The sequence below is a fragment of the Phyllostomus hastatus genome, unplaced genomic scaffold, assembly GCF_019186645.2.
Source record: "Phyllostomus hastatus isolate PE091 unplaced genomic scaffold, TTU_PhHast_1.1 phas_contig_40, whole genome shotgun sequence".
NCBI classification, from domain to species: Eukaryota; Metazoa; Chordata; class Mammalia; order Chiroptera; family Phyllostomidae; genus Phyllostomus; species Phyllostomus hastatus.
This window is the reverse complement of record NW_025333872.1, coordinates 25,232,137-26,385,569: the sequence shown is the minus strand read 5'-3', so window position 1 is coordinate 26,385,569 and position 1,153,433 is coordinate 25,232,137. Positions and strand designations below refer to the sequence as shown.

The 1,153,433-nt window shown below is 35.6% G+C and overlaps 1 protein-coding gene, 1 non-coding gene and 1 pseudogene across 3 annotated transcripts; all 3 read right to left on the bottom strand.

Annotated features, from left to right (window-relative positions):
• Positions 1–195,279: 195,279 nt before the first annotated feature.
• ADGRB3 (adhesion G protein-coupled receptor B3) lies at positions 195,280–914,494 on the bottom strand. 2 transcript variants are annotated; one of them, XM_045843906.1, is made up of 31 exons: positions 913,984–914,494; positions 910,541–911,312; positions 644,616–644,726; positions 638,773–638,934; positions 632,784–632,948; positions 620,837–621,001; positions 620,246–620,410; positions 602,233–602,334; positions 601,756–601,862; positions 580,529–580,723; positions 559,723–559,791; positions 555,460–555,568; positions 530,018–530,167; positions 528,761–528,836; positions 515,482–515,584; positions 496,806–496,849; positions 354,776–354,902; positions 353,075–353,178; positions 348,931–349,033; positions 256,686–256,836; positions 254,005–254,074; positions 251,193–251,259; positions 248,660–248,745; positions 243,047–243,145; positions 242,534–242,705; positions 230,920–231,015; positions 228,733–228,772; positions 222,714–223,357; positions 212,767–212,802; positions 202,455–202,559; positions 195,280–196,825 (listed from the first exon to the last, which is right to left on the bottom strand). In XM_045843906.1, exons 2-31 carry the CDS (start codon positions 911,295–911,297, stop codon positions 196,637–196,639), a joined length of 4,569 nt encoding a protein of 1,522 aa, XP_045699862.1. In that variant the 5' UTR covers positions 911,298–911,312; positions 913,984–914,494; the 3' UTR covers positions 195,280–196,636. The 2 variants fall into 2 exon arrangements, with proteins under 2 accessions (XP_045699862.1, XP_045699863.1); XM_045843907.1 differs by lacking the exon at positions 243,047–243,145.
• LOC123822275 lies at positions 298,640–298,742 on the bottom strand. The gene has a single exon (XR_006786250.1). It is a non-coding gene; the product is annotated as a U6 spliceosomal RNA (small nuclear RNA).
• A 123,191-nt stretch (positions 914,495–1,037,685) lies between the features above and the next one.
• On the bottom strand, positions 1,037,686–1,037,863 carry LOC123822341 (annotated as a pseudogene).
• Between the last annotated feature and the right edge of the window lie 115,570 nt (positions 1,037,864–1,153,433).

Sequence of the window (1,153,433 nt, the reverse complement as noted above, 5' to 3'; positions counted from 1 at the left end):
GCACTGTTTGTTTATTTGCTTATTTGTTTCATTTTGTGTGATTCTAACTGACCCCTGGCACTGGACCAAATATCCCTACCTTCTTTGTTGGAAAAAATACAGATACCATTTAAATCCCATTTATTGGGCATTTTGTTTGGACTGTGAGTTCTAGTCCTAGCATTATGGGTTGATTTGTGTCCTTCAAAAATTCATGTAAAAGCTCTAATCTTCATTACCTCATAATGTAACCTTATTTTGAATAGGGTGATTGGAGATATAATTAATTAAAATAAGATAATATTGGAATAGGGTGGACCCTCCTAGTCCATTTTTACTTTCCCTTATAAAAAGGGAAAATTTAGAGATAAATACACACACAGTGAGAGAGGCATGTGGAAATGAAAGCAGAGATTAGGCTGATGTAGCAGAGGTCAAGGAATCCTGAATATTGTAAGAAAACCACCAAAACCTAGGGGAGAGGCCTGGAACAGATCCTTTCCTCACCATTCTTAGAGGAATCAACCCTGCCAATTCCTTGAGCTTGGACTTCTAGCCTCCAGAACTGTGAAACCATAAACTTCCATTGTGTAAGCCACCTAGTTTGTGGTACTTTGTTATTGCAGCCATAGCAAGCTAACACGCCAGGTGGGATGGAAACCATACCCAATGGGACCTCGTTGTAGCTGAAAAGTGGCAGGGGCAACCTGTCCCACATGCTTGTGCAATATTGTAATTTTGACCTTGGGGCAAAATTTTTCTGACACTCTCAAGGGGTTCTATAATCTGGTATCACCTTTGCACCTTCTTCAGATCAAGTCTGCCTATACAATCGTATGTTCACCAGATACCCTGAGGGTCCACATGAAGGGACATCAAGTGACAGACCTAGGATAAGCATATGACTCATTGATGTGAGATGGGCTAATACCTGAGAAACATTTTATGGCTGGTCATAAAAAATGTTAAATAAGACCACAGAATATATACTCAAAGAATTACCATAGTCTCATGAATAAGCAAGGTAGTAAGTTTTCTGATGTTAAAATCAACTCACTGGTCCTTTACATCATTATACAAATTTAGAACAGGAAAAAATTCATGACTAAGCTTTTACTAATTATAATAGCTTCTTGTATCAAAAGCCAAAAATTGTGAAGTATATTTAATAACACTTGTCTGTCAAATAGAACATGAATTTAGTAATAAAATGTTTTTCTCATCTATGTATTTAGCATTCTTAAAGAGTTAATAACAGAGAAACAAAGGAAAAATTTAAGATTTGGGAAACATGGGTTCCACATCTAATTTCTTGACTTTATGCAGGATTTTGAGCCACTGATGTAACCCTCCTCTTCCTGGCTCTTCACTTGTAAATGGGAGTGGATGAGCTGCCATTATATACTTCCCTAGGATATTATGATATAATAGCTATGGAAGTTCTTTAAGTTCTTTGAAAAATATGTTCACTATATATTTTCCCAAGGAAATATGAAAGCTATTTCTGTATACGTGTGTGTGAAAATTCATCTGTCTTTGTGGTTTCTAAGTCAGCAGCTTATTGGAATCATTTTCTATCACAATTCGGTTGAAGAGAAAAGAAAGTGAGCAGGGCATGGGGGGTAGAGATGCTGGAAAGAGCAATGGGCCAGGCCTTTGTCAAAGCACCAAGACTGGAAGGAAAACAGGGAGGGTGCAATATGACTATTATTAGGTTCTATATTTAGTACTAATTTTGACACTGTCAATGCCATATAACATTCTGCAAAAATGCTAAGGTTGGAGTGACTTTATGCATGTATGTATGTTAATTTATGTGTATACATATGATATATATACATATAAATATGTACTATATATTCTTTGAAGCTTTATAGAATGAGTCCATATATAACAAGTACTTTATCTAAAGACTGAAACAATATGGGAAGGACATACATAAGGAGGTCCAGTTTTGAAAGATTTATCTAGCAATATTTAGTCTTATATTAATTAAGTTGTATTCATAGATTCAGAGCTTTAAGAAACCCTGAAAATACAAGGTCATGATGAGAAAGTCAAGTAGGGCAACTGAGGCAGATTGATCTAAAAAAAGCTCATTGTAAAATCTTATCCATTCTTGAAGGCCTAGTTAATTTTTCTGCATAGTGTTTCTGACCTCCCATCTCCCACTTCCCGTTTCTAATGCTCCCTGCACAGAATTCATTTATTGCACTCCAATAAAGTTATCTATGGTATTAGCTCAGAAACTGCTTTCTCCCTTCCTCACACAAATCATTTTGGTGCAGTGGCTACAGCAGTGTGTGAGACACTGGCAGGGACTGGACCTTTGTCTCTCATCTCCACGCAGAATGTCTGGAGCTTAGAGGCAGTTGATGAACATGTCTGAGTCCATTGACTTGTGCCTGTCTTCAGATCAAGTTCTACCTTCCACCTCTAGTCACTCATTGTGATTTATTTCCCCTCTGACTTCCTATTTTTAGGAGTTAGACTATTATCAAGATCCTTAGCATAAGGCCTGGCAGAGACAGTGTCAATAACTATACACTGAATTAGTGAATGCACTTCTATACAATCTGCTGTATACAACAGATTGCTAGACACTGCTCCTAGTGTCTAGGAGCTCAGGCTCTGCTGTCAGATTTGTATTTAAACTATACTTTGGCCACATATTAGCTTTGTGATTGCAGGCAAATCTCTCAATCTCTGTAAGCATTACCTATAATATGGAGGTAACACTATTCACCTTCTAGGGTTAGTTGAAAACAAAAATGAGATAATTTTTCTGATATATAATTATCCTTATGATTTTTGTATTCGTGTTTGTATCTTTAGAATCTAGACCAATGGACCTTAATTTGGCTGTGGGTAACTTAGTGTTGGATAAATGACAGGATCAATGGCAGGTCACTGGAATTTTTTAAAAGAGTTTTTTTAAAGGGCAGCTTCAGGTTCACAGAAAAATCTTTTAAAGAGCAGTTTCAGGTTTGGCAAATTGAATGGTAGGCATAGAGTTTTCCAGTATGCTCGAAGCTCCCAAATGCATGGCCTCCCCCATTATCAACATCCTCATCAGAGCAGTACAGTGTTACAACTGATGAACCTACATGCCATATCATATGATGGGTCACTGGAATTTTATAATGTCCTTTTCTACCTATTCATACTTCTCCTGCTGTACCTGTCTTAGGCTTAAAAACTTGTCAGTATTTTCCCAAATCTCTTGTGAATAATGTCCAAGAAATCTAAACAAAGCCTTGTAACAAGAATCATAGACTATTTCTTGTGAATCATACATCACTCTAGTTACTATAAGTAGGAAGGCTTAGGTGGGCTGGAAAAATCAACCACTGAAAGGGCTGATTAAAGAGACTGTAGGCTGAAATTTCTAGAAATACCTTCAGAAACATACCACAGAACTGGCCTAGAAAGGCAGCTGCTGCTACCGCTCTGTTAAAGTGCTGCCATTGCTGCTGATGTAGAACCAGAGAGCAGCTGCTGGGACTGCTCCCAAACCATGCTGCTTCTGGTTCCGCCCTACCCAGCAAAACAGTCCTCTTCCACCACCTCGTTTAATTACTTTCTAAAACTAAGCCTCATGCAAGTGTGCTGATTGCAGAATTTGTCCCATGCTTGCATTTTTTTGCAGTAAATTTAGGTCTTTGGATTCCATATTGGGAAGGAATGACTGGAAGAAGACTTGAAGTGTTCATAGAGCTGAAAGAAAGCCAGTATGCTGGAGTAAAGGGAGTGAGGGAGTGAAGCAACCATGAGTGTAGAAGAATTGGTTTGTGTGCCAGGAATTTTGCTAATCTACTTAAAACACATTAGGATGAATATTCAATCTTCCAAAGAACAGTCCTGGGAGGAAGGAAAGGAAGGAAAGGAAGGAAGGAAGGGGAAGAGGGAGGAAAGAAGGAAGCAGGAAGAGAGAAGGAGAAGAGCAATGGAGGGAGGGAGGGACTCTACTGGAAGGGGATTTGGAAACTGCTTACTGGAACATCAGGTAGCTCTCCTGATTTTCATTTGAGTTTCAATTGCTTATTCCTCAGATATTCCATAAAGACAGGGGAAATGGAGTGTTTGATTTTACATAAAAGTATAGGTGGGGATTGGAAAAGAGTCTGCCATGCAGAGAGGACATTTTTGGACTCAAATCCTAGAGAAAACATGTTTGGATCTACTGATTTATTCAAAGAAGGGGAAGGGTCACATGAATTTTTTATCAGAGGTGTCAACAGATGCTCATTGCCACCAATTCAACGCCAACAGGAACCCCCAATTTGGAGTGCAATGAAGCAGGGAACTTTATTCAGTGCAAAACTCAATTTTGATACAACATAACTGTGAAAAAAGTACGGCTGTGGAACAGCTCTGAGATCAGGCTCCTTTCCATATAGACAGCTCTGCTCTGCTTCTCTGTGCTCACCTGCTTTGCACTGCACCTGTCTGCTCCTGCTTGCAAGCCTCTACTTTGACAGGACTCGTCAGTGTTTCAGCTCAGCCAGGGAGACAGTCTTCAGTCTTCAATGGAAAGTGAAAGCACACTGCTGAGCTGCAGGGAGCTGGCTTACACCTACAGAAGTTCCCTCCCCTAGTCTCTGATTTGTCTGTCCTCCTAGGCTTGAGGACTCCAAATCCTGGCAGTTTAATTGGTCCAAAGGTACTCTCGTGATTAGTCGGAATATAGCCTCTCTGATTGGCCAGAACTGCACAGCTCTGATTGGATGATAAGGGCTGGCTCCAATGGCAGAAACGCAGTGCATGCAGGTTGGTCAGTATAGAGATGGGCAGTTCAGTGCAGGCATGGATGGTTCAGCATAGAGGCAGGCAGTTCAACACTGGCTTCTCACTCAAGGAAGTGCAGTTTGCATGAGAGGCCCCTGTGCAGAGATGGCTGCTAGGCTCTGCTTTTTAAAACTTGAGCCCATTTAGCTACCAGGAACCCTTCTTAGTAGGTGTTTTATTTCCCCTCAAGATTCACGGAGGTGTTTCTTGTCAGGATGTGAGTTCCTGAAATAGGGTGAACATTTTATGTCCCTTCTCTAGGCCAGGTCACTCGCACTGCTAGTTACCAGTAAGACAATGGGCTACCTGCCTAAGATCCACATCTGTCTGACTTGCAATAAAAACATCTGTGAACTTCTTTCACTGGGGGAAAAGAGCATCCATCAGCAGTCTGTGAAATTGCTTTTTTAAAAATCAGATACAGGATTTGCTTTTCTGGCCAACTCAGTGGTCCCCAGAATTTACTGAGTTCTTAAAAATGGTATCTTCTAATAGTTTTATTTTATTACAATATTGAAAGTGGCTTATGAACTTCTCAAATGTGAAATTTTAGCATTTTTATATAATTACAAAAAATATATACATGTATGAAAGTCAGAAAATATATGAAAGAGCTGAGAAGACAACAAAATGCAGGCGTAGTAGTCTGCATTTCTGGTTATATGTATTAATAACATAATATATATTTAAATGTATATAAAATATATTGGATTTTTCTAAGCATTCATATTTATTGTCTCCTTTAATTCCCATGGCACCTCAATAAGTTAAATACAATTATTCTTTCCATTTCACAGATGAGGAAAATGAGGCTTAGAGAGATTAAATGACCAAATTTATACAGAAAGTTGTGTATGGGACTGAATTTGAACCAGGTAGTGTGATTTGCTATTTTGTTCTTTTATCTCTGCAATGTGTGTGTGTGCATGTGCTTATGTATGAAGACATTTAGGGTCATATTCTGTATACTCCACGGAAACCTGTTTTTTAAATCAATTAGTTGTAAATATTTCCTGACAAGTATTTTTCTATAACATAATTTTCAGGTATGACATAGTTATTTATTGTAAAGCATAATTTGTTTATTTCAAACCATGCAGATAGACATTAAAGAAATTCTTTGATCAATATCAATATTCATGAGCATAGTGGTTTCTACAGAATATGTTTCTAGAAGGGAATTGTTTGGTCAAATGATATGCATATTTTTAAAGGCTTTTTATATATACCGAACACGGTGTTCTACAGAATTTTTGCAACTTTTTTCTGAACCAGAGGTCTGTGAATTATGGTCCATGGGTCAGATCTGGCCCACTGGCTGTATTTACGAATGAAGTTTTATTGCAACATATTCAGGTCCATTTGTTTATGGTTGCCTTTTTGCTACCACAGCAGAGTTGAACAGTTGTGACAGAGACCATATAACCCACAAAGCTGGAAATATTTACTGTCTAGCCTTTTACAGAAGAGATTTACAGTCCCCACTCTAAATAGTAGATGATAAAAGTACAAGTTTCCCTGCATTCCTGCTGGTCTTAGATATAAACAGAAAGATAGATAGGTGTATACATATTGATAATCATAAATTTTGTAGGCTAAATTAGTATTTCAATATAGAAAAGAAAATGCCTTAGGTTTACTGGCCATTTGCCTATCTTCTTTTATATCCATTATTGCCTTTCTACTATTACACCCTATTTAATTATTTGCCATTTTGTTGTTTGAGCTCTTCATAAAGTAAAGATATATATAATAAAAATATTATATATATCTATATATATCTTTAATTTTTTTTCCTGAAAGGTATATATATACACTTTTGAGTCATCTGTTTCTTATTTATTGACTCTTGATATTTAAAATGTTTAATTACTTTGCAGTGAAAGCTACCAATATTTTCATTTAAGTTTTCTTTTTTCAATGAAGTTCTACTTAGGGACCCCTGTTTTTCTTTGTGTTTTGTGCATATTCAAATGTGTTTTCCACTTGACTCTTTTATAGTTTGCTTATTTATTTTTTATCCATTGCTTTCATTTCTTTAATTTGTCTGAACTCTATTTTGAATGAGGCTACAAAGTGAGGAACTAGTTTAAACTATCTAGATGGTTAGCCACTTATTCTAGCATTATTTATAGGACAGTCTTCTTATGCTACTGATTCAGAATTTCAGTGTTATCATATACTAAATTCTGATTTACATTAATGTCTACTTCTGGCTTGTATGATAGTTCACTCATTCTGTCTGTTTTCATTCATCCACTAAATTTGGACTCAGTTTTAACTGATAAAAAAATTTCTTCATTGCTTTTATATAATTCTTGACTCTTCAATTATATTTATTGTTTTAGCTGAATGAACTTTAGAATCACTTTTGGAGTTTTTAAAAAATCCATCAGGATTTAAGTTGAGATTCATTAGAACAATGCATTAATTTGAGAACAAATGAATATTTACTGTATTGTCTTTCCATTTACTCAGGTTCTTTTTATGTTTCTGAGAAATATTTCGTAGTTTAAACAATATAGATCCTGCATACATTTTCAAATATTTATTTCTATATATACTAAATTTTCTTGTTTTAATAAACTTTCATCCATTACATTTCTTAATGGATATTTTTTGGTATTTAAATAGCTGTTATTTTTCTAACAGGTCACATTGGTGTATTTTCTTACTACTTTAAAGTTATCCCTCAGTTGACTCATTTGGGTTTTCTAGGTGATAATGTTTCAAATTATTATACTTCTGACTTATTGGTTTAATTGTGTCAGGTGGACATTTCAGATAGTGTCAGGCAATGGCAGCAGCTCTATGTGTCTTATCTGTGCCTTGTTCCTCACTTTAGAGTAATTCTGCACAGACTGACAGCTGTTAGAGGGAGGGGTTTGGGTGGCTGAGTGAAAAAAAAAAACCTGAAGGGATTAAGCAAAAAACTCATAGACACAAACAACTGTATGGGGCTAACCAGAGGGAAGGGTGTGTGTGAGAAGGTAGAAGAGGGTAAAGGCTGGGGCTGGGGAGGGGTGATGGAAGGAGACTTGACTTGGGGTGATGAACACACAATACAATATACAGGTGATGTGTTATAGAACTGTACACTTGAAACTTATATAATTTTATTAACCAGTGTCACCCCAATAAATTCAAAGAAAATTTTAAAAATTATAAAAAATAAAGTAATTCTGAAAGTATTTCTCAGTTATATATGAGGTTGTTCTCCAAGTTAAAGTATGTTTTGTGCATTGTGTTAAGGAAGTATGCTGCTATTCCTATTTAATTAGGGATTTGTTTGCTTAGAAATCAGGAGTATCTGTTAAAAATTAGCAAATGACTTTAGACATCTGCCAATCCAGGTTTTTAGTTTAAACTTTCCTTTTGGACATATTTACTGGGCATACATTAATAAGTCCCTAATGTTAAATCATCTTTGCTTTCATGATATAAGTTTTACTTGCTGTGGAATGTCATTCTTTTAATATAGTGCTGAATTTGACTTAATAGCATTTTATTCATTATTTTTACAATTATCTTATGGTGATAATGGATTGTGGTTTTATTTTTATTTTTTTTAATCTTATTGTTTATCTTATCTAATCTTATTTATCTTTTATCTTTTAATCTTACTGTTATTAAGTTTCTACTAGTTTGATAAAATAAGCTCAGATTACAGCATGAATTTTGTTGTTGTGGCAAGAACATTTAACATAACAGTAGATCTACCCTCTTGAATTTTAAGTTTATAATACAGTATTGTTAGCTATAGGTGTGATGTTGTATAGCAGATCTCTAAAACTTAATCATTCAGCTTAACTGAAACATTATATTCATTGAACAGCAACCCTTATTTTTCTTTACCCCCAGCACCTGTCACCTCCTATTCTAGGACTTTGGCTATTTTAGATACCTCACATAAGTGGAATCAGATACTATTTGTCTTTCTGTGGCTGGCTCATTTCATTTAGCATAATGCCAAGATCTATCCATCTTGTCCCATTGGGCAAGATTTCCTTTTTTTTAAAGACTAAATAATATTCCATTATATGTTTATATGTTTTCTTCATCCATTCATCCATCAATGGAAATTTAGGTTGTTTCTATGTCTTGGCTACTGTGAATAATGCTGCAATAAATATGGAAGTTCAAATATCTCTTTGAGGTCCCAATTTTAATTCTTTTGGACGAATATCCAGAAGAAGGAGTGCTGGATCATATGGTAGTTCTATTTTTAATTTTTTGTGGGACCTCCACACTGTTTTTCATATTGACTCTACTGTTTTACATTTCCACCAACAGTGTACAACAGTTATGTACATCCTCCCCAACACTTAACTTTAAGAAGAAATAGATATACTAACAGGTATGATTTGATATCTCACTGTGGTTTGATTTGCATTTACCTGATGATTAGTGAAGTTGTCTACTTTTATGCCTTCTTTGGAGAAAGTGTTATTTAAGGCTTTTCCTTCTGGAATAGTTAATTTAACAGTTAGTTAGTAGCATGATAGTGACCTTGAAGTTTAGCAAAAATTACTAATAAATTCCATGCATCTAATGATTTTCATGATTGCCAGTAATACTTATAAATTGTCTCCTTCTGGTTAGTGATTTTTTTTTCCATTTTTAAAAATGTTTTGAATAAGCCCTGGCTGGCATAGCTCAGTGGATTGAGCGTGGGCTGCAAACCAAAGCATCACAGGTTCAATTCCCAGTCAAGGCACACGCCTGGGTTGCAGGCCAGGTCCCCAGTGGGGGTCACATGAGAGGCAACCACACATTGATGTTTTTTTCTCTCTCTTTCTCCCTTCCCCTCTCTAAAAATAAATAAATAAAATCTTTTTAAAAAGTTTTGGATAAATTTTAAAAGTATATCAAACCAGAATGTGATGAACTTCCTGGATGCATGGCTTGAAGAAGGGAAGACTTGTATGCACATAAACTTTTTCTTAATTTTTTTGTTTTCAAAAACATCTTTCTGCTCTCAGAGTTCCTGGAATCTGCCAATTCAGATACCCTCTGCTTTACTCTCTGCAGAAATAAACCCCTGGTCTTTTGCTGGATAGGAAAGAAGGAATTTGTGGGCTCCAACTGGAGAAGTAAACTGTGGGTTTGCTTCTTAGGTAGTCTTTTATATCAATTTTTTTTTTTTTAGAATTCTCTTCAGCAGTAGCTGGTGCTGCCAATGACTGGGCCTTTTAGGGGATTCAGTAGAATAAGCTAGCTGGCTCTTTGGATCTGTTAAGTTAATTACTATGAATCCATCTAATTCCTTGTTTCCCAAGTTCTGGTACTTCTGCTGATCTCTTTGTCCTTGTAGATTTTCTTCAATCCTTTGTATTTCTTTGGTGTCAGTTTTTATTTCTCCTTTTTCATTTCTGGTTTTATTTATTTGGGTCCTTTTTCTTTTTTTCTTGATGGGTTTGGATAATGGTTTGTCAATCTTATTTATGTTTTCAAAGAATAAGCTCTTGGAGTCATTGAATATACATACATATATATATATATATATATGTATGGGGACTCTATTTCATTTATTTCTGCTCTGATCTTTATTATTTCCTTCCTTCTACTTTGGGCTTTATTTGTTCTTTTCTGAGTTCCTTTTAGTTTGAAGTCAGATTTTTTATTTGAGGTTTTTTGCTTTAAAAAAAGATTTTATTTATTCACTTTTAGAGAGAAGGGAAGAGAAGGAGAGAGGGAGAGAAATATCAATGTGTGATTGCCTGTCACACATCCCATGCTGGGGACCTGGTCCACAACCCAGGCATGTGCTCTGACTGGAAATGGAATTGGTGACCCTTTGGTTCCCAGCCCATGCTCAGTCTGCTGAGCCACACCAGCCAGGGCTTATTTGAGGTTTTTTCTTGTTTTTTTTTGTTTTGTTTTGTTTTTTGAGATAGGTCTGTAATGCTATGAATTTCCCTCTTAGGATTGTTTTCTGAGTGTCCCACAGATTGTGGATTGTTGTGTCCTCATTTTCATTTGTTTCAAGGTATCTTTTGATTTCTTCCTTGATCTCATTGTTGACCCATTCGTTGTTTAATAACATGTTATTTAACTTCCATATCTTTGTGTGTTTTTCAGTGTTCTTCTTGTGATTGATTTCTAGTTTCATAGCACTGTGGTCAGAGAAGATGCTTGATATAATTTCAATCTTCTTAAATTTGTTGAGACTTGTTTTGTGTGTTAGCACGTGGTCTATCCTAGAAAATGTTCCATGTGCTCTTGAAAAGTGTGTATATTCAGCTGCTGTTGGGTGAAATGCTCTGATATAGCAATTAAATCCATTTGATCTAGTATGTTGTTCAATATAATCTAGTATGTATGTCTCCTTGTTGATTTTCTGTCTGGAAGATCTATCATTGAAGACAATGGGGTATTAAAATCCTGACTATGACTGTATTTCTGTTGATCGCTCTCCTTATGTGCATAGACATTTGCTTTACAATTTAGGTGCTCCTGTGTTGGGTGTGTAAATGTTTACTAGGGTTATACCCTCTAGTTGGACTGTTCTCTTTAATGTTACGTAGTGTACTTCTTTGTCTCTTACTATAGCCTTCGTTTTAAACTTTATTTTGTCAGATATAAGTACTGCTACCCCACCTTTTTTTTCATATCCATTTTCATGAAATATTTTTTCCATCCCTTTACTTCTGTCATGTGTATCATTCACTCTGAAATTGGACTCTTGTAGGCAGCATATATGTGGATCTTTTTTTCTTATCCATTCAGCTGCCCTATGTCTTTTGGTTGGAACATTTAGCCATTTACATTTAAGGTGATTATTGATAGATACATATGTAGTGCCATTTTAATGTTAGACTGTTTTCCCTCTGTTTTTTTTTTTTCCTTTCTCTTCTTCTTAAGGCAAGCCTTTTAACATTTGTTGCAATACTGGTTTGGCGTTAAAAAGCTCTGTTAGCTTTTTCATGCCTGGGAAGCTCCTTATTTCTTTTTGAATTTTAAATGATAGCCTTGCTGGGTAAAGTAGCCTTTGTTATAGATCTTTGCTTTTATATCACCTTGAATATTTCACACTACTCCCTTCTGGCCTGTAATCTTTCTGTTGATTAATCAGATAACAGTCTAATTAGTGCTGTCTTGTAGGTAACTACCTGTTTTTCTATTGCAGCTTTTAAGAGTCTCTCCTTGTCTTTAAGCCTTGTCATTTTAATTATGATGTGTCTCTGTGTAGATTTCCTTGGCCCCTATTCATTTGGGACTTTCTGAGTTTCCTAGACTTGTGTGTGTTTTTCCTTCACCATTTTAGGGAAGTTTTCATCATTATTTATTCAAATAGGCTCTCAATCCCTTGCTCATTCTCTTCTCATTCCAGTATTCCCACAATGCAGATATTGTTCTACTTCATGTTATCCAAAATGTCCCTTAAGGTCTCCCCATTTTTATAAATTCTTTTTTCTTTTTGCTGCTCTGCCCAGGTGGTTTTTTTCTACCTTGTCTTCCACAACACTGATTTGATCCTCTGCTTCATCTAACCTAGTGTTTATTCCTTCCAGTCTATTATTTATTTCAGATATTGTGTTCTTTATCTCTGGTCCTTTTTATGGTTTCTATGTCTTTTTCATGCTTTTGAGTATCCTTATAATTATTACTCTAAACTCTCTATCTGATAAATTTCTTGTCTCTATTTCATCTAGTTCTTCTTCTGGAGAATATTCTTGTTCTTTCATTTGAGGTCTGTTTCTTTGTTTTCCCATTTTGGCTGCTTCTTCATATTTTCTGCCTTAGTCATTCAACTAATCACTGTTGACCTGATCAGCTGTTAAACAAATCAAGCTGTAATCAGAATCCTGGTTTAAGTTCCACAGTGTGGGGAAGAGTAATTCCTGCAACTGGGGCTATTGCATCCCCTCAGGCTGATGCCACTTGGAGAGGAGTGCTCTGCCTGAGAAAAATGCTGCTGCAGTATGAGGACTGACTCATCACAGGGAACCTGGTGGCTGTTCCTTCAGTTCTATCCCTAGAGCCACCAACCTCAGAGTCTCCTCAAGAGTCTCCAGTCCACTCTCTTCTCCCTCTGTCCAAGCCCAGTGTAAGTGGCTGCAAATGAAATTTTCTGTGTTGGCCCTTTAAGAGGCTCTCTGAATCTCTAGCAGGCTCTTCCTGGCAGACAGAAACCCTGCTGCTTTCCACAGCTGGATGTTTTCTGGGTTCTTTTCTAGCTCTGGTGCTGGGGGAACCTAGCTTGGGGTTTAGACACCACACTTCTCAGGAGGAACCCCATCCTGCTGAAATATCCCTCTGACACTTCAGCTGCTACCTGTGAGAGCCCAACCAGCCCTCCTGTGTCTCCACACTTTGTCCTAGTCACATTTTGGTGAAGTGGTTTCTTCTGTATGTCCATGGTTATAAGGCTTCTCTCCAGCTAGTGTGTCTTTGTGGACTTCCACTGTTTAAAAGTCATGTCTAGTTAGATTTTGAGAGGCAATGAAGCTACCCACATTATTTACTTTCCTATTTTTGGTTGTCTACTTTATTTCAACTTTAATATTAAGAAATTTTAATTCAATGGGATGTTTCAAGAACATTAACTCTAGATTTATCAATTGTTAACATTTTTACCATGTTTGCTTTATCTCTCTATGTATCTGTTGCATGGTATTATTTTCTCATGATCAATTAAAGAGTAAATTGAAGATGCCATGGTCCTTTACTCTTAAAAATTTCAGTATCTATTTACTAAAACAAGACATTCTCTACCATATATAATATAATTATAATACTCAGGACATTTGGCATTGTTACAATATTGATAGGATGTTATCTAAAAGTCTGGATGCAAACTTTGTCAGTGGTTCCAGCAGTGTCCCTTATAGCAACCCAGGTTCTTATTACATTATATGTAGTTGTCATGTTGCTTTAATTTTCTTTAATGTGAAATAGTTACTTTTATCTGGAAAGCTTCCTGACTGATTCCTCATGAATAATTCAGGTGAGCATTTCTGTGAAGAATGCTACACAAGAGATGCTGTGTCCTCTTACTCATCACATCTAGCATTGTATGCTGTCAATTTTTCCCATTATTGATGATGTTAAATTTGACCACTGCTGTAGACTGAGCTGCGTTCCTTCCAAATTTATATGTTGAAGTCTCAGCACCCAATGTGACTATATTTGAAGATGGGGACTTTAAGGAAGTAATTAAGGATAAACAAAGTCAGAAGAGTGGGGCCCTGATTCTACAGGACTGATGTTCTTAGAAGAAGAAGAAGAAGAAGAGATACCCGGAGTGTGTGTGTATAGAGGGAAGGCCACGTAAACACACGACAAGTAAGTCATGGTCTGCAAGCCAAGGAGAGAAACTGCACTAGAAATCAGCCCTGCTGGGTCTTTGATCTTTGACTCCTAGCCTCTAGAACTGTGAGAAAATAAATTTCTACTGTTTAAGACACTGGGTCCATGATATTATGTTATAGCAGCCCTAGAAATTTAATAAAATCAACTAGTTAAGGTACTGTCTGCAAGAGATTTAGGAAATCAAGGAAAGTTTATTCCCCTTTGTAATCAACAAGTAACATTTGAGGAGATAATTTGAGATTGTGTAAATGACTTATTACTCAACAAACTTTCTCTAAATAACATTAACATTCATTGGTGATTTTCAATTGAAACAATTATTGATATGGTGGTTGCAAGTGATGATTTTATAACTCTATCATTCCTTCTACCTTTGACCCAGGGGATGGGCATCTGTGCCCATCCTGCAGCTATGGGAGGCACAGAAAAAAAAAAGAATCAGAAGTAACATTTAGAAGAAATTTGCATTTATTTGCCTTTTTTAATTTTTTTTTAAGGAAAACAGTGTTTCTATGTCTTGTGCTGTCTTTGTGATCCCTAAGTCTGATATATTTTGTAGTTTGTAACATACTGTCCCATCAGCCTTCACTGTGGTGTTGAGGTTTATGGAGCTGGGGCTGGGGTGAAGTGAGAGGGAAGTCTCATCCTCATCACCCATTCCATTTAGGAATCCAGCACCTTGCTGATCCTCCTGTATGCTATTATTAGGTTTACAAGAACCCGATTGCCACCTGTGAATGCCAAATAAGCTTCCACACTATGTTTCACATTTTCTCTGCAGAGATAGCACACCCAGGAAACAACCAGCTTTAAATTTGCAATCTTATATTGACCTTATTATCTATTTATTCAGTATAGTATTCTGTATATTTATTTTAATTCAATTCATAATACTTTTTACTTCCATTATTCTTTTGGATAATCAATTGTCTTAGATCTAGCCTGTGTTAGCACCTTCAGGCTCACTCCTTACTTTCTGGCACACAAGGTGTTTATTCTTGCTTTGTACCTGATATTTCTTACTTCACATCTTGAACTAGTTATTTCTCCAAGAACTTATATTCCTCTTAATGGGTACTGAATATGCACATTGCTACTTAGGTTTCATTGTTTCTATGCCCATTCAGGAGACAGTGCCAGGAAATATGTACATGTGTATATATATGTGTGTGTGTGTGTGTGTATAATGTATATTCTTTAAAAATAATGACTTTATACCAATACCACAAATTCCAACATGGTACCATATTTTTTTCATCATTTCAATTTGTATTTTTGTATTTTTTTTATTGCTGTATTTGTCAATAAAAAAATCAGGTGAAGTTCAGCTGAGATCAGAGAGGTAGAAGAAATAGTTGGAGTTTTGAGGAAAAAGAAATGTGAAATGTAATTGGAGAATGAAGGTGTAAGTTGTTTACAGGAATATAACAGGATTGTGAAGCATGCCTGAGGGCTCACTTAAGGTTTGGAGGAATATATATAAAGTGGACCTAGTCTGCATGTATGTGTGCTTTGTAAGCCAAGGTCTAGTCTCAGAACAACCCTGGAGAAAAGAGAGAATTGAACTTACTCAAATCTGAATTTAGTCTACATGTATAAATGGAGAGGTGAGTCAAGGGAGTTGAGAGTGAATGCAAGAGAGGGGTTTATATGATCATATAGAATCTAAGCCACGTAAGTGGAGCAGGTGAGTAGGGAGATTGACAGTGAAAAGTGTTAAGGTAAGATGGATTGGACAGTGTAAGAAGATCAAAGGAAGTTGGCTGGGAAGATTAATGGTGGTAATGAGAGAAGTAGGTCCTTGAGGACAGTAGGAACTACTGCTGATGTTGTCAATGTTAAAGTTTGGCTATGGGAGTACATGGCTGTGTGGAGGAGAAAAGGTAAAGACATTGAAAGTCCAGGGTGTGGAGTGGACCATCTACATGGATGCCAAAATAAGAAAGAATCACGATAGGAGCAGGGAAGAAGGAAGTCACCAAGTACTAACGACTAGAGGGGGGTTGACTAGAAAGAAGACAGGGAATTTGTCCAAAGGTGTCAACAAGGAACAAGGACACCTACCCCACCTCCAGATCCTGAAGTATGCACAGCAGTGAAGAAAGAAGGTTGTGGGTATAGTTCCCAGGGTAGCATCAGACTTCAGTTTCAGCAAAAAGTGAAGCAAATGCTCAGTTATGAGTTTGAGGATTATAATTCATTTATGAGTTATCAGTATTTTGCTGATAATAAGCTGCAAGTTGCAGAAGTCTCAGTGGAACAACTTAGAATTCTGGGAGGAATAGAATAACATTAGGGGTCTACAGAGCTGTGTATGGTGATTGCAGGTGATGAAAGTTAACCTGGAATGCTTAGACTGAGGATGAAAACAGGGATGTAAAGCATGGGAGTAGTTCCAGTGTTTTTGGAGGGGGGGAGCAGGGAACTAAACAAAGCTTACCTTTGCATTGCAGGTCTTTAAACTTATAAAATCATGCATTTACCTTGCTGGGCATAAAAAGAGATAGTGATAAATACAGGTGAACATTTAATGATGAAACCGAATTTTGACAACATTGGGAAAATATTGACATTACATGTTTTTGGACAAAAGTCATATAAGTATATAAAAATCTTATAAACTTTTGAACATTGAGCATTAAGTCAGTACAATAGAAGTCATTTGAAATTGTCATTTCAAAATGGATATTCCCTAACATAAAACAGAAACCTTTATTATGATCTATTAATTGTTCTTTTAAAATGCTATTGAATTATTTTATTCAAAATAATTTAATAAAGTAAAATGGAAGAACTAATATTTAGTGAAATCAGATTATGCTGATAAACTGAAAGAATAATAGAGAAAACAATCAAATCTGGAAACAATAGGTTTAACATTTTATTTATGGATTTAGAGAAGAATCATTCCCCTAGGGCTTTGCCCGCCGGGAGCTGCCCTGCTCCAGGCAGCCAGAACGGAGGGGGAGAGCAGCCTCTTGGTGACCCAGGGGATGGACATCTGTGCCCATCCTGCAGCTGTGGGAGGCACAGAAAAAAAAAAGAATCAGAAGTAACATTTAGAAGAAATTTGCATTTATTTGCCTTTTTTATTTTTCTTTTTTTTTTTTTAGGAAAACAGTGTTTCTATGTCTTGTGCTGTCTTTGTGATCCCTAAGTCTGATATATTTTGCAGTTTGTAACATACTGTCCCATCAGCCTTCACTGTGGTGGTGAGGTTTATGGAGCTGGGGCTGGGGTGAAGTGAGAGGGAAGTCTCATCCTCATCACCCATTCCATTTAGGAATCCAGCGCCTTGCTGATCCTCCTGTATGCTATTATTAGGTTTACAAGAACCCGATTGCCACCTGTGAATGCCAAATAAGCTTCCACACTGTTTCACGTTTTCTCTGCAGAGACAGCACACCCAGGAAACAACCAGCTTAGATACATGCAAATCACACCCCTAAACTGCTGAGAAATTCTTTAGCTCTAATTTAGTAACTGTCCAAATGAGCTAGCTATATTCACTCTCCCTGACTGACATGTAAGAGGAGTTCAAGAAGTCACTTATTTTTCATTCCATTGTTACAAATGTGACTAAAAATAGTAATGAAATGCAGGGTTTTTGCTCCCAAGTGGAAAAAAAAGTCTTAGTGAGCAACACCTGCCACACAGAGCATGGTCATTAGCGTGGAGATCCCAGCTGGCCTCTCCGAGACTACTGAGGGCACCAAGACTGCCAGATTGGGTTAGATTATCCTCTGAGCAGGAAAGCTAGCAAGGAAAGGCTTTCCTTTAACTAAGAGGACTCACCAGCCAACATGTGTGTACTGGATAGTTTCAATAGGCCAGGCCACTCCTCTGCACAATTTTAATTCAGTTACAGCCTCCAAGATATTTCTTCTGGCATTGACATTTCCTGGGAGTAATTTGAGAGTGGAGGCATAATCAAGGAAATGAAAAATTTCTATTTCGCTACTAACTTTAGAACTGTAGAGGGGATAGATGCCAAGGCTGAAACCTCGCAGGAAGGCTGAGTGTTCCAGAAGTGAGGCAGTTGCCACTTGATGAGAACAAGAGAGAAAGACTGAGGAAAATGTCACCTAGCCACAGATGTCACAGAACTGATGCGAGGGCTAGGTTCGTCATGGGTCTCAACACATTACTTCAAAGTTGAGTTTAGATTTATTTCTTGGAATGCAATGTGGTCAGAATTTAGTCCAGGGTTTAGGTGTATGTGTATGGAAGCAGCTAGATCTTCTAAGATTACTCATTTTCACTTTATGACTTAGCATTTTGACAGCTCACATCAGACAACCAGACTTCAGCCGAAGTAATGGTGAGGGAAGAGCGTTTGTGAAATGATGCTGAAAAGGACCAGAGGAAAGTGAGTGTTGTCTCTGGAATAAATGAGGATTTTTCAGAACAGTTATGTTGAACTCAAGCTGCTGGCTTACATGTAAAACAGCATTGAAACATTGTCCGTTCCTTCCCTCCCTCCCTTCTTTCCTTCCTTCCTTCCATCTTTTCTTCAGCTCCCTCATCAGGAAAGCCGTGATCTGTGCTGTTGCAGGGGTAGGTGATTCTGTGTGTGGGTTGATCTCTGGTGTAGCATTAAATCAGGGTCATACCGGCTTCATTTTGTAATAAAGGATGAGTGTACATGCTTCTTTTCCCATTCTTTCTATCTGGTCTCCTTCCAAATATGGGATAGTCTTCTATTTTCTTTACTTTTCACCTACTTCCACACGCTTATTCACTTTACTTAACAAGAACTACACTGTTGTCTAAATCAGTCTCTCTAAAGGAGTGTTTTTTAAACTATAGGGCCTGACCTATTAGTGGGTCTTGAAGTCAATTTTGTGGGTTGCATTTAGAAATAAAGTAGAATATATGATATTAGAATTCATTGCACATAGGAAGAGTCTTGTTTCAATGGAATTGGTTTGATTATATATGTCGGGGTGTACTAGCATACTGTATAAAACAGGTTCCTTAATGTGGGGCATAGATGAGAAAGATTGAAAAACACTGCTGAGGGATGATGTGGATTCACTGCTGGCTTCTGTGGGAATCTTCATGGGTAGGGGTCATTGTGTCCTGTATACATACTGTCTGGACGAGCTGAGGAGGTGTCCTGGACAGATTTTTTTCTTCTGCTCCCTGGTCCTCTTGGGATTGCATTAGTTTTCCAAGCCTTGTTCTTTAGACAATTTTATAAGCTCCCACTATCCTTCCAGTAAATTATTTTGCTGCTTAAGTGAACCATAGTTGAGATGTCGTGGCTTGCAAAGGTCTCTGAATTATGTTGTAATGTGGGAGAGTTAAATATTAATCTACCTGATACTGGTGCTACAAGATTGCTGAATCGGGGAAGGCCTGTCGTAACTGGTGTCACGAATCCGGAATGCATGTGGTTTATTCCCTTCCTTTTTCTCTCCCCCAGGAAGTACAAAGAAAGCCAAGTTGAGCTCACTAATTAGGGTCAAGCAGAACCTCCAATAAAGTGATAGTTTGGTGATTGGTAATGTCATTTAGAATCTTAATGAAATTTAATATATCACATCACTCTTAATTAATGTTCACAGAGAGCCTACTGTTATACTTGGCAGTTAGAGTTGGAAAGGACTGTAAAGGGTAAAATTACCAGAACAAAGAGTTTCAAATATGACAATGTGTCTCTGCGTTAATATTTCAACCAATATATTTAATATTTATAAGGTTTAAGATCTAGCAGAGTCCTAGGCTAGCACTATTTTATATATGTATATTCCTTTATTTGTTTATAATGATACAATTGTGATCTAATCTAAATATTTATCAATAGGAAATTTTAATAATCTATTGGATATTTATACAATTGACTATTATGCAATAAAATAAAATGTTCCTTAGGTACTGACATAAAATGTGTGCTGAAAAAAGTTAAGTGGAAAAAGCAAGGTACAAAATGATGCATATAGTAAGCCCCATTTGGTTAAAAAAGAGAGAATATTACATATTTATCTCCTTGGGCATAGAACCATAGTTTCCATAGCACTCTTATGGAAAGAACCATAAACAACTGATACCTTTGGCAATGGAACCTGGGGTACAGGGGAAGCTATTTTTCCTCTAACTATTGAGACATTCTGAATTTTGCATATAAAAAATTAGTAAATTTAAAATTAAAAACACCTTTTTACATGCTGATCTTTAACTCTGGCTATCTGGATTAATATCTCCTTTTGGTTGTTTTATCCAGTGGTGAAAATTATAGATCACTGAAACTCCTCATTTGAGATAATGTGGAATTAAGGTGAGTCCTGATGAATCCTGAAATACTTTGGACCCTCTGGCTTGTGACTTTTCGGCATGAAATTGGGTTCTTGTTACTTGGACAGAGTGTGCCTTGGCATATTGTGAGTGAGCAAAAACGTCTGTTTTATTATTTTGCATGGAGTATGACCACTTGTGCTTTTACAAATGGCAGGTATTTCAAATATAACACCAGTTGTGCACAAGTGAAACATCCCCAGTGATGAGGTCTCAAGTGCTGTCATAACTTCTTGATGCTTTGGAAATTGACCGTTTGGTGACGGTCCACAATACTATTTGGTAAGATTAAACCCTGGTAGTGTCTTCTTATCAAGGCAGTGATATGTGTATATATAAGGAACAAAATTTTTATTTTATAGTTAGAGAGCAGATGAAAATTTCTGATGCAATGTGCTGAATTTTTTAAAAGACACTGTAAACCTGTAGGCAAAAAACCCCACAATTTTACCATAATCATTTAAAGAACCCAAGAGAAAAGAAAATTAGATAACTTCCAATAGGCTTTGTGTCTGTGCATTAGTTTAATATTAAAAGACCTATGCTTCCCATCATTTCTATTTTTCCATTTTCTTTGAATTTTTTAAGTACTCAGAATAAAATAAATTCAACGTGGCTATTTCTCTCTGAGCTCTTACTTAGATGATATTAGTATATTTGATCTATAAAAATGTATAGTGTTATATTCATAGAACATAGTACATAGTACATCAAGAACTTGAGCTGACATTCTTGAAATGTATTGGCTAAGTTGCATTAACAATATCCTGTATTCTGCAGTTTTGTTAGTAGAGACATAGTTATCAGACAAAAATAATTTTATTTTTTATGTTTATTGATTTTTATTTTTAATATATTTTATTGATTATGCTATTACAGTTATCTCATGTGTTTCTCCCCTTTATTCCCCTCTGCCCTCTACCCACACTCCCACCAGCATTCCCCCTCCTTAGTTCATGTCCATGGGTCATACATGTAAGTTCTTTGGCTTCTCCATTTCCCATACTATTCTTAACCTCTCCCTGTCTATTTTGTACCTACTGTTTATGCTTTTCATTCCCTGTACCTTTTCTCCCATTCTTCCCTCTCCTACTCTTTGCTGATTATACTCCATGTGATTTCCATTTCTGTGATTCTGTTCCTGTTCTAGTTCTTTGCTTAGGTTGTTTTGTATTTTTTCTTTTTAAGGTTCAGTTGCTGATAGTTATTCATTGTCATTTTACTGTTCATATGTTTGATTATCTTCTTTTTCTTAGATAAGTCCCTTTAACATTTCATATAATGAGGGCTTGGTGATAATGAACTCCTTTAACTTAACCTTATTTGGGAAGCACTTTATCTGCCTTTCCATTCTAAATGAAATGAAAAAGCTTTGCTGGATAGAGTAAGTTTTGATGTAGGTCCTTGCCTTTCATGGCTTGGAATACTTGCCAGCCCCTTCTTGCCTGCAAGGTTTCTTTTGAGAAATCAGCTGATAGTCTTATGGGAACTCCTCTGTAGGTAACTGTCTCCTTTCCTCTTGTTGCTTTTAAGTTTCCTTATCTTTAATTTTGGATAATGTAATTATGATGTGCCTTGGATCCAACTTCTTTGGGACTCTCTGAGCTTCCTGCACTTCCTGGAAGTCTATTTCTTTTGCCAGATTGGGGAGTTCTCCTCCATTATTTTTTCAAATAAGTTTTCAATTTCTTGCTCTTCCTCTTCTCCTTCTGCCAGCCCTATGATTTGGATATTGTCACATTTAAAGTTGTCCTGGAGGTTTCTAAGCCTTTTCTCATTTTTTTTTTTTTTAGTTCTTGTTTCTTCTTTCTGTTCTGGTTGAGTGTTTATTTTCTTCCTTCTTCTTCAAATCATTGATTTGAGTCCCAGTTTTCTTCCCATCACTATTGGTTCCCTGTACATTTTTCTTTATTTCACTTTTTATAGCCTTCACTTTTTCCTCTATTTTGTGACTACACTCAACCATTTCTGTGAGCATTGTGATTACCAGTGTCTTGAACTCTGCATCTGGTAGGTTGACTATCTCTTCATCACTCAGTTCTATTTTTTGAGCTTTGATCTGTTGTTTCATTTGGGCCATTTTTTTTTTTGTCTTGGCACAGCTGTTACATAGTAAGGGGTGGGGCCTTAGGTATCCACCAGGATGGGGAAACCCACATAGCTTTATTGTGGCACTGTATGTGGGGGAGGGATCAGAGAGGGAATAATGCAGCTTGTTCAGCTCTCAGCTGGCTTTCAGTCACTTCCCCTACTTCCCACAAGCAAATTGGGCCCTTATGGTGCTGATTCCCAGGTGGGTGGGTGTGTGTACATTCTACGACCCTGAGGGTCTCTCCCGCAAACTATCCAGTGAAGGTGGGAGTTTCTCCTGCCACTGCAACCCCCACAGGTTTTTACTGTCAGAGGTTTTGGGGCTTTATTTCCCCACGCTAGAATCCTGGATTGTGCAGCCTGTCTCACTCCCCAGTTGTTCTTCCCGGTTACCTGCACACAAATGTGGGACTGCCTGGTCCTCCAGCTGCCTGCTTACTGCTCATCCTCTCCACCCAGGCTGCCCATCTCCACTCCTCCTCCTACCGGTATGTATAAATGTTTCTTCTATAACTCCTTGGTTGTCCAACTTCCATATAGTTCAATTTCCTAGCAGTTTTGGTTATTTTTTGTTTTTAAATTTGTTGTTGTCTTTCTTTTGGTTGTGTGAGGAGGCAAAGTATATCTACCTATGCCTCCATCTTGGCCAGAAGTTGAATAAATTTAAACTTTCAGGTTCAACTACGTACTTAATTCATTGTATCTATATTAAAAAGTGTCACATTTTCCGCTGATACAACTTGCATGCCATCTGTTTGGTGAGGGGATAGTTGAAGTCATGCTAGTTGGCAGTGATAGTTATTGTTGAAGCTGAAATTTGGCATTTAATATCCTCCCACTCTCTATTCCTAGTATGTATACATTCATCCATTATAATAGATATACCTGAGCGCTAGTGGATAAGGTTAAACTGGTCAACCATCCACAGTGAGTCCCTCTCCCTTTTCTTCTCTCTCCCCCTCCTCCTTCCCCTCTCTCTCCCTCACTTTGGAGTGAGGTTCCAGAAGAAAGCAATAGACAGCATAAAGCAGTGGTATTAGGAATGACAAGAATTCCAGGCTGAAGGAAACTATTGATTCTAGAGAAAATAAGAGAGAAAGGAAAAGAGAAGTCATTTGTAGATTAACATGTCTTAATACTAAAATAGATCTTGGATTTGGCAAGAGTTTGTAAAAGTTTCAGAGATAACCTCTGCTACCAAAGTTGACATTATCTTTCCTTGTCTAGCAGTTGGCCAACATTAGCAATATCAGCAATTTGGGCCAGAAATTTGGCAAGAAAGTTGATTTAACTCATAACATAGATATGAAGTTTTAAACAGAAACACCCTTAGGCTTTATCTGGTTATAAAATTATTTTAAATAATGCAAACAAATGAAAAATTTAAATTGGATATTGTGAATGTTATTAAAATTTCAATTTCTTTTTAATAATAATACATGCCTAGTGATGCTTTTGCTGTTTCCAAGTTCTTTTTTTTTTTAGTTTTTTATCATTGTTGTTCAGTTACAGTTGCCCGCCCTACTCCCACAGTCAACACCCAACCCATTGTCTGTGCCCATGAGTCCTCTATTCATGTTCATTGATGTGCCCCTTCCCCTTCTTTCCCCCATTATCACCTTCCCCCTTTATTTCTGTAAAACTTAGTTCTTCCTATCAGTAGCAAGTTTCTTGTAAACCCTCTGGTTACTGTCAGTTTGTTCTTTATCTCAATGTCCCTGGCTATATTTTGCTTGCTTATTTGTCTTGATTAGTTTCCACATAATAGGTGAGATCATATGGTATTTGCTTTGCACCTCCTGGTTTATTTCACTTGCTATAATGCTCTCTAGTTCCATTCATGTTGTCGTGAAGGGTAGACTTACTTCCTTCCTTCCTTCCTTCCTTCCTTCCTTCCTTCCTTCCTTCCTTCCTTCCTTCCTTCCTTCCTTCCTTCCCTCCTTCCCTCCCTTCCCTTCCCTTCTCTTCCCTTCCCTTCCCTTCCCTTCCCTTCCCTTCCCTTCCCTTCCTTTCCTCCCTTTCCTCCCTTTCTCTTTATCTCTCTCTCTCTCTCTCTTTCTTTCTTTCTTTCTTTCTTTCTTTCTTTCTTTCTTTCTTTCTTTCTTTCTTTCTTTCTTTCTTCTTTCTTTCTTCTTTCTTCTTTTTCTGTATAGTATTGTTACTTGGTCTCTGGCTTCCTGAAAAACTGTCCTATATAAGGCAGAGCATTATTTAAGTAGGAATATACTTAGTCTTTTCCCACTGAGATACCTATTAATACATTTTTATTTATATTTCCAAAACATAAACTCTCACTTGTATTATCTCATTAGAAAGAGTAGTAAGGATATGTCCTTGAATTGATTGGGTATAATGATCTTAATTTGAGACTAGACTTAGAGAAACAATGCACCAATTCATCCGTTACATGCATGAAACAATGTTTTCCTCAGTTTCACTAGTGATAGTGACACACTCTTACTTCTATGTTGCATATCTATACAGAGAAACATGTCAATATCTACAGAGTGGGAACTTGAGATTAGAAGCATGGGCTTTGGAATAAATTAAGTTTTTAGTTCAGATATCCACTCACTAGTTTCATTGGCTACATAAGCTTGATCAAACTATTTCATCTCTGAGTGTCAGTTCTCACCTGTAGTTGGAACAAATCATTATATCTACATGAAAGATAGAATTAAATAGGTTACAAATGATTTGCATTTTTCTTCTTTGGTCAACTAATTTACTTTGTTTTTTTCCTAACATCTTAATGTTTTACTTACTGACTTATAATATGTTTTGAATGTAATGCTAATACCTCATTATTTGATTTGTTATGAAAAATTATTTGAATTATTATTTGAATAATTATTGAATTATTTCCAATTCATAGTCTTTCATTTTGTTTCTATTTTTAATGTGCAGATTTAGAAGTTTGATGTTGGCAAAATCACCTCATTCTTCACAATTATTTCCTTCATTGTACTTTATGTTAAGAAAGTTCTCCTTTATCTAGACAGCAGTTCTCACAGATACACATATTTCTTGATTTTAGGCTTCAGTTTTACATTTATTTCTTCAATTAATTTGCAATATATTTAGCATATAATGCCAAATGACATAATAAGTGAATATTCTTCCAAATAATTAGTCAACTTATTCAGCAGCATTAATTGAATAATCTTCCCACTTTTTCATATTTTAAAAAATAATATATTAAGTTCTTGTTTTGCTAGGATTGACTTCTAAACTAACTTTTCCTGTTATACTGGTCTCTGTTAATTCTGTCAGTTCTTCACTGTTTCAATTTTTCTGTGTTTATAGCAGACATTACCGTCTGGCAGGGCCACTCCTCCTTCATTAACTATTATTGAAGATCAGAATTTGGGAGGTTTTTCCTCCTGTTTTGCTAGATGTGGTTCAGAATTTGTATGACATTTTGAATAATTATTTTCTTTTATGTTTTTCAAAAATGGTAGGTACATGTATATTGCAAAAAGACAAACAATAAAATGGGAAGTAAATATGCGTCCCAAATCCCACCCCCTGGTTTTCTTATCCAGAAGCAAATTACCTCAAGGTTCAAAACACTGGTTCTGGAGACTGGCTTCGAATCGCAGCTTGCAATTGCTAGCTCTGTGACCTTAGGAAGATTACTTAATCTCTCTGTGCCTCAGTTTCCTCATCTGAAAAATGGGGGTAATAATTGTATGTAAACATGTAAAATTGTTTTGATGATTAAGTAATATAAGTAAACCATTTAGAACAATGCTACATTCATTATAAGTGCTCTGTAAAACTTAGTTCTTGCTGTCAGTAGCAAGTTTCTTGTAAACCCTGCTAGAGATAGTCTATGCAGATAAAAGCACAAACTTGTTTGCTTCACACAAACAAATAGAAGCAAAATGTGTAAATTCTTCTGCATCTCTTTTTCTTAAAAAATATCATGGAGATCATGTTATATCAGTATATTTATGTATCTTTACCTTCTATTTTTAATTTTTTCATTATATATTATTTTATAGATATATTATTAATTTAAATAATTTACTGCTAATAAATAGTTTCTAGTCTTTTGCTACTACAAACAATGTTGCAATGAATTATTTTAATCTTTATGTATAGATTCAGGTATATTTGTTGATCAATTTCTAGAGGTGAAATTGTTGGACCAAGGCACATGTTCATATTAAAGAGTAATAAATCTTTTTTACTTGACCTTCCTAGATAGTGTATTGACTTGTACAGCCATCAGTGATGTGGGATGGATACTGTGTCAACACACTATTAACACAAAAGATTATCATGCTTGGTCTTTGCTAGTTGAGAGGTGAAAAATGGTTTTTCATAGTTTTAATTTGCATTTGTATAACTATGATTAAGGTTAATTTATTTTCAAGTGTCTTAAAAATTATATTTTTATTTGAACAGTCAATGAATGTATTTTGTTCATTGTGTATTGAAGTTTTGGTGTTTTTATACAGCTCTGTAGTAGCTTTTGGGATATTAAGACTATATGGTCTTTTATATATGTGTGGCAATTATATTTTTCCCATCTGTGTATTTGTCTCAAATAGTTCATTAATTTTTTATGATATAGAAGTCTAAAGTTGCTACGTGGACAAGTTTATCAATATGCAACTTCTGGGTTTTGTTGCTGGCTTCCAACTTCTCTTTTGAATTGTGAGTTTGGTAGTAGGTCACATCTGTTCTCTGGATCTTCTCTGTGCTATTCAGAAATGAGCTGAAGAGAATCGGGGGTTAGGAAGATGTTCGAATGCCGATGGCGATTGACCCTATTTAATAGATTTTGAGGCATGCCACCAGAAGATCAAAGTAATGGAGTCAGAGGAAAGAAATCGTACCTGCATCTTGGAAATAAAGTGATTGTCCTCCTGTCTAGAGGAGGGCTACTTGGGGGCACTGTGCAAGCCATAGGCCATGAGATTCAATATCTCACTTTGTCCTTCCTGGTGAGTTCTTTTGTTCGGGCAAAATAAAGTGAGATTTTGGATTCAAGAATAGGTGCATTTTTTAAGGCCTTTGACACCTATTCATTTACTATCATCCATAATTTGTAGAAATTGATCCCAACAGTGGATGAGGGTCCCCTTTCCCACAGCCCTTGTGAAAATTTTAAAATCTCTTCCAGTTCATAGGTGAAATACATAATTCTATTTATGGCATAATTTGTATTTATTTGGTTGCTAGAGAGGTTAACATATTTTTGTTGTATTTATTTTTTTAGCAAATGATTATGTACTTAAATCTTTTTTATTTTATGAGTATTTGATTATTATTGATTTATAGTATTCATTATATAATAAGGTTATCAATCCTTTGTCATCTAGCATACTAAATATTCAATAATTCCAAAGTTGTCCTGGATTTTGTTAATATATATGTATATAACATACTTAATTTCATGTATCATTTTACCATTGTGCTTTTTACATATAAATGCCTATATAAGTATAAATACTGCTCTAAATGTACAAGTTCGTATTATTTCCTTTTAGATTTTAGATAACAGTGTATGTCAAAATGACATTAATTTGCTGTGGCGTGTTATCCTGAAATTTGTTTGGAAAAATTAGTATCAATATAGTCTCTTTGTTAAAAGTTTTATGTAAGTTTTACAAATTCTATCCTTTTAAACTTGTATTGTGGGTCAAGGCCATTTTTGCCTCTGTAGTGTTGCTTCAGATGCTTCCTTTTATTAAGAACTTGATTGAACAAGACTGTCATATTTTGAAGTATGCTTCTTTAGTTTCCTTTGTAGATGAAACCTCTGCTGCCTTGTGCTCAATTACTTCAATTTACACAGGATTTTGAAAGTGGAAGATGCTCTGAAAGGAATTCTTTAAGTCAGTGAGGATGTGCGGTGCCCTTTGAAAACAAATCATCATGTTGGAAATCCTGTCACTCAATTGTTTATCTATTTCATAAAATATGCTTTACTGATCAATTTCCAGTAATTTTCCTGTGTCCTTTTTGATATTTGCCTCAAGGTTCCAAGGGTCAGTTTGTCAAATGTAACAACGAGCACGATCACTGCTAATACCCAGTGTGTGTCACCACCTACAGTGCCAGGCAGTGTTCCAGGTGTGTTCAGTATGGTGGCCTTTTGTTCTCACAAAAAACTCTGTAAAGTAAATTATATTATTACCCCCATTGTGTAAATTAGGGAATTCAGGCACAGAGAGGGTACCCAAAGGGAATCAAAAACAATTGTGTTTTTATGTAAAACCTCCAGGCTTGTTAATGCTGGCAGCTAACTCAAATGCATTTTAAATATTGTGTGAGTCAACAAAATGCAGGCCAGAGACCCAACAGCTGCACTGTGGCCCTCGGCTACGCGGCTGTGACTCCAGACTTAGAGGATTCCTTGTTGATTTACATCTTGCAGGTTCTCCTGGCTTTGCTCACACTGCTACCTTTTCTGGATCGTTCCATGGACCATTTATCATACTCTGATATCTACATTTATTAAGTTGGACTGGTTCAGTTATTTCTTCTCACATTTCTGCAAGTAATTTAAAAAATAAATAGCACCTCAAAGAGTAAGGGGAGGGTGGAGAAGTGCTGTGAGCCATTGAAGTACACTGGAATAGAAAAACTTTTGAAGGTGGGTTCAGGAAAATGAAAATAGTTTTTAGATGAATCAGGCAATCCTACAGAAACCTGTCCCTTGCTTCTTAAACTCTTTAGAGGTTCTATGAACCTACATACTGTAGTGCTCTGTCTCATTAATGAAGTGCACCATGTCTGTTGGAGAGTTATATTATCTCTCATCTCCACCCTCCTGTTCTGTCCAAATCTCCTTTTAGAGTTTGAAAATTCCTCATTTGAAATTCCTTCACCACACTCTTTTTTGAGTGACATTGGTCACATCTGTGCTCTTTCCTTTTTTCCTTTTTTTTTTTTTTTTTTTGCATATATGTACTGCTCTCAGTGCCAGTCTCCACATTTCAGCTGTAATTTAATTGGGATATTTCATTTGAATCTTTAAGCACATCAGTTTTACACCGTCTTGCTCACAACATCCCACAAGGAAATCAGCTCCATCAGTTCTCTCCTCTCTGAGTTGACATGGTTGAAATACTGCACAGGCAAGGGATGCTTTTATTCTAGAAATAGAGAGAAACTTCCTGAACCGAAGGGCTGGCGTGTGACCTGCAAAACCAAAAATGAGACTGACTAAACTGGGACACGTCTGCCTCTTCCTGTTACACTAAAATAGAAGGCATTCAGCTGACTCCACTCCTACTCTGGTGTCTGAGCACTCCTGTGATAAGGGCTCTGTAATGACAGGGGGCAAAATCTAAACAATCACCAGGGTTTTTAAAAATTTACTTATGGAATTTCTTTGAAGATATAACTGATGCTGCATTACAATTTTCTAAAAGAGAATATGATTGAAAATTTATTCTGTTTGTAGTTAAAAAACTTTTTACCCTCAATTTTTGTAAGATATTTTTTGAATCATGTATAATGCTAAGCAACCAGACAGGTAATTAAAAATACATTTTCTATATTTTTCTAAACTATACATTTATATTTGTCTAATACTTCAAAACAGACTTTTAAGGCCAAAGGAAAACAGTTGGGGGTGAAGTAGAAAGGAGGACGTTGAAGCCTCCTTAACTGCTGCCATCTACAAGACTGTACAAGCAGCCAGATGATGGCTCGCCCCTGAGTGAAGTATGATTTTTACATTTTAAATAGCAGAAAAAATAAAAACAGAGTATTTTGTGATATGTAAAAATTATATAAAATTTAAAGTACAGTATCCATAGTTTTATTGGAAGTATGTGTAGTCTATGGCTGTTTTCATGTTACAATGGCTGAGTTCAATAGTTGCAAAAGTTATCATATGGCTAAATATATAATATTTACCATCTGGCCCTTTACGAAAATTAGCTGTGGGCCTCTAAATTGAAGTAATAGTTTTTTACTATAATATTTTATTCTGAAATAAAAAAATCAATGTATTTTTTTGATTACCAACTTACTCTTCCAGTTCACCTAAAATTTCTTCTTCTAAATCGTTAATCTACATATATTTGCTCTACAAAAAACGTTTTTCAGTCTTGTCTTAACTTTATTGAGTTAGACCTTTATCCCTATTTCTGTCTGTATTTCTGCAGAAAAAAATCTTGAAGCTGCACCCAGACTTTGGCAAAGTGTAAACTGAGACTGGTTTTAGGAAGCACTCCCCAGCAGGTCTCAATACTCTCTCCTACTGAGCCTCACCATCACCTGCCAGAAGCTTCCTGAATTGCCAGCTTGCTGCCTAACAATAATGAGCAGCATTTCCAGTGTGCACAGTGTAAATTCCATACTCCTTATATTAGCCTATAGTGCTTCTCACAATCTTGCCCCAACCTGCCTCACCTCCTAATACGTTTAGGTACCCTTCCACAACTAACCTCTTATTCTTCCTTAATATGCCCTGCCTGATCTCCATTATTTGCCTTCCCTGGACCTCTCTGCTCACCATTGTGATCTGTTTTTTTTTAATTTAAATTTATTGGGGTGATATTGGTTAATAGGATCATATAAGTTTCAAGTATCTATGATACTTGATCTGTATATTGCAATGTGTGCCCACCATCCAAAGTCAAACCATCTTCTGTGACCATATCTCTGGCCTCATTTACCCCCCATTACCCCCCCAGGTCCTTCCCTCTGGTAACCAACATACTGTTGTCTATGAATGACATCTGTTTTTTAATCTACTCAGTATTTGAGGTGACATCGCTCTGTGGTCCAGATCATATATGAATTTGATTCACTTAATTTCAATGATATGAAAATTTCATGTCTTCAAGATCAGAAACTGGTCAAGAGTTTTAATCTCCACTTATTACTCATTAAATAACTGCTCAAATCATAGTTAGATATCCTCACCCCAGTTCTTGGTCTTCTGTCTAGAGCTATAAAAATGAACAATCCTTGCCCTGGCTGTTGTGGCTCAGTGGATTGAGGACCAGCCTGCAAACCAAAGCGTCGCTGGTTTGATTACCAGTCAGGGCACATGCCTGGGTTGCCGGCCAGGTCCCCAGTAGGGGGGTGCATGAGAGGCAACCACATATTGATGTTTCTCTCCCTCCTCTTCCCTTCCTCTCCGTCTAAAAATAAATAAAAATCTTTTTAAAAAAATGAACAATCCCAGATCTCAGTCTGGTTGAGCTTGTGTCTGGGTCATGGAATACTGTGTATATTGAGAATCAGAGAATTACAGGCTCTTGACTCCAGCAACTGGAGATGATGTCCTGATTTTCTCATTTCAGGGGCTAAAAGGGCTGATCCTATTAATTCCTATCAGGAGGCATTATTTTAAGTGAATCCTTAAACTAATAAGAGGGAGATTAGCCAACAAGGGCCTGGAAAATGAAACTTTAGGCAAGAAAATTTAGTTGTATTAGTGTTCCTTACTTAGTATAAGCATGCAAATATCTCACAGAAAAAAAAATGGGTGTAGTAGTAGTTGGCATGCCCTGTTTTAAAATAACGGCCATATATTTACTAACATTATTTATTATAATAAAAATAAAAGAATTATATAACAGGGTGGTTGGGATTTTCTTTAAAATTTTGCATAGCAATATGGCAAATTCTACTCAAATTTTACGTTCAGTTTTTATTATGCTCCCTAACTCCGCCAGGCAGAATTAGTTACTTATCTTTTATGCTCCATAAAATTATTTATAATAGTATATTGTATTATAATTTATATTTCTGTCTCTTCAAAAGAACTATGAGCTTCCAAAAGAATTTGTGTTATATTTCTTCAAATAAAAGGACCCCATAAAAATGTTAATAATGATTAACTTTATATAGTGAGATTATTTGTGATCTTTTAAAAGAAATTTTTTGTTTCTGTTTATTTAAATTTTCTAATCTTTCTAACATTGTGTCACTTTTCAGCAAGTATGTATTTTGGGCAGTTATTGTTCTAAGGATTAGGTAATATGTAGGGAACAAAATAGAGCAAAATTCCTGTTTCCATGGAGCTTACATTCTTGTGGGAGGAGACATGCTGAAAATGTAAAGTATAAAAAGAAGAGAAGGAAAAAACAATAAGAGGAATAGGAAAATGAGGAGGAGGAAGAGAGAAAGAGGAAGAAAAAGTCAGAACAGTAATAATAAACAGTGATCAATAATGGTTGAAGTTCATTTGGAGGTAAAAGCAAGATAAAGGATGAAAAATCTTATTAAATAGGGAAGACTATATGGAAGATGTAAGCATAGTTGTGTGCCAGGGGTTCCATAAACATCCTTTCTAGCAGTGAAAATTTCTTTTCAGAAAAAAGTACAATGGAAACCTCACATACAAGATGTGTGAAGCCTGTCTGCTCTTGTGGATGGTGGTGATGGGCAGGGGTGAGACGGGGCCCTAGCCTCTCAGTCTCCTCCTCACAACTCCACTAACTGCATTTGCCCCTACAGAAACCTCAAGAAGACTATTTTTTTATATTTACCAGAGATGGTAATAGAATATATATATATACCCCCATATATTTGTATGTATGGTATGAAAGAGGGGATATTAATGGATCGAATTCTTGATCGAGGTAGGTTAGGATATTTAGAATACAACTTTGACAAGGAGGCAGAACCTAGTTCTTTGGCAGGAAGAAATAAATGTGACCAAGTGGTAAGTTTGCAGAAATGTTAGGATGATGGCAATGGTGGACGGGGGTCATTTTAGCCCTATTCCCCAACCTCCAGAATTATCATGAAAACCACCACCACCATCATCATCATCATCATCATCATCATCATCATCATCATCATCATCTTTAAGATGAGGAATTGCCTTTTATTAATATTATGTAAAATGAGAATAAATTATGTTTAGAAACTTTTATGTTTATTGGTCCAGCACAATGTGATATAATAAAACTAATGTGCTTGCTTGCAGATGCAGTTTCAAGATTTGGTCCTTACTCTTGAAACTAAGTCTCTTTCAGCCCCTTCTGCTTAGTAGTCAAAAGAGGTGGGAAAAGAGAAGTCACATTGGATGGCTTCCTTTTTCTCAAGGGATTGAATATTGGCTCACAGGTTAAGATTTTTTGGCAAAAGCTATCTGGAGTAGCAATGAAAGGTATCACATAAATAAAATGTATTTGAATAATGTGGCTCATAAGTATTCTTCACTCTGTCATGTGCAGCTACTTTTTAAACTCATTTTCTTCCTTCTCAATAGTAGTAAGTAATCATCTTTGCTACTCCCTTATAAATTTACTCATTTAATCTCAAAATTATAATTTAACCTTAATCTTGAGCTATTGCTATTATTATTGTTTGTGGTATTTTCATTTGTACACATGACTATTAACTTACAACAGCAGCAAAAGTATACAGGATGGAACCATTTGGATAAACACCAGAATTTTGATGAAGGAAAATTTCAAATATAGGTTGGAGATTATTGGGTTTCTTTAATACACTGAGAAGTCAAGAGTTGAATGTGACAAAGTATTTAATGTTCTAGATAGGCTATTGCTGTTTACATTGATTCTGTACTGGGATCAGGATGATAAAATATTTATTACTTGTCCATCCAAGGAAGATAATTGTTAAATCTAATGATTGCTCTAGGGAAAGATAGCATGACAATTCTTAGGTGAAATTAATGCTCCTCCTTCAATGCAGGTCTGGGACTAGAAATTTAGTAGTTGTGACAGCTTGTTTGCTGGAGAATGTTGCTCATTAGCCCTCAAGCCAGAAAGTCATTGAAAGGACCAGATAAGAATGGAGTTCTGTGTTTTCATTTAGAGAGAGAATTTAACTGCTTCTGTTTGGGGAAAGGACAATGTGATTTTGTCAACCCTAAAAATATAATAAAGAAGTAGTTAAGCCTAAAATAAGAGAAAAATTAAATATAACAGTGAGGTTCATTTATATAAATTTCCCTCATATAAAGGGTTAGACACCAGCCTTTCCCATCTCATGGTTATTGCCATCCTCATTCCTGGTGAGGCAGGCATCCTCTGTGGCCCAGAGAGCAGGAATCCCTCATGGAAATGCTTACCTTTAGAACTGCCTTTCCCAGGAAACTTCTAGACCTACTCCACTTCCTCCCTTATCAAGATCATCAGATTTTCTCTCATCATGATGTCATTCTGAGTGTCATGGGCTGAATTGTGTCTGCCCTCCCCAAATTCATATGTTGAAATCCTAACCCCCAGTACCTCAGAATGTGACCTTACCTAGAAAAAAGGATCCTTGCAGATAGGGAAGTTAAAGTAAGATCACTAGGGCAGGCCTTAATCCATTATGACCATGTCCTTGTAAATAGGGGAAATTTGGACACAGAGATAAAGACATAAAGAATACAATGTGAAGATGAAGAAACAGATTGAGTGATGCAAGTCTAAGAAAAAAAAAAAAAGCCAAGAAAGTGCCAGCAAACCACCAGAGACTGGGAAAGAAGCATAGAGCAGAGTCTCCTTCATGGCCCTCAGAAGGAACTAACCCTGCTGACACCCTGATCTTAGCCTTCTAACTTCCAGAACTGTGAGATAATACTTTTTGTTGTTTAAGCCACACCGTTTGTGGTATTTGTTATAGCAGCCCTAGCCAACTAATACACTAAGGAAATAAATTCTGAAAAATAATGTGAACATGTAACAAAGACATTACTCACTACTATCCCAGATCTTTCATAGTACTTGACAACTGGAGACATCATATATACATGAAGGTGGGGGTTAGAGGGGGAATAGAAAATAGAAAGTATGGTTGAAAGTCTGTAAGAGCAATTTCATTCCCCCAGGTCACCGCTATCACCTCACACAGGTATGCAGTATCCCAGCTAAAAATAGAAGACTTAGGGTCCAAGCACTTGACCCACAGAAGGTCTGGATTGGAGGACAGAGAGTACAGCTGACAACAGGGATGAGGCATTATACTGAAAATTTGAAGAATAAGTAAAAGTATATGTACTGAATAGACAACTCGATTTCCACCAAAATTCTTTCCTTCCTCAGCTCCCAGGCATTTGGTATACATCTCCTTTCAGACAAGAGACTGTAGAGTTCTCTTTGGAATCTGTTCATCCCAAGAGAAGACACCTACAGTTTCTTATGCTTTTTGTACAGTTACAATTTTTAGACCCAATGAAATGGCTAAGTTCCTAACATTATAGTAAAGTTCTTAAATAATTTTAAGGAACTCCAAGTAGCTCTTTAGGACTCACTCCTTCAGTTAGTGGGAAATAAAGGATCATCAGACATTTGAGAAAAACAAAATCAGAAAAACAGAACTTGTAAAACAAACTCCAGAGATAATACAGAGACAGGCGGATACAAATTCTACACTATCCAGAGAAGATCTTAGAAAATGTTGCTTTTGTTAGAAAGAACTTTCAGAAATTTAAAACATGGTAGCAAAAATAAAACAAAATTCATAGAGAACATTGAAGACATTTTTCAAAAAGTAGGAACAAATAAGATGGAAAACAGAAGAGAACATATTTGTTTTAAGTCAGAGGATGAATCCAGGATGTCTATACTTGACAGATAGGGGGTCCAGACAGGGAAATCAAGGAAAATGAAAAAGAGGAGACCAACAAAGACTACTTGCAAGTTTTCCAGATCTAAGGTATAGCTTTCTGATTGAAGGGTCCACCTAATCCACAGTCAAACTGTCAGTCAAATATGCGAACAGAACAATGATCTGTTTATACATTCAGGGTCTCAAAAAGTTATCTTCTATATATTTTCTTAGGGAGTTTCTGGAGGAAGCATTCAACCAAAACATGAGTGTAAGCAATACAAGAGAAAGACTAGGGATCCAGAGGACAGAGAATCCTAACAAAGGAAATGGCCAAAGGGAATTCCAATCAGGAAGGTGAAGGGAAATGCCAAGTCTGCAACTGGATAGCAGGGCTGTGCAGTCTAGAGCTGAGTAGGGTAAGGGGCTACCTGAGGGAAGTCTCTTAGAAGACCAGAATGAACTGGTAAAATATCTGATGTGTTTGTGCTGAGATGAATCTGAGAGTTTGTTAGAAGATTTAAAAAGAAGTAAATTAGTGATGACACACAGAAAACTAAGCAAGCAAACACTGAAATCAAATATAAACTCTAGGAAAAAGTAAATGAAAAGTAAATGTTATAAAATAAAGGAAATATAATCAAGTACACCATTGTGGGTCAGTTATAAATATGTATATATAATCATAACTTTATTAAAATGCACAATTGATTTAATAAAAATTATGATATAACTACATTGTGAGACTGGGTTAAGGAAAATGTTGAATGTGTGGTCATACAAGAGATTTAAAAAATGTAGGGTGCCAATTGATAATATCTAAAAAATATATTATTTTATACTAATAAGCCTGCTATTTAGAGATGGATAGGCAAAACTAGTGTAAAGTGGTAATATAGTTTAAAATGATTATCTTTTGGAAGTGGAAATAATTGGTGAAAAGGGACAGGGCAGGGCATTGTTTGTTTGTTTTAATTCTCAGCTGAGAATATGTTTAATTCTCAGTTGAGAAACTCCATACTGTTTTTTATAACATCTCTACTAATTTACATTCCCACCAACAGTGCACAAGGTTCCCTTTTCTCTACATCATCGCCAATACTTGTGTATGTATGTATGTATGTATGTATGTATGAATGAATTATAATAGCTGTCATTTGGGTAGGTTAACTATCTGGCAGTCTAGCTGATAATTAGTCAAGCATTATCTTTCCAATTGCAATTTTTGAAATTGTTTATAAAAAAAGAAATATGTTTTTATTTGTGCAAAAAGAAACGTGAAATAAGTTAGCAAAAGCTGAGGCTCTCTCTAAGCCATTGACCTATGACTGCATTTAAAACATAGCTTAATTCAGACAATTGTTGGCATTATTTTTAGAAACAAAATCATATGTCTAAAAATTTGTATATAGTCAAAACTGATTTTTCTTTTTAAAAATTAGACATATGTCTCACATAATTTATATAACTATATATTTTTAAACATTTTCCTTCTCAGTCATCCTGCCATTCCTTCCCTTCTTTCATTACTAGAAATTTTAAGCAAACTGGAGATAATCTTTTTCTTGCTTTGTAGTTTTTTCCTCCCTCTCCTCTTTCTTCAGAATGAGCACCTTGATTCTGAGAGATGGTGAGGTTGTGTGGAAGGGGTTTTTGGATTGTTACAATGTTTATACCACAGATCAGTTTCCTAAATGAACTTTTCTGGCTAAAATCAAGCAGAAATAATACTTAAAGGAGCATTAAAGTAGAAGACATTTTGTGATTCCTGGGCCCACCATGTTAATAAAAAAAAAACTTTTTTTTAATTGGAAAGGTCTCAGAAATCAGCTATAACAGAAATTTTCAAATGGAAAAACTGAAGATCAGCAAAATTGAAAAAAGATAAATGTGATTATTTTACCCATTCTGATTATAATTGTAAAATATCTGCCATAAATAGGGTGAAATTTTTGGTAACTTGCATAATTATACGTGTTTACTGCTGACAGTGTCTTTATTTAGATTTTATGAGCTCTTTATAATTCTTAATGACTTTTCCTGAAAGAACATTTTCTTTGTGAATGAGTTTATCAATTCACAAGCATAACATTTTTGCAAAGAGTGCTATTTATTATAACAAAATCTCCTTCTTGTGATAGGTAAAGGTCAAGTGTAGGGACTTTCTATGGCTGTTATAGATATTATTTTGAGTGTGCCATTACAGGGAAAGATAAAGTTCAGACTGGAACTGAGCCATCACACACTTTATGCAGAAGGGAAATGTCAGAACCAGACAGGAGAGTGGAATTATATCCATGTTGTAAGGGTGACCCTATCACTCTTGAATGGTACTACAAATTGATCATGAGGACACCTCTATGTCTAATTAATGCCAATTCCTCAGCATACAATATTTGTGACATATTTAATTTATGGAGTTCTCCATCTTTAACTTTCCCTGGGTTTAAATTTAGTGATGGTTGCTCCTACCTTCTCACTCTCAGGATGTAGTATTGTGTCTGACTTGACCTTCAGAATTATGGAGGAGAGAAGAATGAGAAAAAATGTGCTTTTTTCAAAACAACCTGTAATCATAGAAAAGGTACTTCTTCATCTCCTCAATTTTACATATAGCTCTCTCTTTACATCATACAGATTTCTAATAATGAACATTGTGTCCTAAAATAATCAGTATTCCATCTACTGTTAAAATACAAAGTTGTTATTATTAAGGAAAAAGTTCCCCAGAATCACTGCAAGTAGAGTCAAAGAATCCTAATTCTTCAGAGACCCAAACAGGTTGGAAAATTTTCTCTGATAGCAAAGCAACCTGAGAAAGATAACCATGTGGCCTATTATGAACCTCTCTGAGGAGAGAGTGATTGTATAAATTTCTGCAGAAGCCTCTTTTTAAATGTCATAATGTCTATGAACAGAGCTTCATGATCTCTGGTGTAAATATTTTTTCAAACACAGTTTAGACCCATTGCCTACCCTATAAAGCCCTCCCAGCAAAAGCTGGACCCTTTAAAGTAGCTGTCATCCCATTGCCTTCATTTCTGCAGGTTAAATGACCCACATGATTTATCTGTTCTTAACAGGCTTCATTGTCATGCAACCCATAATTTTGCCCTGACTTTTTCAAATTCTCCAGATTTCTCTTAAATTATGGAGACCAGCAGTAAGCCTGTACAAGCACAGGGGAATTGTTGCCTGTTCTCATCCGGACAACTCCTCTCAGGATGAGTTTTTAAAGAACCTGGTGTTTACTTATAATAAACTCATGGTCTTTTATTCATTTCCACTTTTGAAAAATGTCATCCTGACGTCTAGCCAGTGATTTCCACAGCTCAGGTAGTGCTTAGTTTAGAACTCAAAAGATTGGGGGTACATGGTGAAGTCCTCCTTTTATTCTGGCCTCGCATTAATGATATTTTGTACCCCCCATTGGGGAACTGTCAAATTTCTTTATTCTATTTTGGTGATGATAGCCTTGTTAAGAACATAAAATGTTTAAATATTTCAGGAATGGGAAAGCTATTTGTCAGCCAACTTGACATTACTATGTAAAGAGACCTTCTCAATTTACACCAGTGAGTCAGTGGTTACATTTCAGAAAAATTGGTAATCTGAAACTCCAATCAAACTTCATATATTTATCTATAACTTGTACATTAGCACATTTATGATAATGCATATGTGTACTTATTGTGTATTCTCTGTGTTCTGGGCAGTGTGTAGAAGGAGAGCACAGCTCTGATCTCCACTACTTTGCAACATTGCCACGTATCACAAGTAGAATATGTGTCTGTATAAATGTGGTCACATGTATTAAAATTTATAAATACTATAATTTTGTTTTTCTGTGTTGGAAATTAGTTTTGTCTTACTTTTCTTATTAAGTAAACCTAGGCAGACAGATCATTGTCAGACATGTGAATCTAAATATGAGACATACCATTCCTTTCCAGACTCATGCTTTTTCAGAAATGAGCTGGAATTTAAGAAAGATTTTTAATGAAGGAGAAATGATGATTTAACAGATGGCAGATGGAAGCTTGTTCTAGGTGTTTGAAATAGCACAAACTGTCCCATAAAGCATCTATAGAAGGAGAGAGACAGAAGGGGAAATGGGTGGTATTTCTTGATTAGTGTGTTGGTTGCAGGTGGGGAGAATGATGGAGGTGATAAATGTAGGAGGGCTGGGGAGAGAGGTGGACACCCAGACTTCTTGGCAAGGCAGGATGGAGCACCACTGAAAACCTTTGCAAAGGAAGCTAATTTTGCACAGCAAAGAAAGAAGAGCTAGCTATTTGTTAAGTGAGAAAAGACAGAATACAGATAGTAAAGAGAGGATTTAGCATACGGTGAACATTCAGCCTAATTAGAAAGCATTCCAGCAACCCTCTGTAACTTTGTATTGTTAATTTCCCACACCTAAGGGTAGGCCTCTGAACTAAGTAATGAGAAGTTTAGCTGAAGATCTCTTCTTTTTTTTAGAGCCTTCAAAAATTTTATTGTTTGTTATTAGAGTTGTCTTAATTTTTTCCCTGTTGCCCCCACCAACCCTACCGCTCATTCCCATAATCAAAGCCCACATCTGTTGTCCAGGTCCATGGGTCATGCATATATATACTTTGACTATTCCGTTTACCTTCTTTCAACAAGATCCCACCTCCCCGTCCCCTCTTCCAGCTGTCAGTCTGCTCCATGTCTCTATTCTTCCGATTCTAGTTTGTTTTGTTCATCAGATTCCACTTATAGGTGAGATCATATGGTATTTGTCTTTAATTGACTAACTTATTTCACTTAGCATAATAGACCCCAGTTCCATCCACACTGTCACAAAAGGTAAGAATTCCTTTTTTACTGCTGTATAGAATTCCATTGTGTAAATGTACCATATCTCTTTTATCCACTCACCCACTGATGGGCACTTAGACTATTTCTAGGTGTTGGCTATAGTAAATAGCACTGCTCTGAAGATAGGGGTGCATATATTCTTTTGAATTGGTGTTTTGGGATTCTTAGTATATATTTCTAAAAGTGAAATCACTGGGTCATAAAGCAGTTCCATTTTTAATTTTTTAAGGAAATTGTATACTATTCTCCAGAGCAGTTGCACCAGTCTGCATTCCCACCAACAATGCACTAGGATTCTGTTTTCTCCACATCCTTGTCAGCACTCGTTGTTTGTTGATTTATCAATGATAGCAGGTGTGAGGTGACAGCTTATTGTAGTTTTAAATTGCATCTCCCTGATGGCTGCTGATGTTGAGCAATTTTTTGTATGTCTATGGGCCATCTGTATGTCCTCCTTGGAAAAGGGTCTATTCAGGTCTTTTGCTAATTTTTTTAAATTGGATTATTTGTCTTTCTGATGTTGAGTCATGTAAGTTCTTACATATTTTGGAGATTAAACACTTCTCCAATAAATCATTAGCAAATATGTTTTATCATACAGTGGATTCCCTATTCATTTTGATGATGGTTTATTTACCTGTACAGAGGCTTTTAAATTTGATACGGACCCTTTTGTTTGTTTTTTCCTTTGTTTCCCTTGCTCTAAGAGATGTATTGGCAAAAATATTGCTATGCAAGATACCTGAAATTTTACTGCCTATGTTTTCCTCTAGGATTTTTATGGTATCACAACTTAGATTTAAGTCTTTTATTCATTGTGAGTTTATTCTGGTGTATGGTGTAAGTTGGTGGTCTAGTTTCTTTTCTTTCCAAGTACTAGGCCAGATCTCCCAATACCATTTATTGAAGAGACTGTCTTTACTCCATTGTATGCTCTTGCCTCCTTTGTCAAATATTAATTGACCATAAAAGTATGGGTTTATCTCTGGGCTCTCTATTCTGTTCCATTGATCTATGTGCCTGTTCTTATGTCAGTACAAGATGGTTTTGGTTACAGTGGGCTTGTAGTATAGTTTGACATCAGGTAATATGATCCTTTTAACTTTGTTCTTCTTTCTCAAGATTGCTGAGACTATTCGAAGTCTTTTTTGGCTCCATATAAATTTTTGAGATATTTTTTCTTGATCTGTGAAATATGCCATTGGTATTTTCATAAAAAATTATGTTGAATCTATGGATTTCTTTGTATATTATGGACATTTTAATGATATTCTTTCAACCCATGAGCATGGTATGTGCTTCCATTTATTTGTATCTTCCTCAGTTTCTTTCTTCAGTGTCCTATAGTTATCCAAACACAGGTCTTTTTACCTTCATGGTTAAATTCATTCCTAGGTACCTCATTTTTTTGTTATAATAGGAAACAGGGTTGTTTTCTTAGTTTCTCTTTGTGATCATTTATTTTTGATGTATAAAAATGCCATCAATTTCTGGGTATTGATTTTGTATTCTGCTAATTTTTCTCATTCATTTATTAGGTCTTGTAGTTTTTTCATGGAGCCTATAGGGTTTTCTGGGTACAATATCATGTAATCTGTGAATACTGATAGGTTTACTTCCTCTTTTCCAATTTGGATGACTTTTATTTATTTGTGTCTGATCGCTGTGGCTAGGACTTCCAGTACTGTGTTGAATAAGAGTCTTGAAAGTGGACATCTGTGTCTTGTTTCTGTTCTTAAAGAAACACTTTTAGTGTTTTCCCATTGAGTATGATGTTGGCTCTAGGTTTTTTGTATGTGGCCTTTATTTTGTTGAGGTATGATCCATATATTTATACTCTGCTGAGAATTTTTGACATAAATGGGTGCTGGATTTTGTCAAATGATTTTTTTGCATCTATTGATTTTTATCATGTGATTTTTATCTTTTCTTTATGTGATGTATTACATTTAGTGATTTGCAAATATTGTACCAACCTTGCATCCCTGGGATGAATCCCACTTGATCATGGTGTATGATCTTTTTAATGTATGGCTGGTTCTGGTTTGCTAATGTTTTCTTAAGGATTTTAGCATTTATATTCATCAGGTATATTGGCCTACAGTTCTATTTTTTTGTTGTGTCTTTACCTGGTTTTGAAATTAGGATACTATTGGCCTCATAAAAAGAGCTTGGAGGTCTTCCCTCTTCTTGAATTTTTTGGAATTGTATAAGAAGGATTGGTGTTAGTTCTTTCTTGAATGATTGGTAAAATTCATTAGTGAAGAAATGTGTTCCAGGATTTTTGTTTGCTGGAAGTTTTTTGATTGCTGCTTCAATTATTCAGTGTTATCCATCCATTCAGGTTCTGCTTCTTCCTGATTCAATTTTGGCAGTGTATATTTCTAGAAATTTACCCATCTTGCCCAGATTGTACAATTACTTGGCCTATGGTTGTTCATAGTATTTTCTTACCATCCTTTGTATATCTGTGGTATCCATTGTTACTTATCCTCTTTTATTTCTGTTATTACTAATTTAGGTCCTCTCTTTTTTTCTTGATGAATGTGGCTCAAGGTTCATCAGTTTTGTTATTCTTCTCAAAAATCAGTTCCTGGATTCATTGATCTTTTGAATTGTATTTTTTTTTTTTTAGTCTCTATGTTATTTATTTCTGTTGTGATCTTGATTATTTCCTTCCTTCTACTTACTCAGGGCTTTTTGTTGTTGTTATATTTCTAGTTCTTTTAAGTGTAGGATTAGATTATTTATTTGAGGTTTTTCTGTCTTCTTGAGGTCAGCCTGGAATGCTATGAACTTCCCCCTAAGGACTGTTTTTGCTGTATCCCATAGGTTATTGGTTGTTGTGTGTTCATTTTAATTTGTTTCTATGTACTTTTTGATTTCTTCCTTGATCCCAGTGATAACCTATTCATTATTTAATAACATGCTATTTAGCCTAGGGAGGCTGTAGCCTGTATTTGAATAAATTTGAGGGTTTTTTTTTATTGAGGATGATTTCTAGCTTCATGCCTTTGTGATCTGAGAAAATGCTTAATACAATTTCAATTTTCTTGAATTTGTTGAGACTTATCATATGTCCTACCATGTGGATTATCTTTAAGAAGATCCATGTGCACTTGAGAAGAATTTTGCTATTTTGGATTGAAATGTTTTATAAATATCAATTAAATCCATTCAAGCTAGTGTATCATTTAGTCTCACTGTTTCCTTGTTGATTTTTTTTTTTTGTCTGGAAGACCTATCCTTTGATGAGAGTAGGTTGTTAAAATCCCCTACAATGACTATATTGCTGTTGACTCTTCCTTAAAGTCCTCCAAGGTTTTATTTATATACTTAGGTGCTCCTATATTGGCTGCATATATGTTTACAAGGGTTATATACTCTGGTTGGTTTGATCACTTTAGTATGTGTAGTGACTTTCTTTGTCTCTTTTAATGGCCTTTGTTTTGAAATCTATTCTATCAGAAATAGGCATTGCTACCTCAGCTTTGTTTTTTTTCATTTAGTCTCTACGTGTATGGAATATTTTTTCCACTCCTTCATTTTCAGCCTGTGTAAGTCTTTTGATCTGAGGTGGGTCTCTTCTACAGACATACATATGGGTCATGATCTTTTATCCATTGTGCTACCCTGTCTTTTGATTGGAGCATTTAATCCATTCACATTTAAGGTTGATAGGTACTTATTCATTGCCATTAATTCCCTTATACCTATGTTCCTTTTCCTCACTATTGTTCTTAAAAGGACTTAAAGAAGTTCTTTTAACATCTCTTGCAATGATGGTTTGGTGTTAATGAACTGCTTAGCATTTTTTTTTTTTGAGAGGGGGGTGGTCTGGGAAGCTCCTTATTTCACCTTCAATTTTAAATGATAACCAACATTGCTGGATAGAGTAAGTAGTCTTGGTTGCAGATCTCTTCTTTTCATTATTTTGAGTAATTCATGTAAGTCCCTTTTGACCTTCAGGTTTCTGTTGAAGGCTTCTGTTCTGTTTCTGTTGAAAATCAGCTGACAGTCTTATTAAAAAGGAAAAAAAAATCATTAGCCCTGGCTGGCATAGCTCAGTGGATTGAACGCGGGCTGCGAACCAAAGTGTTGCAGGTTCGATTCCCAGTCAGGGCACATGCCTGGGTTGCAGGCCACAGCCCCCAGCAACCGCACATTGATGCTTCTCTCTCTCTCTCTCTCCCCGTCTCCCTTCCCTATCTAAAAAATAATAATAATAAATTTTAAAAAATCAAAGAAAAAATAAAAAGACTATAACAAAATAAAAATAATGAAAATAATGTAAAAGAATGAAGTGGAAATTGTCTCAGCCAAATTTAGTGCTTGCCCATTGGGTTCTCCTTTTGGATAAGGCTCTGCTGTTGTCTGAAACTGGTGTAAGCCAACAGCACAATGTCTAGCCCTCAGCAGCCTGTTTGAAGATACAGGCAATCCACAATTTGGCTATCTCTTCCAGGTGTGGCTGCAACCAGGATGGGTGTGTGCACTGCAAGGCACAGGACCCAGGGTTGGGTCATCAAACAAGTGAAGGCACCATAGGATTTGCCTCTACCTGCCTTTGCCTAATAGTCTGCTGTCAATCTTAGTCTAGCCACTGACCTGTTTCTGAGAGTACTTCTGGTGGAATTGGGAGGATGGGATCCCTGGATCTTATGGTGGGAAGTGCCGTTAAACCTTCAGGAAAAATGGTGGATGTGTTCACTCATCCCCTCACCACTTATCTGAGTCTGTCCCAGATTATTTCCCTGAGCTCAGCAGGGTGGAGCCCCTAAGTGGAAAGCAATAGGGCAACTAGAGCCCAGAGTTTAGGTCTGCCAGAAACCAGGAGGGTGTTTCCACAGCTCTTTTATGAGAGGAGGACACATGTCTGGTTCTCAGGAAGGTGTATGGAATGGATGCACCATAAAGCCAGTCTGACAACCCCTGCATTTGCCTGTCTCCTCAGTAGGGGTTAAGGTGTAGGATGAAGAAAAGTAAGGGGAAAAAAAGAAAAGAAAAAAGGATCCAGGGTGGGGTGAGCAGGATTCCAGAAAGTGGGGTGGTGGTTTCCTAAAGGGTAGATAATTGGTTTTTCCCCTGGGAGGGGCTTACTCTCCTCAAGAAAAATGGCTGTGGCTGTAAGGAGGTATGTCCCTGCACTGGGATCCTAGGAACCATTCTCCTATATCTCTCTCCAAGGCTCCTGCCCCAGATTTTCCACAGGTGACTCTAATCCACATCCCCCTTCCTTCACTCAAACCCAAGGTGAGTGGCTATGAATGAGAGATCTGTTCTTTGGCCCCTTAGGAGGAAAAAAATAGTGATTTTGTCTCCAATAGGTCCTGTCTCTCTCTGGCAGACAAAAACCTTGCACTTTTCACAGCCGCATGCTATGTGGGTGGCTGAGCCTGCCACTGGTGCTCTGTGCTTGGAATCCCAGTTCAGGGTCCAGGCTTCACTCCTTTCAGGGGGAAACTCCCATAGTCCCACAGTGGACAGTAACCTCAGCCCACTGCCTGTGGGAACAGAGCCATCCACTTCAGGTCCCTACCCTTCGTACTGGTCTCGAGGTGGTTTCTGTCCATCCTTGGTTAAGAATATTCTCTTTCTTTGGTTGCTTATTTAAGGTGTCTGTTCCCGTCTTTATTTTTGTATTCAGTTTGGTTCTGGGAGGTGATGAGAGATAGATCCTCCTACTCCACTGCTGTCTTGCAAACCCTCTCTCTACTTTTCAAAAACACATCCATGAGCTTTATAACACATGTATGATGCAACTACATGGTATTGTATTTACAATGGTGAACAAGATAGTGATGGTCTCAGTCCTGTGGAGCTTATAGTTTGAGGAGGAATACCAAAAAAAAATGTGAGCAAACAAGTGAATATCTTATAAATTGTACTAGATGCTATGAGGAGGAAATTGCAATGTACAGTGAGAGAGAGTCCTGGGAAATGCAAGGGGAGAACACTGCTTTAGATAACATCATGTTAATAGAAGTTTTCCTGAACGGGTGATATTTGAGATTATACATGAAATCAGAGGGGTTGATACTCAGGGGAAAGAACATTTCACACAGAAGGAGCAGCATTTCTGATGATCTTAAGGCAAGAAAGAGCTTAATGTGTTTGAGAAGTTAAAGAAGGCCAGTGTGGCTGAAAAACAAGTTACAAGAAAAAGAACAGTGGGAAATGAGACTGGGCCTAATCACACAGTTTTGTAGGCCATATTAAATTATTTTATTTTATTCTTTGTAAAATGGGAAGTCATTGAGGGTTTTTAACAGAGTGTGGCAAGGCCAGATTTACATTTTTATAAGATTGTTTTTTGGCTATTTTGTTGAAAATGTATGGAGCCAGACAGGTAGAATTATAATTAGACATAGTAATTTAGGCAAGAGGTGATGTTAAGTTCAATTATAGCAGTGGCATTTGAGACAAAGAGAAGTGAATGAAATCTAGATATTTTTGTAGTTGAGTTGACAGGAGTTGGCGGTAGATCAGATATCAGTGATGAGAAAAAGGAGGAGGAATCTAAAGCAATCTTTAGGTTCGAGTGGCTGGGTGAATGATGACATACCATCCATGGGATGTGAAAGACACACAGCGATACTGTTGGGAGATTGATAATTAGAGATACCCTTTTATATTTTATTTATTTTTTTCAATTAAAGTTGACATATGGTATTATATTAATTGTAGGTGCACAGCATAATAATTAGACATTTCTATAACTTACAAAGTGATGAGCCCACTAATGCTAGTGCCCCTTTGACACCATACATAGTTATAATATTATTGACTATATTCCCTATGCTTTACTATCTATCCCTATGACTATTTTGTACTGTTATATATACATAAACACACACATATATATGCAATATATGTATGTGTATATATACATATGAAATTTGAGGTACCTATAAGACATGCAACTAGAAATTTCAAATAGCTGCTTAATGTGTGAGTCTGAAGTTCAGAGATGTCTGGATTAGATATACATTTAGAAGTTATTGACATATTCAGAATATATGAAATATTTATATGGACATACATAATATAGTGTGCCCATATTCTGTGGATGTAAAAAATTCAGGATACGAATGCAAATATATTTTACCATAAAGTTAAATTTGTCATCTTTGACATCTCAGGTCATATAAACTTCAGATTTTACTCTAGAATGGGCTTTACTACCTAGCTCCTTTTCACTTAGAATTTTGTATAAATTTCAGGATATACTTGAAGGCAGTTAGCTTGATGGGTTTTGAAGATTATATTCTGCCAGACAGAAGGTGAGAGAATCCACTTAGGATCTCCAGTGGGAAACTTTGGCCCTCACCAGTTGTGTGTGGGCTGCCGTGCTTCTGTGATTGGGCCCCACAGATGTGTTCTTTTGCTCTCTCACAGATGGTGGAGGACATCTGTAGTAAGTCACCAGTTAGGGTCACAGTACTGCTTTCCTTACTTTGGGCTATAATAATCATCACAATGAGCATTTTTTAGTAATATTTTATATCTTCAAATTGTTTTTAAACCACTAATCAATTATTCCTAAGTACACACTTGTGTAAAAGGAAATTATTTATGGATGTAAGAATGGAAGAGCAGGTAAAGAGATAACACTATGACAGCTGTTGTTTATTCAAACGATCACTGAAACTGTTTGCTAGGGACATTTATTAACTGGTGAGTATACTGCATTGCTTTTTAAAAACCAGAGTGACAAATAATGAGTTGATGGTCACAGGAAAGTTTAACTTCAGTTATGCTAAAGACTGAGCAGCTGAATCCTGGATTAGCAGAACAACAGTCTGCATAACTATATAAATATATAGCTATATATAGCCATATATGTACATAATCCTTTTATATATAAAGTCACATATATAGCTTTATAAATAATAGATATAAAGCCTTATAACTTTATATTATGTTTATAACTACATATAACTTCATATATATAATTTTATATGTAAAACTAAAGGTTTGCCTCTATCAGACTTGGAATGTCAATCGTGTTACATAAAATATTTTGAAATTTTTTTTATCATTTCAATCAGAATAAAGTTAATATAATTTAATAGTTTCTAGATGATTTAGGTTCATCATTTAAACATTCACTATTGTATTGCACTGCAATAATGTGAGGCCCACCTCCCAGAAGCGATGGAGAGTTTGTCTTCTGGTGTCTCTATAACAGGGCCACGAACAGCTGTACTCTTGCCTTTATCTGCTCTCAATACTTCTTGCCCCCTGTTCCTGCCTATAACTCTCACTAACTTCTCTTTCCTTTACTTATTTCCATATGTGTCATCAGACTAAGCAATACCTGAGGAACTTTATTGGGTAAAATCCACAACTTTTAAGAACATGTAAATATGTTTGGCTGCTTTTTGATTTACTTGGGTTTTATTAAGCTCCTTAGCTCCATTTAGATAAGCGAGTTATAATCAGAGTAAAATAATCATATTACTCACTTTTCACCTTCAAAATGATTCTATATTATTATACATAGATTCTCATTTGGACTCTCCTCATGGTACCACAACCCCAAGGTGAAATACTAATTTAAAAAATGTCTGGAAAGAGTGAATTCCTTAAAGTAATTGACATAGCTAATTAAAAAAAATTGCCATATGGGTTAATTCCAGCAATAAAAATTTAATAGTTTTTAAAAAATTATCTAGCTCTCACCACATTGACAGATTAAAGGTAGAAGCATATGATCATGTTACTGGCTGCAGATAAGTATTTCTAAATTTCAATACATGTCTATGATTAAAGTTCTCAGAAAACTAGGAATAAGGAACAACTTTCTAAATATTATAAAGGCTATCTACCCAAAACCTACAGCAAGTATCATACTTAATGGTTAAATATTGAATGCTTCTCCTGACATTGGAAACAAGACAAAGATGTCCACTCTTATCACTTCTATTTAACGTTTGTGTTAGGAGTCAGTCAATAAAGAAAAAAGAAAAAAGGTATAATAATTAGAAAAGGGAGAAGAAAAGACTGTTATTATTTGTAGTGACATGATTACATTAATAGAAAATCTAAAAACAAACAAACCTACAAACCACATTAGAAATAATAAAATTAGTGAGGTTGCTGGATAAAAGGTCAATATACAAAAACAATTATATTTCTGTTTACAAGAAGCAAACAACTAGCCCTGGCCAGGTAACTCAGTTGGTTAGAATGTCATCCTGGTACACCAAGAGTGTGGGTTCAATCCTAGGTCAGGGAACATACAACAATCAACAAGTGAATTCATAAATGAGAACAACAGATTGATGTTTCTCTCTGTATGTCTCTCTGTCTCTCTCTCTTGCTCCCCTAATCTCTCTCTCTAAAATCAATATGAAAGTAAAATTAAAAAGAAACATACATCAAAATCAATATCACTTACAATAGTGCTAGAAATTATACAGATAAAAACAGATCTATTATAAGTGTGCCAAACACTATAGAATATTTCTGAGAAGGCCAGTTAAATGGATTGATTTACCATGTTCATGGATTGGAAAAGTTAATATTAGTAAATGTCAGTTCTTCATAAGTTGATCTGTATATCCAATTTAATCACAATCATATCCTAATGAGCTTTTTGGTAAAAACTGAAAAGGATTCTAAAACTTAGGTGGAAATTCAAAAGACCTGGAATAGGAAAGCCAATCTTTCCAAGGAACAAAAGTGGAAAACATACTAATATATTTTTCCCAAAGAAACAATACTGAAAAAATACTAATACTAACATATTATTTATCTATATCAAGGTAATTAACTTAAGGTAACTAACTAGAAATCTGGACATAGGTAACTACGATGTCAAGACTTACAGTAGTTACCTTTCAGGGATACTGACTCATAGGGGCCACAAAGATGTGGGAAATGGTATGGTTTGTCTCTGAGCAACACAGGTTTGAATGTTGGTTAACTTATATGTAATTTTTTTTCAATAAATACATTGAGTGCTAGAAATGTATTTTCTCTTTTTTATGATTTTCTTAACATTTTCTCTTCTCTAGCTTTATTGTAAGAATATGGTATACAGTACATATAGTATACAAAATACATGTTAATCAACTGTTCATATTATCAGCAAGGTTTCTAGTCAACAGTAAGCTATTAGTTAACTTTGTGGGGAGTCAAAGTTGTATGTGTAGTTTTGACTGCATGGTGGTAAGTGTCCCTAACCATCACTTTGTTCAAGGGCCAACTGTATATTTTAATTTGTGTGATAGATACACACACACACACACACACACACACACACACATATACATGCAAAAATTAATCAAGTTAAACACAACATTTCTGTATTTTAATGTTTATAAATTATATCTTAATTTAAAGGTAGAATCAAATTGGTCATTGGGAAGCCATAATCTGGCTTTTTTATGGATCTGGCCATAATCCCCTTTTGTGTGAAAGAGGAGCTCACAGACAAAATTATAAAGCACACAACAAAAATGCATCACCAGAAGATGAAGAATTTGCTCCCAAAGAACAGGAAATAATAGAGCAATATGAAAACAATGTTAAAATAACTATGTTTATAATCAAAAGGATAAATCAAAGATTTAGCAAAGAGATAAAGGAATAGAATACATAAAATAATGATAAAATATTATATGTATGTATGTTTCTATCTATCTATCTATCTATCTTCCTTGTTCCCTCCCTCCCTTCTTTAATGTCTGTTGAAGTCTAAAATCTGTGCTTTGTTTTTTTTATCCCACTAAACTGCCTCTATAAACCATTAAACTGATTAAAGAAACTATTTCAAATCCCATTTTGTTATTGAAGTATTCAGAGTCAGATTAGTGAAAGACAGAATTAATAAATATAGATTAGAATGCTGAGTATTATTAAGTCAAAAAGTATGTTTACTTTATATTCATTTTTGAAATTATTTACTTATAGTATAATATAATATCATCATAAAATCAAAAGAAACTATAAAGTGCAAATATTTGTGCACACATTACATATAAAGGTATCTTGGTATTGCTCATGATGCAAACTAATGAACATAAACTTAAATATTTTAAAATAAAAATACTTGAATCTGAAAATCATAAAATTAACTTCTTAAATTATAATCATTTGGTGCAGGTTTACAATTGCAAATTGATTTTATAATTGTGTCGGTTTAACATAAATCTTAATCTTTTTCCAGAAAAATAATAATATAATAATATGGACAAAAACTATAAACATGGTCAGTACAGTATTTTCCCACTTCTGATACCTGTACTCCAAAATACTTCATCTATTTTGGTGTTCTAATGCAGTATGTGTAACCTGAGCTGTACAAAAAATAAAAAATAAAAAGGCTGTAGAGTTAGCACCTTTTAGTTGTTCGGAAGGAACAAAAATAAAAATGTTTACAAGATTCCAAGAGTTTACTGCTTTTATACCAGTATGCTGGGTGCTGGATTCTGGGCCACAACAGTCCAGTTAAAGTAGCTATAAAAATGAGTCAAGATGCAAATATTGGCCTTATACCCAGAAGATAAATCACTTAAAAAGCTCAGCAGCATAATCTCTGACAACTCAAAGAACTTGTCAGGATGGATTTCTGTCTTATGGCACAGGCAAACCATAAATTCAGACTAGAGACTATATTTTACCTCTTTGTTTTGGAAATTGTTACTGAGGGAGATTTATGAAGAATATTTAAGCTAGATGAATTTTTTATATTAGTGACACATTTTATGATATGAAAATATGGAGTATGGTTTAGTTGCTTTATTTTGCGTCCTGAAGATTGTTGTGTTGGGTAAAGCTACTCTCAGATCCAGAAGAATATAGTTAATCTGATAAGAGCTGACATCTGTGCCCTGGTGTTTCTTCCTTGACACTTTGCCTGTGATTTGTGTTCACTACTCAGCCAGGCCGACCGCGGTGCATCACAGCAGGGACAGCACGACTCAGCCCAGGAGACTCAGCAGGCAAAAGGCGTCTAAACTGGATGTATTCCTGAGGAATTTTATTCCTAAATTTGGCAAAATCAGTTCCAGTATTAAGCAAACGCTTCTTGAATTAATAGTTGACATTGTTCTATCTGGCTATCTCATAGTAAAAAAGAGAAAATTCATTTTAATTTTTACACATTTTGGGAGGATAATCAAGGTTGAATAACTTCTAGAGGCCTAGTTGCATCTATAGGGCAGAAAAGAGCATTTATTTTGGAGCTGAGACTTGGTTTTCAGACCAAGAGAGTGATACCCAATTAGGAACTTCTACTATCTTCACTGCCCATATTATTCAATTACCCTTGAAAACACACTGCTTTGTAATAATATCAACAACAATAGCTATTATTTGCTGAGTATTGGAAAACTTTGCCTTAAGCTATTGATGAAATGAAGTTAATCAATGTGGACTTGTTTCAGTTGCAGTTGTTTTTTTCTTTTGTTTTTTTTTTTGCATTTATTTGTAAAGTATATTCCATTTTTTGTTCTGAATTTATATAAAATCATGTCTTTAAAAATGTATAGTAGTTGTGCTACATTAATGCACTTTAATTTACATAAATTTGGTCCTTTATGCCCCAGTGCAGGCCAGGGCAGGGTTGTTATGTTTGAAATTGCTGTCACATTGTTACTTTTGTAATCCTGGGTCCATCACTTTATCTCCCTGAGCCTCAATTTCTTTATTTACAGAATGATGATGATAATTGTGCCTACCATGTTGGGTGGTTGTGACACATTTGGTAAACGCATGACAAGGAATAATACACAGCAATAAGCAGCTGTTAAAATTCTTCTTTTTAAAAGTTTAGCAAGGTTTTATTTTTACAAAGTTTCCAAAGGTCAGGGACTGTATTTATAGAGAAATATCATAGATAAATTCCTAATACTGCACAATGTGCCCGGAGGCTTATGATAAATGCTGTTTGGTTGCATGATTATGAATGATCAGGTGAGAAAGACTCAGAATTTAAGAACTTTCTGGTGCTACAGATAAATGAGTCAGTAGAATATAAAGTGCTAATAAATTCAAAGATTCCATGGCATAATTTAGTAGCCTCTCAATGATCTGCTAACTGCTTTGGTAATGGTGCTGTCTTGCCTTAACCAAATTTACTGCTGACAATAAGTGGGAAATTAAACTCCTGTGATTATCAACATCCTATTGCTTAGTATCAAAAGGACACTTCTGTGTTTGGTCATAGTGTGTTTCTCATAATAGATGTGACAGGCAGGAACTGCCACTTTTAGGGGGACAACACAGAGACCCTCTATTGATTATGGAATATGTCAGTGCCATTCACAGATAATTTTATTCCTTTTTTTGCAAAATAAGCCATATATATATGTATATATATATTATATATGTATATATGCCATGTATATATTAAATGTGCATATATATTATGCATATATTATATATGTACATATTATGTATAGACACAAACACATACACATACATACACAATTTTGCCCTTCTCAAATAACAAAAGACCCAAGCCATTGGGATGGTGTGGAAGGGAATGTCCTGATAATACACACCTTGCCTCAGAGATATTGAGAGTTTGGCTCCAGGTTATGGCAATAAAGCAACTATCACAATAAAGTGAATTACACACATTTTTTGTTTTCTAGTATATATAAAAGTTATGTTTACACTATACTATAGTCTATTAAGTGCAAAATAGCATTATGTCTCAAATATGTCCATATATTAAAAAATACCTTATTGCTAAAATTGCTATCTATCATCTGAGTCCTCAGTGAGTCACACTCTTTTGCTGGTGGAAGGTCTTGCCCTCATGTCGATGGCTGCTGACTGATCAGGGTGGTGGCTGCTGAAGGCTGGTGTGGCTGTGGCAACTTAAAATAAGATGACAGTGAAGTTTACTCCAGCAGTTGACTCTTCTTCCACAAATAATATCTCTGTTGCATGTGATGCTGTTTGATAGCATTTCAGTCACAGTAAATTTCTTTCAAAACTGGAGTCAACCCTCTCAAACCCTGCTGCTGCTTTGTCAACTAAGTTTATGTAATATTATAAATTATGTGCTCTCATTTCAACAACCTTCGCAGCATCTTCACCAGGAATAGATTCCATCTCAAGAAACCACTGTCTTTGCTCATTTATAAGAAGCAACTCCTCATCCATTCAAGTTTTATCATGAGAGTGCAGCAATTCAGTCACATCTTCAGGCTCCACTTTGAATTCCAGTTCTCTTGCTGTTCCCACCACATCTGCATTTACATCCTCCACTGAAGTCTCAAACCCCTCAGAGTCATCCGTGAGGGTTGGAGTCAATTTTTCTAAACTCCTAAGAGTGTTGATATTTTGACCTCTTCCCATGAATCACAAATGTTATTAATGGCATCTAGAATGATGAATCCTTTCCAGGTTTTCCACTTATTTTGCCAAGATCCATCAGAGGAATCACTATCTAGGGCAGCTATAGCCTTATGGAATGTATTTCTTCAATGATTAGACTTGAAATTAGAAAGTGCTCCTTGATGTATGGGCTGCAGAGTAGATGTTGTGTTAGCAGGCCAGAACACATCAATCTCACTCTACATCTCCATCAGTGCTCTTGGATGGCCAGGGGCATTGTCAATGGGCAGTAATATTTCAAAAGGAATCTTTTTTTTTTTTCTGACCAGTAGCTCTCAATGGTGGCCTTAAAATATTCAGTAAACCATGTTATAAACAAGTGTGCTGTCATCCAGGCACCCAGGCTTTGTTGTTCCCTTTATAGAGCACAGTTTGAGTAGATTTAGCATCAGGCCATGGGATTTTCAGAATGGAAATGAGCACTGGCTTCTACTCAGAGTCACCAGCTGTATTAGCCTTTACCAAGAGTCTAACAAGAGTCAGACTGTCTTCTGAAGCTTGAAGCCAAACATTGACTTCTCTTTAGCTATGAAAGTCATAAATGACATGTTCTTCCATCTATACTGAAAATCTGTGGGGTAGCCACCTTCATTAGTTGCCTTAGCTAGATCTAGATGACTTGCTGCAGCTTCTACATGAGCACTTGCTGCTTCACTTCACACTTGAATGTTATAGAAATGGCTTCTCTCCTAAACCTCATGAACCAACCTCTGCTAGCTTTGAATGTTTTCTCTGCAGCTTCTTCACCTTTCTCAGCCTTCATAGAAATGGAGAGAATTAGGGCCTTGGGCTGGATTAGGCTTGGTTTACCGCAGCGATTTTCGACTTTTTTCATCTCCTGGCACACATAAACTAATTACCAAGATTCTGTGGCACACCGAAAAATATGGTTTTTGCCAGTCTGACACATAAGAAAAGATAGGTATAATTTTGTTTTTTAAAAAGATTTTATTTAGCCCTGGCTGGTGTGGCTCTGTGGATTGAGCACCAGCCTGTGAACCAAAGGGTCACTGGTTTGATTCCCAGTCAGGGCACATGCCTGGGTTGCAGGTTAGGTCCCCAGTAGGGGGCACTCAAGAGGCAACCACACATTGATGTTTCTCTCCTTGTCTTTCTTCTTCCTCTCCCCCCGTCTAAAAATAAACAAAATCTTTAAAAATATATATTTTACTTATTTTTAGAGGGAAGGTAGGGAGAAACAGGGGGAGATAAACATCAATGTGTGCTAGCCTCTCGCATGTCCCCTACTTGGGGATATGGCCTGCAACCCAGGCATGTGCCCTGAATGGTAATTGAACAGTAACCCTTTGGTTCACAAACTGGCACTCAATCCACTGAGCCATACCAGCCAGGGCAAAAAATAGGTATAATTTGGATTGATTTACAAGAAATAAAATAGCAATTACCTACCATTTTTGCTCCAAAGTGACTTTAAAATAATGAGATGCCTGTACTTGCATATAAGGATTTGTGGATTTCTGGTACCAAGATTTAACCACCCAGACACAACCTTATTATGTGACCAGTAAGATGCAACTCTATTATATGATCTATATGTTTAGGATCAGGACATGGAACTCATACTGGATGGGTATTGTTGCATTGACTGTTGCCATTTTTTTATTTGACAGTCTCAGTGAAAAGAGGTCAGTGGCCCTGACTCATCAAATATGGCATGTTTTCAAATTTCTTGTGACACACCACTTGAAAATCACTGGTAAGAGAATGTTGTGGATATTGTGGCTGGTTTGATCATCTATCCAGACCACTGAAACTTTCTTCAAATCAACAATAAGGCTGTTTTGCTTTTTTATCACTCATGTGTTCCCTGAAGTAGCACTTTTAATTTCCTTCAACAGCTTGAACAACTTGGGTAGCCGTAAGAGGCCTTGCTTTCTGCCTCTCTCAGCTTTTGACTGGCCTTCCCCACTAAGTTTAATCATTACTGGCTTTTGACTTAGAATGAGAGACCTGCAGCTCTACCTTTCACTTGATAACATAAGAAGCCATTGTAGGGTTAACAATTGTCCTAATTTCAACTTCTGGTCAAGATGGAGGCATGGGTAAACACGGCTCACCTCCTCACACAATCACAGCAAAAACTACAACTAAACTACAAAACAACTGTCACCCAGAATTCTCAGAAAACTGAGCTGTATGGAAGTCGAACAACCAAGGAATTAGTCACATCATTTCAGACAGGTAGGAGGTGTAAAGACATAGAGATGCAGAATGGGTGGTCCCACAACTATGTGTGGTATATAAAAATTGGGGGTATATCTCAGGAGTGAGGGCTTCCAGCACTACACCAGACCCTCCAGCCCAGGGTTCCAGTGTCAGAAAGGTAAATCTCCACAACTTCTGGCTGTTAAAACCAGTGGGGTCCAGGGTGGGGGAAAAAACTGCAGGATTATCAGGTGTCTTCTCTTAAAGGGTTTGCCATGGACTTAAGACTTACACAGACTCACTCCCTCTGGGCTCCAGCACCAGGGCAGCAGTTTGAAGGGTACCAGTGACATATAGGGAGAAACTGAAGTGTCTAGCATCAGGGTGAGTGCTGTAAGACAGCTCCCTCCCAGACAAAACTCTAGAGTCCAGGCAGTGGTCATTGTCCCTTTTCTGAACCCTCCCCTGCACAGAGCCACAGAGCAGTGACACCAATCAGAGATTCCATTAACCTGGTTCACACAGGTTTCCCCACACTGGCCATTACCTAAGGTTCCACCACATCCAACTTACCAGTGCACTTTTCTACAATAGGCCATGCTACTAAGATAGGGAGTCATAGCAGCTCTACTTAATACATAGAAACAAACACAGGAAGTCTGCCAAAATGAGGAGACAAAGAAATATGGCCCAAATAAAAGAACAGACTAAAACTCCAGAAAAAACTAAACACAATGGAGATAAGCAATCTATCAGATGCAGAGTTCAAAACATTGGTTATTAGGATGCTCAAGGAACTCACTGGGTACTTCAACAGCGTAAAAAAGACACAGGCAGAAATAACGTTTACACTAAGTGAAATAAAGAAAAAATTCTAGTGAATCAATAGTGGAGTGGATGAAACCAAGAAACCAATGATTTAGAACACAAGGAAAAAGATTCAGTCAGAACAGCAAGAAGGAAAAAGGAATAAAAAAAAATGAGGACAGCATAAGGAGTCTCTGGGACAACTTCAAATGTGCCAACATTTGAATCATAGGTGTGTCAGAAGAAGCAAAAGAGCAAGAAATTAAAAATTTATCTGAAAACATAATGAAAAAAAAAACCCTCCCTAATGTGGTGAAGGAAATAGGCATGCGAGTCCAGGAAGAACAGAGAGTTCAAACAAGATGGACACAAAGAGGACAACACCATGACACATGATGATTAAAATGCAAAAGGTTAAAGACAGAATCTTAAAAGCAGCAAGAGAAAAGCAGATGGTTACCTACAAAGGAATTTCCATAAGACTGTCAGCTGATTTCTCAAAAGTAACTTTGCAGACAAGAAGGGAGAGGCAAGAAGTATTCAAAGTGATGGATGAAAAGCAAGGACCTACACTCTAGGCTAGTCTATCCAGGAAAATATCATTTAGACCTGGCTGGCATAGCTCAGTGGATTGAGCGTGGGCTGCGAACCAAAGTGTCCCAGGTTCGATTCCCAGCCAGGGTACATGCCTGGGTTGCAGGCCATGACCCCCAGCAACCACACATTGATGTTTCTCTCTCTATCTCTATCTCCCTCCCTTCCCTCTAAAAATAAATAAATAAAATCTTAAAAATTTTAAAAAAAAAAAAGAAAATATCATTTAGAATTGAAGGGCGATAAAGTGCTTCCCATACAAGGTAAAGCTAAAGGAGTTCATCATCACCAAGCCACTATTAAATGAAATGTTAAAGGGATTTATTTAAGAAAAGGAAGGAGATCAAAACTATGAACTTTAAAATGGCAATACATTCACAATTATCAACCACTGAATCTAACAACAAACAACTAGAATAGGAACAGAATCATAGATCTGGAGATCATATAGAGGGTTATCAGTTGGAGAGGGGGAAGAGGAGATTGGAAGAAAAGGTGCAAGAGTTAAGAAGTACAAGTTGGTTGGTACAAAATAAACAAGGGGATCCTAACAGTGGTGTCCAAACTGTGGCCCATGGGCTACATGTGGCCCAGAATGGCTATAAATGCAGCCCGATGCAAAATCATAAATTTACTTAAAACCTTTTTTTTTTTTTGCTCGTCAGTTTTCATTAGTGTTTGTGTATTTAATGTGTGGATCAAGACAGCTCTTCTTCTTCCAGTGTGGCCCAGATACGCCAAAAGGTTGGACACTCCTGGCAGGAAATGGAGTAGTCAAAGAACTGAACATGCATGACCCATGGACTATGGGTGGGGATGAACTATGCATGAACTGTGGGTGGGGACTGCCAAAGGAAATGGGGGTTACTAGATGGAGTGAGGCAGAAAGGGAAAAACTGGGACAACTATAATAGCTAATCAATAAAATATATTTAAAAAAACCAATTTCAATATTGTTATGTTTCGGGCAATAGGGAGGCCTGAGGAGAGACATGAGGAATCATCGACTAGGCAGTGGAGCAGTCAGAACACACACATGTATCAATTAACTTCGTCACAGCATGTGGGTGCATTTCATGGCACCCTAAAACAATTCCATCAAAGATCATCAATCACACAGATCACTATAACAAATATAATGGTAGTAAAAAAACCCGTGAAATGTTGTAAGAATTAACTAACATATGATGGACACAAAGTAAGCAAATCCTGTTACTCTGCTAGGCTTACTTGACACAGGGATGCCACAAACCTTCAGTTTGCTGAAAACAAAACCAAAAAATGCACAGCATTTGTGAAGCACAATAATATGAAGCACAATCAAACAAAGTGTTATTCATCTTTAGCTCAGAAAAGATAGAATACCTTTGTGCTTTAGTTGAGCATTTCCTCATTGTTCTCTTTAGAGTAAACACTGCAGTTCTGTTTAAACTCACACTTCTTTTTGGATTTTTTGACCACCCTGTTTACTCAGAAGTGCTAGTCGAACAGTTAGCTAATCTGTAGTTTACATAAAAGTTCTTGTATTTTCTTATGACGTCTTTAGTTATATAACTAGATAAGATCAAATAAATTCTTTAGTTTTAAGGTTTTCTGTTATTCTGTGTGCTCTAACTTTTCTAAAACCATGTGCCTGAAATAAAGTTTACATTTTAACTTCAAAATGAATTTAGAATCACTTTGTTTTAATAATTTTATTATGTACCCTTAAAATTATTATGAAGAATGATTTATCATTGTATGAAAACATATATACAGGGGTGGGCCAAAGTAGGCTTACAGTTGTGAGTGACATTCTGAGTTAAACCTATTGTAATAATCATAACCTGTATGTCTTCTTCCATAAAAACATCTATAAACCTACTTTGGCCTTCTGCTATATATATATATATATATGTATATATATATATATATATATATATATGTCTATATTTAATTACATGATTTATATAAATATCTTTTAAAATTTCTATGCATTAAAATATTAATACTCATATTTTTATAGCAAATCCATATGAAAAGCAAGAAATTTATTAAATGTCAAATATTATATAGAAATATTAACCACATAGAGCAGGAGAACAGATAGCTCTAATTTATGTGAGGTACAAATTACACATTTTGGAGATTCTAGCCCTCTCTAGCCCTGTTTTGGTCACGGAGAAACAGAAGAACCAGACTCCAATGGCCAATATTTAGTCTCCTCTCCAGATTAACTTTAACTCTTGGGAATCCCGGAAAGAGATAAGGAAGAGTAAATGGCACTTCCGGATTTATAGTCCTTCATATTTTTCTTTCTCTAATCCATTTTTCTTTGATTTTATTTTTAGAAAGTGGTATGGGGTATATTTGTAACTTTGTATTGCTGATAGTTGAGTCTGTTGCTGAGCGTTCTCTTTTCCTCTTAAGGCCTTCAGAATAACCTTTGATTTCTGTGATTCTAAACGTTTTATCTACATTTGTTTTCCTCCATTCTGTTTTTCTCATATAGGTTCTCTTTTTGTTGTTCTGCCACCATCATACTTTCAAGAAAACTTTTAAGAGCTCTTTTATTATGATAAGTGTAGCAGAGCCTACTAATCACCTACTCAAATGCCATTCTTTACAACTTCCTTATAAGAAAATTTGGAATTACTCCAAGCAGCCATTTCATCTAGGTAAAGTCTCCAAATCCCAGCAGTTACATAGTGGTAGCAATGAGATATTGTTGGGTAGGGCTTCCAGGAAGGCTACTCAAAAGCTCTCACTTGGTAGGAGTTGTGCCCTTTGCCTCTCCTCTTTCATCCTTCTTCTTGCTGGGAATGCAGACAGAATGGCCTGGAAGGTGACTCTAAGGAAGGCAGCCATGTTCCTCTGGTGGAGCAGAAAGGTATGAGGAGCCTCGGTCACTGGTAACTTGGGAGCTGTCATTCCAGTTCCAGACTCCTTTTCTCTACACCTCTGTTGAGTCATAGGGCATGTATTTTGATTTTCTATTGTATGAAGCTGAATCAACCCTGCAGACACACATATACAGCATTATTTCTGGCTGCATATATTGAAAATTCAAATACATTTTATATGTGATAAATAATTATAGTAAATAAGATATATATACACACATATATGTGTATATGTGTGGGTATATTGGGTTGGCCAAAATGTCTCTACTTTTTTTTCTGTAAAATAAAAGACACATTTTTATTAATTTGCACCAATAACTTATTGATTTGGATATTTTGAGTATGTCAGCTGTCTCCCATGTGGTATAATGTTGATTGTTCTCAATTAATGTCTTGATGTGATCACTATAACTTCAACTGGTCTACCTGACTGTGGAGCATCGTACAGTAAGAAATCTGTAGCACAAAATTTTGTAAACCACTTTTGACACATTTGGTCATTCATAACACTTTCTCCATATCCTGCACAAAAGTTTTTACATGTTTCAGTTGTGTTTTTACCTTTCTTGAAAAAATAAAGCATAATATGCTAAAAATGCTTATTTTCTTCTGTCTTCAACATTAAAATAGCTGCACAAAAATTTACCAATTTTGATAAGATTTTTTAAATGCATCCTGATATGACAGCTGTCACAATGCAATCCAACAAAATTGTTTTGAATGAAGTAAAAGACAACTAAGCAGTATTAAAGCTATCTCATGGGAAAAAAACAAAATTTTTGGCCAACTCAATACATGTGTGTATATATATGTTCACTGTACAAAGTTTAAAAAATATGAAAGAGTATGAAAAATTAAATATAATCAATCACTCATAACTCTTAAGACAAAATTACCTTGAGACATACATTGTTAAAAATGTATTTCCTTCAATTCTTACTGGTTGTGAATAGTTTTTCCAAATTAATATAATCTTTTATATTTTTATATCCTGCCTCTTTTCCCCACATATAATTATATCATGAATATTTCATCATATCATTAAATATTCTTCCAGAATCTAATTTTTTTTTAAAGATTTTATTTATTTATTTTTAGAGAGGGAAGTGAGGGAGAAAGAGAGAGAGAGAGAAACATCAATGTGCAGTTGCTGGGGGCCGTGGTCTGCAACCCAGGCATGTGCCCTGACTGGGAATCGAACCTGCGATGCTTTGGTTTGCAGCCCACGCTCAATCCACCGAGCTATACCAGCCAGGCAGAATCTAATCTTAATAATCACACAGTTGTCTATCTTTTGATCCACTGTCACTGATTTACCTAATTCCCAATTGTTAGATATTTAAATTGTCTCCAACTTTTCCCTAGATTAATTCTATATCAATTTTCCTATACATCTATTACTATTTCTTTAGAATAAATTTAATGGAAATGACCTGGTTAATCATAGTTTAAAATAGCACAAACATTTCTGAAGTTCTTGATGACTTTTGTCAAATGGTCTTCAAAAGGACATTCTTGCAATAACTAAATAGTTTGCCACATAAAGACATTGTGTAACTTGGTTGATAAAAAGTGATTTCTCTTTTTTAAAAAGAATGTTTATTTGATTAATAACAAAACCAAACCTTTTAAACACATTTACAGCAAATCATCACTTTTTTCTTATCAGTGTATAAAATTACTTTGCATATTAAAATATTGACATTTTAGTTTGAATTTACATTGTATTGCCTGGCATGATGCTGACACCTATTAAGTGCTTGACCAATGTTTCTTGGTTGTTGGCATTTCTCTTTTAATATTTAGTCACAGAAATGTAGGAAATGGATACCTTTTGGTTTGTGGTAGAAAACCAAGAAGAAAGAGAGTGTTCTGTTTTGGTTATGTTGTTCTGGGGTTTAGGTAGGATGTCTAGCTGGAGCTGCCTACTTACTACAGCAGTCTACAGAAAGGGATGTGGGCACTCAGGTATGAAGACAATATTAGTACTTCTAATTGTATTGATTTTTAATTATTAAAAAATGAATTAAGCTTTACAAAGTGCCCCCCATGGATGGGCACTGGCTGCCATATGTATTTTGTACCAGGATGTTTTATGTACAGTGATTTTTCCTATACGAAGAGCTTATTTCTGCACCCAGAATGGGCTGAGAGTGGCGCCCTCTTGTGTCTAATTGGGGTCCTACCAGATGGTAACATTGGGTGAAAAGATTTACAAAATTAATTACTGAGTTTTAAGTAAATGTACTTCAGGAAATAGGAAAGAGACTTATAATGTCAATATAAAGATTATAGTTTAAAATAATAGTAATCATATAAGCACAAGAAAGTGTTCAAGCTGACACTTCTCCCAGCAGAGGCTCTCTGTCAGCCACATTCCCTGGTTAAAAACAATGATCATCTATCTGCTCAGCTCTGAGAGGGTCCAACAAACACATTCAAAATTACCACATGTAAGGTTTGTATTAACAGAAAGTGATAAAATTCTGCCTTTTGTACTATAGAAAAATACAGGGGTTGAATAAGTAGGTTTATAGTTGCGAGTACATAAAACACAGTTTATTCTTGTATTATTATTTACTTATTTATTATTGTATTTTTTGTATTATTGGTCTTATTATTTTATTAGTTATTATTTTTTATCCTTGCTTATGATTTATCTTTTAGGTAATGATGGCTGGTAATTTAACCTATTTTTGCCCACCCCATATATTGAAAATGCACATTTGGAAGTGTTTTCATAATTTTAGCAATATGTGTACTATTGATCAATAGTCATATTTATACACACACACACATACCACACACACACACATTTAGGAAACATACAAACAATTTTCTAAGCTGTTTCAAAATCTTTTATGTTTAATTGACTATTTGAACCTATTTGTTAAAAATATGAACAAATAACATCATTTAGTATTTTCAGGGATGGTTGACTGAAATCAGGGAAAATGGATATTTATTAGTTGAATATTTGTTTTTGATGACTGCCAAATGAAAGATGCCTCACATGGGTATCCAAATCAACCGAACTTAGAAATTGACCTTGAATGTAATTAATGTATAACAAAATATTAAACCAAGACCTTCAAGAGTACAGTAGAAAAATTCAATCACATAGCACTCGATATGTTTGGGCAATGTGGATAAATAAAACTTGGTACTGAAAATATTATAGTGAAAATATTATTTAATCTCATTTTAAAATTCTATATTTGGAGAAGTGTTATAATGTGCAATATGTTAATATGTTAGTATAAAATTAGAAAACATAAATATACATATACTGGTGCTGCATGATCAAAAATTTTGCACTAATAGGGGAATGTGATAGTAACAGCTTGGAGACTGCTGATTGAGTGGAACGTCGGAAATTAGACTGAGGGATTCCCTTTTGAAGATATCTGGGCAGTTAAAATCATCTGGCAATTGCATTCTAAATGAGAAAAGGAGAAGTCAGAGAGCTCTGTCTCATGACCATTTAAAATTGAATTATTGATAGAAAACAATGGGAAACATCATCCCAAGAAGCTACACTAGAAACTGGGGTGAAAATGCAAAGAGCACCTTGCTTAACAATCCCCAGTTTCTCTCTTGTTTCCACCATTTCCTTGTTGTGTAATTTGGGTAACTCATTTCTCAGAAACTTAGGCTCCATATACATAACCTGTAAATGATACCTAATACTTAGAACTGCTCCAAGCATTTCTGAGATAATGTTTGTGGAATACTTAGCCTCCTGCCTGGCACATAGTAGGTGCTCAACGAATGAGAGTTTTTCTTAAGATAGTCTTCACAAGTGTGTTTTCAGTAGCTCCTTTACTCTATGAGATGTCACTGAGAAAAAATACCCTTGCAATTATCAGATAAAGCTGAATTTAATTTGTTCTCATGACCACAATACTGTGAGCTGGTATTTACCCCAATTTTGCAGTTTTGGGTGGATGGATATATTTTTACTTGGTGGATAGGGTTTAAAAATTTTATATTACTTGTGGTAGGCTCCAAAAGCATTGATGTTTAATTTTATCTCTGATCACTGTCTACTTTGCATCTTCAATCTTTTTGTTACACATCACATCTCTTTGATTTCCCCCTTTTCTGTTTATTAAATCCTATTACTTTGTAAAATATCCCTATGCACTTTTATCTTGCCCTCCTGTCTCTCTACTCATCCCCATTGTGCTCAAGATTCTACTTTTAGACCATCTGTGCTTTAGACAGAACACTGCTGCCCAACGGTGCTGCCTCCCTACCAGGACATCTTGAAAAACATCTTTTGTAGCCTTTCCAGTTTATCTGCAGGTGCTGAGAAGTTTATATTTTATTAGCCCCAAGAGTCCAAATGCTATTCAGAAAACCCAGCCTTCAACCAAGCTTTGTGCTTAATTGTTGCTGTCAGTCACCTGTGCCCACCTTGGGCTTTTTCAAGTGTAAACCTAAGAGTCTGGATGAAGACAGGCAAGAGAATGGGGGCAAGAATAATGCCAGGCTATCTGAGTCTTCATTTAGAGATCCCTGGATGTCTCCTTCCCACTCAGATCTTTCCCGTCTCCAGAAGTGTCCCTGTGACTCTCACAGACTCCTGTGGTTCTCATCTGTGCCTCCCTCCCAGGAAGTGCTAGAGGTGTGCCTGATGGACAGCCCTCAGGCCTCATGACAGAGGTGGGAGGGAGGGAGGGAGGAACTGTTTGCAGCAGCAGGTCTCCTACCTTTTGTTACTATTGTTGTTGTGATCACTGTTGTGAAGCTATGGCTGACATATAACATTGTATAAGTTTAAGGTGTGCAGTGTGTTGATTTCATACACTTATACATTGCAATATGATTGCCATGGTAGCCTTAGCTAAAATCTCCATCATGTCCCATAATTATCTTTTTTTATGTGTGTAATGAGGACATTTAACATCTAGTTTCTTAGCACCCTTTAAATATAAAATTCAATATTGTTAGCTATAATCACAATATTGTGCATTGGATTTCCAGAACTTACTCGTCTGCTAACTGCAAGTTGGTGCCCTTTGACCAGCCCCAATTCCCCCACGCCAGCCTCAATAGCCACTGCTCTATTCTCTTTCTACAAATACTGTGCGTTATCACCTATATGTGGAAACAAAAAAGCAACCCTCTTTATGATGGAAGAAGATTTTTTAATTCTTTAAAAAAACTTTTTTTTAAGTGGGCTGACCACTGTTTATTTATTTGTCAGTAAACTACCAGTATTACATATTTTATTTCTATCTCCTAAGGCCAAGATCTTAGTGCAAGCTCTGCAGGGCAGACTCACGGGAAAATGAGCGATGCCCACATTGTGATCCCCCAAGTCAGTGATTCCTAAACCTGTTGCATAGTAGGATCACTGGGGAAAGTTTTGTTTTGTTTTCTTTTTAATTATATGCTCTGGAGCATAAACTTAAGTTCCCCAAACTTACTGAAGTGACCTTTCACCCCTGACTGACAATCAGTGTTTCTGAACTGTGTCCAAGAACCGTATTTTCCCCTCCTTCAGAGGAAGGCCTGTGCTGCTTTTCTCCTTGATTTCTCTCCACAGCCTCCTCTCTGGAGCTTTTCTGTATCTGGGCTCCAAACAAACCTCTCCTCCTTCACTACTCACAATCACACCAGGTAGGATGAAAAAATGAAAGTTCTGGAATAATTGTGAAGACAAATACAAATTAAGAGGCCTAATTCTCTCTGTAAAAAATAAGGGAACAGACTTTCCCTTCTTTTCCTTACAGCATTTACTTTAGAAAACTTGTAAGTTCTTTCTTTCATCTTTAAGATTTTATAAATCTTTTTGAAAGCTAGACAGGCCTTTTGTGAGCTTTATGGCCTAGGAATGTGGCCAGGGAGCTGTTCTTTTGAAATGTAAGTATCCAGGGGGATAGCACCCCTAGGTCCCAGTGTTTGTGGGAGGGTTGAGCCCGATGTTGGTGGGCACTTGCTCTAAGTTGCCAAACTGCCTCCTGTCACAGAGAGGAGTTTGTTTTTCCTTTTGATAAATGGTGCTGTCAAGTCCTCTTACCTGAGGACTGGTTATTGTTCATCTTGAAAACATATATGGAATAGGTTGTATTCGTTCGACTATATAAAAGGGTGGGATTTCTTTCTATCTTTGTAATCTTGTAGTGGACTGCCTGTGATGCCTATCCCATTCTGGTTCAATGCTTATTCAATAATAAAAGTGTTTCCTTTCTCCACTACCTTTGTGGAGAGGATTTTTGGGTTGGGAGATTTTGTTGTTAGTTATATTTCCCCATCATAAAGAATGAAGAGTGAAGAGTGTTTGCAGTGAATAAGATGAATTTAACTGCTTGGAGAAGATCCTGAAGAAAACAGGGAGGAGACTTGTGGGGGGTTGGGGGACAGGGGTGCTGTAATAACATATCTAGGAGTAAATAGGGCAGAAATGTGGAGGTCACCTAAGAACTCTTGTGTCGCAGTAAAAGGCAGTGCCTTTTGCTCCCAGTGTGCAGAGCTGCCTGGGGGTTGGGGGTTAAAGAAAGGAGCGTGCAGGCTGCAGCCTTTCTAAGGGCAGGCAGAGCTGGGCTGAGGCAGGAAGCCAGGTGAAGGAGCCACATTTCCTCCTCAAACCAGGGCCGGTGGAAATGATGCAGAGAATCAAAAGTTAAGGACATATTCTCTTTGGGAAAAAGAAAATTTCTGATAAGAACTTCAAAAAAGTAACAACTGAAAGAGAAATCAAGGAGACTGAATTAAATGTTCAGTAAAACTGGGAGAATAAGCCTATGGGGATATGGACAGCAATAATTTAGCTAAAACAAACAGAAAACTTCAAAGCCAGTCTGTTCCCGAGCCATGTGACTGCTTCCTTAACTCACTCCCCTCTGCAGATCAGCAACTATCTGCCTCCCCAGGGGAAGTTGGCCACAGAACACCTCATATGCTAAGTGCAAAGAATTGGGAGCAAGCGACCTTCCTGTACTCCAAGAGTCAGTGCTCATACAGCTCTCACTCTGTTATCTCTTCAGCGGCTCCTGACACTTATCCGTAGGCTGGCTGTTGGCTGACACTGCAATTGATTGTTTATAAGAATGTTCCAAGGGCTCTGCTGTGAGGTAATGTGAATAGACAGACTACATATCTGTTTAAGAAATGCAGGCTGGGTTTGAGTAAGTGGCTCTTACATCTTATAAATAAATAAGATTAGTCTATATTCTATAGTTCCCCAGGGAGCAAATGCCTGGATGTTAGTTCAAGGAACTTTTGAGCTCTGACACTTGAGTCCTTGACAAGACAGTGGACTTCTGTTTGCTTCGTGAACTGGGACAAATACAAAGAGTATCTGAATGGCTTTTGGTTCTTTAGTTTAAATATATCTAATGTCTTATCATTTACATAGAAGGTCTAGCTATGTAGTTTCCAGGGCCTCAAAACATCTCATCAATAATAGAGAACTTGAATGTAGAATTGGGGCCACTTACTTTGCTGAGAGCATGACACATCTGTCCAGTGTATTAGACATGGTGGTGATGTGTGCTGTCTCATGATGGCTTTACGGGGCAGCACATGACCCTTTGCCTAAGTGTCTGTCATATTCAGTTTCAACTGACCTATCATGGAACAGATCTTCTGGCTGGTTCACACATTATATTCAGCATTGGCAGATATTCTGAGTATAAAGAATGAGAACCTGTGAGCTCATGAATAAGTATGCTCACTTTAGCCCAAATTTACTCAAATAAGTTTACCAATTACTTTGTGGTAACCTTTAATGTGGCAACTCTGGAAATAAAGATAAAACAAAAGAAATGATCCTAGTCCTTACTTTTTAAATTTAATCTTTATTATATTTTTTCCATTACTATTTAGTTCCTTTATACCTCTTCCCCACAGCAATCACCACACTGTTGTCCATGTCCATGAGTCCTTTTTCCTTTTCACTCAATCCCTCCACCTCTAACCTCCCCATCCACAGCTGTCATCTGCTCTCCATCTCTGAGTCTCTATATTGCTCATCAGTTCAGTTTGTTCATTAGGTTACACATATGAGTAAATCATATGGTTTTTGTCTTTCTCTGAGTGGCTTATATTGCTCAGCATAATGTTCTCTGGGTCCATCCATATTGTCACAAAGGGTAAAATTTTCTTGTTTTTTTTTTGGTGGGTTTTTTTTTTTTTTTACAATTTTTACCCTGAGTAGCATTCTACTGTATAAATGTCCCATAGTTGTTTTATCTACTCATCTGCTGATGGACACTTGGGCTGCCTCCATATCTTTGTGGCTGTAAATAATGCTGCACAAAAGAAAGTCTATATTCTCACTGAGCATAAAGGACCATCACACATGACTCAGAGAATATAATAAAGTATGCAATCTCAGTAGTCCAAATATATTGCACTCAATTATTAATTGGGAAAAGAGAATAAAAATGCTTGAGGATGTAGATAGGACTTCAACTGCTTTGAGTAATTTGGAAATTGTGTTCAAGTGGAGTCCAGCCTGAGCCAGCGGGATGAGCAAAAGAACAGAGGTGAGTGAATAAGCATAGCCAATTCACCAAGTAATAAAGCTGTTGGCTTGTCTGCAAGGGGAATTTGCTACTGGCAAGTGTATTACTTATGATGAATTACATATGCCAGAAAAATCCTAATTCATGGAGGATCTTTTAAAACATAAAACTGTGTTTCTCACTCATGTGAAAACCCAGAAGTATGTGGTCTGCAGAAGGGAGCAACACTTTGATGTCAAGAACCAGGACCTCTTCATCATGTTGCTCTGTCATATGTTAACCCCAAGTCCCAGATCACCTCAATGTGCATGCTGGGTTTTGCAGTTCTTCTGGCATCACTGTAACTAGAAGTAAGGAGAAAAGGGGAGAGAAAGACATGCTTCCTTCCTTTAAAGATACTTCCATCTTTGACGGGCATTTCTTGAAAACTGTATACAAAAGTCCACTGGATTTTTAGGAAATCCATTGGCCCCATCAAGATTCAAGGGAAGCTGAGAAGTGTAGTCTTCATTTCAGGCTGTTATGTGCTTATTTAAAAAAAATAGATGTTTTATTACTGTAAAAGGTATTAGTGCCACAGAAAAGTGATGAGGAATGAGGTACTTTGAGTGAGTCTAGATCACAGCTCTGAGAACTTTTCCTGAAGGACCAGATAGTAAATATGTTAGGCTTTGTGAGCCATACAGCCTCTGATGTAAGCACTTACTCTGCCATAGACAGCAGAGCAAACGCAGCCACAGGCAATAAGTAAGCAAATGATCATGAATATGCTCCAATAGAACTGAATTTACAAGCAGGTAGGGAATGAAATTGGTTATGGACTATAGTTTTCTGACCCCGGTTTTAGATTATAAACTCGACTTGATCACTAACAGTCTGTGAAAGTTTTGTGCAAAGGACAGTGTGAAGAGGGAGCAGGCACGGTTCAAGGTCGGCTGAGCTGTGAATTGGGAGGTCTGGGGTGTGCTCTAGGCCGTCACAGATTAGATCTGCAAATTTGAGAGTCATTTTGCCTCATGGAGTAGCAGCTTCCTCATTTTGCTAATGAGGGGATTAAACAGAAGCTCTCTAAATTTGCTTTCAGTTCTAAAAGACTGCAGTGATACCGGGATTAAAGATGCATAATTGGAAAATTGTTGCAGGGATCCTGTTGTGAAACGATGAAACTAGGGCAGTAGCAGGACAAATGGAAAGAAAATTTCAGACATTTTAAAAGAAAAATAAACAGAAAATAAATTGTGATTAATTAGATAACAAGTTAAGGAAAGTCACAAAATGCCTGCCAGGCTTCCACCTGGGTCCGGGGGTGGGGGGGTGGGGGGGTGGGAGGGGGACGGGACTGAGAGAATGTTGGTCACATATCAAAGACAGGACATGGAGGGAGATTCCATCTCCAGTGAAATCCAGAAATGCCAGGAAGAATGCTGCTCCTTGAAGCCACATTTTTCCTTCATTGTCAGGGATAAGCACTTTGTTTTTCTTTTCTTCTTCTTTATTTTTTTTTGTGAAGGGCCAAATAGCAAATATGCACCATCCAGTCTCTGTCACAACACTCAGTTCGGCCACTGTAGCCTGACATCATAAACACTGTGCAAACAAGTGGGCAGGGCTGTGTTCCAATAAAACTTTATTTATGGACACTGAAGTTTAAACTTTATGTAATATTCATGTGTCACAAACTAATCTCCTTCTTTTGCTTTTTTTAGCCACTAAAACATTTAAAAACTATGTTTAGCTTACAGTCAGTCTGAAAACATGATGGTCCAAATTTTGTCCCATGGGCCAGTGCCTGCTCCTGTTCATGTACAAGCAATTCTCAGCAGTAAGAGTTCTGACCTCTCATTGGCTTTCTCACTCTGGGGGTCTGGAGAGAGGAACTGGCTCCTATAGCTCTAGCCCTTCTGTTCTTTTGGCTGTTAGGAACTAGGAACATGCTCCATTCTGCTCCTCTAGAGAGATGCTCTGTCAATTTATTCTGTAATTCCACACATATTAAAAAGAATTTCTCTGATCCAACAGAGGGTACATCTATTGAATTCTTTGAATTCTGAGATTCAGTATTGAGAAATTCACCTGTTCACAAATATAAACTACTTCCTCCAATCCAGATTTATCTGAGCGGCATTTGGACCTGTAATATATTTATCTTACTAGGTTCAGAATTAGAACAGTAAGAGGAGAACTATTTATCAGGTTACCTCAAAGATCTTGGAAATTGGTATCTGTTGCCAGAGACCAACAAATCATTTTTTTAGACATGGTCACCGACATTAGTGATGGGAAGAGTGCCTAAAACATTACTTAGTGGGTAAATGAATGATGTGTAAATATTGGGTGGGCCAAAAACTTCATTTGGATTTTTTTTTTCCATTTTTTCCATATGATGGCTCTAGTAGTGCTTAGTTCTTTTTAACTTCATTTGAAACCATTTTGTTACATTGTATTGAGACAGCTGTCATATCAGTGTGCATTTAAAAAACTTATCAAAATTGGTGAATTTTTATGTAGCCATTTTAATATTGAAGATTGAAGAAAATAAGTGACATTTTGGCATTTTATGCTTTATTATTTCAAGAAAGGTTAAAATGCAACTGAAATGTAAAACAGATTTGTGCAGTGTATGTGATTGAATGTGTCAAAAGTGGTTTGAGATGTTTCGTGGTAGAGATTTCTTGCTGGACATTGCTCCACATCAGGTAGATGAGTTGAAGTTGATAGTGATCAAATTGAGACATAAATAGAGAACAATCAATGTTACTCCATGTGGCAGATAGTGGGCATACTCAAAATATCCAAATCAATGAAGTTATTGCTGAAAATTAAAAAAATGTCTTTTATTTTCAAAAAAACCCCAGACTTTTGTGGTTAACGCAATGCTAAAGCACGGAAGGGCAAACTGGGTAATAGGGGTTCTGGGTGGAGATGGGGAGACAGGTTAGTTGACTACCAAGGTGGGGGTTGCACTCCAGCAGTTGTGGAACTGCCAGTCAGCTGATACATGCAGCTGTCAATGGCTTCTACTAAAACTATCAGAATTAATAAGAAAGACTGAGACAAGTAAGAGGTTAAACCATTCATCTCTTCCTATTACCTAAATATTGAATACTTTAGAGATATAAACATAAGTAATATATGTTTTTAACTTTTGAGGAGCTGTTTGAGAAAAATCAGTCAATTTCCTTTTAATAAAAAGTATGTCCCAGAAGCAGAGAGAGACAATGAGAGAGACAGAGAAGCCATTAAAAACAGATTTATTTGGATTTCTAATGAGTGATATAAATACAACATGTAAATTGTTGCATTTATTGGAACTCTCATCCAGATTTAAAAGAAATACTAAAGGATTTCACATTTTAGCTTTGTAAGCAACCTGGCCTCTCCTTTCCAATTACTCCTTTAAGGTTTCCCTTCTCTTCTAGACAAGTTGGTCTAGGGAAGTCACTATCTCACCACGTGGCACCTGTGCATAGTATTTGCCTTTCTCCATACATCATACATGCTTGTCCAAATGCATCCTTAACACGCAGACCAAGTTACACCTTCTTTAAGATGTCTTCTCTGATACCAGCTCTCCTTCATTTTCCCCTTTCTCTGGACTCTCACAGAATGAATAATCTCTCCCCTTTGTTCTGCAAGATAGATGCTGTTAACACTAAAGACCTGCTCCCACTGGGCATACACAGATGTTGACAGAACTACAGGGAATTATTTTCTAATTCTGCAAACTCATTTTGTTCCATAATAGTACTTATCAAAGTCATTTATATGTATTGAGTATAAATGACACACTAGTAACAGTTACTCCTTGAGCAGTAATTAAGACAAATTGTGGGTTTCATTTTTTAGGGTTTTAGTGTAACTGTATCCTTTTTTCCCCTCTATTTAAGATAAACTAACTGAATACAAGTAGAAGTTAGGCTTGGCATTTCATTTATCTATTGCTAAAAGCAAACCAGCCAAATTTAGAGGCTTAAAGCAACAATATTAATTTTGCTCTCAAACCTGCAATGTGGGCATGGCTTGGTGGAATGGGTCCACTCAGTGTCAGAAGTGGTGGTTCACTAGTGGGACACTAGAGGGTCTGCTTCCAGACGGCTGACTCACACGGCTGGCAAACTAGTGCTGGCTGCTGTCTGGAATCTCAGCCAGAGGTGGGAGATGGAGGCCTCAGTTCCTTTCCATGGCTGCTTGGGCTTTCTCATAGATGATAGTTTCTAAGAGCAAACATCCCAAGAAAACAAGGCAAAAGCATGTGGCTTTTTAGGACCTTGCCTTACACGTCACATGATGCCAATCTTCCCTGTTGTATTTGTTTAGGCGGTCCTCAAAGCCTACTCTGGTTCAAGGAGAAGGAACATAAATGCTACCTTTTGGTAGAGTGTGGCAAGGTTCTAGCAGAGGATATGGGATAGGAGGTGTGGTGGGCATCCATCTTTGGATGCCTGTGATGCAGTCTGCCACAACAGATTTTACTTTGAATGAAACTAACCACTGATGGCAATACATTAGTATTTTAACCACACTTTTGTAGAGGACCTGCTGATATATAATTGTGTTCCAGAATTAATTTTAAATTGGTCTGAGGTAAGTTTTTCACTGTTTTGTGCAGGCATGCTTTATATCCCAAACTATATTCAGGAGGAAGGATCATGTCTTAAAGTTTTTAACTACTCACAATGCTTGGCAGAATGTTGGACACATAGGAGGCTCAGGAAATACTCACTGAGCAGAGAAAGGTTTGCACCATAAATTCTGTCATAATAAGGAAATGAGATGGGTGTTTTAAGCAAAACCTGAATTAAAGATTCAATTGAGTATTGTCAGTAATATTTGAAGGTTCACACTTTTTCCAAGGTGAAGGCACTTGCTGATAACTGCTGAATTTTAAAATTCTCATTAGAGGTTGCTTCTTGGACTCTAGCCAATGACTGAAAATGTCTGAGGTTTGGGGGCTGGGGGCTGGACAGCAGCACAAGAAGGAAGAAGTTAACTGAAAATCAGTCATAACTTTGCCTGTGGCCTGACCCAGATGCACCACCATTGGCCATCCAAGTCATACATATACATGTGTGTGTATGTATATCTATTTGTACATAGAAAGATAAGTAGATAAATGGATAGACAGATGGACAGAAAGGTAGATAGATGTAGATAAGTAGATGGATTGATCATGAATCTGGCCCCTTCTCTGCACTTACACTTCTGTCCTCCTGAACCTCCATCCTCTCTCACCAGGGTACAGTATTCTCTGTCTTACTGTTTTCTCTGTTTCCACTCTTACACTCTTACTATGAGTTTACACCATAGCAACAAGCATGGTCTTTTAGAAATGTAAATCAAAATTCTGATTCCTAATGCATAATGGATGAACATTGAAAACATTATGCTAAGCGAAAGAAGCAGGGACCCAAAAGACACATCATATAATCCCTGGCCACTCACTGCCTGGCCACTTACCACCCCTCTACTTTTGCTCAGTGGGCCTCTGGCCAACAATGCCTCATGTTGTTCTTTGAATAGGTTCACAGTGTTCCTCAGGGCTACTTCCCCTGCTATGCCCTCATCTAGAATACTTCCCCAATCCCCAGAATCTTCTATCACTCCTTATTTCCTTCACATCCCTGCTCAGATATTATCTTCACTGAGAGACCTTTCTTCCTTGCTTTACTTCTGATAGATACTTAACACTCCCCCACAACTTTACAGCTGTCCATCCCTCTGCCCAGCTTTATCTTTCTTCCGAAAAAATAGCCACTAACTGATATCATATTATCACTGCTTTTTGTTTATTGTCTGTTCATTAGAGTTCAAACTCTCTGGATGAGGGGCCTTGTGTGTCTTGCTGCCTGCTGTATCCCCAGTACCCAGAACACTGTTGAAATGGATGAATAAATAAAATTTAAATGTACCCCTATAATTTAAAAATTACTACAACACATGTCCTCAAAATAATCCAAGAATATATCCAAAAACAATCCTGGTGGATTGTCAGATATACATACCTTAAATCGAATCAAATATTTAATATCTATTATATTCGAATATATGGTTATAATTATTAACCTTTACTGTATATTTACAATGTTCTAGGAACTGAGGTAAGAGCTTTATATGTATAATCTTATTCACTTAAATGTATAATTTACATAAAATATTTTCACTTTATAAGTGAGAAAATTGAGATTTAAAGCAATGACTTGCCCAGTGTTACTCAGGTAGTGGTGCTGCTCTAAACCCAAATTGCTTCCCATTACACTGATCACAAAACAGGTGCTGAAAATCAGGGATTCTCAAAGGTAACTTGAATCAGAATCACTTGGGAAGGTTAAAAATAATCTTCACATAAGTGTTAGATTAATAGTTTGAATTAATAACTAAAGAATCCTCTGACCCCATTTTTTCTTACGTTTTTACCTATTGAATAACCTTTGCATTAGGTGAGGGCCCATAGGTTCCACAGCAAAGAAGCCATTTAAAGCCCTCAACAGATTCTTTTAATTCAAAACTGAACAATAATCAGAAAAACAAACCCTTATAATGTGCTTTTGATTTCCAAAGCCAAGCCACACCAACCCTAAGTCCTTAATGGCAATGTTAGGATCAATATTTGTTGAAAGGAAAATTATTAAATTTGACTATAAGCAATCATTCAGGGAGCAATAAGACAAGGAGCTTGTTTCCTACCTGGAGAAGAGGTGGAAGTCCTCCAGCACTGGCTGCAAAGAAAATCTGGCCCACATACTCTCTCACTTCATGTCCATCATGGGTTTATCTCTTATACTCAAACTGTAAAGTGTTTCAGAATTGGGGAAAGTATTGGGTTGGCCAAAATGTCCATATGTTTTTTTCCATAAAATGAAAGACACATTTTTCATTTTCACCAATAACTTCATCGATTTGGATATTTTGAGTGTGTTTACTATGTTCCATGTGGTATAATGTTGACTGTTTCTATTGATGTCTTGATTCGATCACTATCAACTTTAACTGGTCTACTCAACCTTAGAGCAATGTAAAGCAAGAAATCTCCACCATGAAACTGCACAAACCACTTTTGACACATTCAATCAGTCAGCCACAAGCTGTGAATTGCTGATAGCTCTGAACAGGTTGCTCAGGGCCAGTCACAAGCAGCGTCTGACATAGGACTGCACCAGAGTCTTTGCAGATCTACTTAATACACAGAAACAAACACCAAGAGGCAAACAAAATGGAAAGACAAAGAAACAGGTTCCAAATGAAAGAACAAGAGAATTCTTTAGAAGGTCTAATTGAAATGGAGGCAAGCAGTTTATCAGATGAAGAGTTTAGAGTAATGATAACAAAGATGCTCAACAGCATAAAAAAAGAGAAAACCATAAAAAAGGACCAGTAAGAAATAAAGAATCCCTTATCTGAAATAAATACTACACTGGAAGGAATAAACAGTAGGTTAGATAAAGCAGAGGAATGAATTAGCAATTTTAAAGAAAAGGTAGAAAAAACACCTAAGCAGAGCAGCAAAAAGAAAAAAAGAATTTAAGAAAATGAGAAGAGTTTAAGAAATTTGGGGGACAACATGAAGAGTAACAACACCTGCAATGTGGAAATAGCTTAAGGAAAAGAGAGTGAACAGGGATTGAGAACATTTTGGAAAAAATAATGGCCCAGAGCTTCTCTAAACTGGTGAAGAAAAAAGATACACAAGTCTGGGAAACTGAGAGGGTCCCAGACAAGATGAGCCCAAAGAGGCCTACACCAAGAAACAACATAATTAAAATGGAAAAGCTTAAAAACAAGGAGAGAATCTTAAAAGCTATAAAAAAAAAGGCAATTAGTTATCTACAATGGAACTGCCATTAGATTGTCATGTGATTTCTCAACAGAAATATTTCAGGCTAGAACAGATTGGCATGAAAAATTCAAGGTGATAAAAAACAAGGGCCTAGACTTCCTGTCAAGACAAAGGTGTAGGTAGACACACTTTGTCTCCTCACACAACCACTAGAAGAATCACAACTAACCTCAAAACAAAAAACAGCCAGATCTTCCAGAGAATTGAACTGTATGGCAGTCTGACAACCAAGGATTTAAAGAGGCCATATTCATCCAGATGGGTAAGAGGGTTGGAGCCTGGGAGGCGGGGTAGAGAGGACATAGTATGGTGTGGAGAGGCCATGGTGGCAGTGGAATGAACAGTCCCATATTCACGTGTGGTGGATAAAAGTTGGGAGGGATACCTTGGGAGTGAGTCACCCCAGCTCCAGTCCAGAACTCACAGCCCAGGGTTCCAGCACTGGGAAGAGAAAGCCTCATAACTTCTGGCTGTATAAACCAGTGGGGGTTGGGGTAGCAGAAGAAACTTCCAGTTATTCAGGAGAGTCCATTCAAAGGGCCCACATGGACCTAGAACATATGAAAACCCACATACTCTGGGAATCACCACCAGGGCAACAGCTAGAAGGGTGCCAGTTGCATATGGGAAGTGGGAAGTGAATGGAAATTGTGCAAGTGCAGGACAAGCCTCCAGAAGCCAGGCAGCAGTATTGTCCCTTCTCTGATCCCTCCCCACCACACAGTGCCACAAAGTGGTGAAGCAGGTTGCCCCACCCTGGCAAATACTTAAGTCTCTGCCCCATACACCTTAATGGTGTGCTAAGATAGGGAGTCAAAGTAGCTCTATCTAATACACAGAAACAAATACAAGGAGGTTGCCAAATAGAGAATACAAAGAAATATGGTTCAAATGAAAGAACAGAACAAAACCCCAGAAAAAGAACTAAATAAATGGAGATAGCCAACCTATCAGATGCAGAGTTCAAAACACTGGTGATTAGGATGCTCAGAGACCTGACTGAGTATGGCAAAACATAAGGGAAGAAATGAAGGCTACACTAAGTAATGAAAGAAAAACCCACAGGGAACCTACAATGATGGGAAGGAAGATGGGATCCAAATCAACAATTTGGAAGATAAGGAAGAAATAAACACTCAACCTGAACAGAATGAAGAAGCAAGAATTCAAAAACAATGAGGAGAGTATAAGAAGACTCTGGAACATCTCTAAAAGGGCCAACATCTGAATTATAGGGATGCCAGAAGGAGAAGAGGAAGAGAAGGAAACCAAAAATTTTTGAAAAAATATTGAAAGAAAACTTCCCTAATTTGGTGAAAGAAATAGACATATAAGTCCAGTACATACAGAGGGTATGAAAAAAGTTGGACCCAAAGAGGACCACACCAAGACACATCATAATTAAAATGCCAAATGTTAAAGAGAGAATCTTAACAGCAGCAGGGAAAAAGCAGAGAATTATTTTGAAAGGTGTTCCCATAAGACTGTTAGCTGATTTCTTAAAAGAAACTGTGCAGACAAGAAGGGACTGGCAAAAAATATTGAAAGTGATGAAACCAAGGATCTACAACCAAGATTAGTCTGTCGAGCAAAGCAATCATTTAGAATCACCAGGTAGATAAAGGGCTTTCCAGACAACATAAAACTAAAGGATATCATCATCACCAAGCCATTATCACATGAAACATTAAAGGGACCTATTTAAGAAAAAGATCAAAACTATGAACATTAAAATAACAACAAATGCACAACTATCAACAACTGATTCTAAAAAACAAAAACAAATTAAGCAAACAACTAGAACAGGAACAGAATCATAGGTATGGAGATCATTTGGAGCATTATCAGTGGGGGGCAGGGAAGGGGAGAATGGGGGCAAAGGTACAGGGATTAAGAAGCATAAATGTAGGTACAAAATAGATAGGGGGATGTTAAGAATAGTATAGGAAATGGAGAAGCCAAAGAACTTCTATACATGACCTATGGACATGAACCAAGGGGTAGGGATACCTAAAGAGGGGGGTATGGGGTGGAGGGAGGCAAAGAAGGAAAAATTGTGATGACTGTAATAGCATAATTAATAAAGTATACTAAAAAAAAGCAAGGACCTACAACCAAGGCTACTTTACCCAGCAAGTCTATTATTTAAAATTGAAGGAAAAAAAGAGTTTTCTAGATAAGAAATAGTTAAAGGTGTTTGTAAACACCAAAGCAGTACTGCAACAAATATTAAAGGGATTGCTTTGAGAAGAAGAAAAAACAGAGGAAAACAGTTAAAAAAAATAAATGGCAACAAATACACATCTATCAATAATCACTTTAAATGTAAATGACTTATATGCTCCAATCAAAAGAGAAAATGGATAAAAAAGGATATATATATATATATATGTGTGTGTGTGTGTGTGTGTGTGTGTATATATATATATATATATATATATATATATATATATATAAGTGTGTGTGTGTGTATTCCCTGTCTCCAAGAGATCCAACTCAGAAAAAAAGGTACACACAGACTAAAAGTAAAGGGATGGAAAAAGATAGTTCATGCAAATGGAAAGGAAAACAAAAAGCTGGGGTAGCAAGATTTAAATCAGACAAAATAGAGTTTAAAACCAAGGCTGTAGTAAGAGACAAAGAAGAAAACTACATAATGATAAAGGAAACAATTCAACAAGAGGATATAACCCTAGTAAATATTTATACACCCAACATAGGAGTGCCTAAATATGTGAAGCAAATCTTCATGGACATAAAGGGAGAGAGAGACAGAAATACAGTCATAGTCAGGGATTTCAATACACCATTAACTTCAGTGATTAGATCTCCAGACAGAAAAGCAACAAAAAGACAATGACCTTAAACAACACACTGGATCAAATGGATTTAATTAATATCTACAAAGTATTTCACCCCAATGCAATAGAATATACATTTTTTTTCAAGTGAACATGGAATGTTTTATAGGACAGATCACATGTTAGCATACAAAACAAGTCTCAATAAATTTAAGAAGATTAAAATCATATCAAACATCTTCTCAGACCAAAATGCTATGAAAGTAGAAATCAAGCCCTGGCTGGTGTAGCTCAGTGGATTGAGTGCAGGCTGCGAACCAAAGTGTCGCAGGTTCAATTCCCAGTCAGGGTACATGCCTGGGTTGCAGACCATGACCCCCAGCAACCGCACATTGATGTTTCTCTCTCTCTCTCTCTTTCTCCCTCCCTTCCCTCTCTAAAAAGTAAATAAATAAATAAAAATCTTAAAAAAAATACTTAACCTTAAAAAAAAAAGAAAGTTGAAATCAAATGCAAGCAGAAAACTGAAAAATACAAAAAAGCATGGAGGCTAAATAGCATTAAACAATGGATGGGTCAACAATGAGATCAAGGAAGAAATCAAAGGATAACTTGAAACAAATTAAAATGACAACACACCAACCCCCAACCTTTCGGACATTGGGAAAACAACCATAACAGGGAAGTTCATAGCATCAAACCTATATCAAGAAACAAGAAAAAGTTCAAATAAACAATCTAACTTTGCACTTAAAGGAACTTGAATGAAAAGCAACAGCCAACAAAGCCCAAAATGAGTAGAAGGAAGGAAATGATAAAGATCAGAGCAGAAATAAATGAAATAGAGTCTAAAAATATGATACAAAAGATGAATGAATCCAAGAATAGTTGCTTTGAAAAGATAAACAAGATTGACAAACCTTAAACCTGACTCATCAAGAAAAAAAAGAGAGGGCCAGAAGAAATAAAATTGGAAATTAAAGAGGAGAAATAACAACAGACACCACAGAAATACAACTATGTGTCAAAAAAAAAATTGGACAACCTGGACAAAATGTATAAATTTCTAGAAACATACAACTTTCCAAAACTAAATCAGGAAGAATCAGAAAACCCAGATAGAAAGATTACACTTAGTGAAATTGAAGCAATTATTAAAAAACTCTCAAGAATCAAAGCCTTTGACCAGATGGCTTCATGGGTGAATTTTACCAAACATTCAAAGAAGAATTCACACCTCTCCTTTTCAAACTATTCCAAAAAATTTAAGAGGGGAAACAACTCCTGAGCTCATTTTATTAGGCCAGCATTGTCCTAATTCCAAAACCAGATAAAGACATTACAAAAAAAGAAAATTGAAAAAGTGTAGAAACTGGAACATCGGAGGAAGATGGTGGCCTTACTGTAGGCAGCGTTTCTCTCGGCTTCTGTGAAGAGGGGGAAAACTCGCGGATCGGTGGAGAGGCAGAGCAAGTGGGCTGGGTTGCCGAACCACTTTTGAAAGCAGGACATCAGAAATTATTGCACTCACTGGAAAACCAGACGGTAAGAAGACGGATACAGGACAAAAGGGGCCCAAGAAACAGCGCGGGGTCTGGGGTGTGCAGACCCCAGGCCCGCCCAGTGCTCCGGGCTCTGCCCCAGGGATCCCGGGAGAGGGAAGTTGCTGCTCCCTCCCTCCCCCGAATACAGGGGTGAGCAACTCCAGGGGAGAACGGGTTGCTAGAAGGAACAGATTGGCCAGTTGGTCTGAGAAAAAATCGCCCAGGGAATATGAAATCCCACCCAGAGGCCGAGAAGTGAGAGCCTCTAGCCAACAGGACAAGGGGCATCTCTAGCCCGGTGGAAATGCAGAACAGTAGAGAGCACAAGCTGGCCGCTCTCGGCTCGCGCCCTGTAGGGAGGCAGGAATCGCGTGCTGCGATCCCAGAATCTCTCGCTGTGATCCCAGGAGGGACGAGGGGCTGGGTGGGTTCCTTCAGTGGTGGCTCAGAGATTTCCAGCTAGCCCGACCGGGAGAGCCGGGAAAGGAGCCAACATTCCGTCGGAGAGCTGTTCCACGGGGAACACGGAGCTGGAAATGGCTGGGCTCCCGCACCTTCATTGGGAAGACACTCTCTCGCACCAGTGTGTCTTGGAGCGCCCCGGGTACCTGACAGACTTGCTGAGTTCTGGTTGTGAGAGAGAGAAGCATTTCAAAGGCCCCTCAGCCAGCTGAAGCCAGCAAGATCAGAAAAACTGGTTTGGCCAGTTAGAAACCAACAAGAGGTTTTTTGTTTGTTTGTTGTTTGTTTGTTTGTTTGTTTGTTTGGTTTTGTTTGGTTTTTATTGGTTTCTCTGGCTGTTGTTGGTTGACTGATTTTATCTTGTGTTTTATGTGACTTTTTTTTCAATTCTCATTATTTTTATCTCGCAATCCCTTATGTTTCTCTTCCATTCAACCTAATATTATTATTTCCACTCCAAATTTAGCTCTCCTGCACCACATCTTCTGCTTTTCTTTCCTTCTGTTTTAATCTTGCAAGTTACTGTAAATTTGTATTATCTTTTTCTCACTTTTATGACATTTTTTATTTTAATAATATTTTGGTACTCTTCTTCTTTCTGTATAATCTTCTTTGCTTGGCTGGTTATACTGTCATTTGATAGGTTCCCCCTGGTATCTCAGTCACAAGGTGTTGATAAGTTACTATCCTTCATCTGCGTTCCATTAATACACTTCTCAAGGTTCTATACTCTTTATTCTTGTTATCTAGACCTCATCGATTCTGCCACAAGACTGTCACTTTACTATTACTGCTAGTAAGACCTAGTCTATACAATTGTAAATGCTTCTCAATACCCCCTACCTGATCTCAGCCCACTTTGCAATTTTCTGAACTATACTATTGTGGGGGGTTGTCTCTATTCTTTTACTCACTACTCCTATATACTAATCTTTAGTCCAACCCTACCTTAGAAGCTGACCTCCCACAGCCTCACAGCTTTCTAGATCCAACTAACAATCCTCTCGTCCCCAATAAGAGTCTTACCTTCTTTCCATCCTTTCTAAAATGTGGATAGTGGGGTGGAGGATCACGGCTACACTATAAGGAGCCAAAGGATAACCCATCTCTTCTCTACTGGCTGCTAAAGTAAATATCATAGTATACTATCTTGCTGTTTTAAACCATTTTGCCTTACTCCTCCAACTGATCCCAAAAAAGAGTAGGGGGAAGCTGTGACCACCAGGATACACGAAGGAGATTGCACCACTGAAACACACAAAAATTCTACCACAGAAGTTCACACCATAAATACAGGGAACCAGAACAGTTCAAATTAACGAACAAGAAGAACAAAGAAGAAACCCACAAACAATGAGAAAACAAAGAAACAACTCCCAACTGAAGGGAAACGAGGAAGCCTCAGGAAAAATGCTAAATGAAATAGAGGCAACCCAACTATCAGATAGTGAGTTCAAAACAATGATTACCAGGAAGTTCAATGAACTCACAATGAGCTTTCAGAAATTAGAGGGAAACTACATCAATCTCACTGCAAACTATATAAACATGAAAAAGGAAATAGAAACTCTCAACAAAGGTCAAGAGGAAATGAAGAATACAATTTCTGAACTGAAGAACACAGTAGAAGGAATGAAAAGCAGGATCGATGAAGCAGAAGATCGGATTAGCGAGCTGGAGGACAAAGTAGAAAACAGCATCCGGAAAGAGCAAGAAAAGGAAAAGAGGCTCAGAAAGAATGAGGAGGGATTAAGAGAAATGCAAGACAATATGAAACGTAATAATATCCGTATAATAGGGATACCAGAAGGTGAAGAAGAAGAGCAAGGGATCGAAAACCTGGTTGAACAAGTAATGAAGGAGAACTTCCCTAATTTGACGAGAGAAAAAGTCACACAAATCCAGGAAACACAGAGAGTCCCAATCAAGAGGAACCCAAAGAGACCCACCCCCAAGGCACATCATAATTAAAATGACAAAATTTCAAGACAAAGAGAGAATCTTAAAGGCAGCAAGGGAGAAGAAGGAAATAACATACAAGGGAGCCCCAATAAGGCTAACAGCTGACTTCTCAATGGAAACACTTCAAGCCAGAAGAGAATGGCAAGAAATACTTCAGGTAATGAGAACCAGAGGTCTGCAACCAAGGCTACTATATCCAGCAAGGCTCTCGATCAAGATTGAAGGCCAAATAAGAAGCTTCCCAGACAAAAGAAGTCTAAAAGAATACACCTCGACCAAACCAGCTCTGCAAGAGATTCTAAAAGGACTGCTTTAAGGAGGAGAGAAGAAAGAGAGAGAGAGAGAGAGAGAGAGAGAGAGAGAGAGAGAGAGAGAGAGAGAGAGAGGGAACACATGTACATAAAAGACAATGAATAAGTACCTATCAATAATAACCTTAAACGTAAATGGATTAAATGCTCCAATCAAAAGACATAGAATAGCTGATTGGATAAGAAAAAAATGACCCACATATCTGCTGTCTACAAGAGACCCACCTCAGGATAAAAAGACCTACACAGGCTGAAAGTGAAGGGCTGGAAACAAATCTTCCAAGCAAATGGTCAGGAAAAAAAAAGCTGGGGTAGCAATACTCATATCAGACAAAATAGACTTCCAAAAAAGGTCCATAAAGAGAGACCCAGAAGGTCACTTCATAATACTCAAGGGAAGAATCCATCAAGAAGACATAAATATTGTAAATATATATGCACCCAACATAGGAGCACCCAAATACATAAAGAAAATATTAGAGGACTTCAAGAAAGATATGGACAGCAACACAATTATAGTGGGAGATTTTAACACCCCACTATCAAAAATGGATAGATCTTCTAAACAAAATATCAACAAAGATATTGTGACATTGAACAATACCCTTGATGAAATGGGCTTTACTGATATATACCGAGCCCTCCATCCAAAAGAAGCTAAATATACATTCTTTTCAAATGTGCATGGAACATTCTCAAAGATAGACCACATGATAGGACACAAAACAAGCCTCAAGAATTTCAAGAAAATTGAAATCATACCAAGCATTTTCTCAGACCACAAGGGACTGAAGCTAGAAACCAACCCCGAAGGAAAAAAAACCAAAAACACTCAAAATCATGGAGATTAAATAGCATGCTATTAAACAATGAATGGGTCAAGAATGATATTAGGGAAGAAATCAAAAGGTTTCTGGAAACAAATGAAAACGAACTCACTACAACCCAAAACTTATGGGACACAGCCAAGGCAGTCCTGAGAGGGAAGTCCATAGTGATACAGGCCCACCTAAAAAGGTTAGAAACTTTCCAAACAAACAACCTAACCCTACGTCTACAAGAACTCGAGGAACAACAACAAAGACAGCCCAGAGCAAGCAGAAGGAAGGAAATAACCAAGATCAGAGCAGAATTAAATGATATAGAGACTAAAAGCACAATTCTAAGGATCAATGAATCCAAGAGCTGGTTCTTTGAAAAGATAAACAAAATAGACAAGCCTTTAAGCAGACTCGTCAAGAAAAAAAGAGAGAAGACCCAAATAAACACAATCAGAAATGAAAGAGGAGAGATTACAACAGATACCACAGAAATACAAAGGATTGTAAGAAATTACTACGAAGAACTGTATGCCAAAAAATTTGAAAACCTAGATGAAATGGACAACTTTCTAGAAAAATATAATCTTCCAAAACTCAATGAAAAAAGAAGCAGAAAGTCTGAACAGACCAATAACAACAAAAGAAATTGAAGCAGTAATCAAAAAACTCCCAACACACAAAAGCCCTGGGGACCAGATGGTTTCACAGGAGAATTCTACAAAGCATTTAAGGAAGAGCTAACCCCTATCCTTCACAGACTATTCCAAAAAATCCAAAAAGATGGGAATCTCCCAAACTCTTTTTATGAGGCCAACATCATCCTAATTCCAAAACCAAATAAAGACACAACAAAGAAAGAAAACTTCAGGCCAATATCACTGATGAACATTGACGCTAAAATCCTCAACAAAATACTGGCAAACCGCATCCAACAATACATTAAAAAGATTATACACCATGACCAAGTGGGATTCATTCCAGGGATGCAAGGATGGTTCAATATTCGCAAGTCAGTAAATGTAATACATCACATAAACAAAAGCAAAGACAAAAAACCACATGATCATATCAATTGATGCAGAAAAAGCATTTGATAAGGTACAGCACCCATTCATGATAAAAACACTCGGCAAAGTGGGAATAAAGGGAGCATTCCTCAACATAATAAAGGCCATATATGAGATACCTTCAGCCAACATCATTCTCAATGGGCAAAAATTAAAACCTTTTCCATTAAGATCAGGAACAAGACAAGGCTGTCCACTTTCACCACCTCTATTCAATATAGTACTGGAAGTTTTAGCCACAGCAATCAGACAAGAAAAAAGAAATAAAAAGGCATCCAAATCGGAAAGGAGGAAACAAAACTATCACTGTTTGCAGACGACATGATAGTATACATAGAAAATCCTATTGACTCTACCAAAAAATTGCTTGACCTAATAAATGAATTTGGCAAAACAGCGGGATACAAAGTCAATATCCAGAAATCAAAGGCATTTCTGTACACCAACAATGAAACAGCAGAAGCAGAGATCAAGAAAAAAATCCCATTTGAAATAGCAAAAAGAAAAAATAAAATATCTAGGAATAAACCTAACCAAAGAGGTAAAAGACCTGTATTCAGAAAACTACACAACACTGAAGAAAGAAATCAAGGAAGACACAAACAAATGGAAACATATACCGTGTTCATGGATTGGAAGAATTAATATCATCAAAATGTCCATACTACCCAAAGCAATTTACACATTCAATGCAATTCCTATTAAAGTACCAATGGCATATTTCACAGACATAGAACAAACACTTAAAAAATTTATATGGAATTATAAACGACCCCGAATAGCTGCTGCAATATTGAGAAAGAAGAGTAAAGTAGGAGGGATCACAATACCCGACACTAAACTATATTACAAGGCTACTGTAATCAAAACAGCCTGGTACTGGCATAAAAACAGGCACATAGACCAATGGAACAGAACAGAGAGCCCAGAAATAAGCCCAAGTCTCTATGGTCAATTAATATTTGACAAAGGAGGCAGCAACATAAAATGGAATAAAAATAGCCTCTTCAACAAATGGTGTTGGGAGAACTGGACAGCCACGTGCAAAAAAAATGAAACTTTGAGCACCAACTTACACCATATACAAAAAATAAATTCAAGGTGGATAAAAAGACTTAAATATAAAACATGACACCATTAAAGTCCTAGAGGAGAACATAGGTAGGAAAATCTCAGATATTTCACGAAGAGACTTTTTTAATGACGTATCCCCTAGAGCAAGGGACATAAAGGAAAGAATAAACAAATGGGACCTCATCAAAATTAAAAGCTTCTGCACAGCTAAAGAAAACAGTATGAAAATTAAAAGAGAACCAATTGTATGGGAAAACATATTTGCCAATGACACCTCAGACAAGGGTCTAATCTCCAAAATATATAGAGAACTTACACGACTGTACTCTAAGAAGACAAGGAATCCAATTAAAAAGTGGGCAAAGGACTTGAACAGACACTTCTCCAAGGAGGACATACAGAGGATCCAAAGACACATGAAACGATGTTCAATATCGCTAGCTATCAGAGAGATGCAAATTAAAACCACAATGAGATACCACTTCACACCAGACAGAATGGCCATCATAAACAAAGCAACAAACAACAAGTGTTGGAGAGGTTGTGGAGAAAAGGGGGACCCTAGTGCACTGTTGGTGGGACTGCAGACTGGTACAACCACTATGGAAAGCAATATGGAACTTCCTCAGAAAAACTAAAAATGGATCTGCCTTTTGACCCTGCAATTCCACTGCTGGGGCTCTATCCTAAGAATACTAAAACACCAATTCAAAAGAACCTATGCATCCCAATGTTCACAGCAGCACAATTTACAATAGCTAGATGCTGGAAGCAACCAAGATGCCCATCAGTAAATGAATGGATCCAAAAACTATGGTACATTTACACGATGGAATTCTATGCAGCAGAAAGAAAGAAGGAGCTCCTACCCTTTGCAACAGCGTGGATGGAGCTGGAAAACATTATGCTAAGCGAAACAAGCCAGGCAGTGAAAGACAAATACCATATGATCTCACCTTTAACAGGAACCTAAATAACAAAACAAAGAAACAAGCAAAATGTAACCAAAGACACTGAAATAGAGGACAGGCTGATGGTGACCGGAGGGGAGAGAAGAGGGAATTTAAGGGGGACAGTGGGAAGGGTTCACAGGAACAAACTTAAAGGACACATGGTCATAGACTAAGGGGAGGGTGGTAATGGGAGGGAAGTGGGGAGGGTGGGAGGGGGAACTGGATTGGGAGTAAAAAGGAGAAAACTGTATATGAACAATGATTAATAAAAAAAAGAAAGAAAATTGTTAGAAAAATATCACTGACAAAGATGCTAAAATCCTCAACAAAATATTAACAAACTGAATACAACAATACATCAAAACAATCACACAATATGATCAAGTGGGACTTATTCCAGGGATGCTTGGTTGGTACAATATTCACAAATCAATAAATGTGATACACCACATCAGTGAAGGATAAAAACCACAGGATCATATCAATAGATGCAGAAAAAAGCATTTGATAAAATTCACACCCATTTATGATAAAAAAAGAAAAACTCAGCAAAGTGGGAATGGAGGGAACATACCTAAACATAATAAGGCCATTTATGACAAACATGCTGCCGGCATCACACTCAGTAAGCAAAAACTACAAGTGTTCCCCTTAAGATCTGGAACAAGGCAAGGATGTCCGCTTTCACCTCTCATATTCAACATAGTACTGAAAGTCCTAGCCATAGCAATCGGACAAGAAGAAGAAATAAAAGACATCCAAATTGGAAAGGAAGAAGTAAAACTGTCATTATTTTCAGGTGACCTGATACTGTACATAGAGGATCCCAAAGATTCCACTAAGAAATTAATAGAACAGATAAATTAATTCAGAAAAGTAGCAGCATGCAAAGTAATATCCAGAAATCAGCTGCATTTCATATGCTATTAACAAACTAACTGAAATGGAAACAGAGAAAACAATCCCCTTCACAATTGCTACAAAAATAATAAAATGCCTAGAAATAAACCTAACCAAGAATGTAACAGACCTATACTTGGAACACTATAAGACACTGAAGAAAGAAATTGAAGGAGATACAAATAAGTGGAAGCACATATCATGTTCATGGATAGGAAGAATTAAAATCATCAAAATGTCCATTCTACCCAAAGCAATCTATAGATTCAACACAATTCCTATCAAGATACCAATGATGTATGAAAAATCTCTTAGAAGATTCTTTCTTGTTTTTTTGGCTTTCTCACTTTGATGAAGCAAGCTACCATGTAGAAGAGGTTCATGTATCAAGAAACCAAGAGTAGCCTCTGGACAACAGCCAACAAGGAATTAACACCTGCCATGAACCACAGAATTGAGTTTGGAAATAGGTTCTTCCCCAGGTGGGCACCGAGGTGGCTGGGGCTTGGTGTCACCTTGATTACAGCCTGTGAGAGACCCTGATTCAGGGCACATAGCCAAAGTCCCTACATAAATTGTGTGATAATAAATTTTGTTGTTTTAAGGCACTTAATTTTGGGGCAATTACACAGAAATAGATAACTAATACACTATGATAAGAAAAGAAAATCTTTTCAAACATTTATATATTTTTGTATTTATTTTTTTATTGTATCTTTTCCATTATCATGTATACCCCTTATACCTGTCTCCCCACTGCAGTCACCACACTGTGGTCCATGTCCATAAGTCCTTTTTCTTTTATGCTGGATCCCTCCACCCCCTAGTCTCCCTGCCCAGAGCTATCAGCCTGCTCTCTATCTGAGTCTGCCTCTATTTTCCTTGTTAGTACAGTTTATTAGATTCCACATATGTGTGAATCTTAATCCTAATATGTACAAGAAATTGAGTTGCAATTCTGCTTTGGAGAATATAGTAACCACCCCGGATCAGGTGATCTCTAAGCAACTAGATACTTACTTTCCTTTGCATGACCTGCATTTCTTTCTTGAAAAGTGTTCATCAATGAAAAACTGGTATTGCATTAAAAAGAGAAAATAAAGGGTTTATAGGAACAAGTATAAAGGACACATGGACAAAAACAAGGGGGGGTGGAAATGGGAGGGAGGTGGGGAGGACTGGGTGGTGGGCTGGGATGGGAGTAAAAGGCAGAAAACTGTACTTGAATGACAATTAAAACTTTTTAAAAAGAGAAAACATAGTGAGTTTAAAAGTATTGTTTTCCAGTATAAATTATTTCAAACTTTATACACTGAGCCCCATGCTCAGGGTTTGTCATGTGCCAAATTTTAGTAAATGTTCCCGGTAGCATTTTCTTTTTGCTATGCACTGAACAATTTAAATTAATGTTGAATCTCAATGATAGTTCTGCCTGTAAGTCTGTATTACAAAAAAATACCAGTTGAATAGAAAGCAATAAATGCAACAAGAATACATAGTTTTGGACCTAGGTCATTTGAGCTAGAAATTTATCTTGTGGGTACCTGTGCATATGTATGAGTGTAGAGTCCCCATTGCAACAAAAATCTGTATTTTGCAAAGTTACATTTTAACTATTTGTAGAAAACTTTCTGCCAATCTGATATTGGAGAAAAGGCAATAAAATGAATTCCCTCATCTCATTAATGCATTGTAGTCTGGTAATATTAAAATTATGATGATCTAAAATGCCAGTTACTCAGTATTTCTCACATATATTTGTTCTTGCAAATGAAATTTGGGTTTGCCAATTAGCTTTTACTTAGCTGCCTTTGTTGTGATGAAAGATAGCTTCAAATGTGATAAGCTGCACATGAATTGAAAATCCCTGAAACAGTAAGAATAAATTAGTTTTCTACAAACAGTAGGTAGTAGCTTGCAGTGGTCTTTGCCTCATATGGATTTTTAATAAATATGGGCCTTTCATGGTTGGAAACATTCATCCTGAGCTATTTGTACCAGATTCATATTGTTTAACAGTCTTACTCTATGAAACTAGATGTTTCCTGGGAGATAACTGTTATGAGTGAGTTATTAAGATAACCTCACAGGAAAAATAAAAAAGAGTGATGGCTCTCAATGATGACACTTTGTTTAATGGGGCAATATTTTTCCTTACAGAACCTATTGCTTTCTGGCTAAGGGTAATGAGTGAGCACGGGCCATTCTGTAACCAGACATCAGTTATTTTCAGGGTGTAGAAGGTAGGAAATAGCCCCCCAACATCAAATGTAACTGATAGTGAGAATAAAGTTGCTGCATTGAAATGGCTTACTATTTTTTGTTTGTTTGTTAGTTTTCACAGAACCAATATGCACAGCAAAATATAAATCAATGCAAAGGCTGGGCTGAGTTTCCAGAATTTGGTACAAAAATATATATATGAAGAGGATTAATTTGCCATTGTATTACATATGATTAAGTAGGCTTTTTCTTTCAGCTCTCACAAGAAACATTAATATTCATCTTTCGAGTAATATAATATATTGGGTTCATTAATAACTGCTCATCTGGGGAAATTGGGAGAATATGGAAGTGCACAAATATGAAAACAAAAATGACCCATACTCTCAGGGCTCAGTGGGAAAATAGTGAGTACCATGTTATTTTCTGGTATAAATCTGTGTGTCATATATGTGTGTGTCCAGCTGTGCCACTTCCTGTCTAATCTTAGGCAAATTAGAGAATTTCTCTGTGCTGGAGCATCTCCTCTGTAAAATGATAATATAATATTTTCATAGGATCATTGTGAACATCAAATACATTTTTACACATATGTGCTTGGCACAAGACAAGCAAATGCTATGTTATTCTTATATATTTATATATAGGTTGATTCAAACTGGGATGATAGTATTCATATAACTTTTAAAACTTTGGCAATATCTTAGGGAAATTTGTTCTAGTTTTTGAGGTTGTCTTTTATGATATGGTTTTAAATGACTACATAGTAGTTGTCAAAATATATTTAACACATTTCTTCTTACTAAATGTGTTATTTTTGTCACTATAAATAATGCCACAGTCAACCTCCTTTATCTCCATCTTTACTATGTCTGACTCTTAAAAATAAAGACATAGAGGGTAAATTCTTGAATCAAATGGCATTTACATTTTTAAAGACTGTATAAATATTGCTTACCAACTTATACCTCTCATGGGAAATCTGGAGAGTTCATTTTCCCTGAACCTAAATAATATTTTTTAAAATTGTCTTTCCCTCCTCATTCCTTAAAAAAAAAAACAAAGGTCAAAACCCAAACCAAAGACATCTAACAAATTTGTGTGTATAAAACCAATATTTTATTTTCATTTTTTATTACTAATAAAGCTGATTTTTAAAATGTATTTATTGATCATTTCTATTTTTTTTCTGATGGTCATTATTAATTTAGGCTTTAGATATAAATTTAGGGAGACCCATAACTAAGAACAGTAGTAGGAAGTATTCTCCTTTATACTTTGATTAAAGAGATATAGTCAATGCCATAGCTACTCTATTAAAACACAGGTAAATTAAGTTTTGAGACTTCTCAGCTTAACTGAAAACTGACAGGGATGATTAAATCAGATGATGTCTGAACTGATCTGGCTTAAAAAACAAAATGTAAGTGAGGTTTTACTTGACTTACTTCCACATGGGCATTCTCGATGCTGCTGAACTTCATTTCTGGAGGGAACATTTTATTAGAGAAGATGCTAAAAGTAAATATTTCTTTAATAGTCAGTGAATTCCATTCTGGTGGTTAAATACCTTGGTATTTAAGATTGTTCTACTAGTCATGTAAAATATAAAATAAATGTTACAGATTATGTAATTAACTACATGGAAAACCCAAGAGAATCTACAAACTATTGAAACTGAAAAATGAGATCAACAGTTTGCTGAATAAAAAAATCATTACACATAAGCCAGCCAGAGAAAGACAAATACCATATGATTTCACTCATATGTGGAATCTAATGAACAAGATGAACTAACAAGCAAAACAGAGACAGACTCATAGACAGAGAGCAGGCCGAGAGCTCCCAGGGAGGGGTGTTGGCAGGTGGACAGACTGAGCAAAAAAGAAAAAAAAGAGAAAGAACTCTTGGACATGGACAACAGTTTGGTGATTGTGAGGGGGAGGTAGTAGGTGGAGGGGGAGGTAGTAGGTGGAGGTGGAAGAGGGTATAGGGTGATAAATGGTGATGGAAAAAAATTAAGTGTAAAAAACAAACAAAAACTCATCACCAAAATCAATAGCATTTCTATATACCATCAAAACCAATTAGAATATGTAATTTTAAAAGTTTAATATAGCAAAAAGTATATATTGTACAACAGTATATACTTTAAAAAGTATATATGTTTAAAAATATAAATTAAAGCACACTAAAATTTTCAAAAGTTTCTTTGAGCATACAGTGATTTGAATGGAGCAGCACCACACAGTAAATGGCTAGGACCACTCCACGGACAGGAGCTAAGGGAGAGATTTTTATAGAGGAAGGCAAGGAAGCAAAGCAAGGGACTGATTTGATTGGCTGTAGCTTAAGCAATTGATTTATTCAGAAAAGGCTACTTGGATGTTGTGATTAGTTGTTCTTATTCTACACTTTCTTGTATTCAAGTGTATTGCCTCTGGTGTAAGTTCTGGTTGCTTAAGAAAGTTGCCAAGGTAATAGAGCCACCTCAGTCTAATGGCCTTCCTGTTCAATTACTTTAACAGTCTCCAGGGATAAATATAATAAAAGTTATTCAAGTCAATTTTAGAGAAATTCTTAAACCTTAAGCTAAGGTAAATAGAGAGAAATAGGTTGTATGGAAAGACTTGATTTGTAACTATTTCTATTTTGCCAAAATTGATTAGTAAATTTAATACTCTTCTGATAAATTCCAGAGGTACATTTGTTATAACTAGCTATGATTATTCTTAATTTGAATGGAAGACTGAAGGGCAAAAATGGCTAAGACAATTTTTTGTGCGTGTGCCTGTCCTAACCTTCCCTCCTATGGCACACTGCAGGGGCTCATGCCCGTCACAAATCTATGCCAGTGTTTAATGATGATGATGATAATCATCATTGTGAGACTCTCATCAGCACTGGGTGGCCTAGGACACCACCGAACACCCAGGTCCACTGGCAGAATTTTAATTTCTGGTTGGGGAATCTATCAAGGTCTTCTTTCTGATCAATTTTAGAAATGTTGCAAGTCTGTTCGTAAAAGTTATACATCCTCCACTTGGGATAAAAACATGTTAGGTGGTTTGACCCTCGACATACTTACTCATTTTCATTCATTTGATCCATTCCAACAGAACTATGTTAACCTCACTTATTACAATACACTTCTCTTTCTCTTGTTGTTTTGCTAAAATCTTTTGCTTACTACATTTGATAGTTTTATATTCATCATAGAAAGTACAAACCTGTCATATATCCATTGCTGTTTTTTCTTTTATTGAAATAAATGAGTGCTGTTTATCACATTGACCTTGGGTTTCACCTTGTCCTTGATTTAAGGCTCCCATTCCTGCTCTCTTTTTGTGTGGATTAATCTACTAAATCTTTGCCCATAGCCTATTTTTTTAGATTGATTGTGCACAGTAATGCAATATTTAGATTTTATTTTTAACCCAATATAAGAATCTGTGACTCAAAGTGAGCTTATCCTAATCATTGTAATAACGTGACTTAGATGATTAGTTTTTTATAGCTTATTTTTACTGTATTTTTCCATTTCTATGCATCCTCCTATATTCTCTTCTACCTCTACCCATCTCCTTTCCCCCAAAAATCACCACACTGTTGTCCATATCCATGAGCTCTTTCTTTTTTGCTCTATCCTTCCATTACCACAAGCCCATCCTCAGTCCACTAGAGCTGTCATCCAGCTCTCCATCTATGCGTCTGTCTCTATATTGCTTATTAGTTCAGTTTGTTCATTAGATTCCATATATGAGTGAAATTTTATCTTTCTCTGACTGGCTTATGTGTAATAATTTTTGTATTCAGCAAACTGTTCATGTCTAAGTTTTACTTCTACTATTTTGATTTATGTTTTTTAATACAGCCTTTTATATTGACTACAGTTATTATTATTTTCTATCCTCAGTGAGGACATGTGCTCATTGCCTTCTAGAGAGAGAGGGAAAGAGAGAGAGAGAAAGATAGAAACATCAGTATGAGAGAGAAACATCAAACATTGATTGGTTGACTCCCACACACACCCCAACTGGAGATGGAACCTGCAACCTAGATATGTGCCCTGATAGGAGGTCGAAACTGCAACATTTTGGTGCATGGGATAATGCTCCAACCAACTGAGTCATGTCAGCCAGGGCAACTAGAGTTATTTTCGAAAATTTGTATCCCCTCCATTCCCTCCCTTTTGGCCACAGGCAGCTGTTGTCTATATCTGTTGGTCTGTTTCGGTTTTGTTTTGTTTATTCATTTTGTTTTATTTTGTTTTTCAGATTCCACATGTAAGTGAGATCATATGGTATTTATCTTTCTCTGTATGGCTTACTTCACTTATCATAATACCTTCTAGGTCCATTCATGTTGTTGCTAATGGCAAGATTTCATTCTTTTTTATGATTAAGTAATATTTCATTTTGTGTGTGAGTGTGTGTATATATATCACATAATTTTTATCCATCCATCTATTGATAGATATCTAGATTTCTTACATATTTTGGCTATTACTAGTAATGCTGCAGTGAACATAGGGGTGCATATATTTTTTCAAGTTAGTTTTTTTAGAATTGCAGGGTCATGTGGCAGCTCTATTTTTAATTTTTTGAGAAATCTCCATACTCTTTTTCACAGTGACTTCACTAATTTCCATTCCTATCAACAATGTAGGAGGAGTCCTTTTTCTCTACATTCTCATCAGAACTTATTTGTTGATTTACTGATGACAGCCATTCTGACAGGTGTGAGGTGATATCTCATTGTGGTTTTAATTTGCATTTCTCTGATTATTATTGATGTTGAGCATCTTTTAATACATCTATTGGTCATCTGTATGTCCTTTTTGGGAAATGTTTATTCAGGTCCTCTGTAGCTTTTTTAATTGAATTTTTGTTTTCTTGGTGTTTCTGTATGTCCTTTTTGGGAAATGTTTATTTAGGTCCTCTGTAGCTTTTTTAATTGAATTTTTGTTTTCTTGGTGTTAAGTTGTGTGAGTTTTTTATATACTTTGGATATTAAACCCTTATCTGATATATCATTCACTGAGGATTATCTTCTCCCATTCAGTAGATTGTCTTTACATTTTGTTGGTGGTTTCCTTTGCTGTTCAAAAATGTTTCAGTATGGTGTAGTTCCATCTGTTTATTTTTTTTCTTTTGTTTTTCTTGCTCAAGGAGATATATCCAAAAAGGTATTGTTAACAGTGATGTCAAAGAGTTTACCACCTATGTTTTCTTTTAGGTGTTTTATAGTTTCAGATCTAATGTTTAAGTCTTTAACCCATTTTGAGTTTATTTTTATATGTGGTTTAGGAAACTAGTCCATTTTCATTTTGTTTTGTATATATATGGTCAGTTTTCCCATCACCACTTACTGAAGAGATTGTCTTGACCCCAATATGTCTCCCCAATTTTGATCCCAATTGCCTCCTTTGTTGTAGATTAATTGACCATATAAACTAGGATGTATTTCTGGCCTCTCTGTTCTATTCCACTGATCTATATGTTTATGTTAAGGCCAGTATTGTACTGTTTTGATTATTTTTGTTTTGTAGTATAGTTTGGTATCGAGAGTAATACTTCCCACTTTGTTCTTACTCAACACTTTTTGACTCTTTGGTGTGCTTTTTCATTCCATATAAATTTTAGGATTTTTCCTTCTAATTCTGAGAAGAATAACATCGGTATTTTAGCAAGGATTGCATGAATCTATATTACCTTAGGTCATAAGGACATTTTAAAATATTAATACCTTCAATCCATGAGCAAGGTATAGATATCTATTTACTTGTATCTTGTTCACTTCCTTTTTTCAATGTCTTATAGTTTTCAGCACATGCATTTTTGAATTCTTTGGTTAAATTTATTCCTAGGTATTTTTTGCTTTGGGATGCAGTTGTAAATGGTATTATTTTCTAAATTTCCCCTTCTAATTGTTCATTATTGGTGTATAGACACACAACAGATTTCTGAATATTGATTCTGTACCTTGCAACTTTTCTGAAGTCACTTATTAGTTCCAGCCAAGGCAATTTTAAAGGAAAAGAAGGAAGAGAAGATGAAAAATGTTTATTTATTCTACTAGATTTCAAATTTATACAACTATCCTAATTAAAGCAATGGATATTGTTACTGGGCTAGATATAGGCAAAATTGAATAGAATAAAACATCTAGGAATAGGCCCATGTTTATAATATCTTGTTAAAGGATGAAGATAAGTTACAGATTTAGAGAAGATATTTTTAAAACAGAGACCTGACAAAGTATCCTAAACACATAAAGAACATGTTACCACACCCCCTGAAAGAAGCACATATGTATATCATCTATCTATTTATTTTCTGCCACCTACCTATGAATCAAGGAAGAAAGCTGAATGGCCAATAAGCATATGAAAATATGTTCAACCTCACTCATTATTACCAGTCAGGATCTACTCAAGAGACATTAATCACACTAATAATTTGCATAGGGAGTATTTAATACATAGAATTAACTAGTAAAAAGTAGCTGAGTATTTAGAGAAGCTAAAAAGGACTCTAAGGGAATAGAAGTGATCAATGTACTGAACAATAAAGGACTTGAGAATTTAGAATACTCTTGTCTACCCTTTCTCCTAAAGCTTGTAATGGGAAGAAACCTGCTAGAAGTCATAGGCTGGAACTGATCCATAGGAGCAGACAGCCAGGTGGCTGAGAAGCTTGCCAGAGGGCATGGGTATGCTAGAGATGGATCATGCAGGCAACTGAGAAGAGTCCATGCTCTTAGGCATGTTGCATATCAATTTGTTGGTTGCTGTGTGGGCAACAAAAATATACTGGATTAAGGAAGGGATGCTCTAATCTCTGGCTATGGCACTGCACTCCCTCCTGTGGCCTCTGCTGACAGAGCCTAACACAAAAGGACAAATGTTTATAGGACATGATTCTAGGGCCACAGGGCAGGACAGAAGGGGTGGATTTGGACCTGAGAATCAGTAAATTGATAACTGACACACTGATAATCAGGAAAATGCTTATGAAATAATAAGGGGATGCCACTGACAAAACTTAAACAAATGTGAAAAATACAAATATCGTCAAAGGGAAATGAGAGTAATCACACATTGCTGGTGGGAATGTAATTAACAAAGCTATTCTGAATAAAAATTTGGCAATTTTAAGCAAAGCTGAGGATGTGTGTACCTTATAGTCCACAGTGCTACTTCTCAGCACACACATCAGAGGATGTCTCACGCATGTGTACTAGGAGATGTGGGTGGTGATATCTATTTCAAATATTTTTAATGAGCACAATTGTACACAACCTAAATGTCTTTCAGTAAGGGTATTATACAACAAATTGTGGCATTTTCTAGTGGTATTTCAACTGTGCAGCAGTTTAACAGGATAAATTATATTTATAGATGTCAACTTCAACAATTTTCAAAAACAATGTTGAGTGATGAAAGGATAGTTGCAGAAGGTCTCTTTAATATGACACCATTTATATAAATTTAAGGAACACACAAAATAATACTCAAATCAGGGATTAGTAAATTTTCTGTAAGGGACCAAACAGTAAATATTTTAGGCTTTGAAGTCCACAGTCTCAATCACATGTATTCTTGTTTTCAACCCTTTAAAAATATAAAAACTGCTCTAGCTCATGGAGCATACAGAACAGACCATGGCATATTAGGCACACAGGCTATAGTTTGCTGATTTCCACTCTATATTATTTATGAAAACATATGTCTGTGAAAACATGGATGGGAAGGCTATACATCAACTTCAAAATGGTGGCTACTCCCAGAAGGAAGCAATACAATCCAGTTGGAAGATTATGACAGAGTATTTTCTGGCTTTGGAAAGAGTACATATATGTTTCACTTACCATCTTCTGTATTTTTGTATATTTAATATATTTCATAATTAAATAGAATTACTTCAAAAAGTATAATAAAAGCATGGACATATAATTTAGATTAGATTAGTAAATTATATCATCTAGTTGGAATAGGTGACAATTGCTTTTCTGTTAATTTTTATATTAGTCAGATAAATACCTATGAGGTCTGTCCAGAAAATTGCAGCCATCATTAGTATAATGAGAATGGTTTGCATGACATTGATATAAACTGGCAGCCAAGGAGAGTGGACTGGAAGGCATATATGTGAACAATGATGACTTCACTGTACTAGTCAGAGGGGGTGGGAGATGCTGTTGAGTGAGCATGTGTAGTGTGTGGCTGTCACATTCAAAATGCCTGAGCAAGTAGAACAATGAATCTGTGTTCAATTTTGCAGTAAGCTTGAACGTTCCTCCATGGAAACTATTCAGATGATTCAGAAGGCAGCAGCTATGGGCAACTGGTGACTGGCAACTTCATCATAACACCACACCCACTGATGTTTTACATCTTGTGCAGAGTTTTGGGGTGAAACCTCAATTCAGCCAGGTGACTCAACACCCCCTATAGTGTGTCCTGTGACTTCTGGCTTTTCCCAGAACTAAAATCACCTTTGAAAGGGAAGAGATTTCAGACAGTTGGTGAGATTCAGGAAAATGTGACAGGACAGCCGATGGCAATGTGAAGAACTGTGAGGTCTAAAGGTACCTACTCTGAAAAAGACTGAGGCATCATTGACCTATGTACAAAGTTTCTCATATCTTCTTCAGTAAATGTTTCTATTTTTCATACTACATGGCTTGATACCTGAAAGATCTCATATATTTAAAATTAAAGCTGTTATGTCTTATTAAAATATTAGTTTATGGTTGCTTTCCATACTGTTTATGAAGATATAAGGAAAAAAACAAGAAAACAAAACATGAAGTTGCTAAGAGTGAGGTCTAGAGATAAAATTTTTTTGAGGCAGATATTGTCTTTCTGATGAAAAAAAAAGATGAGGAAGTCATATTATTAGAGAACCCAGCCTTCTAAAATGATTTAAAATTTGAGGCATTAGCAGCATAAACAAGGCCCATAATACATATTGGGGGATAAGAAATTTGTTCCTATTCTTAAATTCTTATCAGAAGTGGTAATATTTGAGTTACAGAGTAAAAATCATGACAGATTTCATTTAACAGTGGTCGCTGTCTGCATTTAGAAATACCTTGGGTTGCAGTTGTTGCTGTTATTGGTTTGGTAAAGATAAAACTAAGGTCACAGAGAGCAGTGCTTTACAAACATGCCAAGGAGATAGATAGTCACAGCCCCTTTTCAAATGGCTGGAATTCTTAGGTTTCTGTTTTATCTTTGTAGAAGGTCACAGGGCATCCTTTGCTTATGTGCAATATAATGAGTTTAACATTAAAAATGAGTAGTCTTCTTTTCATTTTAACTTACCTAACATTTTATTGCAATACCTGCCAGTGAAGTCATTTTAACGTAATGTAAAAAATATGACCAAACAAAAATAAAGATCATTATATAAAAGCTAGCACACATTCAAACAGGTCAAACCTCTCTCAAAACATTAATTAAAATTTGCAGCTCTCCAGAGAAGTAAATAAACACTGTTTCCTGTGGAGAGGTGTTCTTGACCAGAGGATTGTGTGGGTGTAAACTTTAGCTCAAAGTGAATGGTGAGTCATTACCTAGGATGTGCAGAAAACTCAAGATTCCCCTTACTATTTCCTTAAAAAGGCTATGGCAGAACTAAGTCTCTAAGTGCTAATTAAGAAAGCAGACCAATAAACATCAAGTAAACAAAAAACAAAGAAACAAAAAACAAAAACAAAAAGACAAATGAAATCTAGAACTATGACATTAATGTAGGAATAAAGGTCTTTTAGTTACTCATAAATTATTCATCTAGTTTAACCATCATTGTTCTATATAACTATTGATTTCTGACTATAGTTTAATGATGACTATTGCTAAGTATTTCATAGACATTCTCAGTTTATGTCATCACATGATGCATAGAAAACATCTTTAGCTTAGGGACAGAAACTGACTCTAGAAACATGGAGTCCCGTTCGGATGATGAAACCAATGTATAAATGAATCATGTATAAGTGAATCACTCATTAAAAGAATGTGTGTGTTCTTTTAATGAACACACACACAATGAAAAGGTTATGTATATAATAATGTGAAAACCATTCCTAATAAGGAAGTTTAACAGTTTACATAAACACTTGAAAGATATGATCTTCTGGGACATTTAAAAATCCAGGTCATTATATTTTAGGGTGAAAAGGAATATTTTATTTCAGTTTCTGTGATACATGGTCAATAATCACTCCACATTATTACTATGGAGCCATATATGTAATACTGTAAATATGTTGCAAACTTCTAGAGTTGGCACTATAGGACAAGATAAATATTAACAATATGTTTCTTGTTGGCAATAGATTTCACAAGTCTCTGATAAATGGCGATCACCTATTATAGTTCATGTACCAGATGAGTTGATTATTCATATATTAAATATTGTATTAATAGATTTTGTTAGAGGCTTTATTCAGGATATTTCTTAAAAAGGTGTTACTATATTTCCAACCAATTTAGAATCTATCTGTGAAACCCAAAGAGTAAGCTCAAGAAAAGCATTCATGTTAGAGCACAATTTAACAAATTCCCTTATATAATTAATTTCATGGAATATTGCTAGGCTGGCATATTTCCTCTTCAAGTATTTCCTCTTGGGAATATTGAAATCAGGATAGCTACACTTAATGTATGGTTATAATAAGTGTAATTAAGATAAAACAACATTAAGTCAATGGTTTGACATGAAGTTGGCAATACCTCCTCTATGCTGGAAAAGTTATAATCTCATGAGTGTCTGTCTGTCAGCTGCTTAAGAAAAGCTGAATGTGGGGAGTTTTCTTTCTAAGCTTCCTTGAGGAAGGTGTGCTTTTCTTCAATTCAGGTAGTCTTCCTGTTTATTCAAGGCAATTACTTCTAAACCTCTTGTGACCAGTAAAGTCCCATAAGTTACCATGTCAACCTCACACCTACATTGCTTATCTAAAATCTAGGCTCTTAGAACAATAAACAGTTCACAATTTTGCCACAGGATGGGGAACTTTGCACTTTTGGTCTGAAATCCCCATTATTATCTTTTTTTTTCTTTAGAATATCTCACATTCTAAAACTTTAGTTACTGGCAGAATGTGTTATTCAATGATGAAAGGGTGCATTTCTTTCTAACCAAACATGAGCCATCTCTCCCTAACACACTTCCCATAGTGTTGTTGACAAATTAGTCTTTATGATTGCTATCCATTCAAGCACATTTTGCTAAGTTTGAATTGCTAAGAGGCCTTCAGATATACAGATCCATCACCTGGATATGGAATTGAAGTGAGAGGTAATAATCTACCCCAATATTTTACTAATTTACTGATCAGTGGAACACATGACCCTGTTCAGACTATAGTCTATGGATGTTTGGCACAAATAGAACCTAGAATCTAGATTTGTAAAATCACATGAAATCAATTAAGTCCAGACCTATTCTCTTTGCAGGAATGTCCTCTATGAGATCCCTCATAGATGAATCTTGCATTAGTCAGCCTTTGAAGTAACATATAATCCCAAAACATATATGTCACATTTATTTAATATTGGTGGTTATGGTTATGTTGCATATGTCTTCTCATTCTATGACAAAGGCTAGAAAAGTAGCCCAAATATAGGACATGCTGGCTTTGTGGTGAAGTGTGCATCTTTTTAAAGCTTTCCCACTAAGATCAGGAACAAGACAAGGATGTACACTTTCACCACTTCTATTCAACATAGTATTGGAAGTCCTAGCCACAGCAGCCAGAGAAGAAAAAGAAATAAAAATCAACCAAATTGGAAAGGGTAAAGTAAAATTGTCACTGTTTGCAGATGATATGATTATATACCCAGAAAACCCTACTGACTCCAGCAAAATCTACTCAACCTAACAAGTGAATTTGGCAAAACAGCAGGGTTCAAAGTCAATATTCAGATATCAAAGGCATTTAAATATACCAGCAATGAAATATCAGAATCAGAAATCAGGAAAAAAAATCCCATTTGCTATAGCAACAAGGAAAATAAAATACCTAGGAATAAACCTTACCAGGGAGGTAAAAGGCCTGTACTCAGAAAACTACACAACACTGAAGAAAGAAATTAAAGACACAAATAAATGGAAGCATATAATGTGTTCATGGATTGGAAGAATTAACATCATTAAAATTTCCATATTACCCAAAGCAATTTATAGATTCAATGCAATCCCTATTAAAATACCAATGACATATTTCACAGACATAGAACAAACATTTCAAAAATTTATTTGGAATCATAAATGAGCCTGAATAGCCTCAGCAATTTTGAGAAAGAAGAACAAAGTAGGAGGGATCACAATACCTGATATCAAACTGTATTACAAGGCCACTGGAATCAAAACAGCTTGCCACTGGCATAAGAACAGATACATAGATCAAATAGAACAGAATAGAGAGCCCAGAAATAAACCCAAGTTTCTATGGTCAATTAATATTTGACAAAGAGAGCAGAAGCATAAAATGGAGTAAAAATAGCCTCTTCAGCACATGGTGTTAGGAGATCTGGACAGCTACATGCAAAAAAAAAAAATTGACCAGCAACTTACACCATACAAAAAATAAACTCAAGATGGATAAAAGACTTAAATATAAGTTGTGACACCCTAAAAATCCTAGAGGAGAACATAAGCAGGAAAATCTCAGATATTCCATGCAGCAATATTTTCACTGATATGTTCCCTAGAGCAAGGGACATAAAGGAAAGAATAAGCAAATGGAGTCTCATCAAAATAAAAAGCTTCTGCATGGCTAAGAAAAACAGCAGTAAAATAAAAAGGGAACCAACTGTATGCAAATGGTACCTCAGACAAGGGTTTGATCTCCAAAATATATAAAGAATTCACATGACTCCACTCCAGTAAGACAAACAACCCAATTAAAAAATGGGCAAAGGACATGAACAGACACTGCTCCAAGGAGAACAAACAGAGGGCTCAGAGACATATGAAAAAATGGTCAGCATCACTAGCCATCAGAGAAATGCAAATTAAAACTACAATGACATACCACTTTACACCAGTCAGAATGGCCATGATAAGTCAACAAACAACAAGTGTGGGAGAGGTTGTGGAGAAAAGGGAACCCTAGTGCACTGTTGGTGGGAATGCAGACTGGTGCAGCCACTGTGGAAAACAGTATGGAATTTCCTCAAAAAACTAAAAATGGAACTGCCTTTTACCCTGGCAATTCCACTGTTGGGATTATACCCTAAGAATCCTGAAACATCAATTCAAAAGAACCTATGCACCCCAATGTTCATAGCAGCACAATTTATAATAGCCAAGAGCTGGAAGCAACCTAGGTGCTCACCAGTAATGAGTGGATCAAAAAACTGTGATATACTTACACAATGGAATACTATGCAGCAAAAAGAAAGAAGGAGCTCCTACCCTTTGCAAAAGCATGCATGGAACTGGAGAACATTATGATGAGTGAAATAAGCCAGACAGTGAAAGACAAATACCATATGATCTCACATCTAAGTGGAACCTAATCAACAAAACAAACAAGCAAGCAAAATATAACCAGAGACATAGAAATAAAGAACAAACTAACAGTAACCAGAGGAGAGGGATGAGAGGGATAATGGGGAAAATAGAGGAATGGCCATCAAGGAACATGCATAAAGGACACATGGACAAAGTCAAAGGGGGTAGGTTCAAGGGTAGGAGGTGGGGATTGGTGAGGCATGGGGATACATGGGGGAGAAGGGAGTCAACTGTACTTGAACAACAATAAAAAATAAATAAAAATTAAAATTTGAGTACTTTATGCTATAAAGTAAGTATCCCACCCAGTTTCAATTTATCTGCTGATATATTTAAACAAGCATGCATTTGGGGCCTAAAGCTTAATATAATTCTAGGGATTTTTTTAAATGAAGTGTTCTTTTACTTTATTTTATTGGATTCTTTCTAAGAAAAAGAAAGCAAAAATACTTTAGTTTTCAAATTTCACAAAATTTTTCCAAAGACTTTGATAGTGATGTTCAGCATCATTAGTTTCATAGTAATTCTGCAGCTGAATTTGGGATATGATACATGAAAAAGTGAGGAGTTGAAGGGTCACACAGGGTAGTCCAATACACTTATAAAGAAAGGTAGCTCTAGAATGATATATTACAGGAAGAAGAAAAATAATGTGGATAGATAGCATTGAAAGAAAGTTAACCATAAGCTAAAATCAGGAACCTTAGTGAAATGAGCTGTTAAAGCAGGATTAACGCAGTGTGCTTCTTGTATTTCCAGATTCTGAGTAAAAGTCATAAACTAAACAGAGACATTAGAAAATTAAGTATGTAGGTGCTGGTTAAAGAAACCAATAAGAATATATGTGTATGTGTGTATATGTATATAAACAATTATATATATGTATATATATACCCTCCTCTCTTCTATTCATTTAGATTTCTGTTACTGGGGTCAACAAATCTCCTGTTAAACATGTATAAACTATACTTTATGCAATGCAATTCATCCTTGTCAAAAGTTCATCATTCTAATGCCACAAATTCTTATAAAATATACATTCTGTTTTTAATTCATTACAATTATTACTTTTACCATATCAATCAGGGCTCTTCAGAGAAACAGAATCAAATATATATACATGGAGATAGACCGAGAGAGAGAGAGAACAGGAGAGGAGAGATTTGCTCAGGGGAGATTAATTTTGTTTTATTAAGCCCTTCAGCTGATTGAATCAGGTCCACCCACATTATGAAGAGCAATATGCTCTACTTGAAGTTTACCTACCAGTTTAAATGCTAATCTTATCTAAAAAACACCCTTACAGAAATATTCAGGATAATATTTGACCAAATATCTGGGCACTGTAGCCCAGCCAAGTTAACACATAAAATTAACCATCATACTTACTCTCACGATCATCAACGGAAAGACTTGAAAAATCTGATTTGTGCCCCTAACTGCCATCTGGTCTTCAAGACTTTGAAGTCTGGAGAACTGTGGTTCACATTCCAAGAATGGCCATTTCACTCATTATGGGAATGAATCAAGCTGTTGACAAGACTCATGAAACCCACATCTTGAACTCTTTCTACTGATTCACATAGAAGATAAAATTTTATTATCTGAAGGAACTAAGAATTCTTTGATGATATATAAATATGAAAAGAAATGAGGCTGATGAGTCAAGGTCTGGGCCTTGTGAGTTTTGTCCATCTCTCTGGGAAAGTTTATCATTCTCATAATAGGGGGAAGAGGGATATAGGAGAACTTTTCTGGGAGCTCAGACCATCATATATACAAAACGATGTAAATACTGGGAACAGTTGGAGAACTGAGACTACTGTGGTATAATAAATAATCCTTCATGGATATTGGTTTGAGAGATTGAGGCATCGGCATGGGAAAGTTGATAAAGATAGGTGGGAAGGCCTACAAGGGTAAACTTCAAAAGAACACTTGCAAAATCTAAAAGGTAAAAGTTTCTGTAATACACAGACAGGTTAAGATCACAACTTGTTTGTTATACTACACAGTGGGTAGGAAAAAAACCCAACAGGAAATATTTGCTAATGTTTCATTCTCCTCCCTGAATTTTTGGGGACCCCCCTGAGGAGCCTGATTTATTTTTTTAAAAATTTGTGTGTATCCTCCAGTAAGGTTTGCATAATGTCTAAATACTTAGACCCTTATTATGAGTTTTCACACACCTTTCTTTTAATAGGCTTTATATTTTAGAATAGTCAAGATACTGGCCCATAGCCATTTGAGGTAAAAAGGAATTATTTGCTTCCCTCAAGATAATGCTTCTAATGGTACCCCTCATAATTATCCCTCAGTTGAGAGTTTATTAACTCATAATTTAGCTCTCCATCTCAGGAGTGGTAATGAGAATCTCCAACTAGTGCCTGGGTGTTTCATTTAAATATTTCATCCTTTCTTGGCTGGTGTGGCTCTATTTGTTGCTTGCAGGTTCGGTCACTGGTCCAGGTGTGAACTGGAGGCGACCAATCGATGTTTCTCTCTCTCCCTCCCTCTCTCTGCAAAAGCAATGAAAAAGTGTCCTCAGGTGAGGATAAAGAAAAAAATACTTTTTAGAACATATGTATTTTTAGAAAAAGTAAATTTTAGAACATGTGTATTTACCTTCCACAGGCCAAATTTCATACTTGTTTTTTAACTTGTGATTATTTTCTTCTGAATCACATTAGTTTTACTCTCTAATTTCTTACACTGCCTCTGTTTACCTCCACTCTTTCAGAATAATTTTCTTCCTTCGTTTCCTTCTCTCAATGAGTGGGACCTCTTGTTTTTGTGATGCATGTGATAATTGACAATATGATTATTATTACTAATTACTGTGTTGGATTATAGTAATATTGGTTGTACATATTTGTACATACCACTTACAAATATGTTTGCTCTGTGGCAGGCACTGTTGAAGCACTTAAGAAGTGTCATCTCAATTCAAGACCTACATCAACCCTGAGGAGGAAATATTATCTCTATTGACTGATGAGGCAGCCAAAGCAAAGAGAGGCTGTGTAAAAATTAGTGATTTTAACAACATTAAAGGACACAAAACACAAGAGCAAAATCTTTGTGTGCACTGCTTTCTATGCTGGCCAGACAGTGTCATCTGGAATCCTCATTTGTAATATCTTATTTTTAAGGTGATCACACAGTACATGTCACAAGAGGAACATTCCTTTCTTTAGCTGATGTGCACCTGCTTCAGGGGCTGTCCATATTGCTCTGTAAAGAGACTTCTGGTCATTGCTCTGGCACAGATTTCAGACTTGTATAGTGACTGTCTTTTTATAAAAATGAATTCTGTATCAAATAGATCTCTGTGTAAAATCCCAAAATCACTTTCTTTCTATTGTAGGCAACAATCTACATTCAAACAGAAGTTTCAGAATGTTCACATTGCATTAGAAGAGGTAGAAAATATAACTGGATTTGAATGCTTGCATAGTACTGTACTCTTTGTCACTGCATGGTTTAATCTCTAAAGCTGCCTGCCATGAAGGGCCAGTTGGCCCTTGTTCTATAGCTGTGTGCAGGCTGTTGAGCTCGGCTGACTCAGCCTCTACTTGGCTTTATCACTATCTATGAAACTCAGGTAGATTACTGAACATCTCTAAGTCTCAGGTTCTTCCTCTGTCAAGTGGGGATCATGACTGAATCTACCTCATGAAATTATTGTGTAGGTTAAATGAAATATGCAAGCATTCAGTGGCCCATTGGAAGTGCTCAATATGTATTAGAACCTAGGCCTGGCTAGCATAGCTCAGTGGATTGAGCACGGGCTGCAAACCAGGCGTTGCAGGTTCAATTCCCAGTAAGGGCACATGCCTAAGTTGCCGGCCATGGCCCCCAGCAACTGCACATTGATGTTTCTCTCTCTCTCTCTCTTTCTCTCTCCCTTCCCTCTCTAAAAATAAATAAATAAAATTAAAAATATATGTATTAGAACCTATCATCATCATTAATAATAATAAATATATTCCTATACTCCTTTATGTAAGGCATAGTAGTTAAGAGCATGGGCTCCAAATCTAGGTCCACATTTGCTAACTGTGCTACCCTTCGCTAATGGCCTGGCTCTTAGCTTGCTCCTCTGTTTAATGGAGATCATAGCATACATACTTTATAAAAGTAGAAAATGATTTGAATTAGATGATATACATAAAGCACTCTCTTAAAAAACTGAGTAACTATTGCTATTATAATATTGTTATTGTTATTGTTATCATGAAGCTTTTCTTTCTGAATCTACCTATTGGTGATGGTTTTCTCTTGTAAATGCATAGAGTATAACATTTACTTTAGCAAATAGCACATGCTGAGTTGCATGATTTATCTTGTTACAGAAGTGTCCTTCACCCCATCTAGGTTGAAAGTCCCTGTGCAAAAAGGTTGATATTAACACTCTCATTATGTAAACTGCCCTATAGATATCTCCACTTAACATATATTTGCATTTGATTGACCTCAGGGTGCATATAATCTATGAATGCTCAGGGAGATCCACAGGTTATGTTGAGAGAGTAGTAAAATCATTCACTCATTTAACACACATATTGAGAACCCATGATGTGCCCGGCCCTGTTTTAGGCTCTGGTGCTATCACTGCAAATAAAAAGATTCCATTTCAAAGATGGAGATTTTGTATACTTCACTTTCTGGCAATTTGGGATAAGAATATGATGGTGAAACATGAAAGTGGAAAGTGAAAAGATGTGGCAGGAAAATTTTTGGTGTCAAGATGATGAAATAATCATATGGGAGGTTGGGCCACTGATTATTACAGGGAGGCTGCAGTTCTGCCCTGGCCCTGCCTGTCTCCTTTGTCCATCACTCATGCCTATGGTACTTCTTGAACTTCTCACTGTGACTCAGATGTTTGCTTAAATCATTTCTCTCCTTTAATATTTGTCGGGTATTTTCATGTGGCAGAGAGAAACAGTTTATCAGTTCTTAAGACTGATAGTTACTGATCAGAGGTCATCTATATAAAAAAGGGGAGTCTAAGATAATCAAAAACACTGCATATGTTGTTTTCATTTATATAATAACCATCTGAATAGCTTAGGAAGATTAATCTGTGCTTTAAGTGCCAAATAAAGTACATAGTACCACATGTAGATCGTTTATATTCTCTTAGTGTTGTTTTGTAGGGAATAGGGGTGGAGAGGATAGATTACAAGGTAATGGTACCTTCATCTGAAAGCAGTTAAGTAACCTTCTTGTGAGTCAGGGATTACAGAAGGCTTTTCCTCTTGTCACAGTTAGAAATCCAAAATCAGCGAAAAATCTTCATGGAGATGCTCTATTTTGGAGCAAGACTTTTTGACAAACATGTCCAAAACAATGATTCTATCTCCCTCTGATTTTATCATAGTGTTCCCCTCATCTAGCAGCATCTGTGTCTCAAATTACTTTTCACTCATTTCTTTCTAATCTGGTGCACTGGGATATGATGTTCAAAGATCCATTTAATACTCGCTGGGAAGGTTAATAGTGCTGAATGACATCCCTGTTGGTGTCTCTGAGGTGTTTAATGGCAGAAATAAGAGTACTGGATCAGCTGCTTTTCCAAAGTATAGTCTAGTCAGCTCCCATACTTCCTTCTGACCCATTACAAAATGGATGAATCTTAAAAAGGCATCTCTTTCTTTTCTAACCCATCTATACTCCTTTTGAACCTGAATAATATCCCTAAAAGGAAAAAAAATCCAATATGTTTTTTAGGTGCAACTTTCTTGCCTCAGTTTAAACCCTCCTAATTGAATATGTTGGCATTACCAAACATATAACATATCTTTGTAAAGCTGAAACTCTGCCTGTCTATAATCTTGAATTGTTCCATTGAACTCACAGAAATCCTACAGTGGGTTATCAAGCCAAGAAGCTTAATTAAACAAGAAAAGTAAGATAAAAGGGCAGTGAGTGACTGTATATTAAACATTTACTACAGCCAAGTCTAGCTCATGGCCAGTCATTAGATATTTTCAGCATGGCCAAGTCTATCAGCTCATTGAAAGTCTTATAAATAAAATTATGGAATAAATGTAGGAGTTTGGGATTGGAGTAGGAGAAGGTGGGTGCAATCTTGGGAAGTCTTGAAATTCTATAGTTGACTTTGAGGAGTCACAGCTGGAGATGTACCATTAGGTCCTTCAAACCAAGTTGGTTCTCAAATTAAAATTTTGAAGGATTAAATTACTTAGTGAAATAATTTATTTGGGGCCCTAGCTGGCTGAATTGGCTGATAACAAAAATATTTCTCTGATAACTGATTTTTTGCAGTTTGATTCACAACTAATATTTGTACATTTTTATGTTATTTTAGGGCAATTGTTTAGAATGTACATATTTTTTAAAATACTAGCCCACCTAAGTTTTGAAGACAAAAATTTAAATGGACTTCTAGTTATCAAAAAAGGCCTCTGCCTGAACTTTGGACTTGGCTGCTTCCACAGCCTAGGGCAAACAGAGAACCCCAGAGCCCTGCAGGTGACAGTTTAAAAGCCACTGGGATTTAAATTTCTAATAGTCTACATGGACTGTGGCTAAGAGGGCAGGCTCTAAAGACAGATGAATTTAGGTTCATATCATAGTCTTGGGATTTATTGGTCATGTAAACCTGGGAAAGTCATTCAACTTTCTGTGCTTCATTTTACTTAGTTCTAAAATGAGAATAATATTATCAATGTCAAAAGTTGAAAGGATTAAATGAGATGTTTTACAGGTTCTTAATCTTTTTGGTGTCATGAAGTCCTTTCATGCAATTGACTATAACATCTTTCAATTCATAAAAAAATACATAGAATTATAGAAAATAATTTTGAAATACAGATATCAAAATATTAAAGATCATGCCACATAGTAATATACATGGTTCTTTACACATTAAATAAGGTCTGATGGGAGAGTCAAATAACTTATAATTTCAATGTAATGATCAGCATAAATGAGTATTTTAAGATATCTGAATGATGAAAATATTAGTGATGTCTACTGAAAGATGCTACATTTCCATCAGAAAAAAAGTGTTAAATTTCAGTTAAAGTTTAGTGAAAATAAAGATATATTTTTCCCCACTAAAATTATGGGTCTCTGAATTTTACTAAGCTCTGAGTTAAGAACCCCTGTATTTGAGTGTTTATCATAGTACCTTATAGATTAGGAGTTTAACCTTATAGATTAGATATAGATTAGGAATTTGTCGCTATAATCATCATCACTTGTCATAGTTTCAGAAAATACAAATATATATTTGGGATTATCAAGTGAGCAGTAATGTTTTAAGGTTTGTAGGATATACTAAAAATAGTTAAGAAGGCAAATATTCATTAACAATGTGGAATTGATTATGACAGTATTGATTTTTAATTAAAATTCTATACAAGGATATTTTCTTAAAACCAAAATATAAGAACTTAGAAATATCAACAATTAGATGACCTGCTATTTCTAAAGTTTTTAAATTTATGTCTCCTTGATGATTGGCATAACTAGCCATCAGAGAGATGCAAATGAAAACCACAATGACATACCACTTCACACCAATCAGATGGCCATGATAAACAAATTAACAAACAATAAGTGTTGAACAGGTTGTAGAGAAAAGGGAACCTAGTGCACTGATGGTGGGAGTGCAGACTGGTGCAGCCACTGTGGAAAACAGTATGGAATTTCCTCAGAAAACTAAAAATGGATTTGCCTTTTGACCTAGCAACTCCACTGCTGGGATTATACCCTAAGAATCCTGAAACATCAATTCAAAAGAACCTATGCACCCCAATGTTCATAGCAGCACAATTTACAATAGCCAAATGCTGGAAGCAACCTATGTTCCCACCACTAAATGAATGGATCAAAAAACTACGGTACATTTACACAATGGAATACTATGCAGCAAAAAGAAAGAAGGTGCTCCTACCCTTTGCAACAGCATGAATGAAATTGGAGAATATTATGCTAAATGAAATAAGTTAGGTGGTGATAGACAAATACCATATGATCTCACATCTAAGTGGAACCTAATCAACAAAACAAATAAGCAAGCAAAATATAACCAGAGATGTGGAAATAAAGAACAAACTGACAGTAACCAGAGGGGAGGGAGGAGGGTGGTAATGGGTGAAAGAAGGAAAAGGGTCATCAAAGAACATGTGTAAAGGACCCACGGCCAAAGACAAAGAGGGGCAGGATTGAGGGTGGGGCAGGGGAAAGTGGTGGCAGGAAAATGGAGACAACTGTACATGAACAACAATAAATAAAATAAAATAATAAATAATAAATGTATATCTTGACAAGTTTTTTCTTTTCAATTGTAATTCTAGTATGTTGCTCTTCTCATCTCACCACTCATCTCCATATTTTGTCACATGAATTCATAAATGCTTTGGCTTTAAAGACCATTGAAATTTAGATAAATCTCTTCAGAAGCCTCTGCAAGAGAGAGTGATGGGAGAATTTTCTTACCAGTCTCTAAATATCCAGTACAAAATATCTCTGAACATTTTTCATAACCTTCTTACCCTCAAAGACCTATTTATGGGCACTGCTTCCAACAGGGAGTCCTCTCTTCCTCTAGTTCACATATTATAACTATATAGTTTAATAAACTTGTATAAACTGAATTTACCAGCTCCTAGATTAAGAAACAGAATAGTACCCTAAAGTCCACTCATGTTGTCCTTCAATACTATCTGCCACCAACAAGGTTGATATTACCTGACTTTTAACAGCTTAGATTAATTTGGCCTGTTTTGTGATTTTAGAAGCACATGGTATTCTTTGAATTTGTCTTAATTCAATCAACATAATGTTTATGAAGTATATCTATAATAATTCATATAGTTGAAGGTATTAGCTGCTGAATAACCTCCTATTTTATGAACATACCACAGTTTATCCATTTTTCTTTATGGCATTTGGATATTTTCCAGTTTGGGCTATTGAGAATAGTGCTGCAAAGAACATTACAGTTCTGGGTCTCACATGTGAATGATTTGTTTGGCATTTAGCTATGAGTAGAATTGTTGGGTCTGATTATTGGATCTGATTAACATACAGAATAGAATTATCAAACCGGACTCCATGAATCACACAGCAAACTTTATCCCTTAGCAAACTTTACTAAATAATTTCAATTTGAAGGGAACTGAAAATTTTGGAAAGAGCAGAGAGAGGTTTAGGGCACCAAGGGTGGTTTCCCAGATTCTGTCTTTCCTTGTCCAGCATGTCATGATCTCCCGGAATAATAGATGAGATCTCAATGTTACATTTGCAGGGTCACATCACACAGCAGAAACATTTAAATTGTGAAGTCAAAGAGCTGTGTAGCTCAGATAAACTTCTCCAGAGGGTCATTTCTCACATATCCTGGGTTTTGTTTTTCTACAGGAAATCCTTAGCCAGAATATCCTGCCAAGAGGCATTTCAGATTTAAGGTCACTTCTTCCTCACAAATATCATTAGCCTATTTAGCTGGATGTCCAGGTTTGAAGGAGATCAGACTAGATGACCCCAGCAGCCTTTTTCCTAGAGCCACCCCTTGGTAAGGGCAGTGTTTTAACTCCTTCCTCTAATAGACCACTGTGTTAAAGTTTGCCAAGGAGTTTTACAAACTGCTTGTACTAATTTTCTCTGCCAACAGTAGCATATGAGCATTTGGATTGCTCTACATCCTTACCAGCATTTACTTTTTATTATTATTTAGTTGTTTATTTTCCTTTTTACATTGTGGTAGGTATATAGTGAAATCTCTGCAATTGTACTTGCATTTCTGTGATGACTGATGAAGTTGAACATCTTTTCCTATCTTTCTTGGTTTTTTGATATCCTCTTTTTAAAATATTTATTTAGAAACTTTTGCCCATTTTCCACTAGGTTCATGTACCCCTTTCCTATTGATCCATAGGAAATTTGCTATATATTCAGAATATATTTTTAAAAAGGATGTATGTATTATGAATATCATTTTCAACTGCATTCGCTGCCTTTATACTAATATTAGTATTTTTGATGGTCAAAAATTCTTAATTTTATTATCTAGTTCTCTGTATCTTTTAAAAATGTAAAGCTATGGGACTTCCAGTCAAGATGGTGGCATAAGTAAACATGGCTTGCCTCCTCATACAACCAAAACAAAAATTATAAATAAACTGTAGAACAGCCATCACTCAGAACTGTCAGAAATCATCTTGAATGGAAGTCATACAGTTATAAAATTAAAGAAACCACATCCATGAAGACTGGTAGAAGGGATGGATAATCGGAAAGGGCTGGTCCCACATCTACATGTGGTGGATAAAAAATTGGGAGGGATATGTTGGGAGCAAGGAAGCCCAGCCCCACACCAGGACCCCAGTCTAGGGGTCCAGTGCCAGGAAGATAAGTCCCCACAACTTCTGGCTACAAAACCCAGCAGGGATTGAATAGGTGGAAGGAACTTCTGGAGTCCCAAGCAGTTCCCATTTGAGGGAAGAACCCACACATGGACTTACACATATTCACTTCCTCTGAGCTCCAGCACTGGGGTAACAGCTTGAAAGGCACCAGTGGCATGCAGGAAGGAACCAGAGTGTTTGGCATCAAGGCGGTAGTTGGGGGACAGCTTTCACCCAGACAAGTAGGTGGGCAGAAGCCATTGTCCCTTTTCTGAGCTCTCTCCCCACAGAGCCACAGAGCTCACAGGTGAGTGCCATGTATGAGACTCCATCAACCTGGCTAATACTGTTTGCCCCACCCTGGAGATCCCCTGAGACTGTGTTCCACTGAACTTACAGGCCCACCCAAGCTGTTAAACATGACTTTTTCCATATGTATGGCTGGTTTTGGCTCATGTTTCATAACATTCTAAATCCTATCAAATGAGCAACAGCCAGCCTCAGTGAGCCCTCACTCCTATACCTCTTGCTAAGGGGCCCCAGGCCTGGCATTAGCAGCAGCCAGCCTAGATTCACAGCTTGACTTCACCTGGGAATCTTAAGCCCATTCCAAGTAGCAGCCATCTCAAACTGTGTTATGGCTCATGCAAGGTTGCCCTAGGCAGAGTACAGAAGATGGCTGACCTTGGCTGCACCACCTGGAAAACTCCAGAGCCTACACATGCATCAGACAGCTACAGACCATGTCAGAGCACTGCCACCCTGCCCCTGCATAGCTGATCTTGCATGGGGGTTGGAAGTTTGTGGTTGGGGGTCATAGCCAGTCCTTGCAGCTGACTTGCCTGGGTAAATCCCTCCCAGTTTTTGATCTGCAAACAGCAACCAAGTCTCAACTATAAGAGGAGGTCATACTCAGCCCAAACAAAGGGCGCACCTCCAGTACCCAGCTTGGGTGACAAGGGAGGCTGTGCCACTGGACACTACAGGACACTGATATTAAGCCACACTGCTAAGACAGGGAGTAGCTGAAGCACTTAAACACATGACCCATGGACATGAACAATGGGGTGGGGATTGCCTGGCAGATTGGGGAGTGCTGGATGGAAAGGGGGCAAAGAGGGAAAAATTGGGGACAACCATAATGGCATAATCAATAAAATATAATTTAAAAATGCAAAGCTACCTACTACTAATGACCTTGCATATTTCTCCAACCATTAGTCCTAATTAGGGAATGAAAGACCCAATGGAGACTGAGTGAAGATGGTGCCTTAGAAAGGCAGGAAGAGGCAGACTTATGGCTAAGATGGAGGCATAGGTAGATATGCTTCACTTCCTCACACAACCAAAAGGATAACAACCAACTTAAAAACAAGCAACAACTACCAGAAAATCACACTGTATGGAAGTCTGACAATGAAGGAGTTAAAGAAGAAACATTCATCCAGACTGGTAGGAGGGGTGGAGATGGGAAGCTGGGGCAGCAAAGACACACAACGAGTTAGTGGCCAGAGAACCTGGATGGGTGAGGCAGTGGCTGGTGGACCAGGCAGTCCCACATTTGTGTGCAGATAAGCCAGGAGGAACAACTGGAGAGCAAGACAGACCATGCAACCCAAGGTTCCAGTGTGGGGAAATAAAGCCTTGAAACCTATGCCTGTAAAAACCTGTGGATGTTGCAGCGACAGGAGAAACTCCCAGTATCACAGGAGCATCTGTTGGAGGGGCACACCCCCCCAGGAACTGGCACACGAAAGGGCACAATCTACTTGTGGGAAGCAAGGGAAGTGACTGAAACTGGGGCAAGAGTTGAGCAAGCAGCATTGTGCTCTGACCCCTCCCCCAAAGACAGCTAATGCAGCAAAGAGGGTTGCCCTGCCCTGGTGAATACCTAAGACTCGGCCCTTTACAATGTAACAGGTGTGCCAAGAGGAAGAAATATGACCCAAGTAAAAGAACAAATTAAAACTCCAGAAAAAGAACAAAGCAACAAAGAGATAGCCAACCTATCAGATGCAGAGTTCAAAACACTGGTAATCAGGATGCTCACAGAAATGACTGAGTATGGTCACACAAAAAAAGGAAGAAATGGAGGTTATACAAAGTGAAATAAAGACAAATATACAGGGAACTGACAGTGATGGGAAGGAAACCGGGACTCAAACCAACAATTTGGAACAGAAAGAAGAAATAAACATCCAACTGGAACAGAATGAAGAAACAAGAATTCAAAAAAATGAGGAGAAGCTGAGGAACCTCTGGGACAACTTTAAATGTTTCAACATCTGAATCATAGGGGTGTCAGAAAGAGAAGAGGAAGAGCAAGAAACTGAAAACTTATTTTAAAAAATAATGAAGGAGAACTTCCCCAATCTGGCAAAGGAAATAGACTTCCAGGAAGTACAGGAAGCTCAGAGAGTCCCAAAGAAGTTGGACTCAAGGAAGCACACACCAAGGCACATCGTAATTACATTACCCAAGATTAAAGATAAGGAGGGAATCTTAAAAGCAGCAAGAGAAAAGGATACAGTTACCTACAAAGGAGTTACCATCAGACTATCAGCTGATTTCTCAAAAGAAACCTTGCAAGCAATAAGGGGCTGGAATGAAGTATTTGAAGTCATGAAAGGCAAGGATCTGCATCCAAGATTATTACTCTATCCAGCAAAACTATCATTTAGAATGGAACGGCAGATAGAGTGGTTCCCAGATAAGGTCAAGTTAAAGGAGTTCATCAACACCAAGCCCTTATTATATAAAATGTTAAAGGGACTTATCTAAGAAAAAGAAGATCAAAAACTATGAACAGTAAAATTATAACAAACTCACTACTGTCAACAACTGAACCTAAAAAACAAAAACAAAAACTAAGCAAAGAACTAGAACAGGAACAGAATCACAGAAATGGAGATTACATGGATGGTTATCAGTGGGGAGGGGAAGGGGGAGAATGAGAGAAAAAGGTACAGGGAGTAAGAAGCATAAATGGTAGGTACACAATAGACATAGAGAGGTTAAGAATAGTATAGGAAACAGAGAAGCCAAATAACTTTTATGTACAACCCATGAACATGAACTAATGGGGTGGATTCTGGATGGATGGATGGGGGTGCAAAGCAGAGTGGGATAAACAGGAGAAAAAAATGGGACAATTGTAATCGCATAACCAGTAAAATATGCTTAAAAAAGGAAAAACACACAAATAAATAAATAAATAAATAAATAAATAAATAAATAAATAAATAATGTTGTAGTTGTTATTTAAACAAAAGAAAATAAAAAAGGAGGAAGAGAACTGTTGGTTTTAATTCTACTTTGTCCACTTCACACAACCACAGAATTCATGCTGTAACATCTTATGCTGGCCCTGTTGACTTTTGGCTGTTTTTGCATTAGAAGGCCTGAGAGCTTTTAGTTTCTTATGGCTCAGCAATATGTATTTGCTACTTTTGGCACCAAAAATGTTGCCTAGCCCCTGCTTCCATATCAGACATGTGGAAAGTGTGTGTGTGTGTGTGTTCTGCACCCAACGCTATAAGCAAACACATTCTGTACCTGCCTCTATTCCCTAGATATGAAGGATTTTCAAAAGTCTTCAGAGGAAAATGGACTTTATCACCAAGCTCTTTCTTTAGCCCCTTCTTAATGATTCACTTGTTTGAGTAGGACAATTTTGAGAAGTTCGTCTATAGTTTCCTAAATCTGAATAGGTAACTGTGCACTTGGCATTGTCAGGTTTTTAGATTTTAGCCATTTTAACAGGCATGTAGCCACATATCATTGTTTTCACTTGCGTTTATCTAATAACACGAGATGCTGAGCATAGTTTCATATGCTTATTTGTCATCTGTATATCTTCTTTGGGAAGTATCCAAATCTTTGCCCATTTTCTGATTGAGTTGTCTGTATTCTTATGGTTGAGTTTTAGGAGCTGGGGCTAGGGCTGGATGATTGCTGTTTTCCCAAGTAGTCTAAAGATCTTATAAATTATTTTCCCCTGGATGGTACCACTTTGCTATGAAGAAAACTCGGGACATATTTCAAGATGTTGACTGTTCTCTTTCCACTGCCAGAAACATGAAGGGATTTTCCTTGGATGGTCACTGTGAGAACTTGGTGGGGCTCTGGCAAGTAAAACAAATGAAAATGTGTGGCCCTGAGCCCTCAGGTGTTCCTCCTCTCAAATTAGTGCACAGTCAGCCTCCAGCAATTCATCAAAATTACCATTTACGTTTCTACCAGTTCCTGGCTCCAGCAGCTTGTGCTCCAAGTAAACTGATCTCATCTATGATTCTCCGAATTCACCTTCCCGTTCTAGATCGGGGGGGGGGGTGGTATTTTGCCCATGATCTCAATTCTCTAACAAGTCTGAGAAAAGTCATTGTTTTCAGTTTGTTCAGCGTTTTTCTTGTTGTAAGGACCAGAGTGACTACTAAGCTCTTCACATTTCTGAGTTAGAACTGGAAGTTGAATCTCTTTTTCATAAATAAAAAATATACAAAACTTTGTATTTTCTTCAACATTATGACAAATATAAAATTTTCAGTTTCTTGGTCTAGATGATTTTAAAATAAATGAAACTGAAATGCTTAGAATTAAAGCCGTCAACTCTTAGATATCCAAAGGCTCGATTTACTTACAGATGGTCCGCAGCTACGCCTGCTCACATTTCCTCCTAAGTCTCTGGTCTGGAGCAATGATCTTACTCCGATAACTTCCTGAAGTGATTGGGAGTGAGGAAATACACAGAAAGAAAAAAAAACTTAAGACCTTTTTTTCTCTGCTAGAAGCATAAGGGTAAGAAATGAGGAACAAGGTTGAGGCTAATAGATAAAAAGAAGTGTTGGGATCACAGAAATGAATTATATTCCATCCCAGGCCTCCATTATTATCTCTAATTGAATAGGCTACACAGCAGATAGGAGGGGAAAGAGTGGTGGATGTTACTAAAGGAAAGACCTTGCAAAGTATGAGATTCATTCTCTTCATCTCATGAAAATGTTCTGCTTCATTCACAATGGCTAGCAATTTTCAAAGCTTTTGTCATATTCATCATCAGAGAAGGCTTATCTTATTCACGACTTTGACAGTCTTCTAAAGACCCACTTCTGTGGTGATTTGCTTCCTCTGAAGAAGGGTTTGTACATTAGCATATGGGAAGTTGTCTGTGAGCTCCTATGAGTTATATTACAAGATTTCTTTCCTGCAAATTTCCAGGTGATATCCCTGGAGCGTTCTTACTGAAAAATCATAGAACATGCTAATTTGGAAGGCAAATAAAATGTTTTACAAACATTAATGCTTAATTGGCAAAGTATATCCCGGTGACTTATACTGACAAGAAAGTTATCATTCAGAACATTTTTTTAAAAGAACTCTGTATGTTAGTTAGCTATTGCTGCTTTTAAAAGCATCCCAATATTTAATGGCTTAAAGGCACATTGATCTTTTCTTATCTTGTGTGGTTTTGTAGGTCCAGGGTCTAGGAAGGACTCAACCAGGCATTTCCATCCTGGGGTTTCTTAGGCAGTTGCAGGCATCTTAAAGCATGCCTGGGACTAGGAGATCTGCCACATGGTGGCTCACTCAGGCAACAGGCAATTTGATGCTGGCTATTGGTCATGGAGAACTCAGCTCCTTCCACCTAGGTCTCCCCAATAGGTAGCTTTAGTGTCCTCATGGCCTAGTGACTAGCTTCCCTCAGAGTAAGTAAATCATCAATGCAAATGCCCAATGTGGAAACTAGTTTTCTACAAGCGAGCCTTGAAATTCAGAGTCACTCCCACTACTTTCTATTGGTCAACACCAGGGTGAGTCAGCATTGGAGGGCACAGAGCAAGGGTATAAATGGCAGGAGGCATGGCTCATTTAGAATATCATGGAGGCTGGCTGCTGCTCTAATGTACGTTTCTTATTCTTAGAGGTATGTAATAATTTATATCATTTTTGAAGTTTATTTCTTTAAATTACTTCCCTCCTGCGATATTTCCTTAGAAGTAAACCCATCCCTATTATTCACTGTTTTTACGCTTCTAAAATTTTCATTTTTATATAGGTGCAATAGCCCCATGGGTTAAATTATATTATTGTTTTTCTTCTTCAATATTATTTTTAAAAATGTCAGTGAAAAATACTTCTCCGTACTAGCAGTATAAAAAGTTAGGTAGAGCCATCTACTTAAATCCAGTTCTGTTTGGTAAGAAAACAATCTATGTGTATTTCCCCAGAGGTATTCTATGTGCAATAAGTTTCAAGGTCAAAAGGTTTTTGCCCTCATGTAGCATATAATTCATTGTGAGAGACAGACTGTAATCAAACAGTACCACAAAAAACCACAAAACTAGATACAGTCATGATATTCTGGGTTTCACAAAGTTAAACATGATTTGCTTTGTTTTCTTGCTGTATTCTTTCACAGCATGAGTCTTTAATAAGCTGCATTCATTACAGATTTCTAAGAAGGGATATAATACACAGCATTTCCCATGTTATTTAATCATGGAACACTTTGCCCTTAGGACATATTGCATGGGTGTTTCACAAAATATATTTTAGAGTGTGCTGCGTGTCTAATTTCAACCACATGTTCTCTGTTTAGAGTTGAGTATTACCAGCAGTGTTAAGGTTTGAACCCTTCTCAGTGTCTTGCATGCTTTCCCACAATTCATTTCACCTGGCTATAGCCAGCATGTTCTTTTAAAAAGCAAAGCTCACCCAGCTGCATACAATCTTTAAATGATCTTCCAGTTTTTCTTAGCATAAAGACCAATTTCCTTAATCAGACCTTGCATGGTCTGACATTTCCCTGTGTGCTCCCCTTGCTCCCTCTCTGCACTTCACCACCCTGACCTTGTATGCCACAGGCACACCTCAGAGGTGCTATTGCAGTTTGTTGCAGACCACTGGAATAGAGCCAGTTACAATCTCACTGGTGGAGGGTCTTGCTTTAATTTGTAGAAAGAGCAACAGGTGTGACATGCAATAAAGCAAAGCACAATAAAATGAGGTCTTCCACCCACAGGGATTTTTCATTTGCTCTGTCCTCCACCTAGAACCTTCTCACCTTCCCTCTCTGTCTGATTAATTCCAACTGATCCTTCAGACCAAGCTCAAGTGTTAGCTGAAATTTCCCTCACTCTTATAAGCATGTTTGAGTCTTTGAAATACTTACAACATTTACAGTTTTGTGTGTTTTGTGTTATAGTTTGATTACAGCCTGTCTCTCACAATAAATTATATGCTACACGAGGACAAAAACTTTTTGACCACTATTTTAGATGTTCTATAAATACTTTTTAAGTAAATAAATTACTAAATGCTTTTGGGAATTCCCCTTTCCTTTTCATCACTTCACCATGCTGGTTCAGGAAAGTTCATAGACCACCGGTTTCTGACTCTAGGTTATAACACATGCAAATAAGATGTCTGTGTTCCTTACTTTTGTACCCAGGCCACTCCTAGACCTGGAATTAACTGGAATTTCCCGTTCAAATTTCTTTTAACTGAATTAGCAATTGGAGGTGCTGTTAAAAATAGCCTCTTAGTTATGAACTCCTGAACAACTGATTAATTTCATGTTAACTTACAGAGACCTAAGTCACATTTCTGTGACTTAGAGCCCTTCTTCAAGATCTACACCTTTCATACCCTTCCAGGGCAGAAACATGTCCAGTAACTGAAATCACTACCCCAGCAGGGTTGATCTCTGTCCCCTAGTGCTATACTGCAAATTAACACTAACACATTATAGTTCAGTTCTATGATTTATATATGCATACCTTTTAACAAAATACTCTTCTCATTTAATAAGTGCACAATAAATATTTGTTAAGTGCTTTCCTTAACAAATAGTGGCAGTTCTTGTCACCAGATGAAAAGGTAGAGAAAGCTCCTTGGAGCATTTACTTGTTAGACTGCAGTCAGTCTTGAAATGGAGAATTTATTGTTTTTATCTGGTGCTCCTTAATGAAGCTAGCAAAACAGTTTTCACTTTCGCAAATATCAACATCAGTATGTACTCATTAAATTAACTATGCTTAGGAAGCTATATAAAATAAAGTAGCAAAAGGAGCTGAAGTCCTATTCCATGTAAAGCAATAAAGACATTACTTATATTATTTTTGCCAGTCCCAGGAAAAAAGACATTTAAAATAGATTTGAGGTCGAGTATTGTGAATGATAATGGTCTGGAATATGTAGGAAATATTAGATCACAAACCTATGTCCAAGGACAGGGCTACAAAAATCCTGGAAATCATGCAGGAGTAAACGTTTCTGAGCATGTGGCCCATTTGCCAGTGGCTGAGTGGTGTCTGAGCCGAGGGGCATGGTGGGGCGGGGGGCGTACAGCAACAGTGGCAGGAATGCTGAGTCAGTTCTCTGGGGTTATTGTTGGATCCGAGAATTATTGGCCTATAAAACTTATGAGAAAATAACAAATGTAAGTTGCCCATTTTCATTTAATATGTTTTTCCTATACTTTATTTAGAACAGTCACAGTCTTAATTAGAGCAAAATCAAAATAGTTTTATGAGTAGAAATACTAAGTTCTTGGAATTTATCTCTGGCTGTGCAGGTGGCCTTCAGTCAGTCATTGTGAATCTCTTCGTTTAACACCTGGAAGTAAGCACATAGAAAAATTTCACCAGAGAAAGTTCTTAAAATTCTGTGAGGTTTAAATTTTATGTATCACTTCTATAAATGGTGAGAGTGAGACAGTATCTATATTTGTAAAGGACCTATTAAGTCTAGCATTCTGCTTATATAGTTCACATAGATATATCTGTAATACAATTCAAATTATCATGTATATTAATGTTATTGTTTTTGATATGGGTGCTATTTTATTGACATTTGTACCCAAAAGCAGCATTGCCGCAGAGTAAATTATGATATTTCCACTACCTTTATCCCCACTGGCAGTATGTTTGAGAGAAACAAGGCCCATGTGCTGGAGCAGAACAAACTGGGAGAGCGTCTCAGGAGAGAAAATTGGCAATCACATCCCGCAGGTCCTTGTAAGTAATTTTAGTCTTTGGTTTTATTTTGAGTGAGATTAGAAGCCACAGGAAGATATTGAACAGAGAGGCATTATCCAATTTACACTTTTTTTAAAGATTGCTTTTGCTAATATGTTGAAAAGACATGTTGAAGTTGTAATGTGGCAAGGGTGGAAACTGGAAGACCAGTTAGGAATAATCACAGTAATCCCTGAAGGAGGGATGGTGGGTGCAGTGGGGTGTTAGCAATAGACATGGTGGGTATGGTCAGGCCCTGGATGTGTTTTGAAGGCAATGCCAAGAGATTTCCTGGATTCTCTCATCCCAGATGACGGATGAGTCTTCCCCTGCAAAAGCAGACTTGTCAAGTGTATCAAGGAAGAGGAATGCTCACCCATGTTGCAAATGGCCCAGCGGCCAAGGAGGATAGGAATTGAAAAATTATCATTGGTAATGTTATAGGTGACCCAGATGAGAGCAGTTTTGGTGAAGTTTGGCATAAAAGACCCTTTGGCAAGTGTTTAAGAGAGAATGAAAACAGGGCAATTTAAGATAGTGTTGACCATACTTTCAAGGGATTTTGCTCTAGGAAAGCAAAGTAATGCTACTTGGCAGTAGGTAAAGGGAAGATTTTTTTCTTTTTTAGTATGGGAGAAATAACTGCATTTATGCTAATAAACTAGCAGAGAAATTGTTGTGATGTAGAAGAAATAGCAGAGAATTGCTAGACCAATGTGCTTGAATAAGAAAGAAAAAAAGGAATCCAGTGTTCATGGGAATGACCTGGTTTTAGATGAATGCAGGGACAGTTCATCTCTAGTAGCAGGCAATAAGGTTGAATATGTAGGTATAGATGCTGGTAGGGATCTAAGAGTTCTCTTCTAATTCTGTCAATTTTATCAGTGAACTAGGACTCAACAACTGAAGGTGAGTTGGGGATCATTATTGGATCGGTTAATGAGTGGTCTGGCCGGTGGTGGGGGCATGGCTCTCAGATTAGGCTGAATCAGGTCTCTAGCTAATGCCTGGGCATGTCTGGAGACTAGGGGGAGGTAAGTAGAGAAAACTCAGTCTCAATTTTGCAAGGAGGATATTTGTAAGAACTAGGCAGGATATCAGGGCCCCCATCAAAAACAAAAACAAAACTGGGGCTTAGGGTAGATACCGATTGCAGCAGTGGGTGCACTAAAGAAAGAGGGGGGACTCAGCGTCCTGTGTGAAATGGAAAGAACCTGTTTCAGGGACAACTAAACCCAGCAGAAACACTAGCTTCCTTCTGACATCTAGTACTCTGCTCAGGTGCTGGGAGGCTGGACCAACATGTGAAAGTCCTTTGATGCCTGGAGCTTGATATTGTTGCATAAACAGAAAACTGCAGAATTCAGCTTGTTTTTAGTCTGCCTGTATAGTGCCAAATGGTGGAATCCTATCAATTATGTTAATGTTTTGTCCACACAAAACATGTAAATTTAAGCAAATAGCTGAACATTGGGCTTGTTCCAACATGGTTCTGACATCTTAAAATAAGACAGTAATTTCTAAGTGAAGCATAGGAAAATGTTGTGATAATGTGTTCCTTTTAAACAATTCAAACATTTGTATACTCTGTAACATGTTATTCTGTGAGGGATGTACTATTATATTAGCTGAGAAAGCTGTGTGATAGAGAAGCAAAGTGTCCAAGATCCTGAAGTGGTGAGTACCGACTTAGAATTTGATTATTCTACTTTGGATTCAGTGAACACTCACTAAGTTTCTGTGCACCAGATACCCTCAAGAAAATCATCTCAAGAAAACTTCCATCACCAAAACAACTATTTTTGTTTTATGATAAATAATGTGAAATAATGTTCACACTTTTTATTCATAAATATACTCCTATCACTTTCACTATAAGTGATTTCAACTTAAATTTGCGAATATTTTCACAAGGAGGAGTCATAACTACTTTTCTTGCAGGATTCTAAACCCATATTTCAATCTTTTTGTTTCAAATATTATCTTCTGAGACTTTTATAGAATGAGTATTTTTAATTTGTCATTAGAAAAGTGTTAGTGTTATTGGTAGTAAGGCAGTTAATGCCAGTGAATTCAGGCCCGGTCATTTCTCCAATGAATACTCTGTTTTTTTGTGACATCAGACTAGTGTGTATCACAAAAGAGTAAGAGGCGGTGAGAAAACTGTTGAATTTTTACACCTGCATTCATCTTGTAGGCAGGTGTTTATAGCAACTATAAATGAGTGGTTGGATAATATGATGCATTTTGTCACGACTATGCCAGAGTGAGTACTCAGAAGCAAGAAAGAGATCTGTGCTTAAAGAAGTCTGTCAATAAGTTGACAGAATTGATCTCCATAAAGAGCTAATGGGCTTGACTGTTTTAAGTGCTTGCATGGGAGAGCATTATGAAGACAAAACGCCTAACAATGCCAGCGGCAGTACAGGATAAAGCTTCAATTATTTACTGTACTACTATTTTAAGATCAATATTCCTTTAATTTATACAGTTTGGACCAAGATAGGACTCTACCATCTGGGGAAGGCTGTTTTTCAAGAGTGTGTATGACTATTTGAAAATTCCATCATGATATGTGAAACTTGGCATGGGTAATAATAAAACATGCACAACAAGAAATTGGTACACATGTTATGTTCTGAGTGTATTGATCACATTCTCTGAATTTCCTTTGACTAACCTTTTTGCTTTTATGAAACCTAAATGGCTTCTTCACAGAGCAGTGCAAGTGCCAGTGGACATAGTCACTTTAATAATGAGCTGACACGTTAGAGAAAAATCCCAAAGGAATTTCAGAAACCCATATTTAAAAGCAGATTTTCAGTTCAAAAATCTAAAACCAAAATTGAGTTGTCACTCAGTTCCATTGCTTGTTTTAAGAAAAATCAGATACTTTTTCTGGGGCTGCCCTACTTCATTCGTTTTTTAAATGAATAATACTTCCATATTTTCAGAATCAAAATAATATAAAAAGGCACACACTGAGAAGTTTTGCTCCTACCTCTCTTCCACTCCCAAAAAGGGTTAGTTTTGAAGAAATCTTTTTTTTAATTGATAATATTTGTTGAGCACCTCTAAGCTATTTGGGAGTGTAGCCTTCCTTCTCAAAGGGGATCCATTCCAAGTGAAGGTGAGCTGTGTCACTGAATAACTGGTACATACTATGCAGCCAAAAACTATAGAATACATCAGTGTTTCTCTTCCCCACTTTTGTCTCTATATAAACACATGGGCATACCATTTCCAAAAGTGGAGCAGTCCATCTCACTATGAATTTGTAAATCCAACAAAATTGCCTTATGTATGAAATGATTTAACAGTTCAAAGAAAGGCACATCAGACAAAATGACTCCTGTTCAACTGACTTCTTCAAGTAAAATGGTGAGGTTTAAAAATATGTCTACTTAACAAGATTCAAGATAATATTGCATTTACATAAACAGAAGAATTTTAAACTAGACATGCTTTATTTCAGGTAGCTCAGGATGACTGAATTTGAAAAAACAATCTAGTCATTGAGCAGTAAATTAGCAGAACACTAGATCAGTGAATTAGAAGAACAGCTCAAGAAATTATCAGACCACAGAGGAAGAAAAAGTAATAGGGTATAAATGACATGACAGATAGATCTAGGCATAATAGAAATACATTAGAATGCTTCCTAAATGTTCACGAGTGTAATAGCCACATGGACACATTTAAAACATTGTGTTTGGTGTGCCCTCCACAGCGATGCTGGATCCATATGCTGGGGATTGGATTTAGGTTTATCTATGTTTATAAATAAGAACATGAAGTGATTTTAATGGTATGGAGACTTTGGGAAACACTACCACAAATGAAGGAGAACATCCCCCCAAAACTATTAAGCCAAAAGAAAACTCATATATGTATGTGTGTGTGTATGTGTGTGTGTGTGTATATGTATACACACATATGCATGTATATATACATATGTATACATACACATATATACACGTATATATCTAAGATTTTTAAAAAGATTGGTTCTTCATAATAAGGGGTTCAGAACATATCAAGCAAAATAAATGAAAAGAGACATATTCTATTAAATTCACTATCAAAACTAGAGGGAGAAGTCCTTCAAGAATCCAGTCAGAAAAATTTACAGACAAAAAGAAAACCAGTTCCCATAGTTCCCTTCTACAAAAATAAATACTAGATGATGAGGAAAAAATGTCAACAGACTTATGGCAGAGAAAATTTTATTTCCTAAAATGCCATTGTTTATTGCAAGAACAAGAAAGACATTTACAGACAAGAGCTCAAAAAGTATTTTATCTTCCTACCTCTCCTGAAATGATCACATAAAAATGAATGCTAATTAAAAATTAGAAAAGTGGGAAATATAGCTTAATATTGTTGTTATAATTTAAATTAAAAATATAATTAATTAGAAGTATTCAAAAAGAAATAATAATGGTAATCTGGATTTTTTAAAGACTATTTCAAGAAAAACTTGGAGATAGGAAGAAGTAAAAGTACACTAATCTTTTCAGTTTACATGTAGATATCAATAAACATAGTTCATTTTTTCCCTTGATAGAGATATACATGATAAAATATAATTAAAATGGAAAGATGAGCACCACTTAGCTGAGTACATGGCACCTGCAGTGAAGACTACATCTCCCATGCTTCCTTGCAAGTAGGTGTGGCCATTTTGTTAGATATGAGGGAAAGATATCCCAGAAAAGAGAAACACAAGGGGGAGCCCCAAAATCTTTGTACAAACTCTTCTCAAATTCTTGGCTGACTCCAGAACTGCAAAAGTATGGAACAAACCTCCAAGTTACCCACAGAAAAAAACAGCAGCGAGAACACACACACAAAAAATACACAAGTTGCACTGACATTTCAGCAGGTACCTTGATGCCAGGCAGATAAACTTGGGAATCTAATTCCCACAAATTTAATGGTATTTAGAAAACATCTTGAACTTTCTATGGAACCCAGAGGGCCATAGCTTAGCAAAAACCATGTCTTGGGATTAAGGGCACAACTGAAATGGGTCTGCTTTAACAGGCCTGAAAGCACTCCTCCACACTGTCGAGACCATTTTTCCTTAGTTCAATTGTTGGCTAGAACAACACTCAATACTCTTCAGAGGAAGAAACAGTTTTATTTTAAGGGCAAATAGATGAACAAGATAGAACAACTCAAAAACAAACCTAAATAAACATATTTTATTAGATAATACAACAAGTCCTGAAATAACATTATTTCATTCAATACTGTTTCATTATAACATTAATGAGAAAAAACAAGAAATTGATTGCAGCTAGGCCACTGTATGGAGTTTGCATATTCTCCCCGTGTCTGCATGGGTCTCCTCCAGGACTCTGGTTTTCCCACACATCCCAAGATATGCATCGAGGTGAATTGGCTGGGTGTCTAAATTGCCCAGTCTGCATGAGTGTGGGTTTGTCCTTCCATATCAGAATCTTCTGTCCAGAGTTGGGTTTAGCCTAGTGCCCTGAGCTGCCAGGATGGGGTCTGGCCACCTGAGATCATGAACTTGGAAGTGGGTTGCAAAATAATTTTACTTGTGTTTATTAATCTTTTTAAAATGTATATATAGCTCCCATTTATTTACATATTTACTATTAGAAGTGTTTTGAGTCTTGATATAAATGTTTGGTGATAATTTTGCAACCAGAAATATGCTTTAGGAACTTAATTCTTGTTTATATCAATTAGCCTCTAGTAAAACTGGTTTTGTTCTACCTTGCTTTGTTTAAAGTCACAGTTTCCAAGAACCTATCTGTGATGTTGAGGACTTACTGTACTAGTTCAGTCTCATTTAACTGGAAATTAAAAAAAAAAGGACCCTCAAGAAAACAGAAACTTAAAAGCTCTGCAATATATTATCTACAATGTTTAGTATACAATAAAGTAATTCTAGACATAAGGAGAAACAAACAACATAATTCATATTCAAGAGAAAAATATGGTTAATAGAAACAGAACAATAGATCACCCAGGCAAAATTAGCAGACAAGGACATTAAAATAGCTATGATTAATATGCTAATGAATCTACACAAAAATGATGGAAGTAGTGAGAAGAAATTAGAAAACTTTAGGAGAGATATGGAAAGTCTAAAAAGAAGCAAATGGAAATCCTAGAACTAAAAAAATATATCTAAAATAAAAAGTTAATAGTATGATATTAATAGGTAGTAATATTTAAATGAAAAGATGTAATTTTATGTAAAAACAAAATATTATACAATATTAAAGTAAAACTACATAAATTTACATAAATATGTAGGTAGTTTTATTACCTTGAGGTGGAGAAGGCCATTCTTAACATGGCACCAGATGTGCAAACTATTTTTTAAAAAGAGTGAAAGATTTTGTGAAATAAATATAATTTTATTACAGAATTAATAATCCCCCAAATTAAAATAAAGCAGGAAAAGCACTTGTAGTATATAGATGTTACCGTTTTTAATATAAAGATATCAGTTAATAAAAAAGTCAAACTTCTGCCCTGGTCAGGTGGCTCAGTTGGTTGAAGTGCCATTCCATACACTGAAAGGCTGTGGGTTCAATCCCTGGTTGGAAGGAATGTGGGAGGCAACTGATTGAAGTTTCTTTCTCTCTTGCTCACTTTCCCCTCTTCTACACTCTATAAAATCAATAAACATATTTTTGAGTGAAGATTTTAAAAAATCAAAGTTGTGATAGCATAATGGGCAACAGGAAATGTGGAAAGTGTTCAGTCTCAGCAGCAGTGAGGGAATACAATTGAAAACAAAGGAACTGCCAGTATTTCCTATTTGATTAACAAGTTTACAAAGTTCACAAAATAGGTCAACAGGAAAGCAGGGGAACTGAATATATGGTGCGATTGGAATGCAAGATAATATACAATGTTTCTAGAAGGCATTTTATAAACCTGTATATGAAAACCATTAAAATGGCATTCTCTTTGACTTAACATTTTAATTCTAGAAATTTATCCACAAGAAACAAACATCTGAAGATAGATATCCAATGACAATACATGTGTATATTTACAATACAAAATGAAGGAAATAGTTTCAACACCTAAAATAAAGTTTGGTTGCCAAACTGTTCTTCACTTATACCCATTAACTCATTAACAATTATAATGTAGATATGTTTCTTGCAATAATATCTGTAATATGTTGTGAAGAGTATGTTTCAAAACAAAATGCATAATTAACTCTACTTTTGTTAAAACTTAGCATTGCACACATCCACATGTGTCTTTGTACAGAAGTAAATCTTACAGAACATGCATCAGAACAGTAAATACAGTTATCCACAGGCAGTAGAATTACAAGTGAATTACAAGAATTACAAGTGATATTTTTTTCTCATTTATCTGGGTTTCCTAATTAAGTAGTGCAAGTTTAAGACAATTTCTGTAGACTTTTTATTCTCTTCCTGTGTTCTGTCTCCATTCCCTGTAGTGAGCTTGTTGAATAAATCATCTTTAGAAAAATAAAGGGTTACTTCTATGTAATGATTAGCACTAGAGTTAAGCTACACTTTGGATTAAATAGGTTGTGTGGACTGGCATGTCCAACACATAGAAAGCTGATAGTGGAGCAAAAGTATTTGGGGTTCTAAATAACATTCTTTGGAATAAAAGGTATTACATGATAGGAACTTCTTGTTCTGTTCTAGTCACTCTGTCCCTTTGGCAATCAGTTGCTCTTTGGGGGCCATTATGAGTCTCTGAATAAACAAAAGACAATCTGTGTTCATACTTTGAGTGGCAAGTTTAATTGAGACAATCTGCGAATTTGAGAAAAAGATTCCATTAACTCCCACTGAGCTCTTTCTTCCCCACAAGTCAACTAAAGTTCTTCCAGTCTTTCCACAGCCGTGGTGAGGTTCAAACCAGTGTACACAGAGCTTTCTTGGCACAATTCTGCACTAGCAGCCAATGGAGTTCAGTTGATTGTAAGCCCTCGAGAGCTCCTTTTAGAATTGCATCTTTGGTTTCCAGGGTGATGTAGACATCTGCACTCATGTGAGAACAATGCACAACTTTGTTACCAGAAGTGTAAGCTACTTGAGTTCTGTACAGGAAGGAAGATGATCAGAACCTGCACAGCATTTAGATTAAGCTTTTGCGGGGAGGGGGGATGGGTAATTAAACTGGGAATGTATTACACTGAAATATTAAAATCGAATGTCCATAGAGACAGTGTAATTGAAGCCGAAGAAATGAGTAAACCTCTTTTTTCACTCCCCAGTTTGGAAATAAACCTCTAGTGGAAAAACATAGAGGTTTTATTTTAGCTATTTGTTTAAAATAAATTTTTAAAATTGTTATTGCAAGTAGTCCTTGCTTTGCACAGTAGATGGCTGTGCAAGCTGAAGCCATGCACAGTGACCATAATAATAATGGTAAGTGTAAGATTGTTTTGCAGCCATTAGAAATTGCTGTCAAACACTGAAAACTCGCTCACTTTTGGTTTTAAGTATATTGGGAAATGTTTTTAAATATTATGCTAATATTTATTTTATATGCTGATATTTAAATATTAGAAACATAAATAATTGAACAAGTGTTTCAGCTATTTGTAAAAAAATGTTTAAGGGTAGTTTGAGCAGTGATTGCCTCACTGGGGTCATATAACTTATGATGAGAAGTGAGCATCTTTCCAAGACTTGGCCAATTGTTACTCCTGTGTTATATCTGTTTCCCTTTCAATGTTGTGAAATATCTCCAAGTATTTCCTTAGGAAGAAGTTTTTCCCAGCATCGCTATCTCTGGGACATTGTCAATCACATCCTTACAACTGCTTTCTTCATATATCTCCGTTACATCGCCTTCACTGTGTTTTCTGGCTATATATCCAGAGCTTCCCTAATGGTGGCAGTGTCAATATTCCCACAGTCAGCCATGACTCCATTTGGATTCCAAACAACATCTATCCCAGGGTTATCACTTTTGGCCTTTTCTTTGGGTTTCTTTACTTTTATCTCTGTTGGCCAATTTCCTATTCAATGATTGATTTTTCTAATAAGCCACATGGATTTAAAACTGAGTGACAAGTTTGCAGCATAAGTACATGCTTTCCTACATGTGAACTGAATGGAGACATGCAGTGACCAATCACTGATGGACTTTCAAAGAAGTGATATGATTAGTCACTAATCATGAAACAAATTTATTTACCTGGTGATATGTGGACCTCATTGCTAGCTGCAAGTTTGTACTTTATGCAATTATTCACAGTGATTATGACAGGGTAACTAAAATTTGAACTGCATTGTTGGGGGCTTGCTATTATTTAACCAAACTGTGCTAACAAGAAGTTTTGCAAATTGAAAATGGTTGGTACTGGATGAGAATTAGTCCTCAACACTTAGGTGAAAGGAAACAGAGTTCTGTGGGAGAAAGCACACAACTGCTTCTGAGCTTCTGGTTGCATTACTCATCTGTTTCACTTATTGCTGTGGATGGAACAAATCATTTTGATGGCAGCCCAGTCTAAGGCTCCATTGTAATAACAGCTGACATGGTTCAAACTGACACTCAGATTGAACAAACCTATTGGCAGATTTGTAGGGATAGGTAAGAGTTATTTTTCTCTGGATAATGAGAGGGAAATAAGGAAAGTTAGAAAAATGGTGGAATATTTCTGAACATTATAAGAAAAGTAGAGATACTCTGATTTCAACAAGAAGTTTTCCATAGAGACCTCTTATTATTTGAGTAAGCTAATTATATTAAAATTTTCTTCCACAGCTTATTTTTCCTTTGTGGCACAGTAAATTTTTTATCAGGATTAATACATGCAAAAATAGAATATATTTTTTAAAAATTAAATGGGTAAGATAACGTCTAAATGTCCAAAGTAAAATTTGAAAGACGTTTCTAATAAATAAGGCTGATAATGTAATGAACATGATTTCGTAAAAGAATGTGGGCTGTGCTCATTAAACCAATTAACAAAACACTAAAAATTATTTTAGAGTATGAAAGAATTTGTCAAAATAGCATTTAGGTAAATAACAAGAAAGCTTGAGAATGTTAAAATATAGTCAAAAGAGCAGATCCATGTTTTAACACATTGTACAAGTCAATTTTGGAAATTAAAAAAGGCAAGAATTTCCTGTAGCATAAAATTGCTATTTACAGCTTTATAAAAGATAGGTAAAATATGAACTTCATATTAAGAGAAATTATTATAGAAAAATTGGTATGTATAGGAGCAATAAGTAAAGTGATTATGAGAACAGGTAAGAATAAATTTGATTTCATTTTCAGGTTTTATTGTTTCCCAATGGTGTTACATTAGTAAATAGACAGAATGTGGCTCTGCCTCTGAGGTTTGCTAGAATAATTGATAGAGTATCTTGTGAATTGGATTAATTTCCCACACTGGGGTTAGCAGGCTTGAAGGAGAGCAGTTGGGAATATTGCAATCTGTCTGACAAAGTAAACCCTGATGATAAATGTGAGTAGGTCCAGTTGGAGGTGGGAAGGAACTGGTGGGTGCCTCAGCAATCACTGTTAGATATGATCATAATTAGCATTTTTATTAGGGAATCTGAATAAGGGGTAAACATCAAGTTAATGAAATGGCTGAAAAATAAAGTAGGAACCTTAGTTGATAGCAGTGGGGAATGTAATAAAATATAGGTAGGTATAAACTGAAGAACTGGAGTGAGGAAAAGGAAAGAAAAAAAACACAAAATAGAAATCTGGTTCAGTAAAATGATGAATCATTTCCACAAGGATTTTAATCTGTAGCTTAATTATAAAGTGCTCTGGAATTGTATAATAATGACTGAAGGTGCCTGCACAGACAATAAACTTGGGCATTACAAGTTGTGATCAGGGTTTTGTCATCCTCAATAAATTATTTTGCCTGCCTATACCCATATCTCATCTGTAGCAAGAATATGCTGGAATGAAATGCCTGGATTGGAGCCTCTGTAGCCAGAATATTTTACATAATGTCACATACATACAAATGGGCTTTGACAACAAAGCCCATAAATCTTTCCATCGGTGGTGAAGTAATGTTGGACTCCCATTTTCTAATCACAGTTGTAGAACTTAACCGTAGATTCATCCAGAGTGCAAATGGGGAGTATGATGTCACAAGTACTCTCTCAGATTATACCCTGAAAATGTTTTCTTCATTAGGAGGGAGCGTGCTGCATAGCTAAAACAGGAGAATTCTCAGGGAATAGTTCTTCTTTCCTTCCTCCTTTTTGTCTGGTTTGTCTATTTTTTCTCATATACTTGGGTTATCCAAACAACGCATAGGATGTTGGCCATTTTTAATTCCCAAGCCCCCTTTTGCATTAAATTGTTTAAGTTTTTGATTAAGGGAGAACCCTACAGCAAAAAATGAATTTCAGTGCCTATTTCAAGACCACAAGGATCTACCTTTCAATAAGTGGGGTTTCCTAGGTTTTGGGTGGCCAAGGAAGAACCAGATGGGTATTCAATACCTAATACAAAATCCAATTATTTCTCTAGAATTTAATATTTATGCAATTGCTCCCATGTTCATTTGGAAAATTGAGTGGATGAATAACTTTTCTAATTGAGCTGCAAAGTGACTATAGCCAATGAAAACCAAATTGGAACCTGCAAACTCACTTGAGAAGGCTTCCCTAGGTTACTGCCCCCTAAGGAAAAAAGAACAACTTTATTAGCAAACTGAATAGAAATTAAAAGTGTATATTTTTCCAGTCTTTATGGGGAAATAATCAAATTTTCTTTTCTTCTTACCTTTTTATTTTTAAGTCAATCAAACATGAGGTTATAAGAGCAATTATGTCTACTTCACCCTAAGAAACAAGGTATTCAAATCCACTCAAATCTATTCTGCTCTAATGTAAAACTTGTTCTATTTTTTACCTCAGAATGTAAGTCCGCTCAGCAACCTGACAAATTCTTTTATTGTCTCATTATTCCCTCTCAACAAAGGGTACCTTCTTTTTTCTTGAATAAAACAGCATTTTGAGTGAAAGGGTTTGAAAAATAAACCTCTAACTCTCTAAAATCTTTCTTCATACCATTCCTGGAATTAAAAAACAAAAATGGTAGCAAGTAAGTAAAACCAAGCAAAATCCCAAAGTAACCAATCAAAACAGTCAGTACCACCACCAGCAAAAACAATTAACAACACATCAAAAATTTTTTAAACTAAGGGTACCTTCAAATGAAGACAAAAATTTAATACAAACCACAAAAACAAAACTAAAATCCTATATCACATCTTTATAGTGGTAGTTAAGCAATATAGATATTATATGTGGAAACAGAATATCTCATTTATTTCTTATGGCTTAATAATAATAAAGGGTTAGTATTATTGTTCCTACTTTGCCCACAAGGAAAGGGAGGCACAAAGAAGTTCAGAGGCACTCAGCTTGAGAAGAAGGTTTTGAACCCAGACTCATTCGGTAGCACCCTACTCAGCAGGTTCCTTTTATCTCCCCTTTATTTTGGTGACTCTGTGCTCGAGAACTTAAACATATCTCAGCCATTTTTTTTTTATCTGAGTCACAGGAGGACTCTTTACTGCTGAGTGAAAGTAAAGAGTTCATTCTGTTCTCAACTTTCCAGTTGCAATTTAGTCTCCTATAGCACTAGATGAGTATTTGTATTGTGTTGTCGAGGCTCTGCAGAGCAGGCAGATGAATAGGGATGTACTTTGGGGCACGTTTATATTAAATTATAATGGATAGAAATGTGTCACGCATTCTTTCTGATGGAGGAAAGAAGCTGATTGTGGAGCTTGTCCACATCTGCAAAATCTCTTTTGCCTGGTAAAGTAACAGAATCGTGGTTAGGATACCCCATCGTGTAAGCAGTTCCACCCATTCTTAAGGGGAGGCGTTTGTACAGCATGTGTACACCAACAAGCAGGAATCTTGAGGGCCATCTTAGAATTCTATCACAGAGCAGGAGAAGCTCCTGTGAAATTTTTGTTGCATCACGTATAATAGAGGAAAAGCTAAAACCCTGATTGTTCAACCACACCAAAAACCTGGGATCCTAAAGAAGAGCTATGGTTAAGAAATCCTCTCACTCTTTTATATTCTGTGAAACAGCTTATTGTAAAGAACTGTCCTTTCCTATATGGCTTAGATAAGACTCAGGGACACCTCCCTAGCTTACTCCAAGTTCCCACTGCTGCCTCATAAACGGTTAGATAAACTGGTTTGTCCCCATTAATCAATTGGAACAAAATGTTCATTAATACTACTTGATCTAACTTCAATTAGGCTTCTCTCCTTCCGCAAAACCACTGAACTTGCAGAAGACACCGGCTCCTTCACAGGCCCTCCTGAGAACAGGCTGGCTGCGGAATAAAATGTTCTCGGATCTGCTGTCCTATCACTGTCACTTCCACTTCTTCTTCACCTGTACCCTACTTCCCTACGTCGGGCTCTCCCTAGCCTTGTTTACTTGTCCTGTAAAAGAAAACCCCTTTCTGTCTTACATTGCGAGGCTTGCAGATATTACAGTTAGAGCATCCTCCCGATTGCAATAATCCTTTCAAACAAAGTCTCTGCTTTCCTAAGTCCTATTTTTTTATATGTCTGTGCCTTTCAAGGCAATATTCTATTCAACTAATGTAAGTAATTTTTTAAACCATTGCTCCGAAAGCAGGACAATTATTTCTACATCTTGGGCCGCTGTGCACGGAGACAATGGCCCAGGTGAGTCATGCAGAAATCTCCACACAGCCATAGTTCCTTTCCTTGAAACAGTTAATTAAAATTACCTCTCTCAGACCCCCATGAATTTAATCTGGTTAGCTTAAATTAACACTGAACTAAAAGTAAGAAAGAGTTTTAGGAAAGAAAAATATAAGGAAAGGTCACAATAGTCTTAAATTTATAAGACTGGCAAAGATATTGACAGTGTGGCAAAACTATTTTTGTTTAGAGGATAAGTCAAGATAAGAGAGATCTTAATCCTTTGATTTGGCTGTGCCCTGGGATTCATCTGAAATAAAGCCAACTCACCAAATCTGTGGTCTTCAGATGAGGTCTTACAGACTTTAGGAAAAGTTTGTCATACTACATTTTCATTTGAGACTTCAAGCTTTCTGATGAGGACAATTCGAAATTATAACTGATTTTTAACACTTCATAAACCAAACACTTCATCTTAGTAATTGGTCATCATTACTTTATTTAATGGTCAACTCTGCTGTGATACACAAATAGAAAATACCACACTAAAATTATAAGAGGACTTATTTGTTCTTTGATGTTAGGTAGGTTCCATTTTTTAAAACATAAATTAATAAAACTCTTTGGATTATTGAAAAAATTAGATCCTTATTTACCTATCAAAGTCTAAATATTTTGTTTGAATTTTCAAAGCTCCATTTCTACCCAGGAGAGTCTGCTTACCAGATTTAGAGATTTAAAAAGCAAAACAGGAATCAGCTTAGAATTTATGGTTGAGCAAGTTTTTAAATCTCTACCGGGCTGAATTCTCAGTAATAAACTAGGTTTTTATATTTGAATAATGTCAATTACTATACAACATCTATATTCTGGTTTAGAGGTGGAAAAATAAACCAATCAGCTAATGTATGTGTGATTTAAGACCTAGTGTATATCTCTAGCCTCTAGCAAAGCAGAAAACTTGCCTAATTTAATGTCTCCTATTTCAGATTAGCATAAGCATAATGGTATTTGATAAAGGATATAGGAAGTCTAACTTAATGTGAATTAAATATATCCATGTCAAGTCATGTTATTATAATCTTCATATATTTCTTCTTTCCCACCTCAGAGTTCATGTTTGAGGACACTGTGCAATACTTAATCATATAAACTCATATGATGGATTTAATATAAGATTATTTGGAATTTGGGTTCTTATATATTTGAACATTTCTTCAATTTTATGAATCTCATTAAATCTGTAAAACAAGATTATAATCTTATAGATTAAAATATGGAAATGGCAGCATAGGAATTTTGGCACAAAGGGGCAAAAAAGGAATAGCAGATTTGTGCCTGAAATGTAATGCCTCAGGTATAGTTTCAGAAGAGACAGTACAAGGAATCAACCTTGTCTAAACATTTAAAATATTAGAATGTCAACATTATCTTTTCATTTTAAACCTATGGCTAAATTACTGTCATCCAGCACTGTATCATGATAATGTCTACAATGTAGACATGCTGACATAGTTTTAGGACTGTATAAATGCAGCTACTCCTTAGCTGTCAAGGAGTTGAAATTACATTCGACCCTTTAAAGGCAACCTCAAGGCTGCTGTGGACCTTGGTGAAAATGACACTCCTGCCTCCATCATCATTTCTTGGAGTTTGCCACCAGTTCATATGGCCTGATTGATCTTAGCTGGACTCTCAGTGCATTCAGTGACCCCTTCTTCACATTTGATCACTGGACACATAGAGCTTGGTATCATGGTCTTTTATCCAAAAATCCGTACAGCTAAACTTTGCTTCATTACAAGCTGATCTGACTATCACAGCCAGCCCATGTCATTCTTCTGTTGGACATAAATCATCTCAGACGAAGAATATCAACATCAGACAAAGTCACTCTGAAACCACGATAAGTGGTTTTAAAGTAGGGACAAAAACAAGGTCACTGTGCAACCTACAAAATACCAAACACCCTCTTGTCTCAACTAATTACTTCTTTTCCAACTACAGCCTTATTCTCACTGTAGTCTGCTGTCCATATAGAGAAGGTTTACTGAGATATCAAATCATAGGGGTGTGTGTGTGAATGACCTGGATCTAGTCAGAATAACCCATTTCCTTGACAATGATGTCATGTTTCCTTTCCATGTAGAGATAACTTCTTGGTAGTGAGAAAGAAGAATGAAGCCAATAAGCAGAAAATCAGAGTTAGAAATGCAGTCAGCATCCTGAGTCTCAAGTATTCCTGAGGCCTCACATATCTCTAATCCTGCCAGAGTTCGGCTGTTTCTGATGTTCCTTAGATTCTAAAAATTCAGTAGTTTATCTTATTTTCTTTGCTCCAACTAGGTTTTTGTTACATGGAAACTAAATGTTCCAAACTGAAATACTTGGCATTCTTCTGCTGGTCTCCATTCCAGTCTTTTGAGGCCAGATGACTAAAAAGAAATAAACTATATTTCTATTTGGAGAATTGTAGAGGAAGGATGCAGTGAAAAGGCAGACCCTGATGACCTTGACCATGATCTGGAGTTTTGGTTAATACCATTGTTATGTGTATGTAAGACCTATACTAGATCTTTTTGTAATCCTCCAGATATTTTTTTAAGTCAGGAAAGGTATTCTGAATGAAAGAACACCTTCCTTTTGCTGAGAAGCACCACCCTTAGAGGAACTGCATGGGATGAACACAGAAACTGAATGGGATATAGACTTCTAAGAAGGAAGAGAAGGCACCCACAGCTAGCTAAATACACTTTGATCCAATTTGAATTTCCTTTTTTTAAGAAACATATTTACATTTGGTATTTATAGCTTTGCTATTTGAAGAGATTAGAAAAGCCTGTGAGTCTTAGTAAATAAAAGTAAATGAACATCACTAATATATTTTATTTGGTTACCAGATTTCTGCCCTATATGGAAAAATATTTTTGGCATTGGTTTGAGCAAGTGATTAAAGGCAAGAAGAAAGACAATCCATGATCTTCATATTTAGTTCTAGTTAACTTTCTGTGATGAAAAAAATTATGTTATTGCAGTGAATTAGCTATTTGGAAATCTCATGGTTTCTAGACAAAGACCTACCAGAGAGACAGGGGGAAGAAAACAGGATCAAAAGAAAGAATGCTTGATTTTTGAAGTTAAAATGGCAACATGGTCAATTGGTTGTTACAATAAAAGAGTAAGAACCATTGAAAAGAAATGCAGTTTCCTTTGATGGTGTATTCACATATAACATTGTCCCCTGAAGAGGTACGAAGGACAGTATTGACTTCTTGAGTTTTTATTTAAGAAATATTTATTGAGCACCTTCCCTAGGCATGGCTATTCTAGGTAGTAGAGATGCAGTACTAAAGAAAACAGAGTCTCTGCCCTCAAGGAGCTTGCATTCTCTAGAGAACAAAAATATATTGAATGTCCAAGATATGGCTGGTCTTCATGCCTGCAAATGGTGCATATGAACATGACCATCATTTCTGTATGTGCACAAGAAAGTTGAATTGCCCACATGGAAATGCAAAATCAGGCTTTACTCTGCAATTGTACAGTGAAAGAAAGATCTTTAGGGTATGCTTTTACACCTGAATACCTGTTTTGTGGATGTATTGAGGCCTAGTCATAGAAGCTATGGGCAATAGCCTCCTTTCTTCTACTTGTAAAGGAACTGTATAATTTATGTTCCAGCTAGGAAACTTTAAAAAGTAGAAGAAGGTACTAGTAATGATTATGCCAGTAAGGACAACAAGCATAAAACCAGCCTGACTACCATACCATTCTCCCCCAGATGTCTTATCTCATTCAAACCACTTCTGGTAGGAGCCATTCTTCTGGGTTGGTGTGAGTCTTTAAACAGCCATCCTGTGCTACCTTGCAAGATCCTGAGCTTCAGAAAGAGTTAGTAGACCATGGGGATGGAAAGGAGTCTCCAAATTTAACTTTACCAGTTTGCAGAGCTAGACAAAACTGTCAGCAGGGAGTCCTTGCTATTTTGACAGCTTTGTCCCCGGTTCCACAAGGAAGAAAATATTCCGGAAAAAAAAAAACAACCCACCCCAAAACAGTCTGTCTTGCTCTATCAGTTCCAAAGAAGGCTAAAGAACTCATTTAAGTTGTTGGTTCTTGGGACCTGTAAATTAAAAGTGAATTGTGTATAGCACCTCTGCTGGGTAATTGAACACATGGCAAAATTTGCTAGGCTGCCACTCCAAAGATAATGACTTATAAAGGCCTTTCAATTTCTAATCTTTTTGAGGTAATATGTAATGCTTCATAAAAGTGGTGCTGTTTATTAGCCCAGTAATACAACATGTAACCATTTTGCCTGATAATTGGTACAATAGGTTAATGGTTTTTGATGTATTATTATTATTTATCATTATTTAATCTTGATTGACTTCATTAGTGTTGCTGCCAAGAAGACACATTCTGTGTACTTAAGAAACACCTGTTATGTGATTTAAAACTCACATATGTGGAAATTTTAAGGCAGGGACAGGGTGGGAAAGATTTAGGGAGAAGCTTCCTTATCTGGGGTAATAACCATTCAGTAATTACCAGTTTTATTTCATTTGATGAATTAAGCCACATTTCCTTTTGACCTCACTTGCTCAGGCCTCTTTCTGACCATTTTACCCCAAGAAGTCTATGCTCCTTCCCCCTAGTCTTTGGACAATTCCTAAAATGGCCTCAAACACCATATCTGTTTTGTTCTCTGTTGAAGTCCCAGTACCTGTACAGCTGATGACACAGTGGTTATCTGTTGAATAAAACAATACAATTTTTAGTAATTTGTGTGGATTGACAAAGTGCAGGATATAACAACACTGAAACACTTTGCCACTGAACCTGCAACATTGAAATGAGTTGCCAAAATATGATCTATACTCTTGGCAATTATTTTCCCATGTTGTTTTCCTAGAGCATATATAATTTCAGTTAGCATATTCTTCTATACCTTAGAGATTAAGCCAATGTCTCTGTGATTTAATTGAGGTTATATCTAGCAAACATTTCTAAAACAGAAACCCAAATTTATTGTTTTAGTTTGTCTATTAAATTGAAGGACTTTCTTTCACAATCCTCTATTAAAATTCAAATAAACTCAATATTCAACAGTCCCCATGGCTAAGATCAGTTCTCAAGGGAGCTGAGAATAGAGCTGCAAGGCCAGCACCTGCACTGTTCGCCTCCAGGCTGCCCTGCGGTGGCCCACAGTAGTGCTTTCACGTAGGCTCCAACACACTTGAAAAGCCGCAGCTTTCTAGAAAAAGACTCTACATTAATCAATATATAACATGTTCAAGATTATAGAATTTGCAAAGTGGTAACCATAGGTGTTATTTTTCCTCTAATGAATTCACAGCTGTTTTGGGGGATGATAGTGATGGATCAAGGGGAGGGAAGGATTTAGCTCTTATTGCAAATTAAGATAATCATCATTGGGTTTTAGGAAAATTATAGGTGACAGTATCAGTGCTACACTGACATTTCATGTGATTAACTTTTCTTGATATTTAAGTTACTTGGAAACTTTATTTCCGTAGTTAAGACGAAGTTTTGATAGACGGGGTAAAGACTTGTTTTTGTCTTTGAAAAGTGTGTTTTCTCCGTGGGCACTTATTTTCCTCATGGCGACACTGATCATTTGGAGACAGTTGGGAGCACTCCAGCTGTGTTTTCAGTTATGGAGAACAGAAGGTTGCGCCTGTGGACATCAGAGTTCCCATCTCCCTGTGGAAGCACAGTCAGTAATTTACTATATATTTCAATTGCCTTACTTAATCTGAAAAGTGCTGCTGGGGTGTGAGATTCTTCTCCAGCTGAGGCGAATGCTCTGCAAAGCCAAACTGTCTTAAATATATGCTGTTGATTCAATGGAAGTATTAAAATGAAAATGAAATGTTCAGTTGATAGGTTGCAAAGGTGTTGAAAAGCTTCAAGTAGCTGATGGTTCATAAAGAGATTAGAAAAATTTTGATGACTTGCAAAATGCACCAAGGGTAAGGAAATACCCAAATTAAAATTATGAGTCATCTTTTCTACAGAAGTTAATTTAGCTAATTAACATTATGAAATCTTGGGCTTATTATAGATTGACTGGATGATGTAAGAGTATTGTCATCAATACTGCTGCCACCATTGCCATTTAGATGTTCTTCTATTCAACTTGTATTCAATGCACCACATTCCAGGAACCCACATGTTCCTCCTTCATCCAAGTGTGGTGGATCCAAAATGTGTTACTGGACTAAGAAGCAAAGAATGTCAACTCTGAGTTCATTGCCTTCTGAGGACAAATTTCTTATCCCCTCTGAAAGAAAAATAGGCTTATATTTGACAAGTGTGGTGCTGTTATGGACAAGTCATCAAATGTGATAAATTATATTTCAGATCTGATTATTAATATAAGATGGAAGATAAAAGGGAAAACAATAATGTAAAATGTAAAATAAAACACTTGTTATGAATCCCCCTTAACATAAAATCTGACTATTCTCCTGACTCTAATATAAAGATTTTAGCTTTTATTTTACTTTTGAAATGTATGTGTGCCTCCCTACTCTTCAATCTGTCTTCTTCTATATATGTAACCATAGCATGGAGAAGGAGAATGACAAATATATGCAGAGGCGAAACCCACCCAATTTGATATTCTAAAATATAGATCTATAAAAAATCCCAATAATATACAGGAGAAAGGAATCTGGTTCTAGCACAAACACAAAGTACAACAACAATAACAACAAACATGGCCTTCTGCAACTTATTCCTTCTGTGCTTGCTTAAAATATATAATAAATATATAGTTTTATAGTGGCATAGCAAAAGTTCAGAAATAAATGGGTGAACTGAATGGGAGAGATTTTATTTCTACCTATCTCTTTTTCCATGTAATGAACATCATTAGGGTTGAATTTGTTTATTTTTTATTGCCAGAACTTAACAAAATGTTTGGCATGTAAATAGTAAGTACTCAAAAATGTCTGAATGAATGAATGTATGAAAAGATGAGAACTAGTGTATGAAAAGATGAGAACTAGTAAGTGACTGAGAGTAGGGGAAGTGTAGATGACAGGCAAAGGGATCAGTAAGTTTGCACCCTTTTACTAACATACCTTCTCAATGGAGTTGCTGTAAACAAGAAGGTTTTGGTTTTGCTGCTATTTCTCCCCCTATTTATCTCATAGCAAAATGAAGCACATTTGCTTGACTCTTATTTTTGCCAATTGTCTGCTGCCTAGAGGTTTTGACTCCTGTTCCAAAAAAAAAAAGCATGTTCCCCTGTGTTTTGTTTTTCCCCAGGAGGACTGTTCTTCCTGTACTTCATCACAATTACCTTGACCCTGATCTGAATCTAGTAGGTTCTCAAGTTGATGACTCAGGAGATATCATGAATATATATAATTACTGAACCAATCCAGTTTCACTCAAGCATTCTTAGTGATCCATCTCCAGCTAAAGTCCTCTTACTTTTTTTTCCTATATACTTTGTACTGTTATATTACCAGAGGGTCACATTTTTGGTTTTTCTTTTCATTGGAGAACTTTATGGATGAGAGCATCACCTTGAACCCTCTCAGCATCAATTTCTCTAATGATAGCCATGACATTTATTTTAATGACTTTTTGTTCACATTTTATGCTTTTCTTTTTCCAATATTTTTATTGTGGATACTTGGCACACAGCAAACTGCATATATTTAAAGTGTACAATTGGTTAAGTTTTGATATGTACTCAACAGGTGAGACCATCACCATAATGAGAGAATTAACATATCTGTCACCCCCAAATTGTTGTTGGATTTCTAGGCCCATTATCTTCAGGGTCCTAGACCATTTCTGAAAAAAGTGAGGTGGAAGAATGGACTTATTTTTTTTTAATTTTTAGTTATTTTCTTTGTCTCATTTCCATTTCTAGGGTGTTGTACCTCATAAAAGTAATTTTATTTTTACAGTTTAAGTCAATTTTATTACTTTTCCCTACACTGCTGAGGATTGCTTTTGTTTCTTCCTATGGCAAGACCAGCTAGTTGTATACCAATATACATGCCTTCACTTTTCCTTACCTTGAGTTTTAGCTGGACAGTCAAATGTCCTGTCAATTAACAACCACATTTCCCAGTTTCCCTTGCAGTAAGATGTGATCAGATTCTGTCCAATTCTGATAAAAGCAGAAGTAATGAGTGCAACCTCCCTGCTGTTCTCTTGAAGGAAAGTAATCTATACACACTTTCGTTAGCCTTCTGACTGGCTAGAATGCATCTTACACTATGAGATAAAAAGTTAAAGGTAGTAATACAAAAAAAAAAGCAGAAACAAATACAAAAAACAACAAACCATAAAACAGAAAGAACTGTATCTGCTTTGGGCTTTTACACCAAACTGGTATATGGGAGAAAAATAACTTTCTATCTTTGTTAAGATACATTACTTGTGGTTTTGGGGTTGTTATATCAAGAGCTATATTCTAATTAGTACACTAATAGTTCATAAATGCAGAAACCTTGGACACAGTGGATAAGTGAACGAAACTATGCTTTGAGCCATCTTGTCACAATAACTATTTCTTCTAAAATGAACTCAAAGATAAAGAGTGGACTATTTAAAATCATTTTGAAAAAATGTCATAGAATCTCAGACTTTGTTTAGGAAAATGTTTTAACAGAATTGGCAACTTAAAATATTTACATAGCTGCTGCTTTTCAAACTTAAATGTAGTTCCAGAAAAGTCTGTTCTCAAGAATTGTCATCTGTACTACTACTTGACTAGATATACTAGCCTCATTTATTTTATCCAGAACATTGATATTCTTATTTTCCCAGGCCATTGCTGATTTACCTTCATTAGAAGTAGCAATTAGAAACTTCTAGAATGACGAGATTTGATTTGATATCATCAAGTAAATAGCCCTGGCATGATGCTTTGTCAGTGCTCTGCCAGGAAGGACTGAATGTTAAATATGTCATCATTTTATACATTTTTATATGCAGAAAGCCTAATTTTATATTCTCTCAGTGCTATAGATATACTGATTTTCCTTGTTACCCAAACACCCCTCAACATTTAGAATTCCTTTATTATAATTGTAGATGTTATGTAATGAAGGTAGTTATAAAAGGCCATAACATAACAGACACTTACTGCTGCCGAATTGAAATATCAGGCTCAGCAGATGAACAGGTTGCTTAGCAACTGATACTGCAAGCTCCAGCAACTGCTCATGCCCACTGAGAGTGACAAGGGAGCCATCACAGGCTGCCTGTACCTTTCTATTTAGCAGTCTGAAAGTGAGACCAAAGCCCCCGGCATGAGGGGTTGATTAAATATTAACATTTAAAGAGTATCTATGTATATTTATATATATATAAAACTATATGTATAATATAGTTAGAAACTTTTCTTAGAGAAATTCCTAAACTTTAGGGAGGATGAAAGGGAGAAGGAGAAAGAGGGGAAGAGAAAGTCTGTGCATGCTCACAGAATGGGGAAGTAGCAAAATGAGGATCTGAAAAACAAAGAGAAAAAATGGACCTACTGTGGGTTTGGCTTTCCATTTTGTATTGAAGTGCAGTTGATTTGGGCTGAGAAGCATGACTACTACATGCATGACCAGGCATGTCCCAAAAAGTTTATCTTAGATTATAAAAACCATGAAATGACTTTCTAAGCAGGTGGAGCCGCACATTTCGGCATGCTGTTCTACATGCAGTCCTACTTAGCATGTGTTGTGCTTGAGTTGTCTATCAGTTCTCGCTAGCGGTCTGATGTAGCAGTGCCATTTCATCCTCTGGGCACGAGATTTTATTCTTTGTTACTGTCCAAATAACTCTTATGAAGTGTTCCTTTTCTACACTGCTTAACAGGCACCAATTTATTTTCTGGAGTTGGTTAAATATGTAAACATGAAGCACCATTCAAAATGTATCTCTTTAAAATAAATTCAGGGTCCTATAGTGCCTGGCAATACTTTTTGTGAAATGTTCAAGCAGGGGATTGTTTTAGGGAGAAAGAAAGAATCCATTGTTAAGATCCCTCCTATTTTGAAGGAAAATCATTAATTATAAACTCTGTCCCATATTAAATAAATTTACATTTTACTATAAATCTCATCTAGAAATTAATACTTTTATTTTCATGAATATAAAGCACGTGGCCCAGCTAGTAAAAATAGATTAACCTCTGACCTAGCAATACCACTAGTAGGAATTTATCTTAGAATAGGCTCCTGATATATGGATATATATATAAGTTCAAGAACTTTCAATACAATATTGATTATAAGAGCAAACGCTCATAACTTAAATGTCATTAATAGGGTACTAGTGATGTAAATTGTTGTATAACATAAAATGGAAGTCTAGGGACCATTATAAATAAGGATATGAATGTATTTTTTACAGGAAATATATCTAAGACATATCGCTAAGTATACAAATTTGAAGAAGATAATAAAAAGAAAAATCCAAAATACATATTTACATGTAGACACAAGCTTTTACAGCAGTTACTTTTGGAGAAAATGTTTAGAGTACACTGGGAGATAAGGTAGGGAGGGGCATTTTGGTGTTCACCATAAACTCTTTTTGCTTTAAAAAATCACAAACATGTATTCTTTTATGATAAAATTTGAAAACACATTGCTTATTACCAATACTATGAAATGCATTATTTCATGTCTACTTTGTGCAGACATTTGCACATTGAAAAAAATTTTGTATCATTTTAGCACAGCATCTTTAGAATCATCTGTCTTCAATAATCCTTTTAGGGAAAAGATTATAGATGGTGTTCCTAGGTCTTCCTTGGGTCTTATGTGTGTTTCTAGGGTCTTAAGTAAATTAACACATGAACTTTCTGAATTATAGGCAATTATCTTCTGAAAAGTATTTAGAAGAGTCAGGGGATTAGGAAGCAAATGTAATACTGATCTCTTTCTTCAGAGCCTCAAAGCCAGTAATATAATTATCTTCTATTAAGTCTATTTCATTCTCCAGTAAAATAATGAATCAAATATTAATCAAGTGGAACTGTAGGCCTTGTACCATTTCTTATGAGAAATTATTTATGCAAGAGTTTATAAAATAAATATTCTATTTGTGGGAAAATATGCATCTGCCTTGGATAATGTCTTCCATCTGACCACTCCCCTGGAAACAGAGCTTACATGTTTATTAGAGGAAAGTGGTGACTGATTTAGTTGCAGGGAAGTTGACAGTTTAAAAAAAAAATGGAATGGCTTTACGATAGGCACCTAACCCTGGCCTGAAATGAGATTGTTCGGATACAATCAGTTTGGGTTTTTAATTACACAAAAAAGGTCTGGCTTCTGGCTACCAAGTTTTCTGAAAGGAAGGTTAAAATACAGAGGCCCCTAAGTAAATATAGTAGAAAGTATGTGGAAGGGCTGAAGCAGAAACATGTGTTACTTAAGAGCTTGCAGGTGAACAATACTGGACAAGCATATTACCTTTGAGAAATGGATTCAATTCTGTCTTCTGGTTTCCTACTCAAGTGATCTGTTTTGTTTGCCTCAGCCACCTTAGATTTAATATTCCCAGATAGACTCACCTTGAGGCAAACCCTTTGGCCACATTGCCTACACCAAGTAACACTGGATGTCTCGAGCCAGGCCGCCTATGGAGCACAGAGCTGAATTCAGATGAATCATTCCTCATCTTGGGCCCGTCCTTTTCTCTTTCCTCATCATGTAGCTGAGCAGGGTAGCTCATCTTAGTAACATCAGGAGACGGAAAAAGATAAAATGTATGTATGTGGTTTGATTCCTTTCTGTGCCTACTATTAAGTTGAATTTTAAAAGAGTAGTGATCTAAGGCTCTTTGGCCTAGATTTGACTAAATCATGGAGTTTGGTTTCTGTCTCCTCTGTTCTCAGCTCTCACTTTACTGTTCTCCAAAATGCAGATTTTGAAGTCAAACAGATTTGGGCCAAAACCTTGACCTGTGACTGACTGACTGGCTAGCCTTTGAGTTTCCTCAATTTCTACATCATTAGTTTAGGGATACTATTCACATCATTGCTGGGAGGACTTGGGAATTAAGTAATCCTGGTGATGTGTCACAGAATAGTAATTGGTAGACATTAGACAATTATATTTTATCCTCCTTCCTTGAGAAAAATAATTATTTTTTTCAAAAGAAGAAATGCAAGCTAAGCAAAGGTACTTTGTATTATCTTGACTCTTTTTGAAATATTGGTGCTGGTCATTTCACACTGTTTCTCATTGGCTCCCATGACCAGTTCCCTGAATAGCCAGGGTTAGCTCCTATTTCTGTGAATGTCTTGCCTTTTTCTCCAGGTCAGGCAAGCCTCCTCACTGCCACTCCTCTGAGCATGTGCCACCTCTTATCTGCTCCTCTGCTTTTGTCTGTATTGTTTTCCTTACTAGACTGACCATCTTTTTTATCAACCTGTTCAATTTACTCACTTTCCAAAGGTCCAGATCAGGTTCCACCTCTTCCATGAAGACTTTTTTGATGACTATAGCTGACTTCAAAGTCTCTATTTCTTATACTTCTGTAGCAGAAAAGATCAGGGCTGAACTTTGCCCCTCACTCAGGTTCTTTGCCATAGAACTGCTAGAGTTTGTTGGGCACAGCCTCCTCACTTCAGCCACACAGAAGCCACTATGCCCAGAAACCACCAGGCTCCTGTCCTATAATTCCATCCCTTTGTCCCTTTTATCTAGTCTGTCTGAAAAACTGTCAAGATTTCCATGACAACTTCTCTGTGAATGCTTTTTTCACTCTCCCCGATTTAGTGTTTCTCCTGTGTTTTCACTGTCCCGTGACACTTTGTTCATATCTCTGCTTATGGCACTTGTCTCATTATAACATGACATTTTATCTGACTATGCACCTGTCTCCTAGACTGTAATGTAAGCTCTTTGTGGACAAGGGCTCTGTCTCATTCTTTTTATCCCTGGGGCTTGGAACTCAGAATGTATTTTATAAGAGTGGAGCTAACAGTTTGTCAGGATTCTCTAATTGTGTTGTGTACTCAGCTCATCTCCCTGAAAGATCCGTAAGTCCTAGACTTTCATAGCCACTGTAGCACTGTACCACATAGTGGGTGTTCAATAAACACTTGTTGGTGTGCTGTCAACTACTGCCATCTATGCTGGGTGTGCATGGAAGGTAACCAGTGATTACTTTTTAGTCTCCATTCAAGGCGCATAGGACAGAAGAGTCCAGAGGGGACTTTCCATCTTTGATCACACTATCCCTTGTGCCTTGGCTCATAGGAATTAGCAGCATTGAGGGTCCTGGCTTTTTTAGTTTCTCTGCAATCACATTTTCACTTTAACTTATTGATGTAAAGAAAGCAAGCCCTGGCCTGTGGTTCCATATACTTTACTTAACAAGTAGATACAATAGTATACTTGAATATAAAAGAGTAGAGGATACTTAGAAATGATAAACTATTTACCATGTCTTTTTTAAGGATTACACATAATGAATGATTTTATGAAAGTAGTCAAAGTTATTGTCTAATTGAAAATCTATGAGAGAGAATAAAGCAGTCCTAACACCTGTTACTGGTTTCAGGAATAGCATTAGGTACTTTTTAGATAGGATAGGGGCTTACCTTGTAAACAAACACACTTCTTTCCAGTGCCCAGATTGACCTGTGTAAAATCACCATGTCATTCAACATGAAATGAATGAGTGGATAATGTAGTTTAAATGTTTCAATGCAGTCTTGCTACTGGGACCTATCCTAAAGTGGATTTTCTTGAGCATAAAAGGCTTATATTAAACCAAGTGTCATTGGAGACTGCTTGCTCCAAAGCTATCAGCACTTCTGACTACCAGTGGCCATGACCCTCCTTTTAGACATGCTTTACTGTACTAACTGATTTTTATCCTCCACACAGGTCTAGAAATTTTGCTTATAAACATGAAATGATAGCCTATGTTGGTTATTATTGGTGTGTAACAAACAAACAAGTCCAAACTTAGTGATTTGAAATAACTATCATTTACTATGGCCAGAGATTCTGTGACTCAGGGATTTGACAGGGCACAGCAAGGGGTGGCAGATCTCTGCTCCACGATGCCTGGAACCTCAGCTGGGAGGACTCAAAGGTGGTGGGGATGACTAGATGACCAAGCCCTGACTTAACTGGGGTTCCTTCACTCACATGTCTCAGTGGGTGACTCAAAGACCAAAAGTGGCAATCAGTGTGCCGATAACATGGCATCTCCACGTGGCTTGGCTTCTTCTCCACATGGTAGCTTCAGGGTGGTCCAAGTCATGTAGTGGCTCAGGGCTCTAAGCATAAGCATTCTGGCAAACAAGAGAAGCTTACATTACCTTTAAGGATCCTGCCTCAGATATCACACAGGGTGGTCTCCATTGACACTATTGACAGTGTATTGAAGCAGACGTGAGCCTGCACTGAGTTCAGGGGTAGGAACTTTACCTCTCTATCAGAGGAGTATCAGAGGATTATGAGACTTTGTTTTAAAATCACATTCTCATTTACAGAAACACATCAATAGGTCATGTTGACCATGGAAAGCCTCTGAACATAAAGAAATACCATTCATAGCCAGACTACTGAAGACACCATAATTGAGCATCTGCTCTTTGCCCCCTCTTGTATATAGACCTACCATGTATAATTTCTACTAAACTTCAGTATTTTATTTTTCAATTACAGTTTACATTCAATATTAATTTATATAGTTTCAGGTATACAGCACAATGACTAGATAACCCATACACTTTACAAAGTGATTCCCCCAATATTTCAAGTACCCACTGGCACCGTATGTATTAACTATAGTATTTTCAAATTAGACTCAGAAAAACAAAGCTTGAGAAGGTAGAGAAGATTGGAATGGAAGGGCCATTTAGTTTAACCTTCAACCTAATGCAGAACCCTGTTGTACACTATACAGACTGTGATCAACTAGATTCCCCTTGAATACTTCCACCATGGAAACTTACTCATTTGTGAGAAGAAGAATTCTATTTGTTCACAACTCAAACACTTCAATAGTTTTTCATTATATTGAGTCAAAATACTTGTTTCTTTTCATCTTTGGTCCTAATTGTGCCCATTATAGCAATATAGAATCAATATAATACCCTCCTACATGATTTTTTTTGAAATCTAATTTATTTCTTGTAAATTTTCTCTAGGCTAACCATCTTCTGAGCTTCGAAGTTTCCATCAAAAATCTGAATTTCAGGACCCTTATGTTCCTAACTGCCTTCCTCTGAGTACTCCCTGGTTTGTCCCTGTTCTTTTAAAAATTTAGTTCCCAAACTAAATTTGACATTACAGTTCAGTTGTCTAGTGAACAGTCAACTACAACTGAAAATTAACTCCTTTGATCTACACAATATATTTCTATTAATACAATGTAATAGTTCATTTGCTATTTATTTTTTCTGATTTTATTCAAAAAAATGTATTCGGTCATATCCTACAATTGGCTTAGCATTATTCATGCTAAACAGCCTTGCCTAATGATTGACTATGAAGTCTCGAAGTCAGATGGTTTGCTTTCAAATCTTGGTTTCATCATTTCCATGTATATAATCTTAGACTAAACACTCTTGCCTCAGTTTCCTCATCTGTATAATGAGGATAAGTATATTATTTCTGTGAGCATTTAAAAATGACACTGCATATAAACATTTAGCATCATACTTGGAACAAAACTATGGGAAGTAAATATTATCTACTTTATTCAACTAAATTTAATTTGCACAAATTGCTGTTAGATTAGCCTACTTATTCCCACAAAACCAGAGATTTTACAGTGTTCTGAACATGAAGTGCACTCCTTCAAATTATCCATATGTATTCCATTGTGTTAGCTTAGAATTTGAACCTACTGATACATATTTTATTCTTATTATATGCTTTACAATCTTAGGCATTTTCCCTGTTTTGTGTCATCTGTTGAGATGTTTGGTGTGCCTTCTGTCTTCCTCAAATCTACTGATGAAATATTGAATATGTTGAAACAGCAGCCACAGAAATAAGCTCCTGGAAGTCCTTTTTCTTCTCCTTTCCTCCCTCCCCAACACTACTCCTCATCCTCTGAGTGATACTTCTGGAATGTTTTGTCCAGCCACCAATAACCTCACCAAATGGCCTGCCTTAGGCCTGAATTAATTCTTCCTGAATTAATTTTAACTGAATACCCTGACCCCCACCCCCAAACACTTCTGGTACATTGCAGTCAATCAAAAAAACCCAGGCCAACAGTGTGATCAAATTGGTATCAAAACGCAAAGGAGACAACTATTAATTTGGTATTCAGAAATCATAGGTGGTGATATTTGAGCTGGGCCTGAGATTTGGTAGTATTATTAATAATGCTGATGGTGTTTATAAAGGCAATAATTATACAGTGATTCCAGAACAGAGGGAAAGCCTTGTGCTTCACTTCTGAGGAGGTAAATATAGCCAAACAGCCTTTGGTAATCAGTGTGTGTGTGTGTGTGTGTGATTTTCTCTGTGAAAGGGGGTGGAAGAAAGAGAAGGAGGATGTGAAAGAGAGGTTGGGAGATAAGGGTGGTAGAGTAGAACTCAATTCTTAAGCAGTTTGAAAAGCTTTGTTACAGAGCTGGCCTTTGTCCAGTATGCAGAAAGGAATCATAAAAAGGTTTTCTAAAGTATGGACATAGGATAGATTTTTGTTTTAGAAAGGTAACTGCAGACAAGAATGGATAGGGGATTGAACTAGGACTGTGGCAGAAGGGAGATACCATAGTGGATTTGACTGATACAAGAGAATTTTGAAGGTGGTAACAACAGGACTTGGGGGCTGATGGGAATGATGAGGGGATAGTGGGCAGAGAGGAATGCTGGCTTACTTTGAGGCATCCAGCTTAATGAGACTGGGTGGATGAAGATGAAGATATCACTGAGTAAAGTAGAGAATGGTGCAGGGAAAGACAAAATCTTCCACCCTGTTTCCTTGTGAGTTTGTGACAGCAAAGTATAGTGGACAGATAGAAAAACAGTCAGGAGTTCTGAATGGGAAAGGAGTACCCTATTATTGGATCTCAACATTACTGGCATGGAACTGAATGAGCCTTATGAAGGCAGCATTCTGTAACCTGTACTGTTTACCTGGCTCACTCATTCTTGGCAGCAGGATCTTAACTGTAGTTATCAGGACAGGTCTACCTTATCCAGATGTCTTCACCTATAAAAATACCTACTGTTGGTCTTTCTTCGAGATTTTGAGAAGATAATTGAAGAATAAGCTGAAAATAACAGTCAACAGTAGGAAATTAGCACTAAATACAGTTAAGTTCAACCCAATCACAAGAAATCTTTAAATGATAAACAGTGGCATTTAGCCACATCCAAGTTTATATCTTATTCATTATGAAACTGGTGAAAATCTCCAGTCAGATGCAGTGAATGTAATTATTTATTTTCCTCTTGGTCATCTCAGTCCTACTTTGTAGTCCGTGTTGTTTTTGTTCAATAGCAGAAAGTGCTGCTCATAAATTTGTTTTTAATTGCTCAAATTTCAGTTTTAGAACACAGCCATTATTATGGTGTTCCTGGGTGCTTTATTTTATGCTTTATACTAAGTATATGCTTTCAGCTATTACTTAATCCTGGAATTCCTTCTTTTCCCATATGCCTGGTCTGCTCCCCCACCTCCAACTTGACCATTTTCTCTTTCTTTTGCCCTTGGGTGCTGCTCTGTATTGTTTCAGAGGGGAGGAAGAAAGAAGAACTGAGCAGTATTGGGTAGAGTATGAATAAAGTATTTTCTTTCTATTTCATTTTTATTTTTTACAGGCAGGTTAACTTTTCATTTGTGTCCAAATTGGAAATGGTTATCCCCACTAGCCTGATATTCACACACTGTAAAGCTTCCTGCATAATTGTTTGAAAATATTTTCTACTTCTGGGATGTCATGGTCTTGTTGGCTCTCCTTGGGGTGTAGTAGTTAAAGCCATGAATGTACATGAGATAGCCTTGTGTGGAGAATGTAGAGCCAGCCAAGAGAGACTTCATAGAATCCTGGTAAATGACAAACATAAGGAAGAGAAGCACTGGCAGGTGAGAGTAAGAAGGAATATACAACATTCTATTCTGGTATTGGAGATAGGCAACTCTACTGCCCCTTTTTTCCTAAGATGCTCATAAACCATTCATTTAACACTGTATTCTAGAATGCTGCTGGAGATGAATGTTAAAGTCATTTGGAATTCCTGGGACATTTGCCCATCTGAGCCCTGGCACATCTCCTAGGCTCTGTTATCCCTCAGTGAATACTGAAAAGCTCTGAGTTCACTGCTGCAGGTTCTTCAGCATTGTCTATGCACAAGTCATCTGTTCCCTGAGGCTTGTGTCCACTTAAAGGGCTGGATGCTGTCACCAACTTCTTGCCTCACCTCCTCTGAAATTTAAATTCTGAATATTCTTATTTATCTTAGAAGCTATCTCAACTCCATGCTTTGAAACAGGAAATGTTAGGGAGAAATGAGTTCTACCACCTTATGGAAAACAAAAAAGGCCAGGCAACAGAAAAGTTATTTGATCTATCTATATAAAATTTAACACTTCCAAGTTTATTAATTTTACAGAGAATGGAGTTCTTTGAATCTTAGTTTACTTTCTATTCTTTTAGGACATTATTCTGTTAAACAACAGATTTCTCTTACCCCTCCTCACTCTTAAAATCTCACCTGGATTTTACCTCTGCCAAAATTCCTCCTCTGGTCACAACCTTAAGCTGTTTAGGATTAGGTCCAAATGCATTCAGTAGGAGCCCATCAAAACGATGAATGCTTCAGCCATCTGGACATTTATATTTCTCACAAATGAGAGAGATCCAGTGGCAGGCAAGGACTTTTATAATGACTCAAGAGTTTTCAGGGACCCAGGGACCTTCTCTCTCATTTGACATTAGTGATTAATGTCTGGTTTCATAGCCATGGTGGCTGCTTCAGTGACAACCTTAACATTTGCATTAGAGCCAGTAGAAAGGAGCAAAGCTGGGCAAAGTTTCCCTTTAAGGAGGCTTTGTAGAAGTTCCCATGCAATGCTGCAGTTCTAATCACATCACGTGTATTTATTTATTCATGTATTTCATGTATGATTGATTGATTTTAAACAGCCTTGTTCTCTTAGAGTGTAATTTCTTTTTACAGTCTTATATATCTTTCCATACAATGCCTAGCTTCATAATTACTTCTTAGCTCATCACACACAGAATGTTTTCAGACACACCAGTCTCACTTTTCTCAGCACAGTTCATCAGTCTTTCATAGGCATCAGGGACATTGGAGACTGGTGAGAGACCACTTGATCTTTATACTAAGTTATACATAGTTTGCTGTCGCTGAGAGGTAAGGAATTCCTGTTTGGATTTGGTAAACACTGGAGAACAAGTTATTTAAAAAGAGTAATTTTTAAATCTCACTCATAGGTTCTATTGTATCTCTCATAAACTCTAGACCATTCATTCCTACATGAAAAATGATTCTGGGTGTTCTTTCACCTTTTTGAATAATATTGCTGTACACTACTGCCTGACATACTACTGTTTTCTCCTTCTTTGTTGCTTTTTGTCTCTCACACTATTAGAGCTCTCCTTCCTCTACCTCCTCTGCATCATGTTAGAGTAAAAGTTCCTAGGTCCTCCTGTTTCTTTACTCCACTTTTAGGAGATGGCACCTTTTCTATAGGTTCAGTGGCCATCCATAGACAGATTGTTCACATGTGTATTTCTCCTGTGCAAGTCTCTGCTCTAAGCTGTACACTGAGCATTCATCTCCCTACCTGACATCTTCTGTTGAGAGTCCCAAAGCCATGTCCAATTTAATAACCAAAAATTAAATGCATGCTCTTCAGTTCCTCATTTTTCTCTCCTCAAGACCTTCTTCAGGGGTCTACTCAATGATTGACACCACCATCCATCCAGTTGCAGAATCTAGATATCAGCTAGCTGTTTTTGACACCTCCCTTTTTTCCCTCCTTGCACTCAGCCCATTCTGTTTTCTTTTTATTTTACCACATAAATAACACTTATTTAGTCACTTCTCTCCATCTTTTCAGTCACCATCTAATTTCAGGTGACCATCACCTTTCACCTAGTCTGCCACATACTAATCTGTCTTTTCCCACTTATCTCCTCCCAGCCCATTCTATACATTATGTCCAGAGTAATGTTTTCTTTTTTTTACTCAGCCACCATATGTCTTTTTACTGGAACACTTAATCCAGTTACATGTAAAGCAGTAATTCATAAGTATGTACTTATTGCCTTTTTCTTAATTATCTTTAGGTTGTTTTTACAGTTGTACTCTGTTCCTTTCTTCTCTTGATCTCTCCCCTTGTGGTTTGCTGTTTTTCTTTAGTGTTTTGTTTAGGTTCCTTTCTCACTGTTCTTATACACCTTTTGTTGGTGTATATCTTTTGTAGGTTTTATGTACACATGAGATTTGTGTATATAATTCTTTATCTAGAGCAGCCTTTTTTTAGATGACAGACATTTAAGTTTGAATATATTTTATAAGAACTACATTTTTACTTCCCCTTCATGCTTTATGGTATTGATGTCATACTTTAGAATTTTGTGTTGTATATCTCTTAACTACTCATTCTAGTTTGAGTTGAAGTTTGATACCTTTTTTTTAACCTTTGTAGTAGCTTTTAAATATCAGATTGCTGTATTTGTTGAGTATTTGGCTTTGCCTGTTAGGTTTTTTTTACTCCTGTCTTTCCATTTCTGGTTGTGACCTTTCCTTTTCTGCTTAAAGAAGACCCTTCAATATTTATTATAAAGCTGGCTTAATGGCGATGAAGTCCTTTAGTTTTTGCTTGTTTGGGAAACTTTTCATCTCTCCTTCACTTTTTTTTTAAATATTTATTTACTTTTAGAGAGAGGGAAGGAAAGGAAAAGGAAAGGGAGAGAAACATCAGTGCACGGTTGGCTCTTGTACACCCCCTACTGGGGCCCAACTTGGCTCGAAACTCGGGCATGTGCCCTGACTGAGAATTGAACCAGTGACCCTTTGGTCTTCCTTTACTTCTGAATGATAAACCTTGCTGGGTAAATTATTCTAGACTGTAGGTTACTTTCTCTAAGTACTTTAAAGATGTCCTGAAACTCCCTTCCAGGTTTTAAAGTTGCTTCTGAGAAATTACTTGGTAGCTCTATTGGCTTTTTTATTTGTATGTAACTTATTTTTTGTTTGCTTCCTTCAAGATCCTCTCTTTCACTTTTGCACTACAGGATGTGGCAAAAGTAGGTTTACAGTTGTTCATATGGAAAGTATATAATAATTAATAAATAATACAAGAATAAACTCTGTATTTCACATATTCACAATTGTAAACCTCCTTTTGCCCACCCTATATGTCTTGATATGGGCCTCTTTGGGTTCATCTTGTTGGAATGCTCTGTGTTTCCTGGACCTGAATGTTCGTTTCCTTTCCCTGATTAGAAATGTTTTCAGCCATTATTTCTTTAAATAGAGTTTCTGATCCTTTCTCTCCTTCTTCTGGAATCCCTATAATACAAATGATTGGGTACTTGATGCTATCTGAGAGTTCCCTTGAACCATCCTCATTATTTTTTTAATTCCTTTTTTTCCTGTTCTGATTAGTTGATTTCCACTAGCTTATCTCTAGGTTGTTGGTCCGTTCTTCTGTATTGGCTAATCTACTGTTGATTTCCTTCTAATGTGTTTTTCTTTTGTTACTGTATTCTGCAGGTCTGCATGATTCTCTTATTTTCTAACTCTTTTTCGAAGTTTTCTTAAGTTCCTTTATTCCTCTCAAGTTTGGAATCCTTATAACCACTTATTTGAATTCTTTATCAGGGAAATTATCTCTGTTTTTTCTGGTGTTTTTATCTGGGGATTTTTCTTGTTCCTCCATTTGAGAGACATTCTTCTGTCTTTTCATTTTGTTTGACTCTCTCTGTTTGTTTATGTGAATTAGACAAACTAGTCTTAGAAAAGTGGCCTGATGTGGAAGTGAGTTCTGTGTGTTGACTGTGTGTACTAGGTAGTTTGGGCAGGTAGAAGTCAAGTGGGTGCCTAAGGCATCTGGGGTACTGGACCACCCAGCCTGAGTGGCTCCAGGTAGAGAGATGAAGTGCAAGTGGTAATGCTCTGTTGGTCCTGCCTACTCCCTTTGTCCAGAGCTGAGATAGGCTCAGGTGATGTGATATGTCAGGGAACCCACTGCAGAGACTTTGCAGGCAGTCCAGGCACCTCAGTGGAGCCCTGTGTACCCTCTGGTAGGGGAGGGAATAGAAATCGTGGTGCCCACCTCTGACCCTGAAGAATTCCCTCAGGTCCCGGAGAGTTTCCCCATGGCTGCAGTCTTCTCTGTACAGTCACTCTTATTGGTTGTACAGAAAGTGGTCCCACGTGGAGCTGCCCTCACTGCTGCTCTGAGTGCCAGGTTGTTGGGAAGTGGTGGAACAGAGCATGTGCTCAAGGGACCTGCCTGCCAGGAATAGCCACTCTCTGCCAGGAGGAGGGTGGCTATGACAATTTGTTCTTCTGGCTTGCTCACTTGGCTCAAAGTCACAGCTCCAAGCAAGGTACAATGTAGCTGTGAAGGCCCTCGCAGGTAGGCCAAAGTGCAATAGAGCCCCGGAGGCCCATCAAAGTGGCTCAGGGGAGTGTAACAGTGGCTATCATAGGGTCCTCACCCTGGAGCATCCCCACAGCTCCCAGAGGGTTCCCTTCCTCCCCAGCCTTTTCTGTTCAGTCTCTCTCTCCTTTGTTGTCAGAAGCTGTTCACTCAGCACTCAGTTTCTTTGCAGGAGCAATTGTTATCTACACACTTGTGTATTTGAGTTTTCTCACAGCAGGGCTCAGGTTTAGTGTCCTCCTTGGTCGCTGCCATCTTGGACCTCCCAGAGTAATGTTTTCCAAAGGCAGATCAGAACACCCCACAGGGCTGTTTAAAAATATTTAAAAGCTTCCCCACTTTCTCTTGGGAAAGAAAGTTCTGTAACATTACCTCCAAGGCACCATTTGGTTTAGCCATTGCTAAGGCTCAAATGCATCCCAAATTTTCATGTACTTTTTAGCACAGGCCCCCTTTGGACACTGCATGGTCCATCTTTTCCTCTCACCACATGGCTTTGCATGTGCTGATCTTCCTACCCTCTATTTTCACCCACATAACATGTAACACCTCTTCATCATCAGATTGCTGCTCAGTCATCACTATTTACAACCAGGTGAAATTCTCTGTCATGGCACTGTGTGCTAACACTTCTCTTCATAACATTTATTTTAGGAATTCCTGACTAACAGCCATTTCCACCACAATACAACAAGCTGGTTTAGGACCATATTTCTTTTCACCGTTGAGTCCCCAGCTGTCAGAATGGTTCCTGGCACACAGGAAACATTCAAAATAACTATTTGTGGATTGAATGGATGGCTCTAATAAGTCCTCTAGGAGTGCTGTTCTTTTTTGAATGGCATGCATGAGATGAAAGCAAATCTCCTAAACCTGATGAAGTGCCACTGATAGTGTGCAGGGTCTGTGTGTGTACCTGTGAACAAAACCACCTGTGCTGTGCTTTCTCCTTGTCCACAGGCAGTTGATGCTGATTGTAATTCAAATTATGAAGTGTTTTGGGCTCTTTTTGTATCCTTTTACTGTCTACTCTCGAACTCCTTCCCTTCTTTTACAATAGGAGAACATCTGCCACCAGATATGTATACTTATTTTCATCATGAGTCTCCACCTTCTGTGCCATTTTTTCCTTTAGGCATTGATCCTTTACCTTCTCACCTTCGAGTCTTCTCATTTTTAGTGTCTGTCTTCTATTAAAATAGGTATAGGTCTAAGAGTGGTCATTGCACATTTCCTTGCCCTCTATTTTCTAATCTTACTTCTTGAAAGGAATTGGGATCTTGCTGGTCTAGAGCTGCTGGAAACACATCCTCAAGGCCTGTGGAGGGTGAATGGACTGGTCCTGTTTTCACTGACTTTCCCTTGGATGCAGCACAGCAGAGCTCTTGAGAATGGTTTGTGCAGGATTTTGTTCTACACAAGAACACTTGGACAGGTAGGTGGGAGGTAACTGAAATCTAGTATGTGACCTGCTTGCCAAGCCATATGCCCTACGTTGGAGTGTGTCCACCCAGGGAAGGGTTGTCCTTTTCTAATTGGTACAAAGTCACCAAAGAGACAGAAGTACTACCGCAGACTTGTCATTCTCCCATGGGGCTTCCAATCAGGCTTCCTGGCTTCATGCCTTCTCACCCAGCTTTATCTTCTCTGCCTTTCTCCAATTCCTCTTGATTCTTCCCCTCAGCTCCTGTTCTATCCTTCTTTCTCTCATAACTCAAATCCATATTTTATATTTCTACTAATTCTGACATGTTATTATGTATTTCTTTCCATAAATTTGCCTTTAATTTTTTAAAGTTATACATACAGAAGTTGAAAAGTCAAGTGGTTCTACAGGGCTGCTTATGAAAAATAGCAGACCCTTATTTGTTACACTTCCCCATTTTCTGCTCCCCATGCAAACCTATATGCAACACATATGTATTGAGTATCTTCTTTGTGCCACACATGGCTCTAGGTGCTTGGGATACATTAGTGCATGAAATAGACATAAATTCCTGCTCATGTAGAACTTCTATTAGAGTAGGTAGGCACAGACAAAAAATATATATATAATGAACAAAGTAAATTATGTAGTGTATGTGACTGTGGTAGGAGCTGTAGTTGAAAAACAAGTCAGGAGGAGGGCATTCCTGAGCATGAGGAGGTGCAGATAAAATTCTAAGACAAGCTTCATTGACAAAGACCTGAGGGAGTGAGTTCAGCTGTGCAGATATTTGGGCAAAGTGTGGTCCAGGCAGACTAGACAGCCCAGAATAAAGAAGCAGGCAGCAATGCCTGGTGTGTATACAAGGCAACCTTGGAAGCCAGTGTGACCAGAAGAGAGTCAGAAAAAGGTAGAGAAAGGGATGAGAACAGATCACTAAGGAAGGAGTAAATAAATCATGGAGAGCTTGCAAACAAGGACAACTTGTAACTTGTAGTTTCTTTTGTTATTTAGCATATATTGTAAAATAATATTGTAAACTTTAATTTTTAGGTTTAGGTGATTATTTCCTTGCTTCCCATTTTAGATGACAAAGTTTATTTAACTTTTTCACTTACCCATGCCCACCATCAACATACATTTCACCCCCTACCCTTTTCCTAATCAGCTATATTACAATTTTATTTAGATCCATATCAGTGAGTCCATTATTATAACCATGCAAATGCTATTCAAAGATGAATTGCATAGTGTACTTTCTCTTTATCACTTGATTTTTATGGAGGTTTTGATACCCCAGTGGTACTCGATGTTTGGTGCCTAGACTCTGGGGGTCCTCAAGATCCCTCAGGGGGTCTACTAAGTCAAAATTGAGGTGAGCTTTACACATTAAAACCAACAGTGCCAAAACTTCTGGTGATTTTTCAGTGTAAATAAAAGCAGCGGTACCAAATTTTACTAAAAGTCATGGTGTTGTTCCTTACTGCACGGCATTCTTAGTAGAAAAACACAACAAAAACAAAACAAAACACAGCACAAGACCAGTTTTATGTAAAAATGGCATTAATGAATCAGTAAAAATTGCAAATGGTATTAAATCTCAACATGTCCTTATAGTATCATATATGATGAAATAAGAAGTACACATATATGGTACTATAAGGACATATTGAGATTTAATACAACTTGCAAAGTACTTCTGCCTACTGAAGTATTGTGCTTGTCTCTAGAAAATCCACTTTGCAATTGAGTTTCAAACTGAAGGAGTGACTTGTTTGGTGGAGCAACATCTTTACTTGGAAGAACACAGTACAAATGAGCACTCTCCTTGAGTATCTGGTAGATATTTTCTTGAAACTGAAAAAAAGTGATCCTGCCACTTCAAGAAAACCAACTGACAGTATTTGTTGTCAGTGATAAAATAAGAGTTTTCAAATTTTTAAAAACTGGAGTCTGCCCCCAGGAGCTTTATAGCATACCAACACTTAAAGACCTTTTTGCTGAGATTGGTGGTATATAAATGAATGTGGTTATTTACAATTTTACAAATAAAATGTAACATTTGGAAGATTGCAGAACTCAACCAATATTTTTCAAATGATCAGTGTATGATATTACAAAATTGTGCAGTGTACAAGGCCCATTAAAGTAGAAGATAGACCAGTGGATTTTAATGTAAGAGGATATGAAACATTTATTGATACAGTTTCAGATTTGACATTGCAACTAACTTTTAAGATACTCTTAATGCCTGAGTTATAGTATAATATTAAAAATAAAAAAAATATAGAGTTATCTAAAAAGATTATTAAAAGTCTCCTCCTTTTTCCAATCACATCTGTATGGAAGATGATTTTCTTCATATATTTCAACCAAGACAGTGTATCACATAATACTGAATGCAGAAGCAGATAGGAGAATCCAGCCATCTTCTAGTCAGCCAGGTAATCGAGATCTGCAAAAAAGGTAAATCAATGCTATTTTTCTCACTAAATTTTATTCAGTTTGGAAAATGGATTATTTGTTCCAAAATTTGATATTTAACAGATTACGGGTTTATTATTGCTATTTTAAAAGAATATTTAAAAGCAATGCTTTACATTTCTAATACGTTTCAAATATTTTAATAAAGAAAAATTGGGGGCAGTAATCAGTAATTTTTAAGATTGTATAGAGGTTTTGAACACAAGAAAAATTTGGGAACCACTGTTGTGCAGGACACCTAGGGTGTCCCCTCTTCACTGCCTCCAGCACTCTCCCTCCACACCCTGAAAACTCTGTAATGTGTCAGCTCTCTTCTGATGGTGCACAAAGGAAGGTGTACTTTAAGGTCCTTTAGGCATAAGAGGAACTTTTTGATTATTAAAAGAATCTGAAAATGGTTTGTGTATTGGGCAGACTAATGACACAAGTCCACATTCCCCTTGGCAACCATAGGTCCAGGTCTTCTATGGCCTCATATAAATCAAATACAGGTGTTTGTTAGCTCTACAGCTAAAGCAAGACAGGAATTTGAACCAATTTTCCAGAAACTTTTCACTTTTAATTATCCTCTGTTTTCTTAAATATCTTCTTTTTTTCCTGAAATACTTGATAATTCAGTATAAGTAATATTCCATCATGTGAAAATTTGTGTGTACACACACACACACACACACACATAACTTTTATCTGATCATCTGTTGATGGACACTTAGGTTGCTTCCATATCTTGGCTACTATAAATAATGCTACAATGATTATATGAATGCATATATCTCTTCAAATTAATGTTTTGGATTTCCTTGGGTAAATATCTAGAGGTGGGGTTGCTGGGTCACATGGTAGGTTTCTTTTAATTTTTAAAGGAACCTCCATACTCTTTAAAAAATTTTTTTTAAATTTTAATTGTTCAAGGATAGTTTTCTGCTTTTTACTCCCATTCCAGCCCACCCACCAGCCCTCACCACCTCCCTCCCTTTTCCACCCTGCCCTTGTTTTTGTCCATATGTCCTTTATATTTGTTCCCGTAAATCTTTCCCCTTTTCCTCTGAAATTTCCTCCCCTCTACCCTCTGGTCACTGTCAGCCTGTTCTCTATTTCAGTGTCTTGGTTATATTTTGCTTCTTTCTTGTTTTGTTGTTTAGGTTCCTGTTAAAGGTGAGATCATATGGTATTTGTCTTTCACTGCCTGGTTTATTTCGCTTAGCATAGTGCTTTCCAGTTCCATCCATGCTGTTGCAAAGGGTAGGAGCTCCTTTCTTTCTGCTGCATAGAATTCCATTGTGTGAATGTGCCATAGTTTTTTGATCCATTCATTTACTGATGGGCACCTAGGTTGCTTCCAACACTTGGCTATTGTAAATTGTGCTGCTATGAACATTGGGGTGCATAGGTTCTTTTGAATTGGTATTTCAGGATTCTTAGGATTAATCCCAGCAGTGGAAATACTGGGTCAAAAGGCAGGTCCATTCTTAGTTTTCTGAGGAAGTTCCATACTGTTTTCCATAGTGATTGCACCAGTCTGCAATCCCACCAACAGTACACTAGGGTTCCCTTTTCTCCACAACCTCTCCCACACTTGTTGTTTTTTGCTTTGTTTATGATGGCCATTCTGACTGGTGTGAAGTGGTATCTCATTGTGGTTTTAATTTGCATCTCTCTGATAGCTAGTGAAACTGAGCATCTTTTCATGTGTCTCTGGATCCTCTGTATGTCTTCCTTGGAGAAGTGTCTGTTCAAGTCCTTTGCTCATTTTTTAATTGGGTTGCTTGTCTTCTTAGAGTAGAGTCATGTGAGTTCTTTATATATTTTGGAGATTCAGCCCTTGTCTGAGGTATCATTGGCAAATATGTTTTCCCATATGGTTGGTTCTCTTTTTATTTTAATACTGTTTTCTTTAGCTGTGCAGAGGCTTTTTATTTTGATGAGATCCCATTTGTTTATTCTTTCCTTTATGTGCCTTGCTCTAAGGGACATAACAGTGAAAATGTTGCTGAGTGAAATATCTGAGATTTTCCTGCCTATGATATTCTCTAGGACTTTAATGGTGTCACAGCTTGTATTTAAATCTTTTATCCACCTTGAATTTATTTTTGTGTATGGCATAAGTTGGTGCTCGAGTTTCATTTTCTTGCACATAGCTGTCCAGTTCTCCCAACACCATTTGTTGAAGAGGCTATTTTTACTCCGTTTTATGTTGCTGCCCCCTTTGTCAAATATTAATTGAGTATAGAGACTTGGGTTTATTTCTGGGCTCTCTGTTCTGAGGAACTTCCATACTCTTTTCCATGGCTGCTGCAAAAATTTTCAATCCACCAACATTGCCAATGGTTCCCTTTTCTCTACATCCTCATTTTCCACATCCTTGTTGTTTGTTGGTTTGTTGATGATAGCCATTCTCACTATCAGGTGTGAGGTGATATCTCAATGTGGTTTTGATTTGTATTTATCTGTTGATTAAAGAAATTGAGCATTTTTTGATATGTGTGTTGCCATCTGTATATCTGCTTTGGGGAAGTGTCTATTCAGGTCCTCTGTGTATATTTAAATCTAATTGTTTCTTTTGGTGTTAAGTTGTATGAAATCTTTATATATTTTGGATATTAGCCCCATATTAGATGTTTCATTGGCCAATATCTTCTTCCACTTGCTGGGTTGACTTTTCATTTTGTTGATGGTTTGCTTTGATGTGCAAATACTTTTTAGTTTGATATAGTCTCATTTGTTATTTTTGTTTGTTTCCCTTACTAGAGGAGGCATACAAAAAAATATTAGTAGGAACAGTGTCAAAGATTTTACTGGCTATACTTTTGTTCTAGGTGTTTTATGGTTTCAGGTCTTATATTTAAGTCTTTAATAAATTTTGAATTTATTTTTGTATGTGGTGTAAGAAGGAAGTCTGGTTTTTTGCATGTATTTATCCAATTTTCCCATCCCCATTTATTGAATACACTGTCTTTACCCCATTGTATATTTCATATAGGCATGGGTTTATTTCTGGGCTATTTTCTATTGATCTATGTGTCTATTTTTATGCCAGTACCATGCTGTTTTGACTACTAGAGCCTTATACTATAACTTCATGTCAGGTAGTGTGATACCTCCAATTTTGTTCTTAAGATTGATTTGGCAATTTAGGGTCTCTTGTGATCCTGGGTAAATTTTATAGTTATTTATTGTAGTTCTGTGAAAAATGCCATTAGTATTTTGATAGGGAATCTATAGCTTGCTTTGGATAGTATGGACATTTTAGTTATGAGCACTATATATGCTTCTAAATATGCTTCTATTTATTTGTGACTTCTTCAGTTTCTTTTGTCAATGTCTTATAATTTTCTGAGTATAGTCTTTTACCTCCTTGGTTATTCTTAGTATTTTATTTTATTTATTTTTTGATGCAATTATAAATGGGATTGTTTCCTTAATTTCTCTTTCTGATTGTTTTGGTGTATAAAAATGCATTCAATTTCTGGATATTAATTTTGTATCTTGCTACTTTACTGAATTCATTTGTCAGTTTTAATAGTTTGTGGTGGAATGTTTAAAGTTATCTCTCTGTATATAGTATCATGTTATGTGCAAGTAAGGACAGTTTTACTTCCTTTTCTTTGGATACCTATTATTTCTATTTTTTATTTTATTGCTCTGTCTAGAAATTCCAATATGATGTTGAATAAAAGTAGTAAAAGTGGACATCCTTGTCTTGTTCTTGTTCTTAAAGAAAATACTTTTAGCTTTTCAACATTGAGTGTGATGTCAGCTGTGGGTTGCCATATATGGCCTTTATTATTTGAGGTATGTTCCCTCTACTCCCACTTTAGTGAGTGTTTTTATTATAAATGGATACAAGATTTTGTCAAATGCTTTTTCTGTATCTACAGATGTGCTCATGTGATTTTTATCCTTTGTTTATGTGATATATCATGTAATTGATTTGTGGGTATTGAACCAACTTTGCTTCCCTGGAATAAATCCCACTTGGGCATGGTGTATGATCTTTTTAATGTATTGCTGAATTCAGTTCGCTAATATTTTGCTGAGAATTATTGCATCTATTTTCATCAAGGATATTTACATATACTTTTTCCCCCTAATGTTATCTGATTTTGAAATCAGAGTAATGTTGGCCTCATAAAATGAGCTTGGGAGCCATTTCTTCTCTTGAATTTTTAAAAATATTTTGAGGCAGGCAGGTATTAATTCTTCTTCTAATGTTTGGTAAAACTCACCTGTGAAGCCATCCCATCCAGGATGTTTGTTTTTTGGGAGTTTTTCATTTACTGATTCAATTTCTTTAGTAGTAATTGGCCTGTTCAGATCAGATTTTGTTTCTTTTTCATTCAGTCTTGGAAGATTTGTGTTCTAGAAACTTATCCATTTCTTCCCAGATTGTTCAATTTGTTGGTATATGATCGTATGCAGTATTTTTTATAATGCTTTGTATTTCAGTGGTGTCAGTTGTCACTTGAGTTCTGATTTTATTTACTTAAGTCCTCTCTTTTTTTCTTTCTGAGTCTTGTTAAATGTTTATCAATTTGTTTAACTTTTCAAAGAACCTGCTGCTAGTTTTGTTGATCTTTCCTATTGCTTTTCTAGACTGTCTTTTTTATCTTGCTCTGGTCTTAATAATTTCATTTCTTCTGCTCACTTTGGGGTTTGTTTGTTCTTCCTTTTCTAGTTCCTCTAGGTGAAAGAACAGATTTTAGATATGAGATTATTCTTATTTTTTGAGATAGGCCTGTATTGCCGTGAGTTTTCCTCTTAGAACTGCTTTGGTTATGTCCCATATATATTGCATCATTGTGTTTACATTTTTATTTGTCTGAAGACATCTTTTTTTATAAAGTATATTTTATTGATTTTGCTATTACAGTTATCCCATTATTTTCTCCCCTCTATTCCCCTCTTACCTGCACCCTCTCTCACCAGCATCCCCTTGCCCCCTTAGTTCATGTCCATGAGTTGTACATATAAGGTCTTTAGCTTCTCTATTTTCTACATTATTCTTAACTTCCCTCTGTCTATTATGTACCTACCATTTATGCTTCTTATTCCCTGTACCCTTCCCCCATTATCCACCCTCAATTGTGATCTCTATTTCTGTGATTCTGTTCCTGTTGTAGTTGTTTGCTTAGTTTGTATTTGTTTTTAGGTTCAGTTGTTAATAATTGTGAGTTTGTTGTCATTTTATTTTTCATAGTTTTGATCTTCTTTTTCTTAGATCAGTCCTGTTAACATTTCATATACTAAGTACTTGGTGATGATGAACTACTTTAACTTGACCTTATCTGGGAAACACATTATCTGCCCTTCCATTCTAAATGATAGCTTTGCTGGATAAAGTAAGCTTGAATGCAGGTCCTTGCTTTCATGATTTGGACTACTTCTTTCCAGCCACTTCTTGCCTGCAAGATTTTTTTTTTTGAGAAATTAGTGATATTTTTATGGGAACTCCTTTGTAGGTAACTGTCTCCTTTTCTCTTGCTGCTTTTAAGGTTCTGTCCTTATCTTTAATCTTGGCTAATATAATTATGATGTGCCTTGGTGTGTTCCTCCTTGGGCCCAACTTCTTTGGGACTCTTTGAGCTTCCTGGACTTCCTGGAAGTCTATTTCCTTTGCCAGATTGGGGAAGTTCTCCTTCACTATTTGTTCAAATAAGTTTTCAACTTATTCCTCTTCTCCTTCTGGCAGTCCTATGATTTGGATGTTGGAATCTTTAAAGTTGTCCCAGAGGTTCCTCAACCTCTCCTTAATTTTTTTGAATTCTTGTTTCTTCATTCTGTTCCAGTTGGATGTTTATTTCTTCCTTTTGTTCCACATTGTTGATTTGAGTCCCAGTTTCCTTCCCATCACTGTTGGTTCCCTGTATATTTTTCTTTACTTCACTTTGTATAGACTTCATTTTTCCTTTTTTTTTTTTTTTTGCAACCATACTCAATCATTTCTGTGGACATCCTAATTACCTGTGTTTTGAACTCTGAATCTGATAGCCTTTGTTTTAAAGTATATTTTGTCTGATATAAGTATTGCTACCCCAGCTTTTATTTTATTCCCACTTACATGAAATATCTTCTTCATGTAAGTAAAGTGATGGGATATGTTCCATCACTTTACTTTCAGTCTCTGTGTCTTTGGATCTGAAATGGTTGTCTTGTACACAGAATATGTATACATCTTGTTTTCATTTCCATTCAGCTATCCTATGTCTTTGGATTGGCACATTCAATCCATTTACATTTAATTATTGATAGGTATGTAGTTATTGTCATTTTATTATTCATATTTTTATTGTTCTCCTCCTCCTCCTCCTTCTAGAAGTCCCTTTAATGTTTATTTTAATACCAGTTTGGTGCAGATGAACTCCATTAGTTTTCTCTCACTTAGAAAGCTTTATTCTATCCTTTGATTCTTAAAGAGTAATCTTGGTTGTAAGATCTTGCTTTTCATGCCTTTGAATATTTTGTGCCTGTCCCTTCTGCCCTGCAAAGTTTATGTTGAGGAACCAGCTGATAGTGTTATGGGAACTGATAGTTTTATGGGAGTTCTCTTGCTACTTTTAAGATTCTGTCTTGGTTTTTAACCTTTGGCATTTTAATTTTGATATTTCTGCATTTGAGTTTCTTTGCATTCATCATGTTTGGGATCCTCTGCTCTTCCTGGACATGTATGTCTATTTCCTTCCCCAGGTTAGGGACGTTTTCAGGAATTACTTCTTTAAGTAGATTTTTCACTTTTTTGTCATCTCTGTTCTTCAGGTATCCCTATGATGTCAATGTTGTTATGTTTCATGTTGTCTGAGAGGTCCCTTAAACTATCCTCACTTTTTTAATGCTGTTCTCATTGGGTGTTTTCTGCTACCTGTCTCCCAAATCACTGATTCAATTTCTACTTTATCTAAACTGCTGTTGGTTACATCTAATGTAGTTTTTATTTCTAACTGGTGTCTTTTTATTTTTCTTTCTTTTTGTGTAAGTTCTCACTTAATTCATCTATTCTTCCTCTGAGTTCACTGAGAATTCTATAACCTGTGTTTTGAGATCTGTATTTAGTAGAACACTTGCCTCCATTTTGCTTGGTGGTTTTTCTGGGGTTTTGAGACATGTTCTTTAATTTGAGACATGGTCTTGTCTCCTCATTTTGTCTCACTTCCTGTATTTGTTTCCACATACTAGGTAGATAGGCCATCTTTTAGTTTCAGCAGAGTGGCTTAATGTAGTAGGTGTCCCGTGGGTCCCAGGGGTGCAGTCTCCCTGGTCACCTCTGCTGGATGCTCCCGGGGTTTCCTTTATGTGATTTGTGTGTGCTCTTCTTAATTCCTGATGGCACATAAATGGGTGGAATTTACCCATAGGCTGACTGGCCTTAGGACTCGCCAAGACTACAGGGAATAAGCTGTTGTGCAGGTGCTCACTCCATGGGGTTGGATTCACTGTAGTGGGGCTTTGCTACCTGCTGAGTCTACACTGTGGGTATGTTATTTGTGGAGGTAATGGGTGGTACACAGTTGTGTTCTGAAGCCAGCCACTGAGTGTGTTGGTTCTAGGGCTTCTTGTGTGGGGCTCTGGTGTAGGATAAGATCAGCTTATGCCTGTGCCTGGTCTGTGTTCACATAGTAAGAGCTGTAAAGTGATCTGCAGTGGGTAGCTGCCTTTGCTGGTTGGCTTAGAGGTACCTGGGAGAATCTGTGCTATGAACCAAGGGCAGCCACCACTAGTGCTAGGTTTGGTGCCATTTAGCAAGGGATACAGGGCATGCCAAGGCCAGCTTCTGGTTGTTTGGGGTTTGTGAACCTTTGAGAAATTGTAGAAAATTCCACAGTGAGTGTTGAGGTTGACCATTAGTGTGTAACATATGCTGAAAGAGGTTTAGAATGGTGTGTGAGTTGAGTTTGTCAATGTAAAAAACATGCAATAATGCAGAGAATTTTTATAAGAGTTTATTGGAGCTAAGCTAATGACATGCTGTGGAACAAGATCTGAAATGCTCCAGAGAATAAAAATTTTTCAACTTCTTTTATGCATTTGAAATTAATGAGGAAATGTAAGGAAGATAATGTGAGGGTAGAAGAAAGCACAGTAGGGATATAACAAGATTTTGTGCTCTTTTAAGGGTGGTTATGGCTTAAGGGTGTGCTAACCTATATGTACAGAAAAGTGGAACATATTTACTTAAGGCAAAGATAAATCTTTTTCTAAAAAGTTATGTACCTGAGGTATGACAGCTCACCATGACCTGCCCAGTTAGGAATTTATGATCAGATCGCTCTGTATGGTTACTTTCAGAGAACTCCTTTTTTCCTCCACAGTTCCCCCTTCTAGTCATAGATCAGTCTGAAGGATGCATTGATGATCAACCTTTTGGTCAGATAGTGTGGTCTAATGGCACCAAGAAGGCTTATTCCTAGTAAGTCTCAGAATCAACCTTGTCTTTTTGACCAGTGTGGATGGAGCAATACTGTAACCATGAGATATGAGTGAAGGCAAAATCTTCCCAAAACAGAAGGACAGGTAAATGAAAGACAATCAAGTGTGATGGCCTTCATTGTGAGAAAACACTGAATCATTTCTGTCTTGAGACTTATCATGATCCAAGTTTTGCCTTCTATTTCATTTTTCTATATATGTATCTAGTATAAAATTTATATAAACCATGAAAATAGTATTAACAGTTATGTTATACATGTTCAGTAATCATAAACAGTTGGACTATATAGAAAAACCCAAAGAATAACTATCATTATGTCTAATATAATTAGCAGACAGGTAAAGACAAAATGGATTCTGAATTCAGTATCAATCTATAGGTTTGTAGGCCTTAGCAATATCTTGGGGTAGCTCTCTACCTCTGATTTCAACAGCTTCTCATCCTAGAGGAGTTTTTGATGTCCACAGGTGGGGTAGATATCAATTCTGTTAGGTGTCTGATAAAGCCCCTTCCAATTAGGTTGGAGAGTGTCTTTTATTTTATGTCTTTTTAAATAAACCAAATCTCCAGGTGGCAGTACAATGATCTATAAAATCTTTGTCTTCTTGTGGCTGGCTGTGGGGAAAAAAAACAGTTACCAATTGATCATTTTGTTGAAGTGATTCTATCAAACATTGGCAGTAATGTAAGATGTCTTCTTTCTATAATGTCAGCTCATAAATTCCTTCATCTAAGCCCAGATTAAATGTACTGTGATACATGAGGGAATGCGAAAACTGAAAAGAAATGGGAAACCAGGGAACAGGAAGAACCAAGTGGCTTTCCTGGGTTTTCCATAGCCCACACTATTTGTTTAATTTACAGCCACTGTTTACCCATACAATTTACCCTAGAAATTTTCATCACTTATTTTATGATGCTTTCCATGTAATTTCAAATCTTTTGAGGAGTTCCAGAAGCCCTTCTGAAACACATCAAAGTAATTCCTATATAGATTGATGTTGTAACCCTAAAAATCTCAATGTGTAATGAAAAAAAATCAATTAGCATTATTCAGCTTGGACATTTTATAACCTCTAGGGCCCTGGCTGATGTGGCTCAGGTGATTGGGTGTTGGCCTGCAAACTGAAAGGTCACTGGTTCAATTCCCTGTCAGTGCACATGCCTGGATTGTAGGCTCTGTGCTCTGCCCCCATTGGGGTACTTGCAAAAGGCATGTTTCTCTCTCACATAGATGTTTCTCTTCTTCTCTCTCTCCCTCCTCCCCTTCTCTCTAAAATAAAATAAAACTTTTTTTTTAACGTGTAACCTCTAGAAATACTTTTTGTAGACATAAAGGTCAATTGTTAAGATGGACTTATTTTTATAAAACCTGAGTAAAATAAAGATGTCTGTTTTACTTACACCAAAACCTTAAGCTAGATTTTACTTGCTAAGTATTATTCTCAGATCACATGAACTTGAAAAGCATTTGAGTTAGTTTCTATATTTCTAAGAAATTTAGAATACCTAATCCTTATAAGCACTTGCCTTTAAATTAATTTTAATGGTATCATTCAGAGGTAGAAAATTACCTCACATTTACACCATACATATATAGACATACATGGACACAAGCAGAGGACAATTGGATCTAAATTTTGTTTGGAAGCATTTTATAATTTATGTCTGTCTTGACAAATCACATCCTAAATGACCTTTCCCCCTTTTATCCTTAAAAATAAGGATAGCTATTTTTAATACTTCAAAGAACTGGGTTGACACCTAAATGACATCATAGCTTGATCTATCTGTTTAAACACTTTCCCTTTCTTTTTTTTGTAAAACCCTTTTATATAGGCTCATTTTTAAGTTCTGAGACAGTCTCCAATAATTTTGTTTCCATTCATTCTGCCCAATATTATAGCCAGCTTTTTAAAAATATATTTTATTGATTATGCTATTACAGCTGTCCCATTTTCCCCCTTCACTTCCCTCCACCCTGTACACCCTTTCCCACCCACTTCCCCCCCCTTTTAGTTCATGTCCATGTGTCATACTTATAAGTTCTTTAGCTTCTACATTTCTCATACTATTCTTACCCTCCCCCCTGTCTATTTTCTACCTACAATCTATGCTACCTATTCTCTGTACCTTTTCCTCGTCTCTCCTCCTCCCACTCCCCTGTTGATAACCCTCCATGTGATCTCCATTTCTGTGGTTCTGTTCCTGTTCTAGTTGTTTGCTTAGTTTCTTTTGGTTTTGCTTTAGATGTAGTTGTTAATAATTGTCAGTTTGCTGTTCTTTTGCTATACATGTTTTTTTAAATCTTCTTTTCTTAGATAAGTCCCTTTAACATTTCATAAAATAAGGACTTGGTGATGATGAACTCCTTTAACTTGACCTTATCTGAGAAGCACTTTATCTGCCCTTCCATTCTAAATGAAAGCTTTGCTGGATAGAGTAATCTGGGATATAGGTCCTTGTCTTTCATGACTTGGAATACTTTCTAGCCCCTTCTTGCCTGTAAGGTCTCTTTTGAGAAATCAGCTGACAGTCTGATGGGAACTCCTTTGTAGGTTACTGACCCCTTTTCTCTTACTGCTTCTAGGATTCTCTCTTTCATTTTTACCTTGGCTAATGTAATTATGATGTGCCTTGGTGTGTTTCTTCTTGGGTACAACTTCTTTGGGACTCTCTGAGCTTCCTGGACTTCCTGGAAGTCTATTTCCTTTGCCTGATTGGGGAAGTTCTCCTTTATTATTTGTTCAAATACATTTTCAATCTGTTGCTCTACCTCTTCCCCTTCTGGTACCCCTATAATTGAGATGTTGGAACCTTTAAAGATGTCCTGGAGGTTCCTAAGCTTCTCCTCATTTTTTTTGAATTCTTATTTCTCCATTCTTTCCTGTTTGGTTGTTTCTTTCTTCCTTCTGGTCCACTCTATTGTTTTGAGTCCTAGTTTCCTTCTCATCACTATTGGTTCCCTGTGTATTTTCCTTCATTTCTTTTATGGTAACCTGCATTTGTTCATCTAATTTGCGACCAAAATCAACCAATTCTGTGAGCTTCCTGATCACCAGTGTTTTGAACCATGCGTCTGATAGGTTAGCTATTTCTTGGTCACTCAAAAGGATGAGTACTGGGACACTGATTTGTTCTTCTGTTTGAGCCATCTCTCTCTCTTTTTTTTTTTTTTTGGTCTGGTTGCTCCTGTTATGGTGAGGGGCAGAGCCTTAGATGTTCACCAGGGCTGGGCACCCCAGTTGCTAGACTGTGACCTTGTATGTGAGGGCAGGGTCCAGAGGGAACAATGGCAGTAGCTTCATTCCCTGTGGGACCTCAGTCCCTTCCCTGGGATCCTGGGTTGTGTGCACTGCCCTGCTCCACAATTGCCACCTCACTGGGTCTGCCAGCTTCTGCTTGCATAGTCAGGGTCCACCTGCTGCGATCTTGCGCGCCCCAGATGCCTTACACGCTCCCAGTTGCCTTATGCACCCAATTCTCCCTGTTCTCCACACCGTGACCCAGGCCCAGCTGCTCGTCTCTGCCCCTCCTACCGGTCTGGATGAACGGGTCTATTTCAACTTCTTGGCTGTCTGACTTCCATTCAGATAAATTTTCTGTCAGTTCTGGGTGTTATTCTGCCTCTAAATTGTTGTTCTGATCTTGGTTGTGCATGGAGGTACGGTGTGTCCACCTATGTCTCCATCTTGGCTGGAAGTAAAATTCCTATAGCCAGCTTTTTAAAATTGTGCATATAAAATTTAATTTAGGAACATCAAAGAATCCTCATCTTGGCCATCTCAGTTATAAATGGGAGGTGGACTGTGGTGGGCCTCGTTGGCCTGGGAGGCACAAATTTCCATGTTAATTTTGAGATGTATAAAGTCTGAACGAAATCCATCTGTTCACATCTCTAGATGTCACAAAAGGAGAATAGCCTCTTTCTCCAGGGACTCAGGGTCAAATTCTTCCCTGTTGCTATATACCCTAAAAAGGTACTCTTTAGGCACCGTGGACTGGTTCCCCATCTATGGAGAGACAGATATGTGGCAAGCTGAGAGTTAGAAGTCTCCCTGTAAGTACCTGGGCTGTTTTGGGCCATTCTGAATAGAGTGGGTGCTGTGTTAATCTGTCCTTGAGGCTCTCATGGAAGTTAGTGAAGAAGAGATGGTTAGCAAAGATTCAGTCATGTCAAGATTATTTTCCTCTTGGAAGTTTCCTTTAAAGTCATTATTTTCCCATTTGGTCCAGTATTTGGTTTATTTGGTGTTAAATATATTCTGGAAAAATATGTAGGCATTACTGGTTTCAAGAAAGTCTTATCCTATCAGGTGAATCAGGACAGATTTGATTGGTAAAAATATGTTGCCCCATAACATTTCCTAGTTGGGAGGAAACAGGTTCTGATTTAAAAACAGGCATTGAATATTTATTTCAACCATTTGTATAGAAGCTTACTCTGAGGGTGGGTGACAGGTGCCAGAGAAAAAGGGAGAAATTGGGTGAATAAAGTGAAGGGATTGAGAAGTACAAATTGAAAGTCATAAAAGGGATATTCAACTTTTTTGTAAATTTAGCCAAATCTGTAAAAAAAATTGCCTTAATTTGGGGAAAGTCTGACATTGAAAAGGGAACCTGGACCCAAATAATGCCCTTGGGTCCAGCAACCTCACAGAGAAGGGCTGAGATGGTTCCTGGAAGGATGGCTGGCAGGAACAGGAATGGCTGGCTGGGAGAAACTCAATACCCAATGGAGTGGTGGGGACAGACAGGGAGAGAGGTCCAAGAGGAGGAATATGGAGAGGAATGGAGGGGGCATTAAAGAGTTAGGCAAAGGGGTGGAGAAGCAGCTTGAGTTTAAAGTGCCACTTTTTTCCCCTGCATTGAGAGGCACACCCAATTGTTCCCAGAATTTAGCAGCTCCCAGGTCTTCAGGAGGAGAATTTAGAGTGTTTTATAGACTTGGAGAGGGGGTGAAATTTTCTCCCTCTTTGTACCCTGGTTTTTACTTAATGTGGGCACAGTGGAGCCAGACCTAATTCCAGAAGGGATTTGAATGCAGGACTTGAGTTAGGCAGCTAAGGAACAGAGTCACCCCTGCTGGGTGATACTGATTAAAAAGCATGGCCTTAAGGGATTGGAGAGCCACTCAGCTAATAACAAATACAGCAATTATTCTATAGCAGGATAGACAAGGGGTAACGGTAGGGTAGAGATGTAAATAGAATAGTCAGAGAAAAGAAGAAAAAAAATCTTATGAGGCAAATTTGAATGTAAAGGCATAGTTAGGAGAAAGAGGCCTGGAATCCCCACTGAAGGTGAAAATCTTGTCTCCTCAAGAACTAAACTAAAGTAGAGGATCAGGACTGTGACAAAAAAAAAAAAAGAAAGAAAGAAAAAAAAAAACCCTGGGACAGTAAAGATCAAGTTGGAGGATAGTATTATAGTTAAGAGACCCATCATTGGCTGGACTTCCTGGTGACCGACTTTGTACAGAGGCCAGGCTGAGTTACAATACAAAATCAAGCACTTGGGCTTGAGGTCAGTAAGTCCCAGAACCTTCAAGTTCTTTGGGTGAAACTGATTATTGCCCATGGTGAGAACTATGAAAATGGGCAGGATATGTCAAGGATGAGAACAAATTGGCAGAGCGGGGGGGGGGGGCAGTTTAAGGAGGGTGTCCCCACTTCAAATGATGTAGAGATCTGCTGCAAAAGTTGAATGTCCTCGAACCTGAGAACAGGTTGAACACAAATCTTTGTGGTTGTCCCAGAGCCCTGAGAGCAGATAGAACTTGGCAGGGAGATGGTCGGGGGTGTCCCTCAGGGCCAACCCCCTGGGGAAGTGATAGACCCAGTACCGGGGTTTAAGACAACAAAATGGGGTGGGGGGTGCGGCTAAGCTATCACTTTTGACAAAACAATTGTTTTCATACTGGGATCCAGGGAGACTTACCTATTGCTGGCCATGGCCATGTAGGGGATGAGGAAGAGGCTGTCTAGAGAGACAGAAAAGGATTAGAGTCTTCTCTCTGAACCTCACAGAGGACAGGGTTAGGGAGTAAGCCTGGGTGGAACTTCTGCTGCCCACTGCTCTCCTAGCCGCAAGTCTCGGGAGGCAGAAAAGAGGGAGAAATAGAGAACGTCCCCGTACGGGCCACCACAATGTTAGGGTGGTCAGTGATGTGAGCTGTGAAAGAATTCACAAAGAGAAGAAAAGTGCAGAGAGTAAAGTTTGTATTCACTCTCCAAAAGGAGAGGGACATGGTGTGGAGAGATAATTAGCATTGAGGTGTGGGTGCTTTGAGCTTTTATTGGATTATAGTTGGATTAAAAAGGATGAAGGGGTTGGTGCTGTGTGAGGCCCCTGGGCTGTTGTGGGTGTTGTGATACAAAGCCCTGGCTTTGTCCTTTCAATGGGGACCCAGTGGAGCACAGTGGGTCCTTGCTTGTACGCCCCACTGGGTCTGCAGGGTGGTCCTGTGAGTGCTTCTCCAGAGTTTTAACAACCATGCTAAGTGAATGTTGATGTAAGAAATATCCAACTCTGTAGAAAAATTTTATAGGAAATTATTTGATCCAAACTGATTGTATCTGCCAGGAAACAAGATTGCAAATGCTTCAGAGAGTGACAGTTTTGCAGCTTCTTTTATGCATTTGAAATGAAGGAGGGAAAATAAGGAAGCTTATCTGGAGGTGCGAGAAAGCACAGTGTGAATTGGATTATAGAATGGTTAACCAGATTATATATTCTCTTGAGGGTGGTTACAGTTTATTTCAAAGGTGCATTAACCTAAATGCACAGAAGCAATGGACAGGGATTGCTTAAGGCAGATAAGCCTTTTACTAAAAGGTTGTGTACATCTGGGGTTTGACTCACCACTGTGATCTACCCAGTTAGGAATTAATGATCAGATTGCCTTGTGAGGTTACTTTCCATAGAACCACCATTTTTTTTTTCCACAGTTGACATGGGTTCTCAGGGAATCGCCTGGGTGAAGGAAGTGCTGTTAGCCAGGTTAATGGAGACTCTGATTTGGTGCCTGCTGGCTGAGGAGAGGAGGGCTTACCCAAGTTGCCTGACAACACTTTTGCTTTGGAGAGAGCTGCCCCTCCAGCCCTCATGAAGCCAGTTACATCCCTGGTGCTTTTTGAGTTGCTATCTCTTCACTGGAGCTTAGGGAAAGTGTATGTGAGTGAGTCTGTGTTTGGCCCATTTAAGAAGACACCTGGGTCTACAGTAGCCCTTTGTCTCACCTGGATGGAATCCCCACTGATTCACAGCTAGGTATTCTGGGGACTTCTCTCCCAGGCACTGGCAGTCTGGGCTGGGGTCCCAGTGTGGACCCCTTGCTCTTTAGGTAAGTCCTCCACAGCCCAGCTGGACTTCCCAATTCTTAACTATCACCCATAGGTGTGGAACCAGCCTGTTTCAGATCTGTGTCTGTCTTAACTGTCTTGATGTATCTTCTTTATATCCTTAGTTATAGGAGTTCTGTTCAGCCAGTCTTCAGGTGGTCCTCAAGGGTTGTTCTATAATTTAGTTGTAATTTTGATGTGGTTGTAGAATGAGGCGAGCACAGTGTATACCTACTCCACCATCTTGACTCAGAAATCTCCCACTGGAGGATGATTTTAGAGATGCCCAGCAGCCTACCTCCTGCATTCCCTCTGAGTGGCCTGATTATTGTAATTAGCCTTTCATCTGTTCACATAAGTGAGTCATTTCTTCACTCAACACAAATAGATTTAGGATCTCCTTGCCTATAGAACAATATTCAAATTTCTCATTTAAACACCCAGATTTCTCCACAATTGTAATCTTATTCTTTGTTTTCCTTTCTTAATGTCCTTTATCTATGTTAATAATTTAAATAACTTAAATACTAGGCTTCTATGTAAACTTAAAACATAATTTAGGGTAAAAAAACTCTATTACTTGAAAGTCTTTTGAAATATTCTAGAAAGGTCTAAGTTGCAGAGAAAGTTTTTTTTACATGAGAGAAATATTGAAGCTATTTCAATAATTTACATTATGTGGTGAGATGATATTTTTAAAGGTCATCACTAGTTTTCACTGTGGGAAAGTAAGTAACTAAAGGGAATCACTGTAATTAGTTTAACAGTTCAAGGTACAGTAAGCCTACCTTATTTTCAGTAAGCCTACAAATAAAAATAAAAATTGGCAATTTTCAAATAAACAAAAATTGGCAGATTTTTCAAATGAAAATTGGCAAATTTCTCTTTTTGTACAATGCTCTTTTTCTAAGGAATAAGAGACCTTTGTGTTTCTTATAGAAATAGTGGCTCAAACTCCAAGGTCAACAAAACAGGGATGATTGCTGCATAGTTTGCAAATATTATATTGTGTGTGTGGGACCAGGGCTTCATCACTGCACTGGATAAGCTCTTCTAGAATGTTCCTAAACTTGGTATGGAAGACCAGGTGAGTGTCAGGAGAGGTTTGAAGATGGCTGCCATGACCCTGCTGAGATCTGCAGAGGAGCAGAAAGTCAGATTCAGCCGGGCACCACTCATCAGGAGCTGACTTCAGGTGTAAAAAAATTACCCAACTGCATATGTATTACTTAAATTGGAAAATTGATTTGAGAAACCAGATTCTGCTTGGAATCAAAGGGAGGAAAGCATTTTCTAGGTAAGGCAGAGTAAACAAATAACAACACCTCACAAGGGTTTGTGCCCCCTGTTACCAACCAATATTAGCAATAGTGTCTTTCTTTCACTTGAAATTTTTCACATTGACATCCCAAAGTACCCTTTAGTTTTACTGATAACATCAGAAAATGAGTCTGCTAGCTGATAATCTGCATTTTAATGAGCTAGTTCTTCATTGCTTTTGTTATGCTAGTCAGAAAAGAAAAAGATTTCTTTATTTTCAGAAAAAGAAGTGAATCAGTACTGCTAGTGGGTATTTATACTAGGCCAGGTCAATATTATTGTGTATTTCAAAATCCACTTACTCTCCCTGGAGAAAGCATTTTCATATGATCTCACCTGCCAGATCATATTACCAGAACAGCAATGGGGACCATAGGCCATTTCCTGTAATGTGATGGTATGCGATGATGCTCATGAAGTGCTAACTTTCATTCAATAGACTTTGGAAGCATCATGGTTTCACTTTCATTAAAAACAAAAATTTACTGTTAGAAAAAAAAATACTTGGAATTCTCAAAGGCCTTGTGAAATAGTAGAGATATACACCATGAACTTCTTCCCCCAGGACAGAAGTTGGAACATTTTTATATCACTTACAAACCATGGGCTGGTAATGAGATGGCATTTCATGAAGATTTATGTTACAGAAACTTCTGCCACACAATAAATAATTCCAGGGCCTCTTAATTGACACACATTTTCCCAATGTGATCAGTATATACTTTCCTAATATGACTAATAAATTTTCTGGATCAAAGTTCTTCATTGGAATCATGGACTCTTTAAGTTAGAGTAGACCTCAAGGCATCATCAAATTCAACATACTCTTCTTTAGGTAATAGTTACTTTTCATCCTACTTTGCCCTCCCACTTACTATGCAACTAGAAAGGAATTATTTCCATGAACAAATGTCCTCTTCTATTTTCCATATTTTTATTCTCCTCTGCCACATGTTTTCTTATCCAATGGATTGTTTTCATCTTTGCATAGATATTAACAGTTGTTCCTTTGGGCCAGTGGAAATAGAGTGGTTTTTTAATCATTAAATTTTGGGGGCTAATGTTGTTAACATTGGTTAATACCATATAAATTTCAGGTGTACAACTTTACAACACAACATCTGTATCCTCAATTGTGTGCTCACCACCCAAAACGTGTCTCCTTTCATCACCAGTATTTGACCTTCTTTACCCTCTTCATCTTCCCCGCATTCCCCTTTCCCTTTGGTCAGTACCGTCCTGTTGTCTGTGTCTATGAGTTTGTTTGTTTGTTAATTTGTTCCTTGTCATTTTATGTCCCATGTATAGATGAAGTCATATAGTTCTTATCATTTTCCATCTGACTTATTTCACTTAATCTACTACTCTCAAGATTCATTCATGTTGCTTCAAATGGCAATATTTCATCCTTTTAATGGCTGAGTAATATTCTGTTGTATATATGTACCGTATATCCAATCACCCTTCTAATAACACATTGTTTCCTTGTTTTGGCTACTGTAAATAATGCTATAATGAGAATTGGCATACATATGTCTTTTTGAATAAGTGTTTGTTCTTTTGGTCATAATCAGTAAATAGTTGAGGCTGAATGAACCCCTGAAGGTAAAGTCTTATTCTTAATCTTGATGAGTACTTTAAAATATAAAATATACAAAATATAAAAATTGACTTCATTAGATTAAAAACAGCATTAGTTTCTCTAGTTAATCACAGTGTTTCTATGGTACCATAAATAAGTTTCCCCAGTGATTTTATATCATTTACTAGAGAACCAATTTTTCTGAGACACATCTCATCTGCATCTCCATTATCTGTCTACCTTTCTTCTATTTCAATGTCTGCCATGTCTTGCCATTCACTATACTTACAATGTTTCCTGGACTTCCCTATGCACAGTGTTTTTACCAAAGACTGGATGCTTTGTAATCCCCATGAGCCATACATGTTTTTGGTTAGCAAGGAAGCAAAATTTGTTTGTTTGTTTTTTGTCTCCAAATTGGCTTTCTACATATGCCTTTTATATTTACCTCAACTTAGTTGTCAGTATTCACTCTCAGACTCTCCCTGTCTTCCTCTCTCTCGCCGCTCTTTTTTCTCTTTCCTCCTTCTCATCCCCCAGCCCTTAAAAATTATGATCGTGTTCTTAATCCATATGTTGCTGAAAAACACTGATGACCATTCAGGATAGCAAATTGATATATATTCTCTAATTTATATTTTTGAGATCTTCTTTTCCATTTGCCTTTCTATAAAATTCTAAAAAGTAGAAAAACTTATATGCAGAAATTTGAAATTCCTGGACTTATATACATATACTGGAAACTTAGGTAAAGTGACCATTATTTCTGCATCTGTGGCTAGAAGCAAGAAATAGAAAGGTTTGCTCAACCTTCTTACTTTCAACATAGCAAGTATTTCTGGGGCAGCCCTTGCTTGACCAGAGAGTATAGGAACAAACACAGTTTTGCAGGAATATGATTTACAAGTAGGAAGATACCTGTGAATGCCTACTAGCTTTTCTGGATGCATCAAGGAAGCAAGATGATTTCTTTTAATGATAAAAATTTTTAGAGATTTTTCTCTTTGAGTGTCAAATGATGAATTCTGAAAAAGAAAATCTAGCATGCTAGAACTATAATATTGGAAGTTAATTATACTAATTAAAATAGGGTCAGGAAGGTCTCTGCACAGCTGCGGTGAAGTGAAGCATTTGAAATTGTGGACAAGGGCTAGCATTCTGCTCTATAAACACATGGTTGCCATAATGTCGATGTCAACAGAAAGATGTGCAACCTCAGCTCTGAGATGTTCCAGAAAACATGTCGGGTAAACACTTGGGCAGAGGGTCTCTGCTGGGGTTCCTCAGATATCTGTGTGCAATGTGGTTGTTAACAATTTCTTGGCTACTCCCCAATAATATTTATAGAATTAACTTTTTAAAATATGTACAAAACAATCTCAAGGCTATGATGCTCTTTTGTTATCTTCCTGAAAATGATAAAAAATAAAAGACTACAACCCCACTTACAATTCAAGTCTTTTTAAGAGTCTAATACATATTTTTTTTTTTATCAAATCAATGATCTGCTGCTCAAAGAAACTGTGCTGGTGACGAATCCCTGGTCTGGGTACAGGAGGCCACAGATTGTATTCTATGAAGTGTCCTCTAACTCACTGCCAAACTTGCAGGGATACAGTTATTTTGGCTACTTCTGTGCTTTTGTGCTGTGAGAGAAAAGCACTTGGCCTACACAAGAATGGTCCTACATCCCATGTACAGTTCCAACTAAGCCAGCAGCCCTCATACGGCTTCATGTGCATCCTCATGTTTCCTCAGATGTAGCCTAGTAAACGACCTTCACATACAAACAAGGACAACACATACTGGTAATGCTGGAAGACCATGATTGGAGAACTTCACTTCAAAGCATGATGTGTGGCATTGCTTTATATTCACACCTCTTCATGAAAAAAATTACGTGTCTAGTCTGAAATTGTGCAGATGAAGTGCTTTATCCAAAATCTCCTATGGAACGGGCCATTTGACTTGGCTTACCTATCTGTGTTGGGTCTAGGGAACTCTGGAAGTGAGAAAGCTGGCTATACTCCAAGATCCTATAATAAGAGTAAGGAAGAGTCCTCAGCTCAGTTGTCTCATGGTGGAAGCTATTTGCTCAGTGTGATCTGTGGAGACACCCCTCCTTTCAGGAAAGTGTGGCAGCTGAATCTGTCTACTGAGGTGATGAGATGGCTGGATTCTGAGGGGGGGTGGGAAGGTCATGAATTGGCTCCATTGTTTATTCTGCCCTTCAGATCCTTGGCTCATTGGGAAGGTTGGGTAGCAAGAGAAGGGCCTGCCAGTTGTGTTCATTGCTTTCTTTCACTCTGCTCCCATGAAAGGGAAGATCAGCATGTAGCAGCCACATGAACCTCTGAGCCAACCCTATCCCTTACCTCCTCATGATCCGACATGAAAATCACTGGGCATGTACTTCACAGTTTTTATTAAAGGCATTAGATGGTTAGAGTTTCTACAGACATATGTCTAAGGCCATTACATTCAGTTTGGTTACCAACTCAAATGACAACTATGTGTTCAAATGTGTATGAGATATAAAACTTTATTTGCAAATACGCCTGACAAATCTGATACAATTATTATTAATCCTGTCATACTAATGCTGAAGAAATTTACTGGCATAAATTTTTTTAAGAACAATGTGATACTCCTCCCAAAATTAGAACTATTACTTGTCTAGACATTTTGTCCAAAGTGCATGGCAGTTTGCTACATGAAAAAAAATCCCAAGTCTGGTCTTCTTGGGCCAATATTTGACTGAATGCTAGTGAGTTCTGGACACACACCTAATCCTCTTTGATTGTTGTTGTGTTCTTTCTCATTTGATGGGAATTATGTGAGAAAAAATAGTAAGACTACCTCATGATTCCTGGGCTAATGATATTTATTCATAATTTGTGCCTTAATTTTACCTTGAGGATCAAAGTTTGTGGTAATAATCCCTCCAAGGGTCAAGAATTCACAATGGGCACACCAAGCTATGTCCTAGCTCCTTTTAACACTGAGTTGGCACCACTTGCTAATGAATTGGGTATGTTTTCCTATCTCCTCCCCAACTTACAGCACAGAAAGACATAAGCAGTTTCCCCTAGCACCTTCCCCATAACATGACTTTATAATCATAAAATAATATGGCCATGAGAAAGATCTCATCCCTTGATGTGACCATTGTCTGCAAGCATGACTTTAAATGCATAATTTTAGGGCCCTAAATACAATTTTTAGCAAATATGTAATTGACTAAAACTAATTTGTCACCTTGACTCATGTTTTGCAGCCAGTTTATCTTAGAAGGTTCACTGGAACATTAAACAACTTGAAAGTTATATGTTCTGTAAATACTGAATTTGAAAAGTATAATGAAAGCAATGTGATTTAGTAACCTGATGATAATATTCTCTAAGAAAAAGGTATAATTTTGATGTTCAATGGTGTAGAATGTTGGGATTACAGTATCTCGCATGCTCCTGTGTTGAACCAAATCCAAATTTGTGTTCTGAAGTTCTTGGCGGATCTTCTCAGTACTCTTCTACAGGAGGTTTGTGGTCTTCTGGATACCATGTTTCTCTGCCTGACTGCAGATCTGCCCTTAGGTCATCCAAAATAATTGCCAGGGAGTTTAATCTTGAACTTTTTTCTGCCTCCAAACTACTCATTTTTCAGCAGAATAATTGGGAACTTAGACTCTGAGATAAAACTGTGAAGTTGAATCCTGGCTCTCCCATTTTCTGCCTTGTGTGATATCAAAATTATGGATTTCAGTTTATTTGTAAAGTGAAAATAGTAACAGAACTTGCCTTATAGGTTTATTTTAAAGTTTGAATGAATATTTATACATAAAGTTTCATAACCACTCAGAAATATCCTAAAATTATTACCCAAACATCTGTTTTGGAAAATCATATTCATGGGTGATTTCTTGAAGTAGAATGGATGTTCTTTTATTCTTGTATTCAGCCAAATCATGGAAAAGCTTTTTACTTGTCACATAGTGTTTTGACTCTGTGAAAACCTGTTTTTGGTGATTGTACTTGGGTGTCAAGTATCTATGTGTTTTACTCAGTATTCTACAAATAAACAGAACCAATAGGGTGTGTGCATGCGTGTGTGTGTGTGTATATAGTCTGTCCAAAAGAAGTCCAGCCATTGTTAATATAACAACAACAGTTTGTGTGACATTGATGTAACCTGGCAGCCAAGGAGCGTGGACTGGAATGTGCATGAATGAACAATGATGACTTCACTGCACTAGTTAATGGGGGCTATAGATGCTGTTGAATAGGCATATGTACTGTGTGGATGCTGCATTCAAAACAACTGAGGGACTAGAGCAATAAATCTGTATTAGATTTTATATAAAGCTTGAACGTTCCTCTGTGGAAACTATTTGTATGATTTGGAAGGCCACAGCTATGGGCAGCTGCTGATTGGCAGCTTCATCACAACAATGTACCTGCTCATGCATCATGTCTCATGCAGTTTTTGTGAAACATCAAATTATCCAGGTGACTCAGCCCCCTTACAGCCCAGAATTGGTGCCCTGTGACTTTTGACTTTTCCCAAAACTAAAATCACCTTTGAAAGGGAAGAGATTTCAGACTGTCGATGAGATTCAGGAAAATTTGACAGGGCAGCTGGTGGCAATTGGAAGTGTGTGAGGTCCCAAGGTGCCTACTTTAATGGGGACTGAGGTATCATTGTCCTATGTACAAAGTTTCTTGTATCTTGTAGGTTCTTCAATAAATGCTTCTATTTTTCCACATTGTATGGTTGGATACTTTCTGGACAGATCTCGTATGTTAGTAACTTTTCCAATTGTTCTCCTAGTCAAATCTTTTTTCTTTTTTACATAAATCCATCAGGTTATTGTCATCCTGTTTGTTGGTCTGTGTGTCTGCAGAGATCTTAGGTTCCTTGAAAATTAGGACCATGTTTTGTTTAGTGTTAAATCACCATCTCCTAATAGTATTTTGACTGCAACTAAATATTGTCCTAAATATTTGTTGAATATATTAATGTATACATTTTTACAAACCACTTCAAGTTCACTTCAAAATAATGTACAACCTAGTTACTACATAAAATTGTCTTCTAGTCTATTCCTAGAATACTTTGAATTTTAGAAATGCAACTCTAGATTGAGAGAAAAAGAGATACTAGATAATACTAGGCATTCATCTGAAAAGTTGACACAAACTCCAAGCTAATTAAATAAAAGAATAGGAATTGAAAGCTTCAATTCTAACCTCTGCAACTCTTCTTTATTTTGTTGAATATTGGTTATTTTGAAAAGTGAGTTTAGTGATTTTGGTGAGAAGGAAGGTATACTCAGTCACACCTCAAGAGGCTTTTAGGCTTTTTACAGAGGTGGTTGCTACCCAAAGTAGCATTTTCACAACTGTTTGACTTCATGCTAGATGTTTCTGGTTGGGTATTTTGAGGTGACTGTACGACTGTCCTCTGGTAGATTAAGCTCATGGATGAGACTTAGCAAGTTAGCTGGTTTTTAGATGTCAGTCTATTTGTTTACTTGTGACCCAGAGTGCCTTAGTATTCCCCTCAGCTTAACCAGATTTTAAACAGGCTGCTTCTGGACTCCAGCCCCCCCTGACTTCTCTTTTCTTAGAGCATTTACTTTAGAAAACTTTTAATTGTAAAATTTTAAATTTGCCTACATGATATATAAACCCTTGCAAAAGCTTCTTGCCAGTTTTGCACCTTTCTCAAGAATGTGAGCCATGTTCTTGAAATGTAGTTATCATCAAGTTAGTGTATCTATCTCCCAGTTTCTGGGGAAGTGGAGGAGCTGAGCTTGAGCAGGCATCTTGCTCCCCGTGTAAATCAACCTCCTGTCATAAAGATATGAGGAAGTTTACATTTCTTTGGGAGAAGGTCAGATAACAAACACAGACAGCTTACAACCTTGCAAAAATCCCAGCTCTTAAAAATGTTCCAGCCATTTGAATTCAGACTGAGTCTGGGGGTGCTGCCCTATTGCAGTCCCTTGAGTAAAGTCTTCCTTGCCTGTGTAATTTTTCCCAGTGTAATCGTTGCTTTGACATCCGGGTGCCAGGTCTGTGGACACTGATTAGTATTAATGATGGTTTAAGCACTGATTTACAAGTCAAAGTTCAATTTTTTTTTTAAATTTTATTTTAATCATTGTTCAAGTACAGTTTTCTCCCTTTTACTCCCAATCCAGCCCACCCTCCCAACCCTCCCCACTTTCCTCCCATTACCACCCTCCCCCTAGTTTTTGTCCATGTGTCTCTTAAATTTGTTCCCGTAAACCCTTCCCATTGTCCCCTGAAATTCCCTCTTCTTTCCCCTGTGGTCACTGTCAGCCTGTCCTCTATTTCAGTGTCTTTGGTTATATTTTGCTTCTTTCTTTGTTTTGTTGTTTAGGTTCCTGTTAAAGGTGAGATCATATGATATTTGTCTTTCATTGCCTGGCTGTTTCACTTAGCATAATGCTTTCCAGTTCCATCCATGCTGTTGCAAAGGGTAGGAGCTCCTTCTTTCTTTTTGCTGCATAGAATTCCATTGTGTAAATGTACCACAGTTTTTGGATCCATTCATTTACTGATGGGCCTCTAGGTTGCTTCCAGCACCTAGCTATTGTAAATTGTGCTGCTATGAACATTGGGATGCACAGGTTCTTTTGGATTGGTGTTTTAGTATTAGGATAGAGTCCCAGCAGTGGAATTGAAAGTTCCATTTTTTATATCTCAGAAAGCTACGTGTTTCTGAACCAGCATCTCAGTCCCAACAAGGTGTATGCCATCAAGGTGCAGGCAGGTGTCCGAACTAAGAGATGATTGGTAAGCTTAGAATTAAAGAAAATCAGATGTTCTCATCTAGCTTGTAATATTTGCCACTTTCATTTTAGAATTATTTTTTCTTAAAGAGCCATGGCTATGGTCTAATACGAGAACTTCTTTCTCTTAATTACTGCTAGCTGAACACTGACAATTCTTAAAAATTCTTCTCATTCCAAAGGACTTAGTTTCTTTCTCTGTGACAGACAGTGTTGAGTTCTAACTGAGTTCTATGCCCTTGGAAAATAGCAGTGATCAAGAATTCCCTTCCCTCTTTTGTGTTCCAGGGTATGACTTCTTACAGAGAATCTGCCTCCCAATATTACTTAGATAAGACTCTCAAATGAACCTCTTATTTGCCTGTGATAAAGTCAGAGACAGGCTGTCCAAGATGCCTAGTCTTTGTCTCAGAAATTACTTTCAGAACTCTTTGTCCCATTGACTAATCTGAACAAAATACTTTCTAACTTAACTAAACTGTAGTTAGTCATCTTGCCCCCACCCCCAAACCAGGCCCCTGAACTTTGGCCCAGTCTTGAGTTTAAACTTTTGAGCAATTAACCAAACACTGAAACATGGAACGACCTCCCCTATACCATCTCTCCAAGAATTGGCTGACCACAAATAAAAACATTTCCTGTTCAACTACTGATTACACTATCTGCTTACCCCACTTTCCCACATCCAGTCTTTCTAGTTTTATTGACTCTTCCCTCTAAAAGAAAATCCCTTTCTCTTTGATGTCTGGAATGATTATAAACCTTTCAGTTGAAGTGTTATTTGTATTTAAAAAAATTCCTCTGCCCCTATTGCAATAGTCTTTTCAAATAAAATCTATCCTTATCTAAATCTGAATGTTTGTTGATACCTGAAAATGGTTGCCACTTTCACTAGTTGCCAAAATTTCTTCTATCTCTACAGCCTGTGGTTCTCAATTCTTAAATCCCCTTTCTGCTGTGCTCCCTCAGTTATAAATTTAAGTACAGAAGCATCTCAGGGGCTAGATGATTTTGCATCATGGAAAATTTTGTGTAGATCAACATGCTAGACACATTTAATTCACATTCTTTGATGAAGTACTACATATTTGTAGAATTTAATTGATTTTGACAGATAACTCTGGAAAACTAAAACTAAAAGTTTTTATAGGAAACTGAGAATGATTCAAAATTTACAAATTAAATTTCCTGAAGCAGCAACTTCAAAAGTTTATTGACTGCAACATTCTTCAAAAATTGTGGCTGTCGATTTTTATAGATTTTCTGAAGCCAATCTGAAGTTCAGGTTTGCTTCTATTTTGTATCCTATTGCATATGTGCAGGTAATCCCAAAATTAATGAAATGGCAACTACATATTAAGAGGATTTGGAAAGTTAAATAGGTGCAAATAGAAGCGCACAATGGATTATAGAACCAAATTTATTTAAGATCATCTGTTATTTTGGAAGGCAGCTATACTCACCATTATGCTACCAATGTTGTACTCACCTGTTATTTTGGATCAACCATACTTTTCTGCTACTACCAGCTCCTGGCCTTACCACCCCCATGACAGCTGATGCATGTTTTCCGTTTTAAGCTTCCACTACTTTCCTGAAAAACAGTTCCATGAAACTTGTTGTTCGGGGACTTAATTACCTAGAAGGAACAGGTAAAAATACTATTGTATTGTGGCAATGGCCCAGAGTAGAAGTCAGAAGTCCTGGGCACTAATATTGTGTCTGTCATTTATTTATGGTGATCATAGGTAGGTCATTTAACCTCTTCTGAGCCCTCATATCTTTTTATAGTGATTTCTTTTTTATCTATCTGTCTGTCTGTCTGTCTTGTCTGTCTATCTATCCTTCTATCTATCCATCCATCTATTCAAATTCTTACCCTGTTCCCCTTTGGCAACCATTAGCTTGTTCCCTATACTTATGAATCTATTGTTTTATTTATGGGTTTGATTTGGTTTTAAATTCTACATATACATGAAATCATATGGTATTTGTGTTTCTCTGTTTAACTTATTTCACTTAGCATGGTACCCTCTAGGTCCACCCAAGTTGTTAGAAGTATGCTGAATGTTCCATTGTGTATATATGTCACATCTTCTTTATCTATACCTCTGTTGATGGCCATATAGATTGCTATTACTAGTAATGCAGCAGTGAACATTGGAGTGCATATATCTTTGCTAGTGTTTTTGTTTTCTTTGAATAAATACCCAGAAGTGGAATTACTGGATTATATGGCAGCTCTATTTTTAATTTATTGAAGAATCCCCATACTGTTTGTCATAGTAGCTGCACAAGGGTTCCCTTTTCTCCACATCCTTATCAGCACTTGTCATTTGTTGATTTATTGATGATAGTCATTCCAAGAGGTGTTTTACTGTGGTTTTGATTTGCATTTATCTGATAATTAGTAATGTTGAGCATCTTTGCATATGTCTATTGGCCATCTGTATGTGAAGCCTCCATTTCTTTAGGGTAATTCTTGCTTTATGTGGACAAAAGGCAATAAAGGGTAATATGAGTTTATTAATATTTAAATATTATTATTCCCTTCACATATGTATTTTATATTTTTAATAAATTGTGAGCTACTTAAATTTAGAGGTCCTGTAGTTCCCTAACATATGAATAAACACATAATAGTTGTTCAATAAGCACTTTTTTAAATGTGTGACTCGATATGAATGTATGACTGTATGTAATACTACAAAATTCCACAAATAATTCAATAAACATTTATTGTGTGAACATTATTGTGCTAGGTCCCTTAAGAGATACAAAAATGGATCAGACATGAATCCTGCCTTCCAGGCACTTACAGTCCACCAGAGGATAATCAGAAATGTGTATAAATAACAAGATAAAATACTTTAAAAGTCCTAAGAGAGGTACAGAGCAGTGTCATAAGATTTCACAACAGAAATTACTTCTAGCTTGGAAAATCATATAAAACTTCATGAACATGAAATAATAAGGTGTACCTTAAAGCATAAGTAAAATTTGGATGTGGAGGAAGGGGAAGAATGTCTGGTTCAAGGGCACAAAGGTCCTGTGTGAGGGTTCAACAGGAGCTCAGCGTTGGTCAAGTATGTGTGTAAGTGCAGTGGAAACTTGAAGAATGAACTAGAAGAGAGCTCCCTTAAAATTGCAATTGTTAGTACTTAATGTCCTGCAATTTTTTCTTATAGAATAACAAACAAAAAGTACCATGACAACTTGTAATCCTTCTTAGAGTAACCAAAAAATTCACCCTAACATTTTTAAGTAAGCAATTTCTGGTTAGCTTCCATATATTAATCTACTATTAAGTTCCTAGAACTGGAGAAAAACAGAAGTAAAAAAATGTAGGTAATGTAGGTAAATGTAGGTAATTTATGTTGGTAAATATTACAGTTTTATAAGAAATATTAGTCTAATATATTGGATTTGTGTTTTAAACATAGCTTTTATGTTTTCAAGCATATGCTTGTAAGTAGGTATTTTCATGAAGATTTTACAATTTGGAATGGGAACTTCATACATGGTTTTCATTCACTCTACAGGTTACTGAGATGGAGCTGAGCATTATGAATCTATATATGTATAGTATGTATGTATGTAGACACATACATATATTTGTATGTATTTATCCATAGATATAAACCTACAGATAGATGATATAGATGGTTAGATATAGAGAAAAAGAGAATATATTAAATATTATTCTATTCCTATCAGTAGGAAGTATCTTGTAAATTTAATAGGCATTTAATATTATAGTTACATTATAATTAGCATGAAGTTTATTTTATTGAAAAATCGGTCCTTATGGTATACTCTTTTTTGCATAATGTCATTTTGATATTTAAAATCTGATTAAAAATATACTTTTAACATCTTTACATTGAGAACATTATCTGACAGGAGTTCAGCCTGAGCTGGACGGTTTTTAAGGCTCTAGCTTAGCGGCGCACTTGAGTGTTGAAGCACCTTTGTCTCTGGCCTCGAGGCCTGCAGGGTGGGGTCCCCAAGGTCCTGGATGGCAGGAGCAGCTTACTTGAGTTTCTGACAAACCACGGAAAACAATGCATCTTAGGTTTAACAACAAATGAATCTATTAGATTGGCCAAAAAATCCATATTTTTTTTCCATAAAATAAAACACATTTTTCATGTTTGCCATTAACTTTATTGATTTGGATATTTTGAGTATGTCAGCTGTATCCCACAATAGTGGCTTCTAGTGGGTAGAGGCCAGGGTGCTGCTAAACATCTTCCAAAGTGTAAGACAGCCCCACATCAAAGAATTAGTTGGCCAAAATGTCAATAGTACCATGAAACTTTGCAAACCACTTTTGACATGTTCAGTCAGCCACAGCACCTTTTCCATACACTGCACAAATCTTTTTCTGCATTTCAGTTGTGTTTTTTACTTTTCTTGAAATAATAAAGCATAAAATGCCAAAAATGTGGGTTTTCTATCTTCAGTATTAAAATAGCTGAACAAAAATTCACCAATTTTGATGTTTTTTTAAAATGCACTCTGATATGACAGCTGTCACAATATAATCTAACAAAATTGTTTCGAATGAAGCTAAAGACAACTAAGTGCTACCAGAGTCATTGTATGGAAAAAAACTAAACGAACTTTTTGGCCATCACCTCTCCACTCCCTTCTCTTACACTAAAAAGCACAAGCGAATCATCCATTCCTTGAAAAAAATGAGATTGTTGAAATCCTTCCATGGTGTTTCCAACTTAATGCAGCTCTGAGGGAGCTGGCCATATCACCCATGTGGCTCTGACACTATGGAGGACAGTGGGGATTGTTTTGCAGTCAGCTCACCTCAGACTTCCCACTTCCCAAACCAGACACAAATCATCTAGTACTGAATACATGCACGCACTTTCCTTCTGCTTGAGAAGATACAGATTTCTTAAAGCCCTGAATATGTTCATTTTTTTGTATGCTATGAAAAACTGTAGTACAAGTAGTTTCTTTTGTGAAACATGCAGAGAACTTCATTACTTATGATAAACATTTTCCCTGTATTATTTTTTTGTATGGTAACTTACTCTTTTCTACTAGTTGTCTTTTTGCCACAAGATAGAAAAAAAAAAAACATCTGAGTATGATGGCAGCAGGTCTCTGACAAACCTCGTTTACATGGCACATTTTTCCAAAGGGTGTTTGCGTAGAAAATACAGCAGCACTAAACAAACCTACTATTACATTTGAGAAATCATTAGCCTCAAAGGAGTAATAATGGCACGCTATTAAAATTGTGAATACATTTTCAGTATCTGTATTCAAAAAAAGTTTATAAATATGTAAATTTTCATTCAACAAATCTAAAATAAAATGCACTAAAAAACTGATATGTAGACAAAAGTTTATTTACACCATACAACATTTTAAATATTTTATACACAGCTGCAGCAGAGAAAGCTACTCAGAGCTTTCTAGAGAAAACTGCAATAATAAAGATGTGAAATATATTATTCATATAAAAGTGAGATTATTACTTTATTGCATTTAAAGCAATGAAGAATGTAGCTCAACAAACATTCATTTAATGACAAAAACTTTGCTTTTATATTATAAAGTAAAAAGTGTAGTAATGGCCAAACAGACTGTTATAAACTTTAAAAACTGCATAAATATATACATTGTGCTTCATGGTGAAGTTTTTTGAAAACTAAACCATATGAAGCGGTTACAACATGAATCGTTGCTTGAGGTTTATCTATAAAGATTACCTTACAAATCCATTCCACGGGTACTTACAACACAGGATGGTCAGAGCTGTACACCTGGTCCTCTCTCCACTAGCTTGACTAGGGGGAAGTTACCATACGCAAAAAACACTGACATTTGGCACATGAAGGTCCTGACATAGGATAGTCACCCTGTCCAGGTAGAAATGTCAGCCTTCCCAAGTCTTAAGTGTCAGTGCAACAAATTTTGTCTCCATCTCAGTCCATTTAGATTTTGTTAAACTTCTGTTTGAAAGTCACCCTCTTGCACATCCAGAGGCAAATTCAGACACTTCTCCCACTCTGCTGGCCTCAGTTCCAAAGCATCCTTTGCCTCTGTATCTAAGACATTGATTGTGGTGTAATGTTGGTATTCACTGGGGTTTTTGAAAGTGTCCCATGGGTTCTTGTTTGGTGCTGGATTTTCCTGTTGAGAAGAGAGAAGAGAGTCATTTACTTGATGACTAGGACTGCTGCTTATTGAAGTTTTCAGGAAGAGAGAGTGTTTGTAATCTTAATCCAGTTTATGTGATAGAGATGATTTAAAATTGTGGCCAGCTGCAGGAAATGGTTTTGATTTCAGTTTTCTTTCATTGAACACACTGATGAACACCTCCTCGAAGTTATCCTAACATTCTCCAGCAATCAAAGGAAGTGAATAACATTATGGGAGGCAAAGTAGACCCTGTTTTGTTCTGGGCATCTCACAGAACATCAGGATGGCTGTACGTGCAGGTAGGAAGTAGCACCAAATTACCGCTAAGATTACATGTAGCAAATTTTAAGCATTCTCCAGAATCTCTGGGGGGATAAACACAATTTGAGGATATGTAACAGGGCCTATTATGTAACAATGAAAGCAGTTGTCCAAACTGGCCTTTTTTCATACTGATTTTGATCACTGTCTTTGCTTAGTTTTTCTTTAAGAAATTATTCTTTTTAGAATATTAAAATGATGCTATGTTCTGTATAATTTATTTTTTCCTGCTGTGCATTCCCCATAATTTGTATATATTTGGGTGGTACATTAACTTCATAAAAATTAGCCTTCCCTTCAAAGAGCACAGCTTTTTAGAAATGATATCCAGCAATATAAGGCTTTAAAAAAACTGTCTACTAGCTGCCCTTCCTTCTTATATTTCATAGTATATACTCTCTTGTCACCTTAGATCTGCATAATTATGACTGCACCCAAACCTCCCATGTTGTAGGTTATAGGTGCTCAGTAAATATATGAGTGGACATCATTTGAAGTTTCTGTAACCAATATTTTGCTAAGATTTTGTGGCAAACTTGCTTTATTTTAAGTAAGTATTGTTTAAAGATTTCTGTACAATGAAGGAATTTGAATGGAATAGACAAAGCTGAGTAACTTCAAAGAATAAGCAGGCAATCATGAGTGAAAGCTCCTTAGAAAAAATTAAACTAAAACCACTACAGTTGCTGAATGTGTTCTTTATTCCCTCCCTACCCCAAATTTTGGCCTTTAACTAATTATAATCAATTATCAGGGGGGACATAAAGCAAGTACTTGATTATTATCTGCATTCCACTCAGTATATTAAAAATCATTCTGAAGTATAGATAAGGAAAGAGAAAACCTGTAGAAATACTCATAATTAGAGAATTATCGAAAGACCTCAATATAGATGTTTCAGCACTTATTAGCCTCAATCATGACAACATATAAGAAAAAATAGCTAAAGATTAATAAAAAAGTTCACCTGTAGGATATGTGCAGGGGATTGATTAATTCTGATGTAGTATAATATCCTCAAGTCTCATGCACTGTAATCTTGCAACTGACCCCTTATTTCTCCCTCCTTTCTTTCCTCTCTCCTTCCTTGCCTCCCTTCAACCAGTATTTATCAGCTGCTCTGTGCTGGGCATCATATTAGGCCTTAGGGAGAATAAGGTGATAATCCAAACTCAGAAAAGCAGCACAGTCCTCTAGGGAGCGTAAGATTCAAAGCCTGATACATGCAGGTCCAGATTCCAGTTGCTCCACTTTGTATGTATGTGACTTGAGCAATTTACTCAGTTTCTCTGACCATCAATGGTCATATTTGTAAAACAGAGATAAATAAGCTTTGTATTGTGGGCCAAATGAATTGGCAGATCATTACTTTCTTGGTGGGGTTGCAAAAAGAAAAAGTGGAGCTACCTAGCATAACACCTGCTATTTAGTAAATGCTCACAATATAGTAACCATACTTATTATGAAGGTGTTTATAGTTAAATGGAGGTATAAAAATACAGGTAGCTTTATATATATGATCAAGGAGGGTGGAGAGGTGGCTTCTTTTTGTGGAAAGCACATAAACCTTGCTGATAAGAGTGACAATAGGGCTGGCTTAGAATGACAGGCTTAGTCAAGAAGACATGTGGAGTTGGAGGTTGGATGGCTGAACAGTCATACATGCTAAGAAGTAAAAATCCACAGAGAATGGAGATGGGACAACTCTGAGAAAAATGACCAATTTATTTTGGTTGCAGTACAAAAGAATAGCAGGAAAAACAAAACAAAAAAAACAAAAATAGGCAGAAGGTGAATGAGGGTCTTTATATGCCAGGCTAGTACATTTGGAATTTATTTTGTAGTTTGGGGGTACTACAGTGACCTGAATCCTCAATCAGCAATTGAAACATTCACTGGTATGAAATCAAGCCACAGAATGAATTTATCCATCTTAGTAGGGCTGTGTCTAAAGCCTCCTAAGAATCCTTAGTTTGACAGAAAGTTTAGTCCTAAAAGGATTCCTGATGTGTAAAGTGTTAGTTCACTTGCTTTGAAAATAGGGGTTTCATTATGTTTGGAACAGGTATGATTTTCCTTTTATATTCTGAAGATCAAGCACCATAGGAACATGAACTAAAGTGGCCAATTTTAAACTTTGTCAGAATGTCTAGATTCAAATTTCAAAGAGTATCACTGCCTGTGCATGACTGATTGAATTTCTGGGAGGTTCTATTAGTGGGTAATAAATTAAGGTTGGCTTTCATGTTCATCTCCTCTGGTATCCCATGGCTCTCCCAGCTGAACTGAGGTTCTCACCATTGTTCACAAATGTGTGGACACCCTTTAGGTGAGAAGTCCCAAGCCGCTTTAGTGCTGAAGAGCTATAGCTCCAGCCATCAGAATGGCACAGGATCTGCAGGGATTGAGGGGGCCGGTAGTCAGGGAATGCTGCTCACAAGTTACCGATCTTCCTGTGTGGTTGCATGTGACAGCAGTGAAGCCTACAGACTCTCGTGTGGAAAGCTGTAACATTTTCAGTAGTTTAAGCGAATGAATGATAAACTGTGGAACAGCACAAAGAGATCATTGAATTTGACATTGAGAGCTATAGGGGCCAGGAAAGGTTTCAAGGGAGGCCTGAATCTTAGAAGATTCAGTCAGAGTTAGTATAACTTCCTGAATTCATGCAGCTATATTTTGTTTACTTATTTTTGAGCTCAAGTACAGAAGAGAGAAGATGAGAGTCAAATTGAAACATGTGTGAAAAAGGCCTGTTCAATTATAAACTCAATATAAGCCAACATGCATGAAACCTCCGAAAATGCTACTTTTTGGAAATAGAATGTTAGCTGAACATGAGAATTCAGAGCCACCCAAAACACAGCAGAGCTGTCCGAGTGTTTCCCGTAGCTCGCAGGTCCAGGGGCAGGCTAGCTATCACTTGTGAACAAGCCCCTCCCTCCCTCCATCCTTTACTGTTTTCCTTCTTCCCTCCCTCTTTTTTCTTTCTTTCTGCCAACCTACCAATCTTGGGGACAAAGTGAAAAAGGATAGCATTTATTCCATATTCTAAAAGCAAAAATTGGGAGAAGCTTCTTGAGAAAAAGAGATCTTGATGGAGAATAGTTTGTGAGACACATTCAAAGTAAAGAGTTCTTTTAACAATACCTTTTCCTTGCAGTGTGATTTAAATTTTGCCCTGCCTGGAAGCAGGGAAATGGACTAAATGCTCTTTTGGTTTACCTTTGATTCCCCAAATTCTACATAATTACCATCATTTGCAGTGCTAGGCAGGTGTTGTGAACTACTTGCCAAAAAAGAAGAGGGGGCAGGTGGGAAACTTGATCAAGATTTTTGTTTTGAAAATGTCTTTCTCTCTACCCAATTATCCACTTTTTCATTAGCAATGTGCTACTCCAAATTATGACTGAATTAATGATAATGGACTCACATGTTCATTATTAATCAAAACTGAATAAGAAACTTTTTACTGTTCTCAGAAATTTAGGACCATAGTCAAGTAGCAACAACAACTCTACCCTTCCTACTCCTACCTCCTAAATGATAAATACGCACAAATCTTTTCTAGAAAAGACATTTTGCTACAGAAATGTGGGATAATTAGTAGACTATTTTGGTTGTCAAGAAGCTGAGATACAGATATTTGTGCCATTAATGATTTAATAGCCCGACCATCGAATAAGGGGGAAATTACAACCTTATTATAGCAGCCAGCTCTATCTGTTGAATGACTCTTTCAAGATTTGTAAATATAACCTTCTCCTTTTATTTTAAACAAATACAGTTTCTTCAGTTTATTTCAATGTTAGCTTTCAATATTCCATAATGAGTAGCTAATGTGTTTGGGTCTAATCTCAATGATGCAATTTTTATTTGGCTGCTAACTAAAAATTGACAGCTTAATATCTGGAGATGGGAAAGAACCATTCACTACATTTAAGTGTCTTCTATATGCCTAGCATTGTGTTGGTGACTACATATAGTGCATGATTCCTGCTGTAAGGAGGAAAAGATACAAACTATTTACAAACTATTTACAGACCAATTAAGAGTCAAAGTGTATTTCTTATAACTGTCATTTAACAAGCACAGATTCAACTATCATAGATGTATAATAAATCAAGAGCAGCCCTTTACTGATAACCATGACCACCTGGCATGTGCTAGTACTGAGAGGAACATAAGGAAAACATAAAGACACACAAATTCTTGGCCTTGATAAACTAATGTTATTGACTGGGAAGCTAGGACTAAGACTCATTCATAACACACATATACCAGAGTCACTAGAGTTAGAAGGTGATCAAACACCATGTACCTTTGAGAGAGAGGGGTAGATAGATGGATAGATAGGTCTCAGAGGGATAGGAGGAGGAGGAGGAGCATGCAAGGAATGCAGAGACTCAGAAGAAAGCACCTCATTTGGAATGAAGAGTAGTGTCAGGTGGCAGTCCTGCTGTTTCTCTTACTGCTGAGTCTCAGCTTCTTACCCTCTCAAGTGCCCTACCTGCTTTGGAAAGTGCTGTGAGGCACGAAGGAAGTATATATTAATTACTGTTTCCTATGCTCAATTTAGAAGAAAATTGAACTTTAGAAACTTGAGCTGGGTAACTGGCTCAAGATCAGATAGTTCTTGGTTGAGCTTCCTACTACTATACTGCTTTCCAGCCTCCTGGTCCAGCGCCTTCACAAATAATTATGCAGCCTTCTCTGGAGCTCTGACTGTGGCATGCACATAGTAACTGTAAAATAGCAGTTTATTGGATGAAGTCAGATGCTAGGATTGTATAGTGTGAATGAATAAGAAAAGAATGGCCACATCAACAATCAAGGGCCTCAGTGTTGATGTGTCTCCCAAATCTGGAGATAAAAACTACCACTCTGGTTTCAGGTAACAACTCATTTGAGTTGTACATATAATATTGACATTTTACAACCTTAAAATGCCAGGTCTTCAAGGAAAATGGAAAAACTTTTTTATTTGGGTATTTGAATGAATTTTTAACTCTGACAAAAAAGTCAGGTGAAGCCAACACATTTTTGATATGTAACTATTTTCAATTAAAGCTTATAAATGAGAACATTTGAAATAGGAATAAAAATGCTTAAAGATTCTGTCATTTGTAATTTGCCTCTGTGCACATTCCAAAGTACATTTTGGGGGGGGTGGGTATTTCTTTTCTGCACATTCCACTCTTGTTCCCAAGACAATTAGGAGCTTCCGGAGGGCAGGTATAATAGCTAACATGACTTGTTATTAGTGTAGCGTCAGGCACTGATGAAGCAGAGTACTCACCATACTGCTTGTATTTGGTATATCCCGAAATCTATCCAAAGTTTGAAATTTCTGATTTAGTTCCTGAAACAGTTCCATATGCCTCTTCCTTGTATGCATGACCTTCTGCAAAAGAGAATAGGATGACTCTCATTTCTAATTTGATTCATGCATTAAAAAAGAAATGTAATATATTTGCCTTACTAATAAGGGAAATTAAGTTTGGCAGGAACAAGGAGGTCCTAAAAGGTGCCACAAATGCAAATGAGTTGCACCAAATCCTTGTCTTATAGTCAGCACTTCTTGAACATGAAGAATTGGCTTTTACTTCCACTTACAAGATTACCAAAAAATAGTTTTCTCTTTTGGGTACATTAACAATATAGCAGTTATTGCTGTGTAAGATTTTCATCACTTAGAGTTAAAACTGTTTTACAAAAATTGTTACAATAAAAAAATGCTTACAAATTTGGACTTGTAAAGCATCTGCATCTCTCAATGTTTGCCATGGGAAATATTATTTTTTATGTTTTATTTCTGTAAACACTTAAACCCTAACTGACTGTATTAAAGGGGGAAAAGACTCCCAGGTCCTGCCATTTAACGCTGACTCAAAGCACTGAAGTGTCTGAAATACAGATACGATCTAAAATCATATACTTTCCAAGTGAATACTGATTGAGCTTCGCAGAAAGAAAATCTGACCCATAGATTTCATTTATTTGTTCATGAAATGGTACAGAATCTTAACAGTTAGGATTCAGAGCATAAACTGTGTAGTCAATGAATCCCTAAAATCACAGACACAAATATATTATTACTTCCCATCTCTGGTTACAGTCTTTTTTCCCAACTTCATCGTACGTCAACAAAGAGTCATAAATAAAAATGGCCTTGTGGTAAGTAACATGGGCTGAATCTTTTTCTATTACAGAGCATTTAAAAGAAGAGTAAGATAATAAATTCCTTATATTTACAAGTGCTAGTTTAAAGGAAGAAATACCTTCCTCAATTTTGACTTTTACAAAAGTCAAAACAATATTTCAGTGATTCTCCAAGATTGTCTTCATGTTTGCATATGATTTTATAGTATTTTTAAGCATGTGCTTTATAACTTACCATTTCCTCAGGTGGATTGCATAGATATGTTATATTCATACCTATAGTATAATTTGAACATTTGGTATGTTTTAATTTTTTTACCAAATATTTTTAAAAGGAAGAATTTGTTTTGAAAAGGAACTATATCTTTGGGGGAAGATCGATATTGCCCAATTTTCTTCTAAAAACACACTTGTGGAGAACATTTTCTCTCTTTCAGAAAAAAATACAAAAGAGAAATGCAAATTGAATCTTCAACACATTTTTGAAAGCCTTATTCTCTTTTATGTCAACTTTAATTTTCTATACTTAAAGGACCCGTGTTTAGACAATACTTTGCCTACCTAATTTCTTCTCTTTTCATTAGCCTACTTTTATTTGAGACAATTCTGCCACTTTAGGTGTTGCTACAACCAAATTATTTTCATCTCTGCTCCTCTTAGCTTTAGGAACTGGCTGTTGCCGAATCAGGTGGTTGAGGATGAGAGCATGGCAACATTTCTTATGATGGGGACATGAGACATAGCAAGCAATTACAGAGTGATTAACTTCCCATCAGTTTTGGGGAGAGTACAGGAAACAGATTTGCAGGGTTTACAGGGAAACACCAGGCAAACATAATTTGACTAATGATGGCTGATAGAGATTTATGATGGAGAGGATTTGCTTAAGCAACTCAGTGGAGGGATTTTGAGGACCAGGTAACTGGCAAACACTGCAGTACATTCTCTCCTTGGGGAAGCAGATACTCACTCCCATTCATTATCAGGTCCTAGGATGCTGATTAAAATATGGATTTGTGGGCAAGAAATACTGTTTTTTTTTTTAAAGAAATCCTAATAATCAGGATATTGAAGACTGGCTCTACTTTACAAATAATATTTTTCACATTAATGAATCTTACTATGTAGTTATTTTCTGCTATGGTGCTGTAAGAGTGACGCCACACTACTGACACTTCTCTAAAAGTGTCTCATTCCATCAGCTGATATACCACATGCTGTGCTAGAAGCTGGCATAACAAGGGTGTGCAAAATCTGGCAGAGTTCCTGCCCTCTTATAGCTTGAGGTATAATGGGGGACATTGGCATTAATTACATAATAACTCCAATACATACTAAATTACAACTGTGATAAGGAAAATAAATGGTGGTGTTATGAGAGTAAGTGATACGGGAATTTTTGGGGAGAAATCCAACTGAGGCAGGTTCGTACATTTTAATGTATTCATTTTTAAGTTGAAAATTCTGAAATCAGCTCTCCCTGCATCTGTCTGATCTCTATTTTCTAAAAATTCATAGAATTTCTGGTACATTTTTTATCTTATGTCTGAATTGTCTTCTAAGAAGGAATTGTCCTCCTAAGAAGGAATACATTGTCCTCTAAGATAGTTGATATTATTGCCACAGCTCCCTTGTGCTCCGGTGGGCCTGTGGGGATTTCTATTTGTTCAGTCTCCTTTTATCTTTCCTTTCATGAGAGGATCCGACTTTGCTTGGGGAGCTATAACTTCCCATGCCGTTGAAGATGTGGATCAAGACCTCTACCATCCCCTGGTCAAGAAGTGATTTATTTTCCATATCTTTCCAACAAAGTTCTTTTTTTGTTAGTCAAAGACACTCTCTGTATCTTGCAACTAAATATCTCCATTGGATACATCATGTTCAATGAATCAAAGTCTCAAATGTACCTTATAGAAATGAGGGTACATTAACTGACAGGAGTTTTTATAATCATACTCTGATTGAATGGGCAGCACCTGATTCTAAACTGAGTAGATCTTAAGAAGTTGGATTGCTAGGACATACTCAAAATGTATGTGGTAGACACCAATGTTATATAACCAAAAAGCAATTTTGCATTGTTGTACATGAGTTCATGAAAGCTACTCTGAATAATAAAGCTCAAGGACCCTGAAATTAATATGGACACAAAAAATATGGATGCTGAAATCTGGGGCCTTTCCTACATAAAAAACATTAATTGTTAATGTAGCTTCATGCCAGACAATCATTTTAATTTGAAATTCCCACTTTTGTACAGCCAGAAATCACCATAGCGATGATGGTCTGGTGGCTCTGACAGAAGGACCACAGCTCATGCATCTGTCCTGGGCTCCATTTGATTCTCCCAATGTGATTCTTTCCTGTTACATACTGAAGTGCATAGTTTAGTTTTTTGTCTTTGGCCTTTTTAAGTGGGGAAGGTTCCAATGACACAAAAGCCAGCAGTTGTTGGGAACTGCCCTGACTGGTATCAGAAGCTGAAACCCCCGCCTAGGCTAAGGCTAAGGGAACGCCCTTGGAACCGTAAGCCAGCAAGGAGACAAAAGCTTATCTCCCTGGCAGGAATGCTGCGTCTGCTGCTTTATTCATAACTGAACCCCCAAAAGCTTGGTCAGTTAGCCAAAGACGGGTAAGATTCCCCATGGGGGGAACGACCTAAGACAGGCACAATCACTTGGGGAGGCCCCCCAAAAGAAGGACTTGGGGGGCTGCAGCAAAAAGGGGTGATGGACCCTCGCTCCTCAGCTTTGACATAGCCTGAGATTTCATCGTCTGGGAGAAAAATCTCCTTATCTCTAGGTTGCCTTGGTTCCCTTGCTCCACCTAAGGCTGAAACAATGACAGGGTGGTGCAGCTCTGTGCTGAAAAAGGCGGATTCCCCGGGTGATCAGGTCTAAGAAAGAATATGTAAATTACTGTGAAACCTTCTTTGTTTAGAATGCTCTAGGTTGAATGAGAAGGGTCTTAGGAGGAAGTTAGTTTGTTCCTCAAAGTCTTACAGCTCTTTGACCCCAACTCAAAATAGACTGGCAGAGTTCCTTGTTTTCTGTGGTTCCTTACTTCCCCCTAATGAGTACTGTACTTTACCTGAATTATTATGCAAAACGAGCCCAAGAAAAGCAGGTATGGACGGTAAATCAGCGCGCTCCCCACTAGGGAGGGTGGCCATTTTGTCCCTACTTCTCCACAGAAACTAGTTTGTCTCTGTGCATGTTTTTTCTTGCGTGTTTATAGTCGAGCCATCCTCAGCGTTCCATGGTCACTGCTGGCCGGGGACCCACGCATCAAGCAGTGTAGCGGATACTGGAGTGTTTCTAACCTAGCAAACTTGGAGGGTAAAAACTTAGTGGTGGTTTTAGTTTTCATAAGTAATAAGGGTTTCCTTTTATTTAGTTACTTCTCTGAATTATGATTTATTTGGAGCCCTTGTACATTTGATGGTCTTAACCCCCTAGTCAGAAGTTTTCATTCTCATAAATCTTACTGGTCCATTTTAATGGCTATTTTGGGGTTTTAACTGACGTTAGGGTTTCTCTCTTTACCTTTTTCTTTCTTCTGTGACTCAAACATCCTGTGTGCCAAAGAAATTAACTTCTGTGAAAAACTAAATTTAGAACTCAGTTTTCTAAAACTTTGTAATGATAAAATTGTAACTCATATGGATTTTCTATTTAAATAAATATATTCTAATTGGCGGTATGTAAAAAATTCAGGTTCCTTTAGTTATAATGTCTGTCAAATATTATAGGCATCTTTTGTAATAAAGATAAAGGCTTGGCCATAGTCCCACTCAAATTATCACTCAACATTTTTTGAGGCAGTATGTGAATCTACATCTAAACTGTATAAAAATATTGTATCATAAATAGCTTATTTTTATATCTTTGTAACTCAAGGGAGGCAGTCTTTGCAGCCTCTTAATTATTGATATTAGAAAAAATAATTAGAAAGCACTCTCATGGAATTTCAGTTATCGAAGAAAGATTAGCGTGTAAAAACCTGTATATCTCGAGCACCTACTATATCCCTGGCACTCTCATAGATTAAATACTTGAGACGTGTCAAATCTAACAGCTCTAGGTCTGAACAAATTTGGATTTAGATCTCATTCCATCACTTTTAAGTTGTGTGGTCTGAGGCACAAAATTCAGCCATCCTTTAGCCCTAGTCTCAGTACTGCGAATAACCTTGCAAGGCTGTTTTGAAGATTTAAAAGGGGATATAAACCACTTATCAGTGGAGCACACAGATAAGAGCCACTTAAGAAATGGTAGCCATTATCTTCCTTAATCCTCACAATGACCCTAGGAGGTAGCAGTCATCCTCTCATCCATTTTACTGATTAGGAGACCCGAGTTCAAGAGGCTCAGTAAAGTGCCCAAGCTCACACAGGTGGTGAGAGAGCCGAATTCATCCTGAATCCAGCCAGTTCTCTTTGCGTGCTGCTATCTTAGATATACCCCATAGATTCAGGGAGCACCCTCCTTTGGACTATTCAAGTTTGTCATTATGCCCATTCAGATGGAAATGGAGATGCATCAATCTAGGGTGAATTAGGTGCCTTTGGTAGTCAGCTCATAAACTCTGTGGATACTGATCACTTTGTAGCTCTCCCACAGGGCTGCTTTTATCTTTTGAAAGGCTGGTCTCCCTGTTTTTTCTCTGAATACCTCCTGGGCAGTGACTTTGTATCCCTGATATCCAGCACAGTGTTTGGCATTCAGCAGGTGATGGATAGATGTGTAAGGAATAAAGCAAAAGGATGAGATGGCATAGGCATAGAGACTCAGGAAGATGCCTATAACACAGAAGGCCTTCCCTCCTATTAAAAATGTATTCCCACTGGAAGGAAGGCTTATTGCATTGGCTTCAGGCATGAATCCTGCCTTCTCCCCCTCTCTGATCCTATGGTGCTCCCTTATTTTCTATACCAGTGGTTCATAAAGGGCCTGTAGGTAGGTTTGATACAAATGGCTTAGAGCAGGGGTGTCCAATCTTTCGTTGTCTCTGAGCCACACATTAAACACACTGCAGCACGTTATCACAAAATATCTCACTGTTTTAAGTAAATTTACAATTCTGGGTTGGGCCACATTCATAGCCATCCTGGGCCACATGTGAGCACAGGTTGGACACCCCTGGTTTAAAGGTTCTCTCCTCTAAATTCAAAATGTGAATCACAGAGTTGGGATTTCTTTAAATCTGAATTATAGGTAAGATAGGCATTACTATATATGTGGACTTTCAGCAAACTGTTAGAAAAAGCTGGAGAATCTCCTGACTATAAACTTTAGACTATGTGGCCTGGAAATCGTGTGCTGACAGCAATTAGAAAACCACTTTGCCTGAATTCCAGCCTTAGGATATTGCCACTGCCTGTATTTACTATGCTAAACTTATGGTTATTTTAACCCTTTACTGCTTTGCATATAAGGCTTCCATCCGGAGTGGGCTGTTGAATACCAATCTAAAATGAATGTCAAAACCCATGTTAAAGAAGCAACACACATTGCAGAAATTTAGCTTGATTTTTAAAGCTGTGTGTGGGAACAGAATGTTTTGTGTATCTTTCCTTGGCCAGAGTCCCAATATATCCATAAGACATAACCTGTGGCCACTTGAACTCCCTGACATTCATTATAGTATCATTTGTTTCAAAAAACTGAATAAAATATATATATATATAAATATATATATATACACACACACATATATATATATATATGTCACTGTCACTCAGTAATACACTTATCTTCAAGTAATTTTGCAGCAGTTTAAATTTAGTAATTTAGAAGAGACAAGTGTAGTGTAGGATTGCATTGCTCAAACTTTTCCTCCTGGAACAGCTGATTGCCTAAGAGCTTACTGCTGGGGATGGAAGACAGAGTCAGAAGGGTCCTATTATGAACAAGATGTTTCCTACAGATCATATGCTTTATATTTAGAAAATAATATAAATTTCATTTTCTATGTCTGTGATTTTCAACCACAAGACTTTTTAAAACATGCAATATCTGACCTTTTCCCTTTATATTGTCAAATAAAAAATGACAGCCAACACAATAGCCATCCGACAATAGTGTGAATGAAGCAAAATTATACCAATTAAAACAATTTTTTTGTCAGGTTGTCAAAAATGTATATTTTTTGTTTTGCTGCAGAATTTTATTGGTGTATGTGTGCCATGAAATAAAAAAGATTGAAAAATCACTGTTTTGTATCATAGTTTAGCTTTGTCCTCAACCTCGACAGAAAATTTAAATTACTTGCCTAATATTTCTGCTTTAACAGTGTTAGGCATCTTAATCCCTAACATATTAAAATGCAACTCATTCTCACGAGGTGTTTACTTAATTTCCCTGGATCTATTCCCAGGCTCAGACCTGCAAAGTTATCTGCTCCTCTGCCTTTTCACACTGTATTCAGGAAAGGACCAAACTCCACAGACCTTGACTCTGCCATGTCCCTTCATCCCCTTGCTACGCTACCAGTGCTAGGAAGTGGGCCTTTGTTACTTCTTCCCTGGACTAGTCACTTTCTAATTTGTATTTCACCTTTCACATCTATCCTATGCCAACCTCGCCTTCCTATCACTGCCATATTGATATTTCTAAAGCCCAGATCATACCAAGTCATTCCTCACTGAAAAACTAAAGTAACCAAACAAAACAAAATACAACAGAGAAGCCCTAGCAGCTTTTAGTAACAGGTTCAGTAACATTTCCTCCCTTGGGGTCTAAGCTCTTTACGATATGGCCTTCTCTTTCTGTTCTTTCCACGTACAGATTCAATGTCGTTTCTGTGAAGTTTGCTGCTGCTTTCTTGAACATGTCATCACACCTCAGCCAACCTCCATGCCTTTTTCTCCTCCTGGAATTTCTAACCGCCCATCACCAACTTGAGTATATATGATGTGCATAACTTTGAAATCTAATGGGGCTGTCTTTGAGATGTTACCTCCATAGCTGTCAGTCCATATAATGGTCTTTGCCTCAGCTTAGATACAGTGTTGGACAACTTTCTATTTAAGTAAACTGAATTTTAAAATTTTAATTTTTTTATCATTCATTCAACAACAAAAAATACTGAATGTTTATTATATACCTAATCTCTCCTTGGAACTGGGAATACAAACCCAACAAGAGGTTTGGACATAGGACTATTACTGAAGTATTTTCTGCATGCTTTCCAGGAAGCAGGTTCAGTGTTCCACCGTTTTATAACTAGTCACCACTTTGCTCTGTTTATTCCTGGAATGCAGTGTCATCTTAGAGACAGCCACCTGAAAGGGCCGTTTCTCAGGGACAGTGCTCACTAGCCACAGAGTTGTAGTGATATCTGAGTTGTATTATCCTGTGTAGACTCTTGGGACTGTGTGAAGCCTGAAGGGAAATGCTTTCAGGAGTCTGAGGCAGTTGTCTGTCAGTGGCAAAATGCCTGAAGTGCCATTGAGTGGTAAAGCTTGTGGGGTGGGGGTGGGAAGCTATCAGGAAGCTCCACAAAAACAAATTTGATTCATGTTGCTTGAATGAAAAGGGGAAGAGGATAACTTGGAGTTTTCCTCAGGGACCACCCACAAAGTTCAAATAGACTGTATTAAAATTCATCAGCATTTAATTTTTTTCTGATTACCACTTATGAAATATCCACCACAGAACTATAGTTGCACATTGACTAAGAAATAGTACTAGTAGTTTTTTTAAAAAGCAATCATCCAAGATTATTTTCCTCCAAAATTTTGATGTCTATTGCAATTATGCAGTAACTATAGCAATTAAAGAACTTCAAAAAAAGAAAAAACCCCAAGGTTGTTAATGTTGCACCATTCCCCCATTATCAATATTTTTTAAAAATACTGTGGTTATATGTTAGAATACCTAGCACAGAAAGAAGTATCTATCAGCTTAAAGATTCTGCTACCAGTTGCCATAGAGAATATACAAAAAGAAAAGTTTTTGTAATGATCCAAATGACACAGTATGATTAGATTTCTTTTCAGTACTTGAGATTATGTAATTTTGGCAGGTTATGCTGAGGCTTAATTGTTGATCTAGGTTTTTACTGTATTTTGTCACTGATGCTTAGTGGGTTAGTTCCCACCTTCTTGCCTTTGTGCTAACCTAACAAGTTACTGCTTTCAGGCCCAATACACACAATGCTCCTCTATTTTTGGCTACCTGAAAAATAGAAAAAAAAATAGCCCCCCAAAATATCTCTCTCTAAAAGCACCAAAGAACCTACAAATGAAGATTGCTGAATATATTCTCTGAATTTATAGCTTTGATCTTTTTGTCCTAAAATCTTAGGACATAAAACAATGTTTATCCCATGCCAGGTCACTACAGTTAAGCTGCATCAGTACTAGCTGCCACATAATAATGGAAGCCAGATTCTTTAGTATTACTCTGTATCCTGTACAAATACTACTGAAATATTACTGAAAAAGACCTATTTTTTATTTGAAGTCTATTCAGGGTAAAACCAGACCTTGTTCACCATTGCAGTAAATAAAAACAATTAACTCACTATTTATACCTGATGTACGTTACCGAGCAACAACATTCATCTGCATAAATGAAATGATTAAATCATGAGTTCCCATGCTCTAGGAGGCTTCTGTGATTTCGGGAATATCAGCTAAGAGCATTAAGTTTTATGTAAGCATCACAACGCACAAATATGCTGGAGAAATTTATAATGTATTATATCCAATTATGTCAGTAGGCTATGAATCATATCCAATTATCAAGATGCATAACTGCATTTTATGTGACGCCCAAACATCATTAATTTTGTGCTTGGCATAAGCTGCTCAAATGATATAATTTCAGTAATTTCTAGCATCGATGTTACAGCATCAACATAAATTCAATGTAAACTGGAAAATGAACATCTTCATCTTGTTTATATCTGTGAAAGAGCATTTACTAAACACAGGAGCGCAATGAACCCAACACTTGCTATTGGAAAAAATAATTTGGAATGTACCATGGAGAACCTAAATAACAGAAATCAGACACAAGGCAAGTATGTCCCAGAGAAAGCCTAGTCAACCAGTCAGAGCCTTCTTACAGGCTCTCTTCAGGTGGTCGCTGAAGTAAAACAATTATAACTGTTTTAAGTATGAGAAATCAAGAAACCAACATTCCCACTTCTCAACAAATTGAATTGACCAAGTTCAATATTACCATAAGTGGCCCGCTTATCTTAGCATTCATAAAATGGATTCCTTACTTATCTCAGTTTAGCGTATATTTAAAATACTTACAACTTTAAATATTTTTCTACAACTACTTACACAGTATAGATCTTAATTTAAAATGTTTAATTCTAATTTAATTAAAAAGAATCTCTACATAGTTGCACAGAGTAATGTGTTGAGGTAATTATATATCAATTTTGAATTGAAGTAATTAAAATCATTAAAAAAAATCTTAGAAACTTACCTCAAAGTCAAGGTCTGAATATCGTGATTTTCTTCTCTGTGGGATGTTTTATTTTAAAAAAGAAAACCAATAAAGTTGTGTTTAGTTACTGAAATAAAATGAAAATCATTATTTTTAATAAAATAGTCCTTTTTTTCTAGTATTGCCTTCACGTAAGAATGTGAATTTTTTATTTTAAGCTATTCTATCCACATTATATAAAATATAACATACCATGTATAATATTAAATATTTAAAAATTCTTATCTTGATCTCTAATTTTTCAATAAGGAAAAGTTGTACTTAAATTCATACAAAAAATTCAATATTGAAGGAGACTTTAGGTCTATCTAGTACAGCAGAACTACTGTAGAGACACAGCAGTTTAAAAGGTGTGCAGAAAAAATCATCCAGCCATCTCAAGACCTTGCACCAACCCACTTATATTGTACGGCAGTCTTCATTTCTACCAAGTTGTACGTAGTCCTCTAAGTCCCAAAGTTTTATATGTCTCACAAATTTCTTGGTTTTTGATACTCTGCCAAGGGAGGAAAGTCCTTCAAATTGCTAGTCCTTACTTAGGATGTCAAGTGTTTATCCTAAGTTAGTAAATCAAACAAAAAAAAAGTCTACAGCCCAGGAAAATGTTGATATAAATACCTCACAGAACTACTCTATGGCTCCTGCCCTTTTAAACAGTTCCTATAGTATAGATAAATATGCATTAATTAGGCAGCAGTCCTGATAAAATCAGTAAACATAATTAAAGTGAAATTAACATTATTATATTAGCATAGAGTATGTATTGTTAGCATCTGCTCCAAGAAGTCACTGGATTCTTAGAGTGATTAGGTAGAGAACTGATGGGTGGTAAATGGAGGAAGGGTCCTCCAAATTTTTACAGCAAGTTTCCAATATGGTGTTTTTTTGTTGTTTGTTTGTTCTGGTGGCAGAAAGGTCTTTATTCTGTGGAGTGAATGGGGATGAAACAGGAAAATTCAATAAATAATCAAAACAAGTAATATTCAGGCAGTAGTAAAAAAATATTTAAGCTTTCAGGCAAGCTGTGTTTTTTTCCACTCCTGATATCTACAATCTTAAGTGACTACACAAGGAATCTTCAGTGACTAAACAAGGAATCATATCCAAGATATGTGGGTGACTCTTGTAACTGTTTAACATTCGCAGAGACCGAAAGGCACTTGTGTAGTTTATTTAAAAATCTGTCTAAACACTGATGCTATTGTTAAAATGATCACTGTTGAACCTCCCTATGTAACCAACTCCCCAAAGCTTGTTTCAGTAGACAAAAGGCAAGATACGAAAAGAATAATTTGATTTTGGTAGAGCTGGATTGAAAATCTAGTCTTCACCTGTCACCGAGGAGAGTTTTGAGGAGAGACTGCTTTATTAAATGGTAACTCAGCACGTTGATCTCACTTTGTTCCTTATTTCCAGCATTGCCCCAGCCTAGCCCTGGTGACATCCCAGAAGGATCCAAGTGAGTGGGCAGGCATTTAACCCAGACCTCCTTTGCTATCTCCTTGCCACTGTAGTTATCTAACTGCTTTGTATAAAATCAGTCTCGGATGTACTGCATCATGCTTTGCTGCACTATACTAAACTAAATGTCAGTGTTTCCATTCTGCTCTTGGACGCTTTGCCTTCTTGGCACTGTGATTCAGCAGAGCATTTTTTTGTAAGTATACATTAAGAAAAATTCTTTCCTAATACAGCAAATCCATGCAGGGAAACACTTAGTTTTACGCAATTATTATAGAACATTAGTCATGAGTTTTTGTGTTCCATTTGAAAATTAAACAGTGAAATCTCATGAAAAAGATTCAGGTACCTAGAGAGTAAGAGGCCATTCAGCTGCTTGCATTGATGAATTCTCTGTTGCCCTGTTCATTTCTGAATGCAAAGCTGTGTTGCCTAAGAACTGGAAATACTGATGTATTCATGTTGCTAAAGACTCCATATCTTAGGAGCAAGAACAAAAGATAGGAACCTAGAAGAAGACTAGAGATTCTGCATCTTAGAGCAGATGTCACCCATGCTGATATGAAATATGGAAAAGAAAATGGATGTACTTGTACAAATAGATTTCTCTGTCTTCCATTTAAATTTATTCAAATTAAATTCTAACATAAAGGTATGTAGCAGAACTGGTAGCCTCGAAGGATTAGACTAAGAAATGAACAAATAAAGCAAACAGATTTCAATAAAATGAGCCTAAAGATGGGAAATAAAGCAGTGAAGACTTAAAAATTAGAGAGTAAGAAAAAATGTGGCAAATTATCAGAGTTCAACAGAGGTAAACATTTGTGTAATATTCACATCCCCACAATATTGACTGAGTATTCTGACATTTTATAGCTTTAAAATGCTTTCACACATGAACATGCTAACTGCCCTGTGATATGGCTGAGAAAGTATTATTATCCCCATATTATGAATGGGAAAAACTGAGGACTAGAGAAGTTGAAATGACTTGTCCACTTCACCCTGATAGCAAATGAGTTGGGAATCATGCTTAGGTCTTCTCATTCCAAACCCTGAATTTTCTTCACTCTCGCTAACATTTGTAGCAAAGATGCCTGTGATATTCTGCTGACTGTTACTATAACTCATTAAGAATAACATTAGTGACCTAGTCAATCCAAGACTGACAGCAGTAGACATAGATGCTCTCTAAGCCTAAAGCAAGGTAATCAGATTTATACTTGTCAATTATATTTTAACGGAGAAAAAATCAAAATATGATACCTATTTAACAAATACTCATAATTTGTGTTGCATAAAATAACTTAAAAACCATTCTAATACAGGATAGTTTATGAGCAGTGATACTATAAAAAAGATTACCTGACTTCTCCACCTTCTATTGTAAAATATAGTTTACCTTAGAGCTGTCTGGCACTGAAAAATTGGTGGTGTGATGCAAGATCTGGAATATTAAGTTCTGTTCAGTTTCAGTCTGTTTTCACCCTTGGAATACATGCAATATGTGGAAAAGTCTCTCGAAGCACTGAAGTTTGTAGAAACCACGACTAACTCTCAGTATTCAAATGCCCTTCTGAGCTCTCTCCAATGTTATTGTAAGGATGACAGTGGCTTGAAATAATGCTTATAAGTTTAAAATGTGAGAACAAACTAAGAAACGTGATCAAGTCATCATAGTTTTTCTGCTAAGTTGATAATTGAAGAAATGTTTAAAATAAACCAGGGTCATGTTGAAATATTTCATGAAGATATAAATCTGTCTGTATATCCCCAATTTACCAAATAACTTTTACAAATAATCTTTTTGTCAAAAGTAGGTAATAAAAATTACTTTAGTTCCTTTATGATGTTTCCTTTTCCTAATTTTCCACCTAGAACCCACCCCAACTTGTATTCTCTCAACATTCTATTATGATTCTTGTCAGTATCTCTGTTGAACTCCAGCTGGTCCATTTCCAAGGTCAGTTCTCTGTCCATCATACTGGAATCTCAGAAGTTTTTGAAAGTTAATTACTTCCTCATCAAAATACTCATCTGTCAGGGTTTCTCCTCCCCCTCCCTTATATGCTGTGGCTCCCTCTGGTCTCCTTTGTTAGCTCTTTCTCATCTCTCTGCCTTCTAATTGTTGAGCTCCCAAGTTCTCTTTTTTCCTCGTATTCTTTCCCGGATACTATAATTCATCCCATGGTTTTAGATAGCATCCTTTCAGTTTCAAACACCGCCTTTCTTCCTGCTCTCCCATTGCTGAAAAAGTTGGATATCTAATTGGTCAAATTAGAAATTGAGGACTCACACTTTTATTCCTTCATGTCCCTCACCCTGCATATCAAATCCATCAGCAAGTGCTGTGTGTTCTACCTCCAAAATACATCTTGATCTACCTACTCTCCATCTCCACTTGCATCTCTATATAGTCAAAGGCATTCTTATCTCTTGTATGGATTACTTCAGTAGCCTCCTAACTCTTCCAGCTTTCTGTTCCAGCTCCATCCACAGGATCCTAATCTTTTTTTTTTTTCAATCCATCCGAGGGATTGATGGATGGAGAAATGATGAAGACAATGTCTTCCTTAACAGTTCTTATTTGCTTTCATTATTTTAGAAGGCCCTGTATAATCTTCTTTTTTTTCCTATTCCAACTTCACTTTAAATTGCTCACCCCCTGCTACACAGGTCTTCTAATCCTGAGAATATTTTACATTCTTTCCCGCCTCAGTGGGAAACTGCACTTGCATTTGATTTTGTCCAAAACATCCCCTCACCCTTGACACTTTAGAGGACTCCCAGACCACTTAGCTAAAGAAGTCTCTCCTTCACATTTCACAATTTCTCAGAATAGTATACTGTTTTAGATTATTCATTCATTACAGGTTAATTGTCTATCTCTTCCCTAAGGTCTGTTCACCACAGGGGCAGGGTCACCATCTGTTCTGACCACTTTTATATCCTCAGCGTTTAGTAGAGGGCCTGGCACAACAGCAGAGATGCACAAAATTATCGGTGAGTGCTTGAAGGAGTTGCACTGCAGCCTGTGAACAAATCCAAAAGAATGCAACTTGTTTGTTGTGGGTTATTTCTTTTCCTCAGAAATATTCTGGGAGAATTTGGAGAAGCAGGTAGATGACACAAAACCATTATGAAAGGACTGATTGACAGCCAAGAGAATCAAGACAATTTATAGGAAAACAGGCTTATTACTAATTGAAGAGAAAAATTCCTTAGGATGACTGAAGAGCAAAAAAATACACAATGGTATGAAGCTACTCCTAGGAATATTTACTGAGTGTATGCATAGAGGCATTGCTCCATATCTAAGTCTCGTAATGAACACTTTCTCAAAGGAGACACTTCACTATTTGTGTCACTGAGAATCAAGCTGAACAGGACACTAGAAGATTCACAGTGAGGAATACATTCCACTGATTAATAAGTGGCAATGTGACTGCCATCCAAAGTTTCTACTACAAAGTGAGCAATGACTCATGCAAGGAGAAAGCTTTGATACCAAATCCATTCAAAATATCTGTGCAAATAAAACCAGAGAATAATTAATTTTGAAAAAATGACTTTTACTTAAGCTACTTTTGTTTGTGTGCCTACACAAAAGACACAATTCTCTAATCCAGGAATAAAACCAAAACACTAAAGAAGGCCAAGCCTTCCTTTATAAGCAAATATAAGCTATATAAGCAAAAAAAAATTTAAAAGATAAAAAGGTCCTTCTGCACAATGGTCAGTTTCAATGGTTTCTGTTACTAACAGTCTCCCTCTTCTCAAGCGAGGCCATAATATTTTGTCTAATATCCTGAGTATCGATTTAGAATAGCATCCAACCCTCTTCACAGACATTCAAGACATAATGGTAACAAAATAATAACACAATCTTCCATCTGAAGCACTGCTTACAATTTTCAAAGGGTTTTCACATACATTATCTAATTTGATCCTTACAATAGTCATAAGGGAGGCATCTGCAATGTGACATTATAGCTAAAACGTTTTACCTCTAAAAACCATTATGCTGAGAGCCCTATAATTCATGGCCAGAGGAAAACTGGGGTATAAAAATTTAGCTTAGAAGGGTGGCCCTTTCCACCTACTTAAACTGAGAGATCATCTGAGCATGTTTTCAGATATATAGCTAAGTTTATACCTAAATGGACAAAACTGGAGCTTTATTTCTGATAAAATAATTTTGTAATCTACCTAACTATAATTAGTTATTAAGGGTTCCTTTATTAATGATAAAGCTTAAGGTGCTCTGACTGGTGTGGCTTATTTGGTTGGGAGTCCTCCTGCAAAGCAAAAGGTCGAGGGTTCATCTCCAGTCACGGCATGCTCGAGAGGCAACCAATCAATGTTTCTCACCTTCCCTTTCTCCCTCCCATGCCCTCTCTCTAAGATTAAAAAGTAAATTAAGGCAAGATTTGTCAAAAGAATAGCAGAAGCCACTTAATGTGTTTACATTTAAGCAAATGTTTCCATAAGAACTCAAGTGATAAAGGAGTGAGAAGCCATATAAGGGACTATAAGGTAACCTAGAGATTAGCAAGAGAAGAAGCCACTGTTTGTCCCTGTCCCCTACCACCCAGGCTGGACAAAGGAAGATGGCATAGTGACCCAAGCCCAGGGACTGAGGCACCTGGTAGAAGCTGGAAGCACTCCGGAACTGCAGCTACAGAGACACAGGGTGCTTGGCAAAAGCAGAAAAAGAGAAAGAGTGGGGAGAAATGTCCTGGGATTCTCTTTTCCCCAGCCTCCAATCTCTGCAGTCTCCTATTGGTGGTCTTCTGACCAGCCAGAAGCCAAAGGCACAGGAGAAAGGGGTGAAGAATAGAGTGTGTGCCAGACAGGCTCAGGATATGCATACAAATTGGAAAGACATTTGAGTGAGGAAATGTTTACTCTCTAGATCTAACAGCTACAAGTTGTGGAATCCCAGCGTTCCAATGATTCAAAACAAATACCTGTCTTTTTACAATGATATACCTAAAATTTTTCAAAAAGCAAATAAATAGAACCACAATGCAAGATTTAAACTATATTCCATAGTCGTTAGTGGCTTGAGAATGTTGATACCTCTTTTTCTCCCACTTGCTCCATAGCAACCAGTGTTTTTTTACTTTTTATCCATACCATGCACAAACACATTTTGCTAATTAATTGAAGGTGAATGACCTAAGTGTTGCCGATAATTTCATTTTTCTTAAACTTAAGCAATTAGAACCATTGTGAGAAATTCTATCGTAGTAATATTTTGATTATTCCATAATTGTATAAACTAAATCTAAAATTTTCAGAATTGCTTAATAAGTCCATTCTGGGAATAGATACAGTTTGGAAGATGGAGGATAACACATAGTAAGAAAGAAAAAAACAAGGTAATATTATGCAGGGAGAAAATCTCTTTCATGCCAAGAAACTTGAGGTGTGTATTAAATTTTCTGCACACAGTAATTGGGGGTTAGCTGAACAAACTCCCCTGGAGGTTGGAACCTTTTCTTCTGGCGCTGCTTTCAGGGTTGGGGAGCCTCCCTCTTTCTCTGCTGCCTCCTGCTTATTTGAACAAATACTTCCACCCACTCACCCACTCTTTGGCTTTCTTTTTTCTCCCTCAACTCTTGTTTTCTTCTCCTCTTTTCCTCACAAATACTGCATTCTGTGCTACAGTTGGTAGCTTTTCCCACTGCTTGCTTTCTTTCTCCCACCACTTCCCAACTTGGCAATTTGTGAACACCCACTCCTCTGGAGGAACTGTCCTGAATTAACAAGATCATCTTTTTATTGTATTCTTGAAAAGGTCCTAGCACCTGTCTATCCTCCACTGCCCCAGCTTCCCAGGCTGGCCATCCCTGTGGCTGTAGTCACAAATTGTTCAATGGCTCAGGCCTCATGTCATCTACCTATTTATCCACTTTTATCTTCACATTGTCTTCTAAGGTGCAAGTCACCTCCTAGCCACTGTTAATCCCCACTCTCCGTGCAGATATTCCAGTCATCTTTCTGCTTTTTTCTACTGTCAGAACATCATCTTCCCTGCTGGCTGGTTCTGCAGATATGGTCTAGCCGAGTTGACACCTATTGACAATGCATCTCCCTGCTCCTTGAGAAAGTCATACCACTGACTTTACTGTCATGGGTCACAGCCCCACCTCCAAAATCTGCTGGTTATGTACCCCTATACTTCTCAGAGTATATTTAGCCACTCTAAGAGCAAGTATCTATGAAGGGTTAAAATGAACTTTAAAGTGACTCTCATGACAATAAACAGACAAATTTTTGTCTCTGTGGACAGCATAAAATTGATCAGGACAGAAAGATTCTACTCCCAGATTTGCTATGTGCTTGCTCTGTAACCTTGAACAAATGACTTTAAGGATTATAACATCTTATCCATTGCACAAAAGTGTTGTAAAGATTAATTCATGTTTTTAAGGTGATTTGAGGCTCTGCTAATGAAAGTTGCTATATAAATGCTAAGTTTTATTATTCATTCTCACATCTATATATTCTCTTTCAGCTAGCTGTCTCCTGAAATGGTCACCACAAGCAATTATTAACTATTAAACTAACTATTGAGCTCTTTTGAAGAATGTAAATGAGGAACTGAGTTTCCATTCTGAATTCTGCATGTTTTTTCTAAGATACAAGCCTTGCGATCTCTAAGCCATTTAAATGCAGATCTTTTGGCTGAATCACAGCTACATATTATGCTTATACTTAATAATAAGGATATAGAGATTTGGAAAAATTACCAACCGAACAAACAGTACTTGGATATACAGTCTATTGTTCAAGCACACACAACCTGTACAATATCAAACCCAGGAAGATTTTTAGGCTTTTAGATATATTTTTATATCAAGAAAAACATTTAATGTAATTCCATTTTAACCTCCTTAGCACATCTAAAAAGCCGTTCTATACAGAAGACTCCATATGGCCATGATTTTTCCAGTAGTGAGTCTGAATTATGATTATTTATGATGTTATGTTATTACATACATATTCAGTGAAAACCTTTTTAAAAACTTGTGATTTTTGTATAAACATTATGTAGTTTATGCTTATGTAGTCATTGTTAGAGTAGACCTTCTAGGCTCTGTGATATGCAAGTCAGAAACAGAGAAACAGTAGCTATTCTGCTAATTCAAATGATCGCATGCCTTTGCTTGAGGGTGCTCCAGCCAGCCGCTCTGGAGTGAACTTGGCCTCACTGCCCCTGTGCCTCTGGTTATGAAGGAAAATTCTCAGAAATCCTATTTCATTTAAGACTGATGTAGAGTTTAGGAATTTATTTTAAATCCCATCTACATTCTTGTCTAGAATTTCCTTGATTCAGTGTGAAAAAACTGCAGAGTAACACCACTCACCGAGTTACTCTAGCCTTTCAGGATTTCTCTTTGTTTCAACCTAGTATAAGACGTGACTTTGTGAGGGAAGGAAGAGACAACTGCCCCTTGGCACTTTGGAACATCAGAACATAGGATTATCTGCATTCATCTGGTAGAAAGAGTAGGTAACTAATTATAGTGTCTTTCTCTAAAAAGTGTCTTATGAAATAATCTTATACTAAAACAATTGGTACTACATATAAAAGAATGCATGTATTGCATTGTATACTGAACACAGGCAAATATATCTGCAGGGATTTTACAGCATAATTCAAGGTAAAGGTTATAGAAGTCACATATAAAACAGTAAAAGGATGTATGTCAAAAGAAAAGGCATTATATTCCTTAGATCTTACTTGATTGTAATAATACGATATAAATAATTTGGATAGCTATTGACTATTCTCTACTTACTTTATGGGTGGAAAAGAAACTGAGAGTAGTTTGCTTTTTTACAAAAGCCATGTAGTTGGACCTCAGACACCTGACTCCTAGCCTGTTTAATTTATATGCCCCCTGACCAAAAATTTTAGTGATCATCATTCTGCAAGAGCCAAGAGCAAAACATTTACTCTGAAAGATACTGATCTAACATAATAATAGTTTATAATCAGTGTAATGGTAGACCTTATAGTCACATTCCAATTTTGTCATTTTTAACAGCTGCCCTCGCATGGAAAATCTAGATCTTAGTTAAGTTTGTAGTCTAGAAACTTCTTTAACCACCAAAAGACCTTTAGTGCCTGACAAATGTCAGGTGGATCTTCTGGGGGTTTTTTCTTTGTAAGTGCTCTACTTGGTTTATGAAGAATTATGACTTCTAAGGTATCTTTTTAAATATAGAGTGCTCCTTTTTAAAAGCATGATCTTGAGAAAGATGAGTCCAATACACTACTGGAAAAAACACACATCCAGAATGATCTAATCCCAACCAAAAATTCTTATTGACACATAACTATAAAAGCTAATGTGACTCTTCTCCCTCAGCTCAGTACCACATGAATCAATCTCTCTCCTTCTCTCTATATATACTTCAAATGTCAAGAAAAAGTTTATTTGACTGCTTACCTCTAAAGAACTCATTGATATGGTCGATCCAGTTTCACTTCTTGATAGTCCTGCATTATCATCCAACTCAGTGGCCATGAAATTCTTCACAGCTGTGCGGGGCTCAAAGGGTAGATTCTGCATATGTTCCTGGGGTGCGAGATGTTGATCTAAGTTCATATTGAACTGGTCCATAACAGGGGGATTCATGTTGAATTCAGGATTCACTTTGTAGTGCAATAGCCTTTCATGTGGCAGTGTTTCCATGCCAATATTCATTTTGCTTTCTTCTTTCAACGATGGCTGGGTATTTACAGAACTTCTGGGCATCACAATATAGTCACTTTCCATCATTCTTTCCTGAGGATGGACTATGTCCATATCAGCTCCTCTCAAATTATCATCTGTACATAAGTACACCGTTCTCCGCAATTCACTGTTCTCTTTTTTTAAACATTGATTGCCCAGTTCATTCATACTCATGGGCATATGCAGACCCGTGGGTTGCTGGATAATGACTTTAGAAATGACATTTCCAGGCAGTGTTGAATAGCTTAGCTCTTCAGGGTTTGTTCCCTTTTCTTCTTCATCATCATTTAAAGAAATCCTGGAGAGTGTCCCTGTTATCGTTGCTGCTCGGCAAGGACCAATATCCTTATGAAGAACTGTGGATTCAAATATGGAAGTTCAAACCAGAGGGTTAATGAGTGTTTACTTTTCATTATTGTATTCTGTTTTTTTTCTACTAAATAATTTCCGTAATAAAATAAGTTGCTACTTTAAAATTACATATCTACTGTTTGTACATGGGCCAGATTACTCAATCACCCTTTATTGATTCTGATAGACTCTCATAGATCTCAAGAAGCCCACAGCTAAAACATATATGAAAGTTGATTAATGGACTTTCAAAAAACTCAGTTCCCTATCTTAAACAACTCTGCGTAACTTTTCAGGGGAAAGGCAGATTACTGGAGAAGTTTCCTCCATCATTCTGCTACATAGGATTTTATAATATCACGGATATATTGGGCTGGCCAAAAAGTCTGTATGATTTTTCCATAAAATAAAAGATATTTTTATTTTCACCAATAACTTTATTGACTTGGATATTTGGAGTAAATTGGCAATCTCTCCCACAAGGTCTTTTTTAAAATATTTTTTTTATTTATTTTTTAGAGAGGGAAGGGAGGGAGAAAGAGAGAGAAACATCAATGTGAGGTTGCTGGGGGTCATGGCCTGCAACCCAGGCATGTGCCCTGACTGGGAATCGAACCTGCGACACTTTGGTGCGCAGCCTGCGCTCAATCCACTGAGCTATGCCAGCCAGGGCTTAATGTCTTGATTTGATCGCTGTCAACTTCAACTGGTCTATCTGACCGTGGAGCGTTGTTCAGAGAGAAATCTGCAGCAGGAAACTTCATAAACCACTTTTGACAAATTCAATCAATCACAGCACCTTCTCCATACAATGCACAAATCTTTTTTCCCTTCTACATTTCAGTTGTGTTAAACTTTCTTGAAGTAATAAAGCATAATATGCTGAAAATATGCATTTTCTTCCACCTTCAATATTAAAATGGCTACACAAAAATTCACCAATTTTGATAAGTAATTTTTAAATGCATGTTGATATGACAGCTGTCACAATACAGTGTAACAAAAGTGTTTTGAATGAAGTTAAAGACAACTAAGCACTAATAGAGCCATCATATGGAAAAACACAAATGAACTTTTTGGCCAAACCAGTATTTCACATGAATTTTACTTTTTTGTAAAGGCTTTTCTCCTAAGTATTCTACAAGTTGTAATCATTAAAATACCTCTTTAAAGAGGTAATCAATAAGAATTCACTACTGCATTAGAAGTCCCTCCAAAAATTATGCATGTTGAAAATTAATGAGCAGTTTTATCTATGAAGTCCATATGGTCAAGGTAGATGCAGAGTTCAAAAGTATTTATCATCTTCAGTTCCATGTAGGAAAAGGAATTTTTTTACAAGATAAATCCATATGCTAGAATGCCCTTGAGGGAATACTAAAATTGCCAAATGAGTTTAAGCACACAAACACACACACACAAAACCTGTCTGAGCTTCTGAAAACTCCATTTTAAACCTGAAAAATGACTGAGAAAAAAATGAAAAATGCATTCATTACTTATAGTAAGAGAGGGAACAAAATGAATACATAAAGCATAACAAAAAAACTCAATGAAAGAGTTCAGAATTCTTTATTAAAATATTTTTGTGTTTTTTGCCTCTATAAAAAGAAAGCCATAGACCTGACCCGTGTGGCTGAGTGGATTGGGCATCATACTGCAAACCCAAAGGTCACCAGTTCAATTCCTGGACAGGGCACACGCCTGGGTTGCAGACCAGGTCCCCATTTGAGGGTGCATGAGAGGCAGCTGATGGATGTATCTCTTGCACATTGATGTTTCTCTCCCTTTATTACTACCTTCCTTTCTGTCTCTCTAAAAATAAATAAATGCAATCTTTAAAGAAAGCCATATTTCATGCAAAACAGAGGCAGAACGATTCAAAGCATGCTTAGTTGTGAGCAACTCTCAGTTTTGAGGTATAAAAAAATGAAATTCTGAAGAAATACTCTCAGTAATTTTGGTATTGAAAGCACAGAGAGCAGCATTGTGTGCAAGCTGGCTCAACATGTGCACCTAATGCTGATCTACAAAGCACAGCAGCTGCCATTGAAGGTTCTATTAGGCATAGATAACAGTAAACTATTTGGTTTATTGTCTCCACTTGAGAAGTTTCAGATATATTAAATTTTATCCATTATTATCCAGTTATCAAATAGCATAATTACTGTGCATTAAAGCAGGGGTTAGAAAATGGACTACAAATGTGTTTCCCTATTACAAAAAAGACAAGCCTTCAAAATTATTTCAAAACATGCATCATTCATGTAGTATCTTTTATCTTTAAAGATACTGTAATTCTTGTGATAGGTCTCTTTAGACCCCCGAATCATGCTACATGTATGTGTTTTTTATTAGTCCACAATTTTGTTGTGACTTTTATACTAGAATAATTTAAGAGAGGTATTTCTAAATCTCTTAAAATATTAGATTGGTAACAAACTGTGGTTGGCAAGAACAATTTACATGAAAATATTAAAGAGCAAAGTATGTTAAAATAATACATTTAATATTTTAAATAAAGTACTTTTAAAAATCTCCATATTCATGGAAGAATACTTTTAATCCTTAACTGTATATAAATATTAATCCAAAATTTAAAGGCTAGTTATAACAACTTATCATATTGTATGAAGAACATATAATTTTATACCTTTATGAATATATTATAAACTATAAAAGAAATCTTAGTACTGAATATTGATTCATAATATGGATTTGTACAGGATTCATTTAGTTTTGTATAAGTGTTATAAGATTTATAGTTATAATCAGCACATTTTGATCAAATGACATAGCTATCTTTATTGAAAATTTGAGTATCTTAAATATTTGGGGAAAGATAATTCTTCTCATAAAATAGTGTCAACTCAATATGGAATAATGTCAGCCTCTTAGACTTGCTGAAAATGGATAAACAAAATGTGAATATACAACATAAAAAATCCACACCACCTACAAACAGAAATTTGAAGTGATAGGACTTTTGAGGGAAGTTATTCAAACTGTAGAAGGCAAAATGCAAACAAAACAAAAAACACACCTGAATAACTTACACAACCAGATATATACTTCACTTTTGGGAAAGTGAATTTCAACAAAACTTCGAGAAAAATTATTGAGTCCATGAATTGAGATTTATATTTGAATGTACCTCAATATGGACAGAAATCTCTTGGAAAACTTAGAGGCAAGTTCCTGATGAGCTCAGATAAAATGGGCACAGACAGAAAATGAAAACACTCAAAACAATCTTTTCTAATAACATAATGGTACTGGTCTGTATTAAGAATACTAAATCTCAGAATGCAGTGAATTCTGGAAAAAATAGGTAAATTAACACATAATTATAAAAATGAATACTTAAAACAAGATCACAGCTTGGATTGGGACGGGTTAATACAGTGGTTTTCCAGTGTTAGAATGCAACCGAATTATCTGGCTGGCAGGTAAAAATACTGATCACCAGCCCCACAGTAGGTCTCGGTAGAGCTGGAAAGTTTCCATTTCTAACAAGTTCCCAGGTAATGCTAACTCTGCTGATCTGGGGACCACACTTGGACAACCACTGGTTTAATATCAATAGCTGGTAAAAGAAAACAAAACTGCTCCCATTATGCTTCTTTATCACGGAGAACTGTAAAGAATGCACCCGAAAGATTAAGAAGAAAACTAAGTTGAAGGCTGGCCAGGAATTAAATAAATTCAGGCTTCCAGGCCCACACAAATCACACACCATCCTAGAGCACAGATGTGAAACCTGAGGCCATGGCTAGTGATCTTTGAGAATTATGGAAAGTGGGTGAAGCAAAGGAAAATATTTGATCAATTTTTCAAAAAGGGAAATGTAAACTTGAGAAACCAAACACTTTTAGCAATATTTTGTTAAATATTAAACAGGACAGGGTATTAAAACTCAAATAATGAGTTATTCTACTGCTCTGCTATGATGATACTCTACATGGAGTATTTTGATTGAATTCAGGAATGAGACTGTGAGATTATTCTCTCATATTCTTGTGATTATGACAACTCTGTGATGTCAGACTCTGAATAGATGTTTAAAGGTTATGAGTTGAATTTGAAAACTACACTCAGAGGGAGTCTGAATGTGGTAGGTGGGGGGTGCCTTACAGAGCAGGGTTCGGAACTCATTCTCATCCCATTTACTTCTTTTATTGAGAGTTTAGGTGAAGCTTTAGAAGGTATTCTAATTCAAACTTTCAATGGCCAATTTCAAATTAATAGAATGCTACTCTGAAACTGGTAAGAAATAGCAAATAGAGATAAGTGCGAAGTACAGACTTTTCTTCCAGGAGGAAAAAAACAAAACAAGAAATTAAATAGCAACAAAATGAACACAGCCTTTATATAACCTTAGACTTGGAAAGCCCTGACTGCTATTACAAAAAGTTTTAGAGATTTTTAGATGACAACTAGTTGACATTAGTATAGTATCAGCTGCTATGTAATCAGATGCAAATGTAGATAGCATAGTATCAGAGCCAACTGTGATAAGTGCTGGATACATATGTATACTTTGGTCACCATGCCTGCCTGGGAAAGTGCTATGAGCATGCATGAGGAAACATGGTTTGTTTAGACTTGAGAAGAAAGACTTAGATTAGGCAAAATGACATTTGCTCTCAAATATTGGGATGTTTTGATAGAGTAGCTATCCACTCTTGTTCTAGAAGGCAACAGTAAAACCAATGAATAAAAAGTAAAATAAGGCATATTTTTGTCCCGAAATAAAGGAGCATTTGAACAACAGGAATCATCCACAAAATGAAATGTAGTTTCCTTTAAAACTCTTGAGTCATCTATTCTTGGTGAGATCTTAGCCCCAGGCAGGAGGACAACCATCAGGGACAATGTCAATGGGACACTAGTACTACAAGGCAGGGTGTGCCACTGCTTTCTTCTTGTTTCCTCTAAAAGTAGAACAGCAGCAGCTATGGAACACATATACACAGTGTTATTTCATCCTTACAAGAACAACCCAATTTCCAGAGACCATGAAACTGAGGGTTCAGAGGTCCTAGACGGATGGGCATTAGACACCTGATGATCAGTAAATGGTGGAATGGGGAGGCTTATGTTTTCAAGTCAATGCTTTCCTGCTGTCACGGTGCTCCCAACAAACCCTTCTTAGTTTCTCATTCCTCACTTTCTCTGTCATTCCCTCCCCACTCCCATTCTGCTGTGACAGTACAGTATTTTTATTTGAAAGATTTTATTTATGAATAGAACCCTGAGTATTCTATTCACCACATAAATATGTGATGTGCAAACCATAGCATTTTCTTTAAAATCAAAATCCATGAAAAATGATTTAATATCTCTAATGATTACAGTTTCAAAATTCAAATATTCTTACCTGACCGACAAGCAATGTCTACATCCTTTTCAAAGTCTGTCTGTAACAAATAATAAGGTACAGAATCATCATTCAATACAGACATCAAGTAACTCTTACTAACCAGATTATCTGAAGCTTACAGATATCTGACCAGGTATTACCAGGTTATTGCTTTGTACAAAGAAATTTTCTTAAGGAATAATCCAATTGTCTTCAAGAGTATTTCTTAGAGACCAAATGTTGAATAAAATCAATGGGAACATGACACGCAATTTTGATAAGGCAATACAATACCCATTGTCATCTTCAAGGCCAGAATTTTAAGGAATTCCTTAAACCATAGCGAAAAAACTAAAATGGGCACTATTACGAATATACTTCAATAATGTCTTTGTTATTTGTATTTTTAAAGCATTCACTTTGCATATATTATTTATATGTAGTGTAATGCATGCAATGTAGTGTCTTATAATACAGCTCTGCCAAACCCTTAAACAGTCAAACCAGACTTTTCTAATGACTCATTTTCACTTAAATGTGACAAAAGGCTTTCAGGCTTAGGAATTAAAATTGAAGATGAAGCAATACTAATCTGGCCTAGAAGCAGCTTGAGTTTAGTTCCAGCCTCATGTTTTCCTCAAACTTCTATTTTAAACAAATCAGTTTATTTTTATAATGGTAAAATTAAATTAGACCAATATTTTAAATTCAAGAAATTAGTATTTGTCTTGTTTTTAATATGGAATTAATTATTCCTTCTGAAGTATTACTTAAATGTTACTAGCATATCATTTGGACTATTTTTATGTTGTCTAATCAAAAAAGCATTAATAAATCAAATGCAAGAACTATATGATTTCATTAATACATGGTATACAAAACAAAAAGCAACAAACTCATAAGACAGCATTCTGGTGGTTACCAGAAGGCAAGAGGGAGTGAGGATAGGACAAGAGAGTAAAGGGGGACAAGTATATGGTGATGGAAGATTAGACTTTGAGTGGTAAACACACAATGAAATATATATTATACAGTTGCACACCTAAAACTTACTTAATGTTATTAACCAATGTTACCCCCAATACATTTAATTTAAAAATATACAGGCCCCAGCAGCAGTTATGCCACTGAATGTGGTTGGCAGGGTACATGAATTTCTCGCATCAGATGGACAGCAATTTGAACATTTCACCTAAAATGTCACGTGGTGTGCTTGAGTGTGATGTTGTTATGTTACAGAATTACATGCTTATAATTTAGTAATAAAAGATTTTTATGTAATAAAACAGGGGCATTATTTGTGCCGGACCCTGTCAGGGGTATACAACCTGTGGCCCACGGGCCACATGCAGCTCAGGATGGTTTTGAATATGGCCCAACACAAAATTGTAAATTTAATTAAAACATAAGATTTTTTTTGAATTATGTGTCATAGTATATTTAATGTGTAGCCCAAGACAACTATTCTTCCAGTGTGGCCCAGAGACACCAAAAGGTTGAACACCCTTGTCTATATATTATAAAAATCCCTCTTGGTTTTAATGACACAGTTTAAAAATTATTTCTAAAATATACCAATGTAGTTATGCCTAAAGTACCCCTTAATCTCAACAATAGTCAGAGCTTATGTACAGTAACTGACTTTTACTGGAAGTGTGGCTACCCTTTTTAGTTTGGCACAGTTCTCATGGGAGGCTGCACATTGGAACCACCAATTCCTGGGTCCCAAACCAGAGATTCTGATCTCATTAGTCTGGAGAGTGGATTTTAATGTGCAACCAAGGCTGAGAACCACTGCTTTAAGACTAGAAGTACAGGTCCATAGTTCTCATCTGTAAACAAACAAGATTCTATAGACAGATTGTTATCCCTAACTTCATGCAAGGATGAAAATACTCTTTGGTGTAGCACAGAAGCCCGACACTTAATACGCCATGGGGCCAGTAACAGATCGTAGACTCCTAAGCAATCCAGGCAGAATAGTTGTCTGGCATCAGAGTTCTAAGTCTATTAATGAACTAAAGCCTAAGTCACTCAAAATGGGACATTGACACTACTTTGCATAAGCATGTTGTTGGTGGGGGAAAATGGAGACAACTGTATTTGAACAGCAATAAAATAAAGCCATTTATCATATCAAAAAATATTTATTTTTTTTGAGAAATCATAACTCAATCAACAATTGGAGGGAAAATAAAAACTTACCATGATTTGAGCATGCCCGTTAGGAAAAGAACTTGAAGAATCAGCATTGATTGGATCCTGACAGTTTCTCAGTCGGCATCTAAATGCATCTTGAACCTGTGAAAAAAAAAAAAGACAAATGTTAATTTCCTTCTCTCTTAGGAATGATTAGATAATGTCTACTGAGAAAGCAGTTATCACTGTTTTTATATAATCTGATACCCATTTTGTTTATTACCTAATGCAACTACTGGTGTACCTAGACTTTGCTCTGTGCCAAGGAAATTTATCACTTGTCACAATCTATAGAGGGAAGTGTTGGGAACTCCTCAGCTATCAAAATGGCTATGTCTGGCTCAACACTAATAAATCTTACCAGAAGGCAGATTTATTTCCACTGTTACAAACAATATGTGTCTTTCCAGGGGGATTTACTATTTGGTATGGACTGATCTTTATAACATCTCTACACATTGTGAAAAATGAGATTACTCAGTGATCTTACAACTGAAATAGATTTGGGAATTTTCCTTTTATGTCTACTGTAAGGGATCCTACTGGTGAGACTACTTCTTGTCTCCCTTTAGGTGCTACATGTCCTGACCTTAAAACACAGTAAAACAAAACGAGAACAAAATGGTTTTGTTTCTGATTGATTGCCTTAGGGGAGGGGATAAAAAGTCTCTTGGAAAAGCCAAACTTCCATAATATCCATTCACAATTGGATTCTGAGTAAAGAACAAACATATCACAAGGAAATTCGAAGAACATTATACCTTTTATTAAACAAGTGAATATACATAAATAGATGAATAACAAACACAGGATCCATAGTTATTCTGATCACATGATGCCTCCGCATCAGCGTGTCCTTTCCACTTTCTGTGGCTCATTAGGCTCCTAACAAGCTGTTGACAAACATCCTTACAAGCTTCTTATCTCAGCCAATGGCAAAGTCATTTTACTCATATTTTGTTTTCCTGACTCCACAATATTGACATTCTTCTTCTAGTTTATTATAATCTGTTTTACTGGGTTAAACGATGCATGGATGCAGTGGCATTTTGCCTGTTTTGCTGAAGCACCATTGGAGAGACTGCCAAGGTAAAACACAATGATGTTTACTTTAAAAAGCACTGATATAAAATATCCTAGCACTGTTTTGTTGTGAGATGTACATAGCGTATATGTTAGACAGAAAAAATCGGAGCCTCGCCCACACCAGCGTGGCTCAGTTGCATGGGCAGCATCCCACAAAACGAAAGATCGCTGGTTCCATTCTTGGCCAGGGCACATGCCTGGGTTTTGGGTTTGATCCCTGGTCAGGATGTGTATGAGGGGCAGCTGATCGATGTTTCTTTCTCTCTTTCTCCCTCCCTTCCCCTTTTTCTAAAAATAAATAAATAAAACCTTAAAAGAAACAGCATAGCCTATTAAGTTGTTTTCAGCTCCTCTCTCCCCTACCATAAGTCATTAGCAGTCTTGTTCCCAAATTGCAAGATGTGAAAAGTGACATGGCTAAATAGTTCAGTCAGGAGACTTTTGTCCACTTGCATTTCTCTACCTCACGTTCTTGTCCTGGTGATGAGGTCACAATAGAAGTAAACTAAGGGAGCTGTCTGACCTCTTTCCCATTCTTTGATTCTAATGTTTCTAAATCTGGGATTTCCTGGGGAAAAAAAGAATGAGGAGTTGCCTGATATGTAATATAGTAATAATAAAAAATTGATAATTAGCACTGTTTGCTATGCAGGAATTTGCACTGGGGAAACCACTCAGAAAGCATATATTTTTAGGAAAAAAACTCCTAAGAACCAATGTCAATAGAGAGGTACCTGCTAATTTTTTTCTTTGTGCCCTGAGATAATGTTAAAGCAAATTTATAAAGGGAGACAAATATGTTAGAAAATGTTGTCTTCTGAGAACTGTCACATAAAGACTGTTTTCTATTTCTGAATACTAGCATATATAAAATATAAAGGTGGCACTTGGTAATACCAAACATTAATTTAACTGGTGCTCACTAACCACTCTATTTTCAGACCTTCAGAGTGTAGCTGTCAAGGATAGTTTTGTCTCACAATAAAATATGCAAAAGCAACTTCTGTACGCTTCTTTTAAAAACCAACTATCTGATAGCTTGAAGGAAATACAAAAAACCCTATTTTTTTATATTACACATACATACAAATCAGTGTCTTAAACTACATACAAATCAGTGTCTTAAACTACCAAACTCCCAAATATGACAATGGACTAAGGGCATTTCTATACTGCAGAATGATGTCAACTTCATAAGTCAGTCTATGCTATTTAGAAGAAATATAAAGCAGAAAAGCATAAAAATCCTCTAGTAAATTCAAGGTCATTTTAATGGTAATGTAAATACCATAATTTAAGTGTTAGAAGTCTCTAATTCAGAAAAATTTGTGGGAGAAATTCCACTTATTCCAAATGCTGTTTTAAAAAATCTTAAAAATGTGTATATGCAATCTAGGTAGATTAACCTTAAATATTTGTCCAACACTATCAGAGAAGAATAATTAGATTAGATTTCACACTGCTGTTTCCTTATCCCAGAAAAAGGTGCTTCAGGCAAGACAGCACCAGGAAAGTGCATCTGTAGCTATTTAGAAACATTTTGAATTTCAGGGGAAAAGGGTGAAGGGATTGCAGGAACAAGTATAAAGACACATGGACAATAACAAGGTGGGGTGGAAGCAGGAGGGAGGTGGGGAGGGCTCGGCAGGGATGGGGGAAAAAGCAGAAAACTGTACTTGAACAACAATTTTTTTAAAAGCCAAAAAGAAAACACATTTTGATAATTGACTTTTGTATCAGGCAAATAGAGAGAGACATCTTTGGTCAATCAATGTGAATGGTACTAATGGAGAACAACTGAAAAAACTTTAAAAGTCTGTAAGAACTTTAATCCCAGGCAACAAGAAAATGCAGAAAACAAACACGTAAAGTCAGAGTGTAGATCTGGCTGTATCACCCTGAAATTAAAATCTGTGCCAAGGGTCATATTTATAATGCTGGACAATAACAGTCTTGGTGTCTTTCTTGCTTTGTGATTAAAATTAAAGAAAAATAATCATTAGAATAGTCAGATATTTATTATTTAAGCTCTTTAGGTTAATGATTTATGAATAATAAATCCTTTATTTCAGGTAACAATTTAAAATTTATTTTTAGATATTAAGTTCATTGTAACATTGCAATCACAGTGTTTTCAAAATTTATGTTAGAATAGTAAATGCAATTTTTAAATGGACCTGTCTTGAATCATTAAATATGTAACATAGATTATGGCACAATTAAAATCTAGACTGCAAAATTTCCTGTCTTTATAAAACTCTGCCATAAGTCTTTCACCCTGATTTATACCCAGACAGAGGATTAAAAAGTATGGGGGTAGGGGTGGGGAGTAGTAAAGAATATGTAAATAGCCTTGAAATGTTTAGGGAACTTCAAGGAACTCTAATGTAAAGTTGTGAAATGAAAAACAGAACGGCCAGAAACATCCTCAAAAATAAGGTGAGGTGGAAAGAATAAGCTGTCAAGGTTGTTTTCTGAAAGTATCTTACCAGAGCACCACTAAAGTTTCCCTGACTACTTCCTGCTAGGTGCTGGTCTAAAAATTCCAGAAAAAGCTATAAAACCTTTTATAATAGATGGATTCCTGGATGAGACATGAGTGCAAAGAGGTTTGCTAGGATGTGTCTTGCTCCTGTCTCTCTCCCACAGGGAGAGCTGTTTGGTTCAGCTCTGCAGCAGCTGCCTGAGGACTTCTCGGTTGGTCCTCGCTCTGAAGGCAGCTTGGCAGAGTGTGACTGAAAGCCTGTGCCAGCTTTGGAGATTGCTGGGGAAGAGCATGGGGTGCTGTTTGGCAGCCTTGCCATTGAGAGAATCATCTCAGGAAAGAGCTGCACTGTTTGAAAGGCTCTGTATTTAGCACCTAGTAGCTCAGACCTCAAATCTTCACCTTTTAAGAAGACAGTTTTACCTCCAGTTATTCTAGGATCACTTAAACACTAACCACCCCTCCCCTCCCCCACCGCAAAAAAAAGAGGAAGTTACATTCTTGAAAGAATTTGAGATTGTTATTGTTACTGGAGAAGTAAAGGGAGTTTCTTATTTATATGTTGTGTATTTTTTTTCATGACTCTAATGTCAACTATTGTTTCTGGATTCATATTTGAACAAATGCCTTGGTTCTTTCTAATCACATTAAATTTCATATAGAACATTCCAGATAACATTCCCAGATAACATTTCGCATACATGATCTGAAAGATGTAAAAGTATTTCTGTAGCACACAATCATTAAGTGAACAAGTAAGATTGTTCTCAATTTTATGTGTATTTTGCCAAGTGACATAAGCAACACAAATGACTTCACATTATTAAAATATTGCCTGACTTCTCTGATAAGGAAATAAACAGAAATGGTTCGCCATTTGCTATAGATTGAAGAAAAAATATGGACTTCTGTCCCGAATTTCAGTCCTAATGACTTTCTATTGGAACCCTCCAACACCTAAAGGATCTTCCACTCAGTCTAAAAATTGTTTTTTCCTTTTTGCATCAGTTTTGGGGGGCAGATGCCATTCCCAGATAACATTTCGCATACATGATGTGAAAGATGTAACAGCATTTCTGTAGCACACAAGTGAGAAAAAAAGGGAAGTTACCCGCCAACCACTACCACCCATGCCTTCACAGAAAATATTTCATGGTAGCCTCATGCCATTCACTTTGAGGCAAAAAATAAAAATTCATGACCTCTTATTTCTTAGATTTACCTTTTAAAATGGAGGGTTTTTTTTTTTAGCAGATCAAGCATTTAGAATTTTAAACATTAAAATATTTATTTTTAAAGAGAGAGGGAAAGGGAGGGAATGAAATTATCAGTGAGAACGAGAAACATTGATAGGTTGTCTTGTATGTTGGGAACAAGGAAATTAAGAACTAAATTTTAACCTTAATAGACAAGAACCACATTGTAGCTGAAAAGAAATGATAAAAGAGACAGAGTACAGTTAAAACAAACATCCTGTGTCTGGCAGACGCTCTCCCCTGGGTAGGCTAGATAAGCAGTGCTTTGTAGTTTTTAATGAGAAAATAGGAACCTAGCTAGCTAGAGCCAGGAGATTACTAGGTTAATGAACAAACATCCTGCCTTTCCGCCTTATGCAAGAATGCTTGGTTTGAAATTCCCGCGCGCGGTCTTTGTAAACGAATTACTAACTGCCAAATCTGCTTCTGTATAATGCTTGCTTGCCCGCCCATATATAAGAACGTAGTTGTAAGCGCTCGGCGCGGCTCTCGTTTGCAGATCCTTGTGGGCACTGTGTCACTGGACACTCCGAGAGTTCGCCCCTGCGCAGGTTAAACTTGGGCAATAAAGTAACATCTTTGATACCCTGAAAGTCTCCGATATTTGTTCTCGAGTTTGCTGGATGCTACATTGTACACGCCCTGACCCCCGGGATGAGTCTGCAACCTAGGCGTGTGCCCTGCTCAGGAATCAAACCTGAGACCTTGCACTCTGTGGGATGACACCCAACCAACCAAGTCACATCAGTCAGGGCTCTTAAATTTATTTTAGACCTTTGTTTAAGACATATTCAACTCCTGCCACTAGTTTAACCAAGTTGCAAAGCAGAACTTAGGGTTCTGAAAGGAAAGTGAAGTGGGATGGCAAGGGGCTCGGAATTCTGGGTGATAGCAAGCTACGGTTGGACACTACCTGGCAGACATGCCAGAGTTTGCCAGCCTCTGCCATGAACTCTGTGTCTCAGTTTGTTCACAGGGCCATTGTATTCATCTGATTATATGATCTTGTTAAGCTCCTAAACCTCTGAATGAATTCAGAGAACCACACGTGCAGGTTAAGACAGATGCAAATGTTTATGATAGAATTGCCATGATGCTCAAGTCAGGAAAACCTAATGTGGAAAAAGAGGAAGGATTTATATTCCCCTGCGTAAGAAATGGGATGGCTTTGGGCCAAAGGAGTTTGGTGACTTTTGGAAAAGTACACAGGATTATGAACTTATCCACCTTGCTTGTGTCATGTCTGTGTCCTATGTAAAGGTGCCTGTTCTAGTAAAGGCCAGCTTTATAGTGGTAAATTTAGCCATTCTCCCATTTCCAGATACACATCCTAATGTATTCAAAACAAAACAGAACAAAACAAAATCTGTAAAACCTTTTAAATCTTTACAGCCATATTTCTTTTTGACCCTTCAGTTCAGCCTGAAAAAGATAAAGCTCTTAGCAATCCACTCCATTCTCCTTTAAAGCCTTGTTCATACACAACTTTCTTCTGAGCAAGCTAAAAACATTAGGATGAGTACCATAACCCTCCCACCTTGAGCCACTCACTCTTTATAATCTATTGAACTTCCTTCATGACAGCACTCACAGTGGCCTCTCACCATGGCAACTAAATATCCAAACAAGAAAGCTTTAAAACATTGCTTAATCAATACTCAAATGTCATCAGTATTGTCTTTCTCTTGATGCTGCAGTTATAGCCATTAAAAATCACTCTATGTCCAGAATTATATCACCTGCTTTATGCCTTCAGGTGCCCCAGGTGGCCCCAGAGAAAAATGAAGTTTCTATGATTCACCATAAACTCCATTCTGTGGAATACACGTGCCCAGTAACCACTCTTCATCTGCCTCTACTTGAAACTTCCACTTCCCAATTCTCCACAGCATCATGCCCCTCCTTTCCAGGACCTATTTATTACATGTGTGAAGTCTGTCACCTACTCCCTCATCTTCAATGACCAAGTGAAAGTCCTGCCCACTCCTTATTAAGGGATAAAACCTTTCACTGTAACTAGCCCTACCTATGCAAATAGTTAAGCTCCGACTTTCATGCAATTCTCCTTCTGCACTGTATCATTTGCAATATGACCTCTTTTTAAATTGCTTTCTAGTTATTTCACCAGTATTGTCTTCATTAACTTTTTAAAAAATGTTTTACTTGTGAAGAATATTGAGTTTAGATAAGATAGTTAAGGAGGCTTGTCTGTTTTATAATTCACTGACATGTGTTTGTAAATTATTTAATTTATCTATACTCTTTATAGAAATGAAAACCAAATGGGAAATTGGCAAAAAATAAAAATAAAAGTAAATGGTACAGGCAAGTGGGAGAAAGAAAGAAAAATCTGCTCATGTTTATTTTAAGTGTTTTGCTACAAAATAGCTTTATGGGTTTGGATGAAGATCTGGGACTGCATCTTGTGCAGCCTGGACCTCCTGCCAGTGCTGGGGAAGGAGATGAGAGGGGCTGGCCCTGCCACCGATTGTACACAACAGCCACAGGGTCCTCAAAGGGGGATACAACAAAATTACCCATTTCAGCATTTTCCTTTTTCCCCTCCATGTAGTGAAAGGGGTTATTGTAGTTTATTTTGGTCACAATCGTGTTATTTCCCCCCTCTGACATCAAATTGTAAGACTGTCTTAAAGCCAGGCACAGCCAGAGACGGGAGAGATGAGAAGAATGTGCAGGCAACAAGAAAGTGGTTTCCTAGCAACAGAAACTAGTTCAAAGATTTCTTAACTCCCTTGTAGTTTGAATTTCCATAGCAATGTGGAGAACAGTAAATAGTAAATGTCCTCGTGTGCTTAATGCAAATGAACTCTAATCAGGAAGTGACTGGTCAATGAAGGAAAGCATCTATATGCTACTCGATTCATTCTTACCAGGTATTTCACATACTAGACTGAGATCGAGGATTTACTACTAAAAGTGATGTGTTGTGATAAATCAGTCTAATTTTTAAAAAAAATTCTTATTGCCTCTTTTGTTTTCTCTTTTGTCAGAGGCATCTACCAAAGTAATTTAAAAGAGAAAGGTGCTCCAGAAGAAGAAACCATATTTTCAAATATACAAATTTTTATGAAATTTAATTATTAAGATGTCAGCTCTAGAGGTCACAATAAATTGTTAAGCAAATAATAAACTTGTTTTTTTTTTAAAGTGGACTGTAATGGAGTTCACAGTACCAGAGTGATTTCTCCCTTCCTTCCTGACTTGAAATAATTTTGGTTATAAAATTGAACCACTAAAAGCAAAGGCACTATCAAATAAATTAAGCCCCAAACATATGACATTTAAAATGGCACAGTTAGAGTATTTAATTTCTTCTGTCCTTCTTAAACAGCAAGGCTACGTTCCTTCCCTGTGCATATCCACCTCTTTCACAGGAAGATCACAAAAGCAAATATGGGTAAAGCCATTTGAACTCACCTTGGAACAATCATTAAAGACTAAAAACAACCAAATATGTTAGTGTGTATCAAAAATAAATACCGTATCTTGCCATGTGTAATGTGCACCCACGTTTTTGGGCATGTTATACATGGGATTATTAAACCCATTATCATACCCATAACATGTAATCATTATACCATGTATAACATGCATCTTTATTTTTCCCTCAAAAATTTGGGCAAAAAAGTGCTCATTACATGTGGCAAAATACAGCAGATCTTTGGCTGTGTGGCTCAGTTGGTTGGAGAAGTGCCCCATTCACCAAAAGATTGCAGGTTTGATTTCCACTCAGGGCACGTATCAAGATTGTGGGTTCCATCTACTTGGGGCTCTAAGTGGGGGAAATCAATTGCTGTTTTTCTTTCTCTCTCAAATCAATAAATATATATCCTTGGGTGAGGATTTTTTAAAAAGTTAAAAAATACACAGAAATGTGTATATCTCTTATCCAGTCTCTAAATTTAAAATGATATTTCTTATATACTTTTAAGGAAAAAATCCATATAAATTTTCTTGAATTATTGTGAAGAAAATATTTTAAAGTGAAATAAGCAGTGAAGATAATACTGTATCCTTACTGCTTAGTAAGGGGCTTCTATAGCTATCAAGTACATTAATAGATGGGAGTCATTAGCCAACATTTTACAGGTAGCTACTTAGTTACTTTGCTCTGGTGTACTTTTGTGGAATGTTCTATTCATAGGAGACACCAAGGACATGGGAAAATGCTTCTGTTCTCCTGGGTTGTGGTAAGTGTTAGGGAAGTGTAATCACAAGTAATTTGAGGTAGACCCATTGCTAGTGTCAGGCAATGTACATTTACAAGTTCAAAAAGATTTCTGTGAACCCAAAGAGGCCTCCTTATGATAAGGTCCTTGGAATTTACAATTCTAAAGAAGACTCATTTGGTTTTTAAGTAATAATTTCCTCTGAGGAAATGTGACAGAGACTTGCCTTATAATTCAAATCTCTGTGTACTTATGTCTAAGGTTCAATGGGAGAATATTGGATATTTAGTTTTTTATTTCAGTGTTGGAATGAAAGTGAGTTATGACACTACTACTAATTTATAAGCTATAGAATTATTCAATTTGAACTAATCATTGCAAATGCAACAATAACAGGGCCAATAACCATAATTTTACTTCCCAATAATACAGAAAACATATTTACAGACACCTATTTTAGCAGAAGCATTTATCATATGACTTAATTTAATTATCCTTAAATCATGTTTTCACAGTTATCAGTCCAATTAGCAAGTATAAAAATAGTTTTGATAGAAATAAATATTTGTGAATATTTTTCTTCATGTAAGCAGCAAAAATTTGATAATAAGCCATCAAAATGTCACTTTTTAAACCTGAATGTTTTGATCATAGTCTAATGCTATCTTGAAAGCTATTTCTTGTTTTTTTTAATCCTCTCCTGAGAATATAGTGGGGGAGAGAGAGAGAGATAAATGTGAGGGAAACGATAATCTGTTGCCTCCTGCACTCATCCCTACTGGGAATTGAACCCACAACCTTTTGGTGTTCAGGATGATGCTCTACCAGCTCAGCCACCTAGCCAGGTGAAAGCTCATTTCTGAAGAAAAACTGAGACTTGCTGAGACTTACTTAGAGATGGGACACTTTTCTCCTCTTTAACACCTAAAGTACTAATATCTTTGGAAAACTGCATGTAGATATATCATGTATCTTGCTTAAAACCCACACCATTCATCCTTAAGTTGTCAAAAGTGCATATCATGTGTATACTCAGAACAGTTTTGTTAAACATATTAGAGATAATATGAATACAAAAGACCCATATAAAAGTTATAGTTGGAGAACATACAGCCTAAATTATTTGATTTCCTCTTAAATTTTATTTAACATTGGTCTATAAAGAATTTGATGCTTGGGCCTTGGCCGGCGTGGTTCAGTGTATTGATTGAGTTCTGGCCTGCAAACTGAAAAGTCTCTGTTTCAGTTCCTGGTCAGGACACATGCCCGGGCTGCGGGCTGGGTCACTGGTTGGCAGGGCATGTGAGAGGCAGCTGATAGCTACTTTTCTCTCTCCCTTCCCCTGTCTCTAAAAATAAATAAATAAGTAAAAATCTTTTAAAAAAGAATTTGATACTTGGAAGATTTTTAATGCTGGTAGAAATTTGTGATAAGGAAAAAGCCAAGCTTGGCAAGTGTGAATTAGAACAAATTTTTAAAATGATGAGATAACCTCTTTTTGCAATGTGAAGTCATTATCTTTTTGTTTTCATTATTTTTCAGCATATAATGTTCTTAGAATACACATATGGGTTTACTGCTGCCATCTGTATCATACTAAAGTAGCCCAGAAATATTGTCTTCCCCATCTGGTAAATGAGGTGAAAAAACAAACAAACAAAAAAAACCCTTTGGTTACCTTCACACATCACTGCAAAACCATGTACAATTATTAGCATGGCACTGTGTCATTGTGTGTTTTGGTTACCACCATCCCCACAGTAAATGCTAAAGTGACTCATAAGCCTTGTAAATATTGTGTCAGTGCCTGCAAGCACTCTGAATAATTTTTGCACTGATTGGAAAATAATACTTGATCTGTCAATAAGTCAAGGCTGAAATCAATCGCTGTTCTGGATGGTTTTGGTGCAAGTTAGTGTCTCAGCTTTGAAGGATCACCTCTTTCCCTCACTGCTGACAATAACTTCAGTTATGTTCTGGAGAAATGCTGTCATTATAGCTTACAATTCTTCCCTATCATGCTCTACTGTGCACTTTTCTTGTATTTTCTGAGCATAAATATCCACATCCAAATCATCTTTACAGTAACCTGATCCTCAACTTAGTATAGAGACCAAAGAACTGTTTATTAGTCTTCAACATTTCCATCTCAATATAAATTAGTTAAGTATGTGGGACTGGGGATATGCTGTGTACAGATGCACAAGTTAGGGAATGGGTTTAAGAAATATTACACTATGTTTATGAACTGTACCTTTTATAAATATGGCACCTTACCCTCTTATCCACCAGTTTTTCTAACAGACTTATCTATACATGTGACTCCATCACAGTTTCCCTTGCTCCTATTCTCCCTGGTTCTTGGCACTTCTGACTGGGTTTTCCCTTGTGCAGTCCAACATGTTTTAATTCATCACTCCCATAGTCCAAGGAGCCCTCTTGAACTTTGCCTTAGAACTTCATTTTAGCTTTTGACTCCCAAATGATTGTCTTTAGAGAAGACTAGCTTTAATCTGAAGATCATGATACTAAAAGATATTTGTTAACAAGGAGATACTCTACTAGGCGTCATTTGTCTCTCTCACAAGAATTATATTGTTTACCTCTCTCCGAAGAATGCAGTGGACCATGACTATCACAAAGCCTTGCAATGAATCAAACACAGCGAAAAGTATTTGAAACAGTATGGAGCGTTTGTCCGTCATGGCCAGTACCGCAGACATCCACGTCAGAGCCAGAAGGGGCAGAACCACACAGGAGCTCCAAAGGGACGCCCTGTTAAGAGACAGAGAGAGTGACATTAAAAAGCTGTGTATCACTCTCCAGGCAGTATCACTCTCCAGGCAGTAGCCAAACCCCCCTTCAACAAAGCATTCTTTTATGTGGCACCAAGATCATTAACTTGGAAACCACAAAACAGATAAACATTTGATAGTCTTAGTCTTATTTATTTTTATAGACAATCCCATAATAGTTACAAAGGCAGTTGTCAATTACAAATATTTAAGTATTCTCTTAACTCTAATATTAGCAAACACGATTTTTTCCATCATAGCATTTTCTCACATGCACTGTAAAAGATTTGTAACAAGAAGATGTAAATGATTGGGACTAACATGGCGTTACTGGCGGTGGTGGCTGACAAAGCTGTTGTTGAAACTACTCCACACTTGGCACATTTGAGCGTCAAACCGCTATGAGGCTCACTCATCTGACTGCAAACAAACAGAACACCCACAAAAAGAACAAAAAATTGAATTGTCACCAAAAAAAGTTGCTGCTGCAAGTTAGCTTTTAAAATACGATTTCATGCAGAAAAGTATATAAAAAATGAATGTTCTAGGCCGTTTTAAAGATACATTTCCACTACACATTATTTTTGTAACATTTACCTTTTAATAATTTGGACCTTTGTTGCATGCGAAGCACATTTCCGTCATTTATACCATAAATGGCCCTTGTGTCTGCAGACCAAAGTTGCCAATACACTGAGTTAAACATAAGCATGTGTTTGTGTAGACATACAGTGAAAACCCTTTATTCAGACCCCTGGTGAACAAGTAAGGACTCCCAGCTTCAGAGATTTTCATTGTCATTTGCAAAAGGCATGTAATACCAATTAAAACCTTTTGAAATGTAGATATGTATCTCAGAAGTACAATATAGAAAGATACCTATTTTAGGTCTTTAGCCATTTGTAAAAGGTATAGCCTTTGTCTCAAAATACTTATATTTTGAAATTTCTTATAGCATCCATGTACTGTCTGTATTTTAGGATGATCTGAATATAGGGATTGATGAAATTTGATGAAATATTAGTTGATAATAAAACGAGTGATAACTTTCTGCCCTAATAACACACATTTAACATAATCTTTTAGTTTAAAACATTAAATAAGTTTAAAATATTTTCTCTGAATATTTGTCACAGGCACCATCTAATAGCATTTATATAATCTCTTCTAGTCTAGAGAATTTTGCAGGAAAATTTGTATTCAAATAATTCAAGTTCTATCTACTATATTATAGAAAGCAAAGTAATACCATATAGAAAAACTTCATTTGCTTTAGAAAAGAGTTTTTGAAAAAGTACTGTTTTATTAGAACACAATCCTTTCAGGGAAAAACAAGAAGAAATTGTTGGAATTAAAAGTCAAAACACCTTGAAATAATGTCCTGTGGTGTACTTCTCTCATCCATTGCCATGCGGTGTTTACATCTAAAATATGTTTGCCCGGTGGGTTTTTTGATTAATACTACTATAGTGGAGTTACATTATCATGCGTGTAATAAAAGTGGCAGAATCATAAGAGGCTCATAATTCAGAATCTCTGGTACCTTTTAAAGAAGTACGCACTTTTGTGAATAGTGCTTGGGTGGGATGATACACCTGAAAACTATTAAGTTAAGTAGATTAATATGTAGACACCACGAGGAAAATCAAAGCTTTTAGAGTTAGATGTGGGGATGGGGAATATAATATTAAATCATTCCCTTTACTAGTTCAACCCAGGACATATGCACTAGCTGCATCTGTCTGATATTTTCAAAATAACCGTTAACCAATATACTTTCCACTGTGGTTCATGAATGCCTCAGTGGGCTGCCAATGTGTTTGAAATTACTCCCAAATGAGTATGTGGACCAGCAATCTCCACAGTAGCTGAATGTCATATATACATACCCAAGTCCAAAGACTCTAATTTAGTGGGACACAGGTATCAGTGTTTTTTAAAATTCCAAAGATTATTCTGAGAACAAACAGGAATGCACATCTCTGCCCTAACTATTCATTTGAGGGTCTTCAACCTTGTTACATTCCACTAGATTAATATTAAAATGCATGCCTTAGTCATTTATTGTTTCCTTTATCACAGAAAATAGGCTACTTGGTGTTTGTGCTTCAAATAAGAATGTGGTTTTCTCAATGTGAAGGACACCATGCCTCTAGGCTCTAAAATAAGATTGAAAAGCTAAAGATTACTAAAAATAATTTTGGTTCCTAATATAAGTATTTTAGTCCTGAAAAAAGTAATTTGAATAAATATGGGCTTTTCTAAAAACATATCTTAAGACAGTATTTAAAATGCTCATTTCTTGTTGTTTGGATTTATTTGACACTGGCTAAAAGGCCTACACATGCTTCCTTAGTCAGAGCTGCTGAAAACTGTGCCTGACAGTCCTGGTTGGCCACCCTTGGAACTCTGTCATCAGCAGTGAATAGAGCAGAGGACAGATTTCCCAGAGAGAGATCGAGGATTTTTCCCTACTTTTCATGGCCACTGTGGATATTAATGTATTATGTAGAATGCATAGTCTAGATGCTACATTGAGTTGCTGCAATGGAAAATAAACTCTTGTTTCTTTGTTATAAGGGAAATTATATTTATAAAACAAAAAGTGCTAATACTTAAAAGAAAAATAAGTTCAGATGTAACCAGTACCCACTTGGTCACCAGAGTCTATACATGGGTCATTTCACTACTCTGTCCAGGTTGTTCTGGTCAGTCCTAGTGTGTGTAAGGTGGGGAGGGTCTTCAAGTCTACAAGTTCTAGTTCCCTCCCCAATTTCCTTTTTCTTCTCCTTAGGAAAAAAAAGTTTTTTTGTTTTATTGGTTTACTGATACTATAAAAATTGTCTGGAAAGAAAATATGCCACCTTCCTTTGCAAAAATTTCATGAGATTTGTACAAGGTCCTGGTATAGTAGTCCCCTTAGTTTCAGGTAGATCAGGTAAAGCAGTTTAAAATACATAGTAGATAGAAAGTCCCACTGCAGCAAAAGAGAGAAAATGAAATATTCTGTCTGAGGGTTCTAAAAAGACACATGCCATTTTATCTTGTTTTCATTCTTTCCAATTATCATTTCATAATAAGGCAATATGTTGATATTATAATAAATTAGAAAATATATTATTTTCTAATATATTTTATATATTAGAAAATTTTAATTTAGTTTGGGAATTAAAAAACTTGTCAAGCTATTATATTATTTATCAAATAGTCATCACTTACCATATTTTCAGACTATAAGACATACAACCCCCTCCAAATTTGGGAAGAATGATGGTTGTTAATGCTGCTGTTGAGTTCTGTTTCTATTTACATTGGTGAAATATTATGTTATACATGTTATTAAATATTTTACCACATTTTTTGCCTCAAAATATTTTTCCTATTTTCCTCCTCTAAAATCTAGGTGTGTCTTAAGGTCTGAAAAAGATGGTATTTGTTTTAAATGTTTACTGAACATAAACTATATTTTTTGCAGTTTCTAATAATTGGTCATAAAAAGAAGAAAGGGGACAAAGAAACAAAAAAATGGGAAGAGGAATGTCTTGGTACTTTGATTCCTAATATTTCAAAAGAAATGCTTGATATGTATGTACATTCAAACCACCTGCAATGGTCAATATTTATAAGTAGGAAGATCACTTGTTACGTTAATCAGTTAGCTTAGCTTCCTGCTTAATGTTTCTTTAGTTAGGTCTGATTTTTAAGACTTCTTCACTGAAGTCTTTATTACTGCCCTCAGTGCTTTCTTTGTAAAGTAAAATTAGCTTCAAATACTCCCATCTTCTAAAAGGCTTCTTTCAATCACACTTTGGAATAGAGAGCAGGCTTCAATCTACACATACTTAAGCTAAAACAGCATTTTATATTATAGATAATTTTTATCCTAGAATCATTAATTTGTTAATAGTTAGACAGTAATCCGTATTGTGCCTTTAATGCCCTTTCTATTTCTTTATCAGTGGTCTTTGCACCAGAAAAACACTGCTTGATTTAGTTTGATCAGGGAAGCAGATGTAACTTCTTATCATATTTTTAGAAATAGAGGTTTTAAAATTAATATGTACATTGAAATAGCTAATTTATAATTTCATAAAGTGACAGTATTATTATTTCTTTCTCCTAAGCCCATGTCACCTCTTACAAAGAGCTATGTGAATCAAACTGGATATTACATATAAAATAACTAAATGAGAAAAATACTGACCGCAAATTTAAATAATGTACCCTTAGCATTATACTCATTCTGATTATCTCATCTCTTTTTCTGACCTCAGTGTTATGAATAGTGGAATCACAGAAGTGTGATTAATAGAAGTCAGGGTCCTTTAAAAATAACCCATGCAGCTTGGCTTAATCATTTGACTCAGCACAGCAACAGCCACCATTTGTTAAGAGAAAGTTCACTATTTGCTAGATACTCTAAGGAATGCGTTACATACATTATAGTTCATGTGCTCTATTTTGAGGGAAGAGTCATCATCCTCATTTTACAAGTGAGAAGACTTAGCTGCAGAAAGAGTAAGTTACCTGCCTAAATTCCTACACACACACTGCTAGAAAACTGCAGAGCTGGATATTGAGCATAGCTTTTTTTTTATCTTCAAAGCTTTATCCTAACCACTAACTTCACTGTGCCCCAATTAGAAAAATATATATGCAAGTTTATACCTATAGTGGCAGAACTGAGTTTCCATACCCAGTACTCAGTATGACTGATTTAGTCTTACATCATTGATCTAGACAGAAATAACTAAAGCATTTGCTCCAATTCCAACCATATGTGGCAGACTAACAAGAGTGATAATGTGAAAGCTTTAAGTTCAATGGTATAGAAATCTCGGTGTCTGTACAGGTTCAACTCTTTGTCTATTTAAAGATGCTATGGAGACTCATCTGAAGTGAAAAAAGATTCTCTAAAAGGAAAGTGATTCTCCACTCAGAAAGGAACTTCCAATGATGTTTCCATTACACCAACTGCAGTTCTGATGTTTGATGTGAATGGTGTCAAATTTTTATAGTGAAAACTATTAAACCTATTCCTTTACTATGGGGAAAAAAAAATACCTGAACTATCTTATCACTACATAGATTGTAAAAACACAAAGTACCTAAAATTCTCACCAGTTGGTTACCAATACTATAACTTTTAAATAATACCATGAACGATTTAAGAAATTAGTACAACTGTAGGGTAGGTTTTGAATGAAGGTATAGTTAAAGAAAAAACTACAAGTTTTATAAAGCATTCATATTTCATTCAAGCTTCTAAAAATTTTTATGATGAAATACTTTTAAAAAGCTGCTATCAATCTGTTTATAAAATGTCATTAGATATGGTGATACTATAACAACAGTAAAATGCTTTTCTAAATTTTATAAATGGGTAAAATGTGCAAGTAAAAATTATAAATAACATTTTGTAGGAAGTTATAGTGAAAAAAAGTCACACAGAATGAGAATATATAAGAAGTGTTTCATACATGATTATTTCAAGAATTTTTCTGATATATTCAAGTAATCAAAGAAAATGCAGTATTTTCTCCCTACTGAGGTTTGCTTGTCCCATTTCAGTTGTGCCTCATACTGGCCTTATGTTCCATATACCTTCTGTCCTCTGGGACCCAAACTAGTGGGGTTTGAAAACCCTCACCAAAGACAAGTATTTTAAGTCTAGGTTTCACATTTAATCTTCTTACCTTACAAACAGGCTATATACACAAAACCAGATTTTCTTAATGGTCTGTTTAATTTTTAGAATTTGGCTACATGACTTGCGAACAGTACATTGGAAACTTGAATGGCAGACTCGGCCAGACACACTGGTTCATCAATAACAAAATTCAAGGCACAGTCAAATGCAGTCAATGATGATCTGAAATTGCAGCATGGGATTCACTTGTAAAGAACCTTCAAAGTCCACCAATTGCAGCTTACCCGGCTCTGTGTTTGAGCTTTTTATCTAGGATCCCATCTCTGGAAACAAGTTTATTAAATACCAAAATGCCAATCACCATGTTGACCTGTCAAACAGAAACAAAGGTTGACCTTTCAATGATATTGAAGGGAATCAGTCTCTGTTCCTCCTGAAAACCCTCTTCATTTATTTACAACCACCATAGAATTAAAGACTCACAATAGTAGTGACAGGAAGCACTTCTCAACTATTTATAAGTGCATAAAGGAATATGGAACAATTTAACAGCGGTGTGTTACTTTAAAGTTTTAAAGTTCATTAAGTACATTTGATTTCCATGTTTCGCAGTTAACACTGAGAAAATTAATGTTCAATTGCCTAACTTTCAAATGGTGCCATATTATGCCAATCTGACATTCTGAGTCACCCTTGAATAAAGTCAATCGGCTAAATGAGTTTTACCCTATGTCTGAGAGTCAAAAGATTTTGAGTCTCCGCAGTGTGAGGCTGGAGTGAGTCCTGGCTGTCAGAGGTGCTCAAGATTTGTCCTTGCCCCAGCAGGGAGAACAGAATGCCTAGTTTCCTCCTGCTGTGTGGCTCTTGCTGCTGTGGGGTGGGAACATTTTGATGCACCATGTTTTTCTAGACAAAGGGGAAAGCCTATTCAACTCACCACAAACCTTTAAAAGAGGGACACTAACACCACTTCTTACAATGTGCTCTATTGAACACTGCTTAGCATTTTCTAAGACCCTTATTCTCACTTAAAAGGATTTAAATAAAGGTAAAATGAAAATCTCACATATTTTTTTTCCTCAAGCAAAATTGTAAAAAGCTGCAGAGGTAACTGTGGTCTATTTGTAGCAGCTCATTATGATGAGTGCCCACAGTTCTCTAACCTACTCATACTTCCTGATAAAGGAATCCAGTCCGTTATTGAAACCCAGATAATCAACGAAAATATTTCTTCTTTTTTGCTTTCTGCCCCTTACCCTCCATAATCAACAGAATCTTGGTGCTCTCCCAATGCTAATTAGTGAAGGCTACACTGAAACTAGATTTTCACAGGCAGAATAACTAGTTAAGGAAATAAACAAAAATCCCACTTCTCTCAATACACTTTGACCAGATGAAACATAAAGTTGAAATCTGTTTAATTACTGGTATAAGGAAGATCCAAGGCACCTGTTAGGTAGGGGCCCAATGTCACTCTTAATAGCTTCCTGACAAGATACCATTTAAACAAGAGACTGATCTTCATTCATACTTGTCATTATTTGAACTAAGAGAAAAAGTGTATTTCATGATTCTATTAATCTACAATTTAATCATAAGGAGATTCATCACTCCAAAAACCATACTTTGCTCTTTCAATAATACATATACTCTTTGTTTCTTCATTTTAGGGTTGTATGTGTATTAACCTAGTAATTTAGCCTAGGAAATAACTCAATTGATTAAATAAAAATTCAATGCAACCAAAGTGTATCTAGTAGTTTGTTTTCCTGTACCCTTCTTTAACATTCATGCCTCAGTTTGATTTCTCTGGTGAAACTTTAATAGTTTTTGATCTTTGTTATTGTTATAGTTTAGAGGACAGCAAACTTTAAAGGAAGAAAAATTCACATCGAGTTACTGAGAAAGGTGTTGCTAGCTCCCAATTTATTGAATGAGTTGTTCAAGAAACTTTCCAGTTAGAAATCTAACTGCATAGCGATATGGATCTTTTGTATTTCATTCAAACCATTTCTTTACTCCCTTACATTTTCCAAAGATTTATTGGACAAGAAAAAAATTGTGATCAATAAATTCAGAGAAAAAAAGGCAAATTCGTAGGAAATTTTCATGTTCCTATAATTAAGCACGCATAGGAATTATTTTATGATTCCAGAAAGAAACAGTTAATCCTTATGCACAACATATGGCAGACATTCTCAACTGGGTGTGATATTTTTACACCCAGGGAACACTGGGAAATGTCTGGAGACATTTCTAATTTTTACAACTGGAATCTAGTAGGTAGAGGCCAGAGATGTTGCTGAACAACCTAAAATACACTGTACAGCCGCCCGCCCGCGCCCCCCCCCCAGCCCCCCAACAAAGAAATGGCAGGCCCAAAGTATCTGCAGAACTGAGGCTGGGAACTTTGATATAGGGATATACATTTCCTCATTGATACTTGGTAGCAACAGCATTTATTAAGATTAAGAGATCTTATTACCTATGTAGCTCATACAGAATAGTGTAAAGGTGACATGATCATAGATGATGACATTCTATAAAAGAATTTCTTAAAACTTCACCAATGTGAAATTACTGTAAGAGAAATCCCACTCTCACATTTAATTTTCGTCAGTCTTCAACCTAAGAATATTTTAGAGTAATAAAGGACTGAATGGCAGTTGATATTCAAAATTAAGTAATAATTCATAGAACTTTAACATTTCAACAAATACAAAACTGTTACTCTAATTGAAACAAAGTGGTCTTTTCTTTGCTAAGAAAACAAACTAAGTTGATTTCAAAGCAAACAACATTTTTTTCAACGTTTACCAGAACAACAGCGGCAGCAGGTCCAACAAAAGCGTAGAGTAATCCTCCTTCAAGAGAGAGCCAGCAGCTGAAAGTGAAATCAGATAAAAACTAACAAAAATTAGCTATGTGTTAAACCACAAAAGTGGGTTACAAAGAACTTGAGTCATGCACTTAGCCTTAAGAGTTTTGGCACATTTCAAAGCTTTGTAATATAAAAAAAAATGTATAGAAGATGTGGAGGAAGCTAAAATTAGAGTTCATGAGAGAGAAATACTATAATGAGAATACCTTGCACGAAAAAGGAACCTTTTATTATACAGCCTTTCAGGTAGTTAAAACATTTTAGATAAATTACTTTTGCAATAAGATTTTTATATTGACTTTCAGTACAAAGGTGACTGTTAAGTTTTACAAATGCTGCTTGTATCCATTATAGAATTTTTCAAATATACTTTTAAGCAAGAACAGTGTGTTTTTAGAGTGTTAGACATGCCATTTACTTAGTCTTCCTTGAGGTCATTGAGATACTGGGAGAAATTATTTAAAAGACATCATTGCAGCAAATAGATAATTTAGTTTGCATGCTTTGTTTCTTCTAGCTTTACTTTTCCTCCATACCACTAAGAAAATTCACTAAAGATAGGCTTTTGATTACTAAAGTAACCACGAGAGGCAGGTTTGCATTGATAGGGACATGGCAACCCATTTATGTAAAAACATTCATTCTCTGGCAGCACAGGGGCAGGGAGAGGCATGAGGCTCTTTATGCGAGGCTTTGCATGGTGGTTCATCTGCACAAGCAGAGTCCAGGAGGTTGAATGAGGGACTATGAGGGACCAATTTACCACTGCTGATGCAAAGTGTCATGCCCACTGTCTCACTCACCAATTTGACCCTTTTCAATATTAATCCACAGAATCGGCATGCTGCTTTCAAAGTTAACAATCAACAATTCTTGTTCTGTAACTATGTTAACAATTCTTGCTCTATATCTGCTCTAACAATAAACTTCTATGTTGGTTGTGGTGGTGGTTACATGACTTCAGCATCTGTTAAAACTCTGAATTCTAAGCCTAATAGGATAAATATTATTCTATGTAAATTATACCTTAATTAAGCACTTTTAATATGGGAATTTTATACACACACACACACACCCCTGTATCAATTTTTCATAATACAAATGTGTGTCTATATGAGTATCCAAAGTCTTCATTTAAGTTACTGCTCTTTGCCATACAACAGACAGATAAAATTCTACTTTCCCACTTTGGGGTTGACAACTTACTATTAACTTTTTAAATTAAATGCCTGCAGAAAAAACTCTTGTTCTGATAGAACACTTTAGTTTGCTCTCTCTGAGATTGCCACTAAATTTCTATTATTTTTTTGTGTGTGATTAATCTTCAAACTAATAACACTACTTGTACTGTATTTGGTTAATCAAATACTCCCTTAAAGCTGGAATCATATCACCTGTATTCTTAATTCTTTCCCTACCCCCAATATGGTGCCTTTCCAGTACTAGATTCACACCACAGCAGTCATACTATTGTCAAAGGGAAATAGTACTGTAGTGAGCCCTGTTCAACCTACACTATTAAGGAGGGTTTTTTGTTTTGTTTTATTTTTGATATTACAGATTACATTAAAAAGAAAGTGCCCTGATAACACAAAGTTCTTCAGTTCTTTGGAAGTTTCTTTTGGATGAAGAGTTGACGTGATGTCTCTTGTAGCATTCAACTTGGATGAACCCACTAGAGGGCCTAATAAGCTGCGATTTTCTCCACCTAAAGACAGCTAAGCAGAATGCTTCACTTTAAATCTTATTTTTCTGGAGATGATTATGTTAAGTAAAATAAGCCAGTGATAGACAAATACCCTATGATCTCACTTATATGTGGAATATAATGAACAAAATGAACTGACACACGGAACAGACTGACAGTTGTCGGTGATGGGTTGGGGTGCTGGATGAAAGAAGGTGAAGGGATTGGCCAAAGAACGTATATGCATAACCATAGACAGAGACAACAGTGTGGTGATGGCCAGAGGGAAGGGGGGCAGGGGATGGCAAGGGGGGCAAAGAGGGGGAAATGGGGACATCTGTAATAGCATCAACAATAAAAATAAATAACTTTATTCTTCTAATAAGATGTACATTTCTTCCCGTTTCTCAACTGCTTCAACTTGAGGAAAACAGTTGAAGTAAAAATATGCAGGAGCATTATTTTTTTTCATTTAAAATACTAAAATATAAACAATAAATTCTCACAGAATTTATCTGTATTATAGCTATGATTAGGATGGGCTGGTAGAATACCCATTTTTCTCCTAATTTCTTTCATAGCCCAGGCAATTCATAATCTGCAATCTATTCATTGCCCTGTTCTATGAGTTTCAATATGTATTACCCTAATGTAGCAACAATAATTGAACTGACATGAGAAAACTTGGTTGATACCAACATGTATTATCTTCAATAAAATTAAAAGCTCAGATCAAGAGCATTCTAAAAGGTAAACATATCAAGATTTACTTAGTTCTAAAAAAATGTGTTTTGAGATTGAATGTGTTAAGTACATATTGAAATATTTTAAAAATCGTATATACTTGTGTCATGAAGAAACTGGAAATGGAAATAAGGATTCCAAACAGTGTTGCAGCATTTATTTCCTACCTTTGTGCATTTAAACTACCTTACATCGTTCCTCACTACTGCTATTCCTACCATTGCTAATGACTCAATGACAAAATGCAAGCCATCAGCAGTGCCAGCCAAGACTAATGAAGTGACTATAAGATGATTTATCACTGTGGATGGACTTACTAGTGATCCGTGCCATATCCTTTTGTCCTGGTGAAGCCTACTGATGTGGCCACTACTAACGCCGGTAAACCTGTAAGAAACACATTGTCACACTTTACACTCCACTATAACCACTCTGCATACTGGCTCAGAAAAAGGTTGGATAAACTCAAAATGCTTAAATTAGAGGAATACCTTGCATGAATCACTTCATAAAGTATCTTTCCATTACAAAATTTCTTTCAAGTATAAAAATACGAGAGCGACAGCTGGGTTTTTAACTCAGTGCACTTCTCTGATGTTGCTAGGTTACCACTACATTTGACATGGTTTTAAAGAAAACTAATAACAGAGATTTAGTCTATCTTTTAAATTATTTTTTCCCTCAGGGTTTACACTGTTATAAAGAAAATTTATAGTTATAAAATCAGAAAGACAAAAAAATTGATGTCCTGGTGTGGTAGAATATCACAGAAATGGAACATTCAGTTGGCCAAATTTTGATTCACATCACTTAATTCCTTATGATTTACTTATAACAAGGTAAGATAATAATAATAATATAGATAATAATAATAGGAATGTAAGAACAGGGTTAAGAGAATGAATTAATTTCTGTGCTTCCTGATTACTCTTCTTTAATAATTCTGAATGAAGATCAGAAAATATGTGGCAATTTCTGTTCATGGACCTCTAGATAGGTTTCACTCCATGCATTGCTCAGTCCCTTCTGGAATTCACTTGCCTGCATCCCTGCACCAATTCTAACTTAACATCTTTTAGTTTATGTTTATATGAATCACACCTTACTCAAGCTTACTGGAACCTCCCTGTGTTTCAGTGATAAGAGCTCAGTCTAATTTATGTTGTTTAAATTCTTTTTTAAAGTTTTGGCCATACCTTCTTTTCCTAAAGACTATGTTTGCTTTTTTCAATTGTAAAATCCATCATGTGATCACCTTCTTGCATCCTCTCCACCAACTCTCTTTGTCCTTATCATTTTCCCTCTGCCCTGCCATCCTCTTCTGTGAGTCGTTTCAAGTGACATCATATTCATTCATGAGGTTTAATGACAAGAACTACGAACAGCACCTCAGTGGAATACACCATATTTTTTAACAAATACTGGTCTCTTTCTCTCTTTATATATATATACACACATAATTAAATCGTCATATATTATATCATGTATCCTTAATTATGTATAATTATATATAATATGTCATATAATCTCTCCTCTTTCTTCTCCTTTCCATTCTTCTCCTCCTCTTCCTCTTCCTTCATGTCATAAGTTGACTTTGATTGACTAGAACAAGTTCATTAGAAAAAAATTCTCTCCTGGGTCATAGCTGAAGAATTAATAATCTTCATTCTATACAATTTAAATTTTAAATTCTTTTTCTAAATTTACTACATTGCACTTTGCCATAATAAAACTCATATGCCACCATTCTGCCCACTCACAGACTTCCTGATAGTCTAGTTTCATCAGTGTAGCATTTTTGCTCCCTAGAGTCCTTTAATATTATCTGTAAACTTGGAGACTAGCTGTAAACTCTCCTCAAGATCTTCAGTAATGGCATTAAATAAGGCCATTGCCAATCCTAAACACTGCCACTCTGTATACTTCAAGGAGAGTCTTCTTTACCTGCAACCTATATGTCTTAGGTCTATGATACTAACTGATGAAAGAAATTCAATACCAATCCAAGTTTGGAAGGTCTTTGACATGAAATCCAGACAAAAAATTTTATGAAAGTGTAAGTAATATACATTCTCAAATTTCTTAACAGCTTTCTTGTTTATTTACTAGGGCAAAGAGCCCCTGTATGTGAGAGACCCTTGCTGAAACCTGATGGATAATCTTTAACTGTTCTTTATCCTACTTTTCCAGCATGAATTATTCTAGTATTGTAATACATCTACTTATTTGAAAATTTTCAGGCTCTCTCAAGTATCCCATACTCCACTCTTCTGGTACATTGGGCATTTGTTGTATATCTGGTCCAAAATTCCCCAGTATTTTTAGTGCAAGTCTTGAAACTCAAAGGCAAACATGTCAAAATCCTGTGTTTTTTGTAAAACTAGTTTCCTAAATTAAACTAATTAATTCTAATTAAACATTAGACTTTCAAGATGTCCATGCCTTTCATATGAATCCGTAAGGCAATTTAAGAAAACAATTTCCAAATAAAGATAGGCAAAGCATTAAGTGATTCTCAGTGTGTCAACAATTCTGTTTTTCCTTTGAGGATCCAACTGACTATCCATGAGGTTTGATTCAATCTGAGTGGCTTTTCCCTGTAACATGAATAGCTAGCTTTATAGTCTTTAATTGTTTTGAGTGCTTTTAGGCATTCTGTAAAATTTTCTTGTGGGAGGTACATGACAAGTGTACATGATTTTGAGCCCTGAACATTTTAAAAGACTTTGTATTTTCAGAACATATTAGCATAGAATAGTTTGATTTTCTGCCTGTAGATATCTCAGGTCTTATCTTATACCACTTGCTATTGATTGTTAACTGGAGACCTATGAGGGCATTCAATATTTACTTTTTTAAAGTTCCAAATGCCTATTTCCACTTCCACACTCAAACACAAATTAAAGTAGCCTTAGGATAGTTCCACTCTACTGCTTCATTATATAAGTATTCAAAGTCACCCAAACCAGAGCACAAAAGGGTATATTAACATGCTTACCCCATCCAAGGCACAAAAAGCGTTTCCTTATAAGCCGTGTCCTGATCTTTCCAGTCACAGCCATATATGACTGCCATGCCTCAGTCAACACCCAACAGAATGAAGCCAAGAAGAAAAAGTGCAAAAATGCAGTGGTGGTTGTACAGATGCTCTGTGGAAACAAAAAAGACTCACACTGATCATGGGGTGGGGGGATCATGTCCGTCAGAGAACTGTTCATCTTCAATGCATTGCTTTTTATTTCAAATGTCTACCTCCCTTCTGTGACAGAGTAATTATTTACAGAAATTAGAAACCTGGTAGTCTTTGTACAATATCTGTGATAAAAAAGTCTTAATTCCATTCATGTGTTCATTTTTTTATGAGAAGCCTAAATGGAAATTTAAACTCAAGGGAAATTAAAATTACCACTTTACTTGAATGTTTTCTTGACATATAATTATGGCAATGGTCTTTTCTTTGGTTTAATTTAAGTTACAGACATCTTGCATAATTCTTTTGGCTACATTCTTTATTCTTCCGTTATAACCAATCATTCTTTGTTGTTTTATCTGTATCAATGTTAAGATAACATACCAACAGGCTTTAAGAAGGAAAAATTACTTTGCTTTTATACAAGTGTGATATTCAAGATATGAGAACAAAGCATAAAATGGTTTGGCTAATAGCCTAGCACAAAAATAACATGATTTTTAGAACATTTAATACATTACTCTATGTTATTACATTACAATGTGTGTCCTAATCAAATCATTTTGAAAAGCTAATTGAGTTACTGGCAGTACACAGCCATGATTTCATAGATAATGTCTTTTAAAAAATTTAGGCCCAAATTATTCTTATTATTTGTTTATTCTGGTGAAATTCACCAGATGTTTATTTAGTTCCTCAGTTCTTTTAATCCTATAAAAAGAAATTTACCATGTTTATCTCACCAGATTGTTTTAACGATGAAGAATAATGTATAGAAGCTGAGTAGCACTGTGCTAGGTATTTGGCAAGTGCTCAAATGATTATAAATATAATTATCATCCTTTTAAATGGTACTAACAAAGGTGTTACCATTTTTCCAGCATGCGATTTCTTATTTCATGTAGTACTTAAATCTACTTAGTACTTAAGTTTATTCTGACAAAGATGAGAATTTTCAGTACGATAGCCATGGATTTCTAGCAGCATCTTCCTCACACCTTTACTCTTGTTTCAGGAATAATGTTTTAAATAGTAGCTTTAACCAACTAAGATTCCTGTTGTACAGGAATATAGAGACTTTTCCCCCCAAATTAAGACTTCAATAGCTTCAAGCTGACTACTTTGCTCATTCCTCATCTGCAGTCCCAGATCCCAATTTGAATTTCAAAGAACACTGCCATTCAATATCTGAAGGCTGGTTACAGTTTAACTCACGGGCCATTTTCTTCTGTCAATTTATCTCAACTGTGTAAACTAGCAAAGGTATTCCTTCTCTATTTTTAAGCTATCAATATAGGGCTACACAAAACAGTATAAAAATGTTGAAATGTTTAATGCTAAGTACTGGATACACTGAAATTTTAACAAAATGCTCAGAGTCTCAATACAAAGACTTTAATTTGCTCTCTATATATTATGTTTGGTAGTTTGGGACATCCTGATACTCGTTTTAATTCGAATACAGATTGAAATACATGTAATTGTGGGCTGCTGACTTTTATTTTAATAATTAATGTCTCCCTGGACAACAGGGCCACAGGATGTGTGAGAAAATGTATAGTAACTGGATGAGAAAGACCCATTTCTGTAGGCAATAGCATTTTACTGTAGTCGGGTAAATGCTCACATACATACGTCTTCACAGTGCTCCAAGTACGGAGATGGAGGCAGGCCGTCTCAACCTAAGGCATGTATGTCTGTGGACTCAAAGGGTCTAAAACCACAAAACTCACCTTACATGAAGAGTGTAGCAAAATCTAGGATCCTGAGAAAGAAAGTTATATTTTGCTTCATCCTCATGTGAAGAACCAGTGTAAAATCAGATACTTGACATAAAGAAATGAGCACTGATTTGTCTACTTAGATGTCTCATTTGCCAAGCTATCTTTTTAAAATACAACTTTCATTAAGTAGCAATTTTCAAATAAACTCTGCCATTTTATACATTTGACACACCAGTTTCCACAAGGGTAGCCGTTCCAATGTGTGGGGCTCAGTGTTCTCTGATCTCTTCTCCCACAACAGCAGTGCACAAAGACCAGTCCTTTGGATCCCTCAATATTGGGAATTTTCCCACTTACAAATCTCAAACTCTGATTCTCCTTTTCCATAACAGGTTTTGTATGTTGTCACCCATCTAATTCTTGTTACCCCTGGCCCTACTGTCATCACCTCCAGTCTTAACAGCTGCTTCCTGGCCTCGGTGTGCCTGCCCTTGACTCCCACCCCAGCCAGGTCTTCACAGCTCTCCAAACCACACAGGAGACTCACGAGAACCTCAGGTTCACCAGCCCATTCTTTTGCTCCAGCTGCCTTGCCAAATCCCCATCTGGTCCTGTGCTGATGAGTGTGGTTAACAAGTATCCCAAAACTTGAAAAGGTATTTAAATTGGAGAACTGAGCACTGTTAACACCTATTAGCCTTACTCCAAATCCTGAGACAATAGAAGAGATTTCATGAAATAACTGGAAAGAAAAGAAGTATAAACTGCAGTAGAATATACACTGTGAGAAATGCCTGAAAAATAGATACCAGATGAATTCTGAAGGATACCACAACTCAAAGCCAGATAATTTGGGAGCACAGATTAAGATATGGAAAGGAGGAGATTTAAGGTACATGTGTGACACAGAAGTTCTCACACTGGTTTAAAAGTACTTCCAAAAAGACAAAATAGTGACAATTAGTGGGGGGCAGGGGGAGGAATGGCAGCATTTAAAGAAGTATTATGGGAAATTTTCTTAGAACTTTATCCTATAGCCAAGAGGATCTTTAAATTAAAGATGCAACACACACATATATGAAAACCTCCTATAGATATATTATAATAAAATTTGTGAGCATCAAGAATAAAGGGAAAATCTTAAAAGCTGTCCGTGTCAAAAGAAAGATTACTTATAAAGAAATAAGACAGACTCCATGTGAGCAACCCAGCATACAAAACAGAATAGTATCTTCAACATTCTAAGGGGAAAATAACTTTGAAGATAGAATTCTACACCCAGCGAACTATTATTCAAGTGAGAGGCTGAAATAAAAACATTTTTTAAAATGGAAAGAAACTTTGAAGTTTATAATCTTAAGATTCTGTCTGAAAGAACTGTTAGGTAGTATAAACCAATAGTAATAAGAAGTCTGGGAGGAGGGAATGAGCTAGAAGAAGTCAAAGTAGTAGTAATGGGTAGCAAAAAAATTAAGTTCAGATAAACATTTATTTTAAATATATGTAAATATACATATTTATATTTTAAAAATATAACCACTTGGACATAAATACCAAGATAATTTTAATGAGGTTTAAATTTTGAAAGAGATTAAAGTTACAAAGGAGCAGAGGAAAATAAAAGAATGCTGAGTCTCTTTCCCCCACCCCTCAGGAATTTTAGAGAAACTGATCAACTCTAGATGTTAGGGAGAAAAGAAATGTTTGAGCATTTATATTAACAATGTTAAAGTAACCACAGAAGGTAGAAACAAATAATGCATTTGTAAAATAGTAGAGGAAGTATAAAACTCAGGAAAACTATCAGTCTAGTTAAAGGTGGGCAAAGGGACAGCAAGCTAGTAACTATAGAAAGAATGAACAGAACAGCAAGTAATTCCAAACATAACAGAAATCACAGTAAATGAGAATGTTTTAAATTCACTAGTTAACAGTTAAGAACTTTTATATTGAATGTAAAAAAATCAAAATCAAGTACTATGTTTATAAGAGATATACCTCAAACCCAATGACATGGAAGAATCAGAATAAAAAGATAAAAAAAAGAAATTAAGGAAATGGTAATATGTAAAAATCAAATATCATGATGCTAATATTGAAAAAACATTAAAAGAGACAAAGGACTTTTCCTACTGTTAAAAGGAGCAGGTGATAGAGAAGCTTCCAAAGTAACACATCTCCATGAAACTAATAACAATTTTTCAAAGCATATAAAACAGCAATTGAGGAAACTACAAGGATAAATTGTCAAACTAAGTTTAGAATAAAAGACAACGTATAGCTCTCAGCAAGCACAGAAACAGTGGAAAATAATATTAAATATAATCAAAAGTGATTAATCTTTCTTTGAAATATACATAAAATGTCATGTACAGTTCTTTAAAATACAAATGGAATATTTACAGAAGTTAACTAGTCTAGGACAGAAAGTAAAATAAAATGAATTCATGAAAGTACAATATATAGGATGTTTTCATAAACTACAATGTAATGAAATTAGAAATCAAAATTAAAATTCTATACCCTTTGGGGGGAAAACTTTTAAATAATCAATGAAGATAAATTAAAATTTAAATTATAAATGATTAAGAGCTGAAAAACAAGGGACTACACGTATCAAAACTTATAGAAATTTTTTTTAAGGTACTCAGGTTAGTTACAGTTTTATGTTAAAAATAATAGCAAATGATAATAATTTAAAGAAATCAGGAGAAAAAATTTAATAATAAATGTCAAAGCAGAAATGAACAAAATGGAAATTTAACAAACACTAAATTTTATCTATAAAGCCCAGCCTAATTTAGAATGTAGAATTCCAGTCAAGATGAAGGCATAGGTGAACACATTTTGCTTCCTCATGCAAGCACAGGAAGAATTACAACTAGATCTCAAAACAAATAACACCCAGATCCATCAGAAAATTGAGCTATATGAATGTCTGACCCCAAGGATTTAATGAAGCCACATCCATCCAGATGGGTAGGAGGGGCAGAGATGTGGAGACAAGAGGAGCGGCACATAGACCAGTGAGGTATGCAGATGTGGTGTGGCATGGAGAGGTGGCAGTGGTGGGATGAATGGTGGGATGAACATCCCCACCTTCACCTGTGGTGGATAAAAATTGGGAGAGATACCTTGGGAGAGCGACCCCAGCTCCAAGCCAGACCACACAGTCCAGGGTTCCACAGCCAGGAAGATAAATTCCCATAAGCTCTGGCTATAAAAACCAGTAGGGGCTGGGGTGGTGGAAGAAACTTCTGGATTTTCAGGAGACTCTGCATAAAGGGCCCGCTTGGATTTTAAGTGTACACAGACCCTCCCGCTGTGGGATTCAGCACCAGGGTAATAGCTGGAAGGGCACCCAGTTGCATACAAGGAGTAAGTGCAGTGACTAGAAACAGGGCGAGTGCTGGGCAAGCCTCCAGAAAAAAGGCAGCAGCATTGTCCCCTCTCTGAGCCCTCCCCTCCACATAGAACCACAAAGTGGTGTAGTAGATTGCACCATCCTGGCAATTACTCAAGGCTCTACCACCACAGGTATGTTCTCTACAACAGGCCATGCTACTAAGACAGAGAGTCAAAGCAGCTGTACCTAATATACAGAAACAAACACAGGGAGGCTGCCAAATCAAGGAGACAAAGAAATATGGCCCAGATGAAAGAACAGAACAAAATCCCGGAAAAAGAGTTAAACAAAATGGAGATAACCAGCCTATCAGATACAGAGTTCAAAACACTGGTGACCAGGATACTCAAAGAACTCATTGAGTATAAACAACAAAAAAAAGACCCAGAAAAAAATGAGGGTTACATTAAGTGAAAAAAAGAAAAATCTATAGAGAACCAACAGTGGGAGTCAGGATTTAAATCAACAATTTGGGACATAAGATAAGGATTTGACCAAAACAGAAAGAAGAAAAAAGAATTAAAAAAAAATAGGGATAGTATAAGGAGACTCTGGGACATTACCAAACATGCCAACATCTGAATCATAGGGGTGCCAGAGGAGAAGAGGAAGAGCAAGAAATTGAAAACATTTTTTGAAAAAATAATGAAAGAGAATTTCCCTAATTTGGCAAAGGAATTAGTAATGCAAGTCTGGGAAGCACAGAGAATCCCCAACAAGTTGGACCCAAAGAGGACCACACCAAGACACATCATAATTAAAATGCCCAAAGTTAAAGATAAAGAGAGAATCTTAAAAGCAGCAAGAGGAAAGCAGAGAGTTACCTAAAAAAGAGTGCCCATAAAGGTGGGGGACAAGACAAAATAAATAACATTAGGAATAAAAGAAGTTTATAAAGCCAGCATAAAAGAATAACAGGTCTACACATACATAAAAATTGAAAACCTATGTAAAATGACATTCTAGAAAAGTATAAATAATCAAAACTGGCCCAATAGATTAAAAAATTGATCTTACATTATTTGAAAGTTACCCCCTGGCTGGTGTGGATCAGTGGATTGAGTGCCAGACTGTGAACCAAAGAGTTGCTGGTTCGATTCCCAGTCAGGGAACATGCTTGGGTTGAGGGCCAGGTCCCTAGTAGGGCACACTTGAGAGGCAACCACACATTAATGTTTCTCTCCTTTTTTTCCCTCCCTTCCCCTCTCTGAAAATAAAATCTTTATATTGAAAATTAATTAAAAAATCCTTCAATATGATAAAAATTTCAGAAAAAATGACAAGCAAACTCAAACAAACTTAAAGAATGTATAATTCCTATTTTATAAACTTTTTCTAGGCCACAGGAAAAGATTAGAAGTATCTGACTCTTTATCAAATAAGTGTGTCCAGTGATGCAGGATGATTTAACATTAAAAATGACTTCCATATTATTTATTATATTAACAGATTGAAGAAATCATGTGATCACATAAACATGAAAACATTTGATAAAACTTAAAATCCAGTTATCACTTTTACAAGTATTCATTGCAAATCATGAATAGAGGACAACACTTTTATGCAAAAGTCTTCATTGCATTTCATGAATAGAGAACACTTCACTTAATAAAGCTTATCTCTTCAAAATCCATGATAAAATCATATCTAATAGTGAAATATTCAAAGTATCCCATCAATCATGAATTAGGGAAGTATGTCCATCATTACTTCTACTATTCCAAATTGTATAAGAGATCCTCATCAAACAATACAAGAAAAGGAAAAGAGATAATACTGTCATCATTTAGTATATCTATATTAGAAAAACCAAGAGGATCAATTTTTAAACTATTAGAAATAACCACAAGAATCAACAAAGTGGCTGGATATAAGATTGACTTACAAAATTATGGTCCCTGTAAATATATTAATATACAAAGGTAATTTTTCTGTATGCCAAAATATCTAATGGAAAATGTGACACAACATTTCTAGTTAATTGTAACAGACTTCTCTCTATTCTCCACCCCAAACTATGTTAAAATGACCAAGTTACTCTGCCACAAGAAGGTGAGAATGGGCAGTGGACAACAGTGAACTCGAAAGTGTTGACAAATTCAGATGTTGAAGGAAAAGGGTCTAACTAATTTATAGTGTCAGAAAAAATATAGCTTAAAAGCTGATAGGGTATGGGAGGCAATGATGAAAATGCTGATTGTATTAGACTCATTACTTTGCAGACCTCTGAAGATTTTAACACTTGGAAAGAGAAGGAGCCAGAAGGAGAAGGAGTACATGGATTTACATGGGACTGGCAAAAAAAAAACCAAACAAACCCCAAAACAAACAAAGAAACCCCCCCAACCCGGTTGTTTGAATAATCTCTATATGTAATAGTTGAAACTGTATTTTTTCCTTAACTCAGTGTGGCCTTGCATGTAACAGGGAGTTGTAATCTGGATAATTGAACAGCTTGGGTTCTAAACTCAAGCACCAGTCTCATTAGTGAGCTGATGTTCAAGTGTATGTATTAAACCACAGGGCCCTGTCCTCACTTCTACTCCCAGAATATCAGCAGATCAAAGATTAAAATTCTTCCCTAATTTGGGTGGGGTGTGTAGGGGGGGGGAATCTTCCTACTCTGGCTAATCCTTGATTAACATACTGCCAAATCTACCCTTTCAGTAAATCCATCTACCCATGTAGAGCTTCAAGTCACTTTTCAGGGCTTTGTTTTTATATAGGAATACACAGCAAAGGATAATCAGTTGAAAAAAATCTTTGGACATGCAAAAAGGAAGTCAACAAAGAAAAAGAAAATGTGCAGAGAGACAATAGAGGTAACAAAAGAAAAGACCAATGGGGGGAGGAGTGGGGAGAAAATGCAAACTGTAATTGAACAACAACAAAGTAATTTTAAAAAGAAAAGACTACGTTCCATAGAAACCAAGAAAAAAAAATTGCTCCTATAAAACCAAATTGGTAGGAAAAGATGAAGGGAAAAGTCCTATTAATGATAACAACAAAAACTATAAAACACTTTTAATGCATTTAACAAAAATGTGCAAGAGCTTTATGTAGAAAATTATAACTTTTAATTGAAGGATGAAAAATGAGCTATGACTAAGTGGAAAATACATTCTGTACATAAATTGGGAGATTTGATGTTTATGTTATATAAATATCAATCTTCCCCAAACTGATAAATACATTCAATACGACTCCCATCAAATCTTAATCAATGTTTTACTCTTAGTTTGATGAGACAATTCTAAGTTATAGAGAAAGCTAAATATAAAGATTAGTCCAGAAAGTCAAAAAAGAAAGATTTTTCCTAATAATATAAAACAATAATATATGGTCATATGATCATCATCCCTGGTTTGCATATGACGGTTTGAAGATATTAAGTAACCTGGCCAACACTCATGGTTAATGAGTGAGAAGCAGGGGTTAAACCACTGTCCCTGATCCCAGAGCTTGTGCACTTTTTAAACTACCTTACACTGCCTTTTTCACAGTATTATTTTGCTCATATATAGCATAAAACTTATAGTGTTTTTTACCCTTTTCAAGCCCCAGCTTTCTACTTTGCTTTCTTACATCAGGTGACCTTAACTTCTACATTATTGCTGAGATACACACCATACATATTATTAATATCTTCATATCTTCTGTGGCCCTTCATATTTCCTGGTCCTCCTTTCCAAAGCAGGCCTTTGCCCTCCTTGGAGATGGTGCAATAGAGGTAAGAGGCAGGTCCCTGGAGTCACACTGTGAATTCACACAGTAAGTGACTGCTTCATATACTGGTTGTTACTTAAAATCTCTGTGCCTCTCTTTCTTCATTGTAAAAATGAGGATAATAATATCGGGTTGGCCAAAAAGTTCATTTAGTTTTTTCTATACAATGGCTCTAGTAGTGCTCAATTGTCTTTAACTTCATGTGAAATAATTTTGTTAAATTGTATTGTGACAGCTTTCATAGCATGCATTTAAGAAAATCAAAATTGGTGAATTTTTGTGCATATTGAAGATGGAAGAAAATGTAGAACATTTTCAACATGTTATGTTTTATTCAAGAAAGGTAAACATGCAACTGATATGCAAAAAAAAAAGATTTGGGCAGTGTATGGAGAAGGTGCTATGACTGATCAAACGTGTCAAAAGTGGTTTGTGAAGTTTCTTGGTATTACTGACATTTTGGCCAAATCTTTGCTGTGGGGCTGTCTTCTGCATTGGAAAATGTTTAGTGGTCTCTACCCACTAGAAGCCAGTAAGGGGAGACAGCCGACATACCCAAAATATCCAAATCAATAAAGTTATTGGTGAGAATGAAAAATGTGTCTTTTATTTTAGGGAAAAAAACTAAAGGAACTTTTTAGCCAACCCAATAATATCTACCTCACAGGGTTGTAGTAAAGATTGAATGGCATGATACACGTAAAGTACTTGATGCATAGTGATGATTCTTGATCCCATATTTAGACAACTCTGTACTCTCCTTGTTTAGTTAGTGTCTATATTCTTACATACATAATCTCTTAGCCTGCAAATCTGTTGAAATCTCTATCTTCAATCAACCAACCAATGCATCTTCTTCATATTGGTTTATTCTCACTGGTTCTCAATAGATGGTTCTCTTTCCAATTGTGGTCAAATTTCTTGAAGGGTTCAGCTATACACATCAACTCCTTTAATACCTGATCACATATTTTCTCTTTGTAATCTAGCATCTCCTCTGAATTGTCCTTCCTCAGGATTTACCCATGACTTCCGAATTTCCAAAGCTAATTAATATTTTTTAGTTTGCTATAAAAGCTTTGGAACTCAACATTCTCACAAATTATGAGATTTTTTTACTGTATGTTCTTTAAAGTCTTTCTTAGCTCTAAAATTATACTATAAAATGTTACCTAATTAAAGATGTAATCAGGCTGTTCACTTCTTGAATTAATTTTAGCAATTTATGTTTTCTCAGGAAATTATCCATTTTATTTATATTTTCCAAATTATACAATTGTATGTAATAATCTCATGGGTTTTAAGAAATTAGTTTTTTTGTATTTCTAAGGATGCTTATCTATGTTTCCTACTATTAGATTTATCAGAAATATCTGTTTTTGTAACTTATTTCAAATGTTAATGATATCTTAATTCCAACTTGAAAAATATTATTTCTTAAAGTATGAAATATAATTACTTACTCTTTTCATTTGGCCAATTTCCAAGAATTCTAAGACTAAAATACTATGGTTACCTTATTCCCAATATTCAAATAAATCTGAGAAATTATGTTAGCATTTAAAAATAAACAATCTTAGATACCTATTTTATAGATATTTTGAAAAGCAAATGAGAAAATGCTTTTGATGAGAGACAGATATTACAAAAATTCTCTATGGAATACATAATGCAGAGAAGCTTGCTTTTGCTAGAAATATGATAACCAGAATATTGAGATAAAATACATTAGCAGAGTATTTTGAAACTCTCTAACAGTATCAATATCTGTGTGCTTTAACTGCAGTATAATGGAAAAATCAGAATTATTTGCAATTCTTGAAACATTTCAATAATTTTTGACAAACTGAATAATTCCTCTCCATATGAAGCAATTCTTATTTGAACTATTTAGATAATTTTCTCCATTCAAACTCTGATTTGTCTATAATAAATGAATTAGAAATATATATATATATATATATATCTTGCTATTCACATGGAATAAGACATGTATAACACACATATAATTCTGAGATTAACTTGTAACTGCTTACATACGAATGATACTCTGGGAAGAAATTCTGGTTCATCACTGTAGTTATTTCAGAGATGGTCTTTAGAAGCTACACTATAACTGTCTATTTCTGTTATTCAGAAAACACTAGTTCTTACAGACTAAGTCAAGTTGTGGTGAGAGTGAAATAAGATAATGGATAGAAAGGGCTTTGCACACAGGTAGTACATAGCCACAAATGATAGGTACTTAAAAATGACAGCTGTTGAAAACAGAAGACTAATTATAAGCTTAAATGAACATATGAATTGAATTTTATGTGGTAAAGCAAACATATTGAAGACATGAGTGCATTTTAAAAGATGATGAGAAAACTAACTTATCAAGCACCTACTGTGCCTTAAACATCAGATTTGCAGCAATGCTGAAAGGTCAGTACTTTGAAAATAAAGCTCAGAGGGGTTGAGTAACATGTGTGAAGTTACACAGGTGGCAAATGAAGCTTGGGTTCTTTCAACTAGGGTATGCTGTCTTATGCTATGAGATATCTTGATTTTGCCAATATTAATGGTTATATGGTTAACTACATACATCCTTTAAACCACCTCAAATACTTTTTGAAACAAAATAATGTGTAGCTAATAAACAGATATTATGATAAACAAAAATGATATTAATGATGAATCCTTGTTATCTAAATCATCACCAACGATAACAAAAACAGTAACATTTAAAAGTAGAGTTTTGTTATATAGACTCCACATGTGCAAATGTACTTTGAGGTTATCAGGATACAGCACTTCAATCCAAATGGAAGAACTCAATAAAGCTAGAGGACATTGTGACCATAAGTTTTACCATTTCATAAGATTAAATGAAATGTTTTATGATATTAATGATTCAGTCAGAAGCTTCTTGTTAATGTCACTTTATTCAAACTGCCTTAGTCCACAGCTGCTGTGAAGTGCTACATAGACAGCTATGTCATTTGCAGACAACCGACAAATGTCTCTCATAGACCCCAATATTTAACCTGTGCATTTCCCTCCCCTGTATGTATTAGAAAATATCAATGGGAGATATATAATGGGCTTTAGTTGTTTCTTAAAATCTCTTGGTTTACTATTAAATGGAAGTTGCAATACTTGCTTTAAATCTATGGCACAAAGCTATGATAAAAAACATGCTCCACTTTTAAAAACAATTTAACATTATTTTCCACATAATCAAAATCTGACACAAAAGTGACCCTTATAAATAAAAGAAATTGCTAATATACAACCATTTATAATACAAAATAGTTAATGATCAATACAAGCAGTTTGTAAATATATGAGTACCTCAGAAAATATTACTCTTATTATATTTTTATTTCATATTAAGATAAAGTGGCACTATTGAAAACTGCTAGAAAGATGTCAATAGAGATAAAAATCTATTTTACAGATGTCAAAAATATGTCTTGCAGAAAATATGTTCATAATTTGAAAATCTTGGAAAGTTTGTCACGGATAACAGGAAAATCTGATTCTTTGAAATGTGTCCTTTGGGGACCCAAACATTTGTATACCATGCATAGCAGATGCTTCATTCTATACTGCTAATTGCAGGCATGGGAAATAACAACTTTATTCAAAATGAAATATACTTAAAGTCATTTGCTAAATAAGGCCTAGAGTTCAATTAAAGCTTTACTAATAATTTAAAGACTTCAAAATGTGTTACAAGCTCTAAGACACCTCTATAAATTGATTCACAGCGTGTTCTATATCTGCAGTGAGAATCATGTGTCAGTGGGTTTATATACCCTGGTGTAAGCAAGAAACATAAAGGGTCACTCAAAAACAGGGATAATAGTAACATACCTAAAGCTGCCTTCAACTTTAACAAGCAGAGCAAACAAAACTCTCTCAACTTGTTGCTGGAATGTCTAGGCTTTGAAAATATTTCTTTGATGATTTAGAAGGCAGAGGAAGATAATGCTTTTCTATCAGGAAGACATTTATTTATTTTGTTTTTCAAATTTAATCAACAGTCTACTTGATGTCACAAGACTTCCAATGTGGAATGAAAGTAATTGTGGATTCAGAGGTGGCAAAGTATGGAAATGGTCGTGGGTGTTGTTAGAGGTGGGCTAATGTTTCTAAACCTGGGCTGCACAGTGGTGTCACCTGGGGAGCTCTGAAAACACCAGCCTGTTGGTGTTACCCCTAAGATTCTGATGCAGTTGGCTGAGGGTGCAGCCTGAGTATTAGAATTCTAAGGCTCCTCAGGTGATTCTAAGGTGCAACCATCACAATCAGCAACTTAGTCAGTCATGGGCTGACTCTTGGCAACTGAAGCTACCAACTGTCTGACCTTACACAAATTATTCAGCTCCTCACAGCCTACTCTTTCATCTGTCAGATGAGAGTGAACATTTTCTACATAGTCACCTTAAAATTACATGGAATAAATGTAAAGTGCTTAAGCTCTTGGTGGGTTCTAAAAAGGATTAGTAATAATGAATATTTAAGCAAATTCTCAACCTATTCTAGTAACATCTCGATTTAGCCAGTTCTTAAGTTCTATAAAGTGTAACAAAAATGGAAGTCTCTGCTATACATTCATATTTTAATTTAGGACTGATCATCAGAACTGATATACATCTTTAGAAAACCTGCTATGAAAACAGAATTGCATAGTTAACGATGAAAGCTGTAAAAAAAAAGAAAAGAAAAAGGCAAAAAGAGTAATCTTGTCTCTGTTGGCATGCAGGAGGAAGGCAGATTCTCATCTGATTGGGTCCTCTGGACTTTTCCAGAAACCAGAGGGAAAGTGCCTGCCATTGAACAACTACCACAGAGGAATTGTGCTGAACGTCATCACTGGGCCAGCTATGAATTCTGGCCATAATGATTTGTGGAGATCTCAGAGAGCTTCTACTCCAAAGTACCAATTTTAACCTGAGATAGGTTAGTCCCATTTGTGCCTACCTTTGAACCCCTATCTGCTTATATCTGAGCCATCTAAACCCAGATACTTCAAGCCCAGCATGTCCGAAAATGAATTCTGTTCACTTCCCCTCAAGTTAGTTCCTCCGTGTGTGAAAGAACTCTATCATTCTCAACCAAGAACCTGGTGTCATCCTTGTTATCTTCCCACATACAGTCAATCACCAATTTTTGTTTGATTATATTTCATAATAGTATATCTGCTGACTTCTCTATTTGCATGACCCCAGATGGAGCCATCACCCCTCTCTCCTGAACTAGCAGGAGAGAGTGACATTTCTGTGGCGACACCACCATTGTGTTGGCTCTATTTCCCCTGGCCAAGAATGAAGTTGCGACTCAAGTACATGTGAGTTGTAGTTAGCAACACTTCTATAATTATTAGAAGGCAAAATGGGTATGAGATTTATTTTTATAATGAGTGGTTCTAAAGTATGTTTAAATGTTAAGTAAAGAATGAAATAGACATTGTGAATCAAGTGTGAGAGAACAAATTCCATCAACTTCTAGAGAAGTATGATAGAAATGAAATCTAAAGCACATTAGAAGTACTGGCTTTGAAAAAGAAGAGAATCCTCTCTTGATTTAAAACTTACAGAAGGAAGAAAAATTGGGTGTAAATGTATAAAGTTAGCGTACTTTATGGTGGGAAGTTAAGATATTGATAATTCTGTCTGTGACAGTTACCACATTCTTTGGGAGTAGGAGTTGAGTCCATTGCTAAAGACAAAGATGTCAGAGGGATATCAGAGGTACGAGTATACCCAAACAGAATGGGAATTCTCTTCATCGAGAACTGGAAAGCCAGACAACATTAAATGCAAGGGCACACTGAAGCCTCTGTTGAGCTGTGTGATCTTGCACTTATGAGCACATTACCACTGGAAAACCAAAGACCCACTGACTAGACCCCCATCCAACTCTAAAACCATGGGTTCCAGTGCCCTGAAAGAGAAGAAAACTATTGGCTTTTCTCCTTTCCTCATTGGGGTTTTCTCTGGGGTCCTTTTTAAATGATTCTCCTGTTTCATGTTCTTTAACCTTTGGCTTCTCATGACACACTGCTTACTACTGTGCACCATAAAACCAGCTTTGTGAAAACAACTCAAACTGTTGCCCAGAACAAATTAAGATTTCAGTCCATGGGTTAGGAAATAATGAAATCACATTGTGGAAAGTTGCTTATTCTAAAACAAGATTGAAGATGTCTCAAACTGCTTTGTATCTTTCAATAAACAATTATCTTTGAAAGTGCAGAAACCTACCAAGCTAGTGGAACAGACAACTATGGTCAGAGTACATATTCAGTCCCCCACCAAAAAAATATGTAGCAAAATAAACTATTTCTAGTACCACTACTATTCTAAGTAATGACTATAAATACATTTTTTGGGAGACATTTATCTATTAGAAAAGAAGAGCTCAGCCCAGACAAATCCTAGGTGGTCTTTTTTCTTTACCATGTCTCAACAGGTTTTGCCATTGATGATTTCAAGGACAAATTTTTATTGAGCATCCAGTGTATACAGAGAATCCTACATTAGGTAAATTAAATACATTTTAAATGAGAGCTAAAGACATAAAAATTATGTAAGTATAAAAACACATGGCAAGAAATTATGACATATGCATATGTTTATAATGCATATGCATATGTTTAGAATGCATTACTGGAATGAGTAAGGTCAAAAGGACAATTCAAATTCTGAATTTACATTTTTTCTTTTGTATAAAAAAGTTAGACTCTTCAAATTACTTAATTTATCAGTAGAAAATATAGTTAGATTTATTAGTATAAGTCACTTTAAAATTGGAACCTAAATGGACTAGCAAAAAGTTGATTGAAAAGAGGAGGAAGTGCGGTTGATCCTTGGGCAATGGGCTTGGGGCACTGACCTCCCTGCCACGCCCTCACCTCATGCAGTTGAAAATCCGCATATAACTTTTGACTCCCCCCAGACTTGATTACTAATAGTGTACTGATAAATTAAGCAGTCAATAACAAATTTATGTATATGTATTATATATTATATTAATAAAGCTAGAGAAAAGAAAATGTTAACAAAATAATAAGAAAGAAAATACATTTACAATAAATAAATCTGAAAAATAACTGACTATACATGGACCTGTGCACTTCAAACCTGTGTTGTTCAAGGGTCAACTATAGAATATTATTTTACTTTATTTTTAGATCTTAAAAAAATAGCAGTAAATAACTTAAGAACCTCTAACTTTGTCTAGAAATGGTGACAGCTGAATCACAATGTTTCTGGTTTGAGGCAAAACTTTATTATTAATCTCCTTTGGTTTCAATATGATATGTCATGCTTTCTACCATTTCCTCTTATCAGACTTAACATTTTTTATTTAAAAACAAAACAGCAAAACTTGTCAACAGGAAAAGCAAAGCAAAATTCTAAATACCATTAAGTAAAAAATAGATCTTACAAATATTTTAAGTATAGTCTTTCATTCTTATATCATGGCTCTAAATTATACAGTTTAAAGTAATGTGGCTGAGCTGAGAAACTCCCTCCATTTTTAACCTCAAGCATAACAGTAGTGGAGAGAGAGAAAGAGAAATCAGGGTCAGAGACTGAGAGGGAGAGGGTGAAAAGGGGTGGAGTAGGAGTTGAAATGTGTTCCCAGTCTTCTCTAGAGAGCTATAATTTCATTCTTTTTTTTTTTAAGAGGGTGAAAAGTGTTCCTCTCAACCCACTTCCAACCTTGCCTGCTTCTATTCTTCTCCATACATTTTTGCCTTCTGAGGAGAGGCGTGGCAGTAGTCAAAGTTAGTATTGGAACAAGAAAGAGAATCCAATTACATTCAGCAACCTGTCCTCCTACTTTGACTGAGAAGTCTTTATGCCAGAATTCCACAAGGGATGAGCGCCGCTGTGGAATCGATCTGATTCTGAACCTGGTACTATAAGAATCATTGAGTCATTTCAAATCAAGCTTATGTACATAATATGTATCTTTTCTGAGTATCTACTTATTTATCCCATTCAATTCCATATGAGTGTGTCAAGTATATATTTCTAAAAGAAATGGAATTATGATTCATAATCTTTTCTCAGTGCATGTAATACTCCCTTGTAGTAAATGAAACACTTTGAGAGGAATATACATTCTTTCAGGTTTCTAGGATGCCATCTAAATGCATGACTTTAGCAAATAATGAGTGCATCTCCAAATAATACAACACTTATTTTTCATTGCATGAATTCAAAATGACTTTCTCTTGTATTATCACATTATATGATCGAAAATCTTACTTGTACATTTATTTTATAAATTATAGCTTCTAAGGGTCAAGAATTTGTTTTTCTTTTTTATTTCCAGTGAAATACCTGCACATAGTTTTTATCCAGGAAATAATTGTTCTTTGAAAAAAAGTAAATTAGCTCTATTACCAGTAATTTCAAAGAAGATTTTGGTCAGATCACACATTCTATTGCTCCCTGGAGGTTAAATGCTAGGAGTTCCCCCTCATTGCTACTGTGTAGATGATTTGCTTCTCCCAACACATGTTTACTCCTTGCCCTCATAACAGGATTCCTATCCTTGCTTTTAAGGTCACATGATTCGATTCTTGTCAATGAACTACAAGAAAGAATAGTATGGGAAACTTTGGGAAGTATTCTTTTCTCTCCCTTTTTCTCCTTATTGTCAGTTGAAATGTTTCCATGATGGCTGGAACTAGAGTAACCATATTGGACACTGAGGTGAAAATTGCAAGTTTAGCATCTCAGAAAACATTTTGTTAGAAGGAAAAAGGTGCATTATGAGCATGGGGCTGTCTACATTTACATAAGAATAAAATAAAATGTTATCTTTTTCATATCACTGTTGTTTGGGGTTTTCCTATAACTTAGAGCCAAAGTTAAGACTAAGTGTTACATTTGATAATATGTACAAAACAGACTTCAATTATCATGCTCTTAATTGATAAACCATTAAATTAAAATTGATAAAATACTGTGTGTGAGTAAATGCAATCTATGAACAAGAATAAATTGTACTAATTTTCCAAGTTCTGAAATCAATCCAAATATTTACACTTCATTTAATAGTTTCTGAACCATACTTTCCTCAATTCCACTAAATCCACTTTCACTTAATAATAAATGATATTTGTCTAAAGTGTGGTAGGTTTTACATAATACTTTAATGCCACTATCTCATTTGATCATTATGCTCAATGGAAAAGATAGGTGTAATTACTGTAATTTTCATTTTATGGATGAATAAAACATGCCCAGTGGAACTGAGTGACTTTACCAAAGTCACACAGGAGAGGCAGAGCAAGATACCAAAGTCATGCCCTTTAATTGATTCCAGGTGTCATTTGCTTTCCTTTACACCAAATGGTCTTAGTGGACCTTTTTGAATTGAAATGACCTATATCATCTAAAATTATTACACTTTAGCAGATCCTAGACATCTAAACTTCTTGCTAAAAATTTTTTTCTCTGCCTTTCCACACATTTCTGTCCTGATTCCTGTGCTTCATATTGTCCTAATGTGATACTGCCATAAGAATTTATACGAGTTTTAAGTTTAATTCATAGCTTAGATTGAACCACCAGACCACTTACTGGAGATTGGGAGATTTGTGGCAAAGAAAGAGTAACATTTGTGCCATATACTCTGCCTGGCTTCCTTGTTCTTCCCCTGGACACCCATTTGGCCTGGGCTATTATAATGAATAAGAACAAGTATGTGTGTGATACCTCTGGTATCTTTACTACAAGATCTTGGACTCAGAACTTGGGAGAGCTTATGGAGAAAAAACATCTTACCCTTTGCTATAGCATAAAAGTATATGAATACAAAGAGGAGTCATTTGAGAGGAATATGGGGAGATGAGTAATTCAAGGCAGACCTAGGCCAAGTAGAGAACTTTCAAATGTGCTGGAGAAAAAGGAGCAGAGCAATATAGGGTATGCAGTTATATTATAACCCCCATTTGACTTTTATCTCAAATAGGATGTTGTAGAAACTCAAGATGTACCAGTATTCAAAGTATTCAAAATCCAGAAATTATGATCCTTTACTTTCTTTTAATTAAATTTATTTTTAGCATGGACTACTCAAGCATGAAACATTTTTTTAGATTTGTTATAAAGGTAGCACTTGGCACAAATGTGATTCTGAAATCCATAAGTTTAACTATACTACATTTTATATCAGTTGCAATATAATTAGTTCTTTAATATTATAACTTTATAGAAGACAAAATTAAGACAGATTTTTAGGATGAAATACAAGTCAATGAAAAGACATGATTACTGAGAATGCATTATAGCTGTACTTAATATTGAAGTTTGAAATTAAGAGTATGAAGATAATTGGTAAATAAAGAAAGTTGGTGGTGGTTAGATAGAGTTATTTTTACAAATATAACTACTACAATGTCTTGAGAAACAAACAGAGAGGAGAAGGAGTGGGTAGCAGGCATGTAAGCCATGAATATCAGTGCACTGGGATAGGGGCTATGGTAACAAGGTATATGATGTTAGGGTGAATAGAGATGAGTATGTTAGAACACTCTGGCAGATCTTGCTTGATCTCCAAAGTCTTTTTTCACAGCTTGTTTAATTGTCTGTTTATACCACCCCATTCCTACACCGCCACATACACATTAAGCTGAAAGTAACAAAGAGGGAGCTTTGATTTGCTATTATTTTGTTGCTGTTCATCATCATAACACCAGAATTGAGCACTGATCCTCACCCTTGTTAAGAAGTAAAAACACTCCCATTGCTGAATGAGTGAGTAAATGAGAAAGTGAATTGTTGGGTGAATGAGCACTTTCTGTCTTTGCATTGCTATATTTATAGTGATGTGACTGGCTTATCTCCCCCTTAATGTAAGCTTCCTGAGGAAGTTCTATTTCCAGTTCATTTTTCTATATACTACTGTGCCTAGCACAGGTTCTCAACTTAATGAATCCATGAATATGATGTTCTTATTTTTCCCATGAATAAGAGGCAACCTGTTGCTCTATATATGATAGAGACTGAAGACTTTGGATAACAGCAAACAAAAAATGTAAGTGGTCTTGCTTTAAAAAAGAAATTATGGCCCTGGCTGACATGGCTCAGTGGTTTGAGCACTGGCCTGCAAAACAAAGTGTTGCCGGTTCAATTCCCAATCCAGGCACATACCTGGGTTGCAGGCCAGGTCCCCAGTAGTGGGTGCGTGAGAGACAACTGCATATTGATGTTTCTCTCCCTCCCTTCCCCTCTCTAAAAATAAATAAATATTTTTTTAAAAAAGAGAGTGTGTGTTCAATGGCAATGCATGAAAACATTATTGGGCTTATGTAGATAATGTTATGATGGTGCTGTATAATTCATTGATGTACCCTAAATTTCTATGGTATAAAAGAAAATTCACAGTAATATTTTAATCCCCATCCTAACACTAAGGTATATTTAGAATCAATAGTGACACACTATTTGAGGACTTGAAGTATAAGTGAAAGGTCTGTGGTCAAGAAAGCAGCAGGTGCTGACTATTTACATAAGCCTGAGACAAGTGGCCTATTCCACTGGAGTTCTACCTGACTTCTGCTGCCATTGACCTCCTCGGATGAAGAAGGATTTCATTTCAGAATGGAGACTTTCAGAATCTGACCATGGCTGTAGGTCTGGTCCTTATGTGAGCTAGTTGTTTTTGCTTTGTCTTCCCTCACTTTACAAATTTTGACATACTAATCTGAATTGGATCTGAGCAACTGTGAAGGAACTTATGCACTGAAAGGGTTAAGATGAACCTCCATAAATGTGCCACTTTGGCGGTGGGAACTATTTTGAGTTGAAAGCAATGAAGACCCAGAAGAGTACAGAAAAAGTTTTATCACTCCCTTAACTACCAAAAAGAATTTAGATAGAGAACCCAGAAAGAAAGCTCTTTACCAGAGATAACTTTTTATCTGAATGACCTATCTGTATGGCAGGGCAAACATCTAATTACAAGACATCTGCTCTCACCATCCCGTGAATTACCCTCCTCCTCTAGGCAGCCCCAGGCCCCTCCTACCATCCTTTGCTCAACTCAGGAGAGCATATCAGTCTGTATGTCTGACTTGCCCTTGGGTCTCATATGCTGCAGAGCCTGAATATGTACATAATTAAATTTGTTTTTCTCCTGTTAATCTGTTTTATATTAATTTGATTATTAGACCAAAGAACCTAGAATGTTCTAAGTAAAATTCTTCCTCCCCTACAGTTTAGAATGGTATTAACTTAATCTTAGTTCTAGGAAAAGGATAAAATGAGTCAGAAGCATTTCCTTCATAAAAGAGCAGCAACTTAATGTAAATAAAAGATGATCTCACAGTTCTAACCAAGAAGTAACTCCTGTTCTGTTAATCAGCAATCTCCATTAACCAGAAAAGTAAATTTTATGAAAATAATAATCATGGTAGTGATGGTTTTTTTGTACTGTCACAATTTGAACATCTTGTAATTAATAATTTATCACAACTAAGGATTGAATGATGTTTCTTTGACTTAGGATCAAGTATATTTAGGATAAATATAATGAAAAAAACTGTATTTTCAATGAGCATTAAAATTCCTAATTTATTTTCACTTTGTCTTGAGTGGCTGCCATGTGCCAGGTTCTGTGCTAAGTGTTTTAGCCGAATTATTTCTAGACTTTATAATAGTCTTTTCAGGATGTATTGTTGTTTGTTGTTATTATTGTTGTTATTATTACCACACACAAATAAGGAAAGCGAGCTGCAGACAGATTAAGCAATATGGTCAAGGTTTCATAAAATGTAATGAGCCGTGCTGGGGTTCAACTCCTGACTCACACTACCCCTCAGCTCATGTACTTACATGGTTCTATACTTTCTCTTAAATATTTGAGAATTATAGACTCATGCATGGCCCATAACAGATCTGGAGACCAGAACATGCCAGAATTTTAAATTTGTGAACCGTTTTAGAAAATAAACTAAAAATTGATATGCCCTCCATCATGAAAATATGGATATACATAATTGCTCTTACTCTGGAGATAGATAAACTGAGAAAAAATAAGGAAATACTGTCTCTGAAGACATCAGAGGTCAAAGTGTGAGTCAAGAATAAATTTCATTACAATCTCTATTTAATTAACTGCTAAATTCAGTATAGCATAAATAAAACAGTAGAAGAAACAATTGGACATATAGCCTTGATTTACAAAGACTGACAAAATATATCCATCAAAAAAAGCAAAATGATAACTTTAACTCAAGTTTAATGTAGCTCAGATGCCAAAGCAATATACCTAATTAAAACATAAAGAAGATAGAACTTTGCAGTGTCTAGGATATCTAGTTTCATTTTGTTTTATAAAGATCCAGTAGCTCCATTTTTACAATACTCCCACTGCTAGTAGGAAAAGTGTCTAAGAAACATATCTAGGAGTGAAGAGGACATTTTAACTTTTTTTTTAAATATAAGTTTTGGAATCCTAAAATCAGGGCTTGATCTTACAGAATATGTTTAGGTCAAGCAGATGTTATATTTTTCTTTTGATTTAGAGTTTGGAGAAAATAAATAGGGTTTTCCATGATGATATAATTATTCACACCATATAATTTTTGAGGAGTACTACAACGTCAATAACCTAAGGAATAGAAAGTTAAGTTTGCTTTGCTATTCAGTTATAAACCAAGCGTAGTAAAAAAATAATGCAATTTGAAAATAAAAAATAATTGTATAACCTCTTTTTCATTAAACTTATGGTTTGTTTAAAATTTTCACTTAGAATAATATTGTTGAAAGAAAAAAAACAAAGGTCAAAAGTAGATAAAAGTCTAAGGTGAGCCCATAATAGGGTTAGAGTCATGTGAGCAATTACTGAGTAGAGAAAGCATTCCAAGGTCAAGGAAAGTATTTGTCAGAGAAGAATCATAATTCATAGGAGATTATTACTATGATAGTTATGGGGTCCTAGTTTATGACTAAACCAAACCCCAAACTCTTTTAAAATATAAGCTACTTTTCCCAGGCCTTCCATTAAATGAAGGGTCCTATTACCAAACCAAAGTAGGGGCTCAGCTGTTTACCATCACCAATAGGTAAATTCTAGAAGCAGAGGCTGGTGAGGCAGAAAAGAGGTCTTAGTCAAATGCTGCATGATCTGGGAAAACAGTGGTCTTGTATCAAAGCCCATCCCCTCTAAGAAACCTGGAGGAAGGCCCAGCTGTCCTCAGCCAGGCGAAAACCAAAAACAGTGTCTTGAGTTCCTTCTCTCATTTAGGGTACATCCTTTGGGAACTGCAAGTGGCTGTTGAGTGGCCCTCCAACCCACAGGCTTGCTCCCAGCCACTGTCTGGCTTCAGGGTCCCTCCTGGATCCTTTATGTGGGGCTGGCAATGTGGTTTCCAAAGCCACAAGGTCCCATGCATGCACCAGCCAGTACATTTGCCAGGCGGGTTCAAGTGCATCCCTTCCTTCCCTTGCTGCCATTTGACCTCCATGGCATACCTGCTTGCCTTCTTCTGGTTCCACCCCCAATCAGGTACTGGAAGGGGGTAGAAGGGCTCCCCCCCCCATCCAATTATCTTGCTAATTTTGCAATACTTCCACCTGTTACCATTTTGCCAGGGAGTGGGGGAGGGAGCATTTGCAAGAGAGCTTGGTTACTGGGACACTGTGGCCCTGCCCATGCTGTGGATGGTTTGCTTCCAGGGTTGGGGGAGGTGGCCCTTCACCTGCTCCCAGCAGTCTGGCCAGGCTAAGGATATCAGTCCTTTTGAGGTGGGTCAGTTTTATGTGAAATATGAAAAATACTGTCTATTGTTGTGCAGGAGAGAAAAGTGATAATGAGCAAAAAAAAAAAAAAAAAAAACCCAGAAAAGCTGAATAAAGACCAAAACTTGGTAAGAAAGAAAAATGTTGAATGTGAAGAACTGCAAGGCATAGCAAGTAAGAAGGGTGATCCAGAAGGCCTTATCATTCCCAGCTTGACTAAGCTTCAAACTTCTTCCTGACTGTAGGACTCACCCCCTTTTCTTACAGCTTTTGCTTTAGAAAACTTGGGAATTGTACTGCTCATATTTTGTCCCTTTAAGATGTAAATCTTCAACAATCCGGAAATTTGGCCTGGGTAACCATCCCTTTGAAAGGAAATCAACAAGATAGTGCCCCTGTCTCCCAATCTCTGCAGTAGGATAAGAACCTAATTTGGAGAAGCACCAATTAGCAAACTTGGATGGCCTGAGCACATTGACCTTGACCCTATCATATTCCAGTACTTTTCCATTAACTGATCCTGGTGTTTAATAATCCTCCCACTTTTTGTTTCAGCATAGTTAAGTTTGTGGAGGATGAAGAAATTTTCTTTACCCTCTACATTCTTTTGGCTGGTCTAAAAAATCAGATAGGCATGAGACAAATTAGCAAGAGAAATACATATATATATATATATGTATGAGTTACAGAACAAGGCCAAGGCGGTGGGGGTGGTGGTGGTGTACGATATACTATTACCAAAAGGACCTCCCACTATGTTTGCTTGTCCACCACCAGAGGACAGATTTATGAAATAGAAAGGAAATGTTTATTTAAAGCTATACAGACTTAAAGTAGTGATCTAATGTCTTCATTAAAATATTAAAGTCCTTTAGAATACCCACAGATACACACAGTCCTTCCTTCTCCCTCTGCCTTAATCTGGGGTACCTTATCTCAGGAAAAGAAGCAGAAGTCTGTGATTCAGGCTCCCAGAACCATCAGCTGTGTCACCAGCCAGGATCTCCAGCTAATCCAAAACCACGTGGCATCTTCTCTTGGCCCACCAGCAAGAGTCCTTTCACCTCTTTTCTTCCAGGCAAAATCTCTCCTGCTTCCTAAGCCACATTGCAAAGGGAGCACCCCAAAGCTGCATGGTCCCCACTCTAGCAAAACCACATGGTTCTCTCTCACCAAAGCTGTGGGGGTTGCCACTCTTGCCAAAGCCGCATGATTTTCTCATCCCATGGCTGCCGAGTCTGGGTTTAAATCCCCATGCCAATCTTCCTCTGTACCCCCATTTCCAGCTCCTCCTATAATCAGTTACACCTGCCAGCATTCCTGTATTATTCCAGGTTTACTGGGCTGCCATCGTGAGGGCAGGTGTGGCCCCATGTCATGGAGCCAATCTTCTCCAAGCTCTCACACAGGTGCTGTAACTGGGGGGAGCTGCCCTCCCAGTTCCATCTTGGGTGGAAGATGTTACTTCCATCCCCCTGGCTCAAGGCATGGTCACAGCTATTTAACATATCTATGCAACCAGTTAAAGGTTATAGATATGTTAAATGACGAGCCAGAGGTTAGCTGCAAAGCTGTTGCTGTACAAAACAGCTCTGCATGTTCCTACTCCATGTGTCCCTTCCCCCAACTCCCACCTGTCGGGGGGGAGGGGGGAGGACATCCTATATATCTTTATAATATTTTCTGCACACCTTGAGTTCTGGACCCCATTCCAAATCCCTATTTGGAGCCCCTCTCTGAGTGGCACCCTGTTACACAATCTCCTCTACCTACTGCAATTGTCTCCTACCTCTGTTGTAATAAAACTCTTCCTTGTCATTTTTTAAATATTTTATTTATTTATTTTTAGGAAGAGGGGAAGGGAGGGAGAAAGATCAATCAATGTGTGGTTGCCTCTCGCACACCCCCTACCTGGGGGGCTTGGCCCGCAACCCAAGTATGTGCCCTGACTGGGAATCAAACCGGTGACCCTTTGGTTCACAGGCCTGTGTTCAATCCACTGAGCCACACCAGCCAGGGCTCATTGCCATTTTTAACAACTGTCCAGTGTAATAAAGAGTAAAGTACTTAATACACATGTGACTGCCACAATAACTCCTAAATGGTGTGAGCACAGAGAAATTCCAAGAGGCTAAGTAACAAAAGTAAACAAGCTTAGTGAGGAATATGGATCTAACCATGAGCGCTCTCCCTCTCCCTCTCCCCTCTGTAATGCCAAGTTCTTTCTATTTTTTTTTTATGTAAGGGAAAAAACTAAAGGCAGAAATGATACAGGTAAAAAAAGTAACTTGACACAAATGTATTTTGAATGTATTTTCCTTATTAAAGCTGTGCATATCATGGACAAAATTAAAATTTCCATTTTGAGTACAAAAAAGTACCATTTTAGTGATCATCTGCTTGGCTACTTCTCCCCTTTTAAGGTGTTCCCAATTACCAACTGAAGTCTTTTCTGAGTTCATCTTGTATGTTTATAAACCATTGTGAATGAAAAAGAGGCCACATACTAAACCTGACAAGCTCAGAAGAGACCTGCATGGTGGGCCTTACAAACTCAGAGATTGTAAGTAACCCTATGGGATGGTCTAAACATAAAAATTCCTAATTAAAAGGGTGGTCATGATTGGCTAGTCACGTCCTAGGCTTGTAGCTTCCTTGATAAAGGTCAATCTTTCCCTTAAGTGAGCCTGTCTACTATCTTTTTGCATCTAAGATAACATACATTTGAAAGGTCAGAGGAATCCAACCCCCTCCACCAGAGCACAACGGCTAGTACCAGAGCATGAGACCACGAAACCTTTCGTTGTCATCTTATTGCCTGCATACACTATCTCTGTGTGCTGTAAATGTTAACTGTTATACCCACTAATGTAAAAGCAGTATGTGACTCTCCATTTCACTTTTTATCTAATCCCAGAGATTTCCCTGCTTTCCTTTCTATGGCACCCTTAATATACTACTAGCGGAATTTGCATAACCCTCCCTACATCACCTCTTTTGATTCTAATGCATAAAATAAGCTGCAAAACTGCCATTCTGCAGAGCATTTTCTCAATCCATTGAGATTTTGCTTCCTGGAAATTTTTGTCAGTTTGACTCAAACTCATACAAATTCTCTACAGGTTTGGATGTTTCTTGTGTTGACATCACCTTTTGGAGATGTTTTGTTCTTCTCTCAGTTAAGGCCTCTGAAAACCAACATTTGAGAGAAGCTCAGAGCTGTCCCCTTTGCCTTCTTCATATCTTAATGATAGGAAACAAGAATACCTTAGGTGGCTTAACCTAAAAAGCATGTTTTCTTGAGGTGGAAGTTTCCTTGAGCTTTTCTAAGTGGCCTATATTACATAATTAATGGAAAGCAGGAAGTAATTTGCCGGTGGAATTTCCTTAGTATTTGGTGGGGGGGGGGGTATATATGTTGGTTCTTTTACCTTCACACAACAAACAACTCCCACTGGAAACAATCATGACCTCTGCTGTCACCACCACAGCAAAACTCAGGGCAACAGGGGTTGCTGAGCAGGCTCTTGCAGTTTCCACTGTGGATGCCCTTGTGCATCAATTAGGCTGGGTTTAAGCCCTAAGTCAAAGTCTGAGAAAGGTGGGTGAGAGGGATCAAAGTTTTGCCACCCTAAAGCTGTCCTTTGGGATATTGATTTTTAAGCTATATAAAAAACAAAAAACTCAGAAATAACCTTTGACTCTCCCACTTTCCTGCCTAAGAAATCCAGATGGAAAACCCTGCTTCAGGAAGGAGACTTTATGATAATCACCTCAGCCTTAGACAGCACGACCCCAAGCAGAAGCCTGTGGACTACCTTCCCCCACCCAACAATGTTGTGGTGCATTGTTTTCTGTGTTGTCTGACAAAAATTTACTTGCCACATGTGTTCTGCTCTTCCTCAATTACCTGTAAATCACCCATTTTCACTCTTAAAATCTAAGACTTCATTCTGTCCTTTTCTCCTTTGTCCAAAATGTCATTTATACCCAATTTTGCCTCACAGTCTTTGGGAATTTTTATGCTGATGTGAATTCCCTGTGTGCATATATTAAAATTTTATTTTTCTTTCATTAATCTGTCTGTTAATTTGATTAGCCCAGCTGGAAGAATGTAGAAGGTGGGAAGAAAAGTATTATTTTTTTTAGCTCCTACATGGGAGTTGGGTCAAATGCTGCTTTAATGTTTCAAGACTAAAATACAAGCCTATGACAAAACCAAACTCCGGTTTTACCCTGTTAACATACATTTGATATCCTCAGAACATCTTTTTAAAAGGCAGTAGCAAATTTTCACACCAAAGAACAATGCCTCTACATGGATCAGTTGTAATCCTCGCATGGAGCCTAATGAGCCATGACATCCTTTGAAGGTGATGACAAGTTCAGAGACTGGGTTCAGACTTCTCTACTAAGGGCTCCACAAAGCATGATGTCTTGGTCTCTAGCTCCCTCACAGAAGTGGTATAAGAATAATATAACACAATTCAATTTTGAGATGAAAGCTTGGTAAGTAAGGAGAATTATTTTTATTACCAAGACAGTGGCCATCTGTTTCTGAAGAACTCGAAGGAGAACATGACTATTTGCTTTATGTGGAGTAATTTTCAGATAATACATTTTCATTGCCTCCTGTCCTGGAACATTACTTGAGCTGACAGATACTGTGTGTTGGGGGAGGTCATCAAGAAGATGAGACGGCTGGCTGAACTATGAGCTGGGCTAGGCCATTGGAGGCTCCCCAGCCCCTCCCCTTGGGATGTGTGTTCCGCTGGTCTTCCCTGTTTCCAGAAGCCTACCAAAGGGTACAGGCTTGTGGTGTTGAGACCATTTGGACAGTACATGTAACTGAACCCTGTTAAAGTCTCTGTATAAACTTTTAAGATTCTGGCAGGCAGGTGAGGAAAACTACTCATGTTATAACTACCCCCAAACAAGCCTAGTAAGTTCCCTTGCTTATTAAACCTGGCACCTAACAACCTGGAGTGGTCTGCCTTTTTCTCCCTGCTCTCCTCAGGAGTATGGGGGTTGGTTTCAGATTACACCTGGAAGCTCCTGAGGAGGTTGGGAACCAACATTGTCTCGTAATTCTCTGACATGTGTATGGCTCTAATTATTTCTAAGGAAGACATCAATTCATATTAATGCTTGAAAAACACTGCCATGTCCCAAAGTGTGCATTTGGGAAATGGGAGAACTAGGATAAGCAAGCAAAGATAAAACAAGTGAGTAAGTAATGATGAGATTGGAAACACTGCTGAATCTCTTGTCTGTAAACTTGTTATTATAGGAAATAACCATCCATACTGGTTATTTGCCATGATTAACATTGAGGCACAATTCTGTTGATTATACTTATTACAGCTATTAATAGTAATAATATTACCTCACATTGGACATGCATCAGCTTAGTTAATATGGATATTATGACAAAAGATCTCATGTTTGGTGGGAGTCACCAACAAAGCACAATTTCTTGTTTGGCTTAAATGTCAACAGAAGCAATGAGGGTAACACAACTACTCAGACTAGCTGGAAGACATTATAAACCTGTCAACACAGGCAAAAGTGATGCCAGTAGTCCATTAAGTAGGAAATATATTCTCAGACTTCCCCCCAGATACCAACAAGACTTCCTGATTCATAACATAGTCTAGTCTGGTCCCCACAGGTGAATGAGGGGGCTGTGCCAACATTTGGAATGAAACTAACTGGAGACAATGGATATAAACAATTAACACTTTATGGCGTTGTGATTCTATAGTTTGCAGGTTATTGACTTCTTTGATTCCATTAAGAATGGTCTAGTGACTATCAAAAGTAAAGGTAGAATGAGACACATCTTGGGTAGTCAGGAACAGTGTTAGAGGGAACTGTGTCCCTTGTCCTGGTGTTTGCATGAGGGAGCACCCTCTCCTACCACAGTGACACCTGCAGCCACACCTCACTTTCTCCTCTCTTTATTGGGTGGATTTCATGTGCTAAATATTATTTTCCCCGGGTAGTACAACCTTTTTCTCAGCCTATGAAGCAGCCCTCCCATCCTCTCTCCTCAATAATCTAGATTGCTTGGCTCTCTGGTCCAAAGCCTCAGGTTCTCCACCTGCCCCTCCTCCTTTGTCTGTTCAGTGAGGAGGTAGTGGGGGAAGCAGGATGCCCATTTAACTAAAAATGAAGGGCATGGTCCTCAATCCAGCTCTACCAGCCACAGTCCTGACCTATGGTTTAATCTGCTGCTCAGTGAAGAGGCAGTATGATGACTACCTCACATTCTGATGAAAATACTGGAAAAGACTGCAACTATTGATGAAATGAAGGCCTGTTGTTTTGCTTCTGTTGTTGCTTTGTTATTTATAGACTGGATCTTGATTTCAAAGATCCTTGCATCTCCTGAGATGGATAATTGAAAACTGGCTGCAATTTTTAGTAACATCAGGCAGCAAAATTGATTACTTTCCTTTTCCCTCTATTGCCGAGTCCTGGCAGTATTTGCTGGGGTCAAGCAGAGCAGGCTTGCTGAGGTGGGAGAGAGGTTTAAGCAAAGGCACAGAAGCAGGAGGGAGGGAACATCACCAAACAGATCCTTAATTTTTCTCAGTACTTATGTTTTCAGTGATGAATTAGAAAGGTGATATAAAATATGAGTTTCAGCACCCAACTCAGGATTTTTTAAAAACAAAAATATCTTGTTAGTAAAAAGAAATAAAGATCAGAAGTCAGATGTGTGTCAAATTCTTATGCCTTCCAGGAACACACACACACACACACACACACACACACACACCCCTAACCTAGGAACTGAATCATTATATAACCCAGGCAGTTATCAAGAGACCAAATGTGAAAATCTCCAGCCCCACTGCACGGGTTTCATCTTCATTATGTAAGTACCATATGTGTAAGTCTTATTTTAAGATCTAGCAGTGCACTGGCCTAGTAGAATGACACGTGAAAAAGATCCAGTGTGGGAAGTGTTGGAGAGGCTGCAGCGAGCCCGAAGGCTGCCGCCTGCCATCAAAGACGCTATATTAGGCAAGAGACAGCATTTAGTTGAATCACTATCACTTCCCTACTCCTCTGCCTGGCATGTTGAAATATTCCACTTCTATTTTTCTCCTTCTGTCCTATTTACCTTGTAACTCCACATGCAAATTTAGGTACAGCTAAATATACAGTGCCTTTTGAAATATGACTTATGGAATGTGAATGTGTTAGGAAGAGACTTAGATTGTCAGAAAATCTTTTATATCGCTGAATCTATGTTCACAATGGGGCCTTTCTCTTTAGTTCAGATGAATGCACAGAACGACCAACTGTGCACAGACAACGTCACTGCAATCTACTGCTTTTTAAAAAAGATTTTAAATGAGCTATATCAATCAGAGTGCTGTCAGAAAAACAAAAACCTTTCCAGGTGTTGCAAGCAGAGAAAATGTAACACAGAGAACTGGTTAAACAGGGAAGAGCTGAGGAGACAGACAGGGGACAGCAATGTAACCCAGAGATTAGCAACAGTAAGAAGGTGACGCCACCACCATCCTTGGGGAATCAATCGGTAGTGCCCTTAGATTGGGACAAAATGGAAACCCTGCTCTGGACTCTCCACTTCAGAGGGTTCCACGGTGTTCCTCCCAGCTATGTTCTTCCCAGCTGGGATAAATTTTCCTTCCAGAGAGAAGAAACCTTTGAGTCAGGAGGACATACATACCCAAACCTCATGCTCCAGGTATACAGATCCTTGTCTTCCTCTACGTATTTGGATAAAGCCTGTCTCCAGGGTCTGAACAGGTCTTTTTCCTGGGTCTGTCCAACTTGGACAGCACAGACCCCTAGAGCCAAGAGGGCCAAGAAGAAGCCAGTATTTGCAAGAGGGAGGTTGGTGGTAATGGTGGGTAGTGCTTTGGCATGGTCTCGAGTGGCTGAGTGCACTCCAAGCTACTTATAGTCTGCAAAAGAGCAGGAGAGGGAGCAAACAGGGGTAGTCTGCAAGCTTGTGGCCTGAGAGTCTGAGAGTTCTAAATCGGAACATAGCTTTCCAGCTGCAGGTTGCTTTGAGGAATTTAAAGAGTCAGCGCATCTCAGTTAGGGCGTTAGGGGACCTATGGCAGAGAATTCTTGTCTTGGACTGGCTGAAGTAAGGGGAAATGTTTTGGTATCACTTTCATAGGGTTCTCACAGTTCCTTACAGTGGGGAAGAGGAAGGACTGATTAATAAATGAGTAGCAAGCCTTGGGTGTGTGAAATAACAGCACCCACCCTAATAAGTAAGAGAAAGAAGGTATTTACCCTGTGGATTCCCAAGAGAATTTTCTTTTCTTTTTTTAATGTCATTATGAATGTGTATTTTTCAAAATAGAAATATGGAAAATATTTTAACAATGTATATTTAATTTATAACTATTAAATATTGGACATAGATTTGTGGGACTCCTTTTGTACCCTCACCCTGAGTCCTATAATGTTGGGACAGGCTGACCAAAGCCCAGCTGCCACAGCCATCCAGTGGGGGCTAGATCCATGATGGGGATGGCTGGGTGGGAAACAGGACAGTACAACAGGCCCAACATCACAGAGGTGGCTCAGCCACTGTAAGCAGAGAAATAGCCTGACTTCCTATCACCTCCTCTCTCCATTCCTCCCCATGGCCTCCCACTGGTGGAAGCCGGATGACAGTGGAGCCTGACACACAAGAGTTCCTTAGGATCTAAAGCAGAGCAGCAAAGGGGCTGGGAGTAGAGGTGAGAGCAGCAGACAAAGGAAGTCACAAAAACTAAATAAACAAATGTAGACTAATTGGTCTGGTTCAGAAACTCTCTGAGAGCAACCAATACGTATTATGCCATTTTCTGTCTTATTTATCAAATTTTTTCTAAATAAGGACAATTGGGGTCATATGGGGGACAATTTGCAATACCTTACTTAATAATATTATTAAATACCTCTTAATAATAATTATTCATTCCACCATCTCTAGAAAATACTTGCCATGAAGTTAGGGGCTGTTGTAGGCTTACCTTGTTGAAGACCACAATCTATACAAAGTTGAGCAGCTTCTATAAACTGGACCTCCAGTTAACTAATACAGAAATTATTATGAATAGCTCCATTCTGAACATTAAAAATAACTGCAGTTACTTAATGCTAATGGTATTAAGGAAGTTAGCATAGTAATAATTAAGAAAAATTTAAATAAGCAGCATTACTTAACTATGATTTTCTATGTCTGACTTGTAGTTCTGCTGCTTATGAATGGTCATTGTGTATCTTTCAGTGAAATATGAAAGCTCCTTTAGCTGCAGTTTTCTTCTCTTTCAAAAAGGAATCATGCCAACCTATGTAGTTACAAGTTATGTCATGTACATAACTACTCCAGCCTGTCATCCAGCAGGTGTCCCAGCCATGCCCGACAATAGCTGTGATGGTAATAACCACAGTGATAATAAGGGGGCTTAGCTGAAGGAGGACACATGCTCACAGGGCTGAAATAGCCCTTATTCCTATTTTCCAGAAGAGTAAATGAAGACATTCTCACAAAATGTAATGCAAGAAACATGAAGAAGAGGATGACAAAGCTTCCTTTAGAAACTTATTTCTAGTGTTGAATATTTTCTTCTTTGTTACTGATCTTAATGTTTGTGCCACATGCTTTTTCTGTCTATACAATCAGATATAACAAAAAGTGGAAGCTGAATATAAATGTATCAGGTGTCATTCTGGTAAAGATAATAAACTTTGGCTTATAATTATAAGGGAAAAATATTAGATGTTTAGAAAACTTATTCTGAGTAAAACTCACCCTCATTATGTGCTTGTTTTATATATTTTCATGTTAAACTATAATGCATCTTTAAAAATTATTATTATATTATTTCCTTAAGTACTTTCATAAGATTTTGACTAAGACACTGTTATGTATATGGTAGATTCATATGGATAGAAAATTCATTAACTAGGGTTTCTTTAGGCATTTACCATGACATTTATCTACAATTTGTTTGGAGAAAAAAAACTCTGCTTTTCTTATAGCATTTAATGCCTGTCAGAGAATAAAACAGAATATCATACATTTTGGACTTAAGGAGGTTTTGTCATGTATTGACAAATATAATTAAAGACTCAGAATCTGACTCAGGTTGAGAAGCAGTTACCCTTCATTATAGCAGCACACGATCTTAAACTGAAACCACAGTGACCTGTGTTTGGGGGCATTATTTATGCATTTCTCTCTTCCCTCTCTCCTCCTCGCCCATCTCAGGCCCTCAAGGGTTAATGTTTTGACAATTCCAGGATCAGCCCTTGTTACTAATTATTTTGGAACTGTGCTGCAGCAGCTTCTGCTCTGAGAGATTGCTGCTTTCCTGTTGCTGTCACTCCCTTCTGTAATTAACCTTGCTATTCTTAGCTACAAAGCACACATCTTATGCCAGGCTTCTTCAGGATTCTATTTATTATTTCAATGGCCAGCTACTGTCTGAGTTTCTCCTGGGAAAGGGTCTGTAATCACTCAGTTATATTAATGATGAGGATGACTCAATTCTTTCCCACCACTCCCCTTTCATTCTGATAAAATTCAGTGCAATTAATCCTCTGAGTTTAGCAATTGGAACTGAAATACTTTCCTGCAGGCTAGACTCACCACTGCTTTGGTCCTGGGGCTCATGCGCCTCAGTAACTGGTGAAAATTAAAGCATGTACTAAGAAACTCCAGCGTTTCGGTGAAGGGTTAACAGGCTTCTTTCCTCACAACTTACAGGCTGTGTGCACCCCCAAGAAGACGAGGTGATTCTCAAATAGTTGTGCTGCACAGAATCGCACATCACCCCAGCGGCCAAAAGAGTGACACACCGGCAAATGACATGCGGCAGGATGCGGTGCCGTTAGTCAGTGAAGCAGACCTGAAAGCCAGAGATGCTGCTCTCCGGGCTCAGGCGGGTTAGGCCCCTGTTTGTAGTTGAGGTGAAACTGCATGGCCAAGGTCGTTTACCGGGACAGACGAAATGCCCTGGGTCTGGTCTGTCCTCTCCGTGCGCGCCTAGCTAACGCTCTCTTTGGTGCCAAGGCTGAGCAAGTGCCCATGAAGCACAACACAGAGTCGGGGCCTATAAATGAGTGAGCTGGAAGGAAAGAGATGTGTGTACAAAGAAAAGTCTGGACCTAGATCCTGAAATAAAATCCATTCTAATTCTGAAGGGGAAAGGCAGTGAAAAAGGCTTCTTCTTCTTCTTCTTTTTTTTTTTTTTTGGTCAGGGTTTTATTAAAGTGCTAAAATGAGATTTTGGTTGTTTTGACAAGCCAGGCCTTTGCTGAAGTCCCCATCTTTTCCAGAGTGGAAGTCATGTTAGGGCCTCTGGCATGTGGAGGTATTTATATATTTAGATGGCTTTCTCAGAGGTGTGAAGTATGAGGCAGCTCAAGGCTCTAACACTCCAAAATCATCTCTTTATTCCTTGCTGTGCTGCCCACACCTCCCTTGCTAATTGTTTAAAATCCACCCCATTAGTGCTACTCTCTCAGGTAGAAAACTGAACTCTTTCTTAGGCGGTCAAGTCTTAAATGTCTTTGTGTCATTTGGTGAGCCTTGAGACTTTCCCTCCTTCCCAATTATTTTAATATTTCATTCACTAATTTTTTTCTTTTTGTTTAGAGATTTTTCTGTTTTGGGGAGGGCCGGAGGAGGGGCAATGGAAACAGACCACAGAGGGAACACATGCAGATGGAGACACACCCCTCTGGATGGGGGCGGAGGGGGGGGGGCCCGCATGCAAATGAACCCTGAGAAAGAAGAAGGAAGCACCCAGGGGGGCTGGGTTCCTGTGAGTGGGACTTGGCTCTGCTCCTACCACATCCACCTTGACATATAAAGAAAACTAACTTGATAAAATTTTTTCCTCTCATTTCATGTATAGATGTGCCATTAGAAACAGAGTTTGTGCAGCAGACCTGAAGGTAAGGTCTTTAATTAAAAATAAACAAACAACTCTACTGGGAAAGCTAAAACCAAGCACTTGTCTAAAAATACACCCCCTGTTTAAGCTAATGACTCCCTTGGGGAGACATAGTTGCAAGAATTGCCTTTCAACTGTTGAACCTTAAACCAATCTATCAAAATGTAACAATGTAAAAAGATCTGAATGAAATTTCGTTTCAGTTGATAGAGAATGGTAAGCAATGAACATTAAGGGAAAAAAGACTGTTTCAACTGCAATGTAAAAGTACTGTCAGAAACCAAGTTTTATTACCACCTCAAGTTTCAGCCACCTAAATAATAGAACACACTGAGAATTCAAATCTTCACCTTTTTAAAAGACAGATTTCTTAAAGTTCCTATATACAAAGGGAGACCCTAAAAAACCCCAACAGAATTATTGTCTGGAGGGCCGGTTCTTGTGTAGTACAGGCTTCCCCCACTAGGTGAGTGTTCTAGGATCCCAACTATATCAGTGTACTACCTGGCCTTGTGAGAGGCTGTGTTTGGCTTCAGTGAATTTCTTTTGAAGACTCTTTACAGCATGTTTGCCCTTTTCATGATGAGTGATTTACAGACACCCCTGTCAAAGCTGGACTGAGTGTTCAGCAGTTTTTGACCAAAAATGGCATGACCCCCATGCCCCACCCTCCCTATTCACATGATCTCACTCCTAGTGACTTTTTTGTTTGTTTGTTTTCCTGGATAAAAAGTCCTCAAAGGGATATGTTTTGCCAATGTGGAAGAGGTAAAACAAACAAAAAAAATGGAAGAAGCACTAAAAGGCATCCCAATTGATGAGTTCAAAAACTGTTTTGAGCCGTGGAAAGAAGTCTCAATAGGTATATTGCATCAAATGGAGAGTACTTGTAAGGTGACTTAAGTTTAAACATGTAAGAATAAATACACAATTTTTTTATAAATAAATTCCATTTTGGGGAGGTCCTCCTTATATTTTAAAGTTACCTTCCCTGAACAATAGAAAACAAGGATTACTGCACTGAAACTCCTGAAGGTGACATATATTAACTGGAATTTCTCAGTTATAGAAAAAAATCAAATAGAAATTCAGGCCTTCATAAAATCACTTTCATCTACAAACTAATTTGGCTTTTTAGAGGAGAAACCAAGGCAAGTGAAAGAGATGTGTATAGTGAAAAGAGTATGGGGTTTGAAGTTGAAGGCAGCTGGGTTTAACTCCTGACTCTATCCTATATTATCTCTGTGACCTTAACCTTCATGAGCCTCAGTCTCCTCAGGGGTGAAAAAATGGGGATGATTATGCTGTCACTGGCTTGTGCAAAGTTTCAATAATCAACATTCTGAAGGTACCAGGCAAGCATACCTGTTTTGAAGGTATACTTGCTAAATGATAGGCTGCTTTTCTTTCCTTACTGCAATAGTTTTTCCATGAGAAATGGTGTGATGTGACTTATTTCATTTTTTAAACGGAATTGCACATGTTAAAGGTTTTCCCATTATTTCCTCTATCCAGAAGAAACCTTAATTTACTTGGGAATGGAAGGGGTTTTGCCATCCCTTCTCACTTGACAGTAATTCTCTCCTCTGCAGGTGAGTGCTATAAAACAGGCATAGAGCACCCAAAGGAGGTGAAAATCAAGCAGCACAACCCGAAGGGAAGAGGTAAAGCATGCACATGTGCACCATAGTGCACACAGGCACACACACACTCGAAAAATGACAGCCTTTGCCCTATTGTCATTTTCCCTTCAGAGCACCTTCTATTATGAACAAAACATATGATGTGAGTATAGGCTATCTAGAACTTCAAACTTCGAAATGACTTTTCATATGAAATGGTTGAATAGACTCTACAAAACTTTGTGTATTATAGGGGCTTGATAAAGATGAGGTTAAAGGAAGCCAGCAGTGTGTTAGTCACACTGACCATTTCCTCAGGGAGGATAACTTGATTGGTCATTGACATACTACATACTTGGTAGCATAGATATCATGTAGCGATTTAATTCCCCAAAACAAATGTGAAGATTTTACAAGACTTTTATTCTACCTTTTTTTTCAAGAGTTACAATAGGCTACTCCCAAACTAAGAGTTAGATGGTTTCCATGGCAGATTTATACTTCAGGCTTTTAAAACACAGTATTTATGCAAGTTTCTAGTTTTGAGAAGACTCCAACACAGTTTCTCCCTGGTCTAATATTTGTGATGGCAACAGCTGCATCTCTATTTGGATCCAGAGGTGTTTTTGGCAGCTCTTCCCCTGAATCTGCGGAAGGGCTGCTCATTCTAGCCTCACCTGACAGTCTGGTCTCCCTGCACCTGGGATGCCTGGCACACACAGCCTTTAGCAGTACAACCATTAAAAATGGACAGGTCAATAGCTTGCAACTTGGGGCTCCCATGATGCTGTCAGGAAGGAGCACTAGAAAGTAGGAAGCAAGAGGCTCCACAATTAACGGGGAGAAAGTTGGATGGATAAATAGAAGAGGATTAAAAACAAAGCAAAGAATTAAGAGAAGGGAAGAGAGGGGACCATTAGATCATGGAGAGAGAGATTCCGTAACTGTTAAAGAGAGAGGGGCAAACACAAGGTTTAGGAATAAAGCCTAGATTTCTAAAAGGTGTCTAGAATGAGAAAAGAAAAAAGAAAACATTAAGAATGAAAACTGTCAAGAAAAGTTGGCCAATACCAGCCTTTCCCCAGGCAAATCATTTATTATCTATCTATCCTTGATTTTTTCTGCAGCTCGTTTTGTGGAAGCAGGCATGGAACAAGCATGGGCCAAGGGAACAGAGAGGCTCAAGTTTCAGCAGTGAGAAAGCACGGTTGAACAGAAGCCATATAAGGAAGCAGAGGCATGATTCCTTTGCCTCTTTTAGTCATCAAGCATTTAATTAGTGTAAAGCTCTCATTTTACCTAATCTGGGGAGACCTATGGTGGTGGTAAAACCAGGCTACCTGGAGGTGATAAGTAAGAAAAAAGGCCAGGCTCCATACACTCCAGACTCAATAGAAGGTCAGTGTGGGGGAGATCTGAGCAAAGGCTGGGTAAGGGTAGGCTGTGGAAAGATGATGCAGAATCTCAAAGTACAGGCAGACTTTGAAGATGTCTCAGGTTGGGTTCCACACCACTGTAATAAATGGAGTACTGCAATAAAGCAAGTCATGATGTTTTTGATGGTGGAGGGTCTTGCCTTAGATTTATAAAAAACACGTCTGTGAAGTGCAATAAAGGGAAGTGCAATAAAACAGGGTGTGCCTGCACAGACAGAGGCTTGGACGTGCTGCTGTCACACTGAAAGAACTATGTTAAGAGGATTTGGATGTGAATGGGATGGAGGATGGTTTAGAAGTAGAGGCCACTGTGAAGATGGTGCAGAAAGGCAGGCTTGTGGAGATGGAGATCAAGGGGACCAGGCTACAGATAAACTGATCAGGAGGAGGCTCACAGGCTAGTTTATGTTCCCTTCCCTAACCACACCATGTGTAGGAGCCAAGTCATTTCTGCTTCTTTTGGTAGAATTTCTCTTTAGACTTCTTTATACTGGGAGCTAGTGCCAATAACTTTCTTAGTCCCTGTGGATTATTTAAACATTTATGTCTCTTGGGCAAACAAACCCAAAGTAAGAACCCATAAATACTAAAGCTTTCTTTGAGCATCTTCTTACTTCCCAAATGTATTATCTCTCTGTGTGTTTTACTGTCAACTTGAATAATTTTTTCATTTTTAATGAATAACTGTTTTTTTTTCTTTGTAATACCTTACAAATTTCATTTGTTAAATGTAACTTTTATTTTCTTACAGTTCTCGATCTTCCCTGCTGGTTTTCTGCACCATAAAGCCATTATAACGATCTCCCCCACCCCATGTTTTTAATGAATAAGGTTAAATTGGAGCACACCAGAAATCTGTTACATACCAGTGACTGGATTAGTCAACTGCCAGGTTAAGTCAACTGCAATGTTTGTATAAATCTAAATAAACTTATTTTTGAGAGCAAGATACACAATGTCAAGAGAAAGTCCTGCTTCAATTTGCATTTCTATTCCTTTTAGAAAGATTTAGAGAATGGGCCCTATATTGAAAAGCAATAACCAGGCTCCTTGCCCAATTTTATGTGCTGCCTCTTGGGCCTTTGTTGAGTACCTGGCCAGGCATACAAGCTGTGCCAGTGTGCAGCCCTCTCAAGGTGCCAGTGTGGGGATCACAATGCTGGTTGTCAAGCAGACTAAGTCGGCTGAGATAATTCTATTCTCTGACCTCTACCAAGAATACAAGAGAGATCGATTATTTTCATTTCCTTATAGAGTCCAGAGGAAAGCTGGACTACGAATGTAGTGAAAAAATGTGATGAGTATGTGCAAAGTATATGCATATAGGCAGCTTGCCAGAGAGAACAGATGAAGGTTGGGTAGGAGGATTGGGGGGCAACAAAGAAAATCTCAGAATTCTGCTTCAGGCCAGCACTACCAGGTAAGATGAATGGTGATAGATATTGGGTGGTCTACTCTGCCTTTGACAAGCCTCCAGATATAAACCTTAAGAACAATGGGGATTGGGGCTTCTTCATCACCATATATAACAGTAGCAAAAATAATTTTCAGTAGAAGAAAGAGTCACAGTTCCAGAGCCCATTTTGTAGAATTAGCCAGCAGCCCATGAGTCACCATTTTTATTTTATTTTATTTTATTTTTCTTTTCAGGGAAGGGCTAACTGACTACAGTAAGTATCTCATGCAGCTGCATTTTAATGAGGGAATACGTGCAAGGCTCAGTGTTTTAGCTGACACCACCCCACCTGAACATGATTAGTTGATCCAATAATGTCACAGGTCAAAATGTGAATGCCTTACTCACTTTGCTGAGATATCATTAGAATATCTGCATATCTCTTTGATTGTGAATCAGGTGAAGAGGAGTGCACTGTGGCTTACTGGAAAGAATGTTCATGGGCCCAAAGTAAATTTACTCTTTATAATTTCTAATAGCTACTAGCTATTGGCTTTTTATCATATGCCAACTCATGTATTAAACTCTCTTCACAAAGGTATGAAGAGGTCAGGTAACTTGCTTAAGTTCACACAGCCACAATTTGAATATAGGTTCTACAGCAGGAAACCAAAACAGTCCAACTTCTCTGGGTGGTTTTCCCTAGTGGGATGAAGAAGCTCAGCCTTCCAATTGACCCTAAATGGGAGGAACTCTCCAAAAACCATGGCAACTGTTACCCAATAAGCTGAGTGGCAGGGTGCTCTCTCTTCAATCCCTGAGAAAAAGGGTGAAGCATGAAATTGTCTGCAGGCCCCCGGGGTCGGCTGCTGTTTGGCGTATCATTGGTATATCAGTTTTACTTGATTTCATTACAGTCTAATCTCTTGCTCAAAGCATTTTCTAATTGTGCCACTACCTTGTTACAAAACAAAAGCAAAAGCAAATATTTTTTAATAAATCTCCTAGTCCCCCTGGCAGTTTCTAAGAGAATAGTTTCCATTATATTCCCAGGCTCATCTCTCTTTATTCCACCTTCGATATCCTGAGTTGGGGCAGCCACCAGACTGCCAATTACTGCCCGGGGAATTGCTCTATGCCTGCTTTGATTGCTCTCCTTTACATGTTTTCCTCCTTGCTAATCTATCCCTGTATTCTATGCATCCTGTCTTTGCTTGCTCAAACACCCTGGATCTGCATTTACCTCCTTCTCTGCACTTTCATAGAATTTAACCAGAACCTCATAGCTTTTGTCTATCTTATAATGCTTTGAATGGTAAGATCACTTTGCTTCTATATTTTAACCTACTTAAAGGCAAGAATTATGCTCTGCTCATTGTTATCTCTGCTCCATAGAAGCTAACCTAGTGGTTGAAAAATATAATAATTTTACTTACTAAACTCTCCTTACCCTATGGAGTAGATTTAGTTCTTTGCAACTAAGATAATGGTCACTTTCAACCTCAATGACCCCATTAATTCTTTTTATGTATTTTCCGACCCATACTTGATGAGAAAAAAAAATCAACTCTTTAATGTAACTGACTTAAGCTGTTTTTAAAATTGAGATGAAAAAAATCAAATTCTGAAGAATCATATTTACATGAAGTGATTGGAAGTGCATTTCAATTCACTCTTTACAAAGTAATTCAGACTCTTCACTGCCTTCATTAATTTCTTTAAAATTTAGTTTTGTGAATGTGTGGCTATGTATTGATTGAGGCATTTTTTTATTGGTCTGTATTTTGCGCAGGGGCCATGCTAATCTTCTCTGTATCGCTCCAATTTTAATATGTGTGCTACCGAAGCGAGCACTGTATTTTGTTGCCTATTATCCTTTTAGTCTCACAAAGCTGGTCTCATCATTTGGTTCTGGGAATAAATATCAAGCATTGGGTGGGTATCAAGTGGCCACATAAGCCACTTTTTAAATCAGATGCAACCCCCATCCTTATATTCATGATCTACATAGAGCCTTTTCTCTTGAGAAAACTCGGTGGGAGACAGAAGCCAGACCCCTTGGAAAGCAGGGACAGAATGGATTTCCAACCTAAGCTCTACTCCGTAGTGAGGCCTTTTGGTGGGAGCACAACCATAAACTGCATTTTTTTCTTTGTGAGACTTGGACACTAGTTAGTGACTAGGAGAGTTTCCCATTACTGACACACTGCTCTTTACCCTTCCCATGAACACATCTGAAACAGATGCCAAGAAATTCTTAAGGAAGCCAACCTAGCCTGGTCTCCAGGGAATTTACTTTCCTTCTCCAAGGATATGATATGCCATGCTCAATTTAATAAACTCCATTCTTTGAAATAGCTGTCCATTATGCAGTTTCCATTGGTACCCAACACAGAGGAGGGCTTTTGTATCTGCCTAAAAGAATGGATTCTCCCAAAATGAGTGCTTCTCAACGATCTCACTTATTTAACTCTTCCTGGTCCTTGCAGGATGGGTTGCAAACTTCTCCAGAAAGTTCTGAGGTTTTGTTTTGGAGAGCTTCTTGCACAGTGAGGTCTGAGCTGCAGTAGGCCAGGGGGATGAAAGCACTCTCCAGGGGCTCAGACCCTCCCGCCCACTGGAGCCAGGCCACTAGGGTTTACAAAGAGAGTCCCCACTGCTCTATGTCAGGTGCAGCTCTTCTCTTCTAGGTTTCCACAAGCAGCAAAACACTACACTGACAAATTGTGTAAAGTTCTTATACCACCAGAGGTGTCCTTCCTCTAGTTTCCACAACTACTGAACGTTTTCTGGAATGTGCATACAAGTGCTAGTGTTCCATGAACCAGCACTTGGGTGTGAGAGCTCAAAGTTCCTAATAAACAAATGCAAGAGCCTGGGAGTATATTCTGAGGGACCCACCATGTGGGCAAGGCAGGGTGTTTCTCCTTCCATTTCAGACCACCCGTGACCAGCAGAAAAGCAACCACATAGAACACCTGAGTTGGAAAACACACTGCCGTGGAAATGCATGCTCTAAATCACCGAAGTTTCTTGGTCTGCGTCTTAATTAAATGCTGCAAGGTTGACTGAATTGCTCAGTTCTCCAGCTAGCACTGTCCTTTTGACTACACCTTCATACTAATTAATAGGCCTGCTGCTGTATTTCAGGAGGGGATTCTGAAAGTCTGGTTACTAGGGCATTTCAGTTTGATGGAAAGGAGATCCCACTGAGCTGCTATTTCCTGTTACAGAGAACTTGATTTCTTTCTCTTCTGCCCCCTATTATGTTTCTTATACATTCCTTTATTTCTTTCTTACCAGTGTCTCTCTTTCTCTCTCTCTTTCTGTGTGTGTGTGTGTGTGTGTGTGTGTGTGTGTGTGTGTGTGTGTATAGTTGGAGAAACATACAATTTTCATTCTGCTATTAGGAGCCAATGGATAGCTTTGTCTTTGAGAACTAGGTTAGATACCCATATTATGTGCCATTCATTCTGCTGGGTTCTTGGAATTAGATTGATTAAAACCTGTTCTCTACCACCAAGCAAGTAAATCAAACCCTTTGTTGGCACTTATTGTGAGCCAGGCATTCTTCCAAGTGTTTTCCACACATTAACTCATTTAGTCGTCATAACATTAATATGAGGTAAATGTTATTTTGCTCATTACATAGATAAGGTAACTGGGACACAGAGAGGTTAAGACACTTGCCTGGGGTCACGTAACTATGAAGTGATGGAGCTGGGATTCAAAACCAGGCATCTGATGTCAGGGGCCTTGATTTTAACCACCTTACAATACAGCTTTTCAGGAAGACACAGACCAGAGACAAATACATATACAGCAGTGACACTGGTTCCACAATACAGATGGGGTGACCCACGGGAGACAGGTCTATTCTAACTGTGAGATCAAGGAAAGTTTTATATTTGTGAGCCACAAATGTGAACTGCTTCGTGACTTTGTCCTTTGAGATCCAGAGGCAATCTGCCTTTAGCCTTCTGTGATAATAAAGAATATTTGTGTACATCTGAATAAAGAGCAAAATTGAAAATCAGATACATACATTTATAAATATTTTATTTATTTATTTATTTCTACAGAGAGAGGAAGAAAGGGAGAGAAACATCAGTGTACAAGAGATAGATGATCAGTTGCCTCTTGTATACCCCAAACTGGGGACCTGGCCTGCAACCCAGGCATGTGCCCTGACTGGGAATCAAACCAGCAACCTTTCCGTTCACAGGTTGGTGCTCAGTCCACCGAGCTACACCACCCAGGACAGGCACATATATTTTTAAAAGTTGCACTGACCTGCCCTTCCTCTCTTCTCTGGCTGTCAGCTTTCCTCCCAGGAATTAGTCTCATCTCTCCATGGGGAGCCTGGCCAGGAACCAAGGAGCACAACTGTGGGAAGCAGATGACTACAGCAGATTAAAGCAGGAGGCTTTTCTCTAATGTATTTCTTCCTCCTTAGAGGTTTTGTTGAAGAGACAAGATACAAAGAGGGAGTATTGGCTGCCTAGTGTGAAAAGATGAAATGCAAAGGTAGTTTCCATTTAATTCAGCTGAACAGGTTCTTCCCATCCTCTTGTTGGCTCCCTCATTAATTTCTAGGGGAAGGAGAACTTAGCATCTCTCCTTAAAAGGGCTGGATTCTATAGACATCATGATTTTATGATTAGACCCAAAGAGATTAACTGGATGGTTAAGCCAGCAGGTATTAACCTTGAAACTGGTAATGTCAGCATAAAACATGTTTCTAAAAAATTGCAAAATTACCCCTTCTGAGGGGTATAAAATATGTATAACTAATATCTGATAAATCAGAATCAGCTAGAGTAAATTTTTAAATGTGGGTAAGAAAGCATTATTTAAGAAACAGCCAGATAAGCACATATATTTTTAAGTGGTATGTGAGGTATTGAGGAAAAAAGGAAAGGAAGTGAGAAGTGAGTTCTTGGAATAGATTTCTTATTACAAGGATGTGGAGAACAGAACATTGCTTTCATTTTCTTTTCCAAGATTCCATGGAGTTCCTTATTTCTGGATCATATCTAAATGTGACATTCATGATAGTTTAAATATCATAAGCACTTCTCTCTATGCCAGGGACTTCTAAGTGTTTTATGTATCTTTTTTATTTTATATCTTTAGTCTTCAAATAACCCTTGAAGACAGACAGTGTTATCACTCACATTTTACAGAAGAGATTGAAGCCAAATCAGGTGCAACAGAAAATCAAAGGCACAGGAGACTGAACCTGGAGTCCACACTCTTCACCAGGACACTGACTTGGTTCTTAGAGCAGACAGTGAATAAATGTTTACTAATTTCTTAGTAGACCTGGTTGTCATGTCTTAAGTCCAAAAATATTATAGGTGCAGGAGAGTTAATATAGAATTTTCAAATTTATGCTTATGATTTGCTATCAATGTTGTTCACCAAAAAACAGATCGGGCAAGGTGAACACAGAAGTACAAGGTATCATAAACAATGAGCAGAAAGCAATTTAGGAGATAACAGAAGAGTTCTAATTCATCAATTGTTATACCAAATTAATTCATTTCTCGTATGCTCCTGCTGTGAGGCATAAGTGATATACTAATTTCACTAAATTAAAACCTATGGAGATTAACCTTTTTAATGCTTGGATGAAATGAGAAAAAAGTTATAATAAACTGTTTCTTGTTTTCTTATAAAAGTAACTGATTATAATGTCTGAATACTTTTATTATATATAGAAATAGTTTAAAAGATTTTTCCAGGATGCCCCATGGTATAGAAAATGCTAAAGAATGGTAATTTTTTTTCACTGTGTCTCTATGTACACTGACATTGGAACTCTATGCAAGTGGTAATGAATCTAAAAGCCATATTCTTTGAAAAACCATCTTATTTTCCCTCAAAAACCTGTTTATAGAGCATTATTTTTTTAAAAGACACTTTGTGAGCAAAGGAGTATGCTAGCATAAAGCAGCATGAAAGTCTCCAAGGATGTAACATTGTCTTTGGTATATGATGCAATAATGGGACAACAATAACAGTCATAGAAAACATCCATCAAGTTCTTAACATGCGCTAGATACTATTCTAAGCACTGTGTTGGTATTATCTCATGTAATACTTATGACAACAGTATGAGTTGGTGCTATTATTGCCTCCACTTGACAGATTCTGAAACGAAAGCAAATGTGACTAAATAACCTTCCTAAGCAAGTGGTCCAGCCAGGGAGCCATACTCCTGGCTTGGGCTCTTAACTGCCATTTCTTCTGTTTCCTAGCGACAGCAATGAGGGTGGTAATAATTGGGGAGTGAGAGAAGAACCAGCTTCACAGAAATCATTAGTAGCAAATCACAAGTCTAAAATATAGCTAATGATGGAGCCTGAAAGCTGCCACTGTGGCAGTTTATGAGGTGACAGCTGCAAAACCCTTTGAAATCCTTTGGAAATGCTTACTCCACAAGTCCACAGCTTCTCCTTGAGTTGTGCCAGCTCCATGGCTACTTGACATGGTCTGGTGCCCTGTGTTCACCAGTGTATCAAACATGTGTGTGCCGAATGCATGTGAAAGGAAGCATAACAGGCTCCTCTGCCCATGCAAGGAGTGGTGGTGACTGGTGTAGGGTAGTGCTGCAAAGTCCATTCTTGGATAAGTGCATGAAATGGGGATTTAAGGCTACAGTAATACATTTGTGTTTATAAAGCGTTCTATAAATAAGTAGGCTCCATAAAGCCAGAAGGTCCTTTGGCTGACAAGATACGAGGGGAAAAGCAGTGAGGCAAGCCAAATCAAACCGTCTGTATCTCATCAGTTTATCCTTCTGAGAAAAGCCCCTAGGTCCTCCACTAGTGGCTGATAAAAAGAAAAGCCCTCTCCTGGGCCCCAGAAGCAGAAGGGTTAAAAGTGGAAGCCCTTCACATAATACTATAAGTTTATTAAAACAATTTTTGACAGGCATTTATTTGAGCTTCTTTCTCTTACAAGGACTTTTTCCTCCCCACCTGCCCTGGGGTGTTGTTTAGTTTACATTGACTCAGATTTGAAAGGACTTAGGCTTGAGATATTGCTTTATTCCAAACTCCTGGAATGTCCCCTGACCACAACCTGAATTTATAAACTGCTTATCTTAACTTTTTCTCCTCCATTTGGCCTTTTGTTCATATCTAGATATATATATAGTCATTTGTGAATGTAATTTTCCTCTTCCTAACAGTGTCTACTTCCTCTTCCTAAGCATAAACAAAGATACTTCACAGAAATAGGGTAAATACGAGATGCTGTAGAAATCCAGGGGAATCTCCCTTGTAATTCATCATTCTGTTTTTACAGTCCCATCCATATATATACATATTCTTTTTTACCTTATGGGAAAACCCAGTGCTTATGCCAAATTTGAATGAAGTGAAAGTATTATTATTTTATTCCATTTAACAACATGCAGAGAGCCACAATTAATACTTCATTACCATGGGTGATGCTGCAATTAAAATGAAAGGAAAAATGGCCAGGACTTACTTGGATTTGGTGAAATGACCCCAAGAGAAACCTTATAGTATATATGTTTGAATATGATGGTTTTCTTATTTTTAATGGATTTTCCTTTCCTCCAGAAAGTACTAGCCCTTAAAACTCAGGAGAAATCAACCATTAACCTCAAAATACTCAGAGATCACTATAAATATTTTCCTATAATTACATGCACTGAGAAATATTACACTTGGCCCCGGGTGTTATCTGACAAATAGCTATCATTTTTATTTTACAGGTGTTCTTTAACCAAAATGTACTGAAAACTTATGTAGGAATGGGTCATCTCATTTATTTTATAGGCAATTTTTTCTGAATATATTTCACAGTGGTATCTGGATCATACATAATATAATCTCAGTTATAGTCCTTCTTCCCTTACTAAAAAAGAAAGTGAAGTTAAAAAGGATGCCTTACATAGACACTAGAGCTGAGATTTCTAAGCCAAGTAAAAATTATAACTACTAATATATTTCTTCCTCCTTATCTCCCTCCCTTATATTTTTTAAACATGCGAATCTTAGACTTGTGAGCTTTTTTCCCCAAAGAATTTCAGTTGAAGATGGAAGAGGAAACTATAAAGTAATAACAGCCCAAAGTGTGAGACTTTGAGATTTTGCACAAGAAATTCAATCTGTTCAATTTAGCGGCTGTCTGTGAGATTCTGGAAAGAGGCAACATTAGTCAGGTCCCCGTGCTCCAGCGTCCCTGGCCTACATTGCAGAACTGGGAGGCACACGAGAAGCATAGGCTGTTCACTCTCAGTAAATCCCTGAAATCCCAGAGTGTTTGCTTTAAATATTCTCCCTCTATCTTCCCTGATAAGAAAAACAATGTCCTCCACACCAATGAGGACTGGATAATAGTTTATAATAGAGCCCACTAAATGAAGAATGCTAAATGGAATGAGATGAGATGGGGCAACATAAGCAATCCATTGGTACATTTCTAAGACTTGATTTCATTCCTTGAGCAAGAGTCTCGTTGTTTTATTGCTGCTCTGCTCACACCCTCCTCCTTCAATAAGAAGCAGATGCAAAGAGAGGATGTAAGAAGGACTTTTAAGTACCTTTCTGTTGCCTGACTGACTTCTTTCAGAGTGCAGCTTCATCTGTCCAACTGGACTTAGCTTTTTGCTTTGTCTAGAATAAAAAAAAAAAGAAATGCAACCACCCCGTGAATGACAGCCCCTATCTCCGCACACGTCTCTCCTGCACCACTGCACGCTGCTTCTGTAATGAACTCTCAAGGTCTTTGCTTTTTGGCATGAACACTGCAAGTCAGGTAAAAAATGTTTAGCTATTTGTGACCTGGGGATTGAAAGGTAAAACTCACAAAATTGGTTTGGCTTTGAACCCAAAGAGATTTCCCAGAGGTGACAGGTTTGTGTACCAGCATAGCCAACATTGATTTTTGCTTTTTCCTTCTCAGATATTTTAAAGTGCAGCTTGCAACAATGAATACTTTGATGTGTGGGTAATCTTTTCATCTCCTTGACCTTGTTTTGCTCAAAGTGCCCATTTTGGTTCCTGTTAGGTTTAAAAAGAGAAGTGTTGACTTGGGATGTCTCTATTCACATTTTTTGCACCCCACCCTCCTGAAGACATCCTCCACCCCTGCCCGTACCAGTTCCCTTGCACACAGAGCCATCCCTCCTATGTTTTAGGTGGCTGGTGACTAATGAGAATTCACTCCCAGCGTCACACTTTTTTCCAGTCATAGTCCATACACAGATAAGATTCACAGACCACAGACCCTTCTCCTCCACCAGCAGCAGCAGCAGAAGCATACTGCATCTGAATTGCTGTGAACCTTCCTCCATTACTCAGGTTGCCTTGTTTTTCCTCAGCGTTAAGGACTTTATAAAGTCACCTGAAGAAACTTGAAAGCTGCCACATTATTTTTAAGTGTTTAGGTAGTAAACTTTACCAAGGGAAACCTACAAAGAAAATGACCAAAACCAAGGGAAGAAAGTGCTTTTAATTCTTACCGTTCCTAATCCTAGTTCACAGCTTGATTCTACCTTCTACTCACCAGCCCTAACTGCTGACAAGTTTTCGAGTTTTTGAGTGCTACAAACAGGCACCACAAAGATATTTCCAGGTTTATAATACAATCCACTTGGAACCAAATTTTACATTTTTCCATATTGTATGCATTTGTTTTCCCCCCTGCTATACGTAGTCAATGAAATTGCTATTCTAAGTGGCCTCTTTTTCTTTTCCAGGGGAGAACAGAATATACATACATTTGCATATGCAAACATAGATTTCCATTAGCAAACCCCACTGGACCTAACACTCATGGAAGTAGGTTTTTATGGAAAATAAATATTTTTAAAATGTAATAAAGCAAATAGGAATATAAAATACAAGACAAAACAGACTCATGGAATAACTCAAAAATTATTTATTGTGCTCTCGGATCATGCCAGATTTGGGGGAACGGGTGAGAGTGCTGATCTGCTGCAGAATCTGACCCTCTTCTCCCCGAAATCATCAGTGTCTTTCTGGATGCAATCTCCTACCTGTCCTAACAGGTTTCTACTTTGTTCCCCCACTTCCAGTCTACTTATTCTAATCTGTCACATGCACTGTAGCCAACTTTTGTTTTTCTAGAATATAATTTCCTTCAACATCTTTCCCAATCAATTTGAAGTTCATCTCAATTGACTTCCAGCTTCCTTCCTTCCTTTCAATATATTCTGTGTTAAAGTAATACTGCAGTGCTAGTTATTGTCTACCCTGTTCTCTCTCTCTTGTTGAGCAAATTCCTATTCATACATCAACTTCTCTTCCAATTCCATGTCCTCTGTGGAGCTTTCTCTAACTTCTTCACGTTCTCATTTTTGCTGTGCAGAATTATTTCCTGTCTTTTCTCATAAGATAGACTATAACTGCACTGTGTCCCAATTGTCTGCTGACCTGTCTGTTCTACAGGGCAGGGCCTGGAGACATAATCCATTTATCTCACCACCCCTAGTCCCTGAAAGAAGGGAGAACTACAACAATAAACTTCAGGACACACTCCAAATTCAGCTGGGAATTTCTACAACTATTCACTGATTTTGGAGCGAGAGAGAGAAGGCAGGGGAGAGAGGGAGGGAGAGAGGGTGAGATAGATATTGAGATTGAGATTGTTGTTCCTTATTTATGCATTTATTTGTTACTTGTGTGTTTGTTGACTAGAAATCAGAAACACAACTTTGGCACATCAGGACAACACTCTGACCACCTAGGCTACCCAGCCAGGGCCCTACAACTCTTTGACCAAGTTCTCCTATACCTGTCCATTGGCCAGGATTTGCGTATGTATGTGTGTGCACATGTGAGTGTGTACATCTTTGCTTTTTGTTTTATTATTTTCTTTTCTCAATAATATCTATTCTTAATTTGTTCCAATCTGTATGTGTGTGAGTGAGCTACTTTTTACCTTTCAGATAAGTAGAGATGCGTGGTATATGCAACAATAAAAAATGGTACCTTGTGCACTGCAGTTTTGCTAATAAGCAAAGAAAGATTTAGATTTTCTTAATATGCTATACTTACTAAGTCAGGAATGAACTCATATCTAAGAAAGTGAAAAAGTGAAAACCAGGGCTGAAATAAGAAGTCTTCCTGATTAATCTGAAATCTTAATGACAATACTTCATCCTGTTACTGAAAGGATGTGTGTTTATGTCTGTGACTTTGCATGAGCTTTCAAGGGCAAGTGACATGGAGAGCAAGGGCGCTGGCCAGGAAGGAGGGGGGAGGAGGGACAGAGCGTGGGGGAGACAATGCTTACATTTTGACTTGAAACAAATAATATGTTTTACATGATGTTTTAGCTGTAAATAGGAAACTAAATTCCAGAAAAATGCTACATAATAATCAAAGGAAATTTGATGTTTTCTTATTGATTTGCCCATTACCCAAAATATTATTGGTAAACAAAAATAATCTAGATGAACATATTTTTTAAATTTTAATTTTATATTTTAGACCTCAAGTTTACAATATTGGTTTAATTTTAATCTCTGATATATGAAACAGTCTCATCACTGATCTGTGCATCTCATTTACCAGTCACTGATCTATTCATTCACTGATGTATTAATAATGTGACGTGCACCCTCGACCCACCACCCACCACCAAAGACAGAACCTTGAAAACACTTTATATACAGCCATCTGGTCCTCTGCCAACCATCCCCCTCGACTCCCTTACCCTGTGATAGCCACCATCCTAAACACCACGATAACTATGATTCTGTTTTCCTGATTAGTCAGTTTTATTTCATATTTACATGTTTTCACAGTTGAGAATGCTCTTCTAGTTTTTACTAGAATACTACAGGGGAGTTCTACTGAAGACACAATTTGTAGCTTCCCTGATTTAATGCAAATTAGGCACATCTTCATGATAACTGATCTCATCAAGGAGAATATTGTCAACTGATCTAAAACCAGTGAAGAAAATGTTGACCAGTTCACTGGTTTGCCTGAAAAATGCTTACTGTATGTAAATTTTTCCACTTTAAAATATTAGTTGCATGCACTATAAAAACAGAATAAAAACAAAAATAAAAATATTTAGAAAATCAACTTAAATTTATACACTTTGCTGACTTAAACTGTTTCAAATGAACCTGGGGAAAGTGTCATTCTTAACCCAACAGTGGGACAGTGAGTAGAATTTGAGTCCATGTTGGTTTCTTTCCATGAGGTTTGCAATGTAATTAGGGCTTATGGTTCCAATTGTTACTAAACTTTAATTGACTTAATGACTTCAACTACTGGATGTGGGGTTTTTCTGAGTCTGTCAGTGCTTTGTTTCCTTCCCAGGGAAATGCATGTAATCAGTTCTGTTTCTCTTAAAAGAATAATTTGATTACACTTAAAGATTCTTTCAAAACTGTATGAAGCCTTATTTACTTTTCTCAATATTAAAATCTTACAGACTGGTCCATCTTATTGTTAAAAATATTTATGATTTTATTTTAATCATGCCATATGCCTACTTGTGAAACCAAGCTTCCCAAAGTTCACAGGAAAGACACTGGTCAAGTGAGAACTGGTGTTTACAAAGAGCAGAGGAGGTTTCCTAATCCCCAGGCTGATCTCTGGCAGCCTTTCTTCTGGTTGCCCTGTTACCAATACCAGGCTCGTTTACAATTAATTCGTAACTAATGAATGTGCTTGACATTTTGTACCAAAAGCTGTGATCGTGGAAAGCCTGGTGATCTAAAATCCATCTTTGACAAGAATTCACTGCTGGGAGTCTGATATTAAAATGTCAGCCCTGGTGGAGGAACCCATCACACACTCCCAAAACTGCTGTACCCATGCATGCAGCTCCAATGAACCAAGGCACAGAGGTGAGACACACTGTACTTTATACCTCTGTGTCACAGAAAACTGTCCATTAATTAATAAAATTTTCTCAGATCCTTAATTTTACAGTCTTTACTAGTGTGTTAATACTACACATGTTTTTCCCCCCTCATAGTTGGCGAAAGGAGGATTCTGCAGGATAGTAAAATATAATAGAACTCCTACAACACTTCATTTATTTTTAAATTCCAAAAAGAAGTTATTATACAGGTAATTCTATTTAATAAACCTAAAGAACTCAGAGTATGCTATACTAACTAAAGGAAACATGTAATACAAATTTTCCTTCTTGGACCATTTCTTTGTCCTTACCTATGAAATCATATGACACTACAGGATTATTATTTCTGTGGTTACACCAGTCATGATATTCCTGGATTTGGTTTGAAATGCAAATGATATAGTGCTAGTATTACCTCTTTTAGAACTACGAAGGCTAATATTAACTAAAGAAATACAAAAGTTACTTGATAGATAACATTTATGCAATTCAAATTCTGATTAAGGAGAACTACTTAAAATATAACTGCTTGTGAATGCAAATTTGTAAGTATAAACTACTTGGTCAAAATGTACATGTTGGCATAGTTCAAATTACAGGAGAATTACTTTGATATGAATTTTTTTACATTTAAAATATTTTCAAAGGCCTATATTTTAAATATTTTTTTCTTCTTCAAATGAATTCACAAGGAATACCTATTCTCAAAGAACAGTTATTAATACCTCATTTTCTTTCTACTCTAATAAATACCTGTGTATTTGGTTATAGCTAAGAAATAGTTTCTCAAATAGACAAATCTAGCCCTGGTTGTTGTGGCTCAGTGGTTGAGTACTGGCCTGTGAGTCACTGATTCGATTCCCAGTCTAGGGTACATGCCTGGGTTGTGGGCTGGGTCCCTAGTTGTGGGCCTATGAGAGGCAACCACACATTGATGTTTTCCTCCCTCTCTTTCTCCCTCCCTTCCCGTCTTTACAAAATAAATAGATAAAGTCTTTTAAAAAATAGACAAATCTAAGTTTAATGCTTGGTTCTACCTTGAAATAGCATGTGAACTTGGGCAAGATAAGTTACATTTGTAGTTTTCAGCCACCTCATTTCTAAAGTGGTGAAAATAAAAACATTTTATGGATTTTCTGAGGGGTAAATGTTAGGAATTATATAAAATGTTTAGGATAATGTGTTGCAGAAAGGAAATGCTCAATAAATAATGGCCATATAACAATATTTATGATAAAGATAAGTAGGAGTAGCAGGAGTATTAAATAAATGTTACATGTGAACATCTGAACCAGAAAGAACCTTCTTTATTACCTGTTCATCTCATATTAGAGAGGAAAACTTCAGGCCCAGACAGAGTTTCAGTGATGCCCCATCTTTCTGCCCTTTAAATCTTTGCAAAGTGCTCTGTTAACTGGCATGCTCTAGTCCTGCCATTCTCTTTTCAAAGTGGGTAACAGGAAAAGTAATGCTCAAGTTAAGGTGAAAAGAGGCTCATCTGTAATGAACAGAGAGAAATCATGCATATCAGAAGAGCAAAGTTAAATCACTGTATTGATTGCTTAAAAATCAATACGAACTTTCTATCTAACAAACCACTTTCAAGCTGAGAACAAGGGGACTTAAAGCCTGAGGAGTAAAGGGCGTGGGCCCCCAGGACATGCCAATACTTGTGTGTGGACACTCACATTGCCCTGGAAGGATGAAAGCCAATCAGCCCTCTGGCTGCCTTGAAATGTTACTGGGGGTCATCCTGTCAAAACAGTGATTGCTTAGAGAGAAGTCTAATAGGAAAAGCAATAAATCCAACTGGCTAGAATGTCATAATTGTTTAGTGTAATACTTCAGGCCTGACATTGACTTCCTACGTATCCAAAAAGAAATAAGCTCTTTGAAAATACTCAGTTCAATAATAAGGGTCAAGAAAATAAGATATGGTCATTCTTGCCTTTCAAATAATTCCATTATAAACTTGGATTTTAAGGTTATAATGACACATTATAAAAACTTATAAAAATTGTAATTGCCCATTATAAAAAATACTGGAAAAATTATCTGACAAATCTCCATATTTACATATCTAAATATTACAATACTATTCAAATCCCTATTGCCTGATTGTTACTCTTCATAATATTTGTAAAGTTGGAAAAAATAATACAAATATGCATAACTCCGAAAAACATTCTAAATGCTTTCTAAGGTCAGTTAAAAAAATCTTCAAATCTTCATATTTTACAAATTGTGATAAAATATTTTTGGGTTGAGTATGACTTCTGATTATACTCAGAAAAAGACACATTCTGCTGCATTGAGTATTTTACTATAAACCAGAAACATACATCTACAGTAAATGAGAATTTATTGATTGCTCAACATCATATAAAAGTAACATCATGGACCTCCAGTCAAGATGGTGGAGTAGGGAGTGCCTTGACTCACCTGTTCTAACACCAAAACTAGAAATACAGTTGATCCTTGAACAACAGAGGGGCTATAGGCATGGACTACCCCACACTGTCAAAAACCTGCATATAACTAAGTCAGCATTTCACATATGCAGATTCCCAACTGCCAGTTGACCCTTGAACAACTCAGGTTGGAAATGTGTGAGTCACCTGAAAATAAACTGGGTATAAGTGGACCTATGGAGATCTAAACTATTGTTGAAGGGTCAACAGTACACTTAGAGCAATTATCTCTGTAAACAACCTGAGGACTAGGGAACAAATTCTCTGCAACTGAGGATATAAAGAAAAGCCAAACTGAGACAGGAGGGGCAGAGACATAGCCTTGTCAGGCCCCACAGTTTGGTCTCAAAGGCAAGAGGAATTTTACAGCAGCAGATCCTCTCTGATGAATGAATCATCCTGGAACCACATCAGACTTCCCAGTCCAGGGGTCTAGTACCAGCACCAGGAAAAAGCGCCAATACAACATCTAGTTTTGAGGACCAGTGATGCCTATACCCAGGGGAGCTGGGGTCTGTGGGAAACTGTACTCTTAAGAGAACCCACACACAAACTCACACACTCTTAGTGTAGATGTATGAGTTTGAAAAGCATTGGGTCATATGCAAAGCAGATATATTAACTGATTTTGGAGTATGTATCAGAGGTACAGAGATCTGGCAGAGATTTCTCTGGGGATGGAAGGACTGGCAGACATCATTTTCTTTTGGTTTGGTTTGATTTGTTCTTTTTCCACTTAGCTGGCATCATACTAGCAGGTGCCAGTTCCTCTGAGGACTCATACAACTCAACCTGCATATCCTGGTCAGCATACATGAGAGCCTCCCAAAGAGAATGAACTACCCCCAGCACCCAGCTCATGGCCTGAGAGCTGCATGAAAGCAATGTGCCACCCCTGAGGACACAGCAGGAGGCCATGAGTGGCCATAGGCCTCTCCAAAGTGACTCCCCACTCCAGGGATATGAGCCCCCACATGCCAGCATGCCCAAAACAATAGAGACTGGCCACAGAGCCACTCACACCAGAAGCCTGAACTACACACCAGCATGCCCACACCAGCTACCATGATGGGCCTTGCTGTCAGCCAGGCTGATGGCCACTGCATCCCATCAGCATGCCCACAGAAGTTGTGCCTGGGCCTCACACACAGCCATGTCAGGATGTCAGGTGCAAGACTTGCACTTCAGTGTACCAGCAGCATTAGCAGCCAGGCCTCCCAGATAGCCAGCACAGAGAGAAGCCCAGAAGAAATATATAGTGCTTTCAGAATGTGTTCATTCTTAAGCAACCATCAACTTAAACAGTGTTATATACATGGGCTGTTATATATAAATCTCATGTTAACCACATGAACTACAAAAGCAAGACCCATAAATATGAGGCCTACAAGAGAAACTTCGGACCTGAAGATGATAAAGAGCTCAATCCATTAATAGTATTTAATACTTGTAAACATCCATATACCCAATATAGGACCACCTAAACATATAAAGCAAACATTAACTGACATAAAGGGAGATATTGATAGTAACACAATAATAGTGTGAGAGACTTTAAAACCCAGTTGCATCAATGAATAGATCATCCAGACAAACAAAAAAGAAAAGATTAACCTTAAAAGACAAATTAAAGTAGATGAAAAAATATATATTCCATCCAAGAAACAGCATAAGACATAATTTTTTCAAGTGTACATGGAATATTCTCCAGAATAGATCACATGTTAGGCCACAAAACAAGTCTCAACAAATTTAAGAAGATTGAAATCATATTGAGCATCTTTTCAACCACAATGATATGAAACTAAAAATCAAGTACAAGAAGAAAACTAGAAAAAACACAAACATGTGAAGTCTGAACAACTTGCTGCTAAATAATCAATGAGTCAATGAAAAATTCTAACACGAAATAAAAAATACCTTCAGACAAATAAAAATGAAAACATAACATCCTAAAATCTGTGGGACATGGCAAAAGCAGTCCTAAGAGGGAAGCATATAGTGATATAGGTCTACCTCAAGAAATGAACAAATGAAAACCTCAAATAAGGACTCTAATTCTTTATTTAAAGGACCTATAAATAGAACAAACAAGGCCCAAAGTGAGTAGAAGAAAGGAAATAAGATCAGAATATAAATAAATGAAATAGAGACTAAAACACAATAGAAAAAATTAAAATGAAACTAAAAGCTGGTTCTTTAAAATATAGACAAAATTGATACACCTTTAGTAGGACTCATTAAGAAAAAAAGAGAGGGCCCAAATAAAATCAGAAATGAGAGAGAAGTTAAAACTGACATCCAGAAATACAAAGGACCATAAAAGAACACTGTGAACAATTATATGCCAACAAATCGAGCAATCTAGAAGAAATGAATGATCTAGAAATATACAATTTTCCAAGACTGAATCAAGAGGAAACAGAAAATATGAGCAGACTGATTACCAGTAACAAAATTGAATCATTAATTAAAAAAAATAAAACTTTCAACAAAGTCTAGACCAGATAGATTCACAGGCTAATTCTACTAAACAACTGAAGAACACCTATCCTCCTCAAATTATTCCAAAATGTGAAGAGGAAGCAACACCTTTGAATTAGTCTTTGAGGTCAGCATTGTCCTGATATTAAAAGTAGATACAGATACTACAAAAAGAAAGTACAGGTCAATATCTCTGATGAATATATGACTAGATGCAAAAATTCTCAACAAAAATATAATAAAACAAAATTCAACAATATATTAAAAGGATCATGACCAAATATTTGCCAGAAGTGAGGGTGATGGTGGGGGGGGGGGTATTGGGAGACTGGGTGAAAAAGGTGAAGGGATTGAGAAGTACATGTTGAAGTTACAAATTAGTCATGGGGATATAGAGTACAGCCAATAATCAAAATAACTATGTATGGTGACAGGTACAAGGAATATCAGGGGGAAACACTTTGTAAATATATGATTGTCTAACACTATGCTGTATACCTGTAACTAACACAAAATAATATTGAATGTAAACTGAGTTTTTGAAAAACAAAAGAATACAGGATTGAACATCACAATCAAGGGAGGGTTATTATAGGGATGCAAAGATCATTTACTATACACAAATCAATCAACAAGACATACCACATCAACACAAAGGATAAAAATCATATGGCTGTCTTAATAGGTACAAATAAGCTTTTGATAAAATTTAACATCTTTTACGGTAAAAACTCTCAATGCAGTGGTTATAGAGGGAACATACCTCAACACAATAAAGACCATACATGACCAACCCACAGCTGACCACTTGACAGTTTTTCTGCTAAGATCAGGAACAAGGCAAGTATGCCCACTCATGTGAGTTTTATTCAACTTAGTACTAGCAGTCCTAGGCAGGCAATGAAACAAGAAAAAGAAACAAAAGGGAAGGAAAAAAGAAAGGAAGGACGGAGGGAGGAAAGGAAGGAAGGAAGAAAGGGAACATTATCTTTTTGTAGATGATATACTATATGTACAAAATACTAAAGATTCCATCAAAACAGTTAGAATAAGCAAATTTACTAAAGTTGCAGGATATGAAATCAAAATACAAAAATCAGTTGCTTCTTATACTAACAACACACTATCAGAAGTTGGTCTGAAGGCTGTGGGTTATTGTTAAGTTGACTAACACACTATCAGAAAGAGAAATTAAGAAGACAATCCATGTACAATTGCATCAAAATGAATAAAATACCTAGGAATAAATGTAACCAAGGAGATGAAATACCTCTACATTGAAAACTACCAGAGATTAATATAAACTTTTAAAAATAGTAAACATAGACAGATAGCTATGTTTTTAGATTTTAAGAATTAATGTTGTTAAAATGTTCATACTACCTGAGGCAATCTTCAGATTGATGTGATTTGTATCAAAATTACAATGGTATTTTTCACTGAAATGGAACTCTAAATCCTAAAATTTGTATGGAACCACAAAAGACCTCAAATATCCAAAGCACTCTTGAAAAACAAAGTTGGAGTTATTATGCAAACTATACTATAAAGCTAGGGTAATCAAAACAGTATAGTACTGGAACAAAACAGAAGCATAGATTAATGGAACAGAATAGAGAGTCCAGAAATAAACCCGTGCTTATGTGGTCAATGAATATACAACAAAGGAGGCCAAAATATACAATGGGGAAAAGATGGTCTCTTTATAAATGATACTGGGAAAACTGAACAGATATATGAGAAAAAAAATGAAACTGAACCATTTTCTTACACTATATGCAAACAAAGAAAAACAAAACAAAGTACCCTCAAAATGGTTTAAGACTTACATGTAAGACCTAAAACCATTAAAATCCTAGAAGAAAGCATAGGCAGTAAACTTTTAGATTCGGCTAAGAAATTTTATTTTTAAATTTCCATAGGGAAAGACAACAAAAGCAAAAACAAACCAATGAGTTTACATTAAAAACTGCAAAGCCTTTGCACTGTGAAGAAAATAATTACCAAAACATTTTAAACACCCCACTGAATGGGAGAAGATATTCACAAATGATGTATCTGTAAGAGGTTAATATACAAAATTTATTTAAAAACTCATATGATTCAACATAAAAAAATCTGATTAAAAGATGAGCAGAGGATCTAAGTAGACATTTTTCCAAAGAAGACATACAACTGGACAACAGACACACAAAAAGATGTTCAATATCACGACTTATTAGGGAAATGCAAATTAAAAGCACAGTGAGGTACCATTTCACATCTGTCAGATTGGCTATTATCAAAAACAAGTGTTGGTGATGATATGGAGAAAAGAGAACCCTCTTGCACTGTTGGTGGAAATGCAGACTGGTACAGCCACTATGGAAAAAAGCTAAAACTAGAAGTACCATATGCCCCAGTAATTCGGAGTATCTATCCAAAGAAATCAAAATCGATACTTCAAAAAGATATATGCACCCCTATGTTCATTGCAGCATTATTCACAATAGCCAAGTTATGGAAACAACCTAGGTGTCCACCAATAGATGTATGGATAAAAACTATGCGATGTGTGTGGGAGTGTGTGTCTATATAAAATGGAATATTACTCAGTCATAAAAAGAATGAAATCTTGTCCCTTGTGATAACATGGATGAATCCAGAGGGCATTATGCTAAGTAAGTGAAATAAATCAGAAAGACAAAGACAAATACCAAATGATTTCACTTCCTGTGAAATCTAAAAAAGAAAATGAACAAGCAAAACAAAAATAGACTCATAGATAGATACAGTGAACAAATTGATGGTTGTCATAGAGGAGGGCCTGGGGGTTAGGTGCAGAATGTGAATGGGAATAAGAGGCATAAACTTCTATTTTTAAAATAAGTTACTGGGATGTAATGTATAGCATAGGGAATATAGTATTGGAATTAACTTTGTATAATGACAGATGATTCTTAGATGTATTGTGGTGATCACTTTATAAGATATACAAATGTTAAGTAACTATGTTGGACTCCTAAGACTCACATAAAATTATATGTCAACTATTCTTTAATAAAAAGAGAATAACATTATTGTCCTCCTGCCATGATTTTCAGAACTACACTAATGGCAACACCACCTATGGGTCTGCCCAGCAGCCAGACGGTAAACATCAGATGTTCACGGCAGGAAGACATGAGTCCCAAACCTGGCTAAAAATTGCTTAATTTAAATCTCATGGAAAATTTAATGAAACTAAAATCAATGTTTGATTGTTTTCCCTAACATTTATTTTACTATAGCAATATTTTTCAGCCTCAAGTGGCTTCTACAGCAATATATATGTGTGTGTATAAATCTACATACACACATATAAATGTTGCTTTTAAAAATAGTTCAATAGGTAAAGATTATTGGTACATTACTAAAAGGCAACACTGGAACTGGTGAGCAGATGAATGCCCTGAGAAGCACAAATGACATTTATGTTCTATCTGTCATGATAAATCTTTTGTAGACCGAGATGAGCCTTTTGTGCCAAGATCTCTAGAGAAAGAAAATAATATGTGTTGGGCCTCAAGGGGAAATTCTCTTTCTATATATAACTAATTGCTTCTGGAGACATTGGGCCATTTTCCCCACTGTTGTAAAGTGCACATAAACGCTCCAAAACTAAAATAGGCACCCTTGAATTAAAAAGCAAACAAACATACAAACACATTCAGACTCAGTTTTTTACTCATTACTGTCAAGAAACAATTAACACCCTACACAGTTCTTTGATAATACATACACAAATATCTAATTATTATTTTTAACTATTCAGTAAATATTTCATGTTAGTAGCTCTGAACCCTATTTTCCTGTTTTTTGACATTATCAAGCAGAAAAATAAAAAAATAAAATGTACTGACATGAAAGCACTGCCCTTTCAGAAACAATGCAACACAGTAAAAAAAATCTATGAACACTTCTTTATCTTAATATATTTTTTGAAAGTATTCAAATCATGTGAGGTATTTCTGTGATTTTCTTCAGTTATTAAGCATGTAAATAATGGGCCATGAAATGAAGTAGAGATGGAAGTGAACAAACTATGTTTGCCTTGAAGGAGTCATTCATCTCTGGTGGACAGGCAGGTGATTTTCAAAAGGGAGGGCGAATCGTTTACCTCAGTCCAGCATGGATTGGGATTAAGCTCATTGAAAATGTGCTTTGGGATACATGGGGAGACAGCATTCAAGGAAAACACAATGAAATAAAGTAACCAGGAGCAATCTTAGCAATCTTTATTTTTAAAAGTAACCAGTAACATCAGGTTTTTTAGGCATTCAAGTAGAGAGATTGTATTTTGAATTTTTTTATAAACTGGTCCCAAATTATTAATTTTTAGAACATGTAATCTGTCTAAATTCATCTAAATCAGATTAAATTTAGAGGTGGTCTTAAGTTAAATTTTTTTTTTAATTTGCTATTGCTTTTTTTTTTAAGATTTTATTTATTTATTTTTAGAGAGGGAAGGGAGGGAGCGGGAGAGAGAGAGAGAGAGAGAGAGAGAGAGAGAGAGAGAGAGAGAGAGACATCAATGTGCGGTTGCTGGGGGTTCTGGCCTGCAACCCAGGAATCTACCCTGGCTGGGAATTGAACCTGGGACACTTTGGTTCCCAGCCCGAGCTCAATCCACTGAGCTATGCCAGCCAGGGCTAAATTTTAATCCGATTTACAGATTTGCTTTTTATGAAAAAATATATAACACTAGGGCAGTTTTTCCTTTTGGGGAATGGGGGCTAACTACAGGGTCCAGGAAGTTGTTGTAATGTAACAGGGTGCAGCCAAGGGGCGGGGGCAAATAGGGATTTGGAATGGGGTCCAGAACTCAAGGTGTGCAGGAAATATTAGAAAGATATATAGGATGTCCTCCCCCTTCCCCCCACAGGTGTGAGTTGGGGGAAGGGACACATGGAGCAGGAACATGCAGAGCTATTTTGTACAGCAACAGCTTTGCAGCTAACCTCTGGCTCGTCATTTAACATATCTATAACCTTCAACTGGTTGCGTAGATATGTTAAATAGCTGTGGCCATGCTCTGAGCCAGGGGGATGGAAATGACTTCTACCCAAGATGGAACTAGGGGGCAGCTCCCTCTGGTTATAGCACCTGTGTGAGAGCTTGGAGAAGATTGGCTCCATGACATGGGGCCACACCTGCCCACACTTACGATGGCAGCCCAGTAAACCTGGAATAATACAGGAATGCTGGTAGGTGTAACTGATTGTAGGAGGAGTTGGAAATGGGGGTGCTGAGGAAGACTGGTGTGGGGATTTAAACCCAGACTTGCCAGCCATGTGGGTGGAGAACCACAAGGCTCTGGCAGAGTGGGGACCCCCACAGCTTTGGTGAGAGTGAGGACCATGTGGCTTCAGGATGTTCCCTTTTGCCACATGGTTTAGGGAGCAGGAGAGACTTTGCCTGGAAGAAAAGGGGTAAAAGAACTCTTGCTGGTGGGCCATGAGGAGGTGCCACATGGCTTTGGATTAGCTGGAGATCCTAGCGGCAACACAGCTGATGGTGCTGGGAGCCTAAATCACAGACTTCTGCTTCTATTCCTTAGATACAGTACCCCAGATTAGGGCAGAGGGAGAAAGAAGGTCTGTATGCATCTATGAGTGTCCTAAAGGACTTTAATATTTTAATGAAAACATTAAGTCACTACTCTAAGTCTGTATAGCTTTAAATAAATATTTCTTTTCCTTTTCACAAATTTCTGGCATTGAGAGACATCTTTCCTCTGGTGGCGGGCATAGTGAACCTAGTGAGGGGTCCTTTTGGTAATAGTATATTGTACACCCTCCTTGGCCCTGTTCTGTAACAGTAAGAATCAAATCTGACAGAAATTTCAGTCATGCTAATAAAGAGTTTTACTGTGGAAGTGGGTGAGTGATGGGTGGTACTGTGTAAACAGATTTACATTTTCCTCTGTAGATAACTGACTATGCCACCTGTGCAGATCACCCTGGTCACCTTAGATGGTGTATTATAAACTATGTGACTCAATCCTGCTGCACATCAGTGTCATTTGTGACACTTTCTTGCAACTAGCTCCCTGAACTCAACCCTCAGAGGTTTTAATTCAGTCAATTTCACGGTTAAGTCCCAGGACCTCCCAGCTTTAAAAAGCATTCTGGGTGATTCTGATGAGCTGGAGTTGAGAACCAGGGTTGCAACCAGAGAGTGCAACCAGGGTTGAGAACTGCAGTATAAGGGGATGTTCCAGTTTATTTGTTCTTGCTACAAGGCTATTATGTGGACTTCAGTAAAAGAGAGAAGAGGAGGGAGAGAGGGAAGGAGTGGGGAGGAAGATGTGGGACAGAGAGAAAGAGAGAAAACAAACTAATTTTAGTTTGGATAGTGATCTTACTGAGAAAAACCAGTGGAACCATGTTTCTTGAATAGCAATTCACTTTTCAGTAATTTAATGCATCAATAACATACAAAAAAATAAACAAGACCCTGAGAATACTGTAGAACAGCTGTTTTAGAAATAAGTAGGTGTTTTCTTGGCAATATGTAAAGATATTTACTTTTAACATTGAAAAGAACCCTCCTTACAATTCATTGCTGTATTTTTGTACTTTAAGATAGCTTGATGAGTGTGTGTAGCGAGTTCAGATGAGGCATTAATAGGCACATTTGTGAGGAGACCTGGAACAGGAATGCAATCGAGTGAGAGTTCAAGCAGGGTTAGGAGAAAGTATGTGCAGTGCTTAAGTGCTTCGTAGTAAAGTACTCAAGTTACTGCACAAGTCCAGAAGAACAGGGAGAGGAGGAAGACTTGCTTCTGTACGGAGAAAGATGGTCTTAGAACAAAAGGAACAGAAAATAAAAAAAGATGAAAGATACAGTTTGGAAGATACAGTAATAAAATCAGAAGAGGGTTGAGAAAGAACAGACTTTTAAAACTGACAGTTCAACTTAAGACTAATCACACTGGGAGCTTTTAGCACATGAAAGCAAAGCCCTGCTGAGCTTGAAATAGCTACAGTGGTTTCTAGGTATACCACCTCCTTAGTCAATGGCTCACAGATACCCTACTTGTATTTAACTTTTGTATTTCAAGTAAAATAAATTTCCCTAGAGAGATTCCTCCTTGCTTTGTAAATTGGTTTTTGCAAGACATTTTAATTGGATATAGTTTTTGTATAGTGTTTGATTTGGAGAAAGAAAGAAAAAAAAAAGGAAAAGCAGTACATAAAGATAGCAACCATTTTGACTCTGGAGTTAAACTGCCTGCCACAAAAGATAAGGGTATATATGGAGTGGAAGGAATATTTTATTAACCCAGAAAATATCTAAATGAGGTCCACCTCATTAGATTTGATTCTGTCAAGGAATTGAAGAACAGTGAGTTTTTGGTCTGGTTCTGAAGCTAATTATTTGCTCTGATCAACTATCTATATCTCAATTTCTAATTTGTAAAGTAAGGAGTTTAAATGAAGTTAATCGTTTAAGACATTATATGAATTCCCACAAGACATCACATTTATCACTTTAATCTGCCTGAAATTTCACTTCTCCATGAAACCTCTCCAAATTAATTTTAAAAAAGAGACATTGACCTGTTCATATTTTAAGATAGATTTTGAAATTCAAGGACTGCAGTTTTTGAGTTTGACTTTGACCTCTAAACATGAAGTTAACATAAACAACACTTACACATGGGGCAACCATGATACCTGTCTCTGCTATATTGTTGTGGCTTCCAGAGGGCGGTGCCCAACACTGTGCTGCTAGGAAGCATCAACACTACTCAGGAGAAACAGTGACTGCATTCATGAGTCATCTGACTTCCTTGTGTCAAAATGCAAAAGTTATTCAGCCCTGGCTGGTGTGGCTCAATGGATTGAGTGCTGGCCTGTGAACCAAAGGGTCATGGGTTCAATTCCCAGTTGGGGCACATGCCTGAGTTGCAGGCCAGTTTCCCAGTAGGGAATGTGCAACCAACCACTCATTGAGGTTTCTCTCCTTCTCTTTCTCTCTCCCTTCCCTTTTCTAAAAAATAAATACAATTTTTAAAAAAATGCAAAAGTCATTTAGATGCTGCTATGCAAAAATCTCCCCTTTCACTATCATGATATTTGGAAGAAAATCTTGAATTTTTTCTGAAGCATAACCAATAATATATCTTAACTATATAGCACATGAATGAGAATGATGATTTGTATCACTTGTGGTTATCAACACAAGTATAACAACATTCACTGATGTCAGTGATGGTTTAGCACATAACCATCTGGTTATGGTTCTGCAGGCTTTAGTATATAAAGACAAAGTTACTTCATTCCCTTGCCTTACAGACACGAACTGAGGAAAGTCACAGCAAAGTGATGTCTATAGCTTCCTTTAATATCTTTTGAAAGCTATTTTTTATTAAAGATAAATGATACCTACAATTAATCTTATCTTTCACCTTTATTTTTCAATAAATAGATTCATAATACTTTCTGAAACCTTTATAGTCAACCAAATTTGTAATGGCTCCCTTTTGGGGAAATCTGACACCTCTATTTAGAAAATGCTATGTGTAAAGTTTCAGATTGACTATTATATTTAAAACTTAATTGTTGGAATTTTCATATGAGATGGATGAGAAAAATTGAGGAATTGACAATAAATGAAAGAATTTTTGAACTTCAAAAGCAATTGAAGTGAACATATCATGCTCATTGTCCTGAGAAAACCATGTGTGTAGATAAAGCATTGATGTTAATAGGACCAAGGGAACAAGGATGGAAAAAAAACAAACACACCAAGAAAAAAAACCTCCTCATAAGTACTTGTCTTTCATATGCTTTCAGGTCTGTTTATCTTTTCTCCTGGAAAACTTTCCATTTCTAAGATGTCAAGACTTATGTCTAGAGAAAAAATGAAATAAAGTGAAGAGTCAAGAAGAAGGAGTCAAATAAAATTGTCCTTGTTTCTTTAAGGAGGATTTCTGTGAGCCACGGTGACACTCTAAGTACTGTTTTCTATAGCCTAAACCAGAATTTGATTTAAAGAAAAGGTTGGCTACTTTTGATCCTTTGTGGCCTATCCCATTACTCATTTTCCCTAAAACAGTTACTTTTCACCCTGTGTATTTATAGAAGACACAGATGCATTAAAGGCAAGACATGCTAACACTAATTATAAATGCTTATAATTAGTTAATAAAATATGGTATAATTTGACTGAATTTGTTTCATAAAACATTCTATAATACTATATTCTAGGATTAACAAATAATACAAATGTTTATATGAAATTTTTAACTATAGGTTCTTCTAATTCTGGTCATATGTTCATATTTGAAATATACAATAGAATTTTCCTTTACTCAAAAGTATAGAAATGCTTTGGCCTTCACTGGTATTTTCAGTTTGGTTGATTGAAATAAATACTAAACAACCTACACCAAGGATTCATCATGAATTACCAAATATTATATATTATTGTACATAATGGCTTAGAAGATGTTTTTATCTCATGAAACATGGATTCACATATATGCATTTTTTTAATATTTAGGGCTTTCTCATTTTATGTGGCACTTGAATAAAAGTGTAAAAAGGGCTCTTGAATAAAGGGCTCTTAAATGATTTTACTGAGGCTTTACAATTTTCTACTAGATGAAATATACATAGAAATCAGCCTATTTATATAATAATTCCTATTACATTCAACAACCACTAAATTTATATTTTGGCTTCAAATCTACTTTCAGATCTCTATGACTGATAGTTCTTCATTCTAGAAGAACTTGGATTGCAAAGGATTATCTCAAAGAAGTCTTTTTCACTCTGCTCATAAAACCTACAAATCTAAGGCAAACTGAACTTATGGCATTTCTGGGATTATTTTTCAGTTCTAACAGCTCGAGAGCTTTTTCTTACAAAACATGCATTTCCCTGTAGGGTTTTGAAAAGTTTCCCAGCAACACTCATTAAGAAAGGCCAAAGCTATAGATTAGCCTTGCTGCTACTGTTTTTCCTTGTAAAGTATTTTTTCAGTGACAATTTTCTATTCAGTGGTGTAAATGCATATAATTATTTGAATACAAAAGCCTGTTGTAAGAGAATATGAAGATGATAGCAAAAATACCACACAACAAATGAACTGCTATGACTTTAGACACAATTTTGTTCTTCATTGTATTTGTTCATAATTAGCATTAGGCAGGGTTTTTGTGTAAAAGACTGAGGGCATATTTGGTACATTTGCAGGGAGATAATGTTCCTATATACAGTTTAGATTGCTTCAGAGGTATAATAAATAGTTCACATTTTTGGTATACTATATATCATCACCAAATTCTTGGGGAAAAATATAATAGCAACTCTTAGTATCTACCTTTTAATACCAGGGCATAGAGAAATTAGAATAAATAAGTGAAACAGATGTTGGTATACAGTCGAGTTTATGGATATCACAACAAAAATACTGAGAAAGAACAGAACATTGTTTTTTCCCCTTAGGTAAGAATCCTAGACTCTTAGAGCTATAAAGAAATTAAAGATGGTTTCCATGTAACCTCTCCAATCCGAGTTCAACTCTGCTCCCCTTACTCTGCTTTTGACAACTCACCTCCATCAAACATATACACATATATTTTCATTTTGGTGTTCAGGAAATGGCTATTGAGACATGATAGAAGACTAGCTTCAGATCATCTGATTGGTGACAGGGTTAGGATTTGAGACAAAGGCCCTTTTTACTATGATGAGTTGACTCTGAAATATGAAATGAAGGAAGTCTCAATACAAAGGCAAAATAATATTTATTCCTGCTCCCATTGAGGAAGGCCATTCTTCTCCCTTTGCACTCCTCATTGAAAAGTAAATATATTTGTAGCATAGGCCCTATTACTTAGGTGTATCTGAATTATTGACTTCTGGGAGGTAGGACACTAAAGCCTGGTAAGACGTATGGAAGTACATAAAAACAGACATGAAATATCTTCCTAGAAGCTGTACTCATCCTTCTGGTTTACTCTGCATTTAAAGGACAGGACACATAAAAAATGTTTATGTTTGACTTTCAATGTGTCCCTTCCTCCCACTCTCTCTACCACAACAAGATAGAGAATTACAAAAACAAAAGGTCTATAACAGAGCACAAACTACACACACACAAATGTACACACACACATGATGGTGTATATTTAACAAAAAGACTTTATACAAGGCAACCCTACTGAAGAGATGGTTCTTGGTCTTGTGCATTTGAGTTAAACACCAATTTGAAAAAAATATATGCATCTGTATGTTCATTGCAGCATTATTTATAATAGCCAAGATCTGGAAGCAGCCCAAGTGTCTATCAGTAGATGAGTGGATAAAACAACTATGGGATAATTGGACAGTGGAATTCTACTGGACCATAAAAGGGAAGAAAAATTTTCCCTTTGTGACAGCATGGATGGACCTGGTGAGCATTATGCTAAGTGAAATAAACCAGTTGGAGAAAGACAAGTACCAAATGATTTCACTCATATGTGGAATCTAGTGAAGTAACAGGTAAAATAGAGACAGACTCATAGATAGAGAGCAGGCTGACAGTCTTGGGAGGGGATGCTGGGCAGAGGATGGAAAAGTAAAGATAGAGAAAAAAGAAAAAAGAGAAAGAACAGTGTAGTGACTGCATGGGGGAGCAGGTGGATGGAGGTGGAAGAGGGCACGGGGGGATAAATGGTGATGGGGAAAAATAATTAATTTTGAGATAAACAAAATTATTTTTAAACTTCTAGTTAAAAATTTTTTTGGTTCCTAATGGTAATTCTTAGTCAGGAAAATATAGCCTGTTATAACCTGAAAAGCAAAACCTACCAAGCTGAAAGGGTTTCATTATTTATTTTTAATCTCTGATATTTTCAATGTCTTCTTAATATTGATCCCATTAGTATTATGTGTATATATGACACTTTATGGAATATATCCTGTAATATTATTACATATAAAGAATGGGGGAAAAACAAACATTTCTTTTTTTTTATTTTATTTTAATCATTGTTCAAGTACAGTTTTCTCCCATTTACTCCCATTCCAGCCCACCCACCCAACCCTCCCTACTTCCCTCCCATTACCCCCCACCCCTAGTTTTTGTCCATGTGTCCTTTAAATTTGTTCCTGGAAACCCTACCCATTCCCCCCTGAAATTCCCTCTTCTCTCCCCTCTGGTCACTGTCAGTCTGTCCCCTATTTCAGTGCTTTGGTTATATTTTGCTTGTTTCTAGAAAAACAAACATTTCTTATTTAAGCTTTTCAAGGTTAAAACAAACCACAAGTGTTGAACACAGGTGCAGGAGAAAACACTAAAAAAATGTAGTGGGAGGGCTGACAAATTGGTTGCAACAAGGTTAGTCATAGAAGACTTATAAGACATTTAATAAGGTATTTACTACTTAAAATTGTTCCCTGTGTAGGCTCACCTTTTGTTGGATCTCAAGTGTTTAGAGCTGAGAATGTGCATTAATTTACACTGTACTGACTCATTTTCTTATTAAACAAATTTGAAGTGATATGGGATTTTTGGTTCTGCCAATTCCTTTCTTTTAATATCTTGTACTTCTCTCCAGAAGGGTCAAAGAGTTTAATATTAATCTTCAGAGCATTTCTGTGGTATATGCTTACCCTTATTTGACACGCAGTAAAGCTGAGGTAAGTAGATTACATGGAACAGACCAACAGAGAAGTACTGACAGGCAACTTCAATCTTCAGTTTCTTACCCGTCTTTCCATCTGCTATTGCAAGCTCAAATATCAGGGTTCGGAGCAAGGATACCTACCTGAGTCACCTGCAGACCATTTTCAATCTATTTATAAAATTTCCAAGGGCATCAGAGTTGGAGAAGGTGTGGGGAAGGTGGGCTGAAAACTCTCCACATGGTTCTAAATGCCCTGTTTGCATCACCCTAGCTGAGAACACCTCTTGTCTTAGTATAGTTTCCCAATATATGCACTTTGACTCTTAAAATGTATTTTCCTTGATACGTCATTCTCTCTTAAATGTTTTTCCCATTTTAACTATTTAGTAATTCTTACTTTGGAGTCCTGTAATAAACATTATTTAGTCTCTAGAACGTGGTTGTGAGATCTAGCCTTTTTGACACATAAAAGTAATTTATTTCCTTCATGCCTCTGTAGTTTCATTTTGGTGAGTGCATTAAATTTATCTAATATTTTCATACTCAGCACAACTCCCAACTGTTCCTCACTTCTATATGCATGTGGATTCGGCATGCAGACATTACTTATGTTGACAAGTTATGCCTTTTACCACTATTCTTTGAAAAGAACAGCGATATTATACATTATTTTCTTTTCAATTCAAAAAGAAAAAAAAAGAATCATGGCAGGGTGAGATTTTTAAAAAAATAAAAATCAGCTCCTCTTCATCAACATTATTTTTAACTCTGAAACTTGCTTGTTTTCCTCTAATCCCCAAGAACTCCTTTATGATCTTAGAATTCTCCCTACCAGCAGAAATATTTGTCTTTTAAAAAACCCTTCTCCGTGAATACAATCACTTTCCTGAAAATGAAGCTTAAGCATTTTTTTTATTGCTAGCTGCAGAGATTTCATTCAAATTCCCATCTTTTTCAACAAATGGGCTCTGGAAGCTCTTAACAACAATCCTCTTCATAGCTGGACATGAGACTGGGGAGGCTGCATAAGTACACTGCAGCTAGCTCCACTATAGGACAACAACCAAATCTCCACAAATAGATAGGACTGCCAAGAAGCATTAAGAATGCTGTGATGCGCTCGCTACATGACACCCTGAAGAATCTAGTCTTCCCTTGATATGTATAGCTAGGCTCTATTATAACCAAAAGAAACTACAAGTGGGTAGGTATCGAGGGCAGAATGTACCCGGCAAATGCACCTCCCTCGTGAAATTCATGCTATCTCCCTTTGAGACGATAATGCTGGCCAGTCAACTAAATCTTGGACATCATCAGCCGACAAAATGGAAAATAATTAACTTTTCACCATCTGTGTAATACATTTTTGCCATTTTGTAAAATTGAGTTTATCACTACTTGCTAATAGTGGAAATAGGTAAACAGTATTTTGTTTACTTCAGATGGCATTTCTTTTTTATACACAACCAATAGCTAATGAAGCCAGATGACAGGGCAGCAGAATGCGGGCTTTCCAGGGAATTATGTGGATATAGGATGTAATACATATTTTGGGGGGCAAGTGAGGCCTTATAGAATAAGGAAAAAAAAAAAACACAACAGGTAAATCATGGAAATAATTACAAGGTTTCTAGCTTCAGGATTTACTGATTAAAGAAAATGTATAAAAGGTAAAAGTATAAAAAGTAAAAGTGAAAAAGATAATATAGAAATAGTTATGCCATATACCCATGTTTCCATCTTACTGAGATAGCTCCATAGGGAAAAGTAGAAAGGCTATCTAATAATAAAACACAATTTATACATAGCAGGATCCTCTCTAATATTTGAAAAAAAGGAACACTCATGCTATTACTTTATTAGTAAAACAGACTAGACTCAATAATAATACATGGGTAAATATATTATATTAGCTTCCGAATAAAAACATTCATTATGTTTTTATTAATAGGCAAAAAAGCAACTTTTTCCAGATAGTTGGATGCTGAGCAATTCAAAGAATTGCCCATACTTAAAAAAAATGAAAACCTAGTTAGTGAAATTTAAAACGTAAATGCTTTCTAGTTAGAATATTTACTAATGGGTTTTTCATAAAGTAAGTTGGACATAAAGTCAGAAGTACCTTTGCTTGGCATAATTCTGTTCTTTGTGCTCTTCGCCCCCCACCCCGCCCCCAATCCGAGAACACTTTGCTCCCAGGGAAGAAGTGTGTCACAAGCTTCTGACTTCTTGGCTTCCAGCAGAGCTGCCCACTTTCTAACTTTCTGCAAAACTTTTTTTGTATCTAGTCATAAAGGATATACAGAGGCATGCCTCTGTGCCTAAAGAGAAAGTGGTCCGAGAAGTTTAGATCTTAGACACACTTTTGCTCTCACTGGTAATTGACAACTCAAGAAATTTAAAGAAAATAAATTCAGTCTTGGATTGCATATGTTTTGATGAAAATATATATCATTTAAGAAGGACAATGCTTTCCTTTTTTACAGAAAACATATTTAGGACATAATAATCAAGTAGAAAGTCCAAAAAGAGTGAAGGACTGAAGGACAAGAGCAAGGAAAAAACTGCTTGGAGCATTTTCCCTGGAGTGGGAAAAAGACCCCCCATGGACTGCTAATTCTCTGCAACTATGTCTGCAGTTTACACATGAGCATGATGTCACAACCCAAAGGAACACTGCAATTGATATGATCCCTCTCTCTCAGTATCCTTATTCAATTGATCACAAAACCTTTATGATTCTCTTTCATGAAGCCAATCTATACACACTGCCACTAACTTCATATTAACAGCTATTGAAAATGAGTATCAGTTCTTTCCTAAATTAACCTGAACACAGCTAACATATGATGACAGAAATAAGAATAATAGTTGCCAAGAGGGATGGGGCTTGGTAGTGTTCCATATCTTGATTATGGTGTTGGTTACATAGATATATGTTGGTCAAAACTCAGCACATTACTCACTGTGCATATCACTGCATGTAAATTTTACCTGAATCAAAATTTATTGTGTGCCTGACACTGAACTAGGTGTAATATTCCTTGATCCTCATAACACCCCCTCCCCACTGTTAGATTAGAAAACAGCAGTGGAGGGCTAGACACTTCCTGCATTCATTTAAAAATATTTAATCAGCACCTGCTAGTATGCATCAGGCACTGTGCTGGGCACAGGGTATACAGCATAAATCAAGCAGATAATTACCATTCCCTCCTGACTTTAAATAAATATAAGATGGCCCCTATGTTCATTGCAGCATTATTTACAATAGCTGGGACACGGATACAGCCTAGGTATCCACTGGTGGATGAATGGATCAAGAAGATGTGGCACCTACACGCTATGGAATATTACTTAGCCATAAAAAAGAATGAAGTCTTACCATCTGTGACAACATAGTTGGACCTAGAGAGTATTATGCTAAGTGAAATAAGTCAGAGAAAGGCAAATATTGTATGATTTCACTTACATGTAGAAATCTAAACAAAATAAACAAAACAGAAACAACTCATAGATACAGAAAACAAACTGATAGTTGCCAAATGGAGGGGGATTAGGAAGACAGGTGAGAAAAGAGAAGGGGTTAGGAAGTACAAACTGGCAGTTATAAAATAGTAATGGGGATGTAAACTTCAGCATAGGAAATATAGTAAAACATACTGTAATAACTATGCATGGTGTCAGATGGATGCTAGACTTATTAGGGCAATCACTTGGTAAGTTACTAAATGTTTAATCACTATGTTGTACACCTAAAACTAATGTAATATTGTTTGTCAGTTGTAATTGAGAAGTAAAAACATTATTTAGAAATGATCACAAATTAAGGTATGGTTATAAAGTAAAAAAATAGATTCCTTGAGAAAGAGTAATGAGAAAACTGTTACAGTGTTTTGGTCCTGGCAGTTTGAGGTTTTGGGGAAGTCGTCTCTGAGAAGACTGCATCTATGCTGCAGGACAAGTCTAAGCTAACAAGGCTCTCCCAAGGATGGAAGAATAGTTGTGCAGAGAGAGAAATACAACAAAAAGTCCCGGGGCAGGGGACAGAGCTGCATGCCCGGCCAAGCATATCATCAATGAGACACTTTTTTAAGTGCCTTGTTTATCACTGCACAAGGGCAACAGGCACAAACAAGGCATCTGGTCACCTGGCTGATGGCTTACTGGCGAATCCTGCAGCCAGCATGACAGGGATATGGTAATGGAAAAATAGTGACTATGCGGTGGTTAGGTGGGAGAAGTAGAGATCAGGTCATGCCGGATCCTGTGGGCCACGCTATGGGGTTTGGATACCATCCCAGGTATAAGAGAAGCTTCCCTTACTCTAACTGAAGGGTTTTAAACAGACAAGTGGCAAGATCTGATTTATAATTTACATAGGTCACTAGGCTGGTTTGTGGAGAATGGTTACATAAACTTGACAAATGGCACATGGCCAGGAAATAGTAAAGCTTAAAAACCCTCCATTTAGAATAAGTGAAGCTTTCATCACTCCTGGAATGATAGGTCACCTTACAGTGGGTCCTCCACCCCAGTCAAGTTTTCAGCCCACCTCTTACCTGGTTGGATGGCAGCCTCCTGAGAGACTCTGGGCCAGAAGTAAGCCGCTGACTCACTCCCCAATTCATGACTCACAGAAACTGGGAGGTTTGCAAATATTTATTTTTTTAAGCCATGAAGTTTAAGGTAATTTGTTATGCATATTACCATTTTCATTTTTATAAAGGGTATTCTTCCTTAGGTATACATTCACTTTGCAACTTTATTTTGGAAGTTGTAGAAAATATGTAACAAATATTTCTAAATAGAGAAATTAGATGCTTGTATTTCTTACTAAAAAGAAACAAAAAATAGGTATCTATATGAAAAAGAAAACCAGAAACAGAACAAATTTATATTTTGTAAAAGCAATATGTGTCATTTTTATTCACTAGGAAAAATCACTTTAAAATACAAATAAAACTTAATTAACAATAAGAATGCAAAACAGAGATAAGATTCATTCAAAATTCTTTGTCAAAATTCTATATGTGCATATACTGGTTTATCATCTATCAAAATCATATCCCTAGAGATATATAAGCTCTGTGTGTATTGTAGTTTAACACAGACCATATATACAGGCCTTTATTATAAATATTAATGAATTAAATTTTATAAATTAAAAAATTATCATTATAGTTCTACTGTTAAAGTTAATGATTTCTCTTTTCACTACAAATGAAACCTAAATTTTTGATTCAGTACACTAGCAGCCTAGGATGACTGCAAATATTTAATTTCCTCACTCTGCATTTCATACATCTTACATTTATAGGTAAGGCATAGACTCAACTTGATCATAGGCCTACTTCTTTCTTTAAGGCTTAAGATTTAAAATGAACTGAGTAGCATCACAAAAGACATGAAAAACAGAGTTTAATTTTCTAACACATTTGTTTCTTCTGATAACAGGTATCAATGTTTTAGTTCTGTGCATTGGTTCTCAGGTTTGCTACAACAATGCATATGATCTAATACACATAACAATATTCCAGCTTTTGAGATAGAGAGAGTCATAGGCTTGGGGGTTTAATGAAAGGACTCTATGGATGAATTTAGTGGGGAATTAGCTGGAATCTGTCATCTCTTCTTTTTAAGTCAGATGTGAATTTTCTGCCCAAGACCTTCAGGCAAGGCTACACGGACTTTCCCTAATAGGGCTTTACCATTTATTGCTGTACTTTAAGACATTTTTTTTCTACAAAGACGGCTAGCTTTGTTATACCTTCCAAGGGGCATCTGCTGGCTGGTTTTTAGCTTCTTCTATTCATAAAATGTCCTGCTTAGTTGAGGGTAATTTGATTCATGTTTTAATTTTTTATATACTGGTAACAATAGTCACCACCTGTGAAGAAATTCTGTGTTTAGTTCTTGCTCCAAAGAAGGAGCAAGAACTTTCAAACGTGCTTTCATTCCTTTTTATCTCTGCAGAAGCCTTTCACACACTGTCAAGGGATCCCTGTTTTGGTTCTGCAGGCTATACAGACTAAATCTTGGGTGGACACTTCAGAAATGAAGGTCATTTCTGCATAAGCAAACCATCCCGAAAGATGGCCTCACCTTACACTGTAGTCCTTTTATTTGCATGCACACCAGATGTTTCTGGAAAACGCAAGATTGCCCAGGGTTGGCAAGCAATGACCTTACGTGAAATTTGACTACATTCATTTTTTATGTCTATGGCTGCTTTGGAGCTACAAAATCAGTTAAGTAGTTATGACAAATTAAATAGACCACAAAGCCTAAAATATTTACTATATATCCCTTTACTCCCAAAGGCTGTCAACCCTTGAACTACATTCTGAAGTATTCATAGAAGGAGTTCTCTCCTACACACTCCACCACATTCAATCTCATACTAAGACCAATTCTGCCTTGATCAAATGATCTTTAGTAGTAACCTAAGTTCTACTTTCTTTATCCCATGTTCACTCCCAGAGAGAGAGAATCTCAAAGTGTGTAAAATGGGACATTAAAAACTATTATAATCTTACTCAGAGACCTTTCATTTTTGTGACAATATCTGTGATTTAAAATAATTCACCACATTCATGTGGTGTTTATTTTGCACATTAGTACTTTAAAATGTATTTAGAATTCTCATGGACATTATCAGCTATTATTGTACAACATGGTCACCTTGTTGACATTAGCTAAACTTCTGACAAGTTCATATTATGTATTGAGAAGAGAAAAAGTGAAAAAATCATACATAGGGATAAATTTTTAATTTCTCTACTGGTTTGATTCCAGGGAAGAAAAACATTAATCTTCAAGTGTTTTCCTCATCTCCTGTATGAAAATATCATAAAATAACAACATATTTGTATAATAGTTGTAAAGCCCCCAAAATAAGAGAAAAAAACAGCGCTGAAGAATCAAAGTACAGTGGGCAAAGTTGATCAGTAAATGAATAGTTGTAGAAGAATGTGATTGATCCTGATAACAGAAGTATATACCATGTGCTATGGAAGCATAAAAGAGTGTTGAAGAACATCACTAAAATGATTTGCATAATCCAGCTCCCCAAAAGTAGTAGCAGTTTATCAGGCAAAGTAAAAACAAGTACAAAGGCACAGAGGCAAGGTTGGATCTGGTGCACATGGGTTACCCTGGGAAGCACAGGGCCAGGGCCTCCATCAGGGAGCAGAAATGGGAGGCCAGAAGTCCTGCTAGAGCCTTTCTCAGCCTGGAGAGAGAGGGGTGTTTTTATAATTCATCTACACAGGACTACCCTTTTAATTTCTCACAAAGTCAATTTACATACTAGAGACAGCCTGAATGAATGTGGGTGATGGCCAGAAATTAAGTTAATCTTATGAGACCTGTAAACTCTGTAGAGCTGGAAACAGAAAGTGTTATAATCAGGTATTTGCTTTTTCTTAAATTTAAGATCCTTGGCACAATAATCTGAAGGATGGGCTAACACATAGGCAAAATGAGCAGAAAAAAATTGAAAGGATGTTATAGTAGTCCAACTGAGAAAGCATGAAGCCCAGGTCTAAGGTGGGTGGGCGTGGAGACTAGGAATTGTCCAAATCAACAAGTCCCTTTACATTGCCTAGAGGACACTTTTGTATAACTTCCTGAGGATAAATAAACAGAAGGGAACCAAAATAGGCCTGACACTTTCCAAACAACTATGGCATACAAGCCTGAGACATGTTCCACTTCTCCACTGAAGGAGTGCTCACTCTGAGAGTTTTGCCCAGCCTTGGAGTTTGGCTAAGGACACATACTTGATGTTCATATTGGCTTCCTTGTCCCCCAAGGTGATTTGTCTCCTGATATCTCAGCCATCTTAGTAATTCCTTGTTGTCAAATAATTCTACTTTCATTATCTTGGCTTGTTTCAAACCCATCCTTAATATTGATCTTTTGACCTATTTTGAAGTTGACTTTGATAATATGACCCTTGGCTCCTATAATGCAAAAGTGTGGAAATGTATGATCAGGGGACGTGAGGTTAGAGTAGGCCAGAAGTCTCTCCAAGCCCACCATCTCTCAGGTTGTGAGCCCCATTACAACAGGATGAAATAACCCTTCATTATAGGGAGCTAGGGTAAATCACAAAACTGACAAACTATTCTGTTCCTTGCTTTAATGAAGGTTCAGAAACCCAGAAGAACCCTGGCAGAATTAGTAAGATACCTCAAAATGGACTCAATGAGTCATACATAAGCTTATTACATTCAAATCCTTTTATAAACATCATTGCAAGTCGATAAATTAGATTTTAATAAACCTAAATAGGAGGCTTTGGCTTCAGCTATTAGGATCATACACACATCTGAGATATAATAAACATGCATTTGGGACATTATTAGCAGGAAATGACTTCTATGAGAGAAATAAAGAGTAAGCACATTTTTTGAAGGTTATGAACATTATTTTACATGACTTATCAAGTGAAAAGATTCACATTTGTTAGGTTTCAAAATCTCTTCAACTAAAACCCAGGAACAAGATCACCTCTAAAGCATGCCATTACTCACTCATAGTTTAAACCAGGGCCCAGAAAAACTTTCTTTGTCACCGTATTGGCTTAGATTCTGTCAGAGTGGGGGACTCCAATCCTTATAAAACTAACTATAGCTGTTCGCTCCACAGTATAAGTCCTAACAATACATCTAAATAAATGCACTTATTCATTCAATAAATATTTATTATATACTCACTGTACTCAGATTGTATGTTGGCAATAAATTTAAGAATGAATGTAATCTAGCCCTGCCCTAGAAATGTATATTCTGTTTGGAAACAGGTAACATAATACAAGATTGTGAGTATGCACTGGGAATCATGGATCCCCAGAGCTGATGTGCCTATAAGGGGAGGGCTTCTAAAAGTGGAGGAAAAGACTGAGCAGAGTGTCAGAGAGTGAACACAAGTGAGATGAAAGAATTTGCAAAATCAAGTAGGGTGAAGGAGAGGAGCAGTGCTCCCAGCTGAAGAGTATCGAGAAACAAGAAGCCATTGGATGATTTTGATGAACTATAAGCAGTCTGGTGTTGATAGCATGATAAACAAAAATTAGTAAAATAGAACAAGAGTGGAGAGGTCAGCACAAGTCATGTTCAAGGCTTCTCAAATTTTATAAGCTATAGAACTCTTTCTCCATAACATTTATTCTTGAGCCCTAGTATATTAGTGCAAACAAATCAGTGAATAGAAAGTTTGATAGATAAAGAAAACATTTTTTAGTCCTTGTGTCTGAGACCATTTGAAAATCACTTATATAGGAAGTGAGACAATACATGTTCACAGGAAATATTCAGAGTAATGAAAGCTAAAAACATGCTGCCTAGCTTGTTCCACCCAGCAAGGCTCTCAATTAAAATTGAAGGTCAAATAAAGACCTTCCCAGACAAAGTAAAGTTAAAGGAGTTCACTACCACCAAACCAGCATTGCAAGAAATGTTAAAGGACTTTCTGTAAGACATAGAAGAAGACATAGAGAGAAAATCATAGGTACAATATAAAAAATGGCAATAAATAAGCACCTACCTATAATAGCAATTAAATGTAAGTGGATTAAATGCTCCAATCAAAAGACATAGTGTAGCCAAATGGATAAAAAAGCACAACTCATATTTATGCTGTTTACAAGAGACCCACCTCAGAGCAAAAGATTTCCACAGGCTGAGAGTAAAGGGATGGAGGAAAATATTCCACATGAATGGAGGCAAAGTAAAGTCAGGTATAGTAATACAGATATCTGACAAAATAGACTTCAAAATGAAGGCCATAAAGAAAGATAAAGATGATCATTATATAATTTTAAAGGGATAGATCCAACAAGAGGACATAACACATGTAAATATATATGTACCCAATACAGGAACACTTAAATACATAAAAATATCTTGATGGACTTTAAGGAAGATATCAACAACAACAGTGTCATAAATAGGGGATTTTAATACTGCAGTGTCAACAAAGGGCAGACATTTTCAGATAACAAATCAACAGGGATATAGTGGCATTAAATGACATACTAGATCAAATAGATTTTTACAAAACAGTTCACCTCAAAGAAGAAGTATATATATTCTTTTCAAATGCACATGGATCATTCTCAAAGACCACATATTAGACCATAAAACAAGCCTTGACAAATTCAAGAAAGTTGAAATCTTATCAAGCATTTTCTAGGATCACAATGGCATTAAATGAGAAATCAACCTCAAAACACAAAAGACTCAAAAACATTCAAATACCTGTATACTAAATAGCATGTTACTAAATAACAAATGGGCAACAAATGAGATCAAAGAGAAGATCAAAAAGTTCCTGGAAACAAATAAAAATGATCACAGAACAATGCAAAATGTATGGGACCCAGCAAAAGCAGTTCTGAGAAGGAAGTTCATAGCACTACAGGCCTACCTGAAGAAACAAGAAAAACCTCAAGTAAACAATCTAACATTATACCTAAAATAAATGGAAAAACAACAATAAACACAGTGCAAAGCAAGTAGAAGGATGGAAAAAATCAAGACCAGAGTGGAAATCTATGACATACAGCACAAGTGGCAAACACAAGGCCCAAGGGCCAAATCTGGTCCTCTACCTTGTTGTATCTGGCCTGGCACCTTGTTTCTACCCCGGGGCAGTGCTTAGCTCTTGCGTAACTGTTAAGGAGTAGTTACATTTCTACAGTCCTAAAATTACATTTGGCCCATTAAAGGCAACCATGAGGCTGATGTGGGCCCAGTGAAAATCAGTTTGACACCCCTGACATAGAGACTATAAAAGCAATTCAGAAGATGAAACCAGGAACTTGTTCTCTGAAAAGATAAACAAGACTGATGAATCTTTAACCAGACTCATCAAAAATAGGAGGGGGAGAACCCAAATAAATAAAGCCAGAAATGAAAGAGGCAAAGTAACAACTGATATTGCAGAAATACAAGGTATTGTAAGAAATTACTAAGAATAACTATATGCGAAAAAATTGGTCAACCTGGGAAAAATGGATAAATTTCTAGAAACATGCAATTTCGCAAAACTGAAACAGGAATTAGCAGAAAGCCTGAACAGACTGATAACAATAAATGAAATCGAAGCAGTAATAAAAAATCTCCTGGCACACAAAAGCCCTGGACCAGATATCCTCAGAGGAGAATTTTACCAATCATTCAAAGAACTATCACTGATTCTTCTGAAACTATTCCAAAAAGTTCAAGAGGAGGGAAGATTTCCAAACTCCTTCTAGTATTATCTTAGGCCAGTATTATCTTAGTTCCAAAACCAGGTAAATATACAACAAAGAAGAAAATTATAGGCCAACATCTCTGATGAACATAGATGCTAAAATCCTCAATAAAACATTAGCAAAATGGATCCAGCAACACATCAAAAAGATCATACACAGTAATCAAGAGGTATTTATCCACAGATGGGAGGCTGGTATAATATTCACAAATTAATAAATGTGATTCATTACATAAACAAAATGAAAGACAAAAATCACATGAGCATATCAATAGATGCAGAAAAAGCATTCAATAAAATTCAGCTCTCATTTATGGTAAAAATGCTTACCAGAGTAGGTATAGAGGAATCATACCTCAACATAATAAAGGCCACATAGGAAAAACCTATAGCTAACATCATTCTCAAAGCACAAAAACTAAAAGTGTCCCCCTTAAGATCATGCAAAAGACAGGGATGTTTGCTTTCACTACTGGTATTCAACATAATTCTAGAAGTCCTAGACATAGCAACCAGACAACAAGAAGAAACAAAAATGCATCTAAATTGGAAAGGAGGAAGTAAAGCTAATATTATTCACAGATGACATGATATTATACATGGAAAACACCAAAGGTTCCACCAAAAACTACTAGACCTAATAAATGAATTTGGCAAAGCAGCAGGATACAAAATTAATACCTGGAAATCAATGGCATTTTTATACACTAAAAATGAGCCATCAGAGAATCTAAGGAAAAAAATTCAATTTACTATTGGAACAATAAGAACAAGGTACCTAGGAATAAATTTAATGTGTACTTGAAAAACTACAGTCTACTGAAGAAAGAAATTGAGGAAGATACAAATAAGTGGAAGCATATATCATGTTCATGGATTGAGAGAATTAACATTATTAAAATGGCAATTCTACCCAAAGCAATCTGTATATTCAATGCCATTCCTATTAAAATACCAATGGCATACTTCCCAGAACTAGAACAAATAATAAAAAATTTATGTGGAACCAAAAAAGACCCCAAATAGCCTCAGTAATCTTGCAAAAGAAGAACAAAGCTGCAGGTATCACAACTTCTAATATCAAACTACATTTTAAAGTCCTACTGTAATAAAAACAGCCTGGTACAGGCATAAGAACAAACATAAATCAATGGAACAGGACAGAAAGCCCAGGAATAAACCCATGCCTGTATAAGCAACTGGTATTTGACAAAGGTAGCAAGAACATACAATGGAACAAAGTCAGTCTCTTCCATAAATGGTGTTGGGAAAACTGGACTGGTACATGCCAAAAAAGAAACTAGACCATCAACTTACACTGTACACAAAAATAAACTGAAAATGGGTAAAATACTTAAAAGTAAGTCACAAATCCGTAAAAGTCCTAGAAGAAAATATAGGTAGTAATATCTCAGATATTCAACATATAAATATTTTTGCCCATATATCCTCTAGAGCAGGAGTGTTAAACTCATTTTTCACCAGGGGCCACATAAACCTTGTGGTTGCCTTCAAAAGACCGAACATAATTTTAGGACTGTATAAATGTAACTAGTCCTTAACTAGGGGCAAGGAGTTTGGTGCTGCCCCTGGGTAGAAACAAGGCACCAGGCTGGGTTCAGCCCTCAGGCCTTGTGTTTGCCACCTGTGCCCTAGAACAAGGGAGACAAGGAGAAAAATAAACAAATGGAGCTATATCAACTTAAAAAGCTTCTGTACAGCTAAAGAAACCATCAGCAAGACAAATAGGGAATACACTTTATGGGAGAATCTTTTTACCAATGAAACATCTGACAAGGGGTTAATCTACAAAATATACAAATAACTAATAGAAGTCAACGCCAGGAAGACAAACAACCCAATTACAAAATAGGCAAGAAACCTGAATAGACAGTTAACCAAATAGGATACATAGAGGGCCTGTAGATATATGAGAAAGTGCTCAACATCACTAATCATCAGATAAATGCAAATTAAAACCTCAATAAGCTATTACCTTATTTCTGTCAAAATGGCTACCGTCAATAAATCAACGAACAAATGTTAGTTGGCAAGGATGTGGAGAAAAGGGAACCCTAATGCACTGTTGGTGTGAATGCAGTCTAGTATAGCCACTGTGGAAAATAATATGGAGCATATTAATATATTAATTAATTAAATTACATTAAATGTAATTTGTAAATGTAAATGCAAATTAATTAATTGTAATGTAATTAATTACATTAACTAATGTTGATTAATTAAATTAATTAATCTTTAGTTAATTAAAAATGGAACTCTCTTCTGATGCAGTGATTCCACATCTGGGAATATACCCCAAGGATCCTGCAACTTCAATACAAAAAATTGTATGTGCACCCCTATGTTTACAGAAGCACTATTTATAATAGCCAAGATTTGGAAACAGCCTGAGTGCCCATCAGTAGATGAGTGGATAAAAAGCTGTGGTGCATTTACATAATAGAATACTATGCAGCACTAAAAAAGAAGAAATTCTTACAATAGGAATGAATCACCTGGAGAAAATTATGCTAAGTGAATTAAGCCAATCAGTGAAAGAAAAATGCCACATGACCTTACTTATATATGGAATCTAATGAACACAATAAAGTAACAAACAAAATAGTAACAAAAGCTTAGATACATTAAACGTACTGGCAGCTGCCAGGAAGGAGATGAGAATGGGGGAACATGATGAAAGATGGTGAAGGGATTAACCAAAGGACATTTATGTCCAACCCATGGACATAGATAACAATATGGAAACTAGCTTGGATAGGGAAGAGGGTAGGGCTGAGAGAAGGTGGAGAAAGGGAGAAAAAGTGGGAACTGTAACAGCATAAATAGTAAAAAAAATACATGTTTGTGCATGGAAGTGGAGTGGTCTAATTTGAATTTTAGCTCCATTACTTGGACTACAAGGTAGAGTGGATTTAAGGATATTGGCAGTGGTATATTAGTGAAGATGATTATTAGTACCCAATAGAAGCCAGAAGCTGAATTTGAGAAATATGTGAGGGTACTGCTGGCACAAGTAGATTATTAATTAGATATACTACATGAGAGAGAAGGAGAAGTCAAGGATTACTGTCAGAGTTCTAGCTTCTGTAACTGGGTTAGTGACTATGGAGAATACATTCAATTTATACAGAATATAGTGGAGTGTGGGGCAGGGTCATGAATGGTGAATTTAGTGATAAGCAAAAAATTGGACACAAAGAAATCTAAAGTTCAGAAGTATAGAATCAGATGTACATGTGGTGGTCATTGTTACCATCACCATAATCACAGCTACTATTTAAGGAGCACTTACCAAGTGCTTCATATGTACTAGCTCATGTAACCTTGACAACAACACTGTAAGGAAGATACTAAGGAGACGCTAAGGTCTAGAGAGGCTGAGTAACATGCTCAAGATCATACAACTAGTAAGCATAAGGTAGATGTAGGATGCTTAGGTCTGTTTGGCCTAGAGTGCCTGCTCTTAACCATCACCACCTGAGAGATATTCAATACGTCTCCAGGCAAGCATGAAAATCACTGAATTCTAAGAGGAGAGGCAGACTGTGTTATTGGGTTTCATGAGACACAGTATGGAGAGCTGAAAACACATACTCAATATTCCTTCTCAGAACTTCAACATATATGCATTCAGAGGCCAGGGATGTAAGTAATGTGTGAAAAATCTGGGTCTCTAGCAAAAGAAAGTGATAGGAAAAATAGGTGAATTACAGAGTGTTTCACCCAATTTAAGGTATTTAAAATCAAGATTTTATTTTAAAAAAAACACACTTCAGACAACACAAAAACATTTTTCCATTACAATGACCACAGCCAGCCTTCTAGTTTGGCCCATCATTACTAATTATCTCTACACAAACTAAATAACACAAAACATAGCACTTTAGAAAGGGTAAATGAGTATAAGATTAAGTAAGAAAACTGTAGAGTATGTGACTTTTAAAAAGTGCTCCAACAGAGAATTTATTTTTTCCAATACTGAAAAATATATCCCATTATGTAATCCAATACATACACAAAGGACCATGAGATAAATTCCTCCTAAATAGTGCTAAGAAAATATTTGCCTGTCCAAAACAATGTGAAAATCTTCCCTCGATCTGTCAATGAGGACTTTGCTAGGTCTCTTGGCAATAAAGTTAGTGTCTATCTTTTCATCTCATATTTGAATATTATTTTTCAAAATGTTTAACATTTTTAGGCTGTTTGAATGTATTTTATAATACTTGGATATTTTCATTATGATACTATATATGTGCCAGTTAGTTTAACCTTTAATTCTAGCTGTCCAGGAATGCACAGAACAGGATGGTCAGTGGGCATTATATTTGAAAGAGCCATACTCCATTGGTGGCAACTGCAAGTCTTTTTGATCTAGGTAAATGTATTCACAATCAACACTGTACTCAGCAACAAAATGTGAAAGGTGATGACCTAGTGCCTGACTATATTAATGGGCTCCCTTTGGTAAAAATAAAGGCATTGAAGCAATATAAATTAATATAGTTAAACACTTCTTAGTCCTGAATGAACTGTGTGAAGATTCCATTGAGACCTAGATCCTGTACTTCTCAGAGATGGGCCCACAGCTTTGTTGGACTAGGAGGATTAGGACTGACCCGTGATGATGAAGGGCACAGAATTCTGCCTCTAGAGTACTGCTATGTCCACCTCAAGTGAGTGTTGCATATAAGTGGTCAAAGTACCTAAAATAAGAAAGATCTAAGATTTCATTATGTTCATAGAACAAGTTTGCTCCTGATTTGCTACTAAGTATTTATCCAATAAACATCTGACTGTGGGATACAATCTCTACTTAACTTGTTTTCATTATAACCTGGTAGTGACTGTCTACTGTTTCTGAACAAAAGTTGTTGGGTGGCCACTATTATCTAACACCCCAAAGCCAACAACAACAACAACAATAAAACCCAAAAGTGTCATCAAATTTGGCTTCTATAAGTTAAAAAGAATGCTATGAAATGTTTAATATAATAAATCATCTCAAAACATTTTAGCAGAAGCAAGCATATATTTTTGTGATTAAGAAAACTATTCTCTGAATATATCTGTTTCCAAAATAATCTTTGCTTTCCGTAAAACGTACTATCAGGCTCAGTGAAAAATATTCATGCCTTACTTCCAGCCAAGATGGAGGTGTAGATAGACACATTGTGCCTCCTCACACAACCAAAAGAAGGACAACAATTTAAAAACAAAAACAACCAGAACTGACAGAAAATTGAACTGTATGTTAGTCTGACAACCAAGGAGTTAAAGAAGACACATTCATCCAGACCAGTAGGAGGGATGGAGTCAGGTGGCTGGGTGGAGAGGACTCGCAGGAAGGCAGTAGCTGGTGGACCCAGGGAGGCAGCGGACTATGGAGGGACACAGTGTGCAAGGTGGCTGGCAGGCTGGGCAGTCCCACATTCACACACAGATAAACCAGGTGAAACTGGGGAGAGGGACAGACTGCTCAACTTAGGGTCCCACCTCGTGGAAATAAAGCCTCAACCCACTTATTGAAAACACCTGTGGGGGTTGAGGTGCTGGGAGAAACTCCCAGCCTCACAGGAGAGTTCACTGGAGAGACCCACAGGGTCCTACAATGTACACAAGCCCATCCACCCAGAAATCAGCACCAGAAGGGCCCAATTTGCTTGTGGGAAGCTGGGGAGTGATTGAAACCCAGCAGAGACCAGAGCAAGTGCCATTGTTCCTTCTCAGACCCCTCCCCCACATACAGTGTCACAACCCAGCAACTGGGTTGCTCCACCCTGGTAAATACCTAAGGCATCACCCCTCACTATGTAACAGGCATGTCAAGACCAAAAAAAAAAAAATGGCCCAAATGAAAGAACAGACCAAAGCTCCAGAAAAAATACAACTAAGCGATGAAGAGGTGGCTAACCTATCAGATACACAATTTGAAACACTGGTAACCAGGATGCTCACAGAATTGGCTGAATTTGGTTGCAAATTAGATGAAAAAATGAAGGCTATGATAAATGAAATAAAGGAAAGTGTACAGGGAACCAATAGTGATGGGAAGGAAACTGGGATGCAAATCAACAGTGTGGACCCGAAGGAAGAAAGAAACATCCAATCAGTAAAGAATGAAGAAACAAGAATTCAAAAAAAGTGAGGAGAGGCTTAAGAACCTCCAGGACACACTTAAACATTCCAACATCTGAATTATAGGGGTACCAGAAGAAGAGGAAGAGTGACAAGTGGAAAAGTTATTTGAACAAATAATAAAGGAGAACTTCCCCAATCTGACAAAGGAAAGAGACTCTCGGGTAGTCCAGGAAGCTCAGAGAGTCCCAAAGAAGTTGGATTCAAGGAGGAACACACCAAGGCACATCATAACTATATTATCCAAGATTAAAATTAAGGAGAGAATCCTAGAATCAGCAAGAGAAAAGGAGGCAGTTACATGCAAAGGAGTTCCCATCAGACTGTCAACTGATTTCTCAAAAGAGACCTTACAGGCAAAAAGAGGCTGGAAAGAAGTATTCCAAGTCATGAAAGGCAAGGACCTACATTCAAGATTGCTCTATCCAGCAAAGCTTTCATTTAGAATGGAAGGGCAGACAAAGTGCTTCTCAGATAAGATCAAGTTAAAGGAGTTCATCATCACCAAGCCCTTATTATAGGAAATGTTAAATGGACTTATTTAAGAAAAAGAAGATAAAAAACATGTACAGCAATGACAGCAAAAAAAAAAACCTAGTAAAATGACATCAAATTCACAATTAGTAACAACCACACCTAAAACAAAAGCAAAAACAAACTAAGCAAACAACTAGAACAGGAACAGAACCACAGAAATGGAGATCACATGGAGGGTTATCAACAAGGGAGGGAGAGAGAGGGGCAAAAAGTAGAGAGAATAGGTAGCATAGATGGTAGATAGAAAATAGACAGGGGGAGGGTAAGAATAGTATGGGAAATGTAGAAGCCAAAGAACTTATATGTATGACACATGGACATGAACTAAAGGGGGGGAATGTGGGTGGGAGGGGGTGTGCAGGGTGGAGGGGAGTAAAGGGGGAAATGGGACAACTGTAATAGTATAATCAATAAAATATATTTTAAAAAAGACTAAAAAATTTCATACCTTAAGGTATAATGGAAACTTCAAAAATAAACAATATTTGAGTGGTACATGAATATCCTGGTCAAAATTATAAATGCATAAAGATCAAGGGGCAATGATATTTTATGAGAAAGCTTAAAATACAATGAAGTGAGTTATAATTAAAATTTTCACTGCATATTAAATATATGCAACTGCATTTCATTCTTTATTATGCTGCCAAGAATTGAATCTATAGCTTTTGAATACATCATATTTTAAACAATGGATTATTTCAGCTTCTATCTCAACTCAAAAGAAAGCAGAAATACTCTGTAGTGAGATAATCAAGTCAATTATATTTCAACAAGCAATTCAGAGAAAGATCCCAGTATGACACTTCAAAACTATTCTGAACATCAGTATCAAATGCCAGTTTTCACACAAACTAGCCATGACAACTCCCAGAGACCGCACCAAATAATGTGTTCATCAAAGCTCTCTCAGTTGTTTCTATTTTTCCAAGTGGGGAATACTAAAGCATCAATCAAAACTTACTAGAAAAGTCAAATATAGGAATCTGATCAATTACAAACTGCCCACAGCAACAACAGGGTCCTATATAAACCTAGATAAAATACTGTAACCACCAATCAATAGTTTACATTTTAAAAACACTTTCCTACAGTTTATCCAGAGAAATGTGGATGACACATTTTGAAATTTTCCTCTTCTATTTTTTTGCTGAGAAATAATCATTAATCCCAGATACAGGAAAGCAGGTATAGCTTTTCACACACTACTATTTCACACATATTTAAAATGTAACAGGGTCAACTTAATTCCATCCAGCACATATTTCACAGTAAACTATATGATCATTCCCTTTGGAAACTTGATTTTTTTTTAGAATACTAAGAACAAAACCCCAGTGTTTTACACCTTTCCCTCCTAATCACTCTATAGTGAATTGTCTGAGGCTTGCAAGATCATCTATGTAGAGCCTGTAAAGCAACATTAACATAGCATAAGAGAAAACCAATAATTTCTTATTTTGTTCATCCCACTACTACCTACCACCCACTCCTTCCCACAAGCATCAGTAACTGCGTCAGTAGAAATTAGTGTAGTCTATCTGGAACAGAACCACTATGATCCCCAAACCAGGTGGAATCTATTATACAATCGATTGCCTGGGGAGAACCCAAACACCATCAAAATTTTTGTTTTTGTTTTTTGCTTTATACTCAGAAATGAAAAATAAAACTATATTTGTCTTATCTTGCCTTTTGTTCCTAATATTTACAGAATTTTCATATAAAACAGAGGCATTGGAAATCTGGGAAAGCCAAAACTGGCAAGAAGAATGTAATTTCTTGAGATTATTTACTTTCAGAATATTAGTAGCACTTAGACCTACACAATATGATATTCACTGAGCAAATGACATGGACCTAGCCTCAACTGAGATGTATTGTAAGTATAAATTACATCCAGATTCTTAAGACTTAATAAAACTATCATAAAATATTGTATTAACATTTAAACATAGTAATTATGTGTTAAAGGGTCATCTTTTGGATATATTAAGTTAAATATAACATACAGTCAGTCTTCATTTATCATCAATTGGTCCTACCACTGAGTAAAACAACATATAAGGAAACCAATTTTACCACAGGATAATTGATATAAATGAATTAAATTTCTATAGCAGGGATGTCAAACTCATTTTCACCAGGGGCCACATCAGCCTCGCAGTTGCCTTTTAAAGGGCCAAAATAATTTTAGGACTGTATAAATATAACTACTCCTTAACTGTTAAGGAGTTGAAATTACATTCAGCCCTTTGAAGGGAACTGCGAGGATGATGTGGCCCCTGGTGAAAATGACTTTGACACCCCGGTCCTATAGCATCTCATCAATGTTAATATAGTAATGACATCAAACAGACCAACATTACTTGAGGACCTGCTGTATTATTAAAATTAACTTCACTGTTTTTATTTTGTTAATGTGGCTACTAAGATATTATGATTATATATGTGGCTTGCATTTGTGGCTTATATTCTATTTCCATTGAACAAAGATTCAGACCATAAACACTGTAATATGTAGCAAACCTTGTGAAAAATTCTATTTTACCACTTGTTTCAGAACTTCTAAAAACTCTGCCATAGAGCATGACATAGTTTTAAAAGCATATTTCCTGCTCAAGATCATATTGTAATGAGGGGCATAACTCAAGAGTGGATAGTAAACAATTATAAGGAGAGGAGACTTTGGTGGAGAAAACTTTAACTATACATGTGCTACAAGTATCTACTATAACATAGAAACCTAATGGAAAGCACATTTTTTTTGACAGCTTATGAAGGAAGAGTTCAATTATTGGCTTTACTATTTGAAAATAAAAAATTTTTTTTGAGAAAAACACAGGCCCGAGTTGATCGACATGTTATTAAAGCAGTGTTTACCAGAATTCCTTTGAGGTAGGGATAAGTTAATTTAAGACTGCTATTATGGGGTTCTTGGAATGAATTTCAGAGTAGTTTATAAAGAGAGCTGACAGTCACTTCTGGAACAAACACAGTCATTCAACTCAAGTCAATCCTTATAAACAGGACCTATACTTTCAGATTCTGCTAAAAGTGACTATGCATTTCAAGAATTGCAATGCTAATTAAGTATCAAAATAAGTTAAGTAAAACTTTATGAAAGGCAAAAACCTAAAGTTGCTTTCACCTGATACTGTCTTTGATTATTGCCTATAGACAATTTTTAGGTAGATTTTCCAGATCTATATTATACTTGTAAATAATTTAGAGTTGACTTTAGGAATCAGTATGTGAATAAACTAGACCAAAACACAGGCAACCCTATTATGATTAGGGTAATGAATCAAAATTTGTGCTTTTGATGTTCTAAGGCTTTGAACTAATAGAGATTTGATATAATGTTTAACAAACACATATTTTACTACTTTAAACAGCTTCTCAGTCCCCAGGAAATTAAGCTGAGGGAATGTATATCTGGTCTAGAATAGGCAATACTTTTATTTAGAAATAAGATAATTAAAAAAAAATTATCAGATGGTTTTTATCTATAATAAATGTTTAGATTATCAATAACCAACTTTCTTTCAAACCAGAAACACACATAGAGAATCAGAATGACTACCAGTCATACCTTATTATGAGTCTGAGTCTGTCCAACCAGTATGAGGATGTTGGATGAGATGATAGACAGGCAGAAGTTAATTAGAATTATGGACCTCTCAGAGCGTATGTACCTGGCCAGAGAGAAAGAGAGTACCCAACTTTAAAATTCAACAGAAAGATAAAGAATCCTATATCATGCAAATTGGTGGAATTCATCCAGAAAAAGAAAAACTAAAATACAGACTTTATAAGAGAAAAAAAGATTTAAAAAGTTTTTTTTTAATGAAGGTTATTCTTTGAGACCCAACTTTATACTGGCATGGCTTGATCTAGGGTCCTTTAAAACTATTTTTTAAGATATCAGTGTGAATATGACTTTTCTGATAGGGTATAAGTTACACAATTGTTATCAGCATATTTTTTTACTAGAAATTAAAATTTCTTGCAAGTATATTAATTAGCATAATTACCTTTATGTATATATGTATATAATTTGTTAAGTATTACCATATAAATCAACCAATAGAAACTCTAAGGAGCAAACAGAAAGGAAGATTCTAAAGTCTCCCTTGTTTACTGGAATATCCATTACTCTCATGAAACAGTGAACACTTCATCCACCATTTCATCCCCTCAAGTATTTTTATGTAGTCAGGCTGCTACTCCTTACATTTTATTTTTCCTAAGTAACTTGTTCCAAACATAGAGAAAAAACCCAGAAGTTTAATCTCTAAAAACTAATCAAATCTAGAAATAATAACTCATCATTAGGCTTGAAAATTACATGGCATCTGCCATATTTTACCCTTATGAAGAAGTGCTGTAGACAGTCTGTTATATAATTTGTAAGTGAATCAAGATAGTAAGCCATGGAGAAAACTGCTTAGAATCAAATGTTCTACCAGCTGTTTACCCTGAATGGGTAACAGCTATTTTGCTTTACTGTACCCAGTAGTAAATCGCTCAGTGACAGTAACAAAAAGACACACTTGTACTTGCTATGTGTTTGAAACTGTTCAGTTTGTATTAGAACATGAAATCACTTTTCACAGCAGGTGTGGGCTTTCCTTTGCAGTGTTCCATGGGGGTGCCAGAGATATGGAGGCACTCTTTGGAAGATTAAATCTCTCTCTCTGTCTCTGAGGAATATTTAGGCAGAAGCCTCACATTCCATCACACAATTCAGAAGAGAAATAAAAAATTTTTCAGGAATAATAAAATAAAAAATCGTACTTAAAAATTTTCCTCTTTTCGCAAAACAAACCCAAATAGGGTTAACCTAGGTTGCTTTTGTAATTGCCTCAAGAGTTACTTAACCTTGTCCCTACCATTATCAGTATCTAAAAATATAATAAGCCACATACTGGGATACTGAAAACATCATCAGTTTTGAGGTTTTTTTTTTTTTTTTGTGGCAGATGTAACATAAAAAGTTTAAGGGCTAAGGGCTGTACAAAATTGACCCTTTATATGATGTTAATGGCTTCCATGACAGAAGAAGCACAGAGATGACATTATTAAAAAGGTTTCAGTGATATCATTTGCCCTGAAAATAGGAAAATCGAGGTAATAAAAGACTGAGACTGACACCCTGAAGTGTCTTTAGATGTTTCCATTTTCAGTAATACTGAGTCACATTATTGCCTTAAAAATAGTGGTAAAATGTCTCAACTTTCAACACTTTTTAATATACATGTCTGATTATTCTAAACAACATTTGTGAATGCATAATTTCAATACATGGGTTGAAAGGACATGTTCAGTTGCTCTTTGATGTAAGAACTCTACAGAACATATTTATATGTGGAAAGACTGTAGTTTAGTGTATTAACTATTTTATGGACATTTCTAATGAACTACATGGGAAACCAAAACATTTCAAAGTATTATATATATATATATATATAATTCTGATGTCCACACATTTTATACATCCTTACAAAATAAAAAATTAAACTTTTTTAATTAGAAAAAAAAGAAACAGGATCCTAATATGAGTATTACCATATAATGTTACAATGCAAATTTAGTGTTTATAAAGTGCACTGAATTTGTTATGCTACAAGATTCACATAATCTCCGAGTCTTAAAACTTCTATCAAACTATTCACATTAGTTCAGTTCTTCTAATTATGGATAATGAGTTGATGGTCACTAAATGCTAGGAATGCAAATTTATGTTGTTTCTAGGCCCTTTCTTCCATACTTCTCAGTTTCATGTCATTTTGATAGATCCTTTCAGATGTCTTTGGTGACTCTTAGGTAACTATTGGAATAGGTGATTTTCCTGGATTTTCTGAACTAAAGAAAACTTTGTTATGAACTAATCAATCCAGTATTTCTTTGAAAAATTTTATGTATCATTTGTATCAGCAGTGTTTGTGCTAGTTTCAGCTATATGTGTCGAGGGTGAAGAGAAGGTGGAATTGGTGCCTGAACTCTAAGTGCTAAGAAGTAGAAACTTAATTCTAAATACTTCAGTGAGTAAAAATTATGATACCATTGTAATTACCTAGTATCCTGACTCTTAAACACTGCCTGATTTATCTTGAAGTGCCATTGAGACAACTGTGGGGGAGAAGAAGTTGTCTTCTTCTCAGCCTTTGTCTAACTTGCTCTTTTATTAGCAGAACAATGCCTAGTTGACTGAGCCCTGAACCCTGGATTCTGTTGTGTACAATGGCATACCTAGACCAAGTATCTCCTTCATTTAATGGGATTGGCAATGTCTTACCAGAGTGTCACTATTTTACTATCAGATAACTCCTTTGCAGGAAGACAGAACCTCTGTTATATGTATCTGTGCCAGTGGACCAAGAATATGTCCATATTTTTTGTACAAATAATGAAAATTTTAATATCTTTGACAATTTAATATCCTGAACAATTAATTTTTGTCCACAAAAAAGTAAAACACATAATGGAGAACAATGATTTTTTTTTTTAGAAAATGATGTTAAATAGCACTGGCTGGTGTGGCTCAGTGGATTGAGTGCCAGCCGGTGAACCAAGGGGTCGCTGGATCAGTTCCCAGTCAGGACACATGCCTGGGTTGCAGGCCAGGTTCCCAGCAGGGGGTGCTCAAGAGGCAACCACCCACTTATGTTTTTCTTTCTCCCTCCCTTTTCCTCTCTCTAAAAATAAATAAATAAAACTAAAAAAATGATGTTTAATGAAATGACCTTTCCTTATTAAATTATAATTACTTTTTCAATTAAATTTTATTTTATCTTAAGTAAAAGGTAAGTGAAACCCTAGACTGGCTACTTTTTCAATTTTAATATTGTAATTTTTCAGGAAATAATAAAGAATTATCTATTTATTAATATAGTAACTGTTTTTAGAACATTTTAAAATAATCAAAATGGGTATAAAATGCTTAACATTTAAAAATCCATTAGAAGTTTGAAAATTTGGTTATGTACTAGTTATGTACTAGTTTATTATATGAGTGGACATAACAAACTTCACAGATCTGATTTTAATAGAAAAACAATTCTTCAAGAAGTACTAAATTTTCATATCAAGCAGATGCAATTTTAAATAATGTACACATTGTTTAAATCACTTGACCTTGTTTATGTATTTTTCTGACTTCCTTTAATCCATTTGTGAAAATCTGACTTATCAAAAAAAAATTCAACCAAAGGCTTTTTCAGAGCATTGAGGTATTATGTTAGTGCATTAATATTATAGATTTTACCTATTGTCTGGGACATACTGAAAGCATGCATTTAACACTTAAGAACTTGGAGACCATATTTCTATAGCAGAAAATTTAATTTGGCTATATCACTTAAACTCTCAAGATTAATAGCAATTTGGGTAAATATTATAGAAATCACACATAGACTTTACTAGGGGAGTAAGAATACCATGCTTGGGGGTTAAGCAACTTGTTGAGAGCTACCATCATTTGAATTGGGAAGAAAAGTATGTGTGTGTTTTGTTTATGCTCTCATCTTAGGTAAATACAAACAAGAAAACTGGGTAAGCATTTATTATTATTATTGGGCCCATTTATTATAGCTTAATGACAGCAATTTCAACTCTGTACTAAAAATACTTTTCCAGTGAATTAAGAAAAGGAAACATAATAATGGTTATCATATTTCCTAATTTAACTCTAAAACCAGAGCATTGCATTTTAAACGTATGAAGTGATTACGTACCTCCATAATGCTGCATAGACAACTGCTAGGGTGATCAAGGCCAAACAAGAAAGGCCACTGCCTACTATTAGGGTAACTGAAGGTGTACCAGAGGACTCCATGACCTGCAAGTTAAACAACAACAAAAAAAGAATTTTCAAATAAATTAAAATAAGTTCTAAACTCAGCAAAACTATCCTAACACTCAAAAATAGCCAAGATAGTTGTTATAGTTACCAGATAATTACCCAGTAATCACTCTGTTCACATTTTCTCAATCTCTAAAATGACTATTTCTAGCTCTGCCCTCCCAACTGTGAAGTAATAAAGGCCTTAGAGTTTAAAATGCTTGATAATGACTTATTATCCACTTTTGGCTTTCTGAAGTAAAAAAAAAATCTAAACTACACATGGTTAACATTCCCATGTTAAATTTTTCCAGCTAAAATTTGAATCATCATTCACTTTTCTTCAACTAACTACAGTGCAGTTGTTTCACAATATGTTTTTTGGTACAAATTAATTTGATCCTCCCATTTACAACTCATTATGGGACCTGAATCTGGCACTCAAATATTGAAAATTTTTCAAACTTTCTGACTTTTGACAACTTCATTCTAAGTCCAGTATTCTCTCACTTAATTTCACTTGCTTGGTCTCTAAGGATACAGAAGAAAATACAATTTAAATGCAAGATCTTAGAATGTATTCAGTGAGTTTTTTCTATGAACAAAATATGTAGAGATAATTTTCACAATGTCAGTATCAGTCCTTAAATACATGACCTTGAAAAATAAGCCTTATATCCTTTAAAATATATATCAAGATTATAAGTAGTCACTATATGAGAGATTTCTTCCATAGACACTAGCATGATACTAACTAATGAAATCTGTTGTTTTTCATATTTTCAATATTGGAAGTTTGAAGAAATGCACTTTAAGATCAAAAGTGTTCCAAACCTTAGACATGCACATTAAATTATATTAAGTTTTTTTTTTTTTGGTCATTGAAATAAGTAAGAAGAGTGATGCATATTTAGGTCAAATTTAAACAGAATGTCACAGAAATCTTAATAATGAGTTTTCAGTATTTCAGCTTTTGAAATAATTTTCAAAATACATTTGATGAGGATATTATTTTCCTTTTAGACAGTTTATACAACTGCCTATTTCAGAAAGTTGTTTTGTAAACCTATATACTTTTAAGGAATGATTTTACAGTTTTTGACAGCCCATGCTTTCAGGAAAACTTCATTTGATTATTTAAAAATAAATATCCAAGGACACCCCCAGAAAACCTGTACTGAAAATATTCAATGCAGATATGCAATGTGTTTGGCTGTAGTGTCTGGGGTCTTCATTCTACTATCAACAATATCCTCGAAAATTCCCCAGAACAGCTTTCCAGTTCTAAAATAAAGGTTAAGTTGACAATTATTTTTATTTGAAAGTTTGCAACATATTAGCAATATGATTGAAGTACATCCTCAAAAGTATACTGCAGAAATTTCAAGTTAGAAGATAAAAAATTGAGTAGAATTTAGTTATAGCACACAAACTATAATTCATTCCACCAAGCTACTGTAGCTAAGGAGGAGAACCCAATTTTGCCACCCTGCAACATTTTCCATTTCCCCATTAAAATGCAGTTCCCTGGAGAAACACTTGCCACAATGTCCCTGCCTTTGCATTAAAGCCGTGTTTTCCCTTTGTTACTTACTATTTCTCTAGGTTGCTGAGCCAAAATGGCGAAGGTAGAGAGACGATCACATAAGCATTTCGTATGGGATGCATCGGTAAGCACAGTTTTACATCCCTGGGTGGACCACGTTCCCAAAGACTCGTTCCTGCAAAGGTGGGGTGGGGGGGGGGGAGATCGGGATAAATACGCCTGACGACCAAATCCGTAAAGAAGAAAATGCAGTTTAATTAAGAGAATTGTCTACTGTAATTCTCGTACAGGAAAAAAAAATCTACTTGTTGTTGAACAGGACGTAATTTAGATGCATCTCCAGTAATGCAAGGCGAGAGTGTTTGGAAAAAGCAAGCAGGCAGCGGTGCGGCGTGCGTGCAGAGAGCTGTCCAGCGCCGGGGGTGCTGAAACCGGGACTAGCTCTGTCCAGCCCTCTGCGAGGAACAGCAGCGGCGGCAGCGGCAGCGGCAGCAGCACGAGGAGCCGCCAGAGCATTGGCAGCCGCTTCCTATGCTCATCGGATCATTTCAAACACTCAGAGTGTAAAGAGGCTTTTTACTCTGATTCCCGTCCCGTATTTTTGGATCATGAATGCTTGCTTTTGAAACGCGGATTTCTCTGAAAATCCTGCCTAAAAAGGTTACATAGGTTGAGTTGGGTGATAGGATCTTCTTAGCTACTGGTTAGGGATTTTTCCTTCCTTTAGAATTAGCTGCTGTGAAAAATTCACCCTGGAAACGGGAAACAGCAGCAGCAGCATCAGCTGGTTCCAATTCTCATTGCCTATGCCTGGTATCCAGGGGCGGGGTGGGTTTCAGACATAAGCTTTACACTCTACACTCTGCTCAGCCCAAAGTGCCTCTGAAGCCTTTGACATTTCTTCCCCTGTCCCACCTCTTTGCCCTGGAGAGTAAAGCATTAAGCTAACTCCAAATCAGCTTGAACATTAAGAGGAATAAGTGGCCCCTCTTCCACCCCTAAGTGCAGTAGGAAGGTGGAAAGAGGGCCTGTTTCAATTTTCCCTTTGGTGTAGCCATTCAAAATTCTAAAGCATATGGTTTGTTTCCCTCCCCAGCAGAACAATAAAAATGGTATCAACCTACACCTCCTTGGTAGCGAGGAAGGATGGGGGAGAACCCATCCACCCAAGCTAAACTACTCTACAGGAAGAGGCAGAAAAAAAAGTTATCAGTGTAACCAATCAACTTTATTACCATTACACATGCTATATATTTGTCTGACTGCATTAAATGTCACCTCCCCTCCCCCAGGCATGGAAACTTTCCAAGTAGCAAACCTATGTATGTGTGCATTTAAATTTCAAATCAAGTTACTATTTGTGTTAAAACTACTCTAAAACTCAGAGAGGATAAAACATGGCTTAATGTTAATTTTGATATGATACTTCTGATTTCACCTACTTCATCTCTGAATGCCTAAAGCTATTGGGTTAAATATGCACACAGTCAATGAAAGAGGCTTCTCTGTGACAGTGGGACTTCCAAGTTGAGCTACAGAACATAACTCACATAATCTCTTTTTGGTATCTAGAAGCAATGTCTTTTTAATATTCATAATTTAAGGTATTAATATTCATGGCTCCAAATACTCTTTACAACCTCTTTTAAGATGAAATATACTGTATTTGGGCAGAGTTACATAACAATTATACCTGAGTTTACCCAAATACTTCTAAGTATCAGCCAACCCAATTTTTGGTAAGTCTCTTTTCTTTCTCATGATGTCATGCAACTATGCCAACTTTTAAAAAAAAATCAGTTAGACCTTCACAAATGCAACAGTATTTAATTCCAATTCTACCTAAATCTACAACTTCAATTTATTTCATTAGCTATCTGTCTCTTATCTTCTTGTGACAAACACTTAAGGTCAAATGAAAAACATTTATCTTAACTAATTAGAATTTAAAGAAAAAAGATTCATTTAAGAGAAACTGACATATTTTAAAATATAATCATCTACATTATTAATCCTGGATGACAGCTTTACTGTAATGCAGTATATATGCTTTCAGGATGGAGTCCAGTATTTATACTTTCACATTATGTGGCTATGCCCAACAAAGCAATTTGAAGTCTTAAAAAGGAAAAAAAAATTCACTGTAAATAAGACCTCTATTAAGACAAAGTTATAAATTTATATCCAGGTAATGAAACTTTGTTTACTCAAGAAAATGTTAGCATTCCTAAACTTTGTCAGATATAAAGTCTATGTTCAATGTATCCCTAGACTCTTAAGATCATGTAAATTTTATATGCCATCTTTTAAAAAGTAGGTCAATTTAGTTTACTTTGTACAATTATTGATTTGCTGACCGGGACCAGCCCCAGGCAAAGTTGGGAAGTGATGCTGGTCTCCACGCTTTAATCTTTCACTCCCTGCAGCATGAAATGCATCTAATGCCCCATACCCTTTTCATGTATACCTTCTTGAGGCTACATGACTTCTGTCCTTACCTTTCTTTGGAATTATTAGCCCTATGTTGACTTTATCTGAATACACTAATGAATAAAAATATCAAGCTGTGCTCAGTCATTCATGTGCTTATACCAAGAAATAAAGCACAAAGCAATGCATCAGATAAATGCATCCAATAAGAGAACACCAGAATTTGGAGATGAAAAGGAAAAAAGATCTTAAATGGTGAGGGGTAACAACTAATTTCTACTCAACTCCCAAGAGTTGAGTAAAAAGAAGTGTGATGTCATTCTGATGCTAAATTTAATATTGTTTCATAAAACCTCTTGATATCTTAAAACCATATAAAACTCTTATAAAGTAGTTTTTAAGTCACTAGCATGCATGCCACTATTTTTGTAAAACCTATAGCACATGTTACCTGCATTTTCAAATATTTCATAGTTTATTTCTACTACATAAAATTTTTTCAAAGCATGGTACATGTGTTTGATTGATTTCAGGAGACCTTGTAAAGCAAACTGATATGTTGTAGAGGTAATGTGAAGCAAAACAGCCTCCCTAGTCTGCACACAAGTGTGGACTAGTCCCGCAGTCGGGTTATTCTTCCATGTCTCAGTTTTGCATACTGTGATTAATGGTGAATCTGTACATTATTCTTAGCTATTGAGTTTAGGTTGTTATCAATAGAGCAAAAATACAATAAAATATGTATGAATATTAAAGATAAAAATAACAGACAGGCAATGTCAAACAGACACAGAATGACACAGACATAAAAATTACGTTGAAAATCACATGAGGTATTTCTTTCTCATAGTGTCTTTTTTGGTCATTAAAATTTTTTTCAAATAGTTTTCAAAAATAACTAGGCCTGAGGAAATTTCATACAACCAGCACATTCTGTGTTGGTTACACCTACATTCACCCATGTTAGCTGTCATCTTACCTCTTCTCCTTCTGCCTATTATTAGACTGGCTAAAAGAAGAAAAGAGTCTGCCTGTCCCAAGGATTCAAAAGTACATACTCACAAGCACAGAATCATATAAAAATATAAAACAAAAATCCATTATTTCTCAGCTTAATATTTGAGTCCATTCCCCAATTTCCTAAGAATCTACACAGTTTCTTTATGGACCTGAGTACATTGTTTTGTTCTTGATTTTATGGGAACTTTAAATAATACAGCATGTTGCTATATTCTCCAGTATTTAAGCTTAAAGAAAAAATTATCTGTTAACCCCAATGAAAAGTTGTTTAGTGCCCTGGCTGGTGTAGTTCATTGAATTGAGTGCCAGCCTGTGAACCAAGGGGTCGCTGGTTTGACTCCTGGTCAGGGCATGTGTCTGGGTTGTGGGCCAGGTCCCTGGTGGAGGTGGAGCATGAGAGGCAACCACACATTGATTGTTTCTCTCCCTTTCTTTCTCCCTCTCTTCCCCTCTCTCTAAAAATAAATAAATAAAATCTTAAAAAAAGAAAAGTTGTTTAGTAAATAACAGCAAAAACTTATTCTGACACATTTCAAGTGTTTTAAAAAATCCAACTTATCTTTTGAAATACCAGTACTAGATATTCCACTCAAATAAGTCTTTTATAAAACTGTCTATTCTGCTTCATAATAAATCAATGTGTAGAGTATTTATTATGAATAAGTTATACACTTTAGGAGGTTTATTATCTCTTAGGATATTAATGATCCATTTATTCAAAATCAAAATAGCTACAATAGCAATTTAAGAAATGTTACACACAATTTCTTAGTACACTATCCTTACAGTGTGTGCATACTGAAAGTAATTATTTCCCAATCATAGCAGTGTTAATTAGGTAAACCAATGCTATTTCTAATGCACATACATGGCTCTGGCTTCAAATTATTCTCAAAATATAGAACACTTTGGAGCTTAGATATTATCAATTTTGAGTAGAAACAGTCTTTGAGGGCAATTTCAAATACTAAAAGGACACTGCAAATACTGCAAACACTTCTATCTAGCAACTGCTACTATGTGAAAGCACAGTGAATTATAAAATTAGAAAGTTTTGCTAGAATTGACCTTAGTGATCATCTAGCCCATTGGTTTTCAACACTTGCTGTACATGAAAGTTACCTGGAGACCTTTAAAAATTAAACTCTGGGTGGGGGCTGGGCAGTATTACTTTTCTAATGCTCCCCAGATGATTCTAGTGTGCAGCCAGGGTTGAGAACCACTGATCTATCCTAACCACTTAGTTTTATAGATGAGGAAGGCGAAGTGCCATAAATTTAGAAAACTTGATTTAAGTCACAGAGTGAAAGGCAAAGCTGGGCTTCTTGTTTCCAAATTGCAGATTTTTTAAGGCTAAATTTTAACCTGTTTTAAAACAGATTGCAATGAATACGTCCTATGAAGTTATAAGAAGATCATATCTGAATGTCATGTCTATTTACACTGAAAAAGTTGTGGCACTAGAGTCATAGTTTTAACAAAGTATGACAACTATAGATAAAGTTAGCTAAAGAGATAGCCAGACTCCAGGTTTATATTCTATTTTTTTAAAGTGATAAATCCCACAATATTAAAAGAAACATTGATTTTTATACCAACTTTTCATGACATAAAGTATCTTCCACCTCTTAGATCATTTACTGCTGGAGGTGATACAAAGGCTTAAATTTCAAATTATGAAAACAAGAAAACAGGTAAAATTTAAAGTTCTTTTTTCTGCTAAAAATGATATCCTCTATATTTTGATTCAATGGATGATTGTGATTCAGTTATTTTTATACCAATTATCATAATGTCTATTTAGTATTGTATACTAGTTTATACATGTATATATACATACAGTTATATACACAGGGTGGTAAAAAGTAGGTTTACAGTTGTTTGTATAAAAATACAAGTTAATAAATAAATAATAATGTAAGAATAAACTGTTTTGTGTACTCACAACTGTAAAGCTACTTTTGCCAAGTCCTGTGTATAACTATAAAACAGTGACACCAACATAAAGCATATAAACTTCATTCATTGGGATGAAATTTAGAAACAGGTCCTTTGCCACCATCAGGAAGAACTTTCATTTCTCACTGTGCTGGGCCTGGAACTAAGTGTGGCCCCTTCATACTATAATACCAGATTGCTAATTTGTTACTTAGAAATGAAATAGATTCAGGAATACTCTACACCTAGATCTTCCCCAAACTTCTATGTGCCTAAATCTCATTCAATACTAGAATATTAGTCAATAAGTTCACCTCATTTTCTTCATTTTTATAAAGTTCACACTCTCTAAGCTGCACTAGAATATTAGTGCTTTTGAGAACAGTATCTATCCTGTTTGACTTTGAATCTCTGATATACTGCTTTTGACTAAGTAGGAATTTAATAATAAGTGCTTGTTCCATTAATTTAATAATTATTTACATTTCAAGGGATACTTTTAATACTACTGGATCCAGATTGTCTCAGCCCTATTTCATTTTCTATCCTTGAGCATTTAACAGAAATACCGTCTGAAGAATATCAGTAGATCTTAATAGACTTATCTACTTGTTTTGATCTTCAAAAATCATTGGATAATGAACTCCAAAAAGGCTCAGCATCCAGAAACTAGGCCTGAGTTTTCACTAACCAGTCAGTAATTATTTAGTGAGTGCTTTTTAAATGCCAATGTAGAAGACATACATGAAAATAAAATTAACATAGTTTCCTTCTTAGAGAAGCTTCTGGTTGAGAAAACTTTATGTGATCCAAAAATATTTTCTAACTTATTAGTTCTAAAAGTTATTCTAAAAAATGCTATTAGTTTTACCCTCTTTAAAAATACTTTATTTATTTATTGTTAGAGAGAGGGGAAAGGAGGGAGAGAGGGAGAGAAACATCAATGTGTGGTTGCCTCTTGCACACCCCCTACTGAGCACCTGGCTCACAACCCAGGTATGTGCCCTGACTGGGAATTGAACCGGTGACCCTTTGGTTCACAGGCCAGCACTCAATCCACTGAGCCACACCAGCCAGGGCAGTTCTACCTTTATATTCCAAGCCACCATCATCTCTCATTTGGATAAATCCCATCACTGGGTTCCTTGTTTCCATTCTTGCCACCTTACCCTAAAGTTCAGTTTTAACACAGCAGCCAGAGATATCCTGTGACACATATGTCAAACCATGTCACTCTGATCAAAACTCTACCAATGGTTCTTCCAACCTTAGAGTAAAAGTCCTTATAACAGCAAATAAGGACCTATGTAACTTGGCCTGTCATTGCCTCTCTACCTTTAACTCTTACTACACTTTGTCTACCATTTTCAACCATACTGAGCTTCTTGTTTTCTCATCTTGGCATTTTGTGCTGGAAATTCCCTTGGCCCAGAATGCACTGCTCCAAGCTATTAACATGGAGTACATCCTCACATCATGTTCAGTCTCTGCCTTTATGTAATCCTACCAGAGATGTCACTGACTATCTGATACACTACAGTAACTCCCCATCTGCAGTAGGTCACAGAAGGGCACAAATTCCCTATAACTCTTTTCATCAGGAGGTGGAGTGTGTTCCATCTTCTTTCGAATTTTGGTAAGCCTTGTGATTTGATTTGGTCAGCAGAATGCAGTGGAAGTTATGTGTGACTTCTGAGACTAAGCCTCAAGGGTTACAGTTTCCACTCTCATCATCTTGAAATTCTGCCCTCTTGAGAGGTAGCCTAGACTAGCCTCACTGAAGATAAGAGGCTGGCACTAGCTACCAGCCAGGCGAGTGAGGCCATATGAGATCACCCAGTCTCAGGGTGAACCATCAGATGACAACAGCCTCATAAATGCCACCAGGTGAGACCAACAGAAGAACCAACCAGTAGAACTCAACCAAATAGCTGACTGTGGAATTGTGAGCAAATAAAATGGTTGCTGTTTTAAGCCACTAAGCTTTGAGGTCATTTGTTATATAATAATTGAAACACTTTCCAAGAATTTCCCACATGCCCTTTGCCTTTACCCTGATCTGTTGTGGTCCATAGCATTTTCTACATCTGATATATTATATATGTATTTTAAATGCATTTTTTGCTTATTTTTGATTACTACAATGTAAGCTTCATGAGGACAGGGATGTTTTTTATGTTCAGTTCAGGATTTCCAGATCCTAAGGCAGTGCTTGATGCATAGTAAGTACTTAATAAATTTCTTGAATGAGTGCCTGATACAGATTTTGGCCTTTTACAGTTAGACTTCCCCACATCATAACTCATTTATTTATTTAACAAATATTTATTGAGCATCTGACGTGACACAGGTGCTGTGCTAGGTTGTTTTGTGGACATGTTAAGGTAGCACTTTGCCGTTTGGAGCTTTAGAGCCTGAATGGAAATTATCTTGCAGGTGTGGTGTCACTGCCTCTTTGTTATAAAAAACACAATAAAACCAAGAACATATCGCTCTTGAGGGTCATTAAACATAATTTGCAAGAAAGGTAGCACCTGTTTTATTGCCAATAATATGTTTTGAATTTATTTACTTCTTAAATTGTGGTAAGAACACTTAAGATCTATCCTCTTTACCATTTCTTGAAGACTACTTATTTTAGAGAGAGGGGAAAGGAGGGGGGAAGTGAGGGAGAGAAACATCGATGAGAGAGAGAGAGACATTGATCAGCAACTGAGGACCTGACTAGCAACCCAGGCATGCGCACTGACAGGGAATAGAGCTTGTGACATTTTGGTTCGTGGGACAATGTCCAACCCACTGAGCCACACCAATTAGGGTCCCTCTTAACCATTTTTTTAGGTGTAGTGTGTAGACTATAACCACAATGTTGTACAGTAGATCTCTAGAACTTCATTCATCTTGCACAACTGAAATTTAATACCTGTTGAACAGAAACTCCCCACATTTCCCTTGTCTTAGCTCCTGACAACAACATTCCAAAAGTACAAGCAGCAAGAGCAAATAAAAGATAAGTGGACTATCTTTTAAAAGGATATCTTCTGTACAGCAAAGGAAATAATTACCAGAGTGAAGAGGTGGCTTATAAAAAGGAAGAACATACTTGCAAACCATCTATCTGATAAAGGGTTAATATAAATATATAGAAAACTCCTATAACTCAATAGCAAAAACCAAACCAAAACATTTAAAAATGGATTAGAAAGTGAACAAAGTATGTTTTTTGTTGTTGTTTTTAAATTGGAAGTAGAGCAGAAAGGAGTATGAGAAGGAATAACATTAAGGAAGCCAATTTACTGGGTTATAAATATGTATAAATATCTTCACCATGATTTATTAATAATTAAAAGTTAAAATATGCTAGCTGCCATAATTAATTAGTTAATAGACAAATAATAATAATTGCACTAATGAAAATAATAGCTAATGTTTATTGAGTATCTACTCAATGTTAGATGCTATGGTAGATACTTTATACATAATTTTTTAAAAATTTAAAACAAAATATCAAGGTAGATATTATTGTCATTTTCCCAGATAGAAAAATTGAGATAAATAAAGGTAATGCCTGCCTCCATGCAGAATTATGAGAAGCCTAGAGATAAAAGAGCTGAGAAGGGGTTGGAAGTTGCCTGGATATTTCAATCTGTGTAACATCCATGCAAGCCCTTGGCTTCCTACCTTTGGCTTTATTATTATATACTTAAAAGAAATAAATGCAACTGAGAGACTATGATTTTCTTAAGGCCATTTAGCTGATAGAGGGATGTGCCAGGAATTGAGCCCAGGTCTGCATGACTTCAAAGCAGATTCCCCTCCCTGTTTTCTCAGTGAGGGGTAGATACAATGAGAGAGCACAGCCAGAATGAAGAACATGCAGGGAGAGTGCTCAGAGGGGGTGACGGTATTTGGGGAATTGAAATCTTACAGAAAATAAGTGGGAAGGATCTCATGAAACAGTGATTAGTCAAATAAAAGTAGTAAGAATAAGAAGGAAAAGTTGTAGCTTGAGAATGATCATTGTGGGTGGGGGGAGGACACTGAGAACCCTTGAGAGAACAATTATAGAAAAGGGGTCATGCCCTGGCTGGCATAGCTCAATGGATTGAGCACGGGCTGGGAACAAAAGTGTCCCAGGTTCGATTCCCAGCCAGGGTACATTCCTGGGTTGCAGGCCATAACCCCCAGCAACCGCACATTGTTTCTATCTCTCCCTCCTTTCCCTCTCTAAAAATAAATAAATAAAATATTTAAAAAAAGTATATAAAATAAAATAAAAAAAATAAAAAATTAAAAATAAAAAAAAGAAAAGGGGTCAGATGGAAACTAGATTTCTAGAAGTTAAAAAAAGGACCCATTTAATATCAAAAGGTTTGGCAATGAAAGGAAAAATATTTGCATGTAAGTGAGGTAGCAGAGAAAAATAAAATTTTGTCAGTTATGTTACTGCTTTGAGATGGGAATGAATCTCCTAATACCTTCCATTGCAAACCTAAAAAATCCAAGGAGAGAGAGATTATACAGGATGTGACACTGAAGTTCCACAATTTGATTCAGAGTATTCATGATGGTGTGGATCTTAGAAAATGAAGAGACAAAAAAAGATCTTGTATTGAAACTCCAAGGGGAAAAGCATTATTCCTTTCAATTTTTAGAAAATCCTAAAGCTCCATTTATATTATGTTAGGCCTTTTTTTCCTCACAAATTTCCCAAAAGTTTTATGGTATGTCTAAAAAGTAAAAAATACATTTTAGTTCTGTATATAACCAGACTGAGAAAGATTTTCAAAGTCAGTTTTGAGTGTAGGTAAGGGCAATCTTAATTTTTTTCTCTCATTCTTTTAAAAATACTTTTAAATGCTGTGAAAACTGAGTGTTAATGTAAGAAACACAAAGTAATTCATTGTATTTGGATAATTTCTCTCTTAAAAAAGCTGTTTGTCTGGGCTTGTAACCAACCTTCAGTTTGATATAACATGCAACGACTGAGGTGCACAACCTGAAAAAAGGGATTACCAAAATAAAATGGAGCAAATCTGGACATACAGGGTGGGACAAAAGTAGGTTCACAGTTTGTTATGGAAAAATAATACAATACTTAATAAATAATAATACCAGAATAAACTATGTTTTGCACACTCACAACTATAAACCTACCTTTGTATGTTACCTTCCATATTAATTCTCAGATAGTAGGAACTCAAAGCCTGTCCTGGGATATGGCTAGACCACTATAAAATTTATATAACAACACAACATGCATTCAATATTTCACCAATTTAAAATTAACTGACTGATTTCCTGACTCTAATGCTTTGTTTCATATTCCTTTTTTATAGGATGACTCCAAAATGTGTAAAATACACATAGAAAAAAGATTGGAAAAATAATTAAGTACTTGTTTTAGGGTATTGAATGATGGGTGGGTTTTCTCAGCTTTATATTTTTTGTACTTCTGTGCTTTTTCTCATGTTACTACATTACCTCTATAATCAGAAATATTTTGAGATTCAGAAAGAAAATGATATGAAATAATATCAAGCTATCATATGATTATCAGAAGATTAACTCTTTTATAGTCTTTATTTGTTGGAAATGGGAATTTCTCCATTAAGTGCTTTTATAACTTAAACCAAAATAGTCCCCTTACCAGAAAACTAAAGAAGATAATGCCCAGGAAAATTTATGTGCAGCTTTGAAAAAATAAATGTATTTATATGTGACTTAGGAATGAATATAAGAGAGTTCTTACTTCAAATGGAGCCTCCAATTATTTTATTCTTGGATATCAAAAGTCATTTTGTGGCATATTAATATTTTCTCTTACACTATAGTAGCAATATGGTGCAGGAATTGAATTAATAACCACTGGATTCATAGACTGACATTCATTTTCATTACTTTGCATTATTTAGCAAGAAAGTAATCTTATGCATTCTTTTGATAAAGCTACACAAATAATTGTTAGGAACTGCCCTTCCTGGTTTCAGAAGCTGTAATCCCCCATGGCTAAGGTTGGGTAGAGGACCTTGGGACCATAAGACCTTAGGAGACCTTAGGAGACCAAGCTTATCTTCCTTGTAGGGGCACCACCTCTGCCCCCTTCCTCTTCATCCTACTTGGCCCTGGGCAGATGACTGGTTAGTCAATGATGGGTAGGATTCCTCAAAAGAGGGATGATTTAAGACAGGCATGGTCATGAAGGGGTCCTCAGGGAAGGACTTGAGGGGCTATAGAAAAAGAGGGTGATGGACTCTTGCTCCTCAGCTTTGACATAACCTGAATCCTCATTCTGTCTTCAAGAAGTCTCCTAATCTTTTCGCTGCCTTACTTCCACTGCCTGACTTAAGCCTGAAACAATGCTGGAGGTGGGTGCAGCCCTGTGCTGGAAAGGGTGGGTTCCCTAGGGTGTTCAGGTCTAAGAAAGAATGCATAAAATTCTATGAAACCTACTTTGCTAATACTCTCAATTTAAATGATACGGGTCCAAGCAGGAAGTGAGTTTGTTCCCGAAACTTTTATGGCCCTTTAACTATCTGACCTTGACTCAGAATAAGCCCTCAGAGTTCTTTGAATGTTATCTATTGTTTAATCATTTCTGCCTGACAATAATTGATGAGCTTTATGTATACACCCTGTATTTCTGTGCAAATTGAACCCAATAACAGCTTGTCAAGGCAAGGGTTGAGGTGCTCTCCTCTTGAGAGGGTGGTTGAGGAGCTTCGAGGCTTTCTCTCCTCTTGAGAGAGAATCTTCACCATCCCTTTTTCTCCACAGGACTATGTAGTCTGTGGGAATTTGTCTCGTCTCATCCATAATGCCACGGACCCCAGGAGCCGGGATCTGTGTCAAATAATCAACCCAGAGTTGTAGTGATAAGGCAGACTTTGCAAATTGATATGTAACCACTGACTTATAATTTTCATCTTTAAGCTTTAACCATTGTTCTGCAGAAGACCCAGTAAAAAGACAACTTATAAGAAAGCATATAGTCATAGGTCTGCAAGTTGAAGGTCTACTGTTTCCCTGAAAAATTTAAACTTCCTATCTCTTGGGAAAGAGATTATGACAATTGTGATTTCTTCCATTGTTCCAAAGACCTGTAAGTCAAATCACTGCTGTGTTATATATTCTCTACCAAAAATATTTTGTAAAAATGTTACAAAAAGATATTGTACATCTATGATTTGCAACAGTTTTCTATAGGATAAAACCCTGGCACAAAAACTTTCAACAGCAGAATCACTGAATAAGCATCTTAGAGAGCTATTTGTATTATTCAACTTTATTTTTTCCCATTCCATTTGAAATTATAATAATGATATGGCTTGGCTGTAAACTGATCCAGTCAAGCTTTTGGCACTGGGTCACAGGTAGCTGTTTTCTTAAGTTAAAATTTTAAGTATATGACTGCAGTCTTAACCTAAATTGGAGAATAGTTCACAATTTACCATTCAGATGTGAAACAGACATCAATGAGATGTTGATTTAATTCACTTAAAATTCCGATTACTTTATTTCTAGAATAAAGGTAGGAATATGTAATATCTGAGTTAGTTTTGAGAAACAGAAATTTTAAATTTTGAGTGAATCATACTTCAAAAATATGACTCATCATTGCTTACACAGAAAATGCAAAAAATGAGAGATCACTGCACATTTATATAGCTTAAATGACTGTTTGGATGATATGATATTATATGGTTAGAACTCTGTAAGCGAGAGCCCTGAGTATCGGGGATATGTCTCTGTTCACTTCCTCAGTGTATTATATGTAATTTGGAAAATTGGACATTAGAAGAAAGAAAATAAACATGACTGGAGTGGTAGAACAAAGTATTCCTATCCATAAAGGTAAAGAAATGAGATAAAATGGTCTATACATAAAACACTGGATTCAATTAAGATATAAAGAAAATCTGTTCACATCAATCAAGTGGCTCATAACCATATTTATTCAACTAACACATATTTTGCACCAGCCCAATACCACTCATTTGCAACTATTGAATTCTTTAAAAACTAATCATTGTGCCAGCACTGCAGTGTTTAAAACGAACAGGCTCACTCAATAAAAGCCATGCTGCAAATGTTTTGCACCTATGTGATGAAAGAGAAAAGTACATTCACCAAATCAAACTTTATAATAGCTTCAGTAAATACTAAAAAATTGTTTTCATTTTTTTTCTTGATTAAAATGACACTTTGAATTCGCTTGTGACTGTTGTCAAAAGAACTTGCCAATTTTCCTCCCATTACGTCAGCTATAGAATCTGTGAGAAAAGAAGTATTATCCTGCCTATAGTATTTTTTTAAGTTACAGTTACAGAACTGGGAAACTTGGCTTCTGGTGTCAGTTGCATCATCAGCAGAGTGCTATTATCTGCAGGAAATCCCTAGCCTAACTTGTGACTTAATCTCCTTATTGACAAAATTAGGCAATTGCCTGTTCTTTCTATCTTATAGGGATATAGCATGGATAAAACCCAAGAAAACAGATATCCTTGCTAATTATTTAGTTAGTTATACGGATCAGGCATTATTTATGGGAATGAAAATAATTTTCAAAACTTAAAAGTTCTATATAAATGCAATATGTCCTGGTGATCACATATACCATTTTACTGACAAGAAAACCATGTCAGAGGAGTAAAGTGACAGGAATAAGGTTATCCATTAAAGATGATCTCTATTATGGTGGCACCATAACATCTGTAGGTATTAAGAGGAAATACCAGACTCTAGGTTTGGACGACCAGAGGTTCAAAGAAAGAAAGTAATTCTTATCCTACATGAAGAAGAAAAAAAATGATACAAGTTGATTTTAATTAATTGTTGTTACTATAAAAATTTTAAGAAGTAGAAACAAAATCCTGGGTTAGCAAAATTTGGGGATTACACACACAGCTAACAGCTAAATCACATACTGTTTTTAAGTTGTGGGTGGTTAGTGAAATATCAAAAGTATATACCAACAGAGAAGGAATCTATGTCATCTCCTGAGATGAAAAGCAAAGGATGTAATCTTTCTATCTCCTAAACACTGTCTGAACCAAGAAATTATCAATGAAAACCTCCCAAAGTACATTCTTTGAAAATTATAAGTATTTAAAATAAATGCACTGAGAGGTATGGCCAACAATAACAACATACAAAATTACAAATATGTTGTGATGTTTACAAACTTTTAGCTTTGAAGGAACTGGAAATAGCGCTCTTTTGTGAGAAACCATAAGCTACCTACAACCCGAAAAAACAAAAGAGGTTAGGTAAGTGAGGGTAAAGTAGCTGCTACTTCTGACAAGCATTCACAGACAAAGCACTGTTCTAAGACACGCTTGTACCACCCACCTGGCCACTCGTTTGCCAAACTGTACATTCTTGACTACGTGGCAACCTGACCAGAAGTAGCAGTGGAGGAAGTCTGTGCTCAATTCCTCAATGAAAGCACATGCAGAAAGGGTAACGAAGAGGCAGGGGTACCTTTGAATGAATTATGTAACATGGCTTTTTTAAGTTCAGTGCTTAACGATGCTTAATGCTTAAGCTGATTTTTAAATTCTGATTAAAAATGGAAAAGACAATATTCTATGAATTTATGGGTAGGTAAAATTAAAGCCTTTTAGGTTCTGATTTAGACACCCTAAAACACTAACTTTCATAATTTGGAGAATATAAAATTTTGCCTTAACCTTATACATTGTAAATTTAAATAAAATGTTTTAGTGCCTTGGTTGTGTGTGTAAGTACTTGGTACAGTACTAAGCATAGTGATCTCAAAGATTAAAAGATAAATATAGTCCCTTTCCTCAAGCATAGTATGGGGAAAAATATACAGCTTGCTTATCCTTACCCCCAAAGAAAATTCCAAAACTTATGTCATACAGTTAGAATGTGTAGGGGGTGTGCCTAGTGCTCTGCTGACAAAGGGGATGTGCCTGAGTCCACTTTTCAAAAGCTTTGCATTCAGCCCTGGCTGGCGTAGCTCAGTGGATTGAGCGCGGGCTGGGAACCAAAGTGTCCCAGGTTCGATTCCCAGCCAGGGCACATGCCTGGGTTGCAGGCCATAACCCCCAGCAACCACACATTGAAGTTTCTCTGTCTCTCTCTCTATCTCCCTCCCTTCCCTCTCTAAAAATAAATAAATAAAATATTAAAAAAAAAAGCTTTGCATTTAAAGAAATACATGTTGCCTGGTATTTAAATAAATGTGCATTCTATTTCCATATCATGATGCTGCTCCTCTGGCACTGTGGCTTCTTAACACATTAACAAGGCAAGTGGTGAAAATTCATGGTTGAAGGACAGCACTGACCCCTCAATGGCATAATTAACATGTTAATGAGCAGTCAAGGCCTTTTGTGTTTTGGATCTCAACCCTGAGTCTCCCGAGTGGATCTCAATCTGTCGTGTTCAGAGAATGAGGTGATTCTGTATTAGTGAGACTTTAAACAAAAGCAGATCACATAGGCAACTGTTTCAGCCTGATACTGCTCTCTCCTTTGTTAGTAGAGCTCACTTATGTTTCAATGTGCCACGTCAGAGTCCAAAAAATAGCTTTCAGCCATGGTTTCCTTTCTTAGCATATACAAAAGCTATCTAGAGCATTCACATTCCAACAGTGGCTAATTTTCAGTAACTGACCTACTAATTGCAAAGTCCCCTCATTTGTAAGGTGCAGTGGGATAACTGTTATTTGGGGACAGGATAGTGTGTAGAGGAAGCACTGGATAATGCTCATAATTTAATTATTTGCAAATCAAACTTTCCCTGATATACCAAAGGCACTAAGCTTCATTGAAGACAAGTTTGAAGGTCATTAAAAAGCTATTCATTTTGAGGTTTCAGAAAGCATATAAAAATATTCTAATAGACAGAAAAAACACTTTTATTCCCAGATAAAATCTTTCAAAAACATTAAAATCCAACCTCTTTGTTTTCATTACAAGGCAAAAAACAAAAAACAAAAACAAAAACACTGTCATGAAAAAAATTCCTGTGGGAAAGTTTTAAGCATCTTAAAAAGCAAGGCTTATAATACAAAAACTTCCTCTGTCATAATTAATATAGCACCACTAATATAAAACCTGGGCTTCTTCTCCTGTCTTCACATCTCATTTCCAACTGATGCAGACCCATTACTATAATGCACATTACACATAGAACACAATATTTGCTATACTATTTTTCTTATTAGGTAAAGGCTATAGAATCTCAGGGAATTTTGACATTTATTTCTTGGTGATAAGAAAGCATAGCTCAAGTTATCTCTAAAGATGTGAAGATTAATAATCCACATAGATACTGAAGTAGTTCAACCACTACTTTAAATTTTGCTTACTGATTCAGTCATAAAACCAAGGACGCCATGCACATTTACCTGTGAGTTACATAATCTCTTTGCCAAGTCGCAGACTCCAGTTGTGTTCATTGTCCTTCAGTTTTCCTGCCTTTTTTAAACCATAGTCAAGGATATTTTAAAAAGTATAAAAATGTCTGCCATATTTAGTTGAATAATTTTATAAAGAATAGGTGTCACATGGTATCTGCCACTGAAGTAAATTTCATTTGGAGCAGGGAACTCCAAGTTCTCCAAAGAGAATCAGGCATCAACATAATGTTCCACAATATAAACAGCCTATTTTTGTAGCTGGCTATCAAGAAAACCCCAGGAAATCAGAAATTTTCCTATTGAGAATATATTTGGGAAGCCTGGTATGATGATTGTTTATTCTCAGAATGCCACATAAAATTTATTTTGCACAATTTCCAACTTTGCAGTTTTATGTTCAAACTTCTCTAATTCAGGCTGTTAAATGTATCTTCCATGTCTTAGAATTTAACTGTGTTCATTCTGAGGTACAGACATGGGTTCAAGTTCAGTGGTGGGAAGTGTAACAACCACATTCTGGAGAAATAGTTTTATATTATTAAGGTGGCCTCTGGACCTTTATCACAAATCCTGACAGAAAGCCATACCCCCACCCCCACCCCCGAGAGAGTGATGGTATTCCATAAACCAAGTGCAGCTTTGGGAAAACATTCAATAAGTAGATGTGAGGCAAAAAACAGTCAAGAAGGAGGAAACTCGGGAGGAGCCCTAGGGCTAAGATAAAGGACATCCGTACAGGAGAGTGACCCTGTTCTAAGACCAGTTGGTTCTCTTTCTGGAAAGGCACTGAATCATGGCGAATCATGAATGCACCTGCACAGAAAATGTTACATGACTCCTGCTTCATTTAATAGCATTATAATAAATTAACGTCGTGTGACCCCCTTCTCCAGTAGCAACCAAGGAAAATCCTGGGAGACCATATGTGGTATATTTAAAGTAATATAACTACTTGTATATGCACAATAAAAGCCCACCAAAACTAGCCAGGAAATATCCACCCTATAATAGAATCCCTCCAGCATCTGAGGTCAACCTCTGCTCAGAGTTGGTCCACTCCCATTTTCTGTGGAGTGTACTATCCCTTAATAAATCTGCACTCTCTCTTTCTGCTATAACTCTGTGTGTTCAGTTCAATTCTTTGTGCACGATCGCCAAGACCCTTGTTACCTGTGTCCACCTGTGACAGATACACAGAACATGCATTGTGTATTACCCCACAAATTTGCAATGCCTCCAGCTTTGTCTAGTGAGCCCCACTTTACTCCCCTTCTTGAACTATCTTCACCTAATTAGGCTCCTTTTACTACCTGGCCTGCCTTACAAAGCCTCCTATAAAGGCAACAGATTTTCTATAGAAAGTCAAGTGCAAAAGAATAGGAAAAAGGGCAAGAAATTGCTTTTGGGGTCCCCTGTCTAGATTTCAATAGTTCCATATAATGTCTTTTAGGTTCTGAGTACAGATGTCCTTATGGCAATTTATTTATTCATATCCTTTTGAATTAAATTTTCTTTTAAATCTCTTATGAGATAGAAAAAACACTTGCTCACTGTTATTCAGCTTCTCCTGTCCTCCTTCTTCCCAGACTGCCAAAGTACAGACTGAAGTGATCCAGTTTATATATCCACATCAGGACATCAGCTGCCCAGGGCTGCAGTTCATAGAGAATCCAGACATGAATGGGGCTTTGAAGATGGAAAAATACTACTAATGGATTTTAATATTGGACTGCTACTTAAAATAAGAGTAGCTCCTTTTAGTAGGGGACTCAGTCCTGACATTAATGGCTTCAAATATCCTATTATAAGTACTTTTGGATCGCTTTGGACAAAAGTTTTCATATTAATGTAGCAACAACTGCTTTATTTTTCAATGTATTTCTTAATGACCTTGATCTTTTTTTTAGATGCAGATAGGGTTTTCATGTGTCTATCCAAATATATTTATGTTAAGTGCAAGAAAGAAGTATGTCAAGACCATCTCCTGGATATCAGAGGGCCTTGACTATGTAAGTCAGATACGTGGAGCCAAATTCCCTATCACCTATATAAAATGTTTTTCACTTTTTGGAAAAACTATCCATCTAGCATCAAAGGAATAAGTGTGAGTAAGGGCTATAGCCACATTATTCTTAATTCTGCTAGATTCAAATCTTACTTTCAGATATACCCTAGGAAGTACTCCAAGAGAGAAAAGTCTTCCACCTGACAGCCAAGGGGTCTGGGAAGAGAAGCAAGTCAGGGTTTTTAACCATTCTAGAGGCACAAAGAAGAAAACATGCTAACACCAAATCACCCACCTCCCACTGCACCTTTCAGTCAGACTGAAGTGCTGCAACGTGCCACAGCCCACAGGACAGTGGGTGACACACTGCTGCCTTTCCCTTTGCAGCCAGGCCACCTTGAACAAAGCTCTGCGTTCCTGCTGCATCACAAGGCCTTCCTTACCAGCCATGTTACTGAAGTATAGATAATTTATGACTGCAACACTCTGGATAAGGGACAGAAAAAGCAGATGCTTAAGGCCAGGTTTTGCCAGCTTTATCTTGTGCACTGCCTGTTGCTTCATACAAATCTTTTTTCCCCCTATACACATCTTCACTGCACTCATGCAGATGTGTCTTAGTGAGCTGAGGTGGAGAGGTCAGTCATTCTCGCTGTCCTGGCCTTCAGTACAGTGCTGGTAAAGCCCCATTCCTTCTTAGTGACTGCTGCCAGGACTCCCACTGGACCTCCAGAGGTCTTCTATGTGCTACAGAGGACCACCCTGCTGCTGTCTGCAGTGGGGTCTTTAGTGAGACCACTTCTGGATGAGACATCTACAACCACCCACTGAAGACTCAGAAAAGCTGAAGATTCCCTCAATTCAGTCACTCAGTTGGATTGAATCTAGAGCTGTGGTGATTAATATACCCCTATTGTTTCAGGAGTAAGAATCATGCTCCTTGAGTGTCTTTTTCTTTTTTCCTCACCAAGCACCTTCATGGTTTCAGGATAAGACAGGCTGCAGGTAGAAGTGAGGGTGGTGGTGGGGGGCAGCTCTGTGCCCCCCTCATCTCCAAACCCAAAGGCCTGTAATTCCTCTTTTGATTGACAGCTATAACATCATCCCACTGAAGACCACTGTTTAAATACCAAGGCCACTGGGATTCTGTCTCTGAAATCTGATTCTCTACCATTGATAGGTGGGCTCTGTCATTATTCTGCCTTGAAACTCCACGGACCCGTCTAAGGCTCTCTCTAGACTATTTTTCTGTTTCTGCAAAACTGATACATACCCATGAAGGCTTCATTTTATGTGTTCTTGGGATGGCTCAATGTTTTCTCTTTCTCCTGGTTTCTCACAGAGTACTTCATCATTGTGGACTTCTTCACAGGCCTAGTCTCACTCACAGGCATTGCATGGAATGCTGGCTCAGCCTTGCTTGTATCTGTGCTCTCCTTTGTCTGGGGGGAGGCACCTGAAGCACCCACTGATAATCCCAACAAGGCTCTGTGACACTTCCCTTAATAAGGTGTTAAAAGCCCTTCAAATTACTTAGCTTCTCCATGGGAACCTTGATCTTGAATCAGTCTTAAACAAATCTTTTCCCTAATTCTGGGTATTCAAATGCAAATTACCACAGGCTGTTGTCTTTGGAGATAGAAAGTAGCTTTGTTTAGACCCATTAGAGCCTCTCAATCAAGCAAATTCTAGGGCTTTCCATCCATCCATCCATCCATCCATCCACTTAACAAATAAAGTGTTAACTATTTTCAAGATTTACTAGTTTTGAGGAGATAAAAAAGATACTGTAAGAAAACTATTAAAATATTAGGGTTGGCCAAAAAGTTCATTTGTTTTTTTCTGTGCAATGGCTTTAGTAGTGCTTAGTTGCCTTTAACTCCATTAGAAACAATTGTTAGACTGCTTTGTGACAGCTGTCATATCAGCATGTATTAAAAAAAAGCCATCAAAATTAATGAATTTTTGTGTAGCCATTTTAATATTGAAGATGGAAGAAGATATACATTTTCAGCATATTATGCTTTATTATTTCAAGAAGGTAAAAAATGCAACTGAAACACACAAAAAAGATTCATACTGTATATAGAGAAAGTGCTATGACTGATTAAATGTGTCAAAATTGGTTTGCAAAATATCTAGGTACTATTTACATTTTGGCCATATAATTCTTTGCTGTGGGGCTGTCTTTTGCATTGGAAGATGTTTAGCAGCACCCCTGCCCACTAGAAGCCAATAGTAGGAGATGGGTGACAAACTCAAAATACCCAAATTAATAAAGTTATTGGTAAAAATGGAAAATGTGTCTTTTATTTTATGGAAAAAATATAATGGACTTTTTGATCAAGCCAATATTTAAAATAAGATTAGTGTTCAGAAGCAGCCTAAAAATGTGTTTGGCAAAATACACATTTATTTAGATTATAATCTTCTTTCCTAGCAGAAAATTCTGAAAATAATCTTTCAGTCTAGAAAGTAGTCAAAGTAAAAAAATCAGTTCAGGAGGTACAAATTAACTTGAACAATCTAGGTCAACTGGGAGAAAGAATAAAAGGGTTAGGAACATTCTCCTTGATGATTATCAGGACCTAGAAATTTATTTCATCACGTGAAAGACATCCACCCACACTTCTCCCCCTCTGACAAGAAGAGAAAGTTTAACTGTGAGAGGAGGCCTTTAAATCAGCCAAAAACATATTATGAGAGAATGGACAAGGCCACCACTAACGTGCTCTGGAATTTTTTCTCCTTAAGTCTTTAAAATGTCCCTAATGAGAACTGAGGACATAGGCTACATTAGGTCTCTTCTAGGTCTTACAACTCTTTATTCAAGCAACCCCCCCCCCCAAAAAAAAAACCCAAAACAAAAACAAAACTTTGTCACTTTTTTTTAAAGTTAGGACTAAGAAAGAAATGAAATGGAGAATTATAATTTATATATTATTTTTTAACTTTTCCTTTTGAAGACATTTTAGACATAAAGACATAAAAATAGTATGTATAATTCCTGTATCCCCTTCTCCCAGCTTTTCCTAATATATTAATTTGATATAACCATAGTGCAATTAATCTGAATCATGAAATTAGCATTATATCTATTAAGAAAAAGAAATAACAGGGCCAAAGTGGAATAGCTCCTTCCCAGGACACTCAATTGCCTTTTAAGCTCCTCAAAGGAATGGAACTTGACCATAAACCAATCAGCCTGGAATTTTCTGATCAATACTAGTGAGGTGATTTGGCTGGTAAGACCCCTGCCACCCATACTACAAAGAAAGGTGACTTTGCCTAAAACAATCCTTCCCTCCCTTCCCTCCCTCCTCCCTCCCTCCCTTCCACTAATAACTTTCTTGTCCTGACCCATTTCTAGGTATTAAAACCCTCCATTTTGTACTTCTTGGGGCACCTCTCTGTTTACTAGACAGAATGCTACTGGATTCATGCATCCTTCAATAAAGCCAACTAGACCTTTACAATTCACTCAACTGGTTTTTTCTTATTTAGCAGCACATACCATTAACTAATCCAAAAAACCTTATTCAAAATCCACCAGTTGTACCTCTAATATCCCCTTTGTTATGCACCATCCAATCCATGATCCCTCATTGAGTGAGTTGTGGTTCCTATTGCCGCAGTCTCCAACTGGGGACATTTTTCAGTATCTTTCAACTGTGAAGAGTACTGACCACTTATTTTGTAGAAAGTCCCTCAGTTTAGGTGTGTGTGCATTTTCTTAAGACTGGATTGAGGTTATGCATTTTTGAGATGAATATCACAGATGTGATGTTTTGCCTTTTTTTGGGACTTCTTATCAGGAAGTACATGATATTCATGAATCCTTATTTATGGTGATGTTAACTCCAATCACCTGGTTAAAGCTACATCTATTAGTTTTCTCCACTTTTTCCCTATTTGTAATTAAAAAGTATCTTTTGTGGAGATGTATTTTCTTTTGAGGCTATGTGCTCTTTGAGAAATCAAGACATGGGTGATTCTAAGGACTTCTTATACGGATAGGAAGCTTCTTCTTTCCTTCTTAACACTCACTATATTTTAAGGCATCTCCCCACTGATCCACTGGAGAGTGCTCAGCTTAGTTTTGAACCTTAGAAGATTTGGGGAGACGAGTCTGGGTAGTTAATGTCACCACTTTGGCTGTAGTTTTAGTCAGTCACTTTTAGGTTGATCTTTGTCAGAATTTCCTTCCACTAGTATGGTGTAGCTCTTAAATATAATGCTTGGCCTAAGGAGATAAAGACAGTCTCTTCTGCCTAGCATAAAACTAAAATGGATCTGAACCAGAAGGCACAGAGGATGCTTTAACTCAGTAGCTAGTCAAGCAACACTGGAGCATTTAAGGGCTGCCGAAAATCTGCTTCAGATACTGTATGTCATCGTTTATTATTAAGTTGACACCCCAACGACAGTTGAAATAAAAATGGAAATACAGATATTCAAAGTCTTTATGCACATTCATGTCTCTGTGCCTTTGCTTGTGCTGTTCTTTGCTTACCCTCAGCCCCCCACTCGACAGAATGTCCTTTCTTCCTTGAGCTCAGGTCAAACCTCAGGGCTGCTGTGACTCTTTTACATCAGAACATAAACTATGTTCTAACAGCATTTTTTATACTTTGTTTATAGCAAATAGTATATTGTACAATGGTTGATTATGGAGGTCTTTTTTCACTCCTACTCAATTTTCAGGCCCTCAACTTTGAAACCATATGATTCTTCCTGGAACCACACAAAATGAAGTGTTGAACATACTGGGTAGTAAATACTGAGTAAATGAACTACAAACTTCAAAAACATTAAAACCACAAATAATGTCTTATATTCTCTTTATTGTTTTATTGATCTGTCTATCTTATCTAGCTTTACCATTTGATTATAAAAAGATATAAGGTGATATTTAAATATATACAATGAAAGACAAAAATAATATTAAAGAAAAATAGATATGAAAAAGTAGGAGTGGAAGGAAGAAGCCAAGAGTGTATCAAGCAAAATAGGAGATTATAATTTAAATCAGTGTTTATTCTGCCCAACATATCTGTAGGTTGCTTTTAAATGATGCCCTTATTTTAAATATTTTAATGCTTTTCTTAACAATATCTTTTTACCTCCTCTAAAGTCTAGTTATAATGTTCTGAAATTTTATTAGGAATGGCGGTCTAAATAAATATATTAAAAAATAGTTCAAAAATGCCATGAAACCTATAGCCAGAAAATATTCAGTGTGATGATTTTTTTACTCAAAAGCCAATATATGGTCAATAGTAATTTCTTTCAAAAAATTTTTAAAATTTATTCATTTTAGAGAGAGGGAAGGAGGGAGGAAGTGAAACAGTGAGGGAGTGTGGGAGGGAGGGGAGATTGATTTGTTCTTCCACTTATCGATGCTTTCATTGGTTCTTTCCTGTATGTGCCCTGACTGGGGATCAAATCCACAACCTTGGCATATCAGGATGGAATGACACTCTAACCAATGGAGCTACATGGCAAAGGCTGTAAATAATAATTTCTAAAAACAAAACTCAGCAATAATCTTGAGCCATGTGAAAATATTTAGTGATTACCAGTCAAAATTTGTTGAAGCAATGCATATACGTACCTCCCATTCACATTTATGATTTTGGAACAAAGCTCCCTAGAAACTAGGGCAAGGTATGACACCTATAAGGTAAACTCAATGTGTGAAGTAAGAGCAAATGAATTCCGTTTGTTAGATTTTTCTCATTCCTAGATCTAATATATAGAAAAGAAAATTATATCATGTGAATGCTATTTTGAGGGGGAATGGAAGAATAAAATGTGAACAAACAGCTGAATTTGTTCATGTGCATGCACCTTAATTTTGCACTAAGCATTTGCATTCATCAAAAAAGAAAGTGATTTCTCTGTATAATGAATACCTTATCTATAGCTTGTACCTGCTCAGGTATCTCATTAGATTAGGGGTAAAACTGAAACATTATTTGGTCATATTATAGGAACACTTTTGTCAAGCTATGCATCAGCTTTGTTACATAGATCACATTTTTTCTCACTTATTTATAAATTTAAAATGAAAATAGTCTACTTTCTCCCAGCACTCATTTGCTGATGCAAAGAAGCATCTCAGGCCCACAGATCAATGAGAAATTCCTAAAACCAGAAAGATGAAAAACCAGCTCAGACTTACAGATAAAGATTATTTGCCAAAACCCTAATCAAACACTACTCATTCTTTTCTAACACATTAAGTTTTCTTATCAAATCAGTAGTTTCATTGTCTTCAATGGGATTTAAAATAGGAAAAATGAGCCAATTAAATTTTTCAAATATTCTACCTACTAAATCAAGGAAGGAACAGTACAGTGCACTAGTCTGGAGGAATAAAAGACAAGGGCATATGCCAGTTTCTACTAGGGAGTCTCCTTTTCTTCCATTTTCAAATAAAACTGATATAGAAAAAAAATACAACACATAATCACCTTTACCCTTAAATTCATTTAGAAAATGTTGTAAATTAGCTTCCTTGTTAGGTCATTATGTGAAAAATTCAGTGTTCCACATAAATTGGGAACTCAAAATAGTGTGGATAAAAAGTCTTTTAAATAAAAAGTCTTTTGCTTCTCCTATTTCAAGTTGAATGAACTCTTAAATAAAAAGTCTTTTGCTTCTCCTATTTCAAGTTGAATGAACTCATGTGCCCACTTTAATTTTTTAAATGTATCTGCATGTGATCTGTGTTTTCACTAATTCAACAAAGCAAGTTAGCAGGAAATATTGGTAAAGGCCACCATCAAGCACATTTCACAGGCAAATAAGCAACACGCAGAATGAGTTTTGATGCTTCCTCAGATGCATTATCTTTCTAAGTGTGGATACTGCAACTTTATTTGATTTCCTTCAAGTTTAGTATGTCAATATTAGAAATTAATTGAACTCCTACATCACAACTTAGAGGTCAGAAAACATTAAACTTCTTTTATATTTAAGTGTAAAAATAATGCCACTAAATAGAATAATAAATATATTCTTGAGTTTAACTCCCCTTTTTATACATTTTTTGGACCAATTTCTAAGTGTTCATGTTTTTTTTTTAAGATTTTATTTATTTATTTTTAGAGAGGGAAAGGAGGGAGGGGGAGAGAGAGAGAGAGAGAGAGAGAGAGAGAGAGAGAGAGAGAGAGAGAGAGAGAGAGAGACATCAATGTGAGGTTGCTGGGAGTTAGGGCCTGCAACCCAGGAATGTACCCTGGCTGGGAATTGAACCTGGGACACTTTGGTTCCCAGCCCGCGCTCAATCCACTGAGCTACGCCAGCCAGGGCTTAAGTGTTCATGTTCTAATAAAAAATGATAGAATATGTTAAGCACAGAAAGCCTAGTTGTAACCCATACAGAATTTTTCACAACAAACTAGGAGTGAAGAGCAATATATTTTGGTGGTAAGAGCATGGGTTCTTGAGTTATCTACTTATGTATTTAACAAGTTTTATTTCAGGCCCAGTTGTAAGTCCTGGAGATATGACAGTGAACAAAGCAATGTTGTTGCCCATACATTTGAGTGGGAAGCCGATGATAACATAAACCAGTAAATATCTGATTAATATCAATCAGAAGAAAGTAAGAACATAGGGGCAGAGAGGGTCCAAGGGCTTCTACTTGGGTAAACTGGTCTCTTTAAGCTCAGTTTTTACATCTTTTATAATGTTGCCTTTCTCATAGAGTTGTGACAGATTAAATAAGATAATACAAGTAAAATTCCTAGCACTTAGATGCACTATAAATATATTAAGGGCTTAAAGAATTAGGCTTGGCAGAAAACCCCTGATAACATTCTCTCTCTCACATGAAATTCAGGACTGCTGTGATGCCCCATTGTGTCAGGACCAGGTTGATCAAGTTCCTTCTCTTTTATTGCCCTACATTTGTGGCCTCCAATGCAAGCACCAATCTGACTGACCCAGCTCCAATGAGACTATCTCCATTCCAGCCAACATGAAAAAAAAAAAAAGGAAAGAGAACTTTCTCTATTTCATTAAGGATATTTCCTGAAAGCTACATATGAGGATGATTCAGAAGGTCATAGCTATGGGCAACTGGTGAATGGCAGCTTCATCACGACAACGTGCCCGCTCATGTATTACATCTTGTGCAGAGTTTTTAGTGAAATATCAATTCATTGAGGTGACTCAGCCCCTACAGCCCAGGTTTAGCATTCTACAACTTCTGGCTTTTCTCAAAACTAAAATCACCTTTGAAAAGGAAGAGATTTCAGACTGCTGATGAGATTTAGGAAAATACCAGGTAGGTGATGGAAGTTGGGAGAAGAGTATGAGGTTCTAAGGTGTCTACTTTGAAGGGGACTGATGCGTCATTATCCTATGTTCAATGTTTCTTGTACCTTCTTCAATAAATGTCTATTTTTTATGATACATGGCTGGAAACCTTGTGGACAGACCTTGTATATAACTTCTGCTTTTGTTTCATTGACTAGAACTTGTCTGGATTTAAGTGAAAGGGAGGCTGGAAAATGTTGGGTTTGTTTATTTGTTTTTAAGCTATGAGGATATATTCTAACTAAAAACAAAAGTGGTTATTTTATTATAAAAATGAAGGAAAATAATAGTGGCAGTCTTAGGTACATGGGGCCAGCATTACTATAATTTCCTTTGCATAATAATCCAAGCAAGAAGATTATTTTGCCCTGGAGTTGTTTTGAAACTTCCCTAACATGGAAGAGGGGAGAGAATTGTTGCAACAATGAGGGTCTCAGATAATCTGGGTTAAATAAAACTTTCTTGTACTAAGCAGACATTAGCTAACTGTGTCAATATTTTGATTTTAAGAGCAGAGGAAATATTCCATTCCACCTGCATAAGACTGTTTTAATGAGGCTTATTTCTGGCTAGGTTTCCTGTATGTTAAAATTTTAACAAATTAGTTTACTTTGGTAATATTTTAAATGAAGACGAATATACAATATGAAAGAAATTTTTAACCTGGTATAAAATTAATTCAGCTTTATTATACTAGATTTTTTTGAATATTACCTTAGAAACAAGTTTACAAGCATACCATGATTTTTAAAAATGAAAAATTCTATAAAGTCCACAAAACCTACTATCTACTTTTAGATGTCCTTAACTTTGTCAGTTAGTATGGGAGATATAAAAGAATTGGTGGTAATTGACAGAAATTCTGTAATTTTGTGCTCTGGGGAGCCAGGGGTCCGGGAGGTTGAAGGACTTGCTTGAGGGAAAACAACTACCAGAGGCAGCTCAGAGATGAGACTTCCGGTTCCTAGATGAGTTGCTTTGTAAAGAAACAAACACTATGACCTAGAAAAAAAGTAGCCAGGGAAATGACTTTTATCAACCCAGCTCTTACCACCATCCTTAGAAAACTGAATTCAGGAGCAAAGAGCACACAAGATATCCAGTTACCATAGTATGTATGAAAATGTCTCAATTTTGTGTGAGTGGTTTGTTTGGGTCTTTAAATACTTTGGAATTTTAAAAAAATAAGGATTTAATAATTTCCTCTATTGTTACAGAAAAAAATGTGATCTAGGTGTCAATTAAAATACATAATGCCCAATAAAAACACTTTTGCCTTAGGAAAAGAGAAACTTATTTTGAGGGCTTGGGGGTTTTATATTTCACACAGAATATTTAGGCTTGAAAATCATGCCAAATCTCAGAGAGACTTTGAAAATTAAAGTTCATGTGGCCAGAATAAAGGTTAGTGCTTATTCTCAGTGCTTATTCTTAGTATATCACTAAGAATAAGAATACTTAGGCCCTGGCTGGTATAGCTCAGTGGACTGAGCACGAGCTGTGAACCAAAAGGTCACTGGTTCGATTCCCAGTTAGGGCACATGCCTAGGTTGCAGGCCAGGTTCCCAGTGGTGCGGCATGTAAGAGGCAACCACACATTGATGTTTCTCTCCCTCTCTCTCCTTCCCTTTCATTATCTCTAAAAATAAACAAATAAAGTCTTTAAAAAAAGAATACTTAGTAATGCCCAGGCAGTTGGTCAACATAATTTTTTGAAAATTGCATGTGTTCAGGGCACAGGATTGGGAACATTAAAAAATAAATGGTAGCTTTGTTTCTCCCATCAGAACAGTTATCTTAAGGAAAACTAAGAAAACTCACATGAAAAACTGGAAATAAAATATATACAAAACTCATGGCAACCCTCTCAGCTTCTGTACATAAGAACAAAGGGATCAATGGAATTACTCAGACAAGATTTGGGTAGTGAGTTGAAGAAAATCAAACCATGAGATTGCAAATGATGTATTTTATTAAAAGGGATTTCCAGGTCTTCAGAATGGCATGTGATGCTCAGTTTGTGTGAGTTAGGCATGACAATACTACTGTTTGTTAGGCTGAAAGACCGATGCAATGAGATGAGGGTAGGCAGATGCTGCAGAGGATAATGTGTGAGGCAGGAAGAAGAAAGCAGTGTGTCTGGAGAAATTTAAGGGTATTTACAAGATAGGCCATTATCTTGCAGATGATGGGACAACATTAAGAGACTTTGAAGGACAATGACATGATTTCTACCAACTCCAGTAATTCCTAATGTGTAGAAATTAGTATAATTAACTATGGGTAAGAGAAAGGGAAGAATAAGTAAAGTAGAAGGAATAAAGGAAGTAAGGACAAGAAAATGGACTCTCAATTTTTTACTTTAAAGTCGAGGTTTCTACTCAATTCCAACAATGCCTTTTTTGCTGATGAATGACTTATAATGAAGAATAGCTGCTCAAAACTGACACAATGATGATGATGATAAAACTATGGCGACGGCAACCTGATGTACAAGTCTATGCCCTTTTTCTTTCCAGGATTAAAGGGTGGTTTAAAACTGTTTTCACAACCATTTTGCATAATGTTATGCCAATTTCACAACAGGGTTTTACTAAATATCTATATTCTTAACTGAGCTCCTCAGTCCTCAGTATCTAACCTTAAGTGGTTGTGATCAATATGTTACGTTATCGTGATTACTAACTGTCATGATGTTAAATGTTCACGTAACATTTGCTGCTATGATTATGCACTACCAGCTGGGAAGACTAATTTATTACTTGGCTATTATTGTTGAAGGTCATGTAGCTCCAATGTGCTGTTAAAGCATTTGACCACATTCTGCATGCTCTGCCAGAGAGAGGCTTTCTTTTGGCAACTTCTCAGGCTTGTATGGAATTTATCACTTTCTCAACCAGCCAGGTTGAAGCAAGTAGCTACTCATTTCCATGGCTGCCAATATAGTATCTGATTTTTCAAATCCCCTCTGTTCTCATACCCACCTTTACTTAATTAAGTAGTTGTAAGAAATGGTGTTTATAAACATTCAGCTATTTATGCACTCAACCTTCAAATATCTGCTACAGACTGACTTAAGTTCCAAGCAGCACTTGAAATCTCAACTAGAAAACTTCACTATATAATTTCAGGTATATTAGAAGAATATTTCCCATTCTACCTATGACTCAGTCTATTATACTGCAGGTGTAAATTGTGGCTTATAGAATTTTGGATTGGCCAAAAAGACCACTATGTTTTTTTTCTATAAAATAAAAGACACATTTTTCATTTTCACCAGTAACTTTATTTATTTGGATATTCTGAGTATAACATCTATCTCCCACTATTGGCTTCTAGTGGGTAGAGGCCAGGATTGCTGCTAAGTATCTTCCAATGCTTAACACAGCCCCACAGCAAAAAGTATTTGGCCACAATGTCAACAATACCAAGAAATGTCACAAACCACATTGATACATTCCATTAGTCACAGCAACTTCTCTATATGCTGGACAATTTTTTTTTTTACATTTCAGTTGCATTATACCTTCCTTCATATAATAAAGCATAATACACCAAAAATGTTGTGATTTTCCCATATCAATATTAAAATGGCTGCACAAAAATTCACCAATTTTGACAAGAGTTTTAAAATGCATGCTGATATGAGAGCTGTCACAATATAATGTAACAAAATTGTTTTGAATGAAATTAAAGACAACAAAGCACTACTACAGCCATCATGCAGAAAAAAACCATAATGGACTTTTTGGCCAACCCAATAATTTCTAGACAAGCAGAGGGAGAACCTATTTCAGTAAATTAACGAAGAAGAAAGTATGGATTGAATTAATGGATGTTAGAGAATTTAAGATACGTGGAATAATGCAACTGGTTAAGGGACCATGCCCTCAATGCAAGAAAAAAGAGGTAGGATCCACTTAAGCACATAGAAAAAGTATAGAGGCTTTTGAAATCTGTCATAGATATCATAGAAAACTTCTCAATTAGACATTAGTTCAATCTCACAGTTATTCTTACTATTGAAAAGTAGAATGGGAAGTTTAAACATCAACTTAATGAGAAAACTTGTCTTGTCAGCATTAATATATTTATAACTAAACACAGCCTCACTAGATTAAACATTTGTGAATTAACAGGATTTGTGAATCTTAAGATAAGCCTGAGTTCAACTTCTGGTATGTAAGAACACTCATGAAGAACTGCAAATTGGCCTGCCAGACCAAGCTGGCATGTAAGAACCTTGCCCCACTGGCACACCTTGAACAGAGTTCCAAACACACAGAGCTGTATGGTAGATCTTGGCCTCTTACCTGGGTGAGATTTTTGAATAGTGGTCATATTGTCATTATTTCTGCACACCTTATTTGTGTAATTTTAAGTCACAAGGGTAGAAAATAGAATACATATTGGCATTTGATGAAATGACAGGTTAGGTTGTAGAGTAGAATATTCTGAAGGTGGTTGGAGTAGCCTATTCGGCGAAAGAGTAGGGTTAAAGTGCGAAATCTGGTATATGGAAAGTCTCATGGAAGGAGAGACAGCAAAGGATGGATCTAATATCGCTGCTACCTGTATAGCTATAATTCTGGAATAGACAGCGGGTGGTAATACTGACAATGATGACATTAAGAACATAGGCATATAAGGAAGATAAAAGTGCTTACTTCTGATATTTTAAATCAATAAAGGATAAATGTTTAGAAGGGAATGAAGCCAAAACAGAACTCTAGAAGATGATTACTTTCCGAAGTTAGGAAACAACAAATTGGAAAAAACAAAGAAAATGAGAAGGATAGATGGATCAGAGGGAAAATAATGAGGCAAGATACACCCACACACAAAGTGGGCTAGAAAAAAGCTGTAGAGAATTTCAGGCTCAAGCAGGTAGTCAATAGTGCCAAATGTCACAAAAAGAAAGATCCAGAAATAAACAGGTAAAACAAGGACTGGGAACTAACTGGAGGTCAGGAGGAAGTAGGATCCAGGGTGGGGAGAGTAAGGAGGCAGCACGTGTAAACTATTCTGCAAAGACGTTTCAGTCAGGCACTTCTTAAGATTGAGTGCTAGCTCAAGAGGAACCAGGGAAATGGTTAAAAGGTGAAATAATAATCTGTTGTTGTTTGTTCCTTCAGAGGAAAAGAATCTGGATGAAAGGGTGGTAGAGCATGGTTTATGGGGCAAGGTCCTATGAGGAAAAAGAATGGGATAAGAGTGGTGACTGTACAGTAAAGCTAAGCAATCACATGTTCTGTGAAGCATTTTTGTCCTCATATGTCAAATAAATGCAACTACACTTTGTTTTGCATTTCTTTAACAAATCAATAACCATAGAACAACATGCTCTAAATCCTTTTGAAATTGCAGGGTAATGAGTTCTAGCTTTGGCTTAGAAAAACTCTTCCATTTCCTTTTTCATTTCTGATTGCTTTTAAAATTCTACTTTAGGAGTCTAGGAGTTATATTCTTCCAATTTGCCAAAAGCCACCTTCTTGTAGATTTCTGTTGTATGGTGGTGGTGTGTCACTTGTTAAAGCCACGTGAGCCTCCAAGGACATGCAGGAGAGGAGCCTTGCAGAGATCCCCACGGGTCTCACAGAGGCTTTCCTCAGGCCATAACTGCCACTCGCCTTTCCACAGATGCTTAGAATCCCATTCTGAACAGGAACATTATATCTTTGGTTAGAATCTTCCGCTGAATAAAAACGGTAAGCAGACAACACCTCGTTGTAGGCTCGGACTCTGACATTCAACGTTTTGTTTCAGATTTGTGTTCTCAGGCCTCTGCTCCTTTCTAATCCACACATGTCTCTCTTTAGTAATTTGGTCTGTCAATGTGGGTTTCATTTTATTTGTATACTGATGACAACAGATTGATGTTATAAAATTAGCCTTAATGTTCTCTCTGCCACATCTGTGCTATATGCTTGCCAAAATAATGTCAAGGATAGGGTATGGAGAGTTTTTCTTCAAGTTATCACTACCCGAATAGATGTTTTTATGAAGTACAGGCACCACTCTTACTCTTTGGATTCTCCCTCTCAGTTTCTTTTAACTTCATATTGTAAACCCAGCACTCTAAACATGAGAATACCAGACCCAATAGTCTTTTCTATTTTTCTAATTAAAAATTAATATTTGGTTACAAAAAGAGAAGTATACATTAGCCAGAAAACCAATGAAATCAAGTTCCAGCAATATAAATAGAGAAACGACACATCTACTTTAGAAAGCAAATGCCAGAACTATATGCCTTTTCATCTTAAGAAACTCTTTTGAGCAATACTGAAAAGTTTGAGAACTTTAATAACAAAAGCTTGGATTTGAATAGGGCTATAAAGGCTTCAAGGAACATTTGTGTACATGATCACATTTAATTCATATAAAAATCTTTCAAGACAGAAATTATCATCACCCTCATTTTCAGTCAAAGACTTCAAGAATAGAGAACTCAAGTAATTTCCACAAGCTCATCTACAAAGCAGGTAGCTGAGCTAAGGACCAAGTCCAGGTCTTTTGGGTTCAGACCTCAAGGTCTTTCTATAATTCCATATCACCTCCAAGTCATGTGAACTGTTCTGAGAATGTTCATGGCTTCTATTATGCTAATGCTGTGTCCAGAATCATGGGAAATGAGAATAGTATATACCTTTCTTCTCCCAGAAAGAGGCGAATCCAAACTTAGTTTTAGAAACTTGCATGAGTAATCTTGATAAGGCTGAATGTCAGAAAAAAAAGTATATCTTTTCATGGTTATAATAAAAAAAGTTAATGTCCCTATAACAATTATCACATACCAGAAACTCTATTAAGTGCTTAAAGTGAATTATCTAATTTAATCCTTACAACATATTATGAAGATTATTATTATCCCCATTTCACCATGTAGGAATTGTGGCAATGACAATTTAAATTGCTCAAAGATTATCCAGTTGGTTTAAAAAGAAGTCTGACTCCAGAGCCTGTGTGATTAACCTCTGTACATACTCCCTTTCAGCTAAAATGCTTGGAATCCTAGTGGTCTGTTGAGAAAGGTTTTTCTACAGAACAGTAATGTAGCACCTAAGAAAGTGTTGGCTAAGAAGAGCTGAGAAATGATGAAGAAAAGCATGAGGAAATAAAGTTCCAAAGTATATCCACTCTAGACAAATTTACTGCCATAGCCACAACTGCTGGGAAGCATGTCACCCGGGGGCACATTTCTGCTTCCTCCACTAGCACCCTCACTGGCTTTGACAGGACGAGGTAACAGATCTGACTGAGTCACATACTCAGTTGCTCTATGGTTCTCATCACTTGCTCCAATGAGCCAAGCCCTTGCTCTAGATTCATATTAAATTATGAGGTTTAATTTGGATTTTGATAAATGATGTAATTAGTACACATAACATGATATTACAGCAATTAATTACTTAACTGTTTCTAAGAAAATGTCCTTGAATGTACCATATTTGGGCATCATTGACTCCCATTCATTCATTCATTCAAAATACAGTCAAAATAAAATCCAAACTCCTTCTGGATGACTATAGGTACCTTTGAGACTTGGCCTCTGTTTATCACTCTAGACTTATCTCATAACTTTTCTTTGTGCTCCCTTATTTGCTTTTTTTTATTCTGTTCAACATGCCCAATTTATTCCTGCATCAGAGCAGGAATAGTTGCTGCTACTTTTGCCAGAATAACCTGACCCCTCCCCACTTTCTCTGGCGCTCACCTCATTTAGGTGTCTGCTCAAAAGTCACTTCTTCCCAGAGTCCTTTCCCATCACCTTATCTCAAACATCATCCCACCACTCACTCTTTATACCTTCACACTGCTTCTCCTCTATGCTACTTACACTAACTGGTCACCCAGTGTGTGCCTGTGTGCTCATTCCATTTTTTCTCCACTTGTATAGGCACTTGCTTATTGCAGGTGCTTGAGTGCCTAGTTTTTTCCAGGCACCTCTCTAAATTCTGGGATACAATTATTAACAGAACTAATAAAATCTTGCTCTCACAGGGTGTATATTTCAGTGGGGAAGACTGATTTTTTAAAAAAGTAATCATTATGTCAGATGGTAATGAAGTAATAAACTGAATACCTATAGTACATATCATTGTTAAGAGATTCAGAAATAAAGAACAAACTGACAGTTACCAAAGAGGAGGGGGGAGAGGGATAATAGGGGACAGGCCATCAAGGAGTATGTATAAGGACATAGGGACAAAGTCAAAGGGGGTAGGTTCCAGGGTAGGAGGCAGGGATGGGTGGGGTGGGGGGACATGGTAGGGTAAAAATGGAGACAACTATATTTGAAAAACAATGAAAAAGAGATTCAAAAACACAGAAGTAAAAATAATGTCCTACTTGACAAACTCACAATTATTTGCATAAATACAAAATAATCAAATTGAAAAGACAAGGCAATATTTAAGCAAGAGTAAACATGTTAGGGAATTGAAAGCAGGTAAGTTTTGAATTAAGTAAGGAAACATGGGGTGGGCAGATGACTACAAATAGAAAACAGGAGGGTAAACCTTTTTCAAAGTACTTTATGAACCCTGATTTCAGATTGTTCTCTTTCCTTCCAGACTATAAATTGCTTAGCTTCTTAGCTTTTGTCTACATTATACCCACATCAATAAAACACCTATATGAAGGTTTAATTTACACCTGATTCCAAATTTCTTTTCTGCTTTAGTAGTGGAACATGACGTGAATGACATAGGGATCAGGATCCCCAAACTTAAAACGAATAAAAATCTAAACTTGTAAAAATCAGTGGAGATTTAAATTGAGTAGCTGATATATCATATTTATGCCTTTTCCAGTAAGAAGCTTATTCAAGGATATATGTGTTTGTGTATGTTTTATTTTGAAGTGCTGAAATGAGTCAATATTTTGTTTTTCATTTACATGTTACGTGGGTAACTGAAACATCTTAACAGTATTAAAAATGACCTTTAGAATAATGACCATAAGAAGATAGATCTGTTTAGTATTCTTATCACACACACAAAAAATAAAGAGGGCAGGAATAAACTTTTGGAGATGATAAATATGTTTATGGCATAGATTGTGGTAAGAGTATTATAAGTTTATATTTATCTCCAAACTCATCAAGTTGGATATATTAAATACATTCAGCTTTTTGAATGTCAATCATACCTCAACAAAAATAGTTGAGACAAATAAATCACTTTGCTTTCAAAATTTAGGCCAAATATAAATCTAGATACTTAATATACATATATATGCAATATTATAAACAACTATAATATGTAAGATACATATATTTTAAAAAGATGCTAAAATATTTTTGATTTGAGAAAATGGTAAATAAATTAGCTGAATATTATCATTATTAAATATGAACACAGGATATTAAGTTAATCAGTAAAAGTTTAATGTAGATTAAAATTTACTAGGAGAATTTCTATTTCTTATCTTCTAACTTATATACTCAAGAGACAGCAGTGTATGTAGTGTTAGTATTGACAATGTAATAATAAGAGCCATTAGATACACACATATATATATAGACAAGGTTGGCAGAGTACAATTATTTCTAGTTTGCACAACAACCTAGAAGAATAGTAACATTATCTTCATGTTTCAGATGAAATATTGGCACTCTGAGAGGTAAAGTAGCTTGCATGCAATAATGTTTTCAAATTTAAATCTGTCTGACCCTACAAAGAGAGACCCAAAGAAACCCAGAATTCATTTATAAAAAATTGCATATTTATTTTTACATGTTTAAACTTCAGTCACCTTCAGAGTACTCTCCATTTGATGCAATACTCCTATCAAGAAAATTTTTGCACTGCTCAAAACAGTTTTTAAATTTGGCGATCTTAATTCCTTTTACCATTTCTGCCATTTTTTGTTTCATCTCTGCCACACTGGCAAAGTGTTTCCCTTTAAGGACTTTCTTCATCTGGGGAAACAAAAGTCACTCAGGGCAAGATTGGGTGAATAGGGAGGGTGAGACATGGGGGTCATGCTGGTTTTGTTCAAAATCTGCTGAACACTCAGTGTGGTGTGTTCAAGTGTGCTCATAAATCACCCATTATGAAATGGGCAAATATGTCGAAAGAATCTTCCGAAAAAAAATTCACTGAAACTAAATGTAGCCTTTCACATTAATGTCAGCTAGTAAACTGATAACAGATGGGTTCCTAGAACACTCACCCAGCAGGGGAAGCCTAAACTACAAGGGACCCACCCTCCAGAAGATATTTTTGGTATATTGGGGGGTCTCCTCTCCTAAAGTCTGATTCTATCACTATGCCTCACCATCTTTCATTAGATTAAAAATAATCCTGTGTGATAAGCCAAGGAAATATTTAAATAAAATTACTATTAAGTATATTTTATTGATTATGCTATTACAGTTGTCTCAATTTTTCTCCCGTTTATTCCTCTGTGCCCTGTACCCCACTTCCCTCCAGCATTGCCCCCCTTAGTTCATGTCCATGGGTCATACATATAAGTTCTTTGGCTTCTCCATTTCCTATACTATTCTTAACCTCCCCCTGTCTATTTTGTACCTACCACTTATGGTTGTTATTCCCTGAACCCTTTCCCCCATTATCCACCCTCCCAGCTGATGACCCTCCATGTGATCTCCATTTCTGTGATTCTGTTCCTGTTCTAATTGTTTGCTTAGTGTTTTTGTTTTTGTTTTTTTTTAGGTTCAGTTGTTGATAGTTGCAAGATTGTTACCAGTTTACTGTTCATTGTTTTGATCTTCTTTTTCTTAGATAAGTCCTTTTAACATTTCATATAGTAAGGGCTTGGTGATGATGAACTCCTTGAACTTTATCTTGTCTGGGAAGTACTTTATCTGCCTTTCCATTCTAAATGATAGCTTTGCTGGATAGAGTAATCTAGGTTGTAGGTCCTTGCTTTTCATGATTTTGAATACTTCTTTCCAGTCCCTTCTTGTCTGTAAGGATTTGTTTGGGAAATCAGCTGACTATCTTCTGGGAACTACTTTGTAGGTAACTCTCTCCTTTTCTCTTACTGCTTTTAAGATTCTCTCCTTATCTTTAATCTTGGGTAATGTAATTATGATGTGTTTTGGCATGTTCCTCTTTAGGTCCAACTTTTTTTGGACTCTCTGTGCTTCCTGGACTTGTATGTCTATTTCCTTCACCAGGCTGGAGACATTTCCTTTCATTATTTTTTCAAATAAGTTTTCAATTTCTTGCTCTTCCTCTTCTCCTTCTGGCACCCCTATGATTTGGATGTTGAAATGTTTAAAGTTGTCCTGGAGGTTCCTCAGCCTCTCTCTCTCTCTCTGTCTCTCTCTTTTTTTTTTTTTTTTGAATTCTTGTTTCTTCTTTCTATTCTGGTTGAATGTTTATTTCTTCCTTCTGTTCCAAATCCTTGATCTGAGTCCTGGTATCCCTCCCTTCACTGTTGGTTCCCTGTATATTTTTCTTTACTGCACACTTCTTTATTTTGTGGCAGTACTCCATCATTTCTGTGAGCATCCTGATTGCCAGTGTTTTGAACTTTGCATCTGATAGGTGGGCTATCTCCTCATTGCTTGGTTCTTTTTCTGGAGTTTTGATCTGTTCTTTCATTTGGCCCATATATTCCTTTGTCTTGGTGCACCTGTTATGTTGTAAGGGGCAGAGCCTTAGGTATTCCCCAGGGCAGGGCAATCCACTTCATTATGTTGTGGCACTGTCTGTGGGGGAGGGGCCAGAGAGGAAACCATGCTGCTTGCTTGGCTCTTGGCTGGCTTCCAATCACTTCCTCTGCTACCCACAAGCAAATTGGGCCCTTCTGGTGCTGATTCCCAGGTGGGTAGGCTTGTGTACATTCTAGGATCCTATGGGCCCCTCCAGTGAACACTCCTGTGAGAATGGCAGTTTCTCCCACTACCACAACCCCCACAGATTTTTATACCCGGAGGTTTGGAAGCTTTCTTTTCCCTGAGCTGGAACCCTGGGTGGCACAGTGTGTCTTGCTTCCCAGTTGTTCCTCCCAGTTTATCTGCACACAAATTCAGGACTGCTTAGTCAGTCAGCTACTACCTCACTGCTCCTTCTGTCTGCCCTGGCTGCCTGTCTCCATCCCTCCTACCAGACTGGATGAATATTTCTTCTTTAACTCCTTGGTTGTCAGAGTACTGTACAGTTTGATTTTTGTGGCAGTTCTGGTTGCTTTTTGGTTTTAAATTGGTTTTTATCTTTTTTTAGGAAGGAAGCAAAGTGTATCTACTTATGCCTCCATCTTGGCTGGAAGCCTCTAAAATTTTTCTCTTTAAATAAAACTCCCTCTTTAAATACAGTAACAACAGAAAACTTATTTTCTCTTTCTTTCATTATATTAAATGTTATGGGTTGAATCTTGTCCTACCCAAATTCACATGTTGAAGTTCCAATTCCCAAGTACCTCAGACTGTAACCCTATTTGGCAAAACAGCTTTTAAAGAGGTAATTAAGTTAAAATGAGTCCATTAAGGTGGCGGTCTAGTCAATATAACTGGTGGCCTTATAAGAAAAAGAGATTCTGTGGTATACATGCATAAAGAAAAGATCATGTGAGTACACAGTGAGAAGGCAGCCTTCTGCCATCCAAGGAGAGTGGCCTCAGGAGAAGCAAAACCTACTTATACCTTGACCTTAGACTTCTAGTTTTCAGAACTGTGAGAAAACAAATGTCTGTTGTTTAAGCCACCCATCTCGGTGTTCCATTATGATGGTCCTAACAAGCTAACACAGTAAGGTTGACCTGTTTGATATTTCATGAAGACTAACATGATAGATTTGTTGTATGGAACTGTATTTAGGACTTTAATTCACATAAAATTGGCAAGGGAAAAGATTTTTGCCATGTAAAAAGTTTGAGTTTCTGTACCTGTGCATTACATTATACACATGATAAGATGAATGGTAACTTCTGTTTAGAAGTGATTTGAGATTCTCTGGGCAACGTACAACTTTTATCAGCATATTCATTTTTCCTTTGAAATCAATACTTGTTTCTTAAACTCCAAATTTCAAATAATAAATAAGGCCTTGCTCTGACATATTTGTGCTTTGGTGAAGCATAAAGCAAAAAAGGGTTTATTTAAATTGATGTTTAGTAAGATGGTGTAGGCCAAGGAGAGAGACAGAGACTGATTATTGCTAGGGCTCTGTTTACTCTTGCTTTGTCAGGCCTTGTGTAAATAAAGTCTTTATGTGTATTGGTTTCTCCTAATGTAAAACCAATAAATGAAAACCTGACCTCCCTAACAAAAAGCAAGAAGGTGTGGGAAGGAGAGCAGGAAAATGGTTGAAATAAGTGTTTTCAATTGTTTCATGCTCTGGGAAGATCTAGCAGGTCTCTTAAACTTTGGACAGTGGTATCTGCAATTTGTACAGCTTTGAAATACTTCCATTAATGAAACTCTGAATACTGAAAGGGCTCAAGTATGATGTTTATAAGAAGGATCCCATGACAAGTAGGTACAAGTGGGGATACTCATCCCTTAATTTCTAGAACATTTGGGATGTCTTTCTCTCCAATTCCACTACTGCTCAAACATAGTGAGGCCAATGTATCTGCCAACTCCAACTTCTTTATCAACAGAAACCCATCAATATCAATGAAATCCAGCTCTTTGTCCATGTAGTAAATGAAAAACAAGAGCAAATAATGTATATTCAGTACATGCTATGTGTAGGGCATTGCTCTCTGTACCCTAGATGTAATAGCATATTAAAGTCTCATAATATTGTATGATTATTGTATTTTGCTGCACTGAGGTGAAAGATACAGAGTGCCCAAAGTCACACAGCCTGTTAGCACAGAGTTGGTCTCAAACCCAGGCAGCACAGCTCCAGAGGCTCTACGTTTAAACATTAAACTCTATGGACTCTAATAATAATAAAGCTCTCTTTTTGAGCACCAAAATCCCTCTAGTAAGGTCAATAAATTAATTTTATCTCTCTTCCATTATATTAAATGTTATAGGTTGACTCTTGTCCTACTCAAATTCACATGTTGAAGTTCCAATCCCCACGTACCTCAGGCTGTAACCCTATTTATTAACCTTACTAGAGGTGAAGTGATCCGATCACCATCACATGCTCATAAATAGTAGAGCCAGGTCTAGAAACCAATACATCTCACTTCTAGGTTCATTCTCACATAATAAAATGCTGTTTTGCTAACATAGTGTAGAACTCAGCACTAACCCACCTCTTTGCCTTATTCTGCCAAACCCTGCTCTTATGAAGAAGGAAGCAAAGTAGTATTAAGAAAGTATGCCAATCTTCTCGAAAACCTGAAGGGGATCTAGTGGTAGCATCCAGCCACAAAGATAAAGCCCTCCTCAGCCAAGGTTATAGCCTGGCTAGCATCACCATTCCCTATATGTATGAGTATGAGTCCCCTGTGGGGTACACAGCACTGTACTGACTGCTGTGTAAGGCACAGTTAAGTAAAACTGCACATACACTCAGAACCAGTATGTTTGGAGACACTGTATCCCATTACTCTGATTTTGAGTGTGCTTCCTTCATTTCCTTCAGCATGTGTCATATGACTTACATTTAAAATAAAATTAAAATGAATCTAAACTTGGTTTAGAAGTTTATAGCAACTCTGGAGGTAAATGGAGAAATAAGAAAGAAAGGTATTTCAAAATGGAACTCACTAGTTTGAAGATTTAAAGAGAGGTAAGATGAAGAGACAAGAAGAAAACATAAAAATGAAAATAAATAGAGAGGATAGACAGCTGAATGATAAAATGGTAACTGCAGAAAGGAAAATGAGAGCTACATATTAGGGAACAGGGCAAACAAAAGCATTATCTCTTGTCCTGGCTCTATTTTCCTTCTGCCAGACTTGCCCTAGGATTTTCATAGTTCCAGTGCTGAAATATTGTCACCTTAATATGTATTATATGCCATAGTTCATATAGCACTACATGCTCCTTAATTCATAGAACAATCCTATGATGTGAGAGGGGATGCAAAAAAAACCCACCCAAAATGGTATTTATTAAAAATTGTGTATTTATTCTTACATGTTTAAACTTCAGTTTCCTTCAAAGTATTCTCCATTTGATGCAATACACCTATTGAGACGTTTTTCCACTGCTCAAAAACAGTTTTTAAACTTGTCAATTTTAATGCCTTTTAGCATTTCTGCCATTTTTTTCTTTCATTTCTTCCACATCAGCAAAATGTTTCCATTTGAGGAATTTTTTCATCCGGGGAAACAAAAAAAAGTCACTTGGGGCGAGATCAGATGAATAGGGAGGGCAGGACATGGAGATTGTGCCATTTTTGGTCAAAAATTACTGAACATTCATCACAGTGCGGGCAAGAGCGCTTATAAATCACCAGATCATGAAATGGGCAAACACATTAAAAGAGTCTTCAAAAAAAAATTCACTGAAGCTGAACAGCCTCTCATAATACCACTAGCTGGTACACCGATACATATGGTTTCCTAAAACACCAACGTAGCAGGAGAAGTCTGTACTGCAAGGGGTCTGCTTTCCAGAAAGTAATTCCAGTTCTTTTGCCCCCCTTTTATAGTCAAAGTAGATTACTATTTTACTTTTTATGTGATAAAATTGAAATTCAGAGGGTTGTTTTCCAAAGGTCAAACAGCTAGTCAGTGGCAGAGCCCAGGTGTTCTAGCCACACTCAACATTCTTTGTACTGCATGATGCTATGGCTGCAGTGTGCTCTTCGCACAGGTAGCAAACACCAGGTCCTGGGGCCAAATCCGGCCTTCCACCTTGTTTTATCTGGCCCTGGCACCTTGTTTCTACCCAGCGGCAATGCTGAGCTCTTGCTTAACTGTTAAGGAGTAGTTACACTATAGAATTCTAAAATTATATTTGGCCCTTTGCAGGAAACCAAGAGGCTGATATGGCCCCCAGTGAGTTTGACACCCCTGTTGAGAGTGAGGAAAGTTGATGTAAGTCTGCTTCTCTCGGTCCTTGGCATGTTGATATCTCCAACTCTCTTTCTCTCTGCTCTCCCTCCCCACCCCTCCACCTCTCCTTTCCTTTCCCCTCCCTCAATTTTCTTTGAGATTAAGGTGAGAAGAGAGGCCTGAATAAAAGCACACAGTGGGCCCTGGCTGGGTAGAGTAGTGGGTTGGAGCGGCATCCCAATACACCAAGGTTGTGGGTTGGATCCCAAGTCAGGGCCCATACAGAAACAACCAATGAATGTACAAATAAGTAAAATAACAAATCAGTGTTTCTCTCTTTCTCTTTCTCTCTCCCTTTCTCTCTCTCTGAAGATCAATAAATGAAATTAAAAAGTAGATACTGAAGCACATCTGTATCCATTAATAGATGTTATTTCTCTTCATAAAATTCTTTCTTATCAAGACAACAAATCCAAACAAGGCTCCAAAAAAAAAAGTACCACAGAACATAGTTTTTGCTTTAGGTACTTTTTCCTGTTGGCCAGTACCTGCATGTGGCCATCAAGTTCCTTCTCAGCACTCCTGCCTAACCTGAGAATAGGGCAGCTGGCAGGAGGAAGAAGAATGCTGAGTCAGAAGAAGAAGACCTGACAAGATCTCGAGGGTGAAATTGGCTGTGGGATGGGGTGGGATGCTCGTGGACTAGAGGAGCAGGCGGTCTTCATGAGAAACTGGCAGAGAGTACATCACACAAGAATCTTGAAGGGCAAATTCAAGGTTTTTTTAAAGCAAAAAGAAATCTAGTTTAAGGTAACTCAGCAATGATTCCGACTCATGATATTAAAAAGTAAGGGAAAGAATGGCCACCTACACTAGTTTCTCCCATATAAGTTCTGAGAAAATAATAACTGAGCCAAGCATATGTTTCCTCTATAAACTAAATGATTTTTTTTTAAAAGTTGCTGTCAGCTGCAAAAAATTATGATAAATATGTGTGGGTGAAAGCTCAAGATAGGCAGGAATATGTCTGTCTTGTTTTCTGTTGTAACCCTTCATCGACTTTAATGTAGAACATACCAGGCCCTCAAAACCTTCTGTTTTAATCAATAAAATACTATGAAGTAAAATATAGGTAAGTTTTACAATTTTCAGAATATAAGCAAGATATCAAAAGAAGAGATCAGTATCTTATACACAAAGAAATGGATAACCCATCTTGGTCTACTTTAAAATAAGAAAAACAAACCATTGAAACACTCCAAGTTTTAGAACCATTTTACCAGTTTATTCTGTTGAGAGAATTTATAGGCCAAAATTCACAGGGCTAAGATTAAAACTAACATTATTAGACCACCAGGACATTGCCTGCCAAGTTGTCCTTCCCTTGCTCCCCCCAACCTAGTTTTCAATTCCCTACCCTAGACTTAGGAAAAAGAAACATTCCCTCACTGTTGTCCCAGAAGTGTATGTAGCCTGCTTTCCAAGCAGCAAGGTAGAGCGGAAAAAACTCTGAAGTGAGAGCGAGTAGTTATGGGTTCCAGTCTTAGATTCACCACTGCTAATTCAAATGAGATTCTTAATATTTGGAGGCTATTTCACCTCCAAGAATATAGTAATACTTGTTGAGAGGATCACATGGAATTAAGTATATGAAAGCATTTTGTAAACTCAATAGCACCATACAAATATAGGACATTATTATGGTTACATTCTACAAAGAACCTCCTTATCCTAAAACAAGATTAGATGTGATAGTAAATAAGATTCAATATGCTGTATGTATCTTATGGAGCAAAGAGACTAGAGTTTTATTGATGAGCAATCTAAGGTCAACTGATGACTCACTGTAGCAGAAATTGCCCTAAATTATAGTAGATGAGCTTATTTATAATTCTGAGAGATTCCCAAAGGAGAATCATATTGAACTAAATGGTATTTTTACCAGACAGAATTCTTTTCCACAGAAATGAAAGTGGATATTAATATGTGTTAATTCTTGTTATAGTCACATTAATAATTATATAACATTCCTAACAAAGCACTAATAAAAAGATATCTATGCATTTTCACATCCTGAGTCAATAGTAAATCCTGCAAATGTTTATTGCTGATGCAAAATCTTTAATATGAAACAGCGCCATTGTGCAAAAACAGTAGTAAGAATTTTAAGCAGAGCCTTGACTGGTGTAGCTCAGTTGGATGGGTGTCATCCTGCAAAGAAAAGCTGCCAGTTCAATTCCTGGTCAGGTCACATGCCTGCATTGTGTGCTCAGTTCTCAATCAGGGGGTGTATGAGAGGCAACCAATTAGTGTTTCTCTCCCTCTCTTTCTTCCTCCCTTCCCCTGTCTCTAAAAATAAAGAAAATCTTTAAAAAGAATTATAAGCAGAGAAAGTGCTGGGGTAAACACAAACATCAAAATATAGTTGAACTGATAATAAGTTTTAGGTGAATAGTTCCAAAAAGTATTAACCCAGAAGTATGGATTAAATACTGCTGAACCACTTGAGTCTCAATGTTGACTCCACTAGAGAAAATACATTACTGAGGAACTTAATTTGACAGTTCAATATTCATGTGCTATCCTCAAATTGTGGAACTGCAGCATTGCTTTCAATTCTGAGTGTTTCTAAACAGTGTTATGTTATATACAGTGTTTGAAAAAAAGTGATGTTAAATTCAATGGATATTATTTCAAAGAGTAAGTATATGAAGAATCTAAAAATACTTCCTGTTTCACTAAGTTTAAAGCTTTACTTTTTACTGTAAAGTAGCAGAGATTATTTATGACATTATTTTTATTTTACCTGACTCTATATATTTAATTTTACTATATGTGAAGAGGTATTTATAACTAAATTTTAGTTAATTGTTCAGTCCAATAAATATAAATTATTGGTTATAATTCAAAAAACTAAAAAATTAATCCAAGACACATTGAATTTTTAAATAAGTTCTATGTTTTCTATTTTTAATATTAAGCCCTGGGACATACAATTGCACACAAAAATGAATCTGTTGTCAAAGTCATGAATCATAAACCTAGTTTGAGACTTCAGGATGAAGACATAAATGAAAATGGCTTTAAAATACTTCTCGGGAAATAATTCCTAAAGAAAACGACATTACACGTAGAATATTTCTTTTTCTATTAGAGTGAAAATGCAAAAAATAAGAAGATGACCTTATAGTTTTATTAAAATAATTCCCTGTGCCTGGACTTCACTCCATCCTCCAACCACATCTTGAACAAGGCAATATTGATCACAAAACAGCTATCCAAAAATAGAAATTTGAGAAAAAGAGTCATCTTATGAAAGGTATAAAGGACACTTGGAAAAAGCCAAAGGTGGATATGATCAAGGGTGGGAGGTGGGGATGGCTGGGGTGGGGGTAAGTGGTGGTGGGAAAATGGAGACAACTGTAGTTGAATGACAATAAAAAAAGAAAAAAGAAAAAATATTGAGTAAAATTAAATGAGAAAACAGGAAAAAAAATCACATCTCAACATGATTTCTGCAAAGAACCAGCACCCTCAGTTTACTAGCAGTTAGCCATTGCTTGTACATACCATAAAATAATTTATTCTCTGAACGACCCCAAATCAAAGGGCCTTGACAGCCTCAATGTCCTTCTCACTTTTGCTGACTTTGGAATTCTCTGGGCAAGCAGAGCTTGGGGACCAGCCAATGCTGGCTCATTCTCTGTACCTAGCAGCTTTTCCTCTTCCCAGCCACTGCTTCCTTTCTCCTTTCAAGAGCCAGCTCTGTCATAAGCTATCTGGAAGCTTCACAGAAAGATGGGCTCTTAAACTTTCCTATATGTAAAACATATTGTACCTAGACAACATCCTTCTTTGATTTGTGCTGAAACTGAAGTAACTGATTTCCATTCTACTTTTAAATTGGTGAAGCTCTGGGAAACCAAACTCACCAGGTAACAACTTCAAAAAGGAAGAGAGGTCACAAATGAAGAGTGTTACATGAAATTATTATTGATGGTACATTACTGCCTAAATTTGAATATTAGATGAGTTACAGAATTTCACTTTAAAGATAAAAACATCATTCAATAATAGCCTGATCCAATGCAGGCTACTGTCCATTAATTTTGTCAGAAGCCATCATTATACAGATGTGCTTGCAATTTTAGTAGGTCACCAGATAGCCACATACAAAGGGTAGCAGCTGTTACTGCCCTAAGCCTTGTATCAGATAAAAACATTATCTCTAAGGCCTCAGATCTAACATTACGGGTAAATATCTTTTTTGTTTGTTTTGAAATTTTCATTTGAATAAATTTAGAAGATTTTTAAAAGCAAAAATGATTTCATTCTGCAAATCAATCTTTCTCCCTTATCCCATGCCCACACATACATGCACATGTTACAAAACACAAAGCAATATTAACACCATGAAGTACTGCTTTTGACTCCTCCTTTACAGTTTCAGAAATGGAGGAAAAATCAGAAAGAAAAAAAATCTCATTTCAAAGTTATTTTTACCATCCTATTTACTATCCTAATTATTACCTCGTAAATGAACCTAGACATTGATGAATTCATTCAGTTGCATACCCTCTTAAAAAGAAGGGGCTGGAAAGAAGTATTCCAAGTCATGAAAGGCAAGGACCTACATCCAAGATTGCTCTATCCAGAAAAGCTTTCATTTAAAATGGAAGAGCAGATAAAGTGCTTTCCAGATAAGGTCAAGTTAAAGGAGTTCATCATTACCAATCCCTTATTATATGAAATGTTAAAAGGACTTATCTAAGAAAAGATAAAAAACATGCACAGTAAAATGACAGCAAACTCACAATTATTAACAACCACACCTAAAACAAAAACAAAAACAGACTAAGCAATCAACTAGAACAAGAACAGAACCACAGAAATGGAGATCATATGGAGGGTTATCAACAGGCGAGTGGGAGGAGGAGAGAGGGGGAAAAGATACAGAGAATAAGTAGCATAGATGGTAGGTAAAAAATAGACAGGGGGAGAATAAGAATAGTATGGGAAATATAGAAGCTAAAGACATTATGACACAAGGACATGAAGTAAAGGGGGGGGTGTGGGTGGGTGAGGGTGTGCAGGGTGGAGGGGAGTGAAGGGGGAAATGGGACAACTGTAATAGCATAATCAATAAAATACATTAAAAAAATCTTACTATGTGTATGCATGGAATAGAGGATCAAGCAATTGGTAAAAGCACAATTTGGTTAAAGAAATACATGTGTAAACACACACACACAAATTTAGACATAGTTGAGCACCAGCTCTGATTTTTTCATATTTTAGCAGACTAAAATTCAATTTGTTCTGGTATTAGCCTTATGGGCAGATTTGGGCAAACAGAATTTTGGTTGAACGTTAATATAATAACTTGGACATCCTAGTTTATTCAATTATTTATTCAAATCTGTATTAAACAGTGACTGACCTCTGACTTTGGGCTAGGGAATTTTTTAAGTGCTGGGGATATAATGGTCAGAAGATGGACAGACATGCTGTTTCTGTGGTTCTTATATTCTTGTTCTGTGCTGGGTGGGACTAAATGAGATGGGTGGTGACGGGGAAAAGGGAGCTTCTATTGAAATAAGCTTGTGTCACATCCTCACAATGAATTTCAAGTTTCTGAGTTGCAACAAAACCGATACTGCTATGTTTCTTCTATGAAAAAGATGACTAAAACGTGCTTAAAGCTATTAATCTTAACATAAGAAGCTTGGGTTCTATCCGTCCAGCTGTGGTCAAAGACAAAGACAACATAAGAATTTCTATTGATTAGCAAAGGACTGAGGCCCATTGACTGTTGTTTTGTTGCTGTTTTATTTGGTGGCACATTTGAAGAATTACTTGAAAGCCCAACGAAGGATAGACAGCTTCTTTTACCCCTGCGAGCAGACTCGACCCAACTCTCTCTGTCAGAATAAAGTGCAAGCAAGGGTAATTGATTTACCCACTCTCTGCTCCTGAGACAGACAGACAGACACACACACACACACACACACACACACACACACACACTCTTACCCTGCATATTTTTACATCTAGGATTATGATTTCCCATCTTTTACTCAATTGAATCTGTTTGGTTCTTTTAGCTGATTCTGATTGGATGTGTTTGCTACTTAATATAGATGTTTTATTGGGAATATAAATTCAAAGTGCATCAGATGCCAGATTCTTGTATAAGGTTGTCATTTCACATTTGGGAATTCACAATATGTTAATTGCTTCTCAGAACATACGGAAGTCATTGTGTATTCTTTGCAACTTGAAAGTCAATGATAAGTAGAATCTGCCTTTGAAAAATAAGGCACATACACAAATTTTATTTCCTTCAGTTATATGATGAGAGACTGAAATAGAGGCTCCTGAAATAAGATCAATGTATGCTCCTTGTAAAAGAAGTGGTAAGAATGAATGAGGTCCTTTAAGAGTTCAGAAAGCATTTCACTATTTGGAGCTCATATACAGGGAACAGTGGTAGATAAAATGAAAGCAGAAATTCTATGAAAAGAGTGCCCTCATACTTGTACCAATATGCCATGTTCTGTTCTGCGCTAAAAATGTTCCCAGATCTGGTCTAATCTGGTGCTTCAGTTATACAGTAGTTTTCCTTTCATGAAAGATGTGGGTGTGAGGGGCTTATACACTCTCCTAGCAGTTCTGTGGTCAAGGGGACTCAAAACTTTTAAACACTATATCAGTGAATAAAAGTCTAAATCTACAAGAAGGGTTTTTATGCTTATTCATCTCTGTTCTGGCTGGGTTGCCTGCCTGTTATCAATATTAGAGTTAGATGAGTCAAGTTATCTGTACATTACCAATACAAGTTTTTGAATTTTCATTAAACCTAACTTTCAAAATGACTATACAAATGAAGATATACAATTGCCCTTATTTTTCCATATGTTATTTTCCTGTTAAGAAGCATTTGAGGGCTAACCCCAGTTTAGAAAATCATAAAAGGATTTATGCAATATAAAAATTTTAAAAATGAATTAAGGATGTGAACTCTTTGACAAGTTTAATTCTATGTGTATATGATGCTTCTTAGTGTTTATGTTTTAAAAACTGCATTTGAAGAAAATTTAAAACTTAAAAATAAATTCTCAAACAATCTTAAAGTAAGTTTTAGGGCATACTTTCAGCTCCAACAAATATGTCACATGACAATTTTGAATTTAGGATAACAAGAATAATTTTCAAGAATATTTTAATTTGTAATTTTCCTCTCCATTAGGAGTTTCCCTTCTAGGTTCTGGGTTCATATAATTTTTTTTTATTTTCCACAGATTCATGTGCACTTAAAAAAAAACAATGAAATAAAATGTATTGTAAAATGCCAACTTTCTCCAATAAGGGAATAATGCCAAACCACTTTATAGTTTAAAAAAAATAATGCTACTTTTGGATGTTATACATGCTTTAGGACAGTAAATTTCAAATGCTATAGACAATTAGAAAACTCCATGTACAGGTAACATACATGCACAGATTAGGGATGCATTCTAAGTTTTTTTTTTCTTCTAAATTATTTGTAACTTCCTAATTTTTGTTAGTGATGGCAGCTATGATGGTAATATTTGTGGGTTCTTTTTATTTACATTGGAGTAAAGCAAATTAACATTTATGTTTTTCCCCAAGTCATATGAGAAAAAGCAAAATGTCACATTCATTTGTCTGTTTCTTACTGCACTTAGGAAACATGTATCTCAAGTGATGGATACAGTATCAGAAGCCAGAGAATGGGGACCTACTTCTTTTTATAGATGGACCACAAAGCATCACTGATTTCAATTATGACTTGCTAAGGCTATAAGGAGATACAAGTGCCTTGAAAGTGTTCAATTTACTTTTTTTATGGGCAAATACAGACTGTCACAGCCAACAACCTTGGTCGTTTTTTGATTTATGAAGATTTAGACAGTTTTATTGTCCTTTGCGTATGTTCCCTAACATTTTGTAGTTATTACACTAACTTTTGTGATTGTAATTTTATATCAACTGGAATAAAATGCCTGTTAATTACTTTTTCATTACAACTGTTACCATAACACATGAAAATCAAACAATTTATTTACATTGTCCACACCCATATGGCATAAGGAATAATATTAGAATGTTTTCTTTTATAAAAAGGAGTTTGTCTATATCTATAAATTTTATTTTCATTCATTTTTTGAAGTCTGTATAATGTTTCAGGAAGTCTAATACAAACCTGTATATCTTAAAAGAAGCAACATGTAAAGATATGAGTTAATATGTAAGATTAATATATGAATAAGGTATGAGACCATAATCTGGCCATGTCCTCTGAGAATGAGATGAAGGATTTTGTTTTTGTTGATATAAGATTTGGCAGAGAGAGAAAGAGAGACACATCGATTTGTTGTTCCACTCATCCATGCATCCATTTGTTGATTCTTGCATGTGCTCTGACTGGGGATCAAACCCACAACCTCAGCACATCTGGACAATGCTCCAATCAGCTCAGGCACCCTGCCAGGGCCTAGCTAAAGGATATTTAATGTATAATAATGTATAAGAAACTCTGTACCAGAATCTCTAGGTCACGACGTTCAGCAATTTAAAGTTGCTGGAGCACTTCACAAATTGAAATTCCAATTTGAAAGAATGAAGGTCTCTTAAAAACCTGAAGCACTCCAATAATTTTAAATTGTTTCTACTTTGTAAGTTCAGAGTCCCCACTACTTATAAAGAGAGGCACTTATAACAAGAAGGAAAGTGCCACGATAACTTCAAATCACTGGGTATAGTGCACGGCAAATTTAATGCTCTGACATACTTACAAGTTTTCCTGTTTCATTTGAAGTAAAGCAGCTATAGTGTAACAGTTCAAAATGCACGAAGTGATTTCAGATTTCACCAAAATAGAGTGCTTATGGTTAAAGAAAAATATAAACATAATGTGTGTCCACCAAAATATAAAAGGAAATTAAATTGTCCTATAGATTAATTAGCATAAAATAGTGAAATTGGAGGGGTTAGGTGAGATCCATATAACAGTAATAACAAATTTTTAAATAACTCTGAGAGTAGTAACAGAATTTCATAAGGATGGATTTTAAAAATGACAAAATCTGTGTGCTAAGTGCTAAGATTTAATGTTTTATGCAGTGGTGTGTTGCAGTCAGTTCATACAGGCTCATAAGAATTGACTCTGGACTTCCAGCTAAGACAGAGGTATAGGTAGATACTCTTTGCCATCTCCCACAACCAAAAGAAGGACAATAACAAATTTAAAAACAAAAACCAACCAGAACTGCCAGAAAAATCAAACTGTATGGAAGTCCAACAACCAAGGAATTAAAGAAGAAATATCATCCAGACTGGTAGGAGTGGCAGAGACAGGTAGCCGGGGCAGGGAAGATGTGCACAGTAAGGTGGCAGCTGGTGGCCCAGATAGGGAAGACCCACATTTGGGTGCATATAGACCTGGAGGACCAACCGGGATGAAGACAGACTGCGCAACACAGGGTTCCAGTGCAGGGAAAGAAAGCCTCAAAATCTCTGGCTGTAAAAACCTGTGGGGGTTTCGGTGGTGAGTAAAACTCTCAGCATCACAGGAGACTTTATTGGAGAGAACCACAGGGTCCTAGAGTATACACAGGCCAACCCACCTGGGAATCAGCATGAGAAGGGCCCAATTTGCTTCTGGGTAGTGGAGGAAATGACTGAAAGTTGGCCAAGAATCCAACAAGTGGCAGTGTTCCTTCTTGGACCCCTCCCCAAAATACATGCCACAATGCAGCAAAGTGGGTTGCCTTGCTCTGTTGAATACCTAAGGCTCCAACCCTTACAACATAACAGGTGCACTGAGACAAAGAAATGTGGCCCAAATGAAAGAACAGAACAAAGCTCCAAACGCAGAACTATGCAATGAAGAAATAGCCCACCTCTCAGATGCAGAGTTCAAAACACTGGTAATCAGGATGCTCACAGAAATGGTTGAGTATGATTGAAAAATAGAGGAAAAGTGAAGGCTATTCAAAGTGAAATAAAGAAAAATATACAGGGAACCAACAGTGAAGGGAAGGAAACTGGGACTCAAATTAATGATTTGGAGTAGAAGGAAAAAATAAACAACTAGAACAGAATGAAGAAATAAGAATTCAAAAAAAAAAAAAAGAGAGAGAGGCTGAGGAACCCCCAAGACAACTTTAAACATTTCAACATCCAAATCATAGGGGTGCCAGAAGGAGAAGAGGAAGAGCAAGAAATTGAAAACTTATCTGAAAAAATAATAAAGGAGAACTTCCCTAATCTTGCAAAGGAAATAGACTTCCAGGAAGCTCAGAGAGTCCCAAAGAAGTCGGACCCAAGGAGGAATATACCAAGGCACATCATCATTACATTACCCAAGATTAAAGACAGGAGAGAATCTTAAAAGCAGTAAGAGAAAAGGAGACAGCTACCTAGGAAGGAGTGCCCATAAGACAATCAGCTGATTTCTCAAAAAAACAAACAACCCCCCCAAAACAACAATAACAACAACAAAACCTTGCAGGCAAGAAGGGGTTGGAAAGAAGTATTCAAAGTCATGAAAGGCAAGGATCTATATCTAAGATTACTCTATCCAGCACAGCTATCATTTAGAATGGAAGGGCAGATAAAGTGCTTCCCAGATAAGGTCAGGTTCAAGGACTTCATCATTACCCAGCCCTTATTATATGAAATGTTAAAGGAATTTATCTAAGAAAAATAAGAAGATCAAAACTATGAGCAGTGAATGATAACAAACTCACAACTATCAACAACTGAACCTAAAAAAACCCCCCAAAACCAAATAGCCCTGGCTGGTATAGCTCAGTGGATTGAGTGTAGGCCTGTGAACCAAAGGGCTGAGGTTCAATTTCCAGTCAGGGCACATTCTGGGTTGCAGGCCACATGCCCAGCAAGGGGGTCATGAGAGGCAAGTACAAATTGATGTTTCTCTCCCTCTTTCTCCTTCCCTTACCCTCTCTCTAAAAATAAATAAATCTTTTTTTTTTTTAAAGTAAGCAAACAACTAGAACAGGAACAGAATCACAGAGATGGAGAGCACATTGAGGGTTATCAGTGGGGAGGGGGGATAATGGGGGAAAGGTACAGGGAATAAGAAGTATAAATGGTAGCTACAAAATAGAGGGCGGGGGGAGTTAGGAATAATATAGGAAATGGAGAAGGCAAAGAACTTTTATGTATGACCCGTGGATATGAACTAATTGGGGGGAGGGGGTTCTGGTGGGTGGGTGCAGGGCAGAGGGGAATAAAGGGGAGAAAAAAATGGGGCAATGGTAATAGCATAATCAATAAAATATACTTACATAAAGAGTTTATTCTGCACATCTCCCAATTCTGTATTGTTCTATAACATAATGTAGTGGCTGGAAATCAATCATGGTGGGAGTATTTACACTATAGGAATTGGTTAGAGCTACAAATTATGAGAGTCAGCTGTTAAATATTTACCTGTATACCACAGATATATTATATCCAATTCTTTTCTATGCTAGGCTCTTTCAGTTGTAAGGTAGTAACTCATTCAGTTTGCTCAAATTATGAGGAGAATTATGGTGGTTTCAGGAAGAATAAGCAGGAAATGACTCTCAGCCAGGAGGAGTTGCAGGCCAAATGGCAAGAACAGAACCAAATAGTAAAGAACCAGGAGAGTCACTGAAATGATAATTCAAACAAGAGTGGTTCAGAATTCAAGGCAGCCCTAGGTTCCTCAGCATTAGAATCTTAGCATTGGATTCCTCAGCTATCGTTCTTCATCTCTATGCTACACTAAGCTTATCTCCCCACTACTGTTTTTCTCATACTCTTCAACTTTTCTCTGTCATAATTTATGCTTACTTGTGATTCTGAATTACTCACAACTCTGGTTTATACTGTTTAAGATCCCTCCTGCCTCATGCGTGCATCTGTGTGTATGCATCTTTTCATTTCCAGTGCTTACTTGCTATCAAATACTATAGTTTATTCTTTCCATATTTCCAAGTCAAAATGACTGAGGTTGGGAAATCCGGTGAGCTAACTTCTGTGATGACCATCTACCATGAAAGCTGTCTTAAGTGCTCCTAGTTTTCTTCAATTTATTTACTTCCTTATCTCTGGTCCTCATTAACTAAAATCAATACACTGTCCAATATGGGAGTCAGTAGACACCTGTGACTATTAAGCATTTGAAAGATAGCTAGTATAAATTAATACATGCTGTAAGTATAAAATACACACTGGATGTCAAAGACTATAAATAAGAAAATGTAAATATCTCCTTAATAAATTTTATATTGATTACATATAAATGTTAATATTTTAGATATATTGGGTTAAATAAAAGACAATATTAGAATTATTTTTTATTTTTTATTTTTTAAGATTTTATTTATTTATTTTTAGAGAGGGGAGGGAAGGAGAAAGAGAGAGAGAGAAACATCAATGTGCAGTTGCTGGGGGCTGTGGCCTGTAGCCCAGGTATGTGGCCTGACTGGGAATCAAACCTGCGACACTTTGGTTTGCAGCTGGTGCTCAATCCACTGAGCTATGCCAGCCAGGGCTAGAATTCTACTTTTTAAAAGTATGTTTTACTATGCTATTCAGTTGTCCCATTTTTTTCTCCCCTTTATTACCCTTTGCCCTGCACCCCACCTCCCATTAGCATTCCCCACCTTAGTCCCTGTCCTTAGGTTGTACATATAAGTTCTTTGGCTTCTCTATTTCCTATAATATTCTTAGCCTCCCCCTATTTTGTAGCTATCATTTATGCTTCTTATTCTCTGTACCTTTTTCCCCATTATTCTCCCCTTTCTCCCTGTTGATAAACCCTCCATGTGATCTCCATCTCTGTGATTCTGTTCCTATTCTAGTTGTATGCTTGTTTTTTTTTTTTTGGCTCAGTTTCTTATAGTTGTGAGTTTGTAGTCATTTTACTGTTCATAGTTTTGATTTTTTTATATGAGTCCCTTTAACATTTCATGTAATATGGACTTGGCTACTAGAAAATTACAAATTACCTGTGGTTCATATTATATTTCAATTAGACAGCACTAATCAAAATATGTTTCAATCATCTTCTAAGACATTACCTTATATGAACTCTCCATCTTGGCTTCCTCTGTCTTTGAGCAAACCTGAACTCCTTATAGTTGACACACTCTCAATTCCATACCCAAATCCCACGGCCTGCTCACTTTTCAAGCTCTTGCTCTGATGACATCTCTTCCATAAAGCCTTACTTTTCAACTGTAAGTCACATCTCCCCCTCCTCTAACTACCCTACAACTTTACCTGTGCAGTTCTATGACAGAGAACAAACATCATTTGCTTCATATTACTTTCTTTTCTGGGTAGAGGTTCTGCTTCTGAATCTTTGTATCTTTCCTTAATCTCTTTGTTGTAATAGACACTTAACAAAAATATCTGTTGATGAGAGAATAAATAGTCCTGCCATGAGAAACAAATGGGACAGAGAAGTCTATTCTGAAAGAAAGGCTGAGAAATGAGAGAGTTGAGTGCTCGAGAAAAGCAAAGGCCCGGGGGCTTTTGAAAGTGATGGAATAGTAGTTGTGTGACAAAGAAAAAGAATACTTTCTGTGAAAGCTGAAAATTTGAAGTTGAGAATCCACATCACTTAAAGAATCTACATCTAGGGGCTTTTTAGCAAAATGCTTTATTTTCCATATAAACTTGAACTGCAAATGGTTCAAGGGAAAATGTCTTAAATTTGACCTCATTATAAAAATTTGGAAAATTACTTTTGAGTATCTCAAAGCAATTCGGTTTAAAACACTAGTAAAATGTTCATGACATTTCACTATCACAGGGTCCCTTGAGAGTAGGGGTAAAGAAAATCAGTCCAAAGCTTCTTAGAGTTAACTTCCCCTATTAATGATACTTAGAAATTGCAGTGCTTTCTGAAGACTGAATGGTCTTTTGAGCTGACTTCCAGGTAGAATTATTTGGTTTCAAGAGTGCACTAGAGAGCCTTCTAGCCAGTTCTAAGTTTTTCTGCACTTAAGTGGGCCAAGGACTCCAAAGCTACTAAGACAGAACAGAGGCTGTGCATGATAATCTAACTCAAGGTCAAGGGATAAATTATTGTCTAACCAGGCCACAATTGCCAGGGAAAAGTTCATGAGTTACTATATTAGACAAGGTTGAATCTTACCAAGCACTTAAATTAGAAACCAATAGTTATAGAATATTATCTTTCTTTAGTTTTTTTCCCTAGAAGATCTTGATTACATTTACAGTTAAAACTTTCATCTTCAGTAGATTCAACTAGTAGACTTTTTACAAGATCCTTAATACCTATTGCATTTGATGTATTTAATTATGCTATGCTTTGTAACTAAAGTGTTTTGAGTTAGCCTACAACACTGTACAACGTAATTTTAAGATAAATAAGAAATATACAAATAAAATAAGACTAGGAAAATATACTCTCCTATGACATTACACTAAGCACAGCATGCATGTCATAAAATCTATATACCTGCTAAATGTAGGCTACATATTTTAAAACAAGCTGCATTTCCAGTAGTGAGCTGTAAAATTGTATAATGAGGATTTATGATAAGTGGACATTTGTTTTCTAATCCATCCATCAATCTGATCTTGTTTATCCCTCACTTTCATGTGTGATAAGGGATATCATCACACATATGTCCTGATGATACTTTAAGGTGTATCTGTCCTGTACACAGAATGGCTACAGAGGACCTGTTGTTGTGCCTGCATCTGGTTTGCTCATTACATTGTTAGAAAATGTCACTAAAAGTGAATCCCTTTAAAACACATCAGATTTTCATGGTAAATATAACAAGACAACAATAACAACAAGAAGTTAAATTTGGAATTTATCTTCAAGTAAAAAAACTAAATTTATGATATGTTTAATTTTCTTTTTTTAACTATTTTTTTAAGTTTTTATTTATTTAGTTTTAGAGAGAGAAGGGAGGGAGATATAGAGAGAGAAACATCAATGTGTGGTTGCTGGGGGTTATGGCCTGCAACCCAGGAATGTACCCTGGCTGGGAATCCAACTTGGAACACTTCGGTTCGCAGTCTGCACTCAATCCACTGAGCTACGCCAGCCAGGGCTAATTTTCATTTAATAAATTAGGTTTATAATTCAACTAAGCACCAATTCTTATAACAATAGGCTAAGTTAAATGCTAATTTTTTTCCTAGCAAAAAATCAATGTAGAACAAATGTATTATTCTGTAAATAATTCAGGTATGATATATGACTAATACTACATTACCTACAGAGACTTCATAAAATTCAGTCTTGCAAAATTTGAAATTTCAGTTTGCAGTTGATTTGCATTAAAAATGAATTTTAAGTTGGATATTTAATATAAGTCATAATCAGTGAGAGACTAAGTAATAAAAGGCTTTCATTGGACTGGTGGGAAAAAATGCTACTGTGAATTGGGTTGAAGGTTTTGATGGGGAAATGTTTTATAAAACCATTACTTTATTGGAGGCTATTTTTCTTTTAAGCAACCTTTGGTCCTCTATCAGCATCATAATTTGGATACTCAGGTAGTAAATACCTGGGCAATGAACATGCCCCTACATAGACTCATTAATTAACATTATTTGTTGTTTCCCCTTAGATTTTGTTTCCCCATGCTAAAAGTCTGCTTTTAGTCCCATATTTAATTATTCAGACAACTACATTCATGTTAGCCTGAAACCACTTTTTACCAGTTGCAATCAAACTCAGCATTTTCCCTGTTCTCATCTGATTGGTGGTATATAAAATTTCTGTTGTTTCAATGACTTTGAGTCACTGACTCAATCTACTGGATTTTAAACTATGGAAAAGGTCAGCATTTCAGACACAGACAATGTGTAAATGTTTTTAATTTTCAAAAATTTAATTTTTAATCTGAACCTAGTTGTGCACCCAAGTTTCAGAAATTTACATAATCTCTTAGTATGGGCAGATGAGGCATTGTCCCTCCTTCTCGACTGTAACATCACTCTAAATCCAGCTCCCTCCCAGCTACTTCCCAGCTCTTCCTGGGCACACAGGAAATATGCCATTGCTGTGGGAAGCTCACTGAAGTTGCCTAAGAACAGTAACCAATTCAATGCCAGACCACTGCCCCTTGACAACCATGGCCTCTGTGAGAACTTACTTAGGCCCCCTGCCCAGCTCCAATACAGGCTGACAAGCCATTTCTGTGGTGCAGCTTCCAAAGAACTCTGGGGTCTGGTTATTGTTCTGGGTTCTCTTCAGAACTGTGGCATATGTCCCATTTACTTTTTTAGTCACAACTGTACCTGGGAAAATGTATTATCCTCTTAGCTAGGAAGACGTTATTCCGAATTGGTATGAGAAAAAAAAAGGCTCACTGAATTTAGATGTTTGGCAAGGAAATTCACAAAGCACAAGTGGAAGGTCCTAAACCAATTGGGATTAAGTTGTATAAAGTAGAAGAATGGAGGCATGAAACAGAAATGAGAATAAGCTTTAGAAAGTTTGTTTCTTATATATTTGAAATTTTTTCCCTGAAATTTGTACCTTATAAAAATAAATACCCAAAGTCACTTATTCTAAAACTTGTGATGACTTCGTACCAAATACAGAATAAAGTTCTTATTCCTCATGCTGGTCCTCAAAATTATCCTGATTTGGCTCCAAGATATATTTTCAACCAACTGTCTCTCTGTACTATAAGCTACAGACACAATGATCTATTTGCCAATTTGCAAACATGTACAGAAGCATACGTTTCCTCAAGCTGTTCTGTAGGTGATGCATAGGACAAGCACTGGAGTGCCAAGGACTTGGGAAGAGAGAATTAAGGCCTGCTTGATTGGAGTTAAACTCTGAGCATGCAACAGAATAGGAAGATATGCAAACTCTTAAAGGAACAGGATGTTATCAGACCAAGACTTGAATACAATCTAATTATTAGAATAAATGTCCCTGAAGAAAGATTTTCTTTAAAAAAAAAAAAAGATTTTATTTATTCATTTTTAGAGAGAGGGGAAAGGAGGGAGAAAGAGGAGAGAAACATCAATGTGTGGTTGCCTCTTGCACACCCCCTACTGGGGACCTGGCCTGCAACCCAGGCACATGCCCTGACTGGGAATGGAGCCAGTGAACTTTCGGTTCACAGGCTGGCATTCAATCCACTGAGCCACACCAGGCAGGCTAAAGAAAGATTTTATTAAATCTAAAGTGGATTTATTAGCAATAATAGAACATTGATAGAGAAGGGAAAGTCAGGGAGCAGAGTTGAGGATACTTCTCAAAAAGGAGTTCCTGGCAACCACTATTAGCACACAACAGGCTGCCACTATAATACAGATGAAAGGCTAGGTACACAGAATCTGATGGTGCACAACCCCAGTATTTAATATCTATGAGCATAGGGGCTTTGTCTTCTTTTTATCACTGTTATATTCGTCAGTGCTGTGAATGGCATATAGATGCACTTAGTATTCATTGGAAAATTAAGTCTCACCAACCCCCACAACTCTGTGTGCTCCTGGAAATTTTTAAAATTACAATGTAACTACTCACAGAGATATACTACTACTAATAAGTGAATGTACTTATCAATGAATGGATTATGAATCAATAAAGTATCATTTTAATTTTTATACATTAGTTTGTGATATATTTGTTTAAATTAAATCAATCTTCTAAAAACTGATGACCCCTAGAAGCACTAATATTCATTTTCGAATCTACAAATCTCAGAGTGAGACTATTTGACCACACCCTGGTTCTCCTTTTTGTTGGGATCTTCCTCAGAGGTCAAGAGGTCTTCCCTGTGATACACCTACATCGCATTGCACACTTTCTCCAAGCTACAGAACCTGAGAAACTTTTTGTTTTCATTATCTACAACCAAAGACCAGCCTCTCTGAGAAGTCTTTCCAAGGCTCCCCTCTTCTGTATTCAGACTGCATAGAAAGCAAAATGTCAAGGAATTAGATAGAGGGTCTTCTCCCTCCACCGTTAAGGGTAGAAACTAGTGCCTGCCTTGCTGAAGTGTGGTGAATACTGGGGATAATGTACAGTAAAATTCCAAGGGCCCAATGAGAGTAGCCGGTGCTCTCTATCACATGCAGATTGCAAATGGCAGCTATTATGAGTATTGTTTCAGCAATTTGCTGATATGTCTTATACTGCATTTCAATTCATTTAAATAAGCATGTTTTCAGGTAAGCTTTTTGACTACAGGAATTAAAAATTAAATCTCTTGGTTTAACTTTGGTTTAAACCTCTTGTTTTTTTCATCTATAAAATAGAGAGATGCAAATTAAAACCACAATGAAATACCACTTCACACTGGTCAGAATGGCCATCATCAACAAACAATAAGTGCTGGTGAGATTGTGGAGAAATGGGAACCCTAGTATATTTTTGGTGAGAGTGCAGACTGGTGCAGCCACTGTGGAAAACAGGATGGAACTTCCTCAAAGAAACTAAAAATGGAACTGCCTTTGCACCTGGCAATTCCATTACTGGGATTATACCCTAAGAATCCTGAAACACCAATTCAAAAGAACCTATGCACACCAATGTTCATAGCAGCGCTATTTACAATAGACAAGTCTGAAGTCTAAATGCCTATCAGTAAATGAGTGGATAAAAAAAATGGTTCATTTACACAATGGAATATTACACAGCAGAGAGAAAGAAGGAGCTCCTACCCTTCGCAACAGCATAGATGGAACTGGAGAGCATTACACTAAGTGAAATAAGCCATGGGGTGAAAGACAAATATCGTATGATCTCACCTATAAGTGGAACCTAATCAACAACACAAACAAGTGAGCAAAATAGAACTGGAGACATGGAAATAAAGAACAAACTGACAGTGACCAGAGGGGAAGGAGGAAAGGGATAATGGGAAAAGAAGGGGAAGGGTCGAGTCAAGGAACATGTAGAGGACCCATGGACAAAGACAATGGATGGAAGGATTGAATGTGGGAGGTGGGAGGTGGGGGGTGGTAGGGCAGGGGAGAATAATAGAGGCAAAGGGAGACAACTGTAATTGAACAATAAAAACATAAAACCATATACAGACAGAAATAATACCTCAGTTTTGTGAGATTTAAATTATATAAAATGGTTAGAATAGGGCCTCATGCATTCGTAACCTCAGAGTGAGTAATGTCCATTATTATTAGTAGCAGTAGTATTGCTAGAGTTTAGAGGAGAGATGTGTAAGTGTAGCTAATTGCAATACAATTAGATAAGCAGCCCCAGAGGTTTGTGAAAGAACAGAGGTAACATACGGGAGTAAGAGATGACTCTTACTAGGGTCTATTGGAGGAGACTTCCTGCAGGTGGAGAGATGTGAGCTTGTTTTTGCAGCATGACTAAGATTCACCAAGCAAACCAGGGATGGGTTTGCAAGAGAATATCAACACCACTAAGGTACACGAAGTACAGAAGGGAGGAGTGTATTTGGGGGAGTAAACAATTGGTGTGGCTGGTATGTCAAGTGAGGTTGGGGATTTGGCTGTTGAGAGAGAGGACAGTGCCAGCAGATGGCATAGAAAAGGCAGATAATTTGTGCTCTACTAAACTGTTTATACCTTATCTTGAGATACTTAGAGCTTCTAGACCTATCTGGAGCTTAGGAAATGGGCTTCAGGACAACCATAAACACCAAGAAACTGGGTACAAAATCTTGTTTTGTAGATGCATTTTCTTTTATCCTTACCCAAGGACATTTTTTTTTCATTGCTAGAAAGAGAAGAAGGTTAAAGAGAAACATCAATAGGAGAGAGAAACAATTAGTCCCCTCCTGTACGCTTCCGGACCAGGGATTGAACCTGCAACCTTTTGGTCATGAGACAATGCTCCAACCAACTGAGCCACACTGGCCAGGGCTGTAGAAGCATTTTAAGTGGGAAAAGGTTCCATGACTTTTATGAGATTTTCAAAAGGATCTCTATCCTCAAAATGAAGAGACACTATTATTGGAGATGACATTAAGGATTTTAAACAGGTTTGGTTTTAGAAAGGTCCCTCTAGTGGCAGTGTGAAAGAAGGCTGTCTGGAAGAGACTGCAGTGATGCGTGAGGAACATTTTCAGGGTCCAGGCAGAGATAAGAGCCTGAGTGACGAGGGACAATGGGCATAGAGAGGAGAGGATGACCAGTCTCCACTTGGTATTACAATGACTCATTCATTCTACAAGGATTTGTGAAACGCCTAATATGTGACAGGCACTATGCTAACTTCTAGAAATAGAAAATCCTATCCCTTAAAGAGCTTTGAATCTAATAGAGGAAATAGACAATGGAAAATTATCTAATTATAATTCTGATAAGTGCTATGCCTCCTCTTTAAATAGAAATTCCCAGATTTCAGAGTTCGTTTCCTATTCATCTATCTTCTGACAGAGACTTGCCCACAAGACTTGCTCCATTAATGCTTATCTAATGGAATTAATATCTTAATTATTCCTTGCCTGGGGACCTGTTCTGAGTGATAATCTGACCCTGACAATAAACATGTCTCTGAAGGCTTCCGGGCTGGTGTTAATGCTTGTCTTCTTATCCTTTAATAACAAGGCCCTGTTTTGAGAGACAAATCTTATGCTAACCAAAAGTTTGAAAGTTATAAGATAATTAATTCATTTTTTCAGGTTTTTATGAAATCATTTCAATGTCTGGATATGTGATTACAGCTGCTTGCCTCCTTCCTATTTTGCTGGGGGTGGAGGGAGGGTGGGAAGCCCATTAGGGATACAAGTCTGAAGTAGATGTTACTTACACCTTCAAAGATCTCAAACAACAAGGACATTTTGCTTTTAAGAGAGGCAGGGCATGTTGAAGTAGGAACAGACTCATACCAAAAGTTATCTCATTCAGCAATTAGAAAGAATAATCTAGAATTTAGGAGAAATCAGGAGAACCATGGTTTCAATCATTGTTGAAGCTAGAAATATTTCAAATAATGAAATATGTGCACTTCAACTTACATATTTACTTACTCAAATAATGCAATACTTAAAAACATTTATTGTTGTTCTATTACAGTTGTCCCATTTTTCCCCCTTTGCCCTCCTCCACCTAGCCCGCCCCTTACTTTCATGTATACTTATTGAAAGGGTTATACACTATTTATAGTTCAACCAGCTTCTTAATCTAAACTCAGATGGTTTTGAACACAGGGATCTGCCAGCCATCCTATCTTACCTGGACTTTGATTCATGTCAAAGCACTTTGTTATATGGAGGATTCCTAACTGAACTGATTAGCATTTGTAAGGCCAAGTTAAAAACACAGCTTGTCTCTGTCTCTTGTTTTTCGTATGGTTTGCAAGGTTTCACTTGTTGATTTTATGAATAATACTTAACCTTTTCAGAATCACGTCCACTTGTACTTTGCTAAGGATTATTTATCTCATAGTAATATTGTGGCGGGTACCTAGTTGCAACAGAGGTAGAAAAAAATTGCTTGATTAAAATAAAGGATCAGGAATTTGATACACTTTTGGACACATGAGCTAACTTCCCCATTACTGTTGCTGTGTCTGAAATAGTCCTAAAGAAAACACTTATCTACCTTTGTCTATGAAATGGATGACCTAATGATGTCTTGGGTTAATGTGATGGGTAGTAGGGCATTTCTGCTCCCTTTTCTTTGGGATGATTGAGAAAATTGGTAACACGAACTAAATGTCAGCCAAATTCAACAACCAGGAGGTGAGAGCAGGTAAGTAAATTAACTCCAGACAAATAAGCAAACCAATGGAACAGAATTTCCAGCCAGAGAAGCTAAGCTGCCTCCTGCTGTTGCAGCAAAAGAACACAAAACATGCTGCTGAAACTGGGTGACATGGACTCCCAAGTTTGAGTGGGAATGGCTGATGGGGTGAAGCAGGCTGCCCGCCCCAGCTAACAGGACAGCTTCTTGGTGCAAAGGGACTGTCAAGCTTTGTTGAAATTATGACTAGAACATCACATATTTCCATGCAGAAATGATTGTTAAAATAACATTCAAGTCTACTAATGTTACACAATTTCTTACTCTTTTCAAGTCATTTACTTCTATCTTTAAATTAAAAAAATCATTTTCCCTTCATTTTATAAAACGCTGCTCTATTTTTTATGTCTATTCTCCTAGCATCACAGTTATTGTGTTCTTAATTATATTATTGATTTATGGTCTAGTCTAAGCTTTCAGAGAGACAGAGATAGGGGTGTGTTTGCATGTCTGTACTTAAATATTCAGAATCATCAATTGTTTTCACCTTGGGATGTTGTTATTGGCCAAATCCAAAGTGTCTTTTCTGATGGTCCAGGTTGAAGTCTCTCTTGATTTAAATGCATGATAATGGTAAACTAAGGGACAAGATGGTACTGAAGCCATTAATAAAATTCAACTCCACACACATATTTTAATATAACCTTGAAATTTATTTTTAAATATCTCATTTATAGAGGAAGTTTAGATCAAATAAATATTGGAGGTACATTGTTAAGTATATTGTTGATTAATATTAAGCTTTATAACATAAAAGCATATTAATTACCTAAACATAAAGGCCATCACATACATTAGTGAAGTAGCTTCCTAACTAGTATTACCTCTGTTTTCAGTTCCTCTTGATGCTGGATCTATACATGTCACTCACTTTCTTAAAATTATTTACAGCAATGATTTTCAGGTTATGCTTCCAAAACCAGCATCATCATCATCACTCTGGCCATCAATTATTTCTGCCTCCTGGTATTCACACCATTGTGTTATTTCCTCCCATTGAGTGTGCGCTGGATTTTGCAACCCACTTCTACCAAACAGATTGTGGTAGGAATAATAGGATGTTATTTATGAGAGTAATGATAGATACCACTTGTTAAGTTCAGGGTATAGAATAAGCACACTGAGCCAATGCATCACACTGCCTCCCATAACACACAGGTAGTTTCTTGAGCTCTCCAAACTCTTTCAAGTGTCAAGGCCTCTTCCACCAAACTAAGTGCAGAGGTAACTGCCTTTATGATACTTTCCCTAACACTCTCTGGCTGAGATACATGCTCATTCATTTGTGTTTATTGAAAGCTCATTATATGCCTGGAAACATTCCAGCTATAAATTTAACACTAGAAGAAGAAAATAAACCAACAGAAAGAATTATTGTTTTGGAGCTTACATTCTATTGAGGGTTGAGGGAGACAGCCTAAAAAGAAGTACTTGAAATCACATAGTTATTCTAAATAATAAGAAAATGGCATTAAATAAAGCAGGGAAGCATAGAGAGAATCTGGTGGTGGTAGAAGGAGGAAATTCTGATACTAAACACAGTAATAGTTAGGGAGGCTCACATGGAAAGATAACATTTGAGTAAATTCCTGATGTAGGCAAGGAAGGAAGTTTGTGGCATTGGTAGGAGAATGTCATAACCAGATATGAAGAAGTAGAAAGGTCCTGAGGTAGGAAAGTGACTGCCATATGGGGGAACATCAAAGAGATCTGCATAGCTTGGGTGGATTGAGTTAAGGAGCAGGTGACAGGATATAAGGCCAGAGAGAGAAAGGAAGACAGATATTAACAAGGGCCTGATAATCCACTGTAAGGAATTTGGGGTTTACTCTGCATAGAATGGGGGGGATGATGGAAAGGTGTTAAAATGAGGGAATGGCATGAATTAATACATAGTGCAGTAGATCATGTTGGCTGATGTGTTGGGAACATAGACTATATGGGCAAGGGTGGAAGCAGCAATATCAGTTAAAATAATTAGAAACCTATGCTAATAATGTAGGGTGTGGACCACTGATCATCATCATGGAAGCCTGAGGCATTATGACAGCAGTGGAAGTGATATGTGATAGAATCCTGGGTACATTTTAAAGACAGAGCTGACAATATTTACTAAAGAGTTTCATATAGTATGTGAAAAGGAGTTAACATTTTGGTCTGAATAACTAAAAGGATGGAGTTGTCTTTCACTGAGATAGGGAAGAATATATAAATTATAGGTGTAGGGAAAAGGTTTGAGAATTGGGGTTTGGAATGTTGAGTGTGTGAAGTGCATTAGCTGTCCAGTTGGAGATGTCCAAGTGAAAATCAGATATACAGACGTACAGAGTTGCTGTTGATATCAGAGATATAAATCTGGAGTTATCAGTTAATACACAACACTAAAAATCTTGAGAATAAATGAGATTATTAGGAGGATGAATATAGATAAAATCCTTGAGACAAATATCTATATTCAAATATAGTCCTTCCTCACTCCTTCTGATTCTTACACATTTAGTAAATATCTACTATATGCTTGGCAACCAGCTAGACCTTAGACTTGGTCTGTTTGCCTGCTCACTTCTCTCCCCAATTACAGAAAGAGCCCATTAAACCAGGACCCATTTATATTCACTTTTCCATTTCAGGTACCTGGCACATAATAGGTTTTTAATCTGTATTTTTTTTAACTATTAACTATAATCAACTCTACTAAGACTTAAGAAAAAAAAACAAAACAATCAGTCCATCCATAATATGACAACTATGATTAAAATGCTTATAGAATATAAGGAATATAAAATATAAGGAATATAAAATGTTAGTTTTAGTTACAAGCCTATAAATTCTACTTAAAAACTTTTATTTGAACATAAACGTGGGTTATGAAGTTATTAGGGCAGTATGTGGGGAAAAATTTCAGGAACAATGAAAGAAGATGTATCTGAGGGAACTGCAATCTAGTTACGAGTGTCTACACATCATATTCTATGTAGAAATCCAGAGGACATGCTGAAACTTCAGACATTAGACTAAAGCCATACTTTCTCAGTGTTCTGCACTGATGAAACCTGAGAATGATTTCACAAGATATAGCAAAGAGGAGGGGTTTTGGAACCTCAGAGAAATGAGGCAAGATGAATAACACTGTAAGAAAACTGGAACTGGGAATTCAATTCTGCCTTATTCATATCTTCAAAAAGATTGAGAAATTGTGATAATCAAATGATATTAGAGTCTGTATTACTGTATGCTTTACTTTGGAGTTGGGAGAAGATCAGCTCTTTCTGGAAGTGCTCTTATGTTCTCTTTGAAGTACATGAGAAAAACCAGAGTGGAAGCATATGAAAATAATAATGTCTTCAAGCAATTTTTTTAAAAAAGCTGTCATAATACTTTAGAAACTCTGAAAAACTTATGAGATAGGGACATTACTTCCCCTATAATACCCTCTATTGAGTTGTATCAACAAAGTTCATTAATGATGTACACTCAAAATAAATTTTATTTTTCTTTTCCTACTTTTATGAGACTATATTTAATTTGAGTGAAGCATAATCCTTAGCCAGAACATCTTTCAATTAGAGCAATACTCATCTATTCACAGTGACTCTGAGACTGCTCTGGCTTTGTTTTTGTATTGCTGCCTTTGACTGAACTTTACCTGAGGGTGAGAAAATTAATACTTAATGTAATATGTGTTTTTCAATCTAAGTTTAATCACCTTAGGTTATATGGAATTAGAGCTATAATAAATGGGGAAAGAAAGATTCAATTATCCAAAGCTATTCAATACAATTCAATAAACATTAATCAAGTACATTTGATATCTAATGAACTTCATTATGTTGTAGAGGGGTGAAGGGACAAAGAAATAAAAAGCAATCTGTGACTTTGAATTATTTACATAGTAGGGCAAAATCATAGAAGAAAATGGTGAATAACAAAATCATTATAAATGCTATTAGGGTTCATATATATGAACCCTACTTCTATACTGAGGGTTCATATATATGAACCCTACTTCTATATTTTACTTCTATACTGAGATTGTTGTTAAAGGAATATAATTACTATTTTTTCAGAAAAAAATGAATGATTTGGGAGAGTGTATAGACTGAATGATTCTACTCCAAGTAACAGAACACCAATCCAAAGAGGCCTAGACAAGAGGAAAAAGAAAAGAAAAGAAAAGAAAAGAAAAGGAAGGAAGGAAGGAAGGAAGGAAGGAAGGAAGGAAGGAAAGGAAAGAAAGGAAAGAAAGGAAAGAAAGGAAAGAAAGGAAAGAAAGGAAAGAAAAGAAAGAAAAGAAAGAAAAGAAAGAAAAGAAAGAAAGAAAGAAAGAAAGAAACCAAGGAAGAACGAACTCCAGATATAGGTAGTTCCATGCTTGGCAAATTCAGCAGCACAATAATATACTTGGACTATTCCTCATGGTCACAAGTTGTTACCATTTTAAACATTAACTCCTCATACGGAAATATCTAAGATCATGGAAGAGAAAAGGGAATCTTCTCAGCTGGATTTCTTGTTTTATCAGAGAGGTAGTTTGTTGTCAGATGCTTGCTCTATCCCCCTGCCCCCATCCTCACATACATGTTACCTGTGGTCCTTTACCCGAATCAGATGACTGAGCCCAGACTGGGAAAGAATGTGAGGTATCTGAACTTTTAATCTGATACATGAGCTCTACTAAAAAGAAAAAGGAAATGGCTGTTAGGTAGGAATCCAATAGTGAATGTTCTTAAGAGTGTTATCCTCCAGGAATTTTTAAAAACAATGTATGCTATCCATCATGCCCCCTACTGCATGTGCTCCCCTAAGTACTGCCCTGGTGTACAAAAGTCCCCACTTTGTGGGTACCTCATGCTTCCAATATTTGACACTTTCATGCTTCTTTTATATTTGTCCTAATCATTTTATAGTACTTATCAGGTGCTTTTCTTAGCATTTTATGAATACTCATGCACACTTCACACCAATCCTAGGAAATAGGATAGTTATTCTTATCATCTCTGGTTATAGGTGGGGGAAAAGAGGCCCAATGAAGTTAAACAACTTGCCTGCAGTAACACAGCATGGTAACTGCTGTGCAGGATGTGAAAAGCAGGCCATTTGGATCCACAGTGTCTTTACCACTTTACTGTTCTTCCTCCTCAATGGCTTGAGGAAACCTGGAGTCTGATCTGACAGTCAAGCCCAGGCCTCCTGGAAGGAAGGCTCTTTATCTCGGGAATATTAATAGACGTTGCTATAACACAGCTTGACCATGGCCCTCAAAGGCTATTTTCATCTTAAACATTCCATGACAGAATTGACAATTAACTGGAGTAGCTTTGACAAAGTTGAAAGTCAGCCTCTGATTTTCTTAGCAACACTGATCTTCCTTCCTATTGCCACATTTGTCCCTTTACAATCTATTGTCCACACAGCAACCTCAGGGATCTTTTAAAAAAAATTAAACCAGTTATACTATTCCCTTAGTTACAGGGCTCTATATAACTTTATATTCCTTTTTTAAAAAAAAAACCTAATTCCTTACAATGTCCTAAACACTCCATATGATCTGAATTGAGGTTCTGTTTTCTTGCTTCATATGCCCCAGTCTCTTGGAGTTTCCTTCTGTTATTTGCCACATCCAGCTGTTTGTTGCCTCAGGGCCGCTTGCTTGCTGTGTCCTTGCAGAGACACACTTGCCCCAGCTCTTCATGGAGCTCCTCATCATTCAGATCTCAAGTCGAGTGGTACCTCCTCACTGTGGCCCTGCCAGCCTCTCTGCTAACCCAGTCATTCATTATCACACTATCTGGCTTTGCTTACTTCACAGCATTTAACAAATTTTTCTGAAGTCATCTTATTCATTAATTTGAAGGCACAGACAATGCTCATTTTTAAACTAACAATTAGAATAATAATACCTTGTTGAAAAGGAGCTCCCCATTTCTGTAAAAGATAATCAAAATATTTTGGGGCTTAATTGATAATAGGTTCCCATACATTTTTAAATTAGATGAATGAACATATATAAAACTAAATTAGTAAGTCTTCTACTTATATTTTGCATTTATGACTTTCATTAAATGTGTGTAAGAAACGTAACAACATATATAGACACTGTTAGATTGCCCTAGTGGTGAAAAATACTAATTTGCTTGGGGTTTTTTTGTTTAAATATCAGTATTCAAACATTTGCTATCATGTGATTTCTTTCATTTGAAGCTTTCAAATAAAGAAACAAATCTTTTTCCATTTTACTTAACTTTGTCTTTCTCTTTTTACAAGCTGTTGAAATTTATGTATTTTTTTTAGAAAGAGGTTGGCCTCTGAACATTTTTCAAATGGTAGAGGTTATTTGTACTTAGCATCTGCTTTAGAAACAGCCCAGCAGCAAATTGACTGGTTGGGATTGGTGGTGGGAGCCAGCTGTTCTTAATTCCCTCTCCAGTGATTATTTAATTTGTTCCTGCATCTAATACTTTTTTGAAAAATACTTTTGGCTTAAATTTTGTAATCATCTAGAATTTATAATGCACCTTGATAATGAACAAAAGGTATTCACTGTGGTAAATGATGGCATAATATCAGATTTTGTATTTTCTTTCTTTGATTTTCTTGGAAGCATACTGAACATCAAATTGTTACTTCTATTTTGGCAAATGGAAACAAGCACACAGATCCTCTTCGGTGGCCTCTCCCAAAATGCAAGTGTTGATCTTGTCTTAAAGTTAATGGAGGTAGTGTTTTGGGAGATATGGCTGGAAAGGGCAACGTTGCCAAGGCGAGAAGTATTCAATTTATTTCTTTGTCTTTTCTTCTTAGATATATTGGACATAATCCTTTCACATGGGGCAGTTTGTCACATTAGGTTATTAGCCATATGAGAATTAGCTTTCAAATCCAACTTAATAAATCAAGTCATAGATTTTAAAATCTTGTAAAGATTATTGAGAGTTTCAGTGCTACTTAAATACCTAGACACAGACGAAATGTATTTTCACTGTTTTCTGTTCAGGTTATTACTTTTAAACTATCTAAGTTATTGCAATTTTAAAACTTTTAAGCTGACCATTTTTTACTTATAAGAATATATACTATCTCAGCAAGTAGTAAGGGCCTTGGTAAACAAAATGAGATTTAATAGCAATTGTTTGAATGAATGGATGGAGAGATGACTATATTGTGGTAGACTCACATATACTGTTCATTTCAGCTCAGTGGATAATGGGCAGCTAATGTGAGCCAGACACTGTGCTTGGAAACCCAATTAAAGAGGCAAGTCTTCAACCTTTAGACCTGTGCTCTAGAACAAAGACTGCCACTAACATGGAAGCTTATTACCATATGCTACATGGCAATTTAGAGGTAGATAAAGGGTGTGTTGGGAAAAAGGAAGGACTGAAGTTGTGATCTAAATTTTTCCAGGCAGAAACAAAGTATAGGGAGAGAGCTCTAGGCAGATGGAACAGCATGAAGAAGGGTGTACCAGTCAGATGTGCTGAAGAAACTACAAGTGGCTGACTGCTTGGAATGACAAGTCAAAGGCGTAGGAGGGAAAGACAGAGTGCTGGGAGATGGGGCTGGCTTTTGGAGGGCCTCATAAATCATGCTGAGGACTTTCCTCTTTACCTAATGAGGTGGTGGGGTACCGTCAAAAGAGAAAATTTCCTGGTAGAAAAATGGAAGACAGATTCTGGGGATCAAATCATGTCTCCTACTGAAGTTATTGATTATAAATACAGGTCTCTCATGAAAAGTAGGAGCTGTCCTTGACATTGATCTATTATGGAAGCAATGAATAAGCAAAGAACTGTGGGCAAAGGAAGTGCACATAGGAAAGGTGACCACAAGGTCACCAGAGACCAGTTTTAATGTGTGGCTCTAGGTGTCAGGTTCATTATTACATCATTATACCTCATGTTGTTTTATTAAAATAATGTAAGTCCCACTTTCACTATTATGTTTCTAATGCAATTTAAGTTATTCATATCAAATTCTAATATTGAATTTTCTGGAGGTATGGAGAGCCAGGAGAAGTCAAATGATCTTTATCTGATGGACTCCATTTGAAGTTACCTCCGTTTTTATATAGGCATGACATTAAACCTGACTAATTCTTCTTTAGGACAAGGCTATGGTGTTATACCTTCTTTCTTCTACAATGATTCTCAGTCACCACCCCCCACCCCAACCTCTTTCTCTATTTTATTCTACCTGTTTGTGTGTTCTAGTGTTCTGTCTCTTGACACGGGTCAATCTCTGTGTCCATGATATGTGCTCGCTCTCTCTCTATCTCTCTCTCAAACACTTCTGCCTTTTAACAGAAGACAGAATTAGAAATCCAACTCTTTATGTGGGTGTCTTCATTTTCCTACATTTTAGAGATAGTCCTTTTAATATCTGGGAGGATACCTCATACTTCTGTGGATACATGTTGTTGGTTATGACTCAAGCTCAGCACCTGAACATGTTTTATAATCATTTACTTAACACCACAATTTGAATAGTTATTAGAAAAGAAGTGGGATCAGAAATTGAGTGACTCAGTGAAGCTCCAGATTACTCAGTTGGGTGAGCGAACTACATATGACCCCTTTTACAATTTATTTACACTTTTCACATCAAATATATAGAGGAGTCCAATTTATAGATATGCTCCACCAATTCTTTAGACATAAAACCAAATAGTGTTGTAAATTCCTATATAAAAATCAATACAAATATGTCTCTAAAATTTTCTTAAGTGTTTATTAGTTGTAAAAGGTCAATTTCAATATTTATAAAACAAAAACACAGCCCTGGCTGGCGTAGCTCAGTGGATTGAGCGCGGGCTGCGAACCAAAGTGTCGCAGGTTCGATTCCCAGTCAGGGTACATGCCTGGGTTGCAGGCCATGACCCCCCACAACCGCATGCACATTGATGTTTCTCTGTCTCTTTCTACCTCCCTTCCCTCTCTAAAGATAAATAAAATCTTAAAACAAACAAACAAACAAAAAACAAAAAACAAAAACACATATCCAGTTCTGCTTATGGATCCAGGCACTTAACAAACTTGTGGAATTAAAAATGGTGTAGCCAGACCTGGAAGGTGTGGCTCAGTGGATTGAGTGCCGGACTGTGAACCAAAGAATCACCAGTTTGATTCCTGGTCAGGGCACATGCCTGGGTTACGGGCCAGGTCCCCAGTTGGGGGCACACGAGAGGCAACCACACATTGATATTTCTCTCCCACTCTTTCTCCCTTCTTCTCTCTCTAAAAACAAAATCTTTAAAAGAAAAAAAAAAAGACTGTGTAGCCAAGCAGCTGCCCTATGAGTGTTGGGACATATAGAATTAGCTATCTGTGTTCCTGAGATGAGGGGCAAGTCACTAACAGCACCTGTAATTAACCACCTGTGCTCCCAATTATTGAATCACAGATCAGATATTCTAGAAAACAATGAATGCTCCACACTTTCAGATTAAAGGTACAAGTTTACATAAGAGGAGAACATTTATGCCACTAATGATTTCTAGTAATTCATATTCAACTTGCATTTAAGAGTCACATATGGGATGTGAATTTAAGCACTATCTTTTCAAGATTTTCCTATAGATGCTCTGGAAGCCATAGGAGGCAGTGGCTCCATGAGATTAATCTATTTTGAGGGAATGAGTACTGAATAATGCATTTCAACACATCAACATCAAATTTAGAGCTTGAAAAGACATTAGATTATTCTCTTCTCACACCCAAAAGATCACCTTTAAAACACAAAAGTAAAATGCATTCATGAGTTTTGGTTGGGCTCTTTCAAGGACTATAACCAACTAGCAAAACCATTCATGGTATCAGAAATACATGGACAGGAACTCCTACTTAGGATTTAAGAAAGAGATTAGTTTCGCTCATTCATCCAAACATTTAAAGAGCACTTACTCTATGCCAAGTACTGTTTTTGATGTAACAGGGAATAGAACAGACACAAATCTGACTCTTCATGGAGCTTTTATGGGGGCAGGAGCAAGTAAGAGTCGGGATAAGTAAAATAATACAGTATTTGAACAGTAACTGATAAGGAGGATAAAGAAAATGGGGCAAGGGATATAGGAATAGTCAGTGTGGGGCAGGGGCTGCTTATTTCAGGAGGGTGGACTCACTCAGAAGGGGATACTTGAATAAACAGTTAACACAAATGAGAACTCAAGTCCTGCTGGTATCTACACAGAAAGCATCTCAGCCAGCACAGCTGCTGTTCTGAAAGGTGTCTGGTGTGTAGGAAGAAAAGTGAGTAGGGCAGAGTGGTATGGAGAGCAAGGAGGGCTGTAGGAAACTGAGTGGCAGAGGTAATCAGGGAGGGGGATGTTCATGTGGAACCTGAAGGTAATAGTAAAGCCATAGTTTTTTTTACTTTGGGTGAATAGTCTGGGGGGAACTTTGTTATCTGATTGGATGGGTAAAGGAACATATAGGTTGTAAAATTTTAGAGATTGATAAATTGGGGTATCTGAGTTATGATGAAGTGTAAGCACTTCATTTTAAGATTAGAAAATGAAAACAAAGAACAATTGGCATTTCCCCATGTGTAGCTATAAGAAGCAGGTTTGGGATGTGAAACTGAATCCTTACATGATCACATATGCTGCCTCAAAGTTTCACAGAAAGGTTCAAGAAGGAGTATGCCTGGGCTTCACGGAGACCAGGGGTTAGTGCCTATGAGCTCAGAATCAGTGACCCTAGGCTGAAAAAGCACATTAACACAATGGGGGGGGGGATGGACTTCTCTAACGGCATGCTTTTGATCTTGCTTTAGGTAAGTATTTCATTTATCCAATGTCTTTAACCAGGGCCCGCCTCATGAAAAAGATTTCAAGTGGTTAAACTGATCTGTCCCTACATATTCTCTTTGGTGGTAAACTTAGGGTGGTCTCAAAAACTGGTTTAGGGGACATACAATGGTCCTCTGTGATCTGTGTTAGTGACGTATCTGTAGTTGGGCTGCCACTTCATGGGGAAGTGTTCTATGCCATTTAGTTTAGTTTTTAAGGCTGGATTAAGTTGAGAGCCTGAGTTCTTCTCTGTCTGGGCTCGTCTGGGCTCTGTCTGGGCTTGACTGCATCACAGCTGCAGATTGTATCCCAAACCCTGACCAGGTGTCTCGAAAATGCACGCGCTTGGTCAGAAGAAGGGCAGAGGCACACAAGTCAATCACTGTGGATGGAAAAATAATTACTCAGAGTACACACCATATTGACAGTGGGTCAGAAGCATTCTCTTAGCTCTCATAGGCAACCCGATGATTAGTCGAACTGGAATAAAGCTGGTTACCTCCCTGGCTCATGACAACAAAGGCAGATGAGCAGCAATTTTCTTTCTGGGTGTGAGTGTCTCAAGTCTGTGGGGGCCTGTGTTGAGAGTTTTTCTCAGTGGGACTTCTCTGTGTGGGAGTATGTACATGGTCTAATCTGGGATGTGATTAAATAAGATCACACTTTGCTTTTCCTCTGTGTTCTTCTTGAAAGGCTGAATCCAGCTACAATTCTCATGAATCCTCCTATTTGCTCTAATTTTATATATCAGGCATTAGAGACTCTTGAGTTCAAAGCATAAACTTAACTATATAATATTGTCAATTAGCATTGCTATTAAGCTTAGTCCTACATTTTTCAAGATGTTATGCTGGCATATAAGATGCAAAAACACTGAAAGAATGCATTTTGAAAGAGATCAGTTCCTAAAATAGCATATTCAATAAATCATCTGCACTACAGTGCAGGAGGCAATGTGCGGTAGAGGCAAGAATATTGACTCTAGTTCTATTCTGTGTTATGGTGCTGACCTATTGAAATTAGGGTAGTAACCTTGAAATTAGGGTAGTTTACTTCTATGGCCTCAGAATAATAACTGCATTAGATAACATGATCTTTACATTTTCTTCAAAACATAGTGTTTCTAGTTTGTTAACTTTCTATTGAGAATCAAAGTGAAAACATGTATTTGAAGTCAAGATAAACTAGTTATTTTTAACACACTGAGTGTTGGCCTGGACACACCTGTGTTCTAAGCTTGTCTCTCCCTTATTAGTTGGGTGAGCTTATGCAATTTCCACATTTTTGAACTTTATCAACTGCAAAGCAAGGAAAAAATATCCAGAGAAAAATTTTAGGAGGATTAATTTAGGTAACATACTTAGATAAGTGAATAATAGTACATAATATTAAAAAATGGTAGCTATTGTTATCTTTTTCTCTATACATTTCTACATATGGTTTATGCATGTAAATAACTTCATTACATTAGTCATGTGTAAATAAAAACAGTTCCTCACATAAACTGCAACCTTATCCAACAGACATGTCATCATTTGAGGGATGAAGTGACACCCACAATAAAATCTCTGAGTGAAGAATGCCTGAAATGCTTGTATCCGCAGTTACCTTTCATACTAATAGGGCACCGAGGAACCCATCTCAGTATCAGTGAGTCACGCAGGCATTCCCTAGTGTCCGACAGCCTGCAGAAATAAGGCCTTGTGGGACTGCTACCCTGCCAGGTGAGTGTTGACAGCACAGGGGAGGTGAATGCCTCATATAGGTGAATGGCGTGGGTACGGACTAGAAGGGTAAGACCCAGAAAACCCCTGGATTGTATGATGAAGCCCCGATTCTGGTGTGGCAAGAGGGTGAAGAGAAGAGGCATCAAAAGAGGGCTGAACTGCTCCAGAATACCAGGGACAGGACTTGTAAGGCATTTGCTTTTGTAACCAGGCACACATGTGAGTTATCTCATGCTGAGACATTTATCCCAGTATTAGTTGGTTTTGCATGGAAAATTTTGGGCTTAAAGTAGATTCACAAATCAAGATCTGCTTTTTCTGAATAGAAACATGCACTAGTTAATTTTAAAGGAAAATAATATTTTCCTCTAGAGTCTTCTGATGGACATAAATAAATTTTTCTTACATTTTCTAACCTTTACTTTCTTTAGTCACTTGAATTATGATTTGAATTTCATCATATAGCCCTTCCTTTTAGTCCAAATGTCAGCTTTATAATAGGATATTCTTATTCCTCATTATAATTCATTAACAGCATTTCATAAACTTAATACTTATTAATTTGAAATTCAAAAGAGAAAAAATAATGGTAACTTACAATAAAAAAGAATTCATTGTATCTGCTAATTCATTTCAACAACCAAAAAACCCAAAAACAAAACCCTGACCCTTAGCCTGCCTCCTCCTCTAAGAAAAGAACTGATTTTAAAAAAAAAAGGCAAATGGGTGGGTGGAGGCTGAGGGTCATTAAAGTTTGCTTTAACTCTGTCATTTATATTGTGAACTCTTGAACACTGGCCACCACTGAGTACGTTTATCAGTAACCTGTGATGATAAAACAGTGGTACCATATCAAAACCATCACATAGCTATGCTGGGGCCTCCAAAACACCAGCCACTGAATATACATGAGGCACACTAAAGACCTTGAAATAATAGTTAACCATAAACTGCCCGTAGCTAGTACTTCACTGCTACACTTTTCCTGATTCTGGGACAATATTTTTGAGTAAAGTAGATGTGACAGAGACTGGCAGGCATTCTCCAAAATCTTTCTTCTTCTTTCTGGGAACACAGTACACCATCTGCATATCCCAGGCATCTTCCTGGTAATTAGGAATGGTCATGCAACGCCATTTCATGAAGCCACCTGAATGTGCAGGGGAGTGCTAGGTGCTGTTTCTGGGCCTGGGTCATTAAAACCTCCCAACTCGCTCTTCCACCTTTTTTTCTACTTTCTGGTGCCTGAAAAGGATGTGACCCCAATGCAACCTCTGACTTGCTGAGGATGGAAACATGTTCATCAGCTGGGCTGGTGAATCAGCTTGTAGGGAGGCTATTTTGATAACCTGTTCGCCAATTAATTTTGTTAACATGAGGAAGAGAAAGATATGTACTGTGTTTGAGCCATGGTACATTTAGGAAGTATTTCTTACAGCCACTAGCATATTGTAACTAATATAGTGACCATTAATAGTTTGAGAATATGCTGTTTTAAGCCACTGAGAATTATTTGTGTGTGCATTTGTTTTCAATTTACTATTAAGATCATTCATGTAAACTAACCAACTAACCACAGGGAGTATATTTTCATAGGTTTACTGTATCACTTTATGAATTATTATAGTCTTCAGCAAAGGATAAAAATCATTCACTTAATATAACCTATTGGGAAAGAGGTAACATAGTTGTTTTATTGAAAAAGAAGTCTGCATAGAGACAAGGGGGAAAGGACTTTAGATAGTTACAAACTTTGTCATTAAGAATCCACACTTTAGCCCTAGGTGGTGTGGCTCAGTGGATTGAGTGCTGGCCTGTGAACCAAGGAGTTGCCAGTTTGATTCCCAGTCTGGGCACATGCCTGGGTTGTGGGCCAGGTCCCTAGTAGAGGCACATGAGAAGCAACCACACATTGATGTTTTTCTCCCTTTTTCTCCCTCCCTTCCCCTCTCTAAAATAAATAAATAAAATCTTAAAAAAAAGAATCCACATTCCACACTCACAGAATGCAGGAATTATAAGGAACCACATGGGTCATCTATTTTTAACTTCACATTTGAGACTCAAAAAGATGCTACAAAAAAAAAAAAGAAAGAAAACAAAACTACATTTGTGCAGAAAGAAAGGATTTGTCTTGGAAATATATTTTATTTTTAAAAAGAAAATTAACAGTGAGGGATTGAAGTCTTTTTTTTTAACTCAGTAAAATCACTGGCCCTAAAGAAGATGGTATGTACTCATGGCAGACAATATGTGTGATAATATGTGTGCACAACCAGAAAACACCACGAAGATGTGGATGGTACTCAAAGTGGAAAGGGAAATAGTTTCCTTTATATACACATGCAAACAAATTAAGCTTCCACTTAAAGTTCTGGGTTCTAAATATGGTCTGGCTACTAAAAGAAATGAAGATGGTTCAAAGAACTAAAATGGTCAAAGAAAAAGGTTAAATACTGAAGAAAAGGAGAGATCTTCATTTTGAAGATTGGGGGGAAAAGATAATGGGTAGAGATTAACTGAGAGGAATATGACCATAAAAGGGATTTTTAGAAGAAAATGAATTTGTTTGTGGAATTCCAAATGTATAGAGCTATAGAAGTAGACAAGAATTTAATATAAATATAGTAATTACCCTTTAACATGGCAGGATATACATTGCTGTAGCAGCAAGCATTGGTAGCATTTCATCTGGGCTGACCAACACAGGGAGGAGGACTTATTTAGTCACATGTTCATAGAGAAAGACAGATGTTAGGTCTGCATTCCTAATTTTTTTGAGGTTATCCTCATGAATTGTAACTTGTCCCCCAGAAATTATTTTACAATACCAGTGAGACTTCCAGAATATGAGAGGGAAAAATCAATTTTTTACTCAGGATGATGTATCTTAAGTTCTAATATTTTTTGTAGCCCCATCAGTTTGCACCTTACTTACAATTAGATAATATAGATTTGTATATACACATGTATAAATACATACACACTTAAATATGTGCATATGTATATTAATGCTAACTAAGAGTATATTTCTGAAGCTATTTCTTTTCATTAAAGAATTGTTAAGAAAGAAATGGCAAGTTATTATTTAATTTTGGCCCCCGTGATTTTCCTCCTTCCTCAGTGAACACTAAACCAAAGTTATATGTTGGTACATTTCCTTATGTTTCATTTCAGTTACACAGGGAACCTCTTGTGGAGGGAACATTTTCTGTTTTACATTTGTGTTTATTGCCTCTGACGACTCTGTTATGACTTTTCCAAATTCAACACTTGGTGTTTTTCTTCTCTTAATTGTGCATGTAGTCTGTTTTCTTGGTTATTATGGACCTTTTTTATCCTCAGGCAGATTTTTGATAATCTTAAATCAAAAAATATGAGATTGCTGAATTTTTGGTCTTTTGGTATTGTTTAGACACAAGTGTCTGCAAGCCTCTAGTAATTAATATGCTTTAGCCTGCTGCTTTCTTTGAGTCAAGGCAAGAATTTTTTAAAATAATGACATAGAAAGTATAAATTCCATGTTGTCTATACTTACAAAATTTATATGTAGAAATCAGTTCATGCACAGCCATCTCTGAGCTCATGACAATGCATTTATTTGGTTGAATTAGCAGAACATTTTTTCAAAAAAGATAATTGCTTTTTCATTGACATTAACTTAGCTTATGCAGGACATTTTTATGAACACTATAGAAATCAATGTCACCAGGTGGAGAATGTGAAAACACTTTAGAGGCCTGATATAATGCATTAAAATCCTTAACCAAATAAAAATGTATACAGAAAATAGACTGATGGTTGCCAGAGGGGCTGGCTGGGAGAAACAGGCAAAGTGATTTAGTAGTTACAGAATAGTCGCAGGGATGTAAAGTACAGCATAGGGAATAGTCAGTAATATAGCAACTATGTATGGGGCCAGGTTGGTACTTGAAATACCAGGAGGATCACTTTGTAACGTATACGATTACCTAACAACTCTGCTGTACATCTGAAACTAATATAGAATATTTAATGCAAACTGTAATTGAAAATAAAAATTATATGTATTGTAATTTTTGCTGAAAAGTGCTTGCATCTGTTAGGCTACTTCTGAAAGAAAACAGAAGGCTATAGTAAACAACAAAGGTTACTATAAGGCTTAGGTTAATCAGGTTTGACATAGATTTGGAATTTGGTCCTTTAGTCTCTAGGGAGTAGCTCATGGTTCTTCCTTGAGGAAACTCACAAGGTACTAAAATTTGTACCCCTCAGAAAATACTGTGAAAAGAGATGATCTTTGCAGAAAATAAAACAAAAAACCACTGTCAATAGAGATTATTGGTATGTCAAAGGTGAAGTAATCATACATACACAATAAAACCAATGAAGTCTACCTTCTCTGATTAAATGTATTCTATGCAGATGTGGCTCTTTAAATTATTTTAAAACCTATCTTGTACATCATTGTCCTCATGTTCAGGTATGATCTTAAACTTGTCTTCCAATTATTTTATGTATGTATGTGTGTATGCAGGGGTAGGCAAAGGCAGATTTACAGTAGTGAGTACACAGAACACAGAGTTTATTCTTGCATTTGCTTGTATTATTTGTGGAATACCCACATGTGTCCCCTTACCTATCTCACTTGGTTCATGAGGCCAGGAACTGTCCTTTTGATTTACTTGTATCCTTTTATCATCATCTTTCCAAATTAGCTAGACTTTTACTACTGCACTAAAATTGCATTAAGAATCACATGTGCAACATAGCACACCAAGTGCCACAGTAGTTACAGAGAAGCAAAAGGCACAGTCCCTAAATCTAAAGTATGTTTTCATAATGCAGCTGGCAAAATAAGGCACAGAAAGTCATCTGACAACCAAGTAGTCTGTGGGGGCCAGAATAAATAATCAGTGCTCTGAAAAGTGTGGGACGGTATGGTGAAGGGGGAAATCTTTCAGAAGACACTGAGATCTGATCCTACCCTTAGGGAAGGGTAAGAGTTGACCTGCTGGAGAAGAGGAGAGGGCATAAATGGTGACAGGGAAGCACGGGAGACTGGAATGGGTAGTTTGTTGGGGGAATGTTTATTCCAAGTATATGCATGAGTGACAATTTTCCAATAGTCCCATTGAAATCCTTGGGCTTCAGCTGTGAAAACACACATGGAGAATGTACTTGTGACCTCATGCTATACTAATGCTCAACTTAAAACTACTTCCAAAATGAGACTTTTCAGTATTGTGTCTCTACTGTTTTAGTTAAAGATAATTTCCAATATTAGCTTTCAGTGCTCTACTGTTTGACCTCCATGATGATTTCTTGATTTCTAATGTCTTATACTGAAAGGCTACTGAGTTAAACACTTTTCTTTTTTTCTAATTTTGCACTACTTTATATTAGGTTTTAATCTTGAAATAATTAATGGCTATCTTCCAACACTTGAAATTCATGGCTTCATTTCAGAACATAACTCTATTTTAACAGTTCTTATTTCTCATCTGTGGATTTTATTTTTACAAAAAATATAATTAAAATTGGGGAAAATAGACAAGAAAAAAGCTAAGTCATATATCATTTAATATTGAACAAAGAATAAAACCATGCTCAGAAACAGACTGAAAGAGGTCTCCACCAGCAGGCTTTCCTAGGGGAAAGAATTACTAAAGAATGTATCTTAAGCAGAAGAAAATTGATACAATAGGAAGAACTGAAATGCAGGAAAAAAAATGAGGGACAAAAAATTTGCTAATCATATGTGGGTAAAATTTCACAAGCACCGGATATTAAAACAAAAGTAACAACGATGAAGCCTGGGAAGCATAAACACTAGGGGGGTATAACAGTCTGGGAAACAACAATCAGTGGGTCAGGAGGGCATGACGACAGGGGTAAAGGCGTTCTGCATCTTTGCATTGTTTGGGAAAAGGGCTGAGCGGCTATCCATGTTAGATGTTGTTAAATCAAGTTTACAATTTAAAAATAATGGATAAGCATTAAAAAATGAAACAGGATATAACTTCTAAAACCAGAGGAAGAGGGGTGGGGAAAGGAGAATCAAAACCCTTAAATAATCTAATGGAAAGGCAAGGGGAGAAGCAGCAGCCTGGGGAAGAAAACACTTCCAAAACTACCTCATTCAGTTCAGAAGGGGGCCCTCCCTTTTTGGAAGAACTCGTGTCAGTGAGTGATTACAGGCATATAAGGGGACACATGTATTTTAGGTGAAAATGAGTTGTGAACTGGGCACACACTAAGGTAGCCAGACAAAGCATGACAAAAATGATGACCAAGGCTTTCTCAACACCTTCTTGACCACCCAGCCTCTACAAAATCTGATTACAAATAATCAGAGCAGAGTATTTACTGGGGAGGGAAAATGGGAAATGAGACAGTCTGAGAGAGGTATTTGAGGCAAGGATTGATAGCGTATTTCTCTGTACCAAAAAGAACCCTAAGAATATACCTTTTTCTGATTTTGTACAATGTAAAGACTCAATGAATAGTAAGAGGCCATCGACAGCTATAATTCAGTGAAGTGGTTTTCCTGGCAACTGACCTGACCTCGTGTCTGATACCGATTCACATGGGACCAAGACTAGGAGGCCAAGAGGTCAAAGGACACATAAATGGGGCAATAATCTAGCAGCATGTATGCAGCTATTTAAAGATCAAACTTTTTTTATTTTACACTTTCAATTTGTGATACTCTTCCCAGCACACCAATGTTTTCTCAGACCTTTTCTGTTTAATGTCCTCATTTCTCCTATTTTAACCATGAATTCCTTCACTTGGGCTAATCTCCTTCACGAACATTTCTTATTTCCTGCTCTGCTTTTGGTGCTACTCTCCAACTTCCCAATTCTAGTCTTTTTCTCTTTCATTTTTTTGTCTTCATCCCAGCTGTATCATGTATGATTTTTTAAAGTTTGTGCAGGTTCCACACAAACTTACTCAGTTCCACACATACACTGAACTCGTATCCTCCACTAGTAGACACTGCAGTTGACCCTCGAGCAACAAGGGATTAGAAACACTGACTCTGTTTGCCAGTGATACCTCAGACAAGGGTTTAATCTCCAAAATATATAAAGAAGTTACACGACTACACTCTAAGAAGACAAGGAACCCAATTAAAAAATGGGCAAAGGACTTGAACAGACACTTATCCAAGGAGGACATACAGAAAATCTAAAGACACATGAAACGATGTTCAGTATCGCTAACTATCAGAGAGATGCAGATTAAAACCACAATGAGATACCACTTCACACCAGTCAGAATGGCCATCATAAATAAAGCAACAAACAACAAGTGTTGGAGAGGTTGTGGAGAAAAGGGAACCCTAGTGCACTGTTGGTGGGACTGCAGACTGGTACAACCACTATGGAAAGCAGTATAGAATTTTCTCAGAAAACTAAAAATGGATCTGCCTTTTGACCTTGCAATTCCACTGCTGGGAGAGACTATATCCTAAGAACACTAAAACACCAATCCAAAAGAATCTATGCACCCCAATGTTCATAGCAGCACAATTTACAATAGCTAGGTGCTGGAAGCAACCTAGAGGCCCATCAGTAAATGAATGGATCAAAAAACTATGGTACATTTACACAATGGAATTCTATGCTGAAGAAAGAAAAAAGGAGCTCCTACCCTTTGCAACAGCTTGGGTGGAGCTGGAAAGCATTATGCTAAGCGAAACAAGCCAGGCAGTGAAAGACAAATACCATATGATCTCACCTTTAACAGGAACCTAAACAACAAAAAAGAAACAGGCAAACTATAACCAAAGACACTGAAATAGAGGACAGGCTGACGGTGACCACAGGGGAGAGAAGAGGGAATTTCAGGGGAGAATGGGAAGGGTTTACAGGAACAAATTTAAAGGACACATGGACAAAAACTAGGGGGAGGGTGGTAATGGGAGGGAAGTGGGGAGGGTTGGGTGGGTGGGCTGGACTGGGAGTAAAAGGGAGAAAACTGTACTTGAACAATGATTAAATTAAAAATTAAAAAAAAAAGAAAAAAGAAAAAGAAACACTGACTCTGCATGCAGTGGAAAATCCATGTATAACTTTTATACCCCCACAACTTAACTAGTACTATCTTGCTATTGACCAGAATCCTTACTGATAAGATATACAGTTGATTAACATATTTTAAAATGAGCTTTATATTTTTCCTTAATCCCCTTATGCCCCTCCCCCCAGCAATCACCACCCTGTTGTTCATGTTCATGAGTCCTTTTTTTGCACAATTCCTCTATCTCCTACCCTTCCCTCGACACTCATCTGTCTTTATTTTGCTTGTTAGTTCAGTTTTTTCATTAGATTCCGCATATGAGTGAAATCATATGGTATTTGTCCTTCACTGATTGGCTTATTTCACTTAGCATATTTTCCAGATCCATCCATACTGTTGCAAAGGGTAAAATTTTCTTTTTATGGCTGAGTAGAATTCCATTGTGTAAATGTTCTATAGTGGTTTTATCCAATCATCTATTGATGGGCACTTGAGCAGCTTCCATATCTTGGTGATTGTAAATAATGCTGTAATGAACATAGGGGTGCTTATGTTCTTTTGAATTAGTGTCCTGGGTTCCTTCAGATTCATTCCCAGTTGTGGGATAGCTGGGTCAATAGGCAGTTCCATTTTTAATTTTTTGGTATCTCCATATTGCTTTCCACAGTGGCTACACCAGTTTGCATTCCCACCAACAGGATTAACACATATTTTGCACGTTATATTATATACTGTGTTCTCACAATAACCTACAGAAAATATTACTTAAAAATCACAGAAAAGGAAAAATTTACTTGCAGTATTTATTGGAAAAAATCCACATGTAAGTGGACCTGTGCAGTTCAAACCCATGTTGTTAAAGCAGCAATTGTATAAGGTAGGACTTAAGTTGCTTGGGCTCACATTTTTGCTACATCCCCTACTCATCAAGTGGGTGTAGCCAGAGCACCTTTTGCATTTCAGACTAACTTCAGATTAACTCAGTTATAATGGGTGGATAGTAATAACTACTTCATTAAGTTGTGAATATTAAATGAATTAACATATGTAAAGAGTATAGAACAGTGCCTGACATACATTCAGCATTTTATAAGTCCTATTTATTATTATATACTCAATGGGTCCAAGTTAAAGGGATATTTATAATCTAGTGGTATTCCAGAAATGTAAATCACCCACCCTTCAAAGATGCTGATTAAAACAAGCACCACACAGAAAAATGCTCATAATCTGAAAAAAACTGGTTTCCCACGTTTATTGTAGAATTATTCACAATAGCCAAGGTATGGATATAAGCTAAGTTTCTGTCAACAATAGAATGGATAAAAAAGATATGGCATATATTGGAATATATGGAATACTATTCAGCCATGAGGAAGAATAAAATCCAGCCATTTGTGGCAACATAGCCCTAGTGTGCATAATGTTAAGTAAAATATGTCAGACAGAGAGTGCAAATAATATACCACACATCATAAAATAGGATGGTGCTTACCAGGAGCTAGGGGGTGGGAGAATTGGGGTGATGTTGGTTCAAGAGTACAAGCTTCCACTTAGAAGATGAATCAGTTGGAGGATCTATATGAAATATTGCAATTATAGAGAACAATACTGTACTGCACACTTGAAAGCTGTTAAGTGTAGATCTTAAATGTTTTCACCATAAAAAGAAATGGTAATTATGTGACATGATGGAGATCTTTGCTAATGCTACCACTGCAACTGTACTGTATGTAATACATAAGTGTATAAATCAATAAGCTGTACACCTTAAACTTACACAGTGTTATCTGTCAATTATACCTTAATAAAGTTAAGGGGAAAAGACTTAGATGGGGATCCACAGGAATACATTTAATCCACAGGAGCCAACTGATTACAAATTCAGCAGCTTGGGGTAGGAAGCTATCTTAATTTAATCCTTAGGTTTTTAGGAGTAAGCTATTATAAAGGTGCAAGAAATATGGAATTATAACTAATGTGAAGTTGGGATAGAAAGGCTTCCAAACTGAAGTAACTGAATTCTTTGAAGAGAGTCTGAAATAAACTATTTAAACACTGTCAAACTTACTCAGAAAATGGTGTGGGGAGAAAGTAGCACCATCCCATTTACATTTTTATTGTGTGACTTCTTGAGAAAGTACTAAAAATACATGGTTTGGCTCCAAGCCCAAATCAATGCTCCCTGGAGCTGTGTCTTTTTGGGGTTATGGTGGGTTTTTATCTGCTATGTGAGTCACCGAGTGGCAGAAAAAGACTTCAGAAGAATTTCTAAGATTACAGTTGCCATATAGAAAAGGCAAAGAAGGAACATTTTCAATTAGCAATATTGTTCCTGCAGAATAAATATTTATCTTTAAATCGCAGACCATGGGATTCCCCCAACAGCTCTTTTCACTTATTTTTAATATGTAACTCTAAGCTCTGAGTTTTGTCATTTTGGCTTTGGGGAATTAGGCATATAAATAAAATTGATGTGGCAAAAATACAGAAAGCATTTGACTTTCAAATAAAGAGACAGCTCTTAGATCCTTTTTCTTATGGACAGATGACAGTGAGCATAAGAAGACATGTCATAAATACTGACAATACATAAAGACGGTTCACAGCTTGCACCAAATTTCATAGATTAGGTACAGCTTATCTGCAATTTCTCAGTAGAAATGGAGTAAGTGAATTCTTAAAAAATGGAGAATCTGTCCATATGTGAACACATTATGTGGACTCTTAGGATTTGGTTTCCTTTTCTATAGGGAGAGAGCTCTGGTATCTCTTCAAGGGTTGGGTATAAAGCAGACATTCAAAGGCCTCTGTGTCCAAATGCCACTCAAGAAGGAACACCACGATTCCAGCTGTAGCTGGACTTTGCCTCACGGATATTCCCAGACACTGGAGTGCTCATTTGAGTGAAATGCTAACATTCAGATGTTGGGAAAAGCTGGTATCAACACAATTTCAGTATCAAGAATTTTTGGAAAAAGAAATCACACCTAAACAATTACTTGATATATTCAGGAATAAAACTGGATTTCTGTAGTGCAAACAAAGAAAGGAAGGTTAAGTTTTTTGAATACCAACATGAGACAGCTGTTTTTTTGTACATTGAACTTAATACTTTTTGAGTGGTTGATATTATATCCTCAATTTATGACAGAGGAAAGTGAGACAGAAAGGCTAAATTATATATCCCAAGTTATGCAGTAATTGAGTAGAAACTGGGTAGGAAGCCAGGTTTGTATTGGGTTGGCTGAAAAGTCTGTTACATTTTTTCCATAAAATAAAATACACATTTTTCATTTTTATCAATAACTTTATTGATTTGGATATTTTTAGTATGTCAGCTATCTCCCACTATTGGCTTCTAGTGAGTAGAGGCCACAGGTGCTGCTTAACATTCTTCAATGCATAAGACAGCCCCACAGCAAAGAATTATTTGGCCAAAATGTCAATAGTACCAAGAAACTTCACAAACCCCTTTTCACACATTTGATCAATTACAGCACCTTCTCCACACACTGCACACATCATTTTTTGAATTTCAGTTGCATTTTTACCTTTCTTTAAATAATAAAGCATAATATGCCTGTAATCTTTCATATTTTCTTCCATCTTCTATATTAAAATGGCTTCACAGAAATTCACCAGTTTTGGTAAGATTTTTTTAAAAACTGCACACTGATATGACAGCTGTCACAAATTAATGTAACAAAGTTGTCTTCAATGACATTAAAAACAACTAAGCACTACTAGAGTCATCGCATGGAAAAAACATAGCAGATTTTTTGGCCAATCTAAAAGTTTCAAACTGGAAAGAACCAGACCATCACACCCTTATGTGGTGATGACCCTTTCTACAAAGGTTCACACTGACCGTCTGCAAATGTTTTAAAATACTGGGGGACTTTTTTTAATAAAATGAAAATTATAGAAGTTTATGTTTAAGTTGGTATTTAATTTCTAAAAGAAAAACACTATTTGATTAAAAATATAGAGCTTTTTTTTTCTCTTAGCATTTTTAAAGCAACACAGCATATCAACTTGGATATGAGCATGAAGTTGGTAATTACTATCTGTGGAACACAAAGCAGAAGGCAAATTTTTGTAGCAGGTTTAGTCATTACCTGACACTAAAGCTTCAAACATCAAAAACAATTTTGTGTAGTTTATGGGTCAGATTGACCCGTACAGAATCAATCTTAACAGGAGTCAGAGATCAGAAATAGACATAAAAGGACAGAACACAGCTCAGGAACTGTCACAACAGAGAAAAACATGTAATTTTTTACCAAAAAATAGTGTAAAGTGCTCTGCAGCTCTTTTTTTCCCCCATACAACAGATGATGAAAAAAATCTACTTTGGAAATTAAAATTTAGGAATACTATCTCTAATGACAAATACTCAAATAAAAAGGAAAGAAATATAGTTTAATTAGTTTCATGTCACTCAACCGATGTACAACCATGAAATAGTAATTATTATGCAGATGTCAAGCAGGAAATAATCCCATAAATGTTGTGATATTCTTTTCCCTCTAGTGTTGAATCAAAATATATAGATGGCCTAAAAGACATTAAGGTAGAACCTGATGCAAGAATCTAAATGAAAGTAACACAGTAGTCCCCCATGTCCACAGTTTTTCCCTGTGTGGTGGTTTCAGTAAGCTGAGATCAACCATGGTCTGAACCATGAACTCACCTAACAACACGTTTCCCAGAACAGAACACATAACCATTAAGTGGCACGTGATTATAATTATTCTTTTACTATTAAATATTACTGTTAATCTCTCACTGTGCCTAACTTACAAATTAAATTTTATCATGGTCTGAATGTACAAGGAAAAGCATCAGTAGCATCCATGGTTTCAGGCACCCACTGAGGGTCTTGAAATGTATCCCCTAGGGCAGGGGTGTCAAGCTCATTTTCACCAGGGGCCACATCAGCTTCATGGTTCCCTCCAAAGGGACGAATGTAATTTTAGGACTGTATAAATGTAACTACTCCTTAACTAGGGGCAAGGAGTTAGGTGTTGCCACCAGGTAGAAACAAAGTGCTGGGCCGGATAAAACAAAGTGTAGGGCAGGATTTGGCCTGTGGGTTTTGCGTTTGCCACCTGTGCCCTAGGGAAAGTGGGACTACTATAATGAAAATAAATGTCTTGGTGGCCTAGTAGTAAATGTTTTAATACAAATTCTGGGCTTCAATTTGTAAGACAGAATGGGAAAAGGAGTCTTCCTTTTCAGTTTTTAAAGGTATGAGGCAGATGGTTTGGGGCACACCATGAGTGTGTTTGAACAGTGCGAGTGATAACAAAATTGGGCCTTAGGGATGGCTAGGACATTAATAAAATTCTGTGACAATGCCTAGACCCACTCTAAGAGAGAGAGAGCCATTCGAATAGTGTATCTCTTAGCACTGAAACACAATTACTATTTAACCAATGACAAACTAGGTTTGTTTTTATTAGACAATATTTGTAAAGCACTCTATTGTAATACACATTACTGGGTATTAAGACTCAATATTTTACAGTCAACACTAAGCTATGGGTGAATATGAAACTCCTTTATGTATTTCAGATTTGATAGTTTTCTTTAACATGGTATCAATCTCAATCAGTGGTGATTTTCAGAGGGATGAAATTCTTTCAATGAATTTCTCCTGTCCTATAGTTTTTTCAATCATTTCCAGGTTGAAACTTAGTGTCCTTTGGGTGAGTACAGTCATATTCTAACATTTTCATCATCTTTTTTCCATTCAACACTTTTTCCATACTCCCTCTCCTCCTACTCTCGAACCTGATTACAATCTGTGTTGGAAAAGGCCAAAGCATGTTTGCACAAAAGAAGCCTGGCTATGCAAACAAATTGGTGATAGGCTGTGAGTCTGGTTTTAGCCAATCATCTGTTTGTTGCTCAATCCTTACCCTCATCTGTCCAACAAGCACACCTAGCATCTGACTCTATTAAGTAGCTTGATTGATGCTTTTTGGACATCCAGCTAAGTTCTTATCTCCAGTCTCCTGATTTCACGCATTTTCTTGAAAACTGGGCCCTTCCAATGGGCATTCTATTCCTTTGCCTTTATGTGGCCCTTTGGGTAATACCTGGGAGTCTAAACTACCTTCCTTGGTCATCTCCAGGCCCATTAAAAATTGTAGAATCCTTATCATATTCATTTTGATTTTGCAGAAAACTGAGGCAAGGGTCATTTTTTAAAACCTTTTCTAATTTATTTCAACACTCTTTAATCTCTCTAAAGCCTGTTTATAGTGTTATTGGAGTGGATTAAGAGGTCCTATAGCTAGGGAAATTCTAGCCAGGGAATTGAAATCCTGAGATGTGCGAAGGAATCAGGTCCAATGCGTCTCCATGTGGAAACAGGAAAAACTAACTTATCTCACTTTTACTTCCCAAAAACCGTTCTCAAAGTTTCCCTTCTCTCTCCAGCTTACAACCCAAGCCCACCTCCCTATGCTCTTACTATATCTTCCTGAGGGTAGGGTCTGGCAAATCTATTCTGTCTCATGTTCTACTAGGGAAGGAGACAGTCGGAACTGAGGGGAGAAAGGCTCTTTAACTTAGGAGCTGAAGAGTTTAACCCCTATTGTTCTCAGTTTGGAGATTTCTCTATAGCAATCCAGCACACATTTCAGAGCTGAAAGGGTTAAACTCAAAAGGAAGAGCAGGAAGAAACTCTCTTGATGACATGCATCCCTTGTGTACAAACAGTTATGTAAGGCCATGATCCCAGCCACTCCTTGTCCATATTTAGGAACATTAGCTAGGACAAAAAGCACAGGGAGTGAAAATTAAAAAAAAAATACATGAACCTGACAGCCCAAAATATGAGAGCACGAGCTTCTTCATCCACTGCTGCTTTCCAGTTCACTCAAATGACATAAATTATATCCTTAAGACAAGTCTCAAGGGCTACTAGAAATTTTGAGAACATGGATGCGGACAGAATTAGACTGAAAAAGAAACTAGAGCATAACAAACTGCCTTCAGAGCAAGACAAAATCATTGTTGAGCTAGAGAGGTCCCTTCTTGCTCTGTAGATACATATAGAGTACCATATTTTTCGGACTATAAGACACACCCTCCAAATTTGGGAGGAAAAGGGGTGTGTGTCTTATAGTTCGAAAGTAGCTTACCTGGCTCACTGTGGGGGTGGGTGGTGGTAGAGTGGGGTCACAGGTTATTAAATATTTCACATTTTTTGCTTCAAAATATTTTTTCCTATTTTCCTCCTCTAAAACCTAGGTGTATCTTATGGTCCAGTGCATCTTATAGTCCTAAAAATATGGTAATTGAGGTAAAGCCTGAGTGTGACCCCCAAAAAGTACCTGATCTGTTTGGGGAGGGCTCCTAGCATAAGTATGGGAGTTGAAGAAATAATCAGAGTGGATGCTCAGGGGAATCTGGACTTCCACAAGTGATGTGGCAGAAGGGCACACATGAGGAAGGTAGCACTGTCCAAGAGGGACATTAAGTTGGCAACTATCTGACGCACCTGCTTATTCCCTTGCCCCTGTGCCCTAAAAGGAAGCCTGCCTGTCTGCACCTCTGCCTGGGGACCTGGGGAAGACTGGCACACTATATAGAATTACCCCTCTCAGCTATCTACATATGGAAACAAAACACTTCTTTCATCCATAAATATAAACTGACAACAGAGCATCTCAAGGCATTTAAAGAAAACCAATGACAAAGAGAAAAATACCAGGTAATAAAAATAGAAAAACAGACTCTAGAGAAAACAAATTTAATTGGGGAAGAAAATAACTTCACATTTTTCTAATTGTTTTTTTCAGGGAGACTTGATAGTATGCTGCAGATGTGGAAACAAGAATAGGCTGACATGAACTGAGAGTGAGTTGAAACCTGAGAAAACATTCTTAGAAGTTGAAATAATGATTCCCTTAAATTAAAAAAATCAAAAGAACTGCTCAGTATAAGAATGAAGGTACTGAACACTGAACTGTTGACCTGGAAAATAACTAATATTAAGTTATCATTCCCTAAAACCTCATTTACAGCACACAACATTCCTATAATGTAGGCATTATTATTATCATCCTCATTTTATAGCTAAAGAATGACAGATAACACAGAGATTAAGTAACTAGCTCAAGATCAAAGAGTAAATGGTAAATAAAAAATTCTAACTCCGGCAGTCTGTAATGTAGGAAAGATAGATAAGTGGAAATTATAGAAAGAAAAGTTAAGAAAAATGGGAAGATGTAAAAAGTCCATGTATCATATAGGAATGTTAGAAAGGAGGAGATAATAAAGAATGGGAAATAGCTGAAGTAACAACAGAAGATATTTTCATTGGGTTGGGGAAGTAAAAAGACCCAGATATAGAAAACATACTGAGAGCTGTTAGAGGGGAGAAGGGAGGGGAGCTGCATGAAAAGGTGAAGAGATTAAGCAAAAAAAAAAAAACCCACAAAAAACAAAAGAAGCAAATCATAGATAGAGACAATAGCATGATGATTACCAGAAAGAAAATTGGGGTGGGTGGGGGAAGGTAAAAGCGTAGAGGGAGGGATAAATGGTGATGGAAGGAGACTTGACTTTGGATGGTGAACACAAAATAAAGAGATAATATATTATAGAACTGTGCACCTGAAACCTATATAATTTTATTAGCCAATGTCAACTCAATAAACTCAATACAAATTAAAAAAAATCTTTACTACATGAGAACAACATGGGAAAAAAGAAAACATCTATCTGGACACAAACTCTATTTAAAATATAAATGTAACAAGAAATGCTAAACATTTTCAGAGAGTTGAGAATATCATCTATAAAAGAACAAAAATTAGAGTCGCATGCAGTGCTACATGCCTGGGGTTAATGGTGACTCCAAAGTTTATAGGGATGATGTTTTAATTCTAGAAGTTTACTCTAGCTATGTTCTCAAGTAAAAATATAAAAGGAGATCTTTGGGTGGAAGCCAGATCACGTAAGCCCTCTGCCAAAACTCTCCAATGGTTCTGATTTCACTTTGAGTAACTCAGTCCCTACAAAGGCCCACAAGGCTATGTTTTTCATTGTGCTGTCATCTCTTAAGGTACTCTCTGCTGCTTCACCCTGGTCATATTGGCTACCTTGCTGCTCCCATATCTACTCCATTTACAGGTCTGCTTTCTGTCCTTTTTACAGCAACTTTCTCCCCAAAATATTTATGTGGCTCATGCTCTCATACTCATGAGGCCTAAATTCAAATCACTTATCAGTGATTCCTTCCCTAGGCCCTCTGTATAAAATTGTCTGTGTCTCACCTCTCCATTATTTGCATCGCTCTCGCCTTCTTTCTTTCTCCACAGCATTTATTACATAGCATGCATAGCGTATGATTTAATTTGCTGATATTGTTCATTATCTATCTCGACCCACTGGAAGATAATTTACAGGAGGGTGTAGATGTTTGTCTATTTAGTTCATTGCTACAACCCAAACATTCAGAACAGTTCCAGACAGACAGTAGATGCTCACCAAATATTTGCTGAAAGAATGTTGAATAATCTGCAAGAATATTACAAGAGAATTTCAGAGCCAGAAAATAAGTTTCCAAAACAGGCAGAATGAGGATTTACTTAAGTTGCCCTTATATAAAACAAACCTTTTATACTCTGTTATTTAATCCTATATATATTATCTTCATTCTCTATTAATATAAAAAACTACAAAATGGTAGTTAATTTACAGTTTTCCAGCCCAGTGACTTTGGACCACATTCTGAAAGCTTATTCATTTCTATGTAGACCATAATAGTCCCTCAATCAGTAACCTAGAATAATGAAGATAATTATGACTATTAGATTGACACTTTTGTCTGAAAATTGGTATGGCAGAACCAAGTTGGTTTCGAACTTTGTGTTTTGGCAAAAAAAAAAAGTTAGTGATCTCATCTGTAAACACTCATGTCATATAACAAGTCCTTTAAACCTTAAAACACTGATTTTCCACTACACACACCTGGTCTGAGCAAACAGCTTGAGTATCTTTTCTTGTAACAAAATAAAAGAGTAATGAGTTTTCCTGGAAAAATGTTCTAAGACTACATCTTCCCTTATTTTTAACTCATCTACAGATAAGTTATGTGCTACTTTATAGAAAAGTAGAATAAACCTAAAGATTGCAAGCCAAATTTAAACAGATGTGAAAAGATAACTATGTACACTTAGAGAAGCAAATTCACATTGAAACAGTATTTTTTAAATTTTGTAGTAAAAAAACTTTTCTTTCTATAGCCAAGTGAAGGAAAAAAATACTAAATTCCAACAGCCACTCTTTCTACTGAATTACACAAGTAGTATCATCAATCTGCTAGTTGCTAAGCAGTCATTGCTTACTTGTGATTTAAAAGCATAGCATAACTTTAAGAAAAGCTCTGACCTCCCATGTAATCATTATTATTTTCTCTTGAAAGCAAGAGGACATTTGACAAAAGCAGAAGCAAATTCAATTGCACTTCCCCACCTACTTCTTGAATGTGACCACTTCTTACTACCTCTGCTGGCACCTTCCTCACGGAGACCCTGCACCTCTCTGCCAGATCACTGCACACCTCATACCCTCCTCATACCCTTCCCCACCTACATCCTGTAGTCAACACAGCTGCTACCACAAGATCCTTTCTGAAACCTAAGTTATATCACTTTCCTTCTCAAAGTCCTAATGTAACTCATTTCCTCAGAGACTCACCCTGGTCCCTGTAAAGGCCTGTAAGGCCATGTATGACAAGCTCTTTGTTACTCTCCCCGCTCACCTCCTGTTACCCTGCTCCTGCCTCAGTGCACTGCTGCAGCAACACCAGCCTCCTCACTCTTCCCAGGACAGCCTGGTACTCTCCTACCCAATGCCTTTTACCCCATCTGTCTCTTCTAGCTGAGATGCTTTCTCTCCAGATGTTCACAAGGATAAACTTTCTCATTGCCTTGTATTTGCTCAAATCTCCCATCTCAGTCGGGCTATGCTGACCACGTCCCACCACAATGCCCACCCACATCACCTTGTTCTACTTTGTATTTCTATCATAGCATTCATTACCTTCTATAACTTTATTACACATTATGTTTCTTGTTTCTTGTCTCTACACGTTAGAAAATATGTTTCAAGATGACAAGAATCTTTGTTTTGCTCACTGATGTATTTAAAGTCCCTAACAATCCACTTTAGAATCAGCCACTCATCAATACTCTCAAATAACTTTCAAGCTCAATGAAGCACAGAAAACACAATTATCAATAATTTCTGACTTCTGTGTCAATCAGTAACAGTGATTAACTGGCAGAGTGGTATCTACATGGCTGCATGTAGACACAAACACCATTAACAACAAATAGCAGCTCTGAGAAATCCATGAAGCATTGGTATATGTTCATTACAACAGCAGCGTTAATTCTTTTTGAGTAGAATAAAGTGCTATCAAAATTATAGCTTTACTCAGGTTATATTCTTTTAGAGATTTGTCATACACTCTTTATTTCAATTGAAAAAAACCCAATATTTATAATGTTAAGAAAAAAAATTTTATTATAGATAGACCAAATATAAATTTCATCATTATTAAATAATCTTTCAAGTGTTTACACAGTACTATATTCCTATACAAAATAAGTATATGTAGTTACTAAGACATAGAGGCATTTGGCCTGTTTATGAGATTCTGGTACATATTGAGAACATCTAGGGCTGTGATCTGACTCCCTCAACATCTAACTCAACCTTCAGTCTAGACGGACACCCTCTACTAAAACATGACATGTCTAGAGTCCTTTGCAGCTAGCCAGGGCTTTGAATGTGACTTAGGTTTCAGCAATAAAATGTACTCACTGAGGCTTGAACACAGAAGACCACCAGGGTGCCAGGCATGCATTTCGTTGGTGCAGATTGGGAGTCTGAGACTTTATCTCTTGTAGACAGATACGTGGTTATAGTGGGAGTATCACTTATGCAGGTGACTGGCCAAGTTCTGTGTTGAGGCTCTGGGGGTCTCTTCTAGAAACTCAGTCCAGTCCATTCAGCAAATTGCTTAATACCATAAATTAACACTGGAAGAGTGAACTGTCCCTTGGCAATTGGACTCTGACCAGTGTAGAATCCCAGGACTTGGACTCAGTTGTCAAGTGACAATCCAGCTATACTTAGACTCTAGGTGACCCTCACCACCTCTCAGGGTATTTCTTGCTATATTACAGAGACTTGCACCTAAAAGTGGTAATTATCTAGTTAGGTTTGTGACTTTGTAGAATGTACACATTTGTAGAAGAGTCAGAAAAACAGGAAAGGAAAACATGAATTATGCAATCAGACAACGCTATTATCTTCCCAGGTTTTGAGACAGCCATTCTATCTATGATACAGGTTTTGAGACAGCCATTCTAGACATGGATGATACAGCTTTGCACTGTGCCTATCAGCAATTCCTAAAACAGGTAGTCATGAAGAGGAAGTATGCTCTCTGGAGACCACTGCATAATAAGCTCCCAAACTTAATTCTAATCTTATTCAATAAAGCATAGAATACTCAGACATGAGAAGATAAGACAATAGTTAGAGGGCACTAAACATTTGTCTTGGGTTTAGAACCTGCTGCCTTAAAGCTCAAGTTAATGAAAAATTCAAACAACCTGTCCTTGCTTCATCACTCTTATTTTTGAACTTGAGATAATTAAATTTCTGGATAACTTAAACTAATGTTTGCTCCTGAAGAATTACCTATGGCCTACAAAATTTGGCTCACTGTACAATGGCTGTGATATTACTTATGAGAGCGTGATGACTTAGAATACAATAGTATGTATTTTTCCATAGCTCCTGTTTAAAGACAGGAATAATTAATGTAAGCCTGGTACCGAGAGCCAAAAATCTCAGGAATGTGTGTTCTGGTGGAATATCATATTTAATATTTTATCTCTGGATTATATATAATTTTATACAGTAGTAGAAGATAAAATGGAATTCTATATAGCTCTACCAATACTTGTAGAAATATATCTATTGACATAGAACTATGTAATTAATATAATATAAAAGCAGGGAATAAAACAGTACATAAAGCATAAACCCACCTTTGTAACTATATTCCATCTATACCCATTGACAGATCCACATTAACATTTATGCTAAATTAAAAAAAAACAAAAATTTGTACAGACATAGATGGTGAGATTACAGATACTTTTCTGTCTATATTATTTTCTAGATTTTGTGCGGAAAATAGATGTTGTTTTTTTAATAAGAGAAAAATAGTTGAAAGTAGAGGAAGTGTCCCAGAGCTTTGACTTCTGAAGTCAGCTTGGCTCAGATAAAGGGAAGAGTCAGCTAGAAAGCAGGCTGCACTAAGACCACCAGCCAAGGGCCACACTTGCAATGTGGAGTCCCCCTTGGCAGGCATTAATGAAGCATGCATATTAGTGAGAAACATTAATAAGCCCAGCATGGCCACTGCCATAATGTGCTCTTGCAAAGTTCTGCCCCAGGCAATGAGCCACCTGTTCAAGGACAGTCATTTTTTAATAAAAGTTTTCTTCTGAAAACCATGTACTTTCATCTCACTCTAGCAGTATTAACCTTAAAAGAAGGCACAGCTGTTGTTTAATACTATTGCCCTTAGAAAGTCCACCTTGTTAATATCACTTGGGGCAAGAAATTGCCTTCAGTTTTTACTGTAATGAGTGGAAATAACCAACCACAGTCCCTTATTTTTCCTGATCCCTCCTATAGCTTCCATGGTATCATCAAAGATAATTTATTTCTCATAACACAGAATCTTGTCTGTTCCTTGAAAAATAACTTTCATGCTCAATTTCCCCACACCCCTATCCAAGCTTCAGGAAACTTAAATATGGTTTCTCTAATTTAGCTTTAGTTTTCTGTCCTTAATGCATAAAAAGAAATTAAGGGATAAAAGTGGGTATATGTAAGTTATTTGAAAACCTGCTGTGATGGTGAATTTAATGGGTCAATTTGGTTAGACTATGATGCTCAGTTGTTTTGTCAAACACATCTAGCTGTTTCTGTGAAGGTGTTTTGTAGATGTAATTACTATTACAATCAGCTGGCTTGAAGTAGATTGCCCTCCATAATGTGGATGGGCCTCACTTATTAGGTTAAAGGCCTTATTAAGAAAGAAAACTGAGATTTACTGGTACAGATGGAATTCTGCATCAAGACCATGACACAGAAATCCTGCCTGAGATTTCAGTCTGCTGACCTGCCCTATGGATTTCAGACTGAAATCAACTTCTACTTGAATTCCCAGAACTCCCCTCTTATCCAAATTCAAAAGAGTATGATATTGCACAAAAGAAGACTCATAGGTCAGTGAAACAGAAAGTCCAGAACTAAGTCCAAGCACATATGGTCAGTTAATTAATGCCAAAAGAGCCAGGGATATACAATGACAAAAGAATAGTCTCTTCAATAAACGGTGTTAAACCGGAGAGCCACATGCAAAAGAATGACACTACCACTCTCACACCACACACAAAAATTAACTCAAAATGGACTATGACTTCAGTTTGAGAACTGAAACCATGAAATACCTAGAAGAAAGCAAGGTGGCAAGCTCTTTTACATATAGGTCATGGTGATATATTGGATCTGACACCAAAAACAAAGGCAACAAAAGCCAAAATAAACAAGTAGGACTAAATCAAACTAAAACAATAGCAAAAAACTTCTGCACAGCTAAGATAACTACCAAAAAAATGAAAATGCAAAAAATGGAGTGGGAGAAAAATATTTGCAAATCATACATCTGATAAGTTAATACCCAAAATATATAAAGGAATCATACAACTTAATATCAAAACAAACAAAAAACCCAATCCCATTTAAAAGATGGCAGAGGATCTGAATAGATATTTTCCTAAAGTAGACACGCAGATGGGCAACAGACATATGAAGATATTTAACATCATTAGTTATCAGGAAAATACAAATCAAAACCACAATGAGGTATCACTTCATACTCATCAGAATGGCTATTAGCAAAAAGACAAAGGGGACCCTTGTGCACTGTTAGTGGGAATGTAAATTGGTGCAGCCACTGTAGAAAACAATATGGAGGGTCCTCAAAAAAATTAAATAGAAGTATCACACGATCCAGCAATTAGGTTTCTGAATCGCTTATCCAAAGAAAACAAAACACTAACTGAAAAAGGTATCTGAACTCCTATATTCATTACAGCATTATTTATAATAGTCAAAATACAGAAACAACCTCAGTCTTCCCCCGTGGGTGAAATGAGAAGAAATGTGATATATATGTATACAATAGAATATTATTCAGCTGTAAAAATGAATGAAATCTTGCCTTTTGTGATAGCATGGATGAACTTTGAGGACATTATGCTAAATGAAATAAGTCAGACAGAGAAAGGCAAATAAAGATCTCACATATATATGGAATCTAAAACAAACAAAAAACAAACCAAAAAAATCCCAGCTCACCACTATAAAGAACAAATGGGTGGTTGCCAGAGACATGCGGTGGTGGGGTGGGGAGGCGTTATAAATTGGGTGAATGGGTTAAAGGATTCAAACTTCTGGTTATAAAAGAAATAAATCATGGGGGTGTAATATATAACATGGTGACTATAGTTAATAATACTGTGTTATATATTTGAAAGTTAATAGGGGGAAAAAAGACTGCAAGTCATGTTTTACCTGTATCTCCAGACCGAGAGGAGGAGAACTGACACTTGCTTGGTGAGTGGTGTGAGGCAGACTCCTTATAGGCACTACGAGTGTGGGAGGTAGGGCCCCTGACGCTTGGAGTACCCAGGTGTTTCTCATCCTGGGACTCTGCACCCCAGCCACGTAATGTTCCCAAGATCCTGGAGACTGGGCTTTCTCTGGGAAGAGAGGCTTTGCTCTGGCAGCAGTGCCTTCACCTGATTCTGCTATTGTCCGGGCTGCCCTGCTTAGCTCCTCCCAACCCATCCTTCCCCAACAACCTACACCCTATGGAACCTAACTCCCTACACACACCTGAAGCCACGTAGTAAAAAAAAAAAGTCTACTCTCTCTCTCCCCTTCTCTTCTGTTTGTTTCTTTGGAAAACCCTGACTGATACACCCACTTTTACCAAGGTGTAAGTAAGAGTTGTGTAATTTTCAAGAGTTTTGGAATCAGAGAAAGGAGGGGGAATCTTGGCCTTGTCTTGAACCATTCCATCAGTTTTCCAAGCCTCAGGTTTCAAAAGACTCATTGACATGGACAACAGTGTGGTGACTGCTGCGGGGTTGGGGGGTATAAGGGGACTAAATGGTAATGGAGAAAAAAAACACAGGAAAATTTTTTTTAAAGTTTCCTGTCTATGAAATGGTGATAAAAGCAGCTACCTATGGGTTGTTGTAAGGATTAAAAGTGAAACTCTTAGGACGGTACCCGGAACAGAGCAAGTACTCAAGGGGTGGTGGCTTGAAAAAAAAGACTGAGGCCATGTTGAGATGCTACAGTAGTTCTCTATTTCCTCCCAGAATATCACTGCTGGACTCTTCCCTGACCTAGGCACTGCAAGTTCTGCATGGCTTTTGTGCTAGCATTGGGAACACAAGAGGTCAAGTAACGCAAATCTGTTTTAGCATGCAGTACAGAGCATGCCCACCTATACAAACTCCACCACCCAGGCTGACACGTGGTGTTGTTAACGTCTGTCTAAATCAGACCTGGTATAATAGTAATTCAATTATTTGATACTGCAAAACATTGTTAGGAAAAGACATAACGGTGGAAATTATGTTCACTGCTGCTTACAGAAAGGCTTTGAATAAATCACTTCCCTGAAGCAAAATAATTGACTAATAGCTTCAATCATGTAAGTTTATCCTTTTTACATTTTCATTCCAGGAAATGTTGTAACAAATAACATAAATTTCTGAACTTAGGTAATATGTTAGTATATTCAGTCATTTCTTATACATATTTACAATTAAAATGAAAATTTCCTTCTCACTTAATTAGAATTATAAAGGAAATAGAAATATGCATTTTATTGTGGTCAATAATTATAATTTTAGTTTAGTTTAGTTTTTTAAGAATTTGAATTTACATTGGCTTTTGAAGTCACATAAGAACTATAAAAAACACAGACAACAGTGTGGTGAAGGCTGAGGGTGGGAGCGGGGGCTGGCTGGTGGTGCCTAAGGGCAGGAAGTTGGGGAACATCTGTAGTAGTTTCAATGATTTTTAAAAAATAATTAGAAAAAATATTTCTCTGGGGATTAAGTGGAGGAGGTTACATATGTGTATGTGTGCACGGGCATATGATATACACATGGGTATGTGTGTGTGTGTGCGTATATATAAGAAGAATGCTTTCTAGTAAAAATGTTATGGAAACATGAAAAACTATGCTTATAAAACATAGTTAAGTTGTTCCCAGTGCTCTCATTTCTATGGTATTAGGGAGTTTGGGAACTACATTTCCCAGCCTTTATTGTAACCTAGTGGTACACGTGAGTTTGACTAAGTTTTGGTCAATGGGATGTGAGTGGAAGCAATATGAACAACTATCAAATCACAATTTTTAAAGAAACCTGTTACCTTCTGCTTCTTTCACCCCATTCTCCTGGAAAAAGATTACTAGTGGAGCATCTGCCTTCGACCCCGAGGCGGAAGCCATGTAGAGAATGAATGAGTAGGGTTACCAGCCAAAGGGGAAGAAGGTCCTCAGGTGGCCTTGTGGACAAGAGTCATCCACCCTCTCTGGTCTGCCAGCTTACCCATGAACTATTAAAAAGAGGAAAGAAAATGTCTTCCTTCATTGAACCCCTGGATTTAAGGTCTGTTTGTTACGGAAGCTAACTCTATTCTCTAAATATCACAGAGCCCATTAGCAGTCAGGAAATTCCTGTTCCCAAAAGTTAAATTTTTTTTTTACCCATGAACATATTATGAACCATTAGAACTATAACCGATTATTTCATGTCAAAGGAAAATGATCCATACCCCAACACATGCCACCCAATTAAAAAAGAATACCTTTGTGCTTTCTATCAAAGCTATCATAGAAAGGCTTTTCAACCTGATGACTTATATACGCGCTCAATTATCTTGCTTCTTCTGCTTTCCACATACCTGAAATGAAATGCCATTTTCACTAAAACTGTTTCATTGCATCAATTATAGTTTTCTTGGTTTTGTGTTGCAGAACACTCAGTTCAAACTGACTAAACAATTTGACAAACATGTTTAGTTACTTAGCTGAAAAATCCGGTGTTAGTGCTAAGTTCAGGTGTGGCTTGCTTCAGAAGCTCCACAGTGTCATTAAGGATATGCTTTTATCTTTCCCATTTCTCTGTGCTGCTTCCCTAAGTGAAAGTGACAATTTTACCCTAATGCTGGCTCCTCAAGGCCACAAGATTGTTGCAGGCAGCAACCATGGCTACATACCTTATTATTTAGGCCACAAGAGAAGGGAGATATGTTGTTCTAGAAAAAACTATGAGGTGTGGCTTTATTGGACAGTCCTAGGCCATGTGCCTACCCAGACCCAATTAGGTAGCCATGATTCAGGCCAGTCAACAAACCCCATTGCTTTGGTCAGGAATGAGGTCACACAATCAAAACACATGGCTTTCTATGGAGAAATGGGTGGTTTTGCTAAGGACAGTTGTGCTAGTCTTCACAGAAGAAATGAAGATATATGCTGGATGGCAAAACACTACTTACTGTATTTCAACACCAGTTTATTTGGAAGGTCCCTATGTGATTCTTATGTGCTAAACTGGTCTGATTCTAATAATGTTTCTGTGTGAGAAGCATCCTATTTGTTTATAAAAGAGAATATCTTTGTACCACAATATTATTTCATTAAAACAAGATAATCAGAAAAAAAACCTTAATCTATTTGATATTCTGAATGATGATAAAAAAATAGTTTCAAGAAAATTTTCTTAAAAGTGTTTCACTTTTGTGAGGTTGAATGTTTCCACAAATAAAAAGTCTAATGCATATTCTACTGAGAAGCTGATGAATAAAATTTCAAAATGTTAACCATATATAAACTGAAGATAACAAATATCAACATAAAGGAAGTTATTAATTTTCCTTCTTTCTTTTTACATTCTTGGTACTATCAACAGCCTGTGAATCATGTACTAAATGTTTATACTTTACTATTTTTGATGGGCTTTGTATTATTATACAAAATAAATGGGTGTTAAAATTATTGTTAATTTAAAAAATAACATCTTTTATTACTTTAATCAGAAAAAGGAAAAGATAAAGATGAAACAGGTTTCAAGAGAATTGTTAAGGACTTGATTACATACTCATTATCAAAATAAATTCTGCAACAATCAATGAGATTTCTTCTATGCAAGAAACTTTTAAACTTCTTTATAGTAAGTTGTGTGTCCATAGAAATTTCCTATCTCTCTAAAGTTTGATAACTTTTTCCCCTTTTTTGACACAGTGATAAGGCAATCATAAATTTTCTACCACTTTTAGGGATATTATGTTCAAAATATGGCCTTAATCTATTTTTAATTCAACACACAGAATATTTTAATCTCACTATTAAGCATGGGAGCTATTCAACAATTAATAACACAGTCTCAAAAATGTAGCAATAGTTCATATGATTAAAAAAAGAAGGCTATGATAGTATCACTTTGCCATTTCCATTTTGAGAGTTTCGTGGTTATTAGTTATAAATAACAATCACAATGACATCTTAAAACAGCAAAAATCTCTCATGACACTGCTTGCACATGGAATTGGCCTTAGAAACTAGGCCTGCTACCCTAAGCCCAGAAAATAGGCATTAATATTATTCCCTTTCCAACCCCAGTGAATCACCAGAACAGAACTGTGAACAGTTACTGGCCCAGCATCCCCAGTGGAGTGAGTTGGAATAGGGGCTGTGCTCTCAGACAACCTGGGCTGGATTTCAACTCTTCATTTGCCACTTATGTGGAGTTGGACAAGTCACTTAACCCCTATAAAGTTCTATTTTTCTCATCTGCAAAATAGGGCTAATAATCCCTACCACATAACTTTAGAATTATGTAAGAAAATGAATATGAGAGCCATAGCTTGCTCTCTGGTGATCACTATTACCTGTTAATATTACTATTTTTATCATTTACTTTAATTGAGTTGCACAGGGACCAGTAGAACCACATACTGAAGTACAAAGGAACAAGGAAAATGAGGGGCTGGGATGGGTAGAGCTGGCAGACAATATTTATTTTAAACTTCTCACAACCCCTGGGCCATAGTAGAGAACAATAAAAACAAAACAAAGCAAAACAAAACAAAACAAAGCAAAAAACAAACAAAAAAACCCCACAAAAAACAAAACTGCATCTCTCTTTAAAGTACAAAGGACACTTCTTCTTCCCCATTTATTTCATTAATGAAATATAATTTCAAAAGAAATCCAACTCTGGCTAAAATATTTCACCAAACTGGCTTTCTTTATTTATACTAAGAGAAATATTAGAATCCCAGAATCCTATAGGCTACTACAGTGACTAGTTTTTATTAAAACATAGATAAGAAAATGTTTCCCTCTAAATACATGACTTTCAGTGGCTTTCCATTGCACTCAAAATGAAACACAAGTCTTTGACGAATAGTAGGTACCCAACCTTGCAGTCCTGTGTGCTCTAGACAGCCCCTGTAACTCTTCCTCCGTAATGATCAATAGTGCCTTCTCCCTGCCATCTTTACTCTTTCCTGAGTTTGCCAGCTCAGATTATAGATTGTGTAGTCACCCTACAAGTAAGGCCAGATTATTTCCCACCCCACCCTCAACCCCACCACACCACTAGCTGTTCAGATCCTTGAGGGCAACAGACGCTTTCCTGCCTGAAGGCCTTCCAGTATTCCTCTGAGTTATTCTGAAGATGCTTTTTCCAGCCATCCAGACCTCAGTTTGACTTTACTCCCACCAAAAGGCTTTGTTGGATTTTCCCAAACTAAATTTTGAGCTCTACTCTATTCTTGCCTCTCATAGTATCATGTTCTTTACCATTCTAGCCATTATCAAAAGTAGCTATCATACACACACATACAATCAAGTGGTTAGGATATGTCTTTCTCATTACTACACTATAGGCTTCAAGAGGTTAGCTGTTTTGTGTATGATATTTTGTTTCTATCTCCCAAATATCCACTGTATAGGCATTCTTATCCTCATTCCAGGGATGAACGTCTCCAGTCAACAAGAAGCTCGCCAGTGAGTCACACATGAAGCTGGAGTTGGAACTCAAGCTCATCTGACTTCACATCTCACACACTTACCTGTATCATGGGAATCTGATAGCTTAGGTAAACACTCAGCCATTTCACTGCCCTCAGTCTCAAGGGGTCAAGGATTTGTAATGTTAAGGTCTCCTGGTCAAGTTTAGCAGTTACAGGCCTTCCTAATGGGAAGAGACCTCACAGCCTCTGTGGCCCAGAGCGAAGATTCCCAATCCTTCCCACCAACTTATTCCATGATCCACATAATTGACACTTCTCCTTCTTTCTTGGCTGCCAACTTTTAGCCCAGTGATATTTAAAAAAAAATCAGTGTATTTTTTGATCACTACTAATCCACACATTCTTGGTTTATTTCTCCCAACAAGAAAGCTACAATCTAAGAATAGATATAAGAAACAAAACTCTTTTATTCCCAGAATACTACATAATACTTGGCACATATTAGACACAATAATATTTGTTAAATAAATGATTTTCATAATGATAATGTGTACTTAATGTAATATATTAAAATAATGTGTGATTGAAAATGATAGATACATATATACTCAGTGTATTTAAAACAACACCAACTTTAGGAACCTAGATTTTAAAATATTCTGCTTATATACCTTAGCAGAAATATATTTAAGGTTTTTACTATTAAAAAAAACTAATTAATAACAAAGCACACTTACACCATGTAATTTTCTTATAGCAGATTACAAAAGATTAGTCACAGAGTCTATCATTTTGCTATTTAGAAGGAACACAGATTTATTTAGATACTCTCTGATGAAGATAATTATTGAACAGATTTATGTATAATTGTGACATGAAGATCCTCAATGAAGTAACATAAGTTTTGAGACTTTGCAGAAATAGGCCAAATTTATATTCAAGGGAGCTAAATTGACTGGATCAAAATTCCTTCCTTTTTTTTTTTCTGATCGGAAGGTTTTCCTGTTGGACACATACAGAGTCCATGGTTACATTGTGATGTGTCCCTAGAGGAAGTCTCTAAACACATTTAAATCCTAATGTGATTTGCCTTTAGCTTTTTAGACATTCTGTTTGTCTTTATCAGTTTTTTAAAATTCATTTTAGAGACAGAGAAGAAGGGAGGGGGAAGAGAGAGAAAGAGAGAGAGAGAGAGAGAGAGAGAGAGATCAATTTGTTGTTCTACTTATTTAAGCATTTATTGGTTGCGTCTTGTGTGTGCCCTGACCAGGGATTGAACCTGCAACCTTGGCATATTGGGAGAATGCTCTAACCAGCTGAGCTACCCAGTCAGGGCTGTTTGTCATTAAATGGCCTCTGGTACACTGGTCATTTTACAATACCAAACAGTGCAGGTGCGAACAAATAATTCATGATGAATGTTTTCCCAGAAGCACAGTCCTTTACAACAGAAGTGCCTTGAAAAAAGTGCCTTTTCCAGCTTTACGATATAGAATACTATTAAAACCTCTGGAAAACTGGTTGAATCCCTTGAATTCTTTGGGTGAGCAAATAGCTCTGACCCATGACGACTGAAATAATTTGGTTGAGGAACAAAAGCTTTTATGAACCTAGAGACTCTTCTAAAGGTGATTTATTTTCTCTTGGGAAGGAGGAAAAAATGCATTTTCTCACACTTTTAGTGCAAGTTAGAACAGGAAAAAAAAATGAGGCCCACTAAAAGTAGTAGGTAGCAATATGAACAATAAAAGGACAACAAACTCACAACTATCAACAAATGAACCTAAAAGGAAAACAATGAAAGCAAAAACTAAGCAAATAATCAGAACAGGAACAGAACCAGAGAAATGGAGATCACATGGAGGGAGCTCAGTGGGGAGGGGGAAGGTAGGAATGGGGGGAAGGTACAGGGAAGAGGAAGCATAATTGGTAGACATAAAATAGATGGGGAGAGATAAAAAATGGTATAGGAAACAGAGAACTCAAAGAACTTATATGTACAACCCATGGATGTGAACTAAGCAGGGGGTATGCTGGAGGGTTGGGGAGGCAGGGTGGAGGGGTGACAGAGGGGGAAAAATTGGGAAAACTGTAATAGCATAATCAATAAAAAATACTTTTAAAAAAGTAGTAGGTAGCAAAGTAATGACTTACACCTAGGCCTGCCAAGTTATGCGCTCGTCACCATTCAGTTAAATGCAGTCTATGCCTCTTTACAACCATGAGCCTGAAAGTACATGGCCAGACAGGCACATGTCAATCAAGTAATAGTAACAATGGCAAAATAATGCAAAAATGTAAAAAATGTTAACAAATGTAAAAAAGTAAACCTATTCTCAAGTTTGATTATTGTTTTAAAATAATGTCCTTAGTTTATTATTATTTTTGATACAATATTTAACTTTTGAAGATGTGTTTGGTTCAGATAGCCTGGTGAAGGTAAAAGAAAAGCTTTTCTGGAAGTCATGGTCACCAGTGTGGTGGTGATGGTGGTGTTGTTATTGTTGTTGTTGTTTTAAATATGAGTATCTCCATGTTCTTTTGATGAAGATCACTTCATTCTGTATTCATTAATTAATTTCATAGTATAATTAGCAACTAGGAAGAAATCAATTTTTAGACAAGAAACAAAAATACATAATGCACATGATTTTCTACAAACTAATTTGTAGCGTTTCAAGGAGAAGAAGCACCTGGAAGGAGCTGACAGGTGGTAAGGCTGACTTGAAATTATTTTACCAGCTGTGATGTGGAACATATAGACCTAAGAGTTATGACAATTCACAATCGCCCAATAAACTAGCTTTCCATGGTTACAGGACAGTTTTAACAAAACAACTTATCAATAGACTTTCAATAAGAGTCAAAAATGAGATACAGTGAAGTCCTCACTGAACTTCATTGGTAAATTCTTGGAAACTGAATTTAAATGAAATGACATACAACAAAACCAATTTTACCGCAGGCTAAATGATATAAACAACAGTTAAGTTCATACAGCATATTTCTGGTCACGAAAAGCATCAGCAAAGCTCTAAGAAAAGACCCCAAACATTTTTAATATTAAATATCAAAATAAATGTGGTCTATATATATGTTTAAGAAAGATTAGGAAAAACAAGTAAGATAATGATTTTCTAGCCCCCTTATTCTAGTCAATGGTGGTGGGTGGCCAGAGTCTATCACAGCAGCTCAGGGTGCCAGGAGGGGTCTGCTCTGGGCGGGACACCCTTCCATTGCAGGACCATTCACACGCACATCCACACTCAGACTGGGACAATATTGACATGACAATTCACCTCACATGTGTGTCTTTGGGACGGGGGAGGGTTTCCCAGAGAAAACCCATGCAGACATGGGGGGAACATGCAAACTTTACACAGACAGTGACCCTAGTGGGGGATAATTTTATTTTGATCAGTGTTATAACAAAACAATGTAGAAATAAATGACATTATTTGAGAAATTGTATACTAAACTGACTCATAGTATAAAAATGTACACTGACTATACAAATAACTGTATATACATATATCTAGAACATGGGTTCTCAACTGGAGGCAATTTTGCCTCCCAGGAGATATTTGGCAATGAGTGAAAATATTTTTGATTGTCATAATTGTGAGGGTGCTAATGGCATCTAGTGGGTATAGCCCAGGGACACTGATAGACATTCTACAATACCACAGAATAGCCTCTCATAGGAAAAAAAATCCAACCTAAAATGTCAGTAGTGTAAAGGTTAAGAAATCCTGATATGGCAGAATAATTTGCTAAGATGTTGATTTGTTTCTTGTTCTTCTAATATTTTTTCTTCCCTCCATTTAATAAGGTCACCTGATCTTGGCAAATCTAGGTTCTGCCACTTGCTAGCTGTGTGACCTTGGGAAATCTATGCAACCTGTCCTGTCTTTTATTTTCTCATCCATACAAGATCTCCATCATAAGGTTATTAGATGACTTTTATTTTATAAAAGCCTAAAATCATTGAGGAAAAACAGAAGTTTTGGCAGGAATGAGCCTGGAAGTGAGGGTAGGGGTAAGAGAAAGAGAGGAGCTATGAGCTTGAACTACAAGAGCAGGAGAGACTTCACAAAAGTGAGGAGGCAGAAGACTGAGGAGTGCTCTCTCTTAGCACTGCTAGGATACGACGCAAGTGAGGGGAATGGCTGCATTGGCCCGGACCAAACACTAGAAGGGTTTCCTTGACCAGGTGAGCAAAGGAAGTAGCAGAGATACTGCTGCCTATCTATGATAGCCAAAGTGAAGTCAACATCAGTGGAAGTCCCCAAATGCCCTTAGCAGATCCCTGGGACCATTAGAAACTGGAATGAGCAGGAGGGCAGGTGGGACAAAGAGAAGAGCAGTATAATGATGGTAGACTGAATTTGCAGGTGACTTAGTAGGAGAGGGGTCTTGAATCCAATTAAATTTGATTTTTGAAAAAAATGAATGATGAGACATTTCTAGCAATCCAGAATTGATGGAGCACAAATATTATATCTACTGTATATCCATTCCTTTATCACTTACTATTGCATTAGTATTGACTAACTCTCTACTTCACTTATTTGAGGATCAGTTCTTAAGTTAGTTGATATAAACCACAACGTTAAAGTAAGTTCACTTTCCAAATGTTATTAGAACCATAGCAAATGTGTATGTTGATTGTGATATTTGGCATCTCCCATTAAGAAGGTATTTTAAATAAAAAGATATCTTTTAGATGAAAATGGACAATGAAACAGTAAAACAGAATACACATATTTGCTTAAACTTTTTTGAGACAGCTACAAGAAACTACTTTAAATATGTTTTTTCCTAGAAATTTCCAGAAAATTATCAGAAAATAAGTGGATAAAAAACCTGGAATATTGAATTATTGAGCAAGTAGGAAAGTTTTTACCAAAACAAATTCCAGTGTTATGTTTCAGTGTTATTCTTTGGTTCTTTAACACAAATGTGGTTAGTTAGTATTTTCCACATGTTTTCTTTATTATATCACAGAAAAGGGCAGAATATTCTCTGCCCAATAATTCTATTATAGTTATACATTTTTATCATAAGCCTGCTAAAAATCTAATAAAAACAAAAATCCCAAACTAAAATTTAACAAGCAGAATTTATGCTCTGCTCTAAGCCTTTAACAAATTAAAATATGAAGTTTCACAGAATCTAGGATACAAACAAAATTCAACTTCACAACATATTATTATTCAGTGGCTGGCATATTCATGAATAATTTAAATATTAATAACAGTACCCAGAAACCCTTGAGAGATAGGTCTTAATTGTTAATTAGTTTGCCTATAAGTTCTCCCACTTGTCACAACCTAATAATTCTTAAACACAAATACCTTCTTATATGCCACCTTATAATTATAAATATATTTTGCACAAACTCACTTGGATATATAGGTGGCAAAGGGAGCTTTTCTGAGTGCAGATGCAAGAGGAGCCGAGCAACGGTCCATCCTGGTGCTTTCACAACTCGCTACAGGGTGGAATGAAAGGATGGCAGCTATCGGGAAGACTTGAACATCTTTAAGCCATTTTAAGAGATGATAACAGATGTTTTAGAAATTGGATAAAAGCCATAGATTTGTCATAATTAATAAATGTCCAAAGGTTCGTTGCCAAAAGAGACTGCTTTTTTTATTTATTCCTTAATTGTATTGAGAAAATATGATAATGGAGACAGAAGGTAAAGAAATTTTACTTGGCTGACAAGTGGAACACTAGTTATGATGTATATAATTAAATCTGTAAAAATAACTTGTTTAATGTAGTCATTTAAGCAAAGCTATATAAAATATTTTTTCAATACTTACTTTGATCAACAAAAATGAGCTTTTCTTAATATATTGGTATCATATGAATTTCACTTTAGCATATGTTATAACAATTTCATGGTTATGATCCATTTCTTTCAAATGAATAAAATAGAATTTCAGAAACTTTTAGACTTTCTAAAGTTCAATATAGCTGAATTTCACATGTATGTGCCCTAACATAGGTTATGCTGTCTTCCTTACAAAGGCCAGCAGTTTTTTTATTTGTTAGGTTTTCTTTTTTTTTAAGGAAAACATCTGAGTACTTAGAAATTTTTATTTTGAGAATACCATGGAAATGAGTTCATTCAGAGCATATTTTTCCTGTCAGAACTGCTGTCATGTGAGTGAATATACAATACAACATAATGCCTTTTTTAAAACAAAAATATATTAGGAAAAAATAAAAGAATGACATGAATTGTACTTTGGATTGTATTGCTGTCTATTCTTGTGGAGAAATTTGAACAAATCTGAACATATGAATGAGCTTACTATGTGGAAAAACTGCCTAGCAGTGATAATTTATTCATGAGCCCTCACATAAAGTGCATCAGAAAAGGTTACAGCTTCCTTTGAAAGAGGTCAGTTATATCTGGACTCTCATTAGAAGTCCAATATCTTCCATAAATCAGATGTGGCACCAGATAGACGCTGTTCTACCAAGTAATCAGTACAGAATTACTGAAGTTCTGTCTTCCATTTGGGCTCCAACAGTCTACCTTTGTAGCCCCACTGTTCCCTGATCTGTGCCTTATGTCACCTCATGCTCACAGCGACGTGAGTGCCTAGGCTCCCAGGAATCCCAGGCAGCAGAGCCTAGATCACAACGCCAGATGCCACTCTAATACCGTGGGTTTTGACAGATGTTTCTTAAAAGCTCAAACACATTATAGACCCAAGTTGGTGTTTTTAAGAGACATTTCAGATGTACATTAAACACATTGAGCATGTACAAAAATAAATATATTTGAAATATTTTTGCAGGCTTACTATAAGGTACTCACCATACTGACTTCTTTAACCCTGTTTATAAAAATTTCTAGAAGTGTGTGTCTAGAAGTTGTTTGGGATCACTTTACCTAGTTTACTATAACAAACTAAAATGAGTCTAGTGTGAAGGCTTTAAATATTTAAAATTAAAAAAATATTTAAATAATTTGATAGATTCCTATATAAGGAGGTAATACAGTATTCATGCTAGAATAAATGCTCTGTGTTTAAATCACATTCTACCTTCACTAGCTCAGAGATATTGAGTGAGCTTTTAAATTCTCTGTTCTTCATTTTGTACTGTGTAAAATGAGAATGATACTATCTTTTAAGATCATTTAGAACAGCGACAGCCACATAGGAAGCATAATGTAATTCTTTCTTGTACACTGCGATAAACAGCAGTTTAAATCTATTTCTTTCATAGTCTATTTTTATAAGAAAAATGTGGATGGTAAATGAAAACTACAGTAGTTTCATGCCAATTCAATTCAGATGCCTGTATGTGCCTTGTGTTCTCACTGTTCTGTAGTGCAGCAGTGCACTATACTGGTCTGTAGTGCTGTAGTCACCAACCTTTTTGGCACCAGGGACTGGTTTCATGGAAGACGATCTTTCCATAGATCAGGGTGGGGGTCGGTGGCAGGCAGGAGGCGGAGCTCAGGTGGTAATGGGACCAGGAGGAGGGTGGCTGGGAGCTCCTTTGCCCCCAAAGCCCCCCCACTGCCCCAGTGGGTAGTGCCTATTATGATACGGTCTATATGTGACGTTTGCACTCACAGCCCTAAAGATGTTCAGTTCTAACAAAAACTTTCTAACTCAAAATAGAGATAAAATCATTTTAAGAAAACTTTTGGGCAACACTTCATTTTATTGTATTATAGAGCTTTAAGGAGCAACGATTCATACATGCTATATGCATTAACCCACAGTGAACTAAATTATTCATTTAAGCGGTTTTTCACAATGCAGCCCTTTTAGATTACTGGAGGGGAGTGTCAGACTTCACAGAAACCTCTAAACGGTAGTCAGGTCCAAGCTGCCCTTAATCTGGAAAATAATGTAGGAAATGAAATAGCATTCTAAAATTTAGGAGATGCTCTATCTCTATTTTCCAGGATCATAACAGCACATCAGTGGTCTCCAGGTGTCTGGGAATGCCTGTCCAGGCCTGCAGCTAGGAGTTAGTAAGCCTATTTTTCCCTCTCCCCCTCTCTCCTTTCCTTCTTTCCTTCCTACCCCCTCTTTACTTTCTTTCTCCCTTCCTTTTCCTTTATGTCCTTTTACTAAATCTGTTATTAATAAGAAATAAATTCAATTTAAAGGCCTTAAAAGGCCAAACATTTAATAATAATTATATTTTTGGATTGTACAGATTTTGAAGGTATCTTTTTTAAAAGTTCTAGCAATCAAAACAGCATCAGGGCCTTATCTCCCTAAAAGTAGAAGGCCGTGTATGAAATAGGATAGGTCTGCTTGTATTCCTATTGGTTCACACAACCCCAAAACCTTTAGTACAGATAAAAGTCAACTGTTTTACTTGAATAAAATATTCTCAGTTACTAATTTTCAAAAGAGAGAATTTAAATTTAGTTTTCCCTCTCCAAAACCAACTTTTCTTAGGGATTTAAGTTAAAGAAAAAAATATTAGTCTAGAGAAGCATGCATTTTTCATCTTTTATGCTAGATTCTGAAATTCATAGCTGTGAATACCATTGTCTCTCTGGTTATAACAATGAGTAAAAGAACCTAATACACACTGCACTAAATTGGATGTACCTCTCAATTGTACAATAAAATAAATAAAAGCATAAAATACACAGTATTTGTGGGAGGTTATTCATGCCTCAGCATATAAATAACTTTTTGGGATTCATTTGGAAGATGTTATTTTCTCAGTGAACATTTTATGGATTGGAACAAATGTTTTTTTTTGTTTTTATTTTTGAATTATTCTGCATCCAGTTACAATCCTCTGGGTGAACAATGAATAATATATGTTTTACAGAACATAAAGGATAAAATCAAACAGAACCAAAAAATAAGAAAGATTAAAAGAAAACATTAATATATGAGTATAAGAAAAATTATAGATGTATACAGAGGGGTTTACAGGAAACTTTGCACTCCAGTGGAGAGAAGCATGTTCCCACATATTCCTCTATAAAAGTGCAATCCTAATAAGAGTTAAAATAACATCAAGAAGGAGAACGGTAGGAGTGATTTCCTATTTTTTAATAGGAAATACCATCACTTCATCTGTTCAAGTATAAATGACTGATGCATCACAAAATTGAGTTTCACAAAATTGACTTAAAAATATTTTCTACCTCTGGAATGAGTCCACTTTTTTCCTATCTTGTTTTTTATGGATAGTTATGCAAGAGCCACAATATTCACATAAACGAAGGGCTGGAAAATATTCTGTATTCCATATGCAAATCTCTGTGGGTGATGTCATTAAGCCTAATTTACTCAGTTCAACTTACACAACACTGGGCAAGGAATGGTTAAGCAGAACCAGCCCTTGGGCTGGTTCTTTTAAGCATTTCTTTCTGGTTCTTGTACGGCATTTCTTTCTTTCTTTTCCTTCCTTCCTTCCTTCCTTCCTTCCTTCCTTCCTTCCTTCCTTCCTTCCTTCCTTCCTTCCTTCCTTCCTCCCTCCCTCCCTCCCCCTCTTTCCTTTGTTTTTTCCATTGCCATTTAGTCCCCCTATGCCCTTTCCCCTGTCGTATTCACCAAACTGTTGTCCATGTCCATGAGTACTTTTACCTTTTTGTTCAATCCCTCAACCCCCTAACCCCTCCTGCATAGCTATCATCCTGCTCCCTATCTATGAGTCTGTCTTTATTTTGCTTGAACTCTATTTTGCATTTCCATTTGTAGGAAGGAAGGGGATTTATTTTCATCTCAGACCCCTATTTGGTAAGCACAAATGTTTTCTGGTATATGTTTTGGAGAGAATTAATGAATAAACATCTAGTAGTAGCAAGTATAGCATACTGAAAAGCAAAAAAGGTCACGCATTTGTGGAACATATTGGAAAGCAACAAAGGCTTCTATAGATTCAAGTTTTACTTAAAAGGAACTCTATATTAATGCATAAGCAAAAGAGAGGGACTTTCTGCTAATAACATGGCAGGAGTTCCCGAAACAGGTCAGTGCCATATATGAGGAAATCAGCACTAAGTTTAGATTCTAGTAGAATCTGAAAGCTGAGAAATATAGGCTCAATCAGAACAAAAGCTGTTATTCTCTTAGGCAATTTGACTATATGGTCCCAGAATTTCCTTAGATTAAACTTAAAAAGGATTCAAAGACTTGTCACCATTGGCATTTGGGTAATTCTTTGTTGTGGGGGACTGTCCTGTAAACTGTAGGTTGTGTATTAGCATTCCTGTCCTCTGCCCACTAGATGCCACTGGCACCCCTACTCCAGCTGTGACGATCAAAAAGGTTTCCAGACATTGCTGAAGAGCCCTGAGGGACAAAGGTACTCCCAATTGTGAATCACTGGAAGGAACTTGACTTGATATCAAAATCGCACACACCATATTTTTATAGATGTAGCTATGAAAAGTCAACTGAAAGATCCCCAAGTCCCAGTTCTTAGAGAGGGCACTGGCACTGATGAAGTTTTCACTGAAATGAGATAAAGTGAGAAAAATAATAACAATATAGTGACTTTGTGTTATAAGTAAAGGTATTTTATATTTTTTCAACTAAATTTTAAAAGTAATTATTTTATTTGAAAAGTTTCCTTTTTTTAATGTCCTTATGGCAAGAATATACAGTTTCATTTGGATTTTTTTTTAGTAAAAGAGAAGTCGATAACTATTTGTTGGGGTCTCATAACATCCCAAATAAATATATGGTAAGTATGAGTTTGTATCTCACACTGTGGCTTCACTCATTATTAAACAATTCTTTAGCTGTCTTCATAGAATCCAAAGTCAAAAATTCTTGGCATAGGTAGTGTGTATCAGTCATCATTCTGGTCCTCAAATCAGTAAAGCTCATGTAAGCTGCGCTCCCACTTTAACTAAAGTGCGCGCATGTGTGTAAGGTATGCAGAGTAAAATGAAGGGGTGGAAAATGGTTGATGAAGTTAAGGCAGTTTGTTCAAGTTAGAAATCACTCACAGGGTAATTCAAGAAAATATAACCTGTTTTACCTAAATGATCCAAATTCAACTGTGTAAAATGAGGCCACAGAATATCTGGTTTTAATGCCAACATGATTATATTTTTACTTTTTCTATTCACTTCAATTACTATTACTTTTCACTTAAAATAACTCATAAATATTTAAATTAATAATTTTTATCTCAAAGTAAAGTGGACCTGCCTTTTGACTCAGTGATCCCACTTCTGGGAATATATCTGAAGGAACCCAAAACACTAATTCAAAAGAACATAAGCACCCCTATGTTCATTTCAGTGTTATTTACAGTCACCAAGATATGGAAACAGCCCAAGTGTTGATCAGTAGAGGAGTGGATAAAAGAACTATGGGACATTTACACAATGTAATACTACTCAGCTGCAAAAACAAAGAAAATTCTACCCTTTGCAACAGTATGGACAGACCTGGAGAACATTGTGCTAAATGAAATAATCCAGTCAGAGAAAGGCAAACACTATGTGATTTCACTCATGTGGAATCTAATGAAGAAACTCAATTAACATACAAAACAGGGACAGACTCATAGAAGGAGAGCAGATGACAGCTAGTGGGGGCAGGGAGTCTTAGGGGCTGGAGGGATTGAGCAAAAAGGAAAATGGACTCATGGACATGGACAGCAGTGTGGTGACTGCTGGGGGGCGGGGGATATAAAGGGGTTAAAGGGTAATGGAAAAATACAGTAAAAATTCAACTTAAAAAGGATGTTTAAAATGGGACAACTGTAAAAACATAATCAATAAAATATATTTTAAAAAGATGTTATCTCTCTTCTAGGTTCTTTTGAGGGAAGACTATAATTTTTCAGTTATGGTGAATATATTCATGTATTAAAAGAATTCCAGGAAACACCTGCAAAGTGCTTGGTATGTTCAGATTTTCTGAACATCTACAGCAGCCTAGTATGTGTGTGTAATCATTTCATAATATGAAAGCAAGCTCCAGTATGTAGCCTTAAGAAAAGCTTGTGGTGAAGTTAGCATTATAGATGGCTTTGGAATTTAGGGTTATTCTTGCTACTGCAGAGAAAAGTAGAATCTACAGAGACAAATGGTCTCAAACACATAGACACGATTGGTTAGGTATATTGCATTTGGCTGTGAAGGAACTGTTTTTCATTCAACAATTACAAAGATTACCAAACATGCATGTGCTTCCAGCAAAAGTTAATTAATTCATTCATGATTTAGTAATTATTTTTAAACAATACTATAAGTGAAATCATTTGGCTTAAAGCTATTCACTTAGAAATACTGTCATTCATTTAAAATGTTGATATCCATAGGTATATTTGTATTTTTCTTATTAAGATGCTCATTGTATATAGTTTAATCTGAATCACAGATTTCTAATCTCATGATATGGTTAAGTGACATCAGTGTACCTATCTGTAAAAATTACTGAACATTCCCAAAGATAAAGTGAGATAGCATATAGTATTTAACTCTTATTACCAGTTATAATTTTTAAAGCAAAATTGCTGTCTTAGCATTCTCTTTTCCTCTGTTAGAGGACATCAGGGTCAGCTTCTAGTATTTACATATGGCAAGAACTCAAATAGCTAACTTACAGAGAGAATGTGATTTAACTTTTTTTCAAAGACTCAATGCAAATTACATTTGGATTCCTGAGAGACCTTGCAATTCACTTCACATTTCACTTGAAATACCATGTGTAGCATGGTTAAAACACAAGACAACAAAACCTCTTAGTGCCTGAAGTGCTCCTGAGATTAAATAAGGCACTTACGGAGGTCAGAACAGTATTGTTGTCTTCTGTGGTGAAATTGATACTTAATGTATTTGGTCAGGGTGATCCAAAGACTTTTGAAATTGGGTAGCAGCGACATGAGCAGGGTCATTTGAGTAGTAATGACAAAAGCTGAGATTTTATACAGAAGATAGTTAAGCACAAACTAAGCAAAACTATATGATTTGGGCTTAGGAAAATGCTGGATTTTAAGTTAAGAAGCTAAGGACTTAGGTACTTTTTCATATAAAGTAGTAGGGGAGCTAGTACTCAGAGAGGTTTTGTTTTTTATTTATGAGTTTTAGAGGCATCTGAGAGTTAACATATTCAGTGGAACAATGAAAGCAAGCATCCTATAACCACAATTGTGAATACAGAATGATACATAGCTTTCAATATCAGCTGAATAATTCAATCTTTCTTATTCTGGGTGCCAATATAAATACATCCAAATGCTAAATATTCAGTAGCATTTGTGGGTTAGTCTATTATCCGTGTATCTGTGTTCACTCAGAAAGTAGTCTGGCCTAATAAACATCACTACCAGCAGCTTTGTAAGCCAACACAGTAGAACCAGTAGGTGAATAGTTTTTAAAGAACAATTTTCATCTTCAATCATTTCAACAATTATTTGCTCAGAGCATGAGGAAGTCATCTATTTTGATGTCTAATTAAAAGACATCAATTACATTTCTTTCCAAAACAGAGTAAGAGTCCACATAGATCAGCTTTTACACAGAACTTTTGCTTGGGCCTACCTGAGAGTCACCCTTGACTCCCTGCCTCCTTCTGCCCTATTTCAAGTTCATCACCAAGTTCTGTTGGTTTTAAGTCACAGATAACTCTGATCTGTCCAGAACTGTTCATCCCACTTTTTCTATCCAAACTCCTTACTCTATGGCCTGGATTCCCACCGGAACCTCTAAAAAAGTCTCTTGCCTGCAGTCTTGATCCCTCTAGTTCAGTTTCTTTCTTCAATACTGTCTGATTTCTTAAAATATGCTTCCTTTTACATTTGTCTGGTTTAAATAATTTTCATGGCTTTCCATAATCTTTAATAAAAAGTCCAAAATCTGCAGCAAGGCAAATACAACGCTTCCCTCTTTGGTTCTGATTGCCTTTAATTCTTGGGGCTGACCACCCCATAAACATAAGCTCTACACATTCTCAAAAAGCTAGGTACTCTAACTCAGCTCTCCATTCCTTTACACATGGTGCTTATTCTGGTTTGAAAACTTTCTTTCTCTGACTGCTCCCCACATCCTCCACCAATATGCCCCCTGTCTATTTAATAGCCTGATAACTTCGGGAATCAATTCAGGCATCCTTTTTTTCTGAGAGATCTTCCTGCATCCCCTAGTCTGACAAGTTCTATTCTATATGCACTCTTATAAACTGTACCCATATATTCACTCTTCTCTCTCTTCACCACTAATTAAAACTTCTTGGGGGAAGGTCTGTGTTTATTAACTGGTGACTTCAAGGACTTGTACACCAAACACATTTCATACATGATGGTTATAAGCATCATCAATAAATTACATCTCATCTCTTTTGATCACTTATTATGTAGAAAAATAGATATGGGTGCAGGGCAGGGTTGGGGGTAGATGCAGAGGTAAATAAAATTGAGGCTCTGTCCCTAAGGAATTTACAATCTAGTTGGTAAAAGTAGACTTGCCAGAAGTTCATTAGAAAGGTCACTTTGAATAAGCCATTCAATAAATAAACATATAAGATATGGTGCCAACTCTACTGTTTCTATTTCTTTCCAGAATAAACATTGGAAATGATATAAAGGTGCTAGATGTTTCTGAAGCTCATTAAGACAATTCATTGATTTTGAGGAGAGTAGAGAGAATAACAGAGATGACTCAAATTTGTGAGGATGGCTACAAGGTTTAAATAGGTTAAAAGGAGATTATTTATTTTTGAAGTGAATGTGATGAGGATCTTTGCTTACAAAGGGGAAAAATTCTATGGGGAGAGCCACAGTGAAGAAAATAATGGGGAACATGTAATCATTGGAGCAAAATCCTGAAAGAAGATGGGAAAAGGGCAGTCTAGGGTCCAGGAAACAAGGCCAAGCCCACAAACCACTAAAAGGGAAACAGACGTCAGACAGGAACTGGAACAAATGGTTTCTTCGATGGCTATTTCCCAAGTTTATTAAAATTTAATTTAATTTTTTTACACTTTTCTAATCTTGTCCAAAAATACTCTAAACTTTTAACACAATGCTCTTTTACTTAAAATTAATAGAAGATTCACAAGGCTAATTTTAAACATCCTTTTATGTTTAAAGTTAAACTATTAATTAATTTAATCCAATTTTAGGAAAAATGTTCTCTCCCTAATAGTAAGAAGATAGGAAATATGTTCATATGACTGTTAAGCTAATTTTTCCTATGGTATTAGTTGTAGCCTGGGCATACATTAGGTACTAAATTATCTTTTCCAGACAATTAGGGTTTTATTTCCTTTGCTGAAATAGATAAGTTGTTAATCTCCTATAGCTACTTAGCTCAGTTACAGCTCCTTGCTACAATGAAGAGCATGGTCTTAATATTTAAGTGGTTAAACAGGTTCTGTTTGACTTTGTGGCTACATCTCCCCTATGGATTGCAAGTTCCTTATCTTGCTCACTATTTCAGTTTCTAGTAGTTAACAAGTACATGACATATCATAGGTACCTAATGAATAGTTCTTGAATAAATGAATGCATACATGTATTAAATTAATAATGGAATAACTGAGTGAGAGAATAAGTGAATAAATGGATGGATGTTATGCACCATGTATCATGCTTATTATTTACTTGATTAATTTGAGAAAATTTTATCGCAAACACTGAGAGACAAGGCCACTGTGCATTTGCAGCCAACGACTGGTCCATCCAGTAACATCACTGTATCACTGTGGCATGTGTGTTACATCACCTCACAGTCAAATTTCACTGTGCTTGGGCTTCCTAACAGGCTCAGGGTCCAGAGGTACTCAGAAAGTTTATAATTCAGAGTCCATGAACTTGCTTGGAAAAGAGGGTCAACAAAGACTTAGAAATATGTGTAAAATTAAGTCTACACACTCAGTTTGGCTATTCAAAGAAATGTTTAGAAAATGAAAAGTGTCAAGTGCTACTTGAATAACAATTCCAAAATTTAGAGTTTATTAGATTTGAAAATTTAATCTGCTTAAAAAGCACACAGAACTTACATAACCCCCAGAGCCTGTGATTCACTCAGTAGATCTTATGGCAAAACTATGCATTTTTAACAAGTAACCTTATATCAATAATTCTCAAGCAGAAATGATTTTGTGCCTTCCCATCCTCAGATATTTGGAAATATCTGGAGACATCTTTGGCTGTCACAACTAAAGCAAATAGAGTGCTACTGGTGCCCAATGGGTGTAAACCCAATGGGTGTAAGCCCAATGGGTGTAAGCAAGGTTGGTGTAAGCCAACCTTAAGATGGCAAGGTTGAGAGACACTGTACCTTGATGGAAGTAGAGAGTACTCTAGGATAGCAACACTGTCTCAGCTTCAACAATGCCCAAATGATGCTGTATAAGTGAGGTGTTGTTGAATCACTATTTTTAGGATTAATTTTTTTAACCTCTGGCTCAGCAGAGTTCCTAATATTCCCAGGTATACTGCAAGTAAAAGACTGGCTTAGAAAAAAATGATATAAATGTTTATTAACTAATAAATTAATTTCTTTCTTCATTCAACAAATAGTCCTTTTAATAAAAAGTTGAAGAGTACCTGTTGAGTATGATGTTGGCTGTAGATTTTCCATAGATGGCCTGTATTATGTTGACATATGCTCCCTCTTACTCCCACTTTGCTGAGTGTTTCTATCATAAATGGGCACTTATACCTTAACAAATGCATTTTCCACATCCATTGATATGATAATGTAGTTTTTGTTTTTCTTTTTGTTTATGTGTATTATGTTTACTGATTTTTGATACTGTACCATCCTTGCATCCCTGGGATGAATCCCACTTGATCATAGTGTGTGATCTTTTTAATGCATTGCTGGATGCAGTTTGCCAAGTTGAGGATGTTAGCATCTATGTTCATCACCGATATTGGCCTGTAGTTTTCTTTCTTTGGTGTGTCTTTATCTGGTTTTTGGATTAGGATGATGCTGGCTTCATAAAAAGAGTTTGGAAGTCTTCCCTCTTCTTGGATTTTTTGGAATAGTCTGAGAAGGATAGGGGTTAGCTCTTCCTTAAATATTTCGTAGAATTCTCCTGTGAAACCATCTGGTCCAGGGCTTTTGTGTGTGGGGAGATTTTTCTATTACTGCTTCAATTTCACCAGCTGTTACTGGTCTGTTCAGGCTTTCTGCTGCTTCTTCATTCAGTTTTGGAAGATTATATGTTTCTATGAATTTGTCTGTTTCACCTGGGCTTTCAAATTTCTTGGCATATAGTTGTTTGTAGTAATTTCTTACAATCCTTTGTATTTCTGTGGTATCAGTTGTAATTTCGCCTCTTCATTTCTGATTTTGTTTATTTGGGTCTTCTCTCTTTTTTTTCTTGATGAGTCTGCTTAAAGGTTTGTCTATTTTGTTTATCTTTTCAAAGAACCAGCTCCTGGATTTATTGATCCTTACAATTGTCCTTTTACTCTCTATGTCATTTAATTCTGCTCTGATCTTGATTATTTCCTTCCTTCTACTCACTCTGACTTTGTTGTTGTTCCTCCAGTTCTTGTAGATGTAGGGGTAGGTTGTTTATTTGAAATGTTTCTATCTTTTTTAGATTGGCTTGTGTCACTATGAACTTCCCTCTTAGGATTGCCTTCACTGGGTCCTGTAGGTTTTGGACTGCTGTGTGTTCATTTTCACTTGTTTCCAGAAACTTTTTGATTTCTTCCTTGATCTCATTATTAACCCATTCATTGTTTAATAACATGCTATTCAGTCTCCATGAGTGTGAATGTTTTTGTTTTTTCCTTGAGGTTTGTTTCTAGTTTCAAGCCTTTGTGGTCTGAGAAAATGCTTGATATGATTTCAATTTTCTTGAATTTGTTGAGGCTTGTTTTGTGTCCTCTCATGTGGTCTGTCTCTGAAAGTGTTCCATGTGCATTGGAAAAGAATGTATATTTTGCTTCTATGGGATAAAGGGTTCTATATATATCAGTTAAATCCATTTGATTTAATACTTCATTCAGTTCCACAATATCCTTGTTGGTATTTTGTTTGGAAGAATTAACATAATCAAAATGTCCTTACTACCCAAAGCAATTTATAGATTCAATGCAATGCCTATAAAATACCACTGACATATTTCACGGATATAGAACAAACATTTCAAAAATCAATATGGACCCATAAATGACCTTGAATAGCTGCAGCAATTTTGAGAGAGAAGGACAAAGTAGAAGAGATCACAATAGCTGACATCAAACTATATTTCAAGGTCACAGTAATCAAAACAGTCTGGTACTGGCATAAGAAGAGACATATAGGTCAATGGAACAGAACAGAGAGCCAGAAATAAACCCATGTTTCTATGGCCAATTAATATTTGATAAAAGGGGCAGGAGCATACAATGGAGTAAAAATAGCCTCTTTAGCAAATAGTGTTGGGTGATCTGGACAGATACATGCAAAAAAGTGAAACTCTATTACCAACCTATGCCATACACAAAAATAAACTCAAGATGGATAAAAGACTTAGATATAAGTTGCAACACCATTAAAGTCCTAGAGGAGAACATAGGCAGGAAAATCTCAGATATTCCATACAGCAATATTTTCACTGATATGACTTGTAGAGCAGGGGTGTGAAATTCTTTTCACTGGGGCCACATCAGCCTTGAGTTTGCCTTTAAAGGGATGGTTGTAATTTTAGAACTGTACAAATGTAACTACTCCTTAACTAGGGGCAAGGAGCTCAGTGCTGCCACCAGGTAGAAACAAGGTGCTGACTGGATAAAACAAGGTGGAGGGCTGGATTCGGCCTGTGGGCCTTGTGTTTGCCACCTGTGCACTAGAGCAAAGGACATAAAGGAAAGAATAAACAAAAGGGACTTCATCAAAATAAAAAGCTTCTGCATGGCAAAAGAAAACTTCAGCAAAAGGAAAAAGGAACCAGTTGTATGGGAAAATATATTTGCCAATGATACCTTAGACAATGGTTTGATCTCCAAAATATATAAAGGACTCACATGAGTCCACTCTAGGAAGACAAACAACCCAATTAAAAAATGGGCAAAAGACTTGGACAGACACTTCTCCAAGGAGGATATACAGAGGGCCCAGAAACATATGAAAGGATGCTCAGCATCACTAGTCATTAGAGGCATGCAAATTAAAACCACAATGAGATAGCACTTCACACCGGTCAGAATGGCCATCACAAACAAGTCAACAAACAACAAATGTTCGAGAGGTTGTGGAGAAAAGGGAACTCTAGTATACTGTTGGTGGGAATGCAGACTGGTGCAGCCACTATGGAAAACAGTATGGAATTTCCTCAAAAAACTAAAAATGGAACTGCCTTTTCACCTGACAATTCTACTGCTGGGATTATAACCTAAGAATCTTGAAACACCAATTTGAAAGAACCTATGCACCCAATGTTCATAGCAGCAGTATTTACAAAAACCAAATGTTAGAAACAGCCTAAGTGCCCATCAGTAAACGAGTGGATCAAAAACTGTGGTACATTTACACAGTAGAATACTACACAGCAGAAAGAAAAAAGGAGCTCCTGCTATTTGTGACAGCATGGATGGAACTGGAGAGCATTATGCTAAGTGAAATAAGCCAGACAGTGAAAGACAAATACCATATGATCTCACCTATAAGTGGAACCCAATCAACAAAACAAACAAGTGAGCAAAATATAACCAGAGACATTGAAATTAAGAACAAACTGACAGTAACCAGAGGGGAATGGGGAGGAGAGTAATGGGGGAAGGAAGGGGAAGGTTCAAGTTAAGGAACATGTATAAAGAAAGGATCCACGGACAAAGCCAAAGAGGGGAAGGACTGAGGGTGAGAGTTAGGGTGGGTGGAGTGTGGGGGAAGTTGTGGTGGGAAAATGGAGACAACTATACTCGAACAACAATATGAAAAAAAGTTAGAGTACCTAATCGACATATTCAGAAAATTGAAATAGTACACTTTCTTTAAAAAGTTAATGATGAGGCCTATGTTCAGGGTAGGACTCAAAAAATTGCTCACATTAACATTTTTGACAAGTTTAATTACCATTTGAACTGATTTCTTTCCTGCTGACATCCTATAACAGTATTCATTAAAAATATTATTGTTTACTTTCAATAATAATAGAAATATGTAAATGACTTTACTGAGCATTTTCAATATGAAAAAGTAATGTGATATTTGAATTTTAGAGCATTAACAATTTTCTAATAATTAACCCTTTGTCTTCTTACAATGAAATTATCACTCATTAACATTTCAAGAGAACTGCAAGGCTTCTTTTCTAAACCTGTAATATCAACATATAAGAATCTCTTCTTCCACCAACTGTGGTTAATTTACCATTTAGCAGAATGAATTAAGAACTTATCTGTAATTATGAAAATAATTTCCTTCTTTTATTGAAGTCTTTGCAGCCTCTACAGCTTAGCATATTATTATTCTGCTTGGTGTAGGTGTTGTTGAAAGGCATTGTGAAAATAAGAGCCTGAATTATGAATTCCTCCCATAAACACTGAATCACTTTATATTTTCTTTGGCAAAAAAAAAGAACTTATTTCTCTTGAAAGAAAAAGAACATTTTAACTTTCAGGAACACATAATATTGCTATAAAATATATATTGAGCTAGATGACCTATGAACTTGGAAATAGTATTTTATTTTTCATACATATTCATAAAACTTACCATTTTTGTGTGTAATATATATATAGACAAGGGAATAACCTATGTAAATCATTATAAAATTGAGCACTTAATTTCATTTCAGTTCAGTAAATATTTATGAACTATGCACTCTGCTCCAGGACCTGTGCTAGGTGCTGGCAAAACAGAACTGAAGTTTTAGAGTCAGAGCATTCAAAGAAATCCAGGAGCAAGCAGAGAGGCCTCTCTGGGAAAGTCAATGGCATTCAACACAATCTATTAAGTTTTGAGTGCCTGAAACTGTAGATGGTATGTTTTCGTGTCCTTAGTTTCTGAACTGGGTTGTACACTTTAGCAACTTGTGATAGGCACTCAAATCAGGCTGAAAACATAGAACTTATATTGACCTGAAGCATAAATGTCCTTTAAATATAGTGATTTTTTTAAAGGATAAGAGGTTCATCTAAAACAGCCTTATATCGAAAGAAGATGTCATCTGGAATCTTCATAGCTACAGAGAAGTCAGTGAGTATTTGGCTTCAAAGCTTCAAAGGACAGGCTGACTGCCTTGTTAAGGACTAATGCAGCTGATGACTTTAAGTTGAAGCCAATGTCCATTTACCATTTTGAAAATTTTAAGGTTCATTATAATGATGCTAACTGTTTTCTGCCTGTGCTCTGTAAATGGAAAAATACAGCCTGGATGACAGCACATCTGTTTACAACATAGTTTCTTGAATATTTGAAGCCCATTCCTGAGAACTTCTGTTCAGAGAAAAGAAAGATTCCTTTGACAATATTATTGTTCATAGGCAATGGTCCTGGTCACCCAAGAGCTCTGACAGAGACGTACAGTGAAATCAACATTATTTTCATACTCCCTAACACACATCCATTCTGAGGCCAATGGATCAAGAAGCATTTTCAACTTTCAAGTATTATTATTTAAGAAATATATTTTATAAGGCTATAGCTGCCATAGATAGTGATTCCTCTGATGGACCTATGTAAACTAAATCGAAAACCTGGTAAGGATTCACCATTCTAGATGCCACTAAAAACACTCATTTTGATGTAGTCTCATTTGATTATTTTTTCTTTTGTTTCTCTTGCCTGGGGAAATATATCCGATAAAAATTTCTAGGAGCAATATATGAGATTTTACTGTCTATGTTTTCTTCTCGGATTTTTATGGTTTCGGGTCTGACATTGATGTCTTTGATCCATTTTGAATTTATTTTTGTGTGTGGTGCAAGAAGGTCATCTAGCTTCATTTTTCTGCACATATTGGTTTTTCCAACACCATTTATTGAATAAACTATCTTTAGCCCATTGTATGTGCTTGCTTCCTCTGTTGAATATTAGTAGACTATAAAGGTATGGATTTATTTCTGAGATCTCTATTCTACTTTATTAATATATGCATCTATTTTTATGCCAGTACTAGGCTGTCTTGATTACTATGACTTTGTAGTATAGTTTGATGTTATATAGTGCGATTCCTCCAATTGTGTTCTTCTTTCTCAGGATTGCTGTTGCTATGTGGGGCTTTATGTGGTCCCATATAAATTTTTGAAATATTTGTTCTAGTTCTGTAAAATATATCATTGGAATCTTGATAAGATTGTGTTGAATTTGTAGATTGCTTTGGGTAGTATGGACATTTTAATGATTGAATCTTTCCTATCCTTGAACATGGTATATGCTTCCATTTATTTGTATCTTCTTCAGTTTCTTTCCTCAGTGTCTTATAATTCTCCATGTGCAGATCTTTTACAGCCTTGGTTAGGGTAATTTTTGTACAGCAAAGGAAAATGTCAACAAAATAAAAAGACAACCCATAGAGAAAATATTTGCTGATACATATGATAAGGGGCCAATATCCAAAATATATAAAGTACTTATGAAACAACACCAAAAAAATCAAACAACCCAATTAAAAAATGGGCAAAGGACCTGAGCAGACAATTCTCCAAACAGGATATACTGATGGAATGTCATAGACATATGAAAAGATGCTCAACATCACTAATCATCAGAGATGCAAATTAAAAACACAATGAGATTCAATTTCACACCTGTCAGAATGCCTACCATAAATACATCAACAAACAAGTGCTGGTGAGGGCATGGAGAAAGGAGAACCCTTTTGCACTGTTGGTGGGAAGGCACATTGGTGCAGCCACTGTGGAAAGGAATGTGGAGATACCTCAGAAAATTAAAAATGGATCTGCCTTTTGACACAGTAATCCCACTTCTGTAAATATATCTGAAGGATCCCAAAATACTAATTTGAAAGAACATAAGCACCTCTATGTTCATTGCAATGTTAGTAGAAGATTGAGAAACTGTTTGTAAAATGAAAAATCAATGAGTGAAGCAAACTTCACTGGTGTCTTATTTTAAGAAATTGCCACAGCCACCCCAGCCTTCAGCAACCACCACCCTGATCAGTCAGGAGCCATAAACATGGGGACAAGACCCTCCACCAGCAAAAAGATAATTGCTTGCTGAAGGCCCAGAAGATGGTTAACATTTTTTAGCAAAAAAGTATTTTTTAGGTTAAGCTATGTACATTATTTTCTTGGACATAATGCTATTGCACATGTAATAGACTGCAGTATAGTATAAACATAACTTTTATATGCACTTGGGAACCAAAATATTTGTGCAACTAACTTTATTGCAATATTTGTTTTATTGCAGTAGTCTGGAACTAAACCCAGAATATCTCTGAGGTATGCCTGTACTTTCTTTTTTGTAAGCTCCATTTATACATATTTTATAATGACTTCTTTTGTTTTCAATCTTTGTAAAATGTCATCTGCAATACAAACTCAATTTGACCCATATATAATTTGTAAGATATTGTAGTTACAGTTATTACTTGATTTATACCCAAGTATAATTACTTTTGTCCATTAAATCACAAATAAAAATGATTAAAAATAACTTCAATTTTTAAAATAAAAATCATTACAACTACATATATTCCTTTTTAAAAAAAATATTGTATTTTTTCTATTACCATCTACCCCCCTTATAATCCTCTGCAATCACCACATGGTTGTCCATGTCCATGACTCCTTTTTCCTTGATCCTTCCACCCCCTAACTCCCCCCACTCAGTAGCAGTCATCCTGCTCCCTACATATGAGTCTGCCTCTATTTTGCTTGTTAGTTCAGTTTGTTCATCGGATTTCACATGTATGTGAAATCAGATGGTATTTGTCTTTCTCTGATTAGCTTCTTTCACTTAGCATAATGTTCTCTAGGTCCATCTATGCTGTTTCAAAGGGTGAAATTTTTTATGGCCAAGCAGTATTCCATTGTGTAAATATCTCATAGTTGCTTTATTCACTCATCTACTGATGGACACAAAATCCATTAAAAATGTGCAAAGGACCTGAATAGACACTTCTCCAAACAGGACATAGAGATGGCCAATAGATATATGAAAACATGTTCAACATCACTAATCATCAGAGAAATTCCAATTAAAACAACAAGATACCATGTCACACCTGTCGTAATGGCCATCATCAATATATCAACAAACAATGAGTGCTGGTGAGGTTGTGGAGAAGGAGGAATGCTTTTGCACTGTTGGTGGGAAAGCAGGCTGAGACAGCCACTGTGGAAAGCAGTGTGGAGATACCTCAAAAAATTAAAAATGGATCTGCCTTTTGATCCACTGATCTCATTTCTGGGAATATATCTTAAGGAACCCAAAACACTAATTCAAAAGAACATAAGCACCCCATGTTCATTGAGGCATTATTTACAATTGCCAAGATATACATACATTCTTATCCTATCGCTTTTCTTCAGAGGTCTGTAACTTATGATTATGGTCTTTCCTTCTTGCCTTTGTATAAAGCCAAAGAGAGACATTGGCTACTTTGGCAAACTTAAACCATACTCTAGGAATGCACTAAAACCATGACCTTTGCTACCAAATCCAGCCTCCAGAACCTCACCATTCTCCTCAATAAAATTAAAACAACCATCACTGGGTACAAAGGCTGTCATTTATGTACTTATTGCCAAATGCTAATAATTTTATTTACATTGATTTCACATTTACTCATGTTAATTCAAATCTATAACTTAAGTAATTTGGGAAAGAATACAAAGGATTTTAAGAGGTATTTACAAATATATAGTGAACTGTCTGGCTGATGGTATAAGGAGAGATGATATTTGCTACTTTTAATTATTGAATGTCTTTAACACCAAAACTGTAAAGTAAGTATTACCTGAAGTACAAGTGGGCTATTATGAGGCTTAACATAAGAAAAATATCCAGTCTGTTTTTTAAAGGCTATATAAGTAAGGAAAAGTTTTAGCTTGAAGCTTTAAAACAACTGAAAAATACAGTTCTAAAATCATCTAAAATAAGTACTCAGCAATTTAAACCTGAATCTTTTCAGAAATAGAATCACAGACATTAGCAAATTAAGAGAGGTTCACCAGGGGCCTATCCTTACCAGCCAGCTCTAGATTGCTCCTATTAATACTATGGTCATTAATATTTTAGCATAATTTAAAAAATCCTGTCAGAAGGGTCTCTTGGTATCACCCCAGGGCCTCCAACAACAGTATAAATTGGTGAGAAATATTGGATGAAATCCCAGTTTTGCTATTATTAATTTTTAAAACATTTAGTTTAAGCAAATACTTTGCAAAGTGAGCTCAGTGACTTTAAGAGGATGAGAGGGAGAAGGAGGGAGGCAGGGTAAGATGCAGAGTGCATGTAAACACCAATAAGAGCTTCCTACAGCCAGCATCTCTGGGCCTTTCTTTGTCCAGGTTAGGTTTTTCCTTTTCACTCTAATACTCTTTCTCAAGGTATCTGACACCTTAAAAATTACTTTTACAGATATACAGGGTGCATTTTGTTTAGGCAAGGCAAAATAAAGAGCTCCCCTTCCCTGCTAGAAACTGGCACTAACTAACCAATGAACCAATCAACCAGTGGATAAACTCACCCATGCCCCAAACCTTTACTGAGCGCCCACCATGTTTTAACCCCTGGGACAAGGCCTGGAGGAGCACGTTTTCTGCTGATCCTCATGACCACCTCATGCAATAGGCAATACGATGCCCATTTTGGCTTTTAAGGAATCTGAATTTTAAAGTGATTAAATATATTATAGTTATTTATATTATAACATTTTTCATATTACTGATTAAAAAATTAAAAGTAATTTTCAATGTCATATACTCAAATTGGCAGAGAGCCTTAATGATAAATTGGGCACCCCTACCTCCTGAAATATTTTCATTTAACTATACAGAGGAACATTAAAGAATATTATTCTTCTTAAAAATTGTGGTCTTTCCAAATTACTATAGTTATATGGTTAATAATTATCTACATAAAATTCTAAATCTAGATATCACTGGTAATATTTTGGATTTAGATATGACTGTGAATAAGAATACGGAGTTTTCATGTTTGAATTTTAATAGCATGTAGAAAATGTATGTTAAAGAATAGACTTTGCCCTTTCAGTTTTTAAAATTAATTTTTAAAAATAAACAGACATGGCTTCTTGATTTAAAAGACTTTTCCTTTTACATAATATGGATATCTTTTGTCCAGCATATTTAGATGTTTCAATTCAAAAATATTTAAAGTCATAGTTAATGTCTTCTACTACTTAGGCATTATTCAACTTAATTGGATAGTTGATATAACGGCTATTATGGGTCCAGAGGAATGGACATTAAACTGCAGACAGAATACAGATGAAAATGGAGGGCCAAACACTTAAGGAAAACTAATTGAAATGAACAGAGAACTCTACCAACAAATATAACCGCTAGTTATGTGGCTTAAGATAGTACTTGGTCAAACCTGAAGAACCAGAAATTGATCCTGAAGAGATACCTAGCACATTTTGGGTACTTGCTAAATTAATATTAATTGTGTAATAAATGGTGGCATCTTGAAATGAGTCAATCAAAGAAACAGGAATAAATCAATTGAATTAAATAGGATTCTCTATTCTCCTATATTGATGACCACCCCCATGAAAATTTTAGCTTTTAACACACTATACTTATTTATCTAATATATTTATTTTTTTTTATCACCTTCCCTTAATGTCTCCCCCATCTAAGCTCCATGAGGCAGGCATTTCTGTCTGTTCACTAAACATTGTGCTAGGCACCTTGAATAGCAAAACAAATAATAGGTTCTCAAGAAATATATGTTACATGAATTAATAATAAATTTACTGAGCACTATTTGGTAGATTTACAAAGATGAATGTGGTACACTTCCTGTCCCCAAAGTACTTAGGTCTAGAAGAGAATACCAAATTGCTGTAATATAAGACAGAAACTATAAGGGCAATTAAAGATCTAGACATAAAGTACTTCAGGTCAGTATTTCCCAAGAGATATGCTCCAGGACATGGTGAGTGTTCAAGAATTATAGGTGGAACAACATATTGATTTAGATTTTCTATTTTCTAGCAATATGCTATTTTATTAAAAAAGGCGACAATGATCCAGCGCCAATGTTAATTTTCAGTTTATTTTGACATCGCCTGGGTAGTCCAGGTAACCTTAGACTGAATTTAGTTTAAGGGATCCTGGATAGTAGTATCACCAACCTCTGGGCAAAGGCAAATATTCACACAAGTCATCATTGGAGTGATGTACCATTGTCCTATGTCTCACATAATCTGCACAAATAATATTTTAAAGACAGCATAACATAACCTAACACACTAAGAAATAAGTTGCATGAGTAATAATTAAGAGGAAAAAAGAGAGCTGAAACAGACCCACAAAATCTTCAAATACAGAATTTATCAACTACAGATTATAAAACAGCTCTGCTAAATTAAACAAAACATAAGCTTAAAAATAACTATATAAAACAGGAAACTCTCAAAAGTGATCTAATAGATTGAAAACATTACTAAAGAGAAACTCTGGAACTGAGAAGAAATGACAACTTAAATTCAAATCTCTATAGATTATTAAATAACAAGTTGGATAAAAACAGAGAACTATTAAACTGAATGTTAGATTAAAATTGTTTCCAAAATGTATCATTGAGAAAAAATAGCCAAAAATATGAAAGAGAGGTCTATGGTTTAGGAGAAGAGGAAACAACAGCCTTTAGAGTTCCAGATAAAGAGGAAATGGATTACAGGTGAATCTATTTGCAAAAATAAGGATTGAGAAATTTTCAAAATCAACAGAGATATTCAACCTCCTTATCTTTTGGTACCTTACCCTGACTCTGCTTGCAAATATTTTCATTAATTTACTTCAATATACTGTGTAATTATTTTCTATGTGTGTGAAGACATGAAAAATGCTGAGAAACACTGTTCTGGGCAGAAGTTGCCAATTTTTTTTTCTGTAAAGAACAAATACTAAATATTTTAGGATTTGCATGCCATGAAGCTTCTGTTGCAATGACTCAATGTTACAGTTACAGGACAAAAGCAGCCACAAAAAAACATATAAATAAATAGGCATAACTGTGTTCTAATAAAACTTTATTTACAAAAACAGGTATTAGTTTGGATTTGTCCCACAAGTTGTAGGTTATAGTTTGCCCACACTTAGATTATGGTACCAATTTATTCCCAAGATTAGCTTCAGAGTATGTGTGGAAGTCATACTGCAATGTTTCTTGAACTTGATAGCTTATGCTAATGGACACAATGGATTGTTAATAATATTAGAGGCACTTGTATAAACTTTATCAGTTAAAAAGGAATTGTTTATATGCAAAGAAATCCAAGATTACATCTTCAGAAAATTAGACTCAATATCATAAAATTTATGATGTAATTTAAAACAAGCCAAAGAAAATCTAAAATATTTTAAAAGATAAAAAATATTTCCATGGAAAAAAGCTAAAACAAAAAGTCATTTTAAATTCTCATGGCTTTATGAAAAATGCCCATTTATGCATATCTGAAAACTTGAAAAAGTAATATACAGCTTAAGGCAAAAAAAAAAAAAGAAGTCTCCATTTAGTTTCCTACCAGTAAATCTTTAATTATTTGCCATTTTCTCAGAAAATTAAAGTTTTTCTATTATTTTTTGCAGTACTTTTAAAAGGTCATGGTTGTTTTGCATACAGAAGCAAAAATTTTATCCATTCAAAATTTGAACATCAATAACTATTGTGAATTTGGACATGATTACTTTTAACCATGATATGACATTTAATTTTTTTGAGATTGGGTAAATTTTAATTTATAAGGACTAGTGTTTTGATCATGTAAAGGCCTAATCTCATTTCTGTCAGTGTGACTATAATCAAGGGATACAAGCGTAACAGTTTTATATTATTAAAGAACTAATCATTGGGTCTGGATAAATAATGGGAAGTTCCATGGAATTCTGATAGTTTAGATGCAAATTCCAAATTTTAACTTACCTGCTTTTGCTGTTGGATTTATACAGACTTTTAATATATCTGCCGAGGCAGAATTATATCATATGTCAGTCAGAAATAGTTATTTCTTACTACTCTGATTACAGAAGAGTAAACATGACCTTGGAGACTATCCAGTAATATTAACATATTAACATTTAGGATATATATTGTACACATTAGAAGTTGCACATAACAATGTTAATTTGGAAGACTGAATATCATCACATTTGTCATATTATATCATAATTTATTTTTAAAATACTGTCATGATGTACTAAGTTACATTTTAACATGTTTTAAACAGGCCAATTTATATCTGTTTAACAAATATAAGAACACTTCAATTTAGTTTTAAAATGTTGCATCTGATTAACAGAATCACTGAGAAAGTGTATAAATAGTTATCTACTGGAATCATGTCTATAATATGCTGAATATTTTAAATACAGGTTTTCTTCTGTATTGCTGTTCAAGAAAAGCTGTCAGGTAACTGCAAGTCCATATATAGTCCCTTAAAACAGTGGACCATCTCATTGCTGTTTTACAGATCTGTTCTTGGTCAAGCTCATATCTTTTTTTAAAGATTTTATTGATTTATTTTTAGAGAGAAGGGAAGGGAAGGAGAAAGAGAGGGAGAGAAAATCAATGTGTAGTTGTCTCTCATGCTTCCCCCACTGGGGACCTGTCCCACAACCCAGGCATGTGCCCTCACTGGGAATCAAACCTGTGACCCTTTGGTTTATAGGCCTGTGCTCAATCCACACCAGCCAGGGCTATATCTTAATTATTACATAAGTTTAGTCTCCAACAAGATTTCTTTCTAGTTCTCTTTGCTCCTTTTTGATAATTGTAGTAATATTAAGTTTTGTCCATATTACTTTGCCCCAGTCTGGCACAATTTGGATAGAACTTTACCAAAGAGCTTTACCATTTGGTTATTTCTTGGAGGGGGAAGGTTGGTTACCCAAAAATTGTAATATTTTGCTTTGGACTTCTAAGAGCTAACAAATCTTTCTTAACATGTATGTTTGTAAAAGTATTACACTTCGTCTCTCTAATGACAGGTATGCTAGTCCCCTGAAGAGCCAAGAAAATGACAACTCTGACAACTCTTTTGGAGTAATGAGATGGGGCTAGAGTGTTAATTTTTTATTTTCTAGGAATCATATTGTGAGGTAAATTAAATGGTGACTTCCAATATGAGTGATAAAAGAGAATGAAAAGTTCAGTGTATGAAGAAAAAAGGAGAGCAGAAGCAAAGGAGAGGGATCACTTTAAAATTACTGAATTTTGACATAGAATAAGCCCCTGTCAATTTCACCAAGACATGACTGTTGCTACTCCCAGCTCCAATAAAGTGATTTAAAATATAGAGAAATGGAAAGTCCATCACTGAAAGTTTTGTTTTCAACTACAGATAAGCAAATAAGTTATAAAAGAATTGACAAAACTATTTAGCAGTAGTTAAGAAGTCTAGAAATGAAATGTATGCCATATAAACGGAAATATTTTCTGAAACCAGGTATGATCCTTCACAGACCTAATAGCACCCTATGATGCTACTAAAACCCATGAAGAAAGACCACAGTAAATTTACAGAAAGAATTATGGATTTTCCAGGGAATATAGTCATTACACATGATCCAATACTCAAAATTCAATTTTAGAGTAGTCCAAAGAATGTGCAAATTATCAATCACCCAAATAACTCTCTAAGTTACATTAAAAGAAAACAGTGAAAATGAAACACTTCTCCTAACTAAAATAAACTTATTTTTGAAGTGAACAAAGTACTTCTGATTTATTTCATGGGTCATCTATGATGAATCATTTTCTAAGTCCTACCAGTGGTTTAGCCAAACAGAATAAAAGTATGTTTTTAAATTGTCTAAAACTATTGTCTAGTCAGAGAAAAAGAAAATGTCTTTATTTGGGATTATTAGTAGTAGACTACTATTAGAAATAAAGTTAATTGTTTAAATTTATTTAGTTAACTTTATTAACTTTATAATGGCTTTAGTACTATAATAAGTTTATGCATTCTCCCTTAAAACTTCCAATATTGTCTTTTAATTGCTATTTGAAAATATGTCACTAATAAAATAAATATAAAAGTAAATAATTCTTAAACACGAAAATGTTAAAATCATTGCACTGATAATACTTTTAGGTATATGAACAATGTCAACATAGAACTATTCAAAAATTCATTCTGTACATAACTAACCAGTAAATATGTGTAGAATGTACACCTTGGCACTGAGAGTGTAGTAGTGAATAAGATAATGTGTGTCTCCTATGGTGCCTCCTTTCTAGGAGGGAGACAGACAATAAGCAAAGAAAAATAAATGAGAAAGTAGTAATGCATGCTGTGAATATAAAATAGGGTGATATAAACAGAACAACAGGGTAAACAATTTGAACTGGTGGTTGGAGACAACCTCAAGGAGGGATGTACAATGAAGTACAGAGAAGCATAGCTTATGAAATAAAATAAGTTGAAAACCACCTCAACAGCATCAATATTAAGAATAATAGCCAAATGATAACATTGCTATACAATACAGCAGGTACAAGCAATAAAATATATGAGGTAAAACTTAAAAAAAATTTCCACAATATACAATTAAATTAAAAATTGAGAATGGCCAGGCAAGGATAATAAAAGAAAAACATAAACAAATGGAACTACATCAGACTAAAAAGGTTTTGAGTCTGCAAAGAAAATCATCAGCAAAATGAAAAGACAACCTATGGAAGTGGGAGAAGGTATGTAACAATAATGCATCCAATAAGGGGTCAACATCTAAATTTTATAAAGAACTCATACAACAATACAATCCCCTCAAAAAAATCAACCAAATAATTAAAAAATGGGCAGAGGACCTGAATAGACATTTCAAAGAGGTCATACAATGGCCAACAGACATAAGAAAAAATGTTCGATATCTCTAATCACAGAAATACAAATTAAAACCATGGTCAAATATTGCTTCACACCTGTTAATTGACTACCATCAATAAATCAACAAAAAAATGTTGAGGATGAGAAGACAAGGGAACCCTCGTGCACTGTTGGTGAGAATGCAGACTGGTGCAGCCACTATGGAAAACAGTGTGGAGGTTCCTCAAAACCCTAAAAATAGACTGCCTTATGATCCCCAAATCCCACATCTGGATATTAATCCAAAGGAACCCAAAACACTAATTTGAAAGAATATACGCACTCCCTATGCTCTTTGTAGCGTTATTTTCAATAGCTAAGATATGGAAGCAACTCAGATGCCTGTCAATAGATGAGTAGATAAAAAAGTGGTGGTACATATGCACAATGGAATATTACTCAGCCATAAAAAGAGTAAAATAATTTGACACAGCATGGATGGACCTTGGGGGTATTATGCTAAGTGAAATAAGTCATACAGAGAAAGACAAATACCATATGGTTTCACTTACATGTGGAATCTAAGGAGGGTGAGCAAGGCAGGGGAGAATAATAGGGAAACATGGAAACAACTGTAATAGAGAAATAATAAAAAAAGAATAAACAAACAAATAAAATTGAACCAGACTAATAGATAATAGAGGAAAAAAACTGATTGTTACCAGAGTGGAGAGGGTGGGGGGCAATGAAAAGGCTGAAGGGATTAAGAAGTAAAATTGGTGGTTACAAAATAGTCACAGGGATGTAAAATGCAGCATAAAGAATATAGTCAAGCCCTGGCTGGCGTAGCTCAGTGGATTGAGTGTGGGCTGGGAACCAAAGTGTCCCAGGTTCGATTCCCAGCCAGGGTATATGCCTGGGTTGCAGGCCATAACCCCCAGCAACCGCACATTGAAGTTTCTCTGTCTCTCTCTCTCTATCTCCCTCCCTTCCCTCTCTAAAAATAAATAAATAAAATCTTAAAAAAAATGCCTGTTTTCACCTTTAAAAAAAAAGAATATAGTCAATAATGTTGTAATAACTATGTACAGTGCTAGGTAGGTGCTGGGCATATCAGGGGGAAGACTTTGTAAAATATATGATTGTCTAACCATTATGCAATATACCCAAAACTAATATTAAATTATACTGAATATAAACTGTAATTGAAAAATAAAATGAAAAAAAACATTTAAAAAAGAAAAAATTTAAATATTAATATTGAAAATGGAGGATGCCAAATGCTACATAGAGTAGGATAATATATATGTAAAAGTGGTGTTAATTTGTGTGGCTTCAGACACATGGCAGTGCAAGTGGGGGCCTGAAATTATACATCACCAAATATAAACAGAAGTGACCTTGGGGAGGTGGGGCGTTATGGAGACCTGAGGCAGTGATGATTAATGGAGCCTTTTCCATTAGAAGCTATGTTTTAAATCTTAACAGGTAAAAGATACTCATGCATTACTTTTACAATTAATAATTAATTTAAATAATTTAAAAGTAAGGCAATTTGATAATTCCCACTGAAATTAAGACAACCTCTAATTTCAACTTTGTAACTACAATCCTGAAAACATGATTTAAGTCAGCCTTTTTTATATTAAAAAAAAGCCAGATCATTTCACTATTAATTATAGCTCATAATGTAAACTCAAATTTAAAATGATTGCATAGATAAAAACTACTGTGTACATGAACATGACCAAAGAAAGAGAACAGATGTGAAGAAAGGAAATAAAGTTGTCTTCACTTTCATTGTTTGAAACACACCCAGACAAACAATTTAATGATGAAACAGTCTGATAAAAAGTGTGATATGACAGAAGTTCTGTCTGAGTAGAAAGCTTTTTGATCACTTTTCAGATACTTCAAGAAAACATGAACTACTTCATCTCTTGAGATAATCTGCTTTGAAAGACAGCTGAACACACCTCCTCTCACTGAGTAGTTTTCTTCAAGGACAACTTAACACTTAAATTTTGTAAAGCTAAGACATGTCCTTTGTAATGGATAAGAATTATGTTATCAGCACATGTAGAGAAAGTAGTATGTGATTGATTCCTAAGTTAATGCTACCCTTAAACATCAATTGTCTAATAAACTGAACTTAACATCTTAGACAACCTGTGAAAGGAATCAAGAGAAGCCCAAAATAGGTGAATGCTATTTTTTCCTGTAGTATCCCTTTAACTGCCCTAAAAGTATTTTGGAATAACTAACACTTTCCCCTGTTTGGGAAGCACAGTCCACCCACTAAAAGGATGATAAAACTAAATCAAAGTTGCTTGTTACTTGTGGAGATATGTAAGTAGCAATAATCAGGAATATAAAATGCCATGTTCTTCTTGGGTAGCAAACGTTCAATTATATTTGTGTAGTATTGCACTAAATAGTACTTTATAATATACTGCCAAGTCTTCTCTGGCTGCTGGTAAAGAAGAAAGGTTGCATAAAGTTTACTACAATAGACTTCTCTGTGGGATTTCAAAAAGAAAATATACTGACATCAGTAGGGGCATCCAGCTCATATTATCACCAGGGCAACTGGGATTGTCCTTATGGCACTAAGGTTCATAGAAAAGGATTACTAGAATATCAGAATCTATAGTAAAAATTATGCTTACTATCATCGATTCCTCACCCACATAAATACTGCAGTTTAAATTGTATCAGTATCTGAGGAATGAAGACATTGCTAGTAGGTTTGCTCTTCACCTAAAAATCTTAAGAATGCCCCTCTTCTAGACTCTCCAATAACTACTGGACAGAGACGAGTAATATTGTGACACCTCAGGTATAGATCAGATTTAGGGTAAAGAACACTGGTGAAAATCTTAGAATACATAGAAGCCAAGAGCATGGTGCCTGCTGACAGCATACTACCATGGTGGTATGAACTTTGGAGATTTATTAATATTTATCTCCCCTCCTTACAAAACAAAATAAAACTTGGCTACTACACTGAAATAAAGCTACACAGGTATTTAAAGTATAGGAATTCAATTTAGACTTATTCATGAATTTTTCTTCTCTTAAAGGCATTAAAATTTATAGAATTACCAGACTGAGATAATTTTGACAAGATATATTGCAATTACTTACACAAAGAAATACATGAAAGAATTATTCATCCTTATTTACTGTAATTATTTTCTTTTGTCTTCATGAATTTATAAAATATATGAATAAAAATTAAATGTTATTCTATGTGTTTCATAACAAAACAATTCAGAAGGTCTATATAAATATTGCATTACTACGGTAATAGATTCAAGGTCATGCAAGTAATGTGTTGGCTAAATGACCATAAAGATTGCTTTTTTATTCTGCAGTGCTAAACTGAATTACTCAGGCAAAATATTGAAATAGCCTTTGAGCTTCTATAAGTTTAAAATATTAGGGCTTTAAAAAATTGTCATAGAATTCACATCACAACATGCCTTACACATTAGGTAATGCAAGTCTATCTGGGGACATAACCTGATGGTATCTTCACACACAAACACATTCATCAGGCTGTCCTGCAGATCCAAAAAGGATGATGCTTCCTCTCTGAATGTAACACCATCCTACTAAGTTATCATATTTCTGTTGACTAGCAGGCAGCTAAAATAACTTAATGTGCTTTGAATATTTAGTCCAAAGTAATGTAAGAAAACATCTGTCACTTACGTTTTTGAGTCATCCCATAACACACAATAGGGATTCAAAGTACCCTAAAAATAAGCAGAGGAAGAATGAATGTATCTTGAATACATACATCAAAAATTATAGGATTGTGTAAAATACAAACAGAATGACAGATTTTTTTATTTGGCAGTAAGATTCTTTCAAGATTCCACCTCAACTTTTTTGCATTAAAAATGTGCATGTTTCTTCTCATAGATTCAGTGACCCATTTTATGAAATCTATTCATGAAAACCACTTACTCCAAATATCATAATCTATATTTTTTGAGAGTTGAAAATGATGCTATCATGTACCACAAGGTCCATATTTTGATGATTTCTATTTCATTTTATTTATAAAGTATTAATTGCTGAATTGTTTCCTTTAACAAGACCAAAGTATTTACAATATGTTAATTACAGTGAAACACTTTGTATTATGCGGCCATCACCCCTGCCACTTCCTCTGTAGCTTCTAGTGCATCAGCTTTCTATTAGGCAAGAGATGGTTCCATTAGTTGTCCACTTCACAAGAGTTTGTTGACTTGAACCACAAACCTTGTTAATCAACAGATCTTATTTGTGTAAGATCATATCTAATGAAACTCAGAAAAAAGTGCTAAATTTTTATTAGGTCCAATAATTATGTATTTAGTAACCACCATGAATTTCAGGATGATAAAATGAGTTTTCCACAAAGATTATCCAGCGAAGTACTTTCATTTTGAACAGAACTAGTTGTTGAAAATTTTTTTCTCTCTGTCTGCCTGTCCATGTTCATTGAGTCATATTTTGCCCTTTGAAACTAACTTAATAATTCTTCTTTTATGTGACATCTTTAGATATCTACAGATTCAATCCTACTTCTGAAGAGTCTTTTCTATTAAACATACTCTGTTAGTTTCAAGTTCTCACATGTTCCATGTCACTCATTTCTCAGAGCATAGACTTTAAGCATGTGTTAAAACCAAAAGGGGGTAGGGTCAAGGGTGGGAGGTGGGGATGGCTGGGGTGGGAGGAGTGGTGGGGAAAAAATGGAGACAACTGTACTTGAACAACAATAAAAAATATTTAAAAATTAAAAAAATAAACACGTGTTTAGAGAAATCATCCACTTGTATCCTACCTGTACAAAACAAAGCAGGACTATTGTCTCTCCAATTTAGGGAGAGGCACATAAGACTGTGTCTGATATTTTGGTAGTCTCTTTCTGAGCTTTACAGGTATTACCCATATTTAAAATCTCTTAGCTTCTTATATATTTTTTACACTAGTATTTTTAATTGCCATCCAAGGATATGCTTTTTTAAATTGAATTTTAGAGAGAGGGAAGGAGGGAGGGAGAGGAGAGAGAGAGAAAGAGAAAGAGGCATATATAGAGAGAGATGTGAGAAACATCAATCAGCTGCTTCTTGTACACTCCCTGACCAGGGACCTAACCCACAACTTAGTTATGTGCCCTGTCTAGGGATGGAACCCGCACCATTTTGACCTTTTGGTGTATGGAATGACACTCCTATTGACTTAGCCACCTGGCCAGGGTCTTAGGAGATTTTGAATCCTGATTTGGGCATCCATCATATTCACAATTGCTTCCAAAATTCGCTTTATTACAGGATTAAGAAACAAACATGATATATATGTTCTCAGCCAATGAAGTCATTGATGACATAATAAATAGGCCAAAGCAGGTAAAAGTTACAGTCCTGAAACAGGTGAGTGGCTCCTTCCCAGAGGTGGACACGTTCCCTGAGGGTTAGTGTGCTATGAGCCCTCGTTCCTTAGTCTTGTCTACATGTAGGTTGTCATGGTGGTATATCTGGCAAAGCAACATTTTTAAAACTCTAGGAAAGCTTTTCGTGAAGTGCTCCATTTCTATGTGCTGTTTTCTGAGTCCATTCTAGGATTCCACTAGAAATAAAAATTAAGTTCACTATTTTAAAATCTGTGAAATCTACCCCCCTTTTTTATTATTCATTTTAATCAGGGTATTTGACTAACTCCAGTATTTTGGCACCATTAACATTTTCCAAAATCCTTCAAAGACCATGTATCCAAGGTAGGAATCCTATGTTTTAGTGTATGCTCATACCCCTTAACTATCATAAAACACTGCTCTGAAGAAGGTTATGGCCTCACAGATGTTGATGAGGAACACACATATAGCATGTTGCTGTAACAATGCCAGAGACATGCTATAAATGTCACTAGTTATAATTGACTGCATAAGAGACAGAACGTCATGGTCTGTGTAAGCCAGAGCAAGCTTTATAGATGAAGTGGGTCCTTGTCTGGATCTCACAGGAGACACACATGTGGCTGTCCAAGGGATGTGGAGGAAAACGGTATTTCAAGTAGGTTTCTTCCTCTGTCATACGGGACTCTGTCTGGTTTTACCACACATTTTCATATAGCTTGTGACTTCCTAAGAAATTTTAAACATTGCTAGAATGTTATATCAAAGTTATGTTATATTTATCTAGAGATTTGTTCAAAAGAGCTCAGACCACATTACAGAAAATAAATCATCATTGGAATATCCAATGGACGGTATGAGAGTATGCATTTCATGAATGTAGAAACTAAGTGTAGGTGAAGAACCGGAGAGAACAGGTCCTCTAAATCTAGTTCACTCCTTTTTTGAGTTAGAAAAACTTAAAATCTCTGATAAACCAATATAGGATTTTGATTATAGGATTAACATTTCAGAATTAGAGTTTATAACAGGTTATAACAAAAGAATAATTTAGAAAATAAATATTATATAAACTTAATTTGGGATATCCCTTTCTTTTTACTCCTCTGAAGAAACTGATTTCCACTTTCGAATAAAAGTATGAAGTTGAGAAACACTTGTATTCTTATCCCATGCGTTTGTCAGTCCTCAGTTTTATCCTGTACCTTCCTCACCCTTCACGTCCTAGATGCTTTGCTCTTTCTGTCTTTGTAAAAAATTTTAAAAAATCTGTGTGAGAACATTATAGACTCCATGATGTACTATTTAATCTTGTGTTTCTCTATACATTCTGGGACCTACACAACAGACAGATACCCTCTGTAAATATCATTCTAATACAGTCACCAATATGTAGATCTGTGAGCTGAGTCAATTATTTAACATTTGAAGTTTGGGAAGATAACAAGAACATATAAATTAGAGAAATCTTAGTACCTGGATAGAGCAATCTCCAAAATATATAAAGAACTCATATGACTCCACTCCAGGAAGACAAACAATCCAATTAAAAAATGGGCAAAAGACCTGAACAGACACTTCTCCAATGAGGACATACAGAGGGCCTAGAGACATATGAAAAGATGTTCAGCGTCACTAGCCATTAGAGAGATATAGATTAAAACCATAATGAGATATCATTTCACACTGGTGAGAATGGCCATCATAAACAAATCAACAAACAACAAGTGCTGGCGAGGTTGTGGAGAAAAGGGAACCCTGGTACACTGTTGGTGCGAATGCAAACTGGTGCAGCCACTGTAGAAAGCAGTATGGAATTTCCTCAGAAAACTAAAAATGGAACTGCCTTTTGACCTGGCAATTCCACTGCTGGGATTATAGTCTAAGAACCCTGAAACACTAATCCAAAAGAAACTATGCACCCTAGTGTCCATAGCAGCACAATATACAATAGCTGGAAGCAACTTAAGTGCCCATCAATAAATGAATGGATCAAAAAACTATGGTATATTTACACAATGTAATACTACACAGCAGAAAGAAAGAAGGAGCCTCTACCCTTCGTAACAGCATGGATGGAACTGGAGAGTATTATGTTAAGTGAAATAAACCAGGTGGTGAAAGACAAATACCATATGATCTCACCTTTCAGTGGAACCTAATCAACAAAACAAACAAGCAAGCAAAATATAACCAGAGGCACTGAAATTAAGAACAATCTGAGGGTAACCAGAGGGGAGGTGGGAGGGGATAATGGGGAGGGAAAGTTGGCAAGGGTTTTCAGGAAAAGTATAAAGGACACATAGACAAAACCAAGGTGGGTTGAATCAGTGGAGGGAGGTAAGGATGGCTGGGGTACGGGGGAGTGGTGGGGGGTAAATGCAGACAACTGTACTTGAACAACAATAAAATAATTTAAAAATATATAAGAATGTGCAATGGGACATTTTTAAAAAGGTAAATTAATCCCAAACATTTTTAAAAAATCCTATCTAAAAGCTTCTACTGGGAAACAACTTGTAAAATACCTGTTATAATTTTCAAGTACTTTTCTCAATGGTACTTTCCTACAAGATCTGTTCTGAGGAATTTACAGGAAATCAATAACAGGAAATGGTGAGCTCAACAGAGCACAGTAGCAAAATTGTAATGATACCAACAAGAAGCTAATAGGCATGGTATAGAAGTAGATTCAAGAAATGAATTAAACTATGAAAAAATCTTCAGGCAAATGAGAGAAGTAGGCTAAAGAACATTAATTTAGAAAGCTGTCAATATAATTGACAGCAAATATTAAAACTGCATGTGTTTGAAAACTTTTGGAAAGAACACACTATTCTTAAAAAATACATTCTTGGAAAAAAAACTTTTTTCTTGACTTCATCCAAAAATAGCATAGTTGAGCTCTTGTTGAACATTTCTACTCTCCAGCTTTTAAACATTTTAAAAATGTACCATGATCCAAATTTCCTAATCACTATAAATATCCGATATACCACTTTAAGTGTCTCTAATGGTCTTTGCTATTTTCTTTTACTTCTCTGTTCAAAATAAACTAAACCAATATATCTATTTTATGGTAAAATATATCACTAAGTTTGTCAATATATTTATATGGGTGGTTCTCTCTTTTCCTTTGGTCTGCATAACTTTTCTTTTTTTATTTATAATAGAGGATTTGGTATCCTTTCTATTTTGATCTCAATGATTCTAGAAGGACATTCATAGTGAAATCCTTTTCTTCCTTCAGAAATCTCTTCCAATCTATTTTTTTCCTATGGAATACTTTAAAAATATCTCACTATGATAAATTACTCACAAATTAATGAAGTCAGCAAGAAAAGCAAAAAAAAATATGATCAAAAGTTCCTTTATTAATTTACCTGTTTATGCAAAAATCATTTCATAAATGCCTATTACTTTCCAGGTACCCTAGGAGGCACTGGTAATACAACATTGAGCAAAACAAAATCCTGCCTCATCAACTTAATTATACTGACGGGGGAAGGGAGAGAGACAAAAACCATAAACAAGCACATATATAATATGCTGGATGGTAATCTGTGTTGCAATGAAAAGCAAATCACAATGAGTAGGATAGGCTGGGAAGTGGATGATTGAGTTTGTATGTTGGGAAGGATTTACTAGGAAGACAAAAGTATGAGCAGAGAGGTCTGAAGGAAGGTAGTTACAGAGAAGGTAAGGGTAAAGTCACAATAAAAATGAATGAAGATCAAGTTTCTCCTATTACCTTTGGTGTTTTTTTGAGTTTTGAAGAATGAAATTCACATGCAATCTTAAATACACTCTTGATACCTTAACACATTAAAAGTGTTTTCTAAAGCTTCTGGAAGCTCACACAGCCAACATCTTTGTATGTCTATTAACATTCTCAGGTGTAGTAGTAACCAGAATTTTATCTTCCAATCTATGCCCAATCCTATACTCTTCCACTGAACAACCTTAAAAAGAAAGGCTTTAAACAAACATTTTAAAAAAGTGTTTTCTCTGGATCTACTCTAGAATCAACTGTGTTGCTTTATTTTTAAAAAATGTAGATTCCTTGGCTCCATGAATTTTGAGGTTAGGGCTAAACTAGAATCATTCAATCTAACCCACCCTGGTAATTTTCATCCACATAAAATTTGGAGAAGTACTGCTCAAAACACAAACAACAGAAATAACGTGGTTAATTTACTTTGTTTTTCTTCAGAGTTTCAGATGCTTAGGGTTCATATGCCATAGTAAATTTTGAATCTGGGCAATTCTTAACTTTCTTATACCTTTCATAAACCTCTTGAAACAAAAATACCCTCTTGTCTGTAATGGCAAGACAAACGAATAGACAAAGGACACAAAGTAGGGCAGTGACCTCACCATAACTAGTTTGACCTTCCCACTGTTGTGACTCAGAGATTCCAAGAATATTCTTTCTGTCATGTCTTCTAGTAAATTGCACAGTGACATTTTGAATGTAGATGGGAGAAAGACTGTTCACTATATTATCTCTCTTTAGTTTTTGAAATTTTAGACATGAAAGCATTACATTAAAATGACCTGGATTTTGCTAGGCTTATTTCTCCACCAAGGTTTAATCGCCATTATTATATAATTGCACAAATAGATTTTAGGAATTCCTTGAGAACAGTTCCAAAATGACTAACATGATTGTAAAAGACCAATTTATATCCTACTTATAATCTTCATATTACTTGAGAAAACACAATTTAAAAAAATCTCAGCAATGCATGCTAGGTGAAGTAAGATTTTAGTAGATGTAGATTTTTCCATAGTCATATCTATAAAAGGTCAATGATCAATGAGAGGGAACCCTTTTCAGGTTATGTCCCAACCTATAAATAGCTTCATAGTCCCTACAAGTGTGATACATTTCCCAAGGAAATGACACAATGTTGAAAAAGATACAATATAAAACTCAACAATGGGAAATAGTCTGTTGAATATTCTCCAAACTTCTTTTCAAGGTTATGGTACATACTTTTCCATATTACAGTATTTTAAAATATATATTAAAAAAAACTAAAACTTAGTCTCTTTTTCCTTTGAGGGAATAGCTGATAGGTATATGAAGTATAAAGAGCCTCACTGAAATGCAATTCTATGTTCTTATTGAATAGGAACATGGAAATACAGAATTTTTAATGGACTTATATATTTTTAAATTATTTTATTTTTGTTCAGTTACAGTTATCTGCATTTTCTCCCCCACTCCCCCGCTCCAAACCCACCTCCTTCCCTTGCTTCCACCCTCCCCCTTGGTTTTGTCCATGTGTTGTCCTTTATAGTAGTTCCTGAAAATCCTTCTCCCCACTGTCCTCTCCCCTCCTCCCCTCTGGCTATTGTTAGATTGTTCTTAATTTCAATGTCTCTGGTTATACTTGGATTTACATTTTTGAAAGAAGTTTTGAAGGGTTCTACAGAAAGCATCACATTGGGAACCAGTCAGATCAAGGAGATGGACAAGAAGGAGCTGGCTTTAACTAAAGCAAAATGATATAAAGGCCACTGAAGTGAGGAATGTAGAATATTATTTTATCAGGATGAGTCACATTCATGTCACATAGCTCTTTTGAGGAGCTGGCAGCTATTTCACTGGGACATGTGGAGAGGGCATATATTTATATCAGCTTCTGCTATATGGTTACTCAGTAGCTCACATTAACCAGATGACACTATTTCTGTAGATGTGATAACAGCTTGCTTCTCTAATTTCTGAGATACATCACTAACCTGAATATACATTATTTCTCAATTAATGCTTTCTGACATATGGGAAACAGTAAAAAGTAGAACCATTATTAGTAATTATTCATGTGTGTAGCCTATGAAGAAAATCATTGCCTCCACATTCTTGTATTTTTCTGTGTATGATGTGCACTTATTTTGCCCAGATTTTTGAGGGAAAAATAAGGATGTGCATTATACATGAGTATAATGATTACATGCATGGGTATAATAATTCCATGTATAATGTACACAAAACCATGGATACGCATCATACACTGCAAAATATGGTACACACCTTAATAGAGTGTCTTACCCATATATGATTAAGTCATTTGTAACAACGGTTGCACAGGAGTCAGGTGCAGCTGTCAACAAACAAATGGGATAAAACCTCTTCAAGTATTTTCTATGAGTTGAAGTACAAAGTGTATTAATAATACTTTTATGTGGTTGAGGCAGAGACAAGGGCTGGCAGGGTGCTTTTCACTGTTGTAGTCTAGCAGCTACCTGTAGAGAAGTTTGGCTAAATTGCTTCAAGAGTATAACGTAACTGTGCTTGTCAGGGTTGTCCCTGACCTCCATCACCTGGTTCTACTGGCCCTTCTTGTGGCTGCACAGGTGGTACTATCTTAGGGCTTCCTGTAATTTTCCCTAATATCTGCCTCCACTTTACATGGTCATTCTCACTGGCCTGTTTGGTGATGATTCTTTCTATCAGGTTCCTAAAATGCTGATATAATAATCAGCAGGACAAACTATAATTTCTAGTTGCTAATTGATTTTTATTGAATAATACATTATTAGTATCATAGTATAGCTGATTCAAAATGCCACTATTAATGTATACATATATATCTTTATAATCCAGAAACTAATTTTGCAATGCTCCAATATAGGGTTACTAGTTTTCTATCGTTGTTGTTACTAATTAGCAGCATAGAACAACACAAACTTATTATCTGCAGTTTTTACAGGTGAGAGGTCTGGGTCACTGCTCAAGAGTTTCAAGAGGCTGAACTCAAAGCATTGGTGGAATTGGGCTCCTTTCTGGAGGACTTGGGGATAAATTCATGTTCAGGCTTATTCAGGTATCAACAGAATTGCTCTTTGCAGTTGCAGGACTGAGTCCACATTTCCTTCCTGGATGGCAACAGCTTTTAGAAGAGACCATAGCCCTTGGCTGGTGGCTCTCTTCCCTCATCTTAAAAGTCAGCAATGGCAGCTGAGTCTTTATGTTGTTTCTTTCTGACCATAGCCATTGGGAAAGGTTGTCCACTTTTAATGGCTCATGTGATTAAATCGGACCCACTCAGATAATAAAGGATATTTCCCCTTCTCAATGTCCATACTTCTTTTTAATATGTATTTTATTGAATTTATTGGAATTACATTGGTTAATTAAGTGTTTCAAGTGTATAATTCTGTAATACATTGTTTGTATATGAGGTCTTTCCCGAAGGTATCCAGTCATGTGATATGAAAAATAGAGACATTTATTGAAGAAGATAAAAGATACAAGAAACATTGTACATAGGACAATGATGCCTCAGTCCCCTTCTAAGTAGGTACCTTGTGACCTCACACAGTTCTCCCAGCTGCCATCAGCTGCCCTATCTTATTTTTCTCAATCTCATAGAAAGTCTGAAACCTCTTCCCTTTCAAAGATGATTTTAGTTTTGGGAACAGCTAGAAGTTGCAGGGCACTATATCTGGGCTGTAGTGGAGCTAAGTCACTTGGGTTATTGATGTTTCATAAAAAAAAAAAACTCTGCATGAGATGTGATGAATAAGTGAGCATGTTGTCCTGATGAAGCTGCAAATCACTAGTTGCCCATAGCTGAGGCCCTCTGAATTATCCAAATAGTTTCCTTGGAAGAATGTTCAAGCTTACTGCAAACTTTGATGCAGATTCGTTGCTCTACTCACTCAGTCATTTTGAATGTGATAGCCACACAGTACACATGCTCACTCAATGGAGTCTACTGCCCTCACTGACCATTACAGTAGAGCTGTCATTGTTCATGTATGTGCATTCCAGTCCACTCTCCTTGGCTGCCAGGTTATGTCAATGTTGTACAAACCATTCTCATTATATTAACAATGGCTGGACTTTTTCCAGACAGACCTCATATTCTATTGTTTGTTCATCACCAATAGTACAGTCGCCTTTCATCACCATTTATTACCCCCTTTACCCAATTCTACCTGCTTCCCCTCCTCTTCCTCTGATAGTCACCATACAGATGTCTAAGCCTTTGAGTTTTGTTATTTTTGCTTAATCCCTTCACCTATTTCACCCAGCACTCAAACCAGGCCCCTCCCCAACACCCAGCTGTCAGTCTGTTCTCTGTATCTATGAGTCTGTTTCTATTTTGTTTGTTTATTTTGTTCATTATATTCCACATATAATTAAAATCATATGACATTTGTCTTTCTCTGACTGGCTTATTTCATTTAGCACAATACATTCTAGGTTGATCTCTGCCATAGCAAAAGGTAAATTTTCTTCTCCTTTTATAGCAGAGTAGTATTCCATTGTATAAGTGTACCGCAGCCTTTAAATTTACTAATCTATTAATGGGCACTTGGGCTACTTCCAAATCTTGGCTTTGTAATTAGTGCTGCAATGGACATAGGGGTGTATATATTCTTTCAAATCAGTGTTTTGGGTTTCTTTGGATATGTTCCCATAAGTAGAATTGTTGGATAATAGTATAGTCCCATTTTTAATTTTCTTAGGAAACTCTATACTGTTTTCCACAGTGGCTGCACCAATCTGCATTCCCAGCAACAATGCCTGAGGGTTCCCATGTTTCCGCATCCTAGTAAACACTCGTTTGTTGATTTACTGATAATAGTCATTCTGACAGGTGTGAGGTGGTATCTTATTGTGGTTTTAATATGAATTTCTCTGATGATTAGTGACATTTAGCATTTTCCTATGTCTACAGGCTGTATGTACGTCCTCTTTGGAGAAGTCTCTATTAAGGTCCTTTGCCCATTTTTAAAAATTGGACTGTTTGGTTTTTTAGTGTTAAAGTCTTTGTAAATTTTGGATATTAACCCCTTATCAGATGTATCATTGGCAAATATGTTTTCCCATTCAGGGGGCCGTCTTTTTATTTTGTTGATAGTTTCCTTTGCTGTATAAACACTTTTTAGTTTAATATAGTCCCATTTATTTGTTTGTTTATTTATTTATTTATTTATTTATTTAATTTTCCCCCTTGCCTAAGAGATATACCAGAAAAAATATTGCTATGAGAAATGTCTGATATTTTACTGCCTATATTTTCTTCTAGGATTTTTATTATTTTGAGTCTTACATTTAAGTCTATAATCCATTTTGAGCTTATTCTTGTGTATGGTGTAAGGAGGTGGTCTAGTTTCATTTTTTTGCATGTACCTGTCCAATTCTTCTAACACCATTGACTGAATAGACTGTCCTAAGATGGAAATTCATAGGAACACAGTATTACCTCAAGAAGCAAGAAAAAAACTCAAATTAACAATCTAACCCTACACCTAAAAAAGCTAGCTTAGAACAAACAAAGCCCAGAGTAAGTAGAAGGAAGAAAGTAACAAAGATTATTGAGGAAATAAATGACATAGAGATGATGAAAGCAATAACACAGATCAATGAAACTAAGAAGTAGTTTTGTGCAAAGATAAATAAGATAAGCTTTTAACCAGAATAACAGAGGACCCAAATAAATAAAATAAAAAATTAAAGAGGAGAAATAAAAATTGACACCACAGAAATACAAAGGATTATAAGAAAATATAATGAAATAGTCCTGGAAACATACAATTTTGCAAAAACTGAATCGGTTGCAAAAACTGATTACAACTAAAAAAGGCAGTGATCAGAAAACTTCTGGCAAACAGAAGTCCCAGACAAGATGGTTTCACAGGCAAATTTTACCAACATTCAAAGAACTAACACCTGTCTTTCTCAAACTATTCCAAAAAATTCAAGAGATTAGCCTCCCAAGATCATTTTATGAGGCCAGCATTATCCTAATTCCAAAACCAGATAAAGACATTGCAAAGAAATAAATTATAGGCCAATATCCCTGATGAACATGCAAAACCCTCAACAAAATATTAGTAAAACAGATCTGGTAATACATTAAAAAGATCATACAACATAATCAATAGGATTTATTCCAGGGATGCAAGGTTGGTACGATATCTGCAAATCAATAAATGTAATGAATGGCATAAACAAAATGAAGGATAAAAATCACATGATCATATTAATAGATGCAGAAAAAGCATTTTATAAAACCCAACACCCATTTATAATAAAAACTCTCAGCAAAGTGGTAATAAAGGGACATACCTCAATATAATAAGGGCCATATATAACAAATCCACAGTAAACATCATTCTCAATGGACAAAAACTAAAAGCCTTTCCCCTAAGATCAGGAACAATGTAAGAATGTCCATTTTCACCTTTCTTATTTAACATAGTCCAGTCATAGCAATCAGACAAGAAGAAAAAAATTAAAAGGCAGCCATATTGGAAAGGCAGATGTGGAGCTGTCATTATTTGTAGATGACATGATACTGTATGTAGAAAGCTGTAAAGACTCTATGTCCTTACTTTTAACAACATTTGCAAAATTACTTTTTATATGTAACATAACATATTCACAGGTTATGGGGATTAGGATATGAATATCTGTGGGGGCTATTATCCTGTTTACTATAAAGGGATTGATAACCTCTACAGACTAGGATACCAATTTGTTCTGCTATTATTTTTTTAAATTTAAATTATTTTTTAATAGTTATTCTATTACAGTTGTCTCAATTCTCCCCCTTTGCCCTCCTATGCCTATTCCTAAGTGCTACCTATTTTTGAAAATAAAATTTATAATTTTATCAGTCACACCCATTTGTTTACATGTTGTCTATGGCTGCATTCACACTACTACAGGACAGGTGAGTAGATGGGACCCAGACCACCGTGGCTCACACACTTAAAATACTTACTCTCTGATGTTAACTGAAAATGTTTGCCAGCACCTGCTCTAACAATAGCACACTTATTCTAAAATTTGTGAAGAATATCAGCTATATATTATGAAGAAAATTAAATTGAATTTGAAATGAATTAAGAATGCTTACTGAAATTTAGAATTTAGGACATGCCCCCCAATAACTGTACATAGAGAACAATTCTCTCTCAATTCCAGCTGTTGGTAGATCCATCAGTCTGCTTGTCTAATTAGCATTTCATAACTCTTTTATAAAAGTTACCAAGAGCTTCCCATAGGCAAAACGTTTGAAAGCTCTTCCACATGGATGAAACCAAGGACAGAAAATAATTTAAAATGTAAAGGATACAAACATCCCTTTGTACAAATTATAGAAGCATAGACTAGGCTTTAAGCTTTGCCAAGTGATTTTTAATTCCTTATGTTGTTATCAGCCTTTGATAGTCATGGAAATGCCCCCTGATGAATACTGGAATCTCTTTTCATTGTTTTTCATGCTCATTTAACCTTAACAAGCATATTTATTACAGTCTTCCATTGTGTTTTCCACTATTATTTACAAAGGCCATGACTCATGATTAATTTTAGTTTATGCATATAAAACGAACTCCTTGTTAGATTGATCCTATTAACATGCAAGCAAATATTGGGAAAAAAAAACCAGAAGTCCAAATTCTCATGAGATCTTTCATGAATATGACCAATTTGAGAACTACACATAAACCTGGTGAGTTGTTCAGCTCTGAAAGAGAGCAGTTTAGACTGCAGAGACTACAGGCCAGCCCTGTCCACTCTGTCTTTCCACTAGAAATAGAACGGCAGAAGGATTTTTCCTTTGGAAACATAATGCATTTTAGAGCTCACAAAGTTAATAAAGCACAAGATAACTAAAATCATGTATTTTCTTCTAATTAATTTTTAAATATAGGGATGTTATCCACCTTAAAAAGTCACAGCAGGCTCAGACCCGTCAGACCCAAGGCATCCTGATAGTGAGTATGTATATATGTGCACATGCGTGTATATGTGTGCGCACATATAGGTCCATTCTAGTAATTATCTAGGTCTCAATAATTACTTTAAATACAATTATTACATTTCCTTATGCATTAGAGAGTCTAACAAGACCGAAAAAGTATAAATGTCACACTAAAGAAACCTTAAGTAAATATATTAAATAAAAAACAAAATTATTTTTCTCAGAAAAGCAAATTTGATATTTCTTCAAAGGAATCAGTTGCTATACCTAAGCACTAAAGACCACAAATCCTGATTCTATAGGTCATGATGATAAATCCATAAACCAAAAACTTAAGGATAGTATAGGGCCTATTAATTACTTATAAGATGGTTAAAACTGCAATTGACTAAATACAATTTGGAATTTCAAAATTCCATATTCTAGTACCAATTTTTACCAGTTCCCAAAGACCTTGATATATTCAACATACTTTAAATGATATGTGTTATAAAGCTTTTTTAAAAAAGATTTTATTTATTTATTTTTAGAGAGGGAAGAGAGGGAGAGAGAGAGAGAAACATCAATGTGCGGTTGCTGGGGGCTGTGGCCTGCAACCCAGGCATGTGCCCTGGCTGGGAATCGAACCTGGGACACTTTGGTTCCCAGCCCGCGCTCAATCCACTGAACTACGCCAGCCAGGGCTATAAAGCTTTTTAAAAGAACACATTTCAGCCCTGGCTGGCGTAGCTCAGTGGACTGAGCGCGGGATGGGAACCAAAGTGTCCCAGGTTTGATGTTTCTCTTTCTCTCTCTCTCTATCTCCCTCCCTTCCCTCTCTAAAAATAAATAAATAAAATTAAAAAAAAACACATTTCCTTTGGAAAAATTTAACAGGTTTTTCCCCTAGACTCATTATAACTATTAATTCCCATTCTTCCTTTTTTCTCACATGGTATTTGAAACAGGTATAATTCGCAAGTCATTATCCTTTTCTGAGCTCAGAAAAGTACAGCAGATACTTTTGATATAAGAAAATTGGTGAAAGTGGGCTGATTTAATATTAGAAACATGTCATATCTAAAATAGTTCAATTTTGAAGGCAATAACATTGATGATACATTTTAATGTATATAGTTATAATTATGATGAAATTTTAGCTTTTTAAGTCAATTTCAATTTTCATATTTAAGATGAGTCTTTTCTTTATATTTTAGTGGACTATGATATTTCAGTATAGGCTCTTTTGATTATCTCTTCAATGGAAATACACTAAAATCAGTATATAGGACATCTCTCTCTTTTTTTTTAGTTTTATTTTTATTGTTCATGCTGTTATAGTTCCCACTTTTTCTTCCTTTCCCCACCTCCACTGAACTCTACCTTCTCCCTACCCCAAGTCAATCCCCATATTGTTGTATGTGTCCATGGATTGTGCACAAATGTTATTTGGTTAATCTTTTTGCCATCTTTTATCCCCTTCCTTCCCAGCAGCTGTTAGTTTGTTTTATGTATCTAAGTTTCTGTTACTATTTGTTCATTGGTTTATTATGTTTATTAGATTCCACATATAAGTGAGATCATGTGGTATTTTTCTTTCACTCACTAGCGGAGTTTACTTAGCATAATTTCTCCAGGTTCATCCATACTGTTGCAAAATATAGGAGTTTTTTTCTTTTTCTACTGCTTCATAGTATTCCATTGTGTAAATGTACTACAGCTTTTTTATCCACTTATCTACTGATGGGTACTTAGGCTGTTTCCAAATCTTGGCTATTGTGTATAGCACTGCTATGAACATAAAGGTGTGTATATATTTATTTTTATATTGGTGTTTTGGGATCCTTCAAGTATATTCCCAGTTGTAGAATCCCTAGTTCAAAAGACATTTCTATTTTTATTTTTTTAAGGATACTACATATTGTTTTCCACAGTGGCTGCACCAGACTGCATTCCCACAAACAGTGCACTAAGGTTTCCTTTTCTCCACAACCTGGCCAGCACTTGTTTGTTGATTTATTGATGGCAGCCATTCTGAGAGGTGTGAGGTGATACCTCATTGAGGTTTAATTTGCATTTCTTCTGATGACTGGTGATGTTAAGCATTTTTTTTCATATGTCTACATGCACTCTGTATGTCATTTTTGGAGAAGTGTCTATTCAGGTTTTTTGTCCACTTCTTAACTGGATTGTTTGTCTTCCCAGCTTTGATTTGTATTAGAGCATTTCTTGACAAGACTGGTAATAAATATTAAGATACTCTATAAATCAGCCACATATTCCTTCCCTCAGGGAACAATAGAGTATTCCCCATATCTAATTTGAATGGTAAGTATATATACAACAAGCATTAGAAATGCAAAACAGTAGAGCACGAAGGACTGTGTGTTGTGCACAGAACGGTGTGATGGGTGTATGTGAAACAGGGAGCATATGAGAGGCTCTGCTGTGAGGTTATCAACTGGGTGGCCTCTGAGGACAGGCACAGGCAGGCAATGCTCAGGAGGGGGTGTGGACATGAGCGGGAACATTTCGCAGCCTTTTCTTCTCCAGAGTAAACCTTTCCTCCCCCTGCCCGTTTTGTAATAGATTTGTCTATATTCTCTTAAACCTAGGCCTTCTGGAGCAGATATAGCATTGTTTCAGGGATTTGGTCAACTCATTCAAAACACTGAAAGACAATTAATTCTAAGTGACTTCTGAAAATTACCTCACCCTTCTTATAGTCTGAGTTGCATTGTACTCCATTGTCTAGCTGGCACTTAATGAGATGTATTAACTGTGCACTCATTTTCCATATGTAGAAAAAATTTCTCACATGGTTTACCTCTTGTGTAAATTGGCTGTCCAGATAAGCCTCCAGAGGAGAAAAGTTGACTCAAAGCTTAAATCTATTAATTTTAAGTATTTTATTGAATTATTATTGAAATTTTGTGAGACTGTTTTATCAACACTTTGAACTACTCTTTCTTTAACTTATGACAAAATGTTATTTAATTAGCATGGCCTCTAAATTCTAAATGAGAACTTTATCTTTATATAGGAGAGTTTTGTTCATTTTTAGGGTGCTTTCTTTATAAGAAATGTGGAATATGGTATGTATTCTGACACTATTACTTTTACAGTAAGCAATTCAGGGAATTAATATCTTACTATTTTCATCAATACTTATAACTGGATAGACATTACCATGTTAAATGATAAAAACACAAATAAGAAAATAAATATTTTTATAACAAATTTTGAACAAAGGAAGAAATTCCTTACTCAAAAGCAATGTTAAAATTATTTCCCAATTTTTAGTGAAGTGATGAGAGTAAGGCTGTTTGAGTAAGGTTTGAGTAAGTAGATGTTACGGAGGAGATGAAACACATTCTCACACTTAGATAGGATTAGTATGGCAACAGTAAGAAAGGACCACATAATTTAAATATTACTTAGGATGTTTAAAAGTTATTGCTGAGAGATTTAAAATTTTCTTTTCTTTTTTTAAAGAGAATTTTTTTATTTTTTTAAAGATTTATTTTATTTATTTTTAGATGGGGAAGGGAGGGAGAAAGAGAGAGAGAGAGAAACATCAATGTGCAGTTGCTGGGGGCCATTGCCTGCAACCCAGGCATGTGCCCTGACTGGGAATCGAGTCTGCGATGCTTTGGTTTGCAGCCCATGCTCAATCCATTGAGCTATGACAGCCAGGGCTTGAAATTTTCATTAAACATTGAGGAAGCCTGAAGCAGCTTAGTAAAAAATGGTTTACAAGGAAGATAACTGTCATTTTAAATAAAATCAAGGCTGATTTTTAAGGGAGTATCAAAAATTTTTAAAAAGCAGAAAATACATGGGTTTTGTAAAGCAAAAGATGTGATTATAAATTCCATTATGTCATTCACTAAGTATATCAATTTGGGAAAATGAAGCCCACTTTGTGCTTCTGCTATTTGTATGTAAAAAGCAACTTCATAGAAAGTTTGCAAGGAATAAACAAAAATCTTGTGTATATGCAACACATGAGACTGGCTTTCATTAATACAGGAAGTATAAGAGTATAATTAGGAAAACCTTAATGGGAATCACCTTCCTTGTCCCAACTCATCAATGATTTAAGTATTCAAAGTGAATATATAAAGGATAAGCTATGTGTTTTAAATTTCTACATAAGGACTGAACAAGATTTGAAGAATTTCTGTTGTGGGTGGATGTGTTTGAGAAAGGGTTCTGGTTGTTCTAAAATGGGAGGTTTAGATTTAGATCGATGGAGCACACAGATATTATAAAGAGCCATTTCTGATCTCCAGCTTAGCGCTTTCAAATGCTGCTCACCCATCCTCTTACCCTGGAGTTAACCATCCCCATTGTCTTAGGTTTGCAACTTCTATTGCTTCACAGGTACAGGGTAGGCAAAAGTAGGTTTACAGTTATATGTGAAACAGATTTTGTTTTTGTATTATTTATTGAATTTCTTGGGGTGACAGTGGATAATAAAGTTGTATATGTTTTGAGTGTACAATTCTATAATACATTATCTGCATATTATATTGTGTATTCACCACCCTGAGTAAAGTCTCCTTCCATCACCATTTACTCCCCCTATAGCCTCTTTTAGTTCTCTTCCCACCCCTTCCCTCTGGTAATCACCATACTGTGTTCTGTGTCTATGATTTTTTTATTATTTATTAATTATTTTTTTAAAAGATTATTTATTTATTTCTTTATTTTTAGAGAGGGAAAGGAGAGAGAAAGAGAGAGAGAGAGAGAAACATCAATGTGCGGTTGCTGGGGGCCATGGCCTGCAACCCAGGCATGTACCCCAACTGGGAATCGAACCTGCGACACTTTGGTTCGCAGCCCGCGCTCAATCCACTGAGCTACACCAGCCAGGCATTATTTATTAATTATTTCCATATGAACAACTGTAAACCTACTTTTGCCCTATGCTGCATTCAATCTGTGTATTTACATGGCAGTCTTCCATACCTCATGGTGAGACAGGTGCGTATTCATTTTGATCTCCATCATTGTCTAGCTCAGAGCACAATACAGATGTGTACACTGATAAATGATTTGCTATTATCTGAGATAAACTGAAGAGAATTGTAGCATGAACAAAAGCATAGAATAATATGGCATTTCATTTCTATAAATACATATCTTTGTAACACATTTGCAACTCTAAAAAGCTTAGGAAATATGTTCTGTTCTTATTGGTCAAAAGTATGATTGTTAATCTTCTTTAAAAGATAAATTCTAAAAGCAAGTGAATGATACTTACATTAGACAAATGAGCTAGTTCTATCTCCAGGTATGAATCAGTTGCTTTGGGTTCAGGCCTTATTGTGACCACGATGATTTTGGAATTAATGACAGTATAATTTCTGAAACAAAGTAATAATGATTAAAAGGAGAAAGGACTGATGATGAATATGAATCTCTACTGTTCAGTATATGTTGGGATAACATGTTAAATAAATGTATCCTAAGTAATATCATAGGGCAAATAGATTTAAAACATGATACTAAAGTATTATTCATAGAAAGAACAGTTTACTTCTTACTAAAAGAAAACCTAGATGGAACTAGAACATTTTGGGGAGGGGGAACTATTGCTGACTTCTACCATTTTAGATGCAGGAAAGATGAATAAACAGTAACACTGACAAGCTTTCGATTACTTAAATCTGATTCACCTATGAGAGAGATGGATTATGAATTTAAACTTGCAGATAATCTTTAAATGAATATAATGCATTGATCTCAAGGTGGACCAAACATTTTTTTTTTCCAGGAGACCAAATATTCTTCTTGCAAAGTGCTGTCTTGGCATTTAAGACTATTTCAAAGTTCATTAATATGGGTGATCAGAATGTAGTGTAGCATAAAAGCAAGTAGACTATAAATATAAATAAATAAATGCCATTGATAATTATTTACCATCTTTCACTTCAGCAATTGAGAGTTACAGGCCACTTCTTTATCTGAATATGCTCAATGTAAGGCACACATTTGCCTTTCAAGATATCTTACTAAGTACAGTTCACTCACAAAGATTTTTATTTTTTATTCAATATTTATTGTATTTTTTCCATTACCATTTAGTCCTCTTATGCCCCCCTCCCCGCAGCAATCACCACACTGTTGTCCATGTCCATGAGTCCTTTTTTCTTTTTCACTCAGTTCCTCCACCCTTAACCTCCTCTCCCTTACTGTCATCCTGTTCTCTATGACTCTGTCTCTATTTTGCTTGTTAGTTCAGTTTGTTTATTAGATTCTACATATACTGAAATCATAACAGTGATCTTGAGAAAGGAGAGCAAAGTTGGAGGAATCATGTTACCTAATATCAAACTATATTAAAAGGCCATAGTATTCAAAACAGCATGGCACTGGCATAAAAAATGAACACATAGATCAACAGAATAGAAAGCCCAGAAATAAACCCACACCTTTATAGTCAATTAATATTTGAAAGAGAAAACAAGCACATACAATGGGCTAAAGATAATTTATTCAATAAATGGTATTGGAAAACTGGACAGATACATGCAAAAAATAAAATAAAATAAAATGAAATAAAATAAAACTAGACCACTTTCTTAAACCACACACAAGAGTAAATTCAAAATGCATTACAGACTTGAATGTTAGACCTGAAACCATAACAATCATAGAAGAAAACATAGGCAGTAAAATATCAGACACTGCTTGGAGCAATGTTTTATCAGATATATCTTCTAAAGCAAGGGAAACAAAAGAAAAATAAACAAGTGGGACTACATCAAACTAAAAAGCTTTGCATGGCAAAGGAAATCATCAACAAAATAAAAAGACAACTCACAGAATGGGAGAACATATTTGCTGATACATCTGATAAGGGGTTAATATCCAAAATTTATAAAGAACTTATAAAACTCATCACCAAAAAAACAACCCAATTAAAAAATGGGCAAAGTAACTTAACCAACATTTTTCCAAGGAGGATATACAGATGGGCAATGGAAATATAAAAAAATGCTCAACATCACTAATCATCAGAGAAATACAAATTAAAATCACAATGAGATATCACCTCACATCTGTCAGAATAACTTTCATCAATAGTGCTGGCGAGGATGAAGAGACAAGAGAACCCTCATGCACTGTTGATGGCAATGCAGACTGTTATAACCACTGTGGAAAACAGTATGGAGATATCTCAAAAAATTAAAAATGGATCTATCTTTTGACCCAATGATCCAACTTCTGGGAATATATATGAAGGAACCCAAAACACTAATTCCCAAGAACATAAGCACCCCTATGTGTATTGTAGCATTATTTACAATTGCCAAGATATGGAAGCAGCCTAAGTGTCCATCGGATGAGTGGATAAAACAACTATGGGACACTACTGGAATACAGAATGAAATACTGCTCCACCATAAACAAGAAGTAAATTTTATCCTTTGCAACAGTATAGCTGGACCTGGACAGCACATCTAGATATCCATAGAACATTTAAAAATTCTATATATCAACTATTATTTAGAGATTTAAAGGTTTCATTGTAATTTTAGCTTTTTGAAGAATAAATATATATTTTCATCCCTTCTTTTTGATTTGAAATAAGCCACCTGCTCTTCCATAGAGCATGTACTATTCTGGGGAATTCATAACATTTTTCAAAAACAAAGTCATTTAATTTTATCCTCTTTTTTTGTTTAAGGCATTATTTACAGATAATACAATTCATCAGTTTTCAGTGGGAATTATAATGCTTTTGTTAATTGTACATTACTACATAAGCACTTCCAAATTAAGACAGGCAATTGCTCCTTCACCATTAACCATTTTCTTAAGCCTCTTTGCACTTGATCCACTCCCATGATTCCAGTTTTCATTTAAGACTAAATGAGTCAATCAAAGGTAAGGTGCATTGAGAAGGATATGATAGTATACAGATATTTTATATTATCTTAAAATTGCATATGTTGATAATTTACCAGAAAAACAAAAATTTATAAATTTGTCAAGATACATAGTTATGAAGTTCTCTTTGTATGTATATACAGGTAGGGAATTTAACCTCAGGAACTAGGGCTGTGGAAAGCAAGATGAAGAAGAGTAGCTGATTAAGATCAGCAGCCTTCTACAAGATATGTTACTCTATGTTAGGTTCATCAGGTTCTCACCTGGCCTGATGGAGATAGTCCCTAGAGGATGAAGTCTGCCTTATGGCTTTTGTTTTGTGTGTGCATATGTGTACATATGTATTAATATGTCTTAGCTTATTTAGAATACAATTGGGAAAGGATGCATGTCAATATATTTATGCAGATGGGGGTTCTTATCATATTTATGTATGTATCTCCTTACTTTGTGCTGCTAACATGTACCTATTTCTACCATAGCATCCATTAATGCTGTGCATGTTCCCTTCCACAAAATAAGTTCAATGAGGGTAATATTTGTGTCTAGCGTTTATATATCCTCATTTGCATTATGCTTGGCTTAGTGCTAACACATATTTGAATGTCTTATTAAATAAACATATACTAAAAATCAAACTTTTGATCAAGTGTATTGAACTTTAATAGTGAATACATTACCCAGGTAGTAGAAATAAGGGATCAGAGAACTTGAACAACACTATAGACACTTGGACTAACAGGTATACATGAGGTATGTCCAGGAAGTACCCAGCCATGCAATATGAAAAATAGAGACATCTAGTTAAGAACATACAAGATGCAAGGAGCATTGTGCATAGGACAATGATGTCTCAGTCCCCTTCAAAGTTATGACCTTTTTGAGGAAATCTGGCTCATTGGTAGTGGTTTGAATCAAGTCATTAGCAACTGCAGCATGATGTTCCCTCTGCTCTGGTAGCAGAAGCTGCAGAATGAATTTTGCTACAAGTCATTTCATGCCAAGATCCTGCATGAAAATCTTGACACAGTAGCTTTTGGAATCCCCAGATCAGCTTCTAGTTCTTGCACTGTCGGTCACTGATCTTTGTTGATTGCAGTACATGTTCAGCATTCCCAGGTGTTCTGCTTGTTGCAGGCCTTCCAGAATGTGGATCACCTTCCAAAGATTCTCAACCATCTTTGAAGCATTTATGCCACACCTTTATTTACACACTGCACTCATTGCATCATCCCCCAAAGCCTTCTGAATGATCTGAATAGTTTCCATGGAGGAATGTTCAAGCTTATCACAAAATTTGATGCATATTTGTTGCTTTACTAGCTCATTCATTTTGAATGTGACAGCCACACAGTACACATGCTCACCCAGTGATGTCTACTGCCCCCACTGACTAGTACAGTGAAGTCATCATTGTTCTCGCATGTGCATTCCAGGATGCTCTCCTTGGCTGACAGGTTACATCGATGTCATGCACACCGTTCTCATTATATTAATAATGGCTGGACTTTTTCTTGACAGACCTCATATATAACACTTCATCCAAGGGCAGTAGAATATCTATTATCAAGTTCATATAGAGTATTCTCTAGGATAGATCACAGGTGAAGCCACAAAAAAAAGATAATAATTTAAGATGACTGAAATCATATCAAGATTTTTTTATGACCATAGTGAAATGAAACTAGAAATCAAAGTAAAACTGTAAAATTCACAAATGTGTGGAAATTAAGCAATACACTCTTGATCAATGGGTTAAAGAACAGATCCTAAAAAAATTAAAAAATATTTTTAAACAAATGGAAATAAAAACACAGCACACCAAAACACGTGGACTGCAGTGATAGCAGTACGAAGTCTGAAATATATGACTAAATGCTCTCATTAAAAAATAAAAGAGCTTAAATCATCAACTTAACTTTATACCTCAAGGAACTAGAAAAAAGAACTAAACACAAAGGTAACAGAAGGAAGAAAATAATCATGATTAAGAGTTGGTTGTTAAATAAAACCAAATTTGACAATCTCTTAGCTAAACTAACAAAAAAAGAGAGATAACTCAAATAACAAAAGTCAGAAACAAGGAGGAGACATTACAACTGATTCAACAGAAATAAATAGGATTATAAGACTACTATGAACAGCTACATGGAAATAAACTGAATAACTTAAAAGAAATGAATACATTCCTATAAATATAAAACATACCAAGACTGATTCATGAAGAAGTAAACAAATTCTATACAGACCTATAAATAGTAAGATTCAGTCTACAGTCAAAAGCCACTTAAAACAACAAAAAGAGCCCAGGACAAAAAGGATTCACTGAAGAATTCCACCAAACATGTAAAAAAGAATTTCTTCTCAAACTCTTCCAAAACATTGAAGGGGCAGGAATAATTCAAAACTCATTTCTATGAGGTCAGCCTTACCTTCATACCAAAATCAGACAAGGATATCACTCAAAATTAAAATTACAGGCCTATGTCCCTAGTGAATATTGATGTAAAAATTCTAAACATAATACCAAATTCAACAACACATTAAAAGGATCATAAACCATGATCAAGTGGTCTATCTCTGAGAGGCAAGGATATTTCAACATATGAAAATCAGTCAATGTAATATACTCCATTAAAAGAATGAAGGACAAAAACCACGTGGTCATCTCAACTGACGCAGAAAAAGCACTTTAAAAAATCAACATTATTCTATAATAAAAACTCTCAACATACTAGGTATAGAAAAAATGTACCTCAACAAAATAAAGGCCATATATGAAGAATCCACAGCTATCATCACATTCAATGGTGAAAACCAAAAACAATCAGTAACAAGGTAAGGATGCTATCAATTGTTACTTCTATTCCATATAATACTGGGAACCCTAACCAAAGCTGCAAGGCAGGAAAGAAAAATAAAGAGCAAACAAATTGGAGAGGAAGTACAAAATTATCTATGCTTGCAGCTAGAATGACCTTATATATAGCAAAACCCTTAAAGAGCCCACAAAAAATAAAACATGTTAGAACTACTAAATTTGGCAAAATTACAGGATACAATATCAGTGTGCACACACACACACACACAACAGCTGCAATTCTATATACTAACAATGAGTAATCCAAAAAGGAAAAACTTAAAGTCCTATTTATAAGAGCATCAAACACAGTAAAATACTTAGCAATGAACTAAACCAAAGAAGTGAAAGGCTTGTTCACAGAAAACCAAAAAAAAAAAAAAATTGCTGAAAAAATCAAAGAAAACACAAATAAATACAGATACATCCCACGTTCATGAACTGGGAGACTTACCATTGTTAAAATTACTCAAAGTGATCTACAGATTAATGCAATCCCTATCAAAACCCAATAACATTTTTTTGAAGAAATAGAAAAATAATTTTAAAATTCCTGTCAAATCTCAAAAAAATCCTGAATAGTCAAAACAATCTTTAGAAAGAGAAACAAAGCTGGAGGCTTCACACTTCCTATTTCAAAACATATTACAAAGCTACAGAAAATCAAAATAGTATGTTACTGGCATAAAGATCAACAGAATCAAAAGAGAATACAGAAATAAACCCTCACATATATGGTCAAGGTACCTATAACAAGCACGTCAAGTTTACACAATGGGGATAGGAAAATCTCTTACAAATGGTGCTGGGAAAACTCCATATCCATATGCAAATTAATAAAGTAGAACCCTTATGGTGTACCGTATACCAAAATTACCTCAAAATGGGTTAAAAAATCTAAACATAACACCTGAAACTATAACACTCCTGAAGAAAACATAAGGAAAAAGCTTCAGAGCACTGAATTTGTGAATGATGTCTCGATATGACATCAAAGTACAGGCAACAAAAGTTGAAATAGGCAAATGGTACTAAACCAAATGTAAAAATTTGTATGCAGTAAAGGAAACAAACAGAGTGAAAAGGCAATCTACAGAATAATAAAGAATATTTAAAAGCCATATATCTGATAAAAGGTTAATAAGAAGAAAAACTGAGGAAATCCTAAAATTCAACAAAAACCATGAGTTTAAAAAAATGGGCAAAAAAATTTTAATAGATATCTTTCCAAAATGATATATAAATGACTAATAAGTATATGAAAAGATAGTCAACATCATTAATCATTAGGGAATTGTATGTCAAAACTACAACGAGATAAAACTTTACAATATTATTTAAAAAAAAAAAACAGAAGAAAACAAATGTTATCAAAGCTGTAGCGCAGCTACAACCTACCGCCCATGGGCCACATGCATCCCAGGATGGCTGTGAATGTGGCCAACATAAAATTGTAAATTTACTTAAAACATCATGAAGTTTTTTTGTGATTATGTATTGCAATGTATTTAACATGTGGCCCAAGACAACTCTTCTTCCATTGTGGCCCAGAGATGCCAAAAGGTGAGACATTGAGAATTTGGAAACTTTTTGTACTGTAGGTGGGAAAGTAAAATGGTGCAGCTGCTATGGAACAGAATATGGGTATTTTTTAAAAATTAAATATAGAATTACCATATGACCCAGCAATCCCACTTCTGGATATAGATTCAAAAGAGTGAAAGACAATTTCAAAAAGATTTGCACACCCATGTTTACTGTAGCACTTATTCTGATAGCCAAGACAAGGATGCATCTTAAATGTCCATTGACAGATATGAATGGATAAAGAAAATGCGATATATACAGACAAGGGAATTTTATCCAGCTTTAAAAACAAAAGAAACTCTGCCCTGACCAGTGTGGCTCAATTGGTTGAGCATGGTCCTGCAAAGCAGAAGGGCACTGGTTCAATTCTAGTCAGGGCACATGCCTCCATTGAGGGTATAGTCCCTGGTTGGAACTCCTATGAGAGGCAACCAATAGATGTTTTTCTCCTTCCCTTCCCCTCTCTTTAAAAACAAATAAATAAAAACTTAAAAAAGAAAGAAACTCTGTCATATGCTAAAACATGGATGAACTTTGAGAACATAATGCTAAAGTGAAATAAGCCTGTCACAAAAAGGCAAATACTATATTATTCTGCTTATGTGAATTATCTAAAGTGATCCATTTTTTAGACACATAAAGTAGAACGGTAGTTTCCAGGGATGAGGGGTAGAGGTAAAAGGTGAGTTGTTCAAGACGAATAGAATTTCATAGAAATTTTTTTCCTAGAAATAACTTCTAGAGATCTGTTGCACAATAAGGTGCATATAGTAAATACTATACTATTCTGTGCATTTAAAATAGTTAAATGGGTAAATTTCATATTATATGTTTATTATCACATTAAAAATGCAATATAACATTACAGAAGATAAATCAGTAGAGGGGATTATAAAACTAATTGTTCAAATGAAGCACAGCCAGATAAGGAACAGTAAAAAGATATTTAATAAAAATTATTAAAATTATTGTAGCCTTTTCCCATTTTTAGAATATATTTCATGTAACTTTTAAATTGAAAGTTTTCCTAATTTTTTAAAACAAGTTCTCCTCCCCAGTTAAAAAAAAACAAAATAAAATAGTTGATATCTTAATATTCTAGGAACTAGAGACTTCATCAAAATTAGGTTAAATACATTTGCTTATAACACTAAAATCAGCTGAGGGCTGGGCTGACAGAGCCTGGAAAACTAAATAGAATTTCAAGTTAGGTTTGCTAAGGGATGTTAATATTTAGGACTACAAAGAAGCTAAGTGATCAGAAAGTTAAATTCACTTTTAAAAAGTATGGTCAAATTAAGCTCAGGTGGTGTAAATAATATACTGACTATGTAATATTACAACATCTTAAATCAGTGGTCATGCACATTTCTTATCCCCATGGATGATTTCAATTTCCTCATGATAGGACATCATAAAAAGATACAGAACATCACAAAGTTACAATATTTCATTGCAAACTCAGAATAAAGAAGGTTCTAAGTTTAGATTCTAAAACTGAAGAACAAGTGCTCTTGTGATAATTAATTACTACTTCAGGTTGATTGTCTTCAGGATGTATTGGTATAAAAGTGATTATGTTTTTATTTTTTATTATTTCCAATATTACTTAGTTCAATTGCTTTCCTGATTGTTTTTAATTCTTACAATATTGGGAACTCAAATGAGCTCCATTTCCTAAATACAAAAAAAATTCAGCATGATTTATCTTCATTACGTTGGTGCACTTGATAAAAGATAATTTTCAAACAACCACTGGCTTATAAGAATGTTATTGTTTTTTGTTCAGCTGTATTTTTCCTGGCTTTTTAATACATAGTGGAATTTGCATATAATTTTAATTAGATCTTCCACAATATCTTGAATTTTAATAGCCATATTAAAATGCTTGTTATTATTTTTTAATAGGACTACATCTTCTATATGTCCTACCAGGAAAACAATATATTGCTTCCATGCTCAAAAGCATTGTGATTTTCTTATAACACTGAAACTTGAATTTCTTAAATGAGTCAGACTGTGGATTGTTTACAACTACTTCTTGCACTCTTTGGCTTGAGTGTATGCTTAGATACACCTTTTCTTTCTTGGAGATAATTTCCATAAGATCAATTCTCAGAAGTGGCATTTTTGTATCAACGACAATGCATTTTTAGTGTCTAAATCCTCACCAGCAGTTTAAGTGCTCACCAGTTGTGAATGGTTGTTAGATCCTTGACATGAGTGGTGCCTTCATCTGTCACCCCCAAAAGAAGCCATGAAGGGGTGGGAAGAGTGACAGTTTCTGGCCTTAGTGTCAATAGCCTGAATTGGGGCCACCAAGTTGACCCCAAGGCTCCTTAAGCCAGCAAATGCATGGCCGCCTCCTCCTGGGCCTTGAAATATTTTCTACAGAAGATACATGTGTGCTCTCACTCATATGAGGTCCATGGTTGTACTGTTTAATGGAATGGATGTTAGCCTCACAGAGGCAGCAAGACATTGGCAGAGTCTTGGTTTCTGCAGACGGAAGACTTGAGTTGAATTAGAACTCAGTGACCTCTTGGACATGTAATCTTGGGCAGGTCACTGAAGCAATGGGAGTGCAGATCGCCCATCTGTATAATTAGAGTTCTGGAGGACACTAACCTTTAAAGAGACTTGCAGCATTAATGTCCACTAAAAAAACAAAGTTTAAAAAATATCCACTGACTGGTTCTATACTTTTTAACTGTAAGAAATTATTCTGAAGAAGAATAAATGTGGGAGGCTGAGAACAGAACATACCTATTTAGTTTGGACTAAACTAAATGGGAGAGCATACTTCCTTCATTAGGAGGGACAATTTGAATATGCTTAATTGTAAAAGGGAAGTCAATCAAACAGGGAAATAAGAATTGTAGTTGGAAGAATTGCTAAATGCATATTAGGGCAAGAGAAGAAAATAAATATTTAAATAAAAGAGTCACATGCCGTCATTTCTGTCTTTGTACGAAGAAAATTTCTAAATTATATCTATTCGAAATATTACATGAAGTTGCTCTTTCTAGGCCCCAGGAGGAAAATTATGCAAAGTATTATTTTGAAAATGATTATATATCAAAATATAAAAACCCTGAAAACATAACAGTAATCCTACCATTATTTCATGTATGGGAGACTATGCCATAAGAATTTCAACTGATAATTAGTAAAATGATCACTGAGGACAAGAAAGTTTGGTAAATAATAAGTAAACCTATAGAGCAAATTTGTATTTTTTATTTGAATTAGACAATTTATCCTTTCCTATTGGGTTCAATTCAGTCATATTTATACAATATACAACAAGACATGTTTATTTTTCCCTTGTTCCTAATATATTTTTATAATTTAAATACCAAATTTCTATGTACCTTATTTTTTAAAAAATGGCCTATATAAGATATCCTATAAGACAATTATCCCAGTAAACATTTCTTTTATCTTTTATCATTTATTAAGCATTGTTCTGGGAGTTCTGACCTCATGGGAGATTAAAAAGAATTAAGACAGTAAGGTTAGCAAGGTTGCTGCTTAGTAAATGTTGAGTGACTATAAAACAAAGATATGGCCTTTGTCTGTTAAAAGGCTTGCTCTTATTTAGGGGATCTATATTTGGTACAATTACTCACTAACCTTTCTGGAACAATTCTTTGAAAAGGAAAAATAAGCCTAAAAATGCTCAGTTACTTTATTCTACCATATAAAATAAAAGGAAATGAGAAATGCTAATATTTTATTTTTCAAATAGCACTTAAACATTTCATATTGAGCATTCCATTATCATTATTTCTGGTCAATGAATCTAAATGTGAATATTGTTTTCCCATAGTCATTTACCTAATTACTTTGTATATAGAAAGTATGAGTGGGTATGAACATTTATAATTCTTATTCAAAGAGTTTTAGGGACTTAAAGCATATATCAGAACTCCAAAAAGTTCATAACTGTACTGTAATAAAGACAGGGGATTTTTGAAGTTGGAAATTTCCAGCCCCAAATTTCCTTATAAAAGATGTCAGTGACTTGCCTACAGGCCCTCTGAAGCCCAGGTGTCACAGGTGGTATTAGAGAAGTCAAGCTCTACATCACTCCCTGCTTTACCCATGAAATCACCATAATGCATCCATTCATCTACCCACAGCTGTAAATGACCACTGCCTCCGCCATAATTTCTTAAAATGTTGAAACACTAAATAAATGTGTTTTCTTCCAAAAGACTGATATCCCTAGGTAAATTTCCAATTCCCTTTATTGTATAAATTTATGAAAATTTGGAGTAACCTGATGTCATTTGTGTAGGTGATTGAGTTCTGTATTATTATACCAAACAAGATTAATCTTAATGCAACTTTGTTAGACATGTAGGGAAATGAAATCACAGTCTAAAGCATTTTATATTGAATATTATATTTGCATTCACTATACCCCTCACCAGTAAATAAGGTGAAATTATACATAAAATGTTTCTGTTTTTAAGGCTTGAACTGAAGGCAGATGATTGCTCAGTGACATGACAAGTTTACATTTTTTGACAAGTTTACATTTTTTGTTATGTTAAATTGAAGTTCGAACCCAAGTCATCTGATTTTTAATGTACTCTTTTTTTATTTTTTTAAGATTTTTTAAAATTTATTTTTAGAGAGGGAAAGGAGGGAGATAGAGAGAGAGAGAGAGAGAAACATCAATGTGCAGTTGCTGGGGGTTATGGCCTGCAACCCAGGAATGTACCCTGGCTGGGAATCGAACCTGGGACACTTTGGTTCCCAGCCCGCGCTCAATCCACTGAGCTATGCCAGCCAGGGCCCAAGTCATCTGATTTTAAGTAGTGTCCATTCTAGAATTCTTGAAAGATGATGTTTACACAAATGAACTCCCTGTGAAAATGTGTCTAACTTTGAGTATCTGTGTACTTTTAACTCCAACTCATTTCCCCTCAAATGTTCATCATACACAAAGACACAGGCAGTGTCGCTATAAATCAGTTTTTCTGGTAAGCAGTTGCACATACTAATGCGTTTTAATAAAACGAGTGGAAAAGTTGAGAGTGAACTTATTAGCTTTGAAAATTTGTATGAGTAGAACAAGACCAAACATGAACCTATTCAAATTTGGAAATCCCAAATTCCATCCAGAGAAGGGAATTATATAATTCCCTTCCATAACTGTCTCTGTGGGTGAAGGAGAAACTGCATTGTCTTGAGCAGAACTCTCGATGGCTCACCAACTATATTAATAATTCACGTACATAGATTTTCTCTATAGTCACTGTAGCTGCAAAAACTTAGTTGCTTCCTTGGGAGGCCTTTGTTTCTGCTGGACTGAACTCTAATTGGTTTTATTTATTAGACAATTTGTTATGCCCCTGGTACAACTGTACACATCATTCACAGTCTCTTGTCCCTGAAAACATGAAGATTTATTCATGAGGGTATAAGAGCTCACTGCAAATGTGGCCGTGTTTTACTGAAGTACAAGTTGGTCTCAATCCTCCAAAAGTGAGGTGTGATGAAGGAGACAGGTCATGATGGGTGGTAACATCACTATCCAAAGAGTTGTGAATGACATTTTCTGTGAGATCAAGTAAAGCAGTGAAGACAGTGGAGCAAGTAAAAGATTGCTGGTAAAATTACTATTTGTAATTGTTTCCTTTATTGACTGGGAGGAAAGAAATTAATAGAGTTCTTCCAAAAATAGTGCTTTAATTGAACAATAGCATTTTTTTCTTAATGTAACTGTAATTGAGTATTTACTTAGAAACAAATTGAGATCTTGTGCAAATGAAGGAAAAACCATGCATTCCCAGTCATTAAGACACTCTTTTAATTTCATGCAATGTTGATGAACAGTACTGTTAAGTACAATTAAATAGAGAAGACATTAATCTTAAAACAACCCATTCTGTTATGGAGGCTTGAGGGATTTTTTTTTCTTTTTTTTCCCCCTCAGTCTTAAGGCAAGTCACGATTAATTACAAAAGAATTGCAGAGGTATAATCACAGACCAACATAATCTTTTCCAGTTGTTTTGAAATGCATAATGTGCTAATAAGCTGTTCATTGAATTGGTATTTTCTGTTTCATTTAAGAAAAAGCCCTTTTGTATTACCAAAGCTTGACTATTTTCATTGAACGAACTATGATCACATTTTTTGAATAATTTACAAAGATTGCAATAGCTTATTACTTTGTAGCTTACCTCAGAGTGGGCAGAATTAGATCCAAGTTTTTGTACAGGACAGCTCCAAGAACAAATACTGATGATTCATCTAATTCTAGAAAGAATAAAATTTTAAAATATTAGCAAAACAGCAAGAAAAATACTATATCATACAAAACTTTAATTTACTCATTACACGGGGATTCCAGGACTTAATGATGAGAAGCTGGGCAGAAGAGAAGCCTTCCTGAGCATGAATGGGCAGTTTATTCACCACACTCCATACATTTATTGAAGTTCTAAAAGATGTGTTGTCAGTGTTTTATGTCAGAAAGTAATATTGCTTCATGAAGTTAAGACAAAAAGCTGCTTTAGTTGCAGCTACTGGGTTTAAATTCCCAAAGATATGGGGGAAGGGAGCTGATTCTCTTTTGTAGCTCACAGTCATGAGGTCAAAATTTCCAAGGCAAAAATTAAGATCCCAATGGCACTGTTGAAAATGCACAATTTTAGAGACTAATGAACATGTTCTTAAAACTTAATTTTTTTAAAAAAATTTATATACCCCAAAAATAACTTCAAACCAAAACAAATGTGAGGAGGAAGAAATGAAAATGACTTTCATGGAAAACACAACACGTTTCATTACCTAAAGTTGAAATATGAGGTCATAGGCTTTGCACTGAGATAAGACTGTCAATATGGAAAATTTATCGTGTCAAGCTTCGGTCTACAATTTGCACTTGTTTTTTCTTTCCATTTTAGTAGATCCTTTGTTCCAGTGAATTCAGAGACTTAAAGACCAAGTTTAAGCTTTCTATATGTACAAAATTAATTTAGTTTAATTTGGAGACTTTCTAAATTATTTAATATATGAAAATTCATGTCTAGACTTTTATTTTTAATACTTTTTATCTTCTTAAATTTTTTATTTATTATACTACAGTTTTCCCAATTTCTCCCACTTTGCCGTCCTCCGACCCACCCCACCCCTGCTCCCACAGTTAATCCCCACACTGTCGTCCATGTCCATGGGTCACTCATACATGTGTTTTGACTAGTCCCTTCCCCTTCTTTTTATTTTTAAAATATTAGTTTTTTATTTATTGTTTTCTTTTAAGTTTACAATTAGCATCCTGTTTAAAAATATTTTCTTTAAAAAATTTGTATTGAATATATTGGGGTGACATTGGTTAATAAAATTATACAGGTTTCTAGCATATAAGTCTATATACTTTTATTAAATGGTCTTATCAAAATGTGTTGTTCAAAACCCAAATTATCTCATATATTTACCTTTTGATGACAGAGGAGTGAAAATGCTTTTTGGAATGACTACTCTATCTTCTGAGTTTCTTGCCCAGTCAACCATTCCCTTCCGTCCTTTCATCGGGAAGTTGATGTCTGTCAGAACAGAGGCTGCTGGAAGCTTCTGAATGCTAGCCACTATTAAAAAAAGAAGTAATAATGTCAGCTAAAATCTTCCAGTGTAATCAAAATTGATCATATTAAACCTTGTAGTACATAGAAAATAAAGTTTCAAGTCAAAATTATATTTACCAGAGTTACAAAACAGACTTATTTCTTTGTATTAAACAACACTCATTTAGGTTGCTGATTCTTTTAGTCATGAATCTGGGTGCTTGTTGCTTTCAGCAGGAATCAGACATGCAGTGTTAGTCAATGTCGGGGTAGGTATTCTAAGAGTAACAGCAGGTATACCATACCCCTTATTCATGGTAGATTTCCATTCCAATCGTTTGAAGATTATACTGTATTTTTTTGTTAAATATTTTGATTAACGTACTTGATTCATAGACTAAAATTTACATTTAAATATGAACTTCATTTATCTTCAGAACAAATTTTCTGCATTATATCTGAACACCGTCTTTGGGACAAATTGTTCCTGGATGCGAGGGGATACCAGGAAGTCATGGAGAACAAAGCCACGCTGCTCTGGGGGACAGAACTGGCAGAATGCAAACAGTGAAGAGCCACGAATGCTGTAACCAGAGAACCACTAAAACATGTACAAATAATAAACACATACAACAACAAACAATTCTTAAAATGCAAGCCCACAACTGAAAGTAATAAATGTGTGTGTATCTATGAATAAAGAATTGTACCTTTACTTGCAATAAGTATTTTAAAGTATTGAAAAAATAGTGAATGATGTTTGGAAATGCCTGGATATGCATTCGATATTATTATATATTTATTATATATACACAAAATATATATAAAATATATAATAAAACTATGGTGATAAACACTTAAGCACTTATTGATTATATATTGATAATATATATTTCAATTAAATAATGTAATTTTTATGATTTTATATTGTTCTACATTAAAGTTTTATGTTCCCCATGCAGTATTTAAATGGAAAGATGATAGGAAATCTCTAAAAGGTATCACAAAAGGAAAGCTAAAGTAAGAAATCATTAGGCTCCTCAAAAATGGGTTTCATTCAAAAGATATTTATAATTAAATCAAGTGGGGATGAAAATTAAGAATTTAATAATATTACTTGTATATTATTATTGCACCACTGACTGATTCCAAATTAAATTGCTTATGTATTATTGTACTCTCTTAAAGTAGTTTCAGGCTATTTTATACATCTGCTGTTAGTATCAGATGGAGTTTTCTTTGGCCTTTAATTTGACATAATACCATAATGCCTAAAAAGGGATTTTGTAACTGAATGGTGAAGGAAAGAAGGTACATAAATTAGTTATGGACATTAAATGCTGTTTTTGAATAAGAGCTCTAATTATTTTAATTTCTTTAATTTTCCAAACCACGTAGGGTCTTTGTTGTCTGTAAATAACCCTGGTCGAGTGTCCTTAAGGTCCCAATTCTACACTGCATGTAGATGGAGAGACAGCACATTGCAATACATTCTTTCTTTTTCAAATTATTTTTGATACAATTTTTAAAAATTTTATTTATTTTTAGAGAAGGGGGAAGAGAGGGAGAAAGAAAGGGAGAGAAACATCAGTGTGTGGTTGCCTCTCATGCACCCTCTGCTTGGGACCTGGCCCACAACTCAGGTATACTGGCTGACTGGGAATCAAACCGGTGACCCTTTGGTTCACAGGCTGGCACTCAATCCATTGAGCTATACCAGCCAGAGTGCAGCACATTCTTTCTTAAGGGTCCTATTGTAAGCTCTATTCAAAAGGCAAAACTAAGTTCATGTACTTCCAAATTCCTTGATTCTAACTTTGGTTGTCTTGGTATTAAAGGAAATTTATTCTACCTCTCTGTTCTAGAAATTTATGAAGAGAAATGAAGGTTTCTTGACTGTCATCCAACTAGTTCCTACTATAAAGTAAAATAAGAAATAAATTGTTGGCCTTGATGTCTAATATTTTTTTCTGTTTCTATACATATTAAATAGAAAAAATAAACAAACATAAAAGAGAAATAATAAATAAAAATGTATTTTATACCACTTCACCCTAAATAAATGCTAGTCTAATACCATATTCTTAAATACATAAAAATGATATATTTACATGTGCATCTGTGTCACTTTATAAAAGGCATTCAGTTTTCAATTCATTCTCACACTGGCTGTTAAATGTGACTACATGGATTAGACTGCACTTTTGAACACAGTCTAGATTAAAAAAAATAAAAATCAGTTAGGATCACTTATTTGTGCTGAAGTCCTTTGAATTACATAGTCTTGAGCATGAAGAGTACTTAAAAACATTTATTCATTAATTATTACAGAAATGCAGTTTTAAAGATGGCATTTTCAATAAACACATTACAAAAATGTTTTGACTTCATAGATTCAAATGCTAGGCTTCAAATGATCAATATACATGTTCCTTAAAAGATAAAGTATTCAAAAGTGCACATCTTTACCTAAAAATGGTTTTCACATTATTAAAGGACTGAATAAATCTTTTAAAAGATTACCATATCTTGGCATGTGAAAATTAAATGAAATCCAAATCCCAATGTCTGCAGATAAAGTTTTAATGAAACAGGCAAATAGTCATTCACAGTCATCTATTGCAGTTTTCATGCAACAATGGCAGTGTCAAATAGTCACAGCACAGTCTGTATGGCTACCCCTGAGGGTAGCCACACAAATCCTGAGGTAGTTACTCTCTGGCCCTTTAGAGAAAAAGTTTGCCTACCCCTGTTCTAGACATATGTTGGAGAAGCTATTTTTAAATATTATGCTTTTCCTTTAAAGAGAAATACATTCTAAAAGCATCTTAATTTCTGTATTTTTTCTGTTCTCTACTGCATGATCTTTCTAACTACTTTTTTTTTTCTGTGCAACACAGAATATAGTGAGGGAGTTTTACACTGATTATACAAACTATTTTTAGTTTTTTAAAAAGTACATGTAGTAAACTTTTGAAAACAGGCACTGATATATACATTCATCTCTATACCAGATAGTTCATGATTTCACTACTAATATAAATATAAAATAAAATGTAAAGTGAGAATCATTTTTGCATGTATACCTGAATAAAAAAACCAAATCAATATAAAAATGCTTTAAGAAATTAATTCTCCCTCTTCTCCCAATCAGTGACATTAAGAACAGAGTTTCTACAGAGGAAGGTGCATGAGATGATAATTAACCAAGTATACACCTGAAACCTATGTAATTGTATTAACCAATGTCTTCCCAACAAATTCAATAAAAATATAAAAAATATGAGAATGTTTGCATATGTAGCATGATTGACTTTTTGTGTGTATGTTTGTGTATGAGTGTTCGATATCTAAGCATGTTTAAACCTTCATAGAGAAGTAAGTTTGGAAATTAAGAGGAGTTAGGCACCAATCAGGCAAGAAACAAAACTGAAGTCAACAACTCAAGGGATTTCCAAGATAGTGAGTGAATTGTCCATTTCCAGAACAGTAATAGCAATGGAAAGTAAAAATATGGACAAAAGAGATCACTGTAGACTGAAAAGTTCATTCTGGAAATTCATTCATCCAACAAATCTGTACTGAGCCCTGAGAGTGTTCAAGCATTGTCCCATCACTGAGGATTTAACAAGTGAGAAAGAGACACAAATTCATCACTCATAAGGAGCTCATACTCTAGTGGGGAATACATACAGCTGGTAAGTGAGCAAACAGTTCAGATTATTTTGGACTGCGATAGGTAGCTTGTAAGATACGCTGACAAATAACTTGTCAGATGGAGCATTGTTGGTTGCCAAGGAAGGCCTTTCTGAAGAGGTATAACTGGGCTGTGGTTTGATGGTTGCATATGAGCTAAGGAGACTGCCAATGCAGCCTTAGAGCCTGGAAAGGTCTATATTGTTCCAGAGGTGTCAGAATAGCAGTGTCTGGGTAGGAGAAAGCATGAAAGGAGGGAACAATATGTCCTAGAGAAACGGTAACATTCCTAATAGAGCAAAAGGACTTAGAGTAGGAGAGGAGACTGAGAATAATATTGTAGGCCAAGAGATCTGGTGATCTGGAACATGATCAAATGTAGAACTTGGAGATGTAAACTGGATGCCTTCTAATTAGAATAGTTGATAATGTAGACGTGGATAAGTTCTAAAGAGTACAGAATGGGCATATTCATTCATTCAACAAATATTAGTTGAACACTTATTTTGTGCCAGGCACAGTTTGGGGCACCATAAATATCCCAGTGAACAAAACAGTGAAAGCCCCTGCCCTCATGGGACTGGCATGAAATCTGGGGTGAGTCAGACAAGGAATAAATAGACACAACCAGATAGAATGCTAGTAATGATAACATGATAGAGAATGATGGTTGGAGTTGGGAAGCTTGGGGAAAGGTTCTTTGGTAAGCTGGCATGTGTGCAGATACCTGAAATAAGCAAGGTGGACAGCTATGCAGATACCAGAACATGACAGAAAAAAGCTGCAAAATGTAGTATACGAAAAGCTCACTTTTAAAGGATAAAGGAAAATAAACAGGGGAAGACACCAAAAATAAATAAATGGAGGAGAGAAAGAGAGAGAGAGGGAGAGAGAGAGAGAGAGAGAACACAATAGTAATCTAATTTAGGAACAAAGAGATATATTTTAATAATGGCAGAGTGGCTTTATAAGGAGTCAAGATTTATAAGTTATGGAAAAAGTCCATTGGTCTAAAAATATGGAAACCATACTCTAAAATTAGGTTCAGGTCATGCTGTATTGTAGATGTTGACAAACTTTTCTAATGAAGGGTCAAAAAGGAAGTATTTTCACCTCTGTGTGCCATCAGGTCTGTGTTGCAACTATCTAACTCTGCTATTAGGATGTGAAAGCAGCCACAGGTGATTCATAAATGAAAGATCATGAATGAAAGTAGGGTATTTAATCATATAATAAAAATTGTGTTGTGTGACCAGTATGGTCTCTGCAGTCACATCATACATGACTGTCTTGTTTGCTGACCCTGGTCAAGATGCACAAGTGTCTGCTCCCCTACCCCCACTAGAGAGCTTTTCCTTTATAACTAGAATGTTCTTTTTATTCTAATCCCTAAGTCTCTGCTAAATTATTTTTTTCTTTAGTTTGGTCTGTCTTCATTGTTCCATCTAAAGAAATTCAATTTCCTCCTATTCCTGACTATTATATCACCCAGTTTACTTATTTTTTATGGTCCTATTCATAGTTAAAAATGGTCTAGGGTATGTGGGCTGTTTCCCACACTAGACTATAAGCTCCAAAAGGAAAGAAATGTTCCCTATTTACTGTTATATGATAAAATCATAATGTATTGTAGTGTTTGACACAACACTCTATATATTTTTTAATGAATGGGGTTTACCAAAGACTTAGCAGGAGACATTGGGATTTTACATGATATCTTGGGGCCCTGGAGACAGACTTAGTTTTCCAATTACTTTGTGATCTTCAGCAAGTCATTTAATTGCTCTTCAGTTTGACCACCTGTGAAAGTCAACAGCCTTTCATGATAAGGAAGCCAAAAACAGGTATTTCATTCCCTATACACAGTAAGATACAACATATGCCAATTTCCTTTTATTCTTCACCTCAACCATTCTCTGCTATGTGTAAAATACTGTGGAAGATCCAAAATTAAAAAAAAAGTCCTTGTCCTGGCTGGTGTGGTTCAGTGGATTGAGCACTGGCCTGCAAACCAAAGGGTCACTGGTTTGATTCCCAGTCAGGGCACATGCCTGTGTGTTCCAGGACAGGTGTCCAGTAGGGGGTGAGTGAGAGGCAACCACACATTGATGTTTCTCTCCCTCTCTTTCTTCCTCCTTTCCCCTCTCTTTAAGAATAAGTAAATAAAACCTTAAACATTTTTTTTAAAATACAAAAATTAAAAAAGGTTCTTACATAGAAAAAGATTATAATCTAGTGAGACACCTGATTCAAACAAATATCTTATGTATGGGTAGAATGGGTTTAAGAACTTTTCTTCTGTACTCCAAAACTATGTTCTTGAACTGTTCAATTAAATGCCTTCAGGCACCTCAAAGTAGTATATTCAAAACTTAACTCTTGATTTCACCTATTCTTCATCAAAATATTGTTTCCTTAATCAGTGTTTCCCATCTCTATAAAAGGTATCTCATTCACCCTTTTCTCAAGACAGAAAACAGTAAGTTACCCTTGACACATCTATAACCTCAGCCCCAGAATCCAGTTGGTGCTCACGGTGCTTACTGTTTCCCTTGCAAGTTGTTTTCTTATCACCACCTGGACTGCCGCACAGTAGTCCATCAAATCTTGCCTAAATGAACACAACTCACTGTATTCACGACTTCTGTCATTACACCTCTCCTATGCACTCTCTACATGGCAAGGATTTATTGTTATAGCAGGGTTGGGGTATGTCACTCCCTAGTGATTTCCTGTGACATCTGTATAAGGCACAAACCCCTTTCTAGGGGCCCCATGACCTGATCCTTGACTCCCTCCTCAGTGCTTGCTCATGACTTTTCCCACTAACAACTGCTCTCTAGTCACATGCCTCTCATTACACATGAACTCCTCCCTTGGAAAATTCTCACTCAGCTGTCAGATCTTGGCTTCAATGCTAAGGAGAACTTGCCAGCACTGAGTAATGATGTCCCCCAAAGCTAAGTTAGAAATCTTGGTCAGTTTCCTTCACGGCATTTATCAAGATTCATACACGCACACACACACACACACACACATTATATACATACACATATATATGCATATGTATATGATATAGACATGCATGTATATACCAAATATATAATATATTGTTTTTAAAGTTATTTTTCCTTATATTACATGTAATACAAAGTATATGTTCATTCATTTACTAAGTTCATATTTTAAAACTTATCTTCCCCACCAGAGTGTAACATCCATATGGGCAGAGTCAGGCATGTGTGGCTTCTCTTTTTGTGACCAGAGGCTAGGTGGTATCTGGCAAGCACTTAATAAAGATTGATTTAATATAATTAAGGAAGGAAGAACTAAAGAATAGGAGACCAATTTTAACTTGAGAGGGGGAACTGGGTAAGGTTAAGTACATGATTCTATGATGATGTAACTAAGAACAAGGAGGTGATTTCAAGATGTTTGTAGAATTTTAGCCACTTTATTTTACCAAAAAAGAAAGCAGGGGCCCTATGCACTTTTCAAAACAGAGAGAACTAAAGTTAGACATATGTGCCTAAACAAGCACAGTTTTTTGAAGAAAGAGGAGGGACAAACAGCTGTACTAGACATACTATTTACTGAACACTTATGTGCCAGCACTAATGCATTCTCTTGCTTGATTCCACAACACACTTGAAGCAAGTACAATTAATCCCTGTGGGAGGCCACTCTGCATGGTGTGGGCCCAGCTCCCACTGGGAGATGAACAGGACCCATGCCCACAGATAGGTTCTCCCGTGGGGAATCTGACCTGCAATGTACCTAGGCCACTATGAGTCTTGATTTTTGCTAAAACTCCCTCACCCTGAATTAAGGACGTTTACTGCAAAGTAACTTCCTAAAAACCATGCTAAACCTTCCAAGGACAAGTGTAACCGGTCCAACTACTTTTGCCTTTTCATTTGCAAATATCCCTCTTCTGTGATGTGATTAGTGGCATTGACTCCTTTGTTTTCTGTAAAAGGTAACCACCTAAAGCGAATCTGTGCATAGTAAATGAGGACCATCATATAATGGGCGGGGAAAGCTAATATAGGCCTGTCATGGTAGAGGCTGAAACTTTTGCTCCCCTTGAGAGAGAAGCCATGCTGTTCCTTTTCCTCCACCGGACTTGGTAGTCCGTGTGAGTATCTCATTTTCATCCATAATAATGCAGACACTAAGGGCCGGTGTCTGCATCAAATCCTGTCATAGACTAGTTTTAGATTATTCTGCTGCAAAAATAACCTTTAAATCCTAATAGCAGTACAGTAGAGATTCATGTGTTTACAACTGGAACATAAACACAGTAAAGAATGACTGCCGCCCTGACGGGGTGGTTCAAATGGTTGGAGCGTCATCCCATACACCAAAAGGTTTCAGGTTTGATTCATGGTCTGGGCGTGTGCAGGAGGCAACCAATTAATGTTTCTCTCTCATATTAATGTTTGTCTCTCTCCCACTTCCTCTTTCTCTAAAATTGATAAACATATCCTTTGTGTGGATTAAAAAAAGAATGACTGTTCACAACAATTATTACTTGATATAGAGATATTTGTGAATTTCATTTCTTTAGCATCAAATTCAGAAAAGAGTTTGATTTTTGGATCATCAAAGCAAATAAACCAAAAAATATCTGCAAACAAATAATAATTTCCTCTCCCTCTCTACACACATATATGCACAAACACATAACTTGCATGTTCTACTTCACTACAATAATTTATATCTGATTAATAAGAGCACACCAACCAATTATAATTTTGTTTCACCTATTTTGTCTAAATTATACTACACAATAATATATTGACTTTTCTGGTAATATATTGATATTAAAAAATTAAGATTTCATATTTCCAACATATGATGGCATTTTTGAAATGGCATGGATTTTTAGAATAAATTTTTTAAGATAGTAGATGTTATCCTCAATAGTAAGACTATTATTACCTTTTAGGGAAAGTAAAGAAAAATTGAAGGACTTAGGAAAAATTAAAAGAGAGTTAATCAGGCAATGAGTTTAGGGGAAAAAAAAAGACTACCTAGAAAAAAAGGATAGTGACATAAATTCATGTTCTCCAATAACAGAGACAGTTTTCAAAAGAAGAAAAGTTCATATTTGTGAAATAATAAAGTAGCCAAAGTGGACATTGAAGTTAATTATTAAGGTCTTTTGTAATAGCAAAAAGAATGTTTCTGTATCTTAGTCTCAATTATCTCTCTCTGTATTCCCACTGGATTTTAGAACCCACATAACAATTTCAATGTACTAGGTTCTATTTAATTTCAAAATATGTACATTGGATATATAATCTATTATCCAATATAAATCATTCCCTTATGAACTGTTCAATCCCTACATCTATTACATTCTATTTAGTAGTTATTAGCGAAACCTTGAATAAAACACTGCCCAGCATATAAAAGTCATTTGTCCTTTAAATCTTGTTATTATGTGGATTTTCTGTTTAGTGTTTTATTAAAAATATCTTTGTTCTTTGATGTAACATTAACAAAAACTACTAATATTCCCCTAAGCCCATAACATGAATTTTAAAACAACTGCATCTATCTGAAATAATTCATTTCAGTTATTTTTGAACATATACACACAAGCACACTCACTCACATCTGCTCCCTCATCTTCATATGCCATGGACTGAAACAGAAGATCAAATGAAAGAAAACACACTAAATTATCCACATAATTAATTATTTAAATTTCTTAAGTTAAAACTCTTCATATGAAAAAAAATTCAGTAGGTAAAAAAAGCAGAAAAATAGTTTTGACTGTTCAAAAGACATTATTTAAGGACAAAAGAGAACTAATTTATTTATGAATCCAGGAGGATACAGTAATGGTACAGAATTATTTGATGCATCTATACAGATAACTGATACCATTTTACAGACTACAGGTGATGAGTTACATGTTAAGGGAGCAGAAATTATAAAACTAAAGTAGAAAAGATTCCTCTGTATGAATCATTCAAAGGATCCGGGTCTGGGCGTGTGCAGGAGGCAACCAATTAATGTTTCTCTCTCATATTGATGTCTGTCTGTCTCTCTCCCCCTTCTTCTTTCTCTAAAATTGATAAACATATCCTTTTGTGGATTAAAAAAAGGACTGTTCACAACAATTATTATTATTTTTTTTAAAGATTTTATTTATTTATTTTTAGAGAGAGAAGGGAGAGAGATAGAGATAGAGATAGAGATAGAGATAGAGATAGAGATAGAGATAGAGAGAGAGAGAGAGAGAGAGAGAGAGAGAGAGAGAGAAATATCAATGTGCGGTTGCTGGGGGTTATGGCCTGCAACCCAGGCATGTACCCTGGCTGGGAGTCAAACCTGGGACACTTTGGTTCCCAGCCCGCGCTCAACACAACAATTATTGACATGACAAATAAATACATGGAGGAGAAGAGTAACTTCTGAAGATAGTGAAGTGTGAATAAAATCAGAAGGTTTGTAGATCTTTAGGGTCATTGCACTACGGAAGATACTGTGTAACAAACTCATTTGAACAGACACACCACAAATAGTTTTCTAGGTTTAATTATATTATCTGCATAGAAGTCTGGGATCCTGGTCTGCTTTGTGAAATAAACAGTAAGTGTACTACTGCGATTTGAAAAAATAAACAACATAGGATATTAAATTTAGGTAGGAACTTAGAAGTTCCCTAGAGGGGCAGACTGTGGCTCTGGGGGTCTGAGTGACCTGACCAAAGCTACACACCCAGTCAGTGCCAGAGCACATAGCTGTTCCTATATTTTTCCTCTACCTGTTACTTGGGCCTATTACATGCCGTGTGCTAAATATATACTATCTTTAGTCTTTACAGTAACTCCTAAGAAAAGATATTACTATCTCTGCTTTGGAAAGGAGCATACTGAGGAATTTAGAGATAAAATAAGTTGCAGATGATCAGTTAGTTGTAGTACAGCCAAGGTTTGCAGGCAAATCTAGCTCCAAAGCCAGCAAGATTTCCTAGATAAAAAATAGCATCCCTGCTTACATTGACATAAAGGGTACCAACCTTTAATCTGGGTCATATTTTTCAGCTGTCACATTCAGATAAGAATCTATTTATTTGGAATTCAGTGAAGGGAGCAGTGGAGAAGAGGAGTAATTTCACAGAGTTCTTGGTATAACCAAATTAAAAAGATGGAAAAAATATTGAAGGGGAATCAGTGCCGTTTTTCTCTTTGCAGGTTATTGTTATAGAAGCAGGCCACTATTGCCATAGAGATAAGCAAGTATTGCCATAGAGACGGTCAAAATGGAATTGTTTTTCATATTCACACAAACTCACGGCAGTATCCTTCCAATTTAGTTGAACAGCAAAATCAGAAAGAAGGCATGCACCATGCCAATTTCAGTAATTTCAAATCCTTATTGCATCAACATAAAGACTAGTGATATTCTTTTATAACATTCATATTTTGGTTTTAGCAGGCTTTAGATTTTATATCTCTATTCTGTTCTATAAGTTTGAGTCTACCAGATTCTGAAGGAATTAATCTTAAGCAGAAGAGTGAAGTCATGCTGGGAAGACCCATCATTCCCACATCTTTTAGATGTAGTGTCTCCAGGGAACTGGGAAGCCATTTAAATTCCCATATGGTCCTTGTGCTAATCCCACTCTGAAAGGCTTTTCCTAGTTGGAGTCTTCTGCCAGATTCTTTGACTGAGGCAAAGCACTGGTCCCTTTATGCAAGGCTCTTCTTCACAGGTCCCTTGGGCACAGAAGTCACAAGCAACTTCTTGGCAGATACTCATGCTCTTTATAGAGAATTATTAATGAAAACTGAACCTCCATATGTTTGTGGTTAGGTCTATGTAGCAACATGAGAGAAACCCAAGAATTCTTGGTCTGTATTCTCACCAGAAATCTTAAGTTTGAAATTTTAGTTTTTCTATTTCAGGATAATTTTCACAATCCATGTCCAGTATACCAAGGTATACCACTAAAACATGTATTTATACCATCTCTGTTATATATATTTCATCCTTTAGGCTTGCAACTCTTTTCTTATATGCATACCACTATGCCTGATGCTTATGTGCATATAATGCATATGATATGCATAGTCATGGTATTATAGAAGTCAACTTTTCCTCTGCTTTTCCATCAGAACTCATGTTCCAATGTGCTAAGCATTACTGTGCGTTCTAGATGCTGCACATTCCCAAATGAGTGTTGTGTGACCGCATTTGTTTTCTTTAGGCGATGAACATTTTCTAGTAAATGTAAAATCTGAAAGAAATGATAGGCCTTAGAGCCAAAGATTTGGTCTTTTTCTAGGTATTCTCTATGAGACAGTTACTAAAGGGATGAAGCCTAAGTGAATAACAAATAAGCTCCCAAAATTTTCAGTTTCTAGATATGTTATAAAGATGAAAGGAATAATACAGGCATCCTTTAAAAATATATAATTATCCAGAAAAACTATTAATTTTTAATAAAGTAGATATATATGAAGAGTTATAACTACAGATAAAAATGAAGGTCAGAGGTCATTTCCTTTGATGTAGAAATACAAAAGATATTAGTACAATTTCTTTAGAATTATGTCAAAAATCACAGTGAAATTTTTCATATAACAGAAGTAGGTTAGAGTGTGGTTGGCTGAGCAAAATAATTTAAAAAAAATCCTTAACTTTCAATTATTAAGATGCAAAGGGATTGCCCTGGCTGGTGTGGCTCAGTGGATTGAGCGCCAACCTGGGAACCAAAGGGTTGCTGGTTTGATTCCCAGTCAGGGCACACGCCTGGGTTGCAGGCCAGGTCCCCAGTACGGGATGTGCAAAAGGCAACCACACATTGTTGTTTCTCTCCCCCTCTCCCTCCCTTCCCCTCTCTCTAAAAAATAAATTAATAAAATCTTTGAAAAAATAGATGCAAACGGATAAAAATGCACCCACTGTAAATGGGAAGCATGGTCACAGGAGTGCCTTTAACACTCTGGCAGCAAGGTTGTTAGGCATAAACAGTATCAAGAAGACTTGTGAAAGTGTTAATTTGGCTAGTGCTGTATAATATATGGAATGCTTTACCTCATCTTTTCCTGGAAAACATACAGAATAAAAGAATAAAAAACAAGTGAAAACATTTTCCTCACTTCTGAAAAGAATCTCTTAGAATAATAACCAGTGTCTGATACTGGGGACTTTTCATTAAAATGTAGGCTCAAATAATATATACATAAGGTACTGTAAGAAAACAGGCATTCCAAAGTAGCGACATGTAGACTCTTTTTTCTTGATGGTAAGTTAAACCAGGATAAAGAAGCAAAAGCTGTTAAAACTCTGTGACTATACTGAAGATTCAGAGCAGAATAGTAGTTAGTGCTAGTGACTAGCATAATACAGGGAAAACAGAGGGAAAGTTAGGGCATCTGGGTATCTCAAAATGAGAACGAATAGCTACTAATAATGTTTACTAGTATAACATTTTTAGAGAGAAATATTTAATAATGACTCCATGAAGAATTGTGTCTTTGCATATGGCTGTTAAAAACAAATTAGATAAATCTGGAAATATTATGCAACTCTTTTCACCCCAGTTATTTTCTAAAAGAACACAGTACTACTGATAATTTAAAATGCTATTTAAATTTAAAACACCAGTGTTTTCTACTTGAAGATCCAGGGTTGTAACTTTTATAGCAGTACTACTACAAAGAACATTTTCTAAGCTGGAAAAAAAAGGTACTTTGCAAAGACATTTGCAGCTTGCCTGATAAACTTTTATTTATTTTTAATTTTTATTTATTATTTTTATTGTATTTTTCCATTACCATTTATCCCCCCATACCCTCCTCTTCCACCTCCACCTCCTACCCCCCACAACCACCACGTTGTTGTCTGTGTTCATGAAATTTTTCTCTTTTTTGCTCAATCTCTCCAGCCCCCACCACCCCATACCCCCAGGATCTCTCAGTCTGCTCTCTATGACTCTGTCTCTATTTGGCTTATTAGTTCAGTTTGTTCATTAGATTCCACATATGAGCGAAATCATACAGTACTTGCCTTTCTCTGACTAGCTTATTTCATTTAGCATATTTAAATAAATATTTAAAAATATATAATAGTTTAGAAAATAGACAGGGGAGGTTAAGAACAGTACAGGAAATGGAGAAGACAAACACCTTAAATGTATGACCCATGGACATGAACTAAGATGGGGGAATGCTGGTGGGAGGGTGGGTGCAGGGTGGAGGGGAATGAAGGGGAGAAAACAATGGGACAACTGTAATAGCATAATCAATAAAATATACCTAAAAAAGGAAAACTATATACAATAGTTTAAGTACAATGAAGCTGGCCAGTTCATGGCTAGTCTTGGTCACCCATAAACATCCTTCCTTTTTGAGGTTCCAGGGCTTTACAAACAGAAGAAACACAAAATAAGGTGGGGAAAGTAGGGTATATTTCACTTGTTAACTGGCAGCTCAATCTTAGCTACAGGTTTAAATAGTCATTTCAATGAACAATTTCATTCTAGCTTTTGTGTAAGAATTCAGACAGTGGAATGGTGATAGAAGGCTGAGGGCCTCAGAAGATGAAAATGTTCAACTGCAAGAGCAAGGATTTGTGTTGGGCTAAGGAACAGGAATATGTAAAAAATAGCATGATGACTACAGTTAACAATACTGAATTGTATATTTGAAAGTTGTCAAGAAATTAGGTCTTATACGTTTTCAAAAGCAAAAAAATTATAACCATATGTGGTGATGAATGTTAAGTAAACTTACGGTGGTGATCATTTAAAAATATGTACATATTATCAAGTCATTATGTTGACTTGTTACAATGTTATATGTCAATTATATAGCAATAAAAGTTTTTAAGAAGAGAAAAAAAAGTAAACCTAATAGTTTGCTTTGTACCCTAAACTGTAGAGACATATAGATGATCACCAAGGTCAGGTCTGACATTTGTTTATAGTATACATATTTTGAAATAAATCTGTCTCATTTTTGTATCTGGGTTCTTGAGACATAGTGGAGATATCCTGAACCTTCTCTTTCTTTGATATCCAACTTCTAACCATTAGCAGGCTCTGACAGATCCACCATGACACACCTGCCACATCTGACCACTTCTCACTATTTCCACTGGCATCTGGTCCAAACTACCAAGCTCCCTCATCTGGCCTATCACAATCAATACCCTTCCAGTCTCCCTATATCCAGCCATACCCCCAATAGTTTCCTAGTTTCTACTCCATAGTCATAATGGTCCTTTCAGGGCATAAATAAGGTCAGGTTATTTTCCCGTTCAAACCCTCCAGTAGTTTGGCATCTCACCCATAATCTGGCACGTCACTCCGTTTCTGACTGCATCTCCTTTCATAGTCCCTCCCTCAGCCACTCCAACCCCACTTCACCTTCTTTAGCGCCTCCAATACATCAAGTGTATGGATACATCATGGCGTTTGTATGTATTGTTCCTTCCGCTTGAAATGTTCTGTCACCACACATCATTGTGTCTCATGCTCTCCAGGCACTGAGGTATATATTCAAATGTCACTCCTCTGCTGAGAGCCTTCCCTGACCACCAACCTGAGACAGCTCCCCTATATTCACTCTACGCCCTCACCCTTGAGGATCGCTTTATTTCTTCATATCATTTATAACCACTGGGCACGTTAGATGGCACTTGTTTGACATTTATCTCTGCTACAGAACAAGTTTCATAAGAGCAAGAGTTTTGTCTAATTTGTTTACTGAAAATTCTCAGAACCTAGAAAAGAACCAGACACATGTTTATTGAATGACTGTCTAAGACCTCTTAAAGCCAATACAAATCATGAATCATCATCGATCAATTATAATGACGTTAGAGGGCAAGGAAAACAGGGGTCCTCAGTTGGGGGGAAGAGAGCCCATCCACACCTCCTGAGTTGCATGTCTTGCTTGCTACTATAAGGGTCTTATATGGCTCTCCACAACAACCTCCCCAGAGCTTCCACCCCTGACCATTTGGAAAACAGTGGATCACAGAAAATACAGTAATACATTTCCTGTTAAATGAGCAATAAAAGCTCATTGGGTGGCATATCATTCCAAGTCACAGTTTAAAACTATGCTTGACTATATCTATTTTCTCAAGGGAACCAGTACCATTAAAAAAAAACACAAGTATTTTTAGTTTTTTTCCTTCCCGATCTACAGAAAAAACATACCACTTGCTTCATGTGTCTAGCAAGAAAGAGTGGTAAAAAGCCAGAAGGTGAGGGCAGAATTTGACACTTTCAGATACAAGTCTAGCTGACTGAACCAATATCAGGTGCCACAGAAAAAACAGACAAAAATAGATGTTTACTTGCGTATTTCTGAGGCTCAGTGTGAACTCACTGCATCTTACCTTTAAAGAAAGGAAGTTAAAGAAGTGAAGCTGTATGAACAATAAAACTCAGCAGTGACAGAAAGTTAAATAAGCCTAGAAAGAGAAGCCACTTTATTTTTGTAATTACATCATCGGATTGAAGTTTTGTTTCTCAATTGAAGAACAAGACATTCTACCAGAGAAATGATTAAATTTGCCAGTGAGTATAAGAAATAAAGATTTGATATCGATGAGACAGTGCTGTAGAGAGAAAGAAGATATTAAGTTGTATTATGCCATTCTTCAGATTAAATTTTGATTAAATTTCAAAAAAATCAAGTATGAATGTTCACTGTGAAAAGCCCAGTATTTCATATTTTTAAACCAAAAATAGACAACAATATTTAGGTTGGCAAAGAAAAATGTCTTAACTTTAATGTTTTAAGGCACTGCACTTATTGAATTACTGGAGAATAATTAAAACGATACTTTCTAGAATCTTTTATCTCTTAGGGTTTATACATAAGAACCACTTTTGAAATTCCCTATAGCTAACAATTATAACATTCTGTATCTGAAATATTATTAGCCTAAAACATTCCCTTTTAATTTGATATTGTTAACTCCAACTGTTCCTAAAGAACAGCTACAAGATAGCAGTAAGTGGATCTAGCAGCATCCATCTGTGCAAGTATAATAAATACTTGGAGATAATTGTATCAAATGTTAAGAATGTGATCCACTGAAGCCACCTAAAGAGATGTGTCTGCACTTTTCCTGGAGAAGTTTTGCTATATCCTCAGCAATCACATAAGATTTTGCTTAATTCCAATACTCTGATATTTATTAGCAATTAATATTAAGTAGCATATTCATTTTGAAATGTTCTTCCCCTCCTATTAATTACATGACCATGACTTTATGCTGCCTTGTTCTGACACTCTTTATACATACTGTCTCTGATTATTCTTATTCTGATGCCTGCTGTGACTCTTTGTTTTTAATATAGACAATACCTTACATCTTTTTTTTCAACTATCACTTTTATGCAGTTGATTACTAAGTGTATATCATAAATTTCACCTCTTTGCTAAAGCTCAAGACCTCATTTTATTTTTTCACTTGAGGGTTACACTTGCATCTAAATATCAATACATAAAAGACACTCTCTAATGTTTGTCAGATAAATATAATCTTAATTCCTCCCTTCTGTCTTATACCTCAGTCAGTTATAGAGTGCTGTAATTTCTACCCTCAGATAATCTCAAATTCATAACCACATTTTGGTTACTCTTTTTACTACCAGTAATTCAAGTCTTTGTTTTCTCATGCATGGGTTATTGTAAAACATATTCTAGTGTTCATGTATGTAGACTTTCTCAATTTCAACAAGTTCTCTTTCTGCTATAACACATCTTACCAATGCACAACCCTCATCAAGCCAATCTTTAGTAGCTCCCTGTTGCCTTCAGAACCATCCTACAGCAGCTCTCAGCATGCCTCTCCGATTTTATTTCGCTTCCTTTACTTCCACATGTATATGCTTTTATCAAAATAGACTGTTATCCCCTAGACAATCCTCAACTTTACATTTCTATCCTTTTTTTTTGATAAAAGAATGTTCTGGAATATAACCATTTCTTTGCCACTCACAGTCCTTTATTTTTGTATTGTCAACAATCCAGTCTATCCTTCAAAGTTGACACTAAGTGGTCCCTTCTCCAAGAAGTTTTTCTAGGTCTTTACACAGAACAGCATCTCTTGGACTGAATCTTTGTAACACTTGGTTTTTATGACATGCACCAAGTATACTTGGCATTTTATTTATTTATTTAATTGGTTTATGTTCACAAATAGACTGCAATCTATCTCCTGGTTAAGATTACTCATTTACTTTAATGACCCGAATCACTTAGGAAAATGGTAAGAGATATAGCTTGAAGGTTAGTAACATGTAACACATCGCTGATCTCCCTTGATTTCAGTTCAATGAATACAAGTTCCAAGTTCAAAATTAAAACAATGATAAAGGACAGGCTATTCTTACCAATAAAGAAAGCAAATATAATATGCTACATAAAGTTTTGTGGAAAACAGATGACTAAAAGCATAGTAAGAAAACTATAAAACACTCTGCTGCAACTACAGATGGATCTTTAGAACAACAGAAATCTATGGGTGTGTGCTATCACTCTAAAATCTCATTCATTCTGTTCTATCTTTGGAATCAAAAAGACCTGGGCCTCCAATATTCACTTGTTTCCTTTTCAGTGCTTCATATTCTTTGTATCCAAAAATATCTAAGTATTTCTGAATCATTAATCTAATTTTTATCATTTAATTCCATTTTCTACTATGATAAATATTAAAATGATAAAAAAGGGACAGTTTCAAGAAAGCATGGTTAGCAAGATATAGAGCACATGAAGGCTGAAATATGGGTGGAGGTTAAATTGTCAACAGGGAGTTTCAGAAGGCTTTGCTGAGAGGAATTTCAGGAAAGTGAGGAAAGAAATGCTGAACTGCAAGGGACTAGAAAGAAAACGTTTGGAGAGAAAATATAGAAAGCAAATTTAAAGAAGTCTTTTCTTAGCCCTACCCGAGGACATGTTTTCATTGCTTTTAGAGAGATAAAGGAATGGAGAGAGACAGAGGGGAAGGCAAAGGGGAGAACGCAGGAGGGAAGGAGGGAAGGAGAGAGAGAGAGAGAGAGAGAGAGACGGACTTCTCTATATGCCCTGACAGTTTATCAAACCCTCAACCTGGGTATGTGCACTGAGTGGGAATAGAATCCATGACTCTGGTTATGGGACAATGCTCCAACCACTTAAGCCACACAGGTCACAGCTATACAAATCTTTAAAGAACATTTTTTGTTAAAGAAAAATAACTAATTTTAAATAATTCCTAACCTAATTGATAATAAATATTTGTAAAAAAAACCCTGAAAAAATTATAATTTTACTGTAAACCACTTAGCTATACAGAATGTTTAGAACATTTAGAATACAATTTTATAATAAACTGAGGCATATTGAAAATTGAAATCTTTTTAGCATATCAATTTTTCATATTCATTCATTTATTCAGTAATTATATTAGCTATTAGCAGATGATTAGTCTCTAGTAAATGCTCATTAACTTTCATTTATTATAATCATCATGCATCTATTTGAATGTCATATTCATATGTGAATATTAAAAATAAGTATCTATTTAAGATAAATTATTTCATAAATGCATTGGCTTGTTTAACATCTTTGTTCATAAAAGTATTTCTTCCAGACCTGGCTGGTATGACTCACTGGATTGAGCACTGGCTTGTGAATCAAAAGGTCCCCAGTTCAATTCCCAGTCAGGGCACATGGCTGGGTTGCAGGCCAGGTCCCCAGTAGGGGGCATGTGAGAGGCAACCACACATTATTGTTTCTCTCTCTCTTTCTCCCACCCTTCCCCTCTGTCTAAAATAAATAAATAAAGTCTTTAAAAAAGTGTTTCTTCCACACCTTGTATTAGACATTTAGAGATCATAAGTCTTTTGAAAAATTGATCAAAGCTAAGGTCCTGCTCCCTCCAAGAATGAGCATGCATGTATATATACCAAAATGTTCATGGACTGTAAACATATAAGAGCAGTTCATGTATCAAAAGCTGGTACAGGTAGGGATATTTTTTTTTAAGATAAAAGAAGCTTTAAAAATTTTAACTTGAACCATTTTTAAAGAAAAGCTTTCCAAAATATATTACTTATTTTTCCTGCTATCCTAAATCAGACTATAGAAACTTTTATTTTGATGAATAAAGACCATAATTTTAGACCTAAATTATTGTCCTTTGTCCTGGAACTGCTGTTCTCAAGTCTGAGGCATGAGAAGTCATTGGTTCCCACAGTGTGGGACCTTACTCGGCTGCATTCTTTCCATACTTCATTGTCCTTACTGTTTCAGCATTTCATCTTTTCTATTTGCTATATCTGTGCTTTTAACAGCACTGTCTCTGCTTCCAACTCATTCTTTTTAAACCAGGTACCAGAAAACAAAACTGCTAAACTATATTCAAGGCTGAGGCATCAGTGAGGTTCTGAGATTCTCTTATTGAATTGTATGGTCTTTATGATAATTATTTTTGGTTGTTCAACTTGGTCTCTTCAGGAACTTATTATCTATGTTCCAGGAAAGTAAGGTGGCTATACATATAGGCTTTATGAAAAAATTGTAATCTATCGAAAATACATGATGATTGTTTGAAGCTCTTTAAGTAGCCTTAATCTAACACCCCCTGAAGAAAAAGGCCATCAGGAGTTATGAACCATGCTTAGTTAGCTAGTATCTTTTTATCACACATGCAGTGTGTATGTGTGCATGTAAACATGTGTGTTCATATGGATGTGTGCTCAGTATAATGAGCTTCAGGCTGGATAATTATATTTGGTCTCAGGATGAAAGATGAATAAGTGCCAACTCACATGTCTCACAATTTCTGCTGTGAGATATTCTCTTTGTTCTTATCCAAACATATTGGAAATATTAGACAAAAGTATAACCAGGTAATCATATATCTATATAAAATTGGATAATATGAAGAATGTTAATAGTAATTATTATTCATATTATCAAATTTAATGCTAGTGGATTATGATCGTTGATGTTATATGTAACTTTACTGGACTAAGGGGTGCTCAAACAGATGGTAAAACATTATTTCTGGGTGTGTCTGCCATAATTTTTCTGGAAGCAGTAGATTTGACTCAGTAGACTTAGTAAAAATTTCCCTCACTGATGTGGGTGGGTAACATCCAGTCCACTGAGGGCCTGAATAGAAAAAAGGCAGAGGGAGGGCAAATTTGCTCCATCTGCTTGAGCTGGGACATCCATCCTCTCATGGCCTTGGACATCAGTGCTCTCAGTTCTCAGGCCATTGTATTCAAACCAAAACTCATGCCACTGGTGTTTCTGGTTCTTAGACCTTCAGACTCAAACTAAAAATACAGCATCAGTTGTCCTGGCCTCCAGTTTGCAGACAGCTGATCATAAATGTCTGAGTTTCCACAACTGCATGAGCCAATTTCTTAAAATAATTTTTTTCTACATATCTACAAATATCACATTGGTTCTATTACTCTGGAGTAATATGTATATACTTGAGAAAACCCTTAAATACATTTTTAAAAAATTTTATTTATTTTATTTTTAGACAGAGGGGAAGGGTGGGAGAAAGAGAGGCATAGAAACATCAATGTGTGGTTGCCTCTCCTTTGTCCCCTACTGAGGACCTGGCCTGCAACCCAGGCATGTGTCCTGACTGGGAATCAAATCAGGGACCCTTTGGTCCACAGGCTGGTGCACAATCCACTGAGTCACACCAGCCAGGAGAAAACCTTTAAATATTATTGAGAATAACTTTCTTCAGGTCATCAGACTACAGTAAGTTGGGCCCTGGAATAGTATTTGAAGAAATCAATAATAAATAAGATATCCTTGGGGCAGTGTAGTAATGTTTGCAATTTTTATTCACAGAACATATGTACTTTTTTTTAGCATGTGGATAATTAATGCAACACAAATAATCAGGCCAAATTATCACACTGCCATTATACAATACTAAAGACAATATAGGACAACACTAGCTTTCTTTGCATCATTAAGTTTCTTTCAGTTACTCTACTCAGTATACTTAAAATTTAGTGATGCTAAAGACAGTAGGCAAACCTAGAGAACCTAATCAAAATGTAAAAAATAATACACACATTTTTCAAATATGCAATTTTAGGAAGTCCAAAGAAAGGTAAAGAGGAACAATTGTTTGCAATTTATGGATATTTATGGAATTTTTACAGCTAAAAATACCAGTACTATAGAGCAGTGGTCCCCAACATTTTTGGCACCAGAGACCAGTTTCATGGAAGAAAATTTTTCCACAGACCAGGGTGGGGTGGTAGGTGGGAGACAGGTGGCAGAGCTTAGGTGGCAATGCAATGCATCCACAGATGGAGAGCAGTGACCTTGGGGACCCCCGCTATAGAACATTTGATATCACAGTATTCAAACAGCCTGATTCAAGTTCCAATTTAAGTTTACTAGATCCTGAGACTGGCTTTTTTAAAAAGTTTTTTCCAAACACATTCCAAACAAGTGTCATGCATTGATCTGATAATACTTTTAATTAGCAATGCCTTTTATTTTTATTTCCTAATTTTTAATTATATCTTTCCACTACCATTTAACCCTGTTATGTTTCCTCCCCTTTCCAATTGTCAAACTGTTGTCCATGTCCATGAGTCCTTTGTCCTTTTTGCTTGATCCCCCCACCCCTAACACCCATACCACAATAGCTATCATCTTGTTCTAAGTCTGTCTCTATTTTGCTTGTTAGTTCAGTTTGTTCATTAGATTTCACATATAAGTGAAATCTTTTCTGACTGGCTTATTTCACTTAGCATAATGTTCTCTAGGAGACAGAATAAATTTAAAATGTATTAAAAACTTAAATATTAGACTCAAAACCATAAAAATCCTAGAAGAAAACATAGGCAGTAAAATATCAGACATTTCTCATAGCAATATTTTATCAGATATACTTCCTTAAGAAAGGGAAACAAAACAAAACAAACAAACAACAACAACAACAACAAAAACAAAGGGGACTGTATCAAACTAAAAAGGTTTTGCACAGCAAAGGAAACTATCAACTAAATAAAAAAACAACCCATAGGATGGGAGAACATATTTGCTGGTACATGTGATAAAGGGTTAATATCCAAAATTTATAAAGTACTTACACAACTCCAAAAAACAAAACAAAACAAATAACCCAATTAAAAAATGGGCAAAGGACCTGAATAGACACTTCTCCAAAGAGGACATGCAGATGGCAAATAGATACATGAAAAGATGCTCAATGACACTAATCATCAGAAAAATGCAAATTAAAACCATGAGATACCACCTCACACATGTCAGAATAGCTGTCATCAATAAATCAACAAACAACAAACGCTCCCAAGGACACAAAGACAAGGGAACCCTTCTGCACTGTCAGAGGGAATGCAGACTGGTGCAGCCACTGTGGAAAACAGTATGGGGTGTCCTCAAAAAATTAAAAATGTATCTGCCTTTTGACCCAGTGATCCCACTTCTGGGAATATATCTGAAAGAACCAACAACACTAATTCAAAAGAACATGAGCACCCCTATGCACATTACAGAGTTAATTACAATCCCCAAGATATGGAAGCAGCCCAAGTGTCCATCAGTAGATGAGTGGATGAAACAATTATGGGGCATTTACACAATGGAAAAACTACTCAGCCATTAAAAAAAAAGTAAAAGAAATTTTACCCTTTGTGACAGTATGGACAGATCTGGAGCAATAAACGACTTTTAGAATCAGATGTAACAATTACAAAAAGAAAAAGAAAAACAATATCTTTGATTTTTCTCTTCATTTTTTTAATAAATTACTTTAGGAATTGTCCAATCTGGCAGAGCGGCCTTCATGGTTCCTTTCCCACCATAAAAGTCATAAGTAAGGCCCTTAGTTGACTGTGGGAGCAGAGGCGTAGGCAGGGTAGAGGAGAGCAATGCGGGGGGTGGGCAGATTGGAACAACTATAATAGAACAATAAAAAAAAAGGAGAAAAAAGTAAGGCCCTCAGGAGAGTGGCTCCAACTTTAATGACCAACACCTCTAGAATCTTCTAGGTGCTTTCCATGCTCCCTCAGCATCAGAACCCCATACATGTTATCCCTTATCCTACAGACTGCCTTTCTTCTCTTTGCCCAGCCACTTTTGAAGTGGACATAAAATTTGGATTTTATTGGACTTCTGAACTCATCCACAAAGACATTATTTTTTGTCCTTTTTCCTTCTCATTGCCCCTAGCAAGGGACAACTCATTCCATTCCCAAACCAGCAGAAGCCATGGGACACTTTATTTGGGGAAAAATCTATGCCTTCAAACTGACTTAGAAGGTGGATTAAGATATAAATTTGACTGGCAAGGCCTTATGCATAAAGATAGTATATGGGCAAGGCAAATGTTTCCAGACCTTCAAGAACTCCATTATATAGGCTTTCCTCAGCTGAAGAATATTACCAGTAGTTAACTATTACCCACTATAGTTTGAGGTCACCCTTGTGAAAGATTATCTTAGGATCAAATCAGTCTCAGCAGGACTAAAGGATCTTCAGTAGAAATCAAATATAAAATGAACTACCAAAAGCCTTAATCATAAAAAATGTATGCCCTATACTAGTTGAACTCTCCTAGTTAATCCCCCCAGTAAATTAGGTCTCTTCTTGATCCAGAAACTAAAGCTTAAACATCCAGTGAATGAGAATGTGAAGTTAGATATTTTAACACATTACTCTCTGTAGTTCAGTGGTCTTTATGTGAAGACTACTATAGAATGAAGATAAAAAAAAATCTTTATGAATTACAGTAACATCATGAAAGGGAACTTTGAAAAACAAGAAAACTATAAACCTGTATCAACTGAATGTGTTCAGTACATAAGAGTATGTATTGTTTTTTTATCCTTGCTATTTTTTTTTTAACTACAAACAGAAATGTGCCATTTGGTTAACATAATCACTGTTGGCTCAATGTAACTGTGGCAGCCTCCAAGTGTTTGTAGGTTTTGCTGTGTGATTTCTCCTTGTAAGAGACAATGTTAAAAGGCAACTGAAGAAAGAAATGTGTTTTCAGTGTGTGTGCTCTAGTGTTACAGAGTCCACTCCAGAGGAATCTGAGAGACCCACTGTGTCTCAGAAGCCACTCAGGCAAACTACAGCCACAGTAACAGCACCATGAGCACGACCCTTAAAGGCATTCTGAAGTGCTCTACATCCCGTGCAGATTCAGCACTTCCTTGGGACAACCAGCAAGAAAGGAACTCGGCATCCTCATGAACAATGTATGAAGGACTATACTCATTTTTTTAAAAAAAGCACATTAGAGTATATATTATATATTTTCAACCTTAGATTGGCTAGCAATGAGAATTTAGCAAATGAAAAAAGAAGCACATTGTCCTTTAAAAATACATGTGCAGATAAACACAAGCATGTCCATATGCATTTATACAAATGAATGAAGATGCATGAATGTGTGTGTAGTGTATATGTAGTTGTGCTCACTTAAAAATCAGACACCAAATATTCATAATACATTTGTGTCAGATACTTGAAGATAGGAACAGTGGACACTACATTTAGAAGTGGATGGCAGAAATACTTGCAATTTTTTTTTAATTCTAGTAAGATTTTGGGAAAAATCCTATTTCTTACCTACATTTCCAGTCATTAAGTATGAATTCTGAAAGTCCATCATCCCCATTCCAACAATGTGTATAAAATCTTCAATCACCTGCATTAACTCTATTGAGCCTGGGTAAATCTACAAAAACAAGGAAAGGTTAGAGTGAAACATAGTCTATGTAATGGAATATATAACCATCGCTTTTTAAAATCTACATAAGGAGGCCACAAATGGGCTCTGATTTATTTAAAGATATTTCTGCAACTGGCAACAATTGCATTTTTTAAACTAATAGTGGAGAATGACAGCAGGTGCTACACAGCAAGAACTTTGGAAGTGATATGGTGCAGGGATTAATCTTTTAGAAAGGTATGGAAACTCCAAATAGCTAACAGATGGTCTACTTAGAGACAGAGTGTCTTTATTTTTTATGGGTTCCTTCTGTCACTTAAATACAATAAAGAACAAATACTGAAATTTTGGGGCTTTTAACATTTTTTTCAATTAGCATCTATCCGATGAACACTGGAAGAAAAACCAATTATTGTTGCCATCATGAAAATATTTACACACTATGAAGTCTACTGCATCGTAACAGAATATCCTGGGATGACATTTATTTCTAATAATTATAATAGTCACTGTATAAATAACTTTAGGAACAATTTCAGGATCACAGTAATACCTCCAGTGTAGATGTTTTGCATATACACACACAGAACAAACCACAAACTGTGCCCCCTCACACACTACAAACAAGTGCGTGTTTCTTTTAAAGATGACCTTATTCTGATAATAGCTCACCATGTGCGAAACATGAAAGCCCTTTAAGAGGTAACATGAATTTTAGCATGTATAACCCATTATGCTTGTAATGTCAGCCTGCATTATGTATCCCTATTAGAACAAAAAAAGTCTTTTGAAGTTAGGTTCATTTCTTTCCCCTATTTAGCACCACTGCAGCTTCTAGCCATGAAAGCATGAAGTAGATTAAAGAGTTTTAGTGGCTTTGTGTTTGCAAAGGCTAGTGCAGAGGGGAGAGCGATACTGATCAGCAGGAAAGCATACAGGAAGAGCCAGGACGGAGGAGAGGAAGACCTTGGGCAGTGAGAGTAGCAGACACACTGTGTGTATTTTACAGAACCTTGTGGCTGTGCCCATCTAAAAATCAAACATCAAGGATATATATTTACTCACACATACTTGAAGACATCAGCAATGGATATTATACTTACAAATATTTGGCATAGATAGATTTTTTTAAATTTCAGAAAGATTTTGGAAGAAATTCTGTTTCTTACATAATTTCCAATCATTAAATATGAATTCTGAAAGTTCTATATCCCCAATTCCAAAAATGTGCATAAAATTTCCATCCACTCCAAGATTCCTGTTACTACTCCATGTTTCCTTCTGTTTTTGTGTACATATAACTATATACGAGTATGCATAGTGTAAGGGCAAATACACATTCAAAATAAGAAGTTTAATTTTCCCTGTTGAAAATAAGAAATACCCTTTCCCAAAGCCTCTCCCCCTCCCTTTTCTTAGAATTTTACTTCCTAGTAATTGTTAAATTCGTTCTCTGTCCCTTTGAAATATATGTAAATCTTTCAAAAAGTGACTCTTCCCAGCTTAAAGACCGAGGTGTGCCTCTCTGAAATGTAATTATAAAGAAAGCGGTGTCCCCACCTCTCAGTTTCTGTGGGAGCAGGGGAGCCTCGCTGCAGCCTATTGCTCTCAGTTGCAAAACTACCTTTAGTCCGTAAGATATAAGAAGCTTTTTTTTTCTTTTTTCTTTTTACACTGAATAAAGCCAATGAACTAATGAGTGGTCACCTCAATTACCAAGTAAATTTCAGATGAACTGCATGTGACAGATTGTGCTTTCAAGTCCTCTTACTTGAGGACTAGTTACTGTTTATCTTGAGGACACATGTGACATGTTTATTTGCTCAACTATAAAAAAGGGTGAGATTTCTTTTTATCTTTGAATTCTCTTAGCAGATTGCCTGTGACATCCATCACATTCTGGTTTAATGTTTATTCAATTAAAAAAATTCTTTCTCTTCTACTTTGTGGGGAAGTTTTCTAGGTTGGCAGATAATTTTGTTTTTAATTTCATTTTCCTAGCAGTAGTTAAAGGTGGTAGAGCAGAGGTTAGTAATCTTTTTATGTAAAGAGCCAGACAGTAAATATTTTAGGCTTTGTGGGTCAGGGAATCTCTGTTAGAACAACTCAGCTATGTCCTTGCTTCACCACAGCAGCCATAGATGATACTATGTAAGTTAATGGGTATGGCTACATTCCCCAAATTTATGTACAAAATCTGTATCAGGCTGGATTGGGCTCACTGGTTGACGTTTGCCCACTCCTGCTATGGATGCATGAATCTTCGGTATAATGAAATCACAGAATGCAGTGCCACGACTTGAATTAAAATGGCTTGTTGTAACTGAAATGGACTCGTCAGTTCCAATCACAGTGCTGGTGTATAAAATAATGCAATATAAAGTGTAGCCTTTTTTCCCACTTTGGTATACTATGTTTTGAGTGGAATGCTTTAACTAAATATAGTTTCATCCTTCATAACTGTGGTTGATGTGCAGCAAACAATTTCTGAAATGACTTTTTTTTGTTCAAAAGTATAGTATTTGTTGGCAAAAACCTCCTGATGTCAATATTCATCATGTTACTCAGCTAGTTTTCCAAATGCATATATAGCTATGACTTATATTTTATTTTGCTGAGGCAATTCTTCTAAAATAAGATAAAGGAACTCTCCAAGGACAAGGCACTGTCCTTGGTGGATTTTAAACAGTGCTTATTTCTGAGGAGTTTACCCTTGGTGCCACAAACTTGTAAACTCATTTACCCTGTGGCTGCATTTATGAAAATACCTTTTAGGAAAAGCCACAGAAATAGTTATTTTTAAAAAGCATTTAGGATCATCACAATTGAAAAAATCAGTAAAAGATAAGGCTACAGTTAAGTCAAAATCATAAGTGAATAGACGGATTACGGCTTCAGGATTTTCCATGGATGAGTTCTGCCACAGTTCCTTGTTTGCTCAAGTTGGGACCTCACAATAAACACTGGCGTCTGATGAACTGCAGTCTGGTTTTAAATAGGGTATTAAAAATTGTTCTAAATATATCCCTAATTAATAGTCTCCAGCATTCTACAAAGATGTGCTTAACCTCTGCAGTAGCATTCTAAGGAAAGACACCATTTTCTTACAGTGAGTGGATTAGGACTTTTTTCCTTGAAGAAAGCCAAGGGCAAATATAAAATTCAAACCAGTAGAAAAGGATTCAGAGTCTTAAACTAAGGAGTGATTTTTTTTTCTTGCTATGGCCAAAAGCACAGAATTTGTACCTAATAATGAGAAGGACCCACACTGGACTATTTTTAGGACTGCTATCATCATACCAATAAAGGTCAGGCTTCGCTCATGAGGGCCTGGAGAGTAGTCACAAAGGGAGAAGGGTGGAGATGGTTCAACTGGACCTCAGACAATGCTCTCATTTTTAAGAAGGCATTTTTCTCTTGGAATTTTTAACAAGGGTCAAGTAGAAAATTTAAAGAAGTTTAATAATCAGTTAAATTAAATTTTTATAGGATTGTAAAAAAACATTCTTATTCTCCCTTTCTGAGCCTCTAACCTACTTTTTCTGTAATCCAGAAAAATGTTATTAACCATATGTCAGTATTGCACCAGTGGCTGTGCAAAGCACTTTAACACAATAACTAAACCAATAAGGCCACTTGCTACGCGGATCATGCACAGCAGGAAGAGGAAAAAAAGCAGACTTTTCCATTTCAACTTCTAAAGTGAGAACTCATATTTACAACTCTTGGCTTTGAACCAAAATGCACATCTGCATATTTGATCCAGACTTATATGTGTTGTAGTAAATGCAGATGATGTTGCTTATTAGATTCCACAGTTCCATGTGCAATACATGCGTTTAGATTCACTGTCTTTACCATAGTCTGTAGATAGGAAAGAACTTGAGTGATAGGACACATAGTTATTACATATTAATGCCCCAAAGGTATAGATTAGTTAAACCTGCTCAGGTTCCTCAAATTTAGAAAGATCATTCATTCCACTGATCATTATGATAAAGAGATCACTTGTTTTCTCTAAAATTAGTATCATGTGATCAGCAATGACTTTGAAAAGTCTCCTTTTGTGTTCTTGGAATAGCAAGCCATTAATTTCTTCATGTATTTTTAAACTTTATTTAGCCAGCTTCACTTTAAGTTGTGAAATATTTCAGCCTTACCTGTTGGGCATCTTCCCATTTTTCTTTGTTTTCTTCATCTAGAAGGTTGCTAACTATTTGAAAGAAGTTCTGAAAATTAAATTACATAAAAGTTTAATGTTACATGAGAGAATATAGTTTTCAACAATATTAATTTGGTCTGATTTTGTGATAAGGGTATAAGCACTTTGCAATATTGCTGTATGACCCTAACATATTATTCCAGAAGATCTCTGAGGACCCTTCCTCAGCACCTAATTCTAGAATTTCTATGTTACTTTACATATACACCTCAGTAGAGATCAGAATAGGTAAAACACTTATTTCACACATAACAGTGTGTTCTATTATAGACTCTATATTCTAGTCTGTCATGCCATTGTACTTATTTCCTTAAAATAAGTTTTATTCCTTCTGTAATGAAAGTCCCATGTTTTCATTATCACAACTTATCCAGTTAATTGTGATCTGTGCTGGCTACTGGTTTTGCTGTTTGAATGAGAGTTACAGTAAAGGCATAACTGCAGAGAAAATCGAGGCAAGTGACAGGCTTTCTCAGTTGGATCCTGGCTCTGCCCTTCCTCGTTAGTTTTCCTTAACTTTTACCGCTACCTATTTCAAATATTACACATAATTTTCCAAGTACCTGGCATTTAACACATAGTATGTTCTCAATAAATTTTAGCTATTTTTCAAATTGCTGTTTTTAATCCTCTGCTTTCTGCTGGGAAACCACAATGGAGAAATGAATAGACACAGTAATATGTTTGTATTAAGTTCCAAATCCTTGTCCTTACTCTCATCCCTAACTGTTGAAGACTATTGACTTTACTTTAGTGTAATGGTACCAAAAATGAGCTTTTCACTTTCTCTTTATGTACAGACAGGCACATTTTGGTATTCATTTTTCATTCCCAGTGTCCACACTACCCGAGTGTAGGTCTCAGTTCAGTTCAGGTGTGATAGTGCTAATTTCACACATGAGAGAGGTTTACCAGAGAGAGACTTCCCTGTCCTCTCATGCTGCACTGTATCTTCAAGACATAGGAGCCAGGAGAGGAAAACCAGGGCACCTGCTGAAGGTGAAGAGTGACTTAGGGTCACAAGAGACCTAAGAAGTGTACAGTCAATCCATGACATTTGTCTTAAACTACATAGACAGCAGTCCCTTAGTTGGGTCCTCAGAGGTTCTTCTAACTGGTCTGTATGTTAATTCAGTAGGAGCACTGCCTCACACCGACACATCAGGTTAGCAAAGGACTCCCTCGAGGGAAGAATAATCATAATTTTAGCCTTGTCAGTCTTCCTCTCTACCTAGCTTTTCAAAACAGGCTTTTATTTTAATTCAAAATAAATTCACCTGGGTGTTTTTAGAAGAAAAACAAAGCTGCTTAATTTCTCTTCTCCTGTGGTTTGAAGTTGTTAGTATCTATATTTAATTGCCCTACTTGTACTATTTATTTTAATAGTTCCTGGCAATCACATGGATGAAACATGTTTTGAGTCATAACCTCTAGAAAAGTCACAGAAAATTTTATGCAACTCTTGAGAAAAATCGCAAGTCTGTTTTAGACCCATTTCCAGCTTGTTTAACCTTTTTGTATTGTACTACCAGCTTTCCTTTTCCACTTAAAATTTCCTGGTTGAAGTGATAACATTTTAAGGGCTTAGTCCATTGAGCTGTAACTTTACCTATGGGCAGAAAGAATTAACCTTCAGAGTTCTCCAATTGCCTGTGGCTGGTTAACTCAGTAGGGGGCACGGTGCTAATGAGGCAAAAGTTGCAGATTTCATCCCCGTGCATGGCAGTTAGCTGTGCTGAGGTGCATGACCGTGCTCCACATCCCGACCCCTGCCAGCTTTCATACCAAATGCATGCTGCTGCTAACGAGAGACACCAAGAGAATGGGAAGCAATTTGTGCAAATGCATTTCCCAGAAATATTTCTGGGAAAATATTTCAAAGTGAATGGTTTGCTGACTCTACACTGTATATGAGCACACATATAATTCCTTGATCAAAATGATACATTCAGAGTTCAATTATTTTTAAATCATATAGGGTACACATAAAAACACAAATTATTAAAATATACATTCAACTAACCAAACAGAGAATATAAGAAATGTTTTTGTACCATTTTCTAAGGCCAATAAATCAGACTTTACTAAATCAATGTGAGAAGGTAGTATAGAATAAACTTCTTCTTCTTCCTCCATGCAGGCCAGATTTAGGGATAGTCAGTTCTGGGACCATGCAGGGGAACAGTGAGCTGAGACTAAACATCTCAGGTGGGGGTTGGGGATGGTCTTTCTTATTCATCAGTGTACCCTCAGCACATACAGTGCCTTTCCCATACCAGGTGTTTAATCAGGTCCTAACTTAAAGAAAATGCAGTCATGTATCCCACAATGATATTTCGGTCATCAATGGAGCACATATACCATGGTGATCCCATTAGATTATAATGGAGCTGAAAAATTCCTATCACCCAGTGACATCACAGTCATCTTAAAGTCATAGTGCAATACATTACTCACATGTTGTGCAAATGCTGGTAAAAATAAACCTACTGTGCTGCCAGTCATATAAAAGTATAACACATGCAGTTATATACAGTACATAATACTTGAAAATGATAATATATTACTATGTTTTTGGTTTATGTATTTACTCTACCATACTTTTTATCATTACTTTATAGCATACTTTACTCCTACAAAAAATAAGTTTGCTCTAAGACAGTATGTATGCCAGCAGTAGCCTCATATGTCTCACATCTCTTGATTGTATAATTTTCTCTTTGCTTAATTCAGTCTCCTGTCATTTGGTTCACTGTTGCCCCTAAACATTTGCAAAACAGTGAAATCACCTAATAACACATTCTTCAGAACATGGCTGTAAGGAAGTTACAGAGTCAATACACCTCAGATTCTCCGACAGGACTCAAGCACCATTCGTCTGTGCTAACTCTGTTCTAATCTGTCTCATGCACATTGGGAAAATACATTTCTATGTATAGCAATTCTTTTTGACATTTGCTCAAAGATCAGACTGTTAGATAACCAGAGCAGAAACAAACAGTATTTTGAACAAGGGACTCATAACATTTCATGCCACTTGACTGAATTTTTGAGAAAAGAATGAAGCAGTTTCCATGGCAACAGATACACTACTTGCTAGAGTTGTCTGAGAACTCTGCCAATTGTGCTAATATCTCTCTTTTAATAATTTATGGATCAGGTCACTTATGTCAGCCCCTGAGTTACCTGTGACAGTAGATTTTTGTTTTGCCTTGTTTTGATCAGGTCTAATCTCTATGGCCTAGACTGATTTGAAAAATTCTGTGCCTTTGGCAAAGTCTAGGTCTAGACATTGAACTAGGGAAACCTGGTTTAAAGTTTCCCCAACATTTATGAACTGGGTGTTTCTGCACTAATGTTGCCCCCCTAGGCTATACATGTCTAACCTGTAAGAGATAGCAATAGGTGTTGTGAAGCTTGGAGCTAGTACTTACCACAGTATCTGACAAATACTAAGGGCTCAGTATACGGCAGCTTTATGATTTTATGCCCTCTATGTTATCTTTTGTATGACTGGCTGCATGATTTATCTTTATAGCCACATTATGGCAGATGTGCACCTGTGATGTTTATATAGACTTTCACAACCAGAGGCACTCTCTCCAATCCTCTTTTATAGTCTCTTCACCTCTGGGAAACATGTAGTGCACAGAGCTGATCAACCGCTAACTTCAGGGCCTAGAATTCCTTCTGCAGAAAAGTGTTATTCCTAAGAATGCATTCTGCTGAGAGGGGTTTTCAGTGTCATTATCATAAAGTACCTACTATGTGAAAGGCACTGTGCTCAACAGTTATCAGGCACAAAGATCAAAGAGGCATGACTCTGCTTTTTCTTTGCAGGAAGTGTTATAAAAAGCAGTGCAGTGAATGTATGTTATAAAGAAAAGCACAGATGGAGGAAAATGGTAGCCGAGTAGGTAGAAGCTGAGCCTACTTCCTCCCTCATGCCCCCAGCAGGGATTTTCAGCCAATCTTCCAAGTGACCTGAACAATCAGTGGAATCTTAACTGATATAAATTTTTGAAGCCAAGGAGTACAGAGAAAGTTTTGCACCATCAGGTAAGAGATTTTATAAGTTGAAGGGAAATACCTTGCACCTTGTGCAGGTATTCTGCTGTAGTAGAGAATAGAGGAGAGAAGATGCAGCTTAGTGGCTCCCACTCCACCCAGAGCAGGGGTGGGGGACGGGAGGTGGGGGAACGCATCCTCACAGGAAACCCCCAACCCTAATAGGGAAAGACTTGGGAGAATATAGGAGTCTGGGAGACTCAGGCTGTGCGCACAAGGCAAGCAGGACGTCCCTGACTGCAGCGCCAATCAGGAGAATCCAAGAGAGAAATTTTACCTCTTAAAAGAGTGGGAGGCACAGGCAGGATGCCACCAGTCTTGACCAAGAAAGACTTTTTGCCTTTTGAGGAGGCGGAGTGAGCAGAGAGCCTGGCAGTGGCTTGGAGCTACATGCAGATGTTACACAGAGACTTTTTAAAGAGGGACTGAAGGCGTGGCTGAGCAAGGACCCAGTGCAAGCACAGCATCCCTGCTCCCAGAGGCCTGATTCAAAGTGCAGTTTGTGCTCACTGAACCCAGGTGGCCAGAAAGAGTATAAGGCTGGACAGTAAAGGAATTGCAGGACCCCACCCAGCACTGCTAGTGAGTGGGGGCTGTATGCAGAACAGAGGGTTTGGGTCAAAGCCTCCTGCCAGAACAGTGAGGTGGGAAGTGGATGGGTAAGAGCCCAGCACTTGAGATTCTTTGCAGCCAGGCAGGGCCATTCAAACCTCGGGGTGCAAACCCCTGGGAATGGGAAGGCTTGCCTATCTGCCACCTGCAGGATTGCAAACTCTGCAGAGCAGTAAAGCCAAGCCCAGCACCCCCTGCCAGCCACATATCTGCAGGGGAAAGAAAGAGAATCTTCAAAGGAGCCCTTTACAAACTTTTATCAGACCCTATGCTCACTCCTCCTTGGGCCCTATTCCACTGAAAACAGCAGAGTAGAGAGATTAGAAATGGGAGCAGCAAGAGGTAAAACAGCAGAGAGATTAGAAATAGGCACAGAAAGAGGAATCCAAGGCCCTACCCAGCTTGGCTCTCACATATTGCTGCCATCAGTGCCAATTAGGAAAGACCTGACCCTTTCACACAGATTGGCCCCTCGCATGAAACAGACATCTAATTCATCTGAAACTATGCATTACTGGAAATAATCTGGGACAGAACAAGATGTGTGGCACAGGGGCAGGGGAACACACCCACCAACTTCCCTGAAGACTGAACCACAGCCCCTGGGGTGTGACCCAGGGATCCCACCTTACTGATTACACCAGAGGCTCCCTCTAGAGGCAGGTGAAGGTGGTACATGCAGTACTGTTGCACATTAGATGAACTGCCCTGGGAGCCTTGTGCTAATAGAAAACCAGCAGGGCAGAACAGCGGGGGGAGCAGCCAAGCCTGGAACAGAGCCACAGACTATGGATCACTTGTAGCCCCCAAACAGGCTGACTAAAGTTAGTCTGGGACACCAGCTGACATCAGGGACAGATCCTGAAGGACAAGACAGTAGGCCAACAAACACTAGACTTTGCTGAGATGAATTCCACATTGTTCTCTTTCAATATTTGCACTACTTTTACTCTCGCATAGCTTTTTAACACTCTGTCTTCAATTTTGTTCCTATTATTTCACTATTTTATTTTTCTTTTATTCTTATATATATATTTATTATTTTTAAAATTTTAATTTTAGGCCCTGGCTGGTGTAGCTCAGTGGATTGAGCACGGGTTGTGAACCAAAGAGTTGCCAGTTCAATGCCCAGTCAGGGCATATGCCTAGGTTGTGGGCCAGGTCCCCAGTGGCAGGGTGCGTGAGAGGCAACCACACACTGATGTTTCTCTCCCTCTCTTTCTCCCACCCTTCCTCTCTCTCTAAAAATAAATAAATAAAATCTTTTAAAAAATGTTTTATTTTAGTTTTAATTCAAACATCATATTTTACTCTTCCTTTCTCACACTCCATTTCACCTTCATCCTTCTCTGTTATTTTTGTTTTAAATTTTATTTCTTCAATTTCTAAGCCTTGTTTCTATTCCTCACTCTTACCATTTTTCCTCCCTCTATCCTCTCAAAACCATCTTTTTTTCCATTATTCATCTCACATTCTTTTTCCCTTTCTTATAATATCCTTATTGTCATTCCACCTTTATTCATATTTGCTTGGTTGCCATTGATATTGATGTTGTTGCATTTCTTCAATTTTATCCTTAGTTGTTCATTTTTAAATTTTAAATATCATAGTTTACTCTTCCTCTGTTCTACTCCACTCTGCCTTCCTCCCAGCCTGTCTTTTTCTTTGTTTTAAATTTTGTGTTTTCCCTTTCTGAGCCTAGTTTCTAACCCATACACTTATTCTCCTCCCTTTATCCTCTCAGAATCAATTTTCTTTCCCTTAAACATCTCATAATCCTTTTTTCCTTTTCTTTCTTTTTTATTTCATGTAGTATTATTATTCTCTCTCTACCTTTATTAATCTTTGCATATTTGTTGTATAGTCTGCTATTGTTTTTCTTCAAGTAGGTTCCCTTTTTTCACTATTTTTCTCCAAACCTCATAATGGACTATCTTCCCTTTTTTACTCCACTTTGTCCTATTCCTTCTGTATTTTATTTACATTTTAAATTTCATTTTCTCCTTTTCTTCATCTTGTTTTTACTCCCTACTCTTATTTCCCCTCTGCCTATCACCTCAAAAGCATTTTTTCTGTCATTCACCTCATTTTTTCTTTTGTATAATATTCTTAATCTCTCTCCACCTTTATTAATCTTAGCTCCTTTGTTGTTGATATAGTGGTAGTGTTTTTTGGGGGGATATTTTTGCTGGTGTGGGCTTTGTTTGCTGGGTTGTTTTGTTTTGTTCTGGCAGCTCCTGTGCAACAACATATAAGACATGGCGCAGGTTGTGACTCTCACTTAGCCAACTGGAGGGGCAAACTCACAAATGGATAAACTAAAAACAACAGAAACACAATTACAACAACAGAGCCCACATAAATTGCCTAAAGGGCATCCCTAGAGTATCCAGCTCAAAATTCAAAAAGACTGCACCATTGTATCCCACAGGACTCCTACCACAGAAGGCCACCCCACAAGGACAGAGAGTCACAGCAGATCAATCTAATATGCAGAAACAAACAAAAAGAGCCACCTAAAATGGGAAGGCAAAGAAACAACTCCCACTTGAAAGGAAAGGGGAAATCCCCAGAAAGAGTGCTAAATGAAATTGAGGCAATCAATTATCAGACATAAAGTTCAAAGTAATGGTTATAGGAATGTTAAGCTATAGTTCAGTGAGAACTACAAGAAACTTAATGGGAACTACACTGGCATGAAAAAGGATATAGAAACTATGAATAAGAACCAGGAGGAAATGAAGAATACAATATCTGATGAGAATATGCCAGAAGGAGTTAAAAACAGGTAAGATGAAGCAAAGTGCCAAGTCAGTGAGTTTGAATGAAGGGGGGAAAAAATCACACAGTCAGAGCAACAAAATGAAAAAAGAGTCAAAAGGAAGGAAGATAGTTTAAGGGAGCTTCAGGACAACATGAAACAGAACAATATTAGCATTATAGGGATTCCAGAAGGAGAAGGAAAGGAGTAAGGGATGAGAAGTCTGTTTGAAAAAAATAATGACAGAAAATATCCCTAACTAAGTGAGGGAAACAGCCATGCAAGTTCAGGAAGCACAAAAGGTCCTAATCAAGATGATCCCAAAGAGGGCCACTCCAAGACACATCAAATTAAAATGCCAAAATTTAAAGACAAAGAGAGAATCTGAAAGGCAGCCAGGAAGAAACAGCTAGTAACATACAAGAGAGCTGCAATAAGGCTATCAGCTGATTTCTCAACAGAAAGACTACCAGCCAGTGGGGAATGACACAAATTATTCCAGGTAATGTAAAGCAAAGAGTGGCAATCAAGACTACTCTAACCAGCAAGGCTGTCATTTAAAATGGAAGGAGAAATGATGAACTTCCCAGACTGAAAAAAGAAAAAAAGGAAAAGAAAAAAATTGCTAAAAGAGTACATCTCGACCAAACCAGCATTTCAAGAGATGCTAAAGGGACTGCTTCAAGGAAAAGAGAGAGATAGAGATAGATGATAGATAGATAGATAGATAGATAGATAGATAGATAGATAGATAGATGATAGACTGATGATACATATATAGATAGAGGAATGTGGGCACAAAGGGAGAAAACAATGAACAAATACCTATATATAACCCTAAATGTAGCCCTGGCTGATATGGCTTAGTAGATTGAGTGCTGGCCTGCAAACCAAAGGGTTGCCAATTTGATTCCCAGTGAGGGCACATGCCTGGGTTGTGGGCCAGGTGCCCAGTAGGGGGCATGTGAGAGGTAACCACACATTGATCTTTCTCTTCCTCTCTTTCTCCCTCCCTTCCCCTATCTCTAAAAGTAAATAAATAAAATCTTTAAAAAATAACCTTAAATGTAAATGGATTAAATGCTCTAACCAAAGGATATAGGAGAGCTGATGGATAAGAAAACACAACCTGGATATATGCTATCTACAAGAGATCTACCTTAGAACAAAAAGATATACACAGGTTGAAAATAAAGAGATGGAAAAAAGTATTCCAAGCAAATGGACATGAAAAAAAAGCTGGGTTGCAACTTATATGAGACAAAATAGACTTTAAAATAAAGGCCATAAAAAGAGACAAAGAAGCCACTACATAATTCTTAAGGGAGTTGTCCAACAAGAGGATGTAACCCTTGTAAACATATATGCACCCAACAGAGGAGCAGTTGAATACATAAGAAAAATCTTGAGGACTTTAAGAAGGAGATCAATAGCTATATAGTCATCACAGGGGATTTTAACACCCCACTGTCAACAATGGATAATTTATCCTAACCAAAAATCAACCAGGATATGTGGCATCAAACAATACCCTAGCTCAAATGAACTTAATTGATATTTACAGAACATTTCACCCCAAAAAGGAAAACATACATTGGTTTCAAATGCATAGGGATCATTTTCAAAGATAGACCACATGATAAGACACAAAACAAGTCTCAATAAATTTAAGAAAATTAAAATCATATCAAGCTTCTTTTCAGATCACAATGGCTTGAAATAGAAACCAACCTCAAAGAAACTAAAAATACATTCATATACATAGCAACTGAATGACATTTTATTAAATAATGAAGGGGTTAGCAATGAGATCAAGGAAGAAATAAAAAAGCATCTGGAAACAAATGAAAATAAACACACAACAAACCAAAACCTATGGGACACATTGAAGGTAGTCCTGAGAGGAAAATTTATAACAATACAAGCCTAAAGAAGATGGAAAAATCTCAAGTAAACAACCTAACCCTACATCTACAAGAACTGGATGAATGATAACAAACAAAGCCCAGAGTGAGTAAAGGAAGGAAATAATCAAGATGAGAGCAGAATTAAATGACACAGAGACTAAAAAAAAATTCAAGGGATCAATGAATCCAGGAGCTGTTTCTATGAAATGATAAACAAAATCAACAAACCCTTAACCAGATTTATCAAGAAAAAAAGAGAGGGCCCAAATAAATAAAAGCAGAAACAAAAGAGGAAAAGTAACAACCAATACTACAGAAATACAAAGGAATGTAAGAAATCACTATGAACAACTATATGAGAAATAAATTGGACAACCTGGGTGAAGGAGATAAATTTCTACAAATATACAATCTTCCATAACTGAGTCAAAAAGAAGCAGAAAACCTGAATACTGGTAACAACGAGTGAAATCAAATATTAATCAAAAAACTACTGGCATACAAAAGCCCTGGATCAGATGGCTTCACAGGTGAATTTTACCAAACATTTAAAGAAAATTAACTCCTATTTTTATTAAACTATTCCAAAATATTCAAGAAGAGGGAAGACTCCCAAACTCTTTGTACAAGGCCACTATTATCCTAATTCCAAAACCAGGTAAGGGACAACAAGAGAGAAAATAAAAATCCAATATCTCTGATGAATATAGATGGTAATATCTTCAACACAGTATTGGCAAACTGCACCCAGTATTACATTTAAAAGAGCATACAACATGATCAAGTAGGATTGCAAGGGATGCAAGGATGGTACAATATTCACAAATCAATAAACGTAATACACTGCATAAACAAAATGAAAGACAAAAAACGTGTGATCACATCAGTAGATGCTGAAAAGTCATCTGATAAAATCCAGCACCCATTTATGATAAAAACACTCAGCAAAGTGGGAATAAAGGGAGCATACCTCAAAATAATAAAGGTGATTTATGAGAACCTTACTGTTAACATCACACTCAATGGGCAAACACTAAAAGCTCTTCCCTTAAAATCAGGAAAAAGATGAGTGTCTGCTTTCACTGCCCTTATTCAACATAGTACTGAAAATTCTAGCCATAGTGATTAAGTATGGAAAAGAAATAAAGGCATCCAAATCAGGAAGGAGAAAGTAAAATTGTCATTATTCACAGTTGACATGATAGTGTACATAGAACACTCTATAGGCTCCACAAAAAAACTATTCAATGTAATAAGTGAATTTGGCAAAGTAGCAAGATACAAAGTCCATATTCAGAAATTGATGACATTTTTGTATGCAAACAGTGAACAATCAGAAAGAGAAAATCAAGGAGAAAATCATATTTACTACAGCAACAAGAAAAATAAAGTACCTGGGAATAAATTTAACCAAGGAGATGAAAGATCTGTACTTGGAAATCTATAGAACACTGAAGAAAGAAATTAAGAAAGACACAAATAAATGGAAGCATATACTGTGCTCATGGGTTGGCAGAATTAACATCATTAAAATATCTATACTACCCAAAGCAATCTTAGATTCAATGCAATCCCTATTAAAATCCCAATGGCAAAATTCACTGATCTAGAAAAAAATAATCCAAAAATTTCCATGGAACTAAAAAAGACCCCAAATAGCCTCAGAAATCTTGAGAAAGAAAAATAAAGTTGGAGGGATTATGATACATGATATAAAACTATACTACAATGCCATTGTAATCAAACAGTCTGGTACTAGCACAAGAACAGACACAGAGATCAATGGAACAGAATAGAGAGCTCAGAAATAAATCCATGTCCCTATGGTTATATAATATTTGAGAAAGGGAGCATGAGCCTACAATGGAATAAAAAATAGTCTCTTCAATAAATGGTGTTGGGAGAACTGGACCGGTGCATGTAAAAAAATGAAACTAGACCACCAATTTATACCGTACACTGGAAAAAACTCAAAACTGGTTAAAAGACTTAAATATAAGTCAGGATACCATAAAAGTTTTAGCAGAAAACATAGGAAGTGAAATTTCAGATATCCCACATAGCAATATTTTTGATGATCTATTTCCTTGGGCAAGGGAAATAACGGAAAAAAATAAACAAATGGGACTACATCATATTAAAAAGCTTCTGCATGGCTAAAGAAACCATCATCAAAATGAAAAGGGAACCAACCATATGGGAAAACATATTTGCCAGTAATACACCAGACAAGGGTTTAATCTCCAAAATATATAAAGAACTCATACAACTCAACAACAGGAAGACAAATAACCCAATTAACATATGGGCAAAGGACATGAAGAGACACTTTTCTAAGGAGGACATATAGATGGTCCACAGACATATGAAAAGATGCTCAATATCTCTAGCCATCAGAGAGATGCATATTAAAACCACAAAGAGATATCACCTCACCCTTGTCGAATGGCCATCATTAATAAATCAACAAACAGCAGGTGCTTGCGAGGATGTGGAGAAAAGGGAGCCCTGGTGCAGTCTTAGTGGTAATGCAGACTGACTCAGCCACTGTGGAAATCAGTATGAAATGTCCTCAAAAATTTAAAAACAGAAATGCCTTTTGACCCAGAAATTCCACTGCTGTTAATATACCCTAAGAATCCTAAAACACCAATTCAAAAGAACTTTTGCACCCCTGTGTTTATAACTGCACTATTTACAATAGTCAAATGCTAGAAACAGCTTAAGTGCCCATCAATAGATGGTTAGATAAAAAAACTGGTACATTTATACAGTAGAACACTATGTAGCAGAAAGAAGGAATTCCTACCTTTTGTGACATGATGGAGAGAGCTGGAGAATATTATGCTAAGTGAAATAAGCCAGGTGGCAAAAGAAAAATACCATACTATCTCACTTATAAGAGGAATCTAATGAACAAAATAAATTAATGAGTAAAATACAACCAGAGATGTGGAAACATGAAATAGAGTGAGAGCAGCCAGATGGGAGGGGGGAGGAAGATAAAGGTGAAAAGAAAGGGAAGGGACTAGTCAAAGAACTTGAATGAATGACCCATGGACATGGACAACAGTGTGGGGACTGACAGTGGTAGGGGGTGGGTTGAGCGGAGGAGGCAAGAGGGGAGAAATCGGGACAACTAAAGTAGAATAACAGTTAAAAGAATAAAATCACATTTAAAAAAGCATGTTTCTGCCACATTCAAAATGCAGTCCCTAGACTGGACCACATGAGACTAAGGATACTCTTTTATGGAAAGTGGTAAGTATGTTTTGTCCAATGCCTGATTGCTTCCACTTGACAAATTTCTCATGGATTGCATACAATTTTCTATAGATATATTGGAGCATGTCATAGTATTTTTTAGCTTTTTCTGAATCCCTTTTAGAAATAGAGTTGTAGATTAGCTTAGTGATTTAAGATATCTGAGCCCCCTCAGGTGTGCTTTCCTTCTTTTAGCCCACCAGCAAAAATGCTGGGGCACTGAGAGACAAGGACAAACCCTAAGGAATAGATTTAATAATGGAGACCTGAAAGTTGTAAGGAATAGTGGTGGTCCTGACTAGAAATATAGGAGAAGCATAAGAAAAACTTAAGTTTTTGAACAAGGAGGCAGGGACTAGCCATTAGTCTAAGGATGCACAACCCAGGACAGGTCATTAATCCCTTTGTAAAGCAGGTCATGGCTGCAAGGCATGCAGGATCTAGCACCTTCCTGTCCCTCCAAGTCCTAATTAACTCTCTACTCCAGATTCATCAGACTGCTTCAAGCATCCCAAACTCCCCCTGCCCAGCTTCTGGACCTACCTCATGTTGTTCCCATCCTTTGACTGCTCTACTTCCCATTCTTTATTCAAATAATCCTTTCCCATTTCTCATGTCTAGTTTATATGCAATTTCCTCAAAAAGGCTTTATCAGGTCACCCCCCCCCCCGCCCCAATATACTGGATCTGAATTTTTTTTTTAATTTTTCATTTCTTAATATTTTTGTGAAGATTTTAATTTTTCATTTCTTAATATTTTTGTCAATCAGGCCTTGCAAAGGATCCACAGAAAAAGGCAACAGTCAGTTCATAGAAGTAATCAACCATGAAAATACTATGTGAAGAAAGAGGTTATAACTACCCTAAGGGGCCCTTGTTCTTTGTTCTGATAGTTGGCTTTCCCAAATACAGGGTGAATTAGCATGACAATCCCCAACTCCACTCCACAAGTGCCTCAGCAAACCTACCATGCACTTACCCATGGATGAATAATTGCTCCTTCACTTTAAAATAAAAGACAGGAAAGTAATTCAGGCAGCCAGCCAGCCATATAGCACTCACTTACAGGGTGACAGGTGACAAAATGCTGACTTGGAGTTGTACTGTGTAGTGTTCTTTTAAAGTACATCAGAATTTTTAATTATGATGCATTTGTATGATGATCAGTTTAGGGCTTTTTCCTCCTACCAGGCTATAATGTAGTTGGGATTATTTGTATTTTCTTCACTCTTGTGCCCCTAGTGTACAGCATAAAACATGGGAAAATATAAATACTCAAATATTTCAATTCAATTGCACATGTACTCTGTAGATGACCATGGAGTAGGCATTTGAAGGAACTTTAAAAAAAATCAATAACTAGTCTCCACGTAGTTTGCTGCCTCCTTTCAACACCCTCCACTGCCACATATCCAATGTCTCCAGGGTTCTCAGGATGCCCAGGAAGGAACTGACTCTTATTTTCATGGTAAGAAAATTAGTTATCTTGAGTAAGTAGGGGATCAAACTTTCTCTACGTAAAGTGGCATTCTGATGGCTCAGGATGCACAAATGTACACCATGGAGAAGCTGGAGGTCCTGATGAATGAAGAGAAAGCATGTATGTTCAACCCTGGTCCTCAGGTTTAGACCCAGCAACAACCAAGGAAGGGGCTTTCTCTTCCATTAATACAGATCATTGTTTGCCAAACACAGAAAACCTTCCTTAAGTGTCACTACTACCATATCAACCCTGAAAGGATGCATTTGATAGAAAGGCTGCTGGTTTGTTCAGCAGAAGAATGGCATAAAGAGAGGTGTGGGAATATAACTCTGGTGCCGAGAGAAGGGAGTGTTGGCAAAAAGAAGACTGGAGATGGGAACACTGTGGGGGAAGTTCATCAAAAGCTCAAAGTGGCGATTATGAAGGCTCACAGAGAGCCAGGTGTGTGGGAATGGAAAGGTGAGGAAGACATGGAAAATACCCAAGAAGAAATGTGTTTACTTGTTTGAGAAGTATTAACTGAATCTCAGCCACCTATCTGTCCCACTGTTCTAAGTGCTGGGATACAACAGTGAGCAAGATACATGAGAGTTTCTTCAATCACAGAGCTTACAGTCTAGTGTAAAAAAAGGCAATAAATAAGTAAGTAAGTGTTAACAATAAGAAGACTTCAGAGGGTGGTACAAAAATAAAATAATGTGTGAGGATAGAGAGTGAGTAGGTCAGGGAGGGGTGTGTGTGTGAGTGTTAAACTGTTTTAGATTGACTGGTCAGCAGGAAAGACTTTCCTAAGGAAGTGACACTCTAACCGAGAACAAAGGGATGGGAAGGAGGCAGCCATGAGGAGATCTGAGGAAGAGAGGTCTAGGAAAAATGAGAAGAGAAAGCACAATTTCCCTGGGAAAAGGGACAGTCTGGACAAGTTTAAGAAAGAGAAGGAAAGCCAATACATTGGGAGCTGTTGTCTTGAAGAGAGGGCTGGATGGAATATAGGAGGGAGAATATCAATACAGGGGGAAAGGACGGGCAAAAGTTAGACAAAGGAGGGTCCAGATCCTATAATGGTTATATGACATGGGTCTGCTTAGAAGTAAAAATGTAACTTTGGCTACTGAGTGGAAAACAAAGTACAGAAGAGTTAAGAGTAAAAACATGGAGATCAGAAAGTAGTCTGTTTTATTTATTGGGGCCAGAGATGATAGTAGAACGTTCTAGGGAACCACACAAAATTGTAAACACACCCAGGTTTCAGATTAAAGGTGGACAACAGATGTCCAATTCCCTGTGATCTGGCTGTGACTCTGCTTCTCAGTATCATATTCCAGAAAGCATACAGAAATGAAATTGAGAAAGAGTAACAATATTATACAAATAATCTTGAGTGTGATGTAAACTTTTTTTAAAGCTAACCAATCCCTAAGAGTACTTTAACATTTTTGTTTAAACGTGTGAACAGATCACTCACAATTGACCAGCACAAAGAGTCACTACACTGTGGTTTGGATCTTTCATCCAGAATACGTATCCAAGCAGCACATCCACTGGCCACTGGTAATCGGAAGCTATCAAGGAGTCAGAAAGACAGGAGATTATATAATCCGGGATACCCCTAGCAGGTTTCAGAGACCAAAGTATGTAAAGAATATGACTCAGAGACAAGACACTGAGCCACTGGAAAAGCAGGAGATAACTCAGGGGACAAAAGGGTTGGGGTACGAAGGTCAGGTAAGTCAGCAGTGGGGCCCACAGCTGGCTAGATGACCTGACCTGATCAGAGAGCTCTGCCAGCGGGGCACCCTGTCTGGCTTGACCGCTGCAATCTGCCAGATTCAGAGGAATGTGAGAACAAATTATGCAAGTAAGTATTTCCTAACATTCCTTAGTGTAGGGGCAAAAAGCCAGAGTTTTTAAGGACATCGGTTTTTCCTCTTCTTCTCTTAGTCACAAATCTCACAGAAACTCCAACTCATTGTGAAAACGACATGAGGACATTGACTGATCCAGGAATCTCCCACAATAATATCATTGAATCATGGAATTTCTGAACGGCTTGGGGGGACAGTGTTTTACTCAATGGTATGTGTCTTTCCAGGCTAAGTTTGGGATCAAGGGCTGTAGCAAAGGGTAGCAGAGTGGGTCTGCTTTAAGGTACAGTAGATGAGGGAGTCTCTGTGGGAAGAAGCAGTACCCAACATTCAGTGCTGTGGGCATAAACCAGGTCTTGCCCTGGGGTCCTCATTTAAATATACAAGGCCAAAAAGTTAGTGAAACTAATATAATTAAATATACTAAATGATTTTTCCCCAGAGGTAGCCTGGCAAAGTCATACAAACATCATAACTCAGGGTGGCAAAATCATCCTCAAATCTGGACAGGGGATGCTTCTTAAGTGAGGAAAGTAGTAGTGCCCCATCACCCAAGTCTGGCCAGGTCTGGCTGATACAAAAATAAGTTAGCATGTACAAGAAGCATGTGTTCATTATAAGTTTAGCCCTGGTAACACTATAGGTAGAAGCCATAGGAGGTAATTTCCCTGGGGAAGAGGCCTAGCACATGCCTCTTTGCTAAAGGGAAATTCTCATAGTTCTTCAAGATTCCTTATTCTAAACTGTGGCTACCTACAAATCCATTACACTGAGACCCCCCAGGACCTCAGAATGTATCTGTATCTGGAGGTAAGACCTTTGTAGCGGTCATTAATTTAAAATGAGGCCATAGGGTGGCCCTTATCCAATCTGATGAGTGTCCTTATAAGAAGATGACATTAGTCACACACAAATACCAGGGGTGGGCACACAGAGAAAAAGGCCATGTGGGGACACAGTGGGCAGGCAGCCATATGCAAAGCTAAGGGAGGAGGCTCAGAAGAAATCACCTTGGACTTCCAATCCCTAGAACTTGATAAAATAAATTTCTGTTGTTTAAGCCACCTAGACTTTGGTATTTGTTACGATAATAAATGGAATCACAGTAGAAAACTATGCTACCTATACATTGTGATAATTCCCATCCTAGATTTTCTGGACTCTGAAGAAAATAATGGGGATTCTGAAAAGACAAAACTACCTCTCAGGCCTGGCAGATGTGGCTCAGTTGGTTGGAGCATCATCCCATAGACCAAAAGGTTGAGGGGTCAGGGCACATACCCAGGTTGTGGGTTTGATTCTCTGCTGGGGGTGCCTATGAGAAGACAACTAATTGATGTTTCTCTCTCACATTTTTTTCTTTGTCTGTGTCTCTCTCTTTCTTTCTGTCTCCCTTCTACTCTCTCTCTAAAAGCAAGGAAAAATGAACTGAAATAAGGATGTAAAAAATGAAGGAAAAAATAAAAGAAAACTACCTATCAGACATTTCATTGTGTTTTAAGGAAATAAAACCATAGCCATTTATTTACATTCTAAAGCATTTACCAGTTGACAGGCTGCACTATATATGTTCCTAAAACATCCTTGCCTCCCTTCCTCTTCCCATCTGACTGCCTTACATATTCTGTGCTCTCCTATGGAGACCATGGGCTCCTCATAGGCAGCAACCATCCGCTAAGTTTTGTTCTAGTATAGTAGGGTATTTTCATGTTGATTTGTGAAGCCAGATTTGTTGCTAATATCTCATCCACTTAAGGAAGTTATTTGGCACTGAATTTCTCATTTTCACCTTTGTAGTAAGGATAAGGTTTAAATACTGACTAGAAAGAGCTGTTACTTGTACAAGGCTCTCCCAACCACAGAGAAACAACAGGGAACCTCTCAGGCTGTTAAGTACAGAAAACAGCAGTCGTTTATGACTTGGCATACTTGTCAACTGGGTGATATGGTCCTGTTCACGGCCTGGCTCCCACTGAGCTGGGAATCCCAGTTATTGATTGAAGACACTCTCCGCATCCATGCCTTCTACAACTTTCAAATGGCCCTAAAGTGTCGACCTCGAGGACTAATGCCTCTTTTCTGACTCCCATTTTCCATGGCACTTTTCCTCTATACCAAGTGAAAGAGCCAAAAAAAAAAAAAATAGCAGTGCCATCCTTTCCTAGTCAATGACATGAGAAACACCTGATCTTCCTTTCTTGATAGGAGAGATACAACAATCCACATCTGCATTGGCAGCAGATACCTGTGATCCAGGGATGCTTCTGGCTCTTGCTCCGTCAAAGTATTATTTACCTTCTAGGATAACAATAGCTGCAGTTTTTGAGCTCTTACTGTATGTAACATGCTGTGTAACTGTTACATTGATCATTTAATCCTCACACTGGCACTATAAGGTAGATACTCTTATCCCATATAATGGAAGAGAAAATTGAGTCACAGAGTAGTCGAGTAACTTGTCCAGCACCACCCACCTAAGTGTCAAGGCCAAGACCTTCGAGCTCAGGATTCAGCCTAAAGAGCAAGCACACTTAATCACCATACTCTCCCTCATCTCCCCACGTATGTCAAGATGGCATTACGGTTCCAGCCTAAAGACTGCTAATTCTAGAAAGGAAAGTAGAAAATGTAAGAAAATTTGGAATTCAAGATGAGTTTAGTTTATGTCATATTAAGCCTGAGATGTTAGCCAATCAGAAATGCCCAGAACCCTTGGAAATAGAAAATTGAAGTATAAGTAAGGTACAGGAGATATTAAGGGAGGCTATAAACTAGAGTTCAAGCAAAGACAGTAAATGTATATGAAATATACAATCTTGTGAAAGGTAGAATAAAAGAATTAACAAGTCCTATGGGATTTCAGAAAAGAGAAAGATCATTTGCAGATGGAGTTTGGGGCTTCCTGGCCTGGCATTTAGAGAGACTTGCTAAAGCTGGCCTAAGATTTTGACAGGCGGAGATGGAAGAAAAAGGAATTCTAGAAGAAGAGGGCATACCAAGTGCCTGAAACGACACCAGTAAAAGCAAGGAAAGAGAACAATGCAGTTCCTGGTGTGTGACAATGACTGAGGACACCTATGTGCTCTGAATTTTGGGTTATGTGGAGGGTTAATGAGAGACTAGGATGAAATGGAGGAACTTATTTATGATAATGCCACAATGACAACAAAATAGTCAGCCAAATCACTCTATTTAATCAAAACAGCTAATGACCATGACTAAGCCTTTGGTTAAACTAATTGTTCATTAAGTCAGTGCACTCTAATGAGTACTTCAATCAAAAAGTTTCCCCACAAACCTGGTAATCTCAACTGCTAGAACTTCAGCACCTAAAACCTTAAAACCCCACACTCTTGAGATTTAGAAGAGGCCCTGGAGGTTATTCAGTACACCATTCTGTTTGATATTTCAACCATGAGCGCACATGTCTGAGGAGTTTTGAAATTACAACTTTTATTTTCTGTCAAGGACTTCAAATGTCATTTCTTAATGTAAATGCTAATGAACAGAGTATTTCAGAACTACAGGGGAAAGCTATACTTGGCCTACTTTATTTAATTTGAAAATTGGAAAACTGTTTCATTCTTTGTAGGAACAAAGTATCTTTAAAATGCTCAAATGCTGGTAATCTCCCCACTCTATCCTCCCAATGTATTATTACAATTAAAAATATATTCCTGGACACTGGTGCTATGGTATAGAATGCAGCTCCAATACTTCTCATAGCAGTTACTTGCAGCAGTGTATGCACATATTTAAGTAATATATGTGTCTCTATACAAATCAGGGTATCAATATTATTTATGAATGATTCTATAATTCCAAAAAGCTTTCTTTTACTCTTTTCCTCAATAGCTGAGTAAAACAATAACAACAGAAATCAAACCAAACAAAACCCTCTGCATTTTCCAAGCAAAATGCAGATAAAACTCCCAAATGAAGAGTAGGCCGAAAGAAAACTACTTGATCTGGGAATTTTGCCAAACCTTCACTTTAATGAACTCTATGCAGAGATACAGGAAGGACACTATGCCAGAGATGCAGAAATCAACTCAGCATCCTTGGCAGGAGGACATTTTAGCCTACAGCATGAAAAGAGTTAATCTGAAATACAAACTAGAGTTGCATTAAATACGCTTTGTTTGCCATTCAAGAAGCTTTATTCTAATGGCAAAGGCAATACTGAAATTGGATGAGTACTTAAAGTTTATTATGGAAGTAAATGAGGCTGTTCTAGAAGACTTCCATGAAAAGAAAAATATGCTGTGAGGAATTATTGAATTTCTGAATTTCTTATCCAGAACAATTCTCTATTTGCCTGATATTTTCATATAATGGTTCCACAAAATTAAATATGGCCTTTCCACTCTAATAGCAAACCCCAAACAAAACTTAAAGTACATTTTCTTTGAATGTTATAGTTAATGAGCTTTGGCTATACTTAATGTACTTTTAAGAGTCTCCTATGGCAAGATGGTGATATTAAATGTGGGAATAAAAAATCCATGGTACAACCTTGGATTTGCTATAGTGTCTTTTTCTGAGGGCTCAAAACACTTCACACATGTTCTCACTCAGTGAGGTATATTACGAGCATTTTATGTTGAGGACATTGGGGTGTAGGAAGACTAAGGGAATTGGTCCAGAGCTCGCACTAAGCACAACCTGGAAGTTTCCCCAAGCAGGAGTGAGCGCTCTTTCCCTCCTGCCTGCACTGGCTTCTTGGGACCAACAACTGACCGCATCTTCACTCGTCTTTTCCTTCATGGGATTTTCTTCCTTACCTGGACACCATCAGAGGCAGGGATGTAACTCGCCCTTTTAAACGTGTTTGTCACATTTCTGAGGATTTCCACAGACATGAGAAGATCTCCTGCATAGAAATTTTTCCTCTGAGTTAAATCCAACAGTGTCTTGGTCACCTGGGACATTCCATCACCTGCCAGCATTCGCTGCCCCTTAGCAAGGTGTTCTTTAATCTGGATGGTCAAAAGAACAGAATAAACATCAGAATCTTCATTACTATTTTTCTATGTATCTTCATCAAACAAATGTGTTTGAAATTGGAAGGTTGACTTCAAAACAGCTTTGCAACACTTGGGAGGACTTCAAAACTGTAAATTGGGTATTTCCCACACTCAGATGAATACCCAGCATACGAAAACTAATGAGTGTATACACTTTGGCAGGCAGACAGATCAGCCTTATCTTGTTCTCAGAGCACACAATTCAACACATTGGAGAAAGTATGTATTAACTTAGATTTTTAATTTAAGTAAAAATAAAAATTATGTTTGCATGGGGTAAACATGGAGATTGTAAGCTGTGCTCAGAGATGGGAGATTTTAAACACTTCAAAATTTCCATTTTTATGAACAATCCAAACTTAATGATTTTTGTTTTACCTTTTAAAATAAACACATCTTCCTATAGCAGCAAAACTAATTTGTCACAGTATATTTTAGCTTTAGAAGATATCTCTAACTTTAGAGAGCTACTGTGGCATGACTGAAAGGTAGATTGCTTTAGTTTTATTTTAAAACAGAAATAAACTAATAACAAAAAATAAAATGACAAAAAAAGCAACAACCTCTCAGCTAAGTCATCAGCAGCAAAATGAACTATTCATATACAAGCCTTCAATTAGTTTGATGGTCAGAGAAATATGCTGTCAATTTTCATATTCGCTTATCTTACAGTTTAAGGGAAGAAAAGTATCCTAGAGTCTAAAAGAATGGTAAAGTAAGAGAGTAACAAGACAGTAAGGGTCTATATACTTTTCTTTGTTTATTAAAGGTTAATCCTTATCATTCAATTGCTAAATTTGTGATAAAATAAATTTATCAAAAGATCACAAAATACAGAACTAACACACCAGAGAAATACCCAAATAGAAAGGGTAAAGTGTAATAATTGTTATGATTGATTTCCCATTAAGGATTGTGCCAACAAATCCTTTCAAGTGTGGTAATCAATCTGAACTAATGAAAAAAGTTAAGAGTTTTTAAAAAATTTATTTAAAAAATGTATCTTGCCACTTCAGATATTTTATTTTTCTTTAGTCTCTAAAACTCTGTCTAAAAATATTCTGGTAAAGTAAAAATCTTCATACATATTCTATTTCCCTTACTCTGTTAAAAGAACATAATCAGGCAGTTTATTTCTTCCAGTTTTCTTCTTTCATTTCTGTCCCTGTCTTTCCTCAGTGGCAGCCATCAACCACTGCCTGAAGCCCAAAGGGTTGGTGTAGACAGCATTAATGATCAGCCCTTGCTATCTGTTCTCAGAATTACTGACAAATAGTTGCAACTTTGTGTTTAGGTAATGGGTTCCATAACTCCATGTGTTTGTACTGCCTATCCCACTCTTCTCCTTCACACCATCTCATGTTTATGCATCACTTAGATTTAGTATGGTTCTTCTAAATTTCCTTTTTCTTTCTTTCCTGGTGCCCTGAATGATAATTGAACCGGCGATTTTTCAGTTTATAGGCCAGTGGTCAATCCACTGAGCCACACCGACCAGGGCAGCTCTCCTAAATATCGAAACACAGCTAATTAATTTCCTTCTCTGTGTTATCTTTTCTCTTACAGATACATCACTGTATCACAGTGAATTACAATCATTTGCTCACATGTCTTTCTGCCTCAGCAGTCCTTCTGAACCTGAGGGTAGGCTCCCTGCCTTAATCACAGACTTAGAATATGGCACAGTAACAGTTTGTTACAGTTAATTATCTTTTTTATGTCTTAACTATACACTTACTATGTAATACAACAGATCATCTTTGGAATCAGTAGGGCCCAGGTTTATTTAAACTTTGCAACTTATCATTTATGTAATTGAATCTATAGGCGACTCAGTTACCATGTCTCCTCCAAGATTTGGAAAAGTATGCATATCTGGTTAAAACATTTTAAAAATCATTTTCCTAATTCAAATGAAACCACATAAGCCTAAGATAATTAGCATAAGCTACCACACAACAGAAAAGCTTCTTGCCTCACCATGGTCGGTGTGCCCTACACCATCCAGGTCCTGAGGCACCCAACACTTCCCCCTCATTCACTATGCCCTAGTCACTCTGGTCTTTTGGATCTACGTCCACATTAAGCATGTGCATGTCTCAGAGCCTTTGCACTTGCTTTTTCTTTTGCCTGGAATGGTCCTCCCATAGAGATCAATGTGCTTTTTTGTCACTTCCTCAGAGAGGTCTTACTTGACTCCCTATCTAATATGGTACCATTACCATTCATCTTACTTTCCTTCATTGTGCTCATCCTTACCTGCCACTGTGCCACCTATTACTTAGCTTATTTTTTTGCCCCCTCCCATCCTTTGGGATATAAGTCTTGTGAAGAAACTTTGTCTACATTGTTTACCCTTATATTCCCAGCACCTAGAGGATGTACTCAATATATTGAACAAACTTAAATGAATGCATGAGTGAATGAATGAGTTGATGTCCTTCTATGTTCACATTAGGTCACAGGATTAAGTTAGGCACACTTGAAAGCTGCCTTATCTCACTCATCAGTGTAGCCCATAGCAAATACTGGTATCAAATAGCATGAAAAATACCTGACTTAAACAGACAATGCAGCTTCTAGGCTTGAAAGTGTCTGGTTCAGCAGGTGGAGTGTTAAGAAAGTTTTAAAATGAAATGAAGTTAATAGGGTCTAACCTAAAAAAAAGATCATAAAATTCAGTCTTCAGTTTTGTGCTGGCAATGCAGATCCCAGCTGTGACACTCACAGCCACAGAGGACTTAAATGGTTCTCCATTAGGAAGAGAGTACAGCAATGGTTGCCAGGCAAACATCCTCTGCCTACTTCAAATCAGCGTTGTATCTATTTTGGCAACACATGTGCATCCCTGTGAGGGATCTAATTTGCTCAAATCTAATGTATCCTTCCTTTCAAACAAAAGCATCACAATAGTAACTTGAATCTTGAGGAATAAAACATTTAAACATGTATTTTTTTCCTGTTTGTAATAAAAATAGTCCAGAAGGCACTGGATGGCTCAGTTAATCAGCGACAGGAAAGCCAGTCTTTCATGTGTAGGTCAACATCAACCGTGGCCCCAGTCAGTAGTAAATTAATGTCATTGTCCATCTGACAGCTGTTTAGCAGGCTTATGGGGAATAACTTGTTCTCAGTCTAGCTCTTTGCAAACAGGTGCCCAAATTGCAACACCAGCTCTCACAAATGGCATTAATTAGCATCTTTCCTGGCATTGTTGGTGGAAAGCACCCAGAACAAATACCTTGAAATAGCTGTGCACACTAGTGTAGACTATTGATAGCAATCACACAGTGTGTTAAGAGTTTAGATAAGACAGGTATCCAACCAGAACATATTTGGTTGATTAAAAATTCCAGTTTCTTGATACTCCTTCCACAGTACAAGTGTACTGTGAAAGTTTCTTTCCTTACCATGTGCCTACTTTTTCTTAAATTGACAAATCCATGTTTCTCTGCTGGTCTGTTTTTCTCTTTTTTTCTGGATCTTGAAGAACTACAATTTAGATTGATTTTTTCCAACTTACTTTTTTCTCTATTTCAAATTGTCCCTTATTTGCATTTTACCTCTTTCTTTTTTATTTTTATTGTTGTTCAAGTACAGTATTCTATCTCTTTCCTTTGTTTCTAGTTCTATGAATTAACTCTATGCTTATCTTTATGATTTGAATGCCATCCAATCTTTCTTTTGCAAGCCTTCCCTCTCTCAAAAATATGGCCTGATATTGTGTGTGTGTGTGTGTGTGTGTATTTATGTATTAACTTTATTAGGTGACATTGCTTAATAAGATCATGTAAGTTTCTAGTGTACATTTCCATGATACATCATCTGTATATTGTACCATGTGCCTACCACTCAAAGTCATATTTTGATGAAAGATATATATCTTATTTAAATATCAACTTTTTGCATTGCTACTTCCTTTCAACTATTGCCTTCTTTCAATTCTCTTCAAAATAAAAATTAGAAGTATGAAATCTGATTTGAACCCCACAACTATTTAAGTTGAAAATTAAACTCAGAAGTTATCTTCTATGCATTCTCTCTGGGAACTCTTACTAGTATGTTATGTTTATAGAACAAATGGAATTTTAAAATCAGGATTTAAATTGTCATTTAAAAGTTATGACATAGGACTTCTGGACAAATCATTTGCCTCTTTCCTAGGATCATTTGATCTGTACATAGAAGGAGGCAAATATCATCAATGATTGTTATAATGAGTTACTGCAAAGACAGATGTCAAACAGAGATGGACATTCAGTGATTGTTTCCCTTCTGTTATCTTCAGTTTCTAATTCCTCCAAATACTAGCTATGCAATGCCTTTCATATCCATTCTTTTGACCTACGGGCAAGACATAGATCCTGCTGCAGATCTTCACCACCTGTCATCACACTGATCTCAGTAGTCTTCTCACTGGTCTTACTTAGTCTTCTCCATCCTAAACTATTCTATGTTCCACATCTCCAAACATGCTTTCTCTGCTAAAAATAAATCAATAAAAATCCATGTATTTTCATGTTAAATACATCCTCCATTGTTTGACCTATAGACAATCCAAATATAATCTTAACCTATAATTCCAATCATTTATCTCACTATCTTATTTTACCCACCCCAATGTTATTCTCCCCTTAAGTCTACACAGTTAGTGCTTACTATAGTTCAGTTTTACTCTTCCACCTGTGTTGCTACTTAGTCATTTAATCTATCTTGCTTTTGAATCCCTCAAATTAGTTTTTGTTATATTGTTACTGATTTTAAATGAATACTCTAATGCCTTTTAATCAGTCTATTTATTCCACTATTGTTTCTTAACAAGTTTTCTTGAATTCTCACCTAGTTTCAGTGTAGTGTCCTTTTTTTCTAATTTTTCTGCAATTATTTTAGTTAAGTTCTATGAATAGTAACTCCTTCAAATCTTTGCCTTACTATTTTTTTAAAGTTATACTAATTTTCAGATGATCTTTCAGATAGAGGTGTTTTTATTTTCCCCTTAGCATTTTCATAATGTGACTTTAGTGCTCCCTGTTGTGACTGCCAGGACTCGCTGTTCTTTCACAGACTAGCAGTCTTTTCTTCATGGTATCTTTGAAGATTCCCTTTCCATCTTTGGTATAATGTAGATTAAGTTTATGTGGACTTGTTTTAGCTTATTAAATTTTTTTTTTCAATCTGAATATCTTATCTGTCTTCAACTTTGGAAAATTCTTATGTACTAACTCATAGAATATTTCTGCTCCCTCAATCTTTGTGGTCTGTTTCTGGAATACATTTCTATTATATTATATACATTCCTATTAAATGTATACTAACTTTCTCATTCTATTCTTCTGTTCTATGTTCTCTTTTATATTTATGTTTTTATTTATCTATTCTGGCTTATAAATGATCTTTTATCAGGCCAAATTTCCCAGATAACTAATACTTTCTTCAACTGTGTTTAATTAAATATTTATTCTATTCATTAATTTCAATGACAATATTTTCCACTAATAGAGGCTCTAGTTAATCTTTTTAATATTCTTTCATTCTTTACCTCTTATCTCTTAAATTCTTTTATCTCTCTTATCTCTTAAATTCTTTTAAACAAACATTCCATTTTATTTTATATTTTCTATTATTTTTACTTGTTTCTTTGTTAATTGTTCTGGTTTCTGCATTTGATGATTCTCTCTCATGTTATTTGTAATTATTGTGAACTCATATCTAGTAGGATGTATTTACCTTTTGGTGACCCTAAGGTGCTTGTTTGTGAAAGAGTTGCTAGAAACTAGTTTTGAGTGTGTTTCTCTGAGGGTGGGGTCCTCAGCAGCTCAAGGATACTGGATAATTTTTATGCTAATTATCATGTTAATTTCCTCTCTTTTTGGCTCATACTAGGAATTTCCATTTCTGAAAGATGGTTTTAGTCTCTCTTCCTCTAATAATCTTATATGAACTACAAATTTCTTAGACACATCCTAGACCTGAGGATTTTTCTAGTCCATGATGCCAGAGCAGCCAAGATAGTGCTGGACCATTGCTGAGGGTTTGATAGAGCATTACTGTTTTTGTGTGAGGGGTCTTGCCAGCATTCAACAAAGCTTTAGAATCTCAGCCTCCACCACCTAGAACTCACAGACAGCCTGAAATATTCATAGGCTGCTGAACCATCAGCTTTCCCCTATAAATTGGTCTTTGGTTTCTTTTCTCTTCATTTTTGGTACCTAAGGACTTCCCTTTTTTCTTTTGAATTCAGATATAATACAGTATTTGAAAGTATATTCTTGCTATAGTTTATGCAGAAGTCACTGTGGTCTGTGAAGTGTTAGCTTGATCTATCCCCCTGTTGCACTGCTGTTGTAGGCTCTCAGTGCTAACCCAACTGAACTACTACTCATCATTCCCCAAAGAAAGCCCATGGATCCTGCTTTTGCTCCCTGACTTACACTGTTCTATAACTTTAAGTGTTTTCCCCAAATACTTTTGTTATTTTTCATTTCTCCTTTCTGAATTCTTTTCAAATAACTCAAATGCATGATATGCCCTCTACTTTCAAACCTCATAGAAGTGAATCTTCCTGTCTCTTTTATTATTATAGCATTTGTGTACCTATCTATTCTACTAGGCCTTAAACTCTTAAATAGCCTGTAACTTCTTATTCATCTTTGTTTCCCCTGTAATTTCTAGATCATTTTCTGACACACAATGGTATTTTCACAAAGTGCATACTAAATTAAATTTGAAACTACAGAATAATTTTTTTCCTTCTATAACAATTATCTTCAAAAGTTAACAAAATATAGCAGGTCACTATTATTCAAAACAATGACATATGTAATAATTAAAGAACTTTTACATTTTCTGATAGAATTGCCTTTTAAAAGATGACCTATTAATATAAATAGGAAAATTATTTCAGAAATGTTAAATGTCTACAGCTATAGTTATAAAATTGCTACCTTTCAAAAAAATAATAATGACAATAGTGATATAGGACTTATCAGGTGCTTATTATATGGTGATCATGGGACTAAGAGTTTTACATGAGTTACTTCACTTAGGTTTTAAAACAACCGTGGTTGTTGCCAGTCTGCAGATGAAGAAGTAGCACAGACTTGGCGCGGTGGACTTCATTCTCTAGAACTGCACAGCTTCTAAACTGTACTGAGATTTCAGCTCCAATGGTTTGATTCCAGAATCTATGCTCTTAACTATCACCTGCTAAACTCAGGTTTCATGTAGTGCTTTTGTTAGAAACTGTCAAGATGCTCAAATATTTAAAAATAATTTTCAACAATATTAGTTGTAAGGAGACACTAAATCTTTTACAGATGAAAAAGAGCATGAGAAGCAGGAGACTTACAGCCACTTGCCGGGCTGTCGAGGTGTTGCCAATTATTTGAGCAGTGGTCATTATTTTGGAATATAATATATAAACCTTTCCAAAGTCATTTACCTGTACCTATATAAAAATTTTGTAGGTAGTTTTCTTTAAGTAGACAGAAAAATCTCCCAGAATACATCAAAGATTCTATCTCCCTTGGGTTATATTTTATAATTCTCTCAATTTTAGTCACTAAAATATCTCAGAAATGTTTAATAATTTAAATATTTCCTTTAAATTTATAATTGTTAGTGACATGTCTGCTCACATTGCAGTATTCAGTTCTGCTCCGAAGGAAAAGTCTTAAAAGTTTCTGTGTCATTCACTTTTAATACTGTCAACAAGATCACCCCTGAAAGAAACTGATGTCTAAAAATAGTGGCTGTTTATAGTTGTGGATTAAGTCTCTTTGCTGTTTACATAGAGAGATACAGTGAGGGTCATGGTTTAAAGAGCAGGTGTGTTTCTTAAATAACCTTTTTCTTTCACTTTATGCCTCCTACTGCCAGTTATAGTTGCCTCTATTGTGTGAACCTTAGGTTTATCATGGTCATTCTGTGCAAAGACACAGTTTAAACATGATATATCTGTATATTATGTTTAGCATCAACTCCTACAGGCCATCTGTAAGGTATATTAAAGGCTCTCACAGTTCTCAGTGGCTTTAATTAAAAGATAATTATACATGAAACTTCTTTTCATAATGCAATAATCTAAATATATATCTTTTGCTTCAGTTCAAAACTCATTTTCTAAGATTAGTCACTCACTTATTGATGATATGAAATTATTTACAAATTTATCTGGAGTCTCCAAGAAAGACATCAGTCTGTATGCTAAAGAAAGTATACCCTTTGTCCTAATACATAAATTATTCTTAATTTTCCTTATATTTGATATATAGAGTCTGTGTTCATCACAGACCTGTCCGAGGGCTAGGAGTTCAAATTAGAGGGACAATTCTTGTCTAGAGACAAGACTATAGGGTGGATTTAGTCCATAATTCACCTGCATAACTCATATATGTTTTGCACAAAGCCTAGGATGAATAGCATTTTGCCATAGGGCATTAGGTACCCCAGTTTTTTGACCAAACAATTCCTGAAGTGAGGATTGCAAGGTATTGTTATGAGAATAAACTGAGTCATGAAGAAAATTTGTTAAAAAAATTGAATCAGGTATACTGTACTTATTTCCCTGGAAAGTCTAGAAATTCCAAAATAAGAGTGACAGCAAAGAAATTTACCTACCCAGTAAAATCTAGAAATAGCTTTAATTTCAGAGTTTTGGGCTAGAATTAGTCAGATGTACAATTCCTGAGCAAAGGACCTAGGTTGGTGAAATTTCTTTCCCTAACATCAAACAAGTCTAGAAGTTCTTATTAATATTCTGAGTGAGGTGATGGAACTGGAACATTCCCCATGAGCTCAAAGCAGAGTTTTTGTCACAGACTAGGACCCAAGCTTTCTGGAACCTTCTCAGTAGGAGGCAGAACATTAAGTAATCTAGTATTTCTCTAAAACTTTTTCAATTCTACTTCCATTACTTGAGTTTTTCTAGTTCTATGGATATTGCATCGGTTAAAATGGAATAGGTTATGCTGCAATAATAAGAAACTTCAAAATCTCAGTGCCTTAAAAAAAATAAAGATTTATTTCTCACTTACAGTATATACCCAACCCAGGTCATTAGGGAGACTCTGTTTGTCATGGTCATTCATGGGTTTAGGATGAGACAGAATAAAAGATTTTGTGCTGGTAATGACATTTCAGGCCTGGCACTACAGAGATCACTTCCATACACAACCAATAAGCACATGTGGATCCCTGGCTAAAATTGGCACCTACCTTCAAGGAGTGAAAAAACGTAATCCTCCCATTTAACTAGGAAAGGAAAATGAGATATCCCCTAATGATGATAGTATAATATGTCTTGTAATGATATGGAGCTATCACTCACTTAACTACTTTGTGTTTGTCCACCAAAACTTTACTTTTTAAAAATTTTACTTTCTTTTAAACATTTTTCCATTTTACTTCCTTGCATTCATCCACCAAAACTTCAACCCTATAAAAAAATCTGCCACATGCTTCTTTTTCTTTTTTTTTAATCCTCACTCCAGGATATGTTTATTGATTTTGTTTATTGATATGTTATTGAGGAAGGGAGGGAGAGGAAGTAAAGGGAGACAGAGAGAGACAGAGAGGGAAGGGGAGAAGAAGAGAGAGACAGAGACAGAGAGTTGTGAGAGAGAAATATTGATAAGTTGCCTCCCACATACTCCCTGACTGAGGATTGTCCCACAACCTCTGGTGCATGGGACGGTGTTCCAACCCGCTGAGCCACCCAGCCAGAGCTGCCACATGCTTCTTAAACTCTAATGTGCATTTGGATTTCAAAGGGAACTTTTCAAAATGAAGATTCTGACTAGGTAGGTCTGAGACAGGGTTGGTTTTCTATATTTCTAACAAGCTCCTGGATACTGCTGACAGTTCTGGTCTTCATAAAACATTTTGGCTCTACCAAATAAATGCTTTTTGTTTTTTTGTTTGTTTGTTTGTTTTTGTTTTTGTTTTTTACCTGCATCCAACTAGCTCAACTTTACTGGAGAATAAAATCACAACTAAGTTGATTAGCTTCACGCTTAGTTCTTTTCTCACACCTCAGTACAATATAACCTTTGGCAACCCCCAAACACACCTGCTTCAGGTTACTCCTCATTGTCTTCCCTTCCTTATCTCAGACAATGACATCACTATCAGCCAAACACGCTCACTCAACCTTGACAAAGGATACCATCATCTCTCATCTGGATTACTGTAGCAGGCTTCAGAGGTTCCAGTCAAGCTACCATACAGTCTATTTTTCATAGAAAAGCCATATGACCCTTTTTAATTAGATTGAATCACATCAGTACTCTACTGTCAATAGCTTCCCTTTGCACTAAGACTAAAATCCAAACTCTTAGCAAAACTTTTAAGCTTCAGAATATTTTTCCCTACCTCATCCAAACTCATCTCATGCCAATCTCTTTCTTGTTCACAACTCTAGATCATCTTTCACTTCCTCAAAGACCTCAAGGTTATTCATATGCTATTCTCTCTAAATGAAATCTACTCTCATTCCCTGACAAACTTATTATCTCCTCTTTGCATGTCCAGATCCACCTCACCTTTCAGGTCACAATTTTAAAGGTCATTTCCTCATAGAGACCTCACTGATTTTTTTAAATCTAAAGCAGAGCCCAAACATTATCCCCTATGGTGGCACTTTGTTAATTTTCTTCAACATGTATATCACAATCTGTAGTCATTTTATCCCTTTTCTCATCTATTTTGTATTTGTTGTGTGTATCACATTTAAGTTGTACCCTCAGGTCCTTGCACTATGTTGCACAGAGTTAAGTTAATGGGTAGATGAGTGGATGGATGAATGATTGAACAATATTATATACTTTCCCTTATAATATTTTTTCTGTTGGCATTTGCCAAAATATAATTTTCTGTACAAGTATACTGTATTAAATCATCCTATGAATAAGTTCCAAGTCAATGAATTTTAATGGCTAAAACTAACTCTAACATTTCTTCTATTTAGTCACATTAAATACATATCTGAGAGAAGCTGAAAAATCTCCTGAGCTTGTATTATGATCAGTAATATGCTGTGAGTTCTTTTTTAAAAAGAGGAAAATATAAGCAAAACTCTTAGAAGTATTTAATTATCATCTATATAATAGACTCCCTTAAAATGTCCTAGGAAGTATTATTATATGAACTTAAAGATTGTTTTTTAAAGTTGAAATTACAGTGTAGCAATTTAATTCATATAAGGTCAGTGCTTTTACTAACATAATTAAAAAATATACATAAATTACAAAAAAAATCATACTTTTTAAAGCACCAGAGATCTATGAATGACATAAACTAATTTCCAGAAAAAGGAGATCCTTTCTGAGGAATGTCAACAATTTCATCCAGTTTCCTTCTTTCTCCACCGCCCCACCCCCCTTGTTGGGAACTGCCCTGCCTGGTATCAGAAGCTGTAACCCTCACCAAGGCTAAGGCTGAGGGAGTGGCCTTGGACCATAAGCCAGCAAGGAGACAAAAGCTTATCTCCCTGGAAGGAGCGCTGCTTCTGCTGCTTTATTCATAATTGAACCCCAGCGCTTGGTCAGTTAGCCATGACAGGTAAGATTCCCCAAGAGGGGAATGACCTAAGACAGGCACGATCATATGGGAGGCCCCCAAGAAAGGACTTTGGGGCCTACAGCAAAAGGGGGTGATGGACCCCAGCTCCTCGGCTTTGACATAGCCTGAGTCCTCATGTCTGGGAGAAAATCTCCTTATCTCTTGGTTGCCTTAGTTCCCTTGCTCCACCTAAGCCTCAAACAATGACAGGGTGATGCAGCTCTGTGCTGAAAAGGGTGGGTTCCCCGGGTGATCAGGCCTAAGAAAGAATATGTAAAATCCTGTGAAACCTGCTTTGTTTAGAATGCTCTCAGTTGAATGATAAGGGTCCAAGGAAGAAATAAGTTTGTTCCTCAAAGTTTTACAGCTCTTTGATCCTGACTCAAAATAGGTCCTCAGACTTCCTTCGTATATATTGTTTGATCCTTACTTCCTAGCAATGAGCAATGAGTAATGAGCTTTTACCTGAATTCTTATTCAAACGAAACCGATAAATAGCCTCTCCGGAGGGGGAACGGGGTGCTCTCCCCAGTAGGGAGGGTGGCCAAGTGGCGCACTCCCCATGTGAGGAGTGGCCCTGCTGTTCCTATTCCTCCACAGGACCTGGTTGTCTCTGTGTATGTTTTTCTCGTGTGTTAACGAACATCCGCAGCCGAGATGGATACTGCTGGCCGGTATCCTCCACACCACCTTGGGAATGTTTGCTAAATCTGGGCAAGAAGTTAGGAGAAGGTGTGGCCCCAGCATAAGTTCTCTAGGGCAGAAAGAGAAACTAATGATTTTTGGTTGCCCAGGGAAGGAGAAATATATTAGAAATTTAAGTCTCTAAAAATCTTGCTGGGACTTTTCTCCAGGAGACATTCTTGAGTTTTTGAACTGTGTAGAAGCTTAGGAGTTAGAATGAAAACTTCTAAAATGCAGCATGCAATTTTCTCCATCTTTTAAGTAGGAATTTAAGGATAAATAAATGCCTAGTGAGAAAAGAGTCCAGCTTTAAGCAACCAGCTGATTGTCCCCTCAAGATACTTGGTATATTTGAAGTTACCTGGCCAGAAAGTGGGACACTAAGCTGGGACCTTCTGAAGAGAAGAGCTGAAGCTTCCACAGTGTCTCACTGTTGACAGGATGGGCACACATAGGCTGTCCATCGAAAGATATGGTGGGAAAGGGGGATTAAAGCAAATGCAGTCTTACTAAAATTGCAGAACAGTCTTGCCCCAGACCCATTCTTGACTGCATTTGAGTATAAGCTCTCACTATATTTGGACAATTAAAGAAGGAAGGAATGCTCTTTGGTAGACATGAACATTGTCTAAAAACCCGATGAGTTTTATACACAATGTCTGACAGTCAATTGACAATTACTTGGTATGCCAGATGATGTGACTGAAAAAACAAAACAAAAGCCACTTCACAGATTATCCAGGTATTAGATTTATCTGACAAGGTCTTTCAAATCACTATGGTTAAAATTTTAACAAAAACAGAAGGGAAAAAACACAAAACAGACTCTGTGCATTGTTTGGATGGAAAATTTAAAAAGAGTTGAAATCTTTAAAATAACCTTTAAAGAATGTACATTGTAGACCAAGTGTTAGTGACCCCCACACAGCCTGTGGGCCAAATCCACCCCATTGCCTGCATTTGCATAAACATTCTTTTGAACACACCCTTGCTCCCTTACAGCCCATGGCTGTTCTTTTTGCTACAATAGCAGAGTTAAGTAGTTACGACAGAGACCATGTGGGGCATAAAGTCTAAAATATTTATCTTGTCCTTGACATATACTGTGAACTTTGATATCTGAACTGTTTAGAATATCAAGATTTAATTAATACCTTCCTTCCAAGTGTGTGTGTGTGTGTGTGTGTGTGTGTGTGTGTGTACACACACACAAACATATTTCCATTAGCTCCTTCAGCATAGATAGCATTCAATACATGTAAGGTATCATTTGCTGAGGAATCAGTGAAATCATAATTTAATTCAGGACTGCATGTTAAAAGTCTTTGGAACTATCCCCAAAACTATAACTTGTGATCCTGAATAAAACTGTGAGGATTCTGCTCATTTTAAAGAAAATAATGTTTTTCAGCTTTTCTCTGGCAATGATGAGTTTTCAATGAATACTTGAGCTCTGAGAGTGAAGAACCTGATAAACATTTGAAATCTGGCAACAAGACTACAAAGGCAATCAAGTACTACATTCTATATCCTACACACTTAAAACATGAGTAGCCACATTATTCCATGAGAAGGCCATGTAATTAGAAATATGTGTATGAATGCCAAACTAATGTTATGATTATAATGATAATAGCTCTTATTTATTCAATGTGTACTATGGTAACAACTGGTATGGGCTGGTAGCAACTCCATTTAATTGGCCTTGAATGACCTCCCATTGGTATATTTTAAGAACTCTTTACGTGATTATAATGGTCAGCTGGGATTAAGAAACTACTGATTTAGCTTTTTCTCCCAGCTTTACCCATCACTTGCTGTGTACCAGTCATATTTTATTACAGAAAACTTGCAGAAAAAGTAACTCCTGTTTCTCAGGCACACTTACCTCAACTTAATTGATGAATATTTCAAACTTTAAATCATCTGCTGCTGGACCATAGTATTAGGTTCTTTGATTCATAATTGCTCATTAAAAAATGACTTCCATATTTTTGGCTTAATAAGTATTTGTTGTAAACAAAACTATGATGGCTATTGTTTTCTTTCTTTCTTCTAACTAAGCTGCAGTAATAAAATGTGTTACCCTCTTAATTTCAGGTAATGTGCTCGGCATTTGTGCAATGAGGTGGTAGCCAAAAAAGTGTGTATGATACAAGGTTTTGTAGCAATGAAGGAAAATTTGTCCCAAAGGTAGGAAAAAAGAGGAAAACACTAAAGCAAAACTATTCTCTGTCTCTGTTTCTCTCTGTCTCTCTTTTCTTCTGCCCCTTGCCCCTCCACCCTCAGCTATCAATTGCTATTTCTCTCTCTCTCCCCTAATGAACTATCATAAAAGTAGAGGAAAACAGGAAAAACAAAGACCTTAAACCAGTATTCCAGCTCTTTAACACTCCTTCCCACAGAGTTAAACTTTCGATGACTAGATAGATTACTGTTCCAACTTTTTTTTTAAAGATTTTATTTATACAGAAGGGAAGAGAGGAAGAAAAAGAGGGAGAGAAACATCAATGTGTGGTTGCCTCTCATGTGGCTCTCACTGGGACCTGGTCTGCAACCCAGGTATGTGTCCTGACTGAGAATCAAACCAGTGACCCTTTGGTTTGCAGCCCATGACCAATCCACTGAGCTACACCAGCCAGGGCCCAATTTTTGTTTTTAAAATGTTTGTTAAGGTTTGAATATAGAAACAGAGTTTTTAAGAAACAACAACTTAAAAGGGAATGTTCATACCCAACTATTCATATTTCCATATGAAGGACTTTCTATCATTACAGTAACAGCTTTGATTTTTCTGCTTCCCATTACTCTCTCTGCTCCAGGGAAGGGCTGACTTACTGTCTAATGAATTTAGGAGAAAGCATTGCATACCTAGTTCATCTCCTTTGGCTTTAGAGAGTTGTCTACCTACAAAGGGCATACATTCCACCAGTTCTATGTAGTCTAGCACTCTTGGTGTATTTATACACGTGTAAAAGAGATGGAGAGACAGAGAGAATGAGGGAGGAAGAGCATGAGGAGAAAGCGGAGGAGGAGCCCATGGTTGTCCAGTTGTATCAAAAACAAGATAAGTCTATTTAATTTCAGGGAAGGCTGGCCCACTAGGCCACAGAATTCAGCCATTTTCTCTGAATAGCTTTGTAAGTATTATAACGAGTATGCTTAATTTGTCTAACTACTGTGCCTGGTTCACAACAGGTTCTGAAATTATCTCTACCTTGTCTAGTAAAGAATTTAGAAAATATCCCAGAGTAGAAAATGAAATAGTAAAATGTAGAAAATATAAAATTTTTATTAACCCCACTACATTTAACACTTTATGTTTCTATCCTCAATTTTTTTGTGTGCATTTGTTTGCCGCCTGTCTTTGTTCCAAACAAAGTTGGAACATGGTGTTTAATTTTGCATCTTATAAGGTTTCCCAACAAACTTCAAGATTATTAGTTTATTAAAATTTTCTTTAATTGCCAAATAATTTCATAAAGTAATGTCATCAATCACTCCAAATTTCTAAATCCTTTTGAGCTAAAAAAATTTCACATGAGGGGTAATACTTATTACATTCATGTGGTTAAAATTCAAAAATATAAGTCTGGTATATCACCTTCTCAGAAACTCCAGCTGCAGGTGTCCTCCTACTGATAAGAAAAGTGGCAGAGACATTCTTTATACAAGGCCACACAGAATTTCTAGTTTATGTCAGCATTGTGTTAGGCACTAGAGAAATAAAGACTAAAATATCATGGTTTCTGTCCTCAAAGAATTCAAACGAGATGTCAAGACAATAGATTAATGATTTTATATGTTAAATTGATTAATGATTCCTTCTGACTATCTAAATAGATTTATAATTATGAGAGTTCATAGAACATATTCAACTGTTCACTGATAATAAATGTTATTTCAAGCTTAGTCTATTATTATATATTAATAAAAATGATTACATAAATATTTTAATCTATATACATATGCACATATATTATAATTATATGTAATTATATGTAAAAGAGTTGGAAAAGCCAGACACATTTTAAATAATTCTCTCAAGTAGGTACCAATTAACATTCAATAAGCTTAATAAATATAGAGGTACAAGTTATGAAATCCCTCAAGGAAAATAGAAAAATTAAATTGTAAAATGATGAATTCTAGTAGAGAGAAGATGCACAGTTTTCAAAGTAATGTAAGAATTGGTGGGAATCAGAATGCTTCCTTATCACAGGCACTGTCTAGCTTTGCTACTCAGACAAAGCATGGAAACCAACAGGAGTAAGAGCATGCAGGGAAGTTGATTTCATCTCTGCCTACAATTGACTATTTTAGAGTATATATGATAAGGTGAATGTATTATGAAAGCATTCTTTAATGCATAAATTGGTTTTATAATTCCTTGAACATGTAAAAGAGAAGATTATGATCCCTAGGCCAATACCAGATGTGGTTATGTATTCATGTATAAGTGTATCTATATTTCTTTATGTGTTTTTAGACATAATTCACTAGTAAAAATATATGTGACATCAATATTATCTATCTACCCATCCATCCATCCATTTATCCATCTACCTACCTATCCATCCATCCACATATATCTATATTTTTTAGATGTACAGTTCAAGTTAATAATATGTTGAGTTCTAAAATTATGTTCTTATTGATATAACATTTTTATATCATATGGTTTAATTTATGTATAGAATCTAAAAACTCAAAACTAATGAACAAATAAAACAAAATAAAAACAGACTCATAGAAACAGAGATCAAAGAGATTATTGCCAGAAAGAAGGGGTGTAGGGCATGGGGTAAAAAGGTTAAGAGAAATATAGTGAAAAATATTAGTGGGGTGAGCACACTGGAAAATATTAAATATTAAATCAGGGATGCAAATTAAAACCACAATGAGATATCTCCTCATACCAGTCATAATGGCCATCATAAATAAATCAACAAACAACAACTGTTGGTGAGACTGTGGAAAAAAGGGAACCCTAATGCACTGTTGGTGGGAATGCAGACTGGTACAGCCACTGTGGAAAATAGTATGGAATTTCCTCAGAAATGTAAAAATGGAACTGCCTTTTGACCCAGTGATTCCACTGCTGGGAATATACCCTAAGAATCTCAACATACCAATTCAAAAGAACTTTTGCACCCCAACGTTCATAGCCATACTATATACAATAGCCAAGTGCTGGAAACAGTCTAAGTGCTCATCAGTAGATGAGTAGATCAAAAACTGTGCTACATTTACACAATGAAATACTGCATAGCAGAAAGAAGGAATTCCCACCTTTTGTGACAACAAGGATGGAACTGGAGACTATTATGCTAAGTGAAATAGGCGGTGAAAGACAAATACCATATAAGCTCAGTTATAAGAGGAATCTAATGAACAAAATAAACTAACAAGCAAAGTAGAACCAAAAACATGGAAACATGAAACAGACTGACAACTGCCAGAAGGAAGTGTGGAGGGGGATAAGGGTTGAAAGAAGGGGAAGGGGCATGGACGATGGTGTGGGGATTGATTGTGGGAATAGGAGTGGTCTGGGAGGTGGAGGGAAAAAAGGGAAAATTGGGATAACTGTAATAGGATAGCAATAATAACAAAAAGAAAAGAAATATTAAAATAAAAGTAAAAAGATATACTTTTAACTCAATGCATTCTCTGTATACATAGTATTAATATTTTATAGTCACATAGCTCTTTTATAACATTTCACATATAGTGTGTCATCTACATTTCCTCAGAACCTCCAGAGATGACAAGATAATGGTGACAATTTCATTTTGCAAATAGCAAGTCAAGACTTGGGTGAGATCATATGGCTTTTTCAAAGGACACAGAACCAGAAAAATCTAGGACAGATGATTATAACTCAAAAGCTCCAGAAAAGAGTTAGGCTTTGGAATAACTGTACCTGGACCAGAATGTTCACTCTTTGTCGCACTAAGTGTATTGCTTCCCTGTGAATCTTCGATTTCTTTCTATGGAAACTGAGGCAGGTCTACCCAACTTGCAGGTTCCTGGGAGGACTGGAGTTAATTTGTGGAAATGCCCAGCTCAGTGTCTGGTGTTTTTCAGGGGATAAATACACAGAGGCTGCATTTTATCCTAGAATATCATGCTCTTGCTTTATGTCTACAAGTCAACAAGGGCAGATACCCAATGGCTATCAAATTATTGATTGATTTCTATGGGTTTCACAATTTGAGATAATTTCTTCTATTTCACAGATTGTTTCTGTTTCTCTATTGAGAGATGACCTGCACTTACAGAATGTAAACTCATATAAATATTACTGTATAAAACACCAAGACAGTAAAAAAAATAATTTCTGCAAAAAAGTGATATAATTCATTTTTAAAAAATTTGTAAGGACTGACTTATGACTTACTTAATCAGTACAGTCATTCCCATTCATTATTATGAATAAACAAGATCTGAATATGCACATTATTGAGATTAAATTTAAAAAGTTTAATGTTTAATATTAGAGAAATGTAAAGTTCACTAAAAGTTAAATTCAAAAGAAAGTTTTTGGTTATACTTAACTCTGAAATACACAGGTCTGAGTATTGGTAGCTATTAATTAAAGAACCTTTATATTTCACATTGTTATATTTTATATTATGAAATTCTATCATTATATGTGTGTATATCCCCTAGAAAAGTGCATGTAAAAAAATCTGACAACTAAATGTTGTCTGGTATGTTTATATACCAAGTCAGTAATTGAATTGATGATTATTTGACTGCATACAACCCTATTTCTATTACTTTTTTTTCACAGAAATAAGATTTGGTAAAGCCTAATACCACTGATTACTGATATGCATATAAATCTATACACTATTAGATATACATTCATGTGTAATCAGCATGTATTGATGTGTATATTAGTATTTATATTTATGTACATTTATACACAAATGTATATATAAAATATAAATGCATATATATGTCTATATATGTCTGTACATGTGAAGTCTGATCAGAAAAAATCCAACTGTTGTTAATATAATGAGAATGGTTTGAGCAACACAGATATGACCTGGCCCAAGGAGAGGGGACTGGACTGCACATGTGTGAACAATGACAACTTCACTGTACTACTTAGTGGGGGTGGTAGACTCCATTGAGTGAGCATGTATACTGTGTGGTCATTGTATTCAAAATGAGTGAGTGAGTAGAACAATGAATCTGCATAAAATTTTGCACTAAGCTTGAACATTCTTTGAGGAAATTATTTGGATGATTCAGAAGGCCACAGCTAGGGACAACTGCTGATTGGCAGCTTTGTGACAACACACCCACTTATGAATCATGTCTCATGTAGAGTTTTTGGTGAAACATCAAATCACCCAGATGACTCAGCCCCTCTGCAGCCCAGGTTTGGTGCCCTGTGACTTCTGGCTTTTCCCAAAACCAAAATCATCTTTTAAAGGGAAGAGATTTCAGACTATCAATGAGATTCAGGAAAATATGACAGGGCAGCTGATGGCGATTGGGAGAACTCTGTGAGGTCCCAAGGTACCTCCTTTGAAGAGGATTGAGGCACTATTCTCCTATGTATAATGTTTCTTGTATCTTTTATCATCTTCAATAAATGTCTCTATTTTCTACATTGCATGGCTGGATACTTTCTGGACAGATCATTAAATGTATAAGTGTGTATACATGCACACGCACACAAACATACACAATAACAGAAATGAGGTTCTGCATAGCCAAATAATCATCAATTCAATTGCTGGTTTGGTAAGTAAACATATTAGCCAGAATTTGTTTTTCAGATTTTTAAAAATGTACTTTTTTTCTGTTAATCAAATATATTTACTTCATTGATAAGGGTTATGATTGTATAAGGTGCTTCTCCATCCGTAAGCAAGAATGTTTTGTTTTTTTCGAAGAAGTATGCATATTTGGGAGTAACAGTAAGAAAACAAAACAAAAGCACAACATGCAAAGGCTCTTAACTAAGTATCATTCCTGCCAATGTCCCATTTTTCTGTTGTCTCACACTTCCATTTTGTTCTAAACCCCATGGTACTTATTCGTGCAAAGGGTTCTTCTTGGCTGTTAGGATAAAGGGACAACAGTCTCTGACAAATGAGAATGATTTGCACTTGTAATATACCCAGGAAAGTTTAACTGTGCTCAAAATATTCATACATCATACTTTGGGAAAAGAGGGGCTGTTTTTAAAAATTTGGCCCATGTAATCTAGTGCAAGTAATTAATTTTCTCTGGTACACCACCACCAGGATTCTGTTCATGTTTTAACAACAAAATGCAGTGAGAAATTTGATACCTAAGTGACACAGCTTTATCAATTCCTAACTACTAAATGCTGAAGAATTTAATTTAAAAGTGTATGGTATTTTGAAATGTCTTATATAATCTTGAACACAGGTTTGTACCAATCATGATAAACAGGTTTATTCCTATCGATAAAACAGTAATAGATTTTCCTCAGTCCTTTCAGCCATTAGACAAGGAATTCTTTCATTTAAACTGCAAGATCCATCAAAAACCATACCCTAGGAACCAAACAGTTTAGCACTGACTTATAAAAGTTAGTTTTCTATCACATCCCTTTTTCCTGTAGGCATTTTTTTTTTGCAGAGGTTTTTTATCTTTTCCTGATGTGATTGTACAGCAGAAGGTTAAATTCTCACACAGTGATCATTAGCAAAAATAAACAGAGCAAGTACTAAAGCTGGCTTTGCACCTACTGAATGCTGCAAGTGTCTGTACTCATTTGATATGCATCTTGCAAAGCTCGGCTGTTCCCAGAAGGCCACTCCATGAAGACTGAGAGAGCAGCGTCTGCTAGTGGTGCCTGCGAGTCACAAAGAACAGAGAAAAGCTTTATAACAGGGTTGCTAGAAGGCATTGCATAATTGGGAGGCAGACTAAACATTGGGTCTGTACATTTTCTTGCTTTTAAAAAAGCATGCATGCGAAATTGTCATTTTGATGATTTTCATAATGTGTATCAGCCGCCCTGAGAAACCATTGCATCAGCAATATTTTCTAGGTCTTTTCATTGGTTCCATTTATGAAGTACTTCACCAAAATTGTGTTATCATTTGCTTGTTGCACAGACTTATATATGGCATAGGATAAAAACATGACTTCATAAGCAAACAGAGCACGCTGTTCTTGGACAGCAATTGTCATTTGAGTTTGGGTGGGCCATCCTACTTTACCTGTGGCATTCAGTGGGCACTGGTTGAAGGCCAAGTCGCCTGCTGGTGTCCTTTTCCACACCATGGACATCAGATAATCCTCTGGGCATATTTCATAAGGTGCTGAAATTTAAAACAGAGGGACTTGAATTCAACAGTGCTTATATTTTTTAAATATTGGCAGTAAACAGTTCTCAAATGCATTACTCTAATTGTAGACTGCTTTTATTTTCTTTAAAGTATATTGTTTACTGAAATGTTACAGATGTTTCCATAAACAAATTAGAAAACCCACCAGGTTTCATCTCATTAACTACAAAATCTTTGCAGAAATGTACTTTCTTTTCAAAGTGCTTACCATATAGGCTTTTTAAAAAAGTCATTTGGATTTGTCTATAAATTGAAGATTATATTCAAGCATAAAAATAAAAAAAATCTTTCTGATACTCATAATATTTTGGAATGTTATACAATAAAATAATCCATAATATGCTGAAAGCCATATTAAAATTATTAACTGTAAGTCTTAAGAATAAATCTGAAAGGGCAAAAATATATAGCATTTTAATTCTTTATACAAGGGCAATAATGATAATCATACTACATCATATAAAATTGAAGGGCAGATAAAGAACTTCCCAGACAAGAAAAAACTAAAGGAGTTCCTCATCACTAAACCATTATTATATCAAATGTTAAAGTGACTTAAGAAAAAGAAGATCAAAACTATGAACAATAAAATGGCAATAAATACATACCATCAACAATTGAATCTCAAAATCAAACTAGCCAAACAAGAAAAACAGACAGAATTGTGGATACAGAGAGTGTTTTGATGGTTGCCAGAGAGGAGGCAGGCATAGGGGACAATGCATGAGAGGTGAGGGGATTAAGAAGTACAAATAGGTAGTTATAGAATAGCCATGGGGACGTAAAGTACAGTATAGGAAAGCAGCCAAAGAACTTATACACATGGCCCATGGACATGAACACTGGTGTGGGGATCCCTGAGGGAGCAGGGGTTGCTGGGTTCAGGGGAGCAAAGGGGGGAAAATTGGGAAAAATGTAATAGCATGATCAATAAAATATAATTTAAAAATTAAAAACAATTAAAATAAACTGATTTGATCTTTCGGCTTTATTATTTTACAAAGCTTAATTTAATTACTGATGAAAGAAACTTAAAGGGAATATCAACAATAACAGATGTAAACCAGAAAGATTTAAATGGAAAGCCAGAGAATGCATAAAAGAACAAGTTCTACCTATATTGTGTTAAACCTGACACCTTTCTCCCAGATGAGAGAACACCTGAGTCCCTTCTCTAGACACACCTACTGTGGCGCTCTTCGCACGGCACTGCCACATGTATGTCCCAGTGCATGCCTTCGCCCTAGCCTGGGATCTTGTCTGCTCCTCTCTGTATCTTGCACCTATTGGTGCATCTAGTACATAGAAGTTGCTCAAAATTGAATAAGCAAACATGTTAATATATGGTTATATAATTGCATTTAATAAATAAATAAGGACCTAAAATAGTAAGTACCTAATATATACATGAATGTGACTTCCTGGGAGAAATTTCTTCCTTTGCAGATAATATACTACTTGATCCATGCTAATCATAATTCTACTGATATCAATTCTACGTCAAAATTTACGAACTCATTAGGACACATTACAGTTATTAATAGGAGAAGAATGTAATTTGATACACTACAATATTGAAATAATATTTCCTTTATAATTACCTAAAATAAGATGAATGATTTAAACATGTGGGCATTTGAGAACTGAAAGTGACATTAAAGATCACATATGCCATCTCCTCATTCTGACCAGACCAGAACACTAAGGCCCCGGAGGAAGAGGCTCGTCTATAGTGACAGAGCTGCTGGAGGATCCACAGGGCTGGGTTCCGAAATCTTGACTCCTTAGTAGCTTTCCTTTTGACTTCCTGCATATCCTTTGTGCTCCCTTGACTTGCTCAAGATAATCTCCCTCTAGATTCTCATTAAAACATATAGACACTTGTTCTCAACTTATGGAATCTTTGCTTGGTGGATAGTTTATTAATCAATTCAACTTCTACCAACCCCATTTTCCAAAAGTGTCTTCTCTTCACCCACCAAGGATCTCCTAACCTGATGCACTCATGTTAGTCATTACTCACTGAAGCACTTCATACTCTGACTTCTCCCTCCTCCTTGGAAACACTTCCCTAAGGGTCTCAGAAAGCTGTCCTCTCTCAGGCCTCCACTGAGCATGTGGACCATTCCTCCTCCTCTCGTGCACCGTGTTTTTACAGAATGATCCACCTCTTACTTTTTTTATTGTTAAATGTTTCCCTTAGATGATTTCAAACACATCATAAGTCAATTTTGATTCAATAAAAATAAATTATATATGCATATATATTTTTTTCTACTATTAAAAATAATAGTTATATTCTGAAGCCCTTATTGAGAGTCTTCCCTGCCTGGATTAATTTACTCTTCCCTCAATGACTTTATGAGGTAGAGACTACCCATCTACCATGAGAAAAAATAGGCACAGAGAGGTGATTTAATTTTTTTCTTTGGGTTCTTTTTGTTACATGTTGGATTCAGAGAAAAAACTAAGGGCAGCAGAGAACAACCAGGCAGGAGGAATCACCTTGCCAAGGAGCCCCACGCCTGCCCCGTCAGGAGCCAAGCCATGCCCTCTCCGCCCCGTCACCCCCTGGGCTGTTGCTGGGACAGAGGGGCTGAGGTCGACGAGGCCCCTTTGTGGGACCTAGGGGCTGGATTTGCCACTAAGTCCGGCCTGGGATAGGTGGTGCCAAATAGAGACAGTGCCATTATATATCAAAACTATAGAATCACAAAATAAAATCCATTACAAAAAAAAGGTAAAACTCAAGTGAGGGTAGAGACAGCCTCTGTGCAGAACTCCGTCCTTCAATATTGCAAGAACAGAAGTGCAGAGAAATAAATTAAGCCATGCAGCAGCTGTCACCAGCCAAGGGTCAGCAACCACCCACTCCCACATTGTCCACCAAGGTTACCATGCTGGGAGACACTTCTCCCACTGTGTCTGTCGCTCAGCCCATGAAGAGCCAAGTGCTCCTGGCCTTGCTACCCCATCTAGCCTCCCGTCAGGTGGCCATGGAGTCCCCGGAAAGTATCTCCAGAGAGGAGGGGGGCAGTGTCAGGAAGAAAAGGCAAAACCTAGAGATGAGACAGTGGTGGGTGAAGTCACTGCTATGATGCTAGGTGGTGTCCAGATTAATGCCAGTAATGAGGGAATAGCAGGAAAGAGAAACAGCTCACAAATGCTGGAGCTACAATTAGAATGTGATCAGTTGGCTTGCAGTGAAGCCTTGATATAGGTCCTCTACCTTAAGTTATGTAGTGGTAACACCTATGTGTTTCTTTGGTTCAGATGTCTTTCCTGAGCTTAGACTGGCATAGTCAACTGCTAAGTGGCAACTTTCACTGGCTGCTTTGAAGAAATCTCAATCTACTTACTCAATCTACATACACTTCAATTCCCATCATTTTCCTCCATAAGGCTGCTCGTTTCCTCTCCTGTATCTCATAACACTGCTAATGACAACTTCAATATTGTATCTATAGCTAAAACTGTCAAACTTTTCATCTTCTCACCCTTCTTTTCCTCTTACCCTGCCAGGAGTCTACCCCCACTGCTTCCCAGGCAGTCATCCTGTCCCATTTGAATTAGGGGAACAATTTCATTGGTTCATTCATCATTTACCTACCACATGCTATGTTCCAGAGAGGATCAATGGTGTCTGAAAGAAGCATTCTCTGCCTCAGGGAGGAGGCAGAGATCAAACAAACACACCATTACTTGAATACAACTGTGATAAACACTGCAAACAGTATAGGCTACTGTTTCAATATCAAAGCTAAAGAACCAAAGGAGGCTTCCTGGAGGAAGTGATGCTTAATTGAGAATGGCTAGGTGAGGTGCAGTAGGCACTCTGGGAGGAAGCAACAGAATTTGCAAAGACCTGAAAGGACAGAAGAGCTTGGTGAACCCAGATCCATGGAGCTGGAGGGAAAAGAATAAGGAGTATGGAATAATTAATGGGATGGAGAAACAGGCCAAAATTAGCACCAGGAGGCCCCCATAAGCAGCCATTGAAGGGTTCTATCAGTGATTAGCAAGAGTTGATTTTTAATTTTAAGATGTTTGCCTTCTGTGGGTAAAAGAGATGGGAGAGCAGTAGGTAGGGTAAGACCACTGAGGAGGCCAAGGCAGTACATTCACCCAGAAATAATGATGGCCTTTGGGAGGATGATTATACTAAAGAGGAAAAGCAGTAGGTGGACATGAAGTCAATTTAGGGGGTAGACTAAAGTGATGTAGGGAATGAGGACCAAAGGGGACAAGGATGACTTGTCCTTCTTTCTGAGCTGAAGGGCTGGATATAAAGTGGTAACTACTGTTCAGCATCTTCCTCCTTTAACTGAATTTTTATGCCACCTCAACAAAGTACTCTCTGAAATGAAGATTAACTCCATAATTTGCTACTTAAATCCTTTCCAAGGTTCTCCAGTCCTGCCCAACAAGGATAACCAGGCTCAGTGTGATGAAAAAGGCCCTCTAGTGGGACCTAAACTAACATTCCAGTTACAGTTCACTCTTACTCTCCTGTGCATCAGCCTCACAGAATTAACTGTCATCGTCCATGCATTCCACACCAATTCACACTTCCCTGACCTTGCAAGAGCTGTCTCCTCTATTTAAAATTCTCTCTGCTCTTCTTGTTTTTTTTTTATTTGTTTTGTTTTAAATTCCTATTTTCTTTAAAACACATCTTAGATGGCAATATTCTCTGAAAAGTCTCTCTTATTACCTTAGTCACTGAATATACACTGAATAGATTTAAAATATTTGGTTAAATGCTTTGGTTATGTGTGTGAAACTTTCCAAATCTTAAATTTTGCTGTTTAGAAGACTAATCATGCTTTCCTTTATTTCTCTTTAATCTGCTATAACAAGCTTACATGGTGTTCAACATATAGTAGGTGATCAAAACACCTTTGTTAAGTGAATCACTCTTACTAAGGAGACAAGATAGTAGATTGGCACTGTCTAAAGGAAATTTCTGTGGTGATGGAAATGTATTTTCACTGTCCAATATGGTAGCCACGAGCCAAATGTGGCCATGGAGTACTTGAAATGCAGCCTGGAAGACTGAAAATAAATTTTAAATTGCATTTAACTTTAACTAATGTAAATTTAAATCTTAATAGTTACAATATTGGACAACACTGTAATAAATAATTATGTTTTCTGTAAAAGTCAGCCAAAACCACTATAGAATATGAAAAAAAAGAAAAATTAGACTATATGTTAAACTAAATTCATCATGCATAGTCTATTATATAATTGAATTCTATATAAAACAACTAGCCCATTTTGAAAGACATAGCAATCATTAATGTTACTATTACACCCTAATTACTTTTGTTTCATGTATACATCCAAACCTCTGTTCAATATCTTCTTCATCATCTCTTGATTTGTAATCTTTGACGTTCACTTCAATTGTACTTCAGTTTTCAGTGTTCAGACTCAAATTTTCCTTGGTTCCGTTGATGAAAAATAAAATAAGTTTCATAAAACTTCTCGCTATAAGTTTTTTTTTATTTAGTCTTGACATAAACCAATAAAGAAGCAATTTGCACCACAGACTTATTTCCCAGTAGTGGTTTCAGAAAGCTTTTCACACCTATTGTTATTCTGAAAGCACTCCTCTGGGCAATGCCCCTCCCCACCCCCTCCGTTTGACTGTGTGGTCAGAAAATCTGGTAATTGCGAGCGTTCACCACTAGATGGCATAGGTGGGCCAATAGGGTGAGACATTTACAAGGCCAGCCGCAGAAATCTGGAAGATTCAAAATCAACGTGGGCAGAGGTAGTAACTTAACAGTATACTTAGAAATATGGGTCAGTGCTTGATTTTTTTAAAGGTATACTACTAGAAAAAAAATGAAATGTCTTCTTTACATGTAGGTACAATGTTTAGTGATTAAATTAGCCTGTTACAACGCCCTTCAATCTGGCCCCTCAATCTGGCAGCTCCCACCATCTCCAAGCTCACTGCTCCCTGCCCCCCTCAGCTACACTAGCCCCTGGATGCTTCTCCGATAGTCCAGCTAAGCTCCTGCTGCCTAAGAGCTTGTGCACTTGTTCTCTCCGCCCAGGGTCTCCTCTTCTCCCCAACCCTGTGCCTTTTCTGCCTTTAATTTTATTTAATTTCATCAGGGATTTCCTCAAACACTCCCCTGCTTTATTGTTCTTCAAAAACACTTGTTACCTTATAACTTCTACATATTTTTTTCTAGCTTTCTACATATTTTTTTTGCCTCTTCCTGCTAGACGGTGAGCACAATGAAGATGGTGATTTTTCTATTTTGTTTCACTTTTAGAGTACATAGCACTTACAAGTCTAGCATTCATGATATACATGTGCATATACTTTTAACCAAAAATTACCAGATATTTTGAAAAGATTTACTTTTGATCACCCCAAGTACTGAAGATGACAGAAATGAGGATGATTCATTAATGTGGACAGTGTGTGTGGTGTGCTTGTGTATTTAATAGGCTAGCTATAGATAGTAATGTTCACTTAGGACCTGTAAGAGACAGATTAGTGACTATGGTTTTCCTAAAACATTAGTCAAATGAGGCTTCCAGAGTACCAGGTGTTGGCAAAAATTTACCTTGTAGGGTGTGTCTAACTTGGTAAAAGTCCAAGGGACCCTTTCCAGAATCCCCTCATGGGATCTGCATACATCCTATCTGGTTAAGGTAGAAGGTGATTAAATATGTAGTCCTTCTTTTCCCAACCACAGCCCTCAGTTATTAATGCCCATTTACCTACTGGCAATCATTATGGTCTCCTTAAAATAGATACTACCTCAAAAAACCACACTAATTTTTTAAATCTAGAGAGGTCGACAAGCTTTGTTTTCTTCACTGTAGATTCAGAAGCCTTGGATTCATTTTGGCTCTTAGAGGCAGAAACACAGGGTACAGATAATAAGAAAGATGACAGGGAATCATACATTCATGTTGCAAATTGACTCAGGATTTTCAGCTTTTTAGTAGTAATGTCAAATCCCACAGTACTTTAAATATTTCATCAAAAGTGATTTGGCATACTTTGAATATTATATCTTTAAAACTTACTTCAGAAAGTAGGTCTACTTATGCTCATACCAAAAGCAAAACAGCCTAGAAATCAAAATAAAAATTTATTTTCTTCCATCTCACGTTTCTGCCATTGCCAGTGGTGACTCTCATCAGTGCCAGTTACAGAATCTGTTCATTCTACAGATGTTCACTGAACTCTGCAATGTCCTAGACACCTTGGTAAATACAGCACATAAAAAGAGTGAACGGGACTAGTCAGGGTCTCTCAACTCTCCAAATGGTAAGAGAGATAATAAGTGAAGAACACACCATACAGAATGCAGGCTGTGCTCTGAGAAGTCCTGGCTGCCCCAAGGAGTACTCTATGGGAGAGCTCATCAGTGGAGAGTTTCCAGATGTCCAAATTCAGGTGTAAAAATAAACAGGAGCTAGCCAGTAAGGAAGGGGAAAGTGTACCTTAGGAACCACATGTGGGAAGGCCCAGGGTACAAGCAAAACATGGGACACCCAAGGAACTGGGAGCATTTCAGAACGACTGGAGTACGGCATTGGGGATGAGTAGAAGTGGGAGGAAGGTGGTTGATACATGATGAGGTAAATTAGTAGTTTAAATTTAAGGGCAAAGGAAATGTATTATAATGTTTTGAATGCTGAACCTGCAGTATGGAGATGGATTGAAGCAAAAAGAGACAGAAGGCAGGGAGGCCTGTGGCAATGTAAATGGTGTAATTGTGGAAAGGGCGCGGAATCACAGGAAGTGGCACGGTAAAGTGCATGGATTCAAAATCAGTCAGTAGGTGGTTTGGGCTCAGCTCCATAACTGCATGTAGGAGGTGAGGAAGAGAAATTAAAATGAAATTTGGGCTCCCAGGAAGCATGTCTGGCATGCTAGACACTGAGATCCAGCACATGAGGAGAACAGGACTTGGGAAAGAAGAAGCTGAAAATACTTCAGAGTTTGAGATTTTTGAGCCTGTCTCAGTATTATCAAGAAGTTAGTTGGTATATGGAACTAAAGCACATGAGAGAAACATAAGCTGGAGATAGAGATTTGGGTTAATTTTTTCCTGTTTAATGCTACCTATGTGCATTTTATAAATTAGAAAATGCATAATTAGCTCAGGCCACTCTCTGTGCTCAAAATGAAACTATATTATTGTGTAGCAATATGAAGGACTCTTGTTTCTTATGCCTTAGTAAAATGGAACAGCAACTCTGTTCATCAGATGAAAGATCCCACTGTTTGCTATCATGAGGGCAAAAATATAAAAATCCATTTGTAAGATACAACTGCACTTAACACTGCAAGTATGTGGTTAGCATGATACCTGAAAACAAGGTAGCAATTACTTAGGGATTAGCTGTTAATCTGTCTACTCAAAGTGATTTTCCTTCTCTTAAAAATAGCAAAAATTATACAGGGTTTAAATCCATTTGATGTGGAAAATTAGTTTTCACCCCCTTTGCTAGAATTTCAGCATTAAAGAGAAATTGATTCTAGTGTAGAGCTGTCATGCAGGTGGAAAAAGGGCACCATGCATGACCCCACATTTCAAATCTTTCTTGCCGGCCATTCACTAATTCTCGTGTCTTGGGAACTCCCTGAGCTGAGGATACAGAGGTGAATGAGATCGATTAGATGCAGTGTTCGTGCTCACACAGCTTGCAGCTCCCATTTCAGAGGCAGATCTACTCACGTGCAGCTAAGGTCTGAGGGAAGAAGAAGGGTGTTTGTCAAATGTGTTTTCTAACAGCATTCCTTATAGAGAAAATAGTTTTTATCAGTCTCAAGTTGAAAGAACATACAGTTCTAACAGCAATATTTACCTGCCACTGTGACTTAGGTGCTCTTCTAAGTGCATTCTATATTTTAATTCACCTAATTCCTCATAATAACCTTATGAAGTGATGCAAGTCTTATCCTCATTTTAAATATGAGGAAACTAAGGCAGAAGAGAAACCATTCAGGCAGGACACGGTGGATTGATGCCAGTCAAACACCTATCTCAGTCCAATCTCATAGCTTTTACACTGTCTCCAAGCATTTGCTGTATAGTAAACAAGGTATTTACATATTTTGCAAAAATTTGTTTCTAGTCTGCAAGTCAGCACGAACTTTAAATTCATTAGCAAACAATGTGCATTACAGGTTGTTTGAGTCCTTGGTCTAGACCAGCAGTCCCGAATGTTTTTGGCATCAGGGACTTGTTTCATGGAAGACAATTTATCTGTGGACTGTGGGGGTGGGTGGGGATGGTTTCAGGATTATTTGAGCCCATTACATTCAAGTGCAAGTCCTGCTGTGCAGCCTGGTTCCTAACAGGCCGGGACCAGTACCTGTCTGCGGCCCCTTGGGTTGGGAACCACTGGTCTAGGCAGTTTTATATCAATATATACACACATCTGAAATTTCTGGATTATTATTTTCTTAAGATATATATTTCAATTCAGCACATAAGGTCAGTTGTAGTTCCAACCTGTTAATAATAGTAAAAATAGACATCCACCTTTAATTGTGAAGACTAACTATAACCATAACTTTTGGTGAGTTTTAAGTTTCATATCAGGGTATAAAGAGGTTTTTGCTGGAATTGTGTTTACTGCCTTTTCACGTTATCTGAGACCCTGGTGAGGATAACAGGGCCCCACAGCCTTCTCTAGGTCACGGCGCATGTAGAAAATAACAAGGTTTGGAGGCACATTAGGGTAACTGGCAAGGCTTTCCCAAACTGGGGGCCAGCAGCTGCACTCCCCAGCTTGCTCACTACCCCGAGACCTTTGGAACCGCTGTCTGGGCACACCTGGGACCAGTTTTCGCCAATTCACAGCTACCAGAGTGCCTTCAGGAGCTCTGGCCTGAAAGAAGAAACTGGACTGAGATTTGGGGAAATTAAGAAATTTGCTATAAAAACTTACACATTTTTTACTTCTAAGATCTCATGGATTTATTTCTAAGGAAGGGAGGATTGTGCCACAAATTGTAACTATATAAAAAAGAATGGTATATGTGTTAAAAATGTCATTGCAATTCTAATTAATAGCATTTTGATAGAATAAGAGATTATAAAACATAAGGCATTACTATCATAGTCATTTTGAAACTTTTAATCATATGTTTTATATAATTGATTTCATTAGTCCCATTATAGCATTTATGATATCGAATAAAAACATTCAAAAGAGCAAGTATCTAATGACCTACTACGTTTAACTAGGTTCCATGCAGGCTAGTGGATTTGGGAGGAAGACTATAGATAACTCATTTACAGTGAGCTGGAATTCTAACTAAGAGATATAATATATATGTATAATAATAAAATATAACAAGGGGAGCACAAAGCAAGTGTACAGGGGTTCAAAGAAAGAAAATCACTCATCTGACTATGAGAGAAAGAAGAATGATTAAGCTAGGAGACATCTTTTAACAGTGTAAGCAACAGGAGAACATATATATATAAAATCTCCTTGGAAAGCTAACTAGCTGACAGATGAAGATCCCAGTATGCACTTAATTGGGCAATTAATGAGAATCTATGGAGGTTTTTTGAGCAAGGGAGCCACGTGACTAAGGCCATGAATTGGGAAGAATAATCAGGTAAACCTGTATGGAAGAGATTACAAAAGGTGGTTGTTGCAATCATATGGGTAAATGAGCAAAGAGGACTTGCACTGCCATTTAATAATTCTAATAAGTTATAGTATTTCATCTTTTCATCCTTAAAATAATCCTCCCAGGTGCATGTTATTATCCCCATTTTATACATGAGGACACTGAGGCCCAAAGCCAAACTTTGTTGGACTCTAAGTCCCAGGCACTTTGGGCCATGCTGCCCCTCCCCCACGAGCAAGCAGTGGCCAGGAGAAGAGAAAGCAGGGGCACCGGGTGGAGGGAGGGCTTGATGGAGGTGGAATCCAGTGCTAGCCCAAGGATTGGTAAGAAGCAGAGATTACTTCAGATGACAGGAATGATTCAGTGGTCAGAGAGAAACACCCTTCTGGTGACACAGTTTGATTTGATACCCCAGTTGGAACCAGCAATCAGGCATTTGGAAGAGATGAGGGCATAAAGATGCAGAGTTGTGGGCGCTTCTCACACAGGTGATGGCTGAAGAGACACAGCAACCAGAGCGAGTCAGTGCAGGGCCTCTGGGTCATCCCATGTCAGGGTGTCCGAGCAGAGGGAAAGAAGTGGGAAGAGCGATGACAAGGACCCTGTTTAGGTTTATAGTATCAGTGAACTTTGAATCCAAAAAGGGGTTTTACTAATTGCATTAATTTAAATTTTATTAATGTAAAAATAATTAAATGGTTTCTAAAATATGTTTATTTTTATTATAAAAACAATATGAGATGAAAGGGAATAAAGTGAAAAGTGCTGCTTAAGTTTTTTAATTTCAATTTCATAATGATCAGTATGTTGTAAAATATTTCTAAATTGGACAAGGTAGGGTAATATGAGATTATAACAAATTGCTTTTTAAGTTTCTGCTGTAGCAGAAGCTGTGAGAATTTTCTCAAAGTCTCATTTGATGAGAAATCTGATAAGACAAATTATGATAATAAGTATCTCCATAGCAATAGGTGTGACTAAGTCACATAAAGTACTATCTGGGATACACATTCATTATTTTAGACCCCAGTGATTCTGCCTATGAAATTTAGCTCATTTGTTGTAGAACTATAGCCTGGAGTAGGTAATAAAATGCTTTCTTATATATTTATTGAGCAACAGGTAATGTCTCTCACCTGTGGGGTATCTTCAAGTTTCAGTTCATTTCCCTACTTTTTGAATGCATCTGAGGTGCCATGGCAGAACAAGTAGAACATTTAAGATGAAAGATGTCAATACTTAGTGCCACCTATTGTGAACACCAAACTCAGTGCTTGGTTTTAGGTGAACAGCAGATATGTACACTCAGGGGTGACATTATTTGCTCTGCTCAAAAATATTCAGAGCAGAACTTGCCTTAACCTTTGAAACTTGTAATAATATTGAACATGTAATAATATAATTCTTAAAAGGGTATACTCATAACATCTGATTGCAAAAAAAATGAAATGCTAATGAATTAGGAGTGTTTTAAAAGTACTATTAGTGATAATCTTGTGGTTTGGAATGGAAAAATCTAAAGCAGGCGCCAACCTTTATATGAATATTCAATATAAAGCAGTATTTTTCCCTTTAGAACACTTGTAAAGTATATGATTGCCTAATCACTATGTTGTATACATGAAACAAACACAAAATAATGTTGAATATAACCTCTAATTGAAAAAATAAAAATAGTTTTTTAAAAAATGTAAATTTTATGCCACATATCTGGGTATCTAATAATGATTACATTTAGCTTTAAAAATGCAGTGGTCCTCACAATTTAGAAGTCTGACTTACTAAGTTGTTAAACTTCTCTCTAACAAAGACAAAATACTGTATCAATAGTGATTAATCCACCGCTTCTCCAACTGGGAACAGAGGAGGAAATAAGTCAATGTGAGCTAAGGCTTCATTCATCCTCCTCCCTGACAACGCCCCCGCCCTGCACCACCACGGAATGTTATGTAGTCTCGTGTGTGCTGAGTAGCTGTCAGCTTCGGAAGACGGGAGGTAGGGAGCAGTGCTCCTGACCAGGCAGAGAGGAGCTGGGGGTGGCAGGGCTGCAGGAGGCCTGTGTCTTGACAGTGCACAGCTTTGTATCAGATGTGTTCAAACGATGCCCCAGTTGTCTCTGCTCCTCTCCACAGAAGAGGAACAATGGGGACTGAGAGTTGCATAAAGACAAAACCACCTTTCTTTGTTCACAACAAGTAGTTAAAAGCCTAATTTTCTTTAAGTGACTGCTTTTAAGAGACCTCATTTTGGTTGAAACATGAGTGGACTAGGGAGACCTGAAATGGACTGTCTGTATTTTCATTATCACCTGATTCCAGAGACAATCCCTAAGCATTTATGAAGAAGTATACAGAAAATAAAATTTTCCATCTTGTTTAGGAGTTAAAGCAGAGGACTGTTTGCCATTTCCTCGTTAATTTTACTACCTTATTTATTTACAGTAGTCCCACCCTTACCCGCAGGTGTTAAGCTCCAAGACCTCCAGTGGATGCCAAAAACCGTAGGTAGTGCCAAACCCTATATATACTATATATATACTATGTTTTTTTCCTATACAAACACACCTATGATACAGTTTAATTTATAAACTGGGGACAGCAATAAGGGATTAGCAACAATAACTAATAATAAAATAAGCAATGCTAAAATATACTGTAATAAAATTATGGGAATGTGGCATTAAGTAAAATAAGAGTTACTTGAACATAAGCACTGTAATACTTCAACAGACCATCCATTAACCAAGAGGGCTACCAAATCACTAAGAGGGGCATAGCATCTACAGACTGGACACACTGGACAAAGGGACGATTCATGCCCTAGACAGAATGGGACAGAATGGTGTGAGAGTTCATCACACTGCTACCCAGAATGGCATGTAATTTAAAACTTACACATTGTTTATTTCTGAAACTTTCCATTTAATATTTTAAGACTGCAGTTAACCACAGGTTACTGAAACTCTGGAAAGTGAAACCACAGATGAGGGGAAACTACAGTATGTATTTTGACAGTAGCCCAGTGTAACCCAGAGGGTGATCTGCAGCAGGGTCAACATCATCTAGTAGCTGTTAGGAGGGCAAATTCTCAGGCCCCTATTAGACCAACTAGTGAGACCCTCCAGGGGCCTGGCTCAGGAATCTGTTTTTACACGCTTTCTGGGTGCCTCTTGATGTGCACTAATGCTTGAGAAGCACAGCTCTGGTAAAGGAGGACAGACACACAAAGAAGACAGGAGTACAATGTAAGTAAGCTTTGTGATTCTTTCTTCCCACCAGAGTTCAGTTAAAACAAAATGACTCAGAGACCAAATGGAAGTCTCCCTTGGCCTCCAGAGGAGACAGAATCCTGCTGAAGAGCAACCTTACAGAGATAAAGGACAGTCAGTCCCTCCCAGAAGGCTAATTCACCTAAGTGGGGAGCGGATTTACATTTGCCGTATTACAAGTTCCCAAATGCTAATGCAAGTGCACTGCAGTGTTCAAGACAAGTTTGGAATTACACACATCATCGCTACCCTCCTGTGGTATGAATGTTTCGAGTTAAATATTCCAGTAACTGCTCTATCTCTAGTCTAAATTGCTATTACTCTGTACATTTATGACATAGCTATCTTACTTCACAAGTTTTTCTCAGCACATTAAATCTGCAGGCACACTCACCATTTGTAAATAAAAGCCATTATGACTCCCACAAGGACATACTGCATATAAATTAAGTTTAACATCTGCCTGTGAATGGTATGCTCCAACTTAGCAGATAATGACTAAGGAGTAATGGATCTTAGAGTTGGAGCTATAGGACTAGCACACCCCTTCCCTGCGAACATGCAAGGAGGCCCTGGAAGCCTGGAAGTTACCAAAAGCCAATTCATCAGTAATGTCTGCCTTCTACATGAGATTAACCAGGGAATTATTGAAAAACAAAGAAACAGAGGACTGAAATTAGCATGTTATCACAGTGTAGGAATGTAACTAGATCATAGCAGCTATTTATAACTTTTCCACTATTTCAGCCCTCAAAGCCCGAGTGTGTACAATGAGACTGACATCAATGACATTATCATTTGGTGGGTGAGTTTGACCAATTAAAACATTGGGTAACTTAATTGTCTCCCTATAGCTACCCTATCACTCAACGAACAGCATATACAGGGTCTGGCAGAGGTAACACCATTGAGTGTGGTCGGGAGAGTATGTGAATGTCTCGCACGAGATGGACAGCAATTTGAACATTTCACCTAAAATGTCTTATGGTGTGCTTGAATGTGATATTGTTATGTTACAGAATTACGTGCTTATGACTCTGTAATAAAATATTTTTTGTGTAACAAAAAGGGGGCATTATTTGTGCTGGGCCCTGTGTATGTATATGTGTGGGTATACATATATATATATATATCTCATATACATATTACATATAATATGTAAAACATATATACACTGTTAAATATAAAACATAAATATAATATATAAAAATAAATATATTTTTCATCCTTCTATTTCTGTTTTCTTATGAAGACAAGAGCAATATCTTATTTTTGGTCAGTGATGCTTTTCTCTTTAAAAAAATTCCAATTTTTTTAAAATTAAAAAAATTTAATTATAGTTCACATTTGGTATTATTTTATGTCAGTTTCAGGTGTACAACATAGTGGTTAGACAATCACATGCTTTACAAAGGGTTGCCCTAATATTTCCAGTACCCCCGGGCACCGTACATAGTTATTATATTATTGACTATATTTCCTATGCTGTGCTGCTCTCTTTAATACTTTATTTTATCTATTTACCAGTAAAGGGATATATTAATCTTGATGGGAACTTTATTTCCATTTTTATAGTAGACACCATAACAGCTTTTGATTAAATCCAGATGATTAATCATTATTTTCATTAATTATCCAGACAAAGATGTGAGTATATTATATTTTTCTTTCCTGACAACTGAAGGTTTGTTTCTTGGCAAACTTGATTAATGTGTTTTGCATCCAAATTAAGTGAAGCATAAAAAAAATACTAGCTATTTTCAGCAACCTGAAGAAAAATTAAGAATGAACAGCACTAAAAATAATACCCCCAAAACCATATAATTTTAAAAAGAACATTTGTTGCAATTGATTATTGACAAAAGAAGAAAAAAATGTTTTTTCAATTTATATTGTCAGTGTTTAATCTTGGAGCCATTATGTTGCTCCATATATAATATACTTTCAAATCATATTATGGAAAGAGAAAAATAAAAATGTTACAGTTAATACTAAATATACAGGGGTGGGCAAAAGTAGGTTTACAGTTGTAAGTACACAAAACATAGTATTATAAAGCAAGCTATTACAACAATCATACCCTGCAAGTCTTCTTCCATATGAAAAGCTGTAAACCCACTTTTGCCCACACCTCTATATGTAATATAACATAGCATAATACATATAATATAAAAAGTATTTACTATTTTATATAATGTTGTCAACCTGCTTTAAATCATAAAAGCCAGCAAACAAACCTAGCAAATAAGGTACAATATCTTTTTTGTGTGTGAATAGATATGTAAAATGTTTTCTAAACAGCAGGTGGCAATCTTTTAAATTGGACTGAAGTAGCTCCATCTTACCTCTGTATATGCAGATGACAGTTTTAAAAGCCCAGTTAGGAACCCTGGCATACTTAGACTACTTTAGGTAACTTCAAATATTAAAAGTCTTATTTAATCATGCCTACTGTTCTAATACCATTTCTCCTCAGGGCAAAAAAAAAATCCGTTCTGTATAATGCTTCTTAATTCTTATGCAGCACAGGAGCAATTTCACAGTGTTAATCTGCATAGGTATCCTTCTCAGTGAAACCCTGCATGCTGACAACTTCTTACCATTCTAAATTCATAGGGCCTTAGGAAGTAACAAAATGCATTTTAGATCTCCGGTAAGCTCTGAAAAAACCTACTGACATTGTTACTATTAGATTCCAGTTTCTGATGGTATTAGACTTGAACTATGAGAAGTCATTAAAATTCTCAGTATGAAGAAATACAAAGTTTTGACCCCTAGATATCTCTGAGAATTCCTTAGTTTTTCTAAATTGAAGTAGTTATATTAGACTGAAAGAGAAATCCCTAATTTTCTCAACTGAAAAAGGAACCTTGAATGCTGCCCTTACCCTATTCCCTAGGAACCAGAAAGCCAGCAAGATCAGCTAGCTACCACCTGCAGCAACACAGCTTTAACTGGGTCTTCAAACTATCTAAGGTCAGCGCTCTCCTTCATGAATGGCTGTGATGTGTTAAAACTCCATCCCCTCATCTTTTCCAGCATGTTTATAACAATTTTGCCTATGATAGCATTCTAAAATCCTAATTTTCACTTATTTATTAAGCCCTCACTCAGTATGTCAATAATATTTTAGGAATTATACACACAATTAGGAAAGAATCTTTGTTCTATACAATGTTTTAAAATACAGGATGGGGCAAAATAGGTTTACAATTGTTTATATGGAAGATAATACAATAATTAGTAAATAGTAATACAAGAAGAAACTCCATTTCATACACTCACAACTTACTTTTGCAAAACCCTGTGTATGATGTATAATCCAGGCTTTCCTGAGCTCTCATCTTTTTCTAAGCTACAGTTAAAATCCTTTAATGTATCTGCACTCCCATTCTTTCACTACTAATTAAGAGCTATGCTTTCATTTTAAACTGTGATCCTCATAGGAATTTCCTTTTCCAGTGGAAAATGGGGCAAGGACAAGTAAACGGGGATGTCCAAGGTCATACATCAAGATAAATTAACAGCAGAGTTTACAAGTGTCTGAATTTCAACATCATCTCTTTATTTTTTTCACTTAGCTATCTAACACTTATATACTTATATCTTTATATTTCTACTATAAATAATCTAAGGCAATTTGTTTTGGTTCTTACTAAACAAATAATTAATGAAAATGGTAAAAAAAAATTAATACCCCAAGCTAGTTTAAATCCCATCCAGCCATGTTGTTGTTCAATACGGCTGCCTTAGTGTTATCGCATGCTCAATGTCATTTTGCAGCAGATGGTTAAAAAACCTGTAGAACAGTCTATGAGTATAAACTGAGGCAACTCTACACATTATGGAAATAAGTAAATTGCCACTTATCATTAGCAATCCTTCAACTGAGGAAGTACTACCCTTAACCAATGAATATATTTTAACCTTTTTTTGTTTGCTAACAAAATGTTTTCATTGGGATAACTTCAGGCTGTTCTCACCAGGACACCGCTGCTCACTGCACCTTCTCACTTCTTCGCCGGTTCCTTCGCACTGCTGCCCTGTGATCGCTACGCCCTGGCAGGTCCTGGTTCGCCTTTCCCAGCCACCATCACACGACTTGGAACAGCCACTCCAGTGACCCCACTGATTCCACTGACCATTGGCTGAAAGAAATGTGTCATGGTCACTGTCAGCAGTCTACTACGCACTGCTTTAGTAATTTGAAAATCTAAGGCCCATTACTGCCTGTTCGATTTTTATTAATCTTCCCCCATGAATAAACTTTATTGAAATATTTGACTTGCTGGTCAAATAAAGGGTGTTGTGATGAACAGAAATGTATGTTTGTCAGAATCTTTGACTTTACATTAAAACTTGTAAAAAGTACAAGTTCAGCATTAAACTTCATCAACTTAATTGATATTTGAATTAAGGCTCTCCTGAATTTTTCTTCTTTATTCATGTGACATACAGTAAAATGAGTATGAGTACAATTGACTTCATTTACTAGAAATATATAATCATCCGGCATGGTCCTGTCACAGTTTTTAAATGGCAGGCGTCCCTTAAATGTGGTAACCAGGTCTCACCTGTACACTCAGGATTGTAGCACTCTCTGCTTTCTGCCCACGGCCCTCTGCATTCAGAACCCCCGTGAGCGGCAGCAGTGCACTGCCGGCTCCTCTGCTGGGTCCCATTTGAGCAGGTCACTGAGCACTGGCTCCACGAACTCCACTCCTGCCACTGTCCATCAACTGCCAAGGCAGAAAGAGAGACTGTGTAAGAAGATCCTCCAGTAGAGAAGGCTGTGAAGAAAGCTCAAGGTAAACCTAAGCTTGAAGCACAGTCCCAGTCAAGGGACTCTAAAGGGATACATACAATGGGAAGGCACACTGGCATTAGATTTTATTACTACCCTTAAAGCTATTATTACCCTATTTTTTCACTTCCATTTCTTTTATGTGTAATATTTTTTGATTCATTTATTTCTTCAAGAATATTTATTGATCACTCAAAAATACAAGCAAGTCCTTGATGGGTACAGGGAACAGTGAATAAAGTAAATACTGACCAATAATTCACAGAGCTCATATTTTACAGAAGAAGCTCCTAGAATGAGTTAAATAATTTGTTACAAGCTAAATAGATTGATTATATAGCATTGCTACAAAGGATACTTTCAAGATACCATTAAGAGTTTGGAGAGTCTGAGAAATCTTCCTTGACATGAATTTTCAGGCAAGCCCTCAAGGATAATGGGGAAGTACCTAAGGTTAGGGTAAGTCCCACAAAGATGTACAAAGGCCCTTGGCAGAAGAAACACAGGCACTTCCAGGACCTGAATGAGGGCCACTGTGAACGGAATTGAGAGAGCCAGGTGAAGAGTTCTACCAGAGGAGGCTGGTAGAAAGGCAAATTCGAGATTTTATAGGCTTTTGGTCAACTGTGTTAAAGATTTGGACTATTATTCTCAGACCATTAAGAAGCCAGTGAAGGCTTTAAAAAGGACTCTATGATCAGATCTAATGCAGGGTGGAGAGAGAATTATGGGAGAGGGTAGGGACAGTCAGAGCTAGGTATGTGAGGCAGTCTGTGGAGTATCCTGGAAAGACTAGGGAGCTACTGGGGAGGAGGCATGGCACAAAGGTCTCATGGAAGCTGAAATGGAGGGAGGGTCAAGGTTACTCCCAGGTGTCTGGTGACTAACATTTAATAGACTCTCGAACTTGTCTTTGGGAGATTCAAATTGAAATTCATTTATTTATTCATTAAAAGGATTTGTAAGAGTCTATTACTTATCAGACACTATAATAGGAGTTATGAGACCTAGAGAAATAAAATATAAATCCCAACCTTAAAAATCTTATAACTTGGTAGAAGAATTACATTATGCATACAAATAAATACTAGGTAAAAGCAATAATGTCTTAGCATGGCACGTGAAGGCTTTCAGAGGGCAGATCACATCTATTTGGGGGATAATTATATTATGGTGAAATTTGGATAATTTAGAAAAAAAGCAACAGCATCAACAAAGGCATAATCACAAAATACAAGTGAGCCAATAAAATGGGCAAAAATATTTAGCTAATTTAGAATGCCTTAACTATCATAGAAGAGTTACAGATGCAATAGTATATGACTGTCTTCATTTTCCAATATCACCCCTTGGTTCATAGTCAATTTCTTTACAGTGAAGGGAATTCACCATGAATCTAAGTTCCAGCATAAGTTAGTGTTGCTATGAGAACCTATCTAAACAAACAAGAAAGCCTGGCAAATTATGAGTAAGTGCTTTCAACCTAATTTCATGCCTTGCAGGTAGCTATTTAAAGAAGGTTGTTTAACAGGTATCTAGCTGCACTTAATAAATCCTTTGTTATATTAAAAATCATAAAATGCCAATTTAATCATTCCATTCATGTAATTTTAGTATCTCGCTTTATTAAAAGTACCTCATGCAATCTTATTGGCTATAGTCCACTTGCCAAACAGAAAAGGAAAAGTCTAGTGAATCAATAGGACTTCATAAATTATCCATTTCCTCTCTATTTTGGCTTTAAAGATGAGTGTGTTTTTTTATTTTAGAATCTTGCTTCTCAAAGATGACATTTATTGAGCTTGCATGATACACCCTCACTGTCCTACGCATTCTGAGAAAGGTTAAAAAAATAACGCTCATGCCTGCACCTTGACATACATTTGGAAAAAAAGAAAAAGTACTTGTATTCAAATGATTGAAAACACACAAATAAATAAAAAGCAAAACATAAACAAAAATGAATGAAGTGACACCAACCCTATTCAGTGCTGAATGACTACAATAAAGAACTATGTGATACCCTTCATAATTCTGACTTTAGGTACATTATCAGTATGTTTAAATAAATGTAATAGTTACATACTCACTGGCAAAGAAAAGAGGGTAAGTCTTTCTAGTTAAGACAATGTGGAGTCAGGAATGAGCAAGTCAAATGTGGAAAAAGAAGATAATTTGGCAAGGGGTTATAATATTGATGAGGAGGGAGAAAAGACCCTGCCTAAAAGAGCTTAGAATGAATGAACATATCTATGAAGTATTTTGTTCATTGGGCTCTTCCTATAAGAAGGTTTTCTATCACCATTAGCATTTTTAAAGACATTTTTTAATTCATACATTCATAATATTAGTTGTTCAGTCCTTCCAGCTAAGGTATACATTTTATGTTCTGACTAAAGTTCAAGAGGAGTTAATATTAAGGCTTTTGAGGGAAACTTTTGAGGTTCAACACTACCATAACAATCAACAAAACACGTTTTAAATGGAAACAGTATTGTTATAGAGTGAGTTACAGAAAAGAAATAACAATGAAATTGAAGCTGTTTGAAGTGGACACTTGTGATGTTTTATTTCACCCTTAGAACTTGTAGGTCTTCTTATTGAACATTAACTGCAATATTATGAAAGAATTGACTAGACAAAGTAACTGGATTTTTTTTTTTAACCCAAGTCCAAGTTACTGGAAAAATGGAAAACTGAGAAGTCAAAAAAAGAGGAACATGTGAATTTAATTTAAAAGATTAGACAAAAGACATTATGTAATATACATGAAATGCTTTCTTTTAGTGACAAATATGGGACATTGTTTTATTTCAGGTCTTTATTTCAGCTTGATATCAAAGAATTAAGAAAACCATTAATTGTGCTCTTTTTAGAGACATCAGTCCCAAGACCTTTCAGGAAATGGTAGTGTCATTTTTCTTTTTTTCTGAATGGAGGACTGCAAGGTGTCTGAGAAATAGCAATAAGAGCTCTGTTTTGGACATTTAAGTACTTCTAATAGGATATGTGCATTATATTTCAGGGATAAATGTGGAATATTTAAAAATGAAAATATTTAGAAAATATTTCATTTGCTCTATCTAATATATACACACATACATATGTACATATATGTACATATATACATGTGCACACATACATATGTGTACACATGCATGTATATGTATATATTTAAATGATCACTCATCCAGTTAGTACAAAAAGGGACAGGGCTGATTTTTTCTTTTTTTCTGATGCTTATCTGGACTTCAAAGTGGTAGTGAAGCTGCTTCTCATTCAGCCCTGCATTCAGATCTGCTTTTCACCTCCACTAGGAATCAAGGCAACAGCAATATCAGGCCACTCTCCCCACACCCCTCTGTCCCTTTGTGCAGCTGGCTTCTGACATTTGTAAGAGACAACTACCAGAGTCATTACAAACTCACAAATTTGGAAATACCTCAATATTTTCTTTCTAAAACTGTGTTCCTATTGAAAGCTGATTAACATCTTGTCATTCTGTCAGAAAAGTGTTCCCTGATGATTTGGGGAAATGTAGACACTCTAAAACTCCTCATGGAGTCTCATAATGCACTCACAAATAAAGACTTCCAGAGAATCTAGAATATGACTGGCATTGTTCTTTTAGATCCCGGAAAAACTGATGTTAAAGACCAACCAGGCTCTGCCATCAAGGAACACGTGGTCTGAGGAGCTGTGGTGGAGACAGATGATAAACAAGCAAACGCATGAATAAACATGGATGTTTCCGCTGGAAATGTGAAGACAGAGGATAAAAGAGGGCAATGCAATAGGGAGGCTCAGCCAGGCTTCTCAGAAGAGACCAAATATAAGCTGAGTTCTGAGTCACTAGAAGCCAGAGATGTGAAGATCCTTAGAAATGTCTTTGCCAGTACAAGTTCTTGAGTTCTTAAGAAGGCTTTGTGTATTCCAAAACAGAGAAAAAGTTTGTGGGGATCAGAACGGGGGAGGAGGTAGGAGATGGGTTCAGATGGTGAGTAGACACCAGATCCCTTAGGGCTCTGTAGGCCATGTGACCAAGTACGATGAGAAAAAGTGAGAGGATTTTAAAGTAGAGAAGTGATGTGATGTTATTTTCACTTTAACACTTTTTCATTTGTGTGTGACATGGATTGTAAAATCCAGAAGGGCCAGAATGGGTATTGGGAGATGTTAGGAGACTATACCATAGCACAGAGACAAGTGACAGTGTTTTGGATTATGGTGACATTAGTGGAGACAGAATAACATAAATCAATTTGAGATATTTTCTGGATGTAGAACTGATAGGTTGGTGGTAGAGCATGGAAAAGTAGGGAGTCAAAGTTGACTTTTAGGACTTTGCTTTATTGAAACAGATAAATGCTGGAACCTTTTATTGAACTGGGTTAGGCCAGCATTCAAACAGGTCAGAGGTATAAGAACTAAAATCAAAATGTCAATTTTAAACACACTGAATTCGTAATGCCATTATAGACATAATGCAGGGAGCCCTGGATTACACTAACTTTAAAAAAAATGCCTTCCAAATTTATTTGAAATGTAATCACCCCTCCCCTCTTTCTATTATAATCCTTTCAAGGAACACCATTTAGTAAACAACAGGTAGGTAATTTCCTCTATAACATGCAGCGAGGATAAGAATCAACACTTTCTTAGGCTTTTCAATTTCTCTTCATTTCCATCATAAGCATTTGCAGTTGGGTTTTTTTAGTCTTACTTTTAAATTTAGAAACTCTAAATGCTTGTCACTTTATGAAGGGTCCTACAAAGGTAAGGAAGAACAGAGACCACCCAGGCTGCATTCTGAAGCTGAGAAAGCCCTGAGAGGCCAACCTGTCTCACCACCACGTGACCTGCTTCCTTCCCCAGCAATGCCACACTGGGGACAGTTAAAGCTTGCTTCAGCATGTATCACATTGCCAGGTTTTCCAGACCCAGAAGAATTACAATGGCAATGACTAAGTTGTTAGATTCCTGGGGTTTACTTTGTTCTATGAACATCCTCCTGCCACATGCACAGGGTTGCCACTGTGTTCACCTGGAAGAAAAACCTGTCGATCACCTATGAGGCCCATTACATCCTGAGGAACATTTTAGTGAGAATATCATTTCAGTCTATTTTCACATTTTGATCAATAACTGGTGACAATATAGGACAGTGTGAAAAACAAGGTAGATAATATACTCATCCACAGTGCCAGGAATATTTTGGGTAATAAAACCATCATTTCAGGAGCTGTTCTGGGTTGACTGTTGCTGACAAATGAAGCTATCTGTAGGAAGGAGTTGGGGGAGAAGAATTCTGGCCCTGGCTTTGAGGCTACCTAATAGACGGATGGGGAAATTCAAGAGTTCTGATTCTTCTTGCTTTGGACAGTAACTGAAGAATATAAAGCTATGTTTTCCACTTGCCATTTTAAAATAAATTACAAAAGAGAAAAATCAAAATGAAATATCATATAAAAATTGGGATTAAAAATAGAAGTTATGCAAATGCTGATATGAATTTTTAAAAATGTTGTTAAGACAAAGTTTAAATGAGAAAAATATTACAAAATAAAAGAAAGCAAGCCAGGGTTAATAAACACATTTTTAAAAACTCCTATAAGCTAAACACAAAGACCTCAGGAATAATTCTAAAAATATGAAATGACACAAAATGAATACAATTGTCATACAAAAGACTAGAAGTTAAACAAGATAAAACTCATGTCCTGGCTCATGTGGCTCAGTGGACTGAGTGCCAGTCTGAGACCCAAAAGATCCCCAGTTCGATTCCATGAGGGCACATGCCTGGGTTGCGGGCCAAGTCCCCAGTTGGAGGCATTCAAGAGGCAAATGATAGATGTGTCTCTTGGGCACTGATTTTTCTCTCCTTCTTGTTCTCCATCCCTTCCCCTTCTCTAAAAATTAAATAAAATCATTTATAAAAGCTAGAATTCAAATCAATTAACAAACAGGCTAATGAGACAGCATTTGACTTTAAAATAGTAACATCCTCTCACACAGAAAGAACCAGAGAACTTTGACCTAAGGTCAGACAAACATTTAGCATCTTCCCAATCATTGTCCTCACCAGGAGGACCCCCTGAAGAGGAACCTTTGGCAGGTCACTTTTCCATAGCTGCTGAGGAATCAAAATTTAAGTTCCTCAGGAGACTGATGCCTCTTGCTCTAGATAACAGAGATGTTTGGGTCCCTCTTTGTTCTTGAGGACCAATACCTGGTTAATTCTTTCCTCTCTTTAGGGTTTGTAAGAGTCTGCAAAGACACCTGGAAACTACAACCTGACAGGATCCACATGAATGCATTTCTCCAGTGCAGGACCTACCAATGTGACACTGCTTAGTCCCACAGACTAAGACAGGAGCCTTGTGTACTCAGTTCTTTCTGTACTAACGTGACTGAAAAAATATCCCTTTGATTTTATGACTAAGGCTGCATGTAAGAAACTGAACTAAAAATCTATCGTAATATCCTGAATTTGTTTCACCTATTTCTTCTCAAATCCTTTACTTTTAAAGTAATATTCTCATATAAGTCAAGATAAATATCCTCCACCTTATACTGTTTTATACTTTTAAAAGATTCTTCTACCTAATTTTAGTTATGTAACAATCTTTTAATATGGAAGCTTCATAAATACTGGCTCTACTTTATAAATGAGAAAAAAGGAAAGACCAATAAGTTGTCTATGTTAATATTTACAATTAAGGACTAGAACTGAACCTTAATCCATGTCTTATGAATTCCAGGTTATTGTGTTTTGCACAGAATCATATAATTAAATTCATTTATACCTATTTCAGAACATAAATGAAAACTTATTTGTCAATATTTTTTTCATTTATTTTAGGCTTCAATCTGTCACTCAATTATTGTAATACCTATCCTCTATAGTATGAAGACCTTACTACATAAAACATACCAGAATAAGAATTGTCAAAACTGAAAAAGAAGAACAAACTTAAATCATTGGTTCCTCCAATCTTCAAATACTAAAAGAGGGGAAATTTTTAAATTTAAAGTAATATACTATAAAGAAAATTACTATAATACTTGAGTCTCTGAACTAAGAATTTAGGCTTTAATTTTCTCTAAAGGATTTAATCTTGGAAAAGGCTACACCAATTTTATTTTGGGGTATATAAATAGGATCCAGCACAAATAATGCCTCTTTTTTTATTACAAAATCATAAGCATGTAATTCTGTAACATAACAATATCACACTGAAGCACAACACATGAAATTTTAGGTAGAATGTTCAAATTGCTGTCCATTTTGTGCAAGACATTCACATACCCTGCCAAGCACACTCAAGCAAACCTTACTTCTGTATATACACAATTTTAATGAAGGGTGTGCCTAGAAAATGTGAACTTTTTTTATATGTGACCTTTTTCTCCTATTGAATGTTAATAAAAATCAAAATCACTGAAAACAGAAGCCTCTAAATTGATCAAATCAGCACAGGAGGAGTCACATCAAAGTGACATCCTGGAACCAGTCTGACACAGCTAGACCCCACTGCCACTGGGAGCTGGCTCATAGCTAGGCTATGTTACCTGCTGCTGCACCTGAAACCAACTCAGAGAACATTAACATCAGACAAGGTCACTCTAAGACTGTGGTAAAGTGAGATAAAACCAGGCCACTTTGTAGACAAAATCAGTGGGTTGCAGTGTGACCTTCTCTCAGCTAATATGAGTATCACTTCTTTACCAATGAGAGGTAGTCTTCCTTCTTCCTAGATAATTAAGGTGCCCAATCACAGAATCCCAGCACCCCCCATGACATTACCAAATCCAGAGCAAAGCCCCACTTCCTTAAACCCTCTCTGAAATCGTTCAACATAAAGGTAAACATTTAAGTCTTTTCTAACACCCTCTTACTGAGGTACCCCACAGTTCCCTAGGTTGATTTTCCCTCACTGCTGAGTAACAGCCCCAATCTGTTCAACTACAGGTATTATCTTCATGGACCTTGACTGGAGTGCATTTTATAATAATGATAATACTTATACATCATTTGCTATTTACCAAGTTTTAATGCATCTTACATAATCTTCTCACAGTTCTGTGAAGGGTATTATTGAAATACTATAGTGTCTGTTTTACAGATGAAGAAACTAGGGATCAGAGAAGCAACACATACAGTGGAAGTGAGATCTAAATGTAAAGGTCTAAGTTCCTTTCACTACATCAAATCAATGTATTATTAAATATATCCAGAAAAACATCCTATAAAAATTTTGAGATGAGGACTAACTAGAAATTTGGATAGGTATATGTTAAGAAAATCCATTCAGTAGTAATTTATTGTATATCATCAGTATAAAGCTGCATGGACAAATAAAAAGGAAATGAAAGAGAATTTCCTTGACATCAAATACATCAATTAATAGTACTATAAATCTGATGCTCAGTTAGTGACTGCAATGAAAATTCAGAGAAAAGAGAAAAATAAGTTGGATTGCCAGAATTTCTAACTTTGGTGAAATAAAAGAAACAGATCACAAAGACTACTGAACATATACATATACACACCCTTCTGTGTGTGGGTAATCACACTTAATTACTAGCATACATCACAAGAGGTAGAAAATGAGGTCATATTATGTTTATGAATCAGTGAAAAACTCACAGTGAATTCCTTTTGCTGTTCTATATCTCTGGCCTACCTTCCCCCAACAGACACTGGTCTCTGTTGTCAGACATGTACACAGATGAGTAACTAATAATTTAAACTAGGTTAATGCCATATCTACCCTTCACTTTTCTATCTTTTCTCCACATATGGATCCCAGGCAAATGGTCTACTCTAACCTCAGAAGAAGTGGGAGGAAGTTGAACAATGACTGAAGAACGTATCTGATCAAAATGGCATGTCATCCGCTTACAAGCTGATATCAAAATTTGCATAAATAATACATATTTCATTATTTGATGCAAACAATACACATCACCTCTACATAGCACCCACTTCTCTACAGTGGCTACATATGTTTCTTCAAGCAGGGCACTGGAATGCTGTTCTAACATGATCCCACAGGAGCATGTCAACTGCCCGTTACTGCAACCCACATGGTCAAAGTCGGCAAAGGTGGTAAGTAGACACCAAATCTGTTGTTTCAAATGTTTCTTCTGTCCTCTTCTGGTTTTCACTTCACAACCTGCCTAGCCAAGAAGAGACAACTACAGGCCTTGACCCACTGTTTTCATTACGGATGCACTCCCTCCCACAGTTTCACCCCTTCAGATTATGACTTAGGAATGTCAGGTAGGATGGCTACACTGAGTTCTCACATCACTACCTTTCATTGAGGTAGAACATTTTTATGGTTTTCAGAACTGCATTCAAATTTCCACATGCTTGTGCCTGAATCCTATAAAGAAAGTGTAAATTTCTTGAGACCAGAGACTATATATTCTTCTCAGTAGGGTCTTACATCTTGTCTATACTTGGTGATGCTGTTCATATTTAGTGAAGACCATTTTTAGTGAAGAGCATACTTAGTGATTACTGAGAAGACAATTCTAAGAAAAAATTCAAATGTTTGCATCAGATAAATCTTACATATTTCAAATGCTTAATGCCGAAAATTTTGGCAGATAGCAAAAAAATTGGGGTACAGTACGGTATGAGTTTCACATCTTTTATAATGTAATTCATGAATGAAAATAAAGGGGTCATGAATGACACATAGTATTAAGTATTCCAGATGGATCTCTAATGATCACTTCTGAGAGAATAAGAGCTAGGCCACATCTACAGATAATATAAACATTAATTTATAAAAATTAAAGACCTATAGCTATCCATTTAATATGGTCTGAGAGTAATACCAACAAGGGTCTAATACTGTTAAAACACATGTAGCTTGAAAACACATGTGGTTCCTACTTGTGTGATAAAGCAACAACTAAATCAACTTAGGAAGATGAGATTCTTTATCTGACTTTTAACAGCTTAGTATCCCTACCTACTGATCCAGGCATTTTATTCCTAGAAAAATTCATGGGAAGTAGAGTATGAGAAATCTAGGTGGTAGTATTTTAACTGATCAGTGCCATTTTGTCTTTGTACTATGAATCAACTGAGGTAAAAGAATAAAAACAAATATATTAAAAGAGATTCAACAGTTAGCTATAATTTTTTATTTTCCCATGTTATCTACTTTTCTACACTCCATGAACAAATAAGAGGGAACTATATTTGACTCTATAAATGTCACAGCTCAGCACTTAAAAAAAAAGATTCTAAAATCTGAATAAGCTTGTCCAAAGTTTTGGGAAAAAGGCACAGCATAAACACATGTGTGTGCCTACCTCTCTATAAGTTCACAAACAGAGATAGAAGTAAGACAAGATATAATTGATTTCATAAATAAATTTTCTGGGAGTAACTTGCAAATAACTAATCATGATTTTTTCTTTCCAATAGTAATAATTACATGAACACTGACCTATATAAGTAAATTCATAATTCATAGAATTCATAAAATTCTAGAAGAACAATGTTACTCATTATAACTATTATATCTTTAAATGGATAGGAATTCCTAAGTATAGAAACCTACTAGTCTTTCTATGAACTATAAGGGAAGAATTAAATTTGTTAGGTGACTATTGCATATCTGCATTTTGGATCACTTTTTCATAGTTTTAAGATGTTTTATATACTTAAAATCTCCAGAAGGACTTTGAATTATTGTGTCATAATACAGGATATTAACTTGGGAAATTTAGAATGCAAATGAAACTGAGTGTGCATTGGATAATGTGCTTGGAGCACATTACTGGCAGTCCAGCTATGTTGCTTTGATGTAGAATATGTGACTAAATGGGCCTATGAGAAAATCCCCCAAGGCACAAATGAATGATTATGTTTTCCTGTCTCTGTTATCCTTGTTAGCCTTTGCCATTTGCCACTCATGTCTGTGCCTTTGCTGGTCACGGGAGATTCTATCACTTGTATGAGTGTGTGTGGACATTTTCTCCCATAAAGTGTGAACCCCTTGAAGCTGAAGATCCGTCTTTCTCATTTTGTAGGTTTTGTTTTATGTTTAAGTGTTTCAATAACCTAAATAACAGCATCATATAGACGTATGTCTGTAATAATGGGAAATTATTAAAGACAGGTAAAATTGAACTCAAACATTTTAAAGAAAAGAAAAATTTAAGATAATACAAACATACTCTAAAAACAGTCCTCATAATCATAATGATTATGTCACTTATAATCTAACCATTTTATGTATCTAGCAGTGAATCTAGAAGGATTTTGTAGAAAAAAATGTATCATTTTCATAAATTGTCATTTGCATGTTTCTATTTCTTAACTGAGTGTGAGGAGTAACATCAAAAGGACTGCCTCTAAACCAGTCTCTCCAGTTATAGTATGAAGGCAATAGTCAACCTCAAGTCCTTGCAACTCCTTATAATTTTTGCAGGATGGAAACCCAAGTATGGATAAAAATCTTAGTGGAAGGCATTAATATATGTATTTATAGAAATCCAGTAAAGGTGAGCATTGACTGGTACTCAGTGAAGACAATATTGTACACCATTGCATATGATAAGGTCAAGAATGGTACCCAGTTTTAAGCAAGAAACAATAACAAAAAACCACATTTTCCAACGTGATGGAATAAAGGTTGTGCTCTTAATATTTCTTAATATACAAAGTACACAAATACAAGTACACTCACCTGGACATAAAGCGATATTACAAGGCTTGTGATGTGTTTCAGGTCCTTCGCATGGCCTTCCCCCATACTGAGGGGGTGTGCATGACCTTGTCCTTGTTCTTTGGCCTCGACCACATGTAAATGAACATAAACTCCATGGGGACCACTCCTCCCAAACTCCATGTACTGTAACAAAGCAAAGAAGCTTCAACAACAAAAGCAGAGAGGTAAAAGATTTCCCCCCCTCATAATTAAGAAAAAAACCATCAATTAGACAATTTTAAAGATATTGTAACAATTTAGATAACATTCTTATTTGCCACAAAATATAAAAACTAATTAGAAAATTAGTAATTAGGAAAATCTCATGTACTTTTTCTGTATCTAAAGTTATTCATACAATAAAATTTAGGTGTTTTCTTTTCTTAATAAAAATTATCATTCTCTTCCATGATAATATAGTCTTGAATTATTTTTAACTAAAACAATTAAGGTAGGATTAGAAGAGCAAATTTATGATAACAGAGGTGATCCTCAGGAGTGACATAAGGGTCAGCTTAATTCTTCCAACAAAGTTTCAGAATTAATGAATTTATGGTGTCAATAAAAAATCTGAAAATTGATGGTACATATTTTAAATACTTTTATAACCTCAAATTTTAAAAACTAAATGTATTTTTGACATTTAAAATGTAGTTGTTTAAACTGTTTTTTAAATAAGAGGGAAATTCTGATAACTGTATTTATTCACTTAAGAGCCTCTTTACCCTGTTTTAAAAGAAGTGGCAAATACGAAGATCTCTTTCTAGTAGCCATGAAATGAGAACATGGCACTGGGAATCCTAAATTAATATAAATTTTTATAGACAAGTGATATAATTAAGATTATGCCTAACATAATTTATTGATGCAGCAATACTTCATTGCAAGTATACCATTGCAATAAAGTCAAACTGATCAGAAATATTAACACAATATTTATATAATGACCACTGTCCATAAATATTGACATTTTGTGAGAAAAGTTCATTAGGGTTCAAAGGTTAGACCCTTTTCCTGCACTGTAATATTACCCATCTCAACCCAATTCCTAATTTGGGGACAGTAAGTGACAGGACTCCATGGATAAAACAAGTAATAATAATTTTAAAAAGCTGGGCCAAATGTGCTCTTTCTTTCAAAAGTGCCTGTGTTATTTGTAGTTTTACCATGATCTTTGAAGTTCAAGAGCAGATGTTTGATATGACACCCACGGGTATGAGTAGGGTAAGTAGAAATTTATGATAGAAGACAATAAAAAGACATTCATTTCTCCTCAACAGTGGTAGTGATAAGGAGAGGTCCATATAAAAATGTCAGAGGAGTTACACAAGTATACAGAGCATATCCAGAATTTTTTGTATGTATATGCCAACCAAGTTGTTACTGTAAAAACACATATATGATACTTTAATATGAGGTATGTTATTCTCTTCTATTTATGCTACTGAGCTGCTCCAATTGGTTACAAAAATATTTCAAATCTAAAAAAATTAGCCAAATTTGAGTAACAATGAAAAATTATTTTAGAGTCTATAAAATTTTCTAGAAAATATATATTTAAAATATATAGAAAAAGTGTAAAGGAGATAAATTATAATGTTTACATTTTTTCCACTTAAATTTGAGGTAACTGAAGATAATTTATATTAATTAGAATAAGAATAGTAAATCTTACCTAATCCAAGGGAAAAAATATATATACCTATATTTATATATAGGTATATATGATCAATTGTAGCAAGATATTTTAAAATTAATCTATATGATATTTTATCTTAAATGTATACTTTTAATAAACTTTGCATTTATTTCTAATTACCAAGATCTCTTCATTAAAAGCAACCTTTTCTCTTCCTATTTTCCAAATAAAATGTAAGTATACTATATGGTACAGTGTAACCTCAGTTCTCAAACTTAATTCATTCTGGAAAACTGAGAAATGATTTGTTAAAAACTTGAATCTCCTTTGTGCTTGCCAGACCCGTGACTGATCATTGAGGTATGAGGTATCAGCATGAAGGGTTGTCGGATACAGAGAAAAGACCCGAAGTTTTTTTACATAACTGATACATTTTTTCTGTGAACAGTTTGGTTAAGAACCAAACTGTTTGAGAACCAAGACATTCGAGATGCAAGGTTTGACTATTCATATTGCTGGTTCTGTTCATTTTCTCTTGATCAAGTCATACTGTTCTATATGCACTGAAGAATCCCAGAAAAAAAAATCTGCTAAACTGGTAGATTTTTCTCTATTAATCTCAAAGAAATGTTGATTAATCTTGATGGCTTAGTTAAATTATAAAGCTGTAATCCTCTTAGAAGTGATGCTATTTACTATTTTTTAACATTCATTATTGTTCCAGGTGAAATTTAATGACTCTTCCATATCATTTTTAAAAAGCAGAAATACTTTTTTATTTTATAAGAACACAAAATTATTAATAATTCATTATTTTAGATATTGTTGAATCAGTAGGAAATTATAGCACTATCCTAAATTTTGTAGATGCTATTCATAAGATAGATATATGGTTAAAATTAGATATTTTATTTTAATGTCAAATATTACATAAATTCTTTAATTTTTCAGTAAAACTTGAAAATCTGTAAATGATCTAGTTGATTTAAAAAACCTACCTGATAAAACCAAGAAATATCAAATTAATCAGTTTTTATATTTTTCTATTTTACTTAGATACTAACTATATTATCACATCTCTATTTTGCTACATGGAGATGAAATAAGAAATATACAATATACAAATTATATTACTGCCAGATTTTTAAGTAAACATACAAGTTATTTTATGATTTAGATTGGGATATATAAAATAACCCCTTTAAGTAAACAGTTTTGTTTTTTTCCCATAAGAATAAATGGAATTGAAAAGTGACATTTATAAAAAAAACATTTCAAAACCATTCTTTAACCTAAATAAACTTCTAAAGGGTTAGAATTTGCATAGAGTAGATCAGTGGTTTACAACCAGTGCAATTTTGCCACCCAGGGGCCATCTGGCAATATCCAGAGAGATTTTTAGTTGTCACTGCTCAGGAGAAAAAGGAGAGCTGCTGGCATCTAAAGGGTAGAAGCTAGTGATGCTAAATATTCAAAAATGCTCAAAAATGCTCAGGCCAGCCCTCCAGAACAAATAATTTATTTATGTCAAAGTGTCAGCAGTACTGAAGTTGAGAACCCTGGAAGAGACCATAAAGCTGTAATTTAGAAACTGGGACAGTACGTATGCAATTTAATGCAGCTCCCTAGTTTTCTCCCTTTACTTCCTGTTCACCCCTATCATTTTTGTTTCTGAGTGATAAGAGTTTTCAAAGAGATTATAATGTCAAAACAACAATTTCTCAACAGGCTGGTTACCTTAGGATCCATATTAGAAGTAAGACATTATTATGCAATTTAATGAAGAAAACATTTCTTTTGAAATTTGAATATTGTGGGTAAAAGGTAACTGATTTCTAACATTATTGATAAGCCTTTAATAGTGCAAATAAATATAGGCTCTAATGCTATCATTCCACATATTTTGGGGAAAGTGACTTTCATACTCAGTTTGTCCTTGTGTCTTTTTTATTAATTATATGCCAAATACACTTGAGTATCCACAGTGTGACAGGTGGGTTATTGATTTCTGAGCTCATTTTCTTCGTGGGAATTTTGGTAATTTAAAGTATTATTTTAGAAATACATTTACACTGTTTAAAATACTATGTAAGCTTTTACAATCACTCTTTTTTATCACTGTTTCCATGATATATTGTTTTGAGAAGAAACACATATTTACCAATATGGCAAATAACTGAACAAAATATTGACACAAAACATTTCATAACAAATACAATAAGCAATGGTCTGTAGAGGGATACTTATGCTACATATTTAACTTTATTTTTTGTTGTTTATACTCTTACAAATATCAATAGTGAAGATGCTAAATTATTCTTATTGTTTGAAAAATGAAAAATAAATTACCATACCAAACTGCTTTTCATTCTCTTTCATTCAACATCTGAACTGCAACAATGATTAAAAGATACATATTTCTTTTTATCACTATTAAAACAAATTTAGAAGACAAACATATATATGTATATGTGTATATGTGTGTACATATACACATATACATATATAAAATATGACAGTGAAGGAAAACTAGTAATTAGTATACACTTCTTTAGTAGATACAATGCTGGAGCTTTAAAATTTTGAGGAAAAACTCTAGAACCACAGAACATTATTTGGTTTTCTGGACATCAGATACAGAGTGAAAGCACTCCGGTCTCACTACCAATGCTCTCTGTGCCCAGTGAAGGGACTAACCAACAGTCTCTGGTAGACGGATGGAGTTTTCCATGCCTGTCAACCACATGAATGCACAGAACTAGTGACCCAAAAGTAAGCTCTGAAAAGAGGATTGTGGAGAACTCTTCTGCACCCACTCAGACTTCCATGTGCACATTCATTTGCTTTTAGACTCTACCCTTGCATATTGGAAGAATCCTGAGAATTCAAAAGGATGCTGACAAGATAAATTTATATATTAAGTTCAGCCTAATTTTCTATTGAAACTTATCATTGTCAAGGGGAGGAAACTTGATCCTGGAACCCTTAACATAAATACTGTAAATAGGAGCCTGTTTAAGTATTAGACTGAACTGTGTACTCTGCCCACACCCAAATGAAAACCGTAAGTATTTACCCATGAGGTTGTTTCACCTATACACTTTAGACATTTTATAATTGTGATAAAAATGCATAATGCAAAATTTAGCATCTAAATTATTTTGAAGCATACAGTTTAGTAATGCTGCTATACTAACTTTGTTGTGTAACAGATCTCCTGAACTTTTTTTTCTTGCAAGTCAGAAGCTCTGGACCCATTAAACAACTTCTCTAAACTGTCTTTTAATGGCTTGCACTTGACCATTATGCTGGGAAATTGGGATTATCCCTGTGCTTCTTCCCCCATGCCACCCACTCTCTACTCTTGCTTTTAGCAACTGCAAAATCAGCCATGTCTGGAAATCGAACTCAGCAGAAAACTTTAAAGCACAATTCAGCAGACGAAATGCTGATGCAGTGCCAGTCCCTCCCTTTATGCCCACCCCTTTCTGGAGGCCTCTGGAAAAGCTGTAAATGCAAGTGCAGAGGCCCGTAAGTTTGCATCAGCCATCCATCAAACAGTGGTAAAAAAATAAATCTGAAGATTTGCTATCTCGTGTGCTTTGGACTTACTGAAACAAGGTTCACATTCTTTTTAGCACTTTGTTTTTATGTGAAAGTCAGTGGTCTGGGAGGAGAAACACCTGTATTATGCAATGCATTAGATGAGAAAATTTTGATGTAATATGGAAAATCTAACCCTAAAAGAGCAAGCTGTTATGCTATGCTCCATTTAACATACAAGAAACAAATATCTTATAATGACTTTAAGTTTACAAAGCAGTGGACAGCTCTGATGAGGGCTGTCAATTGAATGAAATAACAAGAAATCCTTTGGTCAGGGACACTATTTCTCTGATAGGGTAAAATAAATTTTAGGAGATTAGCTAACTGCTGTAATGACTTTGCCCACTGGATTAGACAAGGGGTATGGATCATATGTCCAGCATGCTGGCCAATTACATTATTCTTCAAATATTCAATTGGACATTTTCACCATCTAAAATAAGAAAATACATTGAAATGTAAATACTATTACAGGAAGATATAGAAATTTCAAGCTTTTGGTTGCAGTAGGTAAGAGAGTCACTTATATAATTTCTTGACTGCTCTGAAAGCAGAAATAATCACATATATAATAAAATTTCACAACTGAATCAAAATTACATTTATCCACTTTAATTAAAATGTCTATACCCAGTTCATATGAAAATAACAAATCAATTGTTCCAAATGCGTAGCATGACACAATTCAATAACATCCACAGTTGTAGTTGCTGCTAACACTACCTGGACAGAGGGCAGTGTTATTGCAAACCCTTGATTCTCTTAATGGGCCGCTGCAGTGTGTCCCGTAAGGTGATACACAAGTTCTGGTTCGCACCTGCGACCCTTGACCACAAGTAACTGAGCATGTGCTCCACTGGGACCACTCTTCCACACCAGATTCACCTGCGTGCAAGACAACAAATAAACATGAAATACTGTTTTGAATATTCATCTATCAAGCATTACACCAAATTGACATTATGACATGCAAGAATAATTTAAATATTAATACAGCAGTACATCAAAAGGTGCAAGAAAACATTTAGGAGAAAAAATTAAAGGGAGATACATATTATGCTATTGCAAGGTCCAAATTTGCTATAATCTTGTTAGCAGAACTAATCTTTACAAACTCCACTGTGACATGGATACTATGAAGGGGCCAGCCAGAAGTTTTCAACAAGAATTACTGTTGAAGTTGATTCACTGCAGGCTTTGAACTTTGATGGGAAAGGAAAGAAAATGTATTGAGAACTTACGCAGGCTTTGGTGAACAGAGATATACTGATGCATTCTTCTCTAGCCCTTTATTGCATAACCTCCTTTCTGATGCTGGATGAGGTGAAACCCTGGAATTTGGGCTTATCTAGTTTTTATTGTGTTAAACACAGACACTTGTTTATAATATATTCCTGGTGAAATTCTTACTTTTTCATCTTGTGTCCACCTTATTTTGTGAAAATTTATTGAAAACCTTATGCCATCATTTTCCCCCGATCTACAGTCATGATTTTTACTTGAAATAAAAGAAAATGCCTCCATGATTTCTATTTACTTAATATGGAACTACATTTTATTCAAAAATAGGGACCTAAAAAGCCAACGAATGTTTGAATTCGTTAATTTTCTTGGTGTAAGCATCACATTGAAGGTATGTCTAATTTCTATTATTATAAAAAATCACACTCCAAGAAGACAATAATTTCTAAGACCATCACAATGTGCTCCTATTTCTATTCTGGCATGTTCAAGATAGATTTTTAACAGTTATTTGGAATCTTGTAGTTGCTTTACCCAAATGCAAAATCAAATCAATTACCTGCTTGCAGGAACTTTTTAAATTAACCATTTTGTTGTTGAAAAAGTTCACAGAAGTATTTCTGAAAACATTATAGCACTAATTATATATATCAATTTATATTTTAAAGACCTGTTTAGAATTTGCCTTTGGAATAGAATTCAAAGAACGGAATATGGTATTCCATTTGTCCATCTTTTTTGAAAATTTGGTAAATGACTTATAAATTGCTTGCAATGCTACTACTTAAAGCAGCTGGTCCACAGATGGGTACTACAGGACATAAGGAGCTTGGGCCAGAATGTAACTCAATTCAGTGATTTCTTCACTGACAATTTCTTTACTTTTCTTTTTTTAAAATGTCAGCTGAAATAAAACATGTACTTGGTAAAGTGGTTGACTCTACCTTCTGGTGTGAGCTTCTTTTCCCTTGGAGAACCCTTACAACATATTCACAAACAGGCAAGGGTCTGCAGGCTACACTTTGGCTAATGCCTTTAAGAAGCATTTGCTTTTATAGTGGTCTGCATCATTTACCCAGAGGCATAGGTTATAATGCATTTATAACTGAAGTTACACCATTAAAAAGGGCAGAAGGGGTAACTGAGATGACAGATTACATTCAATATGGCTTCTTTTCAGGGCTTGTCTTGGAAGTACTATATAGATTACCCTCAATTATTTCAGTATTTTTTGTGTCCACCAATTTATATATAACTAATTAAAAAAAATGCTACTGGAAGACCATGGGAATAATATATAAAGCCTTGCCTCATAATTTGTTATTTTACATTAAATCTCTATCAAGATTAAAAATCATTATTCTATAAACCCAATAATACAATAATGTCTACAAATATCCACATATATATGTATATATGCTCGTATTTATTTAGCAATGAAAATTTAAGCTTAAAGTTAGGGAAATATAAAGCAAAATATTTTTCATTTGATATTTCAACCTGTATTTGTGACAAGGTTAAATGAAGTAGAAATATTATGGTTGTATGTTATTTAAAAGCCAGATAACCTTGAATGATGTGAATTCTAGAATAAGTAAATAATAAAGATTATAAATAAAACTGGCTATATTTTTTCCACAAAAGACTTCCTTCTCTTACTCTTGCATTGTTATGATGTCAGAGAAAATATTTTAATTAAACTGAGCAATGAATCAGGATTAAGATCTGCTTTTAAATGTACTTCTTTACAAATATGTAAAAATTCAGATTGCTTCTTAAAGTGTAATACTATAATGATGTCAAACAGGCTAAGCAGTGAGGCCTGGATCCTGAGCAATTGATAATTAATGCTTAGAACAGGCCTTCTTCATGCTCTCCAAACTGATGGTCCATTTTGTTGATGAAAAACAAAATAAAATAAATAAAATATATAGGCTTTCACATTATGAGTCAAATTTTGCCACTACCTACCCAAATGACTTCCCTATACCTCAAATGCTATAATTTCCAGTTACCTTTCCACACACTAAATGGTTATGATTTTCATATGACACCAAAAGGTGTAAAGACTCTTCTGGTCAAGCACTTTGGGGCACTGTGAGAAATAGCTAATAGATTTTATAAGGAAGATATATATTTTTAAAACTCACTGACATTAAAATAGTAAAGTATAATACAAATTATTCAATTTTTCATGTATGTGTTTTTGGAGACAGCACAAACTAATCTGGTTCCTTAACTGGTAGCCACTGAGGCACAGGTCGGGGGGCTCCTATATCTAAGGTGCCACTGAGGCTCTCCATCTCGACATGAAACATGAGAGGAAGCTGGTCGAGTGCTGCCGTTCAAGTCAGAAGACCTGTGTCTGGTGGAAAGCTACTGGATATTAGCTCTATCACTGAGAAAGTCGCCCTGTCTCTCTGCCCCTCTTTATAAAATAAATAATATCTGTATCTCAAAATGTATTTGTGAGGATTGAGATGATGTGTGATAGGACATTTTAAATTATAACAAACTATTAATATAAAATTGTGCTAATATGTTAACATCATGAAATTAGAAACACTTATTTTTCTGTTTTAGATAGTATGCTATATATTACTAATGTAGGCTTTTTCCCTACTGGAATAAAAGACCCCTTTTTATATTTTTATTAAATATCAATATCTTATAATTTCATCTCATTTTCCTTGACCATAAATACAAATTGTGTGCTAGGCTATTGGCATAGTGTCTATTTTTGTTCAAATTAGTGATATCAATTATTGTAGTTATTTTGGTACAGTAATGTTACTTTACCAAATGTTACTCTTTTAAAAACAATTTCCACTGACTTGATTACTTTATGGAAAATTTGTTTTTTAAATGCAGGTTTACTGACCATATTGATTGAAGAGGCCAGGTTACTCATTTTGAGAAATAGTTCTTAAAGTTTGATAGCTTTTGTTTTGTTTTTCCTCATAACTAATATAAAATTATATTATCTTTTATTATTAGATTTTACCTCTATTGCATTATTGTTCTCATTAATGTTAGCAATGTTATCACTGTTTATATATAATACCCATTGCTTGTTTTGAAAGACAAACAGAAAAGTTTTATAAATAAAACTTAATTTTTGGAAAACTTTGTGTGACACTTAACTCTATTTATTCAGACTAACCACCTTAACATCTAAAGGAAGTATCATCTCAGAAAACACTTAAGAGAAAGAAAAACCCTCTTTTTGTTTTTATATTTTTCTAATGTCAGAAGTTTTTACATATCTAAAATACTACTTAAATGCCATATTCAGTCAACTATCATATCCTACTAATTTAAATTTAAAATAAATATTATACACATATTTATATTTGCCTAAATTATCTTTGGATTAAAGTGAAATAAGGAATATTTATTATTCATCAATTTGAGCACCCAAAAATATTTTCAAACCATAATTTTGAAGTTTATTGTTTTTTCTGAATTACTGTTAATATTATGGGGATATGGTTTTAAAGCTCTTCACAGATCTATTTAATAAATGTTTCAACTATTTTACCAAATGATGTGTTACTTTATATTAGATACAAAACAATTCCTGGAAATAAATTAGCAGTTTCTCAGTATGGAAACATAATGATCCATGTGATTTGAATTTGCAAATAGAATTTTGGCTGAAAACTGAATTTTCTTAGTATATGTCACAGGCAAATCCCCAAACTGAATTTATGTAAAACTCCTGGTCAAATTACATAGTTAAACATAAACTAATTTTACTTCATTATTAGAAATTTAAAACTACAGTTTACCATTTCACTTCTAAGTGACCTCAGGTTTAAGTCATTTCAGTCAACCAGCGCCTGCCATATCTTTTCCAGAAAGCAAAGACACCCTTGATCTTGTGGAAATGACCTCATGAAATGGCACCGGAGGAAGGCTGAGTAGTCAGCCCCTACCTTAAATGCCTCTATTTAAAGTCAAACATCCCCTAATCTCTCTGTTCAGTGGTTCAGATATTTTGCTCCCTGTGGAGAAAAATACATTTAGAAATTTGAAAATTTGTCTGAACCTGGTAATGTACGTTTGGACTTGTTCAAGCAAATAGTAAAAATATAAATCACCTTTGTTTAAAAATAAGAAGGTGCATCAAAAGCAATTCAGACAAGCAAGTTTTCTTCATTTCTGGATATAGCTGCAACATATACACACAAAAGCTAAAAATATGTCTTTATTGTAAAATTTATTGTAAACATCCTTCATGTTCTGAGAAGTCTTTGGCCTAGTTGCAACTAATGCAATAAAATCTACTACTTACCCATTTCCAAAAGCACATTTTAATAAGTTTTAAGCTGTAGATTCAAATCTATTGTTCTGAACAAATGTTACCCTAAGAAAATATGAACTAAATGAAATATGCATTTTTAAGGTAATTTCAACAAAATCATTCTGAATGTCATGTTAAAAGGCTGATCATGTACTAGAAACTTCTATATTAATGGAAGTTTGATCTTCTATCATTAGATCAAAATGCCTAAAACTTTGTAAACACATAGATAACACTGTTAGTTTGGAATTTCCCAAAACAAAATGGACAGCTGAGACTGTTCATAACACAATTTAAACATTTTATCCAACAATGTACCACATGCAATGTATCCAGATGAAACTATAGGCCGTTTATTATGATGATCCAAAATATGAATGCACTTGTTTTTATATTTGGATGGAAGTATTTACAAGTAATCTAATTAATTTAGGATTAAAAATGTATAAGGTGAAAAATGATTTTTGTTGGTATTTCATTATTTGGAGTATATTACAATTTAAAAATAAAGACTGCAAACTTTTTTTTATTTAGCTTATATAACAAAAACAGTTTTCAAATAAAAAATACTAAATTTTAAAATAATTGTCTCTAACATTTCTAAACATTTTAACAATTAATATTTATGTGATTATGATATTTGAAAGAATATTGAACATATTATTAAATTGAATTTTATCATCTAAAGTCCTATTTAAAATTTTGTTTCTGAAGAGTTGTATAATAATCAAGTATTAATGAAATAATTGTTGAATATATTTAAAGTAGTTAATTAACATAAGTAATAATATGTAAAGCTTAAATGTCCCATGCTGAAAGCAAAATAAATCTTACACATTTTTTTTGCATTTTTTAATTCACAGCTACTTCATTTATGGACTTTAACTGGTGACAAAAAAATGGTTCAAAAAAAAATCAGCTCCAAAAACTGACAAATGTGCAGCAAAAGATTATGAAAACATGCAGTGGTTTCATTAAATTAACAACAATAAATAGAAAAATGTAACTAACGTATTACCAGTTTGTGCCATAAATTTAGCAGCATCAGCTTGTTCCTGAGGGACCCTTTTTTCATGAACAGATCGAGGTCGCTGACTTTTAATTGTATGATCTCCCATCATTCCAAATTCTAAAGACAGAATAAAGGTTTATGAAAGCTTGTGTGTAGACATTTCTCACAAATTACATTACTGTCTCATGCAATATGTTCCTACACATACCTAGAAGTTACTGATTAAATTCACAATTCTAAATTTTCTAGACTAAACTGCTTGGAATATTTCTAAACTCAAGTCAAAAATTTATAAACAAGAACAAGTTTTCAAGAAACAATAACAGTCAATGAAATGACACATCAGGTTTTAACTCAGCTTAATCAATAGAAAGTGTACTCTTTTCTAATAATGTTTTGAAGCAAATACATCAGAAAAAAATACAACCACAGTGTTAACTGTTGTTTTTCAGAGATGCGTAATAGTTGCTGCTTTGCTGAAGAGTAATTCCCCCCACACATTTTTAAGCATTTTTTTTGAAGGATAAGTAATCCTGTAACCTAGCCTTCCTGAGATAAACATTCACTTGATGGATTACTTTTCCAAAGATGAGGTTGCCCTTGGAGTCCTCAAAAGCTCATAGAAAATGGTGGCTAAAGTAATTTTCATCCTCTCCTGCCCTGCCTTCAAATAATTCCTCATCTGTGTTCTAACCACAGGTAAGAGAGTGTGTTCTCATTTAGTACAGATGCTGTGTTATAGAAGTGGGCACCTGAAACCTATAATTTTGTTAACCAGTGTCACTGCAATGAATTCAATAAAAAGACATTTAAAAGCTATGTTTAAAGAAGAGAATGACTCCAGGTTTCTATTATTTAATCTTTTAGTGGTATAACCTCCAAGGAAAGGTGAAAAATCTGGGCCTAACTCAGAGGGAAATGGGGTAGAGAAAAAAATAAGTTGAAAAAAAGGAATGGATACCATGTAATATTATATTTTAAAAAAATTCATATGCTTACAAATCTGTAAGAATTCCATGCTTATTGCACTGTTACTGTAAAGTAATGTTTATAAAATCAAAGTCTAATGTATGGAAGAGTGGTTGGTACTGGCTCATAGGAGTGTAGGCAGGGGAAGGGAGTTTCTGAGCAGCAGGAAATCGTGGTACTTTCAGTTACCTCAAGAAAACCCTTCAGCCCTTAAGACCAGCCCTTTTATACATGACAGAAATGATTGGGTCCTAATCCTAAAGGATTAGGTCCTAAGAATAGTGCAGATATATTGCCAGAACTGATAATGTCAAAATTTGGTAATGGATAATTTCACCAGCTCATTATTTTGCCTTTCACCATCAATCTTTAAATATTCTTTGGCTAAATTATTGCACAAAACTTACTTGGTGCAATTAAGCAATGGATTTTGTAAGCACTAATTCTACCAACTCTTGTGTGGTATGTAAGGAAAAGAGATTAGTGCATATTTTGCCCATCCTGGCAAATCCCCACATAAATATTAAAGTATGGCCCCCAGCAGGGTGATTTGTCAGATATTCTTTCCAGATATTCTACCCAAGAGAATATGAGAAATTTGAGAAATCTAAATGTTTGTTTTTGTCAGTTTAGATAAAATCCAAAGCAGAAAATAGAAATTTTCATAAAATGTCAGTTACTTTAATCTTATAATCCATCACTATTTCCCATTACTGCCAACATTCTTTCATTTCATTCACTGATGTGTATGTACAGCATGTGCTACCTCAACCATGTTTCATTTTGCTAACAAGAAGTATCTGATGACATCATTAAATGATTTTGGAAATTGACTGCTTAAAATGTTTATATCTAGACTCTTATGCACTATTCAATATACTAAAATATAGACAATTGAATTTTTAGTAGATGTGAAATAGCAAGAAGTTCAGTACTAATCTTTATTAATACTATGCTTTACCCTATGCCCTCTAGAATTTGTCATTTACATGGTGTATGTGTTTGGTGTGTGTGTGTCTGTCAACCAGGGCATTTAAGTCGGAGTGCATGTTTACAAAAACGAGTTTGGGTCTCTAATGTTCACAGTAAAGTAGATTTGGCAGTGGGGGCAAGTACCAAAATAAATTACTCCATGCCCCAAACTTAACTACTTAGTAGCTCTATTTACCCATTCTAGTAGCAGACAATTCTCCAAACCAGTGGCATGGTAACAGCCTGCAATTTGTTTTCTAAGGAAAAATAAATTATTTGTGCAGGTACTATCATCCTAAAATTTAGTGGACAATGGAAGACAATGTTTAGATGATTTTAAGAGTGTCATATTCAATTTTTAGTTATTTCTGAAGTTAAACACAAGTAAAATACTTATTTTTTAAAAAATAGGCATTAGTATTTAAGTGAACTATTTTATGTCATTAGCTGGAATGTGATTTATATCTCTCAAACATCTGTATTAATACAATTTAATTTCAATATTCTTCACTGTAGTAACTTCTGCTTTTAATCAATAATCAGTATTGCATGAGGATGAATGCTGATAGCTTATTACTGGGTCACAGAACTGAAGAAATTCTTTAATTATCTATGGACTTGATTACACATTTTTACACATAAAAAGTTTAAAATAAAATATTTGATTATTGCTGTCAATATAGTTTATCTGAAAAATTGCTTTTAAAAAGTGAGAATATGAAACCTTGATATAATTAAACTCCCCATAAGATTAAAAAGATGCTAACAATTTCTGTTTATCAGATGGAAAAATAACACTATGGTGGTATTTTCTGAATGTTCCAGGCCTATAGTTTCAAACATAAAACAATCTTAAGTTGTAGGTAAAATATGTAAACTATTATCTAGTCAAGTCAGTTCCTTTTCCAATGTTTATTTGACAAGTGTTTGGGGAAAAAAACACTGTTTTAGGGTTGTTTTCAATGCTAAGATTTAACAACAAATATTGCATATCTCCTAATGGGATATTTTAAAAATATTTGTATTTTCTTTCAAATGATATTATCTTCTTCACTACTAACAAAAAGGAAGGCTAATTTGATCATCCAAACTTAGAAAAAAACAGGGTATTATTCTTGCTATTATTCTCTCATGTTGTGGATGTGGTTGAGGTAAACCTTTATCATAAGTTCTTCATGGATTGTTGATTCATAGTCAAATGATTCTGAGTTGGCAAAGATAACAGACTACATTAGTTACACAAGAAAAATAGCATAGCCAAATAAAAAGATGATTTGCTTTGGTGAAAGCAAAGAAAAGCAGGTTATGAAACCAAATGAAGTAATGTACAGCATAATATTGTGTATGTACATATGGTACATGACTTATGAAAGTACAGGGTTATTTCCTATGACTTGATGTCGATGGTATCAATTACATGGTGGGTACAGAACTGCATTTACTAAAACTCTAATGATTAAAGATCACTGCCACGTTGAGGCACATTTTCTGATACACTCATTCTGTTCTTGATAAAAAGCAGTAGTTTCTGGAAGTAGGATACGAATAAAGTTACATGAAAGAAATGTTTTGAAAATCTATTGGTTTGAGTACTTTTATGTCTTTTCTTCGCCCATCCAGGAATATAAAGTAGATCATTACGGAACAAATAGACCTGAAAACTGACACTTGATAATTAATTGTCAGTTATGAAGTTTTGTCTGGAAATCAAGGGTTATAATAATGTGGAACTGAAGCCATCAAAAAGTTAAAACACATATCTGTTTGTTTCACCATGTATTTATTTTTAATGTATAGACAAGCAGAACATCAGATTAGTTGATACTGGTTATTACTGAAAAAATGAATAAAAATGCAAAAATGAATAAAACTGCAATCTATCCTGCAATGTAAACACTAATTGCACATTGTTAGCTAACTTTCCTTTGCATTTCCTCAGAAACCATCTTAGGCTAGGCTATTATTATTTTCAACAAACTTTAAAAGTTATGTCCTACTTGCACTCTACAGCCCAACTGCACTACATTAGGTCATGGAATTGGTCAAGCCACTGCACTCTCTCCCTCATTTTTCTTCACTTGAGATACCAGCTCTTCCAACAGGTCTTCAATAAAGCTCCTCTCCAAGTCCAACTTCAACGATAACTCCTCCATGAAGTGTTTCCCAATCAGCCAATCATAATCAACCTCTGTCTTCCTTTATTTATGTTTTGCTTTATATCAATAATGGACTTCCATTTTAACTATTAGATTAATTTTAAAATAGATGACATTAGTTGAATTTTGAAGTCAATAGTTAAAAATACTTTGTTCTTTTGATTATAAATCAACTAATTTTATTTTCCCAAAGAACCAAACAGAAGTCGAATAAGCAGATAGAAGACAGCTTCCAAAGAGTTCAAGAAATACTTAAAATTAAAAAGTAAAAGTAATATTATTAAGTATTTAAAATGAAATAAAGTCATATTGAGATTTATTAGCAATCTGAGAAAACCATCATTAGAATTTAAGAGGTTAACTGACATTCTTTCCTTCAAATTACTTTTTGGTTGCTCTGCCATAGTTAGATACCTGGTTATAGGGACAAAGATGCTGCTATTTCTTACAATAAGAAGACCAAAACTTTCTTTTCAAAATACTCCCACAAAATGGTCTTATTAAATAGTTGCCCAGGATTGAGTAGATGGGTAATTTTATGCCATTCCAAAAGTGAATAAAACAGAGAATAGTCAAAGGTCATACTGCTACTATGTTTATAGAAAAAATAAATATGTTCAGGAGTTTTCAATTGTTAAATTTTAAATATAAAATATGTATAGAAATGCTTCTCAAATAATATTTAGTATGTATACTCTTAAAGATGCTATATTTGAATTTGTATTTGTTCTGAATAGAAACTTTAAAATAAATACATATACTAGATTTTTATTATATTCTCACACATGTTCTTGAAAATTATAAAACATCTTATCTAGAATGATTCCAGGAAATCTGGGGTGTTAACCCTTAAATCATCATTGTTATGCTTATATTGTCTTCCTCCTGGGAAATGTTAGTAAATTGAATGCACTGCTCTATGTAAAAAATCATCCATGTGTGTGATCATGTAAGAATTATTTGTTAATATTTCTTACACATTATCCATTTTCATTTTATTAACTCATCTCTTTTGAGATAACTATTTAATTATTATAAACTATCAGTAGTGGCTTGTTTGAAAAAATATTTTATTTGTTGGTGATGAAGAAAATAAACATAGAAATACATAAAAGAGAAATTCAATTCTACTTCTAGTAGTAACTAGTAATTGAATGTCTTTTCTAGTTGACCTGTGCCAGATTTTAGCATAATAGCATGTAAGTGGAAAAATAAGATGCTTTACTTGAGCTCTAACAAGTTTTGCAGAAGATGAAAGCTCTTACACTATAAGATTTGAATAAAATTATTGCTAAAATGGCCCCCCAAAAGATCTTGGAGAATCTTAAATATAATCATGTAAGCTGAACTGTCCCTGGATGAAGTATTTCTTATTTTCTTAACAAGAACAGAGCTTGGTTGGTTATAGGTTGAGTATTTCTTTAGACCACTGAGTCCAAATTATTGGCAACTAGAATAATAGTGCCCCCCAAAATTTATAGGAAAAGGGTTTTATAAGAAAGTCTATGCTTTAAAAAATGTGACACTTTTTAGCTTGATATTTTTGGTAGAGGTTACCTTTGTATATCCATTATATAATGTACATTATATTATATAATATATTTATTCAGACTGTTCAAAAATGATTTCTCTATGGTTTTTAAATTGGGGCTTGTATCCATATGGTATTTTTCAACTTGCTAAAGCTCATTTCACTTATTATAACACTGAAGAATAATTTAACTTAAAGCAATATTACTCTATGCATATTTACTAGTACAAGAAATAACTTAGTAAGATATTATATACATAGTACTTTCTACATCCCAAATAAACATTTAAAAATTAGATAAGTGGTTGCTTAACCAAGTATTTCAATATATAAACAGTGGATAATCCATAAAATGCTTGCTTTTTAAAAATAAGATGCTGGTATATGGGTATTTCGGATACATCTTTATTGTACTTAAATTATACTCAATAGAGTAGCATGGCCTCAAGGTTATTCTTTGTACCTGGAGGTAATGGAGGATTTAGTCTGTCTTTTACCTGTTGAGTTCATACAGAAAACAATTTTTAGAGAATCTAGAAATATCAAAGTAAATGGTTCTAGTCATGTTTTACCATTTCCTACTGTTATATTTCTATAGTTAATTATAGAATTTTTAGCTCAAAGCAGTATCACTGTATACACACTGACTAGGGGAAATAACAAAGCTTCCATAATGAAAGTAACTCTACTAAAACATGCATACAGTGTTTATAATAATTTATAAAAATAATAATAATACCATCTTAACCACTCCCTTAAAATTTTAGCTTATTTCTCAGAGACAAGTGACTATATGGATAACATTTTCATTAATATTCTAAAATATAAATTATCCTAATGATAAAATAACATATATTCAAACTCGTTTCCATCAGTTATCACTACTAGTCTGGAAGCCCAAGTGACATTCTATGGAGAAAACTAAAAATGAAAAGCCTTTCAGAGCAGTGCTTCATGTACCAAAAGATATTTAAGACCATTTTAACCATGTAGGCCAAAGCCAAATGTGGAAGGTGGACAAATAAATGGGCAACCACAGATGTAATTCATATTTTAGAGCAACATGCCTTAAGATCACTTGACTTGTTTCCTCTGTTTGTAAGGGGGTTTCAGGAGTGTGATCTAAGCTTCTTTTTAAGTTCTGAAATTGTTTTCTCATGTCAGAAGTTGGCCTATGGACATATGGGCCACGTCTCAGCAGACCAAGAGACCGCAAGGACCTGGCCAAGCTTGATCAATGGATCTGTATCCAGACACATGTGCTAGAGGATAAGGCAAAGAGTTGTATCAGTTGCTTCTGAACATTTTCTTAATCAGTTTTGAGCATTATTTTGATTCATATCTAGCACTAAATCATGGTTCACTTTGCTTATGAGGTCTCAGATTGCCTGATATTTGTTTAAACCTATGCATCTACACTGGAGAGGAATTTTTTAGAAGACTATGTTTTCAAAGGCATCTGGAAATGAATAAGTTATATTCATTCAACAAACACTATTAAATAATCCATTTATTACTTCTAGATGAGATTCTAGGCAATGGGGATAAAGCAGTGAACAAAGCAGACAAAAGATTGTTTTTTTAAGAGAAAATTTTACAATTATTCCAAGTCTGATTTATCAAGTGTTTATAATCGTATAAAATATTAAATTTACTAGGTAGCTCTTTATAGAAGTTAAATATAAGCAGTCATATACATATTAGATTAATAATTTTTAATTTTATTCTTTTATTCATAGGCTGGTTCAGACAAAACTAACTGAAGTTCATATTTCATCCATATCATTTTATAGAATTGGTTAAGAGAACCATTCAAATTAAAACTGTTGGCATAAAACATAATATTACCACAGCCCCAAAAATATTGTGGTCTCATTGGTTTCTCTTATATTGTCTTCAGAGTTTTCTTTCTTTTAAATTTTAATTGATTTTTTAATACACTGGTCTATTCCCAATATACCTTAGAAGAGAATATTTATTTCTCATTTCATTCTCTTATATCTTTTAATGTTTTTATTTTTGAAAACTCCTCAAGAAGTTGCTAGACATTTATGTTGCCTTCAAAGGTTTATTACCAAAGAAATGATTCCTAGAAATGGTTTTGCTTTGAGAAAGCACAATTTAAATTTTGATTGATATTATTAATACTGTCTCTGAAATATTTCTTCTAAAATACTTCACAACAGGTAGTGTAAGGAAAGAAAATGTTAGATTTTGTGGTCTATTTGATTTTTATCAACATATAATATCTCTCTTTTTCCTGGTTAGTGCTTTTTCATATTTTAGTATTCAATATCTCCACATATGATTTTTGTGTGATATTAATACTACTATTCCTGCTTATTATCATATTTGTTGGCTATAGCTCTTCTTATATTTTATTTTCAGTCCCTCAGTGTCATTTTATTTTAAGCACACGTCACATATATAACATATATAGTTGGATTTTAAAAATACCATCTGATCCTTTTTTCTTTCAATAAGAAATTAAGTCCATCAATATTTATTGTACTTATTGAACTCTTAAACTTACTTATTCCATCTTATATTAGGGTCTCTCTTTTATATGTTTTCTTGTTGTTTCTTCATTTTTCCCCTTTCCTAACTTTTCTTTGGACTGATAGGAATTTTCACTGTTACATTTTTGTTCTCTAGATATCCTACTTCAACTATTCAAGTGTTCTGCACTAATTTCATTGCATTCACTTTAATGTATTTTTTAATCTGCCATTATTTGTTGAGCCAGCATTGGCATTCTCCCAAACCCAGGTAAGGGTTTGGCTGTGCTACCACTTGTCCTCCGCCTGACACCTGTAAGTCAGTTACTTCCCAACTGCACCTCGCTACCTGGCACTCCAATAATTTAGACTTAACGGTTCATTATATTAATTTCTTTTTTGATGTTTTTACTTGGAATTATTTTAATTTGTTCAAGTACATGATTTAACAGGAAAGAAGTCTAAAATTGATTTATCTTGGCCTCCCACTTGAAGGTTAGCTTAGCTAGACCTAGAAATTAAATATCAAGAATTTTTTTTTCACTGAACTTTGAAGATAACTTTAGTACTGAATTTTGAAATCCAGTGTTTTCTGAAAAGGTGTTTTCTTGTAAGAAAATCTACCTTTCTTTCTGGATGGGATTTTAGATGTGTCTAGACATTGGTCTCTTTCATTCCACTTACTTGGTACCCTGTATTCCTTCCAGTCTAAGGAGCAGCATCTCAGCTGAGCACACTGAATGAGTTTTCCTTTGGGTCAGCTTTCCCCTATCTTGGTAATCTTCCAAGTTTGTTGTGGGGATTCTGAGTTACTACGAGCTGTACTCTGTCTGCTTTAATCTCAGCCTTCTACATATGCACTAAAAACTATCTCTGGGAATACCCAACGCCTGATCTCTTATTATTAAAAGGTAAGCGCTAAACCTATTACTTTCCATTTCATTCTCTGAAAGATTCTCTTTCCTACTTACAGAAACCTTTCAAAGAGTATCTGTAAATTCCTCTCTTCCTATTCACCCAACAATGCCAGGCAATCTGACTTCAAGCCTCTTTCCTTGAATGAAACTGCTGTCTTGAAAGTCATTTGCCTCTTAGAAACTGTCACATTTATTTTGAACCTTCAGCAGTTAACAACCACCTCCCTCCCCCATTCCACAGCTTTTTCTAACATGCTCACCTCCCTTGGCTTCCTAAATTTGCTTATTTGCTTTTCTTCCTCTTCCTGTTTCTCTCTCTCACTGCCTTAGTGATTTTTTTTTAAAAAAGCAAAACTTTTACTGTGTTTTTCCCAGTACCATTTAACTTCCTTGTACCCCCTGCCCCCTTGCAATCACCACACTGTTGCCCACGTCCATGAGTCCATTTTCCTTTTGCTAGGCACCTCCGCCCTCTAACTTCCCTACCTCCGCAACTAGCTGTCAGCCTGCTCTCTTATCTATCAGTCTGTCTCTATTTTGCTTGCGACTTTTTATCCTGTAAATGTGAATTTTGTCTCAGGGTGTGCCTCAACATTTTCTCCCTCAGAAACCTACCCATTTCTATAGACATAGGTGTCACATTTAGGCAAACAGCTATCAGTTTTTCACTCCCCTAGTCTGATAGACGTCTTCCATATGCCTACCCTACATTGCCATGTAGATATTTTGCTGGCAAACTTAGCCTTTGTGAAAACAAGTTAATCATTTCCTTTATGAGAGTTGCTCCTAGCTATGCATTTCCATTTATTTTAATAAACATATAGTGCTCAAAATAGATAGTTCAGAAATAAATAAATAGCAAAATAAAAAACAAAAGCTGACCAGAAATAATGTAGAAAACTGTCTTAGCTTTACCAAATTATCTGATGGTCTAGTCTGGTTATGTAAAGACAGGCCTTACAGCTTGATCTGGGAAACTGAGTAACATGATCACAGGGAGAGAAGGTGAGGCTGACTGGGACAGACAGAGAAAGGAGTGTGTTTGAACGATCTTGGAAGAAGAATAAAGAGAGAAGTGTCCATAAAAATGGTGGAAGGATGAAAGCAGATGAGAAAACTAAGGAATTCCTGTGGAAGGACTATCAGAAACAATTTTAATAACAGTGATATTAAGTATAAATGTATGTAGTATGCTGGGATGAAATATAGTTTCTCTCCAGGAGAGCCAACTTTCAGTAAAAGCCAACTAACCCTGTGTTAGAGGTATTAAAAGGAGGTGATAGCAGAGAAGGAACATTGATTTCATGTTCAGACTGGCAAGTGAAAGAATAAAGAGAATATCACCAGCAGCAAAATACAAATCAATGATTGATTAAATATCTAAAATACATGTAAAAATGGACAGGAATATATATATAAAGAATATATGTAACCCTTCCCTCAAAAAATCCTTAGGAATATCAGGGAGATATTAAATTTCTAGTTTTAATTTATGTGGCAGTTCAAGCCAAACGCTTGTTTAAAAATTATTCTAAAGGAAAGGTAGTCTTCAGAAGTCTGGAGAACTCAGGAGCACAACTCGGGGATTACAAACTGACATTTTTATACCAGTAACTGGGAAGCTCATATTGTTAAGGTCCATTAAATATGGTCTTTTTACCTGATTTTGTACTTGCTTAACCATATTTGAACCCTAATGTTACCTAGCAAGGAGTGCAAGGGAACATCATCACAGGACTGTGCTTCCATGAGGCTGGCGGCCAAGTGGCCAAGAATAGGCAAAGAATAGGGGGTTAAGGAGGGCATGGCTTACATTCTAAGTCCTTGCCTATTTCAGTTTAGGATTTTTCTTCCTCATTCACCCTAGACTTTACAGGGGACATTGGCTCTGATTACAGCAAACTTTCTTGCAACATCTTAAGTAGGAGAAGCAATCAAGATTTTGCTACTTTGAAAAGAGAATGTCTTCTTTTGTGTTGTAGTTTTTATTTCTTTACTGTTTTACCTGATAGTTTCCAATTAATTATAGTATCATTCTTTCTTTGCCAGAGGCTTGTCTCAGAGTGTATCCTCCCAGCAGGGGTACACCTGGATTATTTTAATATGGATATACTGTTTGTTTTTTTTTTTTGATGACTAAAGTTTGATGAGTCAACATTGTACAAGAGCTATGCCGAATTTCATTGTTAACTTTGATTGCATTTTTTTAAGTATAGAATTCAGAACTTTTGGACTGCTTGGCATTTAGTTGTGGTCATCATTTTTTAAGAGAAATATTCATAAACTAAAATGTGTGGAAAGAAGAGGGATCAGGATGGTAAAATAACAAGAACTGGAGTCAGAACTGCGTAAAAAATTAGTTTAGTGTCATGTCAGGTTTATTTTAGAGATAAATTTTGTGAGTGTTCAATGAATAGAGCACTTTATTTTTTATTTATGTTTTATTTTTGAATAGGGCACTTTAGAGAATACAGTCTAGTAGAAAAGCTTAATAAGCAAATTTAAATAAACTTTAATATAGAATTATAAGTATTATAAGTGATGTTAGTGTTATACAAATATATGGTTATTAGAATTTTAAAAATGAGAATATTTAGCTTGGTGGGGGCAACACCAGGAAGAAATGGCAACCATCTTTAACTATCTGAAGACTTGTCATATAGCAGAAGGATTATAAATACATTAACTATATTTTTTATTTAAAATACTTAGGAGAAATGGGGTCAAATCTACAGGAAGAATTTTCTAACAATATGGGGCACATAAAAAGGAACAGGTGCCCATAGGAAGCACCAAGCTTTGGATCACTGAAAGTACTATCTATGTGAATAATGAGTAGTGTAGAAATAATTCCTGCAGGGATTATCTCTGATTCCTAGAATATGTCTTTATTTTCTTTTCCTAAATCCCATATTCTATCCATTTCCAACTCTTACAAGATCTTCATCCAAAGCATGTTCCAAATCAGTCAATGTCTCTCACCTCTCCAAACCACATAGTTAACCTAATTAACCTAGTCCAAACCACATAGCAGACAGCAAAATAATTTAAATGGTAAAACAGGCTATGTAAATAAGTCCATTTATGACTCCCTAATTCCTAGAGTAAGATCCAAACTGCTTATTCTGGCTCTCATTAAAAGCCCTATATAATCTGCCCCAGCTTGCACATCTAAGATATCTCATACTCTTCTTGCCATTACTCACTATGTTCCAGCCATACTGGCCTTCTTTCAGTTCCTCAAACATACATAGTTCTTCCCTCCTTTGTACTAAATGATCTCTTTAATCAGGAAGTTCTTCTGATCTTTGCATGGCAGATCATTCTTAATATTTTTATGTAAGCTAAAATTTCACCAACTTTAATAGGTTCTTCCTGACCACCAAAGTACCTATACAGTCATTCTCTAGACCTGATTTTAATTCTCTGTGAAGAACTTATCGATATCTGTTTTGTTTATTTACTTGTTTAATAACTATATCAACCTATTAAATTGTGAGCTTCATAAGAATAAGAGTCTTGTCTATCTTGTCCATTATTGTATCTTGTGCCTTGTAAATGACTGAAAATATTGTGGAACAGAGAGAGAGGAAAAAGAGATAGAGGAAGGGGGAAAAACATTATCATTGGATAATATCATGATCTTAATCTTACTCTCTATATCATGGTGATTTCCTCAGATCTATCTTTCAATTCACAAAAATATCTATTGGCAGTGTCCAAATTAGTGCTTAACCCATCTACTGAATTTTTTATTTCAGTAACTATATGTTTTATTATTGGTAGTTCTATTTTTTCCAAATGTATTTTTTGTCCATGTTGTTCTATACTTACTCATTATTTCTACTTCTTTTAAAAAAATCACTTTAAACATATATCATTTAGGGTTTGCTTAAGGACATTTTTTTCTAGTTCTTAGTGTGCTCCTGGTATTCTGTTCGCTGATTCTCCTGTATGGTCTTTGTTTTCTATTTCATTTCATTTCATTTCATTTCATTTCATTTCATTTCATTTCATTTCATTTCATTTCAATTTGTCTTATTTTATTTCTATTAAGGGTTGATTTGCATATATTTTCCTCTGTGCAGTTCCTATAATCTTCAGTATGAAAGTGTTCTTCCAAGAAGTAAATTTCTTGGCTTTAAGTTGCTACATCACAAAAGTATAAATTGGCACCATGACCCTTCATGGTAAATGACAGTATTAACTTTTTTGTGTGGGGTGGTGCTTTTTTTCCCCAACCAAAGCTGAAAGAAGGCTAGCTTCCTTCTTGCTGTTTCCCAGGGCCACCAGATGAAATGTCCCTAGACCTTTTCTTACAGAAAGGACAGCTCTTTGATACTCCAGGTTCTATATAGTTGGATTAACTTTTATTTCCCCAACCTACACAGGCTGAGGACACTTTCCTGTCCATAAAGCACCATCAAAATCCTAATTCTTAGCCATTCATAGCTTGTAACTGTGCAAATATTCAAGAGCTGCCAGCTTACCCTCAGAATTCATGTTCTGTCTTTTTTATTGTTACTGTTGTATGGTAGGGACACTTATCTATACATTTCCCTTTCTTTTCAGTGTGGCTCATTTTAGTTGTCTTTACATTCAATCCCACATTTCTATGTGTTTACAGCAGGTACAGGTTCCAACCACATCTACTCATTCTGCCATTGAGGATTCTTTTCAATGAGTTGGGCTCTATATTTAAGGGCTATCTTCCTCATGAGTTGTTAGGTTCTATTAATAGTCCCATTTTAGGTATGGAGGTGATGAGGTTTCAAGAGGTTATACCAATTTCCCATCATTATACAGCTAAGATATGTTGGGTCTGGGACTCAAAAACTCACATCTAACTGATGCTCAAGCCATGCTCTCAAGTACAAGGCCATATGGTTAATTGGACCACTATAGTCCCTTTCAACTTAAAAATAAATTCTATATTCTTGCACTTTGCATTGTTTACTTCCCTAAATTGAAATGTATGGTCTTATGATGTTAATCATTGTGGATATAGAATCAAGCTAATATTTGCGGAGGTTGTATAATCTTCCTTGCAGGTAACTTTCAACTGTCTTATAGGTTTTCCTTGATACTTCATGGGAAAGAAAATACGCTAAAGTAAGAGCCTCACAATGGGAACTGGTATTAAGTTGCCCTACAAAAGAGTATAGTCTTTGAGTGTTATTAACACAGGTTGGATATAATGAAAATATTTTAATATTGAATAATGCATCACACTCCTTCTTCCCTAATGTTTTCATCCTTGGCAACAGATGCCTTTTTAATTTTGCTTCTACCAAAATTTCCTTTATTAAGTGTAAATATGAAGATGCATTTATATTTTCAATGAAGCATTTGAAAGTGTGAGTACTAGGCCACATTAGATTTATTCTCAATAAGACTCATTAAAAAATCAGAGAAGTTTATATGTTCAATCCTTAAGTTACTGAGGCTGCAAAGGCATACATTTTGGTGCCCTCTACAGACTGTAAAGGCTTTCTGACTCCAATCTTAAAAAAGAATAAAATTCTCACAACAGCACGCAGTTCTTCTTAGTAAATGGCTGAGAAAAAAACTGAAGTCTTTTACCAGACAAGCAATCTGTTAATTACTCATAAAGGTCATAACTGAATCACACAGGAACTTAATTTTTCTCTATAACAGTGCTCTATGTTCTTCTCAAACCCTACAGTTTCAGAGAACCATAATTTCCCACTATCTTGAAACATTAGATTGACCTCAAAAACAAGTCTGGATAAAACAGTCTTTCAGACATTAAAAAAAAAAAAAAAGAAATATGAACTACCAAATGATGTTTGACATTTAAGAATGACTTTTGTGTAGCAAATAAAGTTATTTTCCAAAAAGCCAACATTCAAATTTTCCCAGAAACACATTTGCAAATGTAAAGACATCACCAGCTAAAAAAGTAATTACTAACCATAAGCTTGTTTTTAAAATTTCAAACCTCACTAAAAATAATGAGGTTAAATGCCCAGATTAAGTAGAAATGCTCCATCAATTCTCACATCTCTTTTACAAAACTGATGAATTACTTTTGATAAGTCTACTGAAAGAACAGTTTCTAATTGCTAAACCTCCTTTTCTTGCAGCCTCCTCTCAAGATGAACTGCATCTTATTCTGGTATCCAGAGTGTCTCACAAAATTGAATGACTTAGACATTTAAAATAGGTTCGTGGTTTGTTGTCTTGACCTCAGGTTTTGACCTCCAAATCTCACACTGATTTATAAAAGGCAATCTCTAGGCTTTGAGCAGCAAATAGTCTAGAAAAGGGTTGTTAGAACAATTTAAGACCCACTCTGAGACCAACCAGTGAACGATGTCAACAAATGCATTGACAAAGTTATGATGAAATAAATATATAAAATCAAACTCAGTCTATTTTTATTTTTTATTTTTTTGCACTTAAGTGAGGATACCAACATTTCTTAGTACCTACTATGTCACTACATGCTTTGTAGAAAGACAGAATTTTTTACTTTACGTATTTTTTTTTGAAATATAAATTCTTACTCCCTCACCAAATGTAGAGATGAAGAAGTAAAGAATAATACAATAGTGTCCAGTCATACTATCAATTAAAATGCTGAGATTTAAAATGAGGCATGTTTGTGTTCAAGGCCCATATTCTTTGTTCTACAATACTAAAAGTAAAATCACAAAGGCAGAGCATTCTCCCACCTCCAACATAAAAGTAATTCAAGTTCAGAAAATAAAGATTTCACAAAAAAATGTCTCCCAACTCCTCTATCAAAATATTCTTACTAACATTATCTTCCAAATTTTAGACTCTCTTTTGGGGGGAAGCATATATAGTAAGATGTTTTAAGGTTTTTTGAGAACTTGTATGTGGGGTTACCTAATAGTAAAAAGATTTCTCTCTTGAGAACAAATTTACTGAATTAAAATCTCCATTCTCTCCTAGGGATACAAGAGCAGCTTTCACCATTAAAATTCATTTCAAGGGAAATGTATTGATAGGTATTCTTCAAAAAGAAAAAAAAAAGAGGAGACTCTCCCAAGAATCACTCAAAAATTTAGGGGAGGCTGAAACATTTCCTAAGTGGACACTTAAATCACCAGGTTTGCCTCCCAGCTTGGGTGCTGTCAGAGAAAGAGGAGACAGCACCTGTAAGAGATCGTCCTTCTGGCAGTGTAAGCTATGAATACAGGTATGTCTTATTTCCACAGCTGAAGGAAAGAGATGAGGATTTGGATACCTTCAGGATTAAAAAGAAAAAGACTTAGGATAGAAATAATTCACTCTATCAGCGATCAGGAAAACACAACACGGAATTACTTAGGGGAATTTTATGACTTTAAGGTGAGAGTGAAACTTCTTAACGGAAATGTTAGCAGGTGGACTAAGAATGTCAATGAGAGGATACAGGCTTATTGACTTTTTCTGTGATGGGCTGCTGTGGGGAAAACCCACATTTGGGGTTGAAAGAGGAAAGCAGAACTTTGAAATAAGATGAAGAGAAATAGTGAAAGTAAACAAAAAACAAAACCAAAAATATTAAGAGAGTATTTCAGGAAAGTATTTCACCAGGGAAGTCAAGCCAGACATATTCAATTAACAAAAAGAAATCTCTTGGGATTTCAGAAGGTTAACTAGATTTGGAAATGAAGTAATCACTGGTAACTCTCAGGAATCAAAAAATTTCCAAAAATATGAAAGAAGAAATAAGTTGCTTAGAAACAGAAAAACATTAGAATTGATCATGGGTAAAGCCAATAGATGTGGGGGTTTTTTGTGTGTGACTTTACCAAAATCATTTAAATATTTGGGAAACTATTTAACCTAACTTGAAAAACTCATTTACAGCTTGAAGACATTCAAAGAACTGCTGTGAAGAAAGGAGATAGGGATGATCACCATTTCTGCTCAGTGCCTTGGAATGAGGTTGAAGATGAAAGTCATGGACCAGCTGGCAGCAGGTAATCTTTGAAGCGGGACACCTGTAATTGCCTGCTTGGCCAACCACGCAGAAAGGGAAGCCTGCTAGAGTTGTCATTCTATTGTGATTAAAAGAGGCCACGGCATAATTTGCTGCAAAGTACATCTACTTCCAAATAGCCTTATAATTTTAGTACAAAATAAAGGAAGTGTTTTGCTCAATCTTTTTGTACAGGAAATTAAGAAAAATAATAAGACACAGAATTAACTTATTAATTGTTCTTAATGCTAGAGACTCAGTAAGAGGCTTTGCACAGTTCATGTCAGCTGGAGAAAGGATAAGAACATTAACAAAGTAAATATAATAACTAATAAAGAATCCTCACACACACATCCTAAGTGATTTTTCATCTTTAGGAATAGAGCTCTAATCAAACACAACATGGTTTTGTACTTACGCTTTGGGACTATTAGTAAGTATATAATTTTTACATAGTGATGCTATACATTGGCCAGATATAAGATACAGGAGACAGCCCCACCAATCTAAACATGCATTTTCTTCATTAAAATGTCATTCAGCAGGAGCCAAAGTTGGCAGTCGAAATACACAATGGTCACGTTCACCTTACAAATGGAGTAAAATTCAATTCCACATAACACCATAAATTTTATAAACATGTCTCACTTTAAATTAAGAGGGAAGATTGACATTTTTCACAGTCCTAACATCGCTGAAGTGACAGCTATCACAATAGACCTTCATTAAGGTTTAGTATTACATAGGGAAGGAATGGCATTGCGATTAGGTTCAGTACTTGATGCAGAATCATGGGAGAGAAGTGAAAAGCAAAAAACCAAAACACAAGACTCCTGGATGTTCATGGCTGGGAGCATGTCCACAGGAGCACTCTGCATGTCTATCAATAAGAGGGAATTATATAAATTAGAGTACAGCTGAAATATAGAGTATTTTGCAAGCAATAAAGTATGAAGCAACAGATTCTTTTGACTCAGAAGGACCTCCCAGATACTCTGCCGAATGAATAAAGTATCAGATATGCACTCAATTCCATTCAGATCTTCACTAAAGCATGTATGTGTGTTTACAGAAATGTCACAAAAGAATGACAGCGATTGTTAACATTGGCTATCTCTCTATAGGAAAATTGGGTGGGGGAAGTAGCAAAAATCACGTAGTCAGCATATTCATGTACTATTTGGGGTTTTTACAATGAACATGTATTCATGTATTAGCTAGAGCAATAAAATGTTAAAAATAGGCACTGAACAGTTTTTTTTTAAAAGTCTTTGGATTACAAAAGAAGTCAGTCAAGTGCAGAAAAACTCAGAAAGGTACTAATTCTTACACATCTAAATCAATGTAATAGGAGATTGTATACCTTATAAGTAACTAAACTGGACATGATTCTGGACCTGCTGGTACACGCAGGGATTTAAAAGACAAGCATTAGGGAACTGAGGCTAAAGAGAGAGGTTTTTACAATAGGAGACTACAGTGCAAACCCACTGTTTGTCTCTACAACTCTGCCCTGGCTTTGGGAATGAAGTGGATATTTCTTTAAAGTCATGACTAAGTCAAATCTATAGTCAACATACAATGAAATGCTGGTCCCGTGGAGTCCTGTTTCACTTTCACAGGCACTGTCATTTGTTTTATTTTGTTTCTAATATAACATTTGTACATAGAGGGACATTCTCACACAAGCCTTTTGAAAATAGTATTTTCAAATGAGTACCTTCAATGCCTAAACACCATTTTTATTCTTAATGTTAATGAATGAAAGTATCACATATGGTTGTGCCTAAAATGAGAGCATTAGGCACAGGAACTGACTGGGGTCATGGCAGAGATGTACTTTTTTAGAGGTCATATGTGACATTGAAATAACTAAGCAGGAAACTTGATGTGTACAGAGAAGAATGTGATGCTCCAATATTGCCTGACTTAAGGTCTGCCTGTCACTTAACTTTTGCTCTCTTTTCACTTTCAAAGGTTTAGAAGAAAGAGTGTATACCATGTTTATAAATTTTAGTTTGCCTGAGAAATTGTATATGAGTCTAATTCAGATCTATTGTATAAAAGTCTAGGGTACAGGGCCCTAAGAACATGCATTTGCATGTAATGTTCTTGTACCAGGTAATGCTACAGCACCAGGTAATGCTACAGCAGGTTTCTACTTTTTAATAATCACCCTTCCTCAAAAATATTTAGCATTATTTACAAACTGTCTATGCAAGTGTCTGGTCTGGCTTACAACATGTCTTAACAATCATAACATTTCACATAAAATATGTATTTCTGACTTCTATTTAAATACCTGAAAATCAATTAAGGCCTTCTTCTATGGAAAAAAATGAGTTCTTTACACTAGGTATACTCTTCAATCCATATGGTCTCCACCAGCTCCTAAATGCCTTTCTTACCCATTTCACTAGTTTATTTTACCTGTTAGCAACTCTAGTCTTTGGAATTTCCCATATCTATTCATAATCTGGTTATTCTATCTCATAACTCAAATCTAGTATCTGACTTTCAGACTGCCACTGTGCTAAGTTCTCTAAATACATTTTTTAGTTTGATTCAGCAAAAAGTTATAAAAAGTTTACTATAATCTCTTCAGGTTGAGTAAGTGAAAGAGCTTTAGCTATTGCTCTTAGGGCATTAAAGGTATTACAAGTGTTATCAGTATTAGGGGCAGTATTTTCATTTTTTCAAGCTTCAAATAGCAGTAATTCAATTGCAGGTGCCCTAATTAAGTAGAATTGTCTCTTTTAAAAAATCTAATAGGTTATTGGGTTACTAGCTCTTTTATGTTGTCTTATCTCTAGAATAATGAATATTCACTAAAGCAAATAAATGCATTGCATAGGCTACAATGTTTTTGAAGTATCATTGTAAGATGTGTAACATTATTCCATTCATTAAGAAATATATGCTCGGTGTTTCATGGTGGATTTTCATTAAAAATAGATCATTTTGGCTAATTCTTGATTTTAAGTAGTGAGATCTGGAAATGCATTAATGTTAAATGTTATTATAATTTTTAGTCCTTAAACAGTTTAACTTTGGGCTGTCATATCTTTTATGTACTATCATCATCTTACAATGATGTATTCCTTGTAATTAAATGGTCAAAAATATGTCAAAAGCATATAATGTGAAGTCAGAGGGACTTTGAAATCACATCTTACCTCTTCTGTCTATTCAATCACACAGAGTGGAAATTGACAATGCTAATGCCAAGATTATTAGGTAGAGCTATTTTTCGTTCCTCCAAAGCAATATCTGGACAAGATTGTGGGCCTTTTTATGATTTCTTTTAAGACTACCATACAACCAAGTACTTTACTCACAATTTTGGTTTTGAAATCTGAATAAAGAGTATCTTATCTAAGTTTTTAATTAAATTATCTTATTCTACATATGAATTTAGAGACATTTATTTTTCTTTTCTGTTATAATGCAGGGCAGTAGTATAAATGGCAGTAGACAATATTCTTTCATGATTCATAATGAAAAAAAGCAAACAATCTCCAGGCTACTTAAAACATGACATGCTGTTTCTTCCTTAATGAAAGATAAATTAAAATTGTTTGACACTGCCATATGTTAACAATCATTTCTTAAGCAGAAAATATATATATATATTACTACAGATGGTTTAATTTAGTGTCCGAAAAAGGTTGCAGGGAAAGAACCCTCTTTTAGTACATTTTTAGGTGTGATAATATATACAATCTTCAGTGAGTAAAATATTTGAGTATGTACAACTATATTTGCCATTTTGAATCAGAAGTAGCTGCATGAATAATGCCTAGTTACCTGCAGACTGGTTTCAGAATATAGATAAGGAAACAGATGCTACAAAATTGTGGATTCTATGTACACTAGGACGTTGTCACTAAAAACCCAATGCCATGAGTGATAAAAGGTTGTAGACAGTCATCCATACTCTTAGCCATGGCCTGTTGTAACAGTTCTTAATCTGAATTTATTTATCAGGAATAATGTGTTTTTATAGTTAAAAATAAATTAACATGAAATATTATAAATATGGTACCATGTTTCTCATTTTTATTTAAAAATATTTTATATTAAACATTTTGGGAAAAATAACCTTAATAGTATCCATCTAACTCAACCCATTGTTTTGTATTTTGTGACTTCGTTTCTAAGCTTTGCATATCTAAGTCTTTGCATATCTGCTTTTCTGTTTAACATTATTTTACTAGAATTTTCCAGTATAGTGATGTCAACTTCTCACCAAGATGGAGGCATAGGTAGACACACTGTGCCTCCTCATACAACCAAAAGAAGGACAACAACACATTTAAAAGTAAAAACCAGAACTGACAAGAAATCGAACTGTATGTACGTTGAACAACCAAGGAGTTAAAGAAGAAACATTCATCCATACCTGTAGGAAGGGTGGACACAGACAGCCAGGCAGAGAGGACTCAAGGCAAGACAGTGGCTAGTGGACCAGGTATTCCCTCATTTGGGTGCGGATAAACTGGAAGGAACAATTGGGAGCTAGGCAGACCACGTAACCCAGGGTTCCAGCACAGGGAAATAAAGCCTCAAATCTCTGACTGAAAACACCTGTGGGGGTTGAGGCATCAGTGGGAGAAACTCCCAGCCTCACAGGAAAGTTCACTGAAGAGACCTACAGGGTTCTACAATGTACACAAACCTACCCATCTGGGAATCAGCTCTAGAAGGGCCCAATTTGATTGTGGCTAGTGGAGGAAGTGACAGAAAACTGGCAGAGAGCAGAGCACACTGCATTGTTCCCTCTCAGACACCACCCCCACATACAGCACCACAAAGCAGCGACATGGATTTCCCTGCTCTGGTGAACTCCTAAGGCTCTGCCCCTCACTATGTAACAAACGCAATGAGACCAAAAAAAAACAAACAAAAAAAACAAAAAAAACCTGGCCCAACTGAAAGAACAGATCACAGCTCCAGAAGAAATATAACTAAGCAATGAAGAGACAGCCAACCTATCAGAGGCAGAGTTCAAAACACTGGTAATCAGGATGCTCACAGAATTGGTGGAATAAGGTTTCAAAATAGAGGAAAAAATGAAGGCTATGTATGCTAAGTGAACTAAAGAAAAATGTACAGGGAACCAACAGTGTTGGGAAGGAAACCAGGACTCAAATCAATGGTGTGGATGAGAAGGAAGAAAGAAATAACCAAACAGAAAAGAATGAGGAAATAAGAATTCAAAAAAAATGAGGAGAGGCCTAGGAACCTCTGGGACAACATTTAAAGATTCCAACATCCAAATCATAGGGCTGCCAGAAGGAGATGAGGGAGACCAAGAAATTGAAAACTTGTTTGAACAAATAATGAAGGAGAACTTCTCCGATCTAGCAAAGGAAATAGACTCCCAGGAAGTCCAGGAAGCTCACAGAGTCCCAAAAAAGTTGGACCCAAGGAGGAACACACCAAGGCACATCATAATTATATTAGCCAAGATTAAAGATAAGGATAGAACCTTAAAAGCAGCAAGAGAAAAGGAGACAGTTACCTACAAAGGAGTGCCCATCAGACTATCAGCTGATTTCCCCCCGCCCCCAAAAAAACTTGCAGTCAAGAAGGGCTGGAAAGAAGTATTCAGTCATGAAAGGCAAGGACCTACATCCAAGATTGCTCTACCCAGGGAAGCTATAATTTAGAATGGAAGGGCAGATAAAGTGCTTCCCAGATAAGGTCAAGTTAAAGGAGTTCATCATTGCCAAGTCCTTATTATATGAAATGTTAAAGGGACTTATCTAAGAAAAAGAAGATAAAAAATATGAACAGTAAAATAGTAACAAACTCACAGTTATTAACAACCAAACCTAAAACAAAAACAAACTAAGCAAAGAACTAGAACAGGAACAGAATCACAGCAATGGAGATCACAAAAAGGGTTATCGGAGGGGGACTGGGAGGAGGAGAGAGGGGGAAAGGTACAATAAATGGTAGGTAGAAAATAGACAGGGGGAAGTCAAGAATAGTATAGGAAATGTAGAAGCCAAAGAACTTATATGTATGACTCATGGACATGAACTAAAGGGGTGGAATGTGGGTGGGAGGAGGCATGCAAGGTAGAGGGGAATAAGAGGGGGGAAATGGGATAACTGTAATAGCATAATCAATAAAATATATTTAAAAAGAATTTTCTATTATAATATTGAGTGTATGTAGTATGTTATGGGATTTTTTTGGTAAATATGTGTTTTAACAGAGTAAATCTCCCATCTTAATTTGTTTCTTATTCTCACCTGAGAACATTTTTTCATTGCTTTCAGAGAGAGAAAGGGCGTGAGGAAGGGATAGAGAGAGAGAGAGAAACACTGATGGAAGAACACTGATTGGTTGCCTCCAATATGCACTGCCCCAGGGATTGAACCCACAACCTAAGCATGTGCTCTGACCAGTAATCAAAACCACCACCTTTTGGTTTTGGCACAATGCTCCAACCAAGTTAGCCACACCAGCCAGGGCAATATTTTATGTGTTTCTAAACTTGTATTTTAATTTATGAATCTGTTTTCCTATTGTTAGGTATTTTTGTTGTTAGAATTTCACAGCAACATTACAAGTCATGATGAACTTTTTCACATTTTTTTGTGGATAAAACATTCTATAAATCTCCAAATAACAGTTTTGGCAGAAGCATTATGGGGAGTGAAGGCAATCTATACCAAGCTGAAGTATCTATTTTATGAGATAGGTGCTGCCTTTTCCATGATATAAGTGATGCAATTAGTTGATCTTGGGGAATCATGGCACATCATGGACTCAGCATTTGGGTCTATTGTTGATAGACTGGACACTCAGCGCTAGAAGAAGCCAGACGGCTGCTAGTGAGTGGAATCCCATGTTGCTAAGTCCACACAGAACCTCCATCATTGTCACCATGGGCACTTTGCTTATGAGTCCATTAGGTGATGACGTAAGTGGTTGAGAAAGGACGCTGACTGAAGTCTACAGAATGGCTCATTCTATTTAATTGATTAGTCAAATCCTTCTATGCTGAAGTTACCCTTTAGTGAGCATTCAAATGAGATATAAATATCTTCAAACCGCTGTAGTTGCCCGTGTGGAAATACCTCTTTCCCAGACCTCCTTGTAACCAATTTTCTAATCATCTTTCTCTCAGCTCTTAGGCAGTTTAGCCAAGCATTTAGAGACAATCTATATATCTATAGACCTGTACTTATGTAGCAATAGATAACAAATGCACTAGGGAACATTCTCAGAATTGGGATTACTAGGTCATTTTTATTATTTTAATTATTTATTTTCACACTGATATTTAATTTTTCATCTCCACCAACAATGTGTACATACATCATTTTGCTACCTTATTATTATTAAATATTTTAAAAGCTGGTGATTATACAGGGTCTAGCAGATGATACAGATAATGCCTGCTTGAGTATGGTTGGTAGGGTAACCACAGATACTGACAGATACCCAGTCATCCTACCCAAGATATACTTTCTCTTCTTTTTTAATAGGACTTTAATTTTTAGGGGCTCTTGTCAAAAACTAGTTTCCCAGATTCCTTTGCAGATAGAAATGACCATATAAAACAGTTCATGTCAATGAGATACAAGCATTATTTATAGTGTTTGGTGGTCCTTTAAGGAAAGATGCTTTAAAGATGAAAGACTCACCTGCCATATACCCTTTGCCCTTTGTCTTCCCCCTTCCTTTTTCCTGAATTGCAGAGTGCATTCCTAAAGTAACACTCTAGAGACAGTGAGCAGCAAGGAGCCACCTCAGGGAGACTTGAGTGGAAAGATGAAGGAGCTCGGATTTCAAACACCACAGAAGAGTAGCAATCTATCTGGACTGCCTAGCCATGCTTTGGACAAGGAATTGATTTGTTTCCCCAAAGTGATCTGTAGATTCAGTGCAATCCCAGTAAAAAATCCTAGGAGGTTTTTTTTTGGGGGGGGGGGAATTAATATACTGATTCAATGGTAATGGAAATAATATATAATTTTTTAAAAAGAAAGGAATGCAAAGCACCTTAGCCAAAGCAATTTGAAACAGAATAAAGTTGGAGGACTCATACTGCCTGAATCAAGACTATTACTAAGCTTCAACAGTGAAGAATACTCCAACCTTGGCATAAATGTAGATGAATATGTTGTATGTCAGTGGAACACAACAGGGAAACCAGAAAGAGAACTATATAGAGTCAATTGATTTTGACAAAGTACCAAGGTATTACAAAGGGAAAGGATAGTCCTTTCAACAAATGGTGTTGGAATAACTGGAAAAACATGAAACAGTATGAACTGCGACCTCTACCTAATGTCCTACAGAAAAATGAACCTAATTGTAATTGATGAAATAAAAAAATTTCAGGAGAAAGTCTTAGCAAATTTATCTAAATTTCAAATAGAACATAAAAAACACTGAAATAGAAAAAATAAGTTGGACTTAAGCAACATTAAAAGATTTTCCTCCTCAAAAGCCTCCAGTAAAAAATGTGAAATAAGAAGTCACAGATTGGGATACAATATTCAAAATACACAGTATCTGACAGAGGACTCCTACTCAGAATATATAAAGAACTGAAAATCAGTAATAGTGAGACACGTCAGTTAAAGAGCAAAAGAATAGGTACTTGGCAGAAGACAATATACAAAAGGCCAATAAATATATAGAAAGGTTCCAACCTCACTTATCATCAAAGAAACGTGAATTAAAGCCACAGCAAGATATCACTGAATGACTAACATTACAAAATACGTACAATAGCTAACTGGCTAAAATTGAAAAAAAAATTGAGAATGCCAACCATTAATGGGAATGTGGAATAAGTGGAATTTTCCTACAATCTGGGTAGGAATGTAAAATGGTAGGACCACTCAGGAACTACTTGGCAAATTCTAGTTAAGTTAAATACATACCTGCCCTATCATTTAGCAGTTTCTTTCTTAGATATATACTCAAGAGAAATTAATGTTCATAGCTGTTTTATTCATAACAGCACCAAACCATAAATCAAATTTCCACCCCTAGGAGAATGGATAATCTCATATAGTCAGACAATGGAATACTTCTCATAAAAAAGAATGGCTTATTTTTTTTAATTTTTAATTTTTTTTTATTTTAATCTTTGTTCAAGTACAGTTTTTTCCCTTTTACTCCCATTCCAGAAGAATGGCTTATTAATACATGCAACAACCTAGATGAATCTCAAAAGCATTATGCTGAGAAAAATAAACTGGACACAAGGTACTGTATAATTATTTTTATATGAAGACCAATTACAGGCAAAACCAGCCTATCCTGAGTCAGAACCACAACTGCTCATTGTGGGGGATGGTATTCCAAGACTCAGAAAAGGGGCAGGAGGGAATTTTCTGAGGTGGTTGAAATGTTTTGTATTTTGATCTGGATGATGGTACATATCTGCATACATTTGTCAATATTCCTTAAGATGTATATATTTTAAGATATGTGATTTTACTACATGTAAAGTATATCTTAATAAAATATTGTTATAAAATAAACTATAAATAAAATGGTGTTCACTTCAAAAAATGAGTGTAATAATAAAATAATTATACTATTATTTTACAAAATAATATTAATTATAAACTTATAATAAAAATAATATGAGTATAGTAATTTATAGTTTTAATTTGAACATTTCACCTAAAATATCATATGGTGTCCTTGAGTGTGATATTATTATGTTACAAAATCACATACTTCTGAATATTTATAATAAAAGGGGCATTATTTGTGCTGGATGCTGCATAAAGTCAATATATGAATATATATATACATACACACACACACACACATTTAATCAGTATTTACTTATAAACTACTGTGTGTCCAGCACTGTGTTTAGTGTTTCATTTAAAAAATTTCCTTTACCACCTTCAAAGCAAAATGTCTGGCTCCATTTTGGCTGTTTACTCGCATGCATATTACTCATGTCTTTTTCTTAGTCATCTGCTGAACTTTAGATTTAAAAATATTAATTCATTGCAATGTATTATATATTTTAAATTTTTAATAATGTTATATAACGCTTCCCATTGCGTAGCCAGAGTTTTAAAAATTTATGTACTAGTCTTTTATATTTTTTCTTTCTAATGCATTAAACTTTCCTGAGACATGTTTACACTCCTGTAATTGCTATTTTTAATTTTTTTTTAGGATTTAACATTTTAATCCATTTGTTCTATAGTTTCTATAGATTTTATTGTAATTCTGTAAGAATTGCAGAAGCATTTAAGGAATAGTTTTATCTCACAATTTTTTAAAAAAGGGCTTTTACTATTAAATTGTAAACAGTTGGTCATTTTTTTTAAATGGTGTTTTTCTTTTGGATCAGTGTTAGACTTACAGAAAATTTGGGAGGAGAGTACATGGAGTCCCACATATCCCACACCTACTTTCCTCTGTTGCTAAAATCTTCCATTGCTTTGGTACATTGTCACAACTAATGAACCAATACAGTTTTATTAGTAGTAACTAAAGTCCATGATTTTCAATTTTCCTTACATTTTAATGTCGCTTTAATGTTCCAAGATCCCAGTCAGGTCACTACTTTAGATTTAGTTGTCATATCTCCAAAAGCTCCTCTTGGTTGTAACAGTTTCTAAGACTCCTTGTTTTTGATAACACTAACAGTTTCGGAGAGCACCTGTCAGGTATTTTCTAGAATGTCCCTCAAAAACTGTAAGTTTGCCTGATGTTTTTCTTATGATTAGACTGGGGTCATAAGGTTTTGAGAGGAAGAGTCCCAAAAGTAAACGGCCACTCTTATTGTATCACGTCAAAGGCACATGCCATCAACGATTCCTTGATCACCTGTCTGAGGTGGTATTTGGCTGTTTTCCCTACTGTAAAGATATTTTTCCCTTCTTTCTATACTGTACTCTAAGTCATTAAGTACAGCCCACATCTAAAGGATATAGAATTATGCTCCACCTCCACTATTTTTAAAATAATAGAAATAACTTTTCTCTCACAGAAATACTCTGGAGTTTTGCTATAATGTATTTCTCTTCATTTCTTATAGTAGATATATTAAATCTGAGGTGCCCATGTTTCACAGGAGATTACCTTAATCCTCCTCCTTTGTGCGATGTTTTTTCTAGTATCTAACCACTCTCCCACCAGCTACACAGACACCAACTGGCTGACTTATTGCTAAGTTTCTTAGCATGCGTAAAGCAAGGCTGAGATGAAAGTGTAATACCTCAATAAAGCTGCAGGGGAATAAAATCTAAGGTGAATCTTCTAACAGAGGAGCTAGCTGGAATGGCTTTTGGGTGTGGCCAGACTCCAGAGATTTACTGATTTTTCAGGTAGAAAAATTAGTATTTTGCTTCTTTTGTTTGTTTTTAAATTTATAGGCCCTGATTCCACAAACTGTAAGTTAGAAACCATTTTCCCTGGTGAGAGAGTTCCAGGTGGCAGCAGAATCAAGGTGCAGAGCCCAGCCGACAGGCATTGCTATCTTTGAAGATATGAGTGGACCAGGAGATGAGATGACACTGGGTATTACATCTATTTAAAATTCTTCATGAAATATCAGATGCTCAATCTCCATCTCCATTCTCCGTCCCCAATTCTGTCCTTTGCCCACACACTTTGCCCTCCCAAGCAAAAAACAGGTTTGTGTCTGTTAAAGTTACACCTATGACATCTTGCCTTTACAAGTATGATTAATTGAAACAGGAGGGTAAGAGCTTTGAGAACTTATAGTCAATTAAAAAAAAAAGAACTGGTTCTTGACTAAAGCAAAATTATACTCAGCATTTTATTGGTTTGCACCATAAGCTTAATACTGTCAATATAAATGTTTTTTATTACCCCCCCCCCCCTTTACAGCTGAGAACAATCTTAGGCTGAGAAAAAAAAAAGGAACTTCTGCTCCCCTTCATGAAAATCTCTGACCTCGGTTCCAAGATAATTTGAATTTTTCATCTGGTCTTCCCTCTACATAGTATGAATCAGAACATATAGGCCATTCAGAAAGTATTAGAAGTTTTCAACTTCTTTTATATACATTTTTTCTAAACTCTATGTGATTTTTGGCTATCAGCCACCGAGTTCTAGGAGAGGTATTGCTTTCAAGTATCACATGTACCTGAATCCCTGTACTTCTCCTCTTCATTATTAAGTGTGCAAGTTCCATTTCAAAGAAGCTTCTAGTTCCAGTCACCTTTAAATCCATGGAAAGGCCATGCTAATGTTGTTTTGGCTCTTATATCCTTATATCAGAACTTTAAGTTCCCCATATGAAATCATTGCTTATACAGAGATATAACACTTGTATTTGTTTTGCTATTTGCCTTCAGTTCCATAATTTCTTTTAATACAAATAAATCATGCTTTGTTTTTTAAAACTATTACTTGGATTATAAATTTTCTGTCTGCTAGTGCAGATCAGTTTTGTTAATAAAATAAACTGTTTCATTAAGAATATATACAAAGGTGAAGGGATTAGCCAAAGAATATATCAATATATGCATAACTCACAGACACAGACAACAATGCGATGATAGCCAGAGAGAAGGTGGGGTGGGTGCTGGGCGGAGGTGGGCAAAGTGGGGGAAAATAAGGACATCTGCAATAGTATCAACAATAAAAATAAAGAAAAAAAGAAAGTATACATTTAGCAGAAAAACGACATCACTTAAATTCCCAGGCCCCCAATTCTGGGCATTGGATTTCATTGATCTGCTGTGGATTTTGATTTTTTTTAAGTGAATTGCTTGGTGATTACCCATCAGGAATCACTAGAAAGCATAGTGTATAGTATGTTAATCTTTTACTAGTAAGTTTTGAGAGAGTAAGACTTTACATTTATATCCTCACATTTTTAAGATATGAAATATTTTAAATGCATAAGAAGTTCAGTTTATTCCTTGTTATAGGAGCAAACCACAGGTACTGCCCTCCTCCTATCTTACAGGGCCCCTGCAGATGCATGGAGTGGCACACAGAGACATCTGTTCAATTCTACCCTCTTGGTGAATTCTCAAGCCCCAGACTCAGAACGGTATCCTTTCTCTTAAAGCATCACAAAAATTTGCAAAATCCTGGACACTAACTACACATTCCACAAGACTTGCAAAAATAAAACAAAGGAAAATACAAGTGTAAAAGGTATTATATTTCAGGTCCGTATGACTTGCTTCAAATTCTTCAAAAAGTAGTCTGCATAAGAATTGAACTTAGTAAAAAATCCATCTCTGTAGATTCAGTGGCTAGTGAAGCCAAAGGAATATTTTCTGAACTAAGAAAAAATAGAGTCCTATGTCTGGGTTAGGATTATTATACTAATGAATAGAATTGGTTTCAGAAAAGGATGCCTTCTAGAATTTTCCGGTTGCTTAAGTAATGGAAGCAGTCCAACAACCCACACACTGCTTTATTTCACTCATACAACGCAGGTAAACAACTATGTATCTGGGTGATAAATTATCTGTATTTTCCATGCATTTCCAAGTAGCAACAAATCCTTTCTTTCTCTATTAAACTGACAAACTGAGAACCACAGGTTTTATTTTTTATTTCCTTCATGCTAATAATAGTAGTGTCTACATTCCACTCTTATTGACAATTCCAAGAAAATAGCCTGAGTGAAAATTACCCAGTGCTTTCAAAGGTCTTAGAACTTCAAAGGAAAAGGTCAGAAGCAGGCATTAGGAGAATCTTCCAAAATCTTCCTCTGGTGTAGGAAGAAGTTGGGTGGAACTAGGCAGCTTCTTGGCTTGAGGCTTTTATGAGTTATAGAAGTTAGCAACATTCTAATGCATCAAGCACTAATTGTGTATCTCAACTGATATTTTTTTAGTTTCTCCTGGTTAAATTGACTATTCAAGGTATATATTACACCAACCTGCTTGTATAAGTTTCTTGGGGTTTTTCTTTGCTAAAATGTAGTCATTTAACAGCAAAAAATCATTTGTGAAAATTTCTGTTTAGTAGAATCATATTCTTTCAGCAGGCAGTGATTTTTGGTATTTGATACACATTCAAACAATAATTATTGCACATATAGCAATGCCAGGCACTCTCACAGGTATGAAAACTAGAGGACACAAGTGATCCCTGCCCTCAGGGAGTTTGTAGTCCAGTAAGGGAGGTCAAGGAAAATAAATAAATGAGAACAAATTATGATCAGGGCATAAAGAAAATAAATTGTGTTGAACTGAAGAACAATAAATAGGACAGTCTGGCTGATTTAGATAAAGAGCTCAAGGAAAACCTCTCTGAAGAATGACATGTAAATGGAGACCTAAAAGATTGAAAAACAGAGTGAGCATGTAAACAGGAAGAAATAGAGGGATACATTAGAGAAACAAGGACAAAGGCCTTGACTTGGAAAAGGATCAGCCTGTTGAAGAAACTTGGCTGATGTGGCTGAAGCTTTGATTGGGGGAAGTGAAGTCTTTTTAGCCATAATTCAATAATTTGGATCTTATTCCCAGTCACCAAAGAGCCACTAGAGAATTTTAAGCAGGGGAAGGACATGTTCCAATTTATATTTTAGGGATGTCACTTGGTAGCTGAGTGAAAAAGTAGTTTCAGTGAGACCAGTGTTTAAAAAGTCTCTACAATGGTACTTGTCATGTTAGTAGCCACTAGCCACATGTGGCTATCTAAACTTAAATTAATTAAAATGCAATTTTTCAAAATTCACATGTAGCTGCCAGCCACCATAGTAGACAGCACAGACAGAGAGCATTTCCATCCTTAAAGGGACATCCTTGCCAGCAGCACTGTTCTGAAACTCAGACCATCCATGTCTCCCTGGTCTCCAGTCTTATGCCCCCCACCTCTATGCAGACTCTGCCGGCTGAATGACCGCTGTTGGCTCCCTCATCCTCATTCCTCATGTTCCTGACTCTTTCACTACTATGCCTTCCTGCCCATCACCTTCCTTTTTCTCTTCCTCTGTTCCAGACACAGCTTTCCAGCAGCCTGTTGTTAACTTAATAGAGCTGTAATGATGGCAATTTAAATTCAAGGTGTCTATAAATGCATTGATTTTCTTCATGACTATGTACTTATCCTGACTCCTCTATGTTTTATTAATGGCTCTACCAATCTCTTAGCTACCAGCTTTAAGTTATCTGCACTCCTCCTTTCCCACTTAGGCAGGTATGCAATAGTTGCTTAACTATAGATAACCTACCTTCATAATATCTCTTACATACTATAACTTCCAATACTGTCTAATTAACTTTGCCTATGTTATTATTATAATTTCCCTGATAAATTCATTCCAAATCAGAACTGGTAGATTAATCTTCTTAAAGTTTCAAGCAAGGTCTTCAAGACTCGAGTTGCTCAAAGAGACATAGTTTTCCCAGTACTGTTATAAAAATAATGTTGAATTTCTAATTTTACTGTTGCCTATTCTTCTTTCACAGCTTGTTTGCTATTCAAGGAAACTATCCCATGCATTTCATCCTCAAACTTAGTTTATGCTATCTTCTTTCCATCTGCTAAATATCTCACCCCCACTTTATGGATTTTTATGGACTTTATGATTGTCTAATCTCTCCTTCACTTCAGACCCACTGTAAATGCTACTTGCTCTCTGAAGTTATTCTTTAGATTCAAAACTTGGTATTTTCTCTAATTCCAAGTACAATTTTTAATGTCTTTTATTTCTTGAGTTTATAATTTTTCTTTTTGTATTACAGTTTACTAATGTTTTATACATTATAATCTCTAGGAACAAGAATAGCATACACATATTTATATCTAAGGCAGCATCTGGAATATTTGTTAGTTGAATTAAGTAGAATACACAAATATCCTCAAATTTATTACAGATATTATTGTGGCTATAAAGAAATATCCAGCTTTGATTGATCTAGTATCAAAATAAATCTAATGTCCTTTTCAAGTTTCTCAAGCACAGTATAACAATTTTAAAGAGTGTGAAAGTGAGAACTGAAGTCTTCAGTCTCTTGGGGTTACTCACATGTACTGTTCTTACCTGTAAAAAAAGAAAGCATAAAATTTTCTGTTTTTTTCAGGGCCAGATTATTTGCTGAAAATAAATTGAACATCATATGTGAGATTTTCAAGGGACTGTACTTACCAATAAGTTAACCTCTGCCAAGATTTCAATTTTCAAATTCTTTAGCCCAAGATGAATGCCTTAGAATGTAAAAGTCACGGTTTGCTCTTGCATACATAGCACACTTTTCTTGATGGGAAGCACACAAAATGAAAATCAGACAGGCTGACATCTATAAGTGTATTATTGTTTTTTCAGGACTTTATTGGAAGAAGAGATTTCAGGAAGAAATTACCCCCATCATTTAAATCATACAATATGCAGAAAATATCATTGAAGTTTTATTATTTGCATATACTTAGGAGAAATTGCTTGAAGTATTGTATTTGAAATTCATAATTGGTTGATAGTCATATATAGAGTTTTACAATATTTACTACTTATAGCTACATATAAATTTAATACTATTTATATATAATTATACATATAATTATATATATAAAATAAATAAGTCAATACAAAGGAATATGAATGTTGTACTTCATTACTTTGGGTTAATCTGCAAATGCTAATGACAAACTCCAAGCTCCATGACAAGGTCATTGCTGCTCATTTAGATGTCAGGAAGAGTTATTTGATACAGTCTGAAGCAGCACATAGCATAGTATCCAAAATATGGATATCATACACAACTGGTACCATTAGGCACCACCATATATGCTCATAATCTCAGGTTGATTAGCCAGCAATAAAATTTAGGAACCAAATGTGAATATAAGTTTTTGAAGAGTTATTGTTCTAAAATGCTACTTTGTTGTTAATATTATTAATATTGTACCTTAAATCATTGAAATGAAGATGCTGAGCTGAAATGAAGTTTCAATTTGAGTATTGGGATACGCAGAAAAATGCTAATTTATTTAGATTATACAAGTCATTCATCAGTCACACCATGAAATTATTTTTAAAATTTATACACTAACCAATTATATTTTTATCCCACTATCCTACTTTTCCTAATTGACCCTATCTTTCCCCTGACATCTACCTCTAGCAGGCTTTAACTTTGGGTCATTTCTAACATTAAAAAAAAAAATCAGTGTGTCTGAAAGCAGTTATCTTAATGAACATAATTTCTTTGTTTCATACTTTCTATCCATTTGGGCCAATTATTAAATTTGACGTTACCTATGAAACATTAATTCAATAAGAAAATGAGGAAGTAATATGGATTCCAAATAATCCTTGAATTGTTAAGAACCAAGCACACCCCTATTTTGAGGGCCTTCCATTTGCTCTTGCCTCAGCCTTAAAAGCACTGCATGCCAGATATGTGCAGCGTTCTCCCAGCACCATACTTACATATCCTTTCCAAAAAGTGATCACCATTGACCATCCATACAATAATCAGAGCCTCTATTTCTCTCTGTCACCTCATTGTGCTTTATTTTTCTTCATAATGCTTATCATTATTCTTCCTTATATTTTATAAATACTTACTGGATTTTTTTCACTCAATCTCTCAATTTCAATGTAAGTGGAGGGCAGGAACTTTGCTCTTGTCATGTATTTGACACCAAAAATGTGTGTCTGACACGTGACAAAAAAACATCAATTGAAGAAATAATGAGACTAAAGTAATCTATCCTGTTGAACAATCTGATTGTACATGGTCAACTCTTCCATAATCATATAAAAAACTTACATTCATGAATGAATTCAACTGTTAATTATGGATTAAATCATTTCAGACCATGATCATATCTCTTATTAACACATGAAAAATGTTAAACTGATAATAAACCACTTCTGTCATTGATCTGTAAAAATTTGAGATGCGGGTTATACATGTATTGCAGTATTTTATTTTCACTTTTGTTTCCTCTGTTCCCAACTAATTGGTCAGTGAACACCAACGTGATCTCATCTCCCACTGTCAATCTCAAATTGTTCCCCTATACCAACATTTCCACCTACACATATAGTTATGAGAAGGATAAATGTTCTTACTCTTTTAACAAGATTTTGTGTTAGAAACTGAAAAGCACTGTTTTGGCAGGCAGTAAACATAGCACTTGGAAAGGAGTGCCAATATGAGAAGAATAAAAACTCAGCTCCTTTCACCCATTAAGTGTGAGAGTGGACATTTCAATTTTTCTGATTATTCATGCTAACTAACTTTGAATTTTTTCAAATTATGCTGCTTGGCCAGACATTAGTGAAAATAAGTTTCCCTCTTTTGGCAGTATAGAGCTACCACTAACCTTTTTGGCTTTTACAAGAAATATTTATCTTGATATATTTTATGTATTTTTATGAAGGTTATATCCATAAAAACAGTAAAATAAATTATTTAAGAAAATGTTGGTAAATGTCATTACTTATTAATTTTATTTAAAACAGATATTAAATAAACAACTTAATGAAATTTGCACTATTAATGTTAAAGACCAGGTGTTTAGTATCTGGATTTTTTGCTATGACACAGATAATTGTTTTGGTAATGTAAAAATCAATATAAAAATAATTATTTCAATAATCTTTTAAAACTACTTGGTTTGGGTGATGATCATAAATTAGTTAAGAAACTGGTTTGAACACTTATGGAAAATGGGCAAAGAATATGCACAGGAAGTACAAAAAGGAGAAATGCAAATAACCAATAAACAGAAGCATATAATATTCACTTATGAGTAACCTGCAAAATTCAAATCAAAACCCTAAAATATGTTCTAGCTAATAGACTGCTCTTTGTTTTATTGTTAAAAGAGTAAAGAAATGATTATTTACATATTCTCTTGGAGATGAAAACTGACTTCTATAAGGCAGGTTGAAAATATTTTTAAACAGACCTAAAATTGTATTTTACCCAACAAAGTTGTTTATAAGAATTTACTCCAAGAAAAAAAACAGACAAGTGTGTGAATGTATACATCCGTATTCATATATATATATATATATATATATATATATATTCATATATTCATATATGTGTGTGTATGTGTGTGTGTGTATGTGTATAGAGAGGGAGAGAGGAAGAGTCTGGCAGAGAAAGTCCAGCCATTGATTATTAACATAATGAGAATATTTTGACTGGCATCAATGTAACCAGGTACCCAAGGAGAGTGGACTGGAATGTGGATGTGTAAACAATGATGACTTCCCTGTACTAGTCAGTGGGGGCAGTAGATGCTGTTGAATAAGCATGTGCACTGTGTGGCTGTGGTATTCAAAGTGACTGACTGGGTAGAGCAATGAATCTGCATCAAATTTTCTGTGAGGCTTCAGTATTCCTCCCTCAAAAGTATTTGGATGATTCAAAAGGCCAAAGCTATGGGCTAATGATGATTGGCAGCTTCATCATGACAGCACACCCACTCATGCATCACATCTCACTCAGAGTTTTTTGGTGAAACATCAAATCACCCAGGTGACTCAACCCCCCTAAAGGCCAGATTTGGTGACTTACGGCTTTTCCCAACACTAAAATTACCTTTGAAAGGGAAGAGATTGCAGACCACCAATGAGATTCAAGAAAATAGGATGGAACAGCTGATGGTGATTGGGAGAACTGTGTAAGGTCCCAAGGTGCCTACTTTGAAGGAGACTGAGGGGTCACTGCCCTATGTATAATGTTTCTTGTATCTTGTATCTTCTTCAATAAATGTCTCTATTTTTCATATTGCATGGCTGGATACCTTCTGGACAGACCTCATATATGTATGTGTAGTGTATTTATGTGTATATGTATAAAAGTGTTTTAATAAAATACTTCTATATTTTATATGTATATGTCTATATTTTTATAAAAACAGTATTTATAGTAGAAAATATTGAGAACCATCTAAACATAAGAACTATAATATAAGGTTATGGAAGTAAAATTTCATAGACATTATAGGGATGTTTCTGTTTACAATATTCATTGAAAAGACATTCACAACTAATTACAAATTGAGAAAAACAGGTGATACAACAGCATGCCTGGAATGACCACATTTTCAGTAAATAAAGTAAGGCCAGCATTTCTGGAACAAAAAGTTTTAGTCATGTATATGCAGAGGAAATAAGCTGGGGGATTGATGCTAACATACTAATAGTAGTTATCTCTGGATGATAAGATTATGGCCAATTTTAATTTTTTCAGTTTGTTTAATCTGTATTAATATGAAGATACTTATTTTTAAAAAGCACTTTGAAAAACTGCTTAAAAATACACACGATATTTTGGCTGTAGACAGTTTATAAAACCATAACTCATTGTGTGGAAATAAACTGTGTTTAGGTCTAACTATGATTTTACAAAGCTGTTATTAAATAAAGAGAAAGAAGGTGTATATGTGAGACATATGTGAGCTATTTTTCACAAGTGTTCCACTTTTACTTTCTCAGTATAGAAAAGTTATAGCATTAAAAAGGGTAATCATTGACCCAGTTACACCCTTTAGAAGAGAGCCTCATGGGGGGTGATATTAAAGAGGTGGGCACTAGGTAATAAGTACTGCACTTCAGCTTTATGAAAAATATTAGTGAGACATAGGTAAATAATGTCAAAAAGGTAACTGCTAGCCTGCTCTACTAGCAAGCCTAAAATACCAATATTTGACAACAGTGGGGATACTGATGTTCTCACATACTATCAGAACTAAAGAGTGAAAAAGTAGGCTAAAAATGGCATTGTAGTTGATATGTAAGCTAGATATCTTATTGGAAAATACTGTTCTTATTAATTTACTGAATAAAGTTAATCAAATATTCCAATTGATTAAATAATCATGGAAACCATTCCCCAATTTTATGAAGTACATATTTCTGTTCTCTTGGACTCCTCACTTTTCTTTGAGTTTCATATTCAAACAATTACCTGGTCCTTTTTTTTTTCCCTTCCATTAGATCTAAAAAAATAGTTCTCCTTTTCCATTTCCATATCTAAACTCTAGCCCTTGGTTGACTCAGGCCAGGATTCTTTTTTTTTTAATATATATTTTATTGATTATGCTATTACAGTTGTCCCATTCCCCCCCTTCATTCCCTTCCACCCTGCATACCCTCTCCCACCCACATTCCCCCCCTTTAGTTCATGTCCATGTGTCATAAGTTCTTTAGCTTCTACATTTCCCATACTATTCTTGCCCTCCCCCTGTCTATTTTCCACCTACCATCTATGTTACTTATTCTCTGTATCTTTTCCCCCTCTCTCCTCCTCCCACTCCCCTGTTGCTAACCCTCCATGTGATCTCCATTTCTGTGGTTCTGTTCCTGTTCTGTTGTTTGCTTAGTTTGTTTTTGTTTTTGTTTTAGGTGTGGTTGTTGGCTTCTAGGTATGATGAACATTTCTTCTTTCCAATCCCTTTGTTAAGGCTTTTACTAGATACTTTTGACATTTCAGTTTGATTCTAGTATTTCCCTACTCAAAAGGCTACCCTGGGTCTCGATGACCTACAGAATGATGTACAAATTCTAAAGGCAGGCATTCCACATTCTTCACAAAGTTCCTGCCTTCTCTTATTTCATTAAATTGAAGTCACCCCAAAACATCTTCCAAGCATTCCTTTTACAATTTCCACCACTGTGTTAGTCCTGCGATGTCATAAATCTGCTTTTCAGGCATTCAAATTTTCCCAGTTTTTCAAGATTCCAAAAAAATCCCTGACCACTATGGACTTCTGACAAATCACTCCCTGTTCAATTGATTAAGCAATTATATATAGCTTGCTTACTATAGTTCCTCTGGTATTGTTTTGAACTATTACTTAAATCCTTTATGATTAATTAACTTTTCACATGTTCATGCCTTTTCTACCCAACTAGATTACAAACTTTCTGAGATTAAGCACTGTTTTATGTCTGTGATCTTCAAGTTGGGGGGCTAAGTAGAAACAGAATGTCTTTTAAGAAAACATTTTTACATGCTCAAATTCCTTGTGTATTCTTGTCTAAATACATCTCCTTGGGAACACAGTCTTTTTGCCAAATCAAATCTTTACAAGACAAATGGATAAAAAGCCAAACTTCTCCATCATTCAGAATCTTAACTTTTGTACATTGTACAAGCCTCCCACACCTTTCTCTCTCCCCCTCTACCTCTCTCTCAGCCTCTGTTACTCTCAGATTGTCACTGTATTTAAAATAAAAGCCCTAAACTGGGGTTGGGTTTTCCACGATGTACTTTCTGCCTTCTTTCTCTAACCTCATCTCAGCCTACATCCTGGCCCCTGGGCGATTTCCCACCTCAGGGCTTTTCTATGAACTCCTTTCTCTGCCTGGAATACTGATCCCACTTCACTCTTCCCCTGGCTCCTGCCTTCTTACTCTTCATGTTGCAGTGTAAACTCTTACTCCCTTAGAGAGACAAGTCCGGACTCTCAATGTAATTCAGCTTCGTTTGTCCTACTCTTGTCTCCCCTGACACCTCCATGACATCTTTGTAGCCCTTATCACAACCTCTGTTTGTCTCCTCCTAGAACCTGAGCCCCACAGCACAGGAACTGTGTTGGTTTCATCCAGTGCTCTACCCCCGGGCCTAGCAAGGTGCCTGGCATGAAGAAAGTGCTCAAAATGTATCTGCTGAATAAGTGAAAGAATACAGAAAAGTCCACATTGACTCCAAAAATTAAATCTATTTTAGCCTTAGATGGACCTTGGAGATTGTGGAAACCAAAGCAGTGGACTCATCTCAGACATGGAGTGGGGGCTTGGGTCCCACTTTCAGTGATGGGCAAAGCAGGGACTAAAACCAAGCACTTTGAATTCCAGTCAAATTCTCTTTTAATTCTGCCACTCTCAAAATATATATCACTATTAAATAAATATCTCTTGACAGAACACGAATCTAGGAAGTATGATTATCTTCACGTTTGAGTTCAAGCCTCATTAATTCTGATTTTAATTAAATATGAGATGTCTACAGTTTTAATGCTATCTTGCCTCAGTATTTTCATCTGTATAATATGATGATTCTTCAGAGAAGCAGCTTGGTAAATACATCAGAAGAACGGAGTATAACGTTTCTAATTAATTTTTAACTTTAGTACTTTGAGAAGAAGAGGCTTGATCTTTCTTTTAATTCATTTACTTGAAAGAAAGGTAAAAATTATAACAGTGTCAATTAAGAAGTAAGGATAATGAAATACTTAAGAAAATTAATTCCTCTTATGTGCCTTTCCATATGTGGAGTTTCAGAGCATCCCTAAGAAGGACTATTTTCCATCATGAACTGCCTCGTGCTCTGTAGGCAGGTTCCTCACACTTGACTTACAAATTCTGTAATAGACATGTCAATTAATGGGAGTAGGTGCTTACTGCTGGTCTTCTAGGAAAATAAATGTTAGAGACTTCTTTAGTATCATCGTATTTCAAAATCCCTCTTTAGGTGTTGTATAAACATGTTTTTAGCAAAAGAAGGGGAGGAAGAAATCTCTATAACCACAGATAATACCTGAAATAATTTGTATAAATTACCATGGTTGAGATTTTGTATTCACAAAATAAGGGAGGAGTCTATGGGACACTGGAAAGAAAGAGGGTGAGCCTATTCACAAAGTAAACTTTAATTTAGAGAAAGAATTATACAGTATAATATCACAGAACAGAATGAGATGATGCAGTGTGAAGGAAGCATGTAATTCTTTCAAGACCTTTGAAGTAATAACTTTTTAAAAATCACACCAAAACATTATCATTCCACTATATGTTTAACACAGTAAAACAGAAATCTGTAGCTCTTCCATGTAGTACTATAGTTACATGGAAAATTCCCAACAGGAAATGAGGACTTCAGTATCCTGTGGCTTAAATGTTATACATTAAAGTATAATAACTATTATTTGTATGCAAACTGCATTCATTACCAATATTGAATCATTACTTCAAAAGATTCTTTTGAAATACCTTGGACTCTACAATCTAAATACATTTTTCCTTGTGGTAATAGAGCAATTACTGATAATATGTATAATTTTCTGTGGAAATAAGATCTATATATATTATGTCCCAGGTTTAGAAAAAACATTAGAGAAATAGTTATGAAATGAACGAGAATGTAACATTTCTAAGTCAAAGTTGGATAACCTTTAAAAGAACATTAAAGATTGCTAATGAATGTAGTTTATCAACACCTAGGAGGATATAATAATGTACAAAAAAGAATTCATAGGCTTCACACAAGTAATTAAGAATGGATTATCATAATCACAGACTATACACAAAATCTAGATGTAATTTGCCTAACAATAAAAACTACAATTATGATAGCACTAAACTATACGTGAAATATTTTGTTGAATCCAGTATGGAACAGATGAATATGATTATCATTTTTACTATTTTAAACTGAAACACAAGCATAAAGGAAACAAAACCATTTATCAAAAAAGCTAATTAAACCTAGCTATTAAAAGAGAGTTACCTTCCAAAACGCTAATGAAAATATCCTGCAACAAACTCCCATCTCCAAGATAACTGGTTTTAGATATCTGAGACTAAATCCCCAAAACCATTTCTCCATGACTGGCTCTTGTTGGCCGCTGTAGTGTTGCCTTACAACAAAATGTGGGTCATGACTTCCCACGTGCCCACGCATACTGAATGGAAAGCTACATGAAGAGAAGGGATGCATCTTAGTCATCTTTGTTGCATAGAATAGTGCCTTGCACACCAATGCTCGCTCTGGAATATATACTGAACTGAGTATAGTTTACCCATTTGACATATATGAAGCACCTACCATGTGCCAGCATTGTGCTCAGCATTAAAAAAAACAAATTCCATTTTGCCCTCATTGGAGCTAAATATTTAACAGAAAGTGATAAAGCAACTGCAATAATATGCACCAGGGGCACTGATAGATGAAAAGAGGCTACAGTGGAATGTTGGGAGTGTGCTATTAGGTCGTCAGAAAAGCCTTTCTAAGGAAGACGTTATTGAAAAGTGAATTCTGATGAAGGAGAAGGAATTAAGCAGGTAAAGATGGGGTGCTTAATAAAAAACATTCCCATGCTGTGTTGGTAGAACTATAGAAAAAAAAACACAAAGTAACAGGATATGAGCATGGGGAGGAAAGATTTCAGATGGGACTGGAAGAATGCCCCTGGATGAAATCATAAAGGGCCTTGTGGCAAACAGTAACAAACCTGTCCTGGGACTGAGCACAGACACTGAAGACTGAAAAGTAGGAGAGGGGTATAATTGATAAGTTGGCTTTTAAGAGGCATCAACTTAAAACATAAAGAAAAGGTGGCAAGGAGGAAATATTTGTGTTTTATCAATAACAAAATTGTGAATTTAACAAAAAATATGTAAAAAAAAATCAGCCTGTATTTTCCAATTGCTTTTAAATGATTTCAGGAAGAAGGTAGGTTAAGATATGGTGTTAGTCTACACATCGGCCTCAGCCCCACCCATCTTTCAGTGCAGTGCCATCCTGTTAGTCCTTCTAGTACATGGCGCTTGCCTGGTGAGCAGGGAAACCCTGTTTCTCCTCAGATTTTCCAACCAATAAAAGCCCAGTTAAAAAATGCAAAATGTATTTTTTCCTCACTCCCTTTTTAATGTCTTACAACATTGGCACAGATAGTGTTGAATTTTCAATTGACTTGATATTCCTTGGTCTTGTTCTTTTAAGATACAAACTATTTGTATGATAAAAATAGAACATCAGGAAGAGTGCCTAAAATATTCTAAGCAGACAATATTTGTACATTAATGATATGAATGAACTATATTAATTTGTTTGTGGGGGATTATGGCCTTTTTTATTTTCTTTTTTCTGTAAGTGTTCTGTAAAAATTGCCCCACTCTAGATTTAAATTCCAAAGCCCCCTCTGGCTTCTTCTTTACACGTTTTCCTTAGAAAGTCCAAGCCCGTTGAGGAGCAATGACTTGGTGTTTATTTATAATGTAGTGCAAGCTAAGAGGGCTTAATCATTGTCTCAGGATCCACAGGATACTCAGCCAGCTGGAAATAGGAGTGTTGTGAAATGAAATAAAAAGGAATGCTTTGGGAGGGTGGGGCAGCAAAAGTGAACAGAGTGCAATAAAAGCTTTGCCTGTGTAAGAATAAAAAAACTGACACATTTCCTCTGTTAAATTGAGAACATTATGTGATTCTATAGGAAATAGAAGACAGTTCAGGCACAGTGGAGGACACTGGCCATCTTTGACATTATAGCCATTGCCATGCTTGCTTGAGCTGCAGAAGTTATTATCAGATGGGGCAGCCTGTCCTTCTGATTCCACACAGCAGGATGCTGAGTTATTATCCAGTACACCTTAATACCCTCCCTCATCCCAAGGCAGTGGCTGTGCTAATCTGGAAGTCAAAGGTCAGGATCTTCGGCATGCCAAACCTTCTGATAATATAACTATGTCCCCTGATTTAGAAATCACTCTGCTTTACATAGTTTCAAGCAGTCTGGTCATACCTGGCTACTATCAGAAAGGTGTTATGACACCCATTTTACTGAAATTGGTTTGCCTCTCACAGTTTATTACGCTATTGGATAGACATGGTTAAATACAACTGACTTGGGTCAAAGTGTCAGAAGAAAGAGTGAAAAGCCTCAATGTCCACTGTCCACTTCAAAATGCTTAATTCTCTCATTCTGCTAATATTTTTCAATAACAACATATATAAAGGACTTCAGAAAAGTAAAGGCTGTCAACACAAGGCTCTTTAAAATTTGGAAATAGCAGATTCACAGAAATAAAACTATTGTGATGACAGGAAAGCGAGTAACTGAATAACTGAGTCATTGAGAATGAGGAGCATCTGCCCGATTGTGTTCACTCATTCCCTCCTTCACTTTTTCTTTCTCCCTCCCCACTCCTCCACCCCACTCCCTTCTATTCTATTATCATAACTTTATTCTAAAGCAGTCAATCACAAGAAGAAAACAAAGGGTTTTAATTTAGATGTGTCCAAAAATGTTCTGATATGTTTATATTTTAAAGAATATACTGATCCTACTTTTACTTTGTTGTTAAATATATATAAAATAGTTTTTCTGTTGCTAAAACTCTTAGAAGTTAACTTATAATTTCATTATTTTTCATGAAATTGCCATTTATTTCATGACCAGTAAGGGAAAATGTTCAGTGTATGTGCTTTTGGGCTGAAACATTTCATTTACTATTTATAAAAAGCAATGTTTTATTGCATTCCCTTCTTGCTGAATAGAAAACTCACTTTTATACAAAATATTATAGCTCTTTACTAATCATAAATAAAGCAGATCAATGGAAAATTTGAATATTCTACCCTAAACCACTCCAATTTAGAGGATACTTGTGTTTCCTATCATTGCTTTTACAACAATTATATTTGCATATAATTCTTATATGATACATCTTTTAATAATATGAGCTGTGCCTTTTATTATGCCAATATTTAGAGTAGGCAATTGTTACAAATGTTTTAACATAAAACTATTAATATTTTAAAGATAGTAGAATAACTTTAGAATTTATACTAACAAGTATTAACAGTGGAACCTCGGTTCTAGAAGTTAATTAGTTTCAGAAAACTGTTTGAGAAGTGATTTGTTCGAAAACTGAATCTCCTTTGTTGCCCGGGAGATGTGTGACTAATCACACAGGTACCAGCATAAATTTGTCAGGTAGAGAACTGGGAAATGAAGTTTTGTTAGACAACTGAGACATTTTTTTCTGAGAACAATTTGGTTGAGAACCAAACTGTTTGAGAACCAAGATGTTCAAGGACCAAAGTTTGACTTCTACCCCAAAACACACCTTGTATCTATTCATGTTGGTTTCAGTTCATTGGCTTTCTTGATGGCTTTTATTGATGGCCTTAGTCATCAATGTTTGATTTAGGTACTCACTATGTGATCATAATAAGAATCAAGAACAGTTAATCCACCCATCTTTTTATTTCCATCACTGCCCTACCCTCTGGTTTTCTCTCTCTCTCTCTTTCCCCCTCCTTCTCTCTCTCAGATTGTCTAATTTTTACAGGTACTGTCATATTTGTTATTTTGGTTCTACTATATTCTCATATTTCCTCTAGAGAACCACATTTATTCTTGCTTTAGTCCATGTGGTTTGGATGAGGCTAATGCTAACCCTGTTCTCTTGAGGGAGCTCAGGACCCCAGACCCATCCAATCAGAGTCCACTTCCTCACGTTGAGAAGTTTAGGAATGAGGATGTAACTCATGTTGAAACAGTGAAATCCCAACCTAGAACCTTCACTAAGTTCACAGAAAGATGCATGCTATGCTTTTCCTGTTGGGGATGCTGGTCAGGAGTGGTGGAAACCTTCTTTGCTACTCCTTGGAAGAGATTTAGTGACAATGAAGCCAACTGAAAGGAAAACAGAAAGGAGAGATGGAGAGTCAGATTTCCTATGTTATTATTTGAGAACACCTCACCCTCAGCAAACACTTCAACCTCAGCAAATGAATTTAATTTTTTAGACAGACAGAAATAAACAGTAATATACCACTTAATCCTCTGGATTAGCTATATATAGCCTTGGATTTAATTAATTACTTGAAATTTTATGTCTTTCTTAATGATAAAAAAGCACTTAATAAAACCTTTTGAACTTAAATGAGATTAAAAATATTGGAACATTTTCCAATAAAGCACAAAGATAAAAGGAAAAAAAGCATTTAAAAAAAGTTACCATAAAATATTCTTTTGAATATATTAAGATCTAAATAGAAGAAAATAAAAGATAGAAATTTGGGTTTTTTTAATATAATGAAAATTTATATAGCAACAAGAATAATTAATCTCTGTGGAAAAGTTGACATGAACCTCTGTAAAAATTAAATGCTGACATTTTACCAAATATCATATTGTGCATGCTACTTTATCTTTTAATGAAGTTATTCATGTATGTTCTGATCTTGATTAGGTACTTGAATAACGAAATAAAATTACTTGACCTCAAATTTGAAGAGGAAAACAAGAGAGATAAGATCAATTGAGTTGTCAATCAACCAACAAAATTTACCTTTTGTGATGACTTTCTAGTCAGTAACTAAGATGGATTATTGATGAGTCCTTAACATAAATTAGTTTTAAACTCTATTTCCCCTTCTCATTTCTTACTATACATCAATGTAAAATACTTTTAAACTAATAAATTACAAGATGGAAGATGTCTTTTCATCTTGAATACTTCAGAAGGAATTTCCAGTTACATCTAATTAATCAAGATTCATTAAAATTGAGGATATTCTGGGGATGAAGGCCCCTGAAGGAATACCCATTGGAAGATACTCTGCCTTCAATGAAAGCATAAGCAATGAAAAACCAAATATCAGTAAAAAACAATGAAGTAAAACAGGCTTTTTATGGGAAGAAATTAGTCTTCTGTGCATAGAAAAGCACTTGTAAAAGTTCCTAAATTGGGCCTGGCTGGCATAGCTCAGTGGATTGAGCATGGGCTGCGAACCAAAGTGTCGCAGGTTCGATTCCCAGTCAGGGCACATGCCGGGTTGCAGGCCATGACCCCCAGCGACTGCACATTGATGTTTCTCTCTCTCTCTTTCTCCCTCCCTTCCCTCTCTAAAACAATAAATAAATAAAATCCTTTTTAAAAAATAAAAGTTCCTAAATTGGCGACACTGCTGTGGCTTGATAAGATTTTTTCAGATCTCAATAAAATGCATGATAAATATAAAATTCTTTCTTTTGAACATATGTATTTGTTTTTGTAAATGGTAGCAACTTTCAATACAGAACTGTTCTCAAATGCTGCCACCTAAAGGTTAAAGTTGGGTAAAGCCTAATAATAATGTCCAGAAACAGAAGTACAGCAACTGAAGATTTATAAAAATCCAATTATCTCATTATACCCAAATATTAATTTACATATATATTTATTTGAATGCTTCCAAAGAAAAACATAGTGATAAACTATTAAATTAATGAATATTTTATCAATGACCTTAGTAAAAGAAAGTAAAAAAAATGAGAAATGACTTAAATGTGTGCCAAAATAATACTAATATTAATACTAATAATAAAAATCTCAAAAAACAGTTTATAGGTCATTTTAGAAATTGAAAGGTTTGAAATATTTATTTGCTGATTGCCATTTAATATTAAGAAACAGCCACATGAGACCCACACGCCATGTGAGTCTCACCATGGGCTAGGTGCAAACTGATTACTTCTAATTTTGAGAAGTGGTCTATAAAACCATTCATGCAAACTAGTTAAAAACATGAATAAAAAGAAAACTCAGCCTTATTCAGGGATATTGAACACATTCAGTCTGCAGTTTTTTTGCAGAAGGCAAATGTCCAGGTCTAATTCAGAGGATTACAGTATATTCAGAGAAAGACTACACCAACAATGTAACCAACTGTTAATCTACTGATTGTTTTGAAATGGTGCTTTTAGTAACCTATAAGACCTATAAGATGCATAACACAACATAGTATTCTTAACCTTGCACAATGTTACATGTCAATTATATTTTAATAAAGCTTGAAAAATTAAATTATATAAACTTACTATTAAATTATATGAAACATAAAAGTGGAAAAATGCATAACCATTTTTCAGCTTCTATTTATCACTGTCATAAAGACTAAGAACATCTAGAATATAGAAATATTTTGGTCAAAGTAAAAGTATTCTAGAAAAAGATTAGAGCTAATTCCCTAGGAGAAAAATTAATTACCCATTTATCAACACCATCTAAATCCCTTTGCTATGATTATATATTCACCAAAATCTTCCATTAACAATTTCAGGTCACAGGCACGTCCTATGAAGGCATTATGTAATGCCACCTTCCAGAAATAAACAAAATGATGCTTTGACTTTGATATCCTTCTCTTATAAGTTAAGATGAGCCTATTTATCAAAGCCTGATCATCTCTTTGTAGACTGATACTGTTCAGTTTCAAAACTCACAAAGAAGGGTCTGCAGAGCCCATCAAGACATAGTCCATGTAGGGAGACCTTCACAAAACAATTCATCTTTCTTTTTGATATATTTTTAAAAATTCTGACTTGAGATGTTTTTACTGATTTGAGAGAGGGCAGGAAGAGAGAGAAATATTGATGTGAGAGAGAAACATTGATTGGTTGCCTCCTGAACTCACCCAATCAGGGATCATCAAAGCCTCAGCCTCGGGATGAGCCCTGATGGGGAATCGCAATTGCAACCTTCTGATGTATGGGACTATGCTCCAACCAAGTCCCCCGGCCAGGACCCCATTTGACATTTTCTTAGTTGGAACTCATCCTGTGTATGTGTATAGTAATTGCTAGACAGGAAGCTCCTTGAAAGCAGAGACTTTCTATCTGGTCATTCAATGCCTAATCTCAATGCCTGGTACACTTAATGCTTATTTATTAATTGGGAGAATAAAGGAATTATTTACATTTTAAAATTAAGATTATACAATTGTTTATTAACATAATATGAATAGAAATGTTTCAATTATAAAATTTCAAAAATCTGTATCTAAAATTATTTTCAATAAGCTTCCATCTAGCTTATCCTTTAGCACTGAATAAGAAAGATTATCAAATTAATTGCAACATATGGTGTATGGGCAATAATAGCACTTGCAGTTTTGCTGGGTAAATTGGTACACGCCAACAAGCTTACTTCTCATTCTTCTCATTTGAACGTTTAAAAAAATTAAAACTCCTTTTCTAATAAAATATCCTCAGAAAAATTTCACACCTGAACAAAATTATATACTTGAATTAAGGTGATTTGTTTGATTTTATTTTTAATTTGATTAAAATAGTACCATCTTTAACATTTAATATAACTCTAACTCTTTGGAACCCGGAAGGCATGGACTTGAATCCGACCTTCCTATAGACTTCAGTGAGACACTCAGTTTCCTTAATACAAGTGGCAACAATAATACCACATTCTCACAGGCATGTCAGCACAAGGATTGAAACAAAATAAAATGTAATAAATGATATGCATAAGTCAGGAAGAGGAAGAATGAATTGAATTGAGTTCTTTCTTACAGTTCTCAGTGGACCGATTTGCTCACTTGTTGCTAGATGTGATCCTAGGACCTTGCCATTTGCTTGGGGAAACCACATGTGTTTTTGAGCAGCAGCTCACTTTTGAGCAGCAGCTCAAGCACCCCAGGTAACACCAGCAAATATATCAGCTGATTTAGGGAAGCAACGATAAAAATGGGAGCTAAGACTCAATGTTTTTTTACCATTTGTTTTGGAGGAAAAAAGTATATAAGACATTTCCACCCACACTGATACTTGGGGTGGATTCTCCTCGGGGCTCTGAAGGAATGAGGTATGCCCACTATTTGCATCAGGAGTATGTATCTTAACACACAGGTTTTTACTCGCAACATTAGACACTGTGAGACCAAGCTTGTTTTCAGCTTATACTTTTACTCTATGCAGTGTAATGTTCAATTATCACCGTAATTGCTTATGACTCTTTAAATTCAGATTTCTGAAGAGCAAACACCAGAAGAAAATGTACTATGTGAATCATGATCACAAAGTCATGAAGACACATTCATAAATGAACTGATTAATTGGATAATTTAATTGAAAATTCTATGAAAGTCACTAATAGTTATTTAATACACAGCCGTCAATGTTAATATTAATTAATAATGACTTTATTTGAATCTTAATATGGAAGTCTATGAGGACCTGGCATTGTATATTTGAGTTACTAAAGTATTTGAGTTACTAAAGTATATTGGCCTTCTCAGTCTTCCTAAAATCCTATGATTTTTGTTTAAAGTATATAAATAACATTTTCAAGTTTGCCTAAATATGAAGCTTAATGTTTTGGTTGATTTAAGCTAATTAAGACCTGGCTCGTGTGGCTCAGTATATTGAGTGCCAGCCTGAGTGCTAACCAAAAGGTCACCAGTTTCAATTACCAGTCAGGGCACATGCTTGGGTTGCAGGCCAGGTCCCCAGTAGTGGGAGCACAAGAAGTAACCACACATTGATGTTTCTCTCCCTTTCCTTCTCCCTCCTTTCCCTTCTGTCTAAAAATAAATAAATACAATCTTTTTAAAAAAGCTGATTAAGAAGTCAGAGATTTTATTTATTACTAACATTTAAAGGCCAGGGTGTTATCTAGGCCAAATACTCATAAAGTAGGAATTTTAAAAGGTACATTTTAGATTCTACAGTTCATAATTCATAATCTATACATCATTATTTACAGTTTTGAAGAATTTATAATCATAAGAGTTAAGCCTGCAAACTTGAGTTGTTACCTGACAAGGTAATAATAAATCATGAGGGAATAACATGTTATTTCCCAGAAGATGATATTTTAAGAAAACAGCTAGAGTACTAGTGATACTTATATAAAATCACACATTTTATGGTATCCAAATTACATTATAAATTGTAGCATTTATTACAGGGAATATTATCCCTTCATATTAGATATTCCTAACACTACCAACACTGTCACATGACATAAGAAATACACACAGCCAGAGTTTCTGAAAGTCAAATTCCAGAGTCAATACTTACTATGATGCATGGAATATGAGCATACAAGGCATGTTCAGTATTGAAGCATCATAATTATATTATGCAACAACAAATATACTTTTAGAGTTTTCATTTAGTATTTAGCATTTTCTGAGTTAACTTATAATTTGGAACAAAGTGTATGTATATATGCTACATTTTTATTTTAAAATATTCTTCAAAACATACTTAAATTACCTTTAAAACAATGTAATAGAAGCATTTTCAATATTTAATACAAATTCCTAGTATAACTAGGTTATCATAATTTTACTTCCCTTCTCATTTTCCACCAAGAGTGAATATTTTATGAGGAATATTTCCTTGGTGAGGATCCTTAGGCCCTGTAATGGTTATCTTATGCTTTTCATTGTTGGAATTCTTAGTCAATAATTTAAAGTTCAATCTTATGTGTTATTACTTCAATATTATTGAAAATAACAATTGAAGTCATGCTTATCATGTAATTTCCTTCAGGGCCATCACAACATTTACGTACTGTTTCTCAGATCTCCTTGTTGAATCCTCAGTGCTAATGCACTATTGCCTATCTTATCACTGGCACAGCAATCACATCTGTTACACAGAATGCTGCCCTACTTATTTCTTCTCTAGGGATTAATGGAATTACATCCAGGGGATTTTCATTAGGTTTCAGAGAGAGAGAAACAAAACAAAATATTGCTATAATCCAAAATATAATTTTACAGAAAGTAGTTAAGCCTAAAACTAGAATATGTTCACCTGCTGTTTAGAAATGACTTTCATCCACTTTCTTTGCTGAGACTAGTTAAGAATTATACAAAGCTAATACATTTATCATATTAATACCATATTACATATTAATATTACTACATACTACATATTAATACCATATATTATAAGACAACCTGAAGGATTTGTCACAATTTCAGTAATTGTAAACTCATAATTTTCAAACAGCTATCTCAGTTCTTCTGATTGTCAGGAGTGCTGTATTCCAAAATAAGCACATCTTCCAGTAATTAAGGAAATAGAGGGATGCATGTGGTTTTGGGTTTGTGGAAAGTGGAGGAGGATCAGTTTGTAGCCATTTAATAAATACATTTTATGAATTCAAACATGCAAATATTAAATATATTTCTCTCTCTGCTAACTCCTTTCTTTTCTTATCTTTTTCCTTGCAAAACAATCCTAGAATGTTTGAGATTGCTCAAACAACAATATAATACATTAAAATTCTAAATAAGACCCTAGAACTTGTCAAGATGTTTCTAAATGGACGACCCACACAGAGCCACTTTGTCTTTCCTGTTTAGAGCCACTAAGCATTAGGAAGTCCATTTGAAGTCATATTTTGGGTTAAACTTAAGAGCAAATATGAGCACATAAATCATAAAACTAGCTTGCACTACAGCTTTCAGGAGTATAGTATTTCAAAAATCACATCCTTAATTCAAATAATAAAGTAAAATAAATTGCAAGATTAATAAATAAATAATTTTCAAAGGCATTTGTCCAATATGTTTGGTGTATAATATATGTGAGCATATATCAAAAAATCACTGGCAAAACCTCATCTGCACTCTAGAATCATGCTATTCCTTAGGGGAATTAAAGAAAGATGAAGCTTACAAAATAGGACTATCAGATTTTCAACTCAACAAATTGCTTGCTTTTCTACTTTTTGCCTTGTCACATTTCCTTTTATAAAATCACTTTTAGTTGTTTATTCAGTTTAAATATTTTCCTGAAAATTCTTATCTTCACTTCCCCCCACTTTGTTTTTTTTTTATCAGAAATAACTTTGCTGTTGCATTATGTAAAATAAATGATAGTTGTCCAAGACATTACACAGTTTTTCACAAGTAAACAAATATTATGAACTGGCATAGATGTCTTGAAAGAAGCGTCATTTCCTGTTCCTGACAAGAGTCATTGGAACTGCTACAAAGTCTGTAAGTAATGCTTTAATTGAACTAATAGTTAAGTTTTCCAACTGCTATTCAAGTGTCAGAGCCTTACACATATGAATATTTATGTATTTTATTTATATGAAAGATACAGCAAGAGAAAATTAATTTATAGAGTTTATAATTTATAAGCAGTGTAAAACAATTTAATTTGTTATGTAAAATCTTAGCACAAGTTTAAACATCAGAAATGATCTTATGAAGGAAGAGAGCTAATTAATAGAATTAATAGACAACTTCAATAAAATATTGTTGAAAATTTTCTGTCTTGCTTTTATGTAGATTTTAGGGTGGTAAAGCAAATTTAATTTGACTGGAGGGTAATGGGAATCCCATATGTTAATGAATTTGACATATGTTCAATATACAAGTATGTCTGTTAATATAAAATTTTCCCTTTGTATGACATACTTTTAAGGCATATTTGTCAGAGAACAGGCTAATGCAAGTGAGCAACTTTTTTAATCCTTTATCATTTACTTAAAAGAGGAAAAATTCTTTTAGAGGAACAGGGCCTCCATATTGATGTTCAGGGAATCAAGTCAACCACAGATACATAAAATGGAAAAGGGCACTTAGGAATATATATTTTAAAACTGTCACAAACAAGCTTTTCAACAAGAAAAGCACTTATGATATGCTATGAGAATACATGCTATTATTGCCAGTTTAAGGATTAAGGACACTGAGTGTCTCAGTGAGTCTAAAGGAAGTCTACAAGAAGGTCGAATTCGAGTTCATGTTTTCTGAATTTCACAGTATTGGAGTACATTAAATATTAACATATTTAATATTATTTTAATAACATTAAAAATAAAAAGAAATCACCTCATTTCAAGTATATAGTTTTGGTATTTCAATGTAAAATATTTTGAGAATATTTTATTAGACAAAGAGTTTTATTTTTAAATAATTTCAAATGGGAAGAATGAGAAAAAACAAGCTTATTAGTACGTACCAAGTTGCAAAATAAAATTATAAGTGAAATGATTGTCCTGTCACTGAATGTTGAAATTGATTTGTTAATGTTTTCTATTCAATGTTAAAACATAAGCTTAGTGGAAACTTAGTGAAAGTTATTTTAGATACAGATTTAAAAAATTTTACATTTGAAACTTATTTCCATTCATATCTAATTTAATAAAAAACTATATAACGCTTGTTCAAAATCATATGGACTTGTTTTTCACTGAGTATGAAATCTATATGAATAGGAAAAAAAACCCATTACTTTCCCCAATGCAATCAATAAAATGCTAAAAGAGCCCATTTAAAGAAAGGGAATGAATGCATGTCTTCCTGCTCCATCATCTTTCCTGACTAAATGAATAATCTGTTTCTAGTTTTTTGAAAATATTAATTATGGATAAAAATGGAAAAATGAAATTCTTCTTCCTCTTTGTAATCAACAACTAAAGATGGAAATCATAAATGACTTTTCTATCTCCACAATTTCTTACTTAAAGAAGTAATGCTGGTGATAAGAGCACCACTTAATTCTTCCTGATCACTTTGTCTCTGATCTTTAATATTTTGGGACTGGCTTTTCCACCACCCTTAGTGCTTTTCTCATGTCCAAGACCATATTGTCGAAGAGTCGTGAAACTCCCAAACACCAAGGCTGCATAAGCCTTTCTTCAAACACTCAAAGCTGGAATAGTCTCGGCTGAGAGGGAAAATTAAATGCGCAGGGCCATAAGCGATACCTGAACTTGGCATCTGGACAGAGATAGATTCAAATCCTTTGAGCAGGCTACTCTGTTCTTGCAGTTCTACAGGGCAGGTTGATGATAATAGAATGCAAAGTTTGTCAGCACACTCACATGTTTATTGAGCCTACTTCTCAAAACCCAATGTGGCAGGGATTATTTTACTTCTTACCTGAGAGATGAGGAAACTAATGCCCACCAGATATGTTCAATAATTTGCTCAAGGTCACAGAGCTGAACATTTTTCTGAGTTGGGAATTGAAACCTAGCACAGGTACCATGTTCTTAACCATTATATTTTATTATTTAGAAAGCTCAGGAATCAATAATACCTCAATGTTTTCACCTGTAGAAGATGTGCTACATCAGGGTCAAAAGGTCAAATGCCTTTGGAGGCTAAGCAGCACCAAATTATGTAGCATACTCTTTGCAAGCCTATAGGGGTGATGAGGGCTGTGGAAGCCTAGGATTCTTTTTTCTTTCCTTTCTTTAATTGTTGACACAATTACACATGCCCTGTTTCCCCCCTCCTTTGCCCACCTCCACCCGGCCCCCACACCTCTCTTCCTCCTGGCAATCATTACACTCTTGTCTGTGTCTATGTATTATGCATATATTTTCTTTGGCTAATGCCTTCACCTTCTTTTCTCTAGTCCCCCCTCCTCCCCTCTGACAGCTGTAAACCCTAAAGGGATCAGTTGTTAACTCAGCTTCAACTAATGGCTGCACAAGCCTGGTGTATTTTCAAGCTGATCTTGATTTTTTTAAACCAAGCGGAGAACCAAGATTTCTCTGGGAAATTTCCAAGTTTTAAAATACTAAATAGGCTCATGTCAACTGCGTATGAATGCTGCCTGTGAGTTACCAGTTGATGGCTCCTCAGGGAGTTGCATTCTAAGGTTTCTTCCATAGCCAATGCCTTGAAACTCGTCTGTAATACCCAAGTGGCAGTATATTTAATTTTCCCATTTATGTTGGGAAAATTAGGAAATGAAGGTGCTGATTTCAGACAGAACATAGAGTGAAAATCATATGGCTAACTCTGTTCAGGAAGGTGAGTTTGCCTTCCACAGCATAAGAATGCTGCTTCTTGTTTAAAGGTACATGTATATGTACCTTAAACAAAGTTGGGTATAAAAAAAACTATGATTTTTTCATAGTAAGAATGATTTCAGGATTCTAACAAATTGAAAACATACATTTTTCTTATTTTATTTATCTTGGGGATATTACTTTTGTTTTTATGTTGTATTTATCATTTGAATGATCAAACTAGTTTACTATATAAATATTGTTTACTAGCTTATATTGTGAGTTTTTATTCTTTGAATCATAAGTGCTCAAATTGATCTTTGATTTTCTTGCATGATTTCTCTCCCAGCTTTTCTACGCTTGAAAATATAATCTTCTATAGACATAATTATCACTCTAAATTTGAACCATGCATTTGTCATACTCACAAGAACTAAAGATGTTCCTTAAATTTTCTACTGCAGAAAAATCTCTCTAAATAACATTAACTATGATTTTTAATCATAGCTAAATGTATAAATCTATAAAGAACTGTGTACATCAACTATAGACTATTCACATTTCTAATGGAATTATGAATTTGAGGGGGTCTTTGTTTTTCATTTTTCTATACTTAGCAAGTAAAAGATAGATGAAATTAGTACAATAATTGCAATGATAAATGAAGAATAACTGGAATGCAAGTACATTGTAATTAGTTTCTCTCTGAAGTACTTTAGCTTCCAGTTCACTGCTGAGGATAAAATCTTTGAGGTTAAACATGTTCGTTTCATTGGAATCTTCTGGAAAGGATTAATTTTGCTTTGAAAGGGCATCAGCAAAACTCAAGCACAGAATATTAGAGCTGATGGTATGCTAGATGAAGTTAAAACACACACACCACTATCTGCAAGTCTTGTCCCCAGAGTTATATTTGGTATACAAAATACTTCTAGGTTACTACCCTTCCAGGAGTTTGTTTGTGTTCCTGTGTTATAAGGCTGCATTTCATCACACATTTGGCATATGCCTGCATAGAAATATTGCACAAATGTGTATCATAATATTTATTCAAAATATCCCAGAGAAAAGTAATAGTTATCAAGGTTATGACAATTCCCTTAACTAGGTTTTCCAAAATAAAACCTAAAAATAGCAGCATTTTTTACTTTCTTAAAAATAGGCATTTTGGGAGCAAGGGAAAATAAATATTATGTTTTAAATGCGTGTTGTGAAACTACTATATGATTGTGTAAACCCCTTTATGTTTTGGTTTAAAAATTATATTATTTTGTACAAGATGATATAAAGTCCCCAGTACAATGTTGAGTGGGACTAGTGCCACACTTAGACACAAAGAATTTGTAAGTAAACCACCTTTTAAAGAGACGGGCCCCTAACTGGGGCCAGATCTGTCCCCCACTGATCTCTAAGAAGTAAGAGATTATAGAACCCCTCCTAAATAAAAACAAAAAGAACAGAGGTGGAGTGAGAGTAATTATGTCTTGTGAAAAATTTTACTTTACTGGTAAGAGGCAATCCACTCTCCACACCATAGGGTATAGGAGGAGAACACTATCATGCTGTTGTTTCCTGGCTGAAAATCCTCTTAGGTAATAGATTTACTCATTTGACTCAGACCTCTTTGAGCAAAGAGAATTACAGAGAGACAGCAGGAAGCATAGATGGAGAGGCAGGACTGGACCACATACATGCCCAGAATTTGGTCTGGGAAGACATGTGAGTTTCTATGAGCCATGGGGACACTGAGGAGGGTGGAGGACTTGAGTCTTCCTGCTGGTAGGCCACCCAAGAGAGCTCCCCACTAGAGGAAGTGACCTCTGCAATTACAGTGAGGGCTACAAGGGCTGTAGGGATGTTCCCAAGTGATCTTGTACTCTCATACCAGGGAAGTGAGCACCAGGAAGGCCTGACAGGACCCTCCAAAGCATGTGTTATGTATCCCACGAGAGAATCTGCATTTGGTCCTCTTGTCACAGGGAAGGTGAACCTTGAAGAGATAAGGCATGAAAAGGCAGAGCCTTGCCTTCCCTCACCACTCAGGTCCCCAGCCATGCAAATCTGTGCTGAGAAAGAAGAGAAAATATAATTTTGACCAAGTTTGAGATAAAATTTTTACACGAAATGGGCTGTTAATAACCAAATTCACAGGAAAATGGAGTAACATATCCCAAATATTGTTATTGGTCAGGAAAGGTCTGAGAACAATTACAAAATTAAATAAAAACAACCCACTTTATATTTAAACCTCTAATTGATTTGAAATTCCTACATAAACTGGATTATACCAGGCTAGCATTGGAATTTTCATTTTATTTTATTTTTCAAATGTATATTTAAAGAAGAGGTAGTTAAAACCCAAGATACAAAAAACTTTGCAGACCAAGACTGAGCCTCCAGTTTAGAAGGCAGAGAAGTTCATCATTCCTTCAAATCCTTCACTTGGCCAAAATAATAATTTAGGGTATATTGTTTAGATTTTCAGCTGAAGTCAGAGCCTAGGAAGGCTGAGAAAAAATAGTCCTGCTGTAATCAGCACCTCATTCCTTCACTACTTGTGTATTTATCATTTTACAAATTAATAACCTAAATGCAACCATCTATAGAAAACTAATGCTTCAAACCTCTGGTCCAAATTCATGAGATTTAAATAAAATCAACCGAGGTTTTAAATGAACTAGAGGGCTCCCAGAACAAATGAAATGGTCAGGACCTTGAACAGAGAAGATGCTGTCTTCACATATTTAACTATTCACTTATAGTTATTAAAATTAATGAGTAGAAACAGAAGATAAACTCTCAAGTAACAGTGGCTTGAACAAAAGAGCAGTAGTTTATTTTGCTCTTATTTCAGTGGCTCTATTGCCATCTTTCTGCTCCACCATCCCCAGGATGTGCCCCCTATTCTCTCCTGGTCCACAAGGGAGGTCTGAGGTGCAAGCAGGAGGAAGGAGGGAGTGGCAGAAAAGCCACAAAGTTTCCATTAAGACCATGTCCTGAAAATAGCACATTTCCCTCCCAAGGCTCAGCCACATGGCTGCTCCTTCCTGGCTGCCATGGCCCCAGCTGAAAGTGAAAGGTCTTTATGTGGGGACATTTAGCCACTAGCAGCTGTCACATCACTTATGTGGCAAACTTAACTGTACAGAGATATAGACAAGTCTAGGAATTAAGTAATAAATATACTTGGGCAGTCCAAATAAATATTACAAATCCAGCACTAATCCTTGTGAACTTTATTCCCCAAGGACCCTTTGTATCTGCACTATTAGTTTTTATCCTAAAGCCCAGTTGAAGAAAAGCATCCAATTATAAGAAAAAGAGAAGACATGATAAAGGAAAATATACTAAATTATAATGAGTTTTGGTAGCCTGAAAGGAAATCTAATTAAGAAAAAGATACGACTCAAACAGCACAGAAATCAAGAAATATTTAATATAAGACATATGCCACTGACTCATCATTTTATACTACAAATGTCACTGAAATAATTAAAGTTGATTATGAGCTTTCAAAAATCTTGTGCTCTTTTAAGGAAGACAGGGTTGAATGTAATGCAGTTTTAGAGTAGCTAAATTAAGCTAATTTCTGTGCTTACAAGCAATAATCATCAGGCATTTGGAAAACTCAGCTATCTAGAGAAAATCCATTTTGTATTTAAGCCAAATAACTGAGTTTAATTTTAATGCATCCTTGTGTTTATTTTTAAGTGTGTTCATTTTTAATTGTTCAGTAAACAATTTTTGTGTACTTGGACATATAGATTTTTAAAGTGTGTGAGATTGCAAATGTATTGCATTTCACTTAAAGAGCACTGTAGATTTTATTGAATATCAGTAAGAATAAACTTTATTGAAATGGTAGTATGTACAAAATTTACAATATGAAAATCATGATTCAATGAAAAATATAATAATCACCAACTTCAGGGAAGACAAAAAATAGTGCATAAGAGAAACAGTAATTATAGATGTAATCACATTTTCATATAATAATAGTGTAAATACTGGACACTTATCCACACCAAATTATGCCCAATTCTGTTGGCTGATCTTGGAAGAATGCATGTGTGTGGCAGGGCAGGGAAAGAAAAGGGGCATAGATGCTGACCTTCTGTAGTGAAAAGTTAAGAAAAATCATTTCTAAACCTAAAAATTAAAACTAAGTAATGCAAACATTTAATATAAAGGACATGAGGCAAATACTACATGAATCATCCAAAAGAAAAAGAAGTGATGGCCTCAATGGCAAGCAAAGCGGGACAGGGGTTCTCATTTTATGAACAATCTTCTATATTTATTTGATCTTTAAACTAAAAGAAAGAACAAAAGTAAAAAAGAGAGAAAAACTGAATACATAACTTCTGAGAAAATTTAGCTAAAGTAGGTTGGGCATTGTCAAATTTCAATACTTTCCTTGATTTGCAACAAGTTACTCATTCTCATTGAGCCTTGGAGGCCCTAACCCCAGCTATGTAAAATCGGATAATACTTTCTTTACAAAAGCACTGTGAAGACCAACATAGATTATGTTTGCAGAGAGTTAACACTGCTTGCTGTACAATCATCTCGTAGTATCATAGTTTTCCTGCGCTTTTCTCTGTATTGTTGTTATTTGTGTAATGATACATCAGGGGACACACTTCCTGTTCCTATTTCACCATGGGGTCTACAAGACAGATAGCAGACACCAACGTGAGTGAGAGACCTATCCCACTGACAGATTTTATGAAGAAGTGGTTGAAAACCAATGTCATAACTTTTGGATAGATCAAGGATATCAGAAGATGGTCAGAGATGGAAAGGAGGGAGTTTGTGAAGACACTTATTTGGAAAGAGTCATAGTAGGTCTCCATTCTGCCAAGGAAAATGTGTTGCTGGAGTTGGGGAGGGGCTCCTTCTTCCTTCTCCTAAAAACTAGTGAAGGGATTTCAATAGAATAAGTTGGAGACCTTGACATAAGTGCCCTGTGGGTGGGAGTCAGGGCACAACCAACTCACTTCTGAAAAACCAAGAGTGGCCGAGGGCACGGGGACATGTAATAATAATCATAGTAAAAAAATAGCATGCACTCATCTAGCACTTACAAAATTCAGATACTGTTCTAAGCCCTTAACAGAGACTATGTTTTTAAATTATCTCAACTGTGTAAAATGCATGAGGACTCTGAAGATCAAGGAAAAAATGGTATAATCTGGGTTTCAACTGAGAAAATTTGGCTCCAAGAGTCCATGTGTCTAAAATTTATGCTGGGCTAATTTTCACTTATGATGGGTTCAATCAAAATAAAGCAACTAGCAAAAAGGAAATTGGAGGGAGTTAATTTTGATATGGTCTGTTTGAAAACAAAACACTATACATTTCTGTATTTGCATGAGTATAGTATACTGAACAGTACATAGAATATTTTAGTCAGCCAGCTGGTAAGTGGTGGAGTTAGGCTGCAAACCCAGGCCAGCTGGAGCATAAGTCTAGGCCCCATCCATCCATTAAAGTCAGATTCATAATCTGAAATCAGAGGATAATAGGATTTATTGTGTCATGTTTTTGTTTTACAAAAGCAATGGCTACCATAGTGGTTCTTAAAGTTTGTCCAGGGATTCCATGGAACACCTAAGACATTTTCAGGGGACCACAAAGTTAAAATCATGCACAGGTAAAAACTTCACTTGAGGTGCAAAATTAGACCAATGGATTAGACCAATGGACTTTTGATGTAATGGTTGTGCAAAACTATTATGGCTTCTGATTCTACATTGTAAGTAACTTTTAAGAACCTACCACTTACTGAGTTTTATGGTAGTACTAAATAATACTCAGTTATTTAAAAGGATATTGAAGGACTCCTCATTTTTTAAACCACACATCATTGTGAAGCCTGATTTTCTTCTTTTCTTAAAAAATACGTTGTTATTTATTTTTAGAGAGAAGGGAAGAGAGAGAGAAAGAGGAGAGAAACATCATAGATCAAGAGAAACATCTATCAGCTGCCTCTCACATGCCCCTAACCGGGGACCTGGCCAGCAACCCAGGCATGTACCTTGACAAGGAATTGAACAGCTAACTTTTTGTTTTGTGGGAAGCACCCAACCCACTGTGCCACACAAGTCAGGGCCTGATTTTCTTCTTACACAGAGTCAAACAGCATACCAGCATATATATAGTCAGTCACAGCAGCAAAACACACATACTGAATGCAAAAGCAGATATGGAAGTCCAACTGGCTTCCATACCCAGACATTAAAGATATTTGCAAAAACGTAAAACAATGCCACACTTCACATTATTTTTTGTTCTTTCTGGAAAATATAGTTATTCTTCAAAAGAGATTTTACTGCTGTTAATGTTATAGATTCATTATCATTATTGTATTAACCTTTATTTTTAAATGAATCATACATATTTAAATGTTTCCCATGTTATTTTCATTAATAGATATGATCCATATAAACAAAAATTTATTTGGGGTCCTTAATAATTTTTAATAGTGTTAAGTAGTTTTGAGTTCAAAAGATTGAGAATAACAAGCCCATAGAAGTTACTGAAAAACTATCAATACCTTCTCCTTAATTTTGTTAATTACAGGTACAGTTTTCTTGAAAATTTTATTTTACATTGTAACAAAAATCTTGTCATTCTGCTATGCAAGTTTCTGCTAAATCCCTGTGTGTTTTTTTTCAATTTCACAAATATTGTGAAGTTGTTACTAATCAGGTATATTATTAATATTTGGCAATATAAGTTATCATTTTATCATTTTTCTGTTGTTCTTTGCAGAGTAAATCTTGTCATCCTCTAACATGATCTTACCAAATGATTTTGTTTAATAAATGTGCATATTAGAGAATAAAATATCTTATTTTAAATGGAAAAATAATCTATATGTCTGAAGAAAAAAATAATTTATTTTTACCATGACACTTTTATTTTAAGAAGTAAACAATAATAAGATTCTTTAACAAGGAATTATAGATGCTATAATTTTTTTAACTATAGTATTGAAATTAATTTTATGGGTCACAAAACTCATGTTCTGGTGGGCTGTCATAAAGACAGTGGACATGAAACTATTGGAAGACACTATAAATTAAAGCTTTGTTTGCTATTTATAAATATTTATAATTACAGTTCTTGTTGTTTTTATAAAGCCAAGTCAACAACCACCTTGGTTGTATAATATTAGAAGATAGAGTTTATATCTAGTAAGAGGCAAGCACAAAGGAGTTAAACAGAAAACATGAACCTTATAAAGGGAATATTTAATAATGCAACACACAGCAAAATACTTGGGGCACAGGGGATGCTCTTTTATGTCAAAATAAGTTTGGAAGCAGTTTTCTTCTTGACCAAAGTTGCCCTGCCCCCCTCCCCTGGGTCCTAGCTCCTTAGGCAGGGGCACAGAGAGATGAGATGCTACATGTGAGAGCAGGACACAGGAAATGGGGTCCTGGGCAGGGTCCAGAAAGACCTGGAATAGGCCACTCTGAGGGAGAGATGAAGATATAGCTGGGAGACACCCTGAGGTTTGCAGCTGGGGTGGGGAAGTGGGGCACAGTGGAGGACAGAAACTGGGTCAAATTCAAAGCAGAAAGGCAAAGCAACAAAAGCACAGAGAGAAGTATGTCCTAGCTTCAGAGTTAGAGAGAATGAAGTTTAATATGCAGTGGATAAGATCAGGCAGTTCACACTCACAATCTGTAAAATGCTGGCATAAGCAGGACATTTCTTTTCCTCCTAACCAAATTCTTTGCCGGAAAGAGTATAAGTCAATTCTCAACTCTCTGCACCACCCAACACAGCTCCAAAAGCTGAGCTTTTGAACTTGTAAGGATACACACTAAACAGAAAAAGCTATTTCCAGAAAACTAGTAGCCATTGCCAGAGATCTGCAGAGAATGTACAGGGGAAGGAAACAATAAATGCTGTAAAGAGGGACAGTGGACAGAGTTTGTGCACATAACCTTTGATCAAGCAAAAACAGAAAACCTTCAGATCTTGTTTTGAAGAAGTAGCCATCCTAATATAAATCATTACAAAACAAATGCAGCAAGAAATGAGCGGGTGGTCCAGAATCACAAATGAGGATAAAATATCTGCAGCAGACAGGGTGGAAGAAAATTCCCTTTACAGACACGGGGTGAAGGATTTCAGCACTTCCGTAGGTCTAAGAGATTGGAAGTAAACATCAGAACCACTATGTCTATAATCTTATTCTTGTTTCAGAGAACTCTCCAATAAATTCCAAACATTATATTCCATGTGTGATTCAATAATTCTCACATCATTCAGATATTTTGCAAGTCTATGTTAGAAGAAGAATCTCTCTGGTTAATGTTAAATGAAAATACGTGAAACAGATCCCACGTTGACAAATAACTGAGACTATTCCCAGGCTGAGCAGAGGAGGGCTGCACCCCTCACAGAACTATCCTTAACAAAGCATGTCCTTTGCAATTACATTTTTTACTGAAAATTATAAGAGCTATTTGATATTTTTATTGTTTTCCCTATTCCCCACGTCTTTTCTCTGTGTGATAACACTTTAGATTTCCTTCTTTCTTCAGTGAACTCTGTTGGGATTTTTACAGAGAAAAGTAAGAATTACTACAGAATGAAAAACATTATTGAATATTTTCCCAATAAAATGCATGAATCCAGTTATTTATTTAAAATGTATGATTATGAAATACAAGACTTTGAAATTTTTTGAAAATAATACAGGTTATGAAATCTCTACTCAAACATAAGTTAATTGCTTTTTTCCCCAAATGTATTTTCTTTATATTTACTCTGGCAATTTCTGTCAGATATTATTGTACAAAGATATATCATAATTTGTTCTGCTTTGACTTGTCATGATTACATAAGATTAAAAGCTTACCCATAAGTAATAAAAAATATTTACACCAATGAATAAGCATTTTAACAAAAAACATCTGGGCTCCAGAGCATACACAATACAAAGTATACATTATTTCAGGGATGAATTTAAAAACTGAACTTGGCCAAACTCATCAAATCTGCACTGAGGACATTTTTGCTACTGAGCAATGTGCATGGCTCATCACTTAATATTCCTGTCACAAAGGTGACATGCTTTCCATTCCTGGCATTTTACTCCATTGAGCCTAAAGAAGTAACTCATTATTTCATATTCAGAGCCAACATTTTCTACTTGAGACACAATTTTAACAAAATTAATGTGAGATGAGGATAGCATTAATTCACTTCCAGCTAAATTAGTTCTCCAGGCTTTGACAGCCTGCATGGTTACAGTGTACAGCACCGAAAGCAAAAGGGTTTTATTTTAAAAAAAATGTTTAGAATTTTAGAAAAACACAGATTACTCTTATGAAACATTTTTGAAGAGGGACACTTTTAGAATGATGCCACTGAAGGCACTGGTATAAACCCCTCAACATGTGTCTTTTTTACAGCAAAATATTTAATAAAATAAAAATGCATTAATTCACCTCTGAAATAAAGCAATTGCAGATGGTCTTTATGAATGTTTTTGAAAATAACTAGTGTTTATCTATAATCTCTAGAGATACACAAATTATTTTATATATACTAATGTAGTTTTCTACTAATTATATAAAATAATTTGATCATTTTTATCAGAGATCTATTACCAAATTTCTTCTATTTTTTTATGTTAGGTTAACTTAGGACGTTAACCTAACTTCCATAAATTAGGTTAACTTCTGTTAGGAAGATGATACACTCTGTCTATGAGAATCATGTTTGATGCACCTTCCATTTACTATGCTAAAACTCTCCAAAAGTTATTTTACCTACTAAAAATAATCAAAGGAAAAAATTTAGGGGTATATTTAAGGACCATCCTAATACATGATACATTTTTTGTCATTACTGTATGAATCTTTCTTAAATAAAAGATATTTTCTAAATGATACAGTCCAAGCAACATAATTGTCTCATAAATATAATGATAATTAAAAATTATATGTGGTGTTTAGGAAATGATTTGATTATATATGGGTAGAACTTTAAAGATTAAATGGGGACTTCTGGGTTAAAATGGCTAAAATATCTTCATAATATATATTTTTTTCACTGATGCTTAATAAAATGTGTAAGAACTGGTTGTAAAAAAAAAAAATGCCAACAGTATCCAGACAAGGAAATAGCCTAATATAATACAATTATCTTCAAAATGTGGCAAGCAAGCCAAGGGAGAAAGAACATGTAGATGAAGATTCAGCTGAAGACTAGATTTAGATGAAGAACAAGAAGAAAAAAAGAGGGAGGGAGAGAAAGAGAAAGGAAAGGGGACAGAAGGAGGGAGTAAAGGAAATCAAGGGAGGGAAGAAGGCTGCAAAGGAAGGGAGAAGAGTAGTATGAATTTGTTGAAAGCGACACTTACTAGCACCTAATTCTGCCTATACATACTATACTGCTAAATCACAAATCTTGGTAATCCTCAGTAATCCAGTTTAAATTGAATGGAAGTAAAGTGAATAAGCAACCATATTTATAAAATAGAGTAGAAGTGAAGATTCTGGAGATATGAAATGGAGGGCTGATCCAAAGTCAAAGGGTTGGCCATTTGTAAATCCTATCTATCCTCACTCCAATGTTAGATAAAGTGAACTGGGATTGAACATTTGACAATATTTCAAATGGAGAGAAATATATAACAGAGACTGTGTCCCATCTCAAAATTATTGCATGATATGAATAACATGGACAATGTCAATTCTACAAAAATTAACTCAAAGTTGAGATAAAACTACTATGAGAGATTAAAATGGGCACTGAAAATGTAAGAATACAAGCTGAGGATCAAAATGCCACCATTATATAACATTATATAATTTAGAAATATATAGTAGAAACAAAATTACCTTGGCTAAAAACCAAATGGGTAACACTGAGGTTTATATAGTGAATGCTGATTTTTTCCAAATGTAAGGTATTAAAATGATTAGAGGGAAACTAATATACAAGCAAGACAAAGGGAATCCAGCATAAAAGTAATTTATGCCCATGAAGTTGAGAACCCAACAAATGCACGAGAGCATTTGAAGTCTAATATTTATGTAAGATCATTCTCCCAGATAAAAATCAGAACATAAACATTAAAGAACACACTGTGTTTTAAACAAATTCAATACAGAACAGTCAATGGCAGACACCGCCTAGCAAGCCTAATGACTCTCCAGACTCCCCTCTCTTTCCTCCAACAATTGCTTCAGTAGAAAAACATTTGTATAGCAGCAATTTGCAAAAACATTCAATGTAAGGAGTAATAAAACAGTATCTATGATATTCTCCCGTAAGAAAAGTATACACCAAGAATTCTAGAATCAGTCAAGATATTTAAGTATAAAGACAGTTGGCAGGTATTCTCAAGCATAAATAAATTAAGATAATGCAATATCCTAAGAACCCTGAAACACCAATCCAAAAGAACCTATGCACCCCAGTGTTCATAGCAGCACAATTTACAATAGCCAAGTGTTGGAAGCAACCTAGTTGTCCATCAGAAAATGAATGGATCAAAAAACCATGGTACATTTACTCAGTGGAATTCTATGCAGCAGAAAGAAAGAAGGAGCTCCTACCCTTTGCAACAGCATAGATGGAACTGGAAAGCATTATGCTAAGTGAAATAAGTCCAAGCGATAAAAGACAAATACCATATGATCTCACCTTTAACAGGAACCTAATCAACAAAACAAAGAAACAAGCAAAATATAACCAAAGACACTGAAATAGAGAATGGGCTGACTGTGTTCAAAGGGGAGAGGGGAGGGAATTTCAGGGGAAAAGGTGAAGGGTTTACAGGAACAAGTATAAAGGACACATGGATAAAAAACTAGGGGCAGGTGGAAATGGGAGGGAGAAGGGGAGGACTGGGTGGGTGGGCTGGGACAGGAGTAAAACATAGAAAGTTATACTTGAAAAATAATTAAAATAAAATTAAAAAAAGGTAATGCAATATCCAGAATCCCTACTTGAGAAAAAGAAAGAAAGAAAGAAAGAAAGAAAGAAAGAAAGAAAGAAAGGAACCACTAGTATGTCCAATTAAGAGAGAAATAAAAACAACAGTGAGGCATGGAAAGTCCGTGGTGAAAGGACCGGTGAGGCACCGTGACTGAAGCACGCACACGGAGCTATTAATAACATACCGTGGGATCTGCGGTTATGGGACAACATATGAATGCTATAAAGAAGCAATGTAAAAGTAATAGCATGCCTTATTAAAACAGAAGATGTGCAACTGGTAATATATTCACCTTTTAAATAAGGAGTCAGTAGAGTTAAAATTGAAATAGGTCATTTTGAGAAATGACTCTTTGAAAAAAATTATAAACTCTTCTCCATGTTATCCTGTCCGGTTCTCCTTTGCCTATCCTTTCATTTTTGCATTCTTCCCCAGTCCCTCTCTCCATCTTTAACCTCAGAGGCATAATTAAAGAAGTGCTGTATTTTTGTGAAGAATCATTTTTTTGACAATACAAATTCTCCTCATTTTCACTTCAGTTTTATTTCTGTGAAATTCAAATGAAACTAAAGTTGTTTTTTTATTTTAAAACACATCTATATAATGATTCTCATATTATCAATTATTTCCATATATTCATCCATTCATCCACCCCTGCATCAAATTTCTAAATGTATTCCTACACAGAGAGAAAGGAATTGGTGCATCGAGAGATGTATGGGGTGGTGTTCAGCTAATGTAAAAAGTGGTCATTTTAGAGTGGCAGAATTTTATTTTTCATCTTTAATTCTCAGTATTCCTTATATTATTTAAGCATATATCATTTTGCCAAAACAATTAAATATATTTAAAAAAAAAACTTGAAGCTAATGTGTAAGAAGGCTTAATGCTGTAATTTTCAGTAGCCGAATTGTAATGGATGATGCACAGGTTTCACTTGGGTAACTTGGGTGTTGAACACTTTTGTGTATACAGCTTAGTTACTCCTCCCTCGATACTTCCTCTCCCAAGTAAAAGAGGAGAGGAGATTTAAAAATTATTTTAATTTTCACTGAATCTCTTTATAAATTGTAAGTTTAAGTTTACCATAAATGTGTAATTTAGACGCCACTCGCGGCATTCCGGTCAGTCCTTAGACTCTCGTGCAAAATCCCCAGACATAAATTTTAAAATGACATTACTAAAAATGTACCATGAAACATTTCCACTGGGAAAAATGTAATTTAAGGACACTGGTGTTTTCCAACAGCCCCTTTTTTTATGATTCAAGAACCATTTCTCACCTAAAAATCAAAGCAAATGTTATTCCTTTTCAAAAGCTTCCTAATACTTCAAACATTTCACTCACCACAAGTCTGAGTGAGCATTAACCTTTTTTAAAAAATTAAACTACCCTGGAGAGCAATCTTTTATTTTCCTCTAACAAATTTCAGGTCTGGCCTTTTTCTTTAATGAGAAGACACACCAAAAATTGGGTTAGTCTCTGAATTGTCAGTGTTTGAAAGTCAATTGACAATTCACTGAATGCGAATGCCATCGCAGAAAATGTTTCCAATGTTAGTGTATATGAAATAGCGTTAAGTTTTATTAAATTTTGAGAGGATTGATCATTGAGCGAATAATAACTTTGTAGTCAAAACCAATTTTGGCAAAACAAAGAAGAGCATGCTTACATTATTTTATTCCTCAGTGGAATTTTTCTTTTTCCCTGTTGATTTTGAAATTGAGATTTAGTAAACCACACAGAAAAACTGAAACATATTTTTGTAAAATTATATAAAATATGATGAGACAAATGTTGTAAGAAAAATATCAAAACTATGAACATTAAAATAGTAATATAAATATAAATAATTAAAAAATAAATAATTAAAATATAAATGAAATATTTGGAAGTTTCTTATATCAATGCAAAACAATAGCCACTATTTTGTTTCCATGACTTTACTCCCATGAGTTAATATAGAGGGTGAGGAAAAGTAGCTTCACAGTGGTGGGGATGTGAAACTCAGAGTTTATTCTTGTATTATTGATTATTAATTATTACATTATTTTCCATATGAACAACTGTAAACCTCCTTTTGCCTCACCTGTATTTACAAAGCTATTTTGAATGAAAACATTTAAAACTTGAGTCTCTGTTTTCCTAGTTAGTATTTCTAAACAGTGAAGATTTCAGCATTGTTCCATCTGCTTTTCAATGAAAGTTTTCATTGTTATTCTTGTTAATGGGAATAATAAAATGTCTTTTATTTACATAGTATTTACCAACATGCAAGGTAAAGTGAAGAAAGCCTTGGACTGAATATCCAATATAGAAGATTTATGCCTTTATTCTTATCTCTTTATTGTTTTTAAAAATGTTCTTTTAAATAATTACCACTCAGTAGTTTTTTAATGTTTTAAGTATTCTTATCTTTTCTAAATTATAAATTATTTTTATTCTTATTTAATGACATGTTATTTAATTTTATAATATGGTTAATAAATTTTAGATCTTCCTCATTTAAGTCTTTTAGAGTAAAAAATGATTTTATGTTAATATCTATCTTTGGACTTAATTTCTCAGTCCGATGATTCAAATTCTTAAATTTTTACTTCATTAATACCACTTTTTTCTTCCTTTCTTTTGCAAATGTAATTGTCTACTAGTTCCTCATGAATGTGGCTTTTATATTTTAGTTACATTTTGATTTAATATGCTTTAAACAGTGGCTAGTAGAGTACATGATTATAAAGCTGCAAAAAGAGAATGTTTATACCACCAACAGAGATAGAAACTTCCTCCCTAGTAGGTAGCATCTATCTAAAGTTAGTTCATCAAAAAGTCTTATTACTGGATACTTGGAAAAACTACAAAGCAAAATTCCCAGGACAATAAGTGCTGTTCACATAGAAATGGTCAACTTGACCTTTTAGAATGGTATTGTATTTGGACAATCTCAACTCATAAAATAATACTTGACATAATCAGGTCATATAAAAAGCTGTATATTTTGGAGTTCATGGTTTCAGATAAGCTTTCCCCTCAATATGCTACAATACTGGAGCAGAAGGACAGTAGGATAACCTAACTTTTGCAAGAAGTTAGATGGTGTTGAAATTCCTAAATGAAAATGATAGAAGAGGTACTTGCATTTCTACAGCACATGCAAATGAAGATGATATTTCTAATTTGGACCACTCTGTTCATGATTAGTTATACCAAGGGGTTGGGACAGAAACTTTCACACTATGCATTCATTTTAGCTTTATTTTTGCATTGACTTCTAGAAACTGAGAGACAATTTAGTTCCACTTTTAGACTCTTCTTTCTTTGACTTGACTGAATTTTGTAATACCTATTCATATTCTATGTCTCGTAAGTCACTTTTAACAGCTTTTGGAATAAAGCAGGGTGAAAACAGGCACATGAAAAAAAGCATAAAAACAGCCATTTACATTAGTTGTAATAGCATATCCAATTTACATATCAGCATATCAAGGTCTGAGAGATGAAGCCACTTCTATAAATGAAATCAGTGTGTAAGTAACAGATAAAGAACTCTGAACTTAGGATCCTGAATTCCACGTTTCTCTATTATCTCATTTGACTATCCTAAAACAATTTTAATTTTATAAAGAAACCACTTTATTGAGTAAAAGGAATATATCATTACTTATTTACATCTAATCTGAATTGGTAGTATTTGAAAAAGGAAGTAATTGTGGAGAAGAGAAACGGGGAAAGGTAAATCCAGCTCAGTTCAGAAATACGAGTTTCCTTTCCGTTACTGTTTGTTTCCTTTAATGCTGTGTTAAGAATGAGAAGAGAGTGCTACAAATTGCCGCATATGCCCTGGAAGCTACATTCCTGCAAGTGTGGCGGTCAATACATGGGCTACGTGAGGACCTAGGTTAAAGCAGACTGATCTTGTTTGTCAGTTTAGGGGGTCCTTGTATCTGTTCTGACAAAAAATGATCATGGTCAAAGCTCCTATTAATTCCTTTGTTTTGAGGAGACTGTGGGAAATGAGGCCTGGTAATGCGGGAAGGTTCTGTGGGCCCTTTTTGCTCCAAGTATCTACCAACTGATTTCTGAAGCCAGATTCTGGCATCCTGGTGACTGTCTCTAGGACTCCTGGCATTGCTTTATCCATCATTTTCCAGGCTGGTATTTTCCTGTGCATATATTTCTTTCTGAATACTGGTTTTCCTCTGTTTTTTTTTTTTTTCACATGAGAGTGAAACTTAAGTGTTGAAAATTTTAGATCTAGAATCACAGCAATGGCTATCAGGAAAGCCTGGGAAGTTAACGTTTGAGGGGCTGTCCCACCATTCAGCTAGAGATACTGCTCGGTGGTTGCTAGCACAAATAAACATGCTTAATTCCTCAGACAGCAGCCTTCTTGAAAAGAGCGTGTGGGAGTCCAAGCACATGGGTGGCTCCAAATGATAAATCCATTTAGAGGGAAGCTTGGCCTTTAGAAATCCTGGAACAGACCTCTGGTCACCAAACCTGTTTTTCAAATGAGAAAGACAATACTTCCATCTTGGAAAGGCTACCTGTAGGCACATATCAATGTTTTAAGATAGGGCATGAACTATCCCGGGATGACATGACTCAATTTCTTTCAAGTCTTTTAAGAGAGTAAATAATACTTTCTATTAATAACATCTCTTTCTTTAAAGGAGCTTTACTTTATATAAGTTCTTCCATTTATCTACCTTTTATAATGTATACATAATGTGTATACATTATAGATTAATTTTACATTATTTATACAAGTATTTGAATAGTTGGATGAATGACACATATTTTATAGTTATGTTAAATATAAAGTAAATTTGATGTGTAAAAATTAACACAAAAATATATCATCTATTACTGACTTGAACATAATTTTATGCTTATCATCATGGTTTGAATTATTAACATCTTTATTTATTGTTATATTCTCACTCATCGCATGGCCTAGCAGAAATCAAAAAGATCAAGACTGTTAGTTAATTGCTATACCCCAGCCTAACAGCCCATGAGTTAGTTAGTTACAAAGAAAAGCTCTTAAGTTGTTTTGATTTTCATCTAGTTCCTGTTTTTTGGTGTGCATGCATCTATAAAGTAAAGCATTTCCTTCTGTCCAAGGGTTTGAGTGGAAAAGCGCTGGTGGGAGGGTCAACAGCTGGACTGATGAGTAGGAGCTGCAGAAGGGGACCTCAATTAGGATCCTCAAGAGGGAGGCAACTTTTTCAACAACCTGAATTCACAATCAAGTGAAAATGAATTGCAAGGCATGTGCTCCGTATTTTCACATATAACCTTTTCACCCTCACTCCACACATCCTTTTTCACAGACATTTTACTTTTAAAATAAGGCAACTGGATATGAGGTAAGAAATTATGCATTCTTATTCTATACAACAAATTGAAAAAATCTTTTTTTTTTTCATACCGGATTAAACATCTATTAGTCCTTGCAGAAAGAAATCCATCAGAATTTCAAAAGACACTGACCATATTTAAATGTACTCTGGAACTTCCAGTTAAAGGTATTGAAATAAGCTTGTCTCTTTCTGATTCTTCTTTGTGAAACTAATCAAGAAGAATACAAACACAGGGAAGAAAAACACACTTTGGGTGAATCTAGAAAATGGCTACAATCTTGAAGCATGCTATAGAAAGACAGGCTGCCAAAAAGCAGTAAAATTGGACCTCGTCCAGGGAGGAAGTAAAGAGTAAGCCCATTCCACCGCAGCTCTCAGGTAGCATGCAATCTTGGGTGCCAAGCCAGTGTCCCTTGTCTAAAAAGACAAGATTGAAGTTGAGGACAGGGATGCATGAGATCAACGAGCTGCTCTTCAAACAGCAGCAGGGAAGGCAAGCCAGGTGAGAAAACATGCATTTATGGCATGTTGAATACCACTCAGGCTCTTGGTTCATCACACAGAGGGGAAAAGTGACCTCTGCAGCTGTGTTTCTGGTGTATTAGAGAAAAGTAAAGTGCAATGCCCAGGACTAGTGACATGAATGTCTCACTGTTATCCTGGTAGAGTGACTAGCCCAAAGCAAAGGCTGTCTCCTTGCAGGAGGGCTACATGAAGAAAATAATATGTAAATTGAGACTAAAGGGTAAGCTCATTGATATTATTCTGGGCAGGTCTAGTCAATTTTCAGTCAGTGTAATACCCAAAGCCATGTGCCATCACAACAGTATCTGTCTTGAGTCTCTGATGCTTTGCTCCCTTTAATTCTCACTACATAATTTTAATGTTTCAATTCTGAACAGTCTGGATTCATAAGGCTGGTCCTTGTGATACTTCCTACACCATGAGTGAGAATATAAGAATAAATAAAGACACTAATAATTCAAACTCTGACGATGAGCACACACATAAAAAAGCCAACATGTGAAAGAGTAATAGCTATACTTTTGCATTAAAATTAATTTAAATAATTTTTATAAAATAAATTCACTTTACATTTCGCATCTAACAGCTAATACACCACCAGCTCAACTTTCCAGTTTGCAGTTACAAAATTGCTAGGCCAGGGAAAAAAATAACCTCTGCTAAAATATGAGTAGTATCCAGGAAGAAAACCAATTTGAACCAAAATCAAAACAAAAATGCCATAAGAAAAAGGAGGGTCATGAAAAACTAAAGGCATATGAGAAATTTACAGCAGAAAACTCACTCTGTACAGCAGCTAAAAACCATAAACAGAACTCCATGAAATCTAAGAAATTGCACAAGTTGTGGCCTCTTGATAAATAGTCTAAAGACTCTTGATAAAGAAGGCTAACACTGCATGAATGTGCTCAAAAGGAAGAAAAAACAAAAAACAAAAAAAAAATCCAGGAGATAAAGTTTGAGCCGGAAGAGCCAGGGTAAAAATGAAAAAGAAAAATAAAGATAATAGGATCGCACTTCACATTTGTGTGAGCTTGAGAAATTATTTTGTTCCTTAATAACTTAGCCAGACTATTTTCATTTACAGTAATTTTTCTAAAATAATTGGAAAAGAAACATAATACACACTCCCTCCTGATAAAAATGGAAGAACAAGGAAGCAACAGACATTATTTACATGTGTTTTATTGAAATATAAACTCTGTAGAAAGATCAGTCACTTCAAATACAGAAGATCAATCATTTCAAATGTTCCGATAATATAAATTCAAGCTCAATCAGGAAAATTGTGCTAGTCCCTGATTGGCCACTCACATTGCCTATCTTTCTCTGTGCAGCTTGGCCAGACCTCCCCACCAGAAAGTAGCAGGAGGATGCATGTAAAGTGTTTAAAATAATGTCTCCATATATTAGCAGGCCTAATATCAAACACCTTACCTTGAAATCCCACTGTACAAGGTCAGAATTTAAAGTGTTGTAATATTGAAAAAAATGTTTGAGCTTTCTTAAAAAATTCTCATTTTTAGGGCTATGCCAAATATGTTAAGGGTTGAAATGATATAAATAAATAATTTAAATAGTGTTAAATTGACCCAGATATTGTTTTTTTGTTGGGAACCGCCCTGTCTGGTTTCAGGAGCTGTAACCCAGCCATGGCTAAAGCTGAGCGAGTGACCCTGGGACCATAAGCCTCTAAGGAGGCAAAGCTTATCTCCCTGGCAGGAGCACCTCTTCTGTTTCTTTACTTCATCCATAACTGGCCCCCAATGCTTGGTTGGATAACCAATGACAGGTAAGACTCCCCAAGGGGGGAATTACCTAAGACAGGCATGATCACATGGGAGGCCCTCAAGAAAGGACTTGGGGGGCTACAGCAAAAGGGGGTGATGGACCCTTGCCCCTAAGCTTTGACAAAGGCTGAGTCCTCATTCTGCCTGAGAGAAGTCCTCTAATCTCTTGGCTGTCTTGCTTCCTCTGCCTGACTTAACCCTGAAACAATGGCAAAGGGTGGTACAGCCCTGTGCTGGAAAGGGTGGGCTACCTGGGTGATCAGGCCTGAGAAAGAATACATAAATTCCTATGAAACCTGCTTTGCTAAGAATGCTCTTAATTAAATGATAACGGTCCGGGCAGGAAATTAGTTTGTTTCCCAAAAAGTTTTGTAACGCTTTAGCTAATAGAACTGACTCAGAATAGGCCCTCAGAGTTCTTTGTATACTATCTATTGTTTGATGCTTACTGCCTGACACTGATTAGTGAACTTTACCTGTATTCCTGGGAAAATTAAAAACCAATAAAAACCCCTGTGAAGGAAGGATGGGGGCAATCTCCTTTTAGAGAGTGGCCAGGCCACTCCGAGGCACCCTCCCCTTGAGAGAGTAGTCATGCCATCCCTTTTTCTCCACCCAGGACTCGGTAGTCCATGTGAATGTCTCATGTCTCATCCATGACGCCACAGACACTAGGGGCCGGTGTCTGCATCAGTTTTCTCAATACATAAATGTTCTATTTGACTAAGTAGTCCTTTTTAGATTGAGAAAAAAAATATTTATTTCTGACTTATCTAAAACTTAAGGTCTTGGAGTCTGAACCAGGTTCTTCAAAACAGAATTTGAAGTTTACTTTATAAACAGTATTTCACCTGCCCCAAAGAATTTGGGCATGGTCTTAGTACTTTCTTGCTTCAGTGACTCATCAGATTGGCATTAGAAGCCACCACTACATGGATTCTTTTTTTTTTTTTTATCCAGGCTCCCTCTGCTCTGAACATATGGAGTTCTCATGAATAAATTCAGCAAAGCCATGTCAAAATATAAAAGACTGTATTATATCAGTTTGAAGTATTCTCCCAAAGGGTTTCAACTTGGCTGCACTCTTCTAGATTTCTGGTCCTTCACATGAAGTATTTTGTTGTTGTTTTTAAAGATTTTATTTATTTATTTATGGAGAGAGGAGAAGGGGCAGAGAAGGAGAGGGAGAGAAACATCACTGTGTGGTTGCCTCTCACATGCCCGTCTTACTGGCGACCCAGCCCACAACCCACGCATGTGCCTTTACTGGGAATCGAGCCCTGTGACACTTTGCAGGCCAGCACTCAATCCACTGAGCCACACCAGCCAGGGCTGTTTTTTTCTGTTTTGTTCTGAATTTGAGTTCAGCTCAACTAGTCACAGAGGGAAACCATCAAACTACCTTAAACCATTTAACGTTTTAGATTTTTTTTAGAGGGAATCCCAAGCTCTTTATTTTTTTTAACTTTTTTTTTTATTGTTCAAGTACAGTTGTCTCCATTTTCCCTCCACCACTCCCCCCGACCCCAGCCATCCACACTTTCCACCTTTGATCCTACCCCACTTCAGTTTTTTCCATGTGTCCTGTATAGATGTTCCTGAAAACCCTCCCCTCCTTGCCCCCCATTATCTCCTCCCACCTCCCTTCTGGTTACTAAAATCCTAAGCATAATGCCAGTATGTGTGTATATATGTGTGTGTATATGCATATATGCACATGGATGTGTAAGTTCTCACACTTGTCTAATTTTTAAAAAAATTCCTGTAAACATAGGGCATTTTACTAATGTCTTAATTTTTCTGGATTAAAATAATATTGGCCCATAGTCATGAGACCATCAAGCTTGAATAATTTTTCTTACAAGGTTGGTTATTAACTTTGAGTTGAAACACACTCACCTTTACTTGGTCCAAATTTCGATCTCTATATAGTGAGAAATAAAGGGAGAAAGCACTGGGGACCTCAAAGCACTGGGAAACTGACTAAAGTTGCACAGAATAATATCAAAGAGTTTGCCCTGTAGTCTCAATTTGCATGTTATTATTCCTTATATAGCTCGGTTATGTCGATTTATATACAGAAGTTGGTTTCCAGACTATCAGATGCATTTTACTTTACTTAACAATTAATTACTTATATAAATGAGCAGTTATTGATACCAAAGGTAATGTAATTAACAGAGCAGACAAAATCCCTGCCCATATGAAGCTAATACTCTTGTGCAAAGGAAAGAGTATACAAGTTTACAAGTATTAGCAAGTTTGTACAACTTGCTAATTGTATCAAACAAATTGACATTTCCTTTTTATTTTTAATCTTTTTGAATTCCAAAACAAATATTTGCTTTAATTTTTTGAAATGACTATGAATTTTTTACAGTAATACTAGAGTTAAATCATTTATAAATTATGAATTGCTTCTACTAGATTATTGAGAAAGTAGTTGTTTTTTCTATTTTAAATGAATTTGCAATATTAATGAATCCCAATTGTTTTAGTAAGATAAATAATATTTAGTTAATTGATATGCTGATTTCTGAAAAATAGGAAGAAAATGAAGATTTGAGTTTAAATACTTTTTCATCCTTTAAGATAAGAATACTAACCTAGTTAAAATAGGAAATGTTTTTCTTTCAGCTACTTAAAAATATGAATAGTGTAATGCAGTTAAGTTCAAAGATTGGATTTTTAACTTTTAGACTTGACCAAAGCCACAAACTGAATGACTTGATATATTATATTCCTTTTACACTTAAAGCCTTTAGAGTAGTAGTAATAATATTATAAATAAATAGCAATGCTTTTAAGCTCTGCTCTCCTATGCTCAGTCAATGTTTACTTACTTTGGTATATACACACATATATACATATATAACATTAAAATGATCTTAATGAAAAATTTTCCTTTCTTCTTAGTAATTCATTTTATTTATAAAATACTTTGTTTGGAAATAATTCAGCATAAGAAATTACTGGTATGAAACTGAATCGAGAAACACTAGGATATCAGAATTTTAAATTTCCTACACATGTTCCTTCCTTTACAGAATAGAAATGGCTATATGGCTACTTTGATACAAAATCATAAGCCTTAGAAATAATCATGTCTTTTAAAAAGTCCTCCTGATGCAGGTTCGTACTCCTAAGTATGGGCTGACTCTTTCTGAGAACTCTGCCAATAACAGCTCTCAGGAAGGTGCACAATGGGCAGATGCTAATGTGTCAATATTGGAAGATCATCAACACAGGTGACTGAGATCTCAGGGCAGAACAAAGAAAATCTTGTGCTGTTCCTTAAGAACAAACATGCTACTGATTCAGACAAAAGAGCTAATGTTCTTTGAACTCATTTTCCTGGGGTATACATGGATTTGTAGTGATTTTTCGTCTTTACCTACCACCTCTTTGTTTTTAACGAATATTACATGGTTGCAAATGTGGCCAAGGTTAAGAGAGATTTGTGACTCTGAGCTGAAAGTTCCACACAGAATCCAAACCCTTAGTTGATCACATTAATACTCTAACCAATCTAATCACTGGTCAGCATGTAATGAGAAAATTAAACAAGGTAGTTTGAAGAATTATAAAACAGCATCATGGGAGCTGTTATCATTGAAACAGTTAGAAAAATTAATCTCATCAAAGTAAATATGTCTTATTTTATTTTTATTGATATGATCTGTTGAGAAAATACGTAACTCTCTAATTTTGCATTTTGGGTCTGGAGGCAAACTAATGAGTCAGACATGAGTCTTCCCGCCAGGGAAATCAAGAGTTTAGTTGAAAAAGTAAATGGTTACTAAAGTAACTATAAAACAAAGTAAAAAAAAATGCTAAGTGTCTTTACTGAAACTATAATCATATAGGCTTTTAAGTAAATGGAAACATAATCAGCATTATACTTTATCCATGTTCATGGAAACATAAGCAGTTATTTTGATAATTGAGCTAGATCTAAATGTTAACACTACTATTTTAAAATACTTTCTGATTTTTTAAACAAACATGTTTATGTCAAATAACCTAAAGGATTTTTATGTTGATTTTATTCAATCCTACAAAGTTCAGTATACTTTGCATACAAAGTCCAATTCAGAATATATTGCTTTAAATTATGTGTAGGTAGATAAGATGAAATTCTCTGATTTAAATCCTGTAACATAAGGACTTTAAAACAGGCAGCTGCTCAGTTCATATTTTATCATTGTCCATGATCCTGTTAGTAATGTCTTCAATGCCTCTTTCAGTCTATTTGGGCTCAGATCACTACAGGGTGAGTCAAAAAAGTTACATATGGTAGAAGTGAAAAATTACCAGTGATGTGAGAGGCAGTTTGATACTCTAATGATGGATGGAATGGAAATACTATTTGAGGCAGGAACTGTAATATAGTATATAATTAGGATAACTATTTTCTCTGAACACAACTTATTTCTTATTTCACCTGACTTCTTGAAGAATCAATTTCTTTTTACTATTTTCCTTTTCTTAAAATTATTTCCCCCTTGACTTCTAATTCTCCTTTCTTCCCTGGATCTCTTTATACCAAAATGATGACTTCTTCAGCTAATGGTTTTCCCAAAGCTGCACACTAGACTGTCTTCTTTTCTCAGCCTGTAGGCTGGCTCTCCCTAGGAGATCTCATTCACTATATTATCCAATGCTGTCTAAATTCAGTGACTCTGAAACCTTCGTAAGATAAAGCCATGTACCTCATAAACAGAAAAATCTTCTCTCTTGAGTTCCACACTTAATTTCCTCAACTGCTGAATAAATAACCTACCACACAAATAGTCCATAAAAATCTAGAATGCTTCAAATTCAACATATACAAAATCATTTAAACAAGACTCTTCTCTCTTCTGTACTTTAATAGTCACTATTTGCCCATTGCCTAAATGAGAGAGAAGCATTAGGGTCATCTTTGACATCTTTGCTCTCTTTTATACTCGTATATAGTTCATCACCATTGTTCTTATTGTGTCTCTAAAACTTTTTTAAGTGTGCCCCTTCTCTATATTCCTTTTCTGTCGGTCAATTCTTGACATCTTCTGTTCTGTGAAATTTTTAAATATATAATTTCTGGCCACCTAGGCACAGACATTGGCAACAAATCTAAGAAAAAATAAAGAAAAGGAACTCCATTTACTTTTCTCAGTTTTAATATAACAGTTGTTTTAATGTTAGGTGAAAGACAAGATTGCACAATCTCTTAAAGCAAATAGCTTGTAGATGAGAGAACTAGAACAGAAGTTCCAAGTTCTATATATTGCTTTTTGACATCAAATTTGTAGTTGAAATGGAAAGATCTAGGTTATAGGAGAAGTTGGTTCATGTTATAAATTCTAATTCTGAATATGAACCTGTGCTCAACTTGAATATTTCTCCCCTACCTTTAGCTAGCATTTTATTGTCCATGTGGCTGTAAAGGACAAGAATTTCCAGTTCTGATACCATCATAGATATGAAAATGTTTAACATAACACTTGCTAATGGAGACTCTTAATGGACTCTGATTATGGAAATATGATTCATAAGAAATCAACACTTTTCTTAAAATGAACCTCATCTACCACTATTCTATTTGAAGGTAAAAGTTTAGATAGCTCTTACTACATCTACTATGATAGTAAGATCTTTGCTGTTTAATGCTCTTCTTAAACAAGGTGTAATTCTACTCACTGATAATTCTGTAATATGTCTGAAGAGCAGATGTAGCTATAATTTCAAATATTCATTTGTATTAGGTTCCAGCCAAGATGGAGGCATAGAAAGAAATGCTTTACTTCCTCGCACAACTGAAAGAAGGGTAACAACCGAGTTAAAAACAGTAAACAATCAGAGCTGCCAGAAAATCAAACTGCACGGAACTCTGACAATAAAGGAGTTAAAGAAGCATTCACCCAGACTAGCAGGAGGGGCGGATACAGGATGCCAGGTAGAGAAGACCTGCCACAAGACCCTGTGGACTACAGGGGCAAGACAGGGCTGGCTGAAAGGGAAACGGCACAAAACCTCTAGCTGTAAAATACTGTGGGGGTGGAGAAGGCGAGAGAAACTCCTTCTCACAGGAGAGTTCCTTGGAAAGTGGAGCTGGAGTAGAGCAAGTGAGCAGCATTGTTTCTTCTCTTAACCCTCCCCAACAGACAGCTCCAGAATATAGCAGGGTGGATATCTAACACTCTGGAGAATATCTAAGGCTCTGCCCATTACAACATAACAGGTACGCTGAGACAAAGAAATATGGCCCAAATGAAATAACACATCAAAACCCCTGAAAAAGAGCTAAGTGATGAGGAGATAAACAACCTATCTGGTACAGAGTTCAAAACACTGGTAATCAGGATGCTCACCAAGATGTTTGAGCTCAGTTGCAAAATGAAGGAAGAAATGAAGGCTATACAAAGTGAAATAATAGAAAATATACAGAGAACCAACAGTGAAGGAAAGGAGACTGGGACTCAAATCAATGATTTGGAACAAAAGGAAGAAATAAACATCCAGGTAGAACAGAATGAAGAAACAAGAATTCAAAAACATGAGTAGAGGCTTAAGAAATTCTGGGACAACTTTAAATACTCCAACACCTGAATCATAGGGGTACCAGAAGGAGAAAAGGAAAAGCAAGAAACTGAAAACTTATTTGAGAAAAAAAAGTTAAGGAGAACTTCCCCAATCTGGAAAAGGAAATAGACTTCCAGGAAATCCAGGAAGCCCAGGGAGTCCCAAAGAAATTGGACCCAAGGAGGAACACACCAAGGCACATCATCATTAAGTTACCCAAGATTTAAAATAGGGAGAGAACCTTAAAAGAAGCAAGAGAAAAGGAGACAGTTACAAAGACACCTACAAAGGAGTGCCCATAAGACTATCAGCTGATTTCTCAAAAGAAAGCTTACAGGGAAGAAGGGGCTGAAAATAGGATTCAAAGTCATGGAAAGCAAGGACCTACATCCAAGATTACTCTATCCAGCAAAGCTATCATTTAGATTGGAAGGGCAGATAAAGTGCTTCCCAGATAAGGTCAAGTTAAAGGAGTTCAGAATTACCAAGCCCTTATTATATGAAATGTTAAAGGGACTTATCTAAGAAGTAGAAGAAGATCAAAAGCTATGAATAGTAAAATGACAACAAACTCACAACTATCAACAACTGAACCCCCAAAAACAAAACAAAAACTAAGCAAAGAACTAGAACAGGAACAGAATCACAGAAATGGAGATCATATGGAGGGTTATTGGGGGTAGGGGGAAGGGGAGAATGAGGGGGAAAAGGTACAGGGAATAAGAAACATAATTGGTAGGCATAAAATAGGCATAAAATAGGGGAGAGGTTAAGAATATTATAGGAAATAGAGACGCCAAAGAACTTATATGTATGACCCATGGACATGAACTAAGTGAGGGGGATGCTGGTGGGTGGGAGATGCAGGGTGGAGGGGAATAAATGGAGGGACAATTGGGACAATTGTAATAGCATAATCAATAAAAGGTAATTAAAAAGCAAATAATCATTTGTATCATTATGTTCTATCTCATATCAGGTTATTTTATTTCATTTTCCAATAATAGTAAATTCCATTCAAAACATTATTTTCTATTTTAATCAATGTGTGAAATAGAACTTTTGTTGTATAATGGTCATTTAAATATGAATGTGGAAAAATTAATAACAACTAACCCAAATAATATGATTTTTGGGTGAGGTCTTTTGATTATGCTTCACTTAAAAAGTAGACTTCAAGTAAGAGAAGTACCTGATGGTACTAAATATATTTGGCAATAAAAATTGTTCTGGTTTTACAGTAATCAAAAATAGCACATTGGGTACTAATGAAGCTTTATTAAAAGTATGCTAAATAGTTAATTTTTTTTCCCTTACAACCTATTAACTTCTCTTCCAACAAGGAGTCACTACCAAGCAAAATAACTTTGGAATGTGATGCTTTTCACTGAGCTGACACAGGTCGAGGAATCCAACCTGGTGCCTGACCCACCACGGCATTCTACTTTCCTAAATTAACATGCCTTTGAGAAAGATGAATTCTTCTATAATATCAAATTAATTTTATATTGTTTCACTTATAATACCAACCTTTCCTTCCAATCCTCTATTAATAATACTAAAATAATGTAGAACATTGCATTAAAACCCCATGTAATTGTATATAATACCTCACCCCACCTTAATTCCTTCATTTACTTGGCTTTGTGTCATACAATCCTCCACTTATGCCATAAACTGTTAGGATGGAGTTCTTGCCTTGGTCCTGCAGCAGTGACTTTGGAGCAGTTATTTGAAAGGCACATTTATAACATTTTGTTCTATCTGAGGCATGGGACACTTGGCACATCACTAAAAGATTAACATGGTCCTTGAGGTTAACCATTTACTTATGGATTTTTTTTTTAATTTATAGGGTACTAGTAGGCAATCTCTTTCTGAGGAAATCTAGATTTCTAATTTACAGTTCTCTCTCATAAACTGCAGTCATTCATTGGACACATGAGAACTCTGTGGCCTTCTTCTGTCAGTTATAAAATTCAGATTTAGCCCTGGCTGGCGTAGCTCAGTGGATTGAGCGCAGGCTGTGAACCAAAGTGTTGCAGGTTCGAAGTGTTGTGTTCCCAGTCAGGGCACATGCCTGGGTTGCAGGCCATGACCCCCAGCAACTGCACATTGATTTCTCCCTCTCTCCCTCTCTCCCTCTCTCCCTCTCTCTCTCTCTCTCTCTCTCTCTCTCTCTCCCCCTCTCCCTCTCCCTCTCCCCCTCCCTTCCCTGTCTAAAAAATAAATAAATAAAATCTTAAAAAAAAGAAATTCAGATTTATATTATCTAAAACCCTGTGGAAAATCACACTAGAAGCAAGAATCAGGACCAAACACCCATTTAATGGGATTTCTAGTTTGATGCAATAGCTTAAGACTACTAAGTTTTAATTAGTGATGAACATCTCTTGACAGCGGAGCATCAACAAAATATTAGTCAGCCATACAATTTTTAAAAAATTATATTTTACTGATTATGCTATTATAGTTGTCCTGATTTTTCCACCTTTGCCCCTCTCCACCCAGCACCCCGCACTGTCTCAGGTAATCCCCTCACCATTGTTCATGTCTATAGGTAATGCAAATAAATTCTTTGGCTACTCCATTTCCTATAGTGTACTTTACACCCCCATGGCTGTTCTGTAACTACCTATTTGTACTTCTTAATCCCCTCACCTTTTCACCCATCCCCCCACTCCCTCTCCCCTCTGGCAAACATCAGAACAGTCTCCATATCCATGATTCTGTCTCTGTTCTTCTTCTTTGCTTAGTTTGTTTTTTAGATTGAATTGTTGATAAATATGTATTTTTTGCCATTTTATTATTCACAGTTTTGATCTTTTTCTTAAATAAGTTCCTTTAACATTTCCTATGATAATGGTTTGGTGATGATGAACTCCTTTAGTTTTTTCTTATCTGGGAAGTTCTTTATCTGAAACTTCCTTTTGTTATTTGTATATGCATTTGAATCTACATGGAGCCACTGATTCAAATTTATTTTAACTCTTTGTTTCCAACCTTCTGCTTCTATTGCCCTGCCAAAACTGCAGCCTCAACATCAACATGCTACACTAAAGACATGCTTTTAGAGACCAGTGACCAGAAATCACATTTTATTTTACAGAATAAATAATATGCGGTCTGTTTGGAAGGTATCCTGCCATATAATATGAAAAATGAGACATTTATTGAAGAAGATATGAGATACAAGAAACACTGTACATAGGACAGTGATGCCTCAGTCCGCCTCAAAGTAGGTACCTTGGGACATCACACAGTTCACCCAGTTGCTATCAGCTGGCTCATCATATTTTCCTGAATCTCATTGACAGTCTGAAATTTCTTCCCTTTCAAAGGTGATTTTAGTTTTGGGAAAAGCCAGAAGTCAGATGCTATAGGGTGAAAAATCTGGGTTCTAGTGAGGCTGAGTCACCTGGGTAATTTGATGTTTCACCAAAGAACTCTTCAGGAGACATGGTGCATGAGAGGACACATTGTCATATTGTAGCTGATGATCACTAGTTGCCCATAGCTGTGGTCTTCTGAATCATCTGAGTAGTTTCCACAGAGGAATGTCCAAGCTTAATGCAAAATCTGATGCTGATTTGTAGGTCTACTCACTTGGTCATTTTGAATTTGACAGTCACACAGTACACATGCTCACTCAACAGCATCTACCACCCCCTCTGTCTAGTACAGTGAAGTCATCATTGTTCACACATGTGCATTCCAGTCCACTCTGCTTGGCTGCCAGGTTATTTTGATATTACACAGAGCATTCTTGTTGTACTAACAATAGCTGGACTTTTTGCGGACAGACCTCATATACATATTTGAGGTAGTGCTCTTTGTAAGTGGTAAAAAGTACAACTAAATGTTCTCAAATTTAAGCTTACTTTTATTTTAGGCTTACTTTTAGCATCCAAATAACATTGTCTATATGAATGCATGTTGCTCTTTTGAACAAAGTGCTAGAACATCTTTCAGTAAAGAACTACTTGCTGTCTTATTGAGATTACATTTTACTAAATAAAATATATTATCCAGACAGCAGAGAGTTAAGTATAATTATAACGGTAATTTACTTAATCTATACACCACCCAGGCAGCCAAACTGAGTAAGAAGAAACACCTGCATTATTTACCTCAGATCATATAACTGTAAATTAAATACATTTTTATTAAAGATATATTTAATTGAAAGTATATTATCCATCCATAAATAAATTATAAATATCATTGCTATTATTCAGTATATAATGTGCCTTTTATACATTTTAATAGATGTGGTTCCAGTCTCATGCAATTAAAGCCAAATTGTAAAGACTCACATTATTCAAATGAGCACATGATTGAATGGAAAGTTATATCCACAGAAAGTGCTATGAAGGTCTGCATGGAATCATGGAGTGGGTGCCCTAAGAAGCAGGTATAACAGCATGTGCACAGATTTTGTGGCGACTGGGAACATGAAGCTTTTAGGGCCTAAAAGTCCACTGTTGTTGGACCACAGAGAAAGGGGCTAGAGAATTCAGGGCATTTCATGCTGCACTAACAAAGATGATGCATCATGTTTGTGAAATTATATGGCCATTTCTGACAAACTTGTAGACTACAAAGCAAAAACACCTCACCCACGAAACACCTTAAAGCAAACATCATTTTAAACCCAAAGCTTTCTGGGAAGCTTAGCAAAGGCCAGCTCATCCGTTTATGCTACATTAGAAACATGTCTTATCTGGTCTGGAACAAAGCAGAGCAGTGTCCTGTCTTTTTCTTGCATCAATTTTTGTTTCTTTTCAATTTTTTCCCTCAGCAACATGTGTTATTTTTGCCATATGAAAATTTTCCTCTTTTATCCCCACTTCCCTCTCCAGCCAGTTTTCTCATATTGGTAAAAAAAGAAAATAATCACTTCTTTTCTTCTGATTCTCAGCCAGCCCTCTATATTACAAACACTACTGTCAAATCCTAGCCCTCATCTTGATGCTGTCAGAACCACTTGGCACACTTGATCGTGCATTATAGTCCTCACTCCTAGAACACTGGGAGTATTAGAATACTCACACGGTTTTCCTAATAATAAGTGGCCTGCTGAAAATAAGTCCACTTTTTTGCCTTCTCCTCATCTCTCAGACCTCACAACATAGAGTCCCTAAAACTCAATCCCTAGAATTCACTTCTTTTCCATCCTTACTACTTTGGGGAGCTCATCCAGTGTTGAGGCTTTAATAAAACCCATATATTGATGGCATCCCAATTTATATCTCCAGTCCTGACCTTTTCCCTAAATTACTGTTCTACTTGAAATCTCTAGTATGATGTCCATTAGGTGTCTTCAACTGAACATATCTAAACCTGACCTTTCTGTCCAAATTCTGTTCACCCTATTTCTTTCCCCCTCTCACTGGTAAGTCCATCTTTGCACCTGTTCGAACTGAAAACAACACAGCCATTTTTGACTCTTCTCTTTTATAGCCAGTGGCCAATGGCCAATCCTCCAACAAATCTTTTAGTTGTATCTGCAAAACACCTCCAGGATCTAACCATTTCTCACCACCTCTACTGCTATCACTCTCAAAATCACCACCATTTGTCATCTGGGTTATAACAAGGGCCTCCTGGCATACCTTCGACCAATTCCAGCAATCAGGTAGATCTCCTTAAAATAAATCAGATTACATTATTTCTCTTTTCAAAACCCTACAAAAGCTCCCTGTTCCACTGGTGTTGAAACCAAATTTCTTCCAAAGTCTACATAGACTGTCTCCTATTCCAGCTCTGTGTTTTTCTGATGTTGCCAAGCTAACTCCCTTGCTTTTACTTGTGCATAGCCACTACTTCAGGGTTTTAGTTTTTACTTTTCCCTCTACCTGGACTATTCTTCTTCCACATCACCTCACTGTTCACTTCCTCTCCCTCTTGAGGTCTTTTTTGACAGTGAGGCTTCCAAGACTTCCTTTTTCAAAGTGCAATTCCTGCCCCCACGAACCTTCTATTCTTTTCCTATTCTTTTCCTCCACAGCAAATGTCCCTATATAATAGGGGCATCCCACCTTTTGGTGTCTCTGGGCCACGCTGGAAGAAGGGCTGTCTTGGGCCACACATTAAATACACCAACATTAATGAAAACAAAAAAAATCTCATAATGTTTTAAGCAAATTTATGATTTGGTGTCAGGCCACATTCATAGCCATCCTGGGCTACACACAGCCCACAGGCTGGACACCCCTGCTACAGCATACTTTGTACAGTACTTACTCCTTTTAAATACTATCTTGCCTTACTAGAAAGCAAGCTCTCTAAGAGTAGAGGACTTTGTCTGTTTGGCCCACTCCTATGTTCCCAGCACTTAGAAACTGGCATAGAGTGGACATTCAGTAGATATCAGCCATTTATATAAATAAATGAATGGTTTCTTCATATGAAAAATTTTCTGCTGGATGCAGGGGCAGTTAGGTCTTGAGAGGTTATTATAAAAAGTGTTTATTTAAAGTTGTTTTTTAATCTGTTTTTGATGGGGACCCCAAAAAGCCAGGCGTATCTTCTGGTGGGCAGGCCCTTTGTAGTAAAGGCTTCCCCACTAGGTGAGTGTTCTAGGAACCCATCTGTATCAGTGTACTAGCTGGTGTTTTTGTGAGAGGCTGCGTTTGGCTTTAGTAAATTTTTTTGAAGACCTTCAGTGCTTTTGCATGTTTCATGATGGCTGATTTATGAGTGTACCTGGCCACGCTGTGTTGAGTGTTCAGCAGTTTTTTACCAAAAAATGGCATGACTCCTGTGATCTACCCTCCCTATTCACCTGATTTCATCCCAGGTGTCATTTTTTGTTTCCCAGCATGAAAAAGTCCTCAAAGGGAAATGTTTTACTGATGTGAAAGAGGTGAAGTAAAAAATGGCAGAAGCACTAAAAGGCATCAAAATCAGCAGTTTAAAAACTGTTTTGAGCAGTGGAAAAAATGTCTCAATAGGTGTATTGCATCAAATGGAGAATACTTTGAAGGTGGCTGAACTTTAAACATATAAGAATAAATATACACTCTTTTATAAATAAATTCCATATGGGGAGTGAAAGAGTTATAATTTCATTATTGTTTTATCAACATGATATACATATGTATATATGTATGTATACCCATATATGGAAAAATTGTTTATATGTTAAGCATTATACAATAAAAAATTTAAGTGTCATGGATACATGTAGAGCACCTAGAAAAAGCAAATGCAAATCTTCCCTTAAAGAACATACCTGCAGTAAAGGTCATACAAATTGTCAGGTGAAAATGTGTGAAAACAGGTGCTCAGGTGCTCGCAGTGACATGAACAAAATACATGGGGAGGAAAGTCACCATGAGCACAATTCATCAACAACGATGCACCAAAAGTTAAACCATAACTTGACCACACGAGGTTCAGATTATAGAAGTAACTGGATACATGTCATAAACACATTTAAAGGACTAAGGATTCAAATATGAAATGAAAGTATTTGAAAGCAACAAGGTACTATCAAAAAATGAAAATACTAGGAAATAAACTGCTAGAAATGTTTTGTATAATGGTTTGGGTGGTGGTTGCATGAGTTTATATGTATCAAAACCCAATGAATGAATTGTACACTTGAAATCAGTGCAGTTTATTGTATATAAACTATATTTCAATAAAAGTGATTTTAAAGGAAGTTATAGAGAAGAGAAATATGGTCATTAAAAATAAAGATGCAAAGGATGGTGTGAACAATAGTTTAATCAGAATATGTAGAGTAGTAGCTTAGAAAATAAGGCTGAAAAAATGATTTAAATCCTTCAAAGAGTAATAAAGAAAAGAAAATATAAAAGAGAGGTTAGGTGACACAGAGAACAGGATAAATACCACTTAGTTCTAACACAAAGTTCAAAGTCAGAAAATTGATACAATTTAATATTGGACATATTCAAAGTGACAATGTTTAAAACTTTCTCATAGCTGATGAAAGACATGAAGCCTCAGATGTAGTAAGCACAGCCTATATACCAAATCAAAGACATAAAAATTCCACTGCTAACTAAGTGCATAGCAGTAAAACTTCTGCACACCATGCCAATAAGAAAAACATTAAAAGCTGTCAAAGAAAAATACTGTAAAGGAGTAATTATTACACAAGATAGAAACAATGGAAATAGGAAGATAGTGGAATAAAATTTCCAGTTTTCAGAGAAAATAACACAGGGTTAAATATCTAACTCAATTATCATATAAAATAAAGTGATTACTATAACATTTTTATATAACACCTGAGTGAGTTTACCACTAACAGAAGCTCCCTGAAGGAAATTCTAACCTGACAAGTCATTAAGCAAGAATAAAGATTACTTGTTTTAATAAAGCAACTAAATTTCTTTTCCCTGTTTTATAATATGCCCCATTCCAAATATATTTTTAATTTCCTACTCAAATCACATAACAGAGAACATCAAACATAAATAATTTTGCATCAACATTGCTAGTCACTGATGTGATTATTAATGAAAATATGAACAGCTCCAAGAAAACCAAAAACAATAATATAAAAAAGGAAAACATATTTGCTTTTGCATTACCTTAATAAGCATTTCCACTTTTTAAATAAGTCATAGATTAGTATATCTCTCTCCCTCCCTCCTTATCTCTCTCTCTCTCCCCTCCCCCACTCCCTTACCCTCTGTCTCATCTGTAAGCTCCTAAAGAGTAATATGGGAAAGCTCACCGTGACTTTCTCCTGAGTAAATTTTTTTTCCAGCATAAAAACAACACTTTCTCATTCAAAATGTAAAGATATCTAAAGTATGAAAAGTATCCATCCATTCTTAACTTGCTCCATTTTTTCCTATGCACAGTATTTTCAGAATCATGATCATATAGCTTCTGGAATTTTGTGTTGTAAACCCCTTGGTTAGTATGAACAGCACATTTACCAAACATCTTTTAGTGTCTACATGGTATCACACAGTGGCTGAGCAAAGCCTGCCTTCCCTTGCCCATGTTAAGAACCTCTTCTGTTGCTGTAATTATTTGACAGTGCAATCATCTTTGTGCCTAAAACATTTAGTGCTTTATGTTTATGCCTTCCAGTTAGATTCCTAGAAGTAGAATGACATATTCTTTAGCTTGGAAACCCATACAGCTTTCTTCTAGGATGTAAAAGGAAATGATGCTTCCAAAGATTCTTAACTTAGTGGACACACAACCTCTTCAAACTGTTACTAACTTTAATGACCAGAGAGTCATTTAATCCAGCATCTAAAATGAAATGCCTCATAAAATGCCTGAATGGCAATTTCTATTTCTCAAGATCACTATAGAGTTTCTTAAGGTATAGTCCAAGGCTCTCAAAATGAAACTTTATACAGAAAACTTATAAAAAATATTGTCTCTGCATGATCGGCTATTTCTTTCATGTGAGATCCGGTCGTTCAAATAGACATCAGATGGACCTTGAATAGCAGCTACTGAATTTTTAATAAGAAAAACTGCTAAACAATAAGAATATTGACTTTTAGAGGGCACAAAAACTCCGTTTGAAAAAAGCTTTTAACTACTCTTATTCTGACAATGCATCTCAACTATATTAAAAAAGAGGTATTTTAAATGAAAAAAAATGAGAAAAGGAGGAGGTAGTAAAAATTAGATTCTTTAATATCCAAATGATTACACCAGTCTCCTTTTGAACACTTTATAAATTCTGATAAACTCTAGAATTCTATGTGTTAAATTATAATTATTTCATTCTTCCCAAAATTTCCTCTTTTCATGTCTCTCCTGAATTTTTTTCACTCATCATTTTAGGGATGATGGGAAAGGTTACATAAAAAGCTGACTATTAAACTGTGCTTAATATATCTAGGAGGATACTTGAGATTAGTCTCCCTTCTCTGTATGCTCTAAATGCCAGCAGTCTTCTTTTCTCTGGCCTCACAGGCACACACATAGCCAGAATAGCAACACACTCAGGGCCAAGAAGCTGGAGTCAAATTTAATGATGTCACTAGCTCTCCGATGCTGGACAACACACATAAACTCTAGGTGCTTTAGGTTCTCCACCAGTAAATTTGAATAGTAATAGTGCTGACCTGCTGTGTATATTGTAAAATACTAAACAGATAAATATCTGTCTGAAGAACAGTGTCAGATACATGCCACATATAACTCACATTTTAACTGGTGTTATCTGTAGCTTTTCAAATATCCAACTGCATTGTGGAATTCTTTTGTTTCTTAATAAAATGCATGTCAGAAATGTATAAATCACTTCATTAATACAACAAATGTTTAAATAAAACAATGTAGCTTTGCTGTCAGTTGAGTCTATTGAAATGATCAATTCTTTTCTGAGCTCTTTCAATGTTTATAACACTATGCTGGATTTTGTAAAGATTTAAAAAGTGAGAGGCAGGTCATATATATGGTCCATTTCACTTAACACTTAAAATTTGTATGGAAACAAATAACAAATAGGTGAGGCAATTAAGTCATGTCATTGAAAAATATATCAAGTGATGAAATGAGACTATTGACAACACATGACAGTAGTGTTTGACTAATATTTGTATCCAAGTCATAAGTATAGTAATTAAGATTGCTTTGAGTGAATATCATTTATTCAATTCAATATATATTCGAGAGTGCTATACACTAAGTTAACCAATGCAAGGTTAGAAAAAGTAAGTAAAATGTAGTGCCTAACTTTTTGGTGCTTACAGACTACAGGTAGGATAAAATTAATATGCAAATAAATATAGCATGAAGCACAGTGCTATATGTCATAAGAGAAGGGAAAAAATCAAAGAACCAGGAGCTTCAGTCATTCATTAATTTATTAGTATTTGTAGAGCATTTTCTATGCCCAGTGTTTGAAGTGCTTAGAGTATGACAGCTAGATTAAAAATTGGCAAAAATCCTTTTCTTTATGAAGACAATCTTGATGAAGTTTGCATTCTTTTTCTTAAATTTTACTTATTTATTTTTAGAGAGGGAAGGGAGGGAGATAGAGAGAGAGAGAAAAACATCAATGTGCGGTTGCTGGGGGTTATGGCCTGCAACCCAGGTATGTAACTTGACTGGGAATTGAACCTGCGACACTTTGGTTCACAGCCTGCGCTCAATCCACTGAGCTACGCCAGCCAGGGTTTTTTTTTTTTTAAGTTTGCATTTTTATTGGGGCACAAAATTTACATCCTGGCCAAGTGACTGAGTAGAGATTCCTGAAAGAGGTGGCATTTGAAGAAAGCCTGAAACAACAGACCACGGAAAGCACTAAATAGTGTGGAGATATTGAGGATAGAGATGAAAAACGGTCAGGTGGTTAAATGGTCATTGCAATAGGAATACACAGTTTTCAAGGAGTGAAACAGGTGAAAGGCATTCAAAAGAAGTGTGTGAGTGTTGGGGAGAGCACATCTAACTGGCAATAAGCAGTTTGTTATAAATGAAGACTGGCTTGTTCCATTGCCTTCAAAATTAAGGTAAGAGAGACAAAGAAGTCTTTACATGCTGAAAGCTGGCTAATTTCCTTAGTGGAATAACAATGTTCCACTCATTCAATCATTATTGTTGCAACAGATGACAGCTGTGAAATTTCAAGATAAAGAAGCATCTGCCATGTGCGTTGTTCCTTGTAAGTCAAATGTTTTATATACTGAAACATACTTATCAATCTTTTATGGAAACACTGTAGATATTTTTGAAATTTCTCTTTTTCAGAGAGTTGGTTTTCTTTAAGAATTTGAAGGAGAGAAAGTCTGGAAGATTTAGTAAATAATGGAGACGGTTTCTTGTTCTTGAATTTTCCCTATTTCTTACTTTTGTATTGGAAAAATATCATAACATTTTGGGGGGTTTATTGAATCAAGATGAGAAGACTTGATAACTCATTATGGATCAGTAGATAGCTTAGTATGGATAATTAGAGTTGCAAGTGATAAATAATTAAACCTATATTTTATGGGAGAGAAATGAAGTGCCTAAAAGTTTCAGGGAACAAAGATTACTTAGGTATTTGGACAACTAGCCAGGACCTCAACTTATTTATCCTTTCCAATAAAGTTTTCATACTTACACCATTGAACCTAAATCAACATTTCTCTCTTTTAGTATTTCCCATCAAACCAAGCTGTTTCAATTCTCCAATTGTGCTTTCACATATCCCAACAGCTGGGATGGAGGGTTCTTTGCCATGCATGCTTATCAGTCCCCGGCTCCTTCTTCAACCCTCATTAGTGGAGGTGGGAATCAAGCTTCCAATTTTGCGTGAAGGTATGGTGACATTAAAGGTATGAGGGAATAAACCATACCTAACTCCCAAGTCTATGCTCGTATTCACTCATACTGCAAGGAGAATGTGCAGACGGAGAAGGCTGAGAGCCAGAGAGACAAGCAGATAATTTTCATTCTTCGCTCTCTAAAGCTGTTGGTCTGTGAGCTTCTTACCTAACATAGCAAAGGAGAAGGAATTGGTCCCAGTTACTAGAGCTATTGTATCCCTGAGTTTGGCTGCTTAAAAAACTAACCAACCAACCAAAAGAGTAAGTTAGTTCTGCATTTTCATTTCTACTTCTATTCCCCTCCAGGCAAAGATAAAAATCATGACACTAAACATTTCAACTAAACAGCACAACAGTTATTTTATAAAAATGAGCAGGTTGAGGATGACAAAAATGGTGGAAACCAGATCATTAATTATTTGTTTCTCAAAGTTCTAACATGTAACTTTCCTGTGTTTATAACCACTCTTTCTAATTGCCTCTCTGCTACTCACAAATTCATTGGGCAGACTAAAACTTAAAACCAGCTTAAGAACTATTACAAGACCCATTTTCCAGAGCCATTGTGGGTGTTGCTCGATATTACATTACATATTTTCCTACCTAGTGCTTGTGATGCTTTAACTTAAAAGTACTGTTTTAAGCATTTTAGTTACATACTACATTAAACAGCCTTTTTATACTCTACAGGGTTACTGGCCTGAAAAGAGTATTCAAATATAGGGGAGAAGCTAGCTACAGGAATGAAAATAGTGCCTTAAAGGGAAGATAAGCAAAATACTGAGTCAAAAATGTTATACATACTACAAAAAATAAAAAGAATGAGTAACTTTTCACCACTAATTACCTCATAATTGATTAAGTAATCCCTTCCTTACTGGGATTTAGAGCAAGCTAATCACTGAATTTTTCTTGTTTTTTGCTTATTAACAAATATTTATGAAATGCCCACAATGGCCCAGCATGTGTTGCTGCTGCTAGGTTAGCCTCCAAGGAATACAGAGGTAAGTGAAACAGGTACTTTACACTCAGAAATTTTAGTCTAATAGGGAAGAAAGATATGAAATACAAGTATATATTGTATTGAAATACAAGTAGATATTGGGTTTTTTTTGAGGATTAAAGCCAGGGGTTATTTTAACAAATCTGTTTGGATTAGGAAGTTTTCTCTACATGTTTCCCAAGTAATATTTTGGAGAACAGCATTTAGCAGAGTCATAGGATTAGTGAGTTGGCAATAGGAAATTTAGAGACATAATGGTAGGGTATCCAGAGGTGAGTTTTGAGGGGATGACGGGAGTCATGAGAAAAGCCCAGGTCTGGGCTGGGGAGCACCGGCTGAGTGTGGGGCACATGGTGCTGATGCAGCAGTGCAAATAAAGCATCCCAGGGAAAAGGACTGGGATGCTTGATTAAAGGGAATAAAGGGAGCACACATGTGCAAGTAATCCACACATCTGTTTAGGGTGAGGCCTATCTCTTTTCTTTCATTCACTAGTTGCAATCTTTGTGTGATTACACTATCAACTTTCAGGAAAAGTAAGGAGAAGACAACTGAATCTTTACTTCAACATAAGAGGTAGTTTGGGATCCATAAGTATTTACAGAGAAATAAATAATATACTGGTTTTATAAATAAGAATTTGTAAACCAAACTAATTAGAGCAAGGAGATAAAAAGCTCCCCTCTTTAATCTGTTTGTCATTAATAGTGCAGGAATTATTTCTGCACTCCTGTAGAGCTAATTAGAAATCAATTTTAGATAATTAGATATTAATACTCTTACGTTTTCTAATAACTCTCCATTTAACAGTGTCATAACTCACCACAGATTCTTAATATTTTCATGATAATAAGTAATAACTTTTATTCTAATAAGCAATGGCTACTTGTACCAAACTAAATATTCCTAGGTCTATTTCAGATTTAAAACATGGAAATATGTTATAGAGTTCTTAAACTAATTAAAGTCAATTTAACTTAGTTTGCTAATTCAAATCCATAAAATATTTTCTTTTCATATAATGTGACCTCATTTGTATACTTCAAGTATGAATTTTTGTGTAATTTTATTTAATCTTTCACTTGATTCCAGGGATGGGTTGTTGTTTGATTTCTTTTGGACTTTAAAAAACTGAAAACAGAAGGAAGAATGTTGGAAGACACCTTCCCTGTGCCTGTCGACACAAGTGAGGATTTTCCCTCAAGGTGTGCAGAGCCATCAGCACCAGCAGACAGCCAGGCGCACATGTGCTCCAACACATGGGGAAGGGAGTGGAAGTGACATGAAAACATCCTGTTTTAAAAGTTTCTCAATGTTATTAAATAAACTACAATGTCAAAAGGCTTGTTTCCTATTGCCATATTTTTAAAAATACTTTGTTCTAAAGTATTTTTATAGTCTAAAATTATGACATATTGGACCATTATTATTTCTGAGAAACTGCAAAAGATTTTGGAAGTTCTTTGTTCTGAGGAGGATTATACTTTGCAACCAACTGTTTAACATTTAGAGCTGAAAAGCTTAATATGACTCTAAAAGACAATATATAAAATGATTTTAAGGGTCTGGTGACTAAATCTATCAACTTGAGTATGATAAATACATAGAGTATTGTGACATGTTTTTAAAAGTGTCAAGATACTGCATAACATATTAACTAAATTATTGCATTCTTTTACAAAATATGTAAAGCAATACAAATATTTAAATTTTATGTTACATTTTTGGCTGTGTATCTTTAACATATGTATTTTTATGCAATTATACATGCAAATCATGTTTAAGGCCAGAGATTTTTTTTCCTTTGGCTGAATTTCACAAATTTGGAAGAGTTTCCATGGAACTGTTATACTCACACATACTTAAAAGAATATAATTATCAAGAATATATAAGTACTCTTAATAATGAAATCAGTCATAAGTGGGTATCCTGAAAGTTGAATGCTTAGTATTAAAAGTTTTTCTGGATTAACAAAAATAACAGTAAAGAAATAAAGAAATATTCTCTTTGGGAAGTTGATGGGAAGGAACTCCTAACTAAATAAAATTATACCTAATGCTGCCATTTTACTTCTTCCATAAGTATTAGACAATTTCAGCTTCCTTTTTCAAATTTAACCTGTTGACTAATTATGCCAATGCTATAATTACCTTTTTTTAAGATTCAAAAGAAAATAAGGCCCATTTTTTTTTAAGATTTGGTATTTTGTTTGTGAATACCATAAGTGAAGGCAGAGACTAAGAACTAAGTTCTAACTTAAACTCTGCTGAATACTCAAAGCATCTGACCACAGGGCAGTGACGGGCTGGCTAAGGGATGTGAGACACATTCCATCATTCACGGCAAGTCAGGTTCTTCTGTTCAGTCTGGTTCCTGTGTGCTCTGAGTTAATGTGAGCCTGCATACCTGCTATAAGGGAATATTGGGTCCAGTAGGTGTTATTTTTAGAAGCCTGTTTGTAACTGTGACTATTACACATATTAGCTTACACTACCAAGCACAATTTAGTTCAATGGGTACAAAAGTAGTGTGCCATATTGAGGATGCTAAGAGCATTTAGATTACCTGGACACCATTCTTAAAGAAACCCTAAGTAACAACCTTCCTACATTGCCTGGTGGGAGCAACATTCACAATTAAGTAACTAATAAATGATTCTTTGTAATAAGAATAGCCTTAATCTGTGATACAGGCCACTGACTTTTATAGTCATTTCCAAAGGAATTTGTCACATTAGGCAAGGCACAAAGGACAAATAACCTTGACAGGGTTACTGTTATCTGTAAAGTATTATTAAAGTACTTAAAATTTTTCTATTACCATTGGCTATTGATAGTCATCTAAAATGTACATATTTGCAAAGTAGATATTCTTTTCAAAAGTTAAATCAGAATAAGCATTAAGGTAGATTAAGCTACTATCAATCATATTTTAAAAAGTAAATACTTCTATTATTCATAAGGTTTCTGCTGTCCACAGGATCAATTTCAAAATCTACCATCCTGACATTTAAGGGTCTTTATAATTGGATCCCAACCACATATATCACTACTCATAAGGACTCTAGCAATAGCCATGTTAACCTACTAATCTACTCGGTGTCTCCCCTAAACACTACACATTGAAATCTCATACTTTTATTCATGCATTTCCCTTTGCACTTCTTGGCACCAGTTCATACCCCATGATCCATAAAAGTACTGGCCAAATAATTTGAATTTTGTTATTTATCTACAACAACCACCACAATTATGTCTTTCTCACTAAAGTCTTAAAGCATATACTGACTCAATCACTCAAAAGTATGTATATACTTAATAACATATCAGCTTTGTGTACCTGCCTATCTATCATCCTCTTTATCTGTCATATTACACTTCTCCCATAGCATCTGGAAAAGCTTTGTCTATTATGATATTCCATAAGCCACTGTTAAAAAATTAATTGATTTATCATAAAATATCCAACACTAAGTAATCAAAAAATACAAATCCTAGTCAAGATTCATGTGGTTTATTCTGTTAAGTAAACTTAGGAACTTTTGTTTGTTTGTATGCAGATGTAGAAAACTTAACAGGTTTCCAATACACAGAAAATGCAAATACCTCTTAATTAAAATGTTCTTATCCCAAATATTACTAAACAAAAGAGTGTAGTTCCAATGAAGTAGAAATGTGTAGAAGTGTGTTCTGTTGATATTAAATTAGTGTTTAGTAGTATATTTTGTCACTAAAAATCTATTGATCAGCCCTGGCAGGTGTGGCTCAGGTGGAGCATTGTTTAGTAAACCGAAAGGTCACGGGTTCAGTCCTTGGTCTGAGCATTTATGAGAGGCAACCTATCAGTGTTTCTCTCTCACATTGATGTTTCTCTCCCTCTCTCTCTCCTTCCCTTCTCCCACTCTCTAAAGGTCAGTGAGCATGTCCTTGAGTACAGATTAAAAATAAACCCTGAAAGATGCAGGAATGGTAGTTTTCATCATGTGCTTATTAATTTAAAAAAATCTATTGATCATGTGAGGTTAAATGAAGTTTTTTTGTTTGTTTTTTGTTTTTTTTAAAACAAGCTGGTCGTCTCTTTTTTTAAAGATTTTATTTATTTATTTTTAGAGAGGGAAGGGAAGGAGAGAGAGAGAGAGAGGGAGAAAGAAACATCAATGTGCGGTTGCTGGGGGTCATGGCCTGCAACCTAGGCATGTGCCCTGACTGGGAATCGAACCTGCAATGCCTGGTTCACAGCCCGTGCTCAATCCACTGACCTATGCCAGCCAGGGAGAAGTTGTTTGTTTTTAATCAATTTTGTAAGATTATATTTAAAATAGCCATCATAAAAAACAAAGACTGCAATGCCATAAAATAAACCTATATATTTTTTAACTTTTTTTACTGTTGTTCAAGTACAGTTGTCTCCTTTGCCCCCGACCCTTGATCCTACCCCTCTTTGGTTTTGTCCATGTGTCCTTTATAGAAGTTCCTGAAAACCCTTCCCCATTTCTCCCCCATTATCCCCTCCCACTTTGCCTCTGGTTACTGTCAGTTTGTTCTTTATTTCAATGTCTCTGGTTATTTTTTGCTTACTTGTTTGTTTTGCTGATTAGGTTCCACTTATAGATGAGATCATATGGTATTTGTCTTTCACTGCCTGGTTTATTTCACTTCGCATAATGCTGTCCAGTTGCAACCATGTTATTTTCATTAAATAACTTAAAATAATGGTTAAAATTCCTAAAGCAGATGTGTTGCAAAGCACATTTTAAAATACAATTTTATTAATTTGCCTTCTAACTATCACATACAAGTTTAGAGAAAAGTATTGCTATTCGTTCTTTTTTACCTTATGCTTCTATCAAAGTGTCTAATACCTTGTACTTTTAAAGATACTGTTATAATTCCTTTTCCTATTATTCTTATTCTACCTGTTTTCTTTCTGTTATAAACATGTGTTATGTTTGGATTTTTATAGTTTCTAGTTATCCTTTGTGAATTTTCATTCACTTTTAATCGTATTGTAATGTAGTCATTGTCCATCTCAGAACCAAACAGTTTATGTTTTTCTTATCACATGTGTGTATTATGCCATGAGGGAAAACATGTAAAATCATCTAACTCAAGTCACTTCTCTCCTAAGGAAAAAACTGAGGGCTGGAAATACCAGATGACTTTCTCAGAATCAAAGAGTTAGTGACAGTGCTATATGGAAATGGGTCTCCCAACTTTCCCTATGATAGTCTTTCTACTGTACTGTATGTCTGCTCAGCCTCAAAACCAACAACTCAGTCATTTTTGATAAGCACCTACTTCATGCCAGGCCTTGTGCTTGGTAAGTGACTAAAGGTTTTATTGCTGCTTGTGGTGTCCAGGGCAATGACTCCCACTGGGCTGGGGTTGTGGTGGTGGTGGTGGTGGTGATGGTGATGATGATGATTTTCAGAAGTATTTATGGGACACATTGAATTACAGACAAAGTTATTCAATTTCACTCCAAGGATTCTAGCATGTCACACTCCTCTCAGGAATCAGTCTCTCACCTCAGCCTAAAATATTAACCAGGAATAAGATGGTTGTCAACCACTGATTCTGTAAGTAATTTTCTATTTATGCTCTTACATCAGATAATAATAATAACAGAATGAAAGTGAAATTGGTGCAATGCCAGAAAAAAGTCATTGGATCCCCATGAGGAAGTTAAAACTTCTTAAAAATACATATGGTATAACCAGGGACCTAAGAATGTTCTTACTCCACAGCTAAGAGAACTTTTGCAAAAATAATAAAAATGAACTTTTCATTAAATAATATATGCTAAAATATGTATTTTTTGACATTAAATTTTCAGAGCTTTGGAAAGAATTATCTTCATTTGCATAATATCCTTGTGTGCAATTCAACTCAAACACTGAAGGGAAAAGAGGCAGAGATTAGTATGTTTTTAACACAAATTAAAATGTACATGTCAAAAGGAGCTCCACAGTAAATATATTTTTTCATTAATAATCAAAATTTTGACATTGATATTGGTAATATTTTTTAACTGAGAAAATCCAAAATTGTCATTTGACCTTTGGGACTGTGAATTCATCTCTTGATTTTTTAATGTGTTTTATGCATATTTTTCTTAGATGAGAATGTCTATATAAGTTATATAAGTATAGAAAGAGGCTTAGACTCTCAGAAGTCATAATTGAAATATGACCCAAATGTAATTATTTTAAAATTTAAGGTAAATCACTATTAACAATGATCAACCATCATTATCTGTTATTTAGACTTTATTTACAATGTTTGCCTGGGCAAAATATGTTCCAACATCAATAGATTTATAGTAAGTATGTTGACATACAAACAGTATTTGATATTCAAATTCTTAAAATAATTTATATGCTTTAGTAACACTGAAAGATGCCATACCTACATAGCTTAATTATGTGTTACTTAAACATTAATTATACTTATCATGTAGGGTCTCATGAAAGAAAATCACTAAGTAAGAAGTCATTCTATCCTAAATATCCCTTGCTCAAGTTTTAAGGATGAGCCTTCCAAAAGTAGTGAACAGAGTAGGGTGAATGTGTCCTCATGAGTTACAGACTTCCAACGTGCCCTCCATTGAATGTTTACTTTCCTAGAATTCTGTGCATTTATACTCCTCTTAATGCTGAGGACAAGTCATAATATGTGAATAGTATTTATAAGTCAATGTAAATTTTTTATTTTGAAATCAGGCCATAGGTTAGAATTTTCAATTAACTTGACACTTTAGTTAGATTTCAAACTTCAGTGGGTATGAGAACATCTTTGGTGCTCATGAAAAATAATAGCTCTTTGAACCCCATTCCAACAGAATCTGACTTAACATACAAGTGTGGGCAAAAGTAGGTTTATAGTTATTAGTACATGAAACACAGAGTTTAATATTGTATTATTTTCAATATGAACAACTGCAAACCTACTTTTTGCCCACCCCTGTATAAGGAGCAGCATGTGGGAAGCTCTATTTTTAACAAGCACAATGTTACTCTTTTCCCAGGTGGTCCTTTGACCACACCTGGAAAAATACTGCTTTAGCTCATGCTCTGCTAACAGCTGCCTATGCAAGGGCCTTCTTTCATTCATCACACATTCATTGTATTTCTTTCTTCCTGTTGTCTCCTTTCCCTCTTCCCCTTTTTGTCCTTTCCTTCTTATTCTATCCACCACCAAATACAAACAAAATGTATGTTATCTTGTATATCTTGTTATCTTGTATAACAACCATTGCATGGTTGCTACTGCATTCTGAGAGATATTATGAAATATACCATTATTATATTTTAAGTCTAACTTGATACTTGTATTTTATCCATCCATAGCATGTAATACGTATGCACCAAAAAAGACTGTTTGGGGGAAATAGAAAGATATTATCTGCATAGAACTAAAAGTGGATGAGATGTTTTAAAAATCTTAAATGTAGCAAATGTATAGTTAGGGATGGCAAAAGAAAGGTCTTGAAAAGAAAAGTATTTTTCTCTCATCAGATGATACAGGTAGCCAGCCTGTGACCGAGGACTTTCCAATGACATTATCTGAAAGAGAAGCCAAGTGAATGACGTCACCGAAATGAGAGCTTCCGTGGACTGCACTTTTGCCGCCACCAAATGCCAGGTCAGAAACCCCCACGCTGAATCCGGGGAACCTTATGTAATTTTATTTGACTTTAATTTTTCCAGGGATAAAAGTGAAATTAGCTCCATCTGACCTCTATTCTTACTGAACTAATTTCACAAATATTTTAGAGTTTTCTTAAAGGCACAAGTTACTATGACTAGGTATTAAAGGAGAAACAAATGAGAATTTTCATACTGAAATATTTTCATACCTCTCAGTCCCTAAAACGCTTTCACCTATTAACTAATGACCAATTTAACCAACTCAGTTGTTCTCAGGGGTTCCACTTGCAAAGTGGCTCAGTATTCTAGGAGAAAACTACTTGGTTATTAAACATGTTTCACTGATTTCTGAGGCCTCATATAAGTGAAATACATGTAAACATTTTAAAAAGTATTAATTTGAAAGGGCTCTGAGTCTAAGCTAGTTATAAGTGGAATATCATGGTATGCACATCATTACCATACTGTCTCTTTTTATTCTGGAAAATATGATCAAGTACCAGCAGAAAATATATCACCAATCACTGTTATGTTAAGAGAAATTAATATCTATTCAATGTGATATGAAATGAAGAATAATCTAGTATTATAATTATTTCACATTCTTTATAACTAAAATAGTGTTTTATTTGAAATATTTTATAATGTATTTAAGCAATCCATGCTAAAAGAACATACTTTACATAAAATTGTCTTGATACTCTCCAGTCCATAAGTTACAAAGACTTAAAATATGCATACCTTTAAAACAATTTCAGAACTATATTTTAAGTAACTAAGACAATTCTACAATGATACAGATGCTCACCACTGCATTACCATAAAGTAAATATATCCAAATGTGAAATAACAGGGGATGACTTTAAAACTGTGATATATTCCAAGAGAAAATACTATGCAGATAACTCTCATTTATAGACATAAGAATTAACCATAACTAATAACATTTTTATTATTTGTATATTCTTATTATATATTATATGTTCACATTTAAAAATAGATATTTATATGTACATGTTTGCATAGATAGAGAGGAAGATAACTGGATATTTAAAATATTCAAGATACATTTTAACATGTTAACAGTTATTGTATCTAAACATGAAATTATAAATACTTCTTTTTTAAAAATATATTTTATTGATTTTTTATTGATTGTGGTATTACAGTTGTCCCAAACTTTCTCCCTTTGCCCTCTCCACCCAATATCCCTTTCCCTTCAGCAAGTCTCCCCTCCCCCCTTAATTCATGTACATGGGTCATACATATAAGTTCTTTGGCTTCTCCATTTCCTATACTGTTCTTAATCTCCCCGTCTATTTTGTACCTACCAATTTGTACTTCTTAATCCCTGTAACATTTCCCCCATTCTTTCCCTTCCCCCTCCCAACTGATAACCTGTCAAATGTTCTCCATATCTATGATTCTGTTCCTGTCCTATTTATTTGCTTAGCTTTTTAGATTCAATTGTTGATAGTTGTGACTTTATTGTCATTTTAATATTCATAGTTTTGATCTTCTTTTTCCTATATAATTCCCTTTAACATTTCATATAATAATGGCTTGGTGATGATGAACTCCTTTAGTTTTACCTTGTCTGGGAAGCACTTTATCTGTCCTTCAATTCTCAATGACAGAGTTGGATAGAGTAATCTAGGTTATAGGTCCTTGCTTTTTATCACTTTGAATACTTCTTGCTGGTCCCTTCTTGCCTGCAAAGTTTCTTTTGAGAACTCCTTTGCAGGTAACTATCTGCTTTTTTCTTGCTGCTTTTAAGACTCTCTATTTTTAACCTTTGGCATTTTAATTATGATGTGTTTTGGTGTGGTCTGTTTGGGTCCAATTTGTTTTGGACTCGATGCTTCCTGGACTTTTATGTCTATATCCTTCACTAAAACTAAGGAAGTTTTCTTTCATTGCTTTTCAAATAAGTTTCCAATTACTTGCTCTTTCTCTTCTCCTTCTAATTTCACTGTTGGTATGTTCTCTGTGTCTCTCCACACATCTCTGCCACTCCTACCCATCTGGATGAATGTGGCTGCTTTAAATTCTTGGTCATCAGATTTCTACACAGTTTAATTTTCCAGTGATTCTGGATGATATTTGTTTTGTAATCTAGTTGTAATTTTTGTTGCAGTTGTGCGAGGAGCTTAGGCGTGTTTACCTATGCCACCATCTTGACTGGAAGTAGTACTTTTTCTTTTTAATTCAAGCTGTGTACTGATTCATATCTCTACAATAAACTTGAATATTTTGTAAGTAAATAATGAGAGTATTAAGTGAGTTTTAGAATACCAAATCTCTAGACTATTATGTAACCATTAAAATAATAATTTAAAAGATTTTAGCAACATGGATAAGTATGTTGGGCAGTACGTGAATATACAGAACACAAATTTGTATATTTACTAAGATTCTAGCTAGTGTTATAAAAGTTATCTGGAATGGAAAAATTAATACCAGTAATTCACTAGGTTCTGGACTTATGAGAGAGTTCTCCTTTGTTAAAAATTTTAAATATTAATACTCTTAAAATGTTGTTTGAAAAAAATCTTAACTCAGGTATGTACATCCAAAGTCAAATTGTAAGATATGAAAAGTCCATTCTAGAGTTCACACTAAAAGTACTTCTGACAATCTGGTAAATGGGTGAGGGTCTTATGGACTATAAAAGAAGTATATGGGTTGTGATAATATAAGACAAAGTTTCAGACTAAAAATGAATAGTGTAGCCCTGGCTGGTGTGGCTCAGCAGATTGAGTACAGGCCGTCAAACCAAATGGTCACCCATTCAATTCCCAGTCAGGGCACATGCCTGGGTTGTAGGCCAGGTCCCCAGTAGGGGTCTCAGAAGAAGCAACCACACATTGATATTTCTTTCCCTCTCTTACTCTTTCTCTCCCCATCTCTAAAAATAAATAAAAATGAAATCTTTAAACCATGTAAAAAATTAACAGTGTAAATATATGGACATTTATTTATACTATGCTTATAGGCAATATCATTATGTCACTATTTTTTACTTTTCTAAAAATTGTTTTTTAATCCTTACCGAAGGACATGGTCATTGATTTTTTGAGAGAGGGGAAGGAAGGGAGTAAGAGAGGGAGAGAAACATTGATATGAGAGAGAAATATTGATCAGCTGCCTCTCTTACATACCCTGGCCAGGGACTAAACCTGCAACCCAGGCATGTGCCCTGACCAATAATCAAACCTACAACCTTTTGAATCATGGGACAATGCTCTAACCAACTGAGCCACACCAGCTAGGGCATGATGTCAGTATTTTCTGAAGAAAAAAGGGCAAATCCTTGGGAGTTAAAAAATAATTCATCTTAACTTTAACTCCTTAATTTTATCAAGTCATAAACATCAGTTTTGCAAGTACTCTTAAAATCCTAAAACTACACAGAAAATATAATATAATGAGCTTAGGTTTTTAAATTAATTACCATGACCAACACTGAGTTAATATCTATAAGATATGGCCACTATAGTAGGCTCTTGCACACACGTGCCTTATGCAAAAACATAACACATGGTCTCTTGCCCACTGATGGGCTTCATATGGTTGGTGAGGTCAGGTTCTCAACACCTTCACCCACACTTCAATTGCTATAGATAATCTGACTTTTTATCTCTGATCTTGAGGTCTTAACTGAATGAGCAGAATTCCAGAATGTCGCTTGAAGGATGGGAGCTTCTTTCTTCATAGGTTAAGTTAAAAATAGGATGGAATATGCCCCATGTCAGGCTTTCTTAACCATTCAATTACATCCACAAACAGGACAGAGTTTAATAAGTAAATGAAGTAAAATTAGACTGAGAGAAGAAATAGCCTACCACCTGAGTAGTTAATATTTTGGGGAGATTAAACTTGGTAAAATGTTCATACCCTATTATGAAGAGTACACATACAGAGTATACACTAATTTTAAGATGATTTTTTAAAGAACCATGGTCTACATATTTTAATAGAACATGAGAAATTACAAAATCATAAGAGATGAAAAAGAAAAAAGCTACAAATTGGTATTAATTTAATTTGAATGATCTGACATGTGAAATAAATAATGAAAAATTACACTTTAAAATATTCCTTTAAAACATTTAACTTTATTATAGTAATTATGAGAATAAACACTTTCTGCCTAATTATTACAGAATCACCATTTAAAATACAAAATAACTATTTTTAATTCCATTTCTTTCATTAATTTCTTTTATAGAAATATGTGATATGCAGGAATATTATAAAATTTCCTTCACAAGAGAGCTTTGATGGAGGAGAGACTGTCATCAAATAAATCAATACTTTATGATCACTTATATTGTACTAAGCACTATAAATGTAAAGATTAATATAGAGCCTAACCTAAATGAGGAAGTAACATAATAGGTAAAAGAGAAAGTTTCAAAAAATACTTTCGGAGAAAAGATGGCGGCTTTACTCTAGGCGGTGTGTTTCTCGGCTTCTGTGAAGAGGAGGGAAACTCCTGGATCGGTGGAGAAACAGAGCAAGTGGCCTAGGTTACCGAAACATTTTTGAAAACAGGACATCAAAAATTATTGTGATCATTGAAAAACCAGATGGTAAGGAGACTGCTTCAGGACAAAAGGGACCCAGGGATAAGCACGGGGACCAGGCGGGTTGCAGTCCCCAGGTCCGGTGCTCCCGGGTCTGCTTCAGGGCTCCCAAGAGAGGGGAGTCACTGCTCCCTCCCCCGAATACGGGGGTTGAGCAACACTAGGGGAGAACTTGTTGCTTGAAGGCATAGAGAGGCCAGCTGGACTAGGGAAAAAATCACCCAGGGTCTGTGAACACCCACCCAGAGCTGTGAGAGAAGTGAGTGCCTCCAGCTGGCACGACCAGGGGTGGCCTGGAAGAGCGCCTGCACCCCCAGCCCGGTATGAGTGTGGATCAGTGGAAAACCCAGACATCGCAGCCCTGATTCAGGAAAGGGCGCTGGCATTCTCAGGTTTCTGGAGCCTGCGGTGCTGAACTGTGGAAGTGCGAGCCCCATCGGGAATCCTGACTCTTGCACGGTGAACCCAGAAGGGACATGGCGCTTAATGCATTCCTAGATCCCGAAACTCAAAAACTTGGTGGATGGGTGCGCCCTTTTACAATTCTCAGAGAGGGCAGAGTGAATCCAAAAACATCACGAGTACCTGTAGAGATCATAGAGCTGGAACCCTGCAGGGACCCCAGAGCCTGGAAGAACACGGCAGTGAGCTCCGGAAAGCGAGTGTGCTCGGGAGTGCCCAGGGTACCTGAGAGACTTGCTGAGATTTGGCTGGGAAGAGTGATAAGCATTTCAAAGGTCCCTAGGCCAGCTGAAGCCAGCAAGATCAGAAAAACTGGTCTGGCCAGTTAGAAACCAACAAGAGGTTTGTTTTGTTTTGTTTTGTTTTGTTTTGTTTTTGTGGCTGTTGTTGGTTTATTGATTTTATCTTGTGTTTTAAGTGACATTTTATTTTTCAATTCTTATTATTTTTATATCTCGCAATCCCTTATGTTTCTCTTCCATTCATCCTAGTATTATTCCTTCCACTCCAAAGTTATCTCTCCTGCACTCCATCTTCTGCTGATCTTGCAAGTTACTGTAAATTTGTATTATCTTTTTCTCACTTTTCTGACATTTTTTATTTTAATAGTATTTTGGTATTCTTTTTCTTTCTGTATATTATTCTTTGCTTGGCTGGTTATACTGTCATTTGATAGGTTCCCCCTGGTATCTCAGTCACAGTGGGTTGATAATTTACTATCATTTATCTGTGTTCCATTAATACACCTCTCAAGGTCCTATACTCTTTATTCTTGTTATCTAGATCTCATCGATTCTGCCACAAGACTGTCACTTTACTATTACTGTTAATAAGACCTAGTTCATACAATTGTAAATACTACTCAATACCCCTACCTGATCTCAGCCCACTTTGTAATTTCCTGAACTATACTATTGTGGGGGTTGTCTCTATTCTTTTACACACTACTCCTATTTACTAATTTTTATTCCAACCCTACCTTAGAATCCGACCTCCCACAGCCTCACAGCTTTCTAGATCCAACTAACAATCCTCTCGTCCCCAACAAGAGTCTTACCTTCTTTCCATCCTTTCTAAAACGTGCATAGTGGGGTGAAGGATCACGGTTAACACTATAAGGAGCCAAAGGGTAATCCCTCTCCTCTCTACTGGCTGCTAATGTAAATATCATAGTATACTGTCTTGCTGTCTTAAACCATTTCACCTTACTTCTCCAACTGATCAAAAAAAAGTAGGAGGAAGTTGTGAACACCAGGATACATGAAGGAGACTGCACCACTGAATCTCACAAGTATTCTACCACAGAAGTTCACACCATAATTACAGGGAACCAGAACAGATCAATTTAAGAAACAGAGGCTAACAAGAAGAAAGCCACGAACATTGAAAAACAATCCCTAATTGAAGGGAAACGAGGAAGCCTCAGGAAAAATGCTAAATGAAATAGAGGCAACTCAACCAGCAGATAGTGAGTTCAAAACAATGATTATCAGGAAGTTCAATGAACTCACAATGAGCTAGCTATCAGAAACTGGAGGGAAACTACAACAATCTCACTGCAAACTATATAAACATGAAAAAGGAAATAGAAACTCTCAACAAGGGCCAAGAGAAAAGAAGAATACAATTTCTGAACTGAAGAACACAGTAGAAGGAAGGAAAAGCAGGACTGATGAAGCAGAAGATCGGATTAGCAAGCTAGAGGAAAAGGAGAAAACAACACCCAGAAAGAGCAAGAAAAGGAAAAGAGTCTCAGAAAGAATGAAGAGGGTTTAAGAGAAATGCAAGACAATATGAAACGTAATAATATCCATATAATAGGGATACCAGAAGGAGAAGAAGAAGACCAAGGGATCAAAAACCTAGGTGAAAAAGTAATGAAGTTTTCCTTACTTCCCTAATTTGATGAGAGAAAGTCACACAAATCCAGGAAACACAGAGAGTCCCAATCAAGAGGAACCCAAAGAGGCCCACCTCAAGACACATCATAATTAAAATGGCAAAATTTCAAGACAAAGAGAGAATCTTAAAGGCAGCAAGGGAGAAACAAGAAGTAACATACAAGGGAGCCCCAATAAGGCTAACAGCTGACTTCTCAATGGAAACACTTCAAGCCAGAAGAAAATGGCAAGAAATACTCCAAGTAATGAGAACCAGAGGTCTGCAACCAAGGCTACTTTATCCAGCAAGGCTCTCAATCAAGACAGAAGGCCAAATAAGAAGCTTTCCAGACAAAAGAAGTCTAAAAGAATACACCTCCACCAAACCAGCTCTGCAAGAGATGCTAAAGGGACTGCTTTAAGGAAGAGAAGGAAAAGAGAGAGAGAGAGAGGAACACATGTACATAAAAGACAATGAATAAGTACCTATCAATAATAACCTTAAACATAAATGGATTAAATGCTCCAATCAAAAGACATAGACTAGCTGAATGGATAAGAAAAAATGACCCACATATATGCTGCCTACAAGAGACCCACCTCAGGATAAAAGACCTGCACAGGCTTAAAGTGAAGGGCTGGAAACAAACCTTCCAAGCAAATGGACAGGAAAAAAAAGCCAGGGTAGCAATACTCATATCAGACAAAATAGACTTCCAAAAAAGGTCCATAAAGAGAGACCCAGAAGGTCACTTCATAATACTCAAGGGAAGAATCCACCAAGAAGACATAAATATTGTAAATATATATGCACCCAAAATAGGAGCACCCAAATACATAAAGAAAATCTTAGAGGACTTCAAGAAAGATATGGACAGCAACACAATTATAGTGGGAGATTTTAACACCCCACTATCAAAAATGGACAGATCTTCCAAACAAAATACCAACAAAGATATTGTGGCATTGAACAATACCCTAGATGAAATGGACTTTACTGATATATACAGAGCCCTCCATCCAAAAGAAGCTAAATATACATTCTTTTCAAATGTACACAGAACATTTTCAAAGATTGACCACATGATAGGACACAAAACAAGCCTCAAGAATTTCAAGAAAATTGAAATCATACCAAGCATTTTCTCGGATTACAAGGGACTGAAGCTAGAAACCAACCCCAAGAAGAAAAACACAAAACACTCAAAATCATGGAGATTAAATAGCATGCTATTAAACAATGAATGGGTCAAGAATCATATTAAGGAAGAAATCAAAAGGTTTCTGGAAACAAATGAAAATGAACTCACAACAACCCAAAACTTATGGGACACAGCCAAGGCAGTCCTGAGAGGGAAGTTCATAGTGATACAGGCCCACCTAAAAAAGTTAGAAACATTCCAAACAAACAACCTAACCCTACGTCTACAAGAACTCAAGGAACAACAACAAAGGCAGCCCAGAGCAAGCAGAAGGAAGGAAATAACCAAGATCACAGCAGAATTAAATGACATAGAGACTAAAAGCACAGTTCTAAGGATCAATGAATCCAAGAGCTGGTTCTTTGAAAAGATAAAAGAAATCAACAAGCCTTTAAGCCGACTCATCAAGAAAAAAAGAGAGAAGACCCAAATAAACACAATCAGAAATGAAAGAGGGGAGATTACAACAGATACCACAGAAATACAAAGGATTATAAGAAATTACTACAAAGAACTGTATGCCAAGAAATTTGAAAACCTAGGTGAAATGGACAAATTTCTAGAAAAAATATAATCTTCCAAAACTCAATGAAAAAGAAGCAGAAAGCCTGAACAGACCCATAACAACAAAAGAAATGGAAGCAGTAATCAAAAAACTCCCAACACACAAAAGCCCTGGGCCAGATGATTTCACAGGAGAATTCTACAAAGCATTTAAGGAAGAGCTAACCCCTATCCTTCACAGACTATTCCAAAAAATCCAAAAAGATGGGAGACTCCCAAACTCTTTTTATGAGGCCAACATCATCCTAATTCCAAAACCAGATAAAGACACAACAAAGAAAGAAAACCTCAGGCCAATATCACTGATGAACATTAATGCTAAAATCCTCAACAAAATACTGGCAAACCACATCCAACAATACATTAAAAAGATCATACACCATGACCAAGAGGGATTCATTCCAGGGATGCAAGCATGGTACAATATTTGCAAATCAGTAAATGTAATACATCACATAAACAAAAGCAAAGACAAAAACCACATGGTCATATGAATAGATGCAGAAAAAGCATTTGATAAGGTACAGTACCTATTCATGAAAAATACTCGGCAAAGTGGGAATAGAGGGAGCATTCCTCCACATAATAAAGGCCATATATGAGAGACCTACAGCTAACATCATACTCAATGGGAAAAAATTAAAATCTTTTCCACTAAGGTCAGGAACAAGACAAGGGTATCCACTTTCACCACTTCTATTCAATATAGTACTGGAAGTTTTAGCCACAGCAATCAGACAAGAAAAAGAAATAAAAGGCATCCAAATCGGAAAGGAGGAAACAAAACTGTCACTGCTTGCAGATGACATGATAGTGTACATAGAAAATCCTATAGACTCCACCAAAAAACTGCTTGACCTAATACATGAATTTGGCAAAACAGCGGGATACAAAGTCAATATCCAGAAATCAAAGGCATTTCTGTACACCAACAATGAAACAGCAGAAGCAGAAATCAAGGAAAAAGTCCCATTCGAAATAGCAAAAAGAAGAATAAAATACCTAGGAATAAACCTAACCAAAGAGGTAAAAGACCTATATTCAGAAAACTACATAACACTCAAGAAAGAAATCAAGGAAGACACAAACACATGGAAACATATACCGTGTTCATGGATTGGAAGAATTAATATCATCAAAATGTCCATACTATCCAAAGCAATTTACACATTCAATGCAATTCCTATTAAAGTACCAATGGCATATTTCACAGACATAGAACAAACACTTCAAAAATCTATATGGAATTGTAAACGACCCCGAATAGCTGCTGCAATATTGAGAAAGAAGAGTAAAGTAGGAGGGATCACAATATCTGACACTAAACTATACTACAAGGCCGCTGTAATCAAAACAGCCTGGTACTGGCATAAAAACAGGCACATAGACCAATGGAACAGAACAGAGAGCCCAGAAATAAACCCAAGTCTCTATGGTCAATTATTTGACAAAGGAGGCAGCAACATAAAATGGAGTAAAAATAGTTTCTTCAACAAATGGTGTTGGGAGAACTGGACAGCCACTAGCAAAAAAATGAAACTTGAGCACCAACTTACACCATATACAAAAATAAATTCAAGGTGGATAAAAGACTTAAATATAAAACGTGACACCATTAAAGTCCTAGAGGAGAACGTAGGTAGGAAAATCTCAGATATTTCACGCAGGAAATTTTTTACTGACTTGTCCCCTAGAGCAAGGGACATAAAGGAAAGCATAAACAAATGGGACCTCATCAAAATTAAAAGCTTCTGCACAGCTAAAGAAAACAGTATCAAAATTAAAAGAGAACCAACTGTATGGGAAAACATATTTGCCAATGATACCTCAGACAAGGGTTTAATCTCCAAAATATATAAAGAACTTACACGGCTCCATTCTAAGAAGACAAGGAATCCAATTAAAAAGTGGGCAAAGGGCTTGAACAGACGCTTCTCCAAGGAGGACATACAGAAAAATCCAAAGACACATGAAATGATGTTCAATATCGTTAGCTATCAGAGAGATGCAAATTAAAACCATAATGAGATACTACTTCACACCAGTCAGAATAGCCATCATAAACAAAGCAACAAACAACAAGTGTTGGAGAGGTTGTGGAGAAAATGGGACCCTAGTGCACTGTTGGTGGGACTGCAGACTGGTACAACCACTATGGAAAGCAGTATGGAACTTCCTCAGAAAACTACAAATGGATCTGCCTTTTGACCCAGCAATTCCACTGCTGGGATTATATCCTAAGTACCCTGAAACACCAATCCAAAGAAACCCATGTGCCCCAATGTTCATAGCAGCACAATTCACAATAGCTAGATGCTGGAAGCAACCAAGATGCCCATCAGTAAATGAATGGATCAAAAAACTATGGTACATTTACACTATGGAATTCTATGCAGCAGAAAGAAAGAAAGAGCTCCTACCCTTTGCAATAGCTTGAATGGAGCTGGAAAACATTATGCTAAGCAAAATAAGCCAGGCAGTGAAAGACAAATACCATATGATCTCACCTTTAACAGGAACCTAAACAAGAAAACAAAGAAACAAGCAAAATATAACCAAAGACACTAAAATAGAGGACAGGCTTACAGTGACCACAGGGGAGAGAAGAGGGAATTTCAGGGGACATTGGGAAGGGTTCAAGGGAACAAACTTAAAGGACACATGGACAAAAACTAGGGGGAGGGTGGTAATGGGAGGGAAGTGGGGAGGGTTGGGACAGGGGGCTGGACTGGGAGTAAAAGGGAGAAAACTGTACTTGAACAATGATTAAAATAAAATTAAAAAAATACTTTCAATGTATGACATGTGCTATTACTTAAAAATTGTGATGCACATGGAAAGTGCTGAGGCAACACTCAGGCAGTTACATTTCTCCATGTGACAATCAGGAGAAGCAAGAGGCACAGAGGGACTGACATTTGGGAGATAATTTGCACTATAAGCATAACTTTTTCAAGCTGAAAAGTGTGAAACAGCATTCTAGGCAGAGTGACAGCATAATCCAAGGCCTGAAGTTTTGAATGTGTGTGATATTTTGGAGGCTTTCTGGTGTGCTTATGAAAAAGGTTGTACAAAAGTTAGATTGTATTAAGACTACAAGTGGCCATAAAGTTTACTATGTAGGTAATAGGGAACCACTCATTATATTTCATGAAGGACATGAATGATCAGATCTGTCCAAGTAGACCTTGAGCTCCTAACAGACAGAAAAACAGTCAGAAAGGTAGGAGAGGATTCTGGAAGATGCATATTCTTAAAACCAAAGTGATCAGTATTTCATGAAAGAAAAGGTGTTCAATGGTATTGAAAGTGGAGAAAATTGAAGAGAGTGAGAATGAAGATTTAAAGACCATTGATTTGGATCTCAGAACCATTCCAGTACTGCAGCAGAAGTTAACAACTGAGTGCACGGAATTGAAGAATAAACAGAAGTCAAATAAGGCCATGAGTATCAACTGACATTTCTACACATTTGCTGATCAGATAAAGAGCAATTAATGAGAAACATGACAGGTGTCTGAGAAAGAAGCAGCGATACTGGAAAATACTGTTGTTCAAAACATACAAAACCAAGTATCTTGGAAGTTGATAGAAAGGAAATAATGAAAAGAATATATCAGAATTATGATATACAGCAGAACTTCAGATGGGGAACACAGGTGAAAGATTTGGAAGGTGACGCTGTGCTTTGTGGGAGAGGGGAAAGCTGGAGGGAGGGCATGGATATATTTGGAAGATGAGGGCTATAATTTGGTAGCGTTCATACCTAAAGCTGGATTCTCAGTGAGTCAGTTAAATGAGTAGTAGCAGTAGTAGGACTGGAGAGTTGAAAAAGTGGTAAGATTTAAATTGCCTCTTTTGAGAAATGAAAAAGTACACAACTTTGTTGAGGAAAAGAAGACATCTGAGTAGTCTGGACAGCCATGTCAGCCCAGAGATTATGGATTGTAATAGAGTCAATAAGCAGTGACTGGACTCTCAACTAGTTGATATTTGATATGAATCTTTGAAGAAGTCCTAGTCTTTCAATCAATAGAGAAAGGAGAAAAGGGTATCTTCAAATAAGAGAGATAAATATAAAAAGGCTCAAGGTGAATGTGTGATATATATGGGCAAAATAATTTGGGGTGCAGTTGTTCAATAAAAGCCATACAGTAGAATATGTAAAGGAAGGGGTAAAAACCAGTGTGGCTAGAAAAGGAAATGAGCAACTGGAGCCAGTGACACTATGGGAAAGACAAGGTAAATGGACAGGACCCTGATCACCATATAAAGAGGTTTAATATTAATTCTGTGAGAAATAGAGAAAATATTTTTAATAAGAGGATTGAATTAAACAGAGTTTTTAAATGGTAACTTAAAAAGAATGTGGCACCTGGATTGGATTGATGAAGACTTTATTTATCTAACCACCTACCTAGGACATCTAATTTCCAGGCATTTACAACATACTAAAAACTTTATGAGACCATCAGTTTAACTGATTAAGTGATTAAGTTTGAACTACTTGACTGATAAATCAAGTAGTTCAAATAGATTTGTATTTCAACTGACCAGATTTTTCAGTAAACACTGTGATCACTGTGAGTATCTTGTTACACTATGCTATCTGCCACAAGATTTATGAATGTTCAGAAATTAAGTATTGAGATTTTATATCTTTATCAACATTTATTAAATTCTCCATCTTCTAAGCAGATGTAGTCAAAACTATTACATCTACATGACAAGTATACAAAATTTGAAGCTTGAAACACAAAAAGAAATTAGCTGAGCATTGTATTTTTTTCACACCTATAATATGGCATATCTATATATTACTGTGTTTGCTTCCCATCTCATATAGTACTCTCATTTCCAAGAGTACAGGAAAAATTAACCCACCTGCTCAATAGAAAGAATTAGACTGTACTCAACATTCAGTTACTGTGGCATGTGTGCTACTTTATTGAAGAAGGAAATAGCCTGAGATTTGGAGATTTGAGTACATGTCTGAGTTCTACAAAATTGAGCTTTGTGTCCTGAGATGTATCAGTTAAATGTATTTGATTTTGATGTTTGCCCTGCCTAAAGTTCTAAAATACTATTCATTTTCATCTGCTTCATTGTTGTATGCTTCCAATCTCATAAATTCCATAATCTGTGAGGCAAAGGGCTGAGGCTGTGTCTGCTGCTGTGGATCAGATATGTCCAGACATATTTGTGAAGCTCCTGGGATAGGCTGGAGAAGAGTAGTTTATACATTTCACAGGAGTAATCTATCTTTGCCATAACAAGGAAAGGGTGAGCATTGCGCTCTGCAGAGTTTGAAGTCCCAGACTGAAGGAGGGTGATGTTTACTGCACCTAATAATAAAGCACAATAGGGAAGAGACTCATTTCTGTTCAGAAGAGAACATCTGAAGAACCCATGTTCTGGAAACTCCTAGAAATAACACAGGGCTGAGGAGAAGACTAAATTTTCCCATTACACACATAGCAACAAGTTAATAAAATTATTAAATTAATGTTATACCTATTATTTAAGCCTATACACACAGGCCAGTGGGGAAAAAAACTGAAATTAAGTTTAGTCATGATATCATCAGCAGCACAGAATCCCTTTTACCTCTGTTTCAGAATAAAGATTTTATAGTAAACAGTAGTGAAGTAAAAGCAGGCCTTCTTGGTCAAGGGCACTTCTGGCTCTGAAGTTGGCTGTTTGTTCTTTCTTACAATCTTTCTTCTCCCATCAAGACACACCTCTTCTCTGTGTTCCTGTGAAAGTGGTTTGCAACTGTCTTAAATAATGATATTCTCTTTTTCGTATAATAATTTTATATGTAGTAGTCTTAACTCCCAATTGGGAGCTAGTTCATTCAAAGACGGAATTCTGTTAATTTTTAAAACTCTGCAATAACTCAATGTTTAATTACCTGACTTGTCAGTAGCAATTAATGTAGTTGATCCATACTTTCTTTCTAGTAATCTTTTCATCACTGGAATTTATATATAAGATTTCCCCTAGTCTCTTCCTGTTTTCACTCACGTTCTTTTGTGTGTGCCATCTTTATCCTGACTTGTGCAGTATGCCTGGAGGTTCAATGCCTCCCTGTCCCTTTTCCATCTTTTGTCCTCCTGTAATACAGGTGACTTCAGTCACGTGTATACTAATGATTCCCAAGTTGTCTCCAGTTGGAACTCTGTCAACTTCAGAGGAAGTTATCCAATCATGTACCTGGCATTTCTATACAAATGTCCAAAAGCGCCACAATCTTAAATATCCCAAAACAAACTTTTAATTTTCCCTCCTCCATATTCCTCCAAAATGTTGCTCTTCTCACACATTCATTGCTCAGACCCAAAATCTAGTATTCCCCCTTGATCTTCTTTTTCCACACATTGAAATAAATCTATCCATATATCCACATATTGAAATACACACAGAAACTAAATAGTCCTCAATTTCTCACCAACTCCCTGATCCAAGACACCATGGTTTTCCTCCTCAACTGCTGAATTAGGTCTGTAACTAGTATCTCTGCATCTGCTCTTGCCTCTTGCAATTAGCTTCCTATGCTCAGCAACCAATATTATCTTTTAAGGTCGTAAGTCAGATCTTGTCACTCTAATGGTTAAACTCTTCAGGATTTTCATTTCAAACAACATAAAATCCAAACTTTCTCTAATGCAAGATCACCACCTTTCTGAAACTCATTCCCTACCTCACTCCTTACTTTAACCCTTTCTACGCCATGCCAAAATTAATCTTATCCACAGTGTTTGTAGTCACTGTTCTCTGTTTAAAATGTTCTCCCTTTTCTAGCCATCTTATCTATAACAGCATTCACAGCCTATGGCCCCTTTCTGTTTCCTTCTGCTTTATTTTTCTCCATAGCACTTCACCACCACCTAGAATTATGTCATTACCCTTGTATTTTCTCTGTGGAATGTAAACTACCTAAGAACAGGGAATGTATCTGGTTTACTGTTTGTGTATATAGCACTTAGAGCAATGTTGGCATACAATAAGTAGTTCATAATATTAGTTATGAATGACTATCCCCACCCCCTCCAAACCTCTTTCTTATATATGCCCCTATCTTGTATGTGGTATCCTTTTCTTACTCTTCCAACAAGACATGAAACCAGGAAGTAACCTTAGGCTCTGTCTTCCTCTATGAAGCCAACAGGTTCTAGTGATTCTCCCTCCTAAATAAATTTTTCTTCCTCCCCTACAGCACTGTCTTAAATAATGGTATCTGTTTTATGCATATGCATTTGTGTTTTTATTTTTATTTTATTTTGTAATAATCTCCTAACTAGTTTCCTTTATGTACATTTACACTTCTTTCCCCTTCCTCTATCCATTGACATATTCCTTAAACTCAAATAGTATTTAATTCTTCTCCATTATATAAGTCTGTTCAAATGTCTTTCTTGTTTTGAACACTTCACTGGATTCCCGCAGTCCAGATAGTGAAGTCTAGCAATCAGCTCAGGATCTAAAGACTTTCACCCACAGCCTGCCAGGGCCTTACTCCTTCTCACAGGACTTGACGATCCTGAGCAACACAGAGGATTTCACCCATTGTCATTTTTACACAGAACAGTCTTTCTACTGTGAATACCCTGATCCCACTAACTTGCTCCTTCTAGAAAACTCCTTTGAAGTTTTTAAAATACAATTTTGAGGTTCCTTTCTCCAGAAAACTTTTCTGTACTCTCCAGACTAAGTCACAATCTCTTCGGTATCATCTCTGTATTTTAAATGTGCTTCTACAGGTGAGCTCTGGAATTAGTGTTCCAATTATCTTAAGAGTTTGTCTCCCCTACTAACCTGAGTACTCTTTAAGGATGTGGACATTAGATTTGTCTACTAATCCTACAGATTAAGACCTCGAACAGACTAGAAGCATGGAAGGCTTATGAATACATATTTGCCAAGTTCAATTAAAATATGCTTTTATAAGTTTATGTTGTACATATATAGGTTAATTTTCAAAACATCATTCATTCTCATGAGTTTATTTTAAATTTTATTTAAATCTTTCATCCCTTGACTTTTAAAATATATTTTATTGATTATGCTATTACAGTTGTCCCATTTTCCCCCTTTCATTCCCTTCCACCCTGTACACCCTCTCCCACCCACATTCACCCCCTTTAGTTCATGTCCATGTGTCATAAGTTCTTTAGCGTCTACATTTCCCATACTATTCATGCCTTCCCCCTGTCTATTTTCTACCTACCATCTATGCTACTTATTCTCTGTACCTTTTCCCCCTCTCTCCTTCCTCTCTTCCCCCTCACTCCCCTGTTGCTAACCCTCCATGTGATCTCCATTTCTGTGGTTCTGTTCCTCTTCTAGTTGTTTGCTTAGTTTGTTTTTGTTTTTGTTTTAGGTGTGGTTGTTAATAATTGTGAGTTTGCTGTCATTTTACTATACATGTTTTTATCTTCTTTTTCTTAGATAAGTCCCTTTAACATTTTATAAAATAAGGGCTTGGTGATGATGAACTCCTTGAACTTGACCTTATCTGAGAAGCACTTTATCTGCCCTTCCATTCTAAATGAAAGCTCTGCTGGATAGAGAAAGCTCTCCTGGATATAGGCCCTTGCCTTTCATGACTTGGAATACGTCTTTCCAGCCCCTTCTTGCCTACAAGGTCTCGTTTGAGAAATCAGCTGATAGTCTGATGGGAGCTCCTTTGTAGGTTACTGTCTCCTTATTTCTCACTGCCTCTAGGATTCTCTCCTTCAATTTTATCTTGGCTAAAGTAATTCTGATGTTCCTTGGCATGTTCCTCATTGGGTCCAACTTCTTTGGGACTTTCTGGGCTTCCTAAAAGTCTATTTCTTTGCCAGATTGGTGAAGTTCTCCTTTCTTCTTTGTTGAAATAACTTTTCCACGTATTGCTCTTCCTCTTCCTCTTCTGGTACCCCTATAATTTGGATGTTGGAATGTTTAAAGATGTCCCGGAGGTTCCTAAGTCTCTCCTCAGTTTTTTGAATTCTTGTTTCTTCATTCTTTTCTGTTTGATTGTTTCTTTCTCCCTTCTGGTCTACTCTATTGATTTGAGTCCCAGTTTTCTTCCCATCACAATTGGTTAACTGTGCATTTTCCTTCATTTCACTTCGCGTAGCCTTCATTTTTTCATCTAATTTGCAACCAAATTCAACCAATTCTGTGAGCATCCTGATCGCCAGTGCTTTGAACTGTGCATCTGATAGGTTCGTTATCTCTTCGTCACTTAGTTGTATTTGCTGTGGAGCTATGATCTGTTCTCCCATTTGGGGCATTTTTTTTTTTTTTGTCTTGTCCAGCCTGCTACGTATGAGGGGCTCACCAGAGCAGGGCAACCCAGTTGCTGGGTTGTGACTCTGTGCGTGTGGGCGGGATCCGAGAGGGAACAATGGCGCTTGTGCTGCTCCCTGTCAGATCCCAGTCCCCTCTGCTGCTTCCCTCAAGCAAACTGGTCTTTCTGGTGCTGATTCCTGGGTGGGTGGGCTTGTGTATGTTCTCAGACCCTGTGGGTCTCTCCAGTGAACTCTCCTGTGAGTCTGGGAGTCTCTCCTGGCACCTCAACCCCCACAGGTGTTTTCAATAGGTGTTTTGAGGCTCTATTTCCCGATGCTGGGATCCTGGGTTGCGAGGTCTGTCTCGCTCCCCAGTTTCGCCTGGTTTATCTGCATGCGAATGTGGGACTGTCCTGTCCACCAGCCTCCTTGTGCACAGTGCCTCACTTCACAATCGCCACCTTGCTGGGTCTGCCTGTTGCCACCCCATGACTGAGGTTTGCCAGATACTCCCTTGTGCGCCCCATGCCACTGCTTATATGCTTTAAACCCCTCTCCACCTGGCCACCTGACTCCGCCCTGCCTACTGGTCTGGATGAAACATGTCTATTTTAACTCCTTGGTTGCCAGACTTCCATACAGTTCAATTTTCTGTTAGTTCTGGTTGTTATTTTATTTCTAAATTGTTGTCCTTATTTTGGTTGTGCAATGAGGCACAGTGTGTCTACCTACGCCTCCATCTTGGCCGGTAATCTCATCCCTTGACTATTAAAAGAAGTTTGTCACTGAGGAGGGGGTAGCAAGAAGATTTTCTCTAATTTTAAAATGCATCTTGTAAACAATTGCTTCAAAGTAGAAAATGGGACAATGCAAATGTCACAACAAGAAAGTACACGGGGGGAAGGAAACAAGATAAGAATAAAAAAGGCACATAGGTACATTCAGTAGTAACTGGTTAGAATCAGTGAAACTGAAATTCTTTTAAATAGTTTGCTAATAAAGCAAATATTATTACATAATTTTGGCTTCCTTGTTTAATGTCTACTATCAAACAGAGATGAAGCCTCCATGACTGAAGAAAAATCCACACAATACCTGAGAAGCAGGACTTGATGCGAGGAAAACTATCTTATCTGTAGGCAGCCAGAGTGAGCAAAAGTATTTGGCAAGGTAGCTAAATCACAAGACCAGAAGCTAGAAGCCTTCAGTTCAAGGTCATTGATTTAACTTATTTAATAAGAGCTTCTAGGCCAACCCCCTAAATACTTGGGATGTCCACTCTCACTTCTGTAACATGAGAAATGACTCCCAAGGATGCTGTAATGAGGACCAAGTACCTGTTCTCCATGGGGCCAGATGGCTTACAGGTTTCAGCATGTGCAGGCATCTTCTGACCTCTCCCACTCTGCTCCTTCTGCTGAAAATGCCCTAGCCTGCCTGAATCCTTCAGCTACTAAGATTCAAATGAAAATTATCCCCAGAAAACTTTCCCTTACAGCCCCGAGGAAGGAGTGAGCATTTTTGCACATAATTTGTTTTCTGTAATTTATTTGTTTGTATACCTGTCTGCTCTCATCAGACAGTGAGCAGCTGGAGGGTAGGAGTCATCTTGTTTTCCTCTGTGTACCAAAAGCTTCTATCAGTGTTTGACTGGTGCTGGACACGACACTTGTGTGTGGAATAAACAAATACAGAAATTACAAATATAAGGAATTATCATCACGACTTATCATTTCAGAGCAATGTCTTAGTTCAGTTGCCAGACAGGCTTTGAGATAAGGAGAAGTAGATGTTCTAGTTATAGAATGTTCCATAAATCCTAGGAAGAGGTAAACAAATACTGTTCATGTCTCTGGAAATATTTTTCAAGTAGCTTTTATGATCACCCATGAGACTCTTGCCTTTGGATTTTACAAAGCAGTATGGATCTCACAGGTACAAGAAAACATAATCTTATGATTTTCTTCTCCTACACTAATTTTCTTCCACAAAGGTTGTCTTTACGTAAGCACCTAAGAAATTTAACCCTACGGTCTGGCAAATCCATTCTGTTTATTTCCAGGAAGAATTGTGCCTAAGTTGTTACAAATAGGTAGAGGTATTCCCTGGACTGATTCTATCAGAAGCTATAGAAGCAAACATTTCATTTCACAGTTTTCTGAATTTGGGTCATAATAGTAGCATCATCACCAAGACAACAGAGACCTATTCAGTGAACTTCAAATACAAGGCAAACATATTCCCAGAAGATTCACATTCAGAGAATGCCTAACTGAAGCTTTTGGAGAAGAAAAATCTCAGCAATCATTTGGAAAAAGTTGTGACAGAATGACTATAGGCACTTTGGCATAAAATACATGAATACCTCAAAGAATGGAAGAGACTGTGCGAATACTTGTAACCCTAGAATATTAAGAAAGAATGGAGGAGTTGTTAGGCTGAAGAGGGTTTAGACTTGTAATATGTTAATAATAAGTCAAAAAATTATGAGAAAGTTATATCTAGGCAAATTCCAGTCACTATAAAAGAATAGTTTGATAAATACAAAGTGGTAAAAGACAGAATGAAATACCTTGGACTAATATGAAGCTCTACCAGGATTCAAGTGCTATTGAGATTATAGTTCTCATTTAATCCAATAAGATCCTATGACACATAATCAGCATTATTACAACCAAGGAATAATGAGATTTAAAAAGCTTATGAAAGCTGACCAAATATCAGAGAAAGCTTTGAACTAAAATCTGCCTGGCTCCAAAGCTTCTCCTTTCTCCTTTCACACCAGTATTCTAAAGCACAGGCTTATTATTTACTCAGCAGAGAAAAAAGAAGAGATTCACAAGGATAAAAGCTGAACTTCTGTGAGTCTATGATTCTATGACTTCATGTAAAGCTATTAACACATTAAATGTGATGTCTGCAAGCCAGTGTAGTTCATGAACAGGTTAAAAAAGAAATAAAAAGAAAGCAAAATACTGTTCTAGGGGAATAATTATTAAAAGTTTTTGGACTCTGTTGGAAATCTGATGAAAGGTACAAACTTTCTCCAAGAGAATGCTTTGCATTTTAATTCAAGATGTTCACGGACACCTTCAAGCTCATTCATGACCATTTTCTGTTTACTTATTATTTAGCTTAACCTTTTTCCAAGGACTTCTGACAATTTCAGCTTTTAGATTCTCCATAAATATTCAACCTTTAAAAATTAAAAATTGGCTGAGGAAAAATTCTAATGTTTTGATTTGATAAAAATCATTGACTTGACCTCTAGCTAGCTAAAAGCACCTTAAGATTTGCATTTTTATCACTGTATCTTTGCATCTGATTATTTTAAGAATATATAATTGCTGTTTCTCATAGCTACTTTCAGCATCTTAAATGTCTTGTCAATCTTTATTTTTTTTTAAGTATCTAACTTGCCTTGGACTTCTGTGCCCTTCTATACTAGATATTTTAAGATATGTTTTTTTTTTCTCCAGGATAATTTGATTTACTTGTAGTTTATCAAAAATAACTTTAACTTCCTATTTTTATCTGCCTTCTTTTGAAATGCCATTGACTGATTACAAGACTTGAAGTGTGTGATTGTTACAGTGATGAGTCTCTAATGGCATATGCATGAAAGGCCAGCTAATAGCTGGTATCACTGAACACCTAGGCATTTTAGCAGCCTGAATTTCTAAGTGCTTCACTTTCATGGAAATGTTATTTAAAAGCCCCATCATTTGGTTCCACTTATGTACCTACAGCTTTAGTCAGTATTTCATATAACCTCAAAACTGGCAAAAATAAGTGTGGTTAAGAATAATAAAGTTTATGAAATTTCTCATAGAACATCTCTTGGAAATCAATTGAGAACATTTTGGTTGATATATGTGAATTAAAGAGAAAATATCATATTCTGTCATCTTAGGATTTAATACCAGTGCCTGGTATTAAAACTTTTAAATTATTTGAGCACAGCTAATTGTCATATGCAAGATAAAATCAAGCTGGATTTAGGCAGCAGAACTCCAATACCTGTGTGATCCTTTCTGCACACAGACCTCTCAAGGAGAATTAACTGTTGGATAAGAGTTTCCAATCCCTGATTCAGCCTCTCGCGAAGCTACATTCCTCATGGGTATAGGGTTCATCACTGTAGCGCTCATTTCCTGTGGAACTCCAAAGGAAATAGAGCCACTAAAATAGACTGCTGGATTGTAGATGTTTTAATTGCCACATCTTAGGTAAACTACTTACATTCTTTAGGCCTCACCTTATATGTAAAGTGGGAATAATAACAGCACTTGCTTTGTAGGGTTGTTGTGAATATTAAACAGATGAGCATACAAAGTGGTACATGATATGAGCTCAATATGCTGCAGATATTACCACAGCATAAATTTTTTTCCCTGGTTGCAGCTCATTTTGCAGAAGAGTGAAATAAATTGGCTTGCATTTTAAACTGATTCCACAGCTTTAATAATTATATTTTATTGATCTATATTTATATGTTAGTATGAAAATGAAATATACATATATGTGTATATATATGTATGTGTGTATCTGCACACTATCAAAACACTAAGATGGATTATTTATTATATGGTTCTTCTTTAGGACTATACTTTGACTCACATATTTGCTCTGGGTACAGCTTTGAATCATTTCCAAATTTAAAGAATGCACAAAACTTTCAAATATACATAAGCAATTTTACTACCTCGAAGCCCCAGTGGTGGTTTGGTTATATTGTAAAAAGTAAGAAACGAGATACTTGAGCTTCAATACTGCTTCTCACATACAATTCCCAAACTGCACAGGTGATTTTTAACACTTAGAGTTCTAATGGGACAGCTTTACATGCATCTTGAGAAAGCGGCAGTGGAGAAGCACAGTCTGTCATGGACAGGAGGGCAGTAAATAACACACTAACTGTACTATATGGATTCCAGACTTAAAATAGAGAGGGCGTTTTTCAATAGCAAATGAGATTGTACTAACAACCTAGTTTGTAAATATGGCAACAATCTTATTCAATTAAATTTTTAAAAGACAGAGCATAACATTGAAGAAAATTAGGAATGCCCTAAGAACAAATTTATGCAGAAAGTAATTCAACCGGACTATGTAGTAAAGGAATAATACATATACAATAAATACTATAGATATAATGTCGATACCCACAAAGAATAGAGAAAATATAGATACGTTCACTTGGTAAAACACGAATTATATGGACAAGATGTATGACACCTGTGGGTTGTTGGAATTATAATAATCAGCAAAAAATTTTAAAGTTCAAAATGCAGTTATCAACCCACAAGGGTGGAATACCTGTAACAGCATAACTCCAAGATACGCTAACAGCCTCAAAGACCTATTGTGCAAGCAACTGCACTGTCTCCTTCCAATTAGTTATAGTTATATGCCCCGGAGGTCTTGTTTTAGGTTTATTAATGACCCTCAATTGAATCGTAAAGCTAAATATTTTAAAGAACATGCAAAAATAACCAGAAATAATTTCCAATGTTTGATAAGAAATGAGAGAAAAAGAAACAAACAAAGGGAAAGAAGCATCTAAAATTGCCAGAAATGTGCTTCCTGGAGGAAAAGGACTGTATTGGCCAAGGGTTACTTCGGTGAGTCTTTGTGGTCACATAGGTATCACACACTGAGCATAGGATAAACCCAGGCATTTGTTCAGGTACCTGAATTCCAACACTTTTCTGTGGGGTGTTAAGTATTCTATTTATTAATGTAAAGGGGTATTTTATGCCCCACTTCTATATGACCATTTAAAAGTCAATAATGAGGATTTTTGCAAGCCCTGGCCTCAAAGGAGGAAGAGGGTAAGAGAAAGACGTACACCAGGCACAGGGTGACAGGCATAGCCCAAGGTAAGGGCATATGGGGACCCCTGTAAGGGACTATATGGTGAGATATTTTCACTTTTGCTTCACTCCTCCCTCATTAGTGTTCTTGGAGCTTTGTGTAGACCATTTGGCAATCCACCCTGTCCTCCTAATGGCAAGAGGCACGGTAGAGCAGGGAACATAAGTGCTTCAACTGTGATACGTGCGAGCTATCGCAAAGGTGAGAGGTGGGAGCTTGGGGGTGTTGTTTATGACTGATGAGAAATAAGCAACATCAGAGTATCCTTGCTTCTGCCCAACAAGAGATATAGTTACAGTTCAGACTCCAAACAGTAAATTGTGCCTGCCAAAAAGGATTTAAAATGCCAGGGCTTTCAACAATGAGAGGAAATGTTGACTGTACGAAGTAAATGCAGCTGCTAGAACAGGTACAGACATGAAAGAATTCAGGTCAGAGAAATGCAGAGCTTCAGAACCACAGGACAGCTGTCACTTTGTAGATCACAGAGAAGGAAAAGCAAGGCCTTACTCAAAATTTAAAGACCACTAAACAGAACACCAAGAATCTACTGTAACTTGGCAATTAGGGCCCTGAAACAAGACTTGGCATTCTAGCTCACAGGACAGGAGCAATGCTGGCCTCATAAGGACCTTGAATAAACCAGAACTCAACTTTCCTCCTCCTATGTTGGTGTTTATTTCAGCTCTTCAGTGAGAAGACATACAGATAGATTCACAACCAAGTAACTGTACTCAGGCTTCATTACTGAGTGTGAAATTAAGTGATTCTTACAAATACACTTAACCTTTACTTGTTTTTTTCGTAAATAATCTTTAGAGAAACCTGATTCAGGAACACCCAATATAACTCTTCTAGTCAAGATTGTAGGGCCTAGAGGTCGTAAAAGGAGGAAAGCAATGTTCATCTTTCTAGCAAATTCTTTCTTGACAAAGATTATTTCTCTGGATAAGTTATAGAATATATGAGCACTGCTCTGACTGACTACTTGCCCAATGCTACATCGAGATTTCAGATTTTGAACTCTGACTCCATTCCTAGAATTGTCTTTTCAGGCTTTTCAAACCATCACTTAGGTTTGTGCACAAACATAATATCCTTGGCTTGGCTAAAGTATCTACCAGTACATTGTTACATTTAGCTGACTTGTAATTGACCTGATTTAAACACACAAAAATCATTTCCAACGTATAACTTGAATAACACTTTTACCTTGTTCATCAAAGTCTCTTGAGAGATATATTTTAATTTATCTTCAACAAAACCATTTTAGATTGTAAGGACATGACAGTAGTCTTACATATGTGGAAAATGAGGCATAGTTTCCTCATTTAAAGTCAGCCAGCTAGCTAATCACATACCTGGAAGTGAAATTCCAGTCTTTCAACTCAGAGAACCTGCAGTCTCTAAAATTTGAATACTACCCAGCATTCAAATTTTCCCATATGAAATTGAATTTTTCTAAATAGTCCATTTCTATAGAAAGTGCAGTAACCAAAGGAGTAAAAAAGGACTATAAATCATTAACTAATTTCATTCCTCTTTTCACTGTAAGTATTCATCATATTTCTATTGCATACAAATGGTGGGACAAAAGTGGATTTACAGTTGTTCACATAGAATATAATACAATGATTTATAAACAATAATATAAGAATAAACTCTGTGTTTCCTGCCCACAATTGTAAAACTTTTGCCTTACCCTGTATTTATATTTCATGCATACACAACACATTTTTTAACTTTTAAAAGCAATATTTTCTAATCATCACCTGCACAGTCATGAATATATGTACAAATATGAGTAATACATGGAAAGACATAGAAGAATATTCATTTTAGGATCATGATACTGGCAATTTTAACTTTCCTCTGAATAAAGGCTAATGACAAGTTAGAAGAAGGTATTACTAAAGAAACTTAGAAGGTAGAAATATATGTTGTCATTTAAGGGTCTAAGAATTTTTCTTCTATAGGCATAGGTAAATTGATTCCACTATAAGCTCATTAATACTAAATTATTTTGCTACATAATAAGTGGTGATGAAGCTGTATGAAAATCAGAGGGTCTTTCATTCCTTCCTCACGGGTTATTAAGCATAATTAAATTCAGCCCCTTTTCTACTCCTCTCCATTGACCCAAACTGTTTAATCACAAAATGTGGCAGCAATCTAGAGAATTTTGACATCCAAATAAATAAAATGAACACAATTAATCTCTGTGAAAAATATAAAACAAGGACAAGAGACTATTTTAATATTGAGTTCTTTCTGCTTTGCTAATACAAAGTTACCTCCATTTTAATGGAGTTATACACTGATGATGTATAACTCAAATGAGTGCCTTCAAGAAAGTAAAGAAGGCAGGAAAATAATTTTTCACCTGTTAGTGAGTAGACCAAAAATGCATTTCTACTTCTAAAGCACCTTTCAACATAATGGAAACCAGGTGAAGTTAAGTTTAAAGATCACATAAAAGTATAAATAGCTTTCTATTTACTGAAGAAATTGATATACCTGAGAGGTGACATTTCTGAGATGTAGACAATTGCCAGTGGAAAATACTGAATCTGTCACAAAGCCTGTTACTGAGAAGTTATAAATGTGTATGTAGATGTGAAAGGAAAATACAACATATAGAAATATTTGGGGAATTACTTAGCAATTTAATTTCTGGAGGTAAGTACATAGCATTATTATGATAGGGTAATGAGAGACAATTTGCTTCAGATCAAGAAGACTGTGACAGTGCTGGCCTGAACAGGAAGGCGGCTGGTGGTGCTGACTCTGCTATTTAGTAGCTCTGAGGCTCCAGTGTCACCTTCTGCTGCTACTTTCCTTTCTTCAAACTATAGAAAAGGCAGCTATGCTGCTAAAATCATGGAGTTACTGAAGGATTGTATGTGAGTATGTATGTGAAAGTTTTATGATGAAGTATAAAATGATATAGCTACACATATGTAGGTACTATTGTTTTAGTTTAGAACCAAATTAACAAAGTGCCCAATGAAGCATTTATAGCAGAAGACTGCTCAGGTATCACCAACACCTTATCAAGAACCATGAATCTTAAATGATTGAGAAGCTGAGTCAGAATGGTAAATGGTCAGAAGGAGATGGTGGCACTATTAACTTACCAGCATCACATTCAAACTCAGCTCATGTTTTGTCTGACACTCCCCCAGTGACCACAGCAATGACCATGTATTACACAAACACGTCATGGTGGCTGCCTACCTCTTCAGGCAGCACAGCATTTCCAAAGCAAAACTGGATGGACTCTCCACAGCAATCATCGGCAAACCTCCCACTTTTGTGTGTCTGAAGTGTCTCCTGAGTATGGCATGGCTCCTGTCTCCCTCACTTTTCTCATCAGAATTCCTCTTCCCACACTGCTCCTACAGTTCTATGGAACCTGCCAGCAGCCAAGTTTACCAGGCCCTTAGAAAATGTTATGCAATGGACACTGACTCTCTGCTCTGACTGCCCTTGCCTTTTGGTTCACTTCCAGAAAGCCTCACTCCTCCTCCAAGATCAATCTGAGGGTGCTGTTTCCTGTCAAGTCTCCCCTAGCCCCTGGGACAAACTGGTCACTTCCTCAGGACCTACCCTGTATCCTGGACACAGAAGTTATTCCAGAACACTGCACTCTTTATTGTACTTAAGGAGACAAGAGGGTAGGGTTAGCAACATGGGTTTCAAAGTCACATGGTCTACATCACAATCTTGGCTCTCCAGATTCGTGACCCTTGGCAATATACTTAACCTCTTAAAGTCTCCTTTTTCTTAATCCATAAAGTGGGAAGAATAATAAACCAAATTCAGAGGATTGAGGAAATATATTTAAATAATTTATTATTATTTCTGGCATATAAGTAGTACTCAATAAATGTTAGCTGGTGGTATATATACCAGCAACAATAATTAGCAGCAATAATAATAATAATGATTGTATGCATGATGGTTTCCCCCTATAAAACTGAACATTTCTTCACAGCAGGGATAATGTCCATTTCATGTCTATCCTTCATGCTCAGCAACATGCCATCATGTGGTTGGTATTTCTAGTAAAAATGGCATTCCTGCCCACAACACTGTTTGCTGCATTGAGATCAAATGTCCACATACATCCTCTCTTCTGCTTAAAATGCCTATGGGTATGAAACTAGGTTTCCCAGCTTCTTTGCATTAGGCTTCCAGGTAGGCTGGACCAGTGGATGGCACTGTTCTAACAAGGCACCTCTGCTTCCTGGGATCCAGTAACCCCACGCTCTCCACCTGCCACCTGGTGGAGACAGCTTTCAGTGGTTATTAACCTGTAGGATGCCTCACCTTCCCCTGGTGGTTCTTTTAGCTCTTCTATCTAATTCTAATCATCATACTACTTTTTTCATATTAAATGTTATCTATTGATTTATCTGACACAAATGTCTTCCTGGCTGAACCAAGTTTTTTCCAAAGACCTTTAGTCTTTGGAACCCACAATTCTTAAGTGGAGAAAAAAATATTTGCTTGACTTATTTCACAGGGTTTTTATGTGGGATCAAGAAAACTTCTGTACATGAAAGTATTTTGAAACTATAAATTGTTCCACAAATACAACATTATGCTTTTAATATTTCCAGTTGCAAAGGAACAACTTAGCTTCAGTAATCCATAGCAGCAATGTTCTATGACATGGTCTTCCAATGACACTGTGCCTGTGATGTGCATGGTCAAGTAAAGCAGAGAACGAAGTTCAAGAGATAACTGACTTTGGTATAGCAGGATTTCTAAGAGCTCCTAAGTCAGAAGACACTGGTAGAAACAGTGAAAATTATGAGCTTACTAAAGTCATGTAACCGTCTGGAAGACTGCCACCTTAGATTGTGCTCCAACTCTGGATTTTGTAGATGAGGAATCACATTAAACTCCACAAGAATTCATGCAATGGCAGGTTATATTACCCTCTTATTGGAGAGTGACACAAATAAAAACAAAAGGAAAGATAAATGCAGACAGCCAGCTTTGCTTAAGAAACCCAATTTTCAAGTAAATTTTGAGTTCTAAATTAAGACATATTGCAGAGAGCAACTATTTGAAACACAATAAAATAATTATTCAAGACAACAATTAAGACAGGTTGAAAATATTATAACTGCATACTTATAAATCCAAATAAGGTCTGTTGTTAATAGCAGTGTTCTAACATCAATTTGCTTGTTTTGATGATATATTCTGGTTATGTATAATGCGATAATTGGGTGAAGCTATGAACTCTGTGCTTTCACAACTTCTTATGAAGTTATAAAATACTTTATTTAAACATAAATTTCTTAAAAAATATGCTTAGGAGGCCAAGTAGAAGAATAATGCACCAGAAAAAAATCAAGAAATCGAAGTGCAAAATTTGCAGTCTTAAAAGGCAACAAACTGACAGTGACCAAAGGGCAGGAGAGAGGGGGATAACAGGGGAAAGAAGAGGTAGGTTGTCAAGGAACATGCATAAAGGACCCATGGACAAAGTCAATGGGGTGGGGGGCGCTGAATTTGGGAGCTGGGAGTGGGTAGGGCAGGAGAGCCTAATGGTGGGGAGATGGAGACAACAGTAATTGAACAATGATTAAAAGAATGGCCTGAGTGCATGCAGTTAGAAACACAATTCTCACTCTGCTGTTACAGAACCGAGGTAATTTTTGAGTCACTCCACAGACGTGGACTGTGCAGCCATTGTGTGCAGCATGTGCTGCCACTTTATCCTCCTGATGTCTTTTACCATTTGGGGGATGTTCTGTCTTCTTTTCTGATCCATCCTTCATCTCATCACGCTTTTTAGGTAATTTAAACTCCTGTGTGTGAAATTTAGTCCTCCCCCATGAAAGTCCAAGGACACTAGTCACCAATCCTCCACAGTTCACTTTTCAAAATGACAAACAGACCGTGTCCCTGTCAGTCAAACATGAGGCTCAGATCACTCCCCCACAGTATTTCCCCCTTGGTTTCTATGCACAGCCTGTTTGAGGACTACACTTGGACAAATAGCATAGTTCCATTCTTAGTAACTCAATATTTGGGAACGAACGTGTAGATATAGCAGGAACAGATTTCACTCCAGATACAGGGGCCCCCACAGTTATTCAGGATGACACCTCAACTGCTGCTAGAACAGTGAATCAGGTGATACTTCCCACAGGCATGGTGACCTTCCTCCAGGTGAAAAACATATGCATACCTCTCTTTGGTACAAACACATTTTTAGGAAACTGCTCCAACGGATAACAAACTTATGTGTTCTGGTGTTTTCTCTCCATCCAGAATGTAACTTGTCAGTAGATTCTCCCTTTTGTTCGATCCCTCACATGGACAAAGTTGCTGGGAGTGCACCTCTGTAGCATAAATAAATGCTATTTGACTGAGAAAGTTCTTAGCCTCTCTGTGCCTCATATATAAAAAAATAAGTACCTTAAGTTTAAAGTCTGCAGGTGGCTTAGATGAATTTGGTACAGTGTTTGGCACATAAGAAGCCCTTTTCCTCCTGAACACTAGGAAGCCAGAGGCAGACATATTATTCAGAGAGAGTACTGGGCATTGACCCTACCTTCTTCCCACATTAATACTGATTTTAGTGCAACACCAGGTACACTTAATACAGATCCCCTCCCTCCCTGGTGTGTCAGTATAAGGGGTAACAGAGCTTCAGTGTGGCAAGAACTGAATCTTCCAGGACTTCAGGGACCCCACAGTGCTCAGGCAGCATTATATGGGTGGTATGAGACCCTGTAGGGACTCCAGGGAGTGGGCCTGGGCGGGTGTATGTTTGGGGAGGTGGGGGGAAAAGATAGCTCTGCTGTATGTGCTCTAGCTTTAAATTGTACTCTGTTTCCATTTTCATTTTATTTAGTTTGTCTAGCACACATTCATAAATGTAATGTATGTACACATACATAATTTGTCTATATATGCATTGTCTGTGAATGAATGTTTTAATCTTGACTAAAAATAATGAATGAGTGACTTCATCTTATCAATTTATCACCCATCATAATTACAGCAGCTCCCACTGAGTGTCAGCTGCTAGAATCGTTAACACTGTCTTTTAGAAACAGGGTTCCCATTTGTTAAACTGGTCCTTTGGAAACCTGAGAAATCACGATCCTGCACTTTTGGTAAGTCCAAACCAGAAGTGCCTTCTCTGCTCCACCAGATGGCAGTCCCGCATCAGGACGGGAAAAAAATGGGTGGTGGTATTTGAATTTTGAATATAGAAGTATGTAATTCTGGTATTTTCTGCAATGAAAAAAAAACCTCACAAATATTCAGGTTGGTTTGGTAAGAAATGTAGTGTAGGTGTTTTGTACAAATTCATCACACATGTTCCGCAAAAATTAAAAAAAAAAAACTGAAATGGCCTGAATTAAAAATATTTTGATGACTAATCTAAGCTTCTGCTGTATGACACTGAAAGAGTTGAAAACAAACCTACAAAACATAGAATGTGTTCAAGTTATGGTTAGTGTCACTATCTGCATTTGGTTAGTGTTCTAAATATATCTCTGCATCAGAGCTAAAAAATGCCTCAGCTTTTTTATTTGGAAAGTGGGCACAACAATGCATGGCTAGTGAAGATAAGCTAGGATGCATGCAGGTGCATAAACACGCTGCAAGGACCTGTCTTTCTGTGGTGACAGAGGGGTTTTTAAAAATCCAGTTTTGCTCAACATCGTGGTGTGTATGAAGTTTTCCATCTGTCTCTCACACCAGCCCTCACCAAGAACTAGACTAGATAGCTCTCACCCACTCTCTGGGGGAAATCCAGTCTACAATCCAAACACGTCTCTCATGCCAGTAGCTTGGCTCTGCTCCAAGACCATGCTATTTTCTGGCAGAAAGTGATGCTAATGAAATAGCATCCACTTCAGGATGCCTGATGTGATGTCTATAGCAAGCTAAAGGGCCAGGTCCATAGACGAGAATGGGAAGACTCCCATTTGTAGCCTTTTACATACTGAAACTTAATGTGCCATTGGCATCACCGGCTTTGATTCATTGCTTTAAGAATGTACTAGCTTACTAGGTCACGATGGTTTTACTTTGTCATGCTTACCAAGATGGCATTTTTCACCATGGCAGAAGCTACATCAAAATTTATCTTCAGCTTTGACTTTAGCATTTTTGAAGTGAACTATGTGCATGTCTGTGCATGGGTACTCTGGACCTTTAACTCCTCTTAGATGGAAATCAGCAGTGATTATAATCACCTGTTAACACCTCTCAACGATGAACCAAAATCTTTCCATAGGTGCAGGTCAACATATCATGCTTATCTTTAGTAGTTTTCTTAGTTCCCAGAGAGATCAATTAGTTGTTCCCTCTTCCCCTTGGTCCCATTATCAGTTTTCCAGTATTAAAGAAGCTTGTGTTTCCTGTTTATTCACTTGCCACCATTTTCCACGAGTCCAAAGACATTTCCCCTTGCTCTGTGTGCCTTTTATCTTTGGTCATTCTGGTTATCACTGGTAGATAATGTGAGTTTGTACCTTGGCTCTCTAATATAAATTTATCTCCCATGACCCAAGCATAGAGATATTCAGAAAAGAAAGATGATTCAGAAAAAAATAATATCTCTACATTACTCCCAGAACTCTGGGTCAGGCACATTTTTCAATTTAGGAAATGCAACCAAAATGTTGATGTCCACAGATATTTGTTAATTGCATCATTGTGCAAGTGAACTGAGGTCAATTAATTTAATGCAAAGTTTGCCAGCAATGGGAAAACCACTCTGGCACTCTGCTTTCAGAGATAATAAAACATGCTTATGTGCCATCACAGTGCATGGTTTAATTTCTCCTGCACATGGGGGAAAGCAGAAAGATGGAGCATATCCATTTGCATTTTGTGACAGTTGGATGGTATGATACACAAAAATAAATTTCACATATTATATATTTGACCTTAACAAAAAAAATCTAGGCTGCTGGTCTGTTTTTCAATGTTTTATATAATGAAGTAAGCAAAAGGGGGTCACAGTATATATTATGTATATTTTCTAATCCAAAGGCCAGGTAGATATTTGACCTAATTAAATCTCTGTAAAGAGAATTTTTAATTTTTCTACTAATGCAAAGTTTACTGTTATGAAATGAAGGTTGACAGTTTCTTTTTGGTTATTTCATATAAAAATCTTCAATAAAATCAAAGTAGATTAATAGCTTTATAAACAAAGGTGATACTTAACAGACTACAGTCTTCCATTGTGAGTGTCTACTATAATTGGTAATATCATTTTTCTTAGATTTGTTTACTTTCCATTATTCATAATTGCTTGCTTTAATTGGACCAATGTAGCTTCGTTTAGACTCCCCTTGAGAGTGATGTTGGCAGAACTGATTGGCAGTTCTTTCTCCCACACGGTGCCATCCTTAAACTCAAATGTCAGTTAACAGGCTTCTCTCTCCAGTGTTTAAGAGTGGGAGTCTGCATTTAGCAGTAAGTAGTCTGGCTGCAGACATTTCTGAAAAAAATGTATGTGAAATTACACGTTCACATTATGGAATGAAGGGACTTGAAAGGAAGTCAGAAGGGTCAACTACTCCATCCATGCTTGGTCTACACATCCCTGGTCTATTTGTCGGCCACTCCAGGCAGGTGAAATGATACACTACTTTTAAAGATCATTACATGCAATCCCTCAGTTGTCTATGGCAGAGTGTTAAAAAGAGCACTGCTGACTTAATTTCTGCAAGCAATTTTTTAAATATCACTTTTTTTTTTTTGCACTAAGGCTCTTATTAGGGTTTCTGACCAGGAATGCAGTGGCAGGACTTAGTCCTTTACCATCTTATTTTTCACATCCACATAAAATTGAGGTATTATTAAGCAGTAAAATGGTTAATAAGTGGGGGAAGCAGGATAAGCAGCAGCTATTAGAGTAACAGAATCTGTGTTCCTTCCAACCTCTGGATCATAAGTGAATATGCACCGTCTGTGATTAAAGCATGTAAGGAACTTCCTTGGCCACACTTATGTATGTGTAGTGACACAGCGCACTTCTCCACTGACCTCCAAATGCTAATTTATAATACCACTAAAAACAACCAGAGTATAATGTTATTTCATAAATACTAACTGAAAAAAATGTATTTTATAATAAATCACCTAGGTATTTCATTGAAAGAACAAAAAGAATAAGAAAAAAAATTATTTTGGCAGCCAGGCTGCCTGAATTCAAAATGAATTAAGGAACAGATGAAAGCATCTCATGGTTGGGCATAATTGGCGGTGGCTGAACTAGAGAAGTTGGTGATGAGGGCATATAAAAGATGTAAGGCACAAAATGGAGTATTATTATTTTATCTGTTATTACTGAAATCTCAGAGAAGTGTTGGATTGCTTATTTTATTTGAAACAATTACACAGCTCCTACTCTATGCCAGCCACTGTTGGAGTGTTTTATAGATATGTACTCATGTAATCTTGGACATCAAGGATAAGTATGAGATTGGGGTCACTGTTAGGGACTGTAGCACCAATATTTTTCTGGCCAGCTGCTGTCTGGGAGGCATATGCACCAAGGAGTTGGAGTTCTTGCCTTAATCTTCCCCTCATCGCTTTGAAAGCAGCACTGTCTGACCCTCACACCCCATGGCCAGCTCCAGTGAACTGCAGAGGCCAGGGGCACACAGATGGAACCGGAGGCACAGAGGCAACACACTCTTTGCCCCTGAGTAGGCAGATAGTGTTCTCTCATGCCAAAGAAAGGCAAGAAAGTGCATTCCCCTCCCTGCATCCTCACTCATTTTCACTCCTGCTGATCACCTCTGGTCAGAAGCCACCAGGAAATGCTGACTGGAGTTCAAGTAGGTAGGCAATAGAAAACTAATACCTTTTCCTGAGCAATTAGCTTGTGAGAGATATGGAAATAAGGGATTTTTGAACTTTATTTCATTTATACTTCATTTGAAAAGAAAGGTCTTACTCCCACTTTTTTTAGGTGAATCTGTAGTCATGAGCCTTTCCTCATTCCCTAGACTTCCATATCTCCTGCCCAATTACTCTTTTAAACACTGAAATGCCATTTACCAAAACAAACTAACAAACCAACAAGCACTCCTCCTCCCAAAACCTCACAGGATGAGGGCATGCTTATAAAAGCAGAATTATGCTTAGTGGCTAGAATACCAAGTTCTGTCGGGAAAAAGTCCAGCCATTGCTAATATATAATAAGAACTGTTTGCACAACATCAATGTAACCTGACAGCCAAGGAGAGTGGACTGAAATGTGCATGTGTGAACAATGATGACTTCAATGTACTAGCCAGTGGGGGCAATACGGGTGAGTGAGCATGTGTACTGTGTGGCCATTGCATTCAAAATGACTGAGCAAGTACAGCAATGAACCCACATCAAATTTTGCATTAAGCTTGAACATTCCTCTGTAGAAACTATTCAGATCATTCAGAAGGCTTTGGGGATGATGCAATGAGTGCAGCACAAATAAAAGTGTGACACAAATGCTTCAAAGATGGTTGAGAATCTGTTGAAAGTCATCCATGTTCTGGAAGGCCTGCAACAAGCAGAACACCTGAGAATGTTGGACATGTACGGACTGCAACCAACAAAGATCGGTGACTGATGGTGCAAGAACTAGAAGCTGATGTGAGGGTTCCAAAACTATGGTGTCCAAGATTTTGATGCAGGATCTTGGCATGAAATGTGTTGTGACAAAATTCATTCTGCAGTTTCTGCTACCAGAGCAGAAGCGACATCGTGCTGCAGTTGCTAATGACTTGATTCAAACTATTACCAATGAGCCAGATTTCCTCAAGAAGGTCATAACTTTGAAGAGGTCTGAGGTGTCATTGTCCTACGTACAATGTTTCTTATATCTTCTTCAATAAATGTCTCTTATGTTTTGTATTACATGGCTGGATACTTTCTATGCAGACCTTGTGTATTTGTTCAATCCTGAACAGAAGGTTTTTGCTAGCAGTGTGTTTACTTCTATGATAAATTAACTTGTTGATAAATTGTTATTGTTTTAACTTCCATGTTTTTGTTTTTAACTTGGGTGAAAAATTAATGTTTTAAAATAACATATTTTGGGGACCAGTTGGGATAGATTCTTAGGCCTGCCATATATTTCATGTCTTTAAAAATATTTCTTAGAAACAAATGCATCACCAAGGAATTACCTTTTCCTGAGTGGAAGTACCATGGAAAATTAAAACAGCAATAAGCATAAAAGGGCCGAACACCATTGTGCTTCTCCTGTAATTAAAAGTACCTATAAATGTGTGTAACTACAAAAGTAAAATTAGGAAGAATTTAATCTAGTTTTATTTTGCTATTATTACAAGGTATATTCATATATCTTTGGAAAGGATTCTGAGGGGATCAAAATTAAGAAAGTTCAATCAAAATTTCAGAGTCTTTGTAGCTCCCCCTACCCCTGCACAAAGGAAAAGGAGGCAAAGTGGAAGACCCAGGATTATTGTGTCTAAAAAGGCACTGAACTGCATGGAAACTGATTATGAGGATTTTTTTTATTCAATTCTTATCTATGCTGCCTCTGTGAATTTCTTAGAACCAGTGACTTAACAGACAATAATATCACAGGGATGCCTCACTTATTCAGGGATACTTCAGTCTACACAGGGTTATTTTCCAGAAAAAAAAAAATTATAATAAACTTTATAAACTTAAAAAAATGATAAAAACTGGAAGTGTATTAGACTTCACCCTATCTTTTTTGGAGATAATATGTTACATACAGTTTTACAATTTTATGGAAAATTTAGATGCCAAGGCCTTGCATCATCTTCCCCATCTTCCCTCTTTGGGTGTCCATGCGGAAGCCCCCCACCAACCAATGCTCCAGAAACACTGTGCCCCTCTTTATAAAGGCCGTTCACTTGGCCTGCCTTCCTTTCTCTGTCTCATATCTAGGTCTTTGCGCCTTGCTGCCTCTTGAATGAACCCAGATCACATCCCAGTCATACTTCTGGTTTTAGCCTAGACATCACTTCCCACAGGGAGTCTTCCCTGACCCTTCAAATCTGGGCAATAAACTATTCCTGGGTTCTCATAGCACCACAGTTTTCCTATAACGTAACTTTTCACATAGCCTTCATAACAGCTTGCTTACTTATCTGTACCTTTAATTGAATAGCAAGCAAATGAGGAAAAAATTACTTTCTCTATCACTCATTTTGGATTCTCTAGAGTTAGTACAGTGCCCAACTCATAGATATTAAATAAGTGTTTGTTGCTTGAAAGCACTAATGAACATAAACAACCTCATTGGGTTCTCTTACAGTTTCTGAACTGAACAGCACCCCAACAGGTTGGTGTCAGTTTCTCTGGTGTCTCTCCATTCAGAGAGTTTGGGGTATTTAAGAGGATATCAATTCTGTGAGCATAGCAGAGGATATAAGAATAAATCTGTATTCTTTCTGTTAAACATCTGTCAGAGGATCTGCACTTGAGTCCTAACTCTGCCACATACAAATTGGGCAACTTTGAGAAAATTACTTAGTTTTTTTTTAAACCTCAACATTCTTCTCTGTTAAATGAGAATCACAGTACTATTGAACCTACAGGCTGTTGATTAAAAAATAAGACAATGTATGCAAAACATTTTTTAACAAACTATAAAAAGCTACTTATATACTGTTTGTAATTACTATTACTAATTTGTATAAGGCTATTTTTTTTTATCCTTACCCACGGACACCCTTACTGATTCTAGAGTGATGGTAAAGGAGGGAGAGAGAGGAGAGAAACATTGATATGAGAGAGAAAAACACTGTTCATCTGCCTCTCACATGAATCCTTACTAGGGACCAAACCTGCAACACAGGCACATGCCCTGATGGGGAATCGAACCTGAAACCTTACCCTTCGGCCCAAGGGACTGTGCTCCAACCAGGTGAGCCACACCATATCAGTCAGGGCTATGACTATTTTTGCCTACACTATTTAGCTGCCTTAGATTTACTCTGTTTCAAAGGACTTTTCCCATTAGAATAACTGGCAGGATAACAGCTCTCTCAGAGCTGATCACTGGCATGATAATTTTCTACTGGCAGTTTTGTCTTATTTATTTATATTTTTAATGGCATGTTCTAGGTATGCCTTTTTTCACTTTTTACTTCAATTTTTAATATTAAAATATTGGCATATTTTATTATTTTTAAACTCCTTTACATTTTATATGTTTTATTTTTAATTTATTCTTATTAAATTTATTGGGGTGAAATTGGTTAATAAGATTACATTGGTTTCAAATGCACATTTCTATGACACATTATCTGCTTATTGCATTATACTGAACATCTTCACTCCTAAAACTACATCTTAAATGTCATATTTTCTTTCAAAATCCAGTGCAAAGTTGCACAAAATTGCTGCAAATCTAAAATAAAGATCCCTATCATTGCCGCAATATCCAGATCTGTAATCTTCTGTCCCAACTCCAGAATCATACTCCTCTCTATCCATTTTCCATACTCTCCCTTGATGGCTTCAGCATCACTTCATTTACTCATGTTCAAAACTTCAGAAGCATCTGCAGTCCTCCCATCCTTTATCCTTACAACCTAGCAGCCCTTGCACACATATTAGGTTGCAAACCTTTTCAATTTTGATTCTGCGGTGCTTCACATCAGTCTTCTTATTACAATCTAATTACTCCCTTGCCTAGGGAGTCACTAAAACTTCCTACCTGATTTACCTGAGTCAGGTTCTTCACCACTCCAATTCCTCCCACAAAGTGCCAGTGGAACAATATTCCATTCCTAAGTACAACTCTCTTCACAGTAGTCCTCTGCTTATAAATAGAAGCAAGCAATAAACAGAGCAGTTAATAGCTTCCCACTCCCTTAGAAGGCCATACTCCTTTATCAAGCACTCAAAACCCCATGTAGTTTGATCAAGTGCGCCTAGAAAACAACCTCTTCTCCCTCAAGTTCTACTTATTTTTTTTTGATGCTTCAACCTCTCCCTCCTCTTGCCAGTTGGATGCCAAGGCAGTCTGAGAACTCCTTTCCTACCCACCCTATATGGCGCGGCATACCCAGGGCACACCACCCTCTATCTCCTTCTGCTGCTCTATTTTTCTTTATCGCACTGACACTACATAGTATTAATAACTTGCTTGTCTACTTGTTTATTATCTGTCTCTTTAGAATGCAAGTTCCCTGAGCACAGGGACTTTGTTTCATTCACTGTTGTATTCTCCGAACCTACACTCGCAGTGAGTATTCAAATAATATTTACCGAGTGAATGAATAAATATGGGCATTGTCACACTAGGCTTTAAAATGCAATCAGTTTACATACTTTTAAATCACTTCAATAAGAATGTAATCTACATGTGAGCATGGGCGCACATGTAGTTTATAGTCCCTTTAGCACCCAGCATGGTCTCTAGCACATTACAGATGTTCAATAAATGGTGAATCAATTTGAGTTATGTGCATGAATTGGGTATTTGATTTTTATTACTGATCACTGTTCAACCCTTTGAGGGGATAAAAAAAACTTTCTATATTCAAATATTTTGAATTTGAAGTCGCCAAAATCTCACATGTGGAAACTGTAACATTTCCATAATGTTTGCATGGGAATAAAATTAAATTTAAGATAATTTATTATAGTCCAGTGATGGCTACACTTTCCACTTGATCAGCATAAAAATATCTTTTCTTAGCATCCATGGTCTAAGAGAAAGAAGCTGCATTTACTGGCTGCCCATGATACTCCAGTCACCTTGCACATATCCCGTCTCTAAATTTATAAGTGCTACGAGGGACCTCAGAAGGAGTAGCTTTTTAGTGCCTAAGACAGAATTCTTACATAAACATTTGCTGAATAAATCCCCCTGTGCCACAAAGCAGTGAATCACGGATAGGAAGCCAGCAGTATCTGACTAAAGGAAAGACTGAGCTCTCCCCAGGCAGCCACTATCCCAGGCCCACTCTCAGAGATTACAGCACATGGGTTCCAGCACTGGGCCCAGGTCTAATCTCAGTGTCTCAGAACCTCAGCTTCTTTATAATTAACAGGTTGGTGATATTTGGTGAGTACTCTTTTAGTCAAAATAAAAAAAAAAACATATAAAGAATAATGCTGTTATATTCTCAAAACTCTAAACAGAAACCTTTACTCATTCTGTTAGAAACACAATGAGGGTATATCTGAATGATAGACAGAATGGAACAGAAGTCCTCCACCAGCCCATTTGAGTAACAAGTTCTCTTATGGAGAAAAAATTATTTTACTTGGATTGCTGGTGGGTGTGGTCTTAAAAGTTATGGATCCAGTTAAAAAAATATAGTCTCTTAACTGTTCTATCAAAAGTTTTAGTTCTTTTCCCCCCACAAATTAGATTGCAGGTGCTAATGAGAGAAAAAAGGTAATACACCAAGTACCACGAGAAGTATCATGAGAAGAGGGTCTAAGACACAGATGTGCATTACTAAAATCACAACATCAGTGGTTTTGACAGCCACTTATCAGTGTTGTTCCATTGATGTCCTTCAGAATGCCTGTTTCATTAGCCAAATGAGTAGTAAGAGCCCTGGGATAAAAAAGGAGAATGGAGTCTCAGAATCCAATGACAGAGGTTTACGTATACAACAAAAAAATTATGAAGATTTCCTTTTCTCATTCTCTTAGGATGATGAAGACAGTAGCTTTCAACTGAAAATAAAGACAGCCAGAGTAATTCAAAATATTCAAAGCATAAAGATATGCCATGTTTTTAATGATTGAGGGTCAGTTAATTTCAAAGGGAAGTCATTAAGAATTTCAGACATTCTCTCAGTCACAAATTCTCAGCTTCCCCATCTTGAATAAGAGAAGGAGTGAGAAATAAGGTATTACTGGATAGTTATACATCTTTTAAGATTTTTTAAGAAAAATAATTTTTAACTTTTTCTAATACAGAAATACATTTCCTAAATACAGCAAGGAAAACAGTGTTAGATGTCCCATTTCTTTCCATAAAATTTAGAGAAACTTCACTATGAATATTTAAAATTTTCAAGAAAAGCAATGTTGTGATTATCTTGGATCAAAAATTCATATCAATATAATTCAAATGTATTATGAATCTTTATTCTATATTATTTAATATAGACTGAAATATGTTCAATAAATTTATATCATGTTAAATGAACATACTTTTCTTTTATCAAAGGCTTGCAATTAGAATGGGGACAAAAATTGGCACATGTGTTTTGTATATTCCTTTTTAGTTAAACAAAAAATTATACTCTTTTTTCATCTTCTTTAACCTAGAGTATTTATACAAAGTAACTAAAATATAATTTGAAATATTGTAGAATAAATTCACCTGTGTCTCAAGAAAAAGAAATTTTATTGTGAACCAGAGGGAAGGGGGAGGGAAATAAGAGGGGAAAGAAGGGGAAGGAACAAGCAGAGGAACATGAACAGAGGACTCATGGGCACGGACAATGGGCGGGATTGACTGTGGGAGTGGGGTGGGATGGGGTATGGGAGAGCAATGGGGAAAAAGGTGGGACAACTGTAACTGAACAACAATAAATTAAAAAAAAACACCTTGTTATTCTGCTCATACAATATGTGCAAAACATCTATTGTGTATAAAGAAATACTCATAAAATTAACTATTTTGATAATTAAAAAGACATTCTAAAATATAACAAGATATTTTAATATGGATTCTTTTGCTCAATGTTATGCTGTTCTTACTAATACTTTCTAATTTTATTTCCTTCTGTTGTTGTCAACACATAGAATATATTGACATATAAAATATCACAGCAATGATTTTTATTATATATTTAAACTAAATATTTTAGTTTAAAATTTTTAACATAAAGAATCTTACTTTTTTTTTTTTTGCCCTGGCTGGTGTGGTTCAGTGGATTGGGTGCTGGCCTGTGAACCAAAGGGTTGCCGGTTTGAATCCCAGTGAGGGCACATGCCTGGGTTGTGGGCCAGGTCCCCAGTGGGGGGCGCTCAGGAGGCAACTACTCATTGATGGTTTTCTCCCTCTCTTTCTCCCTCCCTTCTCCTCTCTCTAAAAATAAATAAATCCAATCTCTTTAAAAAAAATCTTACTTTTTAATGATTCTGTTAAACTATTATTTTAATGGGAGAAATTATGTACAACTTTGCCCCCTGAGTAGTTCTATGTCACAATATGCAGAAACAAAAAATAAATAATTTATGCCTCTAGAAACATAAAATTAAGGAACCAACCATAAACAGTCTTTAAAAAAGATCTTTTATTTTAAAAAAGTCTAAAGATATAGAGAATATAGACAATACATAGAGAACTTACTGTACCTGGCATTAGAGAACATCGCCCTGTGTAGCCCAATGCACATCAGAAAGAAGCGTGCACTCACACAGTACATCCTGGGAACCATGAATTATAAACCAGTACATTACAAGTGGGTTATTGTTTCTTAATCATATTTCGTTGAGTAGATTTCTATATCAATAGCTGACTTGTGTATCTGTCATTAACAAATACTGTAACTTTGCACTCTGAATAAACTATAACATATTTTTCTATTAATATAAATTTTTTATGGACATATCATTCTGGGAGATTGACTGTTCAAGTGGAATCAGTGATTGTGAAATATCTAAAAAGGGGTGGGGCAAGACATACTCTTTTAAAAATGACTACTGATTGAATCATTTCATGTGCTTGTTAATAGTCTACAAAAGAAATATTTTACTGAAACGATCAAGAAAACATAAATCAAGTAAATATAAAATTATATTCAAAATAACCTAATATCTAACAGGTCTTGGCAATTGCATTAAAGCAATAATAATATAGAATTTTTGCTTATTAAAATGCAAATTGCCTATAAGATCTATAATTCTAGGTCTAGAAATAATGTGGTATCAAACAGCACATACTTTCATATACAAAGCAGTTGTGTGTATAAATTGGCACAGTTTCTGTAAAACAATGGTCAATATGTGTATAATCCTTTAAAAAGCTTACAAGACATAGAAATTATCTAGTGTGGTACCTCCAGGAAAATGTTTAGCCAAAAATTCAATTAACAGAAAATATGAAAAATTGAAAATAAATAACATGAGCACTTAGTCAAATAAGTATTTAAAAACAAATAAATCCAAGAAATGTAGGGGAAAGAAAAAATAAGAAAAAAATGTAAATAAATGAAATAGAAATGAACAAAATTACAAATGATATGATTAATAATAATTTGCTGGGGGTTTTTTGAAACAAAAAAGTCTGGCAAGAATAAACAAAAATAAAATAAAAGCTCACATAATATAAAAATGTATATAACTATAAATACACTTAATTTAAAATATGTTAGCATTAAAATGTCACCAAATTTGAAAACCTAAATGAAATAGTATTACTGTAGAAGTGTGTCAACATACAGTAACATACAAATTATGAAAATTAACTAAAGAATGAAAGTTGGTTTCTAGTCCAGAAGAATCTGTAGGATTTTTTCCCATAATTTCAACAAGTAGATAATCCTTATAATGGAACATTAATCATTATGGAACATTGTTCCATAATGCAGAAAAGAATCAGAAGGTATCTGATTTTATGAAACTAGTATAACTTTGATTTTAGAATTACAGAAGGTATCACATAAATCATAAGCTTGTCAAACAAGTAAATAAAGATGAACCAAATAAGACCTGAACCTTGCAGGGATCAACGATGATAACACACTGTGAACAATGGAGCATAATTAACAGAAAATATGATCAATTTAACAGATGCAGTAAACATATTTGATAAGTCTTAGTGCCTATTCATGAGTAAATATTTCTACATGTTGCATTGCCTCATTTATTCATGTCTACCTTTATGTTCTTCAAGAAAAATGTGTAATTTCATTTGCAAAATGTTTCACATTTTCATAAACTCTATTCTATTACATCTTATAAAACTTTACATCTCAGTATTTCTCTAATGAAATTTCTATTCACTATGAATAGAAATTTATTCTATTCACTACTTCTATTCATTATGAAAAACTAAGTGTAGAAATAACTTTCTTATTAAAAATAGCTTTCCCTCTTTCCAGAACAAAGTGTCATTTTTAATTGGTAGGGCTTCACATGCACTTCATGAGCTGATGTACGAATACCTGCTATTCCTTCTGCCATTCAACATTACTAGAGGCACAGCAAGAGCAAAAAGATAATAAAAGTAAAGAAAAGGTATAATATTCTTAGAATCAAATGAAAACACTTTGCAGAAAATAGATATTTAGGATCTCTGAGTGAAGCCAGAGAACCTGTAGACAAACTCTTAGAATTAATGACAGTTCAAAAAGTTGCTGGAGACAAGATCAACTTGCCTAAGTTAATCATCTTCCATTAAACCAGCAGTGATCAAATAGAAATTTTATTAGATAAACACAGAGATGTAAAGTTTTGTAAGATATAATAGAATAGAGTTTATCAAAATGTGAAACATTTTGCAAATGAAATTACACATTTTTCTTGAAGAACATAAAGGTAGACATGAATAAATGAGGCAATGTAACATATAGAAATATTTAACAATGTTAACTGACTTAACTTAATCAGTGGATTCAAGTCTAATCAAAATTCATTCAGGAATTATTTGGAGAACAGTTTTTAAAAACATTTTCTTTATTTATTTTTAGAGAGAAGGGGAAAGGAAGGCGAAAGAGAGGGAGAGAAACATCAGTGTGTGGTTGCCTCTCACTCACCCCCCACTGGGGACCTGGCCTGCAACCCAGGCATGTGCCCTGACTGGGAATCAAACCAGTGACCTTTCACATCAGAGTCTGGCACTCAACCCACTGAGCCACACCAGCCAGGGCTGGAGAATATTTTTATGATAGAAGATTTATGTTATTAAAGCAAAGAATGTAACAATTTTGAAGGACATTTTTAAATGAACTCCATCTCCATTATCTTGTCTCTTACATCTCCATTGAAAAAGTGTGCAAGATGATGTTTGCTTTTCTAGTGCTGCTCTTTTGGCTCCTCGTGGTAGCCTCATCTTTATTTCTGGTTCTGTTTTTAGAATTTATAATCACTTTCAGATTCAGCCTCAACTGTCTGATGTCCTATTGATCCTAGCTGAAGCTGTTACTCTCTTCTGTCTTTTATTGGTCATTTGCTGGGTGAATTTTGGTTCTCACGTTGCTTTTATATTCCTGACAAAAATTATATATAATTTTATTACTATTAAGATATAGTTGGATTATAATACATATTAGTCTCAGATATACAATACAGTGCTTAACACTTATATACTTTATGATATGATCACTACAATAAGTGTGGTAACCACCTGACATCATACAAAATATTTTTGATATTATTGACTACATTCCCTGTGCAGTACCTTACATCCCCAAGTCTTATTTATTTTATAACTGGAAGCTTGCACCTCCTATTTTCCTTCGCCTATTTTTTTTTACCTAGCCTCTCCACTTTCCCCTCCTCTGGCAACCATCAATTTGTTTTCTGTATCTATGAGTATGCCTCTGTTATTTTGTTCATTTTTTGAGATTTTGCATATAAGCAAAATCACACAGTATTTGTCTTTCTCTTTATTTAGCATAAGGCCCTCCAGGTTCATCCACATTGTTGTGGATAACAAAATTTCATTTTTTATGACTAATATCCCATTATATATGTATGTGTAGATGTGTATATGTATTGGGTTGGCCCAAAAATCTGTTTATTATTTTTACATAAAATAAAATACATTTTTCACGTTCACCAATAACTTTATTGACTTGGATATTTTGAGTATATTGGCAATCTCCCTTGTGGTATAACTTTGATTGTTCTCAATTAACATGTTGATTTGATCACTATCAACATCAACTGGTCTACTTAAGCATGGAGTATCATTCAGCAAGAACTGTGAAGCACGAAACTTCACAAACCACTTTTGACATGTTCAATCAGTCATAGAAACTTCTCTATACACCGAAAAAAACTTTTGTTGTGTTTTAGTCTTTCTTGAAACATAAAGCATAATATGCCCCCAAATTGTGTATTTTCTTCCATCTCCAATATTAAAATGGTACATAAAAATTCACCAATTTTGATGTTATGTTAATGAATGCTGAGATGACAGCTGCCACAATACAATGTAATAAAAGAGTTTCGAATGAAGTGAAAGACAATTGAGAACTACCCAGAGCCATCTTACAGGAAAAAAAACAACAAATGAACCTTTTCGACAACCCAATGTGTACTGTACATATGTGTATTTGTATGTATTAGCTATTGTAAATGTGTATGTGAGTGTTCTAGGAACCCATCTCTATCAGTGTATGAGCTGGCATTGTTGTAAGAGGCTGCAGTAGGCTTCAGTGAATTTCTTTTGAAAACTCAACATGTTGCCTGTTTCATAATGAGTGACTTACTAGTGCACCTGGCCACACTGCGCTGAGTGTTCATCACTTTTGGCCAAAAATGGCATGGCCCTGTGTCCCACTCCCCTTGTGCCCCCCACTCCCCCTACTCACAGGATCTCACCCCAGGTGACTTTTTTGTTTCCCTGGATGAAAAAAGACCTCAAAGAGAAGCACTTAGCTGACATGGAAGAAGTGAAACAAAACATGGTAGAAGCATTAAAATGCATCAAAATCAACGAGTTCAAAAACTGTTTTGAGCAGTGAAAAGTCTTAATATGTGTATAGCATCAAATGGAGAGTACTTTCAAGTTGGCTGAAGTTTAAACATGTAAGAAGAAATACACATTTTTAATAAATAAATTCTGGGGTTTGAGGGGTTATATATATCATATTGCATTATCTTTACCCATTTATCTTTCAATGGACACATAGTTTGTTTCCCTATCTTGGCTATTGTATGCTGCAGTGAACATAGGGATTCATATATTTTTTTCAAATCAGTGTTTTTGTTTTATTTAGAAAAATACTAATAGATGGAATTGCTACATCTGATTAGGGGTTAATATCCAAATATAGGGTGGGGCAAAAGCAGGTTTACAATATGTGAAACACAGAGTTTATTCATGTATTATTATTTATTATTGTATTATTTTATTACTTGGATATTGTATTATTGGATATTGTATTATTTTTCCATATAGACAATAGTAAACCTACTTTTCCCCTACCCTGTATATAAGAAATTCATATATCTCCACATTAAAAAAAAACTGATTTAAAAATGGGCAAAGGACCTAAATAGAAATTTCTCCAAAGAAGACATACAGATGGCCAATAGGTATATGAAAAAATGGTCAACATTGCTAAGCATCAGAGAGATGCAGATCAAAACCATAACAAAATACCACCTCACACCTATCAGAATGGCTATTCTAAGAAAGTCAACAAGTGGCACATGTCAGTGAGGATGTGGAGGGAGGGAACATTTGTGTACTGTTGGTGAGGCTGTAAAGTGGTGCAGTCACTATAGAAAATAGTATAGAGGTTCCTCAAAAAATTAAAAATAGAACTACATACATACTTCTTTAGTCTTTCCATCCTCATTGTGACTAAGTAGTAATCTGTACGCCATCAGGTGATGTTACAGCTTAGTCACTGTGTGCTTTATTTCTTTTCTTTAACTAAATCTTGATTTTTGCCCTACTCTGACATGTTCTTTTACTTGCTCCAGACTTTACTCAATGGAGATAAAAAGATTTTTTTTTGCCAGAAAGCTTTGCAACAACATTAAACAGTGACTATAAGAATTGTGAGAAAATAATTGTGCACAAAAATTTTAGAAACCCAACAATTCTTCCTGTCTTAAAATATTGTTTTTTTTTAAAGAAAAATATATGACTTCTTCAACTAAGGAAAAATAACTCCTCTTCCCAAAACAAACAAACCTATAAAGTGAGATTATCCTTAATGGTCCATCTCTGGATGCATCTGCATTACAGTCAAAGACAAAACATGAATACCTGCTGTCACTTCTAATACCATCTAGTTAACATTTAAAATGTGCACCCCTCTATCATACAGTGATTTTGTCAGAAGTAAGAAATCCTTTGACATGTGCAAAAAGATAGGTTTATGAAAATGCTCAAGCTAATTTATTTCTAATTGGGAAAATCACTAAGCAATACAAATGTCTACCAATATGATACTAAATGACTAAAATGATAGTAGCTTATTCTTTTGAATAGTTAAAACACCACAGTTAAAAGTATATTTCTCCTTTTTTTTAAAGAAAAGGAGAGGAACATCAGTGTGTGGTTGCCTCTCATGGGCTCCCCACCAGGGACCTGGCCCTCAACCCAGGCTTGTGCCATGACTGGGATTCAAATCTGCAACCTCTTGGTTTGCAGGCCTGTGCTCAATCCATTGAGTCACACCAGCCAGACATATTTCTCCTTAAATAAGCACCTGTGCATATCATAAAGCTCATCTCAGTGTCATAATATTAATAAAGTAAAACCACCTAAATGACTATATATATTGAAAACGTGGATGGAGTCATATATATGTATATATATGTATCAAATGCATTTAAGGAGTCAGGCTAAGGTTTACATTGTGATTAGGTTTTAGTGAGTAACTTGAAATCTAAACCCCAGAAAATTGTCTCTCTCCTGAAAATTATAGAGATTGTAATGTGTGATTCATAGAAGGTCGAATGTGATATTATAAATAAACTGTTTAGAAGAGTCCTTATGTTTAGGGAAAAGGTGAGAATGAAATCTTTCCTTTCTACTTTCTTTTACGTTTCAGGTAATTACTTTACCAGTCCTATTTATTGAACAATTCTTTGATTCATCACCTTTTTGGCCAGGACTATCACTCACTACATTTTTATTCATACTTTGGGCTTATGGAGGGGTGGGTTAATTTTACCTTATTTTAATGTTTTATCTATACAATACTAATTATTGTGCATTCAGAGTAAGGTGTAGCACTTAGTTGGTCAAGTTGCTCATTATTACTTTTTTTTTTACAAAACATATATTATTTCTTAACTGTTTGCTCTTGCATATAAACCCCAGGATTACTTTCATCAGCTCTTAATAAGTAGAGAGGAAAAGGAAGAAGAAAGGGAGGAGGAAAGAAAGAAAAGAGAGAAGATCAAGGAGAAAAAAGAAGAGAAGAGCCTGGAGATGACAGCAAATGACGAGGAGGAGGAGGAGGAGGAGCGAGCAAGAGCATGATCTTGAAAAGACTGCAAACCCTATAAACTGGTTTGGAAGGCAGTGATACTTGTACATTCCTCAGTTTGACCATCTGGGGCCATGATAAAGCTTCATAATATTTAAATATTTTTATATATTTACTAATGGACATTTTACATAAAAATAGATTTTGCATATGCTTTCATGGTTCAAATCATTATATAAATGATAAGAATAAAAATCTCATTCTCTTATAAAAAATTAGGCAATGTAATTTTCATATGCACTACCTCTCAGGTGAACATAATCCTTACATAGCATTGTCTAACTGGTTTCATAAGAACAGTTTCCATTTGTAATTATCATTTTTGGAAGACAGGCAATGATGAGGAGAAAATCTGACAGTAAAATACATTAGCATTATCATATTTAAAAAATGAATCTAAAGAAAAATTAGTTTGACCCCCACAAAAAAGCAGAACCTCAAAAAGGGGCAATGAGAAAATAGGCCAATTTAATACCAACTATAGTCTATATGATAAAACAAAATAAATGGATGGCTTCTACAAAGTTGAAATCATAGTGCATAATACACTGTGTACTCACTGAAGAAAACAAGCAAGGACCACACCAGTTCTGAAGGAGTCTGCCAAGGACATCAGAGTACAATCCATGTTACACTGGCTTATATGATTAGAGATTTCGGTGCATATTTGAATGTGATTTAGGCCCAAAGAAGCCACAATGAGTTACTAATTGAAAACGTGGGTAGAGTCAAAAGAAAGAAACAAAGCTGGAAATTTAAGGCATTTGTATGAGTATGTAAGTCCAAACAAGCTTGCTTCCAGGTCGTTAGGATACTGACTGCCTCTCATTTCTCCTTTCTCCCTACGGCCTCTCACCTGGAGACCAGGGGTGGGGAGTTCACTGCCTCAGCAGAGTGTGTGAGCTGACTCGAGACTGCAGAAACTGTAAAGCAGTGTTCTGCTGCAAGCAGCTGTCCTCTCCCTTAGGACCACCAGAAAAGGAGTAATAACACCCAATGTAGGCAGTAGCAGGAAAGGATGTCAACAAAATCAGCTTTATTTTTCCACCATAGAAAACCCAAACTGTTTAGCTAGAAGGCAAGATTAAAATGGATGCTAACATACATTAGAAATTACAAGTTTGGAAAAAAAGAAAAATTACAGTATTTAAACATTTTCTCTTGCTTTCCACTATATGCCATATATCTAAATTGCACGTTGAATGCAGCTGACCAATTTATTCAGAAAACTGGACATGCTGCTATTATAGTGTCCTATGGTAGGCTCCGTAATTGGACACTGCATCTAACTAGAATTTATACCCAGTTACGTTTTGCTGAGGGAAAATTACTCCTGGCAAATAGCATGATTTTTTTCTAGCTAGAATATTAAAAAGGACTTGATCCACCTGCATGGACAGCTGCTACTTCACAGATTCTTTGCCAGCAGCCACTATTAAATAGAGTTGTGTGGACATTATGTTGGTTGTTTTCCTTCTGACAAAAAGCAAGATGAGATGGACTTGAATTTGTGTCTCAGTTTGCTTTTATCACCTCTATTGCCTTTTAGGAAACAATACTTTGCAGTGTCATTTCATTTAGTTCTGTCCAAAGCAATCGTTTCCTACTTTATGAATTACTTATCTCACTTTAATAAGGCTTAAGGTGAAAAATTCAACTCCTATATATTACTGACTAGCTTTTAATTAATTTTAATTTCTTTGTTAGGAAAAGATCAATCCAACAAAATACTAGGGATTTAATCTCTATTACTGTGCATGTGACAACCACCGCTAGGGGAGAAATGTCCTTGAGGGGTGTGTGTATGTGTGTGTGTTAACTGCTGTTCTCAGAAATAACTCAAACACCAAAGTTTTCCCTTTAACTTTGAATACCATCATTTGCAACTAATAATGACTTTTATTATGAAAGGCTTAGCATAAGATATATCATACAAAGCTCAGATACACTAAATTGCTTGTTTATGCTTATATCTTATGGTTTAATAAAGTATATATTTATTAAGATTTAATAAAATAGAAGGACCTAACAAATTATATAGTTAAAATTAATTTTTATTATAGTTAAAAATAAAGTTTTATTTAAAATTTAAAATAAAGTTTTATTTTAAAACTATATTTATTAAATATGGTTTTATTATATTATAGTTAAAAATAAAATTTTTATTAAGTGTAGGCTACATTGAATAGAATAAAACCAAACACATACTATACCACCCAAACTAAAGTAAAAGAAATAATTTCAAACAATTAAGATATTACTTTATTTAATGAACAAAAATTCATAACATCTTCTTAGGTTAAATTTTATAATATATGATGATAACATAATGAAATAGTTTGTTATTAACACCCATTTTCTACAACTATAACCCTCATTTTTCACCTCTCAACTGACCTAGTTTCTTTGGCTTTTCTGGAAAGAAAGGTTGATTTTTACATATTGAGAACATTTTCATTGAGACAGTATATATTCTATATTTTAGTACTATTTGATTTTAAGGAATATATACATTAAGGTAATACTTTTTGAAAATACATTAGACACAAAAGAATTTGATTTAGAGTTCATGAGCATTGTTTAAATAAAATTAGGCAATGTCAGAATGCAAGAGTAGTTCCGGAAGAAGGAAAGCAATACTTTACACATAATGCCTATATTAAACATCCCTCTGCTCCAAAATGCCAGCAGCCAGGATTGGAATTAATATAGTCAGCTTTAAAAAATGGGATTTGAAAAGATATACAGTTAATGAGAAGACACACTTTGTTAAGTAAGGAGGTAAGGGTGTGTATATAAAATAACTAGACAAAAGAACTATAAGAAAAAACTATCACGAGGGGGATGCAAGAAAAACGGAATTATCTTCTGCAGGATGGGCCTTGTAGCACAGGCTTCCTGTGCTAGGTGAGTGTTCTAGGAACCCATATGTATCAGTGTACCAGCTGGCGTGTTATGAGAGGCTGCGTTTGGCTTCAGTGAATTTTTTTGAAGGCTCTTCCAACATATTTGCCCATTTCATAATGGGTGACTTATGAGTGCACCTGCCCTCATTGAGTGTTCAGTTTTTGACTAAATACAACATGACTCCCATGCCCCACCCTCCCTATTCACAGGATGTTACTCCGAGTGACTTTTTTTGTTGTTTTCCAGGATGAAAAACAGTCCTCAAAGGAAAATGTCTTGCCAATGTAGCAGAGGTGAAACAAAACAAGGCAGAAGCACTAAAAAGCATCAAAATCAATGAGTTCAAAAACTGTTTTGAACAGTGGAAAAAAAGTCTAAAAAGATCTCTAGCATCAAATGGAGAGTACTTTGAAGGTGATGGAAGTTTAAACATGTAAGAATAAATACACAATTTTTATAAATAAATTTCATTTTGGGGAGTCCATCTTCATATATATTTTTTAACTCCTAAATGAATAGCATAGTAATTTGAATATTTTAGAATATATTGATTATATTTTATTTCCATTTTTCTGCAGATATATGGAAAAATAAATGCTTTATATTGGCTATGTAATCTATAGCTATGTGATCTATACAATAACAAATAGACCACAAACCATTAAAAAACACATTTAAGTTACCCAGATCTTCTACAATTCAGTATCTATCATTTCCTCTGCAGGTAAGGAAACTGGCAAGAAGGATACTTGTTTTATGATACTTTATCATTTCTAGCCTCTTCCAATGAGATCATCTTTCAGGCTTTGTAAGTCTACAAGAATCCACAGCCCAGAATTTCATATTTGGGCACCTGCTATATTTAAACACACTTGAAATTTGTGTTTGCAGGCAGGTAATATGTAAAATTGTCAGTCTCAGAAATCATCTGTTGGAGGTACAAAGCTGGCTGTAATTAAAAAATGAGTGAAACAATGTATAATGGTTATTACTCTAAGCAACTTTCAGGCTATCAAGGTTGGGATAAGGGTGGTCAAACAGATATATAAGTCACTCGTTATACTACAAAGCAGAATAACATATATGCCATAAAGCTGTAAAAAATTCTGAGTAAACATAATGGGAGGAATACTTATTCATTTCCAACCTGGGGCTGTAAAAATTGCTTTGAGACAGAGAGAAGCAGTCAGCTGGACTGTACGTATAGGTAAGCATAGGTAAACAAAATTTTTGGTTTTCAGACAATGAAAGCTAAAGAAAATTGAAAGTGCATAAGATCCGGTGTCTTAAACACAAGATGAATGGAAGAATATATTAGAAAATAAGGCAAAATCACACATGGCACATATGACACATTAGGAGAAAATGGATTACAACTCTTTGTTTTTTTATAAAGAAAGTGACACAATGAACCTCTGTTTTTCAATACTGTGTTTGTTCTTGTTGTTACTGTTAATGGAAGCAGATGAGGTCAAGAAAGACATAATAGAGTGAAACTATGATGAGAGAAGAGCTTGATCCTCCAATAAGGTGATGATAATAATGACAGTGATGGTCACAGTTATGGCAACGATGCCGACAGTGACAGTGACGGTGGCAGGGGAGCTGGTGACGTTAGTGATGTTAGGAGCCTGTATAGCAGTGACTACTTTTTGAGTTCTTATATGTATCAAGAATTTGCTAAAAGTTAGGATTATAGCCCTGGCTGGTGTAGCTCAGTGGATTGAGCGCGGGCTGCGAACCAAAGTGTCGCAGGTTCGATTCCCAGTCAGGGTACATGCCTGGGTTGTAGGCCACAGCCCCCAGCAACTGCACATTGATGTTTCTTTCTCTCTCTCTCTCGATCTCCCTCCCTTCCCTCTCTAAAAATAAATAAATAAAATCTAAAAAAAAAGAATTTGCTAAAAGTTAAAATATATTACCTCTAATCTTAATAACTAATCTTCAAGGAAAATGTATCTCCCACGATAAATAAGGGATCCTCAGAAGAATTCAATAGCTCTCCTGAGGTCACACAGTATCAGAGGCCAGATGAAAAGGTCAGGCTCCATGGGCCATGTATTTAGACTTTCTCCATGGTGTTCCCATAAGGGACACACATTATAAAAAACAGAAGGATGTAATGAGGAGTTTCTGATTAAAGCTTCAAGTAGAAGCAAGCAACAAGTAGTATAAATACTGTGAACATGCTAACTTCAGTAATTTTAGGGGTCAATAGTGATATTTGAGAGCGGGTTTCCAGTAGTAACCATGGAAGCCAGGCTGTAAGGTACTGAAACAGTGATGGTAAGCCTCCAGCAGTTTTTAGGAAAATAACAGATAAGGTGTTACTTTGAAGAAGAACAGCAAGGTTCAAATGTTATTTTTTTTTCTGTTTTGCTTATTACAATGGAAGAGCCCAAAGCATCTTTAGGGCTTGCAGAAAAAGAGGCGTGAGTGGTGAGAAGAAAACTGCAGGAGCCCATGGAAAAATGAAGGGGCATATAGCACTGGAGAAATAAAAGTGTGTGCGATCAAAAGCACTGGTAGATAAATTGGCCAAAGCCATAGATTTAGAGGCTAAAGGTATTTTATTTTCAAATCAATGATCAAGTAGAGAATGAATCTTTGAGAATTAGTCAGACCAATGAGGTGGAGATTTTTTTTTAAATGCCAAAAGTCAGGCACTAAATTCACAGGTGCTGCTTAGCAAAAAGCAGCATCCATGGATAAAGTCAATTTTTTTTTAAGTGCAGGAAGATGGAGAGTCCATATAAGGTTGACAGGGGTGAATTAAACATAGCGATGTAAAAATCAGGAGCGATGATGCTCACACATCTGGATAAGTGGAGAAACAGGACCTTAAATTCAGGACAGAGTCCAGGTCAAGAGAGATTATGCTCTGAAAGGGTTCTGATAAAGAACAGAAAGAATGGGAGGGATGACTATACAAAAATTTATGATCAAATTGGAGGGAAGCTGAAGTAGTTTTCAGCCAATGATTTCTACCTGCTCAGAGAAGTAGGAACCCAGGAGAGTGGGGAAGAGGGTGTGAAGGTGTGAGAAGAGCCAGAAGATATGGAAGAGCTATTCTGGAGGAAGGAAAGCATGCCACGGACATGAGAAATGGAGCTGGTAACTACATGAGAACTCAGCCAAATGCTACATGGTATTTCACAAATAGAAGGCACATGTTATGTGACTCAATGCCCATTATCACACTGCAAGAAACACAATGTCCAAACAATTTTAATCACTCCATGAATGTAAAAATATGTACTGTGCAGAAGCAGTAAATCTGCTATTAGAATACCATGGGTTTTGGAATTAAACTCCCTCTGTTCCTAGAGGCAACTTTCTCCAGCATTAGAGGCCATATAATAAACAAAACCACCCGAGCTCCCATCTGGTCTCTGGGTAGCATGGGAGCCTGTGTACAGCCTGAGTAATTTTTTCAGTATTGAATATGGCCTGCAGTAAAGCGAGCACCTGCACTACAGGAAATAATCCATTGCCAGTCTATCAAACAAATTTTGGAAGCAAGGAGGCTGTGCTTTTATACGCTACTCTGTGTTTGTATTTAGGCAATAGCTTTCTTCCAAGCCTGGCTTTGCCTCTGCACACACTATTCCCTTTGGATTTCAAGTGCACTGCGTATGTAAAGGGAAGTACTGTATACACTTGAAATATTACCTTATTAAATTGTTTGAGTTCTTAACTCTCATACCCATGGGGTAGATAGGAAGGAAGCAGTGTTATTTAATTATAAAGTAACTCTCTCTCTCTCTCCTTAACCAAATGCTTTAAATTATACCAAAACAATTTTTTCAGTGGTGGCATTTAAAGGGAAGTTATATACAGCCATCTCCTGAGGCATTAGTACTCTGTCCTCTACCTGTAATTTGACCTGAAGAGATTTCCCAGAGCTGTGTTAGACAGCAGGTGAAGGAAGCGGAAACATGCCAACAGGTCCATTAATCAGAAGTCTGAACTTAGAGAACACATACATCAATGTTTACTAAAAGCTCCTTCTACTAGGGCCTGGGAAAAGGCAAATGGGTCTTTACCTGAGAATAATCTTCCTGTAAAGTGCTAATTTTTGAAAATAATTGTATTTTAGCTATAAAGTTAAACAACCAGACCATGTCTACAGCAGAAGGTTGACACAAGACAACAAAATACCATTTACCAGAAAATAGGGAGTTTTGAGTGCAATGTTACAAAGCAAATGCCCTGAGTAAATTCTTCAGAAAAATACTTCCCCTGTGTCTGCAACCTTTCCACTTCCTGACAACCACGGCATTCAGCTCCTGCTCTTCTCCCTTCTATTATAAATATTTTGAATTTTTTTCTCCCCTTGTGGTTTCTTGCCTCCTTCCATCAAAAACTGAATGTTCGATTTTCCCTGGGTTGATCTCTGCTCTCTTCAAACTCTCATCATCTTTATTCATCATTTATTGATCACCTCCCACAGTGTGCCATTCCTAACTGACCTTTCTTTCAGGTCTATATCAACCTCATTCTTGGCAGGTGGCCTTACCTTCTAATTCTCCAAGAAAAAATCAGACCGATCATCCAATCTATCATGAGGTCACTCCTAGAGCTGCCCCTCCACTTTAATCAGTAATCCTAGTATCTCTTATCCTTATCTCCAAAGTCAAAACATAGAGACACCCCGTTCTTCTTGGTCTGGTCAAAACTGCCCATGCTGGACCTCACACCTTCTCCTCCTGAGTTGACCTTTTACTTATCCTCATCAATGGCACCATATTTGCTGTCTGACTTGTCTGGCTCTTTCCTTTATATATAACCATATCAACAAATAACCTGGAGGGAAGATCACCCCTAACCCCAAAATATACTTGACCTCACTGCTCATTCATGCAGCTATTCCAGAACTCTCAGTTTTACTTATTAGTGCCTTTGAACTGGCTTCTGCTCCCATTACCTTGTGTCAAATGCAAACATGTTGATATCAATAAAACCACAAGCACACAAGTTACACACAGGTGCACAAACTCACGTAGACTGACATGCATACACCCCTTATTATCAGGATTCTCTTTCCATCTGACACTGTTATATTTGACTTGTTTAGTTTTCCTCCAACACCTTTGATTCTTTGACTTGCTGTTCTTGCTCATGATGCCATTGCATTTCTCCCTTTCTGACCACATACCCCTTCCAATCAAGTGTATCGTTTAAACCTCAGTCCTTAGTCCTCTGCTCTGTGTCCTCAGTGAGAGCATCCATATTCATGTCTTCAACTTCTCAAATGGTGGTTTTTCAGATTCCCCTGTTTCCTTATTCCCTATGCAACATGTAACCATTCATATGTAAGCACTCATTAAATGAAGACAGACTCAACCAGATGTAGCTTATGAGCTACCTGAGCTCAGGAACCATGTTTTCTATTTTATATACTTCTTATTCCTCAATTCCCCTAGAACAATACTTTGCACAGACTGAGCATTTGATAAAAATTCACTACCTATCGGGTATTACATCACATCCTGAGGAAAAAAGAATACAAATAAAATACAGTGCATACTCTCAGAGTCCATGAGCATAGGCACAAAGCTATGAATGGTATAGAACATGCTATGCGAGTGAATGGAGAGAGGAAGGCCTCCTTCTGCCTTTCTGCTTCTCAGTTACACTCACTAATCACCCTTATCCACACTCTCTGCCCCTCTGACTGCTTGGACTTAAGATTATCCTCCTCTAACCAAAGAGCTGGCAGGAAAGGCAGTGTCAGAGATGAACAAAGGTCTAGTTTTCCTAATCCAACATGGGACAACACTGTCTATCCTGACTGTCTCATGATTAACATGAGGATCAAATACACATTGCACTTGAAAGCAGTCTGTAAATTTTTTCTCCTTAGTTTTAATCTCAATATCCGGGGAAAGCTAATCACACTTTCTAACTAAATGTGTGACCCAAACTTTAATGTGACACAAAGCTCTTCCCCCAGGGACCTGCACTTTTACAGAACTCACACTTTCTCAGGATTTATATTCACTTCATATTTTTAGTTGTTACTCAGACAAATAACATAGCCTCTCTGCATCCCAAAATCCTTTTATAGAGTGATTTAATTTTAAATTCCATTTTAAAATGACTGGGCTTTTTAAAACTTGCATCTCTAATAGCCTAGCAAAATTGCCAGCTTGGTACCCTTCCAAGACCTCAAACCCAATTTGTCATGTTGTTTTAGGGGTACACCAGCCCCTCCAGCCAGCACCAGGCTGCTTTAATTCTGTCAAAGACATATCATCTTAAAAATGCACCAGATTAGGAAAACTGCTTTTCTTTACTTTCACTCTCCTCTTCCAGTCAGTTACTGAGATTATTTTTACAATGTCTCTTCGTTTGTCCTGTTCCTTTTATTCCCATTCTTCTCCACTCTCTATTGAGGAATTCGCTGAGACTGTCGCAAACCTTGTTGTGGTATCCTCCTGCAGACACTAAGAATATTCAGGGAATATTCTTTCTTGCCTCTTTTATTCTTCCTTAAAAAGTCCACACCTAGTCCAATTTTGTCCAAAAAAGTTCCAAATCAATTTCCCATGTTGAATATGTGCCCAAGTTTGACAATTACTTCGCAGGTTCGGTCTCACATTGTCACTGGTATTTTTCTGCATGAATGATCTTCTCCCTGTAAATTGTGATAATGTATTATACCACACCCTATCCTCATCACCTAGGGTACTGCCTTTCCACAACAATTCTTCCTGCTTTTGATGAAAATGCTAATGATGTATTATCATTTATTCAGGTTCCAACCGTGAACATCTTCCACAGATGCCTCTGTCATGTATCCTACCTCAAACACCATCTCCTCTGAAACTGAACACAACTCTTTCACTTTACACTAGAAGGTTTTTGAGTTTCAACATGTGGACCCTGAGGCAGAAGATACCTACTTCTTAGGGCTCTGGTTAGCTAAATGGGCCAAATTAAAAAAAATAAACAACCAAATAAAAAAGCAGAGCCTAGCAGCCATTTCTACACTGTGGCCTCTCATGCAAACTGCACTTCAGACTTCAGGAAAAAGCCTGCATTCAACCACCTGTCTCTGCACTGAGCTGCCTGCCTGCACTGTGTTTCTGCCATCTGAGCCAGCCCTATAAAGAAGGTAGTTCTGGAATCCTAATTCAACCAATAGGCTTTCCCCATCCAATAGGAGCTGTATAGCTATAGATGTCCAATGAGTATAGCCCCATTGACATCTTCACAGAACTATCAGAATAACTCATTTCTGGCCAGTCAGGATAACTCAGTCAGGATTGGACTTTGGACCAATCAAATTGAGAGGATTTGCAATTTTCATTTGCAAGAGGATGGACCAACCAGGGCAACAGGCTGGGAATTCTGTCTATATAAACTAGCTCCCCTTTTGTTCCACTGAAGACTGTGTTTCCCTGGCTGGAGTGAAACACCAAAGATGTATCACAGGATCCCAGAGGTGCAGACCAGCGTAAGCCAGAGCAGACTGGCACACAACAGAACCAACCAGAGTAGAAGAGAGCTGACCAGTCAGGAAAAAGCAGCCCAGCAAGGAGCAGAGCCAAGCTGTCTAGCATGAGTGGGGCCTGGCCTCAGGGCAACCTGGCCCCAGGGCTGCCTCACAGCCATGCTGTATCACAGTTGAGCTCTTTTGCACTGAATAAAGCTTGCTTCTTACCACACCTGAAACTAAGGATCCCTGTTGTCACTGAATTGGTTCCAACAACCATAGGTTGACAAAAGCTAATTTCAAACTTATATGGCCCAAGGTCTGCTTGAATCTGAACTTAATTTACCTCCAATCTCCTCCCATAATTAAAATAGTTTTCAAATTTATACCTGACTCACTACATAAAAGATGATTTTTATCAATTAAAAGAAATTAATCAAATATATAATGTGCATGCCTGTACTGTTTGGAGGAAAAAATACAAGTTTTGCCTCCTTTATCTCAACAGCTCAGTTTGACACTGAAGAGTCCCCATCTGTCCATCAACTGGATCGATCTTCTAATTTCACATTCTTCTTTTATTTAATCTCTGTATTTCTGAGGCTTTATAATATATGCCTTCATATTTTTGGAATAGTTTACCATAACTGAAAAGCCATTACCTTTTTTTTTAAAGATTTTATTTATTTATTTTTAGAGAGAGGGGAAGGGAGGGAGAAAAAAAGGGAGAGAAACATAGATGTAAGAGAAAAATATTGATTGGTTGCCTCTTGCACATCCCCAAATGGGGACTTCACATGTCTGCCACTGGGGACCTGGCCTGCAACCCAGGCATGTGCCCTGACTGGGAACTGAACCAGTGACCTTTTGGTTTGCAGGCCAGCACTCAAGTCCCTGAGCCACACCAGCCAGGGTGCTACTACCTTTTGATGGTTAAACCAAATCCTATAATCTCTTAGTAAGCTAATTAATTCCATATTCAAATTTTAATTTCTTATAATAATTATAATGCATTATCTTGTTATTTGTTTATAAATTATGTACAAATTACTTCATATTTTTATGCACACATTTTTACCCTATTAAATCACAGGTTCTTAAAATTCTAGAAATTTTACCATAAATGTCTTTGTATTTTCTACAGTGCCTAGCATGGGCTGATGTGGTGTGAACAGTCAACTAATGATAATTTAATTGAATGAGCACAGAATTGCAGGAAATACAAAATTAGTAGCCACTTATGCATACCACTACATCACATCTTCAAGGTACTTTATGGTATGTACACTCAGTGTTTACAGTGGTATCACAAAGTTTTTACTCAGTAAGTAGTCATACATACTTAATAATAAAATAATTATATTACTTCTTATATTTATGATCTCTCTACAGATGAAACATGATTTTCTAGCAGTAAATGGGCAATTTTGACAATGGTTACAAACAGATGGTGGATGAAGATAGAATATATTCGTGTTTTTCTTTGTAAACCATCAGCTTTTCCTATTTCTCTACAGTTTGTATTTTGAAGTGAGTACAAAATGTTTCTTTGATATGGGGGAAATTTTAATAAGCCTTTTTGGTTTTATAAATGTGTTATGATACCTAGGAGACAACCATTTTGTATAATAACATATTTTTAAAAAGGTTTCTTTCTTTCTCCATGAACTTCTATCCCTGCAGTTTTACTTTTATTTAACTTGAAGGCTGTGCTGTGACTGGGTCAATGGGAAAACTTGTTTTTCTCAGCTTAGCTTTCAAACGCTAGGGCAGTGGGGCAGACGAGGTAGCTAGGTGGGCATAAACTGTTTGGGAGTGACCCGATTAAGGATAATCTTTTTGAGGGGAGATAAACTGGCCTATGAAAAATGATAGAAGACAAAATGTGAACGCTCAGTGAGGGACCAAGTCCCTTGATAGAGCCTGAAAATTATATAGAATCGAATTGCAGCCCTGACCAGGTGGATCACTTGATTGGAGCATCGCCCCATACACCAAAATGTTGCTGGTTCAATTCCAAGTCAGGGCACATAACTAGGTTGCAGGTTTGATCCTCAGTTGGGGTATATATAGGAGGCAACTGATAAATGTTTCTCACACTGATGTTCCTCTCTTTCTTTCTCTCTCCTCCTTCCTCTTTCTCTAAAATCAATAGACATATCTTTGGGTGAGAATTTTTTAAAAATTGAATGGTAGTTATTTTAGCCTGTATCTGTCATTTTCAATAAGTACTGTGAGATTATAGAGATTGGACTTAGCTATGTTCTGAGTAACAAGTTTGAAGGAGCAGCTCTCTAGGTAGAGAAAGAGCCATCCTGGAAGAGGGAAGTTGAATTTGTGGAAGACAACAGTCTCAGCAATCCAGGGCAGAATGGTGGGAATGATAAGAGTTCACTGGGACTATCAGAAACAGAGGGGGAACAGGAACCTAGGAAAGGGCATGCTGCCTGCAGGCACGCATGCTATGATTTAGACAATAGTTGTTATGGGCTCAAGTTCATAGTTTGCAGCATTTCATTTTTGTGCATTAAAACTGTACAGATTTCTGGCCAAATATACATATCTTCTATCAATGCATACATCCCCTACCTTCTTCAGCCATACCCCCATCACCTCTGCCAGCCAATGGTAGGTTTTGAAAAACACTGCCTTGTTAAAAATAAGGCAGAGGTGAACAGAAGTCTTGCAGGACAGAAAACATGGTTGGTAAATTCCAGAAAGAAAAAAAATGTTATTAATAAAGTTCTAAGAAAAGATAAAATTAAAAATTAACTGACCAGCTTCATGTTAATATTTTGCTTCAGTGCAAATACATAGAACTACAGTTAATAACATGGGAAAATTAAGGGCTAATATATTTCTAATTCATGAAGATATTTATTCAATATGAATACAAAAACACTGTTTTGGTGGCAGTTGATAATGCACATGACCTATTTTGACTGACCTTCCACAAATTCATCCTTACCCCAAGTCACATAGATTGAAACTATGTGCTCAATATTGTATAGTTCAGAAACATAAAAGCTTTTATAATAACTCAGAGATCAAAAGAATCAATGTTTAATGAAAGACCTTTAACTTAATACTAACCGAAATGCAAAAATTCTAAAACTTGCTACTTCTTTTTAGAGCAGTATTTTTATCCCTACCACTTATACATGCATATTGATATTTCTAATAGTGCTGTTAATTGCTAAATTTCACAAAGCCCCTTTGCATAACATTGCTGCTGAAATTTTAATGTACTTTTTTCAATTATCCAGTATGATCACAAAATAGATGCTCATTAATAAAATATTCTGGTTAGCATAGAGTTGTTGTATGTGGGTTACCAATTATTCAAGAATTAGAGTACATTAAAGTAGTTAATCCTTCAATTATTATAAATAATTTAATTTTTCTTTGATTCAGATTGTGCTTCGGGAGCTCATGCTATTGTGAGGTCATATATGTCTACCAATATTTTTCCAGATGTTTAGAAATGCTCCCTAATGCTCCAGGTACAGAAGGCTTCCCTCCAGGCTTGGCTATTCTGACTTATTGTTGATTTAGAATGCCAGAGTCCTTTTTATGTATCCTGCCATTGTGTCTCAATTATTGCTGCAAAAATGTTAAAATAGGTAATCATAGAGGTTAAACATGGTGATATAAAATTTAACAATGCTTTTTCTTGACAGTCAGTGTTATTGAATAGATTCACACTGAAATAAACTTAATCATCATATAGTTATTTTAAACTACTTTTATTGAACATTACAATATGAAACTAATTTACATGCAATATTGCTAATGGCATTTTTTGCCAAATGGTAATATGAAGGCTGTAGGCATTTTGTTGCCAAGAAAACTCTCAACTAGATAATGACTATCGCTAGGTTTTACAATCTTCCATAAACTATTCAAAGATTCTTCCATTTCACACATTCATATCAACCTTCTTCCTGAATCCATGATTAGTGCCAAATTTACAAATGAAATTGGCTGAAATAATTCTATTTACAGTACTTAGCTGAATTTTGCTAAAGTGTATGAAAATGGAAGTTGGTTAAAAATATTTTACTTATTTATTTATTTTTAGAGAAAGGAGAAGGGAGGGAGAAAGCAAGGGAGAGAAACATCAAATGGGGATCAGTTGCCTCTTTCCCCCTCCCCATCCCATCCCCCAGATGGGGATCTGGCTTGCAACCCAGGCATGTGTCCTGACTGGAAATTGAACCAGTAACCTTTCATTTAACAGACTGGCACTCAATCCACTGAGCCACATCAGCCAAAGCTAAAGTATATGGAAACAATATATTTAGTCTCTGAGTTAATCCTAAGAGACTCCTTCTGTTGCTCAAGAATGCCTTCTAGAGGTTCAAATTGATAGAAAGAACAATTAATTAAAAAGCATGTCATTGACTTCAGATTTCAACAAACAGTTCTTAATTAACTGGTCCATTACCACAGACTCTGCCATAAGTAGTTACATCAATGTTTGCGTTTGAGTGATTTCACAGCTTTTGCTGCTCCCGATGCATGTAGGGATGATTCATTGTTCTTTGAGAAGTAACACTGAGGGTCACATACACATGGTCCTTTCTTTCTGCTGACATAGCCAGACTCTTCATCCAGATAGGCTATTTTTATATCTACAGAATTTTTTCATGTGTATAAATATATACTTATGTATAAATAAATCCACATATTACATGTCATTTTATATATAAATAAACTTATACATTACATGCCCCTGTCTAATTTATTGTATCTTGTCATGCCCACCTGAACCCGATGTAAGCCATAGCTAGTACATGCTACCTTAACAAGGTAAAGACTTATGGAAACTCTAAGAAGCCCCTGAGCCCCTGGGCTTTTTCATGGCTAGTAAATTTTGTCCAAAAGATACATCAACTCAACGATATACCAAATTCAACAATCCACAAGGGAAAACAAATGCATCATGGGACTAAGCACATATAATGAAATATTAAAGGATGTGAAAATCACGTTTTCTCCTAAGAGTACTAAATAAAATAAAAATGTTAGTTTAAAAGAAGTAAAGAGTCAAAAATTACTAAAAATTATGTAAATGCATTTGGAGAGTCTTAAAGAAAACTATATAAGAAAAAAGTAAAGGAGAAAAAGCCTAAGGATAAATAATAAAATGCTCTACTAGAAAAGGGGAGTGAAAAAAAGTGAATAGTTTTACAGCCAAGAAGAAGAATGCTCAAGTCCAATGAGAGAAAATTCATGCCACAAGGCATGAGCTCAATTATGACATGAGAAATAGATTCTAACTACAATGCAGTTTCAGATGTACTATTAAAGAAACTCCATTTGAGTAAAAACAGCCCTTTCAACAAATGGTGTTGGGAGAACTGGACAGCTACACACAAAAAAATGAAACTCGAGCACCAACTTATGCCATACACAAAAATAAATTCAAGGTGGATAAAAGATTTAAATATAAGCTGTGATGCCATTAAAGTCCTAGAGGAGAACGTAGGCCGGAAAATCTCAGATATTTCACACAGCAGCATTTTCACTGATACGTCCCCTAGAGCAAGGGACATAAAGGAAAGAATAAATAAATGGGATCTCATCAAAATAAAAAGCCTCTGCACAGCTAAAGAAAACAGTATTAAAATAAAAAGAGAACCAATTGTATGGGAAAACATGTTTGCCAATGATACCTCAGACACGGGTTTAATCTCCAAAATATATAAAGAACTCACACAACTCCACTCTAAGAAGACAAGCAATCCAATTAAAAAATGGGCAAAGGACGAGAACAGACACTTCTCCAAGGAGGACATACAGAGGATCCAGAGACACATGAAAAGATGCTCAATTTCACTAGCCATCCGAGAGATGCAAATTAAAACCACAATGAGATACCACTTCACACCAGTCAGAATGGCCATCATAAACAAAGCAACAAACAACAAGTGTTGGAGAGGTTGTGGAGAAAAGGGAACCTTAGTGCACTGTTGGTGGGATTGCAGACTGGTGCAGCCACAATGGAAAACAGTATGGAATTTTCTCAGAAAACTAAAAATGGATCTACCTTTTGACCCAGCAATTCCACTGCTGGGATTATATCGTAAGTACCCTGAAACACCAATCCAAAGAAACCCATGTGCCCCAATGTTCATAGCAGCACAAGTTACAATAGCTAAGTGCTGGAAGCAACCTAGGTGCCCATCAGTAAATGAATGGATCAAAAAAGTATGGTACATTTACACAATGGAATTCTATGCAGCAGAAAGAAAGAAGGAGCTCCTACCCTTTGTGGCAACATCAATGGAACTGGAGAGCATTATGCTAAGCAAAATAAGTCAGGTGGTAAAAGACAAATACCATGCAATCTCACCTTTAACAGTAATCTAATCAACAAAACAAACAAGCAAGCAAAATATAACCAAAGACACTGAAATAGAGAACAGGCTGACAGTAACTGGAGGAGAGAGGGGAGGGAATTTCAGGGGAAAAGGGGAAGGGTTTACAGGAACAAGTAGAAAGGACACATGGACCAAAACAAGGGGGGGAGTGGAAACAGGAGGGAGGTGGGGAGGGCTGGGGGGTGGGCTGGGATGGGAGTAAAAGGCAGAAAACTGTACTTGAACAACAATTAAAAAAAAAGAAATTTAAAAACGAAACTCTATTTTTTATTAATATTATAAGCATTTCTATAGTGAGATTTGTTACAAGCAAAGTTACAGAAAGGGTTCTTGTAAGTAAATAAGAAGAAAGTAATAATCATAATAAAAGTGAGAAGGAGACTAAATATTAGTCAAATATTTAGTGAGAAGTTGAACAAGAGATATCTGAAAAAATATGAATCACTGATAAACACTGGAAAAGATTCTCATCTCACTAGTAATCAAAGAATGGTGAATTAAAATGATAACATGATATATTAAAGTTTTTTAGCAAACACTGTTGTTAGATAAATTATTTAAATTTATATTATACAATGTTGGCAAGGCTATACCAGAAAGAACATTCTCAAATCTCACAGAGGTTAATTTGCAATATTGATTTTAAAAACTAGAAAAATATTTAAATACATATGTAAGTGATTAAGAATCCACTAACAGGAATGCATTTTGTAAGATAATTTCTACAGAGTTGTTCACTGGGGCATTTTTTACAATGTGTCCATCAATAGAAGAATGTGGCAATAGAAGAAACAGTGTCTTAATTTAAAATCTACAAAAATTACTGATGCCTTCTACTTTTCAGAAACATATGTTTTCCAAAGCATATGATACAAGTAACTATTATGTCTTACACATAATACTGAAAAAGGATAACTTTGAAATAACTGCATACATATTTTTAAAATAAAAGCACATGTGAAAATTAACACTGACATTGTGGCCCACATAATACGATGGTTCCTATGAAATTTTGATTCATTTCCTCTCTTCAGCTAACTTGAATGTTTTTGAAACATTGTATTGAATTCTAAACCTACCCTTCTGCTATATTCCCACCTAAAGTTAATGATCCAAGTTAGTTTTTAAGGTGTTTTAATTATCTATAAAAATATTTTTGTTTGTTTTTTGCTGATGTTTGTTTTCAATTTATCACTTCATGGATTCATGTACCTAAAGGCCCTTTCTAAAGCCTGGCAAACAAACAAGAAACACAGTGTGTGATGATTACTGGCACATATCTCTAGCCACTATCATATACCCCGAGATTTGTTGTGAAAGGAGTTCTTTATTGCTTAGCAGAAGGCAGTACATGCAGAAAACATTACATAGGCCCAATCATGTCTACAGTAACTGAAAAAAAACTGTGCCAGAAAGCTCTGGGTAGATCTATACTTCTGAATAATTGGCATACGTTTCCTATGATTCCACCTATGTTGACAAATGTTGCTGTTCACTTGAAAATGCTAAATGAGCATCTCTTAACAAGTTACAAACTTGTGCTATCAGTAGTATAGAAAGGTGAACAAAAGCAAAGAAAGTTAAAACCAAGTGAGAGAATGAAACTAAATGACTACTGATAGCTTAAACTCTACAGTGAATTATAAGAGATGGCTAGATGCCTGTTAATAACTATCCTATAATTTTAATATGAAAACATGATGTGGCCTGTACTTAATAATATGGATTAAAAAATAAATTAATTAAATTTAAGGAAGGAAAATATACTCCTGGTCAACTATTCCACATCTCCTTTCTTTCCAGACTTCCAATATCTCCCCTCCTCACTTGTAGCTGAGTTTATAATCACAAAATATAAACAATCAGAAAAGAATTTCCAAAGGCACTCTCCTGCATATCCACCATCTACCTGCATCTGCACCTCTAGACTCTGGTTTCCCTCCTCTTCTTCCGTGCTCCCATATGAGGAAGGCCCTCCAGTTGCACACCAGGATCCATCCCCCTCTCACCTGTTCAAGGGCAAGCTTTGTCCTCTTGGTTCCATAATGTCATCCAATTTTTCCTCTCCTCAGAATTAATTCTCATCAGTACTTTAAACACACTAAATTTTGTGCCACCTTAAAAACAATTCACAACAAAATGCCCACTTGGCCACATACACCTTTCAAACATCCAATTCATTCGTCTTCTCCCCTTTCTAATAAAGTTCCCAGATAGAGTTATTATTTACTACTTCCAATTGTTCTCTTCCTTTTACCCTTAAACCTAATCCATTCAGGTCATGTAGTTTTCTGTATTCTAATACTGCACAAAAGTGAAGAACTCTTAGCAAGGTCATCAGTGACCACCAAGTTGCTAAGTCAGTAGTCAGTGAGTGACCTGTCCTCCTGTTACTTGACTGATGACAGAATTTGAAACATCTGCTCAAGCCCATTGCCCATTGTTGACTTGAAGTGCAGGACAACACATTTTGTTTTCTATCTTATCAGTCCATCTCAGTCTCTTGTTGTGTCCTCTTTACATCTCCAAATATTCATTTTGGCGTGACTTAGGTCATAGTCCTTAGACATTTTCTCTATTTATAATCACTTTTTTGTAAGATCATTTAATTTTGTTAATTTTAAATATCCACTGACAGCTTCCATATATTTATCTCTACTTGGACCTTGCTTCAAATGCAGACTAGTGTAACAGCCTCTATTTGAATGTGAAATACATATCTCAGATTTATCATGATCCAAACAAAACCAGCAATCTTTCTGTGAAATTTGCTTTTCCCACAGTCTTTCTCATCTCAGTAAATAGCAGTTCTATTCATTACTGCTCATGCCAAAACCTTAGGGTCATCCTTGCTGATTCCTCTCCTACTTGTATATTCCATGCCGAATCACTAAGGAAATCCTGCTGGTCTTCCCTCAAAAGATTGCCAGATCCTAATAATTTCTATCCCTACCATCTTTCCTGGTCACCTTGTTCAGACCACTGTAATTTTCTTCTTGGGCTATGAGGATGGCCTCCTAACTGGTCTCCCTCCTAATGGGTATCCCTGCTTCCACAATGGTCTTCCAAATGTTCTCAGTCTAAGGGCCAAGTGATTCATGTAAAATATTTGTCAGATAATGTCATTCTACTACAGAAAATCTTCCAATGATTTCCCATTTCACTCAGAGAAATGGCCCAAGTCCTCAGAATGGCCTGCAAGATGATTCCAGTTTTGGCTTTCTCCTTAACACTCAGGCTTTACCTTCTTCAGCTCACTGCCTTACTCAGTCTACACAGGCCACGTGGGATTCCCGCATTTCCCTACATTGCAAGCAATGCTCTTGTTTTACATCTCTGCACTTGCCATTCCTTCCAACAGGAACTTTTCACCCCAAAGTATCAGCATGGCTCACTTCCTTTTTTTCCTTTCAGATCTTTGCTCACATATCAGCATTTCAGTGAGCCCTTCCTGATCATCAAAACTTGTCATCTTTTCTCCCCAGCAATGTTGTTCCCTTTCTTTTATTTTTCTCCACAACATTTATCACCACTTGGCAGATTATATATTTAGTTCATGAATGTATTTATTGTAGGCCTTCACCCACTAAAATATGAACTCCGATAAGGCAGATATTTCCTGTCTACTTTATGTATAATTACATCCTTAGCCTCTAAAGTAGTTCCTGGCCCATAGGAAACGTACAATAAATACTTACTATTGGAGACTTTTAGTTTTACATTTTTTGGTTTTAGTTTGAAACAGTCTTTTATAGGAAGTGAAACTGATTCCTGACCACTGAGAGCTAGGAGATTACTAGAACATCAAGGGAAGTGAGATGATATATCTGAAGCCTCTGTTTCAGGGCCCTCATTTTCCCTGGCCTGAGTTTCCTAGTTTGTATCTCTACAACTGTCCCACTTTCTCCCTTCTATCTAGGGCCTTATAATAACAACCATATTGCGTATGGGACAAGTGGCAAGCATTTGCATTTTTGAAGTCTGAATACGTGAATTCAAATCCTGACGCCAACCCTAAGGAGCTAAAAGACTTATTATTGAGAAATAATATCTGCATATTTAAAATGGAGATTTATAAACAGATAACAAAAATCTCACTTAAAAATATAGAAATAATTTTAAGATTGTGAAACACATAACATCTATAGTAAAGAAATAATGCAAAGCAATAGTGGCAATGTTTTCCCTATTCAATAACAGATTACAAAATACTCAGTTCCATGAAAAATGTGGGGAACTAGCTACTAGTTGAAGGAGCATTATTTGGTACAAGACTTATAAATGATGCATAGCTCCTAATAACAGTAATTACAGTTACGAATAGTAATAATACGAGGCTCACATAGTGATCTAAGCATGAAAATATTTAATGTCATAAAATGATGAACTATTAAAAAATGACCAAAAGCTTTTTAAAAGTTAAACAAATTATGATTTGTTCACAGTCTAGAGTATATCACAATCATATGTAATATTTTCTATTACCTAGGAGAGTGTTTATTATATATTAAGGAAAATATTCTTATCAAAAAGTGTGGGAAATTAAAATGTTAAACATAAATAACTCATGCATATTAACAAAAAAGAAATAGACTGAGAAAAATATGACAATTATTAGGAATGAGTGCCTCTGAGTGTTGGAACTACATTTCTGAAGTTAAAAAAAAACAAAATTAGTAATTTAAAAAAAAATTGCCTACTTCCCTTAGGGATATAGAATAAAAGTAGACTACATTAAAAAACATAAATTAAGCAACTGAGATTATCTGTCCTAGACTCACCACAGGTCATGTGATTCCCAATATGGTGGAAGCCCCAGGTTCCACAAAGATGCTGATTCCCCTTCCCACACAGATCTCTGACACTTCAACCTGATCTCTGTCCTCCTTCAGTGGTACGCTCTGCAAAGGCATCTTGAACTTCCCATTTTTCAATAATACCTCAGGCCTCTTTTCAGTACGCATGTTACACACTGCCTCTCTAGAACCATGCCACAATTTTAGCTATGGCTCTATGATATTCGAGCATGGGTTTTTATCTTCTTCATTCATTCATGAATTTCAAATTGTTATAACTTTCATAACTAGAAAAAAACTTCCCTTAAAAACAGTTCATATTAAAATAGTTTAAAATAATAATATTGAACAAATTTTGTTTATAAATGAACAATTATTTAATGAGCAAGTATTTCACTATTGCAAGGAGTAATAAAATTAAGTTGACTTATAAAAATACATTATGTTCATGAATAATATAAATATACCCACAAAGATACGACCAATGAGTTTCACTCCGTTAGAAATGAAGTCTTAGAAAAATAACCTGAGAGCACTGAATAACTAAATATGTGCACCTGTGTGCATATATATATTTAAGTTATTTAAAAACAACTTAATTTACAAAAGTCCATTAGTTTTAAAAACTTGTAATCAATTTTTGTGTGTAGTGATAATGTATATAAATTAGTAATATTAAAATTAGTATAGATTCATGTCTATAAATTAGTAATATCCAAATATATCTCATTTCCTTCTCATCCTTAAAATTAAATGTAATTTTATATTGTAAAAGTGATTAATAATATGACTCATTGTTTTACTATAAATAAAAATAATTAGATTTAGGCATAACTCAATATATGTTATAAACTATGCTTGTGACCAAAACCTGAGTAATCCGAAAAATTGTAAGTTGAATATCAGTGATATATTATAATTATTAGAAAATAAAGAATACTTGGAAGATGCCATCTTTTAAAACATCTGTGTTCTAAACTTGAAGCTTTTTAATAAAAGTATCAGCATTGTAGATAATATTTTAATGTCATAATTTGAAATTTTAAGTTTTTTTAGTAGCTTTTTTGTGTGATTGGTCTGTACTTCTTTTGACCTGTTGAAATGCAGTTTAAGCTAGGCAATGAAGTATGACTATGCCATAGTATATGTTATTGCATAAAGGACAATGCATGTTCCTTGTAAAAGAATCAAATAGAAATCATTTCAATTAAGCCCAAGTGGAATTAAGGGGTTTTTTAAAAAAAAGAGGTGAATTGCATAATGCACCTGTAGTAAATACATATAACATGAAGATTAAGAAAAGTGTTGGAAAACATTCTTTTGGAAGAAAAGGACGATTTAATATGAGACTATTGATCAAATACTCATTTATATATCTGTTTTATTGTCACTATTATCCTCAGGTCTCTTTCATCTTCAGCAGAGTTGGAAAAAAGGATGAATATCTCTTGTATTTCTTTCCTGTAATGTCTTAGACATGTTAAAACAACACATTTGATGTACTTGTTGCTTGGCTGTAGTTCAAAAAAATCATGAATTCCTTCTTCATATCTCCCTTGCCTTTCTGAATAATTAAGATTTTTTTCTTCCTTTCTGAGCACAACCCTGAGGCCTGTGACTGATATCAAAGCAAGCAGCAGTTCTGGAGAGCAAGCACTCTGTCGATCTGTAGATTATCATCCCAAATAAAAGCTACCTGCAGACTTATGACTAATTGAAAACAAGGGCACTCATGCATAAATGAAAGTTACATATAATTAAAAAGCCTCATTTAAACCATTAGTTTTAGCATCTTCCACAACTACTTCTCTTTATAACTGAGCTGTTGAAAACTTTGAAATTGACTCTCAAGTTTTACCTCCTTCTCTCCTGCTTACTCGCCAGAAGAGTAAGCCCAACAATAACCTGAAGTAAAAAGGAAACTGGGGAGAATGAAAGATGACTCTATAATTCATAATCCTTAAACAGCCAAGAGTCAATTAGCTGTGCATTTCCTCCATGTGGATCATTTCAATACTGGTATGTCCATATTTTCTAATTCTCTCTTCTGGCTACATGGTGCCTGAGCCATCATCTATACTGGATGTTTGCAGGATGTGTGTCATAATTCCATCTTAAAATGCAGATTTTTAAAGAAAAGACACACCATGGTGCTTCGATTCTGTATAGCATTGCAGAAATTTACACATGAATAAAAGTCTACCTCTATTATGCAATTAATTTCATTTTCTCTTGTGATGCTTCATTGACCTCTTATGATGGATAGTTCTAAAAGTTTAGAAAAAGGAAATGACTTATGTGAGGTCACATGATTATGGCTAAAAATCTACTAAAATTTAAAATGTGATTTTACTACAAATTTAATTGAATCTAAGAATTTTGATATATACCTAATTCAGTTTTGGAAAGACTTTTATGTGCCAGGCACTATGCCAGGCACTGGGCATATAAAGATGAATAAGACAATGACCCTACTTCCCAATATTTCACTATTTAATCATAGAAACAGACAAGTAAACGAATGGAATAGCATGTAGCCTTATTGCCAAGTACCGATTGCCTTATTCTTCAAGCAAATACCAATTGCCTTATTTTGCAGCCAGGTTGTAAACTCTAAGGCAAAGGCAGCTTCTCATTCATCTTTGCATTCCCAGAGCTGAGAAGATTCTTTACCAGTTTATAACTTGGCACAATAGATTTTTGGCTTCTAGAAGTAGGATCCATACTGTAGAATATAGAGAAAAAAATGTGTATTTGTAAATGGAGAATCAATAAAGCAAGAAGAAAAGCCATTATCTGACTGTGCTTTGCTCAGCACAGCACTGATGTTAACTGTTCTGAAAAGTGCCACCATTATAGCAACAGTAATTGCAAAAACCACACAACAATAATTGAAACTTTGGCTCTGATTCTTTAAGTAGTTAGCATGGGGAAGAGATTCTCAGGGATTCTTATATGACCCCAACCTAGCTCACTGCCCTTAACTGCCTACCCTGAAGCACAAGAACCCCATACAAAATTCAGGCTATGGGTCCACAGAAGCCAGACAGCTCCCTACACATTCTGCTCCATACCGGTCATTTGAAATCCTCCTACTCTGGTGTTTTATTCACAGTGCACATCATGCTCTCCAGCACTACAGAGAGACTCTGATTTTCTGCTTAGTTGGATGAGATATCAGATGGTATATCATTCCCCTTAGTATAACAACATTAGTAAAGATATCAAGATAAAGTCTTACAAAAATTACAGAAGCTTTTCAATATCTAGATATTGATTTTTATGGCAAACTGAGCATTTAGAAAGGATTTTAACTACACAATTACACTTTCCAAAGAGACTTCGTATTGTTCTGATTACTTATCCAAGGATGCTCAGGTATTGACCTCCAGACTTCGCATCAATAACACTAAGAAGGAGAGCTTTCACGGCAGCTCTGCCATTCAAGAGTTTGGGCCAGGGCCGGGTAACCAGGCAGAAGGATAAGAGCTGCCTTGCATAAACTGATGTCTTCACCCCATCCCCTGATTAAAATGCAAATATTTTCTCAATTTACTTACTAGTTTAATGCTTTGATTATTCTATCCTCATATCCTCTAAAATCCTTGCCTATATCACAGTGGCTTCGCTTAGCTTGTTACTCACTAGTGGAAAGGATAAAAGGTTTACGTATGTCTCTTAATGTAATAAAAGAATAGTACATTGCAGAATCCTGGCTTGAGTAAGAACTTCTGATAAATATATTGTCTGGCTGGGAACTCGACTCCCACATTGTAGTTTACTCATTTAAGTCAGACAGAGCTGCAGAACACTGTTTATCAGTTAAGTTTAGGGACTCTGGAACTAAACCACCTCTTCCTGCTGGCTGGGTGAATTTGTGCCCCAATTTCCTCACCTGTAAAACAGGGTTAATAATAATCCCTATGTCACTGGGAGGCTACCTAAAACAAGTGAAATATATTATGTATATAATTTAGAAGAGTATCTGGTACATAGTGCTATGAAAGTGTTTATGTGTATGACATTTTGTTTTTGTAAAACATTTTTTTTTGTAAAATAAAATAAAATGAAAATCAAATTAGACTCTGCATGGTCAGGGAAAATTCAGTGGCTATGAAAAAGATTCCTTTATGGTTTTGGAAAGTACTTTTTTTTTTGGTCCCATGTTACTAGACTGAGAGATGAGGGTTTTGTGGTATTCATAGACTATCAAGAGCTCAATCTACATACATAAATCTGGGTATGGAAGGATGTATTGCAAAATTGTCAAATCTCACCCAGACATGTAGTGGAAAGTATGTCTTAGGGAGCTAGCAAACAGCAGAAAATATGTTATCAAGCTGCAAAGGAAATCAAAATGTACTTCAAAATGTCCCTTTAGTGTACTCTGTCAATATTTTATTTTCCAAAGAACATAGCATATCTTCTAGGGATTTCTTTAATATTAAACCATCGAAATGTCAATTTGAGTGAAACTTGCAAGCAAAAAGCCATCCTCATAGAAGAGTCAGAAAAATCAAATCAAGTAAAATTCAATAAAAGTGCCCAGATAAAATTAAAAAAAATTATTAGGCTCCTGACAAATAAATTCCTGATTATTTCATTTTTGGAAACTATTTAAAGTTTACCAGTCCTCCTTAGTGAAGGAGTTCAGGTGGATTCTGGAGAATTGTTTTTTGTTGCTTGATTGAGATGACAATCATTTTATCACCAAGAAAGACTTGCTGTCAACTGGTTGAATGCTGTACACTTAAGTGCTTTCACACTAATAATTTCTAGCATCAATTTTCTAGTGTTTCATGTGACATTTGGATTTCCAAGGAATGCTTATGGAAAATAATGTTCCATATAAGAGAAGTCTTATGAGTCTTTTAAAATTAAACTGAGAAAATACCAATGAAAGAAAATATAGAAGTGCAATGACTCCTTGCAATGACAAACATGTCTTAGTATGAAATATGAGTTTGGAGATAAAGGGAGTTATTTTAGGTAGCACCACAGATTTCTGTATATACATCTTTTGCTTTTCTACAAAGTCTATGGAATAGTATTGAAAGTAGTCTGCAAAAGCTGTTTAAGAACAATCGACAAGGAAGATCAAATTATTGACCACACGTTAGTACAATTCTTCTGATCATCTTTAAATTGCATTCATTATATTCAATGATACATGTTCACTTTACCAAAAGAATTCTTAATATCTAGTGTTAAATTATTTTTCCAACAAATAATAAGCCTAGAAAGCAGTTCTGGGTTTATATTTGGTTTCTGTAGCATAGACACAGTTTCTGTGCATTTCCTTTGACAGTTTCAACACAGTAAATCAATACTTTGAAAATTTGGCCACATAGAGCTACTAACTTTGAAACATTCTACCACAGGATCACTAAGTATTAAGACTGAAAGGGAACTGGACAGCAAGGCTCAAAAGCCCAGTTGTTCCCAGGGGCCATGATATGGACATATCTATGACAAGAAGACTTAAGGTACCCTGGAGAAAAAGACATTTAAATTCTAAAAGTTGTGTGGGCTTGATCAAACAAGTCTTCAGAATATTTCAACCTTCAGTTTCAAACCCGGACCTAATCCATTAAGGAAACTGAGACCCAGAAAGTATGAAGTGTCCAAAGGCAAGAGGTGTCACACATGGGGTCCACATCCCAGTTACCTGACTTCCATCTCAGAGCTCTCTGTGCTTCATCATTTCCTCCTTCCTTAAAAACAAGGTTTATTATTTTACTCCAATCACATTTTAATGTATATAAAATATAGCAAGTCTACCAAGAAGACATAGAGCTCTAGTATCACACAAAACAGGAAGTCAAAGTTAGCCCTCAAAAATTCCATAACTCTTGGCTCTGGTTTTGTCATAAATATTTTGCATGTCCCATAATCCACTACGGAAATAAACAAACCCTCCAAATAAAAGATTTTCCTTGCCCTGTCCACATGGTCCATCTAAATGCAGCTCAACAGTCTCGATTCCTGGGAGTCCAGATTGAGCTTTAAGACAGATGGCAGCAAACCATGCAGAACATTTCTGTAATGACACAGCTCATTTGTTTTTCTCTGCATAGAAATGACCTCTAGCTTTCTGTTCACAGAGTAATGAATAATGTACCAGACCTGGAATCAGAAGATCAATTCTAGATTTGGTTTTGCTACTGACTGTGTGCACATATTGGGCAGGGCATTTAACCTTCTTGATTCCAATTTCCTTTCTCTAAATTGAGTAAGTAGATAAGATAACCTGTAAAGTCTTTTTTCATATATCTCTTCTATTTTTATGTGAGTGTAAAAACCTTTGAATGAAAAAAAATTAACTCACTCAGATGATAACAATGACAAAAAAAATCATGGAAAACATGCCAACATATAATGCTTGATAAATAATCTTCACCAGATCTACCGTAATGTAAATCTAAATAAACAGCAACCCTCCAACATTTACCCCAATCCAACAATCTGGCTTTTATTTACAAATATTATTAAAATTATACTCAATAATATTAATAGCTTCCTGGTTGCTAATACCATAAACTCTTTCATAGTACTTATTTTTCTTAAGCTTCTTGAAAAAAAATGTAAAAGATTTTATTTTTTTTAGAAAGAGGGGACGAGAGGGAGAAGGAGAGGGAGAGAAACACCTCTAGGTTGGCTCTCCTATGTCCCTAGCCCCCAGCCCCCAACCCCCAACCTGGGGAGCTGGCCTGACACCCAGGCTGTGCCCTGACCAGAAATCAAACCAGAGCCCATTCAGTTCACAGGCCAGTGCTCAATCTACAAAGCCACACCCGCCAGGGTGACTTCCTACAAAATTTGACACTGTTGTTCATCTGCCAGCCACCCTCTATTTCCATTTTGACTACTATGATAACCCTTTCCTGAAATCTCTATTTTCTTGATTAATTCAATTTACTTTCAGACTCTTGGCTCCTTTTCCTCAACCCTCTTCTTAAACTTCTGTCAACCATACACACTCTTTACTCTGTGCTCTGTGCTAATGCAGATTCATCCCTGCTCCGAATCTGGCTCTCATCTGTAGTTGCTAATGATCCTTAAATCCTAACCTTTCACTTTATCCTCTCTCATGAGGTCAGATAACTTTTCTCAATTGTTCCTTAAACACTGCATAGGAACCACCTTAAAACCATCTTTAAACCACCTCTTCTTTAGTCCACACTCTCTATGTCATCCAGGCTAAAACCACGACACCATTCTCAAGTTCTTGTTTTTTTATTTCCGATATCTAATTGGTCATCACTTTATTTCAATTTGTGGGGGAAATATTATTGAAAAACACCCACTTCTGGATAATGACATTATGTAGCTTAGTTCTATCATTTTAAAACAAAATCTGATCATGTCATTCCCACTGCCTTCAAAGTTTAGGACTATGAATTGCATATTTGGTAAATCTTATAATCTTCAATATATGCTATAACATCCTATAAATTCTAGGCTGAACCCCCATTTTAAGGGGGTCCAGATCTCCCACCATTCCTCCATCAAACTGGGGGAAGGCCACAGGTTTACTCTTTATGACATTTACAACACATGCTATATTACCATGCTCTTCAATGTCACATCTGTTTTGCTTAGAGTATACCAGCTCCTTTGTAATAGACGAAGCCTTCATATGCTCCTAAGGTGACTGACAGCACAATTTTCTGGCTCCCAGTCTGACAAATATAAATATATTCATGGAAAGTATAGGTCAGATGAATAAACATTAAGCCAATGTTAGAAATGGTGGCTGTGTGCATTCCTTTTTTATAATGTTTGTAAATATGTTCCTGCCAAGTGCACAGACCGAGTTTTACTCTTATTTATATTCCTACTGCCTAACAAACTGCTAAAGCATTTTCTTGAAGATATAAGTAAATGGTTCTTGCAATTTTTCACATGACAACAGTTAGAGAAATAGTGGAGAATGGGAAAGACTCTTCGTAAGAATTTATTAAGAAATGTAAGTTTTTACAGAAAATTCACTTTCCTTTATTTGTGCTTGTTTGTTACAATCACTAGCTTGGATATGCCCAGATCATAAGTCTAGAAAACAAAGGAATGCTCAAAGTAAATATGCAATTTTCTTATTTTGGCATGTAAGAGTTCAGATTAAAATTTTATGGTTATTTATTTATTTTTGCTTACTTCTAATATAAAGTTCAGTAGCAGTGTGTGTGTGCGCATGTTTAAAAGATGTTGTTGTCACTATCCAGGAAATAGAAAAGCTTGTTTCACCATAACCAAGACTTTATTAAGTTAGATACTTCCTTCCTGGGACAATAAAACATTGAGATTTAGAGAACTGACCTCCAGTTGACCTATATTTTGACCATTCCCGAAAGTCCACTGAACCTCTAATTTAATTTCATATTTCCCATTTTGCAGTTAAAATCTCTTTCTAGTCAGGAATTTGGACCTGTGCAATAAAGAGTAAAAGGAACTAATGAATGGGACCTGAACTTCCTTAGGACATCAATAATATTTTTTAATATATTTGCCCAGACTTTAACATGTCTTAGACCAGTACATAATAAGCAGCATATAAAATAATTATCAAATGGATTAAAGGAACATTTCTACTGAGGCTGTTCCCTTAGTACTACACATAACCTTCATAGAGAGAGAGAGACCCTACAATGTTATGCAAGTATTTATTTACATTTTTTTAGCCGCCAGATCAAGATTTCTCAACATTCGAACTATTAGATTGGATATTTCTTCCATGGGGAGTGCTGCTCTCTGCATTAAAAAATGTTTAACAATACTAAATGGCACTAGATAACACTAAATGTCAGTACCTGCCCCCAGGTATGACAGTCAATCATGTCCCCAAACCCTGTTGGTGTGCCCCAGGGAGGGCAAAATAATCTTCAATTCAGAACCACTGGTTTAGATAGTAATTTAGCTTATACTTCTTTAGTCATTACATGGTACCTTATCTGGCACCTAGTAGGTATTAAATATTTCCTTAAAAATAATGTTAATTATTTAAGACTATATGTTGTATTTTTTCTTAGTAATCTTCCATTAAATGTCTTAGTTCAACGTATATCCAGTCCATAAGTAATGAAGGATCAACTCTTCTCACTCCTGGGAGAACTTACAAAATCAACAGCATTTGACTTCCTTTTCTGTAGATAAATAGTACAATTTTTGATGTGAGGGAAAAAACAGTTTACAGCCATTCCTCTTCATAAAATACAGACTCCTAGTGCAAGTGAGAAATAACACTGCCCTCTGGGTGTCACAATGTCATAAAAAGCTATCTCAGAAGGGTCAGATGTCTTTCAGATTGGCAGACCTTGGCTATAAATTCACTGACTACATTAACATATAAAGATGGAAGACTCCAATTAATAAGAGAGTTGCTCAAGCTGGGAAAAACAGACAAAAAAGAAAGGAATGAGGCAAGCATGGGTCCTAGCAAATTTAAGAACTGTTTCCATGTAACATATTATCTTTTTCCAAGTCTCACATCTGCATCTTACCTTTTCAAAAGTCAACTACATGAAAAACCAAATTATCAGAAGTTTGCTAGCTGAGCACAAAATGAGAACATAAATTGGTTATATGATAGAATGTTTAATATCTGCAAAAGCTGTTTGTGGAGTATAGCCCTTCTCTGTCCACAGGTAAAAATTCACCATAAAAATGTCACCAAATGAAGCCCTTCCAGACCCCAGAGCAGTCCTCTAGAGACTGCCATGCCCTTGGGGCTTTTTGCTGCACACAATTTCCTCTTTGGGATTTCTAAGATTCTTTTTTCTTACCCATTTGTTTGTTTGCTTGCTTGTTGTTGTTTTTTTTTCTTTTTTTTGGTCACTTCTAGATGAATATCACCATATGTAATAATTAAATATAGACAAAATAGGGTCATTTCCTAAAATTATCTCTTAGGAAGAGTTGATTTATACTTGAGTCTTCATGCAGTGTTTCACATTATGGGGAAATTTCTAATCACTTTATTTTTCAAAATAAAGTGCTTTTGGAAAGCACATCAGCCTGAAATGACCTCAAGCAATGATAGTTTTGGACACAGAATTTGATAGATTCAGTTAGAAAAAGGAATTAAGAAATTTAATGGAAATTCACTCATTATTCAAGGCATTATAACTTCACCTTTTAAATGGAAATGGCATTTTGTGGCACCTATGAACAGATAATCAAGATTAATGTTTTAAATCCTCATGCTATGCAAATGAATATTTATGGCTTGAAATAAAATCATATACAGATTTAAAAAGGGCTGTATTTCAAATAACCTGGAAAAAAGTGGTTTTGTAAATCTGCATTATTTAACTCAAAAACATAAACCTGGTCAAGATGTTGACTGAGTCCTCTCTATACAAAGCACATGTGAAAACAAATGAAAAAAATCATTTCATAAGATGTAAATGAAAAGAAAAATTTAAAATTTTATTGTGTAGTTACATTAATAAATTAAATATAAGTAATATTTAATCTATATTTCTAAAAATTTATTTGAATTGTTCTATTCTCGCCTTCCCCATTTAAAGATTTTCACATTCATTGGAAAAGGAAAATCACCTAATATTAAGGGTTGCTACATTTAAGGAACATAGATCAATTTAAAATATGGCCCTCCCTTCCTCTGCTCTGTTAGGCAACTTAGAGGATACCAGAGAGCACTTTATTTTAAATACATTTATAAATATATTTTAAATTAAATGTATATTTTAAATATATATCAAAAGATATAGAGATATATAGATATCCCTCTACGTATAATATCTATATTAACATATACTTACATCTATAGATATCATACTAAAATTGAGGAGATAATTTTGGTTGACACCTCACCCATTTTAAAGCATGGGAAACTCACAAAGCTTGAACACCATACTAAAATGACTAGTTAAGATACAAAAATGACTACTACAAAGGAAAAAGCCATTATTATCTTACTAATCTGGGCTTTGTCTTTACTGGCTGACAGGACAATTCTAAAAACTGGGTGTTTTATTGCTCTCCATACTCTGCAAGCTAAAGGAAACAATTCTCTTCCATCCTACTCCATCTCATCATATGCTAGATCAATTTCCATTCTCTGCCCTAAAGCAGATGTATAATTTTAAATATATCAATTCATAGTCAACTCCTTGAACTGGTACTTTTCCTCAGCCTTAGGCTTCTTATCAAACATGTACATATGCACAAAGAGGTTGAAGTGAAGTTCAGTAAAAACAAGTGAAGCGATGATAACTACACAAATTATTTGGGAAAACATGAAAGCTTTCCATTTCTTCACTACCAATGATAATGCCTCCAAAGCTCTCAGCTAGTCTCTCCCTTCTTGTTTCTGTCTCTTATTGTTACTCCATACCAATCTCAGCACACACAAACTCACACACAGAAAGCTCATCGGGGCACTGAATAATGTCAAGGACAGGCACTCCAAACCATACTCACACAGGAATGGGAAGAGTTTATATTTCCTTTACTGGCACAATACATATATATTTCCCAACTATCATTTCATTCTTTCACCAATTATTTTATATAACGTATAGGGTACCAAATCTTTACAAAACATTGTATTGAATGCTAATACATAATTGTTATATAATACAGCACACATTGTAGTTCAGGAGTTGGCAACCTGTAAAGAACCAGATGGTAAATATCTTAGGCTTTGAGGACCATTCGTGCCTGTCACCACTACTCTACTCTGCTGTTCCAGTGTACAGCAGTCTTAGACACTGTGTAATCAGATGGACAGGGCTGTATTCCCATAAGACATTATTGACAAAACAGTCAGTGGACTAGGTTTTGCCTGCAGACCATAATTTGCCAAACCCTGCTCTAGATGATAGATAAGAACTTACCTAATAGGTAAAAATAACTCTATATAGATACAATCTGCACTGCCATAAATGATAGCACATGTTCAATGTCTTAAGGAAACACAGGGTTGAGAGAGGGATTCTGAGTGCACTGGGGCTGATTTCCCAGAGGAGGGGAGATACCAAATGGATCTTGAAAGATGAATATGACCTCAATAAGTAAATCCAACGACAAGGGAATTTCAGCAAGAGGCAACAACTTGAGGAAATACAAAAGGCTTAACAGCATAGGACCTGTTCAATGAGTCGACGGTAGATCATTATAACTGGAGCTGACGCAGGCCCCAGAACATATATTAGTAGGAGGCAATAATACTTTCTAAAAATATACCAGGGTGTTCTTTCCTAGCATCAACAGAAAGCAGGATTTTGCTAAGTGGTCCATGGCTTGGCTGAATCATACTGTATTTATTAAAATTCAGAGTCATAGGTCCCAATCACCACGAATTCCTATTTAGATTTGTGGTAGTTCTTAGAAATCAACAGTTGGAACAAGCATTGCTGTGATTCTGAGGCACATTAACACCTGAGAACACTGACATACATGGTTAGCTAAAACATTTACAAATATATTTCCTCAGTTATTTAAGATAGATAGACCAAAAAGCTTTAACGTTTAAAACAGGCTGCACTGTAGTAGAGTTATTATTGAGCCTGCTTACTGCTTTTATCTTCTCTTTCAGTAACAGTTTTCAAAAGTTTACTCTTCACTGTTTAAAGTGGTTTCAAGAAGTTCCTCCTCATTCTAACTTATTTCAGCTCACTGAATGAACCTTTGGTCACCATAGTGATGAATTTTTATGCTTCAGTTATTCCCTTTCCCAGGCCTCAGTTTTCTGGAATAAAATACATAATTCTTTATAATTATTCTCACTTATATCACTTGCCTCACATCTCCTTAATCAAATCACATGTCCAATGTAATTTCTCTATATTTCTTTCTTGGGACATCAATTAAATTTATATAAGATAGTAGACAGAATGGCTTTATTAATTCACAAAATCACAAGAAAATTGTGGTTAATTTTTATATCCTCATTTAATATGGCTAGTTACATGAAGAAGTCTGTTCAATAGAAGGCATCACATTTTAAAAACAAAATCAAGCACACACAAAAAATGGATGCGTCCAGCTCTTGGAGCTCTCTGAGACCCAGTGGCTTACAAGTAGAACCACTTTTCCCTAAAAGCAGAGCCTTGTTCTTATCTACACTAAAATTCATTTTTTATTTTATTCATTCAGGAAGACTTTCTATAAAATAACCTTTATTTTCATCATTTTGAATATCAAATGTATTGATAGGTCAGAATTTGTTACAATATAGCATTCTAAAATATATCCTTCTTAATGCCAAGACTTTCATTGAGTATAATTTGAATTGGCTATGTTATATTAGCATCTATAACTGGAACTCTAAATCTGGAATTATTACAAAGTGCTGTGAATTTTGTATGGATCTATTGCTACAAGGACATTTTTTAAGAGCTGTGCATACTTGATGTTTAAAAACTGTTGATATGGCAGAAGTAAACATTTCTCTTAAAGATTGTCCTTTATTGAAAGGTTGTTCAAGTCAAATTGAAGCAGTTTATTTATAAATGTCATAAAATATAGTGGCACTTTTTGGAAATGACAGCCCTTTCAAAGAAAACATTATTGGGTAGAACTTGAAAACTGCTGAATATCTCACGTAGAAAAATAAACACCTAAGTGAGAAATGAAGAAAACCAACTCTATCCCAGTGTGTCTTCATGGACATAAAGAACATGAAAAAATTAATCCTACAATAAAGAAAAATATTTGAATCTTAAGTTTACAGGCTCAGAGAAGGTAAATCATTTCCAAAAGTCAGAGCTTATCTCAAGTGAACAGGAGAGTAAATTATTTTGCTTAGATGCAGACTTTTCACAAACCTTCCAAATACTTCAGCAGACTTCTTAGCAAAAAAAGTTAAGAGCAGCGAAGAGATTGAAAAAGTTTAACCACTGGTTCTCCTGCGGCAGTAGAAGGTGGGAGGTAGGCAAGGGAGGAAGGTAGAAACTCTAATTTGTAATGTTTTCCTATTCTGTATTCTGTATTCTGTATAGCCCCCTGCCCTCTGCCATGAAAGAAATATCCTCAGGATCTTTACATTTTGTCATAAATAAAAATCAATTATTTAATGCAAAACTATAATGACAATAAAAATAACTGCCATTTTGTGCACTTTGCTAATACACATTGTGTGCATCAATTCATTTGATTCTCCTTATAACTCCAATATGACATGAGTTATATTAAACTTATTTTATAGACAAGAGTACTCAATTTGGAGAACTTACTTTCTAAGGATTACTTAGCTTGGAATGCCAAGAAAAAGAAAGGAATTCAGATTTAATTCCAAAGTCTATATATTTTTAAACATTTACATTATAATAGGAGACTTTTTCAGAACAAAAAAAGTTCTTATGTTTCCCCATCTCTTGGAAATAACTCATTGTTATTCTATGACACACCATACATCAAAGTATAAAATGCATACTCCCACAAGTCTTCCCTTTTTTATAAACTCTGGTACTTCCCCCTTCATCCTGATGACACGTGCATTTTGAATTGGAGCACCTTCAAAACAATATTCTTGTTTTTTTTTATTTAATCTTTATAGCATTTTTTCCATTATCATTTAGTCCACTTATTCTCCCCTACCCCCAGCCATTACCACCATACTGCTGTCCGTGTCCATGAGTCCTTTTTTCTTAAAACAATTTTCAAGCCCTGGCTGGTATAGCTCAGTGGATTGAGTGCAGGCTGCGAACCAGGCATCGCAGGTTTGATTCCCAGTCAGGGCACATACCTGAGTTGCAGGCCAAGGCCCCCAGCAACCGCACATTGATATTTCTCTCTCTCTCTTTCTCCCTCCCTTCCCTCTCTAAAAATAAATAAATAAAATCTTAAAAAAAAGAAATATTATAAAAAAAATTTTCAACATGCCAGTTGTACTGTGGAACACAGGACATCCAGTCAAGCTGTGCTTTCCTACCAGGTCAGTATTTTCATTATTTTCCATATTGTCTATGGTAAAATAAACAAATGAACCTAGGTTAGGTTAGCACACAACTGTGCACCAGCCATCACTCTGCCACCACGTGGTGACATAACGTTTGTAAACACTGACAATAATGCCATATGACTTGAGCAGAAGAAAAAATACCATTTGTAAAATAACTTCTTGACAAAAAACTCAGCACAATTAAAAATCCACTCATAGTTTTGGATATGTTTCCCCTTATATGTTGTCTTTTGGAATTAAAGCTGTTGCCTAGGTTATGAGCAGACAACACTAATAAGAGCTCAATAAATTTTAAAAATAATATATAATTAACAATTTATTATCTAAAAATCAAGACCATCAGAAACTAGTTTTATAGAAATTATTAGTTTAAATACCACTCACAGACTCAAATATTCAATAAAAATTTTCAAGCAATCGTTTCTATTTTAAAGACAAAATCACTGGTACAAAGTGTTTAGATTGTATGTAACCAAAAGATAGTATTTTAAAATAAAAGTTAGCAAGTACTTACTGCTCTTCTAATGAATAGAAATTAGTTAATAATATTTCTCGATATAAAATATGTAATTTATATTTTAAATGTACAACACATGTAATATATAATAAAAAACTGTTTAATCATAAAATAAGATAATAAATCTTAATATCTACATAATGATTACTAACATTAGTAACTATATATGTAAAAAGACAGATAAATTATCCTGAGATAAGATATGAATTTCAATTTTCTGGATTTAAAAATAAAACTTTAACTTGAATTTAAAGATAGACATATGAGTAATTGAAAGAAATGGAATTGCCTTTTGTTACCCTTGGGGTGTTCAAACTACAGAAAAGTTGCTACATGGGAGGTTATAACTCTGGGATAACTCTGGGATGAAGGCAATCTGTTAACAAGAAGGATGAGGATGAAAGAATCACAACGGGAAATGAAAGTTGAAGTAAAGTTGGCAAAGCAAATAAAAACTTTAAGGTAGAGTTCAAAAATGTCCATTCCATTCAAAAAACAATAGACAGAGAGAGAGTGACAGGGAGATAAAGGGACAGAAATACAGAGCAAGAGACAGACACACACACACACACAGACTGAGAGAGAGACACAGAGACAGAGAGGCAGAGATAGGGACAGAAAAGCAGAAGCGAGCAGTGAAAAGACCTACAGGCCAAAATGGCTCCAGTAGTCAATCTGGGAATGATTTCATATACATTATCATATAAAATATACCTAAAAATTTAAAAACATAAATTTCCAGGTACAAAGAAAAAGTGAACTGGAGTCTTCCAACACGGGGTAGGCAGAGTATCTACAGCGGGAGCAGGCAGGCAAATGGCGGAGGCTCTGATTATTTGGTTTGAAACAGCATTTGCTGAATGATTTGCTCACAAAAATTGAATGCTGTGGAAAAGTGCCTAATCCACTTTCTTCTGGGCCTTTTTGTTTCTGTCAAGGTGTCATTTTGTTACTGTTGTTGGGACCATATGTTATCCCTAATTAGACCATGAACTCAGGAGTTTGATCTGAAAGAAAAGGCTGAGAAGTAGGAAATATCTGCTGATTCAAAGCATGACCTTCAGCTATACTGGTGCAAGGTAGATTTAATAATCCAAAAACAAAAACAAACAAAAAGGGTTTTCTGGCAGAGTCTGAACATCAGAAGTATTTACGCACATATAATAAACTGACCGAATCTGTGAGGTTCCAAAATGAATTTGTTTAAAAAATTCTTCCATCTTTTAGCAAAACCATTAGTATTCAGTAAGGTTTATTTTAAAAACATCAAAACTTTGAACTCTGAAAATTAAAGCTGGCAAGCTGCTTCCAAGAAAGGAGTGCTCTTAACTGTTACCTACTGAGAGTTCCAAACAACAGTGACAAAAGTGGAGAATGTTTATTATACAAGTAAATGGGAAAAAGCACAAACCATTCAACTGGTCTACACAACCAAAGTCATAGTTTACTGTACTTCTCTCTCATGTTTTTCTCTTTGTTATTCCTGTCTCTCCTCAGGGTCTCCTTTTTTCCTAAACCTTCCCCCTCTACTTCTATGTCTATATCCTACCCTAATTTTCACAAGACTCCTTCTTTTATTCCTACCCTCTCTCTTTTACCCCTATATTCTTTCTCCTCCTTCTGATTTCTGAAAAGTACAGGGTAATATTATAAGAATGTGGCTGCTTAGTGATCTTGACAAGGTAGGAATAAAATATGCTAGAGGCAAAAATTCACATCTGCATGCTAGTGTTAGAAGCAAAGCTATCAAAATGAAAAAAAAAAAAGAGTTTAAATGGTAGCTATTGAAATGTCTACATAGATCAAGACCAAAATTGCTAATATAGATATGCCCTTGGCCTTCTTATTCAGTCACTAAAACTTGCTGCCTCTTTATTTATTATAGAAGTTTTATCTCTGCTGAAGTCAGTTAAGTTGCAAAATAATGATATTTTGCACATAAATTAAGCCTCTACTAAATTTCCATTTCATAAAAATTTTACTGTACTTTGGAAGTCAATAAATTTATTAATAGTATTTTGGCCTTGCTCATTATTTTTTGGAGCTTCAATTCTTACTTTTGAAGAATACTTACTCAGGAGTTATCTTTTGATTCCATAGCATAATATTTCAAGCCAAGAACAGAATCTTTAAGCTATAGTCACATTTAAAACTATGACTTCCCAACAAATTATGTTCCCCTAAAAGCCACTCCTTTTAAACCTATTTCATTAATATGTAATGAAATACATATATGTATTTCATATATATGAAATACATATGTAATGAAATACAGGTATTTTTGCACTGCTTAGTTCATGAAAAAAAATCCATGCTAATTAGGTTTAACCTACTAAGGGGCAAGAAGCATTCTTTGGATCATGTAACCATGCAGATGCAAGTTGGTGGTCATTGAAGCCATGAGTGGGAATTAATCAATCAGAGTAGCTACAGAAAATGGAAAGAGAAGTGGGCCAGCAAACACTCTCCAGATCTCTAACTGGGATGGGGATGGGCTAACAGCTTACCCAGCAGCCAAGTCACCCCTAACATTTCCTGAGGCTAAAGTCTCATTGCTTTGCTGAGCTGGCTGAGTCTCCAAATAAAAACTAGAGGTTGGCAGGGAAATGCCCATGCAGAAAGTCAAGGGTCAGTATCAAGGAATATTAGAAAGCACACTTAGCTCTCATTTCATTTCAAATAAAATCTTCAGAGGACTGGTATTTTCCATAATTCCCATCATTTGCTAATTTTGTAAATTCTGTTTGCTTTTCTATGAATTAACCATAAAACACATACAAAATTAAAGTTATTTTATATGATTTTTTGAGAACTGCATTGTAAACAAAAGATTAGAAATTACAAACAGCTTACCAATATTCTGAAGGGAAAAGAAGTTCAAGACAAAAAAAAATGTCATACTAGGTTAGAGAGAGAGAAACTGAGAGAACCAGAGAGAGAATACAAGCAGGTCACACCTTTGGCAGGAGGAAAGAAATGAGGTCTTGAGTTGTGGATCTGGCATCTGAAAAGATAAAGATAGCATCAATTACCCTCATTCCATGAGGATGGAGAGATGGCCTGGGTGAAATGAAAACACAAAACAAAACACAACAAAAAATGTACAGACACATATGGAGACTTACTGGGGTTAACTTCATAGCAGTTTGAGGGGTGAAAAAAGATTAATAGAACAAGAATAGTTAAATTTTCCCCACTAGTATTTTATTTATTTTAAGAAATGAAAGGAAATGAGGAAGAAAACAGGTCCCTGAAGGAAAACTATTGTGGGAGTAAAGTGCTTAGGAAGATTTAAAATTATCCACGCACACCCCTAGGAATTCAGTTTCCATGTAGACCCACAGCCAAACCTCAAGCAAGGAAATGATGGGAACCAGTGGGCTAATAGCTATCCCCAAATCTAAGGCTCTGAAATTAGGGTGGGAGAGAGACAGGGTTGCCCCTTAACCACACGTGGTTTCTGAAAAGAAATTGCCTTGAGGTCACTGGTCGGAAGAGATCACCCTACAGGGGCCAGGAAGGTGCACTGGTATTACTCCCAGTTCACTGCCTCAGGTTACTTTGGTGGGAAGGAAGAATGTTCCACCTTAAACTAGAAATATTATAAAAATAGAGATAGGTGTAGGAAATGGAGGTTGGTTCTTTTTTAAACACTCTGCAAAAGCAAGCACATCAGCAACCAGGAGAGGGGACAGATAAACTCAAATAACAGATGACACTAATTATTGATAAATAATATATCAATATTATTTACATAACTTCAGTACAGAAGTTAGTAATAAGGGCAGGAACAGAAGACTGAGAACCCCCCAAAATAAAAGTTGCTGCAGAACAGATGAAGCATAGTGAGCCAGGGGGCAAGAAAATGGAAACCTATAGCACCAGCTTTGGAATGAACATATTTAATAACATTCAAAGAGAATCAGGGGAAGAAAGGGCTTCCCAGGGAATGAGGTTTCCTGGGCAATGAGGTTTCTCTGATTCTTCTGATAAGAGTGAAAGTCAAAGGTTATATTCAGAACACTTTTAAAAAACGCTAACCACATCTTTGATTATATTCTCCTCCCAGCTTCCACCTGCCAGCCCCTGCAACCTCCTGATAAGAGAGGAGCTGAGAGCATGGGCTGTGGAGCTTGACCACCTAGATACCGACTTGCTGTCCACTAGCCACTAGCTATCCTGTTTGGAGGAAACAGGTAAGGTGCACCACCACCAGTGTTCTTGATTTTATACTTATAAAATATAGATAATAAGAACATCCATTTTATATGTTTATTGTAAGGATTATGTGCAATAATCTTTCAAAACATTAAACACACTGTACAGTACCCAGTAAGTGTTCAATAAATGCCAATATGTGTCAGCTATTATTGTTAATACTGCTATTATTTAAAAGCAAAATTTAGCTATCATCTGCTATCTATGAGTCTGTCTCTGTCTTTTTTGTTAGATCAGTTTTTTTTATGAGATTCCACATATGAGTGAAATCATACCAGGATGGAAGGGTTGAGCAAAAAGGAAAAAGGGCTCACGCACAGGGACCACAGTGTGGTGAGTGCCGGGGGAAGGGTGTAAAGGGACTAAATGGTAATGGAAAAACTACAACAATGATTGAATTTAAAAAAAATAAAATTTAGATAAAAGGAGGAGGAAAACAATAAAGAATAACATGGACAGGGACTAAAACAAGGGGCAGGAAGAACATGGTGGTTTTTAGGTTCTCAGAAACCTGAGTATAATAATAATCTTCACCGAAAAAGAAGTCCACTGACCTGAAGTAGTCCTTCAAGAGGAGTATATCAGGTCATTTCTATAAACAGAAACTTCCTTTATTTGACACAAAGAATGTATCCCAGATTAATATTTTAATATAGGAGCAGTGTCCTTGATGGAAATGATATGGACCTCCCCCGCCAAAATCAAGCTATTTGGAGAAAGTAGTTGCTTTCTCCTCTTAGCATAGCCATCCACATACCCTACCATGTCCACAGGCTCCACACCTCCATCTGAAATGTTGAGGCATATTTTAAACACTGAAAATTTCTGAAGCTAGACAGAGCTAATAAAAAGCCCTCTGAATCTACTGACATTCATTAGTAGAAAAACATTCACTATGTATTCAAGTAATCTTATTGTTATGCAAAATTATTTTTAAAAATCTGATGCATATTTGTATGAGATGAAAGAAAGCATCATGTCATATAATAATTATAATTTTTGCAAAGTTAAATTAATTTAAAATAGCGTGATAGAGCTTAATACACATTTTACCTCTTGTAAATGCATTAGTATACGATTAGTATGCAGTACTCCATCTCAACTAGAAAAGAAAGAAATCAGTGTGACCAATGGAAATGTTATTCGCTATTAACTAGCTGAAATAGCAGCAGGTCTAAAGTACTATCTGCATCTCATTTTGCATTTAATTATTGCAATAACATCTCATTTGCTTCAAGGTACTACAATCATCTCCTGTTTTAAATTGAAAGGTATTTTAGAATGAATGCAGTTAATGAAGCAAAAGGTTCAAAACGTCCAGAGCATTGAGCTTTAAAGTAGAATAACCTACATTTTCAACAAATCCTTACTAAGAGTGTATGTGAAATGCATTTCCTTTCATCAAAACCCTGGTATATGTGCCAAAAAGTGAAGTATAATGATTTTTTCTTATTTCTATGCTATTAAGTAGGAAAATGACATCAGGTACAGATTGATAATAGGCACTGCCATTAATCAAGTCTTTTTATTTTTAAAAGCTCACTTTCGGAAGTTCATAAGATACCACTGCCACAATGAAATAGTCACTTAATTTTCTGTAAGATAAACTATTTAAAGATGAAATCAAATGAAGCTTGAAATCTGATATGTATCAAGAGTTAGCATCATCTTGTTTTTGATTAGCTCTTCTTGAAATAATTCAAAAATTTTTTAAATGTTCAGCACAGATGTCAGTGGTAAAGGTCTTTTAAATGCTAGAGCTCTTTAATTAGAAGCATCTTTAGTTTTTGTTTAAAAAGTTAATGATATAAGATGATCCAAAGTTTTTCTAAATTTAAAGAAAGTGTGTATCTATTAATTGGGCCCTTTAGAAATCTCAGTGGAGAATGTCATTTTCTTAGGTAGGGGTTACATGAGGACAGGGGACAGAGAACACTCGAAAAACTTCAGGTCATGGCTGAATTTGTCACTGGGCACAGGGCCCAGGGACCTATAAGAATATTTTAATTTCTTGTAAAATCAGAAGGAGAAAATTGAGTATAATCTAGCCTGGGTTATATTTCTCTCCCCTTACCCCCCACACTCCTTTTTTTTTAATTGAAAGAAGGAGACCGGAAAGTCCAAAGTGCCTTAGGCCAAGAGAGTAATAAATTCAACCCTGGCTCAGGAACAAAATGTTTGTTATGTGAAAATCTCATGGGTGTCCAGTAAAAAAGGTGCCATTTGACCTCAGAGTAACTAGAAAATTTCCAGATATTCTTTTAGTCTCTGGCCCTCGCTCAACCCCCAAGGCTGCCTGGACTCATCCATTCTTCTCTTTGTGATTTCACTTTCTTGTATGTCTGCACAGCCTTCCTCTTGCACAGGATCTTTTCTCCTGATGCTTTCCAACTGTTCAGATCTCCAAAACTAATTGACCTAGTCTGATTGTCCTCCTTTGTGTTAGCTCCATCTCCTTGCTCATCTTCCTTGAGACCCTGAGGAAGCCCAGTCTCTAATCAGGGTCAGGGTGGGGCTGAAAGTCAGAAAAAACAACATCTTCCAGGCCTTGCACTGCTGAGGTTCTCCCTAAAAATAACTTACCCAATTTTATTCTTTCATTTAGTAGTCAATGTAATCATAAGGTCTTCATGAGTTGATTTTGAATAACAAAAATTATTTCTCAATAATTTTCAAGTGCAATTATTCACTTCATCTCATATACAAAATTACATTTTAATCTTTAGCCCATTTGATTGGATATTGATTAGACATGTAAACTGGAAACAAGTGATATGTGGTGAAAATAAACTCATTTGTTTATTTTTCCATTAAGCATACTTTTTATAATAATAAATTGCACATATTTGAAATATTTTTCTTCTAATACACACAAACATACATAAACACACACAGATATACAGAAATGACTTACAGTTATGTTCCACAAAACTACTTCAACAACAGACCACATACATAATGCTGGTCCCACAAGATTACAATGGAAATCTGGCTGGTGTGGCTCAGTGACTTTAGCGCCAGTCTGTGAACTGAAAGGTCACCAGTTCAATTCCCAGTCAAAGCATATGCCTGGGTTGTGGGTCAGGTTAGGTACCCCGTTGAGGGTAAGAGGCAACAGATTGATGTATCTTTCACACATCAATGTTTCCCTCTCTTTCTCCCTCCCTTCCCAAGGAAAAAAAAAGATTATAATGGAGCTGAAAAATTCCTGTCACCTAGTGTTGTAGCCATAGAAACATCACAGCACAACACATTACTCAGGTGTTCATGGCGATGCTGGTGTAAACAAACCTACTACACTGCCACCCGTAGCAAGGTATAGAACATACAATTATTGAGAGTGCCCAATGCTTGATAATGATAATAAACAACTGTTACTACTGTATGTATTTACTACGCTATACTTTTCATTATTTTATTCTTATTTAAAAAGTTTGCTATAAAACAGTATATTGTGCTAAGCCAGCAGCAAACTCACATATAATGTGTTCATTGAATCTCTTAATTGCATAATTTTCTCTTGTGCTTGATTTAATCTTAGGTTGCTTTACAAATTTAGTGCAGCCAAAATGTACAGTGTTTATAAAATCTATAGTCATGTACAGTAATGTCCTAAGGCTTTCACAGTCACTCACCACTGACTCAGAGAGTAACCCACAGCACTTCCTGTCCTGCAAGCTCCATTCATGGTAAGTGCCCTATATAGGTGTACCACTTTTAATCTTTTATATTGTACTTTTATTGTACCTTTTCTATGTTTATATGTACAAATACGTATCATTGCATTACAGTTATGTAGCAGGGGTGTCCAACCTGCTTCTCACAAGCCATATGTAGCCCAGGAGAGCTGTGAATGCAGCCCATCACAAAATTATAAATGTACTTAAACATTATGAGATGTTTTTATGATTATGTGTTGCAGTATATTTAATGTGTGACCCAAGACAACTCTTCTTCTTCCAGTGTGGCCCAGAGATGCCAAAAGGTTGGAAACCCCTGACAATGTTCAGTACAGCCACTTGTACAGGCTCGTGGCCTAGGAGCAATAGGCTGTATCATACAGTTTAGGTGTTTAGTGGGCTATACCATCTACATTTGTGTAATACGCTCAATGATGTTCACACAATGACAAAATTGCCTAACGATGCATTTCTCAGAACATATCCCCATTGTTAAGTGGTGCATGACCGTACCTCATTCTAACAGAAAATGTTTAACTGATGGAGTTTCTTAAGATATTTGGGTATATAATACAGATGTGGTGCTATGAAGGAGAATATTTACAGAGCAAATCAATACAAGAAGAAAGAATTTAAACTCTGTTTCAGCATTGTTTCAAGACAAATTCCAATGTAATCCATCAGGCAATCAATTCAAAAGGTCTATATAAATACAAAAAGATGACTTTTTGTCACTGGTATAGTCATTTTCAACAAATCCTTTCATCAAAACAATCTTAGTTATAATTAAATAACAATGGGTAGATCTATATTATATATGCATTCAATCATTACATATTCTTGCAATAACACTTACATTGAATAAGTGTTTATTATGTACCAGGATGGGCTCTCAGGACTTAACTTCTATATCTGCTATTATTCTACAGCAACATCATTATTCCCATTACACAAATGTGGAAATTAATGCACAGAAATGTTAAGGAATGCCCAAGGTCACAAAACTAATAAATGACAGAGCCAGGATATGAACATAGCCAGCCAAGCTCAGAGGAGATGCTCAAACACTGCTGCCACGTAGACATGCAGATGCACACGTGTGCAGCACATACACAGTCCCCCATTGTTCTCAACAACCTTGTCTTCCTCGTAGACTTGGTGGAGTGAAATGTTACATTCGTCAGAGCAAATGTTTTCTGCTTTAATTACATTGCCACATTTCTTAGTTCTTCAGTCCATTCTTAATGTATTCAACTTGTATATTAACTCTCAAATCAGAAGAAAGGTTAAAGCTTAGGAACCTGAGATTAAATTTTTATATCCATGCTCAAAACACAAAGAACAGGAAGTTATAGAGACTAATTGATGAAAAGGGATATTTTCTTCCTTTTAATTTTGTGCTGATCTACGTGTTACTGTTCACATTTTATTGATGAGAAAGTAACTTCAGAGGGAAGGAATAATTCTTCTAAAGTTTCCTGCCAGTTAGAGCATGTGCTGATTATTCTCCACGGACCCCTCCATCTCCATTTGCCCTCCTCCACCTTGCTGTTTGCCCAGAAGATTGACCTCCACACTTGGGCTCCCCTGCATACTGGCTTCCTGTTGGATTGGCTAATTAGGGTATTTATTCTCCCCAAACCTCCCCATGCCCAGCTCTCTTCTTGCTGGGTCACAATTTTAACAGTGGCTGTATTCAGTAAGCCACAGCTCCTACAATGCTCTATCCTTTTGCTCCTTCGGGTCCAGGGTTGGTAACAGCTTCTCTCTGCTGTGGTGACAAAGATCCTCTCCTTGATCAAGCCCTGATCCAATTTCTCTAAACCCTCTTTTCGACTAGGCCTCAACCTCTGGACATCTGTGTCCACCTCTGCGTTACCCAATTTTTCTGCTAAGTCAGTTTACAGAAAATCCCCTACTTCTATTTGATCTCCTTGCTGTCTGATCAAATTCCTCATCTCCCACCATCCCCCAGGTGATATCTGAGTATCCTGGCCTACTTTCAGCAAGAATCTTGTTGAGTCAGTTTAGCTAAGTACCCTCTTCCCTTCCTTAGTAATTATCTATCAAGTGATGCCCACCCTGCTCATTGGTTATACATTCCAACCCATCCATGCCGTACTCAGAATTGGGCCCAGTTCTATACTTAGGTCTTTCTTCCTCTATTTTAATAGTTCCTGAATAAACTCTGCTCTTTAACTATCGTCCACCTCTTTTATTATTTAACACTTGTCCTTGAGTGCTTCTGACCTCAGGTTGTTCAACTTAACTTTGTCCACACCTCTAAAGAGCCCTTTCATTAAACTCTCTTCCATGGAACCCTTCATCTGTCCATCTGTTTCCTGGAGGGCTGCTGACTGATAAAGAGAGAACTAGAATAATTAACGTAGACCAACTCTACCATGATTCTTAATAAACACACATATTATGAAAAAAAATAAAGAACTGAGGGATCCTGAAATTAGTTTGCTTCAGTTCAAGACCACTGAAATGCTGATTTGCATTAGAATGACCCTTAGAAAGGAAGAGTTTAGGAAGTAAGTCAACTATGCCAATTCATTAAACACTTATTCTATGCAATCAGAAAGAATCTGAGGAAAGAAACAACTCCAGCCCAGTGGGAGCTTACAAGTAAACACTGCAGTGAGAGCTACAAGCTGCCATACTTTAGGGGGGGAATCACACAGCTGGGCCAGTCGTGACAACCAAGCTGGTACCAAAGAATAAAGAGAAACCGGACAAGTCAAAAAGACGAACATTCCAGATAAAGTGAATAATAACCAAAAGATCCGTGATCTGTTCCAAACAGGATATTTTTGTCTAGTGACAATTACTAAATGCATTTGTGATCATAAAAATATTTTCCAGTATTATTTTAAATTTATACTAATTGTAGTTAAATATGATATAACTAAGTTGTTAAGCAGATGCTAGATCCCCTAAAAACATTTAAAAAATTTTTTTCACTTAACTTTGAGACAAAATTATACCTTATAGGATTTTATTTTTTAATGAAATTTTAAACTTGTACTTTAAACAGCAGCCCTTTGCCACAAAGCAAGGTTTTTTTTTAACATGGCAAATACTTAGCTGTCATCTATCAAATCAAAGCATAATTATACATACTTGTGAATTCCCAATTTAACTGAACATGTTGGTTTTTGTTTGTTTAGAGCAAACCTGTGTACTCAGCTTCTCTATTTAGACTGCTCCTGTAGTGAAATAATTTACTTCTCGTGAATTTTGTCAGGAGGCAAAATGTCAGATCATTTTAATATGAGACTATAAACTGCAACCTCAATAGACTTGTAATCTAAAAATTATTGATAGAGATGCTTTCTAAAAACAGTGAAAGCTTTAAAGTAGGTGAATTCAAATTTGGCGTTGTTAAAAATAGCTGCTTCCTGGAGCATGCTGTTCTCTTGTTAACTTTTAATGATCTCTTGAAAGCTCACTTGAGAATGATAATCAGGTTGGCATTATTCTCTAAATGCCCCAAATCTAAAAACAGAGCAAACTTTTACAACAACAAAGATATATAATATGTGAGGTTAACAACCCTGATGTTTCAATAATCCCATGCTTACTTCAATCATCCAGGGGGTCTCTTTTCTATATTTTGTATTACAAAAAATAAAACTTGGAATAGCTTTTAATTAAATGCAGACAGACATATGAAGAACAGTATGGAGGTTCCTCCAAAAATTAAAATAGAACTATCATACAATCCAGCAATCACATATCTGCATATATACCCAATTGAAATGAAAACATTATCCAAGAGATATCTGTACTCCCATGTTTATTGAAGCATTATTCACAACAGACAAGATATGGAAACAAACTGTCTGTCTACGAATACATGGATGAATGGATAAAGAAGATGTGATATATAGATACACACACAATGGAATACTATTCACACTTTAGAAAAACAGGAAATCCTATCGATTGTAACAACATGAATGAGCCTTGAGGACATTATACTAGTGAGATAAGTGAGACAGAGAAAGACAAATACTGTGTGATATCTGTTATAACTGGAAGCTTAAAACCCCCCCACCAAAACTCAATTTGAAAATACTGACAGTGGAATGGTGGTTTCCAGGAGCTTGCTTGGCTGTAGTGGAATGAGAGAGATGTCAAGGGTACATTCTTGCAAGTGATAGATAAATAAGTCCTGGTAAGCCAGTACAGAGACTGCAGAAAACTAAACCATATTATAAACATTAAATATGCTAAGTGACTATATCTTAAGTGTTTCCACCATTGAAATGATAAATATGTGACACCATGGAGGTATTTGCTAATGATACAATGGGAATCATATTGCAATATAAATGTGTGAAAATCAATATATTTTCCAACTTAAACTTGTACAATATTACATGTCAATTATATCACGATTTTTAAAAAGTAAATGCACACAGTGCTTCACAATAATTTACATTTAAAATGATGAAATGCCATTCAGTGGTAAAAAATAAATAATTAAGTAGGTTATCCACACGCGTTAAGGACTTATATATTTACAAAACTCCACTTACGAGTTTTATTCAAAGGCTTCCTTTAAATGGATTATATCAAGGGAAGTATATTAATCTCTATGAATGAGGCTCCCTGTATTTAATATTTTAGGCACTTTTTAAAAATGTCAATTAAATGTTTGAAATATGAAAGGTCACCAATTATGGCCATAATTTATTTTTAAAAATTAGTAAAGGAAATAATAATGATAACTTTTTACATTTCAAGTCTGAATATGGCCATTATGACTCTAAGATAATGCCCCCACAATTTTGAAGTTACATCCTGGGATGACCCACAAAAGAGTGGTTAGTTTATAGGAGAAACTGTTTAAATTTTATTTAAGTTTAATTTTCTTGTTAAATTTTACCCAATTAGGAGAAGACACCATATTGATTAAGAATTCTAAATCACTGATTCTGAGTGTCAAAAAAGAAAGAGAGAGAGAGAGAGAGAGAGAGAGAGAGAGACTGCTTTGGAATCTACAAATTTTGATTTTTTCCAAAATTTTACTTGGAGCATTTTCAAACATACAACAAAGTTAAAAGACTCTTATGGTAAGCAGCTGTATGCCCACTACTTTGACTCTACTATTAACATTTGACTCTAGTATTAACATTACTAGACTTATTTTATTGACACCTATCCATTATTAATTTTTTAAATCAACCATTAATGCAAATTATTATAACATTTATTTTTATTGTACTTTTTCCATTACCATGTATCCCTCTTATACCCCCTTCCACATTTAAAATACTGAATTATAAAAATAACTGTTAATTACATTTATTCAATTATTTTAAACATCCTCATGGCAACTAAATAGCATTTTCAATAATATTGCTAAAATCCCAACTTAAAATATCTTTAAAAACCATAGATTTACCTTAAATACTCTATGAAATAATGGTCAAAGGTGACACAAATAGTACATAAGTTCTAAGGACACAAACAAATCCAGAAAATAAAAGCAAATTCTATATATTTTGTATTTCATTCAAATGCATCAGCCAGGGTCCAATTAGGAAAACAGAAACTACCCTGAGTGGTTTGAAAGGACCACAATATCACCACAAGATATTTATTTATCTTTTATTATGGCTGATTAGAGATTTGCTCAGCTTCATTTGCATTCTTATTAATGGGACTAGAATAGTAAGAGCCTCCAACATTTGGAAGGAGGGGGTTCATTGGGGAGATTTTTGGCCTCACACAGATCCTTTCCTAGCTGGTCCTGCTTCTTATAAGCCTCTGTGGGGCAAAAGAACTGACCCCTGCAGGCTGCCTCACTGACATGTAACTAGACAATTAACAATCATGTGATGGATCGAATGAAGACTGTGCTAAAAATTAAATGTTACACATTTTAAGATAATTTATCAAACATGCCGAATCAAACACAATTGCCCGAGTCTCTTTCACTCTCTAGTTTCAAAAAAAATTAACATAGAACACTAGTTCTGTGTTTATGAACACCATTTCTCTCTTCACAGAGTTTGGGACAATGGACAAATATGAAAAAAGGGGACATTCCTGGTGCCATGTGTCTGTGGCATTGAACTGGGGAAACTTCTGATTTCCTTTTTTTGAGGCAGAATAACAATGATTAAGCAATTTGAATGGCTTACAAAGCAGAAGAGTAAGATGAATCTGTTTTTTGGTTTTTTTTTGCAAATTGTCAATGAAGAGCTCTGACCCAAAATGTGGTAAAAATGAGCTCATTAAATAAAGAAGTTGTCAAAATATCATGTTAATTTGAGATGAGGCAGGGCTATAACTATAGCCAAAAGTACCTGCAAATACAAAACCTTTTTTCCCATCTGAAAAGTTATTTTATAAATATATATATATTGGATTGGCCAAAAAGACTGTTTAGTTTCTTCCACAAAATAAAATACACTTTTCCATTTTCACCAGTAACTTTATTGATTTGGGTATTTTGAGTATGTTGGCTACCTCCTGGGTGGTAGAACATTGCTTGTTCTCAGTCGATGTCTCGATTTGACTGCTATTGACTTCAACTGGTCTACCCAACTGTGGGGCATTGTCCAGCAAGAAATCTGTAGCACAACACTTCACAAATCACTTTTGACACATTCAGTCACAGTACCTTCTCCATATACTGCACAAATATTTTTGTGTGTTTCAGTTATGTTTTTACCTTTCTTGAAATTTTGTCCTGGCTGGTGTGGTTCAGTGGATTGAGTGCCAGCCTGCAGACCAAAAGGCTGCTAGCTGGTTCGATTCTTAGTCAGGGCCCATGCCTGGGCTGTGGGACAAGTCCCCAGCTGGTAGTGTGCAAGAGGGAACTGATCGACGTTTCTCTCCCTCTCTTTCTCCCCCTTTATCCTCTCTCTAAAAATAAATAAATATTTTTAAGAAAGAAATAACAAAGTGTGGTATTTCAAAAAGATTGCTTACTTTGTTCCATCTTCCATATTAAAATGGCCACACAAAAATTCACTAATTTTGTAAAGCTTTTTTTTTAATGCACGCTGATAAGACAGCTGTCGCAATACAATCTAACAAAATTGTTTCATATGAAGCTAAGGACAACTGAGTGCTACTAGAATCATCTTATGGAAAACAAAACCAAACCAAAAAAAAAACAACTTTTTGGCCAATCCAATATATACTAATATGTGGAGGGTGAAAAGGTTTCATCTTATGTGCCAGTTCTGATCAAACAGTTGGTATTGACAGCCTGGAACCATTTACTGAGTGTGAATGTGGGTCCTCACTGGGCCAGGTAAGGAGGAATGCCTGAGTGGTGATGGATGGCTCATGTTGGAAAGGTTGGAGTGAAGCAGCAGAGATTCATGTTTGTCAGCCTTGGCCCAAGCATTAATCTTAAATTACTTTATAGTCACTGGCTGTAAAATATCCAGGAAATAGAACCTGTGTCTTGATTTTGATACTGGACCTTTTTCAACACTGTAAGATTTACTTAGAGGCCATTTCCTTGCTGACAAAAGTAAATGGAAGTTCCATAATGGAGAATTTCATTGGTTATTTAAATCATTTTATAATATTTCTTATGCTTCTTTAGTAGAGTAGCAAAGATATCAAGTAGGATATCTAAGCCTTTCATGTGTTCTGTTGAATTTCTGCAATAAATCTAAAAAATGTTACAATTAATTTAGCTTAGTTACAAAGAAAAGGTTCTGAGCATTCCTCAGTTCCATGATAGCTAACAATTGATTTGTAAAAGGATTTTCTATTTGTATTTCTTGTGCTGACACTGCTTAGATGTTGGTAGATACAACCCCACCCAAAAGAACATATTTTACAGAATAAATTAACACTAAAATACAATTTTGTAATTGTTTTAATAGTAGAAGTTAGAGAAGAAAAATTATACCCACTCTCTTTTGTACTTTCATCTTATTGGGAAATGCTATATTGAATCCAATTCACTTTTCTCTAGTCTCTTCTTATATTAACTGCAGTAAGTAAAAAAAAAATGTTTAAAAATAAAATAAGTCTACTAGAAGAATAATAAAGATGTATTTTTGCCGTAAGGTATATATATAAATATTTGGTGATATATTTTCAAGATGCCTACTTGCAAATCTGCTGTGGACATGTTACCAGCAATACTTAACTAGAAAAAGGGAAGCTAAGAGAACTGGACATTAAGTTTAACAAACTGGGTAACATAAGCCTGCTTGCTGTTAAGGAAGCTACAGCTTCACACCACAGGGGATCACAGCATTTCTCTGCCAAGAGATTTAACAATCTCCCCTTCTCCCACTACGTACCATATTTCCAGGTGGGACCAGAGGAAGTCAGACATGTACAACAGAAGTCAAAATGGCACAGGGGGAGGTGGTAGACCAGGAGAGGCCTGTCTGTCCACCCTGGGGAAAGAAGGGATTGGTTGCGAGGTGGACCCATTCAAAGCACACTAAAGGTTGGAAAGTTGATTGGTCATTTTGAGAAAACATCTGGTCCATACCACACCCAAGCTAATATAACCTCAGCAGAATAAAGAAGCTCCCTCTCTTGCAGGGGCAACCCACACTCATTCCTTCATTCATGTGCTCACTTGCCTGAGAGCACATGACCATATTAGTCTAGAAGTTACCAGGCCCACCGCAGATGGTGTGGGCTCCAAAAGGACTAAGAAGCTCTCTCTCTTGCCCTTCTGGTGAGCCACACTTGTCTCTTTCATTTGTGTATTCACTCACGGGGAACATGTGGCAATATGGGCCTAGCAGTTGCTGCATGGTCCACAGCCATGCCAATCCACACACAGGTTCCAGGAGGGAGTCTAAAATGGACTACAACTAGAAACACATGTTAAGCTAGCTGGATACTTGGCGGGACTGCACTTTAATATGGATCATAAACTCTGGGCAGAAGCCTTCATCCTGGCCCTACTGATGATAAGATTGGACCTTTTCCATGGTGAGATGGTAGAGATGGGATATTGGGAAGTCAGAGAGGAAACACTCTTAATTGTGCATGATCCATAAACCATTCCACAAAGCCACATCCTCCCACGCAGGTCTCAGGAAGTTCTTTTCCTTTAGATACCATGAGAGCCCCACTTCCACCAGCAACAGACAATTATTTTAAATTTGGAAATTTTGCCTCATTTCCACATTACAGTTTACATCCAGGACCATGCTTTCTCCCTGCTCTTTGACTTGTACATTTGAATGTGCTTTTGCATTATTTGTATTAATATCTGACCCTGCATTAAAGTAGAGAGCACATACCTTGTTCATTTACTTTTTATTTTACCTCTTCATCTCCTCTAGCCTCCAGTTTGTTTGTATATGTGTGCATTTTTGTGCTTTACAGATTTCCTAATAATGGCTAGTGGACATCTTCACTATTAAGTGACAAAGAAATAATCTTAGTCACAAAGATAAGAGTGGTGATGCCTTTGGTAACAGGAGGCACCTTGCATACATGTGTAAGTGTTGAAGGCTGTCCCCTGCTGGAATCACTAATTCTCCCTCCCTCTGGGCAGGGGGACACAGATGTCTCCTATTTGTCCATGTCTCCACAGCTGCACAGACTGATCGCAGCTGGGCATGGGGCAGGAGCACTAGCAATGCTGGTCATCATGAGCATCCACTGGTAGGTTGTGAGCTCAACTGCTCTGAATAGTAATATATGATCATCTTCCTTCTCTCTCTTATTTTTTCACTGTAAGGCATGGCTCTAGAGGTCTGTATTTATGGGTCTAGGGGTCTGCATTTATTTTGTGACTGTGCCCATGTCATCAGGTGAGAGATGCCCATTTAATTTAAAGGAACCCATGGGATATTAAAAGAGATTTTCTAAGTAGAAACCAATGTGATCAAGCTAACACAACCAGCTGTGGCAGACAATACACTTCCAGTTTCTCCTAAATTTATACCAAAATATTAAAGCTGTTATCAGACAAACTGTGAAGGTTCGTTCACCCCTTTCTGCCAGTAATCAAAATAAATCACTACACTCACAAGAATAGCTATTTAATTTTACAAAAGATTTTGAAATATTAATCTCTGAAAATCTTCCTGTTTAGAATTACATACATCATTTACCTGGCTTTTTTTCTCTCTAGAAGTAATTTACACAAAGAGATATACCAATTTGATAATATTCATTAACCTGAAGTCTGGATATTTTGCAGTATTCATTCAGATAATCAAGTTACTGTTAGATAGGAAAAGGTTAAGTCCATTCGTATTCAGGACTCCAGTTTTCAGAATTTGTGGTCCAAAATATGTAGCAAATAAGAATGTGTTTTAACTATAGATAACTAATTCTTCTAAAAATATTTTATATTCATTTTATTATTTTTCTACAGAACAAAAACCGAAAAAAGAATTAGAGACTTTTGTTGAAGTAAAAAGAGCACTAAATAGGTATCAGAATCACCTGGAAAGCTTTGTACAAATAGTTTGGATTCTGGCTCAACAGAATCCTTGATCCTGCTATTTATTATCTTTGACAGCTACCTGTGTCTTTGTTTTAAGTGGATGTCACAAAGGTAGGTCACATCATTTCCTCAATGAACCCATAGACTGAAATAAATACCTCTCCTATTTGCTTTCCTATACCATCTTCTCCCCTGAGGATATTTTCATCCCATAATGAAAAAATCATGTTTCTCTGTATTTCCAGTTTTTTAATGTCACTGTATCCATCACTAATACTCAAAAAGATAAGAAAGATGCTTTATGTTTATCACATGGTAAGATATTCAGTGATACCAGTTGAAATAAACAAAAAGAAAAAAGTAAATAAAGAAAACCAATGATATAAAGTGATTAAATAAACTAACAAAATACATCAGTTAACAGACAATCTTATCCATTAATTAAGGTATCCTATGTATTGTGAAAAATTCATTTCCATTCTTCATGATACGATTTAAGCTCTTAACTTTTTGGTCTTTCCTCATTGGTTCCTATTCTTTGTGTTCCCATCTTCCCCACTCTTAAATTATTATTGTCCCATTTAAACTTTGACTAAGACTTGCTTTTCTCTGTTTTGTTGACCATTCCCAGTTATGCTCACCACCAATCAAACGAAAAGCATTCAGTTCAAAATTGTTGTATTAAGTACTGTTAAAATATAATTAGTCTTCTATTGGTTAGTTACAAAACCAACACAAATGGCATTTCTTATAAATTATACTTTATTATAACAGTTACAATATTTTGTGTTCAGTAATCTATATCAGTATCTGTATATCTATCTATGAATCTATAGATCCATTTCATAATCACAATAACCCTAAACAGTAGATATTATTAATCAAAGTTACAGATGAAGAAACTTAAGTTTATATTTCAACTAACCTGCACAATACTATTTGAATATTAATTGGTGGAGCCAAAATTCAACCTCAAGCTCTTGTAATCACATATTTTATACCCTTTGAAATAGTTGATAGTTCAAAAGAACTAGCCATGTTTCTGGGAATCAGGAAAATCTAGAAAACACTAAAATGTGTCTGCTTTTACAAATGTTAAAGATTAAACCACAGGTGGTGAGTGAATGAGTGACAGTGCTGCCTGGTACTTTGCTAGGAACAGACGACAGGGAAGTAAGAAGATGGTGAAATCTTTGCTTTCTAAACAGTGATGAGTATTGCGTTGAAACAAATAGTTAGGTGATGCCATTAGAATGATTGAAATTATTGATAAAATAATCAGTGTGCACCTATTAAAATGGCCAAAATTTGGAACATGAACACCACCAAATGCTGATGAGGATGTGAAGCAATAGTAACTCTCACTCATTGACTATGGGAATGCCCTTACCAAACAATCCAATAACCATGCCCCTTGGTATTTACCCAAAGGAGTTGAAAACATATCCACGGAAAAACCTGCATATGATGTTAATAGCAGCTTTATTTATAAGTGCCAAAATATGCAAGCAATCAAGATATCCTTCACTACATGAATGGATAATGTATGATACATATAAATAATGAACTATTATTCAGCACTAAAAGAAATGAATTATGTAACATAAAGATGAGAAGGTAACTTACAAAAATGTGTACTAAAGGAAAAAAAGCCTATCTGACAAAGTTGTGTATGATTCTAACTAAATGACATTTTGGAAAAGGTAAAACAATGAAGTGAGACCAAGATCAGTGGTTGCCAGGGTCGGTGGGAGGAAGGATGAACAGGTAGAGCACAGAGGAGTTTTAGGGCAGTGAAAATGGTCTGCCAACCATTAAAAAAGAGAGCACAAGGCCTTACAAGGCCAGCCTGACAGGAGCAGAGCATGTATCTGAGGGAATCGACAGGAAGACTGAGGGAGGGCCACATGAGATAATGAATAACTCAGCAGACATGTATGTGTAGACAGAGGACTTGAAAATAAGATGGGTTATCACTCTCATACACATCTTCCCCTGCCCCACTTCCAAGACAGTGCCATCTATACTAGTTCTCCTCTAACTTGGATAAATCTCAGCAAACTGAGGGAGAAGGGTCACATCAGAAATTCATAGAAATTAGTTCTCTGCCAACCTAATAGATAATAATCCAAGAGATAATGATTCCAAATGGATCTATATGTATTGCCACCGAAGTTGGAAAATGATATTCATATCCTTTATACTTTCTTATAAATAGAATTTTTTAATGTAAATTCACCAGGCCCCTAGTATGCTCCTTTGTGCAAAGAAAAGCCACCCATTTTGTCAGAGTCCTAAATTTGCAAATGATACTCTTGAGTGCTTTCTAAGTTTGGGAATAAATGCCATGTATTCCTGCTGATTAATGTGCATCTAATTTGTCAATTAGTAAAGAACATCCAGTACTGCTAATAGCATAAGTTCAAAATGAAAAAAAATATTTTGGTAATTTATAGGTATAAATATGCATGAAAGTGAAAGGTATTATAAGATATTATGCATTACTCAGTTTTAAATGACTCCAAAATTCTTCCTAAGGAATCAGGGAAAGTGATATGCCATGTTCCAGGTAATTGATTTGTATTATACATATTTCACAATATGAAAGATTCTATCAATATATTTTCAATAATTTGGAATTTCCTAAATGTGGCAGCTCATGTCTAAAATACACAGTGATGCAATGTTTTCTTTACTAGATTCATGTTACATATGGGTATAATTCAATAGGTTGCCATACTCCAAGCCTGACAATTCATTTCATTCTCTTTGTTTTGCAATTAATTTCCATAAGCCGAAAACCCACAGTTGGAATTACAGCGACATATGAGGAACAATGTGGTCAACGAACTATATCATCCATTGAAATCACCAAACAGAAGGGATTTTTAAAGTAAAAATTTTACTTCCAGCATTTTCCCACTATTATTTCCTTTCTTAAACTCAGTTATCTGTAAAATGGAACATGCTGTCTGTTTTCAAATTCTCAGTTTCCTTAAATTGACTCTGTAGAGCTAAGTGTTCCTACAACCCCAAAGACAACTTCTTTTTCAGTGTATTTGTTTTTAAGCGTGTGATGTTAGGAGCCTTTTTGGAACATTTTATTGTTGACATTTTGAAGAAGACAATTCTCTCTATACTAGTAGTTACCGCTATCATTCCTTTTACAACCCCCTTTGCAGTAAGAAAAGTCTTTTTTTCCCACATCTCAAAGTAGGAGTGAGAGTCAAAAGGCAAATTTTTAAAATAGTGATATTGACTTTCAAAATTCTATCAATTTCAAAGCCCTAGTAACACAAGAAAGCCATAGAGGTTGTTCTACAACCTCCAGTAGACAATATCAGCTCAAACCACTTCTCAGTATCACTGAGGCTTTCCTCACTGGCTTGGTTTTAGCATTAGTTAAGGACCATTGCTGGTGAATGTGTATTTCATGGGCTCTTGGGTAGCTGGAGTACAGGTTTAACTAGCCTCTGGTATATTTTACTGTTTGTTTTTTTTTCTTAATCAAAATGCAGAAATGGTGTAACATGACTATTTAAATGTATTATATCACTTCTTAAAATGACAAAGAAAAAAATAAAAGCCAGGAGTTAAAAAAAAAGAGTGAAATATATGTGGAGCAGCAGGGTTTACATTTGTTCAGTACCCAAGCTTGCTGAACTGCTAGTCTTTACTTTTTTTTTTCTACTGTAATTTTAAATGTGGAAGAAAGCAGATTTCATTGCTTGAAACAACAAATTAACTTCCTAGGGAATAATCAAAGTAGTTATTCCATATGTAAACAGCATTTTAAATGACATCAAAGTTAATGGACTCTTAAACACAGATTTCAAGAGATTTTGCATAGTTACTTGAAATGTTAGAAAATGTTTATCCTACTTTGTTTCCTAAGGAATGTATTTGAAATAGTTTTTAGCATTAAATATGAAAATACTTTTTTCATAATACTACCATGGTCTAGATAGTACAATTAATCCATCACAGATATATATGGGTATGTATAAATGGGTATGCATGTAAACAGTTGTGTAATTTACACACACACACACACACACACACACGGCCATTTTTGTCAATCCTTTATATTTTAACAATAAGTTTGTGAATTAAAATATAACTTCTTTCATTGAATTTATCTACTATATTTTAGGAAAAGATAATGTATTAGAAATTTGTAAGCAGTCAAAATATGCATTTTTAAATGAAATCTAAATTTACTTAGATATTTATAAGTCATAGTCCTTTTAATTAAGGCTGAAAACAGTATTCTTAGAGTGGAAATAGAAATTGGCACTTCAAGATGTGTTTACTATTATTACTTAGTTGTCAGCATTAGTACCTGCCCTAGCTAGTTATTGGCTGAAATAATCTGTGATCTGATATGTATACTTACAAATTCATTTTAATGATGTAAAAATGCAAATTCAACCTCATAAGATTATACTAATGTCTTTCCAAAGATTGCCATCATTCCTAATATTGTTGGATAACAGAGTGGCAACTAAAATGCATTTAAAATCAGTTATGTTTAGGTGGTGTTATAATACGTTATAAATTTCAGTACACTATCTTCAATGTGGGAGTCCACTAACTGAGATACTTGGTAATAAAGAAACTTCAAACAGTATGTGTAAGTTGCTGCTAGCCACAGCCACATCAATTTTAAAATTTCCCTGAGAAGGATAAAGCTCAGCCCCACACATCCATTTATCAATCGACCAAATGTCAGGTCCTTGTTTCAAGGCTCTGAAATGTTCATGCAGCTGTGACTTAGCACTCTTACATTTTCAGAGAGAAGAAAGAAAACATGATGAGAAACCTAACACAATGTCTACCACAATTCAGGCAGTTAATTAAGAATAAATGTCATGTACTCTATAAAACATAATCAGTTTTGTTAAAATCCATTCAAATATTGGGCTGATGTGCCCCCAGAACTAACACGGATACACAATTATATCTAAGCCTATATGTATTTTAATCTACTTTGACCTAAAGTCTATAGTAAGAGCAAATAAAATCCAATCAGTGAGAAGCATTTTTGGCAAACATTTATCAAGTTGCTAAAATGTGTTAAATCATGTGGCATTGTTTAATAAAGTACCTAGTTGTCTGGAAAAATATTCTAGATATTTTATGAAATGCTTATTAGTGTTTTTGAATTTATTTAATTTCTTTCTTTCCTTAAGACAAGTGTAACCCAGAGCAGGTTCTCTATGAGACAAATAGGAAAATAAAATACTAAATCACACACACACCAAAAAAAGGAAAAATAGGACTGTTGTATCTAGGGAGCCAACTGTATACTACATTCTGAATTAGAATTAGTTTACTCTGTGTGATTGTATTTATTCCTTATAGTAAGTATGCAGCTGTTATCGGATTCTATATTATGAATTTAGAAATGTTAGGCTTCAAGTTTAAGCTCACTTTCATAAAACTAGATGGTGAATCAAACTGAAGCTTTTCTAAATCAAAAGTCTATATTCTGTGTGCAACTCTATGAGCGCTGCAAACTTTTCTTCTCAGTGATTTTTCAGTATATTTAAAATATAAAGGGTTTGATCATGTTCATGGAGAGCATACCAGTGGGCAGAAACATTTCTTCTGATAGCAGCAAACCTATTATTATGTCACAAAAATAGGAGTTATTTCTTTCCAGATTTAAATTTTGAGAGGAGGAAACGTGTTTCCCCTAAGTATACATTAAGCTGTGCTTCCATGCCTCAGAAGCACAGACCAACAAAGGAGCACTATATCTCTCAATCATCTGGGGGACAAACCTCCCACAGACACACCACAATTGCAGCTGGTCCCAAAAATCGCACCTGCGACAATGCATAAAGGCTAAGATTTGTCCCCAAGTTAGTCACTCACTTCAGATTGGATTACAGGATCCAAGAATTTAGATGGGGAGGAAAGGCAAGACCTGCTGGCACTTACTGAGAAGGACTTCACTGTCACTCCCTCTTAAGCCTGTCACCACACACTGGATGAGGGCTGTGCCAAGAAGTCTTAGGAGAGAGTGATTTCTAGGAAGTCACTGATGCAGCAGCTGTAAGTATAAGGATGAGGTACGGCAAAATACATGGAGAGGAGGCAGGCAAAGCGCTGTCAGCAGGCTTGCAGATGTTGGGGCCGAAGAAATGATTCTGATCTTTTGTTGGCAGAATAATTTATTTTGTGTGTAAACTACAATTCATCCACCTTCAGTAATACGTGTTTTTCACAAAAATGTTTAGCAATAAATCCTTAAGTGTATGACTGTATAAATTCACAATGCCTTATGGACTATTTTTTATGCTTTTAGTTACCATTATCAAAAAAACAAAAACAACACCACCAAGAAGAAGCCAACAACAAAATCAACCAACCAAACAAATACCTATAGTAGTTTTGCTTTCTTTCTCATGGAGTTTTAATTAGTGGTAAAGAGATTTCTCATAATGTTAGGAATTGACACATACATGTACCCAGGTAATCAATGTTATTTCAGATGTTACTTTAAAGGTTGGGGCATGTGCTGGTTAATTTTGGCTTGTTCACAACTACATTCATTGTCTGTCATTCCCTGCTCAGCTTTGCACCCTATGGACTGTAATATCCAGAGCCCCTTCTCCTTTAGCTCACTATTTGTAGCAGCCAGTTGGGAGGTACCACCAGGAGGCCTGAGGGGGTGCGGTTGAGGGCCTTGCTCAGCCCTCTGCCAGCCTCAGTGCCCCAATGCCTTGGTGATAATTCCAGCTGCTCTTCTCCATCCCTCTGAGGAACCTGAGCTCTCTCAGGCTCCAATGCTATCTATGGCTTCCTCCATTTGTTCCTTAAGGCTTGAGGTAGTTCACAACATCCCAGTTGGTCCTCCATGCATACTTCACCTGAACTCTGACCACACCTCTATAAATAGTCCCTTCTTTAAACTTCCCTCAGGTGAAATGCTCGGAGGATGTCATTTGGATCTCCATGGAACCTCAAAACAACACCTCTTTGAGAAAAAATATACACAATGTGACATTATAAAATAAGCAACAAGTAAGAAGACAATAGGGCATCATTCATAGAAGAACCAGATAATGCCAGACAGAAGGTTAGACTTCAGAAATCTATTCCACTCAGGTACTACTGTCTACTGACAAAGGTGGGGAGCAAACCTGTTTGTAAACTTTCAGAGACCAGAGGCTCATTTGCCATGAAGTCACTGAGGCTTAAGTTTCACAGCCCTTCCCTCACAGGGACCTTCTAAGGCCCTGATGGGGACCTAGCATATATTTCCATAATATTTTTGTAAAAATTGCATGAGAAGATATTTTAATTGACATCAGTTAAGACCTGTCTCCTTCCAAGACAACTTTTTGTCTATCAAATTTTCCCTTCCTAGTCGGTGCCAATACAATGGCTGGCCACAGGCAATTTGAAACCCAGCTACAGTGAAGATGAGCTATGGACCCACTTAGTTTGTTTACAGTATCTAATGTAGTTATAGGCATGGCTACTGGTACATAGTCTATTATGCTATTCTTTCCAAAATAGGAATGCATTCCCAGAATCCTCCTATTGGTCACTTTCTAGGCATTGTGACACAAATGTTTTACCACAATAAGAACATCTCCTACCATGCCCAGCAGTGGAAGTTGTGGGGAACCAAGCCCCCAGGAAGGGGTCAAGAGTTAGGGTCCTGCATTGTGAGAATGATGCTTGGGCCTGTTCCTTGGCCTCGGGGGAGGTGACCTGACACTACCCCGGCCTTGTTTGTTATCGGATTGTTCCCAAGAGAAGGACGGGGAGGTGCCGGCGCCTTGGGGCGGTGCGTCGTGTCCTTGGAGTTAATCTAAACCAGGATGTTTGTCATGTCTCAGGATGTTCTGTACGTGACCTGAAGGGGTGTGTAAACTTTCTTGAACAAAGACTCTCATCGCGTAGCAAGCATTCTATTTTTAGAACATCTCACTATATAATGACAGGAGTTTTCAATAAACTTGCCTTTTGCCACCAGAGCATCTGGCCGCTCTCTCTTTTCAGTCCGTCACTGCGCGTCTCGAACCCACTGCCTCGCTGGCCGCGGCAGGAAGTGTGTGCAAAGTGGAGCAGAAAAAAAAGAATTTTGAAATGCACAATGCAAGGATTGAGTTCTGTGTGAAATCAGTGAAATCATCACGTCTATAAAACTCTAAGTGGAGAATTTGGTTCTCATCAATGCCTAGTCAAAACAGAAGCTCTCTGTTATTCGTAGTACAAATGACAAACATACCACAATTTCTTTCCTCTCTCTTATGGATGAGAATTGTATGAAAAACAATTTATTAGAACACGGGTTTTTAGAGCACAAACTTATGGCAGTACTGCAAACAGCAAGTCCATCTTTGTGCAAAGTTGCATGTTTTATTCATCTCAGCTATCAATAATATAATACATGCTACTGTAAGGATTGGATTAACTTTCTATTTTCCTTAGGAAAAAATATAAAACTTGATGTCTTATAGAGAGGTAATTAAAATTTTAGGAAAAATGTTTTAAATAGCTATCATACATAACTACTAAAATTATTAAACTATTCTTCTGGATTTCATGATGTTTGTGGCATTTCTCAGCTTTCAAAAATTTGTATCTTGTTTTGAATGTTTCCTTGTCTTAAATAAACATTTATTCTTATACCTATATTTTTTCATTCTCTTTCTTTGAAATGGCCTTCAAAATTGATTACAGCTTTGTTCCCACAAAACTCTGTTTTCTCTTGCTGTTATTTTCCTAAGAGTAAAGGAGAGGTCACTAACCAGATTAACATTACCCCTAACATTAAATATATATAATGTTGTTAAGAGAAAGTATATGTTTCCTTGCACTACTGTCTAATCCACAGCTAACAATGGTACATTAATAAAAAGTATTAAACTCATCAATAATAATTATTATATTTTTTAAAATTTAAAGAATGAATACATAATTGCTAGAAGAGAAAAATGAAATTAAAAATAAGTTAAACACAGAATGCTCATATTCAGTGAATCCCCTCTATATAACACCAACCATACAGTTTACTGTTTAATTGAAAGTTATTAGGGACATCAATTTAGGAGAGCAAAGCCTTTCATAGAAAATCAAGACAGAAATAAAAGTATTTCCATAATCAAATAGTAGAGCATGTAATTGCATAAAAATCAGTGTAATGGGTAATATGAACTATACACTGAAATGAGTATGAGATCTCTTGACATTTCAGGAAGAACAAACCAGAATATGAGAGAGGGTGATGTCTTGCTGTCTTTCCTGTCTCTGTCTCTGTCTCTCCCTCTTTCCTCCCTCCGGAAATTGCACCATAAGGGAAAAAAGAACATCATCACTCAGACTAGATATTTCAGAAATTTTACCTTTTATAAATTTCTGATGCATAGGTTAATACTACATATTCCTCAACCCAATTAAGCATAGATAAGTGGAAGGAAATCAGAATTTCTTAAAGTATAAAAAAATTAGACAATCTAAAGTTAACCTTAGTGGTCACGAGAAAAAGGTCAGGGAGTAAGAAAACAGAAGGCTTAGAATCAAGTCACCTGCACACTAGTTAAGATCATACTTTTGTGACAGTGGGCAAGACATCTGACCTACATTTTATCATTTGTGACATGAAGCCGTTGGTGTTGGATTTCTTAGGTGATTTCTCTCTCTATAAGACAAGCCTGACAACTCAGTCTTATGAATAGTTCCTGGATGTAAACAGCTTCAGCTTTCATGACTTAATTTTCTTTGACAAATTACTCAATCTCCCCTTAACTGGATTTCCCCAAGAGCCAAATAGAGATAACAATATATTTCTCTTTCTGAATGTATTTGACAGGAATGGAAAATTACAACAATTACATTGGGAAATTACATTGTTCTTAAACTAAAATTTGGTGTATCTCAGTGAATAATATACCTCAGAAAAGTCACTTTATAAATGCTAGTATTCAGGGAATAAATATGCTTGTGAGCCTTCAGATACTTTACACATAAAAACCAAGCACATTATAGTACATTTGCATCCTCATAGCACTCCCTTTTTCCCTCACAGAACTTATCAAAATTCCTAGTTGTATATTTATTCATATAAAATACATATTCAAAGTTTTCTGCTCTGCAAGATAAGATTCATGGTGAGTGGTATATAATATATAATATGTTTATTGATTATTCATGAATCAGTGATGAATGCTGGCTAATAATATGCTGCATTTCAGCAACAATATAGAAATAAGCATGGCCACAAAATTTTTTCTTTAAGAAGTCATCTAGCTCACTTCCACAGTTTAGACCCAATTTATAGCAAACAAACATGGTTTAAAACGTGTGTTATATTCAAAGACACACAGAAAGAGAAATGTTATGATCTTCTACAATATCTGTATCACCAAAAGACATTTTAAAATTATTTGTTTATAATTTGGGACACAAAAATGTTAGAATTTCACCTTGTACATGATAATTCTCACATATCTGAATAACAACTTCAAGCTTATCTCCATATATCCCTAATGTAATCTTTAATTACATATAGATTCTTCTACTCTCCAAGTAGCTACAGGACATTTATTTATTTATTCAGTTACAATTTTCATGAATTATTTGTAGCTTGCTGAAAAGTACAGATCATATATCTTCTCATTAAAAAGACTATCATTCTCAGGATGATAAAACTTGATAATCTAAAAAGCTATCACTATAAATTAAAAAGCAATGTAAAATATATATGCTTTCTGAAACATTAGGGGCATCTAATGACTAATAGTTTGGGATATTCAAAGTAACATGTACAATATACCAGGAAAAATCCATATACTTGTACATGGGGCAAAACTTCTAATGGTTTAAATATATGAAAAAATTCATAAATATCAGCTTTGAGTCATAGAAAAGCAAGCTTCTATTATTAGTGTTATAGAGAAAGACATTTAAATTTTACATCATTTATCATTGTTTTTTGAAAGTTTTAGACACATATTATATATATATACACATACATATATAATATGTGCATCTCTCTCTCTCTCTCTCTCTCTCTCTATATATATATATATATATATATACACATGCCTTAAAGAGTTTGCTATTATAATGAGTTTAATAAATATAAAATGACTCTGGCTGGTGTGGCTCAGTGGATTGAGCACTGGCCTATGAACCAAAAGGTTGCCAGTTCAATTCCCAGTCAGGGCACAGGCCTATGTTGTGGGCCAGGTTCCCAGCTGGGGGCATGCAAGAGTCAACTGATCCATGTATCTCTCACACATTGATGTTTCTCTCCCTTTCATTCTCCTTCCCTCCCCGTCTCTCTGAAAGTAAAAAAAAAATAAAATCTTAAAACAAATTAAAAAATAAATATAAAATGAGTCTGTTTAAATAATCTAGAACAAAATATTTTCTGAAGTTGAAGTAACAGCCAAAGACTATCCAAGTGCATAAATGCATGCTCCATAACATTTTAAAGGCCTACCATGCCATGTGCTCTTTCATAGGCAATGTAGATATATAGTGAATAAATTACAGCTTCTGTTCTCTAGTGACTCACAATCTAGTAGGTTAGGCATGCATACAAAGAGGCACCTTAAGGCTATTTAATGTTATGAGGGCTACTATAATAAATTGGTAAATACATGGAAAAAGAAATGAGGAATTATAAATTTGCTTCTGGATTGGAAAAAATCAGAGATAAATCACATTTGAGCTGTAACTTAAAATTTACAGTTGGACTTTTCTGCACCTTTAGATATGTTCAAATATCTGAGGTATTCTTTTTTCTCTTGGAGCCATCCCTTCCAGGGGTTTCTTCCTGGACTGATGATTGCTAGGTTTGTGGTACAGATTGCCATATAGGACTTCTTTCTATCTTTAGTCTGGAAAACCCCTTCATCTCTCCGTGAATTTCATGTTCTGGATCCCATCCTGCTTCTTGATTTACAATTCATTTTGCTGTAGAATACCTAGAAGCTTTCTGAGAAAGATTACCGGCAGGCATGCTTTGTCTTTGTCTTTTTTTTTTTTTTTTTTTTTGGTCTTCAGATGTCTATAGTCATCCTTCATGTTGGATTCATTTTAGTTGGGTATACAATTCTCGGTGGAAAATCATTTTACCTGAAAATTTTGAAGGGTTTATCTGACATTTTAGCTTATAAAGTTGCCATGAAATGACAGTCTAACTCCCTATTATCCTTACTCTTTATGTGCTAGCTGTTTTTGTTTTACTTTTGTCTGTGTTTCTGAGAACCTTTAAGATCTTGCTTGTATTTTCAATATTCAGAGATTAATGGTGATGTGCCTGACACACATGCCCTACAATTCATGGTACTAGAGAAATATATCCAGATCTGGTACTGATGTTCTTAATTCTTACTCTGAAAGGTTTAATAATGAATTACTTACCCTGTTTCTTTTCTTTCCATGATATTTTTTAATTTGTGGAACTCCAATCAGTCAGGCATTGCATCTTGTAGATTAATTCTATACACTTTTAATTCTTTCATTTTTCCTTGTCTATCTTTGTACTTTTTCTACTTTCTATTATCTTAAATTTTATATTTCAACTTCATATATTAAAATTTTATTTGCTTCTCATATTTAATTTCTAAGAGTTATTTATAATTTGATTTTTAAATAATTTCTATTTTGTTTCAAAGATGCAGTGCATTCTTTTATTTCTCTCAGGCTAATAATTTATAGCCGTTTGGAAGTTTTCTACTGCTCTCTGAAAATCTTCATTTTCTGAGTTACCTTTTCATCCTTTTATTAGGATTCTTAACATTTAGAGATTTTTCTTAAGTTATTTAGGGGTAAACCACTGAATAACTTGATAGAAAACTGTTTGTGCAGGATGTGTTCAATCAAAGGGATTCACAGTTTCTGTTCAGTCTTTCCCTGAAGGGTATAAGTGGAACTTATATATTTGGGGTCAAGTGGAGTAAGACAGTGAAGCATGGTCTCTTTCTCTACATATTTCCATTCTTTGTTTTGTCCAGCATGTTGCTCCACCTTACTATGACTCTGGGAGCCAATTCCAAACACTCGTTGATTCAATAATTCTATATTTTTAAAATACACAAAGGTATAGGCTCTGACTTTAAAAGACTGACTACTAAAAACAGGGAATTATATGGTGACTTCAATAAGTAGTACTAACTTAAAACTAAATTGTGTGGCTATAATGTACATGACAACGGCTCTGCTCCAAAATATAATCTATTTATGTGTAGTTAGTCTATTGTAAACATGTCCTTAATTGTTTTCTGAAAAATTTCCCCTATATTAACATTAGAATCTCTCATAATTGTAATTTATATCATATTGCTCTCATTTTTCTCCCAATGGAAATCAAGTTCTTCTTAATAAAGGCTATATTAAAAGAGAGGGCCTAATTTAAAAAGTAGGCCAGATACTGTGATTCAGATTTCAATGACCCCATTATAAAATGTAAGATTAAATCTTAAGAACTGGTGCTATTCTGCATTTAAGTGTTGAGGGTATAAAAAATATATCTTTTGTAACTTTTTGCCTATAAATCAACCAGACTATTATTGAAAAGCTGATTGAGTGGTTTTTTTTTCTGTTGTTTTGTTTGTTTTTTAACACTAAGAGGGAACTGTAACAAATGAGCAGTGGAATTAAAACTAAGAAGCAAACAGGAAATGCATTTTGTTGGCTTAGGAACAAAACAGATCAATAAATAAGAGAGCCAAGTAGATAAATGAAGTAAATTAAATCCAGAGTGACAGAGAAAACTGGAGGGCAGACATGAGAGCTATCAAGAAATTACACTGGAACATTACAAATTATTTTAAGACACTATGAATGATAACAAAAAGACTGCAAACTAACATTCCAGAGCTAGATTTATTCCACATCTGTGTTGTCACATGTTGTAAAATTTAAAATTCATATAAAAATCTAAATTTTCAGCTTTTATTGATAGGGCAACACTTGCCCCAGATTCAAATGGCAACAATTTTCTGGAGCTAAAAGCAGATGCCCCTCCAGTTTATTGGTGTTCTCACCACTCACACAATGTAGACTTCTTCATGTACTTGCACCTGGCAACCTTTACCCAGTTTTGTCCCTGCCTGTGTCCATACACATCATTGCATCTGCTATGCCTTTTATGAGATATTTGCACAGACAGAAGAATATTACCTTTGAGGTTAAATGCAGGAAGGTGTCAAGAGGTATTTAATAAATATAAGTCAGATATGATATCAACCCTCTGCTCACAACCCTCTACTGGTCCTACATCTCAGATCAAAAGGAAACAAAAAGTTTCTTGTAATATCAACACAACCCTAGCTGCCAGACCCAGAAATTATTCATGATTCCAGTAACCAAGTCAATATTATTAATATAAACATTTACTTAATATAAAGTAAATGCATACTAACTGTTGAAACTTTAAAAATATAAAACGTGTAAATGAAAATAAAAATTCATAATTTCATAGTCTAAAATAATCACTATGGTGGTGGTTTTTATTTTTATATATTTTTACATATTTTAAATATTTTTACATATTTATATTGCAACTAATAAATGCATCTCTTTATTGCATACTGCTCTGTAAAAATGTACAATCTTATAACACATGCAACATGTTTTTCTTGGTATTATAACAACAGTCTTGCAACTAAAATTTACGTAGTTCCTACTACTAAGCTAATAAGATGTAAGACATAATTAAGTTTACAAATTATAATGCTCTTCGGCATGAATTAAAAAAAAAAAAAACACCCAACAGAGAACAGTGGCTACGTGCACAAATATCAATCTTAAAAAGTAAATTTTTTTTCAACAGTGGCACATGGGATTACCTGCACACAGCTTTTAGGGAAAGAAATCAAAAATGGAAATGGCAAAGGAGGACTACGAGGATGGCCATATCAAAATGAGGATGATTTGAAAAGGCAAGAGGGACATAACATACAAGCTTGTTCCTTTAAGTGACACTCCATCTACTTGTCTATTCCTTAAACTTTAAGTCAAAGCCATTTTCAAAAAACAGTTCCAAAATTGAGCCAGACCAAATTTCTCCTGCTATAAATGGAAAATATTCATGGAGGGACTTCAGTTAAGAAGTAGACATATCCATCAGCATATCCCACTCCTTCTGATCTCCAAGCCTTTTCTGAGCTAAATCCCCACCTACGCTGTGTGTTTTTAATACAATTATCTACTTGTTAATCTGCTTCTTATGATGCAAATAAATGTACCATGTCAAAAGCTTTTGAAACAATCATTTTATGGCTGTATCATATTGCCTTATGATATATCAAAATTATTGCCCAAATATTTAGGCATTGATATTTGGTTTTCAAAACAGTATACTATAAATACTACCATCTTAAAAATATTTAACATCTCAGATTATCTCAGTAAAATAGATTATAGGAATAAGAATTTTAAACCAAATTACTTAAAAATGTATAGGCAATCCAACTTACATGATTCCAGCATGCATATCTTAAGCCTTAATTTAACCAATATTAGTTATTTTTATTTAAGAATCTTTAATTTTAATTTTGTGGAGTAAAATATACTTAACTATTTTGTTATTGTTTCTCCCTTTGCTTTTTATGGTAAAAATCCCACTGCCACTAAGACCGGATAATCACAAAAATTTCTTTAATAATTATTATTTTATTCTTTTTAAAATTCTTAATACTTCTGAAACTTCATTTGGTATATAATGGGAAGTGAGTTTTTAAACGAACTTTATTTTCTGTCAATTAATTTGTGCAATGTATTGCATGACTGAAAAAGGTATCAATATAAATAAAATATCAATATATTGTCCTAAATAAATATTTTTTCTTAGGCTTAATTTCAATCTTCAGGGTACTTGGATTTTCTTCATTTATATAATAGTTTTGTCTTCAAGGAAATTCAAATTTTGAGGTAAAATAAAATTATTTTAAGGAAAACAGACTGCATCAATCAAACATTTGAAGTACTTTTTCTATTGGTTCAGGAGGACCCAAATTAATGAAGAGTGAATAATAATTTAATGTGAAAAAACTAAAAAAATAATAACCAAGAAAACAGCATACTTGTATTCTAAGAGAGTTCTGGATTCTGCTGATATAAATGTAGTAGTCCTGTAATGTGCATTTTCATTTATATAAATGTTCCATGAAATTAAAATTTTCTCATTTATGTGCCAACAGATTACATTTAAAATATTTCCTACAATAATTTTTGGGAACATTCTATTTTAATATATGCATACTAATCATACCATAAACATTTTAAAAATATACTATCACCATTTCCTCCGCCCAGTAATGAACTGAACTGTAATGGAGTACTGTACTCAGACTGAAGATTATTACAGAGGTGTCATTGGAAGGTGTTTGGTTTGGGGTGCAGACATACTTGGTTTTAAACCCAGACTCATCTGTGTAATTTGGGAAGTCACTTACTTCTGGAAGGAATCAATTTTCCCCTGAGAATAATGGAAATAGCTTTCCCCCTAATATGTAGGATGTCTAGAAGATTTTGTATGACAGTGTCTGTCACATTATGTGCAATTATTACCATTATAGTCTTTTATTACTTCTAATCTGAAAAATGAGATCACCATGATTATTAGAATATTTGTAAACTGTCAACCAGTGCTCAAAACAACTTGAACACATCTTTTGATAAACTGAGGTTCTTTAAGACCAACCTCTATGACTATCACTCCAGCCTGATCAGAAACTTTTTTTCCTTCATCCAAATATCCAGATGTTAAATGGTTAAAGGGCTAGGAATTTGACCTCATTAAAAGAAACCTATTAATTTAAATCCATTGCATTTCCACAGATTTAGAAAAAGTTTGAAGTTTTAGAGTAATGATACAACTCACCGAAGAGATTTTGTCTTAGACGAAAAAAAAACACAAACAAGCAAAACAATACAAAAAAAAAAACCTTGTAGCTTTGAAAATGTCTTAATATGTTTTCAACTTTATCACTGAGATAAGTTACATTTAATTTCTGGTAAAACAGTAATGTCACAGAATTAGAGCAGAACTTTTAATTAGATAATAGAATAAGAAAGTCATAAAGACTGAAATTGCACTATTTCATGTAATCGTTCAGAGACTGCAAAGGCTATATAACTCATTTTAACTATTACAGGTTAGCAAGAGGTGCAAATGTAATGAATAGGAAAACAAGTGCATTTTCCTTATAGCCTTCAATCTTTTTCTTTTTTGGATGACTTTAAAATATCCTGTTGAAATCTCTGTTATCCTCTATGCTATTTTCCCATATTACTGGTAAATGGATCTCTTGTAGTCTCTATAAGTTATGGGATATGAGATCTGAGTCTCTGATGGTAACCCTACAATCCCACATTTCTGAAATAGGAAATAAATTTAACAATATTTGAATTTCCAAATTTTATATATGTATGTATATATGTGTGAGTAAACGTGTGTGTGGGTGTGTGTGTATCCTCTACCTAATAGGTATCTGAATGCATGCCTCAAAGGAGAGGTGAAATATGAGACCAACTGCAATTGACTCCATTTAGTTCCTCTGGTTCCTGATCCCTAGGCTTAGAAATTAATTTCTACCCTGTTGGGTTGCTGTCGTTATTCCACTCAGAGTTAAGCCTCAAAGGCTTTAGGATTAAAGGAACTGAAGCACTCTTACCAAGGTTAACCAGCTCTACAGCATTTCAAATACACTGAGTCCAGAATGCTATACAGCCCATTACCAGTGGACAGCTGGGCCCGCCCTCCAGCACACACTTCAAAACCTCCCTTTCTCCATGCTGGCCACGGTTAGTCTCTTTCATTCTTCCCTTTGCAGAGTTTATATAGGCTTATTTTAACTGCCTCCATCTGTCCTCCTTTCTTTTTTTTTTTTCTGTTCTTTAGGTTATTGTTTTTTCTCTTTTTTTCCAGCTTTATTAAAGTAAAATTGACCAATAAAAATTGTGTATATTTAAGACATACAATGCGATGTTTTGATACACACATATATATATTATGAAATATTTACCACAATCAAGCTAATTAACATACCCATCTCCTAACATAGCTATTTCTTCTGATGACTCAGCAAATTTCAACTGTGTAATACAATCTTATTAATTGTCATTACCATGCTGTACATCAGATCTCTGGAATTTAGTCACCCTAGATAACTGAAACTCTGGTCCCTTTAATCAACGTCAACCCCCATTTCCATCATTCCCCTGCACCTGGCTACCACAGTTCTAGTCTCTGCTTTCAATGAGTTCCATTTTTCTCAATTCCACATTTAAAGAGAGATCATGTAGTATTTGTCTCTCTGTGTCTAGCTTATTTCACTTAGCATAATGTCTTCCAGTTCATTAATGTTGTCACAAATGGCAAGATTTCCTTTTTTCAAGGTGGAATAATATCTTATTTTATATATATATATACATAACATTTTTTATCCATTCATCCATCCACAGACACTTAGATTGTTTTCATAGCTTAGGTATTGTGAATAACGCTGCAGTGAGGTTGAAAGTGCAGATGTCTCTTTGAGATTCTGATTTTATTTCTTTTGGGTTATCTACCCAGAAGAGGGATTGCTGGATCATACAGTAGTTCTGTCTTTAATTTGTTGAGGAGCCTCCAGACTGTTTTCCATATGGTTGTACCAATTTACATTCCTCCAATGGTGTATGAGGGCTCTCTTTTCTCTACAGCTCCACCAACAAACTATATGAAAAGAAATTTAAGAAAACAATTCCATTCAAAATAACAAACAAAATGTATAAAATACTAAGGAATAAATATATAGCATTGAAAGACTTATACATTGAAAATGATAAAACACTAATGAAGAAAATTAAAGACATACATATTCAAAGATATCCCCTGTTCATTGCTTGAAATAATTAATATTGTTTAACTTCTATTCTAAATATATGGGTCTATAGATTCAATGCAATCCCTATCAAAATCTCAGTGACATTCTTCAGACAAACAGAAAAAAAAACACCTTTAAGTTCATATGGAACCACAAAATACCCAGAATAGCCAAAGTAATCTTGAGTAGGAACAGAGATGGATGCGTCATTCTTTCTGGTTTCAAAATATATCACAAAGCTGCAGTAACAAAAGCAGTATGGTACTGGCATAAAGACACACTCATAGACCAATGGAACAGTCAGAGAGCCCAAAAATAATAACATATATCTACTGTCAAATGATCTTAGACTTGGTGCCAAGAATACGTACGCAGTAAGATGAGAATAGTCTCTTCAATAAATAATGTTGACAAAATGATAACCACATACAGAAGAATGAAATTGGACACTTATCCTCACACCATATACAGAAATCAAATAATCTCAAAAGGAATTAAAGACTTAAATGTAAGACTCAAAATCATAAAATAGAAGAAAATATACAGAAAAAGATTCTTGAAAGTGGTCTGGGCAATTAGTTCTTACATATGACCCAAAACACAGGCAACAAAAGCTAACATGGACAAGTGGGATTATGTCAAACTAAAAAGTTTCTGCACAGCAAAGGGAATAATCAACAGAGTGAAATAACCTACAGAATGGAAGAAAATATTTGCAAACTTTTTATCTGATAAGGAGTCAATATCCAAAATATAGAAGGTAATCCAACTACTCAATAAAAAGAAAAACAATATGATTATTTAAATGGGCTAAGGACTTGAATAGATATATTTTTAAAGATTTTGTTTATTCATTTTTAGAGAAATGGAAAGGGGGAAAGAAACAGAGGGAGAGAAATAACAATGTGTAAGAGACACATCAACTGGTTATCTCTCACATGCCACCAACTGGGGACCTGGCCCACAACCCAGGCATGTGGCCTGACTGGGAATCAAACCAATGACCCTTTGGTTTGGAGGCCAGTGCTCCGTTCACCAGCCAGGGCTTGAAGAGGCATTTCTTTTTAAAAAGATACACAAATGGCCAACAGGTACATAAATTTTTTTTTGTTGCATCCTTTTTTCCCTTCTACACTTATCTGACAACAATCTATAACTACGAAGAATATTGTTCATTATTTGTTATACTATTTTCAATTGTTTACATTTTTTATTTTTTTTAAATTTTATTTTTTGTATTTTTTAAAGATTTTATTTATTTATTTTTAGAGAGGGAAGTGAGGGAGATACAGAGGGAGAGAGAGAGAGAGAAACATCAATGTGAGGTTGCTGGGGGTCATGGCCTGCAACCCAGGCATGTACCCTGACTGGGAATCGAACCTGCGACACTTTGTTTCGCAGCCCGCGTTCAATCCACTGAGCTATGCCAGCCAGGGCAATTGTTTACATTTTTTCTCTATGAAAATTGAATTGAGGGTTTTTAACATATTCTCATTTTTAATATATTCTCAAGTTTTTTTATTTCTCTATTGAAAATAATGTTGACCTCCATGCTTATCAGAGCCACTGTAATCAGTAGAGACTGAGGTTACAAATGGAAAGTTTCATTAATATGAAAGATAGGGTTGACTAATATTTGCCAATAAAAATGTGAATGAAAATGGCACTTCTAGTTCATAACAGAAGGCACACCTTCTCTACAAGCTTTTTTTCCTACTTGGCTGTAAAAGGCTCCATATCACTAAGGGGTGCAGAGGCACAAGGAAGAAATCTGAATCCCTGTGTCTCCCCCCCCCCCCAACACAAACCAGAAATGTTTTCATTGAAATGTTACATGAGGATGAAATAAAATTCTACTGTGTTCAGCCACTAGAACTTGGGAATTTGTTGCAACAGCAAACATTACCCAAACTAATACAATATCAACCCCAATGATTTTTTTGTCTAACTTGAATATTTCCATAGTAAACTAACAAATATTTAACTTTATGAAAGTGTCTCCTATACAGTTTGAAAGTTACAGAATTCTGGCATAAATATTTTAAAGAGATATCATTGTAAATATAAAAATCTATATAACTAATTAAACTGGGATAGGGATTTGAAAGAAATGCAGTGAAGAAAAGCCATCATTTGCATTCATGTGCATAACAACAAAAGACCTGTCAGGTAAATTACTGCACAATTTGAAACAACATCCTTTTAAAAATATTTATTATTGTTATTGTTATTATTATTATGTTTCTTTGATGTTGTTACTAGCACTTTAATTTGCAAATTCCAGATTTTAACTGAATCCTGGAAGTATTATTAAAATTTTTATAATACTAACAATTTTGAATATTAAAAATCATAATAAAATTAATGAGCATGAACAATTCATAAAAAATGATAGATGCAAAACTGGCTGTTAGATCCAACAGACAGGAATCCTGAAAATAATAATCTGAATCTGGATATATTCAGATCTTACTCCCCTCCAACCTTCCTCTAATCACATTCACATTCTGAATAAATGCAACTTAAAAAAAACCAGATGTTCACTTTGTATACCTGTCTTTCGTATGTTCTATAGCACAGATCACAAACTCAAAAGCTTACAGGGTGGCAGGGAGTGGCCCATGTCTATGGGATAGTGGGTTGGTGATAAAATGGAGACACCTGTGCTCTCTCCAAAGGGAACAGATGCCTTAGTCTCCAGGCAAATGTCCTGTGGAAATGCAGGCCTAGCATTTTTGAAACCTCTGATTTTTTTCCAGAAAAATCAGCAATTCAAAGCTGCATGTAAAATTAAATTAACTTTGCAAACACTGGGAGGCAACCAAAATATGTGGGGGCACAGATCTATGCTCTAAAGATTTGACCTCTACATAAACAACTGAGAATGCGCTTTAAATTAGTGAACAAAATAAAAAAAAAGGTCATTTGTGAGCAAAGATTGTTTGGCCTCTCTTTTGATTCAGCATGACTTAAAGAGACAAGATGGCATTCTCTATGATAGTTTAATTAATGGATAGATTCTCAATATTGGGTGTTTTTTCTGGATTATACTTCATGCTATGGATTTATTTTTTAAATTTCATGTAAATGATTAATACAGTAAAGAAATTTGGATGCATCTTTTATGTAGACCTCTTTATTATTCCTTGAAATTACTTCAAAAATTCCTATGGTTCCATTTATAAATAAATTCTAAATATTCCCTTGAAATGTTTAGGTGGAGAAAAAGTAAAAAGGCAAAATAACATCCCATGAATAAGATTCTGAATTAGAGTGTAAAGTAATAAAATAAAATAACTTAAGAAAATAATTCCTAAGAAAACTGAGAGTTATCAAAGATTTGCACTGAGCTAGAACCAGTAGAAATATACTAAGGACAATAAATCTTTTACTACTTAAAAAATCCATATGCAGCATAAAATAATACATTTTTGGTTTTATATAATACAGATATTGTTTGAGGCTTTTAAGAAGTACAAATATATGAATAAAAGAAAGAACAGAACTTTGCCAATATCAAGTAAGTATTCTTGCCAAAAAGTAATATAGGAAGTACTTACTCTTTATGTGTACTCTTTGCCAAAAAGAAAAGATGTGCACTGAATAGAATTTATTTAAGATTACTGGTAATAAGTAGCAAAATATGATTAGAATAAACAATATTCTGAAATGCTTGGCTCCTGAGTAATTGCATTATTTTTTTTAAATTAAATTACGGACTATCAGAATTTATGATAGGCTTATCCTTTTTAAGGAAGCTAATGTTACTTAAGTGTAGGTTTAATAGACTCAAGATCCTTGGTAACTCAGAGATGTCACATGAGTCAAATAATATGCATATAACTACATCATTAATTCAACACTCATACTTTAAAAAGTACGTTGTACCAAGATCTATGGAGGACATTAAGGTAGTGAGACAATGTCACCATTCTGGGGGATTTTATAATTTAGGTAGGAAGGAAGAGAAACCATAGAAATATTAAAAACAAAAGCATGTGCATAATAATGTAGCTTGAAACAGATTCACAACATAGGTAGATGTTTAAATAGCAGTTCTCTGGCCATGAGTTAGCTTTATTAGTATCATTATTGCATTAGCATTCTAAAAAGGTAACACCATTTATAAGACAGCACACTTTCATCTGGGAAGCAAACAAAAAAATGTTAGAGGGCAATATTAAAAGAAGGTACTATTTATGTCAAAACATTTTGAATAAATATGTATAATGTATTTTTTATACAAATGCAAATATGGGACAAAGAAATAAAGCATTGTTTGGTGAGTGGAAAGCAAAACGGTGAGTTGGCAAAGAGAATGGACCCTTCCATAATTCTTTAAAATTTTAAAATTATAAATCTAATTAGAAAATCATCAAATGGAAACATGACTTTAAGCTTGAGCTTTAAATCCCTAGCAATAATGGAGGTATCAGGGCTCATTGCAGGCTGCCTTAAGGTATTTCACAATGGCATATTGATTATTTCAAACTAAAATCACCTGAAAAATAGCCGGAGCAGGAAGAGCTCTCTGAATCTCCTCTGTCCTCCTAAACAGGACAACCTTTTGCACTGTTGGTGGGAATTCAGATTGGTGCAGCCACTGTGGAAAGCAGTATGGAGGTACCTCAAAAAATTAAAAATGGAACTGCCTTATGGCCCAGTGATTTTACTTCTGGGAATTTATCTGAAGAAAACCAAAACACTAATTCGAAAGAACACAAGCACCCCTATGTACACTGCAGCTTATTTACAATTGCTGAGATTTGGAAGCCGCCCAAGTATCCATCATTAAATGAGTGGATAAAACAACTATGGGGCATTCACACAATGAAATACTGCTTGGCCGTAAAAGAAGAGGAAAACTTTACCCTTTGTGACAGCATGGGTGGTCTTGGAGAACATTATACTTAGTGAAATAAGCCAGCCAAAGACAAATACCATATAATATCAACAAGCAAAACAGAGTCAGGCTCCTAAATAGGGAGCAGGATGACAGCTATTGGAGGTGGGGCTGTTAGAGGCTGGAGGGATTGAGCAAAAAAGAAAAAAGACTCTTGGACATGGACAACAGTGTGGTGATTGAGGGGGCAGGGGAATGGGTGGAGGTGCTAGACAGTATAAGGAGAATAAATGGTAATGGGAAAAATGCAATAAAAATTAATAATATAAGACAACCTTATCACAAGTGTTATAAAAGCTGGAGCCAAAAAGACATATATAAACAAACTCTGTATTCCTTTCTCAAACTTTCTTTAGATTCTTCACTAATAAATACCCAAATTGTGCTTAGGTTCATTTCCAATAGGCACTAACTTTCTTTGTCCTGTCAATTTCTCACAAATTTACTGTTTCTTTTTCTAAAAGGTATAAAAAGGTGCCTAGTTTGAACATTTCTGTGGGTCATATTTTATGATCTGAACATCATATTTGATTCTTCTGTGTGCGCATATTAAAGTTTTTTTCTCCTCCTGTTAATCTAGTCTTGTGTCAATTTTATTATTTTATTATTGGCCCAGCTGTAAACTAAAGAAGCATAGAAAGTGAGGAAATCTCCCTGTCCCCAATAGAGGTTATTTTACTCCTAGCTACTACCTGCACTTTCTAACTATGAGTTCAGAAAAAAAATATTAATTTACCTTGACAATATCAATTCTTTATAACTAAACTGTATTAAAGTTAGAATTGGTTTATATTAATTTGCAAAATTTGGCAGATGTGTACATCCTCTAAGAGTCCAAAACCTTAACTTTAAACTCACTTTCCTAGCTTATCTCTTACTCTGATCTACACCCTATGCCCCAGGCAAAACCTAACTCATCTATGAACCCAAAGCCTAAGTTCTTTCAATACAGTTTTGGAGAAACATATGATTTGAAGCAAAAACCATGGGCTTTTAATGATGCCCCTTTTACTTAACTGGTTCTGGTAATCTGACCAAAAAAGTTCACCTGAGCTAATATTTCCATGGCAAGTTCCATTGAATGCAGTTTTCTTCTCCCTCCCGTTCTCTGTACCTCTCTCTATTCTCTTACTTAGGCTGTGCCTTCAGTAAATTCAATATTTTAGGTAAAAATATGAATTAGGTGCAGCATAATGTGATTATAAAAGTGAAGGAATTTTAGTAGATGTGACACATTATAAGACTTGGAAGAAAGCAATGTTTATTTTCACCACAAATACCTATACTTAACAAGTAGACATAAGTAAAAACAAACAATTATAAATAAAAACTACCTTTACACAAATATGTATAAGCAAATTAATTTAGTGTCACAGGGGAAATTCAAATAAAAATCTTATTTTTCAAAGGGTGTCTCTTACTTTAATATATAAAATATCTAATGATTTTACACATCCTTTCCTCAGGGTCCTGTAATTTTGGCATCTCTTAGAGTAATTGTTACTACTAAAGGAGGAAAAAAAAGAAAGTAGAAATTTCCTTCATGCCCTAGGTTTGGAGTATAGATGTTTTTCCTCTGCCAGCCTTAGTGAAATAAGAGAATATGAAACCTGTTTCAGGGGAATTAGGCAAGAAATTTGAAAGCAAGAAAAAGAAATCCTTCCCAAGTCCACTAAAGGGTGAAAACAGTAAGGGTCTAGAAAAATATTGCTAAAAAACCCCAACAACATAAAACAAAACAAAACAAAAAAAAACCCTGGGGAATTGTTGGGGTTTTTTTCCATCTCTGAAACCCAGAGTAATGGTGGGAAAAAATTGCTAGTACAACCCAAGTGACAATCCTGTTAGGTACCCAATAACACTTAAAAGTGTATCCTTTGCCCTCTACTATCCCTAGAGTCTCTCTTATTTGAGGAAAACGAACCTGTCTGGCTAATCAAGGGTCCAGAGCCAATTTTTTTCAGGGAGAGCAGGAAGCAAGATCTGAGAAGAGCAGAGTATTTGAAGACTGCTATAGTTGGGTTTTAGAACAGCTTCATATTGAATATTGCCACATACCTTCCCTTCTTTGGGCCCAAACAATTAAACCCACTTCCCAGGGGCCCAGGACAGATTGCTTCCATGATGACATGTTGATTATATCCAGGGTTTCTAAGGGAATAAAAATAGCTAATACTAAATACAAATCAAGTAAAAGTTCATGCCCTCACTTCTCTGCCTTTTAACTCTCTGTATTAATCAGGGTTCTTCAAAGAAACAGAATCTGTAGGATGTGTTTATGGTGTGTGTGTGTGTGGAGAGAGACAGATTGATTTAGTTGAAGGAATTAGTTCATAAGACTGAGGAGCTGGCAAGTCTAAAATCTGCAGGCCATACATAGAATCTAGAGAACCCAGGAAGAACTGATATAGGCAGCTCCATTGTGAAGGCAGTCTGAAGGCAAAATTCCTTCTTCCTCAGGAGATCACAATCCTTTCTCTTAAGGCCTTCAACTGATAGCACGAAGTCTACCCACATTATGGAGAGTGATCTTTCTGCCTAACTAAAAATCTACTGATTTACATATTAATCACATCTAAAAATATCTTAGCAACAACACTTAGACAGGTGTTTGATGAAAAAACTGGATGCCATGGCCTAGCTAAGTTGACACATGGTGTTAATCATCACACTCTCTAATATGGCAAATTGTAACCCCATTCTAAGGTAAGCTCGAACCAGAAACCTCATTGTACACCACGAATCCTGTGTCCTTCACTGACAAAGGAGGATAGGAAGATTCAAAATCTTCAGGATACAAACACAGACCTTATCCTCTCATGTAGCTAAATTTTATTAAACATTTTCTTAATTCTGGTCCCTTTGGTAGGTATTTTTCTTCTAAAATTAATTTATACATCCCTTTTTCACCAGATCATAAGGAAGAAATATACAATGTTACAGACTCGAAAGTCTATAACAGGAGAGCCTGATAAGGTCTGGAGAGTCAGAGAAAGTCTTGCTCAGCAATTGATGTAAAGGCTGGAAGGTGAAAGATGAGTATACAATGGGGTCTGTCCAGTAAGTAACCAGCCATGTATTAGGAAAATAGAGACATTTATTGAAGAAGATATAAGATACAAGAAACATTGTACATAGAACAATGAAGCCTCAGTCCCCTTCAAAGCAGGCACCTTGGGAACTCACACAGTTCGCCCAATTGCCATCTGCTGCTCTGTCATATTTTCCTGAATCTTATTGATGGTCTGAAATCTCTTCCCTTTCAAAGGTGATTTTAGTTTTGGGAAAAGCCAGAAGTCACAGGATGCCAAATCTGGGGTATAGGGATGCCAAGTCACCTGGGTGACTTAATGATTTGCCAAAAAACTCTGCACGAGACATGGTGCATGAGTGGGCATATTGTCGTGATGAAGCTGCCAATTGCCAGTTGCCCATAACTGTGACTTGAATCATCCGAATAGTTTCCACAGAGGAATGTTCAAGTTTAACGCAAAATTTGATGCAGATTTGTTGCTCTACTTGCTCAGTCATTTTGAATGTTATGGCCACACAGTACACAGGCTCACTCAAAATGGCATCTACTGCTCCCATCGACTAGTACAGTGAAGTCATCATTGTTCACAAATGCACATTCCAGTACACTCTCCTTGGCTACCAAGCCACACAAGCCATTCTCATTTTGTTAACAATGGCTAGACTTTATATAATGAAAAGTTAATTATAGTTTGCCGGTGGGGAGAAGAGAAACTAGAGATCCTAGTAGAAGGAATAGTATACATGTGGCTCCTGAGATATATAAATGACTTACATAATTAGTACGCTAGGAAGGAGATAGGAATAAGACAGTAAAAATGAGGCTTTCCCACCATTCCAAACCTAAGAAAAGCACAGGGAACTTTGATGCTACAAGATAAGCATGGTATTTCTTGGTATGTGAGTTCATCAGTATCGATTTGAAGATAGATTTATTCTTTGCATATTGATGGAGTACTAATACGAGTGTTGATAAGCTCCTTTACCAAACTGTATAGGAAATTATAGTCTCGAAATTCATAAAATTGAAAACAATTACCAAACAATAAAATAACCGATGCTGATTGTAGTAGATATGGTGGATTGTAATGCAGCATCCATTATACCTTCCAAATAACTTATGGTACCAATTTCAACATAGTTGTGGTTGGGAGGGGTTTCCCCACACCTACAAGCAATTCTTGGAATCCCAGCTGGGTGTCCCAAAATTCAACTCAATTCCGACACTACCTACCTAGAGATTCCACAGGTTAAGGATTTAGTCCTATGAGGCTGCCTTCCCCTGACTTCTGACACCAGTTGCAAGCCCAGGTTGTTATCTGTGCTAACTGGGTCTAATCAGAAGTTCCCAAGACCTCCTCCTAGGGTTCCATTAATTTGCTAGTGACTCATAGAACTCAGAGAAACATGCACTTACTAGATTACAGGTTTATTATAAAAGGATATAACTCAGGAACAGCCAGACTAAGACATACATCGAGATGATCCGGGGAAAGGGTGAGGAGCTTCCATGCTCTCTCCAGGAGCACTACTCTCCAGCACTCCACCTTCACTACCCCAGCTCTTCTCTCGGGATTTGGGGGTGGAGTACTGAAGTTCCAAACCTCTAAACACATAGTTTGCTCACCTTCTTTAGGTTACTTAGGGGCTTTCTAAACAATCAACTCATTAACACAGCAAAAGACACATTTTCTGTTCTCACCACAAGAAATTTCAAGGGTTTTAGGAGCTTTGTGGCAGAAACAGGGCTGAAGACCAAATGCAGTCAAATGTTGGTTCTCAAAAGTCTGTCATCTCAAACAATTCCGTTCTCAACCAAGTTGTTCAAGAACAAAAACCTCATTTGTCAAACAAAAACCTTCAACACTCACCTGACATCCCTTTCATGCTGATACCTATAGGATTGGCCATGAGTCTCAGGTGACAAAGGACAGAATGCGCACGTAAGAAGTAGGATTCTAACAAATCCCTTCTCAAATAGCCTTAGAGAACGAATTAAGTCCGAGACCCAAGGCTGCACATTACTTACTTTGTCCTATACATCACACCTTCCTAATATGAGTTCCTGCATTACCGATTTTGGAGAACTAAAACCAACATTTCTCAACCCAACAAGTAGGGTTGCTGATGTAATTTCGTTTCAGCTTATTAGACAGCATCATACACGTGTGGAAGAGAGATGCTCCTGCCATGAGGACCCCATAAAAACGTTCTGTCTTCCAGGGTGTCATTCCATTCATGATAGTGAGACTGAGGATGGGGCTTCAGTTTTTGGCTTTAGCAGTTGCTGTGCAGTTTTGAGCCAGTATTTGACCTGGCAACTTCCTGTTCCCTGTCTTGCAGCAAAGTGGATTATAGTCAGATTTTGCTACACAGTGACTTAGCATCACAAACACTTACAATTTCTCAAGATTATGTGATTGTCTGGGTGGTTTCTCTGATGCTGAGGCAATTCTGCTAAGGCCAGATGCTCACCCCTCTGGGTACATAACTAGGATTGAGAAGATGCCTGGGTACATCTGGGATGGCTAGAATCAATGGGACCTCTCTCCTGTGGTCTCTCATTTTCTAGTAGGATAGCTCCAAAAGTAAGAAGTTTTCAAAGTCCCATGAGCCAAAATAAGTCACATAGTACAGCTGCTTGACAACATGGCAACAATATTTTGTAGTTCCTCCCTTCTAGCATCTATTGCCCTTCCTCTTAAATGTGGACTGGTCTTGTAATTTATTTGGACAAATGAAGTTTGGAATCCTTGCAATTTCTGCTGTTTCTCTCTGGGAACCCTGAGACACCACGCTGTGAAGAAATCCAATCTAACCCATTTGTGACTGAGGACCATGGAGGAGAGCCAAGGTGCCCAGCTCTGTGAATAAAGTCACCTTAGGAACTCCAGCCCCAGCCAAGACATCTAAGGACAGCATGTGCTGGTGTGCCCTTTCACTGTGTGAACATATAATCTTATTAAGCCCTTTGTATTTAAATAGCCAAAGTGATTTCTGATATTTGTAACTGAAGTGTACTTAGGGTAATTTTTATCATAATATATATGTATTTCAGCAACAAATAAAATCTTCTGGGATTGGAAAGTTTTAACACTATATAGTGCACCCTTCTATTCTCTTTATACTCATTGGAGAAAACACTAAATACACACAAGAAAGCAAATGAGCTAACCCATAGTGCTATCAGAGGTAAGACTATTAATTTGTAGGCGTGTTTCTATGTAGTCTATACACACATACATAATTTAAAACCAAACTTTGGCTTCCACATTCACAAATTTTTCCTTTTACAACTTAACATTTATATCATAGTTATTTTCTATGTCATTAAATATTCAAAACTGTGAATTTGAATATTCATATCATTTCATCATAAAGATAATATCTAAATCATTATTTACTTATTAGGCACATGAATTTTTCTAGATACTGACAAATATAAAAATTATGCAAGAACATTACATATAGATTCTTCTAAAAATTCAGTTACAGTGTTAAGATGTAGAATTATTAGCTTATGGCCCATATTACTGAATTTCTTATATGTGTGTGTGTGTGTGTGTGTGTGTTCGTGTATGTGGGTATACACACACACACACACATTTCTTTTTACCAATGGTAGTCTAAGAAAAACTGCTTATGACTTCATTCTTATTACCACTATTATGCTCTTCAAAAGTTTCTGATTTGGTACATTAAATAACTTATATACTAAGTAGCATCATAATTGCAGCTCGGTCATATTTCATTACTAGTGATGTTTCGTATCCTAATATATTTACTCATCATTGTAGATTTATTTTTGGTCTGTTTTCTATTCATATCCTTTATTATTTCATTACAGTACTTTTCTGATTAAATCATTATTAATTTAAAATAACATTCTAAGCACAGTGAAAAGCAGAAATTTCATTTATAAAAGTAGTTTATGCTATAAGAATCCCAGTCTACTATTTAAAATACTTTTTGTAAATATTTGTCCCATTTTGAAATTTGGCTTTTAGATTTGATTATATAATATTTTCTGATATGTATTAGTTTTATTATTTTATTGTTTGTTAATCAATTTTACCAAAAATTTCTTTAGTGTTTTTGTACATTTTTTTCTTAAGTTTAAATATCCTGAGATTCTTTATATACCAGTATATTCTTACAATTTTTGTAATTATACATTTACATTTAACCCAGTGAGGTTTAATTTCTTTTAGTAGTATGATTTGAGGTAGTATGATTTGAATTTAAACTTGCATTGTAGTTTTTCAAATAGGCCTCCAATGCCAAAGGTTAAATACTTGGTTCTATCTGTATTGATTTATAATATTTCCTTTAGTGAATATTAAGTTCCAATTTTTACTCAGGTCTCTAGGGCTTTCTACAAAGTGTCTCTGATATGTCAATTCTTGGATAAATGCTGACACTTTTACTTATAATTTTAAAATCATTTGATAAATGAGTGTCCCTCAGACCTCTTATTGAAAATAACTATTGGAAGAAAATTTTCCAACTTTTCTATTAAAACAATCCACTGGGATGATAACTTGACTATGGAAAAATTAACATTTTCATAGTTCTTAGATTTTCCTCTAAGAAAACAGAATACTTCTCCATTTTTAAAATTATATTATTTACCAAAGTGTTATACTACTTTGTTTTCAAATATTCGTAAGAGCCTTTTATTAAAATTGTCTGTGGCTGCAGTTATAAAATTTTGCTATTTTTGCATTTATAAATGAAGTCTTCATCACATTGTTTTCTTTTAATTATATATATAGAACACATTCACTCTAAGAATTGTTTGACTAATGCTCTAAACTTCTATAGATATACATTCATACTGACAGAGTTCCTAGAGTTTGTTTTATGAGTCTGTTGTATTAGGTTAAACTGAGGACACAACAATAATGACTTCCAGCAGAGAAGAACCTATGAATTAGCATTTTCAATAGCAAATTCAGTTTTAGTAGGTGTGTGAAACCACCCAGCAGTCTGATGTGTTGTACTTAAATTTGTAACATTATTTTTAGTGATATCGTGCTATGAGTGCTACCTAATGAAACCTAATGAAAGCCACCCTTTTAAGTCATGAGTGTATTATTAATCCTTTCATAATATGGCTATAAACTTCTTCCAGCTAATAAGACTAAGTTTGGTCCTTATATTTTAGTTATATTACCCATACAAATGCATTGATTCTGTAAGATATGGAAGCCCATCATTGGTTATAAGTCAGTTTGCTATGCAATATTCCATTAGAACCACTACAGAGATCACAGTATTTTTCCAGGCAGACTCAGGTCTACTAGTTTGTGATTAGAGAACTAATCTACAATAAATTTTAATAATGATGAACATGACACTCACAGATAGGAAGTGCCTCCTCTAAAGTCAGGGTAACAAAACCTATGAATACATTCTAGCTGGGATACAGACAAATAATTAAACATCACTATATTAAAGCTAATATATCTATTGATCATTCAATGTTAGATAAACTTTTAAAAGATCATGTTGCATTACTCAACTTGGGAATGTAGAAGTTAGACACTAATATATTGATGCTTGTGGGATATAAATTTATAGTGTATCAATATAGTGACAGTCTTTAATAATGTCAAAGCTCATTATATAAATACACTGATATTAAATTCCACTCCAAACATTAAATATCAATTATCGCAATTATTTTATCAATTTTAAATTCAGAATAAATGATTTATACTTATTAATTTAAATTCAGAATTTAAAATGAAATAAAAATATATTTAATATTAGCCAAAAGTAAAAGCCCCAACCATGTGATGAAGTGACATTGACGACTACAAAGCATTATTGTGTAATTATTATAGTGTATCATACTTGGCTAAACACTTTGAACATGTTTGTCAGCTTCATTACACCTCCACATAGTTCTGTGGAATAGGTATTTGTGTGTGTATTTCCTCCAGATATATACAAGCTGCACTAAGATCTTAGAATTTTACTTTAGATAAATTTTTTTCTGAGAAAAATATTTTGAACTACACTTAAAGACTGCAGAAGATCAACAATTTTCCTTACCTTTTCTCAATCCTTGATACAATGGTCACAACAAAATAAAAGTAAAGGGAAGGCTAACTCCATTCTCAGCAAAGAAATGAAACCACCATAACCTCGCAAACTCCAACTACAGAGAACCCATCAACACCAAATACCATGACATGAGGAGTGTTAGTAGATAGGAGGAGTGCTTCTCTCTCACTCCTCAGCAGTACGCAGAGTCCCCTAAAATACCCTGGTCAGTAGGGAGGACAGAATGTAATGGCTAGGGAAGAGATCCTGAGATGAAACAGATCTAATCTAATTATACATGCTAGGCAGGTGCACATTAAAAACTGAGAAATATGTCCCCAAGCAACAACCAAAAAAAGGGGAAACAGAAAAAGATTTAGTAAGACTCTAAAATCTGATGAAATCTGATACATTTACATAAATCCATACTCTATCCATCATCTACCCCCAGCACTCCCTAACGTGTCCTCCCCTATGTAATTTTCAGCAGACATTTGGAGGCAGTGAAGTGTGGCGGTGAAGGACACATGCTCTGGGCAGAGACAGCCTGGGTGCAGGTCACGGGTCTGCCACTGTAAGTCCCTGACCAGCACTTCACCTCTCATCCTCAGCTTTCCCATTCGGGACAAACCTGCATGAAAACTAAACCTCAAACACTTTTCAAATGTTTTCATATTACTCAAAAAATAAGGTTTTTGAGGGTGATAGGCCACTTGCCTTATGAATTGATGATATTTTAAAATATAAAAAATGTTCTTAAATTATTCTATTTTACAAATGTAGAACATATGAGGGAAAAGAAAATAAATGAGGACAAATGAGAACACTGATCATTAACAAACATGACAAATATCACTATGCTTTGCTCCATTTAAAAATAATCCTTTTACCCCATGAATGGAACATTTAAATTCAAATTTTGCTGACAGGGTGATTTTCCTATTGACTTTCACGCTTTTAGTGAAAATTGAATTGCACAGCGACTGATACACTGCAGATATTTTGGTTGGGCTACTTACAATTTATAGATAATGTAAACTTTAAAGATCAAAATCCATAGCATATATACTAAAATACTTGATTCATCTTAGGCTTTCACATATTTAATAACATGTTTTCTAGATGAAGGCTAAACAATGGAAGGCCACATACTCTGCTCATCTCTTCATACTTAATTCACATGGAAATCAGGGCTATTTGCTCACTGAGAGATTTTGCATTTCTATTTTTAAATTATTTCTATTCAAAGCTATTAATGAATGCCAAAGAATAAAAGCAAAAATTTCATTTGAGCTATATATAATCCTATCTTCTTTAAAGGTAAAATGTTTCTTTCATAATAATTTAATTTCTAACACTGTCTCTACAGGCAATACATATACAGATATTAATGGCTGATCTCAGCAAACCCAAGTGACTTAAAAGTCATGAAACTAGTTTCATGGACCTGGATGGATAATTTTAATCCTATTACCTTAAATTGAAAATTCCTAAAATTGTTCATAAATTATAAAGATTTAATCAAATACTAAAATATGATTTGTTTATGCATAAATACTGTGCAATTTTTTTGTAAACCATACATTTTTAAAATTCTAAAAAATGTTGATTTCAAAATCAGGAAATACTTCAAACAGCTTTTTAAAACATTCTGGTAACTGGGAAATGGTAGTTACAGTTCTACATAGAAATATAATGGACACAAATAATAATTTATTGCTTATTAAATGCCATCTAAATTCCTTCTTAAAATCTGATTTTCTTCCTGTCTGTTTATGAAACTGGAGGAAAATAACTGAAATTACTAAAAGAAAATGTTATTAAAATTTTTCTATTTTAGTTTTCATTGCTTTGTATAATGATAAAGCTGATGAAATGTATATGATTACATATCATACCTAAAAAAAGAAACTTATAGAAACATTTTTTCATGATATAAATAATATCAATTCTTGAAATGTCGGGTGTCAATTGTTCTCTCTTTTCATTTTCCCTTATAAGTGAATATTCTACAATAGTGATTTTATAGTTAATTTGTGGAACAATCAATAAAAGAAAATGGTAAGCACTATTTTGATGTCCATTATAATATCAATGTATATGCATAATAGATTGTTTAGCAAGACTGAAAATGATAGTTTATATATGATAAACTCTCTATAATGGGTGGATTTGATATTCCAACACTATTTTAAAAACACGTATTTGCCATTTCTGTATACAGAGATCTTGATCTTTAACTCAATGACCCCCCAAAAGCAGTATTTAAGAAGTACTGAAGGAAGAAACAGTTTTAAATTTTGACTATTCTTGCTGTTTTTACATTGTATAGCACTATTTTTTAATCCTCATCTGAGGATATGTTTTTTATTTATTTTAGAGAGAGATATATAGTTCAATCTCCTCCCATTTGTACTCAGACTGGGAATCAAACTTGCAACCTAGATATGTGCCCTGGCCAGGATTGAACCCTCAACCTTTTGGTAAATGGGATGAGGCTCCAACCACTTGAGCCACTTGGCCAGGACCTATTTTAATTTTAAACATGAGATTCCACAATGCTTTAAAAAAAATAAAACTTCTAAAATGCATGTCTTGTGACAATAGCTTTTAAATCCTCAACAAAAGTTCTTTACTGAAAAGTTCTTTAAGCCTGAAGATCTTTTCACCTCATGATTGTTCTTGAGGACTCCTAGCAATCCTCACCTATCCTGTGAACTTCACCTCAATTCTCTATCTTAGATTATTGTCATTTTTAATCACATGAAATAATTTATTCCTCTGAAAATTAATTTAGATTGCTTTTTCCAATTATTTACTATGTTCCTCCAAAACTGATTAAGCACTCTTACATGAAAAGAAAAACTATTGTAATCTCCTTAGATTTGTGTAATTATTTATGCGGCAAGACCCATAGCTATTAAGTGATAAAACTATAATATGAAAGTATTGCTTTTTCAGAGGATATTGCCAATTTAATTGTCTGCCAAAACCTCAAAATCATCACTATGGAACAGTATTTGACTTGAACCAGCTCCCCTCTTTGCAAATTCCTAACTTGTGCCTATGACATAATCATGAAAACTCAAGCCTTTCCTTTCCCTCTGGTAGTTCATTTAAAACATGTATCTCCTTATGTCATTTTAAATATTTCAAACTGATCACACTGCTTTTCATCATTGCTTTTCAGTTACTATTGATTTAGTTACATTATCTTTGGACTACTGCAGAAGCCCCATCACTGGTCTGCTTAAGGCATCTGGTACCTTATATCCCTACCCAGATAGTAAAATCCTGCTAATTTAAACCTTGTTCAATCTCTACTTTCATGATAATTGCTTGCCTGCCTCCTACCATGATCATCAAATTCCCTCTAAAGTTCTTCAATCTCTTCAAATTAAAATCCAAGTTGCCTAGCCTAAACAAAGAATTGTCTAATCTATCCCACATCGATCTACAGTGCACCCATAGCTCTACATAATCTCTATACCCCTCAATAGTCCACATCCATTCCCTTATGTAATCTTGTTAAAACTGTTTCCTTTCCCTAAATTATATTCTATTCCCAGTCTCTCAAAATCCAATCTAAATCCTAATGGCCATGGGTACATCGATCTTTTCTGCTTGACCCCTTAGAGTGTTTGCTTCTCCCCAAAACAACAAAAATCTTAAATAAACTTTTTATTTTGGGTATGTATTAAATATATTCCTTATTTCTATTATAGGACTCTGATTTCAAGGCCAAGAACATATTATATGCAATAAATACTGTTTGCCATTACTAGCTCATGTAATAACATACCTAGAGACATTTCCAGAAAATTAAGTCTCAACACAAACATTTTGTATATAAAATCAGTGAATTCAGTGTAATACTATATCACACTGGCATGCTATGTATATGATTTTAATTACATATTTGTGAACTATTACATATAAAGTTCACATAATTTTATTTTGCAATATGATCTTAAACTATGAAGGAAAACATGAATCATGATTTACTTTCAGCCAATTATTCACTTACTTCACGTAAATTCTTTATATGCCATCTACCACCTTTGTAACATGACACGAACTAAAATAACTTTTTGCTGAAGAGAATAAGCATATGGCAAAACTCAATCCTATTTGTTGACAAGAGCTTAAAAATAAGAATTACTATATAAGTATAAAACAAAATATCTTGCTATGCTACTGAAGCATTTAGTTCAAGATGAGACATTTTCAGGTAAGTCCATTATGGTTGACTTTCCAAGAAATGTAACTTTGTCTTCACTCTATTAAGTATTCCTTACCTATGCCTAGAAATGTAGATATAGTTATTCCTCAGCATCCACGAAGAACTGGTTCCTGAACCCCCACAGATGCCAGAGTATGGGGATGCTCAATCTCTTATATAACAAGGTGTAGTATTTGTATATAACCTACACACATCCTCCCCTATAATTTAAATCACCTCTAGATTACTTATAATACCTAATACAATGTAAATGTTGTATAAATAGCTGTTACACTATATCATTTAGGGAATAATGACAAGAAAAAAAGTCTGTACATGTTAAGTACAGAAACCATTGTAAGTCTAACTACATCATACACATCGAAACAATGTAACTTTTTCCCACATATTTTTGATCCACAGAAGGTTATATCCATGGATAGAGAATGAGGACTGAATATGGAAATAAAATTGTAAAAAGAAGGTATATAAATTTGATGATTTGAATTACTTAAATGGAAAATTTACTACACCGACTTTCAGTGTTTTCTAATAACTGAGAGTATAATGATTATTTTAAAAATCAAATGAGAAAAAATACCTGTTTTGCACCAGGATCTGAGCATGCAAGCTCATTTAACATGTTTAATTGAAAGTATCCCTAAGTTATTGATCAACATAGTAAATAAAAACAGAAAAATATAGACAAATAGATTGATTTGAAAAAGTAAAACATGAAGCATTAAAACATAGGTTAGATATTTATATATTGTACATACAAAAATTTTAATCTAACAAATATATTAAATATTTGGAAATATTGTGCTTAGTCCTTATTTACTAATTAATTCAACATTAAGATCATGCTAAATATGACATTAGCCATTACTATAACATTGTTGCTTAAAATGTGTAATTGAACAATAGAACATTTTTAAAAATTTAAAGAAATAAAGGGGAAGAAATATTAACCTGAAAAAATAAATGTGTTTATATGAATTTCAAGGACATTCTATCATAACTATGTGTATCAACTGTCAAGAGTTACTTTTTTCCAATTAATATGAATGAAGTTAAAATCTGATTTTAATCAGTGCTGTTCACATTTTCCATATAAATTTCACCTGACATTCTACAGTTAATTCTCAAATTAGTCCTGACTGGTATGACTCAGTGGGTTGGGCGCCATCACCCAAACTGAAAGGTCACAGGTTTGATTCTTGGTCAGGGCACATGCCTCAGTGGTGGGTTTGTTCACCCTGTGGAGAGACCTACCAGAGGCAACCTCCATGCTTCTCTCTCATGTCGATGTTTCTCTCCCTCTCTTTCTCCCTCCCTTCCCCTCGCTCTAAAAATCTTAAAAAGAATCCTCAAATCTTCTTTTCCATTTTTAGGCAAATTCTTATAGCAAAAGGAAGCCAGAATTAATAGTAGTTAATCCTTCCTAGTGTTTGTGTGTGCACGGGAGATTGGTGTAAAAGATGGTTACTGCTGTGTTAACTTTTATTACTACAGCTGTTAACCAGATGTTCAAAACAAGTAAATTGCCCTGGAATGTTTTTCTAAATACTTCTTCTTAATCTGTTAAATTATGCAAATGCTACGATATTTTTAATCATCTACCCAAAGTCCTGCTACAAAATTAGCATAACATAAGAGTCCTCGAGTAATTCCAATGCAGTACTTTTTGAAATCATAAGTATAAAAATAATTAGTTTGGGGCTACATGTTTGTTGTAATAAAACTGTTATGTATATAAAAATCAATAAAAAAACGACTAAAATCTATTTATTGGGGAATATGTTTTTCTAGCACACATAAATGTGGAAGAAATTTAAGAAAATATAAAATAAATGAAGAGAAAATGGAAATAAACTTTAAATGTTCTGATATATGTAAACTATTCAGATAATTATTCTTTAGTTATCTTTTAATTTTTGTTTTATAGCTCACATTGACCTACTTAAGTCTCTGAATTCTCTTTTTTAGAATGGAATAGCTGTTCTTTTCATGAAGAAAATGTTTTGATTACATCCTCTCAAGAACCTCATATTCCCAAAATATTTAATCACTATCATTCAAAAAGAAAAGTCGGCATAAGCTTGATTTTCAGTATTTGAGTGTGATCACAATTAAAGAAATTCCACAATAGATGATTTTTGTCAGAATGGGTCAGGATTTAGGCTTTTCCCCCAATAGGATAGAATTCATATTTAGTGCTCAGTCAAATAAAAGTTGAGAATTAAAAAGAACTTATTAAATTTATTTAAATACAAATATTAAATAAAATATTCCCTGCGCTAGAGAATGAACTTTTCACCTCTGTTTTTTTTTTAATTAGGATCCTGCACTTTCCTGTAACAGAGATAGTTAATCTAACTATAAACTATTTTTATCTAAAATAAATGACACCTTACCAACTTAAAATCATTAAGTTATACAAGAAAAGATCATTGTAATTCTAATTTTATTTTGATCTTTTATTATAATAATTACAGAAAAGATAAAGCACTTCATTGTGTTAATGTGGTGCTAAGTAAAGTTCAAGGGAATTAAACTGTAGTCTTTACCATCTATGCTCTTGTAACCTAAGAAATTCATATTTTATAGAAAAATTAAAAATGCAATACACTTACATATACACATTTAATTAACTGCAAATATAACAAAATAAAAATGTATATTTATGAGTAAGAAGCATTTTGTAAGTATTGCATGTGTCAGAGTGTCACAAATCAATACTGCCAATTTAATCACTTGGAAGTTCCTTGGGAGAGATAAGATTGAAGAGATCTTTGAATAATGGACTTGGTTAAAGAAAACTTCTTTATTAGTGAGGATCTACACTCAGGCTACAGCTTAGGAGAGGCTAAGAGTTGGAAGGAGCACTAACAGATCTGAGACCACTAAGTGTATACAAGGAAAGGGACTTCAAGGTTTTAAAATAAAACTTTATATTTTAAACTTTATATTTGTAAACATCTCTTAGTTACAAAGGATTGCATGAGTTAAGTACCTTTTGAATTACTGAAACACATTAGACTGCATTTCTTTTTCTCAGTGTGTTAGTGGGCAAGTCCCTTTAGCCTCCCCATGTCTCAGATTCCTCATCTGGAAATTGGAAGTAACAGTGATGGATATCTCAAGGGGCTCTTACGAAGATTAAAATAGTTCATGTCTAACATTGTACCTGGCACACAGTAAGGTATCTGTAAGTACTCTGATTATAAAATAAGTGCACAAAGAAATAAGTCTGAAGAAATAATGAAAAATATAGGCATGGTGGTCCATTTTGTTCTGTTTGGATCCTCTTCAAAATACCCACTATATATGGTAACTTTCTACTGATGGATTTCTAAAGTAGACATTCTCCACTGATGTCAGCTTAACAGGAAAACTGCTGACTTTAGGGGTTAAGGTGTACAATGCTAGTTGTAGCAAGCTGTAAGTCAAAATAAGTATTAAAGCTGATAAACCCTGAATTAAGCAAGATCTGTTTTTAAAAATCTGAATATAGTTCCACGCAATAATTTTGCTACACTGTTCAAAAGCACAACACTGGGTGTTTTTAAGAAGTGTTTATCAAGTGTTAGGTTTTCCAAAACTCTTTGCAAGTTGATTAATTATTTTAAATAGAAAGTAACCAATGGGCATTTTGTTTATCTACTAAATTTGATGAGTAATCCCATCAGAACAGTGCATGGCTGGCTGCTAAATCACATCTGACCTCTGCAATGTTCCCATGTAAGACCTACAGAGGACAGATTCCAATCTGTAATCTTTTCAGAACTGACACAAAAACACTTTGTGAAATTGCAAAGCTCTATCCACATATTCCTATTTTAGTCTGTTTCAAAATTTACCCTGACACAAAATTTACCTAATTTATATTCCTTAAAGATTAATTAGTTGATGTGCACATAGACCCCTGTTTATTTATATGTGGCTTTGCTCCATAGAGAATATAAACAGTTCTGTAAAATTACAATTTTTCCCAGTTTTTTTTTTTGCACTTGGGACAAGTTTTCAGCAAGCATTCTTCTTCACCTGTACTTCTCTCCTCAAATATTAACTCTTGGGTTTTTCAAGAAACAAAAGGGAAGAAAGGATATGTTTATTATCAAGCTGTTTATCTGACTAGCATAAATCATGGAAGCTGATGAGGAAGTGACTCGTTGTATGTCTGAAATTCATCTGTAGATGAGGAAAGCTAGAACAAGATGCAGTTGAAGTCAAACTTTAATTTACTGTGAACTGCCTAAAACTGAAGGTTTTCCATTTCTTTAAAAATTAAGAGAATTGACCACTTTTGCATTATTTATGAATTAATCTTAAAATTCTTTTCATACAGATTATATTTTTAAAAAGAAATGGCATTAATAAGATCTCTACTTTACAGACACAGAAAATGTGGTTTACAAATATGAAGCCAACTGCCGAATGGTCACAAAGCTAGTGGAGGCAGGACTGGGATCCAAACTGAAATGTTTGATGTGAAGCCTGAACTGTTACTGCTTCCAATGACAGAGAAAATAAAAAGGAAAACTAAGGGAATAATCTTTTCCTAAGGACAGAGATTAGAGTCTTACCTAAACATGTCAAACCCAAAATCCATCCAACAATTTGTGACATCATCCTCCTGAGACAGGACCATTATTTCACCTACATACACACCAATGAACTACACACGCTTAATCACAGGTACACGGTAATGTTGGCAATGACTACAACAGCATTTGTGGATGCCACTTCCATTTTCCAAAAAGCTTTGATATACGTACAGCACAGTCTTACTTTCCACACAATCCTGTGAGTTTCAGATGACCACTTTTAGTTTTGTAACTGAGCAACCTGAAGCTCCCTCGAAGAGATGATGTGACTTGCCTGGAGTTACTCAAACAGTAATGGCAGGTGCCACCCAGAAGGCATCTAATCCAATACAAAGGACTATGGAGTTAAAAAACTTAATGTCACATTGCTAATTCCCTTTTTTGTAACAGCAAAAGGAAAAGTTTTATAACATGGAAAGTAAAAAGAAAAGAGTATAATCTTTTGAAAAATATAATATGGATTTATATTTGAGAGAATATTTTCTTACATTAAGCCTTAGAACAAATGTTAAAAAGCAGACAGCAAGCAGGATATTTTTCTAGGAAATCTGTTTCTGCTCAGAAGGAAAGAGGGATTCAGAGATAGGCCAAGACATAAATTATAGTCTGCTTTCCTTTCACATACCCACTAATCCTTCCAAAGAAATCTGAGTACAGATTTTAACTTGATTTAACCAATGAAATGCAAATGCATTTAAACCATAATATTATGGAGAAATGACTAGACTAAAAGGGACATAAATATTTTCAGGAGAGTACCCAAGCTGAGGTTGCTTTGGAGGACAAAATACAATGAACACTGCTTTCTGTTTAGAGCGGATCCACTTTTTCAGGAGGAAATCATTTGGGGCAATTATCCTTCATCAAATGAGCTGTGAATACTACTGACTAGTGTATTTTAAAAGAAGAAAAAATGATGTTGTACACACCCATGGTTCCTTTTTTCAATGAGGACTAGAGGAGAACAGATATGGCAGCTAATTCTGTTTTCCTCAGGAACATGAGTAGTCAGAGGGAATAAAATATTAAAAATTGCGTGCATTTCTCTGTTGGTGGGATTGCAGACTAGTACAACCACTATGGAAAACAGTATGGAACTTCCTCAGAAAACTAAAAATGGATCTGCCTTTTGACCCAGTAATTCCACTGCTGGGATTATATCCTAAGAATCCTCAAATACCAATCCAAAAGAACCTATGCACCCAAATGTTCATAGCAGCACAATTTACAATAGCCAAGTGCTGGAAGCATCCTAGGTGCCCATCAATCAGTAAATGAATGGATCAAAAAACTATGGTACATTTAAACAATGGAATTCTATGCAGCAGAAAGAAAGAAGGAGCTCCTACCCTTTGCAACAGCATGGATGGAGCTGGAAAGCATTATGCTAAGCGAAACAAGCCTACTGAAAGACAAATACCATATGATCTCATCTTTAACAGGAACCTAAATAAAACAAACAAGCAAGCAAAATATAGCCAAAGACACTGAAATAGAGAACAGGCTGACAGTGACCACAGGGGAGAGAAGAGGGAATTTCAGGGGACATTGGGAAGGGTTCATGGGAACAAATTTAAAGGACACATGGACAAAAACTAGGGGAGGGTAGAAATGGGAGGGAAGTGGGGAGGGCTGGGTGGGTGAGCTGGGATGGGAGTAAAGGACAGAAAACTGTACTTGAACAGTGATTAAAATAAAATTTTAAAAAAGCAAAAAAAATTGTGTGCTTTTCTGTAACTAAACAACCCAGCAGGCATTTTAATTTCTGTGAGGTCACTTAAACAGGTTACTTTTTATTATGAATCAAAATTTTATTTGATGTATTAAAAAAATCTAATACAGTAAAGAGTTCCAGAATCATCCATCCAATTAATGAAAGTTAACATTTATTGAGCTTCTACTACACAGTTTCCAAGGTCAGGTTAATTATTTTACACCAAATACCTCATTCAATCTCTGATACACATCACTAAAATAATCATGTCTTCACAAAAAAAAGAAACTGAGGTTTAAAGAAGTATGTAATATCCTCAGAGTCACAGAGTTAGAAATGGAGAAAACTGCATTTAAACCCAGGAAGCCTGACTCTTAACCACTAAAATCTGAACCTGAATTTACAGCTGTGAGAAGTGTGGGATCTAGTAAGTGGCAAAGTTCCAAAGGAGGAAAACGATAAATGATTAAGGAAAACATAAAAACCATTAATGTATCATAACAAAATATATTTTTTAAGAAATATAATTCTTCACTTTTGAAAACTGCATTAGTTTTCAGTTTTTTGAAACCTGTTTAGCAATTATTTACTCTTAAACCCTAAGTAAAATTTTAAGTTCTGATATCTAAGATGATCTGCAGAATACTGTTCTGAATATATTCACTAAAAAGACTCCAATTAAAGTTTCATCCAAAGAAGCTTAAAGTTTACAGCTTCCACTGCAAAAAAGTATTTTGTTCTTTGTCCTTCTTATGATCTTCTCTTAAGTAACTCCAGTTAAATTTATATTTAGCAAATATTTAGTTAGTAAATATAGTTTAACAGGAATATATTCCCAAACTATTTTAAAATACGTCTTTTCAAATTAAATATGCAAAATATGCATATAATACCTGTAAGCATTTAATGCCACACGTTCATGTATAAATGATTCTTATATGTATGTGTCCTACATATCAGACATGATCACGTGGGCAGTGAACTAACAACTCGCTCTATCCATGATTTTTCTTCAGAACACAAACTCAGTAAGTGTCTTCACTTCTGTTTTAATTTCTCAGTTGCTCAATGGCCTCTGTAGCCCTCTTTTAATTCTGGAGTGTGTCTCTTATAATTAATGAGCTTATCATAATCCAAACTTCTTGAGAACAGGAAAGCCAGGGAAATAATGGAAGGTTCAGCCCAGAGGAGCAAAACTTGCCAGTGTACCACTAATGTTGGAAAGAACTCTTCACTCCCACTAAGTAACTCACAGATGCTTGTTTAAACTTCACAGCAGCCTACTTTTCCCCTCCCTCCTCTCATGGGAAGTAAGAATACTTCTCAATGTGACAAAAGCCCACCTACTCAAAGGGGAGGTTAATTGTTGCTGCATAATTAACCTCACAAGGAAATTGTTAAGATTAATGAAGCAGTGCTTACTAAGTGATTACAAACTCCCCATGAGCTACCATAGAAATATTTGTTTACAAAAAAAAAAGACCACCCACACATCTAATGATAACAGATTCGGTGGAAATTATTGCAACATTGAAACTGTAGATCAACATGTATATGTCAGAGCCTATGTATATGGGGAAAAAAAAACTAACAAAAGAGGGAGGAAGGGACAAAGGGAGGGAAGGATGAAGAAAGAAAGGAGGAAGAAGGGAGAGTGAGATAAGTCTGTACCTTTCAGCAGGAACTGCTGTGCAAAAATGAAAACTATCTACTTAGTTCTGTGACAATCACAGCTCAGCAAAAAAACACAAACCCTTTCTAATCTGGTTAACTTCGAAAATATTGAAAAACTTAGGTAATTTTTTGAATAAATGTTGGAAGAATAACCTCTTGTAAAATAAATATACAATGTGATAGTTATTCTAGTATTATCTCATTTTAATTAGGGTAAAACACTGAGTTACAGAACATTGCTTGTAATAAATTCAAATACAGCTGCCCCAGGATACACTGTAGACTATGTTACTGAGTTCCTTTCCCCAAAATATCAGACAAAAATGGCCAGCACATCATTAGGGTCAAATGACAGAGCACATCACCAATGTGTCTACTCATCTTTTAGCACCACCAATCAGCACAACTACTTTCCAGTCTTCTCCACTTAGACATTATATCACTGAGAATAAGCTAGGATGTCTCAAAACAGAAAGAGTTCTTCCTTGCTCATGGTTCGGGACCATCACAAATAGGCAAGACTGTGGGGCAGAGAGCCCCCCTAATTTTAGTCATTCAAGGACTCAGACTGACAGAGAAACCCTTTCTCCCTAAGTACAGGTCTTTATGCCAAAGGTGAGAAGTTCATGATCTTACTCGAAGAATGGAATGATCTAGCTCAGAAGTGAGGAATGTCACTTTTGCTCACAACTCCTTGGCCAGAGACAGTCACATGACCCTACCGAACTACAAGTGGTCCAGGAAAACAATTCTCACATGTGCCCAGAATGGTGGAAGGCTGGAACTATTTGTATAAGAGCATTAATGACACCTATTATCCACTTCTACCTATGGAATATCAATGCTAATAGTAATAATGCTTTTTGTTGTTGCTTTAATAATCTGTCTTCTGTAGTGAATATCTGTTATGTGTGAACAATCAAAAGAGATCAAAATAACTTTCATTGATCTGATAACTTTAGTTTACTCCAATTACTTTTACAGTTCGCAACTGAACTATTTGGGAATTAAAACAATAAAGGGACAAAGACAGAATGAATACCATCCAAGTATTATGGATAAAGACTTAAATTTAGATCTTCTGAATATTCATCAAAGTTAAAAATCTACAAAAACAATGAAATTGTATTCATATTTATCTAGGTTAACTAGTATGTGAGCAAGAGCAATGAGTGAAATAAGCAAAACTGCAGGAGGGTTAGAAGCCTAGGGTGGTAGAGGTTTGGAATCCAGGTGACTAGAGGAAGATGCAGAACTGTGTCCCTCGTCTGAAGGTCACACGTGTAGCCACAAGACTGCCTGACTCCAGAGAGACTCTGAAGGAAGTGTCTACATGACAGGGACTAGAGCTGGCTTACCAGCAGGTCTCTTACTCCACAAGTGTGACAGAGAGAGAAGGGGTGGGAGTCCCATCTCTGGTCTAAACAAAGCAATGGCTTCACTACACTGTCTCTGCAAAAAAAAAAAAAAAAAGGCAGAGATACTAATGCCTTGTGGGACACAGCAAATGTCTACCAGATTGGATGAGACATGATAGAAAAGGGACAGAAAATGCTTGTAGGACACTAAGCATCAAATAGGCTTAGGAGGCATGACAGCATAGGCTGAGGGCTTGCATAAAGGGTGGTAGGCCCTGGCACTTACTGTGCTGGATAGGGAAGAAGAGGTTATGGAGGAAAACTAAGCATACATATATGTAGACCATAGCATCCTAGACAAATTATGAATTTTGTTCTAAGTAAAATACAGTAAAATCAATATGATAGTTCTTAAATATTCTAGATGATCATAACACTGAAAAAGTTAATTTCTCAGTGGAAAAAAGTTTCTAACTTAATTTATCATATGCAGTTTCATATGGGGGCTCAAAGATTTATAGTTCTGCAGCGGTTTTTCAAGCAAAGTTACCTCTAGGATGAACATAGAAGAAAGAAGAAGTGCTTAAGTAGGGTGCTAGACCTCCCCCCTTTACAATGAAAGCAACTCTATTGCTAAAATCTTTTTCATATGTTGACACATGTTAGAAAAAAGTTTCCACTGCTAGGGGGACAAAACAGTTGTATTCATTAACATCCTACCTGGACTGATGATATATTTTGCCCTAATCAGTTCTTACTACTCAGTGAATAAACTTCTGTTCTGCTTCCAACTCCCCCAGTTGCATGTCTGTGGTTTCTGTGGTTTCAGGATGCAGATCCAGAAGCAAGTGCATCTAATATTTATTATTATGGCTAAAATTCATTCATGTGCTTCATGATCAATTGAACACCAAAACATGGCTGTCAGAAAATTCCAGGGAAACCACTAAACAGAAGGAAGCTGCACATTTTAAAGAGAATAGATTTTTCTATTACAAGCTAAGGTCTTACACTATTCTATGCTGTGCAGATGGAACAATGGTGCTCCACAGCATTTACTTTATCATATTAGAAAGTAAAGCCTATTGAAGAATAAAAAGGTCATGTACTTGGGTAATTTCTCAGGCACCACTTAAAAAATAGACACTGTTTCACCTCTAAATTATAAAACCAAGGCCAGCCAAAGAGAGCTGACCACAGGCTGACATATGTGTAGAAGAAGCTGACCTCTCTGGGAAGCCAAAATAAACAAAAATTTCTCAATCTACAGAGCAGAAGCAGATCTTTGAGAGTATGCCAGATTTATGTGGAAAAATTATATAAGCAGATTTTTGTCTTCTGAAGGTGCTCTCTTTTCCACATTACAATTATTATGAGTAGTCAATATAAGAAATATTTCCATAAGCATCCATTATACAATAAATATTTATGTATTGCCTATTCAGAAAAAATCATGTAGTTCTGCATCAACAGGAATGTAGAAAAAAGAAAGTTTAACCTTTTTTTAGCTTTGGAAGTTACTTCTTTTTCCTCTATTTACTTCTATTTCACATCAAGGATCCTTCCTTGATGTGAAATAGACTAACAGAGAGAACAATAAAAATAACAAAAAAACCCCTGTAATTTCTTTATGAAACTACAAGGTCAAACTTAACTGTCTCAGTTTCTTTATAGAAAGAAATAAAGAAGAAAGAAAAGCTTTGTGTGTGTGTGTTTGATTTGCTTTGAGAGAGATAACTAAATCAATATGCAAAATAAAACATTAGTAAATGAAATTTGATTTTCATTTTATATTTTCATTATATAAAATTAGAATTAAATTATAATATGTTAGCATTTTTTATGTTTCATATGGAAGCCTTAACATTATTTTAGTTATCAACTCATAAAACTTTCTTTGTCCAGGCCAGTTCAAATGTTGTAGGGTCACATAAATGTTGAAAAAAATGTATATATGGATGTATAAACATTACATAACTTAGAAACAAGCTAAGCAATCAATAAGTTAACAGGTAAATACAGAAAAACACTTAGAAACCATTAATCCAATGGAGTTATAAAGATGAACACACACTGAGTTTGGATTAAGTGTAAAAACAATACTATCTCAACTGAGCTTATATAAATGGTCAACTGATTTTAAATTTTCTTAAGTCAATTCTTTAAATTATTATTTATTTTTCTGTGTACTTGGGCTGGTGTATATACCAATCATCAAAGAGGCTGATTATAACATATGACCTTTTAGTTCATTAAAAGAAAGGATGAAAACTTAAAATGTTGGTTTTGGACCTTCTCATAAGTAATCAGGAATCACCTACCATGAAAACCACACATTATCCCTTGTATTAGGGTTGCAACTGAGGTGATTTGAGAAGAGAGTAGGCAGTAGTTGGGTTTAGAAACACTGGAAATCCATTACTACCCCTAGCTGAAAAGAGAGAGAGGAGCTTCCATCACTGGCTATACAAACAGAATTTTGTCTTCCTAAATTGCCCTCTTTTCCACAGTACAATTATGAGTAGGAAGTGACGGCAGCTGTGACTATCTTTATTTTATTTTATTTTTTTCTGTTACCATTTACCCCCCTCTGACTTCACTTTTCTCCCACCCTCAACAATATTTCTCAATGTATCATAAGATAACTAAAATGTTAGTCATGCTATTTCTCCAAAACACACATTTGACTAGAAATTGATAATGAAATGATAATCTAAGATAGATTTTGATAAATCATCTTAGTAAACCTAGACAGGCTCTGAACTTAAATGCATTGCTCTTTAAATTTAATAAATTTAAGCTGAAAATCAGTAAGTTTTGAGACCTATATCACATTTGTTTATATAATATATACCAAACAGGACAAAAATATAATGAATGAAAGCTCTAATTCATAGAGGTTAGTCTGTTATTAAGCAATTCAGCAAAGTACACTCTGATTATTGTCCTGTCTGGATACCATGTTATTTTTTTAATGACTGGATCTATCAAATATTAGATCTAAATGACTGGGCCTCTTTTGCATTATAGAGATTGTATTAAATATAAATTCCAAAAAGACTTGCATATGTTCAGCTGAAATAATGATCTCACCATATGTTTCCAGATTGGGATTCCATTAATGATATAATATTTAGACTAGATAATGCCTAAAGTACCTTATAAATCTGACAATTTGTGATTCAGATTCAAGTGCCCCAGAAACAGTTAAAAAATGACTAAAATTTTTCAGTTTTTCCATTTTGAACCAATTGCTATTAAAATTGTTAAAGAAAGAAAAACCATGGTCTTTCAGGTATTCTATATAATGAGCACATTTCCATGGAGCAACTAACGCAAATCTCACAGTTATTACCCAAGTAAATCAATATGGACAACAGAGCTTTGTAAACTAAAGCACTTCCTTGATGTTAGGTTGTAGTATATTATTTAATTTATAAAATATTTATTAAAATGCTTTATTTCTTTTATTAGTAGTGACTTATAGATGAAGCTTCTCATTAAAAATGTGTTTATTGGACAATAAACTATTCTACTTAGATATGCAAGTGTAGAAATTGTTTACTTAAATATTAATTTTTTAAAATTATATTAAAAGGAAGGAATACCAGTAGCAATGTCATGAAATAATACTGTATGAATACTCTGAGTATGAATATTATACTGGGAACTATAAGACTAGATATTATATTTCTGAGAGCAAATATTTCTGTGACATTTCTAATACCTTACCATATTTATTGCTGAAAAGTAATTTCACCAGGGTAGTGTCCTCTGGCTGACTCCACAACTGTCTTAATGCTTTTTGTTATATCTAACTACATTTAAATTATATTCTAAATATTGTAATTTGGATTTACCGGTTTCCCATCCACATATTTGCTCTATTTTTCCCAATTAACTCCCAATCCCAAAGAAACTTGTTATTTGGAGGAAATAATTTGAGAATATAATGTCCAAAATTAGGCTGCCAGGTAAATTATTTCCTTTAAAATGATAGAAACGAAAGAGTAATCATTTCTTTAAATATATTTTATTGATTATGCTATTACAGTTGTCCCATTTTCCCCCTTCACTCCCCTCCACCCTGTACACCCTCTCCCACCCATATCCCCCCCTTTAGTCATGTCCATGTGCCATACTTTTAAGATCTTTGGCTTCTACATTTCCCATACTATCCTTACCTTCCCCTATCTATTTTCAACCTACATTCTATGCTACTTATTCTCTGTACCTTTCCCCCCTCTCTCCTCCTCCCAGTCCCCTGCTGTCAACCCTCCATGTGATCTCCACCTCTGCGGTTCTGCTCCTGCTCTAGTTCCCTGCTTAGTTTCTCTTGATTTTGCTTTAGGTGTGGTTGTTAATAATTGTGAGTTTGCTGTCCTTTTACTATACATGTTTTTTCTTTCTTTTCTTTTCTTAGATAAGTCCCTTTAACATTTCATAAAATAAGGGATTGGTGATGATGAACTCCTTGAACTTGACCTTATCTGAGAAGCACTTTATCTGCCCTTCCATTCTAAATGAGAGCTTTGCTGGATAGAGTAATCTGGGATGTAGGTTCTTGTCTTTCATGACTTGGGATATTTCTTTCCAGCCCCTTCTTGCCTGTAAGGTCTCTTTTGAGAATCAGCTGGCAGTCTGATGGGAACTCCTTTGTAGGTGACTGCCCCCGTATCTCTTGCTGCTTCTAGGATTCTCTCCTTCATTTTTACCTTGGCTAATATAATTATGCGGTGCCTTGGTGTGTTTCTTCTTGGGTCCAACTTCTTTAGGGCTCTCTGAGCTTCCTGGATTTCTTGGAAGTCTATTTCCTTTGCCAGAATGGGGAAGTTCTCCTTTATTATTTGTTCAAATACATGTTCAATCTGTTGCTTTTCCTCTTGCCCTTCTGGTACCCCTATAATTCGGATGTTGGAACGTTTAAAGATGTCCTGGAGGTTCCTAAGCTTCTCCTCATTTTTTTGAATTCTTATTTCTTCATGCTTTCCTGCTTGGTTGTTTCTTGCTTCCTTCTGGTCTACTCTATTGTTTTGAGTCCCAGTTTTCTTCCCTTCACTATTGGTTCTCCGAGCATCTTCCTTCATCTCTTTTATGGTAACCTGCATTTTTTCATCTAATTTGTGCCCAAAATCAACCAACTCTGTGAGCTTCCTGATCACCAGTGTTTTGAACTGTGCATCTGATAGATTGGCTATTTCTTGGTCGCTCAAAAGGATGAGTCCTGGGGGACTGATCTGTTCTTCTGTTGGAGACATGTCTCTCTCTCTCCTCTGCGCCCCCGCTCCCATCTGGTCGCTCCTGTTATGGTGAGGGGTGGAGCCTTAGGTGTTCACCAGGGCTGGGCACCCCAGTCGCTAGATTGTGTTGTTGTATGTGGGGGTGGGGGCAAACAATGGCGGCAGTTCCGTTTTCCTGGGATCTCAGTCCCTTCTCTGGGATCCTGGGTCGAGCTCTCTGCCCTGGTCCACAAGGCAGCCTCACTGGGTCCCCCAGCCACCGCTTGCGCACTCAGGGTCCACTGCTGCAATCTTGCGCGTCCCGGAAGGCTCACACGCTCCTGGTACCTTATGCGTCCAGTTCTCCCGGATCTCCGTGCTCCCCAACCTGCACCCGCACCTCCTTTCAGCCCCTCCTACTGGTCTGGATGTACGGGTCTACTTCAACTTCTTGGCTATTCGACTTCCATTCAGATAAATTCTCTATCGGTTCTGGGTGTTATTCTGCCTCTAAATTGTTGTTGTTCTAATCTTGGTTGTGCATGGAGGTACGGTGCATCCACCTATGCCTCCATCTTGCTGGAAGTCCTCCAAATGGCACTTTCGGACTGGTGTCCAAAGGAAATGGTGGGAACCAGCGTAGGGCTGGGGAACCAGAGCTGTAACTCTGAATGGGCTGCTGGAGGCTCCTCGGTGTGAACCGCCCTGAGAGTTAAAAACTTCAGGAGGACCCAGGCATAAAGAGGGACCTTCTAATTTTTTGTGTTTTACCTCCAGGAGCTTGAACAGGTTCTCACAGTAAATGTGGGAGAGGAATCTCATGGTGCTTCTGGCAGGGTGAAGAGGCGTGAGCTGTTTTTCAAGAGTAACCATTTTACCTTCATATTTTATAGCATGTTCGAAGCACAAAGAGTATGTGATAGCGGGTTGGTTTTGGGGAAAATGTACATCAGTAAACATGTCAGATTTTTAAAAAGACTCCTGTTCACTCAATTAAATGTAAGAGAAACAGCTCCATGTTGATGTATTTACTATATATTTGTTACTTATTTCACCTTCTGTGCAAACTAGAAGATATATATTAGTTTAGCAGATATGTACCTGGGTCATTTTTTGCCAGTGAACAAAATCTCTAACTGATCATTTAAAGATAACTGAACATATAGCATTTGGCATTTTATGAAGTCTTCTAGATGGCCTTTTGTAAATTTTGTTTTAAGAAAATATCAGAGTCTTCAAATGAGTACTAACAAATTTTTTTGTTTTCATTATCTGAATATGTAAGACTTTGGGGGAATTTACTAGCTGGTCTCTAATAACTGATCACAAGTGAAAAAAGATCTAAAAAGTCCTGTTTTTTTTCAAAAGCTTTAATATAGACTAGCATTTCAAGATAATTCCTTTTCAAAACAGATAGCAAAACACAACTTAGTTTTGCATAATTCAGCAAAGAGTAAAATACTTGGAAACTGTTTAATTTAAATGGCTCTGTAAACTCTCAGCAATGATATCCAAAGGACAGCTTCCCAGGCCCAGGATGACTCACACACCACTGGCTTGACCTATTTGATGTATTAGTCATGCCTCCATCAACACAAGTGTACTGAGATGCTATGTTTTCTTTATCTAATACAAGATGAACATACATTCAAAAGCTTCATGATCCTTTATTAAATGCCCCTAAATTTTCCTAAACAATTTCAAATAATTAAATGACAATCTACTACATTACTTATTATTAATTCTCTATCATTTATGGCTAAAAGATAAAAAAAGAAGTTTCAAAAACTGAATCAAGGGCCTAACATAACTTGGAATAAGGGTTTTACATGTGCAGTCTCATTTAATACAACATTCTACTACAACAGATTGATGATGAGCCAAGCCCAGTCAAGTCTGGACACTTGTAAAGACACTACACAGTGACTGAGTCACGTTAGAGATGCACATATATCTTACACCAAAACAGACCTTTCATTTCAATGAAGTGAAACACTTAGAAAAACTGAATACCTCTCTGATTTTTATTGTTTAATTGAATTTGGAAAATATATTCACAGATAATATATAGGGCTGATGGGAACTAAAATATTCCAAGCCACCAACTGTATTTTTTAAATACTTGACATCATTTCCTGTTCTCCTGTACCCTGAGAAATATGCATTACTAATCTAGTCTTAGTAAGGAAAAGTAGTAGTACAGAATAACACAGTTAAAAAATGGAAGAGAAGATTCAAACCCAGCTTTCTCTGGTTAGGATCTTAAAACCCAGCACAGGACATTTTGAAAATGAAAAGTTTATTTATGAATGGACTTTGATTCCAGATCCAAGGGCCAGATAACTATTATAGGTAATATGTAGCAGATTTATTCTAATGAATACCATATCTTATAAAAAATATTTGATTAACAATAAAATTGCTTCTATTAGTAAATGAAGTAAATAAAGGAATGCATGAAGTTAGATTCAAATAAAGTAAAATTCCCATCTCTATTTTGGAAGAAACTAACCGGCAGTACATTTATCTATAGCTATCATAAAACCCCACTGAAACACACAGCTTGGCACAGGAGTGCATCATGGCACACATTCACACAACACACAGATTTTTGTGTTAATATTTCAGTGTAGTATCTACCAAATATGTTGCTATGTAATAGAGTTTTGCTTCATTAAATAATACATATGAGCTGCTTCCTAAATTGACAAAATTCTGAAATAGCAAATGTAGAAATTGTGACATTACTTGACCAGGCCTACAATTTTAGTAACATCCTATATGACTATATTTATAGATGTTAACCACGAGTCAATAACAGAAGCACTGAGCATGACATGCAAATACTCTTTTCCTCTTCCTTGGAAAGAGTTTTACATGTTTGACTTCAAACTGTGGAAGACAGTATTTAAGAAATGTCATATTACTGTGGAAGTGACGCCAGAACCAGAAGAAATGTAGACAGAAATGAAGACAGTTAAACAGACAGAAATTGGCAAATTTTCTTAAATGTTTTGTGTAGTTAACCATGTGTAGAAAACTATATTTATTGTTAACCTCTTAAAATAAACATATATTAAATTAAGATTATTACTTAATACCTCCATTCTTCCCATTTTAAAAAATTATTAAATAAAAAATAAATAATAAATGAGAAGCTAGTATAAATAATACATAATGGAATTGGAAATGAGACAAATTAGCTATCTTCCCCTAAAATAAAGAGAATAAAAGGTGGCTGCTTCCCCAAAATGATGCCTTTTTATTCTTTTGACTGTAATCAGTTTATTGTTATCACTCCTACTAAGATCTCTGTTTTGTTCATTTAATATAAATTTCACCCAATATTTACTAAAGATCTGTTGAGGCTGCTCTAGACAATTTGAAGACCCAGTCTTTGTACTTGAGAACTTCCAAGTTAGTAGAAGGAGACAGAAATATAAATGAAAAATAGACTGCAATATGATAAATACCACAACAATACTGCAGTATGTGCCGAGGGCTGTGGGATCCAGCTAAGGGGCAGGCAAACTTCAGGCTCTGCTTCTTCAAGGAACAACAGGCTCATATAATGTTCCACATTTTGATAAAGAGTGTGGGATCATGGCAATGATGAGAAAGGAAGTAAGATCAAATGATGGTAAAGAGGAAGGTAGAGAAGTGGCTGCAACAGTAATGAGGCAAAAAAAAGCAGAGGTAGAAAGAATTTGGAACACGTAAACTTGACAGGACTACAAATTGCTCAAGATGACAAACGTGTGCCTAATACTGTAAACATATACACACACACAGGCTAGATTTTACACAGGTACATAGTGAGGCTTCCCTTGGGAGGTAGAACATCAAGGATTATCAGAAGCAGAGTAGAAAAACAAATGAGTGTGTGTGTTCAGATTTCCTGGAATCTATACAGGGATCCCAATTTCCATTCACATAATTAGCACCATTGATATAAGTAGGAAACAAAGGTCCCATTAAGGCTTATTATGCGATTTAAAAATCCTGGTGTAGAACTTTTCTGCCAAAACTGTTATAATTATTTACTTTAAGGGAAGTAGTAAAACATTAGCTCTTATATCGTCTTTTATATTTTAGCCTATATAATCCAGAATCCTCTTTGGTAAAAGCATCCTAGGAAACTTAGCAAAGACCTTGTGAATAAATGCCAGTCTATCCATAAGCTTATATCTGAAAACCAGAAAAACAGCATTGAGTTTCCTTAAAAAAAAAGTTATACATACTATATATATATATATATATACACACACACACACACACACAATGTATATATAATGTGCGTATATAATATGCATATATAATATACATACATGTGCATATATATTATATATACAATGTGTATATATGTGTGTATACATAATATATTATATATAGTTTCTTAACTGCCTAAAATAAGACATCATTATTTTTTTAAAAGCTTCATTTTGCTGATGTACTTGGTTTTTAAAATTTCACACAAAAAACTGGGGAATGACAACTAAATTTCAATAATCACGTGCTCCTCTCAAATATATCAATGTGATCTTAAATAAGAAGATATTTAAATGTACTAAAATTGAACACTTTAATGAAGCATGACTCCAGTGATTTACATTTACAACAGACTCCAGATAACATTTGTAATTGTCAGTTTGTCACTATAAACGGTGATAGTTTTCTTCTTGTTGTTTTCTGGCTATGAAATTCTTCAGCACATGAATGTATTATTAACTAATATTTTAGTAGAAATACTGTCTCAAAACATCCCATTCCTGGGAGCTGACAGTTTTCTCAAATACAAATGAAATATGATTTTGTAATTCCAACAGACACTTTGAAGATATTCAGCACTTGGCAGGCCTTTGCCCTCACCATCAGCATCACACAAACCAACCTGGGGTTGGGTCTGCTGAGTGTGAGACCCTCTCTTCCACTTTGCACCACTTCTATGTGGGAAATACTGCTACTGAATTCTTTCAGAGTCAGTACTTAACCCAGTGAATAAAATGGGAGTCACAAATTGTAGAGAATAATCTTGTGTTTATTCCTTTGATATCATACAGGGCACTTCAACTATTTTTCTACAGAAAATAGGAATCACAAAGTAATATAAAATATAAATGGACTTTTTAAAGCTTCATTTTAAAAGCTGGGTTTACATGTTATCATGGAAAGTAAAGAAATGTTGGAATTATATTAGATATGAGTAGTACAACTATATGTAATTATTAACCTCAAACCATGTAAATATCATGATGTAGTAGTCTATTTGAAGTGGTATTAAATAATCCTTTCATAAGATTTTATATATCATTTATCTCAAATATTTGTGATTGGTAATACACTTTGTATAAATTTGACTAATTAAGAATATGAAGATCTTCACATTTGTTTTACAATGCAGCATAGCCAAAGGGGTCTTCTTTGAATGAGGTAAGGAGTGCTGTATATATTTCATAAGGATTACTTACAAGTGCAGCAGCTACAATTATGTCATCAGAAATTACTTATCCTTACCCTTCTGACTCAGGATTACAATTAAAAAGCACAAATTTACAATGTAGGCTGTGCAATTTCAGCATGTGTTCTTCCCCCACTGGATGAATTTTCCTAGTCAATTCTAGTAACATGCTAATGATTTTAATAAAAGTATGTATTTGTTGACTCCTTTCTCATTTTGCCAGTCAGTTAGCCAAAAGATACACACTTTCTCCCACATGATTTTTACATCTAATGTCTACAATCACTCATTCATAGCCACAAAACAAATGGCTGTCAAATCCAATTTCTATAAATTCCAGCACTCTCTCAGCCCACACCTCACGACCATGACCAGCAAAGTCCCTGAAGACCATGTTTAACCTGCACAGGACAACTTGGTTTCTGCTGCCATTCACGAAAAAAGGGCTGCGAGACTGGATTCAAATTCCACTGCCATTAGCAGTTGATTTGATGGTCGAACTGTACTCATTGAAGAAACAGCTCTCTTAAATTTTATAAAACAATAATAAACCAAGCAAAAACTAGTTTCTGGTGTTAGTGATCTTATTAGCCAACCTGTAACGTCACATTTTCTGTGTGTACTGTAGCTTTTTATTCTAGGGGACACTAATTAGTTTTAAATGGTGTTAAATACCATCCCTGCAGTTGCAAGTGCTTCTCTGGGATTTTTACTAGAGAAAAGAACTCCTGTAATTTAAAACCACTTTGTTTTCTTCTGTCACAGATGTTACCGAAATGCTGACCTGTAGAAATCTTAAAGGTTTCTCACCCCTCTCCCATTGCCATTAGTCTGCATTTATTTTCTAACACATCTTTTCCCCTTGTACCATTGCTCTCCCATAATTCCCATCCCCCAAATTGCTTTCAGCAGAGAAAACACATTTAGCTAGTTAAGCCCTTCTCTCTCTCCCTCCCTCCTTACAAAGCTTTGGCTACCCTTAAATAAAATTCTCCAACAACGTGTCAATTTTATATTGGCCACAAAGACAACTTCTGTTGGGGGAGGGTAAGGAAAGAGGGACTGGAGCTTGGCTGTCCCTTTCCACAGACAGGGATCTTTGTGGAGATCAGAAAACATTTCCTGCATAAAAAATCAACACACACTCTTTTTGCAGGGTTTGGGAGCAAGAACGAATCTTATGTGACCCCAAACGAATGGGACACATCCATTAACCATCCAAACAGGAAACTAATTTCCTCAAAATATGTCAGCTTTCTTGCATTATTAAACATAACACACAATCTTAAATCCTCTGGTAGCTCTCCCACTGGGGATTGGGTGAAAGCTATAAATCATTCCTGTACTTTCTTCTTCCTCCGCATTTCCGTTGCACTGTTTTTTCCATCTAGTTCATCTCAGACAGCTCCCTCTCCTCGTGTATCTCAACAGGGGGCCAAGAAGAGCAAAACATCACGCCAGAGGGAAATCAGGTCTTATCTTAGAGAACCAGTTTGTATTTTAATATCGCCCTCCTCCCCTACCCGCACGTGGTTTTCCAACCTGGGGACCCCAGAGTTGGTGCTTCCAGTGGGGTTCTATTGACCCAAGAAAGAGCAAGCACGAGGGATTTATTGTGCAAAGCATCTGAACACCACGGATCTGTGGGGGTGGGGGGCACCCTTGTAACATGTATTAGGAAGTCATTTGGTCCAAGCAGGCTTGCTATTGACTTTGGGTCACCTTTTAGTCCTGCTGCCCCAAACCTGGAAAGGGGTCCGGTGAGATGGTGGGGTAGAGGAAAGAAGAGAGGAAGTGAAGGGGACTGGAGCATAAAGGAGATGGCTACAAATCTATTTCACAGGTGTCGTGTGTGTGTGTGTGTGTGTGTGTGTGTGTGTGTGCGCGCGCGTGTGTGTGTGTGTGTGTGTGTGTGTCTCCCAAGGGCTGCAGCCTAATCCTCACCAGTCTCCATCGCAAACTGGCTCCGTGTTTTTTCATCTTTTCTCTTGAATATTCCGCCCACACTTCCGGGGCATGTGGCTGAGAACTATCCCATCCTCCCTTCCCGTCTCTTACTTAAATTTCGAATCCTGAAACTAGCCTAAGAGACCTTTATCAGTGAAGATCACAGAGCAAATTAATCCAAAAATGGTAGAGTTAAAGGTGCAACCCTGAGGCCCCTGTGTTGAAGCAGCACGTTTTAATTCCATCCCCAGCCCCTTCCCTTCCCCCCATCTTCCCCTTTCTGCTGGACACTTACCTTCTTTGGGCGGTCGCTTGGCCTCCCTGGTAAGATTGCAGACCTGGGTGGTTTGCAGCTCCTGGGTCAGGCAGCCCTCGGTCTGCTCATTCAGGGGTAACACCACGTTATTTAGCAAAACCAGCGACTGGTCGTCAATCCCCCACTCTCCCAAATGCTGAGGGCAGGTGCATTTTGTATACATGATCCCACATGCTTCTGTTCTCCCATTTTCTGATTTTAAGCAGCTCTCCAACCAAGTGCATAACACATGGCAACCAAACTGGCTTGGGCTCACCTTGTTCAATACCAAAAACTCAAAAAAGGATTTCTGGTCTTCTTCCCCTTTTTTCTGTAATCCTGGGAAGTCGGTTGGAAATACCCGACGAATCTGAATAAAATTTTTATCATATTGTAGAAAAACAAAAGCATTCTTGGAATTGCAGAGTTGCATTATAGAGTGATTCTTTCTCAAAAGATCCTTTATTTTCTCATGAGAAAAATGATCAAACTGATAAGCCAGAAGGGAAAAGTTAGAGCAGCTAAGGTCCTTTTTGGAAAATTTCAGGTAAATGCTATATTTGGTTGGATCTGGATTTTCCAGCGTCCAAGTGCAGTTTGTAAAGTTTTTGGGAAACATTTCACTTACAGAATACGATCCATAAATGACTCCCTTCACCAAAGTTGAACACCAGAAGTCTTGGGCAGCATTAAATCCAAACATAACCAGGAGATAGGTGGAAAATATATAAATCAGCAGGTTACGAACAGCCTTCATCCTATGTCATTTGGCCTGTAAAAATGGCAATGAAAGTAAAATGCAAGTAGGAGTCTATGTGCACTGAAAAAAAGAAACTCCTCCAATATTATAGCCAGCTGTTTTCAAGATTTCCGTTTTTAAAAAATCCTTTTTAAAAAGAAGGGCAGGTAATTTTTATTTTATAACGCCAGGAAATTATCTGTCGCCGTGTGAACAGCACCCTCAAGTGGTCATTCCCAATGACCAAATTCTGTACATTTAATTTAAAAATATTGAATAGATTAATAGGAATGCCCTAATTTATCTACCAGGACTCACTCCAATTGCATTATAATTCTATTGAAAGAAGAGAAAAACATGTGTTTTGTATATCTTAGCCTAAATGTTAATTTTTGAAGTATTTTTAAGCAACCTATACAACCTTTTTTCTCCTTCAGCCTTCTGCCTGCAGTAAACATCATCATACAAAATCTAATCTGATAATCTGGGAACAGCTGTCATCACATTTCTTGTATCTTAATTATGAAAGTAATTATGTTAAATGAAAACTACAATTTTAAAAGCACAAATGACAATTTGTTGCAGATGCAACATAGTTTCTTAAATGCCCCTACTACATGTCTTTGCAGGGGCCACGGTTGGAACTGATGAGAAACTCCTGTGCAAAACACCAGCATTCATATGGATTTACAGAATTTTAAAAACATCATCATCCTAGAAAGGGCAAAGGTGGGTACATACTCAGATAAGACTTGTTGTTCGACATCACCACTGAGAACCAGAATTTAAGGCAGTCATTTCAATGTTACATGCCCTCTTGGGATACGTAAAGTGAATCACTGTATTAGTATTTGTATCAAAAGGTGATGTCAGTGAAAACAAAAAAAACCAGAACCACAATAATTGAGCTGGCTTCAGTCTTAATTGTTTTTTAAATTAGGGCTATTTTATCTAGATTTATCTACTGTAATTTAGGATATATACAGGGTAGATAAAAGACACAGAATTTTCTCTCCTAGCAGATTTCAATTATAGAATTGTTCCCTTTACAATAAGAACTCCAAACCTCTTCTCCTTTTCTTTATTTTTCTAAACTTGGTCTTGCATAATAAAGCAATCCTTGGTTATATTTACCTCTCTGAGTTGTTAACCAAAAATAACTTGAATTTTTTCAGCTTTAACCTTTAAGTAGTTATTTCTTAGAATAAATGACACTGCTTTTTATTTTATTTAGCCTTTGAGCTGAGAAAAGTGATACCGAGTTAATTTTAAAAGTCTTCAGGCTGCAGTCTCTTCCACTATTCTGTAAACAGATAGTCATACAGATATATAGATAGTTAAGAGTTTTCATGTCTTTGCCTGGGTCCTCTCTGAACCATAAAATAAAACCCTCTTCCTTCCCATTGCATAACATACACACCAACACATGCACACAAAATCAGTGACCAAAGTCCCTGAGAATAAATCTGCATTTTCCAGATTGTAATTCAAATTCTATGTCTTGACACAGGCAAAAAGACCCAACTCTAAATCTCTATACAGCAGCAGTTTAAAATAATACCAGAACTGCTGGGACTATTAAAACAGGGTTCTCTGTTTCAAGCACACAGCTCAATGAATAATGCATTTTCTTCTCGAGAAGATAAAGCCAATAAGCATTTAAATGTTAAAAAATAGGTAAAGTTGTAAGAAATTCTGGAAATAATTTCCTCTTTTTTGCTGTAGCACTTTGCAGGCAATGCAGGTCTGCGCAGTGTTCTTCAGGACAGAGTGTAGGCGTTGAGAGCCAATGTGACAATAAGTGTCTAAATTAGGAATTCCATCCAAGAAAGGGGGCTTCATTTTATACTCAGTAACTCAAAAAGAGGTCGTATTTTTATGTCCTAATGGAATCCAGTACTTTTGCTTCCATTGCTTTGACAGTCCATGTCTGCATTGCTGTGCTCATCAAGGATTAGAAAAGAGTGAGGAAATAGCTTCGATTTCACTTTCAAGCCTGCTCAAGAGAGTCCCCTCATTACAATGCTCTTTATTTTCATCATTAATTCTTGGTTGCAAAGTCTTGTTTTATTCTAAATAATCAGAAATAAATCATTGTACTCTGCCGCCACCCCCCAACCCACGACTGCGCAGGGCCAGTTCAAACAATTGTATTTCCCTCTTTTAAAAAGAAAGAATGAGGTGGAGGGTGTCTAAGGGCTAGCCATCGAGGTCTTAAAGATGTTTAATTTATTTATTTATGTATGTATTTATTTATTTATCTCCTGCTGAGAAGCAAACCGGCGTTTAGTTCAGCTATTCTCAAAACTGATTTTCTGGGTGACACTTTAGTTTAGTCGAACCTAGACGGCGCCATCACTCCACTGAATTTTTCCCCAGTAGAAGACCCACTGCTTCCCTTTAACTTCCTTTTTAACCTAAAATTTCTCCCCGTAAAATTACCCTAATCACACACAACCGTCAGATTTTCTAGGTCTCCCTGCTTATTCCTTCCAACCTAGCTCATCTCTTGAAAACCAGACTTCCCTAACTTTTCAACTGCAGCGTTTAAGTAAATGCAGACAGCCGGGTTTGCTCACAGCCCCTCCATCTGCCAGCAACAGCCTTTCCTTTGCTTGTCCTCCCTCCACAAAAACCTAGCCTAAAGCTCCTCGGTGGCGACCCCTGGCAGAGGAAAGGTGACCCCGGGACCCCCCTTCCTTACCTTCCACTCCGAAAGCTCAGGGAGGCTCTTGCTCTAAGACACCAGCACAGGCACGCGTCCCAGCAACAGTGACGGAGAGACTCCCCTTCGGTCCCAATCACCGTTGCCCATTTTCCCCCGGCTCGGCTTCAAAAATCAGTATTTATTATTTTTTTAAATTCATACGAACGAGAAGCAAAAGGGTGAGGGGTGGGTGTCAATAAGGGGACGGGTGGGAGAAAAAAGCTGCCAGAACCCCAGAGCCTGACGCTGTATCCAATAGAGGGCCGGGGGCTGGGGACAGACTCTAAGGAAACAAACAATTTTAAAAAATGCAAGTGGCTTAAGGGCGAGAATTTGTTTTACCAAATTTACATCCTCAACAAACCGATAAGCCAAGAAGCAAAGAAAGCGCTGAAATGAGAAGTGACCGGCGGCGGCAGCGGCTGCTAAGGCAGATTTGTTGGGGCGGTGGGTTTATTACAGGAGTATTCGTGGTCGGATCGGAAGGCTCTAGCTTTTGCTTTTTCCTCTTTCCGCTTTCCTCCCTCCTCCTCCTCCCTCACCCCCCCCGCCCCGCAGGTACTGGTGGACGGACGGCGACTAAGGAGAAGGGGGAAAAAAATCCTTGGCTGGTGATGTCGGAAAGATGTTTGAATGCCCAGCGAGGACGAAGGCGCGAGAGGGAGCGAGATAGTAATGCTCTGTCTCAGTAGTGCGCGCCGGCGCGCGGTGCTCGCTCTCCCCGGGGCGCGCGCGAAGGAGGAAGGTGCGCGTCCCCGGGGGGCGCGCGCGCGCGCCGGCCTCCCGCGTGCTCGTGGGCGCGCGCACCTCGCGCGGGCTCCGGGTGGTGCGTCCCGCAGCGGGCCCGAGCCTCGAAGCGCGCGGCACGACAGCTACGTCTTCCCAGAGTTGTGCCTCCCGAGCGCGCTGGCGGACGTGTGAGAGAGAAAGCGAGCCGAGCGGCGCTTTGGGAGAGGAGGGGGGCCGGCAGGGAGAGGCTCGGCGGAGCTCCCGCCAGGGCCGTGGTGTGCTTGCACGTCACTGCTACTCAAAACCGAGCACGTCCCGAAAGCAGTAGTTGCTTCGTCTGGGAGGTTTTTACATCCTCAGTTCCCACCGCTGGGGTTGGCGGCGACCAACTGTAAGAGACTCCCGGAGAGGCGAGGCCAGGGGTTGCTGAGGGCGGAGAGGCGACTCCGAGGGATGGGAAGTAAATACTGGACTTGAACGTCTTTCTCTTTTTCTTTTAGCGCGGACCTGTCGCTGGCCAAGAGCTGTCGTTTCAGCGCTAGGGTTCAGACAAATTGACCAACAGCCCAGGGGGCTCATCGCTGCTCCCGAACCGCTGTGTGTCTCCGGGCGGAACAATACTAGTTTTTCTCTTCGAGACTGCAATTAACATCTTATTTGTTCTGGCTAGATACAGGCTTTGTCAGGACCGAGGTGCGGCGACTGAGGTTGGGCATCTTGCATTGCTTTCTGCATGGTAATGGGATTGTGGTTGTGGGGTCTAAACTTTGGTTTTCTGAATGTATCTGATTCTTTTTCAAGTTTCCTTAGTAACAGGTTTGTAGACTAGGTGGGAAGAAACAAGGGAAGGCGGGTGGGGCGCGTAGGGAGAAGCTACCAGATTCTCAATTTAGCAGGAGGAAAAAAAAAGATAAATTTTCACCACTCCCCACATTTATTTATTTACTTTTGGCCTCCTGGACAGTTAGTTGGCTGACAAATATTTGATAAACTAGCCTCAGAGACATGGTGAAAAGGTCATTCATCTACTGATTATGTCTCTACTTGTGAACGTAGTTGGTAGTTTGCAAAACAAGTACTAAATGGTGCGGGTGATGTGGTGGGAGGAGACCATAATGAGTAATTCATATAGTGTTGGAGTTTTCCTAAGGATGAGTGGCATGAGTGGCAGGTGAAGTTGAATAAAACAGTTTTCCATCCTTTCCTCTCCTTTCTCTGCATTTTTTTTCCTTCCTCTTGGTACTCTCTTGGGGAAGTTGGATAGCAAAGAACATCATTTTAAACTAGGATTATAGTGAAACAGGAAGGTGTCATTGGAGTGGTCTTGAAATATCAAAATTAGTCCTTTACGTTTTAATGCATATTAATAGGGTGATCCTCTTCATGACTTTCTCTTCTAGGACAAGTTCTGAATAACACCCTGTAAGGGAAACAGTTAATCATTCCCCATCCAGCAGGCTTTAACTAACGATGTCTCAGGAAAATTCACTGCTGAGAGAGCTGTCTGAATGGCATTTCGGTTTTGTGTCATTTTTAGTTTATCCAAATATTTTTTATTCATTTAAGGGAGTGTGAAAGGAAAATAAGGCTTATGTCCAGGAATAATCCAAAATGTTGTGTCTTAAGCAAACACATTTTCTTTAAAAACAAACATCATTAGGCAATACAAAAGAAACATTTCATTTATTTCAACTTCCATAGAGATTATAATTATGATACTTTCAAGACATTTTAGTCAGTGCTGTTATTTTTTCCAAGAGATATAGAGATTAATGACCGATGTAAAAAAAAAAGGAAAAAAGGAGAATATTCTGCATGATTTGTACACAAAAAGGAGAGGAAACAATGTGAGGTTTGGATATACTTTTATTTTGCATCTAGTGATTTCTCACATTATCTTTGAATACTGTGATTTTGATGTTTCTTAGAAAATCTTAAAGTCATGTCACAGTGACATAAGAATAACAACCAAAAGGGACAATTTAAAACGCTTTAATCCTAAGTGGAAAAGGAACACTCACTCCAAGGATCATTCACATTGAAGTAGAATGCAGGACTGGGTCAGAGAGAAAGCCACCCTTAATAAAGTGCTTCACCCTTCACACTGTTTCCCATAACCTTCATAAATTGCCGGCTCCTGAACCGGCCTGATGATGATCCTGCTGAGGTATATTTATAGCAGCTGATTTGTGGATGATAAATATGCCATGCAGGACAGTCTCCAGTAACCCCAGGCTAGTCCAGCTTCCTTAGGGGTCATAATCAAGAATCACAGTAAGAACCATATATGGAGAGTCTGGTGTCTGGGCCCTGATAACAGCACAATCCAAAGGTGAACCAATGAAGAGTCACCCTGATTCATGTCTGCACTATGTTCCACCTGAAAGCACTGCTGACATACTGACCCAACAGCAAAAAAGAAAAAACAGCAGCAATTTATACACTATAGGCTCACTGTGTCCTTTCCTTCCTATTAAGCTTGGTCTGTTTTTATGCTTTAATACATTTCAAAATCACCATTTAAAATTATAGTTATCAACCTTCATTGGCCTCCTCACAAGCCCATGTGTATGTGTCTTTATATGTCTATATGTACATAAACATATGCACACATTTTACATATACACAAATTATATACATATGTATGTAAGTACATACAAATATTTGATACACATGTATTTCAGTTGTTATACCACATAGATTTGCTTGGGAGCAGGGTTCTGCATTGTTTTATATTTATCTTCAACAAAGTAAATTATAAATATATACTTCATTAAAATGTATAAACTAATTTTCATTTACATTTCTTGGCCAGCTTTCGAAAGGACTACTGAGAAATCAGGTCTCCTTGCTTGTTGGTCCCTCCATACCTATATACCTTGGGGCTGTTCCTATGTGTTCTAATTTTTCTTGGAAAGACATTAGTCAGATGGGATTGGTGACATTGTCTTAACTTAAAAACGTCTTCAAAGATATTTATCTGCAAAGACAGTCACATTTTGAGGTACTGGCAGTTAGAGATTCAACATTTGAATTTTGACAGGGTTTAGGGCAGAGAATTCAACTTATAACACACCTCCAACACATATATGTCAAATCCAAAAAATGTTCTTTCTTACTGCCTTTCTTTACCAAAGTGTGTAGTTTTTGCCTATACTATCGTAATATGCTCTTACCTGGTATCAAATATTTTTGTTAATTTATCTGTAATCAATTATGCTAAAGGCCAAAAACAAACACAAACAGAAAAAAAACTGTCCTTAAAAAAACATGCTGAAAACTTTTTTTAACCCTATTTACTTCTCATGCCACATATAATAAATCCAAACCCTTAATCACGGCCCACAGTGCCCTATGTCATCTGACTCCTATTTCCCTTTCATCCCGAGCCACACTTCTGCTTACTTAGGAAGCCTAAGCTACATTAATCTTTCTGTGTCTCAAAGAAACCAATTTTTTTCTCTTTACAGCCTTCTTGCAGGAGTGCACTTCCCTTCTTTTGCCTTTGGGGTACCTTATCAACCTGCCCTCTTTTTCATCCCTCAGGCTTAATCATGAAAATCCTCTCTTCAGAGCTTTCTTTATTTTTTAACCACCCAATCTATGGTGTCTCTCCTATTCTTTTTCAAGGTACTCATTTGCTTTATAGTACTTGCTAATTTTTAATTATTTTAATGTCCTTTATCTGTTTTACTCAATACCCCATAACTCCATCAGTATACAGGGTGGGACAAAATTAGGTTTACAAAACACAGAGTTTATTCTTATATTATTATTATTATTATTCATATTGTTTTATTTTCCAAACAACTGTAAACCTACTTTTGCCCTATCCTATATGTCCTTGTCTAACATAGTGCTAGGCACATGGTAAGTGCTTAATAGATATTTAGTAAATGAATCCATTGAAATTTGCAACATAATAAATTTCATAGTTTGGAACTGGTTATGCCCATTGAAATAATACCTATTTTTAAAGCTAGAGTCCTCTTTTCTCCAAACCAAGCTCTTAATTTTCTTCATTCATTTCTCCTGTGACATGATCTCCAGACTCTTCATCTTTATGGCTACTTTCAGTTGAATTTATCTCAATTTGTCACAGTTCTTTGATGTTATAATTTTTAAAAATACTTCATATTTTAACTTTCCAGTGTAGGTACAATAAATCTATTTGTTTAGTTCAAATAGATATTGGGCATCTGTTCTGTACTTACAAGGATGACTATCTCAGGGTCTTCCATATGAGGGTAATAAGGCTTTCACCTCTCAGAAATGAACCTGGCATTGATGCATTTAACACATACTTATTAAACACAAACTCTAAGATATGCTGTAAGATGTTTGGAAAACACAAGTGACAAATATAGTCCCAGCCCTTGTGATGGTGGTCTCCATTGGTAGAGATAGTTAATGCATAGCTAGCCACTGCTTAATCATAAATTGAAAATGTGTAAATGTCTCAGAGGATAAATACTGTTATAAAAAGTGTGGAGTGTGTGTGTGTTGTGGGTGAGGGGGCATATGATTGATGTAAGAAGTCAGGGAACATTTACCTTCAGAGATCTGAAGGACAATAAGAAATTACTAATCATTCCAGGCCAAGGGAACAGAGTGTGCAAAGATATTAAGGTAAGAGGGAAAATAAAAACACATTCTAGAAAAAGAAAGTAAAGATGAGGGGAATGAACAGAACCATCAGTGGCAATTGCTATGTTGTTGATAAAGATTAGGATACAAATCTCTGTGTGTTTATCCTGATAGCAATATTGATTGAAGGATGGTAAATAGGGAAGTAACTAACTTAGATTTACATTTTTTACAGTTCACTGTCACTTAAGTATAAGGAGCCATTTCAGAGAGGTAAGAATTGATGTGAAGAAACGAGTTAGGAGGTTACACATAAGTGACAATGGTGGCATCAGTGGAGATGGAGAGAAGTATTGAAAAGATACTTAGAGGTACAATCAATAGAATTTGTCAGTGGATGGATATAGCAAGAATGACTGGATTTGGATAAGGGCACCTTTTAGTGAATCAATGTAATTGTTTGTATTGAAGTGATAGTCAGTTACAATATTTTGATTGATTCGATTGAATTTTTGATCGTGTATGTGGTAGGGGAGATGAGCATAATGTCTTAAAATAATAATGAGCATTTGTTTTCTCATGAATAAGCAGTCTGAGAGGGATATTCTCTTTAGAAACCTTGTCTCTGAGTCTTAGAATGTCAGGTGGGATATGTAGTTCAACTGCATCTGGAGAATTCACTTCCAAGATGGTTTACTGGTACTTGGTGCTAGCTGTTGATTGGGGAATGGGAGCAGGGGGCGCTGCTCAGCAGAGCTGCTGGCAGAGGGTGTAAGTACCTCTTCACATGGGCCTCTCCATAGGGCTACTTGGTCTTCCACAGCATTGCAGCTGTCTCCCATGAGTCAGTATTCCAATGTACAGGAAAAGAAATCTACCAGTTTCTTAAGGCTTATGTATGGAAATGGCACAGCATCACATCTGACATTACCCTATTGGTCCAAGCAGTCACTAAGCTTGCCCACATTCAAGGTACCTGTGAAAGAGGAGGAGGTGATTAGGAAGAATATTTCTAGTTTTGGGGATAATTACCTCTCTCAGTGGAAGAAATTTTAAAGAATGTGATGCACAGTCTGTTTATTGACATCTTCTTGGTGGATTATATCATTCAAAACATCATTTTCCATAATCAATGGCATCTGCATATCTAATGTGCTTATCCAAGTCCATGGACAGTGTTAAATAGATCAGGTTCAAAATATTCAATAGCATACCACTAGAACCTTCTCTCCCTTAGAATGTAATATGTCCCTAGAGGGCAGGGACATTATGAGCCTTTGGGACAACTCCTGATACATATTCAATGGCTAGCCCAATAATTTGATATTCTTTGAGTTGTCACAGAAGGCTAGTTAAACAAACAACCCATGCTTCTTTTTCCTCTCTCAATAGACCAGATATCTCAAATTTTTTATAATAAGAAGTACATGTATTATGCCTACAGCATTCTTGTGACATCCCTTGCAGTAGTCATTAGGTTAACAATAATATTTCTTAGTATATCCAGGCTAGCTTCTGTATATACCCATGTTGCTTTCTATACATTCACAAACCACCTACTTATTTAATAATTTAGTCCATATTTTTTCCAGGAATCAATATTGAATTCATTAAATGATGATTTCAAGAAATTAGTTCTTTCACTTTTTTAAAGTTGAGTCAATGTGTACCATCTAATATTGTCTTTTTCCTGTACCCACTTCCTTTCCAGAGTTTTTCAAAAATCATTGAAAATGGTTTTCTGAAAACACTTGTACTTTAATATACAGTCATGTGATTTTACTACAGCAGGGCATTTGAAGAAATATAAAATACCTAAGTGTCCTTTTAATATTTTCTTGATTTCTTGGGTATCATTTAAGTCCAATATTTTGAGGTTATCACTTAACTCAAACACTTTTGGAGTATAAATCTAACATACTTTCTTTTATTTATTTTTCTTTTTTAAATCTTTATGGTATTTTTTCCATTGCCCTTTAGTCCCCTTATACCCCCTCCCCCAGGCCATCACCACTCTGTGTCCATGTTCATGAGTCCCTTTTCCTTTTTGTTCAATCCTCCCTCCCCCTACCCCCACAACCCAGCCCATAGTTGTCACCCTGCTCTCCACCTATGAGATTGTCCTCATTTTCCTTGTGAGTTCAGTTTGCTCATTAGATTTCACATATGAGTGAAATCATACTTTCAAGGTGAAAGATCATTCTCTATTTTGTAAAGGCTGAAATCAAAGTAGGAATCAAATAATGCTGCTTTCTCTGTGTCTCCTATTATCATTAAACATCTGTGCCATGACTGCAGCAGGATCTTCTTCACACTTCTTGTTATTATTGCACATTCGAACTTTTTTTTGTTTGTTTTATCTTTCTTTATGTAGACACTTCTCTCTTTTTAATATCCTTACAACATGTTATCAGAGTTTGAGGCTAAATTTTATTTTCTTCAAGAAAGTACCTTATAAACTGGAAAATATCACCTAGATTAAGCATAAATGTTGGCAAAGATAAATCATTTGGTTTATCCACTCTCCATTTTCCTACATAAAACTTTGTCAGAGTTATAAAATCGAATTTTACTTTCCTAAGTGTAAGCAACACCAGAAACAGATTCTGGCTGTATTTTGAAACCTACTCCATCAACTTGACATCATCAGTGTCAACAGGGGTATCCATTAAAAATACAAAACTCCAAGACCCAAACTCAAGGATTTAGATCCTCCAGGTTCTCCAGTTTGATATTTTTAACTGTGACCCCAACTGACTCTTACAAACAGACAAGTTTGGCACATAATGATATAGTTGAAGGTAGTTCAAACTCATTTCACAGATAGGGGCACTGAGACACAGGCATCAATAGTGACCAGTCCAATACTGCCCAACCAGTCTATGGCAGAGCTGAGTTGAGATGCTAGCTTTCTATGGTCTGTTACTCTTTCCAATTTATGAAATAATTTCTATTTTAATTTTTTTTAAACTTTGATTCCTGAAAGAGATGTTCATCCAATTCTCCAGATTAGATGTTTGTATCATTACATTAGATTATTTGAACAAAAATATACTGCATTATCTTCACTTACTTGATAAAATATAGGCCTTACTGACCTTTCTGCACTGTGACTAGCATCGTAGCTGCTGAGAGCATGTATTTGTTGCAGGACGTGAAGCCATCCTGGGGATCTGTCTAATCTGGGCTTACATAGCAAGCTGATCACCATCTTGTAACCTCTGAGTGCTCATGGGTACAGTTTGAAATTAAGTAATTAAAATTGTGAGTGAAAATTATAGACATTAAAGAGGGCCATTCATAGAACTAATATAATTTATTAATGCATCCATTTAAGAAGAATGTTTGTTGTGCTTTTGTTCCAGCAACAGATAACCTATATGTGAAATAATTCAAAGGAGATTATTATGGTCCACAGTACAAATATAACCAAAACACTTTAGTGCTGCTGTATAAATTTTGAGACACAAAGTTTGAATTTTGACTTGGCCTCCGAATGATTGCTTATACATGGGCAAGCCACTCCATGTCTGAGTCTCAATATTAAAAAAAAAAAATCAATCATTTATTCCTGCTGCATAGTATTCCATCATGTAAATGTACCATAGTATTTTGATCCATTCATTTACTGATGGTCACTTAGGCTGTTTCCAGCACTTGACTATTGTAAATTGCACTGCTATGAACATTGGGGTGCATAGATTCTTTTGAATTGGTGTGTCAGGGTTTTAGGGTATAATCCCAGCAGTGGAATTGCTGGGTTAAATGGCAGTTACATTTTTAGTTTTCTGAGGAAGTTCCATACTGCTTTCCATAGTGGTTGTACCAGTCTGCATTCCCAGCAACAGTGCACTAGGGTCCCCTTTTCTCCACAACCTCTCCAACACTTGTTTGTTGCTTTGTTTATGATGGCCATTCTGACTGGTTTGAGATGGTATGTCACTGTAGTTTTAATTTGCAACTCTCTGATGGCTAGTGATATTGAGCATCTTTTCATATGTCTCTGGGCCCTTTGTATGATGGATCTGGAGAGCATTATGCTAAATGAAATAAGCCAGGTGGTAAAGACAAATACCATATGATCTTACCTATAAGTGGAACCTAATCAACAAACAAACAATCAAGCAAGCAAAATATAACCAGAGACATTGAAATTAAGAATAAACTGACAGTAACCAGAGGGGATGTGGGAGGGGATAATGGGAGAAAAGGGGGAAGGATTTTCAGGAACAACTATAAAGGACACATGGACAAAACCAAAGGGGGGTAGAATCAAGGGTGGGAAGTGGGGATGGCTGAGGTTGGGGGAATGATGTGGGGGAAATGGAGACAACTGTACTTGAATAACAATAAAAATAATAAATTTAAAAAATCAATTATTAAGACAATACCACTTTTCATAATTGTCATGAAGATTAGTGATAACACAGGTGAAGGAAATGAAAAGGCACTCAATAAACTATTAGGACAATTCACAGGCCTATTATGTGACTCTGAGTCAAGCACTGGGGATATATGGATAATTACAAAAGTTTTCTGTTTTCAAGGCAAATAAAAGTTTTGACTTGAATCAATGGGGACAGCACAGAGAAGGAAAGGGGGACTCACATCTAATACTGCAACTTTCTTTAGACTAGAGACTATTTGCTGTATTAAATATTCTAAGCACTCAGGAAGGAAAGGTTAAAAAGAACTAATGTACATACCAATTCTATGTTACAGTTTAACTGTTAAGGTATAATTAAGCTTATTTGGCAGTATGCATTTTTTCCATGAAAACCAAAATAAAATTCAGATAAAAATACTGGAATTAAACTCTTTTCTAGGGTTCAATAAACTTTGGAGTCTGACTGGATATCAATAAATTCTGAACATGTATAAATTCTTGAAAAAACATTACTTGTACAGTAGGATATTAATTATGTTGTATTAAAGCAATAAATATCTAAATAGAAATTTGTCCTCATTTGTGAATATAACATTAAGTTATTAATGAAATATAAAACCAGCATTCAGATATAGTTTTTAATTATTTTAAATAATTTTATGTAATCAGACTTGGGTAATGAATTCCATGATTCAGGAGTAATGTTATCATTTTAAACATAAATTTAATTTTATTTCTGTGAAAATAGGAGAAATGATGATCAAAACACCAAGTAAAGTTATCCCACATAGAAGACAAATGTACTAGAATCTTTAGTCTATCTTTAATTTTTGATTATTTAATAGTGCTTATCTTAATTTTCAAGGGCTATATAAGAATGGATTTAAGACATATGTTAACTAACAATTTTCATATTTTTTCAACTCATTTATTTAAAAAGTTTGCAGAAAGAGGCTTTAAATGTAATGAACAAACTGAACTAACAAGCAAAACAGAAACAGACTCATAGATGGAGAGCAGATGACAGCTAGTACGGGGAGGAGATTAGAGGTGGAGGGAATGAGCAAAAAGGAAAAAGGACTCATGGACATGGACAGCAGTGTGGTGATTGCTGGGGGGCAGGCATATAAGAAGACTATATGGTAATGGAAAAAATATAATAAAGATAAAAAATAAAATAGAAAGTAAAATTAAAAATAAAATAAATGTGAAGTATTATGAGATGAACATTTTTAATTAATACCAAACTACTTATAACCTGAAAAATACTCAGAGAATATGACTTTCACAGTCTAATTGAGTGCTTCTATAATAAAACCTAAGTAATTGGAAAATAAAATTTCTGTCATGTGCTTATAGTAAAAAGAAGATTGCTATAATTATTGAAAACTTAGTTTATATGAATTAACATTTAAGATTAAACTCTGTTATTTGCTACTGAAGTTTTTAAAAGGTGTTAAATGGTGTTTTTTGGTCCTTATTATGTTACTAAATTGAAACATTCTTTCCAAGCAATTACTAGGTGTAATAGTTAATTTGATACATCAACCAATATTTTAATCTTTTAAAAAGTGTTAATTTTATTGCTTTAACACAAAATGAGAAAAGGACTCATGGAAACTTTTGAAGAGAACATTATGCAAATTCTCTTCAGACAGATTCTTACTCTTCTAGTTAGATCTCGACAAATAATCACTATAGCCAATACATCAAATTCTCATATCAATGATTGTGGGGTTCATAAAAATTTTGATTTACATTTAAGTTCAATAGGAATTTTAGAATCAGTTTTTCTCCCCTATTAGGTAAAGAAAATTGATATTGAGCCATGGCCGGGTGGCTAAGTTGGTTAGAGTGTCATCCCATGTACCAAGAGGTCATTCGTGGGTTCCATTCCTGGTCAGGGCATATGCCTATGTTGTGGGTTTGATCCGTGGTCAGGGTACATAGGGAAGGCAACCAATCAGTGGTTCTCTCTCCCATCAATGCTTTTTTTTTCTCTTTCTCCCTTCCTCTCTCTCTAAAATCAAGTGTATATCTACATATCTATACACATATATACACATAGATATACATGCATATATACATATATATATATGTGCACACACACATGCACACATATCTTTGGGTGTGGATTAAAAAAAATTGATGTTGAAACCTGAATAGCATATAAGATCTAGTATAATGTATCAAAATAAGTTTCATTCCTCTATATTCTCTTCATGTCTGTTAGAACATGGAATGAAGCAAGATTTTAGGTTTAACAATCCTAAATTTTGATCAAAATCCTACATCATCTTCTGGACATTTTTCATATTTTAATTTACTTTTTTAAATACAGGCACTTGTTTCCAGCTTTTCTCAACCTGTTCAGTTATAAATTTACATGAGAGATGTAGCTAACAGATAAGATTAAAACAAAATTTGAAACCTATGCATGAGGAGGAAATATTTGAATGAATCCTTTAGTAATGAGAATGAACCAGCTGGGTTAGATCACCTGGTTAGTAAATTAGCTGGAGTTTTGTTACCACAGCCTCCATCAGATAGGTAGCTAATTAGCTGGCTAGATGGATCTGATGTCATTAGGAGACTTCTATGTCTTCTGAGATCTTAATAAGAATACTTTAAAATCCAATTTCACATCTCTGGGGTGGGTATATCACAAACTACCTAAAATACAATTTGACATTACACATTAGACATTCATATTTCTAAAATTCTCTTTAATTATATAAATGTTATTTCTATCTTTCTTTTCTTCCTCTCCAGAAACAATGACCAAAATTATATATGTTCCCACACCCCTGCATTTATGTCTTACTTCCAAACAGCCTACCAATGTATATTTTAAAAGATATTTCCTCTCAGCAATGTTCTGGTACAAGCTTTAATGATAATTAATTTTATTTTTTTATTCTATAGCTAAATCAATATCAATATTCATATTAATATTGATTATATTTTACATATTATATGGACAACAGAGTGCATTCTGAAATCAGAGTACTGGTTTAATTTTTAGTATTGCTACTTATTTGACTTTCCTGAACTCCAGTTTCATCATCAATAAAATGGGGAGAATAATTTTTACCTTATAGTGTTGTTGTAGAATTAATAATAAGGAGTGTTAAGTACTGATTATTATTTCTTGTCTATCAAAGGTTATCAGTTTCCTCAAATGAAAAGTGGAGAGAGTAATAGTACTTGCTTCATAAAGGTATTGTGAAGTATAAGTGAAAAAATGCAAAAAAAAAAATGCTTAGCACAGAAAGTAGCACATGCCACACAGTAGTAGGAAATATATTTTATTTTATTGCTACTACTATTGGTATTAAATCACTATTATTTTTTAATACACACCATCAATTTAATATATTCAGCAATTATAATAATTTTAATTATGTATATTTAATGATACTTTATATGTAATATCAAGGTAGCTTATTATTGTCTACTCTACATGCCAGCTTTTCTACTGGGTCCACAAATTCAAACTCAAATATCAGCACATGTTTCATAGATAAATATAAAAATGCCTATGAAGAAGTCTCTGTTACATGGACCTAGATGTGCAAACCATTACTTAGCAGTAAGTTTCACATTAAGAAAAAAAAAAAGATAATCTACGATTCTTGTTATCTACTCATCTAAATGTTTATAATAGAATGACAGTCTTCTCGGGATAGTCTTCATACCAGGTCTGTCCAGAAAGTATTCAGCCATGTAATGTGAAAAATAATTTATTGAAGAAGAAACAAGATACAAGAAACATTGTACACAGAACAATGGCTCCTCAGTCTCCTTCAAAGTAGGTACCTTGGGACCTCACACAGTTGTTCTAGCATCTCTACCACTGTTCAAAATGCTGCAAAACTCTTTGTTGGCATCAGTATCAGCTGCCCCAGCATACTTTCCTGAATCTCATCAATGGTCTGAAATCTCTTCCCTTTCAAAGGTGATTTCAGTTTTGGGAAAAGCCAGAAGTCACAGGGCACCAAATCTGGGCTGCAGTGGGGCTGAGTCACTTGAATGATTTGATGTTTCACCAAAAACTGCACAAGATGTGTTGGATGAATGGGCACATTGTCATGATGAAGTTGCCAATCACTAGTGGCACATAGCTATAGCCATTTTTGTCATATTGCATCTTGATCAACAAAGAACATTGAGGTAGGACTCCTTATTCATTGTTTAGCCTGGAGGGGCATATTGTGATGGACAACACCTTCTCAATCAAAAAACACAGTTAACATGGTCTTGATCTTGCTGCAACTTTGCTGTGCCTTCTTTGGTTGTGGAGAACCAGGTGACTTCCATTGGACGACTAGGCTTTCATTTCCAGATCATAGCTGTAGACCCACCTTTCATCTCCGGTTTATCTCATGCTCACTCACTATGTCCACCACCTCCACTGACTACTATAGTGAAGTGGTCATTGTTAATGCATGTGCATTCCAGTCCACTCTTTGGCTGCCAGGTGACATTGATGTTGCACAAACTATTCTCATTATACTAACAATGGCTGGACTTTATCCAGATAGACCTTATATATTACTGTTTATTACATGTGTATGTGTGTGTTTGTCTATTTGCAAAATAGAATACATATATCATGACATTAAATTCAATCAAAAGGATTAACTTTAAAAAGTATAGATGGTTTTCAATGTATTACATAGGAAGATTAAGGCATATAGCATGTCAAACAAATTATAATTAGAGGAGAATAACTTAAGTGGTGTAAAAGATATTTCTAAGTTCTTTGGCTAGGTTCATACTCAGTTTCTTAAATCAGTCTTTGTAATAGTGACCTGGAAATAATTCCTAAAGGTGCTTGCTTATGAAAATGATTTGCTATTGTAGCAATAACACAATCCCATTCTAGATAGTATCTGAATGAATCAGTGCAATGTTCTCCTTCATCTCCACCTCCAAGTCAAGGGTTTAAATATTTTTTAAAAAATACATAGCTTTATTCTCCTGGCTAAATTCATATCCTCTTGATTTCAAGCCAACTTTTAATTGAATTCAGTTAGTTTAATTGCTCCTCAGAGATGTCTATAAAATGTGCTCTCCCAGATTTCCTAGCAGAAGTGCCATTGTCTCTGCTCAGCATTCCCAAGCAGACAGCAGAACTGCCATCAAGCTCCATCTTGCTCAACAATGCCTCTTTAATGTGGTCATCTCATGTGCTTTGTATTTCAATTATAATTTAGAATGAATTAAAATCTATTTAAATGGATAGCATCATCTCTTAGTACTCTTGATGGAAATTCATTTCAGAACATTCTCTTTAAGGCAGAACAGTAAAAAAAAATGTGTGTCATATATATCCCTAATTTTATATCATTAATTTTATTTCCCTTTATGATTTAATTTTATATTTTATTGATATGTATTAAACAAATAAAAAACCATGATATGTTTGTGTCTTTTGCTCTCCATTATGAAGCATCAAAAATTTATACTTAAAGATAGATTTAAGCATCCAGGATTTTGTATTTTAGTACTACTCAGCAGAATTCAGAATCAGGCTGTTCCTGGAAGTGAGTAGTTATTTACTGTGGTACTGAAGGATAAGATTATGATGTTTCAACATAAAAGTATCTCATGGAATACATTTTAAGGTTATAAAATCATTAATAATAACATCATGCACAAGTATAGCAATTTATAGTATATGAAGTAGTACGTTCCCATGTATTTGATCATGTCCATCAATCCTGTGCAAGAGTGAGGATTGGCATTATTATTCCTACTTTATAGATTATGATTGGGCAAACAATGGCCTGTGGGCTAAATCTGCTCAGTCACTTGTTTGTGTAAATAAAATTTTACTGCGCCACAGCCCTGCCCAGTCATTTACGTATTGTTTATGGCTGCTTTAGAGCTTTAAGGGCAGAGGTTAGCAGTCATGATGAAGTATGGCTCGCAAAACCTAAAATATTTATTTTCTGATCCTTTACAGAAAAGTTTGTCCAACTCTGTTATAACGGCCTAACTTAAGATGCAGAAAGTTTTCCTAATGTTTCCTATTTATGTATTTAATCTAATGTGTAATGTGGTTTACTCAAGTACAAATCCAGCTCTTTTGAATCCAAGCCCAGGGTTATTTTCTTCTCATCATCATATGAATATAAGCAAGAAGCACCTGTATCGACACTGGAAAGCCTTATAATCTATTTTCATCTGATGTAATGGCATAGATGCTACTTGAGTGCACAACTACTCAGTGACATGATTTCTACAAGGAATAGAAAGGATGTGAGAGGGAAAACTGAGACGTCAGGTATCGTGGTCCATAGCCAGTTTTTTGGTCATGAGAAGCCAGCAGTACAAGGTTAAGAAACATTTGCCATAGTGGTATGCAACTTTTGGGAAGCCAAAACTTGAAAACAAGGTACTCAGAGGTAAGGAAGCATAGATTAGAAGTGGAATCAAAACAGCCTGGAAGCCAGTATGCTGTTGGGAAGCTGCAGTGCTTCATCAGCAGCCGAGGAGGGTTCCACGTGTGCCTGGTTTACAATGGCTTAGAGGCAGGTAGCTGAAATGCAAGGTACTGGTGATGACCACTCATGGGGATTTTCCTGACAACTTGTGTTTATTTAACTTCACAAATTCTAAGTTTGTTAGATATACTTTCATTATAATTTGAGGAAAACTCATTATTGCTGTGCTGGCCAAACCAGTCCTTTGACCTTATTTCACATTTGCAAAATACACCGAATAATAATGTCTTTCATAAGATAATTTGGAGGAGCACTTTTATTTGATGAAGGTAAACCAGGCTGTTGAACATTTTTCTGTTGCTACAGTCCATTTCATAATCCTTGTCTATGTTCTAACTATTTCAACATTGACTCTATCTTACTCTTAATTTACTGTCACAAATTTGTAGTTCAACAATAGTAGGGTTTTTCATATTTATAAATCCTCTTGAAAATATAAATTGCAAAATACAATTGTTATTGTTTTAGAGTAGTTGGAAAGTAGACACAAATTAAGGAAATATTTTAAATGGTTTTATTATACTATTAATTACATTGTATAATTAAAAATTCCAAGGAAGATGCATTAATAGGAAAGAATATAAATAGTTTTGGAAAACAGCTTTTTTTAGTGTGGCATCTAATAAGGATAGGATCCAAATAGCCTTGAAATCTAATTTAGGATTCCATGTTCCTTTATATATTCATTAACTCATCCAGCAATATTTGTTGAGTACTCATTATGTTTCCAGCATTATTCTAGGTCCTGAAGATGTAGCAATGAACAGAATAGAAAAGTTCTCTGCTTTCTAGGTGCTATGATTGGCAATAACCCCCATACAGGAGTCAAGGGCGAAAAGTCTTATGTCTGGAGCCAAAGGTGTTTCAAAAGGTGGAAATACCAAATGCAAAGGCATGAGATAGACATAGGCTTTCTGAGTGAGAGGGGTTGTTGATGGAAGACAAAGTTAGACAGAACCGGTGGACCAACACTGAGTTCCAAACAAACCAACAAAAAAATATGGGACTTCAAGGACACTGTTGTGCCCTCTGCTCTAACAGCTGCTTCTCCACTGCTTGAATTCTTAGTGCCCCTCTGGCCATTGTGATAGTATTTACTGTACTGATAATAGATACCTGAGTTTTTATCATAGAACTTGTTGTGTCATTTCAGTAAATACCATGATAATTAAACATTTCACCTTCTTATTCCACTCTCTGTGCATGGCTTGATAATTTCAAACAATTTTACTACCTTATTCATAAAGGTCAGGATTTTTACCACTTTTTCTTGAATGTAAATTATGTCCTAGGTTAGCACATTGCTTGCTCATATTTATTGAAATATTTTATTTTAATTTATAGCCCTATTTCTTTAGTGAACTAATATGCTCTATTTTTAATATTTTGTTCCAAATGAATTATGACAAGAAATATTGATAGATTTCATACATATTTAAATCACTTAGGCTTATAAATCACACCTTTGTAAGAGACTAAAAGTTATATACTCTACTCCTACTTACATATTAATAGATAAATAACTTAATTTGCACATATTTTCTTGATTCATGGATATGATTCTTAAAAGTTGCAATACAAATATATACATAAATATATATTTTTAATAAGAAACATGCCTATTAAAAATGCAGTTTGAGGAAGAAAACATTCAAAATTAAACAAGATAAGATTTATATTTATAGTCATTCACATTATTTCCTATGCATAAATATATTTAAGCACATATACAAAGTTGTATTATCCTGTATATAATATTTGGTAACATAATTTCTAAATGAAAAACATATTTTGAAATACCCCAATAAAGTGAATGATGTAAAAAGATTAATTGAACTTATCAGATTTTGAAGCAATAAAGCACAAAAACTGATACTATAATATTAAACCATTTATTTAAATTGAAATTTCAAAATCATATAATATATGGCACACAGAATAATAGGAATTAATGATACAATCAGAAAACAAACATAATAGTGTATGGGTAGGAGTGAACTGTGGATAAGGAGGAAAGAAAATAATAAGTGGTAAGAGTGTTTTTAAACTGTATCTGTTAAGTTTTATTTATAAAATAATCCATGGGACACATTGCAAGAATTTAACTCTTAAATCTGACTACAATCATGCATCACTGAACAATGGGTATCAAACTCATATATGTGTCTCGAGGGGAGTTCATCACTGTGCAGGCATCATATACGGCTAGCCCGCTCACACCCAGGCTGCATGGTTACCAGGCTACCAATCTGTACAACCTGCTACTGTACTGAATGCTGCAGGCACTTGTGACACACTAATCACTATTTGTGTATCTAAATATTTTGCAACACAGAAAAAATATGGCATAAAAGATAAAAAATGTTACAGTGGTATAGGGCACTTTCCATGAATGGAGCTTGTTTGTAGGATGGGAATTTTCTCTGCTTTAGTGAGTAAATTTCAAAGCCTAGGACATTACTGTAGACTTTATAAATCCTAAAGACTTAGGTTACACTAAATTTATTTAAAATATATTTTTTCTTTAATAACAATAATTTTATCTTACTGTAATATTTGTACTTTGGAAACTTTAAAATTTTTTAAACTTTTGACTCTTGTAATAACATATCTTAAAGCACAAACACATTGTACTGCACAAACACATTGTACAAAAATATTTTTTATATCCTTATTCTATCACCTTTTTTAATTGTTAAATTCATTTCTGTATTTTTACTATTTAAACTTTTTTGTTAAATACTTTTTGTTTATTAGTACACACAGGGCCAGGATCATAACTATTGCTATTTCCCACCTGTATGTCTTGTCCCACTGAAGAGTATTCAGGAACAATAACATGCACGGAGCTGTCACCTATGATAACAATGCCTTCTTCTGGCACAACTCTCAAAGGAACTTCTTAAGGAGGTGTTACTTCTTTTAGAAATATATTAATGATGGTTTGTTTGTGTTCTTTTTATCATAACTTTGCTTGTAAGCAGACAATTCACCATGGATATTTTTACTAATAAAAACCTTTAAATGTTGGGGTCCATGTTCTCAAACATTTTAAGAAACTTGTTAAGGTCTGCGATAGCTTCTGCTAAACCTTCACTATGAATTTTCTTGAGGGTTCTTTTTTTTCTGTTGTTTTCATGTCTCTTACCTCTTCTTCAGCCATGCTTTCTTGTTCTAGTTCAAACAACTCCTCATCAGTCAATTTCTCAAGAACCACTTCCAGAAGTTTCTCAATGTCATCTTCATCCATATACCCAAGTTAAAACTGTTTGCTGTCTCAACCACAGCCCTGTTAATTTTTTCAACCTTGTTATTCTTGGAAAATCTTTTGAAGTCATGGGGGAACCTCCTAAGTGTCTTCTTTCAGGATGCCTTTCATACACTTCTTGGTGACATCATCCAAGTTTTTAATGTAATCATAGATGTCGAAATATTTTTAGAGTTGCATCAGTGTCTCTCTCAGTTGTGGCAATAGCCTGGGCAAAGATCCTTCTCATTTATTTTGCCTTAAGAACTGATTAACTGAATCATTTGGATCAAAGAGGTGATATTTAGGGGGAGAAAGACAACTTTGATAGTGGGATGCAGACCACTGATAGAACAAGGATGTCCAGGAGTATTACCAACAATAAGCAAATTATTGAAAAAGTACTTCATTCTCCAAACAGTATTTCTCCCTTTCACTGGCACAGCAATTCAGGAGGGTATCTTATGAGAGGAGCTGTGCCATTCATGATGTCCTACTGCTCCTGTATACACTGATAGTGTGTGCATGTCGATATGCTTGAAATCCCTGGGGGTCTCACTCTGCCAGATCATAAAATTTCAACTTGTAGCTCCAAGCATTGGCCCTAAGTAAGACTATTATTTTGTTCCTAAAAGTCTTGACATCTTGGCCTCCTTATGCATCAAAGTCCTTTCAGGCATCTATTTCCAAAACAGTGAAGTTTTATACATATCAAATGTTTATTCTTCCAACTATTTTTGCTCCACAATCAGCTCATCTAGAGTTTCCAAAAATTCTTCAGCTGCCTTCACAACAGCACTTGAAGACTTACAACTCACTTTTACATTATATAATCAATAATGATTTATTTTTTATTTTTTTTACATTTATTTTTAGACAGAGGAGAAGGGAAACAGAATGAAAGGGAGAGAAACATTAAATTGTGGTTGCCTCTTGCACACCCCTGATGGGGACCTGGCCTGAAACTCAGGCATGTGCCCTGACTGGAAATCAAACCAGTGGCCCTTCCATTCACAGGCCTGTGCTCAATCCACTGAACCACATCAGCTAGGGCTCAGTAATGATTCTTGAATTACTTAAATAGTGCAGAGTGAGCATTACAACTAATATGAGTCTTTCAGCATCAGAGTCAGTCTCTTTTTTCAACATCACAGGCTTGTAGCTTTGGCAGTGATTGTCCTGGTGGTGTGAGGGATATGCTTCTCAGTCTGGTCTTCATTCTGGGTCATTAGAAATTTCTCTATGTCTGATATGGGCCCTTCTCAAATTTTCATAAGACTCATTGCCGTCAATGAAATGGACCCTTTTAATAGCTTCCGTCACTTTTTTTCTTGTTCTTAAAGGTCATAGCTGTGGTGAAATGGGACATGCCTGCCTGGCAAGCAATAACCTGCACTGATTTTCCACCTTTCTAGCCCTTAATCACTTTTCATTTTATTGCTGGGTCATTCCCTTGACATGGCTTCTTACTGGCAACAGTAGAAGTCAATTTGGCATGCTAAGGGGTCATGATAAAGAAAACAATACAAGTTTAAGACAAGTACAAAAGAAAATGATGTAGTCAAGTGACGTAGTAAATGTGGGAAACATTACGCTGCTGCCTCGGTAATATAGCATACTGTTTTAAAGCAAACCTTTTCTTAAGCAGAAAGGGTACATTCTAAAATAATATTAAAACATAGAGTAAACACATGAACCAGTACCACAGTCATTCATTATTACTATCAAGTATTATGTACTGTGCATAATTGTATTTGCTATACTTTTATATGAGTGGCAGTACAGTAGGTTTGTTTACACCAGCACCATCATAAACTTGTAAGTAATGCTCAGCACTATGACATTATGATGGCTATGATGCCCCTAGTTGATAGGAATTTTCCAGCTGTATTATAATTATATGGGACCACCATTCTATATGTGCCCCTTCATTGACAGAAACATGGTTATGTAGTGCACAAGGGTATATCAATCTGTTTTTACACCAGTACCTTAAATTTTTTTATTACTATAGCTTTGTGACATAGTCTGAACTAATGGGTATGATGCCTTCAGCTTTGTCCTTCTTTCTCAAGATTGTTTTGGGTAATTGAGAGTCTCTTTTATTCTATATGTATTTTAGAATTATTTTTTCTTTTTCTGTAAAAATGCCTTTAGGATTTTGATAGGGATTTCACTGAAGCTGTATATACTTTTTAAAGGTCTACTTTTTGTGGACCTTTAAAGAGTAGTGTCCTGTAGAGAGGAAAGCTGGGCACTTACTCATGGGAAAACATTAATGACAGAGGGGACCTATCGTGATACTGAGATGTGTCACCTTGGGGGATGTGGATAAAGTGAAACTTCTTCTTACTCTCTTCAGTGCATCTATTCTCAGATTTTTGCTCCAATTATGTGCTAGAGCTTCTCCACTGGACTCCTGAACTCCCACAAAAATACTCTCATCTGTGGGTGGCTGTAAAATTTGCTCTCAGGCAGGTGTGGGAGGGAGAATGACAGTAGAAAACTCCTATTGTGCTATCTTGCTGATGTCCCATTCTCAATCCTTGTCATGATATTTAAAACTTTTCACCAACATTTTTTAAAAGAATATATATTTGGCTTTTTTTATCACTTTTAATGACAAGGCAAAATTCCATCATATGGATGCACCACAGTCTATTTAAATGTCCCCCTATTGTTTGTCTAATATTTGTGTTGAATGTTTCCATATGGTCCTATAAACCATACTGTAATGATCAAATACTTTGCACATTTATAGGACATCTTAGGATAAATCCCTTCTGAGTGAAAAAGATGAAAATTTCTAATGATTTCTATACACTTATTTTGCAAAGTCATCATATCATAAATGAGTTTGTATTCATTTGTACACCAAACAACAGTGGGAGAGAATGACCAGTTCAGTACCCTATCTCCATCTGTAATTTTTATTATTAAAATATTTTCTATTGGTAAATACATATTATTTATTACTTCTTTTGATTCTTAGAGTTATTTTTGTGAGTTTTTTTACCCTTTTCATATCTTTAATATAGTAGGCTTGTTAAGGTCATAGTTTTTAGCATCAGAGGGAGCTGAGTCTGAGAACAAGCTCTCATATCATTGGGGGTATTCCCTTGGACAAGTTAATTAAGCTCTTTAAGTCATTATTTTCTTTTATGTATGAAAAATATTGTGTTTGCTGGGGTTGCTATAACAAAGTACCACAAACTGGGTAGCTTATAAACAGAAATTTGTAATCTCACAGTTCTCAAGTGTAGAGATTTGAAATTGAAATATCAACAGTGTTGATTCTTTTTGAGTGCTGTGAGGGAAGGATCTATTTAAGGACTCTTTCCTTGGTTTACATGTGACAGTCTTCTGTGTGTCTCTTTACATCTTCTTCTTTCCATTTGTCTATTTCTGTGTCAAATTTCTCCTTTCTATAGGGCTACTGGTCATATGGGGTTGGGGCCCACTCTCGTGATTTTATTTTACCTTGATTAACTATAAAGACCCTCTCTGCAGAGCAGGTCTCACTTTGAAGTACTGGGAGTTAGGGCTCCAATATCTTTTTGGAGGAGACACAATTTAACTCATAACTGGTATAATAATATTGTCTCAGGCATCATAATTGTGAAAGTTAATTGATAGCATGCACTTATGCAGAATGTGGCAGAGTGAAATCAATATCAATATTGATATTAATCAGTATTGATAATCTGATATTAACATCAGCTAATAGCATGATGTTATAAGATTTGTTCACATTATCATTCTATTTTACCATTGAGGTTATTTTTTTCTTATTAATTTATAAAATGTTTGCATATGAACAATTTAAATGATAAATTTAAAGTTTTTTTAGCTTTTAATATTTTTACTTATAATTTATATTATTAAGAAGTACTTAGCAAACAATATATTATCTTCTTATTTTGTAATTTCTTTTCTTAACATTCAGAGACTGTCTTTTGCCACAGTAGAATAAACTAAATGTTTAGCAGTATTTTCTTGCAATTCTTTAATTAGCTGATTCCCCTGCACATACATACCCCCCTGTACATGTCCTATGTAATCTTAACTTTTGATTCTGGGTGATGCCTGTGAATATGATGAGAAAGCTCTTCAGAGATTAGATTAGGTAACAAGGTAAGATAAAGGTATTTTGCAGATGTAATTAGGATTCCTGATCAATTAAGTTAATCAAAAAGGAGATTATCTTGGATAAGTCTGACTCAAGTGAGCCCTATGAAAGAGAATCTAGAAGTCAGAGATGGAAAAGGTCAGCTTCAAGGAAGGAAGGTGTTTGCCAACTGTCCTTGAGTTAGCAACCTGCCATCCTGTGGAAAGGACCAACATGTGCCTTCTTGGAGCTGAGGACCCCATCCTACCACTGCAAGGCTCTGCTCTGACCAGAGCAACCAGTGAGCTTGGAAGAGGGCTATGAATTTCAGACAAAACAGCAGCCTGAGCTACACTTTCAATTCAGCTTTGTGAGATCCTCAACAGAAAACCCAGCTTATGTGTACCCAGACTACTCACTCATAGAAACTGTGAGATAATACATTTTAAAGCCATTAAATTAGTGGTAATTTGTTACATACTAACAGATAACTAATATTCCTTAACATGTACTTTCAGGACTATGTACAGATTCCTATAAGATACCTAGTATGCCACATTTTCCATTTCTAAATAATATATGCTTGAATGTCTTAGAAAATCCAACATGTTTAAATTTTTAACTTTGTACTATGATTTTATCTGGTAATTCATATTTCACCCAATTTTATTTTTCCCAAAATTCATAGACAATTTTCAACAGTTTATTAGGTATCCATAAAAAGTGAATTAATTGTTCTTAAGAATTAATGAATTTTGTTTATCAAGAGGTAGCATTAAGAAAATAAAATGCAATCATTGACAAAGAGAAGTTATTTCCAATATACATGTGAATATTTACTAACATGTTCAAAGGTAGCATGCAGAGACTTGTATATATTTGTACTTAACAAGCTGGCATCAATAATTGTCTAACTAATTGAATTTTATCAATGATTTAAGAAAGAACCTGATTAAAATGATTGACACAGCTTTGACATCAAGTTCCTTTAAAGTCAAATTAAAAAGAAATCTTTGTAAAAGATTTTAAAAAATCAGTTACTAATGTAAGAAATTTGTCACGGGTAAAGGAAAAATGACCAGCGTCTCACCTTTAACAATGTCCTGATGCCCTGGAATTAGAATAACTTAGTTTCTCTGACATCTGAAACAGACCAAAGAGGAAATGGTAAAGGAAATGACTGAAGCCAAGAGAAGATTTACAAATTAGAAGAAAAGATGATGGCTCTGGATTTTTACAATACCTTCTGACAGGCCTCTACTTTACCTTTCTCCAACAAAGACTATTTTGTGTTTTCAAACTAATTTTCCTAAAACATTACTTTTAGAATGTACCAATTCAGAAAATTTTGTATATCACAAGTACACTTCTTGGCTAGTCTTTTAAGATGTTCTATAATCTTACTTCACCTTATCTACCTAGGCACATTTATGTTTCTCTTTGAGTCTGAACTATTTATTTTATCAGCTCACAATTGCACCATGATAACTTCACTCTGCAATTCTGTTTTTAGCTTATTTTCTAGCCATACATTAAATTGAATTTAATAAATATACTCACTGGGTTTCTCCTTTATATAAGATACCATAAAAGATGCTAAAATGAATCCAAATACTTCCCTTCCTATTGCAGAGTTTCTTTTACATGCTAGATCCCAAGAAGATATACAAGGCAAGGGATTAGTAAGTGAATAGTGCTATTTTAAATGTTTTTCTGATCCAAAGGGCAGAGTTTATTAGAAATGAAGAATTTAGATACCACTCTAGACCAATCTAATCAGAATTTGCCTTTTAATAAGATCTTTGATGATTCATAGGTACATACATTTATTTTTAAGGATTACAGATTTATATCATGAAATTTGGCATTCTTTTTTGTATATCATCTATAATATGACCTGCTTCCCTGAAAAACTAGTTAATCTCTTAATTGACAAGCAAAGAGGTGGTGACATGCCTCTGAATCCTTTTGTGGCAATTATTGACTTGGTATAAAATAGGCCTAAATAAATGCTTCTTTATTAATTGTATTCAGACATTTCTAAGACTTTGATAATTCATAAATATTGTATTTTACCTATAATACTTAGTTATGATGGAAAATATAGTCATATAACTCCACCATATTAGCCAGAATGAAATATTTAATATTCATACAATAATACACAATTGATACTGAGACATTTCTACTTTTCTAATTTGTAATATTCTTTATAGGTTTTTCAACTATCCATAATTCAGTGAAATATAAAGCATTAAATTTCATTGTAAAGCCCCTTCGACAGAATAGAAGAGCCATTTCCTTCTGTGACTTTCATGATATTGGCATTTAAAAAATTTTTAAACCAGTTGTTTTATAGAATGTCCTTAAACTTGGATTTTTCTGACTAGTAACTCATTATGGTATTTGGGTTAAACATTCTTGAAAATAACATTAAATAGGTGCTATGTCCTCTCAGTGTAGCCCAGCCAGAAACACAGTGTCAGTGTTCTCCATGATCGGAAGTTTGTGACTTTGAAGGCTTGATTGGGATGTTCAACACAGTTTGTTTATTGCTAAGTTATCCTTTTCTCTTTTTAATTAATAAGTAATATACTATTATGAAATCATTAAGATTCTCTGAGTATCCTATTTCCAAGCATTCACCTAATTGTTTGAGTATCAACTGATGATTCCTGTTTATAACATTTATTATTTTAGTAGTTTTTTAAAATGTAATTTTTAATCTGTCATTCCTTCTACATTTATTTTCTATCATTCTTCCCTAAAAAACAGCTTCATCATATCCCCTCCACTGCATTTTTTACTATCTCTAATAACTCATCTAAAACATATACAACACACATTCATACACTCTTAATATGTGATATTCTACTGCTGTCATTATTTTTGATGCTCAAGTTGTTCCAAAAAGTTACTCTTTCAGGCTGGCTTCTGCCTTGTGATACATAGTCTTGAGGTTTTGAGTGCTTCCTTACTCAGCACAGCACCAAAATATTTCAGGCTTACCTTACCTGGCACTTATTGTAGCCCACTTCTGGAATCTGCCATTTCTCCAGTAATTCTTCCTCACCCTCTCTTTTGGTCAAAGGCATCAAGCAAAATATGAGCACTGAATGTGTTCATTGCTACGGAGATATAATCATTCCTAGGCCCTTTCAGTGATCATAGCTGGCAAAGTCATACCTTCATGTTAATATTTCGAAATCCAAAACCATTCACTGGGTTCTTTCTCTCTCTCCCACATTCCACATTTATATTTTGCTTCTTTCACACTGAGAGCATTGGTTCTGAACAATATCAATATATTTACTCATTTATTTTAGTTTCACTACAAAGTGGTTGGAGAATTAAAACACCCTTGCCCACTCACTTTACATAGTTCACATATTTCTTCATTTTCTGTCCTTAGACTAGTTTCCTTGATGGTGTGCAGTACAAGTGTTGTGTCCACAATTATTTGTACACAGTATTTGTGTACAAAATTACTCCTGTATATGTTAGCAATTTATGTGTGGTAGATTCATTTATTTTGCTTTGATTCAATTCAAAGTTCCTACATTTTTGTTTATTTTATATTTTAATATATATGATTTTAACATGGTTAAAAATTACTATATAATAAGGCAAACTGAAAGATATCTCATTCTTTTTCCTGTCCTGTCCTGTTAATTTTCACAAACTTCCTGTAGATAACTAATTACACTAATTTCTCCTTTGGTTTATCCTTCCTGTATTTCTTTTTGAAAACTGAGCAAGTGTGCACATATAGTTTCATCCCCCTTTCTTTGTTATACAAAAGGCAGCATATTATATAAATTACTTTGAATTTGGATTCAAAAAGAATTAATGATATATGCTGGGTACCACTTCATACCAGTTCATGAAAGCTCTTCCTCATTCTTTTTAAAAAGATTTTATTTATTTATTTTAGAGAGGAAGGTGGGGGAAAAGAGAGAGAGAGAGAGGGAGATAAACATGGATGTGAAAGAGAAACATCAATTGGTTGTATAGGTTGCCTCTCCTGCACATCCCCACTGGGGACTGAACCTGCAACCCAGGCATGAGTCCTGACCAAAAATCTAACTGGTGACCTTCATTCACTTTGTGGGACAACACCCAGCTAATTGAGTGACACTGGTTAGGGCCCTCATTCTTTTTTTTTTAAGCATCTGCATAGTACCTGGTTGCATAAATATTACACTTGTTACTCATATGTGGGCAGTGAGATTTTTTTCTGATACTTTGCTATTACAAACAATGACACAATAAATAATCTTGATATTGTGATTTTTAAAAACATAGCTAGCAGTGTATTTCCATGGATAAATTTTTAGAAGTGGATTGCTGGGTCAAAGGATACATGCATTTGTAGTTCTGTTTGGTATTTCCAAAGGCCTCTCCTTAGGGGTTGTTATGGACTGAATGTTTGTGTCTCCCAAAACTCATATGTTGAAGCTTTGACCCCCAATATAATATTTGGAGATGGGACATTTGAGAAGCAGTTAGGTTTAGATGAGATCATGACTATGGGACCTTCATGATGGGGTTAGTGTCCTTATAAGAAGAGAAAAAGATTGGGGATTCCTTTTTCTCTTCAATGTGAGGGCACAGCAAGGAAGTGTCCATCTGCAAACCAGGGAGAGAACTCTCATGAAACCTGAGAATGCTGGGTTCAGATCTCAGACTTCCAGCATTCCAAAATGGGAAAATAAATTTCTGCTGTTTAAGTCACTCAGCCTATGATACTTTGTTATGGCAGCCTGGACAAATTAAAACAAGGACCTGTTACATAATTAATAAGTTCCTTATCTTATGTTAAAGAATCAAGTTGCAAACCTTATATATTTCCCATGAGAAGCATGTACTTTCACTTCTCTGTGCCTAATTAAGTATGTAACAATGATATCTCTGAGTACTTATTTCAAAATATATATGTAATAGTTTGGATTATTGTTCAGAAAATATTTACTCCCCTCCTGCTCCCCCTTTGGGTGGAATGTACTTCTTGTCTCATGATATGTTGGATTTGGCCATGTGTTCTTTTGGCCTCATGGTAGGCTGAATTTGCCTCTTGACTCTAAATTTTCCCATGGGGTTTGCTGTGACCAGTGGATTATAGCAATAGAGATGTAAGCAAAATTTGGATTGTGCTGGCACAGTAGGGCTTGCATCTTGTTTTTCCACCACTGTCATGCGAACAGCCTCCCCTGTGCTGCTGTTCCTTCATTCTAGGCCTTGGAATAAAAATATATTAAGTAGAACAGGGATGAACAGACAGTGAGGAGCCAACTCATCTGGAATTAAAGTTCAAAGTAGATCCTGAGATGTATGAAGAATAATGCTTGTTTTTGTATTCCATTGAGATTTTGTTTTTATATATGTGTTTCAGTAGCTGCCTAATAATATTAAGGCATCCTTTTATTTGGAAACAACTTAAATTATTTTTATTACATTTATCTTTACCTAGTCCAATATCCTACACATATTAAAACAAATTCTTAGTTTACAAGCTTCATTGAAAGAATTTGTCATTTATTTGTATTGTGATGGGGAAAGAGATCTCTGGAAAATCATAGTTGAAGAAATGTGGACACCAACTACTTTTAAACTTCAGACCAAGACTACATGTTGTCTCCAAGTACCAAATTATATAGTTTGTTTTCAATTTATTAAGGGAAGTGCTAAATCTCAAGAATCCAAAGCATATTTCAGAAAGCTTAAGAAGATATAGATTTTCTAGAAAAACATAATAATCTATAAGGTGTATTTGATCCCTTTGGTTGAGATAGAAAATCTTTTGTTATTTGTATTATGTATACTCAATTAAATGGAGAAATGTAGGTTTTGCTACTTAAGTAGTATTTATCATTTATAAACTTCATGTAATTCTTAGATTAAATACAAAGAGATATACCAGAGAGAATAATCAGTCAACAATGAATCATTTATAGAATTTCTTTTTGTTTTGTTTGATTTTGTTTTGGCACAGAAGTGTTGTAGGTAGTAGATTAAAGAGAATGGGGAAAGAGTGTGTTCATTTTGCTTTGTATTACATATGAAGTACTCACTACTTAATAGTCTGAAATAAAATTTGCTGAATTAAAGAATAAGTAAATATAAGAAGTGAATATTGATGAAGATCAATATATTTTCAGTAGGTGCTATAAACTTGGTGAAATATCAGCTTCAGCTACATGACAAGTATGAGAGGCAAAATGATGGTAGCCCAAAGATGCCCATGTCCTAATCCCCATACCCCATAAATATGTTAGATTACATGTCAGAATGGAATTAAGATTGCAGGTGATATTAAGTATGCTCATAGCTGACCTTGGGATGAGAACATGAGCTTTATTTTCAGGTGGGCCCAGGGAATCAAATGGTACTTAAGAGTGAAAGAAGGAGGCAGAAAATTCAGAGTGATGTAATGTGAGAAGGACTCCATTCACCTTTGCATTCTTTGAGGTTAGAGGAAGGGGAACCATAATCCAAAGAATGAAGGCAACCTCTAGATGCTGGAAAAGGCAAGGGAACAGAACATACCTATGCAGAGCCCCTATGAAGGAGTACAGCCCTGATATAGCTGTGATTATGCCTTGATTTTGAGTCTGTGAAACCTGTGTTGGACTTCTGACTTTCAGACTATAAGACGATACTTATGTTGTACATTATATCAAGTTTATAGTAATTTGTTAAAGCAGCAATGGGAAACTAACACAGCAAGCCATTTGGTTCAGTTGATTGTATCTGATTGTTGGCATAGGCCATTTGTCTTAAGTTTGCTTATAAATTCTATGAGGGAATCACAGCTACTCTTAGTCCCTTGACTAACAAGCAAGTATGCCTTTAAATTAGAGGCCACTATCTTTAAGGAAATGCTCAGTTTCAAGAAAAAAGAAAAACGTGTGCAGCTGTGATGGCAGAAGGAGATAACCTCTCACGTGTTATCAACTAACTAAGCCTGGTAAGTAGTAGAAGTCATGCTTTAATCACACGTAACTTCCAGTGAGAGCTTTTCTTTCTCCACTGGAAGCTGTGTCTTGGGCTTGGAAAAGCCTGAAATTGCTTTAAAATTACCTCTTTTCATTTCACAGATAACTGGGAGGGTCATTCAAAGGTTACAAAAACAAACCACAAACCAACAAAGAAACACCACAAACACACTGATACATGCACACTTATGCAAAGCTTATGCTTACAGAAACCTGAAAAGAACAAATGTAAAAAATAGAAATTATTACTCTATGTAATTGGCACGTTCCCTGGTTAGTAAAAATATAACTCCCCAACACAGGGAAAGAAGCATACAATCATATAAAATATTTCAAAATATCTGGCATATAATAATGTTTGTGATTGGATATTAATAATTATTAAATTAATATATTTAGCTTGGAGTTAGAAATTTAAAGTAATAAAAAACAGACACAACTATTTTAAAGAAATAATTCTTTCCCAAAGTAGATTCTTTATATTTCTATGCTTATTAAGCTATCTTAATTTTCCTTTTAAATTAAATAGGAAAAAATCTAACAATGGGAAACTACATGCCCAGTTATTATAACTTGCCCTTATTTTTTAACAATTATGAAATCTAGTTTAATTTTTTAAACTAAAAAATTTTTTAAACTAAATTTATCTTTGAAATCATTTCTTCTAAAATTACCCTGTTTTGCAGATTTAAAGAGTCACTATGATCATTTCTTTCCTGCATGTGCAGATAAAAATAAAATAAACTCTGTGGGTATATGAGAAGTTTAGCTTTTGATAAAATATTTTAGTAGTTATTTTGATATTTTAAATAATAGGGTTTATATTTCTTATAGTCAACAGTATTTCTTTTTTTTTGTATATTGGGTCAATTCAAGTTTTTACCTTATTTTTATGGCCAGTATAGAATGTTGTGTCAGTGCCAATGAAGTACCGATGTTCAAAATTTGATCTGATGAAACATGTGATCCATTACCTTTCAAAAATAAAATATCACCCATTATGTCAAGGTCTAAATAATCACTTAGATATGATATTTAACATTATCAAGGAACATGTATAAATAACACATGGGCAAAGTCAAAGGGGGTAGGTTTGAGGGTAGTGGGGATGGGTGGGGCTGGGAAGGTGTGGTGGGGCTAGGAGGGTGTGGTGGGATGAAAATGGAGACAACTGTAATTGAACAACAGTAAAAAAATAAATAAAATCTACTTTATTATATTAGGAGAAATGGTTAAGAAGCAAATTGTCATAAAAAGCAAATTGTCATAAAAGAGTTATATGTAGTACTATTAAATTTTCATTCATACTAAATGTGAATGTTAGTTAAAAGGAGTGGGGTTATAGCATAGTTGAGTGGGGGAGGTAGAGTTAGGTGCTTGTTCATACCAAGAAATATACATGTAATGAGGAGTCAGCTTTCTATATGATATTGTTACCACATACTGACTGAAATCTGTTTGAATTTGTATATAGTTCTTTGCAAAGTGTCTTTATCCTTGTGCTGTTTTAGAATACATCTTGACAAACATGAAAATAAACTTACTTTAAGGTGATATTGTTAAAATAATTATCTCACCCAATTTGTTTTTTTCTGACATGAATATATTCTTGTCAGTTATTTTAACTTGCTCTTCTGCTTTCTTAATATTTCATTCTCACTTTTATACCCATCTACTCTTCTGAGACAATTGTATGTTTTAGACAAAAAATATTCATGGAAAAGAGGACTCTAGATGGCTTAAAGTCCAGTAGGTGCCATATTTGTATGTCCAATGTATGGGAAAATATTAAGTAATCTTCAAAATCACACATCATAAGGAAAATAACCATTGGGGTTATGTAAAATTGAGGACTTTTGTTCAGTGAGGAAAACCACAGATGACAGAATGGGAGAAGACATTGCCATAACTAACACTGTGTTTTATATCTTGAATATACAAGTGATTTCTTAACTAAAATGAATAAATCAGCCAAAGTAGAAAAATGAGCAAATGATTACTAAAAAGCAATAATCAGAAAAGTAAACCCCAAATATCAGAAGCACAAGAAAATATTTCAAAATTAGTGTAATCATATAAATGCAAACCAAAACAACATGATTTCACTACATAGCTTAGCCTAACCCAGAGTGGAGAGCATTGGTACCTGTATGGGTTTGGAAATGTTCAGGTCCCTCTGGTGGGATTACAGATTGGTTCAGCTATCCTGGAGAAAAGTGTACTATTTCTCCATCATCAATTACCTTCCTTAATGTCAGTCCCAGAGTAATTTTTTACAAACTCATAGGGGATTATGTATGCATATGTTTCTTAGAGCAAGTTATCTGTAGATATGAGCAGTTGGAAGCATCTGAGGTCTCCAGTAAGGAGAGGGTGAATAAGTAAAATATGCTTGATGTGTACCATGATGTACTGCAGTCAGAAGCAACTGATTTGATGTCTGAGTGGCAACACAGGCAGATCTTAAAACATAGTGCTTTAGGAGAAAGCTGAGAGAGTTATCTATACAACACACTAACCTTTATAAAAATTAAAAATATAGGGACACAAACCCATAATATACATTTTGAAAAACCATATGCATACATGAGTAAATGGTTGCTCATGTGCAGAAGTTGAAGAAGAGTATAAGGCAAAAGAATATAATTCAAAAAGGAAAGATGGGAACAATAACAAAACCCCCCATATTAACTATGTGATTTATATTGAAACTTAATGATTAATCAAGAATGATGAAGTAATAGATAGCTTCTTAGATATTTCATTAAGAAAATGTAGCATAAACACATTCCTGAAATTAAATGGCTCTGAATAGATAATTATCTGATATTTCTTATAAAACAGAATGGAGCCTCAAATATAAGGGATGAGGTAAAATATGAAAGGTTAAGAGTGAGTCTGCTTGGTAGAATTGTAATCCAAGCCACAATCTGTCAAAAATACTTATAATCTCTGTGTTTTTAAGTACCTAAAAATCCTACATCTAGAACATGACTCTCAAAAATGTATATGCTGCTCTGATGCCAATCAAGATAGTTTCTGAGTGTGGGTTTTGCATTGGTCTCTCATAGAAAGATAGAGTATGGATTTGTGACGGATAGAAAAGTACCTTTCCCCAGAAAGAAGTCTCATCCATGTGGAGTAGTACATCCATAATGAGCACCCTGTGGGTGAAAGACTTTTTAATTCTCATTTATCATTTGACTGAATGGTATTATCATTACTTAAGAAATGGGGAGGGGATACCCCCATGAATATACACTACCTACTAATAGACAGGAAAATTTCCCCTTCTTCATAGATGAACACTGATTAAAAGAGAATATGATGAGGGAATGTTATTAGTAACATTCCTGGACACAGAAAATAATGGAGCTTTTGTCAGGAAGTGTCAGGCAGCTTGTCTCCTTCTGTCTAAGTACTCCACGTGGGTGCTTTTATATCCATTTAGCTTTTAGTTTAAAGAATTACTGTTTTTGTTGTTTCATTCCAGCAACTGGAGAAGTTAATAGTTGTCACCTCACTTGAAACTTTTTTTCTATTTATTTATAGAAATAATCAAAATATATCATGATACTCAAAACTGCAACCTAATTAGCAATGTCCATTAGGAATTTCATAGGTTTAAACCATGTCCTGGTGTTGGAAACAACTGCAGCGTTACATAGTTGCTCTAGTATACTGTCCTTACTAAGAGTCAATTTGAACTTTAGCAAGGCCAAAATACTGAATTGTGTGACAAAATCATGTTAGAAAAACAAAAAGATTAATTATCCAATTTCAGGACCAGAGGTAGAAAAGAGCTTGTGCTGAAAATAATTGGATAGAGATGAAAATCCTCTGCTTGACCTAATGTACTATGTTTCTATCTCATGGTATGACATAAAACTTTAAAAAATATACCACTACACCACTATAAGCTCAATTTCGTGTAGAATAAAATTCTTAATGTTCTGTGCTTGCTAATTTAAAACTAAACCAAAGGACTTTGTATAGACTGTAATGGAAGTACCACTCCCCTCCTCAGCTAGGATGAGGAAAGGGGTCTGAAAGGCCGGTATCAGAAAAGGAGATTCTAAGGTCACCAGGAAATATTTGTGTTCTCCTTAGGATTTAACAAGCAAATATAAATTCTCTTTTAAATCCTCCCTCTCAATTACAGAGGGAGAGGGCAGAAAAAGACTAAATTCTGGAAGTCCGACTTAGGAGAACCAGTATTTCCCTTCTTAGATATATGTTTGTTTATTTTGAAGATTATTTTCATTTCAAAACAAAATGCTTGATTTAGAAGAGCCATTTCTTTGAAGAACACAGAGTAGTATCAATCTTTACTTATTTTTAAAGTCATTGTAGAATTATCATCTTCCATAGAATTAGTCTTTCTGTAATATTTGGCATTATGCCTATGGGAATTTAAGCAACTAACATGTGACACAGTGATTATTTCATCTCAGTGAAGGCTAGTTTCAACCTTTCTTTCTTTTGATTGCTTTCTTTCTTTCTTTCTTTCTTTCTTTCTTTCTTTCTTTCTTTCTCTCTCTCTCTCTCTCTCTCTCTCTCTCTCTCTCTCTCTCTCTCTCTCTCTCTCTTTCTTTCTTTCTTTCTTGATTCATTAAAGCTGAGTTATGTGTTGTATTGCAGTTTGAATCACCAACCATAAAATTTAAGATGGCAGGCAGTAAGAACATCTTGAATCATTTGCATTACCAGCACAGCCATTCACTGCTGGGTCTAATTCAGACAAAACAAGAACCAATAGGACACTTATGTATATTCTAAGTGACAGTCACTATATGTGTGAAAGGAAAATATTTTCTTTTACCACTATTTCTTCAACTACATTAGATTTAGTTAATTGGCTTTTTTATTTTTTTAATCCAAAACTTATATTTTATTTTGATAAATAATTTGAGAAATGGTTACTATACATTGCTTTTGAGTAAAATAATATGTTTGTATTAAAATATTTTATAAATATGACAATTTGTAAAAATGTATTTTCATGTTTTAGGTATATTAACACATGCAAACAAATTTAGAGTCAATGATGGCTTGTGATAATGATTAACTCAGCTCAGAAAGTCAAAAACTTTTCATTAAACTGCAGAACTTCTGATGAAGAGATTAAGAGGAAAATGTTGCACCATCTCATCTAGTTTATAAAATCTCTAAATCACTCTCATGAGGGAAATATAATTTATACTAGGCCTGTATTATAAAGATGGTAGTTTTATTTGTTCTAAAACTACATAATTTATTTTTTTGCCTTTGAAAAATTTTTATAGGCATTCATATTTTATAACCAAAAACTGTGGTTATGAATTTTAGTTGCACTTTTAATTGAGGTCATATGGAAACTTAAAAAGTAGAATATAAAAATTTTCTTCAGAAAAATAGAGTTAAATGGCATTACTAAACTATGCTACTTAGGCAGCAAATGATGCATTTATCCTAAAAAAAGGACAGGAAAATTCATCAAGAAAGTTCAGAACCTGCTCTGGGCCTCAGTGGGGTGTCTGGCATCAAAATGGCATTAAGCCCCAGGCAGCAAAAGAAAAGTCAAGTTTTATTGTCATTAGCATGGAAAAATACTGTCTGATCATAAACCTAGGTCTGTAGTTCTATCATCTATGAATCTTAAAACTTTCTGAATGATAGATGATCTAAAGGTTTAGTATAATGATCATCTGAAAATAACTGTGTATGACCATAGATTATCTAGTCTTTTGCATATATGATGTTGATAATGATAATAGTAATACATTATAGTATTTTACAATATGCAAATATGTTACCTCTTATAGACATAGACCAACCAACTTTGAGGCAAGGGATATTTTTTCTACCTGTAAGTTACCATGGACATAAAGTAAAATTCAGTATGAATTGTCTATGATCATGTAGATAATATGTGGTAAATGTAGATCTTAAACATTGTTCCTTTGATTCTAGTTGCTTTGTCTATTATTTCACTAAAATTATATCCAAGTGTTATTTGGAAGGATGAAGTTTTGGCATGCTTGAAGAAAGATTAAAAAAATAAGGTTTGGGAAGCTGAAGCATTCTTTAAACTAGAGATTGTAGCAATGTGGGAAGAACACTGACTTATGAATTAAGAGTCTGGGTTCAAGTTTTGGATGTACCATTTATGAGTTATGTAAGTAGCATTTAGTGTATGGCTTTCTAGGTCTTGGTTTGTCTATTTAGAAAATGATGATAAATACTCCTCTTATTTCTCTGGATCATTAGGAGTTTCAAGAATAATATCTGCATTATCATAAGATAGATGTATATATGTATATAAAATCTACACGCAGAAATCTGAAAAATGTTCTACACAGAAATGGACCACACAGAGCAGAAAGTCTGTAGACTAGACACTTTCTCTCTTTTCTTTTGAGCACTAAATGTTCAATAAACACTGTTAAGTCATGTTAATGAGAAATTAGGGTTGGAACCTGAGAAAATTACTTTAGGAATACTGGAAAGATATCCCTTCTCCTTTCCCATGCCCTCCCCCTTTCCAAGCTGCTCAAAAATGATTTCACTTAATTCTTCAGAGATTTTTATAAGAATGTATTTGGCCCTGACTGGCATAGTTCAGTGGATTGAGCGCCAGCTTGGGAACCAAAGGGCCACTGGTTCAATTCCCAGTCTGGGGCACATGCCTGGGTTGCAAGCCAGGTCCCAGTGGGGGCATGGAGAGGCAACCACACATTGATGTTTCTCTCCTTCTCTTTCTCCCCACTCCCTCTCTAAAAATAAATAAAAGCTTTAAAAAAGAGAAATTAAACTCTGACATGCTTCCAAGAACTGCAAGTAAATAAATACATTCAGATCACAGAGTTGTAGGTTAAATGAGTATCAGTTTAAAAAAAAAGAATATATTTGATAAATGTTTAGATTATGTTGACAATGGTTGTAGCTGACACTATTGCTGTCTCATCAGATTCCTGGGGGATTCCTTTTAACATCAGCTTCAGGGTTTGGTAAGGGCTCAACTTTCTGCACATTTCCCTGTGGCACTCCCTTTGGAATTCAGAGCTGGCTCACTCCGGGAAAGCCAGAAAATGACTGACTGGTGCTGAAATACAGAGGCCCTTGCCTTGTAGGAGACAGGCTCTGTAAAGCAATTTCTGCTCTGGAGTTCAACGTGGTTGCAGGGTTTGGCTAGGCTTCCCCTGAGCCACATCCCTACTTTCTTCTGTCTTTTCCCAATGATGCTCTACTCACAATCTCATAGGCTTCGAGAACACACCCATAGGAAGTCACAGCTGTAAAAATCTCAACCTCAGGCTCTTCTAGAAACTTGACCTAAAAACAGGTTCTGATCCCTGTTACAAAATTCAAAGCTGCTTAAAGACTGACACTCTAGGTGGCCTTTAGTAACTTATCTATTGATCACAAGGCCAAACTTTGATAGGAAGTGAAAAGGAGGACTAATTACTCAAATGAAGCTGAAGATTAAAAGTTTGAGAGGAAACTCTTTGTCTATTTTACAGTTTTGCATAGGCTACATAAAACCTGATAAAGAGTTCCCTAGGTTGCATTGCTGAGGTGAGAATTAATCTTCACATCAAATATAATAGAAAAGATGGGTCATCCAACCTCACAAATGATCATTTGAGTTTTAAAGTAATTTAAAGAATTTAACAAATTTAAAGTATTTCTATGTTTTGACTTCTTCTTGTCCTTATAAGATTATCTTGTGAAATGAATTCTCCTGTATCCATTTTTCATATCTGCTCTTTCTTGTCATTTATTTATGCTCTCGTGTCTGGTAACTATAGATATGGATGGCCCTATTTTCAGTGTGTAAATAGGTCATTAATGTACATACTTCAACTTTTGTCCTGGAAGCAAGGATGGATATTTGCTGCCACAATAGTCCTTTGTAGTAAGTTTCTACAGGAAACAATATCCATTTTTGGATGAAGTAATATTATACATAATTTTATAATTGCAGTGTTCCAACATATTTTAAGAGTAAAAATAAAATGCAAAATTCTGACTTTGTTTCCAAAGTCCTAGACTACTTGTGACCATTTTTCCTGTTCTGCCTTCATGCCTAGGGTTACTCCTCAACTTCACTGGGTCATCCACTGAGCATTTTATCTAACCTCTTGCCTGGCTTTGCTGTCTGCAAACTACCTGGTCAACCACTTGTACCATCATAACGTATTATGCCTAGTCACATTAGTAAACCTTCCTGGGTTCCTCATAGCTATATATGACTCAAACCTACCAGACACACTTGCTTACTCACTTCAACACTTCTTCCCTCCCTGCTTTTAATTGTTCTCTGCAGCTCCATAGGTAGTGGCTGCCCATGAACTCACCATGAGAGGGCAGAGTGAATTAGAGCTGATATCTTATATAGGGGATGTTAACAAAGGAAAAAAAAATATTTTCAAAGATGGATTGGCTGTGCTACAGGGAAAAAGATGGTGAGGGATACTAATTTTGTTCTTCATTATTCCTTTGTGCTATAAGTTCTTCATTTTTATTTATTCACTCAATTGAATAAATACCAATCACAAGGAAATCATTATTATTTCTATTTTAAGGTAAGAAAACTATGTTTAAAAGGCTTAAGTAATTTAAGAGATAGTGTTGCCAAGATTAAAACCCATATTGTCTTACTCCAAAAATGCCCTTTTAACCAGTATACATAGTAACACCTTATTATTATATAATTGACCCACCAAATATGTCTGAAACAAGTATTCCAGTTGTTTATTCTTTTGACATAGCTGGACTTAACAGCTGAACTATAGAGGCTTCATACAAAGGGTTCTTAGGTATGAAAACAACCTCTCACGACATTTTTCTCCATTTTTAAAACTTTTGATGTAGGGTTGGGGAGTATTGTGCATTCTCCTGCTAATTATTTTTCCACTCTCTAGATTCCTTATCTGTTCTCTTTCACTCATATTAACTGCCCCTCCCCTTTTTAATTCATCCCTTCTTCTTTATGTTTCTTATGTCACAACATTTTGTCTTATCAAAGGGTCTTTTAAAACCAGTCATCTTTTTCACCATTTTTTCCAATCATTTTCAATGCCTTTACATTTTTAACTTTGCAAAGGTTAGTATTATGAGGATAAATGATAGTGGCTCTGTGAAAATAGAGATGTACAATAATACCTCCACTCACTTGGAGTATTTCTGGCTTATAAAGAATTACTATCTATTGTGTTCTTCTGCTAGTTGGCAGTTCTTTTAATGAATACAACATGTTCCTTCAATCCACCTCATGAGAGAGTGAAATAGTCTTTAGATCACAGATATTATAACTCCCTGCATAGCCCTTACAAAACAAATAATTAAAAACAAATTGTAGCTGTTTGGAAAGGAGGAGAAATATAGTGGTTATTGAATGTGATAATTTAATAATAAAGCATTAAATTATAATTGCTAGGGTGAGAAAGAAATCAGACTTTCTCTGGATACGCAGGAAACATACTCTAGAGAGACTGTCAGATAAGTTCTCTTCAGCTAACTCTCACAAAGAAAATAAAGTAAGCCAAATACTCATAAATAAAAAAATACTGGCATTTAAAATGGCAATTTATTTTTCTAAGGAATCAGTCCATGCTAATTATAAGACTTGCTTCAGGTAGAATAAAACTACAATGAAGGATAAAAATATGACATGAAGTCATTATTCAATTCAAACAAATATTTCACAAGATAGAGCACATACTCTGACTCAATGTGAAACAAGATACTTAGGAAGATACTAATTTTATATGTATCTAAAATAGAGATGTAATCGAGACACCAACCTTACTGGCTTATTTGGGGGACATTGAAATATGTACAAACACATTGCATAGTGCTTAGTGAGATTTTTCCTTTTGTGTTAGGTAAGCTATTGCTATTATAATCATGATCTGAAAGTTTTATGGCTGGAATAAAAACTCTGATTTGTTCATGATTACCAAGTATTTAGATTTGAATAGTTTTTTCATACAAAGTGCTTATTTGGTTAGAAAGTTATTTCTAAATACAATATTTCAAGATTTTTATCTTTAGAGTGAAAATAGGAATATTTTCAGAGAACTGTTTTGTCCTTTAATGGAAAAACTGTATGATTTGCCACCATCAACAGATCAGAAATGAGATCTGTTTTTCTAGCCAGTTTGGAGCAGTTTCACACCATTACCTTCAAGGGTCTGAGTCTAGTGCATGTCCATTAGTGCACTTACCAAAGATACAGCAAGGAATTATTTCCACAGTTTATTCAGATAATGGATGAAGAAAACTCAGAGGACTTTCCAGAGTATCAAGATTCTACAGGGAAGGAAATAGTTTGATTCTGAGAATTTAGACACCTAAAGGAGGAAAAACATAATGGGGTAACATGATATTGTTCTAGAAAATATGAATACACTACGTGAATTATGGGCTCTCAAGGTGGAGATGGCTACTAAAATCTTTCAGAATCTTATACACTTGAAGGCCTATTGCAACTTTGTTTTTAATGTTATTTTGACTTCTACTTCTATTATAGATGTATAAAACTGAGTCTCTGATTTGAAATAACAGTTGATCTTGACAAATGTAAATCAAGCAAGTAAATATCTTTACATAAAACACCCTATTACAGTCGATTTGCCTGAAGCATAATCTCATAGATATGTAAATTCTATAACCGAAACCACTAATTTCTATTTGACCAAATTCAAATGACACTTCCAGCCATGTTCAACACACCTCAAATGACCATTGTCCATTTAGTTATTCCTTTTATGAATAATCATCATAACACTAATATGCACAAATATTCCCCCCTTTTGAGTTAGCTGGGATCAAAGGGCCTCTTTTTAAAATAACAAACATTGTGCTCATTTTCTATGTGATATACTGTGTATGTTATTCCAAGGTATTATGTATTTTCCTTGTTGTAAATGGAGCTGAAAAACATACATCATGTTACTGTTGTGGGTGTTGAATTGTGTAATGTCGCAATAAACTGAAATGGCAACAGGAATGGTTCTGGGCCAAAGCACAACGCTGTGACCAAGAGTAAATTTCCTGGAAGCCTTAGCACAGGCTAGTTGGATCACTGTAAATTTTCATATCTTTCATGAACAATCTTCTGTGTACTTCTAAATCCCATCCTCTGGTAGAAGTCATGGGAAGGCTGGGATGACTGCTGTAGGAACCAGGAAGTAACATCAAACAAAAAGATTTACCTATTAGCAATTCTTGCTCCTAAAGAGACAGGAGGAGGCTATAAGTTCGGGTAGTGTTTGTGTGAGAGACTCAACTAAAGCATAGGAAAGATCAGGGTAGAACTATAAATCATTATCTTCTGAGCCTTCCTGTAACATGTTGATTGTGAAATATGACTAGAGATGAAACACAATTAAGTTAAAATGACAGTGAGAAAGAGAATTTGGAGTGTGTATGTATTTGAAGATGCCTTGTCTCTTCTGCATTTTTGTTTTTACTTTTCTCTTTGTAAGAATCCCAACTCTTAATCATCTTCTTCCACCTGCTGCAGACTACCTTGCACCATTTAATTTTCTTCTCTCTCAATGAAATTTCCATCTTATTATCCCTAAATTCTTTACATTCTCAGGTAGAGCTCTAAAATCTTGTAATTGGAACTATGTTTTTGGGAAGTAAATACATGTTTGCAAGTCTTGTCACATAGTTGCTTGTAGAAACTACTTATGATGACAGATTTTCAGCTTCTAATGAGCTTAGAAACATTTTAAGGTTTAATTTTTGAACAGTTCTTAGCATAATGCCTCAAACTCAGTGCATCTACTGGCTGGTGATATGAAATACCACACATTGTATTGTACGTATTAATTGATATTTTTCTTTCTTTTTCCAAGAATTCTGTAACTCTTACCCGGAAAAAAATAAAACTTTTATAGCTAAATATGGACATCTTTATTATTAAAATTTGACTAGTTCTTTTTTAAACTAGCAAAAATATTAACTTTAAAATAAGGCAAAGATCAAAGTATTTATTTTTAGTGTTTGTTAAAGGATATGAAATACAACCAGTTTTTCATTGTTTGAAAGATACAATTCTTTTGCTTTTTAGTATAAATTATTGGCTTAGGAATAAGTTAACTAAACAAATTTTGTTTTAAATGAATAAATAATTTCAATGTGGAAAGGAAAATAATTGAACAAACTATGAAAAGACAAAAATTACATACCAATGCCTCCTCATCTTACAGTAAATGTCAGCAACACATGTAAAAATGTATCATAGTACAAAGGGCTGAAATCATTTTATTACATAATGGTATGGAAGGTCAAGAAAGCACAAATGGAGAGAGAAATTTTTTCATGGGTGAGCAAAGGCTGTGCCTCCACTGACTGATGAGAGAGTTTAACAAAATACATTTCTAAAAGGTGCCTCTTCCTTCTAGGCCAACGCAACCCCATGCCAGGACCCATACCCTCAAGGGCAGAGTGAGGCCAGATTTCAGCCTACAATCCCTCCTCTGTTAGGTTCTCTTTGTGCAAAACACAACCTGCGTACCCTCTGAAGGCATCCCTGGTGATATGTGTACACCACTGTGTATGACTTAGTAATTAAAGATTATCAGAGCTATTCCCTCCCTACCTTCTTATTCCAGCTTTATATTCACAAGCAGATATTTTAGGTAACATATGGAATGATATTGATGGTAATCATTTCTTTTACACAGCCTAATGCTATTATCACAAGCCTGGGTAATTCAACTTACCAGGTATTATTGTAAGTTGTAATTGGGAGGGGGGTTAGTAGTCTGAATATTATTGAAGAAGTTACATATTTTTCACTAAGTGAAACTGTGACACCCTTTAGTTCTTCAAAATTCAACTTTCTTTCTTTCTGATAGATGCAGGGGAATGACTTTAAGATATTTTCAGAACATGAACCTAAAATTAGGACTCAGCATTTTTTAGAAAGTAGCACCATTTGTAAAACTCTATTGGTTTTGATTGTATTCTTTTACTGTGCCCTGATCTCATTGTCTGACTTGTCACTTACTAAACTCTTCCAGTTGCTGAGTTTGGTTTTTGCTGCATCTTGTCTTGTGATCGCTACGAAACAGCTTCATGCTACTTTGCCATTTATCAAGCTTAAATTAAACAACTGAGCTTAATAGGAATAATTTTCTGTCTTCCTTGTGCTAATATATTAATTAACATTCCTGAGACTACTCCATTTTTAACATCAAAGCAAACAGTTCATAGTAAACCAGATTCTCCATGTTTTGCTGGCATTTGTGACTTGGCAGAATCAATATATTACACCTCGTGATTCTCCTGAGTTAGGAATCCTGTCATTTCATCATAAAAGAGAATTTGATCAATTTGAAAAATATGGGTATGCAGAAGCTCTATTCTATTCTTCATGCTATTACAAATTTTTTCAAATTGATTTTTCTTGACATGTTCATATATTTTTCAACATAAAATTGTGACAGATGGGAAAATAGTATATTTTATGTTTTTAAAAGAACAAGGTTTAAGGTAAGAACTATACCATGTACTTCTTCTGCACAGTGGCAAAGTCTGAGCCATAGAGTAAGTGCTTCACGAATTTCTTTTGAATTAAATTTCTTTTGAATTAAATTATAGTTTCATACTAGCTTCTCAGATCTAAAAAAATGATTTTAAGTTAATAATTTTGTTGAAATTCTAAAAAGAGGCATATATTTAAATAAAAATACAAAAATACTTAAAGGAGTCCGCCTTATCTGCAGTTTTGCCTTCCACAGTCACCTGCAGTTATATGTGATCTGAAAAATATTAAATGGGAAATTTTAGAAAGAAAGAATTCACAAGTTTTAAATTGTGCACTATTCTAAGTTGTGTGATGAAATCTCTTGCCATCCCTCTGTCTTGCGTATCCACACTGTACCTTATTGGCCTGTTAGTCACCCAGTACCTAACCACCCTTGGTTGCCAGATGGACCATCTCGGTATTGCAGTGCTTGTGTTCAAGTAGCTTAAAAAAGTGCAAAAGTAGTGATGGTGCAGTTTGGATATTCCAGACAAAAGCAGTAAAGTTATGTATGTGTGGAGAAAAAACAGTGTATATAGGGTTCAATACTACTGTGATTTCAAGCACCACCTGGAGGTCTTGGAACTTATCCCTGTGGGTACAGGAGGACTGCATAGTGTATACTGAGCAGCATAAAATAGGAATCTTGCCATCAAATACCTAGAAATAGCTCCAGAAAATTCTTAGGCCTTAAGTTCTACATGAGTTATATCATTGGTTTCAGGCAAGAGTAATTTGCTCATACTGAAAGGTACGTGTGTGTGAGTGTGTGTATGCATGTGGTTGTATATAATATTTTGGGATTATATATAGCATATTTTGCTATATGATTAGAAAATATATCCAAAAAACTAAGAAGCCATTTTCAGTCTTGCATCTGTTCAAATAATGTGTAGCAATGGGGAAAATAATCCATTTTAAGCTCAAAGAATAAGCAAAGGCATTATTTAGATAAGCAACCTAGAGCTTAATTAGAAAATAGTGTTTAACCTATAGGACTAGATAAAGGAATACTGTATATTGCTTTATTACAGAAGCAATAAAAACAAAGAGTGATTTGGGGGGTGGATGTGTGAGGGCCACATGTGGACAGGAGTGGGTAGTATTGAAGCACATTCGAACAATGTTAATTTGCTCTGGGATACAGCCTACTAACAGGTCCAGATAGGAGAAATATTAAAATTATGCTATTTTTTCCTTAATAATAATGGAAACAAAACATGTGGCTTGATTTTAAAGATCAGTTGCATTTTAGCTGTTGCTATTTTTAAATGTTCATTTTCCCTGAATTCATTTCACTGATATTTAACTTCACTCTCTCACATAGTTTAGGGAAAGGATTGCAGACACTAACTAAGCTATAAACAGCTATCACACAAAGCAAAGCCCAATAATTACAACTGGTCACTCTTTTAGGGGTGACTTGATTTTTAGGTGAATTTTAATGGTTTGACTATTTTTTTACCCTGGAATAATAATATTTAATATTGTTATCAAACAAGGAATAAACAATTGCTTAAGGAAATGGGTGATCCTCCTTCTCAGAGCTACAGTGCTGACTCAGTCATGCAGAACTAATTTCCTGGCGGTCTCTGAATGCACATAAAGCTGCTCTGTAGCAGCCGCTGACAATGAACTAGTGACTGGAAAAAGGAATCTTAAACACAGTCACATCTCCTAACTGTTACAATCCTGTTCACAAGGCACGCTGATCTAATACGCTGCACAACAGGAATAACGTTTGCTAAAAAATGGCTAAAGAGTATACAAAGTGCCTCATTTTCTATTTTTGGGGGTGTTGCTAGGCAACGAAATCATTTTTACATACATTCCTCAGAGCACCAAAATTCTATTTTGGGTATTTCTTTACCATGAATAATTAAATATTGAAAAGTTTGCTAGACACATGATCTTATAATGAATATTAGTCATGGTACCTTAAACGAGGAGCTTATTTAGCTTTTGAATCACCATTGTAAAGAAAGTCCTAAAACGATTTGAGTTCGTGGAGTATAATATCTGATACTTCAAAAGGTATATACCACTTTAACTGATTTGTAATGTAATTGTAATGATTGGTTTCCTAATTAGTGTTTATTGATTGGGATGGATCAAGTGATTGGGTTTTGTCTGAAAGTGTAAATATTAGAACCAAATTGATTCCTTAGACAGAATTTACTGTTTGGCAGAAAATAAAGCTAAAGTTGTATCTTACAGTTGCCCCATGTGGGTTTGCAAGGAGCTAATTGTACGCGATCTCCTGGGCATTTTTAACAAGACTTCACTGCCCTCTAGCAGGTGCAGGGTTTGCCAAATTCATTGGAGAACTTCTATTTAGGAATTCAGAGCAATAGTATTAGTATCTAAGAATAAATGTTAAATGTGTTAAAGTTGGAGATAACTCTCGATAAATTTTTTCTATCATCTTCATGTTAATCATCACTATAAATTCAATTAAAAATTTAATCAAGTTTTATTGACCTTTTCATCATGCATGATACTTTCTAATCAACATCAAATTTTGAAAGCGTTAAATATAAAGAAATACATTTTTTGTCACATTGGAGGAAATGATATGGAATAAAGTGAGTTGAGGCTTTAAAATACAAAACTAAATTGATTAAAGTAGAGCTTATTAAGTTCAAAACAATCATTTAACATTTTTGTATTGAATTGGTCATTAATTTTAAACATAAATAATGATTTTACTTAATTTAAAAATAATAGGGCTCACTGACTTAATATGTTCATATTACTATTTTTGACTCATTCAATTCTGAAAACTTGGAACTAGAAGTAACTTCTTTATCTTATTTGGCCCAATAATTAATTCAAGTGGGTTTTTAAATTTTCAAGTGTTTGGAACTCTTAAAATATAAATATCTGTTATTATTGTCTATTTCTAGGCAGTATAATTTCTGTTTTAGAAATTTAAAAATTGTTTTTATTTATATTTTAGTTAATGACCAATTTCTGAAAATGCTTTATGGAAAATTAAGTCACATTTACTATGTTAGGGTAAGAACTTAAAATACGCGTTAACATTTATCCTTACTGGTTATGTCATATGGTCTTCCTGGTCTTCATATTTCTACTTAATCTGACATACAATGATCACTGTATTTAAAATTTTACATCTTAATTGTGTCATAATTTCTCTCAATTTATCATTATTCTTAACTGATTTTCTGTCTATATTTTCTTGAGGTACTATTCAATTAATAGAGGCTCATACCAGTTATGTTTTTATTATGCAGTTAACTTTTATTAGTATAAGAGCTTGTTGCATTTGTGCTTTTTATTTAAATTCTTTCCTAAGGTCAATATTCCAATCTTACTTTATGTTTTTGTTATAATTTTTCTCTTTTCATTTCTTCCTTTTGGAAAGCTCCCTCCTTTGCTCATGGAACTATTGCATACTGCACCTTGGCTGCCACGGGCGTGGCTCTATGATTCTCACACACCTGGCTACAGTGGTAAGTCAAAAAGGATTTGTAGCTTTAGTTAAGCCAATCAGAGTTGTTTCTTTCTCCATGAATTACTCACTACTAAGAATTTTTAAATCTCATTGTGCCATGTTTATATCTTTGTCACTATATGAAGAGAGCGTTTCGGTGAGTGAAGTCAATGCTAAAAACTTAGGTAGAAGAAGAAGAGCCATAGAATTCCAAGGCTTCCTTTAAACCACTGGATCCTAACACATCCGAAACCTGTCACACCACTTGTATTTTGCAATGACATGTGCCAATAAATTTCATATCATGAGTTAGATTCTGTTTTAAAAGATAAGAGTCCTGACTAAAATGGAAATAAACAGTTAATATTTTTTATCTCAGTCTGAGAATTTGTTTAATATTAGGAAATTAAAACCATTTTTATTTTTACTTTTTAACCAAATGTATTCATTTTTAATATCTTTAAATCATAACTTATTTGTGTTAAATATCAAGGCATTTAAAAACAAATTTAGATGATATGCCACAATGGTCATGTTCACAATTTCTGGAACATTTTGCTTTGTTTCAAATTCTGGCTTCACTACTAGGAAGTGGCTGTATAAAGATGGGCAATATGTTATTCAACTTCTGCACAGTGAGAGGAATGACACTACCTATGTCACAGGATTCTTGTGAGAATTATTATTGTATGTAATTTTAATAAGAATTGAAGTTATATAGAGAGTACTTAGAAAATAAGTGAATATACATGTTAGATGGTGTTTTTACTTCCTTTTTATTTTCCTCATTAGAAAACTATTTTCTATGTATTTTCTGTGAGAGGGAGAACTTTTCTTCCTTCCATCTATTTATTTCTATATTTATTTCTCTCTCTGACATCCATCTATCTATTTAAAAATTTACCTGTGGTTTTTATTTGTTTTTTTAATAGCATACCTAATTCTATATAAGCCTATTTTATTTTTAAGGGTTACTTTTCTTTGTCTCCTAACATTATGAGCAGAAATATCTTCAGGTGATATTCTTCCACAGGGACTGTCTTTTTGTGATGATGATGATCACACTTATGATTATACCTTCTGTTCCACTTGTTCTCATTTCTTCCTCAGCAGCACCTACAATTAATCAGTTGGGTCTCCATTCTCTCCCTCCTTTTGTATCATCTATTTTATGTTCATCAATATTTTATTTTCCTTAGATTCCTTCCCTTAGATGCTTTTTCATTTTAGCAGTCATTCACTTCTCTGCACTGTTGAGTCTCCTTTTTATGGACTCTCCTACTGGAGAACTTACCTCTGATGTTCCACTTAGGTACTTTCCATATTTTTATTGAAACCCCCTTGTGTTTCCTTATCATGAGCCATGCAGTCCACTGTCTTTTAATCTCCTTTTTAATCTCATGTTTCACAGTACCACAGCTTGTGTTTGTCTTATAGTTGTAAAAAGTAGTCACTTTCCAACTATTCCACTTTTTTTTTCCCAGGAAAAAAAAAACTTTTTAAAAATGTACAATTTATCTGTAAATCTTTAGGGAAATTCTTCCTTTCTTGAGATTGTAAAATTTTCTCTCCTTTTTCTGCTGTTTCTAATCATTTATTCATCTTAAATGAGGATAGCTATATGTAGGATTGGTGTTTGCCAACCAAGAATGTGTGGATTCTTTTTTATACACATTAATATTCAGTAGAGCATGGACAGAATCCTTCTTCTCAGTTTCAAACTACAGAATCCAGATGTGTACATAACCTCAAGAAATTCCCATGACCTGACAGCATTAATATAAAAGGGCTTTAGTGGTTAAGAAAGAATTTTTTCCTGCTCATATTGACTGGTTATCTCTGTGAAGAAAAATGTATTCCTGTATAAAAAAATAATGTAATTTGTATTACTACTTGACCAAAAGAAATACATACAAACACAACTGATGAACTGTGTTCAAGACACACAGACTTCACCTCTAAGACTATTTTTTTGGAGGGGGGAACAGAAGAAAAAGAGTACTCCCCTTGTCCCATTAGCTTACTTAATTAATAGTTTAGTTCAACCTTGGGAGCTGTAGCTCTGAGTGAATGAAGGGATAAAAGTACCCATGATGATTGGATGGTTGCGAGAAGTGGCAGAATCAGTGTGGAATGAGGGGTTATAAGAGTTGATGGTTCTCAGGGAGAGGCTCTAATTGAGTAAGGAGTGAATATTGTTTCTTTATTAATAAACTGTAAGATTCTGTAGTAGTGAATCTTAAGAAAGTTGAGTTAAAAAAAAACAGTTTTCATCTTTGACCCCATTAATCTAGTTTATAAACCAAAGCATTCATTGATCATTGGTAATTTCTCAAAATGACCCCTCTTTGAAAGTCTAACACATCCTTACATGTCAGTGCTATTATGATGTTTGTGATTTTTTATATCTTCATGACTTCATATTAATAGTTAATTGCTGTTTTATTCTGAAAGTAATTATTGGGAGCCGCCCTGCCTGGTTTCAGGAGCTGTAATCCCCCATGGCTAAGGCTGAGTGTGCAACCTTCATACCATAAGCCACTAAGGAGATAAAGCTTATCTCCCTGGCAGGAGTGCCACTTCTGCTCCTTTTACTTCATCCATAACTGGCCCCCAATGCTTGGTAAGTTAGCCAATGACAGGTAAGATTCCCCAAGGGGGGAATGATCTAAGACAGGCATGATCATGTGGAAGGCCCCCAAGGAAGGATTTGGGGGGCTACAGCAAAAGGGGGTGATGGACCCTTGCCTTTTGGCTTTGACAGCCTGAGTCCTCATCCTGCCTACGAGAAGTCTCCTAATCTCTTGGCTGCCTTGATTCCTCTGCCTGATTTAATCATGAAACAATGACAGAGAGTGGTGCAACCCTGTGCTGGAAAGGGCAGATTCCCCAGGTGATCAGGCCTGAGAAAGAATACATAAACTACTGTGAAACCTGCTTTGCTAAGAATGCTCTTAATTAAATGATAAAGGCCTGAGCAGAAAATGACTTTGTTTCCCAAAGTTTTGTAGCCCTTTAGCTAACAGACCCTGACTCAGAATAAGCCCTCATAGTTTTTTTGTATGCTATCTATTGTTTGATTCTAACTGCCTGACAATGATTAATGAACTTTACCTGTATTCCTGTGAAAATTGAAAGCGAATAAAAACCTGTGTAGGCAAGGATTGGTGTGCTCTCCTCTTGAGGGAGTGGCCAGGCTGCTCTGAGGCACCCTCACCTTGAGAGGGTCACCGTGCCATCCCTTTTCCTCCACAGGACTCAGTAGTTGATGTGAATTTGTCTCGTATCTCATCCATAACACCATGGACACTGCAGGCTGGTGTCTGCGACAAGTACTAGCATATGTAAATAGACTTGTAATTCTAGCATCAATGTTCCAGGCAAATTAATCTGAAAAAAAGCTGCTATTGTAAAATACATATACATTTTGGGTAACATTTACCCAATATATACATACATACTTACTTATTTATTTATTTATTTATTTATTTTGAGTTTGGGGTTTATTTAATTTTTTATTGTTGTTCAATTATAATTATCCCCATTTTTATCCCATTACTCCCCCCTGCCCTGTCTACCACCCTCTCCCACATTTGATCCTTGCCACTCCCCACCCCCTGCAGTTGTTCTTGTCCATGGGTCCTTTTACATGTTCTTTGACTTGATCCTTCCACTTCTTTTCCCAGTTATCCCCTTCTACCCTCCCCTCTGGTTACTCTCAGATTGTTCTTAATTTCAATGTCTCTGGTTATATTTTGCTTGCTTGTTTGTTGATTAGGTTCCACTTATATATACATGAGATTATATGGTATTTGTCTTTCATCCCCTGGCTTATTTCACTTAGCATAATGCTCTCCAGCTCCATCCATGCTGTTGGGAAGGGTAGGATATTTTAAATGACTAACTACTTAAACATTCAGAAAACTAAGGACAACTCTGAGAGTCCAAAGTAAAGGTGGAACTAAAATCACAGTGGTTAAAAGTCTGAACTTATTCTGCCCTGGCTGGCATAGCTCAGTGGAATGAGTGCGGGGTGCGAACCAAAGTGTTGCAGGTTCAATTTCCAGTCAGGGCACATGCCTGGGTTGCAGGCCACAGCCCCCAGCAACCGTACATTGATGTCTCTCTCTCTCTCTCTCTCTCTCTCTCTCTCTCTCTCTCTCTCTCTCTCTCTCTCTCCCTCCCTTCCCTCTCTAAAAATAAATAAATAAAATCTTTAAAAAAAGTCTAAACTTATTCTTAGGCCACTCTAGGGGATCTCCAGTTTGATAACTTAGGGGCTTGGTTTATAACATCTTCCTAAGGAGACAGACCAGACCTTGTGTATATGTATAAAAGATAATAAGAAGGAACCAAAACCAAAAGCCCTGGAACACTAAGATTTAATCTGTAGCTTCCAGCAGAGCAATGATTTTCATATTTTTCTGTAGATTTTGGGTCAGAGAAAATATATCACTTATTAAAGTATAACTAAGGACCTAAAACTGAAATATGTTTTGATTTTAAATTTATATTGTATTGGCCAGAAAGCAACAAGCTGAGAAGTTATGATGAAAATATATCTCAAACTGAGAAGCACCTGATAAAAGCAAATGTAAAGATGCTCTAAAAAAATCAGATTCAACTCAATTCTTATAGGATCTGTACAGAGAAGTTTCTGTTTAAGACTGGCTTAGGGATTTTTGCTTCCAGTAATGGTGAGCTGTACTACCCAGAGTAATCCTCTGGCTAAGAATGAATGAAAAAGTGGGATAAATATAGATACAGACCTAGACCTAGACTGATGCTGTTACAGGTATATCTACGTGAAGGTATAGAAAAGTACCAAGACAGTGAAGAAATACTTGATCGAGATCTAGGAGAGGCTAGTGACTCAAGGATATGAGAAGAGCACTTGGGTCCGCTTTCACTCTGGAGACACTTGTCTATTTTGAATGGGACTGATAATCTGAAAAGTTGGGGAACAGTTTTGACAATCCCATATTGTTAGGGGTCAGCTGTTGAAGTCAAGGACCTGCCAAGTGGTTCAGGCTAATAAGCATGCTTTCTGTGAGTTGAGACAGTGAGACTGCACTCCAGGTATAACAGTGAAACCAGAAGTAGAAATGATCTGACAGAAACTGTAGCTCCGCTTTAGATCATCTTAGTCCTGAATTGGACTGTAATTCTCTCAGAATGATTCTCCCCAGGCACTTGGCAAACACAAAGCAAATTCTCTATGGAGGAAAATAACATTGTCTGGGCCTGAAATCATTTCTACAATTTTTATACACAATATCCACCACTCAATCAAAACTAACCAGACACATCAGGAAATAAGACAATGTAATTCTAAACCATAACAACCACAGATAATTGAAACAGAACCACAGGGAACCTAGATAATAGAGTTGTCAGAAAAAGACATTAAAGTAATCATGTTTAATACACACAATGAAATATAAGTAACATTGAGATTTGCAGCAGATAATTGGAAAGTATAATAAGAACCAAATAGAAATTCTATAACAGAAACACAATAACCAAAATTAAGAAAAGAAAAACGTGGTATAAATAATGTGAACTCTTGATTTTACCTTCAACATGTGCCTTCTTACACTGGATAATGTTCTAGAGTTATGGTATATTTTGTTTTTATTTTTATGCTTGTAATGTTTTTTGAGTAGACACCAGTTACTTTTCTTTTATTGTTTTAAAATATATAATACAATGATTTCATTTGCAATGTATCTTACATAGATTGATCAATTTTATTATGCATCTGTCGATATGTGTATATGTATATATGACTACTGTCTGGAAAAAGTGCAGCCATTGTTAATATAATGTGGACAGTCTGTGTGACATAGATGTAACCTGGCAGCCAAAGAGATTGGGCTGAAATGAGCATGTATAAACAATGATGACTTCACTGTACTTGTCAGTGGGGGCAGTAGATAGCCATTGAGTGAGCATGTGTACCGTGTGGCCGGCACATTCAAAATGATTGAGTGAGTAGAGCAACAAATACACATCATATTTTGTGCTAAGCTTGAACATTCCTCTGTGAACTACTTGGATGATTCAGAAGGTCGCAGCAATGGGCAACTGGTGATTGGCAGCTTCATCATGACTGTGCACCCTCTCATGCATCACATCTTGTGCAGAGCTTTTTGGTGAAACATCAAATCACCCAGGTGACTCAGCCCCCTGCAGCTCAGATTTGGCACCCTATGCCTTCTGGCCTTTCCCAAAACTAAAATTACCTTTGAAAGGGAAGAGATTTCAGATGGTTGATAAAATTCAGGAAAATGTGATAGGGCAGCTGATGATGATTCCAACAAAGGATTCTGCAGAGTGTTTTGAAATAGTGTAATAGATGCTGGAAGAACTGTGTGAGGCCCCAAGGTGCCTGCTTTGTAGGGGACTGAGTCATCATTGTCCTATGCACAATGTTTCTGTATCTTGTGTCTTCTTCAATAAATGTCTCTATTTTTCATATTACATGGCTGGATACCTTCTGGACAAACATTGTATGTTTTCATACTTAATGTGCATATTTTTTCTATATCTAATATTTCCCTGTTCTTTTCATCCATTGATTGTGTCATTGGGCATCTAAAAGGGGTTTTAATTAGGGGTTTTAATGCTGCATCAATCTTTCATGAGTATTTTAATGAATGTTGGAAAGAAAAGTAACTGATTCCATCTGCATCTTAAACTTGAATGTTGTCACTTGACATATTTTTTGATAACTCATTCTATCTTCTAATCTTAAAGCTTGTTTTCTTTGTGCCAGTACTTCATTGCCACCTAAAGAAGTTTCAGTGATGAGCAAGAAAGTGTCCTTTCTCTCAATGAACATATGCACTAAAGAGGGGGTGGTTAAGTAAATAGGCTATTGAAACTTGGTATAACAAAAATTGGGAAAACTGTAATAGAACAATAAAGAAAGAAAAAGAAAAATGTCTCAGTATAACATTTATATGATAGAAATAAGTGCAGGGGAGAAGCATTCAGTCTGGAGAGAATGAGAAAATCTTCTTGAAGGAGTTGCATTTACCCTAAACTTAAAGGATCAATATCTAATGATTGAGGAGGAATAGTATTTGAAGTGGGAATTATTAAAATCTGTAAAAAAGTACTGCACAAATGGATCAATAATATATGAGCAAAGGGAAAGTGCCAATATTTAGGGTAGGAGAGGCAAATTTGGATAACTGGAAAAAACATTAAAATTTTTTAAAAGGGTGGAGAAGGTATAAGGGGATTAAATGGTAATGGAAAAATACAGTAATTTTTTTAAAAAAAAATTAGATATGATCATGAAAGGTATTATCCCAATTCTAAATACTTTTACTGTTAGCAATATGGGACTATTCAAGACTTGTAAAGATGAAAATATACTATAAATACTGTGTTTTTTTAAAAAAATTCAATCTGGCTGCAATATGGTAAAAATACTGTTTTGGTATAGTCTAGAAACTAAGATATTTATAGCAGTAATTCAGAGTAACTTTTATAGGGCTCAAAGATAACATTAATGGAAATGAAAAGAAGAACATGCCTTCAAGAAATATTACATCTAGATTTTATGATTTTGGACTTGAAGAGAGATTTTTTAAATAAATTCAAATTTGTGTTTAATCAGCTTATAGGTAAAACTAAAATCATTATATATAAGAACACCTCAAGAAGTGATTTTAAATCATGGGCAAAGACTTCCCTGTAAGTAATGAATGAATTTAATGAGGAACCAAAACTTCATTTAAAAAAATAAAATACCACAGAATATAAAATATCAAAGCACTGTGTATAGTTCAAGTAATATTTTCAAAGATCTTGGGTTTTAATTATATATAAATGCAGACAGATGTGCTTGGTTGCAGTGTAAAATTTATTATTTACTCTGGGCCACAGTCAAAATCTTTCTAAGAAAGACTGACCATTGACCTAGAAACAATATATACAATAATAAGAGGGAGGTTTAGAACTCTTGTAAAAATTACAGTCAGAGAAGTCAGTAACGGAGTTGGAGAAGAAATAACTGTAGGTAGGAAAGAAAGGTGCTGTCCTGAAATATAATCACAGAGAATGTGGCAAATACTGTGACCTATTGCTGAGGGCTTAAGTAAGGAACCTGACAAAAATGTTGGGAATAGCAGTGAGTGCTGGTTCCAATGTGCTTGTCATTCAGTGGAGACAGCACCTGTGAGTCATAATTGACAGCCTTGTCTCACTCACTCTCACTTCATCAAGTTCATTGATTTAACTTCCAAATATTTCGAGGTTCTTTCTATTCTTTGCCATTGTCACTACCAAGTATATAGTCCCAGCAACCTCCAATATTGGTGTAATGGCCTCTTAACTCTTCTCTTTGTGTGTACCCTGATATCCCCTTGTGGTCTGTCCATGCAGACCCCAAAATAATCCTTTCAAACCAAAATGCACATCTTATTCATTCACCGCTCAGGTTGATCTAGTGTAATAATTTTGATATGTTGTTTATCAGTCACGTTTGTATTTGTAAATTATGTGTATGGTTATAATTTTTCTAAGTATTTTAATTATACCAAATTATATAAATAGCCATATAAAGATATTTATATATTAATACTACATTTCACTTATCATTATGCACTGATAACTTATTCTGTGTTAGTACATACTTTCTGAAAGCAAGGGTCCTAGTATTCTTATAACTGCAGAATATGCATATATTCTTATTTAATTATTGTATCAGTAAGTCAAACTTGTTTCTAATTTATCAACCTTTACAAAATAACTATACATATATACTTTTATCATACCTTATTATATATGAAAAGAAATTCATAGAAGTTATACTATATAAAGATTATTTAGTATAGAACCACATAAATTATTATAAATCTACATAATTATTTCTATATAGAAAAATAATATTTTTTCTTTTTAAATGATTTTATTTACTTATTTTTAGAGAGAGAGAAAAGAAAGGAGAAAGAAAGAGAAGAGAAACATTGATGTGAGAAGGAAACATCAATTGGTTACCTCTTAGAAGTGCTTTAACTGAGACAAAACCCGCAACCCAGGCATATGCCCTCACCAAGAATCAAAGCAGCAACCTTTCACTTTGCAGCATAATTCCCAACCGACTGAGTCACACCAGTCAGGGCTATTTTTTTAAAGATTTTATTTATTTATTTATTTACTTATTTATTTATTTGTTTATTTATTTATAGGGAAGGAAAGGGAGGAGAAAGAGGGAGAGAAATATTAATGTGTGGTTGCCCCTTACATGTCCGCAACTGGGGACCTGGCCCACAACCCAGGCATGTGCCCTGACTGGGAATCAAACTGGCAACCCTTTGGTTCTCAGGCCTGTGCTCAGTCTGCTGAGCTACACCAGTCAGGGCAGGGCTATTTTTGATTTTTTTTTAATTTATAAATTGTTTCTTGAAAAATTGTACCAATCTGTATTCCCACCAACAATGTGTTGGTATCATATGGTACTGTTGTTTCTCTTCTTCTGTGTTTTATTTTTCCCATTGTAGTTAGTTTGCTTTTCTTCAGTCGCACTTTTAATTTTTTAAAAGTTTAGTTTTTTAATGCAGATTTAGGTTTACAGCAAATTGGAGGTATGGAGATTTACCATATACCTTCCTGGCTTCCTACATGCATAGCTTCTTCTATTACCAACAGCACTCATCAGAATGGTATAATTTTCACATATCATACTCACCCAAAGTTCATAGTTTACCTTAGGGTTCACTCTTGGTGCTGTATATTTTATGCATTTGAATGAAAAAACAAACGAACAAATGAATGAATGAATAAATGTATAATGATGGATTATGTTAACATACAGAGTATTTTCTCTGCCCTAAAAAGCCTTTGCATTTCACCCATTCTTCTAACTTCTCCAACCCTGTGCAACCACTGAAATTTTACTGACTCCATGATTGACTAATACAATATTTCATATGGTTACAGTTATACAGTATGTAGCCTAATAATATTGGCTTCTTTCATTTAGTATATGAAATATATGAATTAAAGTCATTTCATGGCATGATAGTTCATTTTTATTTTTTGCTTTAAGTAATATTTCAGTGTCAGGATGTACTATAGTTTATTTTTCCATTCACCTCTGGAAGAACATCTTGGTTGCTTCCAATTTTTGGCAATTATGCACAAAGCTGCTGTAAACATCCACGTGTAGATTTCTGTGCATACATATCTTTTCAATACTTTTATGTAAATACTAAGGAGCACAGTTATTGAGTCATGATATAAGTATTTTAATTTTTTAGAAAAGTGCTACATTGGTTTTTGAAGTGGTTGTACCATTTTGCAAACCCACCAGAAATATGTGAGAGTTTCTGTTGCTCCATGTTCTCATCAACATTGGGTGTTGTCAATGTTCTGGATTTTGGCCATTCTACTAAATGTGTAGTAGTATTTTATTGTGTTAATTTGCATTTATGTGATGACATAGGATGTGGAGCATATTTTCATATGATTATTTGCTATCTGTATATCTTTTATAAGGCATCTGTTAAGGTCTTTGGCCTATTTTTTAATTGGGTTGTTTTCTTATGGTTGAATTTTAAGAGTTTTTTTGAACATTTTGGATGTCTTTTATCAGATGCATTGTTTTGCAACATTTTCCACTGGTATGTGGTTTCTTTTCTAATTCTTTTAGTATTGACTTTCACAGTAAAGTTTTTAATTTTAGTAAAATCTAGCTTATAGATGATATATTTTATGTGTTGTGTCTTGGTGTTTTATCTTAAAATATATCATCACGCCCAAGGTCATCTTCTATATTATCTTCTAGGAGTTTTATAGTTTTGCCTTTTACATTTAGGTCTATAGTTCATTCTGAGTTAAGTTTTGTGAATGGTGTTAGTTGTATGTCTAGATTTATTATTTATTTATTTATTTATTTATTTATTTATTTATTTATTTATGCCTGTGGAAGCCCAGTTTTTTCAGTACCAAGAAACTATCTTTGTTCTACTGTACTGCCTTTGCTCCTTGCCAAAGATCAGTTGACTATATTTATAAGGGTCTATTTCTGGGCTTTTTTCATCTATTTGTCTCTTCTGTCACTAATATCACACTGCCTCAATTTCTATAGCTGTGTGGTAAGTCTTAAAGTAGGGTGGCATCAGTCCCCCAACTTGTAGTTCTTTAGTATGGTGTTGGCTATTATGGGTCTTTGGCTTCTCCATATACACTCTAGAACCCATTTGCTTATACCCATCAAATAACTTGCTGGGATTTTGATTGGGATTTATTGACTCTAGAGATCAAGCTGGGAAAAACTGACATCTAGACAATATTGTTTTCTTATCTATGAACATAGATTATCTCTATTCACTTCTTTGATTTGATTCATCATAGTTTTCTAATTTTCCTTGTATGAGCTTTGCACATATTTTAGTAGATTTATGCCTTTGTATTTCAGCTTTGGGGGCACTATTGTAAATGGCATTTTGTTTTTAATTTTAGATTCCATTTGTTAATTATTGGTATATAAAAAAGTAATTTACTTGTATACAATAATCTTACTTCCTAACATCTTGCAATAATTTCTTATTAGTCCTAGGAGATTTTTGTAGACTCTTTCATGTCCCCTGTGAACAAAGAGAGTTTATGTCTTTTTTTCCCAATTGGCATACCTTTTCTTTTCTTTTCCTGGCTTGGTGAATTAGCAAGAACTTCCTGTATGACACGGAAAAGGAGTAGTGAGAGGAGAAGGTTCTTGCTGCCTTCTTTTTTTAAAGATTTATTTATTTATTTATTTATTTAGAGAGGGAAGGGAGGGAGAAAGAGAGAGAGAGAAACATCAATGTGCAGTTGCTGGGGGCTGTGGCCTGCAACCCAGGCATGTACCCTGGCTGGGAATTGAACCTGCGATGCTTTGGTTCGCAGCCTGTGCTCAATCCACTGAGCTACACCAGCCAGGGCTTCTTGCCACCTTCTTAATTTTACTAGTGAAACTTCAAGTTTCTCACCATTAAGTATAATATTAGCTGTAAGGTTTTGGCAGATATCCTTTTTGAAGTTGAGAAAGTTCCCTCTATTCCAACTTTTCTAAGAGCTTGTCATATGAATGGACATTAGATTTTGTCAATTGCCTTTTCTGTATCTATTGATATAATTGTGTAATTTTTTTTTAGTCTGTTGTTATTGAGTTACCTTAATTAATTTGTAATGTTAGAACAGTTTTGTATACCTGGTATAAATCCAACTTGGTCATGTGTATAAATGTTTTTATACCTTTTTGTATTTAATTTGCTAATATTTTTAGAGGATTTTATATACAATTATGGGAAATATTGGTCCGTAGCTTCTTATTTTCTAATGTATTTGCCTGGTTTTGATATTAGGGTAATGCAGAGAATAAGTTATGCAAATCCCCTCAGCTTCTAACCAATTAAAGCAATTATAGAAAATTGGTGTAATTTCTTCCTTAAATATTTGATAGAGTTCTCCAGTGAACCCATCTAACCATGATGCTTTTTGTTTGGAAAGGTTACTACTTATTGACAAAATTTCTTTAATAGATATAGGCCAATTCATAACATCTGTTTCTCTTTGTGTGAGTTTTTGCAGTTTTTTTAAGGAATTGGTTCATTTTATCTAGGTTGTCAACTTTGGGGACATCGGTTTGTTAATAGTATTCCTTCTTTATTCTTCTAATTTCCATGAAAATTGTAGTATGCCTTCTTTTACATTTCTAATGTTACTAATTAGTGTCCTCTCTATTTTTCTTAGTTTGTTGATTTTTCTTTTCAAAGAACAAGCTTTTGGTTTTGTTGATTTTTTCCTATTGATTTCCTATTTTCAACTTCACTGATTTTTGCTTTAATTCTTATTATTTTCTTCTGCTTATTTTGGATTTGATTTGTCCTTTTTGAGTATTCTAAAGTGAAAACTTAAATTATTGATTTTAGCTCTTTTCTAATATATGCATTCAATGCTGTAAATTTCCCTCTAAACACTGCATTCACTACATCCACAAATTTTGATAAGCTGTGTTTTCATTTTCATGTATTCAAAATATTTTAAAATTTATTTCAAGAGCTCTCCTTTGACTCACATATTATTTAAAATTAAAAGCTTCTGCAAAGCTAAAGAAAACATCAATAAAATGAAAAGGGAACCAACTGTATTGGAAAACATAGATGCCAATGATATGTTGGACAAAGGTTTGATCTCCAAAGTATTTAAAGCAGCAAGTCAAGGAACACAAATAAAGGATTCATGTGCACAAACAATGGGGTGGGGATTGACTGTGGGAGTGGTGAGGGGTGGGACAGAGGAAAGCAATGTGGAAAAAGGTGGGACAACTGTAATTGAATAATAATAATAATAAAGAAAGAAAGAAATTTGTTATTTAATTTTAATGTATATTGGGATTTTTAATTTATCTCTTTATTACTGATTTCTAGTTTAATTCCACTGTGGTCTAAGAGCAGTCATTATACTGTTTCTATACTTTTAAATTTGTGAAAGCATGTTTTTGAGTCCATAATATGGTCTATTTTGGTGAGTGTTCCATGTGAACCAGAGAAGAATGTGCTTTCTGCTGTTAAATGAAGCAGTATACAAAAGTTAATTGCAGGGTTGGGGTAAAAGTATGTTGACTATTGTGAGTATGTATAACAGAGTTTATTTTTCTTTTATTATTTATTAATTAATTATATTTTTTCCATATGAACAACCTTAAGCCTACTTTTGCCCCATCCTGAATATTCAGCTGATTGATGGTGTCATGGAGTTCAACTATATTCTTACTGATTTTTTGCCTGATGTATCTGATCATTTCTGATAGGTATTAAAGCTTCCAATTATGGTAGTGGATTCAACTATTTATCTTTGTAGTTCTATCAGTTTTTGCTCCAAATGACAATGCTCTGCTGTTATGGGTATACACATAAACAATTTTAATATGTTCTTGGAAAATCAACCCCTTTATCAATTTATAATGCCTTTCTCCATGATATCTTTCCTTACTTTGAAATCTTCTGTGTGTAAAATTAATATAACTACTCCTGTTTTTTATTAATGTTGGCATGGTATATTTTCTCTCTATCCATTTACTTTTAATCTGTATGTGTTTTTAAATAGCATATAGTTGAGTTGGGTTTTTGACCCACTATTGTAAACAACATATAATTGGGTTGTGTTTTTAATCTACTGGTTTCAGGTCTAACATTGAAGTCTTTGATCCATTTTGAATTTATTCTTGTGTATGGTGTAAGAAGGTGGTCTAATTTCATTTTTCTGCACATATCTATCCAATTTTTCTAACACTATTTATTGAATAAACTATTTTTAGTTTATTCTAATGGTTTAGTTTAAACCATTGTATGTGCTTGCTTTCTCTGTCAAATATTAATTGACTATAAAGGTGTGGGTTTATTTCTGTTCTGTCTAGTTTGTTCCATTGATTTATTTATCTATTTTTATGCAGTACCATGATGTTTTGATTACTATGGCCTTTTAGTATAGTTTGATATTAGGTAGCATGAGTCCTCCAACTTTGTCCTTCTTTCTCAGAATCACTGTTGCTATGTGGGGCCTTTTGTGGTTCCATATGAATTTTTGAAATATTTGTTTTAATTCTAGGAAATATGTCATTGGAATTTTGATAGGAAATGTGCTGAATCAATAGATTGCTTTGAAAAGCATGGACATTTAATGATGTTAATTCTTCCTATCCATGAACTTGGATATGCTGCTATTTATTTGTATCTTCTTCAGTTTTTTTCTTCGTGTCTTATAATTTTCAGAGTACAGGTCATGTACATCCTTGTTTAGGCCTATTCCTAAGTATTTTATTCTTTTTGAAGAATTGTGAATGGGATTGTTTTATTAATTCCCTTTTCTGTTAGTTCATTTTTGGCATATAAAAATACAACTCACTTCTGGATATTAATTTTGTATCCCGCTATATTGCTAATATTTATCTGTTCTAGTAGTTTTTTGGTGGAATCTTTAGGGTTCTTTATGTATGGCACCAGGTCATTTGCAAATAAAGACAATTTTACTTCTTCCTTTTCAATTTAGATGCCTTTTATTTCATCTTCTTGCCTGATTGCAATGCCTAGGACTTCTAGTACAATGTTGAATAAGAGAGGTAAATATGGACATCCCTGTTTTTTCCCAATCTTAAAAGGACTCTTATAGTTTTTTCCCATTGAATAAGATGCTAGCAGAGTGTTTGTCATATGAGGTCTGTCCAGAAAGTATCCAGTCATGTTCAAAGAAAAATAGAGACATTTATTGAACAAGACACAAGATACAGAAACATTATACATAGGACAATGATGCCTCAGTCCCCTTCAAAGTAGGCATCTTGGGACCTCACATAGTTCTTCCAATTGCCATTAGCTGCCTATCATATTTTCTTGAATCTCAGTGATGGTGTGAAATCTCTTCCCTCTTGAAGGTGATTTTAGTTTTGGGAAAAGTCAGAAGTCACAGGGTGCCAAATCAGGGCAGCCAAGTCACTCGGATGACTTGATGCTAGCTAGAAAACTCTGCATGAGGTTAGATGCATGAGAGGGGACATTGTCATGATGAAGCTGCCAATCACCAGTTGCCCATACCTGAGGTCTTCTGAATCATCCAAATAGTTTCTATGGAGGAATGTTCAATCCTAATGTAAACTTTGATGCAGATGTTTTCTCTACTCCCTCAGTCATTTTAAATGTGACTTCGACACAGTACACACGCTCACTCAATGGCATCTACTGTCCCCACTGACTAGTACAGTAAGTTCATCATTGTTCACACATGTGCATTCCAGTCCACTCTCCTTGGCTGCCATGTTACATCAATGTCACACAAACTGTCCTTGTTATATTAACAATTGTTGGATATTTTCTGACCAGGCCTTGTATGTGGCCTTTATTATTGTTAGGTAGGTTCTCTCTGTTACCACTTTGCTAATAGTTTTTTCACAAGTGGGTGCTGGATTTTATCAAATGCTTTTTCTGCATTTATTGATATGATTATGTGTTTTTTTTGTCCTTCATTTTGTTTACGTGAACCACACATTGATTTGAGAATGTTGTACCAATCTTGTTTTCCCAAACAGAAAAGTTCATACTTGATATTGGTGTATGGACTTTTTGGTATATTGTTGTATTTGATTTGCTAGTATTTTCTTGAGGATTTTAGCATGTATGTTCATCAGGGATATTGATCTGTAATATTCTTTTTTGTAGTATCATTATCTGGTTTTGGAATTAGGGTATGCTGGCCTCATAAAATGAGTTTGAGAGCCTACCCTCCTCTTGCATTTGTGAAAATAGTTTCAGAAGGACAGATGTTATTTCTTCCTGGAATGTTTGGTAAAATTCACCTGTGAATCCATCCAGGTCAGGGCTTTTGTTTGTTGGGAGATTTTTTATTATTGCTTCAATTTCACTAGATCTAACTTGTCTATTGAGATTTTCTGATTCTTTCTCATTTAATTTTGGAAGATTTTGTGTTTCTAGGAATTTACCCATTTCATTCAGGTTGTCCAGTTTGTTGGCATATAGTTGTTCGTGATAATTTCTTACAATTTTCTGTATTTCTTTGGTGTGAATTATTATTTGTCTTTCATTTCTGATATTATTTATTTGGGTCTTCTCTTTTATTTTCTTGCTGAGTCAGATTAAAAGTTTGTTAATCTTCTTTATCTTTTCAAAGAACCAGCTCTTGAATTCATTTATCTTTTGTATCTTTTTTTAGACTCTGTTTCATTTCTTCTCTGGTCTTTATTATTTCCTTCCTTCTATTCCCCACTTTAGGCTTGGTTTGTTGTTCTTTATCAAGTTCTTTTAAGTGTAAAGTTAGATTATTTACTTGAGCTTTTTCTTATTTTTTGAGATAGGCCTGCAATTACATACATTTCCCTCTTAGGATTCCTTAACCTCTGTTCTGCCAATTTAGTTGTGTTCTCATTTTCATTCATTTCAAGGTGTCTTTTTCCCCTTGATCTCTTTGTAGACCCACTCTTTGTTTAACAACATGTTATTTAGATTCCATATCTTGTGTATGTTTCAGTGTTTTTCTTGTAATTGATTTCTAGTTTCTTAGCATTGTGTTTAGGGAAAATGCTTGGTATGAGTTCAATCTTATATTTATTGAGACTTGTTACGTGTTCTAACATGTAATCTATCCTAGAAGTGTTCCATGTGAAAATATGTACATTCTGCTGTTTGGGGTAAAATGCTCTGAAGATATTAATTAAATCCATCTGATCTAGTGTATCATTTAAGGCCACTGTCTCCTTATTGATTCTCTGTCTGGAAGATTTATCCATGAAGGCAGCGGGGTGTTAAAATCCCTTACTATAAATGAATTTTCTGTTATCTCTCCTTTAATCCCCATAAAGATTTGCTTTACATATTTAGGTCCTCCTGTGTGACTGCATAAATATTTACTAGGTTTATATCCTCTTTTTGAATAGTTCCCTTTATCATTATGAGTGTTCTTCTTTGTCTTTCACTAGTACCTTGGTTTTAAAGCCTATTTTGTTGGATATAAGTATTGCTAACCCAGCTTTTTTTCCTTTTCATTTGCATGAAATATATATTTTACACTCCTTCACATTTAGTCTGTATGTATCTTTTGATCTGATGTGAGTCTCTTGGAAACAGCATATATATGGGTTTTGTTTTCTTATCCATTCAGCTACCCATGTCTATTGATTGGAGCATTTAAGCCATTTACACTTAAGGTGATTATTGATAGATACATATGTAGTGCCATTTTATTGTTGGATTGTTTTCCTCTGTTTTTTTCTCTCTCTTTTTCTTCTTATTTCTCTTAAAGCAGGTCCTTAACATTTGTTGCAGTACTGCTTTGATGTTAACAAACTTCTTTAGCTTTTTCTTGTCTGGGAATCTCCTATTTATCTTTTGATTTTAAATGATAGACTTGCTGGGTAAAGTTGCCTTGCTTGTAGGCCCTAGCTTTTCTTCATCTTGAATATTTCATGTCTGTTTCTTCTGGAATGAAATGTTTCTATTGAGAAATCATATGACTCTTGTTGGGGCTCCCTTATAGGTAACTGCCTGCTTTTCTCTTGTGGCACTTAGGATTTTCTCCATGTTTTTTAGCCTTTCCATTTTAATTGTGTGTTTTTTTAGTTCTGTTTTCTTTTTTTGCTGCTCTGTTTGGGACCTTCCAAATCACTGATTTAATCCTCTGATTCCTCTGTCCTACTTTTTATTCCTTCCAGTGTATTATTTATTTCATATACTACGTTCTTTATTTCTGATGGTCCTTTTTATTGTTTCTATGTCTTTTTTCATGCTGTTGAGTATCTTTATAATCATTACTCTAAACTTCATATCTGAACTTCATAAATTGATTGCCTCCTTTACACTTACTTCTTCTGAAGGATTCTCTTGTTCTATCATTTGGAGCTTTTTTCTTTGTCCTCCTATTTTGGCTGTCTCTTTTTGCATGTTTCTATGTATTAGGTAGATCTGCAAAGACTCTGTTTTAGACCTATGCCAGATGATGCCTCTGACTGGCCCTGGGCAAGCTGTTTTGAGCTATCAGCAATCCATAGCCTGTGGTTCTTTGTCTTTGTGTGCAGAAAGAACCAAGTTGTGCATTGACTGGCTTTTACCAGCACTCGGCCTGGGGAAGGATCAGCTAAAGTCTCAGAGCTCCCAGGGATCCACCTGAGTTGTTCAACTTAGTTAGTCACTGATACAGTATCAAGCTCTACTCAGAATCCTGGGTTAAGCTCCACAAGATGGATGGAGCTTTTCATGAGTGCATGGCTGTTGCTTCCCCTCAGGCTGATGCTACTTGGAGGCCAGTGGTCTGCCTGAGAAACATGGCCTCTGCAGTATGGGGAATGACTCAGCACAGGGATCCTCATGGTCATTTATTTAGTTCTCTCCCCAGAACCACCAGTCCCAGACTCTCCTCACATGTCTCTTTTTTACTCATTTCTCCCTCTGCAGGAGGCCAGGCTAAGTGGCTGCAAATGAAATCTTGTGTGTTGGCCCTTTAAGAGACTATCTGTGTCTCCAGCTCTCTCTCCCTGGTGGAAAGAAACCCCACTGCTTTTCACAGTTGGATGTTATCTGGGTTTCTTTCCCAGTTCTGGTATTGTTGGCTGGGAAGCCCAGTTTGGAGTTTAGACTCCATACCTCACAGGGGGAAACCTCCAGGCACTGAAATATCCCTGTGGAATTTCAGCAGCTGCCACCCGTGAGAACCCAGCTAGCCCTTCAGCATCTCCTATGCACTCACTACCAGTCTCATTGTGTTGAAGTGGTTTCTTCTGTCTGTCCTTGGTTATGTCTTCTCTCCAGCTAATGTTTACTTGGTTATTTGGGATTATTTCTCTATAATTTAGTTGTAATTTCAGTTTGGGCCTGGGAGGAGGTTAGTGTAGCTTCCACCTATTCCTCCACTATCTTGGATCCTTCTCATTCTGACAATGTCTTCTAATTAGTTCATTTAGACTACTGATATTTAAAGTGATTATTGATAGAGTTGGGTTAACATGTAACCATTTTCAGTACTGGTATCTGTTTGTTGCCTATGTTCTTTGTTGCTGTTCTTCTATCCTTATTCTGCATTTTGTAGTTTTCATTGAGCATTTTAAATGATTACATTTTCTGTCTTTTCTTAGTATATCTGTTTTAATTTTTTCAGTTGTGTGCTAGAATTTGTAATATACATTTACAATTAATTCAATCCACTCTAATAACATTATACCATTTTATGGGTAGTGTGAATACCTTATTATAACAAAATAAATCTAATTCTTTCTTTTATATCTTGTGTTACTGGGTCATTCATTTAACTTATATATAAGCATGGATAAATACACACACACACACACACACACAAGATTAATGTCACTGCTGTTATTGTGAGAAGAAATGTTATCCATGAAACCTATTAAGAATAAGAAAAAGTAAAAATTTTTATTTTACCTTTACTTATTTCTATTCCAATGCTCCTTCTTATGAAGATGTAAGTTTCTGACCTATATCATTTTTCTTCTTTCTAAGAACTTCTCTTAACTTTTTTTTGCAAGTCAGATCTAACTGCAACACAGTCCCTCACATTTTCTTCTTTTAGAAAGTCTTTATTTCTCCTTCAGTTCTTAAGAATAATTTCACAGGGTACAGAATTCCAGATTGGTATTCTCTCAACACTAAATATTGTATTCTACTATCTTCTTGCTTATAAGGCTTCTAAGGAAAAATGATATGTAATGTGTATCTTTCTCTCTAGGTAAGGGATCTTTTTATTACCTCTATAGGTAAGGCTTCTTTTGGTATTTTTTAATGTTTAATTTTCTATTATTTAAAGGTGTGATACCTAAGTATAGTGTTTTTGTAATTATCCTTTCTGGGTTTTCTGATCATCCTAGGTCTGTGGTTTAATGTCTGACATTAATTTTCAGGAAATGTTTATTCATTATTTCTTCAAATATTTCTTCTGTTTCTTTCTCTTTTTCACATCCTTCTGGCATTCCTTTCATGTGTACATTACGGATATTATAGTTGTCCCACAATCCTCAGGTATTCCATTCCCTTTTGTTCAGTCTATATTTTTTAATGTTTTTTTTTTATTTTTAAGGATTCTACTATGTTCCCTGGCCCAGGTTCTCTCCTCAGGTATGTCTAGTCTACTAATAAGTTAATTCTAGTTATTTTTTTCACAGTCAGTTTTTTAATGTTAGCATTTCTTCTTCGTTCTTTTTTTTTAAGGATTTCCATTTCTTTGCTTATATTGTTCATCTGTTCTTACATGCTGTCTATTTTATCCATTAAACCCCTAACATACTAACCATGGTTGTTTTAAATTCCTGGGATGACAATTCCAACATCCTCACCATGTCTGATTCTGGTGCTCACTCTGTCTTTGCAAATTGTATTTTTTCCCTTTCAATATCTTTTGATAGTCAGATATGCTATAAAAAGGCTTTTTTAATGGGGTGGTGAAATATTAGCGGAAGTAAAGTGTTATTTAGTCTTATGATATAGTCTCAGTCTTTTAGTGAGCCTATGCCTCTGGTTTGTAAGTTTCACAAGTACTTCTCAGATTTTCCTGAGACAAGAAAAATCTGAGGGACAAGATAGCTAGAGCTGGTTGAAATTGGTATTTCCCTCCCCCTGGTCATTTAGTTTCTGATAATATCCCAGCATGTTCACCTCTCCTTAGCTAGTCTGCCCTGAGAAGAGACCTGGTTAAGAAGAACAGCGTGCTATGGAATATTTAAAAACAATTCCTTGTGCCACTCTCCTTTCAGAAGCACATGAAGATTTTTCTCTAATATTTATATTAAGAACCTGATTGAGCTCCTGGAAGTAAATCTTAGAATACTGTGGGTCCTCCCCTATGACTAGGACAGCCTGGAGTTTTTACTTCCAGAATTGTCCACACTAAGCCTCCAGCAATTTGTTAATTACAGCTCAGGTTTTCCTGCCCACTACTGGTTTCCTCTCCTGAGTCTCTGCTCTGCTAAGCCACAACTCTTTGCATTTGCTTGGCAGTCTCTCTAGTCAAGGGGGCAGCAGTTTGCTCTATGTCCTCCCTTGTCTTGTGGATGCAGGAAGAATTGTATATATTTTAGTCTGTTCATATTTTTATTTGTTGTTAGGATAGAGTGGCAACTTTCAACCTCCTCACATGTGCAATTGGGCTACCTTCTAATTTTTTTAAATTAGCATATTACATTTCTTGATCTTCCCAAACAGTCTAAAACAATGTTGTTTTTAAAAAAATCTGTAAAGTCTCCTTTTTTTACCCAGCAGATATAAAACTCTTTTCTATGTATTCGTTGCCAAACTACTGAATGAGTTAACTTCCCATTACTCAATGCAATCTACTCTCTACCCCATCACATTATTGAAACATCATTTGTTAAGATAACCAATGACCTTCTAATTGCCAAATCAGTGGCATATTTTAAGCATTCGTCTTATTTAACCTTTCCAACTCATGAGATAATGCTGCCTTTCTCTTCTTGAAATTCTCTTCTGTATTTGCCACTAATTGACAATTTCCCATAGGGTTTCATATTCAAGGTATCAGTTTTCTACCAGACCTTTACCTGAAAGCCACACAATATTTAAAACTGAACACAATCCCAAAACAACTGTGTGATAACCTGCTCTCATCCTTGTCCCTCACTCTTACACCTCCTTCTCCTTTTATATCCTCCTGTGGGCAATGGTAACATGTGTCAGCCTTTGCCTGGTTTCTCTGCTGTTACCAATTCTCTCCCATTAGAACTGGGGCCCCTGTTTCCTCCCACCTGCAGATTCTGCTGTAATTAAGGACAGGAAACTATCAATAGCCTCAGAAACATATTGAGGAAGTTCAAAATAAGACTCTCTCAAATCTGGAATCTAGTGTCATAATCATCCCTTTACCTAAGTAAGAGTCTCTGTTAAACCCTCTGTTTTGATCTTGTCCATACAATTGGGCAATTATTTTTGTCTGTTTCCTTATGTTTCCCTAGGCTCTTTCCCAAGATTTCCTCCTACTCCATTCCTTCATTTCCAACCCCTTCTTTGTAGAAACTTTCTAAATTAAAAATTCTTCCACATTATTCACCTGTTTAAAATTTTATGTAATTCTCCATTTCTTGTCAATGTGTGTTCAAGAAACACAACAATTTTAAAGAGTCGTGTATACACCTAGTGGTTTTACTCCCTAGGCAAATTCCCTGATATCTAATACACAGTAGTCACTTACTATATTTTCTTGATTTGGGTGTGTGTAGTACACATATGCGGGAACACAGTATTATTAAAAAGTTGTTCCCCTGAAAAAAATGACACAGTATGTACAGTTGGTATAGTATCAACACTTTACTAACAAATACATTAAAAGTGATAGTTATTTATGTCAGGGCTAGGGATAGACTCTCATTTAGGACCTTGCAGATCATATGGTGGCCCTATATTTGACAGTCCCTGTTAACTAGACATTGGGTGAAAATGGCAAGCAATTTCAGATTGACAGGTAAGCACTTATATTTAAAATATGTAAAATATATAGTATGAGCAGGCATAAATGTATATAGTAACTGCATGACTAGACATAGAATTGATATCAGGAGGTCAGAGAACCAGGGAGGAGCCTGGGCCAGACAGTAGAGGTAATACATCTCTGGCTATATGGAAAAGAGAAGGCATTGATCATGGGAAGAAGGTATAACTTGCCAAGGTAAGGCTGGATGTTATCTGCAAATTAAAAATAGGAAGCACAGCAGAGACCTAATTAGTTGGGTAAAGCAATGTTATGACAGTAAAGAAGCAGAATCTGATGAAATCTGTGGGCTAGGGCTTGTGATTCAATTTAACCTTTGCAAATCATCATGTCCATGGGATAGGGAAGAAATCTAATGAGAACTGCTGAAGTTGGCTTTGTAGGAGATTAATGGCTAGGGCCTAATGTATCAAAATGGGCTTATTCTAGATGCTACTTTTTCCTTGGAAAAATCCCAACTTCTTGCAAAATAGCAACTTTTTTTAGTGTGTGAAATATTAAATTATAACACAGAAGTTTCTATTAAATAAGCCTGAAATGCAAGGTGAATCTAACCATATGCTTAATTAAATCCTAAATTCTATGGTATTTAAGTAAATATAGAATATGCACTTAAAGCACATTCTTTAGAAATGAAATGTACATGAGTATATTCCTCTCAAAATTGTAAAACCATATCCTGGAAGTTTTCACTTTATAAGAATTGCTTGTTATATATTTATCATTGGCAAAGAACAAACTATTGAATTTGATCCTATCTAAATAAACATGATAGGTATTCAAGAAGAGTTAACCCATGAGCTATTAGAGGCAGAAGGGGAACTGTTTAACTGAAAGAAATTTTATTGCACATTTTACAAAACTATATATGTTATCCATTCCAGGGACAGGAATCAAATCTCCTTCAGTGACTACAATTTTAACACATGGACTTCATCCCCTAAAACACCTTTGGTGTTTACTTAATTGCAATGGAATATTCAAACTTCTCATGGCAACTCAAATACTGACCATAGCTGGTTAAAGCTTATTTACATTTAAAAAAAATCACATGGATAAATAAATAATGTGTTTTGGGCTTCTGAATACAAAATGAATGGATATTTCAATAATATACTACCATTTTATTTTAAAATTATGGACAGCTGGAAATGGTTAGATATATACTTGCCATACATTTATTTATTGCCATTAAATCACTGATTTTGAAAACTCTTAGACTGATGTACACATATACCATGTAGAGCCAACTGTGTTATGAAAAATGTGATTTTTCACTAGAAAAAATTCAGTATATGATATTTATCCTATGCTTCCAGCATAAAATAAAAGCACACTTAAGAAAAAAAAATCAAAAGATTTTGAAAATACAGAATACTACATGCAACACTTTCCAAATTTCCTAAGTTTTTCTTAATATGTAAAGACTAAAGATTCATTGCATGAGAGACATAGTGGTTCAAGATTAAAACCACAATGAGATGCCACTTCACACTGGTCAGAATTCCCATCATAACCAAGTCAACAAACAACAAATGCTGGTTGTGGAGAAAAGGGAACCCTACTACACTGTTGGTAGGAATGCAGACTGGTGTAGACACTGTGGAAAACAGTATGGAATTTCCTCAGAAAACTAAAAATGGAACTGCCTTTTGACCCAGCAATTCCACTACTGAGATTATATCCTAAGAATCCTGAAACACCATTTCAAAAGGATGTATGCACCCCAAAGTTCATAGCAGCACTATTTACAATAGCCAAGTGTTGGAAGCAACTTAAATGCCCATTAGTAAATGATTGGATGAAAAAAGCTATGATATATTTACACAATGGAATACTACACAGCAGAAAGAAAGAAGAAGCTCTTATCCTTCACAACAGCACGGATGGATCTGGAGAAATTATGCTAAGTGAAATAAGCCAGGTAGTAAAAGACAAATACCATATAATCTCACCTATAAGTGGAACCTAATCAACAAAACAGACAAGTGAGCAAAATAGAACCTGGGACATGGAAATAAAGAACAAACTGACAGTGACCAGAGGGGAGGGAGAAGGGAATAAGAGGGGAAAGAAGGGGAAGTGTTGCATGAAGGAACATGTATGAAGAACCCATGGACAAAGGCAAATGGGGGGTGTTGAATGTGGGAGGTGTGGGTGGGTAGGACAGGGGAGAGTAATAGGGGAAAATGGGGACAACTGTAACTGAATAACAATGAAAAATTTTAAAACAAAACAAAACAAAAACTTTTCTTGTTGAAAAAATTGTTTCAGATTTTCTAGCTTGCTTTGCATCAACTAAAATCAAGCTTGGGAAAGTCCTTACATATTTCAATAGTCCAGTCTTTTATTATTTTGACAGTCATAATATATGTCAATTCTCTCATTAATTAATGGTTGTAAATATCAGAATACTGAAAATTACTGATACAGCAACTCATCCCAGGCTGTTTTTCCTAATGTCCAGGTTTAATATAATTTGTAGGTATTTGCATTCTTCACTACAACTGGCTTTATAAATAGCACTTTATAATACATACACAAAGCACTTTCACATATTATTTTATTTAACTTAAATCTAATTTCAATTTGTAACTGAAATAAAATCTAACTTTAGTACAATCATTCTAGTTTTGGCTTTAGAAGACACACTGAGGGAAGGTACCATATCCCACATTAGTTTAATATCAGGGTTATTTTTAAAGTGCTACCAGAAAACAGAAAGTCATAAATAATTACAGGGAAACCAGACAAGCATGAATTATGTGGCCATGAGTTCTTTATTACTTGTCTACAGTCAGTCTGCTAAATGACATCCAAAGTCATGGCCAAATACACCTTCATATTCAACCTGCCTTAAAATTACTTAATACATGATTAAAGTAAGGATATAAGATATACATATGAATAATGAATAATTGAAAGTTTCAAAACCCTTTGGAATATTCAAAACCCTTTGGAATATTTTTTATTTATCACCAGCTACCCACTGGTGAGAAATTTTAAAAAAAATTACTTTAGTATGACATTCTGGATGTCTTTAAGCCCACCAGGTGCTTCAGTTCCAGAGGCTCTCAGCTAATTCACTTTCTCTGCACACTGTTTATCAGGTTCCAGTATTTCTTTTGTCCAGACTACAGAGAAGTAATAGATTTGTATAGTTAGTTAGGACAAAAATACTCACATGCATGTACACACAAATGCTGTTTACTGGACAGATCACAGAGCAGTTCAAAATATCTCATTGTTGGATGAAGAAGAACAAAAAAAAACTACACTATTTCATGCATAATTACAGGTACCTGTATAGAAAATCAGTAATAATCAGTTGATAAAATAATGCAAATAGCAATTATAGACATAATAATCCAGCTTCCCCTTTAAAGAATGTAAATTCTTCAGCAGGGTGCTCTTCTGGATTGAGTGATGAGAAATCAATATTTCTGATCTGCTTAGAGCAAAGAACAAATTCTTCTGTTCAATGCTTCTTAAAAACAATATATATATCCATTTATCTTATTAGAGTAGAATTAATTTTTCTTATACTATTTCTCATACAGTAGCTGAATAGAGAAAACACTTTCATGGCCAAGATAATGTCTGGTAACATATTTTGCACAACCTTTGTAAAGCTAGTTTTCCAGATAGAAAATACAGTTTTGAGGGATAGAAGAAGACACATGTGGAGACACTGTATCATCTGGGGAGGATAGTTAATATTTGAAAAATATTTTAAAAAACAGTGTATAGATATGTGTTTATTTCTTAATATGAAAATATGTTGTGCAAATATTGCATGAAAACCCTAGATCCAGAATTGGGTTTTTTCAAATTTAAGCCAGTTAATTGTCAGTGGATCAACTTCAAAATTCTCATTCCCTGTGAGTAACAAATCATCAAAAGAAAGGCAGTAATTTTCAAATACTTTTGTTTTCAATTTGAATTTGAATTATTTTCACATATATATGAACATACATGAAAGCATTTTATATATTTACATTTAAACATTTATAAATTTAACTTTTGAAGTAAAATAAATTTCTTCAGTGTCTCAACTTTGAAATGACCAGGCATAATCACTGAAATGTAGTCACATTCATATCCAAAAGGTATGCTATATCCTTTGAAACAGAAAGCATTAAGCCATCTCCAGTTTCTAATTCAGTAGTTTAATGATATGGGGGTTTGAAGAGGGGTGAAGTGGTTTATAAATTATAGCTTTTCATAGTACACATAAATTGATTAGTCAAAAACTAAGTATATTAGTTTCCTATGGCTACTGGAACAAAGCCGTGAACTGGATGGCTTAGAACAGAATTTATGCTCTCTTGGTTCCTGAGGCTGGAAGTCCAAAATAAAGGTGTCAGCAGGGCCATACTTTTCCTGAGGCTTTAGAGGAGGAGTCTTGCCTTGTCCTAGCTTCTCTCATGCTTGCCGGCAATTCTTGCTCCTCCTTGGCTTGTAGGAGCCTGCATCACTCCAAACTCTGCCTCCATCTTCTCGCGGGCATCTTCCTTGTGTTTCTGTCTCTGTAGTTTTATGTTCCTTTTTATTTTTTCCTTTATTTTTCATTTCTTAATTTTATTGCTTTTTCCATTACCTGTATATATCTGTGCTTCTTTTTCCCCTCATATGCAAGCAAGAGCTTATGTAAACTGAATTAATTACGTATATAATGACATAAGTTCCAAATAAGATCTTTCTCTGAGGTTCCAAAAAGGACATGGAGTTTGGGTGGATATTATTCACTATAACACAGTACAATAAGCAATGTCTATCTTAATTTTATGACTCTCTTCCTTAGGAAAAAGATCTTGAATTAAAGTCCATATGATTAAATATCAACAGATTTGACTTCTACTTTAAGTTACAGTAATTCTGTTTTCTTAAAATTTATTGAAATATTTAATATTGAGATGGCACCTAACTGAATATGGACTGAATAGTATATAAAGTCATTGATATAAATGGAGACAGACATTTACTGCAATTACCTCTGCATGTTTGATAAAAAGGAAATATAATTTGGACAAAAGGATGGATGAAGTAGTGATGGGATTAAACAGTGTACTGATGTGAATAGTAACTGAAATAGAGCTGTTTTAAAGCAATAAACACCTAAAAGCAACTATTTGAAAAATATCTTATTTTTAAGAATTTATGCAAGGTATTCAGGTATATGTCAGTGTAACTTCAATTATGCATTCATTATTTAATATATAATTATTAAATTTCAACTGCATGCATAGCTCCATGTTCATACTCTACAGTAAAGAGCACAAATATCTATTTCTAGTGTAAAACCCTGAGGATAGAATTTCCAGTGAAAGCAACCTGAATCATGAAAAGATTATAATGCCTCCATAGTCCTTTCACTTAGGATTTTTAAGAATTGCATATATAAACCTAAAATATGAAAAGTCAGTGGAAAGCAGCATGCCATTCAATCTCACAAGTTTTAATTATGTGCTTTAGTTCAAAAGCAGAACAATATGTATAGCTGTCTGACAGTATCATATTTAATCAGTATAGAATTTTAAAACGAACTGTACTGTGTTCTGATGTATTTCTTTGTGTATAATGTACTTGTCAGAACACTGAGATCAATTTCTCACTATTACATTAACACACTTATTATTTAATTCTAATAATTCTCACTGAGGGAATTTCAGTACTAAATTTGTATTGACTAAGTGGTCATATAATTGTTTAAGAGGTCAGCAGATTGTCTAATTTTTTCAGCTACTTCTTTCAATTAGTGAAAACTTTTTGGAAGTTTATTAGTTATTTCAGGTGTTTGGAATATTGTTTAGCAAGTTCCTGCTTCAGTGCTTTGACTTGAAATAATTAATCACTCTGCTAATTTGACATATTTTGGATAACTTTAAAGAGAATTGCTTTCAAATAATATAACAAAATAGTGGTGAATTTTTTTTCTTCTTCCTTTGCAATCTTATGTTCATAAAATGGCTCATATTAAGTAATAAGATTTTATATGTAAAAGATTTTATTTTATATGTAAACAGACCCAAACAATAGCAAAATTATGTTCTAAGCTCAAAATCAAGAAAATATTGTCAGATCTCATATTTGTCATGTTATTTTAATGTAAGTGAGATTAATTTCAGGGAACTTCATTTAAATTTATTGTTAATTCATTTATTATTAATTATTCAATAAGTACTTGACTGTCTATTCTGAAGCAGGTACTGTTCTGCACTCTTAGAATAAATCAATGAAAATGAGCCTGAAATTCTTATTTTTAAGGAACTTACCTTCAAGCATCTATGAGACAATGAATAATAAATATAGTAAGTAAAATTATAAATTCATAAAAATATTATGTTACAGGAAAAAGCATTGGGATAGGTTAGGGAGACTTAGATATAACAACTGTAGGACTTCTTGCTTTATTTTATGAAATAAAGTGATCTGAGAGTTAGTGGTTTGAGAAAGACTACAATGAGAATTTTAAATTTGAGCACACACTTGGAAGGAGAGCATTCCAGGTAAAAGGAATAGTTGGAGCAAAGGCTCTAAGGTGGGGTATTTGGGGTCAGAAGCGAGACCAGCGTGACATATATAGTAGGTGGTGGATAGATAGCAAAGAGGATGTTGTAAATGTGTTTGGAGAACAAGACCAAGTAGGTCTTGCTAGATAGACCATTGTAAATACATTGCTTTTACTCTGAGTGAACATTTTAAGTAGATGAGAGATATGATCTTATTATAAGGTTTTTAAAAGGCTAACTAACTCTTTCTGGGTGACCAGAGAAGGGCAAGGATGGAATAAAGAAGAGCTATAGGATATTTCAGTAACTCTAGTGAAAGATAATGGTGCCATGAACCAAATCAGTAGTTGTGGTGGATAAGGGAAATTGTGACCAGTTCTGTACTTACTTTCAATGTAGAGCTAACATGATTCCCCTACACAGTGGGTATTGCTGGTGGTGAGAAGAGTTTTAGATGCCGATTAGAATTTTGAATTAAGCAATTGAAGGGATAAATTTCTATCAACTGAAGTGGAAAAGTTGGAGGAGGTGCAAGTTTTGGGGAAAAGATACTCAACTTTGAAAATATTATAATTTTCCAAGTGAAGATACCATCTTGGCAGCTGAATTTTAGTTTAAAACTCTGGAAAGAGGAGTAGGAAGTTTATATTTTAAAAATTCACAACAATAAAAGGAACAAATAAAATAGTTTTGAATAGAAAGTGTATTTGAATCCTAAGAAGTGAATAAGATAACTGTATGAGTTTTCTGTGGCTACTGTAACAAAGTATTACAAACTTGAGGCTTAAAATAAGAAAAAAAAATTATCTCATAAGTTCTGGAAACCAGAAGTCCAAAATTAATTTCTCTGCACCTAAATCAAAGTCAGGGATTGTCTCCCTCTGGAAGACAGCGGGAGCTTCATTCCTTGTTCTTTTAGTTCCTGGTGCCTTGGCATGAGGCCTCGTCACCTCAGGTGCTGCCTCCCTGTTTGTATTGCCTTGTCTTCTTTTGTCTCTGTCAAATCTCTCTTTGGAAATGTGAAAAGAATAGTAGAGAGGATTCCTCTATACCCTTCACTGTGGTTCCCTTGTGTTCCTATAATATATAACTATAGTATACCTATCATAAGGAATGAAGAATGTTGATATGTTACCATTACTAAAGTAAATACTTTATTGTAGTTTCCTTACTCTGCTGTGACCTGATGTCCTCATTCTGTTTGAAGGTCCTACCCAGGATATCACTGTATATTTGGTCGTCATCCTCTTGGGCTCTCCTATACTCTGTCAGTTTCTCATTTCTATTTTTATTTGTAATTTTGATGACCTTGACAGTTTTGTGGCATACTGGTCAGTTATTTTGTGGAATGTCTTTCAATTGGGGTTTACCTGGCATTTTACTCATGATTAGACAGGGGTTATGCATTCTTGGGTGTAGATCATAGCACTAAAGTGCCATTCTCATCATATCATACAAAGGATACATGCCATCAACATAACACCACTGATGCTGTTAAGCTTGATCACAAGGCTGAGGTAGCATTTGTCAGATTCCTACAGTGTAAAGTTAATTTTTTCCTCATATGTAACTGTTTTTCCATTTTTTTAAATTTTATTTTTGTTTAAGTACAGTTGTTTGCCTTTTCCCTCCACCCCCCACCCCTTAGTTTTGTCCATGTGTCCTTTATATATGTTGATGAAATTCCTTCCCCACTTCCCCCAGATTATCCCCTTCCACCTCCCCTCTAGTTACTCTCAGATTGTTCTTAATATCATTGTCTTTGGTTGTATTTTGCTTCCTTGTTTGTTTTGTTGATTAGGTTCCACTTAAAGGTGAGATCATACAGTATTTGTCTTTCACTTCCTGGCTTATTTCACTTAGCACAATGCTCTCCAGTTTCATCCATGCGGGTACAAAGGGTAGGAGCTCCTTCTTTCTTTCTGCTGTGTAGTATTTCATTGTGTAAATGTACCATAGGTTTTTTGATCCATTCATTTACTGATGGGCACTCAGGTTGTTTCCAACACTTGCCTATTGTAAATTGTGCTGCTATGAACATTGGGGTTCATAGGTTCTTTTGCATTGGTGTTTCAGGGTTTTTAGGATATAATCCCAGCAGTGGAATTACCAGGTCAAAGGCAATTCCATTGCAAAGTAGGAGGGATCACAATACCTAATATCAAGCTGTATTACAAGGCCACTGTAATCAAAACAGCCTGCTACTGGCATAAGAACAGGCACATGGACCAATAGGACAGAATAGAGAGCAAAGAAATAAACCCAAGTCTCTATGGTCAATTAATATATTTGACAAAGTAGGCAGAGGCATAAAATGTAGTAAATATAACCTCTTCAACAAATGGTGTTAAGAAACCTGAACAGCTACATGCAAAAAAAAAAAAAAAAAGAAGAAAAGAAAGGAAGAAAAAGAAAAAAAAGAAACTTGATCAGCAAATTACACCATATGCAAAAATAAATTCAAGGTGCATAAAAGACTTAAGTATAAGTTGTAACACCATAAAAGTCTTTCAAGGGAACATAGGCCAGAAAATCTCAGATAGTCCATGCATCACTATTTTCACTGATATGTCCCCTGGAGCGAGGGCCATAAAGGAAAGAATAAACAAATGGAATCTCATCAAACTAAAGAACTTCTGCAAGGCTAAAGAAAATAACGTTAAAATGAAAAGAGAACCAACTTTGTGGGAAAACATGTCTGCCATGATACCTCAGACAAGGGTTTGTTCTCCAATATATATATATAGAACTCACACAACTCCACTCTAGGAAGACAAGAAACTCAATTAAAAAATGGGCAAAGAACTTGAACAGACACTTCTCTAAGGAGCACATGGAGAGGATCCAGAGACACATGAAAAGATGCTCAGCATCACTAGCCATCAGAGAGATGCAAATTAAAACCACAGTGAGACATCACTTCACCCCAGAGAGAATGACCATCATTAATAAATCAACAAACAAGTGTTGGAGAGGATGTGGAGAAAAGGGAACCCTAGTGCACTGTTGGTGGGATTGCAGACTGGTGCAGACACTGTGGAAAACAGTATGGAATTTCCTCAGCAAACTAAAAATGAAACTGCCTTTTTACTCATATGTAACTTTTAAAAACAGCATTATATTTTTTCCAAAGTGATTGCACTCTATTAATCTCTATTGGAGTTAGTTCCTCTACCACCTTGTCAACACCAAGACCAGTCACACTTTAAAATGTTAGCCATTCTAGTACATATGGAGTTGTTTTTCATTTTGGTCTTCATTTGCATTTTATATGTATTTTCCTAATGGGAAATGACAACCAGACTCTCCTTATGTATCTGTTTGCTTTCTGTGTATCTTCTTTGGGAAGTTTTTTTTTGTTCAAATTTGTAAAATTAAGTTGTTTGCCACCTTAAAATTGAGTTGTAAGATTTCATTATATTCTGGAGATGACTTTTATCAGATATATGTTCTGAAAATATTTTCTTCAATTCTGTGTCATAACTTCATTTTTCTTAAAGCTGTGATTAGAAGAGCAGAAATTCACAAGTTTGATAAAGGCTGATTTATAAAATTTTTCTTTTGTGCTTTATATGTTTGTTACTGTATTAAGAAATCTTTGCCTAAGATCATTAAGACTTTTTAAAAAGTTTTTAAAAAGTTTAATAGCTTTAGGACTTATATTAAGTCTGTGATAGGTAACAGATTATTACATAATATATAATTAAAGAGCTGAGGTTCTTTTTTTTTACATTATATATGTAATTTTCTTCCTCTTATAATATTGTCTTTGTTGAACATCATTTATTAAAGTTTGTTTTTGTCACCTTTGTTGAAAATCACTGTATTAGTCATGTATGGATTTATTTCAGGATTTTGTTCCATTATTCTCTGTCTATTTTTATACAAACATTATACTCTACAGAGTATTGCACTTTTATATTGTCTTGAATTAGTTATTGTAAATCCTCCAACTTTGGGTTTTTCAAAATTAAATACTCTATCACTTAAAAACATATATGTTGCAATTAATTTCTATGCAATAAAAATTTACAGACTTTAAAGAAAGATGAGACACAATGGAAAATATAAGACACAATACAGAGAAAAAAAATGAGAAAAACCTAGACATAACACTCATGGTAGAATTAGTGCACATGGGTAGAAGAAATTTTAAGCATGACAAGTAGATATGAAAATATAAAAAAGACTTCTAGAGATAACCAATATACTGTGTTAGATAAAAAAAATTAACCGAATGGGATAAACAGCAGCTTTTATACCACAAAGAAAAAATCACTGAACTTAAAAGCATAACAACAGACTATTACAAAAAGAAAAATATCAAAAAGCCTGAAATAAATGAATAGGGAACAGGAGTCACAAGACACCCAGCGCTGCTGCTTGGACACTCTCCTTAGGCAGGGGGCTAGCGCAGCTGTAAGGCTTGTTTTTTTTCTCTTTTCTCCATTTTCTGATGCCACTTGTTCAATATCTGGAAGCTGTTGTTTCATATATTTTGTCCAGCTTATTAATGTTTAAGACTGAAATATAAATCTGGTCCCTCACTGTTACATTATGGCCAGGAGTGTAAATTCAGAACGTATCGATTCTGACCAAAGTTCTTACTCTTTGGCTTATTTCTGGTGACCAACCCCCTGCTTCATCTTTAACTAGTTTTTACTTCTGTTCCCTCAAACACAAGTTTCTAATTGGTACTCTAGTTATTTCAGAGATAGTGGTACTGCTTTTGAAATTACTAATATTCTTGTGTTACATTTTTTCAGTTCTCTAAGTCTCTGCTAACCACTTTCAGGCTCTAAAACAACATGCCTTCATAGACTTCACTAATACATGCCATCTTTTTGGCTTCAGTCTTTTCTAGCACTGTTGGGAATTTCCCTGCCAGGTTTCAGAAGCTGTAACCCCCACCAAGGCTAAGGCTGAGGGAGCGACCTTTAGAGCAGAAGCCACTAAGGAGACAAAGCTTATCTCCCTGGGAGGAGCACCACTTCTGCTCCTTTTACTTCATCCATAACTGGCCCCCAATTCTTGGTCAATTAGCCAATGACAGGTAAGATTCACCAAGAGGGAAATGACCTAAGACAGGCATGATTATGTGGGAGGCCTCCAGGGAAGGACTTGGGGGGCTACAGCAAAAGGGGGTGATGGACCCTCACCCCTTGGCTTTGACAAAGCCTGAGTCCTCATTCTGTTTGCAAAGAGTCTCCTAATCTCTTGGTTGCCTTGCTTCCCCTGCCTGACAAGCCTGAAACAACGACAGAGGGTAGTGTAACCGTGTGCTGGAAAGGGTGGGTTCCGCGGGGGGATCAGGACTAAGAAAGAATATGTAAAATCCTGTCAAACCTGCTTTGTTTAGAATGCTCTCAATCACATGATAAGGGTTCAAGCAAGAAGTGAGCTTGTTCCTCAAAGTTTTATAGCTCTTTAGCTATCTGACCCTTACTCAAAATAGGCCCTCAGAGTTCTTCCTACATTATCTATTGTGTGATCCTTACTGCTTGACAATGATTAATGAGCTTTACCTGTATTCCTGTGCAAATCAACCCAATAAAAGCCCATTGAGGAACAGGCTCTTGGCCCTTCTCCTTTGAGTGATTGGCCACCTTTCCCCCCCAAGCAGATCATGTCTTGGTAAACTTATTTTCATCCATGGTGGATGGGGGGCCCTGCAGGCAGAGCCCCCCCACGTAGCACCAGCTCATGTGCCTAGTTATCTCAGTTTCTCAGTCTCTCTAACCTGCTCCTCTTAACCCAAGTTGTGTGAGATCCCTCTCAGTGAATATAAATCCCTGGTCCTGGCCAGGAAAATAAATTGTCTAAAAATGTATTTATTTTCTACAATACTTACCATTTAGGGGATATTATATCCCCTGAATTTTGAAGTGTGTTTTTTTTAAACTATAAATATCCCATCTGGAGATCTAGAGAATAATCTATAGGAAAGACTTAACTTCCAAATAGATGAAATATGGGGCTTTATTTTCTTGTGCCCAAAATTGTTTTCTACAACTTCAGTGCTAGATACTGAAAATATTTTTATACATTAATTTCAGAGAAAAAGTCTTTAGTTGTAAAAAGTATTTTACTTACATATTATAAATTAACAAACAGTCTGCAAGGGATAGAAACAAGTTTTATCAATAATCATTTTGGCAGAAATTAGATTCTTGGCTTATTTTTGGTAGTTACCAAAAAAGTATCAGAACACTATATAGTAAATGAATAGAAAGACCTTCAGGAATAGCTGATGGGAAGAGGAAAGTCCTGCATGGGGACTAAAAATAAGAACCATTTTACAATTTTATCTGAATTTGACCCTCAATTTAGCATAAAATACTTGAAGTTAAATGTTGTTTATAGCCATGTGGCTCAATGAATCTAAAGTGGCACTAAAGGGGCCATTGACCCATCGTATACAAAATCCCTGCATAATTTCCCTACCTAGTTATCTATATACTCTGTCTCTCCTGGGAAAGAATGAGCATTTGTCTCAAAAATAGACAGGTTTAAAGATGTGCTCTGTCTATGAAAGCTTCTATTCTGTTTCTATTTCAGCTATGCCCGGTTATTTTAATAAATGTTTTCAGTTCCTTAAAAATGAACAGATGACAGAAGCTTTTGTCTAAGAAATTACTATATCGTGAGACCCTTGACCAAGTAGCACATTATCTGTGCTACTTGGTCAAGGGTCTTCAAAGAAGAATTGAGACAAATGACTATGGAAAGTATATTCCTTATTCCTGAAAGGTGTTGGGGAAGGAAAGAGGGAAGATGCAAACAGTAGCAGGGGCCAGCTGCTCTAAATGGTGATCCTATTTCAGGAGCACACCCAGACTTTCCTGGCAGGGCTACTCAGAAAGCATATGCTTACTTGAATCTACTCATGTTCAAGGAACACAGATTTTTTTAAATGACACATGTGGCCGCTAAATGTCACGAAGTTGAAATGCCTACTTTCCTTTTTGCAAAACATCTGGCTCTGTGGCTAAAATTTCTATCCATTGCTGGCAGATAGTTTCAGTTATCTAGAGACCTCACAAGTAAGACAAGAGAAGAAATGAAAACAAAAAGGAATTTCATTATACAAACTAAATATTCATTCAGATAGAAAAGCCCCATTTTCTCCATGAAGAACTTACTAACTTAAAACCTCATTAATGATAACTGCAGACATGTTGGAACTTATAATGTATTCATTTGGGATGTGCTATAACTTTTTTCTGTTTCTATTTATAACCTTGAGGACAAATACTTATAAAAATTTTGAGAGTGACATCAGAAAATGGGGAAAATAGAAGATTCTCACTTTTATTTCCATCTCAGCAACAAAAATTTGGCAGATGAATGGACAAAAGTGCCTTTGTGGGAATTTTAGGATCCAGGTAGCAGATTGTGAAAACCTGGCAGAACCCAAACTCAGGAAGTCCATTTTGAGAAGACAGCCATGTCCAGGTAGAAGACTGTGACTGTGGACCCAGCTACTGACCCAGAATCAGCCCTGTCACCATGGGGACTAGGCTGCAGTGCTGTTTGGCTTTGGTGCTGACACTGGCACCACTCACTAATGGACTAGTCAGCAGTACACAATGCCCTGAGTTACAAGCCCAGGAACCTGGTTTCTGACTGTGGACCTTGAGGTACCCGATAACCCAGATTCACCACCTCTTAACCTCTTGTCCTGCCAGCCCAAGACCAGGTAGGAGACAAATCTGCTCATGCCCTGAGGCAGGCCCTTTGACCTTGGTCCTGTCCTACAGCAGATCCTGAAATGGCTTTGTAACTCAGCTCCAGCCCCTCTCAGGTACCTTCTGGGAGTGGTTCAGCCTGCTCAGAGATTCACCAGGAAGCATGCTCCTCTGAGCTTTAGGAGGTAGGCCTGCTAAGCTCATTCTGAATGATGATCTTGAAGCATCCCTGTGACTTGAGTCTAGTGCCTTGAAACTGTTGTCTGGGGCCATTCTTGCCTATCAAGGGTAACCCCAGGTGGCCTGTTAGAAGCTTTTCCAGGGACCTGGAAGGAGCCATACCTGTTTGTACACCTGGTAACAGTCATGCCATTAAAACATTAAAAGCTACAGAGTGGCTGAATGGATTAAAAAAAGGATACAAGAACATGCTGCCTATAGAATACTCATTTCACTTGAAGGACACACACAGGATAAAAATGAAGGGATGGAAAAAGATATTCCATGCAAATGATAAGAAAAAGAGAGCAGGGAAGGCTACATTTATATCAGAAAAGATAGACTTTCAGTCAAAATAAGTCATACAAGACAAAAAAGTCAATATAAAGATAAATGGGTCAACTCATCAAGATATACCAATTGTAAATATAGAAGCAGATAACACTGAAGAACCTAAATGGCATATTAAGCAAATATTAATAGAACTGAAGGGAAAAGTGAAAGCAATACAATAATAGTAGATTACTTTAATATCCTACTTTCATCTGTAGATAGTCTTTTAGACGGAAAATCAATAAACAGAGGACTTGAATAACACTGCAGTTCAAAATGGATCCATTAGACAAATATAAGAGCAGATCATCTCAACTGTAGCAAAACATACATTCTTCTCAAGTAGACAGAAAATGTTCTGCAGGATAGAACATACTTTGGGCTGCAAAACAAGTCTTCACAAATTGAAGAAAATTAAATCATATCAGGTATCTCTTTTGTTCACAAAACAAGAAAAGCAGAAAATTCACAAATACACACAAATGAAACATCACTCTCCTGAATAAATAAGAAGTTAAAGAAGAAACGAAAGAGGAAGAATCCTGATAAAAACTATCCTGATACAAACAAATGGAAATACAACATACGAAACCTCATGGAGTACAGCAAAAGTAGTTCTAAGGGGATTCCATGGTGATAAATGCCGACATTAAGAAAAAAGAAACCTCTCAAATAAACATTGACTTTGTACCTCAAGGAAATTGAGAAATAAAAATACTTAATGATCAGGACAGAAGTAAATGAAATAGAGACTAGAAAGACAAAAGAACAGATGAATGACACTGAATTGAGTTTTTTGAAAAGGTAAAAAAAAAATTGACAGATTTTTATTAAGACTGAGAAAAAAGAAAGAACTCAAATAAATAAAAATATAAATGAAAGAAGACATATTATACCTGTTACTACTGAAGTACAAAGGGTCATAAGAGCTTACTATAAAAAATTATGTGCCAACAAATTGCATAACCTAGAAGAAATATAAATCAATTCCTAGAAATACACCACCTAACAAGTCTGGTTCATGAAGAAATAGGAAATCCTAACAAGCCAATAATGGGTAAGAAGACTGAAGCTGTAATCAAAAACTCAACAAAGCCCAGGATGAAGTGCTTTTTTGGGTAAATTTTCCAATTATTTAAAGATTTCACACATCTCTCTCTCAAATCTTCTAAAAATTCATTTTATGAGCTAGCATTATTTTCATACAGAAGCCAGATAATCATACTGCAAGAAAAAAAATGAAAAACAAAAAACTACAGGTTAATATCCCTGATGAGCATAGATGCAGAAATCCTCAACAAAATGCTAGTAAGCCAAATTCAATAGCACATTGAAAGAACCATACGCAATGATCAAGTGAGACTGAACTCCAGGATGCAAGGACATTTCTACATATAAGAAGTCAACAAATGATACATGGCACTAACAAAATGAAGGGTAAAAACTTTATGGTCATATTAATACAGGCAAAAACACTTGACAAAATTCAACATAAATTCATGATAAAAATTATTGACAAATTAAGTATAGAAGAAATGTACCTCAACATAAAAAAATGCACATATTAAGAGCCCACAGCTAACATAAAACTCAATAGTAAAGAGATGAAAGCTCTCATGAACAACAACAACAAAAAAATGCCCACTTTCACCAATTTTATTTAACACAGTATTGGAAGTGTTACAATAATTTGGCAAGTAAAAGAAATAAAAAGTCTCTAAATTGGAAAAAAGTTAATCTGTCTTTGTTTGTAAACACCATGAACTTACATATAGAAGAAATGAAATGTACCATCAAAGAAGTGTTAAAACTAATAAAATTAATTCAATAAATTAGCAGAATACAAAATCAACATACAAAAATCTATTGCATTTCTATATATTAACAATGTACTATCAGATAGAAAAATTAAGAAAACAATTCCATCAACAATAATATCCAGAGGGATAAAATATTGAGGAAAAAATTTAACCACAGAGGTGAAGATAGATATGTATATTGAACACTATTAAACATTGAAGAAAAAAACTGAATCCCCTCCCACACACAAATGAATGGAAGGTTACCCTGTGCTCATGGTTTGAAAGAACTAATATTGATTAAATGTGTCTACTACCCAAAGTTACCTGCACATTCAGTACAATCCCCTTTGCATTTCAACTGGCATTTCTCACATAAGTAGGAAAAAAAAACTATTTTTTATGAAACATCAACAACAAAAATACTACCAAATAGCCCAAAGAATTGAGAAAGAACAACAAGGCAGGTATCATGCTACTTGATTTCAAACTATATTACAAAGCTGTGATAATGAACAGTATGGTATTGGCATTAAAAAAATATAACAGATATAGACCAATGAAACAGAACTACTGAGCCCAGAAATAAACCCATGCATATACAGTCAACTAGTCTCTGACAAGGGCACCTAGGATACAAAATAGGGAAGTGATAGTCTCTTCAATAATTAGTGCTGAGAAATTGGATATCTCCATGCAAAAGAATGAAACAATATACCTTATATTACACCATACACATAAATTAATTCAAAATACACTAAGTACCTAAATGTAAGACCTGAAACCATAAAAATCTTAGGGAAAAAAATGGAAAAAGTGCCTTGTCATTAGTCCTGGCAATCACTGGGCTTGGCATGAAAGGCATAAGCAAAAAGAAAACAAAAATAAGTGGCACTACATTGTACTAAAACACTTGTCATAGCATAGGAAACAATCAACAAAGTGAAAAGGCAACCTATGGAATGGGAGAAAATAATTGCAAATCATATATCTAATACAGGGTTAATATTTAAAATACATATGGAATTCATACAATTTAACAGCAAAAACAACAACAACAAAAACCAAAGAATCCAATTGAAAAATGGGCAAAGGACTTGAATAGACATTATCTCAAAGAAGATGTAAATTACCAACAGGTATTTGAATAGTTGCTCTAAATCACTAACCACTAGGAAAATGAATATCAAAACCAAAATGAGCTATCACCTCACACACTTTGGAATTGCTATTATTTAAAAAAATCCAAAAAATAACCAAGAGGTAATTGCTAATGAAGATGTGAAGGAAAAGGAATTCTTGTGCACTGCTGGTGGGAATGAAAATTGATAGAGATATTATAGAAAACAATGTGGAAATTAGTCAAAATTAAACATAGAACTCCCATATAAACCAGTAATCCTAGTTCTTGGTATAAATACAAAGGAAATGAAATCACTCTCTCAAAAAAATACCTGCACCACCACATTCACTGCAGCACTATTCACAACAGACAAGACAGGGAAACATCCTAAGTGTCCCCTGACAACTGCGTGGATAAAGAAAGTGCTGTGTAAAATAGAATATTATAGTATTAAAAAAATAAGGAAGTCTTGCCTCTTCTACTGAAATGGGAAGACATTATTTTAAGAGAAATAAGCTAGGCAAAACCAACAAATAGTCAATATCCTCTCTTAAGACTAGATTTTACTTCCTCTGGAAAACTTGCTTTTAAAATATGTGGCCATAAACTGAAACTAATTTATTTGACTCAATGCATGTATTTTTTTCAATTTAGAATGTTTATCTGTTTTTACCGTTGTCCCCATTCCTCCCCATCTCTCTTCCCTGTCCCACCTACCTTCACCTCCCACACTCAGTCTTAACCCTGTTGGTTTTGTCCACGTGTCCTTTATGCATGTTCCTTGAAGACACTTCCCCTTCTTTCCCCTGTTAATCCCCTCCCTCCTTTCCTCTGGTTACTGTTGATTTGTTCTTTATTTCAATGTCTCTGGTTATATTTTGCTTGCTTGTTTGTTTTGTTGATTAGGTTCCACTTATAGGTGAGATCATATGGTATTTGTCTTTCACTATCTGGCTTGTTTAACTTAGCATAATGCTTTCCAGTTCCATCCATGCTGTTGCAAAGGGTAGGAGTTCCTTCTTTCTTTCTGCTGTGTAGTATTCCATTGTGTAAATGTACCACTGGTTTTTGATCCATTCATTTACTGATGGGCACTTAGGTTTGTTCCACTTCACTGTTGTAAATTGGGCTGCTATGAACTTTGGGGTATATTATATAGGTTCTTCTGAATTGGTATTTCAGGATTCTTAGGCTATAATCCCAGAAGTGGAATCGCCAGTATTTAAGTTGTATGTTTCTACTTTTCAGATTTCGTTTCTATGTAAAACTGTTTTGCTTTAATTTTGAATGTATTTTGCCTCCAATATAAATTAGAAAATGTCTTTCATTTACATAAACTCATGTAATAAGTTCTTGATGGAGTTAAAGTCTATGTTTTTAAAAACCAGAACACCTAAGCCCTGGCTGGCATAGCTCAGTGGATTGAGCGCGGGCTGGGAACCAAAGTGTCCCAAGTTCGATTCCCAGCCAGGGTACATGCCTGGGTTGCAGGCCATAACCCCCAGCAACCGCACATTGAAGTTTCTCTGTCTCTCTCTCTCTATCTCCCTCCCTTCCTTCTCTAAAAATAAATAAATAAAATCTTTAAAAAAAAATGACTGTTAAAAAAAAAAAAACCAGAACACCTAGAATAATATTATTACACTTGCACTCATAAAATTTTAAGTTATTTGTTGAGTGGACTCAGAGAAATTGGGCTAAATTATATATATATAATTATATATAATATGTATATAACCATATATAATATATAACCACATAACTATATATTTTATATACATATAATTTCAAATGTTTTATTGTTGACAGTATTACAGATATCCTCCATTTTCTTCATCTTGTCTCCCCTCCACCAAGCCCCTGCCCCATCACCCCCAGCTTTTACCACACCCTCTCTGTGTCTATGGGCTATGCCTATGTGCATATATGTTCTTTTGCTAATCTCTTCCATTCTCTCTCACCCAAATCCCCTCTCAGATCTTTCAGTCTGTTCCATGTATCCATGCCTCTAGTTTTATTTGTCAGTTTATTTTATTCATTATATTCCACACATGAGTGTGATGATATGGTAACTGTCTTTCTCTGACTGGATTATTTTGCTTAGCATAATATTTTCCAGGCCCATGCATGCTATTACAAAGGGTACGATTTCTTTCTTTTTCACAGACACATAGAATTCCATTATGTACATGCACCACAGCTTTTTTATCCACTCATCTACTAATGGGTACTTGTGCTGTTTCCAGATTTTAGCTATTGTAAATTGCACTGCTATGAACATAGGGGTGCATATGTTCTTTCCAATTAGTGTTTAAAAATTCTTAGGATATATTCTCAGAATTTGGATTGCTGGGCCAAAAAGCAGTTCCATTTTTAATTTTTTTGAGGGAGTCCATACTGTTTTCCACTGTGGCTGCACCAGTCTGCATTCCCACCAACAGTGCACTGGGGTTCCCACAACCTCATCAGCACTTGCTTGAGGATTAATTGATGATAGACATTTTGACAGGTGTGATGGGATATTTCATTGTGGTTTTAATATGCACCTCTCTGATGATTAGTGACTGAGCATCCTTTCATATGTCTATGGGCCATCTATATATCCTTCTTAGAGAAGGTCTGTTTGGGTCCTTTGCCCATTTTTTAATTGCATTGTTTGTCTTCCTGGTGTATAGTTGTATAAGTTCTTTATACATTTTGGATTAATCCCTTATTAGATACATCATTGGAAAATATCTTCTCCCATATGGTGGGCTTCCCTTCCCTTTTATTGATGGTTTCTTATAGCTGTGAAGGAGCTTTTTAGTTTGATGCAGTCCTATTTGTTAATTTTTTCCTTTGTTTCCCTTGCCCTATAAGACACATTGGCAAAGATATTGCTATGAGAGATATCAGATGCTATGAGAGATAACTGCCTATGTTTTCTTTTAGGATTTTTATAGTTTCATTTTTATATTTAAGTCTTTTATTCATTTTGAGTTCACCCTTGTGTATGGTGTAAATTGGTGGCCTCGTTTAATTTTCTGCATGTACCTGTCCAATTTTCCCAACACCATTTATTGAAAAGACTGTCTTTACTCCACTGTATGCTCCTGCTTCCTTTGTCAAATATTAATTGGACATAAAGACATGGTTTGATTTTTGGGCTTACTGTTCTGTTTCACTGACCTATATGACTGTTTTTTTTTCATTGTTGTTCAAGTACAGTTTTCTGCCTTTTATCCCCATCCCAGCCCACCCCACAGTCCTCCCCACCTCCCTTCCCTTATTATTGTCCATGTATCCTTTATACTTGTTCCTGCAAACCCTTCACCCTTCCCCCCTGAAATTCCCTCCCCTTTCCCCTCTGGTCACTGTCAGCCTGTTCTCTATTTCAGTGTCTTTAGTTATATTTTGCTTGTTTCTTTGTTTTGTCATTTAGGTTCCTGTTAAAGGTGAGATCATATGGTATTCGTCTTTCACTGCCTGTCTTACTTCACTTAACATAATGCTTTCTTTCCAGGTCCATCCATGCTGTCATGAAGGGTAGTGGCTCCTTCTTTCTTGCTGTTGCATAGAATTCCATTGTGTAAATGTATGTGACTGTTTTTATGCCAGTACTAGACTGTTTCTATTACAATGGACTTGTAGTATAGTTTGATATTAGGTATTTTGATCCCCCCAATTTTGTTTTTCTTTCTCATATTTGCTGAAGTTATTCAGGGTCATTTTGGGTTCCATGTAAATATTTGGAATATTTCTTCTGGATCTATGAAATATGTCATTGGTATTTTAATAAGAATTGTATTGAATCTATGGATTGTGTTGTATAGCATGGGCCATAATTCCTAAAATATATTTATTTAAAAACATGTTGGCAGTTTGGGGGGCAAGATGACAGCAGAGTAGGAGGATCTGTCTCCCACCACAACCCATATCCAAACTGGAAATAAAAATAAAGAGTGAACTGACACCTAAAATAAATATCCGAAAACTACTTAAAGAAAAACCCCTAACCAAGCATGGGAAGAAACCAACTTGGGATGGGTAATAAGGGTGCAGATGGGAAAGGAGCTGGCACTGCTTCCACAGGAGGTAGGCCAAAGTTATGGCACAGCTCTTGGAGCTTTCCTCTGAGAGAAATGAAGCCTGGACCCCAGGTCAAGCTCCTAAGCACACAGATCCAGTGCTGGGATCAGCTGCCCATGTAGCATCCAGAGGTGAAGGGCCATAGACTTCTTGTCTGCTGGGAGAGAAGGAACCCACAGGAGACAAAGCCACTATTATTTTCCTAAGGATCCAAAGGACAAGTTTCCTGCTTGCAGACACTCAACTTGGACTCAGGTGAAGGAAGGGCGGTGAAGACTGGTGTTGCCTGAGGAGAGTCTGGTGTGAGAAGCTTTGGAGAGAGATGTGGAGGAACAGCTGCTGGGTTCCCTTTGATGGAACATACCTCAATACTGCAGCAGCCATTTTTGTTTTAGAAGAGCAAGCCACTCCCAGGTGAAAAACAATTACCCCACCCTACAGAAAACCACCCTCCCCACCCTCTGGAATCCTGCTTGCCCTACCTTGCATCTTTATTTGTTGTTGTTGTTTGATTTTTTTTCTTACTTTCCCCCATGCTGCATCTTAAACTCTGCTGAGGAGACAGCAACATAGGCAGACTTGGGTGTAGCAGAGACTGGCTTTAGGGTGCAGCCGTTCCACACACTTTCTCAAGAACCAAACTGTCACTTTCCCTTCATGGGAGCACCAGAGAAACACCATCCAGATTTCTGGCAGACTGAAACTCTGGGCTCTGGAGGCCCCACCTGCATTCTTGCTAGGGGCTCCATCCTGCTGAGTTCAGGAAAATAACACATCAAAGGCTCAGATGTATGGTGTTGGGACAGGGAACACATCCAGCATCTTCCCTGATTACTGAGTCTCCCATGGGAGATTCAGGAGTCCTATCCTCACGATTCCAGCAGAATCCCTCTCAGAAAGATTTCTGTCAGTGGCTAGATTTCTGCCTGACTCAGGCCAGCAGGCAGACATAGGAGTTGGATCCTGTGGTACCTTTGTTCATTTGCTGGTCCACCTCTGGGCCTTATGCTAATAAAAGCCAGGCTGTCCGTGAAGTAAGGCCCATCCTAAGTGCAGCCAAGCCCTCAGGGGACAGCCACAAACTAGAGATTGCTTGTGGTGTTGAACAGGCTGTCAAGGGCTAGATGTGGACAGCATCTAACATTTGCTTAGACCAGCTTTCATCAACACCATAGCCATACCAAAGGAAGAACCCAGTAGGCAAGTATTAAAATCTGCTGAGATGAATTCCATTTTATTATTTTTCATTATTTCTGTTATTTTTTCTTTTGCATGGCATTTTCATATTTTTTTCTATTTCTTTAATTTGATCTTTTTACCTTTTTTCATATCTCTTATTTTACTCTTCTCTTTCTTATTCCACTTATTCCTTCATTTTTCCTTTTTCTTATTTTTTCATTCTTTCCCCTTCTTTGTGCTTTTTTTTTTCGCAAGTTTTTTTTTCCTCTATTCCTTAGTCTTATCATTTCTCTTCTTCTCTCCTCCCATAATCATTTTTATTTCCTTTGGTCTTATAATATTCTCTTTTTTTCCTGTTACTATGCTATTCCTCTCTACACTTTTATTATTCTTTGCTCTTTTTCATTGATTTTGCTGTTGTCATTGGGGATCTTCTTTTTCTCTTGTTTGTTCTGGTTCTGTATTTTTTTTTCTTTTCTCTCTTGTTTTGTGCTGTCAGTACCTGTACAACAGCACAAAAGATGTGGTGGGGGTTGAGCCTCATAGCCAGCCAACCATAGGGGTGGTCTCACCAACAAATGGGCCAACACCAATTAAGACACAAATATAATATGAGGGCCCACATAACCCATGTAAGGGACATCACTAGAGCATCCAGCTCAGAAGATCAAGAGATTGCAACTCTGAGTCCCACAGGACTCTTATCACCAATGCCACCCCCAGCAAAGACAGAATCAAAGCAGAGTTCTCTAATACATAGAAACAAAGTAAAAGAGTCAGCTAAAATGTGGAGACAAAGTAACAACCCTCAAATGAAAGAAAAGAAGAATCCCTAGAAAAAGAACCAAATGAAATTGAGGCAGGCAATTTATCAGAGTTCAAAGTAATGGTTGTAAGGATGCTCAAGGAACTTAGTTAGAACTACAAGGAACTCATACGATCTCACTTTTAAATGGAATCTAATAAAGAAAATAAACGAATGAGCAAAACAATGAGAGGCATAGAAAATGTGCAACAGATTGACAGCTGTAAAAGCGGGGAATTTGGGGGGACTGATAGAAAGAAGGTCAAGATAGTAGTCAAAGAACACATCTGCAGAACCCACAGACATGGAAATGGTGTGGGAATTGACTGTGAGAATGTGGGGTGGGCTGGGTGGAGGGGGCAAAAGGGGAAAAATTGGGACCAATGTAATAGCATAAACAACAAAACATTTAAAGGAAAAATAAAATAAAACACTTATAATATATAAAATTACTAATGTAATACAACTTAAGAAATGGACAGTTTTACTCAAAACTCAGTAGAGTGGGGCAAAAGTAGATTTATAGTTGTTCATATGGAAAATAATGCAATAATGAATAAACAATGTTACAAGAATAAACCATCTTGCCTATTCACAACTGTAAACCTAGTTTTCCCCAACTCTAACATAAATAAGAAATTCAAGTAGAGGTGTGGGTTTAAAGCTGTGACCTCACAGCCTTAAAGTTCGTATTAAATATTACTTATAATAAAATAAAATATATTACATATGAATTACATCCACTGGTGGTCTTGTATAAATAAAATGTAATACTGTTTATAAAAAATTTATTTACATATTCCTGCAAAGTTAAGAACAATACATTTCAAATTCTTAAAAACAATCCCAGCTAAATTGTTCTAAGCATTTCAATACAACCATCACACATTAAGAATTACACTATTATAGTAACTATTTTTCAGTTGACGAGGACTTAAATATATTTTACTGATTCTGTTGCCCACATCACACAAATAATAAGCTCGTGTAAGCAGAATTTGATTACATTTGTTTCAGTTCAAATTCTGAATGAATTTGAACTCGTACTCGTACGAGTAACTCGTACCACTTATAGTTTCTTAACATATCACATTAATACAAATTGTAGTTGAATGGCACAATTATGGAGAATGCAGTTTATTTTCTGAGACTTCAAAAATGAAAAATATGTACCTACATTTAATGTTTCTCACAGGCAAAACTATATTTGTATTGCAGGGATGAGGGAATTATATATTTCTTTCGGTATTTGGGGTTCCAGGGAAATAAATTATACCTTTTCTCACCAGTGAAGCTGTAATATATAAACCATACTCAACCAGTACCCTGAATAATTATGTAGAATCTTTTCCATCAAATCAGGAATAGAATGATGGTTACTTGAGTAAATTGTTCAATATGAACTGGTAATATGTAGAAAATCTTTATTTTTTCACTTTGCATCTAATAAGAAAATGTTGCTTTTAATGTTAGGTGTCTAAAAATGTATATTTGAGTTCATTTCTTACTGGATAAAACTATAGGAATCAATCTAGCTGGGTTTTCTATTTCTTCTTAAGACATGAAAAGGTATTAAAATATTAGTAAAAAATTACTATAGCTTTGATGATATTTAATGCAATCATGGAATCTTAGAACCTTCTTTTACTATTTATTTATCAGTTTGTTTATTATTGTTATTCAAGTACACTCTCCCATACCCCACCCTTGATTCTATCTGCTTTGGTTTTGTTCATGTGTCCTTTATACGTGTTCCTTGATGACCCTTCCCCTTTTCCCCCCATTATCCTCTCCTTCCTCTCTTCTCGTTACTGTTCTTAATTTCAATGTCTCTGGTTATATTTTGCTTGCTTGTTTGTTTTGTTGATTAGGTTCCATTTATAGGTGGGATCATATGGCATTTGTCTTTCTGGCTTATTTCACTTAGTATAATGCTCTCCAGATCCATCCATGCTGTCATGAAGGGTAGGAGTTCCTTCTTTCTTTCTGCTGCATAGTATATTCTATTGTGTAAATATATCATAATTTTTGATCCACTAATTTACTGATGGACACTTAAGTTGCTTCCAACATTTGGCTATCATAAATTGTGCTGCTATGAACATTGGGATACATAAAGTCTTTTGGATTAGTATTTCAGGGTTCTTAAGGTATATTCCCAGCACTGGAATTGCCAGGTCAAAAGACAGTTCTATTTTTAGTTTTCTGAGGAAATTCCATACTGCTTTCCATAGTGGCTGCACCAGTCTGCATTCCCACTAACAGTGTACTAGGGTTTCCTTTCTCCACAACCTTGCCAGCACATGTGGTTTGTTGATTTGTTAATGATGGCCATTCTGCCCAATGTGAAGTTGTATCTCATTGTGTGTGTGTTTTTTTTTTTAATTTGCATTTCTCTCTGTGTCCTGCTTGGAGAAGTGTATATTCATGTCTGTTGCCCATATTTTAATTAGGTTTTTGGTCTTCCTGGATTGGAGTCAGGTGAATTCTTTATATATTTTGGAGATCAAACCCTTGTCTGGGGCAAATACAATTCCCATGTGGTAGGTTCCCTATTCATTTTGCTGATGTTTTATTTTGATAAAGTCCCATTTGTTTATTCTTTCCTTTATATCCCTTTCCCTAGGGGACATATTTATGAAACTATTGCTGCATAGAATATCTGAGATTCCCCTGACTAAGTTCTCCTATATTAGTCACAACTTATATTTAAGTCTTTTATCCACCTTCATTTTATTTTTGTGTATGTTGTAAGTTGGTGGTTGAGTTTCATTTTTTTTTTGCATGTAGTTGTCCAGATCTCCCAAAACCATTTGTTGAAGAGGCTATTTTTACTCCATTTTGTGCATCTTCCCCCTTTGTCAAATATCAATTGACCACAGGGACTTGGGTTTATTGCTGGGCTCTCTATTCTGTTCCATTGTTCTATGTCTGTTCTTATGCCAGTACTGGACTATTTTGATTACTATGACCTTGTAATATAGTTTGATATCAGGTATTGTGATCTCTCCTACTTTGTTCTTTTTTCTCAAAATTGCCATGGCTATTTGTGGTCATTTATAGTTCCACATAAATTTTTTAAAAATTTGTTTTATATATGTGAAATATTGGTATTTTAATAGGGGTTGCATCAAATCTATAAATTGCTTTGGGTAGTATGGACATTTTGATGATGTTAATTCTTCCAATCCATGAATAGGGTATATGCTTCCATTTATTTGTGTCTTCCTTAATTTCTTTCTTCAGTGTTGTGTAGTTTTCTGAGTACAGGTCTTTTGCCTCCTTGGTTAGGTTTATTCCTAGGTACTTTATTTTTCTTATTTATATAGAAAGTGGGATTTTTTCCTGATTTCTGTTTCTGATATTTCATTGTTGGTGTGCAAAAATTTCTCTGATTTCTGAATATTGACTTTGTATACTGCTATTTTGTCAAATTCACTTATTAGGTCTAATAGTCTTTTGGTGGAGTCTATAGGATTTTCTATGTACATTATCATGTCATCTGCAAACAACGACAGTTTTACTTCCTCCTTTCCAATTTGTATGACTCTTATTTCTTGTCTGATCACTGTGGCTAGCACTTCAAATATTATGTTGAATAGAAGTGGTGAAAGCAGATATTCTTGTCTTGTTCCTGATCTTATGGGGAAGGCTTTTAGTTTTTGTCCCTTGAGTATGATGTTGGCTGTAGGCCTCTCATATATGGCCTTTATTAGGTTGAGGAATATGCCCTTTCTTCCCAATTTGCTGAGTGTTTTTATCATAAATGGGTGCTGTACCTCAAATGCTTTTTCCACATCTATTGATATGATCATGTGATTTTTGTCTTTCCTTTTGTTTATGTGATGTATTACATTCATTGATTTGTGAATATTGTATCATCCTTGCATCACTGGGATGAATCCCACTTGATCATGGTGTATGATCTTTTTAATGTATTACTGGATGTGGTTTGCCGATATTTTGTTGAAGATTTTAGCATCTATGTTCATCAGTGATATTGGTCTGTAGGTTTCTTTCTTTGTTGTGTCTTTATCTGGTTTTGGGATTAGGATGCTGCTGGCTTCATAAAAAGAGTTTGGGAACCATCCTTTTCTAGGAATTTTTGGAATAGTCTGTGAAGGATAGGAGTTAGCTCTTCCCTTAATCTTTTGTAAAATTCTCCTGTGAAACCATCCCATCCAGGGCTTTTGTGAGCTGGGAGATTTTTGATTACAGCTTTTATTCCACCAGCTGTTATTAGTCTGTTCAGGCTTTCTGCTTCTTCTTGGTTCAGTTTTGGAAGATTATATTTTTCTAGAAATTTGTCCATGTCACCCAGGTTTTCAAATTTCTTGGCATATAGTTGTTCATAGTAATTTCTTACAATCCTTTGTTTCTCTATGGCATCAGTTGTAATCTTTCCTCTTTCATATCTGATTTTATTTATTTGGGTCCTTTCTCTTTCTTTTTTGATGAGCCTGCTTAAAGGCTTGTCAATTTTGTTTATCTTTTCAAAGAACCAGCTCCTGGATTTATTGATCCTTAGAATTGTGCTTCTAGTCTCTGTGTTGTTTAATTCTGCTCTGATCTTGGTTATTTCCTTTATTCTACTTGCTTTGGGTTTGTTGTAATCTTAGAGCTTTTAAATTTAGAAGTTTTCAACTTCTCAGAATAGAAAATATTTCTAAAATATCCTGGACATAGCATCATCTAGTCTTTGTTTTATCATGTTAATTAAGCAATTTTCTACTCCATAGAAAGTTACCAGCCCTGGCTGGCGTAGCTCAGTGGATTGAGTGTGGGCTGGGAACCAAAGTGTCCCAGGTTCGATTCCCAGCCAGGGTACATTCCTGGGTTGCAGGCCATGACCCCCAGCAACCACACATTGATGTCTCTCTCTCTCTCTCTCTCTCTCTCTCTCTCTCTCTCTCTCTCTCCCCCTCCCTTCCCTCCCTGGAAATAAATGAATAAAATCTTAAAAAAAAAGACATAGGTGTTTTTAAAAAAAAAAAGAAAGAAAGTTACCAAAGTGCTGTAATTATTGCTAATTTGGTCTCTATTTTACATTTAAGTATCCTGTCTGTAGTATATATTCATTGCTTCTATATTTATAATTGTATAGAGTAACACTTGAAATATTTACAAACAATTGTCTCTTTTTTTTTTGTTCTTAAACTCTTGGATTTTAATTAGATAGCTGCCTAGTCATTAATATCCCTTTGAAGGCCAATCAAAGAAGGTAACAAAAATAATTCTTATTTTTGTTTTCTGCTCTTAAAAAGAAAATACAAAATTAATAACATTGAAGTTATTTTAAATCTTAGGTTTTTGAAGTATTTTTCTTCCTTGAGTAAATCTCTGTGTTTGTGCAGGATTTTTTTGTCCTATCTGACATATGTGTGTGTGTGTGTGTGTTTATATATATATACATATATATATATATGTATATATATATATACAGAGAGAGAGAGAGAGAGAGAGAGAGAGAGAGAGAGAGAGAGAGAGATGCACCAGTGTTTCTAAAATTTGAGTTTTTTTATACAGATAGGCAAACTGATTTTAATGAACTTAATAATTCACCAATGACCACATAATATTTTGTAAGCATAACACATTTTATGTTCAGAGTGAGTTTCACATTTCTATAGCCTTTCCCTGTATAAGTAATTATTAAAGGAAATGAAATCTTTCTACAAGTGATAATGCATTTATATTTAATATAAAAATGAGAATAGTGGAAACATTTTATTTGGTTAGTGGGTCAGGAAAAAGTATTATTACCAATTATCTAATATCTATCTTTGCTAATCAATTATATTTGGCAAATTTCCAACAGGATTTGTAGCTCTAATTTTAACTTAAAAAAGAAAAGAAATCAGTGAGGATAGACATTTTAAATATTTCTGAAATTATGAATGATTATGTTATACACATGAGTGACTTTTTCTCTAACTATATGACTAATCGATCTTCAAAAAATGGACATTAAAATAATTTCTTAATGATGTTGTCTCCTAATCATAGAGGGCACTAAATAAGGAAATATTACCATATTCTATCTTCAGGGAGTGATATTACAATTTTTGCTAATGAAGACACGAAAATGGTTATTTCAAAAGAATTCTATTAAGTGATTCCATATCAAAGTTGAATGATGGCAAGTTACCACTATCTTAGAAATGACAAAAATATATGTATAGTTTGTTACAAAGTTTATATTTTACATTTTTAAAAATTTATTTTATTGCTATTCAACTATAGTTGTCCGTATTTTCTCCCCACCCTTTCCCCACCTCCTCCTAACTATATTTTAAATTTTTTATTCAGATAATGCATTAAAATAATCTTGTATATTTATGGTTTTAAAGCAATTTATTATTTAAGTGTATTACCTTACTTTATACTTGTCATTCAAAGTATATTTTATGCAATATAATATACCACTTTATTATTTTAAAGGAGAACCAATTTAACCTACCTTGTTGTCATAAATATTCCTACATGTTTACTGTCATTTCCTGTACTTCATCTCATCAGATTTCAAAAACAGAGTGGTTTTGACTGGCAACAGTACTAGGTCATATTTAAGCAGAAATGCTTTCCAGTATACATGTTATGAAACATATGTCTTATGTTAATACCCCATTCATTCCTTCTATGACCTTAATGACAAAAGAAATGTTCCATGATGCTTCACTATTTCATTCATGTGTGGTATATAAAGCTGTAATCAATTGAAAAAACAAGAAAAACAAATAAAAACTCACTTATGTAGACAACAGTATGATGGTTACCAGAGGTAAAAGGCACTGGGAGGATAGTAAAAAGTAAAGGGGGTCAAGTACATGGTGATGGGAGAAGATTTTACTTTGGGTGGTGGGCACACAATGCCATATACAGATTGTGTATTATAGAAATGTACACCTGAAACCTATATAATTGGTAACCAATATCACCCCAATAAAGTTAATTTTAAAATGAAATTAAATAATGGGAAAAAAGAAGTATCATTCAACTTTTGCTTGAAATTATCTTATTTTTCCCCTTCCTATCTCCTTCCTGCCCTCCTTCTCTCCTTGCCTTCCTTTCTTTCCCTTAATAGCAATAATGATCCATTGCTCAATAAACTTTTAATAACAACCTCTAAGAAGGAAATGATAATGCAAAGTTCTATGTCAGATGTGGATACAGTAAGAATTCAAAAATAATTGATATATTTGTTTTACCTTAGGGTGATGGTATGCACACAAATTGTTATAATATAGTGTAAGAACACCACAAAATAGTATCAAATACTGTGCAATAGGAATTCAAAAAACACTGACACCTATTTTAGGGGGCTGATGTTTGTGCTTTTATTTGTCATGCATTTGTATATTCATTCTCTCAGTAGTCACACAGCAGGCATAATACTTCTGCAAGTCCACCAGCTTGAATACATGTAAGGAGAATTAGCATTGCCCCTCAACATCTAGTATTTTTAATGCTCAAAATCACCAGTTCCAGAAACTATTTGGTTACAGCGTGACTTTATATCTACTCAAACTAGTTCTTACGTTTTTATCCCAAAATGTGATGTTAAAAAAATAGGCTTATTAAGTTTCCACGTCAGTTTATGTAAAATCAAATATCACATATGACCTTTAGTCAATTAACAACATTCAGGTCACTCAACCAGGAAGACTGTTTTGTATGTTTCATAAGGCTATATAGGAGCTCATTAATTTTACAAATTTTTCCAAACAAATAGCTTTTAGTTTCATTGAATTTTTTCTCTATTGATTTCCTCTATTCTACTAATTTCTGCTATTTTAATTTCTTTTCACCTGTTTAATTTTTGTATACCTTGTTCTTTTTCAAGTTTCTCAAGGTATAGATGGTGAGATGATTAATTTTTAGCTCTCCTATTTTTTTTAAAGATTTATTTATTTATTTTTAGAGAGGGAAGAGACGGAGAAAGAGAGAGAGAGAAACATCAATGTGCGGTTGCTGGGGGCCGTGGCCTGCAACCCAGGCATGTGCCCTGGCTGGGAATCAAAACTGCCATACTTGGCTCGCAGCCCGTGCTCAATCCACTGAGCTACATCAGCCAGGGCTTCTTATTTTTAATATAAATATCAAATGCTGTAAATTCCTTCTAAGCATGACTTTATTTGTTCACACACAGTTTTCTATGTTCAATTTTCATGTTGAGTTCAACATATTTTCTAATTTTCCTATGCTTTTCTTCTTTTTTGAGATAGGTTATTTGGAGGTGTCTTGTTTAAATTCCAAATATCTGTGTATTTTCCTATATATATTTCTGACATTGATTTCTAGTTTATTCCCACTGCAATGAGAGAATATAATAATTCATATTATTTAAATTCTTTAAAAATATTGTAATCTTTTATGAATTAGAATACAGTGAATTTTGATGAGTAATAAATGTGCATTAGAGAGGACTTGTATTCTATTAATGTCACTTTGGTCACATTGGTAGATTAGGGTTTTAAATAAGATTTCTAAATTTTCTATTTTTTTTATTGTTGTAAACTTGTTCTGTTAATCACTGAGAATGATTGTTAACATCTTGAGCTATGATTCTGGATTTCTGGATTTCTTTTTTCAGTTTTATCATATTTTTAATTTATATGTTTTGAATCTCTGTTATATATATTCAAATTTATAATTATAATACTTTCTTAATGAAATAACCATTTTATAACTGTGAAAGCTTCCTCTTTATCACTGGTAGTACTCTAAAAGTCAACTTCTGATATTATTACAACTAGTCTGGTTTTCTTATGATTAGTGTTTGCTTGTAGACATTTTAATATCTTTAAAGTTTTAACTTCTCTGTATCTTTATAACTATAATGGGTCCCTTGCTTCACAATATCTTTCTGGTAATTATAGTGCTTAGTCCACTTCCATTAATATACCTACTGCTGTGGTCAATTTCATTTTATTGTTTTAGCTTTATTTTTATTGTTGACACTGTTTCAGTGGCCAATTTTCAATCCATACTTTGCTATTTATTTTCTGCTTTGTTCTTTTTCTCTTTGTTTTTCTTCCTTTGGAAAAATTCCACTTGGTTTAGAATTTCACTTTATCTTCATTATTAATTAATTAGTTCTCTTCTATTTAATGTTTTAGTCATTTTTCTAAATATACATTGTTTTTAATATACATTCTTAATTAACAATGTCTATTTTAAAATAAAATTATAGCACTTGATATATACTGTAGGAATCTTTAAACAATATACTTTCACCCATCCCCCCACTTTTTCTGCTCAGTATAATTACCTTACAATGGATTATTATTTTTGCTCTAAGTAGTTGGTTATACTTTAACAATGTAAAAATTAAGAAAAAATTTTCAAATTTACCTAATTTTTACTATTTATTTTGTCTGTCTGCATTCCATTGTATAAATTAATTTTAACCTGGTATCATTTGTCCTCTGCCTGGAGAAATTTCTTTAAAATAGCTTATAGCCCTGATGGGTGTGGTTCAGTTTGTTGGATGTCATCCTGCAAAACAAAAAGTCGCCTGTTAGATTCCCCATCAAGGCAAGTCTGGGTTGCAAGTTCTGTCCCTGGTTGGGGCACATGAGACAGGCAATGTTTCTCTCCTTTTTTCTCCTTCCTTCCCTTCTACTAAAAATAAATACATAAAATCTCTTAAGAAACAAATAAAGTGCTTCATGCCTGCTATTGATTAATTCAAGATTCTGCTAGTCTGAAAAAAGATTTGATTTTATTATGACTTTTGAAAGAAATTTTTGCTGATTATACAGTGTCCAGAAGAAGTAAGGCCTGCTTGAGTGTGGTTGGAAGAGTAATAATATGGGTGTAGTAATCTATAGTTTTAATTTGATGATTTCATCTAAAACATCATATGGTATGCTTGAGTGTGATCTTGCTATGTTACAGAATTATATGCTTATGATTTTATAATAAAAGATTCTTGAATTAAAAAGGGGCATTATTTGTGCTGTAAATTTCAATACTTTGCAGTATTTTTCCATGTCTCTTGGACCACAGAGTTTCAGATGACAAGTCTATTGTTATCCTTCATTGTTCTATACATCACTTTTTCTCTTTCAGTGCTTTAAAAATTTCTGTCTTTACACTGGTTTTGGAGATTTACTTATTTTGTACATTGGTGTATTATTCTTTATATTATTTCTGCTTTGATACCTGATAATTTCTTGGATCTGTGTTTGTGATTTTTATCAAATTTGGGGAAATATTGTCCATTACATATTTCTATAAATATTGTTCTGTCCCTCCTCTCTCTTCTCTCTCAGATTTCAGTGACATATGTATATTACTCCATAGGTCATGTTATTTTTGCAAATTTTGTCTACTTTTTTCCTCTTAAGCCATTGATAAATCTTCAAATTATTTGATCTTTCCTTTGATGTATTTTTTTGCTGTAAATACAATCCAGTAGTTTTTATTTTCAGATATGTTTTTTATGCACAGAAGTTTCACTTGAGTCTTTAAAAATATCTTCCATTTCTCTTTTCTTTTTCTTTTTTTTTCTTTTTTTTCAGATTTTATTTACCCATCTCTAGAGAGGGAAGGGAGGGAGAGAGAGAGAGAGAGAGAGAGAGAGAGAGAGAGAGAGAGAGAGAGAGAGAGAAACATCAATGTGCGGTTGCTGGGGGTTATGGCCTGCAACCCAGGCATGTACCTTGGCTGGGAATCGAACCTGGGACACTTTGGTTTGAAGCCCGCGCTCAATCCACTGAGCTATGCCAGCCAGGGCCATTTCTCTTTTCATTATTATTTTATTATTTTTATATTATATCCCTGGGCATATTTATAAAAATTATAGTCATAGTCATAAAGCCCTTATTTGCTAATTTCATCATCGTTGTCATTTCCTTTTCCAATAATATTGGTAGGTTTTTAGTTTAGCTGTGGATTATATTTTCTTTTTTGCATGCTAATCACATTTTGATTTGATAACTGATGTTATTTTTATGAGGTAGAATTGACATATAACATATTCGTTTTTGATGTAAAATACAAAGGGGGCCTGTCCCAGAAATAGAATATATTTATAAAAATTGTGTATTTATTCTTACATATTTAAACTTCAGTCACCTCCAAAGTACTCTCCATTTGATGCAATACACCTGTTGAAACATTTTACCACTGCAGAAAACAGTTTTTGAACTCGTTAATGTTGATGCCTTTTTGTGCTTTTGCTGTTTTTTTGTTGTTGTTGTTTCTTTGTTTCACTACTTCTACATTGCCAAAACACTTGCCTTAGAGGACTTTTTCATATGGGGAAACAAAAAATTCACTCAGGGCAATATCGGGTCAATAGGGAGGGTGGGGCACAGGAGTCATACCATTTTTGGTCAAAAACTTCTGAACACACAGCATGGTGTGGGCAGTTGCACTCATAAATCACCCATTATGAAATGGGCAAACATGTTGAATATGTTAAAGAAATCAAGGAAGCCAGTTGCAGCCTCTCACAATTATACCAGCTGGTGCACTGATACATGTGGGTTCCTGAACACTCACCTAGCAGGGCAAGCCTTACTACAAGGGGCCTGCCCTTAAAAAGATAATTCCATTTTTTTGGAGGTCCTTCCTCATATAATGATTCTATTTTGATATATATTGAGAAATAATCACAATAAATCTAGTTATCATTTGTTATGATAACAAAACTATATTTTCTTATGAGGGGAATTTTTAAGGTTTACTTTCTTAATCAATTTCAAATATTTTTAAAGTATATTTTATTGATTTTGCTATTACAATTTTCCCAATTTTCCCCCTTTATCCCCCCTCTGTCCTGCACACCCCCAAACCCCTGGCATTCCTCCCCCCTTAGTTCATATTCTTGGTTGTACATATAAGTTCTTTGAATTCTGTTTCCTACACCATTCTTAACCTCTCCCTATCTATTTTATGCCTATGAATTATGCTTCTTATTCCCTCTACCTTTCCCCCTCTACTTTTCCCCTCTCCCTCCCTACCGAAAACCAAAGAGGAACATACAAAGGCACATCATTATTGAGTTACTCAAGATTAAAGATAAAGAGAGAATCTTACAAGCAGCAAGAGAAAAGGAGACAGTTACCTACAAAGGAGTTCCCATAAGACTATGAGCTGATTTCTCAAAAGAAATCTTACAGGCAAGAAAGGGCTGGAAAGAAGTATTTGAAGTGATGAAAGGCAAGGAGCTACATCCAAGATTGCTCTATCCAGCAAAGCTGTCATTTAGAATGGAAGGGCAGATAAAATGCTTCCCAGATAAGGTGAATGTAAAGGAGTTCATCATTACCAAGCCCTTATTATATGAAATGTTAAAGGGACTCATCTAAGAAAAAGATCACAACTATGAACAGTAAAATGACAATGAACTCACAACTATCAACAAATGAACCTAAAAAAGTTTCAAATATTTAATATAATATTATTAACTACAATCACCATGATATACACTAGTTCTCCATGAGTTATTTATTTTATAATTAGCAGTTTTTACCTCTTCACCCCCTTTACATACTTATATCATGTCTCTCCCTGACAACTACCCGGCCTTTGGCAACCACCCATCTGTTCTTTGAATCCATGAACTAGATTTTTTTTGTTTTAGATTCACTATATAAGTAAAATCATGTGGCATTTGTTGTTCTATGACTGACATTTCAGTCATAAATTAATCATTATGACTGACTTTAGCAGAATGACTTCAGGGTCCATCCATGATGTTGCAAATAAGATTTCATTCTTTTTTAATAGCTGAATACCATATAATAATATTGAATTGCCCCCAAAATTGTTTTTTTCTACAAGATGGCTCTAGTGTCCTTAGTGGTCTGTAATTTCATTCTATACAATTTTGTTAGATTGTATTATGATCATTGTAAAACCAGCGTCTATTAAAAAATACTTATCAAAGTTGTTGAATTTTTATGTAGCTATTTTAATATTGAAGATGGAAGAAAATATACCTTTTTGGCATATTGTGATTTACTGTTTCAAAAAAGGTAAAAATGCATCTGAAATGAAAAAAAAGATTCATACAATATATGGAGAAGGTGCTGTGGCTGATCAAATGTGTCAGAAGTGGCTTGCAAAGTTTCATGCTGGAGATTTCTCACTGGAAAATGCTCCAAAGTTGAGATGAGTTGAAGTTGATTCCAATCAAATTGAAACTATATATATTTATATCAGAGTTTTTTTATTCATTCTTCCATAGATGAGCACTTAGGTTATTTTCTTATCTTGGTTATTATGGAGAATGGTGCAATAAACATGAGGGTGCAGATATCCTTTTGAGATAGTATCTTTATTTTCTCTGGACAAATGCTCAGATTTACAAATATTGTATTATATGGTAATCCAATTTTTAGTTTATTTTTTTGAGGAACTCGCATACTTGTTTTCCATAGTTACTGAATCAATGTATTCACTCAACAGAGAAAGCACTGGGGTTCCTTTTCCTCCATATTTTCACCAACACTTGTTATTTCTTGCCTTTTTGATAATAGCCAATCAAACAGCTGTGAACATATTTTTGTATACCTGTTGGCTATCCATATGTCTTCTTTTGAAAAATGTGTATTCAGATACTATGCCCATTTTAAGTTTTTTTTTGCTTTACTATGAGTTATATGAGTTTTTGTTTTTTGTTTTTTTTTTTGATATTAGCCTCTCATTAGATATATGATTTGCAAATATTTTCTGCCATTCAGAAAGTTTCCTTTTAATTTTGTTGATGGTTTGCTTTGCTGGGTAGAATACTTTTAGTTTGATGTAGTCTCACTGATTTATTTATTTATTTATTTATTTATTTATTTATTTACCTTTGCTTTTAGTGTCAGATCCAAATCATCATCACCAAGACCAATGTCAGAGCTCACTGCCTATGTTTCTTCTGGTAGTTTATAGTTTTACACCTTACATTCAAGCCTTTAATCTACTTTCAGTTAATTTTAGTATCGATGTGTAATAGGGGTTCACTTTCATTCTTTTGCATGTGGCTGTCCAGTCTTCACAACATCATTTGTTGAATAGACTTTCCTTTCCCCATTGCATATTCTTTACCACTTTGTTGTACATTAATTGACAATATATGCATGGGTTTATTTCTGGGCTCTCTATTCAGTTCCTTGATCTATTTGTCTGTTTGTATGTCAATATTATATTCTTTTCATGACTTTAGCTTTATAATATAGTTTGAAATTAGGAATTGTATAGGTCCCAGCTTTGTTCTTCTTTCTCAAGATTGTTTTGACTATTCAAGATCTTTTCTAGTTTCATACAAATTTTAGGACTGTTTGCTCTGATTCTTGTGAAAAATGCCATTGGAATTTTGATAGGGATTGCACTGATTATGTATGTTGCTTTGAGTAGTATAGGTATTTTATCAATATTAATTTCTCTAATCCATGAACATGGAATATCTTTCCATTTATTTGTGCCTTCTTTAATTTTTACATTAACATCTTGTAGACTTCAGTGTGCAGGTCTTTAACCTTTTTAGTTAAATTTATCCCTAGATATTTTATTATTTTTGATATAATTGTAAATGGTATTTTTAAAAAATTCTTTATGATAGTCCATTATTGGTAGGTAGAAATTCAATGGAGTTTTGTTTATTGATATTGTATCCTGTAACTTTACTGCACTTGTTTATTAGTTTTAATATTTTTGATGGAGTCTTTGGGGTATTTTGTACGTATTATCATGTGTTCTGCAACAGTGACAGTTTTATTTTCTTCTTTGCAAGATGTATGCATTTGTTTTTTTTTTCTTTTGCCTATTTGTTCTAGATAGGACTTCCAATACTATGTTGAATAAAAGTATAGAGAGTAGCAACCTTGCCTTATTCATGATTTTAGAGGAAAAGACTTCAATTTTTCATTGTTGTGTAAAATATTAGATTATATATTATGTACAACATAATGTATATTGTGTGGGCTTGTTATATATAGCATTTATAATGTTGATGCACATTCCCTCTATATCCACTCTGTTGAGAGTTTTTTAAATCATAAATTGTTCAAACACCTTTTCTGTGTCTATTGAGATAATCACATAATTTTTAGTTTTTGCTTTGTTCATATGGTATATCACATTGATTTAATCATGCTGTTGAACCATCTCTGAATCATTAGAATAAATCTCACTTGATCATGGTGTATGGTCCTTTAAATGGTTTGTTGAATTTGGCTTGCTTATTTGTTGAGGATTTTTGCATCAATATTTATTAGTATTATTGACTAGAAATTTCTTGTGGCATCTGTAGGTTTTTTTTGTTTTGTTTTGTTTTGTATCAGAGTAATGATGATCTTATAAAATGAGTTTGAATTTGTTTGAGAGTTGGTGTTAATTCTTTAAATGTTTGGTTGGTAGAGTCCACCAGTGTAGTTGTCTGGTTCTAGACTTTTCTTTTTTGGGAGGTTCTGATTACTGGTTTTATCACTATACTAGTAATAAGAATGTACATTTTTTAATTTTTTTCATAATTCAGTCTTGGTAGATTGTATTTCCAGAAATTTATCCACTTTTTCAAGTTTTCAGATTTATTGGTGTTCACAGCAGTCTCTTATGATTGTTTATATTACTGTGGCATCAGCTGTAACATCTCTTTCATTCTCACTTTATTTAGGTCTTTTCTTTTGTTAATATTTTTATGGCTGAGGACTGGATTTTTTATTCCTTACTTGAACAACAATAAAATAATTTTTAAAAAGAGTTTTGGATTTTGTTTTTGGCAAGTATGTAAGTTAGTTGAGCATCAATTTTAATTCTGTAAATTTTATTTTAAATCATTTTATAATCTCATTTCAGATTAGTTATGGTTCATACTCTGACAAAATCTTATTATTAATGTTTGGCCCTTTGTAGAACTTTATGCAATGTCCTGTATTATAAAATTTCTCCATTGTATTAAGCAGTAGCAAAGTAATATTAGAAGTATGTGAGCTTTCAGAATGTTTTGGTGCATTTATTTCTTCACACATGAAGAATATTAAGCCATGCATGCAATTTATTACTTGTCCAAAGACTAGGCATGACTCCTCTTCTGATTTTGTACTGTGCTGCACATTTTAGCCTCATTAGCCTCTCTGCAATCCAATATTGATATTCTCTCGTCAGTGAGGCTCCAGGCTTTTCTTGGGATCCTACTGTAGAATACAGCCTGAAAGTTGACTCTGGGAAGCATGTGGGGAAATCACAGAGCTCACCTTGTTTGATTCTCTTTGATGGCTTTCTACTCAACAACCAAAGAATGAACTGGTGAAACATGCAATAACTTGGATGGGTCTCAAGGGCACTATACTGAGTCAAAAAAAAATCAAAAGTCACATACTGTATGGTTTTGGTATAGGATAGACAACTGTGTGGTGATTGTGGAGGATTGCAGTGGTAGAGGTGGGAGAGGGTACAAGGATGATAAATGGTAATAAAAAATAAAATGAACTACTAAAAATAAAGAAAAATAGATTAATTAATCAGTATCAAGTCTGGAAACAGACTCAAATATATAAGCAAATAATAGAAAAATTAAGTAGTATAGCTTTTTACATATTTTGAGATAATCTTAGTAAACATATCAGGATAATAAATTAAGAGAAATCCATTCTTGATTTATATGAAATGTATACTGAATTGAATTCTTTGCTGCAAAAAATGAAATAAACTTCACTGTTACAAAAATTTTAAAATTAACAATCTTGTTTTGTCAAGATCAGGTATAGACACACAAAATAGAAAATAAGCTACATATTATAATTTATGAAAGATAATGATGAGGTGTGGTCTGAAAGAAGCCTTAAAATTACAGATCAGATAACTCATGACATGCCAACCATGAATTAGTCATATCATGACAATTTTTTTTTATAATGCAAAAGACAACATCTTACAAACAATTGGGCAGGAAATTAAGAAAATGAAAACACAAACCCACAACCTACTTTTGAAGAAAGGAGAACCTTCAGATCTTTGTCTAAATATAGAACATTAGAAGGTACTGAGTCAGGCTGTTTTCCAATTATTTGACACCTTAAAGTTGTCATTTGTATAATATTCCAAAAAAATTCTCCAGACAGGTTGCCATTAATTCTATGGTACTGGGGATGTTGTAGGTCATTATATGATGACATATGGACAATGTTTTACTGGTTTTAACCAAGTTTTACAAGAGGAAGACTTAGTCCGAAACATCCAAGTTTAAAACAGACTTTATCATGTGGCTTTGTCCATGTGTCCTTTATACATGTGAGTTTGTTCTTTATTTTAATGGTTTTGGTTATATTTTGCTTGCTTGTTTGTTTTGTTGATTAGGTTCCACTTATAGGAAAGATCATATGGTATTTGTCTTTCACTGCCTGGTTTATTTCACTTAGCATAGTGCTCTCCAGTTCCATCCATGCTGCCATGAAGGATAGGACAAAGCTAAAGGGGGGTAGGTTCAAGGATGGGAGGTGGGAATGGGTGGGGTGGGGGCGGTGGAGGGGTGAAAATGGAGACAAGTGTACTTGAACAACAACAATAAAAAAAAGAAACTAAAAAAATAAACAATGGAAGACAGGAAGTAAAAAATGAATAAAAACTAAAACAGACTTTAATAAAGTGTTATGGGAAATTGCCAGGAAGTGTGTTTAAGGGAGCCAATTCAGCTGGAAGGCTCTCTACTCATGTCTTCTCATGTTTCTTTAGACCCACAAACTTTTCATTTGAGGGTTGGAACTTTAATATTCATCTTGGATTATGTGGTGATCTTTAGAATGGAAGCCATGCCCTTACTGGTAAAGTAGAAAAGTAATTACCTTAGACACTGATGGCCTACTAGAGCCCTCCTTAGACCACCTCCTTATAGAAGAGAAGTAAACTATTTTTAAGTCATTGAAATTTTGTATTTCTTTTTGTGCTATATTCAAATATTTCTAACTTGTTAAACTGAATATAATAAATAAGGAAACAGTTTTGTTCAGGCATTTGATTACCCACCTCGAGGAAAGATTTTCACAACCTAGCTATGCAAATTTTTATGCAAATTATTGCTTATTGGAAGATCAAAGTATCCTGTATTTTCACTGATTACAAGACTAATGCTTAATCACTAGGGAGATTAAACTGAAACCTTGCCTTGTAGAGCACTGATCCAAGGTCTAATTCTTTACATGAATTTTGATGTACTTTGTCTTTTCTAGGTAGCATAGCAGTTATTTCTGAGTCACCAGAACATTTAAAATTAAATGTTAAAAGTATCATCCATAAATGCTGGAAGATGCTGCCAAGGAAATTTGCCCTGCAATTCAAAAAGCTTCCTTCTAACTGTGAGGAAATGAATCACATTAGTTTAGGGCAAACTTTTTGACTTATAGCAGTAGGAGGAATCTGCCTCCCAAATGGCAATGAAACAGGTTAAAATCTCTGCTGTCAGTCATTTATGTAAAGGCTTTTGTGTTTTCCTGACTCTAAGTTCTTACTGGGGAGCTGTTCATGGACAAAAATTGCTTACCTATAGATTTTTTTTTTTTACTGAAGTATTCAAAATACTTTGTTATGCTAGGGAAAGTTTTAGGAAACATTGAAAAATAGATATCTACTATAGTGATTTTTAAGCATCAACCATTAATATTTTCATTCAATACTGATTATTTAAAAAGTTGCTGTTCCTTCTTTTATAAAAATGCTTAACTCAGGAAATTCTGTTTGAAATGTTTGGGAAAGATTGATATGAAAAAACAAAGAACAATGATGGGTGATGGGGAATAAGCTAATGAATACTAATGTTGATAATCTGGTCTTTACTTAACTCTAATGTAGAATAGATACATAGAATGAGAATCTTATTACGGAATTGATGCAAGATTTTAAAGTCCTAGAAACATTATACTTTAATATTTGTATTATATAACTGAAAGCTTTAATTTAGCTGTTCAAAGATCAAGATTGAAAAGAATGATAGGAATAATGAGTTTCATGACATTTATTTAAAATTATGGGATTTCTGTTCTGCAATTTAAATGGTATTAGAAAATGTTTTGAACTTACATGTATGTTAAAAAATAAGTAACTTCTCCCTAAATACAAAAATATATGACTTGCATATAGTTAATATATATTTACTAGACCATTTTATATTCCAGAAAAAAGATCATCCACTCCAATTTCTTTAATTTGTGGAATACAAAACTGATTGCCAGAGATTAATTGCTTGAAAGAACCAGTAATCAATTGTTAAACTAAATTAGATTCTAATTATCTTATTTTTTCCAACTTCATGTTTGCACTATAACATTGCCTTCGATTAATTCTACTTACTATGAGACTTTTCCCTTCTTCATGTTTAGTTTTATGTTATCATAAACTGCTTGTTTTCCTTGCTAATATGATTAAAATCTAAATATTATTGCAAAATTTTATCTGGACATTAATTTTATGTAGAATATGTACAATATATTTAAGTATTATTTTATTATTATCCCTGTCAGTTTCTCAGAATTGAGTTAGAAGTGTTTTACATATTATCTTGGGGAAAAAATGAAAGAAGGGCCCATATTTATGCCTCAATACTTAGATAAATAAATACTTAGATAAATATTTAAATATTTGTAAATATTTATAAATATTTAATACATGGTAATATGTCGATTACCATGAGCCTGTATAAAATTGTATTCTGAGGATTTTCACTTCTTTTGTAGCATGCCCTTGCCAAATTTTCAACCCTGATATCCTTAAAACTACCACTGAAGATGTTATATATGTTATGACCCATATTCCCTGGTTACTGTGCCATAATCAATGGGATCTCAGTGGGTTAAGTGAACTAAGGTATGACAAACAGGTTCTTCTTTGGGTGTTTTGAAATAAGAACTAAAGAGAATATCAAAACTGACTCTTAACTGTTAGTGAATCCACAGGATTTAGAATTTGGCGATCCAGTAGCTATGTGTCTTAAAAAGTGAAGATATTCAGTCTGTAGTATGAAAATGAAGTACAAATTTGAGGTAGGGGGAGAGAGAGAGATGGTGAGAGTTCTAATATAGGTAATATTACCTAGTTCTAGGCATTCCTAGTGCCAGTTGCATCCCGTCCTTCACAGGGCTTCATTATTTAAACTTCTTTTGTGTCTCATAAATCAAAACATGTTCTTTTTGCTTGAGTTTAGTCTATGTCACTTGCATTTGAGAGAAGCTACTGTAATGCAGAAGCAGTGAGTACCCCATTAGCTGGACTGAAACATTAGCAGTTCTTATTGTAAAGGAGAAAATTACTTAGTTAAATTGGATGTTGGGTACATGGTTTGACTCCAAGAAATACCTAGCTTTAGGAGACTGAATGAGAAAATACTAACATATGGGAATACTGTAGCCATTAGCAAAAGTTTATGATCGAAACAACTTACAACACTACTGAAAAGCACCAGCTCAAGTGTACAGATTTTTCTCTCAGATAAACTTTATTGAGGTAAAATTTGCATATTATAAATCTTCCCATTTTAAATGTGCATTTCAATGAATCTGGACTGATATATACATCACTACTCTAATCAAAATATTAAAGTATTTCCAATATCTCTAAAAGTTCTCTCCTAACTTTTATAGTTCAACTCTCCCACCTGCAGCCCCTAGTAAAAATAAAATAAAATAAATAAAATAAAATATAAAATAAAACCACTGATCTGCTTTATGTCATTACAAATCAGTTTCTGCCTGTTCTAAAGTTTTCAAAAATTTTAGAATCATGTGGCATATGTTTTGAGTCCAGCTTCTTTTGTACAGCTGCCTGTTTTTGAAAATCATCCATGTTGTTGCTTCTAGCATTAGCCTGTGCTTTTGGAAAAATTGTTTATCAATTCACATATTAATGGACTCATGTCATTTTTATTTGGTGCTCTTAGAATAGAGTTGCTATAAATATCCTTTTACAAATATTGTTAGAAAACAGAAGTCTGTGAATATGATTTTTCCAATGCTCTCTTATGGAAATTTTCAAACACACAGAAAAGTTGAAAACATTTTATATTGAATTCCCTTGGACCACTAAGTAGATGCTACTGTTAACATTTTACTGTAATTGATTTGTCATTTATTTGTCTATTATCTTTTTATTCATTTATCAATCTATTTTAGTTTTTATGAATTTCAGAATAAGTGCAAATATCAGTAAATATCACCATAAATATTTTAGCATGTTGAGTTCAATATTTATAGTTTTCCTTTTTATTTTGAGGTAAAATTTATATAAAGTGAAACACACAAATAGTATATATAGTATTAAGTGACCTTTGTCAAATTCATGTGGTAGCCCAAACTGCTATCAAGATCCAGAATATTACCATCACCCAGAAAGTTCTTTCATGCCCTTTCCTAGTCAATCTCTGTCCCTACCACCAAGAGGCAACTACTTTTCTCTTTTTCCCCATCATGGATTCATTCTACTACTTTAAGCAATTTAAATAAGAGACATCATACATCATTGATGTATAAGGCTTATTTGCTCAGCATGATGTTTTGACAATAGTGTGTATCAGTAGGTCATTCCTTTCCATTACTGAACGTAGTAGTGCATTGTATGCATATACCACAGCCATTCTTCTGCCAATGGCACATGGTCTGTTTCCAGTGTTGGACTGTTATAAAAAAGGATTGTACATATCCTTTTGTGGACATATTTTTCAGTTCTCTTGGACAATTATCTAAAATTGAAATTTCTGATCCACAAAGGTAGGTGCATCCATAGACTTTCTTTCCAGTGGTCATATCTTTTGGCTGGCAACAATGTTGAATCTTAACATCTGTTACTTCCTTAACCAACAGTGGGTGGTGCTCGCCCTTTACTTTTTTGCCATTAGGTTTTTTTTGTCATTTGAGTATTTCAAATTTGTTCCTTATCAAGATTTTTCTTTGTTTTAAGCTCTTTACATTTCTATGTTACTCTTAGAATTAGCTGTGCGTTATTACATCTATAAAATATATTTCTCTTGTGATTGCTTTAATGCATGGATATTACTTTGTAAATATTTAGAGATTTTTGAAACTCTTCATTAATTTTAAATTTAATTGATACTTGATTTATGGCTCAGTCTATTTCTTAACAAGTGTTCCAAGTGTTCTTGAAAATCACATATATTCTATCGTTGGTTGATCAAGTTCGTTGGTAGTGGTGCTCAAGTGTTCTATATCCTTTCTGATTTTCTTTCATTCTACAGATTACTGAGAAGACTGTTAAATATTCCAAGTAAAACTACAATTCTGTATATTTCTATTTACCTATACATGACAAGTTTTAATCAGAAAAGCAGAATAGGATGAATATATGTACAATCATATGTAATCATAGATAAGCATATCTTGCTTTTTCATATGATGTAAGAGCTGGAAGTCCTCAGGACAAGCAGTCTAGAAAAGAAGATGGGTATAGAATTGGGGAGATCAGGAATAGGCTGAAACTCAAAAGCATGAGAGGAAACCCACTAGAATCAACTGAAACTGGTGTCAGTTCTCTTTCTTTCTGAACTTGATGGTAGTTCTTAATGCCTGTTTTGGCATGTTCAATATGTTGGTATATGATAAATTTATAACTTACTCCATATGTTGCTTGATCATTTAAAAACTATATTCATATGGGAACTGTTTTTAATGCCAGTACAATTTTACTATGAACTCAAAACTGTTCTGAAAAATAAAGTAGTCTTTTAAAAGCCACACTGAACAACTGAGAGGAATGAATTAACAACCAGAGGCACTGACTCTGGAAGGGGATGTAGATGTGAGTCATAACTTTGAGTTGGTTCCTCTTAGGGTAAGTGTAAAAGTATTCAAAATTTAATGTTATAGATCCAAAATAATATAACTCAAACATATTCTCTGTGTGGGGGTAGTTTTTAAATTTTATATTTAAAAAGAAGGATGCAATAAAAAGCTGAGGAGGTAATCATAGGATTTATGGTATCACCTACATAAGAGGACAGACAATTCTCCTGGATACTACCCCTCTCCAATGCATCCCCTAGAGAGCTGCTGTGTTCTTCTAAAACAACACATCTCAAGCCAACCATCCAAGTATGACAAAAGCGGTGTCCTCTCTTGTTGGAATTGGGAGCAAAAAAGAGTTAGCAGATATTGGTGCCTATTCAAACATATTCCATCTCATTACTCACTAGAAGAAACTGCTTCCAATTATGGAGGACTCAGAATGACAAAAACTACACTTTCTCACTTTTGTAGGTAGGATATGGAAATGCAATTGAATTCTGTCCAAATAAACTTGAAGTGGAACTCTCTAGAAGTTTCTGGAAATAACTTTCCCCTGATTAAAAGAGATGCATGATTTTTTTAAAAAAGGTCTTTCTGTTAGATATTATTGACTGAGAAAGGATAACTAGGATGTCAGACATCCTCCAGTAAAAGTCCATGTCAAACTGTGTAGCAAGCCAACAGAATAGAAGTAGAAAAACAAAGAGGACAACAACTTAGCTCTTTAAATTGGGGCATAAAATTAACTAATTCTAGAAATCCTTACTTATAATAAGTATTTCCAAAGTGAAGAAACTAAGAGAAGCATTTCTCTGCAGAAATTATCTTAGGGGCAAACAAATTTGTCTCAATCTTTTTATGATAGGTGAAGGTCTAGCATTAAAAAGTTGGAATTATTGGCAGGCCTGTTGCTATTAGGTGAATAAAGACTCTTTGCATTTAGAGAGTGCAAAGCTTAGTGAACAATGCATACAGAGAAGGAAAAAAAGATATTCAAGGATAATTTACATATCATGTCTTAGTTTTTCCTCAGCTTTAGTTATTGCTACTTGACCACTTTTTAAACTGGATGAGCTATGCAATTCCTCCTCTTTTTTGACTTACATTATTCTTGAATTTCTGTTATTAGCCACCAGAATTCTAACAAGTATGCCAGTACACTTTAGGAAATATAAGCATCTTTAGACATCTGTCACTGAGCCCTGGCTGGGTTGCTCAGCTGGTTGGAGCTGTCATCCCGTACACCAAGAGTCTGCAGGTTCGATTTTGGTTGGGGAGTATCCAGAAGGGAATCAATCAATATTTCTCTCCCACATTTATGTTTTTCTCTCACTTGTTCTCTCTGTCCTTCCCTCTCTCTCTAAAAATCAGTAAACATATCCTCAGGTAAAAATAAAAAAAAAGAGAAATCTATCATTGATAATGCATGTGAAGCAATTTTGACTCATATGCAAAATGAAGCTTGGTGAAGTAAAAACACAGCTGAAAGAGAGGAAGTGTTGAAAATACATATTCAAGTATTTCCAGATATGTAGTATGGCATTTGTGAATACTAAGAGCTAAGTAAGTGTTTTTTTAATGCTATCACGGTTGTCTCCACTTTTGCTCCCTTTGCCTACTTCCACCTAGCCCCTGAGTATGTCTTTTAAATACATGGGGAAGAGTATTGGGGGAAAATATATGTATTCCATATGGGAAAGAAACATAGTAGTTCTAGATAATTTTCTCAAGGCATTTAAAATTAATATGACATATGTGTGAAAATTTTCCTTTATTTTTAGATTTTTATTTTCATTTATCTTAACTGAAAAATATTTTACCCTGCATGCAGCTGTAGTAATTTTGGAATTAATTACATATAAGTTAAATCAGTGCATTTTATGATAGTGAACCCCATTTCATATGATGCCTAGAACACATAAAACAGTATAGAAAAACATGGTGGTCAATAACCCTGCTTTTCTATTTGATAGCTTCCCTAAAAATATTAAGCACTGGAATAAGGAGACCTTTTGATGAGCTGCTTTGAAATTCACATTAAATCAACAATCTTATAGCAGTTCCATTACTCTGGAATCACGTCTGAGTTGTGATTTTGTAACATTTAGTGACTGTATTCAGAATAACAGATTAATTTGTTAGCATTTAAACTACTTTATGTAAAACTCTAATTAACCTAGTCAGCTCACTTGTATCAATCAAAATTTCATTTTAATTGAGAGATAAAACAGATACAGATTTTCAGTGTTTGTGATCAGAGTTTGTAATCAAAGTTATGTTTACTAAATATGCTCAGGAATTTTAGTTTGTGCATGTGTGACAGAGTAAAGAGAAAGGAATATTCTGCAGAATTATCTTTCTAGACTCATCATCAGTGCCTGGCATCATTTGTAAATTTATTTTTAATAAATTCTACTAGTTGTAATTTTAAGATGCTTAATTATACTTAAATAAGTTCACACATGCAGATAATTTTTAAAAATTCAGTATAGAGGTATGCAATATTACACCTACTTCCTTACCCAACCCCTACTCAGCTTCCTTTACTTTTTCTATAATAACACCCCTAAGGCACCCCTGATAATCATCAGAAATCAGAACAAGGCATGTTGTGAAGCTTAAAATTCATAGAAGAACTCCTTGGACCTACAAATGTGTACACCTTACTTGCTAAATATGTGATTTTGTATAAAAAACACCAAAATTATGGAGAGAAGCCACAGACATAGAAATAGATCTTTACCATTTCTTTTTTCTTTCAATGCATCTGAAAGTTGAGTACAGACATTGCTTGCATGGTAAAATTCATACTCTTATTCCAAAGTTATATTATCAGTCGCACATTCCATTGTAGCATTTACCCTTAAAATAAGTAATGCCCTTTAACATATGATACACAATTATGCTATACTGACAAAGTAAAACCCAGAAACTGGTAAGAAATATAGAGAGAAGCTTAAAAGCTAATTGTTATTAAAATACCTAAAGGCACTAAACAACTGTTCCACTCATTTTCCACAAATAAATATCTTCTGGGAAATAGGAAACATTGTGAAGGAAAGTAAAGGGACACTAAGTAGAATGGCAAAATGTAAAAACACATCACATGTAAATATATTTGTACTATAGTTTGAAAAACTGAAGGTAACTTTCTAAAGTAGTGTATTTTTCTAGCTATAAAATAATTTTAAAAAATAATGTAAAATTCAAGCTGTGTTAATTTGTAGTAGTAGCTATAAAAGCATAGATGTAAAAGGGTAAAATGGCATATCCTAAATTCTCTGGCACCTAGAATTACTTTCAAAAGTAAAAGGAAATTATATATAGAAAACAGATGAGAGAATAGCAGAAGAGTTTCCTGTATTGTGGTTAGATTTTGTGTTTTGATTGTTACATAAAGCTGATATGAACACTCATGCTTGGCTCTTTGTAAGGGAAACACATACTTTTATTTTTCTCAGATAAATACCTAAGTGTAGGATGGTGAGATTATGAAATAGGTGGTGGGGGGACTGAATGTGGGAGGTGGGGGTGGGTATGGCAGGGGAAAGTAATAGGGGAAAATGGGAACAACTGCAAGTGAACAACAAAAAAATTGAAACCAAATATTTTAAGAAACTGGATTCCAAACCTGTTTTAGTATTTTACATTCCAATGGGAATCTATGAAGAGTTGTAGTTCCCCCACCTTCTCACCAAAGCCTGGTGTGGTCTGCTATGTGAAGGTCAGCCACTCTGATAAGTCTGTCACAGTTTCTCCAAGTTATTTTAAATTTTAGTTTTCTAATGACTAATGATGTTGGGCATCTATCTTTTAATGTGGTTACTTGTGCTTTATATATCTTGGGTAAAGTATCTGTTTAAATATTTTTGCCATTTTTAAAATTATGATTATTTTTTGAGTTGAAGAAATCCTTTATATTCTAGACATAGGTCCTTTATCAAATATGTGATTTTAAGACATTCTCTTCCAATCTGTGGCTTGTAATTTTTTCCCTTATTGGTACATTTTGATGATGTGAAATTTTTAATTCTGATAAGTTTATCCATTTGTTCTTTGTGGATTATGTTTTTGGTATAATAGCTGAGGAATCTTTGCCTAACTAAACTTCCAAATTTTTCTCCCATATTTTCCTCTAGAAGATCGATAGTTTTATAGGTTTTATTATAGGTTTATGATCCAATTTGAGTTAAGTATGTAGGGATTTATTTATTTATTTTAAAGTATGGATATCCAATTGTCTCAGCAAAATTTTTTGAAAATGCAATTCTTTTCCACCAAATTACCTTTGAGTCTTTGTCAAAAATCAGTTGTCTATAAAAAGTGAGTCTTTTACCAGACTACTTTTTATATTCCATTCCTTTATTGTCAGTCCTTATGACAATACAGCACTGTCTTTCTTGGTAACTGTTATCTCTCTAATTTTGGTGTTCTTTTTTTTAAAGATTTTATTTATTTATTTTTAGAGAGGGAAGGGAGGGAGAGAGAGAGAGAGAAACATCAATGTGCGGTTGCCGGGGGTCATGGCCTGCAACCCAGGCATGTGCCCTGACTGGGAATCGAACCTACGACACTCTGGTTCGCAGCCCACGCTCAAAAATTTTGGTGTTCTTTATCAGAGTTGTTTTTGCTTAATCTAGGTCCTTTGTAAATACATGTAGACTTTGGAACCAGTTTGTCAATTTCTATCAGTAAGCATACTGGTATTATGTTTGGGAGTGTATTGAATCAACTAGATAAGTTTGGGGAGAAATGACATCTTAACAATACTGAGTCTTCATATCCATAACAAAATTATATCTCTTTATTTACATAAGTCATCTTTAATTTTTTTCAGAAATATTTTACAGTTTTATCATACAGACTTTCCACAGTAAACATTGTTTGTTTTGTAAAAAATATGTTAATTTAACCAATGTGATTTAATTTATAGGCATAATTTTACTTATCATCTATTTACTGTCTGTAGACTCTGTAGTAAGAGTGCCTCTTCTGTTCTTGGAATTATAATTTGTATTTTTCCTTTTCTATTCTGATATGATCGGAGGTTTATCAATTTTATTGCTCTTTATTAAGGACCAGATTTTGGTAGGGTCATTTTATATTTGTATGAAAATAGCTTATATATATATATTCTCTCTTGGGTAGTAGGTAAATAATTGAGAATAAGGGAACTATGAATGCTTTCTTCTGAGAAACAGTTATTTCATTAACCATTCATATTTATAATTTTTCCCTATTTCTGAGTGGTTATTTTGACATAGACTCTATTCTAACTTGTAGACTCCCAGAAAACACATCTACGATAATTAAGAACTTACAACAAAATCTATAAAATGGTTAACTTTAAAATGTTGTATTTGTCTTTTTAATTAAAATATATAGTAAATTGTGTTACAACCTCTCTAGGTTTGTTACAGAACAGACAAGGGGGGCCTGGGACGATATACTATTATTGAAAGAAGGCACCGGGTCCGTTATGTCCGCCACCCTAGGAAAGACGTCTCTCAATGCCAGAGATTCGTGCAAAGGAAAGGAAATGTTTATTTAATGCTATACTAACTTAAAGTAGTGACCTAATGTCTTTATCAAAAATCCTAAAGTCCCTAAAAACACCCACAAACACACAGTCCTTCCTTCCTTTCCCCTTTGCCCAGTCCAGAGTACCGTATCTCAAGAAAGGAAATAGAAGTCCATGGCTCAGGCAGTCCTCCGGTTCTTAGTTAGTCCTCCATCTCGACTGGGAGACCTCCCTGGGTTCCCAGCACCCTCGGCTGAGTCGCCAGAATCTCTGCTAAAACCAGGTGGTGGTTCCCCCTTCTAAAGCTGTGGGGGTCCCCACTCTGGCACAGGCATGTGGTCCTCTCTCCCAGGGCCACGGGAGTCCCCACCCTGCCAGGCCACGTGGTTCTCTCTCTCAGGGCTGTGGGAGTCTCCACTCTGCTAAAGACACATGGTTCCCCCTCCTCAGGGCTGCAGGAAGGGGAGAGTCCCCACTCTGTCCAAAGCCGCGTGGTTCCCCCTCAATGGCTGCCGTGTCTGGGTTTAAATCCCCCGCACCAATCTTCTTCTGCAGCCCCATTTCCTACTCCTCCTACACTTGGGCACACTTGCCCTCAATCTGCTGTTTTCTCCAGCTTTTCTGGTCGCCATTGTGGTTCTGGGCAGGTGTCACCCCATGTCATGGAGCCAATCTTCTCCCAGCTCCCACGCAGGCGCTGTAACTCAGGGGACCTGCCCCCGAGTCACATCTTGGGTGGGGGGATCCCTTTCCATTCCCCTGGCCTTGAGCATGGCCATAGCTATTTAGCATATCTAAGTGACCAGCCAAAGGCTATAGGTATACTAAATGACCATGCCATGGATTAGCTGCAAAGCTGCCCTGCATGTTCTTGCTCTGTGTGCCCCTTCCCCCAACTCACACCTGTGGGGGAAGGGGTGAAGACACCCTAAAATCTCCTGGACACCTTAAGTTCTGGACCCCATTTCAAATGCCTATTTAGGGTCCCCCATCTTGGCTGCACCCTGTAACAGGTTGATAAGAATTGTATCTTGTTTATATACATTAGCAGAAAAATTGTGCAAGATATAATATTGCATTATTTTAATGTAATGGTTAAATTAAAATTCATGCAAATATTTTGTGGGAATCACTATTAGACAGTATTGTATAAGCCTGTGGGTTTTTTTAGGGGACAGTGCAAACACAGTCCCCCACTACCACAAATTGTGCAGCTGAGTTTCCCACATTTGGGGAAATTGCAGCGGTCAGTATATGGATAACCAGTGCATTGGAGTGCAATGGGTGAGCTTCACCTTGGGAAAACCACCTTTGTGATCATGATATCTCCCCTGCCAGGTTTCCTTGAAATAAAACCTGTGTTTATTCCTTGATAAAAACCATATGATCTCACCTATGAGTGGAACCCAATCAACAAAACAAATAAGCAAGCAAAATATAACCAAAGACATTGAAATAAAGAACAAACTGACGATAACCAGATAGGAGGGGGAAGAGGGATAACAGGGTAAAGAAAGGAAAAGGTTGTCAAGGAACACATATAAAGGACCCCTGGGCAAAGCCAAGGGTGGGTAGGATTAGGGGTGGGAAGTGGGTGGGGGTGGGGCAAGGGAAAGTGGTGGTGGGAAAATGGAGACAACTATATTTGAATAACAATAAAAAAGGAGAGGAAAAAATGTTAAGAACTTTTAAAGCTGGCTGCCTTCATTTTCATTCTTTTAGTTTAGCAAATTAAAAGAGAGGCTTTTGGGGGAATTAAATAAATTGATTTTAGTTTTACCTTAAAGTAGTCCATTAGATAGCTCTCCTGAATAGCAGTGTGTCTGTCGAATTCTGAGTCTGGATTTTCATTTGACCTCATACAGTAACTGTAATTGTGGCTTATACAGCTAAGATATGAGAATGAGGACAAGGATGATGACACTGAGTTGCATAGTCTAATTAGTTTGATCTTTCCATGCAGTATCTTTTTGAAAATCCAAATGAGAAGATAGAAATGTTTGTTTTCAGTGAAAGAGGTCATGTGGTGTTCAGTTTTCAGTGGTCATGGCTGCAGGAAGAAATATCCAATATGCACTTGCTCATTGGTTTGTTAAATTAATATATATTTATTGCTTAATATGTGCCAAGAACTTCTCCATATGCTTTAATTATAAAGGTTAAAACATTAAACTAAATAAGCATAAAAAATTTTGAGTCAACCAAGGAATGCACAAATGGGTAGAACAACAAATCAATGTTTTTATCTCTCCCTTTCCCTCTCTAAAATCAATAAAAACAAAAATTAATTTTTTTTTCAGAGAAGTTGCCATGTTGAATGAGAAGAACATAAACCAAAGACTAATCCCTACAAAATAACCACTGTATATTGAAGATCTGAATCAAGGAAAAAGGGCTATGGATGGGAACATGGCAGTCCCAGAGAGACAGGGAGAACAGGAACAAATTACAAAGACTTCTGCCATGGAGACCTTAGGATGTGATTTTTCCACAGCACAAATGCCTTAGAGTCTTAATAGTGACCGAAAATTTGGGGTTCTAAGAAAAGCCTAATACATTCACCAATCAGTAGTAGTTAACTAATAACTTGTACAAGCCTACTAGAATGTTGGAGCTGGGCCTTTTAACTAGATCTATTTCATCGAGAACATTCAGTGTATATAAATGCTTTTAATATAATAGAATAAATAAATGAATATGTATACAGACTATTGTTTTTCTGAGTAGAAATATGAATATATTTAACTATTTTATTTTTTATATAATACAATCAGATTATTAAAAACATTTTAAGGAAATGAATTAATTTATTATTACTCATTGTTATATACAGCTCTCACCAGTAGGTATAACCAAAGAACTATCTACCTCAATTGTTGTGTCACTGAAATATGCTATGTCGCATATACTTGATGCTCTATGAATATTTGGTGGATGAATGAATCAAATACTGTAATATTTATAATGAAGCTTCTTTTGTCCTTGAATATATTATGTGTTGTTCCTTTGGGTTGGCATCAATTCAATTTTCTCTCTGCTCAAAATTCTATTTTTATTTCTCCATCAAAAAATATATGTGTCTTCTATAGACTTTCTAAAAATTTCTCTTATATTCTCTTACTAAAACCATTGATCTTTTGTTTTAAAATTTTAAGGGTTTTTATAATACATTATGAAGATTTTCTGATAACTCACCAAGAAGCAAATATCTACACTCTTTTAACAAATAGCTTTGAGTTAGGAAAACAACTTTTATTGAGGTAAGATTGGTATATAACATTATATTAGCTTCATGTATACAACATAATGATTCAATATTTGTACGTGTTGTGAAATTATTACCACAGTAAGTGTAGTTAACATTCACCAGTGGATTTTGTTTATTTGTTTTAGACAGAGTGGAAGGCATGGAGAAAGGGAGGGAGGGAAACATCAATGTGTGGTTTCCTCTTGTGCACCCCCTACTGGAGACATGGCTCACAACCCAGGCATGTGCCCTGACTGGGAATTGAACCAGCAACCCTTTGGTTTGCAGGCTGGTGCTCAATCCACTGAGCCACACCAGCCAGGACTCCTTTCCTTTTGATAAATGCATATAAGTGAAATTGCTGGATAATATGGTAGTTCTATTTTTAATATTTTTGAGGAACCTCTTTACCATTTTCCAGGCAGCTGCATATGGTGAAAGATTTAGAGGTAATACTGTTTGTTCCCACCTGAAATAAGAACAGCAAACAGATAAAGTAGCAGAAAGACACAAAAACCTGATAAGGAGATATAGAGGAGAAAGTCTCTTGAGGGGAAAAAAACAAACAAGAAAAACAAAGACAAAAACACAAGAGCTCAAAGACCTTTATGTATATTGGGGGCAAGAGGGAGTGAAATTCACATACCCATGTCCAGAAAAAGGCTCACAAAAATAGTTGAGAAAACCCCAAGCTCTCACGTTTGGTGGATCTGTGGGCTTTGTACAAAGAAGAGGCAAAGACAAAACTGCAAAGTCTTCAAAAGAGATAAAGACAGAGCTGTAGGTGGCCTGACTTAGCTAGCATTGAAAGAGTTACCAGCTCACAGCCAGTCTAAAAAGACCTGGCTTACTTTTTAGGCTCAAAACTTTTAAGGAAGTCCCTATCAAGTTACTGGCTGACCCCTGAGATAATGAAGAAACTTCAGTGACCACACATGCCAAGGAATACAAAGTGCCAAAAACCCAAAACAAACTATAAAACTATAAGCATAGCAAAATGTACAACCACAGTGTTTTAACAACAAGGTCCATATTAGCCCTCTGGAACCAGCAATCTGCATGAACACAGTTCCCATCCCATATTCACCATTAGATGTTGGTGATGGGAGATGGTAGGCATGCAAGTAAAAATTCCACAATAATCTCTTACTAAAAATCAGCAGCCTTTTTTCTCAGCAGTCTTCAGGTTGATGAGAGTTTTATGTTAAAACCTGGGTTGATTCTGTAAGCCTTTAACAGATTTTAATGGTTTTGGTGGAAGGACTAGTTTTTTGAGTGCCTTTTTTTCTGCCATTTTTCACAATGTCACTCCTGCAGAAAATATTTTTATCTTATCTGTATCCTTACTGTTTATGTTTAATGTTTATCAATATATATTATACTCTAGATCTTAAATGAAATTTAATTCTAATTCTATTTCTTTTGCACAAATGTTTTGTTTTTCATTTATGAAATATCATTTGCCTTTTTGACACCAAATTCTTTTAAAGATTTTATTTATTTATTTCTAGAGAGGGGAAGGGTGGGAGAAAGAGAGGGAGAGAAACATCACTGTGTGGTTGCCTCTCCCATTGGGGACCTGGCCCACAACCCAGGCATGTTTCCTGACTGGGAATCAAACCAGGGACCCTTTGGTTCACAGGCCAGTGCTCAATCTACTGAGCCACACCAGCCAGGGCAAATTCTTTTATATTTTTTGTGCTTTTCATAATCTATTATTTGTTTTATTTGTTATTGCTATCTAAGTTTAATATTTTGATATAGGGTCCCTAGGTGTGATTGATTTTCACAATGCTATATACTGTTGGAAACAGGTAAGTACCAATTGTAGTCACCTACAAATAGTCGAGCACAATGGAGAGTGGCATTGATACAATCTTGTGACCATTGACGTGACTCCAATAAAATTATCTTATAACATTTACATTTAAAATTTTAACAGAAGTCTGCTTTTGATGATATGTTTGGACAGTGTATTTATGCATAATTGATTATGGGAATAGAATGAATAATCAGCCCCTAAGGTAAAACACATATATTTGGGGTTTTCTGGTTAGCATTCCTTTTCTATGTTAATAAAATTTGATATTTTATCCATATTTTCCTGATATACAGATGAATATAGTAAAATGATTTTTTAAACTTTAATTCTGAATGAAATTGTTAAAATTAGTGAAAAATGTATTTAGTTAATTTAATTGACCACAACCAATCATAAATATTGCCTCAGCCTGGTAGTAGTGAATAAAATACACTGGAGAAATTAGCTCAAGTAATACTTATTATTTTCTACATGCTATCTCTTACTTCAACATACACATGGCTTGAGTAACCATGTAATATAAGGATTCAATGTGGAAACTTAAATTCTAAATTCTAAATTATGTGTTGGGATCATTAGACCAGACTCCTCTCTCAATGGAAATAATAAATGATGAAAATTACAATTTTATTACAGGACATTTTAAAATTAATTGGACTGAGATGAGTTTTCACTAAATTCTTAAATTGCATTTTTTTTTCATTTTTACATTACTTATACTTTGTAACTCTGTAGTTTTCTTGAAATCACCTGAAAAATATGACTTTAGTCTGAAAGTGTTACCATGCTTTGAAATCCTGTTCTCAGCTGTTTCTTCGTGACAGCTGCCAGACAACAGAGAGCTGGCCTGTTTGGCTTACACACCAAGACTTGCTCCTCCCGCCCTTTGCTATGCTGCATGAAGATCTTTTGTTGACATCTAACTGTAGCAGCCTTATGTCTCTGGACTACAAATAAGGAGTACTCTGGGAGAGGTCTGGAATTTGTACCATTATGTACTGGAATGGGGCCAGAGGCTGACTACATGATTTTTGAGACCAGTGACAGATTTAATATCTCTTTTCTCCAGAAGCTAAGTGATTTGAATCACTGTTGAAGATGTTTCTGGATAACATTGACCTTACATTGGTAGACTGGATAAAGAAGATTGCTTTCCTCATATTTGTGTGCCTCAGTCAATCAGCTGCAAACATAAATAGAAAAAGTCTGATCATCCCACATTTAAGAGAGTGTTCCTTGTACCTGACTGTTTTCCATCTGAGACATTGGCTTTTGCCTGCATTGAACCTAAGCACCAGCTCTTCCTGGATCTCCAGCCTGCCCGTCTTTGGACTGAAATTTACACCATTGGCTCTCCTTGATCATAAGCCTCAGACTCAGACTGGAACTAACCCATCAGCTCTTCTGTGTTTGCAGCCTACCACCTTAACCTGGAGATTTTGGGACTTGTTTATGTGTGCGTATGAGTGTGCATATATCTGTATCTGCATCTATATCTATCTATATCTGCATCTATATCTATACCTATATCTATATCTATATCATCTATCTATATCTATATCTATCTGTATATATTCTTTTGGCCCTGTTTCTCTGAAGAAGCCTAACTAATACACGTTATTTTTAATTTATGTTTCTATTTTTAGTATGTAGAGTTTTATTTTCATTATTACTCTGATTTAAGGGAATAATTTATATTTTAAATTGATTTCAGTAAGGTATTATGAAAATGGTAAAATACATAAAACATGTAATTTTTGTGTTAGGCTGTATTATGAAGTAGAAAGTCAAATGTGATATGTTTTATTTTGCCTTTGTGACCTATATTAACACAATCTTCTGAACTATCTGATATGATCACTAACTATTGATCATTAACTAACTATTTTGAGTTAGATAATAAACTATTATGTTTATACAAGTTTCTACATTAAAAAATGTAGAAAAGACAGCAAAGGTGCTCCCTGTACCAAAGAACTCCCTATTCCAAAAACATATATACTCATATGAAAAAATTTTATAAATTTTGTCCTTATCTAACCTTTAGCTAACCTTATCTAACCTAAGTATTTAATAAATACTTAATTATATGACTTTAATGTGTTATTGATATATTAATGCATGAGGCTATATAATCATTTCAAATCAATCATGATATAAACAAGCAAACAAATTATGTATAAAAATAGAACATCTTACAATTAGCAGAGAGCACTGATGGAACTTGCTTCCATAAATTTCCCTCTGACTTAGTTGGCAAATGTAACATAAAGGGGTTATAAATGCTGCACATAGTCATCATTATTTACTAACAGAAAGTATACCAATTTGAGAGAAATTTTCCATGAAACTGCTAACTATTGCCATTTACTGCAGGCATATGATGTGCCAAGCACTACGCTAAGAGCTTCGTTATAGGAAATTAGAGGTGGCTCCTCTAAATGGACCAGCTGGCTCTTTGGTCCTCTTTAATGACTACAGACTGGAACTTTAGAACACTGGGGGAGGCTCATCAAAGGGTTTCAGCAAATACGTTACTCCCTAAGAAGCAATCCCCAGGAAATAGGTTGATATTTCCTGGATTTATGGTCCTGTGGTAGAAGGTGAGAGGCTTCACTTAACAAGGGCCCCAGTCTAGGATTGTTGACAAGGTTTCCAGCTTTTTCATGCTCCATCAGTGATTCTGAGCTCTGGTAGAACTAAAGAATCTCCTGGGCAACTTTTTTTTTTAATTCATTTCTTTTTATCCTCACCTGAGGACATTTTTCATTGCTTTTATTTTTATTATTTTTTATTCTTGTTTATTCTATTATAGTTGTCCCAATTTCCCCCCTTTTCCCACCTCTGCCCAGCCTACTCCCTGGTCCCACTGTCAATCTCCACACTGTTGTCCATGTCCATGGGTCATTCATACATGTGCTTTGACTAGTCCCTTCCCCTTCTTTACACAATTCCTCCCTTCTCCCCACTTTTTTGGCAGTTGTCAGTCTGTTCCATGTTTCCATGTCTGTGGTTCTGGTTTGCTTGTTAGTTTATTTTTTTTTACATTCCTCTTATAAGTGATATCATATGGTATTTATCTTTCACCTTCTGGCTTATTTCACTTAGCATAATGCTCTCTAGTTCCATCCATGCTGTTGCAAAAGAGTAGGAGCTCCTTCTTTCTTTCTGCTTCATAGTATTCCATTGTGGAAATGTACCATAGTTTTTTAACCTACTTATGTACTGATGGACACTTAGGCTGTTTCCAGCACTTGGCTATTGTCGATAGTGCTGCTATGAACATAGGACTGCCTAAAAATGTCCTGAGCAACTTTTTAAAGACACTCATGTGCAGGCCCCATCCCTGTAATGTCTATTTTAACTCTGTGGTGTTTTCCATGGCACACACAAAAGTATACAATAATATTGTAGCATGCAGGCAGAGTTCAGAGCTACTGGACTATGAGGGACAGTGAAGCCTTTTTTAAAAAAAAACGTTCTCCTTGACAGGAAAGGCAGAGATGATAGCTGGTGTTCAACTCTTCCCTCAACTCCCCAGGGTGTATCCCTAGTAGACATTGTTTAAGGGAAGACATGCTGTATTATTTCTTATCCTGTTGATATTAGTTGACCTTGAATGCAAGAACAAGCCTATTCCTAAATAGGGAGATATAGATTCAAAAAGGTAAACCAGAAAAAATGCTTAAACACAAGACACTTTAAGCACAGAATTTGCATTTGTTATTCATTCTCCCTCAAGTGCAAATACAGCTCTTGTTCCAGATAAAGAATGACAAAAATCACAGTATGAATTGACATTGGGAATACTTTGTTTAGGATCAAGTGCATTACTGTTTATGTCTCTCACAGGAAAAAAAAATTCGCTATGTGGCAGGTGATTGGGGAGAGTCACTTAGGACCATGTAAAATTTATGTAAGGATCTGTGAACCAAAAGGGGCTATGCAATAAACCTGACAAATTCAGGTGGCTCACATGGCAGTCTAGACAAGCTCAGTGAACAAAAAAACAATGCTGGATGGTCTGATCACAAATTCCTAACTGGGTGGAGCATGGTGGGTAGCCATGTCCCAGGCATATAACTTCCTTAGCAAAGATCAGTATTTATCTTTAGTGAGCTCCTTCCTTTATTTGTGTGCATCTAGGAGAACATACCTTTAAAGCATCAGAGTAATTTTCTTTTTCAGACCCCTCAGTGGCATGATCACATGCACAGAGCACAAGCCCACCAGAGCCAGAGACCACAGAACCCTTATTGTGATCTTGTTCTCCTATACCATCACTATATACTGTAAAGGTTAGGTAGGTTAGTTATTAACTATTCTGTACCCACCAGTATAAAAAAGAGTATGTTTCTCCATTTTGCTTTTTATTCAGTTCTAGAAATTTGCCCACTTTGCTTTCTTACACCTTCTTAATCTATAATACCACCAATATATCTCATGTAAATTCTTTATATCTTCTTTGATTCTAATGTATAAAATAAGCTTCAAAAACTGGCATTCTCTGGAGCATTTGACATCTTGCTCCATGGCATATGAGGTCTGTCTGGAAAATACCCATACATACACTATGAAAAATAGAGACGTTGAAGAAGATGCAAGATACAAGAAACATTGTGTATGAAAGTGGTGCCTCAGTCCCCTTCAAAGTAGGCACCTTGGGACCTCACACAGTTTTCCCAATCACTATCAGTTACCCCATGGTATTTTCATTAATCTCATTGACAGTCTGAAATCTCTTCCCTTTCAAAGGTGACTTTAGTTTTGGGAAAAGTCAGAAGTCATAGGGTGTCAAATCTGGGCTAGAGGGTGGCTGAGTCACCTGAGTGACTTGATGATTCACCAAAACACTCTCCCACATGTGATATGTCAGTGGGTGCATTGTTGTGATGAAGCTGCCAATCACCACTTGCTCATTTTGTAGCCTTCTGAATCATCTCAATAGTTCCCACAGAGGAATGTTCAACTTAGCCCAAAATTTGATGCAGATTTGTTGCTCTACTTGCTCAGTCATTTTGAATCTGACTGTCACACAGTACACATGCTCACTCAACAGTGTCTACGGCCCTCACTGACTAGTACAGTGAAGTTGTGATTGCTCACACATGTGCATTCCAGTCCACTCTTCTTGGCTTCCAGGTTACATTGATGTTGCACAAACCATTCTCATTATTTTAACAATGGCTGGACTTTTTCCAGAGAGACTTCATATATCATCAGTTTGTCTCAAATGACCTCATAAAAATTCTCAACAGATTTGGATGTTTCTCAAGCAGACAGATCAATGGAATACAAAAAGCAAAAGGAACCTGACTGGGTACTGAAATCCTTCTCATGCTCCCCTCATCTGATCCTGTGTTCTGGCACAGGACTACATCAGCTGGAAGGATGTGGTGCCTTTCCTACTTGGCCTGCCAAGAACGAGGTGGGGAGCTCAGTCTTTTATACCTCTGTGCAGAACAGCATACACATTAAGAAAACTTACTAACAATAGTTTCCTTATCACTTACTAGTCTTGTAATCTTGAACTACATAGTTAACCTTTATGTACCTCAGTTTCCTCATCTCTAAAATGAGAATAATAAATACTTAATTGTGTGATTATGAGGATTGAATGAGTAATTACTTTTAAGTGATTAGAATAGTCCCTGTCAAAGAGTTATCGAAATGTAAGGTCTCTTTAAATAAAATAAAGTAATAACTAGGCCCTTCTCAAATGAAAAGTATTAGGGCTCTGTAAGAGGTAGTGTTACATCTGTAGTTAGAATTTGACAAATGTTTTTTCCATCTCTTTGATTTGATTGTCACAACTGTTTATGGTAGGTTTGTTCTGCCTTGGAGGATGGGGAAACTAAATCTAGAGAAATTAAGTAATTACACAAATTATATAATAGTTCCCATGGAGGAATGTTCAACTTAGAGCAAAATTTGATGCAGATTTGTTGCTTATTAATTTACATACGTGGCAACTAATTACCAACCATATTTAATTCAAGGATTGTGTTTTTAGTCACAAAATAACTAACTTGGTGAATCCATATATGACAAAGCACATTATGTCAAATTTATGGCAAATGACATAAAATCACTAGTAAAATGGATATTTCTTTATTAACCTATTAAAATTACAATCACTCTCAGTCCTAATACTTCCTATATCCTTTCTCTCTTTTTGTATTTCTTAGCACATATTACTGTATAATTTACTCATATTTATTTTTCTGGACGCCTATTAGGATGTAAACTCTTTAAGGTAGACATTTATGGCCCATTTGTTCATTGCCTAAGAGTAGGCAATCAACAAATACTGGCTGAAAAACTAAATGTATGAACTCTTTATCCTCAGCAAATACAACTTTTTTGAGAAACCATGAAAATATTTACTATTAATTTACTATTAAATAGAACTTAAAGATTCTAGATAGATGGGTACTTAAAGTGACATTATGCTTTCAGTTGTCTCATGACTTTCTAAATCCTTAGAAGAGGATAAAGCAAAATCAGTTACTATCTGGAATATTGCACAAAATTATAATAGCTGTAACACAGTTTACCCTTGAACAATATGGGACAGGGGTGCCACCACCCTACACATTAAAAAACTACATATAATTACAAGTTGACTCTCCTTATCTGCAAATTTCAGTGTATTGAAAATACAGTTGAGAGTTCCAGCCAAGATGGAGGTGTAGGTAGAGACCATTCACTTCCTTGCACAACCAAAAGGAGGCTAACAACCAATCTGAAATCAATAAACAACCAAAAGTGCCAGAAAATCAAACTGCATGGAACTCCAACGACCAAGAAATTAAAAGAAAAAATCAACCAGAACAACCAGACTGGTAAGGCGGTGGACCATACAGGCTGATACAGAGAAACCTCAGGGATGCAGTGGACCTTGGGTGTGGGGCTGGCTGCCGAGTTTGGTGGGCTGTGCAGAAGGGGCTGACTTAAGGGGACTCAAAGGTGACTGTGGGCTACAGTAGGAGAAGCTCCCAGTCTCTCACAAGAGTCTGTTGAATAGTGTACTAGAGACAAGTAGGCAAGCTGCACTATTCCCTCTCTGGCCCCTCCCCACAGGTAGCACACATAGCAAAGAGGGTTGCCCTTCCCAGGTGAACACCTAAGGCCCCACCCCCTTACAACCTATCAGCTTCTTTAAGACAAAGAAATATGGCCCAAATGAAAGAACAGAGTAAAGCCTCAGAAAGAGAGCTAAGCAAAGAGGAGATCGTCAATCTATCTGATGGAGAATTTAAAGCCCTGGTAATCAAAATGCTCACAGATCTGATTAAACTTGGTCTAAAAATGAAAAAACAAATGAAAGATACCCAAAGTGAAATAAAGGAGAATGTTCAGGAAACCAACAGTGACAGGAAGGACACCAGGACTCAAAGCAATGATTTGGAACAAAAGGAAAAAATAAATATCCATCCAGAACAAAATGAAGAAACAAGAATTAAAAAAAGTGAAGAGACTCTTACAAACCTCTGGGGCAACCTGAAACATTCCAATATCTGAATTGTAGGGGTGCCAGAAGGAGAAAAGGAAGAGCAAGAGATTGAAAACTTATTTGAACAAATCAGTAAAGAAAACTTCCCCAATCTGGTGAAGAAAATAGACTTCCAGGAAGTCCAGGAATCTCAGAGAGCCCCAGGGAAGTTGGACCCAAAGAGAAACACACCAAGATACATCATCATTAAGTTACCCAAGATTAAATATAAAGAGAGAATCCTAAAAGAAGCAAGAGGAAAGGAAAGAATTGCCTACAAAAGAGGTCCCATTAGACTATCAGCTGATTTCTCAAAACAAAAAACAAAAAACAAAAAACCTTTCAGGCGAGAAAGGGCTAGAAAGAAGTATTTGAAGTCATGAAAGGCAAGGACCTACATCCAAGATTGCTCTATCCAGCAAAACTTTCAGTTAGAATGTAAGGGCAGATAAAGTGCTTCTCAGATAAGGTCAAGTTAAAGGAGTTCATCATCACCAAGCCATTATTATATGAAATGTTAAAGGGATTTATCTAAGAAAAAGAAGATAAAAAAATATGAACAGTAAAATGACAACAAACTCACAACTATCAACAAATGAACCTAAAAGAAAAGAAAAAACAATGAAAACAAAAACTAAGCAAACAACTAGAACAGGAACAGAATCAGAGAAATGGAGATCACATGGAGGAATTTCAGTGGGGAGGGGGAAAGGAGGAATGGGGGGGAAGCACAGGGAAGAAGAAGCATAATTAGTAGGCATAAGGTGGATGGGGAGAGAGAAAAAATGGTATGGGAAACAGAGAACTCAAAGAACTTATATGTACATCCCATGGATGTGAACTAAGAGGGGGAATGCTGGAGGGGGGGGTTGAGGGGGGAAAATCGGGAAAACTGTAATAGCATAATCAATATAAATATTTTAAAAAAAGAAAATACAGTTGAATCTTGGGCAACAAGGCTTTGAACTGCCTGGGGAAGTAGACCCATGCAGTTCACAGCTCTGTTGTTCAATGGTAAACTCTACTGTAGAGTACTTTTTAAATGCTTATGATCATCCTAAATGCTTTATAATTATTAAATATTTAATCCTCATTTCAACATTATGATATAGATACTATCATATAGATCACTTCATAGATAGCAAACTGAGGTACAGAGAGGGTAATTTATTTGCCCAAACTCAGACTACTAAGAAGGCATTTAAACCCATGGTGTTTGGCTCCTGAACCCACACTCTTAATCACCACCCTGTTCTGCATATTGTATTTCTATAAGAAAAAGTCATATGTTTCGACTATTAGGCATGAAGGATCAAGAAACTGTTTTAAATTTTTAGAAGCCTGACTTATCTCCTTACACAGAAAGAAATCCAATCCACTTCAATAAAAACACCTTTTAGTGCAGCTAATAATCCTCATTACACAAGAGTTTTGAATCTTATCAAGCAATTCAAAAGTATTAAAAATATAAACATTATTTTTTAAACTAAGAAAAATCAGATGAAATTAACATGATAGATAATAACATAAAAAAGTTTAATGTGGGCCAAGAAGAGCAGAACATCTAAAATAAAACATTGTTTTTCAATTTGAGTTATGTAAATAATCAATTTTTGTAAAATATGATGTTAAAAAAGTTGAATTTCTTAAAAGACACAGTAGAAAACTCTCATATGGAAATTAAAAAGAAGAAAAACTGTGTTGTAGATAATGACTTTAACCCAAACCCTCCACTGACACAACAAAGCAAACAATGAAATATATCTCATTCCTCTCCTAAAAATAAAATATTTTGCCCACATTGTGTAGAAAATTACATCATTCTCCACCTTTTATTTATATAAAAACTTGCCACACATTAAGATTATCAATAAATAAGATAAAATTCTACCTTTTAAGATTTTTTTCCTTAAAAATCTGGAAACCTATAGTTTTATAAGTATCAAAATAGCAAGTCAGGTCCTTTTTTATGTAATAAATATTCCATATAGAGACTATAATTAATAGTTTTATAGCTTTAAATTTGCTTTTGCATTCTGAAACATATCCATTAAGCTCTCTGAAGATTGAAAAACAAGTTTAAGAATGCTATGTTCGAGGGAATATATGCATATACATAGGTTTTTCTAGGTATCATTATTCATGTAAGTCCTGGGGGCTTTAAGTGACCAGTTAGAAAGATTTAGTGGCATGAAATGACTGTGTAAATTGCTATTGTCATCCCTTGTTTTTAAATCTTCAAATGACAGTTATGAATATATGAAAATAGTTATTTTTCTTTAGCACTCCTGAGTTATCTTTAGAGATGGGAATATTGTAATTAAATAATTTCAACTTAAAATTGGGCAGAAAACCAAGTGGTTTTTGTTTAACTGTGGGGCTTTCAGCCTTATTTGAAAACCTTATGAGGTTCTAAAATGGAAGAAAAATTCCCCAGCATGTACAATTAGAGTATGATTACATTCTGCTTTGCATATGTTCCTGCCTAAGAGTAGTTAAAATAAATCAAAATAAAAAATATTTTTGTAGAATAAATGAAAAATAAAAATATTATTTAGGTAGAATAAAAGTGAAATAAAATAGAAGATACAAGACTAAAGACTCTACAAGGGCCACCAAGACTGAACATCTAAATCAACCATATCAATATTAAAAATGCAAGGCAGCCCAGTGTAGTTCAGTGCATTGAATATCCTACAAACTGAAAGCTCACCAGTTCGATTCCTGGTCAGCGCACATGACTGGGTTGCAGACCAGGTCTGAGATGGGGGTGTGGGAGAGGCAAATAATTGATGTTTCTCCTGCACATTGATATTTCTCTCCCTTTCTTCATCTCTTCTTTCCTCTCTCTGTAAAAATAAATAAATAAAATCTTTTTTAAAAATTCAAGTGATGTAAATCATGAACTTGTACAATAGTAAATACTAACTAAGTAATGTTGGATTTCAAGGAGTGAATAATATTCCTGAAGTGAAACTTGAAAAATGTGTTTAGAGAACCGTTAGCACAAAGCAATTATGACTCCCCCATTTGGCTTGTCATAGAAGATACTTCAAAGTCACGGTCACCCAAGTTTATTTCTGATCTTAGGAAGAGCCATATGTAAACAAAGTCTTGTAAAAAAATACAGAAGGAAAGAAAGTATCATCAAATAACATATAATTCTCTGAATTTATTGGAATTATGAGGTATATTCAACCATATACATGTATATACAACATTTAATTTTCAATGAACATACAAATGAATTTTGTACCACTTTCATGGCATCATAAGATGATGAGAAGGATTTAATCTAAGGTATTTATTTTATATGGCAACTATATTTCTACAAGCTTATTAATCTTTGGTCTATTACTATTTGTATTATTAGAATTAATTATAAAGTATGTATTATACTTAGCTTTTTACATCATATAATAAAACAGTGAAATTAACACTGGAAAAAAATTGTCATTCCAAAGTTTATTAGAAATCCACAAAATCTGTGTGATTTTCTTCCTAACTTCATTACAGTGACAAGGCTGTCTAATTTTCCTATAATATCATGTGCCAAAATGCAATCTAAGATATAGATACTTAATATATCAGTAAATAGATTACTATTTATAATGGAAAATGACTTGGTATTTGTTTTCAATATAACACACATGTTTGCTTCTTTCTTTTAACTCTGCTTGATAACAACAGTTCTTATAATCATGAGGGCATGTGTATGATTTAATTTATAAATCTTCACTACTTACATGAAATATAAATAAGTAAATAACCAACCTGAGATGTCTTTCCAGAAAGTAAAGTTGGGAGGTAGAGAATAGAGAGTAAAACACAAAATAGGAATAAATATAATTTTTATCACTTTTTGATATATACACGCTGAAGGTAGTGTGCATACCTTCCATTACAACAATTGAAAGTGGTATTTGTAGGTGGGCTTATTTGAAAAAAAATTTCAAGTATTATAAGAATCTGAGTAATGCCATTGCTCTTTGTTATTTATATGTTTATTTTATTATTGGTCAAAGACATAGTTATTTTGAGATTTTTTGGAAGAAAACTTCACATACCACATATTTTTGCTTATTCATTCAATATATTAGGTAAAATTCTTTTAAGCATTCCCTCTTTTGTTGATTTAAGTGCATAGCAAAGATTGCAAATGCTGCTGTTTGGGTAGGTCCTAAATATAAACCAACTGTGTATGTGGGTCATCTGCTATAACAGTGCATGTAACCTTTCATGTCTAAAAGGATGTTTGGTTAAGTGACAAGGCAGCCTCATACATTTGTTTGAAAGGCATTAGATTTATGATAAAAATAAAAAGTGGTGCATGTGGGAAGTTGGGGGACTGGTGAAAAAGGTGAAAAAAATGACAAGAATAGATTGGTGGTAACAAAATTGTTATGGGGACATAAAATACATCATAAAAATACAGTCAAGAATATTGTAAAACTATGTATGGTCCTAAGTGGGTACTGGAAACATCAGGGGGGAACACATTATAATGTATATACTTGTCTAACTGCTGTGCTGTACACCTGAAACTGATACAAAATAATATTTAATGTACACTATAGTTGAAAAAGAAAAAAGAGTTAGAAAAGAAACAGTTATAGGTATAGATAGCAAAATTCACTTTGTAAATATTCAGTTTCAATCTAAAAGAATACATCAGTATGTTAAAACAAACAAACAAAAAAACCCTGCATGCTTTGTTAAATGGAAATCGGTGTTCTTGTGATTGATTTCTAGTTTCACAGCATTGTGGTCAGAGGAGATGCTTGATATGATTTCAATCTTCTTAAATTTATTGAGACTTGTTTTTTGTCCTAACATGTTGTCTATCCTAGGAAATATTCCATGTACACTTGTAAAGTATGCATATTCTGCAGTTGGGGTGAGATGCGCTGAAGATGTCAATTAAATCCATTTGATCCAGTGTGTCCTTTTTTGTAATTGTTGTTCAAGTACAGTTGTCTCCATTTTCCCCCATCTACTCCCCCCGCCTCACACATCCCCATCCCCCACCCTCAATCCTTCCCTCCTTTGGCTTTGTCCATGGGTCCTTTATACATGTTTCTTGATGAACTGCCCTGATTTTTTACCTGTTATCTCCTCCCACTTCCTCTCTGGTTACATTCAATTTGTTCTTTATTTCAATGTCTCTAGTTATATTTTGCTGGCTTGTTTGTGTTGTTGATTAGGTGCAACTTATAGGTGAGATCATATGGTATTTACCTTTCACTCTCTGGCTTATTTCACTTAGCATAATGCTCTCCAGTTCCATCCATGCTGTCGTGAAGGGTAGTCCGTGCAGTGATATTTTCACTAATATGTCCTCTAGAGCAAAAGACATAAAGGAAAGAATTAAAAAATGGGACTTCATCAAAACAAAAATCTTCTGCATGGCTAAAGAAAAGATCAGCAACATGAAAAGGGAACCAACTGTACGATCCAGAGTGTTCTTTAAGGCTGCTGTCTCCTTATCAATTTTCTCTCTGGAAGATCTACCCATTGAAGTCAAAGGGTGCTTAAATCTCCAGCTATGGCTATTTCTCTCAATCTCTCTCTTTATGTCCATCAATATGTGCCTACATATTTAGGTATTCCTATGTTGGGTGCATAAATGTTTACTAAATTTATGTTCTGTAGTTGGATTGTTCCCTTTATCATTATGTAGTGTCCTTCTTTTCCTATAGCTTTAGTTTTACAGCCTATTTTGTTGGATATAAGTATTTTCCCCTACCATTTTTACTGCCTTCAACCCTTTATTTTTAGTCTGTATGTATCTTATGATCTGAGACAAATCTCTCGGAGGCAGCATACATATGGGTCCTGTTTTCTTATCCATTTAGCTACCTTGTGTCTTTTGGTAGGAGCATTTAATCCATTTACATTTAAGGCGATTATTGATAGATGCATATATGGTGCCATTTTATTGTTGGACTGTGTTCCTCTATTTTTATTTTCTTTCTCTTTCTCTTCTTTTTCTTAAAGCAAGCCCTTTAACATTTGTTGCAGTACTGGTTTGGTGTTAACAAACTCCTTTACCTTTTTCTTGTCTGGGATGCTCCTTATTTCTCCTTCAATTTTAAATGGTAGCCTTGCTGGGTAAAGTAGCATTAGTTGTAGGTCCTTGCTTTTTATCACCTTGAATATTTCACATAACTCATTTCTAGCCTAAAATGTTTCTGTTAGGTAATCAGATGCCAGATAAACTGGTGCTCACTTGCGGGTTACTGCCTGCTTTTCTCTTGTGGCTTTTAGGATTCTCTTCTTGTCTTTAAGACTTGTCATTTTAATTATAATGTGCCTTGGTATAGGCCTCTTTGGGTCCAACTTGTTAGGGACTCTCTGAGCCTCCTGGACTTGTGTGACCTTTTCTTTCACCATATTAGGGAAATTTTCTGTCATTATTTCTTCAAATAGGTTTTTGCTCCCTTGCTTGCTCTCTTCTCCTTGTATTTCCATGAGGTGGATGTTGTTGTGCTTCATGTTGTCCAACATGTTTCTTAAGCTCTCCTCATTTTTATTTATTTTCTTTCTGCTGCTTTGCCTTGGTGTTTTTTCTTCTTCTTCTATATTGTCTTCCAAAACACTGATTTGAAACTCTGCTTCATCTAATCTACAATTTATTCTTTCTAGTATATTATTATTTCAGATACTGATACAATGCTATGAAACTAGAAATCAATTGCAAGAAGAATGCTGAAAAATATACAGACATGGGAACTAAAAACATGGAGTAGGTTAATAAAACAAGGAGGAGGTTAACAATGAGATCAAGGAAGAAATCAAGAGGTACCTTGAAACAAAGGAAAATGAGGACACAACAATCCAAAATCTTCAGGATACCACAAAAGCATTCTTAAGAGGGAAATTTATACCACTACAGGCCTATCTAAAAAAAAAAGAAAGAAAGAAAGAAAGAAAAAGCTCAAATAAACCATCTAACTTTACACTTAAAGGAACTTTAAAAAGAACAACAAAGACCAAAGTGAACAGAAGGAAGGAAGTAATAAAGATCAGAGCAGAAATAAATGAGTCTAAAAAAAGAGACAAAAGATTAATGAATGCAAGAATTAGTTTTTTAAAAAGATAAATAAGATTGAGAAACCTTTAACTAGACTCATCAAGAAGAGAAAAGAGAGAGGACCCCAATAAATAAAATCAGAAAGGAAAGAGGAGGAATAACACCTGACACCAAAGAAATACAAAGGATTGTAAGAAAGTATTATGAGCAACTATATGCCAACAAATTGAACAACATGGAAACATACAATTTCCAGAAATAGACAATCTTCCAAAACTAAACCAGGAAGAATTAGAGATTCTGAATAACATATTATGTGTAATGGAATTTAAGTAGTAATCAAAACACTCCTAACAAACAAAAGTCCTGGATAAGACGACTTCATAGGTGAATTTTAACCAACATTCTGAGAAGAACCAACACCTCTCCTTTGCAAACTATTTCATAATAGTAAAGAGGAGGCAAAGCTCCCAACTCATTTTAAGAAGCCAGCATTATCCTAATTCTAAAACCAGATAAAAACACTACAAAGAAAGAAAATTATAGGCAAATATCCTTGATGAACATAGATGTTAAAATCCTCAACAAAATATTAACAAACTGAATATAGCAATGCATCAAAAAGATCTTACACCATGATCAAGTGGGATTTGTTCTGGGAACGCAAGGTTGGTACATTTGCAAATCAATAATGTGATTTACCACATAAACAAAATGAAGGATAAAAACCACATGATCATATCAATAGATGCAGAAAAAGATTCTGATAAAATCCAGCACCCACTTATGATAAAGCTCTCAGCAAAGTGGAAATAGAGGGAACATACCTAAACATGATAAAGGCCATAGATGAGAACCCCATTGCCAGCATCATACTCAATGAAAGAGAAAAACTATAAGCTACAAACTACTTGTTCCCTTTAGACTGAGAATAAGACAGGGATGTCTGCTTTCACCTCTCTTATTCAACATTGTACTGGAAGTCCTAGCCACAGCAATCAGACAAGAAGAAATAAAAGGCATCTGAATTGGAAAGGAAGAAGTAAAACTGTCAATATTTGCAGATGACATGATACTGCACATAGAGAACCCCAAAGATTCCACCAAGAAATGACTAGAGCTGATGAATGAATTCAGCAAAGTAGCAGGATACAAAATTAGTATCTAGAAATCAGTTGCATTTTTATTTGCCAATAACAAACTAACAGAAAGGGGAATTATGAAAACAATCTCATTTACAATTTCTTCAAAAAGAATTAAATATCGAGGAATAAACCTAACTGAGGATGTAAAAGACCTGTATATGGAAAATTATAAGACACTGAAGAAAGAAACTGAAGAATATACAAATAAATGGAAGCACATACCATGTTCATGGATAGGAAGAATTAACATCATTAATATGTCCATACTATCCAAAGCAATCTATAGATTTGATGCAATTCCTATTAAGATTCCAATGCCATATTTCACAGACCTATAATAAATGTTTTAGAAATGTATATAGAAGCACAAAAGGCCCTGTATAGGAACAGGAATCTTGAGAAAGAGGAACAAGGTTAAAAGAATCATGCTACATAATATCAAATTGTACTATGAGGTCATTGTAATCAAAATAGCCTGGCACTGGAATAAAAATAGACACATAGATCAATAATGGAACCAAATAGAGAGCCCAGACATAAACCCACACCTTTATAGTCAATATTCAACAGAGGAAGCAAGCACATACAATGTGCTAAAGATAGTTTATTCAATAAATGGTATTATGTGAATTGGAAGATACATGCAGACAAATGAAAGTAGACCACCTTCTTACATCACACACAAGAATAAATTCAAAATGGATCACATACTTAAATGTTGACCCCAAACCATGGAAATCATAGAAGAAAACATAGGTAATAAAATCTTGGACATTGCTTGTAAATTTTTTTATCTGATATATCTCTTCAGATAAAGAAAACAACAAAAAAAAATAAACAGATGGGACTATACCAAACTAAAATGTATTTGCACAACAAAAGAAATCATCAATAAAATAAAAAGGCAACCCACAGAATAGGAGAGCATATTTGCCAATATATCTGATGAGGGGTTAATATGCAAAATATATAATGTATTTACAAAACCCAACACCCAAAATCAAACAACCTAATTAAAAAACGGGCAGAGGAACTGAATAGATACTTCTCCAAAGAGGACATACAAATGGCCCATAGACATATGAAAAGATGCTCAAAGTCACTAATCATCAGAGAAATGCAGATTAAAACCACAATGAGATACCATCCCACATCTGTCAGAATGGCCATCATAAACAAATCAACAAACAACAGTGCTAGAAAGGATGTGGAGAAAGGGGAACCCTTTTGCACTGTTGGTGGGAACGCAGACTGGTGCAGCCACTGTGGAAAACAGTATCATAACTCTCAAAAAATTAAAAATGGATCTGCCTCTTCACCCAGTGATCCCACTTCTGAGAATATATCCAAAGGAACTCAAAACACTAATTCAAAAGAACATAAGCACCCCTAAGTTCATTGCAGTGTTATTTACAATTGCCAAATATGGAAGCAGCCCAAGTGTCCATACATAGATGAGTAGATAAAACAACTTTGGAATATTTACACAACAGAATTCTACTTGGCTGTAAAAACGAAGAAAATTTTACCCTTTTCAACAGTGTGGATGGACCTGGAGAACATTATGCTAAATGAGATAAGCCAGTCAGAGAAGGCAAATGCCATATGAGTTCATTCATATGTGGAATCTAATGAACAAACTGCCAACTAACAAGCAAATTGGAGAGATTCATAGATGGAGAAAAGATGACCACTAGTGGGAAGGAAAGCTTAGGGGGTGGAGGAATTGTGCAAAAATGAAAAAGGACTTATGGACATGGACAACAGTGTTGTGATTGCTGGGGGCGGTTATAAGGGGACTAAATAGTAATGGAAAAAATACAATAAAGATTAATTTGAAAAAAGGCTTGAAGAAAGGAAAGAAATCAGCTGTGTGAACTCTGGGAGTACAAGTTTAGAAATGTAAAAGCCTATACCTGTAAGTGGAACCTAACCGATAAAACAAATAAGCAAACAAAATATAACCAGAAACATTGAAATAAAGAACAATCTGAGAGTAACCATAGGGGAGGGAGAGGGGAATACTAGGGGAAAGAAGGGGAGTGGTCATCAAGGAACATGTATAAATGACCCATAGACAAAGCCAAAGGGAGAAAGGATTGAGGGTGGGAGGTGGGCATGAGTGGGGTGTGGGAAAGAGGTCACAGGAAAATGGAGACAACTGTACTTGAAAAGCAATGGGAAAAAAAAAACGTATCCCATTCTGATATTACCATCTGAAATCCACATGATTCTGATCTCTGAAAACACAAGAATGGGGTAAGAGACAAAGGGGAAGCATGGACTATTTAATTCAACAATGAAAAGGTAAGCTTGTTATTCAGTTGACAAAAGCACTTTGAAAATACATTGTTTTGAAGACTCTGTGATTGCCAGAGGAACACTCAAATTTACCTTTTGTTGTTGTTGTCTAAATTGTTTCACTGATGTATTTCACTGCTCCATTGCACTTCATTTTTCAGGAGTCATTCTCTTACTACACTTACTGGTCTAAACTCTTGCAGATTGTGGTGAATATAAAACTATAATTATTCCTTTGAGTTTTCATTCTAAAATTTACTTCTGAGAACTATACCTTTACCAGGCTGTGAAAGCAATAGTGACTTTAATTAAATAGAAATCTGTATTCTTAACTAAGTTATGTTACTTAAATACTATATTTTTAAACATGTAAATTTAATATAAAATCATCCTAGTTAAAATTGTTTCAAATTTCTTCTCTGGCACTAAATTCTGTGATGGTATTGCCACCATAATAAATTAACTACACTTGTCTAAAAAAATCAATTTTTAACAATAATGTAGGCTGTGTGATCCTGTAAATTGAAAAATTTCAATGAAAAATGTTTCCTGGTACATTCCAAATTGCTAAAGGCAAAAAACAGATATAAAATTATTTAAATATATAATTTGTGAATTATGGTGATGATCATAATTGTTGAGATTGGTAGCCACAAATCTCAACATGGCTTGATCAACCTAAAAGTTCAGGAGCTGGCCTCTAGCTGCTTTTCCTCTGAGGATGATGAAGTTCAAGAGCCAACATTCTTTGCCTTCCCAGGAATTCATCTTCAGTATCCATTTCAGTAATAAAGGTAACAGGAGAAACTGAGAAAAATCTCTGTATTGATTGTTCCTGTTCCTTTGGTTTTACCAGAACTACCAGATTTAACTGGAACTTATGGAAAGCAGTGCTTTGCATCTGATTTCAGTCTCTCTTGCTAAACTGAATCAAAGCCAACTGGCAAAAGATATAGAAGAAACTAAGGTAAAGGTTTTATATAAATACACTTAGGACTTTAAATTCATTTTACTTCTATACTTCATAATAACCCTACTATATATGACAAAAGTTTGATTTTTCTTTCCTTTTCCAAGAGCATAAAGTAATTTTTGTGTCCTTTCAAGGATACAAAATTGTAATGCCAGTTCTTCCCTTCAAAACGTTCTCTGTATTCCTTTTACAGGATTCGATGAGAGGAAAACGTGCTTCAGTTGTGTGCACAGTGAATAGATACTTCACAGTAAATCTTGATTATAACCCTTGTTTTTCACACTGATTTATTCCAGTGACCTTGAATAAAGGCTAAGTTGCATATGATTAATTTTTAAGCTATTAAGAAAATATTTCTGATTTATGAAGTAGTTATGAAAAATATTAACATGGCTTTGAATTTCCCTGAAGAAATACTTTATAAAGACTTCAAGTGTTATTAATTATAGTAATGGAAGGAAAATAGTCCACCAGTGTTTCTTGAAATAAAAACATCTTCAAAAGCCATGTCCAGCCATTCTCTGGAATTTTTTTAAAGGTAAGAGAACCTGCCTTTCTCAGATTAGTTATCCACAAAACAACAAATTTGTTAGAAAATAAGTTACATGTACAAGTGTTAAGCAATAATTCTTATTTATTTTTATGCAAATAGAACATTTTCAAGTCTGGCTAAAGTTTCCTGTTTTCTTTAAATTTTTATCAAAGGCACATAGGAATGCTACCTATGGGTAAGCTTTTATTACTATAAACATAAAATAACTTTAAAGCTTTTAGCACTCCAGATTTTGAACTTAATGGCTAAAGGATAGCTGAAAGACTGTGTTTTATTACCTTCCCTTATTCCTGGATCTTACAAATAAAGGTCTAAGATCTACAAAATTTTCATCTCAACACAATAGTATTATACCACCAGAACTATAATAAAACTTAGATTGCTTCTTCTATTATAACATTCATTTATCATAGTTTAATAATATTGGAATCAAAATACCCTGGGTAATTTGATATACATCTTAGGTCAGGTTTTAAGTTACATTCAAAGGTGGAATGGACTTATGAAATTATATATTTTTAAAGAAAAATGCAAGCAAGTAATTTTTCCCAAAGTAGAGCTCAGTCTTAACCATTTATATTCAACAACAATGAACCAACAAGAAATTATATTCCTGTTCATTACAAAACAGTGTTATGAACTATTTTGTAAAACTATACTTAATGTAAACAAGTTATGATTGCTGTGAAAATCATTAAGAAAATATAATACATACATTTTCTGGGAAATATGTCACATCATTAGAAAATTCACCTATATTCATAGACATTGTCTTCACCTTCACATGTTGATACAACAAATTACTGAGTTTCCTATGTGTACAAGGTCTCTCTCTCTTTTATTTTAAATTAGATGCAACATTAACACATGTTCAAAAGTATATTTTGGCAATATTTTGTTTTCCTGATCCATTTTTGTACCTCATACTCATGTTCCCAACTGGCATTTTTAAAGGGCTCTCCAGAATTAGAATGAGGAAGTCTGTGTACTATACATTAGAAATCATCATATGACCAGCATTTTCTCTAATCTGCTTATATAATGCTGTTTCTTTTCATTGTAATTGAAAACAAGATATTTTTATTTTATTTTTTCCATTACTGTTGTTCCCCTTATACCCTTCTCCTCCCTCCTGCAATCACCACATTGCTGTCAGTGGCCATAAGTCACTTTTCCCTTTTGCTAGGTGCCTCTACACCCTAACCCCACCCCCAGACCTGTCATATAGTGCTGTTTCTTAATAGTTCTTTTTATTCCTGGTTAATAATGTGTATTCACATTAAATATATAAATTTGTAAACTTCATCAACTATCCATGTGAGTAGTGAAAAACTAATTTTCACAATGAAAGTTTTCTACATAAAATGCTCTCTTGTCAGAGTAGCCCACCTAGTCAGGTTCCAGTCTACGGGCTGTATGTTCTAATACCACCTATTTTGTTGCTTTGTGACAATCTCTTATTTGAATTTCTTTTTAGGTTTATCTAGTTCAATAAAATAATCCCAGTGAATTCCTAGGCCACTAGGCAGGATTTCCAATTATTTTAAACTTCTTGTTCTTTTCTTCCAGAATAAATGTAAAACACTAAGTTTCCCTCTGCAAACCACAAGGGATTTGCCTCAATATCTATGAAACTGCAGTTTTTTTACATGCTCTTTTTCTTATATTTACTCAGATTAAAGTTTAGTAGGAATTTATGACAAATGACACAGTATCAAGGACTGTGCATATGTTTAAAAAACATAGCATTTACTGCACATCAATTCTCTCTATGGTATTTGCTAATTTAAAGTATTTTATTTCTATCAACATACAATTAAATTTAAAACCTTAAATACAGGATTTACAATAACTTAAATTACTTTGAAGTGTTTTAAAAATTAACAAAACACAAAGTTATGTAATTTATAGATTGATAGATATGTTTGGACTGAAGTTTGTGGATATTTCCTCAATGCCTCAGAAATGTTATTCATGTTATGACACAAATGAAGAATGTATATGCATTTCACCATAATTTAATGTTTGTATTTTTATCTACTGAATGCATACAGACTACATTTACATTGAAAAACAAACATTATACATATTCTAAATGAGACAGATAGAATCATATACCCTTAAAAACTGTTTTCAAAAGTGATAAGGACTATAAGCATCCTTTACCTTAATAATATCTATATTCATGCATTGTACCTTATTACTGTGGTGTCATTTCCTTATCTCATGTGGAGACTTCCATAGAGTTGAAAGTTCCTTGACAAGACATGACATTATTGTTTTATGGAAAAGGGAATGGAAGGAAGTTTTCTTTTAAAAAATGACTTAGTGGGTCCAAGGTTTAAACTGCTGACAGTCACAGGGATATAGTTTATAAAACATTTACAATATCTACCAGTGCACCAGCTAGGCACTTATATATGATTTTGAAACAGAGAAACATGTTATAGTCTGGCTTTTCTCTTTTTATTTGGTACCAATATGCCATTAGATCACCCCACTGCAAATATATCAGCCTTCTATCTGTTCCAGAAACACTCACTTCATTCATGTACTTGGGTCCTTGCTTGACTCTCTGCCTGGAGTACCAGGTCACATCCTGTGTCTCGTCTCTCCAGGCCTTCTCTTAGGGTTTACCTCCACAGAAAAGATTGCCCACCAACCAACTGAAATTAGCTTCTAACATACTTCTCTCTGTTTAACTTATTCTTGCTTTGTTTTCTTCATTACCTATCACTCTCTTAAATACTATAGTGACATATTTGTTAAAACCTAATGTTTTCTGCTAGACTATTATGTTCTATAAGAGTTAATATCTTGTCTTTGTCCTCAAGAGTGCCCCAATACCTGTAAGGAAGCTTGGATCAATTAAGTAGTCAATAAATATTTTTGCTAAATGAATTAATTTACTAAAGTTAAGTTATATTAAAAAGCAATAAACTGTTTCAATTATGTGGTAAACAGTTAGACTCTTTTGGAACTTGTATGCTGGCAAACTTCAAACTCTGAGTCAATTTCTAAGCTCTCATAAAAAGTGAGTGTTCCTCTCCAGTGGCCACTTTTTTGTCTTTCTTGGGAACCCGACAAAAGGGTGGAGAAAAGCATGCAGTTTGGACAATTTAATGGTGGGTGCAAAAGTACAAAAATATGTCATATTATCTCAGCTTGTCCCCTCTAGACAAACTGTGTTATTCAAATTTTAATGATCAATTACTTGTAATTTATGTCATACATGATTGCTGCAGTTCTGTGTCCCGGGTCTATGCAGTGACTGCCTGTCTTTACACTGTTTGGAATGCTCAAATTAGGAAAAGAATTACTGCTAGAACAATGGGGTTTTAAATACTTAATGAAGTTCCCTTGTGAAAAGTTGTAAGAGAAGCACTTATGTATACATTTTTACAATTTGTTTCTAGTATATTTTAGAATTGTTAATCATATGCAAGTTAAGATATTAGATTAAAACTATCCTCAAAGTATATATATATATATAAATATCAAATTCAGTAACTATATTTTATAATAATGCAAATTTGGAAAAGTCATAGCAAAGATACTCCTTTTATCTATATACTCAGAGAAAAATTGCAATTTGGCCAAGAAAATAGTTTCCTAATCAAAATATTAACCAAAAAATAAATTTTCTCTCTTCTCTCCAATGTTCCTTCCTCTTAAGAGGATTATTAGTAGAAATACTCAAGTTGACCAGGATACTCAAATTTTAAGGATAATATGCAGATATTTACCATCTTTTTTATCCTGTGCTATTCTTAAAATGCACTCTAATTTTGTGACCTTACTTATATTCCACTAGCTTCACCACAATAACTTCATTTATTGATTTGCTTTCAAGAAATGATGGTCTTATAAGGTTTTTGTTTTGTTTTTGTTTCTTCTGCTTATGTATGCCTCACTGCTACTCTGGCTGTAGGGTTCATTCTACAGAGCCCATCGCTGCAAAGCTATGATGTAATGACCATTGGTATTGACAGTCACTCCATCCTTCCCTGATCAGACAGTGCAAGCAATTGATTTCAGATTCTTTTCAATTGGAATAGCATAGTATTTTGTACTTCAGTGTTATTTCTCCTACCTTTCTAGTTCAATCTTTTCATTTCCTAATGTTAATAAAAATTACCTCTCCAATCTGATTTATTTAAATTTTCATTTTAAATGTCCTAGTCATAAGTTTTCTCTTTTTTTCAGTTGTTTGTTTCTTTGATTTTTTAAATACTCAGTACTTCCTATAGCAAAATTATGCCTCTCACAAAAAATAACCATTAAGGTTTTCCAAAGAATGTAACTAACGTTAACTTTTTATCCTATTTCCTAAGGTTACTAAATTAGTGAGTGAACACACAACAGTTCTATTCTTTAACAAAATTAGCATTTCTGCTTAGGAGAAGTGGCATATTTTCAAGTATTATTAACATTATTAATGAGGTTTGATATTAATATATAAATATGCATATTTAATTTTGAGATTATACCACATTAGAATACCAGGCTTACCTATTATTCCTGTTTAAAATGGTTGAATTTACATAATTACTCCAAATCAGTGTTTCATAAGGCAGAATAAAAAGTTATTCAGAATACTACAATCTTTCAGTTTGCAGGTCAGCAATCAATCCACTGAGCCACACCAGCCAGGGTAACAAATGAAAATGAACACAAAACAGCTTAGGACACAGTGATGGCAGTCCTGAGAGAAGTTCATAGCAATAGAGGCCTACCTGAAACACACAGAAAAATTTCAAATAAACAACCTAACCCTAAGAACTAGAGGAAGAATAATAAACAAAGCCCAGAGTGAGTAAAAGGAAGCAAGTGATCAAAGCCATAGCCAAATTAAATGACACAAAGACTAAAAAAATATTTCAAAGTCTAGGAGCTCTTTCTTTGAAAAGATAAGCAAAATTGACAAGCCTTTAACCATACTCATCAAGACAAAAAGAGAAAGGACCCAAATAAATAAAATGAGAAACAAAGGAGGAAAAGTTACAATCAATTCCACAAAAATACAAAGGATCCTAAAAAGTTACTACAAATGCCTATATGTCAAGAAATTTGAAAACCTGGGTGAACCGGACAAATTTCTAGAAACATATAATCCTCCAACTGAGTCAAGAGGAACAAGGAAGCTTGAATAGACCAATAACAACTAGTGAAATGGAAGCATTAATCAAAAAACTCCTGGCACATGTCAGCCCTGGACCAGACAGCTTCCCTGGAGAATTTTACCAAGTATTTAGGGAAGAGCTAACTCCCATCCTTCACAGACTATTCCAAAAAATCCAAGAAGATGGAGGACTCCCAAACTCTTTAATGGGCCAGTATTATCCTGATTCCAAAACCAGATAAAAATACAACAAAGAAAGAAAACTACAGGCCAATATTACTGATGAAAATAGATGCTAAAATCCTCAACAAAATATTGGGAAACTGGATCTAACAATACATTAAAAAGATCATACACCATGATCAAGTGGGATGCATCCCAGGGATGCAAAGATAGTACAGTATAAACAAATCAATAAACATAATATATCACATAAACAAAAGGAAAGAAAAAACCACATGATCATATCAATAAATGGGGAAAAAGCATTTGATAAAATCCAGCATCTATTTATGATAGAAACACTCAGCAAAGTTGGAATAGAGGGAGCATACCTCAACATAATAAAGGCTATATATGAGAGACATACAGCCAACATCATACTCAAGGGACAAAACTAAAAGCCTTCCCCATAAGATTAGGAACAGGACAAGAATATCTGCTTTCATGACTTCTATTCAACACAGTATTTGAAGGTCTGGCCACATCAATCACACCTGAAAAAGAAAGAAAATGCATCCTAATTGGATAGGAAGAAGTAAAATGGTCATTGTTTGCACAGGACATGATAGTGTACGTAGAAAATTGTATAGACTCCACCAAAAAACTACTCAACCAAATAAGTGAATTTGGCAAAACAGTGGGATACAAAGTCAATATTCAGAAATCAAAAGCATTTTTGTACATTGACAATGAAATATCAGAAACAGGAATTAAGAAAAAATCCCATTTACTAGAGCAAGAAAAAAAATAAAGTACCTATGAATAAACTTAACCAAGAAGGTAAAAGATCTGTAGTCAGAAAACTACAGAACACTGAAGAAGTTGAGGAAGACACAAACAAATGGAAGCATATACCATGTCTGGGGATTGGAAGAATTAACATCATTAAAATGTCCATATTACCCAAAGCAATCTATAGACTTAATAAAATTCCCATCAAAATACCAATGACATATTTCACAGATATAGAAAAAATATTTCAGAAATTTATATGGAACCATAAATGACCCAGAATAGCCTCAGCAATGTTGAGAAAGGAGAACAAAGTAGGAGGGATCACAATACCTGATATCAAACTGCATTACAAGGCCACTGTAATCAAACCAGCCTGGTGTTGGCATAAGAGCAGACACAGAGAACAATGGAACAGAATAGAAAGCCCAGAAATAAACCTCTGCCTCTATGGTCAGTTCATACTTGACAAAGGGGCAGGAACACAAAATGGAGTAAAAATATCCTCTTCAATAAATAGTGTTGGGAGATCTGGACAAGTATATGCAAAAAACTGAAACAAGACCACAAATGCCATACACCAAAATAAACTAAAGGTGGATAAAAGACTTAAATATAAGACATGACACTGTAAAAGTCCTAGAGGAGAACATAGGCAAGAAGATTTCAGATATCCCTTGCAGCAATATTTTCACCAATATGTGCCCTAGCAAGTGTTTCCAACCTATAGCCCATGGGCCACATGTAATCCAGGATCACTGTGAATGTGGCCCAACAAAAAATTGTAATGTTACTTACAACATTATGAGATTTTTTTTTGTGATTATGCATTGTAATGTATTTAATGTGTGGCCCAATACAACTCTTCTTCCAGGGTGGCTTAGAGATGCCAAAAGGTTGGACACACCTCTGCCTAGGGCAAGGGATATAAAGGAAAAAATAAACAGATGGAACTACATCAAATTAAAAAGATTTTGTACAGCTAAAGAAAATATCAATAAAATGAAAAGGGAATCAACTGTATGGGAAAACATATTTGCCAATGATACCTTGGACAAGGGTTGATCTCCAAAATATGTAAAGAACTCACATGACTCCATATCAGGAAGATTAACAATTCAATTAAAAAATAGAAAAAGGACCTGAACAGACACTTCTCCAAGGAGAACATACAAACGGACCATAGTCATATGAAAAAATGCTTAACATCACTAGCTATCAGTGAGATTCAAATTAAAACCACAAAGAAATACCACTTCACACTGATCAGAATGTCCATCATTAACAAATCAACAAACAACATGTGCTGATAAGGTTGTGGAGAAAAGGGAACCCTAGTACACTGTTGGTGGGAATGCAGACTAGTGCAGCCACTGTGGAAAACAGTATGGAATTTCCTCAGCAAACTAACCAGGGAACTGCCTTTTGACCCAATAATTCCACTGCTGGGATTAGACCCTACGAACACAGAAACACCTGTTCAAAAGAACCTATGCACTCCAATGTTCATAGCAGCACAATTCACAATAGCCAAGTGCTGGAAGCAACCTAAGTGCCTATTAGTAAATGAGTGGATCAAAAAACTGGTACATTTACACAATGGAATACTACCCAGTTGAAAGAAAAAAGGAACTCCTACCCTTTGTGACAGCATGGATGGAACTGGAGAGCATTACGGTAAGTGAAATAAACCAGGCAGTGAAAGGCAAATGCCATATGACCTCATCTAAAAGTGGAAACTATTCAACAAAATAAATGAGCAGAATAAAACAAGTGACATGGAAACAAAGAACAAACTGACAGTGGTCAGAGGGGAGGAGGGCAATGAGGGGGAAGGAGCAAGTCAGGGAACAAGAATAGAGGACTCCTGGGCAGGGACAATGGGATGGGGATTAACTGTGGAGGTGGGGGTATGGGTGAGGCAGGAGAGAGCAAAGGGGGAAAAAGGTTAGACAATTGTAATTGAACAAAAAATAAATAAAAGAACATTACAGATTTTATTTTAAAGTAGGAAATTGTACCAAACACATAGGATAATTAAAAACAGAAACTTTAGCTCTCTTCCTAGAGTACCATTAAAATACTATTACAAGGTGGGTTTGGCTGGGGTAAGGGGGATTGGTAGGTAGAAAATTCAGACAACTAACTGAACAACAATAAAGTAATTTAAACAAATACTATTGCGTTGATCTTCTAAAGACTTTTTTTTTCTCATTTGGTTCTTGTCAATATTCTATAGCTGATTATTTTCTCCTTCAGGATGATTAGGCATCTTTGTCACTCATTTATCTTCAGTACATGGATATTTGTTGTGTCATTGTCCTTTGCTCAGCCTTTTATGTCTGCCTTTCTGTGACAGCCCCTTTGTACACAGAATGCATATTTTTCTTCTATTTTACTCAGTAAATAGTGTACTATATTTAAAATGTTTATGAATTTTCTTCTTTGCACATCCATTATAAGATTGAACTTAAAAAATAGCCAGAAAACATCAGAACTTTTGACTTAACCTCTTCAACTGTTTTATTATATATTTGAATAACTAAGCACTTTCTTTTTTAAATGAGCTTAGACTTTTTAAAATACACTTTTCGAATACTTAAAGCAGAGGGATACATTCCTCTACAGAGAGAATCTTCCTCTACATGTATATGTAGAGGAAGATTCAAGCAAAAATCATATCCTATTTTGGCTAGGAGGTCTAAAAATACCAGGTCATAGGCTAGAATGCAGGGAATGTAGTATTAATATTTTTTAGTAATGCAAATGAGAAATATCTTATCTCATTTTACCTTTCCATAAGAGATTATATTTCTACATAAACTTGCATAATTCTAAATTTTTAGTAGAAAAGATGCTTCCCTATGTGGCATGTCATTAGGGCTGGACTGAAAAGGAATGTCAGTAGTGTTGTTGTGACGAGCACTGACTTATCTGTTTGAACTGCATGCAGAGTCACACAGATGTTCCTTACCATTTTCACTTCAAAAATATTACCTTACACAACTATGGGCATTGTTTACATTTGAACTCAAGATTATTAAGAAACACTTGGGTATCTGGGTAAAATTTGAGAAACAATTTCTTGACATAGCTAATGCCTCATTGTACTTTTCAGTGTCTAAAATTGTAACACCTAGGATCTGTAATTGAGTACTAAAATTATTGGTCATGAAACTACATCATGTTGCCTTCAAATATATTATTTTATATCAAGTAAATCTAGTTTATTCTAACCCTGTTCTCTAAAAACATGACTGAATATAATTTCAGGGCATAAAAAAACACACATAGACTTAGATATTCTCTGAGGTTAGGTTTCCTAACAGCAGAATTCAAGTGAGAACTATGTGTCCATGTTATTTATTTAAAAATGTTCTGAGGAGAATCAGGATAGTGGAAGCAGGTGAGGGCTAGGATAAGATATGAGCTATTTGCAGCCAACAAACTAGCTGAGAGATCTGATTATTAGTTCAGTAAAGAAATGGACAGAGATGAGCAATGTCCACCACGAATGTGCAAATATTTAAAAAGGGTATTTATTTTCAGTGGCAGAAAATATCTCCCTATACAACAACTTTCAATTTTCTCCTAAGCAGAGATATTGGAGGGAATGTAACCCTCTCTGGTTTCAAATAATTTGTTGCTATTGGTGGTGTAGTTTGTTTTTAAATCCCTGTGTAAATTTAGTTTCGTTGAATTTATAGCTTATATTTCAGGGTTCTCCTCCTAATGTAATATATTTTTATGGTGTTGGTGGATGTTGATATGTTTTACATTTTGCCTGGCATGAGGGTGTTAATTTCCTTCCTGCAGCCACTGTTAAAGTGTCTTCTTGTGGTGACGCTTTTAATTTCAGGCACCTTGATTCAAATAATTTGATGGAGAGTGAAAAAGAGAAATGTGCAAATGCCTAGGTGTATCAGTCTCCATTGCATTAGCTCCATGTAGTGTAACATTCATTTCACAGCTTTATTTGCTGCTTTGTCCTGAAAGGAAATGCCTGTTTCTGTAAACCTTTAAATTATATTCCAATTACCATTCTCACCTTTTGAAACTTTTCTTCTTTAATGAACAGGATACAAATTCTTTACCTCTATTTCATTTCATCTTCACCATGATCCCATATAGTTTATATCTTTTGATGTAAGGGGTATGGGTTTTCTGGACTAGCTACAAAGTGTTTTTTTTCTAGTTATCTTTTTCTCATTAATGGTATTCTAAGAAGAAAAATCAGTAAATGCAGGTGCTTGATTATCCATTTTATATCAAAGCCTGTTTCAGTTTACGACTGATTATTTCTTAGAAATCAATATTTCCTATATTTACTGATAGCATACAACTAAAGCATATTCATAATTATTTATTAAAAAGTATATCATGTTGATAAGCTGTTAATTTTATATATGTATAATAAAGTATATTTAATTTGTTGAGCAGGGTCACTTAAAAAGATTCTTTTGAAAGTCAGGTTAATATAACCTTGTGTCTACCACAGATTTCTTGTTCGTTATGTGTGTTGACACATTGTTTTATAATGCAGGTTACCCTGGTTAAACTAGTATCCCACTGGATGGGCCTGAAATTAATCTCTTTAGCTTTACTATAGCATGCTTTTACTGTTTGGAGTTATGTATTTTAAGGATAAATATTTCTGCAACATATCTGTATAATACAGAAGTATATTAAATTAGAACTTCAAATTTAACTGCCTGGAAGTCTGTAGTATGTATTTTTTGTTATGATAACTGTTTTTTTTCTATTTTGAATAAATAATGAAACATTTCTAAGTTGTTCTACTTATAATATATTTTGACTGAACTATAATATTATGATTTAAAAACAGAAAAACTTTAATAATTATAGTTTATTAGGTTACTATGGGATCCATTAAAGCAAAATACAATACAATATGAAAAATACAATACATACAATACAATATGTAAAATACAATATGAAAAGAAATTGAAGTATTTGCTTCAGAGAACCTAAATAAACATGTAGGAAACATGTTTATTCTATTTCAAAGATTCAAATATATCAGTTCTGATATTTAGGAGCTGTTTATAAGTTAGCACACTGTATCACACATAAGAAATTTTTTCAAAATAAATGTCAACTACAAGCTAACATTCTGTACATAAATTTTCTTACAGTAAAAGTGCAGAATTAAAGAATTCCAAACATACTAATATTTTTTACTGACAAAGGGCAATAGAAAGTCTGTATTCTTTTACTAAAAATACACAATATATGAAGCTTCCTTTCCAACCATTTTATGATTTGTGCATAAAAAGGTGATTATTTAGAGATGAAGAAGGTAAGGCTAACCTATATTTTATAAAAACATTTTATATTTTCCTTATATTTTTCCTTTGAGATTTATTTGGAAAAAATATCTAAGCAGAAACTTGCTGAATGTCTTCCATTTTTTGTAGGTATTTTCTCTATGTATAAACATTAACAATGAAACTAAAGGAAGAGTGAAAGAAAAAAATCTCCAGTATAAAACTAAACACTCTAGTATAAAATACACAGTCAATAAATGAAATCAATAGGTAAAGTGTAAAAGTACTAAAATATAAACATTTTATTTTTCATTCAAATATAAAGTGTTTTTTTTTTCAATTAGGAAAATAATCAAGTGAAATCAGTCAATATTCTGGTGTATATTTTAAATGCTAATATAGGTAACTCCTATCATCATGGCATCATGAGTCATTCCCTTTGTCTCTCCCCTTTAAATTACAATAGTAGGGTATCCATAGTCCAAAGGAAGATCCTCTGCACAGCACATGCTTGGATGCTTGAGGGATCCACATATCTGTATGTCTGAATGTGGATGGATTGGACCTTGTGGGGGTGATGAAGCCTGCAGATAATGCCTGTAGGAGTTGAGGTGCAGCTTACATCTTGAGGTGGAGCAGGAACTTTTGCAGCATCCTCCCCCGAGATCCAGTCAGCCACTGCCCACATACCAGCAGCAGTGATAGTACACTTGTTCTGTTCTAATTAGGCTATCGACATATTTCTCAGCAGAAATGCTATAGGCCAGAATGAATGGATTGATATATTCTTAATATTAAAAGGCAAGAACTGCCAGCCAAGAGTAATTTATCCAATATAGTCATCCTTCAGATAGGAAGGAGAAATGAAAGATTTCCCTGACAAATAAAAGGTGAGGTAGTTCACTAACACAATACTTATCTTAAAAGACTTGCCTTAAAAGGAGCTCTGCTATTATTAGAAGTAAACAAATATCATGTAAATGGAATTCTACACAGCAGGATGAAAGACAGAGCTCCTTCTCTCTGCAACAGCTTGGATGGATCTGGAGAGCATTATGCTAAAAGTGAAATAAGCCAGGTAGTGAAAGACAAATACTATATGATCTCACATATAAGTAGAACCTAATCTACAAAATAAAAAAGGAAGCAAAATATAAACAGAGACATTGAAATAAAAAAACAAATTGACAGTACCCAGAGGGGAGGTGGGAGGAAATAATGGGGGGGGAAATGGGGAAGGGTTATCAAGGGACATGTATAAAGGACACATGGACAAAGCCCAAGAGGATTAGGATCAAGGGTGGGAGGTGGGGATGGCTGGGGTTGGAGGGAGTGGTGGGGGTAAATGGAGACCACTGTACTTGAACAATAATTTTAAAAAGTTAAAACAAGAAAGAAAGAAAAAAACATTAAAAACAACTATATTTGCTTTTCTCTGGTAAAAATTCACAATAAAAATGATCTGAATCAACAAAAACATGGAAGGAAAGGAAACAAAAGTACAGAACATGTATAGGCAAATGCGGATACGATACTCTGAGCAGAAAAAATTCTTATATATGACTACTTTTATACAAACTTCATGGTAACCAAAAAAACAAGAATCTAGAGCTGAGACATGAAACAAACAAAAAAACCCCAGGAAACTTATAAAAACATCATAGAAAATCACTAAACTAAAATGGCAGGCAAAAACAAAAGTAAAGAGAAAGAATGGAAATATAGAACAAACAAGATACAAAAGACTATATGGCAATAGGAAGCCATCATATTTTGATAATTAACCTAAATGTAAATATAATAAATTCCCAAATAAAAAGGCAAAAAAGGGCTGGATGGAGTAAAAGAGAAGACACAGCTCTGTTCAGCCTGCTGAGATTCATTTCAGCCTTAAAGACAAACATAGGCTTGATGTAAAGGGGTGGAAGATGATACTCCATGCAAATGATAACTGAAAGAAAGTGGGTGTAGCCAACCTTACCTCACACAAAATGGATTTCAAACCAAAAATGATAACAAGAAAACAAGAGAGAAAGTATATAATGATAAAGGGGACAATACATTGAAAATACAACATTTATTAATATACAAGTTCCCCCAGGAACTTCCCCCAGGAGTTCCTCCTTTATGTATTCCTCCAATATATAAAGGAGCTAATAACAGTTCCACAAGAAAAAACTGAGAGCAACACAAAAAAAGTAGAAAACTTTAATATCCCTTTAATACCCCACTTATATCGATGGATAGATAATCCAGGAAAAAAGTCAACAAGGAAATAATGGCCTGAAACTACATGTTAGATCAGATAAATTTAACAGATATATTTATAATTTTCCATTCAAAAGCACCAGAATATACTTTCTTCTTAAGTGCACATAAGACATTTCCAAGGATTGCCCATTTGTTGGGACACAAAATCGTATGAAGCATACTTCCCAAGAACAATGGTATGAAACTAGGTATCAACTACAATAAGAAAATTGGAAAAATCACAAATATGTCAATATTAAATTAAAATGCTACTGCACAACTATTGGGTTAAAGAATAGAGATAAAATACATAGAGACAAGTGAAAATGATAATATGACATGCCAAAATTTTTGAGATGCAGCAACAGATTAAGAAAGAAGTTTATAGGACTACAGACCTACCTCAAGAAACAAACAAACAAACAAAAAATCTCAATCTAAACTTACACCTAAATGAACTGGAAAAAAAAGGAAGAAAAAATGAAACCCAAAGTCAGTAGAAGGTAAATAATAAAATTCTGAGCAGAAATAAATACAATAGAGAAAAATAGACAAAAGACCCGTAAAACTAAGAATTGGTTTTTTGAAAAGATAAACAAATTTGATAAGACTATAGGTAAATTCACTAAGAAAAAAAACAGAGAAAACTCAAATAATTGGAAATGAAAGAGAAGTTTCAAGATATCACAAAAAATACAAATGATTTTAAGAGGCTATTAGAAACATATATATGCCAACAAATTTGAAAATCTACAGGAAACAAATAAATTCTTAGAGTATACAACCTTCCAACACTGGAGTATTAAATACAGACAATCTGCATAGGCCATTCACTAGTTAGGATAATTAAACAGCAATCAAAACCCCCTAAAATACAAAAGTCCAGGACCAGATATCTTCACTGGTGAATTTTATCAAATATTCAAAGAAGATTTAATACCTATCTTTCTCAAACTCATCCAAGATACTGAAGAGGAGAAATGCTTACCAATGTACTTTAGAAGGTCAATTTGCCCTGGTACCAGAACCAGACTAAGATAATAAAATTTAAAAAATTATATGTCAATATCTCTGATGACATAGATACAATATTCTTTTTTTTAACTATTTTTTAAAAGATTTTATTTATTGGCCCTGGCTGGCATAGCTCAGTGGATTGAGCGCAGGCTGCGATCCAAAGTTTCGCAGGTTCGATTCCCAGCCAGGGTACATGCCTGGGGTGCAGGTCATGACCCCCAGCAACCGCACATTGATGTTTCTCTCTCTCTCTCTCTTTCCCCCTCCTTTCCCTCTCTAAAAAATAAATAAATAAATAAAATATTTTAAAAAATATTTTAAAAAATATTTTATTTATTCATTTTTAGATAAATTTATATTATAAATATATCTATTAATAATAGTTATAATATAATATAACTATACATTATATAATATATTATATAATATATAATTAATATACAAATATTTTTATTTATTTTTATATTTTTAAAAAAGATTTTATTTATTTATTTTTAGAAAGGGAAGGGAAGGAGAAAGAGAAAGAGAGAGAGACATCAATGTGCGGTTGCTGGGGGTCATGGCCTGCAACCCAGGCATGTACCCTGGCTGGGAATCGAACCTGCGAAACTTTGGATCACAGCCTGCGCTCAATCCACTGAGCTACGCCAGCCAGAGAGATACAATATTCTTAACAGAATACCAGAAAGCCAAGTATAATACATTGAAAGGCTCATAAATTATGATCAAATGGGATTTATTCCAAGGATACAAGGATGATTAACATTCATAATTAATCAGCATGATACACCATATAACAAATTGAAGGTTAAAAATCATATGAGCATCCCAATAGATGCAGAAAAAAGCATTTGACAAATTTCAACATCAATTTATGATAAAAATTCCCAATGAAATAGATATAGAAGAGAAGTACCTCAACATAATCAAGGCCATATATGATAAATCCACAGCTAGTACTACACTCAATGGTAAAAACTAAAATCCTTTCCTCTAAGATCAGGAATTAGACAAGGATGCCCACTCTCACCACTCTTATGAATATATTTATTGGAAATCATAACTAGAGCAATCAGACCAGAAAAAAAAATGTCATATAAGTTGAAAAGAAAGAGTCTGTCGCTATTTGCAGATGACATAAAACCTTAAAGACTCCACAAAAAAACTAATAAAAATAATAAACAAACACAGTAAAGTTGCAGCATACAAAATTAATATACAAAAAATTCTCACATTTTTATAAATTAACAATGAAAATTCAGAAAGAGAACTAAGAAAACAATCTCACTTACAATCATACAAATATATACCTAGGAATAAAATTAACAAAATAGGTGAAAGACATGTATACTGAAAACTATAAGACATTATTGAAATTAGATAGAAAGAAATAAAAATACATTTTATGATCATAGATTGGAAAAATTAACATTATAAAACATCCATATAACCTATAGCAATCTACAGATTCAATGTAATCACTGTCAAAATCCCAATGGCATTTTTCAAAGAAATAAAACAAAAATTACTAAAATTTGTATGGAATCAAAGAAAGCCTAATAGACAATGCAACCCTGAAGGGAAAAAAGCCAGAGGTATCATACCCCCTGGTTTAAAACTATACCCTAAAGCTAAAGTAACAGTGTGGTACTGGTGGCTAAACAGACACATTGATCAATAGAATAGAACCAAGAGCTCAGAAATAAACACACACATACATGGACAACTAATTCATGGAAAAGAAGGCAAAACATACAATTGAGAAAGGAAAATCTCTAAACATTGGTGTTGAGGAAACTGGACAGCCACATGCAAAAGAATAAAACTAGAACTACTCTCTTACTCCATATACAAAAATTAACTCAAAATGAATTAAAGACTTGGAATGTAACATCTGAAACCAAAAAAAATATACATATACAGAAGAAGCATAGTTGGCAAGCTCCTTGACATTGGTCCTAATGATGACTTTATGGATTCTACTCTAGTGACAAGGAAAAAAGAGCAAATATAAACAAATGAGACTGCATCAAATTAACAGGTTTCTGCACAGCAAAGGACATTATGTACAAAATGAAAAGTAAAGCTATTAAATGAGAAAAGATATTTGAACAAATAACCCAATAAAATGGGCAGGGGATTTGAAAATACATCTTGGAAAAAAAGACATACAGATGTCCAATAGACATATAAAATGAATGTTTAACATCATTAATTATTAGGAAAATGCAAATCAAAACCATGAGATATCACTTCACACTTGGTGGAATGGCTATCATGAAATAGACAAGAAACCACAAGCGATGGAGAATTTACAGAGAAGAGAAAACCCTCATACATTGTGGGAATGTGAATTTCACCACTATGAAAACAGTATGGAGATTCATCAAAATATTGAAAATAGAACTACTATATGATGCAACTATTCAACTTCCAGGTATTTATGTGAAGAACATGAAAACACTAATTTTCAAAGATATATTCATCCCCATGTTTATAGCAGTATTATTTACAATTGCCAAGAAATAAAAACTATCTAAGTGTCCATTAGTAGATGAATGCATAAACAAGATATGAAATATGTGCACTTACACACACACATCAAGCATATTGGACATATTGATTAACTAGTCTTAAATACTCAGATTCTTTATGTCTGTTTCCCTGAGGCAAAGTAATATCATGTCAGTAATAAAAGAAATAATTTATTACATTACCCTATTACTCATTTAATGTGTAAAAATCCTGTTTGTAGAACAATAGCATGTTGATACAAAACAGAAAGCTAATGTAGATTAATTACATGAACTTCTGCCTCAAAGAAAGTAATTATTTATTCTGGATTTAAGAAATTGGGTTGAAAGAGGCTATATACAAATATAATCATTTATTCATTTACTTGGATAATTAGGATATATAAAATAAATTTTAAATTATTTTAATATTGAAAAAGAGTATTTTTTAAATAATTTTAAACTTAACAGAAGAATACAAAGGTAGTACAGAGAGTTTCTGCATGTCTTTTACCCAGACTTTCCTAAAGCTATCATTTTATATAATTGTTTTATAGTTATCAAAATTAAGAAATTAACATTGGCACAATACTGTTAATTAACTATACACTTTGTTTTTCCACCAATATTCTTTTTATGTTTCAGGATCAAATCCCGAGTGGCATGTTATATTTACGCATGATTCTCCTTACTTTTTTTCCAGTTTGGGTATTTTTTTTTTCAGTTTTTTACTTGTTTCTCAAGACCTTTGCAGTTTTGGAAAGTACTAGTCAGTATTTTGTACAATGTACCTGAATTTAGATGTGATGTTTTCTTATGATTAGACTGGGAATATAGATTTTGAGAAAGAATGCTACTGTTAAGGGCCTTTTCATCAAATTATTATTATTATTATTTTTAAAGATTTTATTTATTTATTTAGAGAGGGAAGGGAGGGAGAAAGAGAGAGAGAGAAACATCAATGTGCAGTTGCTGGGGGCCGTGGCCTGCAACCTAGGCATGTGCCCTGACTGGGAATCGAACCTGCTACACTTTGGTTCGCAGCCTGCGCTCAATCCACTGAGCTATGCCAGCCAAGGCCTTTTCATCAAATTATATTGGGACATAAAATGTTTTTAACATATGCTTGAAAATTACCATAATTTACCACAGGTAACTGGTACTGATAACTTGGTTAAAGTAGTGTGTGCCAGGTTAGTTCCCTGTCTGGTCACTCTTTTTCCCTGTCTATACTTTACTCCTTGGAAACCAGTCACTGACTCCAGAGTACTGGTTACACTACCAACTGTTATGACAAATTTATTTCTGTTAAATGATTCTAAAAACAGATAAATACAGAGGCTTTATATAGAGAGTTAATATCTCTTATTTGAGCCTCTGTATGAAGTCATTTAGATTTTTCCCTCAAAGAGAATGACCAAATGATATAATTTCTGTATGTGTGTTTCAGTACAGAAAGGTAAAGTTTTCCCCATTAAGCTCTGATTTCTAAACAGTGATAAAGTGAATATCAAGAAGTTAGAAATCTTGAATAGAATGTCAAAGGCATAAAGATATACTCAGAACCTGATTTTTACAGTAAGCAAACCATTCTCAAGGTGTCAGATATTTTGAAAGCTGAATCAATTCTTACAGAAGGTGAGAATACATTTAGTATCAGAAGCATTACTACAAAGGCCTTAAATTATTGTTTGATGTAATGTCAAAAGTGAATAATTTACTTGCAGGTAGTGGCTTGCTTATAAGAATGAGTGACTTCTAGCTCAAGTACATTTTTGTTGCATTAAGCTAACATTTCCAAATTATGAATTATATTTACTTTATGTACCACAGTAAAGTCTCTCAGTAAAATAGAAATCTTGCCATATATTTTTTCATTTATTGATATTATATATATATGACAAATGAATGAATACAAAGAATGCAGAAAACTCTTGTATTAGTACAGTAGAAATTTTTGCAAAATTCATTAATTTTTTTTATTTGCTTCCCTCATTCTCATCAGATGGATGTCCCAAATAATTTTAACATAAACAAATTGTCTATTTCCATTAGTGCTTTTGGTCCATATTAAAAATATGTTTAATGCCAGCTCTAAAATCACCTGCATCAACTAAAGTCAATCATCCATTGAATTTTATTGATTCCTCTTTCAAAATAAGCTTTTAATTAAGCCCTATCTTTATATTCTTTTTGCCTTTACCATAGTTTAGGCCCTCATAGAGGAACCATCAAAATATTATCACTTCTAATGTCCTTTCCTTAGTCTCCTATCATTGGTATCCTGTCCTCCAGGATATTCCTAAACATTGTATAGAATATATAACTTTCTCCTAAAATGATTTAATGATTTCCCTCTATCTACAAAGGAATATCTCAGATATATTACTGCCATGATCCTGTATACAAGTACTGTAGTGGATGCTTCTAACTTGCCTATCTCTTATTGCTTTCTAGTCTTCTGGGAAATGCCCTTCACCTGTATCCAAACCATGTTATTCTAGTGGGACTCCACCACTTTTCAAACACATTTTGCTTCCTTGGATTTATGTTGATTGCTCTGGAGTTTAGCTTCCTCTGTATTCCAATTGTATTTCTTCATAATTATGGCTACAATTAATAGCTCAAAGAATTGTTGCAAATTAGGACAACTATTCCAATTTTCTCCTGGCTTTGTGCTTGTAGCCACAGAGGAGAAATCTTAAACCCTCCCCAGTGACAAATTTGGAAATATGAGGGACTATGTTTAATGCTGCTTATATTTTGTGCTACTTATATGGAGACAGTGTGAAAGAATGAAGCCAAGAGTGTAAATATATTAGAAAGGGAGAGATCTGGTAGCATTTAAAGTCCTTGTTCTGGGAAACAGGCTTTAAAATGGAAAGGCTATGGAGATAAACCCAGCCAAATCACAGAAAGAATCTGAGGAAGATTTGTCCAGACATTAGATGTTATCACTAACACCTCCACCTTCTTTTATCACTGCTGGCCCCATTAGAATGATTCTCAACTGTCAATTTGTTTGCCTCACTTATCCAGATTAAAGTCCCAGATGAGAGCGTCTGATAGCCAAACATGGGGCATGTACATGCACAGTGGTTACCAATACATAAGGAGAGCAAATTTCTGATGTCAGAGGTGCATCTTATCTCTCACTACAAGTCACATAATGGAAAATTCCCCAAAATATAAAGTCAGTTGGCCAATATGTAGTTTTTAAATTAATTTACTTCATTTTGCCTCACCTAGTTTCAAGAATTTCTGTTGCAAACATGATTTAGATCAATACAGTAATCACATATTAATCAATAAGTAGATAACATGTCGTAAAAACCTAGTATGTGCCAAGTACTTTATGTTCATTATTTCATTTAATCCCCACAATAACTTTATGAAATGTGTTATTCTTCCCAGGTTTACATATCAAAAGTAGAGGGAGATTTAATGACATTAAATAATTTTTAATAGACCACACAATTAAATAATGACAAAGCAGTAATTTAACTCCAACCCTGATTGGTGTGGCTCAGTGGGTTGAGTGTTACTCTGCAAACCAAAAGGTTGCCAGTTTGATACTCAGTCAGGGCACATGCCTGGGCTGCACTGGGTTCCTGGTCGGGGGCATGCAAGAGACAACTGATTGATACCTCTCTCCCCACCTTTGCCTCTTTCTAAAAATAAATCTTTAAAAATAAATAAATGAATCCAAGTTCTTAATCCTTATATGACATTGCTACCTATGGCTACTTCCTCACCTTTTCCTGAATACCCTTGAAATTTTGGTCTTCTGGGAGGTTATTTTGGTAGAAGCCAAGTAGCCTCCAAGTCACTCCTACTTACTGAACACTGTGGTTCTGGATCACTGCATTCCTGTTCACCCATATCATTGTCTCTTAAACACTCAAATGAACAACCAACTTTCTTGGTCTCTTGCTTCTTTACCTTCTGAGCCATAACAACCTTTCTCTTCACCCTATAGTTTTCAACTACTTACTTCCTTGATACCTATACCTTCTCATCACCAGGAACTGTAATGACTTCAACATCAGAATTTAAGCATATTAACTTCTCTTCTGCTTTCTCATTTATTCTGGTGCAAGTGTCCTTGCACCATTTTTTTTAAAACAAACAAAACAAAACAAAACAAAAAAACAAATCCCCAAACCTATTTCATCTTCCATTTAATTTGTTTGGTGCTGTTATAAAAGTTGGTTGACCATAAATGTAAGTATATGTGTCTGACTCTTCAATTTTACTCTACATATCTGTATGTTTATTACATTGCCCTGATTATTATAGCTTTGTAGTAAATATTGATATCAAGAAGTATAAGTCCTCATACTATAGGGTGGGACAAAAGTAAGTTTACAGTTTTTTATATGAAAAAATAATACAATAATTGAAAAATAAAAATAAGAACAAATTCTGTGTTTTATGTGCTCACAACTGTAAACCTCCTTTTTTTCCACCCTGTATGTTCTTTTCTTTACTGCATTGTTTGGCATTTATGAATCCCTAGTATTTCCACATGAATTTTAGTATCATTTTATCAGTTTATGCAAAAAAGCAAATTTTCTTTTAAAAAATTTATTTTTATTGTATTGTTCTCATTGCCATTTACCTCCCTTATGTTCCCCTTTACCCTATAGTCATCACACTGTTGCCCTAATCCACGAGCCCTTTTGCCCTTTTGTTCAATCCCTTCACTCTCTAACTCTTACCATAGCTGGCATCCTGTTCCCTTTCTAAGAGTCTGTCTCTATTTTGCTTGTTATTTCAGTTTGTTCATTAGATTCTATATATGAGTGAACTCTTATGGTATTTGTCTTTCTCTGACTGGCTCATTTCACTTAGCACAATGTTCTTCAGGTCCCTTCATGCTGTTGTAAAAAATGAAATTTTCTTCTTATTTATGGATGAGTAGTGTTTCATTCTGTAATTGTCCATAGCTATTTTATCCACTCATCTACTGATAGACACTTGGGCTGCTTCCATATCTTGGTGATTATAAATAACACTGCAAATAACATAGGGGTGCTTATGTTTTTTTGAATTAGTGTTTTGAGTTTCTTCAGAAACTCAGTGTCCCAAAGTGGGAACACTGGGTCAAAAGGCAGTCCATTTTTAATTTTTCAAGGTATATACATACTGCTTTCCACAGTGGCTGCACCAATCTGCATTCCCACCAACAGTGCAAAAAGGTTCCCTTTTCTCCATATTCTTGCTGGCACATTTGGCTATTTATCAATAATAGTCATTCTGAAATGTATGAGGTAATATCTCATTGTGGTTTTAATTCACATTTCACTGATGATTAGTGACATTTAGCATCTTTTCATATGTCTATTGGCCATTTGTATCCTGAAATTATTTGCCTTTTTATACAATAATAAGGAGCTATTAGAAAGGGAAATTAAGAAAATAGTCCTATTCACAAATACTTCAAAAAGCATAAAATACCTAGGAATAAATCTAGCCAAGGATGTAAAGACATGTACTTAGAAAATTATAAGACACTGAAGATGGAAATCGAAGAAGATATGAATAAGTGGAAGCATATACCGTGTTCATGGATAGGAAGAATTAACATCGTTAAAATGTCCTTGCTACCCAAAGCAATCTATAAATTCAACACAATTCCTATCAAGACATCAATGTTGTATTTCACAGAATTATAATATTTCAAAAATTTATATGGAACTACAAAATGTCCTACACAGTGATCCTGAGAAAAAAGAACAAAGTTGGGAAAATCATGTTATCTAATATCCAACTATATTATAAGGTCATACTAATCAAAACAGCATGGTATGGGCATAAAAACAGACAGACACATTGATCAATGCAACAGTATAGAGCCCAGAAATATGCCCAGACCTTTATAGTCACTTTATATTTGACAGAGGAAGCAAGCACATATAATGGGCTAGTTTATGCAATAAATGGTACTGGGAAAATTGGATGTATACATGCAGAAATATGAAAGTAGACCACCTTCTTATGCCACATACTGAAATAAACTCAAAATGGATTAAAGACTTAAATATTAGACCCAAAACCATAAAAATACCAGAAGAAAACATAGGTATCAAATCTGGGACATTGCTTGTAGCAATATTTTTACTGATATATCTCCAAAGGCAAAGTAAATAAGAGAAAAAATAAACAAATGGGACTATATCAAACTAAAAAGTTTTTAAAACAAATGAAAATCCCAACAAAAAAAAGACAACCCATGGAATGGGAGAACCTTTTCACCAACACATATGATTAGGGGTTAAATATCCAATGTTTATAAAGAACTTATAAAACTTGAAACCAAAAAAGCAAACAATCTGATTAAATAATGGACAAAAGACCTAAGTAATTCTTTTTTATTTCTTTCAACAATACCTTATGGTTTTCAGAGCATAATTTTTGTATTTTGTTTGTTAGTCCTTTGATGCTAATATAAGTGCAATTGCTTTTTTACATTTTATTTTTGTTTTATGATATATAGAAAACAATTGATGTTATATACTGATTTCATGCTCTACAATGTTATTGAATGAGTTTATTAGTTCTAAGAATTGTAATGGATTCCTTAGGATTTGTGTGTGTATGTGTCACCTTTCCATAGAGATAACTGTACTTCTTTCTTTTAATCTGGATTACTTTTTCTCCTATTCTTGTCTAATTACTATGGTGGAAGCTTCCAGCACAATGTTGAATACAAATGATAAAAGCATTATCAAAATACAAATGATATTTTGCCTTTTTTCTGATTGTAGGGCAAAAGTGATACATCTTACATACAGTAAGTATAGTGTTACATGTAGGTTTTTAGTAGATTTCCTTTCCAGGTTGAGGAAGTTACATTCTATTCCTAGTTTTTTGAGCACTTGTATTATGAATATATTCTAGATTTTGCCAACTTATTTTTACATGTATATTCACATGATGATGTTGGTTTTGGCCAATATTCCATTTACATGGCATATTATATTAATTAACATGGATGTTAAGCCAATCTTACATTTCTGGGATAAATTCCATTTTGTCATGGTGTGTAGTCCTTTTAATATGTTGCCAGACTCAGTTTGCTAGTGTTTTCTTGAGAACTTTTGTATCTATATCTACAGGAAATATCAACCTGCAGTTTTTTTTTGGTTATGTTTCATCTGGTTTTAGTATTATGATAATACTGCCTCACAGAATGAGTAAAAATGTGTTCTTTCCTCTTTAATTTTTGGGGGGAGTTTATAAAGAAATTGGTAGCAGTTCTTCAAAAAATTTTGATATATTTCACTACTGAAGCCATCTAACCTTGAGATTTTTTTCATTAGAGGTTTTTAAGTTACAACACAATTTCTTGTTATACATTTATTTAGATTTTCTGTTTTTACTTCAGTTAGTTTTGGTAATGTTTGTGTCTTCCTAGGAATTTTTCTATTTCTTCTAAGTTATTTAATTTATTGCTATACATTTGTTTATGGTATTCCCTTACCAGAGTTTTTATTTTTATAAGGTTGATAGTGATGTTTCCCTAAGAGTTTTTTTAACAACATATTTTGATTGTGGTTGAAATTCAGGAACAAAGAGTGTAGCATATAGAAGCACTTTATAGCCATGAACTATGTATGTATATATTGAACTTCTAGTTGGAATATCACTGAGCTCACTGTGGAATTTTTATTGGACTAAAAAAAGAAATATTTTTTCTATTACTTCTATACTTTTAGAGTTATGATTTTTGTAGAAACATTTAAACTAAAGGAATTCAAGAAAACAGAATGAAACTACAAGAACTATGAGATTTAGAAGGGCCAGGATTATCTAGATTGAATAAGAGTATATTTTAAAATAAATTTATGGAGGTTACATTGGTTGATAAAATTATACAGGTTTCAAGTGTACAGTTCTATAATACATCATTTGTAAATTGTATTTTGTTTGCCACCCTAAGTCAAATCTTCTCCCACCACCATATGTTTGATCCACTTTACCCTTTACTACCTCCTCCCCACCGTCTTTCTCCCTGGTAACCACCATACTGTTGTTGTCTGTGTCTATGAGTTTTTGTTTTGTTTTTATATTTATTGTTTTCACATTTATTGTTTTCAATGAAATGAGTGAAATCATATGGTTCTTAACTTATGTTTTTGAAGAGGGTAGTTATTTTTTTCCCTGTAGTTAGAAAAAATTTAGGTTCAGGCCTAAAAATAATGTTGTACTATGGTTACTGTCTTTGTAGACCATTGGCAGAATCCCAGCAATGCCTTAGATCCCTCTAACAGGGGTCTCAAACTCATTTTCACTGGGGGCCACCTCAGCCTTGAGGTTGCCATTGGGTAGAAACAAAGTGCTGGGCCAGATAAAACAGGTGGAGGGCCAGATTTGCCCAGTGGGCTTATTTTTGCCACCTGTGCTCTAGACAGTCACAAATCTTCACCAATCTTCATCAGTTATTTGTGTGCAGTAAACTCTTCCTCTGATTGATACCTGAATGGGGGGGGGATTTCTGTCCACAGGGCCCCCCAGCTGCCAGGGATGAGAATAAGTCTACCAAGACATGATCTGCTTGGGGAGGAAAGGTAGCCATCTCTTAAAGGAAAAGTGCCAGAAGCCTCTTCCACAATGGGCTTTTATTGGGTTTAATCTGCATGGGAATACAAGGTGTATATGTAAAGCTCATCATTCATTGTCTGGCAGTAATGATCAAACAATAGATAACACTCAAAGAACTATGAGGGCTTATTTTGAGTCAGGGTCAGATAGCTAAAGGGCCAAAAAACTTTGGGGAACAAACTTATTTAATGCTTGGACCCTTATCATTTAAATTGAGGGTATTAGCAAAGCAGGTTTCACAGGATTTTATGCATTCTTTCTTAGGCCTGATCACCCTGGGGACTTGCCCTTTCCAGCACAGGACCGCACCCACCTCTGGCATTGTTTCAGGCTTAAGCTGGGTAGGGGAAGTAAGGCAGCCAAGAGATTAGAAGAGTTCTTGCAGACAGAATGAGGACACAGGCTATGTCAAAGCTGAGGGGCAAGGGTTCATCAAGCCCTTTTTTTCTCTAGATCCCCAAGTCCTTACCTGAGGGCCCCTTCATGACCCTGCTTGTCTTAGGTCATCCCTCCCTTGAGGAATCATACCCATCATTGGCTAACCAGTCATCCACCTGGGGCCAAGCAGGGTGAAATAAAAGGGGGCAGAGGTGGTGCCTCTACAAGGAAGATAAGCTTTGTCTCAGTGGCTTATGGTCCTAAGGTCTCTTTACTCAGCCTTAGCCATGGGGGTTACAGTTTCTGAAACCAGGCAGGGCAATTCCCAATACCTGAATGTCCATTTCATTACAACCTTAGAGTTTGCCTAGAGTTTGCTTTTTGGTGTGCTCTATTAATGGCTCTTCTTATTTCCATTTTGTAAATGACCATAATATAGCTGACCCCCTCTATTGCTTGCCTATGAGAATGCCTCTTACATTGGTAACATATAAAGCCTCATTTTGTGGTCTCATGGATGTCCTACCTTTCCCTGATTTTCATTTCTGTTTTACTGGATTTTGAAAAGTAAAAGCTACTTTTGATGATAACTACATTTTACTGCAAAATGTTAAAAGAGATTGACTATTTTGTTTTCTTTTTCCTCAGTATTTTGGAAAATGTATATTTTTAGACTACTGTTGCATATGAGCATACTTTTGAAGGTAATAATGGGATTCAAATGAAGTATTTTGCCCAACTAAAATTTATACTAGCTAACAATATTTAATATAATTTATGATTCTATATATTTTCTTATGTCATAACTTAATTTTTTTCCATGTGAATAGATAAACCATCTTGGACATGCTCCTTTATCTTGCTGTTTCCAACTACCTTATGGAAGTAGAAAACAAATGGTTTGGGAATTTACTTTGCCACTTTTTTTTTAATTTCAAATTAAAATAGAAAGCCACAAGTTTTTCCTTGAGTTATCATAACTTTCAAACTGTATTTGTATAACCTTTTAAAGTTCTAAACAATTTATTTTGCAAAATAAACTTTAAAAGAATAAAAGATTGCTAGTTGGCAGAAAATGGAATACATTCAAGTATTTCCTAACACTTATTAGGTGGTTCTTCAAATCATGTAATAGTGTCTTCATGATACACAAGGTTATTTTATCTAAAAAAATTTGTTTCATAATAAATGTGTTCCTTATAGGCTAATGATATAACATATATTAGATCTATTTTCATGGTTTTAAGGAAATTGTCCATATGCTTTTATATATGTTTAGAGATGAAACATTAAAATAAACACAAACAATTTTCAAATACAACCATGCACTTGACTGTTATTTTTATTGTTACTATTTCTAAACCTCCTTTCCATTCACTCAGTGTACTAGTCCTCCTTATCCCTCCCAGTACTGGACTATAAACTGCTCCTCATGATTGCTTACTATTTGACTACAATTCCTTCATGAATTACATTATATAATACAAACCTTACATAACCTTCTTTGTAACATTTTAATGTATCCTGTATGGTGCTATTCTTATTCTGTTACTTTGGCTGTATGGAGAGGTGAGAAAACATGTGATTGACAATACTACTGGAACTGGGTGCAGAGCACAACCCCACAATCCTTGACTGGGGGGAAAGGAAGAATGGATGCTACAGAGTCTAAGATATATTGCATAACAAAAGGCAAATTAGTAACTGTCCCTTCCTGGAGAGAAGAGGGCTGCTGCCCAGGGTCAATTGTGTAACTGACTGTGAACATGCTCAGGGACTTGTGTCACAGCTGGGGGAGCTCATATAGCACCTGCGCAAGAGACAGGGCAAAGATGCCAACCCTGGATGTCGGTGCATTGCTGGGAACTTTTGCCCTGACTCTAGATGGCACAAAAGAAGGTAAAAGATATGGGGGATCTGGCAAAAATGGTGGACACCAACACACCACAGGAAGGGCCCTACATGAAATCATGTAGGAAGTTCGGTGGAGCATTTCAATGAGGGTAGGCTGAAAAAGAAAGGGAAGAAGTCACACGGTCTGTAATAAGAGAGGAGAAGCCACAGGGTCTGGAATGAGTGAGGGAGAAGGTCTGAAAGCCAGAAGTCTAGTGAGTTGCCAGAGCGGGAGGCTCAGTGGGGGAACTTCCCAGCCACACAGATTTGAGTCTGCTTGGAGAAGACAGCAGCAGAGCTGCCGGACCTGTGCGGAACCTGCCTATCCATCCAGATTAGCGAGAGATGCTGGGAGCTGAACTGTGACTGGGAATGCTGAGCTGCAGACTTCTGCTTTTCTGAAAGGCAGTACTATCTGATTGGTGTACTCTGAAACTGGTCTGATTTGGCAAAGGGAAGAAGGAGTCTGTGTTTTGGGGTGGTTTTAAAGGGAGTGGGGGTTAATGGCAGAACTATGCCATTATTCTAAACCTGTATAACCTCTAATAAAGTCTCTTTTCTTTTTCACCAAACTCGTGTGTTGGGAGTCACACTACTTGGCAGCGGGCAATCAAACCCCACACCTGTTCTAAAACAGCATTGGTGGTGTTCTTTAACACTAGTTAGAGTGTATTGTTTGTAACTTCTTTTTCTTGTTGATTATATTAATAGTTCATTTAAGTATACTTATTCTCCTCAAACTATTAAGTGATTCATCTAATTTCACCATCTGTTATTTTATAACTAGCCCTCCAAATCAGTGCATGGAAAACATTAGGGAAAAATGATCTTAAAATTTCTATGATGAAAATTTGGTTTTAAAGCATTATAATGACTAATAAATCATATTCTTAAGACATTTCATCTGACTTCATACTTATAGCAGGATGTCATTTCATGTCTACCTCACTTATCCCTATTTTTGGTTAAACTCAGCAAAAAAACAAAATTTGATAGCAAAATAAATCAATAGTGACATGAGAGACACTGAAATTAGCAAAGAGATTTTTTGTTTGTTTTATATCTTTCTCAAGAGTCTAAGGAAACTTATTCAGCACTAAAATTTGGAAGTTGGTAATTCTTCATGGAGGAATCTTGGAAAGAAAATGGAAACCAAAAGAACTGATTGCAATATCAAGTTAGATCTCGGATTACAGAAGAAATACTGAGGGTAAAAATAGATACCAGATATGACAGGGTTATGTGGGCACAAGAGAAAAGAGGAGGAAATACTGGAAAGTTAAGGGGACATTTAAATTCTGGTTTGAAGTGGACTTTGAATGGCTTCATAAATGACTTTATGATTAGTGATTTTGGATTATTACAACACTCCCCCATATGTATTCCCAATCAGTGGAAGACAAATCTCACTTTCTTATAAGGAACTTATCCTTATGCTTTCTTAAGCCTCAAAAGCAAAACTGAGAGATTGCATGAGTGGAAACTTCAGGGTGGGATATTTAACCAAGCCTCATGTCTGCCTCTATCAATATAAATCACTATTCTTAACAAGGAGAGCACCACTGTGGTATTTAAACTGGTGGAGAGAAATGGGCCTGAACCTCACCTTGAGCGCTAATGGTGAAGAGAGATGAGCAGGTGACTGACACATAATAGCACCAGAGTCTCAGGGTAGTGCAGTCCAAGAGTGCATAGTTAATAAGAAAGCCAGAACTACTGTTAGTTTTTATGCTGATCACCACAGCAAAAATGTTTGCAGTAGTTATCCAGAAAGAGAATAATGTTATTCATACAAATGGCATGGCTCACAGCATAGAAAGAAGAGCAGAAATATTAAAACCTGACACTTTCTCTGACCTCTGATCTCCTATGTCACCCATTTGCCATACACAATAAAAAGACAGTTGGAAAGGGAACTTGAGTGATGCAGTGCCTACAGGGCCTGCCTTTCGTGTATAAAAGCAAGGGCAGAAAATAGATCTGGATGGACACATAAAAAAATCACAGAGGAGAATTAGAAAGCCAGTGAAATGCCCTGTTGGTAAGGCTATTGGTATAACTATTACAAATAAATACAGTGACATTTCTTGATATGTTTACTTTGTTTGCTTCCTGTGAGCTGCAGGACTGAACTACCCAAAGCTTTCTGAATTCCAAAAGGCTGCTGAGAGTCAACAAAACTCTGGGATTGACTGTAAGATTAAAACTTTCATAGGGCATGAGCTCTTGGTCACTTATTATGTGTTCAGTTATAACCCTGTACCTTTGAGTTATGTTCAGTTTGGCTTCTGTGCCTGCTGTTTCATCACTGATAATTCCCCCTTAGGTACCTCTCTTTCAAAGATGTCTTCCTAAATTAAGATGCCACTGCTGAACTGGTGACAGCTGGAAATGTGTATTTAATTGTTCATCCAGGAGAGAAAATATGTTGCACCCATCCCATTGAGACATTGGCTTGCTTTCTTGGGATGCCTGACTGCATTTAATGGTGCAAATTGTGTTGGTAGACGGATTTGTTGTTGTTGATGTTGTTTTTTTATGCAAAGCTAATTGTTTCATACAATTAGATCCATAACCTTGTGTAATTAACAATTTTCTAAACAACTGAGAATCAACCTGTAACCCTTTTGTTAAATGGTGAGAATTCAGTGTGATTCTCACCCATGAAGTGAAAGACTTAAATTCTAAGAGGTAGGCTATCTTGTTTTCCTCTGTTTTAATTTTAATTTCTAAAGTACTTATTGTATTCATGCTATTTACACAGATGCTTTTTATTTTTCTTGTTTATAATTCTATTTAATTTTTGTTTAGCACAAAAAATATATACATGTTTATTCTAAGGCTTTATTCCTCTAGATGAAAAGAAATATGTATAACAATTATACTTTTAAATACTGATTTTTATAAGGGGAATTTAAGATGATATAGGTTTCTCTAATATATGACTTGTAGTTTGTGAATATATTACATAATCATTAGAAATTTTAAGAGCCATTTTGAATATCAATAAGCTAATCATAATTCTTGATATTATAACTCATTTCACATTTTCATTCACAAATATACATTAAATTTGCAGTAGAATATTTTATTTTTAAAATTGATTCTAAAGCTATTCAAAAATAGAGTCTCCAAAGTTACAAAACAGAAGTATATTTATAAATATTTACTGTTATAAATATTTACTGTTTATTTTTCACAATAAATACTTATTGTGAAAAAATAATTTTACCAAATAGTTCAATGTCTAAATTGATCTATCAATAGCAAGTTAAAAAAAAAACTTTTGGATAATATTTGAAATTCTTCAACAAAAATAGCATAACAAATAAAAAAGGTTTCAATAGTGCTTTAGAAAATTAGGCACATGAGCCCACAGCTCCTTGCTAATGTAGTAACATCTTTATTGCCCTCAATTTTTACCTACTATCACATTCAAGCCAGATCACCAACAGCACAGCTTCCTTTGGGGAGTATCCAACTGCAAGACGTCTAACTTACTATGTATTATTCAGTTTTGGAAAATCACATTCCAGGTCCATTGCTAACATTCATGTTTATACTATGTATCTTTTCTGCATAAGCTAGGTATGTTTAATTAAATAACACCTAATTTAATATGGCAGCTAAGAAAATAGTCACTCTTCACAGGTTCTCTGAATATTTATCACATTGTTACTCCCAAGGGAGCAACATTTGAGAGGCTCTAAATAGTCAGTTAGTGTTGTGGGGTGAATATGACCAATCAGAAAGATTTCTCTACATTAGTGTGTAAAACTCTTAATGATACAGGTGTTCATTTCTGTGGTTGCACCTGTATTGTCCAATGCAGTACATAGCATGTTGTTGGTTCTTAATATATGCTTGTTTAATGAAAGAACGGAACTATATAATTTGCGGCACTAAAACATGCAGTGGGATGATTAAAATAAATGATAAATTATTAAAATAGTACTTCTACCAATATAAATACTTCCTTAGATATAATTCCATTTTCTTTTAAAATATTTCAACCTAAATAGAACAAAAGAAACTAATATGATTGCATGTAGAAATTTATGTATTAAGAAATAAAGCTCTCACACAAATCACAAATATAAAATATAATAATTAGAAAATGGTTATGATATAATAATTCTTGCTTATTTTAATTTGCTATAAGTATTTTTAATGTTTCCTTGATTCTCTACTTTTAAAAATGAATATATTAGTCTTTCCATTCCTTTCTTTTCCTTTGTTTATAGTATACTGATAACATTATATTAAAGAGATGGTAAATTGCTTTAAAAAGTATGACACAAATAGCTAAATTAGTCTCTAGTACCTCCAACTTCTAAATTTCCTTGAACTACTTTCTCTTCTCCCCTATTCAATTTTATCTGGATTGGATACAATACTGGTGGAAATTAATTTTCTTCCTGTCTTGGAGCCTACTATAGGTAAGTCCCTTGACATAGATATTATGATGTTAAAATAGTGACCATAAAATATATTCTCTTGTAGGTACAACATGACCTACTTAACTGTACTGAAGGAATTTTTGTTCTTCAGCATATTAACTTTTCAGTCATGAAATTATAGGTCATAGGTTAAAATAATAGAAAATTTGAACAGTTTAAATACTTCTAAAACATGATTAGCACCTTTAAGAGTATCAAAAATAAATGGCTTTGGGAAGCTTCTGGTCAAATGATACAGCAAGAAACCTCTGTGTTGGCCTCCTCCCATGATCATATCAAAATTACAACTAATTTATAGAATAAACATCATTGAGATCCATCTGAAGACTAGCTGAACAGAATTCCTATAACTAAGAATATAAAGAAGCCCATAGAGATTAAAAGAAAGGGAGGAAATGCTGACCAAGAAGTCTCACACACATGGTATGGCAATTAAAACTTGGGAGGGATATCTCAGCTGTGGAGGTGCCCTCAGAGGAATAAAAGACCCCAGACCCACACCAGGGTCTCCAACCTGGGGCACCCATACTATAACATCTGACTGTAAAGACCTGTGGAATTGTGTCCTGCTGGAGACTGAAGTGACCTCTTAAGGGCCTTACCTACAGACACACTCATTGCCAACCTCAAAGGTTCTAAGGCCAGCACAGGAGCAGTGACTCAAAAAATTCCAGGGGTCTATGGAGAAGGAGGGAATAAATTGACTAACTTCAGAGCAAAGGCTGGAGGGGCTGGAGTTGGAGCAAATGTTTCCAGGGACAGAAGTGCTGTTAGGTGCCAATATCCCTTTGTGTAGCTCTCCTTCCACCCGCCCGACACTGTACAGGCAGGAGCTATGTCTGTGTCTACATTAGCCTGGCTAATACCATTGGCTTACCCGTGTGATTCCCTGAGGCCTCAACCCACCGAATATGCCCACCTGCTCAAGCCTCTTCCAGGAGCTTCTCCACACAAGTGCCCTGCCATGGCTATTGCTTTTGATTTTCCCCAAATCTCTCAAAAGTCCACAATCCTCAAATAAGTGGTGGCAAACCTTGGCATGCTCTGTAGCTGTTGTGAAGCAGCCCCAATCCCAGCACAAATGGCAAACTGTCACAACTTGCATTGTAACTCCTATCAGGTGTCTCCAAGTGTGGCATAAATGATGACCAATCTGGGCCTGGAACATAGCTTCAACTAAGCAGTCAGAAACCTGGCACAATTAGTGGCTGTTTTCGTTTCACATTGTGGTGTCCATCAAAGAGGTCCAGACATGGTACACGTGGCAGCTGGTTTCAGTTTGCTGTGCAGCTTTTTACAGGCATGTCCAAGTTCATCACAAGTGACAACTAACCTCAGATCACTTCGTAGTTCCTTCCAGGAGGCTCCCAACCCTGCACAGTGGCAGCTGACCTTGGCTTATACTGAAGCACTACCAAAGAGGCTTCATACCAACACACCAGACTTCAGCTTCAGACCACACCACAGCAGCACCCAAAAAGCTTAACAAAAGATACACCTGAAGAGAAGACTTAGCTGGCACCAGAGTCTTGCTAAAGTTACCCCTGCTCTGTTGAGTCAGCCTCCAGACAGGTCATCTGCTATAGTCAAGGCCAAACCTTATATCCAGTCAGGCTAAGGATCAACCCACCCACTGATGTGCCAATCAATTGAGGCTCAACCACAATAGGAGAAAACATGCAACTCTTAGAGGGCACACCTAGTGAGCATCCTGCTCAGGTAAACAGGGAGACTGCACCACTGGGCCCCACAGGACCCCTTCTAATAAGGCTGCTCTGACAAGCCCAGAAGATATAGAAGATCTACCTAATAAATAGAAACAAATACCGAGACTTATTCGAAATGAGAAGACAAAGAAACTTGTCGCAAATGAAGAAACAGTTCAAAACCACAGATTACAAAGTAAATGAAATGGAGACAAGCAATCTACTAGATACAAAATTGAAAACACTGGTTATAAGAATGCTCAGTGAAGCCCTGGCTGGCATAGCTCAGTGGGTTGAGCGCGGGCTGCGAACCAAAGTGTCACAGGTTCGATTCCCAGCCAGGGTACATGCCTGGGTTGCAGGCCATGACCCCCAGCAACCGCACATTGATGTTTCTCTCTCTCTCTTTCTCCCTCCCTTCCCTCTCTAAAAATAAATAAATAAAATCTTAAAAAAAAAAGAATGCTCAATGAAATTGGGGGAAGAATAGATAAACTCAATGTGGACTTCAACAAAGAGAAAACATAAAAGAGGAGATACAAATCATAAAAAGGAATGAGTCAAAAATAATGAATAACAGAAATGAATAAACATTAGAGGGAATCAATAACTTATTAGATAAAGAAGAGGACTGAATCATGGTAACAAAAAACACTTAAACAGAACAGAAAAGAAAAAAAGAATTAAAAAGTGAAGATAGTATAAGGAACCTCTGGGACATCATCAAGCACACCAGCATTCTCATCAAAAGGCTACCAGAAGGAGAAGAGAGAGAGAACGGCATTGAAAAGATATTTGAAAAAAAATGATGAAAAACTAGCCTAATCTGGTGAAGGAAATAGACATGCAAGTCCAGGAAAGCACAGAGTTCAAAGCAAGATGAATCCAAAAAGGCCCACACCAAGACACATAATCTTTGTAATGCCAAAGTTTAAAAGCAAAGAGAAATTTTAAAAGTAGCAAGAGAAAAAAGTTAACTACTTGCAAGAGAGTTCCCAAAAGACTGATAGCTCATATCTTAACAGAAACCTTGTAGGCCCCCCCAAAATTGGCATGAAATACTAAAAGTGATGAACATCAAGTATCTAAAAGCAAAATTTCCCTATCAGGCAAGGCTATTAATTAAAATAAAATGATAGATGGTTTCCTTGACAAGAAAAAGCTAAGAGAGTTTATCACCACTAAAAGAGTATTAGAAGAAATGTTAAAAGGACTTTAATAAGAAAATATCAAAAATACAAATACAAAAATACAGAAATAAAAATATTCTCACTGACAAAGAAAAACACTTGCTAAATGAAGTGGAGCAATCAATTATAAAGCTAGTTCAAAGACTAAAAAAGCAAAATTAAGATAATATGTAATCAACAACAAATTAAGGGGTATACACAAACACAAAGGAAATAAAAAAGTGACAGAAAAAGTGGAGGGGATTAATGAAAATTGTAGTGAATTTAGAATGTGTTTGAACTTAAGCAACCATCAACTTAAAACAGACTGCAATAAACATACATTAGAATATATGAAGCATATGATAACTACATACCAAAAATCCATTAGGGATACACAAGAAATAAAGAGAAAGAAATTCAAACATAACACTACAGATCCACAACATATAAGAAAACAGATCAAGACACAAAGAAAGGAACAGAGAATAACAACAAAAACAATTAGAAAACAATTAATAAAATGTCAGTAACTACATGACTATTAATAATTACTTTAAATGTAAATGGGTTACATTCTCCAGTCAAAAGACATAGAGTAGCTGAATGCATTAAAAAAGCAGACACAGACATATGCTCCCTACAAGAGAACCACTTCATATCAAAAGACACAAACAGAATGACAGTAAAGGAGTGGAGAAAGGTTTTTCATGCAAATGGAAAGAAAAAAAAAACTGTGGTAGCAATAGCTATGTAAGACAAAATAAGCTTTGAAACAAAGGCTGTAACAAGAAACAGAGAGGGGCATTTCATAATGACAAAGTGATCAATCCAGCAAGAGGATGCAGATCTTATAAACATCTATACAGCCAACACAGGAGCAACTAAATACGATGAGTACATAAGGCAAATATTGGTGGAAATAAAAGGAGAGATTGATAGTTAGTCAGTAATAGTAAGGGGTGTTAATTTTACCATAAATGGATATATCATCCAGACTGTAGGTCAACAAGGAAACAATAGCTTTATATGACAAATTAGACCAATGCTCTTAATTAATATGTTTAGAGCATTTCACCCCAAAAGTAGCAGATTATATATTGTTCTAAAGTACACATGAAAAAACTTCCAGGATAAAGTACATGTTAGTCCCAAAAATAATTCTCAATAAATTAAAAAATATTAAAATCATATTAATCAACTTCTCTGATCACAATGATATGAAACTAGAAATTGGTTAAAAGAAGGAAAATGAAAAAAAAATATAACATAGAGGCTAAATGACCTAAAACTAAAGAATAAATGGATTAAAAAAGATATTAAGGAATAAATCAAAAGGCAGGTTGAGACAAGTGAAAGTGAAAACTCAGTCCAAAAATCTATGGGATAGGGCAGTTCTAAGAGATAAATTCCAAACAATACATGCCTACCTTAAAAAAAAAGAAAAGAAAATTTTTAAGCAATCTAAACTTACACCTAAAGGATTTAGAAAACAAGAACAATCTAAGCCCGAAATTAGTAGAAGGAATAAAATAATAAATATCAGCATAAAAATAAATGAAAAAGAGTCTAAAAATGATAGATGAGATAAAAAGATAAAATGGAAAAGCTTTTAGTCAGACTCATCAAGAAAAACAGGAAGAGAACCCAAATAAATACAATAAGAAATGAAGGAAAATAAATAAAATCAGAGATGAAATGACAACTGACACCATAAAAATAAAAAGCATTTTAAGAAAATACAATAAACATTTATATGCTTAAAATTGGAAAATCTGGAAGAAATAAATAAATTCTTAGAAACATACAAGCTTCCAAGTCTGAATCAAGAGGAAATAGGTGGCTGAGGTGGTAGGTAGTAAAGGACAAAGAAGGTCAAATATGTGGTGACAGAATAATAAGATCTAATTTTGGGTAATAAGCACACAATGCAATATACAGATGATGTAGCATAGAATTGTATACTTAAAACCTAATAATTTTATTAATGGTTGCCATCCCAATAAATTTAATTAAAAAAAAATAAAGCAGAAAATCTGAACAGACCAACAATTACTGAAGATATTGATTCAGTAATCAAAAAGTTCTTCACAAAAACATCCTAGATCAGATGGTTTTACAGGTGACTTTTACCTAACATTCAAAGAAGATATAATACTTCCCCTTTTCAAACATTTACAAAAAAACTGAAGAGGAGGGAAGGCTCTCAAACTCATTTTATGAGGCCAGCACTACCCTCATACAGAACCAGAAATGACACTGCAAAAAAAAAAAAAAGTATATGCTGATGATCCTGATGAACATAGGTGCAAAAGTCCTCAATAAAATAACAGCAAAGTGAATTCAGCAGTACATTAAAAAGATCATTCACCATGCTCATTCATTTGGGGTACAAGGGTGGTTCAATATCTGGAAAATAATTAATGTGATAGATCACATAAACAAAATCAAGGATAAAAATTGTATGATCATGTTGATAAGTGCAAATAAGCACTTTACAAATCCAATATCCAGCTATAATAGATTCTCAGTGAAGTGCAGATAGAGGAAATGCACTTTAACATAATAAAGGCCATATATGAAAAACTCACAGCTAACAACATATCTAACAATGAAAAGCTGAAAGCTTTGTCTTTCAGGTCAAGAAAAAGAAAAAAATGTCCATTTTCATCATTTTTATTCAACATGATATTTGAAATTCTAGACACATAATTGGAAAAATAATTATGAGGCATCTGTTGGAAAGGAAAAAGTAAAACTATCTGCAGATAATATGATACTGTATAGAGACAACTCTACAGATGTCACAAAAATACTATGAGAAGTAATAAATAAAGTCAGCAAAGTAACAATCTACAAAATTTACAAAATTAATATACATAAATTAGTTGTAGCCCTGGCCAGGTAGCTCAGTTGGTAGAGCATAGTCCTGATACACCAAGGTTGTGGGTTCAAACCCAATCAGGGCATGTACAAGAATCAACCAACGAATGCTTAAATAAGTGAAATAAAATTTCTCTCTCTTTCTCTCTGTCTCCCTTCTAATCAATAAATAAAAATAAATGATAAAAATATCAGTTGCATTTTTATATGCCAATAAAAAAGTACTAAAAAGAGGAATTAAGAAAAAAATCTCATTTACACTTGCATCAAAAAAAATAGCATACCTAGGAATAAATTCAACCAAGGAGGTGAAAGACCTATACACTAGAAACTATACTTTTAAGTAAAGAAATAGAAGAAGTTACAAATAAACAAAATGATAATCTATTCATGTATGAAATAAATAATATTGTTAAAATGATCATACTACCTAAAGTAATCTATAGATTCAATGCAATTTGTATCAAAATTTTATGGCATTTTTTATAGAAAAAAAAATCTAAAACTTTAACTGCAGTACAAAATACCCCAAATAGCCAAAGAAACCTTAAATAAGAACATAGGTGGAATCATTACATCCCCTGATTTTAAACTATATTACAAAGCTATTGTAAGTAAAACAGTATGGTACTGGCATAAAAACAAATTCACAAATAAATGGAACAGAATAGAGAGCCCTGAAATATACCCAAGCATATGCAACAAAGGAGGTGAGACTATACAATGGGAAAATGACAATCTCTTCATTAAATGATGCTTGGAAAACTGGACAGCAACATGCAAAAGAATGACACTGGAAGAGTATTTTATATTATACACACACAAAAAAAGTAACTTAAATAGGTTACAGACTTGAATGTAAACCTGAAACTATAAAACACCTACTGAAAATATAGGTACAAAACTTCTTGGCATGTTCTTGGCAATAATTTTTCTTTGGTTCTGATCAAAGGCAACAACAGCAAAAATAAACCACTGGGGTGCTACATCACACCAAAAACTTTGCACAGAAAAGAATACCATCAACAAAATGAAAAGGTGGCTTACTGACTAGGAGGAAATGTTTGAAGTAATATATCTGATAAGAGGTTAATACCCAAAATATATTTTTAAAAAACTCAATATAACTCAAAAGTAAAACAAAAAAATGGTGAAAAGTGGTAAAAAGGTCTTAAAAGACATTTTCCCTAAGATAGCATGCAATTTTCCAACCAGTGCACAGAAAGATGATCAATATTACCAATTTTCAGGGAAACGTAAATCAAACCACAATGAGGTACCACCTCATATCTCTTACAATTGCTGTATAAAAAGGACAAGCAATGTGTTGATGAAGATGTGGAAAATATGGAATTCTTGTATGCTGTTGTGGGAATATACATTGGTACAGACTTTATGGAACATAATATGGACATTCTTCAGTAAGTTAAAAATAGAACTACTATGTGATCCAGCAATTCTATTCTTGAATATATATCCAAAGAAAACAAAATAATTGACTAAAATATTATATGCACTACCTATTTCAATGTAGCATTATTTACAATAGCCAAGACATATGGAAACAATCCATATGTCAGCTAATCATGAAAAAATAAAAATATATATTAATATATAAAATAGAATATTATGTATTTATATATGCAATAAGAAAATAAAACTCACCATTACATTGACTAGCCAAAATTTGTTTTTGTCTAAGCCTTACCACTAAAATGGTTTTACAAAATATAAGGTTTTTAAAATTTAAGTAAACCACAGCTGACTTTATAGTACAAATTTACAATGCCTTTATGGTCTAGTAAGTTCCAGTCTAAGAAATTAGCAAAACCAATAACAAACACTGCCCTAGGTTAGGAATACCACTTGGGTGTCTGGCAGAATCAACTGTAAAATGTTTTGGGAGAGAAAGTAGTTTAATCCAGGCTGCAAAAGATTTCCACAGACAAAGTATTACTAATAAATAATTCTTACATTGTAAAATTTAAAAAATATACTAAGAAACAAGTTTCCATGAATGACAGCCAGACACGACAACAAGCATTATTTGAGGCTAAGAATTTTAAATAACAAACTATTAAATAGAGATTATATAACTCATTTGTTAAAGGTGATTAGGCCAAAAGAAAAAAGATAAACAATTATTCAGAAGAAGCAACAAAAATCATCTTAAAATTTAATAGCACCACATAGAAATCCTACAAATTAAAATGTTAACAGGAAAGTAAAACCACAAATTAAACATTATATTGCAGCTCAGAAAGCAATAAAGGAAGACACAGTAATGGAAAATATTAATAATGTGTTAAGTATAATAGAAAGTAGAATAAAAGATATAGAATGTGTCTATCAGGAATTCTAAAGAGTGAGAAGAAAGAGAATAGAGGAATAGCAATATTTGAAAATGTCCAGGGTTTTTAAAAAACATTAATCATCATATCTAGAAATGGCAAGTATTAAGCAATATAAAAAGCAGGGCAAGGCAAGGCATATATAGAGATATGGTAGTGAAACCATAGAGTTTGAAAATCAAAGTGAAGATCTTAAAAAGAGCAAGCGACAGCAAGCACCTCCAAAAATGTAATACTTACATTGATATTACTAGCAATAACATAAACTAGAACTCAAGGATACATAAGCTATTATCTTCAAAGTACTGAGAGAAAATAATTGTCAAAACTGAATTTGACATGCAGTTAAATATTCATCTAAAAATATCAGAAGAATACTTTCTTGCAAAAACTGAAAAGTTTACCACTCAAAAACCCGATGAATGTACTCCTGAATTATTAGCCCATGCAATTTATAATGACGGAAGTAAACTCAGACAATAAGAATAAATGTAAGAAGGGATGGCCTGTAAAGAAACATGTTTTTAGATAATTGTTAACAATAAAAAACACAAATTTATTCATTAGAGAATATAGCACAAGTATCATAAAAACATACATAATATTTACTAAATAAAGAATAGTGAGAGAGGATCCAAATAAACAAAATCAGAAATGAAAGAGGAGAGAATACAACTGATACCACAGAAATACAAAGGATCGTGAGAAATTACTATGAAGAACTATATGCCAAGAAATTTGAGAACCTAGGTGAAATGGACAGATTTCTAGAAAAATATAATCCTCCAAAACTGAACCAAGGAGAAGCAGAAAGCCTGAACAGACCTATAACACTGGCAAAATCGAAGCAGTCATCAAAAAACTCCCGGCACACAAAAGCCCTCGACCAGACAGTTTCACAGGAGAATTTTATGAAACATTTAAGGGAGAGCTAACCCCTATCCCTCAGAGACTGTTCCAAAAAAAATCTAAGAAGAGAGAAGACTCCAAACTTTTTTTATGAAGCCAGCAACATCCTAATCCCCAAACCAGATAAAGACACAACAAAAAAAGAAACCTACAGGCCAATATCACGGATGAACATAGACTCTAAAATCCTCAACAAAATATTGGCAAGCCACATCCAGCAATGTGTTAAAAAGATCATACACCATGATCAAGTGGGATTCATCCCAGGGATGCAAAGATGATACAATATTAACAAATCAATAAATGTAATACATCACATAAACAAAAGCAAAGACAAAAATCACATGATCATATTAATAGATGTGGGAAAAGAATTTGATAAGGTACAGCACCTATTTATGATAAAAACACTCAGCAAAGTGGGAGTAGAAGGAGCATTCCTCAACATAATAAAGGCTGTATACAAAAAACCTACTGCAAACATCATACTTAATGGGCAAGAACTAAAAGCTTTCTCATTAAGAGCAGAAAAAAGACAAGAATGTCCATTTTCACCACTTCTATTCAACATAGTATTGGAAGTCCTAGCCACAGCTATCAGACAAGAAAAAGAAATAAAAAGTATCCAAATTGGAAAGGAGGAAGCAAAACTTTCATTGTTTCAGTGTTTTCAGAGGACACTGACACTGAAACTTTCAGTGTTTTCAGAGGACATGGTAGTGTACATAGAAAATTGTATAGACTCCACCAAAAACCTACTCAACCTAACAAGTGAATTTGGCAAAACAGTAGGATACAAAGTCAATGTTCAGAAATCAAGAGCATTTTTGTATAATTATAATGGAATATCAGAACCATAAATCAGGGAAAAATTCCCATTTGCTAAAGCAACAAGAAAAATAAAGTACCAAGGAATAAATCTAACCAAGGAGGTAAAAGAGATGTACTGAGAAGACCAAAAACACTGAAGAAAGAAATTAAGAAAGACTCAAATAAATGGAAGCATATACCATGGTCATGGATTGAAATAATTAAATTAACATCATCAAAATGTCCATACTACCCAAAGCAATTTATGAATTCAATGCAATCCTTATTAAAATAACAATGACATATTTCACAGATATATAACAAACATTTCAAAAATTTATATGGAACCATAAATAATGGTGGATAGTCACAGCAATTTTGAGAAAGAAGAACAAAGTAGGAGGGATCACAATACCTGACATCAAAGTATATTATAAGGCCACTGTAATAAAAAAAAGTCTGATACTGGCATAAGAACAGACGCAGGTCAATGGAATAGATAGAGAGCTCAGAAATAAACTCAAGTCTCTATGGTCAATTAATATTTGATAAAGGGGGCAGACACATAAAATGGAGTAAATATAGCCTCTTCAACAAATGGTGTTGGGAGAGCTGGACAGGTACACACAAAAAAATGGAACTTGACCACCAACTTAAAACATATACAAAAATAAACTCAAGATGGATAAAAAAACTTAAATATAAGTCGTGACACCATAGAAATCCTAGAGGAGAACATAGGCAGAAAAATGTCAGATATTCCATGCAGCAGTAGTTTCACCAATATGTCCCCTAGAGCAAGGGACATAAAGGGAAGAATAAACAAATGGGGCTTCATCAAAATAAAGAAGCTTCTGCCCATTTTTTAATTTTTTTTTTTTTTTTGTCTTCCTGGAGTAGATTCCTGTGAGTTCTTTATATGTTTTGGAGATCAAACCCTTGTCCGAGGTGTCATTGGCAAATGTGTTTTCCCATATAATTGGTTTTCTTTTCATTTTAATGCTGTTTTCTTTAGCCATGCAGAAGCTTTTTAATTTGATGAGGTCCCATTTGTTTATTGTTTCCTTTATGTCCCTTGCCCTAGGGGACATATCAGTGAAAATGTTGCTGCATGGAATGACTGAGATTTTCCTGCCGATGTTTTCCTCTAGGATTTTTATGGTGTCATAACTTACATTTAAGTCTTTTACCCACTGTGAATTTATTTTTGTGTATGGTGTAAGACTTGAACAGACACTTCTCCAAGAAGGACATACAGAGGCCCAGAGACATGTTCAGCATCATTAGCCATCAGAGAGATACAAATTAAAACCACAATGAGATATCACTTCACACTGGTCAGAATGGCTATCATAAAGAAATCAACAAACAAGTGTTGGAGAGGATGCAGAGAAAAGGGAAACCTAGTGCACTCTTGGTGGGAAAGTGGACTGGTGCAGCCACTGTGGAAAACAGTGTGGGATTTTCTCAGAAAACTAAACATGGAATTGCCTTTTGACCCAGCAATTCCACTGCTAGCATTATATCCTAAGAATTCTGAAACACCAATGAAAAAGAACCTATATTCGCCAATGTTTTTAGCAGCATAATTTACAACAGCCAAGTGCTGGAAGCAACCTAAGTGCCCATCAGTAAATAAATAGATAAAAAACTGTGGTACACTTATACAGTGGAATACTACACAGCAGAAACAAGGAGCTCCACCCTTTGTGATAACATGGGTGGAACTGGAGACTATTATGCTAAGTGAAATAAGCCAGGCAATGAGATACAAATACCACATGATCTCACCTAAAAGTAGAACCTAATCAACAAAACACACGAGCAAAATATAACCGGAGACATTTAAATAACAAACAAACTAACAGTAACCAGAGGGAAAGGGGGAGGAGGTAATGGGTAGAAAAGGAGGAAAGGCCATCAAGGAACATGTATAAAGCCAAAGTGGGGTAAGATCCAGGGTGGGAGGTGGGGATGGCTGGGGTGGGTGGGAGTGGTAGGGGGAAAATGGAGACAATTGTACTTGAAAAATGATAAAAAATAAATAAATAAATAAATAAATAAGTAAAAATAAAATACAACAAGAGTAGTGAATAGAATTAATTCATTCTAAAATCCCTTTATTATTTAAGCAAAATATTCAGATACTACTAAACTGTTTTGTGTGCTGAAACAATTATAAATATTAAAATTTAGGGATTGCAACTACCAGAGTATAAATAAAATGCACAGTTTTTAGAATAGTTGTGAAAGTTATTAAAAATCTTAAAATTATTATTAAAATTATTTATTTATTAAAAATAAAATTAAAATTATTAAAATTTTAGTCATCCTCAAGAAGGCAGATAAAATAAAAAACACAAAGACTTTGTAAAGTGTTGGGATGTAGAAAATCTAAAAATCATAGGAAAAGATATAAATATATTAATATTTTATATATGCAAGTATATAAAATCATTAGTAGAATACAAAGTTTCAGATTGGATCTAAAATGTAATCAATACCTGCCATTTACAGGGTTATAACTAAAATACAAGAACACAGAAATACTGAAATTAAAAGATGAGGCAATTATACCTTAAAGCCTTGTGACACATTACAGGGTGGGGCCAAGGTAGGTTTACAGCTGCGGTTATGGTATAAACACAGAATTTATACTTGTATTATTATATATTAATTACTGTATTATTTTCTATGTGAACAACTGTAAACCAACTTTTGCCCCACCTTGTATAGTTATCAGATAAAATTGTAATTAAGGTAAAAGGCAACATTGGGGATAAAGTGATCACTATACAATGGAACAATTAAGAAACATAAACATGTAGTTTATTATGAGATTAATCAAGAATAATGAATAAAAGATGGGATAATTGCCTTTATAGTTGACTTATTGTATACTTGTAATCCAACTTATGAATTTTTTGCTGTATAAGAAATATAGATTTCTGGGGGACTTCCAGCCAAGATGGAGGTATAGGTGGACACACACTGCCTCCTTGCACAACCAAAATTAAGGACAACAAAAATTTAGAAACAAAAAGACAACTAGAACAGACAGAAAATTGAACTGTATAGAAGTCTGACAACCATTTGTCCAGAACGGTAAGAGGGGCAGAGTCGGTGGCCAGTGGAGAGGGATTCTGGCAGGAAAAAGCAGTGGCTAGCAGACCCCAGGAGTGGAGAGGCCATGGGCAGACCCAGTGAGGCACGCAAAGCAGCTGGCTGTCTGCAGTTACACATTTGCATGCAGATAAACCAGGTGAAAAACGGGCAGCGAGACAGACTGCACAACCCAGGGACCCAGAGCCAGGAATAAAGCCTAAAAGCACCGATTGAAAATACTTGTGGAGGCCGAGGCACAGGAAGAGACTCCCAGCCTCATGGGAGAGTTTGTTTGAGAGACCCACAGGGTCCTAGAATGTACACAAGCCCACCCACCTAGGAACCAGCACTAGAAGGGCCCAGTTTGCTTGTGGGAAGAGGCAGAGGGATTGAAATCCAACAGAGAGTGAGCAAGTGCCATTGTTCCCTCTCTGACCCTGACCCCACATACAACATCACAACCCAGTAACTGGGTTGCCCCACCTGGGTGAACACCTAAGGCTCCACCCCTCATATGTAACAGGTGTGACCAGGCAAAAAAAATGATGGCTCAATGGAAGAACAAATTAAAACCCCAGAGCCAATACCTTTAAGTGACCAAGAGATAGCCAACCTATCAGATGCACAGTTCAAAACACTGGTGATCAGGATGCTCACAGAATTGGTTGATTTTGGTTGCAAATTAGATGAAAAAATGAAGGTTAGGCTAAGTGAAATGAAGAAAAATGCACAGGGAACCAATAGTGATGGAAAGAAAACTTGGTCTCACATCAATGGAATGGACCAGAAGGAAGAAAAAAACATACAATCAGAAAAGAATGAAGAAATAAGAATTTGAAAAAAATGAGGAGAGCTCATTTTAGGAACCTCCGGGACATGTTTAAATGTTCCAACATCCAAATTATAGTGGTACCAGAAGGGGAAAAAGAAGAGCAACAAGTAGAAAACTTATTTAAACAAATAATAAAGGAGAACTTCCCCAATCTGGCAAAGGAAATAGACTTCTAGGAAGTCCAGGAAGCTCAGAGAGTCCCAAAGAAGTTGGACCCAAGGAGGAACACGCCAAGGCACATCATAATTATATTAGCCAAGATACAAATGAAGGAGAGAATTCTAGAAGCAGCAACAGATAAGGGGACAGTCACCTACAAAGAAGTTCCCATCAGACTGTCAGCTGATTTCTCAAAAGAGATCTTACAGGCAAGAATGGCCTGGCAAGAAGTATTCCAAATCATGAAAGGCAAGGACCTACATCCAAGATTGCTCTATCCAGCAAAACTTTCAGTTAGAATAGAAGGGCAGATAAAGTGCTTCCCAGATAAGGTTAAGTTAAAGGAGTTCATCATCACCAAGCCCTCATTTTATGAAATGTTAAAGGGATTTATCTAAGAAAAAGAAGATAAAAATAAGAATAGTAAAATGACAACAAACTCACGGTTATTAACAACCACACCTAAAACAAAAGCAAACTAAGCAAAGTAGAACAGGAACAGAACCACAGAAATGGAGATCACATGGAAGGTTAGCAACAGGGGAGTGGGAGGAGAGGTGGGGAAAAGGTACAGAGAATAAGTAGCATACACAGTAAGGGGAAAATAGATAGAGAGGGGGCAAAAACAGTATGGGAAATACAGAAGCTAAAGAATTTATGACACATGGACATGAACTAAAGAGGGATAATGTGGGTGGGAGGGGGTGTGCAGGGTGGAGGGGAGTGAAGAGGGGAAATGGGACAACTGTAATAGCATAATCAATAAAATATATTAAGAAATAAAAAAGAAATGTAGAATTCTAAACTAAAATGCTCAAAATAATACAGTCTTAGATGAAGGAATATTTGATAATTCCTGATCATAAAAGAAATTTTAACATATCTTTGTCAGAAATTGATATATCAAATGGAAGAATTAATAAGGGCAGATAACATTTGCTATAAAATTAATGTTTCAGTTAATGGACAAAATTGATAATATATAACCTTTGTAAATGTATGTTGAAATAGTTACAAAATTTGCCCATAGATTAGGTAATCTATAGAAAACCTCAAGAATTTTTAAATAATTTATATCATGAAGTCCTCAGTCTTTTACCACAATACAATGAAAACAGAATTCTATTTAAAATTACATAACTATATATATATACAGAACAGCTAAAGCATTAATTAGATGTTATAGACATACATGATTATATTTGAAAGATACTAACAATAAAGGAAATAAAAATAAGATCAGATCTCAATGTTACAGAACAAACAGAAAGTAGAAGAAAGGAAATGACAAAGAGTAAAAAATGAAAAAATAGAAAACAAAGATATAATAGAGAACCTTAACAAAACTAAAAAATACTCATTAAAATTTATAACAAAATAAAATGTAGGTGAAATAAATAAAGTGAAATCATAGAAAGCAAAACTTTAGAAAAAGTACCAAAATGTGGATGTAAATATGAATAAATATAAACGAACTTAAAAAGTAAGAGAATGACAACAATAAAGTCTGTGCCACTGAATATGAAAACTTAAACTTTATAAAAAATCTCCTAGTTTGCTATCTAATTAGAATCAAGAAGAAATAGGAAATGTGGGTAATTAATAAATTACCAAGAAGATAAAACATTTAAATTCTTTTGTACTCTTGAGGGATAAAAGTGATTAAAAAGTCAAATAAAACAAAAACTTACCAAGATACATTTAAATTCCTTTGTGCTATTAATAATATTTTAAATCATATGCATTAAAGTGGTATAAGAACAAAAATTTTGATAAGTTGATAGTCAAAATGTCAGAATTTATGTTAACCGTGTTGGAAACTAGATACAATTAACAAAATGTAAATGGAGTTATGAAAAATTTCACTAAAAATGTTAACTTTCTAGATCATTTGCAAACATGTACATACATGAAAGCAAACAGAGAAAACACACCCCTTCCAAAAAACATTAAAAATTTACAAAAGTTAAACATGTGGTAGTCTGAGAAGTGGCTTTCAAGTTCTTAAATGTGATACCAGAAGGCCATTATCAATATCAGCAATTTAAAAAGCTTACAAAAATTAATGAGAAGACAAAGTTTAAGATTATGGAGAATGAAAATTTATAAATTGCATTATAAGTATAAAAGAAAACGTAACTATAGGGGATAATTATTTCAACCCATTGTTCTATTTAATCCCATAACAAAGCTAATTATACTTCTATAAGTACTGAAAAATTAGCACTTGTATTCCCACTTCCCACTCTTAGTCTTTTCTAATAAAAGAATTGTATCTTATTTTGATTGGTGGTATCACTGATACTGGGGGTGTTCAGTAAGTAGAATTCATAGAATTCAGCCAAGTTTGAATATTCTTTGGGAGTTGTATTATTTATAATAATTTGAATGTGTTTTACTGTTATCAGTTTAGAAAAATTACCAAAAGTGGACCTCTGTCTGTAAAGGCAGTTTACAATTCTCCAGCTACTCAATTTACAACTGGCTTTGGAAGGTTAATTTAGGATAAAGAAGTCTGGAGAATTTCAACTCAATTTCAGGTGCAAGCCATATTTTCAAATTCAGTTGTCTCAGATATAAAGTGGATATTCAAACCCCTATATGCTATTGTGCATCATTTCAACTATGCATCATTTTTGTTCAATATCCTAAATTAATGTATCACACCTTCAGCCAAAGCACTCCAGGTCTATAAACAAACTTATGTCTGGGCATGCCATTATGAATCTCAAGGTTGTAACTAGAGTTAAGGCCCTGCTCCAAATTTTTTTTTAAAAATGTGTGTCTTTGTGTGTGTACTTCCATTTCTATGTCTATTCATTTTATCTGTATCTCTATTTCACCCTAGCTTAGGAGTTTAGATTGAATACCTTAGTATATCACTTAAAAAATTTTAGATACTCCATAATCACATAATCATCATCACATATATATGCAGGTCAAAAGCTTCTAATTACTACTTCAACCCTGTGGCTTACTGTGGTAATTGCTGCTGATAGCATTTCTCATTCCTGTATCCCATCACCTCATCAATATCAAAGAATTCAAACCCATCATAATTCCTCCACCACAATTGGCCTAAAGAAGATAACACCATTGAGTGTTTCAAGGATGCTAGTGTCTATTTTATCAATGCCTTTTTAAATGTCCTGTTAAAAAGAGTACTCTTGACAAAGCATTAAGAATAACTTGAGGCCTGGCTGGTGTGGCTCAATGGATTGAGTGCCAGCCTGTGAACCAAAGTGTCACTGGTTCAATTCCCAGTTAGGGCACATGCCTGGGTTGCAGGCCAGGTCCCTGGTCATGGGCACATGAGAGGCAACCATACATTGATGTTTCTATCCCTCTGTTTACCCCTTTCTTCCCTTCTCTCTAAAAATAAATAAATAAAGTCTAAAAAAATTAACAACAAAAAAGAGAAATAACTTGAGGACTCTCTCTGGGGATATCATTAAGGGTTGGTGAAGAAGGATTCACAAAACATATACATTTCAATATTCCCATCTTTGAGTTTTCACACTGATTCCTTTAGTGTATGTAAAGAAAATTCAAACATTTCAACTATATAGCCAGAAGCTATCTTTGACCTACCTCTTGAATTTGCTAACAAAGCACTTTTAATGCCTCTCCTATATGTTCAACCCAACACATTAAATTTTAACCATAAATTGATGCACTCACAAATATTAATTTAACATTGTAAAATTTATATTCCATTTATTTTGGTCTGATAGACTTACAATCTATTTACATTTGTGATCCCCAAACTTCTCCTGATATACATATATGATTTCAGACTGTGTGGTACATTTCTGTATGGAAAAATTACATTCTAAAAGAGTTGAGCTCCGATCTAGATCTTATTACGTAACTTGGGGCTAAAATGGTCTGTGTGGGGACAACAAATGGCTTCTGAAGCAACTTTCTCAAGTGAAATCTCTTATTATTTTAGAGGAAAGCTCTCAGTGGTTGTAGAAGTGAAGAAAAAAATGGAGGTCCACCTCTTGTGACAAGGGGAATTAAAGGGTATTTGAATTCAATTTAGTCAGATTTGTGGTCTTTCTCCTAAATATCCCATCGTCCACATTTCTGAATTGCAATATTTTGCTCCAGTGCTCTTGATTCAGATAGAGATGAAGGAGTTTCAATATTTATTTGGCACTGAAACTATGTAAATTTTTCCCTCTAGGCATAGACCTCTGCACTAAAAGTACAGGAGATGGAGACTCTTTTATAGCTAATGTCAAAGCTGTCTGATTGTTCATTCACACTCTTTATGATCTAAGCTCTCTAGGATCATGGAGCAAGTGAGCTCTTCCCATTACATTATAGACACTTTTGTCACCAAATTGACTAAGTGCAAAATCTAACAGGTCTTCTAATGTCTTCCTCTACTTGCACTCTGATTTGTGCTATGTCTGATGGTCATTTGAGCAAGTGTGATAAGACTATATATATTAAGGGAAGAAAGCAGTATTTGGATGGAACTGGAGAACATTATGCTAAGTAAAATAAGCCAGGTGGTGAAAGACAAATACCATATGATCTCACCTATAAGAAGAATCTAGTGAACAAAATAAACTAACAAACAAAATAGAACCACAGGCATGAAAATAAGGGACACACTGAAAGTGACCAGAGGGAAGTGGGGAGGAGATAATGGTGGAAATAAGGGAAAGGACTAGACAAAGAACATGCATGAATGACCCATGTGCATGGACAACAGTGTGGGGATTGACTGTGGGAGCAGGGGATGGTATGGGAGGAGGAGGGCAAAGGCAAAAAAATTGGAACAACTGTAATAGAATAACAATAAAAAGATTAAAAAAAAGAAAACAGTATTGAACCTGCAAAAAAAGAAAGAGCTATGGGCAGAGGAGAGCTTGACAGTAGAGTTGATCTTCAATCAAGAGAGGCAGCCAGACAATACCAACCATAAGGAGGGAATAGAGACACTAATACCCTAAATTCAATTAGCTTCCTTCCTCTCCTATTTCCTAGTGTCCCTATTGGCTAAATACAACTGAAAGTCCAAGAACAAAAGAATCTTTTAATAGGCTGTCCCAAAAGGCCAGTCTTCTGAGGAGACTGGATTGCATGAGTGAATAAAGATTATAAATATTCAAAGTTCCAATGATTAATTCATAAGTCATTTTATTCAATGATATTCTCTTATCAAGTCTCTATTAATTTGGAAATTTTGATATTGTACTGGGTTGGGAGCCAGTTAGGCCATATATGATGGTCTAACAAAATAAAAATTTCATCAAATTAAAATCAAATATTTTTGAGGATAATATAAAATATACCTTTAGGCAGCCCTATTGTCATTACTGCAATAAAATATATTAGCATGCCTTATGAATGATACTTGAGGATGATTCATAACAGATATAACTCTTACATTCTCACATTTAATATTTAAAGCATATACAGCTCAGTTTAGTCAACAACAGAAAAATTTTACATTAGTATTCATCTTTAAAAATTTCAGTACTAATTAACTAAATTCTAAAAACTTCCAAGGGTTGGCTCAAAACTTGTGAAATCTCAAACAGAAAGAAAATTCAACAGATGTATTAACTATCTGTTCCTCTTATGTCTGTAGGTCTCATTTCAGTACTAAGATAGATCACCAGAAATTGAGTAATAGATATATTTTCTCAACTCATTAAAGTAATGTTTCAATTAAGTTATTAAAGTTATTTCCTTAGTTTTCATTATCATAATTATACACTAACTGTTATAGAATATTCAGTATGTGTCTGGCACAGATCAAAAATCTTTGCATGGATTCATTTAATTCTCACAAAACCCCTTTGTATAGCTACCTATTTTAATAATATTTTTGCACTTCTAAGAAGACTGAATATGTTGTCTGTAGTATTCAAATTTATAACACAAATAAGACATACAGTAGCCTCCTTTATACATGGAGGGTATATTCCCAAGCAGATACCCGAAACTGTGCATCTTTTTCCTGTACATACATCCCTATAATGAAGTTTAAATTATTCTTACACTTTTGGGTAAGTACTAAGTAAAATAAGAGCTACTTGAACACAAGCAATGTGATGCTGTGGCAATCTGATACTGAGAGGACTACTAAGTGATTGACAGGTGGGGAACTTGTAGGGAGCAGATACACTTGAACAAAGGGATGATTCATATCCCAGGCTGGATGGAGCGGGAAGGTGCAAGATTTCATCACACTTTTCAGAATGGTGCCCAATTTAAATCTTATAGATTGTTTATTTATGGAATTTTCCATTTAATAATTTCAGACTACAGTTGACCAAGGGTAACAAACCATAGAGATCAAAACTGTGAATAACTGGGGCTACTGTATATGTTACATGTTCTGTTTCAGTGAAAATTCTATGAAAAAACATTTTTACCCTTAGGCTAGTTTGTGTGTGTGTGTGTGTGTGTTGAAGTATGAATGTGTGTGTGTATATACATACTTTATATACATGTACATATATAACTTAAATGTATATATCTTAGTATATGTATTATCATAAATATAAATATCTTAATATAAATGTATATATCTTAAATACATATCTTAAGTTGTTAAATATATATTTCACAAGTTTAGAATAAATTCAGAATGCAATTAGTACATCTCAGGTGCCTTAGAGTATCTACTTCCTCTGCTCAATTTACATGACTTTTATTCTGTTATATATCCCAAATGACCATACTGTGCATTGAGTTTAATCTTAGTGTAAGTTTCCTACCATTTGTTTTGAAATGCAAGGTTTGGCAAAAGTAGGTTTACAGTTGTTCATATGGAAAAAGACATACAGGTCATGATTTTTATAACAGCTGTATTAACTCAAAAGAATGTTATCAGAACTGTAAACCTACTTTTGCCCACCCCTATATATGGCATAGACATTCTTTAAGTAAGGTAAAGTTAGTCCTAATAGCTTGGTCATATTCTCAGCAGGAACTTTAGTTTTAGTTATTAAAGGTGTGTAGACATCGTTTTCCTTCCATCCACAGGAATGTAACATTAAGAGCAATTTCAGACATATAAAAAAGAAACAATCATTTCACATACTTAGACATTAGATTATTACATTAATGTGCATCCTTATGAATATTAATGAATCTCAAAGCACTTACACATATTAATCCTCATAGTTTTATTTTCTAAGCACAAATATAGCTCACAAGCACATAATAAGAGTGATCATATGTAATATAAAGATATATGACCATGTGATCTACATTTTTGCCCTTCATATTATGAAATAATCTTGTTGACATGACAGATAAAAGCCATAGTAGATATCTATAGTTATAAAGAAGGCTACAGGACTCACACACTTTTTGGAATATGTTATGGTTTTGCAAAGAAAAAAAATGAGTAAGGGCAACAAATTCTTTTTTTGTTTTAATATCTGAAAAAGTAACATGACTATATTGATAAAATATTGATTCATTAAAGCAGCAGTCCCCATCCTTTTTGGCACCATGGCCAGTTTCATGGAAAGGGTGGGTGGCAGGGACGGGAGGTGAAGCTCAGGTGAGCTTCGCTTTAGGCCTGGTTCCTAACATTCCCCGGACATGTACTGGTCTGCACCCAGGGAGTTGGAGACCCATGCATTAAAGCAATATTCTGGAGCCTACACTTGTGGGGACTCCATTGTCCTACTGGTAGATGCTTCTCTGGTTAGTTAATGTAGTTGATGGGTAGTGAAATCCGCTCTGCTAGTTATCATCCATTTCCACTTTTTGATGTGCTCCCTACCCTTCTGCACCCTACTCTGCCTGGGGTAGTAGCTCAGTTTAGACTATCTTGACAGACCTCCATGTCCTGGGGCTTCCATTTGGCTTTCATTAATGGCAATCCTCAGGAGATTCCAGGAACAAAGGAGTTTAAAGTCAGGGTATTTGTCCTCCTAGATAATTCCTCCCCTAGCAAATCGACTGGACTGCATTTCTTGAGGTTAGTTGTAGCTTCTCCAAAGGTGACCCTCTTCATAAGATTTTCTGCCTCCCTGTTTGGGAACTATTTTCTTCCCTTACCTCTTCAGGTCTAGGCATGGTTTCAGGTCCCTATTCCCACCTGTGGGTGCTGCATCATTCTTTATGTATTCCTGACTCTCTGTCCACACTTTCACATGTTTTTTCTATCAAGCTGTCCTCAAATTATTCCAATATAAATGTGTCATCTTGGAATTCTGACTAATATAAATGACTTACCAGCTTTGCCTTTAGTTGGTGCCAGGGCCTCATTCCTTAATCCACTGTCCCCGTCACGTTGTTGTATTGGCTGAATCTGGCTTGCTTGATTAACTGTGACATCATATCTCACTGGCACAATTTATAATTTGAAGTTTTGATCATGGTGGTGGTTGTTTGTTTGTTTTATTTAGTGTGTTTTTTTGTTGTTGTTTGTTTTTTTACTCACAATCAGCCTTGGCTGTCATTAGACAGCATCTATAAATGCAGTAGATGACTGGGTGAGGCATTGCTATTTACTGTTTACAATCTCAGGCAGGAAGCCCTGAGTTACAGAGTCATCACTTCTGTTGTAATGGTCTGCCTGAGTTCAAAGCCATGCTGCTCATAACTCTCTAGTCTTCTATAATTTAGAGCATGTGATCTCAATGTACATATTGATGAGAAGGAGACAGGAACGTTGACACTGTGTAAGTCTAATTTGTATTTAACAGATACAACATTGGGATGATTTTATAAGTATATTGTCTTGATACTTTCAATAGTATGCCTATTTATTTAGCTACTTATGAATTCCTCTGTACATTTCTCAAATTTTAAAGTTTTTCATGTCATCACCATCCTTGGTCAACATTTTATCATGGCTCACAAGACCTTTTACACTCTAGCTACATCTTATCTTCCCAAAGGTACAGAAACACAACTGAGACATCATTTGTTAAAATTATACAAATTTCCCCTTGTATGTCCTGGTAAGGAAAAAAAGTGATCCTTATGAAATATTCTCAAGTGCTGAATGAGAGGAAGATTAAAAACAATGTTAAATACTAAACCCTCTCATATTATCTCCTAAAGGGTTTAGTATCAAACTCACACCTTAGTTTGGGGGTATCCTCATTCAAGAAGCTCTTCTTATACTTTCAAAGAGGTATAATTCTCCATATGAAGCCTCTTCCCCTCCAATGTAATATTTTACCTGTGTCAAAAATTTCACAGCCCCTCCATGTAACATATTAACTAGGTTTTGATAAGTGGTGGAGCTGGTGACTCAGACCTCGAATTGCTGGTGGAAGTGACAAGAAACTTGGGTGATTGTTAAACCTGGAATTTGTGCCACATTGCTGTAGCTTTAGAGTGGGGCAACCACTTGCAGCTGTGTTTTTTGTCTCCATAAACTGAAGAGGAGGAACATTCAGGTACAGGCCCTGTATTTTCTCCATTATGAGAAACTAAGTTTCTGAAGAAATGAGTGTTTCCTGGTCTAGGACAGGAATATAAAAGGTGATCCTAACATTTCACTGGGTTTGAAACTCAAAGAATGATGGGTATATAGAAAAGACACATACATAGTTTAAAGTGTCCCCTACTAGTTTAATCTAGGATAATTTGAGCACCAACACATGATAGTAATATTATAGCCTACTAAATAAAAGTACGAATCTACTAGTTAGTAGTGATACACCTAAATCAAGAACTACAAGCTCCAAAAGTAAGTTGCCAAACTTTGAATGAAGAATGATGTCACTCATGTGGAATATAAAACTGAAAGCAGCAAATGAACAAACAAAAACTCAAAGACACGGACAACACCATGGCAGTTAACAGAGATTGGGGGTTAATAAAGGAGGTGAAATATATGGTAAGGAAAGAAGATCTGACTTTGGGTGGTGGGCACACACTGTAATATATAGATGATATATCATAGAATCATACACTTGAAACCTATATAATCTTATTAATCAATGTCACCCCAATAAATTTAATAATGCAAAAAGAAGTACTGATGATACATGCTACAAAATAGATGTACCTTGAAAACATTATGCTAAATTAAAAGGCAACCACCAAAGGGGGAAAAACAAGAATGATAAGGGTATGGCAATCACCATTTGAAAAACATTACATTGATATTGTAGGATTCAGCAATGGACAAACAAAACAAGTGATCAAAATTTGATGAATTAGAGGATATCTATATATTCTCAACCTATCTCTTCAAAAATACTCATTGAAAATGGAAAACTAGTAATTTTACAATGAAAAAATCTGGCTGACATCAGCTCCACCAACCAAGTGAGCAAAGTTAACATCACTAATAGTGGAACAAATCCACAACATGTGTATATACTTATGTGATTTATATAATTTAAAATCTATTTTATTTTTTGTCTAAAATGTATTATTTAGGCAAATGTAGCTAAGATCTGTAGATAGGTAATAATTTTATTAACTTTATTGGTTTTGGTGATTGTGCTAGATTTAAGTAAAAATGTATCTTGGTTTAGTAGGTAAACAGTGAAGTATTTTGGGTTAAAGGCAACATATCTACTACTTACTCTCAAATGGTTTAGAAAAAATAAAAATAACTACAAATATGCAAGGGTATTAGTGATAAAGCAAGTATATTATTTACAATATGGATCCAAATCAATGGTATATGGAAATTATTTGTATTACGTGAACTTCTGTTATGATTGTAAAGTTATTTGAAAATAAAAAATACAAAAACATAAAATAGATTTTATTAGTTTTCTAGGACTGCTATAACAAAATACCACAGACATGGTGGCTTGAAAAACATTTTTCCCCTCACAGTTATGGAGGCAAGAAGTCTGAGATCAAGGAGTTGGCAGGCTTAGATTCTTTTGTGGACTCTGTCTTTGGCTTGTATGATAGGCAGCCAACTTCTCTCTGTGTCTTCACATAATCTTCCCTGTGTGTGTGTCTGTGTCCTCATTTCCTCTTCTTATAAAGACACCTGTCACATTGGAATGGGGCCAACCCTAATGACCTCATTTCAGTTTATTTACCAGTTTCAATACCCTGTCTTTAAATACATTCATATTCTCAGGTACCAGGGGGTAAGACATCAACATAGAAATTTTGGAAGAAAAAAAATCAGCCTGTAACATATATGATAAGCCTTTAAAGTTAATGAATAATATTTCAGGGTCATTTGATATTAAAATATTCTTCTTAGAATCAATATTTTATGTATTTAAATAATAGTAATAGAAAAGGCATTTATGTTTTATCAATATAATTAAATTATTAATTTATATATTGGGTTAATTTGCATTATTTTAAATAAAATTGCTGTGACATTTACCAGTATGCTTTTATATATGTGAATATGAGGGCTGTTTTATTTTGCTTTCAAAAAATAACATATTCTTTTTTTCATTAGAAAACATTGAAAGCATTTAGACTGAGGTTCAGGAATTTTAGACATGTAGGGTTATAGGAGGTAGCAAGGAAGGAATGTGTATAAAATTATTTTTCATAATTAAGCTAAATTTAGAGACAATTACAAGAATCTTCTGGGAATACTGATTAAATCTGAAGTCTGGAAATAGAATGCACAGTTTTTCTATCTGATGCAAACCTTGAAATTGTCTTTAGTAATTAGTATTCTTTGAACCTGTCCTCTTAATACTCTCTGAAGTATTTTTCTCCAGTGCCAGTGCTGCTTCCTAGCACCAGCTTTTATGCCCTTCCACCTGAATTTTGGCAGAGCCATTCTAAATGATCCAGTGTTCTTATCACTAGAGTTAACCCTCCCCAAAATCTAGTGAAGTCACTATTGGCTTAATACCATTTAATGGCTCCTGTAAAAGTGTAGAATAATTTGGTTTACAAATCCTTACATAATTTGCTGCCTGTTTTCTCTTCCTGTTGTCCTCCATCAACTGACCCCACATGTCTTAACCCAAAGTCCTGTCTCTCTCCCTCTCCCTCTCCTCCTCTCTCTCCCTCCCTCTCCCTCTCTCTCTCTCTCTCTCTCTCTCACACACACACACACACACACACACACACACACACACACTCACTGCTGCTAGCACTAATATATTTCCTGGTCTCAGCTTACAAATCTTCTGGAAATTTTCTCAGACTACTGAAATCTGGTCAGGGACTCCCATTTGTGATCACATAACATCTTCTATTTATTACTTTTTGCAATAAAAATTGAGCTATTGTACACACACCATAAAATTCACCATTTTAAAGTGTACACTCCAGTAAGTTTTAGTACACTGCACAAGGTTACACTACCATCACCATTATTTAATTCTAGTACATTTTCATCATGCCACCCTCTCCTCCAAGTCCTTATATTCATTAGCAATTATGACTCATTGTCTAGATCCTCTAGCTCTTGTTGAACATTAATCTACTTTCTGTCTCTATTGCCTATTCTTGACATTTCATGAAAATGAAACTATGCAAAACACAGTCTTTTGCATCTGACTTCTTTTACTTAATGTTTTAAAGAATAACCCGTGTTGTAGTATGTGTTAGTACTTCATTTCTTTTATAGTCAAATACTATTCTAATGTATGGAAATATCCATTTTGTTTATCATTTTACATATCTGTTACCTGTTCATCTGTTGGAGGGCATTTTCACTTTTTGCCTATTATGAATAATGCTGCCATGAACATTTGCACATGGGTTTTTGTGTGGGCGTAGGCTTTCAATTCTCTTGTTTGTATACCTAGGAGTAGAATTTCTGACCATGTAGTAACTCCATGTTTAATTTTTGTTGAACTTTCAAACTATTTTCCAAAACTGCTTAATCATTTTATCATTTTCTCAGCAATGTATGAGGGTTCCAATTTCTCCACACCTTTGCCAACATATGTAGCTACCCCTATTTTGTTTATGTTCTAGAAAGTATTGAATGGTATCTCATTTTAGTTTTCATTTGCATTTCCTAATGGTTAATGATATAGATAATCTTTCTATTAGTTGATTTATTAATTTTCTATCTTTGAAAAATGTTAATTGAAATCCTTTATCCATTTTTAAATTGGATTATTTGTCTTTACATTGGCAAGTGGTAAGATATTGTAACATATTGTGGTAAAATATTGTAACATATTGTGTGCACAAGACCCTTCTTATATATATAATTTGAAAATACTTTTTCCCATTCTGTACTTATCTCTTCACCTTCTTGATAATGTCTTTTGAAGTTAAAATATTTTATATTTTCATGAAGTCTGATTTATTCATTTTTTATTTTGTTGCTTTTGCATTTGGTGCAATATTTAAGAAATCATTGCCTTATCCATAGTAATAAAGATTTATAAAATCTATTTGTTAAATTTGTTTTATTCTAAGAATTTTATAGTTTATCTCTTATATTTAGTTATTTGATCTATTAAAGTTATTTTTGCATATATTAAGACATAAGAGTCCACATTTATTATTTTGCATGTTGTTATCCCAGCATTATCTGTTGAAGACAATTTTTTCCATTAAATTGTTTTGGTACTTTTGTTAAAAATAATTTCATAGTTCTTCTTTTATATCTTCTATCTCACTGTGATGATCTGTTGGGGTTACCCTATCAAAAGAACATAGGCTGGATGGCTTAAACAACAGAAATGTATTTTCGCACAGTTCTGGAGGCTAGAAGTCTATGATCAATGTCCAGCAGGGTAGGGTTTTAAAGAGGATCTTCCTTCACTTGTAGATGACTACATTCTCATTGTGTCCTCACATGACAGGGAGAGAAAGCTCACTCTCCTCACTTTTCCTGTAAGGATATTAATCCCACTGGATTAGAGCCCATCCTTATGACCTCATTTAACCTTAATTACCTCCACAAATGTCCTGTCACTAAAGACAGTCACAATGAGGCCTGGAGCTTCAACATATAAATTTTGGAAGAACACAAACATTTAATCCATTACAGGTATCAATATTTTGTTTTTGTTTCTGTGCTCTAACAAATTGCAGACTCCTTGTTTTATTCACTGCAGTGGTCACACTCAGTAAAGTACATAGTATGCATTGTGAGAATATTTGTTAAATTAAGGAATGAAAAATTCTAACAAAGTTATAATGGAGAAAATTGATGAATTAAACATATTTGAAACATGTTTATGGTATATTTTAATGATTCTCTTTTTTTTCCTGTTATAGTAGGTCCAATGCAAGTTAAAAAACATCTTAACCAGCTGGAATATTGGACAGTTAGTGGTCACAGTAAAAAATCAGTAAGGAGACTGTCACAATGCTCTTTGACCACTCATTCAACCATTTTTAAAAATATTTTAGTTTTCAGAAAATCTATATAAAGATTTTTTAACTTTGAACTAAATTTCTGAGCCTTTGAGTTCAAACTTATGGGATGAAGCAAACATACTTCTAAGAGGAAAGTTCATAGCAATAAATGCCTGCAGTAAGAAGCAAGAAAGATCATAGATGAACAACATAACTCTACACTTTCAGGAACAACAACCACAAAAAGAACAAAATGAGCCCAAAGATAGCAGAAAGAAGTAAATAATAAATATTGGAGCAAAAATAAATAATATAGAGAATAGGAAGCCAATAGAAAAATTAACCAAAATAAGAGTCAGTTCTTTGACTAACTTCAGAATAAAAGAGAGTGGACTCAATCAACAAAATTATAAATGAAAAAGGAACTAGCCATCTGGAAGTGGTTTATAATAATAATTACAATTCCTTCTGTGTTAACTCTGTGCAAGATACTTTCTTTAGCACTTCACTTTTAAAAATACACCCTTACAAACTTACATGATATGAAATCTAATTATATTCATTTTATAGTTAACAATAAAAACTTGGAAATTAACACATGTAATGAAAGGAAAAGCTGGTTATTTCAACTCATATCTAACTGACATTAAAGTCCCTATTCTTAATTGCAAAGCAATAATGTGATTGAATTTTATTCAGGAAAATAAATTATTTTAATGTAAAACATTAATTGATCAAGGAGAAGTGGGAGTTGAGAGGGGTTTTGTAGTAGAGGAATGAGCTAGATGGTGGGCTTTCAGAGTAAACGCTGCCTGACAGAGTAAGACCAGTTAAGAATCAGGCATTATGCTAAGTGAAATAAGACAGGTGGTGAGGGACAAATACCATATGATCTCACCTTTAACTGGAACATAATCAACAAAAGAAAAAAAGCAAACAAAATATAATCAGAATCATTGAAATTAAGAACACTCTAACAATAGCCAGAGGGGAGGGTTGAGGGAGCAGTGGGGAGAAGGGTTTTCAGGAACTACTATAAAAGGACACATGGACAAAACCAAGGGGGAGGGTGGAAGGAAGCAAAGGAGGGAGGTGGGTTTGGAGGGGGTGGGCAGAAGAGGTGGGGAGCAAATACAGACAACTCTAATTGAACAACAATAAAATAATTTAAATTAAAAAAAAAGAATTAGATAACCATAACTTTTAGATTTCTGAGATTTCTTGCCATGAATCAGCAAAAATTAAGAATTCTTGGAGGAATCCAAAGATCCTGAAAAAAAGAGGTAATTTTCTGCCATCAAAGAAAAGCACTTCAGACCCCAAGGTTGTTAGGAGAAGACTGTGCAAGTTCCAGGTGAAGTGATTAGAATTAAAGTGTAATTGTCATTTATTGACAGGAGATAGGAAGTAAATAAATTTGGGTGTTGAATCTAAACCACTGAAATGCATCTTAAACTGTAATTAAAGCTGAGACTGACATGTTCCTAAACCAAGAAATACTTAACTTTCTAAATAGAGAAATTTAAGGTTAGTGTGAGCAGTAATAAGTACTGTTAAAAATTTCTAGGAAATAAATCATAGATACTTTCTTTGAAAATCTTATTGAATATTATATTCATTTGTTAAACTTAACAGGGATTACTTAAGTATATTAAAATATAATATTTTTCTGTGTATAGCAAAAGCTCATGTACAAAGTTTAACTTTTCTCTTATTAGGAGTACATACCTGGGATACTTCTTACTTTTTTTTGTTTTATGGAAATAAGCAAATGCTCACAAAGGGAGAGGAATATAGTAGAAAGATTTTTGGAAATTGGACAACATATGGCTATGTTTGCTTTGTACCGCTGTGGTAAAAAAAAAAAAAAATAGCTCCTTGGCTCTCAATTACAGGGTGAGGCATAATAGCAAATTTTTAGATTTGATAGATTTGAAATTATTTTCTAAGTTGATAAAAATTTTAAATAAATTTGAAAAAGTATCTGACAAATGATAATGCTTAAATTTTAGAAGCCTAAGGCTAGTTAAATGTATAATGTATGTCTCTACAGAGATGATTAATACAATTTAGGCAATTCTGAAGACCATAGAGAAGTAATTGCATCATTCATTCACTTATTCACTCATTCACTCATTTTGAATGCCAACCATATTCAATGTCAATCACATGGTAATATCAAGGCATAGTTGTCTTGTCTGAGATGTTCTTTCCAAGAAGTTCACTTGACTGACTTTCTGTTCCTTGACCATCCTTAAAAATAATATCTGAATCAGGCTCTCCCTTATTTTGTCTGTCACTACCAGAGATTTTATGATGCTTATTTGCTTATTGTTTTAGTATCTATTTGTACTTTAAGCATATGATCTTCACATGGGTAAGGGCTTATTTAGTTGTTTATGGCTGTGTAGCCAGTCCCTTGAGCTATATGTAACATATTACATATGATCATAAATAGGCTGGAATAAATGGTTTAGAAAGTTATGTCATATCAAAAAATGTTATGCCATATCACAATGTGTTATTCCTATTTATGCTTGTCATAAAATATCATTTTCAATATTCTTTAATGTTGACAAGTTATTTTCTGTTTAGAAAAATTCAACCTTTTTCTCATTTTATTTTCAAATATTTTGACATTTCAAATAATGCTATAATAAACACCTCTGCATGTCAGTGTTATTGCTTAGTTATGGTCGTCTCCTTAGCATTAAGCCCTAGAATGAAACATCTTGTTTAATGATTAACATTTTATGACTTTTTAAATATTTTGATATAGTAGTAGATTCATTGGCAATTGCTATTTTAGTACCCTGCTGCTAATAAGGACTCAAGACATTTGTTTAATTAAATGCATAAATTTTGAGTAAAGCAATAGAATAAGATATAGAAGGAGCTCAGGGAAATGAGGTGGTTTAGGGTACTCAGGGTATTTGTATATAAATATTAAAAACCATGAATTTGATCAGATAGCGACTACATAGTAAGTGGGGGGGGAATAGATTCTACAATTGTGGGTGACTGTGGTCAGACAGTAAGAGAGAATTGGGTTAAAGTAGGTTTGTTGATAGCTCTGGATTTTTTATGCAAAAGCCAATGATTGCCTGAATAGACAACAAAATAAAATGCGCAAGAAGCAAAAATGGCATCTTGCTTTAAACTATGAGACCAAGAAGGTTAATATTAATCTGAAGGGCTTTTTAATGATTGGGCCATTTACTAGACTATATGTAAACTAAACTCCTGTCTAATGGCATATTATTTAATGTAAGGAAATTAAAAACTAAAATTTTGTTGTGAACCATTCTTCAACTCATAAATATAGTTAATTGTCTCACTTTATATCATTAATAGGGACACATTAAGCATTTTAAAATTCCCTCTGCTTTTCAGACCACCAGAATACATTCAAATCCACATAAACATGTTTGTAAATTAATCAGTGCTATGCACTGCCCCTTTATTAAATACCTGACAAATGCAAAATACTGTGCAAATGTTGTCTTAGCTAGAATAAGTCATGTTGCTGTCCTTTGAAGATTTTAATCTCTTTGGAAAGAAATATAAGTACAGAAAGTAACAAAGTAAGGGTTAAATAAATGTTCATGGGGAGAAGAAGCAGTGAGATAGACAGTGGTAACATGCCTAACAACAGAGACAGAAATACAGACTGACTTAATGGTGAGGATGGCTTAATTTGAAGTTCCAGGGAAGACACTATGGAGAAAGTAGGGTAAGCAGGATTTAGGTAAAGACATTGGGAGGAGAAGGCATTGTGTCAAGACAAATAGCCTAACCTAAAAATATAGTACAAAATGTAAAGAAAGGAAGTGGGGAAAACAAAACAAAACAAAACAAAACAAAAATGTTCACGTCATGGAAAATGAAAGAGTTTGGTGTAAGTGAATAGTAAATATAGAAAATCAAAGGTAGATGACTTAGAAAGACAAGATGGTTATAAAGAGAATATCAGGGTAAAACATGTAATAGAAGACTAGAAAAAGTGACTGACTTGTAAAACATTTTGCCTAATCATTATGCATGTGACATTTCAACAGTGATCCACATGCTTTCACAGAGAATTATAAAGACAGGGGTTGATCCATGAGTGAAGTTAATTGACACTACTAAATGATTTCTTTCACTTTAAACCAGGAGGTTCATAAAATGTTTAGCCATTTAGTTCGCAGTCAGGAGGAGGAAACTGTATGAGCACTGGGACAGACCCAGCATAATTTAATGGACTAACATTTCATAAACTCAGAGGTCATGATTCTTAATCCTCCTCTTATAGTTAATACAGAATGTGGCCTTTCTGCATTAATTTCTCTGGTTATAAAATAGCTGTTTCCCACAACTCTCAAGGGGATCCTACAAAATCAATTGAATAACGACAGATAAGTACTTTGAGCTTCTCAGAGAGAAAACTAAATCTTATAATTGCCATTTTCAACCACCTTCCTTTTATTTTATAGAGTGAACTGGAGTACATATAAGAGATGGATTAATCTTATCTCCCTTCATCTTCTTTTGGTAAATTGGACAGAAAAGGAATGGTCACAGAAATGCAGCATATAAAATTGTTAAAAATGAAAAACACATGGTGTAACTGGCATTGAAATTACTTCTATGATACATTTAAGAACTGAGACATAAATCTTTATAATCAAAACAAATAAAGAACAAACTGACAGGGACCAGAGGGGACAGGGTGGATAACAGGGGAAAGAAGGAGAAGGAGCAAAGAATATGTATAAAGGACCCATGGGTGTGGGGTGGGGTGGGGATTGACTGTGGGAGCTGGGGGTGGGGTTGGGGCAGGGGAGAGCAATGGGGGAAAATGTGGGACAACTGTAATTGAACAATAATAAAAAATAAATGCATGCTGAAAAACTCATATATACAACCTAATTGAAGTATTCTTTTATGTATAAGCTACTCTTAGAATGCTCTGTGCAGGTTCCTTTGATTTTTTTAGAAGAAATAATGGACTTTCACTGATTTATGTACATTTTTTGGACCAGATTCTACTTTTTTTTATGGCACAGATTTTTTTAAATGTCTGGCCAAGTTTAAATATTCTGTCCTTGGACATAGAACAGTCTTTTATGTGGCACTAACAAATGTATTGTTTCTGTTAAGGTTATTTTGAGTGCATGCAATAGAAAGCAATGGACCTTGTCCTACTTGAGCATAAAGAAGATTCATTATAAGGTTCCATGGTACTCAAAAGGCAATGAAAGAGCAGAGTAGCAAAGCCTCTGCAAGGGCAGGTGCTAGACCAGCTCCAGGGATAAGGAATTCCTGGGTGTTATAACCAAAGCCTTGTCATCAAGTTGCCTCATCTCTTGTGAGATTCCAGTTTGTGTCTCTGTTTATGATCAGGCAAAGGGTGAATCTGACTAGCTCATCTAGAAACTAGCCCACAATGGTTTGCCTAAGTCATGTGCAAAGGGTAGGTTCAGGTATTCTGGGGCTATATCCAGAGCAGGAAATTTTGTTGGCTACCCAAGACCCACCACAGTTAGTGACTACTGGAGGTCTCATGATCAAATACATTTTTTATCATATATAAACACTTCTCAAGAATATGCTAATGAAAATTTGAATATAAACACCTTTAATAACAGTAAGTGTTGTTGGAAGTGTTAAAAGGGGTATCTCCTGAGGACTAGGCAAATAAATTTGTTAGGAGTTAAACTCATCTGTACAAAAGCCACTAAAAAAATTCTGAACAGTTTCTACTCTTTAAAAAGGATTTGAAAAGTAAACTATAACAGAAAATAAAGGACAAGATGTAGAAAGAAAAGCAAAGGAAACAATAGTACAAGAGCTAAATTCTAGCCCTGAATGGTGTGGCTTTAGTGGATTGAGTGCTGGCCTGCAAACCAAAGGGTCACCAGTTTGATTCTCAGTCAGGACACTTGCCTGGGTTGCAGACCAGGTCCCCCAGTAGGGGGTGCACAAGAGGCAACCATACATTCTCTTGGTGTCTTTCTCCCTCTTGTTCTCCCTCCCTTCCCCTCTCTAAAAATAAATAAATAAAATTAAAAAAAAATAAAGCTTGTTAAATAAAAAGAAGAGCTAAATTTTATTATACTATATAAAGTAATCAAAAATCTATTTAATAAACACAGTTATGGCCTTAGAGGCAGATATGAAAATACTGAGAAAAATTAATAGTAAAATATTAAAATACTGAGAAAATACTAAGAAAAATTGTGCTCTAGCACAAATAATGCCCCTTTTTATTACAAAGGTTTTTATTACAAAATTATAAGTATGTAATTCTGTAACATAACAATATCCTGCTCAAACACAACATATGCTATTTTAGGTGAAATATTCAAATTAAAACTATAAATTATTACACTCATATTATTAATCTACCAACCACACTCAAGCAGGCCTTACTTCTGCCAGACCCTATATAATACAAAAGAAACACTTCAGCATGTCAGCTACTACCACTTCACATGTATTGTAGAAACTTTTTGAAGAAGGAGCCCAAAACTGGATTATTTAAATTATTTTCTTAATAAAAATACATAGAACAGAAGTGGAGGATAAGTATCCTGGATGTTAAGAAGGTGTGCAATTGAATGAGAATCCATAATCTAAGGGTGGATAGCAACAGAGAATATTTGTGGGGGGGTTAAAGGAAAGAAAATCATAAGCGATATTGCTGTGGAAGTAGATGAGAATTTATTCAGCTCAGCAGATGCTCCCTAATATGGATCATGAAATGGTCACAGAAGAAAGATATAGTAATAATCTGGACTTCAAATGTCCAGACATTTGCTGGAAGTCTTGATTTGCTAAATGCAACAATCTGATAAATCCTATAGTGGTGGATAATATGTTCTCTTTAAGAATGTCATTCTCATATGTCTTAACATTCCCCCACACAGATCCATCATCCAACCCCATTCAGACCTTTGCACTCTATCCAGGACCCCCAATACCATGTACTTAAACCTTTTCCATGCTAAAAGAATGCTCTCTCTCCTTTGTTTGTTTTTTACTAGCGTGTGGTTCTTTTCCTAAGAAGATGGTTTACTTTAGTTTCTTAAAGGGAGTTTTCTTAGTTTCTCAAAGCTCATATAATACAAGATGAAGCTACTTTGGACAGTCCCTTTCAGCATCCTTGTGTTTCTAAGCCCCTAGGATACGAAGCTCATATGAATAGGCATAATCTCCTTTGATGCTCACGATACCTGGCTTTATCACATTGATACTTTTCTCATCTCTGTCATCACCCACCACTCCCATAATCACCCTCCTTGAAGCATCTGACCCTGTTAAACACTGTCACCCTATGCCTTAAAGCCTTGCCATTATTCTGTGGCTGACATGGGCATTCCTTAGAGCAGAAATTTTCAACCAGTGTGCTGCAAAGTTTTAAAATATGCCATACCTGACAATTTCATCAGGGTCACTGACATCTTTCCCATTAGATTATCAAATTTAAAAAAATGACAACAGCCAACACACCAATAGCCATCCAGTGTGAATAACCTGTCTTGAATTATAAGTATATAGGTCATATAATACAGTTGCATCTTTTTGGTCATGTCAAATAATAAATAAGGTTGTGTCTGATTGGTTAATCCTTGGTACCAGAAATCCTTATACATAAGTAGGCACTTGATTTTTTAGAAAGTCACTTTGAAGCAAAAAGGGTAGGTAATTGGTATTATTAATTTTTGTAAGTCAATCAAAATACCTATTTTTGTCATAGTGGCAAAAATACATTTTTGGTGTGTCACATGATTTTAGTACTTAGTCTATTTGTGTCGAGAGATGAAAAAGGTTGGAAATCACTCCTTAGAGCACTCTAATCTTCCATTTCTTTGACTTCCATTTCTAAGACTATTTTCCCCATTACATGTTGGTTACTCCCACATTTTTCACAGTCTGGAGCAGGTTTTCTGTGACAATATGTTTTTTTCAGTTCTAGAGTCTTATATTCCACTCCCCACTTATTTCTTCAAGTTGCTCACTCCTTTATTCCTTTCACATCTGTTTTCTAATTACATTTAGAGAGTATATCTTTGACTACTTTATTTTTTCCAGCTTACCAGGACAGTTCTCTCTTTGTTTCCCATCCCATCAAGCTAGATCATGTTACTCATCAATTTATTCATTCTCTTGCCAATAGTTTCATTCCCCAAGCCTTCTTTCTTTACCAGCTCCCATTTAGCCACTTAACTGTGTACTTTCTCTACTCATATCTAGACCGTTGAGCAGAGTGAAGAAAAATTCAGTTTGTACCTTGTTGTGATTAATCTCATCTGGGACCTAAATAACCTAAAATTCCCGGTACATGATCCCAAACCATCTCCCTTTTCCACTCACGACAGCTGCTGTGTTCAATGTTCATTCCTGATCAAGATCAAATAGATCATCTGCCTCTAATTCAAAGAGAAAACAGAGGCCTTCAACTGAGAAGTTCTTAATATTTCTTGCCCCTATGTCAGATAAGATATTTTTCACTGGGAGTAGCACAATTTATTACCAAAAGTGGCTAAGAAGAGTAAGAACTTTAATTGCTTCACTTAAAAACAATAGCTAGAAGTGATTCCATGGATAATTCAGCTGCATAATAATGTCATTAGAGACTCAGCCACTTGCCATCTGTGGTTGACAAATTCAAAAATAAACCCTCATGATCCCTGACTTCTTGTATAATCCCCTTCCCTGGGGTGCCGGTAGGACATGTGACTTATGTGACAAGATGTCACTTCCTGGATTATGGTATACAATCTTGCAAGCAGACTTATTTCAGAAACTCTCCTTGCCAGCTTTGAAGAAAGAAACAGCCATGTGTGAAAGCCTCCATGGCAGGAAGCTGAGGGTGACCACTAAGAGCGGAGGGACAACTCCAGCCAAGATGAAGGAAGAATCTGGTATTCCCAATGCTACAAAACCAAGGAAATGACTTCTCCCTATCACTTGAGTGACCTTGGCAGCAAACTCTTCCCCAGCAGAGCCTCCAGATGAGGATGCAATCTGACACTTTGATCACAGCTTTGAGAGACCCTATGCAGAAGCCCCAGGAAGCTCTGCCCTAACTCCAGATCCATAGGAACTATGAGATGATAAATGTGTGTTGTTTTCAGGCACTAAGTTTATCTAAGAGCCAATCTTGATTCTATTTGGCCCTGACATATCACAACCTATTCATCCACAATTTCTATTTGGTTTACCTTTAAAATGTATCTACTGCTTATTACTTCTACTGTAACTACCTTCAACCAAACCAGGAAAAATAAAAGCTTTCAAATTCTTCTCCTTATTTCCATTTTTTTACACTTACGGTATAATCTCCACCCAAAAGACTGAATGATCTTTTAAGAGCATAATTAGTTCATGTGACACACTGATAAACCACTCAGGAAAAAAACAAAACAAACAAAAAAACAAAAACATTTTTTATCAAAATGACATCAAAAGTTATCTAAAAGAACTGTTTAAATGATCAAATTGGATAAAGCTGGAAGTGAATTTGGATAATCACCTACTATGATAGCCCAGTATGCATAATCTGAACAGTAATTTATATTATACACCTTTAGCAACAGATTCAAGTAATATCTATTAAGGATGGACTAAAACATAAGTCAATTACTAGAAAAAAGCAAAATGAGAACATTACATGAATGTTTTAAAAACTTTACTCTTTACATATCAACATTTATGATGTAGAATTCTTGAGAATACCTCAAACTGACTTATTTGTCCTTTTAACACCTCCCATCTAATTGATCAATTCCTATTATTTTCCACTCTAAAAACTTCTGTATATTTCTGCCCTGGCTGGTGTAGCTCAGTGGATTGAGTGTGGGCTGCGAACCAAAGCATTGCAAGTTTGATTCCCAGTCAGGGCACATGCCTGGGTTGCGGGCCAGGTCCCCAGTGCGGGGGATGCATGAGAGGCAACCACACATTGATGTTTCTCTCTCTTTCTTCCTCCCTTCCCCTCTCTAAAAATAAATAAATAAAATCTTTTAAAAAATAACCTTTGTTTACAAAAAAAGAAAACAAAAAACTTCTGTATATTTCTTATTTTCTGGATGAAGGTCTTACTATAGTGGAAGTCATATGGCCAGAATAATGTTTTCCTACTATTTACCATTATTATTTACAGCACATTTGAAATTGTATCTTTTGGTGGAAGGCTGCCAGGTAGACTTTCTGAGTTAGTTGCTTTGGTCTTAATGTTCCTTTGATAATTTACCTTTATAGAGTATAAATGGATGCAGTCTGGCTTCTTCACCCAGGTGTCTGGGTAACTAAGGGAAGCAGTGTTCCCATAACTTTGAATGGGCCTGTTAAGTAGTGTTCTCAACCTTGAGACTGGGTCTGATAAATGGTTCTCATGACATGAAGTGGGCTCACATGCTTAGAATCATATTATGTTATATATTTTTATGGCTTGAAGCCATCTCTATTTGTCTCTGGTACTTAAGCAAGTAGGGACTTCTCACTAGAGAGACATGCAGCTTGCAGTGTGTGCAGTTTGCTCACCCATGAATAAAGGCATGTCAAGTACCTCATGGCTCTGAGCATTTTCTTCCATCTCCCTGAATCTAGAGTAGACCTGCCAGGCCTTGACAGGCTGCAGCACAACATACTTGCCTGTGCTGCCAGATGAAGTGATTTTTAGGACAAAGGTCTGTATCATATTAACTCCCCACCATCACCTGGTATCTAGAAAATTGACTGATATAATAATCACACAATGAGTATTGTTAGAAATATTAAGAGTTCATGACCCTGGCCAGGTAGCTTAGTTTGCTAGAGCGTCATCCTGATATGCCAAGATTGCATGTTCAATCTCTGGTCAGAGCACATACAAGAAGCAACCAATAAATAAGTGGATAAGTGGATAAGAACAACAAATCTGTATCTGTCTGTCTGTCTCTCTTTTCCTGCCTTCTAAAATCAACAAATTAAAAGGAAAAGAATTAATGAAATACTACCAGAAAAAAGGTGAACACCTCCATTCTATTGATTTTTATCTCCAGCACCATCTTCATTTTAAAAAGACATAATTACTGTGGCTACTGGCAATGTCATGCTGATTATATATTTTTTTGTAAATTACTGAGGAACAGTTTAAAGCACTAATTTTTAAATGTGATACATATTTTCAGTTGATAGGGGTAAAAATATGTGGAAAATGAGACTTAATGGTTTGAAAACTTCAGCATGCGAATTAGTTTAAGACAAAATAGTCCAGATAAACTGAGCATGTATGTCCCACACAAAGTTCTTTCTATTTCCACTTGACTCCTTTTGCTTAGCTTTTTTTAAGGCCATGTGGATTTAGTGCAAATTGTGTATTTCCATTAGGTTATAATATACTGATTATTTGAAGTAGATAATATAATAAACACACCCTAAAATATATATATATATATGTTTGGTGGTTTGAAAGTACCTTGCTCTCACAATTGACCAAGTTATGCAGAACTCAGTGACTGAAGTGGGAGAAGGCAAAACAGGACGGACTTACATGAATAGACACTGCAGCCTGGCTAGGCATCTGGATGATCAAGTACATGTTCACAGAAATATATAAAGTTTAAAGCAGGGCACAGTGGACCAGTATCTAAGACAAATTGCAGTCCAAATCAAGGTCATGTTATCTGATTGGATTTTCTAGTTTTCTTTTCAGGATGCAATTAATGTATGGATAATCCCTTTCCAATGAGAAAGACTGCAGGATTATTAAATAGTTCTCTATGTATGCATGTGTGTCTGATAATTAAGGTGTAGGAGCTGTGAGTCCTCCCTTTTGGGTGCTTCCTGATAGTCCAACATATAAATATAGTTCAGATTTAATACAAAAAGTGACAGATGTGATGTGTGCCACAATCCAGCAGGCCAAAATAGTTATAGTAAAGGAGTACCATCACCATTCCCCTTCCTCACTGTGGACAGGTTATATACATTTTAGAACATATTTAATCATCTCTCAGCCAAATACAAATATAGCATGTATTATATTATCAAGTACAAATATAATGACACCACTTTACATTCACTCCACTTGGGAAATATGTTATAGTCTAATGCAGATTATTATTATTATCATCATTATCATTATTATTTAGTTAATCCTCAATATATAAGAAATTTTATTATTTTACTTCAGAACATTTTATATTGCTTTAATATCTATTTACTCTTTCTAAATTGTTATCAGATTTGATTTGAAGAAAGGCAAAGCCAAGCCAAATTTTATATAAAGTATGAAGATGTACAATATTAATTGAAAGATAACGATATGAAAATTTTCAGGACATCAATTTCTCTATCAATACATATTAATTTCATCACATACAATTGGTAATTTCTCCTGCCTATCTTAAAGAGATACAATATTTAAACAGTATCATGAAGGTAAAGCTCTATTTAATGTATCCTTTCTGTCTCCTTACTACCTCTTTGTCCCCATTCTGTGTCATAATTGTAGCATTATTTTCAGCTAAAAAACATGTCTTCACTACAGTATCTCTGACATCTGCTGTAAATTCACCTCCTTCACCTTCAGAAAAATTTAAAATAGTATTTATGCCAGAGCCCAAACTAATCCTTTTTCTGGGAAAAGAAAAAACAAAACTTTAGCAACATCTGCCTGAGTCCACAAGTACCATAGGGCAAACCACAAAGAATCATATGCATTCTGCATAGGTGGTGGAGTGTAGTTTCTCAGCTGGGTGATCACAGTATACTAAATGGGCAGGATGAGAAGGGGTTATAGAAATAAGAATGGAGAAGAATGGAGATGTGGAGGCAGAGAAGATCTGTATGTGATATCCTTCCCAACCTAATAGAAGCAGCTTGATTCACCCATCCCTTATTTGACACACATAAATGATTTAGATGGAACTGTTTGATTTCTTACTTTTGATACCTCTGGGAGTTTAGATGACTTTTTTGGTTAAAAAATGCTGAAACTTTCAGTGATGTTCCTCATGCTTTTCTTCTCTTGGGTAAGCAGGTATAATAGTACTTAGAAAAGCAGTTATATTTGCTTCTTGGTTCACTGGAGAGGCTGTGAAGGCAGAGTGGGGGAAACAGCTTTGCCCCTTGGAGCTTTTCTTATTATAAGAGAAAAATCAGATATCATTTATGTATAATTTGCAGAACATGAAAAGAAATATATTTCATGGGTACCAAACAAACAAAACCCCAAAACATATATTGTGTGATTTCATTTATATTTATTGCCCTGTTATTGAAAACAATAAGCTCTGTAATTTTTTTAATGCACCCAATGTTTTTGGAGCTACCTGACAATTAAATGTACTTTTCTTGCACATGAAAATACCAGCATGGGAAGAATTAAATGCTTTTAAATATTTAACTTCTCAAGCCTGGCCATCCACTCATTCTTCTGCTTCTTACTACAATCTGTTTCCACCATATTGTCCTATGGCAACACTAAAGATCACTACTACAGGCCCTAATGAACTTGAAAGAATCAAATAGTCTACAAGAAACAGTTTGCTTTTTCCTTTCATCTCTAAAAATAAATGTTCCAAATTCAAAGTTTTGCTTACATTGCTTCTCTCCCTTGATCCCTCTTCTTCATCACCTTCTCTTTTTTCATGTATCTCTCTTTCCCATTATGTCATTAAAGGCATAGACAAGCAAAAATGAAGTCAGGAAAAATTATGTTTATATTAATTTATTGTAGGACATATCAGTTTTGAGCATATTAAAGTAAATTATGTTTATGTGGGTTAATTCTCTAAATTGATTTGAATTTATTATCTATATTGTGTTTATTGTGGTTCTAAAGAAAAATTCAAGTGATGATTCATTTTATCATGAACTGTACTCTACCCTCTAAATTTCACCCTCTCTGAACATTCTCCAGCAAAGGAAGGCTGTTTAAAATTGTTCGTAGAGTTATTTACTTATTTCTATTAATCTTGTCTGAGTATATGTGCAAACTACTTTGAACCTGATTGGTCCATTGCAAATGGTTGAAGTAAAATTCTATGCCCTGCCTATTTAATCTTTGTGTTGCCCTTGATGATCTCCTTCATGGGATCACTATACTATGAGGGAGGGATTCCTTCATTATGCTTGCTTGCATGCTGAAGAAAGAACAATAAATAGCCAAGTAGACCTGGCTTCTCAACATTTATACCAACCAGCTGCAACCTGGCCCTGACCACTTCTCAGCACGCTAATATTTCTCCCTCATTTATTCCTTGGCTCATTATTTTCAGCAATGTTCCAAAACTCCTTAGTCTATAAGCTTCCAATTTTTCTTCCTTAATCTCAGAGTGGATCTTACTTTACTGAGCATTTAGGCACAGTTTGGAAGGAGTCCCTTTGTTATCCCAGTATTTCTCATTTTTTTCTTCATTCTTTCACACAGTAGAATGAAGTAGAATGAGGTGAAATTGTCTAAAATACAGAACTATATTTTTGAGGCCAAATTTTGGCATCCCAAGTACTCTAAATGCATGCCAATCCCTTTGATTTTTCAGCATTTTAAATGGCATCCTCATAATTAAAAAAATTATCTATTCATCCAATTTGCAAGTATTTACTCAGAGCCTACTAAATTTGGTGTTGTGTTTAAGGAAGAAAAGAATCTTGACATTAGGGAGTTTACAAAGTGATATGTAGGTAATTATTCTATAATGTGTTCAGTGAAATAAGAATATCAATAAATTTTGTATTGAACTCTGACTGTAGCCAGGCATTGTGTTAAACTCATTATTTAATATAATTCTGAAATATAAAAAGCATTATAAAATAAAAATCTGTTTAAGGAAATTCAATGCTTATATTATTTTTACCAACTATGATAATGAGTTTTTGAGAGGTAAAATAACTTATAGCATATTTAACTAGAGAGTGACAGACTTGTTACTCAAACCCCTGACTTTTTTATTACAGGGGTCATGTACTTATAGTATCATATTATTTACATAATGAAAATAAGCTACATAAAAATACTATTGGAGAATAGGAATGCCTACACCAGATTGAAATATTGCAAAATTCTCCATGGGGCAGGTTATACCTAAATTGTCTTACTAAGTGATGGTAGGATTTAGATAAAAGACTGTGTAGGTCTTCTCCTGGAGGACACTGCATATGGAGTGACTGAACATAATTACTTTGCTATTAGTAGTATCAATAGAGCAGAAGCAGTCTAGCATTAGAAGATCTCAAAGTTGACACACAGGAGTGATGGAAGATTATGCTGGGAAGTAGGCTGGGACCTTGTCCTTGAGGGCATCATTTGACCCAATGAGGTGTTTAGATTTTATGTGAGAAGCAATTAAGGACCAGTACAATTTTAATAAAAAAAATTTCCAAGGTTGTATTATGCACTTACTCATTATTCTACCTAGAGTGGGAAAGGATTAAAGAAAAAAGCCAGATAAGAAGCAGAGACAGAAGTTAGACAATGGTTCCAATAATCCAGGTGAGAAGTGATTAATGAGAGCCCTATAGAGCAATGACATTGGCATGAAGCAGATTTGTGCTATCATTCTGGCTCTGCCACCTACCAGCTGTATGACTCAGGGACAGGTTTTAAACTTTCCAGTTTCCAAGTTCCTAAAATGGTGAGGATAATAATACCTCCATAGATTTATTGGAAAAACTAAATGTGATAATCCATGTAAACTTGTTAACTTACTACTTGGCACATTTTAAGTAGTCAACAAACTAGTGATATTATTATTACTAATGTTATATTTACTTGCAAAATCAATGCTAATAGCCTTTTTGGGGAGCAAGAGATGGAGCATTAGCTTGAGTTTTGGTCTTAGAAGTCAGGACAAAATGTACTTAATAGATCAGGTCTCGTGCACTGGCTGCAGAGAAACCATATGTAAATAGATGACAGCTGTAGTGCATACATCTGAGATATAATTCATGGGAAAACTGCATCAAGGCCTCTTCCCACAGGAGAGTTTCAACTTCAGTTAACATTTGGGTTCCCTCTTTCCCATAGGGTCCCACAGGTTACCAGAAATTTAAGGGAAGGGCCAGGCCCATAACCCATAGTAATGGCATTATTTCCTTAGATTCTCCTGATACCTAATATGACTACAAGAACTGGTCTTCAAACATTTAGTACATTGCTCACACTGAACCCAAGAATATTTTCCTGGTCAGATTATGCTGTGGTCATAATAAATCCCAGAAACTCATCACCTTTTCTTGCTCTTGTTACATGTTCATTTCAGGACAAATGGAAGGCTTTGCTCTTCTTGTGAATACTCTGGGACTAAGGCATCATGCACACCTAGGCCCAGCAGAGGCAGACACAAACTGTGGATCACTTTGTAGTTCCAAACAGTTGCCCAGGGCCAGTCACAGGGAGGATCTGACATTGACCTACACCAGAGTTCCTTCCAAGAGGTCCCAGAAACAACACACCTAGTTCTCAGCTTTAGACAGCATTAGAGCAGGATCTAGTCCACTTCACAATTGGCAAATGTAAAGGAAGATCTCTCCACAGTCACCAGACCGTGCTGGGGAAATTTTGCTTTGTCTGATCTGTTCCTGCATAGTAACTTGTTCATGATGGTCAGAGTAGATAACACAGTTGGACAGCCAGAGGGTTGTCCAAATGCATAAATGGGACAATAGCAATCAAGACTCAATTACAACAGGAAAGCTCACATATCCACACAAGGAACATTCCTGGACTGCAAAGCTCAAGTGATCAAGGAGAATATGCTACAGGGTACCACATGACATATACTATATAAGGCCACTGTATAACCCAGACTGGGAGATATAGCAGGTGTACATAATACATAGAAACAGGCACAAAGAGGCAGCCAAAATGGAAAGAAAGAAACAAGTTTCAAATAAAAGAACAGAAGAAATAACCAGGAAAAAAAGAGCTAAATGAAATGATGACAAGTAATTTATAAGCTATACAGTTCACAAAATGCTATAAGGATGCTCAAGAAACTTAGTGAGAAACACAACAGCATGAAAAAGAACACAGAAGCCAAAAAAGAACAGGAAAATTTTAAAGAATACAATAGCTGAAATTAATAATACACTAGAAAGAATAAATGATAGGTTAGATGAAGCAGAGGATCAAATCAGCAATTTGGAAGACAAGGTAGCAGAAAACAATCAGTGTAGCAAAAATAAAAATAAAAATGGGGATAATTTAATGAAACATTGGGCCAACATAAAGCATAACAAAATTGGTATCATAAGTATACCAGAAGGAGAAGAAAGGTAGCAAACATTCTAGAACCTATTTGAAGAAATAATGACTGAAAACTATCCTAACCTGCTGAAGGAAAAAGACATACGTGTTCATGAAGTTCTGAGAATTCCAAACAAGATAAACCCAAAGAGACCCACAATGAGACATCATAATTAAAATGACAAATGTTAAGACAAAGAGAGAATCTTAAATTCAGCAAAAAAAAAAGAAAAGAAAAGAAAAGAAAAGACCATTAGTGACCTACAAATGAGTTCCCATACAACTGTCTGTCAGCTGATTTCTCAACAAAAACACTTCAGGCCAGAAGGGACTAACATCAAACTGATGAAAAGCAAGGACCTACAACCAAAATTACTCTACCCAGTAAGGCTATCATTTAAAATTGTAGAATAATAAAGAGATTCCCAGACAAGAATAATCTAAAGGAGTTCATTACCACCAAACCAGTGCTACAAAAAATATTACAAATATGTTTTCCCATACAATTGGTTCACTTTTAATTTTAATGCTATATTCTTTAGCCATGCAGAAGCTTTTTATTTTGATGAGGTCCCATTTGTTTATTCTTTCCTTTATGTCCCTTGCTCTAGGGGACATATCGGTGAAAATATTGCTGCATGGAATATCTGAGATTTTCCTGCCTATGTTCTCCTCTAGGACTTTTATGGTGTCACGACTTATATTGAAGTCTTTTACCCACCTTAAATTTATTTTTGTGTATGGTGTAAGTTGGTACTCGAGTTTTTTTTTTTTTGCATGTAGCTGTCCAGTTCTCCCAACACCATTTGTTGACAAGTGTTTGATCTCCAAAATATATAAAGAACTCACACATGTTGTCCAGGAAGACAAACTATTCAGTTAAAAAATGGGGAAAGGACCTGAACAAATACTTCTCTAAGGAGGATGTACAGAGGGTCCAGAAACATATAAAAATATGCTCAACATTACTAGCCATCACAAAGATGCAAATTAAAACTGCAATGAGATACCACTTCACACTAATCAGAAGGGCCATCAGTAATAAATCAACAAAAACAAACAACAGGTGTTGGAGAGTCTGTAGAGAAAAGGGAACTGTAGTATACTGTTGGTGGGAATGCAGACCAGTGCAGCCACTATGGAAAACAGTATGGAATGTTCTCAAAAACATAAAAATGGAACTGCCTTTTGACGTGGCAATTCCAGTGCTGGGAATATACTCTAAGAATGCTGAAATACCAATTCAAAAGAACCTATGAACCCCAATGTTCATAGCAGCCAATAGCAGGAAGCAGCCTAAATGCCCATCAGTAAATGAGTGGATCAAAAAACCATGATACATTTACACAATGGAATACTATGAAGCATAAAGAAAGAAGGAACTCCTACCATTCACAACAGCATGGATAGAACTGGAGAGCATTATGCTCAGTGAAATAAGCCAGACAGTAAAAGACAAATACCACACGATCTCACTTATAAGTGGAACCTAATCAACAAAACAAACAAGCAAGCAAAATACAACCAGAGACACTGAAATAAAGAACAAACTAACAGTAACCAGAGAAGAGAGGGGATAGGGATAATGGGGAAAAATAGGGGAAGGACCATCAAGGAACATGAGTACAGGACACATGGACAAAGTCGAAGGGGGTAGGTAGGTTAGAGGGCTGGATGTGGTGGTGATGGGTGGAGTGGGCAGGCATGGTGGGGTAAAAATGGAGACAACTGTACTTGAACAACAATAAAAAAGAAACATTAAAGGGTGTTCTAGAAACAGAAGAAGCAGCAGAAGAGTATGAAGAAGGAGGAGGAGGAGAAGAGTGAAAGGATAGGGAGCAAAGGGAGCAGGGGGAGGGAGAGAAGAGGGAGGAGAGGGTGTGGGGAAGAGAAGAACGGGGAGGGGAAGGGGTAAGTGGAGGAGAAAGGAACAGAGTTATAAAGAATAAAGTAGAAATAAATATGTACCTTTCAATAATTTATTTAAATTCAAATGTCTTAAATGCTCCAAACAGAAGACATAGAGTAGTTGAATGGATAAAAGAATAAGAACTGTATATACACTATCAACAAGAGACCCAAAGTAAATGGGTGGAAAAAGATGTTTTATGCAAATGGAAATAAAAAAAAACACTGAGGTGGCGATATTTGTATCAGACAAAATAGACTTTAAAACAAATAAGAGAAAAAGGACACTACACAATGATAAAGGGATCAATTCATCAAAAGATACACCCTTGTAAACATTTATGCACCCAACAGTATATAAATTGAACCTAAATATATAAAGCAATCTTAATGCACTTAAAAGCAGAGGTAGACAGTAAAAGTCATACATAGTAGGGGGTTTTTTATATGCCATTGATATCAACGGTTTGGTCTTCTAGACAGAAAATCAACAAGGAGGTGGAAACTTTAAATGGCACACTAGATCTCATAGATTTAATCAATATATTCAGAGCATTTCATCTCATAGCAACAGAATGTACATTCTTTTCAAGTTCAAATGGAACATTTTCTATGATATGCCACATGTTAGGACAGAAAATAAGTACCAATACATTTAAGAAGCTTGAAATCATATCAAGCATGTTCTCTCACCATATTAATATGAAACTAGAAATCAATCAGACACACACAAAAAACTGAAAACCACACAAAGACATGGACGCTAAATAGCATGTAATTAAACAGTAAATGGTTTAACAATGATATCAAGGTAGATATCCAAAGATACCTTAAAACAAATTAAAAGGAGAACAAAGCATTTCAGAGGACATCAGCTGCATTCAGGGTGGCATGGCCATAGAGAGAACACAGTCTTTCAAAATCTATGAGACAGAGCAAATGGAGTCCTAGAGGGAAATTCATAGCATTAAAAAAAAAAAAGAAAAGGAAAAACACAGATAAGAAATATATCAAAGAAGAAATTAAACTACAAAAAATAAGAAATATATCAAGTAAAAAATTAAACTACATTTAAAGAAACTTGAAAAAGAACAAGAAAGCCCAAAGTGAGTAGAAGAAAGGAAATAATAAAGATCAGAGCAGAAATAAAGGTAATACAGTCTGAAAAAATAGTATAAAAGATCGATGAAACCAAGAATTGATTCTTTGAAAAGATAAACAAGATTGACAAACCTGTATCAGACTTATCAAAAGACAGAGAGAGAGAGAGAGAGAAACCAAATAAATAAAATCAGAAATGAAAGAGAGCTAAAAACTTACGCCACAAAAATACAAAGGATTGTAAAACTACATTACAGACAACTTTATACCAACAAGCTGGACAACCTGGATGAAGTAGATACATTTCTAGAAACACAATCTTCAAATATTTAATCAGGAATAACCAGAAAGTCTGAACAGACCAGTTTACAACTAATGAAATTGAAGCAGTAATAAAAAAAACTCCTAACAAACACAGGTCCTGGATCTGATGGCTTCCCAAGTGAATTTTACCAAACATTCAAAGAAGAACCAACAGCTGTCCATCTCAAGCTATTACAAAACAGGTCAAGAGGAAGAAATACTTCCTAGTTCATTTTATGAGGTCAATATTATCCTAATACCAAAACCAGATAAAGACACTACAAAGAAAGAAAATTAAAGGACAATATCCTGATGATCATAGATATTAAAATCATCAACATGATATTAGCAAGCTGATCCCAGAAATAAATTGAAAATATCATACACCATGATCATTTTTTTCTGGGGATTCAAGGTTTGTGCAATATCCAAAAATCAATGAACATTCTATACTACATAAACAAAATGAAAGAAAAAAAAATCACGTGATTATATAACAGTTGCAGAAAAAGCATTTGATAAAATCCAGCAACTATTTGTGATAAAATCTCTCAGCAAAGTTGAAATAAAGTAAAGATTATGTATAACAAACCCACAGCCAACATATTTGATGGACAAAAAGTAAAAGCATTTCTTATAAAAGCAGGAACAAAATAGGAATGTCCATTTTCACCATACTTATTTAACATAGTACTGGAAATCTAGCCACAGTAATCAGTCAAGAAAAAGAAGAAACAAAAGGCATCCAAATTGAAAAGGAGAAATAAAATTGTCATTATTTGCAGTGACATTATACGATATACAGAGAATCCTAATGATTCTACAAAATAAAAACTGTTAGAACGGATAAATCAATTTAGTAAAGCAGCAGGATATAAAATCAATATCGGGGACTCAGTTGCCTTTTTATACACCAATAATGAATAATAAAAAAAAGAAACTAAGAATCCCATTTATAATTGCATCAAAATATATAAAAATAACAGAATAAATTTAAGCAAGGGTGTAAAATATCTGTACTTGGAAAATTATGAGACACTAAAGAAAGTAATTGAAGAAGATGCAAATAAGAGGAAGCATATCTTGTGTTCATGGATAGGAAGGATTGACAACATTAAAATGTCCATACTATCCAAAGCAATCAATAGATTCAATATAGTTCTTATCAAGACACCATTGGCATATCTTACTAAACTAGAACAAATATTCTAAAAATTTATATGAAACCACAAAAGACCCAGAATAGCCACAGTAATCTTGAGAATAAAGAATAAAGTTGGAGAAATCATGCTACCTGATATCAAACTATACTAGAAGGCCATAGTAACCAAAACAGCATGGCTCTGGCATAAAAACAGACATATAGATCAATGAGACAGAATAGATAGCTCAGAAACAAACCCACACCTTTTTGGTTAATAAATATTCAACAAAGGAGTCAAGAAAATACAATGGGTAAAAGGTAATCTATTCAGGGAAAACTGGATACCTTACACCTTACACAAGAATTAACACCAAATGGATTAAAGTCTTAAATATAAGACACAAAACCATAAAAATCCTAAAAGAAAACATAGGCAGTAAAATATCAATATGTACAATATATATATTTTTGATATATCTCCTTGGGCAAGGATAACAAAAGAAAAAAATTGTACTACATTAACCGTAATGAGATATAGCCTCACCCTGTTAGAATGGCCATCATCAATAAATACTCATGACCAGTGTTAGCAAGGATATGGAGAAAACAGAACCTTCATGCACCATTGTTGGGAATGTAGATTGGTGTAGTAGACACTGTGTAAAACAGTATGGTGTTTCCTCAGAAAATTCAAAGTGAATCTGCCTACATCCAGTGATTCCTCTTCTAGGAATATATTCGATGAAACTCGGAACACTGATTCACAAGAATGCATGTAGATCCATGTTCATTGCAGCACTATTTACAATAGCCAAGTTTGGGAAGCAGCCCAAGGGCCCATCAGTAGATGAGTGGGTAAAATGATGCAGTACATTTACACAGTGGAACACTACTCAGCCATTAAAAAATAAAGAAACCTCCTACAACAGCATAGATGGACATACAGGGTGTTATGTTAAGTGAAACAAGTCAGACAGAGAAAGACAAGTACCATATGATTTCACTTACATGTGGAATCTAATGAACAAAACAAACAAACAAACAAAGAAAATAAAAACAGACATAGATAGAACAGACTGACAGCTATCAGAGGTGGGGGGTTGGGGAGCTGGGTGAAATAGGTGAAGGGATTAAGCAAAAAACCTATAAAACAACAACAAAACCCTCAGACACAGACAAAGGTATTATAATTACAAGAGTAAAAAGGGTCTATGGGGAGGTTGAAGAGGGTAAAGGGGCGATGAATGGTGACATAATGAGACTTGACTTTGGGCAGTGAACACATAATACAATATACAAATGATGTATATAGAACTATACACTTGAAATTTACATAATTATATTAACCAATGCAGCTCTAATAAGTTCAGTAGAATTTTGAAATCTTAAGAGTGAAGGGGGAAAATCAATTTAGAATTAAATCATTTTTTTAAACTTTTATAACAGCTTATATGCTCTGTAATTTATTGGATGGAAGTATTGATTTATTAATGATTTAAAGTTATTAAACATTCATAAAATAGTGATTGTGTTTGGTCACCAGAGGTTGAATTACAATTGAAGTCAGCATTTTCAACTCTCTTTCAAGCTTGCTATCAAAGGATCAATGGACAAAGAAAATACTTTAATTATGTAAAGGAAATAATTACTGAATTTTCCCCCAGTTTTGTTGGAGCTTATTAATACCCTCAGATTTTCATGTTTCCCTAGATTAGTGTATACTGGATGTTTGGGGTATGGCACTAAGCATCAGTCCCTCCACTGGAAATAGTTGTGGACATTTCTGAGGGTTTAGAAATGCTTTATCACATCTGTTCCCTGGAAGTATGTGTGAGCAATATTATTATGGAAATGAGGAAATAATTAACAAAAACTTAACATTATTTCTGTACATGACTAGCCTGTAGTTCAAAAGTAGAAACTAGTAAACAATGCTGGAGAGAATACAATGGCAATTAATAACCCATAAGTGAATGGTTAGGTTAGTAAGAATTTAGTTCACTTTTTATATATTTCCACATTAAAATAAGAGGAATGCAAAGAGAATTGCTGGGATTTTTTTTTGACAGTGACAGCATTATTTCTGTTGTTGTTATTGTTGCTCAAGTGCAGTTGAGAAAGAGATGTTCCTGAACTTACACTCAACTTGGCTCCACAGGCCCATTGTTTTATCCATTGTAACAGTACCCCACTGAATTATGTGGGGAGCTATTTTGGTAAAAGACTGCTAGAAATATAAGACTGGTTTGTCTTGTAACAAATCTTTCAAACAAGAAAGAGTAGATTTCAATTGATGAAACAGCACACACACAAGAATCAGTTGTTAACTTGGTAATGTAGTTAACCGAAGCACTGGCCTTGGTTTATTTAGCCCAGGCCTAAATCTCTTACTGATAGGTCCACTGGATTAATTCATTGGGACCTATTTTCTTGATAGAGAACTTTAGTGACAGCAAATAGCCACTCTGATCTTTAGGACACATATATAACCTGCAATCAGCCAGCTCAAATTTTGTCACTGTTTTTTTTCCATGCAGTACAGATAGAAATTAATTCCTGACCCCTCTGAAATTTACTGCTTTTTGGTTTTACAAATTTTTTGGTTTTACAAATTTTTTGGTTTTACAAAATTTTTGGTTTTACAAATTTACAAATAATTATAATTTAATAATTATAAAGCTGTGATATATACCATATTTTCTGGGATTTTACCAATTAAATACCTAGCATTCATTACTAACATACACACCTTCACCTCATCTGTGTATGGTGAAACTGACAACTTCAGAGCAAATGTTAGCTCTTATATATTTGCTTCTTGGATGTTCATTTGAAAATAAATCTAAGCTGTAAATTATCAGAGTGACAGACTGGAGAGAGGGAGAATACCTATGTTTTTCCTATCAATTAAACACATTTGATTTTAGAGTCAATGCTTTAGTGAAGGCTTTCAGAGCTGTTAAACATTGTTCATGGCTGGCTCCTCAATTACTCTCACTACGCATTTAGAAACTCCACGGAGAGAAATTTTGCTCCCAGTGTCAGTGGCTGCACAGTGCCCGATGTTATGTTAATCCTCTTACTCTTTAAAAACATCTCTACAGTAAACATGGACTCTGAAAAGAGGAGTGGGTTGGGATTAGTCAAATTATATGTAGAATAAAGTCGCAGATCTAAAACTGCAGTGTGTATCAGAATCAACTGGCATGTGGCCATGTAAAATCGCAGACAATTGGGTCCCACCACCGGAGTTTATGATTCAGTAAGTCTGGGGTGGGTGTCTAAAAATTTGCATTTCTAACAAGTCTTCAGGAGATATTGATGCTGAAGTTGCTGGTTTGGGAGGCTTACCGAAGAACCATTATTAGTAAGTATAATTTATCCATCTGTCTTCCTAGGTTACAAATTATTTGATAATTGAGAAAGTTATGAAAATTCTGCAAACTATATGATCCCATTTCTTGGAGATTTACAACAGATATTCTAAGAAGCTTTAAAGTTAAGAAATTTTTTGTGTTTAATTTTCTTTTACTCAGTATTTATTTAAATTATTTGATCCAACCCCCTTTATATAATGGATAATTAAAATCTACTTGGATATTTTCTAAAATGAAGTTTAGAACTCCTAGAACTTGACTTTGAAAATATCAGAGCATACTGTCTTGAGGAACTGCATTGCTCACATTCTTTTCACCTTTTTCCTTTACTAAGAAGATATTTTGCTATAGTAAAGTTTAAGACAACACTAGTGTTCCTCACAGAGAAAGGTTGAACTTGATTTTATTTTTTTTTAATAGAATGGTAGTTAGAAATGAATGTGAAGGCAAGTAGGACACTTCAAGTGGGAAAACCAGGTTCAGAGAATGTGAGTTTGGCCTAAATATGGGTCATAGAAGACAGAGGAAGGGATAACATTTCAGAACAAAGCCTCCTCCTGCACTCAGTCATGTTGTGTCCACATCAAAGTCCACTCTAGTACTTTTGAAAAGCTTCCAAATTTGTTCAGAAGTTGTTCAAATTTCCAGCCCTGGCCTCCTATATCTCATTACCCCATACCAGGTCAAATTCTCTTCAAGGAAAAGTCGTTGTTTTTTATCCTAGGACTATATTTATAAAGAAGTTTTTTTATAGACATTGTAAAGAGATATAACTAAACTAGTTGAAAAAAAAGAGTTTGTATAGATTTTCACATTGAAGGGATTAAATATGTTGAGGGTTTGAGTTAAGTACAAACAGGTCAGGTAATTCCAGGCTGAATTTAATTCATGTTATTTTCATTAAAGATAATCACAATCAATTTCAAAGTTTTCTTACTGTTGTATTCTACCCTCAGTGATTAACTTTAACATTTACCCACAATGTCTCAATGTAGGAAAATATGGCCTTTTAGGAAAATGATGTAAAATGGCTGACTTTAGTTCCAGCATAGAGAAAGAGGGCAAGTAGCATTAAAAGTGGTCCTTGAAAGTGTAAATATTCTTTCAGTGGATAAAATAGAACAGCCATGTTCATCATACATGGATTATTTTTCCTGATATTATAATCAGTCAAAAATATTTACTCATCACTTACCCTGTGTCCAATGTCTTTCTCTTTTTGTTCTCAGATTCAAGTAAGATCGATAACTTCTAACGAATGGAAAGGTTGCCTGGCAGCGAAAAGGAAGTTGGTAACTGTATTAGTTTTGTATTGCTGCAAAAGAAATTGTCACACAAATAGCAACTTAACACACTCCTGATTTCACATTTCTGTGGGTCCGGAATTGGGACACTGATCACCTATGAGATCTGCTCAGGGTCTCTAGAGGCTACAGTTCAGGTGTTGCCCAGATTTCACACTTTACTAGATTGTCATCTGGGGAAAGGTCATCCTTCAAGATTCCCGAGGTTCTTGGAAAAATTCATTTTTCTGTGGCTATGAAGCTGAGGTAAGTGTTTTTCCTCTTGGCTGTTAGCCAGAGCCACACTCACCTCCTAGAAGCTGCTCGGTTCCTCGCTCCGTTACCCTCTCCACTGGCCTTCTCATAAGGTGACAGCTTAATTTTTCAAAGCCAGAAAAGTAAAAGAATTCTTCTCGTTAATTGAGGTCTGGATTCTTCTTTTAAAGATTTTCAACTAATTAAGTCAGGCATAACCCAGGTTATTTCCTTTTCAATAAGTTCAAAGTGAACAGTTTGGGAACCCATTTTATGTCTTCCAAAACCTTTCACTTCTGCCACATTATGTTGCCTGGAAGCATGTCCCGCCCACACTCAAGGGCAGGAGCACATAGGGACTGACTCATCAGGGAGTAGAGGTCAGAGATTCTGTTCCAGTTTAGTCTTCCACAATGACTTTAGGTCACATGTTATTTTTATAAGCAAATCTGTAAGAAGAAAAACACTTTAAATCAGTGGCTAAATGGAAAGGAGAAACATGGAGAGTTTTAGAATATGCTCATAACTGGGACTTACAGCAAGTTTATAATTTTATTGTTTTAGAATAGGACTTGTGTATTCAGTTTTTAAATGCTCCCAGGTGATTCTTGTTAAATTAAGTGGATACAAGTGTTTTCAGAAAACAGTGAAAGAACTGAAGTATTTACCCAACAGCACACCCCTTTGTAATCTCAACCGAAGACTCTGAAGTAAATAATATTGTTTAATTGAACATTTGCAGGAGAATGGGCTATTGTAATCTGGGAATCATTATTATTCACATTTTTGTGAGACCTGGGACATCTAGGTTTTAATTCTTAAGTGGAGGAAACATTTAACTTGAAAAAAATAGTTCACTTGCCCTGAAAAATTTAGCTGAGAGCAATTTAATCACACACTGATTACAGGTTACAGGTGGGGTGGCAGGGCTGTCCCGAACTGGAGAAGAGCATGGTAGAATGACACTGACAGCAATAGCTGAGCAAGGAGAGTCAGAGTGTGAGAAAGCTGAGGAAGGTGTCTGCACTGGGGTGGTGTTAGCAGTAGACCTGTGGCCTCAGTGAGGACTGAGCTTATTTACACTGATGCATATACTGAGGATCAAAATTTCTCACTGTCAGAGAATGGAGGCATAGGTATACAGAAAAAGAAAACTATAATGAATCCCATGATGCTCTTGGATTGGAATGATTATCAACAAAAACTCGTGTGTGTGTGTGTGTGTGTGTGTATCCAATTCTGCCCACTGAAAGAGCCTGGGGACAGTGCCACTCCAATAGTGATAAGTGCATTTAGTGCCTAGATCTTGGCTTTTAAGTGCCACTCTCACTAAGAGAAACCATGGCTTCTTGAAGAAGTGACTGAGTCTAGGAATGGGGCAGTGCATATGTAAGATGAGCTTGGAACATATGAAAGTCCTCAAAGATTGTTGGGAACATGTCAAAAGAACATAGAGTGAGCTTAAAGAGGCCCAACTGTTGAAAGCAGAGATAATTTAAAATCAAAATAAATATATGCATTATATAAACAAATGAATACATAAAGAGAAGATAAATATTTTCTTGCAGTAGAAAGCCATGTATTATAGAAGGAATTAAAAACTCATGATTTGGTAAATTCAGAGTTATTAATACAGGCAAGAATCATCTGTGGATGCTAAAAATACTGGGTAAAATTTTGATGAGAGCCAGGGCATTTACATAATCTCAAACTATCTTCCCATGAACAAGAAAGCAACAACAAACTTCTTTAATTTCAAAAGAAAAACAAAAGAGTAACTTTTAAGTGAAAAATCACAGCAAACAAGTGGTCAAATTAGCATCACCAGCACTGGGTCAAAGTACAAAATAGGATTCAATGAAGTAAAGCACATGATGACATAAAATACAACATGAATGTCGTTATATAAACTAGCTCTGTAGAAGCGTAAGTTCAAGCATCAAGGACTTGAAAGTCAATGAAGGAATGAGAAACTATTCCAGCTTTAAAAGAATAGAGACTTGACAACTAAATACAACTGACAGTCTTTGTTTGCATGTTTCACTACACATTTTAGTATTAGGCAATTGCAAAAATTTGTGGGGTTTGTGGATGAGATAGTGAATTAGTTTGCTAGGGCTGCCATAACAAAATTCACAGACTGAGTGGCTTATACAACAGGGATTCACTTTGTCACAGTTCTGGAGGTTAGAAATCCAAGATAAAGGTGTTGTCAGATTTGGGTTTTTTCCATGGCCTCTCTCTTGGCTTGAAGAAACTTACCCTCTTGCTGCCTCTTCACATCCGGATTGGATTGAAATCTCTACAGGCCTGATTTTAACTTAATCACCCCTTTAAAGGACCTATCTCCAAATGCAGTCAAATTCCAAGGTACTAGGCTTAGGACTTCAGTTTCTGAATTTGGGAAGAGAGAATTCAGCCCATAACAAGTGGTAGTAACAAATCAGTGACAATTTCCTAAGTTTGATGGTTATATTGTGGTTAAGTTAGAGAAAAATCCTTGTATTTAGGAATTGCACAGCAAAGGTTTTGGGACTAAGAAGACATCAAGTCCTTAGCTTATTATCAAGTGGCTTAGGAAAAAAACAAGTTATTTGTGTCGTTCTTTTTAAAAAGTAACACAAATAAGAAAGATTTCAGTGGCATTATGGAAGAGGCATTTCCCTGAGAAATAGGGATAAGATAGTGACAGCATTTACTAAATAACCATCATGTGATTTTTTTCAGTTTTAGTTCATGTTACAATCATAGGAAAAGTGAATACAGATAGAATTACTTTCTTGCTCTAACTGCAAAAGTTATCCAGGCAGATAAACAAAATAGAACCCTAAGGAAAAAAAGAAGAGATAAAGCTCTAACTCAATACAGTGAAAGATGAAAGATTTTTGATGCTCCAGGCACAAAACTTTACATCAAATGCTAACATCCTAAGTGGAGAGCTCTGACAGACAGAAGAAGATACATTTGTGGTTGGCTGTGAATAAATGGGAAGCATCAGAGTGGAGAGTAAGTTAAAATAATTTCTGGAAAAAACATAAGCCAAGTTCAATATTAATTAATAATTAATAGCTATGGGCAGTGTATAAAGAAAAACCATCCCATTTCCCTCCACACTGATCCTTTCTCCTTTGACTATTACTATCATATTTAATTACATTCAACACAATTAGTTGATTGGGGTCCTAAATTATGTGTACGTTATTGTGGAGAATATAACAAGTCCTCAAAATAAAGGACTTACCATCTAGTAGTGAAGATTAAATTAAAAAGTTCCTCCAGTATTTTTACACAAGAGAAAACAAGGCTTGTTTTGCTGTTCATTGATTGAGGAAACTGTGGAGGTTAGGAGGGTGAGAAAGTATGGCAGTTACCCAGTGTGCCATGCTCTCTTCTTCAGGAGTTCTTGCATGCTGCAGATACCCTTCTTCCCCTATCTCGGGTCTCCATTCACTTAACTAACGCCTGTGCTGTTAAGTGCCTAGAAGCACAAGCTCTATTTTGTAGACAATAAAGAGACTTTACAAGTTTTTGAGGAGGGAATTGATGTAATCACAATTCTAATTTGGGCTCATTGGTTATTTCAAACAATGACTTACTACCTTCCAGGCACAATAGGCTACTTTTTCCTGACACCTCAGGAACCTGGGTTGAATGCCTCCCTTGTAGTTGTATGGAACCCTTACTTATAACATCTAAAGAATCTCTAGTATAGTGATCTGCCTGCCTGTCTGGATTTCCTACTGGCTTATATGTTTCATGGGCAGTTACCATGTTTCACTGACTCTTAGATCTTCAACACTTAGCTCAATTCCTTGAACATAAAAGTTTGCAAAATTATTTGATAAATCAAAGAGTAAATTCTTTCTGAAAAAGTTACAACCAAAGAGTTTGTAAATTCAGGGCAGTTTTTCCCACTTGGAGAATAACTCATGGATTAGGTGAAACTTGAACTGGTATTTGAGGTATGGATATAACTTGAAAGCATAGAAAAGGAAAGAAACAAATTCTAGTCTGGGGTAGCAGTACCATGCAAAGACATCCAAGGACAAGGTGCACTGTGATGATGAGTTTCTTTAACTGGATTGAGAGTGTAGTCTAACTGAAATGTAAACTTTTTCAGGTATTGCATTAAATATTTATAAATAAAAATTGAGGGCTAGGTTGTAGAAGACATAAATATTATGCTAAGAAGTATAAATTATATGCTGTAGGTCATACAAATCCACTAAAATAAGTGAGCAGAGAATTGGCATTTTCAAGGCTCTGATTTGGGGTTCATTTATTGCTTTAGTAGTGTTTTTTGAGTGTCTCCTTTGTTTCAGTCACTGTTCAGATTCTAGAGGTAACATGGAAGAACTATCATGGAAGCCACTCTGATGCCCATGTAAAGACTGGAAACACAGCAAAGAAAACAACCCAAGTGCAATAGTGTTGAAATAACCTAGTGAGAAGTAATGAGACCTTTACTAAGACACTGAAAGTAGAAATCTCGAAGTGATTTTAATAAGCATAATATAATTTACAGAATAAGTAATTAGATATCTATTTTTTCTATATTACATCAGTTGTCCAAACTTGTAGTAGGTCTATGTACTGGGATCAAGTAATCATTTTATGAATTGACTTTTGGTCTATCTCAGTTTATAATATTGAATTTATCAAATCTTTCTAACCTGTTCATGTTCAACTAAATGAAGCACATTTTAGCATGTACTTAACAGGTAGAAGCTATTTATTGGGCTCATGAACAAAAAAGAAAGGATATATGTCTCTGAATTGTACACCTTCTTCCCTTTCATCCTTGCCACTGGTTCTAGAGGGGGAGGAGTTTGTTCTGCCTTCCTTAGTCTCAGGATGATTGCCCCCTCTGGTGAAAGAGGTGCTCCTTCTGGGAGATGCCTTATCTACCCAGGTTCTTACTTTGCTAAAGCCAGGGAAATCAGGAGGCTTAAGATTGGGCCTTCCTTCAGCCATATACAGGTGTGATCTAATATCAGTTGTGCTTATTTGTGACCAGGGCTCAGATATTTAAAAGCATCTCCCCAGCCCTGGTCTGTGTGACTTAGTTTGTTGGAGCATTGTCCAGTAAACCAAAAGGTTGAGAGTTTGATTCTTAGTCAGGGTTCATACCTCGGCTGCAG

Coding starts and splice junctions, on each gene's coding strand:
- ADGRB3 (XM_045843906.1), bottom strand. CDS start 911,297: ATGAAGGCTGTTCGTAACCTGCTGATTTATATATTTTCCACCTATCTC. Junction 496,850..515,481: donor AACTAGCTCATTTGTCTAAT/GTAAGTATCATT, acceptor GCTTATTTTTAG/GGTACTTTGAATCCCTATTG. Junction 354,903..496,805: donor TTATGGGATGACTCAAAAAC/GTAAGTGACAGA, acceptor CCACCTTTGCAG/GAACGAGTCTTTGGGAACGT.